The following is a 1,153,433-nucleotide window of genomic DNA, read 5'->3' on the forward strand; positions in this document are numbered from 1 at the left end:
ATTGGCCTCAGTATGTACAGAAGGATGATTCATACACTGCAGGCCAGGGCGGAGTTAGAGTATTGGTCTGGGATGTTTTAGAGTCTTGCTAAGTAGTGTAGCCCAAAAGCAATTCTAAGAAAAAATGTTTGCATTTGGCTAAATCAGACTTAAATACTTCCTTAAGCATTCATTTCTTAAGTCAGCCTTCATTGATGGATGGAGGAGAAAATCTCCCCTAAGAACATTTCTGGTGATTGAGGAGCATCTATAGATCTACCTTGTACGAACTCAGACCCTCTTTCTACTTTCACAAAACCCTTTCAAAGTGGATGAAACAATGCAAATCCACATTGCTGCAAACTTCTAATCCTTCATTTTTCTGAAGCTGAAATCATTCCACTTTATCTGTGCACACAACTCATTACAACCTTAAAAACAATATACGTCTATAATATAGTGCTACATTTACTAAACAGGCCATTGGCTTGCTGCATTAACATAGTGTAGACAATAGCTCTTGTATCCCCATCTGGGGGAAAGGGGAATGGATTAAAGTTGGCAAAGTTCACGTGCTAGATACTGGAGAAAAGTTCTGCCCTGCTGCCCAATGAAGGGTGTGCTGGAGATTTCAAAACAAGGAAGAAAGTCTGTCATTTCCTTTATGTGCTGCGTTGTTACTCTTCCTTCCTCTTTGAGAGTTGAAAGAAGCAGGGATTAGTAGCCCACATCAGGCCTGAGTTTCAGAGCCTACTGGGGGTCCTGTTGAACCTTTCTTTCGGAAAAAAGAAAGCTTTATCTTGCTGGTATTTGATTCAGTTCTGAAGAATGCTTTCTTCCCCTGAATTAAACATGTCTGGAGAAATTGGGTTTATTTGGACGTTCAGGGGACTGTTGGCGTGGAGAGAGGGGAGATTGCTCAAGAGGTGCTGGTGAGAAAAAGGCCTGAATGAATTTACCATGCTCATTTTAGTCACATTGGATGTGACGAGTCTACTCTTCGAAAGGACTAACTTTCTTTTTTCAAAGTAAAACTTTAAACATTATACATATATCTATAAAAGCTTAAAGAAAATTATTGCACAATATAGGCCCAGATATTTTTGCTGTGTCTATCTAGTTTCTGTTACCATGTATATGTGCTCAGGTGACCATCAGTGCAGAGAGTCACTGACTGCATTTAATACTGTCCTTATTTTTTGTTGTTGTCATAATATGTTTTTACTGATGTCCAAAGTGGTGGGAATCAAATGCTCAGGACGGTTACGTTACTCCTCCATGCTCACAATCCAACGATTTTCCAATGCGCAGTTGGGTTGCCATCAAGTTGGTTAAACTGGAAGCTCTGGGAAAAGACGAGAGCAGGAGATATGGATTGGCACTCCAGGAAAGGACATTTGTTAGTGAGCTCCCACCAACGTTTGCTTGACTGGAGAGACTCGATAACTTGATGCCTTTGGACAGGAGAGTGGGGACCAATGTAAAACTGGAAAGAAGTCAGGGTGACAGTAATGGCAAAGCATCATGGCTTTCCTTCTGAGTCCCAGAGGTCTGCGAACCCACAAAACGTTCTTGCTTCCATGTCCTTTGGATGCTGCCAGTGGCAGGAGTGTCCGGCTTTCGGAAGGGTAGGCCCCAGTGGCTGGTGACAGATGCACAACATGCACAGGCACTTGGGAAACTGGGCCCCATATTCGCCCTCACTCTCTTACAGTGAAGAGGTGGAGGCCGAGCAAGAGAGAGAAAGAGAGAGAGAGAGAGAGAAAGAGAGAGAGAGAGATTCAGGGGTCCTGTCCTGTTTCTGGGCGGGAAGAGAGCAAAAAAACGAAAAGGTCCTGTGTTCCACTTTTATCTTCCCTCCGTCTCGGGGCCACTGAGGAGTTGCAGCTTGAGGGAAGTGGGGAGCTGGGTGGAGGGAGGTGTAATGGGATCCTCCACACCATTTCCGATAACCGTGCACACTCACGCCTAACATCCGGCGTTTAGATCCCCCCAAGGTGCACTCAATGGGTTGCAGCCAGTCCCTTCAGTAATTGAGCTTAGTCACTGCCCGCTCCCGGCTGCTGTCTGCCAGCTGGTTGACCACCCGCTTGCGGTTCCGCTTCAGTTTTGACAGGTCCTTGTCGAAGACCTCGCCAGACCGCAGAGCCGAGACCAGATCATCAAACTCGCCGACCTCCTCCGAGACACTGCCGGCACGGGCTTTCTTCAACCGACGCTCCTTCTCCCGCTGCTCCTTCAACTGCAGGGGCGGGGGCAAAAACACAGCAACACCAAGTTACACTGCCACTGAGGATTTTGGCAAATCACAAACACAGGCAAAGAGTATCACACAAAGGAGGGCAAGGTCACTGGTACCCAATCGAGGGGTTCAGATGGTTTATATGTAGAATAATGACAGACTGGAATCTAATTCAGGGGTTCAGATAGTTTATATTTAGAATAATGGGTACCTGGGAGTAATAAGACTGGAATTTAATCGAGGGGTTCAGGATGGTTTATATATAGAATAATGGATACCTGGGAGTGATTGCAGACTGGAATCTATTTGTGGGGTTCAGATGGTTTATATTTAGAATAATGGGTACCTGGGAGTAATAAGACTGGAATTTAATCGAGGGGTTCAGGATGGTTTATATATAGAATAATGGATACCTGGGAGTAATAAGACTGGAATTTAATCGAGGGGTTCAGGATGGTTTATATATAGAATAATGGATACCTGGGAGTGATTACAGACTGGAATCTAATCGAGGGGTTCAGATGGTTTATATTTAGAATAATGGGTACCTGGGAGTAATAAGACTGGAATTTAATCGAGGGGTTCAGGATGGTTTATATATAGAATAATGGAGACGTGGGAGTGATTACAGACTGGAATCTATTTGCGGGGTTCAGGACGGTTTATATGTAGAATAAGGGATTCCTTGGAATGATTATAGATGGGAATCAAATCAAGGGATTCAGATGGACTATATATAGAATAATAGATATGTGGGAGAGGTTACAGACTGGAATCTAATGGAGTGATGCAAATTGTTTATATATAGAATAATGAATACATTGCAGTGACTTCAGATTTGAATCTAATTGTGGGATTCAGATGGTTTATATAGAGGATAATGGATAGCGAGATGTGATTACAGATTGGAACCTAGTCAAGGGTTCAGCTGGTCTGTATATACAAGAATACATTGAGTCAAAGAACTGTACAGCATGGAAACAGATCTTTCAGTCCAACTCATCCATGCTGACCAGATATTCTGAATTAATCTAGTCCCATTTGCCAGCATTTGGCCCATACTCCTCTAAACCCTCCCTATTCATATACCCATCCAGATGCCTTTTAAATGATGTAATTGTATCAGCCTCCACCACTTCCTCTGGCAGCTCATTCCATACATGTACCATCCTCTGCATGAAAAAGTTTCCCCTTAGGTTCCTTTTAAATTTTTCCACTCTCACCCTAAACCTATGCCCTCTAGTTCTGGGCTTCCCCACCCCAGGGAAAAGGCCTTGTCTACTTATCCTATCCATGCCCCTCATGACTTTATAAACCTCCATAAGGTCACCACTCAGCTTGCAGTGCTCCAGGGAAAACAGTCCTAGCTTGTTCAGCCTCTCCCTTTAGCTCAAACCCTCCAACCCTGGCAACATCCTTGTAAATCTTTTCTGGACCCTTTCAAGTTTCACAACATGCTTACTATAGGAGGGAGACCAGGATTGCACACAATACTCCAAAACTATCTGGCAATATTACAGTCTGCAAAGTAATCAAGAGGTTCAGATGGTCCACATATGGAATAATGGATCCCTGGGAATGATTACAGACTGGAATCTATTCGAGGGATTCAGATGGTTCCTGTACAGAACAATGGATACTGGAAGCTAATGGAGCATGAATACGGATTTCCCATTAATGACAAGGACAGATGTTTGTAGGAATCTATTTATACTTCCCTTATGCATAAATGAAGATCTGCGCCTGGTCAGTAATGTCTACTAGTTTATTCAATAACAACCAACCTGTTAACTTCCGATCAAACCTTGCTTTTTCCTTGTTCTTACTGACATAGTGGCTTTTGGTACATTACGGTTTATCCCACGTCAAACAGGCCAGGAAATTCAGAAGTTTCCCTGCCCATTCCTGATTCACACTTCTGGATGGTTAGGGCGTGTACAGTTTTTGTTTAGGGATGGACAGGATTGGATAATGCATCGAGAGCGTGGTGCTGGAAAAGCACAGCAGGTCAGGGAGCATCTGAGGTGAGCAGGAGTCATTCCTGATGAAGGGCTTTTGCCCGAAACATCGATTCTCCTGCTCCTTGGATGCTGCCTGACCTGCTGTGCTTTTCCAGCACCACGCTCTCGATTCTATTCACCAGCATCTGCAGTCCTTACTTTCACCCAGGATTGGATAATGTTGCAAAGCTGAATCGGCTGATGATATTTGAAAACCTGTACTGCCTCTTGGCATCAGATATACATCCATTTGAGCCAAAGAGTTGTCCTCATTTCCAGGACAGAAGCAATACAGGCCAAGAGAGGAAAATATGTAGTACAGGCTGGGAAAAGGGGAATATACTGAATATGTTAAGGCTGCCAGAATTCCGTAATGTAATGGTTTGAGTCTTTTGCCTGACATGACCTTCATACAGGAGCCATTTTTAAAATTAGCATCCTGGGAGCAGTTCTGTTAAATGAATTAGCAGTTTGTTACTCTACATTGGCGGCAGTGTTCAATTCTTGTGCTAACTTTTGTCTAAATGTAACTCTTTACATTCCTGCCACCCTCCAGTTTTCCCAATCCACAGTTTAGAAGCAAATTACTACAGACGTTGGAATCCGTGCTGAAAAAAAAAAGAATTGCTGGAGTTCACAGTGGGTTGGGCAGCATCCATGGAGCGAGAGCAAGCTAACGTTTCGAGTCCAGTTCTCCCAACAAGGCACAGAATTCACAAGGGGACATCACAGACACCACTTCTCCAATACCCTGCAAGCAGTTCCTCAGGGGTCCCCCTACTGGATGCACTCTTAATGCTTCTAACCATCTTGTTTACATATCATCAGCCACCTTCCAGCACCCACCACGCCCCACCTGCAACGTACAGGGGCAGCTGTGTGTATCATCTGCAGCTTATCTGACAGAACTTTTCAAACCCAACCTGATGGACAAGGCCAGTGAAACATGGAGACTCCACCACCTGCAAGATCCCCTCCAGACCACAGTCATAGAATCCCAACAGTGCAAAAAGAGGCTATTCGGTCCATCAGGTCTTCACTGACTCTCCAAAGAGCATGCCACCCCAGGCCCAACCTCCTACCCTATCCCGTTAACCCTGCATTTCCCATGGATAGCCCACCTAGCCTGCACACCTCTGGACAATTTAACATGGCCAATCCACCTAACCTGCACATCTTGGATTGTGGGAGGAAACACACTCAGATATGGGGAGAATGTGCAAACTGCACATAGACAGTCACCCAAGGGTGGGACCGAACCCAGGTTGCTGGCACTGTAAGGCAGCAGTGCCACCACTGAGATACTGTGCCATCAATCCACCCAGATGGGTCAACATCTTGGAACTCCCTTCCTGATAGCATCATGAGTCTACCAACAGCCCAACCAGTCTACCAACAACGGTTCAAATGGAAGCTCACCACCAGCATCTCCAGGGCAACTAGGAACAGGAAATAAATGCTGGCTCAGCCAGTTATGCTCAAATATCAGAAAGGAATATGAGGAAGTTGCCTTGGTGTATTTGCACATGCTTAGATTAGATTCCCTACAGTATAGAAACAGGCCATTGGCTCTACAAGTCCACACTGACCTCCAAAAAGTAACCCACTCAGACCCCTACCCTGCATTTATCCCTGACTAATGCACGTAACATTATGGGAAATTTAGCATGGCCAATTCACCTGACCTGGACATCTTTGGATTGTGGGAGGAAACCCACACAGACACAGGGAGAATGTGCAAACTCCACACAGTCACCCGAGGCTGGAATTGAACCCAGGTCCCTGGCGCTGTGAGGCAGCAGTGCTAACCACTGAGCTACTGTGCCACCCTAATAGACCCCGGGGTGGTCTCGAACTACCAACCTCTTGGTTAACAGCAGAACACGCTGACCAATTGCGCCACAGAGGTTGGGGAGTGAAGGAAATGAAGGGAATAGGAACGATTTTTTGGTGAGCTCGTAGGTCCCCATTGATATCAGTTTAACCTGCCAATATAGTTATCCTGTAAAAACCGTACCATCCACTTCTCGTTCACTTCAATCGAGTTCTCCTTCCAATAGCCTCAACTGTTCTCCATGTGTTTCTCGTTAATTGTATTGAAAAAAATAAAAATGCAACCACCATCCATGTTGTTGACTCTCTCTAAACCTACATCTCCATTTAAAAAAAATTTCTAAAAGATAGCATCCCTTTTGTTACCCCTAGACTACTTTCAGAGTTAGTCGTTCATTTTCCTAAACATTGCCAGCCAAATCCCACAACACTAAAGCCAGACGCAGACTTATGTTTCAGTGGTTTTTGGGAACATTCTTCTTGTGGCTGCCCAGAGGTGACACGGGGTCAGCAGCAGGTTAAAGGTCAGGAGAGAGATGAAAATAAAAGCTGCCCTGTGAAATTCAGGATCAAAGGCAGCCCTCCGTGTTTTGAACTGATGTCAGGGAATGTTCGAATAATTAATCAGAAGAGAGGAGAAAATAAACCTTTCAGAAGTGCCTGAATGAAAGTCAAAATCTGTTTATTGGCGGCTAGGGCAAAATAAAAACACCAAAGCAGCAAAAAAAAATCTCATTCTCGGTTCCCAGCAATTCCTGGATGTGAGAGGAGACCTGAGAGAATGTCTGGTATTAAGAGAGCACACAGTTCCCATGCTTTCCATGGTATGTGGAGACCTGGGGAGTGAGTGCTTCACAGAAATCCTGGGGGATTGAGATAGCGACTACACTCTGACTACCCCTGCTGCATTCTTGTAATGCCCTCCCCCCCCCCCCCCATCCGAAATAACAAACAAGTTCACAGGGAACAAAATGGGCTGGTGGGGTGTTCAGAAGGGTAGTTGAGGGGGTGTTTGGGGAAGAGGAGGGGTGAAGTGGCAGGGTCCCCCTAACAGTGCCAAACCTCACAAACATTTACTGGTACTTCATTCTGCTTCAGTTTTGTTTTCCCAACACTCTGTGTTGACAATCTTAATACTGCCGTGCATGGGACTGCAGGGGAGGCGAGGTACTTTACCAGCCCTCTGGACTCTCCAGAAAAGAGAAAACATAACCCTCAGAACTTTAATTTAACTCATTGATTTTGTGAACATTTCAACGATTTTATTAACCGGCACGTTAATAGGAAGTGATATTATCGAGTCATAGGGATGTACAGCACGGAAACAGACCCTTCGGTCCAACTCGTCCATGCCGACCAGATATCCCAATCCAATCTAGTCCCACCTGCCAGCACCCGGCCCATATCCCTCCAAACCCTTCCTATTCATAAACCCATCCAAATGCCTCTTAAATGTTGCAATTGTACCAGCCTCCAATGCTTCCTCTGGCAGCTCATTCCATACATGTACCACCCTCTGTGTGAAAAAGCTGCCCCGTAGGTCTCTTTTATATCTTTCCCTTTTCACCCTAAACCTATGCCCTCTAGTTCTGGACTCCTCCACCCCAGGGAAAAGACATTGTCTATTTATTCTATCCATGCCCCTCATGATTTTATAAACCTCTATGAGTTCACCCCCTCAGCCTCCAACGCTCCAGGGAAAACAGCCCCAGCCTGTACAGCCTCTTCCTAAGCTCAAACCCTCCAATCCTGGCAACATCCTTCTAAATGCTTTCTGAACCCTCTCAAGTTTCACAACATCTTTCCGATAGGAAGGAGACCAGAATTGCACACAATATTCCAACAGCAGCCTAATCAATGTCCTGTACAGCTGCAACATGACCTCCCAACTCCTATACTCAATACTCTGACCAATAAAAGAAAGCATACCAAATGCCTTCTTCACTATCCTATCCACCTGCAACTCCATTTTCAAGGAACTATGAACCTGCACTCCAAGGTCTCTTTGTTCAGCAACACTCCCCAGGACTTTACCATTAAGTGTATAAGTCCTGCTAAGATTTGCTTTCCCAAAATGCAGCACCTCGCATTTATCTGAATTAAACTCCACCTGTCACTTCTCAGCCCATTGACCCATCTGTCCAGATCCTGTTGTAATCTGAGGTATCCTTCACTGTCCACTACACCTCCAATTTTGGTGTCATCTGCAAACTTTCTAACTTTACCTCTTATGCTCGCATCCTAATCATTTATGTAAATGACAAAAAGTAGAGGGCCCAGCACCGATCCTTGTGGTCTCCAGTCTGAAAAACAACTCTCCATCACCACCCTCTGTCTTCTACCTTTGAGCCAGTTCTGTATCCAAATGGCTGGTTCTCCCTGTATTCCGTGAGATCTAACCTTGCTAATCAATCTCCCATGGGGAACCTTGTCAAACGCCTTATTGAAGTCCATATAGACCACATTTACCGCTCTGCCCTCACCAATCCTCTTTGTTACTTCTTCAAAAAACTCAAGTTTGTGAGACATGATTTCCCACGCACAAAGCCATGTTGACTATCCCTAATCAGTCCTTGCCTTTCCAAATACATGTACATCCTGTCCCTCAGGATTCCCTCCAACAACTTCACCACCACCAACGTCAGGCTCACAGGTCTATAGTTCCCTGGCTTGTCCTTACCATCTTTCTTAAACAGTGGCACCAAGTTAGCCAACCTCCAGTCTTCTGGCACCTCATGCGTGACTATTGATGAAACAAATATCTCAGCAAGAGGCCCAGCAATCACCTCTCTAGCTTCCCACAGAATTCTTGGATACACCTGATCAGGTCCTGGGAATTTATCCATTTTTATGCGTTTCAAGACATCCAGCACTTCCTCCTCTGTAATATGGATATTTTTCAAGATGTCACCATCTATTTCCCTGCATTCTATATCATCCATGTCCTTTTCCACAGTAAATACTGATGCAAAATAATCGCTTAGTATCTCTCCCATTTTCTACGGTTGCACACAAATGCCACCTTGCTGATGCTTGATTAGATCCGATTCCCTCCAGTGTGGAAACAGGCCCTTCAGCCCAACAATCCACACCAACCCTCCAAAGAGAAACCCGCCCAGACCCATTTCTCGCTGACTAACACAACGGGCAACTTAGCATGGCCAATCCACCTGACCTGCACAACTTTGGATTGCAGGAGGAAACTGGAACACCCGAAGAGTGCCCACACAGACACGGGGAGAATGTGCAAACTCCACTCAGACAGTCTGCCCGAGGTTGGAATCAAACCTGGGACCCAGGTGCTGTGAGGCAGCAATGCTAACCACTGTGCTAGCATGCCGCACATCTTTGGTCTCTGTTGGAAGATTGTGTACAGTCATGAGTGCTACATTACAGGGAGGATGTGAGTGTATTGGCAAGAGTGCAGAAAAGGTTTGCAGAAATGACTCCGGCATGTGAAACTTCAGTAATGGGAATTGATGAAAGGAGTTGGGACTCTTCTCCTTGGAGGGATGACGGATGATGGAGAATTTGATTAGAGATTTTCGCTCATAAAAAATGAGAGGGCACAGATTTAAAGTGGTGTGCAAATGAAGCAGCTTGTGTGAGAACTGCAGTATTTTTTAAGATTTATAGATGCTGGTGTTGGACTGGGGTGTACAAAGTTAAAAATCACACAACACCAGGTTATAGTCCAACAGGTTTAATTGGAAGCACACTAGCTTTCAGAGCATCGCTCCTTCATCAGGTGATAGTGGAGGGCTCAATCCTAACACACAGAATTTATAGCAAAAATTTACAGTGTGATGTAACTGAAATTATACATTGAAAAATTGACTGTCTGTTAAGCCTTTCATCTGTTAGAATAATGTGATAGTTTCACTTCTTTCATGTGTAAATCACAAAACCTTTTTTCAAAAAAAAAGTTGCATTCTCGGGTTAGCTGTTAACAATGGTGATAGTTAGACAATATGTTAAAGGTGTTGGCCCCCTGTGTTCACCTTCAACATATTGTCTAGCTATCACCATTGTTAACAGCTAACCCGAGAATGCAACTTTTAAAAAAGGTTTCGTGATTTACACATGAAAGAAGTGAAACTATCACTGTATTCTAACAGATGAAAGGCTTAACAGACAATCAATTTTTCAATGTATAATTTCAGTTACATCACACTGTAAATTTTTGCTATAAATTCTGTGTGTTACGATCGAGCCCTCCACTATCACCTGATGAAGGAGCGGCGCTCCGAAAGCTAGTGTGCTTCCAATTAAACCTGTTGGACTATAACCTGGTGTTGTGTGATTTTTAACTAAGTATTTTTTAAAAATGCAACTGTACACTTTATTTGGAAATATCTGACATGGGTATAGAACGTTTATAGAATACCAAACATTGGTGCGTGACTGCCAATGAAGAATCGACCAATCTGGTGTAGCCAATGGTTTCCAGTTAACAGGTGCGTGGGGGAGGTTCTGGGGAGGAGTGACTGTGTGAAGGCCGTGTGATGAGTTCGAGGTGGTAACTCTTTGTGCCCTCTGTGTTTGCTTCTAATGGAAGCAGAGCATCATGGTTAGACTAACACCTCCCTATTCTCCTGCCCTAGTTTGCTTTCCTCTACCGCTCTGGAAGACATTTGACCCCTGCTGAGCTAAAGTGCCAAAGGTCATAGTAGCCTTCTGTCTCTCAGTGATCTTTAGATTGCTGACCAACTGTGGCCTGGTTAGATTGAAAGCCTGCCTGAATCAGTGAGAGTCCTTCCCCTCTCTCTCTCTCTCATTGATTTGTTTGATGTAAAAACTGCATCCTTGGCTGGTAGGTAGTAAAATGGAAATAAAAATCTCCTTCAAAAGCTTTGCCATCTGCTCCCCCTCTAAATTCAATAGGGCAAACAAAAGTAGCTGACACAATCATAAACCCTTCACTCAGGCCAATTCATCACCCAGACCAAACTATTTCACGTGAGGCAAGTAACAGAGGGAGTACAGTGGTGTAAAATATATGAGAAGGGCCAGCTCAGGAGGGTAGTGGCGACTGTTTATAAATTCTAGAAGGAACAAGAACAAATGTCCATTGATGGAAGGCATCGGGAAGATGTTTCTCTTTAGCACCCAGCCCCAGAGCTTGGAGAGGAGGAAGTGGTCAAACACAAATCTGGGAATTAACTGCAAATGCCCTTCTGCCCATTAAAAGGATGTTAACCCCTGAATGGTGCATGCTCCAATTTCCAACCAACTTCCCAAGAACTATCTTGGCTCCTCAACCAAAACCATTATAATACAAAATCATTTATTGCCCTGTTTCTCTGGGAGCTCTGGGTGTGCTAATTGGCTGTCATATTTCTTACATCGGAATACATTTCCAAACAAGTTGACGGGAAAGGGTTTCTTCATCCACAGGATGTGGAATCACTTATTGTTCAAAGAGTTAACCACATTGCGGTGTTGCTTGGAATCACATGTTGGTCAGACCAGATAAGATGGATGACAATGAAACTGTTATTGATCCATCTGGTCATCCAACTTATCAGGTCTGACCAAATGGATCAATAACAGTTTCATGGTCATCGTTAGGCTCTTAATACTCTTTGTTTCCTTATTATTGAATTCAAATTGCTGCAGCTGCCATTGCAGGTTTTGAACCTGGGTCCCCAGGACATTACCTGGGTCTCTGGATTAATAGTCCCATGATAATACCGCAGGTTAGATATGGGCCAAATGTCGGCGAATGGGACTGGATTAATTTAGGGTATCTGGTCGGCATGGGTGAGTTGGACTGAAGGGTCTGTTTCCGTGCTATTTAACTGTACGACTGTATAAATGAAAGTTAGGGTTTTTTTGCATTAGATCAGATCTTTAATTACTTCTGGTTCGCACACCTTAATGAGGATCATAGTTCGAGTTGGGAAGGACTATATGAAGCTGAAAATGTGTTGCTGGAAAAGCGCAGCAGGTCAGGCAGCATCCAAGGAGCAGGAGAGTCGACGGTTCGGGCATAAGCCCTTCTTGTGCCCGAAACGTGCAATGGCAGCTGCAGCAATTTGAATTCAATAATAAGGAAGCAAAGAGTATTAAGAGCCTAACGATGACCATGAAACTGTTATTGATCCATTTGGTCAGACCTGATAAGTTGGATGACCAGATGGATCAATAACAGTTTCATTGTCATCCATCTTATCCGGTCTGACCAACATGTGATTCCAAGCAGCACCGCAATGTGGTTAACTCTTTGAACAATAAGTGATGCCCACATCCTGTGGATGAAGAAACCCTTTCCCGTCAACTTGTTTGGATGCTGCCCGACCTGCTGCGCTTTTCCAGCAAACACATTTTCAGCTCCGATCTCCAGCATCTGCAGACCTCACTTTCTCCTCAAGGACTATATGAAATCAGCAATGAATGTTGCAAGTTCAGCTTCATAATATTGGAACATCACCTCAGATAACCAAAAGAAGTGAGTTCAGTGAGATGAGTAAGGATTAGATTGTTCTAAGGCTGTAGGAATGAATGAGTTTACAGCGGAGTTGTATTTAAAACAGGGAAGGAACTATGGGGATGACTGTGTCGGGTTGTACATTGAAGCCTAAGTGGGAAGTTCAGGATTGGAGAGAGGTCAAAGGCTGGAGATGGGAGGAAAGTTGACTATCAGATAAGCCCTAATCAGGAGACTTTTTATTTGCATGACAAATTACCTCACAGTGTTCTAAAAAAATACACACACACAAAACACATACACACACACACAACTGAATGTACGAAATAGACAGAAAGACACAAACAAGCTGAAATGTGCATGCAGAAATGTACACAAGCGCACACACACAGAAATATACATGCACAGAAATGAATACACACAAACACACGTACACTCATACACTGAAATGCCTACACACATAAACGCGCACACACATATACACACACAGAAACACATACCATTTGTACACTGAAATGCCTACACACACACACGCACATGCACACACACACACACACAGAAACACACCTATACTCATACACTGAAATGCCGACGCGCACACACACATACTCTTTCTCTCATATACACACACACACACACAGACACACACACACACTTGCTTTCTCACACACATATACACACGTTCACACACGCACACACTAAGACACACACAATTCCAGCTTCTGTTCCTTTGGATCACTGCCCAGTAAATCAAATAAGTTAATTAAATAAATTCTCTACATCACCAACTGCTTTCTCTCTGTGACACATGGTAAAATATTCCCTGGTAAGATTGGAAATGGAGATTTTCTCATAATTAGACTCTCATGGAATAAAAACATTTAGGGAATGCTGAAGGAGGAAAGGATTTGTCAGTGAGTTGTCAACTTTGGTTGGAGTTACAGTTAAGTATCATTGGTTTGAACCCCATTTATATATAGAATTACTGACTGCTAGGATATTAAGACTGCAAGCTACTCTAAGGACTCTGATAATGGATCACAGGAGTGAACATATTGCAGTTACTGGTTCAGAGTGCCAAAACTTCTCGACTATGCATCCCTTCCCAGTCCTGAATTGAATTGAATGGGAGTTTGTTTTTTGACAAGTTTTGTTGAAATAGGACAATACCGTGTGTTATGTTCAACATGAAAAATCACCCAACACCAGGTAATAGTCTAACAGGTTTATCTGGACGCACTAGCTTTCGCAGTGCTACTCCTTCATCAGATGGTTGTGTTGGGTGTGTTAGGTGGAAAATCAGGAGAGCAACCTTTGGTAAGGTTGACACACCAGATAGATAATGGGTCTTCACTTCAAATTAGGAGAAAGTGAGGACTGCAGATGCTGGAGATCAGAGTCAAAAAGTGCGGTGCTGGAAAAGCACAGCAGGTCAGGTAGCATCCGAGGAGCAGGAGAGTTGATGTTTTGAGCATAAGCTCTTTCTGATGAAGGACTTATGCCCAAAACATCGACTCTCCTGCTCCTCGGGTGCTGCATGACTGGTTGTGCTTTTCCAGCACCACACCTTTTAACTCTTTGCTTAAAACTGGTGAGGATGCAGGGAGAGCAACGATCATGTGCAGTGACATGGTTGAAGCTGAAGAGAAGCAAGACAGGAGGGATCAAGAGGATGCATGAGAATATAAACTAAGTGAAACTGGCATTGGGAGGACACCGATCACAACTAATGGACCCAGCATAGAGTGTTTTCAGACAAAGCACTTCTGGCTGTTGTGATATTGGAAGTTATTTTGTGCAGTGACTGAACAGGCTGCTTATTTGCATTGAGTGAGTTGACTTGGTTGAGGGCTATGCATTGTAACTGAATGTCGAGTGTGAAGCTAAAGGGCACATTTATAGCTTACGTCCTCCCAGTGTTGCACAGTCACCTTGGGTGTCGGATCCTGTGAAAAGCAACCCAGCCCTTCTTCCCACTCTGCCACCTGTCTGCTCTTACAGATGGACACAGAACATCACATTGTACTATTACTGAAATGGGCACGTAATTTCTCCCCAGCGCCCTGGTCAACAGTTACGCCACAACCCACATCACTAAGTAGATAATCTAGTAAGTTTTCTCTCTGATACGTGTGGGACCTCCTTATGTACAAGTTAATTTCATTGATCTACTTAATTTAAGGCCATAAAAAAAGGAGTAGGACTAGGCAAATTTTGCACTGCCACTCGATAGGATCATGGCTCATCTGACATTTCTTACATCTCCACTTTCCTGCAATTTCCCTATGAACCTTGATTCCATCACTGATCAAGAATCTACCTGTTTCAGTCTGAAGCATACCCACGGACTCTGCCCCCACTCTGGGGCAAGGAGTTCCAAAAACTCACAGCCCTCAGAGAAAAAAATTCCTCCTTAAGTTGTTTGAGGAAATCACCAAACTTGTGGACAGGGGAGTATGTATGGGTGCTGCTTATATGGAGGTGCAGAATACATTTGATAATATCCCACAGAACAGATTATTTGCTAAACTGAAAGCCTTTCTTAGTTTATATTGAATTAATTTATAACTTAGTGGTGAACAAATGAGAACATGGTGATAAAAACAAGTGCATACATGTCTGTGTGTGCCTGTGTGTGCCTGTGTGTACATCTGTGTGTATGTATGCGCGTGTATCTATGTGCGTGCCAATGTGTATGTGTATATGTGTGTGTATCTGTGTGTATGTGCCTGTGTTTATGTGTGTGTGTGTATGTGTGTGTGAAAATGTGTGGATGTCTATATATGGTGTGTATCTGTGTGTGCATGCCTACGTATGTGTGTGTGTGTGTATATGTCTGTGTGTGTATGCAATTATGCAGTACATGTCTGCATGTAAGTGTGTAAGCATGTGCATGGGTCAGAGGGATTCGGAGTAAATTTCAGATAATTTCTAATCAGCCTGTTCAGAGGTATTACTACACAGCTCTGGAGCAGGTGGGACTAGAACTTGTCTTCTGGATCAAAGGCACACTACCACTGTGCCACAAGAAGGAATGATAGACAGTACTCAACCATCCACAGTTATCCTGAGTGTGGAGCAGACTTGGAACAGCTTTTTGTTATTCCCATCTTACTGAAAACCATATGATTCTTCGGGGACTTGATAGGTTAGATTTGGAAGGGTTGCTGCCCCCTTGTCTGACAGTCTAGGAGCAGAGGGCATAATCTCAGAATAAGGGATCGCATATTTAGAGAAAGAGATGAGGAGGAATTTCTCTTCTCAGAGGGCAGACTGGGCCAATGGAATTCTTTGCTGCACGGAGTTGTACAGACTGGGTCATTATGTATATTCCAGGCTGAGACAGACAAATTTAATCAGGAAGGGAATCAAGGATTGTGGTGAAAAGGCAGGAAAAGTGGATTTAAAGATGGTCAGATCAGCCATGATCTCGTTGAATGATGGGCTGAATCAGCTACTTCTGCTCCAATGTCTGATGGCCTGGTCTGTAGTTAGAGAGGTCTCTATCTCCTTGAGTCCCTCCAATGGTCTACATTTTGTTTAATTTCAGCCACAATGCAATCTACCTTTCTCACACACTCAAACATACGCGCACGCCCTGCATTTGACCAAATCGGTGACACTGAGCAGAATTTGGTTAAACTGGGCATGTTACCCTGGAGGTACCCTTGGGACTGCCCAGAGATGAAGCAGATGAGTGTCTCGTCTGAGCCGAGTGGGACCGTTTTCACACAAGTGGCTCATTTCCGTTTCCGGTTGGCACATAAACATCCTTCCGAGTATCACTGGGATTTACATGAGTGTCAGATTCACACCACACAATTCAGGAGGGTTACACTGCACCTCAGCTAGAAATCAGGCCTTTGGGAGCCTCCTTCATGTGTCCTCCCATAAAACCTGCCCAAACCAGTAACAAGGGTGGAGTTTTACCGGTTATACTCCCTCTCACCCTCGACCCCATAATCGTCCTCTCCTTGATGACTTTCCCATGATGCTTTTCTTACCATGGCTTCCATGCGGGCCCGGCGCTCCTCCTCCTCCTTCTTCCTCCTCATGTTCTCCAGGTCCTGCTTTGCTTCAGCAAACGACTGTAGGAAAGTGTCAAATATCCCGAAGAATTCGTCCGGCTGCATCTTGGTCTCGTCTTCACTGAAGTGCTTCAGCATCTTGGAGTACTGTCAAAGGAAAGCAAAAGAGCACAGGGCTTTAGTTGGAAGGTTCCAATCAGCTGAAACAAATGGAAGCTGAGTGTCCAGCAGCTCCTTCAACATGCCCTTATGTTCCATTTCTAACATGGGTAAACATCCTGAAGCACTGCACAGAAACAGTAAACAGAGGCTGAAGCAATGCAATCGAACACTCAGCCCTACACGCGAACTAAAAAGAGGATGTAAAAGGAATAAGGGAAACGGGTGAGGCATAGATGCTTTTGGAGATTATTTTAGTCATGGGGTCAAATGGTCAAAGACCTACTTTATGCAGCAATGATAGAAAACACACACACAGACACAAACAGAGATACACACACAGAGCACACACACATACACGCATGCACAGACACACATATGCACAGGCACACATTCACACACAAACACAAACAGATTCACACACACACATACACAGAGGTACACAGACACAGAGAGATGCACAGACATACACACACACACAGACAGAGAGACACACACTCATACACACACGCTCTCTCTCTCTCTTTTGAGTCTCTTTCTCACACATATACAGGTACACACATTCTCATACTGCCACATAATCTTTCTCACACACACAGTCTCACATACTGACAGAGTCTCTCTCTCTCTCTCTCTCTGTCTCTCACACACGCATACTCTCAGACACACATATGCACATGTATGCATGTGCACGCACATAAATACACATACACTCTCTCACACACCTCGGCTCTCTCACACATATACAAGGTCTCTTTTTCACACACATTCAGATACACACAGACACACAGTCTCATACTGCCACATAGTCTTTCTCACACACACAGCCTCTCACAAACACACACACACATGCACACACAGTCTCACACATTAACAGAGTCTCTCTCTCTCACACACACACAGTCTCATACATTAACACAGTCTCTCTCTCACACACACACAGTCTCATACATTAACAGTCTCTCTCTCACACACACATATGCACACACAGTCTCATACATTAACACAGTCTCTCTCTCTCTCTCACACACACACACACACACACACACACAGTCTCACACATTAACAGAGTCTCTCTCTCACACACACACACACACACACACAGTCTCATACATTAACAGAGTCTCTCTCTCTCTCGCACATACACACACAATCTCACACATTAACAGAGTCTCTCTCTCTCTCACACACACAGTCTCATACATTAACAGTCTCACACACACATATGCACACACAGTCTCATACATTAACAGTCTCTCTCTCACACACACACACAGTCTCACACATTAACAGAGTCTCTCTCTCTCACACACACACATGCACACACAGTCTCACACATTAGCAGAGTCTCTCTCTCACACACATACACACAATCTCACACATTAACACAGTCTCTCTCTCTCTCTCTCTCTCACATACACACACAGTCTCTCACACACACACACACAGTCTCACACATTAACAGAGTCTCTCTCTCTCACACACATACACACACAATCTCACACATTAACAGAGTCTCTCTCTCTCTCTCTCTCTCTCACACACACACACAGTCTCACACATTAACAGAGTCTCTCTCTCTCACGCACAGACAAAATTCAGTAAGTGCATGGTTAGGGTCAAATGATAAAAGTACAATTCTTCAAATATTAGCAATCTATAGAAAAAACAAATCTCCACACAGACACAATCAATATTGGCCCAAATGGCACAGGGGGGCTGGAGGTACTTCTCCCTCAAACTGTGGGCCACGTAGGGGGTGATGTTATTTGAACCCTAACTCCCATCCTCCTTTTGTGTGTTCAATGGAAGCAGGGTGAGGCAGGAGGTCCCAACCCCCTGTTCCCCAGAGGTGAGCTGGAAATGTAAACATTGTAACAAGGTTGTGCTGCATTTGTATCTGCCATTTGAAACGTAGCTTCCCCAAGAGGCTAAGGCAATTCGGCATTACTACAATGACTCTTACCAATGTTTTTAGATGCACCATTGGAAGTATCCTATCTGGATGCACTGCAGCTTGGCCACAAGAAATTACAGAGAGTCGTGAACATAGCCCAGTCCATCAGGGAGACCAGCCTTCCATCCATTCAACTCCATCCACACTTCCCACTGCCTAGGGAAAGCAACCAATCTAACCCTGGTTATACTCTCTCCCATCCTCTTCCATCACTCAGAGAATACAAAAGTTTGAAAACACATACCAACTGATTTATCAACAGTTTCTTCCCCGTTGTTATCAGACTACGAACTGACCTCTCATATATTAGAGGTGATATTTCTCTGCACGTTCTCTGGTCGCTCTAACACTATATTCTGCTTTTTGTTCTATCACCTTGATGTACTTAAGTAAGGTAGGATTTGCCCGGATAGCACGCAAAACAATACTTTTCACTGTATCTTGGTACATGTGACAATAATAAATCAAATCACATCAAAACCTCTGGTGAGCCGTGCTCCCTATGGAACTAGGAGAAAGTGAGGACTGCAGATGCTGGAGACCAGAGTTGAAAAGTGTGGTGCTGGAAAAGCGCAGCAGGCCAGGCAGCATCCGAGGATCAGGAGAATCGACATTTCGGGCACAAGAAGGGCTTATGCCTGAAACGTAGATTCTCCTGTTCCTCGGATGCTACCTGGCCTGCTGCGCTTTTCCAGCACCACTCCCTATGGAACAAGACTTTCATCACTTAACCCATACTGAATGTGTTTCCTCATCAGGGTACCAACTATTGTAAACTGAGACAAGGGGCTGTAGATCAGGGCGTGGGTGCTTTGCCATGTACCCATTTGCCATACAAAACCAAAGGACTCAAAGACCCTTCCTGACTCCACCCAAACTCCCTGAGGAGGGGTCTGATCTCCCAGTGAAGGTGACATCACTGACCAGATCTCTGTTCCTCCCCCGTGGGCTAGAGTCTCCGATCTCACCTCCTAACCCATCCCCATACTCCCTGTTCCCCCCTGCCTCAAACACATAGTTCCCAAATACCTTCCACCTGACAACCTGCCCCAGACTCGTCTGCTGGACTCCCCCAGACTGCTCTCAATCTGACTGGTGGAAAGATCACTTTAATTCTTAATTCAGTTTCCATCTCCACTAATCGATGGGACGGGTAAATTATAAAGTGTCCCTTCCAATCCACATTCCCACCCTCCCCCATTTATGTCAGGGCCACTATTAGTTCAAAGCCAACTCCAACTCCATCCCATTCCATTGGCCCTTCTCTATTTCACTGCCTTGTGTCTAAATGCTGTGAAACCCTGTGGTTGACTTAAATCCAATAAACACTTGAAGTAATGAAATCCACATTCTAATAACCTTCCTTAATATAAATAAAAGCTTGAAGTTTAACCTTCCCCTTTTTGTTTTATTGCATTAATCCCAGATTTACATCCTTTTGTTGCAGATTAACAAGTTTATGGAAATAATCCTTCATTTCACATCCCCTCAAACAATTTATCGGCTTGAACGTTTGAAGTCCTTTACTTTAAAAAGGTTACCTTACATCAATAATATTTGTTTCAGTGTCAAATCTAGTACCAAGCATTGAAGACTTACTACACAGCTCCTGATTTATCATTTGCTGAGCAAATTCAGGCTAATTTTTTCCAAGTGATTTTCCCCAGCTCCTCACCATGAAACGACTGCTCATCCTGGCTCCGCAACAAGTTCCAACCGGTTCTGTGTTCAAATCTTGCTCCAGAAACCCGAACATAAAATGGAGACTGGCACTCCGCTGCGTCACTGGGGGGAGCTCTGCATTTAAATTCGAGGTGCAGCCTCTCAAACGAGGTAACACAGTCTGGCCTCAAGTGACTGCCTCTAACCACATAGGCACCATTTCGAAGAAAAACAAAGAAGCTGTTCCCAGGGTCCTGGGCAAGATTTATCACTCCATGGACATTGTGGGGAAAAATAGAACAGGCTATCTAATGTGCAAACTGGATGCCAAGTTTTATACACTGAGCACATTTCCAAACCACTTTATTGGTTGCAAATTGCTTCTGAAGGTCCTGAGGCCAAGAAAGGTGTTAAATGCAACTCCTTCTGTTCTGTGTGAGGAAGGCATAATGTCTATTCTTTCACATGCACATAGAGTGACTGGCGATGGAGCACTGACTCTTAGCACTATTCTGATACAGCCCAAAACAGAATGATGGTGAGAGGCAGATTTTCAGAGCTAGACACATGATCACATTCACTATTATGTTTTCGATGAGCTTTATGAATTTCTTCTGAGGCTGTGTTTTTTCTCAAGGAATCACTAGAACGAGGAAAGGGCGGTTTACATAGAATATAGAACGTTACAGCGCAGTACAGGCCCTGCGGCTCTCGATGTTGCACCCATCTAACCTACACTATTCGTCCATATGCCTATCCAATGACCATTTAAATGTCCTTAAAGTTGGCGAGTCTACTATTATTGCAGGTGGAGCGTTCCACACCCCTACTACTCTCTGAGTAAAGAAACTACCTCTGATATCTGTCCTATATTTACCACCCCTCAAGTTAAAGCTATGTCCCCTCATGTTAATCTTCATTATCCAAGGAAAAAGGCTCCCCCTGTCCACCCTATCTAACCTTCTGATTATCTTATATGTCTCGATTAAGTCACCTCTCAATCTTCTTCTCTCCAACGAAAACAGCCTCAGTTCCCTCAGCCTTTCCTCCTAAGACCTTCCCTCCATACCAGGCAACATCCTAGTAAATCTCCTCTGAACTCTTTCCAAAGCTTCCACATCCTGCCTACAATTCGGTAACCAGAACTGTACACAATTCTCTAAGTGCGGCTGCACCACAGTTTTGTACAGCTGCAGCATGACCTCATGGTTTCAAAGCTCAGTCCCTCTACCAATAAAAACTAACACACCGTATGTCTTCTTAACAACCCTATGAACCTGGGTGGCAACTTTTAAAGATCCTTGAGATCTCTCTGTTCAGCTACACTACCAAGAATCTTACCATTAGCCCAGTACTCTGCATTCCTGTTACTCCTTCCAAAGTGAATCACCTCACACTTTTCCACATTAAACTCCATTTGTCGCCTCTTAGTCCAGCTCTGCAGTTTATCTATATTTCTCTGTAATCTGCAACATCCTTCAGTATTATCCACAACTCCACTGATCTTAGTGTCATCCATAAATTTGCTAACCCAGCCTTCTACGCCATCATCTAGGTTATTTACAAAAATGACAAATAGCTGTTGTCCCAATGCAGATCCTTGCGGAACACCGCTAGTAACTGAATTCCAGAATGAACATTTCCCATCAACCACCACCCTCTGTCTTCTTTCAGCTTACCAATTTCTGATCCAAACCGCTAAATCACCTCAATCCCATGCCTCCATATTTTGTGCAATTGTCTACCATGGGGAACCTCATCAAATGCCTTACTGAAATCCATATACACCACATCTACCGCTTTACCCTCATCCACCTGTTTGGTCACCTTCTCAAAGATCTCAAAAGGGTTTGTGAGGCATGACCTACCCTTCACAAAACCATGTTGACTACCCCTAACCAACTTATTCCTTTCTAGATGATTATAAATCCAATGTCTTATAATCCTTCCAACACTTTACCCATAACCGAAGGAAGGCTCACTGGTCTGTAATTTCCAGGGTTGTCTCTACTCCCCTCCTTGAACAAGGGAACAACATTTGCTATCCTCCAGTCTTCTGGCACTATTCCTGTAGACAATGACAACATAAAGATCAAAGCCAAAGGCTCAGCAATCTCCTCCCTGGCTTCCCAGAGAATCCTAGGATAAATCCCATCCGGCCCAGGAGACTTATCTATTTTTACAATTTATAGAGTTGCTAACACCTCCTCTTGTAACCTCAATCCTATTTGGCCTAGTAGCCTGTATTTCAGAATTCTCCTTGATAACATTGTCTTTTTCTACTGTGAATGCTGACAAAAAGTATTCAATATAATCAACGTCTCCTTGTAAGACAGTCCCTTCATTCCAGATATCAGCCAAGTGTACTTTTGCTGGACTCCCTCCAATGCCAACATATCTTTCCTCATATAAGGGGACTTAAACTATTCTCAGTATTCTACTGTAAGCAAAGGTTTGTATAACTGCAATGAAAGTTCTTAACATTTTATCATCATTTGGGAACTTGGTTCTTAGGTGGAGGATAATGGATTTTAATTTTCAGTTCTGCAAAGGTTAGAAAGTCACCTTTTTAAACAGTGAGAGAAAAATACAACATAGAATCATAGAGATGTACAGCACAGAAACAGACCCGTCAGTCTAACTTATCAATGCAGACTACATATCCTAAATTAATTTTTTTTTTAGATTACTTACAGTGTGGAAACAGGCCCTTCGGCCCAACAAGTCCACACCGACCCGCGAAGCGCTACCCACCCATACCCCTACATTTACCCCTTACCTAACATTATGGGCAATTTAGTATGCCCAATTCACCTGACCCGCACATCTTTGGACTGTGGGAGGAAACCGGAGCACCCGGAGGAAACCCACGCAGACACGGGGAGAACGTGCAAACTCCATACAGTCAGTTGCCTGAGTCGGGAATTGAACCCGGGTCTCAGGCGCTGTGAGGCAGCAGTCTAGTCCCATTTGCCAGCACTTAGCCCATATCCCTCTGAACCTCTTCTACTCATATACCCATCCAGATGCCATTTAAATGTTGTAATTGTATCAGCCTCCACCACTTCCTCTGGGAGCTCATTCCACTCTCTGTGTGAAAAAGCTGCCCCTTAGGTCCCCTTTAAATCTTTCCTCTCTCACCTTAAAACAATGCCCTCTAGTTTTGGACTCACCTACCTGGGGAAAAAGACATTGTCTCTTTATCCTATCCATACCCTTCGTGATTTTATAAATCTCTATAAGGTCACCCCTCAGCCTGTGATGCTCCAGAGAAAATAGCTCCAGTCTATTCAGCCTCTCCCTATAGCTCAAACCCTCCAACCTGTGCATCATCTTCGTAAATCTTTTCTGCACCCTTTCAATTTTAACAAAAATCTTTCCCGAAATCTTGCAAATTTGGGAAATTGGACAACTAACCACAAGGGGAATTAAATGCTTGGCTGCTTGGTGTCTTGAACTTTACAACCTACAGAGAGAGAGAGAGAGACAGAAGCAGGTTCGTTCAGGCAGACACAAGTTCATTTGGATAGAATCGGGCTGATTCCCTGAGAAGAGGCCTTTCAGGGCAGAGATCATGTTATTATCAGCCCAAGCAGCCAATAAATCCTGAGTTGCTTCAAAGAAAGTCAGAAACAAAAGGCTGTGGAAGTGTCCAAGAGGGAGACATCCTGTAAGGCTGTTGAAAATGATAATGTTATTGTGGTTCTGTTCGCCGAGCTGGGAGTTTTTCTTGCAAACATTTCGTCCCCTTTCTAGGTGACATCTTCAGTGCTGGGAACCTCCTGTGAAGCGCTTCTGTGCTGATTCCTCCGGCATTTATACTGGTTTGAATCTGCCGCTTCCGGTTGTCAGTTGCTGTCCGTTGCAGTGGCCGGTATATAGACTCTAGGTCGATGTGTCTGTTGGTAGAATTCGTGGATGAGTGCCATGCTTCTAGGAATTCCCTGGCTGTTCTCTGTTTGGCCTGCCCTATAATAGTGGTGTTGACCCAATCGAATTCATGTTGTTTGTCATCTGAGTGTAGAAAGGGGACGAAATATTTGCAAGAAAAACTCCCAGCTCAGCGAACAGAACCACAACAACGAGCACCCGAGCTACAAATCTTCTCACAAACTTTGAATTATAATGTTAATAATTGAGTTAAGTGAGTCCCTTCTTTAATGGTCTCAGGAAGAGACATTAACTAAAGAAAATAGCATCAAGTAAATGTCTAACAAATTTCCTGAAAGGATTCGATTACAGCTGTACCATCTGAATAAGGGACATGGGATTGAACACAAGGGTTACGCTTGACTGAGAATTGATATCTTTCAGTTCATTGTTAAGTTTAAAGAGATTAATCTTTCTGAAATTTGTAATGAGTTTGTGTTGACATGATATTGTATTGTGAAATATAGTTACTCTTTATCTTTTGTATAATGACAATGTGAATATGTTCAGTGACTGACCTTTATGATAAACAGAAGCAGAAACAACTTATGGGGTGCACTCTGCGATTTGACTTATCTACTATGAACATCAACTGCGATAACATTGGTGAATGTTTCTGAAAGAGTTAATGGTGATGCTGCATTGTTTGATAATGTAGCATTTTCAGATTGTGAATGAGACAGTCTAACATGAGGTTTCTTTGGAGACAGATAAATCATCTCTGGAAGTAATTATTATGTATAACTAGTTCATATTATCTGAACCTATTGCACTCATGCAATGAACTGGGTCTTGTTAGTGCTTTATCCTCTAAGATTGATAACTAGACAGGCACTTAGAGTCAGCCTTAACACCAGAAGGAGGGCCCTTGTGTTACAGTGGTAGTGTCTCTACTGCTGGGTTCAAGTCCCACCTGCTCTGGAGCAAAGAGATAACATCCATAAACAGGTTGATTAAAAAATATTTTCGTACAAGATGATTGGAATGGATCTTGAAGCAGAATGGTAATATCCCTGGATGTAGATTTGCTTGCTGAGCTGGAAGGTTCATTTCTAGACGTTTCATCACCCTACTAGGTAACATCTTCAGTGGGCCTCAGGGCGAAGCACTGCTGATGATTCCTGCTTTCTACATATATCACCAACCCAAAGAAACCCAAACGTATAAATAGAAAGCAGGAATCATCAGCAGTGATTTGCCCAGAAGCCCACTGAAGATGCTACCTAGTATGGTGATGAAACATCTGAAACTGAAACTTCCAGCTCAGTGAGCAAACCTACATCCAGAACCTCGACCTGAGCTACACATCTTCTTAAAACTCGCGGTAATGTCCCTGCCTCTCGACCAGAATGCCTGGGTTCAAGTCTTGTCTGCTGCAGAGGAGCGTGAACAAGTTAATTAGAAAATGTCTAGAGAGGAGGACAGGAAAGCTGAAAAGAAATCCCAGCCACAAGTCACTAAGTGATTGGAACCCACACCCCAATAAGACAGATAGAAACACCTACACTTCATAGGTCAATTCGTTGGATGAGGAGCTCTGCAATCATCAAATAGGTGCTATAAAAATGAAAATTCATTCTCTCTGAAGTTAGGAATGAATGCAGAACAGTCAATCCGCATTACTGAACTCCAGTTTGCAAAACAGAACCTCAACCCCAGTGGCAATGTGCCTGATACTGCTGTATGGTAATGGCTAGAGGTAAATCCTTTATTTGAGATCAACTATTTCTTTCCAAGCACTTCCAACCACAACAGTAAAACAGACGGCTTGGTTATTAACAGGCCATTGACATGGGGTAGTTCAGTCATAGTAAGTCAAACTTTCCTTTCAACAATGCTGCTTTAAAGTCGACCTTTGTGCTATTATTCCTTCGTAAAAGGGAAAAACACCATCAAAAGCCAATTGGCATCACTTCACAGAGGCCTTTTGATGGTTATGAAATTATGACATGAAGTAATAATTGTTACCACCACAACACCAAGCCCCCTCCTGCTGAACAGGCTCAGCAACAGTGAAGACAAACACTTCATCAAAGGTCGAAACTGGAGGGAAGCAGGCCTTAGTGCAACTGCTAACCTGACAGAACAGCACCTTTCCGCAGTTTCTCATCATGAGCTGATCTAACCCAGGAGAGGTCATCTTTGATCTTGTCCATATTCCTACTAAGCTGCTGGTACATTCCTCAACCAGCCTACCTGACCCTCATGCCATCTGCCATGGTCGATAGTTCTCTGTCCTGCTCCTTCCAGCTCTCCACCGTGGCTTCATTAACACTACTCTTGACCTCTCTGCACTCAGGAGGGGCTTGACTCAAAAGGAAGACAGGCCGGGTCCACACCTGCTGTCCAAGGGTTTGATCATTCAGGGTGGCACAGTGGTTCAATGGTTCACACTGCTGCCTCACAGCATCCAGGATCTGGGTTCAATTTCACCTTCAGGTGGCTGTCTGTGTGGACCTTGCACATTCTCCCCATGTCTGTGTGGGTTTCCTCTCACAGTCCAAAGATAGGTGGCTTGGCAATGCTAAATTCAGGGTTATGGGATAGGGTGGTTCTGGGTTGGATGCTCTTCAGAGGGACAGTATGGACCGAGTGGCCTGGACCCACACTTACAGATTCTAGGACTGGAACAAGGAGAAATTCCATCACTGAGAGGGTTGTGGAGCCTCAGTTACAGTTTAAATCAGAAGCAGACAATTAGTCTCAATCAGATTGAATGGTGTGGGCTTGACAGGTCATATGGTCTATGCCTACTCACTTTTTTTTTAATGCTCTTATATTGGATGCTGTTGCTCCACCTCCAAACTTTATTTTTAATCCTTGAACAAGATCAAATCCAGACTGATTTCCATCATCCTCTTTTGTCAAGGTTCTTCCCCTCCCCATTGAAACAGCCCAATGCAACAATGACCTTGGTGAAATATCTCTCCTCGACCTGTCTGTAGACCTCAGCACAGTCGACCATCCCATCCTCTTCCAAGGATACTCTCTGTCTCACAGCTGGAGGGACTGTACCCAGCGTATCTAGCAAAACTCTGTCTGCATTGGCTTATCTTCCCACTCACATCCCCACCCCAACAAGGCAATTTATTTTGTAGTGCACTGCTCCACAAAGAACTCTCCTGAGTTCCTTCCCTTTCATTATCTGCATTTGCTCCATTAGCAACATCAGCTGAAGGTTTGATGTAAGGTGCTTTGTCTATGCTGACAGGACCCAACAGTTCTGATTAGATTAGATTAGATTCCCTACAGTATGGAAACAGTCCAACAAGTCCACACAAATCCTCCGAAGAGTAACCTACCCAGACCCAATCCCCCGACCCTATAATTACTACTGACTAATGCACCTCACACTATTGGCAACTTAGCACGGCCAATTCACCTAACCTGCATAATTTTAGATTGTAGGAGGAAATCTGAAGGAAACTAACACAGATATGGGGGGAATGTGCAAATCCACACAGCCTGAGGCTGGAATTGAACCCAGATTCCTGGGGCTATAAGGCAGCAGTGCAAACCACTAAGCCACCGTGCCATTGTTCCCCACTACAAGCTTTGCAAACGCTGTTACATTGCTTGTCTAACATTCAGTTCTGTATGAGCTGCAATGTCCTCAAACTAAGCTGAAAGAAGACCAAAGCCATAGTCTTCAGGTCTGACCACAAGCACCAACTCCTCAGCATTCAGCATCAGACTGGGTATCCTGCAGTGAGTAACTCCCCAGAGTAACTCACCACATGATGCCCCAAGGCCTGTCCACCATCTTCAAGGCATAACTCAGGAGTGTGATGGAATACTCCCTATTTGGCTGGATGGGTGCAGTTCTAAACACACTCTAGACTTTCAATACCATCCTGGGTGAAGCAGTCTGCTTGATCACAACCTTCAATGCTCACCCACTTCACCACCAATGCAAAGAGGCAGCAGTGCGTACCATCTACAAGGTGCACTGTTCTAACTCAGTGTTCATTCAAAGAAGTGATCCATGACCCATGACCCACACCAGCATGGAGGACAAGGGCAGCAGATACATGGGAACACCATGACTTGCAAGTTTCCCTCCAACCCACACACCATCCTGTGTTGGGAATGTATTGCCATTCCTTCATTGTCACCGTGCTCAAATCCTGGAATTCCCTCCTCCCTCACAATACTGTGGATGTCCCTGCACCCCAGGAGCTGCAACAGTTCAGCTCGGTATCTCAGCTCCATCTTCTCCAGGGGAATAAGATCCGTCAATAATGCCAGCAATGCCCACATCACATGAAGGAATGAATATAAAGTTCTATCCTCTTCTGAATTCCCACACACATCCAGCTCCCCCTCAAACCCCTCCCCCCCACCCCCAACCTCTTCCCTAGCCACTAAGGCGGAACCAGATTGGCAATGTCTTTGCCTCAAAATTCCACTTCAACTTGCAATTGAGGTGCAAGAGTAGGCCACTCTGCTCTTTGTGCCAGATCTATCATTCAGTCAGATCATGTTGATCTGACTACTCCACATTCCCATCCATCCTTGATAGGCTTTCACCCCCACTCCCCTGTTCACCCCAAGAATCTAGCTGCCTCCACCTTAAAAGTGGGTGGCACAGATCATTATTCAGCAAAAAAAAATCAAGGGTCATAGAGGAAAGAAAGGTTTATCAAATCCCTGCAGTGTGGAAACAGGCCATTTAGCCCAACCAGTCCATACTGACCCTCCAAAGAGCATCCCATCCAGACCCTATCACTGTGTTTCCCATGGACAATCCATCAACTTGCGCATCTTTGGACTGTGGAAGAAACCAGGGCACCCAGAGGAACCATACGCAGACACGAAAAGAATACACAAACTCCACACACACAGTCACACAAGGGTGAAATCAAACCCGGGTTCTGGCGCTGTGAGGGAGCAGCAATAACCTCTGAGCCACCATGATTATCAGATTTTTCATTATTTCACTGAATAGCTGAATAAACTCGATGGACTGAAATGGCCTACTTCTGGAGATTAGAATGAAGATTAGAGTGGTGCTGGAAATGCACAACAGGTCAGGACAGATAAAAATCTCTCCACCCCTGAGGCTTCCAGACTCATTCCTGATGAAGGGCTTCCGCCCAAAACGTCAATTTTCCCGCTCCTTGGATGCTGCCTGACCTGCTGTGCTTTTCCAGCACCACTCGAATCTCTACTTTTGTCTTATGGTCTTCCAAACCTCACTGTCACTCTCTCTTTTAGACCTGCCTTAAAATCTACTTCTTTTAAGAACCATTCGGTCACTACCCCCTGATATTTCCTTCTTTAACTCTATAAAGTCTGCGTTCAAAAAAGAATCAAAGCTGCAATATCTGAGGACTTTCCAAAAGAATGAAAATTGGTGCAATTATTTTTTTTTAGCAAAGAAATTCACTAACCTTTCATGAATATTTTATAAAACATTCACTTGCAATGCATCCCTGCTATACAATTCGAGGGTCATGCTCCATTTCACCTTTCAAACACAGCATCTAGAACCGTACTATAGTGCAGTACTATACGTGGTACAGTATCAGAGGTTCCACCTCTTGGATCAGACTGTGCTCACATATTTCGGCAGTCAGATAAATTTGTGTACACTTTCTGATCTCCAAACTTCCACTCTGGAGCTGGGCAATGGACTTAGGAAAGAGACTTCACAGCAATATCAGGGTGTGAAGGCCCTTTCAGTTGTATCTCATGGCAATTTTCAGGGAAAAGTGAGGCTGTCTGTCTCTCTCTCTCTCTCTAACTGACACAACATCAGCCAACATCACTGAAACAAGCAATCCTATTGTCTGTCTGATTTCATGTGCATGTGGGTCCGAGCTCTCTCGGTACAGTGTGCACTGAATTCCCTTGGTTCGTGTAGCCGCTTTAAGATCAGTTTTGGATTTTTCTGACCCAACACAAAAAAATGGAGAAATAAAGGATGCCAAAACATTGAAAGTATTCAAGAGGCTGCTAGATATAGCACTTGGGGTGAATTGGATCAAAGGTTATTGGGAGAAAGCAGGATTAGGCTGTTGAGTTGAACAAACAGCCATGATCATGATGAGTGGTAGAGCAGGCTTGAAGGGCCAAATGGTCTCCTTGTGCTCCTATCTTCTATATTTCTATGTTAAATCCCAACAAAAGCAGATGCTGTCATTTATCTTGAAAGTGGAGTTGCGGGTAGATAGGACAGTGAAGAAGGCATTTGGTGTGCTCTCCTTTATTGGTCAGTGCAGAGACTATAGGAATTGGGAAGTCATGTTCTGGCTGCACTGGACATCGGTTCGGCCACTTTTGGAATACCGTGTGCAATTCTGGTCTCCCTCCTATAGGAAGCATGTTGTGAAGTGTGAAAGGGTTAAGAAAAGATTTCCAAGAATGTTGCTAGGGTTGGAGGGTTTGAGCTGGAGGGAGAGGCTGAACAGGCTGAGGCTATTTTCCCTGGAGTGTCGGAGCTGAGGGGTGACCTTATAGAGGTTTATAAAATCATGAGGGACATGGATAGGATAAATAGACAAGATCTTTTCCCTGGGGGTGGGGAGTCCAAAACTAGAGGGCATAGGTTTAGGGTGAGAGGGGAAAGATATAAAAGAGATCTAAGGGGCAACTTTTTCACACAGAGGGTGGTACGTGTATGGAATGAGCTACCAGAGGAAGTAGTAGTGGTTGATACAATCACTGCATTTAAAAGGCACCTGGATGGGTATATGAATAGGAAGGGTTTGGAGGGATATGGGCCAAGTGCTGGCAAATGGGACTAGATTAGGTTGGAATGGCTGGTCGGCATGGACGGGTTGGACCAAGGGTTTGTTTCCGTGCTATACATCTCTATGACTCTGTAATTCTTGTTAATGATGATGCTGATGTGCTGGTAAGCATCCTGAGGATGTGAAAAATGCTATATAAATGCAGGTTCTTTCCTTCACTTTTGCCCTGCCTTCCATTCAGCAACAAACACAGGCTCGATTTCAGGATAGGATTTCATGCTTCCCATTGCGTATTTTCACAGTAACCAGCTACATCTCAGACATAAGGATTCTCAGTCTGCTCTATTGCCGCTTCACCTTCAGGCCCACAATGCCTTGCTGATTAATTTCTGGCAGCAGCTTTGCAATCTGGTTGCCATTAGCTGAGGTCATTGCTCTATCTCTCTGTGCATTGAGCCCAACTGTGAGGAATTCCTTTCAGCCATGTAACTACTTCAAGAACAATTCAGCAATTTTCAGATTCTTCGACCGGGCAACCAATAGTTGACTGCACCTCACCAGATGACTAAAAAAAAATATACAGACACACAAGCTTTCTATTTATAATGCAGTCTGGTGTGGGAACTGTGCTGGTTCTGATAGCTGATTTATATATAGCTCTGCGCATGTGATGTCATTTTGACCTCTCGCCTCTGAGAGCTGAGTTTCGGGCAGCTCAGAGAGATGGAATGAAAGCCTGCATTGTCCCATACAGGAAGAGTTCAGGCAGCTCCAACCCAGTGTCTGAGTCTGCATGGAGCCACATCTGAAGTCTACCCCCAAAGTGGGGTGGGGGGGGGTGTGCAAGTGAACATTATTCTCTGCTACAAGGCTGGGGAGTGAGGATGTCCTCTTAGTGCTCAGATTGCTGTCACATTAGGCAGAGGACTAAGGCATTCAGCCTCTTCCTGAACCTACCAGTCATGTGGTCAATCTGCACCTTAACTCTATTCAACTCCTTGGACATGGATGCCTCTTGGTTAGGCCTGGCATTTATTGCCCGTCCCCAGTTGCCCTTGAGAAGGTGGTGGTGAGCTGCCCACTTGAACCACTGCTTGGTTCCACCTTGCCTCTTATTCTCACCCAACAAGAATCTCTCACCCAGTTTTGACTGATTCCTAGGCTCAGTAGGGGGGGATTCCAAATCTTCAAGTTCAGCCCCCATGTCACCACTGGGGAAAGGGGGCGAACTCTTAAACACCAAGTGAGGGAAACTCAATCTCAGCCAGGGAACCATTTGAAGTCATCGCTGAGTTCAAATAAACGCCGTTGAGAGTGTGGTGCTAGAAACGCACAGCAGGTCAGGCAGCATCCAAGGAGCAGGAGAATCGATGTTTCGGGCATAAGCCCTTCATGAGGAATGAAATCAAGCTTCATCAAATATTTAGATTTCACAAAGTGTTCTAAAGGAGGAAGGGAAGGGATAAGATGAAGACATTCAGTAAGACAATTCCACAATTTAGGGCCAGCAATAATGAAGTGAAGGAAATCAGGGATAGGAAGGAGACAAGAATTATAGAATTTGTGCATTGACTTCCTGATCACTGGCTTAGTTCACACTGGGTTCAAGGCAAACTAACTGTCACAGTTTGGAGATGCCGGTGTTGGACTGGGGTGTACAAAGTTAAAAATCACACAACAGCAGGTTATAGTCCAACAGGTTTAATTGGAAGCACACTAGCTTTTGGAGCGTCACTCCTTCATCAGGTGGTAGCGACGCTCCGAAAGCTAGTGTGCTTCCAATTAAACCTGTTGGACTATTACTGTCACAGCTAATACTGTATACTGAAGCTGACCAGGCCTAATCTTCCATTGTGCTGAAGGTTGCTATAAAACTGTGTGCTGAGAGTATGTCATGATTGGTGTTATGAAGATGTGGGTGTACTTTAAGAGAGTTAAAATCAGCAGAACTAGCACTAAGTGTTCTCAATGAAGCAACAATATATGTAACACTTAGTCAAAGTGCCTGGAGACAAAAACAAATGCGAATTCGGCCAATCATTTTAAATGATACCCAGGAAAAACAACAATTTCCAATCTAGTTTGAATTGAGTTCATTGACAATCTTAAAAGCCAATGACACAATCCGATGCTCTGGGGTATAAGACTGGTGGGGGGTGGAGGAGGGAATTGAACAGTTGAGAGGAGAACTACCAAGTCTTAGCATGTAACAGATTGCTTCAAAAAAATTCTCTCTTAAAAGTTCCTATTCAATCAGTACCTGTGATGCAGACATTCCTAACAAGGAGAAAAGAAGACACAGGAAGATCCAAAGACAAGAACCTACAGCTGCCTGGTTTTGAGATAAGGAATGTTGTTTTGTAAATCTTATTTGGGAGTTTTATCAGACTAGTATTATAGAAGTGAAGGTAAAAGATAGGTTAGAGAAAGAAATTGTAAATAGTAGTTAGTTAATTATTCTCTGTTATATTTTAATAAATAAAGTTGTTAAGTTTTGCTTTACATAGTTCTAGGCTACTCGAACTTTTACAGATAACTGCACGGGATAAATGTTTTCTGTGTTGCTGGTTTTAAATTAAGCAGGATAGTTTACCCCGCGTCGTAACACTGACTTTAGTATTCTTGGATTAAGTACAGATCTGTTCTTTGATGGAACAGAGATCCCCATCCCCAACATACAGAACAGGAGCGGCCTCCCACCTACTGCTCTAGCCCAGCAATGAGAAGATTTTGGATTCAAATCCCACCCTAGCAAGCTGTGAAATTAAATCCACGAACTCTCGGGGTGGTTAAACCCCAGCCTCATCATCGATCTCGGTACAAAACGTGAAGAGTTCCTTCTGCTGTTTTTTTTTGCTGGTTTTCTTTCTGAATGTTTGGGGAGTTCAGTGGGGGCGGGGATGTGGGATGATGGGAAGGGTTTCGTTTCAGACTCACCAACCTCAAAAGAAAACAGGCAGGTTAGAAGGCTCACCTTGTTTCTCTGGGACTTCACCTCACTTGTTTCAGATGTTTCTCCCTTCACATACCCCCTTCTCCCCACCTTCTAAGGCCCCTATGTGCCAACTCATGCATCCTTACCCACTGCCTACTCCCAATATTTTTCTAATCCATGTCACATCCATAGCCACTCATTCAGTATCCACTGTACTTTTCAAAAATTAAAATAATCTGACAAGCTATCACTGCTCTTGTCTGTACACATTTGGTAATGAAAACATTCTCCCATTCATGAAATCCACGATATTCTCAACTGTTCAATCAGTTGTAAAATAAACAAAACTCTATTTAGTACCCAGACCGAAGACTCCTAATCCTTCAATAGTCTATTTGAATTAACCGTCGTACTGTGAAATCAGAATACATTAAGAGGTTTTGTAGTTTTTAAAACTCAGCCAAGCATTCTCAAAGACTCCCAGCTGTAACATTAGGCATCGGAAAATGCTAACCAAGAACTCTACTGAACCTGTGGAACAGGTCGTCATATATCTTCCTAACCTATATCTGATAACCTGTCAATCAAAATGATCCAGTTCGTTTTTTTGAGTGACAGAATAAACGTCTTTTCAATTTTATACAGCCTGGGATTTGATTTTAAAAAATCAGTTATAACATATAACTGCCGTTAACAACCCTTCAAGAGCATTTACATTTATTCCATCAATTAGCAATTCTCTTACTATGGGTTAAAGCCATAGAAAGGGGTCTGCTTAAATTCATTACAACTTTCAAATAGTCTTCCCTGAGTTCAGGATTCCTGCCAACGTGTTTCATACCCTGCCTCCATTCTCCAACGGCCAAAATAGGAACAAAATTGTCTATTTATGGGTGGCACATGCTAATTTTAACGACCTCCACAAAATTCCAACCCTTGTGCCTCCATTGGCTTCACTGCTGCCTCTGAATCCAAATGGTGCAGGTTCAAGCTGCAACTTGGGGAGGCAATGTCCTTGCGATATTATCGCCAAACTAATAATCCAGAGAACCAGGGCACGTGTTCTGGGGATCTGGGTCATGGCAGGTGGTGGAAACTGAATTCAATAAAGAAAAAAAGAGTCGAATGATCATGAAACCATTGTGGATTGTCATGAAAAACCCGTCTGGTTCACCAATGTCATTCACGGAAAGAAATCTGCCACTCTTACCTGGTCTGGCCTACATGTGACTCCAGATCCACAGCAATGTTGACTCTCAATTGCCCTTTGGGGCAATTAGGGAAGGGCATAAATTCTGACCCAGCCAGTGATACCCTTACCCCATGCATAATTTTTTAAAAAATACTCCAGAGGCCTAAGCGAAAAAGTCAAGGCTGGCACTGCAGAGCCAGTACTGAGGGAGTGCTACACTGTCAGAGAGGCCGGCTTTCTGAGAAAAACCATAAAGCAAGCTCTCATTTTTGCTCTCACATCAATGTAAAGGATCCCAGATGAAGAGAAGCAGGAGAGGTCTCCCCACCATCACTGTCAATGTTCGTCTCTCAGCCAAAATCAGTCAAGCTAGCCACTGGGAAATTTATCTCATTTCTCTTTTGGCACCTTTCCATGTGAAACTTGGCTGCTGTGTTTTCTGACATCACATTTCCGATGTCGTTGGTACTCTGTGAAGTGGTTGAGGCTATTCCTGAGGTCACGACATGCTCTGTGTAAGTGATGCTCTTTCTTTTTAACTAACCTTCATCTGGTGGTTGGAGCAAATGTGGACAAACTGGGTTTTCATTGGATGAATATACATTGTCAGGGTCTTCCTGACTTGTCGGAAACTCTGTCGTAGAAAACATTGTGTTCACATCACAAAGGCTGAATCATGTATTTTTGCTAATCACAGCAATGGTGGTTTAATTAGGATGGCCAGTGAGAGAATAAATCTTTTTTTATGTTGACAGTTCCTTGTGGTCCATAAAAATTATCATAAACAATAACAACAATGAGAGTTGGTCATGAGAAGACATAGAAAAAAAGACACCTAAAACCTCAGTTGAACAAAGCTATCATAAACCTTCTTCACTTCAACTTAGTTCAGGATAATATTTGTTGGTGGGATCTGGGTGCCGATTGAGTCTGTGCGATCTTCCAGAGATCATCTCGCCCAGTCCCACACTCTCAACCCCATCCCCATCACCGTGCGTGGGTTTTTTTTTAAGATCAGAAATCAGTAAACAGAAATCGCTGGAGAAACTCAGCAGGTCTGGTGGCATCTGCAGAGACAGAAGGTTAATGTTTCGGGCCCAGTGGCCAGTTTTGAGACCAGTTCTGAAGAAGGGTCACAGGACTCAATACGTTAACTCTGCCTTCTCTCTCCACAGATGCTGCCAAACCTATCAGGTTTCTCCAGCAATTTCCTGATTTTGTTACAGCAGACTATGGACCTTCTTGCTGCACTGCTGGCTACTCCTTCTCTCCCAGGACACAGCACTGACTCACTCTGCTCCAGAATGACCTGGGTCTGGGTGGCATAGCGCCGCCCCCCCCCCCCCCCCCCCACCCCCCGCTGGTCAGCTAGGAAAGAAATAGTGAGCATAGCCTCCTCTCCTCCATCCCATCCACCAACACTCTCATGTCTCCCCTGGGCCATGTATTTAATGGTAGTGACTAAGTGCCGCAGTGTAAGGGGCAGTTTCTGACATTGCAGTATCTGATAGGATGTGCAGTGGGGCCTCTCAATATGTCACCAACCCATTGACCACAAGAAGGCCACAACGGGGACAAACAGTTTTGCCTCTCCGGCTGCACACTTCCCCAGGCAACGTCAAAATCCCCAGAACATCTCTATTGGGGTGAGGCGTTGTGGATCACTCTCAGTCACAGCAGACCCTCCAAAAGCCTGAATCTCATTCAGCAAAACAGAAAAGGGGGAAATCCTGCCCCTTTCAGCTTCACTGGTGTCCTTAACTGAACCATTCTTGCCAGGAAAACACTCAGACTTTGGTTCCACTTGAATCCTTTAGGCTTCTCTCATGTCCTTAATTGAACCATGGTGTGACGCAGCCTGCAGTAAAACACTGAGCTTTTCTGAGCTCTGTCCTTTTCATGAGGCCTGACAGACCAGGGAGGCCCCAAGTTCTTTGATCACGTTGTGCTGGGAATGGGACTAAACATCAGCCTGGGAATCACTTCTCGAAAGTGTGTATGTGTGGACACTAGCCGAGGGTAGAGTGGGGTTGAACGCCGGGAAACCAGCCCACTGACATCCACTGACCAGGATTATGTCTCAACTTAACAATCACTCAGTCACTGGTCACTTATGGCCCGTATTTACAGTTTGGGTTTTTTTTGTTTTGGAGGGGGGAGGTGTGGATCACAGTTGAGGGAGGTACAACAGCCAAGATGCTCTTCTTCCAGTTTCACGAACCCGCGGTGGACAAAATAGTTGCTCTCAGACAACACCTGTAACTTTCACTGCAGAGTTACTCACTGCATAAATGAAGTGATTAAGCGGGTCCTGAGGACGTGAAATGGTGCTTTACAAATGGACCAACTTTCGGAGGAAGGGTTACTCGACCCGAAACGATAACTCTGATTTCTCTTCACAGGTGCTGCCAGACCTGCTGAGTGTTTCCAGAAACTTCTGCTTTTGTAACTTTCCACGTTTGTTCCTCAAACACTCCACTTCAAGACTCCGTGTGGGTTACTCGAAACCTGGCTGAGCTAACTGGTACTTACCTGTCCACATTTTCCTCCAATATTTTTAATGAGGAACCAATCAGGATGAGTGGCTTCCAGTCTGCAGTGAAACCCTCACATCTTACAGTTAAAAGCAGTCAAAAGGAAACAGCCTCAGGAAACTAAAGTAGGTCATAAACCTGGTACCTCTGGCTAGGCCAACATTTATTGCCCATCCCAGAGAATAGTCAGGAGTTAACCACATTGCTGGGGGTCTGGAGTCACATGTTGGCCAGACCAGGTAAGGACGGCAGATCTCCTTTGCAGTGTGAATCAGGTTTTTGCCCAGAATTTACCGAAGGTACACAGTCACCATTTGGCTAGCTCTTAATTCCGTTTGCAGCCGCAGTGCTGATTCGGAAAACACACTTTCCATTTTCTATCTGGACAATCAAGCACTTTCTGGAATCACCTATACACGTACTGATGGAACAGGTAGTGAATATACATCAATAGGAGCAGCTATCAATTGATCAAGCCCTACACGTGGAAACAGGCCCTTCGACCCAACAAGTCCACACTGACCCATTCACCAACCCTATTATCCAATATTTCACCCTCACTAATGCACCTAACCTATACACCCCTGAATACTATGGGCCATTTAGTATGGCCAATTCACCTAATCTGCACATCTTTGGACTGTGGGAGGAAACCTATGCAGACACAGAGAAAATGTGCAAACTCCATAGACAGCCAATAAGACCTAGACGTGGAAGTAATATTGAGTCAACTCTGCCATTCAATCATAGCTGATGGGCACTTCAACATCACTTACCTGCACTCTCCCCGTAGCCAGCTGAGGTTGGGATTGAACCTGGGTCCCTGGCACTGTGAGGCAGTCAGTGCTAGCTACTGAGCCACCATGCCACCCCAATAGTCCTACTCATTAGAGACAGCCACCTGACCTCAGGCGAAAGGACAGGTTGGGAAGGAGAGTCAATCATGGTAACCTCAGGCAGTGTGGGAATTGAACCCACACTATTCAGCATCACACTGCTTTGTAAGCCAAACACCCAGCCAACTGAGCTAAACTTGCCCCCACATGCATAACTTGCACGGATGTTGCCATTTTGTCTATTCCTTTCCCGTAAAGTTTTTCGTGGATTCTAAACCCTGAATACTGACATGTACTTGTCTTTATTAAGTGCCTGGGTCTTGTGAGTGATTTCATGGAAAATAAAAGATCGGAACGTCTTTAAATAAGCCACAATGGGGGAATTCCCTCTTGGCCCTTTGTGTAACAAATCTGTTCTTGATAAATAGCTCGATGACTGTGTCATCCTCAGACTGTTTAGAGAAAATTTTCTTCCGTTTGTGGCAATTTTGATTTTTCCAATGTTGCTCTTCGAAACCCAAATGTCCTTTATTCATAGTCAACAAACTTAATCCTGTTGCAGTTCGGATGAAGAATGGGGGAGGATGTGGTATATCTTGGTGTTGTGTGAACAGGCCAATAAAGGAAGTACTTGAAACAGGACAATCTGAGCAAGGGGAAGTGCTCGCTGTGGGACTGCTCTGGCAATCACAGGAAGCCACGATGAAAAGAAGCCAACAGATCAAAGTGAACACAGTGTCGGGCGACTGCTTCTCATACATTGTGTGGAGAAGTAAGCTCGGGAAATCATATGGGTTACAGCAAGTAGAAGTGGCACAGTGCTCAGCACTGCTGTTTCACAGTACCAGGGACAAAGGGTTCAATTCCATCCTTGGGTGACTGTCTATGTGGAGTTTGTATGTTCTCCAGGCGTCTGTATGGGGTTCCTTCAGGGGCTCTAGTTTCCTCCCATAGTTCAAAGATGTGCAGCTTAGGTGGATTGGCCATGTGAAGTTGTACCATTGTCCCAGGAGATGTGGGTTAGCCATGGGCAATGCAGGGTTACAGGGATTGGGTGGGATATTCTTCGGAGTGTTAATGTGGCCTACTCCTGCTCTGAGGTCACAGCTGATGACATCATGTTTGGTTGCTAAGATCAATCTCCACGAGAGTGGGGCAGGAACACAGAAGACAAACATGTGGCGGCATTTAAAAAAACAACTGCAGTCTTACACGTCTGTCTTTGATAGTTTTATTTAATCTATTAGTTGTGGGATATTGAAGGTGGGGGACAAAGAACAATCCTTGCTCCCCAGGGGTTGGATTTCTAGTGGGTGAAGAAGCTGCCGATACTGACTGTGAGAGTAGAATGTCGGGTTTCTATGATACTGGAGGCAGAATTGCTCCATCACTATCTCTAAGCCCAGCCTACTTGTAGCGAATGGCCGGGGGTTTGATTGCTGGTCAGATCCCTATAAATCTCTGCTCTTCACACATCTGGCCCTGGCAGTCCATCCCTTCAAATGAAAAGGAAGGAGCAACTTGCATTTTTTTATGGCACTTTTTAGCACCGGGAAACATCACAAAGTGCTTTAGTTGTCCTCCACAGCCTTCTGTGGTCAAGAATTCCTCAGGACTGAGATGTGGACAAGTTTCTTTCTTCACAGCGTAGCAGATCACCTGTGAAATCCCTGACCACAGAAGGTCACCGACGGCAAATTGCCAAATATAATCGAGGTGGCATGGTGGCTCAGTGGTTAGCAGGCCTGAAGGGCTGAATGGCCTCATCCTGCTCTGAGGTCACTGCTGATGACGTGATTGGGAAGTGTGGCTGCTGAAGATTAATCTCCAGGGGACTGGGGCAAGGAACGCGGAAGACAAACCCCTGGAGGCATTTAAAGAAACAATTGCAGTTTTACTCATCTGTCTTTGTCAGTTTTGTATCTCTATTAGTCCTGAGGATTGTGGAGGTGGGGGACAATGGACAATCCTTGCTCCCCAGGGGTTGGATTTCTAGTAGGTGAGGAAGTTGCTCTTTTTTAGCTGCCTGTACTGACTGTAAGTATAGAACTCCCATGTCATTTGGAAATGCCACTCCTGATCATATTACACAACACAATTGCATAGCACCTCATTCCAGTGTACACACTATACAGCCCTGCATTATTTGGAAGGTATCATTCCTATATGTATTATATACCACAAAATGTGTCACACAGCAGGTGATATTGCTATTGACTACAAATACACTCAAAATCTGGCATTTAATGTGCACTTCCATGGTCATACATTGTCCAACTCACTGTAGATGATGAGATAATAGCATGGTTCCTATCTGGTGGTGGTTGAATCTGGAATAACTGGAACTACAGAGTGTAGATAGGGCTAGGGGGGAGGGAGAGGTGGTGTAGGTCCCAATTCCACTAACAAATGGTGACCTCATGATACCCATTTGGAAATCGTTGAGTCGGTTGGACCTCCACTGGAGTTCAGAAGATTGAGAGGTGATTCTGGATGTAGGTTTTTGGCTGAGCTGGACAAACAGACAGAGAACTAGTCACTGGGATACATGAACATCAATTAGCCACAAAAAGCCATGACCCACACTCACTAGCATCTTACATACCCCGTGGGAGACTGGATAGCAAGGTTAGGTCTCATGGAATACAGGGAGAACTAGCCATTTGGATACAGAACTGGCTCAAAGGTAGAAGACAGAAAGTGGTGGTGGAGGGTTGTTTTTCAGACTGGAGGCCTGTGACCAGTGGAGTGCCACAAGGATCGGTGCTGGGCCCTCTACTTTTTTACATTTACATAAATGATTTGGATACGAGCATAAGAGGTACTGTTAGTAAGATTGCAGATGACACCAAAATTGGAGGTGTAGTGGACAGTGAAGAGGGTTACCTCAGATTACAACAGGATCTGGACCAGATGAGCCAATGGGCTGAGAAGTGGCAGATGGAGTTTAATTCAGATAAATGCGAGGTGCTGCATTTTGGGAAAACAAATCTTAGCAGGACTTATACACTTAATGGTAAGGTCCTAGGGAGTGTTGCTGAACAAAGAGACCTTGGAGGTTCATAGCTTCTTGAAAGTGGAGTCACAAGTAGATAGGATAGTGAAGAAGGCATTTGGTATGCTTTCCTTTTTTGGTCAGAGTATTAAGTACAGGAGTTGGGAGGTCATGTTGCAACTGTACAGGACATTGGTTAGGCCACTGTTGGAATATTGTGTGCAATTCTGGTCTCCTTCCTATCGGAAAGACGTTGTGAAACCTGAAAGGATTCAGAAGAGATTTACAAGGATGTTGCCAGGGTTGGAGGATTTGAGCTATTGGGAGAGGCGAGATAGGCTGGAGCTGTTTTCCTTGGAGCATCGGAGGCTAAGGGGTGACCTTATAGAGGTTTACAAAATTATGAGGGGCATGGATAGGCTATATAGGCAAAGTCTTTTCCCTGGGTTGGGGAGTCCAGAACTAGAGGTCATAGGTTTAGGATGAGAGGGGAAAGATATAAAAAAGACCTAAGGGGCAACTTTTTCATGCAGAGGGTGGTATGTGTATGGAATGAGCTGCCAGAGGATGTGGTGGAGGCTGGTACAATTGCAACATTTAAGAGGCATTTGGATGGGTATATGAATAGGAAGGGTTTGGAGGGATATGGGCTGGGTGCTGGCAAGTGGGACGAGATTGGGGTGGGATATCTGGTCGGCACGGACAGGTTGGACCGAAGGGTCTGTTTCCATGCTGCACATTTCTATGACTCTATGACTCTATATAGGTGAGGAAGGACACCACTCCGACTGGGACAACATGCCCATCCTAGGACAAGTCAAACAGAGACACGCACAAGAATTCCTAGAAGCATGGCATTCTAACCGGAACTGTATCAACAAGCACATTGACTTGGAGAAAAAGAACCAGAAATGACATCACCATATGAAATGATGTCACCACAAGAAATGACATCGCCAGTCCTAGGAAACTCAAACAGATAAATAGAAAGCGGGCTACACCACCAGTGCTTCACTCCGAGGCTCACTGAAGATGTTACCTAGAATGGTGACGAAACGTCTGAAAACAAACCTTCCAGCTCAGCGAGTAAACCTACATCCAGAACCTCAATCTGAGCTACAAATCTTCTCAAAACTCGCTATTGAGAGGTGATCTTAATGAAATCCATAAGATTCTGAAGGGCATTTGACAGGGCAGGTGTGGAAAGGATGTTTTCCCTCGTGAAAGAATCTAGTACTAGTGGCCACAGTTTATAACTGAGGGCTGTCCCTTATTTAAGACAGAGACGAGGAGGAAATTGTTCTCTCAGTGCATCATTACTCTTTGGAATTCCCTTCCCAGAGAGTATCTTGCATATATTCAAAATGGAGTCACATCGATCAACAAGGGAGTCAAAGTCTGTGGGGGATAATAACAAAACACCACAGATGCTGGAAATTTGAAACAAGCACACAGAATGCTGGAGAAACCCATCAGGTCTGGCAGCATCTGAAGAAGAGCCAATTCTGGACTCAAAACGTTAGCTTAGTTTCTTTATCTGCAACGTCTGGGGGTATGGGGAGGAGAGTGGCGAGGGGCAAGGCTAGTGGGGATGGCTGCTGATAAGGTCATTCAGGACTTAAGGCCACTATCTGGTCAGCAATTATATACAATTGAATGGTGGACTTCAAGGAGCAAACTGGCCTATTCCTGCCCCTGTTCCTTTAGCTTCGGTGATGGGGAGAAACTGTGAAACAGCTTCCAAATGACAGCTTCACTGGGTGTACAGAAAGTAAAAGTGAATTGCACAGTGAAGAGAGCCCATAGTTACTGAAATTCTTTGAACACGAAATAATAGACCCAGCCAAATCTGCCGAGAACAAATATACACACAAAACATATATGTGTGAGCAAGTGTATATCTGCTTTATATATACCACTGATTTAATATAATCATCCAGGTTTTGGAACAGGAAATGATTAGATCAATGGCACCTCAGATTGATCAGGAAATGTACCCTACCGTCGGGGGTACATTAAGCAGTTTAATGGTCAGGACCGATAAACGTGGCACTGAAGGTTTCCTATGGCGCGCACACACACACACACACACACACACACACACACACACACACACACACACACACACACACACACACACACACACACACACACACTTACACACAAGGGCATGCCACAGTGGGGTCTTTGAGGATAACGAAAACAAAGGCATAGGAAGAATCCCAGCACATCTGTTCCAGTCAGAGTTTCCATGTGAGAGGGTTAACAGAGGATGTAATTTACTGCCACACACAAAGTTTGTTTCCTCGTCTTTAACTGTGCGGAGTTCCAACTGAATAACAAACGGAAGCACAGCTAAGGCCTGGAAGAAATGAATTATTCCAACTGCATGAGGGAAGGGTTTTCCATTTAGATGCATTTCATACAAAGCAGGGAGAATTATTTAAACTCACTGTTTATAGGTTAAGTCTGTAAACCACTCAGTAATTTCGACAACTGCTGCAACTATATACTTGGGCCCTTCTCTTCTGGTTTAATGTTTGCCACTCATGGCTATCAACAAGATATGCTCAAATAAAGTGCTAGAGGCATCAGTTGCGCTCCATTGGGTAGCAATTTCACCCTGAGCCAAAAGGATGTCAATGCGATTTCAACTCGAGAGACTTGAGAGCATAAAGCAGCCTGACAGTCCAGTGATGTTTCAGAAGCATTGTTAAACCAACGAAATTGACAGTGTGCCCTTGAAATAACAACATTCACATCCCTCCGCTGCCTCTCAATTTCTCCCAGATTCTGCAGCCTCATTCTTACAGGTTCTTAGAGAGACTATAGCAGTTCGAGAAGGCAGCTCACCTTATCAAGGACAACTAGGGATGGGCAATAAATGCTGGCCCAGCCAGTGATGGTGATGCCACAAAACTGCCAACTTATTAGTTTTCCTTGTCTTTTTTTCTTAATTTTCCATTTTGTCCTTTTGTATTTCCTAATCTGATCTTTCTTTCCCCATTTATTTTGGTTTCATTTATTTCTTACTCGTTTTTGACTCGAATTAACTTGATTTCATTTCATTTGCTCCTTAGTTTCTTTCTCAGTCTTTAAAACTTTTTTATTCATTCATGGAATGTGGCATCACTGGCTGGGCCAGTGTTTATTGCCCATTCCGAGTTGCCTTTAAGAAGGTGGGAATGAGCTGCCCTCTTGAACTGCTGCAGTCCATGTGCTGTGGGTTGACCCACAATGTTGTTAGGGAGGGAATTCCAGGATTGTGACCCAGTGAAGGAAGAGCAATACATTTCCAAGTCAAGGTGATATATGAATTGGAGGGGAATCCAGGTGGTGGTGTTACCATATTTTTGCTGCCCTCGCCCTTCGAGACGGTGGCTGTTGTTGATTTAAATGGCGCTGTTCAAGGAACATGGCTGAGTTGTTTCAGTGCATCTTGCCAGTTGGTTGTTGAGTGGTTGTGGGACGAATCAAATGGGCAGCTTTGTCCTGGATGGTGTCAAGCTTCTTGAGTGCTGTTGGAGCTGCACCATCTGGGCAAGTGGAAAATGTTCCATCATGCTCTTGATTGTGTCCTGTAGATAGTGGACAGGCTTCAGGAGCAGGTGAGTAACTCACTGCAGTATTCTAGCCTCTGACCCCTGTATTTATTTGGCTAGTCCAGTTCAGTTTCTGATCAATGCCAACTGTGGGGGTTTTTAATGATGGTAATGCCATTGAATGTCAAGGGGCGATGGTTAGACATTCTTTTTTAGAAATTTGTGTTGCCAACTGTTTTGACTTGCCACCTGTCAGCACAAACCTGGACATTGCTCAGCTGGTGGACACATACACTACACAGCGCTCATCGAGCTTGTAGCTTACAAGAAAACCCATTCTCCAACTGAATGTACACATGACAAGACATGGCACGGAAGCAAATTCTAGGCCATTGCTGATGGTTGTCGGCTGAACTTCAAGTTCAAGTATTTTCTCTCAGAATCTGATGTGGAGCTGGATTGAAGCCTGAATGTTCCTGTGGAGCCTTCTTGGGTTGATTAATTAGGATTGGGAGGAGGCCCAGCAAAGGTGAGTGGAACCAGCAAATACAAGGAAGAGTGACTGGGAGAGACTGAACTTTTAAATACGGTCAAATGGATCACAACAGCATACTCATGCTGTTTCATTCAGGCAGTTGCAAACTGCTCCTTTGTACAAGGGTTGCAAACATGGTCCAATCTTGGATCTGTTTGCGAAATGATTCGTGCACAAGTCGGAACATGATGTAGGACAATATAGGTACAAGGAAACCTTGACATGTTGGATATTTAAAATTACACTCCTGTGTGGGATCCCGTCCATAAGTTCTTCTTTATTCATTTAGATTACATTACTTAGATTGTGGAAACAGGCTCTTCAGCCCAACAAGTCCACACCGACCTGCCAAAGCGTAACCCACCCAGACTCATTCCTCTACATTTACCCCTGCCCCTGACACTACGGGCAATTTAGCATGGCCAATTCACCTAACCTGCATGTGTTTGGACTGTGGGAGGAAACCCACGCAGACACAGGGAGAATATGCAAACTCCACACAGTCAGTCGCCTGAGGCGGGAATTGAACCCGGGACTCTGGCACTGTGAGGCAGCAGTGCTAACCAGTGTGCCACCGTGCCGCCCACATTTGTAGGATGTGGGTGTTGCTGGTTGGGCCAGCATTTACTACCTGTCCCTAGTTGCCGTTGAGAAGCTGGTGATGAGCTGCCTTCTTGAACTGCTGCAGTCCACCTGCTGTGGGTTCACCCACAGTGCTGTTAGGAAGGGAATGTAAGCATTTTGACTTGTGACAGTGAAGGAATGGTGATACATTTCCAGGTCAGGATGGTGAGTGGCTTGGAAGGGAATGCAAAGGTGATGGTGGTGTTCCCACATATCTGCTGCCCTTGTCCTTCGAGATGGAAGTGGGTTTGGAAGGTGCTGTCTGAAGATCTTTGGTGAATTTCTGCAGTGCGTCTTGTAGATAGTACACACTGCTGCTACTGAGCATAGACAGTGGATGTTTGTGGATGTGGTGTCAATCAAGCGGGCTGCTTTGTGAGTGTTGCACCCATCCAGGCAAGTGGGGAGTATACTCCATCACAATCCTGATCTGTGCCTTGTAGATTAGATTACATTAGATTCCCTACAGTATGGAAACAGGCCCTTCGGCCAAACAAGTGCACACTGACCCTCCAGAGAGTAACCCACCCAGATCCATTCCCCTACCCTATATTTACTTCTAACTGATGCACCCAGCACTATGGACAATTTAGCATGGCCAATTCACCTAACCTGCACATCTTTGAACTGTGGGAGGAAACCAGAGCACCTGGAGGAAACCCATGCATCCACGGGGAGAATGTGCGAGCTCCACACAGACAGCCGTCCGAGGCTGGAATCGAACCCAGGTCCTTGGTGCTGTGAGGCAGCAGTGCTAACCACTGAGCCACCATGTCGATGGTGGACAGGCTTTGCGGAAGTGAGTTACTCGCAGCAGTATTCCTAACCTCTGCCCTGCTCTTGTAACCATTGCATTTCTACAGCAAGTCCAGTTGAGTTTCTGCACATTCGAGCGTTATGAATGAGTGTTGGTAAGTTTGACGCTTGTAAATTGGGGACCCTATGTTCCTGATTACCCAAGAAACCCAGTTTTGCATTTCGCAGTTCCTGTAATTTAAAATCATCTGCTGAAGCTGGAGAACAAAAAATGCTGATGTCTGAGCATTGCACTTTGACCTCAATATGTGGCAGGAGTGTCACCTTTTGACAGATAGAGGCTACATAGACCCAATTTGACTCATATTTTCTAACAAAGCAAGCTGGCCCAACAGAATTTCGTCATGCAGAATTTAGGCAGGATCCAAACCAAACTAAACTGAACCAGAAAACACTGGTGGGTTCTTGCGAAAAGCACACGCCACCCACTTTCTTGGAGACAGAACATTTTCAGAAAAATGTGTATGGCACTGCATTTTATGAGTTGTGTCAATCCAACTTAGGCTGACCTTACTCCAATTATTACCGTTAATCAGCTCAGCGCAGTCTGACACTACTGACTGCAGTGGCCATCCTGCAGAATATCTTGCAATACTGAATAGGCAGACAGATTGCTTCGTGTCCGGCTATGTGACGTGCCCAAAAAGAGGAAGGAAAAACAAACTTAAGCAACATTCATACACTTGTTGTTGCCATCTACCTCTTGTGGAACCAGCCAGCGCTTAAAAAGAAAAGAGAGATCACTTCCCAGCCAGGAAACATTGTGCAAACACAGAACAAAATCAAAAATATGGCAACCACAGATTCTGCAAGCTTTTTATTTTTAGATTAAAACGGGCTGGTTTGTCAGCCCATTTAAAAAGTCTGCAGAGCACAGTGGGTGGCAAACCAACAAACTGCATTCACTTACTGAATATTTACCTAAACAGATGGGAGCATTTTATTTAACTCTTTTCGGGAGAGCAATGGCCATTTAGTCTTTGCTAGCTACTTTAGTTTTCTGGCTCAGGGATATCCTCTCTTTGATTCCTTCAGGACTGATATAAAACCTCATACAAGTTCCTGCTAATATTTAAAAAGGTCTGTCAGAACGTTTTTAAGAAACACACACTAGGAGGCAAGAAATAGTCAATCCTTCAGACTAGCCCAATGAAGATTCTCCAGACAAATCCCAGATCTGATAATAATGGTAAAGGTTCATATTGTTCAATTGAAATCCATAATCTTATTAAAAAACAACAATATGTACAAGTAAGGCTCCTGCAGTACTTTCGGAGGACAAGATGAAGTCATCATTGATTGTCACCAGATTTCTGCTCAAGAGGTTAAGTTCCTGTCAGAGTCACTTTATCAGGCTCCTGTTAAAGAGAGAGTCTCTCCGTCAGGCTCCTGTTAAAGAGGGAGTCTCCCCGTCAGGCTCCTGTTAAAGAGGGAGTCTCTCCGTCAGGCTCCTGTTAAAGAGGGAGTCTCCCCGTCAGGCTCCTGTTAAAGAGAGAGTCTCTCCGTCAGGCTCCTGTTAAAGAGAGAGTCTCCCCGTCAGGCTCCTGTTAAAGAGAGAGTCTCCCCGTCAGGCTCCTGTTAAAGAGAGAGACTCCTCGTCGGGCTCTTGTTAAAGACAGTGTCTCTCCATTAGGCTCCTGTTAAAGCGAGAGTTTCTCAGCAGGATCCTGTTAAAGGGAATGGCTGTCCGTCAGGATCCTGTTAAAATATGCCTCACTGTTGGGACCACGGTTAGACTAGAAGGCTATAAACCAAGGAGCAGAGGTAGACCATTCAGGCTCTTGAGACTGCTCAACCAATCAATTAGATCGTGACTTAGCTGAGAATTCTCAAATCCAACTCAAGGCAGGGCTGACCCACTCCTGCTGTCCTAGTTCCAACTGTAGACAGAAGACACTAAGATGGAAATGAAAATAAAAGTATTATGCACTCTAAGAGCTGTCACAGTCACTCACAGTTTACCCTGCTGCACACGGCAGTACTTTTCTGAAAGGAACATGAGCACCTAAACCTGAATTGTGACATGCATCTCATTTTTGTTCGTCATCACACAATGACATCCTTGTCTTACTTGACAACAACAACAATCGTGTAATTCAAGAGCCATGTTGAGATGTGTTTTCAATATGAAGAGAGCAAGCAGGGTTACAGAGGGAATGGCGCTAGGTGGTCTGCTCAAACAGGGAGATAGTGCAGACAAGATGGACTGAATGGCCTCCTTCTATGCTGGGACAATCCTGTGACTGTGAGACGGGCAACAGGAACAGGAAATAAGTGAACTCTACAGGTGGAGTGAAAGTTGTTGAACAGAAGTTAAGAAGGAATTCTCCGCTGAGCAATTGTCAGGAAGCAGATTAAACAGGACGCTTGGTTTTATTGACTGGTCAGCTGCCATACCTTATCTTTCGCCTCGACTAACATATCCTCCATCTCTGAAAAGCTGAAGCTAGCGACAGTAATGAAGTCACTCATAACGGGAACAAACTTGTCTTCACTGTCCCGTGTCCGGCGCTTTTGGTATTCCAGTTCCTAGGAGGAGGTAGAGGGGAACAGAACAGTCAGTTAGCAATAGCAAGACCCTTTCTGGGATGCCTCTTTCCAACAAACAAAAAACCTCACAATCAGAACTCTTCCCCTTCCACTGAAGTAGCCATCTCACCAACAGCACTGCTGTCCAATGATTATTAAGGATGGGGTCCTTAATCATTATTGGCATCCTCTTAATGCAGATACCATGCCCTCATTCCACCCAGTCTGCTCCTAGTGATGAATGGATTTGTTCACTAGAATCTATGCCTGGACATTCCCACTTTACCGTACTCATTTCCTCAATTAAATCAGGCTGAGTATTAAGGCCCTGGCATTGAGTTCTAATTCAAATCTGCTGCCTATCAGTCTTTATCAAGCTGAGTGATCAGTACATCAAGTCTGCACACATGGCCTCTCCATTCTGCACACATCCTGTGTGCATCTGGCCCATCTGCTTTGAGCTGGGAGATCTGGAATCTAATTACAGTTCATTGTTGGGGGATGGTGGGTCATATGTAGATTGCAGCAGGTACCACCCTGGGGCAGTGTGCTAATCTGCAGCGGGAGGAAGCAAAACTGTGGTTTCAGGCCGGACTGGGAATCATTGGAGAGAACTGTGCTGACAGTGTCAGAAGCCGAACACTGTCATCCAGAGAAACTGGAGGTTGGATCAGGCTAATCCTTTTGGCATCAACTAAGCACAACGTGTACCTGGGCTTGAATATCTATGAAGGAATTTTTTTAATAATGCACAAAGAAAGCTCGCACAAGGTTAATTTCAATTTTAACCTGTGGTCGAGGGTTGTTATAAATGTTCCATAAGCACGTTTGACTTTCAGTAAACGGGAAGGAAGGTTTTGGCGAGTGATTGGCTCAGGGTCTCAATGGTAGTCTAACTGGTGCCTAAGCCTTCAGCTGACTTGAAATCAAAGACTCCTGCAGCACAAAGGACACCTTCTGGACCGTCATATTTATACCAACTCCATGAAGGGGCTATCCAAACCCTGAACTTTCCCTGTAGCCACAAAAGCATTCCTTTTCCAAGAAGGTTATTCAAGTTCATTGCTTTGTGAAAGCTACTGTGTCTACCTGCCTTTCAGACGGTGTGTTCTGTACCATTGCAATTTAATGTGGATGCCCTAGGTTGAACCTGTGTTGCAGCTTTTTCAATAGAAAGCCAGCCCCAGTGACTTTTGAAAGCAGGAAGTGTAGACAATGAGTGGAGAAACAGAGAAGTCTAAAGAACTGCCAAGTATCCATTGTCCATGTACAAGTCAGGAGGATATTGGAAGGCCCTTAACTCGCCAGGATGCAGACAGCTCCAACAACACTCACAAAACGTGACCGCGTCCAAGACAAAGCAACCCATTTGACTGGCACCACATCTACTACCTTCCACTGCCTTCACCGCTGACATACAATGGGAGCAGCGTATTCCACCTACAAGATGCACTGCATGGACTCAGCCATGTTCCTTCACGCGCACCTTCCAAACCTGGGACCTCCACCCTCCCCAAGGGCAAGGGCAATAGATACATGGGGACACCACCCCCTGCAGGTTCCCATCCATGTCACCCACCATCCAGTCAAGGAACTACGTCGCCTTTCCTTCACTATTGCTGGGTCATAATCCTGGAAATCCCTTGCTAACTGCCCTTTGGGTGTACCTCCATCACACAGACTACATCAGTCCAAATACACAGCTCAACACTGCCTTCTTAAGAATAATTATTGATGGGAACTACATGCTGGCCTAGCCAGTGAAGCCCACATAGACTGGGAACTTCCATTTCCCAGTCTATCTCCACAGTCCTGTAAAACTTACTTCCCCAGTCAAACCTACAAATTGCTTTTGAAATCATGCATTATCACCTCAACCTCCTAGGCAGCAGGTTTCAGGTCATTGTTAACTCCTGTGTGAAAACATTCCTCCTCACACTCTTGTGCATCTACTGTTCAAAAACTTAAATCTGTGTCCCTGACCCTTCCACATCAGCTTTTGGGAACAGTGTTTTTTTCTGTCTGTCTTATCTAAACACAGTTAAAAATCACACATCACTGGGTTATCTTCTAACAGGATTATTTGGAAGTACTAGCTTTTGCAGCATTGCTTCTGATGAAGGAGCAGCACTCTGAAAACTAGTGCCTCCAAATAAACCTGTTGGACAATAACCTTTTGTTGTGTGATTTTTACCTTTGTTCACCCCAATCCAACACCGGCACCTCCAAATCTTATTCAAACATGTTTTGGTTATGTTGGTGCTTCCTTTGGAACCAAGAATTATACAACGGGTCAGCAAATGGTAAATCTGAAAAAGAACACTTGACTGACGATGCTCACATCTTCACAACGGTTCTCGACTGGGCCCAAGATTAATCCCTCTGGGTCTCTTGACCAGGCTCTTTTAAAGGTGCAGCACGCCAAACAATATATATATAAGTTATAACCTTACATTCCGGCTTCTGTCCGAAATGTTGATTCTCCTGCTCCTTGACTGCTGCCTGACCTGCTGTGCTTTTCCAGCGCCACACGTTTTGACTGTGATCTCCAGCATCTGCAGTCCTCACTTGCTCATAATCTTGCAGACCCCTCTGCCAAAATCTCCCCGCAATCACCTGTGGCTCCAAGGAGAACAACTCCAATCTCATCCTTTTGCTAAAATCCCTGATCCCTGGAGCTATTCTGGCAAATTTCTGCCCAGACTTGCTCGGGAATTCTCGTGGTCTTTCCCAAAGTGTCATGACCAGGTCTGGAAGCAAAGTCGTAGCCTAATGGGAGGAGGGATAGACAGCGAACCTCTGGGCCATCGGTGCAGCGGATGGTGCCGACAACGGGTCAACAAAATCCGCTTCAGTTTTAACACCTTTGAGAATCTCACAGCTGGGAGATGCACACAGAGGGCTCGGGTAATGCAGTTGAGGTCAAAAATTGAGACTGGGCTTAAATGTCCACTGTCCACTTCTGTGATGGGTTTTGACCAGACAGGGAGGTCTGCAGCAGGGAGCTATGGAGCAAGTGGATTGTTGATGTCAGCAGTGTTGTTTGGGACCTCAGGCATTCGATGAATTGGTGATCTTTGAAATGCCTTCAATAAAAATTAGGATGAAGGTTTAATTCTGATACCTGAAGGTCATTTTAGCTGCAGCCCCTGCCCAACTCCTTGATGCTCTCTGGATACGAGCTGGGAGACTTATCAGTGATGAGAGTGGCTGGGATATAATTCCACATCCTTCTCCCTCATTCTGATAAACTCCCTCTTCACAAACACTGATCAGGCATCAGGCACATCAGCAGGACATGTTCCACAACGCTGACCACAGACGCAGAAACAGATGCTGATAGTTTTCTGGTCTTAGGCACGTGCCAAGAAACAGGACTTGAACCGCACACAAATTCTATCACCCCTCCCTCCTTTATTTCATAAAACATGCAAGCTTTTGTCGCTGAGATTTTGTTTTCCCCCAGTTTAGAAGTTCCTTCCCAGCCCATCCCCAAGGGTTCTCATTGATAGTTAACAGGTTCAAAGGGCACTGCATTCTGGGATTCAATCCAGGGCCCTCTGAGTGGAAGTTAAATGCTGCACGTTAATGAGTTGCTGCGTTGTTGAAGAGAAATGTCAGTCATAAAGCACAGATGAAGTTCGTTACAATAACAGGGATGACTAGACATTTCCAACAAGCTCCGCACAGGTTTGCAAACAACGCTATGTGCGTTAGGTTCAGGAGGAAAGGTAGGTAAGAAGGCAGAGAGGAAAGGGAAGGGGCAAAGAGAGAGGGTGAAGCAAAAGGATAGAGATTTAAGTGGCCCTCCTGCAGTCAGTGAAGGAAGGCAGCAAAGTCGAGGGAAGCAGGTCAGGAGCTTCAAACAGGAGAATGGCTGACCAGGCATGGGAGCGCCGGTCTGGGAGGAGATCACTCGGAGAGGGGAGCACTCATTGTTGTTGGGCAGCCAAAGCGCGAGGCAATGGACTCCAGGAGGATGACTGAGACAGAAGCAGGCGATCGCTGGGAAGCCAGTGATACACAAAAATTACATGCTGGTCGCACTGCACCTCCATTTTAAAACATTTCAGACCAGAACATGTCAATCACCACAGAACATAGACCAGCACAGCACAGGATCAGGCCCTTCAGCCCATCATGTCTGTGGTGACCATATGTCATTCAAAACTAGTCCCATCTGCCTGTACATGGTCTGGATCCCTCGATTCCCTGCCTGGACATGTATGTGTTTAAATGCCTCGTAAACGTTGCTATTGTAGCTGCTTCTCCCACCACTCCTGACAGCACATTCCAGACATGTGTCACCCTCTGTGCATGAAACTTACATCACACACCTTTTTACACCTTCCCCTCACATTTTAAACCTATGGCCCCTAATATTTCACATTTTCAGAGAGGGGTCTGTCTATCCACCCTCTCCAGGCCTCTCATAATTTTACACACTTCTGTTATGTTGTGTCTCAGCCTTCGACACTCTCACAAGAATAATCCAAGTTTCTCTAACTTCTCCTTACAGTTAATACCCTCCAAACTAAGCCTCAACCTGGGAAACCTCTTTTGAACCCTTTCCAAAGCCTCCACATCCTTCCTGTAGTGTGGCGACCAGAACTGCACACAACACTCCAAATGTGGCCTATGTAAGATTTTACACAGCTGCAGCACGACTTGCCAACTTTGACACTCCATGTCTCAACCAATGAAGACAAGCATGTCATTCACCTTCTTCAATGTCTTATCCTTTTGTGTTGCTACTTTTACAGAGTTCAGTATATCATTGCTCCTAAGGGTCCTGCCATTTACTGTGTACTTTCCACTTGCATTTGACCTCCCAAATGCGCCATCTCTTCATGTTTAACCTGATTAGACTTCACCACCCAACTTTCCAACTGATCTGTGTCCTGCAGTATCTTTGACAACCTTCCTCACTATCCACAACTCCACCAGTTTTCATGTCATCCGCAAACTTACAAAGCAGACCTCCTATATTTTCATCCACATCATTGATATACATCTGATATATACATTATAAACAGAGGTGCTAGCATTGATCATTGTGGAACACATTGGTCAAAGACCTCTAGTCGTAAAAAAAACTCCCCTCCACAAATACCCACTGTCTTCCATGGCCAAGCAGATTTTGTATGCAACTAAACAACTCACCATGGAGGCAAAAGTGAAGACTGCAGATGCTGGAAATCAGAGTCTAGGTTAGAGTAGTACTGGAAAAGCACAGCAGGTCAGACAGCATCTGAGGAGCAGGAAAATCAACGTTTTGGTCCATTCCTGAAGGGCTTTTGCCCAAAACATCGATTTTCCTGCTCCTTGGATGCTGTCTGACCTGCTGTGTTTTTCCAGCACCACTCACAACGGATCCCATATGACTTAATTTTCTGGACCAGCCAGCCATGAAGGATTTTGTCAAATGTTTTAGTACAGTTTATGTAGACAACATCCACTGCCCTACTCTCATCGATCATCTTTGTCGCTTTCTCAAAAACCTCAAATAAATGTATGAGGCAAGACCTCCCCTGTATAAAGCCGTGCTCTCTATCCCTAATATGTCCATTCTTCTCCAACTGAATCCCTCAGAAACTTCGCCAATTGTATCCCAACCAATATTGGAAGGCACACCTGCCTATAATTTCCTGGATTATTTCCATTGCCCTTCTTAAGCAAAGGAACAACACTGGCTCTTCTCTAGTCTTCTGGGACCCCTCCTGTAGCTAAAAAGTTCTACAAAATTCTCTAAAAGAGGATACAAAGACCCCAGCAATCTCCTCTCTTGCCTCCATCAGTATCCTGGGAGAGATCACTTCAGGCCCTGATGACTTTTCTACCTTAATTTTTCAAGATGACCAACATCTCCTCCTTCTTAATATCAACATGCCCAAAATACCCTTCTCTACAAGACACTGGTTAGGCGACTTTTGGAATACGGCTTGCACTTCAGGTCTCCCGGCTTTAGGAAGAATGTTGTGAAGCTTAAAAGAGCTCAGAAAATACCTACAAGGATGTTGGCAGGGCTGGAGGGTTTAAGCTCTAGGAAGAGGCTGAATAGGGTGGGCTCCCTGGAGCATTGGAGGTTGAGGGGTGATCTTATAGACGTTGACAAAATCATGAGGGGCATCGATAAGTCCTTTCCCTGGGGTAGGGGAGTCCAAAACTAGAAGGCATAGGTTTAAGGTGAAAGGGGAAATATTTAAAAGGGACCTAAGGGGCAACCTTTTTACAAAGAAGGTGGCGCAGATATGGAATGAGCTGCCAGAGGAAGCAGTGGAGGCTGGTACAATTACAACATTTAATAGGCATTTGGATGCATACATGAATATGAAGGGTTTAGAGGGATATGGGCCAAAGGCTAGCAAATGGGACTAGATTAATTTTGGATACCTGGTCGGCATGAACGAGTTGGACCGAAGGGTATGTTTCCATGTTGTATATCTCCATGATTTTATGGACCTTTATACCTCTAAAAGGTGTTGCCAGGTGTTCAGCCATGACTTTGTTAAACAGCAGAATGGGCCAAATGGCCTTCTTTCACATTACGTTCTTCAATAGTCAGCAGGTGAAAGTCAACGCGGTCCAATTTCTGGCCCCCCATCAGCCTGCAGTTTAACGTCTGCAGGCTTTTATGGGATATGAGCATCAGAAGCAAGATCACTCTGGAATAAGCATTAAACTGGGATGGTTTATTGGGCCGTTTCAGAGGTGCATTAAGGTCAAGCCACATAGAGGGCGGCATGGTGGCACAGTGGTTAGCACTGCTGTCTCACAGCGCCTGAGACCCGGGTTCAATTCCCGACTCAGGCGACTGACTGTGTGGAGTTTGCATGTTCTCCCCGTATCTGCGTGGGTTTCCTCCGGGTGCTCCAGTTTCCTCCCACAGTCCAAAGATGTGCGGGTCAGGTGAATTGGCCATGCTAAATTGCCTGTAGTGTTAGGTAAGGGGTAAATGTAGGGGTATATGGGTGGGTTGCGCTTCGGCGGGTCGGTGTGCACATGTTGGGCCGAAGGGCCTGTTTTCACACTGTAAGTAATCTAATCTAATTCCTATGAAATTGGAGTCATGCGCACGCTAGAGAAGACAGAGATGGCCAATTTCCTCCCTGAGGTGACATCCGTAAACCAGATTAGTTTTCACAAAAGTGGATGATACAGTCCCCAGCTTTAATAATTGAACTCAAAATTCAACAAGGGCATCCAAGGAAAATGAAACATAAAGGAACCTGAGAAGGCAAGCTCGCATCCCCTCTGCCTTGCATGTGGGTACATGAAGGGTGTATCCTCAATGGACAGGGTCTCAGCTCCTGCTTTTATAAATGTACCACTGAGAGACTGCTCCTGAACTTCTGCAATGTTCTCCCTGTCTCTGAAACAGCAGGGAGAGATCAGAAGAATTCCTGGAGAAACAGCAGCTTATCAATGGATGAGCCAGCAGCTCTCCTCTGACCTTACACTGGGGGAATTCTGCAGATATTCAGGAATACTGCTCTCATTCCTGGGTAGGTGATACTTACAGCCTCCAAAGCCTTCAGACCGTTCTTAATATTGTTTATTTCTTTCTCCAGTTCGGCCAGGCTGTGTTGAAAGAAACACATTGTTTTCCTTAATTAATCTTGGGAGAAAGGAATGCAGAATTCTCTATTTCACATCGCAAACATTCCCAAATATCTTACGAAACCTCAACATTCCTCGGCACATTTTAATGCTTGTTTTTTTTTCCCATAGAAGAGGTTTAGCTGAGAGAGTTATGAAATCAACCAGCTGAGGCCGCCATCTTTATTCCGAGCTGTCTTAATGAGGTTTCCCTATCTCCACCCCAAGCCAAGTTGACTCAGGAGTTGCTGGGTCACCAAACAGAATTTGATGAGGCCCTTGGGAAATTGTGCACCTACCTTAGGATGGAGATTGGAGCGCTTCTCCCAACGCAACACCCAATCAGAAGGCTGCACCTGAAACAGTGCAACACTCCCGATCCTGAGCCAGTGTTCCATCCCTGGTGTTGTGCTCAGTTCACTGAGGTGGGACTTAACTCATAATCGTTTGATCCGGAGGAGACAATGGTAGCAACTGAGCTAACCCACCCTTGGATCCTTCCCGTGCGTCGCAACTTTCTAGAATTCAGAACTGTGAGCGAAGGATGATGGACACGACCCTCAAATCAACACTCCTGCATTTCCATTCCCATTCCCAACTTTATGAACACCAAGTTAGTTTAATTGGGAAATTTTATGCTTAGGCCTTTTTTCGTGGAAGTGGCTGGACAAAATTCTTCATTACTCTGGAAATTCACAACAAATCCACTCACATCTAAGAAAGAATAAAACAGGTTCGTTGCTCACTTTGGGTGAAAATGCAAAGGAGTCAAAATCTAAACAGCTCCCGGTCATCCGACCTTCCAGAGGTTAGCAGAAGTGAAAAACATAGAATAGGTGGGAGGATCAACAATCATCATGTAATACAACTGGCCAAAGTCAAACTAGTCAGAATGTTTCAGCTGGAGAGTCTGCAAGGAACTTATTTAATTGCCAATTCTGAGGGGTTGGGCAGCTCAAAACCAAATGTTTACAGCTTTTACAACAAGAATTGATATTTGTATTATGTCCTGAACATAATAACACAGTGCAGAGGTTTTATACACAGCAGGCAGAGGCAGATGGGTTTTTATTTCATGAAGTTTGGCCATTTGGATTTTGTGCAGGTGGTCTTTGGAGAACCCTGTAGTGTTAGTCTGGCGCCTCCTTTGATATCACACATTTCCAGATCATGCGGTGGCAAGAACAATTGTAAGGCTTCCTCTCTTCTTTCACAACCCCCAACCTTGATCCCAATCTCAGAAGAATCACTCCTTCAATTGGTGTGATATTTTCACGTCTCCCTGCAGCCAGCATTATGTCCTGACTAAGCAAAATTGACAATTTAATGGTGAGTTGAATAATGGGTTCATTAATTCTGTGAAGTTGCAACTTAATTGAATCAGATGACTCAAAGGCACATAGTCTATGTCAGGTGGTGGCCCTTGTAAGGGGAATGCATCAGACAGAAACATAAAGCACAACACCCAGAGGCCTTTCAGTATTACTTACTTGACTTTGGCGGCATCTGGCACATGAAGTAAATCTAACTGAATGGTGAGGATCTCTGGGTAGCTCTTTTCAAATATCATGATCAGATAGTGCAACAGTGTGATGTTCCTGAAAGGGAGAGATAATTGTATCTTTAAGAATTCTAAATTCGTCCTGGGAATAGATCAGAGTCCAGCAACTTCTACACTCTCAAGTGTTCACCAATATTACTATTTCTGTCAAAATTAAAAATCACACTACACAAGGTTATAGTCCAACAGGTTTAATTGAAGCACTAGCTTTCAGAGTGCTGCTCTTTCATCAGAATAAGATTGTAAGACACAGAATTTATAGCAAAAGTTTACAGTGTGATGTAACTGAAATTATATATTGAAAAAGACCTGGAATATTTGTTAAGTTTCTCACCTTCGAGAATGACCATGTTGGTTTCAGTTCTTTCATATGCAAATAGCAGAACTTCCTTAAAAGTTACATTCTCAAGTGAACTTTTAACAATAGGTGCCATGTTGGCCCAGATAATGCACTGAAGGTGTGAGGTGCCCTGTCTGAGGCTGTCTGTGCCCCAATGTTCAGACTGATTCTAATCTAAAAAAGGGATTTACAGAATCTAACATGGATTCATGCAGTTTTTGAGCAAAATAAAATGTAATTCTGCAAGTACAAATTCACCCCACAAACTTATATGTGCGTGCCTGTGTGTGTGCGGGGGGAGTATGAGTGTCTATGAGAGAGTGTGAGTATGTGTATCTGTGTGAGTGTGAGTATAAAGGGGTATAAGTTTGTGAGAGAGTGCACTTGAGTGTGGGAGTGCATGTGTGAGCATATGAGAGAGAGTTTGTGTATTAGAGAGGGTTTGCGTGAGTGTGTCTGTGTGTGCGTGTCTGTGTGTGAGTGTGTGTGTCTGTGCATATGTGTGTAGTGCAGTGGGGTCACCTGTAGTGTGAGTCGAAAGTATGGTGCTAGAAAAGCACAGCAGGTCAGGCAGCATCTGAGAAGCAGGAGAATCGACATTTCGGGCATAAGCCCTTAATCAGGAATGAGGCTGGAAGCCCAGGGGGTGGTGAGACAAATGGGGGTGGGGGGAAGGTAGCAGAGAGTGCAATAGGTGGATGGACGTTGGGGTAATGGTGACAGGTCAGAGGGGAGGATGGAGCGAATGGCTGGAAAGAAAGATGGACAGGTAGCACAGTTCATGAGGGCAGTGCTGAGCTAGAGGGTCTGGAACTGGGGTGAGGTGGGAGAAGGGGAAATTAGGAAACTGGTGAAATCCACATTGATTTCCTGGGGTGAAGGGTCCCAAGGTGGAAGATAGGCGTTCTTCCTCCAGATATCGGGTGGTGAGGGAGTGGCGATGGAGGTGGCCCAGGACCTGCATGTCCTCAACCGAGTGGGAGGGGGAGTTGAAGTGTTCAGCCACAGGGCAGTGGCGTTGGTTGGTGCACATGTCCCGGAGATGTTCTCTGAAGCGTTCTGCGAGTAGGCGTCCTGTCTCCCCAACGTAGAAGAAACTGCATTGGGAGCAACAGATACAGTAAATGACATGTGTGGAAGTGCAGGTGGAACTGTGATGGATGTGGAAGGCTCCTTTGGGGCACTGGACGGAGGTGAGGTGGGAGGTGTGGATGCAGGTTTTGCAATTCCTGCAGTGGCAGGGGAAGGTGCCGGGAAGGGAGGGTGGGTTGGTGGGGGGTGTGGACCTGACAAAGGAGTCACTGAGGGAACGGTCTTTACGGAAAGCGGATTAAGTGTGGGGAGGTGGTGGGGTCTGTTTGTTGGTGACGGAAATGGCGGAGGATGATGCGATGCATACGGAGGTTGGTTGTGTGAAAGGTGAGGACCTTGTTGTGGTTGGATGGGTGGGGTTTGAGGTGGAGGTGCAGCAAGTGGATGAGTTGAGCTGGAGGGCGTCATCAACCACTTGAAAGGGGAAATTGTGGTGTTTAAAGATGGAGGCCATCTGGGCTGTTCTGTGGTGGAACTGGTCCTCCTGGGAGCAGATGCGACAGACGCGGAAGAATTGGGAATAAGGGATAACATTTTTACAGGAGGCAGGATGGGAGGAGGTGTAATCCAGGTACCAGTCAGTGGGTTTGCAGAAGATGTCAGTGTTGAGTTGGTCACCATTAATGGAGATGGAGAGGTTCAGGGAGGGAAGAGAGGTATCAGAGATGGTCCAGGTGAATTTAAGGTCAGGGTGGAATGTGTTGATGAAAGTGATGAAATGTTCAGCCTCCTCGCAGGAGCACGAGGTGGTGTCGATGCAGTCATCAATGTAGCGGAGGAAAAGGTGGGGAGTGGTGCCAGTGTAACTCCAGAAGACAGACGGTTCTACGTAGCCGACAAAGAGACAGGCATAGCTAGGGCCCATGTAGGTGCCTATGGCTACCCCTTTCATTTGGAGGAAGTGGGAGGGTGAGGATGAGGACCAGTTCAGCCAAACGAATAAGATTGTCAGTGGAAGGGTACTGGTGGGGACATCGGGAGGGAAGAAATGGAGGGCTTGGAGGCCCTGGTCATGGTGGATGGAAGTGTATAGCGACTGGATGTCCATGGTGAAGATGAGACATTGGGGGCCAGAGAAATGAAAGTCTTGGAGGAGGTGGAGGGCGTGGGTGGTGTCCCGAACATATGTGGGAGCTCCTGGACCGGGGGGAGGAGAGGGAGGGGGAATAGGACAGTATCAAGGTATGCGGAGATGAATTCAGTGGGGCAGGATGAGGCTGAGGCTGAGGCGATGGGTCGGCCAGAGTAGTCAGGCTTGTGGATCTTGGGTAGGAGGTAGAATCGGCAATGCAGGGTTCCCAAACTATGTGGTTGGAAGCTGTGGGTGGGAGATCTCCTGAGGTGATGAGGTTGTTTATGATCTGAGAGATGATGGTTTGGTGATGGGGGGCTGAGGTCATGGCCGAGCGTGCAGTAGAAGTTGGCGTCTGGCTTCAGCGGTGTAGAGATCAGTGTGCCAAACTACCACTGCACCCCCTTTATCTATTGGATTGATGGTGAGGTCGGGTTTGGGGCAGAGGGAGTGGAGGGCTGTGCGTTGTGAGGATGAGAGGTTGGAGTGGGGGGGTAGACAGGTGGTCAATGTCCCGGCAACAGTTGGAATTAAGAGGTCGAGGGCAGGTAACAGACCGGAACGGGGTGTCCAGGTGTAGTGTGACATGAACTCAAGGTCCCGGTTGAGGACATCCCGATGGGTACACGCACACACACGCGCACACACACACAGACCCATACACTCACGCAGAAGCTCTCTCATACGCTCACACATACACTCCTACATGCACACTCTCACAGACTTATACTCCTTTACACTCACACTCACACACATACACACACTCTGACACAGACACTCATACCCCCCTGCGCGCGCGCGCACACACACACACACACACACACACACACACATACACACACACACATATACATGTGTTGGGTGAATTTGTACTTGCAGAATTACATTTTATTTTGCTCAAAAACTGCATGAATCCATATTAGATTCTGTAAATACCTTTTTTAGATTAGTATCAGTCTGAACACTGGGGCACAGGCAGCCTCACACAGGGCACCTCACACCTTCAATGCATTATCCGGGCAACATAGCACATACTGTTAAAATTCACTTGAGAATGTAATTTTAGAAAATTCTGGTACTTACATATGAAAGAACTGAAACCAACATGGTCATTCTAAAAGATGAGAGACTTAACAAATAATCCAGGTCTTTTTCAATTTATAATTTCAGTTACATCACACTGTAAACTTTTGCTATAAATTCTGCGTCCTACGATCTTATACTCGGAAACCACCTGATGAAGGAGCAATGCTCCGAAAGCTAGTGTGCTTCCAAATAAACCTGTTGGACTATAACCTGGTGTTGTGTGATGTTTAACTTTGTACATCCCAGTCCAACATTGGCACCTCCAAATCATATTTCTGTCAATTCATTTGTATCATGTGATTTGTACATCATGGGCTGGGCCGGTATTTATTTGCCACCCTCATGTGCCCTTGAGAAGGTTGGTGGTGAGCATCCTTCCTGAATTCCTTCAGTGTAGACCCACAATGCCATTAGGGAGGGAATTCCAGGATTTTGACTTAGTGACAATGAAGGGATGGCGATATATTTTGAAGTCAGAATGGGTGAGTGGCTACAAGGAAATATTGAGATGGTGGTATACCCAGGTATCTGCTTCCCTTCGAAATGGTAGCAGTCATGGGTTAGGAAGGTTCTGTCTAATTGGTGAATTTCTGCAGTGCATCTTGTAGATGGTACACACTACTGCTACTGAGCGTCAATGGTGGAGAGAATGGATGCCTGTGGATTTAATGGCAATCAAGTGGGCTGCTTTATCCTGGATGGTGTCAAGCTTCTTTTCTGTTGTTGGTTCCGCACTCATCCAGGTAAGTAGGATATAGACAGGTTGGGCCAGTTGATCAAAACTTGGCAAATGGAATATGATGTGGGAAAATGTGAGGCTCTGCACTTTAGCAAGAAGAATAGAGGAGCTGATTATTATTTGAATGGGGAAAGACTGCAGAAAGCTACAGAATAATGAGATCATGCATAAATCACTAAATAGCTAGCCTTCAAGTTCAGTGGATAATAAGAAAGCAAATGGAACGTTGGCCTTTATTTCAAAGGAAATGGACCAAAAAAAAGGAGGCCTTGCTAAAACTGTAGCAGGAACTAATTAGACTACGATGGGAATGTTCTGAACAGTTTTCAGCCCTTTATCGAAGGAAGACATACTGAGGAAGGACATTGGAGGCAGTCCAGAGAAGGTTCAATAGATTGTTTCTCATCCAGAGGGACTGTCTTATGAAGTGAGGTTGAGTTGGTTGGGCCTGTACTTACTGGAGTTTCCAAAAATGATAGGCAACCTTATTCAAATGTACAAGGTTCTTAGCAGAATTGATAGATGAGACGCGGAAACATTGTTACCCACTGTGAGCAAGTCAAGGACCAGAGGACATAATCTCAGAGTGAGGGTCGCCCATTTCAGACAGAGATGAGGATGACTTTCTTCTCTCAGAGGGCAGTGAGACTGAAGCCTTCTTTACCAGAGATGGCCAAGGAGGCTGGGTCATGATATTCAAGGTTGGAACAGTCAGATTTTTAACAAGTAAGGTAAACGAGGGAAAAGGCAGGAGAGTGGAGTAAGGATTATCAGATCAAACAACGGCAAAACAGATTCAGTGGACTGAATGGTCTACTGCTCTGATTTTGTATGGTCCTAAATTGGGAGTATTCCATCACACTCCTGACTTGGAGTCATACAGTCATAGAGATGTACAGCACGGAAACAGACCCATTGGTCCAATTTGTCCATGCCGACTGGATATCCTAACTTAATCTAGTCCCATTTGTGCTTTGGCTTTGGGGAGGCAGGAGGTGAGTTACCCACTGTAGTAAACCTAGTCTCTGATCTACTCTTGTAACTGCAGTACTTATACAGCTAGTCCAATTCAGTTTCTGGTTAATGGTAACCCCCAGGATGTTGAAAGAGGGGGATCCAGCAATGGTGATGTAATTGAATATCATGGAGCATTGATTTGATTCTGTCTTGTTGGAGATGGTCATGGCCTGGCATTCATGTGGTGTGAATGTTACTTGCCATTTGCTAGCCCAAACCTTGGATACTGTACCGATTTTGTTGCATTTGGGCATTGGTCTGCTGCAGTATCTAGGGAATGTGAATGGTGCTGAACTTTGTACAATCACTGACAAACATCCCCATTTCCAGCCTTGTGATGGAGGGAAGGCCATTGACGAAGCAGCTGAAGATGGTTGGGCCTAGGACACTACACTGAGGAACTCCTGCAGAGATGTCCTGGAGCTGAGATGGCTGACCTCCAACAACCATGACCATCTTCCCATGTGCCAGGTATAAATCCAATGAGTACAGTTTGCCTCTTGATTCCCATTGATTCCAGCATTGCTCCTTGATGCCACACTTGGTGGAATGCAGCCTTAATGTCAAGGCCTGTCATTCATACATTGCCTCTGGAATTCAGCTTTTTTGTCCATGTTTGAACCAAGGCTGTAATGAGCTGACTGGCCCTAACGGAATCCAAACTGGGTGTCACCGAGCAGGTTGCTGTTGAGCAGATGACACCTTCCATCACTTTACCGATGTCCAAGAGTAGACTGATGGGGCGATGATTGGCCGGGTTGTATTTGTCCTGCTTTTTATATACAGGACATGCCTGTTGCTGCTTCTGACACAGTCTCTCGTATTATCCATTGAATTACAGTTGATCCCCTGGCTTGATGGTAATACTTGAGTGGGGGATGTACTGGGGCATGAGGTTAGACATTGCACTGGAGTACAATTCTGCTGCTGTTGATGGCCACTGTGCCTCATGGATCCCAGTCTTGAGCTGTTAAATCTGTTTAAAATCTGTCCCATCTCGCACGGTGATAGTGTCACACAAAACGATGGAGGGTATTCGCAATGTGAGGGCAGGGTTTACTCTCCAGAAGGACTGTATGGTGGTCACTCTAACTGCCCCTGTTGTGGGCAGTTGCATCATCTGCAGCTGGCAGATTGGTGAGGATGACATCAAAGTTCTTAATTGTAATATGGCAAATTTTGATGGTAAGAGACAGGAATTTTCAACAATTGATTGAAGTAGATGACTGGCAAGTGGGAGGCTTTCAAAAGTGAGATAACAAGAGTTCAGAGACAGTATGTGCCTGTTAGAGTGAGTGCCTGTTAAGTCTGATAGGAGTGTGGAACAATGGATGAATAAAGATTTTGAGGGGGCTCTGGTCAAGAATAAGAAGGATGTATATGTTAGACATAGACAACTGAGATCAAGTGAATCTCTTGAAAAGTATAAGAGCTGTAGGAGCGAATTCAGGATGGCAAAAAGTGGATATCAGATAGCCTTGATAGGAAGGTTAAGGATCATCCAAAGAGATTCCACAAGTACATTAAGAGCAAATCAGAAACTAAGGCCCCTTAAAGATCAATGAGGCCACCTATGTGTGGAACCACTGGAGTTGGGAGAGATACTAAATGAATATTTTGCATCAGCTTTTACTGGGGAGAAAGACATTGAAGACTAGGGAACTAGGAGAAAGAAATATTGATATCTTGAAAACAGCCAACATTACAGAGGAGCAAGTGGAGAAATTTCTAGGACCTGATCAAGTGTATCCCAGAATGTTGAGGGGAGTCAGGAAAGAAATTGCAGGGCCCCTTGCAGAGAAATTTATATCATCTACAGCCATAGGTTAGTGCCAGAGGACTGGAGGGTGGATAATGCTATAACTTTATTTAAGAAAGCCTGGAAGATGAATCCTGGGAACTACAGACCCATGAGTCTGACATCAGTCATGGGTCAGTTGTTGGAGGAGATTCTGACAGATAGGGTTTACATGCAGTTAGAGAGGCAAGGACTGATTAGGGATAGTCAGCATGGCTTTGTGCGTGGGAAATCATGTCTCACAACCTTGATTGAGTGTTTTGAGCACGTAACCAAAAGGATTGATGAAGGCAGAGCGGTGGATATTGTCTATCTGAACTTTAGTAAAGCCTTTGACAAGGTTCCATATGGGGTAGACTGGTCAGATCACATGGGAGTCAGGGAGAGCTTTCCAATTGGATTCAAAATTGGCTTGATGGTAGGAGTCAGAGGGTGTTGGAGGAGGATTGTTTTTCGGATTGGAGGCCTGTGACCAGCAGTGTTCCACAGGGATTGGTGGATATTATTGGTTGTCATTTATATGAACGATTTCGATGAGAAGTTAGGAGGCATGGCTTGTAAATTTGTGGTGACACCAAAATTGGTGGCACAGTTGACAGTGAAGAAGGTTATCTAAGATTACAAACGGATCTTCATCAATTGGGCCATTGGGCTGAGGAGTCGTAGATGGAGTTTAATTCGGATAAATCTGAGGCAGGACTTATAAAGTTAATGGTAGAGCCTTGGGAAGTGAGCTATAGGGAGAGGTTGACTAGGCTGGGGCTGTTTTTCCTGGAGCGTCGGAGGCTGAGGGGTAACCTTATAGAGGTTTATAAAATCATGAGGGACATGGATAGGGTAAATAGACAAAGTCTTTTCCCTGGGGTAGGGCAGTTTAGAAGTAGAGGGCATAGGTTTAGGATGAGAAGGGATCAGATTTTAAAAAAAACCTAAGGGGCAACTTTCTCACGCAGAGAGTGGTACGTGTATGGAATGATTTGCCTGAGGACGTGGTGGAGGCTAGTACAATTGCAACATTTATGAGGCAGTTGGATGGGAATATGAATAGGAAGGGTTTGGAGGGGTATGGGCTGGATGCTGGCAGGTGGGACTAGATTGGATTGGGATATCTGGTCGGCATGGATGAGTTGGACCGAAGAGTCTGTTTCTGTGCTGTAAATCTCTATGACTCTAAGTTTTGTCGAACAGAGAGACCTACGGGTTCAGGTTTATAGTTCCTTTAAAGTTGTGTGACAGGTAGACAGGGCAGTTAAGAAGGCATTTATAACACACTTGCCTTCATTGCTCAGACCTTTGAGTATAGGAGTTGGGATGTCATGTTGAGGTTGTACAGTACGTGGTGAGGCTATTTTTGGAGCATTGTGTACAGCTCTGGTCGCACTACTATAGGAAAAATATTATTAAATAGGAGAGGGTTTAAAAAGATTTACTAGGATGTTGTTGGGACTGGAGGGCTTGAGTTATAAGGAGTGGGTGAATAGGTTGGGACCTTTTATCCTGGAGAGTAGAAGGTTGAGGGGTGTTCATATAGAGATATATAAAATCATCAGGGGCATAGAAAAGGTGAACAGCAAAGATCTTTTCCCTAGGGTGGGGGAAGGTCAAAACAAGGGGGCATATTTTTAAGATGAGAAGAGAAAGATCTTTTAAAAAGGATCTGAGGGGCAACTTTTTCACGCAGAGTGGTTCATGTGTAGCATGAATTGCCGGGGAAGTGGTAGAACGCAGCACAGTAACAACATTTCAAGTGATTTGAACAGGTTCATGAATAGGTCAGGTTCAGAGGAATTGGGTTCAAATGCAGCAAGTGGGACTAGTTTAGTTTGGGAAACTTGTTCAGTACGGACGGGTTGGATTGAAGGGTCTGTTCCAATGCTGTTTGACTCTATGACTCTATAAGTATGGTTTCCCTTCTTGTTGGTTCCCTCACTATCTGTCACAGACCCAGTGTAACGGCTACACCCTTTAGGGGCTGGCCACCTCAGACAGCAGTGCCAAGCCACTGAAATCCCCCACCACAGAATGTTTTGTGTCCTTATCACCTCAGTGCTTGCTCCAAGTATTGTTCGCCATGTAGGAGTATTTATTCTTCAGCCAATGGAGGACAGTATGTGGTAACCAATAGAACACTTCTTTGTAAATATTTAACCTGAAGCCATGAGACTCCATGAGGCCCAGAGTCAATATTGACAACTTCCTCCCGAGTGGGAGACAGTGAGGACTGCAGGTGCTGGAGATCAGAGTTGAGAGTGTGGTGCTGGAAAAGCACAGCAGGTCAGGCAACATCTGAGAAGCAGAAGAATCAAGGTTTCTGGCATAATTCATTCCTGATGAAGGGCTTAGGCCTGAAATGTCGATGCTCCTCCTCCTCGGATGCTGCCTGACCTGCTGTACTACCAGCACCACATTCTCGACACAACTCCTTCCTGAATGTATGTCACTGTGCTGCCACCTGTGCGGACCCTGTGCTGCCTCTGGGGCAGGATATACCCAGGGATGGTCATGGTGCTGTCCAGGACATTGAAAGGTATGAGTCCGTGAGCATGACTACGTGAGGTTGTTGCTTGACTCGTTTGTGAGACACTTCTCTCTGCAGTAGTCCTTAGATGTTAAGTCAGGAAGACTTTGCAGGGCTGGTTTATTTTCCATTGTCGTTTCTGGTGCCCAGGTCAATCTGTCCATTTTCCCTGCTTTTTTTGAGACTTTCCAGACTCTTGATACAACCGAGCAGTTCACTGAGAAATTCCAGAGGGCAGCTAAGCATTAACCACATTGCTGTGGGCAGGAGTCACATGTAGGCCAGACCAGGTAAGGACAGCAGATTTCCTTCCTTCAAAATAAGCCACACGCTTTTTCTCCAGCATGGTCACTATTAGACTCACCTTCCACTGCAGTGTTTGGTTTTCCAATTGACTTCAAAACACGAGGTGATTACTGATCTCGGAACTACTACATTGATTCTCCAGCGTGACGCAACGTGGCTGGAATTACAGCAACAATGAGCCAAGGAGTTTGGTGGGGGGTGGAATTGTGGAGAAAACGAAGAATGCAACCCAGGGCAAATTGGATTGGCCAAGGAGATATTGTTTGCGGGCAGCTTTTGAAGACTCGGGAGACAAACGACTCCAAAGAGGTTTGAGCAAAAAAGGTTCAGAGTAAATATTGACGAGGGGTGGAGAGGAGGGGCAGGAGACCTGGCTAATCAGAGCTCTGACAGTGCACGATATTCAAACCCTTAGAGCCATCAACAAGTTGAATGTTGTCTGTGGTTCCAAGGGTTTGAGAGGGATGTGGGTCAAATGCTGGCAGACGGGACTAGATTAATTTCAGCTTTCTGGATGAGTTGGACTGAAGGCTCAGTTTCTCCGCTGTATATCTCTGTGACTCTCCGACAAAGGGAAGAGGGATGGTGATTAGACAGACAGAACTGAAGGCGATGTGTGCTCAGAATGGCCTCTCCACAGAAGTTAACAATGTCAGACAACATCAGCCATTTTGTATTGGGGAGCATTAACCAAAACCACCTCCAATGAGGTGTTACATGACACAGCAGGCACAGCCAATTGGCCCACCCAGTCTACTCTGATGCTTTAGGGCTCCTGTGGTGCAGCGGCAGTGTCTGTACCTCTGAACTCGAAGGTACGGGCTCAAGTCCAACGTGCCCCAGAGCTGTGTCACAACAGGGTGATCAAAAAATATCTGACTCAGTTATTCATGCTCCATGCAAACATCTTCCTCTCTGTTTAAACCTAAAATTCTTGTCTCAGTAACCGTGAGCAGCATGTTCCACATTCCAATCACCTTTAGAGTGAAGGCCTGAATCCTGAATTCCCGATGCTACGCCCTGTTCCCGATCACCGGACTAGGTGGTCTGCCTGCCCATTTCTCCCCTACCTGTCGATGCTTGACTTTGTATCTCCAATCTTGTTGAGGCTGGAGATTCGGAAACCGAAAGCATTCCCCCTCTGGCCCTTGTTCATGTAGTTTCCAAAGGCAAGGACCACCTCCAGGAGCTGCTTCAGTCTCTTGCTCCGACAGAGCTCTTTGGAAGCCAAGAGGATGACTGTCATCGGGTGGAAAGAGGAGATGGTGGTTTCAGAGAGAAGGAAAGAAAAAACAAGATTGCAGTCACCTCTTTGAAACAAAACCCTTCAAACAGTGAACCACAGGAACCGCCTTATGACACCTTTCTAAATCTTTTAAAATTTTTAATTAATGTTTATTAATCAGGGAGGCAATGGCCTAGTGGTCTTATCATTAGGCTATTAATCCAGAGACCCAGGTCATGTTCTGGGGAGCCGGGTTTGAACCCCACCACAGCAGATGGTGGAATTTGAAGTCAACAAAAATCTAGAATTAAGGGTCTAACGATGACCAGGAATCCATTGTTGATTGTTGGAAAACCCCATCTGGTTCACTAATGTCCTTCAGGGAATGTAACAGCCACATCCTTTCCTGGTCTGGCCTACATGTGACTCCAGACCCACAGCAATGTGGTTGACTCTTAACTGCCCTTTGGGTAATTAGGGATTGGCAATAAATGCTGGCCCAGCCAGCGACGCCCTCATTCCATGAACAAACTAAAGAATTACTTGCTAGGGCACGGTTTTATGAATGTAAGTCAGATTGCCCTTGTCCAGACTTATCCAACCCATTTATCTCACAGGGTAATTTTTTTTTAATAAAGGTAAGTACATCTTGTCGGGCTGCTAGACATTCACCTGAAAAGCAATCACCGTAACATGAAGGGTACCTAGTGCTTGGTCTGCACAAAACAACGCTGATCCTGCTGATGAAGGAGTAGCGCTTCGAATGCTAGAGCCTCCAAATAAAGCTGTTGGGTTATAACCTGGTGTTGTGTGATTTTTTAACACTGTCCACCCCAGTTCAACACTGGTAGCTCCAAATCATGGCATCCATAGGGCCATGTATAATGTTTCTCTCTACATTTAAAGAAGATCTGAATGTTTTGGAAGCGATTCAGTGAATTCAGTGGAATGGGCCAGTGGTCTTACAACGCCAAGCATGTACCCGCTGGAGCTTACAAAAAAGAGATATCCCTTGATTGAACCAAAGAAGATGTTTGAGTGATCTTGACAGAGATAGAAAGGATGGTTTCTCACCTGGCAGAATCCAGAACTGGGGTCATTTTTAGAAATAAGGGGTCACCCATTTGAGACAGAGATGAGGAAAATACATATCTTTTCACAGAATCACATGTCAGGTCCTCAGTTGTATTGTGGTTAGTATCCCTGCCTGTCATGTGGGAGTCTGTGGTTCATATCCCTCCCAGGGAGGACTCAAGCAATTTGAGCATCATGGAGGCTCAGTGGTTGGAAGCTGCTGCCTCACAGCACCGGGGAAGCAGGTTTAATTCCAGCCTCAGATGATTGTCTGTGTGGAGTTTGCACACTCTCCCTGTGTCTCTGTGGGTTTCCTCTCACAGTCCAAATATCCGCAGGTTAAGTGGAATGGACATTTATATTGCCCACAGTGTCCAGGCTAGGTGGATTAGCCATGGGAAATGCAGGGATAGGATTGGTGGGGGGGGGGGGGAGGGGTTTGGTTTGGTGGGATGCTCTTTGGAGGGTCAGTATGGGCTGAATGGTCTGTATCCATGCTGTAGGGATCCTGTGAAGATTTCTCACAGAGGGCTGCAAGTCTTTGAAATTCTCTTCCTCTAAATGTGAGGGAAATTTGAATATATTTCATAGTATCCCTACAAGTCCACACCCAGACCCTACCCTATTACTTTTATATTTCCTCCTGATTAATGCACCTAACTACACATCCCTGAACACTATTGGTAATTTAGCATGGCCAATACACCTAATCTGCACATCTTTGAACTGTGGGAGGAAACCCACACAGACAGTCGTCCGAGGCTGGGATTGAACCCAGGACCCTGGCGCTGTGAGGGAGCAGTGCTAACCACCGAGCCACTGTGTCGCTCAAAGGGAGAGGTAAATAGCTTCTTGATAAGCAAAGTAGGAGATGGGGAGAGGAGGAGAAGCAGCCATGATTTCGTTCTAACCTGAACGACAGAGCAGGCTCGAAAGACTGAGGTGCCTACAGCGGGGTGGGGAGATGTTTCATTCCCTTGAGCGTAACTTTGTCCATTCCCCGCTGACCAGACCGCAGAGGCTGCAGTGCAGCCCCTTTAAGGAGCGGAGCATAGCGCATTTACCGAATGATTTACTGCTCACTTTAAAAAAATGTGTTTGTACTGGCTGAGCCCTCTCGAATAAACAAATGGCAAGAGAAGCTCTCCAGCTGCTCAGGCCCGCGTCAGCACACCATTTCAAGTTATTGCACAAACAGAGATGTTTCACAGCGTAAATATTTACCCAGACCGAGCTCTTTGACGGCCTTACCTTCGATCTTTGGCTTCGCTTCCGCGAGACGCTCGGCAAACTTCTTCTTGAAGAATAAAGCCTGCAGGCGCTGTTGGTAGTGGTCAATCCTGCGGGATGAGTGAACAGAATGTGCTCAGATAAAACAGGAGCTGGAGGAGGCTAGTTGGCCATCTGTGCCTACTCCGCCATTAGAAATGTTCACAGCTGATCATCCAACTCGGTCCCCTGTTCCCGCTATCTCCCCCAGACCCTTTGAACCCTTTTGTCTGAAGAACTATATCTAACTCCTTCTTGGAAACATCCAATGTTTTGGCCTCGATTCTCTGGCAGAGCCTTCTGCTCTCTGGATGAACAAATTTCTCCTTATGTCAGTCCCAAATGGCCTACTCCTTATCCTTAGACTGTGGCCGCTAGTTCTGGAATTCCCAATCATGGGGAAAATCCTGCCTGCATTTACCCCCATCCAGTCCTGATAATATTTTATGTGTTTCTATAAGGTTCGTCCACCCACTCCACTGACTAAGTATGTATTTAGAGAGGGTTTTAATAGCTGAAGCATGGTAAGGTGGTATGGTGGCTCAGTGGTTAGCACTGCAGCCTCATGGCGCCAGGGTCATGAGCTCAATTCCCACCTCAGGTGACTGTCTGTGTGGAGTTTGCACATTCTCCCCGTGTCTGCGTGGGTTTGCTCCGGTTTCCTCCCACAGTCCAAAGATGTGCAGGCCAGGTGAATTAGCCATGCTCAATTGCCCATAGTGTTAGGTGCATAAGTCAGAGGTAAATATAGGGTAGGGGGAATGGTTATGGGTGGGTTACTCTTCAGAGGATCGGTGTAGACTTGTTGGGCTGAAGGGCCTGTTTCCATGCTATAGGGAATCTAATCTAATCAGTTGTGCTGTGATGTTGTTCTCTATTGATTGGCCCTGATTCCCCAAAAGCTTGTCGAACTGCTCCTATCCAGTCTCACATCTCCATGGCTCAGTCCGCGGCTCCCCACCCTCAGACAGGAGACCAGCAGGGCCCTGCAGCACCATCACTGGTGGAATTATTACTATCATCCTGCATTGTATTGACCAACCTGCTCATCTCATAGAGGAAGCGATCTGCCCTGGCCATGCGATCAGTCTCGTGTTTATGCTCCTCCAGAAGGTCAATGTCACTCTTCTCTGGGACGAACTTGAGGAGCTGGGGAGGAAGTTATTACAGCAATTAAGAAGAACAACTGCTGACGTCCTCTCCCCAAGTTCACGGAGAAGTGGGGAGAGCTGAATGACAGTGATCAACACCAGGAGCTAGCTGACTGCAGTGTCCATTCACCAGATCAACTTGGCCTGGAAGCGGACTAGGTACGATCCTAACAGCCACCACCCCCACTGCATTGAAGGTGCCAAAAATGCTTATCTGCTGCGGCCAATAACAAATATCAATTCCTTTTACAAATTGGGATGGTGCATTCAACTGCCCGCAAGCTTCCCCATGGGAGACTGGTTAGAGAGGTTAGATCTTATGGACTACAGGGAGAACTGGGTGAAAGTGAAGACAGCAGATGCAGGAGATCAGAGTCAAGATTAGAGTGGTGCTGGAAATGCACAGCAGGTCAGGCAGCATCCGAGGAGGAGGAAAATCAACGTTTCGGGCAACAGCCTTTCATCAGGCCATGAATTTCTACAGGGAGAACGAGCCATTTGGATACAAAACTGGTTCGAAGGGAGAAGACAGAGGGTGGTGGTGGAAGGTTGTTTTTCAGACTGGAGGCCTGTGACCAGTGGAATGCCACAAGGATCAGTGCTGGGTCCACTGCTTTTCGTCATTATTTAAATTATTTGGATGTGAACATAGGAGGTATAATTAATAAGTTTGCAGATGACACCAAAATTGGAGTTGTACTGGTCAGTGAAGAAGGTTACCTCAGATTACAATGGGATCTTGATCAGAAGAGCCAATGGGCTGAGACGTGGCAGATGGAGATTAACTTAGATAAATGCGAGGTGTTGCATTTTGGGAAAGCAAATAGGAGCAGGACTTATACACTTAATGGTAAGGTCCTGGGGATTGTTGCTGAACAAAGAGACTTTGGAGTGCAGGTTCATAGCTCCTTGAAAGTGGAGTCGCAGGTAGATAGGATAGCGAAGAAGGTGGTTGGTTTGCTTTCCTTTATTGGTCAGAGTGTTGAGTACAGGAGTTGAGAGGTCATGTTGTGGCTGTACAAGACATTGGTTAGGCCACTTTTGGAATATTGTGTGCAATTCTGGTGTCCTTCCTATCGGAAGGATGTTGTGAAACTTGAAAGGTTTCAGAAAACATTTACAAGGATGTTGCCAGGGTTGGAGGGTTTGAGCTACAGGGAGAGGCTGAATAGGCTGGGGCTGTTTTCATTGGAGCATCGGAGGCCGAGGGGTAACCTTATGGAGATTGACAAAATCATGAGGGGCATAGACAAAGTATTTTCCCTGGGGTGGGGTGGTAGAGGGCATAGGTTTAGGGTGAGAGGGGAAAATATAAAAGGGCCCTTAGGGGCAATGTTTCCACACAGAGGGTGGTGTGTGTATGGAATGAGCTGTCAGAGGAAGCAGTGGAGGCTGGTACAATTACAACTTTTAAAAGGCATCTGGATGGGTATATGAATATGAAGGGTTTAGAGGGACATGGGTCATGTCCTGGCAGATGGCACTAGACTAGGTTAGGATATCTGGTCGGCATGGACGAGTTGGATTGAAGGGTCTGTTTCCATGCTGTTGTTCTATGACTTTAAAGATCTGGGCCCCAAGTTCACCCCTCACATCATCTTCCCGTGTTAATTCATCATGAATACCCCTGGCCATCATTCATGAAAATACAGCAAATCATTCCATCTGGCTGTGCGGAGATTAAATCATTGGAAGAGTTATAACTGTGACCAACCCTGAAACATTTTAAGAGGTTTTGGGAATAGGAGGGGAGGGATTTAGTTTGTGAATGGTAATGGACTTGCATTAATCCTAGTTGGGAGCAGGATTTGATCAGAGGCAGCTTAAGGGGAAAACATCACGCTGTAATGCCATTCAGATTAAAAGTGATGTGCAAATGAAGCAAGGCTGTTGTGAGAAATAAACTTTGGACACACACACACACAGAGTGGCTAGAGTCGGGAATGCACTGTTTGGAAATGTATCAGAGTCAGGTTCAACTAAGGTCTTCAAGAGAGGTATTGGATGGTTCCTTGGATAGAAATGGTGTGCAGGGATATGGGGGGGAAGACAGGAGACTGGCACTGAGTAATCAAACCAATTCAAGCACAATGGGCCAAATGGCCTCTCACTCTGTTCTAACAATCCCATGATTCTGCTGAAACAAAGCCCAGTGATAGACTCTGGCATGACTGTGCCCATGCTCTTGATGGTGAGGACTGGACTGGCCCAGGATTTGGATGGTTTTATTCATGCTGATAGGCTTTTTGGCTACATGGTAGTAAAGTTGTAAAGGGGGTAGAGTACAATTATAGTGGCTGTCCCTGTAGTGGAAGTGGAGCACTGCTGGGATGAGGGGTTTAGCCTGTGAGCACACATTAAGCAGGTTGGATCTATACTCTGATAGAATGTTTACGACAGGACCTTTTGTGGAACTATGGAGTTTAGAAAACTGTCCTCACTGCAAGGTTCTGAGAGTATTTCAGAGCTTCGAGGATGAAAGGGTGTTTCGCATGGCCAGGGAAACTAGAACAAGGAGAGATCATCTCCAGACAACCCAGTTCAGACTGAGATGAAGAATAATGTCTTCACTCAAACACTTGTGAATATCTACAATTGTCTGAAGCAGAACCCTGTGGATGCTGACTGGTTTACTGTATTCAAAAGCTGAAATCGATGGCCTTTTTGGTCAGTAAGGATATGGGGATTGGAAAGATGAGTGGATTGATGTTGATGATTGGCCATGAGTTAAACGGACAGCACAGGGAATGTGAGGGGTGAACTCTTTCTACTTCTCATGTAAGACAATCGCAGCTAATACCCACCATCAGGGATAATGATTAGCCCATGTTTTTCCCATTGTGCACTTCATTTATGGCACCCACACTGCCATCAGGTTCATTCAGAACATGGTAGGAGAATGTCACTTTACCTAAGATTGACCCTTGTGGCATGGTGTGACCCCAGTGTGCTCATCTCCATTCCACCTGGTCCAAGCTCATCGAAGGATCTGCACCCTTACCTGTTCCAGCATGTCCTTGGCCAAGTCTTCTTGTTCGTCCATTTGCAAGATTGCACGCTTGATTTCCTCATTGGACAGCTTTAGCCTAACAGGAGATGAGAACATTGGATAGAGTCATAGAATAATCTTAAAATCCCTACAGCATGCAAACAGGCCATTCAGCTCAGCAGGTCCACACTGACCCTCCACAAGACATCCACATCCTTACCCTATCCCTGAAACCCTGTATTTCCCCAGGCTAATCTACCTTGTCAGCACATCCCTAGGCATTATGGGCAGTTTAGCATGGCCAACTTGCATATATTTGGACTGTGGGAGGAAACCAAAATGATCAGAGGAAACCCACGCAGACGCAGGGAGAATGTGCAGACATGGGTCCATGGTGCTGTGAAGGCAGCAGTGCTAGCCACTGAGCCACTGTGCTGCTTGCGGTGGGACAAACCAGGCCACTGATAGTTGGAGGACCGTAAAGTCCGGGCATGACTTTGAGATCCAGCAGAAGCAGGCTTGCACTGCTGCGGGTTCACCTGCTCCAGTTAAAGTCCCAGTCGTATCGGAAGCTGACAGTTTAGTGCAAGACTTGATGGAATGCTGTATCCTCAGAGGTCATCCCTGTTCAAACCAAGACCCTGTTTTGCCCAGCCCATAATGAACCCCATGGTGCTAAACTAAGAGTGGGTAGGGGCACAATCTCAGGCAACCACCCTCCCTCAAACAACAGAACCAAAAACAGATTGATTGACATTGACATCATGATGGAATCTTGCTGTTTGTAAATTCCCTTCCATGTTTGACTCCATTGACAATGTTCTCACTGTTTCGGAAAGGACTTGCATGAATGCACCTTTCTCGAGGGGCAAACATCACATGTTCATGTTTAGATTAGAGGGGTGCTGGCAAAGCACAGCAGTTCAGTCAGCATCCGAGGAGTAATGTAAACTTTGGTTTCCAGCATCTGCAGTCATTGTTTTTACTTAGTCACATGTTAATGATCCTCTCCTATCAGTAAGCTCAGAAACAAGCAAGAAAAGAGAGAACTTGCATTTTTATCAGATTATATTAGATTCCCTACAGTGTGGAAACAGACCCTTTGGCCCAACCACTCCACACAGACCCTCTGAAGAGTAACCCATCCAGACCCATTTCCCTAATGCACCTAACACTATGGGCAATTTAGCACGGCCAATTCACTGACCTGCACATCTTTGGACTGTGGGAGGAAACCCACACAGACACAGGGAGAATGTGCAAACACCACACAGACAGTTGCCTGAGGTGGGAATTGTACCCAGGCCTCTACATTTACCCCTTCACTTAACACTATAGGCAATTTAGCATGGCCAATTCACCTAACCTGCACTGTGGGAGGAAACAGGAGCACATGGGGAGAATGTGCAAACTCACACAGTCACCCGAGGCTGGAATCGAACCTGGGACCCTAGTGCTGTGAGGTAGCAGTGCTAACCATTGAGCCACCGTCCTGCCCTAACAACTGTTACATCCTCTCGACTTCCCAAATTACGGGGCAGTTTGATGTGGTATGCTGAAATGCAGCCATAGTCACATTGAATTCAATAGCAATCTATTCTACTGTTATTCTACTCAAGATTGAACAGACATTGACCTTCCTTGCTGATTCTACGTGGGATGGTTCACTCACTCACAAAACTCACACCAGGACAATAAATGACATGGTAAACACTCTGAGCCTTGTACTTACTTTGACAACAGAATGACGCAGTTCTGAGCCCTTCGTCCATCAATCACTGATAGCTCCTTCACCTTCCTCATCGTGAGGTACAGATCCTCAGTGGACCCCAGCTCTTTCTGTGGACGTGTCGGGTTTGGGAGGGGGCGTGGTGGGGAGGGGGAAAGCAAAATAAAACACCGTTCCATCACCTGAACTGGACGCAAACCATCCGATAGTCAACTTGGTGAAACTCAGTGCATGAATGGTGGTGATTTCTCACTGGCAAAGTGAACAGGTTGCACACTCACCTGTTCCGAGAGGTTAGTCTGAGGGTGAGGGAACGGGTCCTGTGCAGCAAAGGTCATCGAGAAGCATAGAAAATTGAAACATGCCAAAGTGAATTAGTATTCAGCAGAAAGCAGCCATGCAAGAATTGTGTTGGAAGAGTATAACCAATGTCTAACAAATCTTTATCTTAAATTATTCCTTAGCAGCTCATCACTGTGCACTGAGCAACTATCTGTACCCTATGGTTTACTTTTAATTAGTCAAACATTGGAGGCGACTAATGTATTATGCACTACTGTAGTCTAATAGTAATCAATCATCAAACTCTTTCTGATAGCCACCTCGATCTTAACACTAAAGGAGAACCTAGGACCAGACTGTTGGACTGGCCCATCAGTGAGACAGGGGATGTCACCGCTTAGAAATTACTGTCAGCCATGTTAGCAGGCGGACATGCACCTTGCTCCATTGGCACTCACTTCTCTGTCACTATGCCCTTACACTCAAACCCACCAAAACAGATTGGCATGTGTGTTTAAATTGCAACCCAAGATATCGATTGTTAATGAACCAAAACAGAAATCGTTGGAGAAACTCAGGCGGTCGGGCAGCACTTGTGCAGAGAAAACACAGTTAACCTTTTGAGTCCAGTAATCCTTCCTCAGAACTGATGTTTGCTAGGAGGAAGGGTCGCTGGACCCAAAGCGTTAACTCTGATGTCTCTCCACAAATGAGTTTTTCCAGCAATTTCTGTTTTCGTTTCTGGTTTCCAGCGTCTGCAGTTCTTTCGCTTGTATTTATGTAGACAGGAAAAGGTTGATGAAGGGCTTTTGCCCAAAATGTCGATTTCGCTGCACCTTGGATGCTGCCTGGACTGCTGTGCTCTTCCAGCACCACTAATCCAGGAAAAGGTTGGTACCCGTGCTGAAGAAGGGGTGGGGGTGGGGAAGGAGTGAATGATAGGTGGAGATGGGGGCAAGAGAGAGAGTAAAACAATTGTTCAGACAAAGGAGTGGGTAAATGTGAGGAGTTGTTAATGGGGACCATTAGCAGCTGACAATGGGTTGTTAGGGGTAGCAGCCCACATGCTGACAAGGTCTGGTGTGGGAGGAAGGTTGGGGTAAGGACATGGGAGAAGGTGCTTAGGCCTGAAAATGATTGAATCGATATTGCGTCCTCAGCATTTTCTAGGCTTGGCTTTCATTCAATGGAAGGCGCTCAATGAAATCTTACAATCCGACCAGCTGCTCAGCAGCATTTACTGTCACTCTCAGTTCTGGGAGGGAGGGGGGATCCAGCACAATACTGAAATTTCACTGTCATCCTCAGCAAAGCACTGCAAAGTTGAGGGATTAAGCAGGCAAGTAAAAGCTGCCATGTCGAGGCACAAGCGTAGCTCTCTCTCTCTCCCTCTCTCTCTCTTTCTCTAAACCCCGGGGGACTTAGAGAAATGACCACTTTGAGGTTCAAGCTCAGCAATAAAACAAAGACCTACTCTTGCTGGAGATCTGAGACGAAAACCGGAATTGTTAGAGAAACTCAGCCAGTCTGAAAACAGAGTGAACCAGACTTGGGAGTCTAGTGACTCTCCTTCAGAACTGACAGCAGCTGGGAGGAAGTCGGGTTATCATTTTTATGGACCCTGAGCTTCCACTTCAACACACCGCTAGGTTCCCATGCCAACAGGGAAGATCATAGAATCCCCATGGTGTGAAAGCAGGCCATTTAGCCCATCGAGTCCACACCAACGCTCCGAAGAGCACCCTATCCCGGTAACCCTATTTTTCCCATGGCCAGCCCCAGACATATCCACCCCATCTGCACAGCTTTGGTGGGAGGAAACCGGAGCACCTGGAGGAAACCGACACAGACACTGGGAGAATGTGCAAACTCTGCACAGAGAGTCACCCGAGGCTGGGATTGAACCCAGGTCCCTGGCGCGGTGAGGCAGCAGTGCTAACTGCTGAGCCACCATGCCACATTCTGCACTGCTCCAGCAAGTTTCAGCGCAAGCTCCAAAAACAACATCTCGTTTTCCTCAGGGATCCGGCATTCTCCAGGATTCGGCATCGAGTTCAGTAACTTTAAAGCCTGATTCCATCCTTCCATGTTTTTTTACTCACCCTGTCCTGTTATGATATGTGTTGCTTAAAACACAGCCTCCCCATTCTCTCTCCTACTCTCAGACCTCATTATCACTTACTCAGCTTCTCCCGGTTTGCTAACCTTGCTCGTCCTTTCATATCACGCTCTCTCTCTCTCTGTCTCGGCTCCGTCTCCAACCATCTGCTCATGTCTCTCCCAACTTACCCAAACCAGGCCTCCCCCTCCCCCCATCCATTCACCCCCACCACCCATCCAATCCTACCTTTCACCAAAAATAGCATTTTTTTTTCTAGCTCAAATCCGTTCTGATGGAGGGTTATCAGACTTGAATCTTTGCTTTCTCTCCACAAGTGGCTGCCAGACCCGCAGAGTTTCTCCAGCAATTTCTGCTCTTTTCGTTTCGGATTCGTCCAGCTCTACATGAGTGCAGCTCTGGGCGAGGTAGCTAAATCCTTCTGTTCTGTCCCCAGCGGGCTCATCATTAGGATGCCTCGTCATTGTTCTGTGGCAAGGCGCAAAGGAAGATCTTCACGTCCAAAAGAAACCACCATCTGCGTGGTGGGGCTAAACGAGGCCTGCGGGGTCAGCCGCACTGTTAATCCCACCCATCTTCCACAATGGCAGTGAGATTTTCTTTATTCATTTGTGGGATACGGGCATTGCTGGCTGGCCAGCATTGATAGCCCATCCCTAGTTGCCCCTGAGAAGGTGGTGGGAAGCTGCCATCTTGAATTGTTGCAGTCCATCTGCTGTGGGTCGACCCACAATGCCAGTAAGGAGGGAACTGAGTTGGGAGGGAATGTGAAGGAACAATATTTCCAAGTCAGGGGAGTGAGTGACTTGGAGGGGAACTTGCAGGTGGTGGTGGTCTCAAGTATCTGCTGCCCTTGCCCTTCGAGATGAAAGTGATCGTGGGTTTGGAGGGTGCTATCTAAGCATCTTTGGCGAATTGGAAAGAGTTGTTTTATGTCCAGTGACAGCTCTCGCAATGGATCCCTTTGGTGTTTCTTCTTAAAAGAATGGGTGCTAATCAAAATGTCACATGACACCTGCTCAACACATGAGCTGGTCACCACAACGTGCAACGTGTCTTGCTGTTCCAGGCCTGGGGAAGGGTGGGGGGGCGGAATTGTTATGCCAAACTGAAGTGATTTGCTGGCTCATGGAGACAAGACCGTGCTGAACACATGGCCTTTTATGGGACTTGGAGTGCCGGCAGTCTAATGCAGTACCAGACACCCAAAAAAAAACTGTTGTGCAATGAGCCATAAACACAGACTGAATGAATTTAATCTTTTAAAAGGTCCCCCTTTGAACGGGCAAATTTTAAATGATGCGGGAAGCTTAACCGCTCCCCCCAGCTCCCTGCCCCAACCTCGCCCTCAGCTCATTTGAAGGAGTAAAGGATATCTCTCCTTGAGGACCTCACATGATTGCTGAATGGTCACTCTGTCAAAATCGGAGCAGGCAAGCCAAGTGTTCGGGTTTGATAGACTGTTTTCACATATTTCATGCTGGCACATAAACAATATGTAAAAATGCAATGATAGATTTAGATTAACCAGGCGTCGAGCCACTTTAATGTTGCTCAAGGACCAGCGGACTGTACTCCTTGCTTTATATACACAAAGGCACACGCATGTATATCGATTCATGAATCAAGGAGAATCAAGTGAGAGAGAAGCAGTGGAAAGTGGTTGCCTTATATGGATCTTTCTGCCTGCACAGTAACAGACAACCTGGAAGCGTAGAGCAAAGACAACTCGCTCTTGGGCAATTTAGAACAGAAGTAGGACCTCCATCATCCTATTCCAAAAGAGTTAGCTATCACCAGATCCACAAAACACAGCCATGCTCCCCCCAACTCAGGACTGACAGATTCCCAGGGTTAGGCGCAACGAAAACGTAGGGACAGTGCTTCTGAAATGGCAAGAAGGTTTCAGTCACTTTAATATCAAAGCAGAGAACGCAGGAGAAGAAGGTGTAGGATTAGCAAACTGTGGTGGAGGACAGTTTCAGGATGGATTAGATTAGATTCCCGAAAGTATGGAAACAAGCCCTTCGGCCCAACAAGTCCACACCGACCCTCCGAAGAGTAACCCACCCGGACCCATTCCCCTAGCCTATAGTTACCCCTGACTAATGCACCTAACACTATTGTGGGAGGAAACAGGAGCACCCAGAGGAAACCCACGCAGACAATATGCAAACTCCACACAGTTGCCCGAGGTGGGAATCAAACCTGGGTCCCTGGCACTGTGAGGCAGTAGTGCTAACCACTGAGCCACTGTGCTGCCCTAATGGACATTATTTGCCATGGCTAAAAGAACAGGAAAATGGCAAGTTTCATGCCCTGGAAAAATAAGCTTAAGGGCCTTTGCTGTTCGAGCTCTACATGTCAGCCTGAAGCGAAGGACAGTCATGAGCCGAGAGCACATCTTTTATCTCAGGCTTAGGTCAAGCAAACTCTGTTTTCTCAAGGTAGGCTTTTCCAGTAACACACGATCAGGTTAGCAATCAGGTGTGCTGCAGCCTACTTAAAACGGATCCAGCTCATGGGAATTACTCATTTTTTTTTATTTGGTAGCAATATAAACTGGGGATTTCCTTGATTAAATCCGAACCAGAATAATGGATCACAAGAGCTGGGAGCTTCAGCAGTCACTTTGAACACTTGGTTTCCAGACAGCTTCATCAACAGGAATGACTCAAAGGAAATCACACCACAGTAAAGCAATGAAGGCCATTTGGCCCATCAGGGTTTTGTCAGATATTTGAAAGAGCCCTCTACACAGTGACTCCGCTCCAGAAACTAATCCCTCAGAGTTCGATTGTGAAAGTTATGGCTGAATCAATTCTCTCCAGCCTTTTGGTCTGTGTGTCCCCAGTCAGAACAACTCTCCTGGAGACCCTTTCACTTCATTTGCTACTTGCCTCCAAATCGGCACCTTTTGATTAGCAATGCAGTCCCTTTAACAAAAACCCTTCTTGGAGTGGTAAAGCACTTGCTGGATCAGCCGCCCTTCCTCCACCCACCCCACCTCCTCCTCCAGCTGAGGGAAACTCCTGACACCTGCTATGTAACCACTGCTTGATCCCACAAACCACACGATGGAGAAAGAGAAACCTTTACCTGCTGCCTCTGGTAGGCCGAGAACATCTTTTCAAAATCTTCCAGGTCAAGAGTGTTGAAGGCTCGCAGGTCATCTATGTCGTTCCAGACAGTGCCTTGAATCCTGTCCTGTAACAGTCCAGACCACAGAAATATCAATGAGCTTGTGATGACCACGTGTGGCTAAGATCACAGGAGCCACGATATCAAATGAAACAAAATATTGCTTTGGCTTTCAGGCATTGGTGAAGCTCAATATGCTAATAGTATCGTTCATTGTCAGATTTCAAACACACTTTAATTGTGAAATTGAAATGTCTCTGCTTTCATCCCCTCAAACGGTATGCCCGTGAGGATGTGGTGTCTCCAGGACATCATTTAGCTTTCAAACTGTTTATTAGCTTTTCCACTGAAGGCCCATCACCCTTATTTTTAAGGCTTGTTGCCCATGAGCAATGAAGGCTAGAGAACTCACGGAGATAAAATTGACGTTTTGTAAACAGTCTACATTACAGAAGAAGTGCTGGAGGTCCTAAAATATATAAACGTAGATAAATCTCCAGGACTTAATCAAGTGTACCCCAGGATGTTGTGGGAGATTATGGAAGAATTGTAAGGTCCCTAGCAGACTAATTGTATCACCTACAACTATGTGTGAGGTGCCGGAGGACTGGGAAGTGGCTAACATTGTGCCTTTATTTCGGAAAGGCTACAAGGAGAAGCCAGGGAACTAAAGACCTGTATGGCATCAATGGTCAGTAGACAAGTAGGAGACTGGAAGAACACAGCCAGCCAGGCAGCATCAGGAGGTGGAGAAGTCAATATTTTGGGTACAACCTTCTTCAGTGGTGGGTAAGCTGTTGGAGGGGTTTGTGAGACATATGATGTACATGCAATTGGAGAGACAAGGTCTGATTAGGGACAGTCAGCATGGCGTGGTGTGTCGGAAATCATGTCTTATAAACTTAATTGAGTTTTTTTGAAGACATTGCCAACAAGATTGATGAGGGCAGAGCAATTGATATTGTCTACATGGACCACGTTCAGGGAGAGCTTGCCAAATAGATACAAAATGTGCTTGATGCTAGGAGACAGGGTCATGGTGGAGAGCTGTTTATTGGACTGGAGACTTGTGACCAGCAATATTCCACAGGGATCAGTGCTGGGTCCAGCTTTGTTTGTCATTTATGTAAACGATTTGGGTTAGAATTTAGGAGGCATAGTTAGTAAGTTTGCAGATGACTCCAAATTTGGTGACAGAGTTGACAGTAAAGATGGTTATCTAAGATTACAAAGGGATCTTGATCAATATGCTGAGGAGTGGCAGATGGAGTTTAACTTTAATAATTGTGAGCTGTTGCACTTTGGTAAAACAAATGTGGTAGTTAACGATAGAGCCCTAGGTAGTGTTGTCAAACAGAGAGACCCAAGGGTTCAGGTACTCATTCCTTGAAAGTTACAGGTAGACAGGGTGGTAAAGAACTTCGAGTAAAAAATGAGGTCTGCAGAGCATCTCCTCCACTTCCCGCTCCTCCGCCCTTGAGCCCCGCTCCTCCAACCGCCACCAAGACAGAACCCCACTGGTTCTCACCTGCCACCCCACCAACCTCCGCATACAACGTATCATCTGCCGCCATTTCCGCCACCTCCAAACGGACCCCACCACCAAGGATATATTTCCCTCCCCTCCCCTATCAGCGTTCCGCAAGGACCACTCCCTTCGTGACTCCCTCGTCAGATCCACACCCCCCACCAACCCAACCTCCACCCCCGGCACCTTCCCCTGCAACCACAGGAAATGTAAAACTTGCGCCCACACCTCCACACTCACTTCCCTCCAAGGCCCCAAGGGATCCTTCCATATCCGCCACAAGTTCACCTGTACCTCCACACACATCATCTATTGCATCCGCTGCACCCGATGTGGCCTCCTCTATTTTGGTGAGACAGGCCGCTTACTTGCGGAACGCTTCAGAGAACACCTCCGGGCCGCCCGAACCAACCAACCCAATCACCCCGTGGCTCAACACTTTAACTCTCCCTCCCACTCCACCGAGGACATGCAGGTTCTTGGACTCCTCCACCGGCAGAACACAACTACACGACGGCTGGAGGAGGAGCGCCTCATCTTCCGCCTGGGAACCCTCCAACCACAAGGTATGAATTCAGATTTCTCCAGTTTCCTCATTTCCCCTCCCCCCACCTTGTCTCAGTCGGTTCCCTCAACTCAGCACCGCCCTCCTAACCTGCAATCCTCTTCCTGACCTCTCCGCCCCCACCCCACTCCGGCCTATCACCCTCACCTTGACCTCCTTCCACCTATCCCACCTCCATCGCCCCTCCCCCTAGTCCCTCCTCCCTACCTTTTATCTTAGCCTGCTTGACTCTCTCTCTCTTATTCCTGATGAAGGGCTTATGCTCGAAACGTCGAATTCTCTATTCCTGAGATGCTGCCTGGCCTGCTGTGCTTTGACCAGCAACACATTTGCAGGGTGGTAAAGAAGGTATTTAGCACGCTTGCCTTCATTGATCAGGCCACTGAGTATGGGTTTTGGGATAGAATGTTGGGGTTGTACAAGATGTTGGTGAGGCCACTTTTGGAGCATTGCGTGCAGTTCTAATTGCACTGTTGCTGGAAGGATATTGTTAAAGGATATTGTTTCACAAAAGATTTACTATTATGTGTTTGAGCTTTAAGGATAGACTGGAATGTTTTTCACTGGGGCATAGGAGGTCGAGGAATGACCTTATAAAGGGGCATAGATAAGGTGAATAACAAAGGTCTTTTCCCTAGGGTGGGGGAGGCTCAAAAATAGTGGTCAAAAATGTGAAGGTTAGAGGAGAAAAATTGAAAAGGGCCCTGAAGTGTAACTTTTTCACAAAGAAGGTGGTTCACATGTAGAATGAACTTCCAGAGGAAGTGAAAGATTCAGGTGCAGTTACTACATTTAAAAGACATTTGGATTGGTACATGAATAAGAAAGGTGTAGCGAGATATGGGCCAAACAGAGGAAAATTGGGGAACTTGGTCAGCATGGAGGTTGGGCGAAAGGGTTTGTTTCTGTGTTGTATGACTCAATAACATGTCTCAAAACTAAATGGAAAATTTGAAACAAAACTGGGTACAGATTGGTTATAGGCCAAGAGGGATTGAATCATTTTTGGTAAAGTCTTGGATCCAGCTGCTGGATTTTTTTCCAAGTATCCATTAACAAACCGAGATCGGGGAAATTCACTTCTATTTTAGAACACTCAAGACTTAGTTTTAAATGTTGAAATGTTGTGGTGGAATTTTTCACAGCTGCCAAAATGTCAGCAGAGTTTTTAGAGCAGGTTGCTGGACAAGAATTGGTCTGAAGCCTCCTCAGTGAGGTGGAAGCTCGTAATCATAGAAAAAGGACATTTTTCCAACATTATGGTTCCAGACAATCAACCAGGCAAGGAAGAGGTTCACGTTCATGGGACAAACAGAGCACACAATTTAGCTTAACACGAGGTGACACTGCAGTGTGCTTGGCAAAGTGTCGTCTTCACTGTTCTAATTGCATTCATGAAGGTAGCGATGATTAGAAATTAAGGATGCTAACTGTTAAGTCACAACACCAAAATCAGTTTCAGTCTACAGTGTTGCTTTTTATATCACAGTATCACCATCACGGGTGGGGTTACCATTAAAGCCTTCCCTTCTCAACCTCTCTCCTGGCCACCAGTCATCCTTCACATCAGAGAGAGCAGCCCCATGGGCTGGTAGGTCTATGACAACTTTACTCTTTCACCTTTACAACATGATGTCTGCCTGAGGAAGGAGCGGGGACCCCGAAAGCCTATGGTTTCAATTAAACCTGTTGGACTATAACCTGATGTCACGTGATTTTTGGCCTTTACCACATGATCGCAGGTATTGATAATTAGGATTATGATTCGTGATGCCCCTCCACGCTGGAAATGGGAAGCCGCAGTACAGTCATCAATGTGAAGTTTGTTCACTGACATAAGTCTGCATCGTTGTAATCTGGACTCATCTCAGTAAAGGAGGGGACAAAGTCAGTAAGACATAGAGAATGGCCTGTTTCCACTACTCGTTAAAAGCCTTGTCGACAGCATCATGACTGGTTATTATCTCGGATCAAGCCCCTGCAACTACTGCAGGAAGTCAGACCCTCAGGTCCTGATAAATGCATAGCCACACAATGCCAAGACAAATGTTATGCTTGGAGCAGGACAGCTAGAATTTGCAGACCATAAGTAGCCCATTTATAAATTCCTGTCCCCACAGCTCATTTAATCATTCATTCAGCACTTCAATCTAAACAGAAACAGAGTCAATTTTGAGAAAAGGATGGTGGGGGATGGGGAGCGAAGGAAAATAAGGTTACACAGTGAGCATGTGTTGTCTAAAAGGAGGAATCTGGCAGGAGATCTAGCGATACTGAGTGAGCCGAATAATCGGTTTGTGGGATCCAGATTGCATTTCCGATGAAGCATGTTAAGACAGCTGGGAGTTTGTGCACTGGAATTGTCAACAAAGGGCGTGGAAGGGATACGGGAGGTGGAACTCTGGGAAGCCATACAGTAAAGTTAATGGTAGGAATGATAGAGGGGTTTTAGCATTTTTAAAAGCACATCGCTCTGTGGTCGCGTGGGTAGTTCTTGCAATGTTGAGTCAGATGTGTTCCCACGCCAGGGGCTTGACAACATGACCTCAGCACACACTCTGAAGCAGCATTATGGGAACACTACCATGTCAGAGATGTCAATACGTGAAAAAAGTAACAATAAAAAACGTTTAGAAAGAGCATGGAGCCTATCACTGGTGTTCTGGCCAAAATTTACTCTTCCATCACTTTCCCAAAGTCAGATCATCTGATCGTAATTGTCTGTCTGTCTGTTCAATCTCACTTTGCACATATTCTCTCCTGCATTTCCAATATTATGACAAAACCATATTTCAAAAAGGTTTTCATTGATAAATTGCTTTGCACACCCAGGAGGTTGCGAAAACCACTACACACAGACATGAGTTCTGTCCATGTCTCTCCCTTAAAGTGGCCATTCTCTGTCATTTAGCCAATGTTACAGTCGGTCTATGTACAAGATTGTCCCTTAAACAGTAACTGGATGAAAGACAAATTAATCTACTTTTGTGTGTTTGGGACTGCATACCTTCTTGTCTTTAATCTCTGAAGTTTAATTCTGCAAACGGCAGATGGAGGAGACATCTATAATAAATTTTTGCATGTATTAGACAACAGCTCCAGCAATGGAACATTCCATCGTTGCCATATCCAAGATTATGCTTGAGAGAGAGGGAGAGAGAGAGAGAGAGAGAGAAAGAGAGAGAGAAGTGCACCTTGAATATATAACTTTCTGATTCAGGGTCAAGAGTCTCTTAACTGAATCCACTCTTTACACTCTGCACCAGAAACAATTGATATGCTTAGAACATTGATCAGGGCAAATGTAAAATGAACTTCAGGAACAATAACTCACCAGTGCTGTTCTTGGCAGTTTGACGAATCTCTCCCTATTATTTCGGGAAATGCTATCTTCATGTTGCAGCTTACTGGTGTGACTGTTTAACAGTGTGAGAATGTCAATATGTAACAGCATGCCACTGTTCTGATCCAAAGGCAGCCAATTACCACCTTCTCCAGAGGAGTTAGGGATGGCCTGGCCAGTGATGGCCACTTTCCATGTTTGGATAGTAATGGTGTGCAGAGATATAGGAAAGAGGCAGGAGACTTGTACCAGAATATAACTGGCGTTTCACAATGGGCTGAATGGCCTCCCTCTGCAGCATACCAATCCTGTGATATACAAATAAGCGAAAGGAGGTGTGCAAATCTACATACGTACATATTACGTATGTACATATTACTCTCTGGCAATCTGATAGTGAGGCAAAGCCTCTGTTTGACCCTGATTGTCAACCAGCAAAACCCAAACCTGAAGTTTTATCTTTACTCACTGATAAGATTTACTTTTCAGAACTATAAGTTAGAAACATCATCATTTCCCCAATTGACAATCAGAGCTTCAGTTTACATCTACATATACTCTTTTGAAATAATCACAACAAAAGGAAAGCATCAAATTAAAGCAAATTAGACCATATTAAAAGTTAACAAGAGTAGAAAAGTGTGGCGCTGGAAAAGCACTGTGGGTCAGGCAGCATCTAATGAGCAGGAGAATCGATGAACAGCTTATGCTCGAAACATTGCCACTCCTGCGTCTTGGATGCTGCCTGACCTGCTGTGCTTTTCCAGCACCACAGTTTTCATCTCTGATCTGCAGCATCTGCAGTCCTCACTTTCTCTCAATCCGTTCAAGAGGCAATGTAATAGCAACCAATCAGAAAAAGCAAATTTACAAGTTCATTAAAATGTCATTTTGGGGGGAGGGGGAGGAGCGCAATGCACTCCAGCTGCTGTGGTAACTACCAGTCACAGCAAGACTCCACATGCCCTCTCTCCCAGGACACCCGGGAGTGGATGTAATGAGGTAAGGGGGCAGTCATTCAGATATTAAGACGCCTTCCATTGCCTGGATTTGTTGATGGTCACCTTGGCCACGCCCAGAAGTGGACCCACAAAAAGGCTGTCCAGTCAGCCCACACTGGCTGCCTGAATCTCAATGGGAAATAAATATCTAACAGCAGCTCTCTTGAGGTCACAGACCCATGTGATAAACGCATAAGTGGAACATGTCCCCCTCACTGCTGCAGCACACATAGTTGTCCGCTTCTGTACGTGTATGATATTTTCAAATCAACCTGTTCAGAAATGTTCTGACACACCTCTGCAGCAGGTGACCCTCCAGCTCTTTCATATATAAATTACAAAACTTTTTTTCAAAGTTACAATTTCAAGTGAACTTTAACAATTGGTGTCATGTCGGCCCAGATACTACATTAAAGGTGTGAGCTGCCCTGCGTGAGGCTGTCTGTGCCATAATGGTCAGACTGATTCTCATCTAAAAAACAGATTTACAGAATCTTACATGGATTCGTGCAACTTTTGAGCAAATGTAATTCTGCAAGTACAAATTCACCCCACAAACGTATATGTGGATGTGTGCATTTGGGTGGGTGTGTAAGGGGTGGGAGGGGGGGAGCGGGGTGGGTTATGAGTGTCTGTGAGAGAGTGTGCGTATGTGTGTAAGTGTGAGTGTTTAACAATTGTTAAAGTTCACTTGCGAATGTAACTTTTAAAACAAATTTTGCAATTTACACATGAAAGAACTGAAACCAACATGGCCATTTTAAAAGATGAGAAACTTAACAATCCAGATCTTTTTCAATATATAATTTCAGTTACATCACACTGTAAACTTTTGCAAAAATTCTGCATCTTACAATCTTATACTCCACAACCACCTGATGAAGGAGCAGCACTCAGAAAGCTAGTGCTTCCAAATAAACCTATTGGACTATAACATGTCATTGTGTGATTTTTAACTCAGTGTTTGCTGTACGTTGCTTTAAGTGAGGGCTCTGCTGTTGGACTACTTTGCTTGCCACTAGATCTGGAGGAATTTGCAAAGGCAACATTAGTGGTATTTCTCCAGTAAACCATGGATAGTAACATTATACAAATAACCCAAGGGTTTTCACAGACGACGTACAATGATTAAGGATAATTAAGCTAAGAATTTAAATAAACTCGTCAACTGTGGAAGATTACTGCCCAGTATTCTTTCTTAATATTAAATACTGCACAATAAACAGATTGACAGCCCAGACTTCATAAAATAATGTTACATTTTAAGCAGCCCTCTGTCGAACATACTTACCAAGTCATAAGTATTTAAGTAGGGAGCGAGAGACTTCTGGAATTCAATTGAATTCTCAGTTTATTTAATCTCTTGTCCATGTAACAGCTCATTATGTAAACAGTCAGGGTGATGGCTATTCAAAACTCAATCCATGTTAAAGTCTCATTGTTTTCAGAGGCACTTTGCACATTCCTGCAGTAATCTGAATTTAATTTCCCTCCTGCAACCAGTGTTTCAGACACTGCAGTGAACAATGACTTGTGCAGCCAGCACTCAATACTCCGAGAAGCAATTTAATCTGAAGAATGGTGTATATTCAGTTGCAATACAGTGCAGTAACACCTGTTGCTCAGAAACTGAGGTTAACTGTACACCTCTTTGCTTTTTAACTCATTTCATAACCACCCACTGCACCTCCTTATCAGAGTGTTTAAAGTGTTATAACAAGGGAAAGCCAATCCATTTGAGATAGTGACTTCTCTTCAAGCATCTAGTTATGGAACATTGGAACCCCTCCAGATATCCCAGGAGAGAGTTCCTAGACTACAGTCAGGAAAATATTCTACAGCAGTATGTTTCTTGCTCAATGAGGTAGGAGGCCTGGCCCTTGCGAATGAGTTGCATGGTGGTTCAAGTGCCAAGAGGGTAACATTGAGGAGACAGTGTTGCTTGCATCATGAAGTTTGGCTTAGTTATGAAAAAGTCATAGAGTCGCAGAGAGGTACAGCACAGAAATAGACACCGGTCCAACTCCTCCATGCCAATCAGATATCCTAACCTAATCTAGTCCATTTTGCCAGCACTTGGCCCATAAAAGAACAAAGAGAAATCAAGAGCAAGATTAACCAATTGGGGAAAAGCCAACTTCAGTGATGCAAGAATGCTGCTGATAAATTGGCATCAAAGTTTGGCAGGTGGAACTGTCACTGAGCAATGGGCTGCTTTTCAAGAAGAGATAGTTTGGGCATAGTTGAAGATAATGTTCCCAAAAATGGAAATGGTATGTATAAACACATCCAGAACTGCCTGGATGATGAAAGGTAGACAGATAAAGATGAAAAAAAACAAAGAAGTGACCTCATGAGAGACGCTAGGTAGATAATACAACCGAGAACAGAGTTGGAAATGGAAGATTCAGAGGAAACCTGAAAAAAACAAATAAAAGAAGCAACCAGAGGGTATGAAGAGAGATTGGCAGAGAGGATCCAAAAGTCTTCTATAGGAATATGAGTTAAGAAGGGTGGTAAAAGGAGAAGTGGGGTAGATTAGGGACCGAAAGGGGGATTATGCTTGGAGGCAGGGAATATGGCAGAGATATTAAATTAATACTTGGCGTCTGTCTTTATGAAAAAACAAGATGCCATGAGATCAGGAAGTCATTCAGGCACTTGAGGGTTTAAAAGGGGCAAGAAGGAGGTATGGGACAGGTTGTCTGTACTTGGAGTTCATAAGGTACCAGGGCAGAATGAGATGTATCCAATGATGGTGAAAGAAGTGGGAATGGAATTTTACACAGTAACTGGCTATGCTTTTTCCAGTCTTCCCAGACTCAGGGATGGTGCCAGGGTTCCTGGAGAAATGCAGATGTTTCATCCCTGTTGAAAAAAGAATGTCAGAAAAAGACCAGCAACTACAGACCACTCAGTTTAACCACAGTTGGGGGAACGTTTCTAGAAATAACAGTTTGGGGCACAATTAAGAGCCATTTGGGTAAATGCAAGTTAATAAAATAAAGAAAGTAAGTATTATTTTCAAGGGCGAATCACGTTGAGCTTGATGGGACATTGTTTTGCTGAGGGAACAGGGACGATTGATTGTTGAGAACATGGACTTCGAAGAGATGTTAAATAAAGTGCCTCAGGACAGACAAGTGAGCAGAATTAAGCTCCGGGTTAAAAGAGACAGGAACAATACGCAAACAAAACTGGCTGAGGAATTAGCAACAGAGACTAATGGTTAGTGGGTGTTTTACAGATTGGGGTTTGCAATGAAGTTCCCCAAGAGCCCATTTTCCGGGTTCTTCATGATTAAAACTAATGATCTGGACTTATTAGATCAAGGGTATAATTTAAAATTTGTAAATGATGCAAAGCTTGGAAGTATTGTGAAATGTAAGTTTGCAAGTCATGTTACAGCTGGGTAAGACTTTAGTTCGGCCACATTTGGAGTATTGCGTGCAGTTGTGGTCACCACGTTATAGGAAGGATGTGGAGAGGGTGCAGAAGAGGTTGAGCAGAATGTTGCCTGGATTGCAGTGTATGAAGCTATAAGGAGGTGTTGGACAAACCTGGATGGTTTTTCGTGAGAGCATTAAAGGCTGAGGGGGTTGGAGGAGTCTGTTTTTTCCCCAGGCTGGAAATGTCAAACACGAAGGTTTAAGGAGATAGGGGAAAATTTAAAGGAGTTGAAAATGTGTTGCTGGTTAAAGCACAGCAGGTCAGGCAGCATCCAAGGAATAGGAAATTCGACGTTTCGGGCATAAGCCCTTCATCAGGAATAAAGGAGATGTGCAAGGCAGCTATTGTACACAGAAGATGGTAAGTGCCTGAAACGCAGTGCCTGGGAGATGGTGGGAGCAGATTCAATAGCAATGTTGAAGAGGCATTTTGATAAATGTAAGAATAGACAGGAAAGAGGGTTGTGAAGTTATTATGGAAAGTTCAGAAAAGGGGGAATGTGTTGGCGCATTAACCAAATGATAATGGTAATATAGCAGTTGTCCAGAACACCAGGCTAATGTTCTGGAGTCATGGGTTTGAATCCCATCATGCAATAAAAAGCTGGCTCAGTGGCAATTAGGTAACCAGTGTCAACTGCAGCAGGACGCAAGAGGACATCATTGGGCGAATCACTCCAACAGGCAGCCAACATAGACAAGATGTCTCGAAACGCCTCGTTCTCTGCAGTAACCACTCTGTGCTCCTGTAATATACAATCCATCTGGACAAGATTCCAGTCTCAAATCACTCCCAGATAGCCGTAAACTACCCATACCCCTTGAAGAAGATTCCAGTCTGTAATCGCTGCAAAAGAAACAAGACTAGGGGAAATCAAAAGGGACTGCCAATTCATCTTTCACAGTTTTAGGAAACAAGACAAGAGTTATAACTAAGTCCCAGTGGCCCTAATTGGGGCGATTGAGCTGGAGACGCAGCTGATGAGTACTCAGTAACCCCAGGGTTAACTGCAGGCTGGATACATTTCACTATAAAGTGCCATTCAGCATGTACTCACGCTGACAATAAATCTTTCCTGAGAGCTGTGAGCCCATGAATGGATGGAGTTTATGACCACTGGCTGGACTCATTAATGGCAAGAATCAAGTGTGTGCCAGGGGAATGAGAAATGTTGGGTTTCCTCTCTTTTTAAGTGATGGACCCAAAAGGGAGAGATCATCCAGTCTTTTCAGAAGACAGCCAGCAGCGAGCTGGACTGAGATCAGCTGGCTCTTGTGTAACTCAAGGCAAGGTGTAGACAGCTTTCCCAAGCTTCCCTGGTCCCAGGCAGCTTTTTGGAAAAGAGATCATTTTCAGACAATGAACAGACAACTAACCCTTCAGTCACCCAGCAGATCAGTCACGACAATTTCCTATTTCTCCTTTTGCTGTGTTTCAGTTCTATTTTGCTTTCTTTCCTTGTTCACCAGTGTCAGATGTTAGTGCTCCAGCTCACTCCCTCACCTCCTCAGAATTTTAGCCCCTCTTTTCCAGTTCTCCGTCAATATTAAGATGCAGAGTTAGTCCCCCTCGGCACTGTCCCTCCAACTCTTTCAGATAATCAACAGAGCTTGGGTTACGTTAGGCAGAAACTCCCTCCCTCCTTTCCCAACTCCATAACCCCTGAAGGTAGTGAGGAAGGTGGCAATGAAGGGGAAATAATGGGGAGATTAATCCCGTGAAAGGAAGTCTCCAGCTTCTAGCCACCTCTAAAATTCCGTGAAGGCAGGAAGGGCAGTTGAGGGGAGGGAGCGTTCTCAATTTCCCAACAATAAAGGTGAGAGACCGGGACTGCATGCCTGAGAGTTTGAGGGGGTGGCTATGGTAAGTGACTTACCTGCTCATTGCAAATTAGGCCTCAACCAACAGACTTTCGGGCCTGAAGGCTGCTGGGAAGTTGGCGGCTGAGGTCTAGGAAAAGTGATATGTGGGCCTTTGGTTTGTCCTAATGAACTGATAGGTGAGCAATCGGGTGGGTGACCTGGACAGTGGAGGTGGTGTGTTAGTACGCCTCCTCAAACATTCACCCTCCAAATTTTCCCCACCAAACTTCAAAAGAAATCATAAAATCTCGCCCATCGGGTTGACAGACAATTCATCCACTGGTTTCTGACTTGTTTGGCTTTCGTTCCACCATCTCAGCCAATTGCCTTCCATTCTTTACTTCCGTAGCCATTTACCCAACCTGCATTGCTCTTCCCAACGCCATTGTGATTGCATGCTCCCTATTCCTATCGTGGCTATGTGCTTTCTCTCAGAGAAACCCCTGGGTTAAGCACATCACAGATAAAGAATTGAGTGAATTCCCCTCTACATCATCCTCTTGCAATGCCAGGTAACCTAGAGCTAGATCAGATTCAGAATAGCAGCTCCTTCACGATGCCCGTAACATAGCAATCAGGGCTTACAGATTCAATGAAGACATCCACCAACTGACACTCAACCCTTCTAGGTAGAAAGGTAAAAGATTGAATGGTACTATTTCAAAAGGTTATCTCCGGCGTCCTGGTGACTACTGACCATCCCTCAAAATCATAACATCATTCAGCTTTACCATGATCTCGCCTCGTCCTGTTTGGAGCTCCCTCATGGACAATATTTCCTACTGCCAACACCAGTAAGCTTCCCACCTCTCAGAGTGAATGTGAGGAGTTTTGGAACGTGGTCAGTTTCTCACTGGGATACTGGTTGTCGTCCTTGAGAGAGCACTTGAACTTTAACAGCTCAGATCGGACGATTTCAGCTCGTGAGTTCATTTCCCACCTTCCGGTGCAGGTGACCCCAAGGGCAGCACGGTGGCTCAGTGGTCAGCACTGCTGCCTCACAGCACCTGGAACTCAGGTTCGATTCAACCCTTGGGCGACCGTCTGTTTGCCTGCTCTCCCTGTGTCTGTGTGGGTTTCCTCACACAGTCTGAAGTTGGGCAGGTTAAGTGGATTGGCCATGGGAAATGTAGATGGTAGTAGTCAGTGGCTCACCTTCTCACTGTGGGGTAGGTACAGGGATGGGGTAGGGAAGTGAGTATGGTTCTTTGGAGGGTTGGTGTGAACTTGATGGGCTTCCACTCTTTAGGGATTCTATGATTTGAAGGTTTGTTGGATATCTGCATCATCTGAACCCATGACAAGGTCAAGAGACAGAAGATGCTCTTCATCCCCTGTTAGGGAGATGGTCCAAGCTCCCTTTTGTTCCACATATGGACAAAACCCAGAAACTACTGTTCCAAAATAATTCGCTCTGCTCCAGCCAATAAAAACAACTGATGACGGGATTCTGATTAATGGAAGGGTCCTGTTTATGATGACAATTACTCTGCATTCCACAATGACTGCCAAGCATGTCGTAAAACCAAACACTCCAAACAACAAAGGAGCGCAAGACATTGCAAATCTACATCAGGTTTCGTTCTATTTCCACTTAGACATTTTTCTGGTCTCCAGACTATCATTTAACCTTGATGTTTCTTTCTCGTGAGATTTGCATTTGTTTTGGGGTGGGGGGGGGGGGGAGAGACTAAAGCGCAATAGTTGGGAATCTTGCCAGATCCAACTCGGCGCGTCTTTTCAAGAGGTAATATTGAACACCACCCCCCGAATCCCCTGGCAACATAGAGCTGTGTGAACATGATCCTTTATGCTCTCCCTCATCTGCTCTCGGCACAACACTTGCAAAAGCGCCAAGAGGGAATTATTCACTGAGCTCTGATGTCTGAGAGCTTTCAAAGTCATCAAACAGAAAGCAATACACGATATTTCTTAGGCAAAGTGGCCTGAGCTTGTTTGGATTTGTGCTGAGTCCTTTAGAGATGGGTTTTCTAGACATGGGAGGTGCTATCACCATTGGGGTTATAAGAGCATCAGAAACAGGAGCAGGAGTAGGCCATCTGGCCCCACCAGCCTGCTCCACCATTCAATAAGATCTTTCCATGGAATCAGCTCCACTTACCCGCCCCCCTCACCATAATCCTTAATTCCCATACTGCTCAAAGATCGATCTTTGCCTTATTCAACAAGGCAGCCTCAACTGGACAGGGAATTCCTTAAGCTGGGGTCACTGAACAATGAGGGAAGTGAGAACTGCAGATGCTGCAGAGTTAGAGTCGAAAAGGATGGTGCTGGAAAAGGCACAGCAGGTCAGGCAGCATCCGAGGAGCAGGAAAGTTGACGTTTCGGGCATAAGCCCTTCCACAATGTTGACTCTTCTGCTCCCTTGGATGTGGCCTGACTTGCTGAGCTTTCTCAAGTGCCACCCTTATCGTCACCGGACAATGGTGAAGAATAGAGTCAAGATTAGAGTGGTGCTGGAAAAGCACAGCAGGTCAGGCAGCATCCGAGGAGCAGGAAAATTGATGATTTTGGCAGGAGCCCTTCATCAGGAAGGTTACGTTCTCCTCTCGCTAACTCTGGGGCATTGAGACCAATTGCAAATTGTCCAAAATAGAGTTGAGATCGGCAGTATTGTTGCAAAACCTCAGAACAGCAAGACGTGAGATGAGTCCCCTGGATATCTAGCATGCGCCTAATTCTGTGCATGTTTACCTGCTGGGGGGAAAAGGGGGTGCTTGGACCAGTCAAAGTATCCAACCCAAGTTGCAGCCCACCAGCAAGTAGACCATTGGGCTGAGCATGCAGAATGCAGTCAGGGTGGAGGGAGGGGCGTTCAAGCCTCCACTCCCGATCACACCAGTGCAAGCTCCAGCCAGAGGAGCACTGAGGGGGCACGGCACTTGCGGCCTGGCTAGCTCAACTGAGACCACCATCTTAGATGGGGGAGGTACAGCGCGCGGCACTGTTTGCAGAAGACTAGGGATGCCCTCCTCAGTGTCATGGGCATTATTATATCTCCGCCAACCAACAATACAGACGGGCAATATCTGGTCATTATCTCCTCGCTGCTTGTGGAATCTTGCTGTGCACACAGTAGTGGGTGCCCATCTTGCACTACAACAGAGACTCTATGCTTCAAAATGTATTTTCTTGGAGTGCATCCCAGTAGTGCACTCCATGCAATTGGCCGCCCATGGCAGATAGGCCAATGAAAGCTCTTCCTTACCTCCGCCAACTTGTGCCAGTTGAACGACTTCAGCGGGTGCGACGGCTGCGGGATGGCCTTCTTCTTGGAGCTTCCCATCGTCGGCAGGCAGAAAGCGGGTGGCACTGCGCAGCTGAAGAAGGGGGGGGCTCCAGGGGGAGGGGGTGGGGGCCCACCAGGTGGCAGGGGCGGGGGAGGGGGAGGCAGGAACTCGTACGGGAGGGCTGGGGGCGGTGGGGGCAGCTCGCCCAGGACGGGAGGGGGAGGGGGAGGGAGGGGCCCGCCAGGCGGCGGAGGGGGAGGGGGATGGGGGAAGGGGAGGCCGCCCGCATTCTGAAACAGAGAGAGAGTGACAAAGTCAGGAACAAAAAAAAGGAAACTTGGCTGACACTGACGCTTCGGGGGCAAAACCGCTGGAGGAACTCAGCAGCGTTTGTGAAGAGAAAACACTGGAGCTAACACATCGGGTCCCAGCCATCCTTCTTCAGTGAAAACCTTCAGACGTTGTACCCAAGACGTTAACTCTGTTTTCTCTCTCTCCATAGACTCTGCCAGACCTGCTGAGCTTCTCCAGCACTTTCTGTTTTTGTCTCAGATTTCCATCAGTCACAGTTCTTGGTTTCTTACCATCTTTGGGAGTACTGCTTGGGTAAACATTTACCATTCAGCCCCTCCAGCCCTGCTTCATGCACGGGCAGGACAATAATGGATTTATGCATTCATCGCGTTTTACACACTCACATTGTTAAACAGTCTCTCCATGATGACTGGAAGATTGTACGTGGTTTATTCTCCAGTAACAGCATTCCACAACGCTGTTCACCCCAAGCCGCAATAACCTCACGATGATATAAACTCTTGAATGAGTCTGCTGTCGAGCCATTGAGCCAATGACCCAAAGGCAGAGTATTCCCTTTGCTTCCCACCACGTCAAGTTCCCATGTTTAGGTGACCCCCTTCCCTGAACAGCCTCAGGCACAGCACATGAACCATGACTTGCCTCTAGTGTCCTGTCTAGATTAGAGTGGTGCTGGAAAAGCACATCAGTCCCGGCAGCATCCGAAGAGCAGCAAAATCGACATTTCGGGCAAAAGCCCTTCATCAGCAATACAGGCAGAGAGCCTGAAGGGTGGAGAGGTAAGATTTTATCTAATGTCCTGTGGTTTTCCAAAGACCCCAACCACACCGCACACCCCCATCCCTCCTCACTCCCCCCCACCCCCCGCCTCCCCAGAGTGAAGCAAATGGATCTTTCTGGATTGCTTACTTTCTCTGAACTAACAGAAGAGTTGAAGTGAAAATCTCATGGCTGTCCACTTATGGGAATCGTAGAATGGCGAGAGCACAGAAGGAGGCCATTCAGTCCCCTGTGTCTGTTACTAGCTCTTTGCAAGAGCAACTCTCCGAGTCGCAGCCCTGCCCTTTTCCCACAGCCTGGAAAATCTAAGTGTCTGGATGATTAGTGAGTTGCCGTCGGGCCACGGATGGAGCAAATCTCATTGAAGGAGGGCTGTAACGGCTGGTCCGCTGTCTTTGAGGGGCCCTCCCTCGCTGTGCAAGTGATCTGACTGTCGGAATTTGAGAAGGAGTCTTCAACCTTGAGGGAGGTGGGGAGCATGGGGTGGAGCTGAATTCTGCAGGGGTGCTGCAGAAGCAGAGATCAATGGATCTCAGTTCGACCAGTAACGCACCTCCCCTCACTGGTGAAGAGAAGTGCAAGGCAGGTCAAGTCCCTTGGGGGGGGGGAGGGAGGGAAGACAGATTTACCTAGAAGAAACCAGGCCCCTTTTAATGATAAAACAAAGAACTGCGGATGCTGGAGATCTCAAACAAAAAACAAAAATTGCTGGAGAAACCCAGCACGTTTGGCAGCATTTGTGGGAAGAAAGCAGAGTTCCTGTTTTGATCCTTCACAGCCACTAAACTTTAAAAGTAAACTCTACTTGTTTTTCACAAATGATGCCAGGCCTGCTAGTTTCTCCAGCAATTTCTTGTTTCTACCCCTGTGAACAAAAACTCTTTAAGTATAACATATTGCAGAGGCTTACTGTTGCTTTCATGTGGCAATTGCTCATGGAATCACAGTACTAGAATCACAAAATAATAATAACAATAATTAGAGACTAACAATAATAGGGAGGTGATAGCCTACTGGTATTATCGCTGAACTATTAAATCATGGCAGATGGTGGAATTTGAATTCAATAAACATCTGGAATTAAAAGTGTAATGATAACCATGAAATGGTTGTTGATTGTTGGAAAAGTCCATCTGGCTCACTAATATCCGGAAGGGAGGGCAATCTGCCATCTTACCTGGCCTGGCCTACGTGTGACTCCAGAGTCACAACATTGTGCTGACTTTTCACTGAGCAGTTAGGAATGGGCAATAAATGCTGGCCTAGCCAGCAACACTCACATTCTGTGAATGAAGAAAGGAAACTCTCTGTGCCGTACTGCATGGAGAATGGAATGCATGGTCAGATGTAGTCTAAATCCCTTTTCTACTCCATCATAGCAATACACCCCTCTGCAGAAACCTGGGGAAAAGGACTTTCCTAGCACTGACAGTCTCTCAGTCCTATCTGCGGGACATTAGCTCTGTGAAGAACAGAAGGAATCGGAGGGCAGCAGATATGAGCCCTTCAACCTGCTCTGTCCTTCAGCACCACTATAGCTGATCTTTTCCTCCCTCTCTCCATATGCTTCGTTTCCAATAATCTGCCCATCCCAGGCCTAAATACATTCACCAACGAAGAACTCACACCCCTCTGGGGGAAAGAATGCACAGTCCTCTGAGCTGAAACATTTCTCTTCATCTCAGTCCAAAATGATTGGCCCTTTATTTTGAATCTATGCCCCCTCCTTCTCGTTTCCCTGGTCTGGGGAAAGGACTGATGAGCACCAATCCTGCCAGAATTTTGGATGCTTCAACCTCCTAATCGAATAATTGTCAAAGAGTATAGGCCTACCTCACATTATAGGACAACTATCTTCCTACCAGTTTAGCCAACCTTCAGCTGGCTGCTGTCAGTACAGGAGCTTAGATATGGAGAGACAGAACCTTGTTAGGAGTAATTGGACTCCAGGCAATAAAGGGGTCTCACCTTAAATTCTAACGACTTGGGCTGGATTTGAAAGGACGGATGGTAAGTGGACAAACAAGACAACTTACACGTCATGGTCTTGATGAGCTCCTGGTCTGGTTTTGACCTCCTGACACGGCCAAAGAGGAAATCAGGTTTTATTTCCCACAACCCCTGCTGACGTCGGGTTACCCCTCAATGACTAGAGAGACAATAAAGCACTATGGAAAAGGGAGGAGTTTAAAGATGTCAAACTGCAATGGAGCAGCTGTCATGGTGTTGGCCAGGCCTGACGGACCAGCTGGTAGTGACATGAGCATCACTTTTGGGGAAAGAATAATAAACGGGCTCTATAAAACCAGCCCAGTGGCTGCACCTATTCTCCTTTAGAGACTTGTGAAATCCAAAACAAGGATATCAGTTGAAAGCAGCATGGCTAGCGTCTAGCCACCCTGGGACAGTGGAGGCTAAGAGTCAACTTTGACCGGATGGAAAAGAGCCAATCAAAGGCCTGAAAACTGGAGTTTGAACGGAGTGGGGCTGCGACTGGATGGTCTGAGACAACCCATTTTGCACAAGACCAAATATCCTGTCAAAGTCAGACTCCGTGCTAACGACAATTAATGAAACCCTAAATAACTCTTCCTGGCAACCGAACAGATCCCACAGATTGCAACATTCCTTCTTTTAAAAGTGAAAAGGAAACAAGAATTCGATTACAGTATACAGAAATGGAAAAGAATTTTAGTTCAGAAATGGATCATTCCATCAGTGTTTACATTCCCCACGGGTCTCCGCCCAACCTTATCTAACCCTTTCACTGTAGACCTTTATCTATCACTTCCTTATCTAGCTCGCCCTTAAATGCATCTGTGCTATTCACCTCAGCTACCTCTGGTTGGTATTTATATCCCTGGAAATTCTTTCTGGCTGTCTCATGTCTCAGCGAGATCCTGATGAGAAATTCCCTCTCTTGCAGCATTATGTTATGTCAGATTAATCAAATTCCTCTTCAACTTTACAAACAACATGTTCTCTTTCCTGTCAGGGACCGCAGGGCATCTGAAAACTTATGCTTGTATGTGTTTTTAAAATGAGGGAAATTTGGCAGTAAATATAAAAGAATTGAGCGTTGGATAAATAATGCTTGCCATGTTGTGTAAAAACATGCTAAAGAATGTTGCAAAATAAATGAATATGAAATACAGTATCCCTTGTTCTGGTTGACAAAGGGGCAGCCAATCTTTCTCTAAGGGCAATAATAAAGTGGGTGCCTGGTTCACCTCTCTTTCTCAGCTTTCCATCATATTCCCGAGTTGTACCTTGTAGATGGCGAACAATGGTCAATAAGACCCTGCTGATAAACACTCCAGGAAAACTCACTTCTCTGCTCTGAGTAGCTTCTTGGTTTCTTTAACATCTGCTCCAACCCTGAACAAAAATGTGTTTTAGCTGGTGGGATGGTTCTTCTGACAGTGCAGCCTACTCTCAGTCCTGTACTGGTGTTCTGAGCTGGATTGTCTGCTGAATCTTGGGAGTACTGAACACATAACCAGCATTATCATTCATTCATTCATGGGACGTGGGCATCGCTGACTGGGTCAACAAATACTGCCCCTCCCTCACTGCTCCTGAGAGGTGGTGGCGAGCTGGTTCCTTGAACCACTGCAGTCAATGTATTGTAGGTAGACTCACAAAGCCATTAGGGAGAGGAATTTCAGGAATTTGACCCAAAGTCAAGGAAGGAAGGTTGATCTGTTTCCAAGTCAGGCTGATGACAAGCAACCTGAAGGTGGTGATGTTGCCCTTATCCTTCTAGATGGAAGTAGTCATGGGTTTGGAAGGTACTGTTTAAGGTGCTTCAGTGAATTTCTGCAATACATCTTGTTGATGGTCCACAATGCTGCTACTGAGCAGTGGTCATGGAGGGATTAGATGTTTATGGATGTGGTGCCAATCAAGTGGGCTGCTTTGTCTTGGATGGTGTCAAGTTTCTTGAGTGTTGCTGGAGCTACACCCATCAGGGACATGGAGTGTACTCAGTCACACTCCTGAGTTGTTCTTTGTTGATGATGGACAGACACTGCGGAGTCAAGAGGTGAGTTACTCGCTGCAGAATTCCTAACCTCTGTAGTCACTATATTTAGATGGTTCAGTTTCTGGTAAATGGTACCTATCCCAGGGTGTTGATAAAGGGGGAATAAATGATGGCAATTGCATTGTTTGTCAAGGAGTGGTATCGAGAGTGGGGTGCTGGAGAAGCACAGCAGGTCAGGCAGCATCCGAGGAGCAGGAGAATCGATGTTTCGGGGAAGAGGTGATGGTTAGATACTTTCTTTTGGGGGATGGTCATAGCCTGGCATTTTGAGTCAAGAATGTGACCATAAAAATGTTGTCACTTTTCAACCCGTGCCTGGATATTGTCCAGATCTCGAAGCTTCGGTATCTGAAGATTCGCGAATAGTGCTGAACATTGTGTAATCATCGGCAAACATCCTCACTTCTGACCTTACGATGGTGGGAAAGTCATTGATGAAGCAGCTGAAGATGGTCAGGCCTAGGACACTACACTGTTGAACTCCTGCAGAGATGTCCTGGAGCTGAGATGACTAACCTCCAACAAATCTAACTATTGCCCTTTATGCCGAACATAACTCCAATCAGCGAAGACTTCCTCTCTAATTCCCATTGATTCCGGTTTTGCTATGATTCCCTGGTGCTACACTTGGTCCTGATGTCAAGGGCTGTCACTCTCACCTCCCCTCTGGATTTCAGCTTTTTTGTCCATATTTGAACCAAGGCTGTAATGAGGTCAGGTACTGAGTGATCCTGACAGAACCCGAACTGGGCGTCACTGAGCAGGTGTAGCTTGATAGCACAGTTGATGAGGCTTTCCATCACCTTACTGATGATTGAGAGAAGACTGATGGGGCAGTGATTGGCCGGGTTGGATTTGTCCTGCTTTTTATGTACAGTACATACTTGGGCCATTTTCCACAATTTCGGGTAGGTTCCAGTCTTGAAACTGTACTGGAACACTTGGCTGCAGGAGCAGCTGGTCAAATCTTCATTAAAATATTGGCCTAGCCAGCAATACCCACATTGCATGAACAGGGTGTGGGTTTATATCCCAGTGCAGTACTGAGGGTGTACTGCTCTGTTGGAGATACTGTCATTTGCATGAGGCTTTGAACAAAGTCTGCTCTTTCAAATAAACATAAAAGATAATTTTGTAATAACAAAGAAGGGGAGGGGAGCTCAACAGGCATCCCGGAAAACTTGTAATATTCAAACAACGCTTAAAACGCATAAAAGGGAAACGGAAATGGCTGGAGAAATTCAGCAGGTCTGGCAGCATTTGTGGAGAAAGAGTAGAATCAACTGACCCTGCTTCAGAACTGCTGGCAGCGAGGAAGAGATGGTATTCATGTTGAACACCAAACTGGGTTTGGGAGGGTTGGCGTAAAGCATGGGTGGAGTTGGAGCCCAATTAAAATGTACGATCTTGTCAGAATTGTCGACGAGGATTACCACGTTGCTAATTCTGTAATAGTGACTACACTTTATGAGTACATTTTTAGCTTCAGAGTGCTTTAAGATAACCTGTGATCACGCATGCAAGTCTTTCATTCATAAAGAACATATGGAGTTTGAAAACTAGGTCATCTGAAATCTATCTGTCTGAAATTTCAAGCATTCAGAATAAAGCGGTTTCTTTAAACACAGTAGCACTGGGACCCTGAAGGGGCACAAGCTAATAGCAGCCAGGAGGAGGACTTACTGAGTTTGTTAGTTCATTCAGACGGATGGAGAATTCCACCACTTGCTCCCTTGCTTGGCGCAACTCTGCTGACTCTTTCTGGAGTTTGTCCTTCATCTTATTGAGAGTTTTCATCATGTCATCCTTCTCCTGGGTTTTGGTCTCACACTCCCTCTCCTTCTTCTCCAGCCTTGCCAATAATTCCACGTGTTCTGTCCACAACAAAAGACAATCACATGCCTGTGGGCGTGAGGCAGATGGCCATATGACCTTTGACCCCATGCATGGGCCCAGCGGGGACACAGTGACATAAGCAGCACCTTAGGTATCGGGGATTCCTCACAAAACAGAGCAGATTTTCACCAAAAGAAATAGATCACCCTTCAGTTATAAATCCCATCAAATTATCATTCCATTGAAATGAACAGGGGTGACAATATTGTTAGATTAGATTACTTACAGTGTGGAAACAGGCCCTTCGGCCCAACAAGTCCACACTGACCCTTCGAAAAGCAACCCACCCAGACCCATTCCCTACATTTACCCCTTCACCTAACACTACGGGCAATTTAGCATGGCCAATTCACCTAACCTGCACATCTTTGGACTGTGGGAGGAAACCAGAGCACCTGGAGGAAACCCACGCAACACAGGGAGAATGTGCAAACTCCACACAGACAGTCGCCCGAGGCAGGAATTGAACCCGGGTCTCTGGCACCGTGAGGCAGCAGTGCTAACCACTATACACTCTACCTTAGTGTCTTCAGGAATTATAGATTGAACTCCAAGACAGAGCTACCAGTAACTCAGGGGAAATATTGTGAATATTGGTATTAAAATATATAAAAACTAAACCACTTTTAAAAAAATTTGCATTTGATTTCTTTTTTCTGTCAACACTCATTAGGTTGGGAGAGAGAACAATGGTCCGCTAAGGCAGTTTCAATGAATGCTTCCATCCGATGGGAATGAGGGCTGAGGCTGGTGGAGACAGAAGGTCTTGTGATGAAATTCCATGGTTGGCAACCCTTTGTAATGGATGAGCAACCAGCTATGCAAGGTTAGGACCAATGTGGCAACACTAGTGATATACCAATCATGATGCCTTTGGTGTTAGTTAGGAACACTCTGGTCCACTGCACACATAACTCTGCTAAAGCCATCTGAAACCACTACCTGTTGAATGAAATGATTGTAATTAAGTCTATTATCTGAGGCTGAGGGACAGAATTGAACAAAGCAGGTCCTTTAGCCCATCTCAGTTAGAGAGGTGACCTTTTTAAGCAGGCAAAGTTCTTATAGGAATCACAGAATTGTTATGGCCAATCAGCCCATCACGTCTATGCAAGCTTCTCATTACCCCGTGCCCATCTCTTGCTCTATTCCCTCTGCCCTTGCGCATTATTACTGACAGGGAGATGGGAAAATGTTGCTTTACCTTGTGGGAAGAGTTTAGGAGCAGAGGATATACTCTCACTATAAGGGCTCACATATTTAAGACAAAGATGAAGAAGAATTTCTTTTCTCACAGGATACTGAATCTGTGATAATTCTCCGTCACAGACGGCTGTGGATGTTAAATATGTTCGAGGCTAAGACAGATGGATTTTTGATCAGTAAAAGAACGAAAGTTTATGGGGAAAAGGCAGGAAAATGGAGCTGAGAAATATCAGATCAGCCACGATCTCATAGAACGGCAGAGCAGATGGTGTCTTATGGTGCCGTGGTTTAAGTTGTACACTCAGCGCATTGTTGTAATTTGCAATGCACAGTGTGAAAGTGAGATGAAACAAATTCAGTAATAACTTTTAGACTACTTACAGTGTGGAAACAGGCCCTTCAGCCCAACAAGTCCACACTGACCCATGCCCCTAAATTTGTCCCTTCACCTAACACTACGGGAAATTTAGCATGGCCAATTCACCTAACTGTGGGAGGAAACCAGAGCACTTGGAGGAAACCGGTGCAGACATAGGGAGAATGTGCAAACTCCACACAGACAGTTGCCTGAGGGGGGAATTGAACCCAGGTCTCTCGCGCTGTGAGGCAGCACTGCTGCTCACCGTGCCGCCCAACACTCAACAGGGACTTTTTCATGAACAGGCACAAAAGAGAAAAAAAAGGCAGGATTGTGGAAAAGTGTGGGCTGAATTAGCTCTTTCAGAGAACTAGTGCAGGCAATAATGTGCTGGAGCCTCCTCCCACTACACCGTAGTTAATGTAATCAACTCTTTTCAGAATGGAACCAGCACCATCCAAACTATTGAAAGGACAGTGAGGGCATTAATCCTTTTCAAGACTGTTTCTGATCCATTCAGGCAAGTGAAGGCAATGAATATAGTGCACAAGGTCTGTCTCTCACTTAGCTCAGTCTGGAGAATCTGCAACACTGGTCAAGGAAGCTGAAATATTCAAAACTCCAAGACATTTGTTAAGGAGCAAAAATAGGGAGGCTATTCTAGTACGTACGTTCAGTGAAGTTATTTATGTGGCAAAAAGTTGGGGTGGTATGGTTGCTCAGTGGTTAGCATTGCTGCCTCACAGCACCAGTGACCCAGGTTCAATTCCAGCTCCAGGCGACTGTCTGTGTGGAGTTAGCACATTCTCCCAGTGTCTGTGTGCGTATCCTCCCACAGTACAAAGATGTGCCGGTCAGGTGAATTGGCCATGCTAAATTGCCCATAGTGTTAGGTACATTAATCAGAGGGAAATGAGCCTGGGTGGGTTATCCTTTGGAGGGTTGGTATGGACTGGTTGGGCTAAAGGGCTTGTTTTCACACTGTAGGGAATCCAATCTTTAAAAAAAACAAGCTCTTGGTGAAGCTGTCTGCTGTGAACTGGCAACACTCCTATTTCTTAACAAGATGGAGAGAGAAGTTGGGTACAAAACGATCAGGAAGCAATGATCAGGAAGCAACCCTCAGGTCAGGTCCTGGCTGAGATAATCTGAGGGGAATTGTAACACCATAATGATACTGGAATCATGACATGGAACAACACTGTCAACTGCAAATATAAATAAAAGCAGAATGGACTGGGGAACTCAACAGATCCGGCAGCACCTGCGGAGCAAGAGATAAGTTCACATTTCCAGTCTGATAGGACTCCTCTTTGGAACCTAAACTGAGTGAACACTCCTTTGCTCTCCACAGATGATGCCACACCTGCTGGAGTTCCTTCAGTACTTTCGGTTTTAATTTCAGATCATCGCGTCCGCAGTGTTAACCAAATCCACGTGAAATTCTGTCTCGGCAAACTTACCTTTCCTGAACTTCTCGGCTTGATCCTTCCACTGCTTCACCTCATTTTCATTCACTAGCCTAAAGATAGTTAAAAGATTGTCATTTCCATTCAGTACATGACCTGGAGTTCTCTCATCCACGATAGTCAAAACCTCAATGAGCCCAAATGGTACGGGCAATAGGTGATACAACACAGAGGGTGGGGGGGGACAGGGAACAGCAGATTGGATGGACCAGCTTCAAAGGGAAGGAGAGACTATCTTTCACTGAGCTATTGGGTTTACGATCACATGGGGAGTGCAAGTTGCCATGACAGCACACACGTTGTAAACTGCATTTAAGGATAATGACGGTAGATGTTCCAACATTTTCTCCATCTCACAGCTGACTAGGAAGCTCTCCTGCTCTTCCCACCTGGCATTAGCATGTTGTAAGAATTCAGATTCATAACCAAACCTGTTATGAACGCACGTTCCTTGACCATCAAGGCCTGTGAATAGATTGTCTGCCTCCGGGAGATGGGGTGCAGCCTCTTGCACCCACACCTGATAACACCAAGTGCGAATAGAATCAGTGGAGTTCAGGTACATACTGGGTACTTTGAATGAACTGATTAGGGTACTGCAGATGCTGGAGGTTAGCATCAAGATTAGAGTGGTGCTGAAAAAGCACAGCTGGTCATGCAGCATCCGAGGAGCAGGAAAATCGACATGTCGGGCCCTCCTGATGAAGGGCTTTTGCCCGAAACATCGATTTTCCTGTGCCTCGGATGCTGCCTGACCTGTTGTGCTTTTCCAGCACCACTCTAATCTTGAATGCACTGATTGAATGGTAACTTGAACACATATGAAGCGCACTTGTTGACATGGGGTGTGGTGAGGAGGTAAAAACTGTAATGTAATGCAGTTGCGATGCAATCCGCAACTCTGTGAATACATCTCTCCCAAATAAAAACTGCCTCTGATGTCTTCCTTCACCCACTGGCTATCAGTGACGGAATATTAAGTTGGGGTTGAACTGTGCAGTCTCACTGAGGAGGGATTCTGTGTGAGAATGTACTTTCAGATCTTCAAAACTCTTCACTGGGATGCTGGTCTCCACATAAGAAGAATGGATTCCTCACGGGCGTGTCATTGATATAGGTGAGGGCTGAAAGGTCCCCCATTTATTGCAAGAGGAATTGAATACTAAAGAAGGGAGGTTATACTTCAACTGCACAGGGCACTGGTGAGACAATGTCTGCAGCACTGTGTATAGTACTGAACATCTTATTTAACAAGGGATGGAAATGCATGGGAGGTCGTTCACAGGAGATTTACTAGAGAGACCCATAGAATGGGTTAACTGTCTTTGAGGGAAGGTTGGACAGGCTAGGCTTGTATCTGCTAGGAAATCCTGAGGGTGGATGTGGAGAGGATGTCCCCCCTTATTGGACAGTCTAGAACTAGAGGTGACTGTTTAAAAATCAGGGGTTCGCAAAGAGTTGAGGCAATTTTCTTTTCCTCTGAGGATTGAGAGCATTTAGAACCTTTTCCCTGGAAAAGCAGTGGAATCAGAGTGTTTGAAGCTTTTTAACACAGAGGCTGATCATTTCTTATTAACCATGAGTTGGCAAGTTATCGGGGACATGTGGGAGTGTGGAATTGAGGTTGTTATCAGCCATGTTTTTTTGAATCATGGCTTGAGGGGCTGAATGGCCTCCTCTGACTCCAAATTCAAAAGTCTGTATTTATTGCAAGTTGGCACATTTTTTAGGTGGTGTAACAGGCACTCGGCATTATTTTTCTCAATCTTTCTGCCCCCCTCTCAGCTCTTGCTGAGTACGGAACACCAGGGGAAGAGCGGGAAGGGCCGGTCAAAACAACAGGATCCTGGAGACAGGCTCTTCCTTGCTCTCACACAGATTGACAATGATGGGGGTTGTGGGCCTTGGTCAAGGAGCGAGGAATTCAGTAAAAACGGACAGTGAGCAAGCCAGGAAAGATCGGTAGGGGGGTGGGGGGGTTGGAGGTGATGAGACACTCTATAATGCAGGAGGATGGAACAACGAGGAAGAGATGTTTCAACGATAGAATTCCAGGGTTTAAGACCTTGGCAGCTGAAGGAACGACTGCGAATGGTGGGAGACGCGTAGGAGGCTGGAATGGAGGAGGGCTGAGTTGTCAGAGGATTGTTGAAGGAGATAACGAAGAGTTGGAGCAGTGAAGCATGGTAGCAATGGATAAGGATTTTTAATCTCTCAATGCTTTCTTGAGACGAGGAATCATTGTAATTTGGTGAACATGGGGGTAAAAGGAGGAAAACACCCTGGGACTTCCTGGCTCAATCAATGAACACTTTGTAATGGGTACCACGCCAGTATAGGAGGTGTCATCCAACAACACTCGCTCCCCAGAGTGAATGAGTCACATGCAATGCTCACATCCGAATGATATTCTTCACATTGAAGTTCTCCAATGGTGCAACATCAGGATCCTCCCCTTTCTCGTCCTGCAGCACGATCTGTTGCAGTATTCTGTCGAGGAGCTGCCAGTGCTGGTTGTTAGTGCCATTTCTCTTCCCTGAAGTGAAAGACATTTCAGATTCAGAATTAGGGTGAGAAACGTTGACCCTTCGCGGACTGAGACTCAGAAACATCATGATGAAGGACCAGTACGAAGACGCGGAGGGGTGAGAGGACCAAGCAAGGATGCTGCTGATGAGGTTCAGGTTTACCATTGTCCGGGGTGAGGGTTGATCTACGCGAGCACTTTTTCACCGCAAAGTTGTGGAAATTTGAAACCCTGTTTCCCGAGGGAGCTAACGAGCCTGCTAGAGGGGGAAACCATTTCCCTTCGGAATGGATATTGGAAGAATTTTGTTCAGCATCTGGACCTCATAGAGTATGAGTTCCCTGATTGAGGCTGTTAATCTGGTCCAATCGGGGAGCCCTGGCTGACGTAACAGAGGTTGAATGTCAGAGATATTGATCCCCCGGACTCAGTGAATTAGCCAGTGCTATTGTCAGAGGCTGTGTATTTGTAAGTAAAGGGTGATTGGTGATGGGATGCTGGCCTCTGAAGAGCTATTTCAGTGAGGGTCAGGGTATGACCCTGGAATCGAGGCAGATAAATGGAGTTAAGATTGAGGTGGGGGGGGGGGGGGAGGTAGACGCAGGGATATTTCAGGTACTTCCTATTTCTCTGTTTCATGGAGGCATCCTGTCAGCTCTCTGAGGATGATCCCTCTTTGGCAACCCGCTGTGCAATCCATGGATATCAGCCTAGCTGTTCCCTATCTTAACCAACCCACCTCCACCCTCCACCCTCCACCCTCCACATGTTGTTCGATTTGGCAGCCATGACTGAAATTAATGGTGGAAAGGCCAGGCGATGGCAGCAGACTCGTAACCTGAGGATACACAGCGGCATTTGATATCCTTGGGCAGAGAAAGTGAAGACTGAGTTTATAGTGAACAAGCATTTCTACTTAAACCTACATCTGTTGAATACATTTTCCACTTATTGCAATTGGAAAGTGCACCCTCAGGCATTCTATCGAACAGAGCTTGATGCACATCGTGCAATCATTCATCCAGCCCTCGGACCGAAATGTAAAATAAATAATACCTTGCAGACAAACAGAGATACATCAGATGGAGTGGGGTGGGGGTGGGTGCTCTTAATGAATGTGGCCTGTGTGAGGATGTTAAATGAGCACCAGCAGGGAGCAGGCTAAATAACCCATGGCAAATCTAGTACCAATCACCACTGTCTCAGCTAGCAATAACAGTTATTAAATTATCTTCCATGGTAACACATCCAAAACTCCCCCTATCGAGCCTCAGAAAATAGTGGCGAGAGAGATTTGCCTATATCGCTGATTCTTCAATATCCCCCTCACACCTCAGCAGCTGGTGGTTGAGGGCTTCCAGAATCCACCTTGTTTTTCTTCCCCGGTGAAGTGACAGTGTGGAAGCCAGTTTCCTTCGATTGTCTATGTTAAGTCCATTTTAGGCCAGCTTTTGCAGATGACCCCTTAATTCAGGATGAAATAACCATGCGTCGTTGAACAACCAGTCAATGGCACCCCCTCTCCCCAGTCCTGCTCTTCTCCACCCCATCAGGCCCGCAACATGAAGGCTGGAGTGAGACCCTGGAGGGAGCCCAGAGTCTCAGTAACTCAGAGTAAGTCACTGCCTTCAGGAAAGAACGGGTGTAAACCACTCATTGAAGGCTCACCTGTGCAAAGATGGATAGAGTACTTCAGCACTCTCCCTTCCTTAAGTCTGATTGTCCAACACACAACCCATAGCTGTGGTAGTCTGTGTTGCTAAATCTACCTATCTCCACTACCTAAATAACAGTTACACTCATGCAGTGTAAGTGATGCTTCCAATTATGGATCGGACCAGAACTAAAATACATAAATTTATGGTTACAAATTAATCCATCGGGGAATTCAACAGAATCTTTTCAACCAAGGGTTAGTTGATTGTGGGAATTGCCAACCTATTTCTTATTCTGGCATGAGACAAGGCCATTGTTGGGAAGGTCAGCAGTTACTATCCTTTCCAGCCTGCCTTTGAGAAGTGTAGGCGAGGAGGAATGGGAAATGATAGCCTTCATGCTGTTGACGAAGGTGGAGGGTATCCACATCTGTTCCACTCTCTCCTCCTCCCCATTTGCCAACAGCATAACATTGTTGATATTACAAATTAAGTAGCATGGGTGCACTTAAAGGGAAGGCAAAATAAGTACATGAGGGGGGGAGGATCTGTTGGTAGCTATAGATGAGATAGCATGAAATAATGGAATGGATTGATGGGCAGCGTATTTTTTCTATGTAATTCTATGAGCGAGAAGGACTATTGGAGACCATTTAGAATTTATCGAAGGTTGAGAATGGCTGAACCATATCATTCCACAAGGTGCTAAAACTCCTCAATAGGGGGAGTTTTGGATGTGTTACCATGGAAGATAATTTAATAACTGTTATTGCTAGCTTAGACAGTGGTGATTGGTACTAGATTTGCCATGGGTTATTTAGCCTGCTCCCTGCTGGTGCTCATTTAACATCCTCACACAGGCCACATTCATTAACAGCAACCCCCCACCCCACTCCATCTGATGTATCCCTGAGAATGGCTGAACCATATCATTCCACAAGGCGCTAAATTCAAACCTTTGTTCTCTTGAGTTGACTAATCCAGTTGATTAAATTAGCTTCAATACCGGTCCGTACACCTGTCCATTGTTTTGCTCTCTGTAATCTCTTCTGACCCTGTATCAACAGCTCAATGCTTGCTGCTTCTGACTGTAGTTGTCAGGCTACCATCTCATCCCTGCCTGGTCTTCCAGCTGCCTCCTCACCAAGGGAACTCAGACACTGAATATTGACGCCTCCCTAGCAACTGTTTTGTCTTCTGCCTACTGGTTGTTTTTCATTCATGTTGTTTTTGCTCATACATGGGATGTGGGCCAGTGTTTATTGTCCATTCCTTGACCTGAGTGCTTTGCTAGGTGCATTTCAGGGGAGGGACTGGAGTCACATGTAGTCCAGTCCGTATAAAGATTGGAGATTTTCTTCCCCATAGGACAGCAGTGTTTACAACAACCGGCAATGGTTGTATGGTCACCAACACACCATCGTTCTTTAATTCCAACTTTTAACTGAATTCAAATTTCACCATTTGGTGGGATGCCAATCCATAGCATTAAGCTGGCTTCTGGCTTACTATCCTAGTGACATTAACATTATGCATAGCCTCCCTCCATTAATTATGCCTGTCTTTTCATTTCAAGGGCTGATATGCAATTCTAAAAACCAAAGAATGGCTGATGCCGGAAATCAGAAATTGCTAGAGAAACTCAACAAGTCTGGCAGCATGTGTGGAGAGAAAGCAGAGTTAATATTTCCAGTGCAGTTCTGTAGAAGGGTCACTGGACCCAAAGCGTTAATTCAGCTCTCTTTCCACAGAAGCTGCCAGACCTGCTGAGTTTTCCCAGCAAGTTCTGATTTTACAGATGAAATTCAAACTTCCATTTGACCATGGCTGGGAGATGCTCGATGGTTTTGGAACCGTGGCCTGGATTCTGTCCGCTCTACTCCCCTCTCAAGTCATCAGGATTCAGGAGAGAATGCATTTCTAATGAGAATTCCACTCACAGGGCATTTGGAGGCAGTGCTGGAGGATAGACACCAAATGTGGATAGGCTTCCGTGTGACTCAGCTTTTTCCGAATCAACTCAAACATCTGGCTTGTGCTCCTGGTGTCAATGTGCACCTGGACAGTAGAGAGATTAAATTGCAGCTCAGTACATTACAGTGCACATGCATTTTTAGCACATCTCACAACATCTGTCAGATGACCAGTATCTTAACATCAACTTACACGTAGTATTTTTAGCACAAGAACATTATCAACAAAATCTTCGAGTGAGCGACATTGAAAGTTATTAAACAGAGGTGACGTTAACGAGGTAACCAAGGGTTTGATCAAAGAGGGATCTTTGATGGTGCACCATAAAGGAAGGAAACAGACAGGGAATGGAGAGGTCTCGGGGATAGATTCCAGAGCTGATGCCACAGCCACTACGGGCGTCAAGAGGCTAAATTTGGTGGAAAACAGATATCTAGAGGTGCGTGGCCCTGGGAGAGATGACAGAGATCGGGGGACGGATGGAGCCAAATTAGAAGATACACTGGAACAAATAGGTGCATTAATCTAATCGTAACTGTAACAATAAACTGCTGCAAAGAATATCATACACAAGGCAGTGGTTAAAGAAGAATCATCACCACCGATCTCCCCGGATGGTGGCATAACCTTGCCAGCAATGCCAGAATCCTGAGAATGATATCGTTTTAATAGATTCTCCTAACAAAGCAGAGGTTCTAATTAACTCACAAAGCTGGTGGTTTTAAGCTGAACAGTGACTGCTTAAGAGGCAGCATTCACTGAGTAAGAATTTGAGCTGTCGCTGGAATCCAGAGCTGAATCCTTGTTCAGCATTGAGGATACAGAGCAGAAGTGGATCAATGGAGACATGATACAGACAGGGGAACCTTGCCGTTGGTCTGCGCTCTCATTGGAGGGAGAGATGACTAGGGGTGATTTAACCCGAGACTCGCCATGCCTCAGGCGAGGGGTGAGGCTGAAAACACAGGGCCTTCATGGTGATCTCAGCCAGTGTGGGGATCCAGCCCACCAGGTTTGGCATCACTGTACATTGTAAACCAGCCACCGATCTCTGACACAGATAAACCACATTCAAACTGGGTGACAGTAGGTTCAAGGGATTGAGAGTCCTACCTGTGGGAACAAGATTCCTGTCGATTTTCAGGTTTTAATTAGTGTCGGTGCTTACATTTCACGTAATTGCTGATTAGGTGATTCTATTTGAAGGCATACCTGTACAACCAGCCACCTTAAGGATAAACCCATAGCCTTTGAGACAGCTCCTTTCTTCATTCACCAAAGCAGTTCACCACTGACTGTCATTCCAAAATATATACTATGACCAAGCAGAGTCATTGTGGTTTCTTGAAGGGGAAATCACTATACTACAGTTCTTTCAGGAGATAACAGGCAGGATAGATAAAGGGAGACAATCGACGTAAAAGATTTGGATTTTCAGAAGCTGTCTAACAACCACACATTGGGTTACTTAATAAGATGAGAGCCCAAGGTGACTGAATTGACGATTGGCTAACTCATAAAAGACAAAGTTGGGATAAGGAGGGCACTTCCAGGATGGCAACCTGCAAGGGCAGCACTGTGGCTCAGTGGTTAGGACTGCTGCCTCACAGTGCCACGGACCGGGGTTCGATTCCAGCCTCGGGCGACTGTCTATGTGGAGTTTGCATATTCTCCCTGTGTCTGCATGGGTTTCCTCTGGGTGCTCCGGTTTCCTCCTACAGTCCAAAGATGTGCAGGTCAGGTGAATTGGTCATGCTAAATTGCCCGTGGAGTTAGGTGCATTAGTTAGGGGGAATGGGTCTGGGTGGGTTACTCTTCGGATGGTCGGTGTGGACTAGATGAGCTGAAGGGCCTGTTTCTGACTGTAGGGAATCTAATCACAAAGTAGAATGCCACAGGGGTCAGTGCTCGAGTCACAATTATTTACAATAAGTTTGGATGAGGAAAGTGAATGTACTGCAGCCACAATTATGGATGACAAAAATTGGTTGGAAATCAAGTGGTGCATAATGTGGGGAATGCAAGGTTATGGACTTTGGCAGAGGAAGAATGCAGAAAATTACAGCACCAAACCGTTTGGGATATAGATCACAGAAAGTTAACGTTCAAGTTCAGCAGGTAATGGAGGAGGCAAATGGAATGTTGGCCTTTCATTCAAAGGGATTGGAATATAAAAATGGGGAGGTCTTGCTTAAACAAGGTGCTCATGGGAGTGTGGTGCAGGTCAGGCAGCATCTGAGGAGCAGGAGAATCAATGTTTCGGGCATACGCCCTTCATCAGACCAGAGAAGGTTCACTAGGTTGATCCTGGGTAGGAAGGGAATGTTTTGTAAGGAGACACTGAGTAGGTTGGGGCTATACTTGTTGGAGTTCAGAAGAATGAGTGGCAACCTGACTGAAACTTTATGAGATTCTTAACAGACTTAACAGAGGAGATATGCAAAGGCAGTCCCCACTTGTGGGGCCAAAGGACAAAATCTCAAAATCTCCTGATGAAGGGCTCTGGCCCGAAACATCGAATTTCCTGTTCCTTGGATGCTGCCTAACCTGCTGTGCGTTAACCAGCAACACATTTTCAGCACTGATCTCCAGCATCTGCAGACCTCACTTTTTACACGACAAAATCTCAGAATAAGTCAGAAGTCGCGCAACACAAGATTATAGTCCAATAGGTTTATTTGAAATCACAGGCTTTCGGAGCACTGCTCGTTCATCGGGTGAAGTCTGTATCATGTGTGCCTTGGCTCAAACCAGAATTCCAGAGCTTGTTGGTTCCTCTAAGCCAGCCAGCAAGCAGACACACCTTTGTTGAGCATTGAGGAATACAGAACAGAAGTAGATCAATGGAACCATGATATCGGCTTCACCTGACAAAGGAGCGGCCCTCTGAAAACTTTCAAATAAACCTGTTGGACTATAACCTGGTGTCGTCTGACTTCTGACTTTGTCCACTCCAACCCAACATCTACATCATGGCTCTGAGAATAAGGGGTCATACATTTAATACAGAGAAAAGGAGGAATTTCTTCCCTCAGCAGGTAGTGAATCAGGTTATTATGTATAATCAAGGCTGAGAGAGACAGATTTTTAACCAGTAAGGAAATCAAGGGTTATGGCGAAAAGGCAGGAAAGTGAAGTTGAGGATTATCAGATCAGCCACAATCTCACTGAATGGTGGAGCAGACTCAAAGGGCTGACTTTCAGCTCCAATGTCTTATGATTTTTTGGTTGTAATAGGCGGCTATTGATATAATAATGAAAATCCTGATGTATGAACTTCCTTATTTTTGAAACCTGTGATGGTAGATGTTGCTAAGACCCCCTGATTTAACAGTGCAGGATTGTCACTCACCAGGTCAAGTCGCTTTGCAAGTTCATTCTCATCCTCATTTCTGACCATCTCAAAGAAGTCCAAGTGCCTGAACACAAAGAGAAAACACACAACTGTCAGCACTCAGAATCTATTCTGTCCAACTTTCCTGCTTCAACCAAAGCCCCCCAGCTTATTGCTGCTTGAGAGTTGTGGGTGATACGACTGATATCTGCAACAGGATAAACAGATTGAAAGTAACTCTTTCTTCCAAAACAGGGAGACAGAATTCCCCTTCATGAAGATTTGTGCATGATGGACCAAATGGTCTCCACCTGCACCAAAGCATCTCTGTGATTGTGTGAGAACGTGGAAAATACACTCCTTGAAGACAAAGCTAACCGAATTGTTTAAAGGTCATTTAGAAAGGGTGAGTTTGGGGATTTTTATTTTTAGTTCATTGATGGAATGTGGGCACCACTGACGACGTTCAAATTTATTGGCCCGTCCCTAATTACCCTTGAGAAGGTGGTGATGAAAGGCTTTCTTGAACCACAGCAGTCCATTTGGCATAGGTAGTGGGAGTTCCAGGATTTTGATCCAGCGATGTTGGAGGGACATATTTCCAAGTCAGGACGGTGAATGGCTTGGAGGGGAACTTGAATGGAGTGGTGTTTCACTGTATGTAGTATCCTTGCCCTTCTCGATGGTAATGGTTGTGGGTTTGAAAGGTGCTGTCTAAGAATTGTTGGCAAAGTTCTGCAGTGCACAGGTGGTACACCCTGCTGCTACTGAACGTCAGTAGGGGAGGGAGTGAACATCTATGGATGTGGTGCCAATCAAGCGGGCTGTTTTGTCCTGGCTAGGGTTTTGTCCTGGCTAGGGTCAAGCTTCATGAGTGCTGTTGGACCATTACCTGTCTAATGTTGCGTTCTCATGGTTTCGCAGTTTATCAATCACCGGTTGGATTCCTAGCATGAGGAACTCATATCGGAGGTGCAGTCGAAATTCCAGATTGTCCTGTAAAAGGAAGAGAAGACATTATTAAAGCCTGGTACATCACAGTATCTCAGCATATTCCTCCATAGTCCACAGCAGGTTTTACTCTTCTGTCCTTTGGACAATTTTGTGTTCGTGGAGGTGAAGGTTATCAATGTTCTTCTTCCTTTTAGCGTGTGACTCAAAATTACTTACAATACTCAAGCTTAGGTCAAAGTTGGTGGTTTAGAATAAGCTAATGGTGTCTTTATTTACAATGCCTAGGTTTACAAATTCTACAGAGCACTCTCTCTCCCCTTTCACACCTTTACTCTACCCCCATTTTCCATCGTTTTTTCTCTTTCACCGGCATAGACAACCTTTTTGTTGTTTGCATGGGTATCTGTCCTTGTCTCTGACACCACCAAAACGGAAAACCTGGTTGTCATCATGTTGATGTCCATGGGACCATGCTGACTGCCTTAACAGTGAGGGACGCTTTGGGAATGTGAAAGGGCACTAAATAAATGCAAGTATTTCTGAGTTAGTCTGACCTGGATTCTCTGGTAGTTTTCAGCACCGCTACATAATGCACTTCATTTCCATATGTTTCATAAACGTATCCCCATTACCAAGCCACCTGAGGTGTTTGGAGCAGGTTACATTGTGTGCTGCAATTTAGTTTCAAAGTTGAGATTCCTCTCTACGAAGGAACCTGAAAAGCATTGAAAAGTGCACCCTGACGATACAGGCCTTTAAAGGTGCTTCTCGAGGAAGTGCAGAGATTTGTTGCATGAAAAATATTGGTGCCCAGACTCCTTTTTCAAAATGTTTAGAGCAGGAGTGGCAACTTTTTCTGCACAGCCGGCAGGGAGGGCACAACCCAATGTCATACCTTGAGCTGCAGCAGGTAACTCCAGCTGCCTGCCGTTGGAGACACTGACATCTTCTGTTTGCATTGATGGTTAGATTCCACACTGAACAGGAGGTCATCTGGTTCGAATGGGTTTCAAAGCTCAGATTTTTTTGTTTAAGGATCAGTGGTACTGAAGGCATCACTTTTCCAAGAATTGATAAATGTGGAACATGCAAAAACGACTCTGCAGATCTGCAGGGGGTTTACGTGGACAGGAACAGTCATAACCTTTGCAGCTGCTGCCAGTTCAGGTACATCACTGACTTGTCAGGGTTTAACTCTGCCCTTTCTCGACAGATAATGACAAGCATTTCCAGAATTTCTCATGTCTCGTGCCTTATTGAGAGAGTTCATCTTGAGAGTGTTCTAAACCGTGGGGAAATATTGAATCTCATTGAATGATCAAAGCTATGTTCTTGGGAGTTGCTGTCTCCATTGTCTAACCCACAGAACTTGTGTTTGTTCATGTGAGATCCATCACTCAGCAAAGTTTTGAACCATTAATAGCTAGTCGGACTCCATAAACTAGACAGGGTAACATTACGGAATGGAGCACTGCCTATTCATATTGGACCTGAAACCTTAACTCCGTTTCTCTCTCAGATGGTGGTGAAGTTCCTGAGGTTTTGTGGCACTCTCTGTTTCTATCCTGAGCGCAGCATTAGCTGGGAGACTGCCTTTAGCTTACCTCTCCAGCACCAGCGTTTAACACGGCATTGATGAAGGACATTATTGCAGTTTTGAGGTGCACTTCATCCCTGTACTTTCCAGTACTTCTGTCCAGCTCATTAAGTAACGTCTAAAATAGAAAGAAAAAGCCTTTGAGCTTACCATGTGTTTGAACATTATCCAAAGCTTCACTAAACCCCTATTCTGTACCTGGGAGTTTCTTCAACTGCCCATTATGTGTGGGTACAGAACAAACCGACACCATTAACCCAATAACCCAGACGTTGCATTTACCTGGAACCATGTTCACCAAACTATGATCACATGTCCTAATATGTGACCTAACGCCAAATTTTGTCTGAAAACCTTCCTACAAAATACCTCAGTGCTTCTGTAGATTAAAGAAGTTCAAATTTGCCTCCTTCATTTTTCTGACAATTCTATAACTATGATTTCATTGTTGGGGGGAGGGGGGAGGTAAAGGTACTACATAAGTGCCAGTATGCAAATACACTACAGCAAATTCCAACCATACCACTGCAAATTAGGAATGGACTCATTAACGCCAACTAGCTGGCCTTGCACAAGACAAAATGGCTGTCAAAGCTGATGGTTTGTCAGAAAGGTCAAACTAGGCTCACTGTTGAATCACTCAACGCTTCACATTGAGCTGAGCTCAGGTAATGTGTGTGCCACAGGATGCCTTCTAGCACTTCACAACCTTAATGCCTTTTGTGAACTATCGGCAGGATTGCAATTTCGGGAAGGAAGCAGCCAGCTTGCGAGAGGGACACAGGTACAACACGATGGCGGTCACCAGATGGTCTATTTAACTGAAAGGCACCTCAAAGCACAGGAGGAGAATACCTTGCAAAATAAAGTTGCTTATCTCTGACATGTGCCAGAGATAGAGCGGGCAGGACTTGGGTCAAATGTGTTACCTGAATGACGGCTAAACATTTCTTCCTTCATCCTAATGCCTCAAAGGCTGAACCACTGAGTCACAGTTGTCAGCTGTTGTAGCATGGCCAATGTTATTGTGCAGATGAATCTGGCAGTCATTTTAAGTACGTCTAGAGTGCACAAAGGAGTGAGAATATCCAATTTAATCTGTTTTAAGGGAGGAGTTAGGGACATTTAGAATCCTGGAATGCATTCCAGGGTAGTAAAAGAGATGGCGGGAGAAATAACAGGTGGACTAGGGCTAAATTTCTGAAATTTGCTGGACTCTGGGGCGGTCCCAGCAGAATGGAAAACAGCAAAGGTGATGCCACTGTTTAAAAAGGGAAGTAGACAAAAGATGGGGAATTATAGACCAGTTAGCTTAACCTCTGTAGGGGGGAAGATGCTTGAGTCTATTACCAACGAAGAAATAGCGGGCATCTCAAAAGAAATTGTCCCATTGTACAGATGCACCATGGGTTCATGAAGGGCAGGTCATGCTTCACAAATCCTTTGGAATTTTATTGAGACAGTTCAAGCAAGATGGACAATGGGGACCCAGTGGATGTGGTGTACCTAGATTTCCAAAAGGCCTGTGACAAGGTGCTGCACATGAGGCTGCTGCATAGGACAAGGACGTGTGGTGTTAGAGGGAGAGTATTAGCGTGGATAGAGGATTGGCTGACTGACAGGAAGCAAAGAGTGGGGATAAATGGCTGGCAATCAGTGACGAGTGATGTGCTTCAGGGATCAGTGTTGGGACCACAATTATTTACAACTTATATCGATGATTAGGAGTTGGGAACCACGTGTATGGTGTCAAAATTTGCCAATGACACTCAGATGAGTGGCAGAGCAAAGTGTGCAGAGGACTGTAAAATGTTGCAGAGGAACATAGATATATTGAGTGAGTGGACAAATGTCTTGGCTGATGGAATACAATGTTAGTAAATGTGAAGTCACACATTTTTGGTTGGAGTAACAGCAAAATAGATTATTACTTGAATGGTAAAAAGTTGCAGATGCTGGTTTGCAGAGGGACCTGAGTGTCCTTGTGCATGAATCACAGAAGGTTGGTCTACAGGTACAACAAGTGATTAAGAAAGCAAATAATTTTGTCCTTCATTGCTAAGGGGGTTGAGTTTAATAGCAGAGAGGTAATGTTATAGCTGTAGAAGGTGCTGGTAAAGCTAGAACTGGAGTATTAAAGAGATGGCAGGAGATTTAGTCTCCTTACTTAAGAAAGGATGTACTGGTACTGGAGGGGGTGCAGAGGAGGTTCATGAAGTTGATTCCGGAGTTGAGGGGGTTAGCCTGTGAGGGGAGGCTGAGTAGATTGGGATTATGGTGCTGGAAAAGCACAGCAGGTCAGGCAGCATCCGAGGAGCAAGCAAATGCACATTTTGGGCAAAGGCCCTCCATCAAGAATGAAGGGCTTTTGCCCCCGAAACATTGGTTCTCCTGCTCCTCGGAAGCTGCCTGACCTGCTGTGCTTTACCAGCACCACACTCTCAACTCTAATCTCCAGCATCTGCAGTCCTCACTTCTGCCTAGATTGGAATTATATTCATTGGAATTCAGAATAATGAGGAGGGGGGGATCTTGTAGAACCATATATAATTATGAAGGGAATCGATAAAATAGAAGTAGAGGAGATGCTTCCACTGGCAGGTGAGACTAGGACAAGAGGGCACGCCCTCAAGATTAGAGGGAGCAGGTTTAGAACTGAACTGAGAAAGAACGTCTTCACGCAGAGGGTTGTTCATCTGTGGAATTCCTTGTCCAAAGAAATTATTGACGCTACTTCAGTAATCCCTGTTAAAGCTAAGGTAGATACTTTTTGAAAAATAAAGGAATTAAGGGATATGGTGAAAACGCAGGTAAGTGGAGCTGAATCCATGAAAAATTAGCCATGATCTTATTGAGTGGTGGAGCAGGCTCGAAGGGCGGAACAGCCTACTCCTGCTCCTAGTTCTTAAGTGACTATTGGATGATAGTAAAATGAAGGGTATGTAGGTTAGTCTGACCTTAGAGTAGGATAGAAAATCAGCACACTATCGAGGGCTGAAGGGCCTGGACTGTGTTGTACTGTTCTATGCTCTATGTAAACTCTCCAAAACGTGCCTTGGGAAGTGCCTCGCTGTCCTCCTGACCGACTGGGATACATAGACAGGACTTCGGTTCAATATCTCATTAGAAAGCAGAAGCAACGCTATTCATTATTAAAGTACAGTGAAGCTTGAACTGTTGACACTCTGCTACAGAGGCAGAAGTCCTGACAACTTGGCCAAACCGTTTGTTAATTATCATGAGACAGTGATGTCAAAGGAATTATCAGTCAGGCAGAAAGCTTCTTCTACCAACTTGGGGGGATTTTATAAATAAGTATATTCATGCCTATGATGTGAGTAGCTCCATTGTATTTTCCTCCAGCACATGGACTGGAGCCACATGCTCACCCAGATTCAAACCCCACCACCCCCCCCACCACACACACACACACACACACACACACACACACACACACAATCCCTGCTTGCATTTCCCATGGCTAACCTACACATTCATGAACACTATGGGCAATTTAGCATGGGCAATCCACCTAACCTGCATACCGAGGAAGGAAACCGGAGGGAATCCACACACATGTGGGGAGAATGTGCAAACTCCACACTGACAGTCACCCGAGGCTAGAACTGAACCCATGTCCCTGGCGCTGTGAGGTAGCAGTGCTAATCACTGAGCCACGCTGAATGCAATTGGTTGAACTTCCTGTCCTTCAGGAAGCCCTGCCTTACCTGGAAGCGAGTCCTCTCTGCTGCGTAAACCTGATAGTGCAACATTGCTTGCAGTACTTTCTTGTGGCCTCCAGGGACCAGACAAACCGCACCCAGGATCTCCAGCACTGCGATCTTGGTCTTGATGTTCTCTGTCCTGAGGCTGTGGGAAATGATGTTGATGCTCTCCGGGTGAGCCAGCACGTGGGCCCGGCCTTGGGAATTGTTCATCAGAGCCTTGATGCACCCTATAACGGATGTGTGAATGCGGCTCTCTGACGTGTCATAGTCCATGCTGCGGAGGAAGTTCAACAGGCACGTAAGCCCGTCCAGTTCGATGAACCGCATCACAAACCTGTGGGTCAAAGAGCCGCAAGGTTAACACACCGTTCGGTTTTCCCTCCATCTCCCCCAACCCCCTCCACCTTTGTTGCTGGGGTATCGCTGGGGCAGCAGCAACAAGACGCCCTTTCTCGGGCACAAACTATACTAAAGACAACCAGCAGTTGACTGTTGTACTCCAGAGATAACAATGTCCATCCTCAGCCCATCATTCCTTACCTCCTTGTCCTTGGGTGAAGTTCCCCGAACTTGGCTGATTCCAGACAGGATATTATCTTGCTCCGAGCTGTGCTGGAATGAATGAATCCTCTCCACCCACTTTATCCACCTGCCCCAGCAAGATTAACCACGAAAGACCCCACCACCACCACCACCCCTCCCCTTCTTCAAACCAAATAAATTTTTTTAAAATAGTAGATTCTCATGCCTTATTAAATGTGCAAATTTATTAGTGAGCACGTGAGAAGAAATAACACATATGCACACAGGCTCGAAATAAGAAGTGGGCCCAACGAAAGATTAGGTTCAAAGATATAGCGCTCAGTTGGAAAGGAGATGGTGGGACACTGATGGTTGAGCAGTCGATTGAGGTTTTTGGCTCTGCAGGTCAGCAGAAATTCTTTCCTATTGTTTGACTGCCTTGCCTTTGAGGATCCCCTGACACAGGCCGGCCTAAGGTTCCCCAACAGCCCCTGAAGCTTTTGACGTACCTGACACCAGAGAAATACAGCAAACAGGGGCAAGAAACATTGCTGGAGGTCGTGCCATTTCCGAAATAAACCAAAATGGCAGACGGGTTGACACTTCCTTTCCCCTCCCAACCTCCAGAATGGCCAATAAATGCTGGCAACACCCAAATGAACAAACAAAAGATACCTCTCAGCCAGATCCTGCAATGATTCATAGAAGCGCTACAGTGTGGAAACATTTGGCCCATTGAGTCCACACTGACCTTCTGACAAGCATCTCACCCCACTACCCCATTTCCCATAGGTAATCCACCTAGTCTACAAATCCCTGGATAAGTTAGCATGCACATCTAACCTGCACACCTTCAGATTGTGGGAGGAAACCAGAGCACCCGAGGAAACCCACACAGGCACGGGGAGAATGTGCAAACTCCACACAGACAGTCGCCCAAGGCTGGAATTGAACCCAGCTCCCCAGTGCTGTGAGGTAGCAATGCTAACCACTGAGCCACTGTGCAACCTCAAAACAACACAAACCAAAGGGGAAATCAGCCATAGGCAACCCGCCCCTACCTGCCAATGCAATGTGCTGCCAACTGTCTCTGTGCCAACAAGGTGTTGCTGTTTGCGACCCAGACCTCAAGGGATCAATTCTGAATGTGGCAGAACTGGAATTAAAGGAAGGCATCTTCAACCTGGCGAGGTATTGACCTTTTCAACCGTAATTCCACACTCGCTCAAATCTGGTTTATCTTTAGACATTGGCTGAATTGCCAAAATCCTTCAGGATGTTTGGGAAGAAGAGGGAACGAAGCCGGAGACTGGTGGGATACATGTACTGGTTGGTTCGTCTCCATTGCCAAAGAATTAAATGTTTCTGCTTTGGCATTTTTCTCTTCATTGTCCGCTCAGCACAAACTGGCACTCACTCAAGCAGGCAGAATCAAAGGTAAGACCAGCCCCCAAAGCATCAAAAATTAAACAGGACAGAGTCCTACCCTCAGGATCAGATAGATTCCATGTATGTTTTACTGTAAGTAGTGGTGAAAGAAAATCCTAACTATGAGCTTGGCACACATTAACCGCTAGTGAGCCTCATAGTGAGTTCGATGTGGCCCTTCCCGAAGAGGAATAGTCTGTCCCCGCTTGCAGGAAACAGAGTCCTTCCTTCCTCTCCCATCATCCCACCTCCCCTTCCCCCCTCCCCCCACAACAACATCCCCAACCCTTTCCCTCCCTCACCCTGACCATCTTCCTGTTCCTGGGGGGAAACATGGTAAAGCAATATTATGTCCTCCTTCAAATGAAATCTCTGTTTTTCTTGCAAGTCAGGTTGTAAGACAGTCCTGTTAATGGCTCAGTCATAGAGGAGCTGAAGAGTATCAGCACCACCTACATCACAACAATGAGCATCACTTCAGAACTACTTTGGCCTTCCGCTTAGAATATCTTGTGTACGAGAAAGTTGTTCTATGAAGGTGAGTCTATCCTTTAAAAAAATGACACAGTTAAGTTAGCATAACTACAATGCTAATTCTGCTCCCTTCTACTGTTAGATTTGGTAAGGTGGTGGCCATGGAATATTGGTAATGTCTCTGGCCTAGTAATCCAGAGCGCCCTGCTAATGTTATGAGCACATGGGTTCAAATCCTAGTATTGCAGATGGTGATATTTGAACTCGGAGGTGAGAGCAAGCAAACAGACTCATGACAACCATGCAATCGGAATCAATAGTTGTGAAAACCAGCCTGGTTCACTAAAGTCCTTCAAGGAAGGAAATCTGTCCTCCTTACTCAGTCTGGTCTATAATCTGAGACCAGACCCACAGCAAAGTGGCTGACTCTTAACAATGGGCAAATCGGAATGGCCAATAAATGCTAGCAACACCCAAATAAATAAACCTCCCAGTCAGATCCTACAATGATTCATAGAAGCTCTACAGAGTGGAAACAGACCATTCAGCCCAAACTGACCTTCTGATGAACATCTCACCCCCTACCCCATTGGTAATCCACCTAGCCTACAAATTCCTGGAGACCACGGGTCATTTAGCATGACCAATCCACCTGACTTGCGCATTTTTGGACTGTGGGAGGAAACTGGAGCACTCGGAGGGAACCCATGCAGACATGGGGAGAATGTGCAACCTCTGCACAGACAGTCAGCTGAGGCTGGAACCAAACCCAGGTCCCTGGTGCTGTGAGGAAGCAGTGCTAACCACTGAGTCACCGTGCCACCTCATGGCAACACAACCCAAAGAGGAAATGAGCCATAGGCAGCGTTAAGAAATCTAACTAAAGAGGGTTCCCCATTATCCCCCGCTCCCGGCCACTTGCCTTCTCAGGTTTTTCTCCTTCCTGTCACATCTCCGTATCCTATTACTTCAAACAATTAATAGTTAACAATTATGATTGAATTTAAAGTGACAGCCGTGAGCCAGAAACATCAAATAAAACACTTGTGATTTTGCTTTTTATTTGCTGATGGAAGTCTTAGGTACTGCTGAAAGAGGAGGAAGCGGTCCAAGTTTCCCAGCCCACGAATCATTCCAAAAAGCAAAGAATAAGATGCATTCATTTCTTTTTGAAAACAATAATTCATGAGATGTGGATGTTGCATGCCAACATTTATTCCCATCCCTAATTGCCCTTGAGGAAGTGATGCTGAGCTGCTTTCTTGGACTGCTACAGTCCATGTGCCGGCCCTCAACACTGTGAGAAAGGGAATTCCAGGAATTTGAGCCAACGAACATTGAGGGAACAGCAATATGTTTCCGAGTCAGGATGGTTAGTGAGGTGGAGGGGAACATTTGCTCTCAGACACTGACAGAACAGCAGTCAGTACACCTGAATGTACAAGAAAAGGGAGTTTGAGATGGGGAGGGGTCTCTGAGAGGCACTATAGGTGTGAATGAGTTCTATCACATAGACAGGCCTTAAAGCACAGTGCCCTAGTCTGCACAGGTTTATACTTGATTTAATGCTAAAAATCACACACCAGGTCCAACAGGTTTAATTGGAAGCACTAGCTTTCGGAGTGCTGCTCCTTCATCTGATGAAGGAGCGACGCTCCAAAAGCTAGTGCTTCCAATTAAACCTGTTGGACTATAACCTGATGTTGTGTGATTTTTAACTTTGTACACCCCAGTCCAACATCAGCATCTCCAAATCACGATTTAATGCTGTATTTGTTAAGTACTTATCACAGCTTGTATCTAAGCCACTTTCCCTGCGTGCACTAGCAAGTCAGCATTTGTTGATCAGAGAGAAAAAAAGCTGAAAAATCCAAAGGGAAAATAAATTCAGAGGCAAATGCACAGATTCCTATCTCTAAAATTATTGGGCATCAAATTATTGAGCATAACTCTTTCGGAACGGAGGCTTTTTTGGTATGAGATGATGGGGAGGGGGAAATAAACAGATACAGGAGGCTAGACGAAGCAGATTGTACAGGAGTGTGAGAGGAAAATACACTGAAGGCGAAAAATGCAACACAGTGAAATGAGAGGGCACGGGAAACGTAATGTCACTGGTGAATATTCATTGACTGAAATGGAAATAAACTTTTGAAGAAATGTTCAAACCAGTGCTGATTCGTCATCACCCTATTTAGAAATCACAAATGATCCCATTGTCTCTAAAGTACTGGGTGTGGCTTGTTGCTGTGAGTTTGTTAAAGTATTGTGACATTTTGTAGACCACAGGCTTCGAATTCCACAGTGCTATGTAGCTGAACTAATTTTATTTTGATTAATCACACTTAATCTCCACAGTAATTCTTCACTTTAATGAGAAGGCATGGGGCTGTGTCCATGTGGACAGGACTGAGGTAGCTGAATGGCATGAAGAGTCAGATCCAGAGCACCAAGGCTAGGATCCTTGTGTGGTGGAAGCCTCGCTGACACAAGATATTGTTGTACAAGTGGGTCAGCCTGAACTGTGGCTCAGCTTGAAGACTGCAGTACCATCCTCATTAAGGGTGAGAAGCTACAGGGCAACAGAATCATAGAGATGTACAGCATGGGAACAGACCTTTCCATCCAACTCGTCCATGCTGACCAGATAACCAAACCTAATCTCGTCCCATTTGACAGTATTTGGCCCAAATCCCTCTAAACCCTTCCTCTTCATATATCCATCAAGATGCCTTTTAAATGTTGTAATTGTACTAGCCTCTACTATGTACTCTGGCAGCTCATTCCATACACGCACCACCTGTTCTGTCTGGTCTAGTATGGCAAGGTTAAAAAGAAAACACTGCCTAGTCTAACCAGAAGACTCTCTGGTAGCTAACTAAGTATCGTTTATTAACAACTACTTACAGATTACAGACTTTGTGACAGAACCTTCAAAAGGGCTCTTGAGATGTCCCTACCTCGAGACCAGGATGTCTGCGTTCAAGTCCCATTTGCTCCAGAGGACTGTAGGAACATCTTCAAAAAGGTTGATTACAAAATATCTAGAGACCTGGAAGTAGGGACCAATCCTCAAGATCTGGAGATGTTCTACTCACAAGTCTAAATGACATCAGCAAAGTGGGTGGTGCTTATAGCTATTCTCAGTACTTTCAGACACATCTACCCCAGATATTGAATTCATTGAGAATGCATTGCCGGATAATTAACACATGAATTTCCTTTTTTTTCTTGAAAATACCAATTCTTCCTGGGCTGCGGTTTCATGAACTCTAACACAAGCCAATTGAGCTGAATGATTCTCAGAAATTCTCAAGAGAATTGCAAGGCTCGGTGACTCAGACAGGGAGATGTGTTCTCCCAGGACAGTAAAACCTGAATCTAGCCATGTGTGGTATGGCTCTCTATTCATTTGTACCATAATGGCAACATGGATGAGTTGGGCCGAAGGGCCTGTTTCCATGTTAGAGGACCCCATGATTCTATGTCAAGTGTGTGGTGCTGGAAAAGCAGAGCAGGTCAGGTAGCATCCAAGGAGCAGGCGAATCAGGAATTCCTGATAAAGAGCTCATGCCCGAAATGTTGATTCTTCTGCTCCTCAGATGCTGCCTGACCTGCTGTGCTTTTCCAGCACCACACATTCGACTCTGATCTCCAGCATCTGCAGTCCTCACATTTTATTCCATGAGTTGATGACACTCTTTGGGTGTCACTTGCCGGGCCAGTATCTGTTGCCCACTCCTAATTGCCCAGAGGGTTGTTAAATCCCAAGTCATTTTAGGAAAGAGTGACCATAATAATTTGATAGAAATCTATGTAATTTTTAAAGTGAGGTGATTCAATCAGAACGTGGTGTCCTAAATTTAACCAAAGGAAACTAGAAAGATATGAGATGTAAATAGGCTATGGTAGATTGGGAAACAACATTAAAATGTTTGGTTGTGGAAAGATGACGGCTGATGTTTAAAGAACTAATACACAGTTTGCAGGAAAGACAAACTAAAGCACGCTGAGATAAGTCTAGTAGGATTAGACAGAGTTAACATGGATTTATAAAATGAAACGCATGTTCAACATGTGTTTATAACGGATGTTTACTAGTCGATGCATTGATCACAAGAACAAGGAGGTTATGGTGGAACTGTGTAAGAAGTGGTGAAAGCCATGGCTGCTGCACTTTTTTCACTTACTCACAGGATGTGGGTATCTCTGGCTAGACCAGCATTTATTGCCCCGTGGCAGTTAAGAGAAAACCACATTGCTGTGGGTCTGGAGTCACATGTAGGCCAGACCAGGCAAAGATGGCAGATTTCCTTCCTTCAAAGGCATTGGCAAACCAGATGGGGCTTTTCACAGTCATCATTAGATTCTTAATTTCAAATATTTTACTGAATTTAAATTCCACCATTTGCCATGGCAAAGATTTGAACCCAGATCCCTAGAACATTAGCTGAGTTGTCTGGATTAATACTGGAGTGATAATACGCTAGGCCAACGCCCCCTTGTATCGCTTTGCTCCCTTACCTATGGAAAGATATACTTGTCATAAAGGAAGTGCAGCAACAATTCACCAGAACAAATTCTTGGGTGTTTGTCATACGAGAAAAGATTAAATAGTGTGTGCCAATAATCTCTGGAATTTAGAAGAATTCTAAACAGTACTGTAGAATGGTAATCTCACTCATAGTGCAAATATCTTACAAGGTCAATGCAGGAAGGAGATTCCCCAAACTAGGGGAAGTAGAGCTCCAGAACTACTTCACCCAGATGGTGATGAATCTTTGGAACCCTCTGGCCCTTAGGGCCATGGTGGTTCAGTTGTCGAGTGTCTTCAAGACCGAGTTTGATAAACCACATTAAAAGCATCAAGAGATACGGGGAGAGTGAAGGAAAATAGTATTGAGGTAAATGATTAGCCACAATCTGATTGAATGATGGAGTGATCTCAATGGGCTAAAGGGCTGCTCTGATTTCTTGTGTGGTAAATGTCAACATAGAACAGGAGATAATCCGGGCGGATATTATCCCTCAGTCATGACCGGGCCTACAGGTTGTTTGTCCCTTTGCTGGGGGATGGGATCAGGTTGGGTGAAGTGGGGGGGAGGGGGGAAATTGGGGGTTGGGGTGGGGTGGTGTCCCTGGCAATGGGAAGGAGCCATGGCTTCTTGACCACAGAAAGAATGGCAGAATCAGGAACAGAGACATTCCAGTGCCCAGTTCAGCCTGACACAACTATTAGTGTAACACTAAACTAACAGCACTGGCAGCAGACTGAGAACAGTTCACAGACTCTCAGTCAATAATGATGTGTTTCATGGCAAGGCAGTGAGGAGGAGAAAGTCAATGCATGAAACAAGCCTTTCTGACTTGTGCCACGTTGAAGAATGGATGTAGAAATCCAATAAATAATTTTTGGACAATGTGAGAAATTAATCTGGCTGGTGGCCCTTGGTCTTTTTTTCTCCCTCTCAAACTGACAGGCGACCGAAAGCAATTCTAAATCGGGTTGCAAATTGTAGGTTGGAAATGTGCATGCTCAGCTCTGGAAGGGTGCCCAGTCAAAAAGGAACACTGCGCATTCTTGCGCAGAGTTTGTCACCTAATTAAAGTGCTGTGGCCGCCACAAACCTCCATTATACTTTACCTCAGGTGGCCAGGCAACTCTCTCCCTCCCTCCCTCCAGCCCTGAATGTCAACAGTCAATAGTGCAGCACTAATCGGTTGAACATGGGCCATGTAACCCAGCACCGCCCTTGAGGGGCAGGGGATTACCATCTGAAATGTACCAACAAGCCTGGCAGGAGGGTTTTGTGAAATAAAAAGGAAGAAAGGCTGCCAAGAAAAGCAGAGAGCAGTTTAATGGCAGCAACTTGTCCACATGGTTGACAGACTTCGCCAGCTCAAATGAAACACACGTTCTGCAGGGTCATCTTACTGTCATTGGCTAATGGTTTATTGGATAGGAGAGCCAGAAGGGCCTCAGTTATATGGAGACGCTAGAGAATCTGGATTATTCCCCTCAGTGCGGAGGAGAAGAGGTGAAGGATTAATAAAGAAGTGCAAAATCTTTGATGGGATATATATAAACAAAACATTTCCATTGGCAGATTCAGTAGTAACTTCTGAAAGGCACACACCTGAAGGGGGAACAAACTTGAGCAAGGTTATGGGGAAAGCGTAATGGAGTGTGGCTAACTGGATAACCCATTCAAAGGGCTAGTAATGTTAGGCTGAATGGCCTCCATCTGTGGTGGAAGATTCTATATTGAAGATTGAAACTTAAGACACAGGGTGACAGTGGTTTGATATCTGACTTTTGTCAGTTCCGTCACTGAACTGAAGGTCCACAGGTACATCTTGGTCTAGCTGGTCTGTGTCAGCCTCTTGTCTCAACAGGAGAGATTGGGCTGTTGAGGGCGAAAAGAGGTCAGACTTTGATAACATCTCCACTTGTCCTCCATACAAAGGACTACCTCTCAGAGACCACAGGAAAAGCAGAGGTTCTAAGACGCTCTAACCTCAGGGTGAAGTGGCCCATCATCACCTGACAGTTGAGGCAGGTGCTGAGCAGCTGGCTCTGCCCTTCCAAATGGATGTCTTCAACAAAGTAAAAACAAGTGCAGTCCTTCTCATGCATAGTTATCCTTCAACCAGCGTCAGGAACAGAATTATCTTGGTCGTCATTTGAGGGATTTTGACTCAAAGAATTTAGAGTTGCCGATCATAAGTGGGTACAGTTCACAAAGCAAGGGATCAATTAGCTGTGATGGAAAATAAAGAAGATGGGAAAGGTGCTACACTAAGACAGATTTCTGTTTTCAATGTAGCATGGCCAGTGAATGGAGCTCTGTCCTGATCAAGGCCACGGTTGACCGAGTGGGGAAGCAAGGAGTCCAAGCAAAAGTGCAGTCACTCAGAATCAGGGGGAGAGTTTTCTGTTGGTTGGAGTCATACCTGACACATAGGAAGATGGTTGTTGTTGCTAGAAGCCAGTCATTGCACCTCTCTGCAGGAGTTCCTCATGGTAGTGTCTAAGGCTCAACCATCTTCAGCAGCTTCGTCAATGACCTTCCCTCCAGCATAAGGTCAGAGTGGAGATATTCACGGATGATTGCACAATGTTCAGCAACTCCTCAGATACTGAAACAGTTCACGTTCAAATACAGCAAGACCTGGACAATACCTAGGTCTGGGCTATTACAAATTAGTGATTAGCAAGCAAGGACTACCTCTAACAAATGATAATCTAGCCTTTGCCCCTTGACATTCAATGGCATTACCATCAGTGAATTCCCACTATTAAAATTCTGAAAGCTGACCATTGACCAGAAACTGAACTGGCCCAGTTCCATAAGAACTGTGGCAATAAGAACAGGTCAGAGACTAGGAATCCTGCAGTGAATAACTCACCTCCTGAATTCCCCAAGCCTGTCCACCATCTACAAGGCCCAAATCAGTCAGGGAATAAAAGCTTTTGGAGGGAAAGGCAGGAAAGTTCAGTTCAAGATGACCAGGTCAGACATAATCACATCGAATAGTGGTGTGGACTTGATGGACTGAAAGCCCTGGGCTGCTTCTCCATCTTATGGTCTTGTGGAGTGTGATGGAATACTCCCATTTCTCCGGATGGGCCCAGTTTCAACAACACTTCAGAAGCTTGGACGAAGCAGCCTGTTTGATTGTCTTCTCAGACCAGGCCTTCCGACCCATGATCACCACCATCCAGAAGAACAAGGGCAGCAGATACAGGGGAACACCATCACCACCTGCAAGTTCCCCTCCAAGCTGCTCACCATCCTGACTTGGAAATACGTCACCATTCCTTCACCATCAGTGGGTCAAAACTTTAGAAGCCTCTCCTCAGTGTCTTGCGTGTGTATAAAGGGTCTGCAACATTCCAAGAAGGAACCTCACCAACATCTTCTCAAGGGAAATTAGGAATGAGCAGTAAAAGCTGTCTCAGCCAGCAGTTCCCACATTCCACGAGCGAATAATAAAAAATAAAGCAATTCTTCTAAACTGTAATGAATAAAAGTATATTGTATTTAGCCATTTTGAACAAGTTCCCCCCACATCGGGGGGGAGCTGACCTGACAAGTTGGACGCACCTGTCAGTAGCTGACTCCCAGCACTGTGGGGAAGCAAGGCCTCAGATGGGGGCATTAATTGCACACTCGGGGCCTTACTTAGTGCCTGAAAGGTCATGCACAACTCTTCCTGTCTAGGGATTTTAAACAAGGGGGAATCTGAAAGGGAGCAGAGTCTCCACTCTCTCCAGTTGGGTGCCCCTTCCGAGTCCCAGCAGCCTGGGTGGACCGTCAGTATTACTTCCCACCTGGAACACCTCTTCCCGCAAAGTGTGCTAGAACTCTCTGCCGCAAATGTAGCCTGGGAGTCAGCGGAGGTTCTGAAAGCAGAGGTTTCCCAGGATATTCCACGGCATTGAGTCAAAGTGGCTGGACAAAGTGAAGGCACGGACCACCTGAGAAGGATGAGGAGCAGGTTTGAAGCAGTCAGTGCCCTCACTCCTGATGTTCCCTTCCTTTGGTTGTATAATCAGCCTCTTTGAAGTGACTGAAGCAATAAATAAGTGGAATTGCTGCACTTCCTGTAGCCCTGACTAAGTGTTTTGCCTGAAGGACCTGTGGCTACAAGGATCTTTCAAATGTGCAAGATTAAAAACAACATGATGTGGAATCAATGTTATCCTATTACCATGGCTCTCCCATGTAATTATCCACGCCAGGGTTTGGCCTTGCCTTCTGTCTAAATTGGCAGCAGCAGTGTTTTGTTTGTTCATTTTCAATTAAATTCAGCGGGAATGCGACAAGGACTAAGAAGTTGTTTCCATTTCTGTGTGAGGTTTTCACTTGAACACAGCAAAGTGTTTTAATGCTGAAAGCTAATCTGCTCTTGCCTTTCGTTTCCACTTAACGTCAAGAGGGAACATGACACATTCTCGGTGCTGCAGTCAGGTACTCGGGTTAATGGTGGAATCCTTCCAAGTTCTCATATAGTACAGTGCACTCCGACTCAATACAGATGGTGCAGCCCTCCAAAGTGAAGCACAGCGTGACCGTGTTAGCACATTTGTCACGGGAAATGAAGCCTGACCTGAGGAGCCCTTCCAGTGTGATCAAGGTGACCCAGAGTTCTGAACCCAGCTCAATTTCCAGGCTGAAAGTCCAACACAGCACACGCCAAACTGCAGCGGCGGAGGCCCCCACTTGATCTCTTTGATCCCGAGCGCTCGCATCGATCCATCCCAGCATTCTGCTGTCTCGTAGGCTCCCTCAGTGTGGCCCCCGTCATTACTGCATTCTGTGCAAAGGAAGGCAATGCCCAAGTTCCTGTCCTCAACGTACTGTTCGCCATTCCCTGTCACTAGTTCCAGGCTCCCAAGCCAGCAATAGGCCAGGAACTCGGTAAATCCCACACCCCTATGTCACAACTCCATCATTGTTGCTGGGTTAAAATCGAGGAAATGGCAAAATGCAGCTCAGGAGGAGGCCGTTCAACCCCTCTCACCAGTGCCCACTCTTTGACAAGGGCTGTGTAGTTAGTCCCACACCCTTACACTTTCCCAGTGGAACAGAAAATTCCTCTTCAAGTCTTTGTCCAGTTTCCTTTGGAAGGGTTAAACTGAGCTGCAATGCTCCAAAACACAGAGTACGTTCTCTGCCTCTGGATTCTTATGCATCCCTGAGTCTAACTGCTTCGCCACTAAAGGTCCTACTTTCACTTACTGAGGCTCCAATTCGCTGAAATTCACACCCTACACCACCCCATTCCCCACTCCCCCACAACAAACTGACCTCACCTTCTGTGTTTAACAGCTTCTCTCACTAAGCTACATCTTCAATTGAACTTTGGATCATCTGACCATTACATCCTTACATGTCACAGTTATTTGATCATTCCACCGTGTACCAACTTGGGCTGTTCTGTTATGTTAGTGTAAGCTGTTGTTCAGACTGTTTTCACCACTGTTCCAAGCAATGCATCTTAGGCCAGACCCACACACTGAGGAAACAGATGTTTCACTCAAACAAAAACAGCAATTCCTGGAAAAGCACAGCAGGTCTGGCAGCTTTTGTGAACAGAAATCAGTGCCTCTTCCTCAGAACTGCAATAGGTCCCTCATGTCCCTTTGTGTAGCTCTCCTCAAATGACTCTTTGGTGCTCTGTCGAAGGACAGCGGAGGAGTTCTCTCTCCTGGACAGTAACTATTGTTCAATCAAGAACTGGTTAATCTGATCATTTATTGTGTTGCTATTTGGACACTCCTGGGCTCAATTTGGCTGCTCTGTTTCATCTGACACAATGTCAAACCCAAATAATTGACAAGACTTCGCAACGTGCAGAGGATGGTACACAAGGTGGGCTCTGGCCTGGGAGACAAGTCCCGGAAGTGAATCCCAGAGGCAAGCCCAGGCTGGAGGCCAGCACATGGAGGCAGCAAGGCCTTGTGTTCTGAAACCCGGTAGGCACGGACACAGTGGAGAGGACTATAACTCGAGTACTTCTTAAAGATACTTTTATTCTTATTGTGGACTTTGAGTTAGTCAAGTACAGGTAGTTCTGCTATAATGCCATGGCTGTGTTCTTGTGCACTTAAAGCATTAGTGGTGCAATCATGTTACATACAGATCTTAGAAGGTCGCACTTTATGAACAGTGTCCCCAATTTGTCAACTGTGTTACAGCAAATTCACGTTAATGAAACGCACGTTATGGCAGAACCACCTCTACTTTTTAAAAAAATGTTGTTTTCCTGTTCTAAACTTTCTTTTTTACTCTTTCAATTCTGGAACAAACACTTAAAGTGCCCAGTATCTAAGATGGCGCTAAAGCGGTGACATTGCAAACTTTTCACTGCACTCATTTGAGTGCACGTCACAATAATGGCCATTCTATTCTTACAAAAAGGTAGTTAATGTTTTTCTTAGTATTCCAAGGCAATGTTAGCTCCTTGTGTAGAGACAAGGGTGGGAGGCAGAACAGGGAGAACCCCAGACTGAGAAACACAAAGACACCGACAGAGCCGCGAATCAGAGAACAGCTGCCTGTAACATGGACAGATCCATCCTCCAGCAATCTGGTACCTCATTGGTTGTGTCCTAAGAGCTGTCTTAAGGCCTTCGACAACCGTGTTTCTCATCTCCATTTCCTCCTCGTCGAAGGCAAAAACCGTCTGCATCTGTGAAAGAAACCAGATTCATTCAGCAGTCTGTCCCGGACAACGCTCCCTCCAAAACCATGCCCACAAATAATTCAGCACAGCACTGCCGTAGACACTGGGTCAACAGTGCACTGGCAATTGCTGTGGTGAACGGGAGAAAGGCCCTTATGGATGGGCATTGCAAGGGATCTGCAGTGAGACAGGGAAAGAATCACTGCATTCTCATTGGATTTCCAAAGCAGCAACAGGAAAAGGGAAGGGTCTGGGAAAGAAATGCCAGAGATTCTGACCACAACATCCAAAATCCTTGCCAACCAAGGTGGAGTGCAGAACAGTTCACAGCTGAGGGACAGAAAGGAAGGGCTAGTGGGTGTAAAGGTGGGGAGAAAAAAGGGACGTGGGGAGCACATAGTTAGATTTGATTCTAAATTAGACGTGTTGGGGGAACGGGAAGCTAACTTGGATCAGCATGGAAGTGGGCAACACCAAAACTGCCAAGAGATTGAGGGATTGGTTGATTGATGGGTTTATTGAAAGATCTCACAAAAAGTGAGAGGCACAAGGTATTGCTTTAAAACCCAGTCCTGTTTGAATAAGCAGAGGGGTTGGCAGCAACAGCTTGCATTTGTATAGCCACCTTTATGCAGCAAAGTACCCCAAGGCACTTCAGAGAGACAATGGCCAAATAAAATGTGGTACCCTCAGTGAGAGTTTGGTGTTAGATGGGGTTGGGACGGGGTCCTGGAATGCACTGATAGTGGTCTACACACTGCTTCCCAGGCCTGATGAGGCCTGATAACTGGGGAGGCTGGACTCCATGACAAACAGCTATGTGCCCCACCATTGCAAGTTGCCACCAAAATAAGGGGAGCAACTCCTCCTCCAAGAAAGGTAGGCTACAGTGATGTGTAAAACACACCCAGAGAAAGTGTTACGCCTCACTGCAGAAAGATTTGAATGCATCGAGTCCCTACAGTGTGGAAGTAGGCCATTCAGCCCATCAAAACCACCCTACGGGAGGAAACTGGAGCAAACCCACAGAGAATGTGCAAACTCCACACAAACAGTCACTCGAGGCTGGAATCGAACCTGGGTCCCTGATGCTGTGAGGCAACAGTCTAACCACTGAGCCACTGAGCCTTGCATGAAGCTGCAGTGTGGACAGAGGCTTGACCATGATAAATTCTATAAAGCATTCACAAGTGCCGTGTGGGTTGACCCACGTTACCTACAACAGCAGGCTTCCTCCACTCTCAGTGCTCAGGGCCTCCCCAGCCTGTGGAACACACTCGTCATGTTTAACTCAGCCATGAGCCACTAATCCCAGATGCAATGCGGGGTCAGGAAAGAAAATCTGATTGCAAAGTCAGGAATCCCAATCTCAAATCCCCTTCCCCTGTCTCCGTTACTTCATCCAGCCCTCGAACTCTCTGCACCTTGGGGGAGGTGATGACCGAGTGGTATCATCGCTAGTCTCAGGTTACATTTCAGTAATCTGCGTTCGAATCCCACCACAGCAGACAGTGAAGTCAATGGAAGTCTGGAACTAAGAGTCTGACGCATGCAGACCATTGGTGATTTGAGGGGAAAAAAACCTACCTGTTCCCCTACAGGGATGGAAACTGCCATCCTCACCTGGTCTGGACTATATGTGACTCCAGACCCACAGAAATGTGTTTGACATTTCACAGCCCCCTGGGCAATTAGGGATGGGCAATAAATACTGCTCCAGCCATTCCTGCGAATGGATAGAAACTCTCATCGAAATCAGGCCTTTTCAGAATCCCGGATCTTAATCATTCCATCATCAAAGATCTCAAAAAGCTCTGGAATTCTGTATCTCTCTCCTCTTCGGCCGTGTGCCGCAGAGGGTCTGGAGATTGCAGCTTTGAGCACTGCCCACTGGGATGCAGATCACTTAGACTTCTCTGGTGAATCTTTAAATGGGTTGGTGCTGGTAGGCTGGATGGACTGTCTATACTACACTAGGAGCACTGGATGAGCACAGAACATAGAAATAGAACATTACAGCGCAGTACAAGCCCTTCGGCCTCGATGTTGCCCCAAACTGTGAAACCAATCTAAAGCCCATCTAACCTACACTATTCCATATGTCTATCCAATGACCATTTAAATGCCCTTAAAGTCGGCGAGTCTACTACTGTTGCAGGCAGTGCGTTCCACACCCCTACTACTCTCTGAGTGAAGAAGGTAATGCTACTGCTGGAAGTGGGCTCAGGATTTTTTCATATGTCGTGGGCTGCAGTTTCTCAAAACAGCAGATTTGTGGAGGATTAAAATAGATGCAAGATGGGAAACAGGAATAAGCAAAGGAATATTTACTGGTTCCCCACGCACAGTGGCTTCACTGAACTTTTCATGTGTGTTCAAGGCAGTGAGTTGCTGGAAGAAAACAGTCAACTTTCCAGTTTGTTGGATAAACAGGAATTGTAGGAAGTAATGGATGGAAATCAGGGCAGCAGACTTGCTCCATCTGGATGTTAACAGCAGGGGGGATTAACAACAATCGCACATGGTCCCCTTCCTGAGAGAACATGGAGCAGCGATATTTTTTGAAAGGAATGATTTATCTGGAGACTCATTGCTCACCCACAGCTGTGATCTTTGCAGTTTGAGGGCATTAAGTGTGCAACCCTTTGCTCAGCCTGTCCTGGGTAAAGGACATCAATTATTAAACACACTTTTTTTACACACCTGCTGGTGTGTCTTCTGCTTTTGTTGCAGATTTGCAGCTTGTTATTTAGTCGAGACAAGGTAGATGAAAAGCATTCCCTGGTGTGGGAAGGCTCCAAAGCAATAGGGCAGAACCTCAAATTTAGACAGCGACCAATTGGTGGTGGTGGAGGGGAGGAGGTGGGGGGGCGCATTTCAGAAAATATTTCTTCGTTACTGAAATCGGTAGGGCCCCAAACCAGCTGTTGAGACTGGGGAAAGGTGAGGTCAATGGATTTGGAGTAAGCGATGGTGTTAGGGTTACGATCCCAAAGAGACCCAAGGGACAAATACAGGGGCAGGAAAAGATGGACCCACTGGCCTCCTTCTCTGCCATAACACTTGTGTGATTCCAGGAAATCAGACATGAGCACATTGACAGGCGAAAGGGACTTGACTGCCTGAATGTCCCACTTCTGTTCTGAAAGAAGTTTAAATTACAAGTCAGATCAGAAGGGGTCAGCTGAGACAATATATGCAACCCCACACACAGGTACACACATACAGACACACACAGATACAACACAGATATATATACACACACACATACACATACACACACAGGGTACACATATACAGACACACACAGATATAACACAGATATATATACACACACATACACATGCAGGTATACACATATCGACACACAGATACAACACAGATATATACACGCACACACACACTCACACACACACAGGTATACACACAGGTACACCCCCCCACACACACACAGGTACACATACAGACACACAGATACACACACACACGCGCGTACACACACACAGATACACACCCCCCCCACACACACGCAGACAAACACACATACAGATACACACACACACGTACACGCAGAGGTACACCCACACACACAGGTACACACACACAGACACAGACAAGCACACAATGGTACACACACAGACACACACACATGTACACACACAGATACAGACCCATACACAGACACAGTCATGTGCATGCACGCACACACACACAGACACACAGGCATACACTCAGACACACACCCACTCAGACACACACCCACACATAGACACACACACCCACACACACAGATACAGATTCAGACACTGACACAGACACACACACACAGAGATATACACACACAGACACAAACCCACACACACAAACACACATAGATACACACTGTGACACACATACACAGATACATGCACACAGACACACACACAAACACACAGACACACACACACAAATGCAGAGGTACACACACACACATGGACACACAGATACACACACAGTCAACACACACACAGATGCACACACACACACACACACACACACAGACACATACACAGATAGACGCATACAGGCACACAGAGTTACACACAGACACAATGAGAAATTCCTGATGAAGGGCTTATGCCTGAAACGTCGAATCTCTTGTACCTCGGATGCTGCCTGACTTGCTCTGCTTTTCCAGCACTCCACTCTCGACTCTGATCTCCAGTATCTACACACCTCACTTTCTCCCAGATATATACACACACACAGACACACTTGGAGAGACACACACACATATATACACACAGACACACATATATACATAAACACGCATCACACATAGACATACAGGGAGTGACACACACGGACATATACACACAAGCATACACACACACATACATAAACCCACACATATACATATACACAATCACACCCGCACACACTTGAATACATCCACACACATGCACAGACACATACACGGAGGCACAGACACATACACACTTACGTAAACTGTAGAGTCAGATAATCAACCTTCAATGCAACAAACGGGTGACAGTGAATTAGCCTGTCTCACATTATTTAACGTTTTTGAATTTGAGAGAACCACAATTCTGTGAAAATTGAAAAGGATCACCATTGTCCTCTCTGAACCATCATAACAGTTAAAGGTGTCTCTTGAGGAGCCCAACATTATAATTGGGTTCTGACAGGAGACAGAAGTACGGGAAGAGATTTGGGAAATTTTGGAAAGCTGGAGCAAGGGTTTGATTTTTGTCTTTCCAGCACTGTCTGATCTTTAAGTACACAAAAGACATTCAGATGAATAGAGAGTCAGGTGGCAAATTCTGCTGAGGAATTCTGCAAATGCATTCACAGAACTGGCAGAGCCATGATAGCTGGGCGCACATGGAAAAAATTTCACTTACTGCAGCCATGGAGTTGATACGATCAATGTAGTAGTCAGGCCAGCTGGTGGCCTGTTTATTAGGGTCATCTTGTTCCTGAAAAGAAAGGAGTGATATTCCATTAAAATTAATATCACAACCTATTTCCAACTCACCAACACAAGATGCAGCGTTGTGTGGCCGAGCATTGTACAGAGTGATATAGTACAGATGAGTATCCCTCGACAGTGCGGTATAATGGACCATAAAATCAGAAATGATTTCAGCCCAGAAGGAAGCCATTTGGCCCATCGCGTCTATACTCGCTCTCTGCAACAGCAAATCACCCACTGCCACTAGCCCTCTTCCCCACAGCCGATAGCTTTTCCTTTGCGGATACTAATCTGATCCGTATTGAATGTCATAATCAAATCCACCTCCAAATGGAAGGATGCGATTCGGCCCATTATATCTGTGCTAGCCCTTTTCAAGAGTGACTCAATCATCAGATGCTTATCCAATTCTCTGATGAATCTGTATCAACCACCCTTTAAGACAGTGCATTCCAAATCTCAGCACTCAATGCATAAAAGAAACAACCTTTCCTCAGATCATTTTTGACAGTCACACTAAATTTGTCTCCTATCAAAGCACTTCATGATTCTGACACCTCTGTTAAATCTCTTCTTGATCCTCTCTGCCTTGATAAGGACAACCCTGACTTCTCTGATTGATCCATGTGATGGTAATCCCTAACTCAGAAATAAACCATTCTTGGAAATCCGTTGTGAACCCTGTCCAGAGCTTTCATACATCCTTTCAGCACTGGACACTACTTCCCAGTTTTGGTGAAGCCTGTGTCTTTAAAAAAAATTAAAAACAGAGAGTGCCTGCAGAAAGGCCTGGCAGGATCTGCAGAGAGGGAGAAACAGTTAGCATTTCAAGTTTGACATGGCTTCTTCAGAACTAATATTCTTAGTCCACCTCCTTGAGTTTGACTCTACACCTTTACTTAAAGAGCTGAGGACTCCTAATGCTCTACTCACTGACTGGTTCACCTGTCCTTCCAGTTTCAACAACTGGTCCACTCCCAGGTTTATACACCTGCATTCCTTTAAAGTTGAATCATTTCACACACATTAGCTTTTTTCGTTCCCAAAGCAAACTTTACTGCTTCACACTTTCCCATGTTGAATTTCATCCCCTATATGATTCCTGAGCTATATCATTATTCCTCTCAAACACTAGCCTGGTTCAAATATTGAAGAACGGTGTCAACAATAGGATGAACATGGTACAACCCAGCACGTTGTGGTCTGCCACAGCATGGTACAGTTTTGTAGAGTGCAACATTGCAGAGCACAGCACAGTGCAGTGCTGCTGAGGTTGACGCACCACAGTGATATGTCGGAATCTGGAAAATGTAGGGCAATATGGTGGCTTTGGGTGACTGTCTGCGTGCATTTAGTTTACATGTTCTCCCTGTGTCTGCGTGGATTTCCTCCAGGCGTCCTCCCTCTGTCCAAATATATGCACGCTGGGTGGATCATTCCCTAGGAAATGCAGGGTTACAGGGCTAGGGTTGAAAATGTGTTGCTGGAAAAGCGCAGCAGGTCAGGCAGCATCCAAGGAACAGGAAATTCAACGATTCAGGCATAAGCCCTTCTTCAGGAAATCAGCCCTTCTTCATCGAATTTCCTGTTCCTTGGATGCTGCCTGACCTGCTGCACTTTTCCAGCAACACATTTTCAGCTCTGATCTCCAGCATCTGCAGACCTCACTTTCTCCTCCTACAGGGCTAGGGTGGGATGCTCTTTGAATGGTTGGTGTGGACAAAATGGGCCGAATGGCCTGCCTCCACATCATAGGGATGCCATGAAGAGCTTCCCATGTCCATTCTACTTCAAAATAAGTTCACGGGCTCAACTATCAGGAAAATATATGTCCTTGCTACATTTTAGGGTTTAGCACTTAATTAGTACCCTGGACTTGCAGAGGTTTAACAAGTTTATTCCTTGAGTTTTCCTTCTCACATTGGATTGCAGGTCCCCCCACTGAAATGGCTGTTATCCATGCACATGTCTAGTTATTCTACTGGAGTCACCAATGCCTTCGGATGGTGCTGTCTACATATAGCATTCCCAGGAAATATAAATGGACGGCAATTGGGAAGGGGTAGCTGGGCTGATCCTTTTCCTACCATAACTCAAGGACAGATTATAGTACTCAACACCTTTAGTGCAGAATTAGCGCAGAGCCCTTATTGCCTGGTCTGGCTGTGTGGTACACTGCAGGAGGCCATTTGCTCGCTGACATTCACACAACGTTGGAGAAAAGGAAACCGAACAATGCAGCAGGAAGCACAGGAAAGCCCTTCACCCAATTCCTGGCTACTCCTGGGCTCCAGCTGTGTGTAAAATAGCTTCTGAGAGTGTTTTTTTCAATCTATTTCATGAGATGAAAAGCTGCTGAGATGTGCATGGCATGATAAAGACAAGTCTTTTGGAAGGTTAATGTCAAAGATCTGCAAACGATGGACTGTAATATAGGCTTGGGGCAGCCCAAGGGAACATTTAAAAGGCATCTGAATGGGTAGATGAATAAGAAGGTTTTAGAGGGATATGGGCCAAGTGCTGGCGAATGGGATTGGATTAGGTTGGGATATCTGGTCGGCATGGACGAGTAGGATCAAAGGGTCTGTTTTTGTGCTGTATATCCCTATGACTCTACTAAAACCCACCCCCATGTCTTTGAGGCTCCCAAACTCTACTGTTCATTGTACAGGACCAGCCTCCCACTTTGCCACCCTCCGCAAACTTCAGCTCATTCAAACCTCTGCTGCCCCCTTCCTGCCTCTCGATCTTTAAGGGGCAAATACCAGAGATGGGGCTTCTAGGCAGCTGAAGGCGTGTGGAGGACCGATTAAAAAAAACTGAGGGGGATGCTGGAATGGGAAAGCATAGAGAACCTGGAAAACTGGAGATGTTTCCAGGTTGAGGGGAGTGCAAGGCCCGAAGGGAGGTGAAAGGAAAAAGGTGGTATTTTTAAAATGAGGATGTTGTTGAGGAACCAGCGTTGGTTCAGTTAGAATGAGAGAGGTGGGGAAGTTCAATGAGTGCAGGAGAGGTGTGAAAGTGGAACTTGGCATGAGTCAGGGTATGGCAGCAATGTTTTGGATGTGTTTACGGAAAGTGAAGGCTGGGAGATGATTGATATAACACAGACTAGGATAGTAATAAAGGATGGAAGTGTCCTTGGGTGAAATTGATATTTACTGGCCCTGATTTTGCAGAGTTGGGATACTTTGTAGTTCAGCAAGCCCAACCCTCAGGGAACCTTGTTCCAATGGGGCAGGGGCTTGTATCTGTGGTACTCTGTGAGTCTATTGGATGACTCAGAGAGCAGTGTCAGAGGAGGGCTGAGTGGACGTCTGCTTTTGTCTGGCACTTTGCCCAGAACATTAAAAACAGAAGAAAACCATGCCAGATAATCTTCCCTTCCCCCTTCTCAAGCCTCCTCCTCATAATTCTCCAGGTTCAAACCATTTCAATCTCATTCATCCTCGATGACTGATCATACCTTCTGTGCCAAACTGTAATCTCCACCCACCACCCAGGCCCCCAACACACCCCTCACTAACCTACACTCCTCCTCCTACTCCCCATAGGCCCTTATATCCTCCATACCCACCTATGCACCTCCACCTAATCCCTGTACTGCCACCTATACAAGTTTAGTACTAAATCACCCCCTCCAACCCATTATCCTTTGCCCTTACTCTATCCATGCCAATTCATGTGGCATCCACTATGGGCAGACCTCAAGTGCCATGATGAGATGAAATAGAATAAAATTCTAAGTTTACATTGTAGATTTTTTTTAAAAAACACTCAATAATAAGAAGCTATGTACCACTCCTATATTTCAAGTGCTTAATCCATTATAAAAATAAACATTTTATTCATTGTTTAATCTCTTGTACAAATAAACACTTTACTCAAATTCTTACTCTCTTGTTACAAAAGGCATTGGAATTTATAGTCCCACTTCAAAGAGTCTGTAACTACTCAGAGCTGCCAGTTAAACTATGAAATGGCAGGTAACCCATTGTAACCAAAGACAGCAGCACTATTTCAGCAAGAATAACTCTCAGACTTACGTCAACAGACAGAGTGAAATCTCAAACAATGATTGATTGCAGGGCAATTATTATTTCAAATATTTAAAGGGCAGGAGTTTTAAATGCCCCAGGAGATTCAAAGTTACTTTTGCAGTTGGTTTCGAAAGTTGATTTTGGCAGCTGGTTTTAATAATTGCTTTTGAAAGCTCTTTTTTGACAGTCCCAATAATTTTACCCGCCTTCGCTCACAATCAGGTCTACTTTCAGCAATGCTAAAGGGCATGTCATGTCTCCAAAAGGACTTTCACCGGAGATGACCCAGGATCACATCAGAGGGGATACCTGTGTGCTTTGAAAGGATACCCTCCCCATCAAACTAACTCTGCAAAGTGGGGTCTGCTCCTCCGAGGTGTCACCTGCACACATCAACTTTCGCAATCCCAATCAAAGGACAGGCATGACATGGGGGGTGGGGGGGGGGGGGTGTTGTTGTTTAATTTGAGCAGCTGCATCTGTGAGCCATGATTGTGCAATTTGGAAGGTGGCCCATTCCCTCTCTTCCACTTTCAACCCGGCAAAAATGATAGGGGCTCTCCATTATTCTAAAAACTCAAGTTGACCTTTCAGGGAGTATTGTATGGAATACTAACCCTGATCCTGATCCTCTCTCATGACTATAGGTCTGTGACATTTGGAAGAGGTTCCGAGAAAGCTGACAAAATTACTCCTTGCTGCAGAGTACTTTTGCTCCCCAGGTCGGAGATGGCTCAACTCGCCTTGGAGAGTGTAGATTCAGAGACAAGTTGATTGAGATCCACAAAATAATGGAGGGACCAGATGTTGTGCACACTGGCAAGTTATTTCAATCACTTTGGCTTTGCAGAACTAAAGGTCAGGCACATGAGTGAAGAAATCACTTAAACGCACTGCTTCGCTCAGAGAACAGCAGACACACAATGGAACAGACTGTTAACTCGGGCAATCGATGCTGATACGCTACATATCATCACTGGATAGCGGGACTGATCCTTGGCTGGAAAAGAAATTGCCTGTAGCAGGCCAAGTACAATTAATATAAATTGTGGTCAATGTGGTCAGGTCTCCATTCCTAGCGGGGAAGGGTGAGCACTCTGCCTGAATTATTTAGCCCCCTTAATTGGAAATAAACTGTGAGTGGGGTTGACTCACCAGTCAACACAGATGCCAAATATCCAGAGACAGTTTGAGAAGGTGCTCACAGAGCATGGAACTGGGACATAAATACCGAGCACAATTCAGTCCTGGTATAAGTTCAAGTGGATTGGCATCAGGCAGGGTGACTGGGCTGAAATTAAACGTCAGGGTTCCCATTCCCTGTTCGTTAAAACCCTCTAACTCCGAGTGGGAAGTAATGGTCCCCCCAGCTGAACAGCCAAGCTCATTGCATTGGCTATCACATGTAGAAAGGTTTATGTACATGAAGTCTCAGTTCTCTGGAGTAACGTTTAAATAAATGCAAGGTAGTGCATTTTGGTGAGTCAAACCAGGGCAGAACTTACACAGGCAATGGTAGTGCCCCGGAGAATGCTATAGAACAAAGAGATCTATAGGTGCAGGCACATAGCTCCTTGAAAGTGGAGTCACAGGTAGACAACATGGTGAAGAAAGCTTTTGACGGGTTTGCTTTCATCAGTCACAGCACTGAGTATAGGGGTTGGGACATCCTGTTGCAGCTGTACAAGACATTGGTGGGACCACATTTGGAGCACCATGTACCCTGATACAAAGGATATTATTAATCCAGAAAAAGCACAGAGAAGACTTGCTAAGATGCTACCCTGGACTGGAAGGTTTGAATTATCAGGAGATGTTGAATACACTGGGCCGTAGATAAAGTAGATAGTCGACAGCTTTTCCCCATGATAGCAGAGTCTAAAACAAGAGGGTATGGGTTAAAGGTGAGAGGGCAGAGAAACAAAAGGGTCCAGCAATATTTTCACACAGAGCATGGTGAGCATCTGGAACGAGCTGCCAGAGATAGTGGTGAAAGCGAGTACCATTTTGTCACTTAGGAAACATTTGGACGGATACATGGATGGGATAGGTATAGAGGGATATGAACCAAACGCAGGGAAATGGGATTCAGCTAATTGTGAGAACTGGGCAGCATGAACAAGTTGGGCCGAAGGGTCTGTTTCCATGTTGTAAACCTCTATGACTTCAACGAGTCGAGTTGCAAGTGGTTTCCTGAGTGATACTGTGTAACTTTACTGCATGCAGTCACCCAACCCACACAACACAATAAGCTCAAGGCTCCATTATGGAGCACTGCAGGCCTGGAACATTCAGGCTGTCTCTTCGATTGTGACTATCAGTTCATTCCGATAAACCTCAGCTTTAAAGTCATTAGCAAGTGCTTTCCAGTAAACCCCTTTCCTGTGCTGTGTAACAGCCATTGCAGCACTTTCCCACAATTGTCTCATAAAGAAAAGGGACCCTGGTCATTGTTTTGAATGAAATGTGTCATACACTGTAAGGTTATTGGAATCACATGCTCCCACTGCACAGTTCAGCAACACGTCACCATAACAGCAAACTTCAGCAAGACACTCAGCAAGATAGGGTCTTAAAATAATGCTGTTTGGGAGCACCTTGAACTGCAAGCCCCTCTGTTGCCTAATGTCTCATCCTCTCTGGTTTGGCTCTGCAAGTTGTCAGTTCAACTCTCATAGAGTCATACAGCACTGAAACAGACCCTTCAGTCCAACCAGTCGATGTCGAACATTATCCCAAACTAAACTAGACCCACCTACCTGCTCCTGGCCCATGTCCCTCCGAACCTTTCCTGTTCATGTATTTATCCAAACGTCTTTTTGATGCTCTGGTGTGCTGCATTGTTGGAAATGGTGTCGTTTTACAGGAAATGTCAAAGTGAGACCTTCCTTCTGGGCCTTGCAGTCAGATCCTCAGTACTACCTGAAGGAAAGCTGGGGGTGGGGGTGGGGGGGGGGGGGTGGGGGGGGGGGGCGGGGGGGGAGTGTTCTCCCTGCTGCGAGTTAGCCAATGAATGTCCCTCAACCAATGTCGCTGAAACAGATTTGTTTTATCCCCTGGTTTACTATGCACTAATTGGCTGTTGCACTTGCGACGTTGTAATGATAACACTTCAAACATTTCTCTGGCCTTAAGGCACTTAGGGATTTCAAAGTTGAATGAATCATCTGAAAGCTGACACTGCTGACAGTGTAGTACTCCCTCAGTCACACACTGGAGTCTCCACCTGGAAGTTCAAATCACTGAAGTATTAATCAGTCCATGGGATTTCGGATTCACTGATTGGGCCAGGATTTATTGCTTATTCTTACTGCACTAAAGGCAGTTCTCATTGCTGTGGGTCTAGAGTCACATGTAGGTCAGACCACATAAGAACAATAGATTGCCTTCCCTGAAGGGCATGAATGAACCACATCCATTTTTATGATACTTGGTAACAATCGCACAGTGGCTCAATGGTCAGTGGTCAGCACTACTGCCTCACAGCAGAGAGACCTGGGTTCAATTCTGGTCTCAGGTGACTGTGTGGAGTGTACACATTCTCCCTGTGTCTGTGTGGATTTCCTCCCCTTAATTTAAAGCTATGCCCCCTCGTAATAGCTGACTCCATACGTGGAAAAAGCTTCTCATGATCAACCCTATCTAAACCCCTAAACATCTTGTACACCTCTATCAAGTCACCCCTAAACCTTCTTTTCTCCAATGAAAACAGCCCCAAGTGCCTCAGCCTTTCCTCATACGATCTTCCTACCATACCAGGCAACATCCTGGTAAACCTCCTCTGCACCCGTTCCAGTGCCTCCACATCCTTCCTATAGTATGGCGACCAAAACTGCACACAATACTCCAGATGCGGCCGCACCAGTCTTATACAACTGCAACATGACCTCAGGACTCTGGAACTCAATTCCTCTACCAATAAAAGCCAGTACGCCATATGTCTTCTTCACAGCACTATTTATCTAGGTGGCAACTTTCAGAGATTTGTGTACATGGACACCAAGATCCTTCTGCTCGTCCACATTATCAAGTATCCGACCATTAGCCCAGTACCCCATCTTCTTGTTACTCTTACCAAAGTGAATCACTTCACACTTAGCTACATCGAACTCCATTTGCCACCTTTCTGCCCAGCTCTGCAACTTATCTATATCCCATTGTAACCTGCCACATCCTTCCTCACTGTCAACAACTCCACCGACTTTCGTATCATCCGCAAACTTGCTCACCCAACCTTCTAGCCCCTCCTCCAGGTCATTTATAAAAATGACAAACAGCAATTGTCCCAAAACAGATCCTTGCGGAACACTGCTGGTAACTGCACTCCAAGATGAACCTTTACCATCAACTACTACCCTCTGTCTTCTTCCAGCCAGCCAATTCCTAATCCAAACCTCCAACTAATCCTCAATGCCATACCTCCGTATTTTTTGCAGTAGCCTACCATGGGGAACCTTATCAAATGCCTTACTAAAATCTATATACACCACATCTACTGCTTTACCCTTGTCCACCTCCTTAGTCACCTTCTCAAAGAATTCAATAAGGTTTGTGAGGCACGACCTGCCCTTCACAAAACCATGCTGACTATCCTTGATCACATTATTCCTATCCAGATGTTCATATATCCTATCCCTTACAATTCTCTCTAAGACTTTGCCCACAACAGAAGTGAGACTCACTGGCCTATAGTTACTAGGGCTATCCCTACTCCCCTTCTTGAACAAGGGAACCACATTTTCTATCCTCCAGTCTTCTGGCACTATTCCTGTAGACAACGACAACATAAAAATCAAGGCCAATGGCTACGCTATCTCCTCCCTTACTTCCCAGAGAATCCTAGGATAAATGCCATCAGGCCCAGGGGACTTATCTATTTTCACCCTTTCCAGAATTTCCAACACCTCTTCCCTACATACCTGAAAGCCATCCATTCTAATTAATTGTGACTCAATATTCACATCGGCAACAATGCCCTGTTCCTGAGTGAATACTGACGAAAAGTATTCATTCAGTGTCTCCCCAATTTCTTCAGCCTCCACACGCAACTTCCCACTACTATCCTTGACTGGACCTATTCCTACCCTAGTCATTCTTTTATTCCTGACAATATTTGAATCCTGTCCCCAGAATTTTAGCTGAGGGATAAGCAAGTGGATTACTTCAGGGTTATTAGTCTAATAACATTAACACTACATCAGCTCTTCCTGTAGAATCCTCCCCCTCAAAAGGTGGGAGTGGCACCAGTAATTGATGGTCAGCAACTCTAAATGTCCGGCTAGAGTCTCCTCAGGCCTCTGTTCCTTCTGTTATTTTTTTATTCAATTGTGGGACATAGGTGTCGCTAGCTGGGCCAGCATTTATTGCCTGCACCCAGTTGCCCCTCGAAAAGATGATGGTGAGCTGCCTTCAGTCCACCTGCTGTGGGTTGATCCACAATGCGTCCTTCGGGAGAGAACTCCAGGATTTTGATCCAGTGACAGTGAAGGAATGGGCGATATATTTCCAAGTCAGGATGGGGAGCGACTTGGGGAGGATTTCGCAGGTGGTGGTGTTCCCATGTATCTGCTGCCCTTGTCCTTCCAGTTGGGAATGGTCATGTGTTTGGAAGGTGCTGTCTGAGGAGCTTAGGTGGATTAGAAGGAAGGTTGGGGAATAATAAAAGCATTTTTATTTCACCCAGAAGGCAACAGGGGTCTGGAACTCACTGCCTGAAAGAACAACCCATTTATAAGAGAAAAACAGTTGGAATGCAGTAATCCATAAGACACAGCACTAAGAACTGAAATGTGAGGTTAGGCTGGAAAATTCTTATTTCGCCAGTACAGATATGATGGGCCGAATAGTCTACTACACTGCCAGCAATTTTCTAGTCACAATTCCGAGAGAGGTCATTTAGTAGCAGCACCAATAAAAGCAAACTTCATTTCTTAAATCAGGTTCGGGATGAGTCTCACTGCCAGGGATTTGGAGAAACGGGCAGCGTCAGATTGTGATAAAATGCTGTAGATTTTAATTGCCATTGACACCGACTGAAAAGGGAGGAAATGAAGCAGTTTGACACCGCTGTTGAACAGATCCCCACCGCTCAGGTAACACATAGGCCAGATAGCTCATTCTGCCCCAAACTCCAGTCACCATTTTGCACCTTGTCTGAACTACTCCTGTCTAATTCCAACCAGTGTTTGGCCCGCTGTTTAATCGATGCAACACATTTCAGGGGAAGGATAGCCTGACAAAGGGGCTGTTTGACTGCACACGGCCTAATCCTGACAGTCTGACTGACAGCTCAAAGTGGGACCTTGTGCCAACCCAAGCCCAGTCAGCTGCACTTTCATGTTTATTCAATAAAACACATATTCCCCCTCCCCACAGGAGAAAGCCCCTACAGATCCCAGGCCAGGAAAATTTAAATAAATATTAATGGAAGCATATTTAAATATATCTCCTGCCTATTTTATATTGTTACATTGGAGACGTTGGTTGGCTTCAGTATTTAAACTACTCTTATTAAGAAAACACCTCTCTCAATCTTGGTCTGCTGTGCCAAGATTCTGAAATGGTTACAGATGTTGTGAGAGGCCTGTCATGTGGTGGCGTTCCTGTTTTGTGTCTTAGCGAGCGTGGCTGGCAATGTTTTATGAGCTCCATGTTGTTTCTTGTGTGTTAAACGGTTTCCCTACTTTTTTCCCAGCATGCCGCCCGAAGGGGTGAGGAACGCCAATGACTGGAGAGGGAGCCGAATGCTCCTCGCGACCAGGCAATGAGCAGGTCAGGAATGGCTCTGTTTGATGGATTAGCATGCCACCCTCTGGGATGCCCCATCACAGAACCATGCCAGTATGAGAAGATGAAATAAGGTACAGGGCGAATGCGCAAACTTCACACAGTCATCCAAGATTGGGATCAAACTTGGGCCCCTGGCACTGCGTGAGCCACCATGTCTCCTTTCTCCTTCCATGTTTCTGATCTTCAACTATTAATGTAACCCTAAACTCTCTCGTTTTTAGAAACATTCATTCAGAAAATGTGGGCCTTTCAGACTAGGCCTGTTCCTAGTTGCCCTTGAGAAGGTGGTGGTGAGCTGCCTTCTTGAACCTCTGCAGTCCACCTGCTGTGGGTTGACCCACAATGCTATTATTAGGGGGAGAGTTCCAGGATTTAGACCCAGCGACAGAGAAGGAGCAGAAATAAATTTCCAAGTCAAAGCGGTGAACGGGTTGGAGGGGAACTTGCAGGTATGCCGTTCCCTCGTATCTGCTGCCCTTGTCTTTTGAGATGGCAGTAGTTGTGGGTTTACAAGGTGCTGTAGATACAGTCTTGGTGAGTTTCCACAGTGCATCGTGTAGGTGGCACACTTTTGTGTGTTATGCTTGTCCAGCTTCTCCTTAACTACATCGACATATCTGCTTCGACCAAACCCTCGAGTAAATTATTCTCAGGTTATGGACGTGGACGTCAGCTGTCTTTCTGGTTTAGAATGCACTGCCAGAGGAGGTCGTGGAAGTCAGCACATTGGTGACATTTAAGAGGCATCTGGATGGTTACACAAATAGGGAGGGAATAGAGGAATATGAACCGAATAAGGGCAAAAGGTTTGTTTTTTAGTTTAGTTAGGACATGGCGATTGGCATAGGCTTGGAGGACCAAAGAGCCTGTTCCTGGGCTGTACTTCTGTGGGTTTTTTTGTTATAGATGGGGAGAATCAAATGCAAGCAAATACAGCTTATAGTCATGGATCTTAGCCTTCCCAGCATTTGCCTGAAAAAATCCAACCAGTAGCACTTTCCAGCTCGAAAATTAGTCCATGGCTGGTTATGGGATGTCACTGCGGAATAATGGTTGTAATGGTTCCTCAAGATCAACAGGCACCACCCCTCAAAATGAATTCATCCTCTATAGCTTCTTGAGGCATCCCAACCTATAGGGAACTCCGGAGACCACGGTCTAGTCTTTTATTGATCTTTGGATGAAGGAATCTCTTTCTCTCCTCACTCCAAATGTTTAACTTGTGGCCCACATGGTTGTTCAAAATATTTCACAGTGAACGAATTACCTCAATCAATTTTGTCACTTCCAAAATACTCATGCAGACCCTTGACATTTTGCACTGTTTGCAAGTAAATTGCTCACACCTTTAGCCATGCCCTATCCGCTCCCTCCCCCAGAGGCAAGATGGCTACCTACCTGAGGGAGACATTGTCGCAACTCACTCAATGGAGTCACCTTGTGGTCAAATCCTGCAACTGTAATGTAACCACTGAAATAACCCAGAGGTAACTATTGGCTGGATTTTAGTGTTCTCTTGGGGGGTGGGGGGGTTGGAAGTGGGTTTGGAGGCACTGGATTGGACAGGAATGTGCCTGGTGGGAGGGCCCCATCACCTTCCTGTTTTGGCCTGATTCATTCCAAGATGGCAGACAGCCTGTGCGCCCTGGTGTCAATGGAGACCTTAGGTGGGGAATTAGTACCAATGGTGAACAGTGCAATCCCTCTGAAGGGTGCATGCACCGTCAAGCACTGTCAAATTGGCCAAAGTCGTGAGGTACTACTAGGGAATACTCAGTTCCTGATCAAGGAGGCTGGCATCAGCGAGACAGGCCTCAAGAGAGCCAACCAATGGTCCTTGCAAGGTATGAACCCTTGCCCCAAACAGATACCATGAACTCCCACCAACCATTGCCATGCCACTGACCTCTCCCCCCACCCACCCCTGTCATTCCTGTCCTGTTCATCTGGGATCCGGGGCCTCTGATGGAGACGGAGGAACAGCGCTACCAGGGGAGCAGCGCTAACAGTCTGACAAGCTCATGGGCAAATAGTTTTCAGGCGTCTGGGATCCCCGTGGTCTTCAGGCAATTGATCCCAGCGAAGACTCTCCAGTTTTCTGCTCAAGTACCAGACTGGCATGTGATATACCAAACCTCCTCCAAATAAAGGAGTGCGGAGCCCCTGTCAGCTCTCCAGCTTGTAGACAACATCCCCATAGCCTGGATTACAATCCACACCCTGAACACTTTCCACCTATAAACAGCAAATGCTGACACACAAATACATGAGTAAGTTTAATTATAGCATGAATAAGATCTGTGGACAGAAAATGCTTGCACTAGGAAACATTTTCAACAAGAAATAGATTATGGGGTAGGCATCTTAAAGGAACCATGTATTTGTTCAATCCAAGCTAATTCTCTCATTGATGTCAACTCCAATGAGATTATTGGTGAGGCTGAAGACTATTTTCCGTTGTGTTATGCTTTATGCTGTGAGCTCTTTGTGAACTGCCAAGAACTTTATTTCCCCCCTTAGTTACATCTGTCAACAACAAAAATTCAACAGCAAGAGGGTAATCATCAAAAGCAAAATCACTGCACAGTGATCCTGTCATGCCTCTTGCCCTCAGGGTGAATCGTGTGAAGAACATTCACACTGGACTACTCTTACAGAATTCACTGAAAGGATTAACAGAATTCATATCACTAGATACCAACACCAACTGTAAACATTACAACACTTCTGGCTTTTGATGAAAGCAACCGGACACTGGAACCATCTTCCTGTCTCTTGGAAAGATTCCACGTGGTTACTGTCTCTTTACAGTGCTTCACTTTGCTAAGAGAATAGAAACTTTATCCAAGCTCTTACCAAAATCCAGACACACAACCATAACTGTCTCACCATTCTCCTTCCCTATACTTCATCAGAGAAAAGCTCGTAAGTCTAATCTACCATGCCTTTATTCAGTTTGGCTTTCATTTAAAATCCGTATCTTTCTCAGGGCCTATTAATTTTGTTCTATCTTAATATTTCTGCAAGTTTCCTACTGCTGTTAGACTAATTGGCTTGTAATTGCTACAGCTACAGACAGGCTGACTGGTTATGCATATAGGAGCTGATGCATTACATTTAGACAAATGTAACGCGCTACATTTTGGAAGGAAGAATATACTTGAACTGGGAAGAGGCTAAATTCAATAGAGGAGCTGAAGTACCTTGGTATCTAGATATAATGGCAATTTAAAGTTGTTACCCTAAATGATTTAAGCCATGAAAAGTACAAAGAGTTATTTGTTTTTGCATTGGAGGTATTGGAAACAAAACCAAAGGGATATCTGTGAACATACTTAAGACTTACAGGTGGCACAGTGATTCAGTGATTAGCACTGCTGCCTCACAGCACCAGGGACCTGGGTTCGATTCCCCCTCAGCTGACTGTCTGTATGGAGTTTGCACATTCTCCCTGTGTCTGCGTGGGTTTCCTCACACACACAAGGATGTGCAGGCCAGGTGAATTAGGCATGTTAAATTGCCCATACTGTTAGGTGCATTAGTCAGGGGTAAATATAGAGTAAAGGAATGGGTCTGGGTGGGTTACTCTTCGTGGGGGGGGGGGGGGGTCAGTGTGGACTTGTTGGGCCAAAGGTCCTGTTTCCATACGTAGGGAATATAATCTAAACCCCACTGTGACTGCAGCAAGGGTCTATTGAGTTCAGGGCTACCTTACAATGAAGAAAGGGAGGATTAAGAGGAGGTTAACAATTCTAACTGAGTAGATAATGGGAAACTTGTTTCCCCTTGTGGCAAGGTAATAGAGAATAAAGAGTTATTGTATTCTTTGAAGGAAAAATGAATCAGATGAAATTAGAAGAATTTTATTTAGGCAATAAGGTTCCGATGATCTAAAATGCACTGCCTGAAATGGCAGCTGGTTAAATAAACACTTTCATAAAGGAACTGGATAAATACTTCAAGGGGGCTCCATCAGAAGAACAAGGGAATGGGACAAACTGGATAAGTCTTTCAAAACAGCACCATCATGATGGACTGAATGGCCCGCTATGCTGTATGATTCTCTGGTTGACTTGGCATGAATGAAAATGAAAAGTTGTGATGAGACAGCTACATGGTGAGAGATTTTTCCACCAATCATGACCCTCAATCCTACAATCCTAGAATTGAAAACAACACTCCATTAAATCCCTGGCCACCAGTCAGAACCTGAGTTTGGTATTTCAATGCTACATCATGACCCAGGCGAAAAAGCACAGCAGAACAGCCAGTGTGAAGTCGATCCACTGTCAGATCTTACCTGGAGGTACTTCACCACAAGCAGAAAAGACTTATGGGAAAGTACGAGTACAGGCCTATGGACCAAGTGCTGGAAAGTGGAATAAGTGTAGATAGGTCAGTGCACAATCAATGGGCTGAAGGGCCTCTTCTGTGCTAGATGCCTTTATGAATCAGCCCATTATTAGTTCATTCTCGGAATGTGTACTCTGTTGGAGGGGCTAGCAATTAACACTGATTCATTGGGATTTTCAGGAGACCTTCTTAAACAGCCTCAATCCATAGATGTAGCATTTTGATGTAACTGGGTGTTTTTGTAGGTCAATGCAGGGGGCAGTTAAGATCCATTCACATTGATTCTTAAGCAAAGGGGTATCAGTGAACATATTTAAGACTCCAATGTGACTGCAGCAACAGTCAATCGAGTCGCTGTTTCCCTACCTACGTTAGGTTGGTCAATTTATTTCCTCAAAATACATTAGTGGATCGAGTGAATTTTTTAACACAATCCATCAGCTTTATGATCAGTTTTATTGGCACCAATCTTGTTTTAATTGAATTCTAAATTCTCAACTTGTCACAGCAGGATTTGAATTCAAATTCTTTGCATTATCTGTCCAGCAACACAAGTAATGGATTTGGAATCCCTGCTGTCCAAATCACTGCATGGGTGATAAAAAGACTAGGAACTCTAAGATTGTCTCTTATCATCGTATGGACAAATTCAGAAGTAGCACCACATTAGGCAGTAATCCAATGGGTTTATTTGAAATCACAAGCTTTCTGTTGTCATCAGCATTTTAGGGACGGGAAGTAGGCCATTCAGCCCATCAAGCCTACCCCACCATTCAATACAATTGTCATACTCGCACTCTCTCATTAGAAAGCGACAATTTTAACCTGAGGATTACCACAGCTCGGAGGAGGGACAGGGTCAAGGTCTCATTCATAGTCACACCTTTAGTATCACTCTACATTGCAAACCAGCCACCCAGCCAACTGAGCTAACCAATTCCAATACAGTCATGGCTGACGGAACACTGTCTTTCACTCATCCCATTCCCACTGGTCATCAGAAATCGATGTTTCTCTACCTTAAACAGAGTCAAAGGCTGAGCCTACACAGCCCTTCCTTCACAAACCTCCGGAATCCTGCATAACCACGCTTCATTCAAGGTTGAAACACACCACCTTAAACACTCCTCCTCCCTTTCCCCTGACTGCATTAATTACAGCTCAATGATACTGCTGCCACATACCTTCTTCTTACTGCAGTAAATTTGCCATTTCTTCTCCATGGGCAGTGCAAACATAGCATCTCGGTTCTTGTCAGTGAGGTCCAACTCATCCTGGAAATAAGGGCAGAAAAAAGAATCAGTCACCTCACCAATCTTCTGTCAGACCCAATCCAACAGATTCGCCCCCCCCCCCCACCAACCCTACCCCCTCCCCACCCCCACCCCCCTCCTCCCCCCAACCAGGGCTTGCGATATTTTGTACAACAAACAAACAACAAGCTTTCAGAAACAATAAAAGAGAAACATTTTACTGTTAGTTCTTCCATCTGTAAAGTTCCTTCTAGGTTGCGCAGAGTGGTGACTGGGAGATTAATCATTTATTTCTTCAACACAACTCAGGAAGAAATGAAAACTGCCACAGTACAAGTGCTCCTTCAAGGATTCCCCTAACCTTCTGCTGCCATCTTAATGGTTCTCTGGATTGCTCGCAACAGCCTCCAGGAGAGTAATTATTGCTTGCTGGAGACTCCAGGGAATTTTGAATGGTGGGGAGTGTAGGCACCTCGATCCCATTGAAAGATTTTGCCTTGGCCTCAAGGGGGCGCAATCATGGTCTGCAGCAGTGTATATCAAGGGGTGCAGCTCTAACATGTGCCATGGCATAACCTCCAGAGTTTGTCCCAATTCCCCTCAATCTGAATCACTTCCGTTGTCAAGAGACTTTAACTGGTAGACCTGTTAGAGAGGAAAGCCCAAATTGAGGCTGGGGGTGTGGTCAGTTATTACCAAACTCATGCTAGATTTAAGCTTTGTGGTCATACCCACTACTGCCTGGTTTGAGACTTCACAGATTCATTCCTGCGAAAAGCTCTGGCAACTTAGACACTCAACCATCAGACTGGGTAGAAATCTTGGAACTGAGATGGTAATTTACCTTTTTTAAAAAATTCATTCATGGGATGAGTGTGTTACTGGCCAGGCTAACATTCATTGCCCTGATTGCCCACATTGTTGTAGCATGCAGGCCAGGTAAGGACGTCAGTGAGCCAGATGGTCATCCAACAATGGATTCATGGTCATCATTAGACTTTTCATTCCAGATTTTACTGAGATAAATTAACACCATCTGCCATAGAGGGATTCGAACCTGGCTCCCCAGAACATCTGGCGATAATACCACTAGGCCACTGCCTCCCCTTATAACTGATACAACCATATACAGGAAAATCGACCTGGATATCTAACAATAGCATTTTTAATGCAGCAAAATCATCCAAGCTATTTTGCAGCATCTTAGTCAGACACAAACCGATTTCTAATGAAGGGCTTTTCCCCGAAATGTCGATTTTCCTGCTCCTCAGATGCTGCCCAACCTGCTGTGCTTTTGCAGCACCTGGGCGGCACGGTGGCACAGTGGTTAGCACTGCTGCCTCACAGCGCCTGTAGACCCGGGTTCAATTCCCGACTCAGGCGACTGACTGTGTGGAGTTTGCACGTTCTCCCCGTGTCTGCGTGGGTTTCCTCCGGGTGCTCCGGTTTCCTCCCACAGTCCAAAGATGTGCGGGTCAGGTGAATTGGCCAAGCTAAATTGCCCGTAGTGTTAGGTAAGGGGTAAATGTAGGGGTATGGGTGGGTTGCGCTTCGGCGGGTCGGTGTGGACTTGTTGGGCCGAAGGGCCTGTTTCCACACTGTAAGTCTAATCTAATCTAATCTAATCACTCTTTTGACAAAAACCGATAATGAAGTAAAGGAACAGGGTGGCTCAATGGCTCGGTGGTTAGCACTGCTGCCTCACAGCACCAGGGACCTGAGTTCAATTCCACCCTCAGGTGACCATCTGTGTGGAGTTTGCACATTCTCCCTGTGTCTATGTGCGTTTCCTTTGGGTGCTCTGGGTCACAAAGTCCACAGTCACAAAGAAGTGCAGGCTAGGAGGCCAGGCCATGTAAATGTAGAGTTATGGGGATCGTTCTGGGTGGGATGCTCTTCAGAAGGTTGGTATGGGCTGAATGGCCTGCATCCATACTGTAGGGATTCTATGAGCTGGAAGAATGCCTTGAAGGTCCAGTTGAAGAGATAGGATGTAAGAAAGGTAGGGGGAATTGAGGAAAGAGAATTCCATCCCAGGCCAACCCAGTCCATTTTAGTCTTCAAGGGCTACACCTCGCTGCACGAGGCAAATCAAGTTCCTGTGTATTTATTCCGGCCATCCTTGGATCCTTACATGGAGCAACATATTCATAAATAATCAACTTGGAAATTGGAACTGAGACAAAGCCAGAGAGTGATGGTTACATCCTCAGGACACTGAAGTGTTATGGGGTGATGGATAGCTAAACTCTTTCAAACAGCCAAACATTGGCATGCAGACAGAATGGCTTCCTCCTGCTCTTTAGAGACTGTACTGAGTTTGCTTGCTGCACTAACTTCACCTCCTGAGGAGAGAAACATTTAACTGGGTGCTAGCAGGGTCAGGCAATTTTGGAATAGTGCCACAGTGAGACAATGAAAAATTAAACCAACCTGATGTGGAGACCTCTAACCTCCACTTTCCTCAGCTTGTGCTGTGAAACAAACAGTAAAAAATGAGGTCTGCAGATGCTGGAGATCACAGCTGCAAATGTGTTGCTGGTTAAAGCACAGCAGGCCAGGCAGCATCTCAGGAATAGAGAATTCGACGTTTCGAGCATAAGCCCTTCATCAGGAATGAGAGAGAGTAGCCAAGCAGGCTAAGATAAAAGGTAGGGAGGAGGGACTAGGGGGAGGGGCGATGGAGGTGGGATAGGTGGAAGGAGGTCAAGGTGAGGGTGATAGGCCGGAGTGGGGTGGGGGCGGAGAGGTCAGGAAGAGGATTGCAGGTTAGGAGGGCGGTGCTGAGTTGAGGGAACCGACTGAGACAAGGTGGGGGGAGGGGAAATGAGGAAACTGGAGAAATCTGAATTCATACCTTGTGGTTGGAGGGTTCCCAGGCGGAAGATGAGGCGCTCCTCCTCCAGCCGTCGTGTAGTTGTGTTCTGCCGGTGGAGGAGTCCAAGGACCTGCATGTCCTCGGTGGAGTGGGAGGGAGAGTTAAAGTGTTGAGCCACGGGGTGATTGGCTTGGTTGGTTCGGGCGGCCCGGAGGTGTTCTCTGAAGCGTTCCGCAAGTAAGCGGCCTGTCTCACCAATATAGAGGAGGCCACATCGGGTGCAGCGGATGCAATAGATGATGTGTGTGGAGGTACAGGTGAACTTGTGGCGGATATGGAAGGATCCCTTGGGGCCTTGGAGGGAAGTGAGTGTGGAGGTGTGGGCGCAAGTTTTACATTTCCTGCGTTTGCAGGGGAAGGTGCCGGGGGTGGAGGTTGGGTTGGTGGGGGGTGTGGATCTGACAAGGGAGTCACGAAGGGAGTGGTCCTTGCGGAACGCTGATAGGGGAGGGGAGGGAAATATATCCTTGGTGGTGGGGTCCGTTTGGAGGTGGCGGAAATGGCGGCGGATGATACGTTGTATGCGCAGGTTGGTGGGGTGGTAGGTGAGAACCAGTGGGGTTCTGTCTTGGTGGCGGTTGGAGGAGCGGGGCTCAAGGGCAGAGGAGCGGGAAGTGGAGGAGATGCGGTGGAGGGCATCGTTGATCACGTCTGGGGGGAATCTGCGGTCCTTGAAGAAGGAGGCCATCTGGGCTGTGCGGTGTTGGAATTGGTCCTCCTGGGAGCAGATGCGGTGGAGACGAAGGAATTGGGAATATGGGATGGCGTTTTTACAGGGGGCAGGGTGGGAGGAGGTGTAGTCCAGGTAGCTGTGGGAGTCAGTCGGTTTATAATAGATGTCTGTGTTGAGTCGGTCGCCCGAGATAGAAATGGAAAGGTCTAGGAAGGGGAGGGAGGAGTCTGAGACAGTCCAGGTGAATTTCAGGTCGGGATGGAAGGTGTTAGTAAAGTTGATGAACTGTTCAAACTTTAACTCTCCCTCCCACTCCACCGAGGACATGCAGGTCCTCGGACTCCTCCACCGGCAGAACACAACAACACAACGGCTGGAGGAGGAGCGCCTCATCTTCCGCCTGGGAACCCTCCAACCACAAGGTATGAATTCAGATTTCTCCAGTTTCCTCATTTCCCCTCCCCCCACCTTGTCTCAGTCGGTTCCCTCAACTCAGCACCGCCCTCCTAACCTGCAATCCTCTTCCTGACCTCTCCGACCCCACCCCACTCCGGCCTATCACCCTCACCTTGACCTCCTTCCACCTATCCCACCTCCATCGCCCCTCCCCCTAGTCCCTCCTCCCTACCTTTTATCTTAGCCTGCTTGGCTCTCTCTCTTATTCCTGATGAAGGGCTTATGCTCGAAACGTCAAATTCTCTATTCCTGAGATGCTGCCTGGCCTGCTGTGCTTTAACCAGCAACACATTTGCAGCTGTGAAACAAACAGATGGGTTGATACGATCATGTTGAAGCGATGCAAATGTCCTATCTTTCTGTAGGTGTGTGTGTGTGTGTGTGTGTGTGTGTGTGTGTGTGTGTGTGAATATGGTGGCCTGGCTATAATAATAGACATTCTCTCACTAGATTTAATTAACAGATACTATAGACCAAGATTACAATGGTGCTGGAGAAGCACAGCAGGTCAGGCAGCATCTGAGGAGTGGGAAAATCGACTTTTCGGGCAAAAGCCCTTTGAAACATTGATTTTCCTGCTCCTCGGATACTGCCTGACCTGCTGTGCTTTTCCAGCATCACATTAACCTTTGACTCTAATCGCCAGCATCTGCAGATTCCATTTTTGCCTAGATACTGTAGACCAGATAAGTGTACTGTAAACACACTGAAAGTTTCTTCTGTGTAAAACTAACCCCATGCTACTGCAGGGAAGAGGCCTCAGCTGTGACATTCTGACCTCTTGGTCAAAAGATTATGGTTCAATTCCCACATGAGAGATTGGACTGCATCATTTAATCTAGTCTGATAGTCCCGTGTCACATTGAGGAACTGCTGCATTGTCCGAGCTGCTGCTTTTCAGGTGAGGACTGACCTGTCCTCTCAGCCAAGTGTGATTGACCTGAAAGGCAATGGGCATGTTCTTACTGAGGCAACAGGTCTAGAAAGAGATTACAGCCATTCTTCCATATCCGCAAAGGTTCTGTTCTTGAGAACACCCTCGAATTATGAAAGTGTGGAGCTTGTTTAAAAATAAGTTAAGGTCTGAAGTCGCATGACATCAGGTTATAGTCCACGTCACCTGACAAAGGGTCAGTGCTCCGAAAGTTTGCTATTTCAAATAAACCTGTCGAACTGTAACTTGGTGTTGTGAGATTTCTGACCCTGTCCACCCCAATCCAACAACGACACCTCCACATTAAAAATCACAGATACATGTATTTTGTCCACAGATGCTGAATCTTGTGGTTAATTATGTTTTGCGATTTGTGACTTCGCGATTACAGAGGATTTCCTTATGACCATTAATGCAATGCCTGTATATGAGAAACAAAAACAGAAATTGCTGGAAAATCTCAGCAGGTCTGGCAGTATCTGTGAAAAGAAATCAAGGTTAATGTTTCAGGTCCGTTGACCCTTCCTCAGAATAGGGCAAGGGTGACTGGACTTGAAACACTAACTTTGATTTCTCTTCAGAGATGCTGCCAGACTGGCTAAGCTTTTCCAGCAATTTCTGTTTTTTGTTTCTAATTTACAGCATCTGCAGTTCTTATGGTTTTTATTTGGTCTGTATATGAGAGCCTGCTGTGTGTTCACTGGGTAATCAGTCTTACAGCAGCGATGACACTTCAGATACACTACACTGGCTGCAAAGCACTTTGAGAAGGGAGGAGGTTGCCACATGAATGCAACTTTTTTGTGTCTCTGATAATAATCAGAGCATAGCACGCAGGCCTGCAACACTTATAGTGTGTGTGTCTCTTATATGTGTGTGTGTGTATGTGTGTCTGTTTTTCTGTGTGTGTCTTTGTGACTCTCTGTGTGTGAATGTATGTCTGTGTGTCTGTCATGGTGTGTTGTCTTGTATATGGATGTCTGTACGTGTGTATGTGAATTTGTGTGTTTTGTACGTGGGTGGATGCATCTGTGTGCGTGTCTGTGTGAGAGTGTGTGATTGTGTGTGTCTTGTGTGTAGGTGGATGCGTGTGTGTGTCTGTGTTTGTAAATGTGTGTGTGTACACCTGTGAGCATGTGTCTCTGTGTGTGTGTTTGTGTGTGAGTGTATGCATGTGTGTGCTGTGTGTTTGTGTGTGTACGTGTGAGAGTGGTGTGTGTGTCTGTGTGTGGTGTGTTTGTGTGTGAGAGTGTGGATTTGTGTGTGCAAGAGAGTAGGTGTATGAGTCTGTGTGTGTGTGTGTGTGTGTGCGCATTTGTCATAGTGAGTGACAGTGTGTGTGTGTTTTCACATCTTTCTGTGGAGAACCTGCACACTGTTCTCTGGAGGGATAATCCATCGTTGTCCTTGGGCTCTCCCTAAGGTCTGGTTTCTGACAGAGTGACATGTTGATTCGGTTGAGGGCGCCTTCCTGTTATATAGAGGCTGTTTGACAACTGGAATGAGTGTCAGGAAGATTAGATCTCTGGAATCAGCTCAGGGACAGCCTGAGGTTACAATGAGAAGATGGCAGATTTGTTCTTGGAAAGACAGAAAGGCTTTCTTTCCATAAAACTACAGAACAATTCTCGGAGTATCAGCTGTGATTGTTTGCATCTCCTTCCCACGTGATAAATGAAGCAGGGGGTTGAATGACTAGGACCTGTCCCTGGGTAGTTTATACAAAGGGCTGCTCACTGTGACTCAGCAGATCACTCTGTCACTTCAGTTGCAGAGGCTACAGCAGCAGATCCACATTCTGCTGCAGTACTGAGGGAGCTCCTCACTTCCTGAAGTAACCGCTTTCTACAGGCAGCTTAATGACAATGGCCTGTATTCCCTCTCAGATGATATACCAAGGTTCCCTTTCTAATCTTATCTTATCAATGATCACATTGTCATTCGTGGGATCTTGCTGTGCATCATGGCTGCCATGTTGCCACACACAATACTAACAGCTGCATTTCAGAATTACTTTGTGGCTATAATGCGTCTGGGGCCATTCTAGGTGTGTGAAAAGAGCTAAACAGATGTAAATTCCCTGAACCAATGAAAAATGACACCATGTAAGCATTATCTAGAAAAATGGCTGAAAGTGGGGTGCTGAACAAGCCGAGGGAATGGTAGGTGTTGGAGGAGAGGGAAAATGGAGGAAAGAGGTGTCAATATAATACCGACCATTGGGAATCAAAGGGAGAGGCCACACTCTCAGCTGGGGAAAGAGGAGAAACCGTAGGTAGATGTCCCATTCAACAAAGTTCGTTTGTGTTGGTGTGCGTGAGCGTGTATGTGTGTGTATATGTACATGTGCGTGTGAATGTGTGCATGTGTGTTTATGTGTGTGCGTAAGTGTGTGTATGTATGTGTGTGTCTGTTTTTGTGAATGTGTGCTTGTGCATGAGTGTGTGTGTGTGTGTGTGTGAATGTGCACGTATGTGTGTGTGTGTGAAAGACGAGCTCACACGGGTTATAAAATTTATGTGGTACATCCTGATACCACATCACCGCAGTTTTACCGGCACCATCTCCAAAAGGGACGCCTCAACTATTTTCCCTGGGAACAGGATATGCCAAGGTCCATGCCGGCAATCCCACAGTTATAATTCCCCGCCCAGGACCCCAGATCCCCAAACCCGCCCCAAACCACTCAATTATTACCACTGTCACATGCTGCTTCCTCCATGTGGAGTTCCCGCATGCTTTCCCAATTGGGCCCATGCTTTTGTGCTTCCTGATATGATCATCTGACAGCATCCCAAAAGAGAGAACATCCCGTTGGCAAGAAAGCTTCTGGGATTGTTCAAAGAAGCAGACTCTTATATGAGTACTGCTGAGCAGCTACTGAACCTGTCTTCCCTATTTCAGATGTGCCCAGAGTCCTGTCACAGGAAAAAATATTATTAAATTAGAGAAGGTTCAGGAAAGGTTTACCTGGATGTTGCCAGGAATGGAGGCTCTGAGTTATGAGGAGAGGCCGAATAAGCTGGAACCTTTTTCTTTGGAGCGTACTAGGTTGAGGGGTGACCTTAGAGAGGTTTGTAAAATCATGAGAGGTATAGAATGCCATTCCCTCGGGTGGCGGGGGGGAGATTTCAAGAATAGAGGCATATTTATAAGGTGAGAGGAGAAAGCTTTAAAAAGGACATGAGGGGCAAATGTCTTACACAGAGGATGGTTCGTGTGTGGAATGAGCTTCCAGAGGAAGGAAGTGGTGGATGTGGGTACGGTGACAACATTTAAAAGACATTTAGATAAGCACATGAATAAGAAGTGTTTGGAGGGATATGGGCCAACCATGGGTAGGTGAGACTAGTTTAGTTTTGGGATTACGGTCAGCATGGACTGGTTAGTCCGAAGGGTCTGTTTCCGTGCTGTGCCATTCTATGACGGCACAGTGGTTAGCACTGCTGCCTCACAGCGCCTGAAGACCCGGGTTCAATTCCCGACTCAGGCGACTGACTGTGTGGAGTTTGCACGTTCTCCCCGTGTCTGCGTGGGTTTCCTCCGGGTGCTCCGGTTTCCTCCCACAGTCCAAAGATGTGCGGGTCAGGTGAATTGGCCATGCTAAATTGCCCGTAGTGTTAGGTAAGGGGTAATGTAGGGGTATGGGTGGGTTTCGCTTCGGCGGGTCGGTGTGGACTTGTTGGGCCGAAGGGTCTGTTTCCACACTGTAAGTCTAATCTAATCTAATCTAGACTCTCCCAGGCTACGTGTGGCAGGATAGAGCTGGTTTTTCCCTCCCCCTACACATCCACCTCCACCCCGGCATTTGGTTCGAAGCTTGAGGGGGAGAGCCTTGTCTTTAAGCTGAGACACTTCGCAACAAGTTCAACAACTTTATTACCTGCTCCCATTTCTTGTCAGCTGCTGACAATATTCCATTCTTGTCATCTGTACATACCCCAGACACCTCTTCTGTTTCTTTACTCGCCTTATTTCCACCCGTTTTGCCTTCCTGCATCATCTCTTGTGTTGGTTAACCTCTCTCATCATCGTGGACCTCTTTGTTCTTTTTCCAACTCTGCCATTCCCCCCTCTGCCTGTTTAACACAATTCCCACAGTTTCCAGGCCCAGACCTGAAATGCTAACTCTGTTCAGGTCGTACCTCTTATCACCTCAGGACATCCCTATGGGCTTTCAAACCAGTGATATGGGATTGAGGGAACTGTTGTAACTTTGGAAATGTGGTGGTTAATTTGTGTACAGCAAGTTCCCAAGCTTGTGATGCTGGCCAAGGTATCAGTCTACAAAAATTATGTCATGTGATCTCTTAACAAAACAATCCAAGGCCTTAAACAAGAACATAGCAGGCTCAGAATTCTCAAACTGTAGCAATGAGCCAGCACACCCGCACACACAAGTATTCACCCAGACTGTGTAACTGAGGGTGCAGTGCTGGAAAAGCACAGCACGCCAGGCAGCATCCGAGCAGCAGGAGAGTTGACATTTCAGACATAAGCCCTTCATCAGGAGCCGAGGGCTTGGGAGTGAAGATTGAACTCGCCATTCCCTGTCTATGCAACCCAACCAGCAGCTCCTGACATTCAATAAAACTGCTGCTGCTGGAATCCAAAGTAGACAGACAGGAGGCTGGAAGAACACAGCAGGTCAGGCAGCATCAGGAGGTGGAGAAATCAGTGTTTCAGGCTGAAATGTCACCTTCTGCAAATCCTGATGCTGCCTGGCTTGCTGTGTATGTCCAGCCTCCTGCCTGTCTGCTCTGACTGTCAATAGCCAGGCGGAGAGCACTTCAACAACTTTAAGTATTGGAGAGGTGTGGACCCTCAATCAGAGAGGAAGCAGGTCAAGTTGGTTAAAAATAGAGCGATTGCTTAGGCCCCACGATGGGAATTGAGGATTAAACAGCAACTGCACAGCGGCGAGCAGTGCTGGCAGGGAGATGGATTACTGCACAGTAACACTACTGTTGGTGCACTGACAAGCCAACAGAATGAAGGTTGGCTTAGACTGCTGTGCCTGGCTCAAAGTGAACAGGGGCTCAATTGTGCAGATTAAGTAGGAAACAGAATGGGCCACTTAAAGTCAGCAAGCAGCTTGCCAAAAACAGGAGAAGGTGCAGGATTAATCTGAAATGTTTAACTTTGTACAAATCGTTCTCCCTTTGAACACTGGGTTGCCCAGAATGAGGAATACAGCTGGAGTCGGTGACAAGGTGGGGTGGGCACCATCCTCTTGCTGAGCAGTTCATTTTATCCATTTTACCGCAGCACTGAGGGTGGGGAGGGGTGGGTGGAGAGGCACTAGCGACTGAGAAATGTAACTGCTGTATTCAACAGTGCAGAGCTTCATCCACAAAGAGAACAGCCACCCGATATCAACCTGAAGTGGTTTTCCCTCAGCCCCCTCCTAAATGTTCAGAAAGAGGCGCTGGGTGGAATGATGGGGTGGGGTTAAAGGTTAGGAATGAGTAATCGGGGACAGCAGTTGAGAACGGCTGGATGTCAAAATAACTTAAGAAGCAGTTGTAAATGGGTGTGCAGCAGGGTTAAAAATTGTCTAGAAGCAGGAGATCACAGGGTGCACTGGCTCTTGTCTGTTTCAGCCCATTTCATGACTAAATCTAAGGGAGGTTTTGGACTGGCAGAAGACGAGGAAGCAAACTAAGGCCTAAGATGCGTTTGAGTTTTATACAGCTCCAGGTCAGCTCCATTCATTATCCAGCTGCTTCACCCCATTGTGCTCTTGCTGCAGTACCTACAGTCTCCAGGATGCAGTGTTCAGGTAAGGCATGGGGTGGAGTGTTGAGAGGCGTCGGGGTGAGGGAGGAGGAGAGCTATCTCCTGCCCCTTGCCATCCTATCTTCACTCTCCTCCCAGAATCAGCCTGAGGAAAGCCTCTCAGCACAGAAGGCTTCGGGGACATTTGTTTTGCGTCTGCACCCCTCTCTGGCATGCCCACTCCCTCATCCCAGCCTTCGCCCACCCCCTCAATGTTAAAGCTCCCACTCGGTGTCAAACTCGAGGCTGTTCTGACAACGCCCATCTCTCTGGTGCCCGGCTCACATTCACTTCCACTGCTGTGCTTTGTTAACCGGGATATTTTGTGCCTATCGTCCTTCATGGGGAGAGAGAGAGAGAGATGAAAGGAAACCAGAGCGACTAACATGGTTTTGATCTCTGTCCATCAGCTCCTCAACATATGTTCACGCTGTTGGCATGTGATTTCCAAAGAGGCTGGGTGAAAGGCATGAGGCCAACAGCATGAAAGCAGCAACACGCTGGCAATCAGGACTGTGTGATCTCTCTTCAGATGCACTTAGTGTATGGGTGCACGATAATGTGAGTCTATGCAAGGGGGAGCCGCAGTCATGTTGAGGGAGAGCTGGAGGCCCTTCCTCTCAGCCACATGTGCAGGCCATCTGTCATTCTTCTCCTTCCATTGGTTCATGACAGAATGTTCTCCAGGCTGATTCCAGAAAAGGCTGCCAAGGGTGGACACCCACAGGCTTGGCAGGATGGTGCCAAGGCTGAGGTGAAGTCTGAGGTGGGAGGGATGTAAAACCGTCCTTACATTCACTCTGAAACAGCTCGACCAACACTTACTCCTCTTGGGCTGTGGCTGAATGTGAGGGTCACTCCATTGAACACTGTGACACTTTTCCTAGAGTTTGGAAGCAGGCCATTTTGCCCATCAAGTCTGTACCGACCCTCCGAATAGCATCCCACCCAGACCCAGCCCCCTGCCCTATCCTCCAACCCTGCACTCCCCATGGCTAACCCACCTAACCTACACACCCGTGAACACGATGGGGGCAATTTAGCATGGTCAATCCACCCAACCTGCACATCGCTGGACTGCAGGAGGGAACCGGAACATCTGAACGAAACCCACACTGACACAGGGCAATGTGCAAACACGAGACAATCGGCCGGAGCTGGAATCGAACCATGAGGCAGCAGTGCTAACCACTGAGCCACCGTGCAGACACTTTGAATTAATGGGGCCTGGGTCCATGATGCATTGCTCCCAAGGTTAATGGAACAGCGATGCCAGGCTACCATTTATTGAGTCAGGTAGTCACTTCTCAAATCACAAGCCCAAAGCTAGCAGTGGAACAAGACCTCCAAGAACAACACATCTCCTTTTAAAGGGCTCCTCACCTGCTCTATGCCCTGAAATCTTTCGGCCTTCTCTCCTACAGGCAACGAGAAAACCAGACAAGGCAACTACTAAGTGCTGGGAAAGCTCTACCAGTCAGGCAGCTTCTGAAAAGAGAAAGGCCTGGAGTTAGATACAACTCTTCTTGGAACTGAAGGAAGGTGATGGGCTTTATACTGTCAGAGTGGAGAAAGGGAGACTGGGAGAAAACGGATAAACTGACAATTGAAACATACTGGTCATGGATACCTCACAGTGGAAGACCAGTATGCCCAGTACGTTCATTTCCAAATCTTACTGGTTCCTCCCTCTGGGTAAGGGAAGGTCTGATGTAGGATGGACAGTGAGAGAGATTAAATAACAAAGATGTCTTGGTACACCAGACAAAGGGAGCTGCTGTTGTTGTTGTGTCATTGTTGTAATAAAGAAACAAAGCATTGGTCCGGAGGGAGTGCTAATGGTGGAATAATGAACAGCTCTGTGTGAAAGCAAACAATAACAACAAAACAAGATACAGACTGGTACTTGGTTCAATAAAAAGACCAAGAGAGTTCATGAACTGATGTTGTTGAACTCAGTGTTGAGTCCAGAAGCTCGTCAGAAGATGAGATGCTATCCTTTCAGCTTGTGTTCCCTCTCTCACCTTCACTTGGTCTATCCCCAACACTTCCCTTCACTTCGTTGACCTCTCTGCCTCTATTTCTGTTAACACTCATTATAGGTCCCTCTGTGTCTCACAGCTCCCTTTTCCAAAATTCCAACACTCCGTTTCCCATAGAGACTTCACTCCATTCTCTAAATCTCTCTGAATCTGTTCTGATGGTGCCACCTTCTGACCAGCCTCTACCCACCCCACCCTTCCCCCAAACTCCATCATGGGCACTGCTATCTTCACAGCACCCTGGTCCACTCCTCCATCAGCCACATCACCACATCCCTGCTCATCTACAGCGCTCTCCCATATAATCTCTGAGGGTCTCATGTTTGCCTTATTTTACTGTCTTACTGCCCAGTGCCCCAAACATTCCTTCCCAGGTGAAGCAGCAACTTACATCTCGACGCTTACTGAGACAATTATTTATCAAGCTGCTGCTGGACCAGTAGGGACTTGAGCTTGAGTGTAATTTACGTCGGCTTCTTACAATCTGATTTAGTTCGTCTGCCGCTCATATGGTCTCCGCTAGAGTGAGGAGACTGGTTGGTTGATTTGTGGGACACCCCTATACAGGCCACAAGCCTGACCCCAACACTGGAGACACTTGCCATTTTAATTCACCACCTTACTCCCATGCTCATGTTTCTTAACTGGACCTGTTGCAGCATTCCAGTGAATATAAGGACAGCGGGAGGAACACAGCTCCCCATTATACACATCCCAGCCTTCAGGACTTCAGCATTGAGTTTGACAATTTCAGACCATGAACTGTCATGTGTGTCGAACCCTATGGTTAGTCCGCCCTTTCATCTTTCCTTCCTCTTAAGTTTTCCAAACCTACACTTGGCATTACCCAAGGGGATTTAACATCACCACCATCGCATTCTTTTCAGTGTCCTGGAGTTCTATATTGTGGGTTGTGTGCTCTTCAAGTTTTCTGAAACATTTGTCAAACTAATCAGTGCCAGGAAAGCAATAATTGTGCTCTCTCTCTCTGTCAATAAGCTGCTGACTGCAGCCTCATGAACGTTGAGATCCCTCTGGAGATCTGAGAGATTTCCCGGGATGTCTTTGATGAGTGGCTCACACAACAAATTAACAGTTTGTTCTTCCAACTCAAGGCATTTGTCCTGCAATATTTCAACATACACAGCCTCAGCTAAGAAATGATCAGAAGACCATAGCCTCCCGCAGTATATCCAGAGGAGTATATTTCTCAAAGGAGAATTCCATAGTTTGATTTAGATTAGACTGGATTCCCTACAGTGGGGAAACAGGCCCTTCAGCCCAGCAAGTCCACACCGACTCTCCCTACCCAGACCAATTTCTCTACTCTATATTTTCCCCTGTGCAATTAACACAATGTACAATTGAGCACGGCCAATTCACCTAACCTGCACAACTTTGGACTGTGGGAGGAAACCGGTGCACCCAGAGGAAACTCCACACAGACACAGGGAGAATGTGCAAACTCCACACAGATAGTCACCCAAGGCTAGAATCGAACCTGGGTCACTGGCACTGTGAGGCAGCAGTGCTAACCACTGAGGCACCATGTCACCCTTGTAATAACAGCCATAGTAACATATTTTTGGAGGACAAGTGTAGACAGAGGTAAATGGTCAATGGTATTGAGAAGTAAGACTACTATTTGTGTTGGGGCCGTTGACAAGCGGAATTGTCAGCCTTTCCGTACAGGGCCTGGAATGTGCTTGTCTACTTTCCGGGTTGCTGTGTCAGGTACTCTTTCGGAAAAAGGTAATGTCAGAGTCGCATTGACTCCCTCCGAGTCCTTGGTAGAAAGCAGTAATTTCTACACCAGCCTCTCCATAGGATCTAGATGGGATCTGCACAGCTCCCAAGAGTCTGAGTAATTATAAAATAAAAACCAAAAGAACTGCTAAATCAGAAACAAATGCAGCTGGAAAAGCTCAGCAGGTCTGGCAACATCTGTGAAGAGAAATCAGTTAACACTTCAGGTCTGGTTACCCTTCCTCAGACCTGATGGTAGCTGGGAAAATCTCAAATTATTTGCTGAAAGTAGGGTTGGGGAAGGGAATAAGGAGTAAACAACAGGTGGGGATAGAGCCCAAAGAGAGAGAGGAGCAGTTGGACAGACAAAGGGAGTGAATAAGAATCTGGCTGGGAGGGTGAACGGCTATTAATAGGGATTGTTAATGGCTAACAATAGGAAGAGTGCAATGGCAGACAATGTGATCACAAGGGCTGGTGTGTGCCATTACACACTCCCTCTTGTTAGCCACTAATAGTATATATAAACAACCATTCACCCTCTGGGTCATAATGCCTGATTTGTAATATAGTCAGACTTACTGTTGCCATAAAACCAACCATTTTATTAACTAAGAACTTCATGAATAATTCTGTTAACTTTGCTTCTTCTGTAAAGACTCTATGATGGAGTAAAGTCATTAGGAAGGGCCCAGTCAAAGTACAGACAAAGCAGTGAAATACCTCAAACAACACTTACTCTGAACCACATACCTGCAGGGATCACAGAGATTATCCTACAGCCAGGATCCTACAACATGGTGAGCAATGGCGTGGATACAGATTTCACCAGAAGGAGGGGGTGATCCAGAATAATAGACGATGCTGAAGAGTGGGCTCCCTACTATAATCACTGCCTTAAAACTATGCAATCAGGGAACATGAATACTGCAACAATCATAGAAGCAGCATAAGAGCAAGCTCAGCAGTTCTCAGCCAGCTCGACAGCACGAAGCTGGGAGAAGTGCCGGGAAAGAAAATGGGCTTTGAAACTGCCAGATCTGCCGGGTTTCTCCAGCATTTTCTGCTTTTATTTCCAATTTCCAGAGTTCACGGTATTTAGTTTTTAGTGGTAGATATATTGTCGTTAGACAGGAAAATTAAAGGTTTTCGGGAACTGGGGGAAATATGAAGTTCAAAACACAGCTGTGATCTCACTGAATGACACTGCGGGCTGATTTGATCTACATCTGCTCTTGTCTCGCATGGTTCATGGTCATAAGATGGAGGTGACACAAATTTATAACAATTTTAAAGTAATAAGAATTAAGGAAAAAGTGAGGAAGAAATTGAAAAAAAATATTATACTCTGTAGCAGACTCAAGGCCAAAGAGAAAGCATTCAGGCTGAAGCACAAGACTTCAGAGAGATGACACTTACATGTGAAGCAATGTGTGAAGTTGGGCAGGTGAATACATGAGACTAGAATAGAATAGGATAGAATAGAATAGAATAGGATAGCCTTTATTGTCATCTGCACTCGAATGAATGCAGTGAAAGGTTTGCAATGTCGCCTCTTGGTGCCATCTTAGGTACAGGGCACCTAGGTACAGGTACTTTAAGTGTTGTCACAGAATTGAAATAGTAAAAGAAAATAGATGAGCATGGAAATACAGAGTCTAAATAGTCCAGGTTAAGAATTAAAAGTGTCTTTAAAGTACTCAAGTTAGAGTCCTGTATTCACTGAGTTGGTGGAGACTGGGCTTCAGAACACAAGGTCTTGCTGCCTCCGCGCGCAGCTTTCTGTTCCCAGACCCGCCTCTGGGACTCATCCACCGGCCTGTTCATGCTCGCTCTGCCCCCACTCTGGGCTCTGGCTCACAATTTACTTCTGGGACTCAACCCCGTGCTTGTTCTGCTCCCATTCCGGCCTCCGATCTGTGACTCACTTCCGGGACTCAGTCTGTGATCGCGCTGCTGCCTGGTCCGGTCCGCGTAGGGTAGAAACTGTTAAAATACTGAATGGACTCACAAACTCTTAACATTCGCCTGTGCCTGCGTTTTGTTTTTGCCGCTGTTTACCTATTATCTATGCTACTTAACTCTGTGATCTGCCTGTATTGCTCACAAGACAAAGCAGTTCACTGTGTCTCAGTACACATGACAATAAATTCAATTCAATTCAAATTATTTCTTGACTCGACATGATAGTGGTGGCTCCACGTTGGTTATTTCACAAAGACAGGAATCGTTGGAGAAACTCAGCAGGTCTGGCAGCATCTCTGGAGAAGAGACAGAGTTATGAGCTGAAAAATGTGTTGCTGGAAAAGCGCAGCAGGTCAGGCAGCATCCAAGGAGCAGGAGAATCGACGTTTCCAGCATAAGCCCTTCTTCAGGATTCCTGCTCCTCAGATGCTGCCTGACCTGCTGTGCTTTTCCAGCAACACATTTTTCAGCTCTGATCTCCAGCATCTGCAGCCCTCACTTTCTCCTAAGAGACAGAGTTATGACAGGCTCATTTACTCTTCAGAATGGATTGTAACCAGTAAAAGGTGGTATTTATGCTGATTACGTAGGACATGGTTAAAAAAGAGTCAGCAGCTGCATGGAGACCAAGCCCAGAGGAAGAGAAAGAGAAACAGGGTGGTTGATGATAGACCAGGAAAGGGAAGAGGTGATAATGGGGACCATGAGGAGGTGAGAATGAGTTGGCTGTTCAGAAAGCAGCACAGGGTCCAAGGTGTGGGGTCTGGATTAAAGACAAGGTAAAACGAGGTGTTCAGGCTCTAAAGGTATTGAGTCCTGAAGGCTTAGGCTCCTGTCACATCAACAGAAGACCTTCCATGGACAAGATTTCCATCTCGGGCTTGATGCAGTGCTCCACTGAAGCTCATCGTAAACTGGAAGATCAGCATCTCATTCTCTGCCTGGAGACTTTGCAGCCTTCAGGGCTCAGACTGAACACCTTCTTCCCTATCCCTTACCCACCCCCATAACCCAGGCCCTGTCATCACAGATGAAAATGTATTGCTGGTCAAAGCACAGCAGGCCAGGCAGCATCTCAGGAATAGGGAATTCGACGTTTCGAGCATAAGCCCTTCATCAGGAATCACAGAGGCTGCTTTCTTCATAGCCAACCCATTCTCACCTACTTGTGTCTCCCATTTCCAGCTTTTCAACTTCCCTAGCTTACCATTAACTATCCCATTTCACTCCGTCTGGGCTCCATCTCCAACTCATCTGCTCACTCCTTTCCCCCTACTTCCCCCATGCCCCTGTCATCAGCAGATGCCACCTTTTCCTAGCTATCGTCAGTTCTGAAGAAGGGTCGCAGAAACATTAACTCTGCTTTCCCTCCCCACAGGTGCTGCTGAGTTCCTCCAACAATTTATGTTTTTGTTTCAGATCTCCAGCATCCGCAATTCTTTGATTTGTTACAGAAGACCGAGACCTTGTTTGTGTCAATGGGCATCCTGTTAACTTCAAGCTTGAAACAAGTGCCAAGTCTGGTTCTCTGGTAGACAAGCTACCATGGCTAGTAGTCATAGAATCATAGAAACACTACAGTGTGGAAACAGGTCATTAGGCCCAACAAGTCCACACCAAGCCTCTGAAGAGTAACTCACCCAGACCAATTCCCCTACCTTTCTGAGTTTACCCCTTACTAATGCACCTAACCTACACATCCCAGAACATCATGGGCAATTTAGCATGGCCAATCCAGCTAACCTGCACATTTTTGGACTGTGGGAGGAAACCAGAGCACCCAGGAGAAATCCACACAGACACGGGGAGAATGTGCAAACTCCACACAGACAGTCGCCCGAGGCTGGGATCGAACATGGGTCCCTGGCGCTGTGAGGTAGCACTGCTCACCACTGAGCAACTGTGCAGCCCTAATTCCACCAATTGTACTTCACTGAAAGCTTCACTGTAGCACAATGACAGTGGGAACATTCATATTTTTTACAATCAACACTCCTCACATTTAATCCAGGTTGCATATCTGGACCTCAACATCCTTCAGAAGTCAGAAGGAGTCCCATTAGGTCCAAGAGAACAATGGTTGGCAAAGAGGAAACTGATATAATATTACATTGGGCTTTCTAGACCCATTGTGGAATCCAAAAGGAAAACATAATCTACTGAGATTTCATACATTGCCATAAAAGAAGTATCTCATACAGCCATGAAGAACTTGCCTTCATTGCTCAGACCTTTGAGTACAGGAGTTGGGATGTCACATTGAGATTGGACAGGACACTGGTGAGGCCTCTTCCGGAATACTGTGTTCAGTTCTTGTCTCCCTGTTGTAGGAAGGATATTATCAAGCTGGAGAGGGTTCAGAGATTTATCAGGATCTTGCAAGGAATTGACGGCTTGACTCATAAGGACAGGCTGAATAGGCTGGTACGTCTTCCACTGGAGCGTCGGAGGTTGACAGGTGGCCTAACAGAGGTTTACAAAATCATGAGAGATATCGATATGGTCAGTGGCAGATGTGTTTTCCCTCGGGTGGGGCATTTAAAGAATAGGGGCATATTTTTAAGGCAAGAAAGACGTGAGGGGCAATTATTGTACCCAGCATGTGGTTTGTGTTTGGAATGAACTTCCAGAGGATGTGGTGGATGCAGATACAGTTACGATGTCTAAAAGACGTTCAGATAAGTAGATGAATAAGCAATGTTTCTAGGGATATGGTCCAAGCGCGTACAGGTGGGACCAGTTTAGTTTGGGACGGCATGGACTGGTTGGACTGAAGAGTCTGGTTCCCTGCTGTATGACTCTATGACTCTATGGCCAGCAAGCCACAAGAGACTAAATCAAATTTGAAAACAGCGAAATAGAGTGCAAAGATCTGCTAATGTTCACCAGTATAATGTGTTCAAGGATGGCTAGAGTGAACATCCGGTGAGTTCGGCTGAAATACAGACTGAGCACTGTCAGAGTTGCACCACCGGTGACAACTTATTAGAGAAAAACAGAGGACTAATTGTTCAGGCTTCTCTCCAGGAAGATGGATTGGAAAAGAAATGCCAGGGACACTTCGGCATTGGCAAGCATACAGCCAGAGATCAGTCAGCTGTGTGGTGGACAGAGATCTCAAGGGATACTGAAGAACTCATAAGGCATTGTGAACTCAGCAATTAAATAGGATTGTCAAATTTGGAAAACAGTTTTGTCATCATTGCAGAAAGATCAGACTCAGTAAAGTTTGTGAGATGAAGCAAATATTGAGAACAAGAATAAGAAGATTTACAAAAGAGAGATCATGTTTAAGAAATTCATTGGAGTTCTTCAAGGAACTAAGATGGACTGTGGTTAAAATGGAACCCGTGGATGTGTTCTATTTAGATTTTCACAGGCATTTGAAAAGGTGCCGCAAAAGGTGAAAAATAAAAGCTAATTTTCTGGGGATAACACATTGGCACCATTAGAACATTGGCTAGCTAATGGGAAACAGAGCGTAGTCAAAAGTGGGTCATTTTCTGGGTTGGCAAGATGGAGCAAAGGGTGTGCCACAGGGATTAGTCAGCTGTGTGGTGGACAGAGATTTCACTATTTGCAGAAATGACTTGATGAAGGGGTGGTAGGTACAGTTGCTAAATTTTCCAAAGACACACAAAGGTTGGTAGGAAAGTAAATAGTGAAGAGAACTGAAGAAAGCCACAAAGGCATACAGGTAGCTAAGTGGGCAATAATCCAGAAGACAGAGTATAATGTGGGAAAGTGTGAAATTGTCCATCTCTGGCAGGAAGAATTTAAAACAAAATATATTATCTAAATGGTGACAGACTCTAGGACTCTGTGAGGCAAAGGGATTTGGGTCTCCAAATGCATGACCTATAAGTGGTTAGTAGGTAGGTACAAATCTTCGAGTAAAAAATGAGGTCTGCAGATGCTGGAGATCACAGCTGCAAATGTGTTGCTGGTCAAAGCACAGCAGGTTAGGCAGCATCTCAGGAATAGAGAATTCGACGTTTCGAGCATAAGCCTATTCCTGATGAAGGGCTTATGCTCGAAACGTCGAATTCTCTATTCCTGAGATGCTGCCTAACCTGCTGTGCTTTGACCAGCAACACATTTGCAGTAGGTAGGTACAGCAAGTAATTAGGAAAGCTAATAGAATGCTATCATCTATTGCAAGGAGAGTTGAAAACAACAGCGGAATGGTAATGATTCTGTTAAACAAGATATCGGTGAGGCAACATCTAGAGCTACTTTCTCCTCCCCCTTCCCCCCACCCTCCTGTAGCTTATCTCTCCACGCTTCAGGCTCACTGCCTTTATTCCTGATGAAGGGCTTTTGCCTGAAACGTCGATTTAGCTGCTCCTTGGATGCTGCCTGAACTGCTGTGCTCTTCCAGCACCACTGATCCAGAATCTGGTTTCCAGCATCTGCAGTCATTGTTTTTACCATCTAGAGTATTGTGTACAGTATTGGTCTCCTTTGATGGCAGAATCGAGAACTGGGGAGGAATCACTGTTTAAAAATAATGGACCATCCATTTAAGACAGAATAGTGGAGAAACATTTTCTTAGAGTGTGGTGGTCTTTTGGAACTTTTCCCTAAAAGGTGGAGTGAGCAAAGTCTTTGAATCCTGTTAAACAGAGGTAGATATATTCCAGATAAGCAAGAGGAGGTTGAAAAGTTATCAAGGGGATATGGGAGTGTGCAATAATCAGACAGCCATGACTTTACTGAATAGCAGTACAGACTTGAGTGATCTACTCTTATTCCTAATTCCTATGTATATATATTCGAATGCTGCCATGCCATAAGCAAAATCATTAACCATGCAGGGCCACTGATCACTTGGCAGGGCCTATACAAAGGAGGATTGGTGGCAGTGAACATTCTCAAATAACTGTTACTCTGAAATACAAGCTGTCGGATATCATAAAGTAACAGTAGTGGCAGCCCTCCTTATGTATATTCATCCCTCATTAACAGTAAAAGAACAGAGGAATGGGAGAAGCCTACTCCAACAATTGATTATTTATGATTTGGAGATGCTAGTGTCAGACTGGGATGTACAAAGTTAAAATTCACACAACACCAGGTTATAGTGCAACCTGTTGTACTATAACATGGTGTTGTGTGATTTTTAACTTGGATTATTTATGTTAATCTGTACCTCAAATCCATTTACCCAGCTTTGTTTCATATCTTTCAAGGGTCTTACAATCTAATCCTTGTAAGAGTGGCCAGCTTTTGGCTACCATAACCACTTGAGAGGGAATGTTAATTCACACGGGTTCCTCCTGAATAACTTGGCTGTCATTTTAAAATGACGTCCTCTCATCCTCGATCATCAGACCAAAGGAACTGGTAGTTCCTTTTCAATCCCTTAGTCAAATCCCTTTTAGAGTCTAATGAAGGTGTGTAGGCAGCAAATAAAGACCAGAAAGGTGTCTGAGGCATAAATGGACTGTCAGTGCTACCGGGGGACTGTCAGCAAAGATAGGAATTTGCAAATCAACCTGGGCACTGCAGAACATCCTTTCAATCAGAAACAGTTCTCCAGTGAAAAGGGGAACATCAGTGCTCAAGATGCAGAACTCTGAGAGAGTGGGCAATTCTCTCACGGTTCACCGTCCTTGCAGGTCAGACACTGCACATTCCCACACGTACACACGAGGCGGCTGTTTCTCTATTTAAAAAAGCCTGTCAAGCAGTGAGTTTCATGGCTGCGTAATAAATGAGGCAAGAAAACACATGTTTGAAAAAAAAGGGCATCCAAAGAAATCCATGTTCAAAGGAACTCCTTTTTTGAAAAAACAAGCAGTTGGAACTTAATGTGCCATCACCTTTCCCCACATCAGTATGGTGGGCCCTCTCCCTTTAAAACCACAGGAGTGCAAATCTCACCTAATGAATGTGGAGTTAAAAGCTCTTTGTTTCTTTGCAATGCTGCCAGATGTACAATGCCAAAATAAATTGATGCTTTTTTTCATTAAAGAGAAAGCCAATCGGTCAATCTGTCTACCTCAGGACTACAATGATGGAGCAGAGTCCTGTGGACTGGCAAACACTATTCACCTCCCATTGGCACCTTCTGGCCCAGATGGTCTGAAGGCACATGTTATCAAGGTCGAAGAGCAGAGTACAGGGCGCGACTGCACTGCCCTTTCACTTCCAGGTGCATTTCCCAAACTTTCTACTTTGTGAAAAGAAGTTCTGTCTGAATCGTTGCTGTATAAGATGAATGGCCAGCCAACTTGAACGTTAAATGTTGTGAATAAAACAAAATCTTGAAGTTCAGTTAAGAGGGCATGGTTTTTTTTGAGGTAGTAACAGAGCACACGGAGCTAGGGAAAAGGCAGATGATTGGCCCTAGGTAATACAGCATCATTAGACAATAAACATGATGGGCTGAACGGCCTCGTTATGCACCGTAATGATTCTGTGAAATACATTGTCACCTGCACAGCAAAAAAATCTTGTCAACTCCTGGTGAAATGTAGATTCCATCCACATTCCAACAGTGGCACTTGTTAATGTGGAGTTGTGAGGGAGTGAGTTGGATGATGGGCCTGTAATAAGCCAAGTTCTCATTAGACAGATCTGTTGGATTTGTCTCGGATTGATCCCGTGAAACAGTTTAGATTCCTGGTGTGGTTGGACCTATCCAAAATAAAAACACAAACAAACAACGCAGTTTTTGATTTATTCATCCCTTGGTGGAAAATCAGCTGTCGTTTTTAATCTCTTGAACCTAAAGGGACAAGTCAGAAATGTGATTAAATACTCTCCACTTTCCTGGATGAATGCTGGGATGAGTACTGCCTGCAGCAATACCTGGACAACATTCAGGCCTTAGGCTAATAAATTGTGGGTAATTTTCACACCATACAATTGCCAGATGGTGACCAAGTCTGTTCAATGGCATTTCCATCATTGAATCCTCCACAGTCAACATCCTGGGGTTACCACTGACCATAAACTCAACTGGACTCACTACACAAACACAGTGGCTACAAGAGCAGATCAGAGGGTAGGAATACAGCAGTGAGTAACTCCCTGAAGCCTGTCCACCATCTACAAGGCCCACGTCAGGAACGTGATGGAAATCTCCCCATTTGCCTGGATGGGTGCGGCTCTAACAATACTCAGGATGCTTGACAACATCCAGGACAAAGCAGCCTGCATGATTGGCAATCCATCCAACAACTTCACCATCCATCCATCCTCCACCAATGCTCAGAGACAGCAGAGTGTACCATCTACAAGGTGCACTGCAACAACTCCTCAAGGTTCTTCAGATAGTACCTTCCAGACCCATGGCAACTACCATCTAGAAAGAGAAGGGCAACAGATACATGGGAACACTAATACCTTCAAAGATCCCCTTCAATTCACACACAATCCTGACTTGGGAATATATCGCCATTAACACAGTTTCGCTGAGTTAAAATCCTGGCGTACCCTTCCTAACTGCACTGTAGGGGTAATTATCACTAGCCACCCTCCCCATGCCATTCCCATGGACTACAGTGATTCATACAGGCTGCTCACCACCACCTCCTTCAGGTGCTGGAAATAGGGATTGGCAATAAAACTGTGACTCCCAGATCCCATGACTGAATAAAAGACTTAATGGCTCATAAACCTCAGTGCTACGAAGGGAAGGTCGAATGCACAAACTTCAGATTGTAAGAGGAGAGAAGATTTAACATACAGCTTGTACAGAGCACAGAAAATAAGGGCATATCTTTTATGGGGAATATTTTTAAGATGATTCCTTTTTGACATCTTAGAGTTGGAAACAGGGCAATGAGTTTGTACAGTGAACACGAAGAAAGAAGGGACGGTGTGCAAAACAGAACAATGGAGCTCAGAAGTATCAAAAGGTGGAAAGTATTGCCACACATGTGGCTTACAGATCAGAGTGCCCGGTGGGACTCCTGACTATAGTGTTGTCAAGAGCTAAGTCTTCCTTGTTGTGGTAACAAGCTGCTGAGAGAGGATTTGGGATAGAACAAGTCACTTGAATCACTCAGTATCTGAATCCCTCTCCCTCTTGCTATCTCTTTCTATGAACAGCTGTGTAAACTAAAACTGAGAAAATACAACACTTGAATCTAATCGGGCCCATGGGTATTTCCTTTAATGCAGCGTTTTTGCTAAGAACATCTCTAATATGACAAGCAGCAGTCGTTGTCTGATGGGTTGAGATACTGATGTACCCAGTAACGGCCATGTACATGAAAGATCTCAGCTTTCAAATGTTGCCATTGTCAGAGAATCTCAGCCATCGCTGTATATAGAAGATTGGAGCAATCTGCTTGTGTATATAAAATGGCTGCTCATGAGGAACTGCCATGCTAGGCACAACTTGATGGGCCGTTTGGTCCAGGTCATTTATGACGTGGTAACTCTAATTTCAAACATCCCAAAGTTGCTTTACAATCAGTAAAAGTACTTTTTATTTTCTAAATTTGGTCACTTTAACGACGTAGGAAAAGCGACAGACAGCCAATTGGCACACAGCAAGGTTGCTCAAACACCAGTGTGATAATGTACATATCATCTGTTTTCATGAAAGCTGTTTGACAAGACACCAGGGAGAGATCCTAGCTTCTACTACCCACACCAATTAAACGTTTCCGGCTTTCAACCATGCCTACACACTCGCAGAGTCACGGACAGAACAGCACTGAAGGAAGTGATTTCGGAATTGAGTCCACCTCGGGTCACTGTGGAACAATCGAGTCAGTCCCACTCCGCCACTTGATCCTCACAGGCCTGCTGGTTTATGTCATTCAATTTCCTTTCTTCCTCTCACAGAGGCAGTTCCACATCTTGACTGCTTACTGCGTACAATAGGTTTTCCTCCTAATCCCTGTCCCACAAAATCCTCATCCAACAGCTACCAGCCCCCCCCCAATCTTAAATCTCCATTCCCTGTACAATCAGCTACAGGGGACAGATGTTCCTGGTCTACCCTATCTGAGTCTGTCATAATCTTGTGCACCTCCCTTCAGTTTCCCTTCTTCAATGAGAATGCCCCCAGCTTTTCCCACCGAACTTTTCAATGAAAACCCCGTGGCTGGAACCGTGCTTGTAAATCCGCTCCACAAACCTTCCCTTCTTTTGTACACAATGTTGAAAATGTGTTGCTGGAAAAGCGCAGCAGGTCAGGCAGCATCCAAGGAGCAGGAGAATCGACATTTCGGGCATAAGCCCTTCTTCAGGAGGGCTCCTGAAGATGTTTCCTGAAGAAGGGCTCATGCCCGAAATGTCGATTCTCCTGCTCCTTGGATGCTGCCTGACCTGCTGCGCTTTTCCAGCAACACATTTTCAGCTCTGAACTCCAGCATCTGCAGTTCTCACTTTCTCCTTTGTACACAATGTCTCTACTTTTGAAGCTTAAGATCACATATGCTTTGTCAGCCACTCTCTCAGTACACCATGCCACCTTCAATGATCCTTGCACACACAGCCCTTGGCCCCTGTGTACCTTTGAAAGCCTACCCCCTCTGCCAAAATGTATCACCTCATACTTCCCTCACAAAATCCCATCTGTCTCTGTCTGCCCATTCTGCCGATCCTATCATCCTGTGCTGGGAGGTGGACTGTCCTGCAAGAAGCGTTAATGCTGACTTCAGTCTAGAGACAGGCAAAGTCACTCAAGGGGCTCTCTGCTCTCAATTGTCACAGTCAGTGCAGTCAGTGTAAATATTGGTTGGGACTGGACTGTGCTCAGTAGGTGATGCTCCCCACTGTGAAATATACTGACATCAACAACTTTCATTCATATGATGTTGTTGAATGTCTTGTAAAACCCCAACATGTTTCACAGGGACAATATAAAAAAAAAATTGACATTAGTCACGCAAGATGAAACTAGGGAAGATGCATAATCCAAGTGGCAGACTGTAAGCTGTGTGGTAAAAATGGAGAGAGGGGAGTGTCAATTCTTTCAGGGGGATGATTGTAGATATTAATGGGCACAGGCACCTTTGGTGAAGCGATAAATTTAAGGTTTCATGAGGCTAGAATTAGAAGACTTTAGTTCCCTTGGAGGGTTGTAGGAGAGATAGGAAAGGGATTATGGTATGGAAGGAGTTGAAAACAAGGAGAAGAATGTCATCATTGTGCTTTTGTTTACAAATGGGAGCCAAAGTGAGTCAGAAAGTATAATTAATCTACAAAATTCTTCAAAACATGATTGAAGACAAATTGCTCAGTTGGGGTCTGTCAATGCCAGTGGATCTGTGACCCAGTGTAAGTCAAACTCTTCAAAAGAATTTTCTCCCTTATTACAAAATTAATCTTCTCCAATGATGCGGTTGTGTCGTCTGACAGATTCGATTCTGAAAGAATGAGGGTTTTCTTTTCAGCAAATCACTGGAGCACTGACCTTCAAATTTCAGCACTGTCTGTTCCCATTTACTGTCGAACTTTCACATGTGGAGCCTCCACAGTGTGTCAGTGTTCCAAACTCTCTGCTGATGCCAGACACTCAGGGAACTGACTTGAACACGAATCAGCATAAACAAACAGAGAGAGAAACACAGCAGCAGGGCCGCACATGACATGTGCTGGCTTGGAATTCTCTGCTTCCCGTATTTTAACTCACAGTACATCTCCCACTCACCCACTGCTCAAAGATCTGCACTGGTTACTGGGACGCTAGCATCTCGTCTTTTAAACTCTGGTCACCACATTCAACGTCCTCCACACGGCCTCACTCCCCTTCCCCAGCTCCACCATTGCTGTCACCCATTAAGGACCCCATGTTCCTCTCATCCCAAACCTTGAGGGTCTCCATTTTTCACTGCCTACCATGCCAGCTGCTGTCTGGATGCTCAGGTCGGCATCTGTCCCTCTCATTTCATTCTCCTCTCTCTCCTTCTTTGACATCCTTTAAGACTGACTTCTGTGACCAATGTTTTTGGTGATTGGTCCAGATGTTTCATTCTTTGGTTAGACGTCAATGGTTTATCTGATTATGGTTCCATGAGGTGCCTGAAGGGATGCTTTATTACATTGCTTTATTGCAGTGGTATCATATAAATGCAGACCGTTGTTGTTGACATTGAATACCTTGCTTAAGCTCTTTCCCATTGAAATTATCTTTGCATCCATTCCTCAGCCACTGGGCTCTGGCCTCCTCCTGTCTGATTCTCTGACTCCAATGCAGAAAAAGCCCCTTTGGCCCATCCAGTCTGTGCCAGTCAAAAACAACCACCTGACTATGCTAACTCTATTTTCCAGCACTTAGTTTAGCATCCTTGTATGCCTTAGCATCACAAGGGCATGCCTAAATATTTCTTCGACATTATTTGGGTTTCTGCCTCTCCCACCCTCACAGACAGGGAGTTCTAGATTTCCCACCTCCCTCTGGGGATAAATATTTTTTTCCCACATCTCCTCAAAATCTCCTGTCCTTTACTTTAAATTCATACTGCCTCATCACTGGTCCCTCCACCAAGGTGAAAAGTTGCTCTATGTCTGACCTGTTTATGCCTTCATCATTTTATACATCTCAGACATGTCCTCTCTCAATCTCAATCTCTGCAGAAGGAAAATGTCCCCAATCTGTCCAATCTCTCTTCACTATTGAAATTCTTCAGCCAAGGCAACATTCTGGTAAATCTCCTCTGCACCCTCTGCTATCACATCCCTCCTATAATGTGGACTCCAGAACTGCACACAATACTCTAGCTGTGACCTACCCCTCTGAAGTTTCATACAGTTCCAGCATCACCTCTCGACTCCTAAACTCTCTGCCTCAGCTAATAAAGGCAATCTGGTTTGGAGCATTGTCACATTAACAATTATCACTTGAGCTTGCTCTGATAATCCACTTACTAAGTGTGCCGTCTGGGACGGGATTGAGTGCCGCAAACCAAAACCTATTGTGGTCTCAGAATGGTGCAGTGGGAAAGCCACTGTCAGTTTGTAGAGGTTTGTTAGTATCTGACAGATTCTGCCCGTGGCTGTGACTTACCAAGCAATTGAAGGTCATAAAGACAAATAGGTTTATGTAGCTCCTGCTGTACAGTGGTAGTGTCCCTATCTCTGAGCCAGGAAACCTGGTTTCAAGTCCTACTAATCCAGAATCTGGTTTCCAGCATCTGCAGTCATTGTTTTTACCTAGCAATGGGGCATATCAGTTACTGTGGAGATTGCTGCAATGAGTGGATTATCTTATGGGAATAGGCCATGCTTGTTTCTAGAATTAGTGGTGCTGGAAGAGCACAGCAGTTCAGGCAGCATCCAAGGTGCAGCGAAATCGACGTTTCAGGCACAACCCCTTCATCAGGAATAAAGGCAGTGAGCCTGATGGGTGGAGAGATAAGCTAGAGGAGGGTAGGGGTGGGGAGAAAGTAGCATAGAGTACAACGAGTGAATGGGGGAGGGGATGAAGGTGATAGGTCAGGGAGGAGAGAGTGGAGTGGATAGGTGGAAAAGGAGATAGGCAGGTAGGACAAGTCCGGACAAGTCATGGGGACAGTGCTGAGCTGGAAGTTTGGAACTAGGGTGAGGTGGGGGAAGGGGAAATGAGGAAACTGTTGAAGTCCACATTGATGCCCTGGGGTTGGAGTGTTCCGAGGCGGAAGATGAGGCATTCTTCCTCCAGGCGTCTGGTGGTGAGGGAGCGGGGGTGAAGGAGGCCCAGGACCTCCATGTCCTCGGAAGAGTGGGGGGGGGGGGGAGTTGAAATGTTGGGCCACGGGGCAGTGTGGTTGTTTGATGTGGGTGTCCCAGAGATGTTCCCTAAAGCGGTCTGCTAGGAGGTGCCCAGTCTCCCCAATGTAGAGGAGACCGCATCGGGAACAACGGATACAATAAATGATATTAGTGGATGTGCAGGTAAAACTTTGATGGATGTGGAAGGCTCCTTTGGGGCCTTGGATAGAGGTGAGGGAGGAGGTGTGGGTGCAGGTTTTATAGTTCCTGCGGTGGCAGGGGAAGGTGCCAGGATGGGATGGTGGGTTGTAGGGGGGCGTGGACCTGACCAGGTAGTCATGGAGGGAACGGTCTTTGCGGAAGGCGGAAAGGGGTGGGGAGGGAAATATATCCCTGGTGGCGGGATCTTTTTGGAGGTGGTGGAAATGTCGGGGGATGATTTGGTTTATGCGAAGGTTTGTAGAGTGGAAGGTGAGCAGCAGGGGCGTTCTATCCTTGTTACAGTTGGAGGGGGGTCAGAGGGCGGAGGTGCGGGATGTGGACGAGATGCGTTGGAGGGCATCTTTAACCATGTGGGAAGGAAAATTGCGATCTCTAAAGAAGGAGGCCATCTGGTGTGTTCTGTGGTGGAACTGGTCCTCCTGGGAGCAGATACGGCAGAGGCGGAGGAATTAGGAATACGGGATGGCATTTTTGTAAGAGGTAGGGTGGGAAAAGGTATAATCCAGGTCATTGTGGGAGTCGGTGGGTTTGTAAAAAATGGCAGTGTCAAGTCGGTCGTCACTAATTAGCTAGGACAAATGTTTGGCACAACATCATGGGCCGAAGGGCCTGTTCTGTGTATTGTTCTATTAATGGAGATGGAGAGGTCCAGGAAGGGGAGGGAGGTGTCATGCTTGTGTCTACTTGAAGTTAGAACAGGAGAGGTCACTTGGTCGAAGTTACAAGATCCTCAACAGTCTCAGTAATTGTGGAAATGAGTTTCCTCTTGTGGGTCAGTCCAAACATAGATGTTACCACTTAAAAGCTTTGTGGATTTTCAGGACAAAGATGAGGGGAATTTATTTTTCAACTTCATGAGGTTGAAGTCATTACATATTTTAAGCCAGATGTGGATAACTTCTTGCTCAACAAAGGAATCAAAGGTTGATGGGAATGTGGAAATGTGAACACACCCAGATCAGCCCTGATCCTATTGAAAGGCATAGCAGGCCAGAGGAGACAAAGTTCCTACGTCTGCTCTTAATGTGAATGTCCTTATGAGATGTAAGTTCTGGGTGGAAAGCAAGAAACTACATCCAGCAAAGCATTCTAGTCTTCATGTATAGTTCACAAATAAGCTTAGAGGTCCTCCATCAAAGGTTTGAATTATGCAGAGAGGGAATACCCAAACCTCAATACTATCCAATGACTACTGTGGCAAAGTGAATAAGTGTTTGTTAGACAAGGCCAGAATGATGGTTCTCTTATGTTTTTCCTGATCAACTAACTCCTTGACACTCACTATCTAGTTTCCTACTTGAAAGGTGGTCATGTCTGACATATTTGATTGAGTTATAGAGGCATTGAGTCACATTGGAAAGAAACCTTTCAGTCCAACTCATCTGCACCAACCAGATATCCCAATCTGATCTCGCCTCATTTGCCAGTGCTTGGTCTATATCCCTCTAAACTAGATGACTTTTAAAGGTTGTAATTGTACCAGCCTCCACTTCTCGCAGCTCATTCCATACACGCACCACCCTCTGTGTGAAAAAGTCACCCATGAGAAAGTGAGGACTGCAGATGTTGGAGATCAGAGTCGCGAGTGTGGTGCTGGAAAAGCACAGCGGGTCAGGAAGCATCCAAGGAACAGGAGAATCGACATTTCGGGTATAAACCCTTTATCAGGAATCCAGCACCACTCTCTCAACTCTGAAAAAGTCACCCCTCAGGTTCTTTTTAAATCCTTCCCCTTTCACCTTCAACCTGTGCCCAGTAGTTTTGGGCTCCCTTACCTTGGGAAAGAGGTGACACAGGCAGTGGATGAGGGTAATGCTGTGGATGTTGTATATTTGGACTTTTGGAAAACATTTGATATGGTACCACACAGCAGGTTGGTTAACATATTAGGAATTTGAAAATAGAAATGTGTGGGATTAATGGGTTCTTCTCAGTATGTGTTAGAAATTAGCTAAAAGATAGGAAACAAGTTGAACGTAATGTTCCCAAGGAATGGTGTTGGGAGTCTTGCTTTTTCTGATTTATATTTGGAGATGCATGTTCAGGGAAAAACCTCTACATTTGCAGATGATTCTAAGCTGGGACAGTAGTCAATTCCAGGATCCTCGGGTTTAAAATGGAGGCGTAGAGTCCAAGGAAGTGATGTTATACCTCTACAACTCATTGGTCAGGCCACATTTGGAATAACGTGTTCATTTCTGGACACCTTATTGAAGGAAAGATGTTAAAGCCTTGGAGAGAGTGCAAAGGAGATTAACTGGAATGACACCAGGAAGTTTGGATTCTAGATATAAGGAAATATTAGAGAAATTGAGCTTGTTCACCTTGGAGGAGAGCAGAGGTGACTTCATTGAGGTGTTGAAAACTATGAACAATTTTGACAGGGTAAAGAAGGATAGTCTGTTTCCACTCGCTGGCATTTCAGTAACTAGGGGTTACTATTTCAACACTGTCAGTAAGAGAGCTAGGAGTGAGATGAGGAGAAGTGTTGTTACTCAGAGGGTTGTTAGGATTTGGAATGCACTGCCTGGGGGAGTAGTAGAGGCAGATTCTATAGGAGACTTCAAAAGAGAGCTGGATATATATTTAAAAGGGATTAACTTAGAGACCTTAGAGAAAGAGCTGGAGAATGGGACTAGCTGTCTAGCTCTTTCAGGAGCTGATAATACACAGTTGGGTTGAATGGCCTCCTCCTGTACTGTGAAATTCTATAATTCTAAGTTCAATGAAGGACTGCCCCCTCCTGGGGAATCTCCCATCATCCTGTGGCTTTTCATGGAACAGTTACTCAACTGAATAAGCCCTACTTGCTGCAGGTAACAAACAGAGCATTGTGCAGGGGGAGATTCACCTCCTGACTCCTCATCATCTACAAGACATAAGTCAGGAGCATTTCGGAAGAAAAACAGGAAGTGCTGGAGAAACCGTGTGCAGGTCTGGCTGCATCTGTGAGGAGCAGCATTAATGATTCCAGTCCAATACAACTCTTCTTTGGAACACAGTTCATGCTGGACTTGAAACATTAACACTGTTTCTCCATCTCTACCAGACCTGTTGAGATTCTCAACCAGTCTCTCAAACACTGTCTCAGATGTTGTGTCTATTTGACCATAGTGGAATACTTGCTGGGTGCATCTGTGGCACCAGTCATGAAGCTTAAGGTGACCCAGGGCAATGTTTAATTAGTTCTCCAACCACCACCTCAGCTTGACTCCGATTAGTACCTGTAGACAATGGCTGGTGTGGGTACCATCTACAAGGAGTGTTGAAAGGTATCAAGGTTTCTTCAATAGCCTGACCCTAGGAGTTAAGAGGAAAAGCATAACAGATACGGTTGATTCCTTGTAAAACTCAGTGACACTTACAACGAGTTCTGCAAACCTGGCGTTGAGTTCATCGGTGGGCGGGATTGGGAGGGAGAATTCGAGAAGCTGCAGTGGCACACTGCTGTCCTTGAAGGTGATCTCTGGGTGATCAGTGCTCTGGAAGCAACAGAGAAATCCCAGCACATGCCTATTCCGTTTTCTTGGAGCCATGGTCAGCATCTGGTCTGCTAGCTATTGTTCATGATCTGTAACAGGATAGAAAACAGGAGCCGTGAGTACCTCAATGTCATGCACTTGGTAATCCCTTCAACTTAAATTTGTCTAAAAGTTGTTTCCGAGAGACAAAACCCTTGACCTGGGCGCGCAAACAGATAGGGTGATGCTTTGGTTCCACATTTGGACCACTGATCATAGATGTAAGTTCAAATGCCCCCAATCCTGGCTGTTTCAGAACCTTGTTGAAGATTAATAAAACAGTGCCAGTAAAAGTGACCGTGAAGTTATGGGATGGTCATTATCAGCTCAGTACTGTCCTTGATTGTTCTGGTCTAGTTTTTATGTAGTGCCTGTCTCTCATATGACTGACTGATTCTGAAGGGATAGAGAAGACCACATAGTTTTATCAACCCACCACCAGAGGTAGGAAAATCAGGTGCACTGTTGCCTTTATGGGACAACTAGATAAATGGCAATCTCATCAGTGACACGCACATCTTAAGAACAAACAAAGACAGAAGTAATGTCACTAGGGTGAAAGGGGAAGGAACAGGGATTATGAGGTACGTACAAATGTCGCACACAAAGCTTCCCCCATCTTGCCCTGAAGACAAACTCGTGAAAATATGTTGCAGTCTGTAACAGTGAAGGTGTGAGAGAGAAGACAGATTGGGAAAGCAACAGGAAATATGGGGACAGTAAGCAGTGACTGTGTTACTGCATGAGTAATTTGAACACCGAAACTAACCCAAGGGAGACGAGATCAAATCCCATTGCTAAAAACCACACAACACCAGGTTATAGTCCAACAAGTTTATTTGGAAGCACTAGCTTTCAGAGCGCTGCTCCTTCATCAGGATCCCATTGTGACAGCTTGTGAGTTTAAGCCTAATTAATCAAATACATTTTGAATTATGATACTACTATCAATAACTATTAGGCCACTGAGTTGTTGTAAAAACACACCTGGTTTAGTAATGTCCGTTGAGGGAGGAACCCTGCCATTCATACCCAGTCTAACTGATGTATAATTCCAAACTGCAAACTAGTTAACTTATAAGAACTCTCTGAGTTGACCTATCTCTTATAAGGCCTCTAACTGAGATTTGAAATGTGTTTTTATCAAAGATGTTCAAGAAGTCCTTTAGAAATTAAAACTTTAAAAGGTAACTGTTGCCAAAGAGTTTCTGGTACCTACGAACTTAGCAAACCATACCACTTGCTTCTTCCGGGGATGAGGCCTCTGTATTTCAGAGACCATCTGGGGTTCAGCTAAACCTCTGCTCAGGTCCCAGTGGACTTCCCCTCTCTGTAAATGACCACTCTTTTAAGTTCTGCTCTGTCTCAGTTCTGCCAGTGCATTGGAACTGTCAGTGCCCAGCTTACTAATATCAGGGCAAATGAGAGAGGGTCAAAATCCACAGGATGTTGTATTCAGTGCAAAGAAATTTCAAGATGTGCATCATTTTGGTTCATAATATGCTTAAAATAATTAAACCATAATCTTCTGATTCCCACTGGCTGAAGCTTATACTTTATGAACGAATATTTTGGCTCCTGTATGTTATTTAGCATCATACAGTTATGCAGCATGGAAATAGACCCTTCAGTCAAATTAGTCCCCGCCAACCACATTCCCAAACTAACCTAGTCCCATCTGCCTGCTCCTGGCCCATATCCCTCTAAACCTTTCCTATTCATGTATTTATCCAACTGTCTTTTAAACACTGTAACTATACCTCATCCACAACTTTCTCTGGCATTTCATTCCGCACACAAACCACTCTCTGTGTAAAAAAAGTTGCCCCTCATGTCCTTTTTCAACCTTTTCTCTTCTCATCTTAAAAATACGCCCACTAATTTTAAACTCCCCCACATTATGGAAAAGACCTTTACTATCCACCTAATTTATGCCCCTCCTGATTTTATAAACCTTGTGTCCCTCAACTCACTACACACCAGAGAAAAAAAAGTCCCAACCTATTTTTGTTACTCAAATTCCTAGTAACATCCTAGTAATTATTTTCTGAACCCTCTCTGGTTTAATAATATCCTCCATACAACAGGGTGACCAGAACTGCACACAGTGTCCTGTACAGCCTCAACATGATGTCCCAACTCCTATACTCGAAAGTCTGAACAATGACGGTACGGTAAATGTGCTCAATTAGAGTGGTGCTGGAAAAGCACAGCAGGTCAGGCAGTATCCGAGGAGCAGGAAAATCGACGTTTCGGGCAAAAGCCCTTTATCTGGAATCTGATGAAGGGTTTTTGCCCGAAACGTCGATTTTCTAGGCTCTGATCTCCAACATCTGCAGTCCTCACTTTTGCCTAAATGTGCTAAACACCTTCCTAACTACCCTATCTATATGTGAAGAAAACAGTAAAGATTTATGTACCTAAACCCGAGGTCTCTCTGTTCTACAACATTAACCAGGGCCCCGTCATTAAATGTACAACTCTTACCCTTGTTTGCTTTACCAAAGTACAATATCTCGCGTTGATCCAAATAAGACTCCATCTGTCACTCCTCAGCCCATTACCACGATTGATCAAGATCACTTTGTAAGCTGAGATAACCTTCTTCACTGTCTACTATACCACGAATTTTGCTGTCATCCAAAAAATAACTAACCTTGCCTCCTAAATTCTCAACCAAATTATTTATATAAATGACAAACAAAAATGGACCCAGTACCGATCTCTGTAGAATACTGCTGGCCACTGGCCTCCAGTCCAAAGGAACAATCCTCCACCATTAGTCTCTGGCTCCTGCCATAAAGCCAATTTTGTATCCAATTGGCAAGCTCACCCTGAATTCCATGTGCTCTAACTTTGCTAATTAGTCAACCATGCAGAATCTTATCAAAGGCTTTTCTGAAGTCCAAGTAAACATGTCGACCACTCTGCCCTCATCTATCTTTTGGTTACTTCCTCAAAAAACATAGTCAAGTTTGTGAGACACCATTTCCCTCGCACAAAACCATGCTGACTATCCCTCATCAGCCTAGGCCTCTCCAAAAGCATATAAATCCTGTCTTTCAGAGTCACTTCAACATCGCCGAAGTCAGACTCAGCTGTTTATATTCCCAGGATTCTCCTTGTAGCCTTTCTTAGAAAGGCACAATATTAGCCAACCTCCAGTCCTTTGGCACCCCACCAGTGGTTGTAGATAGTACAAGTATTTCTGCAATGCACCCCACAATTTCCTCCCTAACCTCCCACAACACCCTGGGATACACTTGATCTGGTCCCGGAGTCTTATCCGCACTGATGTTTTGTAAAAGCTCCAGCCCTTCTTCTTCTGTAACGTGAGCTGTTCTCAAAACAGCAATATTATTTTCCCGAGTTCACTCACCTCCCTTTCTTTCTCCACAGTAAAAACTGACATGAAATATTCATTTAATCTCCTGAGGTTCGACCCCGTTGATCTTTAAGGAGGCCTACACTCTCTCCCTTTATTTAACAGCTAATTTTAGCTTTGTTTGGTTTAATCCGTCTTGTCTTTCTAGTCTCCAGGGTCTCCCTGACAGAGTGGGCAAACTGCATTCTAGGTGCCAAGGCGGGTAAATGGACCAGACTGCCAGACTAGCTGCTGGGAGCTACACAGCAACCAGGGCATGGACTGCCACTGGACCCAATGTGGGCCTGGCAGTTTGCCCAGAACCATCAACAACCTCACTCAGCACAGCCCTGGCTGAGGTTGCTCAGGGCTCAGTGGCTTTGAGGGCAAGGGAAGTGAACAAACATGGAAACACCTGAGTTAGGAGCACATGAAGAGAGCTTTGAGGAGAGGCTGGATATACTCAGGCTGTTTCCACTGGAGAAGAGGGGGTGTGGGACCTGATAAAGGAGTATGAGATTATGAGGGGCCTGGACACGGTGGGTAGGAAATAGTTGTTACCCTTTGTAGAAGGGTCACTCACACAAAGGCATTATGTTTCAGTGAAAGGCAGAAGGTTTAGAGGGGGATTTGATGAAAAACTATTCACCCAGAGAGTAGCGAGGGAATGAAATGCACTGCCTGGGAGGGTAGTTGAGGTGGGAAACCTCACAACCTTTAAGAAGCACTTGACGTGGTTATGTGCTTAATGCAGGAAAGTGGGATGAGTGTAGATAGTGATATGTTTTTGGCAGTACAGACTTGATAGCCGAAGGGCCTTTTCTATACTGTCTGAGTTTTATGAGCAGACATAGGCCATTCGGCCTCTTGAGCCTGCTCTGTCATTTAAATAAGAGCATGGCTGATCAGTTTGTAACCTCAATGCCATACCCCACTTACCCCCGATAACCTTTCACCTCCTACCCACCCCCTCCACATCTTCTTTCCCAGGAAACTGCCTTAAACATCTTCAGCCTCTCTTCTTCCACCACATCGAGAGGGAGGGAGTTCCAAAGATCCAGGACCCAAAGAAAATATTTTGCCTCATTCTCTTTGATAAAACAATGACTCTGCTCAAAACAAAGCTTGGGTTCAAGGGTTGCAAAGCGACGGCTCGGGAATCAAGCAAAATAGGAACGTTTTGCAAGAGCAAAATGACGATTTATGATGTGCAACACTGCCCCATCATCATCCTCCTGCTCCAGCGTTCTAATGTTCCTGTCAGAAATAGTGTTGAGTTTTGAGGAACTGAAACAGTGCCTGAAACTGGAGAGATATCAGTTTAGTGAGTGCACGAAGGGGAACATTACAACATGTTTGAGGGGCTGAATGCCTCTCCCAATTCCTGATATTTTAATAACATTAAAAGCCAGGGTGAGACAAGGACCTCCATGGTGATGCAACAGAGTTTGCAGTCAATATTTAAACAATAATTTTTCACTCAGAGGCCTGATGTGAAGTAAGGAGTTTTTCTGGCAAGAGGCCTTGTATAATCACTGCTCTGTAAACATTTGACAGTTTGAAACTGAAAACGAACACCAAAAAGAATTATTGAAAGGATGGTGAAATAGTAAATCACTTGCAGACTAGTAGCTGTGAGGCTATAATCATAGATGTCAGAGGCAGGGTTCCAATCACCTTATCATCTCCCTTTGTAACACATACACACTCGCACAAAGCTGCCAAGGAACCAGATGGCCACATTGCGAGACTTCCAACAAACCCGGCTAATCATCCAAAAGAATCAGGTGAGATAGTGCTGCCAAAGTACTGCCAAGACATTACTACGGCTGCCAAGCAAAAGGGATGTCACCCTTCCTTTCAAAGGAGGAGAGTCTCAGTGTGTGCACACCAAGCCTTAATGAAGGAATATTAAGGTAGGAGTCACATGCTATAAGTTACATGGGAATGCAATGTCACTTTGCCAGAGTGGCATCTTATCACGTCAGGATAATTTCAGATGCTTTTTATTTCTATTCTCACGTGGGATATTGGCACATCTGGCCAAGTCAGCATATATTTGACTCTTTAGGCCTGTTTAAGGAGCCATTCAAGCACATTTGCTGCAGGTCTGAAGTCAGATGTAGGCCAGACAAGGAAAGGGTGGCAGATTTACTTCAGAAATAATGAATAATTTTTTATGAATGATTTTTATTGTCGCGTGAATTTTATGGTAAGAATACATCCAAACCCAGTGAAAAGCTTTCAATTATTGCCATGGTCCGGCGCCATTTTGAAAAATTTAAACTAATAACAATCACTAAAGGGAATTAGTAAAACAGATGGGTTTTTACTCAGAAAAGATTTACAAGGATGTTGCCAGGGTTGGATGATTTGAGCTACAGGGAGGCTGAATATGCTGGGGCTGTTTTCCCTGGAGCGTCAGAGGCTGAGGGGGTGACCTTATTAGAGATATACAAAATTATGAGGGGCATGGATAGGGTAAATAGGCAAAGTCTTTTCCCTGGAGTGGGAGAGTCCAAAACCTGAGGGCATAGGTTTAGGGTGAGAAGGGAAAGATTTAAAAGGGGCCTGAGGGGCAACTTTTTCACGCAGAGGGTGGCGCATGTGTGGAATGAGCTGTCAGAGGAAGTGGTGGAGGCTGGTACAATCACAACATTTAAAAGGCATCTGGATGGGTATATGAATCGGAAGGGTTTGGAGGGATATGGGCCAAGTACTGGCAAATGGGACGAGTTTAATTTAGGATATCTGGTCGGCATGGACGAGTTGGACCAAAGGGCCTGCTTCCGTGAGGTATATCTCTGCGACTCTAATTGACAGTTGCCATTAGACCAGCTTTTATTCGATTGAAATCTCGCCAGATGCCTTGGTGGGGTTTGAACCCTTTCCCCAAAACAATAGCCTGAGATGCTGGGTTACAGAGATCACCCACTATGCCACTGACGCTTTTGGCAGTACATTGAATTTTCAGTCTCTCTTCAAGCACCGTCCTCAGTTCAGCTTGCTAGGTTGCACAATAAGTGTATTCTGATGTTGCAGCGTTTTTGCAGCATAGATACATGGGGTGGCACAGTAGTGCAGCTCCAACAATAGATAAAGCCAAATCTGTTTCCTAGCTTCACGACTGAAACAAAGGCCTCGTTGGTGCTAGTCAAAGACTGGCAGGAACTGTCCGGCAACGAGCGGCCATGGACAAAGCAACTCACAGCTGAGAATCGCAAACATTGATTACATTGCTGCTGGAGATGGGGCTAGGAAAGAAGTAATAATAACTTGACAAACACTTTTCTTGTTCATGCTACCCCAAGCGATGCTAGTTCACTTGCGTCATTCACTGGCGTGTCACTGTTCAGTTACATGTCAGAGTAGTGCCATGTTCTCAGAGTAGTGTGGCGTCCAGCAAATCTGTAAGGTCATGAGATCACAAGACATGGCTTGGCTGGTGGTGAGAAGGGCCCTGCCTGTGAGATCCTTTATGCACGCCCGGACTCTCAGCCACACCGCACACTGCCCTTGAAGCAGCTGCGGGGGTTACGAGACTGTCACATACCTCCTTCTGGAATGTGCCTATGCAGAAGAAGTCTGCAGAGGAATGCAGTGGTATTTGTCGAGGTTCGTCCCGAGCAGCGCTGTGATGCGGGACTCCGTGCTCTACGGCCTGTTCCCCAGGACGCACACCAAGACGAACATCAACTGTGCCTGGAGGATCATCAACTCGATGAAGGACGCTCTCTGGGCGGTCCGAAACCTGTTGATCCTCCAGCTGAAGGAGTTGACCCCGACTGAGTGTTGCAGACTGGCACATTCCAAGGTCCAGGACTACGTGTTGAGGGACGCGCTGAAGCTTGGGGCAGCTGCCGCCAAGGCGCGGTGGGGAAAGACCACTGTGTAACATCTGCCTGTCTGAGAAGAACAAGGGGCCCATGCAGTCATTTGGGCTCTGCTGACGCCTCAGCTAAATATATGGACATATGACTGATAAACATACAGACTTGCAGATACAAATGATAAATTCTGATCTCTGTATGCAAAGAATTTGAATGTTGACATATGTATGGCATGACCAACTGTACAGACCATCAAAATATTTAATGAATAAAGTATATTTTTGAAATAAAAAAAACAAGTCATAGAAGGAGGCCATTCAGCCCATTAAGCCTGTTTCACAAATCATAAGATTCAGGCTGAACTGATCACGGCCATAACTCCACTTTTTTCCCTTTCACTACAATCCTTGTTAATCAAAGATACTGCCTGAGTCAACCACACGTATATTCATTGACCCAGCCTCCATGCTCTCTGTGGGACAGAGCTCCAAAGACTAACAGCCCACATAAGAAATTTCTCCTCTTCTCCCTCTTAAATAAGAGACCCATTCATTTTAAGTAGTGCCCACCAGCCAGGCATTAAATGCTTGCCAGTTAGTGACACCCTCATCCCATGAATTAATTTCTTTTTTAAAAAATGTTCTGAAAGTAAAACAAGAATCTGCAATGGGAAACAGATATTTTAAGTCAGTGAAGAATCAACTCACAAACAACAAACATGGGCAGACCCGAAGTCGTGTTGAAATGAAGACAAGGTTTAATTTCTGCTTTGCCATTCCTGTTATATTGTGCTGTAATTGTAATATTGAACAAAATCCTCTCCCGTGAGTGAAAGCCCAACCCAATGATTTAAATTCCATCAAGTACTTAATCCATTACTGGCCAATCTTGTGCTCAGAATCTCTCTGAGGCAGCTAGCCTTTAATACACTTGTTGGACTGTCACTCAAACTGTGCATGGAATCTCCTGCTGAGATAATGATAGATTACAGAAAGATTACAGTCAAGTATTAATAATAACAAAATGATAGCCTTTGGGGTAATGTCAACAGCTATTATAACATTAGAACAAATGTTTTTCAACTCCACTGATAAGCAATCTATTTTTAAAAAGGATTGGGAACTGAAATAACTTCACAGCGTGATGTGTCTGTGGATCTAATCTGCCCTTCAATAGTACTTGCAACCACTTTAAGACACTGTAACTCCCACTGTGGGTGAAAGCCTTTCCTACAGTGAGTTAGGGTCAGTTTGAGCTCAGCACTGAGTTCAATTGTCACACCCCGCACCTCCCTCCCCCGCAGATAAAAACCAAATCTGTTGGAAATGGGGATGGGACTTCCAGATCTATGTCCTGTTTGCATTTACAAAAAGGTCCTTGGAAGTCTCCATAACTTTATGACAATCGGTTATTAAGTCACTACAGCAACGAAGGAGCCCCACTGAGCCATGCTAACTCTCTCCATCTGGTCATTCCCATTCCTCATTGTACATTCAAAGCCCTGCCACTTTGTCTCTCCTCAACTGACTAGTTGAAACGATCAATCGTCTCTGCTCCCGCTACCTCGCCACTCACGTCATGAAATGTTCTTCCAAGTATGCTACTCACATCTATTGCTTAAAACATTAAATCTACACAATGTCATCCTTGTGCCATCAGCTAAAGGGAACAGCTTTCCTTTATCACAACCTGGCATGATTTTTGTCATCTCCATCCCATCTCCTCATTGTCTCCTTTGGTCCAACAAGAACAACTCCAGCTCCTCCAATCTAACATTGTAGCTGAACTATTATTTAAAAGGCATTTTAATGGGTGCGTGGATAGGAAGGGTTTAGAGGGATGTGGGCCAAATCCTGGTAAACAGGACTAGATCAGTTTAGACTACCTGGTTGGCATGGACACGTTCGGCCGAAGGGTCAGCTTCCATGCTGTATAACTCTATGACTCTACACCCTCTCAAATTCCTTCATATCTTTCCCGAACTGTGGGAACTAGGATTGGTTGTCATGCTCCATTGGCTGCACCACAACTTTGTAGGAGTTCAGCGTAACGTCCCCGCTTTTGTACTCAACAGCTTTATTTACGAAGCTCAACATCCCAGATGCTTTGCTAATAAGCTAATCTCCCAGAACATCCTTCCATCTTCAAAGAGCTGCATGCATGAATTTGGAGGCTTAAAGTGGAGCCAGTTTCCAAAGCTAAATTGCCAAGAGGGGATATTGAAAAGAGAACCAGATGACGACCCCATGTGCCCGGCCAGACAAGTAAACTGGTCAGAGAGAAAATAAAATAATAGACTTTGTTAAAAATCATGCTGCAGTGTAAAGAATTCAATCTTTCAATGATTTCTGTGTGCTATTATTTTGTGTCTTTAGCATGGTTTTTAGCGAGTCATAAGTTAATGTGCATACTCTACACTCTGAATTAAATTGAACTGAATTGGATTGAATTGGATTTATTGTCACGTGTACTGAGGCACAGTGAAGAGCGATGTCTTGTGAGCAATACAGGTAGATCACAGAGTTAAGTAGCATGGATCATCAATAATAGGTAAACAGCGGCAAAAACAAAAACACAGGGACAGGCGAATGTTAAGAATTTGTGAGTCCATTCAGTATTCTAACAACAGTTGGGTAGAAACTGTTAGAATACTGAATGGACTCACAAACGCTTAACATTCGCCTGTCCTATAGACAGAAGCTAACTCCAACTTCTTTTCTCTAGCTGTCTTGATGAGTGTGTCTGTATTTGAAAAGATTCTGTGTACAGACAGCAAGGTGTGGTGAGGGGAATTCCCAGATGATGTGGCTGTTTTGGAAATATATCCTTAACTTTCCTCCATTAAATCTCTCAGCACAGACTCCAAGAGAACAATTTACATCAAGGAAATTGCATCCAGTGACCAATTACTTTGTGGACTGTTTTTGTCTTAAACTTGTAAGGCTTCACGAGAATTGCAAACTTCCCAATCTTTCAGGAAACCACAGCCTGACGATTTGCAAGATAATCTGCTGCAAAGCCAGAACTGGTGAATGCCTGTGAATTTAAGACCTTCCAGTTCCGAGGGTTAGAATGCTCTCTTCCCTTTTGACTGGATGTTTAGCTTGACCTGGGACCTGATCCGAGATTGAAGGAAGTAAACAGTAGGCCATTCAGCTGACGTGCTCGGTTCCCTGCTCCGTCCTGCCTCTGGGCTGTATCCCAGATGCAACCCTCAAACTCGGCACCACCCTCTTGAATGGACATACCTGTCCATCTCCCTTCCCAACTATGTACTCCACCCTCCTCTCTGACCTACCACCATCAGTCCCACATTCCGCCTGAACAGCTTGGCCCTAAATTTTTAGACTATGCCCCCTCGTTCTACATAACCAGTGGAAATAGTTTATTTTTAGCTACCCTGTCCTTTCCTGTTAATATACTGAAGACTTTGACCAGATCACATCTTAACTTTCTAAATGCTAGACAGACTGGTCACTGGATATTCCCCTATTTGTTCCTGACCAGCAACAGTCATTGTACAGCAATTAGCTGTGGGAATGGCTCCCATCTGTTCCCCAAACTCTTGTTTGCTCCTTAAACTGCCATCAACCAAGTTGGCATCGAAACTGCATCTGAGCTGTGACCCAGTATTCTGCAGGGTGAAGTTTTATATTGGCAGTGCCTAGATGCATCAGGCCAGTAGACATTATATCGCCAACACTCTCTGCACTAGGGTCTGCTTGCAAGCTGCCAAGGTTTCATGTGGCCAGTGATTCCTGTCAATCAGAAATGTCTTCTCATCACTGGTAATGTCAGCTGCAGAGTCTCAGGCCATTTTATCCTCTTCTTCCAGCCTCGACATCTGAAGCTTCCGAATCCACAAGCCATCAGAGCCTTTCACAAAGACAGGTCTCAGAAGCAAAACCACAGAGTGAGCAAGGAGCTTCTGCTTAGTCACACGAGATGAATCGTTAAAAAAAAAATACCATTTGTGTTACACATTTACATTTACCCTTGGCTGATTTACAAGAATGAAGCCCACAATTAGTGTCTCAGTTTTCTGCTGGATGTGTGGTATTACTGGCGGGAATAATTGAGCAGATTCATGGCACAGTCAATCTTAAGGAATTAAAAATTAATCCCTCTGTAAAATATCATTAACGTAGCATCGCCCGTGGCTGATTTTGAACTTTGACACTTCAGAGTCCATGTCTCTCGTTGATAAGTCCATTTTTCACTCTCCCTTCATTTTCCCATTGCTCCTACCACTGAAGGTGCCACCTTTAGCTGACTGCATTGTCCAATCAATCTCCTAGCAGACTCAAGTGGCCAATCTTCATGCATGTAGCAGCCCTGAGATGCAACATAAGATTCAAGCTTCTTATTTAAAGTTAGCTGGACCCACACACTGGAAACATACAAACAAGGGGCAAGAATAGACCAATCAGGTTTTCAAACCTGCTCTGCCATTCAATAAGACCATAATTTTAAACTGAACTCTACATTCTTGTAGATCCCCAATAAATCTTCCATCCCTTTGCTCATCATGAATCCAATTACCTCTGCCTTAAAAATATTTATAGATTCAGAATCCTCTAGCATTTGCAAACAGGAATTCCAACGATTCACAACCCTTGAGAGGAGGAAACTTGAGAGACTTGTTGTTTCAACGAGTAAAATTTGATCATATACCGAAAAGAACACAAACTACCCAGATTGATTGATTGATTTTGATCCTTGACTCCAATATCCCTCCACTGCTGGAGTTTCATTTCCCTCGTGTCAGGTTTTTTTCGTGAAGATGATACAGGACTGACTGCGACAAACAGTCAACAATCATCGTTATCATGTGATTCCACCAGAAATGTAGAGGAGTGAACAAGATGGGATCTATTCTTCCTGTGTTGCTGCGTGTGGGTTCAGTTGAATGACCACTCTCCACCTGGCATTCAATCCCATTGGCTATCGTGCCACTAAACATTAGCTGGGGGATTCTAATAGACCTTACTGCCCAGGATGAAATTCTTCATAAATTTGTAGAATTCTCACACCTCATTTTTAAGAATGAATATTTGTCTTGAAGCTGAAGCTGTTTGACTTTCAATACAAACCTGCCTTCTCTCAGCCTTGCAGCAGACAACCAAAACCAGCCAAAACCAGCCAAAACCAGCCAAAACCAGCTGTGTGTCATTTCTAACATGAGCATTTATCATCATTTCTATCTCAGCTGGTACTTTTATGCAGAGATTATACAAAGGCTGGCCAAACAGTTCCTTTTCATTAAGAGTATGACCCTTTAAGAATATGTTTGAATAACCCATGTGCAATACCGTATGATAAATAATGCAGGCATCCATGTTGAGTTGCATTATTCTTGACGAGGGACCGAGCTTCTACTCACTGCTCAGACAGAACCACTCCATTACTCTCTAAGGCACAGACAACTAATGTAATACACCCCTTCTCGCTTTCCAGGGTCTTAATGTCCTCAACTGCTGTATGTACAGCTTGTCCCAAAACAGGACTTGCAATGCAACATTCATAAATTCAGTCAGTAACTTTTCATGGCTATCTGATACATTTATGGAGCTCAGGAGAACTAAATGATCATTAAGAGGATATTCAATTCCATGCAAAGAGACATTTTCTGCAACAGTAGTGGAAGGGACTAACTTTCTCAACCCTATCTAAAGGCTTTTCATTATTCCACACTTAATCTGTGCTCGGGTTAGAAAGATACATGAGGTTGCTTCTGTCATTAACCCTTTACATTTCATGAAAGCATACCTCCCTCTCCTGTCTAAATATCACAGGAAGATCACAACACATTAACATTCCCATAAAGTCACTTCCTGCATTTTATTAGTTTATGTCATTGGTCCCATTAATAAATCTGGAGTGTTCCTGATGGGCTGGTACAGATTTGTTCATCTACAGTGTGACAATGCAGAGGGGGGAATGTGTGCAAGGTAACTGTATGCTATTTGGTTTTTACATTTCTTACTCACCAGTTTGCCTTGTTTCTAACCTGTGGGCCTGGAATCTGCTTTCCTTAGCATTATACCTTTCTGGTGCTCAGTAGCATAATGTGGATGCTAGCAGTGCTAAGTCCAAAACCCAACACTGTGGTCAAGGAATTTGTATTCAATTAAACACTGCATTTAACATAAAATGGTGCTCTCTGTGATACTGATCAGAAATCTACCAGATCGTCATAAAAACCCAACTCATGTTTATCAGGAGAGAAAACCCATTATTCCCTACCCAGTCTGTGCTATGGATGACTACACCTCTATAGCAACATGGCTAATTCTTAATGTTCCTCTGTAACGGAGTCTAGATTAGAGTGGTGCTGGAAAAGCACAGATGAAGGGCTTTTGCCCGAAACATCGATTTTCCTGCTCATCGGATGCTGCCTGACCTGCTGTGCTTTTCCAGCACCACTCTAATCTAGACTCCGGTTTCCAGAATCTGCAATCCTCACTTTTACCTAGTTCCGAGCGAGCCAAACCCGCCACGCCGATAAAGCACTGGCAGTGTAGCTACACGATACAAGTTTCAGCACTTCAAGGAAAGTGGCTCATGACCAGCTTCTCAAGGGTGAGTAGGGATGGTCAATGTGTGTTGGCCTTGCCTGCAATGTTCACATCCAAGAAGAATTTTATTAAAAAACACAGCGATCAATGAGTCTTACTGATGTGTGACATATACAAGTTCATAAAGCAGAGCTTTAATGTTGACAGACGCACTTATAGAGGCATTGAGATGTACAGCACAGAAACAGACCCTTCGGTCCAATTCATCTATGCCAATCAGATATCCTAACCTAATCTAGTCCTATTTGCCAGCACTCGGCCCTTATCTTCTAAACTCTTCCTATTCATATGCTCATCGAGATGCCTTTTAAATGTTGTAATTGTACCAGCCTCCACCACTTACTTTGGCAGCTCGTTCCATACACACATCACCCTCTGCGTGAAAACGTTACCCCTTAGGTGCCTTTTAAACCTTTTCCCCCTCACCCTAAACCTACTCCCTCTAGTTCTGGACTTTCTCACTTCAGGGAAAAGACCTTGCTTACTTACCCTATATATGCCCTCATGATTTTATAAAATTCAATCAGGTCACCCCCTCAGCCTCCAACACTCCAGGGAAAACAGCCCCAGCCTGTTCACCTAATCTAGTCCAATTTACCAGCACTTGGCCGTTATTAGATTAGATTAGATTACTTACAGTGTGGAAACAGGCCCTTCGACCCAACAAGTCCACACCGACCCGCCGAAGCACAACCCACCCATACCCCTACATTTACCCCTTACCTAACACTACAGGCAATTTAGCATGGCCAATTCACCTGACCCGCACATCTTTGGACTGTGGGAGGAAACCGGAGCACCCAGAGGAAACCCACGCAGACACGGGGAGAACGTGCAAACTCCACACAGTCAGACGCCTGAGTCGGGAATTGAACCCGGGTCTCAGGCGCTGTGAGACAGCAGTGCTTACCACTGTGCCACCATTCTAAACTTTTCCTATTCATATGCTCATCAAGATGCCTTTTAAATATTGTAATTGTACCAGCCTCCACCACTTACTTTGGCAGCTCGTTCCATACACGCATCACCCTCTGCGTCTCCCTATAGCTCAAACCCTCCAACCCTGGCAACATCCTTGTGAATCTTTCCTGAAGCCTTTCAATTTTCACAACATCCTTCCTATAGGAGGGAGACCAGAATTGTTTTCTAATGTTCCTGTTAACTGCCTCGAGATGCTTTACATGAAAGGTCCTATACAAGTCTGAGTTGTTGCATTGTTGTTTTGTGAGCCTCACATGTCAAAAGGCTTAGATTTACCTGGGTGGGTAAATTGTGCAGTAAAATGAAGCCATTTTGAACCGAAGGCCGAAGATTAAATCCACAGCGGGTGATGAAATGAACCATTACCCAAAAACAAATCCATACTACTTACAAAAACAGAAACTGTTGCTGAAATTCAGAAGGTTTGACAGTATTCTTGGGGAAAAAGCAGAGTTAATGCATCAAGTCCCCTTACTCCTCATCAGTGATGATGAAGAAGCACGTACTCGAAATGTTCCCTCTGCTCTCAACCTCACAGATGCTGCTAGACGTACTGAGTTTCTCCATCAATTTTTGGTTTTCATTTCAGATCTCCAGCAATTCTTTGTTTTATCCACAATTCATCAAAAGGAACTGGATTCCATTCATTGCTCAGACAGAACCATTCCATTACGCTCTAAAGTATATAAAACTTACACAATATTCCTCATCCTCACTTTTTAGGGTCTTTATGTCCTCAACTGCTGCATATACAGCTTGTCCCAGGATAGAACTCGCAATGCAACATCTATAAATTCAGTCAGTAACTTTTCATGTCTATTTGATACGTTTATGGAGCTCAGGAGAACTAAATGACCATTAAGAGGATATTCAGTTCCATGCAAAGAGGCACATTCTACAGCAGTACTAGAAGAGACCACCTTCTAAACCCTATCCCTCGGCTTTTCATTATTCTACATTTAACTTGTGCTCTGGGTGAGAATGATACAAGAGGTTTGCTTCTGTCATTAACCCTTCACATTTCATGAAAGCATACTTCCCACTCAGCGGAGAGGAAGACCGCAACAGTTAAAAGCTGCAACACATTACTGTTCCTGAGAAACTACTGACTGCACTTGATTAGTGTATATTATTGGTCCCATTTATAAATCTGAAATGGGTTGGTACTGATTTGTTCATTTATGTTGTGACAAAATGATGGGGGAATTGTGGCATGGTGTGTAGCGTGTTCAAAGTAATAGTGTTCTATTTGGTCCAAACTACTTTGTGCTAACCTTGGGGAGGAGGAGGAGGGGACGGTTAGTGTTAGGTTTTACATTTCACACGCGCTAATTTGGAAAGGTCTGTCCTTAGTGTTCCTGCTTCCTTTGAAAATAAATCCTCAATTATTATTGTGAGAATTCAACACAGTGAGTGAACTTAAGATATAGGTGAAACAATCACAGCACAGCTTTAAGCTTTGGAAATGGTTCTTAAGGTTTTGGGAAAAAAAGTCTTGGGTAAAGGCCATGAAAGGCCTAAACCACAGAAAATAAGGTTCTGCAATGAGGATGCTGGCCAATTCATATTACTGAGGCTTGGCCCTTAGCACCTCCTGACACAGTTGGGGTATAGAACTTGGGTGGAGTATCTAGCTGCTTTCTAGTGAAAACTCATTGTCTGAAAATGGAATTGGGCTCATTTATGATGCCCTCTGAGGCTAGTTTACTTGCTTACATAGAATCTTGGTCTGCAGAATGACCCTAGGGGGACCATTACACCCGTGAGCAACAGGAAGGGCTGTGGCAGATTGGCAAGATGTTAAAATAAATAGGGAACCTGGTAATGCAGCAGTTTCCAATGAGAAGGTTAAAGAGACCCAAGCATAATACTGTGAAGAATAATATGGACTGATGGCCAGGAGGAACAAAGCACTGAAAAGAATATTTAATTCTCTTCCATTTAGGACAAAATCCAGGTTATACTGTGACTGGTTCATGTTTACACTGCCTGTGCAAAGTGAATGGAGATCTGGACAGCTGTACAATAACACCATGTTTGGGTCAATCAACTGCTTTGTTTGTTAGGAGGGCTCCAAATCAAGTAGTGTAGTACAGGAAATTCCATAAACTTACAGCTATCTCTAGACACTTTGCTCAGCATTACCTTACTCCTGTTAAGATTTTATCTCCTGTATAACGCTGATAGAACAATGCTGTTTTTCTCAGTTGCCTCCCAGTCGTTAAGGTTCTGAGTTCAAATCTTCACAACGGGGCCTCAACACAAGAATCAGGTCTAACACCCAGCACCAAGTGAGGGGGTATCACATTCTCTAGAGTTGATACCTTTTGGATGATGTGTTGAACCATAGTCCCCATCTTCCTGTTTGTGTGGATATAGATATCCCATCCCATAAGACATCTGCTCTTTCTTATAGTGTTATATTGAGTATATTGACAATCATAAAAGTCAATGACACAATCCGATGCTTTGGGGGTATAAGACCAGGGAAAATTGCACTGTTGGGAGGAGAACTACCAGGCCCAGCATGTAAACAGATTGCTTGAAAAATAGCTCTCTTAAAAGGTACCTTTTCGATCAGGAACCTGTGACACAGAAATTCCTAAGAAGAAAAGAAGACACAGGAAGATCCGAACAGAAGAACAAAAGCTGCCTGGTTTTGAGATAAGAAGTGTGGTTTTGTAAGTCTTAATTGGGAATTTTATCCGACTGGCATTATAGAAGGAAAGGTAAAAGATAGGTTAGAGGAAGAAATTGTAAATAGTGGTTAATTAATTATTTTCTGTTATACTTTAAGAAATAAAGTTGTTAATTTTTACTTTAAATAGTTCTTGGCCAATCAGATTTTTACAGATTACTGCATGGGATAAATCTTTTCTATGTTGCTGGTTTACCCCGTGTCATAACAATAGGATGCAGCTGTCGCTGAACACGCCAGTATTTATTGTCCATCCTGGTTGTTCAGAGGTTGGTTAAGTGTGTAGCACATTACTGTGTATCTGGAGTCACAGGCACGGTGAACTCAGGGTAAGGACTGCAGATTTCCTTCCTTAAAAGGGTGTTAGTCACCTGAAGGTGGCTTTTATGACTATCAAAAGCGATTACACCAAATTCGATCTTTACTACCTGTAAACCTGTGATTTGAAGCCAGCACCCCTCCCCCCAGAACATTCGCCTGGGATTCAGGATCAACAGTCCCAGATTACCACTACACCACCATCTCCTGCCATCTATTGAATGAGCAAGAGGAACCAGAGGACACAGCTTAAAAATATGGGGTAGGTCATTTAAGACTGAGATGAGGAAAAACTCCTTCACCCAGAGAGTGGTGGCTGTGTGGAATGCTCTGTCCCAGAAGGGAGTGGGGGCCCAGTCTCTGGATTCGTTTCAGAAAGAGTTGGATAGAGCTCTCAAGGATAGTGGAATCAAGGGTTATGGAGATAAGGCAGGAACAGGTTACTGATTAAGGATGATCAGCCATGATCATAATGAATGGTAGTGCAGGCTGGAAGGGCAGAATGGCCTACTCCTGCACCTATAGTCTATTATCTAATGTAAAGACACCACATGATTTTTAGAGATTCAAAAAGTGCAGGAAGTGCATCCAGTGAAGATTGTGAAGACATCAATGACGCAAAGGGAAATAGGATTGGGTTGGTCCATTGGACGCAGACTTCCCAAGCAGGAGATCTTGACCCACCCATCCCCGGGGCTATAGTCATGTGAAGAAATCTACCTGATGGCCTTTCCACATGGCAACAAAATGTTGGTTATTAATTGGCTCCTCAAGCATCTCAACTGGGCCAAGAGCAGGAGCAGCACCCAACACCTACCTCCTGGTAAAGTACACGCTGAGGTGAATAGGTGATGAACACAATACTACAGGCCACCTCACCAGATTTTGCAGCCATCCTGTCAGCCCAGTCGGGGAGGAGGGAGTGAGGCAGTGGAGAGGGATAGGGTGCTGTGCATATGATTTTGGTTAAGGAGTAAGAAAATGAAGTGGAATTTGTGACTGGCGTGCTACTCCCTGTACTCGTGGTCTTTATTTATTGCTTACGGTACTCATGTTGACACTGTTGTGCTCTTTCACACCCTCCCTCACACTCCATTCTCTCATTCACTCCTTTGCACCTCCTACTCCCATACTCACACCCCACACTGCTCACTCTACAGTGCAGCCAAACAGTAGTGGGAGGGGGTCGACAGCCAGAGAGCAGAAAGCAGGACCAAAACTGAACAGCAAAGGAAGTGCAACGTTTTTAACACCAGAACCAGATAAGCCAGCCTTACTGTAAATGTTTGTTATTTCATAAAATGTGCACTGTTTCTTTTCTCAAAAGAAATGGAGAAGATTGAAAGCCATTTAGCCTTTATCTCAGTCCACTGGTTACATCCTTTCAAACACAGTTTCAGAAACAAGGGGTCATTTTACAGAAATAAATCAGGGGTAAGAACACAGGGCAAGCGTTCCATGGATATATCTCAGTTAGCCTTAAAAGGAGTTTTTGGTTTCCTAACATGAGGGAAGGATCGGTTATGGAAGACATCAATTAAAAAAGCAAGGCCTGGCCCCCAGACTATCTGTCTCTGCCGTAAGCTGCGAGTTACAGCTTTTTCTCCTCACTGCGCGGCTTCTTTGCCAAGTTTTGCTCTGACAGAACACAAGAGAAAAGGTTGTTAAAAGCTGGTGCTTCATAAAGACTGGACAAGCAGGATGAGGGCTCTTCTCTGCACCCCATTCTCCCCTTCACTATACACACAGAGAGACACACACTTACACTCAGAAACACACAGACGCACACACACACAGACACACAGATGCACACACACACAGACGCACACACACACAGACACACACACAAACACACAGACAGAGAGACACACACACAAACACACAGACACACACAAATACAAACACACAGACACGCTCACACAGACACAAAGACAAACACATACACACACAGACACGAATACAGACACATAGACACAGACATACACACACTTAGACACTCAAACATACACATACACACATGCAAACACAGATACACACAAAAACACAAACATACACACACACACACACACACACACACACACACACACACACACACACACGCATACACACAAACACTTCTGATCATCGTGCCTTCAAAACCCTGAACCTATGCCAATAGGTTAAAAACCCACCAACACGTTTCAGAAACAAAAAAACCTGAAGACAGCAGTACACAAAGAGAACATCTCCTCACATCTGAAGGAAAAAAAATCAAGAGATTTCTTTAGGTTTGGGCAACTCCAGAGGGAGTCCCAGGACATAATGCAACAAATAGATGAAGCTGCTCAGTGATCAAACCAAAGCACCTCTTCACCGAAAAGCTGACTAGCCCTGGGGTCAGGGTAGGGTCAATTAAAAATGTCAGAACTGACAGTTTCTACTTTAACAATGGAATTCAGAGATAGAGAGCCAAAGTAGAGAAAGTCAGCGTTGAATTACAGATCACCCATAATTGATATAAATGACCACCAGAGGCTGGTGCCTGTGGTTGGCGTAGTTACCTTTCTATGTTCTCAGGTAGGCTGCTAGTTCAGATAGAGGCTTCCTTTTCAAAATCTCCGCTAAACAATTGCACCAAGCAAGTTCTATTTTAACTATGGAAGTGCTTTCTTCCTTCAAAACAATATGTTTACTGGATTGCAAGTATTTCTGGATTTAGATTGCGCACTGTATGGCCGTAAATGTTCATTACATCACTTAATCTGTCATTGATGGTCTTCACCACTTGCACTGCTTGAACCCTTTACACTCCAAAATACTGTAAACAATGTCCCTTCCTTGATAATGAAGCTCAATCACGCTCAATTGGCTTAGTGTTCGGTCCAATCCCTCCACAATGAGGCATCGTGACTACAATATGCATGATCCACGAGATAGGCTTAATTTCAAGGACAGCCTGCCCCACTCAGGACAGCTACATCACAGGAACACAGTAAGCTGCTGAGTCACCCGATGTGAATCTGCATTAGCAGTTTTTTCCCTAATGAGACAGGGTCAATCTCCTGGAACTCTTATACTCATCACCAGTGTGGGAGCACCATGCCCGCAAGGGAAGTCCGATGACTATCTTCCCAAGACAACTAAAGATAATTGCAGCTTTCTCAGTGGGAACCACATACAGAGAAAAAAGGAAAAAGACATGCCATGTGGTTGTCATGGCTATGGTTCATGACCCTGAAATACTTCTGGGTATATTGAAATTTTAAGTACAATGTGTTTTCTTAAACGGACACACAAGCCAAAGAATGGCTGAGAAGGTAAAGTCAGTAACTGTCTAAAACATCTGTGTGGGTTACACTGAAACTGGAGAGGAATCGTGGAATGCCATACCTGAAGGGAGCAGAATCCTGCAGACAGCTACATTTCAAAAGGAGGGGTACCCATTAAAAAGCTGGACCGTAACTTCCTGTGGGTTGTTTCCCAGAACGCAGACAGGATATGAGTTGAAAGAAAAGTAGTTCTTTGCAAAATACATGTTGATGTCTCACCCTACAAGGAAGTATGTGAACGAGCACTTGAAATGTCATAACATTCAAGGCTATGCTGGACAAATGCTGGAAAGTGGGATTAGTGCAGATTAAGTTAGCACAGACTTGAAGGGTAAAGAGACTTCAATCTCACTCTACAGGTGATTAAAAAGCCAACCACAATCTGTGGTCTCTGTGTGCTAAAATGCTGGTGTGCTTGTGTATTTGCCTGTGGTTTGAGTTCCACTGTGCTACAATGTGCTGTGAAGGCACTCACCTGAGAACATCCATTAGACCATCTCTATAGGTGCAGGTAAAATTAAATAAATTCACTCACTGATTGCTGAAAACAAGGTGGAAAAGCCACCGCTGAAGGAAGTTAGACAAATTCCTTTCAGCTAATGACAGAGCCAGGAACCTCCAAACAACTACTCAACTTCCTTGCTCTTGTGCCAAGGAGACCACCTGCAGGCCCCAGTTTAAGACCTCAACCAAAATACTGAATCTCCAGCAGTGCTACACTCCCTCAATACTGCACTGGAGGATCCAACTGGTGCAGTCTAGTTTCCAGAATGATATTTTCACCCACAACGTTCTTACTCGGAGTGTGACTGCTGTCCACATACATTCTTATTGTGAATACTGTTGGCAAGATAAACAAATCCAGTCAAGAGGACCCTCGTGAGTGCTTACACCAGGTAGGGACAGGAGAGTCCCTTCATGAGAGTATGGCAGTGGACCATTCAGGCACTTACAGCACTCTACAACTTCATAGGTCACTTTTACTTCTAAACCACTACAGAAAATTACGCTATGCAACCATTATAGAAAATCACATTATGGAACCACTGTAGAAAATCATGCTACGGAAAACACTATAGAAAATAGCACTGTGGAAAACCACTACAGAAAATCACACTATGGAAAACCACTACAGAAAATCATGCAATGGAAAACCACTATAGAAAATCATGCTATGGAAAACCACTATAGAAAATCACATTATGGAACACCGCTACAGAAAATCACGCTATGGAAAACACTGTAGAAAATTGCACTGTGGAAAACCACTACAGAAAACCATGCTATGCAAAACACTATAGAAAATTGCATTATGGAAAACACTATAGAAAATCACGCTATGGAAAACCACTAGAGAAAATCACATTATGGAAAACCACTATAGAAAATCATGCAATGGAAAACCCACTACAGAAAATCATGCTATAGAAAGCACCACAGAAAATCATGCAATGGAAAACTTCTATAGAAAATGACTACAGAAAATCACATTATGGAAAACCACTATAGAAAATCGTGTTGTAGAAGATTGCTAATAGAAAATCACTATATCCATTCAGTAGAAAGTTCGCATGATCCAAACAGCATCCACAATTTGCCAGTCATTTTACAGCTAAATTGCGTTGATGAAATGCATGTCATAGCAGAACGACCTGTATAATGAAATGGGTTTATGTGCAATCATTGTGTAATTAAAGCCTCCCATCAACAGAGGTGCTGCAGTACCTCAGTGTTGCATCTGCCAGGTCCTCAGACTGTACTGTGATTATTATAACTTCAGTGTTGTGTTATCAAACAAATTTCTACACGATGCACATATGTGAAAAAATTTCTTATTGAAAGAGGAAGGTTCTGCAGACAGAAATTAAGATGGAGATGTAGTGGCTCAAGAGAGAATTCCGGAGCTTAACTTGAAGACACTGATTGCAATGGTACAGCGATGATAATGAGGCTGAGCAAAAGGTCTGATTTGTGAAGTACTAATATCTCAGCAGGTTGTAGGGCTGGGTGCAGATTACAGAGATAGGGAGAACAAGGTTTTTGGGAGATCTTAAAGCAAGAATGGGTACATTAAAGCCAAGCCTTCATTGGACTGGTAGCCAATATCAGTCAGGAAACACAGTGGGAAGTTGGGCCTTGGTACTAGTCACTGCAGAGTTCCTAAGCAAACGTTCACTTCAAAAAATAACTAATTTGCTGCAAAGCACTCAAGTTCATCCTGCAATTGTAAAAGACATTGTAAAAATCAAAACCCCTTCCTTTATCTTTTCTTCCGCAAGCCATTTATGAGTTAATATTGCTTCAAGAGGGGCCTGCACTGGTCCCTCTTACTATGTTACACGTTAATCTTCTCTTACCCTCACAGTAACTGCATGTTTATGAAAAACAGTGGCTTGTTTTGTCTAAGCACTAAGGAAAATATCCCACCAAGGCTGTTTCATGACCCTGCCAACTGCTGAGCTGAGGCTGTTGCCTGTGATCAGTGTTCTTCAAGGCTGTAGGCAGTCATACAGAAACGTACAGGGCCAGCACCTTGCCTTCCACCATGGTGACGTGGGGAAAGCACATCAATGCCAACAGGCACAGTTATTCAGCCGAAACAAAGTGTCTTCAACAACAGGTTTGTGATGCCTACGCTGGTCTGGCATTCAAAGATAGCAGCTACTGAGTTTTGAATTGCTACAGAAATCAAATCTATACTATGTGTCTCCCAGGAGGGCATCTTGAGGAATATCAGCCTTCAGAGCGAGTCATGAGGGACGTCAATCCTTCGAGCGAGTCATGAGGGACGTCAATCCTTCGAGTGAGTCATGAGGGTCATCAATCCTTCAAGTGAGTCATGAGGGGTGTCAATCCTCGGAATGAGTAATATGGGATATTGTCACTGTGGAGCATCCTATGCATACTATTGCTGATGTCTCTAACTTTCAGGCCTGAGACATAGCCCTGTAAGCAGACATTAAGGAGTGTATGGAGCACCAAGGAACGGACATTGTACAGCATTGCCATGAGTTGAGCTCTCGCCTACAACAGTGAGGCTTGTGGAATCACACAATACATAAGGCACAAAAGGAGGCCACTCAGCCCATCCATTACCTTGTGCCTATTTCCTGCCTCTTCCCTCAGATCTCTGCACACTCTTTCTATCCATATGACAATCCAATGCCTTCTTGTACACCTCAGTTAAACTTGCCTCCACTACATTTCCAGGCACTGCATTCCAAACCCTAACGACTCATTGTGTGAAATAGATTTTCCTCAAGTCACCCTTCTATAATACATGTGCACTGAATAAAAGCCACAACGCATCACTGTGCTGAGGTGGTGTCTTGTAAAACTTTAATATCCCCCATTAGTTATTTTAACACCGCAACAAATCTGTAGGGATGGTTGATCTGAATAGCAGACGCAGACCTGTCACTACAGTAGGTGGGAAAGGTCAGTAAAGTTATGAAGGGAACGCTACACTGACTTTTCTTCCTTCTCTTCTGCTTCCTTAACAAACAGCAATGTGAAATGAAGAACATGTATTCATAAGGGAGCCTTTCATGACCCCAAGACATTCCAGGGCACATCACAACCAGTACTTGTGGTGTGTACTCACTGTTAGTAGACAAGAGCACACGTTAACACAGGACCAATGCTTCAGCACAGAGTGCTGTGTCCTCCTGATAATACCATCAGCAAGGAGCGTCAGGATTAGGACTCCCAAACCATGCTTCAGCTCCTCCTGTGTTTGGTGTCAGTGCACGCTCACACATATACATACACACACAAAGGGACACACACACACACACATATATACACACACGTGCAAGCCTCTTCCTAACAGTGAGGCTGAGTGGAGTCCACTGTCTCTGACCAACCCTCCAACTCTCTCTCTCTCCCAGGCCAGGTTGCCTGGTTGTAGTGTCACAAGTGGGTCCTCCTGCCACACAGAGAGTGTCTTGACATGAGGGCGATTGCGTCCTCCGAGAACTGGCATCAGGGCAACGTGATCCGATCAATCCTGCAATCCTCCGAGACCAAACAGATCACTATCTGTCTGAAAGAATGCAAACGGCTTGTTTGGGGGAAGCGATGAGCTCACATCTTACTGAGAGATAAAATTCTTTCTTGGCCCAAAGAGAGAGATCAGGCATGTGATTTCACCACAGTCAGTGCCCAATACAGAGGCTTCCTTGGGATCCTGGCTGCAGCCCAGAACGTTATAGATCGTTGACCTCATCACCGTCCGTGGGAGGTGGCTGTGGAGCTTCACAAAGGTCACAAGTTTCCAAAGGTCACTTTGTTTACTGAGAGAAAAATACCTCGAGGAAAGGAAATACAGATGTTCTTTTAGCCTCCACTAAATGACTGGACCTGAAGTGTTTCTAACTTATGTCTAAGTTGTACAGAGACCTGAAATCAAAAGAGTTAAGGAAGAGCACACAGACCCTGGCCAGTGGAGGCAGCCCAAGCCCAGCTGTGTGTTGTTGTATATTACACAAGTGCTTCTGGTACTCCTTACAGACCACCAGGAATCAGGTCACATCCATTCGCTAGTGAATGGAGCTTTGAATCCACGTGCCAGCAGCGAGATAAGAGACCCCTCACAATCCCACAGATAGACCGAGGCCAGGGGAAGGGGTCATTCTTCAGGAAGCAATCAGCTTCAATGTTGTTTAACCCACACAGTGCAGGCAAGACCCACTGCAGCTTTTCAGAAACCACACATCTCACATCAACTTGCCCAGCTCAGGAATTGTTTCTCACATCCCAGCCCACTGGTGGGGTCTTCCTGGGACTGGGGCCAGTTGATTCGTGTGTGTGTGTGTGTGTGTGTGTCTGAGTGTGTGAATGTATGTCCACATGTATGTGCCTCTATGTAGCTATGTGCCTGTGGGTGTGTGTGTCTGTGTGTATGTCTGTGGGGGTGTGTGCCTGTGTGTATGTGTCTGTATGTATTTGGATTTGTGTGTGTGGCTATACGCATGTATCTGTGTGTACTTATGTTTCTGTGTGAATATATGAATGTCTCTGAATGTGTACATAAGTGTGCGTAGGTGTGTGTGGGTGAGAGTATGTGTCTGTGTGTGTGTATGTGTGTGTCTGTTTATGTGTGTGTGTGTGTCTGTCTGTCTGTGTCTGTGTGTGTGTGTGTGTGTGTGTGTTTGTGTGTGTGTGTGCGTGCGCGCGCGCGCGCGAGTGTGTATATGCGTGTGTGTGTTCCTCCAAAAACCCTCTCTCAGCAGCATTACTACAAGCGCATTACTACCTGGCCTTTCCTCGAGTATGTTTTCAGCTTTTCTTCATTGTCGCAGGATAACAATCTCCACCTCAAGTCCTCTAACCAAAGGCAGGTCCTTGGTAAATGTTTGCCAGGGCAGGCTGAAGTGCCATTCTTTTTGGCATGGTGCTTTCCAGCCCCCTACCTTGGGTCTGTCTCAGTGGGACTCAGGATCAAATGCTCTGTTCTTGGGGGTTAATATGATCCATGCACTGGCTAGTCAACTGAGCTAGACAAATGCGAGGTCATGTGACGTAACAAAATAACCCGCAAACCTAAGACAGTGACAATAATCAAGAGCAGATTTACTCATCTTTTCCGCTCCCACCACCCCCACCCCCCCCAACTCCACATTACATTGGCAATCGTACACTGACAGAAGGGTCAGACTCTGGGTTTAATGGGAAATGGAGCAAGAGGGAGTTTAGGGTAGGAGCTTCTGGGGCCGTGTGGGATTGAGATTAGGGAACGTGGCTCTGTTTCAAGCTTGTTGCTGTACACTGTGAGTGTTTGATGCTGATCCATGACCCAAAATGGACAAACACCGCAGCATTCATGTCCTCGTTTTGATAAATAAAATTCCAGGCAAATTGAAAAACTTGATTTTCAATCCACGATTGTTGGTTTTGCAAGTCAAGTGTACAGAACAAGCTAAAGCCAAAAAAGTCAGATGCTGCTACGATACGTATCGGCCATGGTTTTGCCAAACAGCGGGACAGACTTCATAGCATTGTTTCAGTGCAGAAAGAGGCCATTTGGCCCATTGCCTGTGTTCTGTTAACCAGTCGTAGAGTCATACCGCATGGAAACAGTGCCAATATCCTGCCTTTTCCCCCTTTCCCTGCACAGCACCTCTATCCAAATAATCATCCAATGCCCTCTTGAATGCCTTGACCACATTTCCAGGCAGCGCATTCCATACTTCATCAACTCGCTATGCCAAAAATGTTTTGTCTTTGCTGCTTCTGAGTTTCATTTTAAATCTTCGCCCTCCTGTTCTTTTCTTCCATTTACAAGTGGGAGCAGCCTCTCCCTATCTACTGGGTCCAGCCCGCTTGCGATCTTTAGCAACCTCAAAGGGATCTCCTAAATCTGTAGTTTAACCGAGATGCTGAACCTAAAAGGTGTCTCAGAGTTCTCAAACTGACCAATTTCTCCATCAGCAAATCCCAACTTGGCAGCCAAGAATTCCTGATGAAGAACCCCCTTTAAATTCCAGCACCATGGAAGAAAAGCACCTTCAAATTTCAGGCTGTTAAGTCAATGGCAGCAGCAATGATCGTTTATCTTTTATCAGTCTTCTCATCTGTACAATCAGTCCTTGCACATCAAATATCTTTACTTATCAGATGGCACAAGAATAGGCAGCAAGTTGATGGGGAAAGGGAAAGCCTTACAGTTAGGTCTCACTCCACAGCTTGCATGAAAGAATAGACTGAGAGAATAAACAGGAAAGAATAAATGTATGTCATTTAGTTCAATGATCAACGTGTACAACACAAGCTCTTAAAGTGCTGATAGTATAACGAGATTGGCACTGAATTATACAGTGTGGTGACAGATTTCCTTCTTTGAAAGGGATCAGTACCTAGATGGATTTTTACAGCAATTAATGACAACTCACCATTGGTAAGTTTTGCTGTACATCCCAGATTTATGAACTAATCGAACTCAAATTCCATCAGTCACTATCCTGGGATTTGAACTCAACTCACCATAGAATTAGACTGGTTCTCTGGATTTCCTATCGAGTGATGCTGCCATTGCACCATTGTCACCCTTCAAGTGATCATATTATAACAGAGGGTATAACTAGCCTGGCACTCCATTACTGTACTAAAAATGTAGCTATCCTGGCATAATTACAGCACTGAGCTTACAACAAGCTTGACACTCCCTTATTGCACTGAGAGTACAGTTAGTCTGGTATTATCACAATGCCAACAATATAACCAGCCTGGCACTTTTACAATAATGAGAATGTAACTAGTCTGACACTCCATTATTGAGGATATAATTAGACTGGCACTATTACAATGTCATATGCATATCAAAGATTGGCACTATTACAATGTCATATGCATATCAAAGATTGGCACTATTACAGAGCAGAGGGTGCATTGAAACTGTGTGACAATACTGTGGGCAGAATCCAGTTTGGTACGGTTAAACTGGTGCTTCTAACAGTGCAGATAGCATAATCTATAATGACATGTTATAACAGTGAGGGTATAATCCTGGCCGGCCATCCTTCTCAGTGTAAAGGATATCATATGCAATGGAAATAAATGACCATAGAGGATACAGAATCTCAGTTGGCCTTCTATCAAAGAGCTAGTCAGGGTCAACACTCTAAAGCAGTATGAAGGGATAGTACACTGTCATTAAGATGAGACTTTAAACTAACAGCTGGCTGACTGCCTGTGAGTGAAAGATCAAAACCAGTGGGGAGCTCTCTATATCTTGTTTTTTTTTCTGTCAATAAACACAGTTCAGAATGGTTGCCATTACTGGTTGAGGTTGCAAACAATGTAGATTTGTTCCAGTGGTTGGCTATTTAACAATCTACTGTGTAAAGAGCTTTTTTGTGATATTCCCAAATTGGCAAATTGCGGCACAATTGGGAGGGGAACTTTGGTAATCCAAAGGTTGGTGCATTTAATTATTGGAATACAGGGGCAGGATAGCAGGGGATGATCCCAACAGCTGTGTAAAGTTCCATTGCAGCTCAGTTAGAAATACTCTCACAGTTATCGGATCAAACACAAAATGCAGGCTGACACTTCAGTGAAATACTGAGAGAGTGTTGCACTGTCCAGAGGTGCTGTCTTTCAGCTCTCAGGTTTAAGGTTACAATGCTACAGAAATGTGACATTCAGCTTGGCCTATAGAACATAGAACATAGAAAAGTACAGAACAGAACAGGCCCTTTGGCCCATGATGTTATGCCGAGATTTAGTCCTAATGTAAAAATAAAAACCACCCGATGCACCCCTCAACTCACAGCTATCCATGAGCATGTCCAGCAGTCGCTTAAATGTCCCCAATGACTCTGCTTTCACCACCACCGCTGGTAACGCATTCCATACATTCACAACTCTCTGTGTAAAAAACCTACCTCTGACATCTCCTCTATACCTTCCTCCTATTATCTTCAAACTATGACTTCTCGTACCAGTCAATCCTGCCCTATCTCTGCCAGCCTCTGGAAAAGTAGCTCACCTTGCTCCCCTTCCCCTGTAACCCAGAATTTCTTACATTTCAGAGAATTACGCAATCTCCTTTGGAAAGTTACCACTGCGATTGCAAAGAAGAACAATTCCCCTTGTAACCATGCCAATGGCTTATTCATCAGTCAGCAACAATTTGTGGCCATATAATTGTAATTTGACACCAAAATGTGACAAAAGCAGAACAATGATATGGAGCAAAGAACTGCAGAGGCTGGACAGCCATAGAGTCATAGAGATGTACAGCATGGAAACAGACCCTTCGGTCCAACCTGTCCACACTGACCAGATATCCCAAACCTATCTAGTCCCACCTGCCAGCACCCGGCCCATATCCCTCCAAACCCTTCCTATTCACATATCCATCCAAGTGCCTTTTGAATGTTGCAATTATATCAGCCTACACCACTTCCTCTGGCAGTTCATTCCATACATGTACCACCCTCTGTGTGAAAAGGTTGCCCCTCAGGTCCCTTTTATATCTTTCCCCTCTCACCCGAAACCTACGCCCTCTAGTTCTGGACTCCCCGACCCCAGGGAAAAGACTTTGCCTATTTACCCGATCCACGCCCATCATAATTTTGTTAAAGCTCTATAAGGTCACCCCTCAGCCTCCGATGCTCCAGGGAAAACAGCCCCGGCCTGTTCAGCCTCTCCCTGTAGCTCAGATCCTCCAACCCTGGCAACATCCTTGTAAATCTTTTCTGAACCCTTTCAAGTTTCACAACATCTTTCTGATAGGAAGGAGATCAGAATTGCATGTAATATTGCAACAGTGGCCTAACCAATGCCCTGTACAGCCACAACATGACCTCCCAACTCCTGTACTCAATACTCTGACCAATAAAGGAAAGCATACCAAACGCCTTCTTCACTATCCTATCTACCTGCAACTCCACTTTCAAGGAGCTACGAACCTGCACTCCAAAGTCTCTTTGTTCAGCAACACTCCCTAGGACCTTACCATTAAGTGTATAAGTCCTGCTAAGATTTGCTTTCCCAAAATGCAACACCTTGCATTTATCTGAATTTAACTCCATCTGCAAATGTGTTGCTGGTCAAAGCACAGCAGGCTGAGATGCTGCCTAACCTGCTGTGCTTTGACCAGCAACACATTTGCAGCTGTGATCTCCAGCATCTGCAGACCTCATTTTTTACTCGAAGATTTTAACTCCATCTGCCACATCTCAGCCCATTGGCCCATCTGGTCAAGATCCTGTTGTAACCTAGGTAACCCAATGAAACAAAACGAAAACAGAAACTGCTGGGGATAAATCTCTGTTTTTGTTTGAGATAAAAACAAAAGTTGCTCAATAAAGCAACTCTCCAGAGGTTAGCATCCATCACCAAGACAAAAGTGAGGACTGTAGATACTGGAAACCAGCGTTTCGATCAGAGTTGTGCTGGAAAAGCACAGCAGGTCAGGCAGCATCCAAGGAGCAGGAAAATCGATATTTCAGGCAAAAGCCCTTCATCAGGAAGGGCTTTTGCCCGAAACGTCGATTTTCCTTCTCCTAGGATGCTGCCAAACCTGCTGTGCTTTTCCAGCACCACATTGATCTAAACTCTAGCATCCATCACCAGTCATACTTGCTCCCTGAGGTGCTGAGTTCCTCCAGTGTTGTGATTGTAACACGGTCAGCAGTTGGACCTCAGGGAATGAGTTCCCTGATTGGGGCTGTTAACCTAGTTAACAAAAGGATGAATGTCAGGGGTACTGAACCCCTGAATGGCTGACTCAATGAGAGGCAGCGCTACTGTCAAAGAGTGTGCATTAGTGACTAAAGGGCGATTTGTGATTGGCCTCTGAAGAGTTATTTCAGATTGAAATGCGGGTAGAGCAGCAATCGCTTAAGGCTCAGACCAGGAAACAACTGTCGAAGCAAAAGGGCAAATGTTACCCAATGGCGTGCCCCTACATTACACAATCAAAGGACCTAAAGCACCTGCTGAAGACAATAGGCGTGAGTTCAGAAGCAAATACAGTGCCTGTGCACTGCAACAGGCAGAGAAGTCCATGACTAAAGGGGCTCGGTTTCCACATATTTTTACACCGGACTATGGGGAGAGAAGAGTTGCAGTTGGATGCATCTTTCCTTCCCTCTTTAGTAGAGGTGGTGACAGTGAGGCTGTCTGCTTCAAACAAGCTTTTTGAGGAAAGACTCCCACTTCAATTCACCAAAAAAACCTCACCTTAATGATTGGAATGAGGTCAGCCAGGTGAAACTTACAGAACATGGGGTCACTGAATTGGGGTTGTTCATCTGGTCCAACCAGGGAGCCCAGGCTGACAGACAGAAACTGGGGTGTCAGGGGTTCTGTTCACTCTGGGAGCTGGCTGGGTTTGTGTCATGTACTATGCACATGTAAATAATGGGTTATACAGTCATAGAGGTGTACAGCATGGAAACAGACCCTTTGGTCCAACTTGTCCATGCTGATCAAATATCTTAAATTAATCTAGTCCCATTTGCCAGCACTTGGCCCATATCTTGCTAAACCTTTCCAATTCATATAGCCATCCAGATGCCTTTTAAATGCTGTAATTGTACCAGCCTCCATCATTTCCTCTGGCAGCTCATTTCTTACACGCACCATCCCCTGCATGAAAAAGTTGCCCCTTAGGTCCTTTTTAAGTCTTTCCCCTCTCACCCTAAACCTACACCCTCTAGTTCTGGACTCTCCCACCCCAAGGAAAAGACTTTGTCTATTTATCCTATCCGTGTGCCTCTTAATTTTATAAATCTCTTTAAGGTCACCCCTCAACCTCCGAAGCTCCAGGGAAAACAGCCCCAGCCTATTCAGCCTCTCCCTGTAGTTCAAATCCTCCAACCCTGCCAACATCCTTGGAAATCCTTTCTGTGACTAGGTGATGGGATACCAGCCTTCGTGGAGTTATTTCACCCACAATACACTGCAGCTTTTGCACAAACACTGCAGCTCCATGTAACGAGGTTCTCCCCTGACACCTCAACTCTGAACTCACTCTGCCGTCCCCTGCCAAACATGATGTATTTTTATGTTTCTAATCACTCAACCTTCGCCCTTTGGATCTGTGATTGTGAAACCAGAGGCAGATTTTTTTTCTTGCTGTCGTTAATTAAAATAAAAGAGGCAGGCTGCCAGAAAATGCATCCCACTCATAACCCTGCAGAAGTAATATGAAAAAGGGACTAAAGGAGTTGACCAAACTGATAGGGCAAGGCACCAGAGACACATACAGGATACAAGGGTCAAAGGACAGCTGTACACAACAAGATGCCTCACGTACTTCCCTCAGCTGGGAATGCTCTTCAGTTCATCCCTCCATTACTTCTGCATTTGGTAAGTCTAGTAAGTTCTTAGTAATGCACCAAGGAAGTTTCATGTTGAGTACTCCCAGATTTTAAAAATTCCTAATATCTCCTTCAGATTCCAGACCAGATACCTGCTCGACAGAGTTCCCTAAGCTAATATTGCATAATAAAGGATTAAGATGTCAGGTCTCTTTCTTAGAGGTGCTGGTACACAACAGCTCGCTCTTAGATGGGTAATGGGGGTGTGAAATATCCAGTGGACTGCGGAACACCTGGCCTAGCAGCCTCTTTGTTGATAGGCATGGCTGGTCCACTTAAAAAGCCAACTCATGTTGGAGATCCTGTCTGTTCATACATGCCATCCAGAGGGCAATTTGCCAGCGGAAGTGGGTACGGAAGGGAATGTGGGTAGAGGAGGGGGAGGACTCACATGGAATCAGCTGAATTAAAACTTGAGGTGAGCACATGTTTCACCCTAGAGCGAGTGGGCAGGTTGCCTTGGCAACCTCCGTTGCTGAGACAGGACATCTGCTGGTCGGGGGTCCCCTGTGGGTTTGAGAGATTCTGGATGTTCTTCGCACAACTGAATAAACATGACAAGCACAGACCAGCGATGTGAACTAAAGGTTCTTTCCTTTGGAAGGAAAGGAATTCTCAAAGAGGAAGGGTTAAAGCTGTGGGAAAGTTCCAGGTCAGTTTGCTTGCAGTGAAACTCCTAGCCTGTGGACAGAGATAGGAAGAGAGAGAGAGAGGGAGAGAGATAGATAAAGAGAGAGAGAGAGCAGGAGTACATAATGCAGGCTGATGCTCCATGCATCTTAAATCAAGGTTCCATTTTAGCTTTCAGGTGAAGATTGAAGACCCCATGGTACTATTCATTGAAGAAGTTGTTCACCATGGCATCCTCACTAATACTTGCTCCTTAGCCAAGATTATTACAGCAGATTAACTCCTCTTCATTACTATTTGGGAGAGTTTGCTATATGGAAGTTGCATATCACATGTCTCTACAATAGTAATTACAATTCAAAAAGCACTCCATTGACAGTAAAATCAATGACCTTCCCGAGGTCATGACAAAGTGCTAAATGTACGGAATTTGTTTCCTGCTTCCTTATGCCATTGACTATTGATGCAATCTGAGAGGAGTCCAGAGACAATTAGTGGAGCCTGCAGCATATCGCTGCTGCCTGAATGGGGAAGGAATACAATGTAGATCAGACATCCTTCCCAGGTGATTGTGCCTCACCGTGACTAATCAAAGTGTACCACAGCACACAATCCTGACTAACCAAGGTAACTAATGGGTACTATGGGTAAACCAATGAGCTGAAGTGAAGGAAATGGAGGATACTCATAAAAGGTCAAACTAGACAGAGGCCTATTGTGTAACATTCCTGAGGAGCCCACTTTGTCACTGAGCTTACAGTGACTTCCCTGTGACACAAGCTCAATATATTGACACAATACACCCAACTAGAGAAGGGAAGCATGTATAAACCCCACCCCTTCACCCCACCCTCCATGGTCCTACAACAGAGAATGGCTTGATGAGGTATTATAAGATGCTGCAAGACAATTACAACATGAAAACAAGCCTCTTGGCCCACCAGGTCCTTGTGAGTCTCCACTGTTCTTTATCCGACCCATCAGGAAAACCAAAGATCTGAGAAAGTCAGTGTGTGATAAGAGGGGATGTGGGAGCCATCAAGCTCCGGCCTCAGGAGTCAAAATCCATAGCCACCTTACTTCCTCAGAATGAGACACAGAAAGAGACAGAGAGAGAGAGAGAGAGAGTCATCAAAGAGTTTCCAACCCATTAATCTGAACCCACTGAAAGCTGGGTTTTGCTGCTTACACTAATTCATAAAGGAGATGAAATCATAGCATGGCACTGGATACTATCTCCCTGCCTCCCTACCACCCCCATTCCAGCCCACTCCTCTTCCCAGTTATTGCCTTTCAATAAAAGATCTCTCACTCTCTCTCTCTCTCTCTCTTTCTCTCTCTCTCCCCCTCTCTCTCTGTCATGACCGGAGATTAGAAGAACAAAAAGAAAACAAGAAAGAACAAGGAAAAAGGGACTGTGATCCCAGACAGACTGTGTTGGTATATTACCGTATTTCCCATGTCATGTTGAACAAGACCAGTCTCGGTACCATGTGATATAATGCAGGTGCACATGTGTCTCACTTGCACAATGAATCAGCTGGCCATACCCACTCCAGTAAGGGTTAAAGTGCTGTTTCAATGGATATTAGGTGATCTAATATACAGGGCATGTTCCAGTAAAGCTGGCTCCTGCTGCCAGCCCGTCTCAACACCATTGACACAGAAAGTGCTGAAGAAACTCAGCATGACTGGCAGCATCTATGCAGAGAGAAAGCAGAATTCCGAACTGAAGAAGGGTCACTGGACCCAAAAGGTTAACTCTGCTTTTGTCTCCACAGATGCTGCCAGACCCCGCTGAGTTTCTACACCACCTTCTGTTGCTGTTTCAGATTTCCAGCATCGGTAGCTCTTAGATTTAATTGAACACAACATCTTTAACATTTCAGAGTTGATAGCGTAGTGGCTGGTGGATGGTTGGTCTGTTTTCTAGCCAGATAATGGGGTATGGAACTATAGGCAGCATGCAGGCACCAGGGATCTGCTGCTCACAGTCTGGTAAAAGCAAAACACAACTTCACAGCCCCATCCTGAAATCGCTGCCAATACATACAAGGACCATATCCCTGTGTTTTCAGTATCTGTTCAATTCCTTTTTGTAATGCTGCCGTGTCTCTTTCCACTGCCCCACCAGTCAGTGCATTTTAAATCTAACCATTTGCTGCATTAAAGACTTTGACTGTGATTCAGAATGGGGAGGTGCATGTGGCTGGTTCTGTGCTAAGAAGGGACAGGGTTGAGCTGCACGGTTGTCTGTGGAAGGCAGTGCCAGAGCTAACAGGTTAAAAACGGCTGCTTGGAAATATCGTCTCCCGGTAAAGCCATGCATAGCGAAATCTCTCCACAATTTATTCCAAACATTACAAGGCAGAGCCAGGGTCATGGGTCACTGCGTATCTCTTCGATGGGGCTAATCAATCACGGGAAGGCATGATAAAAACATCAGCGCATGCTTCCTGTCTGGTATATAAACAAACATTAATTCCCACATGTCACAGCAGACTGTAGGTAACCCCTAAGCTCAGACTTGCCCTGGTTTTGGACTTATTGCACCAGTGATTTTAAACCTTTATATTAATACACACCCGGGGGGAAAGCACAATCTCTTTCTAATGCTTTTTAAATCCCATTTCCTTCGAATCAAAGCTTGCCCTGAGGATTATGCGGCAAATGAAGATCTCCATTCAAGAAAAGATTAGAGTGGTGCTGGAAAAGGTCAGGCAGCATCCAAGGTGCAGGAAAATTAACGTTTCGGGCAAAAGCCCTTCATCAGGACTGTTTTTGTCTGAAGCGTTACTTTTCCTGCTCCTCGGTCACTGCCTGACCTGCTGTGCTTCTCCGGCACCAGTCTAACCTCGACTCTAATCTCCAGCATCTGCAGCACCCACTTCCATCTCCATTCCAAAAAATCAGGACACTCTTCTGTACGTGGTATCATGCATGTCCACGTATGTCTTATCAGCAAAACCTAAACAGGTTGGGACTCCACTAAAAAACAAACAAAAAGAACTGCAGATGCTGTAAATCAAAAACAAAAACAGAAACTGCTGAAAAAGCTCTGCAGCATCTGAGGAGAGAAATCAGAGTTAATTCTTAGGTCCAGGTACCCTTCTGAGGATCCCAGTTCTGAGGTGATTAAGGGTCATTGTGAATTAGCATTAACTTGGTACAGGAGCTATAAATGGCCGTGATGATGACAGAACAGGCCCTTCAGCCCATTCAATCTGTACAGCTTCTGGATCAGTGGTGCTGGAAGAGCACAGCAGTTCAGGCAGCATCCAATGAGCAGCGAAATCTCGTTGGATGCTGCCTGAACTGCTGTGCTCTTCCAGCACCACTGATCCAGAATTTGGTTTCCAGCATCTGCAGTCATTGTTTTTACCTCTAAAAATGTACAGCTACCTATACCCGTCCCACTTTCGCTCATTCGGCCCATTGCCTGGGCCATTTTGACTTCAAGTATTCATCCAAGTTCTTTTTAATAAAATGTTGTGAGATTAGCCTGCCTCAAATATATACATTTCATGGACATGGTAGGCCACAGGGCCTTGTTCTATGCTGTATGACTCGATGACTCTAACCTCCATGGGCTGTGTATTCAAACAGACCACCACCATCTGGGTGAAAAATTGTTTCCCTAATATCTCCTTAAAACCTGCTGCCTTTTAATGTGTGCCTCTTGAGGCAGGGCACTAAGGAGAACAGTCGCTTTGTATTCACCCTTTCCATGCCCCTTATAATTTTATTCATCTCTATCGCAACCCCCCTCAGCCTTCTCTGCTCTAAAGAAAACCACCTGAGCTTATCCAGCCTCTCTTCATCACTGAAATGCTCCATCCCAGGCAACATTTGGCTGTTTGTTCTAGTCTTTGCATTACCGCTTCTGCTATGAATCCTGACAGCAGAGATCCCATGGGATTTCTAGCAGAAGCGGTAATGCAAAGACTTGAACAAACAGCCCTACCAACCATCAAACCAAAAATCTGGGTCCACTACATAGATGACACCTTTGTGATCACAAAACGAAACAAGATAGAAGAGACATTTAACATCATCAACAACACCTTCACATGCATAAAGTTCACTAAGGAGGAAGATACCGACAACAAACTCGTATTCCTGGACGTCACAGTCGAAAGAACGGACAATGGAGAACTACAAGCCTGCATATACAGAAAACCGACAAACACTGACCAAATACTTAACTACACCAGCAACCATCTCAACACACACAAATGAAGCTGTATCAGAGCACTATTCCAATGAGTCACCACACACTGCAGCACAGACAAACTTCGGAAAACAGAGGAGAACCACCTATACAATGTATTCAAGAAGAACGGATACTCAAAAAATACAGTCCGCAGATTCCTCAAGAACAAACCACGACAAGCAGACCAAACACAGCCAGAAACCCGAACCACCTTACCATACATCAAAGAAGTTTCAGAAATGACAGGCAGACTACTAAGACCCCTTGGGATCCTAATAGCACACAAACTCACCAACACTCTCAAACAAAAACTAACAAACTTAAAAGACCCAGTACAACCCATGGACAAAACCAACGTCATCTACAAAATTCCATGCAAGAACTGCCACAAACACTACGTAGGACAAACAGGAAGAAAGTTAGCCACCAGGATACACGAACACCAGCTAGCCACAAAAAGACACGACCCTCTCTCCCTCGTAGCCCTACACACGGATGAAAAAAACCACCATTTTGACTGGGACAACACATATAACCTGAGCAAAGACATGCCAGAGAATTCCTAGAGGCCTGGCACTCCAACCACAACGCCATAAACAAACACATAGATCTAGATACCATCTATCAACCCCTCAGAAAACGAACAGGAAATGACATCACCACAAACCCCAGGAACCCCATCCAGGACAAATATATAAATAGAAAGCAGGAGGCAACAGCTTCACTTCACTTGGAGGTCGCCACTGATGATGTTACCTAGCCATGTCATGAAACGTATGGATATCAAACCTACAGCTCAGCGAGCAATCCTCCCCCTTACATTCTTCCATATTCCCAACAGATTCTTAATTGCCAAGGGAATTAAAAATGATCTGCCTCTTCCCTAAAAAATATTTAAAGAATCTGCATCCTCTACTCTTTGAGGAAGGGAATTCCAAACACTCACTGAGAGAAAAAAATGTTTCCTCATCTCTGTCTTAAATGGGTGAGGTCTTATTTTTAAACTCTGATCCCTAGTTCTTCATTATCCCAAAAGAAGAAACATTTTTCCAACATCCACTCGATTAAGTCCTCTCAGGATTTTATGTTTCAGTTAAGTCACCCCTGACTCTTCTAAACTCCAAAGAACACAGGCCTAGCCTGCCTAGCCTTTCCTCCTAAGGCAATCTGCTCATTCCAGGCATTAATCTAGTAAATCTTCTCTGAACTGTTTCCAATGTAAGTACAGTAACCAGTACTTCTTCTGTTAAGTACAGTAACCAATACTATACACAGTACTCCAGATGCACGATCGCTATAATCTGTATACTGAAGCATAACCATCCTATTCTTGCATTCAATTCCCCTCGCAATAAAATATAACATCCTATTAGTTTTCCTGATTACTTATTGTATCTGCACACTAGCTTCTGAAATTCCTACACTGGGATGCCCAGGTCTCTCTGCATCTCAGAGCTCTGCATGCTCTCAGCATTTAGAATACAGATCATTTTTATTCATTGCAACAAAACATCCAATTTAATTTCATTTGCCTGATCTTGCCCATTCACTGATCATTTCTTTCCCTTTGACATCTCTCTCTCTCTCTTTCTCACACACATACACACATGCACGCACACACACAATTTGAGAAGACGTCATCTTAAATTCAAAAACTTGATCTGAAAACTTTACCATAGTATGTATTAAGCCACTGTCAATGGATACTCAGGGGAGTTCCCACAAGCCAATAGTGGATGCAGCCAATTTTTTGCGAAACATTTCCAGAGGATACCCGAACAAAATGGCAGAGGGAGCAGATTGCTTTACATCCCCACAGTCGAAGCTTTGTCCTGGGCAAGTACCTTAATATTGGCAACCCATAGCCTGAGAAAACAAACACCAGGCTGGAATCAGAGGACAAGTGCTTGAGATTCAGGGAAAATGTGTAGAACACAACTAGGAAAGGCAAGGAAGAACTTAGAAAGTTCCAGCATCTTTCACAACAGGAAGATGTCCGTAAGTGCTAAACTAAGTGACATACTGTTTTGAAGTGAATGTGATGCTTGGAAACACGGCAGCCAATTTCCACACATAGCAGCCAATTTCCACATAATATGGCTCATAGCAGTGGCAGCAGCTTCATCTGAATTTGCCACCTCCTCAGTAAAACATTCTGAAACGATAAACTGCACCCCACTAAGCACATAGGAAATAGGAGCGAGGAGTAGGCCATTCAGCCCTTTAAGCCTGCTTCATCATTCATTGTGATTATGACCAATCAGCTAACTCAATAGTGTGCTTCTGCTTTTCCCTCATATCCTTGATCTCTTTACTCGAAAGGATATCCAACTCCTCCTTGAAGTCAAACAAATTTTTTGGTCTTGACAACTTTCCATGACAGATCCTTCCATATCCACCACAAATTCACCTGCACCTCCACACACATCATTTACTGCATCTGCTGCACCCGATGTGGCCTCCTCTATATTGGGGAGACAGGCCACCTACTTGCGGAACGTTTCAGAGAACACCTATGGGACACCCGGACCAACCAACCCAACCACCCCGTGGCTCAACACTTCAACTCCCCCTCCCACTCCACCGAAGACATGCAGGTCCTTAAACTCCTCCATCGCCAGACCATAGTAACACGACGGCTGGAGGAAGAGCGCCTCATCTTCCGCCTAGGAACCCTGCAACTACAAGGGATGAACTCAGATTTCTCCAGTTTCCTCATTTCCCCTCCCCCCACCTTGTCTCAGTCAAATCCCTCGAACTCAGCACCACCTTCCTAACCTGCAATCTTCTTCCTGACCTCTCCGCCCCCACCCCCACTCCGGCCTATCACCCTTACCTTGACCTCCTTCCACCTATCGCATTCCCAACGCCCCTCCCCCAAGTCCCTCCTTACCACCTTTTATCTTAGCCTGCTGGACACACCCTCTTCATTCCTGAAGAAGGGCTTATGTCCGAAACGTCGATTCTCCTGCTCTTTGGATGCTGCCTGAACCTGCTGCGCTTTTCCAGCAACACATTTTCAGCTCTGATCTCTAGCATTTGCAGTCCTCACTTCCTCCTTGAAGAATTCTACAGGGTCACCACTCTTTGTGTGAAGAATTGCTCTCTTCAGTTCCCTCCTTCTGTATCCTTAGTCTGTGTTCCACTGCCGTCCATCCATCCAGAATTGATAGGAATGAAGGCATCAAGTCCCCAGCCAGAGCCAGCCAAATTCATGGCATCATTCAAATCTCTCGCTCTCTTTAGAAGGAACCACTGGTTATGGGGGAAGAGTTGGAGGGCTGAGACTAACTTTGTAGTCCCAGAGCATGCTCAAGTACAATGGCCTCCTTCTGGACTGCACATACATATGATTCTATGGGTAAATGCATTCAATCTTGCAACCCAGTTTCGCAGGTTAGGTGGATTGGTCATACCCACAGAGTCCAGGGTTGTGTGGATCAGGTGAATTAGCCAGGAGAAATGCAGGATTACAGGGGTAGAATGAGGGTGAGAGTGGGATGTTGCTCTGAGTTGGTAACTGTTCAGAGGGTCAGTGTGGACTCATTGGGCTGAATGGCCTGTTTCCACACTGCAGGGACTCTATGAACCCTGTCCTCACCCAGGGATTCAGCAGAATGAAGCATATTTCATCCCACTTTCTATCACCACCCTCTCAAGTAGACTCATGCCAGAATGCAACAACCTTTCCCTCTGAGCAATGAGATTCTTGATGCAGCTAATCGGCATTCTAACATTTTTCAGTAGTGCATGAATCTATTCTTTAGAGGCTGGAAGAGTGACAAGCACAAGGCGACTGGCTCGCAGCTAGAATTCCTTTCCGAACTGGGTTGGCAATCATGCTGGGGCAGCTCTCGGCAGTTCCTAACACCCGTGAAGAACAGCCGGACAGTAATCAGTCCAATCTTCACGGTGTTTGGTTCCAGAATTCCACGTGACACCAGGGTAAATGAAAGAGATTCATTCATTAGGCTCTGATATATAAAAGCAAAGCCCTTTTACAGACAGCCCTCATTAAGGATGAGCTGGCAGCATTTCTCAACATGGCTTGTACAAAAGAGAAAACACACGCACTTTAATTGAACTCAACCTCGTTAACCTTAAAAGCAGCCAAATGTCCAAGAATCTCCTTGTCATTAACACTCCACATCAGTATCATCGTAAGAGTTTGCAGCCATCCAAATTGGACAATGGGCTCAAATAGATGAGCATCACTGCTATACCACTAGGTGGCACTAGCCAGTTTTAATTCACCACTGGGTGACATGGACGCATGTTGCCCAGTGTAATTGTGCATTGACCCTTCACCTCTGTCCTAACATGATACAAGATAAAAGCCCCATTGGCCGACCAAAGCAAATATAAGTCTGATTAAAGGTATCTACATTGCTGAGGCTGGGCCAGCAAGTCGATTCAAGGATGAGCTTTTCAGATTTGAAATGAGTAAGGCACTCAAGAGTTATGGGGAAAGGGCGGGAAAGTGGAGGTGAGGATTTTCAGATCAGCCATGATCTAATTGAATGGTGGAGTAGATTCAATGGGCTGAATGGCCTATTTCCACTTTGACATCATTTGTTCTTTTGGTGTTCAAAATCAGTTGAGGTGGGGACATGGTAGATAGACTCAAGGATTGACAACCAGTTTTATGGGCAATTGGTAATAGAATCAATGCTAGCTCAAGAAAAACAACTTGTCACATGGTAGGAGGGATGGGATCTGTATAATGCATTGTGAGGTGAATGCAGATTCAAAACAGGCTTTCAAAGAGTATTATCTGAAAAGGAATAACATTAGGGCCATGGGAAAAAAAGCAGAGGGGTAGCATTGGGCAGAATGCTTCTTCAACTATGGGCTGAATGGCCTCCTTCTCCACAAAATTCATTCTAAGATTCCACGGGAAACCTCAGCTCAGCCCCTTTCATTGGTCCACATCCTGGGATTGCCAGGTAAATGACTCAAGGTGGCTGGAAAATGACTCACGCCCACAAAGCAGATGATGACGTTTTGCAAAAGGTCAGTGTGAAGGCACAGGGCTGTGAGTAAGAACAGAAGAGATTTAATGTGTGGTTTGTAGAAACCTTGCTATTCTACAGAATTGCCCACCACTACTCCATTTCCTGTATCAGCAACTACACTTCGGGAAAAATAGCTTCCCCAGCTGTAACATTGGAACAGGAGTAGGCCCTTCAGCCCTTCATGCCTGTTCCTTCATTCACTGAGATTATGGCTGGTCTGTGGCCTAACACCATTGACCCATCTTTGGCCCATATCCCTTAATTAAAAATTATCTATCTCAGATTTAAAATTAACTACTGATCCTGCATCCACTGGCATTTGTGTAAGTGAATTCCAAACGTCCACCACACTTTGTGTATAGAGGTGCTTCCGAAAGTCTCTCCCGAATGCTCTGGCCCTAATTCTCCCGAACCAGTCTTTATCTACACTGTCTTTTCCTGTTAATTTATTGAAAACTTCAATCAGATGACCCAAAACCTTCCAGACTTAGATAAATCAGACCTAATTTGTTTAATCTCTCTTCATAACTTAACTCCTGAAGTCCGGGTATCATTCTTGTAAGCCTGCGTTGTACTCCCTACAAGACCAATACACAGTGGCTCAGTGCTTAGCACTGCTATCTCACAGCGCCGAGGACCGGGGTTTGATTTCAGCCTCAGGTGACTGTCTGTGTGGAGTTTGCACATTTTCCCTGTGTCTGCATGGGCTTCCGCTAGTTTGCTTCCACAATCTAAAGATGTGTGGGTTAGCTGGATTTGCCATGCTAAATTGTCCATAGTGTTCTGGGATGTGCAGGTTAGGTGCATTTGTCAAGGGTATATATAGGGTAGGGGAAATGGGTCTGGGTGGAATGATTGGGCCTGTTTCCACACTGGATTCTGTGAGAACAACGTCCCTCAGGTGTGTGTGCCTAGATCTGGAGATGGTTTTCTAACTGGGGTCAACCTAGCACTTCAGAGCATCCTGATGTCACAAAAAGTGCAAAGCTGATAGATTTGCTTTTTAACGAAGGTGCTGTGTTTGACTTGGGAGAGCTCGTGACTAATGCTTTATTTATGAAGCAATTCACAGATAAACAGCTGTGAAATATAATAATTGCCCGATATCTTCTCCAATTAGGAAACTTCGGGCTTAATTCCTCTCCTGCACAGTTGCAACACTCTTGCTGAAGTAGTTCCATTAAATTCCTGGCTGCATTATTTTAAGCAGTTTGCTTTACCATACTTCAACACAGTGCTAAACCCATCTATTTTCACAGACTGAACTATCCATTGTATTGGCACAAACAAAACCATAACATAAACAGAAGGGTGGCACGGTGGCTCTGTGGTTAGCACTGCTACCTCACAGCACCAGAGTCCCAGGTTCAATTCCAGGCTTGGGTGACTGTCAGTGTGGAGTTTGCAAATTCTCCTGTGTCTGCGTGGGTTTCCTCTGGGTGTTCCGGTTTCCTCCCACAATCCAAAGATGTGCAGGCTAGGTGAATTGGCCATACTAAATTGCCCATAGTGTAGGGTGCATTAGTTAAAGGGAAAAGGGGTTTGGGTGGGTGACTCTTCGGAAGGTTGGTATGGACTTAGATTAGATTAGATTAGACTTACAGTGTGGAAACAGGCCCTTCGGCCCAACAAGTCCACACCGACCAGCCGAAGCGAAACCCACCCATACCCCTACATTACCCCTTACCTAACACTACGGGCAATTTAGCATGGCCAATTCACCTGACCCGCACATCTTTGGACTGTGGGAGGAAACCGGAGCACCCGGAGGAAACCCACGCAGACACGGGGAGAACGTGCAAACTCCACACAGTCAGTCGCCTGAGTCGGGAATTGAACCCGGGTCTTCAGGCGCTGTGAGGCAGCAGTGCTAACCACTGTGCCACCGTGCCGCCCAAAACTTGTTGGGTTGAAGGGCCTGTCTCCACACTGTAGGGAATCTACAGTGTCAAACTGCTAAAAATGGTTGAAAATTAAGCCTAAAATTCACTCTAGAAATTTGAGCGGGTCCTGGTTTCAGTATCTGTAGGATTCCACTGTCTCACTGTCAACAGCAATGAACACAAACTACACTTGACCCCACTCCATCGAGAGTCACTCACTTTCAAGAACATTGGTAAAAATAAAGCCGGCGTGCATTGCCTGAAAGGGTGGTTTAAGAAGCTTCAGTGATAACTTTCCGAAGGGAATTAGATGTATACCTAAACAGGAAAGATTTGCAGTGCTCTGAACTAAAAGCCGTGGTGTGGAGGTGTAGGTATTGGACTGAATTGGACAATGTTAAAAATCAACTAGGTGAGACTGAGGACTGCAGATGCTGGAGAGTTAGAGTCAAGAGTGTGGTGCTGGAAAAGCACAGCAGGTCAAGCAGCATCCAAGGAGCAGGAGAATCGACATTTCGGGCAAAAGCCCTTCGTCAGGAAATTTCTCCTTTTCAATTCTCCTGCTCCTTGGATGCTGCCTGACCTGCTGTGATTTTCCAGCACCACACTCTCAAAGGTTAAAAATCACATAACACCAGGTTATAGTCCAACAGGTTTATTTGGAAGCACTAGCTTTCAGAGCGCTGCTCCTTCATCAGGTACCTCTGAAAGCTAATACTTCTAAATAAACCTGTTGGACTATAACCTGGTGTTGCGTGATTTTTAACTGAATAAAAAAGAATGGGTCTTACTGGATAGTTGGGCTATCATAATAGGCTGAATGGTCCTTTCCTTGCTGTATGATCTTGCATTGCATGACTGGAATCATGGACCCCACTAGCATCAAAGTCAGCAATTGCTGGAAAAGCTCAGCAGGTCTCGGAGCATCTGAGGAGAGAAAGCAGTGACCCTTCTTCACTGCCAGCATTTCTTGCCAACAGCCAGCTGAACTTGCACCGTTTGGATCCACTCCTTCTGCACATTGCACCAAATAAAGCTCGCGAAAAGCCTGGAAGACCAGTCCTTAGACTCCAAACTTGCCCTCTCCGGAACCAATTTCACTACAAGTTATAAAAGGGCAGCGCAAGCATTTACTGAGCAGGGAAATAACTGTTTTCCCTCAGTTTTCTTCCCATATCTCCTGAAACCGCCAATTGTTGGTGGAGTTCAGTTCTAGGGTTGTCCTGAGTTCTCCAGAACATTCGCCAGTGGTGATTCCTCATGTGTAAGCCAGCAGATGGTACATAAAAGGAAAAGTAGCCAACACAAGGCAGATGGGACATCAGAAAGCAGTCCTCCATCAGAACCGTTAATGTGTGTCGTGGGCTCCAATGAGAGGTGGTTCCAGTTAATCACAAGAGGGATAGAGATGAGGAATCTCTGAAAATAATAATCTATCCAGTGCAGAGAGTTCTTCCTGGTGTCAAGAACAATAAATATTCCTCGACAATGAGGGGAGTGCCCCTAGATTGGAGAAAATGGAGACCCCTCCCCCCAAATCCTGAGCCCAGCAGCCACTGAAAGACCTTAGTTGGTGGCGGGTGAGGAAGGTCCACACAATTGCTGAGATGTTGGAAAAAGGATTGGGAAGGATGGTTTTCCAGTGCCAAACTATCCCCTTTTTTGCCCCTCCACCAGGTCTAAGGAGGGAGAAGTTCTGTCCAATATGTACAAAACCGATTATCCAGTGGGACATGCTTTGACTTAGAGACAACTTTTCAAAAAAAGGACTTTGTTCACCATAATGCTGAGGACATGAAAGTTGCCATTGTTAATCTCTCCTTTATTTCATCCAGGGGAAAAAAACCTGCACTTTCCCCACCACAGCTACTAACTACTTCCCAATCGGATGCTTGGCTTTTGTGTTTAGTTCCTGCATAGAATATGTGCATTGCTGGCTTGGATAGCATTTGTCACCCCCTCCTAATTGCCGTTAAGGTATTGATAAGCTGTGTTTTGTGTGCTTGTCTTTTTGAACTGCTGCAGTCCTTAGGCTGCAGGTTTAGCCATAATGCTGTTTGGGAGGGATTTCCATGTTGCGGACTGAGAATGATGATATAGTTTCAGGTCAGGATGCTGAGTGGCTTGGAATGGGAAATCGTGAGTGGGTGGTGACCCCAGATATCTGCTGCCCTTGTCCTTCTAGGTGTTAGAGGTCTCGGTTTTTGAAGATTCTATCGAAGGGGCTTCAGTGAGTGTGTCCACAGGAGGCACTGTGGGCGGCACGGTGGCACAGTGGTTAGCACTGCTGCCTCACAGCGCCCGAGACCCGGGTTCAATTCCCGACTCAGGCGACTGACTGTGTGGAGTTTGCACTTTCTCCCCGTGTTTGCGTGGATTTCCTCCGGGTGCTCCGGTTTCCTCCCACAGTCCAAAGATGTGCGGGTCAGGTAACTGGCCATGCTAAATTGCCCATAGTGTTAGGTAAGGGGTAAATGTAGGGGTATGGGTGGGTTGCGCTTCGGCAGGTCGGTGTGGACTTGTTGGGCCGAAGGGCCTGTTTCCACACTGTAAGTAATTTAATCTAATCACTGTCTTACAGTTGAGGTGAGGTACCACGAAAAAAGGAGTGGGAAGGATGGTTCTCCAGTGCCAAACTACCCCCTTTTTTTGCCCCTCCATCAGATCTAAGGAGGGAGAAGTTCTGTCCAATATGTGCAAAACCGATTATCCAGTGATTACTGCATCACTATTTCGGAGAGCTTGCTGCGGGACATGCTTTGAATTAGAGACTATTTTAAGGTGTTTAAGGTGAGGTACCAATCAGTCAGTTTGCTATTTACTTCCTCAAGGACTTCAATCCATATGGTAATGAAAAAACAGAAAAGAAAAGGCTACTCTCCATCTAGCTGTCTATCATTCCTCAAGCATCACTCCCAGATTTGGCAGCTTGACCTTGTGACCCCTTGCCTGACCATCTTGGCTTAACGTGAAGCTTTCGCCCCAATTTATTTTTTCTGTACTGCTAGCTTGCAGCTTTATAGAGTCCTCCTCCAATTGCTCCCTTTAAATATGTAGACTGGAGTTTGTCTGCTTGTTCCTCCTTTCTCTGACAATAACGAACACCTTTCGAAAGGAGTCAGTTGAATATCTTGTTGTAAGAGAAATGACAGGGTTAAGGATCAAATTCTCGGGCCAGATTCCCCAGGGTAAGCTCTGTCCTGTGGGACTACAGGAAGGTCAGCCTTTCGGAATGCATCTGGAGAGGGTTGGATAGTTAAGATTGGAATATAACATCAGCCTTTTGGAATTTTTAGTTGATTGACTTCAGGGGTCAGGGAAACATTTTCCCAAGAGCTCTTCTTCCTGTGGCAGAGATGTTGAGAATGCAGAAATGACTTTACAAGATCCAGTCACTGTAGTATGGGAACAGAATCTCAGGATAAGGGGTCATTCATTTAGGATAGGGATGAGGAGAAACTTCTTCACTTATATGTTATGAATCCTTGGAATTCTGTACCCCAGAGCATCGTCAATATTCCGTCATTGCAAAAGGAATTTTGGCACTTATTGCTAAAGGAATGGAGTATAAAAGAAGGATAGTATTGCTGTGATTATACAAGGCATAAGACCATAAGACATAGGAGTGGAAGTAAGGCCATTCGGCCCATCGAGTCCACTCTGCCATTCAATCATGGCTGAAGGGCATTTCAACTCCATTCGCCAGCATTCTCCCCGTAGCCCTTAATTCCTTGTGACATCAAGAATTTATCAATCTCTGCCTTGAAGACATTTAGCGTCCCGGCCTCCACTGCACTCTGCGGCAATGAATTCCACAGGTCCACCTCTCTGGCTGAAGAAATGTCTCCGCATTTCTGTTCTGAATTTACCCCCTCTAATTCTAAGGCTCCACGGGCCCTAGTCTCCTCGCCCAACAGAAACAATTTCCTGGCGTCCAACCTTTCCAAGCCCTGTATTATCTTGTAAGTTTCAATTAAATCTCCCCTTAATCTTCTAAACTCCAATGAATACAATCCCAGGATCCTCCGCCATTCTTCGTATGTTAGACCTACCCATTCCAGGGATCATCCGTGTGAATCTCTGCTGGACACAACTCCAGTGCCAGTATGTCCTTCCTGAGGTGTGGGGTCCAAAACTGGACACAGTACCCCAAATAGGGCCTAACCAGAGCTTTATAAAGTCTCAGTAGCACAACAGTGCTTTTATATTCCAACCCTCTTGAGATAAATGACAACATTGTATTCACTTTCTTAATCACGGCCTCAACCTGAATGTTTACCTTTAGAGAATCCTGGACTAGCACTCCCAGATCCCTTTGTACTTTGGCTTTACGAATTTTCTTACCATTTAAAAAGTAGTCTACACTTTCATTCTTTTTTCCAAAGTGCAAGACCTCGCATTTGCTCACGTTGAATTCCATCAGCCATTTCCTGCACCACTCTCCCAAACTGTCTAGATCCTTCTGCAGCCTCCCCACTTCCTCAGTACTACCTGCCTGTCCACCTAACTTCATATCATCGGCAAACTTCTCTAGAATGCCCCCAGTCCCTTCAACCAGATCATTAATATATAATGTGAACAGCTGCAGCCCCAACACTGAACCCTGCGGGATACCGCTTGTCACCGGCTGCCATTCCGAAAAAGAACCTTTTATCCCAACTCTCTGCCTTCTGTCAGACAGCCAATCCTCAATCCATACCAGTAGCTCACCTCGAACACCATGTGCCTTCACCTTGCTCAGCAGCCTCCCGTGTGGCACCTTATTAAAGGCCTTTTGGAAATCTAGATAGACCACATCCACTGGGTTTCCCTGGTCTAACCTATTTTCACCTCTTCAAACAATTCCAACAGATTTGTCAGACACGACCTTCCCTTACTAAATCCATGCATTGGTGAGACCACAGCTGGAGTACAACATACATTTTTAGACCCTTTACTTGAGGAAGGATTTAATTGCATTGGAGGCAGATCAGAAAAGATTCACGGAATCAATTCCAGAAACAGAAGGCTTGTCTTATAAGGAGTCATTGAGAAATTTAGGCCCTCACTCGCTCGAGTTTGGAAGGATGAAAGGAGATGTTCAAGGGGTCTGACAAAATGGGCATAGAGTGGATGTTTACCCCATAGAGTGATTTAGAACAAGAAGTCATAGATTTGGGGGAAGAGGTGGCAGATTTAAAATAAAGATGAGGAGAAGTTACTTCTTTTAAATGGTCCTGAATCTATGGAAATCACTGCTCCAAAGTGTGGCAGACACCAGAATACTGGATAAATTTAAGGAAGAGACAGACAGATTTTTAATTAGTAACAAGGTAAAGTTTTATGGGGAGCAGGCAGGAAAGTGGACTCATAGAATCCCGACAGTGTGGAAGCAGGCCGTTGAATCCATCAAGTCCATACTGACCCTCTGAAGAGCATCAAACCCGGACCCACCCTCCAACACTATTCCTGCAACCCTGCATTTCCCACGGCTAATCCACCTAACCTGCACACAATGGGCAATTTTAGCATGGCCAATCCATCTAACCTGCAGGTCTTTAGATTGTGGGAGGAAACCCATACAGACACAGGAAGAATGTACAAACACCACACAGCCTGAGGCTGGAATCAAACCCATGTCCCTGGCACTGTGAGGCAGCAGTGCTAACCACTGAGCCACTGTGTTGAGGAGTTGAGGCTGGGATGAGATCAGCTATGATCAAAATGAATGGCGGAGCAGGCTTGAGGGCCTGAATTGTCTATCCTTGCTCCTAGTTCTTATGTTTGTTGCGTATATTTAAGGCCGAGATTGATTGACATTTACTGTGGCTGAGATTGATGGGATGTAGAAAACAAATAGGAAAGCAGAGTTGAGACAGATGATCAGACAACAATCTAGGCAAAGTACAAAAAGGATTGCAACCCTTCATCAGACACTGACTAGATGGTGAATTACAGGGAAAATTTGAAGGAACCTATCCCTCCCATCCCCTTCCCCGCTCAGCAATAAAAAAAATTAATGTGTTGTTTACAGCATTCCCTTACAATAAACTATGTCCACTGCACAATACTGACAACATATGTTTCTTAACGCCATCCTCTCCCACCATTAAAAACTGGAATTCCCTTTCCCTCAAAACACGACAGAAGCAGTTGCTAGCAAGGTGTGGGACCTGGAGAGTTGCTGAAACTTGCAGTTTAGTTCATAACTTATTGATCCTGTCCTTACCATTATAAAACCACAAGTCAAGATGATGAGAGTGAGGGGGAGAAACAGGGAGAAAAACAGAAAAAAAGGTGATGTCAGAACTTGCCAAGATGAGTGGTGCGGGGGTAGGATTTCAATTCTCTTGTAATTCCTCAACTGTGACAGAGACCCAATACAGAGAGATACCAAAAATGAGGAACAGACAGGAAGAATGTACAACACACTGAGGTAGTAGAGAAAAATAATCATCAAGGTTTCATGTTTTGGAATATTCAGCCCACATTGTAACAGGCTCACTGCTTGTTTCTGTCTAAAGTTTCCAACAGATTTGCAGGCAGTCCAACAGATCTCCAACTCCTGGATCTAATAACACACACTTCCTCTGCCTGCCCTCAACCCGCCCTCCCCTAATGGCATTGGAAGAAATGATGAGCCTGGCAGGGCAGCAACGTACACCAGAAATCCTGCCAGCTTCACCTAACCTACAGCTGGCAGTGTGGCTTACCAGCACAGTCGTACAATGAGGTGACCATTTCTCAGCCAATCTGAACTGAGGCCCAGGCTGAAGCTCTATCTCTGTCTTCAGCAATGTATATTTTGTACTTCTATCTCAATGCTTAAGTCCAATGAATTCACAATTCATTGAATTCATTAATCAAGAATTGAAAAAATGCACAGGTCTCCATATTCTCAGTTCTCACAGGTAGGGGGTGGGGCTGACAGTGTTTAAGCCTTGGAATGGAGTGACAATGGGAAAAGGTTTGGCTGCTGTTTTGTACTAAACACCTGTTGAAAGTCAGTGTACTTCACATCAGCCACATTACCCTCATCAACTCTCATTGCTGCATCTTCAAACAAACTCCAGCAAGTTAGTTCAACATGATTTCACCTTAAACTCTGTGGTTGAAAGGCAATGAATAATGTACTGTTAGGTATTACAGATCTTCATCACCAATCTGGTAAATGTTCAACTCATGATGCTAATGGGGAAAGGGTTTAAAGTTCCTTCGACCTTACAGAAGACTACAAGTATTCAAAATCAATGTGCACCGATACTTCAGACTAATTCATTTGGTTTATTAAGGACCACAATAAATTGCCCACACCAAAGCTAGACGTTGGGCAACTGACAAGAAAAATCTGGGCCCATTTTTACCACCTACAAATAGCCAACAGAAACAAATGATCTTGTCATTATCCCATTGTATTTTGTGGAATCTTATTGTGAGCAAAATTAGCTGCCACATCTTCCACAGTACAATATTGTCTACAGTGTAAAAACACTGCATAGTCTGTAAAGCACTTTGCGATATCTTGAGGTTGTGAAGGACACCATGTAAAGTGCAAATCATTTGTTTTATTTTCACATTCATGGGACTGGTATGCTTATACACTGCTGCAGCATCTTTGACTTGCTTCAGGAATTATTGCATTCAAGAGACTGACATTCCTTTCAGAGCCTGAAAAGGGACATGGCTACCTCACTCAAGTTGTTGATGGTTGAGAAATGCAAACCATACGCAAACATCATCACAGTAGATTTTCAATGCAAATCTTACAATTGCACAAGATGGCTCTAAATTGACAGTACAATTCACTGTTGCAATGAAATTCATAGGCTCATGGGGAATGCAATTTTTGGAGTCACTGTTTGAGAGAACTAAGCTTGAAAACTAGAAACTGTGCCACCAGTTTAATCCCTGATTGTCACCAAAGCTCCAAGCAATGTTGAGTTGCACACCACATCTAAGAAATCAACAAACAATTCGGGTGCCTCTCCAGAATATCAGCTTTGAGAGCAACTCCCAGTGATAACCATGCAACAGAGATGACTAGCCTCCCTCCTTGTACTTACTCATTCAGATTGAAGGATGATAGAGCATAGTGACTCAGGTGCCCTTTGCTGCAGCTTCTTTCCTTTACTTGCGTTTCTCCTGATGGATTCTTATCCTGGACAGTGGTTCCAATTTGAGGAGAGCTGGGCACAGGGAGGAGGTAGGGGGATTGGGGTGGGGAGGTATGAATCAGAGCAAAGTCAGGGTGTCATAGGCTTTCAACAGGAGAACACTGACACAGGCGAAGCAGAACCAGCTGGAAGATGTTCGTCGTTCAGAGCCTTCAATGTGTTACTAATCCGTGAACGATCAGAAATCCAGTGGTAAATGGGGGGGGTTACCTCACTGCTAACTCCGCATCTGCAGCAGATACTGCTTGTCTCCTTTCTTTCCCGGGAGTTAAGCCGCTCTTGAATGCTGGAGTGTTACAGTGTGTCAGGTCTGCCGACTGTTTTTGCTCAGCTCGCTTCTCTGCAGTGAATGAATGTGCTTTGCATTTCAAGTCAACCCAGCTGCAGTTTGTTTAACTGCCTTCTGAGTAAGCTGTAAACAAGGGAGCGAAGCCAAAAGAGGTCAGCGCCAAGAAACAGAGAGAGAGAGCCACTCACAGGGGCATGGAGGCAGAGACACAAAGAGCACCAATGCCACTGTACACTCAGTCTGAGGCAGACACAGAGAGAAACATAGACACCAATACAGATGGAGACAAAGGCACATACAGTTAGACATAGCATATTAGAGAGACAGAAGGATAAATGAATCCCAGGAGAAATACAGAAGAGATATATACATACATGTACACGGAGATGGTTGAAATCCATGCTGACTATTCATCATTGTATTTCTGTTTTTGAGATATTTTCCTATTCTGTTCTTTACCATTTATTACCACCAACATTATCCTGACCAGTCTGCAGACTTCGGGATATGATATAGCTCACCTCTTCATTATTGCTGTCACTTGAGCTATCTGCCTATTGCCTGGCACTGCACATTTTTCTAACCAATCTTTCCATGTCACGGTATCTCTGCTGCATTATTTAATTATTTAACTATTAATTATTTTGAAAGACATGGAAGCTAATACAACCTTGCAAAATGGATATATCACAACTGACCAATATCAGAACTGATAAATGTGAGATTTTCTATCCTGATCGGAAAAATAAAGTTGTTGCATATGATTTGGGAAACAAGACTCAAAAGGGGGAAGAGAAATGAAGGGAGGAACAAGAAAACGACTATTGAAAGTAGCCACTGGTTAATAAGGCCATGCAAAAGCACTGCACAAAACACTGCACTGGGTTTCATTTCCAGGTGGATACAATGGAAAACTAAACACTTTATGTTAAACTTGTTCTGAGGATTGGTCACTTGACTCAAAATGTGAACTCTCTTTTCTCTCCACAGATGCTGCCAGACCTGCTCAGCTTTTCCAGCAATTTCTGGTTTTGTTTGTGGTTAATGCAAAACTTGTATTGGCTTATTTTGCAGCGTTTTGCATATTTCTGGTCACCATAGTGTAGAGGGTGTAACATACATTGACAAGGATAGTATATAAAAAAATAAATTTTATTAATCAGAAATGGGTGAAGTGGTGGGATTTTAGCTGGTTGGTTGGAAGTTGGTTTGTTAACAGGAATGAGACACTAAAGGAGAGTGGTCACATTTCAGATCAGAAATAAAAGGGTTTGTGGCGGAGTTTCTCAAGGCTTGGCTTTGGGAAGGGGATCATTACTTACTTTTAAACAGTGACCCCTAGTTCTAGATCCTCACATAACAGAAAACACCCTTACCACATTTATCCTGTTACAGCCCCTCAAGAGTTTATATATTTCAATCTAGTCTCTTATAATTCCTCTAAACTCTAGCCTGCCCAATCATTCCTCATAAGACCATCTACTTTTTCCAGGAATTAGCCTAGTAAACCTTCTCTGAACTGCTTCTGATACTTTCATGTCATTTTTTAAACAAGGAGACAAATACTGTATACAGTACTCTAACTGTGGGCTCACCAGTGCTCTGAATAACCATTGCATCACTCACTACTTTTATGTTCAATGCACAATGGCAGCAGTTCAGCTTCAACACTATTGTCCCTCGAGACTGATTACTAAACATAGTGGTCTCGGACTCAGCCCCACTCTCCGCAACTAGATCCTTAGTTTTCTGACCCATAGGCCACAATCAGTGAAGATTGGGGACAATATTCATCCTCACTAACACTCAACACTGGAGCTCCCCAGGGATGCGTACTCAGCCCCCTATCGTACTCACTATGTACCCATGACTGTGTCGCCAAATACCAAACGACTGCCATTTACAAGTTCGCTGATGACACCACCATAACTGGTTGAATCTCAGATGGCGACGAAACAGTCTACAGACGGGAGGCGGAAGACATGGAAAATGGTGCACTGAGAACAACCTAGCTCTCAATGCTGGCAAAAACAAGGAACTCATTATTGCCTTTGGCAGGATGTTATTCATGCCCCCCTATACATTTACAGCACAGAGGTAGAATAAGGGGAGAGTGTCAAGCTCTTGAGAGTGGTTATCCACAACAAGCTTTCCTGCACACTTCATACAGACGCACTGGTTACAAAGGCCCATCAACGTCTTTTTTTCCTCAGGCAGCTGAGAAAATTTGGCATGACGGCAAATACCCTTGCCAACTTTTATAGGTGCGCCATCGAGTGCATTCTGTTTGGATGTATCGCTACCTGGTATAGCAACTGTACCATTCGAGATCGGAGATGGTTACAGAGAGTGGTGAGCTCTGCCCGGACAATCACAAAGGCCAACCTCCCATCTACAGAATCTATCTACCTGGCCCGCTGTCAAGGAAAGGCCACCAGCATTCTCAAAGATCCATCCCACCCTGGCAATGCTTTTCTACAACCTCTACCATCGGGGAGAAGGTACAGAAGCCTGAACACACACACCAGCCAGTTTCAAAACAGTTTCTACCCTACTGTTGTTAGAATACTGAATGGACTCACAAACTCTTAACACTCATCTGTACCTGTGTTTTTGTTTTTGCTGTTGTTTACCTATTATTTACTATCTGTGCTATTTAACTCTGTGATCCAACTGTATTGCTCACAAGACAAAGCTTTTCACTGTGCCTCAGTACACGTTACAATAAATTCAATTCAATTCAATGGCTTGATAACATTCTGCTAGCATTCCTGATTACTTGCAGTTACCAGCACAGTAACCTGCATTTCTTGCACTCAGGTATCCAGATTTGCATCCACATCTACATTTATTTGAGCGATAGGGAGAGGCTGAACAGGCTGGGGCTGTTTTCCCTGGAGCGTCGGAGGCTGAGGGGTGACCTTATAGAGGTTTACAAAATTATGAGGGGCATGGATAGGATAAATAGACAAAGTCTTTTCCCTGGGGTCCGGGAGTCCAGAACTAGAGGGCATAGGTTTAGGGTGAGAGGGGAAAGATATAAAAGAGACCTATGGGGCAACTTTTTCACACAGACAGTATACATGTATGGAATGAGCTGCCAGAGGAAGTGGTGTAGGCTGGTACAATTGCAATATTTAAGAGGTATTTGGATGAGTATATGAATAGGAAGGGTTTGGAGGAATATGGGCCGGGTGCTGGCAGGTGGGACTAGATTGGATTGGGATATCTGGTCGGTGTGAACGGGTTGGACCGAAGGGTCTGTTTCCATGCTGTACATCTCTATGACTCTATGATCTCAGTGCTCTACAATCCCACTGGTATAACATGATTCATTCTTCCTTTCTGCCAAAATAGACAGGAAAGTGCAATTAATAAAACATATATACGCTTTATCAACAGTGAAATCGAGCATCAATGCAGGGTGGGTATGTTAAACCTGTATTAAAACTGGCTCGGCTTGTGTCCAGTTCTGGATACCTCACTTGAAAATAAATGTGAACGAAAAGTGCAGAAAAGATTCACGAGGATGGTTTTGGCACTGAGGAAATTCAGTTACACAGACAGAAGGTGGGATGTTGCTCCTTTGAGGAAGGAAGATAGTGGTGAGATTTGATGGAGGTCGAAGTGATGTATAGCACAGAAACAGACACTTCAGTCCAACTCATCTGTGCCGATCAGACACCCTAAATTAATTTATTCCCATTTGCCAACATTTGGCCCATATCCCTCTAAACCCTTCCTATGCATGTACCCATGTGTTCAAATCTATGAAGGTTTGGGAGAAATAGGTAAGGATAAACTGTTCCCATTGGTGACAGAACTGAGTACCAGAGACTGCTGATTAAGTTAATTGGCAAAAGAAGCATTGGTGACATGAGGAAACAAACTGTATCATGTAAAGGGTTAAGGTTTGGAATGCTCTGTCTGAGACTGCGGTGGAGGTAAATCCAATAGAAAATTGAACTATTGAAAAGAAAGAAGGGGCACGCTCAGGATGATGGCTGGAAGACGCATCAACTTTGCAAATGGGACACAGTCCCAAAGTAGTCTCCTGTCCCCATGGTTGCCTCTGATCTGCTTCCAAATTCAGTGGGCATGACCCCATCCTGGCCTCACCTCTTGGGAGCTCAAAATGGCAGCACACTTTCTATCTACCCTTCTATCAAGGTAGGACTGCTGAGTCAGGACATTCCCCATCTCCAGGAAAGTACACACACATTGTCAGAAATATGTGAAAAGGACAATTTACACACACACACACACACACACACACACACACACAAACTGAAAGAGACAGATGGAGAAATTTGACCAGAGAATCTATCTTCCCTTCAACACAACCCCTGGTGTTTCTGTGAAGAGTTTTTTGATCAGATGGTTATCTTTACTGAAAGAACATCAGAAAAAATGGTTCACAAGAGACAAGAGTATCAGGTTTCAAAACATTTTTAAAAAGAATCCATATGTCAACTGGGAAGGGTTCAGAGGGCAGCATGGTAAAGGAGCCTCCCCAAATATAGCTGTCTAGTGACTGTCCTATTTTTAAAGCCAATCTGCCAATCTCCATTAAAATAAGCACAGTTCCCAAATGAGCTGTAAATCATGATTAAAATACCCACCGATAATTTCCACGGGGGTTCTGCTGTATTCAGCAACAACATTTTACATCTGTACGGAGGTTTGAGGTGGGAAAACGTCCTGAGGCAGCATGATTACAGAAAGACTGATACCAACCCATATCCAGGAGGATTAGGAAGGTTGAGCAATGGTCTTGGTCAAAGAGGCAGGACTTTAGGAAGTGGAGGTGGGGATGTGCAGGGAGGCTTCAGCAAGGGAACTCCAGAGCCCAGTTTCCTGGCAACCATAGGCACACACACTATTGGCACAACTTTGGGAAGGTGGGATGCATGAACTCCAAGAGGAATGTGGGTTGAGGCCTGGTGTATGTTAAAGAAACAGGAATGGCTAAGGTCAGAGCAGGATTTAAACACAAGAATTTCAATTTTAAAAGTTAGCCAATGTAGTACAAAAGGTTTATTTGGAAGTTCAAGCTTTCAGAGCATTGAAGGAGCAGCACTCTGAAAGTGTGTACTTCCAAATAAACCTGTTGGACCATAACCTGGTGCCATGTGATTTTTACCTTTGTCCACCTCAGTCCAACACCAGCACCTCCACATCAGGGCCAGTGTAGGTTAGGGGTGCAGCCGAGAAGGATACATGGGACTTGATACAAGTTAAGTTACAGCCAACAGCAACTTGCATTCAACATTGTAAAACACCTTACAGAGCATTACGAAACAAAATATCCCACAAAGCCATATAAAGAGATATTTGGATGGATGATCAGAAGCTTATTTAAGGAACAGCTTAGAAGAGGAAGATAGACAAGATGGCACTCCAGAGCTTCGGGTTTTAAGGCACAGCAAAGGTCTGATGAATGAAAGAAGCAGAGGAGAGTGGAGATCTCAGAGGATTGTGGAGCTGGAGGAGATGACTGAGACAGGGAAGGCCAAGGATGTGGAGGGGTTTGACAGTAGTTGTAAAACCCAAGCATTGTTTAACCGGAGATCACTGTATGTACAAATTAACATTCGGACACATTGTCCAGGAATAGTCCAATCAGGCTGCATCTCTCATTCATATTGAAGAGTTTTAATGGAAAAATTAGATTGAGGAAAAATATTCAGCATAAAACTTCATAAGATTTGGCTAATTCTCTGCTGGGAATCAGGAATTAGTGAACGTAATTCACTTCACCCTCTAACCAAGGTATTTGCCGAAGACTTTTCAAACTGGCATCAGATGGCACGTCACACCACACTCTGCATGGCAAAGGGAACCCCGGGATTATGACTATGAAGGAAAAGGAAAGAAGAGGGCGGCATTCACTGAAACAGAACATTTGAAGGGAGAACAAATAACTAAGAATATTTATAACCACAGTGGCTCAGTGGTTAGCACTGCTGCCTCACAGCGCCAGGGACCTGGGTTCCTGTGACTCTCTGTGTGGAGGTTGCACATTCTCCCCCTGTGTCTGTATGGGTTTCCTCCGGGTGCTCTGGTTTCCCCCCACAGTCCAAAGATGTGCAGGTTGGGTGGATTGGCCGTGCTAACTAACCCATAATGTTAGGTGCATTAGTCAGGGGTAAAAGTGAGCAAATGGATCTGGGTGGTTTACTCTTCAGAGGGTTGGTGTGGACTCGTTGGGCCAAATAGCCTGCTTCCACACAGTCGGGAATCTAATCTAACCCAACCTCAACCTCAGGTGGTTACAACGTGGAGTGTAAATTATGCAACACTTCGAGAGGCAAATGAATGATTTCCAACACGGTTCTTCAACATCAGAAGCATCAAAGGATTATATGCTCATGCAAACATTACGAGAGTATTGAGTATAATACCACAAGACAAGCAAGTCAATCTCAACATTTAATAGAGGATTAGGTTAACACATGGGAAAGGAGAAAATATTAAAGGATGTGAGGGGGAAAGCCAGAAAGTGAAATAGTTCTGGTGTGAAGTGTCACCATGCTAGGAATGTTGGACCAAATATATTTCTCCGTTGGAAAAGCAATCACTTTGTGTGTGGAACAGTGAGAGGGGAATCATGTCAGCAAGTCTCAGGGGAGCTAGATAAATCTATTGCTGATTGAAGGGTTTATGAGACAGAGCTCAGTCTGGTATTTTTCAACTTCTGGACTTGAGTGTTAGAATGGTCTGTCCAATGGTTAAAGAACTCTCGGTATCATTTTAGGAAAGACAGTTTGTTCAATATGCTGACCACATTCATCCTCAACCACATAAACAACTCAACATTGCTGATTATGGGACTTTGCTTTACACTAATTAGCCACTGCATTGATAGGCATCACAACAGTGACTATTCCACAGAAATGACTGCGGAGCATGCTCAGGACATGTTTTCCCATGAGGTTCCTATTCTAATCAACAAACTTAATTGCTTCTTGGAAGGTAGAAATTTCAATTACTATCTGTGTCTTGCATTTTGTTTTATAGGAATCCCATGTTTAAAGCAGAAGAGGCACAGAAGAGGTGTGAAACAAAGGTGCAAAATCATAGAATCGTGAAGTCCTAGGGCACAGGAGACCATTCTACCCTTCATGACCATACTGGCTGTTAGAAAGAGCTATCCAATTGCTCCCAGTCCTCTGCCCACTTCCCACAGCCCAGCAAAGGTGTAGGTATTATTGGATATTTCTGACTGCTTTAAGTCTCACTAAAATGTGCAATTATGTTCAATGCTGTTGTGTGAACCAGCAAGTGCAAATAAGGTAAATCCTCTGGCCTTTCTCTCTCTCTAACACACACACACACACACACACACACACACACACACACACACACACACACACACACACACACACACTCTCTCTCTCTCTCTCTCTCTCTCTCTGCATCAAGAAAGACAAAAAGCAGTTTAACATCGAGTCTATGGGCACTTCATAACTAATTCATGCCACTCCTACCCCACCTCACCCCCACGCCCCTCCCCACCCCTTCCCTTATTAAAAAAAACACAACAGCAGGTTAGAAGGTCAGCAAGTCTGCTGACTCCTGCCAAAAAGGACTGAGGTCTTTCCATTTCTAAAATTCTCACCCTTGTTGTCAAATCCCTTTGTGCTCTCCCTATCTTTGGAATCTGCCCCCAGCATAATGTCCCTCTGACATCTTCTGACTTATCCGATTTTGACCAGACCCCTGTTTCCGTCACTGGTGTAATTCTCTCCCAAAACCTCTTCACTTCTCCACTTGTCTGTCATTCTTTAAGGCACTCCTTCAAACCCACTCATTTGACCACACTGTTGACTATCTGCATTTCACGGAAGTACAGAATTGTTATGAAGAAGGGGGCCATTCAGCCCAGTGTTTGTACTACCTTGTCAAATGAATCTCATTACCAACTTCCAATCTCCTGCTTCTACCCCATATCCTTGTATCTTATTTTTATCCAAATGATTATCCAATTCCATACACTGACTATGAGCTGAGTGGAAACATTTTTCCTCATTTCACCTTTGCTTTTTTTACAGATCACTTTAAACTTAGGCCCCCGTATTTTTGTTCCTTTTGCTAGGAGGAAGGGCCTCTTCCTACCTACTCTGTCCAGCCCACTCATGATTCTGAAAACCTCCACCAGATGGTCTCTTAGCCTTTTTCTCTCCAAGGAGAACAGCCCCGACTTCTTAAATCCATCCTCATCAGTGAAGTTTCCCTTCCCAGTCTAGTATATCATGTTCGCATCCTTTCTATAATGTGGCATCCCAAACTGTGTACAATACTTCAGCTGAGGTGTAACACGTGTCTCGAACATGTTCAGGATCATCTTCCTGCTGTTGTACTCTGTGCCCCCATTGATAAAGCCAAGGCTACTGTAAGCTTTACTTCTCAGTCCATGGCTGTTTCTCTGTCATCCTGCCTAACCTTTGGCCCCGTTATGTTTTCCCTAGATCACTGGACTGTGTGCAGCTCTTGTTTCATTCAAATAAAACACAACGCATTAAACAAAATGCCTGACATTGCACATCATTACTCCAGTGGCTATCTGTCACTGGGGTGAGTCAACCAATGTTTTGGTAAATAGACTGCTAAAAGTTCTATCTCACAATTCTCAAAAGAGGGATCCTCTATTTAAATGTAATTCCATACAATTACAGAGTCAAGAATACAGTTGGAAGCCCTTGGAATACTGGATCAGAATTATTCTTTGATTTGGCCAGTGTTTATTTGGCCCCAAAAGTGGAATTCATTGGGTGGAGCATATTTAAAAATTGTATCTCCGTCCCTAAGCCCATTTTGAAAACAATTGAGCAGTCTCTTCTCAGTTCCAAGTCTTCATACCCAATGGGATAGATACGAGGTTGAGAAAGGAGTTGGGGCAGTCTCCATGTGGGAGCAAATCCACAACACAGTACCCTCTTTGAATGAATACACTCTGGGAGCAAAAGGAATCCCAGTTTCCAGGAATCAAAGGTTAAAACATTTGGAAGTCAGGAATAAGTTAGCAAGTAAGGCACTTTTTATTTTAAAAAGGGGTAAGGTTGGGTGTCCCTCTAGATTAAGGGAAAGGATGAGAAGGCAGGTAGATAGCAATGGTGCCAAAATCCACCATTTTCAAAGGGATTCTTAATTTTACTGGGGGTCTTATAGTAGCAAGGAGGTTGTGCAGTAGAAATTGGCATCAACTCAGCACAGGCTCTACCTTAAAACCACACACCAACAGTAATCCCTTTGAGAAATGTAAACTCCCCACCATGGTATACCGAGGGGCTGAGGCACTTTGTACAATCCCCCAGACTGTGTGTCTGACATGAAATGGATATTGTCAATATGAGCTGTAATTGTAAGTGTAACAAGGCAACTCATTGCCCACATCATATATTGGAATAAAGTGATTTGGATTGCACTTTATATAATGCTCAGTTTGAATTGTTACACAAAATCCCTTTAGAAACGCAACAAATAAAATGTATTTATCTGCAATGAAACCGTGGGTCAATTAATGAAGGGGATGGATGTGTTGGGTCCAAGTGCCTTTTGTTGACCATCACTGCCTAGGTCATAAGGACATGGACTCTGCACAATTAAATTCTCACGAGGCATGAGTGTTCCGTATTAAAGCAAGCCATCAAGTGTTGGTGATCTGTCTTTCATTCTGTTATCCAGAAATGACCGAAAAAACGTAACTGCTTCAGACAGCGATAAATGAGGTGACCCGTGACACCCAGGGGTCTGCCTGCCTCTCTCATCGATGCATCCTGGCTTTAATGAGATTCCAACTGCACCATGCTCGTTGTCTCGAGGCTTCATTCCAATCATTCAGTTTCTGCCAGACACACAGACAAACACACTCCAAATGGGCAAGGCAGTGAGGGAAACAAAGCAGCTCTCTAATCTGGTTCCTAAGTATGTTGGGTGTTGCACGGAGAATTGAAACGAAGCACTCGTTTCAACCACCCAAATATTTACTTTTTGCCAAGGGGCAGTAAATAATCAAGGGCTTGATTCGTCAGAGCATGCACATATATACACCTAGACGCATCTCCTTCTCGAATAGGGACCACATGGATATATTTAGGCTGACTTAATTGGAAACTCATCAACAGGGATATTTAAAGGAAAATCATCTCCGAGCAGGATTGTTTGTTTGGTCGTTTTCTTATTTTTAACCTTGGCATTGACTACTCTAACAGTTGACACTCAGACGAGTCTCAAATGAAAGTCTCCCTCTGTTCACCACTGGTTGGAGTCCTAACTTGGAAAGGGTTTCGAGTAGTCTTAATCCAATTCTGCGTATGTCAATCCTAATTAATTAACCACCTCGTCAGCACCAAATCAGATACGGGCAATTAAGACAGTGCTCTTTGAGGATAAACAATACCAGTGTAGGGGACTGACAAAAGGGGCTTTAAATCCCTAACTATCTGAGCTGGATCTGACCTGGGAATGTGGAACAAAAGCAGCAAAAATGTCCCACTGACCAACAACAACATCCTTCATCCAAACGAGTACAAGAATGAATTCACAGGAATAAATTACGACGGCTGTCAGCACTCTCTTCAACTCAGATAATTCTCGGCAACTGTTTTTAAAGGGTCCCCATGGGTGACACACACTCCCTAAATTACTTCCTGAAAGTTTGCATCAATGACAGAGGGGAAGTGTTGTCATGGCAACGTGTTCTGGCAGAGCTCCACAGTGATACAATCAGTAACCCGGTGGCACCAACCCATCGTTAGCAGAAGCTGCCGTTGAAACGAGAGGAAGTGAGCGAGCTTCGCACAGTGAGGAAGAAACACTCTGGATCCGAGACATCACCTCCACGTGCAGTGACGTCTGGACCATCTCTATGGAGAAAGTGAGGACTGCAGATGCTGGAGATCAGAGCTGAAAACTGTGTTGCTGGAAAAGTGCATCTCTCCGGAGCTGGGATGGCAGGACAGACAGATGCAGAGAAGGACCAGATCAGTTAGGAATATCTTCACTGGCGTTCAGAAGAAATAGGGGAGATTTCATAGACACCAATAAATCCCAACAGGAGTAGACTGGATCAATGCAGAAAGGATGTTCCCAGTAACTGCGGAATCCAGAAACAAGGTCATGGTCTAAGGAGACAGGGTAGGCCATTCAGGACTGAGATGAGAAAACATTTCTTCTCCCAGACAGTGGTGGGGCTGTGAAATTTTCTGTCACAGAAAGTGGTCGAGCCCAAAGGATTAAATGCTTTCAATAAGGAGTTAGATTTGGCTCTTCGGGCTAAAGGAATCAAAGGCAATGGCGTAAAAGCATGAACAGGGGACTTAGTTGGATGATCAGTCATGATTGTGTTGAATGGTGAAGCAGGCTGAAAGGGCCAAATGGCCTACTCCAGCTGCATTGTATATGTTTCTACGTTTCTACCTCAGCATTTCTGGATTAAACAAGCTCCTTGAAAGCGGAGTCACAGGTAGATGGGACAGTGAAGGAGGCGTTTGGTATGCTTTCCTTTACTGGTCAGAGTATTGAGTACAAGGTTTGGGAGGTCATGTTGTGGCTGTACAGGATGTTGGTTAGGCCAATGTTGGAATATTGCATGCAGGTCTTGTCTCCTTCCTATCGGAAGGATGTTGTGAAACTTGAAAGGGCTCAGAAAAGATTTACAAGGATGTTGCCAGGGTTGGAGGATTTGAGCTACAGGGAGAGGTTGGGGCTGTTTTTCCTGGAGTGTTGGAGGCTGACGGGTGACCTTGCAGAGGTGTATAAAATCATGAGGGGCATGGATAGGATAAATAGACAAAGTCTCTTCCCTGGGATGGTTGAGCCCAGACATAGGTTTAGGTTGAGAGGGAAAAGATATAAAAAAGACCTGAGGGGCAACTTTTTCACACAGAGGATGGTACAGGTATAGAATGAGCTGCCAGAGGAAGTGGTGAAGGCTGGTACGATTGCAACATTTAAAAGACATCTGGATGGGTATATGAATAGGAAGGATTAGAGGTATATGGGCCAGGTGCTGGCAGGTGGGACTAGATTGGGTTGGTGTATCTGGTCGGCATGGACAAGTTGGACTGAAGGGTCTGTTTCCATGCTGTATATCTCCATGATTCTATGACTCTAATCCCTCCTCTTTGGCCTCAACATCCCCTGTCAAACAGACACGACTATTGATGCTAATCTCTAACAATATAAGGGACTCCATAAAGAAGCCCAATTTGAGGGAGCTCATTACCAACCAGACGCCTAGTGGGAATAATACTCCCTCTTTCCTTCTGACACATGCCCAGTTTAAAAATAGCATCTGTCAGGAGGTTGGAAATCAAACTCTCTTCAGAGCTTCAAGCGTAAAAATACTGATAAATAAAGCTTGACAGATCAAACTAAAATAGGAGAGAAAAAAGTTACCTAGCATCAACAGAGGAATATGCAATAAAAGATGATAAAAGATCAATCAAACCCTCTTCTGATAATTTAAGCAGATAAGGCTGAACCATCACCAAATCACAAAACTGTCATGGTGTAGGAGAGGCCATTCAGTCCATCATGCCTGTACCAGCTTCTCAGATAAACATCGTTACCTCATGTCAATCTCCTGCTTTCTCCCCCAAACTCTTGAACATTATTTGTATCCAGAAAAAAGTCCATTCTTTTCGATTACCTCAATTGAACCTGCCGCCATCAGACTTCAGGCAGTGCATTCCTGAAGTATTTTCATCCACTTTCAACCAAACGTGCCTAACGGATGATTCACCTCGGCCTCTTCCGGAGATCCCCAGCATCACTCCACATGATATGAGCTATGGACCCTGACCACATTCAACAACAGTACTGAAGACCTGTGCTCCAGAACCCCCCCCTAGCTAAGCTCCTTCAGTACAGTTACAACACATGCATCTATCTGACAATGTGGAAAATTGTCGCAGGTGTGTCTTGTACATAAAAAGCAGGACAAATCCAACCCAGCCAATTACCACCCCTTCCGTCTACTCGCGATCATCAATGAAGTGATGGAGGAAATTGTCAACAGTCCTCTATAACCAGAAATAGGCTACATTTGAGAGACTAGACTGCAGTCTCTCTCCTCTCCTCTTCATTCCACTCACAAAGTGAATGTGAAATTCTCCCATCAGGAACACGCCAACAAGGCAAGTCAGCATTTCAAAACGCTTCTTTCTTTGCAAGAAATAAGGCGGCGCTTCCCCTCTGAGATCAGGATCCATGGGTGTCAATTTTAACATAACGTACAAGTCATATTCAATTGTGCCCACCATTGAAGTCAATGGAAGGAATGTAAACTTGTGATTCTACCCAATCCTGGAAGTTGCATTAAAATAATCTTCATTGAAATTGCCAGACACCTCTTCCCACAAATCCATGCTTCCAAAAACGCTGGGTTTGCCATTCAATACTCACAGTTCCATGCAATCAGAGTACATAGGCTGAGGAACAATGTTGCTTCAATCCCTGCTTCAGTTTGAAGCAATGGTTTTCACATCACCATCTCTGTCAATCAAAAATACAGATGCAGAAACACATCTCTCTGTAGCTGGGAAAGCACAGCTTTCATTCAGTAGATGGTTCAATAGTAGGACATGTCACTTTGGGCTCTGAACAAGCATCGAAGATTAATCAAACTAAAACACATTTTACAGATCATAAAGTTAATATGAACCCAAGAAACCCAAGATATACTGCAGCCTGGATGACTGCAGCTCCAACAACACTCAAGCAGTTTGATATCATCAAGCAACCCGTTTGATTGTCACCACATCCACAAGCATCTACTCCCTCCATCACCAGTGCTCAGTAGCAACAGTGTGTACTATCTACAAGATGCACTGCAAAGATCCTCGGACAGCACCTTCCAAACCCACAACTATTCCCATCTAGAAGGACAAGGGCAGCAGGTACAAGGGAAGAGCACCGCCTTCAAGTTTCCCTCAAACCTACTCACCATCCTAACCTGGAAGTATATTGTCATACCTTCAGTGTCGCCAGGTCAAAATCCTGGAATTCCCTCTCTAATGGTCAAGCCACAGCAGGTGGACTGCAGCGGTTCAAGAGGGCAGCTCACCACCACTTTCTCAAGGGCAATTAGGGACAGGCAATAATTGCTGGCCCAGCCAGCGACACTCACATCTGACAAATGGATAATAATCTTTCAAAAGCCAGTCTGCTGATGACCAGATTTCTCACTCATGATCACAGACAGATGGTCTATTTTAGTGACTGAGGGGTGAGGAGTCAATGTTGGCCAGGACTTCAGGGGAAAACTCTAGTGCTCTTCTTCAAAATGGTACCATTTGGATCTTCAATATCCTGGGGAGGACAAATAGGGCCTTGGGTTTACCCTTAACTGGAGGCAATGGGGTGGTGACAATGTCACTCGATGAGCTAGCCAAATACTGCCTGGCTTACGTTTTAGGGACATGGCTTTGAATCCCACCATGGCAGGTGGTGAAAATTTGAACTTGCAACAATAAAATTCTGGAAGACAAAGCTGACCTAATGGCGACCCTGTAACCACTGTTGATGGGTTTTTAAAACTCAGCAGGGGTTCACTAATGTCCTTCAGGGAAGCAAGGCTGATGTCCTTACTTGGCTGGCTTACATGTGAATCCAGCCCTACAGCAGTGTGATTGACTGTTAACTGCCCTCTGGGGCAATTAGGGACGGCTAATAAATACTGACTTAGCCAGTGAGGCCCAGCTGTCCTCAATGCAAACTGAGTAAAACATCTCTGGAGATGGCAGCTCTGACAGTGTGCTACTCAGTGAGCATCAGGTGAGATTTTGTGCTTGTGTAGGAGTGAACTGATGGCATGAACTCTCTGAATCAACCACTGAACCATACATTGAGCACACAGCATTAAGTCTTTGTCCTGTCCCACGACTGCCCTTTCATTCTTCCTCATCTTCCCTTGTCCTATCCTGTCCTTCACCTTTCCTTTGGAAGGTAATGACAAACAGGAGTAGGCCATTCATCCTATCTACTTTACCATTCATCTAGATAAACGCTCACTATCAACCAGAATTCCACTTTCCCAAATTGTCCTCGTGACTTCTGGACATGATTAACCTCCACGAATCTATTGAGTGGAGTCTCTATGGTTCACAAAATTGCAAAGATTCACTTCAACATTCCAAAGAATCCTCCTCCTCTCATTCCTAAATGGTCTACACTTTATCTGGATGCTACGTCCCTTGGTTATTTTCGGTCACCAGTCAGAAGAAACATCTATATCTGCCTTGCCACACCCCGACAAGAATTGGGGACTTCTCAACGCTGTTAGCCTTCATTCTTCATAACTCTAGAAAGCGGGAACAGAGGGTTGAGACAAAGTCTCCTCAATCTCTCCTTGTAAAACAATCACATGATCCCAGGTTATCTGGTGAACCTCCGCTGCACTCCTTCTGTGGTAAGTGTATCACTTCTCAGATAAGGGGATTAACACTGTGCACAATACTCCAGGTGAGGTCTCGCTGTTGCTCGACACAACTGCAGGAAGACATCTCTACCCCTGTGCTCAAATCCTCTCATGCTGAAGGACAACATGCCCCATGCCTTCCAAACTGCCCTGCTGTACCTTACTGCTAACTTTTGCTGATTCATGAACCCAAGTCCCTTCAGACACCATTCCCCCAATACTTCCCAACATCTCATCATTTAACAGTTATTCTGACTTTTAGACTTTCTACTAAATAAATTGATGCTACAGACTGCAGCTGCCATCCCATTAAGTCACATGAGCAGCCACAGTATGAACACCTAATTTAGCGGGCCTTAAAACACAGAGACTGAATGACCCGGAGAAATAGCTCCCACTCTAACTCCTGCCCTATGGCACAGGTAGAACTAACTCCAAACAGTCCCAGATAAAGTATGCCAAAGATTTCCTTTCCGGCAGTTTGTAGGCAGTACGCTGCACAGTGTAACCACAGAAATCTGGCTCCTGTTCCTCCGACAGGCACATCGCCAAGTTTCCATTGAAGTTTTTTTTCTCTCGCGTAAAATCCTTACAACTTAAGGAGGAACAGTCTCTTTCAAATTGCAGGATTCCAGAGCCAGGAGGCCAGGCTCATAAAGGTGAAGCAGAGCTCTCGACAAGTGGGAACAGTGTACCATGTTTGATCAGGGCTTGGAAAGGTGGAAAACCTTTTAAACAATGGAGCTCTGTTGACTTTTCACTGTGGCACTTGAACCAGAGAATCCCGACAGTGTGGAAACAGGCCATTTGGCCCAACAAGTCCACCCTGACCCTCTGAAGAATATCCCTCCCAGAACCATTTCCCTACCCTATTATTCTACATATCCCCCCTGACTAATGCACCTAGTCTATACATTCCTGAACACTATGGGCAATTTAGCATGGCCAATTCACCCTCACCTGCACATCTTTGGACTGTGGGAGGAAACCGGAGCACCTGGAAGAAACGCAGGTAGACACAGGGAGAATATGCAAGCTCCACACAGACAGTTGCCTGAGGGTGGAATTGAACACAGGTCCCTGGCACTGTGGGGCAGCAGTGCGAACCACTGTGCCACCATGCTGTCCCCACTGAGCCACCGTATCACTTTTAAATCAAAAGAATGGGTTCTACCAGCACGAGAGGAGATGGGGAGGGGGACTGAAATGATGACAGGGTGCACAATGCTTTCCCACCATCATGCCATTTACCAACAGTGGTGAATGGTAGAGGTTGGTAAAGGAGAGATTGAGCAGAGGATGGTGTTGCTAGCTTTTAACTCACACAAGGGGGTGCCTAATGAACCTGGCATTATCCCTTCTCCTGGAGCTGGGGTGGAGAGTCTGGATCAGTGGACGGCTCATATTTCCACACAACCTCCCACTGTGACTACCTCCCCTATCCAACTGTCCTCACCACCCCTTGCCAGTCTGGTAGACCCAACCCCCCTATTCCATCTGTTGGGTGGGAAGCAGTCATCACTCAGCTGACTGCATTCCCAGCCGTGACCACCATTCCCGGAAGCAATACCAAAGGAGCTGCCAACCCTCCAAAATGGCTGGCAGCTCTTGAAGGAGGGATCTTACCCTTCTGTCACAGCCAATGGTGGAATTTGAATTCAATAAAAAAAAATCTGGAATTAAGAGTCTAATGATCACCATGAATCTATTGTTGAAAATCCGATCTGGTTTACTAATGTCCTTTAGGGTAGGAAACTGCCATCCTTACCTGTTCTGGCCTACATGTGACTCCAGACCCACAGCAATGTGGTTGGCTCTCTGGGCAATGAGGAGTGGACAATACATGCTGGCTCAGCCAGCAACACCCTTATTCCGTGCATGAATAAAGAAAAACAAAATAGGGTCTGGAGCCCCCATGGCAATCAATTCACTGCAAAATGAGCTAAAAGCATGGCTGGGGGTTCCCAAAGCACCAACATTTGCTTGATCCTGCCTGACGGCATTGCTTCAGCCTGAACCTCGTTCTTTGCTAAAATCAGAATTACTTGTCTGAGTTCTGTTTTGTGACGCATGTCTAAGTCTGGCGTACACCACACAAGAAAGTAAACTATTTGGCATCTTTATAGCACCTCTCACAACCTCAGGATGATTCACAGTCTATATGGGGAACATTTAAGCTGTAGTTAATGTTGTTACATAGAAAATACCAGGATCCCCTTCATAAGCAGCAAGGAGTCGGAAACAGCAATGGGATAGATCACCCAATAATCTGTTTTGGTTATATTAATCCAAATAATGGAAGTACTTGTTTATATCTTAGATTTCCACCATTCCCAGGGTTTTGTCTTTTATAACCCAGTTTGAAATGTTGGTCAAGGATTCAGTTTTTGTCAGGACACAGGGTAGAACTTCCATTCTCTTCAAGAAATGAGCAGCATGGTGGCTCAGTGGTTAGCACTGCTGCCTCACAGTGTCAGGGACCCGGGTTGAATTCCACCATCAGGTGACTATCTGTGTGGAGTTTATGCATTCTCCCTGTGTCTGTGTGGATTTCCTTTGGGTGCTCTGGTTTCCTCCCACAGTCCAAAGATGTGCAGTTTCGGTGGATTGGCCATGCTAAATTGCCCCTGGCATCCAGGGATGTGCAGGTTAGGGGGATTAGCCATGGGAAATGCAGGGTTACAGAGATAGGATGGGTGGGTCTGGGTGAGATGTCTTTGGGAGGGTCAGTGTGGACTGAATGGGCTGAATGGCCTGATTCCACACAGTAGGGATTCAATGCAATGGTACCAATGGGAGGTTTTGGCGCTAGCTGAAAGAGCAGATGCGTGGTAAGGCAGTACATGCAACAGTGCGGCACCTTCTCAGGACCCCACCGAGGTAACATACTCAAAGTCTGCAAATCGACTTCATGATTCAACAGCGTGAGTTCTATCACTGAGCTGCAGCTAAAACGGATAATATCCTTCAGCTCAGTATAGCCTATGGTTGTTAATTCAACTGCTGAACACGGAGAGCATATGAGGGTAGAAGGCTAACATTCCAAGCTGGAACTGTGCGTAGCTGACATGAATAATCATTCTAAAGCAAGGTTTACCGACAGCCCTTTCTTCCAATCTCACCCCACAAACCCCTCATCTCACCCTCACTCATGCATGACCTGGCTCCTTATTTGACTCTCAGCCTTTTTTATGCAGACTCGGAGCAGGCACGGTTCCTGGTTGCATTGACAAGAATGAAGAGCTACAAGGGTACATTCTAATGAATACTCCATTCTCGAGGGCTTCGCTAATGGGAGCTTTGTGGAGCTACCTCCTGCAGTCTATCATTAGCAAGAATAAATATAGCCCAAGTCGGAGTGCTGACCAGAGGCAATCCCCTGTAGAAGCAGGGTGAACCAAATCCAAGACAGAAAGTTGGATATGTAGGTCATGATGGCTCAGCCTCTTGTGCACTTTCCAAATGGTGGCTCAGTTATGGCAGAATGACCTTTCAGAAATGTCGACTCAAATCTTTGGATCCTGGACAATAATCCCCAGCCTTTTAAAGACAGATAATGATAAACACCAAACATCTTTTTTGCTGTGTTTTTCCTTAACATATCTGACTTCTCTAGTTACCTTTTTGTGGCATTTCTTTGTTTGGACAACAATTACTGACAATGAAAATTCAGAACGCAGGCCTAGCAGAGTTTGTAACAATTGGTTTCAGAGGCCTCGAGTTTGATGGCATGATCACTGTGGACTGGAATCACTAGCCTGTCTGATTCAAAGATAAACTCTGGAGAATGTCCCTTTTATTTCTTTTATCATGTATCTTTAGTGAAGAGTTGATTCTATCAGTGTAGAAAATCTTCTCTTTCTGAATAAAATGGGGAAGGATGAAATGGTTGCATTGATATATTGGCACCTGAATTACTAAGCAATTAATGGATTTATTTTTTGTACAGCAGTAAGTCAGGACATCAGATGAACTTCTCTCCTTGAATTGAACCATTTCTGTCGACTTGAGTAGGGAGACATGTTTAGACATGCAAATAAAAAGACACTATCTCTGATAATGTAGCACTGAGACCTCCATATAGCTGCTCAGGGCTGGCTGGATTACAGGCTGAACTTAAAATTGAGGCTGAAATCGAGAATCTCTTGACACAGAAGTGAAAGGCCAATCTGAGGTAATGCTACATGGTGACAACGTCATCTCAATTATTGAGAGAATAGAAGGCTGAGGAAGACAAGCAGTTGCACAGCATACAGGGTGGGAACTGGATGTGGCTGTATGTGTGTGTGGTTCGTTTGTGTCTGTATGTGTGCCTACGTATATGTATTTGTGTCTGTATGTGCATCCATGTGTGCGTGTATGTCTGTGTGTGTGTCTGTCTGCCTGTATGTGTGTGTCTGTGTGTGTGTGTGTGTGTGTGTGCATCTGTGTGTGAAATCATCTTGATATCTTGATAAAAAGCTAACCCCCACATTATGTCATTGCAGCAACAAAAATAAAATGTTAGAACGTGTGACACAATCACTTATGGGGAGCAGGAAGTGTGTTAAAGCTAATAATCCTTTCAAATGGGCTAGTGGATGAAGGAGTCAATTGCTAGAGGCTTTCTTTTGCTATGTTGGGGATGAGGACCACTGCAGATTGGGTGATAATGTTAAGCAATGTTTGCCAGTGTGGACAATGCCAGATGAGCACATGATTCATTTCAGCTGTGATGATCCTCATGGTGAAAAAGGCCAACATGGAAGAAGAGTCTCATAAACAAACATCTGAATAAAGTTTTTTCCCTCATCCTGCAACACCTCGTGTCATTCACAAGTTTGCTACTCATATCCTAGTGCACTGAGTCAGTCTCATGTAACACCTTTGCGCTCTTGAACCTGCTCCCAGTCCAGCAATGTATCAATCTTAAACCTCCTGTCCTTGATTTCTCCAGGCATGCTTTGTTCCTTCCCAACACTGTTTGTTTGCTCCTCTAACCTTACAACCATCAGGGATCTTTAGGTTCCTCCAAGTCAGGAAACTGTATTTCCACAACTTTCATTGTTCCATCAATGGCAGCTACATCTTCAGCTGCTTCGACCTAAAGCTTTGGAATTCTGCTCTTACCTTCAAAATGTTCCCTCAAACCTGCTTCACCATCCCAATGTCTCCTCATGGAGCAAATTCTATTTAATAACATGCCTTTTTGTGGGATTGTGCATGACATTGAACTAATGATTATGCAAGTTTTTAATGTCAGGAGCTGTGAATCTATACTCCATCAAACCACTCACCCTCAGGAACGGAGAAGAAATTAGGATGGAACATATGAAGAGAAGGTGGGAGATATTGGGGCGTTGTGGAAACCAAAAGAGGAAAAAGGATATCAAATGTTAAGAAAATAAGTTATCCGTTTAACCAGTGGAGTGGAATTGTTTGGTGAAATGTTTACTGAGAATGTTCCCACATAGGATCCAAGGACTTCAAGCTGTGATATATTATGGGAACCAAACTTCTTTATTTCCAGAGTTTTGAGACAAACAGAAAGCAGATTGTTTTATTTACACAAGTTGAAGGTTGCAGGCCAAGTAATGTGAAATATGTATTGTATGCAATTATAAATAACACACACACACACACAAGCAAAAGGTACCATCGTCAGAAAGATAATTAACCTGATGGCCCCCACACCTCAATCAAGAAGACAGGTTGATAAGGAGAGTTCCTCATTGCAGCCTCCCCCCATCCCACCTCCCCCTCCCACCCACCCCCCCCCCCCCCCCCCCCCCCCAACATGTGAAAATTGTACCTGTGAGGTTGGGATCACTCCTCATTGCAAACCAGTTGCCCAGCTGACGAGGCTAATCGACCCCCCCCCCCCGAGAAAATAGCAAAAGGGTGCTTTAAGTATGCGGATTGTGAGCTCTCGACAGGAAAGATTTTGGGATGGTGCTACATGAACTTGTATGAACAACCAAGGGAGCCACATTTCTTCAGAAAGCCAAGAGAGACAAGAAGTTATATGGAATCCAATCTGATAACAACAACTAATATTTGTTGGTGTCTTTAATGCAATGATATATCTCAAGGTGCTTCACAGTAGCGTTGTAAAATAAAGCATGACATTGAGGTTTATTTTAGATTAGATTCCCTACAGTGTGGAAACAGGCCATTTGGCCCAACCAGTCCACACCGACCCTCCGAAGAGTAACCCACCCAGACCCATTTCCCTCTGACTAATGCACCTAACACTATGGGCAATTTAGCATGGCCAATTCACCTGGCCTACACATCTTTGGACTGTGGGAGGAAACTGGAGCACCCGGAGGAAACCCACACAGACGCGGGGAGAATGTGCAAACTCCACACAGACAGTCGCCCCAGGCTGGAATCGAACCTGGGTCCCTTGCGCTGTGAGGCAGCAGTGCTAACCACTGAGCCACCGTGCAAAGAGTCAGGTTTTAATAAGAATCCTTAAAAGGAGAAAAGTGAATTGGAGAGTTGGAAAAATGTAGCGAAGGAATTCCAGTGCTCAGGATCTCCACAACTGAGGACACAGCCAATCCTGGAGCAAATGTAATTGAGAATTTCATAGAAGACTGGCATCAGAGGAATGCAGATATCTCAAAAGGTTGTAGAGTTTATTTGCATGCACCAGGGCTTGTTTAAATCTGATGAAGCAATGCCATATATATCACTCGTAAGAAACTAGCGTGTGTTTATCATGGTGCTAAAGAATCCACCAGATATTTATTATAGCTAGCTACTGTATATTAATATTACCTTCTCCAGGGGCTGAATGGCCTATTCCTGTTCCTGTGTTCTCAGTTACATAAAAAATTGGTGCTAGCATTAAGCTATTAGTTAAAACACAACTGCATGCTATCAGTAGCATGACATACATCAAGTGATTCAGAGGTAAAATGGGGTATGAGAATTTTATACCCTCAGGTCACATGCCCTGATATAGTGATGCCTTAATAGATACGTCTCTTAGTTGCATACTGACTATAAGGTGATAAGAGTAAAAGCAGGCCATTCAGCCCATCCAGTCTGCTCTGCTATTCAATGAGATCATGTCTGGCCTAATAATCCTGAATCCCACTTTCCTGCCTTTCCCCCAAACCCTTGATGACCTTACTGATTAAAAACCTGTCGATCTCAGACTTGAATACACTTACTGATATATATTATCCTTGGATATACTTATCCCTATGTGGTAAAGAATTCCACTCATTCACTATCCTCCAGGAGAGTCAATTCCTCGCATTTGTCTGAAATGGGGGTGATCCCTTATTCTGAGATTATGCCCTCCAGTCCTCGGCTCTTCCACAAGGGGATGCTGGAGATTAGAGTCAAGATTAGAGTGGTGCTGGAAAAGCACAGCAGGTCAGGCAGCATCTGAGGAGCAGGAAAATTGACATTTCGGGCAAAAGGTCTTCATCAGGAATGAAGGGCTTTTGCCTGAAACGTCAATTTTCCTGCTCCTCGGATGCTGCCTGACCAGCTGTGCTTTTCCAGCACCACTCTAACCTTGACTCTTCCACAAGGGGAAACAACCTCTCCACATCTATCCTGACAAGTCTCCTGAGAATCGTGTACGTTTTAGTCAGGTAGCCTCTCATTCCTCTGGTGGTCCAGTGAGGAATGTGACAGCAGCCAGTGGTCAGATCAGACAGACGTCGTGTGTGCTGGTCTGCTGCAGAGGGCCTCTGGAAAACCACAGAGCTGTTTGTCTTATTAACTTTGCTTCATTTATTGACCTATGGTCATGTTGTGTATAAATGATGTAACTGTTTTCTCCTTCATTTCTCTATTCTATAACTCAGGATTGTACCCAGGTTACTTTGGACTTCAGGTGCAACCATGTGTTAGCAAAATATTTATACAGTAACTAATCTGTTACTGAAGAAGCTGCACCTTTGTACCTAAGATGGCGCTGGCAGTGGCAGCTTATAAACTTTTCACTGCATTCAGTTGAGTGCATGTGACAATAAAGCTGGTTCAATACAATTTAAAATCCAATGAGGATGGCAATGGGACATAGCAAAAGAACAGATTGGAGAGATAGGGAATGGTGAGGCCAGAGAAGGATTTGTAAACAAGCAGGAGAATTTTAAAATTGAGATATTGCTTACCTGAGAGCAGGCACAGGTCAGTCACAGAGGGGTGACTGACAATGGGGATTGCAGTGATGGGAGACACAGAGGGATGACTGATGAATGGAGACTGCAGTGATGGGAGAGACAGAGGGGTGACTGATGAATGGGGATTGCAGTGATGGGAGACACAGATGGGTGACTGATGAATGGGGATTGCAGTGATGGGGGACACAGAGGGATGATTGATGAATGGGGATTGCAGTGATGGGAGACACAGAGGGGTGAGTGATGAATGGGGATTGCAGTGATGGGAGACAGAGGGATGACTGACGAATGGAGATTGCAGTGATGGGAGACACAGAGGGGTGACTGATGAATGAGACTGCAGTGATGGGAGACACAGAGGGGTGACTGACCAATGGGGATTGCAGTGATGGGAGACACAGAGAGGTGACTGATGAATGGGGATTGCAGTGATGGAAGACACACAGGGATGACTGACGAATGGGGATTGCAGTGATGGGAGACACAGAGGGATGATTGCCGAATGGGGATTGCAGTGATGGGAGACTCAGAGGGGTGAGTGATGAATGGGGATTGCAGTGATGGGAGACATAGGGATGACTGATGAATGGGGATAGCAGTGATGGGAGACAGAGGGGTGACTGATGAATGGGGATAGCAGTGATGGGAGACAGAGGGGTGACTGACGAATGGAGACTGCAGTGATGGGAGACACAGAGGGGTGAGTGATGAATGGGGACTGCAGTGATGGGAGACAGAGGGGTGACTGATGAATGGGGATTGCAGTGATGGGAGACACAGATGAGTGACTGACGAATGGGGATTGCAGTGATGGGAGACACAGAGGGGTGACTGACGAATGGAGCTTGAAGTGAAGTGAGGAAATATGGATGATTGCTGGTTTACTGAAAATAAAATGTTAGGGACCAGTCGTGTTTGTATAAAAACTGGTGGCTTGAGAGCTAATGAGAGGGCTCCAGCTGTAGATAAACTGAGACGTGTGTAAGTTAAGCAAAGAAAACAATAAAACCCTAGACCTATACTTCCAGATGGAGTGAAAAAAACTAGGAGGAAAGAAGAGCAGCAGTGTTCTTTCATATTTATCAACATTCATCCCTCCATGATCACTATATATATGTATTAAAAAATCACAAGTTCTCTAGACATTATCACATTGCATTCAGCTGTTGCTTGCAAATTTCCTACACCACAATACTGACTAAATTTCATAATTGTTGAATTAGCATTAAATGCACTACGATATCCTGAAAATGCAAATACACCATATCAGCACAAACGCACAGACACCCCCCAGTTAGGCTTGTCAACTGCATGATCTATCTCAGCTTTCCAGAAATCCCCAGCGATGCTTGTCTTTAGACAATTTGGTTCATTCACTCCCTGTGATATAACAATAAATGGCTGAATGCACTAGATATTGCAGAAACTCTGAGACCTGACAACATTCTGACAATAGTACTAGAGATATGTGCTCTGGAAATAGCAGTGCCCCAAGCACAGTTATTCCAAAACAGTTACAACACTGGCATCTACCCAGACATTTACAAAATTGTCTTGCCCATAAAAAATGGACAAATCCAATCTGGTCAACTCTCATCCATCATCTTACTCTCTATCATCAGCAATCTGTCATTGTAATGTGTCATTGACACTGTTTACACAACCTGCTCACCAATAATTAGCCAGTGTAGGTCAGGCCACTTGGTTCTTGACCTTGTTACAGCCTTAGAACAGACATGGACACAAAAGATTAATTCAATTGTGAGGTTACAGTGATTTCCCTGGCAAAATTAGGAAGAATTCAGACCTAGATGTTCACGTACATTGATCTTTGAAGGTTGCATCACGTATAGGGTGGTTAAGAAGGCATTTAGCATGCTTACCTTCCTGGATCAGGTCTTTGAATATCGGCATTGGGGCATCGTGTTGAGGTTATACAGATATTGGTGAGGCTCTTCTGGACTGAAAATGTGTTGCTGGAAAAGCGCAGCAGGTCAGGCAGCATCCAAGGAGCAGGAGAGTCGACATTTTGGGCATGAGCCATTCTTCAGGAATTTCAACAGCTTTTCCAGCAACACATTTTCACCTCTGATCTCCAGCATCTACAGTCCTCTCCTAGAGGCTCTTCTGGAATACTGTGTCCAGTCCTGGTCGCCCAGTTATAGGAAGAACATTTCTAAGCTGGAGAGGGTCCAGAAGAGATGAACCAGGATGTTGCCAGGTTTGGAGGGTTTGAGTTATAAAGAGAGACTGGATAGGCTGAGACATCTTTCACTGGAGCATATGAGGTTAAGACATGACTTTATAGAGATTTAATAAAATCATGAGGGTTATAGATAAGGTGAATAGTAGGTATCTTTTTCCTAGGGTGGGGAATTTCAAAACCAGAGGTCATATTATTAAGGTGAGAGGAGAAAGATTTAAAAAAAATACAGAGAATGGTTTGCATGTGGAATGAACTCCCAGAGGAAGTGGTGGATAAGGGTACAATAACATTTTAAAGATATCTGAATAAGTACATGAATGAAAAACATTTGGAGGGATATTGACCGAGTGCAGGCAGGGACTAGTTTAGCTTGGAATTATGGTTGGCATGGATGGATTGGACTGAAGGATCTGTTTATGTGCTGCATGACTCTAAGACTCAAACCAAGATTAGCATCAAGGAGCCCTTATAAAGCCGATGTCAATGAGAATCAGATCACAGGATCCATCTGAAGTTACACATAACACAAAGGAGGATGGTCGCGCTTTTTGGAGGTCAATCATCCCAGTCCAAAGAAATCTCCAGGAGATCCTCAGGGTAGTCTCCTTGGCCTGACCAGCTTCAGTTGCTCCAATGACCTTCCCTTCATCAGATGGTCAGAAATGGGGATGGTCACTGATGATTTCACAACATTCATGAGCTTTGTGATGATCCACAAAACAGAAGTCAGGAATGTGATGGAATAACCACTGTTTGTCTAGGTGGGGACAGCAGCAACATCAGGAGACTGGATAGTATGGAGGCTAAAAGTGTCAGCCAAACTGGTATCTCAGCCGCCACCTTCAACAATCATTCCCTCCACCAGCAATGCTCAACAGTGTGTGTCATCTATAAGAATGAGAAGCTTTATCTAGAAGGTCAAGGGCAGCAGATGCATGTGGATACCACCACCTGTAAGGTCTCCACCAAGCCACAAAGCATCCTGGCTTGGAAATATGTTGCCATTTCTTCAGTGTCACTGGATCAAAATCTCAGAACTCCCTTCAACAGTGTGGATGTACTGACACTAAATAGGCTTTACCGGTTCAAGATGAAAGCTCACCATCACCTATTTGAGACAACTGAGGGAGGGACAATAAATACTGGCATAGACAGCAACAAACACATCCCATGAATGAGTAAAGAGAGCCCTTCTTTCTTTCACAGGGTCAGGGCAGCAGATGACAAGTTCAGGGCAGATGACAAGAAAAATTGCTTTGCAACAAGGGTTCAGCACATCAGCACGTGGAATGGTTCAATCCACACCAATTTACTCATTTAAAAAAAAACTGCACTGCAAGTGAAAATTATAGGATTGGTATTCTGGGAGGATGAGATCAAATGGGCCTCAGGGCCTTCTTCATCCAAAGCCCTCTTATGAGCTGAACGACAATGGACAATGGCAATCATTCAGAGTTGCTCAATGTGAGACACCACAGTGTGATGGAATGTGCATGGATGCCAGAAACATCTGCATGCATTGATACTTCAGACATCCATTTGTTGCTCTTGAATAAATGGCACGAGAGGCTTTGGAACACTACTTGTAAACAAGTGGATGAAATGATGTTCCTGTTCACTTGTACACAGTCACAGTCTGATGAAATAGAGGAGCAATCTGATCTAAGAATTTCCTCACCTTCCCCCCACTCCACCTCCCCCCCACCCTGCCCCCGCCCAATTAATCTCCTCATCAATGGCACACCTTGGCTGCAAGTTTGCACTGTCCTCAAGATGCACGTCAATAACTCCTCCAGAATTCTTTAACAGCACCTCCCAACCCCACACCTCTATCCTCTAGAAGGATCAAGGCAACAGTTTTATAGAAACTCTCCTACCCCTCACACCTTCACTCGAGCATTTCTCATGGCTGGTCCCTAGCTATCACCACTGCGTGTACACCATCACCGCACAAGATGCAGTGATTCAAGAAGGTGACTGTGCACCACCTTCTCAGCATATCGGATTGGACAAAAAATGTCAGCCTTGCCAGTGGCATGCGTGGCCCTAGAAATCTTTTTAAAATAATAACTTATTTCCCTGAGCTTTTGTCTCCTCCCCCACCCCCAATTTGATAGTGCTCATCTTTAGATTAGATTACTTACAGCATGGAAACAGGCCCTTCGGCCCAACAAGTCCACACCGACCCGCAACCCACCCATACCCCTACATTTACCCCTTACCTAACACTATGGGCAATTTAGCACGGCCAATTCACCTAATCTGCACATCTTTGGACTGTGGGAGGAAACCGGAGCACCTGGAGGAAACCCACGCAGACACGGGGAGAACGTGCAAACTCCACACAGTCAGTCGCCTGAGGCGGGAATTGAACCCGGGTCTCTGGCGCTGTGAGGCAGCAGTGCTAACCACTGTGCCACCGTGCCGCCCACATTGTTGGCATTCTATTTGTGATTTAAATTTATGTTCCTTTCCTTGATAACCCCCTGAAGTTATTGATCACCAGTTGGGAATCTCATTCATTGTGTCGAAGGCATCTCCCAGCTGACAAATCGAATAGCCATATGGGAGCCATAAGAGAAAAAGTCAGCAGTCTACCCAACCATTAGATTCTGCATCACTCCAATCAATTTGATCCTTATCTGATACTCGCATGCTTGTATTGGTCACTGGATACCTATAAGGAGCAGGAACCATGGCCAGTTTCCATATCCCCAGCTGACATATATAAATACAATTTTCCCAACCAACTGAGAGACTGCATTCAAAAGAAGATACAGACAACTTAATTTGGAATATTCTTGGTCTCAGTGTCCCAGATAATCACAAGGTTATAGTTGCTAATAAAGATATCGAGCGTGCTCAAATTCAATGGTTCAACAAACCCAACCTGGTGGCAACACAGTCATAACAGTTTAACACATTTATAATAATGGAAATTGGAACACAAAATAGGAATGGTCTTTCAATGTCATATTACAATATTATTTCTTTAGTCTATGTGTTCATTACTACATCTTACAATAAAATTATGAAACATTTTAACAACTGAGCAACTAGGCCATGTTTGAGTAACTTTTTGGATTCCAAGCACTCAAGGTATCCAAGGATGTACTTGTTTGGGTGAAACAATAATCTGCATTGGTCACTGGTTACCATTGACCAGAACTTCAACTGGACCCGCCACATAAACACAGTGGCTACAAGAGCAGGTCAGAGGCAAGGAATATTGCGGTGAGTAACTCAACCCTTGTCTCCCCAAAGCCTGCCCAGCCTCTCCGAGGAGAAAGTGAAGACCACAGAAGCTGCAGAAGTTAGAGGTGAAAATTGTGGTGCTGGAAAAGCACAGCCGGTCAGGTAGCATCCAAGGAGCAGGAGAGTCGACGTTTCAAGAATAAGCTCTTCGGCAGGAAAGGGCTTATGCCCTAAACGCTGACTCTCGTACTCCTCGGACGTCACCTGACTTGCTGCGCTTTTCTGGAGCCAAACTTTTCGATTACCATTTGCAAAGCACAAGTTAGGAGTGTGATGGAATAATCCCACTACCTGGAGTGCAGCCTGCCCCAACAACACTCAAGAAGCTTGACACCACGCAGGACAAGGCAACACACATGATTTGCACCACATCACAAATATACACTCGTTTCACCGATAACGCTCAGTCGCAGTAGTATGGACTAACTACAAGATGCACTGCAGAAATTCACCAATGATCCTTAGGCAGCACCTTCCAACCCCATGAATACTTCCATCTAGAAGGACAAGTGAAGCAGATCCATAGAAATATGAGGGTCCCCTCCAAGACACCCACCATCCTGCGTTGAAAATATATCACCGTTCTTTCACTGTCACTGGATCAAATCTTGAAAATCCCTCCCTAGGCATTGTGGGTCAAACTACAGCAGGTGGACTGCAGTGGTTTAGAATGGCAGCTCATCACCACTTTCCCAAGGGCAACTGGGAAAGGCAATAAATGCCAGCCAGCCAGCAACACCTATATCCCCCAAGTAAATTTTTAAAAAGTTTCAAAAGATATTTTACAAAATAGTTGGTGTTGCAGCACTCTCAATAGTGCAAATGATTAAATTAGCCCATATTTATTATCTTCTAAAATGGAATGATGATTATGAAATGAATTTTGGTCAATGTATGCCTAATTTTCATTAAGAAAAAATAATTAATTTGATTGACAAAAGACAGCAAAATCTCTATGATAAGAAGCATGACCTGGATCAACAACACAGCCCTTCTAATTGGAAGAGAATGTACCGAAAACTGCTTAAACTGATCAATGCTGAACAAAGGCTGATTACTCCACTAATTCAATGTACTCCCATTCACAAATCACACTATCTATTTATTACACACTGTTTTTCTACAAGAAAGAAACATTTTGAGTTAGTAAGACCAACCTGAGGTTGAAAAGAAATATAAAGTCTTCACAAAGTATCACTCGATTTTAATAAAGAAAGAACTAATTCGGACCGCGGATGAAGATTTCAAAGGTATATAGAAACAGTTCCAGGATATATTGAGATAAAGAAAAGAAAATGGGATTGAAGATGAGAAGGATAGGTTGTGATGAAGATGATGCACAGCATGATGATTCCAGACATACTAGAGCAATGAAAGTGGCATCCCAAGAATTGCAATACGATTTTTCCTTATCCTACACTTGCCCATATTCTTCTAGGCAATCATAACAATGTCACCATCTGAATGTAAGTAGTACAATATTTGATTGACACTTGTCTGGATAGAAAGGACTTGGTGAAAAGTTTTTATTGAAAGTCCACTGGAAACTGTGATAAGGAGGGAAGAGATGAATGGCCAAAATCTAAATATCATTCCAAAGTTTTATTAAGTGGTAAGGGGGTCTTAGTTCAACAATGTTCTGATCCAACAACAACTAATCTTTCCCCATGACACACAGTTTATCTTCGCCATCCTCCTCTGTGGTCAGAGCTACTTCTGTCTTCTCAACTGATAGTGCTGTTCAAATACAATAACACAATGATTTATGCATCATTCAATAAATGCCCTTTTGCTGGTTCAAAGAAAAAGTGGTGATCTTATTGGTAACTCTGCAGAAAGTTTTCAAATCCAATGAATAAATAAAAACATCTCTAGGACATAGTGCACAGCACCTCCTCTTGGCTGGATGAGATTGAGCTTATAGTTTATAAAGTGGGGGAAACATGTATGGTTTTCAGGATGAGTGAACAGCCCAAATTCATGGCCAGCTTTTCATAGGTTTTCACACACCATTGAGTTGTGATAACATCACTGTCAGCTGTCCTTTGAATCAAAGCTGACGTCCACTCAGAGCCATGAGTTTCTGCCTGGATCTTTACTTATTTAATTCATTCACAGGCAGCTATGAGTCAATCACATTGATGTAGGTCTGGATTCACATGGAGGCCAAATCAGGAAAGGAGAACGGTTTCCTTCCCTGCAGGACCTTAGTAAACCAGATAGGGTTTTCCTATAATCAAGACTGTTGCATAATCAGCATTAGACTCTTAATTCCAGATTTGATATGGAATTCAAATTCCACCCATGGTGGGATTCCAACCCTGGTCCCCAGAACGTTAGCTAGGTCTCTGGATTCATAAGCTAAATACTACCTTTAGGTTGTCACCTTCTCGTGTTAAGTGACTGATCAAGCTGACTTTTGACTCATACATCTTTGAGCACATAGTGTAGGATGCCCCACAAGGTAATAATCTGTAGTGTAGGATTTTTTTTTTCTTCTCTGTCATTATTTCATCTCATCATTAAGGCATTTGGACTTAAAGCATGATGAAGTTTGATGGATACATTGTGACTATTTTGAATCATCGGTAGCAAGTCCCTTCCCAGTCATTCATGTCAGTGTATCTGTGCTTGGAGGCGAGTTGCAGAGAGTCTTTGTCGTGTTTTCTTCCTCCTGTCATGGGCCATTGGCCATTCCAGAGTTCAGAAAATGGGACCCAATAGGAGTATCAATTTTCAGCTCAGTTTGCAAGAGGTTTGCCTGAATGCTTGTGGAATTGTCTTCACAAAGAACACAAGGATCTGTCTGATATCCTCCCATTGAATCCAGAGGATGTGGTGGCAGCATGCCTGGTGGAGCCTCTCATGTCTTTCTGAGTCACTCACACACAGTCCAGATCTCACTGTGGTACAAGAAGGTGGTGACAAACATGGGATACTCAGAAAGTTTGCTAACTTGTCCAGACATTTGCAGTCAAACACACATTACTACAGCTTTGTAAGAAGACTGAACTGGTACAGCTGATTGTGAGTTGGATCTCCTCATAAATCGTGCTGTTTTGAGAGAGCTGACTGCCAATGCATCTACTTAATATGCTCAATATGTTCCAGTTGTCCCCTTCAACATATACGGGAGTGGAATATTCGGCTGACCAGCTCTGGGTTGATGAGTTCTGTTTCAGCAACATTTAAGGACAGACTGAGTTCTTAGAATTGCATTAGCTTGCACATCTGGGTTTGAGCTACAGAGAGAGGCTGAATAAGCTGGGGCTATTTTACCTGGAGCATCGGAGGCTGAGGGGTGACTTTACAGAAGTTTAGAAAAGCATAGATAAGTTAAAAAGACAAGGTCTTGTTCCCAGGGTAGCAGAGTCCAAAACTAGAGGGCAGAGGTTTAAGATGAGAGGGGAAAGATTTAAACCAGCCTAAGAAGCAACTTTTTCATGCAGAAGGTGGTCCGTGTATGGAATGAGTTATCAAAGGAAGTGGTGAGGCTGGTACAATTGCAACATTTCAAAGGCATCTGGATTGGTATGTGAATAGGAAAGGTTTAGACAGATATTGGCCAAGTGCTGACAAATGGAACAATGTTAATTTAGGATATCTGGCTGGCATGGACGAGTTGGACTGAAGGGTCTGTTTCTGTGCTGTACATCTCTATGACATTATGGTGCAGACTGGACAACAGCAAGACTTTTCCATTTAGGCAATATTTAAAGTTCTCATCAGGGGGCAGTCCATCTTTGCAGTGGTTAATAAACATAACCACACTCAGCCAGATTATAAAGAATATGGGAGCTATCACACCAACTCTCTTGACACTAGTTTGGATGTCAAAGATGTCTATCCCAAATGAAAGCAATTGCAGTCATGTCATTGTGAAGCAATGGTAAGATTGTGATGAAGCTCCCTGGACATCCAGATCTTTGCAGTTACAGTATCACGTGATTTAATGAGTTTCAGACTTCAATCAGCTCAACGAATATTATGAAGAGTCCAGTTATGGCTCTAGATATTTTCTTTGATTTGTCTGACAACAAAACCCATGTCAGAGGTTCCTCAGGAAAGTCTAAAGCTGTACACTATTTCTAGGAGGATTCCTACACCACAGGAAGCAGGCAATTGAAGAGAACTTTTTTCACTTCCATGGACAGCAGGAAAGCACCTAGAAACTTCCACTGCATGATTTCTTGAAGTGGAGATTGAACTGGGGTGTGCAGAGTTGAAAATCACACACCATCACGTTATAGTCTGTCAGGGTTATTTGAATGTACAAACATTTGGAACGCTATTCCTTCATCAGGTAATCACAGTGCACCAAAAGCTTGTACTTTCAAATGAACCTGTTGGACTTTAACCTGGTGTTGTATGATTTTTGACTCATTACTTGAAGGCAGTTGAAGTCAGGAAGATGGGGGGAGGTGGGAGTGAAATGTTGCCCTTCCTAATCCATACAATGAATGCATGGGGTCTTGATGAGAGCAAAAGCCCAACAAAGGCCATCTCAGCTGGAATAGCTAGGAGGGCCACAGACGGCATTGTTTCGTCAGCCACATGATTGCTTGCTGGAGTTCCCTCATCAATCTTGGCTGACCTATGGGTTCTACTGTGGGTGCTAAGGTATAGCCTAGAGACTTGCAAAATTCTGAACATAATGTTTAGCATTGAATGTGATTCTGATAATTGATAGAATTTACTGAATAATACCGAGTTAATATGAGATAATTAGATTAGATTCCCTACAGTGTAGAAACAGGCCCTTTGGCCCAACAAGTCCTCACCGACCCTCCGAAGAGTAACCCACCCAGAACCATTTCCCTCTGACTAATGCACCTAACACTATGGGCAATTTAGCATGGCCAATTCACCTGACCAACACATCTTTGAACTGTGGGAGGAAACCGGAGCACCCGGAGAAAACCCACACAGACACAAGGAGAACGTGCAAACTCCACACAGACAGTCGCCCGAGGCTGGAATTGAACCTGGGACCCTGGTACTGCAAGGCAGCAGTGCTAACCACTGAGCCACTGTGCTGCCCCTTTGATTTTGAAAGATATGGAATAAAAAGGAAATTGTGCATGAAATTAACATTTTTTTTCACTGTTGAGAGGAGACAAGAAAGCATTCTCGTAAAGGCTGCAGTCAGGAAGTGGGTGAGGGAGAGCAACTTGGTGAAAGTACAAACATGAGGGCAGTGGCACTTAGCAAACCAATAGAGGTGACAAGTAAGCAGGACCTGCTTAAGTTCATCAGAGGGCCTTAAAAAGGCCTTAGCAAGCTACTTTCATGCATGGATGGTACCAATATTCCAGAATTCCCTCACTTCAGGAAAGGTTCTATCATTCTGGAAAATAGCAAATACAACCCTGCCATTCCAGAAGGGAGAGAGAGAGAGAGAGAGAAAGAGAGAGAGAGAGAGAAAGCAGGAATCCATAGGTTTGATGTCTGACCTGGGGAAGATGTTTGAATCGACCATTACATAGAGTATAGCAATGCACAAAGAAAATAACAAAGTAATCAGAAAGAGTGAGCATGGATTCGTCACAGAGAAATCGTGTTTAACCAGTTTAGAGTTCTTTGAAGGAGTGACACACATTGTGGATAAAGGGGAGCCTGAAAACACACTGCACATGGGTTTCCAGAAGGCATGTAATAAGACCACACCAAATGTTACTGTGAAATCTGGAAGCTCATGTTATAATGGGGAACGTATTAGCATGGACAAATGCATGGACTGGCTAGCAGAAAACTTTTTCCCCGGGTACAGAGTGTTACAAGGAGAGATAATTTTAAGGTGAAGGGTGGAAGGTATAGGGGGGATGTCAGGGGTAGGTTCTTTACCCAGAGAATGGTGTGGGCATGGAATGCGCTGCCTGTGGGAGTGGCAGAGTCAGAATCATTGGTGACCTTTAAGCAGCAATTGAATAGGTACATGGATAGGCGCTTAAGCTAGGACAAATGTTTGGCACAACATCGTGGGCCGAAGGGCCTGTTCTGTGCTGTATTGTTCTATGTTCTAAAACAGAGAGTGTACATAGTGGGTCTTTGTCTGATTGTCAGGATGTAAGAGTGGAGTGGGTTCAGGGCTGAGGCCTCATCTTTTCACAGTGTCTATCAATAACTTAAGTGAAGGGAGCAAAGGCATGGTGGCTAAATTCACAGGTGATACCAAGATAGGTAGGAAATTATGTTGTGAAGAAGAGACAAGGAAGCTGCAACAGACCTGGATAGGCTGTGTGAACAGGCAAAAATCTGGCAGATGGAGCAAAATGTGGGAAATAGCTGGAAGAACAAAAAGAAGTGTTGCTTAAAAAGAGAATGACTGCAGAATAAGGTGCAGAGGGATTTAGATGTTCTACTGCATGAGTCGCAGAACATTTTCATTCAAGTAAACAAATGGGATGCTATCGTTTATTACGACAGAAGTAAACATAAAAGGAAGGATGCTATGCTTGACTTATGCAGGGCATTGGTGAGACCACATCTTGAATACTGTGTAATATTTTGATCATCTTATTTAAGAAGGATGCAAACACATTGAGGTAGTTCAGAAGTTGTTTATTCGATTAATACTTGGATTAGGTCTTGTCTTATATTAGATTGATACTTGTCTTATGAGGATATGTTGGATGGGCTGGCCTTGTTTCCACTGGAGTTTAAAGTCATACAGCACAGAGATAAAGCCCTTTGGCCCAACTCGTCCATGCCAACCAGGTTTCCAAAACTGAATTAGTCCAAATTGCCTGCGTTTGGCCTATATCACTCTAAACCTTTCCATGGGCCTGTCCAATTTCCGAATACTCTATTAGCTTTGTAATATTCTGGGATTGCAGAAAATGCTACATAATCAAAATTTTCTCTTATTTTACTTGTAGGATCATACAGAATGGAAACAGACCCTTCAGTCCAACCAGTCCATGCCGAACGTAATCCCAAACTGAACTAGACCTATCTGCTTGCCCCTGGTTCATATCCTGCTATCCTTTCCTATTCATGTACTGCTCAGGGTATCTTTTAAATGTTGTAAATGTGCCCACATTTACCACTTTCCCAGTATGTTCATAACTGGGAACTACTCAATGTGTAAAAACGTTTCCCCCCCATGTCTTTTTTAAGTATCTCTTAATAATATTCCCCCTAGTCTTAAAATCGCCAATCCTAGGGAAAAGACACAGGCTATTAACTCTATCTGTACCCCTCATTATTTTATGAACCTCTGTAAGGTCGCTTCTTAATCTCTTTTGCTCCAAGGCTATCCAGGCCCTCCTTATAACTCAAACCTTCCATACCTGGCAACATCTTGGTAAGTCTCTTCTGAACCCAATTCAGCTTTATAATATCCTTCGTATAACTAGGCAACCAGAAATGGACACAGTATTCCACAAGAGGCCTCACCAATCTCCTGTACAACCTTAACATGACTTCCCAACTCCTGTACTCAAAGGACTGAGCAATGAAGGCAAGAGTGCTAAAACGCCCTTTTAACCATCCTGTCTATGTGTGACGCAAATGTCAAAGAACCCCAGGTCCCTCTGTTCTACAATACTACCTAAGACCCCACATCAATTGTATAAGCCTACTCCTGTGCGAAAATACAATACTTTGTATTTTTCCAGGTTGAAATCCATCTGTTATTTTGTTAGCTCACTGATCCACTTGATCGAGATCCCTTTGTGAAATCAGAAGGCCTTCTTCACTGCCAACTGTACTACAATTTTTGTGTCATCAGCAAACTTACTAACCAGACCTTTTATATTTTCATTCAAGTCATTTCCATAAATGACAAACAAAAGAGGACCCAGGATCGAGCCCAGTGGAACACTGCTGGTCACAGGCCTCCAGTCCAAAAAAGCAACACTTCATCATCACTCTACTCGAAGAGACTTAACTGAAGTATATAACATCCTGAAGGGTCATGACAATGTGGATGTAGTAAGGATTTTTCCTCTTGTGGGTCAGTCCAGAGGGGACACTGCTTTAAAATTAAGTGTTGTTCTTTTAGGACTGGAGTCAGGAGAATTTATTTCTTCTCAGAGGGCTGTGCAACATTTAAACTTTTTGCCTCAGGAGACAGTGGAGATTGGTCTTTGATTAATTTTGATGAAAAGATAGATTCTTGTCAGGCAAGGAAATGAAAGTATAGCAGTGGGTAGGGGGGATGGGGGAGGATGGAGAGATAAAAACATGAATCTTGGAACAGAAACAGATCAGCCGCAATCTTACTGAATAGTAGAGGCTTGAGGGGGCAAATGGTCTATTTTCACCCTGAATTCATATGTTCATAGGAGTTTGTTAAGATGTCCACTAACAGCTAGTTTAGCATTCTCACTCAGGCTTGCAATATCACTCATTAATGCTTGCTAGAAGTTATAGAGATTCTCAAACACCAACCTGTCCTCTATAGGAGAAGGAAACATGGTTGAAGATTTGTAGCTCGGGTGTCCATTGTTGTGGTTCTGTTTGCCGACCTGGGAGTTTTTGCTGCAAACGTTTCGTTCCCTGGCTAGGGAACATCATCAGTGCTATTGGAGCCTCCTGTGAAGCGCTGCTTTGATGTTTCTTCCGGTATTTATAGTGGTTTGTTCTTGCCGCTTCCGGGTGTCAGTTTCAGCTGTAGTAGTTTGTATGTGGGGTCCAGGTCGATGTGTCTGTTGATGGATGTTCTTGCCACTTCCGCGTGTCAGTTTCAGCTGTAGTGGTTTGTATATGGGGTCCAGGTCCATGTGTCTGTTAATGGAGTTTGTGGATGAATGCCATGCCTCTAGGAATTCCCTGGCTGTTCTTGGTCTGGCTTGTCCTATGATGGTAGTGTTTTCCCAGTCAAATTCATGTTCCTGGTTGTCTGAGTGTATGGCTACTAGGGATAGCTGATCGTGTCGTTTTGTGGCTAGCTGATGTTCATGGATGCGGATTGTTAGCTGTCTTCCTGTTTGTCCTATATAGTGTTTTGTGCAGTCCTTGCATGGTATTTTGTAAACTACGTTAGTTCGGCTCGTGCTGGCTATTGGGTCCTTTGTTCTAGTGAGTTGTTGTCTGAGTGTGGAAGTTGGCTTGTGTGCTGTTATGAGTCCTAAGGGTCGCAGTAGTCTGGCTGTCAGTTCTGAGACGCTCCTGACGTATGGTAGTGTGGCTAGTCCTTTTGGTTGTGGCATGTCCTCGTTCCATGGTCTATCTCTTAGGCATCTGGTGATAAAGTTGCGTGGGTATCTGTTTTTGGCGAATACCTTGTATAGGTGTTCCTCTTCCTCTTTTCGCAGTTCTGGTGTACTGCAGTGTGTTGTGGCTCTTTTGAATAGTGTCCTGATGCAGCTTCGTTTGTGTGTGTTGGGGTGGTTCCTAGAGGCATGGCATTCATCCACAAACTCCATTAACAGACACATGGACCTGGACCCCATATACAAACCACTACAGCTGAAACTGACACCCGGAAGCGGCAAGAACATCCATCAACAGACACATCGACCTGGACCCCACATACAAACTACTACAGCTGAAACTGACACCCGGAAGCGGCAAGATCAAACCACTATAAATACCGGAAGAAACATCAAAGCAGCGCTTCACAGGAGGCTCCAATAGCACTGATGATGTTCCCTAGCCAGGGAACGAAACGTTTGCAGCAAAAACTCCCAGCTCGGCAAACAGAACCACAACGAAGGAAACATATCCAGGCATTGTGCCTTACATTCTCCATTGCAGCTTCTCAACCAATTAGAGTCAGCATGCAACCAATCAGCACCCTCTCCTAATGCCCTATAACCTGGCACATTCTTTAAAATTTGCCATTCTTGCAAAGTGTCCTGATGAATGCAAAGAGCAAAGCTTCAACAGCATGGCTCCTTTTGGAGCAAAAAAGTAAAAAATGTTGTAACTTATGACATAATTGGGAACTAACTCCATTGAGGAAATATCTACACTTAAATAAAAGGTGCACACTTTCAAATGTAACTTTTTACCAATGGATGTACTGCAAACTTTGTTTTAAACAGTGCATTATGAACCAGCATGCTTGGTAAACCAACAAAAATTATGTGCCACAAATATCACAAGGTTTACTGTATCAGTTTGTCCAAATATTATAGCTTTTAAAGTATTTACCTCAATGCAAATATACGCGTTGTTCAATCAAATGGCCACACGAAATATCAACACTCGATTCAATTTCGAGTCAATTTCTCCTCAAATACTGTGATCTACCACCAGGTCTGAGTCGCCAGTTGTCTGTGTGATTGAGAAGTTTTATTTGAGGCAAAGTTGTATTACTATTTAAGGGATTTATTCTGTAAATAAAGTATAACAATGATGCGTATACCCCCTGCATTTCTATTACTTAGTGGGTGTTTTTACACTGATTAAATGGACCCCTTGATTATCCAGAATATTTGATCTGTTGGCACATTCCTGCTCCCATAGGTGCTGGATAATAAATATTTACTGTATTATTTTTCATCCAATTCTCTTTTCTCCTAAAACTCATCATGCTGATTATTTGGATTAGGTTTTTTTTTCAAGTTTAAAGGGAGATTTAGGTAACAGTCCAAATCACTGACGATCCAATTTTATCTGCACTGGTTTTTTGACCCTGCATTTTTTGAAGCTAATTGATGAGAAGGCCCTTTTTTTTCCAATTTGGACAGAGAAGCATTCCTTCCCACAGTCAAGGCCGTTTACTGGCAGTGCAAGATAAATTGGCCAGTTAGGCCAAATACTCAGCAACAGAATTGCTCAGGGAATATGAAAAGCTAAAGAGGTTCAAATTTCAATGACCATATCAAACAGCAGTAAATCTATCTGAGATCCTTTTTACCAAACAAGATTTTTTTTCCAGAAATATAAATATATAAAATACTGAGAAACCCTCAATGCTCCCAACCACTTTCGGAAATATTCACAACCTTGATTTTAATTTTTGATCCCAAAAGTTTAGTTTGTCCCATTTTAAAGTTGTTTTCCATCACTCCTCAAGTCCTCATCCTCTCTCTCCCACCTCCCTATTAATCAGCTGAGGGGTTTCCTAAGGGTATTGGTGAAAATGGACAATCTGTCCCAAACCCCTTGGGCTGCTGCTATAAAAATGGTCATTAGAGAGAGAAGAAGCGCAGTTAGGATGATTGATCCTTTCAATATATTGTTTAAATTTTGCTTTTCACCTCAATGACAATCCCCACTATGTATCCATTGACCTTAACTAAGAGGTTGAGTAAAGAAATGACTTTCCGATTGCTTATTTTCTACTGGATATTCATTGGCCAGGTTAGTCCTTTTGATAGGAGGTCATTTAGCTCAATTGGCTGGAGAACTGGCTTATGGTCCAAACTAATACCAACAGCATGAGCTCAACTCCCACATTAGATGAGGTTATCATGAAGGTCATGCCTTTTTAGTCTTGCCCCTTCAGTAGAAGCGAGGGGACCTTCGGATTAAACTCATCACCAGCCATCCCTCTCGTAAGGCAGTGATCCTCTCAAACGTCCTTACCTTGAGATGGAGGATGTAGGCAACAGGTATATTCTGAGAGCATTTGTGAATAATTGCCCAGAGTTGAATCAACTTTAGCTGAATACAGCATCTAAATGCCATCCAAAAAAAATTGTGGTTCATTTTAATCTCAAGCACAATGCATTCACTGGTCTGGGAAGTACAATTGGGGTGAGATCAGAGGAGTTGGTTGGGCTGGTGCACGATATTATTTAAACTGAATACAAGGGCCGAGGTGGATGTTGGGGAAAGTTGTTTGATTTTTTAAAAATTGTTTAACATTATGGATGCTCCCTTAAATGTAAATTATCTGCAGAAAGGATTCTAAAGAGGCCCCCATGACTGCACTTCATTTTCTATCACTGGGTTTAACTGAGGCAGAACAATCCAGTATCCATTAACTAAGAATGCAGATCATCTGCTGGTACTTAACTGCACGCGAGTCCAGGAGAGGCAGAGAGAAAACTGAGCCCATCAGTAGAATAGATTGGAAACAGCTCAGTTTGGTTTGCCAGCAGAATGTGTTTCTTAAGAACTCTTGGTCCAGCTCTCACTGCTGAGCAATACTATCCATGATAATCCTGGCCTAAAGCAACATATTACGACACCCTTCCCGGCATTCTCCTCCAGAGAAAGGGACACCACCACAAGTGCCCCTGCATCCTGGTCTGAGTAATTTGTATCAACCTAATTTGGATCAAGCATAGTTGGGACTTGAAACCAGACAGAGGTCACGACTACAAGAGCCCAACAACTTTCTTTAAATCAATCAGTTCAGTTTTGCGAGGACTTACCTCTGGAACTTGTACCCTGTTCTCCTCGCTCTTAGGTAGGGTCACTACCTCTGAACTATGCGAATGTTCTGTACTATCGTCTGTTGATGTGCAGCTTATAATAGACCTTGATGTCAAAACAAGTGGTGCTGGAAAGGCACAGCCAGTCAGGCAGCATCTGAGGAGCAGGAAAATCGACATTTCGGGCATCAGTTCTTCAACAGGAATGACCTGACCGGCTGTGCTTTTCCAGCACCACTATTTTTGTCTCTGATCTCCAGCATCTGCAGTCCTCACTTTCTCCGAATAGATCTTAATGTGCCTAACTAACGGAGTGCAATAATTGCCGTGGTAATCACCACCGAGTGCTATCTGGTAGAACTTACTGCCAAGGTCTAAAGTTGATCTTGACTTTGTGCAATCGTGCAAAGTGATGGTAACCCATTTCACATCTCTGTTTACATTTCACCTCAGCCTTGATTAATTTGAAAACTAAACTTTGTTACAATTCATGAATGGTTCTCCTATAATTACAAGTTGTTTATTCATTCCCCAACGCCAAAATCATTGTTCTTGAAAGTCTCCAACAATGTCCACACACTGATCCTTGTGAACTCTCTTCTAAGAGAATAACAGCCACTCCAAAGTAATTCTTTACAGTTGGAATAATTTATGATGTTTCTGGGTCATTTGTCAAGCTCCTGTAAGATCTCACAAATTGTGATATTTATCTCGAACGTTTCACAGCTCATTATAGTTTGGATCAATTTTAACACAACCTTAAAATGCAAGTCATTAGGGTGGATTGGCATTACCAACTAAGTCCTTAAGACTATAAGACACAGGAGTAGAAATTAAGCCAATCGGTCCATCAAGCCTGCTTCGCCATTCAATCATGGCTGATCAAAGTCAGCATTTCTTGCACATCCTGTAACGTCCAGAGGAATGTACTAAGTCAACTACATTGCTAGGGATCTGAAGTCATATGTAGGTCAGACCAGGCCAGGATGACAGAGATCTTTTCTAGAGGCCATTTTTGTTTACAATAACAGAGGTTATATTTCATCTTGTTCTTCATTCCAGATTTCTATTGAACTGAAATTTCAACATCTGCCATGGTCGGATTCCAATCCGTGGTCTCAAACTATTTCTTTGGGGTTGTGGAATACTGGGCCAGTGACATTACCACTACATCACCATATCCTTGCCAGAAATCACACTAGGGTGGCTGGGTGGCTCAGTGGTTAGCACTGCTGTTTCAATGTCAGAGGCCCGGGTTTGATTCCAGCCTCGGGCGACTGCCTGTGCGGAGTTTGCACATTCTCCCCGTGTCTGCTTGGGTTTCCTCCCACAGTCCAAAAATGTGCAGGTTAGGGTGGATTGGCATTGGGAAATTGCCCATAGTTTTCAGGGATGTGTCGGTTAGGTGCATTAGTTAGGGGAAAAGTAGGGTAACGGGTCTGGGTTTGATACTCTTTGGAGGGTGGGTGTGGACTTGTTGGGCTGAAGGGTCTGTTTCCACACTGTAGTAATTATAAAGGCATTTTTACCAAAATAAATGTAATGACAAGTATTGTGTTGGAGGTTGGGTGGGTTATGACACTGGATTCTTTTCCTCTAGGGTTGGGTCTGAATCTAGCCCAGACAGATAAAGTGAAAGTTTACTTCTTCTGTTGCTGTGTGATCCAAATGAGGAAGTTTTATGTGGAGTCAATCCCACTCCATGTGAATGTGGACCCATTAACAAGGTCTATTGTAACATCCAGACAACCTTGCTCAGAGACTTTGCAATGATGAAGGATTCAAAAACTTCATTCTAGTTTAGAATTGAAAAGAAAACAGAGACAGTTTTTAATCTGTGTTATCCGTGGCTTGCATTATTCAATGCCAACAGTGAGTCACTTAGTTTCGACAATCCTCATCCTTAGTAAGCATAAAATTCACAAAAAATATTGTCTTCCATCACTGACAAGTTTTTAACCATCATAGAGAGTCATGGAGTCATAAAGATTTCCAGCACAGAAACAGACCCTTCGGTCCAACCTGTCCATGCTGACCCGATATCCCAACCCAATCTAGTCCCACCTGCCAGCACCCGACCCATATCCCACCAAACCCTTCCTATTCATATACCCATCCAAGCGCCTTTTAAATGTTGCAATTGTACCATCCTCCACCACATCCTCTGGCAGCTCATTCTATACACATACCACCCTCTAAAAGTTGCCCCTCAGGTCTCTTTTATATCTTTCCCCTCTCACCCTAAACCTATGCCCTCTAGTTCTGGACTCCCTGACCCCAGGGAAAAGACTTTGTCTATTTATTCTATCCATGCCCCTCATAATTTTGTAAACCTCTATAAGGTCACCCCTCAGCCTCCAACACTCCAGGGGAAACAGCCCCATCCTGTTCAGTCTCTCTCCATAGCTCAAATCCTCCTATCCTGCTGATGGGCAGGTAAGAAATTGTCTCCTCCAGTGTTACTCGAGCCAAGAGGAAGAATGGTACAGATGCTGGAATGTTCTATTGTCAGGGCTCATCATGAGTATTTTGCAAGACTGACAGTTAGCCCCATCAGCACCATGTCCATACAGCTTTGTACCTATTTTGTTCCTGGAAATGTTCTTGCTCTGGGGTTACTTTTGGCTGTCTTGAATATGCTGTTCCTTTTGAAACTCTGAGGAGCATTCAGCAAACAAAAAAGGGGTAAATCAATGTTTTACCCATTCCACAGCTTCGTTAGTGTGTTTCATGATGAATAAGAGCCTGAACACATGCACCTGCCAGTTTCAAAAGAGTTTCTCCTCTATTGTTGTTAGAATATTGAATGGACTCACAAACTCTTAACATTCGCCTGTACCTGTGTTTTTGCTTTTGCCGCTGTTTACCTGTTATTTACTTTTCTATGCTACTTATCTTTGTGATCTGCCTGTATTGCTCGCAAGACAAAGCTTTTCACTGTGCCTTGGTACATGTGACAATAAATTCAATTCAATTCAATATAACAGTTCCATCCCCCAAATCTTTTGAGCTTTCTTGTTCTCAATATATATTCTCCTCTTTTTAAAGGTAGTTTATGGTGAACTACAGATGATCGAACTAAATAGCATGGCAGGTTCAAGCAGCTGAGTGCTCTACCTTTGATTAATCAGTAAGAGCTGAAACATTAGCACGTCCTTACCTCTGGACCAGGCAGCCCAGGCTCATGTCCTATTGCTCAAGAGGTATGTAATAACACCACTCAACAGTTTGATTAGAAAATATCTTACTGCCTCTATCACTGGCAAAGCATTGCAGCAATGTGTACTATCTACATGACTGCATTGCAACAAAAAAGCCAAGGTTTCTTTGGTAGCACATCCCAAACCTACAACTTCTTAGTTAGGAGGAGAGGAGGCACATGAGAATATACTCTGTTCCCCCCAGACCCCCTGCTTTGTCACACACCATCCTGACTATGAATTATATCACTGTTCCATTACTGTCACTGCATCAAACATCTTCCAACCTAACAGAGATATGGTCAGACTTCCATCACACAAATGGCAGCGTTTCAAGACGTTGGCTCACCACCATCAGTTATCCATGTATAATAAATGCTGGCCTTCCCAGTGACAGGCACAGCTGTGGGTGAGTAGAGAGGAAATAAAAATTCCTGCTCTAAGTATGTAGGAAATAGAAGTACGCCGATTGGGGAATATAGCCACAGGTGCACGTGAAGCAAAAAAATGCCAAGCTTTTGTGCTGTGTTAATTAGTCTAAGCCGGGATGACAGAATAGGTACACAGCAGGCTTCAGTATCTCTCGCTTGATATGTGAATTTTGCTTTGAGTTCCAACCCTGGCCACAATGTGTGGGAATACTGGATGAGAAAGAACATGCTTAAATCACGACCTCTCTTGGCACTGACTGTTAAGCCCAATAGTTGAACAAAACAGTAGAAGGAAGTGAGCAGAGGGGGCCAATATTTAACTCAGTTGGTGGCACTGTCACACCTCTGAGCAAGAAAACAATGGGTTCAAATCCCATTTTCAGGACTTCAGCACACATGCAGGCTAACAGTTGAGTGCAGTCCTGAGGAAGTGCTCCATTTTCAGAGATGTTGCCTTTTGGATGAGACATTAATCAAACAGAGAACTTCCCCCTCAGCCCTCTTGAAGGTATATAAAAGATTTTAAAGCACTATCAAAGGAAAGACTTTGTCTGATATGTGTGAAGTAACATTTGCACATGTAGGATTAGGCCATGACCATTTCCAAAAAGCAAGAATCTAATCATTGCCCCTTGATACTTAATGGCATTACCATCACTGAATTCCCTATTGTCGATATCTGCAGGTTACCATTGAGCAGAAATGAACTGGATCAGCCATATAAATACTACAATAGCAGGTCAGATGCTGGGAATTCTTTGGCAAACACTCATCTGTTTTGTCTCCAATACCTACCTACCATCTATAAGTCACAATGCAGGAGTGTAATCGCATAGGTTCCATTTGTCTAGATGGGTCCAACTCCAACAACTCAAGATACTCAACATACTAGCAACATACCAGCCCCTTCACAGGAGCATTCAGGGATAGGAAATTACTGCTGGTTTAGCCAGTGACACCCACGTCCCTTGAATGAACAGAAGAAATGCATTTGCTGTTCTTGTCCTTCAAGGTGGTAGAGGTTGCAGATGTGAACTGCATGGTTTAAGGAGGCATAGTGACTTGCTGCCATCTGTCTGACTGATGTCACTGCATTCTGGATTAGTGGTGCTGGAAGAGCACAGCAGTTCAGGCAGCATCCAAAGTGCAGCGAAATCGACGTTTCAGGCAAAAGCCCTTCATCAGGAATGTCACTGCACATCATTAGTCGACAAAGTGAATGTTGACATGGGATCTCTCACCAAAGAGAGTAGAGCAGACCTTGGTTTATCATCTAATTTGAAATTCCACCCTTCCAAAAATAGGTTATGGGGATCAGCCATGATCTTATTGAATGGCAGGGTGGATTTGATGAGCTGAATAATGTACCTCAGCTCCTATATTTTACAGTGTTATTGACTGCTCCTTTGGTACTGCTCTGGAGAGTTAGGCTGGATTCAGTCAGTCGGATGGGACTTGAGTTCACAATGTTGCAACAAGAGAAATGGCTGAGAAGCAAAAAGATTGGAACAATGCTGAAAGATTGGTTTGGAGAGGGGGGAGGTGGGAGGATGATGGTGAACAGAAGGAGGTACAGGATAATTGTGCACCAGACTGCCCTTGAACATGTCCTGGCAACAGGTTTCAGAATACCTTTGGTGGGAGACTTAGACATGGTCACGAGCAACTTGAGGGAATTGGGAAGAGAAAAGCAAGAGGTTGACTAAAACAAAACAGCTGGAAAACCACTGAGAGGAGGGAGCAGGTCAGCGGAGGTGGGAGCTGGACAGGGTTGGGGGAGGGTAAAGAGGAATTTGGTTCAGAGATGCAGCAAGTCCTAACCTGGTTTACTTTTAGTTGCATGCCAGCAGCGGTATGTGGGCTTGAAGCTTATCCAATCACCGTCATCCACTGTGTCACATTTCCATTCCCAAGACTTTCCACCTAAGTTATTCACAGCTGTAGCTGCCAAAGCCCTAAGTTAAACAGAAGCCGTTTTGTTGAGTCTCATGCACCTCTGGGACTGGACCAAGGTTACAAAGGCTCAATTCATTTGTGATTAATATTTTGTAAGGTTTTTGCAAAAATATTTTCTCAGTTTCCGTTATTTGGGTTGAATCCAAACCAGACTCTCCAGGGGTAAGACGTGTTACACAATACTTGCCTCTGTACCATTGCGTATTATACATGTACTGATAAACTATACCACCCACACCCCCTCTAAAAGAGACAAGAGAGAGACACACACACACACAAACACAGACACACACAGACACACAGAGACACACACACACACACACACACACCACTTAGATCAAGGTGGATTTGAATTTGAATTTTATTTATTTCTTCAAAGTGCTTCTGCTGAGTCAGCAGAGACAAATGTCAATATTGCAATATTTCAGTGGTCAGCATGAATTAACCAGACACAGTTTAGCATGTTAGTCAGCTGCTAAAGTGTAGAGATGACAGACACTGGGATTTTGTCGTTTTATCTCCAGATCTTTCATCCCCCTACAAGCAATTAGGGCGGCACAGTGGCACAGTGGTTAGCACTGCTACCTCACAGCGCCAGAGACCCGGGTTCAATTCCCACCTCAGGCGACTCTCTGTGTGGAGTTTGCACATTCTCCCCGTGTCTGTGTGGGTTTCCTCCGGGTACTCCGGTTTCCTCCACAATCCAAAAATGTGCGGGTTAGGTGAATTGTCCATGCTAAACTGCCCATAGTGTTAGGTGAAGGGATAAATGTAGGGGTATGGGTCTGGGTGGTATGCGGGTCAGTGTGGACTTGTTGGGCCGAAGGGCCTGTTTCCACACTGTAAGTAATCTAATCTAACCCCTTCCCTTCATTGATTGAGATCCTGTCTGATGCAAAATAGATTGACAATCTATTGGATGATAAAGAGATTCACAGCCATGTCCCCATCCGACTCCACACTAAGGTCCCTGATTTTTGTTGCCTTTCAGTAATGGGCTTTACAGTGACAGTGAAGAGCTGACTTCCTGATCGACTCCAGCCCATCTGGCACAGATAAATGCAAGCCAAAGTCCAATGGAGGCCTCAGGTGATTTTGACTCAGCCACAGTGAAGGAATGGTGATACAATCCAATTCTGGATGGCATGAAGCTTGGAGGTGAACTTGCATGTTCTCGGTTGTCACATGCTTGGTGCCATGTTTCCCTTCATTCCCATTTGCTCGAGCTTGGTAGTTTGCCTGGTATCATAGGCAGTCAACTCTTCACTTCTAGATTTCAGCTAATTTACCAAAGCTTAGACCGAGACAACAGTAAGATCAGGATCGGAGTGGTCCTGAACCGAACCTCAGCTATCAGGTTAATAATGAGTAAAGGTAAAGTTGGCGCAGGGCTGCTCTCTCATTAGAGAGAGACTGATGGTGGTCACCACGCCTCAGGTGGAGGTTGTGAGAAGGAGAGTCCTTTATGGTGACCTCAGCTGGTGCAGGAGTTAACCTATGCTGCTGGCATCATACTGTATCATATCCCGGCTGGTTAGCTGAATCAGCACAGGGTGGAGGAACTGTTTCCAACACCTTCAATTACTTTACCAGTGATTGAAAGTAGACCAATAGGCTGGTAAGTAGACAGGTGGGATTTGTCCTACTTTTTGTGGGCAGGTCAGACCCTGGGCAATCTTATACAGGCAGATGTCAGTGTTGAAGCTTGACTCCATGGTCATCAATCTGCTAGCCTCATAAACATCTACCAGTCCCAGTTTTGAAATTTTTAAAATTGACACCTAGCTCAAACAGCTTTTTAGGGAGCAGAGCTCCAGATTTCCAGCACCATTCCTGCAAAGAGGTATTGCCTGTTATCATCCCATGAACTGTGTTGCTCTAATTGGTTAATCCCTGAATTCTGGACTTCCTCCACCAAAGGAATTATTTCTTTGATCGAACCTATCAATTCTTAAACATCTGAAACATCTGATTTATCTATTCTTTTAAGTCTGCTTTGTCCCTTCATCTAGAGTGAATAAAAGAATCATATATCTGACTGGTTAAGAAAAAAATTACAGAGCAAATCAAAAAGTGATGTTCATTTATCAGTTTAATGAGACATTCCACTGAAGGATTTCTGGCTTGCAGTCTTGGAGTTCTTGCTTAGTAAACATTCAGACCTGACCTCATCTCTAAGTCATTTAACTACTGCTTGGAGTATTTATATATTTAAAAAAACAAAGTTAAGAAATCAAGATCAAAGTTCAAGGCCCATATCATCCAGACATTGCTACGGCTGAATCGAGGAAAAATGAAAAGATAATTCAGGAAGCAAATATTAGCTGAGCTTAGCTTAGGCATAGTTATAGATTGCTGGGAGAAGGGAGGGTTGGGGAGGTTAGACGTGCTCCAGGGTTATGAGGTACTGTGGGGAATTAAAGTGAGACTATTTGATGAATTGCACTTTTTTAAGCTAGGGCTTAGTTGTTAGCAATCCCTGTGAGTTCAAACTCGCCTTCAAAAATGCTGAACACCTAACCAAAGCTGGCACCCTGCATTGAGGAGACAATGTTGCATCAGTGGAGATGATTAAATCAGTGCAGCATAAAGAGACTGGTGGCAGCAGGACTTCAAATCAAACACTGTTCTCACTTTTTTCTAATTTACCTTTCCAATGATGTGACTGTCGCTGGCTTGGCCCGAAACTGTTGCCCATTCCCAACTGCCCTGGAGGTGCTGGTAAGTCACCTGGCTGATCTGCTGCAATCACAGCCACAAGGCTGTCAAGAAGGGTATTCCCAAATTTTCATCAAGCAACTGTGAAGGAGGAACGATGTAGCTCCAAGTCCAGATGGTGCATGTGGCTTGGAGGCTATGGCGTTCTCCTGTGTTAGCTGCCCGCATCACTGAGTGGTAACGTCATGGGTTCGGAAGGTGCTGTCAAAGGAATCATGGTAAGGTACTGCAGTGCAAATAGTACATACTGCTGCCAATCTGTGTTGATGATGTGAATGTTGGAAGTGGTGGACGGGGTGCCATTCAGTGGGTTGCTTTGTTCTGGGTGCTGTTAAACCTCTTGAGTGTTGTTGGATTTCCACACACTGACCTACCTATTCCTGTAGCATCAGTAATTATATGGCTGCTCCACATCAGTTTCTATACAATGCTAACCCGCAGGATGATGATCATCATTGATAAGCCACAGGTCCTAGTTCTACATTATACAAAGAGGAACACAAGAAAGCACAGTGAGTCAAGGAGTGGGTGGCAGCCAGCTGCAGATGCAAATCCACAAAAACCTGTTTTGTGTGGCACTAATGCAGGAGTCTTTAACAATCTTGCAGGTAGCACATTTCTGTAATGTGAACCATTTTCAGCTCTCAGATATCTGTGTTACACCTATAAAATGGGTGCAGCACAATTCCATTTCTAATCTACCATATTAAATTCATCCTCCAGCCACCAAAACAGATTGGTGTAAGAGATCAAGTGGCTCTAACTGAGGAAGATGAGGGAGTTCTCGACAGTTGTTCCTCCACCATCAGTATGAAGAACTCACATTGCCATTTAAGGGACCTTGCTGTACTGGCTGCCTTATTTGCCAAAGCAACAGGGAACATACTTCCAGTGGAATGTGATTAGCCATAAAGAGCTTTGGAATATTCAGGAGAAAGAACTTCTTCTACCAACAAAGATAGAAGAAGCAGCATTGAAGGACTTGCCGTGTTCCTGTCTGACAAAATGTAGAATACACAAGAAAGATAGTGACCGAGGTAAAGGGATGGGAGCTGGGTGAGGAAGGAGTACCAGCAAACATAATTTTCCTTGAATCCTGACCATGAATGTAATGCTGTTGCCTGAAAAGCATTGACAGTTGCAAGAGTTTAAGCCAAATCTAGTACCAACTTATGCTTTTGAGATGTTGGAAATCTGACTCAAAATCAAAGTGCTGGAAAAGGAGAACAGAAGTATCTCACTCTTTGGGAGAGGAGACATATACTAATTGGCTTATCTATGAAGAGGAACACCTATAAGCATTACAGGACCACCTTCAGGGTCAATGCGAAGTAGCACAATCTACTTCTACAAGGATTTTTGCAGAAGCTGCAGAGTTGGCCATATTTTTAAGGAAAGTGCATTCTGGAAAGTATTCCAGAGTGAGCTTCAGTTAAAGACAAGAGAAGGAATGTTTCATTCATCTAAGAATGCCAGGGCTCAATTCTCCTTTTCTTAAAGAGAAAGGATTACTAGCCACTCTGAAACAAGTCTGCCTACTGAAACCACAAATGCTTTCACTGTAGGTTCTACAATTAATTTTCGTCCATTCTGAAAACAAACCAAATTCCTCCCTTATTCCGAAGGAAGTCAAAGCACTGAACAGTCACCATCTTAATTTGTTTACATTACATTGCAACTTACAGGACAGCACTGTGCTTGTAACATGATGCTGTTCAGTTTTTTTAAGTGACTCTGGCTGCATTTGTTGGGAGTTAAGAATCAACAACATTGCTGTGGGTCTGGAGTTACATATAGACTGGGTGAGGATGGCGTCACCTTTTATTCCTAAAAGGGCATTAGTCAACCAGATAGTTATTAGGACAATTGACAATGATTAACATGGTTGCCATTAGGCCTTTCATTTAATTGATTTTAAATTTCACCATCTGCCACTGTAGGATGCAAACCCAATGTCTCCCAAGGATTAGTATGCGGTTCTGGATTACTAACCCAGTGACATTACCACTGCGCTGTTGCCTGACGACATTATTACCATTGAAACTCTTCAATAAAAAAATGGGGTTTCCCTAAATTACAGCATTGTCCAAATACTACAATGTGTACACATCACCACCACACCATACACACACACAGCATTGGAAGAAACTCAACTATTATCGCTTTATTTGTCTTTTGCTCCATGACTACTTTGTCGTTTAATCTATTCCTGACTCGTCCTTTTATTCTTTAACTCTTTCAACGGCATTGAACCCTCATTTCTACCATCCTTCAGTTCCGCTAAAGAGTTATATTCAATACAAAGTAATAATCCCATTTCTCACCACCAGTGATGCTGCCAAACCTAAATTTTCCAGTACTTTCTTTTTAAGTCAGATTTCCAACACCTGCAGCCTTTTGTTTCTGTACAAGAAACTTTGGCGTGCATACCAAGACTAAGTTCAGCCACGTGGAAAACCAGGCTTGTGTTATCCTGTGCCAGCATTTTCTGGTTTTACATGCTTTCAATGTGTGGGCCACTTACTAGGAACAAACCCATAACATCATATCTGCCTGAAGACACATTGGCAACATAGTAATAGAACTGATTACTTCTGGGGTTCTCGTGACACTCCAGCCGCAGCAGTCATTGTGATTATTGACAGGCCTGATTCCTGCTGATGGGCTTATTTTACAAAAATGATCAAACTATTCTAACCAGGAAGGCCAGCAACAAGCAATGAAAGGATATAATTGCTCTCACCAGTCTTTTGCATGTGTAAACACTGGTTGCAATGGGCTGGTTAAAAAAATGTTTGGAGAGCTTTACAGGCTAGACAGGCTTTCCAAAGACTCTGACATAATTATCTGTTATTGAATATTACCTCTTTTGGAGGAAAAACAGTCAGGCTATTTGGAGAATGTGGACCTGTGTGCAAGGATCAGCAATAGCATCAGACCTTGCCTTACACCAACCTCCTTCGGAGCACTCGGTCTCTGAAACTACGCACAAAGTTTCGTTGAAAGATGCCAAAAAAGGACAAGTTATTAAGTTTACAAATGAATGGAGTTTATTTTTCTTCTTGAGATGAAATAGGTATTTGATGCTTCGGATGATTTGAAACAGATTCATCAAGAGTTGGTTGGAAACATTGCCGATGCACATATTTTCAAACTGAAAAGTCCCAAATTCCAATGTGTTTTGGAGGAATAGGCAATTGTCCACACGAGTAGGTTTCTATCCAGGATGTTCATGTACTAGCTCTGGAGGTCAAGGGTCATGGCAAAATGGGTGCAATTCTCATTCCCACTTGGGAATTAGGAAGAAGGTGTCTGGACATTGCCTCTTGGGAAAGTAAGTCAGCATAAACCCCTTAATGTCATTTGTGCTTTCAATGTAATTTGAACATTTGTGAGGAGATTTGTTCATGTAGCTCACTTCAATGATATAATTGAGGATCGTTTTATCAGGTGCAGAGGTTGTGATCGCAAACCTGTTACCTGCCCCTCAACACCAAGGGCGGCACGATGGCACAGTGGATAGCACTGCTGCCTCACAGCACTAGCGGCCTGGTTCAATTCCCGCCTCAGGCAACTGTCTGTGTGGAGTTTGCATATTCTCCCAGTGTCTGTGTGGGTTTCCTCCGGGTGCTCCAGTTTCCTCCCACAGTCCAAAGATGTGCAGGTCAGGTGAATTGGCCATTCTAAATTGCCCGCAGTGTTGAGTATAGGGAAATGGGTCTGGGAAGGTTGCTCTTCCGAGGGTCGGTGTGGACTTGTTGGGCCGAAGGGCCTGTTTCCACACTGTAAGTAATCTAAACCAGCCTGCACCATGAGGAGCAGTGTTATGCAATAAAATGTCTCCCACCAAGTGCACTAAAGTAAGTATGTCATAATTGGATTCCCTTAGAAAATGATGTAAGATCTGTGTCACTAAATTTCATCTGCTTTGGACTGCCCACACATAGATATGTACACTGCTGTTTGAGAAGGAGTTCCCTCCAAGAGTTGCAGTGACAGTAAAGGAACAGCAATATGTGACTAAGTCAGGATGCTGTGAAGCTCAAAGGCAAACTGGAAGGTGGTGGTGATGGTCCGATATGTCTGCTCTCCTTGTCCTTCTACTGTTAGAGGTAATAAGGCTGCAAGGAGTTATTGAAAGAAACTTGGCAAATTGTTTTATTGCATATTGCAACTGGTAAACTTTGCTGTCAATGTATGTTGGTGGAGATTGAGTGCCAACAAAGCAGCTGCTTTGTCTTAAATAGTGGTGAAGTCTATGCATTAGTTGAACTGTACTCGGCCAGGCAAGTGGAGAATATTCCAACATAATCCTGACTTGTGCACTGTAGATGGTGGACAGGCTTTGGAGAGTCAGATGTTGAGTTAATCACAGGCAGAGGTCACAGTCTCTGATATGTTCTTGTAATCACAATATCTACATGAATGGTCCAGTTAAACTGCTGGTCAATAGCAACCCTGAGTACACTGATTGAGATTAAGCTATGGTAACAAATTTCATGAGGAGATAATTATGTTTGCTTGTGTTAGAGATGGTCATTGACTGGCACATGAGTGATATGAATGGCATTTGCCATTTATCAGTCGAAGCATGAATCTTGACTATGTCTTGTTGAATGTAAGGATGGACTGTTTCTGGAATTAGATATTCTGGGTTGAGGTGTAACCAATCTACTGCATTGCTACAATCAATCCACTGACATGTGGGCATCATTGGCAAAGTTGGCATCTGTTGCACTCCTCTAAATGTCCGTGAAATGAAGGGCTTGCTTGGATGTTTCAAGGTTCCAAGAGTCAACTACATTGCTTTGGTTCTGGAGTCATGTATAGGCCAGACTAGTTAAGGACAGCAGCTTTCCATCCTGAAAAAAAGACATCAGTGAACTAGATGAATTTTTACCACATTGGCAGTCTCAGCAATTGTGTCCAGGAAACCATTTTTCCATTCCAAATTTATTAACTTAATTCAAATTCCACCAACTGCCAGGGTGGGATTTGAATCCATGATTCCAGAGTCTTTGGATAACTAAACCAGTAACATTAGCACTACAACCACTTCCTCTGCTGCATGCCCGACATAAGTTTACTACCACATATTCTACATAGTAACAGTGCCCATGCTTCAGAAACACATCATTGACTGTCAAGTGCTTTGTGAGTTCATGAAAGGCAATACTTAAATACAAGGTTTGGACTACAAAATCATATGAGAAAAAGCAGCTTGTGAAGGGAAGATTTGTGTCATGAAATTGTAGGCTTGTTCTTTGTTAAGTTTTATGAGTCTGTAATCCCTCATGCAGAAAAGGAAATCTCTCCTCTTCCCACTGGGTCATAACTAAAGAAACATTGCATTAAATTTGTGAAAATATCTTCAATAATGCAACTGTGAACTTAGAGTCATAGAGACCTACAGCATGGAAGAAGACCTTTCAATCCAACTAGTTCATGCCGACCAGACATCCTTTTGCCAGTTTGGCCCATACTAAACCAGACTAAACCCTTCCTATTCATTTGCCCATACAAATACCTTTTAAATGTTGTAATTGTACCAGCCTCCATCACTTCCTCTGGTGGTGCATTCCATACATGCACCACCCTCTGTGTGAAAAAATTGCCCCTTACATCCCTTTATAAATCTTTCCACTCTCACATTAAACCTACAGCGTCTAGTTCTGGACTCACTTATCTTGGAGAAAAGACCTTGTCTATTTACCCCATCCATGCCCCTCATGACTTTATAAACCTCTAGAAGGTCACCCCTCAGCCTCCAATGCTCCAGGGAAAATAGCCCCAGCCTATTCAGCCTGTCCCTTGAGCTCAACCCCTCCAAACCTGGCAACATCCATGTAAATCTTTTCTGAACCCTTTCAAGTTTATCTCAAGAGGGTTGGAATATTAAAACACCGTCGTGCTACTGAGACTTTATAAAGCTCTGGTTAGGCCCCATTTGAAGTACTGTGTCCAGTTTTGGTCCCTACACCTCAGGGAGGACATTCTGGTACTGGAACGTGTCCAGCGGAGATTCACATGGATGATCCCTGGAATGGTAGGTCTAACATACGAGGAACGGCTGAGGATCCTGGGATTGTATTCATTGGAGTTTAGAAGATTAAGGGGAGATCTAATAGAAACTTACAAATAACACATGGCTTGGAAAGGGTGGACGCTAGGAAATTGTTTCCGTTAGGCGAGGAGACTAGGACCCGTGGATACAGCCTGAGAATTAGAGGGGGTAAATTCAGAACAGAAATGCGGAGACATTTCTTCAGCCAGAGAGTGGTGGGCCTGTAGAATTCATTGCCGCAGAGTGCAGTGGAGGCCGGAATGCTAAATGTCCTCAAAACAGAGATTGATAAATTCTGGATGTCACAAGTAATTAAGGGTTACAGGGAGAATGCAGGTAAGTGGAGTTGAAATGCCCATCAGCCATGATTGAATGGCGGAGTGGACTCAATGGGCCGAATGGCCTTACTTTCACTCCTATGTCTTATGGTCTCAAGTTTCACAATATCCTACCGATGGGAGGGAGACCAGAACTGAATGCAGTATTTCAAAAATGGCCTAACCAATGTCCTGTACAGCCACAACATGACCTCCCAACTCCTATCCTCAGTGTACTGACCAATAAAGGCAACCATACCAAATAACTTCTTCACTGCCCAGTCTACGTATAACTCCAGGAGACTCTGACAAAAGGTCACTGACCTTTCTCCTCAAATGCTGCTGAGTATTTTAGATCTACCATTTTAATTTGAGATTTGTGGCTTCTGCAGTATTTTGGCTTTTGTGGCATTTCTCTACCTCTTAGAGAACATCTCATTTCGTTTTTCAGTTCTTTTCTGAGATATTCTTCAATGAACCTGCTTTGTTTCCAGGGATATTACCAACTTCTCAAGCTTGAGCCTTGTTGGGCAACATTGAATAAGTAATAATTCAAAGCCAATACAGTTCTTCACTTACAACTAATGCACCTACTCAATTACAAATTGGCCAAGTTAGAACATTCAAGGCTTGTCAATATGGAAATCATGCCCTTTTAGCCAACTCAGTAAATTTTTCCTTTTTTAAAAAGAACACTAACCTCTGTAGGATACCAGAATTAAAAATGAGATCCAAAATTGAGGCAGTAAACGATGGAAATGCACTCAAGTGAAACTGTTTACTAAAAAGGGTATAGATTATAGAGACATTTTTCCAAGTGTATAACTTCCTTTATGTATTACATCCTTAACCATTGAGATCATGTATTTGGAAATTTCAGGCAAACTCCCAGAACTTTCCAACTATTTTTGGACTTGAAAGCATGGAGGCAAGCCCAGGGTTTCTCAACTTGAATCGCTTGTTCATGAAGAGTTGCAACAGTTGGAAAATTGGCGCTTACTTATTGAAAAATAACTGTAGGCTGGTTAGTTCGGTTGGCTAGACAGCTGGGATGTGAATCAGATTAACATGAATTGCGACGGTTTGATCTCCATTCGAGTTGAGGTAGATTTGGGACTGATGTCCTCCTTTTGCCAGAGAGTGGAAGTAATGGCAAATCTCCAATTTCAAAATAAAACTACCTAGAAAACTGCACCGGATGAAACATTAGCAGGCCATGAGCTAAGGAACTGTATTCAGGCTGAGCAGACAAGAATGAATATTAAAGGCATTCATCACACATGATGTGCTTCAGGATATCCTGAGGATGCGTTTTAAAAATGTATATAGATGTACATTCCTTCATTAGACTGAATGAAAACATTACCAGAAATGGCTATTAAAGTAAGCCAGTTTGAAGAGGTAATTAGATACATTTCAGGAAAAAGAATGTAGTGAGGAATCCAGCAAGAAAACAGGGTGGTGATTTTCACCTTCAATAAGTGATGGTCTATTTAGACGTCCTAACAGCTTGCCTGCCCTGAATGCTCCTCTGCTTTTAGACTGAATCCTTTAAGCCATGTTTTAAATTTCAAACAGGAGGTTTGCACATCTGCAGCCATCAGGTGCTCTGCAGCTGGTAACTGGAGCTTTTTAAACAAAATATTTTGCTCAGTGACTCAATGGTAGCTGGATGTTTTTAAAGAAGGAGCACAGGGCAGAGCATGTCAGCCGTGCCATGGAGAACACAGCTTTATATCTTCGCTTGAGTTCTTTTGCTCACGATTCTAAATGAGCAATGTAGCTCATCTTGCATTTTTGGAGAAGTGTTAGGCAGTACTCTATGTTCCTACAACATTCCTCTATAATATTTAGAAGAAAATATTTAGAAAATAATTTGCTTTTGAAAGACTGGGCAACAGCAACAGGTTATTTGAGCCTCAATGCACTGTAGGAAATCTTCATCCATGGATGGCCATGCAATAAATTTCAGATGCCAATTCAAAACCACTTCGACGCGAGAAAGTACTAAGTTAGGCTGACTTTATACATGCTCTAATGCACTTTCTAGTGGAAACCTAAAGAAGGATAAAGTTTAGGAGGAGGTTGTGGTCTCTCTTTCCTATCATTCTCTCATCTCTGCAGCCGAAATATAGCTCAGACGGAAGAAGAAATGGAACTGGATGAAAACAATGATGTCTCTCTCAAAAACAGATAAACCAAAATAGGGCACCGATGTCCAGACTGCAGAACACCAACACATATTTCAGCCTTGGCTGACTGGTAACTTTCATCTGTGAGGGACAGAACGTTGTGGGTTTCAAGTCCCATTGCAAAAACTTGAATACTTGATCTGGCCTGGACTTGTGTGTCATATGGAGCAGATAGTGCATTATAAAAGATGGTGTTGGTGTGGATTGTAAAGGACGCTGTGTTTCAGGTAAGTTATTAAACTAAAGACTCATTTGGTGAGGCAAATTTTAAAGGTTCAATCACAATACTCAAAATAGAACATGGTAGTATTTCACAGACAATATCAGTCCTTCAACCAAGCCCACTGAAAAAAAACTACCTGGTTACTAATTTCCCTTCTGTTTATGAACACAAACAGTTGTCACATTTCCTGACATTATTACAATAACTACACATCAAAACATACTTCATTGACTGTAAAGTGTTTTAGGACATCCTGTAATTGTGAAAGGAACCTTATAAATGCAAGTTCAAAAGGAGCACGTAAGAGTACATGAATCAACACTTATTGGAAGATGAAGCCCAGTTTGGGATTAGAAACCTGTAGATTGTAAGAGGAAAAATTCTGTCGGCAAATTAATTGGAATTATAGATGGCACACAGCAAAACAAAATCAAACTGAGAAAAATACTGGGAGACAAAACATATTTTTTTCATGCACATCTTCAAACATTCAGTATTCAGCAGTAAAAGGCAAACTATAGTCCAGCAAATCATAACTATGTCATACAGGAAAAAAATTTTCACTGTTACACAGTGTTCCCTATTATGTGATAAAGATGGCATATACTTCTCCATCTCAACCTCTCAAAAGTCTGTAATCACTCCCAGGTTTCCATTATTCTATATATAATCCACCTGAACTTCACGAATAGATTCGAGACTGTAATCACTCTCAGGGATCCATTATTCTATATATAAACCATTTGGACCCCTCGATTAGCTTCCAGACCATAATCATTCTCAGGTATCCATTATTCTTAATATAATCCATCTGAACTCCTCCATTAGATCCAAGTCTTTAATCACTTCCAGGTACCCATTATTCTGTATAAAATCTATCTGAACCCCTTCAGTAGATTCCAGTCTGTAGTCACTCTCAGGAATCCATTATTCGATTATCTGAACCCCTCGACTGGATTCAAAATATTCACTATTCACTTTTATTGTAACAAACACTTATCACTTATTATTACTTCCCCTTCAAGTCATCGCTTAAAAACTAAAGTCCTCATTCCTACAATAAATAATGTTGATATATAATATAATTTTTCAGATGAGTCACTGTTTTTCTTTTGCTCACATTGACCAGGATTCCTTGTAACAATACCATCTTTCTGCCCTGGCTTTTAAACACAGAACAGAAAGCAGTCGGTATGCTGCTGAAAAGAGTCTCAGATTGGGTCTCGCTACATAATGGAAAATGGGTTTGAAGTCCAGCTGAAACGCTGCCTAAAACATCCCTCTCGCGTGTGTGTTGGAGAAGGAGGGTAGGCAAGAGTGGAGCAGCTGCAGTGAAAATGAAAACGGTGAATTAAAATCAATGTTCCCCCCTCCCCCCCCCCCCCATCAGCTCACTCATCAGAGAGGCAAATACCTCACCCCTTTGCCTGATGTTGTTGCCAAGATACCCAATCGAGCAACAGAAGCCATGCCATGTTTGATACCCCACCCCAAGCGAGAAAAAAAGGACCCGAATCTGGTGACGATCTCGCCACACAATTGAATCCCTTCCTTTTGACCCTGGTGTTTGTTTTCCTGCCCACACTTCAGGCTGCCCTGAAGGACGGAGTCACTGCCAGAATGTTGTCACCGCTGTGCTTTTGCCAAGACGGACCTTGCTCTAGACACACACACACACACAGAGAAGATGTTGTATCATAGTTATTGTTTCTTTTCACCTCGGGGCTTCTGTTGGCGCTGGGAGGGATAGGGTACAGACACTGCACCCCTGTCTCTCCTAAAACCATCCCGAACCACAGATCACTGAACCAAGATGAGTGAGAGTGTGTCCCGCAGCCGCTCAGTGCCCCCGCACTGGCAAAACCACCCACTTCATGACTGAGGTGCACAGTGATTAGCCTTACTACCTCACAGTGCCAAGGACACAGCTTCGATTCCAGCATGTAGGATTATAGGAGGGGGGAAGAGATGACTCGACGGGCCAAACGGCCTGTTCTGGGTATTCTGATAGCGTCTGCCCTGGATCTTCGTACCGATAAAAGGTCAATCAATATCGAGTCACTGAGCTACACAACATGGAATCATACTACTCGTCCATGCCAACTAGACATCCCAACCTCACCGGGACCCATTTGCCAGCACTTGGCCCATATCCCTCTAAACCCTTCCCATTCATATGCCCATCCAGATGCCTTTTAAAGGCGGTAATTGTACCAGCCTTCACCACTTCCTCTGGCAGCTCATTCCAAATATGTACCACTCGCTTTGGACTCCCCTACCCTAGGGGAAAAAAAATACCTTTGGGTATTCACCCTATCAGGCCCCCTCACAATTTCATAAACCTCTCACTGGCCATCCTGATGAAGGGCTTATGTCTGAAACGTCGATTCTCCTGCTCCTCGGATGCTGCCTGACCTTCAGTGCTTTCCCAGCGCCACACTTTTCCACTCTCAGCCCCTTAGAAAGATTTGTAAAACCTCTGTATCCCCCCATCAACTCAAAATGAACCTTCACCATCCCCTCCTGCTCAGGGCACGTGGGATAATCGTGGTCCCCTTGACAGCTCGCCCCCAACACCGCCTTCCCCACCCCCAAATCCTCAGCAACTCTTATATCAGTAAGAAAATAAGTTCTCCGGTCTCTTTAAACAGCAACCACAAGCATTTCAAAATCGCTCGAGAAAATCTTACATTTCTTGTTTGGAAGCGGATATGTCTTTGAACCAATCGGTTATCCCGTGTTAACAAAACAGAATTGAATCAGGTTCAGCGTTACCGGGAAGTGGGTGGGGGGAAGAGAGACCCCCACACCCTCCCCACTCCACACCAGAACAACACGCAATCGCTTTCATCAGGGACACTGATTTACACGGACTGAATCAGTCAAATTCCATTGACATTACGCAGGAGATTCCAGGATATTATGATGGGAGTTTGGAAGATCGCGTTATGAACCGCTCGTTTCTGCTTTTTTTCCTTCTCTCGCACCACTCACCCCCATCTCTCTCTCACACACACACACACACACACACATCCCACCACTCCATACCAGCCCCAACTTCCCCATCACACACACACACATCCCCTCCAAACCCCCCCCAACTCCCCAGTCCAGCCCCAACTCTCCCCCAACACAGACATACATCATCCCCAACGCAGACACACATCATCCCCAACACAGACACACAGCACCCCCAAACCAGTCCCACTCCCCCCAATAGACACACATCATCCGCAAACCAGTCCCATCCCCCCAATACAGACACACATTAGCCCCAAACCAGTCCCTCCCCGCCAGCACAGACACACATCATCCCCAAACCAGTCCCACTCCCCCCAAACACAGGCACACATTATCCCAAAATCAGCCCCACCACCCCCCAACATAGACACACACCACCCCCAGACCAGTCCCACTCCCACCCACACAGACACACATCATCCCCAAATCAGCCCCACTCACCCCAACACAGACACACCTCATCCCCAAACCAGTCCCACCCACCCCCCCACCATACACATCATCCCCAAACCAGTCCCATCCCCCCAACACAGACACACATTATTCCCAAACCAGTCCCACTCCCCGCAAACACAGGCAAACATTATCCCAAAATGAGCCCCACCACCCCCCCAACATAGACACACACCACCCCCAGACCAGTCCCATTCCCACAACACAGACACATATCATCCCCAAACTAGTCGCACTCCCCCCAACACAGACACACATCATCCCCAACACAGACACACACCACCCAAACCAGTCCCACTCCCCCAACACTGACACACATCCCCAAACCAGTCCCATCCCCCCAACACAGATACACATCATCCCCAACACAGACACACACCAACCAAACCAGTCCCACCACCCCCCAACACAGACACACATCCCCAAACCAGTCCCACTCCCCCAACAGACACACATCATCCCCAAACCAGTCCCACCCCCCCCCCCCAACACAGACACACATCATCCCCAAACCAGCCCCATTCCCACTACACATACGCACACAGGCACATTCTCTCTCACACACACACACAGCAAAGAACAGTTGAGGTGCGTGCAGTGCATGGAAGAGCGATCGGTTTTTAATGCCCCAAGATTTAAAGGTTATTTTCTGGGAATTGCATCGCCGTCAGTGTCTGTGCACTCTCCCCCTCCCCGTGGCCACACCGCTTCCCCTGGCAGTTCAGTCCCACCTTTGTGTGGTGTTGGACAGGGAACGGGTGCAGCAACACAATCCGCTTGGCAACGCTCAGGGAGCCGCGGGATCAATCACCGCTTTGCGGGAGAGGAAGGGAGGAGGTGGGTAACAGGGGGAGGGGGTGGAGGTGGTGAGAGCCCGTCGCTGAAAGGACACACACACATAAAAACACAAGTGATCAGCTCGAGAGAGGCCTGCGCTGTCAGTCTGCATCTTTCTCACATTGCCCGGACAATAATCCTGCCTGTCATCCCCCCCCCCCCCCCCGCCCTCTCAATCACAAGGGCTCGCCGCTTCACAATGCCGCCGTTGCCAATTGTGGAAATTGCACTCAATAAATCTCCGGCCGCCGGGAGGGAATGAAGGGCTTGGGTTGTCACGAAAGCTGAACAATAATGCATTTAAAGCCACCAGGGCGGTTTACTGAAAGGTCTGGGAGGGGGGTCATACTCAGCTCACTGCCTTCCCGTGCAGCCAAGGGGCACGATCTGGTCCCAACCTTTGCAGCCCAGAAATGGGCTCTTGCTACGAAAGCGTGGTTAACCAGCACATGGCTGTGATTTGGGGAAGGAGGTCTGGCTGCCGTTTGTGGGGATTCTGAAACCGCTCATGGGATATCAACGTTTCAAAATCAAAGTTTACTTCGTGCGGGGGCAGTGTCAGGTAACCTGAGCTGTTCCCGGTGTGGAAGGGCCGGTGTGTTGGACTGGGGTGGACAAAGTTAAAAATCATACAACTTGCAACCCATTCTCAGCAATCTAGGTTTGTTCAATACATCCCATCAGTTATTTGATCATTTATTACAAATTCGGTGTCCTCTGGTTCTGCCCCACCTGACAAAGGAGCAGCGCTCTGAAAGCTACTTCCAAATCAACCTGTTGGACTATAACCTGGTGTTGTTTGATTTTTAACCTGAATTATGAGGGAAATAGGGCTTCCGTAGTGAACCTCTGGACCAGGAGGTCCGGGGTTCAAGTCCTACCTGCTCCATCTCTGCATAGGTTGATGGAAAATATTGTGGAAAAAAATCATTGCGTTCAATAACATTGTCAAGGGCTGACGAGGACATTCGCTCTCGCTGGGGTACAAGGGGTTAAAGGACGGGATTTTTATGGAAAACTAAAATGGTCCTTGGTCTGCACTGGGAACCTTGAATTCGGGGTGAGGCCGGAACAATAGGTGTCCCCCAACTCAATAAAACCATTTCAGTTAACTCCTTGTGTGCTGGACAGTTGGAAAACACCACCTCGATGAATCCAGGATCGATCCTGTAGAGTTAACATTTAAACCGCAATCCCACAGGCACTGGGATTAACTCTGTATAATACAGGATTTAAACAGAATGGATACCTTTGGTTACTCCATCAATATAGCATCCCCAAGACACAGCAGCTAATGCCAATTGATCTTTTTTAACTCGCAGATTCAATGTGGTGGTGGGGACAGATAGTGTCTCTCTGCAGATTGGATACAGCCCCCAAAGGGTCACATTCTGTTGGGTTCAGTATTCAACACTTGTGCGGGGAAGCTCTCAATGTCACGGCGAGATTGAACTGCGCATCATTCCAAGAGGAAATCGCGCCCCCACTGGCATGAGGAAGAGGGGACGAGGCAAGGCGCTCAGAAAAACTGGCAACTGGACTGAACGAAGGCCGGAGAGCTCCGGGTCCCCTTGCCCGTGTTCCTGAATCCAACTTTCCTTTATTGCTCAGCACAATGTCAGTGGGAAGGTAGGAGTATCATTTCCCGATCTGAAATATTACCCGTACCGCCTCCACCGTCAGTGGGCACTGGTTTAGTTACACTGTACACTCAGATAGACAGCGCACATGGAATATCTGTGTACACAGACGTTGAACGCAAATCGAGTGGACATTCGACACACACACACACAGAACACAACCAGTTGTATCCGGTTAGTCTGCCTAAAGCCTGCAACTCCTTGCTAACCCCGGAGAGTTCAAAACCACCCTCCGTCTGCTTTAATGTTGAAATTCTTCTGTTTCTCAAGTCTGGGATTAACGTGAACCATCCCCGCCCACCTCATCCCCCTTCCCATTGCTCCGTCCGTCACACCCCCTCACACCCTCCCAATCTCCCCCCTCCAGTCTCCTCGTCCTACCTTCCCCATCTCTCCCTCCCCTCGCCCCTTCCCCTCACTCCCTCCGCCCCTCCCCATCTCTTCCCCACAGTCCCCTCCCCATAACTCCCTCCATCCCCTCCCCACTCCTCCCTCCCCTGTCCCCTGCTCGTCACTCCTTCCCTTCTCCCCTTCCCCATCCCTCTGCCCCCTCCCCATTACTTACCTCTCCCCTCCCTCCGTTTCCCACACCGCGCCCTGGTGTCGGGGAGGTAGAGGAAGGCACACACCACCCTCAGGCTCCTCTCCAGACAGTGGCAGCCTTTACCGGAGACAGCTGACAGGAGGCATGGCTGACCTGTTCCTCTCCCCCGGCACCTGTCAGCGTCACAGGTCACCACTGCAAACTCTTCCCGGGACCCGCAACACTGGCACTGGGTCTCCTAACACACATCCCCTAACACTGGCACTGGGACTCCTAACACACCTCCCCAACACAGTCCGCCAACTCTGGAAGTGGGACCCCCCCAACACTGGCACTGGGACCCCTAACACTCGCACCAGGACCCGCAACACTGGCTCTGGGACTCCTAACACAGCTCCCCTAACGCTGGCACTGGGACCCTTAACACACCTACCCAACACAGTCCCCCAACTCTGGAAGTGGGACCCCCCAACACTGGCACTGGGGCTCCTCCTGCCATTCTCTGAGCTGGAGCTGGTTAAGCGGCTTCACTGCATCCAAGAGGCATCAGACAATGAACTCCATTGAAACCTTTCAAGGGAGAGCACTTTCCCGCTTGACTTTCTCCCAGCATCTGTTGACATGAACGAACTTTGGGGACGGGGCGGGGGTCGGCATTGGCAGTTCCTGGGCGAGGGTGGTTGATGCTACCAGGATCCCGACCTGGAGAGATGGTATCAATGAGGGCAAAGGAAGATAGAACCGTGGGGAGATAGTGGTCAGTCACACCGTGTGATCACTGCGGCTCTCAGCCTATGGGGCTTAGGGACAGGTTGAAGAGTTCATTACAATCATCGTTTTTAAAGATGTGCACCGTGGAATGAAGGCCGGCAGCAGGGAAGGTGAGGGTTGGGGGGAATGGGACTTTCAAACAACCTCCTCGTCTTCCAGCAGTTACTCATTTCCATAAAACATCGCGGCTCGCTTCACAAAAAGTGATATCTAATCACGTCTACCACCAAAAACCACCCAGGGACGGTTTATTTTTCTCCGTGTGTTTGGCTCGGCTGACCCAAGATTTGGTCAGAGAGGTAAGACCTAAGGCCACCTTTAAAGCCCCTCCTTTCCAATTATTTACAGTATGTACAGCCCAGAGCTGCTCAAACCAAGGACTCAAGTAAGCATCGCTGGAATCAAGATTATTATTTCCTTAAAAACACACACACGTAGGCTAGAGGCAAATGTTGCAAAAAGTAATAAAGTACGTGTCAAAGGCATAACTTAATCTGTCCGTGGAAGCTACAATTTAAAGCAAACGCGTAATTCCATCTGTATCCACTGAGGAACCGTTAGAATTACTCTGTTAGAACGAACCGCGTTGATCACAATTGAAAAGAAAGTAGCGATGGGTCTGCTGTCGGGCCAGAGATACATCAGGACTGAATTCAGCCCCCACATTCAAATCTCATACTCTCGTTCTCCAAAGGGATCATCTGTCTGCAGAGACTGTGGGTCTCCAGACACCAGAAATGCTAGGTTGTCTCTTTGCATGTAACAGAACACACACTAAAACATCGAAGAGAACTGAAAACTCAGCACAGACCCTAGCAGCTCTTGTAAACCCCTCTCCCACCCCCCACACTGCCAGTTATTGCAATGCCTGCCAATCTTGCAACATAACTGGAAGATGAAAAGATTTAAAAATGTCCTGCGTGAAAGAAAGAGCTCGAGAGAATATTCGCAAAATCATGGGAAGCTAGCGGGAAGGGAAAGCAAAGATCACGAACGTATTCTCTTTCCCCGCAACATGTCTCTCCATGAATCTCAGGCAAACCTTTCAGTTTAATAGCAAAACCCCTGCACCAGCGGCCCTGGACTGTCTTTAAATGATCTCTCAGCGCAGATACATGTTTTACCGAACACACGACTCCCGCAACTTTTTTTCTACAAGTGACTCATTCTAGAAAAGAAGACTCTCAGAGAGGGAGTAGACACTCGCTGGCTCTCCCCTCCGGTCTGTGCGGCAGTAAGACGCGAATAACAAACAGCATTGTCACAAACTTTACATCATAACGTTGCCACGAGTAGGGCAGCTTCGCTGATGTTTCTCTGGTGAAAATAAAACTCTCGCAATCTGCATTTCATGCGTTGTAAGTACTTACACTCAAATCATTTCTATTGGATTTCTTTCCAGTTTTTTTCCCCTCCTGCCTGCTGGACAAGTCACCCAGATTTCCAAGAGGAGAACAGAAGGAGAAGGGGAGGGGGGGTGAGAAGAGTTTTTTTTAAATTTAAATAGATCCTTGGAAGTCTGTCAGAAGTTGTAAGAGGAAGGACACGTTTTGTTTGCAAAGCTTCCACTGCTCAGATTGAGCCGGCGCCTCTGGTTTGCTCCCCACTAGCGTTCTCCCAGCTCTCTCTCTCTCTCTCGCTGACATTGGATTGTTTTCACTTTTTTTTGAGTCGCCTTCAATCAGACTTGGACGTCACTCGTCCATCGCAACCAAACACAAACCACAAAACTGAAGGGAGCTCAGCACTGGCACTGGCCAATTAGCTGAGAGGTTGCTGTTTCCGAGATACGCAGCGAGGTATTTTGGGAATAGTAGTTTTCTTTTATTCTTTCACCGTTGTTGAAGACATCTTGCTCATTTCTTTTTTTAAAGAAATATATATTCAGAGAGTTTTAGCGCACTTTCATTGATTCCGATTTAAAATGTGGGCCTCACTGAATATGTGTGTGTTGAAAAAAAATCAAATTGTAAATGATCTGAGGGTAAATTACAGCAGTCCCATGTGGTTAGTTGGGAATATAGATGTGGCCACTGTCATTTTGATTGTGTAGACTGAAAAAAAAATTGAATGAAATCGTTCTTGGGTATGTGACCTGAGCAACGTACCTGGTAAATGTGTATCAAATTGTTCACCTGTCGTAAATATTGAACAGTGTTCAGCATCGTTCAAAGCTCCTCAGATACTGAAATTGATAATACCCAAATGCCGCAAGATCCAGACAATATCAGGGCTTGAGCTGACAAATGGCAAGTAACATTGCCACCTCACAATGCCAGGCAATGAACATCTCCAATAAGAGGCAGTTTACTCACCTCCCCTTGACATTAAATGGAATTACCATCACTGAATCCCCTGTATTCTGGCGTTACTATTAACCAGAAACTCAACTGGGCTCTTATAAAAAATACAGTGGCTTACCTTTTATCTGAGACTTTGTTCCCTGGGTTTAGACCTCACAACCAGATACTATGTCACTTTAAAAATTTTGTAAGTTTTTCTGAGTTCATATTCAATTCTTAAAATCTCCAGATAATACAGATCCAATCTCCTCTGTCTCTCCTCAGAGGACAGTTCGACCAACCCAGAATGTTCTGGTGAGCTTCTCTTGCACATCCTCTGTGGCAAGTTTATCCTTCCTTAAGCAAAAGGACCAGAAACACACACACACTATTCTAGATGTCATCTCACCGGAGGTTTACAATTTCAGCAAGATATCTTTGTTCATGTACCCAAACGCTGTTATGATAACAATTAACATACCATTTGCCTTCTGAATTTCTTGCTCAATGTTCTTGTTAGCTTTCAATGAATTAGGCACAAGGAACATATATCCCTTTCTATATCAAAACTTTCTAATCTTTCACCATTTAAGAAATATGCTGTTTCTTTATTCTTCTGACCAAAGTAGGTAACTTCACACTTTTTTTTGAGGTCTACAGCATGAAACCAGGTCCTTCAGCCCACCCTGTCCATGCTGCCCCGTTTTCACATTTAAGTTAGTCCCATTTGTCTGTGTTTGGTCCATATCCAACCTATCCCATCTACATACCTGTAAAAATTTTCTTAAATGACGAAATTGTACTCGCTTCCACCACTACCTCTGGCTGCCTGTTTCAGACACTCAGCACCTATGTGTGTGAAAATATTGCCCCTCTGGACCCTTTTGTATCTTCCTCTTTTCACCTCAAATATATGCCATTCAGATTCCCTTACCATGGGGAAAAGATGTTGGCTATCTGCCTTATCAATCCAAATAATATTTTTCACTGTCCGCTATACCACCAATTCTGGGGTCAGCCACAAACTTACTAGCCATGCTTTCTAAACTCTCATCCAAATCATTTAGTTTAGATCAGATTCCCTACAGTATGGAAACAGGTCCTCCGGCCCAACAAGCCCACACCGAAAAGTAACCCACCCAAACCCATTCTCTTATATTTACCCCTGATTAATGCACCTATTACTATGGGCAATTCAGCATGGCCAATTCACCTGACCTGCACATCTTTGGAGTGTGGAAGGAAACAGGAGCACCTGGCTGAAAGCCACACAGAGATAGGGAGAATGTGCAAATGACAAATAACAGTGGACCCAGCACCAATCCCTGTGTCACACTACTGATCACAGGCCTCCAGTCTGAAAAACAATACTCCACGACCATCCTCTGTCTTCTACCGTCAAGCCAATTTTGTATCCAATTGGTCAGCTTTCCATGGATCCCATGACATTTAACCTTACTTAACAACATTCTATGCAGTACCTTGTCAAAGGCCTTTCTATAGTCCACATATACAATGTCTACTGCACTGCCCTCATCTACCTTCTTGGTCATCCCTTCAAAAAACTCAGTCAAATTTGTGAGACACAATTTCCCATGCATAAGGCCATGCTGACTATTGCAAATGATTCCTTGCCTCCCCAACTGTTTGTAGATCATGTCACTCAGAAGCCTTTGAACAACTTACTCACCACAGACATTAGGCTCACCCGTCTGTAATTCACAGGCATTTCCCTGCAGCCTTTCTTAAATAGTGGCACAACATTAACCACCGTCCAATCTTCAGGCACGCCACCTGTGGCTTTGTGGTGTTTTTTTTAAAAAAAACAGATCTGCTTTTAAAGTGAATGGGTTTTGTGCACCACTAATGGACATTTATTTATCTTAGATTGCTTTGACACCTAGAAAGGTAAATAATGGAGCCCCAGTTTGTTTCAGAGGGTTGGAAACGATTTTTTAAATTTAAGGGAAACATCCAAAACTTAGAGATGGAAGATTTTTAGTTTCAATTTTTTCCACTCTGTGTTGCAGTCTTGTGAAGCCCTTGGAATAGGATGGCTATATAGACCAATGCTCCTGAGAAGTGATGAACAAAGTCAGATGGGAGTGAAGACTTCCTGGTCGTCCCAGACCAGCAGTGTTGGAATAAAACCCCAAGAAGTTACTGAAAGTTAAGTACATTGAAACCCAGGTGTGTGGTAGCTCTAGGAAGAATCTGCAGTTCTAGTCTAAAGATTGAACCTACAAGTGACTGAAGTGTTGGATGCAGGAACTCTTGTGCAAGTATTGTACAAGTGGTATTTTGGGTACTCTACTGGGGTATATAATGGATAGTATACAAAAACTGCACTGTTACTAATTTTAGCTTAAGCTATGACGAGAGATTATATTAATCTGGCCTGTTTTCTCTAGAATTTAGAAGGTTAGGGGTGATCTAATCAAAGTCTTCAAGAAAGGAGAGGGTAAATAAAGATAAACTATTTCCACTAGATAGAGATTCTACAACTAAGGGGCATTGTCTGAGAACTAGGGCCACATAGTTCAGGAGAGATGTTAGGAAGCACCTCTGCAGACAAAGGCTCATCTATGTTTGGAACTCTCTTTCACAAATGAAAGTGGATGCAGCATCAGTTAATTTTAAATCTGAGATAGATAAATTTTTGTTTAGCAAAGGTATTAACGGATATGGGCCAAAGGCAGATAACTTGAAGTAGGCCACAGATCAGTCATGATCAAACTGAATGGTGGAACAGATTCAATGACTAAATAATCTACCCTTGTTCCTGTTCCTATGTTCCTATTTTCTGTCTATAAATTACAGCTGGTGATCTCACCAGGGAGATACTTAAGGTATTTATTTACCATTTTATGTCTGTTGCGAGAAGGAAATGGTAACATGTTTATTTTATCTTTGATAGTTAACACATCTGTCAGAATAACAGAAAGAAAAATATCAGATAACCCCATGAGCAGTTGCTCAGTATTAGCCACCAAAGTAATATTTAGATTATTATTCCTGATCAATTTGAAATCTTGCCAGTTTCAATTCTGGTCTCCCTGCAATAGGAAGGAGGCTGTGAAACTTGAAAAGATTTACAAGGAGGCTGAGGGGTGACCTTACAGAGGCTTATAAAACCATGAGGGTAAATAGACAAGATCTTTTCCCTGGGGAGGGGGAGTCCAAAACTAGTGTGTGTAGGTCTAAGGTGGGAGGGGAAAGATTTGAAAGGGACCTAAGGAGCAAATTTTTACACAGAGGTTGGTGCATGTATAGAATGAGTTGCCAGAGAAGTGGTGGAGGCTGGTGCAATTACAACATTTAAAAGGCATCTAGATGGATATATGCATAGAGTTGAGAGGGATATGGGTCAAATGCTGGCAAATGTAACTAGATTAATTTAGGATATCCGGTCTGCATTGACGAGTTGGACTGAAGGGTCTGTACAGCTGTACAGCTCTATAACTCTATAACTAGCTAATATTATGCAGTGTTTATTTCAATGAATGCAGGCAACAGAATGCTCAGTCAGTCAAAGTGAACATACTGGGTTTTACGAATCAAAACTTTGAGATGAGCAGAGCCATATTTAGGCAAAAAATATTCAACTCAAAGAAACAGGAAACAAAAGTTTGGTTCTCGACCATGATACTGTTGCTAGTGGCACAGAATCTAGTACACTGGATAGAGTAAAAAGTAGTAAGTCACTGCATATTGTACATTTGCTGCATTATCTTTCAAGGTCGATATGAAATGGATGAAACAATCTCACAATGTTCTTGCAGTTTGTGACATCACCTCAGCAAGTCACTATCATGTAACATTTTCCAAACTAAGTGCAATCATCTGTGGAACACTCTCCACCAGGTTACCTTATTTGTAATATTACTCCCACCCACGGATTATCCTATGTGTAACACACTCCAGCAATGCTATTCTTTGTAGTGTTCCCCAGGTCCTCTTTTATAACAACAACTTGTATTCATTAAGTAACAGCTTTCATATTCTAAAACATCCCGAGGCACTTCATGTAATCAGACAAAAATTGACGCTAAGCCAAAGAAGGAGTGAACCATGGCTCAGTTGTAACATTCCTGCTTCAGTTTTAGTGGGTTGTCATGTCTGGCTGCAGAAATGTCTCACAGTCCAGAGCAGTACTGAGTGAGGGCTACACTATCAAGGTGCAATCTTTCAAAACAAGATGGTAAACTGAAGTCCTGATTGGTCTTGGTCTCTCGCATTGCTGTAAAGGATTCCATAGAACTGTTTTTAAGTGCAGCAGGGAATGTCCTTGTTGCTCTAATATTTATCCCTCAAAGAACATTGCTGCAATAACTGAGATCTGATCATTGTCACATTACTGTTTGTGGATCTTTGCTATCTGCAAACTGGCTTCTGTGCTTCCTATGTTACAAATGTGCCTATACTTCAGAAAGTATTTCATTGTCTGTAAAATGCCTTAAGAAGTCTGAGGTTATTAAAGGTACCATGTTATCAAAACAAGCTATCATATTATCAAAGCTTTTCTTTTTATTAAGAATGGTAACCAGAAAGATGAGGCAAAGAGTTAAGTTGCATTATGCAAAACATTCAATCTGTGAATTAGTGAGAGTATACAATTGATGACTCAATATAGCTGCATTGGATATACTTGATGCTGTATGATTGCATAGTGTAAGATGTACTTCGTGGTATATTTGCCCCAAAATAGGATTAATGGAAAAAAGACAAAATAACAAAAAAAATGGCAGCGTGCACATTATTATAACTAGGTGTAGCAGCATGACGTGGAAAAATGTACATTTGAAACACTCTCCCTTTTCTTCAAATTCTTTCAAGGCAATTTCCCAACTCTAATTTCCTTTAAGAAGATGATAGTGAGCTTGAATGACTGCAGTGCATGTGTTGGAAGGAGTGCTAATCAAATGGATTTCTTTGTATTGAATGTTGTTGAGCTTCTTGAGTGTTGCTTGAACTGTACTGATCCATGCAAATGGAAGTACAAACATGCAAATTAGGAGCAGGTATAAAGCATGTAGCCCCTGAGTAATCCATAATGTTATTCACTTACGCCTTAGAGATTCTGGTTAGGGTTTGAGGAGTCAGAAGGTGAGTTATTCAACACCATTTCCTGATTTTCCTGAAGAAGGGCTTATGTCCGAAATGTTAATTCTCCTGCTCCTTGGATGCTGCCTGACCTGCTGCGCTTTTCCAGCAACATATTTTTCAGCTTATTCATCACAGAATTCCAAATCTGTGACCTTCTCTTGTAGTCACAGTATTTATATTGCTGGTCTAGCTATGTCTTTGATCAATGGAAATTTCCAGGATGTTCATGGTGGGAGATCTTTGACAGCAATGCTACTGAACATCATAAGGAAATGTTAGAGTCTCTCTTTTTTGAGATGGTCATTTCCTATTCTATGGCATGAGAATGACCGTACTTGGCACCTTTCATCTCAATCATAAATATTGTTATGGATCAGGCCAGATCCCTCAAAACATTTCAAGAAGATAGCCCAGACTCTAGCTTTGCTACTTGTTTTAAGTAGGTGTAGAGTGGAGATTCCAGGACAGAATCAGCTGGTCAAACCACTTAGTTTTAAACCAAATAGAATTTATTTATGAGATTACTGAATAAAACACAAACAATAGAAAACTGAATAACTTACCCAATCTGAAAACCCAACAGAGTATCCCAATTTAATGATGCTGTTCCAAATACTTGCAACAGACCCCATAAGCACCCCTTGGCACAAAAGGTAAAATCAAACTCTAATTCTTACAGGATAATAGTCAGATAGAGATTACCAGCCTGGACCTGTTTCTTTGGGTCCAACAGCCTTTCTTCACCCTTCTGCTAAAAAAAACAGAGAAAAGCTGAACTGGGAGGACTGTTTTTTAAAACTTGAAAGCCTTCTTCTGAGGTAATATCTGTTAACTGTTATCAAATTGCCCCTAAAACCGTACACCTTAGACTTTTCGGAGTCTGTGTAGTTTACGATCTCTCCAAAAAAAAGTCCAAGGACTACATAACCTTGTTAAAGGAGCAGCTTGTCACAATATCATTTGGGTCTTGCTGAAAAAGAGCACAGAAATCCTCAAAATCTGAGACAATACTGAGCATTGTGTAATGATCTGTGAACATTCCCATTTCTGCCTTTATGATGGATGGAAGATCATTGATGAAGCAGCTGAAAGTAGTTTAGAGTCTAGTACAGTACCCCGAGGAATTGGCCTCTTCTGGTGCAATGGTATTGTACCTACCTCTGAGCCAGAAGGCTGGAGTTTGAGGCCCACCTATTTGGGAGGTTTGTCACTATATCCCTGAACAGGTTGTTTAGGAAAATACCTACTCCTGCAGTAATGTCCTGAGACTGAAATGCTGGGCTTTCAACAGCCATAACCATCTTCCCTTATGCTTGGTATGACTCCAACCAGCAGAGAGATTCCTATTTACTTAAATTTTAAAAGAGCTCCTTGAAGCCTCACTAACTCATATTCTGTCTTGATGTCAAAAGTAGTCACTTGCATCTTTGAAGCACTCTGAGGTTTCTCTCCATTTACATAATAAGTTGCCTCTCTCTTTCTTCGATCAAAATGAGTAACCACACACTTATCCATATTGAAGTTAATCTTTAAAGGTTTGTCCCATTCACCTAAATTATCCATATTTATTTGTAAATTTCTTATTTCATCATTGTAATTTACTTTCCCATCCATTTTAGTGTCATCTGCAAATTTGGCAATTGTACTTTCTATCCTCACATCCAAGTTATTAATGGAGATTGTAAATAGTTGGGGCCCCAAGGACTGAATACTGTGGCACCCCATGAGTCACATCTTGGCAACCAGAAAAAGACACATTTATTCCAACACTCTGCTTTTTGTTGGCGAGTCAATCATCTTTCCAAGCTAATAAATTACCCCACCCCCTATGATTTCTTTTAACTGTTAACCTTTAGAGCAGCACTTTATCAAACGACTTCTGGAAGTCCGGCTATATTATGTCTACAGGATCTCTACAAAGAACTGTGTTTTGTGGACAGGATATACTTGGGCAATAGTTGAGAGTGTGGTGCTGGTAAAGCACAGCAGGTCAGGCAGCATCCGAAGAGCAGAAGAATCAACATTTTTATTATATATATATATATATATAAGCAATGACAGAAACATTGATTCTCCTGCTTCTCAGATGCTGCCTGACCTGCTGTGCTTTTCCAGTACAACACTCTTTACTCTGATCTCCAGCATCTGCACTCCTCACTTTTTCCCATACTTGGGCAATAATCCATATTGTCAGTTTGGTGCCAGTGAAGTTGTACTGGAATGGCTTAGCTAGTAGCATGGCTAACTTAGGAGCTGCAGACGTCAGTGGGGATTGAAAGAAGCAAAATGGCCTTTAGTAGAGTGATATGCTCTTGTTGTCAAATGTGGGAGTTTAGGGAGAGTTTACGGGTTACTGAGGATTATATCTGCAATAAATGCTGTTGGTTGCAAATCCTATCAGATGGAATGAATTGGTTCGAGGCATTGAGGAATTTACAAGAGTAAGGGGGTGTGATGGATGGCTGTTATAGGAAGGGAGAAAAGTTGAGATACAGTCACATAGATAAGTTAACTCCACAAAAGTTAAGAGAGGTAAGCAGGAGTGCAGGAGTCGTCTGTGGCTATCCTCATTTCAAACAAGCATGTTGTTTTGGAAAATGTAGGGGGTATTGGATTCTCAGGGGAATGTACCATGAACAGCCAAATTTCTGGTATTGAGACTGGCTCTAATGCAATGAGGGGTACATCAGATTCAAAGAGATCAATAGTGTTAGAGGCTTTCAATCAGAGGTACAGATGCGAAAAATCAGAATGGTGCGTTGCTTTCCTAGTGCCAGAATCAAGGATGTCTCAGAAAGGGTGCAGAATGTTCTCAAGGAGGAGAGGGCCCATCAGCAGGTCATCGTACACATTGGAACCAATGACATATGAAGGGAAAAGGACGAGATTTTGAATGGACAATATAGAAAGTTTGGTAGGAACTTAAGGAGGAAGTTCTCAAGGGTAGTAATATTTGGATTACTCCTGGTACTGCAAGCTAGTGAGGGCAGGAATAGAAGGATACAGCAGATGAATGCATGGCTGAGGAGCTGGTATATGGAAGAAGGAGTCACATTTTTGGGTCATTGGAATCTTTTCTGGGGGAGAAGTGACCTGTACAAGAAGGATGGTTTGCACCTGAATTGGAAGGGGATTAATATACTGGCAGGGGGATTTGCTAGACCTGCTCGGGAGGATTTGAACGAGTAAGGTAGGGCAGGGTGGGACTCAGGGAGATAGTGAGACTGGTACAGTTGAGAAAACAAGTCAAACAGTCAGGGCAGGCAGAACAAAGCAGAGAACAAGGTAGGAATGATAAATTAAACTGCATTTATTTCAATGCAATAGGCGTAAAAGGTAAGCCAGATTAACTCAAGAACATGGTTAGAAACATGGGACTGGGATATCATAGCAATTACAGAAACGTGGGTTAGGGATGGACAGGACTGGCAGCTTAATGTTCCAGGATACAAATATTACAGGAAGGACAGAAAGGGAGGCAAGATAGGAGGGGGAGTGGCGTTTTTGACAAGGGATAGCATTGTCTGTACTGAGAGAGGATATAAGGAGAAAGTGAGGTTTGCAGATGCTGGAGATCAGAGTTGGAAATATGTTGCTGAAAAAGCGCAGCAGGTCAGGCAGCATCCAGGGAACAGGAGATTCGACGTTTCGGACATAAGCCCTTCTTCAGGAATGAGGAAAGTGTGCCCAGCAGGCTAAGATAAAAGGTAGGGAAGAGGGACTTGGGGGACGGGTGATGGAAATGTGGTAGGTGGAAGGAGGTCAAGGTGAGGGTGATAGGCCGGAGTGGGGTGGGGGCGGAGAGGTCAGGAAGAAGATTGCAGGTTAGGAAGGCGGCGCTGAGTTCGAGGGATTAGACTGAGACAAGGTGGGGGGAGGGGAAATGAGGAAACTGGAGAAATCTGAGTTCATCTCTTGTGGTTGGAGGGTTCCTAAGCGGAAGATGAGGCGCTCTTCCTCCAACCGTCGTGTTGTTATGGTCTGGCGATGGAGGAATCCAAGGACCTGCATGTCCTTGGTGGAGTGGGAGGGGGAGTTAAAGTGTTGAGCCGCGGGGTGGTTGGGTTGGTTGGTCCGGGTGTCCCAGAGGTGTTCTCTGAAGCGTTCCGCAAGTAGGCGGCCTGTCTCTCCAATATAGAGGAGGCCACATCGGGTGCAGCGGATGCAATAGATGATGTGTGTGGAGGTGCAGGTGAATTTGTGGTGAAGGATCCCTTGGGGCCTTGGAGAGAAGTAAGGGAGGAGGTGTGGGCGCAAGTTTTGAATTTCTTGCGGTTGCAGGGGAAGGTGCCGGGAGTGGAGGTTTGGTTGGTGGGGGGTGTGGACCTAACGAGGGAGTCACGGAGGGAGTGGTCTTTTCGGAACGCTGATAGGGGAGAGGAGGGAAAATATCCCTGGTGGTGGGGTCCGTTTGGAGGTGGCGGAAATGACGGCGGATGATACGCTGTATACGGAGGTTGGTGGGGTGGTAGGTGAGAACCGGGGGGTTCTGTCCTGGTGGCAGTTGGAGGGGCGGGGCTCAAGGGCGGAGGAGCAGGAAGTGGAGGAGATGCGGTGGAGGGCATCGTCAATCTCGTCTGGGGGGAATCTGCGGTCCTTGAAGAAGGAGGCCATCTGGGCTGTACGGTATTGGAACTCGTCCTCCTGGGAGCAGATGCGGCAGAGACGAAGGAATTGGGAATATGGGATGGTATTTTTACAGGGGGCAGGGTGGGAGGAGGTGTAGTCCAGGTAGCTGTGGGGGTCAGTCGGTTTATAGTAGATGTCTGTGTTGAATTAGTCGCCCGAGATAGAAATGGAAAGGTCTAGGAAGGGGAGGGAGGATTCTGAGACGGTCCAGGTGAATTTGAGGTCGGGGTGGAAGGTGTTGGTAAAGTGGATGAACTGTTCAACCTCATCATGGGAGCACGAGGCAGCGCTGATACAGTCATCGATGTAGCGGAGGAAAATGTGGGGGTGGTGCCAGTGTAGTTGCGGAAGATGGACTGTTCCACATATCCTACGAAGAGGCAGGCATAGCTGGGGCCCATGTGGGTGCCCATTGCAACTCCTTTGGTTTGGATATTCCTGGAAATGCATCCAAGGAAATTACTTGTGTTGAACTGAGAAATTAGAAAGGGATGATCACCTTATTGGGATTGTATTATACACCACCTAATTTGTAAGGAGATCTCAGTTATCTGAAAGAATAATAGGGTGGTTATGGGAGGGGATTTTAATTTTCCAAACATAGACTGAGACTGGCATAATGTGAAGAGTTTAGATAGAGAGGAATTTGGTAAGTGTGTAAAGTGCGTACAAGAAAATTTCCTGATTCAGTATGTGGATGTACCCATGAGAGAAGGTGCAAAATTTGACCTATTCTTGGGAAATAAGGCAGGGCAGGTGACTGAGGTATCAGGGGCCAGTGACCATAATTCTATTAGCTTTAAAATAGTGATGGAAAAGGATAGACCAGATCTACAAGTTGAAGTTCTAAATTGGAGAAAGGCTAATTTTGATGGCATTAGGCAAGAACTTTCAAAAGCTGTTTGGGGGCAGATGTTCGCAAATAAAGGGATGGCTGGAAAATGGGAAGCCTTCAGAAATAAGATAACGAGAGTCCAGAGAAAGTATATTCCTGTTGGGTGAGAGGAAAGGCTAGTAGGTGTAGGGAATGCTGGTTGACAAAAGAAATTGAGGGTTTGGTTAAGAAAAAGAAGGAAGCATATGTAAGGTATAGACAGGATAGATCAAATGAATCCTTAGAAGAGTATAAAGGAAGTAGAAGTATACTTAAAAGGGAAATCAGGAGGGCTGAAAGGGGATATGAGAGCTTTGGCAAATAGAGTTAGGGAGAATCCAAAGCATTTTTACAAATACATTCAGGACAAAAGGGTAACTCGGGAGGGAATAGGGCCCCTCAAAGATCAGCAAGGCAGCCTTTGTGTGGAGCCACAGGAGATGGAGGAGATACTAAATGATTATTTTGCATCAGTATTTACTGTAGAAAAGGATATGGAACATATATAATGTAGGGAAATAGATGGTGACATCTTGAAAAATGTCCATATTACAGAGGAGGAAGTGCTGGATGTCATGAAATACATAAAAGAGGAAAAATCCCCAGGACCTGATCAGGTGTACCCTGGAACTCTGTGGGAAGCTAGGGAAGTGATTGCTGGGCTCCTTGCTGAGATATCTGTATCATCGATAGTCACACATGTGTGCCAGAAGACTGGAGAATGCTAACGTGGTGCCACTATTTAAGAAAGACGGTAAGGAAAAGCCAGGGAACTATAGACCGGTGAGCCTGACGTTGATGGTGAGCAAGTGTTGGAGGGAATCCTGAGAGACAGGATTTATATGTATTTGGAAAGGCAAGGACTGATTAGGGATAGTCAACATGGCTTTGTCCATGAGAAATCATGTCTCACAAACTTGATTAAGTCTTTTGAAGAAGTAACAAAGAAGATTGATGAGGGCAGAGCAGTGGACGTGATCTTTATGGACTTCAGTAAGATGAGATTTCCCATGGGAGATTGGTTAGCAAGGTTAGATCTCACAGAATACAGGGAGAACCAGTCATCTGGATACAGAACTGGCTCAAAGATAGAAGACAGACGATGGTGGTGGGGGGTTGTTTTTCAGACTGGAGGCCTGTGACCAGTGGAGTGTCACAAGGATCGGTGCTGGATCCACTACTTTGCATCATTTATAGAAGTGATTTGGATGTGAACATAGGAGGTATAGTTAGTAAGTTTGCAGATGACACCAAAATTGGAGGTATAGTGGATAGCGAAGAAGTTTACCTCAGATTACAACAGGATCTTGATCAGATGGGCCAATGGGCTGAGGAGTGGCAGATGGAGTTTAATTCAGATAAATGTGAGGTGCTGCATTTTGGGAAAGGAAATCTTAACAGGACTTATACACTTAATGGTAAGGTCCTAGGGAGTGTTGTTGAACAAAGAGACCTTGGAGTGTGGGTTCATAGCTCCTTGAAAGTAGAGTTACAGATAGATAGGGTTGTGAAGAAGATATTTGGTATGCTTTACTTTATTGGTCGGAGTATTGAGTACAGGAGTCGTGAGGTCATGTTGCGGCTGTACAGGACATTGGTTAGGCCACTGTTGGAATATTGTGTGCAATTCTGGTCTCCTTCCTATCGGAAAGATGTTGTGAAACTTCAAAGGGTTCAGGAAATATTTACAAGGATGTTGCCAGGTTTGAAGATTTGAGCTATAGGGAGAGGTTGAATAGGCTGGGGCTGTTTTCCCTGGAGCGATGGAGGCTGAGGGGTGACCTTGTAGAGATTTATAAAATCATGAGGGTCATGGACAGAATAAATAGGCAAAGTCTTTTCCCTGGGACGGGGAAGTCCAGAACTGGAGGGTATAGTTTTAGGGTGAGAGGGGAAAGATATAAGAAAGACCTGAGGGGCAATGTTTTCACTCAGATGGTGGTATGTGTATGGAATGAGCTGCCAGAAGAAGTGGCGGAGGCTGGTACAATTGCAACATTGAAAAGGCATCTGGATGGGTATATGAATAGGAAGGGTTTGGAGGGATATGGGTCAGTTGCTGGCAGGTTGGACTAGGTCGGGTTGGGATATCTGATCGACATGGATGAGTTGGACTGCACATTTTAAATTATGGGCAATTAGCTTTGCCTATCACATGCTGCTTTCGCTATTTGTAGCTTCAGAAGGTTGACTCACAATTTTGAGTATTCTTGGTGCTTCTCTTGGCATGTCCTTCTACACACGTCATTGATCCTCTGATTGGTGGCAAAGGTAGAGTAGGAGGTGTGCAGAGCCACAGAGCTACAGATTGAATTCTTCTGTTGATGCTGCTGATGGTGCAAACCTTTCCTGAATGCTATTTTCACAATGCTAGATATTTTCTTTTTGTCACGGTGTTGATACCACATACCTTGATTGAGGATGTCCTCAGTTTGAAGACAGGACTTCACCAAAAGAACTGTGTATTGGCTATTCCCACAAATACCATCGCCAGATACACCTACAATAGGTAGACTGGTGGAGGTAAGGTTGATACTTTATGTTTCACAGTTAGTGTGTTGGTGTACCTTTGACAGACTTGCTCATGATATCATCACTGTATCATTGCATGTGACCTAAAGGCATAAAGCTCTCAGACTCCATTTTAACTGGGTCACTTGAAGCATGACATGCTGATGGAAGTGTGCACCATTTTGAAACTGCATAACCTAATTCTAGAATGAAACAAAGGACTGCGAATGCTGGAAATCTGAATTTAAAACAAATTACTAGAAAAATTCAGCAAGTCTGGCAGCATTTGTGGAGAGAAATCAGCATTAACGTTTTGAGTCCAGTGACTCTTCTTCAGAACTGATGGTAGCTAGGTATATATGCTGAAGACAAAGGGCAGGAGCTGGGGTGAAAGGAGAGTAGATATATGGGAATGGAGCTCAAAGACAGCGCTATGACCACATTTAGGCAGACAATGGATAATGCTAAGCCAAAAAAAAGGAGAAAAGTTGATCATGGGGACTTTAAATAGGTGAAAATGCTGTGATAACATGACAGGACCAGGGGTGTAGGGGTGGGTAAAGGACATAGAAAACTGTGTTCAGGTTCTAAAATTATTGCAGTTGATATTGAATCCTAAAAGCTGAAAGGTCGCCAATCGGAAATTGAGATGCTGTTCTTCCAACATGTGCCGAACATCATAGGTGCACTGCATCAAACCCAAGATAGAAATGTTGGCTAGGGAACACGGTGTTGTGTTGATATGGCTGGAAACTGGAAATTCAGGGTCATTTTTGAGGATAGAACATGAATGTTCCACAAAGCAGTTCTGTATTTCATCTCCCCATTGTAGAGTAGATCACATTGTGAAGAGCAAATACAGTAGACTAGATTGAATGAAGGGTTGAAGAGTGTGATGTTGGAAAAGCACAGCAGGTCAGGCAGCATCTGAGGAGCAAGAGAGTCGACGTTTCAGGCATAAGCCCTGAAACGTCGACTCTTCTGCTCCTCGGATGCTGCCTGACCTGCTGTACTTTTCCATTGCCACACCTATCAATTCTGACTGTCTATCATTTGCAGTCCTCACTTTCTCTCTAAATTGAGTGAAGTACAGATAAATCATTACTTCACCAGAGAAGTGTGTCTGAAGCTTTGGGGCAGTGAGGAGGGATAAATATTCCACCATCTATGATTGCCTGGGATGGTTCTGAGCCAGTATGGAGAAGTGTTGGGAGTGAAAGAGAAGTGGTCCAGGGTGTTCCAGAGGAAACTATCCTGTGAAATGCTGACAAGGAGAGGAGGGGAATGTGTGTCTGATTGTGGCGGAAATGGCAGCTTATGATCCTGCTTAATTTTAGCCCTGTCATGGATTTGCCAGTGAATATAGTATTGATGTAGATTACCGAGCTGTAATAAACATCTGCTGGCTCTTTCGGTATCACATCTATGTTGTTTGTGTTACGAAGGATAACATAAACAATGCTGCATCACGTAAACAAGCACTAATGAATGCAAAGTTCACATTAGCAATCAAGGACGTTTTCTGTTCTTATTGATTCCTCATGACCTGCTGCAGGCCTCATCTGGCAGCTATGTCCTTCAAGACTCAGCCAGCTCGATGAGTACAGCTGCTGCCAAGCCATTCTTTGCAATGGCCATTGAAGTTCCCCACCTAGAATATATTCTGTCCCCTTGTCACCCTCAGTGTCTCTTTTATGGTTTTTAACATGGAAATGACAGTCATCCTTGGTTAGGTTAAAAACAATGACTGCAGATGCTGGAAACCAGATTCTGGATTAGAGTGATGCTGGAAGAGCACAGCAGGTCAGGCAGCATCCAAGGAGCATTAAAATTAACGTTTCGGGCAAAAGCCCTTCATCAGGAATAAAGGCAGAGAGCCTGAAGGGTGGAGAGATAAGCTAGAGGAGGGTGGGGGTGGGGAGAAAGTAGCATAGAGTACAATAGGTGAGTGGGGGAGGGGTTGGAGGTGATAGATCAGGGAGGAGGGTGGAGTGGATAGGTGGAAAAGAAGATAGGCAGGTAGGACAGGTCATGGGGACAGTGCTGAGCTGGAAGTTTGGAACTGGGGTGAGGTGGGGGAAGGGGAAATGAGGAAACTGTTGAAGTCCACATTGATGCCCTGAGGTTGAAAAGGTAACGTACCCTTTCACCGACACTCTCATTCGTGGACCTCTCCATCTCCATTAATAACGATTTGACACTGACATTTTTTACAAACCCACCGACTCCCGCAGCTACCTGGATTACACCTCTTCCCACCCTACCTCCTGCAAAAATGCCATTCTGTATTCCCCATTCCTCCGCCTCCGCCGTATCTGCTCCCAGGAGGACCAGTTCCACCACAGAACACACCAGATGGCCTCCTTCTTTAGAGACCGCAATTTCCCTTCCCATGTGGTTAAAGATACCCTCCAATGCATCTCGTCCACATCCCGCACCTCCGCCCTTAGACCCCACCTCTCCAACCGTAACAAGGACAGAACGCCCCTGGTGCTCACCTTCCACCCTACCATCCTTCGCATAAACCAAATCATCCGCCGACATTTCCGCCACCTCCAAAAAGACTCCACCACCACGATATATTTCCCTCCCCACCCCTTTCCGCCTTCTGCAAAGACCGTTCCCTCCGTGACTACCTGGTCAGTCCATGTCCCCCTACAACCTACTCTCCCATCCTGGCACCTTCCCCTGCCACCACAGGAATTGCAAAACCTGCGCCCACACCTCCTCCCTCACCTCCATCCAAGGCCCTAAAGGAGCCTTCCACATCCATCAAAGTTTTACCTGCACATCCACCAATATCATTTATTGTATCCTTTGCTCCCGATGCAGTGTCCTCTGGGGAGATTGGACGCCTCCTAGCAGAGCGCTTTAGAAAACATCTCCGGGACACCCGCACCAATCAACCACACCATCCTGTGGCCCAACATTTCAACTCTCCCTCCCACTCAGCCGAGGACATGGATGTCCTGGGCCTCCTTCACCACCGCTCTCACCACCAGACGCCTGGAGGAAGAATGCCTCATCTTCCGCCTCGGAACACTTCAACCTCAAGGCATCGATGTGGACTTCAACAGTTTCCTCATTTCCCTTTCCCCCACCTCACCCTAGTTCCAAACTTCCAGCTCAGCACTGTCCCCATGACTTGTCCTACCTGCCTATCTTCTTTTCCACCTATCCACTCCACCCTCCTCCTTGACCTATCACCTCCATCCCCTCCCCCACTCATCTATTGTACTCTATGCTACTTTCTCCCCACCCCCACCCTCCTCTAGCTTATCTCTCCACCCTTCAGGCTCTCTGCGTTTATTCCTGATGAAGGGCTTTTGCCCGAAACGTCGATTTTACTGCTCCTCAGATGCTGCCTGAACTGCTGTGCTCTTCCAGCACCACTAATCCAGAATCCAGTCATCCTTGATTGCTTGTCCATTTGTGCCCTGATACCATTGAAACCTCTGGCACAAACATTAAGGACCCTCAGGACATTTTCCTCCTGACTGCATAGCCATTTCTCATTGGAATCAGTTCTAAGGTATGAACTACCCATGTCAGATTGTAAGAGAGTTCTTCCAATTTTGGCAGATGTCTCAGATGTTAGTGTCAAGGATGTTGTATTTTGACTGGGCAGGATGTATGTTTTAGGAGAAAGTGAGGACTGCAAATGCTGGAGATCAGAGTTGAGAGTGTGGTGCTGGTAAAGCACAGCATCCAAGGAGCAGGGGAATCGATGTTTCAGACATAAGACCTTCATCAAAAATTAGGTTTGTGGGATAGGGGGGCAGCAAGATAAATGGGAGGCAGGGTGGGGCTGGGGGAAGGTAGCTGAGAATGTGATAGTTAGATGAAGGTGGGGGGATGGTTATAGGTTGGAGAGGAGGGTGGAGCAGATAAATGGGAAAGATGATGGATGGGTCAAGAGGCCTGTGCCGAGTTGGAGGCTTGGGACTGGAATAATGTAGGGGGGAGGGGAAATGAGGAAATTGGCGAAATCCACATTAATCCCTTGTTATTGCAGGGTCCCATCAGCCCACACCCCACTCAAGGTTCCTTCTGCTGCGACCACAAGAAGTGCAAAACCTGCATCCACACCTCCGTCGAAGAGCCCAAAAGATCCTTCCATATCCAAAAAAAGTCATCTGTACATGTCATTGACTGTATTCGTTGCACTCGATGTGGTCTCCTCTACATCAGGAAGACAGGACGCCAACTCACGGGTCGTTTCAGAGTACATCTCTTGGACACCTGCACCAACCAATCCCACCACCCCATGGCTGAACACATCAACTCTCCACCCCACTCCACCAAGGACATGCAGGTCCTGGGCCTCTTCCATCACCAAACCCTAACCACCTGACGCCTGGAGGAAGAATGCCTCATATTCTGCCTTGGAACCCTGCAACCACATGGGATCAATGTGGATTTCCTCAGTTGCCTCATTTACCCTCCCCCCACTTTATCCCAGTTCCAAGCCTCCAACTTGGCACCACCCTCTTGACCAGTCCATCATCTTTCCCAACCATCCGCTCCACCCTCCTCTCCAACCTATTACCTTCTCCCCACCTTTATCTATCTTTCACATTCTCATCTACCTTCCTCCTAGTGCTACCTGCTCTCATTTATCTCTCAGCCCCCTTGGCCCACAAGCCTCATTCCTGATGAAAGGATGTATGTTTTGAAATTTTCACTGCGAAGGTCAATTCTGGGCATCCAACTGGTTATATTCTTATTTAACATTCCTTTCTGCATTGGTTTGATGCAATTGAATGGTTTGCTTGACCATTTCATAGGTCCATTAAGAGTGAGCCACATTGTTGTTGGGGTCTGGAGTTATGTTTAGACAGGCCAGGTAAAATGGCAGATGGATTTTTATGACAATTTGCTAGTGTCATGTTTATCATTTCAGCCACCAGTTTTTTATTCTGGATTTATGAATTAATGTTCTTACACTTGCAATGGTGGGATTTGAACTTTAATCTTCAGGGCATTCAACTAAACCTCCAGAACCATCCAACATCATTTCCACCATGTTAGCATTCACTTCCATTGTTGATCTATTAATCTCAGCTTTCACTGGTTGAAGCAAACATGGGTTTGTGGAGTTCATCATGAGATTGCTATCATAAGCTGAAGATTGGAAACAATGCTGTCAGTGACTCTCTGTTCGTTAACCTTGTCACAGGAAATGTTTACATCTATGAAATCAACTTGAATTAAAAAAAAGGGAGGGTATAGGAAAGATTCTGAACATGCAAATGCTTAAGTCAGTGTGAGAAACTGGGGAATCATTTTTCTTTTGACTGGCTAAGTTGGATTTAAGAATTGGCATCAGTCACTGAATCTTGAAGGGAATCTCTCATGAGTGCTCAGCACACCTACCCATCCAGTTCAGTGTGCAAATTCAAGAAGAAGCATTTGTATTGAAAAGATTTTACAATTATTTCCTCTACTTGTTTTCTGGAACTAATTAACTGTTTGTTAGATGGCTAGGACCATTCCTTTGAAATGCCATTAGATGAGGATCAACAGACGAAAGAATAGATAAATCTAATATATCTGATGGCTGAATCACTAAAGGAAATGTTTGGAAGGAAAACAATAATGTCCTAGCATCAACAACTTGCCTTATAAGGTGGGAATCTTACAGCATATTTAGGTTGCTGTTAAACTTTATTGAGAATAGTTATGAAAGGAAGGGCTTCTCAAGTGAATAAATTTTACACTCATGTACTATTTAGCTCAGGTTTTATCTAAAAATCTCAAACCTCTAGACTAGTCATTTGCAGCATCGATGTATAATTTAACATTATAAAGTTCCACATAATATCTCTCCCTTCCCAGTAGAAAAAAGCAATACTTCAATTCATTGTGAATTGATTATATCTTAATTTTGTTAAGCATTATGCTTTAAGAGGCTGCCCTGTATTTTTCTGTTTGTAAGGAAATCAATGTTTTTTGCCTGTACAACTTGGTCCAACGTAATACTATTTTCCCATGAAGAATCGGTGAGGTTATGACCTTACAATATTATTGCTTGACTTTTAATAGAGAAGAAAACTGAAAATGTGTTGCTGGAAAAGCGCAGCAGGTCAGGCAGCATCCAAGGAGCAGGAGAATCGACGTTTCGGGCATGAGCCCTTCTTCAGGAATCTCTTTTAATAGAGAACCTCAGGTACTGTTCCAGGGTCCCAGGTTTGAACCCACCGTGACAGATGGTGGAATTTGAACTCAATAAAAACCTGAAAGTATGAGTCTAATGATGATCTTGAAACCATTGTCAATTGTCAGAAAAAGCTATCTAATGTCCTCATATGTTTATAGTGTGCCTTACACAGGAACCATGAACACAGGCACCATAACATGGTGCAGGCTTTCAGCAGGAGTATAGAATTGGCTTAATGTGACTCCAGACCCACAGCATTGTGGCTGACTTTTAACTGTCCCCTAGGAAACTTGAAAAGTTTGAGGAAAAGACCTACAAGGATGTTGCCAGGGTTGGAGGGTTTGAGCTAAATGAAGACGCTGAATAGGCTGGGACCATTTTCCCTGCAGCATCAGAGTCTGAGGGGGTGACCTTATAGAAGTTAATAAAATCATGAAGGGATTGGATAGATTGAATAGTCAAGGTCTTTCCCCCAGGGTAGGGGAGTCCAAAACTAGAGGGCATAGCTTTAAGGCGAGATGGGAAAGATTTAAAATGGAACCTAAGGGGCAATTTTTTTCACGGAGAGGGTTGTGCATGTATGGATTGAGCTGCCAGCGGACGTGAAAAGGCTGTTGCAATTACAACATTTAAAAGGCATCTGGATGGGTATATGAATAAAAAGGATTTAGAGGGATATGGGCCAAGTGCTGGCAAATAGGACTAAATTAATTCAGGATATCTGGTTGGCATGCAAGAGTTGGATCAAAGGGTCTGTTTCCACGCTGTAAATCTCAATGACTCTATGACTGTAATTAGGGATGGTCAATAAATTCTGGCCTGTGATTGAATAAAAAAATAAACTGTGGTAGGCTTCTTTAGCGGCCAATATCAGAACCTAAAGGACAATTGTTAATCTGAGGCACCAAGGCACAGCAGGTACAAAGGAGTTGATTTCAGTTTAATGGATATTTGGTCTGCTTATGGAAACCACATTTTTACAGTGAATGCTGAAGTGCTGGACGAGAGCCTGAAAGGCATATACAACCTCAGTTTTTTTTTAAAACGATTCTAGCTTCTCACAGATGTTACTGAAAAATATTCAAAAGAAAGTTAGCAACTTCTGGGCCCAGCAGACGCCTGCATGGTTTCTTTCATCTTTGAATGGGAAAATAAAAAATATTCTCAGCACTTTGCAAGAGATTGGTTTTGATATGTTCCAGCTACCCTGGCCTGTGAATGACGACCTTTTTGTGAATGACTACCTTTTTTTAAACAAATCTTTTGAATGTTAGTTGGCTGTGTGACAGCCCTTGTGAAGAGCTGCCAATTTTTGCAGTATTTAAACTGAGCATTCTGTTTCTTTGCTCTCTTGTTAAAGAGAAAAGATATAAATTCTATCAATCCAAAATTCCTTAGAGAGAAAAAAAATCAGTAAAAGATGTGATTCTTTTATTTTATAGTGAAAACTTGCACAATGGAGGTGACCATGAAGATATTTTTCCTACTCTCACCTTCTGTATGTTCGAACTAATCTAAAACTGTCCAGCCTTGTGCCATCCGTCATTTCTGTGCTTGCTAACCTACACTAACCTCCAATCTGCCACAATTTTCAACTCAACCTTCTATCCCTCTCTCCTTTCCATGGCCTCACCTCAGTAGCTTTGCAATTTCCTCCAGCACAAAAAGGCCTCACATCTGTGCATCAAAAACTCTATTAGTGCAAGTTGTTGAATGGTGCAGCTTACCAGCAAGCTTTCATTCTGAAGCAGCCCAAATTTGTGGACAATGTGGCATCAGATGGATGTAACTCAGCAAACTTTATCACCAGGAAAAAGCAACAAAATCTTTGGAACTCCATCACTCCACTTGGACCTTCCTTTTTGTTGTATCGGGACAAACCTTTCCCATTTCATAGAATGATGTGAACACCATTACAACTTGGAGAGAAAGCCAGCCAATAAATCCTCAAGACCACTTGGGAGGCCTGTGAATGCAACTTTGAAAATTTTCAGCAACTTTTAAAGTTAGTGATGCAGGTCCTCACAAGGATCAGTATCACTCCACATAGTCCATCTCGATCTGGTGAATGATGGAAGTATGAATGAGCTAGTGGTGCTTCAGATAAGCTAATGCTTGCATTCTTTGACTTGACTGACTGAAGCTGGTTGAGGGTTGAGGGATTTGAAAGTGAAGAGGTGCCAAGGTGATAGACATTAAAAGTGCTTAATGGATACTTAAAATCTGCTTTGCTGAAACAAAAATTCCTAATGGCCTGAATTGCTCATATGTTTATAATATGCCTTACATAGGAACTACAAACTGAATGAATTGGCTCTCTGCACTATAACATGGTGCAGGCTCTCAGCAGGAGAATAGAAAATATCATTTACTTCTGTCCATTGGCATGTATCCTCTCATTGTATGTCATTTGCCAAGTAGAATCATTGTTTGGTGAAGAAGTATGGGAATATATTATACACTCAGGACTAATTGAACTCAACCTCTCTGCACAGTTGGATGCTGTCATTAAAACCTCAGTCAAAGTTGCCAATGGCAAACATTTAAAATTCTGACAATTGATAAAGTCCTTATTGCAATTATGTTGCTGAAAACCTTAATGTCTTGAATGTATTCCTTAAGCTTTGGCTCCAAATGCATGTCATACCTTTCACACTCAATAAAAGATTCCATTGATGATACAATGAATTGATTCAAAGCCAAAGCCAATATGAACCCAAGACATTGGCCAGTGGAACAGCTTATAAAGAAAAAAAGGGGAGCTGTTACTTTTGGCTATATAAATTGTAGTGTAGATTTAAGATTTTGAACTTCTGAATGCTTCAGTTAATCAAACACCATGGAATAATCAAGATTTGTCAGACTGCCTTAGAATCATGCTATTTCCCTTATCCCATCACCTGCCTGCTCCCACTCTGCTCCCTCAATTCCCATACTTGACTATCTGTTGTCATTCTTCAGTTCAGTCTTTCCATACATAGTCCTGCAGGGCTGGCTATAGTGATTCCTGCACTGAGTGTAGTTATGAGCATAATAAAGAGTAACAGACCTGATCCCTCAACCAGTATCTGAAGCCAGTAGCGTCTTGGTCCTGGGGATTTCATGGGACCCCCAAGCTGTGAGGCCAGCATCAATGTAAAGGCAAGGAAGTGAGTGGATTGGTTTTCAGGGATTACAGGATGAGGTCATGGGGAGAGTACAATGAAAGAAAGGGAAGCTAACACTAATCTAATTTTCACCATCCACTCCTTTCTAAGGATATTTTCACCATTAAGATTGCAGTATCCTTTAATAATTTTTGAACTGTTAATGATTTTTGCACATATGTTCATAGGCGCCCCTTTCTCCGGACCCCTTTTCGAATTGCTCATTTATTTCATTTTGCCTCTCTTTGTTTTTCCTGCCAAAATGTATTACTTCACATTTCTCTAAATTAAATTTTCATCTCCTAAAGTCCTATTCATTCCACCAACTCCAAAGAGACAATTTTAATCCTGTTTTCAAATCCCCTTGTGTTGAAAGCCAACATCCCATTTGACTTACCAATTGCTTGTGGAACCTACATGCTAACCTTTAATGACTGATGAACAAACACATCCAGGTTTTGAAACCTGCTCCTCCATACCCTCTCCATTTAAGAGGTATTCTGCCTTTCTATTTATCTACCAAAGTGAAGAACTACTCCTTATTCACATTATGCTTCATCAACTATGTTCTAGCCCATTCACTGAGTTTATTAATTTCCTCACAAAGTCTCATTGCATCCTTCTCACAACCAACATTTCCACCCAGTTTAGTGTCAGTAGCAAACTTGGAAAAATTATAATTAGTTTTTATATCCAACTCTTTCATATAGACAGTGAATAAGTGGACCTATCACTGATTCTTACAGTAACCATGACTGACAGCCTGTCACGCTGAGATGATCTGGTTATTACTACTGTATGCATTCTGTCGGTTAACCAATTCTCAATCCACAATTTTATTTCCTCCGATTTCATCTACTCTAATTTTATTTGCTAAGCTCCTCTGTGGGACCTTAGCCAGAACCTTCTGAAAATCAAATACACTACATCCAATGATTCTCCTTCATCAATACCACAAATAATTTTGCCAAAAATGTCCAATAGGTTTGTCAAATGTCCACATTATTTCCCTCTCATAAATCCATATTGACTCTGCCCAATATTGCCAGTCCTTTCTAAATATGCAGCTTTTATAACTTTGTAACAACATCTAACACTTTGTATTATTTTGATGTCAAACTATCCATTGTGTAGTTCTCCATTCTCCCACTTCATCATTTCTTAAATTGTGAAGTCACGTTTGCTACTTTCCATCTGCAGGTACCTTCCTGAATCTATGGAAATTTAATGGATAACATATGACTATTTCTCTAGCTAACTGACCAGTGGAGTGCCACAAGGATCAGTGCTGGGTCCACTACTTTTTGCTGTTTATATGAATGATTTGGATGTGAGCTTGAGAGGTATAGTTAGTAAGTTTGCAGATGACACCAAAATTGGAGGTGTAGTAGACAGCGAAGAAGGTTACCTCAGATCATAACGGGATCTTGATCAGATGAGCAGATCAGCAATGTGGGATGGCAGATGGAGTTTAATTTAGATAAATGCGTGGTGCTGCATTTTGGGAAAGCAAATCTTAGCAGGACTTATACACTTAATGGTAAGATGCTAGGGAGTGTTGCTGAACAAAGAGACCTTGGAGTGCAGGTTCATAGCTGTTGAAAGTAGAGTTGCAGGTAGATGGGATAGTGAAGACGTTTGGTATGCTTTACTTTATTGGTCAGAATATTGAGTACAGGAGTTGAGAGCTCATGTTGCAGCTGTACAGGACATTGGTTAGGCCACTTTTGGAATATTACTGCAATTCTGGTCTCCTTTCTACCAGAAGGATGTTGTGAAACTTGAAAGAGTTTAGGAAAGATTTACAAGGATGTTGCCAGGGTTGGAGGATTTAAGCTATAGGGACAGGTTTAATAGGCTGGGGCTTTTTTCCCTGGAGCATTGGAGGTTGATGGGTGACCTTACCGAGGTTTATAAAATCATGAGGAGCATGGATAGTGTAAACAAAATCTTTTCCCTGTAGTGGGAGAATCCAGAACTAGAGGGCATAGGTTTAGGGTGAGAGGGGAAAGATATAAAGGAGACCTATGGGGCAACTTTTTCACTCAGAGGGTGGTGCATGTGCAGAATGGGCAGCCAGAGGAAGTGGTGGAGGCTAGTATATTGCAACATTTAAAAGGCATTTGGATGGGTATATGAATATGAAGGGTTTGGAGGGATACGGGCCGGGTGCTGGCAGGTGGGACTAGATTGGGTTGGGATATCTGGTCAGTGTGAACGGGTTGGACCAAAGGGTCTGTTTCCATGCTATACATTTCTATGAATCTACCTGCTCATAGAGTTAGTTCTTGATCGTTTGGTCCAGGGCATTTATCAACCTTCAATTGATTTATATAGTATCTAGTACTACCTCTTTACTAATCACCTTTTTTTCAATGCCTCAGTTTCACAAGTCCCTTGGTCACGCAATATTTCTGGGAGATTTTCTGTGCATCTGTCTTCCCGTAAAAAGGTAATGTAACTGATTAGTTTCTCTACGATTTCCTTGTTCTCCACTGTAGATTATGATGTTGCCACCTGTAATGGGTCCACATTTGCCCAAACTAATCTTTTCCTTACCTATAAAAGTTTTTACAGTACACCCTTCTATTCCTTACTACTTTGCATTCAAATTCCTTTTCCTTCTCTTAATCAGTCTATGCTTTGTCCTTTGCAGATTTCTAAGTTGCTTATAATCCTCAGGCTTACCAACTTTTCAAGAATCCTTTATTCTAATGCTATTTTTAACTTATTTTGTTTATGCAGACTCTGCATTTTTATTTTTGTGCTTTTTAAATCATGAACTGAAATGAGAAGAAAACAGTTTTAAAAATCAAGGTTTGTTTCATTGGTTGAAAGCCAGTAATTAGAAACTCAACATTGTCTACTTGTGGGTACAGCAGAAATTGCAAATGAACTGGAGCCAAGGGGCTGTCCACAGATGGAGCTCTGCTTGGCAACAAAATGATGACTGGTCTATAGACTAGTCACCAGTTATTGATAACAAAGGCTTTTTGCCTTCCAGTAATCATGTCCTTGTTTCTCAGGTAACTGAGAAGCTTGTGTATGGGAACAAGATGAAAGAGAAGTGATCAGATCTCCAACTGCTCAAGAGCTGTCTCTGTTCTGCATAGTCAAAACCCAATTTAAAACTGGTTTAGCTTTTCTTTTGCTGTGTGCTGTGACTGTTAATAGATATGTTAGAGACCTTTAATAATTGAACAAACTACCCTGTGCCTCTTGCCAACCTGTGGAAGAATTTGGGAATAGAAAGCTGAGAAGACCCTTTCCGATCAACAGGGACCAACTCATCAACCTCATGAACATAGACTACTGACCTGTTTCCTAATTTTCCCTTCATACATGTGTTATTTTTCCCCTGTTTATGTATATTTGTGTATAAGGGAGATTTTTATAAGGGGATTACAGTTTAAGTAGTAGTTTTGCATTCCAGTGGTTATTAATTGTTTATCTGTTGCTACAGTCCAATTACTTGTAATACATCATAATTATTGTTAAGTGCAGAAATCTGTCCTGTGCTTTTTATCAACCAGCATCTGAAAATCAGGTAAATTAAGTAAGTTGTACTTACTTTAAAATCTTTAAATTTTATGATAATTCCAGGAATAGTGGGACTTGATTTCCAGTTCCAATTGCCCACTGGCGCAATTTTGCAGCAGGCTACACTGCATTCAGGGAATTGTATGGGCCAAGGGTCACATGGGGTAGCTATGTTGCATTAGATCTACATTTTCTTTTATTGATACGCAGGTGTCACATTTACTGCCCATCCCTAATTGCCCTAAGGTCAGTTAACAGCCAACCACATTGCTGGACTCAGATTTAAGGCCAAACTAGGCAAGGATGGTCTCCATCAGTCTCTAGCTGGCATTAAATGGGGGTTATTCTCACAATTGAATAAGAATTCCACATTTTTTTCTTTATCCTCCATCTACTGTGGTGGCCTTTGAAGCTAGATACCCAGAACATGATGTGAATTGTTGGATTAACAGTCCAGTGATAATACCATTACGTCATCATTTCCCCGATGTTGAATTGAGTGGCCTGTATAGTTGGGTTTGATGATGAACTATGTTGCGCTGGCTAAATTGTGTCGGTTCAGTTTAGTTTGAGAACGAATTTTGTTGCACTGGATGAAGTTTGCGGGTTGAGCGTGACAGTTGAAATGTGCAGGCTGACTGTAACATGTAACAGCATATGGCAGTGGCTGAATAATGTGCATTGAGATTGACAATGTGTTACAGTGGATGAATTGCGTGCGACAACGTTAGAGTGAATAAAATACTTACAGCGTAAGTATAGGCTCCACACTGACTCGCCGAAGCGCAACCCACCCAGACCCATTCCCCTACATTTACCCCTCACCTAACACTACAGGCAATTTAGCATGGCCAATTCACCTGACCTGCACATTTTTGGACTGTGGGAGGAAACTGCAGACTGTGGGAGCACCCGGAAGAAACCCACGCAGACACGGGGAGAGAAGAGAACGTGCAAACTCCACACAGTCAGTCGCCTGTGAATTGAACCCGGGTCTCTGGCGGTATGAGGCAGCAGTGCTAACCACTGTGCCACCACGGTGTTGTTCCAGGTGAGTGTGACAACATGTTGCAGTGAATGAATTTTGCAGGTAGAGTATGACAGAATCTTGTGAGTTGTGTATGATGTAGTGGATTCCCCGTGCGGGTTGAGTGTGTCGCAGTGATTGCACGGTGCCGGTTGAACACATTGCAGTGAGGGTTGATTGTGTTGCGGTGAATACACCGCGCGCTACTGTCGGAACCTCGCGCACTCCACGCTGCAGCCGCCACGTGCCACCTCCCTTGCTCCACCCCCATCCTACAGTGCGACCAATGACCAACGGCTATACTCAGGCAGGTTCCAGACTGGCAGCCAATGGGCCAGGGCGATGCTGTTGCTGTGCTGCGATAGTTTACCCGGTGCTGGTTGTTAGGGAAACGGGGCCTGGCTTTGTGGTTGCAGGGGAGCAGCTCGTCAGGCCGGCCCCAACTACACCCGACAGGCATGGTCATGGTCAAGCAGACAATTCAGATCTTCGCCCGGCTCCGGCCCACCAAGAAGCCGGCTGCGGTGAGTCATCGCGGGGCGAAGCAGTAGCTGCTGTCCCTTACCGTGAGGAGGGGGCGGCAGGGCCGGGCTCTGACTGTGAGGAGGGGGCGGCCGGGCCGGGCTCTGACTGTGAGGAGGGGGCGGCAGGGCAGAGCTCTGACTGGCACTGCCTCACAGCTTGGCTCACTCACAGCAACTGCAGTGATAAGGATCTCGTCACCTGCCCAGCCATCCACTAAGGCCGGACTCCCCGCTTCCCAACCAGCCTGAACCCCACATCCCTCCCCTTTACCTCCTCTCCGCGCCCCCCGTCCTCCCAATTCTCTTATATCCCCCCGTCCTCCCAATTCTCTTAGATCCCCCCGTGTCCTCCCCAACTCTGATCCCCCCCGTCCTCCCCGACCCTCGTGTTTCCCCTGTCGTCGACACTGTTTTACTTCTCTCACCTCACACTTTGACGTTCCTGTTCCCACATACTTTTATCCCTCTTTGCTGCCATCCCACTCTTTGTCCCCTGACCTCTGACAAAGCCCACAACACTTTTGCAATCCCACCTATTTTGTTCCCCAATTCCTTGATTAACTTCCCTCCCACACTCCCATCTCCATCTGTCTTCCCCATTCTCCCATGGTCCTCACTCTTCTTGACCCCTCTCCGTTGGATAAGTGAAGGGTACAGAGTTGTACAGGAGCATAATGTTGAGTATCCGTGCATGTTATCAAAAGTGAAAACTGAAAGAACAGTGGAAGCTGTAAATCAGAAACAAAGGTAGAGATTTCCAGAAAAGCTCAGCAGGTCTGGCAGTGTCTGGAGAGAAATCAGAGTTCATTTTTGGGGTCAACTGATTCTTCCTCATCAAAAGCGGAAGTTGGAATACACCGGTAATAGAGCATACACAATGCTTGGCTTTCTTAAAAGGATCATAGAGTACAAATTATTTTAGATAAAAACAACCACAGATGCTGGCATTCAGGGTACACAAGCAGGAGGCTGGAAGCACACAGCAAGGCAGGGAGCATCAGGAAGAGAAGTCAATGTTTCAGGTGTAACCCTTTTCCAGGACATGGCATAGGTGTAAGGGGAGCTGCAGAAAAAGGATGAAGTGGGGGAGGGGTGGTGATGTAGGGATAGGTGAATGCATAAAGTGTACAACCTGATTGACCAATGAGAGGAATGAATTCTGGTTGGTAGCTGGAAGGAAGGGTCAATCAGAGCAATAAAAGGGAGGGGGAGCAGCTGGAAAGGGAGGTTATTTGAAAGTGGAGAACTGTGTTCTCCTATCTCTACCTCACCACCCTGCTTCTCTCTCCCCCACCCCCCCCCAACCCACCACCCCCACCACCTTTATCTGAAGCTCCCTTTGCACTCACCCCCTGCTTTGAAGAAGGATTACACCCAAAACCTTGACTTGTCCACTTCAGTGATGCTGGAAGAGCACAGCAGTTCAGGCAGCATCCAAAGTGCAGCGAAATCGACGTTTCGGGCAAAAGCCCTTCATCAGGAATAAAATTGCTGTGTTCTTCCAGCCTCCTGCTTGTCTCATCATAGAGTATAAAAGCAGTGAGATTATCTGTGGCTCCATAAGATACTATTTAGACCTGATCAGAAAACTAACACGCCAGCCATGAGTTTATTGAAATGACAGAGGAGGCTTGAAGTGGTCAGTGGCCTCCTTCTGCTAATTTGTATGTTTATAGGACCTCAGCTGGAGTATTGTGTATTGTGGCTGAGTGCCACACTTTAGGAAGAATGTGAATGCATTGGAGAGGTGCAGAAGAGGTTTCCAAGAGTTGTTCCAGGGATGAGACACTTCAGTTAGGAAGATGGAGCATGAAGTTTGGACTGTTTTCCTTGGAGAAGAGAAAGCTAAAAGTAGATTTGAGTGAAGTTTTCAAAATCATGAGTGGCCTGGATAGGGAAAAATAGATCCAACTTGTAAAAGGATCGAGAACAAGAGGATGCAGGTTTAAAGTGACTTGCAAAAGTAAATGCGATGTAATTAAAAATACTTCTTCAGGTTAGGGAACGAAATGCCTGGAAATGCAATGGAGGCAGATTCAATCAAGGCTTTGGGTGATTATTTAAATAGAAGCAATCAGCAGAGTAATGCAGACAGCGTCATTTTTCTGCTCTATGTCATGATGCTGATTTGGTCCGCTGGTGTAAATATGGTGAACTGAAGGCTTCTTTCTACACTGTAAATGATTCAATGATTTTACAGACCTTTAAAGCAACATTTTTTTTAAAGTTTAAAAAGTTCCAGCTCTTTATACCCAACACTGACTGCCATGACAGGATAAGCATCATGTTCTTGCCTGTGCTTCTATCAGATTCTCTGCAAATCATTTAGCACGTGAGCAAACTGAAACTGTATACAATACTTAAGATGAAAACTAACAAGACTTTGTACAAAAGTCAGGATAGTGCTATGATTCAATATTCAAAAGTGCTCAATAAAGCTTGATGCTCCTTATTTTTGTTTAAAATCTGGTGACTTTATTTGTAGAGCTTAGAAAACTTATGTTCACCAATAACTTGTCTTTCTCACTTGCCTCTGATCAACTTTGTATGCAATTGCAAACTTCTCATCGAGTATGTATAATTGGTGTTTGTGTTACTCGTTATACTTAACTATTTAAATTATGTCTGTTGAATGTGTCAATTTTCTCTTTACATTGAAATTTACCTGAATGCTCACTTGCTTTTCTTCTGAGCTCCAGTATCTGCATGTACCTTTTAATCATTTAAGAACTTAATGGACAATTTCTCTGGCACCTGTTGAAAGAACCATGGAATATTTGCTGCCACCATCCTCTTTACTGTTAGGGATCTACCAGGCCTGTCATTCTGATGTGGTCGAGGAAAACGATTTGTAATCTAATGAGAAGAGCCTTTGTCTTAAAGAAGATCTAGTTTATTGCATGATGCATTGATATTGTTTGCATTGTTAATGTCATATCATAGAGTTATACAACATGGAAACAGCCCCTTCTGTTCAGCTCCTCTGCACTGTCCAGATATCCTAAAGTGATCTAGTCCCATTTGCCACATTTGGCCCATTTCCCTCATACATTAAGCTTTTCATTCCTCAGACCATCCTTGTGAACCTCCTCTTGGGTGCTGGCAGGTGGGACTAGATTGGGTTGGGATATCTGGTCGGCATGGATGGATTGGACCGAAGGGTCTGTTTCCATGCTGTACATCTCTATATCCCTCTTAAGCTCTTCATATTCATGTACCCATCCAGCTGCCTTTTAAATGTTGTAGTTGTAACATCCTCCGCCACCACCTCATTCCATACATGCACCACTCTCTGCGTGAGAAAGTTGCCCCCGGTCCCTTTTAAATCTTTCTCATCTCACCTTGGCTATTCACCTAATCTTTGCCCTTCATGTTATAAACCTTCATAGGATCACCCTTCAGTCTGTGATGCTCCAGGGAAATAAGTTCCAGGGACACCAGAACTGAATGCAGTATTCCAAAAGATGTTAGGTCTCGCCTTTGAGATCTAAAGCCATTCTTCTTTCTGAGTCTCTGTGACACTATATTGGGTGGTATAGTAGACAGTATATTTGGCGGCCTCCCTACCTGAGTCTGACTTTGCAACTTTGCTATTCTCCAGAATGCATTCTTTTGAACTTGTGTTGGGAGGTTTCAGGATTGAAGCATGTTGGCTTTGATTCTGTTGTTGATAGTGTGAGGTCTTTAAGTCCCTTAAAACTGCAGTACCCTTGCATTAGATTTTCTTTACTGAGGAAGTCCTGCTGAAATAGGAAATTGCTTCATTTTAATATTTGGCGAACCTTTAATTTTCATGAATTTTCTTCATAGATAAATGTTGTCCTGTTAAAACTGGTAGGGTCTTTTTGACAATATTCTGGATCTCCATATCAGGCAATGTTTTCTCGACAGTGTCCAGAATTTGTCGACAGTGACCTTCCCATGCCAGTCATTTTTTTTTAGATTCCCTACAGTGTGAAAACAGGCCCTTCGGCCCAACCAGCCCACACCGACCATCCAAAGAGTAACCCACCCAGACCCATTTCCCTTTTGACTAATGCACCTAACACTATGGACAATTTAGCATGACCAATTCACCTGATCTGCACATTTTTGGACTGTGGGAGGAAAACGGAGCACCCGGTGGAAACCCATGCAGATATGAGGAGAATGTGCAAACTCCACAGAGACAGTCACTTGAGGCTGGAATCGAACCTGGGACCCTGGTGCTGTGAGGCAGCAGTGCTAATTGCTGAGCCACCGTGCCTCCCCATGGCATTGTATACATCAGATTTCAGTGTGTATTAGCAAAGATTTTATTTTCGATCTGAGGGTGTATCTATGTTGAAGTGTGTAAACTCTTTCATTAGGGCGGATACTTTCATTCACCCACTATTGCTGGGAAATCACTATGTTCACTTGCTTAACTGTGCAACCTAAGGATTTCATCGTGTTTGGAAATATCTCTGTTACTGGTACTGATTCTTCTTGGGAAGCTACAGGAATAAAATGTTTTGCTTGAATTTGTCAACTCAGCATCTAACATCAGGATTGGTTCTGTTATTAGTGTTTGCCAAACTGCATTGCATCCTCAATTAAATCAGTTGAGAATGCATCAAGGCTCTTAAATAGGGAATGCTACTCATTGACTAATCAATTGTATTTCCTCAGAAACTTTGCTGTTTTTTTTTGCAGTCTAAATTCTCTCCTATATTAATAAGAGTGGAAGACATTTCTGCCAATTCCAAATAGTTACATTTCCTTTTTGTTAATGGTATGCAGCAAATTTCTTATGCAAACATAACTGATGTCAATTGATTTTACCTTCTATTTGGGTTCTATCATGACCCTAAAGGTCGTAACAAATTTTCGCCCAGATGTCCTATCGGGTTCTGGTTTGTAATCCTGATCTTTAATTGGTTTGAAACACTCCTGGCCCCTTGGTTCTGGACGCTGGATTTATTTAAGGGATGTGATTAAGAGGCTGCTTAAGGGTAAGAAAAAAAAATCACTACTTATTTAAGGTACAACAGGTAATATATAATACAAGAAATGGGTAACTCAGTAAATTCTTAAGAAGCGTAGGAGTTGGGAGGTCATGTTGCAGCCATACAGGACATTGGTTAGGCCACTTTTGAAATACTGCATTCAATTCTGGTCTCCCTCCTACAAGAAGAATGCTGTGAAACTTGAATGAGTTCAGAAAAGATTTACAAGTATGTTGTGGGTTTCAAGGGTTTGAGCTATGGGGAGAAGCTGAATAGGATAGTGCTATTTTCCCTGGAGCATTGGAGGCTGAGGTATGACCTTATAGAAGTTTATAAAATCATGAGGGGCACAGATGGGTGAATACCAAGGTCTTTACCCCAGGGTAGGGGAGTCCAAAATTAGAGGGCATAGGTTTAAGGTGGGAGAGCAAAAGACATCAAAGGGACCTAAGAAGTAACTTTTGCGTGCAGAAGGCAGTGCATGTATAGAATGAGCTGCCAGTGAAAATGGTGGAGGCTGGTACAATTTACAGCATTTAAAAGGCATCTGAAGAGGAAGGGTTGAGAGAGATATGGGTCAAATGCTGGCAAATGGGACAGTATTCATTTAGGACATCTGTCAGTATGAACGAGTTGGACTGAAGGGTGTGTTTCCATGCTGGACAGCTCCAGGACACAATGATTCTTAAATTAATACAATGGAATTTACAGGAACGCACTAGTATTTAAAATTATGCTAATAATTGGATTACCACGATTAGACAATCCCTTACTAACCCACATAAAAAAACAGTGTTTAATTTTACACTCTGAATTGGAATTCCTACTCATGGGGTTCCAATGCAGTGGTACCACCAGCCTACACTTGTGCTACCTTCATTCTGATATGAATCACGAATGTGGATTAGAAATGGAAAATGGCAGCAACCGTGCCTGGCGTGGGAAGGATAAGTCTTTTTTTCTATGTATGAGTGATATAAGCTCTGCAAGGAATAATTCTACTAATCACACCCTTTCGTGGTACAGGATGAAGACATTTGTAATCATAGTAATCTGCATGTGAAATGTATGCAGTGTGCATACATGGGATACAAATCCTATGTGTGGTACAATCATCTTTGGTCTTTTGTTTATTGATACTTTAATCCCCTCCCTGCTCGCTATGTTGGAACTTTGGGGCTTCGGGGCTTATGCTCACCATTCAGAACACGGTTTTGAAGTGCATCTTACTGTTCTGGCTCCCCATACCCAGAGTCTGGATGAAGACTTTGTCGTTCAAGTCGCTTTTTGCTTCAAATTGTTGGTCTTCTAATGGTTGTGGGTGGTTGTTGAGGTTCCTGCTGTTGGTGTTGTTGGTTCGGAAAGCCCTGAGTTTGACAGCACTTATTCGGATTTCTCCAATTGGCTTTCTCCTTTCAGATGTCTTTTGTTTCAATGAGGTTTGGTTTTGCTTCCCTGTTCTTGGTTCAGCCTCTGTGGTTCTTCTCCGCAGCTGTTCGTGAGGGATGTCTGTGGGGAAACTTTTCATGCAGGGGCTTGTTGTTGAAAATGAACCCTCTGATGAGATCAGGGGTGGCAGCTATACTAACTGAGGGCCCCATTATCTCTGTTTAAATCTGTAGTTTTCATTGAGCTTTTGATGTTCTTGTCTGAAGTTAATTGGAGTATGAGTGAATGGGTTTTGATTGAGGTTAAATGTCCACAATTTCTGTAGGCCCCATACTGTCTGCACTGTGTAGCCTGAAGCGTAAAAGCTGTCTTTGGTTAGGTTCTGTTGGTTTCAGTCGATTGTTCCTTTAGACAAGAGGTGTAAATTGGGATTCCAGGCTGAACAATAGTCCCAGACTGCAAACTCCATTCTGCTGATTGTTTATGTATTTCTCGCAGAACTCAGTCCAGCTGTCCATTTTCTTTTTAAAGTTTTGTAAGTCCACGCCTCTGCCAAAATCCAGGATTTAATATTGCTTGACCTTACAGTCCCTTGACTATTGTTCAGAAACCAAATTATTGGTGGGAGTAATCTTGCTACTACAGCCATGCCTTCTTCCTCAGCACCAACCAATGCAGCCATCTTATTCCCCATGGACTCCTGACAACATTCAAACCATCTCATTTGACCAAACCGTGATAACAGTTATCTATTGTATCTCCAGAAATTGTTCTCTGTGCAGATCCTCGGCTCCATGCTTACAGCCGTGCACCAACATCTTCTGTCACTACAGTCAGCTCTGTTCCAGCTCTTTCTCCCAGACTTGCAAAGGACCTTGATTGTTCTTCATTCTTAGAAAGATCCAAGCCGTTAATAGATGCTTTTTCTCTGCCCTATCGGACATCAAAGATCGTAAGTACACCAAAATCTTTCATATTTACCTCCAGTCACAGACCACCTCCAACACTCTGGATCCTAGCCCTATCCCTGGCCGCCTGCTGGATCTACCCAACACAATTAACCATGTGGTTGCTCAGCTGCTTCCACTGATGATGATGATGACACCATTTCCACTGACGCCGCTGCTGACGTCACTTCCGCTGACGGTGTCATAGCCGATCACGCTGCTTCGCTGGATGCAGTTGACCATGTGACGACCGTTGACACTGCCGGTCTCATTGCTATTTCGGCGTCTGTCTATGTGTCTGTTTCTGCACATGTATCCACGCCAGAGGCAGTCTCCACCCCAACTGCTAATTCCAGCTTAACACCAAGCCCCAGCCCCAAATCCCAGCCAGGTATTCATCATCCAGCATCACCCCGCCCCCCCGACCTCCCCCTCATTTAAGATGAATAGTCCGTCATCAGCAAAAGACTCACGTTTATTCCCCTACGTGCATTTGTCAACAAGTTTTGTACGTCTAGGTGTCAAACTCTTTTGTTTTATATATTTCCACTGATTCTGCCTTGGTGCCTACTTCTTCAAAATTGAATCTAACCCGCCCTCTGAAGACTCCTTTCCTGTTTCCAAAACATCCCATCCTCCTGGCCATCCCCTTTTGGCCTCCTGTTGTCCCTTGATCTCTTTATCTCCAATTGCCGTCATGACATCAATCGCCAGAATCTCTCCACCCGTCTCACATACTCCAACCTCTCCCTACCAGAATGCACGCTGTTTGCTCCAACCCCAACCTCAATATTAAACCCACTGCCTTTAACCCCCCTCCCCCCCAAACCACAATAAGGATAGATTCATTTACTTCTCACATACCAATCTCCAAATCCAACGCATCATCCTCTACTATTTTCAACACCTTCAGTCAGACCTCACTCCAAAAAGATATTTCCTTCCTTCCCCATTCACCCAACCCATCTGCTTTCCATAGGGATGGTTCACTCTGTGACTGTTGTCAGTTCTACATTCCCCACCAATCTCTCCACACCTGGCACCTTTCTCTGCAACTGCAGGGAGTGCAGCGCCTGCTCCTATACCTCCCCTCTCACCTCCACCCAAGACCCCAAACAATCATTCCAAATCCTGTAGAGATTCACCTGCACTACTTCTAACCTGGACTGTTGCATCCATTGCTCACAATGTGGTCTTGTCTACATTGGAGAGACCAAACGCAGACTCAGGAACTGGTTTGTGGAGCATCTGCACTCTGTACGCTGTAATCAACACCACCTTCCAGTTGCCAGCCATTTCAACTCCCTTTCCCACTCCTTCAGTGAAATGTCCATCTTGGGTCTCCTCCATTGTCAAAATGAGGCCACATGCAAACTGCACGAACAACACCTCATAATCTGCCTCAGGAGCTTGCAGCCCAGTGGCCTGAACATGAGTTCATCTGTTTCAAAATCCTTCCAGCCCCAACCTCATCCCAGGTCCAGCCCTCCCTCTCTTCACTGCCTTCTTGACCTGAGCTGACCTCATCTAACCTGTCCGTCTTCCTTCTCACCTATCCACTCCACCATTCCCACTGACCAATCACAATAATCCCCGACCTGCATCCACTTATCACCTTCCTATCTACCTTTCCTGCATCCACTTAACACCATCCCAACTATCTTTCCCCCAGCCCCACTCCCTCCCTGTCTTCATCTCTGAGCTCCCTTCCCCTTCCTCAGTCCTGATGAAGGATCCTGACCCAAAACACCAACTTTCCTGCTCCTCTGATACTGTCTGACCGGCTGTGTTTTTCCAGCTCCATATTTTATCAATTATTGCTCATTGGATGTTGCTTGACCAGTTGGTCCATAACTGGCTTATTCTTGACTTTGAGTCCTTTCATCATTTGAGTAAGGTTCAAATCAAAACTTACATTGATGTTCAAGGGCACAATTTCTTGAAGTGTGAAGTCCTCCACTAGATAAGTTTGCTACATAGTAATAAATAATTAGTTCGTAGTATTCCTTTTCATCTTCAGTGCTATGCCTCCTGCATGATGACTTGAATGGCATCCTCTGCATTGCTGTAGGCTGTAAATGGTGATTCTTCAATCATGGTGCACCATCTGATAATATGGCTTAAAATTCGTGAGATCGCTATTAATTTAAATATCAATGTCTGTTATATTCATTCATGGGATGTGGGCATTATTAGCTAGGCCAGCATTTCTTGTACATCCCTAATTGCCCAGGAGAAAGTGGCGGTGAGCTACCTTCTTGAATGTTGCAGTCCCTAGTGGGGAACACAGTGCTGGAAGAGAGGGAGTTTCAGGATTTTGAGCCAGTGGCAATATAGTTCCAAGCCAGGATGGCATGTGACGTGGAGGGGCACTTGCACGTGGTGGTGTTCCCATGCATTTGCTATTATGTCCTTCTAAGTTCTAGTGGTCACTGGTTTAGAAGATGCAGTTGGACCAACCTCAGTGAGCCACTGCAGTTGATTTTGTAAGTAGAGCAGCAGTGTGTACTATCCTTCGGTGATGAAGGGACTGAGTGTTATAGGTAGTGTGAGTAGTGCCAATTTTTTGATGTTCCATCCAAAGAAGGTTTTCTCTCTAATCTTCCAGGATATAGCTTTGTTAAATAACTTGACAATGTCAACTCGTTAAAAGCTTTATGGACATCATGTGTTGTCATTCAGGCTACCTGTATTCACTGACAATATCAATACAAAATGATGGTCCATGTATAACTGCTATTCCTTCTCCAAACAAATGAGGTTTTCTTTGTCTAATTCTAACAGATTATTGCAGCCAGAGAATCTTTTCCTGCTGCTGTGACATTAACTCTGGAAAACCTCTGATTTGGTCACCTCCTATTTTTCATCTACATAATGCTCCCAGAAACATCATTTGAAAACAGAAAGAAATGTTACTCAACAGCCAAGACTTACCATGTGGGCTGAATGGCCTCCTTTTGTCTTGTGGTATTTCTGTGATAAATATGGGAAATTATGAAACCATTCTCATCGATTGTTACTGATTCCACCTGCTACCTGCGGCTGAACCAGATGGGTCACAGCCTTGGTTGTCTATTTGACATTGAGCCTAACTACCAACCCCAAATTCTCTCTCTAACTGAGGAAACCATTGCCCATCTTTTCTGCTGGCTCAGCCTATATGTGTAAACCTCACTCATATCTTCTCCAGAACTGACTATTCAAGTGCTCTCCTGCTCAGCCATAAATCTGTCATGAACCTGAACTAATCACAAACACTGCTGCCTTTGTCTTAATCCATATTACAGCTCATTCACATATCAACCTGGCCTTGATGACCTACAAAAACGACATGGTTTTAAAAATTGTTATTCTACTTCTAAGATTTTCCATGGTCTCATCCCTCAATCTCTGCCATATCTTCCAATCCCACAATCTTTTGTCGTTACACTTCTCTAACCCTGGCCTCCTGTATGTCCATAAATTATACTGCTCTGCTATCAGCTGGGCTATCAGCTACCTGTGCCCACCGAAATTCCATATTTTATTGCTCCAGTTTGTTACTCCTTGCTTGTCCTTTTAATTTGCTCCTCTTAAACTACCGATTAGAGCAGCCTGCTCGTCACCTGACCCAATTCCTCTTTATGTGGCTCACTGTCAGATTTTGTCTGATAATGAGCTTGTGAAATTCCAAGAAACACGTCTGCTTTAAAAATGCACTTTGTTGGTGTAATCTGCTCAAATGTTTCAACCAAATTGCATCAGATGCTGTGTTTAGAACCTCCAATAACCTCTTCTCAATGAAGGTGTTCCTACAATTCATCTGTAATGACCTTTTGAGCAATTTGCTTGTCGTCAGTTATGCTGGTGGGTGTGCAATTTCCTAACTTATTGGTCTTTTAAAATATAGGCACTATGTGTTGGTCCATGATATCCAGCACATTATTAATTATATGATAACGGGATCATTTCTTGCAGCAATCTGTGTGAATGTTCAACATGCTGTTGAATGTTATGTTCAACAGCATGAATTTTTTTTTGACACAAAAACAGAAATTGTTGGAAAAGTTCTGTCAGCATCTGTGAAGAGAAATCAGAGTTAATGTTTTGGGTCTTTCCTCAGAATAGTTTACATTTTTTAAATTCTCTTAATCTAGATTACATTCATCTTCAGTTTGCATTTTGAACTTATTAGTATCATATGATACATTGTTGTCTTCTGTAGTGAAGACACATGCACAATTTTCATCTAAAATCTCTGTTCTGAGAGTTGACCGAAATCGGATCCGATGAATTGGTTAATGAATTTCTGCCTCTTGAAAAAATATATTTATTATTACCACTGTAATTATCTGCAGGGTCCAAATGACTGTTCTGATATCCATATTCAGTGCATTTTAACATGATCGTATTGGAAACAGAACAGGCTCGAAGGGAACAATGGCTTACAGCAGTTCCTATTTCCATTGTTTCTATGTTTAATAGTATTCTCCTGAGAGTTTCTTTCTTCAAGACTGAAATATTTCTGCATAAGTATGATTCTTTGTTTGAATAATATCAGTTAACCTGTCTGGCTAAAGATTACAATGAAACTTTTTAATTTGAGGGACATAGAGCTTTTTTTTCAATTCAGAGGACATTGTTGCAAATGTTTTCCATATTGTAAAGTTGCCTAATTAATGGGGGTTGGTTAGTTTCCTTCATAACACTAGTCCTCTTATAGTCGAGCTCAAGTATAAAAGTTTGATGATGTTTAAATGGGAATGTGGTCTATATCTCACTGTTTAATTGAAAATTGCTGACAATTCCCAGCGTATGCCATGGGAACACAACTGTGCAGGGGAATCACACACCCAATCTACTTTGTATGGGTTTTTATTTTATCATGTTACATTTCTGTGCAGACTATTTTATCCTCAATATTCTACATTTTAAGTACCACCAGAACATTACCTGCGTAACCAGGGTCCCGAACATTTTAGACCACTGTGAAAGATGCCTACTGCTCCATCCCCTGCCCTTATTTTGGGAACTCCGACCACAATGTCGTGTTTCTTCTCCCGGCTTACAGGCAAAAGCTCAAGCAGGAGACCTGCTCGTGCATACAGGTCCAGTGCTGGTCGGAGGAGGCAGGTGATCAACTCCGATGCTGTCTGGAATTGGCTGATTGAGCCATATTCAAACAGTCCGCAGGTACCTTGGACGGGGTACGCCTCCACCGTCACAGACTTTATCAGCAAGTGTGTGGAGGACTGCATGCTGAGGAAGTCAGTCCGGGTATTCCCCAATAGGAAACTCCTGGATGAGTAAAGACATACAGAACCTGCTAAAAACCAGGTGTGAGGCTTTCAGATCAGGAGACCCACTCAAATATAAGGAATCCAAGTATGACTTTGGCAGAGCCATTAAGACAGCCAAGGACCAATACTGATCCAAACTAGAGACCCAGACAGACACCCAGCGACTATGGCAAGGACTGAATGACATCACAGTTTCTGAAAAGAGACCGTTCAAGAAAGCAGATGATGACACATCCGTCCCAGATCGTCTTAATCCCTTCTATGCTCGCTTTGTGCAGAATTTCGGCAGAGAGGTAATACCTATTCTGACATGACCTGATGAACCTGTTCCAACAGTCCCTGCCTCAGAGATCAGATCACTTTTTTTCCTTTGTGTGAATCCAAGGAAAGTGATGGGACCAGATGGAGTACCAGGCCATGCACTCAGCCCATGCGCAGATCAATGGACAGAGGTTTTCTCGGACATCTTTAACCTCTTCCTACAGCAGGCCACAGTCCCTGCCTGTTTCAAGAGGGCCAACGTCATCCCTGTGCCTAAGAAGGCTCATGCAACATGTCTCAAAGGGCCACTGGGCGTAGTCAAACTTCGATGGTCATGAAGTGCTTTGAAAGGCTGGTCATGGCATTAATCAACTCCAACCTCCCCACTACTCTTGACCCACTCCAATTTGCCTATCAAACCAATACAATCCACATTGGATGCCATTTCACTTGCCCTTCACTCCCCCAGAACATCTTGACACCAAGAACAGTGATGTAAGAATCCTGCTCATTGATTACAGTTCAGCCTTCAACACTATTAGTCCGTGAAATCTGATTACTAAAGTTAGTGAGATTGGACTACGCCCCACTCGCTGCAACTGGATCTTCAGTTTCCTTACCCACAAGCCACAATCAGTGAAGATTGGGGACAATATTTCATTCTCACTAACACTCAACACTGGACTCCCTCATGGTGCATACTCAGCCCCCTGCTGTACTCATTGTATACCTGTGACTACATCGCCAAATACCAGACTAATGCCATCTACAGGTTCACTGATGACACTACCATAGTTGGTCGAATATCAGATGATGACAAAACAGACTACAGACGGGAGGTGGAAGACCTGGAAAAATGGTGCACTAGGAACAACCTAGCTCTCAATACTGCCAAAACCAAGGAACTCATTATTGACTTTTGGCAGGATGTTATTCATGCTCACCTACACAGAGGTGGAACGAGTGGAGAGTGTCAAACTCCTGGGAGTTGTCATCCATACCAAGTTTTCTTGGACTCTTCATGTGGACGCACTGGTTACAAAGGCCCAACAATGTCTCTTCTTCCTCAGCTGAGGAAATTTGGTATGACAGAAAATACCCTTGCCAACTTTTATAGGTGCATCATCAAGAGGATTCTGTTTGGATTATCATTACCTGGAATGGCAACTGTACCATTCAAGATCAGAGATGGTTACAGAGAGTGGTGAGCTCTGCCCAGAGAATCACAAAGGCCAACCTCCCATCTATAGAATCCATCTACCAGGCCTGCTGTCAAGGAAGAGCCGCCAGCATTCTCAAAGATCCATCCCACCCTGGAAATGTTTTTCTTATAACCTCCACCAGTGGGGACAAAAGCCTGAACACATGCACCAGCCAGTTTTGAAACAGTTTCTACCCTACTGTTGTTCGATTACTGAATGGACTCACAAACTCTTAACATTCGCCTGTGCCTGCGTTTTGTTTTTGCCGCTGTTTACCTATTATTTACAATCTATGCTACTTAACTCTGTGATCTGCCTGTATTGCTCACAAGACAAAGCATTTCACTGTGTCTCGGTACACATGACAATAAATCAATTCAATTCAATTGACTACATTCTAACCCACCTCCAAATCATACAACCCTTCATGTTTTACTTTTTCTTCCCTTTATTTTTCCTATCCTTTTCCTTCAACTCTTTTGATCCATCTCATTTTGTCACAACACCTAAATTTTTATTTCTTCTTGCTATTATATACCCAGATCCCCTTAAGCTCTCATGAACTCAAGTATGACCACAAAATTTGAATGCTTCACTATGAATGAATTAAGGTTTTTGGGCAATAAAATTGCCAGTTTGCATTCAGCAAATGTATTAAGTCACCTTGGACTTAACTACAAACTAGGTGGAATGTTGTACTAAGCAGCGGCTTTACATTTTGTACAGTAGGGCTAGTGCCTCCCTTACCTCCATCCAAGGCCCAAAAGGAGCCTTCCACATCCATCAAAGTTTTACCTGCGCACCCACCAATATCATTTATTGTATCCATTGCTCCCGATGCGGTCTCCTCTACATTGGGGAGACTGGACGCCTCCTAGCAGAGAGCTTTAGGGAACATCTCCAAGACACCCGCACTAATCAACCCCACCGCCCTGTGGCCCAACACTTCAACTACCCCTCGTACTCTGCCGAGGACATGGAGGTTTTGGGCCGCCTCCACTGTCGCTCCCTCACCACCCAATGCCTGGAGGAAGAACGCCTCATCTTCCATTTCGGAACATTTCAACCCCAGGGCATCAATGCGGACTTCAACAGTTTCCTCGTTTCCCCTTCCCCCACCTCACCCCAGTTCCAAACTTCCAGCTCAGCACTGTCCCCATGACTTGTCCTAACTACCTATCTTGTTTTCCACCTATCCACTCCACCCTCCTCCCTGACCTATCACCTTCATTCCCCCCTCATTCACCTACTGTACTCTATGCTACTTTCTCCCCGCCCCCACCCTCCTCTTTTATCTCTCCACCCTTCAGGCACTCTGCCTGTATTCCTGATGAAGGGCTTTTGCCCGAAACGTCGATTTTACTGCTCCTTGAATGCTGCCTGAACTGCTGTGCTTTTCCAGCGCCACTATTCCAAAATCTGATTTCCAGCATCTGCAGTCATTGTTTTTACCGAATTGGAGTAGTGGCTTGTGGATGGCTCAGTGGTTAGTGCTGCTGCATAACAACAGCAGCGACATGGGTTCAATTCCAGCCTTAGATTACGCTGTGTGTGGAGTTTGCATGTTCTCCCCATGTCTGTGTGGGTTTCCACCAGATGCTTCAGTCTCTTCCCACAGGTCCAGAAATGTGCAGATTAGGTGGATTGGCCATGCTCAATTGCCCATAGTGTCCAGAGATTGCAAGCTGAATGGATTAACCATGGTAAATGTGGGGTTACAGGGATAGGATGAGAGTCCTGATCTGGGTAGGGTGTTTTTCAGAAGGTCAGTGCAGACTCAATAGGCTGAATGGCCTCTTTTCACACTATAAGGGTTCATTGGTTTATGATTTGAACCGAAATCTTATTTGGTGTGTTTGCCAAACCTAATGTTTTGTGGGGGCTGGGAGGAAATCAGTGAACAAAAAAGAAGTTGATTGCTTATTGCTTGGATTTCAATATGCCTAAACCCTAGCTTGAAAGGCACTGAGCTGATTATAATCAAGGCTTAATTGAAGGAGTGCTGCATTGTTGGAGTTGTCCCTTTTGGAGTAAATGGTAAACTAAGGTTTACCATGTTTGAAGAAAGGGTTCTTGCAGAGTTGATGAAATTTATTGTTCAGTGAAAACCACTGAATTCAGATAAATTCATTGCTTTGCCTTTTGTTGGAATAGTGCTGCATGCAATTTAGCAAATTTTATTTTGGCTGTGAAGAGTATGGAAAGCATAAAGAAAGTACATTTTCTTTTCATGTAATTAAAATATGTTAGATCTGAGGTTATCTAAAATGTAATTTTTCTTTCACAGCTTTATTCTTTAGCTGAAGATAGTGGAAATCCAGTATTGGAATTTGTCATTCCACATGATGCAGCTGATGGATTTATAAATAACAAACGTGAAAGCTTTAAATTTAAGTAAGTATCAGTATTATTTCGCCTTCTTGCATCATGTCATTAAGTGGCAGTCATCTAAACAAACTGGAAATCAAGGTTTTTATAGAACTATTTGAGGTTTGAGGAAAAAGCTTTAGACTTCTAGCTTTATATTTATACAGAGTAATTGAATTAACTATCGGGATTGTGTTTTTGCGGATTTTGAAAGATTAACTGTCTAATTTTATTGTCTATGTTAATCTTGAACTCGTACTAACTGCTGTGTGAGTAACTCTTTTTCAATATGTATAAGTATCCCCTTTATAATCTACTTCTTGGTCGTGGCAGGGATTTCTTCTTTGTCTCAGATTTTCAGGAAGAATTAATGTGGATGACAGATGAGCTTTGTTCCTCCACGATTAAAAATCTCTGCTGGAAGTCTGTACACTCCTGCAGTTTTTCCATTCCTTATGTTTAATGGCAGATTCAACTTGGATCACACTTGGTGGGAGTTCAGGATAATCTTTCGGGATTCTAGGGATTTCCTCAACATGTTCTTATCTACCTTTTGTATGGTGGCTAAGCAGCTCTTTGAAGCATTCTCTTCATTGAAGGCTGATGTTTTCTTTGCCTAGCAAAAGGATTCTGTCCTAATTCCACAGTAGATTGAGGTAGAGTGTCAGGTCTGCATATTGCCTTGCTGGCACCAAAGAAGTCCTGGCTCTTATGCTTGTTGGCTAGGAGTTGCTGTTCTTTGGCTTTCTCAGTCCACCATTGATTCCCCAAATTTTTCTTTGTAATTCTATCTTTGTTCTTTGCCTTGCTGGTGAGGTAGCTTTGCCAGGTGTGGCAAGCTTTCTTTGTTTTGTTGATAATGGCTTGGATAATATGGCGGTTCTTATTGAACTAGTCTTAGTATTTCTTGATCTTGTAGCCAACTTCAATGATGTTGCCATCACCACTATCTTCAAGCAAGGACGGTGGGAGCTGCTGATGAGCCTCCCTACTGCATTGCCAGCAAGATTATCACCTAAATCCTCATCAACCACCTTCTCTCAGTCTCTGAAGAAATCCTTCCAGAAAGCTGGATGGCTTTGATAAAATCGTGGAACTATGGACATAATTTTCACTGCTCAATGACCCCAGGAACAATACCAAATACTGCATAGCCTTCATCGATCTGAACCAAGGCTTTTATCTCAGTCAGCTGGGAAGTGCTATTGAAGACCCTGTCAAGGGCTGGCTGTTTAGAGAAATTTATCGGCACTCTCTCCTCCACTCAAGATGTTGAAAATGGTCCTCACCAGTGAAACCTTTAAGGCCAAGACTGGGATCAAGCAAGGATGTATCATTGCTTCTACCTTTTCACCTCCATTTTCCTCGCCACCATCCTTCATCGTGTTAAGAACAAACCTCAGTGGTATTGATGTTGAAATCCAAGAAGAAAACAATATTGATATTGCTTGTGGAACCTCAGTATGACGATGATAACACCACCTCAGCTTACTTGGAGAGTCTTATAACCTTGCTTACTGCATTTGCAGACTGCTTACTGCCATGGGGCAACATGGTGGTTCAGTGGTTAGCACTGCTGCCTCTCAGTGCCAGGGACCAAGTTTGATTCCAGCCTCGGTGGACTGTCTGTGTGGAGTTTGTACGTTCTCCCTGTGTCTGCATGGATTTCCTCCAGGTGCTTTGGTTTCCTCCCACAGTCCAAAGATGTGCAGGTTAGGTCAATTGGCCATGCCAAATTGCCCATAGGGATGTGTAGGTTAGTTGCATTAGTTAGGGGAATAGGTATAGGGGGTTACTCTTCAGAAGGTCGGTGTGGACTTCTTGGGCCGAAGGGCCTATGTCCACACTGTAGGAATGCTAATTCTTAAAAAAAAAATGCTAATTCATACCAAAGAACCAAAGTCTCAGCCTCAACCTCCAGAATACTCCATCCGTTGCAAACATGTCCCCTGGCAAGTTCCAGTCCATCCAGACGTGGAGCATTTCATTGCCTGAAGAGCTACATCTTGTCTAAGGCTTGCATTGGTTTTAGATTAGATTCCTTACAGTGTGGAAACAGGCCCTTCGGCCCAACAAGTCCACACCGACCCGCCGAAGCGCAACCCACCCATACCCCTGCATATACCCCTTACCTAACACTATGGGCAATTTAGCATGGCCAATTCACCTGACCCGCACATCTTTGGACTGTGGGAGGAAACCGGAGCACCCGGAGGAAACCCACGCAGATAGGGGGAGAACGTGCAAACTCCACACAGTCAGTTGCCTGAGGTGGGAATTGAACCCAGGTCTCTGGCGCTGTGAGGCAGTAGTGCTAACCACTGTGCCACCGTGCCGCCACCGTGCAAAGATCCAACACTAGATCCAATCTTTGAGTGTCACTTCTGGATGCCTCGTGACTTGAATCTTTGATGAACGCAACACCTGTGCTGATAATAAGATCCTTGTGTATAAGGCAGTTATCTTTCCTTTCATCTCTCCTGTATGGGTCAGAAACTTGGACTGTTGTTAGATGCTATCGCAATGCCCTGAAGAAGTACCATTAATGCTGATGAGCCGAATTCCCTCATTAGCTGAGAGGCAGGCATACTAACATAAGCATCCTTGAGTCAGCTAATACCACCAGCATTGAGGCCATGATCACTTGAAACCAGCCTTGCTGGGCTGGAAATCTGCTTAGGATGCCTGACTTCTGAGTGTCAATGCAAATCTTCTTTGCCCAGCTCAAGGAAAGCATTCAAGCATGAGGAGGACAAAGGCAGCACTTCAGTTACTCCCTGAAGACCACCTTCATGAAATGAGCCCTCCCTGATGAAGGAGCATCACTCCGAAAGCTAGTGTGCTTCCAATTAAACCTGTTGGACTGTAACCTGGTGTTGTGTGATTTTTAACTTTGTACACCCCAGTCCAACACTGGCATCTCCAAGTTCAAGAAATACAGCATGGATGTCAATAGCTGGGTGACTCAATCTCAGAAGAAGCCAACTTGGAGCAACTTCTGAGTGGAGAGTCTTCGGGAACACCAGTTGGCAAGAGCAGATATGCAAAAGGAGCCTTAAGTAAGGAAGTCGGTGATCCGGGTCCCAGGACCAATTTCATCTTTGGGAAATACATGCCAATTGTGTGTAATTGGAGATACGGTTCTAGGATCGGGCTGATCGACCACACATGGACGCACAGAACTCATGACCAGTAATACGGAATTTCCAAGTTAAACAGTTATACCTGTTAGCAAGAGATTGCTGACAACTTCTTGGGAATGTGACAGCTATTATGTCCCTTAGTGATCATACCGACCAAAGTATATATTTGAAGGTTGAAAGTTTTGAGGTGCTGCAACATTGTCTGGCTGTGTGCTTACCTCACCTTTAATGCACATTCTTGTGTGATCTTTACTACAGTGTTGGACATCTGATGGGTAGAGTCCAGGTTTAAGGTTCTTAAATGGGCAACACTTTCAGAATTTATGCTCTCTGGTTCTGGACTCTTCCAGGAGGAGAGATGACCTTTTCCACATTTACTGTATCAAGCCTCCCAAGAATCTTGCATCTTTCAATAATGCCGCCTCTTATTATTCTAATGAGTGGGTTTGGAAGATACTGTTAAAAGAACATTAGTGAGCTGTTGCAGTGCAGATTTGAGAAAGTACACACTACTGTCACTTCGTGGTGGCAGAGAGTAAGTAAGTGTTGGAAGGTGGTGGATTTGATGCCAGTCAAGTGGCTGCTTTGTCCTGGATGGTATCAAACCTTGTTATTGGAGCTGCACTCATGCAAGCAAGTGGAGAGTGTACAAACACACTCCTAACTTAGGCCTTGTCAGGTGACAGGCCTTGGGAGACAGGAGGTCACAGAATCCTAGAATCATAAAGATGTACAGCACAGAAAAAAACCTTGCGGTCCAACTCATCCATGCCAATCTGATATCCTAACTTCGTCTAGTCTCATTTTCTAGCACTTAGCTCATGTCCCTCTAAATCCTTCCTATTCATATACCCATCCAAATGCCTTTTAAATGTTGTCATTGGACCAGCCTCCAACACTTCCTTTTTCTGTGTGGAAATGTTGCCCCTTAAACCCTTTTAATTTTTTCCCCTCTCACCTGAAGCTGATGCCTTCTAGTTCTGGACCCCCCCCATCCCAGGGAAGCGTTCTTATCTATTTACTTATTAAAAAATATATTTGTATTAAAAAGAAGAAAACTCTTTCTTTTAAATATTACAACAAATACAAAACCACACAATTCAAACCAATATTAAAACACACAATCGCTGATTACATAAATAAATACTAACTAATAACTAAGCTACAAAAGGAAATATCAACAATAATAATAATGAAAACAACCATAATAGAGCTCAGCAAAACAAAGCAATAGCCCTCAATCGTCGGGCGCCTAAGTTTATGTGTATTCATATGTTCGTAGTTCGTCCCCTCTTACTTAGAATTGCCACAGCTATATAAAGGCTTTTATTAGTATGGCGGACAAATCTGTACCCATATAGTCCAAAAAGGGTTGCCATGTGTTATAGAAATTCTCAGTGTTATGGTGCACCATATTTGTCAGAAAGCCCAAGGGGATGTGCTCCATGAGCTTATGCCAACCCGCCAGCCCCCGGGGATTGTCTGACACCTACCCTAATAGGATGTTCTTTCTGGCACAAAAAGTGAGGATGCTGAAAAGCCGTTTTTTTGTGTGCATCTAATGAAAGAGAATTAACAAAGCTGAGCAGAAGAGATACCAAGTCCCTCTCCACCTCTGTCCCCAAGGCCTTCTCTATATTGCATACCACAGCACTCTAGTATGTCCACAGTCTGTGACATGACCAAAGACAATGAGTAAAGGTGCCAACGCTCACTTTACATTTAGGACACATTGAAGATGCTCCTGCTTTAAATTTAGTGAGGCAGTCTGTGGCCAGATGGACCCCGTGGAGAATCTTCAATTGCAAGGCATGGGTCCTGTTGCAAATCGAGATCCTTCTTGCATTTTCCAGATATCCTCCCATATTTCAGAAGAAATCTCAACGTCCAACTCCCTCTCCCATATCCTACAAAGCCATTTGGTTTCACCCAAGGGACCGTCTCCCAATAGATGATAAGCGTTGCTAACAGATAATGTACTCTCAGCACTCAACACCCTCTTCTCCATGTCGGGCACATAAGGATCATAGAAGTGTTGTCTCTTTTGTATGAAGTTCACAATTTGAAAGAAATGAAAGAGGTCCCTACTGGGCAATTCATATTTCTGAGCCAAATGGTCAAAGGACATCAGTATGTCCTCTTCGAATAAGTCACCCAGACAAGACATAGAAAAATACAGCGCAGTACAGACCCTTCGGCCCTCGATGTTGCGCCGATCCAAGCCCACCTAACCTACACTAGCCCACTTTCCTCCATATGCCTATCCAATGCCCGTTTAAATGCCCATAAAGAGGGAGAGTCCACCACTGTTACTGGCAGGGCATTCCATGAACTCACGACTCGCTGAGTAAAGAATCTACCCCTAACATCTGTCCTATACCTACCACCCCTTAATTTAAAGCTATGCCCCCTCATAATATCTGACTCCATACGTGGAAAAAGGTTCTCATGGTCAACCCTATCTAAACCCCTAATCATCTTGTACACCTCTATCAAGTCACCCCTAAACCTTCTTTTCTCCAATGAAAACAGCCCCAAGTGCCTCAGCCTTTCCTCATATGATCTTCCTACCATACCAGGCAACATCCTGGTAAACCTCCTTTGCACCCGTTCCAGTGCCTCCACATCCTTCCGATAGTATGGCAACCAAAACTGCACACAATACTCCAGATGTGGCCGCACCAGAGTCTTATAAAACTGCAACATGAAAACATACCCCCTAGCTGCCCATAGTTTAAACCCAGAGTCCATCATCCCTGGCTGAAAGCCCAGCATAGCAACTATGGGTGTCAAAAATGATGTTTCGGCAATATTGCCCTCCCCCTGATGCCTTGACAGTATTGATGTTCTCATTTTTTCTAAAAACAGTGGGCTAATCTCCCCTGAGCTGCTTCGATGTCCAACCAAAGTGAGTGAGGGTTCCTCTGGGCCCAATCATTCGCGTAAGATAGCAATGAGCTTAACGGATAGTTTTTGATATCTGGCAGGTCCACTCCTCCCAGTCTGTAAGGGAACTGCAATTAAGGGCCGCTTGTGATACCAGACAAAAGAACTAAACCAGCTGTTCAGACTTCTAAATCTTTGTTTAGTAAAAATCAAAGGTAGCATTCACACAGGATACAACAACAGGGCAGAATGTTCATTTTAACAAGGGCTATCCGACTTAACCAAGAGATCAGAAACGCCTCCCATCTATGAAGGTCCTGCTTGATTCTGTCAAATAAATGAGCAAAATTGGCTTTAAATAGCAGATCAAAAATGGGAGTAATAAATATGCCTAAATAGAGAAAGCCCTCCTGCGACTATCTAAAGGGGAACTGAGATCCGCACTCGGGTCAGGCACTCTTGGGAGACCTCCCATGGGTATGGCCTCTGACTTCGCAAAATTGATCTTATAACCCGAGAAGCCACTAATAAGTCGATGCATTGTACCAGATGTGGCACTGAAACTGTTTGGGTTTGATAAGAAGACAAGAACCTCATCCGCACACAGTGCAATCTTATTTGACTTCATCCCCATTTCTGGAGCGGTTATATTGGGATCCCTGTGTATTGCCTTCGCCACTGGCTGTTCACCTTCTGTCCCCTCTGGTATGCCAACAATGTGCAGGGTCGTTCTTCTACCTCTGTTTTTGAGATCGTTTACCAGATCCAATAGACCCCAGACCTGTATTTCCAGGGCTTTGATCCAGCTCTTGGAGGATTCAGTCTCTGCCTCTGCCTCTACCCCTGCAGCCCAGCGCTCAAGCTCATTGGTCCATTTCCCCAGGTCTTGCAGCATAGCAGATACAGGAGCCACCTTCTCTTCAATTTTTTTTCCTGGATCTGCCTTCCCAGGACCTTGCGAGATTTGGCAGCTCCTCAATCAGGGTCTGGTGGGTAAGCAAGCCCACTGCTTCAGTGGGTTGGGCTGTGGCCTCGGCCCCAGGCAAGCTTCCTCCTTTCTCTGACATTCTTCAGCTGCAAAGACAAAGGTAAGTAAGACTTTTCAGGGTTCCAGCTCCTTTACTGTGTTTGTATGCACAGTAGAGAGTTTTGGATGAGTTCTGCCTCTGTTTGGCTGGTGTTGGAGCGCGGACCCTACCAGGATGCCGCCATCTTGGATCCCTCCATTTATTTACCTTATTCATGGCCCTCATGATTTTTTAAACCTGTATAAGATCACCTGTCAGCCTCTGAAGCTCCTAGGAAAACAGTCCCAGCTTAGAATCATAGAGATGTACAGCATGGAAACAGACCCTTTGGTCCAACCCATCCATGCCGACAAGATATCCCAACCCAATCTAGTCCCAACTGCCAGCACCCAGCCCATATCCCTCCAAACCCTTCCTATTCATATACCCATCCAAATGCCTCTTAAAATGTTGCAATCGCACCAGCTTCCACCCACTTTCTCTGGCAGCTCATTCCATACACGTTCCATTCTGTGTGAAAAAGTTGCCCCATAGGTCTTTTATATCTTTCTCCTCTCATCCTAAACCTGTGCCCTCTAGTTCTGGACTCCCTGACCCCAGGGAAAAGACTTTGCCTATTTACCCTATCCATGCCCTTCATAATTTTGTAAACCTCTATAAGGTCACCCCTCAGCCTCCGACGCTCCAGGGAAAACAGCCCCAGTCTGTTCAACCTCTCCTATAGCTCAAATCCTCCAACCCTGGCAACATCCTTGTAAATCTTTTCTGAACTCTTTCAAGATTCACAACATCCTTCCGATAGGAAGGAGACCAGAATTGCATGCAATATTCCAACAGTGGCCTAACCAATGTCCTGTACAGCCACAATATGACCTCCCAACTCCTGTACTCAATGCTCTGACCAATAAAGGAAAGCATACCAAACGTCTTCTTCACTATCCTATCTACCTGCGACTCCACTTTCAAGGAGCTATGAACCTGCACTCCAAGGTCTCTTTGTTCAAGCTATACTCCCTAGGACCTTACCATTAAGTGTATAAGTCCTGCTAAGATTTGCTTTCCCAAATTGCAGCACCTCGCATTTATCTGAATTAAACTCCATCTGCCACTTCTCAGCCCATTGGTCCATCTGGTCCAGATCATGTTGTAATCTGAGGTAACCCTCTTCGCTGTCCACTACACCTCTGATTTTGGTGTCATCTGCAAACTTACGAACTGTACCTGTTATGCTTGCATCCAAATCATTTATGTAAATGACAAAAAGTAGAGAACCCAGCATCTATCATTGTGGCACTGCACTGGTCACAGGCCTCCAGTCTGAGAAACAACCCTCCACCCCCACCCTCTGTCTTCTATCTTTGAGCCAGTTCTGTATCCAAATGGCTAGTTCTCCCTGTATTCTGTGAGATCTAATCTTACTAATCAGTCTCCCATGGGGAACCTTGTCGAATGCCTTACTGAAGTCCATATAAATCACATCTCCTGCTCTGCCCTCATCAATCCTCTTTGTTACTTCCTCAGAAAACTCAATCAAGTTGGTGAGTCACGATTTCCCATGCACAAAGCCATGTTGACTATCCCTAATCAGTCCTTGCCTTTCCAAATACATGTACATCCTGTCCGTCAGGATTCCCTCCAACGGCTTGCCCACCACCAACATCCGGCTCACCGGTCTATAGTTCCCTGGCGTGCCCTTACCACCCTTCTTAAACAGTGGCACCATGTTAGCCAACCTCCAGTCTTCCGGCACCTCAAGTGACTATTGATGATACAAATATCTCAGCATGAGGCCCAGTAATCACTTCTCTAGCTTCCTACAGAGTTCTAGGTTACATCTGATCAGGTCCTGGGGATTTATCCACCTTTACCCATTTCAAGACATTAAACGATGACCCCGATGTGCTTGTTCAGCCTTTCCCTCTAACTCAAACCCTCCAACCATAGCAACATTCTTGTAAATCATTTCTGAACCCTTTCAAGTTTCACAACATCCTTTGATAGGAGGGAGACCAGAATTGCACACAATATTCCAAAAGTGGCCTTGAGTTATTTGCTGCAGAATTCCTAGTTTCTGACTTGATCTTGTAACCAAGCTTGCAGGAATGATTGGTTCATTTAATTTAACTTTGTTGATCTGCACGAAAGTGTTTAATGGCAGTAGTAAAAGAAATAGGATTGGTAAAGCACTGAATGCCATTTGGCCCCTCAGGTGCACTCCCATTCTGTGTAAGACGAGCTGAGCTAAACTCTCTTCGTCACCTTTTCTGATGGCTTTAAGATTTTTTAATTTTCCCAGATAATGGCCTAATTCTTCAGATGTGGAAAAGTTAAACTTTGATTGGCAATGGTAGGGGAAGGTGTTGAAAGAGTTGATTTTATCAAAAGTTTACAGATGTTTCCAAAAAAAAAGGCTGTAAAGGTGAATGGCTTTAATTTGTATACTCCATGAAGGGTCATATGATATGGCTTAAAATAATTTCTTTTACAGATTCCAGCAAATTTTTGATCAAGGAGCAAAACAAGAGGAAATCTTTGAAAATATTGCCAAACCTGTTGCTGAAAAGTGAGTTTAATTTTGATTCAAGAATTTCAATTTTGTTTTGGGAATGTGGGCTGAATTTGTTAGGAATATACATAATAACATGTAAATTAGGAGCAGAAGTAAGCTATTTGGTGCCTCGAATCTGCTCTGCCACTCAGTAGGATCGTGGCTGGTCTGTTTCGAAAGTGACTTTCACATTCCCAGATACCTTGTTAACCTTTGATTCCCTTGCGTAACAAAAATCTATCTGCTTCTGTCTTAAAAATATTCCTTAACCCCACATCCACTCTCTTCTGAGGGACAGTTCCAAAGTCCATACAGTGCTCTGAGGCAACACTTCCCATTTCAGTTCAAAAGGGCAACTCCTAATTTTCAAACAATGTTCCCTAAGTTCTAGATTCATTCACAGGAGAAGTCATTCTTTCCACCACTACCTTGTCAAGACTATTCAGTCAAGCCACCTTTCCTCCTTCCAGACTTCAATGGCAACAAGCCTGTTTTGTACAAACTTTCCTCATATCCACTCAATCCAGTATTGAGCCATTAAACTTCATCTGAACTGGCTCTATTGCAGTCACATTGTTCCTTAAATAGGGAGACAAAAACTACAGAGTGTCAGGATATGGTCTGAACAATTCCCTGTATAATTGTAGCATAATAATCTTATTTTTTTAAGTTCAGTTCCTAGCATTTAAAAGGATAACATTCCATTAGCTGCCTTAGTTACTTTCTGTATATGCGTACTACCTTTATATGTTACTCAGTAGACAATATCTGCAGGAGTAGGCCATTCTGCCCTTCGAGCCTGCACCACCATTCAATATGATCATGGCTGATCATCCTTATTCAGTATCCTGTCCCTGCCTTATCTCTGTAACCCTTGATTCCACATCCCTTGACTCCTGCATTTACTATACTTAGATCCCTCTGCACTTTGGGATTCCACAGTCATTCTCTGTTAAAATAAGGGTCTGCTTTTTTTACCTTCCTGTCAAAGTGAAAAACTCCGCATTTTCTTAAATTATACTCATCTGCCAAATTTTGCCCAGTTACTCAACTTATCTCTCATGACTCAGGAAACCCAATTGGAAAGGGTAATTTATTATTGAGTACCAAATTAGAGCCACTACTTGTGGCGTACGTCAGCTCATCCCAGCCTGGAACAGAGAATTCTGTAGATGTATTGCTGGGTCTGCTTTATTTTATATTTCCTTTTTTTAACGCAGATGTCATAGTCATACAGCATGGAAATAGACTCTTTGGTCTAACTCATCCAAGTTGACAAGGTTTCCCAAACTAAATTAGTCCAATTTGCCTGCTTTTGGTGCATATCCCTGTAAATCTTTTCTATTCATGTATCTTCTAAATGTCTTTTAAATAATGTAACTGTAATTGTACCTGCATCTACTACTTCCTCCAGCGGTTCATTCCATTTACTCACCACCCTCTGTGTGAAAAAGTTGCTCCTCAAGTCCTTTTTAAATCTTTCACCTCTGACCTTCCACCTATGCTAATTTTCAACTCACGTACCCAAACGAAAAGACTTTGTCATTCACTTTATCATACCCTCATGATTTTATAAACCTCTATAAGGTCATCCCGCAACCTCTTACACTCCAGTCTTATGGCACCTCAGCCAAGGCTGTAGATATCAATCTCTTAGCTAGTGGCCTTTCAATTTCTTCTGTTGCTTCCTACAAAGTCCAAGGATGCACTTGATCAGGTACTGAGGATTTAGCTGTCTTTATGCGTTTTAAGACCTCCAGTGCTTCCACCTCTGTAATGTGTACTGTTGTCAAGTCATCAAGTTTTCAAGTGTTACAGTACCCAACTGAACTGTTTTGTTTCCTATCACCAAATCATCCAGGTTATTTTTTCATCTATTAACCATCATCAGTAAATCACCTGTGCTGGGTTTGTTTTATGAATTTCCTCATCAACTTGTTCAGAGATGTTATCACACTCCTCTGGAGCAGGTGGGATTTAATCTTAGGCCTCCTGCTTTAGAGGTATGGATACTACCACTACTTCACAAGAAGCATCTGGGTCTGCATTTTTTAAAAACAGTCTGGAAGTGTTATCTTACACAGCCAAGCAGCTTTCCAATTACCAAATCACTGACTTTATTTTTGTTTTTAACCACTATCTGCTCATGTACTGGGTCTGTATTGTGGGATAGTTTTTAATCAACTGTATAGAGATGTTATTACACACCTATGCAGCAGGTGGGATTGGAGCTTGGGTCTCCTGGCTCAGAGATAGGGGTACCAGGAATGTACCACAAGAGTCCTCCCCAGGGTCTGCTTTATATTTTATGAACTCAACATTGCTACCTTTGTCCATCTGACTTTTCCAGCCTATTTGTAGATATTTACATAGTCAACCCATTCAGAGATGATTTAGATCATGAATCCATGCAAGACTCTGTTAACTCATTTTTTAGATTAGAATCACTCTAAACATTATGGCACAGACACAGCACACAGGGGGAAAACACCTTCAACACATTATCTGGGCTGACACCAATTGCTAAAGTTAACCTGAGAATGTAACTTTAAAAAAAAAGTTTTGTGATTTACGAATGAAAGAAGTGAAACTAACATTGTCATTCTAACAGATGAGAGACTTAACAAACAGTCAAGGTATGCTTCAATGTATAATTTCAGTTTCATCACACTAAACTTTTGTGATAAATTCTGCTTCTCACAATTGTGTACTGCACAACCACCTGATGAAGGAGCAGCGGATCTGCTTTATTTTTTAATCTGAGATTTTGTTTTCTATTTTTATATCTGAAAGTCTTATCTCAGACAACCAATTGACTTTCCCACCATCAGATGCCTATCACTTTTTTATTTTTATCTATTAACCACCACCAGTAATCACCTGTGCAGCCAATTAGAAGTTTACATGCAAGCCCCTTTATAAAATCATGAGAAAGGGAAGTCAGGGATAGCATAAAAGTAAAAGAGAAAGCGTATAATGTGGCGAAGGGCAGAAGGAAACCAGAGGATTGGGAAGCTTACAAAAACCAACGGAGGGCAATGAGAAAAGAAATGAGGAGGAGGAAGAAAATTAAATAGGAGGGTAAGCGAGCCAGTAATATAACGGAAGACTGAAAGAGTTTCTTTAGATATGTAAAAGGCAAAAGTGGACATAGGGCTGCTGGAAAATGATGCTGGAGAGATAGTAGTGTATAATAAGGAAATGGCTGAGGAACTGAATAATTACTTTGCGTCACTCTTCATAGTGGAAGGCACGAGTGATATCTCAAACATTCAACAGAGTGAGAGGGCAAAGCTGAATATGGTGGCTATCATCAAGGAGAAGATGCTAGAAAACACTGAATGACCGAAAGGTGGATAAATAACCTGGACCAGATGGACTACACCCCAGAGTTCTAAGGGAGCTAGCTGAAGAGATAGTGGAGATCTCATTAGTGGTGATCTTTCAGGGATAGTCTGCGAGGACTGGAAAATTGCTAACATGAGACCCCTGTTTAAAAAAGGATTAAGGCAAAAGACAGAATATTACAGACCGATTAGCCTAAACTTTGTAATGGGTAAGATCCTGGAATCTATTGTGAAGGATAAGATTTATGAATACTTGGAAGTGTATGCTACAATAGGGCAAAGTCAGCATGGTTTCATCAAGGGGAGTTCATGCCTGACAAATCTGCAAGAATTCTTTGAGGAAGTAATGAGTAGGTTAGACTAAGGAGAGCCAATGGATGTTCTCTAACTGGACTTCAAGAAGGCCTTTGACAAGGTGCCAAACAGGAGACTACTGAGTAAGACCAAGGCTTATAGTGTCCGAGTCAAGGTGCTAGCATGCATGAAAGCTTGACTGGCTGGCAAAAAGCAGAGAGTGGGAATAAAAGGGTCCTTCTCAGGATGGCAGCTAGTGACAAGTGGTGTTCCGCAAGGCACAGTATTGGCACCACAACTTTTCACTGTGTACATTAACGATCTAGATGATTGAACTGAGGGCGTTCTGGCTAAGTTTGCAGATGATACAAAGATAGGTAGAGGGGCAGGTAGCATTGAGGAGGTGGGAAGGCCGCAGAAGGATTTGGGCAGGCTAGGGAAGTGCGCAAAGAAGTGGCAGATAGAGTACAACATGGGAAAGTGTGAGGTCATGCACTTTGGTAGGGAAAATAGAGGCATGAACTATTTCCTACATGGGGAGAAAATTTCAGAAGCCTCAAGTGTAAAGAGACTTGGGAGTTTTCATCAGGATTCTCTCAAGGTAGATTTGCAGACTGAGTCAGTAATTGGGAAGGTAAATGTAATGATGGCATTTATTTTGAGCGTGCTTGAATTTAATAGCAGGGATATACTTCTGAGGCTCTTAAGGCTCTGGTCAGGCCATATTTCAAGCATTGTATGCAGTTTTAGGCCTCCTATCTCACGAAGGATGTACTGGCCCTGGGGCGTGTTCAGAGGAGGCTCACAAGAATGGTCCCAGGAATGAAAAGCTCAATGTATGAGGAACGTTTGAGGACTCTGTGTTTAGACTCAATGGCGTTTGAAGGATGAGAGGGGATCTAATTGAAACATACTGAATGGCCTGGACAGAGTAGCTGTGAGGAATATTTTCCATTGGTAGGAGAGATGAGGACGCGAAGGCATAGCCTCCGAGCAAAAGGAATTGCGTTTATAACAGAGATGAGGAGAATTGTGAATCTATGGAATTCATAGCCACAAAAGGCTGTGGAGGCTGGGTCATTGAGTATATTTAAGACTGAGATAGATAGGTTATCGAGGATCAAGGGACTTGGGGGTTATGGGAAGAAAGTGGGAGAATGAGGTTGAAAAACCTATCAGCCGTGATTGAATGGTGGAGTAGACTTGATGGGATGAATGGCCTAATTTATGCCCATATGTCTTAGAGCCTTTGCCATTCAGTTTGTTCATTGCTCATTCTCTCTATCTCCTTCATACCACATACCTTTAGCTATCTTTGTATCATCCTCAAATTTAGCTGCCATACCTTTGTTCCTCTCATCTAAGTCATGATATATATTGTAACAAATTAGGACACAGCACAAATTAGGACACAGCACAAACTGCTGTGAGACTCCAGTCTTCGCATCCTGTCAATCAGAAACAAAACTCATTCTTGTTTATTCTGTTTCTGCCAGCCCGTCAATCATGCTAATATTTTACTTCCAACATTAAGAACTACTTTGTGCATAACCTTTATCACCATGTTACTTACCTTCTCAAAATCTGTGTACATTATGTCTGCAGGCATCCCTTTATCCCCAGTGTGTGTTACACCTTATAAAGAGTTCCAATCTATTCATTAAACCTGAATTTCCTTTAACAAGATTGGTAATCATTCCCGGTTAATTTGAGTTTTTTTGAAGTATACAGTTAATACTTCTCACACCTTCCCCATGACAGACATCAGACTAACTGGTCATGTAGTTTCCTTTTTTCTACCTTTTTCTGTTCTTGGCAGGGTTATATTTGTTACTTTTCCATATCTGAAGAATTTTAGAAAATTAATACGAATGCATCTACCTTATTAACCATGTCTTTTAAGAACTTAGGATGAAGTCCATCAGGACTTGTCAGTGCACAGTTTCCCCAGTTGGCTCAACGCCATTTTGCCAGTGATTGTAACTTAACAAACTTCCCATCTTCCATCTCTTAGTTTACAGCTAATACAGGAATATTTTTAATATCCCCTATAGTAAAGATAGAAATGAGATATTTGTTTACTTTATCTTCCATTTCCTTATTATCTACTATTAACTTGCTATTCTTACTTTTCTGAGGACCAACACTTCCTGTACTTGGTCTTTTTTAAATAAAATGTAGAAACTCTTGCTGTCTGTATTTTTATTTCTAACTCGCTTCCTCTCGTGCTCTAATTTCTTTTTCTAGATTAATCTTTTGGTCATTATTTGCCATTCTTTATATTCTATCCAAGCATCTACCTGTCACTCATTCCTTGAGATCTTGTATGCCTTTTCCTTAGGTTTGATGCTTTCCATCATGATTTTGTTAACCATAGATGGTGAGCCCTACCTTCAGAATTTTCTCTTGTGTAGGAATGTACTTACTCTTGAGTATTCTGAAATATCCCCTTTAAATGTATGCCATTGCTTCTCTGTTTATTTATTTCCTAGTCTTGTATTCCAGTGCATTTCAGCTAGCTCAGCTTTCATGCCCACCTGGTTCCCCATTTTAAAGTTTCAAATACTCGTCTTAGACATACTTTTCTCACTTTCAGATTTCAAATTTATTCATATTGTGGTTGCTGCTACCTAGAGGTAAACTCAGGTAATTAATCCTGTCACTTTACACAAACCGAAGTCTGGCTTAACCTGATATATGGTTGATTCCAGAGCATCCTGAACATGTCATGGTAAGCGCTGTGAACATGTTGCGGCACATCTGAAGAAGGGTTAGTGGGCCTGAAGCATTGACTCTGCTTTCTCTCCACAGATGCTGCCAGACTTGGAGTTTCTCCAGCAATTTTTGTTTTTGTTTTTGTTTTGTTGGTCCTGAGAGTGAACCAGTAAATCTGGGCACAACCATTATCAACTGGGAGTCAGGCCCGTTAATTATGTTGGTGATTCAATTGGTCACTTATATATTTGTGCAGTCTAGTCAGCCTTGATTAACAGTGCAGTCCTATCAGGGTTGTGACATAAGTTCAGGGCTCTGGAGTAAGAATAATTGGTAAAGGAGAAAAGGAGAGATAACAGATTTCTGATACTGCAAAATGAGAGAGCATTGTAAGCGGCCAAAGCCATTCTGCAGATGGATGCGTTATCCCTGACTTCTATATTAATTAAGGCTAAGACATTAATATTGGCAAAGGAATTAAAGGTGGACTTCCTGCAAAAATTAGAAAAGAAGAGACAGTTATGGCACCATACTTGGAATTAGTGGAAATACAAGTGGCCTAGGTATGTTGAGTGGTTAGACATTCAAGTTAGCGACAGCAGCTAAAGCAGAGTGAGCATGAGAAAGAAATGATGATGCTGAAAATGGAAGATTAATTGGACTTAAAAACTTCAGCTTGAGGGGAAAAAGAATAAGCATTCCAGACAAAAGAAATGGAATGAGAATTTAAGATCCTGGAGCTTGAATTAAAAAGGAAAAGAGATGAGAAGCAAGAGAAAGTAAAAAAAAACTAGCTCAGAAAGCTGTACCTTTTTCAAAACAAAAGAGGAAATGTTTAAATTTGTACGGGCTATGCCAAACATGTGAATAAGGACGTGGGGTCATTCATTCATGTCTGTAAAGGTAGGAAAAAGCACAAAATGGCTGAGGAAACTGGTCAATTCCCAAGCAGAGTGGGTTGATGGATAGAGCGCGTAAGATTTTTGCACCACTCTCGGTGCAGGTTTTGAGTGGACTATGACATTGCAGGAAAGGATGCACACAAGTTAGTTTCTGAAACGTACAGGCCTAAGTGTTTCAATTGTAAGTGGGGCACCTACTTGCACAACTTCTGAATGAAGCCTGTGAGACTTACTGATGTTTGTGAGAAGGAGCCCGAGAAGTTAACTAATGAGCAAAACACCACGGATCAGATTGTGGTAATATCCAGAAACTGAAGATAGATGAGAAATGAAACTTAAGGAGGCAGTCTGGGCAAACCTATATTGAATCTGAGAAAGTAAAACAAAGCAATTTTGACTGCTGGATATGGGCCTGAAGAGTAAATTCCATGTATTAAAGGTCGCAAAGAAATTGTTTTCCTCAAATTTAAAAGCTAAGAGATGGGTATCAGGAATGTTGACAATTATGAGGTGATCCATAAAACCGAGAACATTTTTTCTGACCCCCCCCCACTTTAAACTTGGAAGGTTAGAACATGAGAGACCATTTGGAAATGCCCCAGGAATTCTTTTTAAAACTGGAAAGGGAGATGCTGAGTGTGAAAGTGAGAGTCATAGGCCCAAGTATTTCAACTGTAAATATAACACCTCTCAACTTTTAGCGCTCTGATTGAAACCTATGGGCCCTATTGAGGTTTGTAAGATTGAGCCTGAAAAAGGAACTCATGACAAAAATACCATGGATCAGACTGTGGAGTTAGAGATTAGTTACAATTAGAGTTTGAAAATGGATGAGGAATATAAAGGACTGTTCTTATTCAAGTTATCCAGCTAAAACCTTAACTACTAAGGAATACAGAAAATATCTTGCTAGTGTAAGGTCATCATTATCCCTCCTGAGAGTGCATCATAAGCGATAGTTTTAATCATTGACATAAGTGCAATGTGCATCTATTCTGTTGTACAAAGTATAACTAGAATGAGATTTGATGTCCACAATAGTAGTAGTAGGAGTTGTTCAGAAATTATCTGTGGATGGAGTTGACTACTGGATAATAATTTGGCAGGAATGCAAGTTATATCTTCACCTGTAATTGCATTATATCCAACTGAGAAAAAGATGTAACATTTACAAGAACGCATTCCAGGTGATCTCCCTTCATATATGTTGCAACACGCAAGTGCATAGATTATAAATTAGAGGATAGTTTTTTAAAAAAAAAGAAAAATGCGACGTGGATCTGTCTCTGAATTGTCCATGAAGTTAAATGTTGTGGTTGTTGCAATGGAGGTTAAAAAAACAAAAGTGGATAAATCTCTGGGATCTGTTCAAGTGTATCCCAGGATGTTGTGGGAAGCTAGAGCTAGGGAAGAACCTGCAGGGTCCCTGGCAGATATACTTTTATCATCTACAACCATGAGTGAAGTGCCAGAGGACTGGAGTGTGGCTAATCCTACATCCTTATTTAAGAAAGGCTATAAGGAGAAGCCAGGGAACTATAGACTGGTGCATCTGACATCTATGGTGAGTAAGTTGTTGGAAAGGATTCTGAGAGATAAGACTTACATACATTTGGAGAAGCAAGGACTGACTGGGGATAGTCAGCATATCTTTGTGCATGGGAAATTGTGTCTCACAAACTTGATTGAGTTTTTCGAGGAGTGACCAAGGTAGATAGATAAGGGCAGTCTGCATAGATTTCACTAAAGCCTTTGACAAGGTTCCAGTCTATAGGGTAGACTGGTCAGTAAAGATAGATTATGTGGGATTCAAGGAGAGCTTGCCAATTGGATACAAAATTGGCTTGACAATAGGAGTCAGAGGGTGATGGTGGAGGGTTGTGTTTTGGACTGGAGGCCTGTGACCAGCATTGTGCAGTAGAGACCGGTGCTGAGTCCACTGTTATTTGTCATTTATATAAGATGAGAATTTAGGAAACATGGTTAGTAAGTTTGTGGATGACACCAAAATTGAGGACACAGTGGACAATGAAGAAGATTATCTAAGATTACTAAGGAAGTTTGATGAATTGGGCCAATGGGCTGAGAAGTGGCAGGTAGCATTTAATTAGATAAATGCAAGGTGTTGCATTTTGGTAAGACAAACTATGACAGGACTTGCACAGTTAATGGTAGGGGAGTGTTGTTGAACAGAGAGACCTAGGGGTTATTTGAAAGTTGCATCACAGGTAGACAGCGTAATGAATAAGGCATTTGGCACGCTTGCCTTCTGTGTTCAGACCATTGAGCCGAGGAGTTCAGATGTCAAGTTGCTGTTGTACAGGACATTGATGAGGCTACTTTGGAGAAGTGCAGTGTTCTACTGCGCAGAATTCTGATTGCCTTGCTAAAGATATTTTTAAATTGGAAAGGATTCAGAAAAGATTTCCAAAGATGTAACCGGGGCTGGAAGGTTTGTGTTATAGGGAGATGCTGAATAGGCTGGGACCTTTTTCTTTGCGACATAGGAAGTTAAAGGGTGACCTTAGGTTTATAAAATCATGAGAGGGATAGATAAGGCGAATACTAATGTATTTTCCTGGGGGTGAGGGAGTTCAAAATTAGAAGACATAGGTTTAAGAGCAGAGGGGAAAGAGGGTCAACTTTTTTACACAGAGGGTGGAGCATATACGGAATGAACTGCGAAAAGGATGTGGTAGGTGCAGATACTGTTCAAACATTTAAAAAACATTTGAACAGGTGCATGAGTGGGAAAGATTTAGAGGGGTGTGGGCCAAACACAGGCAAATGAGACTGATTTGTTTAGTTTGGGAAACTTGTTTGGCATGAATGATTTGGTTCAAAATATCTGTTTCCATACTGTATGACTTGATAACATTAGTGGTTAAACAGTGGATTTCATGATCCTTAGTTTTACAGATTGAGGTTCTGTTGTTCTGATACCTTTCAACCGTGTTTAAATTCCAGTATTCGTGATAAGAGAGTCCGTTTGTTATCCTAATTCCTTTAGTTTGTTCTGCAGCAGTCTGACTGAGAGGACTGCTTCCTTTGCCTTTGCCTACAGTACAAGAGTGACCTTCTGAGCTTGCTAATGCACCCAGGCTAGTCCAGATGAGAATATTCAGTCTCACTATCTCAATCCAGTGAAATTAGAACAGGTACTTTAACCCCTGTCTTTGTGTATTCTTCCAAACTAAAAGCACAATTTGTGCAGTTTGGGACATACTCTGGGGATGTTTTGCTGTTGACCAAGCGATAACAGCCCCTCAACCTATGTAGTCACAGGAATTCACAGATCAGTCTCTTCTATTTGCTTCTTCCGCTCCTTTGAAGGCCTGTTTTTTCTGAAGCTCCCTTCACACCTTTAATACATATACCAGTCTCTGAAGAGCCATTTAGTAGAATGTTAGTAGACTCTGTAGGACTATTAATGAAAATGGGCCACTACATTCTTACAGTCATGGATATGTTGACCCAATTTTCAGAAGCTATTTCCTTGAGCGCTATTGCAGGTGGATATATTAACTCCCATTTTTATTTGAGCACTACTATTAGACATGGGCGGCACGGTGGCTCAGTGGTTAGCACTGCTGCCTCACAGCATCAGGGTCCCAGGTTTGATTCCAGCCTTGGGAGACTGTGCAAACTCCACAAAGTGAGACATTCTTCGCATGTCTGCGTGAGTTTCCTCCCACAGTCCAAAGATGTGCAGGTCAGGTGAATTGGCCATGCTAAATTGCCCATAGTGATAGGTGCATTAGTCAGAGGGAAATGGGTCTGGATGGGTTACTCTTCGGAGGGTCGGTGTGGACTTGTTGGGCCGAAGGGCCTGTTTCCACACTGTAGGGAATCTAATCACATACACTTGGATAACATGCTAGCTTTGCAAATATTTTGAAGTACTTAAAAAGATGTCAAGCTGTTGAAACCCATCATATATCATCCAAAAACAAATGGAGCTTAAGAAAAATGCAATCTGATTCTTAAGACAATGATGAAGGATATTGTCACAAATATTCACAGGATTCGGTTAATGGATTGGACCTCTTGATATTTGCTACCAGAGTTTTCTTTAATTGAATCTACTCAATCTGGACCATTCAATTTGCTCTATGGTTGTGAGACAAGAGGTCCATTAAATTATATTATGAAAAGATTGTCAAAACAAAAGGACATGCACTGCGTTTTCTTCTTCCTTTACAAGGTTTACTTCTGAGTGCTCCATACAAGGTAATTAAGAGGGTTAGTGAAGTCACTAATCTGGTAAATATTTGGTTGGCACGAAGAAGAATCAGTTATGTCACATCGGCATGCTAAAGCGATATCATTGTCGAGGATGATGAGAAAGAGCAAGTATATTAGGTGGTAAGAATAGTGGAGGTTGACAGGTAGTAAGAGAGAAGAAGCAGTAGAGAGTGTTCACAAAATGACCATCCTATAGCTTGATCGATCAATCAATACTAAAATACTGGGAAAGTTAGACACCATGTACTCATATTTGGAAGAGAGACAATGGGAAGGTCTAATAAGATTACTTCGGAAATTCCAGCTCTGTAGATACTCTCCAGAGTGTACAACATTAAGCTGTGCATTATGTGGATTCACATTTTACAGGAGTACGTCATTAACCTGTCAAGTTTGTACCTCCATTTAATATCATGATAGTCCTATGATCTAATATTCCATTACTGCTAATTCTCTCTTCCATAATCTTTCCGCCATTGGTTAATCTCTATCTTAAATATACTCAAAGTGAGAAGTTCCACAGCCCTCTAGGAAAGAAAATACCAAAGGTTCACAGCTGTAAGTGAGAAATTTCGTTCTCATCTGTCCAAATAGCACCTCCCTTATATTTTCGAATTGTGTCTCCCTGGTCTGGACTTCCCAACCAATAAAACATCTTATCTGTAGCTACCTGGTGTAAGTACCACATTTTTTGAACTTTATGGGATGTGTGTATTTATTGGCCAACCCTAATTGCCCTTAAGAAGGTAGTGGTGAGCTTCCTTCTTAAACTGTGATAATCCAATTGTTATAGGTCGACCCACAAAGCTGTTGGGGAGGGAATTCCAGGGTTTTGACACAATGACAGAGAAGGAGCAGAGAGATTTCCAAGTGGGCAGGTTTGCATGTGGTGTAGCTACTGAGCATCGGTAGTGGAGTAATTGAATGTTTGTGCCAATTAGTTGGGCTTCTTTGTCCTGGATGGTGTCAAGATTCTTGTGTGTTGTTGAAGCTCATTTACGTATGTGTAAAGTATTCCATAATATTTCTGATTTGTGTCATTTAGATGTTAATCAGAGTTTGGGGAATCATTTGATTAGTTACTTGCTGTAGCATTCTTGCCCTCTGACCTGCTGTTGTGGGAGATTCAGTGGTAGTAATGACTTTGAATATCAAGGAAAAGTCATTAGTTGGTCATTGCCTGGCATTTGCCTGAATGTCACCTGCCACTTTTCAGCCCAGCCAGGATATTGTCCACTAAAAATGGAAAAAGGTGCTGCTTTAAAACAAGGAAATTGTGGTGCATTATGTTGTAGTTGGTAGTTAATTACTGGAATCTATTGAGTTTTATTCAGTGTGGTCTTATTCAAGTAGTGAGGGAGAGTATTAGACGTATTGGCACCATGTATAAGTGTTCAGGATGTTTTTTTTCCCCCTGGGGGTCGTCCTTTTGGTTTTTCAGTTGATTTGGGCTTAGAAGGGTTCAGCATGGTAACAACCACTTGACTAGATCCTGGGCAAGTAGCTACAGCTTTTTGGTGTGGACATTGCAGCAGAAGTACTCAGCCTGCCAAAAAAAAAGCACCTAAATGCCCCACCCCACAGAAGGAACAAAATATCTCCTGGTAACTGTCCTCTCTCTTCATTTTCTATAAATTGTTCTTGGTGAAGTTTCCTTGTTGAAAGGAAAATGGAAAAGCGCTTTGTAACAGTAAATGGACAACTCTTCAATCATTGAAAGACTGTGTGATGCTGCTGCTCCTTTAACGGGGTTATGCCGTCCTTGGCTTTTTTCAGACAGGTTATAAAGACACAGGTGCTGAAAAGTGCAGGTTTGAAGAGTTTTAGGGCCATTTTGATTATGGCTTGCAGAGACTGCCTCAGCCAAAAGGCTTTCAAGTCTTTTTTAAAAAATGCACTTGTACAATGAAAGGGAATGGCCATTTCTCTCATCAGTTTTTTTTTCTCTGATTTTGTTTAGTTTTAGCAGTCTGGCTGTTCACTGAAAGCAGTCAGTCACTTTGAGGCTGCTGATCCAAGAAACAGCAAGATGGAAGAAGGGGTTTCATGCTGAGTCCCTCTGCCATCTCTCTCTCCTGTAAGACCCTGTGTTTGATTTTACTTTTTTTGCCAAGGAGTGTTTATGGGGATTTTTGCAGGAGTTTGGAACAGCATTAAGTTGGGATAATATGTTGGGTTTTTGGATAGGTTATCTGTATTCTGTTCTCTTTTGTTGTGTTTCATTCCATAATCTTTCAAATAAATTATGTTTTGTTTAAAACTAAGTGGTTAGGCCAGCTGCATCACTCCTGGAATATGCACATTTGCACCTGCTTAAAACAACTAGCAAAGTTAGGGTCAGGTGTACTTTCTTGAAATGTTTTGACAGGGTCTGGCCTGATCCATAACAACTGATAATCAGTGTACCCACAGTGTCATGTCCTCATCAAATAGTCAAAAGGAAACCAGGGAATGGTGACCAGTGAAACTGAAGATTCTGATAGAATTCTCTGTTCATAAAACTAAATTGGGAAATCATGCGATTTCTGGGAATATTTGGCTCTTATTAGAAATTCGTGTTTAGCAGAGCACTATAGCTGCACTGCTAAGAGAGATGTTGTGAAATTAGGCAAAGGTACTATGGTGAAAAGAGTTCCAAGCAGTTTTTGAGAAGCTGAAGGCAATCCTAATGAGTGTTGTTGGCTTTCTTGACTTTTTGGAACCTTCTTAAACAGCAGTTGATGCTGATGACATGGGGTGGATGCAGCTTTCTTGCAAGGTCATGAATCGGGAGAAGAGGCAGCTGTTGGGCTACTTCTCTTAAAAAATTAAGTCAGTTACTTTCATTAATTCATGGGTTGAGGCTAGTGTTTATTGCCAACCCCTCAGTGCCCAGCGGGCAGTTAATAGTCAACCATATTGCTGTAGGTTTGGAGTTGCACGTAGGCCAAACCAGGTAAGGATGGCAGTTTCCTTCCCTAAAAGGATATTAGGAACCAGATGGGTTTTCTGACAATCAGCAACGGTGTGATTATCATTACACTCTTAATTCCAGATTTATGTTGAATTCAAATTCCACCGTTGCCATGGCAGGATTCCCCATAACATTACTTGGGTCTCTGGGTTAACAGTCTAGTGTTAGTGCCCCTAGGTTGATGCCATAGTGGTAAAAGAAACCCTGGAATTGGTACTGGTTCTTAAACATTTTGCCACTTATGTGTATTATTACCGTAAAAACTTTAGTATGCATTGATTATAATCTTTTGGCCTTTGAGGAGAATGTTAAAACTCAATGTGTGATCATTTGAGTGGGCTTAATTCATCCTTCTAATAAAAGGATTGTTTGTATCACTGGAAAAGATAATGTAATTGCATGTACATTATCAAAATGAAATGATGCTGGACAAGCTTAGAAATTGACAAGATGACAAAAACTGTATAAACTTTGAACAACGAATTGAGTGAAGGTGAATAAATGTAATTTTCTTGTGTTTCATTATACATATGTCATGTTTACAGCATTTCATCTCCAAGGGTGGCGACTACATATAATTTTTGTAATATAAAACGGAGAAAAATGAATGCTTGGTGGCTGCTGTCTTTGAGAAAACATACAAGTTGTGCTTTTTTTCAAACTTGAAGGTCAAAAATGGATCTGTGTAGTGTTCAGTAATTTGTTACACAAGGTTGTGTAGTTTTGGAGAAGCTGGATTTGATACGAAACCATAAATTGCTGGGAAAGCTCAGCAGGTCTAGTAGCATCTTGAAGAGAAATCAGAGTTAATGTTTTGAGTCCGGTGACCCTTCCTCAGAACAGGACTGGACCCGAAACATTAATTGGTTTCTTTTCACAGATGCTGCCATATCTGCTGAGCGCAATTTCTATTTTTATTTCTGATTTACAATTTGGATTTTTATCTGGATTCGAAACTGTTGTGATACAAGCTGACACCAGATGCCATTTGGTTGAAAAGCTGCTTGACAGCTGCCTATGGGTTTTTCAGTTGCTGTTTGTTGTAGATCTGAGAAGGGGCTATTGAATTCGACCTCCAAAAAAAGCTTGCGAGGAAAGACAAGTCTGTCTTACTTTCACAGCATTTGAGGATTAGGTAAGATCTTTTAACTCTGGCGAAGACCTTGTCCAACTGGTTGGCTACCGAATCGAAGATCTCCTAACTGTGAATGACAACAACGTGATATTGCCAAAACCCAAGAACTGGGAGAGAGAGTCTGCTGACTCCAATCCTGTGGTTTGGGCTCTTGACTATTATAATTTGTCACTTTTTGCCCATGTTTTCCAACCGTGGTATTTCTGCAAAGCTGTTTGTCTTACCTGTCCTATTTGCAGGTGGATGAATGTATGCATGTTTGAATTTAAAAGAGATGTAGTTAAATTTACATGAATCATTAAAAGTACCTTTCTTTGCATTGGTTAAATGAAATCTAGTTTATAATAAAGAAATCTTTCTTTGTTTATTGTCAATCTAGTGAGAGGGTTTTGGTCTTTAATAGCAATGAAAGTCAAGGCCATTAACCATCTTGGCAGTTTAACTGGTCATTCATACACTTGTGGTGTCTTGTGTGGTAGGGCTTAATTACCAATGCAGTCCTCCCATCAGGAGAAAGTAAGCACTGCAGATTCTGGAGATGAGTCGAAAAGTGTTGCGCTGGAAAAGCACAGCTGGTCACGCAGCATCCAAGGAGCAGGAGAGTCGACGTTTGTGGTATAAACCCTTCATCAGTCCCCCCATCAGGTCATAACACTTCTCCATCTTGGTGCAAAATAAAATCCAAATCTTTTGCAAATTCTAGTTTCCTGTACTTTGTTTCAGTGCAACAATTCTACTGGGTTTCAGCACGAGTCAGTACATGAATTTGGCACTTATTCCCTGTGGTTAAAAACAATGCAGTTCTTATACTGGCAGGGCCTATGAGTTCTTTGTGTCTCCCACCAATCCTCACTTGCACCCTGTTGTGAAAATTGGGTTTTAGATGTGTTACTTTTATCAGTTTTGTAAATGAGGTTCTCTTCAGACTTAGATTCGATGCTTATTTTTTTTCTGCCTGTGGTTAGTGCTAATTTATGGTTTAAAAATTACCCATTGTGCATTGTTGAGCTGTGGGGTACTAGAAGTTTGTGGTTGTTCATGAATTGTTAAAAATAATGTTTGGCCAGTTGGTAATGATCAACTGTAGATGTTCAAGTAAACTCGTCTGGCTGCAGACCTCTAGTTCTTGCTTACTTAGGTGTTTTGATCTGTGTTAAATAAATGTATCTTCTCACTTAGCTTTACATCTGATAGCAGGTACATGCTGTAACAATATTTTTCAATGATGTTCCATTTCAAACTTGGAATAGAGCACGTGGGCAAAGCCCTGTTGGGGGAGTGGAATAAAATATAGATTTGGCAGCAAGGTAGCTACAGGTTGAATTTTTAGCAAAACTCAATTCTGACCTTCCAGTCTCATTATGCAATATATTGGAGCTCCTAATGTACAGCTGCTTTACGAAGGCCACATTTGTAATTTTTGTGTGTTTTTTATTCCATTCTGAGATTGTTAAATGAAATTATACTTTGTAGCCTGTACAATAAAATCCCTCCAGTGTGGAAGGAGGCTATTCAGCCTTAGCGTTTACACTGGCTCTCTAAGGAGCATCCCACCCAGACCCACTCCCCTAACCTCTATTTCCCATGGCTAATCCATCTAGCCTGCACATCCCTCGACAATTTAGCATGGCCAACCCTCCTGACCTGCATATATTGGAACTGTGAGAGGAAACCGGAGCGCCCAGAAGAAACCCACATGGTCACAGGGATAATGTGCAAACACTACACGGCAGTTGCCTGAGGGTGGAATTGGACCTGGGTTCCTGGTGCTGTAAGGCAACAGTGCTAACCACTGAGCCATAGTGCTGCAAGGAGGAATTTGATGTTTTCCAATTGGCTCCTGCATTTTATGCATGATAGGGAACTCAGTTCAAAAGTACTCTGTTGGCTATAAAGTGCTTTGGAATGTTCTAAGATTTGGAAAGTCGCTACTTAGATGTTTGTTGTTTTCACAATGAGCAGTGTGTATTACAAGGGCCTAAAGTGCTGATTCGGGCCATCTTGTTTTTGATTTTCTGTTTAAAATACCTATTGTGTCAAACGGAAACATTTGTCTTTAATAATTTTCATTTTCATGTCCTTGTTTAGTAAATCACAATTGGACTGAAAAATAATGAAGTAGATGATGAATGGAAGGCAGATGTATATGCATTCTTCCACATACAAAGCAACTATAACAAAACAACTATAGGCTATAGACAACTAAAAGGATTGCATAATGTCTAAACGAAAGATATTTGAAGTCTGAGGTTATCTTGACCGCCACAATGAAATTAGGTTTTTTTCAAATGAATAAATGCCAGAACAGTGAGTTGCTGTCTGAATTCATTAATGTCACATGCACTTTCTGGTGTGTACATTTGAGTTACTTTTACATAGTAATTCGAATAGGAGAACAAGGTTTTTATTTAAAAGCAGCATACTTATATGTATAATAGTCTGTGGATTAAATGGTATCCCAATTTGGGTTTGCCCAAATACTAATCTTTAAGTAAGTTTCAGCTATTATAAAAACTTCTTTGAATTTTCTATTACAAGCTAAGAGTCTCTTCTCAGATTATTGAGAAGGATATCAATTGAAGACAATATTTGGTTTCCTTACGCATAATACCATTTTTTTTCATTTTGTCAACAATGTTCTTTTAACCTTTTGCTAAGTATAACTCATGGGGAAGTGCTCTGGAATAGCAAGCAATTACCTTCCATTCTATATGATGTATTATGCAGCAACTGAAATTTAGCAGAAAACCATTTTGAAATGATAGAAAAGTTGTGTGTTTTTGAATTAGCAGTAGAAACTTTACTTAAAAACACTAAGTTAGGACAATTATCAGAAGAAAATTATTCCCAAACTTTAAGTATGGAATGATTTGTTGGATCAGTGGGGGTAGGGAGAATGAGAGTTTAATGTAATTCTAGGCAATGTCAGAGAATTGCATTGAGAGAGTTGAAGCTGCCATACTGGTGCTGCATGTTTTAAATTGGGAAATTTGATTCTCTTAGCCTAACTAGAATTATTTACCTGCAAACCCAGCACCATCAGGAAAGAGCTCAGTACGTGAAATAAATTACAGATTTATTTATATGATCTGGAGGTGCCAATGTTGGACTGGGTGGATAAAGTTAAAAATCACACAACTTCCAGGTTATAGTCCAGTAGGTTTATTTGAAAGTACTAGCTTTCAGAACTCTTCTCCTTCATCAGGTAACTAGTGAGGAGGTTGAAATTGGCAGTCTTTTGTATGGAGCACAAATTGGAAGCAAAGTCAAACCCTACAAGTCATTCACAGGGAAATGCGAATGAACCCCAAATCCCATCTTAACTTACCAAAATGGAAACAGTAGACACAAGCACATATAAAACAGTCCGATCAACCAAATAATCAAACAATGTATATTACAGAGACACCCCTGGTAAAACAGCAAATAGCCCTCCCCTCCCACTTTCTGGCCATTCAAAGGCAGCTCGCCCCTATACCCCTTCCAGCTTTCAGTCTGCTTTGACACACTTCCAATCACCCTAAAGACAATCCAGCTCGTTACCAGCCAATTCATTTTTTTTATTAACCAGTACAAATTATTCACAAATAAGTAACATGAACAGTCCTGTACAAGATACAGCAACGTAAAGGGGAAAGAGGCCTGACCTCTTTCTCAAGGTCCACATTCTTGACTTTGCCCTCCTTGCAACCACTCCATCCATTGCTGTCTGAGTCCGAGGGCATTTCTTTTCTTTGTAGCTCCTCCTGGGGTGTTTTAGTATTGGGTCAGGTTCCTTTAACACAGACTCTGATATGCATAGTGACTGGCCTCTTACACCCAGACCATTTAGGAAGAAATTCATTCTCCTCTTCAGTTGCCAAAGGTCTCAAAGTTGTGACATCCACTGTGTCCATCTCAAATTCCAAGGTATCTTCAACTCTTAATGGAGAGAGAGAGAGAGAGAGAACCCACTGGTTTTGAACAGTCAGAAAGGCTGTTGAGCCAGACATATTTTTGCTCCCGCACTGTTTGTGAGTTTGCAACTTTCATTTGGTCCACGTACTTGTTCAGGACCATTACGCATACTGGAATGTTATATGTCACTAGTCTTGACCTTGCATTGACCATGCCTCTTACCCATGCAGGACCATTCCATTGGTTCCTACACCAAACTTTGTCGCCTGAAATAAACTGTCCCTCTTGCTTAGCAGGGTCTTGTGTCTGGCAGTGGCATTCCTGATGCCATGTCTTTCTGTGCCCCGCTCCTCCATCATAATATGCCATCCTCAACTATGATCTGGTCTTTTTGTCTCAAAAAAGGTTTCTGTTCTGGTTGTGATATTCGGTTAGGTTTTCCTCATCACTACCAACTGTTTCTGCATCCAAAATCTGATATTGTTAGCTGTGACTGGAAGTCCAGAAAATTTAAAACAATTACAGACTGTTCCCTTGGCAGTACAATTGGGTGGTGTATCTGCCAGTAGGAAGCAACTCAATGCATCCACATTTGCTACTCCGCCTCCCAGACAGTATTCCAACTTGAAATTATACGCACTTAGTATTAGAGCCAACCGCTGAATTTGGCCAGAAGGTGTATGCAACTCCACCTTGTCGTCTTTAAGAAGACCAAGTAGGGGTTTATGGATCATTATTATTACAATTTTACATCCATAAAGATATCGGTGGAACTTCCTGACCCCAAATATTATTGCCTGACCTTCCTTCTCTATCTGGGTGTATCTACGCTCTGCATTAGTCAAAGTCCTGGATGCATATGTTTTGGACGTTCCCCTCTATTGGACTGCCTATGAGCTATTGCTACTTTAATGCCAAGAGGGGAGAAATTGGATATCAATACCAGACCTTGCTTGGAATCATAGTGTGCCAACCCCTTAAAGAATGATAGCTGTTTCTTCACTTCCCTGAAATGTGTGACTATGTCCAAAGCTGACCATTGTTTAAGAATTGATGCAAATGTGCCAGGATGGAGGCCAGGTTATGTATAAATTTTCTGTAATAATTCATTAGCCCAAGTAAAGACCTAAGTTCCAGTACAAATGTGGGAGCTGGGGCACATTTGATTGCCCTCACTTTATCTTCTAATGGGTGTAACCCAGCCTTGTCGATTCTGTCATCCAAGTAGGTCACTTTGGGTGTCTGGAACACATTTTTCCCATCTAAGGCATATACCAGCCTGGGAGAAACATCTAAGGAAGATGTCCAAGTTTTCTAAGTGCACCTTATTGGTCTTCACTGTTACTAGAATTCATCTAGATAAATGGTGACCTGGATAGACCTTGTTACATATTCTCTATCTTTGGCTGAAAAATGGCACAGGCTAAGGCAACCCCATATGGCTGTCTTGTACATAGGTACATATCCTTATAGGTATCAGTAATAGCGTACTTGTAGGAATCCTCAGTGATCTGCAATTGCAAGTATGCATGGCTCATGTTCAGCTTCCTGAAGGACAGTCCGATTATCAGCTTTGCATATAAATTCTCTATGTAAGGGATTGGGTATTTATTCAGCTGTGAAAAATCTCCACACAGGTGAGCCAACCCACTGGGCTTCAGTATTCGTGTGACTGGTGCTGCCTATTCCATAAGTTTGATGACTCTTTCACTTTCCAGTCTTTTTATTTCATGGAATGTGTTAGAAGCAGGCCATTTGGCTCATTGAGTCTACATTGAATCTCCAAAGGACATCCTACCAGGCCCACACCTGTATCCTATCCCAGTAGCCCTGCATTTCCCTTGAATACTACGGGCAATTTAATATGACCAATCCCCTAACATATGGGAGGAAACCAGAGCATCCAGAGGAAGTCCATGTAGATACAGGGAAAACATGCAAACTCCATACAGACAGTCACCCGAGGCTGTAATTTGAACCCAGATCCCTGGTGTTGTGAGATAGCAGTGCTGTCCCAATTTCTGCAACTACTTTTACTCTTCAGGCAAATGGCATTTAGTGGGCCTTGCAGAATTGCTTCCTGGTCAACATGCATGGTGGCATTGTCTGCTTTGATAGTTCCTTGACATTCCTGAAACATGTCCAGACTTCATTCAGGCCACTATTTTCTTATTGAAAAGTGTTAAGTCAATCTAGGTGAATCTTTCTCAACCAATGTTGCCCCATCAAGCTTGGGCCTGAGTCTTTGTAACTCAACTAGCTGCTTCTCATAAGAAGTCGAAACCAAAGTCGTACTCGTAATCTGAAAAGTTTGTCCAGTATAGGTTCAGACTGGCCAATGTCTTATGTAAACTTAAAGGTTGGTGTCCAGAATGAATTTTGTTAAAGACTAGTTCCATGATCACTGAAACAACTCTGCCAGTATTGACCCAGGTTAAAACTGCACAACCATTTAATTGGATGTTTATTTTGACTGGTTATGATTTGGATGTTGTTCAGGAATTTAACTGTTCCAAATCAGATGTAGGTGGACTTATCCAGGAGAGAGCACACCCTGGAAGTGACATGTGCTGTCTTACTCAATTTAGATCTAATGGGACTCTTGTCGGTCACAAATTCATATGTTAGCAACAATTACTATGGCTTGCCGGCCAGATGCTGAAGAAAAGTTTAATTGTTTGAACGAGGCTTGCCTTTGTTTTGGGGTTTTGCTGTGGGCTGACCTAGAGTTCCTCTGGTCAGCCAGTGTCGGTTGGAATTTATTTGGTTTCATTCCTGCTGTTTCCAGTTGCCGGTTCCGGTTGTTCATTGCGATGGTCGGTATATTGTGTCTAGGTCAATGTGTTTATTGATGGAGTCCATGGATGATTGCCATGTTTCTAGGAATTCTCTGCCTGCCTTCTGTTTGGTTTGTCCTATTATTGTGTTGTCCCAGTCAAATTTGTGGTCCTTATCGCCTATCTGTGTATAGAAGTATTGCACTCATTCATGGACTCCCATCAATAAACACGCTGACCTATACACAATATACTGACCACTGCAATGAACAACCGGAACCAGCAACTGGAAACAACAGGAATGGAACCAAATAAATTCCAACTGACACAGTACAGCAGTGCTTCACGGAAGGTTCCACAGCACTGAGGATGTCACCTAGAAAAGGGACGAAACATTTGCTAATTAAATTCCCAGCTCGGCGAACATGCCCACTACAGCTGCAACTGGCACGGGAGTTACAAATCTTAACACAAACCTTGAACATGATGACTGACCTCCTGTTATCGCATTTTTAAAAACTCTTATTTATCATATGACCTGTGAACAATTTATTCTAGTCAACTTTGGAAAGTTGTTGTCTCATACCATTAAAATTTGACTTACTCCAATTACAAATGTTAACTTTTATGGAAGGCTTATCCTCTTCCATAATTGTGTTAAAACAAATAGAATTATGATCACCGAGACCCAACGTGTTCCCTTATGTTATGGACCAGACCAGACTCCCTCAAAATATTTTAAGAAGTTGCCTTGACCCTAATGTTTTCTTATTTAAAAGGCAAATGTAAAATTCTGTGTTCCAGATGCAATTTGACTGGTCTAACTACTCAGTGTTAAGCAAAACACACTGTATTCAAACACTATAGTTAAAAGATAAGAAAGAACTATGGATACTGTAAATCAGAAACAAAAACAGAAGTTGTTGGAAATGCCTGCAGGTCATAGCATCTGTGGAGAGAAGTCAGAGTTAATGTTTTGGTTCGAGCGACTTTTCCTCGGAACTTAGAATAACTCTACTCTATTGGAAAACTGGACAGAATAATACGTACAGTAACTATTACAACTCAACTGGTCCAATATAGTAACATCCCATAAGCACACCCCTTGGTAAAAGGACAAATTCAGAAATGAGATTTTTCACATGTAATGCCTGCAGTAGAAAGAGAAACCCCAGCTTATACCTGTAACCGAGACACAGGAAGAAAAAATAGCTTCTGCATCTTAAGAACTCCAGCAACTTCCGCCAAATCTAAAAGCTAAAAAACCCCTAGAAATTCTGGTCTGTGAGAACTGGCCACACCTATCCAGGTTACTACTTTTGATGCAACTTTAAAAAAAAACCAAGGCCTTTAAGGTACTTGGCACCTCTCGTTCAATCTCTCTCTCTCTCAAAACAAGCCAGGGCAAAATACACCTCTTAAAGCCATAGTGTCATTATGCTTACTATCACTTCAGTCACTTGCCCTGCCTTATTAGCTAAGAGGTCATGTTTTGCTCCTTCTCTAGTTCTTGCAGTCAGACATAAGGTTTTCCTTTTCTACCATCTCATACCTTCAAAGCTCCTTGACGTCCAATCAAAGCTAGATTGGGCTTGCCTATCCTTGTGAGAACGCATTTACTATGAATCCTCCCACCCCCTTGAATCTTGAGACTCTTTGAATGCTTTCCACTACTCTGACACCGAGTTGCCATTGAGAACATGTTTCTAGATCATTTTTGTATAATTTCATGTATAATTTGTATAATTTCAATGTATATTTTTAGTGACATCACACTGTAAATTTTTGCTATAAATTTTGTGTGACGATTGAGCCCTCCACTATCACCTGATGAAGGAGCGTCGCTCCAAAAGCTAGTGTGCTTCCAATTAAACCTGTTGGACTATAACCTGGTGTTGTGTGATTTTTAACTTTGTACACCCCAGTCCAACACCGGCTTCTCCAAATCACGCTTGATAGAAGTTTACCTCGGCTGATTTAGAACTCTGAATCCTGTTCTGTTTGTCATTTTCCGTAATCATGCTGAAATGAGCTGAAGTGCCACCTCTGTCACAAAAATGCGTTCACATTGCCACTTCTTTCATATATCCAACTTAATTCCTAAAACTGATTCCGGAACTTCACCCTGTCATGCTGGCCACCTACTGGTCAGAAAGGTTCTCCTGAATGCACCTCGAATTGTGCACCCTCAGTTTCTTCCACATTAGAACCATCCCAGTTAATATTGAAGTTGTTAAAATCCTCTACTACTACTTAATTTCTGTATTCCTTTTGTACTTATCAGAGATACGTCTGCATATTTGCTCTTCTATTTCAGGTCGGGATCTGTAGTATATTCCTAGCAGTGCTGCTATCTGCTTTTTTTTCTCAGCTCAATCCACTTGGCCTCATTTGATTATTCCATTAACAAATAAATCCTCCTCATAAGCCAATTGTAATTGTTTAATTGACCCCACCTCCCCTCCCCCCAACTGTCCTCTCAACTAAATCCTGTAACCGCATGAATTTAAGCATATTTCTGTAATAGCTATGTTATCATAATTGCCAAATTCCCACCTGTGCCCTCAGCTCCCGTGCTTTATTTTCTATTGTTCTTGCATTGACAGAGATGCCTTTTGAGCATTGCCAAACTCTTCTTAATCTGAAGTTTTTGTTTCCTCTGCCTTCCCAGACTTATTCACTAATTTCTGTCTTCCATTTCAATTTCTAATTTTGTCCCAACTAAATCAACTCTTGGATCTCCATCTCCTGATCTAATTAAAAGACTAGCAAAACATACCAAACGGAATTCAGTTCTGCCTTTGTTCAGGTGCAATCCGTCTGGCCCGTATCAGGTACATCTAACCTAAAGCCTGTCCAAAGAATCCACTGCACTCCCTCCTGCACCACCAGCTTCCATCTATCTTCCTCCTCCTGTACTCACTTGTACACATCAGTAGAAAGAATCTAGAGATTAACTACATTTGGGGCCTAGATTAGAGTGGTGCTGGAAAAGCACAGCAGGTCAGGCAGCACCCGAGGAGCAGGAAAATCGACGTTTTGGGCAAAAGCCCTCTGATGAAGGGCTTTTGCCTGAAATGTTGATTTTCTTGCTCTTCGGATGCTGCCTGACCTGCTGTGCTTTTCCAGTACCGCTCTAATCTAGACTCTGATCTCCAGCATCTGTAGTCCTCACTTTTGCCTCCATTTGGTGTCTTGCTGGCTAATTTCATACCATGCTCCCTCAATTCTGATTGCAGGAGCACATCCTTTTTTAAAAAATTTATTTCACTGGTTCAGTATGGATCATGACTTTTAGCTTTTCACCTTCCTCCCTCAGGATACTTTGTAGCCACTCAATCACACCCTTAAACCTGACACCAGGAAGGCAATGCACCATTCTGGAAACACACATACACACACACACACAGTACCATCTGCCTGCACCCATTTCCTCTGTTTGGCGGTTACCATGCCATCTCTCCCTGCGCATACCTAAGCTCTACAGTGACCACATCTATAAACATGCTATCCATGTAGCTCTCAGCCTCACATGGGAATTTGAGTGCATGTTCCTTGTAACACTCTGCATTGCAAACTAGCTGTCCAGTCAACTAAGCTAATCAACCTCCTAAATTTTAATGGCAACAAGCCCAGTCTGTCTCTCCTAAGATAACCCCTTCATCCCAGGAATCAATTAAATTAAATGGACTAGTTAGCAAGATTAGATCACATGGAATACAGGGAGAACTAGCCATTTGGATAGAGAACTGGCTCGAAGGTAGAAGACAGAGGGTGGTGATGGAGGGGTGCTTTTCAGAATGGAGACCTGTGACCAGTGGTGTGCCACAAGATCAGTGCTGGGTCCACTGCCTTTTGTCATTTATATAAGTGAATTGGATGTGAACATAGGAGGTATGGTTAGTAAGTTTGCAAATGACACAAAAATTGGAGGTGTAGAGGACAATGAAGCAAGTTACCTCAGAGTATCAGCTGGGCCAGTGAGCTGAGGAGTGGCAGATGGAATTTAATTTAGATAAATATGAAGTGTTGTGCTTTGGAAAGGCAAATCAGGACTTAATGGTAAGGTCCTGGGAAATGTTGCTAAACAAAGAGACCTTGGAGTGCAGATTCAAAGTTTCTTGAAAGTGGAGACAGAGGCATCAGGATAATGAAGAAAGCATTTGTATGCTTGTTTTTATTGGTCAGTGCATTGAGTATAGGAGTTGGGAGGTCACATTGCAGCTGTACAGAACATTGCTTAGGCCACCTTTGGAATACTGCATGCAATTCTCCCTGCTATAGGAGGGACTTGGAAGGGTTCAGAAAAGATTTATAAGGATATTGCCAGGGTTGGAAGGTTTAAACTATAGGGAGAAGCTGAATAGACTGCAGCTATTTTCTCTGGAGTATAGGAGGCTGAAGGGTGACCTTATAGAGGTTTATATAATTATGATAGGATAAATAGACAAGGTCTTTTCTGGGGTTGGGCGAGGAGGGTGGTGGTGGAGTCCAAAACTTGAGGGCATAGGTTTAAGGTGAGGAGAGAAAGGTTTAAAAGGGTCGTAAGGGGCAACATTTCACGCAGAGAGTAGGGCGTGTGTGGTATGAGCTGCGAGAGGAAGTAGTGAGGCTGGTACAATTATAGCATTTAAAAGGTGTCTGGATGGGTATATGAATAAGAAGGGTTTAGAGGGATATGACATAATGATGGCAAATAGGGCTAGATTTATTGAGGATATCTAGTTGGCATGGTTGAGTTGGACCAAAGGGTCTATTTCCATGCTGTACATCTTTATGACTCTTTGAGGTCAAAAGCTCAGTTTGAAGTTGAATAGACTGCCAAAATTTGAATTGCATGTGATGATGTTGAGATGTTCTTTATCCATGGCAAGTTTGTGATTGGGCTAAAGACAATAGGTTTGGTCTTTCTAATGTTGGCTGGAAGACATTTGGGTTTCACCCAAGGCTGGATGTTATGTAAAAAAGGCAGTGGCAGTGTATTATTGCCATGCTTACAGAAAATCTATAACATAGTTGTTACAATTTTTAATTAGATAAAGTTGCTGTCCATGCAAACTACGTAATTCCTCCATTTTGATGCAGCTATAGCTTAGATATATCCATTTGAAATATTGCATTAATTTGATTATTTTAATGGAAAGATAATCCTGTTTTGGAATATTTTATGGTGATTAATTTGCCAATTCATTTTTGAGCTTCTGCGTTATTCAGTCTTAACTGTACAGCTTCAGTAGAATGTCTCTCATAATAATCAAGTTCTGGACTACAAAGCAGGTTGTAAATATCCAGTAACCAACAATTAAAATGCTGCTTTGGAGAACTGTGCTCATTTTATGCTTAGTTGTAAATGCTGTTTAAAAAGCATGCATGATCCTAAGGTTTATAAATAGAAGCAGAGAGGATAAAAGCAAGGAAGTTACTTCCTTTGCATCAAATACTTGCATCAAATGGAGTATTATGTTCAACTCTCGGCCCATTCTTTAAGTGGGGATGTCAGACCGTTAGGGGGCAGAGATGATTAAATAGGGTCATATCAGGGCTAGAAAGCTTCACTAGTTTAAGCAGGAAATTAAGCAGGAAACACCAAAATAAGTATCTTTCAAATGTCACCTTAAGCTTTTCTATATTAAAGAGAAATTCCTGGGAGGTGACAATATTTTCAAGGATCCTCAAAAAGAAATCTGAGATGGTGTTAGTTGTTAGTCACACAAAATATGCATGTTTTGGTGTTTTCTGCTTAATAATGTTACTATTACTGAGTGGATGTGGTGATGGAGACTTATTAAGAGTAAGAGATGGAAAGTGTAGGGAGAAGCAAGAGGTTGCCACCTGTTCAGTTGGTATTTGACTAGTTCATATAATCATCCAAATAGTGATGCTTGATGGCAAAGCCTCTGCTGGGTAATTTAGTGATGGTCAGTGATCTTGAACTGCTGGTGAGAGAGACGGAAAGAATGTTAGCAAGGTTAGACTTTCAAAGCCCATCCTGCAAGTCAGTAATTGGGACAGTTTAATTGTGCTCTTAATGACTTATTGTTGAGTGCCATGGTGACCTATCAGAAAAACATGACAAAGGCACAAAGTCTATTCCTGGATTTATTTAAAAAGGATTTTCAAAAAGTGTTATCGCAGCAAGAGAGAACGGTGGTTAAGTAGTATTGCCATGTTGGATTAAGAATTGGGGATGTGGCTAATACCAAAAAGGAGACAGAGAAAAGATAGCATAGATAAGGGGAAGGAAGGAAACTAAATGCCGAAGTAGGGTTAAAGATAAGAAAATGAGATGGAAAATAGGATGGTGAGAAGTGTCTGACATATGCAATATAGGTTGTAGAGTTTGGATTTTAAAATATTGGCATATTAATGGATTATTTTCGAAAAGGGTTTTTAAAAATTATCGAAGTCAGACTGTTCTTCTGGAACATTGACCTAATCCATATATGTGTTAGACAGCAGTGACTCCCAGGATTGTTAATGGAAGTTTGTCTGTACTGTACTGGTTTACAACAGAACAAGTAAATAATGAAGGCCATTAGCCTGTTTTTGGTTCAGGATAAAAAAAATGATTTTTAAAGTTCTTTATTTCTAGAAAGGAAGGACAGTTCAGGGAAAGCACAGTTACCTCAGTTAAAAGTTTTGTTTGTGTAACTTCAAAACCAGGACTATTTGATTATAACTCTGTAGGTTATTAAAAGCTAAGAGCTTCTAAGTTTTCAGTTTTGGGAATATTCATATAAGGTGGATTTCAGAATTCACAGGAAAGACCTGAGAAGAATTCAGTTGAACTTAAAGATTTGATATGGAAGGCTAAATTCTCCTCGTTTGAATTTCTAGAATGCATAGTGTTGGAAGACTAGATGAGACTTTGTTTTATTTTATTTGAGATCTTTCAGAACAGCTTCTATATCTCAATAATTTAGTTTGTTTTTTTATGATATAAACCTCTGTTAAAGAAGGTTTGCAGCACTGTGTTTCAGTGAATGGGCACCACGTTAATTAAAATAGATAAAACAGGTCAAGCCTGATTTTATTTTTTTTTGATCAGACTTTTTTCTTGTTCATTCTTGGGATGTGGGTGTTGCTGGCAGGCCTGCATTTATTTGCCCATCCCTAGCTATCCTTGAGCAACCTTGAAAAGAGGTGCAGGAGGCGTAGGTCTTTTGGGCCTGCACCACCATTTGTTATCATGGCGGATTATGCAATTTCAGTGTCTTACTCCTGCTTTCTCACTATACCCCTTGATCACTTTAGCTGCAAGAGCCACATCCAGCTCCTTTTTGAATATACCTAATGAACTGGTTCCAACAGCTTTCTGTGATAGAGAATTCCACATATTTGCAGCTCTCTGAGTGAAAATATTGTTCCTCCTCTCAGTCTTGATTGCCTTACTGTTAGACTGTGATCCTGAGTTCTGGACATCCCCAATATTGGGAACATGTTTTCCACATCTCGTCTGCCCAATCCCATCAGGATTACAAACATTCTTCTAAATGGTGGTGACGAGCTGCCTTCCTGAACTGCTGAAGTCCATGTGCTGTGCATCGTTAGGGAAACATTTTTCCAGGATTTTGACATTGTGACAGTGAAGCAACAATGATATAAGTCAGGATGTTGAGTTTCTTGGAGAGAAATTTGCAGGTTCCCATGTATCTCCTGGAAGATCCACCTTCTAGATCGAAGTGGTCGTGGGTTGTGAAGGTGCTTTCTAAGGATCTCTGGTGAATTTCTGCAGCGCATCTTGTAGATAGTACAGACTGCTGTTATTGAGCATTGGCGGTGGAAGGAGTGGATGCTTGCGGATGTGTTGCCAATCAAGTGGAGTGCTTTGCCATGGATGGTGTTAAGATTCCTGAATGTTGTTGGAGCTGCACCCATCTAGGGCAATGGAGAGTATTCCATTACATTCCTGACTTGTGCCTTGTAAATGATGGACAGGCTTTAGGGAGTCAGAGGTAAGTTATTCACTGCAGTATTTTTAGCCTCTGACCTGCTCTTATAGCTACAGTGTTAATGTGGAGTTAGAGTTTCTTATTAATGGTAATCGCGAGGGTATTGTTAGTGGGGGATTCAGAGATAGTCACACCACTGAATGTTAAGTGGTGAAGGTCAGATTGTTTTTATTGGTGATGGTCATTCTCTGGCATTTGTGTGGCATGAATATTACTTGCCACTTGTCAACCCAAGTTGGAATCATTTTACCTCGTGCTACTTGCAGCCCGTCATTTTGGTAAGTCTGCAGTTTCCAATTACGGCTGAGAAAAATGTTTCACATGAACATTGTTTCATCGATAATTGGCATTTTCCACTGTTCCCTCAAGATTGTATTTTCAGCAAAAGCTGCAGACATCATACAATTTGATTTCCTCTTAAAGATTATTTGATGGATTACTAAAATAAAGTTTTCTTTCAGAACTTAAGCTTCATGTTGCCAGTTGGATTGTGTTGAGTAATTAGATTAATATCATGATCTGAGATTACTGATTAACCTTGCTTTAGAGTCATAGAATCATAGAGATGTACAGCATGGAAACAGACCCTTCAGTCCAACTCGTCCATGCCAACCATATATTCAAACTAATCTAGTCCTACCTGCCAGCACATGACCCATATTCCTCCAAACCCTTCCTATTCATATACCCATCCAGATGCCTTTTAAATGTTGCAATTGTACCAGCCTCCACCACTTCTTCTGGCAGCCCATTCCACACACACACCATCCTCTGCGTGAAAAAGTTGCCCCTTAAGTCTCTCTTCTATCTTGCCCCTCTCACCCATTCTAGGGAAAAGATTTTGTTTATTCACCCTATCCATGCCCCTCATGATTTTATAAACCTTGACAAGGTAACCCCTCAGCCTCCGACGCTCTGGGGAAAACAGCCCTAGCCCATTCAACCTCTTCCTATAGCTCAATTCCTCCAATCCTGGTAACATCCTTTTAAATCTTTTCTGAACCTTTTCAAGTTTCACAATCTCCTTCCAATAGGAAGGAGACCAAAGTTGCATGCATTATTCCAAAAGTGGCCTAACCACTGTCCTGTACAGCTGCAACATGACCTCCTGACCCTTGTGCTCAACACTCTGACCACGGAAGGAAAGCATACCAAATACCTTTTTCACTATCCTATTATCTGCGACTGTACTTTCAAGGAGATATGAAACTCCTTACCATTCCAAGGTCTCTTTGCTCAACAACACTCCTGAGGACCTTACCAGTAAGTGTACAAGTCCTGCTAAGGTTTGCTTTCTTAAAATGCAGCACCTCGCATTTATCCAAATTAAACTCCATCTGCCACTCCTCAGCCCATTGGCTCATCTGATCAAGATCCTGTTGGAATCTGAGGTAACCTTCTTTGCTGTCCGCTACACCTCCAATTTTGGTGTCATCTGCAAATTTACTAACTATACCTCTGAAGCTGACATCCAAATCATTTATATAAATGACAAAAAGCAGTGGGCCCAGTACTGAGCCTTGTGGCACTCCGCTGGTCACAGGCCTCCAATCTGAAAAACAACCCTCCACCACCACCATGTGTCTTCTACCTTTGAGCCAATTCTGTATCCAAATGGCTATTGCTCCCTGGATTACCTTGTTACACAAACTAGATTTGAACTAACTTCATTCCTAGTTTGTTCATTAATATATTGTACCAGGGAAATATCACAAAAACATTAAATGAAATTCTAGATAATTCTTTCACTTTAGTCTAAACTCCCTCATATTTATGTGTTTGTTATGAGCTCCAATAGCATCTCATTTAATGCTTTGACAATCGTATAACAATTGTCAGGGGTTCTACAAACCGCTCCCACCAATGATTTTCTGACCCTTAGCATTCCTAATTTCTATCCATACTGATTCTATCTCCTAGCTTTGTCACTAATTTACTTAGGAAACCTTTGTATCCTATCTGGATGCATCAAAGCGTAGTATAGCAACTACTCTTCCCAAGACTGAACACTGCCAAGTCTATCATGCATACCAGTCTTTCACCTATGCTTCTTGCTGGCAGGAAAAACATCCAGCGTAATCGAAGATCCTTCCCACCTTGATTTATACTCTCTTCCATCCTCTTCTGTCAGGCAGAAAATACAAGTTTAAATGCACGTACATGTACTTTAACAGATTCAAGACTAGCTTTTTCTCCACTGTTTTCAAACTTTTGAACAGACCTCTCAAATGTTAATTCTGATCTCTCTCTCTGTCCATTCTCTGCGGCTCTAACACTGTATTCTGCACTGTGTTTTGTGGGCGGCACAGTGCCACAGTGGTTAGCACTGCTGCCTCACAGCACCAGAGGCCCGAGTTCACTTCCCGCCTCAGGCAACTGTCTGTGTGGAGTTTGCACATTCTCCCCGTGTCTGCGTGGGTCTCCTCTGGGTGCTTCGGTTTCCTCCCACAGTCCAAAAAATGTGCAGGTTAGTTGAATTGGCCATACTAAATTGCTTGTAGTGTTAGGTGAAGGGTTAAATGTAGAGGAATGGATCTGGGTGGGTTACTCTTTGGAGGGTCGGTGTGGACTTGTTGGGCCAAAAGGCCTGTTTCCACACTGTAAGTAATCAATCAATACACTTGCTATGATACAATCTGCCTGTAGAGCACCACTTTTCACTGGATCTTAGTAAACATGGCAACAATAAATCAATCAGTCAATCAATTAAGTATGGCTATGACTCCTCCCTTGCCACCCTAACTGGCTTTACAAAACAGTGCTTCTGGAATATTTATTACCTGATCTTACTGCCATCGAGTCATGTCCCACAATTAGTAAGATTTTAAGTCAGCAGATCCCCCTTGATCAATAGAATCTTTAAATAGAGTGGTCATCTTCTCAATAGATGCAAAACAGTGAAGAAGATCTGTTGTCTTTAACTGGTCTGGCTTACATGTGATTCCAGAACCATGACAGTGTGGTTGACACTTAACCAGTGATGCCCTTAACCCATGATCAATTAAGACAAGACATGGGAGAAAGTGCTCTGGAAATTGCAATTTTAGCTCCAGTATTCTGGGACTTGGGCTGGGTGACCCTGGAATGATTGTAGACACACTGGGTGCAAAGGTGGACTGGATGGGTGGCTTGTCTCCATGCACCAGGATGGTAATGAAGTTTGATTTTACTTTGTTGCTTTTCATATCTCTTTGTATCCCCCTTCCCCACTCTCTGGATGTAACATCCAAGCTGTGCTCCACTACACAGCCTCCATAGCCCCATGCCAATATGGGACATGCTCATCCATGTCCCCTAATATACTTCATGCCAATGTATGTCCTCCACATCCAGCCCACCCCCACAAAGATCTTCCAAAATGTTTGGTGCCATGTTCAGAGGCAAGATGTTTTGATTTCAGCTTTCTCCACATTTTGCAAATGTCTGGGTCTAAGATTGATTTCCAGTTTGCCCACAAGGAGAAAAACAGTGACCATTTGTAGAGAGGCTATTAGAATACTGGATACAGCTTAAAGTGACACTGTTTGCATTCCTGTTCAATCTCAGCACTAATACACTCTATTGGCCCACGGTTTCATAGGCTTGAGGAACATGGTCAGCAGGTATTCTGACAGGAGCAACCTGCACTAAAGGTGAACTGTGCACCAAAAGTACACATTTTGGACATAGCTTAACAGGGCAGGAGAGGCCAAAGAATTTCAGCTTTTATATTCAATTGAAAGAGACAAAACCACTAAAACGATCTCTCTTGCTACTGACGACTGAATAAAAGCAGTCCTTCTGGTGAGGGAAAGAACAATGATGGATGGCAATGAGAGAATTCAAGTGGTTTTCCAAATTCTTCCAATCAGTCACCCTCCCACTGCCAGCTGCCCAGGCCAGCAGGCATGGAATATCAAATAATGTTACTTGTTGGCATGAGGGCAAGAAATACAAATTAGGAAGTGACCTGCTTGAGCATGCTGAAATTAGAAGTACTTTGGTTGTTTATTCATGATTGAGATTATGATGAATGACCAGGAAAGACCAAGCTGGAGTAATTTGGTATCTGGAGGGTAGAGGGGCTTGTTGCTTGAATCCTCTTCTTGCTGTGCACTTCACACCCAAGTACATTCGTGATCATCTTGGCTAAGTTGCTATGAGAGGCTGATTGACAGCGGGAAATTTTGATTGTGAGGATAGCTGTCAATTTCAAGGTAGTAAGGGTGAGCGCTGGAAAAGCATAGCAGGTCAGGCAGCATCCGAGGAGTAGGAGAGTCAATGTTTTGTGTGGAAGTCCTTCATCATGAATGCGGGCCCACATTTCTGATGAAGGGTTTATGCCCGAAACATTGACTCTCCTGCTCGTCGGATGCTGCCTGACCTGCTGTGCTTTTCCATTGCCACCCTTCTTGACTCTGATCTCCAGCATCTGTGTTGGTCATTTTCTCCTAATTTCAAGGTAATGTTGTGACTGAAATTCATACACTGCAGAAAAAAAAATATATGGAGTAGTTAGGACTTGATTTGAATTTCCTTCTTAAGTTACTTCAGTATTATTTTCAGAGTGCTAAAACTGTGGAGCTGCTTACATTCTTCAGTCCTCTAAAAGATTATCATCTAATCCTGTATAGTGTATGTGTCCTGTGTTCTTCACCAAGGCTGTTACATGTAGATTTATCATAAAATTAAAACAAAAGAAAAATAATAGCCCTTCACAGTGCTGCTCCTGCTAATTGCCACATAATGGGTCTTCAAACTTGGGCAAATGGCATGGGGGGTGAAGGACAGTATTGAGTAAAAGGTAATGTTCTATTTCCTGCAGATTTTTTTTGATGGATCCAGAATCATCTCAAACTGCTTTGACATTTCTGATAATGTTTTCAGTCCGGTAATTTTAGAAGGATGTGTGACTTGCAGAAATGGCATGAGTAATATGTATGAAATGCAACTACATCTGCTGCATGCCATGGCAAATGTGCAGGGATGAGGTACTAACGGATAACTCATTCAAAGATGCAACTTCAACATGATGGACTGGTCGAGTCTCCTTGTATACTTATGATTGTGTGATTTTATAAGAAGCTAGATTTATCTTGCAAAATATGATTTATATTTCAGGTCCCATGTCCTCTTTCGTATAATCCCCAGTATATTTCATATTTATTTGGTTAATGAGGAAAAGGCATCTGGATTAGATTTTGGATTCCACTCATATCTTCGCAGTGATGCAGCAGCATCTGATGACTGGTGTGGGAAATTTCTAGTTTGCGGGAGAGCAACCCAATATCATGACCACTCAAATATTACTGTTCTACCATTTAAAAAAGTGACATGATGAATGGATTAAAGGATGGTGTGTATTTAGAGAGATCATAACTGTAATGAATTGATAATGACCATTATTTGTTTAAACGACTCAGTTGTATCAATAATGATCTGATTCTGTTTTTTAAAGAAAAAAACCTTTTAAATTGTTTCCATATGAATAGAAAGTGACCCTGACAGAGCTGACTTAAAGCTGTAAACTCAGACTCCAAATCTCACTTTTCTGTGGAACATGTTCCATCAATTTGTTAGTTGTACGAACTTTGAAAACCCGACATGCGTTTAGTTCTACAAAATTAATCACTGGGAATCTATCTTTGGACTGATCCTGAAAGGCATTTATGATACATCTTTTACAGATGTTTCCTTTTCATAGTTTGTCCATAAATCAGATCATGCCAAATATTGTTTACATAATTGGTTAGCTTGTTTGGAACTTCTTACTGATCAGGGTAGTGGACTGTGAAATTATGTGTTGTTTTCCACTGGACGTACACTGATCAGAAAGCAAGTTATTATCCATATAGTCTGCTTGACTAATGCAATTAGTCACTTAATACAGCAAATGCAGTGTTGTAACCCAGTTGTTTGAATGGTCATTTTGAGGGAACAATTTTCAGTAATTTCTGAAATTCAATATTTTCTTTCTTAGAATAACTGGATAACTAATTCTGGCTACAAGTGTCGAATTAATGTAGATTACTTAATATTATGAATAACATCTGCAATGCTTTTCTTTGCACAAAGTAGGAATAAAAAATCCAAATCCAAGTCCTTCTTAAAATACGAAATTAGTAAGTACGAGGGAAGGTTGGTGCAGGACTGAATAATTGTATGCAAACTCTATATGGGACTAGGCTTGCTGGTGCATATACGAGGTGTTCTCAGTTACTGTGTTACTTATTACTGGTACTGAAATTACAACATCTTCCTTGCATAAGCTTTGGTCAAATTAGCATTCTGGTCTTGGTTTCATTGTGTAATAATTGGCATGTTTAGAGAAGTATGATATTAAGTTTGTAGCAGGTTTCCATCTCTCATCTGCTCAGAAGAGCAGGTCACCATTGGAACCCATGTGATGATAGTTGAATTTCAATGGCGATGAAATGAGTGGGAAGTAGGCAATATTAAATCTGGTATCTTCCTTAATTTTAATTCCAGGTTCCTCTTTATTGCCATTAATGATACAGAGAGACCAGTGACAATCTGAATTTTTTTTTCATTTTTGTCTACGTTGATAGTTTGCCTTTTGTGCAGTTTTTCAGTTCTGCAGCCTGTTCATCCAAAATTTGTTTCCTACAGAGGTCAGTAATTCTGAAGAAAGATCACTGGACACAAAATGTTAACTCTGTTTTCTCTCCAGTGATGCTGCCAGTAATTCTCCAGTAATTCCTAATTTTGTTTCAGATTTCTAGTATTGGCAGTATTTTTTTTGTCAGTAGTTTGATGCTGTTTTTCTGGTTAGTCTCCTCATTTGATTTTTTTTTATCTCTGCTTCACCAATTCTGATTTTCTTTTGTTGGTTACAGAACATTGTGATTGGTCAAGTGTCACAGAAAATTACTGATACTCAGTGCTGTATTTTCCAGGAAATGTATGCTATATGCAAGTCTTTTACACTAGTTAAATTTCTCTTGTCGCTTATGCATGTAATGTGATGTACCGAAGTTGATTTTTCGTATATCGCCTAAAGGATTAGGCCACTGTGTTGATGCTTGTACTGCACAACTCCAATCAAAGCTTATCTAATTCTATGTAACTTTTGAGGCGCTGATGCATTATGACTGTGAATAAACCACTTCTCATTTTATTTTTTGAGGCAGTTGCTTTTTTGCCAGAGTCAGTGGATATTCATCCTGGCATTTGATAGCTTGAGGTGTTTTGTAAGTATGCTGATACTTGCTCCTACATTTGGCTATTCCTCTCTGTCAATTGGTGAAAGAGTTCAGGAGTGATTTCTTTAACTAGTTTGTGGCAGGGATTGATGGTTATTCTGTTTTGCCTCTTTTGATACAGTAAGTTTTCTTGCTGACAGCCGAATGCTTGTTACCATTGTTTTCCAGATATATTTCTCCTAAAGTACTGTAAATATTATAATGCATTCATTGACCATACCAAGTACAATATGTTAGTGTTGTCAAATAAATTTCTATTGTCTAGCCACGTAGATATCTGTGCCAACACTGTTTAAGCCATTAGTTTAAATGAAAGTTGCACAAGACAGAAATAAATGGATGAGAAATGTTCCATATTTACTTAACAAACCAATGCTCCCGATGTTCGTAGTCAGTTAGCTCATTTGGCTGGATGGTTGGTTTGTGATGCTGAGTGACGCCAACATCATGAGTTCAATTCCTGCAGTGGCTGAGGTTACCGTGAAGGACTTTGCTTTTTAATGCCTCCCCTTGATGAGTTGCGGTGACTCTCCAGTTAAACCATCATCAGTTGTGTGACTCTAATGAGAGAGGAGCCATATGGTCTGGTTGGACTGCAATGACTTTACCTTCAGGGGATTGGTTAGCTAAGTTGGTTGGATGGCTGGTTTGCAATGTGGTGTGATGCCAACAGTATGGGTTCAGTTTGCACAGCGGCTGAAGTTCACAGAAAGGACTCCTCCATCCTCATATTAAGCCATCCTCATATTAAGCCATTACTCTCACTCTAATGAAAGAGCAACCCTGTGGTTCGTTAGGATTGTGCTAACTTATACTTTACATTTACCAGCATTTTCTGGAGAATTGGATGTGGTATAGAAAAATTTTTTTAAAAAATCTTGTTGAGGAAATGTTGCAAAGACAGTTCCAATTATAGGGCAGTTAGCGTAACGTCAGTATCTTGTATTTAATCAGGGAAACAAATCGACAGGCACCTTGGAAACATTTTAGTTAATCTAGGAGAGCCAGTACTGATTCATAAAAGACAGATCATGCTTCGCAAACCTAATTGAAACTTTTTGATGAAGTGACGGAGATGATTGGTGAAGGGAATGTGGTTGATGAGTCCTGTTGCTTAACTGCAGAAGCAGTGAGTTGTGGTTTTTTTTTGGACTCGTGTGTAATGTTCCTTAGGGTCAGCACTAGCACCATTTTCTGTTGCTGTTTGCCTTGGATCTTTGAATATAGACTGAAATTCAAAATGTGTTGATGTTACGAAACTTAGGTGTAAAAACACTATTGTCTGAACAGGTGTATTTTGTCCTTGTTTTTAATGAAGCGAGGTTGAGACAGAGGTATTGAGTGGTCTGTTCCAAGCCAATAAAGTAAACAGCTTGTGAGGTCTTGGTTTCTTTTTAAGTTGGAACCATCGAAGGAGCACGAATGGGTGGTGTCAAGATCTCACAAAACCAGGATTTTAATTTAATTTTCAATCGTTGCTGCAGTCTTAAAGCAGGATGTGGAAGCTGTTATTTGTCTTTCTGTTACATCTAAAAGCTTGGGTTCTCTCTGCTGCTAGAACTGCATGTGAGACAATCTATTTTACTGAACGTGCCTTTGCCAAGGGTGTGTTTATGGGATGATGCTATACTGGAACAGTTACTCTTTAGTTATTAAATCTATTATTCTATTAAGTTTTCTAATAAAGTAATTCCAATTCTTTTTTCTTTGTTTGTAATTTAGCTGTAGTGTAAGAAGAAAGTGTGTTTTGCTTCAAGCCTGATAGTTTGACCAAACAAATTGCATCCAAAACATAACAGCCTTTCCCTATTTTTAAAGGTTTCTTTTTAATATACTTTTTAATATAACTCTTAATATACTTTCTTAATATATGGACTGGGCCTTAACAAGAGGAGTGGCAAAGAATGAGAATTATACAAATTGTCTGCAGTAGGACTTGGATTAATGAGCACTGTGCACAGACAAATGACCATTATATTCAAAGATAAGGAAAGACTTTGATATTTTGCAAGGAGAGGAATGTTTCAAGGAACTTTTGCAACTGCTTTATAGCTATTGAAATCCTTTTCTTTTGAAGTGTAGACATGTAAGTATTGTAGGAAATAGCAGTAAAGGCTTATTGTGGAACAAGATATAATAGTCTAAATCCAATTCATAATTAGGATCAGAAGTGTTATGGACTGGGAAAGGAGGGCACCTTTTTTATTGATGGGTTATATATTGGCGGTAACATAGGTATCTGTTTCATTTAACTGATCTCGGTTGCTATATCATCAGGCAAATACTGTAACTTGGATTTATTATGAGAAACCCTGTGTTCTTTTTATAACACCTTGATTACTGCTAGTTATTTGCTGCCAAGTGTTCCCCTACTTCAGATAATTTGCTTGCGCTGCTTCATTTATCCAGAATCGGATCTAGCAGCACATCCTTCTTTGAGGGACACTGTTTGGTAAACCATATCAGTTTTGAATGTTTTCTAAAATATTCTTAAAACTCATCCCTATTTTTCTCAAACTTCTCCCTTAGTTTATCTCTCGATAGTTTATGTCCTTCATAATTACAACTTTCTCTATAAATTGCCAGTAATGTTTTGCCCTTGTTATCTTATCCTTATTTGGTGGTCTGACATGTCTTCCCAATGTGGTTTGATCCTTTATTATTTCTTAATCTATTCCATACACTGTCTGAGTACCACCATCAAGTGAACACTTCTTTTTATTATGGCTTAAATTATATCTTTAATAATAGTCTGTTCTTCTCTATATTTACTTTTTTCCAACATCTGAAAACTTTAAAGCCAGTAATATTTAGTTCCAAAAAAGTAGTATTGTTGTTTTAAATTCTAATTAGTAACTCTAGTTCCTTAAGATTATTTCTAATGCCTAGGTGTCAGTCTTGACTCAGTGGTTTCATTCTTCAACCAGAAGATCCAGAAGTGAGCATATCATTCTAGCTGATTCTTCACAGTGCTAAATGAGTGACCATTTTTAAAATGTGATATTAAATCAATGCCCGATTTGTTCTCCCTTTTAAAAGAACAGTATACTGAATTAAAGAGGAGTTTGGGAGTTCCAAACTCCCAAGCCCCATTCACACGTCATTCACTGTGCATGCTGATTTACGTGGGCTCCAGTTTCAGCAACACATGGGCTGAGACCCTCCGCAGGCCAGATGTTGTTATGCCAGTATAGATTGGTTGTGCATGAGAACCCTGCTTAATCTCCATTGTAGCACACTCAAAATGACTTGTCTGGGAAGTTGAGTGTTTTTCTTTGTGCAATTCCACAGAGGTTGAAATCATCTGAAAGTCTCCATTTAAATTGGAGAATTCAGAGGTTTCCAAATAAATTAAGTGAAATAGTTACTCAGGAAAAGTTAGACTGTTAAATTCATATCTGCTTTATGTATGTCAGCTACCAAGTCCAACCATACAAACATGAGAGAGATATTTTCATTTGTCTGGCCTGTGACCTCAATGTCTTTCAAACTACTATTAGCAGCTGTGCCCTCAACTGTTGAGGTCAGGGTTCGACTGGATAATATGGAGCAATTTTTAAAAAGTAAGTATTCAAGTACGCAATGTCCTAAGAACCACAGTTATGTTTCTCAAATTTTAATTTGCTGTGTTTACTGACCCTGACACATGCGCGTAATTTTGGGATGATGTAGTGGGGTTGTGTGCTCTTTTTGTTGCAGTCATCCTACCCTGGCTTCTGGGCACGTTTCCTTTCTCATTCAGTGGACTTCCCCGACCAGTCCACATCCGTGATACCCTCTTCCCACCACTGAAGCCCAGTTAAAAAATCATGTGCTTCCCTGGCCATGCACGGTAATGCATTTGCACAAAAAATCAGTGCGTGCCACTGTGTATTCCTCGATGAACATGTATGCGTAGTTGCCTGTAATTGTCAGTGCCAGCAAATGCTGCCATTTTAATACTGATGAACAAGTGTAAAGCCCCCATCCTTTACAGTTTGTTTGTTTGGAGTTTAACAATCATGCTTACTGGAGCACATTGAGTTGTGTTTCATGTTGCACTTTTGGAATGTTGCAAAAGCAGACCTGCAGAGCCGTTGGATTCTGAATCAAGGGAAAACTGCTTGACATATCTGATGAGGAGCTAATCAGAATGATTGTACTTGTATAGGGCCAGTGCGGCAAAGGATCACACAGCCTGCAGAGAGAAAGTATCAAAAAAAAACTTTGGCTCTCCGTGCGTGCAGGTACCGGAAATACTCCAGTAAACAGCTAGTTGCTTTCCACACATCCTTCTCTATGAAACCCCTATTGAAGGATGAATAAAACACCTTCACAGACTTGGAAAGGATAAATTCCAGTGAATGAAAGAGAGCATCAGTGTGCAAATAACCTTGTATCAACAGCAAAGAAATGAAATAAATTGGAAGAAACCTAAAGAAACAAATAATCAATGCCTGTGGTCCATCTGTTGCAACTCTACTATGTTCCCCAATTTTTTTTTAACGTTTTCTACCCTTAATGTCCATGTCGTTTCTGTTTTTGCATGTTTGTGAAGGGGAAGTTTAAGGGATAAATAGTTTTAAAGTTATATGCTAGCAATCTGTATAATGTAATTGCCTTTGATTCCAGATAGAAGAAAGCGAGGACTGCAGATGCTGGAGTTCAGAGCTGAAAATGTGTTGCTGGAAAAGCGCAGCAGGTCAGCAGCATCCAAGGAGCAGGAGAATCGACGTTTCGGGCATGAGCCCTTCTTGATTCCTGAAGAAGGGCTCATGCCCGAAATGTAGATTCTCCTGCTCCTTGGATGCTGCCTGACCTGCTGCGCTTTTCCAGCAACACATTTTCAGCTTTGATTCCAGACAATTTGATTTGTAATAAAGTCTTTTACTTGTAAAGTAGAGAAACCTGGTGAGTGTTTTTCTTTGAACCTGAGTAAACTGGGGACTTTGAATGAACCTTTTCGTATTTGTGATGACTCAAGGAACAGTGAGTGGGTCTTAATTTCTAATGTGGATGACCTGTAGCTCTTTTTGAAGTGTGGGATAGTAAAGTGGATAAAAGTGGAAGAAAAGGAAGGTACTCACCCTGAAGAGTCGATGAATGCCCTACCCACCTGTTTCCCTCTTTGAAATCACGAACAATATAGGGATACTGCTGAATTTTGCCTTCAGCATGAAAACATGCAAAACACCTCGGACTGCATTGGTGACATGAAAGATTGTATTATCCTCTTCCACAGTCAGCATGCTTAGCAGAAAACACTGGGTTGAATCTTAGTTTCTTATTGACTAAGTCAGAGTTGTGAGATATGTTTTGGAGAGTTTTTCGTGATGGGGCCTAGTGAGTATTCCTTACTGTATCACAACAAAGTTGCTTTATTACCTAAGTACCATGCCACAATGTTGTCTCTTATGTCTGATTTCCTCTCTGTCTACCATGTGAAGTTCCTAGAACAGGTTCAATGTGTTGACCTCAACTGCTTTCATGAGCTCACCATTCTGTGGATGAAGAAATTTCTCCTAATCTCATCCTAAATGACCTACCCTTGCATCTTTAAACTGTGAACTCTAGTTCATTGGGAATATCGTTCCTATGTTTACCCTGTGAAGTCCTTTTAGAACTTTATAGGTTTTTGTGCGATACCCATAATTCTTCTGAACTCCAGTGAATATAATCCTAACCGATCCAGTATCTCTTCATGGGTTAGTTGTGCCATCCTAAGAATCAAACTGGTAAACCTTTGTTGCATTCCCTCCATAGATGGATCATCCTTTCTAAGATAGGAGATCAAAACTGCACACAATATTCCAGGTGTGGTCTTATCAAGGACTCGTATGACTACAGTAAGACATCCCTGCTCCTGTACTCAAACCCTCTCGCTATGAAGGTCAACAGATCATTTGCCTTCTTCACCATTTCCTGCATCTGCATACTTACTTTCAGCAACTGATGTACAAGGACACGAAAGTTTTGTTGCTAATTAATCCATGCTAATGACTCTGTCCAATGCTGTCACTGTTTTCCAAGTGCTCTGCTATTAAATCTTTTATATTGGATGCTAGCATTTTCTCCACTAATGATGTCAGACTAAGTAGTAAATAATTCAATGTTTTCTCTCTATTGCCTTTTTAAAAAAATACAGTGGGGTTACATTAGCTACCCTCCAATCCATAGGAGCTATTTCAGAGTCTATAGAATCTTGAAAGATGACTGCCAATCCCTCCACCATTTCTAGAACCACTTCTTTTAAGGACTCTGGGAGGTAGATTGCAGGGCCATGCAGATTTATTGGCCTCATTTCTAATCAATTTCCTCAATAACATTTCCCTGCTAATACTGGTTTTCTTCATTTCCTACTTATCACAAGACCCTGTGTCGCCTAACATTGTTGGGATGTTATTTGTATTATCTTTTATGACGACAGAATCAAAATATATATATGCTAATTCTGAAGAAGGGTAACTGGATTCTGTTTTCTCTCCACAGATGCTACCAATCATGCTGAGTTTCTTCAGCAATTTCTATTTTTATTGTTTTTCAGACCTCCGGCATTTACAGTTTGATCAAAATATGTATTTAATTAGTCTGCCATCCCTTTGTTCCCCATTATTAACTTCTCCTGTTTCTCACTGTATGTATGTCACAGTCATATATTTACAGCACGGAAACAGGCCCTCTGGCCCAATTTGTGTATGCTTCCCAACTTTCACAATTAAGCCGATCCCATTTGCCTGCTTTTGGTCCATATCCCTCCATATCTATCCCATCCATGCATCTGTCTAAATATTTCTTAAATGACAAAATATTCTCGCCTCCCCCACTGCCTGTGGCAGCCCGTTCCGGAGACTCACCACCATCTGTGAATAAAATTGTCCCTCTGGACCTTTTCTATCTGTGCCCTCTCCCCTCAAATCCATGCTCTCTAGTTTTTTGACTCCCCTATCACGGGGAAGAAATGTTGGCTATTGACCTTATCCATTTCTCTCATGATTTTATACATTTCTCAGTCTATAAGGTCACTCCTCAGTCTCCCATGTCCTGGGGAAGAAGTCCCAGTCTATCAAGCCTCTCCTTATAACTCAAATCTTCTAGTCCAGGTCGTGTCCTAGTTAATCTTTTCTGCACTTTCTAGTTTAATAATATCCTTTCTATAGCAGGTCGACCAGAACTGCATGCAGTACTCCAAATGTGACACCAACATCTTGTACAACTGCATAAAGATATCCCAATTCCTATACTTAGTGCTCTGACTGATGAAAGCAAGCATGCTCAAAACCACCTACACCACCCTGTCTACCGGTGACTCCACTTTCAAGGAGCTATGAACCTGTACTTCTAGATCTCTGTTTTATAATACTCCCCAGGGCCCTACCATTGATTGTGTAAGTCCTGCCCTGGTTTGACTTACCAAAATGCAACACATTGCATTTACCTAAATTAATCTCCATCTTTCATTCCTCTACCCTATGGCTCAATTGATCAAGATCTTGCTGTATTCCCAGATAACTTTCTTCACTGTCCACTAGAGCACCAATCTTGGTGACATCTGTAAACTTACCTCCTAAATTCTCATCCACATCACTTCTACAAATGTTGAATAATGGTGGACCCTTTTATATAAATGATAAATAACTGTGGATCCATGCCTCAAGTATGAAAAAAACCCTAACACCATCCTGTGTCTTCTACCTTCAAGCCAATTTTGTATCCAGTTGGCCAAGTCTCCCTGGATCCCTTGAGATTTAACCTTACTGAACAACTTACCATGCAGTACTTTGTCAAATGTAATGCTCTCATCTACTTTCTTGGTCACCTCCTCAAAATACTCAATCAAATTCGAGAGATACGATTTCCCCCCACAAAGCCATGCGGACTCCAATGCCTCTCCAAATGCCTGTAGATCCTATCTCTCAGAACCTTCTCTTACCCATCACAGATGTTAGGCTCACTGGTCTGTAGTTCCCAGGCATTTCACTGTAGCCTTTCTTAAATGTTGGCACAGCATCAGCTACCCTCCAGTCTTCAGACATTTCACATGTTTCCGCCAAGGACTTGACAATTTCCTCCCCAACCTCCCATAAAGTCCTGCGATACACTTCTTCAAATCCTGGGCATTTATCTACCTTAATGCATTTAAGACGTCCAGCACCTCCTTTTCTGTAATGTGGAATCTCTTCAAGACATCACTATTTATTTTCCCAATTTGTCTTTACTAACCTTTTACTTTTCACATACCTGTATAAGCTTTTACAATCAGTTTGTATGCTCCCTACAAACTTACTCTTATGTTGTATTTTTCCTCTGTTAATCTATCACTTTGGTCCCTTTTGCTGAAATCTAAGCTATCGCTTTGCCTCCCTTTGCTGAAATCTGAACTGCTCCCAATCTTCAGGCCAGCTACTTTTTTTATCTGCTCCTTCCTTGGATCTTGTACTGTCCTCAATTCCCTTTGTTGGCCATAGTTAAGGCCACCTTTTCCATTTTAATTCTGTGCCAGACAGGAAGAGTAATTGTTGCATTCCTTCAGGAGCTCTTTAAACATTTGCCATTGCCTATCCACCATAATTTCTCTAAGTAACGGTCCCTCATTTACCATGGCTGCAGCTTGCGCCTCATACCATCATAGTTTCCTTTATTCCGATTCAGCATCCTTGTCTTAGAACTAGCTACATCATCTTAAATGAAGAATTCTGTCATATTGTGTGCACTGTTCCCCATAGGGCCTTGTGCAGCTAGATTGCCAATTATTCCTTTCTCATTACACAAGACACAACCTAGATGGCCTGATCTCTTCAATGTATAGATTCAGAAAACTACCCTGTTCTCACTCCAGGAGTTCCCCTCTATTGTATTAGAACATAGAACAGTACAGCACAGAACAGGCCCTTCAGCCCACGATGTTGTGCCGACCATTGATCCTCATGTGAGGTAAACCAAATGTACGAACTCTCAAATTTCTGTAACCATATGCATGTCCAACGGTCTCTTAAATATCCCCAGTGACCTCGCTTCCACAACTGCTGCTGACAACGCATTCCATGCTCTCACAACTCTCTGCGTAAAGAACCCACCCCTGACATCCCCTCTACACTTTCCACCAAACGGCTTAAAACTCTGACTCCTCATGTTAACAATTTCTGCCCTGGAAAAAAGTTTCTGGCTATCAACTCTATCTATGCCTCATTATCTTGTATACCTCAATTACGTCCCCTCTCTTCCTTCTTTTTTCCAATGAAACATGTCCGAGCTCAGTCATCCTCTCTTCGTAAGATAAGCCCTCCATTCCAGGCAGCATCTGGTAAACCACCTCTGAACCCTCTCCAAAGTATCCACATCTTTCCTATCATAGGGCGACCAGAACTGGACACAGTATTCCAAGTGCGGTCTGACCAATGTTTTACAGAGTTGCAACAAGATCTCATGGCTCTTAAATTCAATTCCCCTGTTAATGAAAGCCAAAATACCATATGCTTTCTTAACAACCCTGTCCACGTGGGTAGCAATTTTAAAGGATCTATGTACCTGCACACCAAGATCCCGCTGTTCCTCCACACTGTCAAGAATCCTGTCTTTAATCCTGTACTCAACTTTCAGGTTCGACCTTCCAAAATGTATCACCCCTCCCATTTATCCAGGTTGAACTCCATCTGCCACCTCTCAACCCATCTCTGCATTCTGTCAATGTCCCACTGCAGCCTACAACAGTCCTCTATACTGTCAACGACACTTCCAACCTTTGTGTCATCTGCAAACTTGTTAACCCATCCTTCAATCGCCTCATCCAAGTCATTAATAAAAATTACAAAGAGTCGAGGCCCAAGAACAGAGCCCTGTGGAACACCACACACCACTGACTTCCAGGCAGAATATTTTCCTTCCACTACCACTCGCTGTCTTCTGTCAACCAGCCAATTCGGTATCAGGACAGCTAAATTTCCCTGTATCCCATTTCTCCTGACCTTCTGAACGAGCCTACCATGGGGAACCTTATCAAATGCCTTACTGAAGTCCATGTGCACAACATCCACCGCTTGACCCTCATCAACTTATCGAGTAACATCCTCAAAGAACTCAATAAAATTTGTGAGGCATGACCTGCCTCTCACAAAGCTGTGCTGACTGCATTTAATCAAGCCATGCTCTTCCAGATGATCATAAATCCTATCCCTCAGAATCCTTTCTAACACCTTGCTGATGACAGATGTGAGACTGACTGGTCTGTAATTGCCGGGGATTTCCCTATTTCCTTTCTTGAAGAGAGGATTTACATTTGCCTCTGTCCAGTCCTCAGGTACGACTCCGGTGGAGAGCGAGGATGCAAAGATCTTCGCAAGCAGTGATGCAATTACATTTCTCATTTCCCAAAGCAGCCGAGGACAAATCTGGTCTGGCCCTGGTGACTTGTCAATCTTAATGTTTGTCAAAATTTTCAACACATCGGCTTCCTCAATTTCTATCCATTCCAGCATGCTTACCTGCTCCTCAATGGTTTCATTCCCTACAAGATCCTTTTCTTCAGTAAACACAGAAGTAAAAAACTCATGTAGGGCTTCCTCTACCTCCGCGGACTCTATACACATGTTCCCTGTGATATCCCTGATCGGTCCTACTCTCTCTTGGATCATTCTCTTATTCCTCACATAAGTGTAAGATGCCTTTGGATTCTCCCTAATCCTTCCTGCCAAGCCTTTTTTGTGCTCCCTCCTGGCTCTCCTCAGACCATTTTTGAGCTCCTTCCTCACCTGCCTGTAATCCTCTAGAGCTGAGCAAGACCCTTGTTTTCTTCACCTTACGTAAGCTGCCTTCTTTCTTTTGACGAGAAGATCCTCAGCTCTTGTCATCCAAGGTTCCTTTATCTTACCCCTTCTTGCCTGTCTCAGAGGAACACATTTGTGTATCACTCGCAACAACTGTTCCTTAAACAGTCTCCACATGTCTATAGTGCCCTTTCCATGGAACAATTGCTCCCAGTCCATGCTTCCCAACTCATGTCTGATAGCATCATAGTTTCCTTTTCCCCAATTAAATATCCTCCCAATGTGCCTGCTTCTCTCCTTCTCCATAGCTATGTAGAATGTGAGGCAGTTGTGGTCACTATCCCCAAAATTCTCTCCCACCGCAAGATCTGACACCTGCCCCAGCTCATGTCGAGCATCAAATCCAAAATGGCCTCTCCCCTCATCGGCCTGTCAACGTACTGAGATAGGATTCCCTCCTGAACACATCTTACAAAAACAGCTCCTTCCAAACCATCTGCTCGAAGGAGGTTCCAATCAATATTGGGAAAGTTAAAGTCACCCATTACAACTACTCTACTACATTCACACTCATCCAAAATCTGCCGATCTATGCTTTCTTCAATCCCCCTGCTGCTATTGGGGGACCTGTAGTAAACCCCTAATGAGGTGACTGCTCCCTTACTGTTCCTAATTTCCACCCATACTGACTCAGTAGGCAGACCCTCCTCGACAATGGTAACTTCTGTAGCTGTGATACCCTCTCTAATTAGCAGTGCTAATTGTTGTTTGGTTTGATTTGATTTGATTTGATTTGCTCAACCAGTGCCATATCCTAGTCAGAGGAGAAGTAGCAGGAGATATCAGATGAATTGGTGACTGGAGACACGATATGAAGAGACGGGTTTCAGTGCCCTGGAACATTGGGATTGGTTCTGAAAGAGATGGAGAAAGTGAGGAGAGATGGAGCCAGTACAAGCTGGAGGAGTTGTACCTGGTCAGGAGTGGAACTGATGTCCTAGGGGAAACATGCTAGTAGTTGAAAAATGTGATGCTGGAAAAACACAGCAGGCCTGGCATCATCCAAGGAGCAGGAGAATCGACGTTTTGGGCATAAGCCCTTCTTCAGGAATGAGGCTGGTGTGCCAAGCGGGCTGAGATAAAAGATAGGGGGGAGGGAATTTGGGAGAGGGGCGCTGGGAACACGATAGGTGGATGGAGGTGAGGGTGAGGGTGATAGGTCGGCGGGGGGGGAGGCAGCGGAGAGGTGGGGAAGAAGATTGCAGGTCAAGAGGTCAAAATGAAGACCTTATAAACTATAACTCATCGAAAATAGCATAAATACTCAACTGACCGCACCTGCCCAATTACCTGCTTCCTCTTGTCCCATGTCACTTTATGATCTTCTTCACAACCTTTTTTTTTATTTATTGCAAACATATACTTATTTTAATTTTTTAAATCACCATTCACAGCTCCCATAGCAGTTTGGTACAGTATTTGCATGTCATGAAAGAAATTTAATATTCCTTGCAGTTGCAAAAGCCAAAGGCATTTCTTGCTCATGCAGGATACAATTTGCATACACTGAGACAATGAGGGGGGCTGATAACTGAATAGAATCTTGCTGAACTTTGGCAGCAATACCTTAGACCACTACACCTTGGCAGCAGCTGCCGCTCAGCACAGGACCTTAGAATGTTCCAGTCTGCAACATTCAGTTGAGGTTAACTTTTTACATTGGAAGGCCACATTCTGGGCAGACCAAAGAGTGTCTTTCACTGAGTTGATGGTTCTCCAGGCACAATCAATGTTTGCCTTAGTGTATGACCCGGGTAGCAGCCCATAGAACACGGAATTCTGTGTCACAGAGCTGCTTGCGACAAACCTCATCAAACATCGCTGCATCTCTCTTCAGACATTCTTTACAAAGGTGCAATCCATAAGGAAATGTGTGACGGTCTCCTCACCAGGCTAGCAGCTTCAAGGGCAGACTGCGGTGGTGCACAGAGAATAGGTGTGCATCAAGCTACATCTTGGTGCTTGTTGGAAAGTTCTGGTGTTGAGGAATGCTACCAAATGACTTTGATAACCTGGCCAGGGAACACGTGACAGGATCCACCTTCCTTTACCTGCAGGGTCTCAAGGATGCTACATTCCGACTACGTCCTGATGGAAGTATGGTCAGAGATGTTTGTCTTTGCACGTTTTTAAACAAAGAATAAGTAATACAGAATAGTCCAACTACTTGGAGTATTCTGTAGCCAGACCTATCTTTCGCAACATTCTGGAATTCTGCTGCTAATATTCCTTTACTTCTGCTGTTCTTTATCCTTCAAACTTTAAACCAACTCTTTGATCAACGTCAATATCTATTCTGAAAGTGGCTTCTGACATATCTTGGGATATTTTTCTTTAAGGATGCTGTTATTGGAATACCAGCACTTGCAAATTCCTCTTCAAATCTCACATTTTTCCTGATTTGGAACTAATTGCAATTCCTTTATTATCTATGGATCAAAATCCTTCAATGCCCTTCCTACAGTGATTACTGAGGACTGGAGTGGTTTAAGAAGTCAGCTCAACATGACATTCTTCAGGACAAAGGAGGCAATTGCCTAGCAATTCCAGGAAATGTTCTCAGGACTCGAGTTCAAATCTCTCTGTGGCAAATGATGATTCATTTTTAAAAATCTGGCATTAGAATGTTGACGATGTCGTAAAAAATGTCCCCATCAACCCATTTGGTTCTTTAGGGAACATAAATTGCCATCCTTGCCTTGACCTGCTTGCATGTGACTCCAGATCCACAGCTTTATGGATCACTCTTACTGTTCTATGCAATGGCTAAGCAAGACACTTACTTCAAGGACAACTCAGAAAGAGAAATAAACACTGGCCCAGCTAGTGACACTCACATGCCATGAATGAATAAAAACAAAAGGAATATGGGGAAAATAACCAGAGACTCCTGTATCCCATGAATGAATTTTTAAAAAAATCTCACTGTTACTATAATTCTGTTCTGTGCTAAGGGTCTGGCATATCCTTTTTGTTTGGTCACTGTAGCATGAAGGGTGGAATTTAAGACATAGGCCAATCAGCAATAATTCTGGAAGTTTGGACATTCACTTTAGGTGACTCTGTGGCAGTTGCTCCTCTTTTGTAAGACTGCAGAATTTCGTCAGCCTCAGTTTGCTGTCTTTTTTCCCCCATAGATAAGGTTGTGAACACATATGACACTAGAAGTCTGGCAAAAATATTACAGTATGGCTGACCTGGTCAACTAATTGGTTCAATGCAGCCCTAAACCAGAATAGTTTCTGAAGAAGTGTCAGACTGAAACCAAATCATTAACGTTGTTTCTCTCTCCACAGATGATACTAGACATGCTGAGTTTCACTAGCATTGTCTGTGTTTGAGTGGAACACCTGGCTGTGGCTGGTACAGTCGTGTCAAAATTCTGATCAAAAGACAAATCCAGGCCATCTCTGTCTTGTCTGTTGGCCTATAAATGTTTGGGATGACCGAGATCAAATAACACTAGATTGAAGTATGTGATTAATAATTAGCAATCCTAAAACACATTTCTTGTTCTGCACACGCTCTTTTCCAGTGTCCTTGCAGGCTACAATGGCACGATTTTTGCTTATGGACAGACAGGCAGCGGAAAGACATTCACTGTCACAGGAGGAGCAGAGCGATACAGTGACAGGGGCATCATTCCCAGGACACTCTCATATATCTTTGGGGAGTTTCAGAAGGTAAGATGCTTTGTCTGTTGTTTCTAATGCAAAAGCAGTAGGTGGGTTGGTTACAGTTGCAAAGGAAGCAAAGTGTTATCCAAATATTTAAACTTGTGCAGGCAGTCGTGTGGAATGCCAGGAAATCTGTTACTGCCTTATAATATAAATTAACTTGTAAAGAAAATATTGAGAAGAGTGGGAATTCAGAGCAGATGACCATGTGCTTACTTTTAGCCTGGTTTAGATTTTTATTTTTAGATTTAATGTCATGCGTCTCAGCCTCAATCTCCACCAGTCTGTAAAACCACATCTGTCGAGAATTTCAGCAGCTAAGTTGGTTTGTGGGTTGGGGATCCTGTCTGGAAGATGAAAATTATGTAAACTTGTACTGTTTGTTCTTTACCTGGCTCAACTGCCTCAGCAGGAGACATAGAAAACTTAACAAAATCACAGCTGATGGACATTTCCTCCTGAAGGCCAAAGTTTAAGCTTTGGATATGTCATTAACTGTTGTAATTATCTCTGTTGCAATATCTTACTCCTTCATTAATTTTCTGGCAGTTTTAAAGTCTAGTTTGTTCCCTTTTCCTGTTGTACAGTATATCCAGTGTTCAACATTTTCAGTAATTTTTACTGGATACAACTTGAAAAAGGGGTACATACTATTTTATTGTATTATTGCATCTGTCCAATGAGCTTGAGATTCTATACGTTCTTCAGAACCAGCCAGCATCTTTTGCTCATAAAATCTCACTTATTTGCCATAATAGGTTTGCCATTTCAAGATGTGCCACTGACTAAAGGTGACAATCCATTTGTGCTTTATCTTATATGGCTTTCATGTACCACTGCTGCCAAATATTCATTTTGAAGACATTCAAAGTGAAATTTCACATTTGAACCAGTTATGCAGAACAGCCTTAACGATTGCCTCAGATATCTGCTTTCTCCCCTTGCTTTCATTCAGTTTCTTTCTGCATACAGGTAGTCACCTTGGATTTGTCATTGGTCTTAGGCCTACAGGAAGAAATGTCCACCAGCTCTGATTTTGTTAAGTTTTCTATGTCTCCCGCTGAGGCAGTTGAGCAAGGAAAAGAACAAACAGTGGAAGTTTACATAATTTTCATCTTCCAGACAGGATTCCTGAAGAAGGGCTTATGCCCGAAAAGTCTATTCTCCTGCTCCGCGGATGCTGCCTGGCCTGCTGCGCTTTTCCAGCACCACACTTTTCAACTCAGGATTCCCCAACCCACAAACCAACTTAGCTGCTGAAATTCTCGACAGGTGTGATTTTAGAGACTGGTGGAGATTGACGCACCCACATTGTGGGTGATACACAAGTGTACTATAAAGTCAACATCAACAAAGGGAACAGCTTTCACCTGATGCCCTAGTTGCCATCAAAGCCTCACTCAGTTACCAATTCCTGAGAAAAAGTTTAAATAATGGAGTAAAATTGAAAACTGAGGGGCAGAAAGATTTGATGCTAATTCCGGCCAAAATATGGCACTGAGCAAATATTGGACTAGATGACCAAACGTTTTGTCAAAAGGGTAATTTTTAATGAATTTATTTATTCATTTGTGGGATGAGAGTGTCACTGGCTTTACTGGCATTTATTTTGCATCCCTAATCGCCCAGAGGGCAGGTAAGAATCAACCATATTGTTGTGGGTCTGGAGTCACATGTAGGCCAGACCAGATAAGGATGGCAGTTTCCTTCCCTAAAGGACATTAGTAAACCTGATGTTTTTTTCCAATACTTGACAATGATTTCATGGTCATCATTGGATTCTTAATTCCAGATATTTATGGAGTTCAAATTCCACCATCTGCCGTAGTGGAATTTGAACCTGGATTGCCAGAACATTATCTGGGTCTCTGGATTAACAGTCTAGTGATAATCTCAAAGGAGGATAGAGGGAGATGTTTGGAGAAGAAATTCTAGAATTTATTGCCCTTGTAATTGAAAGCACAGCCACCAATTTAAAAGAAAATAAAAGTGGAGCTGCTCAAGAGACTAAAATTATGGATTATATTTAACTAAGTATTCAGAGCTGGAAGAGATTTATATAATAGAACATTGCTTTTGAGATGTGGGTTTTGATGGTTAGGCCTGCATTTATTATGGCTTGTTTTATTTTGTCTTTTTTTATTGTCTGCAGTAGGGTTAGGGTTAACCTTGTTATCCTTCAGAAGGTGATTGTGAGCTACCTGTTTGATCTATTGTAGTGCCTGGAAGTGGGTACACCAATAGTACTGTTAGGAATGATTTTGACACCGTGATTGTGAAAGACTAGTAATATAGTTACAAGTCAAGATGAGTTTAGTTTGGACTGTATATGGCAAGGCTGCATACGTTAAATCTGATCATTTGGTTGTGGGATTTCTTGCCCTGTTGAGAGCGCGGTGTTGGAAGAGACAGCAGGTCAGGCAACATCCAAGGAGCAGGGCAATCAACATTTCGGGCATAAGCCCTTCATCAGGAATCCGGCTTATGCCCAAAACATGATTCTCCTGCTCCTCGGTTGCTGCCTGACTAGCAGCGCTTTTCCAGCTCCACATTCTCGACTCTGATCTCCAGCATCTGTAGTCCTCACTTTCTCCAAGTGGATTTCTTTCCCTGTTTGGCATACAAATAGTTCAGTGTTTTAACTTCAGGTTGCTACTCATTTTTTAGCATGCTGTTCCTTGCATGCCCTCAGCAATCTTTGGACCAGGGTTGATTCACCAGCTTCATGTTATTGTGAGACTGGGGAAGATGCTGGGCTATGAGGTTACAGATTGTGGTTAAATACAATTCTGCTGTCATTGAGAGTTCATCTTGTCTCGTAGATGCCCAGTTCTGGTTGCTAGATCTATTTGAAATATGTTCAGTTAACGCAGTATTAGTGCCACACAGTATCCTGGAGGATATGATCAGTGTAAAGGTAGGGCATCCTCTTCACAAGGACTGTGCACTTGTCACTCCTGCCAATTGTATCATCAACAAATGCAACTGCAAAAAATGAATTGGTTAGGAAGAGGCCAAGTAGGTGTTTCCAGAGTGGGAGGGGGAGTTGAAATGGGCCACGGGGCGGTGCGGTGTGGTTGATTGGTGTGGGTGTCACTGCCTGTCTCCGACCTCGTCTAACAGCTATATACTATGGAACCTGCCCAACTCCATCAGTAGTGGTGCTACCATGCTAGTCTTGGCACTGAACATTGAAGTTCTGCACCCAGAATACATTCTATGCTAAGGCCACCTTCAATGCTCCCTCCAGTTAGTGTAATGTAAGGTAATCAGAGGCCAGTTAAGAATCAGCCATATTGTTGTTGGTCTGGAGTCACATGTAGACCAGACCACGTACTGATGACTGATGTCCTTTAAGGAATGAAATCTATAAACCAGATATATTTTTATGATAATTGAAAGTGGTTACATGGTTGTCGTTATGCTAGCTTTTTGTTCCAGATGTTGTTGTGTCCAATTTTGTATTCAGTTCAAATTTCAGCATATACCATGGTGGGATTCAAACCCATGTCCCTCGAAAATTAACCTAAGATTCTGAGTTACTGGTCCAAGGGACACAAGTGGGCAAAAAAACAAATTCTGGATTAGTGGTGCTGGAAGAGCACAGCAGTTCAGGCAGCATCCAAGGAGCAGCGAAATCGACGTTTCGGGCAAAAGCCCTTCATCAGGAATAAAGGCAGTGAGCCTGAAGTGTGGAGAGATAAGCTAGTGGAGGGTGGGGTGGGGAGAAAGTAGCATAGAGTACAATGGGTGAGTTGGGGAGGGGATGAAGGTGACAGGTCAGGGAGGAGAGGGTGGAGTGGATAGGTGGAAAAGGAGATAGGCAGGTAGAACAAGTCGGGACAAGTCATGGGGACAATGCTGAGCTGGAAGTTTGGAACTAGGGTGAGGTGGGGGAAGGGGAAATGAGGAAACTGTTGAGGTCCACATTGATGCCCTGGGGTTGAAGTGTTCCGAGGCGGAAGATGAGGCGTTCTTCTGGTGGTGAGGGGGCGGTGGTGAAGGAGGCCAAGGACCTCCATGTCCTCGGCAGAGTGGGAGGGGGAGTTGAAATGTTGAGCCACGGAGCGGTGCGGTTGATTGGTGTGGGTGTCCTGGAGATGTTCCCTAAAGCGCTCTGCTAGGAGGCGCCCAGTCTCCCCAATGTAGAGGAGACCGCATCGGGAGCAACAGATACAATAAACGACATTAGTGGATATGCAGGTAAAACTTTGGGTGTGGAAGGCTCCTTTAGGGCCTTGGATAGAGGTGAGGGAGGAAGTGTGGGTGCAGATTTTACAGTTCCTGCGGTGGCTGGGGAAAGTGCCAGGATGAGAGGGTGGGTTGTAGGAGGGCGTGGACCTGACCAGGTAGTCACGGAGGATCGGTCTTTGCGGAAGGCGGAAAGGGGTGGGGAGGGAAATATATCCGTGGTGGTGGGGTCTTTTTGGAGGTGGCGGAAATGTCGGCGGATGATTTGGTTTATGCGAAGGTATGTAGGGTGGAAGGTGAGCACTAAGGGCGTTCTATCCTTGTTACGGTTGGAGGGGTGGGGTCTGAGGGCGGAGGTGCGGGATATGGACGAGATGCGTTGGAGGGCATCTTTAACCACGTGGGAAGGGAAATTGCGGTCTCTAAAGAAGGAGGCCATCTGGTGTGTTCTGTGGTGGAACTGGTCCTCCTGGGAGCAGATACGGCAGAGGCGGAGGAATTGGGAATACGGGATGGCATTTTTGCAAGAGGTAGGGTGGGAAGATGTGTAATCCAGGTAGTTGTGAGAGTTGGTGGGTTTGTAAAAAATGTCAGTGTCAAGTCGGTCGTCATTAATGGAGATGGAGAGGTCCAGGAAGGGGAGAGAGGTGTCAGAGATGGACCAGGTATATTTAAGTTGAAAATGTGTTGCTGGTTAAAGCACAGCAGGTTAAGCAGCATCCAAGGAACAGGACGTTCGACGTTTCAGGCCAGAGCCCTTCATCAGGAATGAGGGGCTCTGGCCCGAAACGTCGAATTTCCTGTTCCTTGGATGCTGCCTAACCTGTTGAAAATGCGTTGCTGGTTAAAGCACAGTCGGTCAGGCAGCATCCAAGGAATAGGAAATTCAACGTTCTGCCTAACCTGCTGTGCTTTAACCAGCAACACATTTTCAACTGTGATCTCCAGCATCTGTAGACGTCACTTTTTACAGGTATATTTAAGGTCAGGGTGGAATGTGTTGGTGAAGTTGATGAATTGCTCCACCTTTCACGGGAGCATGAGGTGGCACCAATGCAGTCATCAGTGTAGCGGAGGAAGAGGTGGGGAGTGGTGCCGGTGTAATTATGGAATATCGACTGTTCAACGTAGCCAACAAAGAGACAGGCATAGCTGGGGCCCATATGTGTGCCCATAGCGACCTCTTTGGTCTGGAGGAAGTGGGAGGATTCGAAGGAGAAATTGTTAAGGGTGAGGACCAGTTCGGCCAAACAAATGGGAGTGTTGGTGGAAGGATACTGTTGAGGACGTCTGGAGAGGAAAAAAATGGAGGGCTTGGAGGCCCTGGTCATGGCGGATGGAGGTGTAGAGGGATTGTATATCCATGGTGAAGATGAGGCATTGGGGGCCAGGGAAACGGAAATCTTGGAGGAGGTGGAGGGTGTGGGTGGTATCTTGAACGTATATGGGGAGTTCCTGGACTAGGGGGGATAGGACAGTGTCGAGGTAGGTAGAGATGAGTTCAGTGAGGCAGAGCATGCTGAGACAATAGGTCAGCCAGGGTGGTCAGGCTTGTGGATCTTGGGAAGGAGGTAGAACCGGGCAGTGCGGGGTTCCCGGACTATGAGGTTGGAAGCTGTGGGTGGGAGATCTCCTGAGGTGATGAGGTTCTGTATGGTCTGGGAGATGATGGTTTGGTGATGGGGGTGGGGTGGAGATGTGTCCTCGAGTTGGCGTTTGGCTTCAGCGGTGTAGAGGTCAGTGCACCAGACTACCACTGCGCCCCCTTTTATCTGCTGGCTTGATGTTGAGGTTGGGATTGGAGCAGAGGGATTGGAGGGCTGCGTGTTGTGAAGGTGAGAGGTTGGAGTAGGGGAGGGGGGTAGACAGACTGAGGCAGTTAATGTCCTGGCGGCAGTTAGAAATGAAGAGGTCGAGGGCAGGTAATAGGTCAGCGTGGGGTGTCCAGGGTGGATGCAGTGTGTTGGAGGTGGGCGAAGGGGTCCTCGGAAGGTGGGCAGGAATCCTGATTGTGAAAGTAAGCACGGAGGTGGAGGCGACGGAAGAATTGTTCGACGTCACGGCATGTATTAAATTCATTGATGCGTGGACGGAGGGGGATGAAGGTGAGTCCTTTGCTGAGGACTGATTGTTCGTCCTCAGTGAGGGGGTGGTCTGGGGGGATGGTGAAAACTTGGCAGGGCTGGGAGCTGGGATCTGGTGTGGGTGTGGAGCTGGGAGTGGGAGCGGAACCTGTAACTGGAGTGGGTGTAGTGGTGGGAGAAATGGGGGTGGAGTTATGAGCAGGGGTAGTGTTCCCCTCGGGGTTCTGGGGTGTGGGGTCTGTGGGGGGGCGTGTCAACATAATGCAGGTGAGTGGTGTTGATGGGGACGGAGGTGGTGGTGACCACGGCAGTAGGAGTGGCGGAAGTCACTGAGCATGTAGCATCAGCGATGATGTGAAGGGCAGAAGTGATGTCACATGTGATGCATGAGGAATTGTGAGGGGCTGAAGTGGTTGTGGGAATGGCCAGGATGGGGGTGGAAGTGACATCATCAATCAGCGTGGGGGTGGCAGCTGCATCAGCCGCATGGCTAATGGCGTCTGAGTAGTTTCCAAGGCCAGGGGAATCTTTTGGAATGTTTGAAGAGCGCTGGTTATGGAGATGGGTAGATAATAGTTTGTTGTACCTACAGTTTTTGATGTTTGAGGTGGAATTGAAATACTGTTTGTTGAGAGTACGAATTCTCCTGAGGATGTAGTACAGAGTGGGTCCTTTGCAATTCTGAGAGAGTGTGGCCTTCAGCTGAGGCAGGGCTGATTGTAGAGAGGTTAGGTGCCGGCGCATTGCTGCGAACATGGAGCGGAGGATCTTGAAGGAGAACTTAGTAATGAGAGCTTCGCCTGGTTGTTAGTTGTGTGTGTGCTGTTGTTGTGTCCAGTGCCAACATCATGCTGGTGCTTTGTTTTAGTTTTATTTACAGTTACAGAGAAAGGGGGAGGCCATGAAGGAATTTGCGAACAAGTATGAGAATTTGCAATATGAAGCATTGGTTAATGAAGAGCTTTTAGAAAGGTCATTGAGCGGAGCTGATGTGTGAATAGGGATTGAGCATAGATATCAGAATTCTGAATGATATCAAGTTTATCAAGGGTAGAATATGGGAGGCTACCTGGGAGTACAGTATATTGGAATAGTTGTGTCAGGAAGTAACAAATGAGGATTTGGCTGATGTTACAGAAGTAGAGGTAGGCATTTTTAGTGATGTAGATATGTTGTCAGAAAGTCATCATGATTTTGATATAACAAACAAGGGGTAGGGCTTATGCAATTAATGGTAGGGTCTTAAGTAGTGCTGTAGAACAGATTTAAGGGTGCAGGTATGTAATTCTTTGAAATTTGCATCACATATAGACAGGGTAATTAAAAAGATGTTTGGCATACCTGCCTTCATTGCTCAGTTCTTTGCGTAAAGGAGTTGGACAATCACATTGAGGTTGTACAGGACATTGGTGAAACCTCATCTGGAATACTGTGTCCAGTTCTAGTTGCTCTGTTATAGGAAGGATATTATTAAGCTGAAGGGGGTTCAGAAGAGATTTACCAGGATGTTGCCAGGAATGAAAGGCTTGAGTTATAAAGAAAGGCTGGATAGGCTAGGACTTTATTCACTGGAGCGTAGGCGATTGAGAGGTGACCATATACAAGTTTATAAAATAATGAGGAATATGGTTAGAGTTGATGGTAGTTGTCTTTTCCTAGCATGGGTGATTTCAAGACTATGGGGCACATTTTTAAGAGAGAGAATTTAAAAATGAGGGGCAATTATTTTACAGGGTTGGTCGTTGTGGGATGGACTTGCTGACGAAGTGGGTGGATGTGGGTACAATTACAATGTTTAAAAGACATTTTAAGTACATGAATAAGAAACATTTGAAGGGATGTGGGCCAGGAACAGGCAGGGGGGCCTACTTAGTTAAGGATTATATTCGGCATGGACTGAAAGGTCTATTTCCATGCTGTATGACTTGATAACTCTATGAAATCAAACATAACACAAAGGTTGTGAACTTTCTGGTTCAGTCCCAGTCAGTTGCAGTTAGAAGAATAGGGTGTGTGGCCTGGAAAAAGTGTTTGTGAGGGGAATTGGCGACAGCAGCGCCAGTCCTTTCAATGTTCAGTTGGAGGATATGTTTGTTCATGATATACTAGATGTTAACAAGCAAATCTGATAGTTTAGAGACAGAGAGGAATTCAGACTAGTGGTATTGGGGAAGAATTGGATACTGTGAAAATTGCCAGTGTATTGTTGGATTATTTCTCTGAAGGGGTTGTATACCTAAGAAATTGAGGGGAATGGTATCAGCAGTGGTAACAGCATAGAGTGGGACAAGAAGCCATTGTGAGTAATTGTCTTGCTATAACTGGATCTTTAAGCATTGAGCCTGTCAAATGCAGTCCCATTCACTGTAGTGATATTGAAAACTATTGGAGAAACATGGTGGCAACTTTCTTGGGACCTTTTTTTAAATTCTGCTTCTTCAAACTTTGAGGCCCTACAGCCTTTGTTGTGGGCTAAAAACCAAGCAGTAGTCTCCTCTGTCTTCATGTAGGTCCAATTAGTCTGTAGTTAAAGCTGAAGCTTGACAAATGTTGGTTATTTAACTGCTAGGCCCCTTTCATCTTTGGTAAATTTCATTCCTCTTTTGACAATCATCTGCCACTGGGGATCCTGTTACCCCCTGAGCCAGGAAAATGACTTGAACCTGTAATGCGTTCAATGCATTTGGCAGAATTCTGTTTGAATTTGAGTACTGTCAGTGACAGGAAAAGTAGGCTTGTGTATTGTCAGTGAATTAGTCTTGTGTATTATTTCACATCTGCTGTATGACTTGGCTGTCAGTGCTGTACTACTTAGTGTCCAAATTGGCTTAATTGATTAGCCAACAGCACCTTGCATTACCTGAAGATGTCGAATGATAAAGCCTTCGTTCTTTATCCCTTGCATGACCATTTGAGTGACAGGGATTTTACCCAACTTGAGATGTTTAATAAAATTATTGGTGCAGTAAATTATTGAACTGAAAGTCAAAATGTGAAAATGTGCTATATGTACAATAAATGATACACCTAACCATCAGCTTGGCTTTTTTGTTATTTGTTTCATTTCCTCTGGGACAGGACAACAATAAAGTCTACACAACTCACATTTCCTACTTAGAAATCTACAATGAATGTGGTTATGATCTTCTTGATCCACATCATGATGCCTCCAAACTTGAAGACTTGCCGTGAGTTCAATTAATTTCAGCTGCCGTTTTCCTTGATCTGTTCCCTTTTTTCTCTCTCATAAGTAGTTCATTTGAGGAAAAGCATTATTAAGTTGCCAAAATAAAAGTTGAATAGGTTATTTACCATATTTACTGTCCGCACATCGGTTGCATGTTTGTGACTGTAAAATCCTATTGACTCATTGTTTCTGTACAGTTCTGATTATGGCTTTGTACGTTGTGTGGTCATGTGGTTTTATTTGAAGTTAGCTTTTGTTTATTTCTCTCAATTCTTTAAAGTTAAACATAATTTCTTGGCTCTCGTAGAAGAAAAGTAACCACCAAGTAAGTCATTCTAAGAGATTAAGAGAATGTGGAAGAATCTGGGCAGTGATAATCACTTCAAATAATTTTATCTTCCTGCAAAGTAATGACAATGCTGAAGGGTTTAATGTTTCATTGAAAATAAAATCAAACTCCCATATTTTGGTTGCTGACTTTTATAACCTGCAAGATACATGCGCTAAAAATAACATCAAGTTTGCGCCAGTCAAAAACAACCACCTAACTATTCTAGTCCCATTTACTAGCTCTTGGCCCATAGCCTTTTGTGCCTTGCCTTTGCAAGTGTGCATTTAGAGCTTGTCTTGGGTAGGAGGGATATTTAGGATTGAGCTGAGGACACCTTTCTTTATGGGATGGTCAATTTATGAAAGTCTCATCCACTAGGCTGTGGAGGCTGGGTCACTCAGTACATTCAAGAAAGATATTAATATTTTTTTCAATGTTAAAAGCGCCTTGTATAATGTGGATAGAGAAAGTGGGAATATGGCATTGTGGTAGACATCAGCCATGATCATACTGAATGGTGAAGCAGGCTCGAAGGACTGAATGACATGCTCCTCCTAATTTCATGTTTATATTTCTAAATCTTAATCAACCCACTATTGGCTTTTTCAGCATTTCTCTGATTAAATCTTATATCTCACACTGTCACCTCAGAACAGCCCAAGGCCATATCCCTGGCTTCCTCTAATTTATCTAAATACTAGCTCTAGAGGCCATTTTCTGTTTTTCAGGGTTAGCCTTCATAAGTATTCTCTACTTCCCTGCTGTCTTCTCAGTTTGTTGATAGTCTTCATGTTGTCTGATATCCAGTCATGAATAAGCCTTAATGCACTCCACATTAATGTCTCAGTCCCAATTCTTGAACTCAACACCACCTTCCTAACCTGCAATCTTCTTCCTGACCTCTCTGTCCCCACCCCCACTCCGGCCTATCACCCTCACCTTAAGCTCCTTCCACCTATCGCATTTCCAATGCCCCTCCCTCAAGTCCCTCCTCCCTACCTTTTATCTTAGCCTGCTGGGCACACTTTCCTTATTCCTGAAGAAGGTCTTATGCCCGAAACGTCGAATCTCCTGCTCATTGGATGCTGCCTGACCTGCTGCGCTTTTCCAGCAACACACATTTTCAGCTCTGATCTCCAGCATCGGCAGTCCTCACTTTCTCCTGGCTGCCATCAGTCCGGAGGAAGGGTCACGGCACCTGAAATGTTATTCTTTCACGGATGCTGCCAGATCTGCTGAGCTTTTTCAGTAACTTCTGTTTTCATTGCTCAGTTTTACATGTTTATTTAGTGCCTTTGGATACTTTGGGTATTTGTGAATTTAAAAGCAATATAAAAATAACCAGTAGTTGTACTTAATTAATAAGACTATTGAATTGAATTTTAGTTGTACCATTCATTTGATAAATACTTTGTCGCATTGATCTATAATTTGCCGCTTCAAGCACACGTCAGAGACAGCATATTGACACCAGCGTTTCTTAAATGTGCTATAAAATCTGGTGTATACTATACAAGTGAAAATAGCTGTTGAGAAAATTGTGTTCAGTTTGTGTGATATGTGATCTGGAAAGCTTGCATTTGAAAGTCTCACTGTGCCTAATTTTACTTGAACTTTACCTGGAGGAAATCCATCTGAAATAGTGTATTCTCTGCGAACTTTATGCAGGGTCTATTTGAGTGGAAACATCATCAGTTGGCTTTTTTATCATTCACACATGGGAGGTGGGCGTCGCTGGCTGGCCAACATTTATTGCTTGTCCCTATCTGCTCTCCAGAAGGTGGTGAACTGCCTTCTTGAATTGCTATACTCCACATGTTGGATTGGACGATCTTAGAATTCAGTTTGTTTATCTGAATCATAAACTATATTTGCAAATTTTTCAAATTTCTGAATTTGCCTATTTAATATTATTTTTTAACATGAGTTAATGCCATGACATTCACATATGAACAGAATTTCTGAAACTTAACATTCTGGAAAAATGGAAGAGACACTTCTTTTTGTTTGATTACAAAGCTCTGGACCACAGCTTATTCAGAGTTGTTCTTTCTCCACCACCGTAAAACCCACATGTTGGGGAACCTCTATATGAGAAACCGAATTTCTGGTGAACTTGTGATAAAGTTGTGGAGGTAGATTGGGAGCTGTAAAGAAATTTTGGTTCAATGAATTGGGATTGTGATTCATGCATTTCAAACTCCTTTCAAATTATAAAAAGTGCTCAAACATTGATTTTCCTCTTTAGCTCAAGACCCAAGGCTTGTATTTACTCTCACATTTGTACCTCTCTCCCATTTTGATAACATTAAATGTGATTTGATATGTTTGATGTAATTGTGTTACTTTTTAGTCCATGGTGGCAGAGGGTTAAATTCAGGGATAAGTCAACTAGAAGCTATGTAAATATTTTGGCAACATTTTAGACCCTATTAAATAGTAGAGTTAGTATTGTTAAAATACACACAACAAAATCAGTCTTTGTAAATTTACATTGTTTGCTATCATCAGGAAGTAGTGTTATTGAAGGCTGTTTGCAAGTACTTAATATACCATGTAATAATCTTTGTTAAAGTTGAATGAATATATTTTAACATCCATTAATCTGTTACTTTAGCATGATCAAGTCTACGGTTGATGGGAAGTAATTGGCCTATTCCTGCTGACAGTAATTATTCTGTGTAATTCTGTGTAAATTTAGTTTGTGCATTTCAATGTGTTGCTGACTGTATAATGATTAAAAGTAAAAAAAAAGTATTTAAATTTAAAAAAAGGCATAATCAGGATGGCTACTGTTGGAAATAAAAGTGTTTTGCTGGTTCAATGGGGGTGCTTTTCTGAAATTGAAATTTCTGAAAAGAGCTTTTAAGGTGGAAACATGTTCTTGGGGCCAAAGTAAACTAAGCATGTAACAATGCTGTACCTGCCTTGGAATGCTAGCAGTATGTCTAGAATGATAAACCGTTTCATTCTTCTGAGCCAACATTTCACACTTTGTAAAATACTAAATGCACTAAAATATTAAAAGAGAACAATATAAATGTTCAAAAAGAAACTTGTTAAACGTACAATTTTCTTATAGTAGACATTTTACTCAGATGAATAGGATGCTTAAATGGTTCATGACCTTCTGACTCTTCGTAGCAGTCATAATTTAGGTTCATTTACCTTTGAGTTAAGGTTTAATTTAAGTTAATTAAATTAAGGTTTGGTAAATGATCAAAGAAACCTAACATTTAACTGTTTAAAAAAAAAGCAAAATGGGTATTTGCAACTTTGTAGGAAATCAAATTGCTGCTTGTAGCAAATGCACCAAGACAAAAATTCAGTCATTATCAAGAACTAAGAATTTAGTAATGTGACAGTCAATCATTGCATTCTACCTGTTTCTTTTGATGTGATGTGTAGATGCTGGCATTGGACTGGAGTGGGCAAGGTCAAGAGTCAGATGACGTCAGGCTACAGTCCAACAGATTTATTTGAAATCACAAGCTTTCGAAGAGACAGTGCTCTGAAAGCCTGTGATTTCAAATAAACCTGTTGGACTATAACCTGGTTATAAGTTGCCTATTTCTGAGGTATTGGCAAAGGAAACTGAAATGGCAGTCATGCTAGGTATAGTCCTTTTTGCATTAAACATATGCTATTAGCTGGGCCTTCCTTGGAATCTGGTGTGGGGGCAGTTACTGAAAGTAAGTGGGACTATTTAACTGCATGGGAATGTCTCAGGAGTGATGTTAAAATCCACTTCCGAAATTAGTTTCCTGGCTTTTTACCTGGCATCAGGCATAGAAGGTGGCTGTTGACATGTTTCAGCAAACCCTTGCAAATTTTCTGATCTGTAAAAGCTAGTGGCAGCAAGCTCCTTACACAACTAGTAGAGTTGTTGGAAAATGTAATGGATTAGAGGGTCTGGAGGCCATATGCTGTCTATAACTCTGGGCTTGGCCAAGAATGTTTTTGTGGCTAGGTGACAGTCAGGTCAGGCATGCAAACATGCTGAACCCAGAAGCATTTTCTCATTTAGCTAGATTCTAATTGAATGCTGCATGACAGTGTACTTTCCAACTGAATAATTGTAGGGTTAGGAAATGTGACCAGCCACCAAAATAAAAATATAATGCAGTGAAATATAGATATGAAAGTAATGAAATATACCCCACGAGGGGATCCTGGGCTCCTGGCTACCAGAGTTTGAGAACCATAGCTATATTGTGGTGTCTCTCTTGACCTGGAAACTAGTGGTGATGAGAGTGTTAAGGGACTGTCTGCTTGTTGCATCATTGCCCTGACATCTGTGCTTTCCATTCCTCATGAGCAGCTTCACCTTTCCATTTCTCCTTGTTGGAGGAAACACCTAGTTCCTTCATTTCTCTGTGCAAATTCATAGAAAGTAGGCCCTTTAGGTTTGTTCCACCATTTAATATGATCATGGCTGATCTGCTATCTCAATACCATATCCTTGCTTTCAATCCATATCCCTTCATGCCTTTAATATTGAAAAACAAATTATCTTTCTTAAATACACTCAGAGAACCGGCTCCACACTCTTCTGTGGTGATGAATTCCACAAGTTGACCACCCTCTGGTAATGAAATGGTAACCACATCTCAGTCCTAAATTGGTACCATACTTGAAATGGGAACCCCTGGTTTTCGACTCCACAATGATGGGAAATACCTGCTCTGCAGCTAAGCTGTCCAACCCTGTTGGAGTTTCATACGGTTCATTCAGATCCCTTCTCTTCTTTCTAAACCTCTACAGGTCCAGTTGAATTAATCTCTACTTGGCTGTCCTGGTATCAGCCCCTAGTGAACTTTTGTACTTTCTATTTGGCAAGCATATCCTCCTAAATAGGGAGACCAAAACTGCAGACAATATTCCATCTGTGGTCTTACCAAGGCTCTTGTAACCTTGATAACATATTCCTGTTGGTGAACTCAAATTCTTTTGCAATGATGGCCATTGCACAACTAGCACCTGCTTGTGTACTTTCATTGATTGGTGAGCAAAGACATCCAGATCCCTTTGTACATCTACAATGTATTACAATTTAAATGATATTCTGTCTTTCACACCAAAGAGTATAACTTCACATTTATCCACATTATATTGCATCTGACATATTTGGCCAAATACTCTGTCTAGATCACTCTGAAGCATCCTTGCATGTCCCTCACAGTTCTCATGATTTGAAGATGCCGGTGTTGGACTGGGGTGTACAAAGTTAAAAATCCAGTTAAACCTGTTGGACTATAACCTGGTGTTGTGTGATTTTTAACCTCACAATTCTCGGTCACACATAGTTGGGGAGTCTGCAAATTCAGAAATGTTGTGCTTGGTTCCTGTTATATAAGTACTTGGGGTGCTGCCCCTTTAAGAAAGCTAGACAGGTGACCTGGAGAGGAGGAGCTTGGGTTCATTCCAGAGCAGGCTACATGTGTGAACATTGTTAATGAAAGTATTTTTGATCAAATGTATTATTTGTCTACCAGGTAAATAATTCCTAGTTCCAAATGAAGCACTAACATAACAACTGGCTATGAGAATGGGATCTGGCCCATGAACTGTGTGCAAATGCTTTTTTTGTTTGTTTGGAGGAGACATTGCACAGACTTCAGAAATGGCTAAGGATGTAATGTTGAGGGAAATGGTCATAAGGGGACTTGGGTGGCAGTCAAAGCCAGGAATGAAGTACTCACTTTAGTGTTACTGACTGACCACAGACCTCTAACTTCCATTTTTGGCTATGTTCTGGGAATACCATCAATGGTGGCAGCACAGATGGTCACTGGCTCAGTCAGCCTACTCATGTGAGATCAAATACTGACAGGTGGAGAAGCATGGCAGATGCCCTGTCAAGATTGCCACGACTGGGGAATAAAGCTGCTCCCAATTGGTACCTGAAAATTATGTACTTTTTTCCAGGATGACAAGGTGTTGGTGACAGCTGCAGAACGCTACTTGGAACAACCCCTGGTTTTTAGCCGAGTGATGGACTTAGCCCTGAGGGGAGGAACAGTCACGAAAGCCATCCAGCATTACACCCTTACCTGTCTAGAACGTGGGAGTTGTCTGTATCACATGAGTGTTTGCACATTCTCCCTGTGTCTATGTGGGTTTCTCCGGGTGCTCCGATTTCCTTCCATAGTCCAAAGATGCGCAGGTTAGGTGGATTGGCCTTGCTAAATTGCCCATTGTGTCCAGGATGTGTAGGTTAGATGGATTAGCCATGGTACTTGTGGGAATACAGGGATAGGGTAGGGGTGTGTGTCTGGGTGGAATGCTGTTCAGAGGGTCGGTGTTGACTTGATGGCTGAATGGCTTGCTTCCGCATTGTAGGGATTCTATAAAATGCACAAGCAGGTTGAGGCAGAAAGCAATAGGTGCATAATCATATCATTGGCAGCTTGCAGGTCAGAAGTAAAGATGAGGGTGAAGTGGATTTAAGAAATGACATAAGGCAGGAACATAATGTTATCCTGTGTTCTTGTGATTCATGGATATAACAAACAGAGCTATTCCCATACTATCCTGCAGTGTACTAGCCTCTGTAGAGGGCTTAGATGATATGGACATATCTGCTGTTCTCAAGTCTGGTCTACTCTTTTTACCTTATTCTGTAAGAGAGATGAAACAATATCATATTTCAATGATGTGACTTCCAGAGATGAATTGTTGGTGAAATAGAGCAGCAATAGATGCATCTGGGACTGAGTCGAGGATACAGAGACAGGGTTGTAATGTTGAAGGTGGTACATAAACCTCCAAGTACAGCAAAAGTAGGGCATCATCAATGTTTGAGTCTGATAATTCTCTGAGAAGGATGAACTACACTAGAAAGATGTTAAGCATTCTTTAATACCTATTTGTATTGAGAAGGTGCTGGTTAGCTGTTTAATTAAACTGCTGCAGTACCTGGGAATAAGTTTTCCTGTAGAGCTGTTAGGAGAGATCCAGGATTTTGGTCCAGCTAGTGAAGGGATGCCCATACATTTCCAAGCCAGTCCAGTGTGTAGCTCAGAGTGGAATTTGCTTTGGGATTTCACCACATGCATTTGCTGCCCTTGAACTTCTAGGTGGGTGAGATTGTGGATTTGGAAGACACTGTTGAAAGATCCTTGAGGAGTTGGTGCAGTGCAATTTGTAGGTAGTACATATTGCTACCACTGTGTGTCAGTGATGAAGGGAGTGAATGTTGAAGGTGGTGAATGGGGTGCCAATGGTATTGCACTTCTTGACTGTTCTTGGAATCAAATGAGTTCAGACAAGTTTGGAGTATTCCATCACATTCCTGAAAGTGTCTTGTGATGATGGACAGGCTTTGGAGGATTAAGTGAGTTAGTCACCACATAGTTCCTCGTCTCTGACTTGCTTTTATAGCCACGTTATTTATACGACAAATTCAGTTATGTTTCTGGTCAGTAGTAACCATCCCCCCCCCCCCCCCCCCCCCCCCCCACCCTTTCCAACATTCCGCAGAGACCATTTCTGCCATGACTCCCTCGTTAGGTCCACTCCCCCCACCAACCCACCCTCCACTCCTGGCACCTTCTCTTGCTGCCTCAAGAGGTGTAAATTTTGCGCCTACACCATCCCTCTCACCTCTGTCCAAGACCCCAAAAGATCCTCTCACATCCAGCAGAGATTTTCCTGCACATCCAAACACCTCGTCTACTGCTCTCGATGTGGTCTCCTCTACACTGGGGAGACAGGATGCCAATTCGTGGAATATTTCAGGAAATATCTCTGGGACACCTGCACCAAACAATCCCACTGCCCTGTGGCTGACCACTTCAACTCCTCCTCCCACTCCACCAAGGACATGCAAGTCCTAGGCTTCCTCCACTGCCAAATCCAAGCCTGGAGGAAGAACACCTCATCTTCCATCTTGGGGCCCTTTAACTAGAAGAGGGCAGTGTTGGTATGATCAGCAAGTTTGCAGATGACACAAAGATTGGTGGAATAGCAGAAAGCACAAGGGATTGTCAGAAAATACAGGCGGATATAGATAGACTGGAGAGTTGGGCGGAAAAGTGGCAGGTGGCTTTCAATCCAGACAAATGTGAGGTGATGCATTTAGGCAAGTCTAATTCTAGAGCGAATTAAACAATGAATGGAAGAGCTTGGGAAAAGTTGATGGGCAGAGAGATCTGGGAGTGCAGGTCCATTGTACCCTGAAGGTTGCTGCACAGGTGGATAGAGTGGTCAAGAAGGTATATAGTACACTTGCCTTCATTGGACAGGGTATTGAGTATAAGAGCTGGCAAGTCATGTTAAAATTGTACAAGACATTGGTTTGGCCACATTTCGAGTACTCTGTACAGTTCTGGGTGCCACATTACCAAAAGGATGTGGATGCTTTGGAGAGGGTGCAGAGAAGGTTTACGGGATGTTGCCTGTATGGAAGGTACTAGCTATGAAGAGAGGGTGAGTAGGTTAGGTTTATTTTCACTAGAAAAAGTGAGATTGAGGGGGGACCTGATTGAGGTTTACAAAATTATGAAGGATATAGACAAGGTGGATAGAGACAAGCTTTTTCCCAGGGTGAAGGATTCAATAACCAGAGGTCATGCCTTCAAGTTGCGAGGTGGAAGGTTTAAGGGGGTTACACGCGGCAAGTACTTCACACAGAGGGCGGTGGGCATTTGGAACGCTTTGCCAGCAGAGGGATAGAGGCAGGCAACGTAGATTCATTTAAGGCCCGTCTGGACAGATGCATGAGTAGGTGGAGAGTAAAGGGATACAAATGCTTAGGAATTGACTGACAGGTTCAGACAGTACATTTGGATTGGCTCAGGCTTGAAGGGCCGAAGGGCCTGTTTCTGGGCTGTAAATTTTCTTTGTTTTTGTTCTTTGCATACGGCATCAATATCAGTTTCACCAGTTTCCTCATGTTCCCTCCCCCCCCCCCCCCCATGTCATTCCAGATCCACACCTCCAACTTGGCACTACCCTCTTGAACTGTTTTACTTCTCCATCTTCCTTCCCACCTATCTGCTCCAAACCCCCCACCCCCGGACCTATCACCATCAACCCTCACCAGCATCTACCTACTGCCTTTCCGACTACCTTCCCCCAGCCCCACCCTCAACCTCCCCTCCGTCACCCAGCTCCTTGGATGCTGCCTGATCTGTTGTGTTTTTCCAGCACCACACTTTTCTATTCTGTTGTCCAGCATCTGCAGTCCTCACTTTCCTTTAGTTGCTGTAAGCCCTCCAGTGGAGGATTCGGCAATATTGATACCATTGAATGTCAAGGAGAGACTGTTACAGGTGGTCATTGCTGGCAGATTTGTATTACAAATTTTACTTGCCATTTATTAGTCTAAGTCTCAATGTATTTATTATTCATTCATGGAATGTGAGTGTCACTGGCTGGGCCAGCACTTATTGCCGATTTCTAATTGCTGCTTGAATTGACTAGCTTGGGCCATTTCAGAAGGCAGTTAAAAGTCAACCATATATTGCTTGATCTGGAATCACATGTAGACCAGACAAGTTTAGGATGAAATATTTCCTCCCTGAAGAACATTAATGAACCAGATGGGATTTTAGAGCAATCAGCAATGGTCATATGATTGCCATTAGGCTAGTTTTTATTCCAGATTTTCTTGATTCATCATCTGCCATATGGGATTCGAGCCCATATTGCCACTTAGCGGTATGCCAACGCCTCACCCAGGTTGTCTCAATCTTCTGTATACGGACATGGACTACTTCAGTATCTGAGATGTCACGAATGCTGAACATTGTGCAGTCATCAGCGAAGAATCTCATTTCTGACCTTATGATGAAGGGAATGCTGTTAATAAAGATGGTTGAACCAACAGCACTAGCCTGAGGAGTTTCTTCAGTGATGGCCTGGGTCTGAAATTATTGACCTTCACAACTTCAGGTGTCTTTGTGATTGTTGTGATTCCGGCCTGTGGATTCCCCTGCTTCCACTGATTCCCTCAAGTTTTTTGCTAGGGCTCGTTAAAGCCATACTTGGTGAAATGTCCTGATGTCAAGGGAAATCACTCTCACCTCATTTCTGGACTTTAGCTGTGTTATCCATGTTCATGGGATTACTACAGGTCAGATAGAGATCATTTGGCCCATCGAGTCTGCACTGACCCTCCAAAGAGCATCCCACCCTCTCTCCATAACTTCACATTTACCATAGTTAACCTACTTGGCACTGCATACTACAGGGCAATTTAGTTTAGCCAACCTGCACATCTTTGGACTGAGAAAATCAGAGCATTTGGAGGAAACCCACGCAGACCCACAGGGAGAAATTGCAAACTCCACACAGTCTCCCAAGACGTGGGTCCTATGAGGCAGCAGTGCTAATCTTGCTGCCTGAACTTTGGTACCACCGTGCTGGCTTCAACTGTACCACTGTTCCATTTGGATCAAATTTGCAACGAGAAAGCTTGTTCATGAGTCTAAACTGAGCATCAGTCAGCACGCTATTGCAAAGCAAGTCCTGTCTTCCAACCTCTTCCATTATTTTGCTGATAATTTGAGAGTAGGCTAATGGCCCAGTAATTGGCTGGGTTGGATTTATCCTTGTTTTTTGTGGACATGATGGATCTGCATTGCAACAGTGAGTCCTCTTCAGAAGTGCTTTGTAGGCTATGAAGTATTTTGAAGATGCATAAATCATTATCTAAATATAAGTTAGTTTTGAAATTTCAATATTTTGATTAGAGTATTTTTGATTAGGCTTTCCCTCAGTAACAGCAGAGCTCATGTCCCATATTCCTAATTCTAAATTCCTGTAGTGTTCATTTCATATATAGTTTTGTTCTTAGCATTTGTTGTAATTTTATTTTTCACAGTCCTTGTGTAGTAATATTTGGAAGATTAAAGTGTAATGAAAAAGAACAATTATGTCTAAATGTAATTTCAGACTTATACATTCATTTCCAGTAACCAAATAAATAATTAATTTTACACATTGAGATATGATTATAACTGGTGCCAATCTTAGACTGAATTTTAGTCATAGTAAACTCGCTCCAGTTCTTCAGCCACCTGGGTGGTATAAAACAGAAAACTTGAGCAAATGTTGAATCTGTGTGGTACTCTGCAACTGAAGTGCATTAGGAACAGATGCAGTGGGATCGTCATTTATTTTTTGTCAATGCTAAATGAAACGAGAAGCCATAAATTAGAAAGAAGGATTTGAACATGTCTTTATTTTCCTGCCATCACATTTTGATGGATAACATTTGATTGCTGTTGAGGTCCTGTAGGTTTGCTCAGTTGCTTGGCCTCCCAAAGTTAATAGATTAGTTATTCAAAACTGTACTCACAACACACCTCAGACCAAGGCATAATTGAAAGGCGTATAAATATTGGGAGATATTGATTGAAAGAATTGATTTTGGCAGATGTTGTGAATTCCCATTCCATATTCTACTAATTACAACTGGGGTTTAAATCTGTTTATCAAAAGCATCTTATTAACACAAAAAACCGTTTACAAGTTGTTTCTAGGATGAGAGATTCTAGTTATGTGGGTAGATTAGCAAACGTAGGCTGCAATCCTGAGACGTTGATGAGGTGTGGGATCAAGATATTCAAAATCATGAAGGGTTTAGATAGTATAGATAGATGGTGTAATGATTGAGAACCAAAGAAACTGACTAGGTGATTAGCAAGACAATCGAAAGGAACTGAGCAAAGTCTTTTTATGTAGCAGTGGTTATGGTTGTGAGGTTTATTGCTTGAAAGGGTTATAGATGCTGGTTCACTAATGTATTTCAAAAGAAAATTGGCTAAGGACCTCGTGTGGAAGAATTTATAAGGCTTTGAGGAAAGGATTGCGGAAGTAGATATGGATGAACTTAAGTGTTCATCACCTGTTCAGTAACCATTCCATATGAAGTTGAGTAGTGTTACTTTCTAATATTGTGAACAATAAGGAAGTCAGCAAATCCACAGCTAATGTGATCATAAGCTGATTTTTAAATTGTTTCCGCTTTTGGAAATTGTAGGTAATGGGACGGAAAATCTTATTTTTTCAAATTCTACCACTTGTTATAATCATCCTAACCAGGCCAGATCAGACAAATGACCGTTCTGATTTGGAAACCTGTCTGCACTCCTTTCATGTCCCCTTTTAAAGCAGTGAAACATCAGATCTTCAGATTATATTGTAGTAAGTAAATGCAGACAGTGGAGTAATATGACTGACTATTAATCCAGAATCCCAAGTTAATGTTCTGGGGAGATGCGTTCAAATTTCATCACTGCAAATAGAGAAATTGGAATTTAGTAAATGTCTGGAATAAACACTGGCCTAATGCTGACCAAGTAACAAAAAAAATGAAAAAACTACAGATGCTGGAAATTAGAAACAAAAACAGAAATGGTGAGGAGACAGGAGGTAAATGGACTAGTGTTAAATATTCTGCGGTTGCAAGGGAAGATGCTGTGATGCTGTGGGGACATTTTGGGAGTAAACAAGGAGTAGCCCAGGAAGTCTTGGAGAGAATGGTCCCTTTGGAAGGCTGACAAGGGAGGGAAGGGGAATATGTGTCTGGTGGTGATATCTTGCTGGAGGAGATGGAAGTGGTGGATTGTGATCGTATGGATGCAGATGGGATAGTAGGTGAGGACAAGGGGGACGCTATCGCTGTTGTGGGAGTGAATAGAAGGGCTGAGGGCTGAAGTGCAGAAAATGGGTCAGATCCAGCCGAGGGCCCTGTCAGCGTGAACTGTCAATCAGCAGCAGCAGGAATGGAACCATATAAATTCAGAGGATACAGTACAGCAGCGCTTCACAGGAGCCTTCAAAGCACTGAAGATGTCACCTAGACAGGGGATGAAACGTCTGCAAGTCAACTTCCCAGCTCAGCCAACGTACCCACAACTACGGCAACTGGTCAACTGCTGGGGCATCCCTGGTTAAGAATGGAAGTGGACTTTTCGGAAGCCTCTCGTTGTTGAAGTTGGCATCAACAGAACAAATGAAACAGAGATGGAGAGCGTATGATGATTTTGACCCAGTGCTAATGAAGGAATGATGATGTATTTTCATGTATGGGTTGGAACGGAGTTTGCTGCTGATGCTTTTTGAGGCTCTTTTGGAAGCTGTGTTTGTTTTAGGAAAAATGTTTACCAGAAATGCAATGATCACCATGTAGATGATTGGAAACTCCTTAATTTGCTTTTGGTAACCTCGTTATGTTAAGTGCACAGGCAAGTTGAAAAAAATATACAAACAAATAGATTAAAAACACCCATTTTACTGTTATGAAATTATTGGTTTCAGTCAAGCTTTAAAGGAGATACAGTTGCGATTTTGGTTCTTGAAATTTAGTGAGGCACGTTTAACTTGGGGCACAGTTCCCAAAGGCTTTAGCACTGACAACAGCAAAAAGAATTCCCTTCCACACTACTGTAAAACTGCAGACCAGCACACTTTCCCTAATATTTCTTAACTGGTGTTCATTTTTCCACTTGTGACACAAGACTTAACTGATGTGAACCACTAAGTGCAATTGCAATCAAGTGCAATTCTGAACTTAATAAAACTAATGCTGAGTGTTCTTGAGATAACTTAATGTAAGGTCATTACTACATATCAATCTACGTATCAGAATACAAATCCAACCTCTAATTAGGATGAACTGTAACTCTGTGGGAGACCAAGTAGGGGGAGGCTTGAGTTGATTTTAGTGGCAGGGCTTAATTTATTTACTGACAAGGTTGCTGACTAGTTGCAGTGTCATAGATTCGTGAAGAGCACAGGAAGAAACCATTCAGCCCATCATGTCTTTGGCAGCATTTTGAGTGAGCAATTCTTCTTAGATCACTTTTGCTTCTTGCTCATTACTTTCAATTTGTTCTCTTTCACAAATGCGAAGTTTCTCCCTATTGACTCTATTTAAACCTATGATGATTGTGAATCCCTCTATTAAGACTATAAGAGCAGAATTAGGCCATTCAGCCCATCAGATCTGCTCTGCCATTCAGTCACAGCTGATCTATTTCTCAATGCTATTCTTCCTTCTACCATAACGCTTGATCTCTTTACTAATTTAGAACCAATCTATCTTTGTCTTAAATGCACTCAATGACTTAGCTTCCACAGCCCTCTTGTGGCAATGAGTTTCACAGAATGACCGCCCTTTAGCTAAAGAAATTCCTCATCTCAAATGGTCATCCCTTCAACCTGACTGTCTGCCCCTAGTCTTACCAGTGGAATTACCCACATGCACTCTTTCCAGGCATCTCAGTATCCTGCAAGTTTCAGTCAGACTCCCCCTCATCTTTCTAAACTCTATTGAGTACAGACCTTCAACCACTCCTTAAATTACCTCCTGACTTTCTCTTTTCCAAAAGAAACATTCCTCTCTTCAATTTATCTTCATAACTTAAATTCCTCCTTCTAGGAATCATTCTTGTGCATTTTTTCTAAACTTTTACCACTGATGTTTGTAGGTTTTTGGCAGTTGTCATTAAGCCTCAAAGATCAGGCCAGTAGGCCTTTGATCAAATAAATAGTGGAAATTTATTGGGACCTTGATTTCCTACATCTGCAATCTGATATCCATGGCAACTAATGCCATTGAGCGTGCACTTGAACACTCTTGTCTCGTGACTCTACTCAGTGTCACAACCTACAGTCTGAGAAACTCTATCTTAACAAGTAATGTCATCCCTCCCGATTTTCTTTCTTTCCTAACTTTCTTGAACACTTTGCATCCAGAAATATTTAAAACTAAGACCAGTCCTCCTTTTGAGTTCTGTGTCTTGTCAAAGCTGCAACAGAATTTTTATATGACAATCTGTGCCTACAAATCACCAGTTTTCTTGATCATTGACATAAATATTGACATAAATAGTCAGTACTGAAAATGTGTTGCTGGTTAAAGCACAGCAGGTTAGGCAGCATCCTAGGAACAGGAAATTCGACGTTTCGGGCCAGAGCCCTTCATCAGCCCTTTCCTGATGAAGGGCTCTGGCCCGAAACGTCAAATTTCCTGTTCCTAGGATGCTGCCTAACCTGCTGTGCTTTAACCAGCAACACATTTTCAGCTCTGATCTCCAGCATCTGCAGACCTCACTTTTTACATAAATAGTCAGTAACCATCATTTAGGCTTTAATACTATATCATTTTCTCTGACCTCACCTATTAACTTAGTATTGTCTGTTCTGGTGCAATCAATCTTTCCCAGAAGTCTGTACATGTTGATCCCCTTGGTTCCCACTCCTCGGTTCCCACTCCTCTGCCAGGTTAGTTTAAACCTTCTTCAAAAGCACTGGTAAACACTTTAGTAGATCAAAGTCATGCGCCCAGATATGATACATGGCAACAAGATTTCTTGTGGGCATTGGAATTGGGAATTTTTTTTTGATGGGCAATAAGGTGGAGAGCAGTGAAGCAAATGTCCAAAATTTCCTGGTTGGGGCTCAGAGATGCATTCCTGCTCCACCTGATTTGTTAAAGGAAAGTTTTTGATTAATCAATTCTCCCTGCCAAATTTTACTAAGAAATTTACTTATAAAAGAGAGTAGGCCTTGGTTAAGAAACAATTAAAATGTCAGATGCCTATAAGGGTGTTGGGACCCTATTTGCATGAGCTATTCATTCATTGTTGTCGCAGGTATTGAGATAGTGTATAAAATGTTTTATGTGCTATACAGGCAGATCGTGTAAAACAAAGTAACTTCTGGGTAGCAGAACAGAGAAGGTTCAGCGAGTGAGAGATCAGAATTAATATTTGAGAAGTCCATTCAGATGTCTGATTAACAGTTGGAAAGAAGCTGTTCTTCAATCTATTCATATGTGTATTCAAACTTTTATATCTTTTGCCTCATGGACGATGTTGGAGAAGAGTATAATTAGGATGGAAAGGGTCTTTGATTATATTGGTTGCTTTCCTCAGGCAGCAGGAAGTAGAGATGGAGTCAATGGATGGAAGGCTGATCTGCATGATGGATTGGATTGTATTCACGACTCTAGTTTTTTGCGGTTTTGGGAAGACCAGTTGCCGTGATGCATTCAGATAGGATGCTGCGATGCATTCAGATAGGATGCTTTCTATGGTGCATCTATAAAAATTGGTAAGACTCTGTTTGGATATGCTGAATTTCCTTAACTTCCAGAGGAAGTAGAGGCATTGTTGTGCTTTCTTGACCATCGCATCGATGTGAGTGGACCAGGGCAGATTGTTGGTGATCTTCTCTGGTGGTTGCCTCAGCACTCATGAAAGATGGTGGCAGGTAGGAATTTAAGAAAAAGTGAGGACAGCAGATGCTGGAGATCAGAGTCAAGAGTGTGGTGCTGGAAAATCACAGCAGGTCAGGCAGCATACGAGGAGCAGGACACACGACGTTTCTGGCATAAGCTCTTCATCAGGAGCCCTAACATTCCTGATGAAGGGCTTATGCCTGAAATGTCAATTCTCCTGCTCCTGGGAATTTAGTCTGAATGGGGCTTAAGTATTCTCACAGCTATTTTAATTGTTCGCCCATTGCATACCTTCTGGGATTTTATGGGGTGGGGCATAGCTCATAGCCTTCTTTGTTTGGACAAACTAAAAAGCTAGTGCAATCTACTTTTTGATGAAGACTCAGTTACATCAATCCCGCTGCATTTAGATGTGACTAGCCCCAAAATAAAAGGAAAATTGCTGCAACAGGCTATTTCTACCCAAAACCACCACTTCTAACAAGGAAGCTGAAAATTGACTGCAGCGTTTAATTTAGTTATGGTTGCATTTTCCCCTTTAATCATTTCAAGATTACTTTAATAAAAATGAAAGACATTCATGTTGAACTTTATTTTCTGTTCACAAACATGTTATCAGAGGCAAGTGATTTTCTTGCATCTCAGCATTTATATTTTAAAAAGCAGTTGGAGTTTACACCAAGAACATTTTGGAACAATGAAAAGTTGTTTTTGCGTGATGTAATAATTTTGAGTCAGAATGCAAACCATATGTTAAATGGAATTGTCTATTTTCAGAATGCTTCATTTATGGTAACTATAAGACTGAATAAAACATTGTGCCACAAATGAAGCTAACCAATGGAAAAGATAACGTAAGTTGCGTAAGTGCAAAGAAAATTCCAGGAAAGACATCACTAAGGTTTCTCAGGCATCCTCTTGTTTTTGTTTCTTGGATATAGACCCCCTGAGCGCAGTGGAATCGACAGATTGCATCATAGCTGAATAACTTCTAGTTTAGTTCAGAGCTGGCAAATTATTTCTAGCTTCTAGGAACAAGAGTTATGCCATTCGTGTCAAGTCAGAGAGGTGATGGCCTGGTCATATTATTTAGATTAGATTAGATTACTTACAGTGTGGAAACAGGCCCTTCGGCTTAACAAGTCAACACCGATCTTTTGAAGAGCAACCCACCCAGACCCATTCTCCTACATTTACCCCTTCATCTAACACTATGGGCAATTTAGCACGGCCAATTCTCCTAACCTGCACATTTTTGGACTGTGGGAGGAAACCGGAGCACTGGTCTTCATCAGGAGCCCTGACATTCCTGATGAAGGGCTTATGCCTGAAATGTCAATTCTCCTGCAGTACAGAAACAGACCCTTTGGTCCAACTCGTCCATGCTGAGCTGGTATCCCAAATTGAACTAGTCCCAATTGCCTGCATTTGGCTCATATCCCGCTAAACTCTTCCTATTCATGTTACCTGTCCAAATGTCTTTTAAGTGTTGTAATTGTACCACCCTCAACCACTTCCTCTGGCAGCTCATTCCATACAGGTACCACCCTCTGTGTGAAAAAGTAACCCCTCAGGTTCCTTTTAAATCTTTCCCCTCTCACCTTAAAACTATGTCCTCTAATTTTGAACTCATCTGCTCTTCAATAAAGACCTTCAATGTTCACCTTATCAATGCCACTCATGATTTTATAAATCTCTAAGTCTCCCCTCAGCCTCTGTCGCCCCAGAGAAAAAAATTCCAAACCTCTCCTTAAAACTCAAGCACTCCAGTCCCAATATTCTTGAAAGAATAATTTGGGATAGAATGAATAGGCAAGTATGGGTTAATGATTGATAGCCAACATGATTTCTTAAGGGATAACCCTGTCTAACTGACCAACTCGGGGAAGAGCTTCGGCTAATGAGGGTAATGGTGCTATGTGTTGAACATGGACTTACAAAAGGCATGTCGGTGCTGTATAATAGATGTGAGAAACGTTGTGCCTAATGGAATGAAGGGATCAGTAGCAACATGGACAGGACCACTGGTTGAATGATAGGAAACAGTCATGGATATTTTTTGGCCTGAAAATAAGTTTGAAGTGGTTTCTCCAGGGGTCAGTATTGGGATCCTTGCTTTCCCAAGATCGAGATAGTGACAGAATTTCAAAGTTTATGGATGATATAAAACCTGGAAGCCTTGTAAACTTTGAGGAGGTTGGTGTCGAACCTCAAAAAGGCATTGATAGGTTTGTGGTTTAGCGGATAGGTAGTAGATGAAGTTCAAAGTGCAGAAGGATGAGGTAATGCATTTTGGTAAAAAGAACATGGAAAGACAGTATAAAATAAAGGGTGCTACTGTGAAGAATGTGCAGGAGCTGAGAAACTTGTGAGCATGTGTGCATGAATCATTAAGGGTAACGGGACAGGTGTAGATTGAGCCATGTTTCCGTAATTGCTATGATATCCCAGTCCCATGTTCCTAACCATGCCCTGAGTTCATCTGCCTTCCCTGTTAGGCCCCTTGCATTGAAATAAATGCAGTTTAATTTATTAGTACTACCATGTCCCTGACTGTTTGACTCTCTTCTGTTCTCAACTGTACCAGACTCAGATTGATCTCTTTCCTCACTATTTTCCTGGGTCGCGTCCCCCACCCCCCACCTTACTAGTTTAAATCCTTTTGAGCAGCTCTAGCAAATCTCTCTGCCAGTATATTAGTCCCCTTCCAATTTAGGTGCAATCCATCCTTCTTGTACAGGTCACTTCTAACCCAAAAGAGATTCCACTGATCCAAAAATGTGAATCCTTCTCCCATACACCAGCTCCTCAGCCACGCATTCATCTGCTCTACCCTCCTATTCCTGCCCTCACTAGCTCGTAGCACTGGGAGTAATCCAGATATTACTACTCTTGAGAACCTCCTTTTTAAATTCCTGCTTAACTCTTTGTAATCACCCTTTTGTAATCACATTGATTCCAATGTGGACAATGACCTCTTGCTGGCCTCTCTCCCCCTTGAGAACATTCCGCACCCTCTCTGAGACATCCTTGATCCTGGCACCAGGGATCTAATGTGGAGAACAGGAAAAATTTCTGTCTATAACAACTGCTCCGTTTTTGAGGTATTTTAGGCGCTGGAGGTGATTTCTTCAAATTCCTGGAGCAGCAATTACTGTTTTGTTTTGGAACTTTGGAAAAAAAGAAGTCAAACAACAGCAGTTTTAAAAGGGAGAAGAACAGACAAAGGAAGCACATGGTGAGGTCAGTGCAGGAGAGAGAGAGAGAGAAAGAAGCTGACACTGTCTTTGCTGTTTGAATTCATGTATCGCTGGATATCGGAGTGTGTCTGGGAAAATTAACAAACAATAAAATTCACAACTGATCTTGGAGGAACTGTTTGGACGAAGTTCACAGCACAGAATCAGATAAGTTCATTGTTTTAAGTGGCCTAGAAGAAAGTGTACAGTAGTGAGTAGAGTGGGTTCTTTCTTGACTAAAATATAAGTTGCAACTATTAATCTAACCTGGGGCAGTGTTTTATCGAGGAATAAGTCAGTGTCATTTTCTAGGTCTGTAGATTGTGAAGGAGCAAAAATGGCCTTTAATAGAATGATATGTACTTCTTGTCAGATATGGGAGTTTAAAGAGAGTTTAACGGTTACTAAGGATTATATCTGCAATAAATGCTGTTGGATTCGAATCTAATCGGATCGAATGGATTGGCTGGAGAGACAGTTAGAAGCAATGAGGAATTTGCAACAGCAACAGTATGTGATGGATGGCAGTTATAGAAAGGGGAGAAGTCTCAGATAAAATCGCATAGATGGGTTAATTCCAGGAAAGGTAAGAGAGGTACGCACCTTCTGCAGGTGTATCCTGTGGCTATCCCCATTTCAAACAAGTATGCTGTTTTGGAAAATGTAGTGGGTGATGGATTCTCAGGGAAATGTAGCACAAACATCAAGTTTCTGGCATTGAGACTGGCTCGAATGCAATGAGGGGTATGTCGGGTTCCAAGAGATCAATTGTGTTCGGGGATTCTCTAGTCTGAGGTACAGACAGATGTTTCTGAGGCCAGCAGTGAAAAATCAGAATGTTGGTGAAATGGATATTGAAAGATTTCACTGCAATACCAAGTTACCTTATGTATTAAACATAATAATTTCTTCCATCTCGTATTCCATTTTTCTTGCACCCACTCCTCCTCCACCCTAGTGAGGTATCATTCCGCCTTACATTCTCCTCTTTACCCCACTTCCATGGGAGCCATTTCAATGATTTTCCATGAACGTATACCAAGACATGAGTGAAGTGAGGGGCAGGGCCTGAAGTTGTAACTGTCCACGTGCTCTTTGACACACTGTTGGTGAGTGGTCGGACAGACGAATGGGTTGGGAATGCATGTTCTTGGAAGAAGAGGGGTGGATGGCATTGGAAAGAGATGATAGGAGAGGTATGAAAGTAATGGGATCGTTATAATGTGATATGAATGGCATGGAATAGAGATTACCTCTCTATTGCATGGTTTTTGGGTCTCTGCTAGTTTACGATGTTGCTAATATCTAAAACGAACATACTAAAAAGTTTTTAAAAAATTAACTAGCTTCAATTCCAGTTTAATTATTGAACCTTTCAGAACCTTTTCTCGACATGTGCAGGGCTCAGCTGCAATCCATTTATGATCCACTTTGACACACCCTGCCTTAACGTGACCTAGAAGCATCAGGCCTCTAGTCTGCTGTTGAATCATTTCCACCCTTTTAGCATTGCTTCGTTTGTATTCTGGTCCCTTCAAGCCTCAAGCCAGTAGAAAGCAATTTTCTTTTAGTGCTAAGCATACTTACTTTATTTCTTCCAATTATAGTTGGCAGACCCAATATTAAATCCTTTTAGCACTGAAAGCTTTACGCTGGCAGTAGGCCCTGAAAATCCAGAAACACTTTATAGATTGATGGGAAATAAAGGCAAAAATAGCTTCGGCAGATCGACAATTCAAGTGTGGGTGAGTGGAATGATTCTCTTCCGTTTGTCTGTAGACAGCTTGGGGTTGGTTTCTCTGGCTTTAAATTGACCATAGGATACATCTTGAACAGCTGCCTCATCATAGGAGCCTGCTATTGATGCTGTCAGCCCTGACTGCAACACTCATTCCTGCAGTGCACCCTCTCCTTTTGTATACAGGTACATGCTAAGAAGCACCTTTTTTCTGTGTTCCCATATTTCCAACTTACATTTTCTGATTGGTTTGAATTTCATGTGCATATTGCGGCAACAAAATCGGAACTAAGCGCCAGGACATGTTCCAAGTAGAAAGTAGCAAATAAGAATGAAATACACCAGTCAAGAAGATACAAGTTTTAAAAAGCCACACATCAGAAATGGAGCGTTTGAGAGAGCTACCAAATAAAGACAAATGTGAACCAATCAAATCCTTCTAAAATTCTCCTAGCCATTATTCCAACTCTTGCTGAGCTTCTTGCAACAGAAAATAAGGATTGCAACATTTGTTTTAATAAATGTGTCTATTTACACACAATAATCAATATTACGTATAAAGTAGACCAGAATACTTTGTTTGTGACCATTATTGTCAGAATCCTAGGTTTTGAGTGAGGATTTTTGCCACAGCAATCAGTGAGCTGAAGAGACTTTATAACTTTTGCAGAATTTGCATTGTAGAAAAATCATTCAGAATACTTTCAGCATGCATCATTACAATTATCAGAATCTAAACTTTGCACTGAAATATAAAACTGGAGACTAAAGCTCTTTTTTAATTTTGTTTTTTTTCCCTCATTGTCTTCAAAGTATCCATGGAACCCCTACACTGTGGAAACCATTCAGCCCATCGAGTCTACACTGAAACTCCAAAAAGCATCCTACCCAGATCCACCCCCCCCCCCACCCTATCCCTGTAACCCTGCATATGCCATGACTAATCCACCTAACCTACACTTCCCTGTGCACTACGGGGCCACTTAACACGGCTAGTCCACTGAACCTGCACATCTTTGGACTGTGGGAGGAAGCCAGAGCACCCAGAGGAAACCCACGTAAATGTGTGAACATCTGAAACATTAAAGTGAGATTTGATTACAAAACTATTCTCAAAAATTTATTTTTGTTTCAGAAAGAAAGGTGTGCATATGTGATAGAAAGGTATATATAGAGAGAAAATGAGACACATGTCAAAGTGTTAAGTCTGTAGAAGAGAGATCACATCCCAGGAAACTTTATATAGAGGGAAAGAGAGTCAAAAGGAAAAGAAAGTACAGAACAATGATGTAGACAGCAGCCTGTTTTAAATTACCAATGCTCTGCTTCTTTCACCCCACCTCACATTGAAGGTGGTTTGCATGGAACAGTCAACTATGCAGTGAAATTAGAGATTAGAATAAATGCTGGTGAGAGAAACCTTTAATGAATATCTAAGCAGCTTATATTGTATAGTATCCAGCTGGAAACGTTCTTAGGGAGTGGTGGAATACCAGCACTTTAAAGCATGTTAACTGTTTAAGATTAACGTTACATGGTATTTTTTTCACTCCTGTTACTATGAATCAGCATGTGCTCTCAGTTACGGTGCCTAGCCCTTCATCTGTTCCAAATCAGAATGTTAAAATTATATTTCTTTGAAAAAAGAATAATTTCTTGCTCATTTTAAATACTTGCTCTTGGGAATGTCACTGTCGTAATGAATTTCCATTTATGGAAGATTTAAATTGGACACATTCGAGTGAAAGAATTGGACAAGGGTATGATGAGAATTCCACGTGTGAATATTCAGCTCCTTCAGCGGAGTAATACAGTTCATAGTGAGAAATTTAATTCCCTATACAGGCATGAATAAGTGAGATGGATAGAACTGTAAGTGAATGGCACGTGTCACTGATATATTTGTTGCAGCAAACTCCGATCCATTCACCATGTCTACACTCAAAGGCAAGAGACAAGGCGTCCCAAGTAGCTGTCAATCTACAAAAATGCCTTTTAGCAACATAAGACAATGGAGCAGAAACAGACCCCTTCAACCCATTGGATCTGCTCCATCATTCAAAGACGTCATGTCTGACCTAACGATTCTCAAGTCCACTGTCCTTCTTTTTCCTCATAACCTTTGATTCCCTCACTGATTAAAAACTGTCTGTCTCAGCTCCGAGTATACTTAATGATCCAGTCTTTATAGCCCTCTGCTGTAAAGAATTCCACAGGATCATTACCTGCTGAGAGAGGAAATTCCACTTGATCTCTGGCTTAAATGGCAGTGCCTTATTTTGAGATTAGGTCCTCTAACTCTGGATTCTTCCATTAGGGGAAACAGCATTTCCACATCTGTCAAGTTCCCTAAGAATCTTGTAAGTTTCATTAGATTGCCTCCCATTCATATAAACTGTAATTAATACAGGCTTAACCTTTTCAACTTTTCCTCTTAAGACAGTCCCTCCATATTTGGGAGAAAGTGAGGACTGCAGATGCTGGAGATCAGAGCTGAAAATGTGTTGCTGGAAAAGCGCAGCAGGTCAAACAGCATCCAAGGAGCAGGAGAGTCGACGTTTTGGGCATGAACCCTTCTTCAGGAATGGAGAATCCCTCCATATTGGTAGAGGAATTGAGTTTCGGAGTCCTGAGGTCATGTTGCAGTTGTATAAGACTCTGATGCGGCCGCATCTGGAGTATTGTGTGCAGTTTTGGTTGCCATACTATAGGAAGGATGTGGAGGCACTGGAACGGGTGCAAAGGAGGTTTACCAGGATGTTGCCTGGTATGGTAGGAAGATTGCATGAGGAAAGGCTGAGGCACTTGGGGCTGTTTTCATTGGAGAAAAGAAGGTTTAGGGGTGACTTGATAGAGGTGTACAAGATGATTAGGGGTTTAGATAGGGTTGACCATGAGAACCTTTTTCCACGTATGGAGTCAGATATTATGAGGGGGCATAGCTTTAAATTAAGGGGTGGTAGGTATAGGACAGACGTTAGGGGTAGATTCTTTACTCAGTGAGTCGTGAGTTCATGGAATGCCCTGCCAGTAACAGTGGTGGACTCTCCCTCTTTATGGGCATTTAAACGGGCATTGGATAGGCATATGGAGGAAAGTGGGCTAGTGTAGGTTAGGTGGGCTTGGATCGGCGCACCATCGAGGGCCGAAGGACCTGTACTGCGCTGTATTTTTCTATGTTCTATATTTGGGATCAACCCAATGAACCTTCTCTGAATTTCCTCCAATGCTGGTATACATTTCCCTAGATAAGGAGACCAAAACTATTCATAGTATTCTTGGTGCGATCTGACAGTTTGCAAACTTGCCTTGGATCCCATGTGCTCTTACCATTTACGTGCCTTCCATGTGGGACCTTGTCAAAGGCCTTCCTGAAGAGCATGCAATCCAAAATAACTGCACTATGCTCGTCAAAATATTTAATCATCTTTTCAGAAAATTCAACTACTTAATCAGACGGGATCTTCCTCTTACAAACCTATGCTGACTATTTCTGCCTTTCTAACTATTGATTAATCCTGTCCTTCTGAATTTCTTCCAATATTTTCCCTGCCACTGATGTCAGACTAACTGCTCTGTAATTATCTAGCCTCCCTTTGTGCCTTTCTTGAAAAAAAAACCTCATTAGCTATCTCCCAGTCATCTGACACCTCTCCTGTGGCCAGTAAATATTCTCACCTGAGCCTTGGGAATCTCCTCCCTTGCCTCCCAAAGCAATATGGGATCCATCACATCACATCACATTGTGGGGATTTAAGCACCTGTATGCCTGTTAAAATGCCGAATGCATTCTTATTAATCTTCACCTATTCTAGAACCTGATCATTTCAACTGAAATCCCCAGCTACTATGTCCTTCTCTCTGCGAATACAGATAAGGAGTATTAATTTAAGACCATACCCATATCCACTGACTCCATGCACATTTGCTGCTTTGGTCTCTGATAGTTCCCACTAGTAATCCTCTTACTCTTGAAATACTTACTAAATAAAATTTGGGGTTTTTCGTTATGTCAACTGTCAAAGTTATTTTGTAGCCCCTCTTTAGCTTCCTCATTGCCTTTTTCCACTCTCTACTTTGAAGGGCCTCCCTTGTTTTTAATGAACTGCAACTAGCCTATCATTCCTTCATTTTCTTTACAAAACTTTTGATAACGCTTGTCATCCAGAGTTCTTGGACCTGCTACCCTGGCCCTTCACTCTTAGAGAAAAGCTACACCTCTTCTAAAAGATTCCCACTCTCCAAATGTAGACTTGCCTGCAAGTAATTACTCTATGCTGGCCAGATCCTACCTAATGATATTAAAATTGACTTTACCGCAGTTTATACAACTACAGTGCAATACAATTCAATACAATACAGGAACAGGCCCTTCGGCCCACCAAAACAACTGATTCTAATCCTTATTTAGACCCACTACTTATTGCCCGCATGCTGTTTCTATCGCTCTGTTTGCCTATGTTCGTGTGTCTATCAAGATATGCCTTAAAAGTTGCTAATGTGCTTGCTTCCACCACCTCCACTGCCTGTGTATTCCAAGCATCCACCAGCCTCTGTGCAAAAGTTTTCCCTGCACCTCTCCACTAAACTTTCCTCCTCTTACCTTGAAACTGCGCCCTTTTGTAGTTGACTTTTCCACCCTGGGAAAAAGCCTCTGACTATCTACCCTATCCACGATTCTCATAATTTTATAGACTTCTATCAAGTTGTCCCTCAGTCTTCATCTTTCCAGTGCAAACAATATGAGTTTATCCAAACTCTCCTCATAACTAAAACAATCCAGGCCAGGCAACATCCTACTAAACCTTCTCTGTACCTTCCCCTTATATTCACATCCTTCTGGTAGTGTGGTGACCAGAACTACACACAGTATTCCAAATGTGACCGAATTTAAGTTTTATACAGCTGTAACATATCTTACCAACTTTTATATTTGATGCCGTGGCCGATGAAGGCAAGCATGCTAATTACCTTCTTGACTGTGTGTGTGTGTGTGTGTGTGTGAGAGATCCTAAGGGTTCTACCATTTATTGTACATTTATTGTATTCCTTTTATTTAAACACTTAATTTCTGCACTGTCCTTATCCCTTCCATGAAGTTCCCTTTGAAACTTAGAGTTATGATCACTATCCCCAAACTGAAGCTCACTGAAACTTCAACCACTTGACCAGCTTCATTCCCTAGGATTAGGTCCAGCACTGCCCCATTTGTTTTAGGATTTTCTCCATGCTGGCATGAATATCTCTCTTGGATGCACATTAAAAATTTCACCCCAGCTGATCCTGATGCACTAAGGTGATTCCAGTTAATGTTAGCAAAGTTAAAGTCCCTTACAACTGTAACTCTGTTTCTCACACTTTTCTGTGATTTGCTTACATATCTGCTCTTTCATCTCCCTGTGACTGTTGGGAGGCCTGCAGTATAATTTAAGCAAGGTAATTGCACCTTTATTTTATTTCTAAGCTCTATCCAGATGGCCTCACACCCGACAGCTCGCACCTTAAATGCATTATCTGGGCCGACATGACACCAATTGTTAAAGTTCACATGAGAATGTAACTTTTAAATGTTCTGCGATTTAAATAGGAAAGAACTGAAACCAACATGTTCATTCTAAAAGATGAGAGACTTAACGAACAATCCAGGTCTTTTTCAATATATAATTTAAATTACATCACACTGTAAACTTTTGCTATGAATTCTGTGTTTTACGATCTTATACCTGTACTTCATAACCACCTGATGAAGGAGCAGCGCTCCGAAAGCTAGTGCTTCCAATTAAACCTGTTGGACTATAACCTGGTGTTGTGTGATTTTTAACTTTGTACACCCCAGTCAACACCGGCATCTCCCAAATCATTCGTTCATCAATAAAGTCATGCTCCCATCTCTCTTACTTTTCCCCCTCATCCTACCTGAAATTTCTAAACCCTGGAATGTTGAGCTGCCAATCCTGTCTTTTCTTCAACCATGTCTCTGATTGCATCAATGTCATATTCCCAAGTGCTGATCAGTGCTCTTAGTTAATTTGTCTTACCAGTCAAGCTCCTTGCATTAATATAGATACAATTTAGCTTTCCAGACCTCCCAAATTCTTTATGCTACCCATGTCTTCTCCTGCTACTGGACTGTCCTGATTTTCCTTCTGCATTTGATTGGACCTTGCTTCCAACTTTAAATCTGTTCTGTGTACCATTCCCCCTTCTAAATCAGTTTAGCCCCCAAACAACGTAAGCAAACCTCCAAGCACGGAGTTTAGATCCATTCAGGTTCAGGTACAACCCGTCCAGCTTGTCCAGATCTCGCCTACCCTAGAAGCTGTTCCAATGATCCAAAAATCTAAAGCCCTCCCTCCTCTACCATCTGTTTAGCTAAACGTTCATCTGACCTATCTTTCTATTCCTGTACTCAGTCGCACATAGCACTGCAAGTAATCGGGAGATTAGGACCATAGTCATCTTTTTAATCTACTACCTGACTCTCTCAACTCCTGCTGCAGGACCTCATTTTTTTTAACCCATGTTTTTTGTACTGCTACTACTGGCTGTTCACTCTCCTTTTTCAGAGTATTCTGCCGCCGCTCTGAAATATCCTTGATCCTGACACCAGGGAGGCAATTCGAGAGTCTTGTTTGCTGTCACAGAACTACCTGTCTGTTCCCCTTCCAATCAAATCTCCTGTCACCAAAGTTCTTCCAGTCTTTTTCCTGTCTGCTGTCCAGCAAAGCCAACCATAGTGCACCAAACTTGGCTGCTGCCATCCCCCAACAGTATCCAGAATGGTGTATCTTTTTGAGAGGGGAATGGCCATAGGGGACTCCTCCAGTGTCTGCCCACACTTACTGGTCTTTCTGGTGGTTACCCAACACTTTTCTCCCAATGGAGATCATATCTGTGCTGTGACCAGCTAGCAAAACATGCCATTCATGACATCCTCAGCACCTTGGATGCTCCATTGTGAGTTCATCCACAAGTCCAGCCATTGTATGCGGCAAATCAGGAGCTACAGTTGAACACGCTCCCTGCTTACATGGTTACCATGGATAATAGAAGTAACCCTGATTTCCTACATAATTCAGGAGAAGCATTCCAATTCTCTTGCCATTGTGAATGTTACCATTGACAAACATAAACTTGGAAAAAAATTACTCGATCTTCCCCACTACTCATCAAAATAGATTTCTCTCTCTCTTTCTCTCTGTTCCTAACAAACGACAAAATAATTAGCCAAAACTCTATTAGCTAAGAGTCTCTCCGTGATAATCTACTATGTCCAACACATGGGCTATTATTGAGTAGCCTAACGTATTATATCTTATCAAAAGGCTTCTGAAGATCCAAATGTATTACATCAACTGTTTTTCCTTTATCTACCATGCTTGTTATCTTCTCAAAGAATTCCAGTACATGTGTCAGGCATGATTTCTGCTTTACAAATCCATGTTGACTCTGCTTTATCATGTTATGCATTTCTAAATACTCTGCTATCATATCCTTTGTAACAGACTAACATTTTTTCAACAGCAGATATTGAGCTAATTGGCCTGCGGTTACCTTTTTTTGATGAATCCAGAATCTAAAGATTCTTGGACAATCACTACCAGTGCATCCACTATGTGTCTAACTACTTTTTATTTAATATTCTAGGATTTATACTATTAGGTGCAAGGGGCTTTACTGGTCTTTAGCACCTTTAGTTTTCCCAATACTTTATCTCCAATAATAGTTACTGTGATAGTTATTTCCTTCCTCTTTTTGCCCCTTGATTATTTAGCAATTTTTGAAATATTATTGGTGTCTGTTACTGTCACCACTGGTGCAGATTATTTACTCAACTCCTCTGCCATTTCCAAGATCCCCATTATTATTTCTTCAGTTTTGTTCCTTACAGGGTTTATTCTAACTTTGGCTTGTCCCTTCCTTTTAAAATAATTTAAAATGTTCTTCCTGTCTGTTTTGATAATACTTGCAAATTTAATTTTGAAGTTTCTTTTTTGGTCATGTTTTGTTTGTTGTTAAATCTTTTTCCTATCCTCTGGCTTATCACTAGTTTTTGACATGTTGTAAAACATAGAACATAGGAGTAGATTTAGGCTAATCAGACTGGAGACTGCTTCACCATTCGATAATGGCTGATATGTTTATCAACTCCATTTTCCTACATTCTACCTTTTAACCCTTGATCCCCTTACTGATCAAGAACTTCGCTATTTCTGTCTTAAATACATTCAGTGACTTGGTCTCCAGAGGTATTTGTAGCAGTACACAGATTCACCATCCTCTGACTGAAATTCCTCCACATCTCAGTTCTAAAGGGTCGTCCATTCACCATGAGGACGTGCCTTCAGGTTCTAGTCTCTGCTTCTAGTGGGAACATCTTCTTGACGGTCAGTCTATGAAAGCCTCTGAGTATAAGGATCCCACCATATCCTTCTAAACGCAATCAAGTACAGACCCAGAGTCCTCAACTGCTCCTCATATGAGCCTCTATCCTCAGGCTCATTCTCATAAACGTCCTCTGGACCTCTCCAACACCAGCACATCTTTCCTGAGATACAGAGTCCAAAACTGCTCACAATATTCCAAATGCAGTCTTGTGCAGCCTCCATTAGTACATTTATGTTCTTGAACTCTAACCTTGTTAAAATGAAAAATAATGCTGCATTTGCCTTCCTAACTGCCAACTGAACCTGCATGTCAACCTTAAGGGAATCCTGAACAAGGATTCCTTAGTCCCTTTGTGCTTCAGATTTTTGAGTCATTTCTCTGGTTAGAAAATAGTATTTGCCTCTATTCTTCCTATCAAAGTGCATAACCTCACACTTTTCCACATTGTATTCCGTCTGCCACTTCTTTGCCCACTCTCCTAGCCGGTCCAAGTCCTTCTGCAGCCTCCCTGCTTCCTCAACACTATCTGCTCCTCCACTTACCTTTGTGTGATCTGCGACCTGAGCAACAATGCCCTCAGTTCCTTTGTTCAGATCATTAATGTGAATAGTTGTGGTCCCAACATAGACCCCTATGGCACTCCATTAGTCACCAACTGCCATCCTGAGAAATAACCATTTATCTCTACTCTCTGCTTGTCAGCCAATCCTCTATCCATGCCAGTACCTTGCCCCTAATACCATAGGCTGTTACTTTATTTAGCAGCCTCTTGTTAGAGGCCTTCTGGGAATCCAAATAAATTTTGTCCACTGGCTCTCCTTTGTCTAAATTGATTGTGACCTTCTCAAATAATTGAAACAGATTTGTCAAGGATGACCTCCCCTTGGGGAAGCTGTGCCGCCTCAACCCTATTTTGCCATGGACCTCCAAATACTTTGCAATTTCATCCTTCATAATGGACTCCAACATCTTATCAATGACCGAGTTCAGACAAACCACCCGATAGTTTCCTGTGTTCTGCCTCCCTGCCTTTTTAAAACAGGGGTGTTACATTTGCCTTTTCCACTCCTCTGGGAGTCTCCCTGACTAGATTCATGAAGGACGCCATCCGTGCCACTACAATTCCCTGATCTATCTCCTTCAGAAGTCTAGGGTGTAGTCTATTATGTGTGGGCGATTTATCGATTTTCAGACCTCTCAGCTTCCCCTTCTGCTTTTTTACTTATCCTCTGCTAGTTTTTAAAGGGTTCCCAATTCTCTGGCTTTTCGGACACCTTCACCACATTGTATGCTTTTTCTTTTCCTTTTTTGCTTTCCCTGACTTCTCTTGTCAGCCATGGTTGCCTCATCTTCTCCTTAGTATGTTTCTTCTTCCTTGGGATAGATTTCTGCTATACCTCCCAATTATCTTCTGGAACTCCTGCAATTGCTGCTGCTCCACCTTCCCTGCTAGACTCCCCTTCCAATCACCTCTGGCCAGCTCCTCCCTCGTGTCTTTGTAGTTACCTTTACTCAATTGTAATACCGTTACATTTGCTTCCAGCTTCTCCCTTTCAAACTGCAGGGTAAATTCTATCATATTCCAAACTTGTCTATTTCCCTAATTGTATTGATGTTTTCATGTTAGTACTTTGCAATTCAGTGATTTCAGCTAACTTGGGGAAAAAATTATGAATATGAACTTGAAATTAATGACCTTCAGAGATGCACTGTTCACAGCACACTTCAGTCTGGAAGTTGGTGTTGAGTTACCTACATTCTTAAGTGGTACACATTGGTACACTTGGTGGGTGGCACGGTGACACAGTGGTTAGCACTGCTGCCTCACAGTGCCAGAGACCCGGGTTCAATTCCCGCCTCAGGTGATTGTGTGGAGTTTGCACGTTCTCCCCGTGTCTGCGTGGGTTTTCTCCAGGTGCTCCGGTTTCCTCCCACAGTCCAAAGATGTGTGGGTCAGGTGAATTGGCCATGCTAAATTGCCTGTAGTGTTAGGTAAGGGGTATGGGTGGGTCGCGTGGACTTGTTGGGCCGAAGGGCCTGTTTCCACACTGTAAGTAATCTAATCTAATCTAATCAAACAATCAAGTTTACTTCAATGAATCCCTGTTACATGATTTGAAACTGAAAGAAAATAAACAGATCAAGTTGCAAGGTCAAATGTGGAGTACAAATTGCAGTGTATTTGTATTTTCAGCAGTCTATGTAATGTAATGGCATAAAATACTTAAAGACCCTGAAAAAAATTAAGTTACATTTGTTATTAGCAATATTTTGCTGCATACATCCTGTAAGTGCAGAATAAAGTGCTCTGGAAGACACTTGAGAATAGCCTAATAATCTACTAACATTGAAAGGCCACTACCAAGTATGTAAGTCAAATATGGAAGAAAGCCATTGACTCCATTTCCTTTTCCACTGGCACTAGCTCCAAACAGAAGCTATTCACTACAAAAGCAGTTGACATTAACTCTTATCTCCACAGGTGCTAAATTTGCTGAATTTCTCGAGCAATTTCTGTTGCTTTTTTGGATTTCTTAACATCTGTAGTTCTTTATTGTTTTTTCTTAAGCTATTCACTGTCTTTTGATTTCTGTACTTCAGGGAAAAATGTTTTCTTTATATTCTTTATTTTCCCTCTGTAGCTGCTTATTTAACTTTCTCCTGGAAAGTTGTGATTTATTCAGATTAAGTGCCACTATGGTAGCATTGACAATCTTCCAAAAATCAATGTATGAAAAGATCTTCTAACCTTTCTTATGATACTTATCATGCTGGTTTTATTCTTACACTTACTAGTACGTGAAACTGATCAATAGAAATAGTTACTCAATAGTTATTTTTTTAATTCACTCATAGGATGTGGGGGTTGATGGCTAGACCAGCATTTCTTGCCCTGGTTGCCCTTGAGAAAAAAACTGTGAGCTACAGTTTTGAACTGATCTAGTGCATTTGGTTTACGTAGAACATAGAACATTACAGCGCAGTGCAGGCCCTTCGGCCCTCATTTTAATGCGGACAAGTGTGCGGTGATTCACTTTGGTCGGAGTAACCGGAATGCTAAGTACTGGGCTAATGGTAAGATCCTTGGTAGTGTAGATGAGCAGAGAGATCTCGTTGTCCAGGTACACAGATCCTTGAAAGTTGCCACCCAGGTTGACAGGGTTGTTAAGAAGGCACACAGTGTTTCAGTTTTTATTAATAGAGGGATCGAGTTCCGGAACCATGAGGTTATGCTACAGCTGTACAAAACTCTGGTGCTGCTGCACTTTGGAGTATTGTGTACAATTCTGGTCACCGCATTATAAGAAGGATGTGGAAGCTTTGGAAAGGGTGTAGAGGAGATTTATTAGGATGTTGCCTGGTATGGAGGGGAGGTCTTACGAGGAAAGGCTGAGGGACTTGAGGCTGTTTTTGTTGGAGAGAAGAAGGTTGAGAGGTGACTTAATAGGGACATATAATATAATCAGATGGCTAGATAGGGTAGACAGGGAGAGCTTATTTCCAAGTATGGTAACGGCGAGCACGAGGGGGCTTGCTGTTAGGCATAGAATTCTTTGGTTTTGACCCAGCAACAATGAAGGAACGGTGATATATTTCTAAGTCATGATGGTGTGTGGCATGGAGGGGAACTTGGCGGTGTTCCCATGTATCTGCTGCCTTTGTCCTTCTTGATAGAGATTGTGAGTTTGAAAGATGCTGTCTAATGAGTCTTCATGCATTTCTGCAGTGCTGCTTGTAGATGGTACCCATTGCTGCTACTGAGTGAGGAGAAAGTGAGGACTGCAGATACTGGAGATCAGACTCGAGAGTGTGTTGCTAGAAAAGCACAGCAGATCAGGTAGCGTCCGAGGAGCAGGAGAATCGACATTATGGGCATAAGCCCTTTATCAAGAATCTTCATCAGAGTTCCTAATGAAGGGCTTATGCCCGAAACATCGATTCTCCTGCTCCTGGGATGCTGCCTGACTTGCTGTGCTTTTCCAGCAACACACTCTCGACTGCTCCTGAGTGATGTTGGTGAAGAAATGAATGTTTATCCCGGTGAATGATGTGTCCATAAAATGGGCTTGTTTGTTTTATATGGTGTCAAGCTCTTGAGTTTTCTTGGAGTTGCACTTATCGAGGCATGTCAGAAATAAACCATAACATTCCTGACTTTATCTTGTAGATATTGGACAGTCCTTGGGGACTCAGAAGCTGAGTTACTTGCTGTATGATTCTTAGCCTTGACTTGCTCTTTATATCCGTACTACTTATATGACTGATTCAATTCAATTTCTGATCTAAGGTAAACCAGCAGCGCCCCCCCAGGATGTTGGTAGTGGAGGGTGGAGAGATAAATGTGAGGGGGTGGGGCTGGGGAGATGGTAGCTGAGAGTACAGTAGGTGGATGGAGATGGGGTAAAGGTGATAGGTCAGAGAGGAGGGTGGAATGGATAGGTGGGAAGGAAGATTGACAGATGGGACAGGTCATGAGGACGGTGTTGAGCTGTAAGATTAGAATTGGGGTAAGGTGGGGGAGGGGAAATAAGGAAACTGGTGAAGTTCACATTGATGCCATGGGGTTGAAGGGTTCTGAGGCGAAATATGAGGCACTCTTCCTCCAGGTGTCGGGTGGTAAGGGAGTGGTGATGGAGGAGGCCCAAGACCTGCATGTACTCGGCAGAGTGGGAGGGCTTTCTTAAGTAGGGCTTTCTTAAGTAGGCCTTTTACTGCTCCTGAAATGTCCTCCTGCTTTCTTCATTGAATCAGCCTACAAGGAACGTATCTGTGGCAGTCAGATTGGTGACCGTTCAGTCAAGTATATTTTTTTTGTCTTGGTTCTGTGAGCACCTATTACAGACCCAGGCTAGAAGCTATATCTTTTCAGACTCAATCAGTTTAGTTTCTTCAGCGGTTGTGGTAATGATCGGAACATAATAATAGCAAGGGGCCAGTCAACCCATTGATTGTGCTGTGCCATTTGATATAGTCACTGAAGTCTCTTTTATACACACCATCTCTATAATGCTTCACACCATCAATAATCAACAAATTATTAACCACTACTTTAAAAATTCTCAGAGCCTGAGCTTCTATAGCGATCTGAGGTAGAGAAGATTTACCACCTTTGGGTAAAAAACATCGTCACCTTGGTCTTGAATAGCATCTTCCTTATTTTTGAATTGTGCCTACTCATTCTAGACAGCCTAGCCAGGAGATATATCTTATCTGCATCTACCCTGTCTCTTCATATATTTTGCAGGTTTCAATTAAATCTCCTGTCAGTTTTTGAAACCATCGATAGCATAAGCCCAGTTTTTCCAGTCTCCTTCATTGGACGGTTCCATCATCCTGGGTACAACCCTCCCTGGTATATCTTAGTTGCATTACCTTTGTGGCATTAATAAGAGATAAAGAGACAGAAACCTCTATATAGTACTCCAGGCATGGAATCTCCAAGCTGCTTTACAACTATAGCAAAGCGTCAGATTTGCAGAAGAGAAAGTCGGTGGCACAGTGGTTAGCACTGCTGCCTCACAGCGCCAGAGACCCGGGTTCAATTCCCGCCTCAGGCGACTGACTGTGTGGAGTTTGCACATTCTCCTGTGTCTGCGTGAGTTTCCTCCCGGTACTCTGGTGTTCTCCCACAGTCCAAAAATGTGCAGGTTAGGTGAATTGTCCATGCTAAATTGCCTGTAGTGTTAGGTGAAGGGGTAAATGTAAGGGAATGGGTCTGGGTGGATGGCACTTCGGTGAGTTGGTGTGGACTTGTTGGGCTGAAGGGCCTGTTTCCATCTGTAAGTAATCTAATCTAATCTAAAGCTGGGTGGGAGAGTGAATTATGAGGAGGATGCAGAGGTGCTTCAATGTGATTTGGACAAGTTCACATAGAGCTTTCGGTCAGAGTCCTTGTGTATACTTTCCTCAACTCAGCACCGCCCTCCTAACCTGCAATCTTCTTCCTGACCTCTCCGCCCCCACCCCACTCCGGCCTATCACCCTCACCTTGACCTCCTTCCACCTATCCACATCTCCATCGCCCCTCCCCCAAGTCCCTCCTCCCTACCTTTTATCTTAGCCTGCCTGGCACACTCTCCTCATTCCTGATGAAGGGCTTATGCCCGAAACGTCGAATTTCCTGTTCCTTGGATGCTGCCTAACCTGCTGTGCTTTAACCAGCAACACATTTTCAGCTATACTTAAGACTGATATAGATTCGTGATCAGCAGGTAAATAAGGGGGAAAATGGAATGTTGAATCAGCCATGAGCCTGTTGAATGGTAGAGCAGCCTTGTGATGCCGATGGCCTTCTCTTGCTCCTATTTTCCTGTTTCTATTTTTCACTACTCTTCTCAAATCTTCTAAGGATTAACATTCCATTATCCTTCAGTGAGATTTAAGTCACACTTTCCAACCTCTTATCATTTAAGAAATACTCTGCACATCTGTTCCTTCTACCAAAGTGGATAATCTCACACTCTTGTCAATTAACGAAACCTGTCCAAATCCTGAAATTATTCCCCACAACACAAAGCTTAGCTTTGTACCATCTGTAAACTTGGGAATATTACTTTTGCATCCCCTGTCTAAATCATTGATAAATGTGGTGAACAACTGTGGAACAAGTACGGATCTTTGCAGCATCCCATGAGTGACAGTCTGTCAATGCAAGAATCACCTATTGATTCTGACTGTTTTCTGCTTATTAATCAGTCTTTAATCTTTGTCAATATATTCCCTCCTACATCATATGCTTTAATTTTGCTGACCAACTAAAAGCTTTCTGCAAATCCAAAAGTACGAGTTAGGAAGAGGTTTCCTTGCCCATATTTGACTGGATGTGACTTCATGGGGTCAGGGGTCAGTTTAATAACTCCCAGTCAAGATTAGAGTGGTGCTAGAAAAGCACAGCAGGTCAGGCAGCATCCGAGGAGCAGGAAAATCAACATTTTGGGCAAAAAACCCTCATCAGTAATCTGATGACTCCCAGGCAACTCTGTCCTGATTGTTTACCACCCTGCCCCTTCAATACCACTTATCCAGAGATAGTGATGGTGTGGATGTTGTGGATAAGCTATGATTCCATAAGTATGACCATGTTAGGGTGTTATTTGACTAGTCTGTGAGACCATGCTCCCAATTCTGGCACGAACCCTCTGCCCCTAGATGTGGGTAAGAAGGACTTTACAGAGTACTGAGTTTAGTGCTGAGTTTTCCATTGTCATTTTCATTGCTTAGGGCATTGTCAGGTATTCTGTTCTATTTCATTCCTTTTTTTGACACTCTGTAGAGGTTGATGCAATTCATAGGGCAATCAAGAGTCAACAATCTTGCTGTGTTACATAAAATCACATGTAAGCCAGACCAGGGAAGGATGAAAGATTTCCTTCCCTCAAGCCGGTGGGTTTCCTGCTTATAATGCAGTGACCAGAACTGTACACAATATTTGGATTTAGATTATAAGTCCAGTGACAGTACCACTCCAGTGACTATATTGCCCATGCACAGACATGCACAATTCTCAAACCTGTTCATAAATTTGGGCAGCTATTAGATTTGCCTAAACTACTTATCTGCTTGTGAAGTACTTAACATCAAAATGAAATATTGGATATAAAGTCTTTTGAGGATAACACATCAACTGACTGCTCTTAATAAAGGCCAACAATCTACAAATGGGATAAACAACAGTAAAGAAAAACATGGATTTATGTTGTAGTTTTCACAACCAGATATCTCTCATCCATATCCAGTCTGGTACTTTTCAAACAAAAACAAATTTCTGGAGAAACACAGCAGGTCTGGCATCTATGGGAAAAAAAAGAAGTTAATGTTCTCAGTCTAGTGACTCTTAATCAGAACTGTTAGCAGCTAGGAAAAGGTGATACCTTTTATGCTGAAAACAAAGCTAGGAGAGAGGGTGGGAAGGGGAAAGGTGACCAGACAGATGGAAATGGAGCCCAGAAAGAGAGAGATCTGAAGGGAGTAGGTAAACAAGGAGATTATGGATTCAGACCATTTAGAACATAGAACATTACAGCGCAGTACAGGCCCTTCGGCCCTCGATGTTGCGCCAACCTGTCATACCAATCTGAAGCCCATCTAACCTACACTGTTCTATGTACATCCATATGCTTGTCCAATGACGACTTAAATGTACTTAAAGTTGGCGAATTTACTACCGTTGCAGGCAAAGCATTCCATTCCCTTACTACTCTCTGAGTAAAGAAACTATCTCTGATATCTTTCCTATATCTATCACTCCTCAATTTAAAGCTATGCCCCCTCATGCTCGCTGTCACCATACTTGGAAAAAGCTCTCCCTGTCCACCCTATCTAACCCTCTGATTATATTATATGTCTCTATTAAGTCACCTCTCAACCTTTTTTTTTAGATTACTTACTGTGTGGAAACAGGCCCTTTGGCCCAACAAGTCCACACCGACCCGCCGAAGCGCAACCCACCCATACCCCTACATATACCCCTTACCTAACACTACGGGCAATTTAGCATGGCCAATTCACCTGACCCGCACATCTTTGGACTGTGGGAGGAAACTGGAGCACCCGGAGGAAACCCACGCAGACACAGGGAGAACATGCAAACTCCACACAGTCAGTCGCCTGAGGCGGGAATTGAACCCAGGTCCCTGGCACTGTGAGGCAGCAGTGCTAACCACTGTGCCACCGTGCTGCCCCAAACCTTCTTCTCTCTAACAAAAATAGGCTCAAGTCCCTCAGCCTTTCCTCGTAAGACCTTCCCTCCATACCAGGCAACATCCTAATAAATCTCCTCTACACCCTTTCCAAAGCTTCCACATTCTTCTTATAAGGTAGTGACCAGAACTGTACACAATACTCCAGGTGTGGCCGCACCAGAGTTTTGTACAGCTGTAGCATGACCTCATGGTTCTGGAACTCGATCCCTCTGTTAATAAAAGCTAAAACACTGTATACCTTCTTAACAATCCTGTCAACCTGGGTGGCAACTTTCAAGGATCTGTGTACCTGGACACTGAGATCTCTCTGCTTATCTACACTACCAAGGATCTTACCATTAGCCCCGTATTTTGCATTCTGGTTCTCCGACCAAAGTGAATCACCTCACATTTGTTCGCATTAATCTCCGTTGGCCACCACTCAACCCTGCTCTGCAGCTTATCTGTATAATTGACAGACAAAAAACTGAATAAGTGATAATAAGAGCTAAGAGTAGGAGACTGTGAGTGAGCTATACTGAGTGCAATCCATATAATGTGATAATGGGCAGAGGACTGATTGAGAATTGGTGATTTTGCTAAAAGCAAGTGACGTCAAAACAGGATAGAGTGTGGTTTGGATAAAAACATGGAAGGATGGAATTGGGCTCTGAAGTTATTGAACTTGATGTTGAGTCATACTGGCTGCAGGTTCCCCAAACAAAAATTGAGATATTGTTCTTTGAGCTCACATGAACACTATAGCAGGCTTGTGTCAGAAATGTTGGGGTGAGAATAAGGTGATGTGTTGAAGTTTGGGTCACTTTTGTGGACACAACAAAGGTGTTCTGGAAAGCGGTCATCCAGTCTGCGTTTTGCCTCCACAGTCACATTGTCTCCAACAGATGCAGTAGGCTAGATTGAATGAGGTAAAGGTAAATTGCTCCTTCACTTGCAAGGTATGGCTGGATTCTTTATTGCTGAGGAGGGCAGAGATAAACAGGCAGATATTACACCTTCTGCAATTGCCATGGGGGTATGAGGACATATTGGGAATGGAGGAGAAATGGTCCAGAGTATCCTGGAGAGAATGGTCCCTGTGAAATGCTGATAAAAGAGGGGAGGGGAATGTGTGTCTGAGGATGTATCATTGAGGTAACCATGGGAATCAATGGGTTTGTAGTGTATTTTGTGGCCAGCCTTCCTCAGAAATGGTGTCAAGGAAGGATGAGAGGAGTTTGAGAAGGACCAAGTGAAGTTGAGGCCATGGTGTGAATTGGATGTGAAGTTGATAGATGTTTCTTGTTCAGAACGAGAGAGGGAAGCAGCACTGATAATATCATGCATGTTTAAAGTTTAGTGAAGTGCAGGAAACCTGACATTCAGTTTATGCATAGCCTGCTTCTACAGGCAACATTGTGGTAATGACCTAATAATCTGAATCTGTGCTGTCGTTTGAATGATAAATATTGGCCAGGGATGACTCCCTTTTCTTTCAAAATAGTGCCTTGGGATCTTTTACATCCATTAGAACAGGCAAATCGGACTTTGAGTTAAACATCTCATTTGAAGGTCAACACCACTAACCACGCGGTACTCCATCAATACTGCACTGAAGTGCCAGCCAAGATTAATGTGCTTAATCTCTGGAGTGAAATTTGAACCTGAAATTATTAGTTTCAAGGTGAGAGTGCATCGAGCTAAGCTGCAGCTGATACATTATTCTATCTTTGTTGTTGGCTAAGGTGATAATGCTGATCAGGACCTTGGGAAACTTCTATGCTGTTCTTTAGAGAGTCCCACAGAATTATATATGTTTGTTGGAAACACCAGACGAGGCTGACAGGGCCTTAGCTGAAGGGCAGCAGTACTCAATCCGAATGTTGGCAGAGATGCCGTTTCCAAGTGCTGGAAAGAGGCGTGAACTCACCAGTTTTCAGACTATGAGTTATGTAAATGATTTGAAGAGACATATACCAAGATAAAATGTGAATCGGTCAGATCTTTTTATTTTACTATATTAACAAGGGTGTACTAAAATCAACTAGGAGAAAGTGAGGTCTGCATATGCTGGAGATCAGAGCTGAAAATGTGTTGCTAGAAACGCGCAGCAGATCAGGCAGCATCCAAAGAGCAGGAGAATTGACGTTTCGGGCAGGAGCCCTTCTTCAGGATTCCTGAAGAAGAGCTCATGCCCGAAACGTCGATTCTCCTGCTCCTTGGATGCTGCCTGACCTGCTGCGCTTTTCCAGCAACACATTTTCAGCTATACTAAAATCAAGACTTGAAATTTGACAAACCTAAAAAAAATCTTGTCAATATAAGTCCTGGTTATGGAGTCACAAAGCGAAATGACAGCTCAGTTTCTGTAAGTAAAAAGAAGAATGATCTTCCAATTTTATATAACACCGTTCATACCTCTGGAGGTACTATTTTTAATTTACTACTTTTGAAATGTAATCACTTGTAATGCAGGAAAATGTGACAGGTACTCTGCAGCCTCAAACTGCAATAAACATCAAAATAAGTTAATATAATTAGTGTTGATGAAAGGATAAACATTAACCAGGAGAACCTACTTGCACTTCTTCACACAGTGTCTTGATATTTTTTGTATTCCTGAGGCCTTGGTTTAATTTGTGATTCAGACATTGAGACATCAAAGAGATCAAGAATCCCTCAGTGCTGCACTGAATCACAGTTGAGGTTATGTGTTCAATAGGACCAGGACAAACTTTCAGAAAAAAGTGACCTCTGGTATTTTGCTCAGTTGTGGTCATACCCCTAATATCTTAGTGTAAAGTAATACTTGACATATATTCTAGTAAGATCTCAGGAGTGAATAATTCCCAGGAGTAATTCTGGCTTTAGTGAGGAAACTAATGTGTTGAAACATTAACTCTGTTTCCTCCCCACTAATACCCCCAAACCTGCTGAGCTTCGCCAGCAATTCCTGTTTTTGGTTCAGATCGCCATTATCTGCAGTTCTTTGTTTTGTAATTCTGGCTTTGTTTCCTATCCTTTTGACTACCATTAACAGGGTTATTTAACTGCACAGTGGGTACAGCAAGTATTATGAAACGTTTATCTTATTTCATGAGCTCCATGGTTTATGGAGTAGAGAGTACCTCCACAGAATAAGGAAACATGTGGACCTTTTAAAAACCATTTGAAAAGAAAATTAAATTGCTCAATTTGTTTCCTGGTGACCCATCCTGAGTTCTTTGGCTCTCAGTGCTTGAGGTTTGACCATTGAATTTAGAAATGACCAGAAATGGTAAACAGTTACCCATTCATTTTTATTTAAAGCACTGATACAGGACTCCTTTGTTCAATTCTCATTTCAATGGTGGTCATTAAGGGTTGTGCTTGAGTTGGAGCCAGTTAAAATACCTCTTAACAGACTCCAAATTAGAGATTTATATTTTAAACAGAAATGCTGAATTGCTGTGTTTTTTTAAAAGCTACTTTCTTAAACTACTGTTTAGAAAGGAACCTTTTTTATACAGTTTAAAAAGCATACTTTGATTTTGGAAATCTGGTGTAAAAATAGAAATTAGATGGCAGGCTTTACAGACTTTGACCTTTGTTGGAAATTACAACATGTACAATAACCTCTTTCTCTTTCATCTTAACATTAAAATTTGATCATTTCTCATAAAAATACAGGTGTTTTCAGCAATGAATTTAAAAAAGACCATGAATGAAGAAAGTTTGTACTCTGCACTTTTGGGATATAATTTCCAGTCATCTCATTGTTTACAGTAGCATAAACAATAAACATTTAAAGTTGTACACTGGATCTTGATCAGATGGGCCAGTGGGCTGAGGAGTGGCAGATAGAGTTTAATTTAGATAAGTGCTGCATTTTGGAAAAGCAAACCAGAGCAGGACTTGTACACTTAATGGTCAGTTCCTAGGGAATGTTGCTGAACAAAGAGTGCAGGTTCATAGTTCCTTGAAAGTAGAGTGGCAGGTAGATAGAATAGTGAAGAAGACATTTGGTATGTTTTCCTTTATTGATCAGAACATTGAGCATTGGAGTTGGGAAGTCATGTTGCAGCTGTAAATGACATTAGTTTGGCCACTTTTGGGATAATGCGTGCAATTCTCGTCTCCTTGCTTTCAGGAGGATGTTGTGAAACTTGAAAGGGTTCAGAAAAGATTTACAAGGATGTTGCCAGTGTTGGAGGATTTGAGCTTTAGGGAGAGGCTGACTAGGCTGGGGCTGTTTTCCCTGGAGCATTAGAGGCTGAGGGGTGACCTCGTAGAGGTTTATCAAATCATGAGGGGCATTGATAGGATAAATAGACAAAGTCTTTTCCATGGATTGGGGAGGGCATAAGTTTAGGGTGAGAGAGTAAGATATAAAAGGGACCTAATGGGCAACCTTTTCACGCAGAGGGTGGTGCGTGTATGGAATGAGCTGCCAGAGGAAGTTTTGAAGGCTGATGCAATTGCAACATTTAACAAGCATCTGGAGGATATATGAATAGGAAGGCTTTGGAGGGAAATGTCCAAGTGCTGCACACGGTACTAGATCAGGTTAGGATATCTGGTTGGCATGGATCAGTTGGACTGAGGGGTCTGTTTCCATGCTGTACATCTCTATAGCTCTAGTATAATCAATAAGTGAACAGTTGGGTTACAGCTTTCAGTTGTAACATGAAGTGTACATGTTTTGTTTTGATAATATTTATTTCTATCAATTAGCAAAGTGACTATCATGGAAGATACTGACCAACACATTCACCTTCGGAATCTCTCCCTTCATCAAGCAAACAACGAGGAAGAATCTCTCAACCTGCTTTTCCTTGGAGATACTAATCGAATGATTGCAGAGGTAGGTGCCTTTAAAAGCTATATTCAGTGAACTCCAGAGAGTTTCTCAAAGCAAGGACGATCAGCATGTAGAAATCAATCGCTATCAATAATGTCAGTGAAGGTGAAAAACTATGGAATCTTTTGGAATCTATGGTATGCTGTGATGGAAGGTTTATGGACTTTTTCTGGATGGTGAATAAAGATGAGCCTGACAGACTTTCACCTACATCTCTCACTTTAGGTTGGAGGGACCATGACTTTTTAAATTGCATTTTTAACAAGCGGGGACTGAAATAAGAAAGAGATGTTTTAAAACCAGTATTTGAAAGAGTATCTAAAGTTTTAAAAGCAACTAACCTGACACCCATTGCAGGCTTACTGTAAACACCTGTTTGAACAAGCATTATTGAAACTGTTGTAGGCGATTTGGAGACACGGGGGTATACATATGAACCTTTTGCTGGCAGTAAGAAGTTTATTGGTATATGGACTCATAATCGATTATCAAAGACCTTTTTGTCTGTCAACAACTGTGTGATTGGTTCTGAGGTAACTGAGCAGCTTGGAGCAGGAACAAGTTATAGATGGGGAGAGAGAGAGAGAAACGTGTTCAATTCTTCCCCAGATCAAGGTTGGTGTCCCTGTAATCTGCAGTCAAAACTCACTGTATACCTGAAGAAACCACTTTATATTTTCAACAACACTTGTTGTATGCTATGAGTCATAACTGGTGAGTCAGAGACTTGTTATAAGTACACCAGCCATAAGTGTCTCTTACCAAACAGTGGAAGCAACTGGAACAAAACGATTGAAGCAAAGTGCCTGCCAGCAGAAAGAGTTTGAAGGAAAACCTCACCAACAGTACTTGAGAACAAAGACTACTCATTCTTAACCCTCTGTTCAAACCTATTTAATCCTGTCGATTTGTTGTCTGTCTATGTCTGGTGGGGTGGTGGGGGAAACCTCAATTCGTAGTGTAACATGCTGACAGTTTATTACATGCTGACAGCTGGATTCCACTTACATATAATAAATATGATGTGGAGATGCCGGTGTTGGACTGTGGTGGACAAAGTTAAAAATCACACAACACCAAGTTATAGTCCAACAGGTTTATTTGAAAGTAAAAGCTTTCGGGGTGCTCCTTCTTCGTTGGGTAGCTACCTGACGAAGGAGCAGCACTCCAAAAGCATGTACTTCCAAATAAACCTGTTGGACTATAACCTGGTGTTGTGTGATTTTTAACTTTATAATAAATGTGATTCTTGATCAGTACAGAAACTTAGTAAATGCTTTCCATCAATCTGGGTCTGAAAACCAGGTACATTAGAGAACTTTGAGTACTTTTTAAAAAATCTATACCTTCTGTGATAACTTTTTGAGTTAATGGGCTTGATTTCCAGTGCACCACCCCAGTGAGTCATAACTTTAACTGCTTCCTGATTTTTTTTGCTGCTTGTTTGAGCTTTAGTGTGTCTGTTGTCCAGTGGGTCCCGTCTGTTCCTTCAATTAGTATTCAAGATTCTGAGAGGTGATAATATATTGAACCGTGATAATATATTTAATATAATCACTAATTCTGTAACTGTGGAGTGGGGCTTCAGGCGAAAGCTTAGAATCTGGGAAATTATCAAGTGATTCAGCCTTAACGACAGAGAATAGCTTAATGAGGGAAGAAGCATAGTAGGGTTTGATAATGCAGGACTCAACAATCAATCAGCACCCTATTTTACTGGTGAGTGCTCGACAAAGTTTAGCAAACTCATCTCTTCTTTTCAGTGAAATTCATAAACTGGATAAGTATAAGATAGAGAAAGTCTCATTTGACACCTTCGTGCTGTAAGGCTAGCCAGATTAATTGATCATATCTTTCTGTCCCATTGCTCTGTTATTAGAACCCCATTTTTTTCAGATTTTCCTTTGCAACACACAACTAAATACCAACCATTCAGAAATGGAATGTGCTGGAAACCCCTAGCAGTTTCTACAAGTTCCATGGAGATACTATAAGGGTTGATTCTTCAGGTGTGAATATTTCATTAGAAATAGAAAAATTATAGGTGAATAGTGCCCTAATAGACAGTCAACTGTAACTATTGATCATGGTGCAGTCTTCTTTAAGCAGGATAGACCAAAGTCTGATCAGATGACCATTTTGCAAATGTGTCTTGCACTCCCTGTGACATGCCTCTTAATAATATTTTGACCCACCTTTGTTCTGACCGATAGAACACAGGAGCCAGCAGGCAAACACTATTGTAGATAATTTACAATGGACTGAGTGTAGGATGAAGAGATCTCTGTGGTTCAAAATTGCTCCGTTTTTCCAAGCATGCTATATTTGGCACATATCTGAAATTATTCATACATGATTTCCAAGAATTATAGAATGGTTACAGCACAAAAGAAAACCATTTGACCTGCTGTATTTATGTCATCTTTCTGCTGTAGCGATTCACCTAGTTCTAAATCTTTAGCTTTGTCCCATAGTCCTGCAAATTTTTCTATTCAGATTATTTTTCATTTTTTGTTTGAAGAATTTCATTAAATCAGCCTCCTGCCCATTATCAGGCAGGGAAGTCCAGAAATGATTCACTCATTGTGTGGAAAAGCTTTTCCTCATATTGCCATTGCTTCTATTTCCAATTATCTCATACTAGTAAAAATCCAAAGAATGTGAATGCTGTAAATCAGAAACAAAAACAGAAATTGCTGGAAAAGCTCAGCAGGTCTGGCAGCATCCATGGAGAGAAATCAGAGTTAGCATTTCTAGTTGAGTGACTCTTCCTCAGAACCTCACATCAGTGACCTGTATATCTCAAACCTGGAATTTACAGTCAAAATAATGATATGTGTAATGACACTCACGTTATTAATGTGAGGAGGAGAGAAGATATTTGATAAGGTGTCAAACAAAAGTTAATAAGCAAGGTAAGATTACATGGGGTTTGGGGCAATATATTAGCTTGGATAGAGAATTGGCACTAACCAACAGAAAGCAGAGTGGTGGGATAAATGGGTATTTTTCTGATTGGCTATAATTGGTCGAGCGCCACAGGGTTTGGTCCTTGGGACCTCAGATATTTACAATTTATCTGAATGACTTGGATGCAAGAATAGTATGTTCTATAATTAAATTTGCAAATGAATCTAAAATGGTTGGAAATGTAAGTTGCAAAGAAGAAGTAATTAATTTACAAATTGGATAGGTTAGGTGAATTGGCCAAACTTTGTCGGATGAAGTTGAATGTGGATAAGTGTGAGGTTATCCTTTTGAATGAGTGAATTAAAAAAAAACTTATTATCTGAATGGAATGCAACTTCAGAATGCTTTGGTGCAGAGGGATCTGAGTGTCATCATGCATGAATTTCAGAAACCTAGTGTGCAGATACACAGATAGTAAAAAGGGCAAATGAAGTTATTGATAAAGAGAAGGATTTTGAAAGTAAGGAGGTGAAATTGGAACTCTACAAGGCATTGATGTGACAGCATCTGGTCTACTGTGTACAGTTTGAACCCGTTACTTGAGAAAAGATGTAATTGCAATGAAGGCAGTTAAAAGAAGATTTATTAGATTAATTCCAGAGATGAAGAATGTATTTTACAAGGCAAAATTAAGCAATTTGGGCTTATACTCTCTGGAGTATAAAAGAGTGAGAGGTCTATTTAAAGTATAAAAGATATTGAAGGTTGTTGACAAAGCAGACATGGAGTGGATGTTTCCCCTTGTGGGGCAGTCGAGAATGAGTGATTATAGTTTAGGGCTAGGGTTCACAGACTTAGAACAGATGATGGCTTTTCTCCTAGTGTTGTGAATCTGTGGAATTCACTAGCCCAGAGTGCGGTGGAACCTGGTACGCTGAATAAATTTGAGGAGGAGATCGGCAGATGTTTATGGGCAGTGGGCATGAAAGTGATTATTGTATTATATGGCAGAGCAGGTCAAAGGCTGAATTGCCTAATCTTGCTTGTAGTTTTGTTTTATTTGTTAGAATCATAGAATCCCTACAGAGGTGGAAGAAGGCCATTTGCTCATTGAAGGGGCCATGTGGACTCCTACCCGGCCCCCCCATTCACCTCTATCCCCATAATCCTGGATTTACCATAGTTAATCCACCTAGCCTACTCATCCTTCGCCATAATGGGCAATTTAGCCTGGCCAATCAACTTAATCTACAGATTGTTTGGATTGTCGGAAGAAATTGGAGCACCTGGTGAAAACCCAAGCAGAAACGAGGAGAATGTACAAAGTCCAGACAGTTGTCCAAGGCTGAAATCAAATTCGGATCCTTGTTTTAGGAATTGTGAATCGTCACAAATTACTCCATAATTTGCTGTAAGCCTGCAAAAAATTCAGCTTGTCCTTAGCCACTCTCCAGGCTTTGTGAAATTGCTGCATTTTCAGTTGTGAGTTAAACTCGCTGTGCAAAATTAGCTGATAATTAGCAGCATACGTACCTTTCTAATAAAGAGGGATTTTTAGGTTCTTGGAATGTCTCTTCCACCCAGGAAATGAACAAATGAAACTGTGGACTCTAATTCTCTATGTGATCAACTTTTGTAAGAACATTTTAAATTTTAGGTAATCTAACTTTTTCTTTTTTCCTTATGCTTTTTAAGCAATCTTTCTAAATCCAATTTTGGTTTCCAAATTTCTCTCCATGATTTGCCTCTAATTTGCCATGTTATCTGTTGTTTCCTTGTTTCTTTGTTGGTTCTTAATTTCCAGAGATTAAGATTCATGAAGGTGTTCTCTTGTTATTGCCACACTGCTATCAGCTCTCATAGGGCAAAATCTCTCCAACTAAAAGGGGAAGGGGAAAAGTGTATCTTGTAGGGTGGCTGTGAGATGCTCCATTCTTGGAAAAAGCAAATCTATGAGTTTTTGCCAAAAAAATCCATTTAATTTGTATTTGAATCAGTAACTTTTACTGTTTCCCTATCAACATAAAATCAAATAATTGTCTTATGTCTTTGATAGGCATTTTACAGCCCTTGGAATTTAATAGTTACTACAGTGGCTTCAGATCATTCACTGTATCACACTGTTGCCCTTTGATAGGCTGCACAATCAGTGTGGATGAGTTTCAGTGACATTTCTGGCAGAGACAAGGATTGGTGGTTGAGTAGCGAGGTGGTCAACTCTGATTTATCAAGGTTTTGTGCTTCCATTTCTGCTGACCACACTCCTCCCCACCAACAATGTCTTTTCTTTTTAAACATTCTCTTGATTTAAACTTTATTAAAAATATTCTCTAATTATGCCTTTCATTGTTATGCACTAACTTGATTTTTAAAATTAGTCTGAATCACTTTAAAGGTTTTGTTTGTGCCAGTCTGAGTGTGCTTTCAATGATTTGTCTTGTTCATTTCCTTTTTAAAATGCTGTTCATCTGCAATGTCTTTCAGTTCAGATCAAATTTCTATATATGAAACATTGATTTGTAATTTCTCTCCATAGATGCTGCCTTTTCTGATGAGTGTTTACAGTAGTTTCTGTTTTTGATTTCGAGCATGTGCAGTTTTTTGTTTGTTGTTTATAACATCTATGGCAATATGACTGAGTAATTTATTCCTGAACCTCAGCCAGTATTGCTTCCAAGAGCCAGCTGTGCTCCTCAGTGGTGTAGCACGGCAGGTTTCCGTGAGATCTTTTGGTTCATTGCCAGAATAATGTATTGCAGAGCTCTGGATATCTTTGTAGGTATGTCTCTTAATTTGAATGATTTTGTGTGATATTTAGGGAATATATGAGGAAAAAGATTGTATAAGCTTGTTACAGGCCAATTTCAGCTCCTGATTTAACTTCCATCCGACATCCAGACTACTGTTTGGGGGCCTGTAGATAACTCCCAAGAGGGTCTTTTTACCTTTAGTATTTCTCAGCTCTATCCACACTGACTTTACATCGTCTGATTCTAGGTCCCTCCGCGCAAGGAACTGAATATCATCCCTTACCAACATGGCCATCCCACCCCCTCTGCCTGTCAGTCTGTCCTTACGATAGCACGTGTAGTCTTGAATATTCATTTCCCAGGCCCTGTCCACTTGAAGCCACATCTTAGTTATCCCCACAATATCTATCTGCAAATTTCCAAAAGAGCCTCAAACTCATCCATCTTATTTCTAATGCTTCATGCATTCATGTATAGTATTTTTAATTTGTTACTGCCCTCACCCTTTCCATCAACTCCTATTTCACTCAACCTTACAGCATGATCCCTTTCTGAGTTTTATGCCTCATTGATACAGTTGTCTTTCTTGACTTCCCTTATTCTAACTTTCCCTCCAATTTCATTCTTAAACATCCAGTTTGATCCCCCCCCCCCCCCCGCTACTTAGTTTAAACATAGCTGTGTTGCAGTAGCAAACCTGCCTGCCAGAATGCTGGTCCCTAACCTATTAAGGTGAAAGCTGTCTCTCTTGTAGAATTTATGCTTACCACAAAACATGCCCCAGTGATCCAAGAATTTAAATCCTTGCTTCCTGCACCAGTTTCCCAGCCATACGTTCAAGTCCACTATCTCCCTGTTTCTGGCTGCACCAGCCCGATGAACTGGAAGCAAACCGGAGATAACCACCCTGGACATCCTGCTTTTCAGCCTTCTTCCTAGTTCTCCGAAGTCCCCCTGTAGTATGTTCCTCCTCTTCTTCCCGACATCATTCGTGCCAACATGTACCACCACCTCTGGCTGTTCACCTTCGTCCTTGAGGATTTCCTGCACTCTGTCTGTGATGTCTTTAACCCTGGCACCAGGAAGGCAACACACCATCCTTAAGTCCTGTCTGCTGCCACAAAAACCCTGGTCAGTTCCTCTCACTATGGAGTCCCCTGTTATCTCTGTGCGATGTCCGACTCTTCCACTCTGAATCCAACTTTTGATTGACAGACCTGGCTGCCTTGCGGACTGGCAGTGTCATCTGTCTGTACTGTTTCCAAAAGATTTAACTTGTTCCTGACAGGTACTTCCCCCGGAGTCTCTTGCACCTGTCTCCTCTCTGCCTTCCTCATCGCCAGCTCTCTTCTGCTCTCTTCTGGTATGATTGGTGTAATAACCTCGCTGAAGGTCTTGTCCAGAAAGATCTCGTTCTCTCAGATGAGCCTAAGGTCCTCGAGTTCTTTCATCAGTGCTGCAATATGCTCTGTCAGTAACTGAACGTGCACACACTGTCCACACTTATACGAGCCAGACACACCAGAGTCGTTGACCTCCCACATCAAGCACGTAGCACACTGAACCAGCTGGGCAGCCATGCCTTCACCCTCTTCAACTGTGGCGTAATCACTTCACTCAACCTCCATGTCAAAGACTCCTGAGCTAAAGCCTCACTCTTCAATGCCCAGGAACTTCCATGGACCCTCTTTTTGGGGTAAGTCTGTGGACTTTTAATTTAGGTTAGAGGAGGAGAGAGGGAGGCCCTACTTTGTAGAACCTGGGGACTAGAATGCACCCACTCAAATAACAATCACTTCCTCTTCCCGACCGGCTTTGCGCTCTGCCTTCACTTCTGCCCAGCCCCTTCCGCTCTCTGATGTGAAAAGACCGTTGGCGTCGAGGTAAGTTTGTTGTGAACAGACAAAGGAATCTAGTTTGATATGATCCACTAATCTTTGGGACATATGCCTGCATACTTGTCATCATATAGACACTGAAATTCATTATTCTGGATTAGTAGTGCTGGAAAAGCACAGCGGTTCAGGCAGCATCGAGGAGCAGTAAAATTGATGTTTCAGGCAAAAGCCCTTCATCAGGAATACCACATTGTTCATTTGTGTTGCAGTATCCTGTTTGTGGCGAACAGCACTCGGTTGCTACTGTGTGTAGAAAAGTTTCAACAGCTTTATCTATGTTGAAACTTTTTCGATACCTTACCCTTCCAGCATAATCTGAGGTAGCCTGGCCTTATGTCAAATACAGCGAGAAATTATCTGGTCAGGCTAGCCATTATCCTGCAGGTTGACCTTGATGCATCTTATTTCATCATGAAGCTTGCACAGATGGCTTGAGTCTTATTTATGATGTTGATGATAGAACCAATATAATTAGATTACTTACAGTGTGGAAACAGGCCCTTCGGCCCAACAAGTCCACACCGACCCGCCGAAGCGCAACCCACCCAGACCCATTCCCCTACATTTACCCCTTTACCTAACACTACAGGCAATTGAGCATGGCCAATTCACCTGACCTGCACATCTTTGGACTGTGGGAGAAAACCGGAGCACCCGGAGGAAACCCACGCAGACACGGGGAAAATGTGCAAGCTCCACATAGTCAGTCACCTGAGTCAGGAATTGAACCCAGGTCTCAGGCGCTGTGAGACAGCAGTGCTAACCACTGTGCCACCGTGCTGGTCAGATCTGTAGGAATCCCAATGCATGCACTGACCATTGAAGATAAGTTTGTAGAGGTGCCAATTCAAACATTCATGTAATGCTGGCAGGTATAGATAGTAGAATAGTGTAGTTCTGATGACTATGGTTTTCTTAAATGGTACATTGCTGAAGAGGCTAGCAATGTACATGATTCAACTCAGGAAATGCCTCTTTCTTTTTAATGTGGAGTAAATGCACATTAAAATTCAAATCATACACAAGGACAGATTCCTTGCTTTCATATAGTAAGGTCAAGGAGGTTTATTGCATGTTTTATGGATATGTTATATGCATCATGGAATCATTAAAGTTTGTTTCTCCCTTTATTAGTATTCTTGCAGATTGAATGTAAGAAGAAATGCTTCAACAAAATGTCTTCTGAGGTATAATAGTTCCCAGAAACTAGGCTGAGCAGATGACTACGCTGGCCTTCTCTTGTCATATATATCCCATCAAAAGAAAACACCATAAAGTGTGATTTGATATCATATTAGAGAACAGCTTAAAATTGGAAGACTTTCTTTGGTCTGCTTACTTTTACCTCCAGATAAACTATATTAAAGCAAAAAACATGAGTAGAATATCAAGACCAAGACTGAGTTAGATGTTAAGTGATGATGCTTGTTAACAGAATGCTGCTGGCAGAGTTTTTTAAATAGTCACTAATAAAGCAAGGTTTAAATGTTTTTATGTTTATTTCAGGGTTCTTCCCTAGATATAGTTTTATGGTGCAAATGTCTTGGGCTTCTTTGCATGGTACATTGGAGAATAGGTTACCAACGTATAATGAGCATATGAACGCTGCAGTGCTATCAATATATAATTCCTGTTTGCTCTTTGCAAATGTGAAGGAACTCTTAGTTCTGTATGTGAAAAGCTTGTTCAAAACTGGTTGAAGCAATTCACCCAACCATTTGGTTTGTTCATACTATGCAAAACTGGTCATAGATGAGGTGTGGTAGAAAGGGGCATTTCAGTGGCAGTGTGATGCTAGGTTGTATGTTCCAAGGAGTGCAGATTGTTTCATGCAGCATATCCTTTCAGCTGTTTGCAACAAGCAGGCTATTGACTACCGGACCAGACCATGTTTGCAAAACTCACAACACAGTGTCCAAATGTGGATGCGAATCTGTGATTGGACACCATTTGTTAAATAGTTCAATGTGGGAAGGCATACACTGACAACCAATTAAGAATGTTCAGTGATGGTCATAGTATTGTGCACTTGTGTGAATTGATAGCTACAAATATTAATACAGTCCATGTTCTTTGCAAACATAATAACATGCACACAGCTTTGACAAAGGATCATATAGACTCGAAACGTCAGCTCTTTTCTCTCCTTGCAGATGCTGCCAGACCTGCTGAGATTTTCCAGCATTTTCTCTTTTGGATGCACAAACACTGTTTCTTTCCAAAAAAACAATGAGAGCATTCTCTGGTTCACTTCTCAGGGCAGTGCTTTTATCAATCAGAGTCAGCCTGCCTGATTTAAAATTTAAAGAAAGGTTTTGCATTTAAATGTCAGTTATCATTAACTGCTGTGTTCTCCATGCCAACGGGCATACTCACCAACAAATCAGCATTCTGCTGTCATACTGTATAAATAATGTTTTTCGTTTTGCTTTGGTATTTTTTGTGAATTATTTGAGTGTAAGATAGAAAGCTTCGACAAACTATATCTCCTCTCGGCAATACTCAACATGATTAATTTTAGAAAATTGTTACCTGCATTCAGCACCTTTTTTTTCTTTCAAAGTACAACTTTTGAGCTCGATATTAATTTCAGCGGTTTCAGTTTTTAACTACTGTTCCCGTATTCTGAAACAGCAGGCACTGCAAATTATTCTGCTCTTGCTGTTTGCGACACAAGACAAAAGTTATAATTAAGAGGACACTCAGGAGATTGGCAGATTTCATGATTGGAAAATATTCATTATGAGGAAGGTTTGGAGAAGCACAAAATTTTTTTTGGTCAGAAGAGGTTAATGGAATGTCTAATTCAAATGTACCATATAATGCCGGCTGCAGATATAAGGAATAGGCAGACCATATTGCCGTTGGCTGAGCGTGGCATTGAAAAATAGTAAGTGGGCCTAGGATTGGGATAAAAGGTGGATGGTTTAGGAAGCATTGAAATGGAAATCCTTCCTCCCAGACAATGATGGGGTTGTGGCCCTCAGTGCCTGAAAGACTCATAAGGCAGAAACTCTCAACATTTACAACATCCTTGAATATCCAGTCCATCGAATCATCCCTGGCTACGTCCTTTCATGCTTGGCTGGATGGGTGGCAGCATGCAAACAGTGGGCTGAATGTCCTCCTTCTGTAATTTTTTTTACTCTATGCTTCTATGATTCTGTGATTTACAGCTCATGGAGAAGTAGCTTTTGAATCTTTATTTGTCCCAAAGCCGGCCCCCTTTTATCTTGTGCACTCATCTCTGATTTTTAATCACTGCAATTTGCATTATGGCATAACTTCTCCTTGCTTGTTTGCTCTTGTCCCCCTACCCACCATCCCTTCAAATCCTTTATCCTTTGTCTGTACTTAGTTGGTCATTTTAGTTGGCTGGACAGCTGGTTTGTGATGGAGAGTGACACCAGTTGCATGGGTTCAACTCCCACACTGGCTGAGGTTACAATAAAGAACTGACCTTCTCAGCGTTGCCCCTCACCTGAGATGTGGTGACTCTCAGATTAAACCACTACTCCTTCTCTCTCTCTCTCATGAGAGACCAGCTGTGGTCCTCTGGGACAATATTGACTTAGGTACTGATCAGTCACTAACTTCGTTCATGATTTGCAGGTGCCGGTGTTGGACTGGGGTGTATAAAGTTAAAAATCACAAGCACCAGGTTATGGTCCAACAGTTTTAATTGGAAGCACTAGGTGGTTCATCAGGTGGTTGATGAAGGAGCCATGCTCCGAAAGCTAGTGCTTCCAATTAAACCTGTTGGACTATAACCTGGTGTTGTGTGATAACTAACTTGGTCCAATTTTTAAACATCTTTGTTGAAAATGTCAATTCCAATCCTGCTCCAGAGAAACAGGCTATGCCACTTAATATTTCCATAATTCTCTATTTATATTTCTTATGTTGAGCATTTACTGTATTTTTCTTTTTTTTGAGACTGACAAAAATGATTCCCATCTGTTCCAAAGACTGACTTGTTATCTTGTCAGATCGTTGTCTCTGTGTGCCTGATTTTTTTGTTATTACCACATTAAACCACAGTCAATACATCTGGACACATTGTGGTCCCAGAGCAACAAACTTATGTTTGATGTTCTTTTGAATGACGTGATCCAATATAGGGACTGGAATGGCATGTTGCAAAGTAACCACTTTCAGACATTTGTTTTCCTATGTATTATTCCATTGTTGATTTTAATTGACCAACTTTGTTCCTATTTCACGTACTCTAAATTCAAAAGTTTCCTGCAAACCAGACCAACAATGCACTTGAACTTGCCCAAAGACGCAAACTGGCAGTTGCTATTGGTGTTTCATATTTTTAAAATGATTGGGTTCAAAACAAATGGTTGATACATTTTGGGAATTTGTATTTTGTGATCGGCAAGTTGGAGGGAATCCTGAGGGTACAGGATTTATGTGTATTTGGAAAGGCAACGACAGTTAGGGATAGTCAACACAGTTTTGTGCTTGTGAAGTTTCTCATGGTAGACTGATTAGCAAGGTCAGATCATGCAGAATAGAGGGAGAATTGGCTATTTGGATGCAGAACTGGCTTGAAAGTAGAAGACAGAGGGTAATGATGGAGGGTTCCTTTCAGACTGGAAGCCTGCGATCAGCAGTGTGCCACAGGTATTTGTACTGGGTCCACTGCTTTTTGCAATTTATATAAATGATTTGGATGTAAACTTAGGAGATATGGTTAGAAAGTTTCCAGGTGACACCAAAGTTGAAGGCATAGTGGACAGCGAAGAAGGTTACTTCAGTGCACAGTGGGATCTTGATCAGATGGGCCAATGGACAGATGAGTGGCAGATGAAGTTTTAGATTAGATTAGATTACTTACATTATGGAAACAGGCCCTTCGGCCCAACAAATCCACTCCGACCCGCCGAAGCGCACCCACCCAGACCCATTCCCCTACATTTACCCCATTATTTAATTTAGATAAAGATGAGAGGCTGCATTTTGGAATGGCAAATCAGGGTAGGACAAATATACTTAATGGCAAGGTCCTGGGGAGTGCTGCCGAACAAAGACCTTGGAGTGCAGGTTCCTATTTTCTTCAAAGTGGATTCGTAGATAGATAGGATGGAGAAGAAGGTGTTTGATATGCTTGCCATGATTGGTCAGTGCACTGAATATAGGAGTTGGGAGACTATTTTGTGGCTGTATAGTACATTGGTTCAGCCGTTATAGGAATGCTGCATGCAATTCTGGTCTCACTGTTATAGGAAGGATGTTGTGAAACTTGAAAGGCTTCAGAAAAGATTTACAAGGACGTTGCCGGGGATAATAGACAATAGACAATAGGTGCAGGAATAGGCCATTCAGCCCTTCGAGCCTGCACCGCCATTCAATATGATCATGGCTGATCATTCCTAATCAGTATCCGCTCCCTGCCTTATCTCCATAACCCTTGATTCCACTATCTTTGAGAGCTCTATCCAACTCTTTCTTAAATGAATCCAGAGACTGGGCCTCCACTGTCCTCTGGGGCAGAGCATTCCACACAGCCACCACTCTCTGGGTGAAGAAGTTTCTCCTCATCTCTGCCCTAAATGGTCTACCCCGTCTTTTTAAGCTGTGTCCTCTGGTTCGGCACTCACCCATCAGCGGAAACATGTTTCCTGCTGCCAGAGTGTCCAATCCTTTGATGATCTTATATGTCTCAATCAGATCCCCTCTCAGTCTTCTAAACTCAAGGGTATACAAGCCCAGTCGCTTCAGTCTTTCAGTGTAAGGTAATCCCTCCATTCCAGGAATTGACCTCGTGAACCTAAGCTGCACTCCCTCAATAGCCAGAATGTCTTTCCTCAAATTTGGCGACCAGAACTGCACACGGTACTCCAGGTGTGGTCTCACCAGGGCCCTGTACAGCTGCAGAAGCACCTCTTTACTTCTATACTCAATCCCTCTTGTTATGAAGGCCAGCATGCTATTAGCATTCTTCACTCCCTGCTGTACCTGCATGCTTGCCTTCATTGACTGGTGTACAAGAACACCCAGATCTCTCTGTACTGCCCCTTTACCTAAATTAATTTCATTGAGGTAGTAATCTGCCTTCCTGTTCTTGCCACCAAAGTGGATAACCATACATTTATCCACATTAAACTGCATCTGCCATGCATCTGCCCACTCACCTAACTTGTCCAGGTCACCCTGTAATCTCCTAACATCCTCATCACATTTCACCCTGCCACCCAGCTTTGTATGATCAGCAAATTTGTTAATGTTATTGCTGATACCATCTTCTATATCATTAACATATATTGTAAAAAGCTGTGGTCCCAGCACGGATCCTTGCGGTACCCCACTGGTCACTGCCTGTCATTCCGAAATGGAGCCGTTTATCACTACCCTTTGTTTCCTATCAGCCAACCAATTTTCAATCCAATCTAGTACTTTGCCCCCAATACCATGCGCCCTAAGTTTACTCACTAACCTCCTATGTGGAACTTTATCAAAAGCTTTCTGAAAGTCCAGGTACACTACATCTACTGGATCTCCCTCATCCATCTTTAGAGTTACATCCTCAAAAAACTCCAGAAGATTAGTCAAGCACGATTTCCCCTTCATAAATCCATGCTGACTCTGTCCTATCCTGTTACTACTATCCAGATGTACTGTAATCTCATCCTTTATAATAAGACTCCAGCATCTTTCCCACCACTGAGGTCAGACTAACTGATCTATAATTTCCTGCCTTCTCTCTCCCACCTTTCTTAAAAAGTGGTATAACATTAGCTACTCTCCAATCCTCAGGTACCGATCCCAAATCTATCGAATTCTGGAAAATCATCACCAACGCATCCACGATTTCCCAAGCCACCACCTTCAGTACCCTGGGATGTAGACTATCAGGCCCCGGGGACTTATCAATCTTTAGACCTAACAGTCTCTCCAACACCAAATCCTAGCAAATACAGATTCCCTTAAGTTCAGGTCCTTCAGTCACTGTTACCTCAGGGAGATTGCTTGTGTCTTCCCCAGTGAACACAGATCTGAAGCACCCATTTAATTCTTCTGCCATTTCTTTGTTCCCTGTAATATATTCCCCTGTTTCTGTCTTCAAGGGCCCAATTTTAGTCCTAACCATTTTTTTGCCTTTCACATACTTGAAAAAGCTTTTACTATCCTCCTTTATATTATTGGCCAGTTTACCTTCGTACCTCATTTTTCCTCTGCGTATTTCCTTCTTAGTAATCCTCTGTTGTTCTTTAAAAGCTTCCCAGTCCTCTGTTTTCCTACTTATCTTTGCTATGTTATACTTTTTCTCTTTTAACTTTATATGTTTCTTAATGATGGAGAGTTTGTCCTATAAGGAGAGGTTGAAGTGGCTGGGTCTATTTTCACTGGAGTGTCAGAGGCTGTATGATGTGGGAGCTGGCTGATCCCATTGTGAATAGCAGTGACCACATCTGCAGCAAGTGTTGGTTGCTGGAAGAACTCCGGATCAGAGTTGATGATCTGGAATCTGAGCTTCAAACACTGCGGCACATCCGGGAGGGGGAGAGTTATTTGGACGCTTTGTTTCAGGAGGCAGTCACACCTGGGCGATTAAGTAATTCACATTCAGCTAGTGATCAGGAACATCAGAGTGTGACTGTCAGTGAGGCAGGTAGGGGGAACCTGAGTTCAGTAGTGGAGGTGCCTCAGCCCTTGACCTTGTACAACAGGTACGAGATTCTTGCTCTCTGTTCGGATGAGGAAAAGGGCTCTGGACAGGCTGAGCCAACTGACCAAGGCACCATGGTGCAGAAGGCCATTCAAGAGGGGGGAGCTAATAGACAAGTAGTGGTTATAGGGAATTCTATAATTAGGGGGACAGATAGTATCCTTTGCAAGCCGGATCGGGAGTCTCGCATGGTGTGTTGCCTGTCGGGTGCCAGGGAGTATGGCATTAAATGGAAAGATAAGCAGCAGGATAGCATGTGTCCAGGCGGATTTAAAATTGAGGCAGACTGGGAATGCAGATAGAAGCAAGGATAACTTAGGACATCATATGACTTCCAATATCTCTAATGATAAGAAAGTTAGCATTAAGGCACTTTACCTGAATGCTCATAGCATTCATAACAAAGCAGATGAACTAATGGCACAGATCATAGTGAATGATTATGATGTGGTAGGCATCACAGAGACTTGGGGGTCAGGACTGGCAGTTAAACCTCCAAGGATTTTCAACTTATCGAAAAGACAGAGAGGTCGACAGAGGGGGTGGCACTGAATAACATAGCTTCAGATGAGGTGGAGTCTGTGTGGGTGGAATTGAGGAACCACAAAGGCAAAAAAACCATAATTGGAGTTGTGTACAGATCTCCTAACAGTGGTCAGGACCAGGGGCGCAACATGTACCGGGAAATAGAGAAGGCATGTCAGAAAGGCAAGGTCACATTGATCATGGGAGACTTCAATATGCAGGTGGACTGGGTAAATAATGTTGCCAGTGGATCCAAAGAAAGGGAATTCATGGAATGCTTACAGGATGGCTTTTTGGAACAGCTTGTCATGGAGCCCACAAGGGAGCAGGCTATTCTGGACCTAGTGCTTTGCAATGAACCAGACTTTATAAAAGATCTTAGAGTAAGGGAACCCTTAGGAAGCAGCGATCATAATATGGTAGAGTTCAGTTTGGAGTTTGAAAGAGAGAAGGCAAAATAGGATGTAATGGTGTTACAGTTAAATAAAGATAATTATGAGGGCATGAGAGAGGAACTGACAAAAATAGACTGGAAGCAGAGGCTAGCGGGGAAGACAGTAGAGCAAAAATGACAGGAGTTTGTGGGTATAATTGAGGATACTGTACAGAGGTTCATCCCCAAGAAAAGAAAGATTATCCGGGGAGAGATAAGACAACCATGGCTGACGAAGTCAGGAAATGTATTAAAGAAAAAGAGAGATCCTATAAAGTGGCCAAGAGCAGTGGGAAATCAGAAGATTGGGAAGGCTACAAAAACAAACAGAGGATAACAAAGAGAGTAATAAGAAAGGAGAGGATTAAACATGAAGGTAGGCTAGCCAGTAATATTAGAAATGATATAAAAGTTTCTTTCAATACATAAGAAACAAACGACAGGCAGAAGTAGACATTGGGCCACTTCAAACTGATGCTGGAAACCTAGTGATGGGAGATAAGGAAATAGCAGGAGAACTTAACAAGTACTTTGCGTCAGTCTTCATAGTGGAAGACATGAGTAATATCCCAACATTTAAAGGGAGTCAGGGGGCTGAGTTGTGTATGGTTGCCATTACAAAAGAGATAGTGCTAGAAAAGCTAAAAAGTCTTAAAATTGATAAATCTCCTGGCCCTGATGGGATACACCCTAGAGTTCTGAGAGAGGTGGCTGAGGAAATAGTGGAGGCATTGGTTGAGATCTTTCAAGAGTCACTGGAATCAGGGAAAGTCCCCAATGATTGGAAGATCGCTGTAGTAACCCCCTTGTTTAAGAAAGGATCAAGACAAAAATGGGCCAATTAGCCTAACCTTGGTTGTTGGTAAAATTCTAGAATCCATCATTAAGGATGAGGTTTCTAAATTCTTAGAAGAGCAGAGTCTGATTAGAACAAGTCAACCTGGATTTAGTAAGGGGAGGTCATACCTGACAAACTTGTTGGAATTCTTTTGAAGAGGTGACAAGTAGGTTAGACCAGGGAAGCCCAGTGGATGTGGTCTATCTAAACTTTCAAAAGGCCTTTGATAAGGTGCCACACGGGAGGCTGCTGAGCAAGGTGAGGGCCCATGGTGTTCGAGGTGAGCTACTGGGATGGATTGAGGATTGGCTGTCTGACAGAAGGCAGAGAGTTGGGATTAAAGGTTCTTTTTTGGAATGGCAGCCGGTGACGAACGGTGTCCCGCAGGGTTCAGTGTTGGGGCCACAGCTGTTCGCATTATATATTAATGATCTGATGAAGGGACTGGGGGCATTCTAGTGAAGTTTACAGATGATACTAAGTTAGGTGGACAGGCTGGTAGTACTGAGGAAGTGGGGAGGCTACAGAAGGATCTCGACAGTCTGGGAGAGTGGTCCAGGAAATGGCTGATGGAATTCAACGTGAGCAAATGCGAGGTCTTGCACTTAGGCAAAAAAATAAAAACATAGACTACTTTCTAACTGGTGAGAAAATTCGTAAAGCCAAAGTACAAAGGGATCTGGGAGTGCTAGTCGAGGATTCTCTAAAGGTAAACATGCAGGTTGAGTCCGTGATAAAGAAAGCGAATGCAATGTTATCACTTCTCTCAAGAGGGTTGGAATATAAAAGCACCGTTGTGCTACTGAGACTGTATAAAGCTCTGGTTAGGCCCCATTTGGGGTACTGTGTCCAGTTTTGGTCCCCACACCTCAGGAAGGATATACTGGCACTGGAACGTGTCCAGCAGAGATTCACACGGATGATCCCTGGAATGGTTGGTCTAACATATGAGGAATGGCTGAGGATCCTGGGATTTGTATTCATTGGAGTTTAGAAGATTAAGGGGAGACTTAATAGAGACGTACAAGATAATACATGGCTTGGACAGGGTGGACGCTAGGAAATTGTTTCCATTAGGCGAGGAGACTAGGACCCGTGGACACAGCATTAAAATTAGAGGGGGTAAATTCAGAACAGAAATGCAGAGACATTTCTTCAGCAAGAGAGTGGTGGGCCTGTGGAATTCATTGCCACAGAGTGCAGTGGAGGCCGGGACGCTAAATGTCTTCAAGGCAGAGATCGATAGATTCTTGTTGTCTCGAGGAATTAAGGGCTACGGGGAGAATGCAGGTAAGTGGAGTTGAAATGCCCATCAGCCATGATTGAATGGCGGAGTGGACTGGATGGGCCGAATGGCCTTCCTTCCACTCCTATGTCTTATGGTCTTATGGTCTTAGGCTGAGGGGTGACCTTATAGAAGTTCATAAGATCATGCGAGGCATGGACGGTAAATAGCTTTGGTCTTTTCCCCGGGTGGGGGAATCCAGAGCTAGAGTGCATGGATGTAAAGTGAGAGGGGAAAGATTTAAAAGGAACCTAAGGGGCAACCTTTTCACAATGTCTGCAATGAGCTGCCAGAGGAAGTGATGAAGGCTGGTACAATTACAATATTTAAAAGACATCTGGATGGGTATATGAATAGGAAGGGTTTAAAGGGATATGGGCTAAATGCTGGAAAATGGGTGCTGATGTATTTAGGATATCCATTTGGCATAGACGAGTTTGACCGAAGGGTCTGTTTCCATGCTGGATATCTCAATGAGTTTATGAGACTGAAAAATTCATTATTAAAGTGGCACTCTTATAGCTATGTTTCCTTGTTTTCTACTGGAATCTTCTGATATGTTTTCTTCTGGAAGAAAAATAAGTAGATGTTGTTAATCTTGTTGTCAATGTTAAACAAAAAAAAATTTAAATTAAAATGACATTGAATGGTAATTAGGATCCAAAAAGGAAAGCTTTTTCTGGTGTAACGGCTCAGAACTTCAAAGTCATATCATTTTATTTTCATTTTAATTGCCGAACTGAGTTTTTACAGCATTTTGTGTTTCTCACAGAGTTGAGCTGAATGGCTTTTCCATTCTAGATTATACTATTAAAAATCCGAAGTTTTCAAAGCTCAGTTATCCCTTACACATTAGGCCAAGATTGTGTATAAAATAGTATTTCACTTGCTAGCTCAATGTAACAGTGGCAGTACTTGAATTGACCTGTGAAAATCCTTCTTTGCGAGCTGATTGTACTGAAGATAAATGATGATAATCCTGAAATTAAGTTCACTTTTTGATTCTTCTCAATTTAGTTCAGTTTGGTGGATAAATTATTCTAACATGGTTTTCAATCCAAAACCAAACTATGCAGGATAAATTGTACTCAGTTATTCTTCCTCTTCTTGTACCACTTGCAATTTATGGTCCAGAAATAGACTTCATTATGGCAAGAATTGGTGAAGTAATACATCCAAGACTGAACCACATTGTTTAGGGTCTTTTTCTGCTGATGTTATTCTAGGTGGAAACATTCCGACCAATAAGTTTTTTTTGTTTTAAAAGTGAATCTCCCTGAAGAGAAATCTATTTTACATCCCCTTTACTTGAAGTGAATGTTTTGCGTTGTTTATAAGGATAAATATTTATGCTTTCATATTTTAAATTCGGTGTGTTAACCAATTCTGGGTCTTCATTCTAGCATTATACGCTGCTGGCTTTATCACGCTATCGGCTGAATTATTCTAGGCACAAGAATAAAGGATACTTGCGTAAAAAAAACCAAGAACTTTAGAATCCCTACAGTGTGGAAACAGGCCCCTCGGCCCAACAAGTCCATACCAACCCTCTAACCGATCCCCCAACCTCTTTTTACTCCTGACTAATGCATCTAGTCTACACATCCCTGAAAACTGTGGGCAATTTAGTATGGCCAATTCACCTAACCTGCACATATTTGGGTTGTGGGAGGAAACTGGAGCACCCGGAGGAAACCCACGCAGACACAGAGAGAACGTGCAAACTCTACGCAGTCACCCGAGGATGGAGTCAGTAGTGCTAACCACTGAGCCACCATGCTGCCCCAAAATATCTTCCAAAGTTGAATCAGATCCGATGTTAGACACAGTGCTTAAAGTTTTGTAAGCTTGGGCTGATTGGTCCAGTCAGTACCCTGTCTATTGCAAGTAGCCAGTCTTGCAGATCTAACAAACAGCATGTGTTCTTTGGCTAATCATGGGAAGCAAGGAACTAATTGGTAACCCTCCATTATGAACTTTATAAATTACCGCTAGAGTGAAACTGCCAAGATGCAATGTTCCAAAGCTTCATGATTATATATGCCTGCTGTTTAAGTCATTTTTTGAAGAATGAATTAAGAATACTCCAATAGTGATAATGGCAGCTGATATTTATGCATTTTATCTTCATTTATCAGACACCCATGAACCAGGCCTCAACTCGATCCCATTGCATTTTTACCATTCATGTTTCTAGTCGAGAGCCAGGCTCTGCAACTATCCGTCGGTCCAAGTTGCACCTGGTGGACTTGGCTGGCTCAGAACGTGTCACAAAAACTGGAGTTGGAGGACAGTTATTGACAGAGGCTAAGTACATCAACCTGTCACTTACATACCTGGAGCAGGTAAGGTTGGATAGCACACCAGACATTTGCTTTGTTAAATTAAAAATGGTTTAGTGGCAAAAATAGGCATTGTTTTTATTTGATTGTTGTAACTGTTATATCCAAATGCCATTGTAACTATATGCATAAAATGTACCATTATGAACACGTGTAATGGATTTGTTCAGAATTTTAAATTAGGTGAATGGAGGTAGTTTTTATAGTTCCAAATAAAGGTCTACACCTGTTTCATAAACATGTAGTATAAGTTAAAGCTCAAAGTTAAAAATCACACAACACCAGTTTATAGTCCAACAGGTTTAATTGGAAGCACACTAGCTTTCGGAGCGACGCTCCTTCATCAGATGACTAACACCTGATGAAGGAGCGACGCTCCAAAAGCTAGTGTGCTTCCAATTAAACCTGTTGGACTATAAACTGGTGTTGTGTGATTTTTAACTTTGTACACCCCAGTCCAACACCGGCATCTCCAAATCATAAGTTAAACTAAATGTGATGTAATGAACCTCTTCCACTTGCGGTGCTGCCCACACCGCGGACTGTCACAGTCAGATAGTCTAATTGATTAAACTTTCTCATGGCCTTATCATTTCCTATTTTCATAATTTTGAATTAATATTGTGTAAAATGGTACCCTATTGCATCTAACGAGAGCCTTGACTGTTGTTGAATTAAAATGACAGTTTGTCATTTTCTAGCATTGTTAATGATACCATCCCTTTTCTGACACAAAATTGAACTTCACTGTTAAAATTAAAGTTGAAGGGAAGAAATATGACGCTTTCTACATTTTACAATTTCCAAATGTGATTTGTTTGTTGGTTTCTATGCACCAAAGAACACAGTTGAAATTGTTTGTTGAAATTACAGGTTATTATCGCACTTGCAGAAAAAAACCGTACGCACATCCCTTATCGAAATTCAATGATGACATCTGTTCTGAGGGACAGCCTGGGAGGAAACTGTATGACGACAATGGTTGCAACATTATCTGTGGATAAGAGGAACTTAGAGGCATGTACAGCTTGTTTACTTCTTAATTTATGCAGAGCTCAGAACTTACGTTTGAAGGAGGTTCTTTAACAAATGTGCTTTGGAAGTGAGAAAAATGCCTTAGTAATATGCTCTAGCTTTTCTTCACTTGCTGCGTAATTAAGAAAAGCACACTTGGGGGCATTTGTCCAAAGTTATCCTTCACAACTATGAACCTGTAACCTCCTCTAGGTATCTGGAAGGATTTTCTTGGGAACAGAAGAAATTTTCTTTCAAATTTTAAGGATTAAATTTTCACTTTTTTTCCCAGAATGATTTATTGACACCAATCCTATTTTTTCAGAACTGGAGGAAGTTGCATCCAGTTCTATATTATAAAATCTGTTGGCAATAAGCTAATAAGCACTCAGCTATGAAATCAATTGAAAGGGAATGGTAAGAAGCTACAGATGTACGTTGATATAGATAATAATAGAAGAGCAGTTACTAACTGGGAGCTTGCTTGCAAACATGGAATGTGTTTTATTAAACATACAATTATTAATTATGCATCAAGTTTTCAGTCAGTTCAGAATTGTTATCAACAAGGTTAGTCTGGTCCATGAATGTATTTGAAGTGCATTTAGTGAATAAAGATAAAGGTGATTTAACTTGAATTCACAATTGCTAAAATAGGTTTTGGAATACTACTGCTGAATTTCTTTTGACTTTTCTGGCAGACACCATTGGTGGAAGTCTGCCAGGACTCAGATTTGCTGGATTCTGCTTTAAGTGGGGATTTGAAATTTGCAAGAGATGGAGCCTCAGCACTTGCCTCCAAGGCCAGAGATAGTGAGGGGTGTAAGGAGACTGGAAGCCAGGAGTTGCTGTAGTGTAGCATGGTCTCAAAAGTATGCCCAGGAGAAAAAGGCAGAGTGGCATGATAACAGAGGCAGGGTTTATGATCGGGGTCCTTGCTTATGTAGTGGCCTTGAAACAGAATTTTTGTTTATAGAATGATTCTCTTTTTTTCTGGCCATAGCATTGTTAGCTCCCTGATTCAGCATAACTCCTTCCACTCTCTGACCCCTACCACCTGAAGAGCAGTGCTGCATTCATGGACTCCTGGGCCAGATTGGCACCTTTGTACAGAAATGATACAGCTAGCATAATGCCTATTTCCCTAGTTTTGTACTCTCAATATTAGATTAGGTTAGATTACCTACAGTGTGGAAACAGGCCCTTCGGGCCAACAAGTCCACACCAACCCTCCGAAGAGTCACTCATCCAGACGCAATTGTCTCTGACTAATGCACCTAACACTATGGGCAATTTAGCATGACTAATTCACCTGCCCTGCATATCTTTGGACTGTGGGAGGACACCCACGCAGACATGGGGAGAATGTGCAAACCCCACACAGACAGTCGCTTGAGACAGGAATTGAACCCGGATCCCTAGTGCTCTGAGACAACAGTGCTAACTACTGAGCCACTGTGCTGCCCCAAGCAAGGAGCGATCTGAGAGATCCGTTTTACCACAGAATGGAACATTCGTATTCTCAGTTTATCCCAGTAACTTACCTTTAAAAGTCAGTTTAGAAACCACAACACTGCGATGGCTGGGAATCGAACCCAGGTCAACTGCTTGGAAGGCAGCTATGCTCACCACTATACCACCATCGCCCTCTTTAAGGACCTTCCATGTTTCAATAAGATCACCTTTCATTCTTCAAAACTTCAGAGAATAGAGGTTCATTCTAGGGTACCCTTTCATCCCTGCTACTAATCTAATGAATCCTTGTTTCATCTGCAACGAGTGTATGCTTCCTTCGACAAGAAATCAGAATTGCACAGAGCACTCAAGGGGTGGTCTCACAAAATCCCTACCTAATTGCAGGAAAATTTACTTGCTTTTTCTAGTCCAACTCCCTTGCAATAAATGCTAACATGCCATTTGTTTTGCTAATGGCTTACAGTACCTGCATATTAATAGTTGGAGTTAATTGTTCCCTGGTAGGATGTAAAATATTTATTTGGACCACTAAAATCTTTTGTTCCTTTCTTTGCATGTTTCTGAATGGAAAAATAGGCAAAAAAGTAAGCTGGGCCATAATTTGCTACTTTGTTTAGAATATGATGTGAAGGTGCCAGGTTTTGTTCTGAATGGGACAAAGTCAGTAGTCATATGATACCAGGTTATAGTCCAACAGGTTTATTTGAAATCACAAGCTTTTGAAGGGCTGCTCCTTCATCTGGTAAAATTTTGTTTTGATGTTCTGTGCTATCTTGTGAATGCGGCTGATGAATCTGGCATTAACGCATCTCCTGACAGCTTGAACATTCATGTTGAGCCTTGGGCAGTGGCCTTCCAGAGGCGTCTAATTCGACTCTGTCTTCTTTGGTCGCTGATCTGCAAATCTCTCTGTCGACTGTTTCAGTTTGTTGGTTGTCTCATTGGACTGAACTTTGGGGTTTGTGGAAGAGTTCCTGGAGCCTCATTCACCTGATGTCTGCTGCGAGACCAGTAAGGTCCATTTTGGTAGTGGGGCAGAAACTGAGCTCTCAGCTGAGGACTTTGATTTTGTCTGGTTGAAGGGTGTGGTCAGACAAATTGACAATGGATTTCCCTGTGGTGATACTGGTTTCAATCTGGGGAGACTGAGTTACTGCTGGTGGTGATGTCAAGTTTCTTCAGTTTCCTTTTCTTGGTATGCATGTTGGTGGAGTAGTTCTGTTGCTTGGCAGTGTCTTGTAGCTGGTCCGCTGTGTCCTGAAAATATGGACTGTACCTTGATTTCAAGGTTGTGACATTTGCAGTAGAGTTCATGTATGAGATGATTGAGGAGTGCGCGAGAGGTGCGATGGCAGACTCTCTCGGTGTAGTCTGTGTTGTAAGTCGACTTGAGTGAGTTTGTGGTATGTATTCCTTTCGGGACCATCTCTGCTTTCTTGCATCTCTGCAGAAACTCGATGTCTTGTGTCGATATTTCCATCTTCTTGAGATCCTCTCCACTTTGAGCCAGCAGTTTGTGGTGTCGATGGTAGCCATGATATGGAGGTGCCAGTGATGGACTGGGGTAGACAAGGCCAGAAGTCACATGACACCAGATTGCAGTCCAACAGGTTTATTTGAAATCACAAGCTTTCGGAGCTTTGCTCCTTTGTCAGATAAAATTACTTCACCTGACAAAGGAGCAGCAGTCTGGAAGCTTGTGACTTCATCTAAACCTGTTGGACTGTAACTGGTGTTTTGTGTGACTTCTGACCTCGTTTAGGTTAAAGTGCAAAACAAATTGCCTGTCTCAAAAACATATGTCATTGGTAAGGGACTTGAGCTTATTAACAGCCTCATTACAAATTAGACATTAGATGGAAAAGAACAACAAAATACCTTTTACCAGGGCTACTTCCATAGGTTCATGGGCTTTATATGGAGAAACATTGTCACCACAAGGAAGTGCTGCAGAGGACTGGTTGGAGGTGCGTGTGGGGCATTGAGATGAAGGGATAACTGTTATTGGCAGAACATATCCTTAGTCTCTCAGATTTGCATCTCACAAAGCAGAAGTAGAATGAATGCTGCTAGGTGTAAGAAAACAACAAGGCAAAAGTGAGGTAACAGATGGGAGAATGCTGGGAAGTGGAGTTGAAATGCCCATCGGCCATGATTGAATGGCAGAGTGGACTCGATGGGCCGAATGGCCTTACTTCCACTCCTATGTCTTACAGTCTTAAGGATTGCAAACGCTATGTGACAAATTATGTGGGGGATGGGATGGGTGAGGCAGAGGCAAAATGGAAAACAAGGGAAAAGAGTAGCATAGGGGGAAGAGGAGAGGAAAAAATGAAAGAGAGAAAGAGAAACAATCAAGAAATAAGAGGTACAGAACAGTAAAAAAAAAGAAATAAATAAAATAAAGTTACAGAGCAGAATGAAAACAGAGGGGTCGAGATGGGATAATTATCTGAAGTTGTTGAATTCAGTGTTGAGACCGGCAGGCAGTAACGTGTCTAGTCGGAAGATGAGATGCTAATCCTCCAGTTTGCGTTGAGCTTCACTGGAACATTGCAGCAGGCCAAGGACACACATGTGAGGCATGGGAGCATGGGCATGGTTTGCCACTTCAACACACAGAAGTACATGTGATAATTGTAAATCAAATCAAATAAAAATGCTTAAGATTGCAGGAGTTCATAGCTTGAGTAGGATATAACCTTTTCTTCCTAAGGGGACTTCATAGCAAAATTTCATGAGCTTAAAAAGAGAGCTAAGCTATTTGGAGTTAATGTCAGTGAGCACTTTTTCATGTAATGGACAGTGGAAATCTGGAATTCGCTTCTCTAAAAAGTTTCGAAGGCTAGACCAATTGATATTTTCAAAATTAATAGTGATAGTTTTTTGCCAATAATTTTAAGGACTGTAGAACTAATACTTGTTGATAAATTAAAGACAGATCCATTATTTTTGGGGCTTGAGTGGTGAATGGTCAACTTGTGTTCTTGTGTGCCTAATGACTTTTTGGTTTGAGTAATCAATTACTCAAAATTTTCTTCTACCGTAGGAATCTATTTCAACATGCAGGTTTGCACAAAGAGTTGCACTTATCAAGAATGAAGCTACTCTGAATGAAGAAATTGATCCAAGACTGGTAAGCAAAGTCTGAAATAGTGATGTGTTGAAATAAAAATTTCAGTCTCATGTTTCCACAGTGCAACATAATATCAGGAACTTGGGGTGAGAGAACCAGCACTGCTTCATTTAGACTACCATCCTTTCTTTGAATACTGCTTCCTGTATTAAAGATGGGTTCAGCAGTGATTTCACGATAAGGTATATTTACACCAGTAATTTGTTCATGATCATGCTTTTGGTGATAAAGTGATGCACAGCATTCATATTTTTCTGCAATTTAAATTCAGGATTGGAAGGATCAGTTATGTAGTTCTCCTGTTATTATAATAGATTTTAATCTGTCTAACTTTTTCTGGTTAACTACCTAGGTAAATGCTATGAAATTATCTGAACTCTACAACTTTAGATTGGAGTCAGAGAAATTTTGTGGAATTTCCCAGGTAGCAGGGGAAATACTTATTGAAAGTTAAATTTCTCGTGTATATCCCAAGAAGATCTCTGCATCCAAACTTGTAATGGGTGCCAACAGGCATTGTCAGTTATATGCAGCCGTCAATGATCTTTGTATTACTGTGACAGAGGAAATTGGGAAATCTTGGGAGTTGTTTGCAGCATCATTGACTTAGGCAAGATCTGGGTCATCTGTTTTAAGAACAGATAACCTTTCTTTCTAATACCTCCCCTTGATTAGTTTTTATTCCATCCAGTTTCTGACCTACCTTTTCTGTGGCTTTAGTCCATTCCTTCCTTGGTATGTACTGACGCGGAGTATTCAGTTTGTGCCTCAACCCTGCTGTATGCCTCGTGTATAAATCTCTTCTTTGATTCTTGATCAACCACACTTCTTTCTACTGGGTTACTACTTACAACCCTACAGAAGAAGCTGACAGTGACTTCTCTGGCTGTCTCTTTACTTCTCTTACTGTCTTTTATAAGTCTGCTCTGATATTTTCAAAGTGAGCCTGGTTGTGATCTGTATTGTCAATTGAACATCTGTCATTCTTCTCTTGTCGTTGATCCTGAACCACTTTATCAGAACCGATAATAGTTTAATGGTCATCATTACATTTTTGATTCCAGAATCTTATTAGATTCAAATTCCACCATTTACTGTGATTGAATTTGAACCCGGGCTCTCAAAATATCACCTGGGTCTCTGGATTACTAATCTAGCAAAAATATCATTTGGCCATTACCAGATTTGAAAGGTATCAAATTATTTCATCTATAAGGGCAGTCATTATTCTGTTGCTCCTTTTTCCTGCCAATCATTGATTCCAGTCGACTTCTGAAGAAGAGACATCTTGGACTCAAGATGTTAACTTTGTTTCTATCTCTCCACAGATGCTGCCAGACCTACTGAGATTCAACACTTTCTGTTTTTTTTTATCAATTCTAATTTTCCTGAGCCAACCTCTTATTGCATTCAAGTTGACCCTTTTCCAATTAAGTACATTACACTCTGCATTACACTTGTCCTTTTCTGTGCATAATCTAAACATATTGTGATTATTATACCTTGCGTGTTTCCTGATTACATTCAACTCATTTGACATATCATATTTTTCCAAAAACCGGTCATCCATCCTACTTTCCTTGAGCTGGAAACTGACAGAACAGGAAAATTCTCTTGACTAAATATCAGCAATGCTTACCCTCCTCTGTTTTTACGCCATTAGTACCCAAGTATGTATTCAGATAATTAATGACCTGATCATCACCACTCTACTTTTTGTACCTCATAGGATCTTCTGTACATTAAGATTCTACACCAACAAAAATCTACAATTAGAGGCCACTTACCACCAGAGGCTCATAACTTTGAGTGTCGATATCATTTCAGAAGCTCTTCCAAGTTGTTTATAAGGGTTGCGAGGTTTTTCGCCTCAAATATCTTCCCAGGCAGTGCATTGCAGCTTTCCACCAGCATCTGGGTTAAAAACAAAGTCCTTGAGTCCCCCCGAAGTCCTGCCTTTCATCTTAAAATTATGCCACCTTGTTATTATTTACACTGCACCTAAGTGGAACTGCTGCTTCCTGTCCATTCTATGCATGCCCCATATTAATTTATACACCTTAGTCAGGTTCCCTCTCAATCTTCTGAAGAAATCTTCATATCTAAACTGCTCAGTCCCAGGCAACCTCCTGGTGAATCCCCTCTGTACGCCCTCCAGTACCTTTACATCCTGTAGGTGTGGAGAAAGTGAGGACTGCAAATACTGGAGGTCAGAGCTGAAAATGTGTTGCTGGAAAAGCGCAGCAGGTCAGGCAGCATCCAAGGAGCAGGAGAATCGATGTTTCGGGAATGAGCCCTTCTTCAGGCATCCTGTATGTGTGGCTACCCGATCTGCCATAGTACTCCAGCTCTGGTCAACTACAGTCCTGTATAGCTCCAATATAACCCCCTTGTTCCTTTAAATCTATACCACAAAAATGAAAATGTAAATGCACTTGGTTAGACTATAAATATCTTCTTGCCCAACATGAACACAGTGGATTTAAATGGTGTCCTTTCTAAACTTCCTTCAATGTTTTAAAGCTGCTGTTATACATGTATAGCATAAGAGTTACATCTCAGTTGATCTAGAGGTACACATAACATAAACAGGAAATGCGTGCCAGTAGTGCTGCTGCTACAACCACCTGAGGTGTTAGACAATGAAAGCTAGTTCTTCCATATCAATGCTTTGCTGGTTTGCACTTTCATTTTATTGGGCATGCATTTTTACATACAGAAGAGCTAACACTAAACTTATGGGAATGATATGGATATGAGTGGCATGTCTGTTAGTTCTTCATGGGAGACTGGTTAGCAATGTTAGATCTCCTGAATACAGGGAGAACTAGCCATTTGGATACAGAACTGGCTCGAAGGTAGAAGACAGAGGATGGTGGTGGAGGGTTGCTTTTCAGGCTGGAGGTCCATGACCAGTGGTGTGCCACAGGGATCAGTGCTGAGTCTACTGCTTTTCATTATTTATACAAATGATTTGGATGTACAGGGAGTGCTAAACTTTTGTAAGTCCATTCAGTATTCTAACGACAGTAGGGTAGAAACTGTCTTGAAACTGCCTGGTGCGTGTGTTCAGGCTTCTGTATCTTCTCCCCACTGTAGAAAAGCATTGCCATAATGGGATGGATCTTTGAGAATGCTGGCGGGCCTGGTAGACGGATTCTATAGATGGGAGGTTGGCCTTTGTGATTGTCCAGGCTGAGTTCACCACTATCTGTAACTCTCTCCGATCTTGAATGGTACAGTTGCCATACAAGGTAGTGATAGATCCAGAGTTGAAAAGTGTGGTGCTGGAAAAGCGCAGCAGGCCAGGCAGCATCCGAGGAGCAGGAGAATTAATGTTTCGGGCATAAGCCTTCTTCAGGAATGAGGCTCGTGTGCCAAGTGGGCTGAGATAAAAGGTGGGAGGGGGGAATTTGGGTGAGGGGCGCTGGGAATACGATAGGTGGAAGGAGGTGAGGGTGATAGGCCGGAGAGGGGGTGGGGGCGGAGAGGTCGGGAAGAAGATTGCAGGTCAAGAGGGCGGTGCTGAATCCGGGGGTTGGGACTGAGATAAGATGGGGGAGGGGAAATGAGGAAGCTGGAGAAATCTACATTCATCCCATGTGGTTGGAGGGTTCCTAGGTGGAAGATGAGGCGCTGTTCCTCCAGGTGTCGTGTGGCCAGGCTCTGGCGATGGAGGAGGCCAAGGGCCTGCATGTCCTTGTCGGGAGTGGGAGGGAGAGTTAAGGTGTTCAGCCACAGGGCGGTTGGGTTGGTTGGTGCGGGTGTCCCAGAGGTGTTCCCTAAAACGTTCCGCAAGTAGGCGGCCTGTCTCCCCAATTTAGAGGAGACACCTCGGGTGCAGTGGATACAGTAAATGATGTGTGTGGAGGTGCAGGTGAATTTGCGATGGATATGGAAGGATCCATTGGGGCCTTGGTGAGGGGGGAGGTCTGGGCGCAAGTTTTGCACTTCTTGCGGTTTCAGGGGAAGGTGCCGGGAGTGGAGATTGGGTTGGTGGGGGTGTAGAGCTGATGAGGGAGTCGTGGAGGGAATGGTCTCTCTGGAAAGCTGATAGGGGTGGGGAGGGAAATATATCCCTGGTGGTGGGGTCTGTTTGGAGGTGGCAGAAATGACGGAGGATGATACGATGGTATCTGGAGGTTGGTGGGGTGGAAGGTGAGGACCAGTGGGGTTCTGTCCTGGTGGCGATTGGCGGGGCGTGGTTCAAGGGCGGAGGAGCGGGAAGTGGAGGCGATGCGATGGAGAGCATCGTCGACCACGTCTGAGGGGAAATTGCGGTCTTTGAAGAAGGAAGCCATTTGGGCTGTTCGGTATTGGAATTGGTCCTCCTGGGAGCAGATGCGGTGGAGGCGAAGGAATTGGGAATATGGGATGGCATTTTTACAGGAGTCAGGGTGGGAGGAGGGCTAATCTAGGTAGATCGCACACCTCTAAAAGTTGGCAGGCCAAATTTTCTCAGCTGCCTGAGGAAGAAGAGACATTGTTGGGCCTGAGGAAGTGGTGGAGGCTAGCACAATTACAGCATTTAAAATACATCTGGATGGGTATATGAATAGGAAGGGTTTAGAGGGATATGGGCCAAGCGCTGGCAAATCGGACCAGATTAGGTTTGGATATCTGGTTGGCATGGACAAGTTGAACCGAAGGGTCTGCTTCTGTTCTGTTCATCTCTATCACTCTGAGTCTAGTGTATATTTCTTATAGTAGGTTTGAAAAATACCATGAAGGTTACTTTCTAAAATAAACCCACAATCAAGTCACCCCATAAATATAGGCAAAATACAAGTGGAGATGTGTGCAAAAATAGATAAATCTTTCTATGTGCTCTCATTCATTTTGTGGTTTGGAAATTAAATAAAGTATTGGATCATTTCAGAATTCCCATGTTGTGTACACACCCAGATTGTGTACTTGGAGAAGTATTACTGCTTTTTGTAAATTATAGTTTTTGTTTGTTCCTTGGCATAATTTTTCTTGTTCAGTCATTTTTAATTGATTGTATGTCACTTAGCATCTCTGGAGTAATAATGGTATTTTGCCCAATATCTTCGCATACATTTTAATGAACTTTGCTGGAAAAGAAATATGGCAATATAATGTATATCATTATTAATAAAACCAACCAGTCATCAACTTGTGAGGGGATCAAAGATGAATTGCTGGTCAATTTGTGGTGATTCGCCTGAGAATTTCAAAAATTTCACATTGTGCTTAGTCTCCCCTAAATTTATGAAACAGCGTGTTTGTATGCTAATTTTCCATTGAACTCATCATAGCCAGTTTGCCTAGTAATTATCCAACCTAGGTACTCTGAACATGATAATTCCCAATACATAACCTTTTGCCTCTCCTGAGCAGAAAGTAAGCATCTGCAACTTTATTCCCTTGTATTGGACCTCTCACTGCACATTGCACGTTCAGACGAGCAGCTGTGTTCTTTGTGACTCAGCTAGCTTGGTCAGTGATGGTTGTACCAAAACCATCCTTGGTGTCTGCTGCTGAAGCACTCCACCCAGAGTGTACTGTTACCCTTATTACTTCATCCAGATTGTGATTTTTACCTTTGTATATGAACAGTGAGTAACCTGTTGAGGATGAGATAGGTCATTTTCTTGGCATGTATGATGTGAAGCTATGAGTCTTCATGGGGTTTGGAGTCATCCCATGACTCCGTGCTAAACCAGTCTTCCTTTTCTGTACGCAATAGCATCTCTGTTCTGGTGGATCAAGTCCTGGGACAATGCTGGTGGAGTCTTCAAAGTTTGCTAATGTGATTTGGAGAGAATTGCGATGTTGGTTTTGTTTGTAAAGGCTGTCCTTCAGACTCAATGTTCATAGAAGTAACCAGCCGCTAGTGAGTAGAGCTTTGTAAGGTCAGAAGGTGCTGGAGAAACTCAGCAGGTCAGGCAGCGTTTCTAGGCAGAGAAACAGAGTTAACTTTTGAATCTAATATCATTCTTCTTTGGAACTCAATTGGGCTGGGTTTGTCCCCATTCAGAGCAAAATAACGAGTGGAATTTATTTGAATCTATTTAGACATGTCATAAAACCTTGTTTTAAAGCAGAGATTAAGAAATGGGTTTTGTGCTTTCGGATTGACAAAAATGGTGCTTGGTACGCAAGAACAGGAAAGCAGTAACAACATTCAGTACATTGACAAACCTTTTCACATTTATGTTTCCATAAGATCATAAGATATAGGAACAGAATTAGTCCATTTGGCCCAGCAAGTCTGCTCTGCCATTCGATCATGGCTGAACTAATTTTCAGCCTATTCTCCTGACTTCACCATTTAATTCTTGATCTCACAAGTGATTAAAAACCTATCCATCTCTATCTTAAAGGCTTGGCCTCCATAGCCTTCTGTGGCAAAGAGTTCCACTGATTCATTACAGTCTGATGAAGAAACTCCTCCTCATCTCAGTTCTAAAACATCGTCCCTTCATTCTGAGGCTGTGCCCTCAGGTACTAATCTCTCCTACTGGTGGAAATGTCTTCTCCATGTCCACTCTATTCCAGCCTCTGTAAGCTTCACCACTATCCTCCTAAACGTCATTGAATATAACCTCAGTCTTCACCCGCTCCTTATAGGACAAGCCCTTCATTTCCAGGATCATTCTTGCAAACCTCCAAGTCAACGCACCCTTCCTTGGATATGAAGCCAAAATGGGGCAGCATGGTGGCTCCGTGGTTAGCACTGCTGCCTCACATTGCCAGGGTCCCAGGTTCGGTTCCAACCTTGGGTGACTCTGTGGAGTTTGCACATTCTCCCCGTATCTGTGTGGGTTTCCCCTGGGGCTCCGGTTTCCTCCCACATTCCAAAAATGTGCAGATCAGGTGAATTGGCCATGCTAAATTGTCCATAGTTGTTAGGAGCATTAGTCAGAGGGGGGTGGGTTACTCTTTGGAGGGTCAGTGTGGATTTGTTGGGTCAAAGGGTCTGTTTCCACACTGTAGGGAATCTAATCAGTGTAGGGATTCTTATCTCATCTACTCACAATATTCCAAATCCAGTTTGACTAGAGCCTTAAACATCCCCAGATGTAGAGCCATGCTCTTGTATTCTAGTCCTCTCTAAATGAATGCATGTTGACCTTACACGAATCCTGAACCATGACTTCTAAGTCCCTTTGTTCTTCAGATTTCCAAAGCTTTTCTAAGTGTAGAAAATAACCTCTGTTCTACGGAAGTGCGTTTTCCCACACACTTTCCCATATTGTATTCTATCTGCCACTTCTTTACCCACTCTCCTAGCTTGTCAAAGTCCTTCTGTTGCCTCCCCATTTCCTCACCACTATCTGTCCTTCCACCTGTCTTTGTGTGACATGCAACCTTAGCAACAATGTCCTCAGTTCCTTCGTCCAGAATGTTAATGTATAACATGAATATTTGCGGAATTCATTAGTCACCGGCTGCCATCCTGAAAAAGATCCCTTTATCCCCACTCTCCGCCTTTTGCCAGTCAACCAATCCTCTATCCATACTATTACCTTGCCCCTAACATGATGGGCTTTTATCCTTTTCAGCAACCTCCTGTGTGGTATCTTGTCAAAGACCTTCTGAGGGAATCCGAACAGATCACGTCCATTGGGGCTCTCCTTTTAATATGAGGTTCTAAAGTCTTACCAATGACTGAGGTCAGGCTAAACAGCCTATAACTTTCCATTTTCTGCATCCCTTCCTCCTTTTACAGCCCTTTGGGAACCCCCCTGACTCCAGTGATTTCTAAAAGATCACCACCAATGCGACTTCAATCTCCTCAGCTATTACCTTCAGAACCCTATAGTGTGGTTCAAGTAGTCCGGCTGAATTATCCACCTTTAGTCCCTTCAGCTTCCCCAGCATCTTCTCCTTAATGATGGCTACTACACTCACCCCTGCCCCCATCTGTCCCCCATCTGTCTTGAAGCTCTGGTATGTTACTTTTGTCTTTCACTTTGAAGCTTGATGCAAAGTACCTGTTTGGTTCTTCTGCCATTTCTTTGTTCCCCATTACTACTTCTCCAACCTCACTTTCCAGTTGTCCACTGTTAACTCTTGCTTCTCTTGTACCTTGTTATATATGTAAACAAAGACTCCTGCAATCTTCTCTTATATAACTGGCTAGCTTGCCCTTATATTTAATCATCTCCCCCATATTGCTTTTTTCATTGTCTTCTGCTGGTTTTTAAAGGCTCCCCAATCCTCTGGCTTCCCACTAATCTTCACCAGATTGTATGATTTTTCTTTATGCTGTCCTTGACTTTCCTTGTCAGTCATGGTTGCTTCATCCTTCTTTGAGTATGTTTCTTCTTCCTTTGTATGAATTTCAGCTGTGCTTCCCAAATTGCCTGCAAAATCCCCTGCTCTTCCTACCCCACCATCTTGCCTGCTGGCTGCCCTTCCAATCAACTCTGGCCAGGTACGCCCTCATATCTTTGTAGCATTCAATTGTAATACACGTTACATCTGACTCCAGCTCCTCCCTCTCAAACTGCAGGGTGAATTCTATCATATTATAGTCACTGGCCCATAGGGTTTCCTTTACCTTAAGCTCCCTAATCAAGTCTGCCTTGTTTTACATGACCAAATCAAAATTGCCAGTTCCTTGGTGAGGTCTACCACAAGCTGCTCTGAAAAAGCACCTTGTAGACATTTCATAAATTCCTTTCCTTGGGATCTGTCACCAATCTGACTTTCTCAGTCCAATGGCATATTGAAGTCCTCTACGATTATTGCAATAGTGTCTTTCTCACATGTCTTTTCTGTCTCCTGATTTATTTTCTGCCCCACATCCTTATTACTGATGGTGGGGGGGCACCTATGCATAACTCCAATCAGGGGAGGTGGTACCCTAGTGGTATGATCACTGGACTGTTAATCCAGAGACCTGGGTTCTAATCCTGCCATGGCAGATGGTTGAGTTTGAATTCAATAAAAAAGTCTAGTGTTAAGAGTCTAATGATGACCAATTGTCAAATATATTGTCTTTCATCAGGAAGACCCCATCTGGTTCAGTGACGTCCCTGAGGAAAGGAAACTGCTATCCTTACCTGTTTTGGCCAGTCCCACAACAATGTTATTGACTCCTAACTGCCCTCTAGTAATTAGGGATATACAATAAATGCTGGCCCAGCAATGCCCTCATCCTGTGAATGGATAAAAATTAATCACAGTCTTTGCCTCTTCAGTTTGTTTGAGGACATTTAATTCTTACTCGGGTACCTTCCTATAAAAGCCAGATATCATGCAGTGACTTATTGATTTGATTATGCTTGATTATGTGAGCACAAGCAGTGAATCTCAGCCAAGTATTTAAGAATTCATAGCGATGCACTGTCTTGCTTCACTTAATATCAATGTTCACTCATCATTAACTAGGAGCACTTGATAGTAATCAGAAACAGAAACCGCAGCATACATTCTGCCACGTATCTCAGGAGGTGTTGAGGCACATTGTGGGATGCTTCCTGCCATCTCTGTTGGAACTGGCTAATTGAACACAGAAGCTCCCAGAAAAATCCTTGAAGTTTCATTGTCTGCACAGACCCACTACTTATTGTGTTAACCAGCAGAGCATTTTAAGGTGCGAAAAACATATTCTGGTAAAGTTCCAAGTTTTGCACATTCCTATTCTTTACTGTAGTACCACATTACTGGGCAAGTAATCCAGGGAATGAGTTCACCATGTGGCAGCTGTGGTGGTGAAGCATTTGCCAGGGTGACTCAGGATCCCACCGTGACATTATAGTCTCAGATGCTAAAAGATGGACTATTCATTGACCTGAGCCTGTTTTCTCTGAGCCTGCTTGGTCATCTGAGTTTTTGTTCCTACTCAGCTCTTCCAATGCCCTTCTGAACCGTCAGATTATGACAATCATCAAGGTAATTGAAGGGTTTGATTTTAATTTTAAAAAATGGAATTTACAAAAAAAGTATACTATAAATGACCATTAAGGTATTGGATGGTGTACAAATCCAACTGCTTCATGTTCCTTTAGGAAAGGAAATTTCCCATCATTCTATGGAGTGATTTGTATCTGATTTCAGTCCCATGCCAACATGGTTAACTTTTAGCTGTTCTGCAAAATGGCCTAACAATCCCACAATTGTATGACATTATTATAAACAATAATAAAAGATAGTAGCGGCTCAAGAAAAGGAATCATCACCAACTTATCAAGGCAGTTAAGAATGGATAATAAAAATCTTCCTACCATTGCTGTACATCTTGAGGGTGAATTTAAAATGTGCCAAATTATGATGTCAACAGCAGTTTATATTGCACCTTTAAGCACCCCAAGGTTCTTCACAGGAGCACGATAAAGCAACATCTGGCACTGAATGTTGTAAAAGTGACATTATGTTGGATTACTAAAACTCCATATGCAAATGTATATCTGTGTGTGTGTTTATATATCTCACTCTGTCTAATGGGGGTAGTTGCCTATGATCATTTGTGGACTGTTGCTAATTAGTTAGTGATTCCACAATTATAGAAGATCAGTTTGGAATCAACTGTGTCACCAAAATTATGAACTGTTCTCAGGGAGAGAGATGAGGTCAGTAGCTAGTGAATAGAGTTTGAAGCAGGAACTGAAAATCTGAGTGAACTCGGCATACATGTGAAAACTAGCACTGTGCCTTCAGATGCTATTGCTGAGGGGTAGGATATCGATGAGAAATATGAAGGGACTGTGATATGATCTTTGGGAGACGTGAGGAAAAAACTGCAGCAGCAGGAGCAAGAAGAGAAGTCAGAGTAAGTGATTTTCTGGTTTTGATGAGATGGATACGGTTAGAATGTGAGAGCAGTGCCAATCAGCTGGACAGTCATGAAGAGTGTTGAAGAGTGTGGTGCTGGAAAAGCACAGCCGGTCAGGCAGCATCTGAGGAGCAGGAGAATTGGCATTTTGAGCATAAGCTCTTCATCAGGGATGAGGGGGTGGCCCAAGGAGGCTGAGAGATAAATGGGAGGGGGGTGGGGCTGGGTGGGGGTGAGGGGGGGAAAGGTAGCTGAGAATGCGATAGATAAAGTTGGGGGTGAAGGTGATAGGTTGGAGATGACGGTCGAATGGATAGGTGGGAAGGAAGATGGACAGGTAGGACAAGTCAAGGGGACGCTGTCGAGTTGGAAGGTTGGATCTGGGATAAGGTGGGGGGAGGGGAAATGAGGAAACTGGTGAAATCCACATTGATGCCGAGTGGTTGGATGGACCCAAGGCGCAAGATGAGTTGCTCTTCCTCCAGGCGTTGGGTGGTAAGGACATAGAGGGAGACCCTTGGTGGACTGGGAGGGGGAGTTAAAGTGATCGGCCACAGGGTGTGGAGTTATTTCATGCATGCATCCTGGATATGTTCTCTGACGTGTTCCACAGGTATGTGTCCTGTCTCCCCAGTGTAGAGGAGACATCAGGAGCAACAAATACAGTAGATGGCGTGTGAGGAAGTACAGATAAATCTCTGATGGATATGAAAGGCTCCTTTGGGGCCTTAGACGGAAGTAAGGGGGTGGTGGATGGAGTTGCAGGCAACGGCATAGTGTGGTCACCCATGTTAAAGGCAGCAGTCAGATTGAGAAGGATAAGGAGAATTATAAGGTACAGAAGAGATTGTTCACACCAGCAAGCCTGCACTGAGTTATCACAGTCCTGGAGTATGAAATTTAATGAGAGCCAATTCGCTGTGGCAAGGGTGGAAATTGCTTGGTGGAATGCAAATATGGAATTCTTGGAAAGGTGGGCACCATTTACACTTAAGGATTTTGGAGAGGAAAGGGAAGTTAAAGGCGGTCTGCTGTTTGCAAAGCTGTTGCAGGTTAGGTATTTTTCTTCAGGAGAATGTTGATGACATTGGATTTTTTTATACAGATATTTTTATTGGAAATTTAACATTTTTACAAGTTTACAAAAATAAAAAAAACTCTCAAGTACAAACATTGATATACAATTAAATCTTAAATAAATAATAACCAAAATTTAACAAAAGAAAAATACTGAGAGAAAAAAAAACAAAACTCAACTAACTACTAATCTAACCTACAACTAACCAGAGTGTATAATTAAGTCTCTTACATTATCAAATAAGAGAAAGAAAAAAAAACAACGGATAACACAGAAATTGGATAGTGAGATACAAGCTCGGAATGTGTTAACATCAAATGTAACAAAACCTGTATTCGTGCGGGATTCCTCTCCCAAGAGGCCCCGGACTAGCCAGGTTCGCAATCTCAATTAAATAAAAGCCCTTGTTAGGGTGGCTGAAATATCTGTATTTATATAATTCAAGAAGGGCTGCCATATTTTATGGAATAATGCAGTCTTTCGGTGCACCATATTTGTAAGGAAGTCAAGGGGAATACATTCCATAATTAATCTGTGCCAATTTGAAAGTCCAGGGGGGCCCTCAGCCACCCAGTTTACCATATGCGTAGTTATACATGTCCATAAGTGGACCAGCCAGTATTCCTGTAAATTCTTTATAGAATTCAACTTGAAAGCCATCTGGGCCAGGTGCCTTACTGCTCTGAAGTTGCCTGATTTCATCAAGTATTTATTGGACTGGTAGGGGAGCATTTAAGACCGATACCTGTTCCGGAGTTAGGTCCGGAAAGGTCAAATTTTTAAAATATGATTGCATCCTCCTAGTCCTGTCTTCACAATCCTGCAATTTATATAAATCAGAATAACATTTTCTAAAGATTGCGTTAATCTTTTTATGATCACGAGTCAAAATACACGTACTTTCCTTGATAGATTGAGGGCCTTTTTTTTCTTTGCAAGAAATGCTAAGTATCTACCTGGTTTGTCGCCAAATTCATATAACCTTTGTTTTGCAAATAATATTTCCCTCTTAGCCGTTTGGGTAAGTGTGGTGTTTAGAGCTGTCCTAAGGGCCATAATCCTTTGCAATTTGATAATAGAAGGTCTATCAGCGTATGCTGTTTCAGCTGCTTTTAAGCGAGCTTCGAGCAGACGCTGTTGTTCTCCCTTTAATTTTTTCTGGGTCGCTGAGTATGAGATGATCAAACTTCGCGTGTAAGCTTTGATGGTCTCCCATATCATTTATGGGTTGCTAGCCATACCTAAATTAATTTCTTAAAAAATTTTAAATTCTTGAGAGAAGTACTTTGCAAATTTACTATCTTTCATCAGGAAGGGGTCCATTCGCCAATGCCGAGGGGATGTCCCATTGTTCCTCACCTTGATTTCCATATATACAGCAGCATGATCGGAAATTGCTATACTACCTATTTTACAGGATGATATGGAATTTTAAAAAAATCGAGGGGACAAAAAACGTATCAATTCTGGTATGACATTTATGTGGATTGGAGTAAAAAGAAAAATCTCTGCCCTGTGGATGAAGACATCTCCATACACCTACTAATCCTAATTCTTTGTTCAAATCCACCAATTGTCTAGATCTGGGAGATACTCCTGCAGTACTCTTGGAAATCCTATTTATTTCCGGATCCATAATACAATTAAAGTCTCCCCCTATAATTGCATGACGGCACTGAGAGCCATCGATTTTGAGAAGGCTTCCGTTATAAATTTAAAAGGATGTGCCAGGGGACAATACAAATTCAAAATCCCATATTCCTCTCCATTTATAAGGGCATTCATCAGAATATATCCTCCTGATTCGTCTTTTATCTGATTTAGGATTTTGAAAGGGAAATTCTTCCGAATAAGAATAACAACTCCCCTGCTTTTTGAGCTAAAAGAAGAAAGAAAGGCCCGATCAAATCCACCCTGTCGTAATTTCACGTGTTCTTTATCCAAAAAGTGTGTCTCCTGTAGGAGAGCTACATCAACCCTTTCTTTCTTGAAATTTGATAATATTTTCTTCCTTCTGACTGGCGAATTATACCCCTTGACATTCCAGGTGCACCACTTAACCGACTGATCAACCATAATCGTCCGGGCAAATCTGAGACCCCTCGGGAGGGGAAACCCTACCCAGAACATCCCAAGCATAGAGTATATAAAATTCACAAAAATAAAGGCTCTCTAATACACTCAACAGCATAATAAATTTTAAAAAATGTATTTAAATAGAGATTTTCTCCCTTGTACCCAGGGGTATAAGTTTCTTTCCAAAGGTCCATTGTATCCTCTCCCAACCAGTACCCCACCCTTGACCCAGGCGCTCCTCAATATGATGAGAAAAATTCAAATATACTACAGAGCTTGAGTTAACAGTGAGCAACCTACCCCTCCCCCCCCAACCCCCACCAACACCTGGATATATTTGGTAATGTTAATACCATGTATAAACATATATAACTATAAAATTACAACCTCAACAAGTAATAATTAAATATAATCATACAAAATAACAAGGGAAAACAACCCCACTCCTAGAGACAGAGGTAAAATAGAATAAGGTAACCACCTCCCCCCACCAACATTAACTAGACCACCCGGCCTATATGGGGGAGAGAAAATGGTTAAGTAGAGAACAAGTAAATAAATCCCTCTCCCTAACCCCCAAGATAATATTAAACAGTAAGGTAAAAAAAAGGGGGCTATAAACAGGAGTAGGGGGAAGGCAAACCAACATCAATTATCTCTTACAATTTATCTAAGAGAGTCAAAAAATTCCTTGACCTTTTCCGGCAATCCGAAGTTATACACGGATCTTTCCTGGTTAAAGCGTAGAGTCGCTGGGTAGCGTAAGGTGTACTGAATATTTAAGTCCCTTAAACACTACTTCGCCTCATCGAATGCCTTCCTCTTTCGGACCAGAGCTGGGGAAAAGTCCTGGAATAATATGATCTTGGAACCTTTATAAATCATGGCTTGGGGATCTTGTCCAAGATATCTAGAGGCTTCTAGGAGTATCTGCCTCTCCTTGTAGTTCTGCAGCCGGAACAGGACCGGGCGGGGGTGCTGTTTCGAGCCGGGCCCGCATATTGCAACCCGGGAGGCCCATTCTACCCTTACTTGGCCTGATCCAGCCTCCAGATTTAAAAGCTGTGGAAGCCACTGTTCAAGGAACCTTGTAAGCTGGCCTTCCTCTTCGGAGGTCACGGCCTTTAGCTCCACCCCCTCTGACTCGGCGCTCGATTTCCTTAATGTCTCGGTCATGCTTTTGCAGCGCGGCCGAGAATGAGTCCAATTGACTTCGGGATTCTTCAATAAAAGCGTCGATCTTTGCATCCAGTTTGGAGATGATTTCCACGAAGCTCGCCACCATAGGTAAGTCTCCTGGGGCGGCTGCAGATACCTCTGCTGCAGCTGGTGAGGGTGGGGGGAGGGATTCCTGCTTGCTGAGAGCTGCGGGCTCCCTTCCCTTTAGTCATTTTCACTGAAGATTAAATTGTTTAAATGCAATACTAAACAACTAATTAAATTAAACAGCTATTTTAAATGATTTGGTGAGTGTGATGGGGGTGGGTGACCCACTTTGCCCAAGTCTTAGGAGGAGCACTGTAGACTCAGACTTGCTGGGTCGCCGCCATCTTGGATCCCCGATGACATTGGATTTAAAGGAGAGAGCTCCAAGTTTGAAGACAGAAGTGCTTACCATATTACCAAATTCAGCAGTAAATTATTTTCACAGGCAACTGACTACATTCGTCTTCCCAATAGTTGTATGTTTCTAAACTTTGACTGCGATATGAACTTTTGACTGTTGTCATCAACAAGATTGCCTATTTTCATCTCTGTATTATTGCCAGACTCTGCCTCTGCTTCTGCTCATTTGATGAAATCCTCATCCATGTTTATTATCTCTTGATTTAACTCGCGCAATGCTACTCCTGGTCACCTTTCCACACTCTAATGTTTATGAGTCAAAAATGTGGTGCTGGAAAAACACAGCAAGTCAGGAAGCATCCGAGAAGCAGGAGAATCGAGGTTTCAGGCTTAAGCCCTTCATCAGGCTCTTGCTTGACGTAGGCAAAAGTGCAGACTGCAGATCCTCGAAACCAGAGTTCAGCTCAGAGTGGTACTGGACAAGCACAACAGGTCAGGCGGCATCTGAGGAGCAGGAAAATTGACATTTCGGGCAAAAGACCTTCATCATGTACCCTCCCTCCCTCCTCCTCCTCCCCCCCCAAGATAATCTCTTCAACAATGTCCTGTACAGGGCAGAGTGGGAACTTGTCAAAAATTTGCAGTAAGTGTTTGTGTGTGTGGCTGCGCGTGAGTGTGCTATTTTGAGACTCATACCCCAAAGGCAGCAGCAGTCTTGTTGTTGGTGTCCAGTCTCCTGAACAGGCAGCGGGCTTAACAAGTGCTTGCTCTGTCAATCCTATTGAAATGAAGCAGCAGCGGGCAGAGACTTCATAAATGCTGCCGGTCCATTTTACACAAATGCGATTTTGCCTGAGATGGAGGGAGCAAGGCAGATAGAGGGCAGAAAAAGCGAACTTCAGAAAACTCCAAGTCCCAGAGGAGAGGCATTGAATCCGTTATCAAAATAATCAATTATATGAACAAAATACTGCCCACCCATCTCACTCGGATAATCGAGGTTCCTCTGTACTTTCTTACTTGCTCCTAGATAAAATTTTACAATTTTGACCTTGATTTCAATTTCCTATCCTCTAGATTCTCAATCCTCTACAGTATCTGTGTTTTGTTAATCTAGTCCAGTTTTGGTTCACTCTTAATTGCTGGACCTGTCTTCAGTTGGCTAGGATCTAAGCCCTGGAATTCTCTCCCTAGTCTTCTCCACCTCTTTGCCCCTCTTTCCTGTTAATGAGGTTGCTTGAAACATATCCCTTTGATCAAGGTTTTGGTCATCTGTTGTCATATCAATTTGTGACTTGGCACCAACTTTTATTCTAAAATGCTTCTGTGAAGAGCCTTGAAACAATCTCTTATATTAAGGGTAATTCATAACTGCATCCAAATTCAGCAGGTAATAGGGAAGGCAAATGGATGGTTAGCATTTTTTTCAAATGAAATGAAGCATAACCATAGGGAGTCTTGCCATAACTATACAAGGGCACTAGTCAGGCCAGAGTTGGAATACTTTGTTTTTATTTACTTGTGGGATGTGGGTGTTGCTGGCTGGACAGCATTTATTGCCTATCCCTAATTGCCCAGTGACCAATTTGGTCTCCTTATGTAAGGACTGATATACCGGCATTGAAGGCAGTTCAGCTAGCTTTGCTAGCTTTGAAGTTTTGCTAGCTTGATCCTGAGTTTGGAGGGACTGTCTTAGGAGGAGAAATTGGGGCCTGTACTCGTTGAAGTGTAAAATGAGAGGATACTTTGTTGAAACTTAGGGGAATCGATATGGTGGATGCTAAGAGGCTGTTTCAGCTTGTGAAGAGTCTAGGACCAGAGGACTTAATCTCAGAGTGAGTGGTCGCTCATTCAACACAGAAATGAGCAGGAACTTCTCTAAGAGGATAATGAATCTGTGGGATTCTTTATTACAGAAGGCTGTCAAAGCTAAACCATAAGTATATTCAAGGCTGTGATTGACAGACTTCTAATCATTCAGGAAATCGAGAGTTATGGCGTGATGGCAAGAAAATTGAGTTGAGGATTATTGGATCCACTATTAGCTCATTGATTGAAGGGGTGGGTCGAATGTGCACCATGCCCTACTTTACCCCTAAATCTTATAGTATTACTGCAACCTGGAAACTAGGAACAGGAGTAGACCATTCAGCCCTTCAAGCCTGCTATACTATTCAGTATGATCATGAACAATGCTTTATCTGAACTCCCATTGTCCCACTCTCCATTCCCTTGGTGCCTTTAACATCTACAAAAAAGTCTCTTGCTTGGATATACTCAGCCTTCATGGTAGTGAATTCAACAGGTTAACCACATTCTTAGTGAAGAAATGTTTCCTTATTCTCAGTCCTAAGTAACCTTTTCTGTATCCTGAGACTGTGACCCCTGGATCTAAAATCTGCACCCCGGGGAACCTCCACCCTGCATCTAGTCTACCTAGCCCTGTTAGAATTTTATATACTTTAATTAGATTCCTCACATTCTTCTAGACACCAGTGAATGCAGGCCCAGTTGAACAAGTGACAGTTCAGCCATCTTCAGTATCGGCTGAGTGAACTTTTGCTGGATTCCCTCCATGGCAAGTGTGTCGTCTCTTAGGTAGTGAGACTAAAACTGCACAGTATTTCAGGTGTGGTCTTACCAAAGCCCTATATAATTGCATTCAGAAATCCCTGCTTCTGAACTTAAGCTCTCTTGCAATGAGGGCCAACGTTGCCTTCCAATTTGTTATCTGCACCTGCCTGTTTACTTCCATTAACCGGTGTACAAGAATGACAAATAGAATCAACACAGGAATATAAGACTGTGAAATTAAGATATTGAGTACGAGTATGATTTTGCCTCTAAAGAAACACATCTATCTATACCTATCCATCATTGAATAGAGTACAAACCCAGTCGTACAACACCTTTTTAGTGGTTTTTCTGTTTGACAATGTAATGTGAATAGTGGCTGACCTGAACCAATTATTGATAATTAATGTCAAAGAAAGTTTTTAATATGGATTTCAACCACCTTGTCCCGTGGTTATGAAAATATTCCATGACAGTTGCCGGTAACTAAAGGTATGCTAATAAATGTTGACGGCTAGGCTTTAAAACCATGACTGTGTTTCATATTGTGTACTGGGTTACAGGTACTCTCTAATTACTAAACAGCCAGCATGTTTTCAATTTTCTTTGAATACACTATAAGCCTTTCCAGAATTGCATAGCAGATGACCAACCCTTGTTAATGTTCTCTGACAGGGAATTGTCTATCTCCCTTTTTAGTTATGTTGTACATTATTACTGAGGCTGTGGCAGACTTTTATTCTTTTGAGGGAAAAAAAGGTGGCAATTATTATCTGTTGGACGACTAATTACTAGAGCTAAGTTATAACCTGAATGTAGATTCACAAAGATTTCTTGAGGCTTTTTGTATATTGAACCACAGCTTTCCAGCCTTTTAACATGATCTGAAATAGCAGACTGTCAGCACCATTATCATACTGTGTGGTACGTTAGAATATTTGTGAGAAGTAATGGAAGGATCAGGTATGGTGTGATAAGAGATGGATGGTTCAGTAATGCAGAAGAAAAATTTTTAAGCTTGTTTCTTAGCCATTTCCTTTTCAGAAATCATTTCATTCAGACATTCTTCTTCAGGCATTGTTATGGTCAGAATTGGTTTTGACCTATCCACCATGTTCCATTCGTAATGAACAATTTGTTTTTGTAGCTGACAAAATAAGTTAATGTTCAGATGAGGTGAGGTTTTGATTTCAATTGTTAACTCAGATATTGTTGATGATGGCAAGGTGAGCAGTTTTGCCTGTAGAGGGAACTCTCTAAGTTCCTTCTCAGCAGAAACAAAATCCTTCAGGCTGCGTCTCAAAGGCTCAAACAATGCTTTAGAAACCGAGAACTGCTATAATGTGATTCATATCATGGGATTTGTGTTAAAAGTCAAAAGTTCCAAACCATTAGACAGAATAATAACACAATCAGAACCAATACAGTCAATTCAAATAAACTAAATATTATTTCTTCTGCAAACAGAAATGTTAATATACAGTTATAATAGGTGATTATTGAATGGATTTGTCTTGTATCGAGTAATTTTCAGCCTAATTTATTCCTCGCCTCTGTCTTTGCCACATACAGAATATTCTGAAGATATGTCACATACATAAAAATTTTTGTTTGTTCCGACCATCTCGGTTCTTCTAGGCTGTGAGTAACTGGGAAGTTACTGGATGCTAAATCTAACATCAATCAGCATTTGGACCTGCAGATAAACTACAGTGGTTCAGGAACACATCTCACTACTTCCTTCTCAAAGGCAACTAGGGATGGTCAATAAATGGGGCCCAGCCAGAGATGCCCATGTCCAATGAGTGAATACATTTTTTTCAAAAGTTAATACAACTTTGAATTGTTTGTATATGAATGTATTTGTACTTTAAAATTAGAGTTCATCCGAATTAGCAAGTATATTTATTTTTATGGCATATGCAGCTGTATGAATGCATACGTGAATATAATTTAAAATCAAATCCACTGGTTGGAGAATTATCTTCTACAATTTTCGTTAAATTGTAAATTATATCACCATTGAGACATGCACCTCACATGCACAGTGTCTGGTTTTTGTTAACAGACAACAAATGTAATGTTCCCAATCTGGCAATGTGCTAACTGAAGGAATGTTTCCTGTTTATATCTGTAGAATGAAGTTGTGGAGGCGCGGTGGGGAGTGCCATTGGCAGTGGGGCTGTGGGCAATTCCTGGGATGACTGGAGGAGCCAGACATTAGTGTGTGGATAAATCTGCATGTAGTAATTGAACTTTGCAGTTGCCTGACTAACCATGCAAAACATATTTTGGTGTGCCTCTGGCAGGATTCCCACTGCTATTTATGCAGGGTAGGGAAAGAAATGGTCTTGAAGCATCTGAGTGCATCCTGGGAGAAGCAAAAATATTTTGAATTCCAATAAATTGGTAAAATGTCTGAATGTGGAACTGCCAAGTGTTGTGTTCAAGCCCTTAATGTTTGCTCATAAGTTAGATTTGTCGAGCTGGGAAATTTGGAAACTGCCGTGGTCTGCTTGATGCAAATTTGACCCAGGTGATAGGGCCACCTCTGTAACCTGAAACCGAGTCAGAGCTATAAAGAAATAAAAATAAACTCTTGTATCAGCTTATCTCTTCACCAACACCCCACCTATATACACATACATACATACACCACACACACAATCACCTATACACTTGCACACACCTCAGCTTATAGAACATAGAAGGATACAGCGCAGTACAGGCCCTTCGGCCCTCGATGTTGCGCCGACCGAGTCCTACCTAACCTATACTAGCCCAATAACTTCCAAATGCCTATCCAATGCCCGCTTAAATGAACATAAAGAAGGAGAGTTCACCACTGATACGGGCAGGGCATTCCATGAACTCACAACCCGCTGTGTGAAGAATCTACCCCTAACATCTGTCCTATACCTACCACCCCTTAATTTAAAGCTATGTCCCCTAGTAACACCTGACTCCATTAGCGGTAAAAGGTTCTTAGTATCTACCCTATCTAAACCCCTAATCATCTTATACACTTCTATCAGATCTCCCCTAAACCTTCTCTTCTCCAATGAGAACAGCCCCAAGTGCCTCAGCCTTTCCTCATAAGATTTTCCTACCATTCCAGGCAACATCCTGGTAAACCTCCTCTGCACTCGTTCTAAAGCTTCCACATCCTTCCTATAGTATGGCGACCAAAACTGCACACAATACTCCAGATGAGGCCTCACCAGAGTCTTATACAACTGCAACATGACCTCAGGACTCCGGAACTCAATTCCTCTGCCAATAAAGCCCAGTACACCATATGCCTTCCTCACAGCACTATTTACCTGGGTGGCAACTTTCAGAGATCTGTGTACATAGACACCAAGATCCCTCTGCTCATCCACACTACCAAGTAGCCTACCATTAGCCCAGTAATCCATCATCTTGTTATTCCTACCAAAGTGAACGACTTCGCACTTAGCTACATTGAATTCCATTTGCCACATTTCCGCCCAGCTCTGCAACTTATCTATATCCCGCTGTAACCTACCACTTCCTTCCTCACTATCCACAACTCCACCGACTTTCGTGTCATCCGCAAACTTGCTTACCCAGCTTTCAAGTCCTTCCTCTAGATCATTTATAAAGATAACAAAAAGCAATGGTCCCAAAACAGATCCTTGTGGTACACCGCTAGTAACTGCGCTCCAAGATGAACATAATCCATCAACTACTACCCTCTGTCTCCTTCCAGCCAGCCAATTCCTAATCCAAACCTCTAATGTATCCTCAATGCCATACCTCCGAAGTTTTAGCATTAGCCTACCATGGGGAACCTTATCGAACGCCTTACTAAAATCCATATACACAACATCTACTGCTTTACCCTCATCCACTTCCATAGTCACCTTCTCAAAGAACTCAATAAGGTTTGTGAGGCACGACCTGCCCTTCACAAAACCATGCTGGCTATCCCTGATCACGTTATTCCTACCCAGATGTTCATAAATCTTATCCCTTACCATTCTCTCTAAGACTTTGCCCACCACTGAAGTCAGACTCACTGGCCTATAGTTACTAGGGCTATCCCTACTCCCTTTCTTGAACAATGGGACCACATTCGCTATCCTCCAGTCCTCTGGTACTATTCCCGTTGACAATGACGACATAAAAATCCAGGCCAATGGCTCTGCTATCTCCTCCCTAGCTTCCCATAGGATCCTGGGGTAAATGCCATCAGGCCCAGGAGACTTATCTATATTCATCCTTTCCAATATTCCCAAAACCTCTTCCCTGCATATTTCCAGGGCATCCATTCTAATTATTTGTGATTCCATATTCACATCAGCAACAGTGTCCTGTTCCTGAGTGAATACTGATGAAAAGTACTGATTTAATGTCTCTCCAATCTCCTCCGCCTCCACACACAACTTCCCACTACTATCCTTGACTGGACCGATACCTACCCTAGTCATCCTTTTATTCTTGACATACCTATAGAAAGCCTTTGGGTTTTCCCTAATCCTACCAGCTAAAGACTTTTCATGTCCCCTTCTCGCTTTTCTTAGCTCCCTCTTTAGCTCCTTCCTGGCTACCTTATAACTCTCAATCGCCCCTACTGAACCTTCACGCCTCATCTTTACATATGCCGCCTTCATCCCTTTCACAAGGGACTCCAATTCCTTACTAAACCACGGCTGCCTCACAAGGCCCTTTACACCATGCCTGACTGGTACATACCTATCGAGGACACGCAGTAGCTGCTCCTTGAACAATCCCCACATCTCATTAGTGTTCTTCTCTTGAAGCCTGTTTTTCCAATCCACACAACCTAAGTCATGCCTCACTGCATCATAATTTCCCTGCCCCCAGCTATAGCTCTTGCCCTGCGGCGCACGATTATCCCTCTCCATCACTAAAGTAAAACTTATGTCCCTTCCATGCCAACTTCTGCCCTCCCATTCATCCCCCAAAGTGTCTCATACCCTATTGCTAACCTATGGCCCCATTCACCGTCTTAGTCACCGTTTCAAAACATTAAGTGAGGTTTATCAGGCATAAATCGATGCTGTTCTCCCTGATTGATTGAATAATTTCAAAGCATTCAGGCCTTCCTTGTTTTTTGACTCCATCAATTTCCACACCACAGATGCTAATTGGTATGCAGGATTAATGACATAACCTTGCAAAAGTACCCACTAGATGAAGTCCACTTGAACTTCAAACAAGCACTACAACTGGCATTACATAAGTGAAGCGTATGAGTTGCAGGATATTATGATGGAAATGGACACCTTCACCAGTCTGACTGAACTTGAGAAACACCACTTGAGTGCATATCCTCACTTAAGACATATCCTCAACAGAGGGACTTTAAGTCAGCCGACAGCAAAACCCCAAAGCATCAGGGCTGACAATCCATTGCATCTATGTTTGGTCTCGAAACAGCAAAAGACTTCCAATAGACCTAAATTGAATAAGAGAACTCATAGGCTGGTGTCCAGTTAAATTGCTTCACAGCAGTCAAAGTAAACATCTAGTTGACTGGTCATTCGGTTCTAATGGAGGTCAATACTGGCACGGCCATTTCAGTGATCATAGAACCAATTCTTTAATAAAATTAGCTCTGGACTTCAATCCTTTAGGTTTGTGCAAGACCTTGGCGAGACTACTGAGGAACCTTAACAGAATAAGGATATAACTTTGGTTCTGATCTCATAAGAAAAGCAGCTGGTTCTGTTACCAATTATTGTGTAAAAGGCTTGGGCCTAAACTTGATGTGGCAAAATTGGTTGAGATTTACCGAGCTTGGCTCAACATTTTTCGAATTGAAATGGCTGCCTGAGTGAAGTCCTAATTAAAACCCAGATATTTTTCAGGAAGGTCTAATGGACTTAAGGCCTGGGGACTATCAAAGGAACCAAGGTGACCTTGCATGTTGACCAGGAAGCAATTCCATGATTCTGCAAGACCTGCCCAGTGCTATTTTCCTTATAGGCAAAAGTTGAGGCAGGAAAAGCCTTGAAAGTGACAGAATCATCAAACCAGCCCAGTTTGCGGAATGGGCAGCACCAGTGATACCGACTGTGAAACCAGATGGGTTGGTTCGCCTTTAAAAAAACGATAAACCACTTTTTGCAGCTGGATAAATACCCACTGCTTCGCATAGACAATTTATATGCAAAGCTGGTGGATTAGGTGGCCAAGCATACTTGCAGTTGCAGTTAGATAAAGAGTCACAGATGTATGCTACAATTAATACCCATAAGGGTTTGTACTAATATACAAGACTGCCATTTGGGTTATTGTCAGCCTGTGCGTTTATTCAGTGGATGATGGAGAACATTTTACAAGGTCCATTCCAAGTCGCCACTGCTGGCACATTGATTACCGGTGGTAACACCACTGCAAGACAGTATAATGGTTTTAAATTTTCTGGTCCCATTTCCAGTCAGAGCTAACAATATCAGACTTTGGATGCAGAAAGATCCAGCCCTGGCCAAAGTGAAACAGCCGGTGGTGATGGGGGGAACCAAAGGGTCACCACAACTAGAATTGTAACCTTTTTGGACCCACTCAGACCAGATTACAGTAGAGGAGGACATATATTATGGGGAACAACAGTGATTGTCCTTGTAAAGATTGAACCAGAGTCATCGAGAGATTTCCAAATTTTGGTGAACAGTATGTCTGGTGGCCAGGATTTGATGCAGACATAGCTATGTTGGTGGGGCAGTGCCCAGAGTGCCACTAATGCCACAAATTACTGCCAGCAGTTCCCCACATTCGTGGGAATGGCCGGGTAAACTCTGGCCTGGGTTACATGTCGGTTATGGCAATGTTCTTAGTCATTGTAAACACCCACACAAAGTGGTTTGGCATGCGTAGATTTCACTCAGAAAACATGGCAACAATGATAGAAAAACTGTACAAATCTCTGCAATGCTTATACCTTGGATGGGTATATGAATAGGAAGGGTTTGGAGGGATATGGGCCGGGTGCTGGCAGGTAGGACTAGATTGGGTTGGGATATCCGGTCGGCATGGACGGGTTGGACCGAAGGGTCTGTTTCCATGTTGTACATCTCTATGACTCTATGACTATAATACTTGTACTCCCAAAAGTGTTGGCCCCAGACAACAGGTTAACATTTACAAGCAGGGGATTTGAGTATTTTCTAAAGACGAATGACATTTGACATATAAGCACAACTGCATGCCACCAATCATCCAATGATCTGACAGAAAGAGCAGTCCAAACTTTGATGGCAGACTTAAAGAAACAACCTATAGCTTCATTAGATACCAAACTGTCCTGTTCGATTATCGGACCATTCCTCATGCAGATATAGCTCCAGCCGAATTGCTGAGTGGGGAGAAGACTCTGCGCCAGGTTAAATCTGATCATCCTGGATTGGTGAGAGGAAGGTGAACTGTCATCAGTAACGCCTATGCCAGACACAAAGCTCCACTAGGCGTGAAAGACTGTTTATGTCAAGGGACCAAGATAAATGTAGGAACCATGATGGCCCATGATGGTCGATGCAAAGTCAGGTCCAGTGACATAAATTTCGAGTAGGTGCAATTGTCCTGAACAATTCATGGACCATGTGGAAGCTGGAAACCGACAAACAGGACAGGAGTAAAATGTGCCCGGCTCCACAGGACAGTCAGGCAGCATCAAATGAACAGGAGAATCGACGTTTCAGGCATAAGCCCTTCTTCAGGAATGAGGAGGGTGTGCCAAGCAGGCTAAGATGAAAGGTAGGGAGGAGAGATTTGGGGGAGGGGCATTGGGAATACGATAAGTGGAAGGAGGTTAAGGTGAGGGTGATCATTAGGAATGAGGCTGTGAACCAAGGGGGTGGTCAGATAAACGGGAGAGGGGTAGGCCTGGGGACAAGGTAGCTGAGAGGGCGAGAGGTAGATGGAGGTGAGGGTGAAGGTGATAGATCAGAGAAGAGGGTGGAGCAGATAAGTTGGACAGGTAGGATATGTCATGAGGGCAGTGCCGATTTGGAAGGTTGAAACTGGGATAAGGTGCACGAGGGGAAACGAGGAAACTGGTGAAATCCACATTGATGCTGTCTGATTGGAGTGTCCCAAGGCGGAAGATGAAGCATTCTTCCTCCAGGCGTCGGGTGGTGTGGGCTTGGTGATGGAGCAGGCCCAGGACCTGCGTGTCCTTGGCGGAGTAGATGGGAGAGTTGAGGTGTTCGGTCACAGAGCGGTGGGGTTGTTCGGTGCAGGTGAAACTTCAGCAGAGTCACGTTTAAATAAAAGGTGATGTGCTGACAAGACACTGGCCTCTGTGGAGATATTACAGACATAATCTAGTTAAGATCAACTAAAAACAAAGGGAGCTTCAAACTCTCAAAACAATGTTTAAGGTATGCTGTCATGAATGCCCACAGAATTAGAATAAAGGATTAGAGTTCTTATCGTTTGCTACCAGGGATTCCCCAAATGAATATCCTGGATTTAGCCATTTGAATTGTGTTGCGACTCAGTTGAAGTAGCATGCTGGAAATCCACTCCCGCTATTCATGGAGTCATCACAATTGTTAAAGATTTTATAAAGTGTGCAAAGTTTCCCTATTTACCTGACTTACCAGATTGATGCAAAGCATGAACTGACAGAAATTAATATTTATTACAAGTATTTAGACTTCAAGTGCAGATAAACAGTTGGAACCTGTTGGCATATTAAAACCCTAATTAAAACTAATCCCTTCTAAACTCCCCTTACAATTCACAGGCAGAAAGCAAGATAAATTAGTTGTGGACCAGTGGGAAAGACTGAAAAGACAGTTCATTGAGTCATAGAAATGTACAGCATGGAAACAGACCTGTTGGTCCAACTCGTCCACGCTGACCAGATATCCCAACCTAATCAAGTCCCATTTGCCAGCACTTGGCACTTATCCCTCTAAACCTTCCCTAGTCATATACCCATCCAGATGCCTTTTGAATAATGTAATTGTACCAGCTTTAACCACTTCATCTGGCAGCCTGTACCACCCTCTACATGAAAAAGTTGCCCCTTAGGTCCCTTTTATATCTTTCCCCTCTCACCATAAACCTATGCCCTCTAGTTCTTTACATGATGGCTGTCAATGGTCAGGTTATCTCTTTATCTAAACTCCAGCCACTCTTTCAATAACTATTTAAAACAACAATATAATTGTTGAGCCTTAAAAAAATTGTTTAAATAAACAGAAAATTGGTGTGGTCAACAGACTGCCAAGTAGCATGTGGGAAGCGGATGGCAATCTTAATGAATTAATAAATCAGGGCCACCCCTGATTTTTCCAGGCCTTTGAAAATGATAATTGAAGCCAATGATTTGAGGGTGGGTATTGTTTTGTTACAAGATGATGCGTTGTAAAAAGGAAAAACAGTCACTTACAACCAGTATTAGAAATGATATTGCACTGTGGAAAAAGAGACTTTGGATTGTTGTCAGCCATTCAACACTTTGAGGTCTGTGTCTGACATGTGAACAAGTAAATGTTATACCGTCGAGTCTCCTGTTCCTTGGATGCTGCCTGACCTGCTGCGCTTTTCCAGCAACACATTTTCAGCAATGTTATACATTGATCAGGATCCACAAACCTTCCTCAAGAGGTTTGAAATAGGAATGTGAGATATTCATTTGGAGTCTTTTGTTACAAACATTTATTGTAAAACTTATTTATATTACTGGAAATGATAATGCAGTTGCAGATGCATTACCCTGAATGTAAAATCTTGGGAAAAGTTAAAGGTTAAAGAAATGTCAAGACTGGAAGGTGGTGAAAGGAGAGAGGAAAAGTAAATGTAATTAAACACATTTTTAAAATGGCATTTCATTTTCTTGAGACATGAAAGGACCATGTCTTTTTATTTTGTGTTTTTAAAAATTGTGGACTGAAATGAGAAGGAGCTATTTTAGAATCAGTATTTTGGTAAGGGTGTTGCATGTTTTGTAAAGCAAGTAACGTGACCTCCATTGTAAGCATTGTATAAGCATTTTTTTGAATAAGTGGTATTGAAGTTAGAGTTGCAATTGCGTTTGAGCTGAGGGGGTGTACCAGAAACAGCTTTTATTCCAACAGAAGTTCCTTGATCATTGGACAAGTGACCATTTATCAATGATAGCGACTTTTTTGGTTGCCAACAGCTGTGTGATTGGTTCTCAGACAGCTTGGAGCTGAGAACAAGTTAGGGAGAGAGTGAAATGTTCAGTTACAAACATAGAACGCTGGAGAAACTCAGCAGGTCTGGCAACATCTATGGAGAAAGAAACCTGGACCTTGTTTTAAGTCCGATATGACTTCAGCAATTCTGTCTTATTTGCAATCAGAAATTTACTATAACCCTAAAGAAACCTAATTTATCTTGCCTGTAACAGTTGTATGTTATGACTCTTACCTGGTAAGGCAGACTTTTTGAGAGTGAACCAGCCATCTTGTGTCTCTCACCAATCAGAGAAAGATATAGAATCAACATGCCATCCAGTAGACAAGTCCTAGGGATCATCACAACAGCAGTTCCTGGGACCTGTCTTTCTAGTTTACTTTTCCTTTGTCCATAACCTACTTTACCTTGTCTGTTTTGTGTGTGTGTGTGTTGTAATTAGTATTATATATTGTAGGTTTTTACCTGTAGCTGAAGCCAAATTACTTGTAATAAATAGTGATTATTGTTCAGTGTAGACACTTGATCTGTGCTTTCTATCAATCTTAGTCTGAAAGTAACCTAAGTTGGCGAATTTAGTATATTTTTAAATATCTGTATGTTTTGTGACTACTCTGGGAATAACAGAACTCAATATTCAGTGCATTACTTCAGTGAAGATTTGTAGTGCTTTCTTGTTCAAAATGTGGACTAACCACTTATGCTTCTTAACATGGTTGATTCCTGACAATGGTGCTCTGCCAAGTTCAGTTCAGTTTCAAACACAGCTTCTGCAAACTGCAGATGAAAATAGCCAGTTGCCAAAACTTTGTACCATAGGTCATTCAGGAATCCAATCTCAATTGTGAACACAGAACAAAAACCTGATCAGATTTCTGTCTGCAGGTAAAACTTGGCCATGGAGATGGTGTACTTTAACTTGCAGAACTTAAAAACAGGATAATGGGAAACATTTTATGTGAGGATCAGGATTTTGTACTTGCTTTATTGTCCTTGGATCAGGAATTGAGTATAATGGGAAGTTTTGATTCACTTGTTATTTCATACTTTGGATCAGATATATTTTTGTCTGGAATCAGTTGCATTTATGACTTGAAATGTTTGCAGGTTTCACTAAGGAAGAATTTATCCTAACATTTTATTTTTTGTTTGTAGAGATTAAGTTTAACAAAAGGGAATATTCAGACATTTGGGCACAAGCCATTGCCAGTCATTGGAACCTGCCCTGCTCCAGACATTTCACTTTGATGCAGAAAGAGTCATACAGTTTGGAAACAGATCATTCAGTCCAACTCATCAGTGCTGACCATACATCCCAATCTGTCCTTGTCCTATTTGCCAGCATTTGGTCCATATCCTTCTAAAACCTTAATATTTATATACCCATCCGGATAACTTTTAAATGTTATAATTGTAGCCCCCTCCACTACTTCCTCTGGCAGCTCATTCCATCTACACACCACCCTCTGTGTGAAAAAGTAACCCCTTGGGTCTTTAATTCATGCCCCTCTCACCTTAAACCTATGCCCTCTCGTTTTGGACTGTCCTACCCGTGGAAAAAGACCTTGGCTATTCATGCCCTTCATGATTTTATAAACCTCAATATCATCACCCCTCCAATACTCAAGCAAAAAAAAGCACCAGCCTATTCAGCCTGTCCCTATAACTCAAACCCTCTAGTCCTGGTAACATCCTTGTAAAATCTTTGCTGCACCCTCTGAATTTTAACAATCTTGGAAACTATTGACCTTCAGCTTGCAACATATAATCTAGCAAAATTGCATGAAAGATTGCATAGTGTATTATGCAATAATACATAATATATCCCTACATTTGCAAATTGTATTATTCAATTTACTCTGAACAATTGCTAACAATAGCCTTCTTAGCAGCTCAATTAAGGCTCACTTGGAATGGAAATGTCACAGATGGCTATCAGGCAGGAATAGGACAGATGTAAATTATATATTGTATAATTCACAGTTGTAGGAAATTCCAAAGTTGAAGCCTGCTTTATTGATGTGAATACAAACCATTTATGCAAACCTTTCAAAAACTGCTGGTTTCAACTCAGCTTCCAACACTGAGCAGATGGAACAGGTGCCATTTACTGTTGGCCCCTCATCATTTTTCCTGTTAAAATATTTTCTTTTAAAATCCCTATTATTTAGCTTTCAAGAAAGTGCATTACATGAGCTGTCTGCAAAACTGTTAATTATCAAAGGTACTCAATATTCAAATTTGAGTCTAAATGCTGGATATATATACTGGATAATTCTAAATAAGTTTGAGAGTTCTGTTGAATGCTGTTTATTATGGTTGCTGAAAAGTTTTGATTATTATTTTAATATTTTGCCAAAACATGGCAAGCTTCAATGAAAATGACAATATTAATAATCAGAACTGAAATTGTAGAAGATCTGATATCAAAAATTATCCAGTATTCAGTGGATGAGAGTTTGGACAATAAAGCACCTGCTTTTGGGCACAGTGGAGAAGCAGAGACACTACTTTTGTGCCGGTTTCTCCTGCACCTGAACTGTGCTTTAGGTATGTCTGTTACCATGTTTTTACAGTGATATTTATGCATCCCTGGTGATCATTTGAAAGTGTCATAAGGCCTTTTTTATGGGCTAATGGCCGGTCTTATTAACTGTTGTGGCCTATTTCAAGTGCAGCTTTGCGTAAAGTGCAGTTTTTGGCTGCTGCTGAGAACTAAGAAAATTTGTTTTGGGGGAGATTAGCAAGAAACTCATTGCCTGGCCATTGCAAGCAGCACTTTGACGTGTTGGCATGCTAAGTAGAAGGTTTTTTGATGTGGGGGTTGTTTTTTAGGTTTGTAGTCGATTTGCTCGCACTTAAGAGTGGACGACAATCTTGATACTTCTGGTTATACAAATAAGTAAGGAAATAGAAAGGGTTTGGGTTACCAGGAGCAGCAATGTTAAATTGGCCATATTCTTGGAAAGAGACATTTGGAAGATAGATTTAGTAGTTTTTAAAGATGCTGTGTACCATTAGAAGTTGTATTGTACTTCCTTTATATACAAAATTTTGATATCCTGATGACATAGAAAAGAATTCAGAAGGTTAGAAACAATATAAGGCAGGAGTGGGTGTACAAAAGGCCAGAACTAATAAATATGTGATGAACGAGTGAGGATTTTTTACAGAATGGGATACTGGGGATAATGTTTTGTTTGAGCTGTGGGAGGAGCAGAAAGGTAGGCTGTATTGGAAAGCCTTGCAACGGGTTATGTTATGGAGTCGGATGTGTGTAATCTTTATTATGGATAGACGATGGGGCTGTAAGTTCATTTTGTGTTCAAATAGAATTTTAATTACAGGGAAACATATGAGTTAGGAGCACAAGTAGCCCAATTTGCCCTTCAAACCTTCTTTGTCATTAAATTAGATTATAGCTGGTCTGATTATTTTATATTCCTGACTATACCCAACAACAGTTCGCCCCCTTGCCTATCAACAATCTATCCACTTTGTCCTTAAAAATACTCAAAGATTCCTCTTCCAATGCCTTTTGTGAAGGACAGTTCCAAGGTTCACGGCACTCTGAGAAATAACTTCTGTTCTCTATCTAAATGGGCACCTCCTTTTTTTAAAACAATGATGCCTAGTTCGAGATTACCCACATGAAGAATCCATTCCATATTCACCCTAACAAGATGCCTAGAATCTCATATGTTTCAATCAAGTAATCTCTTATACTTCCAAACGGAAAGTGTCCACCAATTCCTCATAAGACCACCTGCCCATTCCAGCTTTAATAAACCTTCATTGAACTGTTTCCAATGCTTCGAATTACATCCTACCTTAAATGAGGAAATCAATATTATACATAGTACAACAAATGTGATCTAACTAATGCCCTGTATATCTGTATGCAAACCAACACTTTTCACCGTATCTTGGAGCGTGACAACAATAAATCAAGCAGTCAAACAATCAATTAATCTGAAGCATAACCTCCCCATGTTTGCAAATAAAATCAAAATATTTCAGATATGGATATCTGAAATTAAAACAGAAAATTCTTAAGATATACGTGGATCTGACAGCATCTGTGGAACCAGGTAAATAATTAATATTTCAAGAACACAACTTTTTTTTTAGAGCTTCCTACTTTTATTCTCAATTTCCATCACAGTAACTGATAATATTCCATTTGTGATACATGCACAGGGTCACCAAGAACCCACTGTGCCTCAGACTCTGAAATCTCCAAAATTGGAGGTGTAGTGGACAGCAAGGAGGGTTACCTCAGATTACAACAGGATCTGGACCAGATGGGCCAATGGGCTGAGAAGTGGCAGATGGAGTTTAATTCAGATAAATGCGAGATGCTGCATTTTGGGAAAGCACATCTTAGCAGGACTTACACACTTAATGGTAAGGTCCTAGGGAGTGTTGCCGAAAAAAAAAGAGATCTTGGAGTGCAGGTTCATAGCTCCTTGAAAGTGGAGTCGCAGGTAGTTAGGATAGTGAAAAAGGCATTTGGTATACTTTACTTTATTGGTCAGGGTATTGAGTACAGGAGTTGGGAGGTCATGTTGTGGCTGTACATGGCCACTGTTGGAATATTGCATGCAATTCTGGTCTCCTTCCTATCGGAAAGATGTTGTGAAATTTGAAAGGGTTCAGAAAAGATTTACAAGGATGTTGCCAGGGTTGGAGGATTTGAGCTATAGGGTGAGGCTGAACAGGCTGGTGGGGCTGTTTTCCCTGGAGCATCGGAGGCTGAGGGGTGACCTTATAGAGATTTACAAAATTATGAGGGACATGGATAGGATAAATAGACAAAGTCTTTTTTCTGGGGTCGGGAGTCCAGAACTAGAGGGCATAGGTTTAGGGTGAGAGGGGAAAGATAAAAAGAGACCTAAGGGGCAACTTTTTCACACAGTGGGTGGTACGTGTATGGAATGAGCTGCCAGAGAAAGTGGTGGAGGCTGGTACAATTGCAACATTTAAGAGGCATTTGGATGGGTATATGAATAGGAAGGGTTTGGAGAGATATGGGCCGGGTGCTGGCAGGTGGTACTAGATTGGATTGGGATATCTGGTCGGCATGGACGGGTTGAACCGAAGGGTCTGTTTCCATACTGTACATCTCTGTGACTCTCACGATTTAGGTAATATGCATATTTTTTATCCTTCCTGTTAAAATGGGCAATTTTAACAGGAAGGATAAAATTTCGCCATATAAATCTCCATTTACCAAATATTTTCCCATTCAAACTGTATCCCTTTGTTATCTTAAAACTGAAAGCTCTGGAGAAACTCAACAGGTTTGACAGCATCAGTGGAAAGAGAAACAGTTAACATTTTGAGTCCAATATGACTCTTCATCAGGACTGAAGGGGTTGGAAAATGGTGGTCTTTACACACTTTTGATAGAGCAGAAGGTGAGAAGAGCAGAACATCTTCAGGGTGGGCATACCTGGAAGAGAGGGGGCAGTGAATTAATCACTCAAATAAAAGCAAAATAATGTGGATGCTAGAAATCTGTAGCAAATCTCTGTGGAGATTCATTCAAAATGGATTCAAAATATTAATTATTCTTCTCACTCTACAGATACTGCCAGACCTTCTGAGTTTCCACAATGTTGTCTGTTTTTGTTTTCCAACATCACTATTTTGCTTTTACATATCTCTTCATAGATTCCTTAGTCCTATGTACAATATAGTTTCCTACATTTCTTTGTGTCATCAATGTTTTTGGCAACCATACCTTTAAATTGTAAAAGGTTGAAGACTGATCCTGGTGATGCACCACTCTTGCCAACCAGAAAATAATCGTTCAGTTTCCTGTTAGCTAACAAATCTTCCGACCATTTCATTTTGTCAATTGTATTTGATCTGACACCTTATCAGATTTTCTCCTAATTCATTCATGAGATGCAAGCATCACTGGCTAGGTCATCCCTAATTTCTCAGAGGGTAGAGTTTGAAGTCACTTGTTGGCCCAATCAGATAAGGAATGCAGCTTCCTTCCTTAAGCAACACTAGAGAATCAGGTAGGGTTATCCCCATAATTGTCAATAGTCATCATTGTATTCTTCATACCAAATGTTTATTGATTACAAATTCAAACATCTGCCATGGCAGGATTCAAACACAAATAATTAGAATATTATCTCGGCCTCTGGATTAATTGTCTCATGATAACACCAGTAGGCCATTGCCTCCTTGATGCTATTTGGAAATTCATGTGCAATACATCTACTTGTTCCCCTTTATCCACAGCACATGCTATGTTTTCAAAGAGCTCCAGTAAGTTAAGCATGATTTTCATTTGCAAAACAATGTTGCGCCTGCTTGATTCCCTTGCGTTTCTCAAAGTGCCCTTTAATAATGTGATAGAGTCATGCAGCATGGAAACAGACCCTTCAGTCCAATTTGTCAGTGCCCACCAAGTTTTCAAAACTAAACTATTCCCGTTTGCCTGTTTTTGGCCCATATCCCTCCTCTAAACCTTTTCTATAGATGGAAATATGGAGAAAGTGAGGACTGCAGATGCTGGATAGTCAGTCAAAAAGTGTGGTGCTGGAAAAGCACGGCCAGTCATGCAGCATCTGAGGAGCAGGAGAGTCAATGTTTTGGGATAAGCCCTTCATCAGGAATATGGAAGGGAGCTGAGACCTTTTTTAAATTTTGTAATTTTATCTGCATTAGCCATTTCTTCTGGCAGTTCATTTCACATATGACCCATTCTCTTTGTGAAAAAGTTGCCACTCAGGTCCCTTCTGAATCTTTCTCCTCTCACCTTAATATTATGCCCATTAGTTTTCCCCAACCAAGGGAAAAGACCTTTGCTATTCACCTTATCTCTGCACCTCATGCTTTTATAAACCACTAGAAGTCTTTAATAATAGTTTGTAATTTTTTTCTATGATATATTAAGCTAACTAATCTATAGTTTCTGGCTTTGTAAGTCCCTAATTTCTTGAATAAAGAAGTTACCATTACTAGTTTCAAATCTAATGCAAACTTCTATGAATCAAGGGAATATTCTAAAATTAAAACCAATGCAACAATAAGTTCACTTGCCACATTTTAGGATGAAGTCCTTCAGCGTCAAGAAACGTAGCCACAGTCCCAATAGTTTGCTCAGTACCATTTCCCTAGAGAGTGTAATTTGACTTATTCCCTGCCTTCCATCGCTAGATTTATAGCTATTTCTGGGATGTTAATTCTATCTTCTGTGATGAATACTGATGAAGAACACTTGTTCACTTCATCTGCCATCTCATTATTAATTCCCCACACTCATATTCTATAGGACCAATGCTCACTCTCTAATTCTTTTCTTTTCAATATTTTATAGAAGGTCTTACTCCTTTAAAAAATATTTCTAACTAGCTTTCTCGTTTACACTTTGTTCCTTTTTATTAATCTTTGTAAACTTTTTCTGTTGTTTATATTTTGTTCAATCTTCTCATCTGCCACCCATATTTGTACAAGTATATGATTGGTAAAATTGACTTAACTGCATACATGAGTTGTGGCAAAAGGCAGTTCCACTGTGACAAAGACATTCCAACCAGTGGGTGAGTCCATTATTTCTGTGATTAAAACCCCTGCCATTGTATTGCGGTGAGCCTTGTGCTGAATTATTCTCCCCTTGTGAGGCATGCAATCACTTAGCAACATGCTTATCTTTGAGTTGTGTACCATCTTCATTTAAATTAGAAGGCAGCACTTAGTTTGTACTGCAGTGATTGAACATATGTGATGGAATCCATAGTTTCTAAGACCACTGGGGAACGTAAATACGATCTTGTCTAAACAGATGACCTCCTGAATGTTCATTTGTGAACACTGAACTTGGTTTCAAAAGCTTTTTTTTTGCGTCCTTACTTGAAAGCAAAATTATAACTACAAGTTAAAATGAAACATAAATTTTGGAGAAGAGTCACTGGACTTGAAACTTTAACTCTGCTTTCTCTCCACAGATGCTGCTAGTCCTGCTGAGTTTCTCCAGGATTTCTGTTTATGTTTCAAATGTCAGGTTTCTGGGGAAACTAAAACTGGTTAAAAGCAGATATCAGATATATAACCATACAAACTTACGTCACCTAATTGTGCAGTGCAAACAGGCTAAAGAAAATGAAGGCTGGATCCAGGAGCTGACAGTAGGCCAATACAAAGTTGTTACAGCTGTTTCTGTCAGTAAAAATAATTGACTGACCAGACTCTGTCAGAGAGTTGTCACTGGGGCTTTGTAGAAAGGTAATACTGGTGGAACCCTGCCATTAACACTGGCATGAACAGAGCTGACAGAGTTCCCCAAGTCCACCATTTTGTTCAAGACTATACCTAAGGAACTCTACTTGATTACAATCAGGTATTAGATGAAATTTGGTGGTAACATCTTTGAGGAAAACAGCTAGGATTCTAACTGAGGAAATAAGTTTTTGAAGGATCTGTGGCTGTATATGTGGAGAGCAGTGCATTATAAAGCTATGAAATCTATTTCTGTTGTATCTGCTATTCTGTGAACTTTAAAATATCTATCACCCATGATTTATCTGTTAATTCATATTTAATTTGTGTTGATTTTGGTTTGATAAAGTAAAAGTTACTAAAAGTGAAACCTTGTCTATTTCTTTGTTGGGGTTGTTTGGCAAATTTAGGTATTTTAATTTATTGGTCTCTATGGGCATCACTGACTATGCATTGCTTAATCATGCATTGTATATGGTTTTGTTTTGCACACCTAAGGAAGGATACACATGCCTTGTAGAGTTGCAACAAAAGCTGACTAGATCAATTCTGAGGATGAGAACAATGCTATTAGGTTAATTTGAGTAGAATAGGCGTAGACACTTTGAGGTTTAGAAGAATAAGAGGTCATCTCAATGAAAAATATAAGCCTCAAAGAGCTTGACAAGGTAGATGCTGAAAGGCTATTTCCTCTGAATGTGGAGTCGAGGAATAGTCGGAGTGTCACAAACTTAAAAAAAGGAATAAGCCATTTAGAACTGAGAAAGAAAATCCTTTTCAGTCCAAGGATTGTGGATCTTCCAAATTTAGTATCTGGACTGTTTGGGCACTCAGATAGCAAGTTATCCAAGGTGAAGATCAGTAGATTTCTGGGATCAAGGACAATTGAAAAATATGGGGAAATCAAAACAAAGAACGAAGAACAGTACTGCTCAGGTACAGGCCCTTCAGCCCATCAGGACTGCACCGACACATGTCACATTTCTAAACTAAAAATGTTTGTCTCTAATCTATCTGTGTTCCTCTATTCCCTGTCTATTCATATATCTGTATAAAGATGCCTCTTAAGCATTGTTATTGTATCCACCTCCACTACCTCCTCTAGCTCATTTCAGGCACTTATCACTTTCTGTTTAAAAAAAAACTTCACTCTCACATCTCTTTTAAACTTCCCAACTTTCACCTTAAACCTATGTCCCTTAGTAATTGACCATAATTACTTTGGGGGAAAAAAAAATCTGTGACTATCCATTCTATGCACACCTTTCATAATTTTGTAAACCTCTATTAGATTGCCCCCTCAGCCTCTGACATTCAAGCAGAAACAAACCAAGTTTGTCCAATCTCCCCATAAGCTAATATGCTCCAAACCTGGTGAACATCTGAGTAAATGATTTCTGTACTCTCTCCATGTTCTTTGCTCGTATCTCAACCAGAACTGTACACAATATTCCAAATGTGATCTAACTAAAATTCTATACAACTGCAACTCTGTTCCCTAACCGAATTCCTCCTTTGTTCTTGAGTGAACCTACCTTATTCATATTTCTTGGTTCTTATGTATGTATAAAATATCTTGGGATTTTGCTTAATCCCAATGGTCCCAGATCTTCAATCTGACAAACACCCATAGCTTCTCTCTGTCTTCTACGACTAAGTCAGTTCTATTTTCATCTTAACAGATAACTGCAGATCCCTTGTGACTCAACCATATGTATCAGTCTGCCACAAGGGACCTTGTCAAAGGCCTGGCTAAAGTCCATGTGGACAACATCTACCAACCTACCCTTATCAATCATCTTTATCGTTAACCTATACTTATCTCCTGGTCCTCATTTATGTTTAGATTAGATTACTTACAGTGTGGAAACAGGCCCTTTGACCCAGCAATCCACACTGACCCGCCGAAGCGCAACCAGTCCAGACCCATTCCCCTACACCAAACACTATGGGCAATTAGTGTTACCCCGCACATTTTTGGACTATGGGAGGAAACCAGAGTACCCGGAGGAAACCCACACAGACACTGGGAGAATGTGCAAACTCCACACAGTCAGTCGCCTGAGGCGGGAATTGAACCCGGGTCTCTGGCGCTGTGAGACAGCAGTGCTAACCACTGTGCCACTGTGCTGCCTGAGCCATTACATATGGATGTAATGTGTTGGGATTTTGCTTAATCCTGTTTGCCATGGTTTCATGGTGCCTCCTATTTACTTGTTTGAGTTCTTTCCTGCTGTCTTTGTATTCTTTGAGGGCTCCATCTGTCTTTGGTTTCCTAAGTCTTATGTATGCCTCCTTTTTATTTTTGACTAAGTTTTCAATTTCTCTTGACACCCAAGGTTCTCAAATCTTGCCATCCTTATCATTCGTTTTCACAGGAACCATGCTGGTCCTGAACTCTAATCAACAGGCGTTTAAAAGATTCCTATATGCCAGATGTGGATGTATCCTCAAAAATCTGCTCCAATCTACATTCCCCAGTTTTAGCCTAATGTGGTCATTAGCCTTCCACCAATTTAGTACTTCCACCTGAGGAGTACTCTTGTCCTTATCTGTAAGTAATTTAAAACTTACAGAATTATGATCACTGTTCCCAAAATGCTCTCCCACTGAAACTTAAATCACCTAGCCAGGCTCATTCCTCAAAACCAGGTCTAGCATGGCACCTTCCTTTGTTGAACAATTTATGTATTGTTTCAAGACTGTCCTGGACACACCTAACAAATTCAGTGACCCTCAAGTTTAAATGCAACCCGTCCTTGTACAGATCTCACCTGCCCCAAAAGATATCCCATATACCTGAAGCCCTCCCTTCTATGTCAACTGTTTAGCCACCTATTTAACTATACTATCTTCCTATTTCTAGCCTCACTGGCACATGGCACAGGACGTAATCTTGAGATTACAATCCTACAGGTCCTGCTTTTCAACTTCCTACCTAACTCCCTGACCCCTATTTACAGGATCGCTCTTCCTGCCTCTGTCATTAGTACCAAGATCACACTTCTGGCAGCTCATCCTTCCCTTTCAGAATGTCCAGTGCCTGCTCATGTCCTGGCACTAGGGAGTTTCACTTGTGGTTGCAGAAATGCTGATCTGCGCCCCTAACTATAGAGTTCCCTCTCACTACTGATCATCTACACTTCGACAGTACCTTAAGCTTTCTGGCTTTTCACCTCCTGGAGATCCCCAGGACCCCCATCACCTATACCAGAAGTAAGTTCTGCATGGTTTTCTGGAGTTCAGACAGTTTTCCTAGTCTCTTTCTCAGCCTCATGGTGGCTAGGTGTTTAGCGCCACTAGCACACATCACCAAGGACCCAAGTTCAATTCCAGCCTTGGGTGCCTGTCTGGAGTTTGCATGCTCTTCCAACATCTGTGTAGATTTCCATCCATTGCTCAGGTTTTCTCTCAGAGTCTAAAGATGTGCAGGTTAGGTGGATTAGCCATGGTAAATGTAAAGTTACAGGGATAGGATTGAAGTCAGGGTTTGAGTGGGATGCCCTTCAGAGGGTTGATGACACTCAATGGGTTGAGTGGCCTCCTTCTACACCGTAGAGATTCTCTGATTCTGGGATTCATGGATGCTTTTTGGTGAGTCCATCCACAGCTCTAGGCACTCCATTTGGAAAATCAGGAACTGCAGCTAAACATACTTTCTGCATACAAAGTCAGCATTGGCACTGGAACTGTCCCTGATTTTCTACATATTACAGGAGGAGCATTCCATGGGGCCAAGTTCTCCTGTCATTTCGAATCTTATCAGCCACGCTGTCTATGACTTTGTGTTATACAGTCTCTCATAAAAGGATTTGCTGACCCTCAGGATGTCAGACTGAAATGATGTTACTGCGTCATCTGCTTCCTTCAGGCTGCTGAGCACGGAGCTTTCCATGTGCACCTTCTGGAAGAATAAACATGAGCACGTTTCATCCTGCTCCATAGTGCAGACTCTGGACCGGAAGATTATATTGGAGGCCTCTGAGGCAAAGAATGAAGCTTACTGGCTTTTCACCTCCTGGAGATCCCCAGGTCACCCATCATCTGTAGCAGAAGTACATTCTGCATGGTTGTCTGGGGTTGAGACAGTTTTCCCAGTCTCTTTCTCACCTCTGAACACCTTTGAGGATAAAGAACCTCTTGATTTTCCCCTTGACTGTTTCCCTCTAGATAAATGAAGACTCAAAGGAGGGCTTCACAGTTCTCCATTCTGTGTAATACCAACAGTTTCACATTCAGCTTCCATATTCCTTGCTGGCCTGCTGGTCCTGCAGAGAACATCGACTTGACATAGGTGGATCTGACTGAGAACATGTGGGACCCAAACAGGAAATGTTTCCTTGAGCGGATAGACCCATCTAGCCATGACCAGGAGTATCTGTCTGCGGGATTGGTGAAGACATTGTGCAGCTTCGCAACTTGAACCATTTCCATTGGGAATCTGGACGTGGTGTCTGGTTTGCTGTCAGCTCCTCGATGATGCAGTTGACGTCTCTGGCCAGAATGATTTGCTGTGGGAGCTGCCGCAGAATGGCCACTCACTCTTTGCCACCAGGGCACACACTTTAATTAATCTTAGGGGAGTGTTTCTGTATGAAATATTTGCTACGAGGAGGCACCCATCCTCCGTCTCCTTAGCCTCGGAGATGGTGAAATTGCCTCCTCGCACCATCATACCCAGGCCGGAGAAACTGCAATAGTTTTCCCTGAACAAATTGAAGACCTATGAGGCCATAAGCTCAACTGTTTCCAGTAGCTGCTGGGGTGTGGTATCCCATATTCCTGCACAGTACGAGGTCTGCTTTGACATTGGCTTACCAATGTGGAGACATATCCTGTAGTAGATTTAACCACACACATATTAATACTGGTAATTTTAAAATCAATTTTTAGAATTACCCATAGACCCAATGTCCCTTAACCCGCAGCCTTGTCACTGGGGAAGCTCCCTGCATCTCCTTTCGAGAGCTGTAAGTACTTTATCTCTTACCAGGCACTACTCAGTCAATCTGCAAACCTGGTTCTGAGCAGCTAAGTCTGTGTCCGTGATCCTTTTCTCAGCCATGATGACTGAACCAACATCTCTCAGAATCCTCCTTGTTTGCTTCTCACCATCTTCAGTCAGAAGTGCCAAGTGATGATCTATCTTGATCTCCTCTGGAGGTCCTATTCTTCAGCTAATTTCATTCATTTCATATGATATCAAAAAATGGCTGAAGGCATTGGATGCTGAAAAGGCAATGTGAAAATCAAAGTCAACATTCTGGTAATAACACTGTTGACTTCTGCAGCAGAAGAGGACATGCCCCTAACCAAACTCTTCCACTGCAGCTACAATATTGGCATCTACCTGACGATGTGGAGAGTTGCCCAGGTATGTCTGTGCACAGAAAGAAGGACAAATCAAACACGGCCAATTGCCATCCTAGCAGGTTACTCTTGATCATTTGAGAATGATGAAAGAGTTTGTTGACAGTGTTATCCAGCAGCTCTTACAAAGGAATAATTTGCCTACTGAAGCTCTTTTGGGCTATGCTAAGGTCAGTTGGCTTCTGACCTCGTTATAGGTTGCTTCCAACATACAAGAAAAGAACTGTATTCCAGAGCTAAAGTGGTTGCCCTTAACATTAAGTCAGCATTTGACTGAGTCTGGCATCAAGGAGTCCTGGCAAAATTGGAGTCAGTGGAAATTGTAGGGATTACTCTCCACAAGTTGGAGTTATATCTAGCAGAAAAGAGAATGATAGTGGTTGTTACAGATCAGTCACTTCCTTATTCCTCAGAATAGTGTCCTAGTATCTTCAGCTGTTGCATCAATGACTTCCCTCCATCATTGAATCAAAAGTGGAGAAGCTCATTGATGATCCACAATGGTCACCATTCATGATGACCAGGTACTGAAACAGACCATGTTCGTATGCTTTAAGACCTGAACAAAATTCAGGCTTGAGCTGAGAAGTGGAAAGTCACATTTACGTCATTCAACTGCTAGGGAATGACTATCTCCAACAAGAGAGAATCTTGATGTTCCTTGATGTTCAAAGGCATTATCAGTGCTGAATGTCCCAGTGATAACATTCTGGGGTTACCATTGAACTGAATTGGGCTAGCTATATGCATACTGTGGCTGCAGAACAGTTTGACAAATAAGCTTCCTGCCTCTCCAGTGCCTGTCCACTAACTACAAGGCACAAGTTAGGAGTGTGATGGAAATGTCTTCATTTGTCTGGATGGGTGCAGCTCCAATAACATTAAAGAAGCTCAACACCAGCCAGGGCAAAGTAGCTGGCATTGCGTCTATGCCTTCACCATTCACTCCCTTCAGTACCAACCCACTGCAGCTATATAATCTTTCAGATGCACTGTAGCAACTCTGGTCCTCCAATAACACTTTACGAACCTGTAACTTCTACCACCCAAAAGGAGAGGAGTAGCAGATGCTTGGAAACACCATCACCTTCAGGTTTCCCATCAAGCTGCACACCCTCCTGACTTGGAGTTATATTGTTGTTCTTACACTGTTGCTGGGTTAAATCGCAACAGTATTGTGAGTGTGCCTATACCCCATAACAATTTTAGTTCTTAGAGATTTAGCCAGAGGTGATAAATTCTAGCCTAACCTGTGACACCCACATCCAATGAGTGAATAAAAAACAACGTGGAGTTGAGTTAGAAGTTCAAATGTGATATTTGAATGAAGAGGATGTAGACCTACTCCTACTTCTATTTCTTTTCTTATGAGCTATCGACTCTTTAGAGATTGCATTAATGAGGAGCAGAATGATCTGACCTGAATTTGATCCCCTAGGGCTTGCAAGGGAGTCTTTGCTCAAAGCTAATCATGAATTTAATTCCCAAACCAGTGCATACACTGACATCTGTTCTCCATTAAAATTAGTAGAATAACCCCATCACGCTTTTATAGTAGCCTGATATGAGTTTCTGACTTTCTATCCTAAATCTGGGCCAAGGAGGTTTGATTTTCTGCATTGTTGTAAAATGAGACAAATTATGCCTGTTTCTACCAAGCTCACTAGCAGCAGCTATCATAGAAATAATAATCATGCTAAAAAGGCCTAATCCACATGAAATAACCTAAGTAACTCTGAACTTGTGTTTTTATTTATTGAAAGAAAAGCAATACCTTGCTTTATTGATGATTGTGAGAAAGGGATGAAAAAGGCAAGGGAAAAAGTGAGAGTTAGTAACTGTAACCCACTGCAGGCAAATATATCAGTGTGTATGCCTGTTCAATGAGTCTTGATAGGTGAACAAAATCTTTAGCAAACCGGTTTATGTTAAGTTAATAGGAATCGACTGTACTTACAGTTCCTCCATACATGGAATGTGGCTGTCTCACTAATCAGATGAAAAGCAGGGATTTATGATTTTAAACAAGATTTTTATAATGTATATATGATCTTTTATGATCTCAAAATGGATTTATTTTAGGAACAGCAACTAATTTTTCAATAAAATATAACTTTTAATTTATTGCTTTGCTGATGAAGGCAATATTTTGTATTGTGCAGAGAGGGCCCAGAAAAACATACATCAGGAAACTGATTCCAGCTGTCCTTTATTTTTCCCTCTTTTATTGTCCGGAATTTGCAGATGATTCTTCGTTTAAAGAAGGAAATCCAGCAGCTAAAAGAGGAGCTGGCCATGGTCACCGGAGAGACAAGGGCTGACAACCTCTCACAGGAAGAAACACAGAAGTACCTTTTGTCTTTTTAAATGTTTTTAAAAGAGCAAAACAATGCTTAGAGTTTTAAAATAAATAGTTTTACTGTTTTTGGTAAAATATTGAAATATAAAAATACATATAGCACCTTTTTAAAGGAACAAATATATGATGAAAAATCCCAAGTTCTTCTATTAATTCATGGATGTGGCTAGGCCAGCATTTTTTGCCCATTCCTAATTGTCCTGGAGAAGACTTCAATTGAGCCAGCTTCTTGAATTTCTGCAGCCCTAGTGATGCAGCAGAACTAGTAGAAATGGAGATCCAATTTAGCTCCATGTTGGGATTGTGTATGGCTTGGAGGGAAACTTGTCAGTGTTGGTTTTACCATGCAAATGCTACCCTTGTCCTTCTTAGGTGGGTAGAGAGCGTTGGCTTGAAGGTGCTGTCAAAAAAGCCTGAATTGCTGCAGTGCATTTTGTAGATGGTGCATGCTGCTGCCACTGTGTGTCATTGGTGAAGGGAATGAATGTTGAAGATGGTAGATGTGATGCCTTTAATAGAGGATCTCACGGATATTGAAATTTTTCATCTACATAATGTATGTAATGTATGTTCCCTGAACAGGATACATAGTTCTGTTAGCTAAACTGTTGGTGAAGTAAGGAACAGAAATATTGTTTATATACAACAGGCAGTTAGCACCTTGAAGAAAAGAATTGCCTACTTGATTTAACAATGACTCTTTCTCTGGGATGTATTTCCAGATTTTCCTTTTGGAATTTCAGATTTCCATCATTTACACTTTTATCTTTTCATATCTTCTATGCCCCACATCCAAGTAGTATGGATGATGGAAATATGGATATTGAGTCCATTGGTACAGGTGTTGATCAACTTGCACATCTGGTTTTATTCTGAACAATTGAAGTTTGCAGTGTTCACAACAAACCTCGACACTTTGGCTCCTGTTTTGAAGGCTCAGCTCCTGTTTGCCATTGTAAACATGGCAACAGCAGAATCTTTACATTCCATCTCATCAGATTTGCACCTGGGTTGGGAATGCTTGTTATTGACCCAAGTTACAATATGTGGAATAGTTTTCTGTTTGACACACTCACATCTTTAATTGCTCAAAGCACAAAATTCCCTTCCTTGGACTGTAAAAAGAAACCAGTAATGCCTAAAATATTATTTCAAGTGTTAATGCTGATGCAAGAATTAGTAGCAATATTTTTTTCTCTCAGAAGCAGTAACATGGAGAGGCCAAAGTCTTATCTTTCCCTATCCCAAATGGGCTATATATCTTTCTGTACAGCAGCTGCATGGCTCAGTTTCACATATTCAAGAAATTGACAACGAAATACAGAAGAGTTACAGAATGGAAACAGTCTAGTCACCTCATCTAGCTTGACAACGTGCATCCTTCAAAGTAGAAAATGCAAAATTACATTTAAGCACCACCTTTCATGGGCGTAAGAGATCCCACTACTTACTGTCAGACAGGCACCTTTAAAGTGTAGGCGCTGCTGTACTGTAGAAGTTGTAGCAGCCAATTTGCATACAGCAAGTTCTTTCAGACAGCAACCTGGTAATGATCTAGTAACGTGCTTTTAGTGAGGTTACGAGAGAGGCAAATAATGTTTAGGATTCTGAGGAGATTCACCACTCATTGACAAAATAGTGCCAAGGAATCTCCTTTTGAGTGCAGATATAATGTGTCATATTTAATATCCTTTATGGGAAGGATATCTGCCATCCTTACTTGATTGGGCCTATGTGTGATTCCAGGCCACAGCAAAATGATTTAACTCTTAAGTGCTCTCTAGTCGCCTACCACATAACTCAGTTTAATTTGCATTGATGATGGCCAATAAATGTTGGCATTTCCAGAAGTGCCAACATCTAATGAAAGAATGAAATGTGAAAAATAGCTCCTGCGGTAGCATTTCTTCGTTGAGTGAGCTAGAATCCATAGCTATTTGACTCCTCTGAGAATGATGCATGTTAAATTGGGAGCACAAATAGGCCAGTCAGACTTAGCAAGTGTGGTTCTCAGTGGGTGTCACCTTTCCCAATGTCAGATTACTGAGTCAGGTACCGAGCATTTAACACACCAATGTCCATATGTTGAACCAGGCAGCAAAAGGCTAAGGTTTATCACAAATATTAGTGTCCACTTTTCTTCCTTGTTCAACTTCTGTCTAGGAGCTAACATGTTACTGGGGAGCATGTTAGAGTCTATTATAAAGGACATAATAGCACAGCATTTAGAACTGTATAATAGGATCAAGTATAGTCAGTTTGGCTTCATGAAGTGGAAATGATGCCTGACTAGAATTCTTTGTAAAAAGCAGGAATGATAAAGGGAGAGCTGTGGATATAATATGTTTGGATTTTCAGAGAGTGTCTGATAAGGTGCCACAGATTAGGCTACTTGATAAGATAAGAGCCTATAGTTTTGACAGGATATTAGCATAGATTGGCTAACTAATAGAAGACAGGGAGTTCTGGTATGGAGGCGTTTCCAGGATGGTAACCTGTAATTTAGTGGTGTGCCACAGGAACCAGTGCTGGGGATACAATTGTTTACAATATATGTTAATGAACTGGATGACGAAGGTAAATGTACTTGAGGTTTGTGGATGACACGAAGAATCTACAGAGTGATATCGACAAGTTAAGTGAGTGGGCAAAGAATACTTGGTAGATGGAGTATACAGTGAGAAATTGTGAGGGTATGCACTTTGACAGGAAGACTAGAGGAGCTGAATATTATTTAAATGGAGAAAGACTGTAGAAGTCTACAGAAAAAAGGAATTTGGAGTCCTCATCCATAAATCACAAAAGCTCATCTAAGTTCATCACATCCACGCTCAGCTGATAATAGAAAAACAAACAGAATGTCAGCCTTTATTTCAAAGGGAGTGGAGTATAAAAATAGGGAGATTTTGCTAAACGTATGCAAGACACAACTGGAAAACTGTGAACAGTTTTGGTTCCCTTATCTCATGAAGATATGTTGGCATTTGGGGTAGTCCAGAGGTGGTTGACTAAGCTGATACCAGGTATGGAGGGACTGTCTCATGAGGAAAGGTTGGGTAGATTGAGTGCATTCTTGTTGGAATATAGAAGAATGAGAGGCAACCTTATTGAAACATACAAGACTCTCAGAGGACTTGTCAGAGTTGATGCAGAAAAGTTATTTCCTGTTTTGGGAGAGTTGAGGATCAGAGGGTGTAATCTCAGAGTAAGGGGTCACATATTCAACACAGTCATGCAGAAAGATTTCTACTTTAAGAGAGTTATAAATCTGTGGAATTATTTACAAAACAGGTCTGTGAGTCATTAAGTATCCTTTTTGTAATTCATCCATGGGCTGAGAGCATTACTGGCGAGGCCAGCATTTATTGCCCATCCCTAATTGCCCACATGGTAGTTAAAAGTCAACCACATTGTCACGGGTCTGGAGTCACATGTAGGCCAGACCAAATCAGGATGGCAGTTCTTTCCTAATGGACATTAGTGAACCAGATGGGTATTGCTGAAAATCGAAAATGGCTTCACGGTCATCATTAGTTTCTTAACTCCGTATGTTTTCAAAATGAATTCAAATTTCACTATCTGCCTTGGCAGGATTTGATAATTCTCTAGGCCTCTGGATTAACAGTCCAGTAGAATACCACTATGCCATTGCCTCCCCTTCAAGGCTGGGATAGACAGATTTTTAATCAGTAAAGAAATCAAGGATTATGGGGAGATAGCAGAAAAATGGAGTTAGGGATTATCAGATAGCCATGACCTCATTGAATGGCAGTGCAAACTTGATGGGCTGAATGTGTGCTTCTGCTCGTGCAACTCATTAACATAGGAACAGGAATATGCCATTCATCGCATTGAGCGTGCCCCACAAATCAATATGATTGTGGCCGACCAAACATTTCAGACATCTCTTAGGTGTTCAAATCCTCCGACTTCACAGATAATTTTCCTTTTTCTTTGCCTGTTGCACCGACATGCTTGCTTTCAGTGACTAGTGTACAAGCGACTGTATTTTCACTCCTTCCAATGTCAGTTGAGTCAATCTATTAATCCCAGTTTACCCTCTGCCTCCTTTCTTAAACAGTAGAAATACATTAGTCGCTTCCAATCCATAGGAACAGTCCCAGAGTCTATAGAATCTTGATGCACCTGCTGCTTCTCGGGCTACTTTCTTATTAACTTTGTGATTTAGATTATCGTGCCCTGGAGATTTATCACCCTTTAATCTCATCAGTTACCTCACTTTCGTATTTCTGATTTCCTTCAATCTTTCTCTCCCATTAGATGTTGTGTCCCCCCAACATTTTTGGGATTTTTTTTGACCTCCTTTGTCAAGAAAGGTCTCTTTGTGCATCTGCTTCTTCCAACCCCTCACTGTTTAAGGAATACTCTGTATGTCTATTTCTCCTATGAAAACAGATAACCTCACATTTTTCTACATTATATACCACCTGCCACGTACTATTCCATTCACTAAGCCTACCAAATTGTCCTGAAACCATTTTTCATTTTCCTCACAACACATATTTCTACTTGGCTTTGTATCATCTGCAGATCAAATCAAATTTGAACATAATACATTTAATCTCTATCTCCAAATTATTGAAATATATTGTGTCCCTCACTAGTCACAGCCTGCCAACATGGTTATTCCTACTTTCTGTTTGCAGTCTGATAAGCAATCCTTAATCCATGCTTGTTCACTCACTCCTAACCCACATGTTTTTTTTTCTAATCAGTGTCCTGAAGGATTTTCTCCTTCTGAAAATCTAAGTCCACCTTATGCATCAACTCTCCTTTATCAGTTTTGTCAGTAAAATCTTCAAAACTTCAACAATTCGCCATATATGATTTCCCATTCACAAAGCCATGCTATGTTCAATCAAATCATTACCATCAAAGTATCTATTTATCCCATCCTTTATTACAGGTTTTAGCATTTTCCTACTACTGATCTAAAGCTAACAGGTCTATAGTTCCAGTTTTCCCTCCTGCTCACTTCTTTAACAGTGAAATGACATTTGCTGCCTTCTAATTCACAGGAATCACTACAGAAGTTTGGAAGATAATCAACAATGCATCAACTATCTCAGTAGTCACCTGCTTCAGCACTTTGGGATGTAGGCCTGGGCTTTATCAACCTTCAGTCCCACTAATTTCTCATGTGCAGTCTTCGTAGTAATGCCAGTTCTGACAATTCTCTTTTCACGATGAGAAGTTGTCCTGACACTGCCTGAAATGGATCCACATATGGATATAGCTATAGCCATATGTTTCCTTGTTATGTACTGAAAGAGGCTTTTACAGTCTGATGATTTTGCTAGATTGCATTCATATTCTAATCTCCCTTTCTGATCTGCTTCTTTGCTCTTACTTAGCTGTAGTCTTAAAAAAAATCCCAATTTTTAGAATTACTTTTATTCTTGACAACTTCATAGGCCTTTTGTTTAACCTTGTAGAATCCTAAACTTCGTTTGTTAGCCATGGTTGCCTGACATGTTTTTCACTTTTTTGCATTTTGAAGGAATGTGTTGTTGCTGTAAATCATGCCGCAGTACTTGAAAGACTGTTCATTACCTATGTACAGTAATGTATTTTAAAGTATTTTCCCAATCCACTTCAGCTAACTTGTACCTCATGCTTTCATAATTACCCTTTTTAAATTTAAAATCCTTATAGAGTCATAGAGTCATAGAGATGTACAGCATGGAAACAGATCCTTCGATCCAACCCGTCCATGCAGACCAGATATCCCAACCCAATCTAGTCCCACCTGTCAGCACCTGGCCCATATCCATCCAAACCCTTCCTATTCATATACCCATCCAAATGCCTCTTAAATGATGCAATTGTACCAGCCTCCACCACATCGTCTGGCAGCTCATTCCATACACGTACCACCCTCTGCGTGAAAATGTTGCCCCTTAGGTCTCTTTTATGTATTTCCCCTCTCACCCTAAACCTATGCCCTCTAGATCTGGACTCCCCAATCCCAGGGAAAAGACTTTGTCTATTTATCCTATCCATGTCCCTCATAATTTTGTAAACCTCTATAAGGTCACCCCTCAGCCTCCGACGCTCGATGGAAAACAGCCCCAGTCTGTTCAACCTCTCCCTGTAGCTGAGATCCTCCAACCCTGGCAACATCCTTGTAAATCTTTTCTGAACCTTTCAAGTTTCACAACATCCTTCCGATAGGAAAGAGACCAGAATTGACGCAATATTCCAACAGTGGCCTAACCAATGTCCTGGACAGCGGCAAAATGACCTCCCAACTCCTGTGTTCAATACTCTGGCCAATAAAGGAAAGCGTACCAAATGCCTTCTTCACTATCCTATCTACCTGTGACTCCACTTTCAAGAAGCTATGAACCTGCACTCCAAGGTCTCTTTGTTCAGCAACACTCCCTAGGACCTTACCATTAAGTGTATAAGTCCTGCTAAGATTTGCTTTCCCAAAATGCAGCACCTCCCATTTATCTGAATTAAACTCCATCTGCCACTTCTCAGCCCATTGGCCCATCTGGTCAAGATCCTGTTGTAATCTGAGGTAACTCTCTTCGCTGTCCACTACACCTCCAATTTTGGTGTCATCTGCAAACTTACTAGCTGTACCTCGTATGCTCGCATCCAAATCATTTAAGTAAATAACAAAAAGTAGAGGGCCCAGCACTGATCCTTGTAGTACTCCACTGGTCACAGGCCTCCAGTCTGAAAAACACCCTCCACCACCACCCTCTGTCTTCTACCTTTGAGCCAATTCTGTATCCAAATGGCTAGTTCTCCCTGTATTCCATGAGATCTAACCTTGCTAACCAGTCTCCCATGGGGAACCTTATTGAACGCCTTATTGAAGTCCATATAGATCACATCTACTGCTCTGTCCTCAATCTTTTTTGTTACTTCTTCAAAAAACTCAATCAAGTTTCTGAGATGATTTCCCACACATAAAGCCATGTTGATTATCCTGAATCAGTTCTTGCCTTTCCAAATACTTGTAACCTGTCCCTCAGGATTCCCTCCAACAACTTGCCCACCACCGAGGTCAGGCTCACCGATCTATAGTTCCCTGGCTTGTCTTTACCGCCCTTCTTAAACAGTGGCACCATGTTTGCCAACCTCCAGTCTTCCGGCACCTCACCTGTGACTATCGATGATACAAATATCTCAGCAAGAGGCCCAGCAATCACTTCTCTTGCTTCCCACAGAGTTCTCTGGTACACCTGATCAGGTCCTGGGGATTTATCCACCTTTAATTGTTTCAAGACATCCAGCACTTCCTCCTCTGTAAACTGCACATTTTGCAAGATGTCACTATTTCCCTACAGTCTATATTTTCCATATCCTTTTCCACAGTAAATACTGATGCAAAATATTAATTTAGTATCTCTCCCATTTTCAGTGGCTCCACACAAAGGCCGCCTTGCTGATCTTTGAGGGACCCTATTCTCTCCCTAGTTACCCTTTTGTCCTTAATATATTTGCAAACACCCTTTGATTCTCCTTAATTCTATTTGTGAAGCTATCTCATGTCCCCGTTTTGCCCTCCTGATTTCCCTCTTAAGTATACTCCTACTTTCTTTATACTCTTCTAAGGATTCACTCAATCTATCCTGTCTATACCTGACATTTGCTTCCTTCTTTTTCTTAACCAAACCCTCAATTTATTTAGTCATCCAGCATTCCCTATACCTACCAGCCTTCCCTTTCACCCTGACAGGAATATACTTTCTCTGGATTCTTGTTATCTCATTTCTGAAGGCTTCCCATTTTCCAGCCGTCCCTTTACCTGCGAACATCTGCCTCCAATCAGCTTTCAAAAGTTCTTGCCTAATACTGTCAAAATTGCCCTTTCTCCAATTTAGAACTTCAACTTTTAGATCTGGTCTATCCTTTTCCATAATTATTTTAAAACGAATAGCATTATGGTCACTGGCCCCAAAGTGCTCCCCCACTGACACCTCAGTCACCTGCTCTGTCTTATTTCCCAAGAATAGGTTAAGTTTTGCACCTTCTCTAGTTGCTACATCAAATACTGAATCAGAAAATTGTCTTGTACACTCTTAAGAAATTCCTCTCCATCTAAACCTTTAACACTATGGCAGTCCCAGTCGATGTTTGGAAAGTTAAAATCACCTACCATAACTACCCTATTATTCTTACAGATAACTGACATCTCCTTACAAGTTTGTTTCTCAATTTCCCTCTGACTATTGGGAGGGTCTATAATACAATCCCAATAAGGTGATCATCCCTTTCTTATTTCTCAGTTCCATCCAAATAACTTCCCTGGATGTATTTCCAGGAATATCCTCCCTCTGCACAGCTGTAACGCTTATCAAAAATGCCACTCCCCCTCCTCTCTTGCCTCCCTTTCTATCCTTCCTGTAGCATTTGTATCCTGGAATATTAAGCTGCCAGTCCTGCCCAACCCTGAGCCATGTTTCCGTAATTGCTATGATATCCCAGTCCCATGTTCCTAACCATGCCCTGAGTTCATCTGCCTTCCCTGTTAGGCCCCTTGCATTGAAATAAATGCAGTTTAATATATTAGTCCTACCTTGTCCCTGCCTGCCCTGACTGTTTGACTCACTTCTGTTCTCAGCTGTTCCCGTCTCAGATCGATCTCTTTCCTCACTATCTCCCTGGGTCCCATCCCCCCCACCTTACTAGTTTAAATCCTCCCAAGCAGTTCTAGCAAATTTCCCTGCCAGTATATTAGTCCCCTTCCAATTTAGGTGCAATCCATCCTTTTTGTACAGGTCACTTCTACCCCAAAAGAGATTCCAATGATCCAAAAATGTGAATCTTTCTCCCATACACCAGTTCCTCAGCCATGCATTCATCTGCTGTATCCTCCTATTCCTGCCTTCACTAGCTCATAGCACTGGGAGTAATCCAGATCTTACTACCCTTGTGGACCTCCTTTTTAAATTTCTGCCTAACTCTCTGTAATCTCCCTGCAGAGTCTCAACCCTTTCCCTTCCTATGTCGTTGGTTCCAATGTGGACAATGACCTCTTGCTGGCCCCTCTACTCCGTGAAAACATTCTGCACCCTCTCTGAGACATCCTTGATCCTGGCATCAGGGAAACAACACACCATTCAGCTTTTTCTCTGCTGGCCACAGAAATGTCTGTCTGTACCTCTGATTACAGAATCCCCTAACATAATTGATCTCTTGGAAGCCGATGTACCTCTCATTGCATTAGAGCCAGTCTCAATACCAGAAACTTGGCTGTTCGTGCTACGCTCCCCTGAAAATCCATCACTCCCTACATTTTCCAAAACAGCATACCTGTTTGAAATGGGTATATCCACAAAAGAGTCCTTTACTAGCTGCCTACCTCTCTTACCTTTCCTGGAGTTAACCCATCTATGTGACTGTATCTGAGACTTTCCCCCTTCCTATAACTGCCATCTGTCGCATCCTGTTGCTGTTGCAAATTCCTCATCGCTTCTATCTGTCTTTCCAAAAGATCCATTCAATCTGCATCCAACAGCATTTATGGCAGATATAATCTGCAGTAACCCTTAAACTCTCTTTAAACTCACACATCTGACAAGAAGTACACATCACTGCAAAGGCCATTTTTGCTCCTTCACAATCAACAGACCCAGAAAATAACACTGTCTTATTCCTCTACAAACACTGCCCCAGGTTAACTTAATAGCTATGGCTTATATTTTAAGTTTAATCAAGAGACTTATCTCAAAAAACATATAATCAAGAAGGAATCCACTGTACCCACTACTGCAGCCTTTCTATTGGACAGACTTAAAACAACAATTAACTTGTCTGATTCTATGCTGTGAACTTCGCCCAACAGTTCCTCCAAGATTAGTTGTGAAATTCACTGTTAATTTTCCCAGATGCACTCTGATGACTAGCGATACATGAATTCAAACAGTTCTTTTTCTCTCTCTCTCTCTCTCTCTCTCTCTCTCTCTCTTCCTTTGTCTGCTCTTCTCCCTTTTAAATTGCTGTTGTTTTGTCTTTTTTTTCCAAAGTTCTAAAACAATGCAACAGCATTTAAAACAGCAATTGCTGCTCCTGGAATTCAAGGAAATCACCTCCAACACCTAACATACCTCAAAAAAAAGGAGCAGCTCTTCCATCCAGAAATCTTTTCCCATCTCCATCTTGGATTACCCAGAATCCTTGCTCATGCATGGACTGTCTCACTTTCAGAAATAATGTTAGAATTGTAACACTACTGTCAAAATTTGCTGATGACAAAGATGTGTGGTAGCGCAAAGTGTGCAGAGGACTATGAAACTTTGCAGAGAAACATAAATACATTGAGTGAGTGGACAAAGGTCTGGCAGATGGAATACAATATTAGTAAATGTGAAGTCCTACATTTTGGTTGGAGTAACAGCAAAATAAATTATTACTTGAGTGGTAAAAAGTTGCAGCTGCAGCCTGCAGTAGCCTTTTATACTATCGACGACACCTCCAACCTTTGTGTCATCTGCAAATTTACTAACCCACCCCTCAACCTCCTCATCCAAGTCACTTGTAAAAACTACAAAGAGCAGAGGCCCAAGAACAGAGCCCTGTGGCACCCCACTCAACACTGACCTCCAGGCAGAATGCTTTCCATCTGCAACCACTTCTGTTAGCTAGCCAATTCTGAATTCAGATAGCCAAGTCTCCCTGTATCCCCTACTTCCTGATTTTATGAATGAGCCTACCATGGGGAACCTGATCAAATGCCTTGCTGAAGTCTATATACACCACATCCACTGCTCGACCTTCGTTGACACCTCCTTAAAGAACTCAATAAGATTTGTGAGGCATGGCCTACCCCTCACAAAGCCATGCTGACTGCCTTTAATCACACTATGCTTTGCAAAATAGTCATAAATCCTATCCCTCTGAAATCTTTCCAAAACTTCGCTGACCCCAGATGTAAGACTGACTGGTCTGTAATTGCCAGGGATTTCCCTATTACCCTTCTTGAAAAGAGGAACAGCATTCACCTCCTTCCAATCCTCTGGTATGACTCCCATGGAGAGTGAGGAGGCAAATATCCTCGCCAGCAGCTCAGCATCCTCCTTTCTTGCTTCCTAGAGCAGCCTAGGATAAATCTGGTCTGGCCCTGGGTACTTATAAATCTTAATGTTTTCCAAAATTTCCAGCACATCAACTTCATCAGTCTTGATCTGGTCAAGACTGTATCCCAGCTCGTCAAAGTTTTCACTTACAACAAGTTCTCTTTCCTTGGTGAAAACCGAAGCAAAAAACTCATTTAGGGCTTCCCCATTTGCTCAGACTCCATGCACAAGTTCCCTCCGCTATCCCTGATTGGCCCTACCTTCTCCCTGATCATTTTCTTATTCCTCATGTATGAGTAAAATGCCTTTGGATTTTCCCTAACCTTTCTTGCCAAGCTTTTTTCATGCCCCCTCCTGGCTCTCCTCAGTCCATTTCTGAGCTCCTTTCTCGCAAGTCTGTAATCCTCTAAAGCTGTTCTAGATCCTTGCTTCCTCCACCTTACGTAAGCTACCTTCTTCCTTTTGATGAGAAGTTCCTCTCTTCTCTTCATCCAAGGTTCCTTAATTTTATCCCTTCTTACCTGTCCCAGAGGAAGAAATTCGTGCATCATTCTCAACAACTACTCCTTAAATAGTCTCCACATGTCTGCTGTGCCCTTTCTGTGGAACAATTGCTCCCAGTCTGTACTTCTCAACTCCTATCTGATAGTGTCATAATTTGCTTTTCCTCAATTAAATATCTTCCCTTGGTGTAATTGCACCTTTCCCTCTCCAAAGCTATGCTAAATGTGAGGCAATTGTGATCACTGTCACCAAAGTGCTCTCCCACTGCTAGATCTGACACCTGTCCTGGCTCGTTGCCGAGCACCAAATCCAAAATGGCCCCTTCCCTCATCGGCCTGTCTACATACTGAGTCAGGAAACCCTCCTGAATACACCTGACAAAAACAGCTCCATCCAAACCATCTGCATTTAGGAGGTTCCAGTCAATGTTGGGAAAGTTGAAATCACCCATAACAACAACCTTGCTACTTCTGCGCTTTTCCAGAATCTGCCCACCTATGAGTTCTTCAATCTCTCTACTGCCATTAGGTGATTTGTAGAAAACCCCCAATGCGGTGGTGTTCCCTTGCTGTTCCTAACTTCCACCCATACTGACTTAGTCGACAAACCTTCCTTAACAATCTTCGTTTCTGTAGCTGTGATGCACTCTTCTGATTAACAATGCTACACCCCCTCCTCTTTTTCCACTCTCCCTGTTCTTTTTAAACGTTCTAAGCCCTGGAACATCTAGCAACCATTCCTTCCTCTGTGAAACCCACGTCTCCATTATAGAGATCAGCCATGATCTTATTGAATGGCAGAACAGGCTTGAAGGGCCAGACCGCCTAACCTAACTCCTAGTTCTTTGTTCTTATGTTGTAATTCTAAAACAGCATGCCCTCGTATTGACTGCTCAATACGCTGTTCAAAGAAACCATCCCTAACACAAAGAACAAAGAAAATTGACAGCCCAGGAACAGGCCCTTCAGCCCTCCAAGCCTGAGTCGAACTAAATCCACCGTCTAAATCTATTGCCCAATTCCTAAGTATCTGTATCCCTCTGCTCCCCACCTACTCATGCATCTGTCCAGACGCACCTTAAATGAGCCTACTGTGCCTGCCTCTACTACCTCTGCTGGCCACGTGTTCCAGGCACCTACCACCCTCTGTGTAAAGTACTTTCCGTGTGTATCCCCCTTTAACTTTTCACCTCTCACCGCATGAACACGTGACCTCTCGTTATTGAATCCCTCACCCTGGGAAAAAGCTTATCTCTATCTACCCTATCTGTACCCTTCATGATTTTGTAGACCTCAATCAGGTCCCCCCTCAATCTCCTTTTTCCTAATGAAAACAGTCCTAACCTACTCATCCTCTCCTCATAGCTAGCACTTTCCATACCAGGAAACATCCTCATAACCCTTCTCAGCACCCTCTCCAAAGCATCCACATCCTTTAGGTAATGTGGCGACCAGGAATGTACACAGTATTCTAAATGCAGCTGAACCAATGTGTTGTACAATTTTTAATATGACCTGCCAGCTCTTATACTCAATACCCATCGGATAGACACAAGCATACCATATGCCTTCTTGACCACTTTACCCACCTGTGCAGCCACCTTCAGGGTACAATGGACCTGCACTCCCAGATCTTTCAGCTCATCAACTTTTCCCAAGGCTCTTCCATTTACGTTTACAGTATAGTTCACAGGCTCTTCCTTTGACAGGATAGTTTGCAGTCCAGAAACTGATCCTCCACAGCTTTAGTGCTCACGTGGTTTACCCAGTTTATATACACATTATAATCACTTTTGAATAATGAGTTGCAATGCTGCTTGTTGTGATTATAACGATTTCAGCCAGGTGGACCTTATAAAATGTGCTCCCTGATTGGGGCTGTTAACTTGGTCCATGGTGTTGAAGGGTTCCGAGGCGGAAGATGAGGCGTTCTTCCTCCAGGCATTGGTGGTGAGGGAGTGGCAATGGAGGAGGCCCAGGACCTGCATGTCCTCAGCAGAGTGAGAGGGGGAGTTGAAATGTTTGGCCACGGGGTGATGGGGTTGATCGGTGTAGGTGTCCCAGAGATGTTCTCTGAAACACTCTGCGTGTAGGTATCCTGTCTCCCCAATGTAGAGGAGACCACATTGGGAGCAATGGATACAGTAAATGACATGTGTGGAAGTGCAAGTGAAACTTTGATGGATATGGAAGGCTCCTTTGGCGCCGAGGATGGAGGTGAGGGGGAGGTGTTGGAACTGGTCCTTCTGGGCGCAGAATAAGGGATAACTACGGAAGATGGACTGTTCTCCACAGCCGACAAAGAGACAAGCACATGTCGGTGCCCATGGCTACCCCTTTCGTATGGAGGGAGTGGGAGGATTCGAAGGAGAAATTGTTGAGAGTGAGGACCAATGAATGACAGTGTCAGTGGAAGGGTACTGGTAGGGACGTCAGGAGAGGAAAAAACAGAGGGCTTGGAGGCCCTCATCATGGCAGATGAAGATATATAGGGACTGGATGTCCATGGTGAAGGTAAGGCATTGGGGGCCAGGGAAATGTAAGTCTTGGAGGAGGTGGAGGGCGTGGGTGGTGTCGTGAACATATGTGGGGAGTTCCTGGACCGAGGAATTGCACAGTATCGAGGTAGGTGGAGATGAATTTGGTGGGGCAGGAACAGGCTGAGATGATGGGTTAGCTGAAGGGGTCAGACTTGTGGATCTTGGGTAGGAGGTAGAATCGGGCAGTGCGGGGTTCCTGAACTATGAGGTTAGAAGCTGTGGGTGTGAGATCCCCTGAGGTGATGAGGTTCTGTATGGTCTGGGAGTTGATGCTTTGGTGATGGGGGGGGGTGAGGTCATGGTCATGGGGGCGGTAGGAGGAGGTGTCTTTGAATCGAAGCCTGGCTTCAGCGATGTAGAGGTCAGTGCGGCAAACTCCAACTGCACTCCCTTTGCCCGTTGGTTTGATGGTGAGGTTGGGATTGGAGTAAAGGGAGTGGAGGCCTGCGCATTGTGAGAGTAAGAGGTTGGAGTGGGGGAGGGTGGTAGACAGGTTGAGATGGTTAAGGTCTCGGCGGCAGTTGGAAATAAAGAGGTTGAAAAAGGGTAACAGACTAGCACGGGGTGTTCAGGTGGATGGGGTCCTTGGAGGTGGGCGAAGGGATCATTGGAAGGTGGGCAGGAGTCTTGATTGAAAAAATAAGCTTGCAAGCAGAGGCACCACCAGATTCTACCTTCTACCCAAGATCCACAAGCCCGACCACCCCGGCCGACCCATCGTCTCAGCCTGCTCTTGCCCCCGAATTCATCTCCACTTACCTCGATACTGACCAATCCCCCCGGTCCTGATCTCCCCATATACATTCAGATCACCACCCATGCCCTCCACCTCCTCCAAGATTTCTGTTTCCCTGGCCCCCCATGCCTCACCTTCACCATGGACATCCAATCTCTCTATACCTCCATCTGCCATGACCAGGGCCTCCAAGCCCTCCGTTTCTTCCTCTCCTGATGTCCCCACCAGTACCCTTTCACTGATACTCTCATTTGTTTGGTTGAACTGGTCCCCATTCTCAGCAATTTGTCCTTTGAATCCTCCCACTTCCTCCAGATGAAAGGATAGCCATTGGCATCTGCATGGACTCCAGCAATGCCTGTCTCTTTGTCGGCTATGTAGAACAGTCCATCTTCCGTAGTTACACCGGCACCATACCCCACCTTTTCCTCCACTACATTGATGACTGCATCGATGCCACCTTGTGCTCCCGCGAGGAGGTTGAACAGTTCATCAACTTCACCAACACATTCCACCCAGACCTAAAATTCACCAGGACCATCTCTGACACCTCTCTCCCCTTCCTGGACCTCTCCATCTCGATCAACGGTGACCGACGCAACACTGACATTTTCTACAAACTCACTCCCACAGCTACCTGGATTACATCTCCTCCATCCTGCCTCCTGCAAATTCACTGGCTGAGGATGGATTCTCTAGCTCCAGCTTGGGTGGGTAGTGTGTTTCTCTTCATTCTCTTCAATGAAATGGATCTATCAGCCATGTACAAGGAACGCCAGCTACGCCTGAAAATTTATAAAGTCCTGAAACTGACACTTGCAGATGCTGCCGGCAGTTCCGGAGGTGTCGAAATCCTGAAAATTTATGGAAATGGCTTTGGATTCGAGCTGAAATTTACAGAAGAAAGGAAATGCAGGAATTTTCTTGACAATTACAGAAATGACAAACTCCAGCAGGCTTTAGTGTACCATTTCAGAAACCAATCAATACCCAACTTTGCTTGTAGTACAGTGCTTAAAGCTGGCACAGTGACATTGGATGACATCCTGGATACCCCAGAAGACTGTCTGAGGCATATTAAAGAGAATGAACCTAACCACCTCCGGGATGATGAAGTTTCCAGCTTGGGAGAAAACATAGACGACTGTCCTCGAATATAGTTCAAACTCCCAGAGCTCCGAGACACGCTGTAGTGTTAATTCAAAAACCCCAACAGCAGTTTCTACCCTTTCACCAATCTCACCACCTTCAACCTCGCCATCTTCCATCCAAGCAAACAGAAGCCCTTTATACTCGACTGATTGTTTTGAATTTCAAGGTGTTTATTTGACGACCGTGTTTTAACTTCACAAGATCATTTCACCTTTGCCAAAACTGTGGATAGGAAGTGGAAGGGGGTTGACCGCTTGTTAACGAAAATCTGACGAGGTCTTTGATATCCTGCCATCGACAATATAGCTTTTGAGTACGAATGGGAAGAAATGTGTGAACTGCTGCTCAAGTTTATGCAGTTCAAAGGGAGGAAATCGACAATGAGTAGGCTGGTCAAGGTTTTGGAGAAAAATGAACTAGTGGGAGTTGCTGAGCAGTTGCTGGACACCTCGAGTAGTTAAGAAATGACTGCATCCTAAGGAAAGTTGGAATATTTTATGGTGAGGTGTAAAACTGAAGGGAAATTGTAGGAAGGTAAAGAGTTTTATTACTTGTATTAAAATTAATCATTTTGCCTGAGCAAGTATATTTTTTAATCTGACTGAGGTGGACCTTGTATTGGAGGCAGTCCACTTCCTTCAGAATTCAAAGGCACTTCTTTTTAAAATAATCACTGAATCTTGTTCTCATTCTTGCATATGCATATTTTAATACATGCTATACAGTATTTTCCATATTGATTTGCAAGCCAAATTCTGTATTAACTATGAGATAGACAAAAGTATTTCTTTAAGTAATCAAATATTTTCAGAAATGCTCATTTTGTTTCTTCTTAGCTCTTAGCATCATGGAAAATGACTGATTTGAGATCTCCAACGTAAACTTTGATATGATTTTATTTTATTGTGGCAGAAACCAAATTTGTTTTTCATTTGTTCTGAACTTGTCTTAAATTGTATGGTCCCTTTTTTACACGTTAACACAAGCTCATCAGGTGAAAATCTCTTCTGACAATGAAAAGTTTTAAAAAAAAGCTTGGTAATGAACCAGGCCAGGTGTTTGATTTAGTTGTAGGTGAGCACTTTGGAGAGAGTGACCATAATTCAGTTACGTTTAGTTTAGCGATGGCAAGAGAGAGGCACATGCCATGGTTCAAGAGTTATCAATGGGGCAAGAGCAATTATAATGCGATTCGGCAAGAATTAAGATGCAGAGAATGGGGTATTAAAATGCAGGGGATGGGTATAATGGAAATGTGGAGCTGGATTAAGGAACAGATATTGTGTGTCCTTGGTAGGTATGTCCCTGTCAGGCAGGGAGGAAGCGATAAGGTAAGGGAACTGTGGTTTACTACAGAAATTGCATCTCTTGTTAAGTGGAAGAAGGAGGCTTATGTGTTGATGAGACAGGAAGGTTCAGATGAGGCGATGGAGTTACAGATTAGCTAGGAAGGAGTTAAAGAGAGAGTTAAGAAGAGCAAAGAGAGGTCATGAGCAATTTTTAGCAGGTAGAATAAAGGAGAACCCTAAAGCTTTCTATAGGTATGTGAGGAATAAAAAGATAATAAGGGTAGGGATTGGGCCAGTCAAAGTCAGAAGTGGGAAGTTGAGTGTGGACCCTATGGAGATCGCAGAGGTGCTAAACGAACATTTCTCATCAGTTTTCACTCAGGAAAAGGAGCATCTTGTAGAGGAGAGAATGTGATATGAGATATTAGACTAGAAAGGATCGAGGTTAGTTACGAAGAGGTGCTATCAATTCTAGAAGGAGTGAAAGTAGACAAGTCCCCTGGGCCAGATGGGACTTATCCGAGGATTCTCTGGGAGCTAGGGAGGAGATAGCGGAGCCTTTGGCCTTGATCTTTGGGTCGTCATTGTCAATAGGTTTAGTACCAGACGACTGAAGGATTGCAAATGTTGTGCCCTTGTTCAAGAAGGGCAGTAGAGATGACCCAGGTAATTATAGACCAATGAGCCTTACTTCTGTTGTAGGAAAGGTTTTGGAAAGGAATATAAGAATAGGATTTATAATCATCTAGTAAGCAACAATTTGATTTCAAGTAGTCAACATGGTTTCGTCAAGGGCAGGTCATGTCTCACAAACCTCATTGAGTTTTTTGAGAAGGTGACCAAGCATGTAGCTGCGGGTAGGGCAGTTGACATGGTGTACATGGACTTCAGCAAAGCCTTTGATAAGGTTCCATATGATGGTCTGTTGGAGAAAATGCAGGGGTTTGGGATTGAGGATGATTTAGTAGTTTGGATTAGAAACTGGCTTTCTGAAAGAAGGGGGTTGATGGAAAATATTCAGCATGGACTCCAGTTACTAATGGTGTGCCACAAGGATCTGTTTTGGGACCACTGCTGTTTGTCATTTTTATAAATGACTAAGATGCAGGCATAGGTGGATAGGTTGCAGGGGAACTTGGGTAAACGGCAGAATTGGGCTGAGAGGTGGCAAATGGGGTTCAATGTAGCTATATGTGAGGTGATTCACTTTGGGAAGAGTAGCAGGAAGGCAGATTACTAGGTCAATGGAAAGCTTCTTGGTAGTGTGGATGTGCAGAGGGATCTTGGAGTCCATGTACATAGATCCCAGAATGTTGCAACCCAAGTTGATAGTGCTGTTAAGAAGGCATACGGTATGTTAGGCTTCATTCGTAGAGGGACTGAGTTCCAGAGCCACAATGCCTTTCCGCAACTATACAAAATGCTAGTGTAGCCGCACTTGGCATATTGTGTACTGTTCTGATCGCCATATTTTGGGAAAGATGTGGAAGCATTGGAAAAGGTGCAGAGGAGATTTACCAGGATATTGTCTGGTCTGGAGGGAAGCTCTTATGAGGAAAGGCTGAGAGACTTGGGGCTCTCATTGGAAAGAAGAAGGCTAAGAGGGGATTTGATAGAGACATACAAGATGATCAGAGGATTAGATAGGGTAGACAGTGAAAGTCTTTTTCCTAGGATGACTATGTCAGCTTGTACTAGGGGACATAACTACAAATTGATAAGTGATAGATCTAAGACAGATGTCAGAGGCAGATTCTTCACTCAGAGAGTGTAAGGGTGTGGAATCCTTAGATAAGCACATGGATGATGATGCGATAATGTAGGGGGATAAGCTTAGAATAGTTCACAGGTTGGTACAACATTGAGGGCTGAAAGGTCTGTTCTGCACTGTATTGTTCTATGCTGTATGAGAATCTGGTCCAGTTACCAGTGATTCTTGTAAAAGGCTTGGTCCCAAGCTTGATGGGGTGAAATTGGTTAGAGTTGTAGAGACATAAGAGATGTGCAGCATGGAAACAGACTCTTTGATCCATGCCAACCAGATATCTGAACCTAATCTCATCCCATTTGCCAGCACTTGGTCCAGATCTCTCTAAACCTTTCCTATTCATATACCCATACAGATGCCTTTTAAATGTTGTAATTGTACTAGCTTCCACCACATCCTCTGGTATCTCATTCCACACATGCACTCCTCTTTGCTTGAAAAAGTTGCCCCTTAGGTTCCTTTTAAATTTTTCCCCTCTCACCCTGGACCTCTGCCCCCTAGTTTTGGACTCGCCCACTCAGGGGAAAGATCTTGTCAATTTACCCTATCAATGTTCGTCATGATTTTATAAGCCTCTATAAGATCACCCCTCAGCCTCTGATGTTCCAGTGAAAATAGTCCCAGCCTATTCAGCCTCTCCCTCTGGTTCAAATCCTCAACCCTGGCAACATTCTTGTAAATCTTTTCTGACCCTTTCAAGTTTCACAACATTTTCCCAATAGGAGGGAGGCCAGAATTGCACACAATATTCCAAAAGCAGGCTAACCAATATCCTGTATAGCCAGAACATTTGAGAGAGATTTACCTGAATTGGCTCAATATTTTTCAATTAGAAAATGGCTGCTTGAGTGCAGTCCTAATTAAATACCCAGATGTCTTTCAGGAAGGTTTTAGGGCCTTTCAGAGGAGCCAAAGATACCTTGCATGTTGATCAGGAAGCAATTCCACAATTCTGCAAGGCCTGTCCAGTACCATTTGACTGGCTGACAAAAGTAGAGACAAGCGACTTACTTGGTCTAGAGTTGACAAGACCAGGTTATGATCTAAGGTACCCTGGTTTGTATGTTTGGTCTGGAGCTTAGGGCTGGTGAATTATTGCAGAGAGTTCAAGCATAACTTAGCCTCCATCTTGGCACCTTTGCATCAACTCCTAAAAAGGGTCAGCTTTGGAAATGGAGGTGTAGGCAAGCCACACCTTTCAGGGAAGGAAAGAAACAGCTATCATCCTGTAAGATGTTGACACATTATGATCCCAAGTGAAATCTGGTATTGACATGTGATGTCTTCCTCAATGGCATTGGGGTAGTTATACTTCATAGGTGGCCTAATGGGGAGGAACACCCAACAGCATATGCATCCAGGACATTGGCTAATGCAGAGCATAAATACATCCAAATAAAGAAGGAAGGTTTGGCAGGCATTTTCACCAATACCTTTATGTGATAATAACAGACCACAAACCCTGAGTAGATCTACTTAAAGAGGACAAAGCAGATCTGTCCATAACTTCAGGCTGAATTCAGCAGTGGGCTCTAATACTAAGTGCATTTACTTACAAGTTGGGACACCGTCCAGGGGCCAGGTAGGAAATGCAGATGCATTGAATCACCTCCCAGTAGCTCATAACCACTGGTGGTGCCTCCTCTGGAAGAGTCTGTAATGGTTTTAAATTTTCTGAACACACGTCCAGTCCTAGTTGACAATGTCAGATTTTGGACACAGAAAGATCAGATCCTGGCAATATTGAAACAAATGGTGGTGTTGGAGGAGACCAAAGGGCCCTTACAACCAGAATTGAAACTTTTTTTGGACCCGGTGCCAGAGACAAAGTGAGGACTGCAGATGCTGGAGATCAGAGTTGAAAAGTATGGCACTGATAAAGCACAGCAGGTCAGGCAGCATCCAAGGAGCTGGAGGGTCGATATTTCGGGCATAAGCCCTTCATCAGGTGAAGGGCTTATGCCCGAAACATTGACTGTCCTGCACCTCGGATTCTGCCTGACCTGCTGTGCTTTATCAGTGCCACGCTTTTCAACCCAGAGAGATCACAGTAGAGGACAACATATTACGATGGAGAGCAAGAGTGATTGCTTTGAGTAAAGGTCACTGCCAGATACTGGTTTGACTCTACTAGAGTCATCCAGGAGTTTCCACAATGAAGATGTTGATGAGAAGTAATGTCTGGTGGCCAGGCTTCGGTGTAGACATTGCAGCGTTGGTGAGGCAGTGCTTAGCATGTCAACAAGCACAAAAGTTACAGCAACAGCTTCCCCACATTTGTGCGAATGGCCAGATAAATCTTGGTTGTGCATCGACTATGCGGGTCCTTTCAGGGGCTTAATTTAGCCACCCAGTCAAAGTGGGTTGGACATGCATAAAGTTCATGTGTCAAACATGGGAATGACATAAAAAAAACTGCATGCCTATTTTGCAATGCATAGACTCCCGGTATTGTTGGTCACAGATAACAGGCAATCTTTTAACAGCAGGGAGTTTGAGTATTTCTGAAAGTCTAATGTCAAAAGTTTCACATATATGAACAGGTCCATTCCATCCATCAGCCAATGGTCTTGCAGAAAGAGCAGCCTAGACTTTGATGGGATGCTTAAAGAAACAGCCTACAGCTTCACTAGATACTAAGGTGGTCTGGTTCCTCTTTGATTCTCGGACCATTGCTCATGCAACTACACGGATAACTCCAGCAGAGTTAATGGGGAGAAGACCTGGAACCAGGTTAAATCTGATCTTCCCATACCTGTGGAGAAGGGTGAAATGGCATCAGGAACACCAGTGCTGGATGCCAACCTCTGCCAAGTGAGAGAGACAGTTTACTAAGGGGGCAAAGTTTGATGTTGGAAATGCCCTGCATGATACGAGGTTAGGACCAGTAATGTACAAAATTCAGGTAGAAACGACTATCCTGAACAAGGATGTGGACCATACAAATGGTGTGGGAATAAAATGTGCCCTGCTCCTCAGTGGAAAGGCTGCTGGGACCCATGGATTCTCCCTTTACGTCAAGTGTCCTGCAATGATAGCTGGAAGTGATTGTCTTCCTCAGGTTCTTTAGGGCAGCGGTTTTTTTTCAAAAAGAGAGTCATGATCATAAAATTGAACAATTGTCAAAAGTAAGAGACTCTCCATGTAAGATTTGTACGCGAGCTAATGATCTAAATGTCAGCAGACTCCAGAATTCATAGATTGAATTTCTTTTCCCTTTTATATAACCTCTCAAACTCAGTGATATATTCTTCCATGGACTTGATTGACCATCTGATGATATCATATATTGAGCACAACTTGCACGCTTCCAACAAGGCATCCACTTTGTAAACTCATATTCGCATCTCCAACCCATCTTTTGTACATAGATCTGTTGCATCCAGTTCTGAAAATACTTTTATTAACTTAACTCCTTCCTGGTAAAGATAAAGTCAAAACCATATCTTGATCTTCCTTCGTTAGAAAAGTGACTTAATCCTTCCACTGCTCGTATGCCTCCAATTCTGAAAGTAACAATGGATAATCTGTTATCCTGTAGTGTGATCCCACCATTTCACTTTCAAAAACCACTGGAACTTTGCTTCTGCCAGAAACTGGAATCACTTTAGGTTTCCTTATCTTCCCAACTGAAGAAATCAGGGCTGCTAAAATGTTTTATGTACCAACATTTAGATGTTGAATTAGGCAGCACAAGACTTTTAAGATATTTTTGAGAAATCAGTCTTTTTTTCAATCAACACCTTCAGAGTTATTATGACGCACTTCTGGAGCAGATGGGACTTGAATCCAGGACCCCTGGTACATAGGGACACTATCACTGCACCACAAGAGTTTAACTCTTTCTGTTTTCTAATCAAACCATTCAGAAATGTTATCACACGCCTCTGGAGCAGGTGAGGCTGGAACCCAGGCCTGCTGGTCAAGAGCTAGATACATTACCACCGCACCACAAGTGGAGATATTGAGAAGTAAGGTAACCTCAGCCACTGTGGGGATTCAATCCATGCTTTGGTTGGTATCATTGTGTATTACAAACCAACCATCCAGCCAACTGAGCTAACCACCCATATCTTAGTCTTCTGGATGATAGTGGTCATGGATTTGGAATATGCTGTATAGGGAGCCTGATTAAATATTAACAAGGTGTCCTGCCTCCAGAGCAAAGGGTCAGTTGCAGCACTTTAACATGCTACTTGCTGTCATAAGAACTTTCATTTCAACTTGTTCCCCACAACAAGGGATTAGCTGCTTTGAGGGTTATCCTGCTTTAACACAAACTGACATCTGCACTCCATATCTTGCTATGAATTCCATCTTGACCCCATTTCTGTAGGCTGATAGGAATGTTTGGCATTGGAAATCTCTTTAAAATTTAAAAATTTAAATATCTGTAGTGCACTGAACTGTATCCGCATGAAGAACAATCACTGTGCATAACTTATGTGGTGCAAATCCATCCCTTGCAACTAATATCCACCTTCTAAATTATAAACAACATGCTTTCATACAGTATTGTGATTCAGCAAATGATTCAGTGGATTTGAGTGTCTTTCCTACTTTGTGACAAAATAGAACTTCAACTTAAATGTCAGTGTCTTGTGTTATTTGTATGTTTAGATTGATGAAAAGATTCCATATAAAAGTTACAATTGTTTACTTTATAATCCTCCTTCAACCAATATCAACAAAAAAAACTTGAAGAGCTAGATTTTTCCAATATATCATGAGCAGTTCACTGCTGTGCTGTTACTTGTGCCTACGTAACACCAGTGACTACATGTTGAAATTACTTAGCAACCGTGAAATACATTGAAACATCCTGAGGATGTAAAAAAAAAACTCTCCATAAAAGTTTGTTCATTTCTCCCACCTGTTCTTCATCAAAATGTAGGTCCAGTACTGCTGCTGCTATGTAAGGAAAGTAAAATATTTTGTTGAAAAATGTTGAATATACTTGATTGACAGTTGATTTAGAATAAGTGTCAGACACACAGAAAAAGCTGCATCTTCCAGAGAATTACATTGAATCACCTTCAGAGTTAAAGATCTGTGTTGGAATTTAACAGAAAAACAAGAGTAGACATTTTGTACAGATGTGCCAATGAACTCTTTATGAAGGCTGGCCAGCTTACTGTTTATACAATTTGTGTAAATCATGTCCACAAGCACATGGATGTGAAACACGTCAGCTTGCATTTTGGCTTAATTGAAAACAGGTTTTTCCTGTAAAATAGCAGATAAGAGTGAAAACTTTTTCAATAGCAAAACCCTCATAACCCTGTAGCTGCAGTAAGAGACACAGATGAAATATTGGTCAATGTGGATAGGTGTTAAGGCTATGTGTTATAAAGAATTATGGTCCTGAGATGCTAAGCAAAATACATAACAAAATAATAGGATACAATACTTATCCATCAGCCATATCTCATAATTGTTATTTAGAGTAATTGTAGTTTCCAATTAGACTTTGGGTCACTGAACCTGTAATATTAACTCTCATTTCTCTTTACAGATGTTGCCAGACCTGCTGAGCTTTTCCAGCAATTTCTGTTTTACAACATCTGCAGTTCTTGCAGTTTTTATTTAGTCTTCAAGTGATTTCCTTGGATGCAAATAAAAATTAATACAAACACAAATGCTTACTATACAGATTAGGTTAACAAAGCTAGGAATAGAGTGGCACAGTGGCTCAGTGGTTAGCACTGCTGCCTCACAACAGGCCAGGGTTCAATTCCCGCCTCGGGCAACTATCTGTGTGGAGTTTGCATGTTCTCCCTGTGTCTGCATGGGTTTTCTCTGGGTGCTCCGGTTTCCTCCCACATTCCAAAGATGTGTAGGTTAGGTGAATTGGCCATGCTGAATTGCCCGTTGTGTTGGGGTAAATATAGGGGGAATGTGTCTGGATGGGTTGCTCTTCAGAGGGTCAATATGGATTTGGTGGGCCGAAGGCCTGTTTCCATGCTGTAGGAAATCTAATCTAGATTTCAAATGTATTAGTATCCCCTTGTTTTAGATCCCTCGGTTTGGGTCTATCTACCTTATCTCATTTCTTTACAACTTTTAGAACATTACTTTGTAATAATCTCTACTCCATTGAAAATAGATGAAAGTTTTCAAGAGTAAGCTGAGTTGCATGGGCAGGATGTTCAGCATTGCTCCATATTATAACCAATGTACAGATCCTATAGATTTCTCATCAACCTATGCAGCCATGATGGGTAAGATTTCCCTGTCAAGAAATGTTTTTCTTTTTTTCTCATTCAAGTGATGTACACTTCGCTGATTAGGCCAGTATTTATTAATTGCACATATTAATTATTCTGGAGAAAGTGGTGGTAAGCTGCCTTCTTAACTGCTGCAATCCTTGGGATGTAGGAACACCCATAGTACAGAAGGGGAGGATTTTGACTCGACAGTGAACGAACAGTGCAAAACTTCCAAGCCAGGATGGTGTGCAACTCAGAAGAGAACATGCAGGTCATGGTGTTAACAAACATGTGGTGTTCTTGGCCTTTTAGGAGGTTGAGGTTTTTGTTTTCTGAAATGCTGTTGAAGGAGGCTTGATGAGTTTGTGCAGTGCAACTTGTGGATGGTACACATTGCTGCCAATGTATATCATTAGTAAAAATTCAAGGTGATGGGTGGGGTGACAATCAAACAAGTTACTGTGTCCTGGATGATGTTAAACTTGCTTAATGTATCTATACAAGCAAATGGAGAGTATTCCACCCCATTCCTGACTTGTGTCTTGTAAATGGGCAGTGAGGGAATGAGTTACTTATCGCAGAATTCTTAGTCTCTGACCCCCTCTGTAGCTGCAGTGTGTATGTAGCTACTTCAATTCAGTTCTGTCCCTGTTCAATGGTGACTCTGAGGATGTTGATAGTGTGGCACTTGACAATGATAATGCCATTGAATGGCAGAATGCAAAGGTTAGATTATTTCTTATTGGAGATGGTAATTGCTTGGCAGTTTTGTTGCTAAACTTACTGGCCAGGTTTTGTTGACTATGAACACAGACTGCTGCAGTATCTGAGGAGATAGAAATGGTGCTGAACATTGTACCATCATCAGCAAACATCCCCACTCCTGACTTTATGATGGATGAAATGCTATTGATGAAGCAGCTGAAGATGGTTGGGCTATGGAAACCACCTTAGGCAAGTCCTGCAGTGACTTCCTGGGGCAGAGATGTTTGATTTCCAAAAACCACAACCATTTTCCTTTGTGTAAGCTTTGACTCAAGCCAGCGAACAGTTTTGCTCCAGTTTCCATTGACCCTGATTTTGCTGGCATACTCTGTTGAGTGCTGGCTTAAACTCAACAAACAGTTCTTCCTAGCCCTATCAGAGATTAAAGACAGTAAGTACCAAAAACTTTCATGTACTTACCCCCACACTCGTGGCCCCTCAACTATTCCAGAATCTTCCACAGGCCTGTCGGACGCCATCACACATGTGGCCTCCACAGCGCCCGCGGCACCAAAGGCCGCCGCCGACCGTGACGTCACTTCCGCCCCCACCGACCTCGGAGCCCCCGCGATCGCTGCCCCAACAACTGCCCCGGTGACCACCACACACACAACCGCTTCCACGATCGCCGACGGACCCGCGACCCACGCGGCCACCGGGAATGACCACCACTCCTCCGTCGCCGCAACCATTTCCGCCCCTCCGGTTGCCGTCGACGCAGCCACTTCCGCCCCCACTGACATCACTAACCTGCAGGAGCACAAATCCTCAGGTTTCCCCGCCCCCACGCCGTCTTTCGTCACTACGCATAACCCCGCCCATAACCCCGTCCCCACGCCATCTCCCGTCGCTTCACGTAACCCCGCCCCCACGCTTATTTCCGTCACGACGCATGACCCCGCCCCCACGTCGAGCAACGTCACCACGTCTAACTCCGCCCCTACTTCGATCTCTGTCCCCGCCCCTAACCCCGCCCCCAGCTCCAGCTCCAGCTCCAGTCCCACACCAGGTCCTAGCTCCCAGCCTTGCCGGATTTTCACCATCCCTCCAGATCTCCCCCTCTCTGAGGATGAAAGATCAGTCCTCAGCAGGGGCCTCACCTTCGTTCCCCTACGCCCTCGGATTAATGAGTTCAACACGCGGCGAGATATTGAACAATTCTTCCGCCGCCTTCGCCTCCGTGCCTACTTTCACAACCAAGACTCCCGCCCAACCTCTGACGACCCCTTCTCCCGCCTCCAACACACCCCATCCACCTGGACACCCCGTGCAGGCCTCCTACCCGCCCTCGACCTCTTTATAGCCAACTGCCGCCGTGACATCAACCGACTCAACCTGTCCACCCCTCTCACCCACTCCAACCTCTCACCCTCAGAACGTGCAGCCCTCCACTCCCTCCGCTCCAATCCCAACCTCACCATCAAACCCGCAGACAAGGGAGGCGCGGTGGTAGTTTGGCGCACTGACCTGTACACTGCTGAAGCAAACGCCAGCTCGCGGACGCCTCCTCTTATCGCCCCCTTGACCACGACCCCACCTCCCACCACCAAACCATCATCTCCCAGACCATCCAGGACCTCATCACCTCAGGGGATCTCCCATCCACCGCCTCCAACCTCATAGTCCCACAACCCCGCACCGCCCGTTTCTACCTCCTGCCCAAAATCCACAAACCTGCCTGCCCCGGCCGACCCATTGTCTCAGCCTGCTCCTGCCCCACCGAACTCATCTCCCAATACCTCGACACGGTCCTGTCCCCTTTAGTCCAAGAACTCCCCACCTACGTTCGGGACACCACCCACGCCCTCCACCTCCTCCAGGATTTTCGCTTCCCCGGTCCCCAACGCCTTATTTTCACTATGGACATCCAGTCCCTGTACACCTCCATCCCCCATCACGAAGGACTCAAAGCCCTCCGCTTCTTCCTTTCCCGCCGCACCAACCAGTACCCTTCCACTGACACCCTCCTTCGACTGACTGAACTGGTCCTCACCCTGAATAACTTCTCTTTTCAATCCTCCCACTTCCTCCAAACTAAAGGAGTTGCCATGGGCACCCGCATGGGCCCCAGCTATGCCTGCCTCTTCGTAGGATATGTGGAACAGTCCATCTTCCGCAACTACACTGGCACCACCCCCCACCTTTTCCTCCGCTACATCGATGACTGTATCGGCGCTGCCTCGTGCTCCCACGAGGAGGTTGAACAGTTCATCAACTTTACTAACACCTTCCATCCCGACCTGAAATTCACCTGGACTGTCTCAGACTCCTCCCTCCCCTTCCTAGACCTTTCCATTTCTATCTCGGGCGACCGACTCAACACAGACATCTATTATAAACCGACTGACTCCCACAGCTACCTGGACTACACCTCCTCCCACCCTGCCCCCTGTAAAAACGCCATCCCATATTCCCAATTCCTTCGTCTCCGCCGCATCTGCTCCCAGGAGGACCAATTCCAACACCGCACAGCCCAGATGGCCTCCTTCTTCAAGGACCGCAGATTCCCCCCAGACGTGATCGACGATGCCCTCCACCGCATCTCCTCCACTTCCCGCTCCTCCGCCCTTGAGCCCCGCTCCTCCAACCGCCACCAAGACAGAACCCCACTGGTTCTCACCTACCACCCCACCAACCTGCGCATACAACGTATTATCCGCCGCCATTTCCGCCACCTCCAAACGGACCCCACCACCAAGGATATATTTCCCTCCCCTCCCCTATCAGCGTTCCGCAAGGACCACTCCCTTCGTGACTCCCTTGTCAGATCCACACCCCCCACCAACCCAACCTCCACCCCCGGCACCTTCCCCTGCAACCGCAGGAAATGTAAAACTTGCGCCCACACCTCCACACTCACTTCCCTCCAAGGCCCCAAGGGATCCTTCCATATCCGTCACAAGTTCACCTGTACCTCCACACACATCATCTATTGCATCCGCTGCACCCGATGTGGCCTCCTCTATATTGGTGAGACAGGCCGCTTACTTGCGGAACGCTTCAGAGAACACCTCTGGGCCGCCCGAACCAACCAACCCAATCACCCCGTGGCTCAACACTTTAACTCCCCCTCCCACTCCACCGAGGACATGCAGGTCCTTGGACTCCTCCACCGGCAGAACACAACTACACGACGGCTGGAGGAGGAGCGCCTCATCTTCCGCCTGGGAACCCTCCAACCACAAGGTATGAATTCAGATTTCTCCAGCTTCCTCATTTCCCCTCCCCCCACCTTGTCTCAGTCGGTTCCCTCAACTCAGCACCGCCCTCCTAACCTGCAATCCTCTTCCTGACCTCTCCGCCCCCACCCCACTCCGGCCTATCACCCTCACCTTGACCTCCTTCCACCTATCCCACCTCCATCGCCCCTCCCCCTAGTCCCTCCTCCCTACCTTTTATCTCAGCCTGCTTGGCTCTCTCTCTCTCTTATTCCTGATGAAGGGCTTATGCTCGAAACGTCGAATTCTCTATTCCTGAGATGCTGCCTAACCTGCTGTGCTTTGACCAGCAACACATTTGCAGCTGCTGGCTTAATATTAAATGTGATCAATCTCACTTCACTTCTGAAGTTCAGTTCTTTTCTCCATTTTTGAAAGAAGTTTGTAATGAGGTCAGGGCTAAGTGAAACTGTCAAAAACCAAACTGAGGGCCAGTGAGCAGATCATTCCTGGATGATGTTAAACTTGGTGGGTTTGGGTGGTTGTCAGTGAGGAAGAATGTCTTAGATTATTTCGGAGGATACAGATAAATTGGTCAGATGGGCAGACCAGTGGCAGATGAAACTTAACCCTTAAAGTATGATGCACTTTGGAAGAAGTAACAAGATAAGGAAGTACTCAGTGAATGGCAGGACATGAGGAAGCTCAGAGGAGCAGCGGGAACTTGGAGTATTTGTCCCCAGATCCCTGAAGGCAGCAAGAAAAGTTAATAGGGTAATTAAAAAGGCATGTGTGTCTATCATGAACAACTTTAGTTTGGCCACAGCTGTACTAATGTGTGCTGTTCTAGTCATCAAACTATACAAAGGTTGTGATTACACTGGAATGGATGCAGAGGAGATTTACCATGATGCTCCCTGGGTTGGAAAATTTTATGAAGAGACACTGGATAAGCTTAAGTTGTTTTCTTTAGCATAGAAACCAAGGAGTGAACCAATTGAGGTGCATAAAATTATGACGGGCATGGGCAGTGTGGATAGATTGCAACTGTGCTCTTAGTTGAAGGGTCAGTAAAAAGGGGGCATAAGTTTAAAGTAATAGGCAGGATGTTTAGGGGGCATTTGAAGAAATGATTTTTCACTCAGAGCATGATGGGAATTTCGAATACACTGTTTGGGAGGGTGGTTGAGGCAGAAGATCTTACAACATTTAAAAAGTACTTGGACGGGCAGTTGAAATGTCATAGGTTTAAGGGTGATTAGCAAAGTGTTGGCAAGCGGGACTCATGTAGATTTACAGCAGTATTTGTCAATGCAAATTTGATGGGCTGAAGAGCCTCTTCTGTACAGTGTTATCCTGTGATTATGTGATTCGTAGTGTTACTTGATAGTACTTTCGATGAACCCTTTCATTATTTTGGTGATGAGGAGTAGACCTGCAGGATGGTAATTGGCTGGGATGTATTTGTCCTGCTTTTTGTAGGTGGGTAATTTTCCACATTGTCAGGTAGAAGCTGATATTCTAACTGTACTGGAACAACTTGACTAGTTGTGTGGCTAATGTATGATAATTCAGTAGTCAGCAGGTGGGCTGGTCATTCTAGCCAGAGTGGTATTTCTCAGTTGTGAGACTTGATGAATTGTAAAGTCTGCCACTTACCACTTCACTACCTTATTGACATGTGATTGAGTGAGCTTTCTTGCTAGTGGGCTGAACAGATATGCCCTTAAATGATACTCGATGCAAAATGAAGTAAAGCCCAAGTCAATTGTGTTAATTTGTTTTGTATCATTCATATTGGATTACATTTCTTTAGTTAAAGATCAGAAACACTTCAAAAGGCCTTTGTTGTATATTGCTTAATGACTGCTCAGTTCAGGTAGTTCATTCTCTTTTGCTGAGATTGCATTCCACAGTATTCCTGAAATTGCATTTATAGGCGCAATTCTAATTCTTTTATAGATTGCTATCTTCATAAAGCTGATAGAATCCTGTTTCTCAGACCTTCAGTACTTCTCAGCTGCACCATGCAAATACTCCTTCTACTTTTCTTTGTAATTTTATATTTGTTATTGTGAAAATTCTATGATTTTATAACTGATATCAGAGAAATATTGTTTTGTGGCTCATATTATAGCATTGTTCTAGCTCCCTGACTCAGGAGCAGGGATGCGGTCTCACTGCTGAACCATAATAAAATATAGGTAGATAACTAAAACCTTGCAGAAAAATGCATTGCTTTTTTAAAACAGAAAACTATTCCAATTTTCTATCATTGTCACAAATATCTACTCTTCCTCATCTGGGGAGCTGACTCATGTTTCTGTTAGTGCCAAAAATTCTATAATAGTGCATCTATTTTGATTAACTCGTTCTTCACATGAGTCTAATTTGTGAGACATGCTAGATTGTAGGATAATCAAACACAAGATGTACACAAAATTTTGTGCACGAATTAGTTGATAATGATATAGAGTCGACACAGTATTTTTATCCCCTAAGCATCCCAATTCTGAGCCAAATTATGATCAGTTAAATTAGAATAGATTATGGATAAGAGCAAAATGCAGCTAATGCCAGAAATATGATGGAAATACTCAGCAATCTCATAGTATCTGAGTAGTGTGAAATAGTGATTAACCCTTTCAATGCACTGTTTATAGTTCTGTGTGCTCAAATCAAAATGCCCCTAAATTTGAAGAAAGGCACTTAACCTGAAACATTAATACTGAGCTTCATCTTCTAGGGCCCTAAATGACATAGGACGTTCTGAGATTCATGGCAGAATTGGATGTGTAAACCAACAAGGCCCTTTGACGTTAGGAGCAACTTATTGCTTCTTCGTCTTATATGTGGAGCAGCAAGGCAAGTTTTTCACTAATAACAGTGAGAAATTAAGAGATAAGAGCTTGTTGCTTGCAATGCACTTCAACAGTTCCTATCTTACCAAATGTGCTCAATAACTAAGATTGAAAATTCTCAACCTGGAAGTCAAAGCAGGTCCAGCTCACTGCTGGCTGTGAAGAACCTCCATCTCAAGGCATGGGCCAAGGCCACCCCTTGCACCAAACTCTTGTCCATGGACATTGATATCTGACATTTGCACACCCATAATGTGAACTTTCCTATACACTGACATACATCTTTGGATGCAACGACTTGTACTTCAGAGTGCACTGGCAACTGGCATTGAGTGGCTGCTGGAAGGACACTTGATGAACAGGGACAGGCACCCTGCTCATTGACTGGACCATGCTGCTTCTCAGGGCTGCTCGCTTGTTCTCTTTGTGCTTGCTCATTCAGCACCTGCCTCCATGCTGATGGCATCTCTGTCTTACCTTGCCAGTTAGTACCATCACATAACCAGGTAGCTTGCCTTGTTGGTCAGCAGTCATCAGTCAAGGATATTCACATGTTCCTTTGTGGTACATAGAGTCATGCAGCACAGATATAGATTTTCAGACCAACTTGTCTATGACAACCAGGTTTCATAGAGTTATAGAGTCATACAGCACGGAAACAGATCCTTTGGTTCAACTAAACCACACTAACCATATTCCCAAGGAAAATTAGTCTCACCTGCCTGCAGTTAGCTCATATCACTCCAAACCTTTCCTCTTCATGAAATTATCCAAGTTTTTTAAATGTTGTTACTCATTATTTTATAAACCTCAATAAGGTCATCCCTCAACTTCCAACGCTTCAGTGAAAAAAGTTCCAGTTGATCCGGCCTCTCCTTATAACTCCAATACTCCAATCCTGACAACATCCTGCACGATCTTCTCTGAATCCTTTCCAGTTTAGTAATATCTTTCCTACAGCAGGGTAACCAGAACTGCACACAGTACTCCAGAAGAGGCCTCTAAAATGTCCTGTACAACCTCAACATGACGTTAGAAATCCTATACTCAGTGCTTGGATCAATGAAGGCAAGTGTGTTAAATGCCTCCTTCACCACTCTGTCTGCCACTTTCACGGAACTATGTAGTGGAACCTCTAGGTCTTGCTGTTCGACAACAGTACCCAGGACTCTACCATTAACACTGTAAGTCCTGCCTTGGTTCATCTTACCAAAGTCCAACACTTTATATTTATTTGCATTAAACTCCACCTATCGTTCCTTGGCTCATTGGCCCAGCTGATCAAGATCCCGCTGTGGTTTTAGATAACCTTCACTGTCCATTGTACTACCAATTTTGGTATCATCTGCAAACTTGCTAACTGTGCCTCCTATATTCTCATCCAAATTATTTATGTAAATGACCTACAGCAGTGGACCCAGCATCAATCCTTGCAACACACCACTGGTTGAAGGCCTCCAGTCTTAAGAACAACCATCTGTCACCACCCTCTATCTCCTACCGTCAAGCAGATTTTATATCCACTTGGCTAGCTTTCCTTGGATCCCACATGACCCAACCATACTAACCAATCTAATGCGGACCTGCTACATTAATCTCATATCTGCATCATGTGCTTGGAGCTTAATTGGCAAACACACCATATTTGTAGCATTAAGACATTAAAACCTTAGGGGAGTAGTTCCCATGGAAGTCTGTGGAGGCATCCCTCAGTCAGGAGGACCCGGCTGAGAAAGTCCAGAGCAGCCTCCAACACCAGGCCATGGTCAAGTGTCTGATGAGGTTGATCTGAATTAGGGGTTGATGTCTGTACAGTCCAGGAGGGAGTCATGGTCACTCCTGTGGCTGCATAGCAGCCAGACTGGCAGGAAGAATAATGTAGTTGGAGAGATGTATAGCCATCAATCAGAGGTCAGCAATGTTTGGATAAAATCTGAAAGTTTATTTAAAGTTCAGTACAGTGAAACTCAGGTGTATAAAAGCTTCTGGAAGAAGGTAAATACATTTCCAGTCTAAAAGTTGAAGTATTAGATATTGCGGTGTGAGTATTGTGTAAATGGTGTTTTTGGATATTGTACTGGTACATGTTTTGGGTATGTACAGAAGTATTCAATCTGTAAAGGAGTGTTTTGGGATTAATCAGATTATACTTGTACTTTATGTTTAAATATTTTTGATTTTTGTTCTAAGTAGATTATTTTATTTTAATATTTTTTGTTAATAAACTTCCATTTTATTGTTAAATCAAAATTTACATCATTGTCAATAGTTATAGTTATAAAGTCACACAGCTCAGAAACAGATCCTTTGGTCCAACCAGCCCATGCCGACTATAATCCCAGCTGCCTGAACTTGGTCCATATCCTTCCAAATATTTCTTAGTTATGTACTTATCTAAATGTAACTATGATAAATCTAGAGGTAGATCCAGAAATTAACCTGAATTAGAAGCAGTTACAAGATCCACACTACTCTCAGTCTACCATTTTAGAATCTTGTGCTTCAGTGAGAGACCACTTCTAATGCCATAACAAATCAAAATATGATCTGTTAAGCAAGATTTGTGTTTAGGATCTGTCTTGCCTAGGACCAATACCAACCCAAACTAGAGACCCAGACAGACATCTGGGGACTATGGCAAGGACTGAATGACATCACAGGTTCTAAAAATAGACAGTGCAAGATAGCAGATGATGACACATCCTTCCCAGATCGTCTGAACGCCTTCTATGCTCGGTTTGAACACAATTTCAGTGGAGGGGTAACACCTATTCAGACAAGTCCTGATGAACCTATCCCAACAGTCACTGCATCAGGGGTCAGATCAGTTTTCCTTTGTGTGAATCCAAGGAAAGCAATGGGACCAGACAGAGTACCAGGCTGTGCACTCAGAACATGTGCAAATTAACTGGCGGAGGCCTTCTCGGACATCTTCAACCTCTCCCTGCAGCAGGTCACTGTCCCTGCCTGTTTCAAGAGGGCCAACATCATCCTTGTGCATAAGAAGGTTCATGCAGCATGTCTCAATGACTACCGCCCAGTGCCCCTAACTTCGGTGGTCATGAAGTGCTTTGGCTATTCTTGGCATTAATCAACTCCAGCCTCCCCACTACTGTTGACTCACTCAAATTTGCCTGTCGGACCAACTGATCCACGTCAGATGCCATATCACTTGCCCTTCACTCCTCTCTTGAACATCTTGACAACAAGAACAGCTTCATAAGAATCCTACTCATTAATACAGGTCAGCCTTCAACACTATTATCCCCTCGAGACTAATTACTGAAGTTAATGATCTCGGACTAAGCCCCACTCGCTGCAACTGGATCCTCAGTTTCCTGACCCACAGGCCACAATCAGTGAAGATTGGGGACAATATTTCATCCTCACTAACACTCAATACTGGAGCCCCCAAGGGATGTGTGCTCAGCCCCCTACTGTACTTATTGTATACCCATGACCGCATCGCCAAATACCAGACTAATGTCATTTACAAGTTTGCTGATGACACCAACATAGTCTGTTGAATCTCAAATGGTGATGAAACAGACTATAGATGGGAGGTGGAAGACCAAGAAAAATGGTGCACTGAGAACAACCTAGCTCTCAATGCCGGCAAAACTAAGGAACTCATTATTGACTTTTGGCAGGATGTTACTCATGCCCCCTTACACATTAACAGCACAGAGGTGGAACAAGAGTATCAAGTTTCTGGGAGTGGTCATCCACAACAAGCTTTCTTGGACTCATGTGGACGCACTGGTGACAAAAGCCCAACAACAGCTCTTCTTCCTCAGGCAGCTGAGGAAATTTGGCATGATGGCGAATACCCTTTCCAACTTTTATAGGTGTGCCATCGAGAGCATTCTGTCTGGATGTATCACTACCTGATATGGCAACTATACCATTCAAGATTGGAGATGGTTACAGAGAGTGGTGACTTTGGCCCGGACAATCACAAAGGCTAACCCCCATCTATAGAATCCATCTACCAGGCCCTCCTGTCAAGGTAAATCTGCCAGCATTCTCAAAGATCCATCCCACCCTGGTAATGCTTTTCTCCAACCTCTACCATTGAGGAGAAGGTACAGAAGCCTGAACACACGCACCAGCTGGTTTCGAAACAGTTTCTACCCTACTGTTGTCAACCTACTGTGAATGGACTCTCAAATTCTTAACATTCGCCTATACCTTTTTTTTTGGTTTTGCCGCTGTTTACCTATGATTTACTTATCTATGCTACTTAACTCTGTGATCTGCCTGTATTACTCGCAAGACAAAGCATTTCACTGTGCCTCGGTACACGTGACAATAAATTCAATTCAATCCAGTAGTACCAACAGCTGTGATCATAGCAAACAACACTGAATTGGAAATATGTCACTGTTTTTTCAGATGAAACCAGGTCAAAATCCTGGAACTCCTTCCCTAATGGCATTGTAGGTCTATCACCATCAAGCGGACTGCAGCGATTCACACAGCACACAGCTGATTCTCAAGGGCAACTAGGCAATAAGTGCTGATTCAACCAGTGGCGCTCACATCCCATGAATGAATAAAGAAAAAGTGGAGCATAAAATGTCCCTTTTGCTTTGACAGTGTTATATTATACATGGCTTAGACCCGACAGTTTGGTTGCCAAAATGCTGGAATTGCTTCCACGATTCAGGAACAGGAAATTACCGTGAAAAAGAGAAGTACAAAATAGGCTCTAGCAGGAGTAACAAAGAGGCTTTACAGAGACGAAAGAAAGGATTGCTTTGTTTACAGCCATGACGGGAGCAATTTTGATAATTATTTTCTCATTTTGTTGAAGTAACAGTTTAAAAGATTTAAACATTCATGCAAACACACACCCCAGTATTTTCTGCACTGTCGTCTGTACCAATTGCATGGAAACAAAAGTAGGTTGTATACCTTGGAGACATGCCAGTACCTGCTTTTGTAATCTGAAAACTCAATATGTATAGATTTAAGTAGATAATGATTGTGTACTGGGCAGTGCAATTGACCTGAATGGAAACACTTTTTCAAAAATTCAGTTCCTAAAAGTAGTGTTTCAAATAGTGCTTACTCAAAGTAACCTTTAAAACGATCACGATATTTTATCCTCTGTTTAAAATAATTCACAGTTAGATGGAGGATACAATGCAACATTTAAGTATCATCGAATGTAGGTAATAAATCCAACTCTGAAATTTGGAGGCAGTTTTGTGAATCCCTGTTGTGAGAAAAGAGACTTGTGTTTATATCTATGGGACATTCAAAAGTACTTTTTTCCCTAATGGTGATGATAGTTTTAATTTCCTCCATTTCTATAACTTTTGCATTGCCTGTTATATTTGTTTCAGTGTCCTCCACCATGAAAACTGAAGAAAAATAGTGAGTTTGTGTCTTTGCCATCTCTGTGGTCATCATTGTTAATTCCCCAGCCTCATCCTCTAAGGAATCAACATTTGCTTTCACTCCTGTTTTCCTGCTCATATACTTATAGAAGCTTTTACTGTTCAGTTTTATAATTTGCATTAGTTTTCTTTAATAATTTCCCTTTGCTCCTTTTGTTACTTTTTTCATTATTCTTTTTGGTCTTTAATAGTTTTGAATTCCTCCACCCTGCCACTGACTTTTGCAATATTGTATTCCTTAGTTTTTGCCTTATGTTATCTTTAACTTCCTTGCTTGGCCATAGATTGTTTTTTTTTCCCCCTATTCTTTCTTCCTTTCTGGGATATATTTTAGTTGGGAAGAATAAACCATCTCCTTAAATGTCTGCTACGATTCGTCATCTGTCCTATCTTTTAGTCTTTCTTCCTAGGCCACCAGTACCAAATTGGTCCTCATCCGATGTAATTGCCTTTGTTTAACACCAGAACTCTAGTGTGGGACTCAAGGTTGTTGACCTCAAACTGAATTTGAAATTCCAGCATGCTACGTTCATTGTTTCCCAGAGGATCTTTTACTATTTTTGGAACTCAGTAATTGTCAGTAGTTTGGCTGTCTATATGATGTCTTCTGTGAATTGCACTGCAGCAAGTTGCCAAAAATTTGTCAGCAGTGCCTCCCAAACCCGTATCCTCTAAAATAAAAAGAACAGCAGGGGACTCGTAACACCAACATCTTTGCATTCCCGGACGTTGAACATCCCAACCTGATTTGGAAATATAGTGCCACTTTTTTATTATCTCTGGGTCAAAACCCTGGAACACTGTTTTTTTTAGTGTAAGGTGTATCTACTTCATAGACTGAAGCACTTCAAAATGGCAGCTCAACATTACTTTCTTTGGGAAATTAGAGATGTGCTATAAATGTTGGCCTTTTGACTGACACACGCATCCCATGAATTAATAACAAAAAACCTCAAATTGCACATGCATGAAACTTACTTATTATTTCATTTAGGTGTTAGTAGTTTACAACATTATTCACAGAAGTTTCATAGCTCAGAATGAGGCTGTTCGATCCATTGTGTCTGCACCAACTCAATAAATGAGCATCATTACCGAATGCCAAGCTTCTGCATTTTCCTTACGCACATTGTTTCTATGCAGATAATTATCCAATGACCTCTTGAATGCCTCAAATGAACCTGCGTCCACCCCATTTCCACACTGTCCATGCTATGTATGAATGAAAACGTTTTCCTCACTCAGTCCTTGCTTCTTTTGCAGATCACTTTAGATCTGTGTCCTCTTCCTCTTTTTAATCTTATCTATCTTATCCCACCCACTCATGTTTTTTGCAAATCTCAATCAGATCTCCTGTTAACTGCCTTCTTTGTAAGAAGAATGGTCCCAACATCTTTAGTCTATCCTCATCACTGAAGTTCGTCATTCCTGGTACCATTTTTGTAAATTGCTTTCATTCTTTCCAATGCATTCACATACTTCCTATAATGTTAAAAATCACACAGCACCAGGTTATACTCCAACAGGTTTATTTGGAAGCACTAGCTTTCAAAGCGCTGCTGCTTCATCGAGTGGTTGTCCAGTCCAGTCCCAGTCCAACACCGCCACCTCCAAATCATTCCTATTGTGTATGGTTCCCAACACACAATACTCTAGCTGAGACCTAACAAGTATCTTATACAAGTTCAACATTACTTCAAACAAACAAAACAGAAATTCACATGGAGAAGCTCAACAGGTCTGGCAGCATCTAGAACATAGAACATTACAGCGCACTACAGGCCCTTCTGCCCTCGACATTTCGCCAACCTGTGGAACCAATCAGACATCCATCTAACCTACACTATTCTATTCTCGTCAATATGTCTATCCAATGACGATTTAAATTCTCTTAAATTTGGTGAGTCTATTACTGTTGCATACAGTGTGTGCCATGCTCCAACTACTCTCTAGTAAAGAAACTACCTCTCATATCTGACTTATATCTACCACCCCTCAATTTACAGCTATGTCCCCTCGTGCTAGCCATCACTATCCGAGGAAAAAGGCTCTCCGTGTCCAATCTATCTAACCCTCTGATTATCTTATATGTCTTAATTAAGTCACCTCTCAACCTTCTCTCTAACGAAAACAGCCTCACATCCCTCAGCCTTCCCTCAAAAGACCTTGCCTCCGTACTGGGTAATGTCCTCGTAAATCTTCTCTGAACCCTTTCCAATGCTTCCACATCCTCCCTACAATGCAGTGACCAGAATTGTATGCAATACTTCAAATATGGCCACACCACAGTTTTGTACAGCTACAGCATGATCTCATGCTTTCAAAACTCAGTCCCTCTACCAATAAAAGCTAACACACCGTATGCCTTCTTAACAACTTTCTCAACCTGGGTGACAACTTTCAAGGATCTATGTACTTGGACACCGAGATCTGTGGAGAAAAAGCAGTTACTGTTTCAAGACCAGTGACCCTTCTTCAGAACTGAAAGCATATAGGAAAAGGTAGAATTTATGTTGATGATGGGGGCAGCTCCTGTCATTTTCATAAATACCATTTTTTCCTTGCTGCTTTCATGACTATAGAAAGATCACTCTACTCAAAACATTAACTATTTTCTCTCCACCGATACTGCCAGATCTTCTGCAATAATTTTCACTTTTGTTTGCTTTGTTTCATATCTCCAGCCTCTGCAATTCTTCGTTTTATTTCAACATTTACCTCCTTGCTCTTGTTATCTATGCCCCTGTTAATAAAGCTGAGGATACTGTATGATATACTTACTGCTCTATCACTTTCAATGATCTCTGTGCACGTACATTTGGGCCTCTCTACTCCTGCAACTCTTAGAATTTTAACTCCTTTTTTGTTTTCTCTTTCAATATTCTTCCAAGAAATTTTAGATTAGAATAGATTCCCTACAGCATGAAATAGGCCCTTCGGCCCAACAAGTCCACACCGACCCTTCGAAGAGTGGCCCATCCAGACCCATTCCCCTATCCTACATTCAGCTTTGACACTATGAGCAATTTAGTAAGGCAGCAGGAAGTGTAGGTGGAATTGAATGGAAGGTAGACTGGTTTTCATGAAAGACTGGACTTGGGCAGAGCAGTTGCCATACCAAGGTGTGGATAGGAACTTGCAATGGTATATCAATAAAAATTGGTAAGCGTCATTGTGCTTACTGAGGAAGTAGAGGCATTGGTGTGCTTTCTTGGTAGTAACATCGATGTTGTCATATCCTGCAGTTCTGCACTATCTTCCTCACAGTTGTTCTTTAGTTTTGATTGAGTAATACAATTAGATCCCTTAACGTTTATTATTCAGTGAATCCCAAAGAATAAACCACAGTTCCTACTAAAATAAATCCCACATCGTACTTGTGCAACTTGAACTTCCATTAGGGGTTTTGGTTGACCACAGCCCACATGGATTAATGATTTGTATCTGATCTGTAGAGATTTGCACATTCTGAGTTCTTGAAAGATGATGTTACAACATTTCTAAAATATAACCCAAGTGTATTTTTAAACAAGTCAGTTTGTGCTGGTAGGTCAATGGGCAGTCTTAACTTGCCTAAACCATTATATGCAATAGACCCATCAAGTACTCATCTGGAGGAAAAGAAGAGAACCTTTACTGTAAAAAGAGAAATAGAGTGAGTAGCACTACTTTACATCTGTGGTGTGCAGAACTGTTAGCAACATACTGTCATTTGATGAGGTTTTCATCTCTGGAGTACCATCAGATGGAAGGAGTGTTTTGGTTTTGGCTTTTCTCACAAGAACATGAATGTGTATGTGCACTTTATGTGTGAAGAATAAACAGTGATCCTTATCACTGCTCTCTGACTAAGTATAGTGAGAGTTATATTATTTCACTGTTTTTACAGAATATTTCAATGCACTGAGTATTGAGTGATTATTGAACAAAGCAATGATATTGTTAAAAACCAAGCGTGGAATGTTTCCCTGTACGACCTGGGCCATGGTGGGAAAGTTGGGAAAATTGCGAGAGTGGCCAGTGAGGTGTTTTTCGATGCTGAGGATCACATTTTCCAATCAAGTATTCAAATTCAGGAAGAGATTCTCACTAGTTGGTAGCAAGAAACCTGTTTGAATACATTAGATTGCATTAACACTTCATTATCTAATCTCGCTTCATGAGTGTGGATTTTCACAGTCTTCCACTCACTGGATAGAAACTAGACAATGGCCGTTCCCAACGTAAATGTTAGAATGGCTACCTGTTGACTCGTTTGCCAACTGCTTCTCTTATCGTTAATCTTAGACACCCCGCATTAACATCTTGGGGCATGCTTCATGAGCAGTAATTGCCCGAATTCCCCCACCACCTCCCCTGACCACAGAGATTGGCATCCAAAATATACAAGACCCATTGCATTATTAATGGTACATCTCTGATACATTGCAGAATGGTTCTGCACTTCAATGCTTAGCTTTGGAGTGCACCTTTCACTTGGATGCTGCTCAGGGCACTTTGTAGAGACAGGTACAAAAGATGGGTTCAATCACACTGTGTCTCAGTGTCTCACTGTCTTAGTGCTCACTCACTTTGTGCTTGCTTGGATACTCATGGTATCTTTGCCTCATCTCGCCTTTTTGCACTTTATTCCCTCAGCCAGAGCTTAAATACTCGCAGTACTTCTGCCTTACTTTGCTTTTAGCAAACACACAAAGCTAGGTAACTTGTAATGTTGTTAACAGTGTTCATGGATATGGGCATGGACATGTTGGCTGTATGGCATTGTGATATGTTAATCTCATATGTGTAGCATGCATCAGCAGTTCGTGTGGTAAATCAAACAGTCTTCAACCAAGTTGCCCTGCTTTAAAGTTTAAGGTAAGCAATCCTCTAACTGCAGAGGGGCTGTTGTCGGTCAGGTGTCCCCAGTGTAGTAAGTCAAGGAATTTGTACAGTCATAGTCCAAGGACTTGGGGACCAGTCAGTTTTCTGCTTAGGTCTTCTGCTTAGGTCAATTATCATTCGGCGGTGTTTGCCCAGATAGGTCAGGGAGTGGGCCACGATCAGTTTTGGCTGTCAGCAGGATGCAAGTCAAAGCAGGTTGTTAGGAGATCTGCAGTGGTAAGTAGGTTCAGCAACTGGAAATTGATGACAGCCATCTGGGATGCATGTGGGAACAAAGATGATGAAGAGGTGAAATTCAGTATATTTGGGAGAGAGATGTTAGTGCATGGGAGTAAATGGGATACTGTGGGAGTGGTGTTATTGGTGGTCACCACCACCATAGCTTCAGAGCACAGTATTGGTCAGGAGTAAACTGTAGTGATGAGCGTTGCAAATGTAATTCCAAGTGATGTGTAGGAATGTGGAAGATCAGTAGTGATGAGCTGGCCAGGAAGAAAGGGTGTGGAAGTGTTATGGATCAGGCCAGACCCCCTCAAACATTTCAAGAAAGTGTCCCACACCCGAACTTTGCTCGTTGTTCTCAGCAGGTGTAACGTGGCTGGTCCAGGAGGGATGCTGCTGGTTAAGCCACTTAGTTTTAAACAAAGCAGAATTTATTTACAAGATTACCAAATGAAACACAAACAAATGACAACAGAATACTGAATAACTTAACCTGACTGAAAAAAACAACAGATTATACCAACTTAATGATGCTGTTCCCAATACTTGCAACAACCCCAAAAGTAAAATCAAACAGGGGATCTTACAGGAGAGAAACCAGAAAGAGGAATGAGCATGAACCTGCTTCTTTCATGCAGTTGTTTTTTCGGTCAGCAGCCTCAAAACTGCCTGACTGCTTTCAGTGAATAGCCAGACTGCCAAAAACCAAATCAAACCAGAGAAAAGCTGAACTGGGAGCAGTGGCCACTCCCCTTTCATTGTACAAGTGTTTTTGTAAAACTTGAAAATCTTTGCCTGAGGTGGTATCTGTTAGCTATAATCAAACTGGCCCAGCTATAATCAAAACCCCATCCAAGCCCAAACTTTTTGGAACCTGTGTCTTTTATGACCTGTCTGGAAAAAAAAATCAAAGACAACATAACCTTGTTAAACAAACAGCATCATCACAGGAGGTTTGGGAGCAGGTTCCCTTGATTACCAGGCAAAGCCTGAGATACCAGGCAAAGCCTGAGATTCTCTGTGCCAGTTGTGACCTGCATTACCTTCTATATTCACTTGACTCCTCAGGGCAAATTGAGATCGACAAATTGTTACATCTATGCCTGACATGAGTGGGGACATGTCCCAACATGTAGGTTCCCCCTTTAAATGACAAGAGGCCACACAAATGTACTGAATTCAAATTCAATAAAAAATTTGGAATTAAAAGAAGTAGCCATCACAAAACCATTGTTAATTATTGGAAAACATATCTAGTTCACTAATATCTTTTAACAAAGGAAACTGCTGTGCTTAGCTGGTCTAACCTATATGTGACTTCAGACCCACATCAATTTTGTTGACTGTGAACCTCTGTTTGTATTGATAGCCAGTAATGGTCTGCTTGATATAGACAAAGCATACTTGCCCTTATCCTCACTGATCTACTTGCCACAGATGCATCTATTTATGAAAATATTGTTCAGAGTGACCATCACACAGTACTTTGTGTAGATGGAATCCCATTTTCATATTAAGAATACTGTCCACTGTGCTGTGTAATGTTATCACCGTAATAAATGGGAATTAGAGAGAAAATTCTCCACTGGTTTGGAGTCATACCTAGAGGAAAAAGGAATGTGGTTATTGAGGAAGGAGATGGATCGCCTCAGCTCCAAGACATTTCTGTAGGAGTTTCCTAGGGCCAACCATCTTCAGCTGTTTCATCAATGACCATCATAAAGTCAGAAATGGAGGTGTTTGTTGATAATTGCTCAATGTTCAGCACTATTCATGGCTATTTTCAGGATTGATCGTTTTTTACTACAGAGCAAAAATAGTTTCTTTTCCCGACGTCTAATGGCTTCTGCCATATTTTCACATCCCCAAGTTGTTCAGCTACCTGAGAAGCAATTACATTTGCTGTTGGCAGGTAGGAGCCTTTTATCACTGATAACTGGTCACCATTTCTGTGACTAGTAAGTTCCTTGTTGCCAAATCTCCACTTGTACACAGTGTCCTGGTTCTAGCTTATTTGTAATGAAGCTTCCCCACAGCTTGAGCCATTAGATGTGTAAAGAAACAAAAGCAAAAATTGCTAGACAAACTCAGCACGTCTGATAGCATCTGTAGGGAGAAAACAGTTAATGTTTTGAGTCCAGTGACCCTTCTTCAGAAATGAAAGTAGCTAGGAAAAGGTAGTATTTATGTTGATAATGTTGTCAGAAGCTGTCATTCTTTGCTTTAATATAGCCGTGTAAATAACACTTATAATGAGTGTCAGGTAACTTGTTTTTAAAAAAATGCAGCATTCCTTCTGCAATCCTTGGCTTTTTGACCAGGCCTTTTCCAATTTCAGTCTGCAATCAAAAATATGGAAAAATGAAGAAATACAATCTTTATAGGAGGTGGATGGGGGTTAATCATCTTAAATGCTTTGGACTGATTGAAAGAGACAAGCAGGAAATATTTGTCATAGTCATAGAAATTGTAATTTGATAACAATTGTTTTGATACCCTGACATAAGTGGAAACTTAAATGTATTAATTAAAACACGTACTTTCAGGAAAGGTGAGAATGGTTTTGGATGTAGTGGCTTGTGTCATGCCTATCTGTCATGCCCACCATATAGTCAGTGAATGTTTAGTTTAATATAGCTCATGAGGCTGCTTTTATGTATAATGGTTTAATTTTAAGTGGATTAGCAGTCAAGCTTTCATTTAAACAAGTTAAGAGTTAGTTTATTACAAGTTTTAACTGAACATTCATTTTGCATAAAGGAATAAGCTATTCACTGAAATCACAGGTATTAAGACTAAAACCAATACAGATTAGACAAAAGAATATTTATCAGGTGAAAATCCCAGTAAGTTTCTGTTGAGGCCTATTATGTGAATTCTTTGTTGCTGAAATAAAGCTGCTAACACTTGAAATTAGATCCAGCAGCTACGCCATAATCAATGGTAGAATTGGTAATATTTTCTTGTGCAAGTAGTTTTCTCAAAACTGCAGATTTTGGGTGTGAGAGAGACCCTGATTCTTGGAGTTCTCCACTGGAAGGTAGCTGTATAGTAATTTTCTTTTGCAGCTTCAACAGTGAGAACGTCTGTTCTAAGTAGTTTTATAATTTTTCCAAGCTTGGGGTTGATTAGTTCTGGGCTTGAAGTTGGACTTATCTCTAACTGTGGTAATCAGCTTTTTAAATGCCCTAGCTGCCAATTAAGAGGTCTTCTTCTTCAATGTCTGTTGAGGCAGGGGGCACTCATTTACTGTGGAAAGCCTGATATTGTGTTTTGCAGGACGAGGTGCATTCTAAAAATTTCCGTTTTGAGGTTTGGTTCTGGGATAATGCAGGAAGTTTGGATGTGGAGCAATTTGTAAGGTGTTTACAGCAGGATTTTTAAAAATACGATGTGGATAGTCCAGCCTTCAAAGAGCTGCTCCTAATCCACAATATCCAATTCTTGCCTAACTCTGTTATAGTTGGCCTAACCCTAATTTAACACCTTCATCTGAGGTCCACTCTTGTCCTTATCCATAAGTATCTGAAAACCTGTGAAATTATGGCCACTATTCCCAAAATGCTTCTCCACTGCAACTTTGATCACTTTGACTGGCTCATTTCCCAATACCAAGTCTAGTATTCATCTTTTGCCATCTTGAGTGCCTCAACTGAATCATGTCCACCACACTTAAGATCTGGAATGGAATGTCTCTAACTACTTGCCATGTGGAAAAGTTTTTTTCTCATATTCCATTTGCTTCCTTTGCAAACCCTTTCAAAACTATGTCTCTCATTCTCAATCCTTTCGTGAGTGGGAACTAGAAGTCTACTGTGTCCAGACCCCTCAGGATTCTAAAACTTCCTGTCAAATCATACAGAAATACGAAATAGGAACAAAAGTAGAACATTTGGCCCCTTGATCCTCCTCTAGTAAGATCATTGCTGAACTATCTGTATTTCAAATTCCATATTCTCATCATTCCTGATAATCTTTCATTTCTTCAACTAAATGTATAAATATTCAATGACCCGCACCTCCACCTTCTGAGGCAGTGAGTTCCAAAGACATACAACCATCTGACAGGAAAATATTTCACTCGGGTGACCCCAATTTTACAGTAATGACGTCCTACTTCTGGACTGAACCACAAAAAGAAACATGTTTTCCATGTTCACCTTGTCAAGACCCTTCAGTCTTATACACTTACTCCAATTACCCCTCACTCTTCTAAATTCCAGTGGAGACAAGCCCATCCCATCCAGTGTGTCCTGTATAACTCATTCACTTCAACTATCAATCTAGTAAACCGCCTCCAGTACATTTACAATCTACCTAAATAAGGAAATAAAAACTACACACAGTATTCAACATGTGGTCTCATAAATGCTCAGTACATTCTTACTTTAATGTTCAATTCCTCTTGTAATAAATTACAACAACCAATTAGCCAACTTGATTTCCTACTGTACCTGCATAGTAACCTTCTGTGACTAATGTACCAGAACACCTAAATCCTTCTGCACTTTGGAATTCTGAAATCATTCTGTTTACGTCTGCTTTTCTATTCTTCTTGCCAAAGGGAACAGCTTTACATTTTTTTCACACTATAAGACATCTGACAGAATTTTGTTCACTCACTCATTTAGCCAATCTATATCCGTGTGCAACTTCCACAGGCCTTTTTCACAGCAGACTCCCTGTCTGTCTTGATATTGTCTATGAATTTATCTACCATGTCTTCAGTCCTCTCATCTAAGACATTTAGGTATGTTAAGGCCCCAATACAGTTCTCTCCAGCATTCTGTTTCTCACATCCTGCCAATCGGACAAAGATCCATTTGTATATGTTCCCTGTTTTCTTTTAGCTGGACAATCTTCTATTTATTTTTGCTTTAATTTCTACAATAACCTTTGAAGTGACACCTCATCAAATGCCTTCTGGAAAGCTGTCTTTTGGGTCCCCTTTATCCTCAGTGCATTTTACTCCTTCAAAGAACACCAATAGATTTGTTAGACATGATTTCCCTTTGATGAAACCAGGCTGCCTTTTCCTGATGACCTTGAGTTTTTCTGAGTGTACTCTTATGACACGGGATAAACTCTCCTGCCTAATTTTAAAACCAGCAACACAGAAAAGATTTATCCCATGCAGTAATCTGTAAAAATTTGAGTGGTCAAGAACTATTTAAAGTAAAAATTAACAACTTTATTTCTTAAAGTATAACAGAGAATCATTAATGAACAACTATGTACAAGTCCTTACGCTAACCTATCTGTTACCTTCCCTCTGTAATACTAGTCCGATAAAACTCCCAATTATCTCAAAACCAGACAGCTTTTGTTTCTTATATTTGGATCTTTCTGTGTCTTCTTTTCTTCTTAGGGATTCTGCCTCACAGGTTACTGATTGAAAAAGGTACTTTTAAGAGAGCTATTTTTCAGGCAGTCTGCTGGGCCTTCACAGTTCTCCTCCCAACTGTTCAATTTTTCCCCAGTCGTATACCCCAGAGCATCAGATTGTGTCATTGGCTTTTAAAATTGTCAATATACTCAATTCAAACTTGATTGAAAATTGGTATTTTTGGGGGGAAATAATTTAAACTGATTGGCCTAATTTGAATTTTGTTTTTGTCATTTCCAGGCAACCAGCTACCCCAGTAGTTGGAGCACATGTTACATTGTGTCTTATTGAGAACACTTGGTGCTGTCACTGCTAGCTTTTAACTCTGTTAAAAGGTATAGTTCACCCACATCTTCATAACAGTACAGCTATAATCCTTTCAATATTGCTGTTTTCTATATTTTGATGTTTTCTACCTTCCTTTCTCCTTGAATAGAATAGTTATATTTACGATTTTCCAGGCTGATGGAACCTTTCCTGAATTTAGAGACTTTTGGAAAATTAACAGCATTGCATCTTCTGCCTAATTAGCAACCTTGGCTGCATACTTTCGGAAGATTTGGTTCCAGACTGATAGTGCCTTACAGTACACACTTGCAAGAGTCTTGTTCATTGTGGTTGTTCACTGCGCTATCCATAACATTCCCCTTTACAGAATTTTGAACCTTGAAATGGACGAAGCCTGAAATCACACGACTCTTCAGTTGAGGAGACAAACAGAAGGTTCAAAATAGGGACGTGCTCTTGCTATAGAAGGAGGTGCTCAAGCATGGGGAAGGGAAGCTTGAGAGGTTTGTCAGGATATCATTAATATCAGAGCTCACTTAATTCAGGTTTGTTACAACTGAGATGCTCTGATTCAAAATGAGTGGGATGGTATGGTGCTCACTCTGAGCTATGTGTGCTAACATATCTATTGAAGACTCAGTCTGGAACATGTAAACTCTTATGGACAATGAATAAACAGATCTTCTCAGGGGCTACACCATCACCACTGACAAATTGTTGTTTTATATCACCACTTCGCAACACTTCCTTGTTTTGTCATTAACAAAAGGCGTCTCTCACATCTAACTTCAAATGCCAGTTATGTGCTACTCAGAAAATGCAAAGTTACCGAAAAAAGACATGCCAGTGAACCTTTCGGTGCTTTATATGGTGCAGCATCCTGTCTCAGACCAAATGATGCTCCCTTGTTTCGGATGAGGTGGATGCAGTCTGCTGAATTTCTGTGCTTGTAGTTTTGGTGCATGTAGTGACTGTCCTTGTTGTGGAGGTGCTATGTGGGTATCACTTGACGTTGCTGCATCTGAATCATTGCAGGAACAATGATCAGTTCAGAGTCAATCACGTAGATCATGCAGACCAGATTGGACAGGGATGGCAGATTTCCTTCCCTGCAGGGTATTTGTGATGTTCTGTCATAATTTGATCGCTTCATGGACTAGTTTTATTTGTGATGTGTTAATCAATTTAAATTCTCCCAGCATGGTCGGATTTGAACTTCTGTTTTTGGATCATTAATTTGAGTTGCTGATTTACTAATTGTAACTGTTGTAGAATTCTCTATTGTTTTAAATCATTTAGTACCAAGGTAGGATTAAGTTTTTACTTCTTGTCTCTCAGATGTTGGCAAATCTGCCTCATCACTTGAGTGACCAGCAATAGCTGCAACTGCTCATGGAAATGACATGCAACATCATCCTGTCTTGCATTTTACAGACAAGCAAAGGATTTTTTTTAACAAATAACTCAACATTTTCATTGACAAGTTGCAAAATTAATGAAGGCAAAGGGTGGGAGATAAACTATACTCAGGAGGTGGATTTTTAAAACATTTTGTTTGCTTCAGGTTGGAGGAACAGCTCAATATTTTTCTAGAAGATACTGACCCTGAGGCCTCACTCGACGTTGGAGCTGACATGAGGAAGATTCAGCACTGTTTCCAGCGATTAAAGGTCAGTGTGTGTGTATTTTACATTACACCCTTTGAATCTAACTCTTTAATACTCTTCTTAACTGGGCTGCAACATATGATAATAGGTTTTGAGCATTATTACAAGTTAGCCATTTGCAGTGAGTGACATCAATGTGTGGTAATTAGATTACTTACAGTGTGGAAACAGGCCCTTTGGCCCAACAAGTCCACACCGACCCTCTGAAGAGCCACCCACCCAGGCAAATTTAGCATGGCCAATTAACCTAACCTGTACATTTTTAGACTGTGGGAGGAGGAAACCCACACAGACACAGGGAGAATGTGCAAATTCCACACAGACAGTTGCCTGAGGCAGGAATTGAACCCGGATCTCTGGCACTGTGAGACAGCAGCGCTAACCACTGTGCCACCATGCCGCCTAATACAAAGTAATACCAAATTTTCCTAAATCATTGTTTTTTATATAAGTTTTATTAGGTGTAAATTTTATCAAAATTTTGTATTCTTTTTTTAAACAATCTTTTCTTTTTTACAAAGACCAATGTTTAGTACGTTGCATTGCCACAAGTACTTATACACCTCCAGTACCTTCTGCATGAAACTATTCTTTTCATCTGAAATATGCCAATTCTCTTGAAGGATGGCATCACAGCCATACCTAATATTGCCTCATGAGACATTCGACACATGCTCACTTTCTAATGAGATTTCTGTAAGGCAGCAAAGAACAGGAACTCAAGTTGTTAACCTCCTCTCCATAGCCCAAGAACACAGAGGCTATCTGTAATATGTTTACCACTGTTCTGGCTAAGGTTACCTATATCAACCCAATGCCCAAAACTGGAACTTTCACAAGATGAATGGCTTGAGCCTGATGGGAAAAGTTAAACTCCTGAAATCTCAGTAGACACATGGATTTCTTGCTCCAGGAGCCTGGGTTGAGGCTGACTCTAAAGGGCAGACATTAGAATCATAGAATCCCTACAATGTGGAGACAGGCCATTTAGCCCATCAAGTCTACACCAACCCTCTCAAGATCATCCAACCAAACCTATTCTTGTAACCTTGTACTTCTCATGGCCCATCCATCTCACCTACACATCCCTGGGCACTATGGGCAATTTAGCATGGCTAATCCACCTCGCCTGCACATCTTTGAACTGTGGGAGGAAATTGGAGCACCCGGAGGAAACCCATTCAGGCACAGGGAGAATGTACAACCTCCACACAGGCAGTTACATGAGGCAGGAATCAAACCCAGGTCTCTGGTGCTGTGATGCAGCAGTGCTAACCACTGAGCCCCAAGCCCCCCCTAATTGGCCATTATTAATATTCTACTGGCTAGCTACCTGTTTAGACTGTGACTGTCCCTTAGCAGAGATTTGCATTTGCCTTCAATTTCATTCTTTAATACCAGTGAGTGCTGATAGCCTCACTTTCCTTTTTTACAGCAAAATATAGGCTCATGATATGTACGTTTATAAACGGGTTAAAGACACTTCGGAGTAAAGCATATTCGTTGAATTTCACTTCACTTTGACTTCAATGCTGCAAATTACATAAGAACACTTGAGAGCCCTTGCTTTTCGTAATGGGTAGAATTAACTCGGTTCTATCACACCCAATCCCATTGTGAAGGTCTGGAAACTGCCCCCATTTTATAGGTATAGTCCATGCATATAATAAAACAGTTATTGCATTGTTATATGAATTGTGGCGATCAGAAGTTTACCAAGGATATGCTGTGATTTCTAACTACCTTTTGGCTCTCTGCAATATTACATGCTGTCAACAGTTTATCAATTGTACCACAGATCACATTTGATTGGGAGGATATGTCATGGCACACAAGTAGTGTTCAACCCATGCCAATGTGTAATTTGTAAAATTCTGACAAAGTCAGAAGCTAGTGAAATACCAACATCTCCATGTCTGGAGAATAGAAAAATATGTAAAATAATTTCTCCTTGGAATGCATTGTTAATCTTTAACACAGGTGATATCATTAGAAAGCTTAAGTACCTCTTTTCCTGTGCCAGTGTTTAGTGAAGGACCTGAAACAGTGTAGACCAGATGGTCGGACAGAAAATGGACCCTTGTCCCCGGATGCAAATGGAGATGATATCATTAACACAGAGATGAAATTACGAGAAATCTTGCAGCAACGAGATAATGAAATAAGTATCCTTTTACATTTATATTCAGTTTCTCAAACTAAAGGTTCAAAAAGACAGGCCACCAAGGAAATCCTGAGGCGGGAGGGGAAGGGTAGCAATAGAAACAAAACTGGACAAATGCTGATATGACCAGACTGACAGGCCCACTTCCACTCTGTAAGGTATCAGGCACAGCTCTGATGATGAATATGGGACTTCCTAATCCTTTACTCCCCTTTTCCTCCTACCTTTATAATCAACTCAGCCATCTATTTGGCTGTTTCAAAGCTTTGATGGATGTCTCATCTTCATGATTAGCAGCATGGCTTTAGTGGGCTCAGCTCAAGAGAGCTTGTTGACAGAGTTCTTCAGTATAGTTGCATTAAAAACTCTTAGTTGACTTCCAAATGTACTCATTGACACAACTCAACAGGATTGCTTTATACAGCTGTGCAATGGAATCTCACAAATGCTTGGCTCACTTCCAAACCCAGAAAAGAATTCTGCTAATCAGTAGTTGTTTTTACAGCTGTCAATGGAAATTGAGTGATGAGATTCTCAAAGACTTCCTAACTTTGTTGGAGGGCTCCTGAATTCTATATCCAGTGGATTGGAGTGAGTCACTTGGTTATTGTATGAGAATAGTGGGTTAAGGAGTCTGAGTGGAGGATGAAGGTGGGAGGAAAAGGGGAGTGTGAAAGTTAACGGGCCCCATGTTTATCTCCAGAACTATGCCTGATATCATTTTAAATGGAGGTGGGCCTTTCAACCTAGTCACATCAGCATTGGTCCAGTTTTATTTCTGCTGAGTCGAGCATGTCTCTACTTCCTGACCATTAAGATTTGGCAAGCATAACTGGCTAGGAAGAGGTTTTGGAGTTATCCTTCTTGCCTCCATGAGAAAAAAAAAGCCTCATGACTTTGTGTTTTCTGCAAATGTGGTCTGGATATACAAGGACTTACTGCAGTTGTCCATGATCAAGACTAAAGTTACCTTCAAATCAAAAACAGAAGTTGCTGGAAAAGCTCAGCAGGTCTGGCAGCATCTGTGAAAAGAAATCAAAGTTAATATTTCGGATCTGGTGACTCTTCCTCAGTTCTGACAGTTTCAGTGTAAGAGATTAACTTGAGAATCTGAGTGAGAGAAGTGGTAAACATGAGTGAAAGCAGTCTGGAGAGAGAAAATATACATCCGGGCTGAGGCTTGAAGCTTGCATTTAACTCGGAGTTGGAAAGGCACATGCCAGTCAGTATCTGTGCACACTGAGTTTGAGAAGTGAATGAAAAACAGAGATATCATAGAAAAGTCATAAGTAGATTGTTTGGTGTGTATCTACTGTAAAAGTCAGTTTGCAAATAGCTTGACTACATCATTATATTTAGGAAAAGTGTGTAATTAGCTAAATTATAGAAAAATGTTAAAGCTAATGTAATGTTGGCCCTGATTTCAAGGGGTTTGGAATGGAAGAGTTGGGAAGAGTTGCAAGTGTACAATGTGCCATGACACCACAGCTGGAGTACTGATAGTGGTGTTGGTGTCCTTATTTAAGAAAAGACATTATTTCGTTGGAGGCAGTTCAGAGATGATCCCTGGTATGGGGGGGGTGGGGGGTGGAATTGTCTTTTGAGCACAGGTTGGGACTCTACTAATTAAAATTTAAAAGAATGAGAGGTGATCTCACTGAAACATATAGGATTCTTAAGGAGTTTGACAAGGCAAATACTCATATTTCCACTCATGGGAGAGTTTTGGACCAGAGGGCATAGTCTCTGAACAAAGGGATGGCAATTTAAAACTGAGATGAGAGCAATTTCCTCTCTCAAATGGTTGTGTGTCTTTGGAATTTCTTACCATAGAGAACAGTGGTGTGGATTTCCTGTGTATGTTTAAGGATAGATTCTTGATCAGTTGGGGATATCAAGGATGATAAGGGAAAAGGCAGGAAAGTGAATATAAGGAATGTCAGATCAGCTGTAATCCCATTAAATGGCAGAGCAGGCTCACAGGGTCAAAGAGCAGACTTTTGTTCATATTTCTGATGAACTTATGGTTTTCATGTTACTCTTAATCATCTACCTTACAGGAACAGGAGAAGGAGTTGATTAGTAACCGAGTATTCTACTTTTTAGTCTTCAGCTCATAGTAAATAGCCCAAAAGTAAGTGTAAAGCATGGCAGGTCAGCTCAGCTATGTGGAATGAACATTATTTTTTGCGCTATGTCGAGAATCATGGATGCTTTACGTGATCTAGATGAATGCATGCTTAATGCAGAAAATTGAGCTACAGGTTTGGAAGGTAGGTCTGTGAAGCTGAGAATTATATGGATGGCCGACTTAAGAAGGTGGCCACACTGCAGTTTAGAAGCATACAGGCAGAGAGGAATTGGTTGATTGCAGATAATGTGGAAGTATCAGGCATGCACTGTAAGTGACCCTTGAGTGTATGTTGCCTTTTTAGTTTGGATACAGGTGGGGGCATTAGTTCATCAGTGGAGTTTTGCAAGAGCCATCTAATTTGTATTGAGCAGTTACAAAGCTCCAGTCGGAACTACAAAACACATAAACTCATTGTTGTCTGCAATCCAGCAAGGAGATTTTATTCTGTAGCTGCATACTCTGTAAAAACTTAAAACCTGTCTGAAGAAGCTGATGAACCTGGCTGATGACTCACTTCTTAAAAGGACACTGTCACTACTTAACATGCATCAACTATAATATATAACACCATATCTAACTGCATAGTTTGATATTGATTTCTGCATTGATGGTATGCCAAATATATCATTTCATCATTTAAAATGAAATTTGGAAGCAGTCTTGATCACACAGGATCATGATCCACGAGTCAAGCATTCAAAAGTGATCACAGCTTGTTAAATTTGTGTATATGGACCTATAAGCATCAAATGCAGCTTCCTCCAGGTGATGATGTAAATAATATTTGCGCAAGAACTTCCCTGACCCATTACATTCCAATTGGCATTCTGTTATTCCTTCTTACTATTCTTTGGCACCTCTATGCATGTCTGTCAGCGTGAACAATCCTGAGGAAAATGAAGAGCCTTTCAGCCCCTCAATCCTGTTCCACCATTCAGTGAGAACATGGCTGATCTGTGGCCTAGCTCCATATATCTTCCTTTGGCCCATATCCCTTAATAATTTTGCAAAATAAAAAACAACTGATCCTTCGTCCTCTGTCACTTGTGGAAAAAAGCACCAAACATCTACCATTCTTAGGGTGTAGGTTTGCTCGCTGAGCTGTAGGTTGGATATCTAGACGTTTCATTACCTGGCTAGGTAAAATCATCAGTGGTGACCTCCAAGTGAGGCGAAGCTTTTGCCTACTGATTTCTATTTATATCTTTCTCCTGGATGGGGTTCCTGGGGTTTGTGGTGGTCATTTCCTGTTCGTTTCCTGAGGGGTTGATAGATGGCATCTAGATCTATGTGCTTGTTTATGGCGTTGCGGTTGGAGTGCCAGGCCTTGAGGAATTCTCTGGCATGTCTTTGCTACATCCTTTGTGTGGAGAAATGCTATTTAGCATCTCTCCTCATTGGTATGACCCTAATTCTCGGACTATGTCCCCTAGCTCTACATTCTTCAAAATAGGTGTAAATAGTTTTTCTTTATCTATCCTGTCTTCTTCTGTTAATATAGAGCCATAGAAGTGTATAGCGTGGAAACAGACCCTTCGGTCCAACTCGTCCATGCCGACTGGATATCCCAACCCCATCTAGTCCTACCTGCCAGCACCCAGACCATATCCCTCCAAGCCCTTCCTATTCATATACCCATCCAAATGCCTTTTAAATGCTGTAATTGTACCAGTTTCCACCACTTCTTCTGGCAGCTCATTCCATACTTGCACCACCTCTGTGTGAAAAAGTTGCCCCTTGGGTCCCTTTTATATCTTTCGTCTCTCACCCTAAACCTATGCCCTCTAGTTCTAGACTCCCCCACCCCAGGGAAAAATCTTTGTCCATTTATCTTCTGATTTTATAAACCTCTATAAGGTCACCCCTCTGTCTCCGACAATCCAGGGAAAACAACCTCAACCTATTCAGCCTCTCCCAGTAGCTCAAATCCTCCAACCCTGGCAACATCCTTGTAAATCTTTTTGGAACCCTTTTAAGTTTCACAACATCCTTCTGATAGGAAGGAGACGAGAAATTGCACGCAATATTCCAAAAGTGGCCAAAGCAATGTCCTGTACAGCTTCAAGATGACTTCCCAACTACTGTACTCAATGCACTGACCAATAAAGGAAAGAATACCAAACACCTTTTTTACTATCCTATCCACCTACAACTCTACTTTCAAGGAACTATGAACTTGCACTCCAAAGTCACTTTATTCAGCAATAATCCCCAGGACCTTACCATTAAATGTAACATCTTGAAGACTTCAATCTGATCACCCCTTAACCTTCTAAATTGGAGAAAAAAAAACTACTAATTTGAATAATCTCTCCCTGAAGTCAAAGTATTGTTCTTGTAAACCTATATTGTACTCCCTCCAAGGACAATACATCTTTCCCAAGGTCTATATGCACAGTTTGCCCATTCCCACAGTCTACCAATATCCCTTTGTAATTTTATCTGCATTGTCTACAATGTCACCTAACTTCATGTCATCAGCAAATTTGAATATGTGACTTTCTGTGCCATTATTGAAGTTGTTAATAAATAATGTGAATAATATTGGCCCTTACACAGATAATCTTTGGATAGCACTGGTCACATTCTTCCAGTTTCAGTACCCACCATTTCTGTTAGCTGCCACCAAGCCAATTTCCCAGTCATGTCAGTAATTTGAACAGTGATCAGCATAACTTCTGATTCTAGCTGGTCATTCACCATTCAGTAGTGCAGAGGAGATGAGGTCATGAAAAACGGAAGGCTTGAGAGGAGGGGGTTAGCAGTGAAAATGGTGCTCAGGTGAGGAGGAAGGAAGGGAGAGTGTGTGGGGCGGGGGGAAGGAGAAGGAGTGGAGGCAGAGATAAAATGGGAGCAAAGAGGGAGAGAGAAAGGGAAAGTGAGAGGAGATTAAAGGGTAAAAGTGAGAAGAAGGGGGTTGATAAACAAGCAACAGTTGGGGATGTGAGCAGAGAGTGGAGGAGGAAAGTGGCTGGAGATTGGAATAAGGAGGAGGAGGAATGGTGGAGGATGGGAAGGTGGGGAGCATGGAGAAGATGGAGGCCCAGTGGGAAAGGAAGCAGAGTAGGCGGGAAGAGAAGAGAGAGGTGAAAAGGGGAAGAAGTGTAATATATAAAAAAAACTACATTAAATTAAAACTAATCATAATAATTATAACCATTGTAATTAATACCTGTAATGATCCCTGTATTATTTGGCAATGTTAAACTAACAAACACATAGTGCTGGGATTTAAAAGGCTGAGAAATTGCTGGCAGCTTTTATTTAAGTTTAATTGCTGGTCGTTTGAGTTCCAGTGACTTCAGCTGAATGCTGCTGAGCACTTTAAAGAAAAATAAATGTTTACGATTGATATGTTTGGAGTGCTGTGCACTTTCACTTCAGGATCATAGATTTTAATAGATCACCACTGAGTGTCAAATAATGACTGATTGAACACTTTGCAGTGCAGTTTGAACACATTAGAATGCATCATTCTGAATGACTGTGATCAGGTGTTGTGCAGTATAAATGTAGGGATGTTCAAGGTTCCATAAGTGGCTCAGTGTATAGTGGAAGGCCAGCAGTGAAAGAAGATATGATAATTGGAACAGGTAATTGTTTCTGTTGCAGACTTGACTCGCTGCTCCTCGGATGCTGCCTGAACTGCTGTGCTCTTCCAGCACCACTAATCCAGAATCTGGTTTCCAGCATCTGCAGTCATTGTTTTTATCTCCAGGGTGCTATGTTGCTTCTCTGTTGTCAGGGTCAAGGATGTCACTGAGCAACTGCAGGGCATTCTTTTGGGGTCAGGGTGACCATCCATAGATGGTCCACATTGGCACCAGTGACATTGATAGAAAAAAGAGATGTTGTTCTGAAAACAATTTAGAAAGTCAGGAGAGAGACAAGAAAGACTGGACTTTGAAGTTCACATACTAGTAAAGGAGGATTGTTTGAATGAACAAGTGGCCTGAGAAATGCTGTAGGTAGGAGAGCTTTAGACATTTTGGATATTGGGGTTGGTTCTGGGGCAAGTGAGACTTTCATGAGGAACATGGGTTTCACTGTAGCAGGACTGGGACTAAATTTCTTGAGGGAAGATCTGTCTGAACTCTTGGATAAGATTCAAACTAGCTAGTCAGAGGAATGGAGACCAAGAGGGAATTCAGACTGAATAAAAAGAAGATATTCATGGAATTAGGAAAGGCAGTAGAAATGATTGTCAGTATCAAGTACGCAGAATAATATTAAAAAGACTGAATTAAAGGCACTCCATCAGAATTCCCTTTTGCAACAATTAGATAATAGATAGACAATAGGTGCAGGAGTAGGCCATTCTGCCCTTCCAGCCTGCACCACCATTCAATATGATCATGGCTGATCATCCTTAATCATATGCTGTTCCTGCCTTATCTCCATAACCCTTGATTCCACTATCCTTGAGAGCTCTATCCAACTCTTTCTTAAATGAATCCAGAGACTGAGCCTCCACTGCCCTCTGGGGCAGAGCATTCCACACAGCCACCACTCTCTGGGTGAAGAAGTTTCTTCTCATCTCTGTCCTAAATGGTCTAGCCCGTATTTTTAAGCTGTGTCCTCTGGTTCGGCACTCACCCAACAGCGGAAATATGTTTCCTGCCGCCAGAGTGTCTAATCCTTTGATGATCTTATATGTCTCAATCGGATCCCCTCTCAGTCGTCTAAGCTCAAGGGTATACAAGCCCAGTCGCTCCAGTCTTTCAGCGTAAGGTAGTCCCGCCATTCCAGGAATTGACCTTGTGAACCTATGCTGCACTCCCTCAATAGCCAGAATGTCTTTCCTCAAATTTGGAGACCAGAACTGCACACAGTACTCCAGGTGTGATCTCACCAGGGCCCTGTACAGCTGCAGAAGAACCCCTTTGCTTCTATACTCAATCCCTCTTGTTATGAAGGCCAGCATGCTATTAGCATTCTTCACTCCCTGCTGTACCTGCATGCTTACCTTCATTGACTGGTGTACAAGAACACCCAGATCTCTCTGTACTGTCCCTTTGCCTAAATTGATTCTATTTAAATCTTATCTCTTATAACCCTTTTCAAAACCTTTCCTACATCAGAAGTAAGACTCACTGGTCTATAATTATCTGGGAAAGGTTTTGAAAAGGATTATAAGAGATAAGATTTCTTATTATATTCATCTAGCAAGCAACAGTTTGATTTCAGATAGTCAACATGGTCTTGTTAAGGGCAGGTCATGTCTCACAAACCTCATTGAGGTTTTTGAGAAGGCAACCAAGCATGTAGATGAGGGTAGGGCAGTTGATGTGGTATATATGGACTTCAGTAAAGCATTTGATAAAGTTCCACACGTTAGGCTGTTGGAGAAAATGCAGAGGCATGGTACTGAGAGTGATTTAGCAGTTTGGATTAGAACTGAAAAGAAGCAGCGAATGGTGGTTGATGGAAAATTTTCAGCCTGGAGTCCGATTACTAGTAGTGTGCCACAAGGATCTGTTTTGGGACCACTGCTGTTTGTTATTTTTATAAATGACTTAGAGACAGGCATAGGTGGATGGATTAGTAAATTTGCCGATGACACTAAAGTCGGTGGAGTAGTGGACAGTTTGGAAGAATGTTACAGGTTGCAGGGGGACTTGGGTAAACTGCAGAATTGGGCTGAGAGGTGGCAAATGGAGTTTAATGCAGCTAAATGTGGGAATAATAACAGGAAGACAGAGTACTGGGTCAATGGAAAGATTCTTGGCAGTGTGGATATGCAGAGGGATCATGGAGTCCATGTACATAGATCCTTGAAGTTGCCACCTAGGTGGATAGTGCTGTTAAGAAGACCTTTGCTGTGTTAGGTTTCATTCGTAGAGGGATTGAGTTCTGGAGCCGCAACATCATGCTGCAACTATACAAAATGCTAGTGCAGCCACACTTGGAATATTGTGTACAGTTCTGGTTCCCATATTTCAGGAAGGATATGGAAGCATTGGAAAAAGTGCAGAGGAGATTTACCAGGTTGTTGCCTGGTCTGTAGGGAAGGTCTTCTGAGGAAAGGCTTAGAGACTTGAATCTGTTCTCATTGGAAAGAAGAAGGCTAAGAGGAGATTTGATAGAGACATACAAGATGATCAGAGGATTAGATAGGATAGACAGTGAAAGTCTTTTTCCTAGGATGATAACGTCAGCTTGTACGAGGGGGCATAACTACAAATTGAGGGGTGATAGTTTAAGACAAATGTCAGAGACAGGTTCTTTACACAGAGAGTGGAAAGGACATGGAATGCCCTACCTGCTAATGTAGTCAACTCAGCCACATTAGGGAGATTTAAACAATCCTTAGATAAGCACATGGATGATGATGGGATAGTGTAGGGGAACGAGCTGAGAATAGTTCGCAGGTCGGCGCAACATTGAGGGCCAAAAGGCCTGTTCTGCGCTGTATTGTTCTATGTTCTAGGACCAAAGCTGTCGAGGACAGAATCTGTACAAACATTTTTCTACTGTGTTGAGGAATGAATGAGGCCACAAGAAAGGGATAGTTCATAATCCTTGTGTAAAATAACCTTGAGGAAAGAATGATAGTGAGATGGAATTGTCTTATTATGCTTGAAAACAATGTAATTCAATCTGAAACTAGGATTTGAATCCAGCAAAGGAAAATATGTAGGTATGAGGGGCAAATTGGCTGTAGTGAATTCAGTAAATATATTAAATGGTATGATGGTGGACATACAATGTTCATGTTTAAAGAAATAATCTATAGTTTGTATCAAAATTATATTCACTTAAGGCACAAAAACCCAATAGGAAAAGTGAATCAACTGTGCCAATAAAGGAAGTTGAAGATTGTATTACTTCAAAGGAACAGGCTTATAAAGTTGCCAAAAAAGTAGTAAGCCTGACTTTTGGGAGCATTTTGGAATTTTAGTAAAGGAGGACATAGGAAACTTATAAAGAAATGAAGAATCAGTGTGGTTGTGAACTAGCAAGCAATGTAAAAATAGACTGTGTGCTTCTATGGTTATGTAAAAAGGAAAAGATTAGCAAAGAAAAATGTGGATCCATTACAGGCAGAAGCAGGAGAATTTATAATCAGAATAAAAAAATGGAAAAGAAGCAAAGTAATTAGAATCATAGAATAATAGAAAGTGTATAGCAGAGAGAGGCCATTTCGTTCACCTTTTCTGTCTTCATAAAAGAAGAAACTTGGCAAAGCTAATTGAGATCCAAGGGAACTAAATGAGGGACTAAAAGAAATTAATATAGATAAAAATGTGGTTATTGAAACATAAATGAGACTGAAAGTTGACAAACCCTGCACCTGATGATGTTACCTCAGTGAATTGAGGAAGGTGGCTGTAGAGTTAGTGGATCCATTTATGTTTACCTTTCAAAATAGTGTTGATTCTGGAGTGATGCATGCAGATTAGTAGGTTGCAAATGTAGCCCAACTATTTTAGTTCACTTGAGGGACATTACTATCGTTGCCACACACTCCTCATTCCTCCTCACTGATAGCTATGATGGAGGAAATGGGGAAGAGGTTTTGCACTCCTTTAACCTCCCTCCTCCCACCCTCAAACTGAGATAGTGAGGGGAAGAGGAGGTAAGAGGGCTTCATTTTTGTTACTTTGTAAATAGAACTGTGATAATTCCAATCTGTGGTAACATTGGGTGATTAAAATGGAATGAAAATGACTGTTGCTGACTGGGTCAGCATTTATTGCCCATCCTTAGTAACCCTTAAGGTAGTCATGAGCTGCCTTCCTGAACCACTGCAATTCATGTGCTATAGGTAGATCCACAATGTCACTAGGGAGGGCTTTCCAGGATTTGCCCTCACCATTCTCGAATTCCCAATCAGTAGAAATAGGGTAGATTATGATAAACTGTCTTCTTTTATTAATGTCTCGAAGACTTCTATAGGTTCACCCCTTACCCTTCTAAATTTTAGGGAAAATAAGCTGAATTTGCATAATCTCTCCTCATAATTTAACTCCTGAAGTTCAGATAACATTCTTGTAAGATTAGATTAGATTACTTACAGTGTGGAAACAGGCCCTTCGGCCCAACAAGTCCACACCGACCCGCAACCCACCCATACCCCTACATTTACCCCTATTACCTAACACTACGGGCAATTTATCCTGGCCAATTCACCTGACCCGCACATCTTTGGACTGTGGGAGGAAACCGGAGCACCCGGAGAAAACCCACGCAGACACGGGGAGAACGTGCAAACTCCACACAGTTAGTCGCCTGAGTCAGGAATTGAACCCGGGTCTCCAGGCGCTGTGAGGCAGCAGTGCTAACCACTGTGCCACCGTGCCGCCCAGTAAGCTGACCTCTTACTCCCTCCAAGACCAATATATCCTTCCTCAGGTAAGGTGCCCAGGTCTGCTCACAGTACGCTAATTGGGGTCTAATCAGGCCTTTGTATAACTGCAGCATAATTTCTGTGTCCTTATATTCCAGTCATAAAGGCCAACATTCCATTAGCCTTCTTTATTATTTTCTGTGCCGCCTTGTGGCATTTCAGAAATCTATGGACCTGAACTCCCAAGTCTCTTTGGACAAACACTGGATTTAACTTAATGCCATCTAGAGAGTACCCCGATCAACCCTTCCTCAGTTCAAAATGGATAACCTCATGTTTGTTTACAGTGAAATCCATCCGCTGCAGTTTTGCCCATTCACTTAGTCTATCAACATCCCTTTATAATTTTGTCATCAACGACAATATCTACTGTATTGTATAACTTTGTGTCATCAGCATATTTGAATATCAACTTTCTATGTCGTTATTCAAGTTATTCATGAATAATGTGAATAAACTTCTTGGGATTTCTGGAGATTATTGACTCAGCATAATTGCAAATGCTGGAAAAGGACAGCAGGTCAGGCAGCATCCGAGGAGCAGGAGAGTTGACATTTTGGGTATAGGCCCTTCAACAGGGATGCAGGCGCAGGCCCAAAGGGGCTGAGACATGAATAGGAGGAGGGGGGGTTGCTGGGAGGGATGTTAGCTTGGAAGGCAATAGGTAGATGCAGGTAGGTGGTGATGGTGAAAGGTTGGAGCGGGTAGGTGGGAAGGAAGATGGTTGGTGGGAGAAGTTGAAGAAGGCAGTGCCAAGTTGGAGGGTTGGATCTGGGATTAGGTGGGTATAGGGGAAATGAGGAAACTGGTGAAATCGACACTGATGCTTGTAGTTAGTGTCCCTCGGCAGAAGATGAGGCGTTTTTCCTCCAGGAGATAGGTGGTTAGGATTTGGCGGTGGAGGAGGCCCTGGACTTGCATCTTTGGCGGAATTGGAGAGGAGTTGAAGCCCCACCTTATCCCAGATCCAACCCTCCAACTTGGCACTGCCATCTAGAACCTCTCCCACTTATCCATCTTCCTTCCCACTTATCCTCTCTACCCTCTGCTCTGACCTATCACCGTTACCCCCAACCTGTATTCACCTATCGCCTTCCAAGCAACCTTCCCCCCCCTAGCCCCACACCCCCTCATATTTATCTCTCAGCTCCCTTGTGCCCCCTCACTCCAAAGGGCTTATGCCTGAAACACCGACTCTCCTGCTCCTTGGATGCTGCCTGACCTGCTGTGGTTTTTCAGCGCCACACATTTCGACTCTGATCTCCAGAATCTGCAGTCCTCACTTTCTCCTCGTCATTATTATAAACGCTTTAGCCTTATCTTTTTCAATGATGTGCTAGGGTCTCCCATCATTGAGAATGGAAATATTTGTGGAACCTTGTCTTCTATGAGTTGTTTAATTGTCCACCACAGTTTACGACTAGATGTGGCAGGACTACAGAGCTTAGATCTGTTCCATTGGTTGTGGGATTGCTTAGCTCTGTCCAAGACTCACTGCTTATGCTGTTTGGCGTGCAAATAGTCCTGCTTTGTAGCTTCACTAGATTGACATCTCATTTTTAGGCTTGCCTGATGCTGCTCTTGGCATGTGCTGTTGCACTCTTCATTGCGCAGAGTTGATTCTCTGATGGTAGAGTGGATATGCTGATTCCTGAGATTGCACATTTTGTTGGAGTATATTTTTCCCTGCTGCTGTTAGTCAACAGCACCTTTTGAATGCCCAATCTCGAGTTACTCGAACTGTCCAAAGTCTGTCTCATTTAACACAAGGAAGTGTTACACAACATGTTGAAGGATATTCTCAATGTGAAGCTAAAAATCACACAACACCAGGTTATAGTCCAACAGGTTTAATTGGAAGCACAAGCTTTCAGAGCTCTGCTCCTTCATCACCTGATGACCTAAAGAGAGAGCTCAGGAGAGCCAGGAGGAGGCATGAGAAGTTATTGGCGGATAGGATCAGGGTAACCCTAAGGTTTTCTATAGGTATTTAAGGAATAAAAGAATGACAAGAGTAAGGTTAGGGCCAATCAAGGATAGTAGTGGGAAGTTGTGTGTGGAGTCAGAGGAGATAGGGGAAGCACTAAATGAATATTTTTCAACAGTATTCACTCTAGAAAACGACAATGTTGTCGAGGAGAATACTGAGATACAGGCTACTAGATTAGCTGGGATTGAGGTTCACAAGGAAGAGGTATTAGAAATCCTGCAGAGTATGAAAATAGATAAGTCCTCTGGGCCGGATAGGATTTAGCCTAGGATCCTCTGGGAAGCCAGGGAGGAGATTGCCGAGCCTTTGACATTGATCTTTAAATCGTCATTGTATAGAGGAATAGTGCCAGAAGACTGGAGGATAGCAAATGTGGTTCCCCTGTTCAAGAAGGGGAGTAGAGACAACCCTGGTAATTATAGACCATGAGCCTTACTTCAGTTGTTGGTAAAGTGTTGGAAAAGGTTATAAGAGATAGGATTTATAATCATCTAGAAAAGAATAATTTGATTAGGGATAGTCAGCACGGTTTTGTGAAGGATAGGTCATGCTTCACAAAGCTTATTGAGTTCTTTGAGAAGGTGACCAAACAGGTAGATGAGAATAAACCGGTTGATGTGGATTTCAGCAAAGCGCTCGATAAGGTTCCCCACCGTAGGCTATTGTACAAAATGCGGAAGAATGGGATCGTGGGAGATATAGCAGTTTGGATCAGTAATTGGCTTGCTGAAAGAAGACAGAGGGTGGTGGTTGATGGAAAATGTTCATCCTGGAGTCCAGTTACCAGTGGTGTACCGCAAGGGTTGGTGTTGGGTCCACTGCTGTTTTTCATTTTTATAAATTACTTGGATGAGGGCGTAGAAGGGTGGGTTAGTAAATTGGCAGACGACACTAAAGTCGGTGGAGTTGTGGATAGTGACGAAGGATGTTGTAGGTTACAGAGAGACATAGATAAGCTGCAGAGCTGGGCTGAGAGGTGGCAAATGGAGTTTAATGCGTACAAATGTACAGTGATTCACTTTGGTTGGAGTAACTGGAATGCAAAGTACTGGGCTAATGGTAAGATTCTTGGTAGTGTAGATGAGCAGAGAGATCTCTGTGTCCATGTACACAGATTCTTGAAAGTTGCCACCCAGGTTGACGGGGTTGTTAAGAAGGCATACAGGGTTTTAGTTTTTATTAAAAGAGGGATCGAGTTCCAGAATCATGAGGTTATGCTACAGCTGTACAAAACTCTGGTGCGGCTGCACTTGGAGTACTGTGTACAATTCCGGTCACTGCATTATAAGAAGGATGTGGAAGCTTTGGAAAGGGTGTAGAGTAGATTTACTAGGATGTTGCCTGGTATGGAGGGGAGGTCTTACGACCTGATGCCATGAGACTTCACGATGTCCAGAGTCATTGTTGAGCACTACAAGACTACACCCTCCCAACTGTATGCCACTCTGCTGTCATCTCTGCTGGGCCTGTCCTACCAATGGAACGGGGCATATTCAGGGATAGTGATCGTGGTGTCTGGGATATTGTCTGTGAGGTATGATTCTGTCAGACTGTGACTTGACTAGTATGTGAGACATCCCCTATGTTTTTTTTACAGATTAGATTACTTACAGTGTGGAAACAGGCCCTTCGGCCCAACAAGTCCACACCGACCCGCCAAAGCGCAATCCACCCATACCCCTTACCTAACACTATGGGCAATTTAGCATGGCCAATTCACCTGACCTGCACATCTTTGGACTGTGGGAGGAAACCGAAGCACCCGGAGGAAACCCACGCAGACACGGGGAGAACGTGCAAACTCCACACAGTCAGTCGCCTGAGTCAGGAATTGAACCCAGGTCCCTGGCGCTGTGAGGCAGCAGTGCTAACCACTGTGCCACTGTGCCGCCCACCGTGCCCCTTATTATGTGTTAATAAGGAGAACACACAGGGTGGATGGGGCAATGTTTGCTATTGTCGTCTCTGATGCTGAATTTGATGTCATGTAATTCATCTGGTTTCATTTTGCTTCTGAGATCTTGAGTGAGTGTAACAATTGAGTGGCTTGCTAGCTATTTCAGAAAGCATTTGAAAGTTGGCCACATTCAAAGGGGCTTCAAGGGGATTTTGACGACTGTGTAGCCAAGAACATATAGGTGGAATATAATATGGATAAGAGTGAGGACAAAGGTGCAGAATGTTACTTCCGTAGAGGAGATTCAGAAGTGTTGATGTTCAAAATGATCACGTTATGCTTCATAAGACAGTGAATGTGAGCGTGTAGGTGCTGTAAATACTTAAATGGACTAATTGTATTCTGGCCTTTGACTGCTAAAATGAAGAAATCTTGGTTACGTTTCCTAGAACTTTAGCTAGATTATACTTGGATTATTGTGTTCTGTTTCTGGTTAGGTTTGCCATAGATGGAGTACAGCAGAGATTCGACAGGCTAACTGAGGAGAGGTTGAGGAATCAGCCCCTGTATACTCTAATGTTTCAAAGGATGAGCACTGACCTAATGGAAACTTAACAGAATTCTTAAAGGAACGTATTTTTTCACTCTAGCCCTGCTGACAGATTCCAGTGACTTATCCATAAACAAGGTTAACTAATACACCTGAGGTTTTCCGGTTTCTCCCATCATTTTTTTCTAAGTAATGAGAGTGACATTTTCTGATTCACTGACACAGTTCCAAAATCCAGAGAGCTTTAGAAAATGATGTCTAAAGCATTTTCACATTCTTCTTCCCCCCCCACCCCCCCACTTTCTTTAATATATGCTGGAATCCATTCGGTACAGAAGATTTGTTTAAGAGATTGTTTTAAAATACTATTTTCTGTCTTGAAGTGTTTTTGGCTCATTTTGTTCCCTTTGTAAGCTTATATTTTGCACTCTTCTTATACTACAAAAACATATGCAGAGTTATTAATGTAAATTCCTCTTTTCTTATTCATTATGGTATAACAAAGCCTCTTTTCACTGTTTATTTCCTTGAATTTCCTTGAATTTTAGATATTCTTGTGAATATGCTGAAGAAAGAGAAGAAGCGAGCACAAGATGCCATCAATCAAATAAATTCCGTGAAATGTGGGAAAGTAACTCCCTCTAGTGCCCAATCTTCAAAAGAATTAAACTCCAGTCATGGATCAAGACAGCTTTCTGAATCAGGATTTTCTAGTAACGTAAGCACCTCAGGGTCGGAGTCTACCTTCAGTTGCAGGAGGGTGGGTAAGTATCTTAACATTCACTGGCAAATTTAATCATTTACCGGAAATTGAGCAAGAGCTATATTTTGATATTCATTTTTCTGAAGTTCCATTGCAGCTAACAAAAAAAGTTACTGTTGGTATCTAATTGATTAGATTACTTACAGTGTGGAAACAGGCCCTTCGGCCCAACAAGTCCACACCGACCCGCCGAAGCGCAACCCACCGATACCCCTACATATACCCCTTACCTAACACTACGGGCAATTTAGCATGGCCAATTCACCTGACCCGCACATCTTTGGACTGTGGGAGGAAACCGGAGCACCCGGAGGAAACCCACGCAGATACGGGGAGAATGTGCAAACTCCACACAGTCAGTCGCCTGAGGTGGGAATTGAACCCAGGTCCCTGGCGCTGTGAGGCAGCAGTGCTAACCACTGTGCCACCGTGCCGCCCCACATGATTGACCACTTATGACATTGCTAATGAGCCAACATTTTTAATGCAATGGCACTCATTCCAGTGAGTGGAATGATCAGACTGACTTTCTTTATGGTGCTTGCTTTTGATTGCATTTTCTGATCATATACTCACTTAAAACAGGATGTCAGAGCATATTTCTGATTACCTTCTTTAAGTTTCTCATGCTCATTAGAAAACTGGAAATATTACAAGTATAGAGAGAGTCTGATTTGACATTTTAAGTCAGATCTGGATACAGTGAAATACTTTGTCATATGTCATATGTGGAGCACAGAAACTGCCTACATTAGCCACCTCCCAACCTTTTTCATCTAACCATATCATATTGTATTCTTTTCTTGCTTACTTTATCACTTGCCTAGGTTCTCCTGTGCTAATCACTCAGCATTCACTGTGAGAATGTGTTCCTCAGTACCCACTGTGCAAGTGTGTTCCACATTTCAACCTCCTAGCAATAAAGGTTTCTTCTGGACCTGTAATTTATTATCGACAATGATATTTATAACCGCTAGTTTTACACTCCTTTTGCAAGTGAAAAGATATTCTGTATATCTACCCAGTTGAGCACATTCATTACTCCTATAGAAAGGATGTTGTTAAACTTAATAGGGTTAAGGAGAATCCAAAGGGATTCTACAAATGCATTAAGGACAAAAGGGTAACTAGGGAGAGAATAGGGCCCCTTAAAGAGTAGCAATGCTACCTATGTGTGGAAACACAAGAGATGGGGGGAATACTGAAGGAGTATTTTGCATCAATGTTTACTATGGAGAATGATTTGGTAATAGAGAATGTGGGGAAATAAATAGCAACATTTTGAAAAATGTCCATATTACAAAGGGTGATGTGCTGGACGTCTTAAAATGCATAAAGGTGGACAAATCCCCAGGACTTGACTAGGTGTAGCCTAGAACTCTGTGGGAACCTAGGAAAGAAATTACTGGGCCTCTTGTTGATATATTTGTATCATAGATATCCACAGCTGGATGCCGGAAGACTGGAGGCTGGCTAACGTGTGCCACCACTGAAGAAAGGTGGTAAGGAAAGGCCAATGAGCCTGACATCGGTGGTGGGCAAGTTGTTGGGGGGAATCCTGGCGGACAGGATTTGCATGTATTTGGAAAGCCAAAGACTGATTAAGGACAGTAAACATAGCATTGTGCATGCCTCATGAACTTGACTGAGTATTTTGAAAAAGTAACAAAGAGGATTGATGAGGGCAAAGAGGTGGATGTGATCTGTATGGACTTCATTAAGGCATTCAATGAAGTTCCTCATGGTAGACTGGTTATCAAGGTGAGATCACGTGGTATAGAGGGAGAATTAGCTATTTGGGTACAGAACTCGCTCTAAGGTAGAAAACAGAGGGTGGTGTTGGAGGGGTGTGACTGGAGGCCTGTGACCAGCGATATGCTACAAGGATTGGTGCTGGGTACACTGCTTTTCTTCATTTATGTAAATGATTTGGATGTGAACATAGGAGGTATGGTTAGTAAGTTTGCAGATGACTCCAAAATTGGAAGTGTAGTGGACAGTGACGAAGGTTACCTCCGAGCACAACAGGATCTTGAACAGATGGGCCAATGAGCCAAGGAGTGGCAGATGGAGTTAAATTTGGATAAATGTGAGGTGTTGCATTTTGGAAAGGCAAATCAGAGCAGAACCATTACACTTAATGGTAAGAAGCTAGGTAGTGTTGCTGAATGAAGAGATCTTGAAGTTCAGGTTCATAGCTCCTTGAAAGTAGTGTTGCAGGTAGATAGGACAGTGAAGAAGTTGTTTAATATGCTTTCCTTTACTGGTCAGAGCATTGAGTATAAGAGTTGGGAGGTCATGTTGCGGTTATACAGAACATTGGTTAGGCCATTTTTGGAATACTGTATGCAGTTTTGATCTCCCTGCTAAAGGAAGGATGTTGTGAAACTTGAAAAAATTCAGAAAAAAAAAATACAAGAGTGTTGCCAGGGTTGGAGAATTTGAGCTATAAGGAGAGGCTGAATAAACTGGAGTTATTTTTCCTCGAACATTGGAGGCTGAGGGGTGATCTTATAGTGGTTTATAAAATCATAAGGGGCATGGATAGGGTAAATAGACAAGGTATTTTTCCCCGGGGTCAGGAGTCCAAAAATTGAAGGCATAGATTTAAGGTGACGGGGGAAAAATTTAAAAGAAGTCTTAAGGGCAACTTTTTCATGCAGAGGGTGGAGCGTGAATAGAATGAACTGCCAGAGGAAGTGGTGGAGGCTGGTACAATTACAACATTTAAAAGGCATATGGATGGGTATATAAATAGGAAAGGATTAGAAGGATGTGGACCAAGTTCTGACAAATGGAGCTAGATTAATTTAGGATATCTGGCTGGCATCGAGAAGTTGAACTGAAGGGTTTATTTCCATACTGTATATTTCTTTGACTCTCTGATTCTTATGAGGGTTCAGAAAAGATGTACGAGGATGTTACCAGGATTGGAGGGTTTGATCTTTAGGGAGGAGGTGGGTTATCTTTTCCCTGGAGTGTTGGAGGCTGAAGATTATGGAGATTAGTAAAATCTTGAGGGGAAAGGATAGGGTGAGTAGCCGAGGCTAGGGTGTCCAAAACTAGAGGACATTGCTTTAAGGTGAGAGAGGAAAGATTTTAAAACGTCCTGAGGGGTAACTTTCTTATGCAGGGAGTGTTGCGTGTATGGAATGAGGAAATAGTGGAGGTGAATTCACTTACAACATTTAAAAGGTATCTGAATGGGTATATGAATGGGAAGGGTTTAGAGGGATCTGGGCCAAATGCTGGCAAATGGAACTAGGGCAGATTGGGATGTCTGGTCGGCATGGACGAGTTGGACCTACTGGTCTGTTTTCTGCTATCCAGCTCTGTGACTCTATGACCTGAATGGTCTAAAGAAATGTTTAAAAGTAACAGGCCAAAGTGAACTTGGGTAGGGAAGAATGAAGTGAGCTCCATGAGACAGAGGCTTGGATTGAAATGCCCTGAATTGTTAATGTACATCCAAAAGACTCATGGCGGATTCTATCAAGCAGCAGATCCATTGGTGGTTTGCAACAAGCAAAGTACGGACTGTCCTCAATGAGTCACCATTTGCAAAACTTGCAACAGAATGTCCAACTTTATATGTGATTTCATATTTGAAAAACATTTGTTGGATAATCCTGAATGTGCAAAGAACTACATCCAATTTAGGATTATCACTCAGGCTCGTAATATAACATACTCGCTTTTACTGGAAGCTATTTGCATTAACACACAGTCTGTTCTTTGTAGACAAAAATAACGTACACACACTGTGCCTGTTTTAATTCAACAGAATAAGTGGCAGCCATTCGCTGTTTTATTTATCAGGGTAGTACCCTGACAATCCGAGTTAACCTGTTTGTTAAATTTTAACAAAGCCTGCCTGTTAACTGTCAATTAACATTAATTGTTACATTCCCTGTAGCAATGCATCAATCAGAGTCATTTTGCCAACTAATCAGCATTTTCCTCCCATGCAATATAAATGGTAGTTTTCTCCTTGAATTGGTATTCTTGATAATGGTTATGATGTGTGCAAGATGAAAATCTTTGAAAAACTGTGTATTTTAGTCATACTCAAGTTCTGTTCTTATTATTAACTTTCAGTTCCCTTTCTTTTTCTCTGGGATGTGCAGATGTTTTCTTTTAATTCTTATTTCAAAAGGAAACAAATATATTGGGGAAAAGATCAATTGGAAAAAAAATTGAAAAGATGCTGAAATAAAAAGTAAAAATAAACTTAAATGCTAACTAGAAGCTTGAGAATGAAATTTCTTACTTCTCCACATTGTAAAAGGGAATAGTGTGTCATTTGAGCAATTTGTTCACCTCCTGGTCACTTCCAAGCTGAAAAGGTCACAGGGGAGAAAAAAATAAATTGTAATGTTCATCAGCCAGGATCATTTCTATCACCGCCGAGCAGATGTCTATTAAGCACCATTATTAAAATTCTGTGAGCTGGATCTGTGCACGGTCTGCTCAGTCAAGCTGCTACATACTGTGGAATGATGCCATTTAGAAAGGGGAGAAAATAAATTGCAGAAGAAGTTGCATCATCTGCTTTGTTCAACTTTCGTAAAAAATTGGAGGCCTCATTTTTACAAAGTAGGCATCACTACTTGATTGGATAAATTTTGGATTGTGCATTTTTCTTGCATGAAATTGACTGCATTCTCAATAAGGTTGCATATTGAAAACTAAAATTTTTTTTAAATGTTCATGGTGTGTGTACATCACTGGCAAAACCAACATTTATGCCCATGAGTAATTGCCCTGGAGAAATGGTTGTGCATTGTTTTCTTGAACTACTGCAGCACATACAAAATGGATTTTGATCCAGCGGCAGTGAAGGAACAGTGATGTAGTTTCAAGTCAGGATAGCATGCCAGTTAGAGGAGAACTTGTAAGTGATGATGTTCCTAGGTACGTGAAACATAGTTTCAGCAGATAGCCAACTCAGGCATTTGGCACCTTCCAGTTGCGCTCTTTTATTGCTGAGTGCATATGTGGAGAGCAAGTTAGCAACCCAAATATATCAATACTAATTGTGAAAAGTTATTTGGCCAATTTAAAGTTTTTAACATCTTGTTGTAATTGCCTTTTGAGGCTAAGTCCGTAATTAAATATGATGTGGAGGTGTCGGGATTGAACTGGGTTGCACAAAGTCAGAAATCTGGTGGTATGACTGATGGTAACTCGTGTAGCATATTTGATAACTACAGCTATTTTATTTCATTTACTTTTATTATCCATTATACAACCCCATATTCTCATAGATCTCTTATGTTTATAATTCAATTCACAAGATCAGAAAAAGAACAATCAAGTCCCTTTGCCAATTTTGTTTCTGAACCAACATGGATAATAGTCTTTCTGACTTTATTTACCTTTGCCCTTTCTTCCCGCTTGAAGGGAATTTTCTGCTTGGGAACTGTTGTCAGGATGTTGCACCTGAAGACTTAAAAAGGCTGCACTGGAGGATCATTGACCAGCCTGTCTGGTGCATTATGTTGCCACTCCAGACTATTCATCCCTATTTAGCCTACTGAAGAAAAGATTATTTGAGTCTTTATTATCTCAAATCTACAAGCTGATAACATCCAACTTGGTGTTTGAACGTGCTTAAAGTTTGTATCTCTACTGCTCAACTCAAACAGGATAATGCAGGTATTCATTGAATAAGAAGAAATGGCCAACAATTATCTGGTTATTATGTTAACTGAATAAGTCAAAAATGATTGGAAGTTCTGAAAAGAAAACAATAAGGCAAAATTTGACTGAATATCTTTCAATGCATTTGCATAGCTGTAATGAGTGTCAGTTGAATCTGAAGTCCTTCAAATCCCAGTGTCAACATTGTCAAGTGCAGATCGGATATTGCTTGAACAGGCTAGTTGCAAGAAATTTGGGTCTCTTTAGAAAGGAATGCCAAGTCATAAATTCAAGAGCTTTAATGATTTCTGGCATATGGGACTCATCCAAGATAATAATTCTTTGGAAGAGACAGGATTCGTTCCACAAGACCTGGAAAACATTAGAACAATTTTTTGAAAAGGTCAGAAAGGACTGGGACTAAAAATTGATGTTAATAATAGTGACATTACAGGCTGGTTTCTAGAACAAATATTTTATACCATGCTATGAAGAGACATGGTGGATTGAAGTCCCCAACTTTCCCCTTTTGCACGAGCACTGACAAATAATGAATTGGCTCCCACATTATGGAGAAACAGATAGGTGCTGCAATTTTAGTGAGGCATAGTCTTGGAATTTCTTTATAGATTGTGGTCTAAAATTTATCTTAAATGACATTCTTTTACTGACAAAATTTGCATGTAACTGATTTACGATGGTTGTATGCTGAAACATCATGAGACATATTTGCTGAAACCTCCAGCTGTTCTCTTGTTTTTGTTTACAATCTCTGTGGAAGAACAGAACATATGAGTTTTCTGGAGTTATGTGAATGGATATAGAGTGTAGTTCAAAGTTTCATATCAGTGTATGTCTCAAATTGAGTCTCAAATTATTATTCTTCCCAAATTTAAAAAGGAAAGCAAATTAGTCCTGAAGCATGCACAATACTTAATCAAAGTGTCAGTACATCTGACACTTTTTGAGATACTTCAGAATAATGGAAGAAGATGCTCATCTTGCTATGGACACTGCCAAGGTGGTTAACTCCTGTCCTACTTCAGAAGGATTACATCAAAGATGTTATTTCACAGTAGCCAAAAAAATTCAGGCGTCTGTATAACCTGCCCAAGACAGGTTTCTTCAGGTGTTGACTGAAAACTTAAGTAATGGTCTTCAACTAAAGTGATAGCTAATTGAAGAGAAAGACACAGGCTGGATATTTGGACTCAAAACTTTTGATCTCCTGTGGAGTCTAGACAAAGTATAAGCAGGCTCAAGTTATGAGTGGTCCAATTAATTTTGGTTATACTGCAAAATTTGAGAGTAAACATTACAGTGGCCCAGTTTATTAATGAAAACTGAAAGACTTTCTCTGATTCTTCTGTTGGATTGACTGGGTAAAAATGTTGAGAAGTTTGCGTAAAGAAGTGTAGGTTGGGTGTTGGTTGCCTTAGTTGTGGGTATGTTCGCCGAGCTGGAAAGTTAATTTACACCTCTTTCTGTGTGATGTTCTCAGTGCTGTGGAGCCTCCTGCGAAGCCCTGCTCTACTGTGTCTTCTGGAATATATTTCTTTTGTTCCTTCCAGCTGCCGGTTATGTTGTTCATTGCAGTGGTCGGTATACTGGATCTAGGTCAATGTGTTTATTGATGGAGTCCATGGATGAGTGCCATATCTCTGGGATATAAGCATAGACAACAATGCAGCAGTGGTCTCATTCAGTGTAACTGTACTGTTTACCTCAATTGACAAAACCTTAGCCAGAGAGACAATAAGTAACCTCCTGGACAAACCAAATAGCCAACACAACATGGAACCTCTCAGCAAGGACTATGCTCAAACTACTAGACCTGTGCTTGACAGCCTACTTCATATTCAACAGCCAGTATATGAGCAGATCAATGGGACACCGATGGGCTTGTCCATCTCTGGACTCATAGCTGAAACAGTGATTCTATCTAAGTATATTAAAGCTAGGAGCAGGAGTAGGCCATCTAGCCCTTCAAGGAAAAAGTGAGGACAGCAGATGCTGGAGATCAGAGTTGAGTGGGGTCCTGGAAAAGCACAGCAGGTCAGGCAGCATCTGAGGAGCAGGAGAATTGACATTTCGGGCAAGGGCCCTTCATCAGGAATGAGACTTGTGAGCCGAGAGGGTGGAGAGATAAATGAGAGGGGGTGGGGCTGGGGGAAAAGTAGCTGAGAGGGCGAAAAGGTAGACAGAGGTGGGAGTAATGGTGATAGGTCAGAAAGTAGGATGGAGCGGATAGGTGGGAAGGAAGATAGACAGGTAGGAAGGTCATGAGAGTGGTGCCGAGTTGGAAGGTTGGAACTGGGATAAGTTGGGGAGAGGGGAAATAAGGAAACTGGTGAAATCCACATTGATGCCGTGTTAGAGCATCCAAAGGAAGAGAGAAAGCGGAGGGGGGGTGGGGAATAGCCCTTCGACTCTGTTTCACCATTCAATAAGATCATGGTTAATGTTTTCGTAGCCTCAGCTCCACTTACCTGCCCTCTCACTATAACCTTTAAGTCCTTTACTGTTCAAAAAATTATCTATCTTAGCTTTGAAAGCAATTACTGAGGAAGCCTCAACTACTTCACTCGGCAGGGAATTCCATAGATTCACAAACCTCTGGGTGAATCTCAGTTCAGTCTTATATCTGCTCCCTCTAATCTTGAGACTGTGCTCTCTTGTCCTAGTTTTGCCCTCCAGTGGAAACATCTTCTCTAAATCTCTCATGTATTCCCTTCATTATTGTATATGCTTCTATAATATCCCCCATCATTCTTCTAAATTCTAGTGAATATAACCCAGTCTACTCAGTCTCTTCTCACAAACAAACCCCCTCAACTCCAGAATCAACCTGGTAAACTGCTGTTGCACCTCCTCTAATGCCAGTACATCATTTCTCAAGTAAGGAGACCAAAACAACAGGTGTGGCCTTACCAGCACCCTATACAGCTGCAACATAACTGCCCTGCTTTTAAACTCAGTCACTTTAGCAATGAAGGTCAAAGTTCCATTTGCCTTCTTAATTTCCTGTCGCAATCTACAGACCAACCTTATGTGATTCATGCAGAAGGACACCCAGGTCCCTTTGCACAGCAGCATGCTGCAATGTTTTACCATTCAAATAATAGTCCTTTTTATTGTTATTCCTGCTGAAATGGATGACTTCACATTTATTAACATTGTACTCCATTGGCCAGACCTTTTGCTCCCTCACTTAAACTATCTATATCCCTATGCAAAGTTTCACAGTCTTCTGCATACTTTGCCCTCCCACTCATCCTAGTGTCATCTGCAAACTTTGACACACTACACCATGTGGTACCCAACTCCAAATCATCAATGTAAATTGTGAATAATTACAGTCCCAATACTGATCTCTGAGGCACACTACTAGTCACTGATTGCCAACTAGAAAAGCACTCATTTATCCACACTTCTTGCTTCCTATTAGTTAACCAATCCTCTATCCATGCTAATACATTGCTCATAATGCCTGCATCTTTATCTTATGCAGCAGCCTTTTGTGATGCACCTTTGTCAAATGCCTTTGGAAATCTAGATGCACTACATCTACTGGATCCCCATTGTCCACTGTGCTCATAATGTCTTTGGAAAATTCCCGTAGATTAGTTAAGCATGACCTGCTGTGTCTGCCCATTGGACAATTTCTATCTAGATGCCTTGCTGTTTCTTCCTTGATAATAGCCTCATGTATGTTCCCCACTACAGAAGTTATCCTAACCGAGAAACTGACTAGAACAAACAGCCCTCCCACAAATCTGACCCAAACCCTGTATCAGATATGTGGACAGCACTTTTGTAATAATTAGGAGAACAGAGATCAAGAACAGATTGTCAACACCATGCTCATAGGGATCAAATTTATGAGAGAGGGGGAAACCAACAACCAACTTCCACTCCTGGATGTGATGGTAAAAAATACACCAGTAAACGCATAACAAAAGTGTACAGAAAAGCCATGCACACAGACAAGATCTTGACCTAAAACAGCACAAGAGAAGCTGCATTAAGACCCTGTTCAAAAGAGCTACAACACACTGCAGGACTCTCAACCTGTGAAGAGAAGAAGATGAACACTTCTTTGCCAAGAACGGATATCCCCGCAACTTGATCCACAGATGCCATGACCTAACGCACTAACCCCACTACCTTATTTTTAAAAATGTCTCAGAACTAACAGCTGGACTCCTCTGACCACTTGGATTCATGAGAACCCATAAACTAACAGCCACGCTCAGGCAACTACTCACCAGAACAAAAGACCCAATATCCATCATGTGCAAGACAAATGTAGTTTACAAGATTCGATGCAAAGACTGCATGAAACATTATATAGGACTAGCAATCCACATCCAGAAACACCAACTAGCCACTAAACACTGTGATCAGCTGTCCCTGGTAGCTGTACACACAGATGACAAGGACCACAAATTCGACTGGGACAACACAACAGTAATAGCGCAAGCTAAACACAAGACAGCCAAAGAATGCTTGGAGGCATGGCACTCATCAGGGGACTCCAACAATAAACACATTGACCTGTACCCAGTATACTGACCACTGCAACTGGAAGCAGCAGGAACAAAACCAAATAAATTCCAGAAGATACGATACAGCAGTGCTTCACAGGAGGTTCCAAAGCACTGAGGATGTCACCTAGAAAACAAAACATCTGCAAATCAACTTGCCAGCTCAGCAAACATACCCATACTCCCTCAGTGTTGAGATGTGTTTCCCTGATTGGAAAATCATGGAGACATGGTGTCACAATTTTCAGGAGTTGATCATTTAGGAGAGGGATGAGGAGAAATTTCTTCTTCATTAGAACAATTATACTGTCTTGAATATAGATCCCCTAAGATCTGTGAATGGTCAATAATTAACTGCACTCAAGACAAAAGTTGATAAAATTTTCGGTACTATAGAAATTAAGGGACATAAGACAAGTGTCAGAAGATTGATGTTTTTGCAGTTCCTCATTGCTGCAATAGGAGAATGTGGTTAGATTCCCTCCTTCGGCCCAGCAAGTCCACACCGACCTCCGAAGAGTCACCCACCCAGACCCATTCCCCAAACGCTGTGGGCATTTTAGTATGGCCAATTCATCTGACCTGCACCTCTTTGGGCTGTGGGAGGAAACCCACACAGACACAGAGAGAATGTGCAAACTCCGTGCAGGCAGTTACTCGAGGCAGGAATCGAACCTGGGTCCCTGGCAGTATGAGGCAGCAGTGCTAACCACTGAACAACCATGCCACCCAGATAATTTTATTATTATTTATTCAGAAACAGAATTCTTTGAGAATGTAATATTAATCAGTTTCCATGGCATTGGTCAAAAACCATGGATGACAAGGCATAAAAATTTCCAAGTTTGTTGCTTTTGTGAAAACAGATTTGTTTTTGTATATTTCTTTCAGCACCCCCCTCAGCTCTACCACCTCTGGTTTGACTCTTAAATTACTGCAAAAGATGTGCACGAAACAGTCATTCTGTTTACTTGTTCAAGGCCTTGGAATATATAAATCTGAATAGTTCTGACATTGAGCGATGGTAATCTGATTTTTCAACCACACTGTGCAAAATTGCTGTTCCAAATAGCCGGTCAATTTGTTCCAATAGGCCTTCCTCTGGTAGCCTTTCTTCTGAATGGAAGCCAAAGGATTAAATCCTTCCATATTTGATACTTTGTGGCTTTACTGTGAGATGCAGAATGAGAGATGCTTGCTGTCTGGTGCACATTAAGTTGGATTCATTCTTGTGTTCGCCCCTACATTTAAGATATCTACAGCACTTGTTGAATTTGGTTTCTAAGTCAAGTTCTGACAGAGTTTATTGAGAACAGCTGTTCTGTTTTCTTCTCAGAAATCTTCAAAAAAAAAAGCATCCTCTTATATCAGTTTCATTTAAAAAAGGTAAGCAAGCAGTTTTTATTTGTTTTCGGAGAGTGTAAACATTCCTGAAAAAAAAGCAATAGTTGTCCATCCTGATTCCCCTTGAGCAGTTGGTGGTGAACCAGCATGAATCACTGTAGTCCATGTGGTGACAGACGGAGTTTAAGGATTTTAGCCCAAACACGGCCAGGGGATGACTGTGGCTCAGATTTTCCAGTGGGAAGGTAGTTGCGGCAGCAGCGTAGACAAAGGTGGTGTGACGGAACCACATGGAAATCCTGCTGTAGCTGAGTCTGCAGAAAGTGCCTAGGAAGTTCTGATTGGCAATTGCTTGGCATTTTAAACTTTCAGAAAAAAAGCCTAATCCCAAATTAGAGTTGGGGACTTCGACGGTTCTGACTTATTTAATAACTAGGAATAGTTAGAGGAATTAAACCTGCTCTTCAGACCTAACTAACTGTAAAACTGATGCTCCAAAGTAAAATACTGACTCCAGAACTACCTAAATTCCTAAATCCAACTAGGATTATAGGCTTGGATTCAATCCCAAATCATTCCTGAGATCCACACCTCCCAGACCTAATAAATCATTATTCTTGCCTTGAAACTATGACTTCCACACCTTCTGCAAGCCTCTGGGCCTGATCCCCATGTGGCCCCCTTTCTTAACTATTGTCCAGGCTTTGCAACATGTATGGTAAGTAATCTGGTTTTCTTTCTCTGGCATCATTTTGAGATCCAAATCTGCTCTTTCATATTCTATGTACTTTGCTTCAACTAAATGCATTAGACTGAATTTTGCTAGAGCTTTGAGATCCCAAAATCAAGTTGAAAAGTCAGTCCTGAGATCAGACAAGCTGACAGTGGGACTCCCTCATCATTGTTACCATAGGCAGTGTTTAAATTGGTCTTTTAACAGCAGCCCCCTGCCGATTCATGATGATATGAATACTCTTGATGTTACCAGCACAGAGAGTCCCGCTTCTAGGAAGCAGGGCAAAATCACTCAGGTTAAGGTCAGCTGTCTTTTTATCCACAATTCGTTTTGGGCCGTCGAATCTCTGGCTCTGTTGCCTCCCAGGGCTGTCGCAGGGAGGCCACCCCATGAAACTTGCACCTTTCTCATAGTGTTAAGTTCTCAAAGTATTGCTCAGCTGTTCACTAAATGCCAGGGACCAGCAAACTGATCTGTATTTGAGACCTCCATTACATATTCTACCCGTCTCTAGAAAACATCTCTAATGGTGGAACAGTGATAACACCTTTTCTGTATTTTATCATTCCAGCATGTTTGTTTCCTCCACTCAAGTGCTAGTAGTATTCAGCCCACTGTGATAAATTTGAATGTTTCAACTTTGACAACCAGCTTGTTTTGAGTCTTCAGGGTTGTTGATGAAACAGCTCCATTTTTTCTCTTAGGTATCAGAAGCCACAAAAGGTGCTGTTGAAAGATCTATTGTGAGTTTCTGAGATGCATCTTGTACATGATACACACTGCGGCAACTCTGCACTGGTGGTTAAGGAAGTGAAAATTCAAGTCATTGAATCGAGTCCAATCAGGAGGATGGCTTCGTTCTCGAATGTGGTTAACTTCTTGAGTGCTGAGCTGGAGTTGATTGAAGAAAATGAAGAGCCGTAGTCTTGACATAAGTCTCGTGGAGGGTAGACAGATTTTGGAGAGTCAATAGATATCTTAGTAGCTGCAGGAATTCAAGCATCTCACCTGATGTTGAGGGCACAGTATTTATAGGTACATCCCAATTATATTTCTGGTCAGTACAAGCCTTGGGATGTTGATACTAGAGAATTAATCATTCATCTTCAAACATTGAAGGTTAAGGGGATTATCTGAAAGTAGGAACCTCACTTCTAAAGAAGGTCACTGGATTCAAATGTTAAATTTGTTTCCTCTTCACAGATACTGTCAGACCTGCTGATTTTCCCCAGGAATTTGATTTTGTTTCAGATTTCCAGCATCCTCAGTTCTTTGTTTCACATTAGCTTCTCCTTTGTTGAAGATAGACATTACATTCCATTTGTATTGGAGGACATGCAAATGGTGCTGTCCACTTTACAACCAAGAGCAAATATTCCCACTTCTGACCTGATGATAGAGGGAAGGTCATTGATGGAGCAATTGAAGGTAATTGTGACTCAGTTACTGCTCTCAGGGACTCCTGCACTGATGTCCTGGGTTTGACTGATTTCACAATACCATGACAATGCTCCTTTGTGTTAGATAGAATTTTAACTAGTGAACTGCTGTAATCTTGATCCCATTGACTTCAGATTTGCACACCAAACAAAAACAAAGAACAGGATAAGACCTTTGGCCTACCATGACTGTGCCAAAAATGATATGTTTCCAAACTAAAATGCTTTGCCTCTGTGTGACCCATATCCCTCTTTTTCCTGTCAACTCCTATATCTGTCAAGTTCTCTTAAATATTGCTATTAAATCTGCCTTCACCACCTCCTCTGGCAGCGCATTCCAGGCATTTACCCCCCTCCCCATGTAAAACATAGGCCTCTCACATCTCCTTTAATCTTAACCCCATTTACCTTAAACCTATGTTCCCTAGTAATTGCCATTTCTATCCTTGTAAAAAAAAAATTTACATGCCCGAGAATATCACTTTCGTCGTCTGCATAAATTCCCTCCTTTATCCTTGAGTGGACCTACCCTTTTCCTAGTTACCCCATAGCTCCTAATATATGTATAAAATGCCTTGGGATACTCTTTAATCATGTTTGCTAAAGACATTTCATGCTCTTTTTTTAGCCCTCTGAGTCCTGCTATCTGCTATCTTTATATTTTTCAAAGGTTCTGTCTGTCTTCAGTTTCAAGTAGCTTTAACCATATGCATGTTATGCATTATGCCTGGATTGTGAACTAGAGTCATCCACCATATGGTCAGCAGATGGCCTTTATTGCCTGGTAGCTCAAACGTCAATGGCATAGAGGATGATTAGATGTAGGAACAGAAGTAGGCCATTCAGGCTTATCCCATTGACTTCAGATTTGCACACCAAACAAAAGCATCATTCTCCTCCACCATTCAATGGAATAATTGGCTGATCTGATAATCCTTAACCCAACTTCCCAGCCTTTCTCCATAATGCTTGATTCCCTTACTGTTTAAAAATTTTTCTACCTTAGCCTTGTATGCCCTTAACAACCTAACCTCTACAGCCCTCTATAGTAGAAAATCCTAGATTCCCTGTCCTTGTTGTATTAAATGCACCATTTGACTTCTCACCTACATTTGTCTCGTCTGCAAATTTCACAACAGCCAATTAGCAGAGGGTGGTGGTGAAGGATTGCCTTTCAGACTGGAGGCCTGTGACTAGCGATGTGCCACAAGGAGCAGTGCTTTTCATCATTTAAATAAATCATTTAGATGTGAACAAAGGAGGTATAGTTAGTAAATTTGCAGATGACACCAAAATTGGAAGTGTAGGGGAGTGAAGAAGGTTACCTCAGAGTTCAATGGGATCTTGATCAGATGGGACAATGGACCGAGGTGTGGCAAATGGAATTTAATTTAGATAAATGTGAAGTGCTGCCTCACATTTGGAAAGGCAAATCAGGGCAGGAGTTATCCATTTAATGGTAAGGTCCTGGAGAGTGAACAAAGAGACCTTGGAGTAGAGGTTCATAGTTCCTTGAAAGTGCAGTCGCTGGAAGATAGGATAGTGAAGAAATCGTTTGGTATGCTTTCCTTTATTGATCATAGCATCAAGTATAGGACTTTGGAGGTCATGTTGCAGCTGTATAGTACATTGATTGGGCCACTTTTGGAATATTGTGTGCAATTCCCATCTCCCTCCTATTGGAAGGATATTGTGAAACTTGAAAGGGTTCAGAAAAGATTTACAAGGATGTTGCGAGGGTTGGAAGGTTTGAGCTAAAGGGAAGAGCTGGATAGGCTGGGGATGTATTCCCTGCAGCATTAAGGGCTGAGGGGTGAACTTCTCGAGGTTTATAAAATCATGAGACATGGATAGGGTAAATAGTGTTATGACGTTGTAGGTGTACTGTACCTTTAAGAGACTTGAAAGGCTGGCAAGTACTTAGCAAGCATACAGAGTACTGGAAAATTTAAAATGTAACATTTGGTAACCTAGCAGCAGATGGGTTGCTATGAGACAAAAACAAATTCAAATTCGGCCAATCAGTTTAAACTATGCCCCAAGATACCAAATTTAATCAGGTTTGAATTTAGTATTTTGATAATATTAAAACCAATGAAATGATCCGATGTTTTAGGGTATAAAACCGTGAAAAATTGAACAGTCGAGAAGGAGAACTGCCAAGCCACAAAAGTCCAGACTGCCAGCAGAGCAGCTCTCTGAAAGGTACCTGTCCATATGTTTCTGCAGCAGAATGTTGAGGAGAAAATCTACAAAGGTGAATTGGCAAAGCTGACTGGTTTAGAAATGTGTTTTTTTTGCAAATCATAATTGGGATTATTTTATCGAACTACTATTATTGAGTGGGAGATAGAAGATAGGTTTAAGAGAAAGGAGTTGTAAGTAGTTGTTACTTAATATTCTCTGTTAGGCTTAAAGAATAAAGTTCTTACTTTAAGTAGTGACTTTTGGGATAGTTCTTTGCCTCTCAAATTTTAACAGTTTACAGCATGGGGTGAATCTTTTCTGTGTGGCTGGTTTACATTAGCAGAGGGTTTTACCTCGTGTTATAACAATAGACAAGATTTTTCTCTGGGGTAGGGGAGTCCAGAACTAGAGGGAAAAGGTTTAGGGTGAGAGGGAAAGATATAAAAGGAACTTTAGGGGCAACTTTTTCACACAGAGGGTGGTGCATGTATGGAATGAGCTGCCAGCGGAAGTGGCGGAGTCTGGTACAATTACAACATTTATAAGGCATCTGGGTAGGTATATGAATAGGAAGGGTTTAGAGGGATATGGTCAGAGTGCTGGCAAATCGGACACTGGGCATTGACAGTAATGTGCCAGTATCCGAGAGTACCTATTTTGTGCAGAAGCTTGATGTCAACAAAATGCCTTACATCTTCTACAACAGCATTTCCTGTAGTCTAGCCACAGCTACTTTTCAAAAGCAATATATCCTTATGAAATTGGAACAATAACCAAAAGAGACCAACTGGCAAGTAACCTGTAAATAGCACATAATCCTTTGATTGATGTGTTGCACTGTACATGCATTCAGCTATTCCTGATTTAAGAGATGGCATTAGCTGGAATGTTGTTCTCTAAACTTTGGCAGAACTGGTTAAAATCTGCATTGTATTGAGTTACGTTGTAACCAGCCTTTTCTACATAGTTGTGACGGTTGTTCACTGCTTGCAGTAATGTCCTTACCAAAAATGTTATGATTCTAGCTGACTTATCATTAGGCATGTCAGACCCCATAATGAAATCTGGCCTGAGCGATCATATTTTTTAAAAAAACTTGATCTTTCGCTGAAAAGCAAGAACACAAAGTTATGCATTTGGAGTTAATAATATGACAAAAGTTTAGTATGAAAAAGAAAAAAATTAATACAAAACGAATCAAGCTGTCTAAATATAACACAGATTGAAAAATTAGAGCGTTATAAAGGAGATGCAGCTAAGGGGTTTCCCCTGGTTGGGTAAACTAGTTTGGGTGTTGGGGCACAGCGTAAAAGTAAGAGTGATGCCACTTAAGCCTGAGATGAGGAAAATATTTGTGAACCTTTGGAATTGTCTACCACACAGAGCTATAGAACTCCAATCATATTTAAGATAGGGATTAATAAACTTCTGATTAGCAATGACGTACAGAGTTATGGGGATGGGATGGATTAAGGTATTTAAGTGTTCAATCAATCACGATCATATTGAATGGCAGGGCAGAGCTCAATGGGCAGAATGGCCTACTCCTGTTCCTATGCTCCTTCTGCTCACAACTTAAAAGATAAGAGCATTTGTCTTATGTCACCAGAGCATATCAGCAAGTGAAAAGGGAAGTTTGGAATGGCACCACATAACAATGCTCGGTATATTTGAGAATATTTTTCCCTTGAACACTTTGGCAAAGATAGTTGGTAAACTGAAAGCTGTTTTGAGAGTTCAACAGATTTCCTTTTAATCCAGAATCAAAAGGTAAGACCTGCATGGAAGCATCATTTTGTGTTTGCCATTTTTTTGCAAAACACAAGAAATCATTGACAATGGCAACGTAATTAAAGAAGGAATTACTGTAACTGTTGACTTTTTATTAAAGCTTTAAAAACAAAGAAGTAGTAGTAACAGCTATCCAGAGCACATCACTTGGTGCTTCTATAGGAGCAAGACCATTGGAAGCTTTCTCCAATGACGTCATTCAGCAATTAACAGTCTGATCTGAAGAACTGTAGATGCTTCTCACTGCAGTTCAATGATTCCACTCATGACTGATCCAGCCCAGCATTTTTTTTGCATGGTTTTGGAGGATATAACAATTAAAGAGGAGCTTCTCACTGTTTTGCACCTTAAAAATAAAACAAGTTGTGAGGATATCTACAACGAATTCAAAAGATATGCGCTTGAGAAAAACATCCCAGTCAAGAAACTGGTTTCCATCACAACTGGTGCAGTAGCAATGCTCTGTTGCATTTTGCAAAAGTGATTCTGATTTTCCATTTTTGGTCAATTACTACAGTATACTTCACCAGCAAGGATTACTGAGTAAAGTTATGGACTTGTCTCATGTAATGTAAATTATTTTTAAGATTGTAAACTCAGTTGAGCAAGAACCTTTCAATACCACATGTTTAAACCCTTACTGAATGAACTTGATGCTACCTACGGTGAACTAATTCACCACGCTGCTGTCAGGTGGTTAAATCAAAGGAAGGTCCTGCAGAGATTTTTTGATCTGATGCCTGATATGTCACCTTTCTGAAAGCAAGGAGTGAAATGTGCAGTGAGCTGTCAGACGATGGATGGTTGTTTGACTTTGGATTTGTTACAGAATAATGTCAAAGCTAAAAGAGCTGAACTATGAAATGAATGAGATGGGCATTGCTCCTACCTTAACTGCATGTTCCCAAGTCTGCAGCTGAAATTTTCAGCCTGGATTGTCTTTTTTAAAAGATGAACAATTTCTATCATCTCCAGTAAATGGCATTTGTTTATGATAAATTTATGTCAATCACTTGTGTGTACCTTTCCAGGCGACTAACAGAGTGCGCTTGTTTTCCCTTTGATATTAAAACAGGTCAGTCAACCAATGCAAATTTATCTCCAATATTTATAGAATAGTTAACCATTCATTACGTCTGATAAGGTATTGGCTTTTTATCGCAATAAAATATCTCAAATAGATGCATAAGTATCATCTACTTTGATATCACCTACTTGTGTAAAACTTTGTTCACAAACTGCACTCCATCTGTGGCAAACTGCACATGACATTTTTGATATTGTCTCACCAATGTAGTGGTGTAATGAGGGTTGACTGTGGTGCTGGAACAGCACAGCAGGAAAGGCAGCATCCAAGGAGCAGGAGAATCGACGTATCGGACATAAGCCCTTCATCAGGAATGTAGAGTTATGAAGTTTGCCAGGTGGATCTCATAGAATATGTGATCTCTCATAGGGGCTGTTAATCTGATTCAATCAGGGAGTCCTGGCTGGCAGATATAAATAGAACCATTCAGAGCTTCTGTTCTGGAGAAAGTGAGGACTGCAGATACTGGAGATCAGATCAAGAGTGTGTGGTGCTGGAAAAGCACAGCTTCTGTCAGAGAGCTGGCTTGGAGAGAGCTGGATCAGTGTCAAGGACACACATGGGATACCAGACTCTGTGGAGTTATTTCACTGGTGGTGAGAGTAATGCAAAGTAAAGAAATTCGCCCGCAACCCTCTTGTTTGAGTTGGGGTAAGCATTTCTGCCATAATGCTGTTATTTGGGAAGCTTGACTGGTTTGACTTTGTTGTCAAAAACTGGGTCTCGTGTGGAAAGAACGTGTTAACGTTTCCAGGCAAGTGAGATTTGGGCAGATGAAGAGCAAGGTATTCTCCTGATACCTTGTGGACCCTCGGCTTTTTCAATTATTAGGAGCCTAAATTTCCCTGAGTCACCAAATACTAAAATCTTTCAAGAATTTATGGATTTGGTTAAGGAATATTACAACCCCAAGACTCCTCCAATTTGTTGTGATATTGGTTTTACTTGGCAAGTTGAGAACCACAGACATCTGCATCGGGATTTTTGACTAGGTTAAGACGACTAGCAGAGGCATGTGATTTTGGTTTCATCTTTAATGAGATGCTGAGACAGTTTGGCCTGGAGAATTAATGATGTAGCCATGCAAAATTGCCTACCAGCTGAAGCCCAACTGGACTTCAAACGGGCACTACAACTGGCTTTATCATTGGAAAATGCAGCAAGTGGAACAGGGTGTTCTGGTGGAAGTGGAGACCCTTTCAAGTCCAATTGGAGCAATATCCAAATCCGAACCAATCCAAATAATGTCTTATGAAATGGTCACCCGGTTCTGATGGAGGTTGATACCAAAACAACTGTTTTGGTGATCGCCTTGTCTTCAACAAAATTTGTTTTGAACTTTAACCCTTTAGTGTACTCAAATCCTTGGCTCGATTGCGAGCGTGTACTGGGGAAACTTAAAGGTACAACTTCAGTTCCTATCTCTAATGAGAAGCAGGTGGTTCAGTTACCACTGATAGTCCTAAAAAGCTTGGGCCCACGCTTGTTGGGGCAAAGTTGGTTGAGAAAGGTTCATCCAGACTGGCTGAACATTCTTTGATTAGAAAATGGCTGGTGAATGAATTCCTAATGAAACATCTGGAGGTTTTTCAGAAATCTGTCAGGACTATCCAAAGAGTCAAGGGAATGTTGACCAAGAAGTAATTCCACGATTCTGCAAGGTCTGCCCAGTGCCATTTGCCATAAGTAGAGGCAGAAATCAGAAGGCTGGAAAGTGACAGAATCGTCAAAGCTGTCTAATTTGTTGAATGGGTATATAGATTGTGAATCCCATCGAGTCAGTTTGCTTTTGTGGGAATTTTAAACCAACAGTAAACTGCTTTTCGCAGCTGGATGAATACCCAATCCCTCGCAATGAGGATGTATATATACAACTGGCAGTGGCAACTGTCCTTCACGAAGCTGGACATGAACCATGCGTACTTGCAATTGCAGTTAGATGGGGATTCTCAGATGTATGCTACAAATAATACCCACAAGAATTCATACCAATATACGAGAGTGCCATTTCCAGTATCATCAACCTGTGCAGTTTTTCCACTGATGGAGAACATTTTATAAGACCTACCCAGGTCACCATTTACTTAGGTGATGTGCTAAGAACAGGAAGTACCAGTAAGGAGCACTTAGAGAACTTAGACATAGTCTTTAGACATTTCTTCCGGGTGGGTGTATGCCTTAGAAGGGAAAATGTATGTTCTAGGCACCCCAAATGACCTACTTGGGTTGGCAAGACCAGGTTACACCTGTTCAAAGACAAAGTGAGGACAATCAAAGGTGCCCCAGCTCCCAGACCAGTACCAGAGCTTAGGTTTTCCCTTGGACTGGTGAATTATTACAGAAGGTTCATACATATCTCGGCCTCCATCCTGGAATCTTTGCATCAACTCTTTAAAAAAAATGGTCAGCCTTGGAAATAGTCACATAGCCAAGCCATAGACTTCAGTGAAGTAAAGAAACAGGTATCATCCTCTCAGGTGTTCACAGTCTAAGATCCCAAGCGAGGTATGGTATTGACATGTGATCCCTTCCCATACAGAATTGGTTAGTATTAAATTAGATTCCCCTACAGTGTGGAAATAGGCCCTTCAGCCCAACAAGTCCACACTGACCCTCTGCAGAGTAACTCACCCAGACCCATGTCCCACTGACTAATGCACCTAACGCTATGTGCAATTTAGCATGGCCAATTCACCTGACCTGCACATCTTTAGACTGTGGGAGGAAACCCACACAGACACGGGGAGAATGTGCAAATTCCACACAGTCCCCCAAAGCTGGAATTGGACCTGGGTCTCTGGCACTGTGGGGCAGCAATGCTAACCACTGAGCCACCATGCTGCCAATAATAACTTACTAGTTGCCTCATGTCGAGGAACCTCTATAGCATACACATCTAAGACTTCATTAATGCAGAGCATACATATGCCCAGATAGAGAAGGAAGATTTAGCGATCATAATTGGAGTCAGGAACTTCCATCAATACCTTTTACGGATGTAAATTTGGAATAATAATGGACCACAAACCCCTGCAAGGTCTACTTAAAGAGGACAAAGCAGTGCTGCCCATAGCTTCAGGCTTAATTCAGTGGTGGGTTCTAATGCTAAATACATGCAGTTACAAGTTAGAACACTGTCTAACTTGGAGGCCAAGTAGAAAATGCAGATGCATTGAGCTTCCTCCCACAGGAGACAGCACCATTAGTGAGTCCGTACTGGTTTTAAATTTTCTGGACACACTTCCAATCACAGCTGTCAATATCAGACTTTGGACACAGAACAATCCAATCCTGGCAAAATTGAAACAGCTGGTGGTGATGGGGCAGACTAAAAGGCCATTCCAACCAGAATTGAAATCATTTTGGACCCAGCGGGACCAGATCACAGTAGAGGACAGGATCTTATAAAGGGGAGCAAGAGTGATTGTCTCAAGCAAAGGTGGCCACCTTTGGTGGGTTGAACTCCACCAGGGTCATCCAGCAGTTTCCACAATGAAAATGTTGGTGAGAAGTTGTCTGTTGTCAGAATTGGATGTTAGATATAGCTGCATTGGTGGGGCAGTGCCCAGAGTGTCAACAAGGACAAAAATTACTGCCAACAGCTCTCCCACATTCATGAGGTTAGCCAGGTAAACTTTGAACCCTGTTAGATGTCGATTTATGCAGGTCCTTTCATGGCCTCAATGTTCTTCGGTCTACTCAAAATGGCTGAACATGCATAGAGTTCATTCATCAAACATGGGGGCAATGATAGAAAAACTGTGAGCATCTTTTGCAATACAGGGACTCTCGGAAGGTTTTGTCACAGATAATGGGCCATTGTTTACCAATAGGGAATTTGAGTATTTCCTGAAGTCAAATGGTATTTCTCATATAAGGACAGCTCTACGCCATCCATCATCCAATGGTCTGGCAGAAAGACCAGTCCAGATTTTGAAGGCAGGCTGAGAGAAACAGCCTACAGCTTCGCTGAATACTAAACTGTCCCAGTTCCTATTTGATTATTGGCCCACCAGTTATACAACACGAGGGATAGTTCCGCACCAGGTTAAATCTAATCTGGGGGAAGGTGAAGTAACATCAAGAACACCAGTGCCGGCCAAGACTTAAGCAAGAGAGACAGTTTACTTCTGGGGACAAAGTTTGGTGTAAGACCACGGGAATGGCCCTGCACGAGCAACAGACATGGTCAGCGTGAGGTCAGGTGCAGCGGCATATAAAGATCAGGTAGATGCGACAATACTGAACAAGCATGTGGACCATATGATCATTGTAAACTTGCAAATGATGCAGGGGCAAAGCGCACCCAGTTCCTTGACAGCCCTTCCGACTGTTCTTAACTGGTGGTTTCTCCCTCTCTGTCAAGCATTGAAGATAACTCTGAATCTGAAATGGACCTGGCAGATGTTGAAGCCTTAATGCCTTTGCTGGCTGTAGACAAGAATGAATAGCTTCTGAGATGCTCTGGGTGGAATAGGTGAGTGACTGAGTGTTACATACTGCCTGTATCAGAAGCAGAGTTGGAGGAACCTGGTCTGGTGCTAACATGCCCCAGGAGGAACTACATAGCCTGTATCTTTGGACTTAGAGGGGGAGGGATGTGACGATTATAACAACATCAGAAAATAGGTTCCCTGATTGGGACTGTTAAGCTGGTTCAGTCAGGGGCCTGGCTATCACATATTAACAGGAGTGTTAGAGGTTCTGTTTGCTCTGAGTGCTTGAGACTCAGAGCAAACAGAGGACTCTCCACATGTGAATAATTGGTGAGTTAATGTCAGGATACCAGTCTCTGTGGAGTTATTTCAAATTGCCTGCTCGTTGAAGCTCCTTTTATATTGCAGCAAGGCTGCCCATTTCTGACCTGATTTGGAGATGCAGGTGTTGGACTGGAGTGTACAAAGTTAAAAATCACACCAGGTTATAGTCCAACAGGTTTAATTGGAAGCACTAGGTTTCGGAGCGCCGCTCTTTCATCACATGGTTGTGGAGTACACAATTGTAATATACAGAATTTATAGCAAAAGTTTACAGTGTGATGTAACTGAAAATATACATTGAAAAACACCTTGATTGTCTGTTGAGTCTTTCATCTGTTTGAATACCATGATAGTTTCACTTCTTTCATATGTAAATCCCAAAACTTATTTTTAAAAGTCACATTCTCAGGTTAACTGTAACAACTGGTGTTAGCCAGATAATATGTTGAAGGTGTTAGCCCCCTGTGTTCTGTCTGTGCCATAATGTTTAGACTGATTCTAATCTAAAAAGTGAGTTAACAGAGTCTTACATGACTTCATGCAGTTTTTGAGCAAAGTACAATGTAACTCTGCAAGTACAAATTCACCCCCGTATATGTGTATGTGTGCACGTAGGTTTTTGTGTGTGTGTGTGTGTGTGTGTGTGTGTGTCTGGGGTGGGGATTTGTGAGTGTGAGAGAGAGTGTTTGTGAGTGTAGAGTGTCTAAGTCTGTGAGGGGGTGCATGTGGGAGTGTGTGTCAGTGGGTGTGGGTGTGTCCGGGGTGGGGGGTTGTGAGTGTCTGTGAGAGAGAGTGTATATGAGTGTAAAGTGGTCTAAGTCTGTGAGAGGATGCATCTGTGAGTGTGGGAGTGTGTGTGTCTGTAGGGGTGTGTGTGAATGTGTGCGTGTCTGTGTATACATGTGTCTACGTGTATGGGTGTCTGTGTGTGTATATAGTGCAATGGTGGTCACCTGTAGTGTGACATGAACCCAAGGTCCCAGTTGAGGCACTCCCTATGGGTATGGAACTTAGCTATCAGCCACTTTTCGCTGCTGCCTGTCTCAAAGTCTGCCTTGGAGGATGGTCACCCGAAGGTCCGAGGTCGAATGTCCTGGACCGCTGAAGTGTTCCCCAACTGGGAAGGATCATTCCTATCTGTTGATCGTTGTGCAGTGCGCATTCATCCATTGCCGTTGCCTTTGCTTGGTTTTCCCAATGTAGCATGCCACAGGGTATCCTTGCCTGCAACGTATAAGATAGACAACATTGGCTGAGTCACATGAGGACCTGCCACATACATGGTGGGAGGTATCTCCATGTGTAATGGTGGTATCCATGTCCACACTCTGACACGTCTTGCCACTCCTACCGTGACAGGGTTGTATGGAATTGTCCAGCTCGCCTTTAAACAACCGTGTGGTTGCATTATGATACTTGTGATCGATCTGCTTCAGGAGCACAGTTGTTTCAAGGTTCACATGTATTTATAAATTTGGAAGCTATAAGATCTTTGTGAAAAACTGGTGGGCTATACTACTGATGAAATTTCTGGAGTTATGCTTCAACTGTGTTTTCAGATGATCCTTCTGATTTCACAGCTGCAACCCTGAAACACAACAGTGAGCAGATCTAAGGTCAAACAAGACTGTTTATTTTGGTTGGATGACAGATCTTTTGGGCCTAACTATATTTTAACTATAAGAGCAGCATGGTAGCTTTTTTCACAAAAATCCAAAAAAAATGTTTTAATTGCATTACAGACGAAGAAAAACTCAAGACTGTACACAATTTTGTTTTCATCCTTTATGTATCTAATTTCCTCTTAAATAACAAAATGGGCTGTGAAATTTTATACATAGTAGCATTGAATATAAAAGCACTATGTAGTGTTGAACTGGCACAGCACAGTGACAACAATTATAGGATGAAATGTCAGAACCATAAAAATGATATATTGAAATTTGACTGAAGTTCTATCAAAAATGAATAGTTACATTAATATGAAAAAAGATACAGATTTGGATTGTTTTAAAACAAATTAAAAATAAACCTTAATTATGGATGTAATAAATGCTTGTAATCGTATTGAGAGCTTAACAAGGTTAAATTGTGGTTGGAAAAACAATAACAGATGGCATAGACTTGGCATTATCATTTGGAAAACAAAGAGAATTTAAAAGGATTCTTTCAGGAGAGGGCTATTGGGACATGGAATGCTTTACCAAGAATGACCAATGAGGCAGGTTAATAAAGGAAGCATATTAAGAATATGGAGAAACGGAATTAGGATCACCTACATCCTAACACGATCCTGCAAATTGCATTTTACTAATTGTGATATCTATATGACATGAACAGTTTAATTTAAAAAGTCAAAAGATTATTCTCTTTATTGACTTCCAAACTGCAGATGCAAATTCTAGTTTCTATTTCCACATAAGCCCTTGGTAACTGTGTGCTGGATATCACCAATGGACTTCCAAAGGTCCATTGATATTTCTTGTAAAGCTGTCAGTACAGTCTGAAAAAAAAACATGTATTTAATACAAGGGACTGAATTTGCATCTTGTTTTGAGGTGTGCTTTGGAATGTGAATGGCTAGAGTTCGCTTTTTTGGAGGAAATCAAATTATCCTCAGTATTCCCAACCCCACACCATTTTCCTCTGGCCTTCTGGGAGTTGCCAATGCCCATTTTGCAAAGCATACATTTGCCCCTCCTATGGCTCAGCTCCCTATTTTAAATAGAGGACAAAATCAGATTTCCTCCCACGTATCGTTTTTGTTTAGGTGATGCATAGTTTTGGAAGCCCATTAACAGCACATCAGTTTTGGGAATTCGTGAAAAAAAATCAGGATTCTGGGAAGTCTGGATTCTGCAGTGTATTCTCACTTTCAAATATCAGTTTTATTTTTGTTAATGCAGTAATTTAGCCTAGGGTGCTGTCCTTTAAAGGTAAGTTGACCTCTTACATTGGCCAGCCTTGCATGTGCTGCCAAATTGAAAAGAAGCCCGACTGTTCTTTCCTTCTTAGGGACAAGTTACTGTTTGGACAGCTGTGATTTATTCTGAATGCTTGGCTGAATTTTAAGGATATGTGCTCCGATGTCAATGTCCAGTCTCTGGCCAACATCCACAGTGTCGATGCATAAGTTATGATCAATCAGTATGACTTACATAAGACTTTCAATACAAGGGTGGCCCTGAACAGCATGGGCAATGGTGAGAAATTTGAGAGAATTGCATGAGAGGTCCAGTAAGACCTTCCTTGACGTTGGAAGGAACTAATTGTATTTTTCAACTAATTTTCGAATGTTGAAATGAGATTTTCAATAGGCAGACATGAGATGTGTAATAAAGGGGCTTATTGATTGATAATGAATTATTAACAGCACATTTTGCCTTATTAATATGCAGTTTCCTCTCCTACTACCTACCAAATGGAAACTAGGCTTCAAGAATTCTTGAGATGACAATCAAGGTTGGCACCTGCCAATTCCAGCTCATTACATGTTCCTCAAGACCACTACCTGGGACACCCAGCAACAGCATATCAGAGTATACTGTGTGGACAGCAGCTATACTCATTCCTCATCAATGGATGCAGTCATCTGACACCTGCCACCCTACCCTCTCAGGACTCTCAGAACCCTCTCCGCTCCTCTTACAGAACACTTATGCATTTTAAAGCTGCATTTCAGATCGCACTGGAAACTGGTGATCGATGATCAAAAAACTGCTGCAAGGTCAATGCAGAGGAACAGGCATTCAGCCAATGGAATAGACCAGGCTGAGCCTTAGGGCTGCATGTTTGCTCCCTTGGCGCTCGATTACTTGCCTGCTATTCATGTCACCGAATAGGATTACAGTATTGCTGGCTTGCCTTGCCACTTAAAGGAGACACAAAGCATAGAGCTTGTCATGATTGTCAGCAGTCCTCAGTCAAGTCAAGGGAGACAACCTTCAGTGATGGTGTCCTGACACAGTAAGCCAAAGTCGGGCTTCAGCGTCAGGCCAGAAGTTTGAGCATGGTTAGTCAGCCAGTCCGGATGGTCACAGTCAGGACCCTCTGCTCGTAACAGTGAGAAACTGAATGTTGGGCAGCCCACCATATGATTTGACTCTTTCAGCCCGACCATGAACTGGAATGAGAGAGATCGAGGCCACACGTGCAGAGTAAGTCATTAATGAGGCAAATTTGAGACAATAGCGAAAGAAATTTGGCCAGGCCTTCCATGAAACTTGACAAAATTGGCACTTCACCAAAAAAAAGTAATATTCAGCTGGTTTCCCTTTGTGAAGTTCATCACAACAAATGGTCACTGGAAGGGCACTGGAAGGAAACTGTTCAAGGGTGTCTTCACAACCTCCCTGAAAATATGTAAAATCCTCATTGATTTGTGGGAATTCTTTACCCATCTGCCTCAAACTGGAAAAGAAGCATTTGCAAAGATACCAACCATTTAGCATCTCCAACAGGCCCAGCTGGAGGATATGAGTAAGCAGTGAAAGGAATGCGAGCAAACATTAGCTTCCCAATCACCTTCCCCAGCTGTGGCAGGATGTGTGGAGGCAGTACTGAACTAGTTAGTCCCTCAAAACCCAGAATACCAGCATGGAAGAAAGCCATCATCAGTTCATCAGGACTACCTAATTAAAAGTGTAGAAGTAAGCGTTATAGAGAGAAGGAAGGAATTAAAACAAATGGGTTGAAGGTCGATGTTCAATAACATTTTAGTAGAAGCTAATAGAACATGTTGAACCAAATAATGATGTGCAATAGAGACAAGTACATGCATAGGATAAGAGTGCTCAGATTAAACAAACATGACCCAAATGAATTAAGAAATAAATCAAAAGTGAAATGAAGAGGAAGCATTATCTCTACGATTCTTGAGAAAGTGACATATCCACCTAGAATGAATATAAAATTATATAAAAAAAACTTAAAAGGGTGATCAGAGGAGCAAGAACAGATACAGTAGAAGAATAAAAGATGCAGAAAAGAAACACTACAGTGAAAACATTTTCAGATTACAGTAATGATTTTTAGTGTGGAGACAAGAACATCAGATCACTAAGTAAGTTCAAAATGAAGGATCACAAAGATTCAAATATTCTGAACAACTATTTCCTTCAACTATTTACAGGGTAGAGGATCTTTTATTACAAATATTTGCAAAAGGCTGGAGAAACAATTTGTAAATCATTGACAATACTGGTGGTGAAGCAATGGATCCTAGGATTGCAAATTCATTTATATTATGCCCAAACTCAACAAGTTTTACAAAACAAATAATGGAAATTACAACCCGATCTTGAAAAAAGTCCGATTTCTTTATTCCAGATTTAAACATAATCTTTTTTCCTTTGTGTTTATATTTAAATTCAATGAGCTGTACATTATTTTCCATAGTGTTTTAGAAGACAGTCGGATCTCAGAACATTTGTTAGCATCATTTAGGACAGCACATGCTCTTCTTTCAATAGCTATTTATTATAACCAAGATTTGGAATTCACAATGGAATAAAAACTTCTCTGCTTGATAAACATTTGTGAAGACTTTGTGGGCTGAATAGATTACTTACAGTGTGGAAACAGGCCCTTCAGCCCAACAAGTCCATGCTGACCCGCAACCCACTAAAACCCATTCCCCTACACCCAACACTACAGGCAATTTAGCATGGCCAGTTCACCTAAACTGCACATTTTTGGACTGTGGGAGGAAACCGGAGCACCCAGAGGAAACCCACGCAGACAATGTGCAAACTCCACACAGTCAGTCACCCAAGGCAGGAATTGAACCGGGTCTCTGGCGCTGTGAGGCAGCAGTGCTAACCACTGTGCCACCATGCCGCCCAATCTTCATCTCGGCTGGGGAAAATTCACATTTTTGCAGTTCACACTTCATGAGCCCTTGTGTATAATCTTTTAAGTTACTCCATATTGAGTGTCTTTTGTAAATCTAAGTAGCTCCATGTACTAACTACTATTCATCCACCTTACTAGTTTTGTTGTGGTAAGGCTTACTTTCTAATTGTGGCTCTCATTTGCCTTATCAATGGGTGACATAGGATGGGTTCATAGGGGTTTTGAATAACATTGAGGCAGCATTTCTATATCACCACACCTGAAACACTGTATCTCTGCAATCTGTGACTGCTCATCTGTCAGGGATGGTCCTGCTTTGTTTGCATGGGAAACAGATATTCAACTGTGACCCAAAACGGTGATCCACCTTCAAAAATCTCATTCATACCTTCCAATCAGTAAGAGTAATCTCTGAGAGAGTTGGGAAGGCAGAGTTTGAACCAGCAATCAATCTCTACCAATGTCCTTACTTTGGGAAAATTGTAAAGCTAAGATTGTAATGTATGCCATTTGCAAGCCCACAGCCGATGCTTACATCTCAGATTTAGACATCTGCAAGAGAGAATCGTCCTCAACTTGATGAACCTTCGATGATGCACCTACTATTAACATTCTCAAAAAGCATGAGTAAAGTTCTCGATTGTTGTAAAAATCTCTGATGATACTATGAGTTTTTAAAGTGCATTGTTGAGTCGTCCTTAATAGTAGATTATACCATTTTCCAGATGGGTGATATCAAGCTAATTAATCTATCATTCATTATTTTCTCCATGCCTTCTGTTTTGAACATCTGTATTGCATTTGCTAACTTACTATCAGAGCAACACTTGTAGAATATAGGGAATTCTAGAAAATCATAATAAATTCACTATCTCTACAACTATCTCTTTTAGACCTCTTGGACATTCTTTTAGTACCCTAGGACATGGGTCATCAGGTCTTGGTGATTTGTCTGTTTTTAGTCCCTTAATGTTTTTAGTTTATTTTGTTGTTGATATTAATTACTCGCTGTTTTTCAGACTTTTTAGCTCTTTGGTTACCCTCTGTTTCTAGAATGCAGCAGCTGTCGACTGCTCTGAAGATCAGCGAGGTAACGAAATAGGAGCCATTTTTTGGGTATCAAAAAACCACTTTTTTGGTGAAACTAATTAAAGTTAAGATTTTCTAGTGCATAGGCTCCTGTCCAGTTAAGGGTGCAGGGTTTTCCCTCCTTTCCCCCTCAGTCATCCAGACAGCCCACCACTAGACATCCTCCATTCCCCGCTCCACTGCTCTAAACCCATCCCCACAAATACAGTAAAGACAGGGACCCCTTGTCCCCACCTATCAACCCACCAGTCTCTGCATCCAGCGTATCATCCTTAAACACCTTGGCTCATTCCATCTAGACCCCATCACCAAGAACATCTTCCCATCCCCACCCCTCTCTGCCTTGCAGAAGGACCGTTCCTTTCTTCAAACCGGTGTTCGTGTGACTTTTCCCCACCAAATACCCCCCACCCTCCCAGACCTCCAGGTACCTTCCCCTGCAGCTGTAAAAGATGCACAACCTGTCCTCACACCAGCCCCCTCATCTCCATCCAGGTCCCCAAACAGTCCTTCCAGGTGAGACAGAGGTTCACCTGCCTCTCCTCCAACCTAGTTTACTGTATCTGGTGCTCCCAATGTGGTCTTCTCCACATCAGTGAGACCAAATGTAAACTTAGGGAACGGTTTGCCAAGCATCTCAGCGGGACTTACAGGCGTTGACCTGATCTCCCAGTCAAGATTAGAGTAGTGCTGGAAGAGCACAGCAGGTCAGGCAGCATCCGAGGAGCAGGAAAATCGATGTTTCGGCAGGAACCCTTTGATCTCCCAGTCACTACCCATTTTAACTCCCCTTCCCACTCCTTTTCCGACATGACCAGCCTTGGCCTCCTCCATTGTCACAGCAAATCAGACCGCAAAATTGGAGGAACAACACCTCATCTTCCATCTGGGCAGCCTACAGCCTAAAGTTCTCCTTTATTCAAATAACCTCCCTTCGAATCCCCCAATTCCTTTCCCAGCTCCTCCCCACAACCCCCCCCCCCCCCCACCCCCACCCCATTCCTGTCATCGACATTTCCTTCCAGCTACCAACTGGATTCATTTGTCCTGTCGACCAACCTGTGTTCACCTATTCCTACTTCATCACCCCAAAACCCACCCCACCCAACCCCTTCATCTGTAGCTCCCTTTACACCCACCCCAGTCCTGAAGAAGGGTTACACCCAAAACATTGACCTCTCCACCTCCTAATCCTGCCTGGGTTGTTGTATTCTTCCAGCCTCCTGCTTGTCCACCTTGGATTCCAGCATCAGTAGATTTTTTTGTCTCTAATTAGTGTTCTTTAGCTTCAGAGAAGCCCCCAGATACAGGCCAAGATGAAAAACTGGAAAGGTAACTTAACAAGAAGATGCTCTCTTCAAAAATTTGTGAGAAAATTTTAAAAACTCATCCAGATGGATCTGCGAAACCAGAATTGAAAGCAGTATCCTATCTGATGCCTCACATGTTTCTAAATATTTAACATTACATCCTTGTTTTTGTACTCCAATCCTCTATTCATAAAGCCAAGAATTCCATTGACATTTTAAACAATGGTTTCAACTAATCCTAGCTCCCCTTCAAATATTTGGGTATGTAAAACCCAGCTCTCTTATTTCTTGCACCCCCTTTAAATTTTTCCATTTAATTCATATTTCCTCTCCTAATGTTTCTTACTTCTCTGTGTAAAATTTTAATTGCTGTTTTATAACTTTATGTATGCCATCCTGAAGTGCATTGCCCCTCTTCATTGTTCAATGCGTTTTTGAGTTTTGTTTCAGCTTCAAGCCAAATATAACTCATCAGCACACACCAAGAGCAGCACTGATGCCCATACTGACCCATGAGAAATACCAATAATGTGTTTCCTTCCAGTCTGAAAATGAAGAGTGAATCTCTGCTTTCTGTACCTTATTTTGTAGCTGTGTTGTCACTATTGCTTTAAAATATGAACTTTAACTTAGCTAGCAAGTCTTTTACATGGTATTTTGTTAAATATCTTGTGAAAAAGAATGTTTAAACAATGTGGTATATTATCGTAAGAACATGATTGTACTTCTAGCAACCCTCATTTTACTGTTGCATTGGGAGCATCTTCTTCTCTAGTGAAGGCAGATGGACTGCTCTTAATTAGTATTTAAGCCATGCTGTCTGCCTTCTAAAGAAAATCTACATTTGGCTGCCCCTTTTCTATATATATGCTTACAAAGGAGTCTCTGTTTGTCCCGCGTATTTGTTTTCTTGTATCTCCCTGATTACCCAACATTATGTTTTATTGACAGTGTTATTGTTTCCTTTTCAATTGCTAGAAATTTTATATCTGCCACATGACATGACCTCCACATTGTTTTACTTTAAATACCTGTGGTTTCAGGCTCATTGTTGCTAATGCACATCATTCAAGTTGGCACCTGGAAGCAGTAAACAGAACCTTGGAAAGCACACAAAATTTAAATCTGTTGTTTCTCTCACTAAATGCATAGTTTTGTAATTGTCTTGTTACCAGATTATTAAGAACTTCATCAACCTATAGATTCAACGTTTGTGCAGACTGACAAATCTTGTTTAGTCTTTCTGTTGAATACGTTCCTTGCTGATTTGTGTTGAAAGTGTGATAACTAAACCTATTGGTCAGAGAAAAAGAATTTTGTTGCTTATAATGTAAACATGTTTAAATGATGTTATCTCTGTGTTCATTATCTCCAAAAGTCAAGATCATATGATATAGGAGCAGAATTAGGCCATTTGGCCCAACGAGTCTGCTCCGCAATTCAACCATAGCTGATATGTTTCTCAACCTCATACCCCTGTCTTCTCCCCGTAACCTTTGATTCCTTTACCAATCAAGAACCCATCTCTGTCTTAATGACACTCAATAGCTTGACATCCACAGTCCTCTGGGGCAATAAATTCTGCAGATTAATTACCTCTGGCTAAAGAAATTCCTTTTCATCTCAGTTCTAAAGGACCAACCCTTCAATCTGAGGCTGTGTCCTCAGGTCTAGTCTCTCCTACCCGTGGATTCTGTCCAGGCCTGTCAGTTTTCTTAATAAAAGCAAATTACTGCGGATGCTGGAATCTGTCATTTTTCATCATGCTTCAATCAGATTCTCACTGATCCTTCTAAACTCCATCGAGTATAGACCTAGAGTCCTCAACCGCTTCTCTATGTCAACCCCTCCAACCTGGGATCGTTGTTGTAAACCTCCTCTGGACCCCTCCAAGGCCAGTACATCCTTCCTTACATATGGGACCCAAAACTGCTCACAATATTCCAAATGGTCTGACCAGAGCCTTCTATAGATTCAGCAGTACATCCCGAGGATTATATTCGAGCCTGTTTAAAATGAGTCCTAGCATTGCATTTGCCTGTTTAACTGCCAGCTGTACCTTTATGTTAACTTGAAGAGAATCCTGAATTAGGACTCCCAAGTCCCTTTGCACATCAAATTTCCGAAGCCTTTCCCCATTTAATAAATAGTCTGCACTTCTATTCTTCTTGCCAAAGTGATAACCTCACACTTTCTCACATTGTATTCTATCGGCCACTTTGTTACCCACTCTCCTGGCCTGTTCAAGTCCTTCTGCAGCTTCACCACTTCCTCCACATTACCTGTCCCTCCACCTGGCTTTATGTCATCTGCAGTATAATGTGAATAGTCGTGTTCCTAACACAAACCCCTGGAACTCCAGTAGTCACTGGCTGGCAACTGGCACATTTCCTCTTGAAGGGCTCTGGCCCGAAACGTCGAATTTCCTGTTCCTTGGATGCTGCCTGACCTGCTGTGCTTTAACCAGCAACACATTTTCAACTGTAAAAGACCCCCTTATCCCTACTCACTGCCAGTCATCCAATCTGTCCATTGCCAGTACCTTGTTCCTAATACCACGGCCTCTTATTTAACAGACTTCTGCGTGACTTGTTGTCAAAGACCTTCTGGAAATCCAAATAGATCTTGTCCACTTTGTCTAACTTGCTTGTATCCCCTTAAAGAGCTCAAACAGATTTGTCAGGCATGACCTCCCCTTGACAAAGTTTGTTTTGTGAGTGCTGTTGTGATCTCTAAATTAACCATCTACTTCTTCAAAGAAACACTGCTACATTGCCAATATTTCTTAATATAGCTTGTCAGATATCTGTACATTTTTATTTGCATTTCATATAAATTCAGTGAACCTTACAATTAGTTATATTTTATATCTAACTATATAACTAGTATGGTTATATAGAAATTTGGACATGTTGGAGGACATAGTTTCAGTGTCAAAATACTTTACGAGTTTGTGAAAACATGTGCTATTAGAGAAAGTTCACTAGGATGATCCCCTGTATGGAGGGATTGTCCTACAAGCAAAAGCTGAACAGATTGGGACTCCACTCACTGGAGTTTAGAGGAATGAGAGTTGATCTCATTGAAGCACGTATTATTCTTAAGAGGCTTGACAGAGTAAATGCTGAGAGGATGTTTCCCTTTATGGGAGAGTCGAGGACCAGAGAACATAATCTCACAATAAAGTGGCACCAATTTAAGACTGAGATAAGGAAGAATTTCTTCTGAGGGTTGAGTGTCTTTGGAACTCTTCATCACAGAGAGCTCTTATGGCAGAGAGCAAGAGCCTTGTATATATTTTTGGCTGAGATAGATTAAGGGAGTCAAGTTTCTAGCAAAAGGGCAGGAAAGTGGACATGAGGAATGTCAGATTAGCCACAGTCTTATTAAATGGTGGAGCAGGCCCGTGGGGTTGCTTTAACCTTTTAGTAACTGCAGTATAATTAGTATATTTTTCTCTTTGTATAATTAAGCCAGTGATACCCTGTTTGGGTAATGAGAATTCTGGAGGGGCATATTGTGGTAGGTGAGTGGTGGTTATATATTGACAGGCTTTAGCACTACCTTATCCCAAATTTGCCAATGGTATGAGTGTCTAGTGCATTATCTTGTTAAATTAGGGCTAGTTTGGCAAGCTGGTGAATGTTTGTGGCCATTCAGCATATTTTCAACTTCACAAAGCATAGTTGTCCAGTATTCCTCCACATTAATAGTTGGGATTATGATATCACATCACATTTTGTACATACTGTGTTCACAGAAACATATTTTTATGTTGTTTGTTGCCAAGATATTTCCCAATTGACTTGTTAGTGATGTGGTATGCTGGTATTGATGCTCCAGGCATGTAATTTAGGAGAATTTGAAATGATTATGGTTTGGGATTATGTAAACTATTATTTGCTAATACACAGCAAGTGATCTTGTATGTTGTTGATGTTGTGTAGCTGTACTCTCATAGTTTGCTTTTATAGTCTAGTTTGTTACTCCTTTCAGGGTGCCACATTTTCTTTATTCATGCATGGGATGTGGGTGTGGCTGGCTAAGCAACGTTATTGCTCATCCTAGAATTGTCCTTCAGGTGGTGTTGAGCTGCATTCTTGAATTGCTGCTGTCCATTTGGTGTAGGGACACCCACAATGTGTTGGGAAGGGGGTCAAGATTTTGATAACGTGATACTGAAGGAATGATACCATAGTTCTAGATTGGGATGGTGAGTGATTTAGAGGGAAAATTGCAGAGAGTGGTGATTCTATTTATGTGCTGTCCTTCTCCTTCTAGATGGTAGTGATCTTGGATTTGCTTTGTGCTGTCTTAAGAAGCCCTGACGAATTTCTGCAGTACATCTTGTAGATGGTACACACTGCTGTTATTCAGCATTGGTGATTGAGGGTAAGTGTGTTTGTGGAGGAAGTATCATTCAAGTGGGCTGCTTTGACCTGGATGGCTTCAAGTGTCACATCTGACTATGCCTTATGGATGATATACAGGCTTTGAAGAATCAGGAAGTGAGTTACTTGCCACAGGACTCCTAGACACGGACCTGTCTCACAGACTTGATATTTATTTGGCAAGTTCAGTTCAGTATCAGGTCAGTGGTAGTTCTCAGGATATTGATAATGGGAGAACTCAGTGATGGTAGTGCCCTTGAATGTCAAGGAGTAATGAACTTTGTCATGGCATGAACTTGATTTGCCATTTGTCAGCCAACATTGTTGTTATCCAGATCTTACTGCAATTGGACATAGAAGTTTCTGAGGAGTTCACAACTGGTGCTGAACATATGCAATCCCAGTGCAGAACTTATGATGGAGTGAAGAATGTTGGGCCAAGGTCATTATCCTGAGGAACTCCTGTTACGATGTCCAACAAACACAACCTTTTTGTGCTTGTTATGACTCCAACTATTGGAGACTTTTCTCCCTGATTTCATTGATCCCTCCACCAAGCAGGAAAGTTCCTTCCTTCCTGATAATCTTATACATCTCAATCATGGTCACAATCTGTCTCTTCTGCTCCAAGGAAATCAACTCCAAGCTGTCTTCATAACTAAATCTCTTCAGCCCAGGCAACATCCTGGTAAATGTCCTCTGTGCCCTTTCCATTGTGATAACATCCCTCCTATAACATGGATTACAAAACTGCACACAACCCTCTGGCTGTGGCCGAACTAACATTTTATACAGTTCCAGCAACATGTGAGGTTATCCACTTTGGTTGCATAAACAGGAAGGCAGATTATTATCTGATTGGCAATAGATTGGGAAAGGGGGAGGTGCAACAGCACCTGGGTGCACTTGTACACCAGCCACTGAAAGTAAGCATGTAAGTGCAAATGGTATGTGGCCTTCACAGCGAGAAGATTTGAGTACAGGAGCAGGGATGTCTTGCGGCAATTGTACAGGGTCTTTGTGTGACTACACCTGGAGTGTTATGTGCGATTGTGGCCTCCTTCTCTGAGAAAAGATGGTCTGGCTATAGAGGGAGAAAGACAAAGGTTTATTAGACTGATTCCTGAGATGGCAGGTCTGACATATGAAGAAAGATTCGATTAGTTGGGATTGATTGACTGGAATTTAGAAGAATGAGGAGGGTCTCATAGAAACTTAGGGTGTAGGTTTGCTCGCTGAGCTGTAGGTTTGATATCCAGACGTTTCATTACCTGGCTAGGTAACATCATCAGTGGTGACCTCCAAGTGAAGCGAAGCTGTTGTCTCCTGCTTTCTATTTATATGTTTATCCTGGATGGGGTTCCTGGGGTTTGTGGTGATGTCATTTCCAGTTCGTTTTCTGAGGGGTTGATAGATGGTATCTAGATCTATGTGTTTGTTTATGGCGTTGTGGTTGGAGTGCCAAGCCTGTAGGAATTGGGTTGGTTGGTGCGGGTGTCCCAGAGGTGTTCTCTGAAACATTCCGCAAGTAGGCGGCTTGTCTCCCCAATGTATAGGAGGCCACATCGGGTGCAGCGGATGCAGTAAATGATAGCGATTCATCTTCTCAGTCCCAACCCTCAGACTCAGCACCTCCTTCTTGACCTGCAATCTTCTTCCCGACCTCTCCGCCCCCACCCCCTCTCTTTTATCTTAGCCTGCTTAGCACATCCACCTTATTCCTGAAGAAGGGCTTATGCCTGAAGCGTCGATTCTCCTTCTCCTTTGATGCTGCCTGATATTGAAGTAGTCCTGGGTTTTCTCAGCTTATGTGGGAACATCAACACTGTCTTTCAGATAGTGTAGCTAATGCTCAGTAGGTAAATTAAATGAGTTATTCACATGTAATTGCAGTGCTGCTGTGAAAGGCGGGCAATAATTATTCTTGCTCAGTGATTTCACTGGCATGATTAATGATTGGACTGGCTGTATGGGGTCTTGAGCAATAATTATGCCACCACCATGGGGTGTTGTCTAGTATTTAGATTTGCATTGCAGTTCACACCATCTGAAAATAAGTCCCCTCCTCAAAACAACATAAGAATTGTCTTGAAGGGCGCTAGCTTGAGCTGTCATCCAGAATTCTCCTCCGTCTAAAATGTGTATTGATCCTACTACTTTTTCTTCCTGTTCAATTAGTGTTGTGTTTTTTTGTTTGTTTGATTAGATTAGATTAGATTATTTCCAGTGTGGAAACAGGCCCTTCGGCCCAACAAGTCCACACCGACCTGCCGAAGCGCAACCCACCCATACCCCTACATTTACCCCTTACCTAACACTACGGACAATTTAGCATGGCCAATTCACCTGACCCGCACATCTTTGGACTGTGGGAGGAAACCGGAGCACCCGGAGGAAACCCACGCAGACACGGGGAGAACGTGCAAACTCCACACAGTCAGTCGCCTGAGTCGGGAATTGAACCTGGGTCTCAGGCGCTGTGAAGCAGCAGTGCTAACCACTGTGGCACCGTGCCGCCCAAGAGGTTTGCTAAGAGGTTGTATTAAATTTCACATGCTAATTTATCACAAAGTCGTGAATAGATCAAAAAAAAGTGCAAAGCTGATTTTTCATGAATCTACTGAATTCAGGAGTCATGAGCCCCACCTGGTTCTGGACTGGATAGGCAGGCTAGCATAGATTAACAGTTGAGCAATGCAACCACATAACCGATAATATGTCAGCAGACCTATCTTCTTCTGAGTCAGGAGCAATAATTGTTTTAAGAATGAGGGTGGGCTGCCAGAGAAGTGGGGACAAACTGAAACAAACATGGGAAATTATTACAGGACCAAAGTATTCTGGTTAATAATACCTCCGTGCATATTGCATTGATGGTAAAATCTTTGTTAAATTGCACAACTCTCAAAAACATGTTAAGGGCATACAGCTTTCAAATGGGAAGACCTGGATTACTCACTTCGACTACAACAGCTTATGTTGCCTTTCATATTCCTGAATAAAAGTCTGTTCCCCTAATTAAAATTAAAAATAACTGACAGTAATTTAATGTTTTTCCACAGGCATGACTTGGAAAACTGTGTTTTTTTGAAGGAAGGGTTTGACATAGTTTTCTGGAGGCAATGAAGTGGTCCTCACAAATAACGCAAATTTCTATGCAGAATGATCATCTCATGTTTCTAATTTTGACTTTTCTTCAGAACTATGGTAGAAAAATCATCTTGCCACCAGCTGTACAGGACTTCCTGCACTGTGGAAAATATTTTAATTCAAAAAGTTTTATTGTGTGGTAAACCGATTATTTTTAACTTGTGACATCTGAAACCAATTTAACAAAGATTGTATAATTCTGAGGGTTGGTTTCATTTTATGTTTATTTTCTACTCATGACTACTCTTTAGTTTCAACCCGTTGCCAGTAGACATGATTCCACAGTCAAAGCTTCTCAAATGGCTTGACAACAAGAGTACTAACTGGTATTCCAAAGAGTATGAATTTGAATGCATTTTAATCCCAAATTAAGATTTCTGAACACTCAGCATTTATTATTTACTTTTTAACTCAGTAAATTGACTGGGAATATAATCCCCTATCTAGCTTCACTTTAATGGAGGTGATGAGTAAAAGTAAAATCAAAATTCTGTGGCTGTTGGAAATGTAAAACAAACACTGAAAAGGCTGGAGAAGCTCAGCAGTTCTGGCAGCGTCTATGGCGAGAGTCTTTGGAAGAGTCACATTGGACTCAAAACATTACCTCTGTTTCTCTTTCCGCAGACTCTGCCAGATCTGCTACATTTCTCCAGTATTCCCTGCATTTAGATTAGATTACTTACAGTGTGGAAACAGACCCTTCGGCCCAACAAGTCCACACCGACCTGCCGAAGCGCAACCCACCCATACCCCTACATTTACCCCTTACCTAACACAACGGGCAATTTAGCATGGCCAATTCACCTGACCCGCACATCTTTGGACTGTGGGAGGGAACCAGAGCACCCGGAGGAAACCCAAGCAGGCACGGGGAGAAAGTGCAAACTCCACAGAGTCAGTCGCCTGAGTCGGGAATTGAACTCAGGCGCTGTGAGACAGCAGTGCTAACCATTGTGCCACTATGCCGCCCAAAATTTGTTGTTGATGGGTCCACATTGAGGTTTTAAAATTCAGAAGGCAAAAATGATATTGAAGCCGGGAGCAATGTTGGCTTAATTGTATATTATTAGGTATGAGAGGCTGTTTTTATGATGAAGGATGCGATACTTTACTTGTCGGAACAGATGAATTGTAGAATAGTTACAACATAGAAGTAGGCCATTCAGCCAGTCTCATCATTGCTGGCTCGGCAAGTTCTATTTCCCTGCCTTTCTATGTAGCCTTGCAGTATTTTAATCTTTTCATGTGCTTATCCAGTTTCCATTTGACAGCCATTTTCCATCTGCATCCACAAATCTTTCAGGTAGTGTAATTTATATCTTAGACATGCACAAAGTCACAGAATTGTTCTGGTGCAGAAAGAGGCCATTTGGCCCATTATATCTGCACCGGCTTTCTGAATGAGTGTTGAGCAATTCTCCTGTATTTTCCCAAAACCCTGAATATTGTTTCTATTTAAATAATAATCTCATCTCCTCATGGATGCTCAATTGTCTCTGCCTCAATCACATTTCCAGGCAGTGAGTTCCAGATCACCGTGAATTAGTATTTTTTCACACATCACATTTGCTTCTTTTGTAAATTACCTAATATAACCATGTGCCGCCTTACTCTTTTATAAAAGGGATCAGTTTTCCCCTCTCCATTGCTTCCTTTGATGGGATCAGTTCCTACTGTAGTGTCCTCATGATTTTGAACACATGCATCAAATCTCCTCTCAATCTTCTCTGCCTCGAGGCTGACCTTAGCTTTTCCATTCTAGCTAGGGAACTGAAATAGTTAGAGTGCAAGTAACAGAGGAGGTTAAGAAATATCTTATAGAAGTATTCAATTTATTTTGATTATTTACCTTATCAATTTCTTCCAATTTAATAAGTGGCATAAATTTAAGTTTATTATAAAAACATAAAGCCAAGGATTAGAAGGATTTTTTTCTACACAAAGGTTTTTGGGATAAAGAACATTTGGCCAGAAATGGTAAAGCTGTGTCAATCACAACATGTAACCGGTTACAACATTTACAAAACTTCTACAATACGTAATTGAAGAAAATGGTCGAGAATTATTAACGAATGGGGGCATAAAATTGGAATTGGTAGATCTGGTATAGGATGAGAACAGGTACCCCTTTAAATTTCTTCAGGTTTCCATCTATAAAGTCCAATACATTTGACTTTATTCTGCAATGTGCTTTCCTCATTTAATTTCAACAGGCAACGACAAACTATTCTTACTCTTTTTCTTCCACTAACTTGAACTGTTTCATTGTTGTTGAACATCAGGAATTAACCAAAGATATATGGTGTGCCGTTACATGGTGCTTTAGTGACAATGCAAAAGGGAGAATGTACTTTGGAAAGGATGAATTTTCTTATCTGTATTTACAAAGGCGAAAGACATTGTAGTTGACTATTTCAGCTGTGGTGTGAGGTTCTAGAGCATGTTAAGATTAATAAGAGGAGGCATTAAATGTTTTAGAAGGCGTAAAGATACATAAATTCCCAGGGTCTTATCAGATGGGAGGCAAAGGACGAAATTGATAGTGTTCCAACAGAGGAGAAAGTGAGGTCTGCAGATGCTGGAGATCAGAGCTGAAAATGTGTTGCTGGAAAAGCGCAGCAGGTCAGGCAGCATCCAAGGAACAGGTGAATCGACGTATCGGGCATGAGCCCTTCTTCAGGAATCTTCAGAATTCCTGAAGAAGGGCTCATGCCCGAAACGTCGATTCTCCTGTTCCTTGGATGCTGCCTGACCTGCTGCACTTTTCCAGCAACACATTTTCAGCAGTGTTCTAACAGAGACATTTAATGCTTTGCTGGCTAGACCTGAAGTAGCAGATGACTAGAGGATACTAATGTTCCTTTGTTCAAGAAGGGCAGCAGGATAGGCCAGTAATTACAGAGCAGTTAGTCTTACTTTAGTGGTGGGGAGATATTTGTGAGATAGGTTTAATCAGCACTCCATCTTCACTTCTCATTGCTGCGGAAAGAGTGCCAACATCATCCCCAGGTGTCTTCCAACCTCTTTCATCAGGCAGAAGACACACAAACTTGAACATATGCACCAACAGGTTGAAAAGCAGCTTCTTCCTGCTGTTATTAGACTGCTGAATGGACATCTCTAATTTTACATCTAATGTTGACCTTGCTTTATGCATCTCCTGTGCAGTCGTAACTTTGCATGCTTCGCTGAGTTCTAAGCATCCTATGACCTATCTGTCCTTTTTTGCAATGATCTGCCTGTACTGCTCACAAAACACAACTTTTCACTATACTTAGGTACAAGTGACAGCAATAAATCAAATCAAGTCAAAATTAGAAAGGTAGGGACTATTTAGGGATAATCATCGTGGATTTATTGAAAGGATTTAATGGAATTTTTTGAAAAGTTGACTAAATGGGGGTAGTGTCATCGATGTGGTTTACATGGATTTCAGTAAGGTCTTTGACAAAGTGCCTCATGGATGGTAAGAGTCTGCAGAATCTAAAGCAAGTTAAAAAAAACTTGATCCAATATTGACTTACTAGTAATAGTATAGCGTTGCTTTATGATTGGAAGCCTGTGGCCAGTGTTGTACCACAGGGTTTGGTGCTGGGACTGTTACTGTTTCTTAAATATATTAACAGCTTGGATGTGAATGTTGAAGGTATAATGAGTAAGCTTGCAGATCGTATAAAAATTGGTGTTGTTCATAGTGAGGATTTGATTTGATTTGATTTTGATTTATCGACTTGTACTGATATATGGTGAAAAGTATTGTTTTACATGCTATCCAGACAAATCACACCTTACATAAGTGCATCAGTGTAATAAAAAAAATGCAGAATGTAGTGTTACATCACAGAGAAGGTGCAGGGAAAGATCAGTTTTAATGTATGAGAGATCCATTCAAACGTTTGATAACAGTGAGGAAGAAGCTGTTCTTCAATCTGTTGGTGCATATTTTCAAACTTCTGTATCTTCTGCTAGATGGAATAGGGTGGAACAGAGTATAACTGGAGTGGGAGGGGTCTTTGATTATGTTGGCTGCTTTCCTGAGGCAGCAAGAAGTCTAGACGGAGTTGATGGAAGGAAGGCTGGTTTTCCTGATGGTCTCAGGCAAGAGACTGATACAGATCAGCTGGTAAATTGGGCACAGCAATGGCAGTTGGAATCTAATCCTGATAAGTGTGAGGTGATGCACTTTGGGATTTCTAATAAAGGAAAGATACGCACAATGAATGATAGGTCCCTTGAGAGTACGGAAGAACAAAAGGACCATGGTGTTCAAGTCCGTAGATCCCTGAGGGTGTCAGCACAGGTAGGCAGAGTAGTGTAAAAGGCATACAGGATGCTAGCCTTCATTAGCTAGGGGTAGAATATAGGAGCAAGGAAGTCTTGTTCCAACATTATAAAAATTGGTTAGATCACACATGGAATACTGTATGCAGTTGCCACACTATCAGCAGTACATCATTGCACTGGAGAGGTTGCAGAGGAGATTCACCAGGATGTTGTCTGGGATGGAAAGTCTCAGTTAAGAGGCGAAAGTGGATATGCTGGGTTTATTGTCCCTGGAGCAGAAATGGCTGAGCGGGTATCTGATTGAGGTACACAAAATTATGAGAGACATAGACAGAGTAGACTGTGAGAATCCTTTTGCAATGGCAGACATATCTAAGATCAAAAGACATGGTTTGAGGTGAGGAGTAAGTGGTTTAGAGGGGATCTGAGGAAAAATCTTTTTATGAGGAGGATGGTGGAAATGTGAAATGCACTTCCTGAGAGGGTGGTGGAGGCAGGTACTCTTGCACCATTTAATAGTCAATAGCAAACAAAATGCATCAATGAATTTCTGTAGCACTTGATAACAACTTGATATTCAGATGTAACTTGTGCATTTCTTTGCTAATGATTTTCAGCTTTGTCCTAATTCTTAAAGATTTCATGGTTTTCCCGAATGTGACATTACTCTGTAGTTCTTGGCATAGCCTATCCTTACAAATGCTTTAAAACCAGAAATAAGAATGCATTAATCCAGTGTCCTGAATATCTCAGTGTGGCTTTATGTTTGCAGGGAGATTTGTTAAGGGAAGCTTTTGGTGGAAAAAGTCAGTCATTCATCTTATCCCTTCGGCGAATGACTGAAAAGCATGAACTGAAATTCATGTAAATGTTAAATGTTAGAATTTACTGAAAGATTTACAAATATTTGGAAGAAACAATTTGGATATAGAATTAAAAAGTTCAACTTCAGGGAAGAGGCACCAACATCAAATTAGGGATGACACCACATTAAGGAAGATTATGAGAAACAGAATGGGTGTGCAAAGGGCATAATAATTTCAGTATAGGCAGCAAAACAGAAATTGCTAGAGAAATTCAGCATGTCTTACAGCATCGGTAAAGAGAAAGCAGAGTTAACATTGAGTCTAGTGATCCTTCTTCAGAAGTGATGGTAGCGAGGAAAAGGTGGTATCTATACTAATGATAGGGAATGGGAGGGGGATAAAAAAGAGTGGGCAGATAGGTGGTGACAGAACCCAGAGAGAGAGATAAAGATAGTGAGGCAATTAAGGGATGGTTGATAGTAAGCCACAGCAGGTGAAAAGCTGGTAATGGCAATAATGAGAAAGTGAAAATGTAATTTTTAATGGGTTGGCTGTGCTGAAAGCAGCCCATTTCGTGACAAGGCCTGGGGTGTGGGCATGGGTAAGGGATAGAAAAGGAAGTGATCAAGCTCTAAAATGATTGAACTCATGATGTGGAGGTGCCGATGTTGGACTGAGGTGGGCAAAGTCAGAAATCACACAACACCAAGTTATAGTCCAATAGGTTTATTTGAAATCACAAGCTTTCAGAGTCACTTCAAGTGATGAAAGAGCAGTGCTACGAAAGCTTGTGTTTTAAATAAACCTGGTGGACTATACTGATGTTGCATGACTTCTAACATTATTGAACTCGATATTGAATCTTGAGGACTGTAGAGTCCCCAAGTGGAAATTGAGATGCTGTTCTAGCTTGTGTTAAACCTCACAGGAGCACTGCAGCAGACCCAAGACAGAAATGCTGGCTAGGGAGGGTAGTGGTGTGTTAAACTGGTGGGCAATTGGAATCTTGGAGTCATTTTTAATGACAGAATGCAGGTGTTCTGCAGAGTGGTTATTGAGCACATTGTGAGCAGTAAATATAGTATATAGGCAAACTAATTTCAAAATAGGCAGGTCTAATTTGGATAAGAGGAATAACAAAGTTAACATGTTTCTTCCAAAATAAGAGGGTATAGGAGGAGAGAAGCCTAAAGTTACGCACATATTCAATTCATTGAAAATGGCAAAAGCAAAATACTACAGATGATGGAAGCCATTAACCAAAACAGAAAATGCTGGGAATACTCAGCAACCAGTAACTTCTGGGGGTGAGAGGCACAGAACTACAGCTGTTTTCTCTAACAAAGTGAAGGTGAAGGGTGATAAAGTTGAAATTTAAAATTAAGCAAGGATACAGAGGGAACTCTGGATGTCCTTGAATGCAAATTACAAAATGTTAGCATGCAAGTACATGTAATCACGAAGACAAATTAGGTATGTTCACTTTCATTCTAAGGCAAATGGAAGATAAAAGTAAGAAAGTTTTTTCCTGTAACTGTGCGGTGCTTTGGTGAGAGAAAACTGCATACAGCTTTGGTCTCATTGTTTAACTGACTCACATCAGCCAAACAAATATACAAGAGGTGACAAGAGCAGATCAGAGGCTAAGAATTCTGAGGCAAGTATCTCAACTCCTGACCAATCACGAGGCAAGATAGAGTACTTGCCAGCATGGCAGTAGCTTTAACATTGCTGAGGATGCTTAATACAATCCAGGACAAAGCAGCTCGCTTGTATGATACTACACCCACTGCATTCAACATTCCCACCCTACCTCATAGACACATGTGGCAGCAGTATGTACCATCTGCAGGATACATTGCAGCAACTCACCAAAGGTCTTTTAACAGCACCTGGTAAACCCATGACCTTAACTACCTACAATGCCATCACCTGCACATTTCTCTCCAGACCACACATTATCCTGACATGGAATTATATTACTGTTACTTCATGGCCACTGGATCAAATTTCTTGTACTCCCAAGCAGCAAGGCAGTTAGTGATGTGCATTAAATGTTGGCCCAGCCAGCAATATGCAAATCACACAATGAAATAAATAGGATACAGTTACACTAGGAGCAGTTCAGTGAAATTTCATTAGGGATAATCACTTGGATTTTAGGTGCTTAGAAGAATAAGATTTGATCTTACTGAATAATATTGAAACATCCTGGAGGGGAAGGGTGACAGAGGCCATGATACATATTGCTAGCAATGTTAAAAATCACACAGCCACCAGGTTATAGTCCCAACAGATTTATTTGGAAGCACCAGCTTTCTGAGCTCTGCACCTTTATCAGGTAGCTGTGCAGCATGACCATAAGGCACAGAATTTATAGCACAAGATCTTAGTGTTATGCAACTGATAATGATATATTGAACAAACCTAGACTGCTGTTAAGTCTTTTATCTTTTAGAATGGCTTGCAGGTTTCAATTAATTAATTTGCAAATCCCAGAACTTCTTTCAAGTCACATTCCCTAGATTACTTAAAAATTTTATTTAAAAAGGTGAGATCTCAACTCAGACAGTGCATTAGAGCTGTGAGGTTAGAGTCTGTCTGTATTCCAATCTTGAGTCAGACTGGTTCTATTTCCAAAGTAGGAATTTATGAAATGTCACATGGATTGACTGCCTACAGATTGTGTGCTTTTTGAACAAACTAGAATGTATCTGCAAATACAATTCTGCAAATGCAAATTCACCCCATAGACTTGTATGTGTGTGTGCATGCATATGAGGGAGAGAGTGTGAAGTGTGTATGCATGTGTGAGTGTGTGCATGTGAATGTGTGTGTACATGCTTGGTAGAGTGTGTGAGAGTATGACAGAGTATAAGCCTGTGAGAGGGTGTGCTCATGGGTGTGAGTGTATGGAGTGTACGTATGTGTATCTGAGAGAATGCATATGTATGAGAGAGGGTCTGTGTGTGAGTATGTCAGGTTATGTATGTATGTACATGTGCGTGCATGTGTGTGTGTGTGAGAGAGTGTACAGTGTAGTTGGATCACCTGGAGAGTGACATGAACCTCCAAGTCCTGGTTGAGGCAATCCTCATGGGGATCGAACTTGGTTATCAGCCTCTGCTCGGCCACTCTGCCTTGTTGTGTATCCTGAAGTTCCTCGCACCTTTAATACATTGAGCTGAGATGTCACCTTTTTTTGTAAAACCTTAACTTATCTTGGGAATGTGACTTGAGACCTGTTCTGGGATTTACATATTAAAAAATCGAAACCTGCAACCCATTCTAAACGATGAAAGACTTAACAGCAATCTTGGTTTGTTCAATCTATTATATCGGTTTCATGATACTATGATCTTGTGCTGCAAACTCTGTATCTTATGATCCTGCCCCACTAGCTACCTGATGATGGAGCAGTGCTCCGAAAGCTAGTACTTCAAAATAAAGCTGTTGGAATATAACCTGGTTGTACGATTTTTAACTTTGTTGACCCCAGTCTAACACCAGCACCTCCGCATCATTGGTCGCAATGATATAGGTACAATGAGAGATGAAGTCTTGCATCAAGAATTTAAGGAATTAGGCAGCAGACTAAAGAGTAGGAGGTCAAAAAGATTGTTATTTCTGGATTACTCCCTGTGCCACTTTGCGTGTATGGAAATAGGAGAATAGGGCAGATGAATTTGTGGTTCATGAGTTGATGCAGAAGGGAGAGTTTTAGATTCCTGGATCACTGGGATCAATTCTGGAGAATGGGATGTGTAAAGTGGGACAGTCTGCACCTGAATCAGAATGGGACCGACATCCTTGCGGATGGGTTTGTTAGTGATGTTGAGAGGAATTTCATCAGATAGGTATGCAGCATACTTCGTTAATGGAGTAACTATATCACAGGATTTCAACTTTCTAAACATTAATTGGGATTAGTCATAAGTCTTAAGAATTTAGAGGGGTCACATTTTCTTGAAGTGTAGTCAGGAGAGCTCTTTAATGTCAACATGTAGGAAGTCTAACACAGGCCGGTGCAGAGCTGTTCCTAATTCTGGCGAATGAAACCCGGCAGCTGTTTGAGGTGAGGTTACACACTCAGTGAGTTGTCACTGTATCTGCTCCTCTCTTGCTTGCTGATAGGTTGGGGGTCTCTACCGCACTCCCTTTTTATTCATAAAGTCTACCCACAAAGCCTCATTAGAAGAAGCTTCCACGATATTGTCCATGCTTGCTGCAGTAACTGACTGTTTAATTAATACTGCAAGACCTCCTCCTTTCTTAAGCTCTCCCCTCTCCTGCCTGAAGATCCTTTATCCCAGAATAGAATTTCCAGTCCACACCCTCTGTTAACCACGTCTCTGTGATGACAATGACCATTCCTGATGAAGGGCTTTTGCCCGAAACATCGATTTTCCTGCTCCTTGGATGCTGTCTGGCCTGCTGTGCTTTTCCAGCACCACTCTAATCTAGACTAAAGTTCTACCTGTCAATCCAAGTCCCTAATTCATCTGTCTTACCTATAAAACCTCAAGCATTAAAGTCTCACCTTACTCCTTTGAAACTCAAAATAGCTGAACCTCCGCAACCTCGGTTCCATTACTAAAGTATGCAGTGTCCCCATTGTACTAACAACTGGCACTCTGTATGCCTTCTATACAGTTTGAACTCCAGGTCACTAACAAACCCGCCCACAAGGATGTTGGTTTGAATGAAAGAACATTTTAGTGGTGGGGACCACAACACGTTGTATTTTAAGTTTGTTATGTAAAATGGAAAAGATAATTTGCACAAAAGGAGTTTTGGATGCGGGGGGGGAATGGTGATGAATGTTATTATTTTGTTTGGCCCAACTAGACTGGAAACTGATACTTCTGGATAAAACTACAGCAGATCAGTGGAGGCATTAAAAATGGAATTGATGAATACTGGCTGAACATGTTCCAATTAGAGTAAAAAGGAGAACCCTGGATATTTAGGAATAACGAGGACTGGATAAGAATGAAAAGAGAGACTTTTGTCAACTACAAAGGGAGCAAATCAATGGGGGCCCCGAGTGGTATATAGAAAGTACAGGGGGGAACTGAAGAAAGCAATTAGGAGAGCAAAGAGGGAGCATGATAAAACACTGACAAGTAAACAGGAAGGAGAATCCCAAAATATTCTGTACGTATATTGAAGGGAAGTAGATAAGCAAGGGACAATTGGGGACCAAGTGTGAAATCTGTGTGTGGAACCAGTAGACATTGTGAGGATGTTAAATGAGTACCTCACATCTGCCTTCACTCTGAAGAGAGAGACGATGTGGGTACAGAATTTGGGAGGAGGAACTGTGAGAATTTTGAGCAATTTGACATCAGCAATGAGGAGGTTTTGGAAGTATTGCTGGGCTTAAAAGTGGACCAATACACAAGTCCAGATGTGTAGTGTCCCCTTGTGAGAGGCGAAGGAGGAAACTGTCAGGGCTCTGACCCCAATTTTTACATCCTCTCTGACCACTGGGGAGTTGCCAGAGTACTTCAAGACAGCAAATGTAACTCTACTTTTTCAAGAAGGAAGGTATAGCTAAATCAGGGAATTATAGACTAGTGAGTGTCACATCAGCAGTAGGGAAACTATTAGAAAAAAAAATTATTTAGAGAATTAATTTCCACTTGGAGAGGGAAGATTTGATGAGGAATAGTTAGTATGGCTTTCTTAGAGGGTGGTCATGTCTAACAAATTGATTTACCAGTATTTTTGAGGAGAGTGTAGATGGAGTTGATGTAGTTTCTATGAATTTCAGTGAAGCCTTTGACAAGTTCTGACATGGGGGACTGATAAAGAAAATAAAAGCACGTGGAATCCAAGGTAATTTGGCAAGTTGGATCCAAAATTGATTGAGTGGTTGGAGACAGAGGGTGATTGTAGAAGAGTGTTTGTAAGACTACAATCCAGTGTCCAATAGCGTTCTACAGGGATCACTGCTGGGTCCCTACGAAGATTGGCTGGATATTTGACAGTGGGGAAGAATGTCTTTGAAGGATACAGATAAATTGGTCAGATGGTCAGATAAGTGCCAATGAAATCTAACTCTGATAAGTGTGAGCTAATGCACTTTGGAAAAAATAAGACAAGAAATTACTCAGTGAATGGCAGGATACTAGGAAGATCAGAAGAACAGAGGGATTTTAGTGTGCTAGTCCACAGATCCCTGAAGGTGACAGGACAGGTTAATAGGGCAGATAATGCATATGGGAAACTTGCCTTTATCAGTCGTGGTGTAGGTGATAAAAACAGGAAGATTATTTTAAAGTTGTACAGGACTTTGGTTAGTCCAAAGCTGAAGTACTGTATGCACTTCTTCTCCCCACACCATGAGAAGGATGAGATCGCCTTGCATGTTGTGCAGAAGAGATTCACCAGAGTGTTTCCTGGGAGGGAGGAGTTCCACTTTGAAGAGGCATTGGATAAGCTCAGGTTATTTTCTTTTTGCAGAGAAAGCTGAAAGGGGCTCTCATTGAGGCATTTAAGATTATGAGGGGCATAGACAGGGTGAATAGAAAGCAGCTGAACCCCAAAGTTGATGGGTCAAGAACATAACTCATTCTCTTGGCGGAGCAGGTAACGGCTGTCTGGTGGTGTTTTTTTTTAAGTCGCGGTATAGTCCAGTTATTGTTTTTTAACGACTAAAGTTTAAAGTTTTTTTTAAGCGCCTAGCGGACCCGGAAGCTGGTGTCGCGCTAGCTTACCTGGGAAGGTTTTTTTTCTTATAAAAGCGCGCAGGCGAGGAACCCGAGGCACTACAGGGGTAGACCCTCCCACCCGCCCTCCTCCTCTAACCTAATAATAAGACCCGCTGTGGTAAGCAGGTAAGTGCTGCATTTTGCTTGTTTGTTTCTTTAGATCTAGTTTTTAAAGTTTACCTTTTAGAGGGATGGCAGCGAAGGCAGTGCAATGTTCCTCTTGCAACATGTATGAGGTGAGGGAAGCCATTAGTGTCCCTGCTGATTACACTTGCAAGAAGTGCACCCATCTTCAGCTCCTCCAAGACCGTGTTAGGGAACTGGAGCTGGAGTTGGATGAACTGCGCATCATTCGGGAGGCAGAGGTGATCATAGATCAGAGCTTTAGGGAAGTAGTTACTCCGAAAGTTGTAGAGAGATGGGTGACAGTGAGGGGGAGTGGGAGGAAGCAGCCAGTGCAGGGACCCCCTGCGGTCATTCCTCTCAAGAACAAGTATACCGTATTGGATACTTGTGGGGGGGATGACTTACCAGGGGTAAGCAACGAGGTTCAGGCCTCTGGCACGGAGCCTGTCCCCGTTGCTCAGAAGGGAAGGGTGGAGAAAGGTAGAGCGATAGTTATTGGGGACTCAAAAGTGAGGGGCACAGATAGGCGGTTTTGTGGGGGCGACAGAGACTCACGATTGGTATGTTGCCTCCCAGGTGCAAGGGTACGTGATGTCTCTGATCGTGTTTTCCGGGTCCTTAAGGGGGAGGGGGAGTAGCCCCAGGTCGTGGTCCACGTTGGCACCAACGACATAGGTAGGAAGAGGGGTGAGGATGTTAGGCAGGCTTTCAGGGAGCTAGGTTGGAAGCTCAGAGCTAGAACGAACAGAGTTGTTGTCTCTGGTTTGTTACCCGTGCCACGTGATAGAGAATCGAGGAATAGGGAGAGAGAGCAGTTAAATGCGTGGCTACAGGGATGGTGCAGGAGGGAGGGATTCCGGTTTCTGGACAGCTGGGGTTCTTTCTGAGGAAGGTGGGACCTCTATAAACAGGATGGTCTACATCTGAACCTGAGGGGCACCAGTATCCTTGGGGGGAGGTTTGCTAGTGCTCTTTGGGAGGGTTTAAACTAACTCTGCAGGGGCATGGGAACCTGGACTGTAGCTTTAGGGTACAGGACCTTGAGTGTAGGGAGGTTAGGAACGTGGCATCGATCTCGAAGGAGGGTGCCTGTAAACAGGAAGGTGGCTTGAAGTGTGTATACTTCAATGCCAGAAGTATAAGAAATAAGGTAGGTGAACTTGCAGCGTGGGTTGGTACCTGGGACTTCGATGTTGTGGCCATTACGGAGACGTGGGTAGAACAGGGACAGGAATGGCTGTTGCAGGTTCAGGGGTTTAAATGTTTTAGTAGGGTCAGAGATGGGGGTAAAAGAGGGGGAGGTGTGGCATTGCTTGTCAAGGATAGTATTACAGCGGTGGAAAGGACAATGGAGGAAGACTTGCCATCTGAGGTAGTTTGGGCTGAGGTTAGAAATAGGAAAGGTGAGGTCACCCTGTTAGGAGTTTTCTACAGGCCTCCTAATAGTCCGAGAGAAGTAGAGGATAGTATTGCGAGGATGATTCAGGAGGAGAGTGAAAGTAGCAGGGTGGTTGTTATGGGGGACTTTAACTTCCCAGATATTGACTGGGAATGCTATAGCTCGAGTTCGTTAGATGGGTCGGTGTTTGTCCAATGTGTGCAGGAGGGTTTCCTGACACAATATATAGACAGGCCAACAAGAGGTGAGGCTGTACTGGATTTGGTTCTAGGTAATGAACCAGGCCAGGTGTTAGACTTGGAGGTAGGTGAGCACTTCGGGGACAGTGACCACAACTCGGTGACTTTTACTCTAGTGATGGAGAGGGATAAGTGTGCACTGCAGGGCAAGAGTTATAGCTGGGGGCAGGGAAATTATGATGCAGTGAGGCATGACTTAGGATGCGTGGATTGGAAAAATAGGCTTCAAGGGAAGAACACAAATGATATGTGGAGATTGTTCAAGGAACAGCTAATGGGTGTCCTTGATAAGTATGTACCAGTCAGGCAGGGAGTAAAGGGTCTTGTGAGGGAGCCGTGGTTTAATAAGGAATTGGAATCCCTTGTGAAAGGGAAGAGGGCGGCCTATATAAAGATGAGGCGTGAAGGTTCAGTTGGGGCGATTGAGAGTTATAAGGTAGCCAGGAAGGATCTAAAGAGAGAGCTAAGAGCAGCGAGAAGGGGACATGAAAAGTCCTTAGTTGGTAGGATTAGGGAAAACCCAAAGGCTTTCTATAGGTATGTCAGGAATAAAAGGATGACTAGGATAGGTATCGGTCCAGTCAAGGATAGTAGTGGGAAGTTGTGCGTGGAGGCGGAGGAGATTGGAGAGACACTAAATCAATACTTTTCGTCAGTATTCACTCAGGAACAGGACACTGTTGCTGATGTGAATATTGAGTCACAAGTGATTAGAATGGATGGCCTTGAGGTATGTAGGGAAGAGGTCTGGGGAATACTGGAAAGGATGAAAATAAATAAGTCCCCTGGGCCTGATGGCATTTATCCTAGGATCCTCTGGGAAGCTAGGGAGGAGATAGCGTAGCCATTGGCCTTGATTTTTATGTCGTCGTTGTCTACGGGAATAGTGCCAGAAGACTGGAGGATAGCGAATGTGGTCCCCTTGTTCAAGAAGGGGAGTAGGGATAGCCCTCGTAACTATAGGCCAGTGAGTCTCACTTCTGTTGTGGGCAAAGTCTTAGAGAGAATTGTAAGGGATAGGATTTATGAACATCTGGATAGGAATAATGTGATCAAGGATAGTCAGCATGGTTTTGTGAAGGGCAGGTCGTGCCTCACAAACCTTAGTGAGTTCTTTGAAAAAGTGACCAAGGAAGTGGACGAGGGTAAAGCAGTAGATGTGGTGTATATGGATTTTAGCAAGGCATTCGATAAGGTACCCCATGGCAGGCTAATGCAAAAACTACAGAGGTATGTCATTGAGAGTGCATTAGAGGTTTGGATTAGTAATTGGCTGGCTGGAAGGAGACAGAGGGTAGTAGTTGATGGTAAAGGTTCATCTTGGAGTGCAGTTACTAGCGGTGTTCCACAAGGATCTGTTTTGGGACCATTGCTGTTTGTAATTTTTATAAATGACCTAGAGGAGGGGCTTGAAGGCTGGGTGAGCAAGTTTGCGGATGACCCGAAAGTCGGTGGAGTTGTGGACAGTGAAGAAGGATGTGGCAGGTTACAGCGGGATATAGATAAGTTGCAGAGCTGGGCAGAAAGGTGGCAAATGGAGTTCAGTGTAGCTAAGTGTGAAGTCATTCACTTTGGTAAGAGTAACAAGAAGATGGATTACTGGGCTAATGGTAGGCTACTTGGTAGTGTGGATGAGCAGAGGGATCTTGGTGTCCATGTACACAGATCTCTGAAAGTTGACACCCAGGTAAATAGTGCTGTGAAGAAGGCATATGGTGTACTGGGCTTTATTGGTAGAGGAATTGAGTTCCGGAGTCCTGAGGTCATGTTGCAGTTGTATAAGACTCTGGTGCGGCCTCATCTGGAGTATTGTGTGCAGTTTTGGTCGCCATATTATAGGAAGGATGTGGAGGCATTGGAACGAGTGCAGAGGAGGTTTACCAGGATGTTGCCTGGCATGGTAGGAAGATCGTTTGAGGAAAGGCTGAGGCACTTGGGGCTGTTCTCATTGGAGAAAAGAAGGTTTAGTGGAGATTTGATAGAGGTGTACAAGATGATTAGGGGTTAAGATAGGGTTGACAGTGAGAACCTTTTTCCACTAATGGAGTCAGCTGTTACTGGGGACACAGCTTTAAATTAAGGGGTGGTAGGTATAGGACAGATGTTAGGGGTAGATTCTTTACTCAGTGGGTTGTGAGTTCATGGAATGCCCTGCCAGTAGCAGTGGTGGACTCTCCCTCTTTATGGTCATTTAAGCGGGCATTGGATAAGCATATGGAGGTTATTGGGCTAGTGTAGGTTAGGTAGGCTTCGGTCGGTGCAACATCGAGGGCCGAAGGGCCTGTACTGAGCTGTATTTTTCTATGTTCTATGTTCTTTCATTTTAAGATGAAGGTCAGGAGCCTTCGATGGGGATTTCAGGGAATAGAGTTTTACCCAGAGTGTGGTGAGGATCTGGAGTGCACTGCCTGGGTGGGTAGCTGATGCAGGAAACCTCAATCTTTAAAAAGTATTTGGATGAGCGCTTTAAATGTCATAACATTCAAGGCTATGGGCCAAGTGCTGGAAAGTGAGACTCGTGTAGATTTAGAGTAGTTTTATTTGGTGCAGACTTGATGGGTGGAAGGCTCTCTTCTGCACTATATGATTCTGTTTTGAATATTACTGCATTTTAAAGTATATAGATTTCTCAGGGGGCTTGGTAGAGTAGATGCTCAGAGGATGTTTCTGCTCTTAAGAAATGTTAGAAGTAGCCTAAATATTTTATAATAAAGGGATCTTCCATTTAAAGTGGGGATGACAGATTTCTTCTGTTAATATTTGGAATTGTGTACCCCAGAGTACAATAGAGTCTATCATTGAATATATTCAAGACTGAGTGATTTAGAATTTTAGTGGATAAGGGAGTCCAGGTCTATGAGGGCAGACAGGAAAATGTCTGATCAATCAGATCAGTCATATTCTTTTCCAGGTGGAGCAAGCTTGAAATCAGAAAGGCTTATTCCTGCTCCTGTTTCTTGTGTACTTCTGTAATGTATGGAATTAATCAGGCAAAGAATTTGAGGCTAAAAAGGTATCAGCACTGTTCAAAGCCCAGATCTGCACAATAATAGACCAGTTATGTAGGTTACTAGAGGAACAGAGCAGAAAACCTTTCAAACTCATGATTTTTTTGTTTTGTTTTCCATTATTACATTGTATAAAACTTTAAAATGTCTTAGGGTGTGGTAGGGCCTAGTTAGAGAGAATGGGAAAGAGTGTCTCATGTGAACAAGGATTGAGATTGGCCTTTGGCCCCTTGACCTAGCTCCACTGTTCAACAAGATCATGGGTGATCTGATTGTATCCTCATTTGATATTGTTTCATACCCTTACTTAGCAGTAATCTATCCACCTCTATCGTGAATATATTTAAGGACTCTGCTTCACCCCATTTTCAGGGAGAGTCCAAAGACACATGACCCTCAGAGAGGAAAAAAAAATCCTTATCTCTGTTTTAATTAGGTAACTCCTGATTTTTTAAACAGTAATCCTTCAATCTTAATTCCCTATAAGAGGAAGCATCCTCCCCACATCTTCCCTGTCGGGACCCCTCAGATGAGGATCTCTTGTGAACTCCATTAAATGCAAACCTAACCTGCTCAATCTTTTCTCATAAGAAAACCTACCCATTCTAAGTATTTGACTGGTAAACCTCTCTGAACTGTTTCCAATGCATTTACGTCCTGCTTCAAAGATATTATGAATATTGTACACAGCCCTGCAATTTTACTGATGCCCTATATAACTGAACTATATTGAGTGGCCTTGTCATAAACAATATTCTATGAGCTTTCCTAATCGTTAGCTGTACTGCATACCAACTTCTTGTGATCCATTTACTGGGACATCCAAGATCCCCCTGCACCTCAGAACTCTGAAGTCTCTCATCATTTAGAAACATGATCATTTCTGCCAAAATTGACAGTTCCACAGTTTCATGCATTATCCAACAATTGCTAGTTCTTTGTCCGCACGCATAGCCTATCTATATCATTTTTGTAGTCTTCTTCTATTGTCTTCAAAATTACTTTGTACTTACCTTTGTGCCGTTAGTAAGTTTGGTAACCGTCCGCTCTGTCCCTTCATTCACCTTTTTATATAAGTTCAGCAAAATTTTTATTAACTGGCACTTATGGGACCAGGAGTGTGCCCATTGATCAAATATTTCAGTTGATCAAGAGGGACACATAACCAGTGTAAAAACTCATGCTAAATAATAGAAACATAATGTGAAGACATATGCAAAATACCTGTTCAATTTATTTGCCATCTCCTTATTTTCCATTACTAAATTTGAGACTCCTTTTCCATTGGATCAATGCTCAGTTTGTAAACTTTCATTTTTATGGAAATTCTATTTGCCTTTATATTTATGCAAAGGTTTCTCTCATTTTTTTTTCCTTCATTAATTTGTTAGTGATTCTCAACTGTTTTTACAATCTTTCTGACCTTCTACCAATCTTTGAGCAATTTTTTTTTTGTTTAAGTTTGATATTATCCTAACTTTCTAGTCAACCACAAATGATGAATCTTGTCCTTTGGAATTTCTCTTACCTTTTGGAATGTATTCAGTGTATTTTGAAATTTCCCATTCTTTCCCATTGAGTCTACACCAGCCTTCTGGTGCATATCCCAACCAGACCCACCCTCACCCCATAACCTCTCATTTACCATGGCTAAGGGTCAATTTAGCATGGCAAATCCACCTAAACTGTACATCTTTCAACTGTGGGAGGACACTGGAGCACCTGCTGGAAATCCATGCAGACAAAGGAAGAATGTACAAACTTCACACAGACAATCACCCAAGGCTGAATTTGAACCAAGGTCCCTGGTGCTATGAGGCAGCAATGCTAACTACTGTGCCACCGTGCCACCCACTAGTTCCAAAGCTGTCCTCATATCTGTACTCATCACCAGAACACTGCTATAGGAGTCATGCTTCTCATCACCAAATTGAATTTGAAATTTCATCATGCTGTGATCACTTTTTTCACTACAGAATCTATCATGACACAGTGGCTCAGTGGTTAGCACTGCTGACTCACAATGCCAGGGGCCTGGATTTGATTTCACTCTCAGGTGATGATTTGCACATTCCTCCTGTGTTTGTATGGGTTTCCACCAGGTGTTTCAGTTTCTTCCCACAATCCAAAAATGTGCAGGTTAGGTGGATTATCCATGGGAAATGCAGAGATAGGGAATGGAAGTGATTGGAATGTTCTTCAGAGTGTCGGTGTGGACGCGATAGAATCCTGACAACCATTTAGCCTATCATTTTATGGCAATCTATGTCATTACACAATAGGGAGATGATTTTGGTCATTATAAACAGAAAATTCCAAAAAGAAAACCTCAGCAGGTCTTGCCCCATTCTTGGAGAGAAGCTGGAGATCTGGCCACATCTGTGGAGAGAGAAACAGAATTAATATTTGAATTTGTATGGCTTCTTCGGTCCTGAAGCATGTTGGAAAATAATGGCCAACATTTATTGTCCATCTCAATGATTGGTGAACTCAGCATGAAAGTACAAAAGTAAAGGCTGAAACATTGGCAGTCATCTTCAGCTAGAAGAACTGAATGGCTGGTCAATGTCAGCCTCTTTCTGAGGTTCCCAATGTCACAAATGCACGTCTTTGCTGTATTTGTTGTACTCCACATGACTGCAAGAAATGTCTAAAGATACTGGATACAGAAAAAGCTATGGGTCCTAATGACATCTTGGCAACAATACTGAACCTTGTGCTCCTAGCCACACTCATAGCCAAGCTGAAATACAACCAGAAAGTGTTGGAGAAATTCAGCAGGTCTGGCAGCATCTGTAGAGAGAGAAGCAGAGTTAATGCTTCAAGATAGCAACTAGGAGAAAGTGGTATTTGTGTTGATGTTGGGGACGTGTGGGGAGAAGGAGTGAATGGATAGTTGGAGAGGGAGTCCAGGGACAGAAAGAAAATTAGGCAGTCAAAGGGTTGGTGATTTTAAGCCAGGGCATGATGATGGGGATAATGAGGAGATGAAAATGTTTTTTTACATGGGTTAGCTGTACTGAAAGCAATCCTGCTGTAACTTTATCAGAACTAGCCCATGGACACATTGTTCAGGACTGATTCTCCACCGGCATCTACCCAACAATTTGGAAAGTTGTCCATATTTTTCTTGCACACAATTTGTTTGTCTCATACCTTGACATATCTTTCCTTTGTGAATGATCATGGTAGTGGGGAAATGTTGAAAGAATCAATAGACTGATCATCAACCTGTTCAAACCACATCCTGAATGCTTGTTCCATATTCAACAAGTCCTGGAGTGCAACTTCATCATAAGGTCAGAAGTTAGCTGGTGATTTCACAGTGTTCAGTATTTCTTACATCTCCTCAGATAATGAAGAATAAAGTGCGCACACGCAATAAGACTTGGGACAAATGCTGGCTTAGACTGATAGGAGACAAGTGATTTCATGCCACAAAATACCTGGAGATGATTATCTCCATAAAAGAAAATCAACCATCTTACACAGTCATTCAGTTGCTGAACCTTACACAGTCAGTACCTTAACAGGTTCACCATTCACCAGAAACTGAACTGGACCATCCAAATGAATATTGTGGGTACAAGAGCAAGTCAGAGGCTTGGAATTCTGCAGTATCTTTTGTCCTTGGCAATCCTTTATCTACAAGGTAAATTTCTGTAATGTGATGGAGTACTCTCCACTTTCTTCATTACTTTCAGTTCCAACAATACTCAAGAAACTAAATTACATTCAGTCTGGAGCAGCCCATTTGACTGGCCATTCTTCCACCAACTTAAACATTCACTACTTCCATCATCAGGAGGTACTGGCAACACTATATACAAGATGCACTGCTTTATCATACTGAAACTTTCTTGACAGCATCTTTCAAGCCAACATCTTCTACTACCTGGAAGGACAGGGGTGGCATATTCATGATAGCACAACCACTTGCAAATCTCTTAAAATCACATAGAATCTTGATTTGGAACCATACTGCTTTATCTTCACTTTTGCTGTGTTAAGACCTGGAACCCACTTCCAAATAGCAATGATGTGAAGATGTTGGTATTAGACTGAGATGGACAAAGTCAAAAATCTCACAACATTAGGTTCTAGTCCAACAGATTTATTTGGAAGTATAAGCTTTTGGAGCACTGCTCCTTCTTCAGATAGCTATCGTCCTATGTTCTGTGTTCTATGATCCTGCCCCACTAGTTACCTGACGAAGAAGCAGTACTCCCAAAGCTTGTACTTCCAAATAACCTGTTGGACTATAACCTAGTGCTGTGTGGCAATGTGAAATGGCCAAAAAGTGAAAGTCTTTTCAGCAATGCTCTGATCATGGCATGTTTACTTTGAAAAATAGTCTTTAACAAGTGCAACACAAAGTATCAGTTAGAACTGAGATCAGGCTTCATCACAGTACAGTCTTTGAAATATACAGAAACAAAACTAGAAATTGCTGGAAACTCTCAGCAGATCTGGCAGCATATATGGAGAAAAATTGGAGTTAATGTTTTAGGTCAATTGACCCTTCTTTAGACATGAAATGTACAACTTAGTGCTCAGTTTCAGGTTTCGTTCATGCCATGGAAAACACTATTGTGTAACTAAATCTGTAATACTGCAAGCCTTCCTGTTTTGAGAGATGTGAACAAATTTTAGCTGATTTTCAGGTTTGATAGGATTCCAAAACACCGTAAGTTTACAGGTAGTGACTTTCACAATGAAGACACTGTGTTAGTTATGATATTATGCATTAAGAATTGCTTTCACTCCACCCCTGTGTTTATTTAATGTAACACAATGAGTTGAAGAACTTAATAAAGTATCACATATGGTTCTCATTCAAAATATTTTCTACATAGAAAAGATTTGTCTGCATGTTTTTGTCGCTAATAAATTGAATAACGACCAACTAAAGTTGAGTAAGAGGTGAAAAATTTAGCCCTCACCAAAGATTATACATCAGCACATACCATTAGACTTCATTAAAATACAGTGGCGAAAATATTTAACTGTGTGCTGCCAAGACTAGGGCCAAAAACATCCATTGAATTGAAACTGTCCAGTCCATATCTGACAGAAAAATGTTTGCAGTCTCTCTAGTGATGCATAAATTTGACATATGTCGCAATCATTGCCATTCTGTGAGTGAAATTGTATTATTTTCAAAATAAACATCCATTTATTTGAATGTTATTCATTCCATTCTGACTTATTCGCCACTAGCACAAGAAGGTCACTTCAGACTTCCCTTGATAAAAATAGAACTTTTTGTGAACTTGTTGTCACCGGCTTGATCGACGTTAGTGGTGAAGAGTAGACATTTTTTGTTGCACTTAATATTGTAATTACAGTTTTGGCTGATGGTGTAAAACAGGCAAAATCAAGTTGGCTAACCACTTTACATACTGGCTGGCATTCCCATCTGTTGACTTCAATAAAACTGAGTTGAGGTCTGTTGGTCTGTAATGCTTGGCTAATTCGATATCACCAATTTTATATCATCACTTAAGTTAAAATTAAAGCTGCAGTCAATGTCCTGATGATGTCCCTAACCAGCAGCACTGAAGAAAAATGAACAGTTGTCCCTTTTACATTGTTACACAGATATTTAACTTTCATTCTGGCACATTTTTCTTCATGGCTAATTTTATCCTGTCTTTTTTCCCAGAAGATAGTGATTATTGCAAGATATTTTGATCTTTGCACTTCCGTGTTTCCAATTTCTTCAGTCTTCAGAAGTGAATGGAGAAACTAAATGCTGCAGACAGCAGCAGGCATCACAGTCTTCTTGCTTGTGACTTGACATCCTCTAATATCTACTTTCCAGAAGGGAATCATGGTCATAAAATGGCATCTTACCTGATTTGCTTTTCTCATTCTGCAACGAGTGTGACTTCGTTTTACCTCTGTGACCACTCTGTATGTAGCAATGCTCTCACTCAACACAAAAAAATAACTTGAGCGTGGAACTTGGTCTGTTTGGCACAGATGGTCATTATCTTTAGCAGTGACTCCTCAGGAAGAGTACCAAATATTTGCATATCTTTCAATGAAAGTTAACAGGACTTGCTCCTGAGGTTAAATAAGATTTATCATCCTGGCATTAATACATAATTATGTCTCACTCTCTTCTGGTTTATGATACTATTTGGAGTGCAAATAGTTTTACATATCTTTTAATGTGTTTACAATTTTTGTTGCTTTCTGCCTTTCTGTTTCTGTCCACGAAGCTTGGTACATACTGAGACATTTCCACATTCAGATATGCCATGCTCCAGCTCCAGTCTAGTGTCTCACCAAGTTCCTGTGGTTCCAGCTTCAGAATCTCTGTGCCATGTCTACTGTTGCTGCCAGATCCACTATTCATCAAGCAGGCAGTAAAATTACTACCTTACATTGTCTGTCTCTATTGTTAATTATTTTTGGAAATTCAGGCCCCTTAAGGATATAACTATGCTGTATCCCCCTTGATTCCTGCCACAACCCCCATTCCCCATACCTCCACCCCTTGCACATTTTGATGATGTATGAAGATTGAGTATCTGACAGCTCGCTACCGTACCTAGCTTAAAAGAAAGCAAATTACTGCAGATTCTGCTCCTCTGAAATGAGACATAGAAAATGTTGAAAAATTTAGCAAGCCTGGCAGCATCTAAGGTGAGAGAATCAGAGTTAGTTAAAGCCTAAAAGCACTGTGGGTCTACGCACAGCACATTGACTGTAGTGGTTCAAGAAGGCGGCTCACCACCATCTTCGCAAGGGCAACTAGGGACGGGCAATAAACTCTGGCCTAAACGGTGATGCCCATGTCTAATGAATAAAAAAAAGTTGGTGAGTGTGATTGTGTGTTTGAGCTGTTGGCAAAACAAATGGCACAGTATGGGCACCATATGTAGCATTAGCCTACCTTGGCTGATACTTTACCTGAACAGGAGAGCGATTGGGCAACCTGTTTTTCCTTGAGCCAGTTGAGACCTTTAATTGCCATTTAATCTCTCCTGTCTCTGCTGTTACTTCACCAGAATGTAGGAGTATGCCAATACCACATGGGAAGTCTACCAATGGACCTTAGTGTCTTGTTATAGGCTCCAGTTAGGATAGGCTCGGAACAGGGACCTTGCAGAAGTGTTTGGGACTCCAACCGCTGAAGACGAGCTCTATTTAAGTACTTTCTTTTTATACTTCTGTACCTCAAAATGATGGCAGATTGTGGCAACAGAACACTTTTCACTCCAACTCTCTCGATATATGAGACAGTAAATCATTCATTCATTCATATTAATGTGAGGTTTCCAGCCATTGCCCACATGTATAACTAGTAGAGTACTCACCACCTTGCCCTCTCACAATGATACAATGAGCTCCCATGTTCCACAAAGAGAGTGGGCAGAGCCTCCTCTATCATAGAGCACATTGGCCTTGGAGGTTTGGATGGTTGCCCTGGGGGCATTTGTGTCTGGTTGGGCCTGACATGCTGAGGGTCTTCTTGACAGAAGCAAGTTGATTCTTCTTGCTTCAGTGCTCAGAGCGGATCAGGCAAGATGGAGGCTGAGGGCCTGGCCACCTCCGTATTCTCCTAAGTGGATACTGTAGCGGTGCTGTCTTGCTTTCCCTCCTCTAAGTCTCCTTGTGAGGAGGGGGTTGCCTGGACTATGCTTAAACTTCCATATCTCATGCCCAGTCTTCAGTTCTAAGGACCAGTGTGTGGTGAAATGGTGTGCAGTGTTGTCCAGCAGCATCTGAAGATGCTAAGCCTGTCTCTCCATGGCAGCCGCTAAACATCGTTGCAGACAGACAATAGCTGGCTGGACTACTGAAGACTTTGGTTATTTAACAGATTAATCAGAAGTCATGGAGTTGGGGGCTGCACGGTGGTTCAGTGGTTAGCACTGCTGCCTCACAGCACCAGGGACCTGGGTTCGATTCCAGCCTAGGGCAACTGTCTGTGTGGAGTTTGCACATTCTCCCCGTGTCTGTATGGGTTTCCTCCGGGTGCTCTGGTTTCCTCCCACGATCCAAAGATGTGCAGGTGAGGTGAATTGGCCATGCTAAATTGCCCATAATGTTAAGTGCATTAGTCAGAGGTACATATGGGGAATGGGTCTGGGTGGATTACTCTTCGGAGGGTCGGTATGGATTTGTTGGGCTGAAGGGCCTATTTCCATACTGTAGGTAATCTAAACTAACCTAACAATCATAGTGATGTACAATACGGAAACAGACTCTTTGGTCCAACTCATCCATACTGACCAGATAACCTAAATTAATCTAGTCCCATTTGCCCACACTTGGCCCATATTCCTCTAAACCCTTCTTATTCATATACCCATCCAGATGCCTTTTAAATGTTGTAATTGTACCAGCCTCCATCACTTCCTCTGGCAGCTCATTCCATACACGCACCACCCCCATGTCAAAATGTTACCTCTTCGGTCCCCTCTCACCCTAAACATATGCCTTCCCGTACTGAACTCACACACCAATGGGAAAAGACCTTGTCTATTTACCCTATCCATGCAGGCACATCACACCAGCTTCTCCACTATGAGCACCAATGCCTCCTATATGTCTGCCTGCTTCTGCTGTTCCTCCCTGTGCATCAGGACAAGTCCTTTCATTGCCGAGAGCACATGGTCCTCTCTTGCTGGGTCCCAGCTGAGGCCAGGTCTTCAGTGAGGCTCCCACTGACTGATCCAGAGGGATTTTTTCACTTCTAACCTCTAGAGCTGTTGGTTTCTAAAACTCACTGGGAGCTCAAAAAGAGTATCTTTTCCTGTTTTGCTGGAGGGGGGGGTCCAGTGTGGTTGATGGTCCCTCCAGTATGTCCAGACCTTCACCTGGGAAAGTCGATAATCTCTTCAAGGAGAGACAGACTGTTTTATTGGGAGGATTGCTGCACCCCTATAAAATATAAGAGGCTGAAGGCATTGCAGCCACTGCTTAATAATGATGTTCAATGCCTCGTTAATGGGACCACAGAAGTGGAATGATATGTGTTATTTACTTGTGTATTGGGGAAGATGTCTGCATCCCTGCAGTAGCAGTCTCTGTCTTCTGCTGGCCAGGTATCCTTTCTTCAGAAGGTGTGAGGACATAAATATCTTGCGTCCCATTATCTGTCTTCAGTCTGTCCTGTCTTTTAGAGGATGTCTTCTCCTATAATGACTTAAAGTTGATGAATGAGCAAGGTGCAAGTGGGTGGCATGGATGTTAGGGCTGATGCATGTGGGACAATAGTGTTGAGATGTTCTGATGGAGTGAGAAGACAGCATGGAGGGCATGTCAGGTTAGTGTTGTGAAAGGTAACAAGAATGAGTAAGGGAAGGTGTTTCACAAAATAGAGGGGGTATTACGCATAAACCTTTTGTGGGAGATGGTTGCACAGATAAGTGACATTTGCAGTAAGCAGACTATTGCACTTCCCATGGCAGAACAGACAAGATCATTAGCCTTCTTCCTGCACTTCTGCCCAGTCCTTCTCACCCCAGAGATGGCACTGATCTGGGTGGTGATTTCTGACCATGCTGGCATCGTATGGTCATAGAACATAGAAAAATACAGTGCAGTATATGCCCTTTGGCCCTCGGTGTTGCACAGATCCAAGCCCACCTAACCTAAACTAGCCCACTATCCTCCATATGCCTATCCAATGCCCGTTTAAATAAAGAGGGAGAGTCCACCACTGTTACTGGCAGGGCATTCCATGAACTCACGACTCACCTGAGTAAAGAATCTACCCCTAACATCTGTCCTATACCTACCTCTCCTTAATTTAAAGCTAAGCCCCTTCATAATAGCTGACTCCATACATGGAAAAAGATTCTCATTGTCAACCCTATCTAAACCCCTAATCATCTTGTACACCTCTATCAAGTCACCCCTAAACCTTCTTTTCTCCAATGAAAACAGCCCCAAGTGCCTCAGCCTTTCCTCATATGATCTTCCTACCATACCAGGCAATATCCTGGTAAACCTCCTCTGCACCTGTTCCAATGCCTCCACATCCTTCCTATAGTATGGCGACCAAAACTGCACACAATACTCCAGATGCGGCCGCACCAGAGTCTTATACAACTGCAACATGACCTCAGGACTCCGAAACTCAATTCCTCTACCAATAAAAGCCACTGCTTTTCTTCTTACCAGTGATGTGCTCTTCTTACCAGTCCTCCAAGAATAGAACTCCTCTCCTTCCCATCACCCCATGTCCAGGCCCCTCTCAGAGGAGAGTGGTGCCAGCCTCTCATTCTCTGCCATTTCTCCTCACTTCTTCTGTAGCCAAGCAGCAGTTTCCAGTTTGCAATGCTCCTGCATGCTTTGGAAGATAAAGTGGGCACAAGTGATGCTCGTCTTATGAAGGATCTCTGCGGAGATTTGAGCTGCCCTGGGAAAGGCATGTGCTTCTCACTGCAAGAGATGAAACATCAGTTAATGCTATGAGCTTGATAAGACATGATTAGAAAACTCATTTGACTTCAAGCTGAAAATTCTCCATCAAACTTGACTCACACTTTGCCAAAAGGAAAATGAAGTTCAGCCTAGAATTTTCAAAAATTCATTTGATGTTAAGCTGAATGACCACCAAGCCATCTGGATGAGATACTTTGTATCCAAAATGTTGACATCACAGTTTTCAACACAGAGAGAGTTGCCAAGCAGGTTTTGTTTTGAAGTGATGAGGTCCATAACAGTAGAAGTGATGTTGGGCTCAATCTCTGAATTGTTGGGGCTGGGCAAAGTATTTTGATTAGATTACTTACAGTGTGGAAACAGGCCCTTCGGCCCAACAAGTCCACACTGACCCGCCGAAGCGCAACCCACCCATACCCCTAACCTAACACTAGGGGCAATTGAGCATGGCCAATTCACCTGACCCGCACATCTTTGGACTGTGGGAGGAAACCAGAGCACCCAGAGGAAACCCACGCAGGCACGGGGAGAACGTGCAAACTCCACACAGTCAGTCGCCTGAGTCGGGAATTGAACCCAGGTCCCTGGCGCTGTGAGGCAGCAGTGCTAACCACTGTGCCACCGTGCCGCCTGTATCTGTATAGCTTAGAGAAATACTGGAGAATCAGAGAGCTGTCTGAAGGGAAGACATCCTGATACCAAGCTGTTGAGGACTTGAGTTTTAGGAATATATTCCAATTCAGAGAAAATTCAGAATTTCATCTTTCCTTTTGATATTTGTAAAATTTTAGTTCTTACACTTAATGAATAAGGTAACATAATATGTTTTTTTTTCCTTTTTTTGTGAAAAGTACATTGGCAGCCTCTTGCTAAGTGACCACAGTAAACCAAATGAAGAAAAAACTTCTGACCTATTAAACCAGGTCTCATTCTGGAATCTGACCTATCATTTTCAATTCCGCTGCCACTTCTAAAACTTGAACTTCCTGTAAGAGTACTGTTCCAGACACAGCAGTTACTTTTCTGCAATTGCTCAACTGGCTATTTTTTGGGATACTTTTCCAAATCAATGACAGATGGAAGCTGGTCTTCTGTTATGGGCATCACAACCAATCCTGCTCATCTTCTCCTCTATTTCACACAAATACAGTTTCCAGTTAAAGTCACTGACACTAATCTGAACCAGGAAACCTAGCAGATTTTAATGCTCCTTTATGAAAGCAGTTAAAGGTTAAATGTTGTGCTTCTCTTGCTAAGCATGTTTAACTCATTACAGATCAAGATTAAACTATGAATTTTCGGTTATACAGTTTAGGGCTGCACATGATTATTGCCTTTAACCAGAATATCAGTGGAGAAACTTTTAATCTTTTTTTAATGATATTTAACTTACAGAATTAAAAACTAACAATGAAAGATGTGGCTTTTGAATGCTGTCACGTTGACTTTCACTCCTTGATGCCTGTTCCGGCCGTTTACAGAATCAAGAACAAGGGAGGGATAAAGACCCAATGGTCACATTGCATAAATGCATTGATTTGTAATTCTGAGTCTGCATTATTACCAGTTAGTAGCTCAGAACTTGGCAGCACTTTTGTCATCACACACCTTTCTCATATTTAATGAGAAATTCATATTAAAAAGTCTCTGCAACTTGGTGGATATATGACAGTCGGAATGTGTACTTGACCATTGAAATTTATTCTGATGGTCTCCAGTAAGATGGAATTGATTGTGTCTGGTGATATTATTTCTTCCTCTACCAGCCAGTACCCACAGTAACTCTTGCATACTCCCTTCTCTTTAGAGTAATAGTATAATTAGAGATATTTTTGTGGTGATTTTTGGGAACATTGACCTTCCAGTGCAGAGCACTTACTCAATTATCATGTAATGAGAAATCGATGAGGAGTGCAGACTGGGAGCTCAGAGTTTAAGTTGCCGCCAGAGTTAAGGCAGTCTCAGTCATCTAGAGGCATGATGCACTGCACTGTAGGAAGAAGCTCAATGACCTCCCACACTTTGCCAGCATAATGCCACCATCTTCTCACCAATACCTTATACTCATTCTATCAGTGCTACTACACCCACCTTTCACCAATGTTCATTCTCCACTACTCTCACTATTGCCTGCACCATAACCCCTCTCTCGCCTTCTCACACAGCAACTCTGATACCACTACCTCTGCATACCCTCATTGTTGCCCGTCACTCACTCAAGACAAAATCCACTTGTACCAAAACTAACAGCTGTACCACCCATTTTCATCTCCATTAATACCTGCTTCTTTCACATTAGAGGAAGAAACCAGTTCCCAGTAGGATAGGAAGAATTAAGACAAATACGTGATGGAATGCCTGACATTCAGCTCTTTCTCCCTCATTTGGAGAGCATTCTGACTGTGACCACCCTATATGGTTGACTGATTATGTCCAAGCTCCTGGACTGGTATTGGAGGCTGCTCTTGACATGCTGTGCCAAGACCTACTGAGCGAAGGCTTCCTGGCTTGACTGAGATCTGCTGGAAATTACATTGTATGTAGCAATATAAAAGCCTGGGTTGGGGATTGATTAGCTAATAGGGAACCAAATAGAAAAGGCGCATGTTATTTAAGAGGTTCAGAGGGATCCAGGTGTCCTAACAAATGACCACATCAAAGTTGGCATGCATAGAGCAAATGCTTAGGAAGGCAAATGGAATATTGTTGTTTATTACAAGGGGAGTAGAAAATAAAAGTTCAGCTACAGTTGGTGAGACTACATCTGGAGTACTGTGTACAATTGCTGTCTCCTTATTTAGAAAAATGACATAAATCCATTGGAAGCACTTCAGAGCAGGTTTACTTAACTCAGAGTGGATTATTTTATGATGAAAGGTTGAACAGATGGGCCAGGAACTACTGGAGTTCAAAAGAATAAGATATGACTTACTAAGGCATGATATGTTCAGATGGACCTCTCGCTGTTCACTAGTGAGAACCTTGTTTTGCTCTTAAACATTTGGTTAAAAATTGGACATTGACTCAATGGTAGGAAGTTCCTCACTGAACATCGCTGATTTTCCCAACTTTCCCAACACAGCCCACACCATTCAGAGCTGGGAATGTTCCATTCACGGTTGCAAGTTTGAGGAAGAAATGCAGAGAAAGTGACGACTGCAATGCTGGAGAGTCAGAGTTGATAAAGCATGGTGCTGGAAAAGCGCAGGACCTGCCCAAAACATTGACTGTTTTGCTACTCAGACACTGCCTGACCCGCTGTGCTTTTTCTAGCACCACACTTTATCAGCTCTGCCTCTCCAGCAGCTGCAGTCCTCACTTTCACTTAGTTGCTGCAACCCGTACTGTGAAGCCTGTTGAGTCCTGCCTGAAATGACAATTGTCTTGTTCCTTGGATGCTGCTTGACTTGCTGTGCTTTTTCCAGTGCCACACTTTATCAGCTCTGAGGAAGAAATGCTCCAATGTGCACAGCAAGTTGTGATCCAGCATCTATTCAACTTTGTTTAAATCTACTACGATTAAGTTAATGATAAGATGTTTTCTGCCTTCTGTTTGTGTCACAGATGAACATAACTTGGGTTCTTTGCAAGTCACGTTATTCACTGATGGAACCACTTTGTACATAACAGTTCAAATTTCTTATGTGATCGAATTTCATAGTATTGTTGCGATCTGGCTCCTTTTACTGCTTGATTCCTTGGTATTTTCTGTCTTTTTAATCGAAGTATAAGAATCAGATTTGTTTGTATCAGGAAATTTTTGTCCCACTGTTTTATCCACAAAAGTCATAGTTGGGATATTGTTTCTCCAGCATCAAAGCCATAAATTATTGTGCCTCCAAGCATGTTCACATTCTGAATGGGTAATCATGTTTTGTGGTTCAAGGGTTCAAAGGAAACTAAAACCTGGTAGCCACATAGTTGGTTTAGTGCATTCTATATTCCCACCATATTATTAAGAAAAGGCTGAAGTTGCATTCATTCCAGCCATTCCATAACTGCTTTCTGGGCATCTCTCAATTAAGTTCTAACTGATAGCATACAAGGAGCAGTACTCATGCACGTACTAAGTATTACTGTCTAGATTTAAAAACAACCCACAACATTTTTAGCTGATCACTCATTTCAGCTGTCTTATGGTTATAGTGCAGTTGTCCTGTCTAATTGTTCTGGATGTTGAATGAATAGAGGATTCTAAATGGTGAAGAAAAACTCATGGTCTATTTTTAATGTTCTTTTTCATTCTACACTCATACACTACACACATTGGGCTGGATTTTACAATCTCCTGCCAGACATGTTTTTTGGCAGGGACTCATAAGATATGAAGAATGGCAAGCCTACCACTTTCCAGTCACCTCTGTCAATATTTTTATATCAGTAGTTAATATGCCATTGAGAATGTTACTATGTCGATTCATTCGCATTTCATGCTGCACAGGCTGTATACTGGTTGACAAAGCAAGAAGGAAGCATTCGAGGGTGCCTGATGTATGCCAGGAACTCTTCCCCCCCCTGGATGTTCCCCTCTCCAGCCGCAATGGGGAAAACATCCGCGATACTTGGCAATGAATTTGTTGGTCGTACTTGTCTCTATTTTGAAATAGAAGACGAGTTGGACCAATATGTCTAATTCACTGGTTTCACTGCTTATTCCTTCTGGGCCTTTTGTTCCTCCCTGCATGATCTCCAAACGTCAAATGCTACCACCCACCTCATCACCTCCCTGGGCTGCCAAATTCTTCCCATTGTAAAAATAAGGGAATTATTTGGCTCCAGGATGCATCAACTTTCTTCTTGCACCTGCTGGTAAACCCAGCAGTGGGCACAGAGGACAGAAGCCCCATTCTTGACTCTTTATCCTACTGGCAGCGTACTATGGGAGCTAGATGTGCCATTTTCAGGTCTGTTACCGTGTGGAATACACCTCCAACCCTCATGAAATCTGGTCCCATGACTTTTTTTTTATTCCTCCGGGTGTATAGTTTGAGAAAAGATATGCAGTTAGTTAATTTCATGTCAGTTTTAAGTGAAATCAAGCTGATGCTAATATTTAAGTAAAGATTTGCATTCACATCACACCATTTGTAATCTTTGGGCATTCTAACTTGTTGTATAGTCAGTGAAACGTATTTACTGTTGTAATGTAGAAAGTGTGGGTGGCACATGTGCAGCAACATCACACATTTAATAATGTGATAATGAATCCAACAATCCATTTTTGTGATATTGTTCAAGGGATAATTAATGTCCAGAATGCTGAAGAACCCTCACCCAGTCTTCTTTAAAATATGATTTGGAGGTGCCAGTGTTGTACTGGGGTGTACAAAGTTAAAAATCACACAGGAGCAGGTTATGAACCAACAGGTTTATTTGGAAGCACTAGCTTTCAGAGCACTCAGAAAGGAAGTACTTTCAAATTAACTTTTTCGACTATAACTTGGTGATGTGTGATTTTTAACTTTCTTTAAAAAGGCTAATATGTATCAATTTAAGACGCTGGTAGGGCCTCAGTTTAACATTTCATCTGAAAAATGGCACCTCTGGCAGTGTAGAGTTCCCTCAATACTGCAATTAATTGTAAGTCTAAATTTCTTTCCACCAAATACCAAATTCCAACCACAGGAGTAATTACAGTAGCATGACAATACATTGAATTTTGCCGCATGGCTGCAAGCACAAATTATCTGAGTAATAGCAGGTGGTGATCTCACTTCGCTGGGTGGCAGGACTTGGATGGCATATTGCCAGCAGCAACTGATTAAGAGCTGCAGTTCCGCAAGAGCGAACAATGTAATTAGAAAGGCTAGAAGCTCGGCAGTACCACCACTAGTAATGGCCACTTCTGAGATTGCAGAAATTGAGGGAGAGTTAGAAACCAAGGCAAACATTACTAAGAACAAGAACAGGCTGGGAAACACTGCTGAAAAGAGCAGGGAAGGAGGCCTGAAATGCACGTTTTTCAATGCATGAAGTATAATGGGCAAGGTAGATGAATTCAGAGCTTTGGTCAGTACTTGGAACTATGACATTATTACCATTACAGAGACTTGGCTAAAAGAGGGACAGGACTGGCAGCTGAATGTCCCAGGAATTAAATGTTTCAGGTGTGGTAGAAAGGGAGGTAAAAGGAGTGGGTGAGTTGCATCACCAGTAAAGGAGAGTCTCATAGCTGTAATGAGACAGGACACAAAGGGGTCATGCAGCAAGACAATATGGGTAGAACTCAGAAATAGGGAAGGTGAAATCACAGCACTGGGGGTGTACTAAAGGCCTCCCAACAGCCAGCGGGAGGTAGAGGAGTGAATATAAAGACAGATTGTGGAAAGATGTTAAAACAACAGGATTGCTGTTGTGGGTGATTTTAACATCCCCTATAAATGATTGGGACTCATTATATACTTGGATGTAATGATTGTAAGAATTTGTAAGGACCATTCAGGAGGGATTCTTGACACAATATGTAAACAGTTGAACTAAGGAAGGGATTATACTCAACCTCGTTTTTGAAAATGAGCCTGGCCAGGTGAGTGAAGTTTCAATGGGGGAGCACTTCGGGACTGGTGATTGTAATACCATGAGTTTTAAGATACTCATGGATAGGGATAGCAGCAGTCCTCCGGTGAAGATGTTAAATTGGAGGAAGGGGAAGCACAACAATATTAGGCAGGAGCTGGAGACTTCTTATTAGAGGCAGCTGTTTGAGGGTAAATCTACATTGGACATGTGGGAGTATTTCAAACAGCAGTAGATCAGAGTTCAGGGGCGGCACATTCCTACGAGAATGAATGATAGGTATGGCAAGGTTGACCAAGATGTTATGACCCTGATCAAAATGAAAAAGAAAGCGTAATTAAGGTCAAGGAGGACAGGAACTGATGAAGCCCTTGGAGTATATTAGGAAAGTGGGAAAGAACTTAAAAAAAGGATTTGGAAGAGCTAAAAAGGGTCATGAAAAGTCATTAGCAAACAGGATAAAGGAAAATCGCAAAGCTCTTTATACATACATAAAAAGCAAGAGGATAGCCAGGGAGAGGGTTGGCCCACTCAAGCACAAAGGAGGAAATGTGTGCAGCCAGGAAAGGTAGGTGAGGTCCTAAATGAGTGCTTCATGTTGGCATTCACCAATGAGAAGGAATTGGTGGAGGATAATCTCGGGGAACGGAGTGTCAAGTTTCTAAGTCATGCTGCTGTCAAAAAAAGAAGTGTTGTGCATCTTAAAAAGTATTAAGGTAGATAAGTTCCGATGTCCTGATGGGATCTAATGTGGAATACTGGGGAGCTGAAAATGTGTTGCTGGAAAAGCGCAACAGGTCAGGCAGCATCCAAGGAGCAGGAGAATCGACGTTTCGGGCATGAGCCCTTCTCCACGAATGAGGAAAGTGTGCCAAACAGGCTAAGATAAAAGGTAGGGAGGAGGGACTTGGGAGAGGGGAGTTTGAAATGTGATAGGTGGAAGGAGGTTAAGGTGAAGGTGATAGGCTGGAGAGGGGGTGGGGGCGGAGAGGTCAGGAAGAAGATTGCAAGTTAGGAAGGTGGTGCTGAGTTCGAGGGTTGGGACTGAGACAAGGTGGGGGGAGGGGAAATGAGGAAACTGGAGAAATCTGAGTTCATCCCTTATGGTTGGAGGGTTCCTAGGCAGAAGATGAGGCGCTCTTCCTCTAGCCGTCGTGTTGCTATGGTCTGGCGATGGAGGAGTCCAAGGACCTGCATGTCATTGGTGGAGGGGGAGATGAAGTGTTGAGCCACTGGATGGTTGGGTTGGTTGGTCTGGGTGTCCCAGAGGTTTTGAAAGGTTCCGCAAGTAGGCGGCCTGTCTCCCCAATATAGAGGAGGCCACATCGGGTGCATCAGATGCAGTAAATGGTGTGTGGAGGTGCAGGTGAATTTGTGGCGGATATGGAAGGATCCCTTGAGGCCTTGGAGGGAAGTAAGGGGTGAGGTGTGGGCGCAAGTTTTGCATTTTTTGCAGTTGCAGGGGAAGGTGCCGGGAGTGGAGGTTGGGTTGGTGGGGGGTGTGGACCTGACAAGGGAGTTACGGAGGGAATGGTCTTTTCAGAACGCTGATAGGGGAGGGGAGGGAAATATATCCATGGTGGTGGGAGCCGTTTGGAGGTGGCAGAAATGACGATGGATGATACAATGTATATGGAGTTTGGTGAGGTGGTAGGTGAGGACCAGTTGGGTTTTGTCCCGGTGGCGATTGGAGGGGCGGGGCTCAAGGGTGGAGGAGCGAGAAGTAGAGATGCAGTGGAGGGCATCGTCGATCATGTCTGGGGGGAAATTGCGGTCTTTGAAGAAGGAGGCTATCTGGGTTGTTCGGTATTGGAACTGATCCTCCTGGGAGCAGATGCGGCGGAGACGAAGGAATTGGGAATATGGGATGGCGTTTTTACAGGGGGCAGGGTGGGAGGAGGTGTAGTCTAGCTAGTTGTGGGAGTCGGTCGGTTTATAGTAAATGTCCGTGTTGATTCGGTCGCCCGAGATAGAAATGGAGAGGTCTAGGAAGGGGAGGGAGGAGTCTGAGACGGTCCAGGTAAATTTGAGGTTGGGGTGGAAGGTGTTGGTAAAGTGGATGAACCCTACCTTTTATCTTAGTCTGCTTGGCACACTTTCCTCATTCCTGAAGAAGGGCTCATGCCCGAAATGTCGATTCTCCTGCTCCTTGGATGCTGCCTGACCTGCTGCGCTTTTCCAGCAACACATTTTCAGCTCTGATCTCCAGCATCTGCAGTCCTCACTTTCTCCTGGAATACTGGGGGCGGCAAGAGGACAAATCGCTGGAGTATTGTTAGACATCTTTTGTATTCTCTTTGGTCACAGGTGAGATCCCTCGAGGTTTGGACAATAGCTCATGTTGCCTCATTGTTTAAGAAGGGTAGCAGGTTTAATCCTGGACATTACAGGCTTGCGAGTCTCATGTCCATGGTCAGGAAATTATTGGAAAAGATTCTCAGGGACAAGATCTTTACGCATTTAGAAGCAAATGGACTTATTAACAATAGACAGCATGGTTTTGTGTTGGGGGGGTGGGGGGGGATCATGCCTCACTAACTTGATTGAGTTTTTTGAGGAGGTGACAAAGATGATTGAGGGAAAAGCGGTTGATGCTGATATGAACGTCAGTAAAGCCTTTGACAAGGACCCTCATGGCAGACTGGTACAAAAGATGAAGTCACATAGTATTGGCGTGAGCTGGCAAGATGGATACAGAACTGGCTTCGTCATAGGAAACAGAGGGTAGCGGTGAAATGGAGCCCTGTGACTAGTGGTGTTCCACAGGGGTCTGTGCTGGCACCTCTGCTGTACGTGATCTACATAAATGGTTTGGAGAAAAATGTAGCTGGTCTAATTAATCAGTTTGCAGATGATACAAAGATTGGTGGAGTTGCGAATAGTGAGGATGATTGTCAGAGGAAACAGCAGGATATAAATCAGTTGGAGGCACGGTCAGGAAAATTGCAAATGGAGTTCAGTCCAGACAAATGTGAGGTGATGCATCTTGTAAAGTCAAGTAGAGGTGGAAATTATACAGTGAATGGCAGAACTCTTAGGAGTATTGATATGTAGAGGGATCTGGATATGCAGGTCCACAGATGGCAGCGCAGGTTGATAAGGTAGTAACAAAGGTTTATGGCATGCTTGTCTTCATTGGAAGGGACATTGAGTGTAAGGATAGACAGGTTATGCTGTAGCTTTATAGGACTTTAGTTAGGCCACATTTGCCATATGGTGTACAGTTCTGGTCACCACACTACCAGAAGGATGAGGATGCTTTGGAGAGGGTACAGAAAAGGTTTACCAGAATGTTGCCTGATATGGGAGATTTTAGCTATGGAGAAAGCTTGGCTAGACTGGGTTTGTTTTCACTGGAACACAGGAGGTTGAGGGGTCACCTTTATAGAAGTTTATAAGATTGCAAATAGCATGGATAGAATAGAACGTATGAGGCTTTTACCCAGGGTGGAGAGGTCAATTAGTAGGGGGCATAGTTTCAAAGTTGAGGAGGAAAGTTTAAAAGGGATGTGTGAGGCAGGTTTTTCACACAAAGGGTGGTGAGTGCCTGGAACGCACTGCCAGAGAAGGTGGTGGAAGCAAAGACTATAGCAGCATTCCAGAAGCATCTGGACGAATACATGCAAAGAAAGGGAATAGAATGATACAGATCCTGTAAGTGAACACAGTTTTAGTATGGAAGGGAAATGTGTCATTGTAGGTTTGGAGGGCTGAAGGACCTGTTCCAGTGCTGTATTGTTCTCTATTGTTCTTTGTTCTCCAAATGGAGGGCACTTCAATGGTGAAGAAGTTTGAGAAAAGCTCTAGAATGAAGTAGAGTGATGAGAGACCATGGAAGGTTGCAAAGGTAACCAAAACCATTGGGCACTGCATCTGTGAGCATTGTTCAGAAGGGCCACTCTATCCCCTGAAACATACTGGAGGATGGGAGAGTTTTCTTGGTAGTTTTCCCTTGTTCTCATTTCCACTGTGCCAGTTAGTTGATTGAGCTGCTACATTTTCCACTGGAGAAAATATCCTATAATGATAGGAAGATCGCAGGCTTCCCTACAAACCTCTCTCTGTTACCACTTTTGCAGTCTTCTGGCCAAGAAATTTCAGCTTAATTCAGTAGAATTTACCCAAGTTCTGGCGTCCTGAGCTCATGTTGCAGTTGTAGAAGACTCTAGTGCAGCTGCATCTGGAGTATTATGTGCAGTTTTGGTCGCCATACTATAGGAAGGATGTGGAGGCATTGGAACAGGTGCAGAGGAGGTTTACCATGATGTTGTCTGGTATGGTAGGAAGATCATATGAGGAAAGGCTGAGGCACTTGGGGCTGTTTTCATTGGAGAAAAGAAGGTTTAGGGGTGACTTGATAGAGGTGTACAAGATGATTAAGGGTTTAGATAGGGTTGACAATGAGAACCTTTTTCCACTATGGAGTCAGCTATTATGAGGGGGCATAGCTTTAAATTAAGGGGTGGTAGGTATAGGACAGATGTTAGGGGTAGATTCTTTACTCAGGTGAGTCGTGAGTTCATGGAATGCCCTGCCAGTAACAGTGGTGGACTCTCCCTCTTTATTTAAACGGGCATTGGATAGGCATATGGAGGATAGTGGGCTAGTGTAGGTTAGGTGGGCTTGGGTCAGCGCAACATCGAGGGCCGAAGGGCCTGTACTGCACTGTATTTTTCTATGTTCTAAAGTGATCTTGGAGTTCAGGTTCATAGCTCCTTGAAAGTAGAGTTGCAAGTAGATAGGATAATGAAGAAAGTGTTTGGTATGTTTTCCTTTATTGGTCAGAGTGTTGAGTACAGGAGTTGGGAGGTCATGTTGTGGCTGTGCAGGACGTTAGTACGGCCAGTTTTGCAATATTGCGTGCAGTTCTGGTCTCCTTCCTACCAGAAGCATGTTGTGAAACTTGAAATGGTTCAGAAAAGATTACAAGAATGTTGCCAGGGTTGGAGCTATAGGGAGAGGCTGAATAGGCTGGGGCTGTTTGCCCTGGAGTGTCTTAGGGTTTACAAAATTATGAGGGGCATGGATAGGATAAATAGACAAAGTATTTTCCCTCAGTGGGGAGAGTCTAGAACTAGAGGGCATAGGTTTAGGGTGGGAGGGGAAAGATATAAAAGAGACCTAAGGGACAGTGTTTTCATGCAGAGGGTGGTGTGTGTATGGAATGAGCTGCCAGAGGAAGTGATGGAGGCTAGTACAATGACAACATTTAAAAGGCATCTGGATAGGTATATGAATAGAAAGCATTTAGAGAGATATGGGCCAAGTGCTGGCAAATGGGACTCGACTAGGTTAGGATATCTGGTCGGTATGGACGAGTTAAACCAAAGGGTTTGTTTTCGTGCTGTATTTCCCTATGACTTTACGACTTGTTTGGGCCATGCAAGAAGTAGCATTGTTCAAACTGATGATGTGAGGAAGCAGCTGTTGTGGCTAAACCAGCAGTAACAATGATATTGGGCATTAAGTAACGGATTCCTGAATGTTAAATTTAAAAATTGTCAACCTTTAGTGTCCTCCTTACAGTTTGACTTGCTCCTTCTTCTCTGTTCACTGGTTTGTTATCAGTGAATATAATTAAAATTAGTAATGATGCAATTTCATAGCTCTACGTTAGTCAAGAAGGTTCAGATAGCTTTTCAAGTTGTTATTGCATTCACTTAAGGAAGGGACATATTTAGAATAAAAGAACAGAAGTCTCATCTGACCTCTCTCCCAAGGGGTGGGGGTAAGGATAGTTGGATACCATCAGTGGAACAAAATTGAATGTTTTAAGAAATGCACAATTACTCATCAAGACAAAAGGCATGTGTTGGAACAAAACACATTACTTGAGAGAGGGGGCCCTAGATTAGACATGAAATATTCCAGATGTACGATAGAGTTTTTGCTGCATTGTTTCAAAAGTATGTAACAATTTCAGTTATGTACACACTTCCCCAGTGTAACGTTTACATGTTGTAGACTCTTGATTTCTCTGGCTTTAAATTTGATCCGCTTAGTGGCAGTTGGGAGTTTGGTTTTGTGCTTTGCATTTGAGTCTAATGGGAACTACGTTAAAACTGTCCAATTTCATTTTAGTCAGGAAAAGACTATTTATACCCTTTCTATCTACTGAATTCAAATATAGGTCAAACCAGATCCCAGGAGTAGAATATTTTAACATAAAGCTTCTTGTAAATCTGATTCAAATTGGCAAAATAAATCCCTTGCAATATAAATTGGACATAGGATTTCCGGCTAATCAAATACAAATACTTTGAATAATGATCTCCTAATCATTCACCTAAAGTGTAAGTTTCATAAAGCATGCGGAGTGTCTAACAGACCCAAAGTGAAATAAATTACTCAATTAAATGAAAGCATCCATATTAGAGAAATGATAAAACACTGTGGATCATGGAATTCTAATTTATTATAAATCACTGTAGCGTCTTTGACCTGTTTTAATATCTTTTGAACTTGATTAAATTGCTGCTTCATAGATGCAGTTTACACTGATAGTCTACTATTTTCTGTATATACTCTCCATCCCCGGAAAGATCATCCCCCAAATCCTCACTTGGTGACTTCTCCCGGTCCCTGAGGAAATGCTTCCTGAAAGTCAGTGAGCCTTCAGACCAATGGAACTATGGACGAGCTTTTTACTGCATGGCAACTCCAAGAGAAATGACAGCATCAAAATTAACCACTCTAAATAGTCTTCATTGTGGTAACACCTATCATCATAAGTGTTTTGAGAGGCTCACGATGAGGCATATGAAGATCCTGCTGCCCCCCTCACAGGACACCCTGCAGTTCGCATATTGTCCCAACCGCTCAACAAATGATGACATCTCCATCACCCTTCACCGGCCCTTAACCACCTGGACAAGAAGGACACCTACATCAGATTATTGTTCATAGACTTAGTTCGGCATTCCTCAGCACCTGATTGGAAAGCTGAGTCTGCTGGGCTTAAATACCTCTCTCTGTAACTGGGTCCTGACTTTTTTGGCTGGGAGACCTCAGTCGAATTGGAAACAGCATCTCCAATACCATCACACTGAGCATGGGTCCCCCCAGGACTGTATGCTCAGTCCACTGCTGTTCACCTGCTGACACACAACTGTGCAGCAATGCACAACTCGAATTATATTATTAAGTTCGCTGATGACATGATGGGAATGGATCTCATTTAGTAGGAATGACAAGTCAGCATACAGGGAGGAGGTGCAGCGGCTAACAGATTGGCGTGGAGCCAACAACCTAACAAAACGAAAGAGATGGTTGTTGACTTCAAGAGGCCACGGAGCAATCACTCTCTGCTGGACATCAACGGCTCCCCTATGGAGATTGTGAAGAACTGGATGTAGGTTTGCTCACTGAGCTGAAGAACACCAGATTTCTTGGTGTCCACCTGGTAGAGAATCTCACTTGGTCTCTCCACACCAGCTCCAGAGCCCTGAAAGCCCAGCAGTGTTTCTACTTTCAGTGTAGGTTGAGGAAAGCCCATCTCCCAATCCCCATCCTCACCACATTCTACAGAGCGTTCATTGAGAGTACCCTGAGCCGCTGCATCACTGACCGATTCAGGAATTGCACCATTTCAGATCGTAAGACCCTACAATGGATAGTGAGGACAGCTGAGTAGATCATCAGGGTCTCTCTTCCCTTCATTACAGACATTTACACCACACGCTACATCCGAAAAGCTAACAGCATTGTGGACGACCCCACACATCCTACATTCAAATTCTTCTCCCTCCTGCCATCTGGCAGAAGATACCAGTGCATTCAGTCTCTCATAGCCAGACTGTGCAATATAGTTCCTTCTCTTAAGCCGTCAGGGTCCTTAACACGATATGATAACCCTCTATTCCATTTGCAATTTTAGGACGACTTTATGAAATTGCTGCTAAAATAATGTTTTATTAATGATCATGCATTGTTACATTATTTGTTTTGTCAGGAATTACTATGCGGTCTTCATGTTTTGCACTTTTCTATACACTTTATGTTGCCCTGTGTATGACTAGACTCTCATATGATCTGTGTTCATATAGCACATTGGTCTTGGAGGAACACTGTCTTGTTTTTATTGTACCAGTTGTATATGGTAGAAGTGACAAATAAAGCTACTCAACAAGATGTTGGTGATGCTCCCCACCAAAGTTAATATGACAGAATCCTTTGAGGTCAAGACTAGGGTAGGCAGGAATGCGTAATCATTCCCACACTTTTCTCCATCTTCATCACTATCTTTTCACCATTCTTCATCTTGTCAAAAACAAGCTTCCCACTGATAATGGACATTGCTACAGGATAGACAAAAAACTTTTCAACAAGTGGAAATCCTGAAGAAAGCCACACCAACCTCATTTGCAGAACACCTCTGTGCTCTCTCTGAACAGTATCTTCAAGCCTCGCTTCATGCCTTTGTGGAAGTATAACGAAGATTTGGTGTCAACCTCAATCTCAAAATGTCTCAAATCCTTTATCACCCTGTCCAGGGGCTAGTTCCAGTCCATCTCTTCATTGAGAGTAACAGAGAAGTCTTCCCAAATGTGGAATATCTCCCCTGCCTGCCACAGAATTGAGGCCAACATCATTGCAGAGGTTCAACACCACATCTAAGCAACGGAAAGGGCAGCACAGTGGTTAGTACCGCTGCATCACAGTGACAGGGATCTCAGTTCAATTCCAACCTTGGGTGACTGTTTGTATAGAGTTTGCAAGGTCTCTCCGTGTCCGCATGGGTTTCCACCATGTGCTTCAGTTTCCTCCCACTGTCCAAAGATGCACAGATTAGACAGATTGTATATGCTAAATTGTCCATTATGCCCAGAAATGTGCGGGCTAGGTAAATGAGCCATGGTAAATGCAGGGATAAGGTTGGGAGATGGTGTTGCGGTGGGATGCTCTTTGAAGGTTCAGTGCAGACTCTTCTATGATTCTATAACAATCATCGAGAAGCGGATACCGAGAATCAGCAGACCAATGGAGCAACCTTTCTGTGGAACTGGGGGGCATTGGCAAAGTGTTAAACGGGGATTTCACATCTGCCTTCACTTTTGAGATGGAGGATGTAGGTACAGAATTCCAGACAAGGGTCTATAAAGTTCTTGAACTATTTCACAAAGGGAGTGGAGATATTGAAGATTTCAACAATCTTAAAAGTGGATACATCTCCCAGGTTTGGAGGAGTAGTATTTACATGCTACAGTTGGAGACAAGGGAGAAAATTATAGGGGCTGTGACCCAAACTTTTAATTCCTCTCTGGCATCAGGGAATATGTCAGAGAATTGGTCCCACTTTTCAAGAAGACTAGTAGAGATAAACCAGGGAAGTATAGAATAATGAGTGATAGGGAAGTTATTGGAGAAAATTCTGAGGGAGTGAATTAATCTCCATTTAAAGAGGCAAAATTTGATTAGGGAAAGTCAGCATGGCCTTGTCAGAGGGAGGTTATGACTAACAAATTTGATTAAATTTTTTTTAGGTATCTAGATGGCAGTAGTGCAGCTGATCTCACTGGATATGTGAATTTTAACAAAGCCTTTGACAAGGTTGCACATGTGGTACTGATAAAGAAAGTCAAAGCACATGGGATCCTGGGCAAACCTGGCATATTGATCCAAAATGGGCTCAATGATAGGACATAGGGGGTGCTGGTAGAAGACTGTGTGATTGGAGTTCAGTGCCAATGGTGTACCACAGGGATCAATTTTGGGTCCCGTAATATTCATGATATATGTATATCTGTATGTGATATAGAAGAAAATGTGGAGGGGACAATAAGTAATTTTGTAGATAACAGTAATTGGCTGTAGAATTGACAATGAAGTAGAAGGTCTCGGCTTACAGAAAGATATAGATAGATTTGTCAGATGGGCAGATCACTGGCATATGTATTCATTAATAAAACAAATAATTATTGCCGTAGATCCAAAAGAAACAAACAGAAATTGCTGGAGAAACTCAACAGGTCTGTTAGCACCTGTGGAGAGAAGACAGTTAATGTTTTGAGTTCAGTGACCCTTCTGCAAAAGGGACAGGTGGAATTTAGCCCTGATAAGTGTTGTGAGCTAATGCACTTTGAAAGAAGTAACAAGACAGGGATGTACTCCGTGAATGGTAGGACACAAGGAAGCCCAGAGGAACAGAGAGATCTTGGGATGCTTGTTCACAGATCCTTGAAGGTGTCAGGATAGATTAACCTGGTAGTTAAAGCATAGAGTCATAGAGATGTACAGTATGGAAACAGACCCTTTGGTCCAATCTGTCCATGCTGACCAGATATCCCAACCCAATCTAGTCCCATCTGCCAGCACCCGGCCTATATCCCTCCAAACCCTTCCTATTCATATACCCATCCAAATGTGTCTTAAATGTTGCAATTCTACCATCCTCCACCACTTCCTCTGGCAGCTTATTCCATACACGTACCACCGTCTGTGTGAAAAAGTTGCCCCATAGGTCTTTTATATCTTTCTCCTCTCATCCTAAACCAGTGCCGTCTAGTTCTGGACTCCCTGACCCCAGGGAAAAGACTTTGCCTATTTACCCTATCCATGCCCCTCATAATTTTGTAAACCTCTATAAGGTCACCCCTCAGCCTCCGACGCTCCAGGGAAAAGAGCCCCAGTCTGTTCAACCTCTCCTATAACTCAAATCCTCCAACCATGGCTACATCCTTGTAAATCTTTTCTGAACTCTTTCAAGATTCACAACATCCTTCCGATAGGAAGGAGACCAGAATTGCATGCAATATTCCAACAGTGGCCTAACCAATGTCCTGCACAGCCGCAACATGACCTCCCAACTCCTGTACTCAATACTCTGACCAATAAAAGAAAGCATACCAAATGCCTTCTTCACTATCCTATCTACCTGAGACTCCACTTTCAAGGAGCTATGAACTTGCACTTCAAAGTGTCTTCGTTCAGCAACACTCCCTAGGACCTTACCATTAAGTGTATAAGTCTTGCTAAGATTTGCTTTCCCAAAATGCAGCACCTCGCATTTATCTGAATTAAACTCCATCTGCCACTTCTCAGCCCATTGGCCCATCTGGTCCAGATCCTGTTGTAATCTGAGGTAACCCTCTTCGCTGTCCACTACACCTCCAATTTTGGTGTCATCTGCAAACTTACTAACTGTACCTCTTACGCTTGCATCCAAATCATTTATATAAATGACAAAATGTAGAGGACTCAGCACCGATCCTTGTGGCACTCCACTGGTCACAGGCCTCCAGTCTGAAAAACAACCCTCCACCACCACCCTCTGTCTTCTACCTTTGAGTCAGCTCTGTATCCAAATGGCTAGTTCTCCCTGTATGCCATGAGATCTAACCTTGCTAACCAGTCTCCCATGGGGAACCTTATCGAACGCCTTATTGAAGTCCATATAGATCACATCTACCGCTCTGCCCTCATCAATCCTCTTTGTTACTTCTTCAAAGAACTCAATCAAGTTTGTGAGACATGATTTCCCACGTACAAAGCCATGTTGACTATCCCTAATCAGTCCTTGCCTTTCCAAATACATGTACATCCTGTCCCTCAGGATTCCCTCCAACAACTTGCCCACCACTGAGGTCAGGCTTCCCGGTCTATAGTTCCCTGGCTTGTCCTAACTATCCTTCTTAAATAGTGGCACCATGTTAGCCAACCTCCAGTCTTCCAGCACCTCACCTGTGACTATCAATGATACAATTATCTCAGCAAGAAGCCCAGCAATCACTTCTCTAGCTTCCCACAGAGTTCTAGCGTACACCTGATCAAGTCCTGGGGATTTATCCACCTTTATGCATTTCAAGACATCCAGCCATTCCTCCCCTGTAATATGGACATTTTGCAAGGTGTCACCATCTAGACATTTGCCTTTATCAACCATGGCATAGACTTTAAGAGCATGGATATTAAGTTGGAACTCTACAGGACTTTGGTTTTGTTGGCCACTGCTGGAGTACTGTGTGCTCTACTGGTCACTTCATGAAAGAAAGGATGTGATTGTGGTGGAATTGTATAGCGGAGATTCACCAGGGTGTTAACTGAGATGGAGCAGTTTAGCTATGAAGATAGGCTGGACAAGCTTGGGATGTTTTCAGAAGGCTGAGAGGGGATTGGGGTGTATAAGGTTATGAAGGGCATGGACATGGGGCCAGAAAGCATCTATTTTCGTTATTTGAAAGGTCAGTAACAAGGAGGCTTAACTTTAAGGTGGAAAGGTCTTTGGAGGTGATTTGAGGAATTTTAATTTCTCCCAGAGAATGGTGGGGGTCTAGATTACACTGCCTGGAAGGGCAGTTTTGGTGGGACAACTCACAACTTTGAAAAAGTACTTGACTGAGCACGGAAATATCATACATTTAAGGCTGTGGGTCAAGTATTGAAAGTGAGACTAGTCCAGATTTAGAGTCATTTCTTGTTCATGTAAATTCAATGGGCACAAGGTTCTCTTCTGAACTGAATGAATGATTCTGTGCAAAAATTGCAGGTGAAACCTGATGTTTGCAGGGAACTGTGTATTCTCGAAAGATGGTATCAGGGAATATTATGGTCACTTGGTCCTTGACATGAAGAGACATCCTTGGCCAAAGAGGGCGTTAATTGTAACATAAATGGGTTCAAACAAAATGTGAGGAGACCAAAGGGATATTGGTGCTATAGAAATACTGATATAAAATGGGATGTAAAGAATGGGTGAGAGTGGCTACAAATCATGGGTCATAGGCAGCGCCTGCACGTCTCTTATGTGGACACAAAATTGGAATATTACTATGTATTGATGCAAAATTCAACTGCACGGTAAGGATTGAAACTGGAATGAACTGCTTGCAAAGTGGCTGGAGTAAGTGATTTTTCTTTGAAGGGAGGAGAGTGCATCGCTCCGAAATGGCACTTATAAGTGGCCACTACACTAATCATTATTGAAGTGCTTGAACAATGCCTTGAACTAAGCATTTGAACCATCTGCCTTCAATTCACGGCTAACCTGGCAGTCAGCATTCTTTAAACAATCCAATTCAGAAAGGCACCCATGAAGGACTTGTTTTCAAACTCCACAAATTTCTGGGTCTTTTGAATAGATAATTGTAAACATCACTAATGCATTGTTCTAATGGTAAAATGTTATCATCTTATGGCACAGTGTTAATATCCATACCTCTATGCCAGGTGTTCAGATCTCAGTTGCCCTGGTGGATTGTCATGACATATCTGAGCAGTCGAGTCGAAGATACTCTAACAGTAAAATTTGTCAGTAATTCTTGGCCATTTATACTTCATGTTACACTTTTTACAAAAACGTCAAAGCCTTAATGTAATTTTCACATTGCGGATTGAGTCTTACGTATTACTGGCTATATGCAAATATTAAAGGATTTATTAGGAGTATAAACTGCTCACAAATTGTAATCTCATGATCTACCAGCTCAATAGCACTCAAGGCAATATGGCACCTGCCATCACAGACTCATCTTCCCAAACAGCAACTGCGTATACTTCTGTAGGTTCACTTTACTGTTGCAGATCCTAACAAACTCACTATAACTTTACAACTGAAGTGGAATGAGGGGGTGTGGGTACAGGAGGGAATACTTCCAGATAGCTGCCTCATGTGAATGATAAATGGAGAAGTTATTGTTCAACCTTACCTGAGTGACAAATGCAACACTGTAAATTCTATACCAATGCAGTACAGTTAGGAGAAAGTGAGGACTCTGGAGATCAGAGTCGGGAGTGTGGTCCTGGAAAAACACAGCAGGTCAGGCAGCATCCAAGGAGCAGGAGGATCAATGTTTCGGGCATACACTTATCATCAGGAATGAGGCTTGTGGGTTGGAACTGAGAGATAAATGAGAGGGGGGGTGGGGTTGGGGGAGGTTACTGGGAAAGCGATAGGTGGATGAAAGTGAGGGAGAAGGTGATAGGTCAGAGGGGGCTGTGATGAATGGGTCCGGAGGGCAAACTCACCTGGACATCTCAGCAACCTCTCTCCCCTTCCTGGACCTCTCCATCACTGTCTCTGATGACTGACTGACCACAGACATATACCACAAGCCCACCGACTCGCACAGCTACCTAGACTACACCTCCTTCCACCCTACCTCCTGTAAAAATGCCATTCCTTATTCCCAATTCCTCCGCCTCTGCTGCATTTGTTCCCAGGATGACCAATTCCACCTCAAAGTCCCAGATGGCCTCCTCTTTCCACGATCGCAACTTCCCATCCCACATGGTTGACAATACCCTCCAGCGTAGCTCCTCCACTTCACGCACCATTGCCCTTGAACACCACCCCTCCCAACGCAACAAAGACAGAACCCCTTGGCCTTCACCTTCTACCCCACCAACCTCCACATACAACGCATCATCCTCTGCCACGTCCGCCACCTCCAAACAGACCCCCCCCTCCCCACCAGAGATATATCTCCCTCTCACCCCTATCAGTATTTGGAAAAGCCCATTCCCTCTGCAACTCCTTTGTCAGGTCCACACACCCCATCGGCCCACACCCCACTCCTGGCACCTTTCCCTGCCACCGCAGGAAGTGCCAAACCTGCGCCCTCACCACGCCTGTCACCTCCGTCCAAAGCCCCAAGGGATCCTTCCACATCCATCAGAAATTCACCTGTACCTCTACCAATGTCATCTACTGTATCTGTTCCACCCGGTGTGCTCTCTTCTACATTGGGTAGACAGGGCGCTTTCTTGCGGATCGTTTCAGAGAACATTTCTGGGACACCAACACCCACTAACCCCACTGCCCCGTGGCTGAACACTTCAACTCCCCTTCTCACTCTGTCAAGGACATGCAGATCCTGGGCCTCCTCCACCGCCAAACCATTACCACCCGACGCCTGGAAGAGGAACGCCTCATATTCTGCCTTGGAACTAAGCAACTACATGGGATAAATGTGGATTTCACCAGCTTCCTTATTTCCCCCCCCCCCCCCCCACATTATCCCAGTCCTAAGCCTCCAACTCAGCACTGCCCTCCAGACCTGTCCATCACTGCTCCCTCTGACCTATCACCTTCTCCCTCACCTTCATCCACCTATCACTTTCCCAGCTACCACCCCCCAATCCCACCACCCTCCCATTTCTCTCTCAGCCCCGACCCACAAGTCTCATTCCTGATGAAGGGCTTATGCCCAAAATGTCGATTCTTCTGCTCCTTGGATGCTGCCTGACCTGCTGTGCTTTTCCAGCACTACACTCTCAACAATGCAGTAGAGCTGGCCTGTTTATATGTTCAACACTACCTTTTCTGGGGGCTAACATTTAACTTCAATGAGAAGGATGTGAAGACTCAGGTGTCTCTTTTTCAATCCTCTTTAAGCTGACTTTTCTCACTGGTAGCACAGAACTGCCAAGGCTAATCCAGCTGGTCTTCTGATGTTGCTGCTTTCAGACGAAACAGTCTTAGAGGCAGCACATTGAAAGGGTTGTGTGCACTCAGGAAGTGCAGCAACTGTCTCTGGCTAGGGCACAGCCCCCACAGGAGAAAGAATAGAACAGCAATTACCACTTTTGTCTATCATTTATATGAATGATTTGGCTGAGAATTTAGGAGACATGGTTTGTAAGTTTATTAAAATTGGTGGTGCAGTCAACAGTGAAAAGGGTTATCTAAGATTGCACAGGGATTCTGTTCAATTGGGCTAATGGGCTGAGGAGAGGCAGATGGTGTTTAATTTTGATAAGTGCAAGGTATTGCATTTTGGTAAAATAAACAAGGGCAGGACGTATTCAATTAATCAAAGGGGCCTGAGTAGTGTTGTTGAGCAGAGATACTTTGGGATTCAGATACATACTTTTTGGAAAGTTGCATTGCAGGAGACAGAGTGGTTAAGAAGGTGTACAGGACGTTTACCTTCATTACTCAGACCACTGGGTATAGGTTTTGGGACAGTATGTTGAGATTGGGCATAATTTTGGTGAGGCCACTTTTGGTGTTCTGTGTACAGTTCTGGTTGCCCTGCTATAGGAAGGATATTACTAAATTAGAGAGGATTCAGAAAAAAATTATCAGGATGTTACTGGGACTGGAGAGTTAGAGTTACAAGGCGAGACTGGATAGGCTGGGATGTTTTTTCACTGGAGGTTGAGAGGTAACCTTATAGAGGTTTTATAAAATCATGAGGGATGTAGATAAGGTGAATATCAAAGGTCTTTTCCCTAGTTCAAAACTAGGGAGCACATTTTTAAGGTGAAAGGAGAAAGATTTAAAAGGGACCTGAGGGGCATCATTTTCACACAGAGGGTGGATTATATGTGGAATGAACTGCCAGAGTAAGTGTTAGAGGCAGGTACAGTTACAACATTTAAAAGACATTTGGACAGGTACATGAGTAGGAAAGGTTTAGAGGGATATGGGCCAAATGCAGACAAGTGGAATGACTTTAGTTTGGGAAACTTGGTCAGCAAGGATGAGTTGGACTTAAGGGTCTGTTTCCATGCTGTATTATTCTATGACCAAAGAGGTATAGATTTCTGCCACATGTAGAATTCTGACATGTGTAGACTACTGCAAAATGTTTTGTATCCCTTATGTAATGAAATAGGTACTGGCATTGGAGACAGTCAAGAGAAGCTTCGCACAGAGAAGCTTCACTAGGTTGATCACACCTTTGGAGGGATTCTTCGATTGGATCTGTACTCATTGGAATTTAAAAGAATGAGAGGTGACTCTATTGAAACATACAAGATTCTTAAGGAGCTTGACAGGGTAGATGTTGAGAAGGCGTTTCTCCTTGTGGGAGAGTATAGGGCTAGCAGGTATAGTGCCAGAATAAGGGGCCACCCAGTTTGGACAGAGAAAAGGAGGAATCCCTTCTCTCAACATATAGTGTATCAGCAGAATTCTTTAATGCAGAGGGCTGTCAAGGCTGGATTATTAAATATATTCAAGACTGAGAAAGATTTTTAAACAGTAAGGGAATCAAGGGTTATTGGGAAAAGGCAGGAAAGTGGAATCCAGGATTATCGCATTATCCATGGTCTCATTGAATGATGGAGCAGACACCTACCTCTCTTAGATCTTATTGTTTAATGGTTTTATGTAACCATAGTGACATACATTTGTGCAGCCATCTGCAAATTAGATGCAATGCCAAAGGAAATTAAGGATCTTGCCCCTCCCTAAAACCCCAAGGTCTGCATTTCTTGGGCATTCATTCTTGCTGTTTCCTGCAGTCCTGGTAGCACCCGCTTCTGACCTGTGCTCCTGCCTGGGCTGCTGGAGCAGTTGAACAGTCAGTTTGGCCAGCATCTCCCAACGTGGAACCTCCTCAGAGGAGGACTGAGCCCAACCACCAACCTTGAATGAAAGCCAAAGTCAGTCTTTCTCCTTGAAAAGCACAGCCCAGCATGTGGGGGATTTTTTGGCTTGGAGCAATCGTATTCAGTCACATGAACATTTCATTATTATGGAATCTATCTTTTATAAATAACATTTTCCTACTTATAACAGCTGCTTTGATTCAGGAGATACTTTACTGGGTGTCATGTGGGTTTGGGATGTCTTGAAGTTGCACAACACTTTATACAAATGTGAATTGTCTTTTAATGTGGAAACTGTTTCATACCAGAGTCAAATAAAATTTTCCCTTTTTATGCATGAAACTGTAAATGCCCAGCCTATTTACACTCAACCAAGTGCAGAGTTTGGAAAATAAAAACTTTTTTTTGATACAGAAAAGAGTTGCATAACAGGTGGCTATTTACATTGTCAGTCACCAAAGGCTAAAATTAACCCCAATTGATTTTAACATAGAAAAGAGAGGAAGATTAAAACTGCGATCAAAACTTTTAACTACATTGCAATTTTCTACCCTCCCAACGATTCACAATTTTATATTTTATAGCTATAAAATTAATTTACATAAAGTGGTCTTTTTAAAATGTGAATACCCCTGAATTTTATCAGTTCACCTCATATATGAGTAAAATTTGGCAGAAACTCAACATTGACTTGATATTCTGGGTAGGCTCTTGTATTACATGTAATCTTAGCTGGATGAATGTATACGTTTGACAAATTACAATGTGCATTATAGCAAAGGTTATAATGAACAAGAAAGCTAACTAAATGAGGCATGGGATAACAGATCATTTTAGTTTCCAAACATATTCATACCATAAGGACAAATTGCTCACTGATTTTGGTTAAATCTAATTTCTGTGCTGGCCTTGGATGGAAGAAGACTCAATTACTAATTTGCTTTAAATGATCAGGCTTGCCAGCAAATGATGACAACTCCACTATGACAGTCCAGCCATCAGGAAATTACTGGACTTTTTTTATAATTACAGACATGAAAACTGCAATATGGTCTATCTGCATTTAATAAAGACTGGGAGAAATCACCTTGGTATTGCATAATGATCCATCTTATAAGGCATGTATGATTTAATATACAAGCTGGTTCCTGCCTGGCCTTATCTCCTCTTTGGTCAGATGCAAGTTTTATGTTTCAACAAAGCATTACCAGATATGGATGCATAAACAATAAAGGATCATTTGCTTTCAAATTATAGGACTATTTTCTGTTTAAACCATGTTACTTGCCGCAGCACAATTTAGGGATCATAACCTTTCAGAAAGATGTTTTTCTATTTATGTAATTTTTTTATAATGCAAAAGATTTTAGCTAGCCAATTATTTTTTTAACAAGCATTTTTGTACCTCAACTACTCATCTGCTCTTTTAAAAAATGCTATGGGGTGTGGAAGGCACGAAACAATCAGAATGGATCAGGCAATTCAAAGATTATCAAGCAGTAATGCAGTAGTTTGGTGGTTTCGACCATAAGATGTAGGAGCAAAAGTATGCTATCATGTCTTCTCTGCCATTGAGTGAAATCATGACTGATCTGTTAACCCTCAACTCCACTTTCCAGCCCTGATTCTCCTTCTGATTAAAAATCTGCCTATCTCAGCTTTGAATATAGTTCATGACCTAGCTTCGACAGTGTTTGTGGAAAAGAATTCCACACATTCTACCTTTTAAGGAAGAATACTGTTAAAGTTGAGAGGGTGCAAAAAAGATTTACAAGGACATTGCTGGGACTGGAGAGTTTGGGTTATAGGGAGAGGCTGAAAAGGCTATGACATTTTTCCCTGGAGCTTCGGATGTTGAAGGGTGATCTTATAGAGGTTTATAAAATCATGAGGGGCGTGGATAGAGTGACTAGTCAAGGTATTTTCTTAGGATGGGGGAGTCCAAAATTAAAGGGCATAGTTTAAGGTGAGAGAGGAAAGATTTAAAAAGGACCTAAAGGGTAACTTCATGCAGAGGGTGGTGCTTGTATGGAACGAGATGCCAGAGGAATTGGTGGAGGCAGGTACAATTAAAACATTTAAAAGGCATTTGGATGAGTGTATGAATAGGAAGGATTTAGAGGGATATGGGACAAATGCTGGCAAATGGGACTAGATCAGGTTGGGATGGCTGGTTAGCACAGATGAGTTGGACCAAAGGATCTGTTTCTGTGCTGTATTCTCACTTCCTTCTTAAATATGCAACCCCTTACTCTGACATCATGTCCTGTGATCCTAGATATTCCCACAGAGAAAACCAACTTTCCACATTCACACTATCAAGTCCTCCAAGAATTTTATATGTTTCAATAAGGTCGCCTCTCATTCTTCTAAATTTTAATGATTACTTTTCTTATCTAGTCAACTGTTCCTCATAAGACTATCCTTTACACCTGGTATCAGCCCAGGAAACCTTCTGTGGACTGCTTGCAATGCCAGCATATCTATCTTAGATAAGACACCAAATCTGCTGTGTCTGATTAATTGCCGTAGTGTCAGAGGACCACACTCTCATAAGATAGAGATAAATGGTATTGAGTTTAATGTGAGAGTCACCACACCTCAGGCAAGAGGCAAGGTTGAGAAGGAAGGACCTTTGTGGTCACCTGACCTGGTACAGGAATGTAACCCATGTTGGCATCACTTTGCATTGCAGACCAGCTGTCCACCCAAATGAGCTGACCAGCTGCCCTTTTTGGGTCATTTTATATGATGGCTGGTGTCCAATGCAGAGTGATACCTGTTCCTGCACCGGCAAGGTCACCCTGAATATTCTCCCTTTTCAATCATGCCAATGGCATGGTGAAACTCAGGTTAAACTCACCACCAATCATATCTCTCTAATAAGAGAACAGCCCTATTTTCCTCTGGGACAATTAAAGCTTTACCTTTACTGAATAGTTTTCAGAAAACCTCCTGATTTATATACTCTTCTCCCTTTGAAATAAAAACCAACATCCCATTTTTTTTTCCCATTACCCACTGACCTTGGATGTATAGTCCTCTTGCTTTCTGATTCATTTTTGTCATCCTCTAGCTTGGCTATAGTACATTCACTTTGTTCATCCAAGTGAATAATATATATATATTTTAAATAACTGTGACCCCAGATTTTCCTGAATGTAATTCATTGACAAGGACTCCCAATGTTGTATAGCGTTTTGTAATCTTTCTCCATTGAAATAATATTCAGCTCCTCTATTCTTCCTGTCAAAGTGCATAACTGCATACTTTCCCACATTATATTCCATCTGCCAAGGTTTTGCCCACTCCCTTAACCTATTTATATATCCCTCTGCAGACTCTGTGTCATCCTCACTATTCGCTTTCCAGTGCATTTTTGTCATCCACTAGCTTGGCTATAGTACAGTCAATTTGTTCATCCAAGTTAATAATATATATTTTAAATAATTGCGGCCCCAAATTTTCTTTATAGCTGGTCCCAGTCGCAGGACTAATGATGGAGTGGAGTTCAAATAATGTTCGTTTTTCATATGACAGAATGTTTACAGTAACAATGCTCTGCTGCTGTCTCAAGTAACAGTTTTCAATTAGTATTTGGCCCTTATTTTTGACAACCTTCCATTTTAGAGCTGAAAACAATACCATCAAAATCCTTTTTATAGAAAACCAAGCTATTATTAAAATGGAAGTTTTTTTTTCACTGATTTCTTTAAACCTTAGAGACATAGTCAAACAGCACAGAAACAGACTCGTCATTCCAACCAGTCCACGCCAATTATAATATCAAACTAGTCCCACCTGCCTGCACTTGGCCCAAATCCCTTCAAACATTTGTTTATGTACTTAGCTAAATTTCTTTTAAATGTTCTAACTGTACCTGCATCCAGTACTTCCTCTACAAGTTAATTCCACACACAAACCACATGTAAAAAAACGGCACCTCATCTCTTTTTAAAATCTTTTTCATCTCCGCTACGAAACAGACATGAACAGGTATCTAGCAAGAGATATAATGGACCGATTGACTTCCTTTTATGCTTGAGTGACCTTATGCAGTATTGGCTTTAAAAGCATTAATGGACAAAGCACTACACTGCATGATTATATTTGCAAAAACAAAAGTGGTCTGAAGTATCAGTTTGAATTGATTCATTCAGACTTCTGGAACTTTTATTTTCAACTATCTCACTCACTGCAGTGCTTCCTGACAATCAAAGTTTATTTTATCATTCTCTCGAGTGGATTTAATGTCATGCTCATAAAAAGCTTGATTTGGTCAGTTTATATTATGTTTCTTTTGGATAAACTGTCAAAGCTTATGATCTATGGTACTAGCTGTGTGAAGTTGCAGTGTGAGGAAGCTGATTAAACTTCATAATAAATAATTGTTAACCCTGCAAGTGCATTTTCTCATTTTAACTGCATACTTCAAATTATAATGCTCAATAACTCATTCCTCGAAATAGTTACCCAAATCAGGCCAACCTCCCGTGTGACTTAAAACCTGGAATAGAACCATTCCAAAAACAGAATAGAAGCATCTTGACATTTCACTCCAAAATCATCATAGTGGAGGTTTATGCAAAAGCGATAAAATTAGACCTCCAGCAATGAAAAGATTATCTCTTTTCTTAATGCCTAACTAATAACCAAATGGCGTCCTTGGTATTCATACAGATCAGGATTTTTTAAATCAGCTGTTGTTAGACATGAAAGGATGTTTAGCATTGTTTCTTAGAAAAGATTTGCTCAAAATAAATATCTAAAGCCACCTCCATCTAGTAATTCTGCACAAGCAATGAATGGTACCAAGGTGTCTCCCTTTCTCTGTAGAATTAAATAACGTCCTAGAGAAATTTACTCAAAAGAGTAAAAGCAAACCTTTGCATTACTTTGAAAATCTTGTTCTAAAGTTATGAAGACAGTAGACTTTCATTGATAAAGTCTTTGACATCAGCTACTTTAACAGCTATGTTCTTCATGGCAATGGAGCAACCACCAAAGTTTGGAAGCCATATCTGTGATTAATGCTCAGCTGTTGATTCTATTCTAAGTCTAAGAAACAAAGACACCAAAAAAAAAGTCAAAAGAAATAATGCACTGGTGGGATCACCAATATTCTCTCTTTATACAGCAAGGGTTAACATGAATACTTATGTCCTTTGAATCATTCCTTGATGTTGGCCATAGCAAACCTTTCTCAAGAAGGATTTGCTTGATACCTATGGTCTGAAATGCCACTAACAGCAGTTCTGAATAGTTTATGTCAGTGCTGTTTGCTGCCTGTTTTATCCATTTTCTCCAGATATGCCAACAAAGTGATTACAGGCATATTATGTCAATGAGAGAAAAAAGTAGAATCATGACCAAAGTTTGTAAAATCGTGAAATTAATAGATTATGGTTTGTAAATTCCTTAAACTGAACATGATTTGGAGATGCCGGTGTTGGACTGGGGTGTACAAAGTTAAAAATCACACAACACCGGGTTATAGTCCAACAGGTTTAGTCACCTGATGAAGGAGCGTTGCTCCGAAAGCTAGTGTGCTTCCATTTAAACCTGTTGGACTGTAACCTGGTGTTGTGTGATTTTTAACTTTAAGCTGAATAGGTTAGGAATGAGATGAGACCTGAGGAGCAAGATTATCAATTATAATAGGTCATAAAATTCTGATTAGACTGGATTCTGAGAAATGTTAACAGGTACTACAAGTGCTAAACGTGGGTGGTTCAGAGTGCCATAGAAATGTACGGAAACAGACCCTTTAGGCCAACTTGTCCATGCCGAACAGATATCCCAACCAATCTAGTCCCATCTGCCAGCACTCCGCCCATATCCCTCCAAACCCTTCCTATTCATATACCCATCTGGATGCCTTTTAAATGTTGCAATTGTACTAGCCTCTACCACTTCCTCTGGCAGCTCATTCCATACACATACCACCCTCTGCATGAATAAGATGGATTCCTGAAGAAGGGCTCATGCCCGAAACATCGATTCTCCTGCTCCTTGGATACTGCCTGACCTGCTGTGCTTTTCCAGCAACACATTTTCAGCTCTGATCTCCAGCATCTGCAGTTCTCACTTTCTTCCAGAGTGCTGGGAAACCAGACAATCAACGGCATAGAAGACTGCTTTCAGGGTAAACTGGAAACACCTTTACAACAGTGTTTGTTGGCTACAAAGGACAGTTCCTACCCACCCAGTCAGTTTACTACCTTACCTAGAGTTGGGCATCAACCCCCCACACACATACACACGCAAAACAGGGGTAAGCCTATCAATTGAACCGATGTAAATATGAAAATCCTGATTCAAAGAAGACGTGCACATTATGGAGCATGTGGTGTAACCCAGACTTTAAGGGATCCCAACCGAAACTCCACTCCACCCTCAACGCAGGGCTATTCTTGCTTCACAAACTCACTTATGTCTATATCAGGGCCATCATCTGGATGAAAATGTTTGGAATGAGATACAAACGTAGTGTGTGCATTGCAAGCAAGCTAAGGAGAAATAATAGTCTTTTTTTCTTCCTATTGTCCACTTTCTTAAAGTAGTAAAGTCAAAGCTCATGCAGAAAAATTGAATGAAATGTGCAATTTGCAAATCATTTTGATGAGAGTTCATATTGCCACATTATGAATTAGCAATCTTAAATAGAAGAATCATGGTATAGTTGGAGTTAGAGGTGGAAATGTTTCTCAACAATGAAGAAGTGGATGCCTCAATGGATGAAGAGCTACATTGTTATGCCAAAGTATATGGCACCTAGGCAGGTTTCTCCATTTGGAGTCAGGGTCTTGATGTCAGAATCAAGTACCAATCCTGACTCTGCAACTTGTTAGTAATAGTTAATGAATGGCTAATATTCCAGGATTGACCAATTAAGGATGGTAACCAGGATTTCGAAGATAGAGGGCCAGTCAGAAACTGCCTTTCAAGGGAGAGAGAAAGGATGCTTCCTCCTTGAGGTACCCTGCTCAGAGTTATTTTTTGAAACTGAGAATAAATGGCCACTGCCAGACCATGCATTGTGGATGAAAGATGCCAGCAGCAGTGTATCATGGAAGCCTAAGCTTTTTGAGATGCTGGTATTCCCACATGGTGAAAGAGCTGACCTGTAGGCATTGCATTGAGGGTCATGCCTTCCTTGACCTAAGTCCTGTGGATTGACTTGTGGCTCAGGTGAAAAAGATGCTGTTGTTGGTGATTTTTGATGTTAGTGCTCATTCCTCATTCGAGAAGTTTTGGTGGGGTGGAGAGCAAAAGATGATTTCATTTGGTAAAGACTGGAAACAGAGAACTGCAGCTAAATGTAAATAAAGTGCAAGCCAGAGGATCTCAATTCCAAGAAGCTGCCAATCAACTGCCAAGCAGTAAAAACATTTCAGCCATTATTACGGATAATAAAGCATAAAAGTAGGGAAGTCTTGTGCAGTTAATTGTAGTTTTTGGAATTCCTCACTCCAGAGAGCAGTAAAAGCTGATTCACAAGGGAGTCAATGTAATGGGGGCCAAACAGAATATTGGAGTTCGGTCCACAATCAGATCAGCAATGATCATGTTGAAAGGTGGAGCAGGTTGAAGAGCTTGCCCCTTCTTTTATTCCAAAGAACAGCAACTTCTCAATTATGCAGGTCTGCAGTTTGATTGTTCAAAACTTGTCAGTTCCACTCAAGATACACTTACTATATGGCACTGACATGTTGCTGACAGCTCAGGAAATAAGTCAGGTAAAGCCAGATGGTTGGTTAAATTGCAGGTAATGATATCTTTGACAGATGACAGTTACTGCCCCGACATCCCCACCTGCCCACAGAGTTGTCCAGCTGAAACTTGATGTGGAGGTGCTGGTGTTGTTCTAGGGTGGACAAAGTCAGAAATCACGTGACACCAAGTTAGAGTCCAGCAGGTTTATTTGAAACCCCAACTTCGGGAGTATAGCTCCTCCGTCAGGTAAAGTGAGAGGAAAGCACAAAAAACAGAGTTTATGGGCAGGGAAATCAAGGGCCGAGAGATCAAGTAGTGTGCATGGAGTGTTGAATAATAACATGGAAGTGGCTCAGACCCCAATTCAGTGTCATTTTTCAAGGATTTAATTCTGTGTACATCCAAAACCAACTTACTTTGCTCATTAAAATTCCATCCATTAAATCCACTTTAATACACAACTGAGAAAAGCCTTTCTTTATCATAGTACTTCACCTTCCAGGAGGAACAACGTGTATTCACGTTATTAGTGCATTGACAGTAGACAATGAGATATTTGATGGAACTGTATTGTAGAACACTGTTTGGATTTATTTCTTGAATCATAAGGGATCTAGTTGATAACTTGTTAATTCAAGTTACCTTGCTGTTTCCCATTACATCCTGAAAACGAAATATCAGGTTTCCACATCACCGTGATTTATTTTGTACACGTCGGTAACTTGCTATTGCGCTCTGTGTGCATATGATGTAAAACAGCAACGGACTGCAGATGCTGGAAATCTGAAACAAAACAGAAATTGCTGAAGAAACTCAACAGGTCTGGCACCTTCTGACCAGAGAAAGCAGAGTTAATGTTTCAAATCCAGAGACCCTTCTTTAGAACTGAGAATGTGATATTCCTGCTTTCCCATTTAATGTCTAACACACTTGGAGGAAGAAACTTCTTTGGACCAACTAATGATCAAACGACAACATACCATGTTTACTGCCATTCTTTTCTCATTTTCCTGGATGTTTTTGTATGAAACATGTGAAGTCATGTCAAAAAGAAGTAGTTTATTGGATGAATATTAAGCTAAGCACCAAATACAAGGTGACTACACTTTGGCAGATGATAACAGGGAAACTCAAACACTAAGCTGGTGAATATCTAGCCAGTATGGAATTTTCCCAAATGTGGATGCCTTCCAAAGCAGCACACAGGATAGGGAAAGTTTCCAATCAGCACATTTTTTTTTCTGTAAAGCTATTACTCAACTCTTTGCTGAGGTTAGCCAATCCACTCCTCATTGAATGTAGAGTCATAGTGTCATAGAGATATACAGCATGGAAACTGGCCCTTCAGTCCAACATGTCCATGCTGACCAGATATCCTAAACTAATCTGGTCCTATTTGCCAGCACTTGGCCCATATGCTGTATCTCTGAACCCTCCTATTCATATACCCATCCAGATGCCTTTTAAATGTTGTAGTTGTACCAGCCTTCCTTTGGCAGCTCATTCCATGCAGTAGAGAAGGGCTTTTTGGTGAAGGGAAGTCAAATTAATCTGTAGACATGAGACTTTTTTTTCCCCTTTTCACATTGCCTGGAAAACAATGAGACAGGAAAGAGTGAATTTAGAAATGTCTGAGTGCTAATTCCCTGGCTCTTGCAGTGAATTATTTGGGATGTTTATGCTCTCATGATAAAGGATGTGAATAGCAAATCTGCATGCAAGCATCTAATCCTTGACTACTCCATTGCTGGCTCCATTTTAACACCCCACAATTTCCATGGGATTGGACATGATTCATTGGGATATATGGTTTATGACATCCCAGAAAAAATATAAACTATAGTGGCAGCCTCATCTGAAGTTACAAATATTTTCAAACATATTGACAACTTTACCTGTCATAATGCACAATTCTACATGTCACAATGCAGCAATATAGGATAAATATATTTACTACAGTGATTAACCATAGGGCTTTGTTAAAAATAGGTAAGTAATCACTACATCAATCAATATTGTGATATATTAAACTGTGTTATCTAATGGATAACAGTGAGGCAACAACCTTATGGTATTATTGCTAAATTGTTAACCCAGGTAATGTTCTGGGGACCTGGGATCAAATCCCGCCATGGCAGATGGGGGAGTTTGAAATGAATTTAAAAAATCTGGAATTAAGAATCTAATGATGATCATGATACCATTGCTAATTGTTGAAAAAAAAACCTATCTGGTTCATTTGGTTTGGTCTACATATGAGTCTAGATCCACAGGAATGTGGTTGATTCTTAACTGCCCACTGGGTAATTAGAAATGGGTCATAACTTCTGGCCTAACCAGTGATGCCCACCTCCCATGAATGAATTTAAAAAGTACTCCAACATTCAAGAATAGTGAGATTCAAATCATATGTAATAACATTTTCCAATTAAATTTAAGCATTTCTTTGATCTCCAGTCCACTCATTTGTTAGATATGATATATTCATACTTAGTGACTTTGTGGACATAAGAGTACATTAAAATTGCATTAATAATGCTTGGCTGAACTCCAAGTTCCACTAATGGACACAGATGGTTGTAATACATTATGGAGAATGTGTGTTTTATTTTGATAAATAATTTTATGAATAATCAGTAGGATTAGAATTTTTAGTCTGAATGATTGTTTCGGTTGACCATTTTAGAGTATTTGTTTTTAGAGCGGGATTTTTGGCTCAGGGTTTAGCACTGCCGCCCCACAGTGCCAGGGACCCAGATTTGATTCCAGTCATGGTTGACAGTCTGTGTGGAGTTTGCATGTCCTCGCCATGTCTGTGTGGGTTTCCTCTGGTTGCTCCAGTCTCCTGCCAAAATCCAAAGATGTGTAGGTCAGCTAGATTGGCCACATTACATTGTCCATAATGTTGAGAAAAGTGCAGGTTAGGTGGATTAGCCATGGTATATGTGGAGTTACAGGGCTAGGATAGGGGACTGGTTCTGGGTGAGACACTCTTCAGAGTGTCAATGCAGACACAATGGTTCAATTGGCCACTTTCTGCAGTATATGGATTCTATGATTCTAAATGTTTGAATAATGTTTTGTCTTTAGTGGATTAAATGTTTTGAAGAGGTTTTTGAATCACTGTTGTGTATTTTGACAATATCATATGCATCTGAAAGTGTTCCTAATATTGTTACAGGAAGATAGTGGTATAATGGTAATGTCACTGGAATGGTAATCCAGAGATCTAGGATAATGTTTTGGGGCATGGGTTCAAATTCACCCATGGCAACTGGTGGGATTTAAATTTAATTGATAAATCTGGAATAATGGTGACGCTGAAAGTATCATTTGTTGTTAAAATTTACCCGGTTCACTAAACTGCCATTCTTATTTGGACTAGCCTACTTAGACTGCAGATCCCTAGAAATGTGGTTCATTTTTGGCTATCTTCTGAAATGGCCAGTTCAGAGTGATTAAGGATGTGTAACCAATGTGAATGTGATGCCCACATCCCATGAAAGAATGCAAAAGAAATTAATTCTGTCCAGAGTGAGTGTGCATGGACCTCAAAGGAAATATTTAAGGGCACATAGCTGCCTCGTGTCATGTTTTATTTTATGCTACAGCTGAGAATATATTTTACGTTGTTTCCAAAATATGCTGCAACCTTTTCTGACTCTGTCCACTCATCACATGAAGTGCTTTGCGCATCTTTTGATGCATTACATGTAGCAAACCATGTAAATCCAAGTCACTGACTTCATAGTACATGGTCACAAGTGCAGAAATCTTCTATTCGGCAAATAGTGCCTCTCCACTTATTTCCTCCTCCTAATTCAGCAAGCATGTTTGAATAGTACAGGGAACACATTCGATCATCTGGACTAAAATATCATTATATGGTGTTTCATGGAGTCTTTGCATGGAATCTTGTAAATTATGTCTATCTTGAACATGATGGATGTTGGACTGGGGTGTACAAAGTTAAAAATCACACAAGACCCAGGTTATACTGTCACCTGATGAAGGAGCGTCGCTCTGAAAGCTAGTGTGCTTCCAATTAAACCTATTGGACTATAACCTGGTGTTGTGTGATTTTTAACTGTGATGGATATCAGGTTTTTTGTTCAGGTGGGTTGTTGTCTGAGCACGATTGTTGGCTTACGAGCTGTCATGAATCTGAGTTGTCACAGAAGTCTGGCAGTCAGTTCCGAGATATTTTTTGTTTAAGGTAGCATGCCTAGTGAGTTATGTTGTGGCATGTCCTCATCACGTGTTTGTCTGTAAAGCATTTTCGGATGAAGTTGCGAGGATATCCATTCTTGGTGAAGACTCTGTAGATCACTAATTTGACACAGATTAAACCATTAAAAACTAATGAGGCCTACAGTGGAAAAATAGTCACTTTCCAGAAATTAGTAAAAATATGTCTCCTGTAAGCATGCATGAAAAACCTCTTTTTCTTTTGGCCTTTTTAGATTATTCATAGCCTTTCTAAAAGCATACCACCAACTGGTGGGTGAGCTCATCCCATAATCAGCATGACTTTTTGTTCTAAAAGGAAAGCTAGTCTGCATCTGTTTGCAATTGTTTATTTTCTTTCCCATTGATTGCAAGCAAACCCAGCAAAACATATCCGCAACCTACCGTGACTGGTTTCAAGGTCAACTGTTTGTAGCCAATAATGGCCATGTTATTTATGCCCAAATACTTTGAGGAAACAAAATCTGAAAATCGTAGAATCATAGAATTCCTAGTGTTGAAACAGACCATTTGGCCCAGCAAGCCCATACCGACCCTCCGATAGTATTTACTCCATCCTCGTGGAAGGGCCAAAGCTTTTTTTTTAAAAACAAAACCACCGCACAATCATGTGAAATAAATTTGCAAATACCATCAATTTGAAAAGAAGGATAGTGAAATCGTGTCTGGAAGAGACAATTGGTGTAGCCTTAAAGACATTAGATTAGTAATGCAACAGTCAAAGTGTCCAACTTTGCTATCCACAGTGGACTGAACACTTTGCTTGCACACAGTCTCCATTCTTTATCTGTACATGGCCTTGGAACTTTCAGATCAGCAGCTCCTTTGATCCCTGGCACTGAATACCCCAGACTGATGCTTCAGGGATACAGGTTCAGATCCTAGCACAGCAGCTGGTGCATTTTACAGTTAACCAATAGTGTCTGGAAAAGAAGCTACTATCAATTGTTTTAAACTCCAATTGATTTACTTAGGAAAGACGTGTCCCACTAACTTGTTTGAGTTTTTGGAAGAAGCAATGAACCACGGTGGCACAGTGTTTAACACTGCTGCCTCACAGCGCCTGAGACCCGGGTTCAATTCCCGCCTCAGGCGACTGACTGTGTGGTGTTTGCATGTTCTCCCCGTGTCTGCGTGGGTTTCCTCCGGGTGCTCCGGTTTCCTCCCACAGTCCAAAGATGTGCGGGTCAGGTGAATTGGCCATGCTAAATTGCCCGTAGTGTTAGGTAAGGGGTATGGGTGGGTTGCGCTTCGGCGGGTCGGTGTGGACTTGTTGGGCCGAAGGGCCTGTTTCCACACTGTAAGTAATCTAATCTAAGAGGATTGATGAGGGTAGAAAGATGTACGTGATCTACATGGACATTGTTAAAAATCACACATCACCGTAGGTTACAGTACAACAGGTAATAGATCAGGTTAGCAAGGATAAATCACATGGAATACACTAAGAGCTAGTGATTTGGCTACAGAACTGTCTCAAAGGGAGAAGACAGAGGGTGGTGGTGGAGGCTTGCTTTTCAGACTGGAGGCCTGTGACCAGCAGTGTGCCACAAGGATCAATGCAGGGTCCACTGCTTTTCATCATTTGTATCAATGATTTGACTGTGAACATAGGTGGTATGGTTAGTAGGTTTGCAGATGACATCAAAATCGGAAGTGTAGTGGGCAGCGAAGAAGGTTACCTGAGTACAACAGGATCTTGATCAGATGGGCCAATGGGCAAAGCAGTGGCAGATGGGGTTGAATTGAGATAAGTGTGAGGTGCTGCATTTTGGAAAGGCAAATCAGTGAAAGACTTATGTACTTAATGATAAGATCCTGGGGCATATCGTTAAACAAAGAGACCTTGGATTGCAGGTTCATAGTTTCTTGAAAGTGAAGTCTTGGATAGACAGGATACTGAAGTGATGATTCTCCTGCTCCTCAGATGCTGCCTGACTTGCTGTGCTTTTCCAGCACCACGCTCTTGTCTCTGATCTGCAGTCCTCACTCTCTCATAGTAAAGAAGGTGTTTGGTATGCTTGCCTTTATTGGTCAGTGCATTGATTATAGGAATTGGAGATCATCTTGTGTTTGTTTAGGAAATTGGCATGGCCACTTTTGGAATATTGCGTGTAATTGTGGTCTCTCTGCTAAAGGAAGGATGTTGTGAAACTTGAAAGGGTTCAGAAAAAATTACAAGGATGTTGCCAAGATTGAAGGGCTTGAGCTATAGGGAGAGACGGAGTAGGCTGGGGCTGTTTTCCCTGGAGCATTGGAGGCTGAAGGGAAACCTTATGGAGGTGTATAAAATCATGAGGGACATGGATAGGGTGAATAGCCAAGGTCTTTTCTTCGGGGTGGGGAGCCCAAAACTAGAGGGCATAGGTTTATAATAAGAGGGACAAGATTTAAAGGACCTAAGGGGCAACATTTTCATGCAGAGGGTGGTGCTTGTATGGAATCTGCTGCCAGAGGAAGTGGTGGAGGCTGGTGCAATTACAACATTTACAAGGCATCTGGTTAGGTGTATGAATAGGAAGGGTTTAGAGGGATATGGGCCAAGTGCTGGTAAATGAGACTTGACAAATTTAGGATGTCTGGTTGGCATGGATGAGTTGGACTGTAAGGTTTATTTCCATGCAGTCCAACTCTATAACTCTATGACTTTAAATCCTGAGAAATCCTGTACTGATATGGCCTCCATTTTTGGTTCAAGAGTGTTTCAGGTTGGGAAACCAATGCTGGTCTTGCCAGCGATGCTAACATCTCATGAAAGGATAAAAAATGAAAATCTTTGGTTCCATATATTGTCATGAAAATGGTAAATGCGAACTATTGGTGTTGAACTTCCATCAACTGATTTCAATACCCGAGACCGACATGGACTGAAGGAGTTTTTAAAGAGGACAATTAATGACTCAATTGAGTTGCTGTGATCATACAGATCATGGCAAGTCCAGGGAATCCATACAGAATATAAAAAGCTGGCCATACTTAAATGACTAATTCCAGAAAACTAAATCAACATCAAGAAATTTACATCTCTTGTTGAATTCATTCTTGCAAAACTAGTTCACTGTTTAGATATGAAATTATATTGCTTACGGAGTATTCAACTTGGAAGCATCATGAAGGTAGACTCAGGAGAATACAATATTTATTGCAACTGACTAAGGGGTTTAAAATGACAAGAGCTGATTATCTGTCCTCACTTAGTTAGAACAATCACTATCAACCACCAGGTGTCTACTTGCTCCTCAAGTCAAACCAAGCGGTTACAAATAACAAGGGTGGCCAACCCAAAAGTACAAAAGTGAGTTTCACTTTCACTGTGCTAACAGAGCGTAGGTTCTTTGGATGTAGTAGATTTAAGAATTCATTTTAATCCAATATATTTCATGCACTAATCGTGCCATAATTTTCAAATTGTTTAATTTGTTGGCTAATGTATTGTGTTTCTGGAATAGTTCTGTATCGCACATCAGGGAAGTAACAGTCATTTACTCCTTGATTATAAAAGTTAAATTTTTGGTATGGCATTCAGACTATTGAGAATTTTCAAGGCCACTGTTCATAGATGTGCAAATTTTCAACTTATTTCACCAGTAAAGGAAATGGCAATCTTGCTTCTGTGTCAGGAGGATGGAAGTTCAAAATTCGACTCTACAGCATGAGCACAAAATCATCAGAAATATATCTTTTGTATGGGAAGTTAATCTGAGGCTCTGTCCACTCTCATACGTGAATGTAAAAGATCCCACACCTACTGACATTTTAACATGGAAATGCAAGTCCTTTATTTTTAAAAATCAATGTTACATTCCAGGCTATAGGGCAGTAATATGCTCTAACCTCAAAAGCTTCCTTTCCATACCAATAATTTCTGAGGACCTCAGATCCTACATTTGTGCTCCAATGAGAGCACTCCATAAAACCGTAAGACCGGAGCAGAAATTAGGCCATTTGGCCCATCGAGTGTGCTCCTCCACTCAATCATCACTGATAGGTTTTACAACCCCATTTTCCTGCTTTCTCCCTGTAACCCTTGATCCCTTTGGCAATCAAAAACTTTTCTCTGATTTAAATATATTCAATGATCTGGCTCCACAGCCTTCTGTGGCAATGAATTCCACAGATTCGTCACTTTCTGGCTAAAGACATTTCTCCTTATCTCCATTCTAATAAGTCTTACTCTAAGGCAGATCCTCATCTGTCCTGCCAATGGAAACATCATCCCAAAGTCCACTCTATCCAGGCTGTTCAGTATTCTCAAAGTTTCAGTCAGAAATATGGGCAGCACAGTGGCTTAGTGGTTAGCACTGCTACCTCGGGCAACTGTCTGTGTGGAGTTTGCACATTTTCTCCGTGTCTGCGTGAGCTTTCTCTGACTGCTCCAGTTTCCTCCCACAATCAAAAGGTGTGCAGGTTAGATGAATTGGCCATGCTAAATGGTCCATAGTGTTCAGGGATGTATATGTTAGGTGCATTAGTCAGGGATAAATGTAGAGTAATAGGGTAGGGGGATGCGTCTGGGTGGGTTACTCTTTTGGAGTGTTGGTGTGGACTTGTTGGGCTAAATGGCTTGTTTCCATATTGTAGAGATTCTGTGATTCCGCTCTCATCTTTCTCAACTTCACTGAGTTTGATCCCAGGGCCCTCAAATGTTCCTCATATGTTAAGCCTTTCATTCCTGGGATCATTGTTGTGAACCTCCTGTGGACCCATTCCTGGCCCAATACATCTTTCCTGAGGTATGGGGCCCAAAATTGCTCACAATACTCCAAATGTGGTCTGACCAGACACGAGGCACTAAATTGTGTTGTAAACATTAGCACTGAACTGTGTTGTAATGTCAGGGATGGGGAATGTGTGAAAGACTCTAAAATAATCCAAATGCTATTAGAATGGGAACAAATGAAGTGTGTATTCCAATTAATTATGTTTTGATGGGGAGGCAATGGCACGCTGGTAATGTTGATCTCTTAATCTTAAAGATGCAGACTCACACAGTGGTAACATAGGTTCAAATCCCACCATAACAGCTGGCGGAATTTGAATTCAATTAATAAATGTGGAATTAAAAGCTAATAATGGTGATTGTTGCAGCCATGAAATAATTATTGATTGTTGTAAAAGTCTCGCTGAGTCACTAATGCCATTTCGGGAAGAAAGCTGCTATCCTTACTTGGTCAAGCCTATGTGTGACTCCAGATCCACAGCAATGTTCTTGACTCTTAATCACCCTCTGAAATGGTCGAGCAAGCCACTAAGTTCAGACAATTAGATACGGCTTTTCTAGCAATGCCAACATCTGCTGAAAGAGTAAAAAATGCTTTGCTGATGTAGAAAGGAAGGATGAACCTAGGTATAAGATTTTCTGCTGACAGATTAGTAAATATTTGTTCTTTTTTTTAAACCCCCTATTGATAATGTACATCAGTTCACAAAATATTTAGTCTGCTATTTTAACTTTTTATCTACCACACATTGAGCAGAACATGTCTGATGCTAGAATACGTGAGCTCCTGTCATTCCATGTTGGAATTTGGTTGTTTATGTGTTGCTTGATTACAGTAGAAAGAAAAAATGCAGTGCTGTCATTGGTAGTTTGCCTCCTGGCAGGATCACTATTTGTGTCTCAATGTTGTTTTTGCTGGAAATTACATACGACACTCATTTTGTTTCCAACCTAGGGAGAAACCACAACAAATGAAAATTATTTAAGCAATTTTTCCTCTTTAGTGATGATTTCTCCAAAATTGTCTAACCTCATGCAATTCTTTAACATGGAAATTTATAAGCACATTATAAATAAGGTACAAGTGATGCACAGAAGACGATTCCGGCAAATTTCCCAACTGTCTGATTTCTTTAATTTTGCTGCCAGTTGCTACATTCCACATGAAGACCTTGATAGGACACAGACGTACCGAGTGATGTACTTAGGACGTCACTAGTATGTTATGTTAAAGTTATACTACATTGGGTAACTTTACTGGTGTAATTCTAAAAATGAATAAACATCCATCAGAAACTCATCGTCATATAATTTATCAGTTTCACTTGTGGATTATTCACACTTTCAAATATGGTTGCTCCTCAGAATACTGAGAAGCAAGAGCAGCCTATTTGAGAGAGTTAGCAGTAGTTACCAACTGAGACCTGAGTATCCCTCTTTGCATATATGGTTTGTGTAATTGACCTATTGTCCAAAGTGATTAATATTCTGTCCATGAAGAAAGTCATCTGATATGTCAGACCCATCATAAAACTCAAAGGTTAGACCGACTGAACCATCTGCGCAAGGTTCTGCATTGTTCCTGGCACTTGCTTCAGATTTCACTGTACTGGCCTCTACATCTCAAACAGGCTTTTATTGTAGCTGAGAGCAGAGGTTCTGTCACAAGTCTGTGGCTCAGCATGACCCCAACAATCCTGGTGTAATCTCTCTCATTTTATGGAATATGAAACAATTGCAATGTGCATTCTATGCATGATATTTTTGAAACCCGAATGAGTGTATCTGCACTGGTGGAGTATCAGGCAGAGACACATGATGATGTGGATGGTTTTCCTTTTCAGCAGCAAAGATGAACTTATTATCTTCCTCTATAGCCTTTCTTTGTCTATGATGATGTCCTATGGTGGAGAATATCAAGTGAAAGTTTTAAGAGAATTTCAATCCATCATGAACCTGAACTTTGCATATGTCTATAAAATACCCTTGTTTCAACACAAGTTGTTCTCAGTCTGTTAGCTGTCTTGTCGAGTTTTACTGTCCACAATGGACCAGCCAGTTTGTTTGTCCACAGTCGTCTTGCGTTATGCTTCCATAGCATTGCAATTTTCAGGTTAGTTGGTCCTTCTTTCGTCTTAGCTCTCTCCCTGGCACTGAATGACTCCCCAGATTGCATGACAAAATGGAGACTTAATATCTTGTCAACAGATATTTGACTTCCCTGTCAGCATGTGCTTCCATTCAATATGCTAGCCGCACAATGTCATTTATACCCAACACCAGGTTATAGTCCCAACAGGTTTAATTGGAAGCACACTAGATTTCGGAGCGACGCTCCTTCTTCAGGTGATTGTGGAGAGCTCGATCGTAACACATGATTATAATGGTGGTTGCTTTAGGAAATAAATGCTACCTAGCTCACAACACCCACATTCCATTAGCAAAGAGAAGAAGAAAGATTAGAAAAGATGGGAGGTAGTCCCACTGGAGTAAAAACATTGGCATTGGCTGGTTGGCTGAATGATTTGTTTCTGTGCTACATTTCCTCCATAATGCTATTTGGTTCTGAGATCACAGTTCTCAAAGTTTCAACTAATGTCATTGAATGATAATCACCCTGTATTGAATTTTTTAAAAATCAATAAATAACCTTAGATTCAAAACTAATTGCAGCCTGACTGTTGCTAACTCACTAACAGTCTGGAAACAAATCTGATGGCTTTTGATTATTTTGTTCCTGTAAACACCTAAAACCTCTGGTCACCATTTCCGATGTTGTAAAATTTTGTCCACCCCCTCTTTTCCCCCGTGTTCTTCTACCTGCATGAGACCTTCACTGTATTGTTCTTTCTTCAAAAGCTCTTTTATGGTATCAGAATTTGTTTATAAAAAGAGAAAAGCTTGCCTAATTGCATTTCATTAAAAAATCCTTTCATTATGGAAAAAAGTCTTAGTTTGACAGCTTCAAATATATTTGCATGATTACAATAGTGGTTGCTTTAAATGCTACCTAGCTCACAACACCCACATTCCATTAGCAAAGAGAAAAAGAAAGATTAGAAAAGATGGGAGGGGGTCCCACTAGAATAAAAACATTGGCATAGGCATAAGGAAGGGCACAAAGAAGAGGTATGTGTCTATTCCTAGCTTACCTCAGGCCCCTGCTTTTTACGTGGATGTACCTTGAGCAGTTTTTGCATTGTGCCACGTCTTAATACAGTTCTCAAGAAGTTTGGGCACTTGCTCTGATGACAACATTGGTATAAAAAAAACACATAACTTGGAGATGATTTCTGTGTAACAGTGGTGTAGCAAATTTCTTGCTTAAGCTTTGACTTTTCTATGAAGTGAAATCACCAGAAATTTAAAATATCTGCTGATTTTGGCAGCAGGCTGAAAATGACGAATATTCTTTGCACCTCTTTTGTTAGTTGATAGTTTTGATTTTGTGGCTGTGACATTTCTGTAATCAGCACCATGCGATGTGCTACTAATCACAAAGTGTGCTCATTTAATTGTTTTGGCTTCCATCTATTCCACAGCAGGGAAAATGTCACTTGGACGTCAGGAGGCTTTTGAGATCTTCAAAAGAGACTGTGCTGACAGTGTAACCATTGAAGACAACAAACAACTTCTGAAGCTGCGGTGAGTCACTTCTGAACAGTACCTGATGATGCAGTAAAAAGGGAAGACTGTCGTTTGTTCAAAGATTAGTCATTAGCTTTTCGACACACTAAGGCAATCAGCATGATGAACACAGTGACAGCTTTTGAAAAACTATTGAAATACACCGTTATTGATGATGAATGGGAATGTGAAAGTCAGAATACAAACAGATCAGTCACAGTCTTATTGAAGGGCAAAGCTGGCTTGAAGGTTTGAGTGGCCTACTCCTCCTTATTCAAATTATTATATGTGAATATCTTTGGCGGAATGGCACTCTTTGCGCTGTTGCTTACATGTTCAACCATGCACATTGAAGAAGAAAATGTGCAAGAGTTGCACATTTAAAGCACTAGTCACAATTATCTATTTTTCCAAAGTGCCTTGAATTAACCTTAAACTATTTTTTTTGTCTAAATTGTGGTGTGATACCTTGTTTTTTTGGAAACTAAGTGAAGTATCGGTCCTGAAGCAAGAGGTACTTCCTTTCCAGGGAGGGCCTGGTTATCTTGCATAATAATATTCTTCTCAGCTCATTGCATTTGCACACATAAGTAAAATACCAAATATTATGAGCAGGTCACCAGGGATCTTTTAGGTGCTATAGTTTAAAAAAAAAATTCCCAGCCAGTACCTTTCTCTCTTCAATCTTTGATTATCTCTCAACCTCTGTTAGTTGCCCACCTCCTGGAAATGTCTGAGAGCAGAGAGGAAGTAGCACCATGCTTGACTGATGCCTCATCAGATGTTCTCCTACAGTATGGGAGAGGAAGGACGTACTGTTACTACCGAATGGCAACAGAGTCCATTCCAACTGACCAAGGTCCTTATGGAGTCAGCACCCATGACATCATAAGAGAACTTGGTTCCAGCATCATGAAAAGATGAAGGATCTGCTGTGCTCTGCCACTGTCTACTCAATGCCAATGTGTACTCATAGATTCATGAAGCATTATAAGTTTGTCATGGCACAGGATTGTCACATACAAGATTGGTGCCAGCCATCTCCATCAGGTACCTCATGTGCACTGAATGTGGCTCAGTTAACGAGTGTAGACAAGAAGGAGGCTTGAAGAACACAGCAAGCCAGGCCGAAGCAAGAGTTGGAGAAGTCAACGTTCTGGGTGTAACCCTTCTTCAGGACTGGGGTGGATGAAAGGGGAGCTGCAGATAAAGGGGAGGATGGGGGAGGGTTTTGCGTGGGAAGAGAGGTGGAGTGATGAGGTAGGGATCAGTGAACACAGGTAGAGGGTATGATCTGGTTGATCGATAGAGCAACAATATAGTACTTCTTGCATCACAAGTAGGATGGGCTACCACACATATGCCAGGGTTCACATGAAAACATAAAAGCAGCTACAATGCTCAGGAGCTCATGCACTATTAGCTCACTGACCCCTCATCTCTACTCTGGGAACTTACAAATGTGATACATTTTCTGCAAAGGATTGTAAGAGACAAGGGTGCAACCACAAAAGGTGGTTTTTGTATAAAAACTTCAGAGGTATCTCAGTCACACTCATCATATACTGTTTATTGCCTTTAATCCATTCTACTCTTTGACAAAATGAAAGCACTATTCATTCAACATACTTAATCTTCACATATTCCAAATTGCATTCTCATAGCAGTAATACAAAAATAAGTCATTCACCTCTCAGTCAGTGGAGCTGAATGCAGCTCATCTGGCCTTGTTAATGTCTCTTAATGCTTCTGTCTGTACAGGCGTAGAGCATGCACAGTCAGTACAAAAGCGTAAAGAGGATTGGGAGAAATGCCAGGTATATGACCCTCTTCAAGGAGCAGGCAGTGGAACTGGCAGGAGGGCAAGGAGGCTGTGCTTGTGCAGAAGGGTGATTAGAACATCTATCTGGTGAAAACGCCTTCATTCTGCCATTCCCAACCTAACATGAAGCAGCAACGTCTTAAAATAACTTAGGGTTATGGATGGTACCTCCCGACACTAAGAAATCTTAATATTTTCTCATGTAGCCTCCAGTTTCCAATCCCATACCTGAAAACAAAAAAAGAAGAGAACTGTTCCCCTGGTCCATTTCTATCAACTTGAACTCCACCTCTAAGGATGAAGAGTTGCCAACTTCAAACGAAGAAGGCATGTGGTATGCTTTCCTTTACTGGTCAGAACGTTGAGTATAGGAGTTGAGAGGTCATGTTGCGGTTGCAACAGAGCATTGGTCACTTTTGGAGTATTGCATGCAATTCTGGTCTCCTTCCTATCATAAGGATGTTATTAACCTCAAAAGAGTTCAGACAAGATTTACAAGCTTGGTGCCAGGGTTGGAGGATTTCAGCAACTTTTTCACACAGAGGATGGTACATGTATGAAATGAGCTGCCAGAGGAAGTGGTGGAGACTGGTACAATTACAACATTTAAAAGGCATCTGGATGAGTATCTAAATAGGAAGGGTTTGGTGGGATATGGGTCAAGGACTGGCAAATGGGACGCGTTTAATTTAGGATATCTGGTCGGCATGGACGAGTTGGACCAAAGGGTCTGTTTCCGTGCTGTACATCTCTATGACTCTCTGACTCTAGAAGACATTCCTCCCCACCCTTCATCAGCACAGAGACATTTACTTTTGTGGGCAGTCTATGTAGAGAAAGGGTTAGTGTCAAATTCTGATGGCCACTGCACTAAAAAGGGCCCAAGGTTTGTGCAGAAACTTATAGCCAAGGGCTTTGACTCTCAGAGGACCACTGGACAGCATACCCCTACCAACCTCAGTTCAGATGATAAATCTTTGGACCTGGATATTAATGAGGTGATGAAGATGTTTAGACAAGGAGGACAATGTCAGCAGAGTTGTAGATTAAAGCAAACTGCCATGGAGTCTGCCTGGGTTTGTCTGCTGTTGTGGCTTCAGCTGGAGGCAAATGGATGTCTCACGGTGGTTACTTTGGAGAGCTATCTCCAGCAGTGCAGTTAGTGTCTGCTGGTTGTGCATGTTAACTTTCACTCCATCACTCACAAGACATGGATATATTCATTCACTGGCTAAGGAAGAGCCTGAGTATTTTGGCTCTTGTCTCCAAGTGTCCATCCTCTGAAGGGGTGAGGGTGTTGCTAATGTACATGGATAGGGAGGAGAAGCAACAGCCAGCCAACCAGAGTTTGTCATCTTTAAACGAAGAACCAAGCACTGTTCACAAACAAAGCACTGTGTGTTATATTACAATGGTCACTTTCTATTTATTAAGGTTTCTGACTGGTTATAACAGAAAGAGAACCAATCTTAACTGGTTTTGATCACTGTAGGCATCACTTACATATCATGGGGAATTGTACACAGAACACTGCTAGTCTCTGTTGCCCTCTTGAAGAAGGGTAAAGTCAAACCCTAATCTAGATGTTTGAGTTGGAGAGTCACACAGCATTGTATAGGGTCTCTGCTTCTCTACAATAAACAAATATACCTTGTTCACTAATGTTGGAGGAAGGTATTGATACTGCTCACTGGGATAGTGTGAGAAATCAAGTCCTATTCCCAGAATTGTCACAAAAATTAAAGATTGTATCCATGTTCTTAAAATTTCCCAATTTAACTCTCCTTTTAGACCCAGATTAGCAGAATGAATTAGATTTCTGTAATTACCAAGAATTACTAATTTTGCAAGTGAATAAGTTCTAGTTACAGGTGGACAGCTATGAATTGTCAACAAGTAACTCTCCTCATTAAAACTCTACTCCTATTATAACACCCCTTCTTCCCCCCACATGCAAGCATACAGACAGACTCAGTCAAAAACATGGTATTATGGGTGGAAGGAATGTTTGGAAAGCAGTTCAATGTCTCTGTCAACAGGATTCACTGAGGTGAATCTTTTGCTTGTAAGGACTTGCCGTTCATCAATCTCTCTGTCTCTCTGTCTGTCTGCCTCTCTCTCTCTCTCTCTCTCTCTCTCTCTCTCTCTCTCTCTCTCTCTCTCCGTTCAGATGTTTTCCACTTATTTGCAGGAGGCACAGAGCAACTGGTTCACAAATTATTAAGTTGCTGACTTATTGGTTAAAACTCATAGCTGAGTGCAACTGCTGAAGGAAAATAAATTAGCTTTCTTCAGGTTTTAGGTTTTTTTTAATGCAGAGGAAAGGACAGCATCCCCTCTTCTAGAGGTTTTTGAATTACATCATTCCTAGCCAAAAGCTTTTCAGTTACAGATAAGCAAGTCACATAGTTGCTGGCAGGCAGAAAGCCTTGGTCATCAAAAACTGGTCACAACACCACAGACCAATCAGCATCTTGTTGCCAGACAATTCTTAACTTTATACTAAAGGGATCAAATCGTGGTAGGGAAAAGCAGGAACAGCTATTGCCTTGGATGATCATTTATAATCATAATAAATGGCGGAGCAGGCTGGAAGGACTGTATAGCCTATTCCTGCTCCTAGTTACTATGTTTCTATACGTACCCCTGGTACTTGTTCACCTGTAAGTAAACATCTCTCACTGATTGAACTAACAACAGCGTATACCCTTATAATAAGCGTGGGATAACTTGATTGTAAAAGATATTAAAAAGGTAAAAGTATTGATCCAATCTCTCCTTATGTAATAAACCTGCCGACCCAGGAATCAGTCTTGTGAGCCTCTGCTATACTGTATAGCAAATGTGTTTTTCTCAGTACGTAGGCCAAAACTGTACACACTACTCCAGGTGTGAGGCTATCATGGCCCTGTACTGCTGTAGTAAGACCTCCTTGCTCCTGTACTTGTACCCTCTTGCAGTTAAGGTCAACAGACCATTTTGAGACAATCACAGAGAATGCTGGAGAAACTCAGTATCTGTGGAGAGAAATAGTTTACCATTTCAGAACTGCATCGCAGTATTATTCAGATGGTCTCAATTCTGTAATTCCAAATATAACCTGCCCTGTCTCTTTATTGCATCTTAAGTAAATCATTAATCTCATCTCAGTATACTAACCCAAGATAAATAATGACATTGAAGTGTCTGTAATGAGATCAGCCAGATGGACCTAATAGAATTGGGGCTGTTAATCTGGTCCAATCAGGGAGCCCTGACTGACAGATAAAAAGCGGAGTGTCAGAGATTCTGGCACTCTGAGAGCTGACTCTAAGGAGGCAGTAGTAGAGTCACGGACCTCTCCTGTGTAAATAAGGAGTGACTTGGGAACAGGATGCCAGCCTCTGTGGAGTTTTCAGTGGCAATGAGAGTAAAGCACGCTCCTGACGAAATCCAAATACAACTGTCATCTTTGAGTTGGGTTAAGCATTTCTTACATCGTGCCTTTGTTTAGGAAGCTTGAACTCATTTGACCTTGCTGTCGAAGACTGGTCCCAGTATGTGGAAAGAATACATTACTTTTTTCCAGGTAAACAACATTATGGCAGAAGAAAAACAATGAGTAATTTTCTTGACAGCTGTGGATCCACAGATTTTTCTGTTATGAGGAGTCTAACTTTCCTGAGGTACCAGATATTAAAACCTTTCAATAATTGCAGGATATAGTTAAGGAATATCATGGCCGTGAACCTCCTCTAATTCTGAGACCCTATTGTTTTTACTCGGCATTTTGAGAATCAAGTGAATCCATATCAGGATTTTGACTAGGGTCAGATGACAGGCAGACTGTGAATTTGGTTTAATCCTTAACCAGAAAGTTAGGAACCATTGGTTTGAGGGATTAATGATGTAAGTATACAAAAGCACCAACTAGTTGAAGCCCAACTGCACTTAAAACAGTCAGTACAATTGGTTTTATCATTGAAAAATGCAGCAAGTGAAGCATAGGAGTTGTGGGGTGTTCTAATGGAAGTGGACACTCTTGCCAGTCTAACTGAGCTTGGAAAACATCACTTGAGTAGAGGCAATCGCCCAGCCTCACTCAGGATATATTCTGACCAGAAGGACTAGACTCTCTGTCGGCCCACAGCAAAACCCCACAACAAAGCCAAGCCTCGGCCAAACAGTCAAAGTTTTCTTCAGGATCCTGGGTGGCAGACCATTGTAGTTGCCATTGGTATGCAGACTCGAGACAGCAAGAGTCTGCCTAGACCTAAACTGAGTAAGAAAACTTATAGGCTGGTATCCAGGAGAGTGCACACCCTGGAAAGTCCACCTATATCTGGTTTGGAACAGTTAAATTGCTTAGCAACATCTACATCAGAACTAATCAAAATAAACATCTGGTTAAATGGTCATCCAGTTCTACTGGAGGTCAACACTGGTGTGGCTGTATCACTGATCACAAAACACGGTTTTGGGTTGTAAGTTTGCTCGCTGAACTAGTAGATTTGTTCTCAGATGCTTCATCACCATTCTAGGTAACATCATCAGTGAGCCTCCAATGAAGCTCTGATGTTCGGTCCTGCTTGCTACGTGTGTATGTCTTGGTCTGTTGTGGTGAATGAGATCTGTTGTGGTGAGTGAGATCAAATTGTAATTCTTTTTATGAGAAGTTGGTAAATGGGTTCCAAGTTGGTATGTTTGTTAATGGAGTCCTGGTTTGAATGCAAGGCCTCTACGATTTTCCAGGTGTTTCTTTGTTTAGCCTGTCCCAGGATGGATGTATTGCCTCCAGTCGAACTGGTGTCCCTCTTCATCTGTGTGTATGGATGCTAGTGATAGTTACTCATATGTTTTGTTGGCGAGTTGGTGCTCATGTATCCTGGTCACTAGTTTCCTGCCTGTCTGTCCAGTATTGTGTTTGTTGCAGTCCTTGCAGAGTATTTTGCATGTGATGTTCGTTCTGCTGGTTCTTGGTACGGGGGTCCTTTAAATTCATCAGGAGCTGTTTTAGTGTGGTGGTAGGTCTGTGGGCTACCATGATGCCTCAGGGCTGGTCTGGTCATCATCTCCGAGATTCTTTAATGTATGGCAGGGTGGTTAGAGAATCTGGACATGTGGTGTTTTCTTGTTTAGCTCTGTTGTGTAGGAATTGGCGGACTGCTCTTATCAGGTACCCGTTGTTCCTGAATACGTTGGAACGGTGTTTGTCCTTGGCTCCTCGTAGTTCCTGGGTGCTGCGTTGTGTTGGGGCTTGTTTAAATAATGTCCTAATGCAGTTCCACTTGTGGGTATTGAGATGATTGCTCCTGTAGTTGAGGATCTGGTCAGTGTGTGTGTGGCTTTCCTGTAAACACTGGTCTCCAGCTCTCCATTGTTTTTTTGTTTTATGATGATATCTAAGAAGGGAAGCCTGTTGATGTTCTCTTCCTCTTTAGTGAACTTTATACTGGTAAGAATGTTGTTTATGTGTTTTTGGGTTTCTTCTAATTGTTGCATTTCATGATGACAAAGGTGTCATCCACATAGTGGACCCAAAGCTTGGGCTGGATCATGGGAAGGGCTGTTCATTCTAACCTCTACATAACTGTTTCTGCTAAGAGTTCTGACATTGGTGACCCATAGGCACCATGTTGATTTGTTTGTAGATCTTGTCATTTAAGGTAAAATGGATTGTGAAGCACAGGTCTACTAGTTTGAGGACGCTGTCCTTGCTGATGGAGTTGGTGCAGTCAGGTGTTTGTATTCTTGGTTCATCTAGCAGTAAGGCCAGTGTTTCTTTGACTAGGGTAATGTTTATTGATGTGAATAGGGCTGTCACATCAAAGGAAACCATGACCTCACCATTCTCTACCTTGGTGTCTTTGATATTAAGAAATTCCTGGATGGAATGGATAGTGGCTTGACTCTTCTACTAGGTGTTTCAATTTGTGTTGCAGTTCCTTTGCTAGTCTGTATATCGGTGTACCGGAAAGTGAGACTATGGGTCTGAGGGGGGCCTCTTGTTTATGTACCTTTGGTAATCCATAGAAATGGGGTGTGTTGGGATTCTTCAGGTTTCACTCTTTGGAGGTCTGTCTTGTTAATTTCATCTGTCTTGTGGAGTTTCCTCAGGGGTGCTGTCAGACAATTTTCTAGCTGTGGGGCGGGTCCATCGCCAACTATTGGTAGGTGTAAGTATGTGTGAGTAGTGTGTTTGCTTTAACAATGTATTGTGTTCTGTCCAGGATGACGGTGATGCGATATTTCTCTTTTCTGAGTCCTTCCAGATCTTTCCAGTGTGTTGAGGATGTTCCCTTCTTTCTTTCTGCTTAGTGTCGGTGCTACTGTCTATCTGATGGACTGCTGGATTTCTTCCGTAAATCTGTTATCTTTCAGGGTGGATTCCAGTGCTGCGTCGCTGTGGTTGAAATTTATCCCTCGAACTAGGTTGTTTTTTCTGTGTCTGAGAGAGGTCGGTCCGACGGGTGCTTTATCCAAGTCTCTGAATTGTCCGTGTTATTGCTGTGTGTGAGCTTGGCCAGTTTTTCTTGTAGGGCTAGTCTTTTCTTTGTCTTGGTCTGCTGTTGTTTAGTGTTGATGGTTTGTTCTAGCGTACTTGTGCATTTGAGTGTCATATACAAGGACTGCAACAAACATTACATTGAACAGATGGGCAGGAAACTAGCCACCAGGATACACAAGCACCAACTAGCCACCAAAACACATGACCAACTATCACTAGTACCCATACACACAGACAAAGAGGGATGCCAGTTTGAACGGGACAATACATCCATCCTGGGACAGGCTAAATAAAGACACGCACAGGAATTCAAACCGGCACTCCATTAACAAACATATTGGTTTGGACTCCATTTAGCAACTTCTCAGAAAAAGAACTGCAAGTGATATCACCCACCAACAGACCAAGACACATAAATAACCAGCTGGACAGAACATTGGAGCTTCATCGGAGGCTCACTGATGATGTTACTGAGCATGGTGATGAAGCATCTCCCAGCTCACCGAGCAAACCTAGAACTTGACCCACAACCTGAGGTATAAATCTTCTCCAAAATCGTAAACAAATTTTTAATAAACTTTGCTCAAGGCTTCCAGCCCTTTTGTTTGTGCAAGACTTTGGCTAGACTGAGAACCTATACAAGCAAACCTTTACAGATTAAGGAAATGATTTCAGTTCTAGTCTGTTATTAAAAACAGCCCATTTAGTTACCACTGATTGTAGTAAAAGGCTCCGGCCTAAGCATGACAGATTCACCTAGATTGCCTCAACACTTGTCAATGAGAGAACGACTGCCTGGCTGAACACCTATTTAAATACCCGCATGTCTTCCTTGAAAGTCTAGGAGCTATCAGAGTAGCCAAGGCTACTGTGCATATTGACCAGGAAGCAATTGCACAATTCTGCAAGATCCACCCAATGCCACTTGCCTTATGGGCAGAAGTAGCAGCAGAAATCAGAATGCTGGGAAGTGAAGGAATCACGAAATCAGTTCCAATTTGCAAAATGGGCAGCATAGGTCATACTGATTTTGAAGTCTGATGTGTCAGTTCGCCTTTGTGGGGATTTTAATCAAATGGTAAACCACGTTTTGTAGCTGGATAAATACACAATCACTTGGAGAGAGGATTTATACACAAAACTGGCAGGAGGACAATCCTTCACGAAACTGTACATGAGCCATACATACTTGCAATTGCATTTAAATTAGGATTCCCAAAAGTATGCTCCGTTAATATTCATAAGGGGTTGTACAACATATGAGATTGTCATTTGGGGTATTGTCAGCCTGTTGAATTTTTCAGTAGTGGATTCTAATACTAAGTGCTTACAATTACAAATTAGAATACTGTCCAGGAGAGAAAGTGAAAACTGCGGATGCTGGAGAGCTAGAGTTGAAAAGTGTGGCACTGGAAAAGCATCAGGCACCATCTGAGGAGCAGGAGAGTCGGGCATAAGCCCTTAATAAGGAATGTGGTGGGGGGTAAGGGTGCTGAGTGATAAATAGGAAGGTGGGGATGGGGCTGGACAGATGGAGCTAGGTAGGCGATAGGTCCCCCGACCTTAAATTCTTCTGGACCATCTCTGACACCTCCCTCTTCTTGCTGGATCTGTCCATCTCCATCAATGACGACTGACTTCACACTGACATTTTTTTTTACAAATCTACCGACTCCCACAGCTACCTGGATTACACCTCTTCCCACCCTACCTCTTGGAAAAATGCTATCCCGTATTTCTAATTCCTCCGCCTCCACCACAGTACACACCAGATGGCCTCCTTCTTTAAAGACTACAATTTCCTTTCCCACGTGGTTGAAGATGTCCTCCAACGCATCTCATCCCCATCTCGCACCTCCGCCCTCAAACCCTACCCCTCCAACCATAACAAGGACAGAACCCCACTGGGTCCTTACTTTCCACCCTACCAACCTTCGCATTAACCGCATCATCGGCCGACATTTCTCACACCTCCAAACGGACCCCACCACCAGAGATATACTTCCCTCCCTACGCCTTTCTGCTTTCCACAAAGACCATTTCCTCCGTGACTACCTGGTCAGGTCCACGCCCCCCCCCCCCCCGCCCAAAACAACCTACCCTCCCATCCTGGCACCTTCCCCTGCCACCGCAGGAATTGCGAAACCTGCGCCCACACCTCCTCCCTCACCTCCACCCAAGGGCCCAAAGGAGCCTTCCACATCCATCAAAGTTTCGCCTGCACATCCACCAATGTCATATATTGTATCTGTTGCTCCCAATGTGGTTTCCACTACATTGGGGAGACTGGATGCCTTCTCGCAGAGCACTTTAGGGAATATGTCCGGGACACCCGCAGCAATCAACCTCATTGCCCTATGGCCCAACATTTCAACTCCCCTCCCACTCTGCCGAGGACATGCAGATCCGTGGCCTCCTCCACAATCGCTCCCTCAACACCTGATGCCTGGAGGAAGAACACCTCATCTTCTGCCTCGGAACACTTCAACCCCAGGGCAGCAATGTGGACTTCACCAGTTTCCTCATTTCCACTCCCCTCACCTTACTCCAGTTTCAACCTTCTAGCTCAGCACCATCCTCATAACCTGTCCTACCTGCCAATTTCCTTCCCACCTATCCGATCCACCCTCCTCTCTGACCTATCACCTTCATCCCCACCTCCATCCACCTGTATTCTTGGCTATCTTCTCCCCAGCCCACCACCCTCCTATTTATGTCTCCACCCCGGAGGCTCTCTGCCTTCATTCCTGAAGAAGGGCTTTTGCCCGAAACATCAATTTTCCTACTCCTCAGATGCTACCTGATCTGCTGTGCTTTTCCAGCACCACTCAAATCTAGACTCTGATTCCAGCATCTGCAATCGTCACTTTTGCCTCATTGATTTTAACCTTACTGCGAATCCTCTTGCAAGGATGTAGGTGAGGGGTGATTTTGATAGGTCAGGAGGGTGGAGTGGATAGTTTGTAAGGAAGATGGACAGATGGACAGGTCAAGAACATGGTGCCGAGTTGGACGGTTGGAGCTGAGATGAGTTGGGGGGAGGGGAGATGTGCAAACTAGTGAAGTCGACATTGATGCCATGTGGTTGAAGGGTCCTAAAGTGGAAGATGAGGTGTTCTTCCTCCTTGGATTTGGTGGTGGAGGAGGCTCAGGACTGGCATGTCCTTGGTGGAGTGGGAGTATCACAGTTGACAATATCAGGCTTTGGAGGCATGAAGATCCATTCCCATCAAAACTGAAACAACTGGTGGTGTTTGAGCAAACCAAAGGGCCATCACAACTAGACATGAAATCTTTTTGGACCTGGAGAGAACAGATCGCAGTAGAGGACAGCACATTTTTGTAGGAAGCAAGAGTGATTGTCCTGGGTGAAAGTCACCGCCAGATACTGGCTGAACTCCACAGGGTCATCCAGGGGTCTCCAAAATGCAGATGTTTTTGTGACATTATATCTGGCGACCCTGGATGAAGACAGCTGCATTGGAGAGGCAGTGCCCAGAGCGCCAACAAGGACACAAATTATTGCCAGTAACTCGTTGGAATGGTTAGGTAAACCTTGAATTTGGTTGCATGTCAACTGTGAACGCCCTGTCATTGGCTCAATGTTCTTCGTCATTGTAGACTCCCAGTCAGTGTCTTTGGATGTAACTAGAGTCCATTTGTCAAACACGAGAATTTTTAATGCATCATTTGCCAGCAGAGGATTTCAGTATTTCCTAAAGTCGACTAGGAATTGACATAAAAGGACAGCTCCGTACTATCTATCATCCAAATGTCTAGCAGAAAGAGTAGACCTAACTTTGAAGGCAGACTTGGACAAACAGCCTGCAGTCTCACGAGATTCAAAAATGTCCAGGTTCCTATTGATTATAGGATCACCCCTCATGTAACTATAGGGGTTGTACCAGCAGAGTTGCTAATGGGGAGAAGACTCCGGACCTGGGTGGGGAGGGTGAAGGCATCAGGCATGCCAATGCAGACACAAGGCTCCCCCGAGCAAGAAAGAGAGTTTGATACAGGGGACAAAGTTTGGTGTAAGAACCACAGAAAAGACCCTACATGGGTAAAAGGCATGGTTGACACAATTTCAGGACCAGTGATGTATGAAGTTCAGGAAGGTGTAACAGTCCGGAAGATGCTTACGGACCATATGAAAGCCGTGAATTCACAGTGTGGGAACAAAACATGACCTGCCCCTCAAAGTCAGAAAGGCTGCCAAAACCCATGGGTTTACCCTGTCCGTCAAGCATTGACCAGTCCTCTGAATCAGAGATGGACATGACAAATGTAGTTGCCTCAACACCTTTGCCACCAGAGGAAGAGAGTGACCTTTTAACAAGGCACTCCTGGCACAGAAGGCGAGCTGCTGTGTGTTACAGGAGCCGTATCGAACGCCGAGTCAGAGGTGATCAGTTAGCTGGCATGGTAAGTTATTATAAAGGCGAGGTGGTGGTTTCATGGTCATATCACTGAACTATTAATCCAGAGATTCAGGCTAATTTTCTGGTGTTCCGATTTCAAATTCCACCATAGCTATTGGGGGAATTTAAATTCAATTGATAAATCTGAAATTGGAAGTTCAACTCCACAATATGGAAAGAATGTGATTGGACTGGAGGGGCTGCAGAGGAGATTCACTAGGATGTTGCCTGGAATGAAAAGTCTGTTATGAAGAGAGAGTCAATAGGCCAAGGCTCATTTTTCTTGGAACAGAGGAGACTGAGGCAGGATCTGATTGAAGTGTACACATTCATATCTTGATACACAGATTCCAATCTGTAACTGGAAGATAACCATTTCAAGATGGTCGCCGAGGAGTAGGCAATACTCAGGGTCCTAAGCCTGGGGCTTACCTCTCCTTTTTCCATCTGCTTGTGTTTTACTTTAATTTTCTCTTCCTTTTTACCTGCAACCTATTCTAAAAGAGGAAAGACTTAACAACCATCTAGGTTTGTTCAATATATCATTTCAGTTGCATGACACTGTAATCTTTTGCTATGGGTGTCTTATGGTCCTGCTCCACAACCACTTGATGAAGGAACAGCACTCTGAAAGCTAGTGCTTCCAAATTAACCTGTTTGACTATAACCTGGTGGTGTGTGATTTTTAACTTTGTCCTCCCCAGTCCAACTCAGGCTCCTCCTTCATTTCAGTCTTACCTTTCATCAGTGAGATGGACCCAGCAGCAAGAGATGGCACCTTAAAGAGTGGGGACTCCAATGTTGGTGGGTCTGGAAAAGCAGTTGGGCAGTGGCAGCGTGAAGTCTTGATCTGGAGCAGTAGATAAAGAACAATGATGGACACTCTTTCAGTTATATGCATTTATTTTTAATTTTTGTGTTCTTTTTAGTTATTCAAAATGGTGCCACACCATAGTGATAGTTGAAGCCTTTCACTGTATCTTCCCTTAAATACAAATCACAATGAATCGATTAATTTAATTAATCAATCAAAATTGTCAGAGGCATAGATGGAGTATATCATGAGACTCTTTTCCAGATGTCAGATGTGTCTAAGACCAGACAGCATAAGTTTAAGATAAAGAGCAAATAGTTTAGAGGAAATGTGAGAGAGAATTTTTCATCCAGAAAGTGATAGACATATGGAACGTGCTGCCTGAGAGGCTGATGGAGGCAGATACTCTCGTGACATTTAAGAAGCATTTGCATCATCACCTAAAATGCCGGGCATAGTGTGCTGTAGACCAAGTGCAAGTAAATGGTATTAGTGTAGCTTGGTATTTGTTGGTCAACATTGATGTGGTGGGCCAACAGATCTGTGTGGCTCATTGATGGTGTCATGACTACAAACTCACAGCAGTTTAGTTTGCTCTTACTTAACCTCAGAAATGGCCTAGCAAGCTACTAACTGGGGACCCAAATACTGACCTTGGTAATAGTGGAAGGTAATAACAGGTTGTTAACAAAACATGATGTTTCTTCAATTTCAGTGCTTTGCACACTGTCGCCAACAGCAGCTTCTCACCAGTCCACTCATGACTTTTCTGTAATATTGCTGTTTGATTTTTCTTATCCTCAGGTCTACTCTATAATACAGTCATAAGTCCACCTCTGTCCATCCTGCCCCCAGCCAAGCTTACGTCTTTCATGGGATGTTTCTGTCAAATATCTGTCTCGGGGCCCTTCTCTTGCTTTCTCTTCCATATGCTGCTGCCTACCTGTCTCAGGTTCCTGCTTTCATCCACTCCTCTGGCTGCCTGACTTGGAATCTGTGCTCCCCTGCACTTCTCAAGTTGAATAAATTATAATTGAACAGCTTTCATACCTGGTGACAATTGAAAAATGAAATATTATTACATCAACTGAAAAGGCTAAGGAAAGCTCACAAGGCCCATGAACCTCATCCCCCCCCCCCCCCCCCCCCCCCCCGAAAAGACAGATTGAAGTGTGCAGTGGCATTTTTAGTAGCCCCAATATTTCTTCTTCACCAGATTATTTCAACTACTTATTATTGCCTGAAGAAGAATGATTCCAGCCTGAGACAATTTCCGACATGTACTTAGAATTCCTGGGACTAATATTTAATATTAGCTATGTGAGTCTGGCAAAACTTGCCAGGTTCATTTACAACTTTAATAACTCATCATGCTTTTATGCACTTACCATGACATTGAAAATAAGAACCCAACCATACTGTGCTTTTAAATGAATGTGGTCAGATTATCATTACCACAACTGTAACTGCATTACTAAGCCGAATTAAAGCTCATTAATCACTCCCATTAAAAATTGCTGTGGGAAACACAGTATTATTTCTGTCTCATGTGAAACATGTAGTATGATTAAAAAAAAAATCTGTCCATGTCGTGTTTTGGGTAAATGGTCCCAATATTCCTTCCCAGCTCAATCAGTCTGCTGTATAATTTCTGGAATTAAGGGTTTTGTGGAGTTGAGCTTTGACGGGCCACATGACCTGTACTTATTCCTTCTAATCTTTAATTTTCCAAGCATTGTCAACTGGTCAAATGTATCCCATTACACTCTCCTGTTTTCTGGTTGTGTTGTAGGGCGAAGAACCTGATTTCTGATCTTACAATGGAAATGGTGACCAAAAGGTGAAGTCAACCATGTTGGCTTCCCACATCACACATCTTCAGTCTTTAGATTCAGTTGGGATCTGGTGTATTGGTAGAGCTAGCTATGCTGATGACTAAAGTTATACAGGCCTTCATATGATAAGTGCCACTCTTGGGGTATCAGGAACTTGACACAGGGACTAAGGAGAATAATTTAGTAAAGTCTTCACTGCTTATGATGTTTCTTTTCTACATTATCAAGATTAAATGGAGACTGGCTTTGCAGAACTTCTGTATTCAGTTTGATAGCATTACCCTAAACTTCCAGTTGCCAACTTATTTTCCTTTAAAACCGAAGGAACTGCAGTTGCTGTAAATCAGAAACAAAAACAGAATTTGCTGGAAAAGCTCAGCAGGTTTGGCAGTGCCTGTGGAGAGAAATCAGAATTAGCGCTTTGGGTCCAGTGACCCTTCCTCAGAACTGATGGCATCCAGGAAAATGTCTGTTTTCATGCAAAAGGTAGGGTAAGGGGAAGGGCTGAGGGTGGGATAGAGCCCAAAGAGAGAGAACAGCTGGACAGACAAAGGAGTGGATAATGATCTGGCTAGGAGGGTGAATAACTGTTAATGGGGACTATAAGTTACTAACAATGGGTTGTGTGTAATAACAGACAATGTGATAACAAGGCCTGGTGTATGAGGATTGGGGTAAGGATGTAAGAGAGCTCAAGCTCTCGAGTTGTTGAAGTCGTTATTGGGTCCAGAGAGCTGCAGGGTCCCCAAGCAGAAAATGAGATGCTGTTCTTCTAGCTTGTGCCGAGCTTCTCTGGAGAACTGCAGCAAGCCTGAGAGAGAGATGTTGGCCAGGGAACAAGGTGTCTTGAAATGGCAGGCAACTGCAAGTTCAGAGTCTGTTCTGCGGACAGAATGTAGGTGTTCTGCTTCATCTGGAAAGTGTGTTTGGGCCCTGAGATACTGATTAGGGATGAAGTAAATGTTACACCTTCTGCAGTTGCAGCGAAAATGGCATGGGGCTGTGTGGGGGATGTTGGGAGTGAAGGAAGAGTAGACCAGAGTGTCCTGGAGAGAGCAGTCCCTGTGGAAGGCTGACAAGGAAGGGGAGGGGAATATGTGGCCTGAGGTAATGTCTCGCTGGACTTGGCAGAAATGACGGCTCATGTTCCTCTGGAGGTGGATGCTGGTGAGATGGTCGGTAAGACAAGGGAAGCCCTGTTGTTGTTGCAGGAGGGTGAGAGCCAAAGTGTGGGAGATGGGTCAGAACCAGCCGAGAGCCCTATCAGCAACATTGCTGGGGAATCTTCATATGAGGATGGAGGTGGACATTTCAAAGGCTCCCTTGTCAAAGTTGGCGTCATCAGAACCTTATTTCTTCACCTTGCTCTAACTCTAACCTTACTGTTTCTGGCTTGCTGCAGTGTTCCATTGAAGCTTAGTGCAAGCTCAATGATCAGCATCTCACCCTTCGACACTGAACATTCGTTTGGATTGGGTCAGAAGCCATAGGTTATAGTCCATCAGGTTTATTTGAAATCGCAAGCTTTTGGAGCACTGCTCCTTCATTAGGTAAGGTGAAGAAAAGCACACCAGTACAATTTATAGGCAGAGAAACCAAATGATCATACAAATGGTGTGAGTGGAGTGTCAGTAGGATAAATAACAAGTCTCTGCAGGTGATCAAAAGTGTCAGACGGCATGAGTAAAGTGTCAACAACTGAACAGTAAGTGAAGGGATGACCTATGATCTGATTGAGGCAGAGCGATAATTCCAAAAATGTAGGATGGCACTGGATTCAAATTAAATGGCTGGAATGACACGATAGGTATGAGAGTCACATGCCATGGGACTAACCAAAGTAACAAGTAATCCAAAACTGTACAAACTAATTAAAGGTAGAGAGATCATAACAAGTTATCAAGGTGATGATGTCAAAACAGGGCAGTAAGGAAGATTTTACAAATACAGAACAGTGTGGTGGGGTTACATGTAGCGCGACATGAACCCAAGATCACGGTTGAGGCTGTCTTCATCGGTATGGAATTTGGCTATCAGTTTCTGCTTGGCAACTCTGCGTTGTTGTGTATCTCGAAGGCCACTCTGCAGGACATTTACCCGAAAAATCATGTTCATGTCATGTTGGCGAACCAGGGCAAAGCCAGCTTGCACCAATTTGTGTTCTTTCATGCATTCAGTTCACATTGTGAATCCTAGCATTTTCTGCTTTTATTTCAGCTTTCAACATTACAGTATTTTGTTTTCTGACTGACAAAGATGTCACCAGAGAAGCCTGGACTAGCCTTAAGAATGGTGGGGAAGAGGCTTTTTGTTGGCTACCCTTCATGAGAGGGAGATACTGTTGCTGTATCCAAATGATCACTAGCATTTTTCTTTGCCAGTGCTACTTAGCTACTCTCCCAATGACCTCAAAAGATCCGATAGAGCCACCACACTGGTGGTCCTGTCTCAAAGATGTAAGTGCCCAGGTGAAATCCTCAGATTTTCATCCTTTGCGTGTGTGCTGACAGCCCCTTTTCATGAACAAGCAACCACTTTTCAATAGGAAAAATCTTTGTTGATTTTTCAGAATTGTACTGACTTTGGCCAGGTACTGATTGTTCTGGTTTAGGTTACTTCTCCAGATGGCTTTGGGGATTAAGAGGTTAGGTTTTTTTAATGTCCAAGCACTCCCATTGTTCGATGTTGGGGGGAAAAGCCTCTCTTTTAAAAAACAATCATATTTTAACAGCTTGTCCACTGAGACCTGTTAGATTTCTGTTGGCTGAGTTAAGCACCGAAATTAGTTCATTTTGGAAACGTCAGCCAAGAGTTGAGCGTTTGTGAAGTGTATCTGGTTCCTACCACATGACAGTTCATCCGGAGACTAGAGAAAGCTTGTGATTTGTCTGATTACAGTTTAAATATATTTATACAGCAATGACAATTTGCATTTGTATCACAGTTTTAATGACACACTCTCAAGCAGTTCACAGGATCGTTATCAGCAGAATTTGCCATCAAGACACGTACAGAGATTTTGGGATAAATGATCTTGAACTTTGTTCAAGGATCATATTAAAAGAAGAGAGAAAGGTGGAAAGCTTCAGGGATAACATTCCGGAACTCAGGGGCTTGGTGGCTTCCTGTGGTTAAATGAAACAAAGAACTGTGAACGCTGGAGATCCGAAACAAAAACCGAGAGAGCTGGAGAAACTCTGTGGGTATGGCAGCCTCTCTGGAGACAGAAACAAAGTTAACGTTTGAGCCTGGTATGGCTGTTCTTCAGAACATTCTTCAAAGTCATGCCTGACTCGAAGTATTAACTCAGTTTCTCTCTCTACCGATGCTGTCAGACCTACTGAGTTTCTCTAGTATTTTCTGTGCTTGTCTCAGATTTCTAGCGTCTGCACTATTTTGCTTTTACTCAGTACCACTAATGTCCAGTCCAGTTTTCTGACATCCACGCCAGGAATGACTTAAGTATCCACTTGCTGCTGTTAGCAGGTAAATTAGCCCCAGTGTTAAATTCAAGATGAATGTACTTTCAGGATTCAGTTCTGCCACCTGTTTGATTAAAGAAAGTGAAAATATAACATTTGAGAATGCTAGTGAAAAACGGAGTTGAAAAAAATTAAAATTAATTTGGTTTATATCTGTGAGTGTGAATTTATTTATCATGGATATTGCCTAGTTTGTTATCTTAGTTTCATTCTTTTTTTCACTGTCTCCAATCTATTTTATTTCACCAGATTCACAGAAGCAAAGGCACTTGGAGAGAAAGTGAACCAGTCCAGGAATAAGATTAGTGAGTACCGACATTACATTCAAATGGTATAATATTCCAGAAATCCTCACTGATGCATGTAGGATCAGAAAAACAAAGGTGAAGGGAATATAATTGGCTAACCCCTGAAAACAAGTCACAGATTGTGATTCATAACATGACCATCTCCATTCATTGCATTGAAGGCAACATGTCAAATTTGTGCTGCCTGCTGTTTCAGATATTTGCTGCATGTAGCTGGCATGCCCTGTGCTGTTTATTGACCGCATACATCAGCACAGGAACTGACAGCATGAATTGTTTGTGTTACTTAAAAGAAGCTTGGGACTCTTAAAGTGAAGGTGCATTGTGGATGAGAGCTGTTCTGGGAGTCATTGCGCTCACATTTTGATTGAAGACGCAAGAAATTGAGCACCAATGTTTTCTTGCAATGCACTGGAGACCTTGGTGGGGTAATGCTTCATATCCAGGGTCACCAATGCAGACAGGCGAAGGGGGGGGGGTGAATCTGCATCAAGTGAAATACTGGGTACAAATACCCAGGAGTTGAGGTACGAGGAGAAGGGATTCAGACATTAACTTGCTGGAGACAACAGTCACTGACTACTTTGTGTTTAGTGGAGTCACATGAAGACTTTGATCGGCCAGTATAGTAGCAGCTGATGGTTGTATGTAGCCAGATGCTTGATGTCTGGAAAGCTTATCATAAAACCTCTTCTCAATGACAAGGAGAATGGGATTTTCCCTCACTACCTTAGTGAAGGATTTTGTGCAGGATCTAGAACCTATTCTCTCCAATGTGGGATAGGTAGTCACTTACACCAACACGCTTGAGGAATTCACCATGTTACAGTGAATAATAGCTGATGCCACAGCTCACGTTGTGGCTTATGTGGCTTTCATCACAGTCTTCAATACTACTAAACTGTCTGATCAGAGCTAGTGAATACGGAAGTGTGGTTGGATTAATGATGTCAGTGATAAATTAATTGATTATAACCCAAGTAGAAAGGGACTGTCGATGTTGATGCTGTTTTTCTTCATGATACTAAATGAGTATTTTGCGTCGGTGTTTACTGTGGAGAAGGACATGGAAGGTAGAATGTGGGGAAATACATATTGACACAAGGATCGATGCTGGGTCCACTACGTTTCGTCATTTTTATAAATGCTTTGGATATGAACATAGGGGTTATAGTTAGTAAGTTTACAGATGACACCAAAATTGGATGTTTAGTGAACAGTGAAGAAGGTTACTTTAGGTTACAATAGGATCTTGATCAGACGGGCCAATGGGCTAAGGAGTGGCAGATGGAGTTTAATTTAGATAGAAGTGAGGTGCTGCATTGTGAGAAAACAAATCATAGCAGGACTTATACATTTAATGGTAAGGTCCTAGGGAGTGTTGCTGAACAAAGACCTTGGAGTGCAGGTTCATAGTTCATTGTCAATAGAGTCACAGGTAGATAGGATAGTGAAGGAGGTGTTTGGTATGTTTTCCTTTGTTGGTCAGAGCATTGAGTACAGGAGTTGGTAGGTCATGTTGCAGCTGTACAGGATGTTTGTTAGGCCACTTTTGGAATATTGCAGGATTCAGAAAAGATTTACAAGGATGTTGCCAGGGTTGGAGAGTTTGAGCTATAGGGAGAGGCTGAACAGGCTGGGGCTGTTTTCCTTGGAGCATCAAAGGCTGAGGGGTGACCTGGTAGAGGTTTATAAAATCATGAGGGGCATGGATAGGATAAATAGACAAGGTCTTTTCCCTGGGGTGGGGGAATCCAGAACTAGAGGGCTAGGTTTAATGGTGAGACGGGACAAGATATAAAAGGGACCTAAGGGGCAACATTTTCACGCAGAGGGTGATGCATATATGGAATGAGCTGCCAGAGGAAGTAGTGGAGGCTGATACAATTGCAACATTTAAAAGGCATCTGAATGGGTATTTGAATAAAAAGGATTGAGAGGGATGTGGGCCAACTGCTGACAAATGGGACTAGATTAGGTTGGGATATCTGGTCAGGATGGACGAGCTGGACCGAAGGGTTTGTTTCCGTGCTGTACATCTCTATAACTCTGTGTTCCTTCAGTTCCAGTTGTAATCCTTCACTCTCTTCCAGCTGCAGCCTGGAGGAAGCCAGGTGATGCTATTGCTCTTCTTTCAGATTGCAGTTGTGGTTACAGTAAACATCAGTTTTCAATCAAGATTTCTTTTGTAAAGCCTGGACATCTCATGCATTATTCGTCCCTGAAAATGAGATAAGGGAATTGCAGCCAGAACATCCTCTGTGAACGTGGCCTCCTGATGAAAGACATTTTACCCCCATCCCCTCCATCTCCCTCTTGTAGCAGCTTGTCCCGTCCGTGTGGTCTTTCTTCAAGCTCCACATTATGGTAGATTCCCAAAGAAAACTCTATTCGACCACTGACATCTGGAAGCAACTTGTTTCAGCACAAGATTTAAATGAGCAAAAGAACATTTGAAACCAGCCAGCTCACAACAGCAGACTACTGAAATTCTAGCCAAATACAGAAACAGTTCAAAAATATGAGCAGTTGTACCATCATGCAACTAATCTGAAAATAGTCTATTTAAATAGCACTGGAGGGGCTCCTTAAATTTATTTAATATGTGTTCAGCTGTGTGAGGTTAACATGCAACATCTATACTATAACTTCCCAAATTGATTTCACTGGCATTAAATCAGGATTGTACACTCATTAACATCAAATATTACCTGCTCTGCTTGCTGTTTGTGATTGTTACGTGTGGTTTGCACGTCGACTATGCCAGTCCTTTCATGACCTCAATGTCTTTGTCTCGGTCTTTGTGGATGCCCATCAAAGTAGATGGATACGCATAGAGTTCATTCTTCAAACTCGGGGATAACAACGTAAAAGGTGCAGGCATTGTTTGCAATACATGGACTCCCAGAACAATGGTCACAGACAATAAGACATTATTTACCTGCAGGGATTTTGAGTATTTCCTGAAGTCAAACGACATTTGGCATGTTCAGATAGCTGCATGCCATCTGTCAACCAATTTTCCTGTGGAATGAGCAGAGAGAATCCCTACAGTGTGGAAACAGGCCCTTTGGCTCAACAAGTCCACATTGACCCTCCAAACAGTATCCCACCCAGACCCATTCCTCTATTACTCTACATTTACCCCTGACTTATGCACCTAACCTAACATTCCTGAACACTATGGGCAATTTAGCGTAGCCAATCCACCTAAACTGCCCGTCTTTGGAATGTGAGAGGAAACTGGAGTACCCAGAGGAAACCCATGCAGACACTGAGAGAATGTGCACACTCCACACAGTCACCCGAGGCTGGGATCAAACCTGGGTCCCTTGCGCTGTGAGGCAGCAGTGCTAATCACTGAGCCACCGTGACACCCACATTGAAGACAGACTGAAAGAAACATCCTACAGTTTCACTTGATATCAAACTGTCCCGGTTCCTGTTTGATTATGGACTACCCCTCATGCAACTACAGTGACAGCAGAGTTATTGATGGGACGAAGACTCTGCACCAGGTTAACTCAATATTCCTGGACCTGGGAGCGATTGTGAAACGGCATCAGGAAATCCAATGCCAGCCACATTCCTCCTCTAAGCGAGGGAGGCAATTTACTTCTGGAATGGGGTTTGGTGTTGAAACCGTGGAAATGGCCCAGCGTGGGTATGAGGCAAGGTTGAAGGGAGGTTAAGTTCACATGACGTACAAAGTTCAGGTAGGTGAGACAGTCCTGAACAAAGATGTGGATCACATGAAAGCTGCTATCTCGCAACTGGGGCAGAAGCAAAACATACCCGGTCCCTCAAAACAGTCCGAAAGGCTATCAGAAACTGTGGGTTCTCTCCCTCCATCTAATGTCGAAGAAACCTCAGAGTCTGAGATGGACGTAGCTGATGTTGCCACCTAGATACCATTACCACCTGAAGAATAGGAGAAATTCCTTCTGAGACACCCCAGACGCAAGAGGTGGGCAACCATCCGGTACAAGCTGCCCGTGTCCGAGTCTGAGTCGGAGGAACTGGACCAAGTGCAAAAATGATCCACCAGAAGCTCCAAGGAAAAGAACAGACCTGCATCCCTGGGCTTGTGGGGGGAGGGATGTAGTGACTGGAACAAGGTCAGCCAGGTGGATATTGAACATGAGTTCTCTGATTGGCCCAGGTTAACAACCCAATCAGGGAGTCCTGGCTGACAGATATAAAGAGAAGTGTCAGAGATTCTCCTCACTCTCAGATCTGCTTCTGAGCAAGCTGGTCAGAGTCCATGTGTAGTGCATGTGTTAATAAAGGGTGCCTTAGTGATGGGATAACTTGATACCAGAATAACTTGTTTCTGGAGTTAAGATTTTTAAGATGAAATGTAACTTCAGAACAAATCCATTCTGAAGATGACTCACTTGACTTTATGTTAACTCTATTTCTCACTCCATGAATACTATTAGATTTGCAGAGTATTTTTGTCTTTCTGTTTTAATTTCAGATTTCCTCTATCCACATAATATTTTTATTACTTTTAAAGAATTAGGATTCATTAGATATACTAGTAAACCAGTGGAGAAAGATGAAATGAACCAGGAAAGAGCTCTCTTTCATTTATATAATGTTTTTGGTACATCTGGATATTCAGAAGCTATTTACAATTAAATGTAGGAAATCGTTAAGTACTTTTGCAAATATTTATACCCCATAAAATCAATTAGATGAATGACCACATAATCTGATTTTAGTGAGGTTGCTTGAGAAGAAAGATGTTCACCAGGAATAACTTCAGCATTTCTCAAACAGCAGCTTAGGATCTTTTCAGGCCAGAGAGAGAAGATGGGGTTCCTTGGTTTAAATTTTTTTCCAACATGTATGATAGTACAGCACTTTTTACTCTTCCCTTCCACACTCAATGTACATAGAATATAGAAAAGTACAGCACTGAACAGGTCCTGTGGCCAATTATGTTGTGCCGAGGTTTAATCCTCATGTAAAATATAATAACTTTACCTACACTCCCCTCAACTCACTGTGTCTGTCCAGCAGTCTCTTAAATGTCCCTAATGACTCTGCTTCCACCACCATCACTGGCAACGCATTCCAGGCATTTACAACGCTCTGTGTAAAGAACCTATCTCTGACATCTCCTCTATACCTTTCCCCTAATATCTTAAAACTATGACCCCTCGTACCCGTCAATCCTGCCTGAGAGAAGAGTCTCTGGCTATTAACTCTATCTATTCCTCTCATTGGCTTGTATACTTCGATCAGATCTCCTCTCTTCCTCCTTCTGTCCGAGCTTTTTCAACCTTTCTTCAGAAGGCAAGCCCTCCTGTCCAGGCAGCATCCTGGTGAACCTTCTCTGCACCCTCTCCAAAGCCTCTGTATCTTTCCCATAGTAGGACGACCAGAACTGGACACAGTATTCCAATTGTGAGTAATTTTGCACCAATTCTCTTCCTTCCTCCAAGCTCCAAGCAGAATTTGTTCCTTGCCAGGCTTTTTGATGCTTCCTTCATTTTATTGCAGAAGTCCTGAAGGATAGTGGAAAATGCCAGCTTGAGACTCTTGGGGTAACATCTCCCTTATCATCTTTTTCATTACCAAGTTCCCCATTTTGTACTGCCCATTGTTGCGTGAAGCTGAACAAAGGGAAGGTAGAAGCTAAAAATGGGTTGGCATCTCAACTATAGCATCAACAGAAAAGGGATTAAAAGGTTAAGGCAGGCTGATAATTCATAAGGCAATCAGAATGTTATTTTAGATGCTTAGGTAGTAAGCAAGAACTTTAAAAATGCCACCAAATGCAATATGTCACAGAAATAACTGACTGTATTCTTCTCTGGCATGGTTTGTTCCAAATTGGTGACTTTTGTAGATTCAATTAAGCCGATGAAGGGCTTTTGCCCGAAACGTTGATTTTCCTGCTACTCGGTGCTGCCTGATCTGCTGTGCTTTTCCACCGCCCCTCTAATCTAGACTCTGATTTCCAGCATCTGCAGTCCTCACTTCTGTCATAATGCTTTTTTAAAATTCACTCATGGGACATGGATGTCGCTGGCTGGCCAGCATTTATCGCCTATCCATTAGCTGTCCATGAGAAGGTGGTAGTGCTCATCCAAGTACTTTTTAAATGTTGAGAGTTTCCCCCTCAACTACACTCCTAGACAGTGCATTCCAGACCCTCATCACCCTTAGGTGAATTAAAAATTCCTCAAATCCCCACTCAGTTGATTGATGAGGGAAGTGCTATGGATGTCATATACATGGACTTCAGTAAAGCATTTGATAAGGTTCCCAATGGTAGGCTGACAGAGAAAGTTAAGTCGCATGCGGTTCAGGGTGTACTAGCTAGATGGATAGAATCTTGCTGGGCAACAGAAGACAGAGAGCAATAGTGGAAGGAAATTTCTCAAAATGGAGAACTGTGACCAGTGGTGTTCCACTGGGATCTGTGCTACGGCCACTATTGTTTGTGATATATATAAATGATCTGGAGGAATGTATAGGTGATCTGATTAGCAAGTTTACAGATGTCACTAAGATCGGTGGAATAGCAGATAGTGAAGGGGATTATCAGAGAATGCAGTCGAATGTAGATAGATTGGAGAGTTGGGTGCTTAATCTAGACTCTGGTTTCCAGCATCTGCAGTCCTTGTTTTTACCTAGTTGATTTTAATCCTACTGCGAATCCTCTTACAAGGATGCCTGCCTTGAAGAAGTTTTCCTCCTCTCTCTACAAAAATCTCAGTGAGTCTGTCTCTCACTGCAACCCCCAGGTCACCTTCTCTGCCCTGAAGCTCTTCAACCATGTCCTGAAACAGATTTGCCACTCACCCTCCTCTCTGACCTATCACCTTCATCCCCACCCCCATTCACCCATTGTATTCTTTGCTACCTTCCCTATCCCTCCTCTCAGACCTATCACCTCCATCCCCACCCCCATTCACCTATTGTTACTCTATGCTACTTTCTCCCCACCCCCACCCCCCTCTCATTTATCTCTCCACTCTGCAGGCATCCTGCCTCTAATCCTGATGAAGGGCTTTTACTTGAAACGTTGATTTTCCTGCTCCTCGGATGCTGCCTGACCTGCTGTGCTTTTCCAGCACCAACCTAGTCTAGAGTTGGGCGATGGCCTAGTAGTATTATCGCTGGACTGTTAATTCAGAGATGGAGATAATGTTCTGAGGACCTGAGTTTGAGTCCTGCCATGGCGAATTTGAATTCAATAAAAATCTGGAATTAAGAGTCTAATAATGACCATGAGTCCATTGCTGATTGTTGGAAAAACCCATCTGGATCACTAATGTCCTTCAGAGAAGGAAGCTGCCATCTTATTTGGTCTGGCCTTCATGTGACTCCAGACTCATAGTAATGTGGCTGACTCTTACCTGCCCAATGGGCAATAAATGCTGGCTTAGCCAGCAATGCCCTCATCCTGTGAATGATTTTTTGTTTAAAATGGCAGATGGAGTTCAATCCGGACAAATGCGAGGCGATGCATTTTGGAAGATCCAATTCAGGAGTGAACTGTAGAGTAAATGGAAAAGCCCCAGGGAAAATTGATATAGAACATAGAACATAGAACATAGAAGGATACAGCGCAGTACAGGCCCTTCGGCCCTCGATGTTGCGCCGACCGAATCCTACCTAACCTATACTAGCCCAATAACTTCCAAATGCCTATCCAATGCCCGCTTAAATGACCATAAAGAAGGAGAGTTCACCACTGATACGGGCAGGGCATTCCATGAACTCACAACCCGCTGTGTGAAGAATCTACCCCTAACATCTGTCCTATACCTACCACCCCTTAATTTAAAGCTATGTCCCCTAGTAACACCTGACTCCATTAGCGGTAAAAGGTTCTTAGTATCTACCCTATCTAAACCCCTAATCATCTTATACACTTCTATCAGATCTCCCCTAAACCTTCTCTTCTCCAATGAGAACAGCCCCAAGTGCCTCAGCCTTTCCTCATAAGATTTTCCTACCATTCCAGGCAACATCCTGGTAAACCTCCTCTGCACTCGTTCTAAAGCTTCCACATCCTTCCTATAGTATGGCGACCAAAACTGCACACAATACTCCAGATGAGGCCTCACCAGAGTCTTATACAACTGCAACATGACCTCAGGACTCCGGAACTCAATTCCTCTGCCAATAAAGCCCAGTACACCATATGCCTTCCTCACAGCACTATTTACCTGGGTGGCAACTTTCAGAGATCTGTGTACATGGACACCAAGATCCCTCTGCTCATCCACACTACCAAGTAGCCTACCATTAGCCCAGTAATCCATCATCTTGTTATTCCTACCAAAGTGAACGACTTCGCACTTAGCTACATTGAATTCCATTTGCCACATTTCCGCCCAGCTCTGCAACTTATCTATATCCCGCTGTAACCTACCACTTCCTTCCTCACTATCCACAACTCCACCGACTTTTGTGTCATCCGCAAACTTGCTTACCCAGCTTTCAAGTCCTTCCTCTAGATCATTTATAAAGATAACAAAAAGCAATGGTCCCAGAACAGATCCTTGTGGTACACCGCTAGTAACTGCGCTCCAAGATGAACATAATCCATCAACTACTACCCTCTGTCTCCTTCCAGCCAGCCAATTCCTAATCCAAACCTCTAATGTATCCTCAATGCCATACCTCCGAAGTTTTAGCATTAGCCTACCATGGGGAACCTTATCGAACGCCTTACTAAAATCCATATACACAACATCTACTGCTTTACCCTCATCCACTTCCTTAGTCACCTTCTCAAAGAACTCAATAAGGTTTGTGAGGCACGACCTGCCCTTCACAAAACCATGCTGGCTATCCCTGATCACGTTATTCCTACCCAGATGTTCATAAATCTTATCCCTTACCATTCTCTCTAAGACTTTGCCCACCACTGAAGTCAGACTCACTGGCCTATAGTTACTAGGGCTATCCCTACTCCCTTTCTTGAACAATGGGACCACATTCGCTATCCTCCAGTCCTCTGGTACTATTCCCGTTGACAATGACGACATAAAAATCCAGGCCAATGGCTCTGCTATCTCCTCCCTAGCTTCCCATAGGATCCTGGGGTAAATGCCATCAGGCCCAGGAGACTTATCTATATTCATCCTTTCCAATATTCCCAAAACCTCTTCCCTGCATATTTCCAGGGCATCCATATACAGAGAAATCTGGGTGTTCAGGTTCATTGTATCCTGAAGGTGGCAAAGCAGGTCAATAGAGTGGTCAAGAAAGCATACAGCATGCTTTCCTTCATCGGATGGAGTATTGAGTACAAGAGTTGGCAGGCCATGTTACAGTTGTATAGGACTTTGGTTCAGCCACATTTGGCAAACTGCATACAGTTCTGGTCACCACGTTACCAAAAGCATGTGGATGCTTTGGAGAAGATGTTCACTAGGATGTTGCCTGGTATGAAGGGTGCTAGATATAGAGAGAAGTTGAGTAGGTTAGCATTATTTTCTTTAGTAAGATGGGGGTTGAGGGGCAACCTAATTGAGGTCTACAAAATCATAAGAGGTATAGACAGGGTGGATAGCAAGAAACATTTTGCCAGAATGAGGAACTCAATTACTAGGGGTCATGGATGTACAGAGAGGTGGTCACTCTGGAGACACAGGATAAGGACAGATGGATTACAGTCACGGGTGGAGAGGGAACCCACAGACAGAGCAGGAATCCCCTGTGGCTGTTCCCCTCAACACTTCCGTTTTTTACAGAGCGGTAAGGAGAGAGGGTGGAGAGAAGCGAGGGCTGCCGGGAAGGGTAAGTGATTTTTTTCTCTAAGTGGGTGAGATCTCCCAATAGCACTAGCAAACCTAACCATAAAGATATTGGTACAGTCTCATTCAGGTGCAGACTATCCCACAATAAGGGATGCTATAACCTTAACAATGTCAACTCTTGTATCCCTCTATTATAGTCTATGTATCTGCGTTGGCAGAGATTATGATGTAGTATAATATTTGCAGTGAGTGGAGGAAATATGCACAGCAATGTTATCTTTTGGATTATTTTACTTGTCAAAGAAAGATTGCTAAATAGGAACAAGATTAACATGGTTCAGCAGATTGCCTCTTCTTTTCTTGATTATTGTGCTTTTTATCTAAGAATACCTCATTATAACCTTCTGTCCATTTCATATACAGAGAATGGTTGTTTTGAAGAGTTATCATAGGACTGCCATATAGAGAATGGTTATTTCAGAGAGGTTACAGAGGGCTTTCAGTACTCTTGGAACCTGCAGAAGGCTAGAGAAGAAATATTGTGTGATCAGATTTGAAAATTGTTTAAGTTCTGGAAAATTGTTTGTATTTAATTTTTATCCAAGATATTATTTTTAAATGGAGAGTGATCGTAACATGGAGTTTAAATGATGAAATGTCTTTTTTGTGTCTCCTTTGCAAGTCTGCTAAGTCACCAAAGCTGAGGAGGGCTTTAATGTTAAATAAAATTAGCCAGCATGCCAATTTTAAGTTGATTTCCACTGTATAGGTCATTTTCAGCTAGACACACTGAATGTGTCTATTCCCTGAACTTTGTCTGTGCCTATATCTTAACAAATCACATATAATTCTTTAAGCGAACTCGAGACCCCAATTGTGTGGCCCTACATAGGCTGTAGATAGAAGCTGCTGAAAAGCAAATTAAATTAACTCTCACTCTACAGCCATAGCAACTGGAATCACCATGAGACACAAGTGTTGATAGATAATAGCATGTTTGGAAATAATTCAAAAAGCAGTCAAAATCTGATGAGAATGGACCACACGCTAATTTTGCAACAAATGGGAAAATGTTTCTTTGTCAAAGCAAGTCAGATGATTGTCTAAACATTGACAATGCTGAACTAAGGTGATATTTCAGTGATCATTGCTGAACAGATAACAGATGTTAGTTCCCAGACTGGTAGATTTTTATGAAGAATTATTTTTGAAGGGTGGTGGAAGAGAGGAATCATGATACGCTAAAAAGAGTGAGCTCAGTACCTGCAAATGTTTGAGAAAACAAAGTTTCTGTTTTAGTTTGTAAATGTTTTAGTTTAATAAAACATAATTTCTGCATGAAGGTGTTCATTTATCACACATGGACCCTGAGTAAGGGACTTCTAAAAAAAGGTTTTTTTAAAAACACAGAAGAACCTCAATTATCCAAACGAAATGGGCGGGCACTATTTCATCCAGATAATCGATAATTTGGATAATCGATTTTACCTTAAACAAGGGAAGCCATACTGATCTAACGCTATGCTCTACCAGAGAATTTGTTTAAATCTATAATTTTAATGAGTCTGCCATTTAAACAAACTAATCCTTGCAGTCTGCAAATTACAGGTTAAAATGAGAAAGAGTTACCATTACATAAATACTGTATATCAAATCTCAGCATTAAACAAGATCCCGAACAGCTTCTACGATCACAGGAGCATTTGTCAGTTTCCGGGAACTCAGTCTCGTGATAGAACGACAGAAGCATTGCCTTCCACATGTGTTTACATTCCTGGCCATATTTTCATGGATGGCCCAGTAAAGGGTTGGGAATACAGTAAAGCACTTACTGTTGCAAAGGGCTGTGTAACTAACCCTTACTGAAAAAAATATCCAGTCGCTGATGCTTCAGCTGCTTGTGTTTCTTTGTTTTTGCCAGCATTTTCACATGCTATTCAGTATAGGTAAATCAAATATACTTACTTCTTTGATATAACGTTTTTGTGGAACCTTGAAGTCTTCAGATAATCGAGGTTCCTTGTATAAAAATTATGTAATTTAGGCAATCCTGGATCTAGAGAAAGTGATGGCAAGCTGCCTTCTTGTATTGATGCTATTTGTTTTGCATACGTACCTCCACAGTGCTACTAGGGTGGGTGTTCTAGGATTTTGACACAATAACATTGAAGAACTGGCAATATATTTCCACATCAAGGTAGTGCATGGCTTGGGGAGGGCTGACAATACCAGGGAGCATCATTATCAAGATTTTTAAAAGATTTATTCATGAAATCTGGACTTTGCTGGCTAGTCCAGGATTTATTGCGCATTGCCAATTGTCCCGAGAGTTGTTAAGGATCAACTACAATACTGTAAGTCTGTCATGATTTTCCTTTCATAAATCTATGATGATTTTACACAATCCTACCATTAATTTTTAAGTTTTCAGTTATCTTGTCTGTTATGACAGATTCTACTTTTCTCCTACTACCGATGCCAAGCTAACTGGTTTATAGTTTGCCATTTTCTCTCTCCTTCGTTCCTGAAATGTTAAGTTAGGTTTGTAACCTTTCAATCAACAGGAACAATTCCAGAATCTATGGAATTTTGGAAGATAACCAGCAAAGCTTCCACCATTGCTGCAGCAACCTATTTCATCACTCTGCAGTGTAGAATGTCAGGTCCAGGGTATTTATCAACTTTCAGTCTCATTAATTTATCCAATAATTTTTTTACTAATATTAATTTTGTTCTCCTTCCTTATTAGTGCAAAACTGTAAAATTTATGGGAGCTTGTTTGCATCTTCCTCCAAGAAGACAAGCATAAATGATTTGTTTAATTTATCTGCTCTTTCCTTATTAGCCATTGCAACTTCTCCAGTTCCTGTCTGTAGTGGGCCCAGAGCATTTACTAATCTTTTTCATTTTACGTAACTGTAGAAACCTTTATGTTCTACATCTTTATTTCTTGTTATTTTCATTTTCGTTGTTTCTCAATTTCTTGATCTTTCTTTGCTGAATTCTAAATTGCTGCCAATCACAGAATTCCTTTGGCACAGAAAGAAGCCGTTTAGCCCATGGTGACTGCACTGGCTCTTCGGATGAATATCATTATCTCGTTCTAATCCCTTACTTTTCCCTCATACTTGTGCATACTATTTCAATCCAAGTAATGGTCTAATGCACTCTTGAATGCCTCAATTGAACCTATCACTATCACATTTCCAGGCAATACGTTCAACATCCTAACTATTTGCTGTGTGAAAATCTTTTCTCACATCACCCTTGATTCTTTGCAGATCATTTTAAATCTATGCTGTCACATTCTTGTTCCTTCCATGAGTGGAAACAGTTTCTTCCTAATTACTCTATCCAGCTTGCTCATGATTTCAAAAATCTCCATCAAATCTTCTCTCATCCTTCTTCTAACCAATGATGGTGGTACCAATTTCTTCAACCTATCCTCATAACTAAAGTTTCTCTTTCTTACAAATTCTTACAAATCACTTCTACACTTTCTTGAATGCATTCCATCTTTCCTATGATGTGACACCCAGAATTGTACTCAACAAGTTTTTCATTCATTAATTTAAGACTTTTTAAAACAAGATTGGAAGTCTCTTCCTTTGATTTGGTGTTCTCTTAATATTTTTTCTTAGCCATGATTGTTTCACCTCTCTTGATAGTTTTTGTAGGAATGTGTATTGGTTCTCCTCTTTTCACACACAGACCACGGGCTGAACTCTACAGTGCTGGACTTTGTTACGTAATTTGGAGAGCAAGTGTGCAAGCAATAGAACTCTACATTTATTGAAGCATGTTAGCTTAAAAGACCCATATGTTTGTTGGTCTTTGTGGTCACATTCACTATTGATCTCAATATTTATGCTTAGAAATGCAGTTGAATGCATGAGTACAAAATGTGTTCAGTTGGATATACTCCAGAAATATAAGCATCCTTTCAGCAACACTGTCAGAGACATGATAGGCAGTTTCACCCGCTGCATTGTGCATGCTAATATTTTATTGTGCACGCAGTTGCAATCTGTACCAGCTTATTTTTCAATGTTAAATGCACATTTCACGATGAACTGTTATATAGGTGACTCTTAATATCAGCAATTATTTCAGGTCATACTAACACCTGTATTTTACAAATTAAGTGCACAATTCTTATTTTGTCATTTTGTGATCATTTCTAGAAACTCTTAAGTAATGACAAATTTATGTAACATGATGTAAAGGAACAGTGAACCCAGCCATACAATACTCTGTATCCACAAAATGTGCAGGTGAGTTTGAAACACATAATGGTTTAAACACCGATGACTAACATGTAGTTCTCCACTAACGCAGTAGTTGCGTTCCAGCGAAATCTACCTTAATAGAAAATCGCTTAATGGAAATAATGGGTCCTGTGGGACAAATGGGGTTAGGGCAGACCCAGCTCAAAAATCATCCAAAAATGAAAAGTATAACACAGCCTGAATGAAGGTTGAAATCACATTTATCAACAAAACAAAAGTAAATTTAACACAAAGCATTTATAAAATATAAGAAAGCTGCTTGCTGTACAGTACCTCTTTCAGAAAACTGCTTTGTCAGCAGCTGACATTGGTGCTTGCGCAGAGTGGCACAGAGGCTTCAGCGCTGACATCAGCGCATGCGTAGAACAGCACAAAGAGTAGTACCGACATTGCACATGCACGCACACGGAAGCATGTACAGAACAGCATGAATGTGGCTCATTGGTGAGTACTGCTGCCTCACAGCAGCAGGAACCTGGGTTCGATTCCAGCCTCGAGCGACTGTCTGTATAGAGTTTCCACGTTCTCCCCATGTCTGCTTGGGTTTCTTCTGAGTTCTCTGGTTTCCTCCCACAGTCCAAAGATATGCAGGTTACTTGAACTGGCCATACTAAATTGTCCATTGTGTCCAGGGATGTGTATGTTAGGTGCATTTACTCATGGGAAATGTAGAGTAATAGGGTAGGGAAATGGGTTTGGGTGGGATACTCATCGGAGAGTCAGTGTGGACTTGTGGGGTCAATTGGCCTGTTTCCACATCGTAGGGATTCTATGATTCTGTGAACATTGGTGCATGTGCAAAACGGCGCGGACATTTCAGTGCAGATAGCTGCACATGTGCAGAACAAAGTGTGCGAACCATTCACCACTGAAATCGAGCTATTACTGACAGAGGTAAGCGTTCTCGAAAGTACCATTCCCTAATTCTTTAGTGACATTATAGCCAAATTGCACTGCCAAAATGTGCATTATATCAGAACTACCTGTAGTAGCTTTGTACTATTCAAGCCTCTGTTGTGCTCTGCTTTAGCACTGCATGCAGTCCACTTTTTCAACCATGGTTCATCTTCAATTCTGTTTTCAGCAATTACTTTGTTCCATTCCTGCTTCTTATTTCTGCCATTCTTCATCGAAAAATCATTGCTTTAATGAAAGTTAAAAAAAATCTCCTTGAAAATTGAAGCAGCTGTTCTAAGTCTGAAATATTAGTTGTCATTTCTCCATACAAATATGTTTTCTGTTTTTTTTAAGGTGCAGTGAGATGGCAAAATTAAAGTAATTGCCTGTCTGGATTTAAATTTTAACAAACATATCTTATAGGGTAGGCTAGCCTCAGTACCTGATTTTCAAAAATACCTGAAATATTTTCCAATGTTACAAAGGGATCACCAATGAAACAGATTTATCCACCCCTATATAAAAAGTATAGCATGTTTTACAATTTTTTTGATAATAAGACAACTGCAGGAGACAAAACAAAAGCAGATTCTCAAAAAATTGATAATAGGAAAACATAAGAGTTTTAAAAAGACTCTTCTCAATAAAATTTTGGAAATCCAGTGGTATATGTGCAATCTCATTGAGCTCAATGTAAGTAGCGTTGATAACACTATCACTCAGGTGCTGTGATATCAAGTTATTTTAGTAAGTGGTTCTCTGTTTCAGTGATGGTCCTGAACTTCCCAAACACAGATTTCAGTTCTCATACCAGTAGAAAGATGCATTAGAATAATAGAATCCCCATAGAGTCATAGAGATGTTGTGAAACTTGAAAGGGTTCAGAAAAGATTTACAAGGATGTTGCCAGGGTTGGAGGATCTGAGCTACAGGGAGAGACTGAACAGGTTGGTGCTGTTTTCCCTGGAGTGTCGGAGGCTGAGGGTGACCTTATAGAGGTTTACAAAATTATGAGGGGCATGGATAGGATAAATAGACAAAGTATTTTCCCTGGGGTGCGTGGAAGCAGGCCATTTGGCCCATCAAGGCCACAATGACCTTCCAAAGAGCATCCCACCCAGATCCACCCTATCCATGCAACCCTGCATTTTCCATAGCTAATCTACCTAACCTATATATCCTTGGACAGAACGGGCACTAAGGGCAGCATGGTGGCTCAGTGGTCAGCACTGATGCCTCACAGCACCAGGGACCAGAGTTTGATTCCACTCTTGGGTGACTGTGTGGAGTTTGCACATTCTCCCGCTGTCTGCACATTCTCCCTCTGTCTACATGGGTTTCCTCCCCCAGGTGTGCAGGTTAGGTGGATCAGCCATGGGAAATGCAGGGTTACAGGGATAGGGTAGGGAGTTGGGTCTGGGTGGGATGCTCTTGAGAGCGTCAGCATGGACTTCATTGCCTGCTTCCACACTGTTGGGATTTTATGAATTTATCATGGCCAGTCCACCTAGCCAGCACATCCTTTTGATTATAGGAGGAAACCAGTGCACCCAGAAGAAACCCATGCAAACATGAGAGAATGTGCAAACTCCACACAGTTGTCATATGCTGGAATCAACCTGGGTTCCTGGCATTATGGGGCAGCATGCTAACCACTAAACCATCATTCCACCCTTTGGTTTATTAAGCAATAACCTTAAGTCTGAGACAATCTAGATTTTCAATACTTGTTGCATTGCATTCCTCTGCAATTCATTTCAGAAGTTTGTATAAAGCAGCACGTGCAAGCAGTTTTCAGAGTGTGAATTAATAAACTTCCGCCAATGAAAATAATTACACAAGTAAGACACTTAGAAAAATGCATCATTTTATATCCATCATAAATAGTAGGAAATGTGCTGTATTTTTATAATGCTACTCCATTCCTGACAGAAGTTAGTGCAGTGAGAACCTCTACACCCCTAAACGAGTTAACCACAACTCAGTGGTGGTACCTTGTCCATGTATAAGCATCTGTATATGTACTACATAAATGCAAAATCATTCTAGATCAAGTTGAAGTAAATTGACGGAAACTGGTCCTGCTTATGAAAAGGTCAGGAACCAGAAGACATATTTAAGAGCCAATGCAAGCAAGTGATGAAAAACTGAAGTACACTGCCAGTGTTGTTCAAATAGGAATTGTGTAAGCACCTGAGGGTAAAAACTTTTCAGGTTATGGGCTATGTTCCCTGTACTTCTTCCTGCCACTGCATAGACTTCCAAGGTTCATGCATGGCAACAAAGTCCTGAATTGGTGTCCACACCAGTTGGAGTACATGGACCACAAATGTGCAGCTTAGAAGAAACATTGGTTACAGGAAACAGATGGGAGTCACTGTTACGATCTTACAAAGAGCAAGTGGGACAAATAGCCTGTTTGTCTGCTATAACCATTCTGATTCTATGTCATTCTTTCTTTTGAATTTATATCACACCCCAGCACCGACTTACAAATCTGGTTCAACCATAATCAGCATGATTCCAAATTGTAGTAGTTAGCCTGTCTCTTTGTTACACACATTATAGCTGAAATGGTCCATTAACCTTTGACATGCACAGGCTGTCTACTCAGGATAGGTTATTGCGAACTATGTCCTCTAATATATTTTTCCATTATTGCCTGAGCAAGGTTGTTCTTATGGAATAAAAATCGAAAGAACTGCAGATGCTATAAATCAGAAACAAAAGCAGAAGTTGCTGCAAAAGCTCAGCAGCTCTGGCAGCATCTGTTTAGAGAAATCAAAGTTTACATTTTTGGTCCAGTGACCCTACCTCAGACCTTCCTCAGTTCTGAGGAAATTGTCACCAATTTTCTGAGGAATTTTCCAGTAACTTTCATTTTTGCTCATATGGAATGTCATTTGTATAGCACACCTGAGACAGGAAGCTCAATTTCCTGACTCAGCCCCCAGACTCATGTTCATCGAAGTGGCCTCGAAGACACAGGACCTTCACTCCAGGGAGGTACAGGCAGGATTGTGTTGTGCCCTCCAATCCTGAAGCAATTCAGAAGGGACCACAGGGCATGTGAGTGCCAAAGTAACTGATTAGAAAACCAGCTTCGGTTCTCTGGGATTTCAGTCCATAAGAACTGGGAGTAGAAGTCGGTCATTCAGCCTCCTCATCTCCGCTCTGCCATTTAATACAATCAAGGCTGATCTCATCATCACCTCAACTCTGCTTTACTGCCCGCTCCCTATAACCCGTCAATCTGTTACTACTTAAAAGTCTGGCTACCTCCTTAAATTTCCCTGTAACCCTCACCCTAACACTTTATCCCCGCTCCACCCACATCCATTCCACATCAGTGTGCAAAGCTGGGAGAATTCCCAAGTCCATGAACCCAGCTGTTAACAGTGTTCACCTACGCTGACCAGTTTCAATCAAGGGTAGGTTGGATTGGGTGACCTGAGAAAAGCTGCAGAGATTGCTAGGTTCAGAGGTAGACTGTGTCCAGGCTCCAGCACCATGTTAAGAAATCTTAAAAGAAAGCAATGAAATCTAAAACAATTTTCTAGTTTTCACACCTCATTCCATTCTATGCCCCATCCATGTCAACCCATTACAACTAATCCCTTCTACTTATTCCCATGATCTCTAATGCCCTACACACCTTTAATATTCCCAGTGACTCTTTATACCCCTTACATCAGCTAAGTCCCTACTTCAACCCATCACCTATTCCCATTTTACCACCATGCTAATTCAGAAGAATCTAGACGTATCCATGCTCACAGGAGAAAAAATAAATATCTGCCACTTAAAGCCTCTATGTCTCAGTGCATACTCTCATGCATAAAAACATACTTTGACACATCTTGATATGTTTAACGCCTGTTAACAAGTCTGGCCCTACTTGACAGTCAGCTTTTGACAAGTTTGACACCTATTGACATGTTTTGACATTTCCTGACAGATCCTAACACTTCTGACAGGTTTTGAATCTCTTGCCAGATCTTTAAATTTTCTGAGAAGCCTTGACACTTCTAAATTTGATATTTAAAGGTTTTACTGTTCCATGGGGGTTTTGCACCTTTTATGCATAATTTATTCCACAGGTAACAATCCCAAAGTGTACCTGAGTCCCCCCGCAATAGTGTATCTAACACACACTTCCCATTACCCCAGTCAGAGGTTATCTGAACTGAGCACCCGCTCCCTTCAACCTGAAGGTGTTTGAGATCACATCCAAAGGCATACTTCAAATTTCCAAAGGGGTGTCATCTGTTCCCAAACCAAATGCACTAAAACAGCTCTTACTTATTCTAATTCTGGGTTCCAGCCGGCAGGAAAGCCATCTCTAATTTGAGCAAAGAACAGCTGATAATCTTAATGCCAGCTGCCTCTGTGAACACTTCATTCATGAATCACAGACCGTCCACAGTCCTATTTGTATGAAACCACTTTCACCTGCTTCATCAGTGACCTTCCCACCATCATAAGGTCAGAAATGGGGTTGTTCAATGATGATTGCACAGTGCTTAGCACCATTCACGTCTCCTCACACTGAAGCAGTCCATGTTAAAAAAAAGACCCGGAGAAAGTGAAGACTGCAGATGCTCAAGATCAGAGTTGAGAGTGTGGTGCTGGGAAAGCACAGCAGGTCAGGCAGCATCCGAGGAGCAGGAAAATTGGCGTTTCAGGCATAAGCCCTTCATCAGGAATGAGGCATGTGGGCCGGGGCTGAGAGATAAATGGGAGGGGGATGGGGTGGGTAGCTGAGAAAGCGATAGGTGGATGATCATGAGGGAAAGTGAGGTTGGAGGGGGGAGGTCTGGAGGGCTGTGCTGAGTTGGAGGTTTGGAACTGGGATAATGTGGGGCGAGGGGAAATGAGGAAGCTGTCGAAATCCACAGTTATTCCGTGTGGTTGCTGGGTCCCAAGGCAGAATATGAGGCTTTCTTCCTCCAGGTGTCGGACAGTAACAGTGTGGCGGTGGAGGAGGCCCAGGACTGCATGTCCTTGACAGAGTGGGAGGGGGAGTTGAAGTGTTCAAGCATGGGCTGGTGGGGTTGGTGGGTGCAGGTGTCCCAGAGATGTTCTGAAATGATCAAGTGCAACAAGATCTGGACAATATCCATGCTTGGGTTGAAAAGTGGCAAATAATGTCATGCCATACAAGTACCAGGCAATGACCATCTCCAATGAGAGACAATCTAACCACTTTCCTTTGACATTCAATGGCATTACCATCACTAAATACCATCAAACTCTTGGGGGTTACCAGTGACCAGAAACTCAACTCAACTGGCCATTTCAATATAGTGGCTCCAAGAGGAGGTCAGAGGCTAAAAATACTGCAGCATGGCACAGTACCAGATGATTAGAGAGTGGCAAATGTTATTTCTTTGTTCAAGAAAGGGAATAGGGATAATCCTGGGTATTACAGAGCAGTCAGTCTTACATTTGTGGTGGGCAAATTATTTGAGAGGATTCTGAGAGACAGGATTTATGATGACTTGGAAAACCATAGTTTGATCAGAGATAGTCAGCATTGCTTTGTGAGGGGCAGGTCATGCCTCACAAACCATATTGAATTCTTTGATTGTGACAAAACACATTGATGAAGGTAGAGCAGTAGGATGTGGTGTAGATGGATTTTAGCAAGGCATTTAATAAGATTCCCTGTTGTCAGCTCAATCAGAAAGTAAGGAGGCAAGGGATACAGGGAAATATGGCTATCAGGATACAGAATTGGCCAGCCCATAGAAGACGGGTTGTAGTAGATGGAAAGTATTCAGCCTGGAGCTGGGTACCAGTGGTGTTCTGCAGGGATCTGTTCTGGGACCTCTGCTCTTTGTGAGTTTTATAAATGACTTGGATGAGGAAGTGGAAGGGTGGGTTAATAAGTATGCTAATGACACAAAGGCTGGTGGAATTGTGGATAGTGTGGAGGGCTACTGTCGGTTGCAATGGGACATTGACAGCATGCAGAGTCGGGCTGAGAAGTGGCAGATGGAGTTCAACCTGGAAAAGTGTGAAGTGATTTATTTTGGAAGGTCGAATTTGAATGCAGAATACAGGGTTTTTTTTAGATTAGATTAGACTTACAGTGTGGAAACAGGCCCTTCGGCCCAACAAGTCCACACCGACCCGCCGAAGCGAAACCCACCCATACCCCTAACCTAACACTACGGGCAATTTAGCATGGCCAATTCACCTGACCCGCACATCTTTGGACTGTGGGAGGAAACCGGAGCACCCAGAGGAAACCCACGCAGACACGGGGAGAACGTGCAAACTCCACACAGTCAGTCGCCTGAGTCGGGAATTGAACCCGGGTCTTCAGGCGCTGTGAGGCAGCAGTGCTAACCACTGTGCCACCGTGCCGTTAGAGGTAGGATTCTTGGCAGTGTGGAGGAACAGAGGAATCTTGGGGTTCATGTCCATAGATCCCTCAAAGTTGCCACCCAACTTGGTCAGGTTGTTAAGAAGGCATATGGTGTGTTGGCTTTCATTAGCAGGGGGATTGAGTTTAAGAGCCATGAGGTTGTGCTGCAGCTCTACAAAGCCCTGGTTCGACCACACTTGGAATATTGTGTCCAGTTCTGGTCACTTGATTATAAGAAAGATGTGAAAGCTTTAGAGAGAGTATAGAGGAGATTTGCCAAGATGTTGCCTGGACTGGAGTTCATGTCTTGTGAAGAAAGGTTGAGGGAGGTGTGCTTTTCTCATTGGAGCGAAGAAGGCTGACAGGTGACTTGATAGAGGTGTGTAAGATGATGATAGGCGTAGATAGAATGAATAGTGAGAGACTTTTTCCCAAGGCAGAAGTGGCTATCACAAGGAGGTATAATTTAAGGTAATTGGATAAAGGTTTAGGGGAGATGTCAGAGGTAGGTTCTTTACACAGAGAGTGGTGGGTGCGTGAAATACACCGCCAGCAATAGAACATAGAACATAGAAGGATACAGCGCAGTACAGGCCCTTCGGCCCTCGATGTTGCGCCGACCGAATCCTACCTAACCTATACTAGCCCAATAACTTCCAAATGCCTATCCAATGCCCGCTTAAATGACCATAAAGAAGGAGAGTTCACCACTGATACGGGCAGGGCATTCCATGAACTCACAACCCGCTGTGTGAAGAATCTACCCCTAACATCTGTCCTATACCTACCACCCCTTAATTTAAAGCTATGTCCCCTAGTAACCCCTGACTCCATTAGCGGTAAAAGGTTCTTAGTATCTACCCTATCTAAACCCCTAATCATCTTATACACTTCTATCAGATCTCCCCTAAACCTTCTCTTCTCCAATGAGAACAGCCCCAAGTGCCTCAGCCTTTCCTCATAAGATTTTCCTACCATTCCAGGCAACATCCTGGTAAACCTCCTCTGCACTCGTTCTAAAGCTTCCACATCCTTCCTATAGTATGGCGACCAAAACTGCACACAATACTCCAGATGAGGCCGCACCAGAGTCTTATACAACTGCAACATGACCTCAGGACTCCGGAACTCAATTCCTCTGCCAATAAAGCCCAGTACACCATATGCCTTCCTCACAGCACTATTTACCTGGGTGGCAACTTTCAGAGATCTGTGTACATGGACACCAAGATCCCTCTGCTCATCCACACTACCAAGTAGCCTACCATTAGCCCAGTAATCCATCATCTTGTTATTCCTACCAAAGTGAACGACTTCGCACTTAGCTACATTGAATTCCATTTGCCACATTTCCGCCCAGCTCTGCAACTTATCTATATCCCGCTGTAACCTACCACTTCCTTCCTCACTATCCACAACTCCACCGACTTTTGTGTCATCCGCAAACTTGCTTACCCAGCTTTCAAGTCCTTCCTCTAGATCATTTATAAAGATAACAAAAAGCAATGGTCCCAAAACAGATCCTTGTGGTACACCGCTAGTAACTGCGCTCCAAGATGAACATAATCCATCAACTACTACCCTCTGTCTCCTTCCAGCCAGCCAATTCCTAATCCAAACCTCTAATGTATCCTCAATGCCATACCTCCGAAGTTTTAACATTAGCCTACCATGGGGAACCTTATCGAACGCCTTACTAAAATCCATATACACAACATCTACTGCTTTACCCTCATCCACTTCCTTGGTCACCTTCTCAAAGAACTCAATAAGGTTTGTGAGGCACGACCTGCCCTTCACAAAACCATGCTGGCTATCCCTGATCACGTTATTCCTACCCAGATGTTCATAAATCTTATCCCTTACCATTCTCTCTAAGACTTTGCCCACCACTGAAGTCAGACTCACTGGCCTATAGTTACTAGGGCTATCCCTACTCCCTTTCTTGAACAATGGGACCACATTCGCTATCCTCCAGTCCTCTGGTACTATTCCTGTTGACAACGACGACATAAAAATCCAGGCCAATGGCTCTGCTATCTCCTCCCTAGCTTCCCATAGGATCCTGGGGTAAATGCCATCAGGCCCAGGAGACTTATCTATATTCATCCTTTCCAATATTCCCAAAACCTCTTCCCTGCATATTTCCAGGGCATCCATTCTAATTATTTGTGATTCCATATTCACATCAGCAACAGTGTCCTGTTCCTGAGTGAATACTGAGGAAAAGTACTGATTTAATGTCTCTCCAATCTCCTCCGCCTCCACACACAACTTCCCACTACTATCCTTGACTGGACCGATACCTACCCTAGTCATCCTTTTATTCTTGACATACCTATAGAAAGCCTTTGGGTTTTCCCTAATCCTACCAGCTAAAGACTTTTCATGTCCCCTTCTCGCTTCTCTTAGCTCCCTCTTTAGCTCCTTCCTGGCTACCTTATAACACTCAATCGCCCCAACTGAACCTTCACGCCTCATCTTTACATATGCCGCCTTCTTCCCTTTCACAAGGGACTCCAATTCCTTACTAAACCACGGCTGCCTCACAAGGCCCTTTACACCATGCCTGACTGGTACATACCTATCGAGGACACGCAGTAGCTGCTCCTTGAACACTCCCCACATCTCATTAGTGTTCTTCTCTTGAAGCCTGTTTTTCCAATCCACACATCCTAAGTCATGCCTCACTGCATCATAATTTCCCTGCCCCCAGCTATAGCTCTTGCCCTGCGGCACACGATTATCCCTCTCCATCACTAAAGTAAAAGTCACCGAGTTGTGGTCACTGTCCCCGAAGTGCTCACCTACCTCCAAGTCTAACACCTGGCCTGGTTCATTACCTAGAACCAAATCCAATATAGCCTCCCCTCTTGTTGGCCTGTCGACATATTGTGTCAGGAAACCCTCCTGCACACATTGTACAAACACCGACCCATCTAATGAACTCGAGCTATAGCTCTCCCAGTCAATATCTGGGAAGTTAAAGTCCCCCATAACAACCACCCTGCTACCTTCACTCTTTTCCTGAATCATCCTCGCAATATTATCCTCTACTTCTCTAGGACTATTAGGAGGCCTGTAGAAAACACCTAACAGGGTGACCTCACCTTTCCTATTTCTAACCTCAGCCCAAACTACCTCAGATGGCAAGTCCTCTTCCATCGTCCATTCCACTGCTGTGATACTGTCTTTGACAAGTAATGCCACGCCTCCCCCTTTTTTACCCCCATGTCTGATCCTACTAAAACATTTGAACCCTGGAACGTGCAACAGCCATTCTTGTCCCTGTTCTACCCACGTCTCTGTAATGGCCACAACATCGAAGTCCCAGGTACCAACCCACGCTGCAAGTTCACCTACCTTATTCCTTATACTTCTGGCATTGAAGTATACACACTTCAATCCACCTTTCTGGTTACAGGCACCCTCCTTAGAGATCGCTGCATTATTCCTAACCTCCCTACACTCAAGGTCCTGTACCCTAAAGCTACAGTCCTGGTTCCCATGCCCCCGCGGAGTTAGTTTAAACCCTCCCAAAGAGCACTAGCAAACCTCCCCCCAAGGATACTGGTGCCCCTCAGGTTCAAGTGTAGACCATCCTTTTTATAGTCAGATACTTAAGGGACATTTAAACAACTCTTGGGTAGGCACATGGATGATAGCAAAATGAAGGGTATGAAGGTTAGTTTGATCTTCGAGTAGAAGGTCCTGTACTCTGTTGTCCTGTTCTATGTCCCATGTGACTCACCTTTTCCTTCAATGTTTATCGACCAGCTACAAAGCAAAGTCAGGAATGTGATGGAATTTTCCCTGCTTCTCTGCAGGTCCAAAAACACTCAAGAAGGACAAAGCCCTCTTGATGGGCACTAAATCCAAAAATATGCAAGTCCCTCAATATTACTCAGTAGCAGCAATGTATACTATCTACAAGATGCACTGAAGAAACTCATTGGAAAGATTCATTGGAAAGCAACTTCCAAACATAAAACCACTTCTATCTAGAAGGACAAGGGTGGCAGGTACATTGGAGTATTACCATCTGCAAGTTCCTATCCAAGCCACTTACTATCCTGATTTGGAAATATATTGCCGTTCCTTCACTGTCACTAGTCAAAATTCTGGACTTCCATCCCTAATAGCATTGTGGGCCCATCTGCAGCACATGGACTGCAGCAGTTCAAGAAGGCATCTCACCACCACCATCTCAAAGGCAGCTAGGGTGAAGCAATAAATGCTGGCCGACAAGCAGGAGGTTGGAGGAACACAGCAAGCCAGGCAGCATCAGGAGGTGGGGAAGTCAGTGTTTCAGATGTAACCCTTCTTCAGGACTTTAACGCTTAATGTCATTGAAAAATAACTTGATTTCACCTAACATTATCATTCCATGCACCCTTTTGCATTCCTAATTTCCTTTTAAGTTCTCTGTTGCATATTCTATACTCCTCCAGGGCATTTGCAATGTTGTACCCTTGGTATCTGCCATAAGCCTTCCTTCCATTCTTTATTGAATCTTGTATATCCCCCAACATCCAAGATTCACTGGATTTGTTAGTGCCATCATTTGTCTTTGTTGGAATATGTTGGCCCTTCTCTCCCTATTTCCTTCTTAAATGCGTTCCATTGTTCTGATATTGGTTTCCTGAAAAGTATTAGTCATTCCTCTGTATCCGCGAGGGTTCCATTCCTGGTAACCCATGAGAATGATGAAGTTTATGAATGCGGAGCTCATTGAATATAGGTTAAAAATGGTTAAAGGTATTGCAGATAAGTGATTTTTTTTGTCCCCGGATGTTGATTTTTGTTGTTGCTTTATGCATGATTCATGATTTCACAGATACAGAGTACTTACTGTATTCAGAAATCAAAAAAAACTTCCAACCTTATAAAAATGTTATAATCAGACACTGCCATTTATTGTTTCAATAACAGAAGCTTTATTCTACTTCACACCTCATAATGTTTTGCAAATAAACATACAGTCATTGAAAGTAGTGATATCCATCAGTCAAAGCTAACACTGCACCTCAGCCTGTGTAAACACACCCCTGCTAAGCTAATGCATTCATAAATACTGGACATCAGCCAAGCATCCATAATGAGGCCATCTAGAGAAACAGATGTTTAGCCATCTGTATTCCAGTTGATACAGTTCCCAACTTGTTACTCTCACCTTATTCTATGCCAGGAATATTCATTAGCACTGGGAATTGGAGGGGGAACCTCAGATTCCCACCTGCCATTTCTAAAGGTTTCTGAGTCAACCTGATTATGCAGGTTGAACATTGGCTCGGAGTGCTTCAACATTTTGGGATGATTGATTGAACGAACGAAAATTAAATGCCAACTGGCTTTGAGTTTGATCCAACATTTTTCTCCACCTGCCAACTCCCACCAACCAACTTGGTGGTAGGGATGTATCACAAAGGGCCTGCCTACAACATTCCAGTAATTCTAACCCCAGAATGGCTTATCAGGGTCAGTGCAGAGGAAGGCGTGGGCATAATATTTGTGATGCCTCTTTTTTTTTATTAATGTATTCGAGTCCTTTCAGTTCCAGTGTGATATGTTTTCATTTCAAATTACTGAAAATCTTCAGATTCTGTTATTTTTAAATGCTTGGCTCATTAAGTTTGCATGAAAGTCTTTGCAAACTTTGTAAAATTCTGATGTATTTAATTTGGCAGAACAGCCAAACCACAAGGTTTTTTGAATCACATTTTGCAGAAGTATTTGTATAAACCCTTTGAATTGTGGTATTTTTAATCCAGTCAGATGACAGTGACATAATTCTAAAATTCCAATTATTTCAAATTTTCACTTATCAGATGCTGGTACCACTCAAAACGATAGCCCGCTCTGATAAGCCAAGTCTGGTTCCCATTAAAACATCAGCACTTTTTCTGGCTTCTTTCTTTCACTCTTGCCTTTACTTCCCTTCGTTCTTTCCTTTTTTTTCATTCACATGCTCTCCCATGATCAAGGGACTGAGTTACAAACAAAGGCTAGTTACAATCGGGTTATTCTTCCACAGCTGAAGATTCTCAGTGGTGATGAGCAGTATTTTTCAAGGAGTGATAGTCTCATTCTGTGCCATTCTTTTTTATGAAAGAAAGGAGCTTTGTATTTCTAAAAAGAGACTCTGCTTGGGCCTCCCTCAGAACTGCAGAGCCGTACTTCCATCCTAACAGTTGTTTTGTCTTGCAAAAGAAAGGCGGCACGGTGGCACAGTGGTTAGCACTGCTGCCTCACAGCGTCAGAGACCGGGTTCAATTCCCGCCTCAGGCGATTGACTGTGTGGAGTTTGCACGTTCTCCCCGTGTCTGCGTGGGTTTCCTCCGGGTGCTCTGGTTTCCTCCCAGATGTGCGGGTAGGTGAATTGGCCATGCTAAATTGCCCATAGTGTTAGGTAAGGGGTAAATGGAGGGATATGGGTGGGTTGCGCTTTGGCAGGTCGGTGTGGACTTGTTGGGCCGAAGGGCCTGTTTCCACACTGTAAGTAATCTAATCTAAAAAGGCAAACTCTGTCCCCACTCCACAGTAGTCAACTGCAATATTCTGAAATCTAAAGGGCCCAACAGCCACTTTAACAGCTGCTGTCAAATCCTAATGACATAAGATAATATTGATGTTGAGATACTGGGAGGGTAGGGTGCAAGATGGGTAGAGGACTTAGGGTGCCAGGTAATTAGGATGCTAGGTAGTTAGGGTTACAGGATGAGTAGGATGCCAGCTGGGAAGGTGGGAAGGTTCTAGCGTGCAAGGTTGCAAAGGTAAGCAATGCAGTGTTTGGGGCAATTCAGGGTGAATGGGAGATGGCAGGAAACAAAGAAGGTGGGGGAACGGGAGCAGTGTCAGGTCAGGTTGGGTCTGGTCAGGTCCAGCAGGGGAGAGGGTGCCAGCATAAGGGGGTTGGATCAGGCCAGGTCTGAGGGCACCTGGTTGGATCATGGCCAACAGGGCAAGAGTGGCGTTGGGTCAGGTACAGCCAGGAAAATGGAGGGGGTATTTGGGGGGGGTGGTTTGGCTCTGGTGAGAAAAGAGTTAGGTCCAGACAGCATTGAGATTTGGAGGGATTGGGGCCCTTGGTGGGCAGATGATAGGTCAAGGTCTGGGCTGTAAGGTGAGGCATGAGATATGTATGGGGCCTGTTGAATAGTTGCTGATGGCAGAGAGTGATGGAATGAGCTGCCAGAGGAAGTGGTGGAGCCTGATACAATTACAACATGTCAAAGGCATTGGATGGGTATATGAATAGGAAGTGTTTAAAGGGATATATGCCAAGTGCTGGCAAATGGGACCAGATTAACTTAAGATGTCTGATCGACATGGATAAGTTGGACTGAAGGCAGTTCGGGCAAAACATATGCTGCATAGTTGGCATGTTCTTCAAAACTGGAGTAGGAAGAAAGGGAATGTTATGGAGCTGAAGATCAGCAGTCTCCAGAGGAAGAAGGTCAGGACAATAAACAGAAGGAACATTACCTTCTGCATGATAGAGTGCTGCAGCATCAGGTGCAACAAGCCAGACAGGACTTAATTGCCACCTTAAATATGAGTTGGGAGCAGTGACCATTCATTAGCTGTGACTCGAAAAGCAAGAATCACTTGTTTATTCCCATAAACAAATAAAGCTTTATTTTGTTTCCATGTTGGACATCTCTATGACTGTATGACAATTCCCAACATGAAAATCAGAGCGGGGCCGTGGTGGCTGCAGCTTGCCACTGCTCTTCTGGATCTCCTTTTGGCAGCAATCTTCAACATCAAAGGATGTTCCATGGGCATTAGTCACCTGTATCCACTGCCACAGAGGTTAGCACCAGCCAACAGCCTCCTCACCCTCTCATGCTGACACATCTCCAACTCTATGAGGCATCCTGTATCTAAGAATTACTGGCAACACATTCCTCAATTCACAAATATTTCAAGGCTGTAACTGATGCAGTTTAAATGGGTCACATCACTTTATCTTGTTTGCCCGTTCTGAGGTCAGTGCTGCAGTGCTGCAGTCTTCCCCCGGTGCAGAATGCTAAAGACTGTGCACTTGTTGCATTGAGAGCGATATATCATAAGGCAGTTGACTTCATCAACCAAAACGGGTTACATTCCATCATTGTGCAAGTCATCTGTGATCATAGATACCACATCCTAGAAGTCTGCACCACGTACCGTGGAAGCTCCCATGATGTCTATATCCTGATTCATTTTAAGTGCTAGATACCCTACAAGAATTGTTGCTGGCTTTAGGGCTATCTTATACAAGTATGGCTGATGATTCTGTGATGCAGCTCCCTGGCTGAGCTTGAGCACAATTACAATGTTGCCTGTTCTTCCACCATAGCCATCATGGAGCAGGCAATAGGTCTCCAGCAGGTGAGGCTCCGATGTGTGAATTGATTTGAGGGGCCTTGCCACACAATCAAAACTGCAATGTTTGCTCGTTCTTCAAAACTGGAGTAGGAAGAAAGGGAATGTTATGGGGCTGAAGATCAGCAGTCTCTAGAGGAAGAAAGGACAATAAACAGAAGGAACATTACCTTCTGCATGATAGAGTGCTGCAGCATCAGGTGCAACAAGCCAGACAGGACTTAATTGCCACCTTAAATATGAGTTGGGAGCAGTGATCATTCATTGGCTGTGAATCGAAAAGCAAGAATCTCTTGTTTATTCCCATAAACAAATAAAGCTTTATTTTTGTTTTTTCCTTTTTCACTTTTACTCTGTTCAATCGATGTTAATATTTTCAATTGTTTAAGTGCTGCTTTCCGACATGGGATACTCCCTGACTGAACAATAAGATGGTATTACACTATCTTCGATGTTTGGAAAAGAGTAGGATCCCCTTAGACAGGGTTCTAACATTGCAGGCCACATACCTGCACTCAGAAACTTAATTTTTCATTTCCGTCCTATTATGTGTCCTGGGAAGGGCTATTTGGGATTTGCAGCAGCTGACCTGGTGCACAGCTGGGTGCTGGTGGTGGACCTGGCAGTGCAACGGCTTACACCACTGGTGAGTGCACAGTGGTGTGAACTCAGTGGCATAAATTTATGGCGTACGCATAAGGAGGTAAGCAGTGGCTAACACACAACAGTTTATGGAGAGAAACTCTCTATGAAACTCTGTGAAAATGAAATTGATTTTTGGTAAAATTCAGCCCTCTGTGTCGTAAGTAAAATCATGATGAATAACCTGGTCATGTGAACTGCCTTAAGGTACACGGTTAGCTTAAGGCTACATGGCTCCTTCAAGATGTTCAATAATTTTGAAATCTTGTGATGAGCTTTTCCGAGTTTCCTCACAACAGTAGTGAAAATAATGCACTTTTCTTTCAGATTTAGTCTGAGTGTGGTAATAGGGAACTCAGTGACATTCCACTCCCACCAAAACAACAGGGGCTTTTGGGCATTCCACTCACTAAACTTTTGTTTTATTTATTCATTGTCCAAATTTTTTAGTTGATGAAGAAAAACAGTCCTTAGGTCAAGAAATCATCATGTTGGGAGTTGCAGCAAAATCACCAGCAATATATCTTGCGCAGCATCTACCAAATTTATAGCAAAAATTTGCAGTGTGATGTAACTGAAATTATACATTGAAAAATTGATTGTCTGTTAAGCCTTTCATCTGTTAGAATACAGTGATAGTTTCACTTCTTTCATGTGTAAATCACAAAGCCCTTCTTTTTAAAGTTGCATTCTCGGGTTAGCTGCTAACAATGGTGATAGCTAGACAGTATGTTGAAGGTGTTAGCCCCCTGTGTTCTGTGTCTATGACCTGATGTTTAGATTGATTCTAATCTAATAACTGAGATAAGAATGTTTTACATAAATTCCTGCAGTTTTCTCATGTAGGCGGCTTCTACTGCCTTCCGAAGTACTCAAGGATGCCCTCAAAAGAACGGGGTACGATGCTCAAGTCATCGACCGCCAGTTCCAATGTGCCACATTACAGGTGATCACCATTGCACTATATACACACACACACAGATATTCCTACACACACACTCTCACATACACACAGACACGGGTATACACAGGCGCACACACAGACACCCACACACACCCTGATAGACGCACACACTCCCACGCTCACACATGCACCCCCTCGCAGACTTAAGACACTCTGCACCCACTACACACACACACACACACACACACACACACACACACACACACACACACACACACCCCACCCCACCCCACCCCAGACAGACAAAGACCCACATGCACACATATATTTTGTGGGGTGAATTTGTATTGCAGAGTTACATTGCACTTTGCTCAAAAACTGCATACATACATGTAGAACTCTGAGCTCAAAACTGTAGGAATTTATGTAAAACACTGTTATCTCACTTATTAGATTAGAATCAATCTAAACATCAGGTCATAGACACAGAACACAGGGGGCTAACACCTTCAACATATTGTCTAGCTATCACCATTGTTAGCAGCTAACCCAAGAATGCAACTTTAAAAAGAAGAGTTTTGTGATTTACACATGAAAGAAGTGAAACTATCATTGTATTCTAACAGATGAAAGGCTTAACAGACAATCAATTATACAGCTCACAACTGTAATTTCAGTTACATCACATTGCAAATTTTTGCTATAAACTCTGTGTTACGATCGAGCCCTCCACAATCACCTGATGAAGGAGCGTCGCTCCAAAAGCTAGTGTGCTTCCAATTAAACCTGTTGGACTATAACCTGGTGTTGTGTGATTTTTAACTTTGTACACCCCAGTCCAACACCGGCATCTCCAAATCAAGAATGCTATGTAGCTGTGTGAGTCAGGTTGAAGTACATTCTTTATGCATTTTTCATTCTCGATTTACTCTGAACAATTTCTTTCTCATAAAGATGAACTAGAAAATATTCCAGCTAATCAAATTTCTGAAAAAAATTAATTATTTCAGTATTATCTGATCCTTTTGTGCATTTTCTATATGCTTACCTTTTGAGGTTAAGCAAGCATACAAATGTCCATTTCCAGGTTCTCAGTTTGAAGGTATTTTTGTTGGTATATAATGAATATTCAGAGGGTCATTGTGAATGTGTTAACATTGTGAAATGTATTGGGGTGGGGGTTGCTGAAATTGAAAACTGCACCCAATATCATATTAACTTGCTTCAGCATGTTAAAGTTTTGAAAAGCTCACAACTCAAGCAAAAAATCTTTGACTACTATATCCATGCAATCCTGAGAGTGTTCTGCACTATGAGACATTACACCCAAGCTACTTCTGTTTGAAAGATGTGATTCCATGACAATATTTTTAGCAGAGCAAGATGTTGTTCTCTTGTCTTGCCTGCTGTTTGTCCTGCAAGATAAACTAAATTATCTGGTTAACAATGCATTTCTTTGTTGTTTCTGGGACCCAGCCATGAGGAAATCACTTTTCAGGTTTTCCAGTATAGTAACAATAACCAGTGAAGAACTTGGGGATCTCCTGAGGATAGGAAAAGGTGCATCATAAGTGTATTTCATTTCATTATATTAAAAAATTATGATTGAATTTGGTGCATCCTAATGTTTCTGTCCAGAGGCCATCAGCCTGCATGTGTAAGTTGAAGCAGGAGATTTTGGCAGAACTTTGTAATTGGGAAAGGATGAAAGAACAAAGAACACTACAGTGCAGGAACAGGCCCTTCAGCCCTCCAAGCCTGTGCCAATCCAGATCCTCTATCCAACCCTGCTGTCTATTTTCCAAGGATCTCTATCCCTTTGCTCCCTGCCTATCCATGTATCTGTTTAGATATGTCTTAAATGACGCTATTGTTCCCGCCTCCTACCACCTCCACTGGCAACGCATTCCAGGCACCCACCACCCTCTGCGTAAAGAACTTTCCTCGTAAATCTCCACTAAAATTTTCCCCTCTCACTTTGAACTCGTGACCCCTACTAATTGAGTCCCCCACTCTGGGAAAAAGCTATCCACCTTGACTACACCTCTTATGCTTTTGTAGGTCTCAATCAGGTCCTCCTGAACAGCCTTCTTTCCAATAAAAATAATCCTAATCTACTCAATCTCTTGTCATAGCTAGCACCCTCCGTACCAGGCAACATCCTGATGAACCTCCTCTGCACCCTCTCCAAAGTTTCCACATCCTTTTGGAAATGTGTGACCAGAACTGTACGCAGTATTCCAAATGTGGCCGAACCATAGTCTTCTACAATTGTAACATGACATGCCAAGTCTTGTACTTAATTACCTATCCGATGAAAGAAAGCATGCCGCATGCTGACCTGCGTTGCTACCTTCAGGGAACAATTGACCTGAACACCCAGATGTCTCTGCACATCAATTTTCACCAGACTTTTCCATTTACAGTGTAGTTCACTCCAGAGTTGCATCTTCCAAAATGCATGACCTCGCATTTGTCCAGATTGAACTCCATCTAATATTTCTATGCCCAACTCTCCAATCTATCTATATTCTGCTGTATTCTCTGACAGTCCCCTTCACTATCTGCTACTCCACCAATCTTACTGTCGTCTGCAAACTTGCTAATGAGGCAACCTACACCGTCCTCTAAAACATTTATGTATATCACAAACAACAGTGGTCCAAGCATGGATCCCTATGGGACACCAATGGTCACAGATGTCGACTTTGAGAAGCTCCCTTCCACTACTACTCTCTGTCCCCTGTTGCCCTATCAGTTATCTATCCATCTAGCTAGAACACCCTGGACCCCATTCAACTTCACTTTCTTCATCAGCCTACCATGGGGAACTTGGTCAAACGTCTTACTAAAGTCCATATAAATGACATCTACGTCCCTTTCCTCATCAATCAACTTTGTCACCTCTTCAAATAATTCTATTAGGTTTATAAGACATGACCCTCCCTGCACAAAACCATGCTGCCTATCACTGATAAGCTCATTTTCTTCCAAATGGGTATATATCCTATCCTTTAGTATCTTCTCCAGTAGCTTCCCTGACGTCAAGCTCACATGTCTATAATCACCTGGATTATCCCTGCTGCCCTTCTTAAATAAGGTGGCAACATTAGCAATTCTCCAGTCCTCTGGGTCCTCCCCTGTGTTCAGTGATGCTGAAAAGGTATCTGTTGAAGCCCCAGCAATTTCCTCTCTCCCTTCCCTTAGTAACCTGGGGTAGATCCCAGTGGATCCTGGGGACTTGCCCACCCTAATGCCTTTTAGAATACTCAACACTTCCTCCCTCCTTATACTGACTTGACCTAGAGTACTCAAAGATCAATTCTTAACCTCAACATCTACCATGTCCCTCTCCTCGGTGAATACCAATGCAAAGTACTCATTAAGAACGTCACCCATTTTTTCTGACTCCATGCATATCTTTCCTCCTTTGTCCTTGAATGGGCCAACCCTTTCCCTCATTACCCTCTTGCTTGTGAAATATGAATAAAAGGCTTTGGGGTTTTCCTTAACCCTGCTCACTCAGGATATCTCATGACCTCTTTTAGCCTCTTCATTCTCCTCACAGCTTGTGGACACAAAGCTTTTTTTGGTTAATAGGAGCCTAATGTTTCCTGAGGCACCAGATACTAAAATCGTGCAAGTGTAGGCCAATTTAGTTAAGGAATATGAAGTGAAGATCCCCAAGCTTCCTCTATTTCTGAGATGCTATCACTTTTACGTAGCAGTGAGAGAACCAGGGGAATCCATGTTGGGATTTTTGATGAGGTAAGATCAACTGGCAGAGGCATGTCACTCTGGTTTGATCCTTAATGAGATGCTGAGAGACCATTTGGTATGTGGGATTAATGATGTAACTATGCAAAAGCACCTACTAGCTATAGCCTAACTGGACTTCAAACATGTACCACAACTGGCTTTGTCATTAGAAAAAGCGTTAAGCAGAGCATATGAGTTACAGAGTGTGGAAGTGGATACCCTCACCAGGCCAACTCAGTTCAGAGGACACTGACTTGAGTGAAGGCAATTGCACCTCATCACTCAGGACATATCCCGAACAGAGGGACTCTCGGTCATCCCACAGTAAAATCCCCCCCAAAAAACAGTCAAGCTTCAGCCAAATGATTAACATTTTCTTCAGGATCCAGGCCAGCAAGCCATTGTATGCTGGTATGCGGACTCAGACAGCAAAAGAGTTCCACTGGGCCTGAATTGAATAAGGGAACTCATAGGTTGGTATCCAGGACAGTATGCACTCTGGAAAGCCTACATACATCTGGCTTGGAACAATTAAATTGCTGAACAACACAATTCAGCACCAATAATATATATGTGTGGTTAAATGGTCACCTGGTTCTGATGAAGGCTGATACCAGCACCGTTATATCAGTGATCAGTTAGATCAGTTATATCAGAACCAGAACCAGAATGGTGGCTCAGTGGTTTGCTGAGGGACTAGGGAACCAGGTTCGATTCCAGCCTCGGGAGACTGTTTCCTCCAGGTGCTCCAGTTTCCTCCCACAATCCAAAGATGTGCAGGTTAAGGGAAATGGCTGTGCTAAATTGCCCATGTGTTCAGGGATGTGTTAGGTGCAGTAATCAAAGGAAATGTAAAAGTAATAGGGTAGGGGAATGTGTGTGGATGAGTTGCTCCTTGGAGGGTCAGTGTGGACCTGTTGGGCCAAATGGTCTGTGTCCACACTGTAGGGATTCGATGATTAACAAAATTTGCTCTGGACTCCAACCCTTAAGTTTGTATAAGACCTCAGCTCGATTGAGAACCTATACCAGGGAACCTTTACAGATTAAAGCGTACAATGTCAGTCCTGGTCTCTTACGAGGAGCAGCTGGGTTCACTTACCACTGATTGTAGTAAAGGGCTCAGACCCGAGGCTGATGGGGTGAAATTAGTTGAGAAAGATTCACCTTGATTGGCTCAATGTTTTTCGATTAGAAAATGGCTGCCTAAGTGAAGTCCTAATTAAATACCCTGAAGCTTTTCAGGAAGGTTTTGGGACTATCAAAGGAGCCATGGCCATTTTGCTTGTTGACCAGGAAGCAATTACACAATTCTGCAAGACCCACCCAGTGCCATTTGCCTTATGTGCAAAAATAGAGGCAGGCATTAGGAGGCTGGAAACCGAAGGAACCATCAAACCTGTACAGTTTGCAGAATGGGCAGCACCAGACGTACCAATAATAAAGCATGATGGATCAGTTCGCCATTGTGGGGATTTAAACAAATAGTTTTTACAGCTGGATAAATACCCAATCCCTCGTGTAGAGGAACTATATACAGAGCTGACAATGGCGGGGGGGGCTGTCCTTCACAAAACTGGATATAACCCATGAGTACCTTCAAGGACAGTTAGAATTCCCAGAGTATGCCACACTTAATAACCATCATAAAGGTATGTACCTATATATGAGACTGTTATTTGGGGTATCATCAGCCTGTGCCATTTTTCAGCAGATAATGGAGAACATTACCCCAAATCATCATTTATTTGGATGCTGTGCTAATAACTGGGAAGAGCAATAAAGAGCACTTCGAGAACTCAAATATAGTCCTTATATGTTTCTCCAAGGTGGATATACACCTTAAATAGGGAAAATAGGAATACAGAGTCGACATGACCAGGTTACAACATTGGATGACAAAGTGAGAGCATCCAAAGGTGTCTTGGCTCTGTACCAGAGTTTCGGTCTTTCAGCAAAGGTTCACTATGGAATCTGTACGTTGTTCTCATACCTTATGTCCTCTGGTTACCTTGCAGTTTCACTGGTCAGAGCAGTACTCGAGTTTGCAGTGTCAAGTTGTTTGTCACAGTAGCATCAAAGTCATGGGAACAGGATCAGAACTACGGGAACTCGTGGTTTTCAGATTGTGCAAAATACTGACTCCGGTATTCAGCTTCATCGAATCAGTCAAACTCTACTTGAAAATCTGTGACAAAAATATTTCCTGCATCCTTTGTGAAACAATTAATTGGGTCATTATTCTGACAATATGATGTTTAGCCTCAGCAATGCTGAAAGGACTTGTCAACTGGATGTGTTTTGCAGGCTGTTGTTTGCTTTTGAAAATGTGTTGCTGGTTAAAGCACAGCAGGTCAGGCAGCATCCAAGGAATAGGAAATTCGACGTTTCGGGCATAAGCCCTTCATCAGGAATGCCCGACCAATGCTTATGCCCGAAACGTCGAATTTCCTATTCCTTGGATGCTGCCTGACCTGCTGTGCTTTAACCAGCAACATATTTTCAACTGTGATCTCCAGCATCTGCAGACCTCATTTTTTACCTGTTGTTTGCTTGTCCCTGCTTTAAAATTATCTCCAGAGCAGGTCCTTCCCTTGTTGCAATTTGTGCATGATGGTTAAAAATGTTCTCCAGAATTCATTTTAAGAACACTGTCCTCTATATTTTTTGCATTGATTCTATGTCACTATTATTTTTCTAACTTTCTCAGCAATTTGCTTGTACTTTTTTTTGCCTTTCTCTGACCGTTTGGGACTAAAAATATATTCCAAACAGCATGTTTGACACCATTCTTGTGAATAACATCTATAGTAGTGCTTTCCAAAGTAAGGATTGGACATCAGGTGGGGTTGTGAGTGGAAATTTTGAAGTTACAAGTTCCGAGGCTGTAATGACCAACACATCCTTACCCTGGGGTTTTCTTCCTTTCTCTCCTCCCTACGGCTAAAACATTCCCACAATTCTGTAGTTCTCACTGAAGGGTCTATACAATTTACAAGTCTCAAAATGTTGTCACAGCAGGTAAAATTTTGGGAGACATTGACTCATGGCCTCACTTTATGGATCTTCCAGCGTATCATTTCCCCTCACGACTGTAGTTGCTTCTCTAATAAATATTACAACCTCTCTGTCCTGTCTCAAAGCTCCAAAACCAACAATTTTGAGCTACATCTGCCACCTTCTTTCAGGCAATTTCATGAATAACTTTAACAGCATATTTCCAAATGTACTGAAATATGTATATCTATTTCCAAATAAGTGGCTTTCTTCAATAGATTATCTGTGTGGGAATATAAACCATTAAGCAAACTTTTTAATTGTCTGTTTTCTAACCTCTTTTTTTTTCTCTTTTTTTTTACACTCATTAATTCACTGGCCTTCCATTTCCAGTTTTGCTTCTCTTCTTTCTAAATCTATACTCAAGTTCCTTTCACCTTTGCAAAGTTATTTAAACCCACCAATAGTATTAGCAAATCTCACGTGCTAATATTGGCCTCCATGCTGGAGTGTACCCATTTGGTTTATACAGGTCTCAACTCCACCTGAACCATCCCAATTTAAAGCCTTAAAAATATAAAGCTATCCTTCCTATACCTTTTCTTCAGCTGCTAATTCACCTCCATTGTCCTGCCCATCCGTATGCACCCGGGTGTGTTGCCGTATGAATCCTGCTTTCCTCAATCCCTAAAATCTTCCGACAGCTCCTGTTATCTTTCTACCTGTGTCATTGATACCTGTATGACTGATGACACCCAGCTGTTTGTCCTTCCTTGTCAAATGGGTTCAGAAACTATTCACGAGGATGTTGTCAGGGTTGGAGGATTTGAGCTATAGGCAGAGGCTGAATAAGTTAGGGCTATTTTCCCTGGAGCATCGGAGGCTGAGTAATGACATTATAGAAGTTTATAAAGTCATGAGGGGCATGGTTAGGGTGAATAGACAAGGTCCTTTCCCTGGGGTGGGAGATTCCAGAGCTAGGGGGAAAGTTTTAAAGTGAGAGGGGCAAGATATAAAAGGGATCCAAAGGGCAACATTTTCGCACAGGGTGGTGCATGTATGGAATGAGCTGCCAGAGGAAGTGGTGAAGACTGGTACAATTACAACATTTAAAAGGCATCTGGATGGGTATATAAATGGGAAGGGTTTAGAGGGATATGGGTTAAATGCTGGCAAATGAGATTAGATTTATATAGGATATCCAGTTTGCATGGATGAATTAGAGCAAAGGGTCTGTTTCCATGCTATATAGCTGTATGACTCTATGTCTCCATGAGCTTTGCAATGATTTCCTTGATGCTGAAATCACAGCATACCACTATTTTTTTTTGACCATTCATGGATGTGGCATCATTGGCAAGGTGCAAATTTGTTGCTTATTGCTTAATTCCTTTGAGAGTACGTAGGACTCAACCATATTGCTCTCTTTCCCAATTGCTGCTTGTAATTCACCCTTTCTGCTATTGGGTCCATTTGTCAATTGGAGCAGCTCATGCTCAGTGCCACTATGAACAGTGGTTTATGTCACTATACTGGAGACAAGAACTCTCAGCACTATAATCACTACTAGAAGTTGCAGAAAAGGGAGAATAGATAGCAATTATACCCTGAGACCATAAGAAATAGGAACAGGAGTTTGGCACCTTGAGCCTTCTCCACCATTCAATTAGGATTATGCCAGATCTGACATTTTTCATGTCCACTTTCCTGCGATTTCCCAATAACGTTTGATTTTCTATTGATCAAGCATCCATCTCCGCCTTAAACATACACAAAAACTCTGCCCCTACAGTTCTCTAAATAATACCTCAACAGAGTGGGGGAGTCCAGAACTAGAGGGCATAGGTTTAGAGTGAGAGGGGAAAGATATAAAAGAGACCTAAGGGGCAACTTTTTCATGCAGTGGGTGGTACGTGTATGGGATGAGCTGCCAGAGGAAGTGGTGAAGCTGGTACAATTGCAACATTTAAGAGGCATTTGGATGGGTATATAAATTGGAAGGGTTTGGAGGGATATGGGCCGGGTGCTGGTGGATGGGACTAGATTGGGTTGGGATATCTGGTCGGTATGGATGGGTTGGACCGAAGGGTCTGTTTCCATGCTTTACATCTCTATGACTCGATGACTCTGTGGCAAGGCATTTCAAAGACTCTCAACCATCTGAGAGGAGATTCCTCTTCATCTCTGTCTTATGTCAGCACGCCTTAATTCTGAGACCATGCCGTCTAGTCCTAGACTCTCCCTTGAGGGGAAACAGCTTCTCACCATTTATGATTAGATTACTTACAGTGTGGAAACAGGCCCTTCGGCCCAACAAGTCCACACCGAACCACCGAAGCGCAACCCACCCATACCCCTACATTTACCCCTTACCTAACACTACGGGCAATTTAGCATGGCCAATTCACCTGACCCACACATCTTTGGACTGTGGGAGGAAACCGGAGCACCCGGAGGAAACCCACGCAGACACGGGGAGAATGTGCAAACTCTACACAATCAGTCACCCGAGGCGGGAATTCAACCCGGGTCTCTGGAGCTGTGAGGCAGCAGTGCTAACCACTGTGCCACCGTGCTGCCCAAGCTGTCAAGCTCCGTAAGAATCCTATATGTTTCAATCAGATCACCTCTAATTCTTCTCAAATCCAGCAATTAGAGTCACAGTCTGTTTAGCCATAGCTCATCCCTCCATACCAGCGATTATTCTCGTGAACCTTCTCTGAACTGCCTCCAATAAAATAATATCATTCCTTAAATAAAGGGATCAAAACTGTTCACAGTACTCTAGATATGGTCTCACCAGCACCCTTGTGCCATTGCTGTAAGGCTTTCCCACACGTATACTCCAACTCTCTTGAAATAAGGGCCAACATTCTATTAGCTTTCCAGATAACCTGCTGCACTGTGTGCTAGCTCAGGAGATGATGAAGAAATGGACAGTAGTGAAGATTCAGAAGTGAAAGCAGAAGAAAATGATGTGTGATGCAGAAGAGTGAAAGGCAATGATGGCAATAAAGGGTGTAAGTAAAACAAGGAGAAGGGGATATCAGATAAGGGAAGGGAAAAGGAAGGAGTCAACAAAAAGAGAGGAAAGTGCCAATAAAAAGGAAAAGAGAAGGCCAGGAATTGGGATTTATGTTTTGAGATGAGATGTAAGTGAAGGGCAAGCATTAGTGGATAGGGATGAGAGGAAATATTGACATGAGGGATAGAAGGAGTACCAGGAAATGCTGAAGGGGAAAAAAGTGTCAGCTTGAACTGGGGAGTTAGAGATGGGGTAGAGGAAGAGTCTGAAAATGTAAAGTACATGGACTTGCATTGGATGTCTGGTTTGAGCTTATCATGATGCTCCGTTCCATAAGATATTATGGCCCAGATACCCTGGTGGCCTGATATTTATTAAAATAATGTAAACTAAAGTTACACATGAGGACCATGTGGAAATCCTGATACAGCTGACTGAAGACATTGCCTGGAATTCCCCTGTACCTGGAAATTTCTGACAAGAATCCACTTAAGATGTCAACATCAGAGGGCTCTGTCTCACTTAAGCTTAATAGTTACCAAGGAAACGTTAGAGATAAAAATCGACTCGAACTGCTAAACTGAGCTCCTGACTCAACACTGAATCTGTTTAACTACATATCTGTATCCCCAATCTCTGACACCACACCCAGCACATTCTCCTCTCCAAACTTCCTCTCCCAATCAACACCTACCCCATCCACACCAGATCCATTCTACCTCCTCTCTCCCCCACTGGGTCCTACACACCCTCCTTCTGCCAGGCCTGACATCCCCATCCCTGATGCAACCCTACAACCTACATTTTGCATCAGTATTTACTGTGGAAAAGGATATGGAAGATATAGGCTGTAGGGAAATAGATGATGACATCTTGCAAAATGTCCAGATTACAGAGGAGGAAGTGCTGGATGTCTTGAAAGGTTAAAGGTGGATAAATCCCCAGTACCTGATCAGGTGTACCCGAGAACTCTGTGGGAAACTAGACAAGTGATTGCTGGGCCTCTTGGTGAGATATTTATATCATCGATAGTCACAGGTGAGGTGCCGGAAGACTGGAGGTTGGCAAACATGGTGCCACTGTTTAAGAAGGGCGGTAAGGACAAGCCAGGGAACTATAGACCGGTGAGCCTGACCTCGGTGGTGGGCAAGTTGTTGGAGGGAATCCTGAGGGACAGAATGTACATGTATTTGGAAAGGCAAGGACTGAATCGGGATAGTCAACATGGCTTTGTGCATGGGAAATCATGTCTCACAAACTTGATTGAGTTTTCTGAAGAAGTAACAAAGAAGATTGATGAGGGCAGAACAGTAGATGTGATCTATATGGACTTCAGTAAGGTGTTCGACAAGGTTCCCCATGGGAGACTGATTAGCAAGGTTAGATCTCATGGAATATAGAGAGAACTAGCCATTTGGATACAGAACTGGCTCAAAGGTAGAAGACAGAGGGTGGTGGTGGAGGGTTGTTTTTCAGACTTGAGGCCTGTGACTAGTGGAGTGCCACAAGGATCGGTGCTGGGTCCTCGACTTTTTGTCATTTACACAAATGATTTGGATGCGAGCATAAGAGGTACAGTTAGTAAGTTTGCAGATGACACCAAAATTGGAGGTGTAGTGGACAGTGAAGAGGGTTACCTCAGATCACAACAGGATCTGGACCAGATGGGCCAATGAGCTGAGAAGTGGCAGATGGAGTTTAATTCAGATAAATGCAAGGTGCTGCATTTTGGGAAAACAAATCTTAGCAGGACTTATACACTTAATGGTAAGGTCCTAGGGAGTGTTGCTGAACAAAGAGACCTTGGTGTGCATGTTCATAGCTCCTTGAAAGTGGAGTTGCAGGTAGATAGGATAGTGAAGAAGGCACTTGGTATGCTTTCCTTTATTGGTCAGAGTATTGAGTACAGGAGATGGGAGGTCATGTTGCGGCTGTACAGGACATTGGTTAGGCCACTGTTGGAATATTGCGTGTAATTCTGATCTCCTATCGGAAAGATGTTGTGAAACTTGAAAGGGTTCAGAAAAGACTTACAACGATGTTGCCAGGGTTGGAGGATTTGAGCTATAGGGAGAGGCTGAACAGGCTGGGACTGTTTTCCCTGGAGTGTCGGAGGCTAAGGGGTGACCTTATAGAGGTTTACAAAATTATGAGGGGCATGGATAGGATAAATAGACAAAGTTTTTTTCCCTGGGGTTGGGGAGTCCAGAACTAGAGGGCATAGGTTTAGGGTGAGAGGGGCAAATATAAAAGAGACCTAAGGGGCAACTTTTTCACGCAGACGATGGTACGTGTATGGAATGAGCTGCCAGAGGATGTGGTGGAGGCTAGTACAATTGCAATATTTAAGTGGCATTTGGATGGGTATATGAATAGGAAAGGTTTGGAGGGATATGGGCCAGGTGCTGGCAGGTGGGACTAGATTGGATTGGGATATCTGGTCAGGTTGGACCGAAGGGTCTGTTTCCATGCTTTACATCTCTATGACTCTCTGACTCTAACCTATCCTAAACACCCACACACTGGACTGCCACCCAACCTGCCTGGCCTATCTGCAGCATTCTGTTCCCCTCACTCACCTAGCCCCTCACCTCTCCAATATTAACTCTTCCTGTCCACTGACATTTTATCTTACACTTTCCTTGTATACTTACCCTTTCACAGTAGCTGTCAAAGTGACTGACTGTGTTATTGAATATTTTAATCACAGAACATGGCACACTGAGTGCTGTAAGAGGGGTGAGGCTTTGACAGTGATCTTCTCTGCTACTGGCTGCAAAGACTCTTCGACAGGACAACCCTATTTTATATGAGGAGATTGGTATCCAGGAATCTCCAGAGTGCAATCCATCGAAACATATCTGTGTATTTTTTTATTTGATCAGGTTTGGAAATTAGTTTATATCCCTGATCAGAATTTTTAGATCTGTATATTTTTCATGTCTAATCACAAATAGATATAGACTACCATCAGAACCACAACAATCGATGTACCTTTGACTGCGTAACAATTTGTAATATCTCAAAAATTGCTAATTACAGTTTTGTAGGGCAAAGATTATATTTCTATTACAATGGTCATAATACTTTTTGTTGTACCTCTGTAATGATTTGAAGGCCAAACTTTTTCTTCCAATAGTTATCAGAAAGGATTGAATATTGGAGCATTTAGAAATTGATAAAATGATTACTCGGAGTCAGCATTGTTTCACGTAGAGAAGCGGTGCCTGACAAATTTACTGTAGTTCTTTGAGGAGGTTCTTGGCAGAATAGATAAAGGGGAAGCAGACAATGTGATATATTTGGATTTTGAAGGCATTTGATAAGGTGCATCACATTAGAGTGCTTAATAAGATAAGAGCCCTTGGTTTTGGAAGTCGTGTATTAGCATGTATAGAGGAATAGCTAACTAATGGAAGATTGAGAGTTGGGATAAGGTGGGAATTTTCAGGCTGGTAATCTGTGCCTAGTGGAGTGCCAGAGGGATCAGTGCAGGATCACAATTATTTTCATTATATATTAATGAATTGGATGAGGAAAGTGAAGGTACCAGTGTGTACCAAACTCAAGTTAGCAGGTGACTCAAGAAGAGTCTGCAGAGAGATTTGGTCAAGTTAAGCAAATGAACAAAACTTGGCAGCTGGAATATAATGTGGGAAATTTGAAGGTTATGCACTTTGGCAGGAAGATAAAGCAGCTGAATATTATTCAAATGTAGAAAGACATCAGAAAAGGGATTTGGAAATCCCCATGCGCAAATCTCAGAAAGCTAGTACACAAGTTCAGAACATACTAGAGAAGGCGAATGGAATGTTGGCCTGTACTTCAAAGGGAATGGAGTCTAAAATTAGGGAAGCCTTGCTAAGAGTATACAAGGCTCTAATCATACCACAGCTGGAATACTTTGATACTCTTATCTAAGGAAAGGTATATTGTCATTGGTGACAGTCCAGAAAAAAGTTACCAGGCTGTTTCCGGGTAATAGAAAGTGAGGATTGCAGATGCTGGAGATCAGAGTCAAAGAGTGTGGTACAGGAAAAGCACCGCAGGTCAGGCATCATCTGAGGAGCAAGAGAATTCGGATTTAAGTTCTTCATCAGCCAAGTTTTGTCCATTTGCTTAACCTGATGAAGGGCTTATGCCTGAATTGTTGATTCTCCTGCTCTTCCGATGCTTCCTGACCTGCTGTGCTTTTCCAGCACAACGTTCTTCGACTCTGATTGCGGGTAGTGAGGAGAGATTGAATAGGTCGGGCCTTCAGAAATGTTATTGAAACATTCAAGTTTCTTGGGGGACTTGACAGGGTAGATGTGAAAAGATGTTTTCTCTTGTGGCAAAGGGCATGATCTCAGTATGAGGAATCACATATTTAAAACAGAGATGAGAAATTTCTTCTTTCAAAGAGTAGTGAATTTATGGAATAATTTACTGCAAAGGGTTATAGACACTGTAGAGTGGAATATATTCAAAGCTGAGATGGACAGATTTTTAATCAGTAAGGGAATTAAGGGTTATAGAAAAAAAGCAAGAAAGTGAAGTTGAGAATTATCAAACTGGGCACCATCTCACAGAATAGTGGAATAAACTCGATTGACTATGTTGGCCTATGTTGTGGTCTTCTATCCTATGGGTGCTGAAGACTATCAAGATCACAATGCCAGTATTTGATTTGATTTGGAGATACCGGTGTTGGACTGGGGTGTACAAAGTTAAAAATCACACAACACCAGGTTATAGTCCAACAGGTTTAATTGGAAGCTAGTGTGCTTCCAATTAAACCTGTTGGACTATAACCTGGTGTTGTGTGATTTTTAACTTAGTATTTGATTTGCATGTGAGAGTGAACTACAGCCTCTTTTTTTGTTATATTCCCTTTTTAATGTCTGTGAATATCAGCTTATGTTTGAACCTGTCTGATTGCATGCCTATGTGTAATGGTTCCCTACTGGACAGTAACAAGATGCGGGTGTTCAATATGCATTGGGAGCAGAGTACCAGTGACTTATAGAGATTGTGTAAATGGGACACAGCTAAAGTACATGAAAACTGTGTGAACTATTTGTGAGAAAGCAACAAGGGTGAGAGAATGAAAGGGAGTGTGAGTTGTGCTGGCGATGTGCTATGGGCGGCCTGACTGTGGCTGCAGTGCCTTGATGCTGTCGATGAAGTCCAATACCAGGTTGCTAACGTTTACCAGGCACACAATCATCTTTCAAAGATGGTGCTAGTGCAGGAGATGCCTATCTTTCAGCAGATAGCCAGTGAGTTGTGAGTTGTTTTGGGAATGCTGCTTGGTAAGATGGAGATAGAATCAAATGTGAGGGAAGCTATGGAGTAGTAGTTAGTGAAATATGTTTGGTAAGGTGAGAAATCTCACTGGGCCTTGCAGCAAGACTCCCTCCAGAAAACTCAATGCAGCTAGTGATAATGAGCTGGTTTTGGACTGATGCTTTAAGCTATATCTTTCCATTCCTCTTCTTGTTCTTGAAACTATTCAAAATGGCACTAATTGTAGTGACAGTAAAAAGCTTTTCACTGTACTTTGCTGTTTTCCTCACTATAAAATACACATGACAATAAATCATTCATTCATTCATTCAATTAGTCAAAAAATGTAATATTCAGCCCTACCGCTCCACACGATGGGTATTATAAATTTAGAATTCTGTCCCAGAATGGCTGTAGTGAGTGGGATTTAATTGAACCTTGATAGATCTTTGTTAAGCGAGGTAACCAAGGTTTATGGAACCAAATTAGGTAGATTGAGTTAAACTACAAAGTCAACCATAATCTGATTTAATGACAGAACATTAAAGTCAGATATTACGAGGGGGCATAGCTTTAAGTTAAGGGGTGGTAGGTATAGGACTGATGTTAGGGGTAGATTCTTTACTCAGCGAGTCGTGAGTTCATGGAATGCCCTACTAGTAACAATGGTGGACTCTCCCTCTTTGTGGGCATTTAAATGGGCATTGGATAGGCATATGGAGGAAAGTGGGCTAGTGTAGGTTAGGTGGGCTTGGATCGGCGCAACATCAAGGGCCGAAGGGCCTGTACTGCGCTTTATTTTTCTATGTTCTATGTTCTATAACAGTCCCAAGGAGCTGAATGACCTGCTCCTCTTTGTGTGCGATGCTGTTACCCATAAACTGGAGGTCAATGTTCGGGAACTCTCAGATTTCTAGTTTAGTCACAAATTGTTCATTGAGTTAACAACAGATGATTGATTAAGTCAGTGTGTTTTGTAAAATGATGTGCCTATAAGTGTTGTTGGTGAAAGGCAAACCAGCCCTTATTGTGACTTTTCTTTCCATTTCCACTCCATGACTTTGCTCGATGTCAAGCAAATGCTGACAGAATAACAGCTTACTGGTGGTTTCTCTGGAGAAGTTTTCTGCTCAGCAATGTTTGCTTCACTGCAGCTGTTCAGCTCTGTGGCTTTTGCTGGCTGTTAGCTGGCCTTAAAGCTGAATCATTGATTTGCCAAATAAATAAAAAAAATGTAAACATTTTTGTCTCCTTCAGAAGCTCACGTCTGTTGTTGACCTCAGCAGTTCTTCCCATAGCTGACACCAGCTTTCATCGCATGTTTTGGTGCCAAACCATTGACTTTGGATTCACTGAGTAGCCAAAGTCGAGAACTATTTTCAGACTTTGACTTCAAAATGATACTATTTATTCTACATTAAGAATAAACACTGTTATACATGGTACTCTTAGATACTTGACCTCATAGATACATGACAGAATTATGGAAGTCTTACACTGCAAATGGAAACCATTTGGCCCATCATGTCTGCACTGGTGATCTGAGCATTTTAACTTTGTGCCAGTCTCGGGTCTTTTCCCCATAACCCTGCATTTTTAAATAAAGTCCATTTAAATAATCACCTAATACCGTCTTCAATGCCTTAGTTGAACCTAGTCCCACGACATTTCTAAGCAATACATTCCATACCTTAGCTGCTTGCTGCGTGAAAAAGTCAATTTGTATTTGTTTCTTTAGCAAACATTTGAAACTGTCCCCTCTGATTCTTGATATATTTACAAGTGAGAACAGTTTGTTAAACTCTAACTTTCCCAGACCTTTCACATATTTGAAAACTTCTAAGATACTTCCTCTTAACTTTCTCCTCTCCGAGAAAAACAGTGCCAACTTCTCCAGTCTTTCCTCAAACCTGAAGTGCCCCTTACTAGAACCATTTTCATTAGCCTCATATGCACTTTGTCCAGTACATTCGCTTCTTTCCAATATTGGGGTGCCCAGAAGTGTACACAATATTCCAACTGAGGTTTGACTCATATCTTTTATGGGCTAATCATAACTTTCTTGCTTTTGTGCTCACTGCCCCTATTTATGAAGCCTAGAATAATGTATTCTTTATTAACAGCTCTTTCTACCCATCAATGCACCTTTAATGACTTATGTACATATATACCCAGGTCTCTCTGCACCTCTACATTCTTTAGAAAAGTACCGTTTATTTTATACTCTATCCATGTTTTTACATTTAAGTAAGGACAATGTGTCTTTGTGTGTTCATGCCTATGTGCTGTCAAGACTTCCCTTACTTCTTGAGTGTTCTGACTGGCCACATTGTGCTATTAACGCTCAGTGATGTGCAGCACCATAACATCACAAGGTTCCTCCAGGGTCTTGAAGCAGTTCCACAGCTTACATTCCCTAATAGTGATTGGAGTGAGAAGAAAGCGACTTTACTATATGATATCAACACGATTATACAAATGGAACTGACCAGAAATTGATCTTGTGTTCTTGTACATCACTATGGGCTGAATTTTGCCAGAAACCACAAAGTGTTAATTTAGGTGAATTTCATGGAGGGTCTGGCTCCTCTGAGCCCTCTTTCCTTCTCCATGCTATTTTCTCAAACTCACCTCCAGGCGACCCACCCACCACATTCTCCCACTTGTCATTGGCAGAACTCCTGGCAACTGCTGGGCCTTCCTGGAATTCCTGACTTGGGTGTGAAACCCAGCCATGCACCTGATCAAACTCTGGCCATCTGCATCTGCCCTGCACCAGTTCCTGTGTCGCAGACATGTCAGACGGAGGAAAATTGACAAACAAATTTGCCAAAAGGGACCTGGAAACTCTAGTGGACAGAGGTGCAGACAACCATTGCCCATGGAGCATTAAACTCAGATGCAGGTTGCTCTGATAATAGCACTATAACACAAATTCGTTATAACACGATTTAATGAATTGGGGACACTGTTTGTGAAGCGCAATGTTTTAAAGCATATATTGGTTATAATGTGACTTACTTATAACACGGGATTCCACAAGAACAGAACTACCGTATTATAACAGAACTGACTGCATTGGTGTTTGGTGTCCAAGATGAAGGGTCAGAAGAGCAAGGAGCAAGGTGGAATTGCCAGGCTACCGCTCTGACTTCCACGTCGGTAATTTTCGCTATCTGGTTTCCTTTCAGTACGTGGGAGGCCTATGCATGAAAAATGGGCCTCTTGCCACCAACTTGCAATAATCTTGACTCACTGTTCAACACTTAGTTGGAGAATGGTATTCTCTGCTTTAGATGTTAGGAATGTCATTCCTGCCAATGTCCTGCCATTCTCCGAAGCTTCTCACCATCTCACTTAGTGGCTGGGAAAATTCATTCCTGTGTCTCTGTAACACTAGGTTGAATATTTCCCACTTAAAGAATTGGTGGCCAGCAGGGCAATATCTACTCTGTGTTGTGGCTTCAGAGTAAGATCTTCCAAAAACGGGCTGCCACCACACTCGACGCCTGAGTAGGGACGACGTATTGAGGTGTTAGAGAGCCAATCAGCAAGCAGAAAGCCTTCATGGTGGCTGTGGTGTCAGTGTGCAGCTGAGATTAAAGCTGCAAAGGAAGTGAGTGACAGGCTAACTAAAATACTGTTCATAAAAACAGTGTCTTGGGTGTGCTGTTGCTGAAGCAAGCCCATGCCTGTGCATGCACTTAGGCTTGCCGTTTATTCCTTTAACATTCACTGTTCATTTTCCTGTCATGCTGCTCCGAGCTCCTGCTGTGGAACTGCTTAATCTGAGTCGGCGAGGTGCTGACACGGCAGGGAGTTTGTGCAGTTCTGATTAGATTGCATCACTTATTTTAAAATTTGGAGCCAAGTGCCTTTTTAATTCCCTCAGTTGGTGTCCTGCTGCTGCTGCACAAATTAACATCATCTCAGAGATGAATTGAATTAAAATTGGCTTTTTTGTCACTTGAATGGTTGCAGTGAAAAGTTTGTAATGGCACCATCTTCAGTACAGGATACCAACGTACAGATCTTACGTATTTGTTAAGAATTGAAAGAATAATAAATAGGCTATCACAGGAATACAAAGTTTTTAAAAAGTACTCGAATTGCTCGAATTGCTTCAAGAATAAAAAGTTTTGTAAAAAGTACTGAAATTACAGTCCTTTTCACCTAGTCTATGCCAGCATTGAGCTTTCAGACTGCACCGGGCTAAGCCTCCAACCTGAAATGATGAATTCAGGGACTAAAAGGGGTCATGAGATATCCTGAACAAGCAGGGTTACAGAAAACTCCAAAGCCTTTTATTCATATTTCAGGAGCAAGAGGGTAATGAGGGAAAGGGTTTGCCCACTAAAGGACAAAGGAGGAAAGATATGCATGGAGTCAGAAAAAATGGGTGAGATTCTTAATGAGTACTTTGCATTGGTATTCACCGAGGAGAGGGACATGGCGGATGTTGAGGTTAGGGATAGATCTTTAATTACTCCATGTCAAGTCAGCATAAGGAGGGAGGAAGTGTCAGGTATTCTAAAGGCAATAAGGTGGGCAAGTCCCCAGGTCCAGATGGGATCTGTCCCAGGTTACTGAGGGAAGTGTGAGAGGAAATAACTGGGGCTTTAACAGATACCTTTGTAGCATACTTGAACATGAGGTATGTCCCAAAGGATTGGAGTATTGCTAATGTTGTCCCCTTGTTTAAGAAGGGTAACAGGGATAATCCAGGTAATTACGCACCTGTGAGCCTGACGTCAATGGTAGGGAAACTTCTGGAGAAGATACTGAGAGACGGGATATACACCCTTTTGGAAGAAAATGGGCTTATCAGTGATAGGCAGCATGGTTTTGTGCAGGGAAAGTCATATCTTATAAACCTAATATAGTTCTTTGAAGACGTGACTGAGTTAATTGATGAGGGAAGGGATGTAGATTATATATATTTGGACTTTAGTAATGTGTTTGATAAGGCTGATGGAGAAGACGAGGGCACATGCATTCCAGGGTGTTCTAGCTAGATGGATAGAGAACTGGTAGGGCAACAGAAGACAAAGAGAAGTAGTGGAAAGGAACTTCTCAAAATGGAGACCTGTGACCAGTAGTATCCCACAGGGATCCATGTTGGGACCACTGTTGCTTGTGATGTACATAAATGATTTGGAGGAAGATGTATGTTGCCTCAGTAGCAAGTTTCCATGTGACACTAAGATTGGTGGAGTAGCAGATAGTGAAGGGGGACTGTCAGCAAATACAGCAGAATGTAGATAGATTAGAGATTTGGGCAGAGAAATGTCAGATGGAGTTCAATCTGGACAAATGCGAGGTGATGCATTTTGGAAGATCCAATTCAAGAGTGAACTATACAGTAAATGAACGTCTTGGGGGAAATTGATGTACAGAGAGATCTGGGTGTTCTGATCCATTGTTTCCTGAAGGTGGCAACGCAGGTCAGTAGAGTGGTCAAGAAGGCATACAGCATGCTTTCCTTCATCAGATGGGGTATTGAGTACAAGGGTTGACAGGTCATGTTACAGTTATATAAGCCTTTGGTTTGACCGCATTTGGAATACTACGTACAGTTCTGGTTGCCACTTTACCAAAAGGATGTGGAAGCTTTGGAGAGGGTTCAGAGGAGGTTCACCAGGATGTTGCCTGATATGGACGGTGATAGCTATGAGGAGAGGTTGAGTAGATTAGGATTATTTTCATTGGAAAGACGGAGGTTGAGAGGGGAACTGATTGAGGCCTACAAAATCATGAGAGGTGTAGTCAGGGTGAATAGTAAGAAACCTTTTCCCAGAGTGGAGGACTCAATTACTAGGGGTCATGAGTTCAAAGTGAGAGGAGAAAGTTTTAGGGAAGATAGAGTTATAGAGTCATAGAGGTGTACAGCATGGAAACAGACCCTTCTGTCCAACTTGTCCATGCCAACCAGATATCCCAACCCAATCCAGTCCCACCTGCCAGCACCCGGCCCATATCCCTCCAAACCTTTCCTATTCATATACCCATCCAAATGCCTCTTAAATGTTGCAATTGTATCAGCCTCCACCACATCCTCTGGCAGCTCATTCCATACACGTACCACTGTCTGCGTGAAAAAGTTGCCCCTTAGGTCTCTTTTATATCTTTCCCCTCTCACCCTAACCCTATGCCCTCTAGTTCTGGACTCCCCAACCCCAGGGAAAAGACTTTGTCTATTTATCCTATCTATGCCACTCATAATTTTGTAAACCTCTGTAAGGTCACCCCTCAGTCTCCGATGCTCCAGGGAAAACAGTCCCAGCCTGTTCAGCCTCTCCCTATAGCTCAAATCCTCCAACCCTGGCAACATCCTTGTAAACCTTTTCTGAACCCTGTCACGTTTCACAACATCTTTCCGATAGGAAGGAGACTAGAATTGCACGCAATATTACAACAGTTGCCTAACCAATGTCCTGGACAGCCACAACATGACCTTCCATCTCCTGTACTCTGACCAATAAAGGAAAGCATACCAAACGCCTTCTTCACTATCCTATCTACCTGCAACTCCACTTTCAAGGAGCTATGAACCTGCACTCCAAGGTCTCTTTGTTCAGCAACACTCCCTAGGACCTTACCATTAAGTGTATAAGTCCTGCTAAGATTTGTTTTCCCAAAATGCAGCACCTTGCATTTATCTGAATTAAACTCCATCTGCCACTTCTCAGCCCATTGGCCCATCTGGTCCAGATCCTGTTGTAAACTGAGGTAACCCTCTTCACTGTCCACTACACCTCCAATTTTGGTGTCATCTGCAAACTTACTAACTGTACCTCTTATCCAAATCATTTATATAAACAGCAAAAAGTCAAGGACTCAGCACCGATCCTTGTGGCACTCCACTGGTCACAGGCCTCCAGTCTGAAAAACAACCCTCCACCACCACCCTCTGTCTTCTACCTTTGAGCCAGTTCTGTATCCAAATGGCTAGTTCTCCCTGTATCCCATGAGATCTAACCTTGCTAATCAATCTGCCATGGGGAACCTTGTCGAATGCCTTACTGAAGTCCATATAGATCACATCTACTGTTCTGCCCTCATCAATCTTCTTTGTTACTTCTTCAAAAAACTCAATCAAGTTTGTGAGACATGATTTCCCACACACAAAGCCATGTTGACTATCCGAATCAGTCCTTGCCTTTCCAAATACATGTACATCCTGTCCCTCAGGATTCCCTCCAACAACCTGCCCACCACTGAGGTCAGGCTCAGCGGTCTCTAGTTCCCTGGCTTGTCCTTACCGCCCTTCTTAAACAGTGGCACCACGTTTGCCAACCTCCAGTCTTCCAGCACCTCACCTGTGACTATCGATGATACAAATATCTCAGCAAGAGCCCAGCAATCACTTCTCTAGCTTCCCACAGAGTTCTCAGGTACACCTGATCAGGTCCTGGGGAAGGGCTTATGCTCGAAACGTCGAATTCTCTATTCCTGAGATGCTGCCTGGCCTGCTGTGCTTTGACCAGCAACACATTTGCAGCTGTGATCTCCAGCATCTGCAGACCTCATTTTTTACTCGAAGATTTATCCACTTTTAACCATTTTAAGACATCCAGCACTTTCTCCTCTGTAATCTGGACGTTTTGCAAGATGTCACCATCTATTTCCCTACAGTCTATACCTGCCATATCCTTTTCCTCAGTATATATGATGCAAAATATTTTTTGCTGATCTTTGAGGGGCCCTATTCTCTCCCTCCTTACCCTTTTGTCCTTAATATATTTGTAAAAACCCTTTGGATTCTCCTTAATTCTATTTGCCAAAGCTATCTCATGTCCCCATTTTGCCCTCCTGATTTCCCTCTTACGTATACTCCTACTTTCTTTATACTCTTCTAAGGATTCACTCGATCTATCCTGTCTATGTCTGACATATGCTTCCTTCTTTTTCTTGACCAAACCCTCAATTTTTTTAGTCATCCAGCATTCCCTATACCTACCAGTCTTCCCTTTCACGCTAACAGGAATGCTTGGAAGTTCTTCACACAGAGGTGGTAAGCGCCTGAAGTGCATTGCCAACAGAGATGGTAGGGGCAGGAATGATAACGTCATTTAAGACAGATACATGAATGGGCAGGGAGCAAAGGAATACAGATTCTTAAAAAGGCAGCAGGTTTGGAAAGAGGATCTGGATTGGCACAGGTTTGGAGGGCCGAAGGACCTGTTCCTATGTTGTAAGTTTCTTTATTCTTTGGTCTACTACACTGGGCTTCAAAACCTGAGGCATCGCTTCCAGTCTGCAATGGCCTCACCTGCCCCACAACAGATTCCAGTCCGGGACTCTCCTCCAGGACTTGCCTCACACTCCGGCCTCTGGTCCAGGACCTGCCTCCCAAGTTGGATGGTCTTGGACTCACCTCCACGACCCACCAGCGATGGTCTCCAGTCTGGGAGTCATGTCCTCCATTTCCTCTGGTTAAGTTTCAAAGTTAAAAATTTGTGGGTGGGGGAAGAAAAAAGCTACAGAAAAGAGAAGAAAGAAAGAAAGAAAATAAGAAAAGGAACTAGCAGAGCAGAGGAGCTATGGCTGGAGTGTCTAGTCTGCCACTATTTTCAAACAAAGAATAAAGAACAAAGAAAATTTACAGCCCAGGAACAGGCCTTTCGGCCCTCCAAGTCTGAACCGATCCAAATGTACTGTCTAAACCTGTCGGTCAATACCTAAGCATTTGTATGCCTCTGCTCCCCACCTACTCATATATCTATCCAGACATATCTTAAATGAATCTACCGTGTCTGCCTCTACCACCTCTACTTGCAACGCGTTCCAAACACCCACCACCCTCTGTGTGAAGTACTTGCCACGTGTAACCCCCTTAAACTTTCCATCTTTCACCTTGAAAGCATGACCTCTCATTATTGAATCCTTCACCCTGGGAATAAGCTTGTCTCTATCCACCCTATCTATACCCTTCATGATTTTGTGAACCTCCATCAGGTCCCACCTCAATCTCGTTTTTTTCTAGTGAAAATAAACCTAACTTACTCAACCTCTCCTCATAGCTAGCACCTTCCATACCAGGCAACATCCTCGTAAACCTTCTCTGCACCTTCTCCAAAGCGTCCACATCCTTTTGCTAATGTGGTGCCCAGAATTGTACACAGTATTCTAAATGCGGCCGAGCCAATGTCTTGTACAATTTTAACATGACTTGCCAGCTCTTATACTCAATACCCCGTCCAATGAAGGCAAGCGTACTTTATACCTTCTTGACCACTCTATTCACCTGTGCAGCAACCTTCAGGGTACAATGGACCTGCACTCTCAGATCTTTCTGCCCATCAACTTTTCCCAAGGCTCTTCCATTTATTGTATAATTCTCTCTAGAATTAGGCTTGCCTAAACTTCACATTTGTCTTCACTTTTCCGCCCAACTCTCCAGTCTATCTATATTCTCCTGTATTCTCTGACAGTCCCTTATGCTTTCTGCTACTCCACCAATCTTTGTGTCAAATGCAAACTTGCTGATTATACCAACAGTGCCCTCTTCCAGATCATTTACGTATATTACAAACAACAGTGGCCCCAACACTGACCCCTGTGGAACACCACTGGTCACCTTTCTCCATTTCGAGAAACTCCCTTCAAGTACTACTTTCTGTCTCCTGTTGGTCAACCAGTTTTTTATCCACCGAGCTAGAACACCCTGCACACCATGTGATTTCACTTTCTCCATTAGCCTACAATTGGGAACTTATGAAACGCCTTACTAAAGTCCATTTATATGACATCAACAGCACATTTTGCCTCAATGTGTGTTTGGACATGTTGGAGAACTGACACAAGGAGAGTGGTGAAGACCGATTCCATGGGAAGTTTCAAAAGAGAGCTGAAAATATATTTGAATGTGGTGAATGTAGTTGGCTACAGCAATAGTGCTGGAGAATGGGATTAGCTGGGTAGATCATTTGGGAACCAGTATAGATACAATGGATAGAATAGCCTCCTTCTGTACTGTAAAATTCTCTGATTATAAACTTTGAAACGTAACCCCAACTACACTTACTCCAGGGCCTTTATATCATCCCAAAAACTGACAGACTATCTTCCTCCTCCCCCTCCTAGGAACTGGCATCTCTCTCCTGCTGGAACGAGCACCCACCCTGCCTCCCAAGACATGACCCTTTGCCTTCTGCCTGGGATATGATATGTCACCCATACTCTCCCAGACCTGATAAACCCCACTGCTCTTCTAGGACTGGAGATCTGCAACACCCCATCCCCACTCCACCCCAGCTGCCAGACCGCACATCCTCCTTCCCCACAAGACCCAATTTTTCCTACCCACCCTCACCTACCATAAACATCACTTACCTCATGCCCTTCCCACCTGGCACCCTATCCAACTGGCAACTTATTGAACTGAAACCCTACCCGTCTGGCACCCTACCCATCTCATATCTTAATCTTACATTTCCCCTTACAGGCCAGTCAGAGTGGCTATGATGCTGGAAGTTAAATCACAGAGTACAGGAATTACTGGTGTGAAAAAAGGAGCATGGTTTGTTGATCACAACTATTCTGCACGTGCTAGATTTATGGTGTGCCTTGCATTTTTTAAGGAGCTGTAATCATCGAAACATTAAAAAAATAGGCGCAGGAATAGGCCATAGGCCCTTGAAGATTGTTCCACCATTCAGTATGATCATGACTGACCTTTGAACTGTCCCCTGTCCCTGCTTCCACCCCATGTCCTTTGATCCCTTTAACATTAAGAACTTTATTTCCATGCTCCTTCTAAATTTTGAATATTTTTGCCTCAATCACTTTCTGCGGCTGAGAATCCCACAGACTCACCACTCTCTGCGTGAGGAAACTCCTCCTTGTTTCACTCCTGAATAGCCTGCGTGGTATCCTCAGCCTGCAATACCTAGTTCTGCACTCCAAGGTGATAGAGTCATACAGCACAAAAGAGACCCTTTGGCCCATCCAGTCAACATTAACAAAAGGAACACCATCATCTATCTCCACTAATCCTACGTTCCAGAATTTAGCCCATAACCTTCAATCTTCTGACTTTTCAGTACTCTGTCATGTATTTTTTTAAAGTTTGCGAGATTTCCTTTCTCTACTATCCTGTGCAGTGTGCTCCAGATTCCCACTATACTCTGGGTGAAAATAGTCACTTCTTACATCGATACTTCTTACCCTTCATCTTAAAATTATGCACCCTTGTTACTGACCCTCCAATTAAGGGAAACCACTGGCATCTATCCACCCTATCCATGTCCCTCACAATCTCATACACTTCAATCAGATCCCCTATCAGATTGCTTTGCTCTAAAGAAAACATTCAAGACTAAACTAACTCTTCCGAGACCAATATCCCATTACCAATCACAATGCACAGCCTTTGACAGTAGCACTACCTCTCATGACTCAGGCATGCAGAGGATTAATGTCCCTGATGTTCTTCCTTTTATGTCAGCCAGGTCTCCCTGACTGGATCAGATTAACAGCCCCAATCAGAGAACTGATATTCTATGAGGTCCAGCTGGCTGACCACGTTCTAACCACTACAGAGCCTATCCAGCCTCTTTTCAGAGCTAAACCAGGCAACCATCCTGGTGAATCTCCTCAACACCCTCCAGTGTGATCATACCCTTCATATACTGTGGCAGCCAGAACTGCACACATGTCCTTCAGTTATGGCCTAACCAAAAGTATTATACAGTTCTGATATAACCACCTTGCTCTTACAATCTCTGCCAAGTCAAACAGCCCACTCTATAACCTATCCTGCTGCCTTCAGAGATCTGTGGACAAACACCCAAGATTGCTCTCTTCCTTTGAGCATTTTAGTATCCTACTGACCATCTATGTCTTCCTGTTGTCTAAGACTTTCTTCGTCACTATTAACTAATTGGCCACTCCTCATGTCATCTGCAAAATTATTTATCATCCCCCACATTCTCATCCATTTCAATGCCCATATCCTGTGAATGAATTTAAAAATGAATTGGATCTGCCTCCATCTGCAGTATATTCAGATTTGAACCATTTACTGTACGTAAAGCACTCTTCTTATATCCCTTTTACTTTTTTCGCCAATTACCTTACATCTGTGCTACCGGGTTCTTGATCCTTAAACCAGTGAAAGATTTATAAGGGACCTAAGGGGCAATCTTTTCATGCAGAGGGTGGTGCATTTATAGAATGAACTGCCAGAGGAAGTGGTGGAGGCTGGTATAATTACAGTATTTAAAAGGCATCTGGATGGATAAATGAATAGGAAGGGTTTAGAGGGATATGGGACAGTTGTTGGCAAATGGGACAAGATTAATTTAGGATATCTGATTAGCATGGACAACTTGAACCAAAGGGTCTGCTTCTGTGCTGTACATCTCTATGACTCTAATTGGAAATGTTTGTCCTTATCTGCTGTCTTGAGATACATAATGAAATTGTTTAGCTAAATCAAAATAATTTCAGTCACATACTCTGAAGTTTCTCATCCCTGGAACCATTTTCAGTCACATAGTCTGCAATCTATATAACTGAAGTTCCTCATCCCTGAAACCATTTTCAAGATTTTTTCTGCATACTCTCAATGTCTTCATATCCTTGTTACGGTTTTATAGAGTGATAAAGCCATACAGCATGAAACAAACCCTTTGGTCCAACCAGTCAACGTCGACCTTGTTCCCAAACTAAACTAGCCCCACCTGCTTGTATTTGGCCCATATCCCCCCAAACCTTTCCTATTCATGTATTTAAACAAATGTCTTTTAAATGCTGTAATGGTACTGGCATCCACCACTTTCTCTGGCAGTTTATTCCATGCACGAACCACTTTCTGTTTTACAAAGTTGCACCTCATGTCCTTTTAAAAATGTTCTCCTCTCATCTTAAAGATATGCCCCCTAGTTTTGAACTCACCTATCCTATCCTATCCTAGTCAATCAATGTATCTATGCCTGTCATGATTTTATAAACCTCTATAAGGTCACCCCTCAACCTTCTAAGCTCTGTGAAAAAATGTCCCAGACTTTGGGTCTGTTTCCATGTTGTACATCTTTTTGACTCTGAGTTTCTAGTCTATTTTTATATCTCAAACCCTCCATTCCCAGCAACATCCTGGTGACTGTTTTCTGAACCCTTTCCAGTTTAATAGTATCCTTCCTAGAACAGAATGACCAGAAACTGCACACAGTATTCCAGGAGAAGCCTCACCAACATCTGTACAACCTTAATATAACGTCCCAACTCCTATACTCAAAGGCCTGAGCAATGAAGGTGAACTGGACACAGTACTCAAGTTGAAGCTAAACCAGTGTTCTGCAGAAGTTTAATGTAACCCTTTTCCTTTTGTACTTTATGCCCTTATCATACTTTATACTTTCTCATCTTCATTCACTGTTCATTCAACCTGTTCTGTCATCTTCAAATGACTTCCGCACACAATTTCCCAGGTCCCTCTCTTCCCAAATCCACTTCAGGATTGTGCACTTTAGTTTACATATCTCTGCATGATCTTCACAGCAAAATGAATCACATCATACTTCATTGCCTTAAGTTTCATCTGCGACTATCTGCCCATTCACTAACTGAACTGTCCTTTTGAATTTTCATACTATCCCAGCAGCTTACATTGCTTCCAAGTTTTGTATCATCTGCAACTTTTAAAATTTTGCCCATGCACCAATGCCAAAGTTATCAATAGAGACCAGAAGCATAAGGTTTCTAAATAAGGAGGAGATGGCATTCTGATAATGTCACTGAACTTGTCAAACAGCTGCCCAGTTTACTGTTCTGCACAAATCCCTTCAGATTTTACCATGGCAGCTAATTGTTGTAAAAACTCAACATACTTTAATGAAGGAAATCTGCCTTTATTTCCTTGTCTTTGCAACATTTAATGCCAGATCAATAGCAGTATGGTGGACCTTAACTGGTCTCATAAAAAAATCTATAAAGCATCTCAGTTCAAGGAGACTTACGAAGAACCTAAGAAATAGGAGCAGGAACAGGCCACCTGGCCCCTCGAGCCTGCTCCGCCATTTAATAAGATCAGAGCTGATCTTTTCATGGTCTCAGTCCACTCACCTGCCCACTCACCATAATCCTTAATTCCTTTACTGTTCAAAACTCTATCTTTTCCTTAAAAACATTCAATGGGGTCACCACCACTGCTTCACTGGGTGGGAAATTCCACAGATTCACAACCCTTAGGTGAAGAAGTTCCTCCTCAACTCAGTCCTAAATCTGCTCCCCCTTATTTTGAGGTATGCCCTCTTGTTCTAGTTTCACGTGCCAGTGGAAACAACCGCTCTACTTCTTTCTTATCTGTTCCCTTCATAATTTAATATGTTTCTATAAGATCCCCTCCACATTCTTCCAAATTTCAATGAGTATAGTCTCAGTCTACTCAATCTGTCCTCATAAATCAACCCTCTGAACTCTGAAATCAACCTAGTGAACACCCTCTTCCTCCCCTTCAGTGCCAGTACATTGTTTCTCAATTAAGGAGACTAAAACTGTGCACAGTACTCCAGGTGTGGCCTCACCAGCACCCTATGTAGCTGCGGCATAATCTCCTTATTTTTAAACTCCATCCTTCTAGCGATGAAGGGCAATATTCCATTTGCATTCTTAATAACCTACTGAACCAGCAAACAAACATTTTGTGATTCATGAACAAGAACACCCAGGTCCCTCTGCTCAGCAGCATGTTGCAATTTAAGTAGTAGTCTATTTTGCTGTTATTCCTATCAAAATGGATGACCTCACATTTACCTAGATTGTACTCCATCTGCCAGACTCTTGCTCACTCACTTAACCTATCTATGTCCCTCTGCAGACTTTTAGTGTCTTCTATACACTTTGCTCTATCACTTATCTTAGTTAGAAATCACATGACACCAGACTGTAGTCCAACAGGTTTATTTGGAAATATAAGCTTTCGGAGCTCTGCTCCTTCGTCAGGTAGCTAGTGGAGTAGAACACAGAATTTAGAGAAAAAAATCAGTGTCATACACTGATGCGATATATTAATCAAACCTAGATTGCTGTTACGTCTTTCATCTGTTAGAATGGGTTGCAGGTTTTGATTCGTTATTCGAGCACGTCTTTCAAGTCACATTCCTGAGATAACTTAAGTTTTTTTTTAAAAAAGTGACATCTCAGCTCAGACAATACATTAAAGGTGTGAGGCTAGCATCTGTATGTATTCCAATCTTGAGTCAGACTGGTTCTGTTTCCAAAGTAGGAATTATAAACTGTCAATAAAAAATATTGATTCCCTACAGATTGTATGCTTTTTGAACAAAACAGAAGGTATCTGTAAATACAATTCTGTAAATGCAAATTAACCCCATAGACTTATATGTGTGCGTGTGCCTGTGAAGGAGAAAGGAAATGAGTGTATGAGTGTGTGTGTGTGTGCATATATAGTGGTGTCACCTGGTGTGTGACATGAACCCAAGGACCTGGCTGAGGCCATCCTCATGGGTTCCGAACTTGGTTATCAGTCTCTGCTCAGCCACGAGGCGTTATTGTGTACCCCAAAGTCAGCCTTGGAGGACGGTCACCCAAAGATCTGACCCAGAATATCCCTGACCGCTGATGTGTTCCCCGACTGGGAGGGAACATCCCTGTCTGGCGATTCTTGCACGTTGTCCATTCGTCTGTTGTCATAGCATCTGCTTGGTCTCGTCAATATACCATGTCTCAGGGCTTCTCATCTTAGTGTCATCTGTGAACTTTGACACACTACACTTGGTCCCCAACTCTAAATAATCTACGTAAATTGTAAACAATTGTAGTCCCAACATTGATCCCTGAGACATGACACTAGCAACTGATTACCAACAAGAAAAACACCCATTTATCTCCACTCTTTGCCTTCTGTGAGTTAACCAATCTTCTACCCATGCTAATACATTGCCCATGATGCCATGCACCTTTACCTTCAGCAACAGCCTTTTGTATGATACCTTCTGGAATGCCTTCTGGAAATCCAGGTACATCACATCCACAGTTCCCCACTGTCCACCATGCTCATAATGTCCTCAAAGAAAATTCTAATAATCATGGCCTGCCTTTCAAGAATATTTTAAAAATATTGACATCTGTGCACTACTACAAACCTTCCTCAAGTCTGAAAAGAAATTAATTAACCATATTCTGTGTTTTCTATCACTCAGCCAATTTTGTATTCGCCTTCCTACTGCCATTTTATTTCATGAATTCTAACTTTGCTTCCAAAACTGTTGTGTGACACGATATTAGATTCCTTTTGATTGATACGTCTGGAAGGCATTCAATCAGTGATTTTACAGCCTATAGTGGCCTACTGTGTCTGGACAGGGAGTTAGGCCTACTGTTGGCTCTCAGGAAAACTGCAAAGCAAGGAACCCTTTCACTCTAATCAACATCAGTATTGAGGGTACAACGTAATATAACAAACAGTTTTGAACTTTGGAGATTTTTGCATATTTACATTATTTGTATAGGCCAAGTATTCTGTCCATATTTAGTTACATGATTATCACATGAACAGTTGGTCTAGGGAAGATGTCGTTACTCTATCATAAACAGCTATACTCAGGAAGCCTTCTGGCAAGTCTTTACTTATCTATGTTATCAGTATTTACTAATTAATGAGAACATTCTGTAATGGAGATGCATAACCACTAGACTGTAACCCTCCAGCTGTTAATACTGTTTGCAACTCAAGTAAACAATTGACAGCCTGCTGTGGTATAAATCCCTATTTCTAAACAAAAGTAAAAAAAATCTAAACAGTTTTTGTTCACGTAGTTTATTACTGTTTCCTACAGCAACTTATTCAGAATTCCAGACTCAGTGATGGATGAAGTAAGTGCCCAAAGATTTATACAACACATTTGCGTCTGAACAATCTCAGAGGCCATTCAAATGCATGATGCATATATTTACGACCACTCTAAACAAAAGCAACATGAGCATAAAGGCATAATAAGATGTTTGCATTAGAATTTGGTGACTCACAACACTATCCAATTATTCTTAACTGAAAGCTTTTTCTTATTGTCAAGCTTTTCAACAGAAGAACAAAGCTGTAACCTGTCAGGATAGTAATACATCTCAGATTTGTTTCCTTTTGGTTCAGCATAAACTGAGATCTCGACATTGAAATTGTAACAGAACCTACTTGTACACCTGCCCTCCAAGCAGGGTTTGTGAAAATCTATTTTTAAAATAATTGGACCAAGCTAGATTGTAAAGAAAAATTCACAAGAGGCTCTCGAGGTTCAAAATCATATAAACCAGAAGTAGATTCCACATTTCCCTTCCAGTTTCTCTGTTACATTTCCTATGTTTCACTTAGGTTTCAGATTTTCTTTTGTAATACTTTCCGCATATGGCTGTTCTTCTCATGCTTCTCCCATCAGTGCTGATGAGTTCATTGATCTTGCCACGCTTAAAAATATAGCTCAGAGTAGCCAAAATGAAATGCCAAATTCAACAAAGATATTAGTTTAATTATGGACCTGTGTTATGTCCTGAGACAAGTGATTACAAACTTAAGTTAAGAATGTGGGGAATTTTTACATAAATGACTAGCCAAAAGTGTTTAATGCAAAACTAAGCATTTTTTCATACATGATAACATTAAACATCAGAGTAACTTTCCATCCATTCATTCCAAACAAGTAACCTTGCCCAGTGTTATGATCACAGCTAAAGGTATGGACTCAACAAGTCAGACCGCAGATTGAAATCTGGCTAGATAGATCATATGTCTTTTTATTTTAATTAACACAGTGGTCAGTCACTGAGACTACAGAGTTTCTTTGACAAATCATTTTATTACACAAACAAATAAATACAACTCAGCTGTCTAAAAGTATAGTACAGTTAGAAAGATTTAAAAGCACACAACAAAGTAATATTTTAACCTATTTCCTAACATCATTAATTTACAGAGATTAAAATCCTGAGAAAGTACATCTCATCTCTTCACTCCTTCAGGCTCTGATTAACTGACTTTTGACAGTTTACTGCCATGGAAGTGGAAACAAATTAATGAGTCATTTTCAAATCTGCCATCATGATATCTTCCCCAACTCTGTGAGTCTAAACTTTGAGTTCTAGTAACCTGCAGATTTCTAACTAAACTCTCGGGTTTGGAGGTGTCCTTTCTTCTGAGGACATAGTTTTCCTGGAACTGCTCTGATCCTCCAATAAGGAGAGAAAACTAAACTTGCTTTTCCTGATGAAGGGCTTTTTTCTGAAACATCGATTTTCCTGCTCCTTGGATGCTACCTGACCTTCAGTGCTTTTCCAACATCACTCTGATCTTGACTCTGATCTCCAGCATCTGCAGTACTCACTTTCGCCTTGCTTTTGACCCCAGTCAGGTCTCCTCTGAGCTGCTGTAAAAACTTACAATCTGTACGCTTTCTAAACTACATTCATTTCTTAATTATTCTGAACTGAAAACAAGCTAATATCTTTCACTGTTTACCCCCGTCGTAAACCACCACATTATAACCTGTTTTTTTTTATTAACACTGCTAGAAGACTGCAGCCACATACTTTCTGAGCAATACTGGATTTGGCCAATGTTTTGGAAAGACTCTTTGATTTCGTTTATTTTAAAAAGAAAACCTTTTGCAAAAGTAACTTACACTCATATGCTACTATATAGAAATCCACACTCCAAAATGATGTTTTTATATATGTATATAATACATACCTCTCATCACACTGTTCAGAACTTATTTTTGAAAATTGGGTATATGTGGGCTCTGAATTATCTTCATCAATGATAAATTTAGTATACAAGTAGCTAACTAGATAGGTCTAAATAATGGCAATGGCAGTTGCAATGGATCTTATCAAAGCCTAGTTCAATAGATACAGTGCAACAATCTTGTGTTGTTTGCTCAGATGAATCTTTGCTCCATATAGCTGTGTGCATTAGGAGGGGGCTAAAATGATAACTTGCAGGCACAACTTAAATGAAGTCTTAATAAAGCTTTGACAAAGGGTCAGTTAGACTTGAAATGTCAGCTCTTTTCTCTCCTTACAGATGCTGCCAGACCTGCTGAGATTTTCCAGCATTTCTCTAAATGAAGTCTTACCTTTATAGATCATAAAACCATAAGATATAGAAGCAGACTCAGACAATTTGGCTACACCATTCAGTCATGGATGATATGTTTCTCCCTGCCTTCTCCCAGTAACCCTTGATTCCCTTGGGATGGCACGGTGACTCAGTGGTTAGCACTGTTGCCTCACAGCGCCAGGGTTCAATTCCACCCTCGGTGACTGTGTGGAGCTTGCACACTTTCCCTGTGTCTACGTGGGTTTCCTCCGGTTTCCTCCCACAGTCCAAAGATGTGCAGGTCAGGTGAATTGGCCACTTTCCTCAGGCAGACATGCTTATGGTCTCCTCCACTTTCTAACTTCTCAGGTCTTTAGTCAATTCAATTTGCTCCATGCACTGTTAAGAAATCACGGTGGTACAGTGGTTAGCACTGCTGCCTCACAGCGCCAGGGTCCCAGGTTCAATTCCAGCCTCGGGCGACTGTCTATGTGAAGTTTGCACATTCTCCCCGTGTCTGTGTGGGTTTCCTCCGGGTGCTCTGGTTTCCTCCCACAGTCCAAAAATGTGCAGGTTAGGTGAATTGTCCATGCTAAATTGCTCATAGTGTTAGGTGAAGGGGTAAAAGTAAGGGAATGGGTCTGGGTGGATTACTCTTCAGAGGGTCGGTGTATACTGGTTGGGCCGAAGGGCCTGTTTCCACACTGTAGGAAATCTAATCTAAATTGCCCATTTGTGCTAGGTGCATCAGTTAGAGGGAAAATGGGTCTAGGTGGGTTACTATTTGCAGGGTCAGTGTGGACTTGTTGGACTGAAGGGCCTGTCCGTACACTGTAGGAAATCTAATCTATACCAGTCAAGAGCCTATCTCTGTTTTAAATACACTCAATGAATTGATCTCCACAATCTTCTGCAGCAATGAGTTCCACAGATTAACCATGTTCTGGCTGAAGAAATTCTTCCTCATTTAAGTTGTAACGGTCTGTCTCTTCACTCTGAGGCTGTGCTCGCAGTCTTTTAATTCAATCAGACTCCCCTATCATACTTCTAAACTCCATCGATAGAGAGCCAGAGTCCTCAACTGCTCCTCATATGATAAGCCCTCATGTTCTGGAACATTATTGTAAACTTCCTCTGGACCTCTAAGGCCCAGCACATCCTTCCCTGGATACAGAACTCAAAATGGATCACAATATTCCAAATTCTGTCTGACCAGAGCCTTATGCAGCCTCAGCAGTACATCTGCTGTTGTATTCTGGCCCTCTTGAAATGAATGCTAACTTTGCATTTGCCATTTTAAATGGGAATTGCCCCATGGTTAAAGCAGAAGGTTTTGCAAAAAATGAGCCTGACTAGGGAAACACAAAATATCCTGCTTTGCCTCATAGTTGATCTTGTTCTGTGTGACACTTGTCACTCTCCAAGCCATGCTGTGATCCAAGGGAATGCCTAAACACATCCATGTTTGGGAGCAATGGCTTTTGCAGAAGCCTAGGAATTTGCAAATCCTGTTAACATCCTGGAATTCCATCCTTAACAGTATTGTGGTTAAACCAGTGTAACAGGGACTGCAGCAGTTCAAGAGGGATCTTACCAGCTGCTTCTCAAGAGCAATTTGGAATTGGCAATAAATATTGATCTTCCAGTGATGCTCACATCCCCTCAATTATTTTTAAAAATACTATACCATTTCCTGTTGACGTTTTCAACTTGAAATATTTATACAAAGCATCAGGCACTTGTAAAATCATAGGAACAACCAAAAGAAAAAGACAACAACTAATCTGTAAGCAATTAACTGCCACTTTAATTAGTTCCTTCTTGCTGCTAAATGTATGTTCAATTGTATGAGGCTAAGATGGAGTGTTAGCTGGAGCTTTCACAATGACAGCACTTCTGTCATGTTGACATTGAAGTGACACAAGGTGCCTGCTATAGGACCAGATGACATAGGAGCAACTGTAGGCCATTCGACCATTGAATCCACTCCACCATTCAATAGCTGACCTGGTAATCCTCAACACCACTTGCCTGCCTTGTCCCCATAACCCTTAATTCATTTAACGTTTCAAAATCAGTCTGTCTTAGCCTTGAATAATCTTAATGACTCAAACCCAACAACTCTCTGCAATAAAGAATTCCAGATTTTCTCACCTCTGAGTGAGGAAATTCCTCCTCATCTTTACCATGCATGGGTGACCCTTTACTCTGAGATTATGCCCTCTTGTACTAGACTCTCCCACAAAGGGAAACAACCTTAATGCATCTACTCTGTCAAGTCCCCTAAGACCTCACATGATTTAATGAGGTGTCCTTTCATTCTTCTGAACTCTGATGAGTACAGGCCCAATCTACTTAATCTCTCCTCATAAGACTGTGCCTCCATACCTGGGATCAATCTAATGAACTTTTGTTGGACTGCCTCTAAGGCCGGTATTTCTTCCCTTAATTAAGGCGACCAAAACTGTTCATGCCATTCCAGCCATTGCTTGGTCAGTGTCTTATATACTTTTAACATGACCTCCATATTTTAATACTTCATTCTCTTTGAAATAAAGACCATCATTCAATTTACTTTTGCTATAATTTGTTGAATTTGTATGCTAGTTTTTTTTGTGATTTGCACATGCATGAAGGCCCCGCCCATCATTCTGAGCTGCAGATTTCTGAAATCTTTCTCAATTTAAATAATATTCAGCTCCTGTATTCTTCCTGCCACATTATATTCTACCTGTCAGTTTTTCCTCACTCACTCAACTTGTCTATATCCCTCTGTAGACGCTTTGTATAGTCTTCACCTCTTCCCTTCCCACTTACTTTTGTGTCATCCACAAACTTGGCGATAATACATTCACTAAGTGTCACTCCACAAGACTCAAGATGCCATCTTTAAAAAGGAAAAAGTGAGGACTGCAGATGCTGGAGATTAAAGTTGAGAGTGTGGTGCTGGAAAAGCACAGCAGGTCACACAGCATCCAAGGAGGAGAGTCAATGTTTCAGTCAAAAGTCCTTCAGGCTCCTTCCTGGTGAAGGGCTTTTTCCTGAAATGTCAACTCTTGCCATCTTTAAAAAGCCTACTTTGCCCCAACTATCTGCCTTCTATTAGTTAGACATTCCTATATCAATGCCAATATACAATTGCCAACACAATGGATTTTTACATTGTTAAGTAGCCTTATGTGCATTGTCTTATCAAAAACCTTTTGGAAAGCTGTATTACATATCATCCAATGATTCTCCTTTATCTATCCTGCTTGTTTCCTTCTCAAAGAATTCTGATTAATTTTCCAGGTATGATATCCCTTTCATGAAACCATCCTGACTTTGCTTGCTTATACTTGGCATTTTTAAATGTTATGTAAAATTCCTGCAGCCATTCACTCACATTTGCTGGTGTGAGTCCCACTGAAATTGCACAGACAATGGAAGCAAATTTAACACTTACAGCCCCTAAACACATTGGAGCTAAACTGAGTTCTCCAGCATTAACATCATGACTCTGCCTGTTATCTATAATTCATAAACTGGTCAACAGTGGAAAGATCTGGCTAGCAAAATTCAATATAGAGAAGTGTGAAGTAAAGAATTTTGGAATGAAAATTAGTCTGAGGCAATGTTAATTAAGTTGTAATATTTTTAAAGTGGCTATGTTAATAATGTGGCTCTAAGGGGAGGCAATGGCCTAATGGCATCATCTCTAGACTATTAATCCAGAAACTCAGCTAATGTTCTGGGGATTTAGGTTCAAAATCTCCCCACAGCAGATAGTAGAATTTGAATTCAATAAAGAATCTGGAATTAAGAGTCTAATGATGACCATGAAAACATTGCCGATTGTTGGAAAAACCCATCTGGGTCATTCATGTCCTTTAAGGAAGGAAACTGCCATCCTGCCAGCCTACATGTGACTCCAGACCCACAGCAATGTGGTTGACTCTTAACTACCCTCTGGGCAATTAGGATGGGCAATAAATGCTGGTCTAGCCAGGGATGCCCATGTTTCATGAGTGAATAAAAGAAAAATGCAGGCCTGCTAAATATTTATAAGTCACCTGTTAGGTTAGAGTATTGCATTGATTTCTCTGTTTTTAATTCCTGCTTCAAAAATAAATTGGGCATTATCAGAATGAATGCCACTACCTTCATATATCACATGGGAGAGCAAAATTATCAAACATAGAAATGATAAAGTTGAGGACATACTGATATGGCACTTCTGATGAATCAGGTACAATTTTGCAGAAGCATCGTACTTACTTACCATTGGCTGCTAAACAGCTAAGATTCATATCTCATAACTAGAGTATAAAATGCAGCAGTCATCAGGAATTGTTAGATTCATGAACTATCTGGCCACAGAGTTTGCCTCCTCTTATTACTTAGACATTGATTTACCTCATTTCAAAATAAGTTAAGAAATCTACCCTCATGCCTCGTCAAAGGTCCCATCTTAAAAGGAGAGTCAATCACTTCATAATCAATAACAGTCTCTCATTCTCTTGCAGATCAACTGAAAGGTCACCTAGAACAGAGGAGAATGCAAAGGGCTGCCTCCAGTAAGTGTACAAATGTTGGAATCAATATTTGGCAACAATTAGTTGTTCACAAAGTGAAGTGAATAAATAAAACATAACATAAGAAATAGTGACCATTATTTAAGTTTAAGATCTCAATGACAGAGGTGAGTAGTGCTGACATGCCACATTGAGGACCGAGATATTCATTGAACCTCTTCCTCCCAGATGTTCTTTAATTGTCCATCACAACTAATGTGACAAAACTGCAAACCTTTGATCCGATCTGTTCGTTATAGCATGGTCTTTATCATACTGCTTCTAATTTTCAGCACGTACTTAGTCCTGTGCTTTACAGCTATTGGTGACTTGCAGATTTCAAAACAAGCATTTTTAGTTTGCAAGTTTAAACTAAATTTTTACATTGAGGTAGATGTGCTTTCCCTGAACTGTCCTGTAACCTTTTCTGGGAGAGAATCTATACTTGCTTCTGACTCAATGTCAGGTCTCCTTCAAAATGCCTTGAATTTTCACCATTTAAGTTTCTTAAGCTAAAAGATGTACAATATAATCATAGAATCACTATAGTGTGAAAACAAGCCCTTTGGCCCAACAAGTCCACACCAACCCTCTGAAGAGTAACTCAACCAGACCCATTCCCTACCTTATATTTACCCCTGACCAATACACCTAATCTATACATCCCTGGACTCTATAGGCAATTTAGCATGGCCAATTCACAAAACCTGCACATCTTTGGACTGTGGGAGGAAACCATAGCAATTGGAGGAAACCCACACAAATACAGGGAGAATGTGTAGAATCCATACAGGCAGTCACCTGAGGCTGGAATCGAACCAGGATCACTGGCCCTGTGAGGCAGCAGTGCTAACCACTGAGCCACCATGCCACCTTGCAAGAAAAGTAACATAGTGATTTTGTATGAAACTGGAGACCTTAATCTGGCACTCACTTGGATTTTTGTCCACAGCTCAGGTTCCCAAGAGTTTGGAAATTCCCAGCTGTGCATTCAATTTATAAACATGCTGCTGAAACATAGAATTTCTATCCATGATGAAAATAGGAGGGGCAGGTTGTATTAGAAATCAAGGCAGGAGACAATGGGGAAGATGCTCGGTGATAGGCTGCACATGAAGAGGAACTGAATGTAAGCTCTGCGCCAGGACTGCAGCACTTTGTCAATTTTGACAAAATGCCTCCAGCTCTCACCATTCACACCCTCTCACTTACCTAATCACCCCATGATCCATCTGTGTCAATCCATGCCAATGCAAACCCTGAACTCATACATAACCATTCCTACCCTTCTTGCTAACTTATACTCCTTTACCAACCCATAATCATTCATGCACTACCTACTAAAGCCCCTTCACCTACACACAAGCCCTGAATATCCCCTTTGCCAACTGCCCACCCATCATGTACCTTTCTAACCCTGATTCGGAGATGCCGGTATTGGACTGGCGTGTACAAAGTTAAAAATCACACAGCACCAGGTTATAGTCCAATAGGTTTATTCGGAAGCACAAGCTTTCAGAACACAGCTCCTTATCAGATGGTTCTAATCCCTGTTTCAATTAGTCCCAATTTATGCCAACTCCCTAACCACCACCCCTTGCCCTTACACTTAACATGCCTATATAATCAGTGTCACCATAGACAGAGCTCAGGACAAATGCTTGAAATAAATACAATTAAGTTCTGTAAAGTCAAATTCTAAGTGTCTATTACAGACCACTATTTTGAAAAAAAGCATTCACATTCATAAAAACTCATTTGCTACATTTACATTCCTTCAACAAAATCTTACAACAGCAACCATGTCAGTCATGCCTAATCCCTTATAATGAGCATTGGAATTCATTGTCCCATTTCAAAGTGTCTATAATTACCTATAGTTGTCAATTAAACTGTGAAATGGCAGAGACCTGACTGTGATAATAGATGACTATGACATCGTACATGCAGTCCTAATCCAGTAAACCCTGAGGCCTCTGTCAACATACTGGAACCAGAAGAAGACTCCTACAGGACTCAAAACACTAACTCTGCTTCTCTTCCCACAGATGCTACCAGACTTGCTGAGTTTCTCCAATGCTTTCTGTTTTTAGTTCAGCTTCGTGGGCGGCACGGTGGCACAGTGGTTAGCACTGCTGCCTCACAGCGCCCGGAGACCCGGGTTCAATTCCCGACTCAGGCGACTGACTGTGTGGAGTTTGCACGTTCTCCCCGTGTCTGATTGGGTTTCCTCCGGGTGTTCCGGTTTCCTCCCACAGTCCAAAGATGTGCAGGTCAGGTGAATTGGCCATTCTAAATTGCCCATAGTGGTAAGGGGTAAATGTAGGGGTATGGGTGGGTTGCGCTTCGGCGGGTCGGTGTGGACTTGTTGGGCCGAAGGGCCTGTTTCCACACTGTAAGTAATCTAATCTAATCTTTCCAGCATCCATGGTATTTGTTTCTATTTGAGTATGAAATAGCATTTTGTTTTAATGTTCCATCATATCTGTCAAAGATTTAAAGGGCAGGACTTCTAAATACCCTGACAGTCTAACAGATCACTTTGACAGTGGCTATTGACAAGCCCTTTCACCACATTTAACAGCCCCATTGACAGTTGTTTTGGTAGTTTTTATAGTTTACTTTGTCAGATCTGTGGACTGTTCCAATGTTCTTGACACATAATAAGTTATTGCACTTCTTGTCCATATTCATGTCTCCTTTTAACAATTGATCTGAAATCTGAAGCCATACTTGGATGCGGGGCTTGAAATTTCCAGGCTTACCTGTCTTTTACACCCCAATATTAGGGCATTTTCTGGTGAAATTCCAGCCTACTTAGAACTTATTTGCTGTTCTCAAAGAACTCCTATGAAAATATTTTAGTATAACCATTATTGGTAGAATGTTAAAGTCAAAAATTACAAGTTAAAACTGGCAATAGGCAGGATCTCTATATAATTACGGACCTCGACTTTCCAGAGAACTCCAGGACCTTCTCTATTGGGGAAAAAAAGGCTTACCTTGAATGAAAAAGAGTAGCACAGTGTTTCCGACGTTAGCGCTCCTGACTCACAGTGTCATAGTGCCAGGTTCGATTCCCACCTCAGGTGACTGTCTATGTGGAGTTTGTATGTTCTCCCTGTGTCTGCGTGAGTTTCCTCAGGGTGCTCCAGTTTCCTCTCACAATCCAAAGATGTGCAGGTTAGATGGATTGGCTATGGGAAATGCAAGATTATAGTGTAGGAAAGTGGATCTAGGTGGATGTTGTTCGGAGGGCAGTATGTATTTGATGGGTCGAATGGCCTGCTTCCACGGTGTAGGGATTCTATGAAAATCTGGGAATTATAACAGTTCTTCACTTAGATACTTCACAGGCAACAAGAGGCACAAAATATGCACAAGTGAAATGTAGTCAGCCTGAAGGTTACCAGCAAACATAAAATATCGGGAGAGGAGGAATTCATTTGTGTAGCACCATTTTTTGATGGCACAATAAAGATATAAATTTCTCAGTGGCAGACAGAGCCACAGGCTAATTGTTACCTGTGTGGCATTCACATCGATGTTATTGAAGGAAGCAATCCATGTCATGGCTGGTTGTGCTACTTCCCCCAATGCATCGAATTAAGTCTGCGTCGAACCAGTAGAAATGGCGCTACAATAATAGGTGTCCTTTCCAGGGTGCTTCCCATCTTGTCTCTGTATCGTGGAACACACAGAACAATTAAAAACAAGTCAGCTTTCAAATCTGCTACAGCTTTTAAAAAATGTTTTTGTAGATTGCTTCTCACTCTTTATGGGTTTGTCCATCATTTTTGTTGTTTTGGTTTGCTAACCAGCCAAGCACTGCAGCCATACCTTTCACCCAACTGCTGTGTGGCTGAATTCCAGTCATCACTTAGCTTTCTGAAACTGATGGGATTGGATCATCAACAGTGATTAGAATCAGTCTTTGGTGCCTGAACTCTGTGAATATTCTGGTATGAGGTCCGTTTACAATATGCCTGTTATTGGTTTCGGCATATGCATGCTTTAAACACCTTGTAAATGCAGCATGAAGGAGGAAGGAATTTTGCTAAACCAAACATTTGCCGCTTAGAGTCACAGAATCATAGATAACTACAGCATGGAAATAAGACCCTTTGGTCCAATTCATCGATGCTGACCAGATATCCTCAATTAATCTAGTCCCATTTTGCCAGCACTTGACCCATATCCCACTAAACTCTTCCTATTCATATACCCATTCAGATGCTTTTAAATGTTGTAATTGTACCAGCCTCCACCACTTCCTCTGGCAGCTCATTCGATACACACACCACCCTCTGCGTGAAAAAGTTGCCCCTTTGGTCCCTTTTAAATTTTCATTAAGAATAGCTACCCATCTGTTTAATTGGCAGTTTAAATGACAAAACTTTTCATTCATTGGTTCATCAGGTTGGCACATGTGTGAAATATGTTGGCATCTGTCAAAGATTACTTCATGTCACTGGCCCTGATCCAACCTTAACCCAAGATGAAGTTGTAAAGAATGGTTTGTTTGAAAGAGGTACCATTGCAGAATCAGAACCTGGCCCCCATATACTCCACATGTCAATACATCTGCAGCAATTAAGCACAGATCTGAACAAGCATGACAGTTTGATAATAAGTAATTGTGAGAAGTTTATCTCAATTTTTTGCAAGACCGCTAACTTCATGAAGTTCTCTGTGAATACAGAAAAATAAGTAAAATTTATAAACAACTGAGCTAAATTTGACACACTATTTTGAGAACTGTGCAATGGCAAATATTCACTTTGGAGAATGTTTTAATTTTCTTCCAATGTCAACTTGCCATCATGGCGCAGACAAGTTGGACTGAAGGGGCTGTTTTTGTGTTGTATGACTCTATGAGTTCACCAATGTCCAACTATTCCTATCATGGTAGCACAATGGGACTCTTTGTATCTATAATGCTAGCACTATTCGTTTCTTTTCTGGTTTTATTTTCAGCTAAATTTGAACAGTCAGGCTACTGTGCAGCAAGTTTAGCTGAGAATTACTTTGCCTTATCTATAGGACACTGTAGGGTGACTCAGTGGTTAGCACTGCTGCCTCACAACACCAGCGACCTGTGTTCAGTTCCATCCTTGGGCAACTGTCTGTGTGGAGATTGCACATTCTCCCTGTGGGTTTCCTTTGGGTGCTGTAGTTTCATCCCACAGTTCAAAATTGTGTAGGCTAAGTGAATTAGCTATGGGAAATGCAAGGTCACAAGGATAGGTTGGGGTGTGGCTCTGGGTGGGATGTTGTTCAAATGGTCAGTGTGGAGCTGAATGGGATTCTATGATTGTCCAGCCTAGAGTGGAGAGAGTAAGAGTTAAGAGCAGTTTTTCAGAATGGTTGTAGCCCTCATATTTTATTTCTTGGGTCATTCCTGTTCAATATCCACATCATTGGTAATGAACTTCAAAAGAGCAGTGACAGGATTCACAGATTATATCAAAATAAGAAGTATGGATACGACTTCAGAACAACAAAGGAAAGTATAAAGGGACATTAAAAAAAATGGGGTAATGGGTTAGAATTCAAAGTCATTTGCTGTGAAGTAAAAATAACGATTAATTATATGCTGAATGTCAGGTTTTAAGTTTGCTTGCTGAGCTGAAAGCTTTGTTTTCAGATGTTTCGCCACTATGCTAGGTAACATCATCAGTGAACCTCCGGTGAAGTGCTGGTGTTCTGTCCCGTTTCCTATTTATATGTCTTGGTGTCTGGGTAATATAATTTCTAGTTCTTTTTCTCAGAGGTCCAAATAGATGTGTTTATTGACGGAGTTCCGGTTTGAATACCAGGCCTCTAGGAATTCCCGTGAACGTCTCAGTTTAGCCTGTCCTAGGATGGAGGTGTTGTCCTTGTTGAAGTGGCATTCTTCTTCGTCTGTATGTAAGGATACTGGTGATAATGTGTCATGTCTTTTGGTGTTCGTGTATCCTGGTGGCTAGTTTCCTGCCTGTCTGTCCAATGTAGTGTTTTTACAGTCGTTGCAGGGTATTTTTTAAATGACATTCGATTTGCTGGTTGTTGGTATAGGGTCCTTTAGGTTCATCAGTAGCTGTTTCAGTGTGTTGGTAGGATTGTGGGCTAACATGATGCCAAGGGGTCAGCGTAGTCTAGTAGTCATCTCCGAGATGTCTTTGATGTATGGTAATGTGGCTAAATTTTCTGGGCGTGTTGTGTCTACTTGTTTGGGTTTGTTGTTGAAGAATTGGTGGACTGTATTTCTTGTGTATCATTTGTTCTTGAATACATTGTGTAAGTATTTTTTCTTCTGCCACTTGTAGTTCCTGGGTGCTGCAGTGTGTTGTGGCCATATAAATAATGTCCTGATGCAGCTCCGTCTGTGGGTGTTGGGATGATTGCTTCTGTAGTTGAGTATCTATTCTCTGTGTGTTGCTTTCCTGTTGACGCTAGTCTGCTATTCTGCTTTAACTGTTTGATCTACTGTGACATCTAGGAAGGGAAGTCTATTGTTGTTTCCTCCTCTTTTGTGAAATTTATGCCAGTGAGGATTTTGTTGATTAAGTTATAGGTTTCCTCTAATTTGTGATGATAAAGGTGTCATCCACATAGCTGCATCAGGATATTATTTATATGGCCACAACACACTGCAGCACCCAGGAACTACAAGTGGCAGAAGAAAAATACTTATACAATGTATTCAAGAACAAATGACACACGAGAAATACAGTCCACCGATTCTTCAACAACAAGGACTGTAACAAACACTCCATTGGACAGACAGACAGGAAACTAGCCACCAGGATACACGAACACCAAAAGACATGGCACACTATCACCAGTATCCTTACATACAGATGAAGAAGAATGCCACTTCAACTAGGACAACACCTCCATCCTAGGACAGGCTAAACTGAGACACGCACGGGAATTAGATTAGATTAGATTAGATTAGATTACTTACAGTGTGGAAACAGGCCCTTCGGCCCAACAAGTCCACACCGACCCGCCGAAGCGCAACCCACCCATATACCCCTACATTTAGCCTTTACCTAACACTACGTGCAATTTAGCACAGCCAATTCACCTGACCCGCACATCTTTGGACTGTGGGAGGAAACCGAAGCACTCGGAGGAAACCCACGCAGACACGGGGAGAATGTGCAAACTCCACACAGTCAGTCGCCTGAGTCGGGAATTGAACCTGCGTTCAGGCGCTGTGAGGCAGCAGTGCTAACCACTCTGCCACCGTGCCGCCCACAAATTCTTGGAGGCTTGGCATTTAAACCAGAACTCCATTAATAAACACATCGATTTGGACCCCATTTACCTATCTCTGAGAAAAAGAACTGGAAATGATATCACCCATCTTAAGACACCAAGACACATAAATAGGAAATGGGACAGAACGCCAGTGCTTCACTGGAGGCTCACTGATGATGTTACCTAGTATGTTGACAAAACGTCTGAAAACAAACCTTCCAGCTCAGTGAGCAAACTTACAACTTGAACCTCAACCTGAGCTACAAATCTTCTCAAAAACAGTATATACTGAATGTAAATGGGTTCATGCTCTAAGACAACAGAGGTACTCGTGAACAGAATATTAAATGAAGTAATTCAGGTTTATTGAACAATTAAAGAGTCAGATTAAGCAAACTCAAGGTTTTAATTCAGGAAATAAAGGGTGAACTTTCCAGACAAGCAATGACCCTGTCCCGTGGAGACCATTTCAGTTCTCCCTGCTCTGCATATTCAAACCCTGCCCTCCTAACCCCAAACCTCACACATCTCTTGCTGGGCCCTGCCATACCAGTCACTTTCCAATCTGGCTCTCACAACAGTTGTTGTATGTGTAAAAGCCAGTAACGTGAGCTCTCCTATGTGGCCTAGAAGAATCAAGTTAATTTCTGGCCATGGGGCTATTAATTGACTCAGAGTGAGACCTATGCCCATTTCTGGGAGAAAATCTCACCTTAGAGAACCACATACCAATTGAATAGTAACGTAAAAAATAGGCGTAGGAGTAGCTTTGTTGGCCCTTTGACCCTTCTCCATCATTCAAAATGATCGTAGCTGATCATCCAACTTAGTACCCTGTTCTTGCTTTCTCCCCAAACCCTTTGATCCTTTTAACCCTAACAGCTACACCTATCTCCTTTTTGAAAACACTCAATACGTTGGTCTCAACTACTTTCAGTGGCAGAGAATTGGACAAACTGACCACTCTCTGGGTGAAGAAATTTCTCCTCGTCTCAGTCCAAAATGACTTACCTCAGATCATTAAACTGACCCTGGTTCTGGACTCCTGGGTCATCAGCAACATCGTTCCCACATCTAGCCTGTGTAGACCGTCTTCATATGTCAGACCTGCCTTGGTCAGGTAAGAAGTCCAAAGCTGCATGTAATACTCCAGGTGTAGTCTCTCAAAGGCTTTATGTACAATTGCAGCAAGGCATCCTTGCTCCTGTACTTGAATTCTCTTGTTACAAAGACCAGCATATTATTTGCCTTTTTCACCACCTGCTGAACTGTATTCTACTTTCAGTGACTGGTGTACAAGGACTCCCAGGTCTCGTTGCATCTTCCCTTGCCCTAACCTCTGTAGTATCCAGTGCCTCTCTATCCTCAGCAACTTTGCTGGCTATGGTGGCAACTGCTGAGTCTCTGTGTCTCTGGAGCCAAATTAGAAGGTGAATGAGAGTGTTTATCTGAATCCAGGCTGACAGGCCGTGGTGAGGAATGTGCGGGGAGTCGGGAATGGTAGACAGAATTCAGAAGCCTGGGTCATGTAGTACTGTAGATGGTATAGGATCTGGGGGAGATTGAGCGTGTGTGTGTGTGTGAGTGTATCTGTATGAAACTGTAATGAAGAGCCTTTACAGAACACTACTGTGGCCGCAGTTAGAATACTTTTTATAACTATGCACTCTGCACTACATGGAGGGTATTGAGATTGTAGCGATAATACAGGGCAGATTAACTATATTTTGCAGGATATGAGGAAATGCAAATATCAAGGAACCTTCAAAAATGGATCCTTTTCTTGCTGGAACATTGATAACTCAGAGGGTGCTAATAATATGAATAGTTGGGATAGGGTAGATGGAAATCGACTGTTTCCATCTGGTTCAGGGATCAAAAGCAAAATGCCACGGATACAAGATTAAACATAGATGGGCAGGAAAAACCACTCCCCACACAGTTGAAAGACTGTGAAATTCACTTCCAGGCTTAGTGGCTGAGGCAGAAATTGATTAAGGATTAGATTGGATAGTGGTTGAAGGAATGAAAAAGAAGAGTTTACAGACACAAGAATTTGGATAACTGTGGAGAACCATTAGCTTGTGTGCCGACATGGAGTGGTCGAACCAAAAGACTTGCTTCCTTGTGTATTTCCCCAAGTGCCATGCAGGTCCGACCTCAGCCAGCCTGCTGCTTCATGGTCTGCTGCTTGCCTGCCCGGGGTTAAAGTTAAATGACAAGTCTATTGTAGCCAAAAATATTGTAAGTGCCTGCCCCTCGTCACTCCTGTTTAATAGCAGAGTAGATTGAAAACTGATTAGGAGCCTCATAATTTCAGACAAATTTCTCAATATTTGGCGCCCATCTCTCATCATAGCGAGTGCATTTAACTTAAAGGTAAATATTTGAATTCAGCTATTCCTTTCCACTTCACTGTTATCCTGATTTACTGCATTCAGCTTTTCGCAGACCGTGCAATTCCATTATGGTGACTTGAAAAACTGCTTCACCAGACTTGAAGTAATTTTCAGATTCAGTGTAGGAAAGAGTGTGCTGCTGTATAAGATTAACAGTTTTAACTCTCTTTTTGACAGAATGTGTGAGAAAGAGAGGGAGACTGTTATTGCTTGTCATTCCTGCCAAGATTGCATTCCTGAGGACCAGGTTTTGCTTCCCAGATTTTCTGCTATCTTCTCATCTGATTTGAACTTGGCAGGATTTGAATCTGTAAAGTTTTCTTTTAAAAGAAAGGGGAATTTAAACTAAACTTTCCTGTAAAACTCATCAAGCTTTGGGGTTGTCTGGAGAGTAGTGAAGTGAAGCATAATGTGTAACTAGATATTGTAGTCACCCTAAGCTCCATCACTATTCAATAAGTCCCAGTGACCCCAAGTTCAAAGCAAATTCTGCATCATTTTCAAATTGACTGAGTTAAAGTGGTAAAACCCCCGTTTATATAAAGAATGGAAAATTTCACCTGAACCAAATTAAATTATAACTTCAATTGAACTGGACAAGAAATGATTCAGATTAAAAAGATCAATTGCTATTGTAACAAAAGGAACAGAGATGTTGAAATCAAGTGGGAAACTGTTAGAAGCAAACAGCATCTTACAAGAGAATGGGTGTTGTAACATTTTAGGAGAAAATTCCAGCAAGAATTAGAAATCAAAGCAACTTTTCAATTTTATTTCCAATGAAACATCGTGGTACTATTTTGTTCTGTTCACATTTTTTTTTAGATTAGATTAGATTACTTACAGTGTGAAAACAGGCCCTTCGGCTCAACAAGTCCACACCGACCCGCCGAAGCACAACCCACCTATTCCCCTACATTTAGCCCTTTACCTAACACTACGGGCAATTTAGCATGGTCAATTAAGCTGACCTGCACATCTTTGGACTGTGGGAGGAAACCGGCAGAATGTGCAAACTCCACACAGTCAGTCGCCTGAGTCGGGAACTGAACCCGTGTCTCTGGCGCTGTGAGGCAGCAGTGCTAACCACTGTGCCATCGTGCCGCCCACCAGCATTTGTTGCTAACTAAATCGGCATGTGTATAAAACAAGTTTCCTAACTTGATTCTTAGAAAACTAATTTATCTTATACTAGATATGCATTATCTTTGGTCCCTGCCACAACAGCAGGGGCGGCACGGTGGCACAGTAATTAGCACTGCTGCCTCACAGCGCCAGAGACCCGGGTTCAATTCCCGCCTCAGGCGACTGACTGTGTGGAGTTTGCACGTTCTCCCCGTGTCTGCGTGGGTTTCCTATGGGTGCTCCAGTTTCCTCCCACAGTCCAAAGATGTGTGGGTCAGGTGAATTGGCCATGCTAAATTGCCCGTAGTGTTAGGTAAGGGGTAAATGTAGGGGTATATGGGTGGGTTGCGCTTCGGCGGGTCGGTGTGGACTTGTTGGGCTGAAGGGCCTGTTTCCACACTGTAAGTAATCTAATCTAAAAAACAACAGCATTCTCCAGTCATTGAATCAGTCCTATCCTTGGTATCTGTCCTGGTTGAAATGTTGGACCTATAACCAGGTGTTGTGTGATTTTTTTTAACTTTGTTCACAACCTTGGTGTTGTAACTAGCCCAGAGGTGATATCTGCTCTATACCAGTTCCATCACCAATACTACTCTCTATCTCCACCATAACATAACCTAACTCCAGGCCTTTGTCAATGTAGCTATTCTGTGTTTTTATTATTTCCAGGCCTGGCTGTTTATGTGGTAACCTAACTCTCTTTGCATCTTTCAAATGAACTAAAGTTCGTCCAAAACTCTGCTACCCATGTCCTAGGCCTAAATGCCTATTTCATATCCAGTTTAATCACCAATTGCCCCTGTGCTGCTGTCCCACTTAGGCTCCCAATTTGGCAATACCCCAATATTTAAACTATCACATTCATTTTTAAATCTATAGTCTCAAATCTTCCTTGCTTACCTCCTAGGTCTGTATGTCCCACCAATTCTAGCTGCTTGTGCATGCTTGATTTTAATTTTCTACCATATTCCACTTGTATTAATAAATGGAGGGGAATACATAATCCATTATATTAGTCTTGTGTCTTCAGTTCTACTCCTTTTGTATTTCTCCTTTTGCTTCTTTTCTGAATAGGATTCTGTCTTGACTGTGGCAACCAACCCCTGAGTAACTTCTCATTCCTATAAAAATGCTGAGAGATTAATTAATTGATGTATTGTTATCACATGTTTCAGGATACAGTGAAAAGTGATGATTTGTGTGCTATACAGGCTGATCGTACCATGCAAAGTGCACTAGGGTAGGAGAACAAAGTGCAGAATACAGTTACAGCCACAGAGAAGGTGCAGAGACCGTGATCAGAGTTAATGGTTTGAGAGGTCCATTCAAAAGTTTGATAACAGCAGGGAAGAAGCTGTTCTTGAATCAATTTGTACATGTATTCAAGTATTTATATCTTCTGTCTGATAGAAGAGGGTGGAGGAGAGTATAACTGGGACGGGAGGGTTCTTTGATTCTGTTGCTGCTTTCCCGAGGCACCAAAGTATGGGAGGATTCAGTGGACGAAAGGCTGGTTTGCGTGCTGGACTAGACTGTATTCACCACTCTGCAGTTTCATGCGGTTTTGGGAAGAGCAGTTGCCGTATCACACTGTGATACATTCAGATAGGATGCTTTTTTCTGGTACGCCTATAAAAATTGGTAAGCATCCTTGTGGACCTGCTAAATTTCCTTAGCCTCCTGAGGAAGGAACATGATATGACCCTTTCTCAAAGGATTAAATTCCTCTTCTGATTTTTCTGAGCACAAAGTACATAATAAATAACTTGATACTGTGGAATGCACAAAATAATTCATTGTTGATGTTAAGCTACATAATTCACTTCCACTTTCAACTCACAAGCTAAGTAACCCCGTCACAGTGCTCTGTGTTGCATATTATGCAACTCTGACACAATGTCTTTATCTATGTCATTAATATTCATGTAGGAGTTTAATAAAGTAGTTTATTTAGAACCTACACCTAGAACATAAAATGATACAGCAAAGGAACAGACCACTTGGCCCATGATGTTGTGCCAAACTTGACACCAAATTAAACTAATCCCTTCTGCCTGCCCTTGGTCCATATCCCTCCATTCCTTGAATAGTCATGTGCATCTTCATCTAAGTATGAAGCACAGAAGATTTACTATACATATACATTGACTTTTAATTCAATAATATTTTCTGTCTGTAGTCATACTGATGATAAAAACTGAAAGAATTGCGGATGCTGGAAATCAGAAATTACTGGAGAAGCTCCACAGATCTGACAGCATCAATGGAGAGAAATCAGAGTTTCAGGTTCATTGACCCTTCCTCAGAATTGATGGTAGCTAGAAAAATGTTTTTTATGCAGAAGACAGGATGGGGGATGCTAAGGAGTAAACAATTGGTGCCGATAAAGCCCAAAAAGAGAAAGAACAGTCAAAGGAATGGATAACAATTAGTCTAGGAGAATGAATGGCTGCTCATGGGGATTATTGGTAGCTAACAACAGGTTATGTGTAATAGCAGACCATGTGATAACAAGGCCCCGGTGTGTGGTGTTTGGGTAAGGACATGGGAAAAGGTGCCTCAATCCCTAACATTGCTGAACTTGCTGAGTCCAGAAAGCTGTAGAGTTCCCAAGTAGAAAATGAAGTGTTCTTCCAGCTTGTGCCAGATGTTGGCCAGGGAACAAGGTGGTATGTTAAAGTGGCAGACAACTGGAAACTCAGGGTCTTTTTGTGGACAGAACATAGGTGTTCTGCGAAGTGGTCCACCAATTTGTTTCCTGGCCAGCACCTTTATCAGTAAAGTCCAAAGATTTTGGAGGTGTAGGCATATCCATGAAAGTGTGTATTATTGCAGACAGAATGTTTACCAATTTATCCCTAAGCATCTAATCAAAGTTCCCAACTACTGAGGGCCAATAAGCAATTATGAAAAGAGATTATGTGCTATGTTACTAAAGTGCTTTACAGTAAATGAAGTAGTTTTGAAATGCAGTTGTTAATCTAAAGAAAAAACAGTAACCATTTTGTGCATAGCAAGCTGCAACAAAACAACAATATGATAATGACCATGCAATATTTTTGTGATTTTGGCTAAGTATTGCCCAGGATACTGGAGATAACATACTGTGTCTTCATCCACAGTGCCTTCCTGACCCTTTTCCAGCACTTTATAATTTTAATGCTGTGTTTAATTCCCCTTTAAGTAGTCCAATAGGATCTTTCACACCTGCCCCAGATGGTGGATGCACTAATTTTAATGTCTCATCTGAAAGATGGCACCTCTGACAGTGTAACACTCCCTTAATTAGAATTTAGTTATCTATCTTAATATATTTGCTTACAGAAGAACATCAATCACAGTTTTTGAAATTTACGATTGACCCAGCTAAGTTAAATAGGCTCAAGAATCTCATGATTCATTGTGATGAATGAAGGGATGGGAGGGATGTGTTCCTGATCGTGGGGATTGAAGGGTTTTGTTTAGATGGTGTTACTTACTGATTAACAATCAGCAGCAGCAAAGATCACAACTTATTTCTCATTGTAACTGCTAACTCAAAATAGCTTGTCTTGGTCAATATCAACATAGTAATTAACCGAGAGCTTGTAAAAGTGCTTTTTGTTTGAGTTTCTGGTTATTCAAGCAAACATTGTTTGTGCAACCCTTATTTTGAAACTATTCTTGTGGTTAAAAAGCCATAATTTACATGCTTGTACATAGTGATGCCTAGGATTCCTTTGTATTAATTATGTTTTTATGCCTCTAAGTGACTGAGTGACCTTTCCCAATATGTTCAGTAATCTCAACGGATAAGATTACACCAGTGCCATCTAGTGGCAGGATTAGTAATCACAACATGATTTCACAAAAAGACAATAGGTTAGTTGTTTGAGTCAGACAACTTTGGATGGTCTGCAGTTTGAAATAATGGAACTTATAACATTGCTCAGATAGTGCCATCTAAAGGATTTTGCAGCCACATCTTTTAAGTATATAAGAGATGATATTTGAATAAAAAGTGAGGTCTGCAGATGCTGGAGATCAGAGCTGAAAATGTGTTGCTGGTTAAAGCACAGCAGGTCAGGCAGCATCCAAGGAACAGGAAATTCGACGTTTCGGGCCAGAGCCCTTCATCAGGAATGAGGAGAGTGTGCCAGGCAGGCTAAGATAAAAGGTAGGGAGGAGGGACTTGGGGGAGGGGCGATGGCAATGTGATAGGTGGAAGGAGGTCAAGGTGAGGGTGATAGGCCGGAGTGGGGTGGGGGCGGAGAGGTCAGGAAGAAGATTGCAGGTTAGGAGGGCGGTGCTGAGTTCGAGGGAATCGACTGAGACAAGGTGGGGGGAGGGGAAATGAGGAAACTGGAGAAATCTGAGTTCATCCCTTGTGGTTGGAGGGTTCCCAGGCGGAAGATGAGGCGCTCTTCCTCCAACCGTCGCGTTATGATGTTCTGGCGATGGAGGAGTCCAAGGACCTGCATGTCCTCGGTGGAGTGGGAGGGAGAGTTAAAGTGTTGAGCCACGGGGTGGTTGGGTTGGTTGGTGTACACCTCCATCCCCCATCACGAAGGACTCAAAGCCCTCCGCTTCTTCCTTTCCCGCCGCACCAACCAGTACCCTTCCACTGACACCCTCCTTCGACTGACTGAACTGGTCCTCACCCTGAATAACTTCTCTTTCCAATCCTCCCACTTCCTCCAAACTAAAGGAGTTGCCATGGGCACCCGCATGGGCCCCAGCTATGCCTGTCTCTTCGTAGGATATGTGGAACAGTCCATCTTCCGCAGCTACACTGGCACCACCCCCACATTTTCCTCCGCTACATCGATGACTGTATTGGCGCTGCCTCATGCTCCCACGAGGAGGTTGAACAGTTCATCAACTTTACCAACACCTTCCATCCCGACCTCAAATTCACCTGGACTGTCTCAGACTCCTCCCTCCCCTTCCTAGACCTTTCCATTTCTATCTCGGGCGACCGACTCAACACAGACATCTATTATAAACCGACTGACTCCCACAGCTACCTGGACTACACCTCCTCCCACCCTGGCCACTGTAAAAACGCCATCCCATATTCCCAATTCCTTCGCCTCCGCCGCATCTGCTCCCAGGAGGACCAGTTCCAATACCGTACAGCCCAGATGGCCTCCTTCTTCAAGGACCGCAGATTCCCCCCAGACGTGATCGACGATGCCCTCCACCGCATCTCCTCCACTTCCCGCTCCTACGTCCTTGAGCTCCGCCCCCCCAACCGCCACCAGGACAGAACCCCACTGGTTCTCACCTACCACCCTACCAACCTCCGTATACAGCGTATCATCCGCCATCATTTCCGCCACCTCCAAACGGACCCCACCACCAGGGATATATTTCCCTCCCCTCCCCTATCAGCGTTCCGCAAAGACCACTCCCTTCGTGACTCCCTCGTCAGGTCCACACCCCCAACCTCCACTCCTGGCACCTTCCCCTGCAAACTCAGGAAATGCAAAACTTGCGCCCACACCTCCTCCCTTACTTCTCTCCAAGGCCCCAAGGGATCCTTCCATATCCGCCACAAATTCACCTGCACCTCCACACACATCCGCTGCACCCGATGTGGCTCCTCTATATTGGGGAGACAGGCCGCCTACTTGCGGAACGCTTCAGGGAACACCTCTGGGACACCCGGACCAACCAACCCAACCACCCCGTGGCTCAACACTTTAACTCTCCCTCCCACTCCACCGAGGACATGCAGGTCCTTGGACTCCTCCATCGCCAGAACGTAACAATACGACGGTTGGAGGAAGAACGCCTCATCTTCCGCCTGGGAACCCTCCAACCACAAGGGATGAACTCAGATTTCTCCAGTTTCCTCATTTCCCCTCCCCCCACCTTGTCTCAGTCGATTCCCTCGAACTCAGCACCGCCCTCCTAACCTGCAATCTTCTTCCTCACCTCTCCGCCCCCACCCCACTCCGGCCTATCACCCTCACCTTGACCTCCTTCCACCTATCACATCTCCATCGCCCCTCCCCCAAGTCCCTCCTCCCTACCTTTTATCTTAGCCTGCCTGGCACACTCTCCTCATTCCTGATGAAGGGCTCTGGCCCGAAACGTCGAATTTCCTGTTCCTTGGATGCTGCCTGACCTGCTGTGCTTTAACCAGCAACACATTTTCAGCTCAGAAGAGATAATATTTGACTGTTTAAAGGATTGTCAAAGTTAACAGGATTTATTGTTCTTCGCTACTTAAGATTAGATTCCCTACAGTGTGGAAACAGGCCCACATCGACCCTCTGAAGAGTAACCCACCCAGACCCATTTACCTCTGGCTGATGCACCTAATTTAGCATGGTCAATTCACCTGACCTGCGCCTCTTTGGATTGTGGGAGGAAACTGGAGCGTCCAGAGGAAACCCACACAGACACGGGGAGAATGTGCAAACTCCACATAGACAGTCACCCGAGGCTGGAATCGAACCTGAGCCCCTGGTGCTGTGAGGCAGCAGTGCTAACCACTGAGCCACCATGCCAGTCACGTTTGATCTTTTACTGATCTAGTTTGATACTATACTAATCACTATCTTACATTATCATGCTGCTGCAATTTAGCACTCCTGTCTCTAAGTTGTGAACATTGTAGATTAAATTTGCAGTTCAGGCCATGAGTACACAATCAAGCTTGACACTTGTGAGAGATAATGCCTTTTGGATCAACTGTTAAATCAAGCTTCTTTCTAGCTTTCCGGGTGAATTTTAAAAAGTCTCAATGTATGTTAGAAAGATTATCAAGATATTCTCCTGGTTACAATTCACCCTGATTCAACCCCGCCAGCCCAATTCAAAGCCCATTGCCACCAGATTCAAAGTAATTTTAATTTGTTGGAGGTAGTAGGTGTGGGTAGTATTGGATCAGATGCTTATTATAAATAGTGTTTCTATAACTTTTAGTGAAAAGCAAAATTGCTGGGGTATTGGAGGCGGGGGAGGGGGTTGCAGGTGTAATTGGAAAATATCCGATATTGGCTTTTTAAAAATATATTCATAAGATATTGGTTTCTCTGATAAAATCAGGATTTATTACCAATGCTAATTGTCCCTGAGAACATTCTGATATTTTCTTAAACTACTGTGGCCCTTGTAGTATAAGTCCACTCACAGTACTACTTAGGCAGGAGTTCCAGAATTTTCTCACAGTGACAGTAACAGAATGATGATTATAACCCCATATCATAGTGGTGTGGCGTTAGGAGGAGAATCTTATGGTATCCCATGTGCCCATAGTTCTCTGGGTTAGTTTTGTGCCCTTGCATGATATATTTGAAGGTGTGGAAGGGGAGACCCACCACTGTTCAGGCACTCTCAAGCTGTCTCCCAATTTACAGTGAAGGGGGCGGTCGAGGTGGCAGCCAGCTTGCCCATCCTTAGGCAAATTGAGGCCTTTGGTTTGTCAATTGAAGAACACTGAATAGCCTCTTTTCATCTCCACTGATACGATATTATAGACAAGTTAAGGTGGAAGCAAAGTGACCTACCTGTTGTTTTCAGAAAGGAAGGCAGGGTTCCTTTTTAGGGGGTTTACTTGTGCCCATCAGGGGCAGCTGTTCCCCCAGCTAACTCCAAACCTCGATGACAAGATGGGACTCCCCATTTATGTCTGACCTCTAGAACTCAAATCCACAATCCCCTCTTCACCCTTGCTCGTGTCCCTGATTTATTCCTGACCAAACGTTCGAGACTTACCTTGAAATCCAGTTTCAATTATCTTCTTTCTGGGACTCCCAGTAGTCCCTGCAGTGACTAGAATGTCTTTCTGGGTTGCTGCATGTGGGTAAGGACTGATTCATATCTGGTGAGTTATGAATGGCACTTAACACACAATCATTGATAAAATTCCTACTCCTAACCTTATGGGAGAAGCTAATTTAATGTAAGAGGCCAAAACAAACTTACTGAAATAACAATAAAAGTAAGAGAGGAAATATAAAACACAAAGATGCATATAGAAAGACCATAACGCCATACTTGTATGAGTTGAAGTAGACCATTGACTCTGCTCCACCATTCAAGGATATCATTGTTGATCTGATAATCTTCATTTCCACTTTCCTTCATTTCCCTCGAATCCTTGATTCCCTTACTAATTAAAAAAAACAATCTACCTCAACCTTGAATGTAATTAATGACACAACTTTAATAACATTTTTGTATAATTGTCCCATTGTCAATTTAATGACATGATAAGAACAAGGTCAGCCAGGTGGACCTCATAGAGTATGAGTTACTTGACCGGGGCTGTTAATCTGGTCCAATCAAGGATCCCGGGTTTACTTATAAAAAGGGGAGTATTCGTCCGCGCCCGGGTGTCCTTGGTGTCTACCAACTCCCTCGAGTTGTTCAGGGAGAGGTGTGCACCACAGGGTGTGAAGTGCTTTATTTCCCCCTCCAATTCTATTTTGATTTAGTCCCTGCCCTCCCCTTCACTGTTTTGATCACACAGCATTGCCCTTTCATGTGAAGGGCACTGCTCATCACAGGCCACTCGGGTGTTTTCCTACTTTTCCTGGTGGTGGGAATTGAATAAAGATTTGTACACTTTGTGTCTCTCACTGTGTCTCACACCTGCACACACACACCATGGGTGCTGGGGATAAAAATAAGCACTACCGCAGTTAGGCGGTAGTGTGGGGGTTAAAAAAAGAAAAAGAAAAAAAGAAAAAATAAAAATAAAAAAAAAATTAATAGGACATTATGATGTGAAGGGCACTGCTTGTCACTGGCCACTCGGGTAAAAAAAAATAAAAAAATAAAAAAAATTAATAGGACATTATGATGTGAAGGGCACTAAAAAAAAGAAAAAAAAAGGGGAGTATTCGTCCGCGCCCGGGTGTCCTTGGTGTCTACCAACTCCCTCGAGTTGTTCAGGGAGAGGTGTGCACCACAGGGTGTGAAGTGCTTTATTTCCCCCTCCAATTCTATTTTGATTTAATCCCTACCCTTTCTTTCATGTTTTTGATCATGCAGCATTGCCTTCAATAAGAAGGGCACTGCTTGTCACTGGCCACCCTGGGGCTTCCTTTCTTCCTGGTGGTGGAAATTGAATAAAGATTAGAATACCTTGTGTCTTTCACTGTGTCTCACACCTACACACACACAACCTAGGTGCTGGGGATAATATAAGCAATACCGCAGTTAGGCAGTAGTGTGGGGGTAAGGGGAGAAAAGGAGAAAAAGAAAAAAAAAGGATTGCCTGAGATGTTGACACTCTGGTAGCTGACTCTGAATGAGGCAGTACTAAAGTCAAGGTCTGTTCGTGTGTAAGTAAAGGGTGACCTGGTAACAGATACAGGGCTCTGTGGAGTTAATTCTGATCTCATCAAGTATAGCAAATTAAACTTGATAGAAAAGTTCAGAAAATTCCTTTCAAACTGAACAAAAGCAAGATGAAAAAACTTAGGAATTTTTGAGGAAAAGCCAGTTAATAATACTGTTCTTGTGAAAACTTAGATCTGGGCATTAAAATAGTTAATTACCACAACTATCTAGGTGTCAAAGTTGATGGTTGGAGAGAATGATGCACAGATGGTGTCCAAAGAATATACATAGCAATATTACATCAGAAAATGAAAATCTTTGAGTTGAATTTGCAATTATGAAACTCTTTTATATACCTATATTGAGGATATTTGTTTTGGGAGCTTTGTCTGATGCAGTTGCCTGAGGAAAGCAGAGTTTTTAAGGGTACAGAGGCTGGAATCGTAGCAGGCTCTAAATGGAATGGGCTGTGGTGCGATAGGTGGTAGGATCAGGCAAGCTATTCGTCTCGGCGTGCAGATCATCGCCATACAACATCACCCCCTCTCAACCCCATAACTCAAGCAGCATTGCTAAATTCTCAACAAGGAATGACTGTTTATTGTTTGTTAACAGCACACCTTGCTATGGGGGTGCAGTCTTAAAAATTCATGATGCAAACAGGGACATTTCAATATGGAAACCAGAGCAGATTCTTGCTCCCAGACATCCATGTTAGCCATGGACAAACTTATAGGCAGGGCAGAGTCTGCCACACATACCCTTCCATCATGGGCATTGGCCCTACACTTTCAGGGAGGCATTGCCACCAACCTGGCATCCTTTGATGCACCAGCACTGTGCCATGCAAGGGCAGACTGGTCTGGGAAGGCATATCGGCAACCAACAGTGTCTGGCTATATTAGATACAGGTACTACACAAGGAGGGGAACACATTATACGGTGTAGATCAGGCTGTTTAGCAGGGCTTCTCCCTGGCTTTCTCAGTGTGCATTCACCTGGTGCTGCCAGCTTGTTTCCAGCATATACACTTTGTTCTACTCTGCCATGGTTTGCCTTGCATTGGCAGTTAGCACAGTCAGGCGATAGGCAAGTGATCAGTAAGCAGTCAAGGTGGCCTACATTTTGTCATACATCAGTGGGCTATGTCACTCTAGCATCTCTGCAACGTGGATTTAGTATTTGTGCCAAACACACGACAATTGTTACAAGCAGCACAAACTGTGTCTGAAAGTCTTCAGGGAGTGGTCCCACAATAAAGTCCATGGGGATACCCCATTAGCCAGGGGCCCAGTAAAGCTTAGTCAGGTCAGCCTCCCATACCAGTCGTCATTATGCTATAGTTCACAGAAACTAAGGGGGTATTGGTGCTGAGGAAGGGGAGACAAGAGGAAGAGGGAACTGGGGGAATGGAGACTGGTTGGAGTGGGGGGGAAGCAGGTAGGCAGATCTAGGGAATGCAAACGTATATGCTTAATAGAATGAGCACTTAGAAAGAACAATCTGATGTTCGGAGTCTCATAGCATGTAAATGCTGAGGCTAAACGCCACTGGCAGAGGCGGCTTGCTGTTCTTCCAATCATGAAGCACATGAGTGGTGTGCAATGTTGAGGAGAATAGCTGCAAAGTGACTCACAATGGGTGGGATACATCTGAGGGAATGGGCCAGATCTCCAGCTGTTCATTGCGGATTCACAGGGGAACAGTACATGACATGCAGGGTCCCTGCTCTGGAGCTGAACTTCATCTTTGAGCATCTTAATTACATCTCCCTGTTCCTGTCACTGCTGGGAAGCTCCCTGATATATGTTGCAATCTGACAGGCGGTCAGCAATTATGGAGGGGAGCGGGTGCATCAGAATGAGCCGATGCCTTTACTTGCATTACTTACTGCCAGTGCTCCCACACGATGTATTTGATGATCACCACAGACCCCCAACCACAGCATCTTGTTAACAGCCAAGGACTGATGCCACAGGGCATTATGAAGCATCTACAACCACAATATCAACAGGGAAAACTACAAGAATGGTGAAATGCAAGTGTTTATGTGAAGTTAAAATTATTTGCATACTATTGGTTGTGAAAGAAACCTTAAATGTGAAATCATTAGCTAAATAATATATATACCTAACAGAGTATGGTAAATGTAATGTTCACCAGACTATGTACAGTGTTTCCAGCCATTACCTGTACATCATATTGATAGAGTTTTTCCTCCTGGTTTCTTACCCCCCTCCATTGTGCTGCACTGAGCTCCCTGCTCTGCACTTGGCTGGAGGGAAACCACTCAAGAAACTCCTCAGCTGCAATTTCTGAGGTCATAAGCAGCAGCCAGAGTAGTGATGGATGGTCCAGCCAGCTCTGCAATCTTCTGAATAGATAATGTTGAAGACCCTGTAATATAACTCCTCCTCTTGATGGTTGATGCCTCCTAGCATTGCCCTGACTCCTTGTGAAGGGGGAGTACCTAGACTGCTGCATAAGCCAATGGAGCGCAACTTTTGTCAGCTGTCCAGCAACAGCTGAAGGCTGCCAGACCTGCAGTGACAGGAGCCCATCCAGATTGGCCCTAGCTTCTCAGCAGTGAGGGTCAGTGCTGCTCCTGCTGCTGTGCATTTGCACCAAGTCCATCATGACAACAGTGTCATTTTTTCCTGAGATTTTAGCAGGTACCTGGTCTCCAGCAACCCCCTGATTGAAAGCATCCTGGAGGTTTCTCCGTCATGCAACTCAGTAAACATACGAACAAGGAACAAGAGTTGGCTCTTTGAGCATACTCCACCATTCAATAAGATCATGGCTGATCTGACTTTAATCTCAACTCTAAATTCCTACATATCCCTGATAATCTTTCAACCTCTTGATAATCAACAATCTATCTAACTCGATGTTAAAAATATTTATAGATTCTCCATCCAGTACATTTTCAAGAAGGGAATTCCAAAGATTCAGTGGTCCTCACAGAGCCCAGCGATATGTTTCCATCCATGCTGCTGGGGGAAATGGGGTATCCACAAGATAATTCCCTCTAATGTTTCCTCACAATGATGCAGAGATGTTTAAGAATGGGGACTGGCTGGTCCTTGAGGACTTGTGTCTATTTGAAGATCATGAGGCAGAAAACATTGCAACCACTGGTTATTAGTAATGTTCAATGCCGGGTTAGTGTCACAGTGCCAGTGGGATGATAAGTTTTGCTTAATCTATTGTCAAAGCATAGATGTCTCCACATCCCTACAGGTCCAGTCCCTGCCAGGACAAGAATCTTTTCCTTCGAGGGGTTGAGGACACAGATATCCAGCATCCTCTCACTGTTGCCTCCTTTTGTATCTTAGGATGCAAGCCATCTGGGCCAGGGGACTTATCTGCCTTTAGCCCTATTACTTTGATTAAAACTACTTCTTTCATGATGAGAATGGTACTTCATTCATCCCTTACATTCTTTAGTATTAATAAAATATTTGATTTACCTTCCACCACCAAGCCTGAGGAAAAATATCTGTGTAACTCCTCTGCCATTTCCTTGTCCCCATAACCATCTCCCCAGATTCATTTTCTAAGGGGGTCTATGTTCACTTTTGTTCTCGCTTCCTTTTTATATATTTAAAGAATCTCTTATTGTCAGTTTTTATCTTTCTCACCAGCTCTCACGGCTTATTTTGTTGGTCTTTTGTATTTTTTAGACCTCCTTTGCTGGAAGGGGTTCTTTTTTGCTAAAAATGTATTTTATTCATAAAATGAGAGTTTGCAACAGTATTCAAGTCTCCATGTAGCATGTTGCCTTTAGAAAACTTCAAACTTTTCCATGGCTGCCTTGTAAAGTCAGCTTGAGCTGTAAAGTCAGCACTGTAATTCAGCACCATAGCTTAAAGTGAAAATTGGAACCACCCTAGTTTTAGCTTTAATCCTCTAACTCCAAACTAAATAAACCAAGTAGCCTCCTTTTCTATTTCTTCATTAAATGAAAGTGTTGCTGGCTAAGACAACATTTTGTTGGCCCATTCCCAGTTGTACTAATTGTCCAGGGGCAGTTAACATTCAGCCACATTGCTCTGGGTCTGGAGGGACTTGTAGGTCAGTCCAGGTAGGGTTGGAAGATTTCCTTCCCTTTTAGGTGTACATGGACCAGGTGGGTTTCGGGATAGTCAGCAGTGATTATGCAGTCACCATTAGATTAAATATATTCTTGCAATTAATTCACATCTGACATGGGACAATTCAAACCCGTGTTCCCAGGGACATTTCCTTGGGCTTTGGGTTACTAATCCAGTGACATTACCATTAAGCCACTGCCTTCCCCCACTCCCCATTCCCCTTTCTTCCCTCATCACCCCTGACTTGAAATTGAGTTTGGAATCTTATATGCAATCGGTGCAATGCGCACTAAAGTTGTATTTTATCTACTAAAGATATAGACCTGGCAAACAATTACCTCTCTTGCTTTGCAGCTCAGTGATTTATAAGCAACTGAAGATTCAAAGTTGCATTTTTCCATCTCTGCTTCTGTGAACAAAAGCCACATGCAGGGAAATTAAATAAGGATGCCTCTCTGATCCCCACAATCTTCATCTAATGCAATTTGAAATGTTTCAAACAGAATTGTAGTTGGACTATCTTTTATTTTCAAAATGACTTCTTTTGATTCTGGGATATATCTCTGGTAGAGTTATTAGTCCTCTCTTCAGATCCCCTGGTTACATGAAGAAGCCTCCTTGTTTTTAAAGATGAGTTTGGCTTCTTTGACCTGAAACTGCATAAATAATTCAAATGTTTTATTAAGGTAAATGTAGACCTCCTGGTTCTATCAAAGGCTTAGAGGTGAGTGATCCATTGTCAAGTTTTCTCACTTGCACCCCTGCCCTTTTTAACTAAAGACACAAATTTAACCAAAACTAAAAGTTGCCTCTGAAATAATAATACATGTCATGAAGCCAGATGAGTTTGACAATGTATTGTCTGCAAAGGGAGAGAACTAATAGTTATAACAATATCTAGAAATGTTCAGAGAAAATTAGAGGGAAAAGGAGAAGCAAGCTGGAAGAGAGACAGAAACTTATCCCACCTCACCATCCTGTCTCCCTACCCCCTTTATCTGAAGTTCCCCTTACACCCCCCCCCCCCCCCCCCCCCCCCCGCCGACCACCCCCCAGTTCTGAAGAAGAGTTATACCCGAAACATCAACATCTCCACATGCTGCCTGGCTAGCTGTGTTCTCCCAGCCTCCTGCCTGTCTACCTTGGATTCCAACATCTGCAATTCTTTTGTCTCTAAGCAAGAGAACAGCAGCTAAAAGGTTGTGAGTAAATAAGTGAAAGGAGAAGTAGAAAGGCTCAAGAATTGACTAGTAAGGTATACTTTTCCCTGTTTGAAATCTCAGTCATGTCAACATCTGGTTGAAGTTATAGATGGATGAAAACAATAAAATATACACAATTTAGCAACAAGAGCCTTAATTGCCTGCACTTGCCAAAATAAAAATAGCATCTGGATATACCATCGAAGCAGATTATGCTCATAGTCCCAATGCACAGAATTAATAGCTTGCAGTAAGCAGCATTTACACCATTTTATATGTTGTTGTCTGAACAAAAATGAGCTACTTTCTTTTGAATGAACATTCATAGGATATGGGTGTCGCTGATTAGGCCAGTATTTATTGCCCATGCCTCATTGCCCAGAGGGCAGTTAAGAGTCACCCACAATGATATGGATCTGGTGTCACATGTGGGCCAGACCGGGTAAGGACGGCACTATCCTTCCCTAAATGACATTAGTGAACCAGATGGAAATTTTAACTGACAATCAACAACAGTTTCATGGTCATCAATAGATTCTTAGTTCCAGGTTTTGTTTTGAAATTATTCTTTGAATTTGCGACACTGACTATAATAAATCTGTCAACTTGAACCATTAAAAAATAACTTCAAGGACTTGTCACTTCTATCTAGTTCAGTATAATGTGTTTCTAGTCTCACTATGTGGGTGGCTCTTAACATGCTCAGGGGCAAATGGAGGAAATATGCAATGCAGTACATACTGCCTTGCCAGTGTGACATAGAACATAGAAAAATACAGCGCAGTGCAGGCCCTTCGGCCCTCGATGTTGCGCCGACCGAAGCCTACCTAACCTACACTAGCCCAATAACCTCCATATGCTTATCCAATGCCCGCTTGAATGACCATAAAGAGGGAGAGTCCACCACTGATACTGGCAGGGCATTCCATGAACTCACAACCCGCTGAGTAAAGAATCTACCCCTAACATCTATCCTATACCAACCTCCCCTTAATTTTAGCTGTGTCTCCTAGTAACAGCTGACTCCATTAGCGGAAAAAGATTCTCACTGTCAACCCTATCTAAACCCCTAATTATCTGGCCAAAGAATAAATATATTAAAGAAATTCTATTCTAGCTTTAGTCAGCAAGCAGTTTCACAAGAATTGGTTGCATTATAATTCCTGCTCTGGGTATTAATGGGCTCCTAGTCAACATATGAATCGATTCACATCAAGTATTTGGAACCTCATCTTACGAAGAAGCGGCGCTCTGAAAGCTTGTGATTTTAAATGAACCTGTTGGACTATAACCTGGTGTTATGTGACCTCTGACTTTGTCCACTCCAGTCCAGCATATCTACATAATGAATAGATTGGCACTATTATACCAGGTCCAAATATTACCTAGTAATAAAAATAAATCAGCACCATCACAGGATACCAGCTCTGAGCCTGGGCAGTCAGTCATGTACAGAGTAAAAAGTGAGGTCTGCAGATGCTGGAGATCACAGCTGCAAATGTGTTGCTGGTCAAAGCACAGCAGGCCAGGCAGCATCTCAGGAATAGAGAATTCGACGTTTCGAGCATAAGCCCTTCATCAGGAATAAGAGAGAGAGAGAGCCAAGCAGGCTAAGATAAAGGGTAGGGAGGAGGGACTGGGGGGAGGGGCGATGGAGGTGGGATAGGTGGAAGGAGGTCAAGGTGAGGGTGATAGGCCGGAGTGGGGTGGGGGCGGAGAGGTCAGGAAGAGGATTGCAGGTTAGGAGGGCGGTGCTGAGTTGAGGGAACCGACTGAGACAAGGTGGGGGGAGGGGAAATGAGGAAACTGGAGAAATCTGAATTCATACCTTGTGGTTGGAGGGTTCCCAGGCGGAAGATGAGGCGCTCCTCCTCCAGCCGTCGTGTTGTTGTGTTCTGCCGGTGGAGGAGTCCAAGGACCTGCATGTCCTCGGTGGAGTGGGAGGGAGAGTTAAAGTGTTGAGCCACGGGGTGATTGGGTTGGTTGGTTCGGGCGGCCCGGAGGTGTTCTCTGAAGCGTTCCGCAAGTAAGCGGCCTGTTTCACCAATATAGAGGAGGCCACATCGGGTGCAGCGGATGCAATAGATGATGTGTGTGGAGGTACAGGTGAACTTGTGGCGGATATGGAAGGATCCCTTGGGGCCTTGGAGGGAAGTGAGTGTGGAGGTGTGGGCGCAAGTTTTACATTTCCTGCGGTTGCAGGGGAAGGTGCCGGGGGTGGAGGTTGGGTTGGTGGGGGGTGTGGATCTGACGAGGGAGTCACGAAGGGAGTGGTCCTTGCGGAACGCTGATAGGGGAGGGGAGGGAAATATATCCTTGGTGGTGGGGTCCGTTTGGAGGTGGCAGAAATGGCGGCGGATGATACGTTGTATGCGGAGGTTGGTGGGGTGGTAGGTGAGAACCAGTGGGGTTCTGTCTTGGTGGCGGTTGGAGGAGCGGGGCTCAAGGGCGGAGGAGCGGGAAGTGGAGGAGATGCGGTGGAGGGCATCATCGATCACGTCTGGGGGGAATCTGCGGTCCTTGAAGAAGGAGGCCATCTGGGCTGTGCGGTGTTGGAATTGGTCCTCCTGGGAGCAGATGCGGCGGAGACGAAGGAATTGGGAATATGGGATGGCATTTTTACAGGGGGTAAAAATGCCATCCCATATTCCCAATTCCTTCGTCTCCGCCGCATCTGCTCCCAGGAGGACCAATTCCAACACCGCACAGCCCAGATGGCCTCCTTCTTCAAGGACCGCAGATTCCCCCCAGACGTGATCGATGATGCCCTCCACCGCATCTCCTCCACTTCCCGCTCCTCTGCCCTTGAGCCCCGCTCCTCCAACCGCCACCAAGACAGAACCCCACTGGTTCTCACCTACCACCCCACCAACCTCCGCATACAACGTATCATCCGCCGCCATTTCCGCCACCTCCAAACGGACCCCACCACCAAGGATATATTTCCCTCCCCTCCCCTATCAGCGTTCCGCAAGGACCACTCCCTTCGTGACTCCCTCGTCAGATCCACACCCCCCACCAACCCAACCTCCACCCCCGGCACCTTCCCCTGCAACCGCAGGAAATGTAAAACTTGCGCCCACACCTCCACACTCACTTCCCTCCAAGGCCCCAAGGGATCCTTCCATATCCGCCACAAGTTCACCTGTACCTCCACACACATCATCTATTGCATCCGCTGCACCCGATGTGGCCTCCTCTATATTGGTGAAACAGGCCGCTTACTTGCGGAACGCTTCAGAGAACACCTCCGGGCCGCCCGAACCAACCAACCCAATCACCCCGTGGCTCAACACTTTAACTCTCCCTCCCACTCCACCGAGGACATGCAGGTCCTTGGACTCCTCCACCGGCAGAACACAACAACACGACGGCTGGAGGAGGAGCGCCTCATCTTCCGCCTGGGAACCCTCCAACCACAAGGTATGAATTCAGATTTCTCCAGTTTCCTCATTTCCCCTCCCCCCACCTTGTCTCAGTCGGTTCCCTCAACTCAGCACCGCCCTCCTAACCTGCAATCCTCTTCCTGACCTCTCCACCCCCACCCCACTCCGGCCTATCACCCTCACCTTGACCTCCTTCCACCTATCCCACCTCCATCGCCCCTCCCCCCAGTCCCTCCTCCCTACCCTTTATCTTAGCCTGCTTGGCTCTCTCTCTCTCTTATTCCTGATGAAGGGCTTATGCTCGAAACGTCGAATTCTCTATTCCTGAGATGCTGCCTGGCCTGCTGTGCTTTGACCAGCAACACATTTGCAGTCATGTACAGAGACCTAGGTCACAAAACCAATAAGAATGCAACAACAATTGAAGTTCCTGGAATGTCCTGGTCCTGGGGAAGATGGTCTCCAGTGACATTCTAATATCGACCTGCTTAACTTCGGCAAAACAATGACAGATGGAACTTAGTTCTTAGACCAGAATTGTTCAAAACATTAATTATAAAATTACCGTAAAGATACACTTGCTGGTTTTTTTTAAAAAAATGCTGCGTCTTTTTAGAGAACACGTAATGGAGGATTTTGTATGGACACATCAACACTCCCAACTGCTGCTCAAGATGAATGTTTATGCCACTATCCTGTCCATGTACTGCTTAGTTCAGTGGGGTAAAGGAAAACCACTTCCTAGTCTAGCTAGATGAGTCTTTCATAGTTAACAAGATATGGTTTATTGTGTTTTGGTAACGAATTACAGTCTACACTAATATGATGGACATTATTATGGAGACCCTGCAGAGGACTTGGATGTTAGGTCTTATTGCTTTGAGATCCTAAATTGTTCTGCTTATAAGATTACATGATATAATCACAGTGGGTAGTGCTTATGACACAACTCAGAATTAACTCTTTCAGTCCCATATGCAGCGGAAGAGGAACACTTTAAATGCAAATTCTGTTAGCCATTTCCCCTCTGTCCAGCAAACTGTGCATGATGTGACTGCCAATTCCAGCAATAAGTGAATGTCCAGCTCAGTTGTTTGATGGTTTAGTTGAGGGATAAATATTCACCAAGTCACTAGAGCGAATGACCTTTTTTTCATTCAGTGCTATGGAATCTTTTAAGTCTGCCTGAAGGGGCAGCAATGACACAGTACCAAGCTGGAGTGTCAGCCTTAATTATGCCTTTAAAGTTACTCAAGAGTGCTACAGCTGCCACCAGTGGACAATATCTTTTAGTCACAGCCACATCATAAGAACACCAAAGGAAGATCTCCTCTGACTGTGGTTTTCAGCAAAATGATTGGCATATTCTAAAAGAATCAATATATAATTTGACAGAAGCATATACACATATGATATCATTAAGTATTGTGGTGAGAGAAATTCCTATCCCAAGATAAGAGTTGACCTTCTCTTAAGCTTCTGTCATCAGTGCTATTTTTTTCTTCACCATGGGGAGCCTTGAAAACATGTTTTACTGCAAACAAATTCCACAAAGGAATTGCATCAAAGGGGACCTTTAATGCTGCACTTAAGCATTTTCTTCCACAATATCTCACCAGGTGTGACCAGCGAGCCAGCAGATGTCACTGAACCAGATCATTTAGAAAATGAACTTCGAGAGAAAATAGAGGAAGAAAAAAAGAGGTTGGTAACCTTCTTTTCTTTCATTTAAACTTTTATGTAAAACTCCTACAAAAAGTGCAATGTCAAACAGTCGAGCAGATGTTCCTGTTTCAACACTACCACATTATGAATTTAGTTAATATTATTTAACTCGCAAACTTCTGACAATTATTACTTTATTGGTTAACTCACTTACTAGTTTAACCCTTCCTCTCCAAAGCTGAGGACACTTTAAAGGGTGACCACTTTAAAGGGTGAGAACAATGCTCCACCCCACCTGCTTCTCAGATAACACATGGTGCTGTGAAAAATGCGTTCGCTTTTGCAGTGGGGTTGGAGTCCATCGTGGTTCAGAACGAAAAACAACTGTGTCTCCCATGGTTTTAAACCACTCCAGACTCTTTCTGCCTCCATCCACAAGCCCCTCTGCCTTGTCTTTCTCACACCCCCACATCTATTTTGTCCACTTTTCTTGAGGAAGTAAATGAGCAGAGTCCACATGGTTCCCAAAAAAAAGACTCTGAACACTTGGGAGAAGGGAATCTGGTTCTGATTATGTACCTGTGAATATATTGATTTAGCATAACCCTGAGGGAGGCCCAAATTCAAGTCAGCTGTGGTGGTTCATGACCTGACCTGAAAAGTGCAGAGAGAAAGTCAGAATATTTTCTAAAAGGAAATGAACAGACAATACACATTATGGATAAATATTACAAGATCTATTTGGTCTCTTTCTTTGTTCTTATCACATACTCCCAGGTATCATCCATTTACAACCAACCCGCCCTAATGTCTCTATCTCTATTCCAACATTGATCCGTGTGTGCCTTAACACCTTTAAGGAATACAAAATGGATCGAGCATCATTATGAAGATAAAATCTTCAATTCAGATTTTTTTTTAATGCAGTCTTGCGTCAAATCCTCCAGGATTCCCATTACAACACAGACATGTGGTCAGCGTGGTTATCGCCAAGGGTTCGCATGGTTTCCCGATAGTACATGGAAGCCAGGTATGCAGGATCCTGGTCTTGATCTGAAAGAGGTGCAGGAGCTGATTGAGACCAACTCAACAAAGGCTGGACTTAATTTTGGAAATTGGACGAAGAATACTTGGATGCAGAGCATTAAAACTGTGACTGGGTCCATTGGACCCACAAAAACTAAGGGAAAAAATTCAATTAAAACCTTGTTGATAAATTTGATAAATGATTAACAGTCCAGTCAGGCAGTATGGAACATATTCAAATGTTGCTCATTAGGCCAACTATTTCTATTGGAAGAAAGCAGTCCCTAACATAGAAGAAAGAATCAAGGCCAATGGGCAGCCGGTCATTAAGACAGTGTGCCCCAAAGTTCCCCAAAGTTGTTGGTGTCATCAGTCACCCCCATTTCTATATGTAAGTACATATATCAGGGCTGTTTATGCCTTTTTGTCCTTGTAAGTAATTAAGTACCACCAAAAACACCGTAGTATTCTAAATTATTTGAATGCTATTGGTTGACAAGTTGTAATATTGAGTGTTTACCAGCTAGAAAAATAAGATTGGTACATCAGCACAATGTGTACTTTGGGTGACTCCTAAACAGGCAGGTCACTTCTCATCATGAGCATCTCTGTGAAATCCCTCAGTTCTCTCAGCTACAATGTGACTATTCTACTTTAATCCCTGACCAGTTACAAAATGACTTTCAATCGGCTGAAAGCACTGAAGACAGAGATCGAGCATTTACAGCATCTCTTAGAAAAGTCCAAGATGATGATGCAAAAGGATTTTGAGGTCTGGTGGTCTGAAGAGGCAACGAGACTCCAGGTAACACAGACTTTTCAAATGGTGCTTTTTCTCTGTAAAGTTGGAACAAGTCCTGGCACACTATTAAATTCAACTAGGAGAAAGTGAGGGCTGCAGATGCTGGAGATCAGAGCTTAAAAATGTGTTGCTGGAAAAGCGCAGCAGGTCATGCAGCATCAAAGGGACATTCCTGAAGAAGGGCTTATGCCCGAAACGTCGATTCTCCTGTTCCTTTGATGCTGCTTGACCTGCTGCGCTTTTCCAGCAACACATTTTTAAACACTATTAAATTCCAATGACAATTGTGATGATGCTGCTTTTTTAACAAGATTATGTTGTCCTTGGCTTTTTTTTCAGCGAGGTTGTAAAAGACACAGACTCCGAAAAGTCTTAAGTTGAAGGGTCTTTGGGCCAATTTGATTACAGGTAGCAGATACTGCCTCAGGCAACAGGCTTTAAGTTGTTGGGAAAGAAAACGCTTGTTCAATGAAAAGGGAGTGGCCAGTTCTCCCAGCTCAGCTTTTCTTTGGTTTGGTTTGGTTTTTAGCAGTAGTGTTGTAAAGGCTGCTGGCCCCAAAAAGGTCCAGGCTGAATCCGCCTCTCTCTCTGATTCTCCCTTATGGACCAGGAGCCTGGCCTGGTCCATAACACAATGCTGGAGCCTTAACTTAAATAATGGTTCATGACCATAATGTGCTGTTCACAACTTGCTGATCTTGAAAGTGCAGTGTACCTTCCAGAAAGGTGCGAATTTCAATTGACTCTCCCATTGGTAACAGACAAACTTACAAGCCATTCCAGCGACTGGTTACAAACCGGCAGATCCTTGAATGTAAGGGCCCAGGTTCTCTTCTCAGGCTCACAGCATATGAATAAGGCCTCTTGCAGAAGGCCTTCAGCAAAATTTGCTGAAGATACAAAAAGTGTGAGGGCATGTTGCAATGAGGACAGAAATAATCAGAAAGGAAATATGGATGGGTTAAGTGAGTGAGGAAAAGCTTTGTAGAATGAATTTAATGTGAGAATGTGTCAGGACATACACCTTGCTAGGAAGAATCAACCTATTACTTAATTAAAGAGAGACTTCAAGCAATTTCAGTGCAGAGGGATTGGAATGTTCCCCAGTCAGCTGGATTTGCCTGGAATCTTTGTGATTTCAGGCAACTTTCACATTTTATGTAGTGCTTGCAAACTACAATGCAAAGTGGAAAGAGTTTTCACGTGAAAGCAGATTGCAAAGAACATAAGAACATCAGAAATAGGAACAGGAGTAGGCCATTAGTACTGTCTAGCATATCTGATATTCAACAAGTTCCTGGCTGCGCTGCCGCTTTCATGCCCGCTCATCATAGCTCTCCATTTACCTCTGTCCTCTATTTCTACTCCTGGAGTTTACTTTAATTAATTCATGCAATATGGGCATCACCAGGTGGCGAACATTTATTTTCCTGATTCGTAATTGTTCTTCATAAGAGTGATGGTTAGCTGCCTTCTTGAACTGCTGCTGTCCACGTGGTGTAGGTACTCCCACAGTTCTGTTTGGAAGGGACTTGCAAGATTTTAATCCAAGTACGTTGGAGAAATGGTGATATAGGTCCTAGTCAGAATGGTATGTGGCTTAGAGGAGGCAGTAATCGTCACTGATTTGTAAAGTTCTTTTTTGGAGTCTTGGTGAGTTGTTGCAGTGCACCTTGTAGCCAGTGCACACTGCTGCACTGTGCATCAATGATGAAGGGGAAAATCTTAAAGATGGTGAATTGGTTGCCAGTCAAACATGCTGCCTTATCCTGGTTGGTGTTGAAGCAACACCCATTCAGGCAAGTGAAGGGTCTCCCATCACACTTCAGCCTTATGAATGGTGGGCAGGCATTGCAGAGATAGTTACTTGCTGTAACACCTCTAACCACTCACCTGTTCTTGTCGCTACAGTATTTATATGTGAAGCCCATTTCAGTTTTTTAGTCAATGGTAACCCTCTAGGCTGCTGGTAGTGAAAGATTCTGCAAAAGTAATGCCATTGAATATTGAAGAGAGATGGTTACATCCTCTGTTAAATGAAATAGTGATATCTTTGTGCATGAATGCTACTTGCCACTTATAAGCCCAAGTCATACGGTTGTCCAGATCTGGCTGCATTGATTGCTGAAGGATTGCTTCAGTATCTAAGGAGTTGCAAGTAGTGCTGAACAATATGCAAATCAGCGAATGTCTCACTTCGGATCTTATAATGAATGGAAAGTCTTTGATGAAGTAGTTGAATGTGATGGAAGGATCTGCAGGCTGGATGTTACTAGCACTCTGGAGATGAGCTGGTTGACAGAAGATCTCATCAAATGGTAGGGGAACAACATTACAGGGGAAGTCCCACATGCTTCCAACACTGCAGTTGAGAACAACAAGCAATGAGGTCTTACTATCTTTTGAGAAAATTTCAGACCATACTTCTCCATTTTTTTTCATCATTCAGATCCCTGATTCGAAAAATCATTTCTCTGGCTGTTACCTGCACTGCATTCTGTCCTTGACATGTTTTTTTACTCATTCAAGGAGGACGTTGCTTGATTTATTGTTGTCACATGTAACTATTTACAATGAAAGGTTTTGTTTTGCGAGTAATATAGGCAGATCACAGCAAACAACGACATACAGGTCATAGTGTGCACAGACAGAGTGAGGCCTACAGGGTTACAACTGCACAGGAGGTGCACAAAGGAAGATTAGCATTAGCAAGAAATTATAAAGGTCCATTCAGCGGTCTAATAACAGCAGGGAAGAAGCTGTTCTTGAACCTGATGGTCTATGTGTTCAAGCTTCTGTATTTTTTGCCTGACAGAAGAGATTGTAGGAGAGCATTTCCTGGGTGGGAGGGGTATTTGATAACATTGGCAGCCTTTCTGTGGCAGCAGGAAGTGTAAATGGAGTCCATGAATGGAAGTTTGGCTTCCATGATGGCCTGGCTGTGCACACAACTGTCTGTAGTTTTTTACAGTCCTGGGCAGAGCAGCTGCTGTATCATTGGCTGCAACATGTTGCCTATCACTAGTGGCCTTTGAGAAGGTGGTGGTGAGCTGCCTTCTTGAACTGCTGCAGTCCATTTGGTGTAGGCACAAATCCACAATGCTGTTATGGAGGGAGTTCCAGGTTTTTGACCCAGTGATACTGAAGGAACAATGACATATTTCTGCTTTGTTTCTTGTTGACCACAACTGCATGGAATATTTTCACTGCTTTCTCAAACAGAGTGTACCTCTTCTTCATATTCTCCTTTAGCTTCAGGATATATATTTCAGGACTATTCATGATAGATCCATGATCTCTACACCACATCAGTGGATCACTTTAGACAGTTTAATTCCCATTGTTATGTCTACTCCTGTTGTTTTATCCACTCATTCCTTGATTTATGAGCTGTCCCTTGTGTTTTCACTGCTCCTTCTACTTCTATCCATATTCTGAATCCAGATTAATTCTAGCTCCCTATCACCTACTTAAAGCCCGTGATGAATTTAGTATAAATGCTAGCCAAGACATTGACACTCACATCCCACATGTGAATGAAGGAACATTGAGCTTACTTATGTGAATTGGAAACAGCAGTGTTCCCTGCCTGAGCTCTGAGGGACTATATGCCCTATATCGCCTATCCATTCCTTTCAATCAGTTTCCAGACCATCCACACAACATTAAGTTTAATTCATGAACTTTCATGTTAAGGTTTATCAAAATTCATTTGGAAATTTATCTATGTTAAATCACAGAGCTAACAACAGTTTAGTTTGAATCTATATCAGTCTACAGTCAGATGTTATATATTTTATTGTTTTCCCTTGAAACTTTGGTACAGACCTAGTGCACCCGATCGGCTTTCTGCCCAGCCTGTACCTGTGCTGGCATCCGGCAACCTCCACTCTCATCCCAGGCTCACCCAGCCAACTTCTAATGTAACCCTTTCCCAGACAGCTTTCAGCCATTTTAAGACTTGGGTTCACAAAGCTGTGAATATTCCCAACTTTGTGCAAGTACCTCTCAAACAATGAGTAAGAAAGTGTTTCTTTCCCACGTGACAAAGAAACAATTTGCGATGCTGAAAATCTAGGCAAAAGCAGAAATTAATTGAAGAATTGTAAACCAGTAAATTATAAACCTGTTTCTTTCACCAGTCTACACTAATCTGACACATAGATAGCACATTACTCAGTTTTATTTTTATTCTTTCGTGAGATGTGGCCATCATTGACTGGGCAAACATTTGTTAATCATCCTTAATTGCCCTTGACCTGAGTGATTTGCTAATATATTCCATAGGGCAGTTACGGGTCAGTCACATGACTGTAGGATCTTGCATTACATGTTGGCCAGGCCTCGTCGGAATCGTAGATTTTCTTCCCTAAAGTACATTATCTAGGCCCTCTGTGTTACCATCTTTTTTCGTGAATTTTATTGAATCTTTCAATCTTTGAGGAATGGCCAATCTTCTAAATTTTGAAGAGGGAAAACCATTTCAGTTTATAAATAATCTAGTGATCCCCTTGTCTGGATCCACTTCATATTCACCACGTATTGGAATTATTCACAGTTTCAGCTATATATATGTTATAGGTGACACATTTGCCTCACGGCGCCAGGGACCTGAATTTGATTCTATCCTTGGGCAACTGTCTGTGTGGAGTTTGCACATTCTCCCCGTGTCTGCGTGGGTTTCCTCCAGGTGCTCCGGTTCCTCCCACAGTCCAAAGATGTGCAGGTTAGGTGAATTGGCCAAGCTAAATTGCCCGTAGTGTTCAGGGATGTGTAGGTTAGGTACATTTATTAGAGGAAATGTTGGGTAATGAGTGTGGGTGAGATACTCTTCAGAGGGGCGGTGTGGACTTGTTGGGCCGAAGGGCCTGTTTCCACACTATAGGAATTCCAATTCTAATAAAGATGGGAATTATTTGGTATAGGGTCTTTTGTATTTTGAAGTACTAAGCAGCTCCCAAAGTTGGTGCAGGGGCAGGAGGTAAATTGATATTCGAAAGTTTTGAAGTGTATTCCTATACAAATGGCACATCTTTTTTTTCCCAACTGTCATCTTATGACTTAACCTTTTGTGAGGTACCTTGTCAAACACCTTCTGGAAGTCCAAATACAACACATCTATTAGATCCTCTCAATCCACTCTAGTTGAGACTTCCTTGAAAAACTCGAATGATGTTGTCAAACACAATTTCCCCTTCCATGAAGCCATGCTGGCTCTGGTTGATTTGATTATGATTTCCCAAATGTGCAGGTATTACTCCTTACTAATTGATTCCAACCGACTAATTGGTCTATATACCTACTTTTTGCCTCCCTTCCTTTTTGAATACAAGTCTTACATTGGAAGTTTTCCAGTTCTCTGGTATGTTTTTCCAGAATCCAAGGATTTTTGGAAAATTACAACCAATGCATCCACTATTTGGTAGCTATTTCTTTTAGGATCCCAGGATCTAAGCCATCAGAACTCGGTTTCCTAACTGCCTTTAGACCCATTAATTTCCCATGATACTACCTCGCTAGTAATGGTGATGGTTCGTAGTTCCCACCCAGCCCTGTATTCTTTAGCATTAATGGGATGTTTGAAGTATCTTCCACCATAAAGACTGATGCAAAATATCTTTTAAATCATCTGCCATTTTCTTATTTCCCTTAACTATCCCTGCAGATTAAATTTCTAAGAAGCTTATGTTCATTGTGACCTGTCTTTTCCTTCATATGTTATGAGGTTAGGCGAGTGCACTTCTGGTCAGGGAGTATGGAATGGATGAACATGTATTAAATGGGATATGATTTGATTGTTTGAAAGCTTTTACCTCTGACATACTAGCTATCAGAATGTCCTTTATCATCCTGTTGAATTCTTCAGTTTCACCATTTATTTATGGATTGTATTGCAATGCCAGTTAGTGGTAGATTCTACAGCTTGTGAAAAACTCCATGAACTATGGTTGGCAATAAATGCTGATCCAGCCAACAATATTCACATCTCAAAAGTGAAAGAAAATGTTCGTAGTCTTGACTGTGCATTTCTTAAACTGACCCGTTGCTTTGACATTTGTGATGTTATAACATACACTTCACTTTCAGGTAATCTACCTGCAATTCTCTTCTTTGAAAACTTGCACACCTTTATAAAGTGATTCCAGTTTAAGCAGCTGAACATTTATTAGGTGCCAGTGGATACCTCCCCAATTTGGGTCAACGTCTGAGGATATCTGATTGTAATGGTCTCCCCAACATCTCTGCCAGAATGTAGATGCTCCAATGATTGCATTTTTCTTTGACTTTGAAGTATTGAAAAGCCCTTACTGCCATATCAAACATCTGTCTTCTGTGAGCTGCTCAAATATCTGCTGGCCTCCTTCTTCCAGTAAATGTCGAGCAGTTTCACTTTCTTGTGGATTGGTACTACATTCGGGTGTCCATCCCTGTATCAACAACTCTGAAACTGCCATCTGACAGCCTGAATGAATCACCTGGTGATGGTGCTGCAGCAGATCCATTTAAACTGTTCTCCATCTCATCCCACCTATTGTTTTCTAAACCTTCATTTGTGGGTTGGTGGGGGTGCTTCTGTTTAGGCAAGCATTCCCTAAATCCCAGGGACATGTAAGAGTCAACATTGCTGTGGAGAAGTCATATGTAAGCCAGAGCAGTTAAGAATCGCAGATTTCCTTCCCTAAAGGATATTAGTGAACCAGATCAGTTTTCACAATGGTTACATGGCCATCATTAGGCCTGTACTCTATTCCAGATATTATTGAATTCACATTTCACCATGGGATTCAAAACCATTTTCAAACCAGAAAAATGGTGTGGGGTCCTGGATCAGTAGTGCAATGACATTATGACTTTGCCATAGCCTCCAATCGTGCTTTATGCTTTGAAGATATGTAGAGATGACATGAAAACATAGAAAATAAGTGCAGGAGTAGGCCATTCAACACTTCAAGCCTGCACCACCATTCAATATGATCATAACTCATCATGTAATTTCAGTATCCAATTCCTATTTTCTCTCCATACCCCTTGATCCCTTTAGTCACGATGGCTATGTCCAGCTCCCTCTTGAATATATCGAATGAACTGACCCCAACAGCTTCCTGTGGGAGAGAATTCCACAGGTTCCCAACTCTCTGAGTGAAGAAATCCTTCCTCATCTCAGTCTTGAATGGCTTACCCCTCATTCTTAGACTGTGACCCTTAGTGCTGGGCTTGCCCAACATCGGAAACATTCTAGCCTGTCCAATTCCATCAAGATTTTATGTATTTCGATGAAATTCCCCCCTCATTCTTCCAAAACACATACTTTCGATGTAGAATGCTATTTTCAAACGATTATGTAATGTATGTTCTTAGACTTTTCCAGCTTGTTTTCTCAATTTAACTTCAGTTTCATACTGTAGCCACATTCAGGCTTGACTAACAGACAAACATTGAAAAATTAAATATTGCTGTGCCAAATTTCCAATTTACTGGAGTGAGCAACTGATGTAACAAAGCAGATGTCTCCAACACAAAATGCAAATCAGAGTACTATACAGAACATGAGTTAGTTACGTGCCTGGCCCTGTATCAGCAACTTTCTGGTATTGGTACAGATCTAAATTGTACTGTGTGGCTTTTCAGATTCTGAACAAAAATGCAGTTACTCTTCAAAGCCTCGGTTTTCCAGACATAACATCTTGGTTCAGAATACCTACTGGGTCAATTAAGAACTTTAAACTGCCAATTTGGCAATGTTCCTTGCAGTCATTTCTTTTGAATACATTTCAGGATAAATGCTGCCATGTCTTTTAATGCCCTGTAATTAAACATAGAAGCTGATTTCTGCTTGGTTCCAACAAATTAATGTATACTAAATATTGTGGAATTGGCTGGTCAGGTAAAAGGCTCTTGGCTGTTAAATGATAAATAGTAATTGCACCACACAATACCATGCAATGACCATCTCCAACAAGAGTGAACCTAACCACTCAGTTATATTATTGCCATCATTGAATCCCCCACCTCCACAACCTACTCTTATATTCCAATCCCCTTGAAATAAGGGCCAACATTCCATTATCCTTCTTGATTACCTGCTGCACCTTTGTGCTGCCAACCGAATATCATCATGTCTGTTCACTCTGACCTTGTTGGAATCATTGTAAGAAAACAGAAATCATTGTAAGGCACCTGATCCTTGATATGAATCAGGACCCCAAGAGTTATTAAGGACATAACCATCATGGCAGCTTCCTTTGTACACGGCACAGACTTCCAAAATGTAGTTCCGATGATCACAAGTGACTTGGATGTAGACGCAATGGAACCTTTTCTATGAATGAAATCAGCCACATTATAATAAAGTCTTCTCAACACTATATATAAATATGCTCAACCTATACTGTGAAACATGTATAAAGTATTCTCAGAATGGTCCAGCAGTTTGGTGGTGGTGTCCCAGAATATCCCCATTCAATAGTGGCAATGTGTCTCACTCATCTGGAACAATTTAAAGAAGACTTACTGGACCTGAAACATTAACTCTACTTTTTCTCCACAGATGCTGCCAGACCTGCTGAGTTTCTCCAGCAATTTCTGTTTTTGTTCTGACTTCCAGCCTCCGCAGTTCTTTGTCTTATTTAAGTGTTTAATTCCCTGCTAGATCTCTTCCAGGTATGCCCACCTTGAAGAATTTCAGCCCTCTCTCCAATCTACATTTCCATGCTACTCTTTCTTCTTGTTCACCATCATTACGTTTGTTGTCTCTACGAGTGATTAACAAAGCTGTAACGTTTTATAATTTGTTCACCAACAGTAGCTAAGCTAGTAACGGTTTGAAGTTAAATTCTTCCAGAAGGCCTTTCAGATGATTAAAGTACGTATGTATTAACACGTGTCTAACACCTGCACATATTAATTGGAAGGCTGAAACTTAAGACCCGCAAATCTGACCTGGCATCAATCACTTCTGTTAGCAGCATCTGTGTTTTTTTAATCATAACCTCACAACCTGGCTGCATGGAGATTTTTATTTTAAGAAAATGAATAGTTCACAATTTTACGTTTGCTCTATTATTTTAAACCCAACAGAGACAACCATCTGAAGCCACCTGTCAGGATACCTGTAAGACACATTCTGTGACTCCAACAGCTTCCCAGGGAAGCCTGCACAGCAGCAGGTGAGAAATAGCACATTAAAATCTATATCTTATGCACTGCTATGACATAAATATTTTAGAAGATTCTTTCCCTTCCAATATCCAACTTATACTGTGAAACACTTATAACTGGCTTGATCTGATTTGCAAAATTTATAGGAACAGAACCGAATGCCTTTTAGACTAGTCCAGATTTTAAAATATTACACACTAAGATACTGGTTACCTGCTAGCCTTTCAGCTCTGAAGTCAGATTGACATGATGACGATCCCAATAATTTCACCAAAGTGTGCAGTTGCTTGGCCATGTAGCAATCTGGAGTGTACCATATAGTGCAACAACCATCATTCCATTGAAGGTATATGTGAAGGCGACCATGTGGAAAATTTGAAGGGATCATGTTGTGGAATTAACAGACTATGTACTATAAAGAAATATTAGAAAGAGCATTCTCTCCAGTCTAGATTCCCCTGCCCTCACTGAGCACCACCACTCCCCACACCCCCTGCCCCGCCCCCTCGCCCAACTCCCCTGCCTTGCCTGGTGGATCTTGAAGATTGCCTGCCAACGATTATTTATTGCAAAGTAATTGAAGTTTCCTCTTAGGATTTTCTTTTCAAGAAACATTTGGCAGTAATATCACTGTTGACAGGTGTACTTACCACTGCAAGAGGGCCAGCAATACAATTATGCTGTTGACATTGTAGCTATGCATACGGCCACATCATTTTACAGCAACTAAAATACTATCAGGTACTTACTTACATGCATCACTAGAAGTGCTTTTATGACACCAGTGAGGACAGGAGTGCAAAAAAAGTGGTCCGTAAATGATGTTTGAATGACATGGCAGAATTATTCACAGCTGCAAGTATCTTTTTTTAAATATTTGTTCACGCAATGTGGAGATTGCAAGCGAGACCAAAACTTCTCGCTGTTCCCCTTTTGTTCTGAAGTGTAGGAATTGATTCAATGGCCTCACAAACGTAGCTAAGAAAAGACGAGACACTCTTGCTAATGTACATCTTCCATTATTTTGGCAGCCTTCAACTGTTTTTTTCATTTACCCATTTTTTGGAATTAAGTGATTATGGGTAAGGCCAATATTTTATGCCCATCCTAGTTTCCCTCAGAAAGATACTGGTGAGTGCCCCTCTTGAACCTCAGCAGTCTGCATGGAGAAGGTATTCCCATAGTGTTGTTAGACAGGACACTCCTCGATCATCAACCATCGTTGATGATGCAAACAACTATAGCAACGATTAAAATACATGAGGGCGATGGGCAAATTTGCCACTGAAAGCACCCTGGAAAATTCACTCGTGGCGCCAAACAATCAGAGAAAGGTTGCCCCCATAAAATGAATGGAAGAAAATGATGAACTGTTTCCCCAGGCACAGGCTGGTTCTCTTGTCTGCTTGCCACTGACAAAATTGGAGGAGCAGCGAACACTTAAACAAGTAAATGCCAGAAGAGACAGAGTCACTTAGGGAGTATCCACTGTGAGCAGGGGAAGCTAGAAGCCAAGAAGTGAAGCTGGAGGGTCTGGGACTGAGATCCAGCAGCAGACAGATGTGTTCTTTGGGCCAGATGCAGTTTTCTTGCGCAGGCCAGGAGGGGTGACAGGGTTAAGGCAGCTGTCCGCCAGCCAACTCGAGGAATTTTGGGAGAAAAGGAAGACTGCACATGAACTCAGGGGACTGAGAGGAATTGAGGGGAGCAGGAGGCTGCAAGGTAATGCGAGAGATGGTGAGGCTGCAAGGTAATGGGGGAGACAGTGAGGCTGCAAGGTAATGGGGAGATGGTGAGGTTGCAAGGATGGATGATTGTACAAGGCAGAAAAGAGGGATGTGGAAGACAGGGAGGTCTCCAGAGTGGGCAGAGGTAGACCACATAAAGGAGATATAGGAGCAGAATTAGGCCATTCAGTCTATTCAGTCTGCTCTGCCATTTGATCATGATTCATATTTTTCTCAACTCCATTCTCCTGCCTTCTCCCCAGAACCTAGATCCCCTTACTAATAAAGAACCAATCTATCTCTCTCTTCATGGTTTGGACTCCACAGCCTTCTGCAGCAATGAGTACCACAGATTCGTCACTCACTGACTGAAGAAGTTTCTCATCGTCTCCATTCTAAAGGGTTGTCCTTTCACCCTTTCACCTCCCCTCCCCCCCCACCACCAATCCCAGGTACTATCTCTCCTGCAATGGAAACATCTTTCCATGTCCACTCTATCTAGGCTGTCAGTATCCTGTAAGTTTCGTGGTGACTGTAGGTGGCTACAGGGGTGCAGCAGTGATTTAGAGAAGCTGTAAGGGCCGAGGGGGTGGTTGAGTGATTGCAGGAGTTTGGATGGAGACAGGATGGCTGCAAAGGGGTTGGAAAGAAGCTGCAAGGGGGAAATGGAGGCTCTGTGGAGTCAATGAGGGAGGCTAGAAGGAGAGGAGAGACAGGAGACCACAAGAAGGCTGGGAGAGACAGAATGCTGATGGCAGAGAGTGAAGCTGCAAAAAATAGAGAACAGTTTTAGACCTGTCAGAACATTGCAAACCGGCAAACAATGAACAAAGTTACTCGGCTCTTCAAGCCTTTCTGCCATTCAATAAGATCATGGCTGATCTGATTTTAACCTCAATTCCACATCCTACATCCCCTCCTGATAATCCTTCTTGCCCTGTCTGCCAAGTTCATCTTGAAAATGACTCAAAGCCAACTCTTTAAGGTTCAAACAAGGGTAATTTACTGCATTCAGAACGTGAAGGGATGATTTGCTCCACAAAATCACACAAGTGCTTAAGAAAGAAAGAGAAAAAGAAAGAAAAGAGAAGAGGTTATGAATTACTTCACATCAAAGCTATTAAAATTAGTTCACATTGATGGAGAGTCCACTAAGTCAGTATTGAGTTTATGTTCCTTCAGTAACTGTGCACAGATGTTTCTTTCATAGGAGCTAAAATGTAATTGAATTATTGATGAATGTAGAGTATGTATAGGCTGAAATAAGGTGTAGAGGTAAAGTGACAGGGACAGGAGTATCTAAGCTGACGATCGGCTGCAAGCAGTTGTTTTCTGGGGTCTGGATGAATCGTTCTTGCTCAGGCCGGGAGTAAGAGCCAGGAGCCAGGAGCTACCAGGAGATTAGTGCACTTTGCAAAAGAGACGCAGGTTCCTTTCCAGAAATCAGACTTCTGATAGATATTGAGGTCAAAGTCAGCCATTTAGCTAAGCTTGAGCTGCTTACTGTTCAGTCATTACCAGCAGACTGAGGAAAGAGGGCAAAACTGTACAATGAAAACTATCAGTTCCAGTCATATCACTGGAGCATCCAGTTTGGCCTCACCCCCTACCAACTTATATTGAGGACCTGCACAAGTAGTCAGTCTCAATGTTTCATCTCACAAGTACATCTTTCACTTAACCAGTACCTTATAACTGGACACGAGGAATCAACGAGGTGATACAGGCTGTGTAGTAAAGATGTGTAGGTCTTTAAAACATGCTGACTGTTTAAGGCATCCTCATTTTTGTTTTGAATATCGATAATGTTTAAAAATCATGACTGCACACATCCATGCTGGCTGGTCGCTTTTATACATAGTATTTAAGTCAACTCCATTTTGGGAATAACTTTTCGAGGACTTCAAAGATTGACCTAAAATCCAACATCTGCAGCAGCACCAATATAAACGGTAACATCAACATCTACAGAAGTACCAACATATACATTAACATCAATATCTACAGTATCAATAGCTACAGTAACATCAACATCTACAGTATCAAGTCTACAGTAACATCAATATCTACAGTATCAATATCTACAGTAACAACATCTATAGTACCAATATCTACAGTAACATCAACATCTACAGTAACATCAATATCAACAGTGAAATCAGTATCTACAGTATCAATATCTACAGTAACATCAACATTTACAGTCTAATATCAACAGTAAAATCCATATCTACAGTATCAATATCTACAGTAATATCAACATCTATAGTATCAATATCTACAGTAACATCAATATAAACAGTAACATTCACATCTACAGTATCAATATCTACAGTAACATCAATATCTACAGTAACATCAACATCTACAGTACCAATATCTACAGTAACATCAATATCTACAGTATCAATATCTACAGTAACATCAACATCTACTGTAACATTAACATCTACAGTACCAATATCTGCAGTAACATCAACATCTACAGTAACATTTACATCTACAGTACCGATATCTACAGTAACATCATCTACAGTATCAATATTTGCAGTAACATTAATATGTACAGTATCAATATCTATAGTAACATCATCCACAGTAATATCAATATCTACAGTAACATCAACATCTACAGGAACATCAATATCTACAGTAACATCAACATCTACGGTATCAATATCTACAGTAACATCAATATCTACAGTATCAATATCTACAGTAACATCACCATCTACAGTATTTTTCTTCATAGAGTACATCCACATTATGAAACGTCATATAACATATAGCACTTGCAGAGAGAGCATTGAGGCACTTGAGGCTATCAAATGGTGATGCATATTTTGATTACTAATGTATCACTCTTTGGGGTAATTTCAATAGGGTTTGGTGGGCATTGTTGGATATTAAAAATATCTGTTCCTTTGTCAGCAGCTGGCACAGGTTGTTAGTTTGTAATTGGTTTGTAATATTAATATCTATAGTAACATCAACATCTACAGTAACATCAATATCCATTGTAACATCAATATCTACAGTAACATGGACAACTACAGTAACATCAATATCCATAGTAACATCGACCTCTAAAGTAACATGACATCTACAGTAACATCAATATCTACAGTATCAATATCTACAGTACCATCAATATCTACAGTAACATCAATATCTACAGTAGCATTAATATCCATAGTAACATCAACATCTACAGTATCAATATCTACAGTAACATCAATATCGACAGTATCAATATTTACAGTAGCATCAACATCCACAGTATCATCAACATCTACAGTAACATCTATATCCACAGTAACATCGATATCTACAGTATCATGGACATCTATAGAAACATCAATATCGACAGTAGCATCAATATCTATGGTAAGATCAACATGTACATTATCAACATCCACAGTAACATCAATATCTACAGTAACATCAACATCAACAGTTACATCAACATCTATAGTAACATCAATATCTACAGTCACTTCAGTATCTACATATCAATGTTTACAGTAATGTCAGCATCTACAGTAACATCAATATCGACAGTATCAATATTTACAGTAGCATCAACAGCCACAGTATCATCAACATCTACAGTAACATCTATATCCACAGTAACATCAATATCTACAGTAACATGGACATCTATAGAAACATCAATATCTACAGTAGCATCAATATCTACAGTAACATCAACATCTACAGTAACATCAACATCTACAGTAACAATATCTACTGTAATATTAATATCTACAGTAACTTCAACATCTATAGTAACATCAACATCTACAGTGTCATCAATATCTACAGTAACATCATCTACAATAACATCAATATCTACAGTAACATCAACAGCTACAGTAACGTCAATATTTACAGTATCAATATCTATAGTAACATCAACATCGACAGTATCATCAATATCTACAGTAACATGGACATCTATGATATCAATATCTACAGTAACATCAATGTCTACGTATCAATGTCTACAATAACATCAACATCTACAGTAACATCAACATCTACAGTATCAATGTCTACAGTAACATCAATATCTACAGTAACATCAATATCCATAGTAACATCGACCTCTACAGTAACATCAACATCTACAGTAACATCAATATCTACAGTATCAATATCTACAGTACCATCAATATCTACGGTAACATCAACATCTACAGTAGCATTAATATCCATAGTAACATCAATATCTACAGTATCAATATCTACAGTAACATCAATATCGACAGTATCAATATTTACAGTAACATCAACATCCACAGTATCATCAGCAATTAAAGTAACATCTATATCCATAGTAACATCGATATCTACAGTAACATGGGCATCTATTTTAACATCAATATCCACAGTAAGATCAACATGTACAGTATCAACATCCACAGTAACATCAATATCTACAGTAACATTAACATCAATATCTACAGTAACATCAGTATCTACATACCAATGTTTATAGTAATGTCAGCATCTACAGTAACATCAATATCTACAGCTGCATCAACATCTACAGTAACATCAACATCTACAGTATCAATATCTACAGTAACATCAACATCTACAGTATCATCAATATCTACAGTAACAGCAACATCTACAATATCAATATCTACAGTAACATCAACAACTAAAGTAACATCAATACCTACAGGATCAACATCTATAGTAACATCAACATCTACAGTATCAATATCTTCAGTAACATCAACAGCTACAGTAACATCAATATCTACAGTATCAACATCTATAGAACATCAATATCTACAATAACATCAATATCTACAGTAACATCAACATCTACAGTAACATTAATATCTACAGAAGCACCAACATATACAGTAACATCAATATATACCTTTTCATCAATATCTACAGTATCAATATTTACAGTAACATCAATACTACAATAACATCAATATTTACAGTATCAATATCTATAGTATTATCAATATCTACAGTATCAATTTCTACAGTAACATCAACATCCACAGTAACATCAATATCTACAGCAGCACCAACATATACAGTAACATCAATATATACAGTAACATCAATATCTATCTTTTCATCAATATCTACAGTATCAATATCTATAGTAACATCAATACTACAGTAACATCAACATCTACAGTATAATCAATATCCATAGTATCAATATCTACAGTAACATCAGCATCTACAGTAACATCAATATTTACATTAACATCAACATCTACAGTAACAGCAATACCTACAGTATTAATATCTACAGTAATATCAACATCTATAGTAACATCAACATCTACAGTATCAATATATACAGTATCAACATCTACAGCAACATCAGCATCTAAAGTATCAGTATCTGTAGTATTGTCAATATCTACAGTAACATTAACATCTACAGTAACATCAATATCGACAGTATCAATAGCTACAATAACATCAACATCTACAGTAATATCAATATCTACAGTATCAATATCTATAGTAACATCAACATCTGCAGTAACATCAATATCTACAGTAACATCAATATCTACCATAACTTTGGGGTGTTAGTGCTCTGATGCTTCTGTTGCTCTTGCCCTTCCAATGGTTATTCAGTAACTTCCCTATTCTATATTACGACTATCATAAAGCTGTAGTAGAAGATAAGTGAGATGGATCTTACTTATTTTACATCGTCACTATCTGAATGAACATGTACCTTTTCATTTCAGTCCTAAATGCTTTTTATTGTGAGACTGTGTGCCCCCGTCTAGACTGCACAGCAAAGGGAAACGTTCTTTCAACATCTTGTCTGTCTGTCCCTTTAAATATTTTATAAATTGCTATGAAGTCTTCACTCATTCTTCTAAACACCAGAGGATGTCTCCTCATTATCGCCTTATAAGACAAGCCCACCACCCCAGGAACCAGTCTGGTGGACTTCCTGCTGCACTCCCTCTGTGCCATGTATATCCTTCCCTAGGCAAGGGAACCAGACTGCACACAATTATCTAGATAGAATCTAGCCAGTGTTCTATACAATTGATGCAAGATGTCTTCATTTCTGTATTCAAAACCTCTTCCCTTCCAAATTACTTTCAGCACCTGCTTGATAGCTTTCAGTGACTTATGACCAAGGACCCTGAGGTCCCTTTGGGCTTCACTCCTTTCCAATCTCTCGTCATTCAGGAAATTCAACACCTCTGTTCCTCCTACCGAAATGGATAACCTAACATTTAGCCAAATCGTATTGTAAAAGCTGGGGCCCTAACAGTGATCCTTGTAATACCCCAGGATTCACAGCCTGTCAGCCTGAGAATGACCCATTTATTCCAACCTGCTGTGTTCTGCTTTTTATTAATCCTCAATCCATGCTGATACATTACCCACAATTTCATTTTGTTTAATTTTGTTTATTGACCTCTTGTGTTAACTTTATCAAAATCTAAATACACCACATCTTAATGCTTTCCCTTTGTTGAGTTAGTATGCTAGTAACCCTCAAAAATCTTTATTAGATTTGCCAAACATGATTGTCACTTCGTAAATCCATATTAATTCTGCCAAATCGGAAAATTATTTTCAAAATATCCGGTAATCACAGCCTTTATTATAGATTCCAGTATTTTCTCAACTACTGATGTTAGGCTAACTCAGTGCAACTCAAATACAAAATGGAAGAGCCTATAGCTCTGTCTTGCTCCAAATTTGACCAGAATACTTTCCAATTCAGCTCGTTGATTGAAACAGTTGCTGTTTCTGTAGATCAGTTGGATCCCATAATGGATTCCCTTCGCAAACTTTATTTTAATGAGTACATCCATGAAGCACGATTTTGTTATTCCAGCAACGATGTTTTCCAGATCCAAGATGATGAAACAGGTGTCCACTCCACCCCAAGCCAGCCAATATTAAACTAAAGAGCATAAGGCTAGGATATAATCCTAGACTGATCAGATTGGCAATGACCTTAAACTGACTTTCGTAGTCCACAGAGAGCAATGAAATGAACTGGCAATTTTTGATCGATTTTGCCCCAATATTTCTCTTTTAGCTGACAGAGATGATGTCTTTTCTCAGATTCCAAGATGCTGCCAGCCGGATGCGCAATCTCATATACTTCCAGCAAGTCCTAGACTGTAATCCACTAAGAACATAAGAGCTAGGAGCAGCAGTAGGCAATTCTACTCCTCAAGTCTGCTTATTTGATATGATAATAGCTGATCTCACCTTGACCTCAACACCACTTTCTTGCCCACTCTCTGTAACCATTCAACCCGTTAATTGTTAAAAATTGGATTATCTCCTCTTTAAATTGACCCAATGTCCTGGTACCCACTACACTCTGAGGTAATGAATTCCTTAGATTCATGACCCTTTGAGAGAAATAATTTCTCTTCATAGATTTATAGAGTCATTAGGTCATACAGCACGGAAACAGACCCTTCGGTCCAATCAGTCCATGCTGAACATAATCCCAAACAAAACGTCCCACCTGCCTGCTCTTAGGCCATATCCCACCAAGCCTTTCCTATTCATGGATCCATCCAAATGCCTTTTAAACGTTGTAATTGTATCTGCATCCACCACTTTTTCAGGACGTTCTTTCCACATTCGAACCACCCTCTGTGTAAAGAATGTGCCTCTTACATCTTTCCTAAATATCTCTCCTCTCACCTTAAAAATGTACCCCCAATCTTGGAATTCCCCATTTTAGGGAAAAGACAACTACATAAACCTGAACTATACCTCTCATTATTTTATAAACCTCGATCAGGTCACCTCTAAACCTCCTGCGCTCCAGTGTAAAAAGTACCAGCCTATCTTGCTGCTTTTTATAACTCAAATCTTCCATTCTCAGCAACATGGTGGTAAACCTCTTCTGAGCCCTCTCCAGCTTGATAATATCCTTTTTTAACTGGGTAACCAGAACTGGACACAGTTTTCCAGAAGAAGCCTCACCAATGTCCTGTACAACCTCAGCCTGACTTCCCAATTCCTATGCTCAAAGGAGTTGAGCAATGAAGGGAAAAGCTAAACACTGTTTTAACCATCCTGTTGATTTGTGATGCAAACATTAAAGAATTATGTACCTGCACCTCTAGGTCCCTTTGTGCTACAACGCTACCCAAGGCTTTACCATTAATTGTAAAAGCCCTACCCTAGCTTGCTGTGTCAAAATGCAATATCTAGCATTTATTCAGATTGAACTGCCATTTTTGAGCCCATTGATCCATTGATCAGGATCCCTTTGTAATCTTAGAAAATTTTCTTCACTGCCACCAATTTTGGTGTCATCCGCAACTTACTAACAGTGCCTTCTGTATTCTCATCCAAATCATTTATATAAATGACAAACAAAAGAGGACCTAGAACTGATCCCTGTTGAACACCACTGGCCATAGACCTCCATTCTGAAAAGCAACCCTCCCCCATTACTCTCTGTCTCCTGTCATTAAGCCAATTCTGTATCCAATTGGCAAGCTCACCCTGAATCCCATGTGTCCTAACTTTACTAATTAGTCTATCATGCGGAATCTTTCAAAGGCTTTATTAAAATCTTTGTTTTAAATCTGTTACCTCTTATCCTAAAACTATTGTTCTAGAATTATTCTAGATTGCCCCACATGGGAAATCATTCTCTCTGCATCCACTTTGTTTAGATTAGATTACTTACAGTGTGGAAACAGGCCCTTCGGCCCAATAAGTCCACACCGACCCGCCGAAGCGCAACCCACCCATACCCCTACATTTACCCCTTACCTAACACTACGGGCAATTTAGCATGGCCAATTCACCTGACGCGCACATCTTTGTGACTGTGGGAGGAAACCGGAGCACCCGGAGGAAACCCACGCAGACACGGGGAGAACGTGCAAACTCCACACAGTCAGTCGCCTGAGTCGGGAATAGAACCCGGGTCTCAGGCGCTGTGAGGCAGCAGTGCTAACCACTGTGTCACCGTGCCGCCCACTGTGTCTATCCCCTTTAAGATTGTGTATACCTCAATTAGATTTCTCATTCCTCTAAATGGGTCTAAACTGTTGAATAACTCTTCATAAGACGAACTCCTGATGTCTAAAATCAATTTAGTGAATCTCCTCTGAACTGCCTCCAATACAACCACATCTCTCCTTGAGCAAGGGGACCAAACTGTCCACAACACTCCACGTGCAGTCTCATTAATGCCTTTAACAGGTGTAGCTGTTACTTACTATTACATTACTTCTTTAGAAATAAATGCCAAAATTCCATTTGCCTCCCTTATTACCTGCTGTACCTGCATACTAGTTTTCTAAAATTCATGAACAAGATCACCTAAATCTCTCTGCACCGAAAAGGTCTAAAGTTTATCTCAATTTTGATAACAAGTTGCTTTTCTATTCCTCAGACACAAATGGACAAACCTACACTTATTCACGGTAAACTTTTGTTGGCATTTTCACCAGGCCTATCCGTATCTATTTATAATTTTCTTACTTCTTCATTGCAACTTACTTTCCCACTTATTTTACTATCATCTACAATCTACTAATGTAATTTTAGTGCTTTCTATCCCTGCTATCAAGTCATTAATATATATTTTAATTAGTCATACCCACTAGTCACATTTTGCCAAGCAGGAAAAGGCACATTTATCTCTTCTTTCTGTTCATTAGCCAATCCTCCACCCACGCTAATAAATTATCTCTAACCCCAGGTGATCTTACCTTGTGTATTAACCTTTAGTGCAATACCTTATGTTGAAATCCAGATATACTACATCTACAGGATCCCTATTATTCACTTTGCTTGTTACATCTTTGAAGAGCTGTAGCAAATTAGTCAAACTTTATCTACCCATCATAAAATTGTGATGGTTTGCGATTTGACTTTCCAAATGTCATGTTCGTGCATCCATGATAATGGATTATAACAAATTTCCCAGTGACAAATGTTGAATTAACTGCTTAGTAGTTTCATTTTTTTCTGCCTACCTACTATTTTGAAGAAGGTCATTATATTAGCATTTTTCCAATCCATTGGGATCTTTCCCACATGTAGGGAATTTTGCAATATTGTAACCAATGAATCCGCTATCTCTGCTGCTACTTCCTTGCTGCCATCAAGCCCCGGGGACTTATCTGCTTTCAATCCTAGTTGTACTTATTCCCTAATGATGTAAATTGTTCTGATTTCCTCCCTTCCCACAATTTCTGCATTGGGATGGTACTGGTGTCCTCATGAAAACTAAAAGCAAAATATTGATTTGGTGACTCCAGCATTTCTGTGTTTCCCATGGTTAACTCCCTGTCTCACTCCCCAAGGTAGCAACATTCACTTTAGCTATTCTCTTTCTTTCTATATACTTATAGAAGGTTTTGCTATCTGTATTTGTGTTTGGTGTGGAGTTTCTTTCATAAATTGCATTTACTCTTCTAAGTTTTTTTAATTAATCTTTGTTGATCTTTAAACATTTCCCAATCTTCCAGCCTGCCATTCACCTTTGCAGTATGGTATACTTTTTTTTGTCTTTATTTTATTTTTAACTTCCTTGCTTAGCCATGGATATGGCTTCTGAGAGTATTACTTGTCTGTATCGACCTGACGGCTTTTATCAACTTTATAATTTGTCTCCCGTGTAGTGTTTTTAAGACCCTCTTGGATTCCTGGATGGCAGAAAGAATTGGGAGGTGTCTTCTCTTATTTAAAAAAATTTGAAGAAGGTTTACAAACCAAAAGTGGCTGAGAATGTAATTCAGTGACTGTCTCAAAAATTCCTGTGGATGATACTTGGTCCACTCATAATGACCTTGAAGTGTTGCCCCAGCAACTTCAGATAAAACAGGGTGATGAGAATTGTATGCAGTACTCCAAATGTGGCCTTACCAATGCCTTGTACAGCTATAACATGATGTCCCAACTCCTGTGCTCAATGCTCTAACCAATAAAGGTAAGCGTGCCAAACACCACCTTCACCATCCTACCTTTGACCCAACTTTCAATGAACTATGTACCTGCACCCCTAGGTTTCTCTGTTTGATAACACTCCCAACACTCCCCAGGGACCTACCACTAATTTTGTAATTCCTGCCCACGTTTGTCTTACCAAAATGCAACACCCTGCATTTATCTAAATTAAACTCCATCTGCCATACCTCACCCCTCTGGCCCAGTTGACCAAGATCCAGTTATACTCTGAGATAACCTTCTTCACTATCTACTACACCACCAATTTTGGTATGATTTGCAAACTTACTAACCATGTCTCCTTTATTCTCATCCAAATTGTTTATATAAATGATAAATTACAGTGAACCCAGCACTGATCTTTGTGGCACACTGCTGATGACAGGCCTCCAGTCTGAACAATAACCTCTATCAACAGCCTCGCTCCTACTGTCAAGCCAATTTTGTATCCAATTGGCTAGCTTAATCATAGAATCCCCTATAGTGTGGAAGCAGACCATTCAGCCCATTGAGTAAAAAATGAGGTCTGCAGATGCTGGAGATCACAGTTGAAAATGTGTTGCTGGTTAAAGCACAGCAGGTCAGGCAGCATCCAAGGAATAGGAAATTCAACGTTTCGGGCATAAGCCCTTCATCAGGAATGAGGAGAGAGTGCCAGGCAGGCTAAGATAAAAGGTAGGGAGGAGGGACTTGGAGGAGGGGGGGGGGAGGGGGCGCCCCTCCCCCAAGTCCCTCCTCCATACCTTTTATCTTAGCCTGCCTGGCACTCTCTCCTCATTCCTGATGAAGGGCTTATGCCCGAAACGTCGAATTTCCTATTCCTTGGATGCTGCCTGACCTGCTGTGCTTTAACCATTCAGCCCATTGAGTCTATACTGACCCTCTTAACAGCATCTAACCCAGACCAACCCTATCCCTGTATCAACAATAGCTAATCCATTGAGAACGCAACACGCAATTGTGATGGTTACGCAATACCATATGGGGAGTGTTGAGAATCATACTTTAAGTGACCTGATTCACAACACTCTCCATTCACTAGTAGCAATGTAAGATTCTGGAAGGTTCTGCCGTGAGTGCTTTTTGGATAGCTCAGTCGACTGGTTTGTGATGCAGAGTGATGCCAAAAATATGCATTCAGTTCCCACACTGGCTGCAGTTATCATGAAGGACTCTACTTCTTAACCTCTTCCCTCACCTGAGGCATCATGACCCTCAGGTTAAACCTTCACCAGTTGTCTCTCTCTAATAAGAGAACAGATCTCTGGTCCTCTGGGAATATGGCGATTTTCGAGTGATAGAGACTGTACTTTTCAGTTTATTTGACAAATTGTAATCCCAAAAACAGCTTAACTAAAACATTCCTGTAGGTTATATGCAGCAGTATTGAATGTTTGCCTTCAAAAATTCCTGTTTGAAGAAACATGGATTAAGTTTTATTAGATTAACAGTGAAACCACATGCAGCAGTAAGAATCTTTTTTTTACAATCTCAGCCACATTCCAGGCATATGGGCTAAAAAGGTACTATGTAGTAGTTCTTTTTGACGTGTTGTGAACTATATAATTCATTAGTAATTCTAAGTGTTTGCAGATGGACTTCAAAAAGCTCCTGCAATTCATTATATTTTAGTTTACTGCAAACTTGACTGCAAGCAGAAATGTATTACTGTGTTCAATAGTTAAACACAATTTAACGGATCTAAGATCTAAGAAAATTGAGTCATTATGCATCATCTACTTTTTATCCTTCTGATGACATATTTCTCAGTTGCTCTGTGGCTTCATGTGAAGCAAATTTTACCTCTTTAATTTTTTTTGAGATGTTTATTTCTCTGGATCAAAATGATCTGTGCTCATTAAGGTTAAAAGTAATGAAATGTAACATCTCCAAGAATTATCTCCAGGGGCTTCACCTGCAGATTAAGGAATTGTTTTGAAGTCCACTTGCAATTTTTTATGGAAAAAAAATGCTATCACTGATGAAGATTTGTCTGATGAAGACTGATCTAGACTCAAAATGTTAGCTTGCTTTGTCTCCATGGATGCTGTCTGACCCACTGTGATCTCCAGCATTTGTTGTTTTCAGGTTTTTTTTTAGCGAAGTTGGTTGAGAAAGGATGTTACATTGAACAGTCAGTGCACTTGATAGAGGTGTGAGATTTAGCATCATCTGATTGCCCTTCTGCAACCAAGGCCTTGTTGGCACTGAATCTTGGATTATTTACAATGTTCATTAATGAGTTGGCAAGTGAATGCACTATAGCTAACTTAACAGATGTCAAAAAAGGCAAGTGGTGAGGATAGCACAGAGTCTGCAGAGGGATATGGACAGGTTAATGGGCAAACATTTGGTGGATGGAATATAATGTGAAGAAATGCGAGGCCATGCATTTTCACAGTAGAATAGAAGAACTGAATATCATTTAAATGAAGAAAGACTGCAGAAAGCTACAGAAAAAGGATGTTTGGGAGTTCCTATCCTTGAATTCCAAAATACTAGCTGCCAAGTTCTGGAGGTGATAGGAAAGACAAATGGAATGTTGGCATTTATTTCAAAGGGAATGCAGTATAAAAGTAGGAATATAAAACTGTACAAGGCCATAATCAGATCACCACTGGAATACTGTGAACAGTTTTGGGTCCCTTAACAAAGTAAAGATGCATCAACATTGGAGGCATTCCAAATAGATTGAATAGTCTGGCACCAGGTGTGAAGGGACTGTCTTATGAGGAGAGGTTGAGATGGTGAGCTTGTACCCATTGGAATATAGAAGTATGAGAGGTAGAACTGAAACATGCAAGATTCTCAGAGCATTTGACAAGGTAGATACAGAAAGGTTGTTACCCCTCAAGGGTGAGTCTAGGGTATAAGGGGTTAAGAATAAGGGTTACACATTTAAGACAGAGTTGAGGAGGAACCTCTAATCTGAGAGGAAATTGAATCTATGAAATTCTTTAACCCAGCAGGCTTTGACCCTGAGTCACTTTGTATATTGAGATAGACATTTTTAATCAATAAGGGAATCAGTGGCCACAAACAAAAACAGAACACTGACTTCTGAAGAAAGGTTGCTGGACCCGAAACACTAATTCTGCTTTCTCTCCACAGATGTTGCCAGACCTGCTAAGCATTTTGAGCAATTTCTGTGTTTGTTTCTGATTTCCAGCATCCACAGTTCTTTGTTTCTTTTTGATTAGGGTGTCAGTGGCTATGGGGAAAAGGCAGGAAAGTGAAGTTGAAGACTTTTAGATCAACCATAATCCCATTGAATGGTGCACAGACTCGGTGTGCTGATTGGTCTACTTCTGCTTCTATATCTTATGATCTTATGGACATGAGCAAGTGGGTTCACATAACCAACTTCAAATAATTTACACTTGCACTTGTCAATTGTCAGTTAGGTTAACAGAGAACTGCTTTAAGGATCTGCGCATGACAGGTTAGAGGGTTGTATCCAATGCTATACAATGGGCTTCTTCAACAACAAATGCAAGCAGACAAGGGTCGCATAGAAAATAGAAGGAATAGCCTGCTCCACCTTTCAATATAACCATTATTATTCACAAGACTCAAGCACTTAGAACTCCAAACTACAAAAAAAAACACATTGATTTGCACTTGTTTTCATTGAAGAGGAGTAAACAATTAGGTGATGTGTTGTTTAAATGATTTTGATTGTTTAACTTGAACATGAACGTGTAGAACAGGAGGATTGAAAGGGTAATATTAGCAAACCTTGAGTGACAGTAATGCTATAATTTTCATGCAAAATACTGGCAATGTGGAAAAGGTTTCAAATACTGTATCAATTAAGTCCTGATGCCTTGCATGAGAGGTGATTTTAAGCAGAAGTTTTAAATGCAGGTAGTCCCCACTATCCAAAAGTAAGGTGTTCACAGTAAACCTTTCGCAAGCTGAAAATGACATAAAATGAAGGTGCATGATTTATATGAAAAAAAGTATTGCTGTTTTTCACAAAAGCAGAAATCCTCTTTGGATTCACAAAAACAGAACTTTCGTAAAAGCGAAATTGTGTAAAGTGCACATTCAAAAAGTGGGGGCTACCTGTATAAGACTAGGGAAGACTAGTTGGAAATTGATTTGTAAGATAGAAGCTTAACGTTGCTAGGTTTTTGTCATCATTCATGACGCATGTTGCCTAATCTTAATTGCTCTTGGGAAGGTGGTCATCCACATTCTTGAACTGTTGCAGTCCATATGCTGCATGACACAAAGCTGTGAGAAACATTGTTTCAACATTTTGATGCCACACTGTCAAGGGATAGTAATTTAATTCCAATTAGGATCATTTGTGACTTGGAAGAGAACTTGCAGGTGGTGGTGATCCCACTCATCTACAGCCTTTTTTTTGGCAGTACAAGGTCCAGGGTTAGAGCCTAAAGGTGCCTTGGTGAGTGCTGCGGTGCATCTTATAGAGGTCACGTAAGGAAACCCTGCTGCATCATTTGTCGAAGGACTGAATATTTAATGTGTTGGAAATAACAACATTGAATGTTAAATGGATATGGTTAGAAGCCATCATGTTAGAGATGGTCATTGCCTGACATTTTTATGTTACTTGCCACATAGCAACCAAAGTCAAAATCTTATTGTTGTTCATGTTTTCTTGCATATGGGTATATATTACTTCATTGTCTGAGGATCTGTGAATGAAATAACTGTGTATATCATGAGCAAACATTCCACGTCTGACTTTATGATGGAGAGAAAATTGTTGAAGAGGCAGCTGAAGGTGATTGAGCATAGGACATGATCCTGAGGAACTTTGACATCATGTGTTTTAAATTATTGATCTTCATTCAACACAACCGTCCTCCTTTTTGCTACTTAAGACTCTCTCCTAATTTTTATTCATTTCAATTTTCCCATGGATCCTGATGCCATACTTAATTAAATGCTGCAATGATGTCAAGAGCTTTCATTCTTACTCACTTCTAGAAATCAGCTGTTTTATTGATGTTCGGACCAAGCGGTACAGAGGTCGAGGCGATCAGCCCTTGCAAGAGTCACAATGGACAGCAGTGAGCATGTTATTGCTGAACACGTGCTGTTTGAGGAAATTAACACCTTCCATCACTTCACTGAGGGTTGGGAATGATTGGCTCAATCAGTTTGACCTGCTTCTTGTGGACTGGAAATACCAGGATAATTCCTTCATTGTTGGATTGATGCCAGTTTTGTAGCTGTCCATATGAACATGTGAAATCGGAGCAAAACTAGACCACTCGCCCCCTCAAACCTTCTCTGTCATTTGAAAAGAGCATGACTGATCTGTTTGTGTTTAAAATTTCACATTCCTCTCTACCCTCAATAACCTTTGATCCCCTTGCTTAATGAAAATCTCACTGCCTCTGCCTTAAAAATATTCCATTACCCGACTTCTACTGCCTTCTAAGGCAGAGAGTTTTAAATTTGCACAATTATCTGAGAGAAAATATTCTCCCCATCTCATTCCTAAGAGAACCATACCTAATTTTAAAACAGTGTCCCTTATTGGCCGACAAGAAGAAAAAATCTTTTTCACATTACCTTGTTAAGACCATTTAAAGATCTTATGCACTTCAATCAAGTTACTCTTCACTCTTCTAAACTCCAGTGGAAACAATGGAGCTTGTCCAAACTGTCTTCACAGAACAACTCACTAGTTCCATAAACCCCCTTTCCATAAAGAAAGAGACCAAAATGGCTTTCAAAATCTGCGATATCCTGTATCATCGAAGCATAACATTCTTACTTACTTCCTGAAATATTAACTCTGCTTTATCTCCACAGATACTGCCAGACCAGCCAAGGTTCTCCAGCAGATTCTGTTTTTATTTCAAATTTCCAGCATCCACATTTCTTTGTTCTATTCTTGCTGTTACGTTCAGTCCTTTTCATAATAAAAGCTAGCATCTCATTAGCCTTCTTGATAATATGGTGTACCTGCATTCTAATGTTTTGTGACTGATGCACTAGAACACCTCGATCCCTCTACTGCTCAGAATTCCACAGTTATTCTCCTTTTAAGTAATACGCTTTTTTATTATTCTCCCAGCAAAAATGAACATCATCACATTACCCACATTATAAGCCGTCTTCCAGATTTTTGCCCACTCACTCAGCCTATCGATGGCCATCTGCACATTCCTTATGTCTTCTACACCAGCATATTTTCTGACCTATCTTTGTATCTTCTGTGAATTTAGCTTCTATGCCTTCACTCCCTTTATCTAATCATTGATGTAAATTGTAAAAGGTTGAGGATCCAGCATAAGTACCTGCAGTACTCCATTTATCACATCCTGCCAGTCACACCGGTACCCAGTTATACATTCTCACTGTTTTCTGCCAGCCGCCAGTCTATCCACCTCAAGCTTCTACCTTTGCACAATAACCTTTTATTTGGAATCTTATTAAATGTATTCTTGAAATCCAAGTACTGTAAGTATAACGGCATCTGTTTATCCACAGCGCGTTACTCCCCTAAAGAAGTTTCATAAATTAGTTAAACATGATTTCCCTTTCAATAAACTGTTCCAAATTTTCCTGATTATCTTTGGTTTTTCTAAATGCCGAGCTATAACCACATTAACGATTATTCTATCATCTTGTCTATGACAGATGTCAAACTAATCTATCAAAAGAATCTACCATTTTCTTGAATGGACGAGTTGTGTTTGATATTTTCCAGTCTAATGGAATCTTTCCAGAGTTTGGGAAATTTTAGAAAATTGATACCAAGCACATCTACTACCTCAGGGGTTCTTTTTTTAAGATCCTATGAAGTCTACCTGGACCCAGAGACTTGTCAGCACACAGCTCCAACAGTTTGATTCATACTGTTTCTCCTGTGAATATAATTTTCCAAAGTTCCTCTCTCCATACCACCTCCTGATTTACAGCTATTATTCAAATATTTTTGTATCCCCTCTGGGGAAGGTAAAAGAAAAATATATATTTCATTTCATTTGTCATTTCTTTATTATTTACTATTAACTTCCCATTCTTACTCTCTAGAGGGCTAACATTCACTTTACTTATAGCATTTCTTTTTGAAATACCCGTAGAAACTTGTGCTCTCTATTTTAAACATTCCAGCTAGCCTCCTCTCATACTCCACCTTCTTCTTCCTGTTTAACCTTTTAGTCATTCTCTGTCACTCTTAATATTCTAACCTGCCATGTGATTTAACAATCACCTTTGTACAGTTATTTCCTTAAGTTCAATTCTTTCCCTAACATCTTTGGTTAACATGTTTGGTTGGTCCTTCAATTGGAATTTTTTTTAATAGGAGGACTATACTTGTTCTGAGTATTCTGAAATATCCACTTAAATGTCTGGCATCATTTCTATTTCACAACCCAGTATTGCAATTCAAGTCAACCGCCTCGATTTTCATGTCTGCACAGTTTCCTTTATTTAAGTTTAAAATAGTAGTCTTAGACCCAGTCTTCTCTGTTTCAAACTGGATGAAAAGTTCAAACATAGAAACATAAATCAGCATGATTTCTCCTTCATAAATCCATGCTGACTCTGTCTGATCCTGTCAATGTTTTCTAAATGCTCGACTATAAAGCCCTTGGTAATAGATTTGAGAACTTTCCCTATTACCGATTTTAGGCTTACTGGTCGATAATTCTCTGTTTTCTTTCTACCTCCCTTTTTGAAATTGGAGTGGCATTAGCTACCCTCCAATGTGCAGAGACTGTTCCAGAGTTGATAGAATCCTGTAATATGACAACCAACGCATATTATGGTCACTACAACCAAAGGGTATCTTTCTTCTGAGGCCATGAATTAGTCCTGTCCCATTACACAATAGCAAGCTGCTGTCTTATTGGCTTTACAATGTGCCAATCTGAGAAACAATCTCAAAAGCGCTCTATGAACTCTTTATCCAGGATACTACTGCCATTCTGATTTTCTTTTTAGTTTACATATAGATTAATGTCACCCATGACTATTACCACCCTTTTATTGCAAACAGCCAGTGTATTTGTTCTACATTGTGGTTACTGTTAAGGGACTTGTAGACTACTCTCACTGGTGATTTCTTTCCCCTACGATTTACTCATTTAAACCCAAATTGATTTCACATTCTGATCTCCTGAATGAAGGTCCTCCCTAATTATTGCACATGTGCCATCTTTATTTAACTAAGCAAGCATGCCCTTCCCCCACAAATGCTTTTACTTAGCTTTCTAATTTGCTTAAATGTCATCCACTCCTCAACATTAAACACCAACTGAATGGTCCCCATTTATCTTCAACAGGAAGACCTGCTCTTTCCCCACTGCACCTTGGCAGCAGCTGCCCCAAGCTTTAGTGTGTCCCTCAGCACGTAGTCCTGGACCTTGGAATGTGCCAGTCTGCAACAGTCAGTCGGGGTCAACTCCTTGTTCTGGAAGATCAACAAGTTTCAGGCAAACCTAACAGCTTCTTTAATTCAGTTGATGGTTCTTCAGGCACAGTCCATGTTTATCTCAGTTTGTATCCCGGGGAGCAGATCATAGCACAGAGCTCCGCGTCACAGAGCTGCTGTGACGAACCGCGACACAAACCACTGCATCTTTCTTCAGCCTTCCTTTGTAAAGGCACATTCCAGAAGGAGATGTGTGACAGTCTCTACCCCCATCCACCCCATTTCGAGAGCAGCATGCAGTTCCGCAGACCAACGGGGCATACACGAAGGATCTCACAGGCCCTTCTCATCATCGGCCAAGCAATGTCTTGGAGCTTGTTGGAAAGTTCTGGTGATGAGGCATTCTGCCAAATGACTTTGACAGTCTGCTTAGGGAACAACAATACAGGATCCACCCTCTGCTTTTCGCTCAGGTTCTTGAGGACACTGTGTGCTGACCACTTGGTGGTCTCTTTGCAAATGTCTCCATGAAGGACAGGTGATACGGAATGGTCCAACTACTTGGAGCATTCCATGCTAGCAAGGCCAGTCCCATCCTTCACAATACCGGGGACAGGTAGAACCTCAGTACACAGTGATACTTGGTTGTTTGCATACCTAGGGTCTATGCACAGCTCGATGCAGCCACACACAAAGGTGACCGTCACATTGAGGGCAACGTTGTGTACATTTCCAACCCTCTCCCCCATCCAGAGTTTTGTACGTGGAATTCCTGCAAAATGGATCTATCTTAAGCTTCCAGATGAAATGGAAGATGAAACAGCACAGTTTCCGGAAATGGGCCAGACTAAAGTTGCTTGTCGGACATGAGCTCCTCCCGTCATCCTCTTCTCCAGGTGCTGCTGACTCTCTATCTCAGGGTAGAAACCTCAGCTTCTCCTGTAGGTGATGCTGACAACATGCCTCACGGATCTCCTCTCATTCACTCCCCTGGGTGATGCTTACTGCCTGTTTCGGTGAACTCAACTCAATTCACTCCCCCTCAACCAATCACCAATCCTCTGTCATAGACTGGTGACCAATTCCAATCAACTCCAAAGAATCTTCAGCCTCACTTGCTCTGGGCCCCTTCGTGCTGGGATGACAGCCTCCCTCACATTCATCTTCCCTTTGCTACTCCAATCATGAGCTCCTTCTCTCCTTTGTTTTGTCTGTTTGGCTACAGTAGCAGCAAATTCAATCAGCAGCAAAATGTGAAAGAGAGCAGAAATAATGTACATTCAACTTGAGGGAGACTTTGATTGCTCACTCCACTATTGAATTTAGAAATGAGGGATTCAGGTGGCCAATTCTCCTGCTACCTCCCATGTGTTTTCAGCATTGGAAGGCAGAGTAGCATAGATTTACAAGCATGATCCCCAAACTCCAAGGGTTAAATTACAAGGAGACAACGAGCAAGCCAGGGACACTTTCCCTAGAATTTAGATGCTGAAGGGTTTTCTAACTGTTCAAAGGAACACATTGATTAGATATTGAGAAAGAACTTCTCCTCATTGAGGAGTCTACGAATAGGTAACTTTGACTGAAAATTGAAGCTAGGTCTTTCAAGAGTAAAATTAAGGAACACTTCTACATGCAAATGATGGCAGATGTTTGCATCTGCCTTCCATGCATTCACTGATAGTAAGTCAAATGTTAATTTTAAATACCCAGAAACTGAACTGAATCAGCCATAACATGTGCTGCAGCTGGGACTTCTGCAGTGAGTAACTCACCTCCTAACTCAACCAAAGCCTGTGCAGCATTTAAAATGTACAAGTGTGAGGGAACACATGAGCGCAGAGTAAACAACATCCAACAGTGTTATGATGTAGAGATGCTGGTGTTGGACTGGGGTGTTAAAAGTTAAAAATCACACAACACCAGGTTATAGTTCAACGGGTTTATTTGGAAGCACTAGCTTCGGAGTGCCACTCCTTCATCAGCTACCTGATAAAGGAATACCACTCCGAAAGCTAGTGCTTCCAAATAAACCTGTTAGACTATAACCTGGTGTTGTGTGATTTTTAACCTTCAACAGTGTTGACTGATTAGCACCAAATCCACCGAGTTAAACATTCATTCCCTCCATCATCAATGCACATAATGGCTGTAGAATGATTCAGGACTTTATGTTGTAGTGAAAGGCATTGAGAAAGTCCTTCTTGCATGCAGCTACTCCCAAGCAAAGTTCCATGTCTGTGGCCTGAAGAGATCAAATGTGTGCTACTACTGCCATCTGCTGGATATTTAATTGCTGGCCTCAAACTATCCTGCATTGCATATTATTAATACTGTCAGTGATGGGGCTGCCCAACATACAAGTCTGAAGTATTTGCTGCCATTTTTAGCTAGAGGTGCCAAGTGGATGATCTATTTCGAACTCCTCCTGAAATTGCCAGCATCACAAAAGTCATCAGCCAATTCAATTCTGGCCATGTGATATAAATAAATGGCTGAAGGAACTGAATGCTACAAAGATTGTGGGTCCTGCCAACATTAAAGTAATGATACTGAAGACATGCTCCAGAATTAACTATACCCCCTAGCCAAGCTGTCCCCATTGGCATCTACCTCGCAACTTGAAAACTTGCCAAGCTATGTCCTGTTCACAAAAACCAAAACTAATCCTAGCTGGTAAATTATCACTCTAACAGCAGCTGCCCTCTCATCCTTCCAAACGCTAGTGAATAAAGGTCCAGTCAAATCAATCTCCCTTCATAGAATTGTCCTGCCATCCCCAGTTCAGCCTAGTGACCCTCCACTGCACTCCCTCTGTTGCAAGTATATTCTTTCTGAGCTAGCAATAGGAACCAGAACCTCACACCTGCTCTGCCATTTAATAGAATCTTGTCTGATCTGGGACTCATCGTCCACTTTCCTACCCATTCCCTGTGATCAGATGGGCCAATGAGCGGAGGAGTGGCAGATTGAGTTTAATTAAGATCAATGCAAGGTGCTGCATTTTGGGAAAACAAATCTTAGCAGGACTTATACTCTTAATGGTAAGCGAGTGTTGCTGAACAAAGAGACCTTGAAGTGAAAGTTCACGGTACCATAAAAGTAGAATCGCAGGTGGATAGGATAGAGAAGGCGTTTGGTATGCTTTCCTTTATTGGTCAGAGCCTTGAGTACAGGGGTTTGGGGGTCATATTGTGACTGTATAGGACATAAGTTAGGCCACTTTTGAAATATTGCGTGCAATTCTAGTCTCCTTCCTATCAGAAGGATGTTGTTGAAACTTGAAAGGGTTCAGAAAAGATTTACAAGGATGTTGCCAGGGTTGGAGGATTTGATCTACAGGGAGAGGCTGAGTAGGCTGAGGCTGTTTTCCCTGGAGGGTCAGAGGCTGAGGGGTGATCTTGTAGAGGTTTATAAAATCATGAGGGGCATGGATACGGTAAATAGGCAAGGTCTTTTCCCTGGGGTGGGGGAGTCCACAACTAGAGGGCATAAGGTTAGTTTGAGAGGGGAAAGGTATAAAAGGAGCCTAAGGGGAAACTTTTTCATGCAGAGGGTGGTGCGTATATGGAATGAGCTGCCAGACGAATTGGTGGAAGCTGGTACAATTGCAGCATTTAAAAGGCATCTGGATGTGTATATGAAAATGAAGGGTTTAGAGGGATAATGGCCAAGTGCTGGCAAATGGACCTAGATTAGGTTACGATATCTGGTTGGCATGGACAAGTTGGACTGAAGGGTCTGTTTCTGTGCTGTACATCTCTATGACTCTAAATCCTTAAATATCTTAGTGATCAAGAGTCTATAACTGCCTTAGTGCCAGGGAGGGAGATGGAAACTGCACATAGTACTTTAGGTGTGGTCTCAACAAGGCACTGTATAACTGAGTAAGATTCAAATCCTCTTACATACCATTTGCCTTCCTAATTGCTTGCTGCACCGGGCTTTCTACTTTCAATTACTTGTGTACAAAGACAATCAGATTCTTTTATAAATCCACATTGTACAAAACATCACCATTTAAATAATACTCTGCCTTTCTGTTTCTCACACCAAAATGTATGACTTCACATATAGCCATTGTTTACTCCATCTGCCATGTGTTTACCCACTCACTGAACTTGTCTAAATCACCTAGAAACCCTCTGCATCCTCCTCACAATTCATAATCCCGATCATTTATGTATCATCAGAAAACTTGGACCTTTGGTTTCTCATTCAGGTCATTTATATATGTTGTGAATAGCTGGGGTCGAAGCACTGTGGTACCCACAAAGTCATGGCCTGACATTTGGAAGGACACCCATTTATTCCCACTCTTTATTTCCTGTATGTCAATCAATTCTCAATCCATGCCAATATATGATCCCATTGCATATGTTTTTAATTTTCCCACTAAGTTCTTATGTAGAATCTATTCAAAAAACTTCTGAAAATCAAAATACACCACATCTACTGGTTCTCCTTTATATATTCTACAAGTTACATCCTCAAAAATATCTCTAATAGATTTATTAAACATGATTAGCCTTTCATAAACCCAAGCTAACTTTGTCCAATCCCATTAATGCTTTCCAAACATTCCGTTGACTGTTTTTATGACGGACTCTAGCATATTGTCCACTATTGATGTTAGGCTATCCGGTTTGTACTTAAAGTCATGGAGTTATACAGTACAGAAACAGACCTTTCGGTCAAACCAGTCCACGCTGGCCACAATCGCTAACTATAACTATTCCCCCTGCCTACACTGGGCCCATATTCTGCTAAACACTTCTTGTTCATGTGCTTATTTAAATGTCTTTTTCAACATTGTAATTGTACCCACATCCACCACTTCCTCTGAAAGTTCATTCCACACATGAACCACTTCCTGGATAAAAAACAATTGCTCCTCATTTCTTTTTTAAACCTTTCTCCTCTCACCGTAAAAATACGCCCCTAGTCTTGAAATTCTCCTCCCTAGGGAAAAGATACCTGCCATTCACCTTATCTGTACGCCTCATGATTTTAAAAACTCAGTAACACTACCCCTCAATTTCCTCCATTCCTGTGAAAAAAAGTCCCAGCCTATCCATCCTCTCCTTATAATTCAAGCCCTCATTCCCAGCAACATCCTGGTAAATCTTTTCTGAACCTTCTCCAGCTTAATAATATTCTTTTTCTAAGAGGTCTCATCAGTGTCCTGAACAACCTCAACATGACATCCCAACTCCTATATTCAAAGGTCTGAACAATGAAGGCAAGCATGCTAAATGCTTTCTTAACCACCCTGTCTACCTGTGACGCAAACTTGAATGAATTATGTACATGAACCCCAAGGTCTCTGTTCTTCAACACTACACAAAGCCCTAGTTTTATTCATATTAGTTCTGCCCTTGTTGTTTTACCAAAATGCAATACCTCTCATATATCCAAATTATTCTCTCCTTTTTTTAAATAATGGTGTTATATTTTTCACCCTTTGATCTGTAGGAACTGCTCCAGAGTCTATCGAATTTTGGAAGATGACTGTCAGTGCAGCCAATATTTCCAGGATCACTTCCTTTAATACTCTGAAATATAGATTATAAAATTCAGGATGATTTACCAGCCTTTAACCGAGTTCATTCCCATAGCACTATTTTCTTTGTAATATCGATTTCCTTCAACTCCTCCCACGCACTAGATCTTTGATTCCCTACCATTCCTGGGAAGTTATTTGTACTCTCTTCTATGAAGACAGAACCAAAATATGTTTTCAATTCAACTGCCATTTCCTAGTTTCCCATTATAATTTCCTCATTTGTCTTTACCAGTTTGTATATCTATTATTTGGATCAAATACTACGCCTAATATTTTTGTAGGCCATAATTGAGTCATCACTTTGATTTTTCTGCCAGACAGTAATGAATAGTCCTTATACTTCAGGCATACATTCTTTAAATATTAGCCATTGTCCACCATTATTCCTTTAAGTAATGTTCTCAAATCCGTCATTGCCAATCTGCACCTCATTCCTTCATAGGTCCCTTTGTTTACATTCTAGTTTCTGATTCAGCTGATTTACTCTCCATTAATGTAGAATTCCCTCACATTTTGTTGGCTCTTCCCCAAGGGATCCCACAAAACAAGATGGTTAATTAACCCTTTCTTGTCAAATAGTATCTTGTATACAATAGCCCGTTCCCATTTAGTTCCTCAACATATTGGTCAAAAAACCTGTCTCACACACACTGTCCAGAAAATTTTCCTCCACAATATCTGTGTGAGTTTGATTTTTCAAACCTATATGTAAATTAAAATCATCCAAGACACCATTTTCTGCCCCAAATTTTTTCCTATCTTCACCCATACAGATTTCACATGATGATTTTCTGAGCCAATATCCTTCCTTTCGATTGCATTGAAACATCCTTTATTAGCAGCGCTAACCCACCTCCTTTCCCTTTTTGACTCACTTTCCTAAATAATGAATACCCCTGAATGTTCAATACCTCTAGTTGGTCACCTTGCAGTCATGATCCTGTAACTGCAACTATATTGCAATCTTTTATATCTCTATACACTGCTAATTCATCTGCTGTATTACAAATATACCACACATTTGCAACGGTGGCTCAGTGATTAGCATTGCTGCCTCACAGCACCACGTTCCCAGGTTTGATTCTAGCCTTGGGTGACTGTCTGTGTGGAGTTTGCACATTCTCCCTGTGTCTGCGTAGTTTTCCCCTGAGTGCTCTGGTTTCCTCCCACAATCCAAAGTTCTGCAGGTTATGTGAACTGGCCAAACTAAATTGCCCATAGTATTCAGGGATATGTCGTGTAGGTGCATTAGTAAGGGGTAAATCTAGAGCAATTGGGTAAGGGAATGGGTCTGGGTGGGTTACTCTTCGGAGGGTCGGTGTGGACTTGTTGGAATGAATGGCCTATTTCCACACTGTAGGGACATTAAAACGCAAAGTTTTTATAACTGTGTTAGTCACCTTCCCTTTATTTTGCACTATGGTCCCATTTGTTTTTCTCTCATTTTTTTTTCTGCCTTCCACTTTTGCTTCTTACTTTCCTTTCTTCTGCTTTTATTCTTGTTTCCCCCCTCCTCTGTCTCCCTACTCACATTCCTGCCATTTTAGCTTAAAATCCCCTGATTGGCAACATCCCTCACTAACTAGACCCCACCTTCCCAGAACTGGTCTTAATGCTCCAGAATGTGAATCCATCTCTCCTACACAATTCCTCCAACCACATATTCATGTGATACATCCTGTTATTTCTGCTCTCACTAGCGCATAGCACTGGTGGTAAATCTGAGATTACATACTTGGAGGTCCTACTTGCTATATATTCTGTTTCTAGGACCTCAACATTTTTCTTTACCTGTGTCAAAAAAGAAGCCACCATCTCTGCACACCTTCCTCCCAAGCTCACATCTGTTACCAGCCTCCTCTCAGTAGGATTTGATTTGATAGTGTCAGGTGCAATGATGAAATTAAGCAAGTTGTGGATGGGTAGGTGAGCTGGCTAAAGTTACCCACAGAATTTTCCAGGCCTGTCTGATGACTGGGGGCCTGTAAAATTCTGTCCATGACTGCAGAATTGGTGATTAATTTCTGTTCATTTATTTGGCTCACTGTTTAGACCTTAGCTTTCTGCTGATAGTCAATATTCAGTCCTGACAGTTGCTGCTTTCACAGGAGAAGCAGCACTGAATTATGAAAATGTCCTGACACTGCTCTGTGCAATGAGTTTAACCTGCCTGACCAGATTTGATCAAAGGATACACCAGATTTGCATGTTGGTCAACAGGCAAAGTTTGTTGCAGTAATCACCAGCATTAATAAGTCTTGCTGAAAATTAAAAATAAAATTTGTGGAAGCTTTGTATTTAAAATGTAAATTTCAAAAATATATATTAATTATTTCCCGTGATTTACAGTGGATTTGAAGCAAATAGTGGCTATGTGAGTACAGACTTCGCAACTCAAAACAATGTCAAGACCTGCAAATTTCCATCACCTGACCTCAGGTAAAATCTTTCTTATTCTGAAGTTGGCTTCTAACAAATCACACAATCAACAAATACAATAAACCACTTAGTTTATTGTGTTGTGCAGCTCTTTAGAAGAGTTTTCCAATTAGACCTATTGCCCTGCTTTTACCCCATTGTAGACCTTGGACTTTTCATGAATTTATCTATTCCCTGTTTGAATTTGCTGCTATGAGGTGGTGCATTCCGGATCATATCTTGCTGTGTAAAGCAAATTGCCCAGCTTTTCCGATTAGGTGCGGAAATCCTATGCCCTACTCCAGTCGGGCAAAAGAATGCCTCTTTTGTTTTTGATCAGTTCTGCCCTGTGACTATCCTGGATGGGAGCCTCCTGTTGTGAAACAGTACAATGCAGGAATGTTTGCAGGCAGCAGAGAGGATGAGTGTGGAAACTACCATTCACGGATTCTAACTGTGACTGTGGAAGCTTCCACACCAAGGTAGCACCGGTGATGCTGCAAATATTGCACACTAGTGCTTCTAATATAATAGAGTGCAGTAAACAGCTATAACTGCAGCCAATAAGATGGGCCCAACCATACCTTTTTTTGAAACCGCAAGTTTATCAGTGAACCTGTGGAAAAGTACTTACCCGTCAAGCATGTCCACAAACTCATGTTATAATTCCCAACTTCCCTGTCTCCCAGGAGCTCTCTTGACTCTAAGCCACCGTTGATTTATCGCTTCTTGGGGTGAGGCAGGGTATTAATGCCCCATGGAGTCGGTGCAGTGGGGGAAGGGGATTTAGAAATTGATGAAAGGATAGAGCAGGTCACCCAATCTCTGTGAAAGAGAAGGAAGCTGGGTTTAGGTCACCGAACCTAATGACAGGCCTGTAATCTCCGGGAACTGGCTTTTAGCAGTCAAGAAGAAAAGACATGGTGGATATTAACAAAATTCTGTTTAATTTTCTTTCTGAATTTTAATTTATCCTTCGTAACAATTGGAGAGATGGAGCAAATGGCAGTGTCGCGACTGTCAGGACTAACCTAATTGTGGGTGGCACGGTGGCACGTAGTTAGCACTACTGCCTCACAGCGCCAGAGACCCGGGTTCAATTCCCGCCTTAGGTGACTGGCTATGTGGAATTTGCACATTCTCCCTGTGTCTGCGTGGGTTTCCTCCGGGTGCTCCGGTTTCCTCCCACAGTCCAAAAGATGTGCAGGTTAGGTGAACTGGCCGTAGTGTTAGGTGAAAGGGTAAATGTAGGGGAATGGGTCTGGGTGGGTTGCACTTCAGCGGGTCAGTGTGGACTTGTTGGGCCAAAGGGCCGGTTTCCACACTGTAAGTAATCTAATCTAATTGCATAAGAAAGTTATTTCCCATAGAGAAGTTGGCAAAGGGCCTGTTTCCATGCCGTAAACCTCAATGAAGCCATGACTGATGTAGAAAGCAGTGTGACAACATGTCGAACAAATGGCAGGAGTATGAGGAAGGAATGGTTTGAAGCTGGAAATCATGTGCTCATATCTGAATAAAGGCACTCAATCAAAGTTGGAAACCTGATGTTGGGTCCTGATGAGAAACCCCACCCAAAGCATTAAGTGACCATCCTGTTATCCTAGAATTATTGTGGTATTACTGTCTCAGCCTATCTGTCCATACGCATGTTTCATTCAACAGGCAAACAATCCAACTTACCAAACTCAGTTGACCTAATGAGAAGATAGCAGCTAATAGAAGCAGTTTTATTTTGCTGCTGTACATTGCTAGTAATGTTTGAACCAGAAGTTGTTCCATAATAGATTTCCCATTTGTGAAGATCTGAATCGCGCTGTGTTTCAGTCCCTTTCATGCCAGGAACAATAATTACTTTCCATGAATTCATGGACACTTACTTCTTTACTGAATTTACTTTGACTTTCTATAATGAATCATTCTGATTTTTGTAATGTTTATGCTCATATACCATTCACCTGACCCAGCCTGCCTTCAAATCTTGGCTCGTCCATTCCCCTGACTGGTGATGATCAGACTGACGCCGATATCCTCGCATTCGTTCGAGCAAGACAAAATCTCATGCAGAAGAAAGGTGAGATCAAAGAGTGAGTGCACACCTTAAGAAAAGGGTCGGGAGAGAGTGAACAAGGGCAGCAGAGGAGCCACGCAAAACTCCTGGGCTAACAGAACGCATCACTGGTTGTTCATTGCAGTGCCAACTCTGACTAAAGGCAGTGGGAAGTCACCTAATTTTAATAAATTGGGCAGGTAACCAGATGAATAAGGACACGTCTCATCTTCCCATTGGCGGAATTCGGATATACAATGCAGCCGAAGGCATTGGCCTCCTTTCAAAATGAGCTGATAAATGTTCAGAACAATTCTCAGATTTTCACTGATCTAGTCCACAGCCCATCAGATGTGCTGCAGTAGTGCTGGATATTAAATGCCTGAACTATTAGATCTGCCCCAAATAAGATCTACCCAGAACCCACCAGAAACAGCCAGGATGCAGTTCATAAGCAGTCCAATTGTTCAAGAGTATACTAGAAAGGTTATAGATTTTCACTCACTTTGTCAATATTCATAATTCAAATGTTTTGTTTTAAAGAAATAGTGTTGATGATTTCTCACAAACAACTCCAACTATATCTATTCTAAAGTGAAGGAAAACACATTTTCTATCAAAATAACGTAAAATAAACTGCATATCGCCATACAGTGTAACAATGCATCTCTAGTTATTAAATAAATCATTTTAATTAACTTCTTAGCATATTTACATGCATTGTCCTCTGCTCTCTGGTGATTTTCTTTGCTTTTCCTACCACTTTTAACAAGGTACAGTTTGGTTTTATACTTTACCATTAACTGTGCAGTTTGTTAGCAAAATGCCATTCAGTTTTAGGTAAACAGAGAGGCAGTTGGTAGTATAGAGCTTGAATATTGCTGAAAAGGAAGACATGTTGCTGATGCTTTTCATCTTGCACTCGTAAGGACAAATATAAAAATGCCAAATTTCAAACAATCACTATATTCGTCGGATTCCTATAGTGTGGAGCAGGCCATTCAGCCTATTGAGTCCACACCAATCCTCCAAAGAGCAGCTCACCCAGACCCACCATCTACACTATAATCCTGCATTTCCCATGGTTAATCCACCTAACCCATATATCCATGGACACTATGGGAAAGCACGGTCGATCCACTTAACCTGTACCTCTTTGGACTGTAAGAGGAAACTCGAGCACCTGGAAGAAACCCACGCAGACACAAGGGGAATGTGCAAACGGCCCTCAGACAGCCGCCAAAGGCTGGAATAAAACCCAAGTCCCTGGTGCTATGAGACAGCAGTGCTAACCATGAGCCACTGTGGGAATGTCCATGAGGAGTTTGCACATTTGCGATAACTACAGCAGAAAAGAGGTGCTGATTAGTTGACAAGTTGACTTTGATCATGAGAAACACTAGAGTTCCACATTCTGGGCTTGATTGATACTTTGGCAAAACATATGTCTTTTCTACAATATTTAGGTTCTGTGAAACCAAGCAATGGTTTTGATCCGGTGATGATGAATAAGCATTTTTGTAATTAGGAGCTTGGCTGTTTGCTCACCTGACCAGCTCAGTGCAGAAGTAAAGTACATCGAAGCTATTCTGCAAGACAACGGCTATGCTAATCAGATAATTATGATCTCGCACAAACTCGCAAATGGACCAAAGGTCACCTAGTTTGGAAAAGTGCTTGGTCTACCTGAAATTACTCTGGAAAGACAAAGTATGTCAAAAATGTATTCTTCAGCAACTCATTTTTTTTCCCAGCAATGCAGAGTAGTTTATTCCTGTGTCAGATCACAGGTGAGTAAGGTAGCAGAGCAAATTTAAATTTATCATCTTACAATGCCAATTTATACCCTTAAAATATTATTTCATATGTTGGGGTGGAGTTTGGACATTTTTTATCCAAAAAACCAAAAAATAGGCAGCATTTTTCCTTTCCTGTTCAATTTTCTCTCTCAGATAAATTGTAATATATCTATTGCTATCTTGAGATCACCTAAGACAACACAGACTTGTGATCTCTCTCTGATCTGTATGGTTCAGTTACACCACTACTTTTGTAACCGAACCTTTAGGAACCTACTAGCAACAGGGGGAAAGTGTTTTGGAAGGGTTTAACATCTTGGAGGGCACTAAAAGAGTACATTTCAATGGGGCTTATCCATCTACAGCACTCAGACTATTACATACAATAGCACTGCAGTGTGAATTCTCATTAGGCAGAGAGGAAGGATTGATAGCTTGGGATGCAAGAAAACAATCAGATTATTCATACATTGAGAATATTTCCTTTACACCCACATCTGATTTTTCCATTTGCCCAGCTGATATCTGCCTGTGAACAGATGGTGTTATCACCAAATGGTTCAGTGCCTCGCTATCTAATCTGTCACATGCTTCTAGCACTGCGTAAACAATAGCAGTGATTACAGAAATGAAAAAATTAAAACAAGCAACAAACAGATTAAAGGATTGAAGAAGCTAACATTTCTTTTGAATCTGATGGATCATCTTCCTTCATTTACTGTTCTTGCCAGTCTTAGACCATAAGACCATAGGCACAGGAGCAGAAATTGGACCATTCACTCCATCAAGTCTGCTCTGCCATTCAATCATGGCTGAAAGGTTTCTCAACCCCATTCTCACACTTTCTCCCTGTAGATCTTGATTGCCTCAATACTCAAGAACCTATCTATCTCAGTCTTAAATAAACTCAATGTCCTGGCCTCCACAGCCTTCTGTGGCAGTGAATTCCATAGATTGATCATTCTTTGGTTGAAGAAGTTTCTCCTTATCTCTGTTCTAAAAGGTCTTCCCTTTAAGGTTGTGCCCTCCGATCTTAGCCTCTCCTACCCATGGAAATATCTTCCCAACATCCACTCAGTCCAGGCCATTCAATACTCTGAATGTTTCAATTAGATCCTCCCCTCATCCTTGTAAACTCTATTGAGTATAAACCCAGAGTCCTCAACCGTTCCTCATATGTTCAGATTTTCATTCCTGGGATCATCTCATGAACCTCTTGAACACAGTCCAGGGCCAGTACATCTTCCTGAGAAATGGGGCCCAAAACTGTGCACAATACTTCAAATGTGGCTTGACCAGAGACTTATAGAGTCTCAGATGTATATCCCTGCTTTTATATTCAAGCCCTCTGAAAATAAATGCCATCATTACATTTGCCTTCCTAACTACTGACTCAACCTGCAAGTTTACCTTGAGAAAATCCTGGACGAATCCTAGAAAATAGTCCATGCCTGTATTCTTCCTACCAAAAGGCATGACCTCACATTTTCCCATATTGTACTCAATCTGCCATTCTTTGTCCACTCTCCCAACCTGTCCAAATACTTCTGCAGCCTGCCCATCTCCTCAATGCTATCTGTCCCTCTACCTATTTTTGTATCATCTGCAAACTTAGCCAGAACGCCCTCAGTTCCTTCATCTAGATCATTGATGTATAAAATAAAAATTTGTGGTCCCAACACTGAGCCTTGCAGAACACCACTTGTCACTGGCTGCCATCCTGAGAAGGATCCTTTTATCCCCACTCTCTGCTTTCTGCTAGACAGCCAAGCTTCTATCCATGCCAGCACCTTGCCCCAACACCGTAGGCCCATATCTTACTCAGCAGCCTCCTGTGCAGCACCTTGTCAAAGGCCTTCTTGAAGTCCAGGTAGATAATATCCATTGGCTCTCCTTGGTCTAACCTGCTCGTTACTTCCTCAAAGAATTCTTGCAGATTTGTCAGGCGTGACCTTCCCTTGATGAAACCATGCTGACTTTGCCCCATTTTACCAAACACTTCCAAGTATTCAGAAATTTCATCCTTCATAATGGATTCCAGGATCTTATCCACGACCGAGGTTAGGCTAATCAGTCTGTAATTTTCCGTCTTTTGCCTGACTCCCTTTTTAAATAGGGATATCTCATCTTCATTAACTATCGACATTTGTGTTTTGATATGTGGGGTCTTTGGGACCTTGGCTGCAGTGGTTTGGAACTAAGGTTCAGATTCCGTTGGACAGTAATTCCATATCTTGACTTTCATGACCAATAGTGTGTAGCCAAATGTTCTGAGACAATTCACAAGAGTATAGATAGGTGAAAACTGGTATCAACCTAAAGAAGGAGACAACAGGCAGATGACCCAAAACTTAGTCAGCAAAATAGTTTATAAGTGACACTCTCAAGACGAAGAGAGAGCAAGATGGTAAAAACAGATCTGGCTTCTGTCCGGCTGAAAGTACAGATTCCCAATGGTAGGGTGAAGAAACTAGGGCATGCACAAAATTAGATTTAGATAAATGCAGGTTTCTCTGAAGGTTGTATAGTTGAGGAGGCCTACAGAGATGGGAAGGGTTAAGGTGCCATAACGTTTTGAACATAGGGATTAGAATTTTAATCGGGACCCTGTATGGGTCGGCCAGTAATCTTTGTGAAATAGGAAATACCTCCAAATTTTTAGAGAAGAAAGAAAATATATTAATGAAAGGAATATTAAAACAGATTATGAAAGTGTTTGCAAGAATAGAAAAGGAAGTGAGTAACAAAATTAAAACTTGATCCTTTAAAAGCAAAGATATTTTTATGAGGGATAGCAGAAATGTGGAACAAATATTTTGCATCTGTCTTTCCAGTAAAAGACTTTAATTATATACCAGAAATAGCCATGAGGCTAATAAGAGTAAAGAACTTAAAAGATGCAATCTTCCCAGTCAATGAATGACATTGACTATGGTGAGAGATTTGGGAGGATTGTGTGAGGTGTCGAGCCAGGAACTAGGAGCCAGGAGCTCAATGCCAGGAGCAAAACGTGTTTTTCACAAAAGTCTGTATATCCAGACAAGATTCTCACTCATTAAGATGCCTATTAATGACGTTTCTCACTCATTATTCCTCTCATCTTACCTCATTAATATGTAAGCCTCTATTCTTCTGCTTAGTGCATATAAACTAAATGCCAAGAATTGGTGACACAAAAGATGAAATCTATATGGACTTCAGTAAGAGGAACTTTAGCAAGCTTCCTCAAAGTAGACTAGTGAGCAAGGTCAAATCACATGAAATACAGCGAAAACTCACCATTTGGATACAGAATTGGCTCAAAAGTAGAAAACAGAGGACAGTGGTGATGAAGGGTTGCTTTTCAGACTGAAGGTCTGTGACCAGTGGTGTGTCACAAGGATGGTGCTGGATTTACTGCTTTTCGTGAACATAGGAGGTATAGGTAGTAAGTTTGCAGATGACACCAAAATTGGAGGTGTAGTTGACAGCAAAGAAGGTTACTTCAGAGGACAACAGGATCTTGACAGATGAGTCAATGGTGAAAATGTGTTGCTGGAAAAGTGCAGCAGGTCAGGCAGCATCCAAGGAACAGGGTCAATAGGCCAAGGGGTTGAAGATGGAGCTTAATTTAGATAAATGCGAGGTGCTGCATTTTGGAAAGTCAAATCAGGGTCGAACTTTACACTTAATGGTAAGATTTAAGGGCGGCACGGTGGCTCAGTGGTTAGAACTGCTGCCTCACAACACCAGTGTCCCAGGTTCGATTCCAACCTTAGGTGACTGTCTGTGTGGAGTTTGCACATTCTTCCCGTGTCTGCGTGGGTTTCCTCCGGGCACTCAGGTTTCCTCCCTCAGTCCAAAGATGTACATGTTAGGTGAATTGGCCGTAGTGTTAGATGCATTCGTCAGAGAGAAATGGGACTGGGTGGGTTACTCTTCGGAGGGTCGGTGTGGACCTGTTGGGCCACAGGGCCTATTTCCACACTGTAGGGAATCTAATCTAATCCTGGGGAGTATTCCTTGTAAGTGAGTTCCTTGTAAGTGGAGTCGCAGGTAGATAGGATAGTGAAGAAGGCGTTTGGTGCGCTTTCCTTTATTGGTCAGAGTGTTGAGTATAGGAGTTGGGAGGCCATTTTGCAGCTGCATAGGACATTCGTGAGGCCAGTTTTGAAAAACTGTGTGTGATTCTGGTCTCCTTCCTATTGGAAAAATGTTACAAAACTTGAAAGAGTTCAGAAAAGATTTACAAGGATTTTGCCAGGATTGAAGATTGAAGAGAGGCTGAATAGGCTGGGGCTTGGAGGGTCAGAGGCTGAGGAGTGACCTTGTAGAGGTTTATAAAATCATGAGAGGCATGGATAGGATAAATAGACAAGATCTTTTCCCTGGGGTGGGGGAATTCGAGAACTAGAGAGCATAGCTTAAGGGTGAGAGGGGAAAGATTTAAAAGGGACCTAATAGGCGACTTTTTCACACAGAAGGTGGTGCATATATGAAATGAGCTGCCAGAGGAAGTGGTGGAGGTTGATACAATTACAGCATTTAAAAGGCATTTGGATGGGTATATGAATAGGAAGGGTTTGGAGGTATATGCGCCGGTTGCTGGGAAATGGGACTAGATTAATTTAGGAGATCTGGTCGGCATGGATGAGTTGGACTGAAGGATCTGTTTCGATGCTGTACATCTCTATGACTCTAAAAGACAGAGTGGAATTCTCAGTGACTCTGGGTCACTACTTGCTCCTCTGGTCTTCAATCTTCTACACTGAGCACCAACATCTCAGGGCATGCTTCAAGGGCAGTGGGCTCACCATAGTCCCAAATGCTGGCATCCAACACATGCCAGCCAAAATGCATCATCATGGCACATTTCTAATCCACTTAGGGTATGCTTCAGTACATCAATGCTGCAGTTTGGAATACACCAGCAACTACCATTGGAGTGTAGCTGCAAGAACTTTGCATTCGGGCAGTCAGGCAGTTCACGTTTTTCACCAGGTTGCATTTCAGGGCTCTTCTCTTCCTTACTTAGCGCTCACTTACTTAGCACCTCCCTGGATGTTCACCCCTCAGTTGACCCCTCAGTCAGAGCAAACAAGTGCACAATGATTCCGTGGGTTCACACTCTAGTAGTTCTGAAGAAGATGTAATTAAAATCTATACTTTCCAGCATGATGATAGTATCAAATAACATGAGAGAGGTTTTCTCAAAATGAAGATAGGACTTTGTCTCCACAAGGACTGTGCGATGGTCACTCCTACCTACCTAACCTGGACAGATGCATCTGCAAATCTTTGTTGCACATTGCCCAATTTGGTCATTTCCAAATGGTTTAAATCAAATCAGAATTCATACTTTTGAATGCCTCTTACCACAGTACATGGAAACATAGAAAATAGGTGCAGGAATGGGCCATTTGGCCCTTCGTGCCTGCAACCCCATTCAATATGATCATGCAATCTCAGTATCCCATTCCTGCTTTCTCTCCATAGCTCTTGATCTCTTTAGCTCCAAGGGCCACCCCCCAGCTCCCTGTTGAATATATTTAATGAACATGTTTGAGTTTCTTGAAGAAGTAACAAAAAGGATTGATGAGGGCAGAGCAGTAGACGTGATCTATATGGACTTCAATATGCGTTCAGCAAGGTTTCCCATGGTATACTGGTTAGCAAGGTTAGAGCTCATGGAATACAGGGGGAACTAGCCATTTAGATACAGAACTGGCTGGGAGGTAGAAGACAGTGGTGGTGGAGGGTTGTTTTTCAGACTGGAGGCCTGTGACCAGTGGTGTGCTACAAATGACGAAAAGTAGTGCTAGTCCACTACTTTTTGTCATTTATGTAAATGATTTGGATTTGGCCATAAAAACTATAGTTAGTAAGTTTGCAGATGACACCAAAATTGGAGGTGGAGTGGATAGTAAAGAAAGTTACCTCGGATTACAATGGGATCTTGATTAAATGTGCCAATGGGCAGAAAGAGTTTAATTTAGATAATTGCGAGGTGTTGACTTTTGGGAAAATAAATCTTAGCAGGACTTATACACTTAATGGTCAGGTCCTGGGGCGTGTTACTGAACAAAAAGACCTATGGACCTTAAGGTTCATAGTACCTTAACAGTAGAGTCACAGGTAGATAGGATAGTGAAGCAGGCATTTGGTATGCTCTCCTTTATTGGTCAGAGTATTGAGTACAGGAGTTGGGAGGTCATGGTGCGGCTGTACAGGACATTGGTTAGGCCACTTTTGGAATATTGCGTGCAATTCTGGAGACCTTCCTATCAGAAGGATGTTATGAAACTTGAAAGAGTTCAGAAAAGATTTTCAAGAATATTGCCAGGGTTGGAGGATTTGAGCTATGGGGTGAGGTTGAATAGACTAGAGCTGTTTCCCTGGAGCTTCAGGGGCTGAGGGGTGACCTTATAGAGGTTTATAAAATCATGAGGGGCATGGATAGGATAAATAGACAAAGTCTTTTCCCTGGGATGGGGGATTCCAGAACTAGAGGTTTAGGGTGAGAGGGGAAAGATATAAAAGGGACCTAGGGGCAACGTTTTCATGCAGAGGGTGGTACATGTATGGAATGAGCTGCCAGAGGAAGTGATGGAGGCTGGTACAATTACAGCAGTTAAAAGGCAGGTGGGACTAGATTGACCAGCATGGGCAAGCTGGACCGAAGAGTCTGTTTCCATGATTTATAGAGTCATAGAGATGTACAGCACGGAAACAGACCCTTCTGTTCAACCAGTCCATGCCGACCAGATATCCCAACCCAATCTAGTCCTACCTGCCATGTTGCAATTGTACCAGCCTCCACCACTTCCTCTGCCATCTCATTCCATACACGTGCCACCCTCTGTGTGAAAAAGTTGCCCCTTTTAGGTCTCTTTTATATCTTTCCCCTCTCACCCTAAACTTATGCCCTCTAGTTCTGGACTCCCCCACCCCAGGGAAAACACTTTGTCTATTTGTCGTACTGGACTCGAAACATTAACTCTGTTTCTTTCTGCACAGATGATGCTGGACCTGCTAAGTTTCTCCAGCATTTCCTGTGTTTGGCATTGTATTCTGTCTTGACTTGCTTTTTAGTGCAGACACAAAGCTAGGAAGTTTGTTCTGGTTGTTAGCAGTCATCAGTCAAGGGGGTGGACATATTGCTGCATGACATCTTGCTATGTCAGTGTCACACCTGCATCATGTGCCAGTACTATACATGGCAAGCACACTGCATATACTTCAAACAAATGGTCTATTTCAAACTCTAATGGGAGTAGTCATCAATCAGCTCAAGGGAGTAACCCTTCAGTCCAGGGTTTCTGTGCAGCAACTTAAGGGCAGCATCTGCTGTCAGTGCTGGGACATGGGCATTTGAGACAGTCATGGTCAGGATCCTCTCCACAGAAGAAGTGAGGAGCTGAATGTTGGGTACCCCAGCACCTCGCTTGGCTTTTGCCATATTGTGGGCTGTTTTTTCATGGAATATGAAAGTTGAAAGATGGAAGAGATGGAGTGAGACGAAAGGGGGTTTGCACAGTTAGTGCAGGTGGGTGAGGTGCCCCCAGTTAGTTAGTTGACAGCTCAAAGGCCATGCAGTGTTAGTAGTCTGGTGAAATTGGATGGGTTAGAGCAGCTGAGGGAATATATTGCAAGCAATAGTGAGAGAGATAGAGCATGACCCTGGGTGGGAGGTCTGTGCAATAACAGAGATAGTGTGAGTGGGTAGTGGCAGATAGAAGATGGTGGCATTTATCATGGCAGAATGCTATTAGGATGGAAATTCCATGTTTTGACTCATCAAATGCTTGGTTAAATATAAAGGGGCGCAAATGGGACTGGTGTGTGGAAGGAACTGTAAAACTGAGAAGTAAATAAACCCTATCTAAACCCCTAATCATCTTGAACACCTCTATCAAATCTCCCCTAAACCTTCTTTTCTCCAATGAGAACAGCCCCAAGTGCCTCAACCTTTCCTCATACGACCTTCCTACCATGCCAGGCAACATCCTGGTAAACCTCCTCTGCACCCGTTCCAGTGCCTCCACATCCTTCCTATAGTATGGCGACCAAAACGGCACACAATACTCCAGATGAGGCCGCACCAGAGTCTTATACAACTGCAACATGACCTCAGGACTCCAGAAATCAATTCCTCTACCAATAAAGCCCAGTACGCCATATGCCTTCCTCACAGCACTATTCACCTGGGTGGCAACTTTCAGAGATCTGTGTACATGGACACCAAGATCCCTCTGCTCATCCACACTACCAAGTAGCCTACCATTAGCCCAGTAATCCATCTTCTTGTTACTCCTACCAAAGTGAATGACTTCACACTTAGCTACATTGAACTCCATTTGCCACCTTTCTGCCCAGCTCTGCAACTTATCTATATCCCGCTGTAACCTGCCACATCCTTCTTCGCTGTCCACAACTCCACCGACTTTCGTATCATCCGCAAACTTGCTCACCCAGCCTTCAAGCCCCTCCTCCAGGTCATTTATAAAAATGACAAACAGCAATGGTCCCAAAACAGATCCTTGTGGAACACCGCTAGTAACTGCACTCCAAGATGAACCTTTACCATCAACTACTACCCTCTGTCTCCTTCCAGCCAGCCAATTCCTAATCCAAACCTCTAATGCACCCTCAATGCCATACCTCCATAATTTTTGCAGTAGCCTACCATGGGGTACCTTATCGAACGCCTTGCTAAACTCCATATACACCACATCTACTGCTTTACCCTCGTCCACTTCCTTGGTCACCTTCTCAAAGAACTCAATAAGGTTTGTGAGGCACAACCTGCCCTTCACAAAAACATACTGACTATCCTTGATCACATTATTCCTATCCAGATGTTCATAAATCCCATCCCTTACAATTCTCTCTAAGACTTTGCCCACAACAGAAGTGAGACTCACTGGCCTATAGTTACTAGGGCTATCCCTACTCCCCTTCTTGAACAAGGGGACCACATTCGCTATCCTCGAGTCTTCTGGCACTATTCCTGTAGGCAACGACGACATAAAAATCAAGGCCAATGGCTCCGCTATCTCCTCCCTAGCTTCCCAGAGGATCCTAGGATAAATGCCATCAGGCCCAGGGGACTTATCTATTTTCACCCTTTCCAGTATTCCCCAGACCTCTTCCCTACATACCTCAAAGCCATCCATTCTAATCACTTGTGACTCAATATTCACATCAGCAACAATATCCTGTTCCTGAGTGAATACTGACGAAAAGTATTGATTTAGTGTCTCTCCAATCTCTTCCGCCTCCACGCACAACTTCCCACTACTATCCTTGACTGGACCGATACCTACCCTAGTCATCCTTTTATTCCTGACATACCTTTGGTTTTTCCCTAATCCTACCAGCTAAAGACTTTTCATGTCCCCTTCTCGCTTCTCTTAGCTCTCTCTTTAGATCCTTCCTGGCTACCTTATAACTCTCAATCGCCCCAAGTGAACCTTCACGCCTCATCTTTACATAGGCCGCCCTCTTCCCTTTCACAAGGGATTCCAATTCCTTATTAAACCGCGGCTCCCTCACAAGACCCTTTCCTCCCTGCCTGACTGGTACATACTTATCAAGGACACCCAATAGCTGCTCCTTGAACAAGCTCCACATAACATTTGTGTCCTTCCCTTGAAGCCTAATTTTCCAATCCACGCATCCTAAGTCATGCCTCACTGCATCATAATTTCCCTGCCCCCAGCTATAACTCTTGCCCTGCAGTGCACACTTATCCTTCTCCATCACTAGAGTAAAAGTCACCGAGTTGTGGTCACTGTCCCCGAAGTGCTCACCTACCTCCAAGTCTAACACCTGGCCTGGTTCATTACCTAGAACCAAATCCAGTATAGCCTCACCTCTTGTTGGCCTATCTACATATTGTGTCAGGAAACCCTCCTGTACACATTGGACAAACACCGACCCATCTAACGAACTCGAGCTATAGCTTTCCCAGTCAATATCTGGGAAGTTAAAGTCCCCCATAACAACTACCCTACTACTTTCACTCTTCTCCTGAATCATCCTCGCAATACTTTCCTCTACATCTCTCGGACTAGTAGGAGGCCTGTAGAAAACTCCTAACAGGGCGACCTCACCTTTCCTATTTCTAACCTCAGCCCAAACTACCTCAGATGCCAAGTCTTCCTCCATCGTCCTTTCCACCGCTGTAATACTATCCTTGACAAGCAATGCCACACCTCCCCCTCTTTTACCCCCACCTCTGACCTTACCAAAACATTTAAACCCTGGAACCTGCAACAACCATTCCTGTCCCTGTTCTACCCACATCTCTGTAATGGCCACAACATCGAAGTCCCAGGTACCAACCCACGCTGCAAGTTCACCTACCTTATTTCTTATACTTCTGACATTGAAGTATACACACTTCAAGCCACCTTCCTGTTTACAGGCACCCTCCTTTGAGATCGATGCCATGTTCCTAACCTCCCTACACTCAAGGTCCTGTACCCTAAAGCTACAGGCCAGGTTCCCATGCCCCTGCAGAGTTAGTTTAAACCCTCCCAAAGAGCACTAGCAAACTTCCCCCCAAGGATGCTGGTGCCCCTCAGGTTCAGGTGGAGACCATCCTGTTTATAGAGGTCCCACCTTCCCCAGAAAGAACCCCAGTTGTTCAGAAACCGGAATCCCTCCCTCCTGCACCATCCCTGTAGCCACGCATTTAACTGTTCTCTCTCCCTATTCCTCGATTCTCTATCACATGACACGGGTAACAAACCAGAGACAACAACTCTGTTCGTTCTAGCTCTGAGCTTCCAACCTAGCTCCCTGAAAGCCTGCCTAACATCCTCACCCCTCTTCCTACCTATTTCGTTGGTGCCAACGTGGACCACAACCTGGGACTGCTCCCCCTCCCCCTTAAGGACCCAGAAAACACGATCAGAGACATCACGTACCCTTGCACCTGGGAGGCAACATCCCAATCGTGAGTCTCTGTCGCCCCCGCAAAACCGCCTATCTGTGCTCCTCACTATTGAGTCCCCAATAACTATCGCTCTACCTTTCTCCATCCTTCCCTTCTGAGCAACGGGGACAGGCTCCGTGCCAGGACTTTACCATTAAGTGTATAAGTAAAAAGTGAGGTCTGCAGATGCTGGAGATCAGAGCTGAAAATGTGTTGCTGGTTAAAGCACAGCAGGTCAGGCAGCATCCAAGGAACAGGAAATTCGACGTTTCGGGCCAGATTCCTGATGAAGGGCTCTGGCCCGAAACGTCGAATTTCCTGTTCCTTGGATGCTGCCTGACCTGCTGTGCTTTAACCAGCAACACATTTTCAGCATTAAGTGTATAAGTCCTGCTCTGATTTGCTTTTCCAAACTCCATCTGCCACTGCTCAGCCCATTGGCCCATTTGATCAAGGTCCTGAGGTACTCTGAGGTAACTTTCTTCGCTGTGCACTACACATCCAATTTTGGTGTCTTCTGCAAACTTCCTACATACCTCCTATATTCACATCCAAATCATTTTTATAAATAATGAAAAGCAGTGGACCCAGCACTGTGGTACTCCACTGGTCACAGGCCTCCAGTCTGAAAAGCAACCCTCCACCACCACCCTTTGTCTTTTATCTTTGAGCCAGTTCTGTATCCAAATGCCGAGTTCTCCCTTTATTCCATGAGATCGAATGTTGCGAACCAGTCTCCCATGGGGAGCCTTGTTGAACGCCTTACTGAAGTCCAGAGAGATCACATCTACTGTTCTGCCCTCATCAACCCTCTTTGTTACTTCTTTAAAAAAACTCAATTTCAGAAGAGAAGTGTAGAGTGAATGGAATGCTCCAGGAAAGGTTATAGTTAGTTATGGAAAGAGTGATATTACAGCCAAACTGTTAGCATGCATTCCTTGAAGATAATTGTCACTGATTGTATACTTACGCAACCTGAAACAGTAATAGAATGTGATGATACTCCATGCACTTAAGAAAGGCTTAGAACCGTATAGAAGTTACAGCACAAAAAGTTACAGCCATTCAGTCCATTGTGTTTCCTTTCTAATAAGTTGAGGGTTTCCACCTTAAGCTGGGACAGCACATTCCAGGCACCAAACAACCACCTTCTCAGTGAAAAAACTTTTCCTCAAGACTCCTCTCATCCTATCTTAAATCTGTGGCCCTGTGATAATTGATTTCTCCACAAGAAGAAATAATTCTTCCTTTTCTCCTTCATCTATATCCTTCATTATTTTGCACACCTCAGTTAGGTCATCCTTCAGTCTTCTTAGAAATAAGGAAGGCAACCCTGGCCAACTGAAACTCTCCTCATAGCTGCAGTGTTCAAACTCTGCCAGCACAATAACTCTTAATGACTTTTTGTAAATCCCTTCTTTACTCTGTCTTCAGTGATTATGTCCTTCCTGTAATGTGGTGATCAGTTGGTTAACCAGTGTCGTATATTGTTCCAGCATTTCATCTTTGCTTGTGTGTCCAATACCTTACCCAATGAAGGAGAGCAACCTTCACTGCTATCTGTTCTGCCACCTTCAGGGGCCTCTGGATATGCATTCCAAGGTCTCTCACCTTGACCTCGTTCAGTACCTTCCCTTTTTATTGTGTTTTCAATTGGTTTGTCTCCCTTTTCCAAATGCATAATTGAAAGATGTGTGATCATTGAATAAAAAGGGAATTTAAGATTAGAAGTCTGATCTTAAAAAGCCTTTGAATATGTCAGATTAAATATTAAGCAGCATTAGTCAGAAGTGATTTTAGAACCAACTGTCATACTCTGAAAAGTTTTTTACAAAGTATTCATTATAACGGAATAGGTTGGGGAACAGGTCCTCACAGATGTATGATTAACATCGAGTAAAACAACAGAAAGTAGACTGGACAGTTATATTGGTTTTGTCTTAGTCTAGTCCCTTGCCAATGAGACATGTTGCAGCCGAATACTGTTCTGAAACACACTACTGCTGAGGAGACCTTGAAGGCAAATGAAACATGAAATAAATTAAAGAAACACATTCCAAATACTTAAATCTGAACTATCAACATTCTTTCTCCCCCAACCTTTCAACTCCCCCACCCCACCCTGCCCCGCTATCCCAGACTTTTGCATAAATGCTGTCCCCTCCATACTTGAGTTCTGATGAAGAGTCATCTACACTTGAAATGTTTGCTTGTTTTCTCTCCAGGAATGCTACCAGACCGGCTGTGATCTCCAGCATTTTTTATTTTCAGTACAGATTCCAGCATCTGCAGTAATTTGCTTCTGCACCATGTTTAATCAACTGCCTCGTTTCTTCAAGGAATGCCCACCCTGAAGCATTTTTGCTCTTCCCACTGACAGACATTCCATGTGTTCACACATCTCCTCACCTTGCTCTATCCAAACCTAAATGTGCTGTCCTCAGCAAAGGACTCAGCTTCATACCCTTACACTCCGACCATAATGAATTTTGAGCTTGGCATGACAAACTGCTTCTGTCTCTGCGCTCACTACTTCAGGCAAGTGCGGACAGTGAGTCCCGGAACGGTGCAGACAGTGAGTCCCGGAGCAGTGTGGACAGTAAGTCCCGGAACGGTGTGGACAGTGAGTCCCGGAACGTTGCGGACAGTGAGTCCCGGAGAGGTGCGGACAGTGAGTCCCGGAGAGGTGTGGACAGTAAGTCCCGGAGAGGTGTGGACAGTGAGTCCCGGAACGTTGCGGACAGTGAGTCCCGGAACGTTGCGGACAGTAAGTCCCGGAGAGGTGTGGACAGTGAGTCCCGGAACAGTGTGGACAGTGAGTCCCGGAACGTTGCGGACAGTGAGTCCCGGAACAGTGCGGACAGTAAGTCCCGGAGAGGTGTGGACAGTGAGTCCCGGAACAGTGTGGACAGTGAGTCCCGGAACGTTGCGGACAGTAAGTCCCGGAGAGGTGTGGACAGTGAGTCCCGGAGAGGTGTGGACAGTGAGTCCCGGAACAGTGTGGACAGTGAGTCCCGGAACGTTGCGGACAGTAAGTCCCAGAACAGTGCGGACAGTGAGTCCCGGAGAGGTGTGGACAGTGAGTCCCGGAGCGGTGTGGACAGTGAGTCCCAGAAAGGTGTGGACAGTAAGTCCCGGAACAGTGTGGACAGTGAGTCCCGGAACGTTGCGGACAGTGAGTCCCGGAGAGGTGTGGACAGTGAGTCCCGGAGCGGTGCGGACAGTGAGTCCCGGAGCGGTGTGGACAGTGAGTCCCAGAAAGGTGTGGACAGTAAGTCCCGGAACAGTGTGGACAGTGAGTCCCGGAACGTTGCGGACAGTGAGTCCCGGAGCGGTGCGGACAGTGAGTCCCAGAAAGGTGTGGACAGTAAGTCCCGGAGAGGTGTGGACAGTGAGTCCCGGAACAGTGTGGACAGTGAGTCCTGGAACGGTGCGGACAGTGAGTCCCGGAGCAGTGTGGACAGTGAGTCCCGGAAAGGTGTGGACAGTGAGACCCGGAGCGGTGTGGACAGTGAGTCCCAGAAAGGTGTGGACAGTGAGACCCGGAGCGGTGTGGACAGTGAGTCCCGGAGAAGTGTGGTCAGTGAGTCCTGGAACGGTGTGGTCAGTGAGTCCTGGAACGGTGTGGACAGTGAGTCCTGGAACGGTGTGGACAGTGAGTCCCGGAGCAGTGCGGACAGTGAGTGCCGGAGCAGTGCGGACAGTGAGTGCCGGAGCAGTGCGGACAGTGAGTCCCAGAAAGGTGTGGACAGTGAGTCCCAGAGCGGTGCGGACAGTGAGACCCGGAGCAGTGCGGACAGTGAGTGCCGGAGCAGTGCGGACAGTGAGTCCCGGAGCAGTGCGGACAGTGAGTCCCAGAAAGGTGTGGACAGTGAGTCCCGGAGCAGTGTGGTCAGTGAGTCCCAGAAAGGTGTGGACAGTGAGTCCCGGAGCAGTGTGGTCAGTGAGTCCCAGAGCGGTGTGGACAGTGAGTCCCAGAGCAGTGTGGTCAGTGAGTCCCAGAAAGGTGTGGACAGTGAGTCCCGGAGCAGTGTGGTCAGTGAGTCCCAGAGCGGTGTGGACAGTGAGTCCCGGAGAGGTGTGGACAGTGAGTCCCGGAGAGGTGCGGACAGTGAGTCCCGGAGAGGTGTGGACAGTGAGTCCCGGAGAGGTGCGGACAGTGAGTCCTGGAACGGTGCGGACAGTGAGTCCCAGAGCTGTATAGACAGTGAGTCCCTGAGCGGTGTGGACAGTGAGACCCGGAGCGGTGTGGACACTGAGTCCTGGAGAAGTGTGGACAGTGAGTCCCAGAAAGGTGTGGACCATGACTCCCGGAGCGGTGTGGACAGTGATTCCCAGAGCGGTGCGGACAGTGATTTCCGGAGTGGTGTGGACAGCGAGTCCCAGAGCGGTGTGGACAGTGAGTCCCGAAGCGTGCAGACAATGAGTCCTGGAGCGGTGCGGACTGTGAGTCCCAGAGCGACGATGCAGTGCGGACAGTGAGACCCGGAGAGGTGTGGACAGTGAGTCCCGGAGCAGCGGGACAGTGAGTCCTGGACCAGCGGGTCCCGGAGCAGACAGAGCAGCGAGTCCTGGAGGAGCACATCCCGGAGCAGCGAGTCCCAGAGCAGTGAGTACTAGAGTAGCGGGTCCCAAAGCGTGTGTCCTGGAGGTGCGGGTCCCGAAGCAGCAAATCCTGGAGGAGCAAGTCCTGGAGCAGTCCTGAGCAGAGACTCCCGGAGCAGCAAGTCCCAAAGTAGCGGGTCCCAGAGCAGAGAGTTCTGGCGGAATGAGTCCTGGAGCATCAAATCCTGGAGGAGCGAGTCCCGGAGCAGTGAGTCCCAGAGCAGTGGGTCCTAGAGCAGGGAGTCCCGGAGCAGTGACTCCCAGAGAAATGAATCCTGGAGCGGCGAGTCCTGGAGCAGTGGGTCTCAGAGCAGTGAATCCTGGAGGAGCGGGACCCAGAGCAGCAAATCCTGGAGCAGTGAGTCCTGGAGCAGCAAATCCTGGCAGAGCGAGTTCCGGAGCAGTGAATCCTGGAGTAGTGAATCCCGGAGCAGTGAGTCCCAGAGCAGTGAGTCCCGGGGAAGTGAGTCCCAGAGCAGCGAGTCCTGGAGCAATGGGTCCCGAGCAGAGAATCCCAGAGCAGCAAGTCCCAGAGTACCGGGTCCCAGAGCAGCGAGTCCTGGAGGAATGAGTCCCAGAGCAGCAAATCCCGGAGTTGCGAGTCCCGGGCCAGTGAATCCCAGACTCGCGGGTCCCAGAGCAGAGAGTCCTGGAGGAGCGAGTCCCAGGGCAGCAAATCCTGGAGGAGCGAGTCCCGGAGCAGTGAATCCCGGAGCAGTGAATCCTGGAGTGGCGAGTCCTGGAGCAGTGGGTCCCAGAGCAGCGAGTCCTGGAGGAGCGAGTCTCAGAGCAGCAAATCCTGGAGCAGTGAGTCCTGGAGCAGTGAGTCCTGGAGCAGTGAGTCCTGGAGCAGCAAATCCTGGAAGAGCGAGTCCCGGAGCAGCGAATTCCGGAGCAGTGAGTCCCAGAGCAGCGAGTCCTGGAGGAACGAGTCCCAGAGCAGTAAATCCTGGAGCAGTGAGTCCCAGAGCAGTGTGACCCGGAGCAGTGAGTCCCAGAGCAGCGAGTCCTGGAGGAACGAGTCCCAGAGCAGAAAATCCTGGAGCAGTGAATCCCAGAGCAGTGAGTCCCAGAGCAGTGTGACCCGGAGCAGTGAGTCCCAGAGCAGCACAGGCAGCAATGTGATCGGGTTTTAATTTATTAATTAATTGACTTGATGGGTAAACAGGGAAAGAGAGGTTCCTGTGCTACAGCGTAGTGGCCCTGCTTCTCCCTCAAAAGTTTAAGTTCAATGCCACCTCAGGATGTGATAGCCATTCAAGGTGTGTTATAACATGTCCAAAAAGTTTGATTTGTGAACAGGTGGAGCTGGTATGTAGAAGGTGCTGTAAAACTCTTTATTCATAAAGGAAGATGCTCTGGTTTCTGTTTCACTGATTGGCTAGCATCCATTATGGCTTCTCTGGAATGGAGATTCAACAGGAAACAGAGAGTCTAGACAAACAGGGTATTTGCAAGTTGTCAAGCTAAAACTAGTGGCATGCTGAGGTCTCTGAGGTGTGTATCAAAGCTGGGAAGAAATCACAAAGAAGCTGCAAAGAGATTCAGATAGGTTACATGGCAGGGGATCAAGGTGCAGAGTATAACATATGAGGTATTCACTTTGATAATAAGACTAGAGAAGCAGCATGTCTTTTAAAAATGAGTGAAACTTTCAAAGGTTGAAAATCATGAACACTTGGATGAGTACATGTTGGTAATACAGAATGTAAGCATGCAGATGCAACAAGCATTAAGGAAACCAACTGACATATTAACTTTTGTTGCAAGATTTATCTTTAGATTGTTATTGTCATGTGTACTCAAGTACAGGAGTACAGCAGTACAGTGGTAACTGTATAATGTTGTCACACGTTGGGCCATTTTAGAAACCAAGGTACCTACATGAAAAACATGAAGTACAAAGTAGTAACAGAAACCAGAATTAATAAGTTAAGCATTACTTCATAAAATAATAAAAAAAATTATCTATTACTTTATTTCTTTAAAGTCTTTCGTAGTTTAAACTAGGAAATTAAAGGAATGTTAAAAGCTCAAGTCTTTGATGAGTCCTTTGCTTATGCCACTCTCTGAGTGACCACAGTTGCCGCTGTCACCACAGATACCGTCGCTGTCACTGAAACTGCCACCTCTCCAATCTCCCCCAGTGCCACGAGAACATGCCCAGATAGGATCTCTTTGCACACCAAGCCGAGAAACTGCCTTGAACCGCCGAGAGACCGGCAGTAAATCTTGACTTTGTGGAATGGTATTGAAAAGTGAACATGCATCTCTGTCCCACTTTACATTTCATGGTTGTAATTTCCATTTACTTCAATGGAGTTACCCAACAATCTCCTGTTTAACACTAACACACAGCATCAGCTGCAATAACTTATATGAAGTGATAACATTAAAGTTTGATGGAAATGTATTAACAGTCTCAGTCTCAAAGTCAGATCTCTGAAGAGTTTTAGGTCATTGGGTTTCATCATGAAAAAGTTCCATCTTTTTCTGTTTCTTATTTAACTGTTGTGCAAAACCTTATTAAACACATGTAAAATGAAATGGAGCATTTCAAACAAAGCTTAATATTAAACAGACACATATAGAAATACATGGCGTGGAACCTTATAGAGGTGTTTGTGGCAGAATCAGCTGAGAAGTGCATCAAGGGCAATCTCAACATTGGGAGTATCTTGTATATCTTTTGTGCATTTGCTAAGTAGTGAGATAGGTTCCTTGCTCAGTAATGGAAAGTTGCCAATTAAGGGAGATTATGGTTTGGTAACCCTTATTAATGCTGTAACTGGCCTCATTAAAATTCAACTGTTTAACTTACCAAACAAGCTAGATGTCAAGAATTCTTGAAACGAAAGTCAGAGTGATGATGTGGTGAATTTAACTTGCCACTGGCTCCAAAGGAAATCCATGTTGGACATCAGGCACAGTCACATGCAACCCACATCTACCAATATTGCATCTGACATGTGCTGGACTCTAAGAACCTACGAGGAAAGGCTGAGGGAGTTGAGGTTGTTTTCGTTAGAGAGAAGATTGAGAGGTGACTTAATAGAGACATATAAGATAATCAGAGGATTAGATAGGGTGGACAGGGAGAGCCTTTTTCCAAGAATGGTGATGGCGAGCAAGGGGGGGCATAGCTTTAAATTAAGGGGTGATAGATATAGGACAGATGTCAGAGGTAGTTTCTTTACTCAGAGAGTATAAAGGGTATGGAATGTTTTACCTGCGACGGTAGTAGATTCGCTAACTTTAAGTGCATTTAAGTCATCATTGGACAAGCATTGGATGTACATGGAATAGTGTAGGTTAGACGGGCTTCATATTGGTATGACAGGTCAGTGCAACATCGAGGGCCGAAGGGCCTGTACTGCGCTGTCATGTTCTATGTTCTATAACCTTGGTACACCTCCGATCCTATTACGCTACAATTCTACGCTTCAGTGCTGCACCAGAAGCTGCCATTGTAATGCCGTTGCAAGGACACATTACGTTCAGGGACATGCACCCACCTCATGGACTGGACTAAGTTGCATCTCTGGACTCTTCACTTGCTCTGATTCCTTTGAGCCCACCTGGATACCCACAGCATCCCTGACATAAAATACTTTGCCATGCCTTTTTGCATTGTTCCTTCACCCACATAGACCATGCTCATAAACTTAATCATCCGCCAACATTTCCGCCACCTCCAAAAAGACCCCACCACCAGGGATATATTTCCCTCCCCACCCCTTTCCGCATTCTGCAAAGACCATTCCCTCCCTGATTACCTGGTCAGGTCCACGCCCCCCCTACGACCCACCCTCCCATCCTGGCACTTTCCCCTGCCACCGCAGGAACTGTAAACCTGTGCCCACACCTCCACCGAGGCCCTAAAGGAGCCTTCCACATCCATCAAAGTTTTACCTGCACATCCACTAATATCATTTATTGTATCCGTTGCTCCCGATGCGGTCTCCTCTACATTGGGGAGACTGGGCACCTCCTAGCAGAGCGCTTTAGGGAACATCTCCGAGACACCCGCACCAATCAACCACACCGCCCCATGGCCCAACATTTCAACTCTCCCTCCCACTCTGCCGAGGACATGGAAGCCCTGGGCCTCCTTCACCGCCGCTCCCTCATCACCAGACGCCATGGAGGAAGAACGTCTCATCTTCCGCCTCATCTTTCGGAAGACTTCAACCCCAGGGCATCAATGTGGACTTCAACAGCTTCCTCATTTCCCTTTCCCCCACCTCATCCTAGTTCCAAACTTCCAGCTCAGCACTGTCCCCATGACTTGTCCGGACTTGTCCGACCTGCCTAGCTCCTTTTCCACCTACCCACTCCACCCTCTCCTCCCTGACCTATCACCTTCATCTCCTCCCCCACTCACCCATTGTACTCTATGCTACTCTCTCCCCACCCCCACCTTTCTCTAGCTTATCTCTCCATGCTTCCAGCTCACTGCCTTTATTCCTGATAAAGGGCTTTTGCCCGAAGCGTCGATTTCGCGGCTCGTTAGATGCTGCCTGAACTGCTGTGCTCTTCCAGCACCACTGATCCAGAATCTGGTTTCCAGCATCTGCAGTCATTGTTTTTACCATGCTCATTACTTCTGTCTTGTCTTGCCATTTAACACAGACAAGAAACCAAGAAGCTTATAATTATTGTCAGCAGTTCTCATTCAAGGGAGATGGCCTTCAGGCAGGGGGTCTCAGAACAGTAAGTCAAGGACAGCCTCCAATACAGTGCAGGATCTTGATCAGTCAGTTAGCCTCTCAGGGTGGTCAGGGTCAAGGAGGTCTCCAATCAGAACTGAATTTAGGACAGCCCACTATCTATCTTGACTCTGTTATATGGTGGCCTCATTTCCCCCTGGAATGAGAGAGACAGGAATTAAGGGAGAAGGTGCAGGTTATGCAGGTGCCCTGGGCAAGTGAGTAGACGGCAAGATTGTACAGGGTTAGTTCATTCGGGGATCGGGGAAATGAGAGCGAATGGGAAGATACTGCAAGCAAAAGTAGGAGTGGTGGTTCTTGTACTCACCACTTGGTTGGAAGTGAGTACAGTACAAGGAACAGAGTGAGTATAAAGTTTTGGAGAGAAAGTGTTGGCACTTACCCTGTCACAGTGGTTGTTCTTCCTAAATTGCAGCCTCAGTGGTTCACAGAATGCAGTGATCTAGATGGTCATCTCGGACCAGATTTGCATGGTCTGGTGTCGTGACCTGTATTGCTGATCCTGTGAGAAGAGGGTGTCCTGCACCTCCTTACCCCACAGGCCCTCCAGGTCCCTGCTTATACCAATTTCCCATGTTTGCCGTGACTGGGGAAAATGTCAGGAGTCATGCAGGGCAGATCCAGCCTGACGATGCTTCTCTGGGTGCACAGTGGGCTCCTATAGTTGAGTCAGGTGCACAAGATGCTTTAGTTGGATATCCTATGTGTGGTGAGTTGTTCCAGGAACAATGTGTGGTAAGACAAGGTTGCAATCAAACATTGTAGGGAAGAGGTAAACAGTTAATGAAACAAATTTGGTAAGATATGGTAAGAAATCTCACTTGGCCTTGTGACAGTTCTTCCAAAAAAAATTTAATACAGCTTCCACTTAGCCAAACAAAAAGATTGAGCCATAGAGAAGCATGGTACAGAATCTGAAGGGGAGAACTCCATTTTAATATAACCTACATCACCTAGGCTATAAGGTTATTTATTTGTAATAAGTTTTAGAGGTCTTATAATTTAAACTCAAATGCCAATATTGGTTTAAAACAAAGAGCTATAGATGCTGGAGATCTGAAACAAATAAAAAAAAGATTGCTGGAGAAACTCAGCATTTGTGGAGAGAAAACAGAGTTAAGGTTTAGGGTCCTACGATCCTTCAGTTCTGGGGTCTCAAGATGTTAGAGGGTGACCTCTCAATAAGCTCCTTAATTACATAAATGGGTCCAATTAATGATACAGATGCCTTTACTTTTCCATTGTCCACTGTCTTTGACAAAGTCAGAAGAGTTGTGAATGAAGATGGCCAATCACCATAAAGCGCATCACTGCCATTTCACTTGGTCAGCCAGCAGCAGGCCAACCTGATTCTGCACAGGAAAATCCATCCCCAGCCACATGGAAAATTCATAATGCTCCCCTGTACCTTCACATGAACAGTTATGGGTTAGTTTCCCTGTACCTTCACATGAACGGTTATGGTTAGTTTCCCTGTACCTTCACATGAACGGTTATGGTTAGTTTCCCTGTACCTTCACATGAACGGTTATGGTTAGTTTCCCTGTATCTTCACATGAACAGTTATGGGTTAGTTTCCTTGCTGAGGAAAAATTACTTGCCTGCCTTCTTTACGGGGAAAATGATATAGAAGTTAGCGGACACATTTAATATCTTTAAAGTGGGGCATGCTGATGGCTCAGTGGTTAGCACTGCTGCCTCACCACGCCAGGGACCCAGGTTTGATACCAGCCTTGAGTGACTGTCTGTATGGAGTTTGCATATCCTCCCTGTGTCTGCCTGGGTTTCCTCCGGATGCTCTGGTTTCCTCCCACGGTCCAAAAATGTGCAGGTTAGTTGAATTGACCCTGCTAAATTGCCCATAGTGTTAGGTGCATTAGTCAGGGAAATGGGTCTGGGTGGGTTAGTCTTCGGAGGGTCAGTGTGGACTTGTTGGGCCAAAGGGCCTGTTTCCACACTGTAGGGAATCGAATCAAAACTGGAGAGGAATTTAAAAGTAATAGATTGAGGAATTAATTAATCCACAATTGTGAAAGGAGTTCAACGGTTATCTTTAATAAATACAGACCTTAACAAAATCATTTTATTTTGCAGGTCTGGGAAATAAGTAACTCCCTAAGGAATTGGAGGTTATGTGTTCAATAGTACTGGAAGGCTCCAGGATGCTGCATTCACACCTTCAGAATCAGGGAAAGAGCATGGACAATTTAAACTGTTATTGAATGCATTTGAAAAAAGAATGGGCTATGATTATTTACTGGAAAACCTCTGCTTATGATTTATAATAGACAGTGCACCATCACACCTTATTAATAGTCAAAGAATCACAGAGAGGTACTACAGGACTGACTAACAACATAAATCTCCTTTGTCTATGCTTCTTCCTACAACTTGAAGACTTTGGAAAGCCAAGTGCCTTTTCAGACTTGATACACCCTGTTTTGTGGATTGTTGGTTCCCAGTTTCATCATCCTTTTCCTTATCTGTGCCTTTTGAAGAAAGTGAGCACTGATGTTTGATACAGTGGCCCATTTGGTTGTAGTACCACAGCAGCAGCTCAGTGACAGTGATTGAATGCCCCACCATAGCAAGTGTTGCAATTGAATAAAAGTTCAAGGTGGTCATTAAAAAAATCCAAGTTCAGGAGAAATATGTTTGCCCACTGAATGGTTAGAATGTAGAACTTACTACTGCATGGAATAGTTTAGGTGACTGGGCAGATGTACTAAAAAGAAGATCTCAGATATGTAGATGAGACAGCAGTAAGGATATGAAGATAACATGAGATGATGGAGGCTGATAAGAGAGTCATTTTGGGCATAAGAACCAACATCAGCCAGCTAATAAACTTTACATTTTTGACATCAAAATGTTATTAAATTCCTCACCCTCCATGGTCTTTGCTTTCTTTTACAGACTTCAAATTTTAAAAATCTAATCTTGATATATTTTACTAATTACACTTCCCACTCACCGTATCACATCTTAGTTTCCCATATCTTTTAAACCTGATCCATCTTGTATGTTAGCCTGATGTCAGTTATCTCACTGTTTGTGTTAAAAATTTTCCACCAAAAGAATGGAAATAATGAAAAAACTAGCAAGATTAATGAATGCTTAATATTGTAGCTAGCCTTTAAGAGTTTTGACCGGTTTGTGAAACAGAATTTATATGTCATTTACTTACTGACAGTAATAATTTTCTTGCCTTTGAGTATGAAGACTTTGGGTTTTATCCTCACTAAGGGATAAGCACAAAGTCAAATGATACTTCAGTACAAAGCTGAAGTAATACAGATCCCTTGCTGGTGTTAAAGTCTCCATGATTTAGAGACTCTAACTTCATTTATTTTCAATGTGCAAGCTTTATGGCACCAAACAAAACTTACAATAGAACTTGCCAAATCACACTCATGAAGATGCATTGGAGTTGCCACTTACATATGGACCGCTGAGATAAGGTCACAATCACAGAGGATTGTGGTGGCCCAGGACATCAGGTGAAGCCCAGTATGCACCTGAGACCTGCACATTTGCACCTTAGAGCTCACAACAATAATTCAAGACTTACTTTCCTGGACCTCTTCTCCTCCAGTACCTGTGGAACTGTGCAAGCTCCAATTAGTTTTTCCCCAAAGTAGTGGACAAAGTTCAATTTATACATTGCACTCTCAACTTTCCATTTTGACCATAGACTTGATGGCACCATGGGTGCTATTTTGTTTCTTCCCTGTTTTTAATCAAGCCTCTTGCAGGGCACCTCTGGCTGGAGCATCCACCCTAGCCCACCCAGCTCTTTCATGTCCTGGATAAAACCTGCGTTCTATGGTAGATAACAGTGGAGATCTTTACACCAAATATGATGAGAGGTATGTGATATAAATATAACTTTGTTTTTTGGAGATTGGGTTTCATATTAATGGCATGTATGTTTTGGTCTATTTTTGAAAAAAGAGTTTAAAATTCATTAGGTCAGTCTTTCCAGAACCACGATCTTTAAACCAGTATGACTAGAGAATAGATGACTGCAAGGCCTCTAAGAATGTTAGTGGACTTTTTTTTAATCCTGTGGGGGTTCATGACAAAAAAAGAGAAAACATAAAGACATTAGTGAGAGCAGAATTAAGGATGAGCAAGTCTTCTTAATTTAGTTCAAAAGTTTTTCAGTGCAATTTGAAAGCGACCTGATAATTAAATATTGAAAAAGGTATTGTTCCCAGCAGTGAAGGGAGTTAGTTTCATCAGTGAAAGAGTTTAGCTCATGAAGCATTGCAGACCAGAAGTGTTTAGTTAAAAACCTGCAGATTATGCTCTCAGAGACGAATTCGAGGAAGAAGACTTGACACATTGTAGGTCAGGGACTAAGTGAAAGTAGTTATTTCAAACTTACAGATTGGACAGACAATTTCTCTGGAATTTGATTAAATATAAAGTGATGTTGTTGAGGAGAAAATGGAATTTTGTTTTGCTGTGCTTTCTGATGATTCTTTAACCTTGGTTATTTTAGCCAGTTTGTTTTTGGTTATTTTATGTTTTTTTATGTAATAAACTTCTGTTTTATTGTTTAAAACTAAGTCTACAGCCTGGTACCATTTTCAGTCTCTAACACCAGCATGCATTGATACAAATTTTACCAGAATGAGGTACGTGAGAAGCATATAGCTATTTACTATTTTTTTGAGTTTAAAAATAAAAATCACATATATCTTTTTATTTTTATTAGTAACCTTGCAAAAGCAGTTACTTGATATAACATTTGGATTAGATAACAATAGCTTGAATATGACGCTACTATTGATCATCTGCTCACAATAAAGTTGTTTACTGATTTCATGTTCTGTTAAGTAGTAAGCACCTGACGGAGGTTATTGGAGTGTAATGGTGTGTGAAAAAAGGAAATGGTCTGTCGAATACGGTCAGCTGGTGCAGAATAAGCAAAGAGAAAGGGCTTTCATTCCTGAGGAAACTGCATCAGTAACAGCGAGTCTCTTCACAGCTCAGTCTATCTGATTCTTGGGGAGATGGCTTGATCGGTAGTGAGTTTTAACACAGAGCCAAAGCCATGTCATATTTTACTGTACACAGTATCAGAGTCAGCTGGACAGTGATTCTGTTGGTAGGATATTTTGTTTACTTGTTTCTGGGAGCTGCGGTATTCCAAATGTTGGAAAAGCAGGCAGAGAGTCGTACCCGGAGTAACTTCCAACTGGAAAAGCTGAAATTCCTCACAAACTACAGTTGCCTGGATGGACCAGCTCTGGAACGCTTTGTGCAGGTAGGTAGAAAAGTATTGAGAGGAGTTGTAAGTGGGACAGGAAGGGATTGTTAAATTTAAGAGTAACTCGAGGCACAAGACTGTGGATAGCAAAGCAACATTCAAATGGGTTTGCAACTATTCATTCAGGTCAGATTCACTGGAAACCATTGAGAAGCTCCAGTCAGTTGGTGAAATTGATCTAAGAGATAAATTTTCCAAAGTGATATGTTTGTCAAGTTGAATGCTAGGTTTTACCATTTTTAAAAACAGCCATTGGCGGTGTTGTTGCATTGGGGAAAGTTCCAACCATGTTCCCAAGGCTTACATCTGCTGACAGCACTGACGATGAACTGACCCCCAATTGAAGTTAAAATAAGGCAGTGAGTGTGTTGGATAGTGTCACATCCATCATGCTCCAGGGTGAACACCATGCTAATTATCTATATGAGAGAGAGATCTTGGGTGAGTTACTAATCACCAGAGATTCCTTTTTCACCAGCGTGATTTATGGGTTTGAAAGTTCCCGTGCCATGTTTAAAAGCAATGCTACATCCCCTGTTAGACACTGCAATCCAGAAACATGTCACACTGAAACTGAACGTACTGGTCCTAAGGAGGTGGAACGGATTCCAAAATTAATGGAAACTGCCCTCCAGGCACTTCAAGATGAGGTCACTGAGAGAATCCGGTTTCGGGCTGGCCAGATAAGAAGGCTATCCCAATGGAGCCATGGTTAGATATCACAGCTAGGTCAGTACTGCGGCTTCTCTAAAGAAGGGGCAGGCAACAGTGCCACCAAAAAGTCAGTGATTTCTGTTCCATGAGCTAAGGAGCACCATCTTCTCTCTGAAGCCTCATGCTCAAAGGATCATTCTCACCCGTAACTCTGCTATTGCACATGATTTCTCATGAATGGACTGCAAACTTCAGCATCATATGCCTCACAGGCTCCACTCACCTCTTCCTCTCAAACTACCAATCCTTCCTGCCTAGTGCATTTGCTATGCATTCTCACTCGGGACATCTCACCACTTTGCATGCTTATACATGATCACAGGCTGCTCCTAAACCCATCCCTATCCTATGCGAGCATTCTCTTTATTTCATTGCAGGAAAGAATGCCCTATAACCTGGATACTGGGTTAAGGCCAGTATGGGGACATCAAGTATCAGTGTCCTAACTTCTTTCAAGGAAAGTATTCACGGAATCTGCCAGAGAAAACCAAGACCACTCCCACACCTTGTTCTGCATGCGCTTCTCAACAAACTCATCAACTATTTCCTTCTGCTCTTGCAAAGGCGATAGTGGCAGCCAGGATCCAGCAGCCAGGTAGAAGCCACAGCCTGAACCTGCCCTCACCTGCACCACTTCTGAGGGGGAAGATTGCAAACCCTTGGAGGGTGCACTATTTGGATGTTCACCTGCACCCCTCAGGGTATTGCTAATAGTTACCTCAATGGGTACTCTTTCTAGAAAGACTCTTGGGCAGAATCTGTTAACCACATTACCAATACAAGGTCCGCAGCTAAAGGAAGTAAAAATCCAACCCCCCCCCCGCCCCACCCAGTCTCTGAAACTCAAGAGGACTGCTGGTGTCCTGCTCAGCCCCATGATTCTGCCCAATCCAACCTACTCAACCAGCAGAGACATGCAAAGGAACATTAAGCAGATGTGCCAGAGGCCCGCAGAGATCTGGGACAAAACTTGGATCAGTTCTTCCATGTTTTCTGACTGTTGTGGTTCCAACGGAGGGATACGTGGCTAGCTCCATGGGGCAGCTGGTGGCTGCCTCGGAGACCTGCGTCGCATAGCCAGTTTAGTGGCTGCCGGAGCGCCTGCACTCCATCACACCAGCCCAGCATCAACAACAAGGAGAGAGAGAGGAGGGATGAAGAATCACACCTTCACTCCAGATACTCCTTCCTCTCAAGGAGACCAGGCAGTGACCAGACAGGCACCCACCTGGAGGAGCACAGACATCTCACATCAGCTTTTTCTCAGGTTATCCTTGACCTTCTTCTGATGAAGGGCTTTTACCCGAAACATCGATTTTCTTGCTCCTCAGATGCTGCCTGAACTGCTGTGCTTTTCCAGCACCACTCTAATCTAGAATCTGATTTCCAGCATTTACAGCTCTTGAATTTACCTATACACCCCTTGACCCTCTGCCTCCCCCTGCCTGTGACACCAGTGCCTGCAGCAGTTGAAACTGAGAAGTTAATGCTGCATCCAGACTCAGGCCTGGATCCTCTGGTCTGAAGACCAACAGGGGACAACCACCCAGATCACCAGGACACACCACACAGCAGGCTGGGCCTGGTGGAAGGGAGAGGAAAAATGAAATATTCTGAAAAACAAAAATTTAGAAGGCACATTGGTGACATGACACTGGTGTTCAAGCCTTGTATAAAGACAGCACTTTTGTCAATATATAATCATTTCTACTGGTATGATATCTGCTGTAGGTTGATTGTTTCACTTAATCTGGTCCTACTGCAACAGTGTGAATGATATGGACCTGCTTTGAGAAACAAAAGGATGTGCCGAGTTGCAATCACCAAGCATTGGGGAGTCTCGCATAAATGACAAACTGGGGTGACTGCAGATAGCCTCATCTACCAGGGTCAAAGCAAATTTACATTGAGAATTATAGCCAAGCTGCTGCAGATAAACCCTGGGGGAAACCAAAGCTCAAGGTAAGGTGTAGGGGCATGTGGCAGGGTCCAGGGTGTCAAAATCGGTCACCCCTAATATACACACACACACACACACACACACACACTCAAATGTTGCAACACTGAGAGATGGTCAATGGGTTGATCACAGTTTCAGTTTCTCTCATTACATCATGCTCTGAAGCATTGAAAGGATGAAGAGACACTCAGAAGGTGGCATTCTCAGAATAAGTGACAGCTTGATAGTCCTTATGAGGGAACCGATGTGACTGATGGAGCATTTTAGTACAGTCGTCCAGGAGTATGAGGCGGGTGAAGTGTTCTCTGTATCACAGCTGATATAGGACTCCAGCACACATTTTATGCAGGCACATTAGCTCTCACAGAGATGAGAATATGACAACCACATTTGAAAGAAGAACTGAGCTTTCCATTGAAGAGCCATGAACTAGAACTGCAACACAAAGCAGTAGAAATGTGTGATAGATGGAAACTACTCAAGTGAAATTAAAACCACCAGATAGGAAGTGTCCACCCAGTTCAATCAGCCTGAATGTTAGTGCATACAAGGTTCTTTAGTCTCTCCACCTCTTGGATCATTACTGTTGTCATTGTTTTGACTCTACTGCTGACAACATCTCAGGATTTTCACCCTCATCTTTAAGCTCAGGGGATTCCTGTTGCTCCTACAACCCTTCATTGCCCAGCACTTTTGCTTTTTGTCAACTCAGATTGGGAAGAGCAGAGCCCACATTGAAAACATGAGATACTATGTTATGCATGGCACTGCCTGACCGGTCCAGGCATTGGAACCCATTCTTCTGGAAGGCCTTAGGTTACTGTTCCACAGTGGCCCCGGCTGGAAGGTAGGTAGCATTGTATCATTGTGACATTTTTGAGAACTACTTCGAGCTGTCATGAGCAGGGTGGCCCCGTGTTGCTGACCAATTACCTTCCTCTGGGCCAAGGGCCTTGCAATGAACATGGTACCATCCAGTATGTCCAAGTCATGGCAGAGTCCTGGATAACAAACATAAAACTCTAGCTGTTATGGTCACAAATGATCACCGTGTGCAGCATGGGCTCAGTGGTTAGCACAACCAGGGACCCACGTCCAATCCAGCCTTGGATGAGTCTATGTATGGAGTTTGCACATTCTTCCTATGTCTGCATACATTTCCGCTGAGTACTCCAGTTTCCTGCCACATCCCGAAGATGTGCACGTTAGGTGGATTGGCCATGTTAAAATTGTGTCCAGAGATGTGCAGGCTGGGTGGATTAGCCATGGAAAATGCCATTTTACAGGGATAGGATGAAGTACTGGGTCTATACAAGATGCTGTTTGGACAGTCAGTGCAGACTCAATGCGCTGAATGGCCTCTTTCCAGAATGTAGGGATTCTATGATTCTATGAAATAAGTTGAACATTGAGGGGTGGAATCTCTTCCTGTTCATAAATGTTGCTGCTTACTCAGTGACGTGGGTATGAAGAATTGCCCCCGTGTCTGTTTTAAGCCAGCAATGGATGAAAATCTTAATGCCCTCACTTCTTGACTAGACCTGTCAAGGGGCAATGATATGAATAGGTGATTTCTAATGAGCATTGTCTCAGTGACATTCTAGAGACAGTTCTGAGGAGACGACTGTGGAATGTGATCTCCAGTTGCACCTTGAACCAAGCCACTTGTAAGACAATCAATGAGGAGGTCTTACCTTAAGGGCTCCCTGGAGGGGAGTGTCACTGAGTTTTTTGAAGCACGAGTCCTTGTACAGATGTGAAACAGTGGCTCAGGACAGCCCTAATCTCCTGGTCTAGGCCTCAGTCATTTGCAGAGAGCTTTCTAAATATTCACTTAAGGAGTGTGGGCATCACTGGCCGGACCAACATTTATTGCCCATCCCTAGTTGCCGTTGAGCTGAGCTGCATGAAATCAGTATGCAAGGTTCCTTGTCAGAACTCTCTGCTTCCTCGGTTAATTTTGTCCCACTGTGTGAAATTTCTCTGCAACTGAATGAGGCCAAAAGCCAGACTTGAGCTGTCCACACTCTTAAGGCACACCATTGACTGACCCATGAAGTGCTCCTAGATTATGAATTACACACCACACCAGGTGGCCATGTGCTATCCCAGATTGATTTGGCAGGACAGACCTGAACCATGGTTGCACTTGCTGCCTCTAAAATAAAAGGCTGTTCTTGGCCCAGGCATGAACTCACCTGAACTCATGGCAAAGCATCCAATAAGATGGATAAGCAGCAAGATTCTTGATTAAGAAAGGAGTATTGAGACGGGATGGGATGAGTAAAGTAGATAGGGAGAAGCTGATCCCGCTTCTCAATGAAAAAGAATGAAAGGAGCATAGATTTAAAGTGATGGGCAAGCAAAGCAAAGGTAATGTGCAAAAAAGCTTTTACACGCCGCAAAATTATTTGGATATGAACATAGGAGGTATAGTTAGTAAGTTTTCAGGTGTAGTGGACAGCAAAGAAGGTTACCTCAGATTACAACGGGATCTTGATCAGATGGGCTATTGGGCTGAGGAGTGGCAGATGGAGTTTAATTTAGATAAATGTGAAGTGCTGCATTTTGGGAAAGCATATCTTAGCAGGACTCGTACACTTAATGGTAAGGTCCTACAGAGTGTTGCTGAACAAGGAGACCTTGGAGTGCTGGTTCATAACTCCATGATAGTGGAGTTGCAGGTAGATAGTATAGTGAGGAAGTGCGTTGAGTATTGGAGTTGGGAGGTCATGTTGTGGCTCTACAGGACGTTGGTTAGGCTACATTTGGAATATTGCATGCAGTTCTGATCTCCTTCCTATCAGAAGGATGTTGTGAAACTTGAAAGGGTTCAGAAAAGATTTGCAAGGATGTTGCCAGGGTTGGACGGTTTGAGCTATAGGGAGAGGCAGTATAGGCTGGGGCTGTTTCCCTGGATCATCGAAGGCTGAGGGGTGACCTCATAAAGGTTTATGAAATCGTGAGAGGCAAGGATAGGATAAATAGTCAAGGTCTTTTCCCTGGTGTGGGGGAATGCAGAAATAGAGGGCATAGGTTTAGGGTGAAAGAGAAAAGATTTGAAAGGGACCTAAGGGTCAATTTTTCCACATAGTGGGTGGTGCGTGTATGGAATGAGCTGCCAGAGGCTGGTGCAATTGCAACATTTAAAAGGCATCTGGATGGATATATAAATAGGAAATGTTTAGAGGGATTTGGGCCAAGTGCTGGCAAATAGATCTAGATTAGGTTGGGATATATAGATTAGTGTTGTGCTGAAAAAGCACAGCAGGTCAGGCAGCATCCGAGGAGCAGGAAAATTGACTTTTCGGGCAAAAGCCCTTCATCCTGCTTCTCGGATGCTGCCTGAACTGCTGTGCTTTTCCAGCACAACTCTAACCTAGTCTCTGATTTCCAGCATCTGTAGTCCTCACTTTTGCCTAGTTTGGGATATCTGGTCAGCATGGACGAGTTGGACTGAAGGGTCTGTTTCTGTGCTGTGCATCTCTATGGCTCTTAAGTAGCTAGGCTATGAAATGCACTGCCTGGAACTGTGGTGGAGACAATCAAGAGGGAATTGGATTGTTATTTGGATAGAAATGGTGCACATGGGTGCAAGGGGAAAGGCAGGTAATTGGCACCTGGCAATAGAACCAGTGTATTCACTGTGGACCGAATGGCCTCATTGTGGACCATAACAATTTTTGAGTTGTGTAATTAATGAGGTGCAAATTCATGCAAATACGCTTCACACCACCTGATGGTAAAGATTAGACCACAGCATCTAGCCAGGGAGGACTTAATTGAGACTATTTATCTTGACAGCAAGAAAGGTATTCAATGAAATTTCACCACATTCGCAGTTATATAGCGTCAGACCTCACATCAACTGTGATCACATTGAAGCGCACTACCGGGCTCAAGGAGCTGAGTAACCTACACCTATTTCCTGTGTTCCTGTCTGATTTCTGGAGTTTCATCTGACCAAGTCATGAATGTTTGGCATTGTTTTCCTAGCCTCAGAGTGGGGAGAATTTTACCCTAAGTGTTCCATTTTTTAATGCATTTAAACACAGTATGATCTTTAAATATGTCCCTGCTAAGTTTTTTTTCTCCAGTATCTCAAGCAGGACAAGCTAACATATGATTAGCTTTTGGAAATCCACTTGATAAGATCGACCAGCTCAATGTTGCATGACTTTGTTGAATCCTCAGTCAAATTTGCCGAACCTCCCCAGTTCTGAAGAAGAGTCACACCACATTCCAAACATTAACTCAGTTTCTATTCCCACCGATGCTGCCTGACCTGCCGACTTTCTCCAACACTTGCTGTTTTTATTTTGGATTTCCATCTGCAGTATTTAACTTTTATGTGATCACGCACTTACCTTTCTTCTTTTCTCCTCTGGTTCCTGGCCAAAGGTGGTGGGCAGTGCAACTGTTATACTACTCGACTATAGGGAGTCAGGAAGGAGGACCATCAGATGGGGAGGATATTGCAATGACTAAACCTTTCCTTACTCGATGTTCTTATCCATGCATGAAATGGTAACATGGGCTTTTGGATTGATGGTCAGGGTAGAGGTGATGGTTAGAGGGTGCAGGGAAGTCAGAGATGGTGGGGGAAGTAACCCCACTTCATTATTCTACCCTTCCTAACCAAGGTTCGATGTGATTAAATGTAGTTCCGACTGAGGTTTGGGATTAAAACGGGTCAGTTACCACACCAGGCAGTGTACATCCCTCCTGAGCTGTGACAATTGTCTTAAGTGAATTATTACTGAGAAGCTGAAACCAGCAGATGGCCAAATCCACTCTAGAGTATTTTTCCTGTTTCATCTGCTCATTGAAATATCCACCTGAGATTATCTCTTTATGCAAACACATATATCAGTAGTTTACTTAAACAAACCCTATTGTACATAACCTCAAATTGCTTTCGAAGCAGTGATGCTGCAACGCAGGCAGTGTATGGCTGTGTCAGCAGAATTTCGTTTTTTTTTGCACGAGGCTATATTAATGCTGAATAGTTCAAAGGCTTCCTTGTTCACTGTGGTGGAAAATGCTTTTCAGGTCCATTTCTTTCGGCTTTGTTTGTTTTATAACACATCATGAGTTTGGGCTTGGGAGGATACAGAAAGTGCCACTTGACACAGATGGGAATAGTCCATCAGCAAATATTCGGGCAAGCAGTAGATTAGCACCATCAATGTAACGAAACTCTGCTGCAACGAGGAAGATTAATTGCAATGGTCAAAGATGCAGTGTGCTTTCCCTACAGCAACACAGTTTGTGAATTGGAGATTACCTGGACAACATGCACTCATCTTGAATGATATTTGGAGGTAATTAGTTCAGCTGGTTTGCAATGTAGTGTGACACCAATAGCGCAGTTCAGTTCCTGCACTGGCTGAGGTTGCCATGAAGGAGGTCCTGCTTTCTCAATCACACCCCTTCCCTGGTCTGTGGTGACCTACAGATTAAACTCACAACCAGTTGTCTTTCTGTGGTGGGAGAGCAGTACTATGGCTATTTTATGTTAAATTATACAAAAGAAAGCTACAAACAGAAGGTACCCAGTATCTGTGGTCAGATGTGCAGCTGTGAGATTCTCAGACCTCCCCCTGTACTCCATCTTCCAATCCCAATGTCTTTCCCTGGATTAGGAATGTTTCAGTCAAGAAAATGGCCCAAGCATATGTGACAGAGCTGCACATTATCACTGTCACCTCAGAAATAGTTAGAATTGGGCAAAAAATGCTGGTCTTACCACCTACGCTTATCATTGAATCCCTATAGTATGGAAACAAGCCATTTGGACCAATAAGTCCACACCAACTCTCCGAAGAGTAACCTACCCAGACCCATTCCCCTACCCTATTACTCCACATTTACCCCTGACTAATGCCCCTAACCAAAACATCCTTGAACTATGGGCCGTTTAACATGGCCAATTCAACTAATCTACACATCATTGGACTGTGGGAGGAAACCGGAGCACCCAAAAGACACACACGCAGACTTGTGGAGAATGTGCAAACTCCACACAGACAGTCAGCCAAGGCTGGAATTAAACCCAGGTCCCTGGCACCTGGGAAGGTAAGAAAAAAAGATGTGAAGGCTTCTTTTTCCACTTACTGCACAGAACACCATAGGTACCCTGCCCCAGTGCAGGAAAGACTATTTTACCACATCTTTGAAGAATTGGAGATTCTCAGGGTTCTTTAGTAAGTGTAAAGAAGGAGATTGAGGCACATTGAAGCAGCCATTACACTGTAAAAACTAAACTGTGAACACTGAGGTTATGCTGAATATAATGTAGCATTGTTGATAAGCCAATGAGTAAAATCATATAAGTCAAGGCAATCATTGAAATGGAAGTCAAACACAGTATTAAAGATCAGACTGTGCTTCTGAGGATATCCTAGGATGAACCAACAACAACATCATAAAACAGAAAGTCATAGAGCTGTACAGCATGGGAACAGACCTTTTGGTCCAACTTGTCCATGCCGACCAGATATCCAGTCCCGTTTTCCAACAATTGGCCTAAATCTCTCTAAACCCTTCCTATTCATATACCCATCCAGATGCTTTTTAAATGTTGAAATTGTACCAGCTCCCACCACTTCCTCTGGCAGCTCATTCCATACACGCACCACCCTCAATGTGGAAAACTTCCCTGCTAGGTCCCTTTTAGATCTTTCCAATCTCACCTTAAACCTATGCCCTCTAGTTTTGGATTCCCCTACCCTGCAGAAAAGACCTTGGCTATTCACTCCATCCATGCCCCTCATAATTGTGTAAACTTCTATAAGGTCACACCTCAGCCTCTGATGCTCAAGGTAAAATAGCTCCAGCCTATTCAGCCTCTCCTTACAGCTCAAATCCTCCAATCATGGCAACATCGTTGTAAAATTTTTACATTTATATAGAGAGTTCTCAACCTCAGGCAGTCACAAAGTGTATTACAGTCAATACCGTATTTTATAATGCCATTTTAATGTAGGAAACAGCAAATATAAGCAAGATCCAAGCAACCGTATTGGGCAAGATTTGCCAGATTGGCCATTTCAAGTATTGATTGAGAGCATTGAATGCTGGCCAGCAAACTGCAATCCCTTCTGGGATCTTTTATATACATGAACAAAGAAAAGTAGAATGTTTCATCTGAAATATTGCACCTCCAAGAGTGCAGCACGCCACTAAGTGCTTAAGTAGCTAGTGTAGGGCAAAAAGCCAAATAACTCTGGCTCAGAGGTAACCTGTTTTAGCCAGATCTTCATTCACTTCTGTTCAAATACATCCAAGACTTCAACTCTCCCCATATCTATAACTCATTCAGCCCTATAATCCTCTGAGGTCTCTGTGCTGCTGTAGTTCTGGTCTCTTGTGAATCCTCAGTGCTCATTGCTAAGCTGTTGGCAGCTGGTTTTTCAAGTTGTCTAGGTCCTAGTTTCTGGAATTAGGGTCTAGGCTACCTTCTTAAAATACTTTGAGAGGATTTGGTCTGATCCATTACACATAGATAAAGCAATTCAAATTAAACAAAATTGCTTTCGATATAGTTTTGATGCAACATTTTACGCTGATAAAGTATGTTCTAGTCCCTGTTCTAGATGTCTAAATTCATGACAGACAGTTCACAAAGATGTTGAACAGGAGAGTAGGACTGGAAGAATATCACTAAAACCACAGGATCAGTCATTGATGAAGACGTTCAATATGATGAACAATTTGTGGTATACACAGCTTCCAGAACTTAACAATAATCCAGTTATGGAGTGCACATATTCAATGTTTGCGACATCTTTTTTAAGGGCTGAGCAGAAGAGCAAAGGAACAACTAGGGAGAGAATAAGGCCCCTTAAAGATCAACGAGGACCTCTAGGTATGGAACCACAGGAGATGAGAAAGATACTAAACAAATATTTGGTATCATGTTTTACTGTGGAAAAAGACATGGAGGGTAAGGAACTCTGTGAAATAAATATTGACAATTTGTAAACAGTCCACATTACAGAACATAAAACATAAAGATCGATAAATCTCCAAGACACTGTATCCCAGATCATTGTGAGAAACTAGGGAAGAAATTGCAGGGCCCCTGGAAGAGATAGTTATATCACCTACAATAATGGATGAGGTGCCAGACGACCACAGGGTGGCTAATGTTGTGCCTATTTAAGAAAGGCTGGAAGGAGAAGGCTGGGAACTACAGACCAATGAGTCTGACATCAGTGGTGAGTAAATTGTTGGAGGGAATTCTTAGAAATAGGATTTACATGCATTTGGAGAGGCAAGGACTGATTCGGGATAGTCAGCATGGCTTTCCGGGTGAGAAATCATGTCTCACAAACTTGATTGAGATTTTTTTTTTAGATTAGACTTACAGTGTGGAAACAGGCCCTTCAGCCCAACAAGTCCACACCGACCCGCCGAAGTGCAACCCACCCATACCCCTTACCTAACACTATGGGCAATTTAGCTTGGCCAATTCACCTGACCCGCACATCTTTGTGACTGTGGGAGGAAACCGGAGCACCCGGAGGAAACCCACGCAGACACGGGGAGAACGTGCATTTGAAGATGTAACCAAAAAGATAGATGAGGGCAGAGTGGTAGACATTGTCTAAATGGACTTTAGTAAACCTCTTGGCGAGGTTCCAAGTGGTAGACTGCTTAGTAAAGTTATATCACATGGGATTCAGTGTAGATCAATTGAATAAAACATTTGGTTTGACGGTAGGTGACAGAGTAGTGGAGGAGGGTTTCTTTTTTTGTCTGTGACCAGCGATGTTCCACAGAGATCTGTGTTGGATACATTGTTATATAAATGATTTTGATGAAAATTTAGGAGACCTGGTTAGTAAGTTTGCAGATGACACCAAAATTGGTGGGATAGCCGAATGTGAAGAAGGTTATTTGAGATTATAAAGGGATCTTGATCAATTGGACAAATGAGCTGAGGAGTGGAAAATGGAATTTAATTTGGATAAATGTGAGGTATTGCATTTTGGTAAAACAAACAAGGACAGGACTAATACAATTAATGGTAGAGCCCCGGGAAGTGTTGTTGAACAGACAAATGTACGGAATCAGGTACATAGCTCTTTGAAAGTTGCATTACAAGTAGACAGGGTAATTAAGAAGGCATTTAGCAAGCTTGCCTTCATTGCTGAGACCATTGAGTATCAGAGTTGGGATGTAATGTTGAGGTTATACCAGATGTTGAAGAAGCCACTTTTGGAGTACTCTGTACTGTCATGGTTGTCCTGCTATAGGAGGTGTATTATTAAATTGGAGAAGGTGCAGCAAGTATTTACCAGGATGTGGCTGGGACCAAAGGATTGGAGGTGTAACGAGAAAAGGGATAGGCTAAGATTTTTTTCACTGGAGCAAAGGAAGTTGAGGGGTGATCTTCTGGAGTCTATAAAATCATGAGGGGCATAGATAAGGTGAATAGCAAAGGTCTTTCCTGTGGGGTTGGGTACTCAAAACTAGGGGGCATATTTTTAAGCTGAGAGAAGAAAGATTTAAAAGGGACCTTTTGGTTAACTTTTTTCCAGAGGTGCTTCATATGTGGAATGAACTGCTGTGGCAAGTGGTAGATGCAGATACAGTTATAACATTCAAAAGACATTTGGACCAGTACATGAATAGGAAAGGTTTAGAGGGATTTGGGCCAAACAGGCAAGTGGGGCTAGTTCAGTGTGGGAAATTTGGTCGCGGTGCACATGTTGGACTGAAGGGTCTGTTTCCGTGCTGTACATCTGTATGACTCTGTGTGAATCCAAAAGAAGGAAACGTGCTGAAAGGGAGAGTGTCAGTGGAGATGGAACAGGCAAGGTTAATACAAAACTACTGCCAAGATACAGGTCTTACTGGAATCAAACCAGCAGGGGATATGGTCAATACCTTGATTTTAAAGATAAGATAAAATGGAGCAGCCAAAAGATGCTGTTCACTAAGACCAGAGGTGGAATAGAACATTGGGCTAAATGTATCAACTTTTTATTTATCTGAATTAATAATTATACCAGGGCAAAGAGATTTCCCAGAAAGTCTGAAGAATGCATTTAGTCAGAAATTAGAAGGAATTTTGTGTTCAAGTACAAACACAAAGCAGTCTCACATCTTCTTCAATCAAGTTGCATTGAACAAAGCTAATACTGAATTCACAATGTTACAGAAATTTGGTTCAGGAATTTCAGCTTCACAAGCTGTCTAAATTACCAGGCACTTCCTCCAAGTTCCCAACGCAAGAAAGACCAGGACTGCAAGAAGTTTAAAAAATTGCAACAAATAAACGCATCCAATTGAAGTGCTCACAGGTGCTGACTGACGAATTAAAAGTTAGTCAGTGAGGCAAGGTGGTGGTACACCCACATGGGGGCAGTATCGATCTGTCTGGCCTGCAGCTTCAGGAACATCAAAAAACTATTTTCTAACTTCTTGTCTTCCACATTCACTTCCAAGGCAAAGGAGCCCTGTGGCCACTCGAGTGGTGCCGTGGTCATTTGTCCAGTTTGATTTCAGTCACTAACCTGTTATTATACACCTCACAAACAGGCAGGACTTGAACCTGGGACTCAGGGCTCTGAGCTGGGGAATATCAATGCCTGGCTTCCCAGTGGTTAAAATGGTTTGATCCACTGTCACTTGGTGCCCTTTTGCTCTGAGTAGCTTCAATGAGTCAATATATTAATCTGAGAAATCTGTCCTCCCAATGACCTGTCACTGCAGCACAGCCTAGCTCTCCCCTGCTAGCCTGTCTGTTATTGATCTGGAGGAGGTCTGAAGCAACAACCCCAAGGTTTTAATGAGAAAAACAACCCTAGTAACACTGAAAAGAAAAGTACCGAGGAAATGATTTTGAGGAACAACTCCATACTGTCCATAAGAATGACCCCAATCTTTCGACAGCTAGCTATTTATATAAATCATCTTGCACAATGTTAACATTTCTGTCCAAGGTCTGCTGTGGTATTCTAGAAAAGCACAGCACCAGCTGGAGGAACTTCACCTCATTTTGTGCTCAGGCACTTTACAAGCCTTCAGAATACTTAAGTGCAACAACTTCTGATCATGAACTTTGTCCCTCATTTCGATATAGTTCCTCCCCACCCCCAACCTATTGGTTTGTTAGTATGGCTTGGCTGTCAGTAGAGCTGACCTATTTTCTACTATTAAAATTGCCATTAATATCTATGCTTCACCTATATTGCTTTTCTACGACCAATAGGACTTCCTTAGTCTTTTGCTCTGAGATGCCTTTTCAATCAGTTCCACTTACTCCTCCTGTCCACCACTCAATTTCCACAGCATAAAAATGATCACTTTTACAGCTGCCTTCTGTTCAGATATTGGATTGAAAAGCATTAATTTTGTGTGAAATCTTGTATCGGTCTGATGATGTGGGCGATGGCAACAACTCTGGAAGATTCATGTGAGAAGCTAAATGAGACCTAGCTCAACATTGAGAGAAACTAGCGACATTTCCAACACAATTCTCGACAATGAGATAGCATTCCCACTGGGAAGAGGCAAGATGCCTATGAAGGGAAATTGTTGCTTGTTGTCGGCCTAATTAACTGCAGGTCTCAACTTATTAATACTCTCCCTCTATTACCACCTACAGCAAGTAAACTAGACACCATGAAATCTGAAAATGGAAGGCTGAGCAGTCACCTGGCAAATCCAGCTTGATTCATGCTCCATGCTCCAAAGGAGTTATATCTTGGAAACGCAGTCCCAAAATCTCAGGGCATGCTCCATTGGCAGCAACTGCATGCACCCCACATTGACAGATCTTGGCACTGGACATTCATCAGACCCTCTGTATCACCATGGCAGTCTCTCTGTTTTGCTGATGTATACTTCCGCATACAAATGCTGCACCTTGGGCTACACCAGCAACTATCACCGCAATGCTGCTGCAAGGATGCTGTGCACTCAGGGACAGGCACCCAGCTCATGGAGAGGAACAGGCTGCATCTTAGGGCTGTGTGCTCGCTGTCTTCGCAGTCATTGACTTTAAGCGTACCTGAATGTCCACAGCATCCTTGCCTTGCCTTGCAGGTTAGCGCGGACATAAAGCCAAAAAGCCGATCACATTTGTAAATAGTCATCAGTCAAGGAAAACAACCTTCAGTTAGGGGTTCTGGCACAGTAGTCAGGGGCAGCCTTCAATACCAGTCCAAGAGCTTGGAGAAAGCCATGCAGGATAGTCCGGCTGAGGAAGCTGTCTTCATAAGGCATGGGGAGCTGTATAGCGGGTGTCACAGCTTTCTGTCCTTTGTGGACTATTTTCGCCAGTAAGGAGAGAGAGGGAGGAATAAAGGGAGATGAAAGTCAGTGGCATGGCTATTAGTCTTGATGCAGGGATGGGTTGGGGGAGGATGAAGGTGGGGAGTTATCTGAGTCAAGTTGAGTAGGCAGTTAAGAGGGCATACAAGGTTAATAATTATGGGAGCTGTGGGTGTAAGAGTGAATGGGGAAGATGTTACAGATAGTAGTGAGAGTGATAAGGAATGAGCCTTGGTGGGAGATAGATAAAGTAGTAGAGATAGAGTGAGTATGAGGGAGCAGGGAGAAGATGGTGGCACTTACCCAGGTGGATCTGTAAAGATCACTGACCTTCTTCCTGTTGGCTATTCCTCCAAACAGCTGAGACCACACTGGTCTGAGTGGCGACCTCAGTCCTCTCCTCTGATAGTGCTGGGTGAAGAGGATGCCCCTCCTCTGCTCTACCCCATGCACATTGATCTCTAAGGACCCTGTCCACAAAGCAGAGGGCTAACTTCCCCACCTCTCTCAGAGGCAAATGTTATGAACTGTTCAGAGCAGCTCCAGGCTGCCATTACTTGACTGGGAGTGCACAATGTTAATTGCAGGGAAGCCTGTTATTTCCAGCGTGTGCAGGCCATGCTGGGTTCTTCTGGCCACAGTGAATGGTAGAATTAGGCTCTCATTAGATTAGAGGGGTAACAGATTGGGATGGGTAGGTCATTAATGAGATGAATGTCTGAATGATAATGCAAGGAAAATCACTCAGCCCTCTATGACTCACAACAAAATTGACATTTGATCAAAAAAAGTAAGATTTGTATTTTCAGATTTCCAACCTCAAAGATGATATCAGATCAGATCAGTTTTCCCAGTAGCTTTTTTTTTATCTCTTACCTCCACTTTTTGGATGGACATTTCACCGAATAGGGTTGTTTTCTGCAGATATCTTTCAACCAGTTAATCATTTGCCACCATTTCCCAATTTTGCAGCTTCTCAGTCACCCTGATTTTCAGTTAATCATTTTCCTGTTTTTTTGAGTAACCATTTCCTTTTACAGATTTTTTTTTATAGTTTGCTAATTATTTTTCACTCTTTATTTGTTTTTGTCAGTTACTTCTAATTTCTTAACAGAATTGTTGCATAATAAGTAGATAAATAGAACAATACAAATAAATTCATGCATTTTTAGAGAAAAGAATACTTTTGATTAAGCTACAAAGGCTCTGTGGAATACTTATAGAAGGCAGATGTCTCATTACCTTTCCCCCTTTTTGATGTCATCCACAAATATAAACACTGTTCCCTCAAATCCCAAATACAAGAGTGGTTTCAGGAGTGTCAACACTATCATCTTCCAACCACATCACATAAATCCCTTTTCTCCAAATGTTTTCTCTCTATGAACTCAGGTTGAAACTGATAGTCTGTTGTCTCCTCATTCTCTACTCCGTCATATTGTCCAGGACTTCCCTATACATTGCCTTGTCAAAGTCTATCCCAAAGAACATCCACTTCATTTTCCTCACCTATTGTCTTATCTTCTGAAAGAATTTTGTAAGACTGTTAAGACAAGATAATACATTGTAAAATCCATGTTGACAAACCGATTTCCCTTTATTTTGATACTTTCTTTATCTTTAACTAAAAACTCCAAAATATTCCCTACCACATACACTGTGTGAACTAACCTGTAGTGACCTAGATCAGCCAACTCACTGCTTCTTTTACTCCCCTGCGCGTTCTTGAATCTGGTACATGTACACACTCAGTAGAGGCGCAATAGTTTATAACTCTGTTAAGATCATGGCAGTGCTTTCAATCTCAGTGTTTTCTCATCAGATGTTACTTAAATCTGCAGTTTTTGCCAGGAATCTGGGAAATCTGCCAGACAACAATAAGGTGATGCTTTAAAAATGCAGATCAGGCACTGAGACTATTGCAATTTTAACTGGAGGCCCATGCTGCAAAGCCATTGCAGCTTTCTCCATTGAGGCTAGAAAAGGCTCCTGAGGATTGAAAATTTTCATAGTTTTTAAAAATTTTGCTTTGGGTTTGGGAGGATGAATTATCTCCTTCCCCCACAAGAAAGTCACAATCCTTCCTTGGCCTAATGTTCAACTGGGGCCATTCTAGAAACAGATGATTTTGATCCTTCACAATAAGGATAGAAATTGGAGAAGTGTAATTCTCTTTCAAGCCAGAATACAGATATTGTGAAAATGAAAGTGACAACTTCTTCCAATCTCAAAACTACTTTACTCAAGTCCCTACCATTGCCACTTAAACATATTTAATGTTGGCATCGATGTTTCTGAATTGCTTTCTGAGTTCATCAATATTGGTCATTTAGTATCTTCAAGGTTAGGTAGAAACTCCTATTTGTTTCTCTTTTATTTAAGGATGAAGTTATTTTGTTCCATTTGGTAATAGTTTATAACTACAAAATTACACTCTTCCTTTGCTTTAATCATCCTTCATTTCTTGAGGTCATGCTTAAATCCAGTTGTCCTACAAAAAATAAAGAGAACAAAGAAAATTTACAGCCCAGGAACAGGCCCTTCGGCCCTCCAAGCTTGAACTGATCCAAATCCACTGTATAAACCTGTCACCCAATTCCTAAGCATCTATATCCTTCTGCTCCCCACCTACTCATGCATCTGTCCAGACTCATCTTGAATGAATCTACCGTGCCTGCCTCTACCACCTCTGCTGGCAATGCGTTCCAGGCACCTACCACCCTCTGTGTAAATTAATTACCGTGTGTGTCCCCCTTAAACTTTTGACCTCTCGTTATTGAATCCTTCATGCTGGGTAAAAGCTTATCTCTGTCTACCCTGTATATTCCCTTCATAATTTTGAAGACCTCAATCAGGTGCCTTCTCAATCTCCTTTTTCCCGATGAAAACAATCCTAACCTACTCAACCTGTCGTCATAGCTGGCACCTTCCATACCAGGCAACATCCTCGTAAACCTTCTCTGCACCCTGTCCAAAGCGTCCACGTCCTTTTGGTAATGTTGCAACCAGAACTGTACACAGTATTCTAAATGCGGCAGAACCAATGTCTTGTACAGTTTTAACAAGACCTGCCACCTCGTAAACTCAACACCTCGTCCGATGAAGGCAAGCATACCATATGCCTTTCTGACCACTCTATCCACCTGTGCAGCAACCTTCAGGGTACAATGGACCTGAACTCCCAGATCTCTCTGCTCATCAACTTTTCCCAAGGTCCTTCCGTTTACTGTATAATTTGCTTTAGAATTAGACTTCCCAAAATGCATCACCTCACATTTGCCTGGATTGAACTCCATCTGCCACTTCTCTGCCCAATTCTCCAGTCGATTTATATTCTCCCGTGTTCTTTGACAGTCCCCTATGCTTTCTGCTACTCCACCAATCTTCATGTCATCTGCAAACTTGCTGATCATACCAACAATACCCTCTTCCAGATCATTTACATATATTACAAACAACAGTGGCCCCAACACTGACCCCTGTGGAACACCACCGGTCACCTTCCTCCATTTTAAGAAACTTCCTTCAACTACTACTTTCTGTCTCCTGTTGCTCAACCAGTTCTTTATCCACCAGCTAGAACACCCTGCACACCATGTGACTTCACTTTCTCCATTAGTTTACCATGGATAACCTTATCGTATGCCTTACTAAAGTCCATGTGTATGACATCTACAGCCCTTACTTCATCTATCAATTTGGTCACTTCCTCAAAGAACTCTATTAAATTGGTAAGGCACGATCTCCCCCGTACAAAACCATATTACCTATCACTGATAATCCCATTCTTTTCCAAATATAAATAGATTTTATTCCTCAGTACCTTCTCCAGCAACTTCCCCACCACCAAAATCAGGCTCACTGGTCTGGAATATCCCTACTGCCCTTCTTGTACAGAGGGACAACATAAGCAATCCTGCAGTCCTCCAGCACCTCACCTGTGTTCAAGGATGCTACAGAGATATCTGTCAGGGCCCCAACTATTTCTCTCGCCTCCCTCAGCAACCTGGGATAGATACCATTTGGTACCATTTGTCCATCTTAATAACCTCTAGACTACCCAACACATCTTCCCTACTTATGTCAATGTGATCCAGAGTAATCAAGTTTCTGTCTCTAATCTCAATATTCATCATGTCCCTCTCCTCAGTGAACACTGATGCAAAGTAATCATTCAAAATCTCACCCATTCTCTCAGGTTCGATACATAGCCTTCCTTCATTATCCTTTAGTGGACCAATCCTTTCTCTAGTTACCCTCTTGCTTCTTATATAAGAATAAAAGGCTTTGGGATTCTCCTTAATTCTGCTCGCTAAAGCTAGTTCATGACCCCTTTAGCCTGCTTGATTCCTTGTTTTAAGACTGGTCCTACTCTCCCAATATTCCTCCAGGGCCTGTTCTGTTCTTAACTACCACTTCCCTTTTCCTCTTGGCTAGTTGTATGTATTCTCCTGTTATCCACAGTTCACAAATCTTGCCTTTCCTATCTCTTGCTTTCAACGAGACATGTCCTAATCTAAATGTAAGTGCATTAACACTGTGCTATTAGACTTAACTTTGCATTGGTTGTAGACTCCTCTTGCTTTAACTTATTTATTCAATTTGATCAATTTTGTGGTGTGCGTCAGAACAATGTGCAGGCTAGGTGAATTGGCCATGCTAAATTGCCCGTAGTATTAGGTAAAGGGGTAAATGTAGGGTAATGGGTCTGGGTGGGTTACGCTTCGGCAGGTTGGTGTGGACTTGTTGGGCCGAAGGGCCTGTTTCCACACTGTAAGTAATCTAAAACCAATGTAGCTTCTCCATTCTGTGTGCTGCATTAAACTCCCTTTGAGAAGTAGCTTGATTGTCTCTACAATGTTGTGTGCGCACTACCTGTTTGTTCCCACTTATTGGAGAAAGTGAGCTCTGCAGATGCAGGAGTATCAGAGCTGAAAATGTGTTGCTGGAAAAGCGCAGCAGGTCAGGCAGCTTCCAAGGAACAGGAGTTGAAAATGTGTTGCTGGAAAAGCGCAGTAGGTCAGGCAGCATCCAAGGAACAGGCGTCCTGTTCCTTGGATGCTGGCTGACCTGCTGCGTTTTTCCAGCAACACATTTTCAGCTCTGTTCCCACTTATTGCATAGCCTTGTCCCCATATAGATTTTTTTGGAATTTTGCTAAGGGTACTTTAATATGTCAAAGAGGCTGCAGAAATGTAATTTGCTATAATTTGTTGATCTGCAAGTAGTATCCTTTAATACTTTTAGTAAATCTGCTAGACAGTTCTGCCTAAATTCCTACCATTTATTTAGCTAAAACAAAGCAGTCTGAACACATGATTGATGGGATAGAGGAAGGTCAATGACTCCACACACAAATTTTCAATTGTGATGATGGGCAAATAACTTGTGTACCTAAAATCTACAGGCACCAAACTTTTCCTTTAGACATTCATTATTTGGCATTCATAACTTCAGCTAAGACCCTGTTTCCCATTGAGAGGGATTTTCAGTAATCTTCCACTGCAGCTACATTGCTGATCAGGTCAATGTTGTGGGAGGCAGTAGCATGTACAAAGCATATCCTCCAATATCTCACCCCTTTCTCAGCTCAGTTCCCATTGAAATCCACAACCAAGCCTGTGGACCTTCTCAATTTTCTCCTAGTGGCCTCTGACATTCCAGTCTCTATAAATTTCAATTAAACCCAAAACTCTGGTCTCCATAGCTTGACTGGAAGCACATTGCTTTGGCAGTCATTTTGTGTACTGGAAGATCCCACAACATGTTTTTGTATTTCAGTGATGTGAGGGTTGAGTATTGATTTGGATACATTTGCCAACAGCTAACATCATTGCAACATTTCACATTCAGTTTAGTTATGTCAATAGCTATAATGTTAATAAAGGTGACTGTACTGAAATGGCAGACGTGCTAACTTTGCAAAATGTTTTGCAAAGAAGAATAAAGATTGTTCCGACAGTTTGCCAAATGTGTATTGAAAATACTAAGGGACAAACCATACAAACCATTCATTTGACTTCTTTGTCCAAGATACATACAGCCAAGGAAGGAAGATAGTAGTGCAAAATCCAACTGCTACTTCAATTATTTGACCTTACTAATCTATTCAAAACTATATTCCTTACTTTAATCATTATTCTTCTGTAGAGGAACTTGCTAACCTTGGTCCAAAATTTATTTTTTGCTAGTTTGAACCCGGGGTTGGTTGTCACAGTTGGCGGGATGATTAATGTGTTGGTTAAACAAGTGTCAACAAAAACGGGTTCAGTCTTTGTTCATTCCTGTTCTAATTGTAGCAAAAATCACAGCACTTTCTGTTATCTTGGTAGGTGGTCACCTGTCTTTAAGAAGAGAATATGTTTGAACCTATCCAATTCGTTCAACTTAGCTTCAGCTAGTTTTCTGAATTTACATGCCCATCCTTCTGATATTATCTCAAACATCTCTATTAGATCATCTCACAGGGCTAAAATATCTGTTTTTCATCACATCTCAGATCCGGAGCCTTAGGGAAAAGCTCCCAGATTCTCTCAGCACTTGAATATCTTCCCCTTGGTGATGCTTGCACAACTCATAGTTAAATCTCATCAGATATAATTAATTGATTGTGAATTTCTTTGACTTATTTTATTCTGCTAATTACTTACTACAATATTGTTTTCAGCTCAGCAGTGCTTGTGTGGCTGTGTCAAATAAGACCCTTAGGCGTTTTTAACTTCATCTGTAACTTGTTCATTCTCGTTCACAACAGCCTTGTTCATTATTGCTTCCTACCTCAGTAATGAACATGGAAGACAAACACGTGTATTTCACACGGTCAGGTTGTCCCACATCCCTCAACAGCTCAGGAAATATTTGCATGTGTCTGCTGTAATGTAAACAAAAACAGCAGACAGTGTCCATAAAGGCTTCACCAACAGCAGAGAGATAAGTGAAGAGATAATCTATTCCCAGAAGCGTTGGTGGAGAGATAAATATTTGGCAGAGAAGTGGAAGGTTTTTTTCAAAGCTCTTTATTCACTGGTGGGATGTGGGATGTAAGAGTCACTGACTGGGCCAGCATTTATTAGCTGTCCCTGATCGCCCTTGAAAAGACAGTGGTGAGCTGCCTTCTTGGACTGCTGCAGTCCAAGATCTATTTAAACCTTGGCTATTTACATTTACCTGAACTTTTAGGCATGTTTAATATAAAACAGGAAGAAATTCAGCTAATCTGGCAGCATTGGCGAAGAGAGAAAGAGTGTTATTGTTTCAAGCCCAGGGAACTTTTGTCAGAACGGTTCAGAAAATGTTATTGGACTCAAAAGATTGGGCTGAACCTTAGGGTTTATTGGCCAAGTCCAAGTTGCACTGAGTTCTTTTAGGGATTGTCACCGTGAGGCTGAGTGAGCTCTCTCTTAACAAACTGGCTTCATTAATTATCTGCCCTGACTAATGGAATCCCTCGTGTTCAATTTCCATCCCACGTATTGCACGCTGCTCCCAGACCAATTCACCATTCAGCAGATACCTTGGAATTCACAGGAGTCTTTTGCACCCATGCCACCTTCAAACCTTCTATGTTCTGTGTTCACATGTTAAAGCGTGCCATGTCCTGCCTTCGTAACCTCATCCCCTGTCAGATGTGTGGTGACCCTCTGATCTCTCTCTACTGAGAAAGCACCCCTTTGGGACTAGGACAACATTACTTGCATTTACAGCTCTAATATTACGTGTTTGAATTTAATACCTCTTTAGTAGACTCTAAAGCATTAAATTCTGGATGAAGTCAATTGATTACACTAGAAAAATTCATGAGGGGCATGAATAAGATGAATAGCTAAGGTCTTTTTCCCAGGGGAGGGGAATTCAAAACTAGAGGGCATAGGTTTAAGGTGAGATGGGAAAGATATAAAAGGGACCTAAGAGGCAATTTTTTCACACACAGGGTGGTGCGTGTATGGAACGAGCTGACAGAGGGGGTGATAGAGGCTAGTACAGTTACAACATTTAAAAGGCGTCTGGATGGGTATATGAATAGGAAAGGTTTAGCGGGATATGGGCTAAATGCTGGCAAATGGGACTAGATTAATATAGGATATCTGGTCGACATGGACAAGTTGGACTGAAGGCTCTGTGTCCTTGCTGTGCCTCTCTAATTGATCTGTACCGATGCAATTTGTTCCCAGTATCTCAGCATATACTAGGGTCTTGTAGTTCAGTGGGTGTTCCTGCTTCTGAGGATTCTAGGATTTGATGATCAAATACAATGCATTCAAAGCATAGGCATGTAGGTATGTATCATTGTAAATCCTTCCAGCATAGACTATTGTCAGGCAATAGATGGGAAGGATTCCTGGTCAGCCATTATTATCCATTGCCTCAGGGTTTGATATGTATGTAAAAGTGAATGTTTCTACAACAATCCTTGGATATCCAGGTGGCTGTACAGCTAATATAGATCAGATATAATCAAGAGCCCAGGGTTTAGGTTTTGGCTGGGATGGATTCAGAACCTGCCTCCTGTTCTATTCATGGAAGAGATTATGACACTATGGGCTGTACTTGTCTTCAGGCAGAGAACTGAAGTAAAAGATCTCTGAATGTCTTTGAAATGTTACTTGATGTATCAATGTAAAGTCTTGCGATTACTGGATTTCTCCAAAACCTTCACTGCTGTCCTTCCAAAATTCTCTCTGGACAAGCTCCGCGTCATCCAAATCTCTATTCAATTCTGTGCACCACCACACTCCAGCTGGTTCACCTACCCTATCTCCTCTAAATTCCGGAGCTCCCTATCTCCAAATGGAACCCATCAAAAATCCTATATCTTTTCTCAACAAATATGGTTCTAACCTCCGCTATCTCTGATCCTAACTTCTTGCAATCTTCCTTTTCTCCCCTCCACGTACAACAGCAGTGTTCTTGCAGTTACCTTTGCACATTCTTCCCTGAACCCCACAGTGTCCCCAAAACTCCTACTGTAATTTCCAAAACCCTCTCCAGTCCAGTGATGTCTCACATCTCTTGACCCTCCTGTGAAGGCTTGCTGGCTTGTTCCTTGGTGCCCAGAGATTTAATTTAGACGTTGGTTTTGTCAGAAATGTGAGTTATGACACTCAAACACTGAATAGAGAAAAATCTGCTGCTCCCCAATCATTAATCTGCAGTCTATTCTTTTACATTCTTGAAGTTCAGTTGAAATAGTTGAGGGCATATTTATCTCCCAAGATGATTTATCTTTCTGCAATAACCTTTACAGTTACTGTTAGTTTTGGGAATTCAATAATGTTAACCTTCATTCTCTCATTTGTACAAGATCATTATAGATGCCTGGGACAAAGGTGTAAACCCAACAGGAAACTCCACCAATCCAAGCAACTGGGACTTCAGCAGTTCATTTTTCTTTGCAGGAACTGTGGTGACTACAATAGGTAACTAAAAAAGTTTAAACATCTCATTATAAACTGATCATTTTTGTTCATTTGCACGCCTGAACATTCAGGTTTTTATTCTTGTTAGGGTCAGTTTTAAGCTCCATACAGTTGCTGGAGAGTCATGCTGACTGAAAGTGAATATGAGTGTCTCACATATTATTGATTTAAATTAACTATTTCATAGGTTAGAAGTTTGGGTTTTCTAATTCGGGGTACTGGAGCACTTGTTAGTGGAGTAAAAAATGAAACTAGCCCTGATTTGTTTTCCAATTATTTCAACATTTCACCATAATTTCTTTGAGGATGAAAGATCAGTCCTCAGCAGAGGCCTCACCTTCATTCCCCTACGCCCTCGGATTAATGAGTTCAACACGCGGCGAGATATTGAACAATTCTTCCACCACCTTCGCCTCCATGCCTACTTTTACAACCAAGACTCCTGCCCACTCTCTGACGACCCCTTCTCCCGCCTCCAACACACTCCATCCACCTGGACACCCCGTGCTGGCCTCTTACCCGCCCTCGATCTATTTATAGCCAACTGCCGCCGCGACATTAACCGACTCGACCTGTCCACCCCTCTCACCCTCTCCAACCTCTCACCCTCAGAACGTGCAGCCCTTCACTCCCTCCGCTCCAACCCCAACCTCACCATCAAACCGGCAGACAAGGGAGGCGCGGTAGTAGTTTGGCGCACCGACCTTTATACCGCTGAGGCCAAACGCCAGCTCACAGACACCTCCTCCTATTGCCCCCTTGACCATGACCCCACCTCCCACCACCAAGCCATCGTCTCCCAGACCATCCATAACCTCATCACATCAGGGGATCTCCCATCCACCGCCTCCAACCTCATAGTCCCACAACCCCGCACCGCCCGTTTCTACCTCCTGCCCAAAATCCACAAACCTGACTGCCCCAGCCGACCCATTGTCTCAGCCTGTTCCTGCCCCACCGAACTCATCTCCACGTACCTCGACACGGTTCTGTCCCCTTTAGTCCAGGAACTCCCCACCTACGTTCGGGACACCACCCACGCCCTCCGCCTCCTCCATGATTTTCGCTTCCCTGGTCCCCAACGCCTTATCTTCACGATGGACATCCAGTCCCTGTACACCTCCATCCCCCATCACGAAGGACTCAAAGCCCTCCGCTTCTTCCTTTCCCGCCGCACCAACCAGTATCCTTCCACTGACACCCTCCTTCGACTGACTGAACTGGTCCTCACCCTAAATAACTTCTCTTTCCAATCCTCCCACTTCCTCCAAACTAAAGGAGTTGCCATGGGCCCCAGCTATGCCTGTCTCTTTGTAGGATATGTGGAACAGTCCATCTTCCACAACTACACTGGCACCACCCCCCACCTTTTCCTCCGCTACATCGATGACTGTATCGACGCTGCCTTGTGCTCCCACGAGAAGGTCGAACAGTTCATCAACTTCACCAACACCTTCCATCCCGACCTCAAATTCACCCGGACTGTCTCAGACTCCTCCCTCCCCTTCCTAGACCTTTCCATTTCTATCTCGGGCGACCGACTCAACACAGACATCTACTGTAAACCGACTGACTCCCACAGCTACCTGGACTACACCTCCTCCCACCCTGCCCCCTGTAAAAACTCCATCCCATATTCCCAATTCCTTCGTCTCCGCCGCATCTGCTCCCAAGAGGACCAGTTCCAATACCATACAGCCCAGATGGCCTCCTTCTTCAAGGACCGCAGATTCCCCCCAGACGTGATCGACGATGCCCTTCACCGCATCTCCTCCACTTCCCGCTCCTACGTCCTTGAGCCCCGCCCCTCCAACCACCACCAGGACAGAACCCCACTGGTTCTCACCTACCACCCCACCAGCCTCCGTATACAGCGTATATTCCGCCGTCATTTCCGCCAACTCCAAACGGACCCCACCACCAGGGATATATTTCCCTCCCCTCCCCTATCAGTGTTCCACAAAGACCACTCCCTTCGTGACTCCCTCGTCAGGTCCACACCCCCCACCAACCCAACCTCCACTCCCGGCATCTTCCCCTGCAACCGCAGGAAATGCAAAATTTGTGCCTACACCTCCTCCCTTACCTCTCTCCAAGGCCCCAAGGGATCCTTCCATATCTGCCACAAATTCACCTGCACCTCCACAAACATCATCTATTGCAACCGCTGCACCCGATGTGGCCGGAGTGGAGTGGGGGCGGAGAGGTCAGGAAGAAGATTGCAGGTTAGGAGGGCGGTGCTGAGTATATTGGGGAGACGGGCCGCCTACTTGCGGAACGCTTCAGGGAACACCTCTGGGACGCCCGGACCAACCACCCCGTGGCTCAACACTTTAACTCTCCCTCCCACTCCACCGAAGACATGCAGGTCCTTGGACTCCTCCATCGCCAGAACATAACAACACAACGGTTGGAGGAAGAGCGCCTCATCTTCCGCCTGGGAACCCTCCAACCACAAGGGATGAACTCAGATTTCTCCAGTTTCCTCATTTCCCCTCCCCCCACCTTGTCTCAGTCGATTCCCTTGAACTCAGCACCGCCCTCCTAACCTGCAATCTTCTTCCTGACCTCTCCGCCCCCACTCCACTCCGGCCTATCACCCTCACCTTGACCTCCTTCCACCTATCACATCTCCATCGCCCCTCCCCCAAGTTCCTCCTCCCTACCTTTTATCTTAGCCTGCCTGGCACCCTCTCCTCATTCCTGATGAAGGGCTCTGGCCCAAAACGTCGAATTTCCTGTTCCTTGGATGCTGCCTGACCTGCTGTGCTTTAACCAGCAACACATTTTCAGCTGTGATCTCCAGCATCTGCAGACCTCACTTTTTACCATAATTTCTTTGCCCTCATAAATTGCTGGTGAATGGAACATTTCTGGAGCCATTCCACCCAAACACCATTGAACATTCATGGTCAGAGTGCTCACAGACTGACTGGATCAGAGACAGTACAACACTTTCCTTAGCTCCACACAGTTTCTCTTTCCATTTCTCACATGAGTTACCTTCGGGTTGAATTTTACCCAGATGGTTGAGGTACCGGAACTGATGGTGCAGGGTGAATCTGCATTGCAGAGGGCAATCCCTATTAAGGATGTCTGCCCGCCCACCAGAGCTGCTGGCTTGATTCTATCAGAGATTAAAGAGCTCAGCAGTGCCACCTCCATTGGTGGGCACTGCTTGCACTGCATCCACTGGGCAACAGCGTATCAGGTGTGATCCTGGGAAGACAGGTCAGCTGGATCTGGATAGGTCAGAGTGGGGTGAGTGGGATGTGTGATCACTGAGGGCAAGGGGGCACCTTCACCATCCATGGACCAAGGTGTGGCCCATTTGGGAAGCTCTGTGCTGGGAGACCAGCAGGTTTCACTGGGTGGGCTCTCCAAACACTGGCAATATACCAACAGAGGCTATGTCAGATGCCTTTAGTTGGTCAGTCAAGTGGCTCGAGGAGACATCTGATGTGCCAGCTGTTTGCCACATTTTCTGCTGTTGACAAGATTAAATGGCAGTGGAAAGATGTCAGATATAACACCCCAGGCCTTGCCCCACAGTATTTTTCCAACCTTCAACTCATTCAGAGTCTGATATCTGGGACAATTTCCTTTACCCTACACCCCACATACAGTTCTGTCATTTGCTATCATTTCATTCTATGTGAAACTCAGGAGAGAGACTCACAGTTCTTCCCTGGTTTTACAGGTTTTGGTAACCTGTCTCCTAGCACTGTAGGAGGTCAAGTTTTCTGCGTGTTCTATGCGATATTTGGAGTGCCTTTGAATCTTACCTTCCTTAACTACCTTGGGAGAAGCCTGAATGGCCACTTAAAGAGGCTGGAGAGAAGCAGTCAGAAATCAAGTAACTGCAAGGTAAGCTTCATATGCAGGTAACTGGTAGGAACATTCCAGAGAGAGAAGGTGGTCTTTGCCCATATCGGTCAAATTGACACTGCACTTAGAGAAAGATATCCACCTCAAAGTTGAAACTTAGACACCAGAAATAAACAAAATGAATATTCATGATTAAGAAGAACTTTCTTTTCACTCACAGCATGTGAGCAGAACTGACTGGGTCAGCATTTATTGACCATCCCTGATTGCCTTTGAGAAGGTAGTAAGTGAGCTGCCTTCTTGAACCTCAGCAGTCAATGTGCTGTAGGTAAACCCACAATATCTTTAGAGAGAGTTCTGCAGGAGTTTGACCTAGCAACCCTGAAGGAGGAGTGACGATATATTTCCAAGTCAGGATGGTAAGTGGTTTGGGCAGGGAGCTTGAAGATGGTGGTGCTCCCATGAATCTGCTGCCCTTGTCCTTCAAGATGGAAATGATCACGGGTTAGGAAGGTGGAGTCAAAGGGTCTGTGGTGAATTTCTACTGTATGTTTTGTCAATGGCACGTCCTTTTGCTGCAGACCATCAGTGATGGAAGGAGCAGATATTTGTGAATGTGGTGCCACTCAAGATGCTGCTTTCTCCAGGATAGTGTCAAGCTTCTTGAATGTTGTTGGAGCTGCACCCATCCAGGCAAGTGGGGAGTATTCCACCACACTCCTGACTTGTGTCTTGTTGATGGTGGACAGGCTTTGGGGAATCTGAAAGTGGATTGCTTGCTGCAGAATTACCAACTTCTGACTTGCTCTTGTTGTCATAGTATTTACTGTTGGAGGTGGTCATTGCCTGGCACATGTATAATGTGAATGTTACTTATCGCTTGACAGCCCAAGCCTCAATATTGTCCAGGTCTTGATGCATTTGGACATGAACTATTTCAGGACATTCAAACAACAATGATTTCAGTACATTTATCTGAGAAGTTAATGAATTTGGGCAAATCTCTTTCAGGGAGCTATCACGTTCTGGTGACTTGAGTTCAAATCCTGCCAAAGCAGATGGTGGAATTTTAATCCATTAACAATGTGGAATTACGAGTCTAATGATGACCACAAATCAGTTGTCGATTGTCAGAAAACTCCATCTTGTTCACTTATGTCCTCTTGAGAAGCAAAACACAATCCTTACCCGGTCTTGTCTATATGTGACTCCAGATTCACGGCAATGTGCTTGACTCTTAACCACTGTCTGGGCAGTTAGGGATGGGCAATAAATGTTGGTCTAGACAGTAACACCCTCATCCCATGAATGAACAAAAAGATGATAAATTATTTTTAACTCTAAGCTGTGTTGAAAAATAAAGATCTGTTGTTGAAGTTTTTCATTCATCAGGACAGAGCGATGAATGCCAAAATGCAAAAGAAGCAACAACTTATGCTGCAATTGGTTGCTCTTCTTGTGAAGTATATAATGTGACCAGTGCAGGAGCTATGACGCTTAATAAGTAATATTTTGCACACCCCTTAATGCCCTGTTACTTCTGTCCTGATGAAGAATATCAGTGGGCATTGAAAATAACAAGAACAACTGCTTAGTAATTCTCAAACATTCCTTTCTGAGCATTTATTAAGTCTGGTCATTCTGGTTTTGAAACTAGGTTGGTTTCTTGAAATGTTTCAGTGGTTGTACAGATGAAGATGCTGAGCATGATAGTCTCAGTTTTGATCAATGGTCTGGTCTCAATAGTTAATGTGCTTTCCTGATGAAGTGCTCCTGCCCAAAACATCGATTTTCCTGCTCCTCGGATGCTGCCTGACTTGCTGCGCTTTTCCAGCACCACTTTAATCTTGACTCTGATCTCCAGCATCTGTAGTCCTCACTTTCACCAAGTTAACGTGCTACTGTTAGCCTTAATGTCCTTTTTGCCAAAGGGGAGGAAAAATATGCCAGGATTCCTTCTCTTGACTATTATGTCTGCTGAAATGTCTGAATAGATACATGTTGTGCTCCCATTGATGGCCAATTAGGCTGACTGCCTGGGCTTACTTGAGGTTTATCACTTGAATGACGGACCAGAGAGAAGGTGTCATGATCCATACCTTAGAGTTAACACCACAAGGTGAAGATAATTTTAATTTCTGAAAATATGGGAAATCTTGAATTCCAAAGGACTGCTGAAGTTAGGTCAATTGAAATTTCAAAACTAAATTTGTTAAGTTTTTCAATTAGATTAGATCCACCATGCTAGAAGGGCTGAATGGATGGATTACATGAGGAATAAGAGAATTGATCAGAGTGAGGGTGAGGCCGATCAGGGACAGTGGAGGGAACTTGTGCCTGGAGTCTGAGAGATAGGAGGGGCTCTAACTGAGTTTTTTGCTTCAGTATTCACTAGAGAAAGGGACCTTGTTGCGGGTGAGAACACCATGGAGCAGGTTAATAGGATTGAACAGATTGGTATTAAGAAAATGGATGTACTGGAAATTCTGCAAAGTATCAAGATAGATAAGTCCCCAGGGCTGGACCAGATATAATCAAAACGTGTGGTGCTGGAAAGCACAGGCGGTCAGGCAGCACCTGAGGAGGAGGAGAGTTGACATTTCAAGAATAAGCTCTTCATGAGGATGAAGATTCCCGATGAAGAACTCATGCTCGAAACGTCGACTGTCTTGCTCCTCAGATGCTGCCTGACTGCCTGTGCTTTCCAGCACCACACTTTTCTCTCTGAACTCCAGTATCTGCAGTCATTCCAGCCAAGATATATCCAAGGTTACTATGGGAAGCGAGGAATGAGATTGCTGCACCTCTGGCGATTATCTTTACATCCTCACTCTCCATGAGAGTAGTACCGGATGATTGGAGGGAGGCGAATGTTGTTCCTTTGTTTAAGAAAGAGAATAGGGAAATCCTTGGGAGTTACAGACCAGTCAGTCTTATGGTAAGCAAGGTACTGGAAAGGATTCTGAGAAATTTGGGAAAAATGGTTTGATTAAAGATAGTCAGCATGGGTTTGTGAGGGACAGGTCAAACCTCACAAGCCTTATTGAGTTCTTTGAGGATGTGACAAGACAAGTTCACAAAGGTCGAGCAGTGGATGTGGTGTACATGGATTTCAGTAAGGCATTTGATAAAGTTCCCTGCGGTAGACTTATTCAGAAAGTTAGGAGGTATGGGATTCAGGGAAATCTGGTTGTCCAGATGCAAAATTGGCTGGCTGAAAGAAGACAGTGAGTGATAGTGGGTGGAAAGTATTCCGCCTGGAGGTCAGTGACCAGTGGTGTCCGGCAGAGATCTGTTCCTGGGCCTCTGCTCTTTGTAGTTGTTATAAATGACTTGGATGAAGAAATGAAAGGGTGGATTAGTATGTTTGCCGATGACACAAAGGTCGGTGGTGTTGTAGATAGTGTTGAGGTCTGTTGCAGATTACAGCAAGTCATTGACAGGATGCAGAGCTGAACTGAGAAGTGGCAGATGGAGTTCAACCTGGATAAATGCAAAATGATTAATTTTGGAAGGTCGAATTTGAATGCTGAATACAGGGTTAAAGACAGGATTCTGGGGAGTGTGGAAAAACAGCGGGATCTTGGAGTTCACGTTATAGATCCCTCAAAGTTGCAACCCAAGTTGATAAGGTTGTTAAGAAGGCATATGGTGCTTTGGTTTTTCAATAACAAGGGGACTGAGTTTGCTGCAGCTCTATAAAACCCGGATTAGACTGTACTTGGAATATTGTGTCCAGTTCTGGTCACCTCATTATAGGAAGGATGAAGATGCTTCAGAGAGGGTGCAGAGGAGATTTACCAGGATACTGCCTGAATTGGAGGGCTTGTCTTATGAAGAGAGATTGAGTGAGCTAGGGCTTTTCACACTAGAGAGAAGGAAGAGAGGTGACTTGATAGAGGTGCACAAGGTAATAAGAGGTATAGATAGATTAGAAAGCCAGAGACTTTTCCCCAGGACAGAACTACCTGTCACAGGGGTTATAATTTTAAGGTGATTGGAGGAAGGTGTAGGGGAGATGTCAGAGGTAGGTTATTTACACAGAGAGTGGTGATGCATGGAATGCACTGCCAGCATGGTAGTAGAGTCAGAGATATTAGGGACAGTTAAGCAACTGCTGAACAAGCACGTGTATGTCAGTAAATTGAGGGGTATGAAGGTTAGGTTGTTCTTAGATTCAGACAAATGTTCCACACAACATTGTGGGCCAAAGGGCCTGTACTGTGCTGTACTGTCCTATGTTCTATGTTCTAACCTGTTCCTAGGGAATTAATATTTTAACAGTGAGCTGACAATTATCACATGTCACTTTCTATCCTTCTGCAGCAGGTGGTGAAGATTTTCACAATGGCTTTCTTCTTGATTTTTGGCACGGTGCTGTTTCTGGTCTTCCCACCATTGGTCTTCAGTCACGTAGAAGAATGGACATATGGAGAAAGCTTTTACTTTGCCTTCATTACTCTGAGCACCATTGGATTTGGAGATTACGTTGTAGGTATGACTTGAGTAGAGCAATAATCCAGATATGCATAAGGGTCACCTGTGTACATGTGGGGAGGGATTAAGCTACCTGAAAGTAAAAACCACAAACAACACTGACTGAACAGAGCAGTGGTACCTACTGTTACCAGCAGAAAGTGACCATGCAGTCCATGGCACTGAGTCTTATAGATACATCATGAGAGTACACAGCCATGAGAAAATGCAATTGCACCCCTGAATCCCTGCAGGATCTTTACTGCTTACTGGTTACTCTCCACCAAAATCAACTCACTGCATCGAGCCTTTTGAGATGTTTTGACAATGTAACAATCCCTATATAAATCCCCAAAGAGAAAGACATCAATTTATAATGAATTTTTCAAAGCCACTAGATAACTCAAAGTGCATTACAGCCAATTAACAATGCTTGAAGTGTTTAATGACATTGTTGTAATGTAAGAACCACCACCACCTATCTGCCTGTAGCAAGCTTCCTCAAACAGCAATGTATAGTGTCCAGATAATTTATTTGTGTAGTGTTGATTGATGGGTAATTACTGGAAAGGACATCAGAGATAACTCCAATGCTTTTATTTGAAATGGTTCCATGGGATCTTTTACCTTCATCCTAGAAGGTAGATGGGATCTCAATCTAGTATTTCATGTGAAAGTCTGCACTTCAGAAAATGCAGCATTCCTTCAGAATACTGCACTGGAGTTTCAACCATCATTCATGCTGGTAATTAAGACGGCAAATGGAATATTGCCCTTCATTGCTAGATGGATGGAATTTAAAAACAGGAAGGTTATGTTGCAGCTGCACAAGTGCTGGTGAGGCCACACCTGGAGTACTGCATGCAGTTCTGGTCTCCTTGCTTGAGAAAGGATGTACTGGCACTGGATGGGGTGCAGAGGAGGATCACTAGGTTGATTCCGGAGTTGAGGGGGTTGGCTTATGAGGAGAGATTGAGTAGACTGGGACTATAGTCATTGGAATTTAAAAGAATGAGAGGGCATCTTATAGAAATTTTATCTTATAAAATTATGAAGGGAATAGATAAGATAGAAGCAGAGAGGTTGTTTCCACTGTCGGGTAAAACCAGAGCGAGGGGGCATAGCTTCAAAATAAGGGAGAGCAGGTTTAGGACTGAGCTGAGGAGGAACTTCTTCACCCAAAGGGTTGTGAATCTGTGGAATTCCCCACCCAGTGAAGCAGCTGAGGCTCCCTCATTGAATGTTTTTAAGGCAAAGGTAGGTAGATTTTTGAACAGTAAAGGAATTAAGAATTATGGTTAGAGAGCGGGTAAGTGGAGCTGAGTTCACGAAAAGGATCAGCCATGATCTTGTTGAATGGTCGGGTAGGCTCATCGGGCCAGATGGCCTACTCTTGCCCCTATTTCTTATGTTTTTAGGCCTGTGTTCTGGAGTAGGACTTGAACTTAGAATCTTCAGCTGGATCCAGAGGTCTTTGAATCACAGAGTCATTGAGTCATACAGTACGGAAATAGACTGCTTGGTCCAATACGTCTATGCAAACCAGTTATCCGAAACTGAACTAACCCCAATTGTCTACATTTGGTCATATCCTTCTAAACCTTACCTATCCATGTTCCTATCTTTTAAATGTTGTCATGTTATCCGCCTCCACTGGCCGCTCATTCCATAAATGTACCATCCTCTGTGTGAAAAAGTCGCCATTCAGATCCATTTTAAATCTTCCTTGTCACCTTTCAGCTTAAACCTCCGCCCCCTAGTGTTGGACTCCTCTTCTCCTGGAAAAAGACCTTAGCGATTCACTTTATCTATGCTCCTCATGATTTTATAAACCTCTATAGGGCTTCCCTCAACCTCCAATGCTCCCGTGATCAAAGTGCCAGCCTATCCAGCCTGTCCTTAGAACTCAAGCCTCCAGTCCCAGGAACATTCTTGTAACTTTTTTTCTGTCCCTTTCTCATTTAACAGCATCCTTCCTGTAGCAGAGTGACTGGAAATTGTACGCAGTATTCTAAAAATGGCCTCACCAATGTCCTGTACAGCCACAGCATGACATCCCAACCAATGAAGGCAAGCCTGCCAACACCATCCTGTCCACCTTTTCAAGGAATTGTTGCCTGAACCCCTGCATTGGTTCAGGAACCCAGCCAGTAGAGGAATGGCCACCTAGCAGCTACTAGCTGTTAATGGACTGTAGGCCAAACTTCTGTCCTTCATAACATCTCCAAGTTTGCAGACATAACGTTCAAGGCTATGAGCCTAGTGTGAGACTGGTGTAGAGAGTTTTGGCAGTACAGACTCGATGGGCTGAAGGGCTTCTTCTCTACTGTACATTTCTATGATTCAGGAACGCAGGGTTCTGCCTCAGGCAGTTGCTGACTTTGTGTGTTGGCCACTGCTGCCTTGCAATAGGACCTATATCAGGGATAGCTACTGGATCCCTGGAAAGGGGTAAGTTTTTACCAAATAAGGAATGGATGGGGGTAGGCTGGAGCTGTAGGATCTGCAGCCAAAAGACTGGAGGTGAAGAGAACTTTAGCGGGGTCACACATTGCTGGGGGAATGGGATGTTCCTCAAGTGAGTCCATGGAGTTTATCATGGAGGGACTTGCCCCTTGGCCCTGCCTGTCTGCCACCAGCATGCACAGGGACCTGCCAGTCTAGCAGCTGTGAGTGGGCCCCTCCTGGCTAAATTCCAGCAGCAATGAGATGAAGCCCTTCAGTGGGAATTAATTGCCCACATGGGTCTTAATTAGTGAACTTCCACTCAGCACTCCCTCAGCTTCCAACTGCTGGTAATATGCAGTGGGGACAAGGGCAGGCAGGTGGGCAGTGGGCAGGCTGCCCTTTCAATGTAACGTAAAGTCATAGAGTCCTAGAGGTGTACAGCACGGAAACAGACCCTTCGGTCTAACTGATCCATGCTGACCAGATATCCTAAATTAATTCAGTCCCATTTGCCAGCATTTGGACCATATCCCTCTAAACCCTTCCTATTCATATACCCATCCAGATGCCTTTTAAATGTTGCAATTGTACCAGCCTCTGCCACTTCCTCTGGCAGCTCATTCCATACACACACCACCCTCTGCGTGAAAAAGTTGCTCATTAGGTCCTTTTTAAATTTTTTTCCCATCTCACCCTGAACCAATGCCCTCCAGTTCTGGCCTCCCCCACCCCAGGAAAAAGACCTTGTCTATTTATCCTATCCATTTTATGATGCCCCTCCATTCCATCATCTTCAAATCCATTGGTGTGGGTGCATTTAACTCAGTTCTTTGTATAGAAGAGGCAAAAGTGCTATCAATTACCAGATGTATCTTTCTTCCACAAACCCTCTCATCATTGCATTTAGTTGTATATTTACATTGCCTTCGATGTCGTTACTCTGCTTAGTAAATTATTTCGCAAATGACTTGCCAAATTTGTTTCCCCTGATGACCCCAGTTTTTTTTCTATCTTCTTTGAAATAAAAGTCTAAGTTTATCTGATCGTGCACTGGTACACTTTCGAAGTAATGGCAAAACATGTACAATTGTATGAGTAACTCACCAAATTGGCTTACCCCACAGATGTAGGTGAAATTTTAAAAAGATGTACATTACTGTTGTGTTGTAGTTGAAAGGGGTTTATAATGCAGTGAATGGAAGATGTATTTTTCAGAAGGAGCATGCAGTAATGTAGCACTTTCACAATTTCAGGCTACCCCCAAGACACTCCATTGACAATTCATCACCTTACAAGTGTGATCGCTGTTGTGATATAAACAATGCAGCAGTCATTCTGTGAACAGTAAGCCCCCATATAGAGTATTGAGTTGAATAACTAGTTCACCTCGCAACTTTATTTAGAAGCCGTGGCACTATGAAGAGTCACTTCTTCTCAGATGTCTGGTAGTCCTGTTAATGTTTTCTTTTTATTTCAGCTTTACCTGTATCTTTCATTATTTTAAAGATCTGGTCCATGTTGGATCTAAATTGTCCCTTGCCTCTTCAAGAACAAATTATTATTAATCATTTTACTGGGTCAGTTGCAAACTAAAATTGCTGAAAGTACATTGGCGGACCTGTCAACATGTGTAAAGAGAATAAATATACTATTAGATCACAAATTAAACCTCCATCAGAACAGTGTGTACAAAAACCTACAACTTTGCCCTTTAGAAATACACTGTATTTTTAGAGGATCAGTTTCCTATTTCATAACTTTATTTTTCTTCATTTCCATTGTATCCGCATTAATAATTGCAATCTTCCTCTAGGCACAGATCCAGACAAGCACTACATCTCTATCTACAGAGGCCTGGCTGGTGTTTGGATAGTCATTGGCTTGGCTTGGTTGGCACTGCTCTTCAATGTGGGAAGCAGAGTCCTGGAACAGATCCTTCAGCTGACGTGGCACAGGAATAAGTCAAACCTCGAGGTTATGCATTGCTCCAAACAGGAGGATTGTTGTACCTAGTTTAATTTTGATAATCTCCTATTTGACTACCTCAGTTCATTCATCCCTCCCATTCTATTTCGGTTTCTTACCTCTCCAGTGCTTAGGTTCACTTTTTATTTTTATTTTCATGCTTTTCTTGTGATTTTATGGTTCATTTGGGTGAGGGATGTTTGTTGTGAAGTGGACACTTTCCCAAGTATCAGCTGTGGAATTCTAACTCAGGTGGAGTGTGGGTTAGGTGCAAACGGAAGGACCTTCTTTACTGCCTGAGCAATTTGCCTCATTTCCAATCTCAAAAGAACTTCCTCCCTATGCACCAGTGTAACACTTCTTGCAATTCCTTTTGCATATTTTAACCAGTGGTCTCACTGGTAGCAAGGTCAATTCATTAGGAAATTCAGATGGCTTTAGCTTACAGGCTCAAAGAACCTGTTGGACACTGTAACTTTACAATGAATTTTTCATGTTTTTTTTGCTTTTGCACTTTCCCATTGCATTGAGGAGAAGGGTGCTAATGACAAATCACAGCTGAATAGATAAGAAGTGAAGAAACTATAACTCGTCTCCAAATATAATAGTAATTTATCTCCTGTAACGTAAGAATCTGGGTAGGGCTATAATGGTATTAAAAAATCCAACAGACATTTCTTACAACTAACTATTATGTACAAACGTTAAACTAGGCTAACATTAGACTCTTAGTTTACAACAGAAGAGCATGCTTTCAGTAGAATCATTCCTGATTCTACTTTTGCACGAAACGTCGATTTTCCTGCTCCTCAGATGCTGCCTGATCTGCTAACGTAAACCCTTGAGCTAAGAGCCAATTGAAGTGTGCTTTAGATAATTGATTTTAATAGATGACTTTAGCAAATTAACAGTTCCTGATTGCACATCTGCCAATTGCATCTATGTTGGAAGGACTATTTTTAGTGTGTAAAATTCCTTTTTTTGTCCTTGTTTTTCAACTGTCTGTACAAATCACATAATAAAGAGGGTTGGTGTTGGTTAATTTGCTTCCCGATTGAAGTGAATGCTGTCTGAGTTAGCTGCTGAATGATGCATGGATGGGATCTGAATTTCCCTTTATCCCTTTGTTTCATCCTGTGGAAAGATGAGCATTCCTTCTTGGTACTCTCCTATAACAGTATGTTGATCTTGAAAAGCTCAACAAGACAAAGGAGTTGGTGCAAAGGTGGTAGGAAATGCACGGTGTGTGAGTTTACATCTAATGATTTATTTGATCTGATTAAGTAATTTATTTCCTGTAACATAAGAATCTGGGTAGGGCTATAGTGGTATGAAAGAATCCAACAGACACTTCTTACAACTAACTGTTATGTACAAACATTAATAATAGGCTAACATTAGACTCTTGGTTTACAACAGAAGAGCATGCTTTCAGTAGAATCATTCTTCAAGTGATCTGAGGTAAGATGGAGTATGCGATCCTTATATTCTCAGGTCAAGTGTGATGATGCAATGATGATATCATGAAGGTGGGCATATTGATGTGAGACACCAATGAATTTTTAACATTGTGTTGCAAAAGGACATTAAAGCCATGCTAACAAATTGAAATGTTTTTTAAATTAGTTCAGTTATTTGGTAAATATTGTTCAGAATGTTATTACTTAGGGACAAACATACAATAAAAGAAGAGTTGCTTTTGTAATGGTACACTCGAACTGTACTTTGGCTGTCACATTCCAGGCATCACAGTTGGCTGTCACATTTTCCGACCTTCACCTGGTAGTTTTGTGGGTATAATATTTAAACTAATGTCAAATCACGGCTGAATAGATAAGAGGTGAAGAAACTGTAACTTGTCTGCAAATACCCACAGAAGTGTGTACTTGTTAATAATAACATTGTTGATGTAACTCCTAACTTTACATGCAATACCACCCACATCCATGAAATTTGAAGATGGGAACACATTTATGTAAGTGGGTCAAAGTAATGTGAGCCAACAAATCACACACACACATACACTTATCAGTACAGTACTCATTGTGTCATCTCATGGATCCAATGGGGAATTGTGAAATGTATGGATAATATTTAGTTTTGTGTGATCTGGACGAAGGATATCTTACAACTACAGTTTTAGTAGGGGACAAAAAGAGGAGATTTGCCCCATAAATGTCTGTGCCAGCTCTCTGCTGGAGAAATGCATCGAGTGTCACTTCCCTGACTTCTCTCTATAATCCAGTAGCTTCTTCCTTTCCCTTTTGAATACTTTAATGGAACTGGCCACGAAAACACTTTCAGGCCATTCATTCAGATCACAACTCTTCACCATGCAAAAATATTTCTGCGTTTGCCTCCGCAGTTCCTTTAGTCCATATCTTGTGCCTTGTTCTTGATTCCTTCATCAATGTGAGCAGACTCATTCCAGACCACATGATTTTGAAACCCTCTATTAAGTATCCTCTTAATTTTGCTTTCTCAGGAGTAGCAGTGCTAATGTCTTCAAAGTATCTCCATTACTAAAATTCCTCATCCCTTGGACCATGCTGGTGCACCTTTTCTGCATTCTGTCTGATGCCTTTGCACCTTTCACGTGAGTGTGGCAACAATAACTATCCAAATGTGAACTGGATTTAAAATGTCATTAAAGTAGTGTTGCAATGTCTAAGGATCAAGGTCCAGACCCCTCTTGCTGAGAACACCAAAAGGTCTTTGACATTGTTAGTTGGGTACAAAGCGGAATTATCCAGAGATCCTTGCAAGGGGTTGCTCTCCAGACAAGTTTGCTTGTGGTTTTTAAAAATGTATCCCCCTAACTCGTCAAAGGGTCCACAATCCTCCTTCTGCTTTGGGTCTTCTTTTTGTTACAACTGTGTCTGACCCTTGTGGGTTACCCTCTAGCTTTAGCCCAAAACATAAGTCAGGAAGAGCAATATGTGAGAGTTTTTGTAGACCACAGAATAGACAAGGAGGAACTGGTGGATGTGGTATTTGCAGAATATTTTAATAAGTTCCCACACAGGAGCAGAAGCAAAATGGATTGAATAACAGAGCAGGCTTGACGGGTCAAATGGCCTCATCCTCCTGCTACATCCTACATCCTATCTAATCAGCCTCACTGTCATGCTTTTTCACTGTAGCCCTGCCAATTCACTTTTTAAAGTCCATAAGAAATTCTTCCTGCCACTTTAAGAATGGCATTCTCATCTCCTCTACTCTCTCCACATAAATAAAGCGCCTCACTATTGCTTTTCATTGTCTAAGTGTTATGCCAAGTCAGATAATTGACCAAACTCTGCAAAACCTTCTAGTTCTCACACTATTGGATGGCCATATTACTGGCGTTCTAGTGAAGCCAGTCTTTAATGTTGTCAGGGTCCACCTGTGATTTATGGTTGCCTGTACTGAACAAGGTGTTGCCGCGAGTGTAAAATTATGAGGGGCATGGACTAGGTGGATAAAAAGCAGCTGTTCCCCTTAATTGATGGGTCAGTAACAAGAGGGTGGGGCACACTTTTAAGAATGTAAGGCAAGTGGTTTCAAGGGTATTTGAGGAAAAATCCTTTCACCCAGCATGGGAGTCAGGAATGCTCTGCCTGACAGGATGGTTGAAGCAGGAAACCTCATAGCCTGTAAAAAAGGACTTGGATGTGCACTTGAAATGACATAACATTCAAGGCTAAGGTCCAAGTGCTGGAAGATGGGATTAATGGGGATCAGAGGAGAGTTGTGTCAATGTAGACTTGATGGCCTGAAGGACCTCTTCTGTACTGTATGATTCAATGATTCTAAGTTGTGCAAACTCCATTAAAGCTGTAGTGCTGATAAGAATTGTTTGTCCTGATCATATTTAACTAGGGAAGAGGGAAACTTGAGATAGTTGCCCATTGCCTTCTTCATGTTGGTATGAATGGAGCGGAAACTCTTTTGCCAGAGGTTCCTCCATCAGCTAAGAGTCAGAGTCCTCAAAGATAATAGGTCCTATGGGTTCATCACCATCCACTAGATCCACCAATGGCCATCACTTGAAACCCTAAGCACAAGGCCCTTTTGGATATAACCAACTGGACATGCAGGTCATGGGGCTCAGAAAGAAACAGTGTCATCCACACTTTTATGATCACGGATAAGTTGTATCTTTCTAATAGACCTCCTCTGCATCCTCTCAAATGATGTGACATCCTTTTTAAAGAATTGGGCTATCCAGAATTGAGAACAGCATTCCAATTGAGAAAATTCCTATTGCCTCATGACTATCCATCTACATCCTCAAAGTCTCTGAATTCCACATTTTGCAGGAACAAACATAATTGCAAAAGTATAAAACCATTTCAAGTCTTTTCTATTACAAACATTGTCTCTGGCAACTTTGCCAGGTGGACAGACACAAGAATAGCAGTACTAAAGAATCTTATGTAAATACCTTCCTTCCACTGAGGCCAAGTCAAACACAGCAGTCAAATTAAACTCAATAATCACGGCACAACAGCAAATAATCATTGCTGTAAAAACATTAGTTCAAGGAACTAACATAGCTCTACTGAATTGCTACCAATCCCTGAGTGACTGTAATTCATTTCAAAATGCATCAAAAATTATTTTCTTGTTATGTTTCCAACTAATGGCACAACTGTACAAGTCAGATTCCAGAATGAAAACTGACTTCATAGATCATTTGTTTAAATTTTGCAGTTGGTTACCATGGTTATTAGTCATTTAAGCATATTCTATTTTAAATGCATTCACAGGATAAGGGCGTCACTGGCTAGGCCAGCATTCATTTCCCATCATTAATTTCCCAGAGGACACTGAAGAGTCAACCATATTAACTTGGGTCTGGAGTCCTTTGTAGGCTGGGTTAGGATGGCAGATTTCTTTCCATAGAGAACAAAAATGAATGAAATGAGCTCTTCTGACAATAAACAATAGATTCATAGTCATCATTAGACATTTGATTCCAGATTTGTATTGAATTCAGTTTCTACCAAGTGCCAGGGCAGGATTCAAAGCTTGGTCCCCAGAACATTACCTGGGTCTCTGGGTTAACAGGCCAACAATAATACCACTAGGCTGTTACTTCATAAACATAATCACACAAAGTTACAGGTGTTCTCACCAATAGAACATAAGACAAAGAATTAAAGAAAAAAAAATTATTTGTGTTTCCCTACACCACCCATTACAGGTACTCAAGTCCAGAGAAAGTTTAGTCCTTTCTTGGGTTTCTCTAAAACTGACTCCTTCTAGTTGCTTCATTTTTGAACTGTCCAAACTATATTTTTTTCATTTGCTTGTGAAATGTGAATGTCACTGGCTATACCCATCTAAACTTATCCACCCCTCATTGTTCAGAGGACAGTTAAGAGTCAACTAAATTGTTGTGGTCTGGAGTCATTTGTCGGCCAGACCAGGTAAGGTTGGCAGATTTCTTCCTGTACGGAACAATAGTGAACCAGATGAGTTTTAATTAAAAGACCTTTTCACAAGCCCTCTTCGAACATGATTTCATGCACCTTCCACAATTCTGATGACCTAAACATCTTCACATCTAACAGCCTGAAAGATTTTCGTCTCAAACTAGGTTCATGTTTACTTCACTGGTTCTGATGAAGAGTCATACTGGATTTGAAAGCTTAACTCTGTTTCTCTCTTCACAGAGACTGCCTGACCTGCTGAGTTTCTCCACCATTCCTTGTGTTTGTTTAAGGTATGTTATATTGATCCCAGAGTGGAGGGACATCTTGTGAGGAGAGATTCAGCGGGTGGGGCCTTACTTGTTGGAGTTTAGAAGAATGAGAGATGATTTTATTAAAAAATACAAGATTCTCAGGGAGATTATGGGAAAAAAGCAGGAAAGTGCACTTGAGGATTATCAGATCAGCCATGATCTTATTGAATGATAGATTAGACTCGATGGGCTGAATGGTCAACCTTTGCACCTATGTCTTGGAGTCTTATGGCTCTTGTTCCTGGGAATGAAGGGATTTTCTTATGAGGAGAGGTTGCAAATATTGAGCTTGTACTCATTGGAGCGTAGAAGATAGGAAGGAGATATTATTGAAAATCATAAGATTCTCAGGGACTTAACAGTGTAGATGCTGAAAGATAGTCTTCCCTTTGTGTGAAAGCCAGGATTAGAAAACATAATCTCAGAGTGAGAGGTCTCCCATTTAAAATACAGATGAAGAAGAATTTCTTCTCTCAGGGTGTAGTGAATGTGTGTAATTTGGTATCACGAAGAGCTGTAAGGGCCGGGTTATTAAGTATATTCAAAGTTGAGATAGACAGATGTTTAGTGGTAAGGTTATAGGGAAAAGGAGTGGAGTTGAGGATTATTAGATCAGCCTTGAATTGTCTTATGGCTTAGAAACTAAGCAAAAAACAAAGACTCTGCTGTGCAATGACTGGTTGCCTCTGAAGTGAACTGTCAAACTCCTCTTAGGAGAGAAACTAAAACTTGCTTCTGAACTTGACTCTTTATTTTTCTGGACTGAACTCTAAGTTCTCTGCTCTGATGTCAGAGTAAAACTTAATGCACTTGCGCTACCTGTCGTAAAACCAAAAGTGTAAACATCTTATTCCATTAAGTCTCTAGGGAACTCTCAAGATTTTGTTTGCATTCATGTGTCGCCATGGAGCTGGTGCATTCAGCTCACTGTTCCAGAATAACTTTCAGACGTTTTGTTTAAGAGAAATCTTGACACCACTAAAACACAACCAAATGTCTCTGTTTTTAAAACAATATGGAGTTCCAAAAAATGATATACTTTTTATCAAATTGTTACATCAGTTCTATTGGCAGATGAGCTGTCAGAGGGTCAACTTTCACCTGCAGTACCCATTGTGCCTGCAGGTGGTGCTATGATTGGGATCAACTCACATAAATGCAATGTAAGTATTAAATCTGGCAAGGAAATTTCAAAGTCAATGTCAAGAACTATTGTGGTGTAGTGATAATGTCCCTACCTCTGGACTCTACTCCCACCTGCTCCGGAGATGTGCAACACCACTCCTGAACAAGTAGATTAGAAATATTTCAAAGTCAATGGAAGTGGAAACATGCAGATCCATTTAGATCCACTTGGTGGCCAAACATCTATTTTACAAGTTCCAAAACAGTGCATGTGCACTAGCAGTGCAGTGTCCACTTACAGAAATGGTAAACCTTCACATACCATTAGTGGTAGGAGTATGGAATTGGCTTTCATAACTGGCAATTCCTGCTAGTATCACATTGCTGTGAAAACATTCACTTCAGGAACTAACACAAATTTCTCCTCAAACTGAGTTGCTGTCAATCTCTATCAAATGCCTAGAGTCACGGTATTTTAATGTAAAATATCTACACCAATTGCCAGTTTGGAATCTGAGGGTGATAATTTTGTTATCAGATATTAAGGGCCATCAGATTAAGCAGAGAGTTCATGTGGTCAGTTCATAGATCAACTGTGATCGCACTGAATGGGATGGAATGGATTCAAGAAGCTATATAGCCTCCTGATTTTCCTATGCCTTACCCAATATCTGCATCCGTCTCAAGAACTCTCCGTGAACTGTGCTCTTCTGGATTATATAGTCCACGTGAAGAGCATTTCCTGTGGAATTGTCCTTGACCGTGATTGAGCTTGCTGCATCAATATTTTTCACGGCGACAGTTTGAAGATATAAGCTTGTGCTCATTTTAGTGGTTTTAATGTAGCAGAAGTCCCAAGGGGGTCAACAATACAAAAATAAATCAGAACCCATTGCCCAGGAAAGGCTTAATCACGACTTGACAAAATTGAAGATTTGGCCTATAAAGTTAATCGCTTTTATTAACTACAAATGAAATGGAAAAATAGAGTTGTGGGTCAGTAATGATCATATTGAACAATCTAACCCAACACCTAACATTACTCCTTACCTAGGATGTAGCGCATTTTGAAAATAAATCATATATCTTGAGTGCTATCTAGAACATAGAACATAGAAAAATACAGCGCAGTACAGGCCCTTTGGCCCTCGATATTGCGCCGATCCAAGCCCACCTAACCTATACTAGCCCACTATCCTCCAAATGCCTATCCAATGCCCGTTTAAATGCCCATAAAGAGGGAGAGTCCACCACTGCTACTGGCAGGGCATTCCATGAACTCACGACTCACTGAGTAAAGAATCTACCCTTAACATCTGTCATATACCTACCACCCTTAATTTAAAGCTATGCCCTCTCGTAATAGCTGACTCCATACGTGGAAAAAGGTTCTCATGGTCAACCCTATCTAAACCCCTAATCATCTTGTACACCTCTATCAAGTCACCCCTAAACCTTCTTTTCTCCAATGAAAACAGCCCCAAGTGCCTCAGCCTTTCCTCATACGATCTTCCTAACATACCAGGCAACATCCTGGTAAAAAATGAGGTCTGCAGATGCTGGAGATCACAGCTGCAAATGTGTTGCTGGTCAAAGCACAGCAGGTTAGGCAGCATCTCAGGAACAGAGAATTCGACGTTTCGAGCATGACCCCTTCATCAGGAATGTGGTAAACCTCCTCTGCACCCCGTTCCAGTGCCTCCACATCCTTCCTACAGTATGGCGACCAAAACTGCACACAATACTCCAGATGCGGCCGTACCAGATTCTTATATGACTGCAACATGACCTCAGGACTCCGGAATGCAATTCCTCTACCAATAAAAGCCAGTATGCCATATGCCTTCTTCACAGCACTATTTACCTGGGTGGCAACTTTCAGAGATCTGTGTACATGGACACCAAGATCCCTCTGCTCATCCACACTACCAAGTATCCGACCATTAGCTCAGTACCCCATCTTCTTGTTACTCTTACCAAAGTGAATCACTTCACACTTACCTACATTGAACTCCATTTGCCACCTTTCTGCCCAGCTTATCTATATCCCGCTGTAACCTGCCACATCCTTCCTCACTGTCAACAACTCCACCGACTTTCGTATCATCTGCAAATTTGCTCACCCAACCTTCTAGCCCCTCCTCCAGGTCATTTATAAAAATGACAAACAGCAATCGTCCCAAAACAGATCCTTGTGGAACACTGCTAGTAACTGTTCTCCAAGATGAACCTTTACCATCAACTACTACCCTCTGTCTTCTTCCAGCCAGCCAATTCCTAATCCAAACCTCCAACTCACCCTCAATGCCATAACTCTGTATTTTTTGCAGTAGCCTACCATGGGGAACCTTATCGAACGCCTTACTAAAATCCATATACACCACATCTACTGCTTTACCCTCGTCCACCTTCTTAGTCACCTTCTCAAAGAATTCAATAAGGTTTGTGAGGCATGACCTGCCCTTCACAAGACCATGCTGACTATCCTTGATCACATTATTCCTATCCAGATGTTCATAAATCCTATCCCTTACAATTCTCTCTAAGACTTTGCCCACAACAGAAGTGAGACTCACCGGCCTATAGTTACTAGGGTTATCCCTACTCCCCTTCTTGAACAAGGGAACATTTGCTATCCTCCAGTCTTCTAGCACTATTCCTGTACACAATGAGGAAATAGATAGTGTTACTCCTCCAAAAAAAACTCTGTGTATTTCTGACCATTGGACTTTAACTCTTACCACATGGTGCTGCAGGTTGGAGACAGCACTGCACTTGATTACCTGAAGAGGCTGTAAATGTAACTTCGCCTGCAGGAAATCTGGGAACAAACCTTGCAGAAGGCTCATGAAGGCTCTGTGCCCCAGTAGCCTGACAAGCGGCTCAGCAGAAAGTAAGTGAAGTTGCAAAGAGCAAAAATAAGCCATGTCTTCAATGTGACCCCTCCTCTACACACCCTTGGCCAAACACCAACAAGCATCTCTTGACCAGCAGGGCTCCTTTTTCAGATAAGCATTCCCTTGTTCCACTCTTTAGACACCATCAGCATTGTACTGTATGAGCAAAGATGAGAAGGTTACGCTCAGGAAATTATATTAACCAATTAAACTGCAGGCAGCTCAATATCAATATAAACACACTGCAGCCTGAAGTGACCATGTGGTGTTTGCCATGTTGGTTAATGATTTTATTAGGAAATCCCGCACTTGCATCATGAGTATGACCTGATAACTTTTGCTATTTACCTTTACTGGTGGCTCAATGCTGAGTATTTTGTCCAATCAGGGGCTAGCTGGGTGACAGGCGGAGGGGATAAACGACCACAAGGTAAATATTTTATCTTATTGAGAGAGATTTGAAGTGATGCCATAGACACTGAGCATCAAAACATTACATGCCAGCTGGTCATTGAACGAAGTGGTGATCGAAACCCAGCATAAAACACACTCACTCCATTACATTCATCCACAGCGTGTGTTCGAACAGATTCCTTTATATTTATTCAGCCTTGGAGAATTGGAACCATATTCTTTCAGGTATATTTCCATTTGGTTGGAAACATAATGAAAAGAATGATGCTGGTTTTGGTCAAAGTGTTCGGTTCAGAGTTTAAGAAAGGTTTGTATGGCATCTTTCATCAGTTCAGAAAGTCCCAGAGAGCTCTATGGCCAATCACATGATCTTGAAATACAGACACTGTTGTAGCACTCAGGGGTTCTGTTCACAATGGGCACTCAATGGAGGTGGGAGGGTGGGGGCACCCAATGAGAGACATACCTGAAAAGCATGTAAATGACATATGGTAGTCCAACTTGTCTGATACTCTGCCAAATGATGCTCCATTTGGGAGTGTATTCATTTTCAAGCATTTCTGTTTCTCTCACTGATTTATTGCTCTGGGTTATGGAGGGTACATGTCAGAAATGGGAGAACAGTTGTGAGAGAAAAAGGTAAGGGCTGAGGGTTAAGGTTTCTAATATTCACATACGGAGCTGGGGCAATTATCCAGCGCAACATCTAAACTCTCCACCTCAGCATCGGCTGCCTTCATGCCCAGCTTGAAATTTATTCAGCAGGTGGCATGTTTCACTGCAGCCCCCTACCAACCCTTTTTCAGATAAACATTCCTTTGTTGCAGTCTTTAGACACCATCAGCATTGTACTGTATGAGCTAAGATGGGAAGGTTACGCTCAGGAAATGATATTAACCAATTAAACTGCAGGTAGCTCAATATCAATATAAACACACTGCAGTCTGAAGTGACCATGTGGTGTTTGCCATGTTGATTAATGATTTTATTAGGAAATCCCGGACTTGCATCATGTGTATGACCTGATAACTTTTGCTATTTACCTTTACTGGTGGCTCAATGTTGAGTATTTTGTCCAATCAGGGGCTAGCTGGGTGACAGGCGGAGGGGATAAACTACCTCAAGGTAAATATTTTATCTTATTGAGCCCTACCACCCCAATCCTACGCTCATCATCACTTCCTAAATGGACTAAATGCTGGCAAATGGGGCTAGATCAATGGACAGGTTTTGAGGAGCACGTACAAATCAGAAGTGTGATTGCCCGAATCAGTGCAGCTCCAATAACACTCAAGATGCTCAACATCGTCCATGACTAAACAGCCCATTTGACTGGCACCCTATCTCACATCTTCAACATTCACTCCCTTCACCACTATTGCACAGTAGCAGCAGTGTGTACCATTTACAAGGTGCACTGCAACAACTTACCAAGGCTCCTTCAACACACCATCCAACCCTGATAGTACTTCAAAGGACAAGGGCAGCAGTTAGATGGCAACATCACCACCTGCAAAACACTCAAGAACCTAACTTGGAAATGCATCATTGTTCCTTCAGCGTCACTGGATCAAAATCCTGAAAACCCCTCCCGAAAGACATTATGGATTGACCCACACCAAATGGGCTGCAGTGGTTGCAGAAAGCAGCTCACTACTGCCATCTCAAGGGCAACTAGGGATAGACAATAAATCCTGGTCCAGCTAATGGAGCCTACATCACACGAAAGAATAAAAATAACCTCCAATGTATTGGAAAATGTGACAAATAAAGGTTTGGAAAACATCCCAAATTTTCCCTTGGAGAATAAATGATGCCAATACACTTCTGTAAATTAAGGGAGTGATGCCCGATTGAGTTCTTGCAGTTATCTGCCATTATTTTTACATGTAAACTAAATGTGAATGTTTTTTTTCGAGTTTCCCCAGCTCTTCTGTCAAAATTACCACAAACAAGTAGGAGAGCCTCCTGTTGAATCAGATCCCTTTCAGGCTTCATCTTCCAACATATGTGAGGGAAATAAATCACTATTCCAGTATCCAAGTGCACATTTACTCTGAGTCGTTTTGATAGATTATTTTGAAAGTTGTTCGTTACCAGAACAGCTAATCCTGTTATTTATCTTATGGTTGTTTATGAAACTCTTTGCCAGTTTCAAATTGGCTGATGAAATTTCTGACATTAAAACAGTGCCTATACTTGAAAGGGAACTAAACAAGAAACCAGCAGGAGTAACACTGAGAGCGAGTATTTTTCTCATGGAACAGTCTATATGAGCCCGTCGCAGTTGCTTCCACTGAAGGTGTGCAGTGTGTTGGCTAATAGAGTGGCAGGGATCAAGAGCTAGGACACACAATTTCTTGGAAGTGGTGGACATCCTGATGGTAAAGATCCAGCGAATCACGCTTGTCCTTCACTTAACAGGTTGTGAGAATAATTTCACTTCACCCAGACAGTCCCTCTCTGTTTCTCCCTTTCACACCCTCATATTATTCTCCTCTGAAATGTCATCTGGGCCAAGAAACATCACGAGTAAGATGCCTACAACTTTTCTCCTGGTGACTCCCATAACGTGAACTTTAATATCAGGTGAATAGGGCCTCAATAGATCTTGATTACTATTGAAGCTTCATTGGTGCGAGTCATCTCAGCTCACCTCAACTCTGTGAAAGACATGTTCAGTTGAAAGCACATGATCAGTTTGTTTAGCATAGTCAATAACGAGAGACCACATTCAGGGTCAGGCATCACCCAGGTGACTGTGTATTTCTGAAATTTTGGAGCAGCGTGGGAATTTGGTGCAGAGGGGAAGAGGTGCTTTTTTTTTGCTTTTTTTTAGTTCATAGTTTGGAAGGTTTTGTTTTAACAGGATAAAATTAAAGCCCAGGGTCAGGGCCCAACACAAAACAAAGAGTGACATCACAGGAAAACCATAAATTCATTGATTGGTAATAGCTGTCATTTACTGCTTATCATAAATTGCTTGCAGCTTAAAGGTAAATTGGAGAAATGTTTTATTTATTAAAAGCTAAAAGACAAATTGGATTTTTTTAAATTAAGAACAAAATAAATACAATAGATTTATAGGACCAGGCAATGTGTTGTACCAACATGATGAGGGAATGAGTGCATCCCATTGTGGTTCACAGTGACCACATCTGTAACAAGTGTGGTTGCTTAAGGGACTCCACGTCAGAATTAATGTCCTGGAATCTAAGCTTTGAGCATTAGCAAGGGGAAGAGCTATCTGGACACTGTATTTCAGGAGGCAGTCGCACTCCTTAGATTAATTACCTTGAATTCGGTCAGTGTTCAGGGATGGGAGAGTGTGACTACAAGCAAAGTAGGTAGTGCTAAAGGAGTCTCAGCCCCTAAGCTTGTCTAACAGGTTTGAAATTCTTGCTCCCTGTGTGGATAAGAATGGGAGCTGTGGAGAGGAAGACCAAACTGACTAGTGGTAGCTGACCACGGTGCAAGAAGCAACTCAAGAATGGAGAGAAAAGAGAAATGTAGTTGCAATCAGGAATAATATGTTCTGGGGAATAGACAGTGTTCTCTGTGGCCAGGATTGAGAGTCCTGAAAGCTGTGTTGCCTGCATGGTGCCTGAGTTCAGGAATCTCATCTGGGCTGCACAAGAACTTGGAGTGGGAAGGCAAGGATCCAGTTGTTGTTGTCCATATAGGTATCAGTGATATAGGCAGAAAGAGGAAAGAGGTTCAGCTGAGGGAATGTGAGCAGTTGCGGGGATTCCAGGGGGGAGCGAAGTTAAATAGCAGAACTAGACAGTTAAAGTCTCTGGATTGCTACCTGAGCTACAAGTTAACTGGCATAGAGGTCAACAAGATGAAAGAGGTTAATATCTGGCTCACAGATTGGTGTGGGAGAAAACTAGTTTGAATTCATGGGACAAGTACTGGGGAAGGAGGGAACAGTTCTGAAGGGACACCGAGTCCTGGAGAATTGCATAACTCAGTCTTTAAATTCAATCATGGGTTTTGTGTGCACATGCATGTGTTGCGTGTGCGCGTGCATGCATGTCTGTGTGTGTGCATCTGTCTATGTATGTGTTTGCGTGTCTGTGTGTGTGAGTGTATATGTGTCTGTGCCTGTGTATCCATATCTGTGCATGTGTGTACGTATGTCTGTGTGTGTGTACGTGTCTGTGCATGTGAATCCGTATCTGTGTGTGTGTATATGTCTGTGAGTATCTATGTATTTATCTGCGTATGTGTGTGTTTGTGTATGTGTGTGTGTATGTGTATGTATGTATGTGTGTGTGTATGTATGTGTATATGTGTGTGTATGTGTGTGTGTATGTATGTGTATATGTGTGTGTATGTGTGTATATGTGTGCGTGAGTGTGTATATGTGTGTGTATGTGTGTGTATGTATGTGTATATGTGTGTGTATGTGTGTATATGTGTGCGTGAGTGTGTATATGTGTGTGTATGTGTGTGTATGTATGTGTATCTGTGTGTGTGTGGATGTATGTGTGTGTGTATATGTATGTGTATCTGTATGTGTGTGCATGTATGTGTATCTCTGTGTGTGCTGAAAATGTGTTGCTGGTTAAAGCACAGCAGGTTAGGCAACATCCAAGGAACAGGAAATTCAACGTTTCGGGCATAAGCCCTTCATCAGGATAAGCCCTATCTGTGTGTGTGTATATGTGTGTGTATCTGTGTGTGTGTATATATGTATGTGTATCTGTGTGTGTGCATATGTAAGTGTATCTGTGTGTATGTGTGTGTGTATATGTGTGTGTATGTGTATCTGTGTGTGTGTGTGTGTGTGTGTGTGTGTGTGTGTGTGTGTATCTGTGTATGTGTGTGTGTTGATGAGGCAGATTTTTACCAGAGACAGAATGTATGAATGCTACACTGCACCAAGGACCAATCGAAGTGTAGGGAAATTTGATAACAGAACAAACGTAAAGACTTTGTAGCTCATTGCATAAAACATTTGGAATAATGTAAACAAGCTAATTGGACAAATTAGGGTAAATGAATATTATCTCACACCCAATACAAAACATGGTTACAAGTAAGTCTCAACCCGGAAATGAACATTCAGGGATATTTGACCTTTTGCAAAAACAGGAGGTGGGGTAGCACTGTTAATAAGGGATGAAATGAGAACAGTTGTGAGAGATGATGTAGGCTCAAATGATGTAGAACCCATTTGGGTGGAGGTGAAAAACCAACCTGGAAAAGAAGACATCGGCAAGAGTAATGTACAGACCCCCCAAACTGCTGACACTCTGCAGGAAAGTCTAGAAATAAATAATAGGGGCACACAAAAACAAAGTATGGCAATAATTATAGGTGACTTTAATCATATTTTGATTGGGTTAATCAAATTTTAAAGGGTAGCAAATGACAACAAATTCATAGAATATGTTAAGGATAGTTTCCTGGAGCAATACGTCAGGGAGCCAACCAAGGAGCAGGCCATCCAGGATGTAGTAATGCATCATGAAGCAGGTTTGATAGGTGACACCACAATTGCTATGACATGGGGTAAACTCTCCTGCTTCATTTAAACCAGCAACACAGAAAAGATTTATCACGTGCAGTAATCTGTGAAAATTCGAGAGGCCAAGAACTATTTGAAGTAAACATTAACAACTTTATTTCATAAAGTATAACAGAAAATAATTAACTAACAATTATTTACAACTCCTTCCTCTAATCTGTTTTACTTTCCCCTCTACAATACTGGTCCGATAAAAATCCAAATTAAGGTTTACAAAACAAAACTTATTATCTCAAAACCAGGCAGCTCTCAGTTCTCCTCTGTATTCCTGTTTTATTTTTCATCTTCTTGGGGATTCAGCTTCACAGGTTACTGATCAATAAAGGTACCTTTAAGAGAGCTATTCTTGGGCAGTCCTTACATGCTGATGGCTTGGCAGTTCTCCTCTCAAATGTTCAATTTTCCCTGGTCTTTTCGTCCGCAAAGCATCAAATTGTGTCATTGGCTTTTAAGGTTGTCAGCATAATAAATTCAAACTGGATTGGAGTTTGGTATTTTTGGGGGGTATAATTTAAACTGATTGGCCTAATTTGAATCTGTTTTTGTTTCCCTAACTACTAGACCAAAAGGTTACATTATATATTTTTTTCAGAACACTTGGTGCTGTCAGGTAGTTCTGTTGCTTTTAACCATCTTAAAGTTACAGTAGACCCACATCTTCATAACACCTCCCCATTAAGAAAAAATGAACCATTCTAATATATAGATAATTTTAATATAAGTTCACCTTAACTTCTTCAATATACCTATATATATAAAACATTAAATAAATACAAATCTCATCTAAACTTTATCAGTTAAATCCGCAATAACACATCTGTGATTGCATTCTTACGACCTGCAACATGTGCCATCTTTAAATTAAAAGTCTGTAACATAAGTCTCCAACAAAATAGTCTCATATTCTTGTTTTTAAAGCATTCTAAGAATGTAAGTGGATTGTGATCTGTGTACACAACCATCTCTGACACATTGTTTGTGACATACACATTAAAACGTTATAAGGCCAGTGCCAAACTCAATAGTTCTTTTTCAGTTGTGGAGTGTTTCCTTTTGTGAACGTTGATCTTCAAAAAGTAACCAACTGGCAGTTCAATCCCATCCTCATCTTCCTGTATGAGTACATCACCAACCCCAATGTCACTAGCATCGATGGCAACTTGAAAAGGTTTTGAAAGGTTTGGTGTCGCTAAAACTGGATTGGTGGTTAGTATTGATTTCAAATGGACGAATGCCTCCTGGCACTGTTCTGTCCACTGAAACTTTGTGTTCTTCTTCAGCAAATCGGTTAACCGTGCCATTGCACTGCTGAAGTTTGGAACAAACTTCGAGTTGAATCCGCTGAGTCCTAAGAATCGAAGCACCTCTTTCTTCGAGGTAGGTTGTGGAAATGCCTCGATGGCCTTCATCTTTACGATCCATGGGGTCAACCTTCCATGATTGATGTTATGTCCCAAGAACGTCACCTCTGCTTTCATGAATTCAGTTTTATTTAAGTTTATCACCAGTTTTGCTTCTTGTAGTCATTAAAAGAGCCCTGCCAACTGTACCATGTGATCTTTCCAGGACTTACTAAAGATCACTACATCGTTCAAATAGACTGCACAGTTTTATAACCCAGCCACAACTCTGTTCATGAGTCTTTGGAATGTGGTAGGCCCATTCTTCAATTCAAAGGGCATCACTTTAAACTGATATAGTCCATTTGGGGTTACAAACGCAGAAATTTCTTTCGCCAGTAACCATGCATTAAGTCCAACTTGGTGATGCAACTTTAAAAGCCATCTGAATGGGTACATGAATTGGAAGGGTTTGGAGGGATATGGGCCAGGCCAGGTGGACTAGATTGGGTTGGGATATCTGGTCAGCATGGGCAGGTTGGACTGAAGGGTCTGTTTTTGTGCTGTACATCTCTATGACGCTATGACTTTCTCGATACAGTCCTCCAATCTAGGAATTGGATATGAGTCCGATTTTGTAGCAGCATTGACCTTCCGATAATCCACGCAGAAACATTGAGTCCTGTCTGGTTTGGGAACTAAGACAATTGGTGAACTCTACTCGACCTGGCTTGGTTCGATGATGTTCTCATTGAGGATGGCCTCCACCTCCATCTGGACCTGTCTGGCTTTGAAAGGATTAAGCTGATAGGGGTGTTGTTTTATCAGAGCAGTATTCCCTACATCTACTTCATGTACAATAGCATTAGTCCTCCCCATCTGATACTTACATATGTCCTTATACTGCAGTAACAAATCTTTCAACTGCGTTCCATGGTCCTGAGACAGATAGTTGACTGACCTATCCCACTCCTCAAGGACTTCATTATTTTTAAATCTATTTTGAGGCACATCGAAATCCACATCATCGGGATTTGATTCCTCACTCTGTGGGACAGTAACTAAGACCTGTTTCTCCAGTTCTTTCTCTCTAGTATAATACGGTTTCGACATGTTTATATGACATACCCGATACCTTTTCTTCCTATCGGGCATCTTTCCTAAATAGTCCACCTGACTCAACTTTTTCTCAATTTGATAGGAACCACTAAACCTGGCTTTGAAGGGATCTCCTATCATTGGTAACATGTACTAACACGTTATCCCCCTGGGAAAACATCCGAGTCTCAGAGTTTTTATCTGCCATCTCCTTCATTCTATAATGTGCCCTGTTTAGGTGTTGTTTAGCTAACTCACCCTACTCTATTTAATCTCTCCCTCACCTCGGATCTAAGTGTGAGATCTCCAACTTTGGTCCTGTCAATTTTTAAAAAATTAATTTCAAAGGGTCTCTCACTTCATGACTGAATATTAACTCAAAGGGAGTGAACTGAGTAGATTCACCAGCAAAACAATCCGGTGCACTTCAGTCCATTTCTCCTCTGCACTAACCTGCCGTGGTCTCCATTTCCATCTTTGGATTCTAAATTTCAGATAATGACCCTCAGGAATATTATCTGCCTTCTTTTCAGAGTATGCATCCACATATATCTCTTTTATCATCTTGTCTTGCTGTTGCAAGTCTCTTAGCCTTTCAGGACTAAACACCTCTGTCTGACCCTCTGCCTGTTCAGGTTTTTCCTGCACCATTACTTTAAACAGAGTATCCGCTAACTGAACCTCAACTCCTTCATCTTTCTCTTTACATTTTGCTTCTTGCAGTGACTTATTGTAGTAGGATCTGGTTATCACACAGTCTGGGAAAATAACAGGACATTTCTGTTTTAACTCCTCTGTTTCTTGGGCTTCTCCACAACATGGCATGTCATTCCCACCTTGGACCCTGTCAAATCATTCCCAAGAACAAACTGAATTACTGGAACTGACACTCTGTCAATCACTCCCACTGTAACTTCCTCAGTCTTGAGTTGGCACTCCAACCTGATCTTGTATAGGGGAACGCTAAATTTCTGTCCATCTATCCCACAACTTATCACACTCTCAGATAACCGATCAGAGAGAGTGCATATTCGCTCATCCCTTACCATCAGCGACTGGTTAGATCCTATATCTCTCAAAATTGTAGCTTCTTGTCCTTCTCCCCCTGTTCTTTCTGAGTAAACTTTACCCACAAGAGGCAAATTCTTTGTAGACATCAGGTGCTAACTCCATAGCCCCTGCCTCAGCTGTACACTCTTCTGCAGTTCCTTACATCTTCTTGGGGTCTCCTTTATTACTTTCACTAATGCCACTGGCTTAGCTTCTTTTACCACATCTTTTCCCACAGTGCCTTTCTTCAATGACCAGCACTGTGACTTTACGTGTCCCACTTTACTACAGTGGAAATACCTGAGGCCTTTCATCTCCTTTCCACCCTCTTGGGCTTCTTTTTTATCCTGTGGTAAATTCTTACCAGTGCTCTCTACTCTTAGTTTAATAGTGTAGGATCTCCCTTTCTCTCAACTTCTATCCCTCACAGGATGAAATTCTGGCCGGAAGCTTGTCTTATGCCCCAGCATGTACTCAGCTGCTAATTCTGCTGCCCTTCTCACTTCCTGAACTTTCTGTTCCTCCACGTGAATTCTTGCCATCTCTGGAAGTGAGTTTTTAAACTCCTCCAGCAGCATATTCTCTCTTAGAGCCTCAAAGGTCATAAGTATTTTCAAAGCACGCACCCTTCAATCAAAATGGGCGCACGGTGACACAGTGGTTAGCACTGCTGCCTCACAGCGCCAGAGACCCGGGTTCAATTCCCGCCTCAGGCAACTGACTGTGTGGAGTTTGCACGTTCTCCCCGTGTCTGCGTGGGTTTCCTCCGGGTGCTCTGGGTTCCTCCCACATTCCAAAGGTATGCAGGTCAGGTGAATTGGCCATGCTAAATTGCCCGTAGTGTTAGGTAAGGGGTATATGTAGGGGTATGGGTGGGTTGCGCTTCGGCGGGTTGGTGTGGACTTGTTGGGCCGAAGGGCCTGTTTCCACACTGTAAGTAATCTAATCTAATCTAATCTAATCTAAAAAATAACTATGTTTAATTCTTTCAAACTCAACATAAAATATGACCTAGTTACTTCTTTGTGTTTCTGAACCACTGACTATATGCTTCTGGTACCAATTTATAAGCACTTAAATAGTCTGTTTAACCTCTTCATAATCTCTTGACCTCATTGGACAGTGCGGCAAATACCTCACTAGCTCTGCCTACAAGTTTAGTCTGAATTAGCATTGCCCATAAATCATTGGAGCAGTCCATCTGCCTCACCAATTTTGTAATGAAATAAAGAAGGCTTCAACATCTTTCTCATCAAAATGTAGCAGAGTTTTCACATATTTATATATATATCACTACCTTCTCTTTTAATTTCCATCCTGTTAACTTGACTTTGATGACTAAGTTGCAACTTCTCAAGTTTAAATTCTCTCTCTTTTTACTCAGCTAAGAACGTCCTGTCTTTTTTTTCCTCTCTCTCTTCTCTCTCTTTTCTCTCCCTTTCTTCTCTCTCTGCTCAGTCAAGAAACTTCTCTCTCTCTTTTTCCTTGCTCTCTCTCTCCTCTCTCTCTCTTTCTCTTTCTCTCTCCCTCCCTCATTCCTCTTTCTCCCTTTGTTTATCTTCTAACTCCATTTTCCTCAATTATAATTTAAGTTTTTCTACCTCTACTGCACTTGTCTGTTTCTTTGATACACTTAAGTGTTTGAGTAATTCCTTTACAATTTCAGCTTTACTTTTGTCCTTGATTAAACCCAAATCTAACTTATTAGGTAATTCTAAAAGTATGGCCTTTTTCTTTCCTTCCAAACTTTCTTGGCAAATTTGAGAATCATCTTCAAATCCCAGAACCTCTTTAGCAATATTAAGAGCCATTTCTCTCACTTTTAATTTAATCAACCAGAAATTACCGAAATTAAACAAATTGCCTCACCTACGTTTTATTCAAAGATCTAGGAGACTAATCTGCAAGTGTTTAAATCTGCTGGGATTTTTTGTACCCCCAAATCTATTCTAATCTGTCTAAACCAGTTCAAATCCTGACGACGAGCGCCCAAACTGTTCAGACATAGGGTAAACCGTCCTGTTTAATTTAAACCAGGAACACAGAAAAGATTTTATCCCGTGCAGTAATCTGTGAAAATTTGAGAGGCCAAGAGCTGTTTAAAGCAAAAATTGACAACTTTATTTCTTAAAGAATAACAGAAAATAATTAACTAACAACTATTTACAACTCCTTCCTCTAATCTACCTTTTACTTTCCCCTCCACAATACTGGTCCGATAAAAATCCCAATTAAGGTTTCCAAAACAAAACTTCTTATCTCAAAACCAGGCAGCTTTTGGTTCTTCTCTGTATTCCTGTCTTTTTTTCGTCTTCTTGGGGAGTCTCTTTCACAGGTTACTGATTAATAAAGATATCATTTAAAAGAGCTATTTTTCAGGCAGTCTTTACATGTTGGTGGCTTGGCAGTTCTCCTCTCAACTGTTCAATGTTTCTCCAGTCTAATACCCCCCCCCCACCCCCCAGCATCAAATTGTATCATTGGCTTTTAAGATTGTCAGTATACTAAATTCAAACTGGATTGGAGTTTGGTATTTTGGGGGTATAATTTAAACTGATTGACTTAATTCAAATCTATTTTTGTCTCCAGGCAACCAGCTCTCCTAACATTTGGACCAAAAGTTTACCTTCTATCATATTTTAGAACACTTGGTACTATCCGGTAGTTCTGTTACTTTTAACTGTTTTAAAGGTACAGTTCACCCACATCTTCATAACACAATAAAAGACCCCAAAGAAATAGTGATCAAGAGTGGGTAAAAAACAACTGTACTTAAATTAGAAAAAGGGAATTACAACAAAATGAGGATAGAGTTAACTAAATTGAACTGGGCAGATAGATTTGCAAGAACGACTGTGAGTGAGCAGTAGCAGACAATTAAAGAGATAATTGTCACCAAAAATACATTTGACTCAGGAGGAAAGATTCCAAGAGAAGGATAACCTTAGTCAGTCAAGGACATTAAGGACAGTATAAACTTGAAAGAAAAAGGATATGGAACAAAGGTCAGTGATGGATCCAAATACTGGGATGAATTTAAAATCGAGTAAAGGAGGACTAAAAAGATAATAAAAAGAGAGAAAATAAACTGAGGTCAAACTAGCGAAGGAAATGAAAACTGACAATAAGAGCTTCTTTAAGTATATAAAATTCATAAGATAAGAGCCCACAGTGTTGAAGGTGGTATATTGACATTGATAGAACATTGGCTAATGGCAGGAATCATTGAGTGGGGGATAAGCAGTTCTTTTTCAAGTTGGTGACCTGGTGTTCCACAGAGATTAGTGCTGGGACCACAACTGTCTACAATATAAAATCATGATTTAGGGGAAGGAAATGAATGTACTGTAGCAAAATTTGCTGATGACCCAAAGATAGGTGAAAGGTTAGGTTATGAGAAGGAGACAAACAGTTTACAGAAGGACCTTAATAGGTTAAAGTAAAAGAATAGCAAATGGAATATAATATGGGAAAATGTGAAGCTGTGCATTTTGGAAAGGAGGACAGAAGAACAGGAGTATTTAAATGGAAACAAACTGCAGAAAGCTGCGATACAAAGAGTCTTGGTTTATTTGTGAATGAAACACAGAAAGCTAATGCACAGATTATCAGGAAGGTTAATGGAATGTTGGCTGTTATTTCAGGGGAGTTGGAAAATAAAAGAAGGGAACTGTACAAGGTGCTGCTGAGATCACATCTGAAGCACTGTGAGCTGTTTTTGCCCATTATGTAAGTAAAACTGTTATTTCAGGGAGGCAGTTCAGAAAAGGGTCTCTCGATGATCCTGGTTGGGAGGGATTGTCTTATGAGCAAAGGCTAAACAGGTTGGAACTCTATTCATTGAAATTAAAAGAATGAGCAGTAAGCTCAAGGAAACATTTATGGTTCTTAAGGACTTACCAGGATAAATACTGAGAAGATGTTCCCCCTCATGGGAGATTCTAAGACCAATAGGCACAGTCTCAAAATTCAGGGGCACCAATGTAAGAGTGAGATAAGGAAGAAATTCTTCTCTCAGAGGGCTATGAGTCCTTGCCACAGAGAACTGTAGGGGCTGAGTCCATATGTATATTTATGCCTGAAATAGATTCTTGATCAGGAGGGGAACAGAGGAAGGGAATTAATACAGCGGAGACTCACACAGATGATCCCTGGAATGATAGACCTAACATACGATGAACGGCTGAGGATCCTGGGATTATATTCACTTGAATTTAGAAGGTTGAGGGGAGACCTAATAGAAACTTCTGAGATAATACATGGCTTAGAAAGGGTGGATGCTGGGAACTTTCCATTAGGTGGGGACACGAGGACCTATGAGCACAGCCTTAGAATTAGAGGGGGTCAATTTAGAAGAGAAATGAGGAGACATTTCTTCAGTCAGAGAGTGGTGGGCCTGTAGAATTCATTGCCATGAAGCACAGTGGAGACTGGGACATTAAATTCTTCAAGGCAGAGATTGATAAGTTCTTGATCTCGCAAGAAACTAAGGGCTACGGAGAGAGTGCAGGTAAGTGGAGTTGAAATGCTCATCAGCCATGATTGAATGGTAGAGGGGACCCGATGAGCCAAATGGCCTTACTTCCACTCCTACGTCTTATGGTCTTAAGATCTTATGGAGGATTAAGGGGCAAATGCAGGAAAGTGAACGTGAGGAAGGTCAGATAAGCCATGATCCTGTTGAATGGCAGAGCCAACTAGAGAGGCCAAATAGCTTACTCTTATTTCTACTGCTAATGATCTTACGGTCTGTTGAACAAAAACATAGATCAACATGGCATTGACTGTTTTCAGTGAAGCCCTCAGAGACCTAGGAGTGCAGGTACATAGTTCCTTGCAATTGAAGTCACAGGTAGATGGGGTGATTGGCACACTTGCCTTCATTGGTCAGTGCATTGAGTGTAGGAGTTGGGAGGTCATGTTGTGACTGTACAGGATATTGGTGAGGCCTCTTTTAGAATACTGCATTCAGTTCTGGACTCCCTGCTTTAGGAAAGATGTTAACCTTGAAAATATTTACAAGGATGTTGCCAGGCCTGGAGGGTTTGAGCTACAGGGAGAAGCTGAATAGGCTGTGGCTTTTTTTTGCTGGAGCTTTGGTTACTGATGGCTGACCTTATGGAGGTTTATAAGATCATGAGGGGGATGGATAGGGTGAATAGCCAAAGTCTTTTCCCAAGGAAGGGGAGTCTAAGACTAGAAGGTATTGGTTTAAAGTGAGAGGGGAAAGATGCAGAAAGGACCTGAGGGGCAACAAACCAGGACTTACCGGCTTGAAGTTAGAGAGAGAGTGAGAGAGAGAGAGAGTACCCGACTGGACTTGCCCCAGCAGCCTTTCTTCACACACACTGCTGCTGAACTGCATCAAAAACTTTGACCTCAACGAAGGCCAGCTACACAGCTAGCTGGCCACTCCCCTTTGATTGTACCATTTTTAAAGACATTAGTCCAGAGGCATTATCGTCAGGGGTAAACAAAAAAGGCCCCAATAAATCTTTCAAATCTAGCCTAGCTGAAGCTTGACCAATTACCCCCTCTCTGGAAAAAAAAACTCAAGGGCAAGTCCAGCCGGGTACTCCCTCTCTCTCTCGCTCTCTCTCGCTCTCTCTCTCTCTCTCTCTCTCTCTAACTTCAAGCCAGTAAGTCCTGGTTTGTTTCATTTTTACTCTTCGTGTTAAGGGATGTGTTTATGGGGAGTGTTGCAAGTATTTTTGGAGCAGCATCATTAAGTTGGGATAATCTGTCAGGTTTTGGATAGAATAACTGATCTGGTATTCTACCTTCTGTTCTTTGTATTTCATTCCATAATTTTTAAAGTAAATTCTGTTTGTTTAAACAGATCAGCTAAGTCACTCCTGGAATATCCACCAGACGCTTACCTAAATCAAATAGCAAAGTTACGGCCTGGGCTACTGCTTAAAAATGTTTTGAGGGTTCAGGCCTGGTCCATAACACCTGCACATCTCCGGACACTACAGGCAATTTAATGTGCCCAATCCATCTAATCTGCATGTCTTTGGACAGTGGGACCAGAGCACCTGGGGAAATCCCATGCAGACACGGGAGAACTTGCAAACTCCACACTGACAGTCACCCAAGGCTGGAATTGAACCTGGGTGTTCAATGCTCAACTTCAATGCTGCCCCTAAATCTATCCTCATCACTAAAATTTCTCATTTCTGGGGCCATCCTAGTAAATCACTTCTGCATGGTCTCCAGTGCATTCTTATCTTTCCTATTATGTGGCATCTGCAACAAGACACTAGCTGAGGTTTAACACATGTCTTACACAAGATCAAAATCACCTCATTGCTCTTGTACTCTCAGCTCCTATTCATAGAGCCGCAAACACTGCTTTATTTAGTGGCAGCATCTGTGGAGAGATAAACTGAGTTAACGTTTTGAGTCCAGTGAATCTTCTTCAGAACTGAAAGCGTCTGATATTTATGCAGAGGGCAGGGAAGGGTTGGAGAGGTGGGAGGAGGGTTGCTGTAAGTTGCTGTAAGAGAGGAGTGAGTTGAAAAGATGAGGAGGCTAGCCAGCGAGAGCCTGAGCCTTTTATAATTCTTCATCATATATCCTGAAAAGGCATGACTACACACACTGAAAGCCTGGATTGATATGGGAGCTGGGGCCAATACGACTTCACTACACACCCTGCAGCTTATGAGAGACTGTCTCACAGCCTAGCGTAGTTCAATAATTCTGCACATTGGTAAAATCACACTGCAGTGCCAATGCATTAGCTCATCTTCACTTTGCAAAATCTTCGTTCTTTTAGACACTAATCATCCAGCAGTAGTCGGACTACCAATATCTTGGTACAGTCACAATTCAAGAAATGTAAACACTTCCCACTGTGGAGGAACAGACCACACAAGGCACAATCAAGTCAGTCAAAGATCTGCATAAAATGATTTTGAAGCAAAATAGAAGCCAGCTGCTCGGATGATTATTTCTGATATGGAGAGCACACAGTTCTACCCATACAAATATCAAGATATTCCCCTTGGAGTTTTGTCTATTGAAATTGAAGATGTTCTCAAGGTTGTTACACTTTGGCCAGAGCCAGTGTGAATATCTGTACGAGCAATTTCCAAAGATAAGCAACTATGAGAGTTGTAAAAGTTGATTATCCAGCAATGGCCTGACAAGTATTTAAGAAGTACTTCAGAAGATTTGCACATCTTGAGCAAACAAAGATGAATGTGATGTGTCACGGCAAGTCTCAAGGGCAAACAAGTCCTGTATGAAAACATCCTGGAGAGGGGTCTCTGGATTCAAAATGTTAACTCTGCTTTCTCCTCACAGATGAAGGGCTCTGGCCCGAAACGTCGAATTTCCTGTTCCTTGGATGCTGCCTGACCTGCTGTGCTTTAACCAGCAACACATTTTCAGCTCCTCACAGAAGATGCCAGACCTGCTGCATTTTTGTTTTTATTTCAGATCTCCAACATGCACAGTTCTTTGTCTTATTTTACCTATACCAAAAACATTGCATCACGATACAATTTGCATGTTACATGGGAAAGAGGGATATTGAAAAAGGCAGCTAGCACATGATCCTGTGTACGAGTCAGATGAGTCAGAATTTTCAATAACTTGTGAATGTGTGTATGTACTAAACATATCAACCTCAGAGGGAGAGTCTGCATTCACATGATGTTCATTCACTGCTTGGACTCAACTCACAACAGACCTATTCACTGTGCATCCTCTTCCATATTAGATCCTTGTGACAGATTATTTCTCTAAATGTCCAAATGTTTAGCAACTGAGCAACACAATGAATGGTGACCATCACTGACACCATTTTCACCTTATTCAATATCCTGCGGCAGATTGTATTTTACAACAGACCAATGTACTGAAAAACCATTTAAAGGCATGTACTAAGTAGGGGCTGACCCATCTCATATTGTCACCCACTGTGTATACTCAAACTAGCAGAACAGATGGTCTGTATGATCAAATCAGTGATCATTACGTGTGAACAACAAAGCAAGATTCTTGCATTGCATTGCTGCACCTGTCTCCAAAACCGATGGAGAAGACAACGACATTCCCAGCACAACTTATGCTCAGAAGACAATTGTGAACAATTTTGCCAGAGACCAATTGCCTATCCATTCCAAGACACAGGATACTTTCTTCAAAGACAGAGGAGAATGGAAGAGTAAGTAAGCAGGTCAGTAATGATAAAAACTGTAAATTGGGCAGAGAGTGCGAGTTAGAAATCTATGACTGTGGGATAAAGCTCTAAACCAGAAAAGTTTTCTGAAATGTTCGACCAGCTCAGATTGTAAAATGTCATTTGTAATCATGGTGCTACATTGTGAAAGAACTGAAACAACCCAGACCAATGTACAGCACACCAGTCACGTACCAAGAAAGTGGGGAAAATTATCTGACAATGATGATTGGGTGATGATGTTGAGTGACAACATCCAGTGGAAAAACACACAAGTTGTCAAATAAGTGCAAAAGGGAACACTGTACATTTCTGATCTGATTACGAGATCAGGAGAATATGTTTGAAGCTTGAAATGTTACCTTGCTAAACTATAGGTCTGCTGTTTGTAAAATTCTCAAAGTGACAGCACATGCCCATGTGCAACTATATATAGCTGTTCGGGAAAACAGAAAGAAAAAAAAGTCTCACAGTCAGTATGAAGGAACATAGGAACAGGAGCAGGCTATTCAGCCTGTCCTGGTATTTAATATAATGATGGTTGATCAAACACTGCCTTTTATCCACACTAGGAGTGAGTGAGGACTGCGGTTGCTGGAGAGTCAGAAAGAAAAAGAGTGGCACTGGAAAAGCACAGCAGGTCAGACAGCATCCGATTAGCAGGAAGCTCAATGCTTCAGGCATAAGCCCTTCATCAGGAATGTTATTAGGAATGTCATTCCTGTTGAAGGGCTTATGCCTAAAACGTCGGCTTTCATGCTCCTTGGATGTGCTTTTCCAGTGCCACCCTTTTCAACTTTTATCCACACTATCCACATAACCCTTTATGCCATTGGTAATCAAACATCTATCAACCTCAGGGGTTGAGAATCTAGATTTTATGTAGCATCATCCTATTTTTGAATAGCGACTTTTGTGCACTACACCTGAGACACGCCTGATTAATCTTGGTTGCACTCCTGCTATACCAACAATATCTTTCTCGAAGTTAGGAGACCGAAACTGTGCATGGTAGTGCATTCTCTTTACACACTATCCCTCACTATAATGGAGGTGAGGGAATTCATGGAGGTGAGCAAAGAGAGAACTGTGCAAAAATCAAGGGTTCTCAGCTTTTGTGGAAGAGTGAAAGATTGCACTGCAAGGAAGTAGCCTACACACATCACAAACCCCAGTTTCTTTCAATCAGCCTGGGATAAATTTAGCAGAAACTGTGTTTAAACATTGACCATTGAAGAGAGATCTCCATTCACTGAGGAAATTCAAACCCTTCTGAACGGCTACAGAGTCAGAGAGTCATCGAGCCATACAGAATGGAAACAGATCCTTCGGTCCAACTCATCCACACTGACCATGTTCCCAAACTAAACTAGTCCCACCTGCCTGCATTTGGCCATTATCCTTCCAAGCCTTTCCTATTCATGAACTTATCTAAATGTCTTTTAAATGTTGTAACTGTGCCTGCATCCACCACTTCCTCTTGAAATTCATTTCACATACAAACTGCTCACCGTGTAAAAATGTTGCCCCTCATGTCCTTTCCAAATCTTTGTCCTCTCATGTTAAAAATATGCCCCCTAGTTTACGACTTGCCCCACCCAAGGGAAATGAGCTTTGCTGTTCACCTTATCTGTGCCTCTCATGATTTTGTAAACCTCTTTAAGATCTCCCCTTAACCTCCTACACACCAGTGAAAAAAAAAGTCCCAGCCTACTTTTCCAACTCAGTCCCTACATATTGTAAGACTGTTGCTAATTTGAACAGCAACTCAAACTGTAGAATCTTATTTCAGGTTCTCTAGATTGGTTTTCTGGGAAGATAACCACTACAGAAGGATTCCTAATCCCCGTGCGGACCTGCCTGGCTTGTGCCAGGTTAATGATTGTGTCAACAAGGGCTGACTCACATTGCCAACATCGTCTGATTGGTAACACAACCACCACTGCGTTGCTGGGTTGATTATTACCAGATTAACCTGTTCCAACCACAGCAAGATCCAAACCTTGAGAATCAAATACAGATATATGCACAAAAACCAGAACTTGTAGCATCGCTTACAGGCCTACATTCAAAGCCATCAACATTGCATGTTGCAGTGCTCCTTCTACTGAAATACTGGTTCGAGAATGGAAAGAACAGAGGGGATGGACAAGAGCTTTCATCGTCATAAGAAAATTCCCATCTTAAGAAGTGCCTGATGAAATACATTCCCTTTAAAAAAATAATCAGATGACTTTGTGCAATACAAAGTGCAAATGTGTAACACAAATATTTGAGGTTGCAACAAAAGAAGTGTGGGTCTTATTAGTGGTCAAAGAGCCAGCACAGACAAAATGAGCCAAATAGTTACTTTTGATCCATGATGTTACGCCAAACCTCTCAGCCAGGAGATACAGGTTCAAGTCCCACCTGTCCTAGATATGTGTAATAACAATTCTGAGCAGGCAGATTCGAAAATATTTTAATCGGATGATTCTATGCATCCTCCTAGTGTGACAGCGAACCTTACAGTCAGAGGGATGCTGAACTTTATCTACATTCAGTCTGTGCTGAATTAATCTATTAATTGGTCAAGGAAACTGCAAGACAAAGGTTATAACTTACAATACCACCCCTGGATGAAACATGACTTTTTGCTCTTGATTAACATCTAGTGAACCCTTGCTAAAAACTGCATGTGTGGAACTATTATATAGAAACATAAATGGATAGCTGCAATATTCCTCCTCCATTTGTCCAGCAGCTTATTAACATTGAAGGGAAAATTTGAAGCCCAGTTCCATTTATAGACACCAGTTTCCAGTACATCATGAAGTGTGAAATTGACTGGAAAATTGCTCTATGAAATGAAATTTTGTTTTTGTTTTATTTCCAGTGGCTTCAGCAGAAATAAGGTTAGCAATAGATTTAAAACTGACTGCCAATTCACTTTCACCCATTTTATATTATTGTGCAAATGACAGCAATGTTGTCTACTACATGTAAAATCAAAGGGAAAATTCAAGAAATTCCTTAAGTAAAAGCAGAAAGTGCTGGAGGAATTCAATATTTCTGGCAGCATCTGTGGAGAAACAGAATTTTAATGTCTCAAGCCCGACATGACTTCTTCACAACCATTTCTTTTCTCATTATAATTTGATTTCATTTTTAAGGCTCTTTGAGGAGAATAGAAATAAAGAGGTGAAAATACGGGTGGCACAGTGGTTAGCACTGCTGCCTCACAGCACCAGAGACCCGGGTTCAATTCCCACCTCAGGCGACTATGTGGAGTTTGCACATTCTCCCCGTTTCCTCCGGGTGCTCCAGTTTCTTCATACAATCCAAAAATGAGCAGGTTAGGTGAATTGGCCATACTAAATTGCCTGTAGTGTTAGGTGAAGGGGTCAATTTAGGGGAATGGGTCCGGATGGGTGGTAGGTCGGTGTTGGGCCGAAGGGCCGTTCCCACACTGTAAGTAATCTAATCTAAACATTTGAGGATGTAAGGGAGTTTGCACAGGGCCAAATGAATGGAAGGGTGAGGGTGAGGTAAAGCATTGTGACTAAAGCGGTTATCTGTTTCAGAGGAAAAAGATTAGTATGGTTATGGAAGTGAGGAGTGTGGCAGGAAAGGTAATGGACAGATGGAAGGTGAAGAGGGCAAGGGCTGAATATGCGATGAGACTTGGGAAGGAATGCATTTTTCATGCAATTTCTAAGCCAAATGAAATGTGTAGCTCTTGATGACACCTTTCCTCACCATATTCCACCACATGCATCAGCTCCCAAGGAGCAGCTGGACAGAGTAAATAGAAAATTAAATGGAAATGAAGACATCTTTGAACGGTGATATGGGGTGAATGAGGTTATCAGGGAAATTGCGCAACTATTCAGGAGAAGAAAGTCCCACAAATATTTTACATCACACACGCCAATGTCTCATCATCCCTGCCAAGCAGTTGTGTCTGCTAGATTTGGCTCACATCTCACTCACTGTTGCCAAGAGAGCAATGTTTTTCCATATTTCTGCACGATAGTAAATTTTAATATGACCCTGGAGGAGTGGGTTGCAGGATAAGGTCACCATAACACATGAGGCACTTTGCTTGCAAATTTTGCCTTGGAAAAAATTGGGGGTTCCAATGCATTTGTCAATCGTTCTCATTACTTGAAATCTTTGCAATGAGAAGTCTATGGCTGGTTTTGTTTTCCACTTTAGCCCACATATATGGAAAAAGCTTAGTTGGAGATCTTTGCTGCGGTGCATTGATTTCCAGGGTACCATGGGCACCGATGGCATTGCATTAAGTGTCAGATAAATATGACTACTTCCATCATTTACCTTGATTCTGGTCAATGTTTATCACTCGTCAAAACAATGAAAAATGAAATGGCTACCCAGCATGAGGTCCCACTTCACCATCTTAACATGGAAAGAGAGCAGAGAATCTAAACGTTTAGGCTGCATTCTGGTAAGAGTGCCATTTTTCCAGTCCCTCTATTGAACGTTTCTAACAAATTTGCTAAGGAATTCACAAATGTCTCCACCCAGAAAATGGCTAGAACACACAACTTGTTCCCATGTGGAGCACTTGACATGAAGAAACTAGAAAAGTATTTGAAGAGAAGGGAATTGCAGATCTTCGGATAGAGTTTGATGAAATCAGGCTGAGTGACATTTGTGTGGAACATAAATGCTGTGATCTATCAGACCAATGACTGGTTTCTGTAAATATTATGTGATATATTTATTTCCTCACATTTATCAACAGTAAATCAATTTTCCAAATCTGTTTCTGAGCAACAGTCATAGTGGACTCAAAACATTAACTCTGTGTCTCTCTCTCTCCACAGATGTTGCCATAACTGCTGAGTTTCTCCTGCACTTTGTATTTTTATTTCAGGAGTCCTGCATTTTTAGTACTTTGCTTTTATTTAATTCAATTTTACTGATTTTCTGTCGATCTCTTTGAATGTCTGAAAGACCATCATACTGAATATCATCTCTTTCAGTGTGTAGACTACTTATAGAGAGTATTACATTTTGTAGTTCAGGAATATCTCTTTTTATGATAACAGAAGCATTATATCAACCAACCCACATTATTGACGTTTTCTAATCAACGTGCTCAGAGGTGTTACTTTATTCCAATAGAGCAGGTGGGACATGAAGTCAGGCCTCTCAGTCCAGAACTAGGGATGTTATCATTGTATCACAAGAACAGCTCAATCCTGTGCAGTGCTGAGGTATATTTGTGTTTAAGCTGGTCATTTTCATTAGTCCATAAATGTTAATTAATGAAGATAAACATCATCTGGGGTCAAATTGTTATCTGTGAGGGCAGTTTATAGGTCGTCAGCTGTTCACACATTCCAGGTCAGTGAAAATCAGCAGAGTAATAAAACAGCACCATTTTGTTATCGATTCATAGAGTTGTTTCGCATGGCATTACAACATTGGTCCAACTTGTCCATGCCAACCAGAAATCCTAAATTACCCAAGTCCCATTTGCCAACATTTGACTTATATCCCTCTAAAACTTTGCTGTTCTCTTGTTTAAAAATTCATATTTTAGGCAATTGGAGCATTTACTTTGAAATTTAAATTGTCACATGTGGAAGGTATGCATTAAATGCAAGTCTTCATCTTGACCTCGGACAGCAGAGGTCCCTAGAGGTCTCTAATGGTCATTATTCTTCTCTCCGCTCTCACTGCAATTATTAACTCGATCTTTTTAATCCCATTTCCAAATTCCTACCTCATTAGTGGCCACAAATGCCACCACCTAAGAATCTCTTACATATTCAAACCATTCCTATCAATGTGTTGAGTGCAGTTGGTTTTCATAAGCCCAAACTGACACAAAACCATAACTCTTCATCTTAATAAGTGGCCCCAACTTGGTTAAATGATTGCAAGGAGGTGAAGATAATTTGTCCTGTGTGTTGCGTGTAACAAAATCACGAATGTTCCTTTTTAAGCATGTTTATAATTTGTCACAGATAGGGAAAAAAGGAAACCTTCCCCCGCTGTCTTTAACTGCCACAGATGTCAAGCAGACGGTCTTAGATCTTGCCTCTGATGTTTCTTTCAAATTGGAACGGCATTTGTTATTTTCCATTCATCGCTGTGTTAGAGGAACTGCTAAAAAAAAACTGCACAGTTCGCTCAAATATTATTTCTTTACACTTGGAGGCATTGCACCTGCATCTGTTTCTCTGCACAGGGGCCAGCACTGTAGTCATTTATCAGCTGTGGTCAGAAAAGTACAACTGAGAATGTTAATCGCTGAACAATTAACAACTGCTGTTTTAGCATAAGAACTGGTACTTACTTGTACACAGTAATACTTAAGACAGAGAATCAGACCGACCATTCCATCTCTATTCTTTCTGACATCAGGGAGAGTGAGAGGTTTGGGGGATTGGGGGTGGAGAATTTACTGGAAGGGGTCATCTTTTGATTCCCTCAATCCACCTGCTTGACTGCTCCTGTCCATGTTGGTAAGAATTCCAGGAGTTGTATCTAGTAATGACAATGGAAATGCGATATCTTTTCAAGTCAGAGGGATCAGCGACTTTAAGGAGAATTTGGAGATATTGAATTCCTATGTAACTGCCACTCTACACAATGGAAGTTAAGGTGGTGCCAAAGAATCCTTACTGAGTTGCTGTAGGACATGGTGTAAGTGCTTTGTCACTTGAGGAAGGGACAAAGTTACTTGATGAGAGAAGGGCTGTAGAAGTCATATACATGGACTTCAGCAAGGTATTTGATAAGGTTCCCCATGATGGAAAAAGTGAAGTCACATGTGCTCAAGGGTGTACAGAGGAACCTCAATTACCCAGCATTCGGTTAACCGAATTTCAGATTATCGGGCAAGATTTCAAGGTTCTGATGCTTGGCAAAACTGTGTTACCCGGCATTTGATTATCCAAATTTCAATTATCCGAACAAAATACTCCCCGCCTGTGTCGTTTGGATAATAAGGTTCATCTGTACTAGCTAGATGGATAGAGAACTGGCTGGGCAGCAGGAGACAGACAGTAATTGTAAGAGGGAGTCTCTCAAAATGGAGAACTGTGACCAATTTAAGAGCAAACTGTAGAGTAAATGGAAAAGCCCTGGGGAAAATTGATGTACAGAGAGATCGGGTGTTCAGGTCCATTGTTCCCTGATGGTGGCAATACAGGTCAACAGAGTGGTCAAGAAGACACACAGCGTGCTTTCCTTCATTGGACAGGGTATTGAGTACAAGAGTTGGCAGGTCATGTTATAGTTGTAGAGGACTTTGGTTCGGCCACATTTGGAATATTGTGTACAGTTCAGGTCGCCACATTACCAAAAGGATGTGTACGTCTTAGAGAGGGTGCAGAGGAGTTTCAGCAGGATGTTGCTTGGTATGGAGGGTGTTAGCTATGAAGAGAAGTTGAGTAGATTAGGATTGTTTTCATTAGAAAGACGGAGGTTGGTGGGGGGGACCTGATTGAGATCTACAAAATCATGAAAGGTATAGACAGAGTGTATAGCAATAAGCTTTTTCCCAGAGTGGGGGACTCAATTACTAAGGGGTCATGAACTGAAGACGAGAGGGGACAAGTTTAAGGGAGATATGCGTGCAAAATTCTTTATGCAGAATTAGAATCCCTATAGTGTGGAAACAGGCGCTTCGGCCCACCAAGTCCACACAGATCCTCTGAAGTGTAACCCACCCAGACCCATTCCCCTATCACTCTGCATTTCACCTGACTAATGCACCCAACCTACATATCCCTGAACACTATGGGCAATTTAGCATGACCAGTTCACCTGACCTGCACATCTTTGGACTGTGAGAGGAAACCGGAGCACCCGAAGGAAACCCACGCAGACAAGGGGAGAATGGGCAAACTCCACACAGAGAGTTACCCAAGGCTGGAATTGAACCCAAGTACCTGGCACTGAGCCACCATGCCGAAGGTGGTGAGTGCCTGGAACACATTGCCAGTGGAGATGGTATAGGCGGGCACGACAAGTGTCATTTAAGATATATCTATACATGAATATGCAGGGAGCAGTGGGAAACAGACCCTTAGAAAACAGACGACAGGTTTAGATAGAGGATCTGGATCTGGAAGATTCCTGATCATGAGGCAGTGCAAAGGAGTGAAGCCAGAGGACTGGCAGAATCTGGCCTGATGTTGCTATCCCGGTCAGTGCCATCTCGGTGGAAATAAACAGTAAGCAGTGTCATCAGGACATCAGTGACCTTCTTCGCCAGGTGAGTACCACACTGCCACCTCACACTCACTCTATCTCTGTCACTGTAACTGCACCCCCACCCATCACATCAAAGCTCACGCTCTAACCCTCTCCCTACGGCCTGCAAAATCTTCCCTCACTCATTCTCACCATCCTCCCCACCTCAACATCTCTACACCACTAATCCTGTGCTGTGCTGCCAACCCACTCTCTCAGAAAACCTTTCCAACCATCCACCTGCACCAGCAACAGCTGCACCACCCACTTTCACCTCACTCCATCCCTCCCTTTCCCTTACTCCAGGAGAAGTCAACCCACAACAGGGCTGCAGAAAGCTGTTAGACTGCATTTGAAATATTATGAGCAGTTTTCAGCCCCGTATCGAAGGAAAGATGTGTTGGCCTTGGGAGGGAGTGCAGAGCAGGTTCACAAGAATGATCCTGGGCATAAAGGACTTGTCATTTGAGGAGCAGTTGAAGATGCTGGGTCAGTTCTTGATAAAGTTTAGAAGGATGAAGAAGGATCTCACTGAAACGTACAGAATCCTGAGACGTCTGGATAAGGTGGATGTGGAGAAGATGTTCCTGCTAGAAGGAGAAACTAGGGCTCAAGGGCTTACTCAGCACCACCCTCCTAACCTGCAATCTTCTTCCTGACCTCTCCACCCCCACCCCACTCTGTCCTATCACCCTCACCTTGACCTCCTTCCACCCATGTTGCTGGTTAAAGCGCAGCAGGTCAGGCAGCATCCAAGGAACAGGAAATTCGACATTTCGGGCATAAGCCCTTCATCATTCCTGATGAAGGGCTTATGCCTGAAACGTTGAATTTCCTGTTCCTTGGATGCTGCCTGACCTGCTGTGCTTTAACCAGCAACACATTTTCAGCTCTGATCTCCAGCATCTGCAGACCTCACTTTTTACTCCTTCCACCTATCACATCTCCATCGCCCCTCCCCCAAGTCCCTGCTCCCTACCTTTTATCTTAGCCTGCTGGACACACTTTCCTCATTCCTGATGAAGGGCTTATGCCCGAAATGTCGAATTTCCTGTTCCTTGGATGCTGCCTGACCTGCTGCGCTTTTCCAGCAACACATTTTCAGCTCAAGGGCATAGCCTCAGTGTGAATGAATGACCTTTTTGAACTGAGATGAGGCGGATGTTTGTTAGCCAGAGGGTGGTGAATCTGTGGAACTCATTCCAGGGAGGGCTGTGGAGGCGAAGCCATTGAGTATCTTTATTGCAGAGGGAGATAGGTTCTTGATTAGTAAGTGGTTCAAGGGCTACAGGAAGAATGCAGGAAAATGGGGGTGAAGAACATATCGGCCATGATCAAATGGCGGAGCAGACTCAATGGGCTGAATGGCCTAATTCTGCTCTGATATCTTATGGTGCAAGCCGCCCAAAGTTAGACTTCTCATGTACCACTGGGAGTGAATCCTCACCCTCACAGGAGAAGACAGCAAGAATACCAAAATATCTAACACCTGCCAGCTGAGGAAATACCCCTCTTCATTCCGGTCACCATTCCCATTAGTCGGTCTCATTCATTCCACTCACTCAATCTCTGAGGATGAGCGCACCCAGGCCTCAGAAGAAGCATTGACAAGGCTGTCTCCTGCATGCCCACCAGCCCAGATACTGACACCTTGGAAGGGGAAGGTCACATTTCATAAGCTGGTGAGGACCTCCCTGCAACAGCACCGTAGTTGGCCAAGGAAGTTGCAAATCTCCAGCCTTTTCCATTATCTCTGCGCACCATCCAAAAAAAAATCAATGCCATCCTGAATTCTTCAACTGAACCTGCCTCCACCACATTTCCATGCAGTGCCATCTCATGCCCTAACTGCATGTTGTGTGAAAAGATTCTTTTCTCTTACATCACCCTCGCTTCATTTGCACACCACTTTAAATCTATACCTTCTCAAAATGAGGTGGTCATTGATGTCTGCCACTTGGAGGTCTTCAACAAACGGAGAGTCAATGTGTGAGGGTGGCCAGGGATTAGGGACCCCGCTGGTCAGTACCCTGCACAGCGCATGGGTCCGTGTGTAATGTTGCTTCCCTGCAAAATGCGTCATGTCATTGTGTCCTGCAGCCCTGTCCCTCAATAGGTCAGTGTACCTACCCTGTCATCTCCAGGTGGAGTTGCAGTTGCTCCTTCATCTTGGCTGCTGATAGAAAAGTAAGTGATTAACTGAGGGTGAAGGTTCTGTGGGTATTCTCATTTTCCAAAGATCAAGGAGCCCAGCACAGAGATTCATAGAATCACTGAGCACAAAACTTTTCAGTCCAACTCGCCCATGCCAACCAGACATCCCAATTTGACCTAGTTACTTGATGAAGGAGCTATGCTCCGAAAGCTAATGCTTCCAAATAAACCTGTTGGACTATAACCTGGCGTTGTGTAATTTTTAACTTTGTCCACCCCAGTCCAACACCGGCATCTCTGCATCATGTGCTGAACAAGGCAGAATGGAGGAGTAATGTTGTTAATTAATAATCTCTAAAGTTGCTGAGCATTGGTTTTCAGGGAGGAATGGAACAAGAACTGCACAATCTGATTCACTAAACACTAACTGAATTTAAAATGGAGATTGATAACCAATTGCAGTCACTTTGAACAGCCTTATTAAAGTTAAAGTCGGGGGGAGGGGTATTCACACTCATGGCAAAAGTAGTCAGATTGGGTCACAAAATAAGATTCCCAAGACACATTAATTTACCCAGTTATTGTGTATATCAATGGCCCTGTGACACAATGAAATCTAACTTTACGCTCTGCAAAAAACAAAACAGCAAAAAAAAGCATTCGAACATGCAAGCTGCTGGAGGGACAAGAGATATTTTTACTCATTTGCTGTATCAGTATCTCACTTCCTTTCAACTTACTGGAACTCAGTCAGAGAGGGCTTTTTAGTTTTGCTGACCGGATGACTGCTGCAATCTCTGGGCATTGTTTATCTGGTTAACTTTTGCTTAGACAAATTGTTCCTCATTTGAGTTTCACACCATTTTCAAACTGTAATTGCACTTCCTAAGTGCACAATGTATCTCTTGAGTAATCTTTGTCCACATACAAAAAGCTACTCTGTCTTCATGCTAAACTAAACTGCTCAACTCTCACCCCTTTTCTCACTAGCATTCATTGTGCCTTCAACTTCCTTCATCGTTCTGTTTGACCTATAACCTCATTGAGTTCTGTAAACGTTCAAGATTCTGTGTCCCTCCAACACTGGCCTCCTAACAGTCATTCGGTCAGAGAGTTATAGAGTCATTCTGTCATAGAGTCATAGAGATGTACAGCATGGAAACAGACCCTTCAGTCCAACTTGTCCATGCCGACCAGATATCCTAACCTAATCTAATCCCATTTGCCAGTACTTGGCCCATATCCCTCTAAATCCTTCCTATTCATTTACCTATCCAGATGCTTTTTAAACATTGTAATTGTATCAGCCTCCACCACTTTCTCTGGCAGCTCATTCCATACCCATACCACCCTCCGTGTGAAAAAGTTGCCTCTTAGGTCTCTTTTATATCTTGGCCCTCTCACCTTAAAGCTATGCCCTCTAGTTCTGGACTCCCCCACCCCAGGGAAAAGAACTTGTCTGTTTACCTTATCCATGCTCCTCATGATTTTATAAACCTCTATAAGGTCACCCCTCAGCCTGGAACACTCCAGGGAAAACAGCCCCAGCCTATTCAGCCTCTCCCTTTAGCTTAAAACCTTTCAACCTTCCGCAGATGGCAGACAGGGGGAGGAGGAGGCAGAAAGGTAACCCAGGCTAATTATCCCAGGCTAATGTTCTGTGGACATGGGTTAAAATCTAATTTCATAGAATGTAGAACATTACAGCACAGTACAGGTCATTGGGCCCTTGATGATGCACCGATCTGTGGAACCAATCTGAAATCTATCTATCCAGCACTATTCCATTCTCATCCATATGCCTATCCAATGACCATTTAAATGCCCTTTAAGTTGACAAGTCCACTACTGTTGCAGGCAGTGCATTCCATGCCCTTACTACTCTCTGAATAAGGAAACTACTCTGACATCTGTCCTGGATCTATCACCCCTCAATTTAAAGCTACATCCCCTCGTCTTAGCCATCACCATCCAAGAACAAAGGCTCTCACTGTCCACCCTATCTAACCCTCTGATTATCTTATATGTCTCAATTAAGTCACCTCTCAACCTTCTTCTCTCGAATGAAAACAGCCTCAAGTCCCTCAGCCTTTCCCCATTAGACCTTCCCTCCATACCCGCCAGCATCCTAGTAAATCTCCTCTGAACTCCACCAGAACTGTACGCAATACTCCAAATGTGGCCACACCAAAGTTTTGTACAGCTGCAGTATGACTTTGTGGCTCCAAAACTCAATCCCTCTACCAATAAAAGCTAACACACCATATGCCTTCTTAACAACTCTATCAACCTGGGTAGCAATGTTCAGCAGATCTCTCTGCTCTTCTACATTAGAACTTTACCATAAGCCCAGTACTCTTTATTCCTGTTACTCCTTCCAAAATGAATCACCTCATAATTTTCCCCATTAAACTCCATTTACCACCTCTCAGCTCAGCTTTACAGCTTATATATGTCCCTCTGTAATCTGCAACATCCTTCAGGGCGAAAGTGAGTACTGCAGATGCTGGAGATTAGAGTCAAGAGTGTGGTGCTGGAAAAGCACCGCAGGTCAGGCAGTATCAGAGGAGCGCTGAAAGTGACATTTTGGGCAAAAGCCCTTCAGGAATAAGTTTGGGTGCCTCATGGTGAAGAGATAAATTGGAGGGGGGTGGGACTGGGGGCAAGGTAGCTGAGAGTGCGATAGGTGGATGGAGGTGGCGGCAAAGGTGATTGATCGGAGGGGAGAGTGATGCAGATAGGTGGAAAGGAAGATGGACAGATGGCACCAGGTCATGAGGACAGTGCTGAGCTGAGAGGCTGGAACTGGGGTAAGGTGGGGGGAGGTGAAATGAGGAAACTGGTGACGTCAACATTGATGCCATGGGGTTGGAGGGTGCCAAGGCAGAAGATGAGACCTTCTTCCTCCAGGCGTTGGGTGGTGAGGGAGTGGTGTTGGAGGAGACCCAGGACCTCTTGTCCTTGGTGGAGTGGGAGGTGGAGTTGAAATGTTCAGCCAACGGGGTGGTGGGATTGGTTGGTGTGGGTGTCCCCAGTTCCAACCTTCCAGCTCAGTACCACCCTCATGACCTGTCTCACCTATCCATCTTCTTTCCCACCTGTCCACTCCACCTTCCTCTCTGACTATCACAATTACCTCCACCTCCATCCACCAATTGCACTTTCAGCTACTTTCCCCCAGCCTGACCCCCACCCTCCCTCCACCGCCTCCCATTTATCTCTCCACCCCCAAGGCTCCCAGCCTTATTCCTGATTAAGGGCTTTTGCCCTAAACTTAGATTTTCTTGCTCCTTAGATGCTGCCTGACATGCTGTGCTGTTCCAGCACCACACTCTTGACTGCAACATCCTTCAGCACTGTTCACAACTCCACTGACCTTAGTGTCATCAGCAACTTAAGCGACCCATCCTTCTATTTTCTCACCTGGGTCGTTTATAAAAATGACAACAGCAGTGGCCCCAAAACAGATCCTTGTGGTACACCACGAGTAACTGGACCCCAGGCTGAACATTTCCCATCACACACCATCCTGTCTTCTTTCAGCTAGCCAATTTCTGATCCAAACCGCTAAATCACCTTCAATCCCATGCTTCCATATTTTGTGCAATAGTCTACCGTGGGGAACCTTATCAAACACTTTACTGAAATCCATATACACTACATCAACTGGTTTACTCTCATCCACCTGTTTGGTCACCTTCTCACAGAACTCAATAAGGTCTGTGAGGCGCAACCTACCCTTCACAAAACCATGTTGACTATCCCTAATCACATTATTCCTCTCTGGACGATTATAAATCCTATCTCTTATAACCTTTTCCAACACTTTACCAACAATCAACGTAAGGCTCATTGGTCTATAATTACCAGAGTTGTCTTGACTCCCCTTCTTGTGCAAGGAAACAACATTTGCTATCGTCCAGTCTTCTGCCACTATTCCTGTAGACAAAGACGACATAAAGATCAAAGCCAAAGGTTCTGCAATCTTCCCTCTGGCCTCCCAGAGAATCCTAGGATAAATCCCATCTCGCCCAGATTTATTTATTCTCTATTTTCAGAATTGCTAAAACCTCCTCCTTGTGAACTTCAGCCCCGTCTAGTCTAGTAGCCTGTATCTCAGTATTCTCCTTGACAACATTGTCTTTTTTCCAATGTGAATACTGACAAAACGCATTCATTAACCGCTTCTCCTATCTCCTCAGACTCCATACACAAGTTCCCACTACCTATCCTTGATTGACCCTAATCTTTCTCTAGTCATTCTTTTATTCATGATATACCTATAGAAAGCTTTAGGGTTTTCCTTGATCTAACCTGCCAATGACTTCTCATATCCCCTCCCAGCTCTTCTTAACTCTGTCTTTAGGTCCTTCCTGACTAACTTGTGACTCTCAAGCATCCTAACTGAGCCTTCACATCTCATCCTAGCATAAGCTTCTTCTTCCTCCTGACAAGAGATTCAACCACAGCTCCCTCACTCAACTACTTCCTCCCTGCCCGACAGGTATATATCTATCAAGGATACACAGTAACTGTTCCTTGAATAAGCTCCGCATTTCAATTGTGCCCATCCCCTGCATTTTCCTTCCCCATCCTATGCATTCTAAATCTTGCCTAAATGCATCATAATTACCTTTCCCCCAGCAATAACTCTTGCCCGGCATTGTATACCTATCCCTTTCCATCACTAAAGTAAACATAACTGAATTGCTCACTTAACATCTGGCCTGGTTCTTTATCCAGTACCAAATCCAATGAGGCCTCACCCCTTGCTGGCCTGTCTACATACTGTGTCAGGAAACCATCCTGCACACATTGGACAAAAACTGACCCATCTAAAGTACTTGAACTATAGTATTTCCCGTCAATATTTGGAAAGTTAAAGTCCCCCATAACAACTACCCTGTTATTCTCACTCCTGTCCAGAATCATCTTTGTTATCCAATGCTCTTTATCTTTGGAACTGTCCGGAGACCAATGGAAAGCTCCCAACTTTCTCCTCTCCTTTCCTGTTTCTAACCTCAGCTCAGGCTACCACAGTAGACAAGTCCTCAAACAAGCTTTCTGCTCCTGTAATACTGTCCTTGACTAACACCTCCTCCTCTTTTACCAGCTTCTCCGTTCTTGCTAAAGTATCTAAATCCTGGAACCTACAACAACAATTCCTGTCCTGCTCTATCCATGTTTCCGAAATAGCCACAACTTCAAAGTCCCAGGTGCTAACCCACGCTGCAAGTTCACCCACCTTATTCCAGATGCTTTTAGCATTGAAGTTGACACAGTTCAAACCACATTCCTGCTTGCTGGTGAACTCTAGTGACCTTGAAACCTCATTTCTGACCTCACTATTCTCAACCTCCTCAACTTGAGCTACCATTTAGGTTCCCATCCTCCTGCTGAATTAGTTTAAACCTTCCTAAAGAACATTAGCAAATTTCATCCCCAGGATATTAGTACCCTTCTGGTTCAGGAGTAGACCATCCTGTTTGTACAGGTCCCACCTACCCCAGAATGCGCCCTAATTATCCAGGTATCTGAAACCCTCCATCCTGCACTATCCCTGTAGCCACGTGTTCAACTCTCTCTTCCCATTCCTCACCTCACTAGCACGTGGAACAGGCAACAAACCAGAGATAACAAAGCTGTTTGTTCTCGCACTAAGCTTCTACCCTAGCTTCCTGAATTTCTGCTTTAAATCCCCATCTCTCTTCCTATCTGTCAATAGTGCCTTTGAGGGGACTGCTTCCCCTCCCCCTCAAAGATCCTGAAAACAAGAGCTGAGACATCATGAACCCTGGCACCTGGGAGGCAACACATCAATCGTGAGTCTCTCTCATTCCCACAAAACCTCCTATCTGTCCCCATAAATATGGAGTCCCCAGTGACTAATGCTCTGCTCATCTCCTCCCTTCCCTTCTGAGCGACAGAGACAGAGTCTGTGCCAGACACCTGTATCCTATGGCTTATCCCAGGTAAGTTGATCCCCCCAACAGTATACTTGTTCTTGAGGGGATCGGCCAGAGGGGATCCCTGCACTGTCTGCCCGTTCCATTTCCATCCCCTGATTTGCCTTTTTCTTGGACCTGAGGTGTGACTACCTCCCTGTAACCCCTCTCAATAACCCCCTCCACCTCCCAAATGATCCAAAGTTCATCCGACTCCAGCTCCAGTGCCCTAACACAGTTTTTGAGGAGCTGGAGTTGGGTGCACTTCCATCAGGTAAAGTCAGCAGGGGCACTAGTGATGACCCTGCTGATATTAATTAGAATAAAAAGTTAGTATAAAATGCTGAACTAATAGTGACTTTTAGCAATTGTGACAAACCCATCTTGTTCGTAAATATCTTGTAGTGAATAGATCTGCCATCCTTACTCAGTCCGGTTACATGTCACTCCAGCGATATAATTGACTCTTAACTGCTCTTGGGTAATAAGGGATGGACAATGAACACTGGCCAAGTTAGTGGAGCACTGGGAACAAAAGCTGCTGCATATCTGGTTAAGATTGGATGAAAGAATGGGATGAGGTGACAGCAATCCAACTAATTGGATGACTTTGGAGTTGGAATTGTAGAGTCAAACGCATCCAAGGCTACAAGAAACTCTCTTATTTCTCAATTATATGCTATTGCCTTTAGATATCATCATTAAAAATCATAGATCCTGCACCTGTACTGCCAACCTCACCACCACATCTCTCCATTGATCCACTGTCACCAAATGATCAGACAGCCTGATCTAAGTCAGGGTGGCCTAATGGTGACTATGGAATCATTTTTGATTGTTGTGAAAACCATCTGGTTCATGAATGCCCTTTCCTTACCTGATCTGGTTGTGATCCAGACCCACAACCATGTGGTTGATTCTTAACTGAACAATGAGCGATGTGCAATAAATGCTACCTAGCCAGTGGCACCCTCGTGCCATGCATGAGAGGAAAACAATGCACTGAAAGAGAAGAAATTTCCTTCGATAATGTATTCTGAGAAAGCTGGGAATGGGTTGAACAAAAAGTGGGATTTTGAGGTATTGAAATTTTCCACAAGAAAAGCAGTCCACATCAACTTCCAAAAGTCAGAAAGAGATTCAGGTCTGAATCAGGGGTATGGTCCTACACGTATGAGAGCACTGAGAGCTAATGACTGGTTTTGGATGGCTTCTGAAACCCACCTAATTTACCAGTTTCTGACCTTTGGGGAAAGCCCACTGAGGAGTCAGGACATCTGACAGATAAATGTTAAATGGATTGACAGTTTCGAGTATCATTTTTAGGTGCTGCCTTCTAAGTTATTTGTTTTTTATTGCAGCAATTAATCATTGTATAGGCAAGGCGATCATTTCATTGATCAGCATCATAGAAGTGCTGGGATATTTTGGATTACTTTTCCAATTGAAAGAAATGTTGTAATGCATTGCAAACTGAAGAAAACGGTGCTTGGGAATTCCAGTGTTGAGATCTGATGCGATTTCAGTGTTCACTGCTTTTCAAATTTAAAGTAAATGTGTCTTCAGCTTTCAGATATTTTCTCATCGATCTGTTCAGAGATGTTATCACACACCTTTAAAGCAGTTGGTACTTGAACCTGCTGGCTCAGAGGCAGGGACACTACCACTGTGCCACAACCTCTCTTCAGTCTCAACTTTGGCTTTGTTGACACTTGCTTTATTGACAGTTGTAGCTTAGATGTCTATTGATAAAGTTCCCCAGAAGCTGGTTAGAAAGGTTAAAGTTCATGGAACAAGAGATAACGTACCGGCATGGATTAATGATTGGCTAACACACAGACAGCAGGGTAGGAATAAATAGATCATTTGTGTATTAATGAACTATGACTTGTGGGGTATTACAAAGATTAGTACTTGGAATCCAGACGTTCTTCTATTTATTTATTCACAGAATGAGGGCGTCGCTGGCTAGGCCAACATTTATTGCCCATCCCTCATTGCCTAGGGGGCAGTTGAGAGTCAACCATACAGATATAGAGCTGGAGTCACATGTATGCCAGACCAGATAAGGATGGCAGATTTCCTTTCCTGAAGGATATTATTGAACCAGATGGGTTTTTATGACAACTGACAGTGGTCATGGTCATCAGATCCTTAATTCCACATTTTTTTCTTATTGGATTCAAAATCCCCTATTTACCATGGTAAGATTTGAACCCAGATCCCCAGAACATCAGTTGAGTGTCTGGATTAATAGTTTCACAATAATGCCATTAGGTTGTTGCCTTCCCCAGATATACATTTATTATTTATATAGATTATATCATTGTCATGAAAATGAACCTTCCAGCTCAGCGAGGAAACCTACCTCCAATTAAGAACATATCTATTTCAGCCTTAAATGTACTCAATGATTTAGTCTTCACTGCCTTCTGGGGCAGTGAATTCCCTAGATTCACCACTCTCTGGCTGAAGAAATTTCTCCTTATCTCCATTCTAAAAGGTCTTCCCTTTATGCAAAGACTGTGCCCTCGAGGCCTAGTCTCTCCTACCAATGGAAACATCTTCCCAACATCCAATCCATTCAAAATTCCATAAGTTTCAATTAGATCCTCCCTCATCCTTCTAAACTCCACCGATTATGGATCCAAAGTCCTCAAACGTTCCTCATATGTTAAACTTTTCATTCCTGGGATCACTCTTGTAAACTTCCTCTAAACCCATTCCAGGGTCAGTACATCCTTCCTGAGATATGGGGCCTGAAACTGCACACAATACTCCAAATGTGCTCTGACCAGAAAGGGTGTTTGGGGAAATGAGGTCTGCATTCTCTCGAGTCATGACGAATGAGAGGGGATCTCATTGAAAATTACTGAAGGGATAGAGACAGGGTAGAAACAGTTAAGAGATTTTTGTTTTTTGGGGAGAGTAGAGCCATGGGTACATTTTAAAATAAGGGAGATGAGGAGAGGTGTTATGAATCTTCATAATTATCTACCCAAGAACACTGTGAAAGGTCACTTTTTGAGTATGTTTAAGATCGAGATTAATAGATTTCTGATTACTAGCCGTATACAGGTAATGATGATAGATTGAGTAAAAGGATTGAACTATCCAATCAATCATGATAATTATTGAACTTTGGGGGGTAGATTTGATGGCTTAAAAGGCCTACATTTGTTCGTATCTTCCTAGAAAATTGCAACTCACTGCCTTTTGTAGTTTCAATGGTTTCTACATTTCAGTCCAGCTGTAATGGTTTGTTTTGACAGATTATGAATGCTTGGATATATAACAAAATCACTTATCTCAGCAGAGCAACCACAAAAATAAATCAATGAATTGCAAATGCTGAAGATCTGAACGAAAACAGAAATTACTGGTAAAACTCAGCAGGTCTGGCAGCATCAGGCAGAGTTCGTGTTTTGAGTCTGGTGAATCTTCAGCATGGTTCTGATGAAGCGTCATTGGACTCGATATGTTAATTCCGCTTTCCACCTGCAGATGCTGCCTGACAGACTGAATTTCACCAGCAATTTCTGTGTTGGTCGTGATCATAGTTTGATTGACAGTTTTGAGAAGTAAATAAAAGATTGTTTGCCTCAGATGTGATGACTGATTTTTCTTTTGTTTATTTTTAAAACTCAATGGCCACATGAGAGGATTTACATTTCTCTCATTGGATCATGATATTTAAAAAATATAAATGATTATGTTTCTCTGTAACTGTATTTATAAATGTGTTCATGGACTGTGAGTGACACTGGCTATGCCAGTATTTTTATTGTCCACCTCTGTTGAAGGAGGTGATGAAGGTGAGTTCTCTTTTTCAAACACTGCAGTCCATGGGATGTAGGGGCGCAATCTGCCCAGAGGGAATTCAAAGGTTTTGCTCCGATACATCTTCTGCTTTCGTCCTTCTCTATAGTAGATGTTGCAGGTTTAGAAGATGCTCTTAAGGAAAGTTAGTGAGTTATTGCAGATGATTTATATGATGATGCTGCCACTGTGCATTAGTGGTGGAGGGAGTGAATGCTGAAGGCAGTGGCTGCGGTGCCAATCAAGTGGCTGCTTTGTCCTGGATGGCTGCAGATTCCTGTGCACTCATACAGGCAAGTGGGTGGAATTCCATCACACCCTGACTTAAGCCTTGGAGATAGTTGATAGGCTTTGGGAAGACAGGACACAAGTTAATTGGTACAGCATTCCTAGTGTCTGACCGGGTCTTGTAGCTGAAGTATTTATATACTTAGTCCAGTTCAGTTTCTGGTTAATGGCAACTCAGGATTTTGTAAGGGATTCAGTGACAGTGATGCCATTGATGTCAAGGGGCTACGGTTATTTTCTCTCCTGTTGGAGACAGCCATTAGATGCCAATTTTTGAAGTGTGCATGTTATTTGACAGTCCAAGGGGAGTTTTTTTCCCAGGTCTTGCTGCAAATTGACACAAACCCTTTCAGTATTTGAGGCATCATGAATGGTGCTGAACATTATACAATCATCGGCCAACATCTCCACTCCTGACATTATGATGGAGGGAAGGTTAATGATGAACAGCTGAAGACGGTTGGGTCTAGAACACTGCTCTGAGGTACTCCTGCAGAGATATCCTGGAGCAGAAATGATTGACCTCGAACAAACACAACCGTCTTCCTGTGGGCTAAGGCTGACTCTGTCCAGAAAAGAGTTTTGTCCCCGATCCCCATTAGCTCCAATTATGTGAAGGCTCTTTGATGCTGCACTCAGTCGAGCTGGAGGATTGAATCTGTTCTGCTTTTTGTGAGCTATATAAGCATAATGAGCATTTGGAAGGCATGAAAATCTATAAAACAAAAAAAAAATAGCTGATGCCAGTTTTGTAAGCACAATTAAATTATAGTTTTCTTTGTATATGCTTTGTATGTATGGCATCACCATGACTGTATTTATTCATGCTCTCTTTTCTCCCTTCTAATCATTTCATTTTTGTTCTTCTCTTCTACTTTTGCCCATGCTCCCTATTCAGCAAACTATAATAGCTCCCTCAAGATTGATGCAAAGCTTAATTTCGTTTGTGGTACAGTTCAGAATAACTCAGTCTGAACACAACTTTCAAGAACATTCTTTCCTTATGATGCTTATAACCTCAATCTGCTCTGCCTTTTTCCACTTGCTTTATCTCCTGGAAATATTTCATAGCCAGGTCTGGATAGTTCCCAACATTACTTCGAGTCAGGCCAAATTTACGTCAAAGCCATGACTTCTGACAGAAATAGTGTTTCACATCATGATTTTAATCCTATGCTAGCTGCTCAGTTGTAGAAAACTGAAATGGTTAAACCAGCACAGTGCAGTCAAGCTACAACACATGTATGATGTTGACTGCTGCAGGAATTGTACTGCCGTGCAATGTTAGTGACTGCAGCATCAATACATTGACATCTACCCAATTAAAACCCAGCCAGTTAACACTGACATCCACCTCTCACTGATGGGATGGAAGGGGGTCTTCAATGATACACTACAATAATTGATGCTCAGTTCATTTTCTACCAGTTCAGATTTTTTACTGAACACTAAATCGGCTTCTATTGCCCTGTGAATTATTGGATTCCCAATCATAATGACGCAATATGTAAAAGAATTTCTCCCTCTGCATATTTTCTCAAGATCATCTGTCAATTGTCTTAAATCTGTGTCTGCTGGTTACTGAATCTTTGGCAACTGTGAATGGTTACGCCTATGTCCTCTCTCAGAACCCTTCATAAACCAGAACAAATCTATTATATCTTCCCAAAGCTTCCCTTTCCATGAGTATTTGGAGGAAAAAGGTAAAGTTGTCATAGCCCAAATGGACCATAGGGCTGCTCTCTCATTAGAGAGGCGATTGGTGTTGATTTAACCTGAGGATCACCATGCCTCAGTGGAGGGCAGAGATTAATAAAGGACAGTCCCTCATGACGACTTGAGACGGTACAGGAATCAAATCGATGCTGACAACAACACTCTGCATTACAAACCAGCCATTCAACCAACTGAGCTAACCAACTCTTCCTCAAAAGGCAGTGGAAGCAGAATATTCGAATATTCTGAAGTCAAAAGTACAAATTCTTGATTAGTAACAATGTAAAATATTATGGAGGGACAGTGTAAGCAGGAATGCAGAGTGGTCAGATCAGCCATGATCTTCTTGCAGGCTCAAGGTGCTGAGTGGCTTACTCCTGTTACTGATACATATACTCTGACAAGAAGAGCCCCAGAGTTTCCACACACACCACAAAACTGAAATCACTCATCTTTGGTAACATGCTAGTAAATTATATATGCCCTCCAAAGCCTTGGTATCCTTCCTCAAAGGTGATGCTGAAAACTGGACATCATACTCCAGCTGTCACCTAACTAATGATTATTGAGGGTTTAATATAACTTCATAGCTTTTATGTTTCTCCACCTCTGTTTCTAAGGCCCTAGATAGCGTCAGCTTTTGCTTTTTGAAACATCTTGATTGATTTCAATGAGTTTTACAGGTACAACCTCCAGGACTCTCTGCTCCTACACACTCATCAAAATTGTACAATGTAGTGCTGCTCAAAACGTTACACCTTGTCACATTCCAATCACCACCATTTTCCACTTTTGTTTTATTTCTCCCTTTATACATAATTGTCTTTTTTTTTGTTGGACTTGTCCACTTGTCAACTTCTGATAGGAAAGATAAATTGGTTTGTTTTTCTGGAAGGAAGAAGTCAAAGGAACTGAAGGGCTTTCTTCATCTAAAAAAAAGGAGATAAACCTTGAGAGTAACTTTGCAAGCAACATCAAGATGGAGAGCAAGAGCTTCTTTATAGAAGAGAAAAGAAGGGAGGGGCCAATGTTCATAAATGCCCTTTAGAGAATAAAATAATAATGATAAACCAGGAAATGGCAGTGGAGTGGAAGAAAAACATTTCCTTCAGTTTTCACAGCAGAAGATTGGCATTCCTAAAACTACTAAATAATCAAGAGGCAAAAGCAGATAAAGTAAATATAATACAAATACAAACTAATGGAATGAAAGACAAATATGTCTCCTGGGCTTGATGAGATGCATCCTAAGATACGAAAGGAAGCAGCTGCAGAGTTAATGGATGCACTGTAGTAATCTTTCCAAGAATTTGTAACTAGTGGAGGGTCACAGGGATCGGTTCTGGAGTCACTGTTACTTGCATTATATGTGAATGACCTGGATGAGGAAAGTGAATGTACTGTTGCCAAGTTTGCAAATGACAAAAAGATAGGTGTGGCAGCAAGTGCTGAGTGTGACATAAAGGGTTTACAGAGGGATATAGACAGATTAAGACCATGGACAAAACTTGACAGATGGAATATATTGTCGGAAAATGTGAGGTTAAGCAGAAAGAATAGAGGAGCTGAATATTATTTAAATAGACAAAGACTACTCAGCACAGAATAAGGGGTTACCTATTTAAAACAGAGATGAAGTGAAATTCAGAGAATAGTGAGCCTGTGGAATTCCTTACTCAAAGGGCTATAAAGGCTGGATCATTAAATATGTTGAAGGCTATGGTAGATAGATTTCTAATCTGTAAGTGAATCAAGAGTTATGGGAAAAGGCTAGAAAATGGAGTTGAGGATTATCACATAATCCGTGATCTCATTGAACTTTGGAGCAGATTTTTTGGCGTGAATGACTTAGTTTAGCTCCTACATTTTAAAGTCTTATCTTCTTTTATAACAACCTTCCTGTCATCATGCTGTCAAAGAAACGAGGTATCAAAATGTTTGTGGTTTGTAAAAGAGATATTTGTGAGCTCCTTCAGTGAAAGAAGACATAGTTTCAGGAGGGAGTTAAAAATAATCCTGAACATTAATTTAAAATGTTGAGGGGCAAATCACAATCAATCTGGTTTCCCTGCTTTTAAATTTTAAATGGCATCACTCACTGACAGAAAGTTTGTACAGATTTGCAATGAGGGGTGATGCAAATAGTTATGCTTCTCACTATGTGCCCGCATTGCTCAGAAAAAATGTTTCTTTGTCATTCTCACAAATTAACACCACAGGGTACTCTACGTCATTGACTGGTAATGTTTCATCTGTGACCTCTCATGTTAGGTGAGCTGCCTGTGTTGGTGATGAGGATATTAAAATCCTGATGCCTCTTCAGTGCTTCCACCAGGTCACTCAATCTCCTGACCAGTTACCCATGTCAGATAAACACTGAGTGAGTGAGGGAGTCAAATTTGATAGAGGGTGGGGTGTGGGGTTGTTACGTGACATTGTTTCTTTTTGCCATTGCAATTTGAACAGAAAAACAAATGAATCATAGGCAAGGAAAGTGGCCTTAAAACAGCCTGACAATAAACCATAAATCACATGGAGGTGTAATGTGTTAAGTGGATGGGGTTTTGAATGGTTAAAATGTTATCACCTTTCTCCATCTCTATTCTTTTTTCCAGGAAGTGGAAGCAATATTATTTTGTAAGAAAATCAATCTAGAAGTATGAATCATTGATTTGTAATATTGACGGTAAGGCAAAAAGAATTGGGAAATTAAATTTCTATTTTGGTTAAACATTACAGAATTGAACAATGGGAAAAATGAAGAGGAAGAGAATTTCCAAATGGTGGGTGGAATGGATGGGAGAAATTAGTGATGAATGTGCAAGGTACTGTTTAAGAGATGGATTTTACACACTGCCTATTCACCATCCAATAAACCTTCAGCAGCAATTTCCCTCTTTCAACTTTGAGAAGACCAAAGCCATGATATACAGACCCTGCTATTTAAATCCTTTCCCGAGCCCATAATTCTTCCCTCCCTCTGGCCAATGGTGGAAGCTGAACCAGCCATTTGCAACTGAGCTGTCCTTGTGACCTTGAGTTGAGCATGTGACTCCAAGAGTGCCTACTTTCACCTCCATGACTGTTTCCAACTCTGTCTCAGACCGTCCGTGTGTCTGTCACCTCCAGTCTCAGTTAGGAATGAACAGCAAAATATGGTTTTGCCAACAATGCTCACATTCCATGGGAGAACTACAAAAAAAACTATTCCAAAAAGCAGCCTCCACCTTTGAACCCTTCATAAATTTAAGGTCCATCCAAACCTTTACACGAGATGTCAGGTTCTGTTCACTTCTCTTGAGAACATAGTAGTAAGGGGAGCCATTTGGCCTTTCTACCTTGCTCAGTCATTCAATATGATCTTCTTTCTCAATGATATAGTCCCACTTTTTCTCCTTACCCTTGATGCTTTTAAGATCTAAAAAAAATTAACGTTCTCTTTCTTGATATATTCTCAGAGAGGAGAAAGTGAGGGCTGCAAATACTGGAGATCAGAGCTGAAAAAGTGTTGCTGGAAAAGCGCAGCAGGTCAGGCAGCATCCAAGGAGCAGGAGAATCGACGTTTCAGGCACTTCCTGAAGAAGGGCTCATGCCCGAAACGTCGATTCTCCTGCTCCTTGGATGCTGCCTGACCTGCTGCGCTTTTCCAGCAACACATTTTCAGCTATATTCTCAGAGACCCAGCTTTCTGCGGTAACAAATTACACAGCTTGACCACCTTCTGAGTGAGAAATGTTTCCTTCTCTCAGTCCTAATCCATATGATGGCACTGTGACATTTGATCTGAGACTCCCTAAGCAGCAAGATATCCCCTGGGCAAGTGGAGTGTATTCCATCACTCTCCTGCCTTGTGCCTTGTAGTGGACAGGTCTTGAGGAGTCTGGAGGTGAGCCTCTCTCCACAGAGGTCCTAGCCTCTGACTGGCTATTGCAGCCACAGTATTTACATTGCTCATCCAGTTCAGTTTTCAGTTGATGGCATCCCCAGATGGTAGTTGGGATTCATCAATGTGTAGAGTAGAGCCTTTTATTTGTCAGTTCTACCAGACACAACAGTTACAGTAAAAATGAGACAGCTTTCCTCCAGGACCGAGGGTGCTACATGGACAGCACAAGCTGTACAATCATACACGCATAAAGTGCATAAGAAGTGCAAAACACACAAGTTACAGTGTAATAGAAGAATGATAAATAATAGGCATTTTCTAGCAGCAATGTGAAGTTGTGCATGGGAAAGAGTCTGGCCATCCTGTGTTCAGGAGCCTGATGGCTTGAAGTAAGAAAATGTTTCATAGTCTGGCCATGAGAGACCGAATGCTCTGGTATCTTTTGATTGAGGGATATGAGGAGTCTTCCACAATGCTCTTAGCCAGTGGTAACACCATTGAACATTAACGAGTGATAATTAGACACTCTCTTGTTTGAGAAAATTATTGGGTAGCAATTCTTTGCCTCATGTTCTACTTGCCTTATTAACAACCCAACCCTGGATTTTGTCCAGGAATTGCTGCATTTGAACATGAACTGCTTCAGCATCTGACGAGTTGCGAATGGCATTAAACATTATGCAAACAGTGAACATGCCCAGTTCTGATAAAAAGAATAAAAGTTGACAAAACAGGCAACAGTCTGAGGCACTCCTGCAGAGCTGATCTGTAATTAGGAATGATTGGTCTCCAAGAACCACAACTATTTGCATTTGTGTTAGGTATGTCTCCAGTCAACAGAGGTTTCCACCTGATTTCCTTTCATTCCATTTGTTACAATTAATTGATGCTATACCTTGTCCAATACTGCCTTTATGTCACCTTACCTCTAGAGTTCAGGTCTTTAGTCTACTCTTGAGCAAGACTGTAATGAGGTCAGTAGCTCAGTGGGCCTGGCAGAATCTAAACTGACCATCAAGGAACTGGTGTCATTTGATTGCACTTTTGATGATGCTGGAGTGGGAGATGGCGTGGAGCAGGGTGACACTAGGCACAGACACACAAGATGGGTGCTGAGCCATCAGTTGGTCAACCTGACACATAAGATGGCCTCTGGATCACAACATGGACAGCAACAGCAGAGCAGATACAGATACTGCCTGAGACCACCAGAATGCCAGCACAATGCACTTGATTAGCTTAAGGCGGGTGGGGGAGAGAATACACACGAGTAACAAACACTGCCTGCCAAAGTGTCTGGGTTCAGCCAGCACCTCTTATAGAAATGCTAACAACTTGATCCAGATTCAATATGAAACGTTAATGGCCAGGGCTGCAGTATTTGCCCTTCTCAAGAAAAGTGATTAGCACCCATTACTACAGTAATGGATTTCCATGCAAGCATTGAAACTGACATTGTTTACACTGGAACTGACAATGGAACTGGCACGGAAATTAACAAAGGCTGCGCTGGAACTGACAACTGTCTATCAAAACTATCAATGATTCTGTAACAATTACTATAAACAAACCATGTACAAAGACATTCCTGACCAATTGTATCACAAGAAGTATAAAAATTTTCGACATGTGCTCCAGGTTGAGAGAAGACTCACAGCTGACCATGGGGGTTGGTGCTATTCTCTCCTCGGAGTTCCAGTATATCCTTGTTCAATAAACTCTGTAATTGAACCCCGACTGACTCCAAGACTAGTGATTTTCCCCATAAAAATGCCTTCCATCACTTTACCAATGAAGGAGTAGACTATTAGGGCAGCACTTGCCCATGTTGGATTTGTCATGCTTAATGTGTACAGGACATACCTGGGCAAATGTTCCACATGGTCAGGGAGATTTCTGTAGTGTTGTACTGTGTTAGCCTGGTGATGATTTCGAGTAAAAAATGAGGTCTGCAGATGCTGGAGATCACAGCTGCAAATGTGTTGCTGGTCAAAGCACAGCAGGTTAGGCAGCATCTCAGGAATAGACTTCACAAGTTTTTCAGGACTATTGCTGGAACTTTATCAGTGTCAATTGTCTTGGAAGCATACAATGTCATCTGCCATTTTTTAATATCCCCCGAAGTGAATCAAATTGATTGAAACAGGATCTCAGTAGGAAGCTGAGATGGATCATTCACTTGGCATTTCTGGCTGAAGATAGTTGGAAATGTATTAGCCTTGTTTTTGCAATAATAGGCTGGTCTGAGAATGAGGATATTTGTGGAGTCTCTCTCCCCCTTCAGTGTTGCGCTGTTCACTATTATTCACACCTCGATGTGGCTGGTCTGCAGATCTTAGATCTGATTCATTGGTCATGGGATCACTTTGCTCTGTCTATTGTATGCTGCTTCTGCTGCCTGGTATGTATGATCTCCTGTGTTATAGCCTCACCAGGGTGACAACTCATCTTTTAGTAGGCTCAGTGCTGCTTTATCTATATCTTCCTTAGTCTCACAATACCCAAGATATTTCCATTCTTCTCATTTTGGTCTATTGACATCTACAGGCATAACCACAAGTAACAGAGCAAACTTGTCAAATGCTTAAGCCCAAAATAATTAAATGTTCAATCTCACCACCAATCCATCTCTCTTCTCTTTTAAGATTCCCTTTAAGGTTTACACTTTTGATTAGTTACTTGTCCTAATGTCCCATTGTTGTTCTTTTCATTTATCCATATGGCAACAAAGCATTATTGAACGGTTCTTGGTTTTCTGCATTAAAGATGTAATACAAATGCAACTTATTATGACTGTGAGGGGTGGGGGGGTAGGGGAAATTTGGCTGTAAAATGCAATAAATCTGACTTTTCCTGAAATTAATTCTTCCTAAAAGATAAAGCTTTACTTTTTTAAGGAAATGTATCTTGATTTGCATATCTGTATCTGCCTCAATCAGCAAAGGTTAGGCTGTACGTCCAGCAGTAAAGAATGTTTTGTTAGGAAATATACAAGTTAATGTGGTTTGAAGCAAAAAAAACGCTGAACACAATGCTATAGTTGATCAAATCCTTTGGTAATTTGCACCTCTTGCATTTGCACTGAGTGCGTGGGTGTGAAGATGAACAAACCACTAAAAAAAAGCACGCACAGCTACTGATGTATTGCATATATTGCATCTTGTAAAACATGTCAACCGCTTATACTCTTCTAAATCATCAGACCTAGCAACCATGACCTGCTCCAGGTGTAATGTAATATGCTCAAGGGTCAACTCCCCTCACCAACAGTAGTAGACTCACCAACTTTAAGGGCATGTCAATGGTCATTAGATAAATATATGGATGAGAATGGAATAGTGTGGGATAGATAGGCTTCAGATTGGTTCCACAGGTCAGTCAACATTGAGGGTCAAATTTACTGTGCTGTAATGTTCTGTGTTCTTCACTTTGCAAGCGTTGGTTTGTTTATTATGTACCTCACTGCAGTACCAGGGCTAGTTATTCAGATATCAGGGTTTTACTTGCTTAAACCCTACTGAGAAAACATCATAGGAGAAAGTGAGGACTGCAGATGCTGGAGATCAGAGTTGAAAATGTGTTGCTGGAAAAGCGCAGCAGGTCAGGCAGCATCCAAGGAGCAGGAGAATTGACATTTCAGGCATGAGCCCTTCTTCAGGATTCCTCAAGAAGGGGTCATGCCCGAAACATCGATTCTCCTGCTCCTTGGATGCTGCCTGACTTGCTGCACTTTTCCAGCAACACATTTTCAGCTAAGAAAGTACCATAGCCCTCCAACAAGGATGGTTATGTCCTTGAAGAGACAGAAAGTGATCTGAAACAGACGGTGATCTCCAGTGTTAGGGGGAAGGGCCCCCAGTGATGGACTGGGTGCTTTTGGAAACTCACAAAACCACTGCTCAATGTTTCCTGGATGTTTCACCAAAAAAAAAAATCAGACTTCTGCCATTCATGGATTTTGCTGTAGTGCTTGAGATAATTGGGTCGGTAAGAACAGCAAAAATGTTGCTGGAAGCCACACAAGTGGTAGCAAAAAAACTTCCACTCTACCCACCAGGAAATAGCAATATCGCAATTCTACTGGAGGCAAATGGGGTCACTCGTGGTGTGTGAGGAAAAGACAAAGGGCAAATGACAACTGAGAGACTATTTATTGCTTGTTTGTCAGAACCCAAGAGTCTTTTAGTCAATGATATGCTTCACCAAACCATGATGTCTGAATCCTGGGATAATGGGGTAACCAGTACTGCTTCAGGACTAACAAAGCAAGACACAACAACTTTGTTGGCATGGATTCAATGGACAAAAATGCCTTCCTCTATCCCATGATGCCTCTATAATTAATAAGGTAATTGATAGTATCCCCAAATCAATTGACACTACAAAAAGGCCTGAAAAGTAACTAGGCCATGCTGAGCACATGGTTAAGTCAAACGTAGGAGCAGGAATCCCAAGGTAAAAGGAGGGGGTTCTGGCCTGCAGTCAAAGCAGAGCCAAAGCATGCAGAAGTTACAGGGCAGGCTAACTCATGGGCTAAACCTGCTGTAAGGGTAATATACCCCTAGTGTTTATAGGGGGCCAAGATTGAATTCTATGACCAAAAAGAGAATATGATCTGTCAGATCAGGAAGAAATTTTGAATCATTCTCTTTCTAAACTGCAGGCTTCTTCCCTTCACTATGTTTTCAGAGTCTTGAATCGCAAACATTGCATCCACTGAACTTCTTTGAAATTGCAGCTAAAGGAGTATGAGAAAACGATGACAGGAAATCAAACTGATTGCACTTGTTTCCTCCTCCTCATGAGGTTAACAGCCGAGACCTTGCTTGCTGCAGATCCCGCAAACTGATAATGCCATGCATAAACCATCACAACTTGACATTTCTCTTTCTTCCTCTTTTTACTGACGGTACAAACATCTGGTAAACATGTTACAATTTATCCGTATCATTTTGCAAAGTAAGGCTTTCACATGCGGCACTCTCAGTTCAGCACTGGGTGGAAATCTGGTGAGCCAGCACAGTCTCTCATCTCACATGTACATCCCAACTATCTTTCAATACTTTAGTGGACAGAAATGCTTTTCAATCTATTTAATGGTAGCTAACAGTGATCCTGATGGATTCTAATTTAGTCTCCATAATGGATGCATCTTTATTGATGTTTCAATGTTGTTCCCCAGTTTTCAACTGTGAAGCAGAAATATTCATCCAAGAAATTTCTACCTTTTCTTGATTTCATTGTACTGTTCTGTTTTCTTCCCTAGATCCCAACACACTCTCTCAACACTCTTCCACCTCTGTCTTGCTGTGTCGTCTTTACTTCCACTCATTACAATATGTGGAGTTTGGAATGTCTTTGTGAACTTCTTCATTTTAGAACTCTCTCCAAAAACCTGTTTAGAATACATCCCCTCAACTGTGTTTATATCCACTTCACTCCAATTCCTCCCTGACTTCTTGTTAATTAACCCCCTGTTCACCCTGCAAAGCTTTTCAGGATATCTTCAAACAAAAGCAAAATACTGCAGATGCTGGAGAATTGAGATAGAAGCAGAAACACAGCAGGCCTGGCAGCATCTGCGGATAGAAAAACAGACTTTGAGTCTGGCATCACTTTTCTCCAGAACAGTTCATATTAGATTTGAAACATTAACTGCATTTTTCTCTCTCCACAGATGTTGCCAGCCCTGCTGAGTTTCTTCAGCACTTTCTGTTTACATTGGTGCATAAACAAAATTAAAATGGGGCTGGACCATTCATGCACACTGTCTACTACTGGGGGAGTTAGTGGCATTGTCATGATGTCACTGGACTCATAATCCCAAAGGCCAGGCTACTGATCTGGATTGATACTGAAATTTTATTGCAATGAATTTTTTTTAAAAATGCAATCAATATCAAGTCCAACTGCAACGATTGTTGTTAAAACTTACTTCTCACTAATGTCCTTTATGAAAAGAAATGTGCTACTGTTACCTGGTCTGGCCTGCATGTGACTCCAGACCCACAGCTATGCTCTTTGGGCAGTTAAGTATGGGCAATGAATGTTGGCCTGGCCAGTGACACTTCCATCATATGGACATATACGCAAAAAGAAATTCAAGTACAATTTGCTGGGAGGGACCTTATTTTTACTAAAATAAGTACATGGAAAACTGTTGAGGCTATCGTCCGAAAATGAGTTTGATCAATGTCTGTTAGACAGGAATATGAAGGATTATTGAGCAAGTGTAGATGAATGGAATTAAGAAACAGATCAGATTGACATATCTGAATGGCAGAATAACCTGTTCCTGTTCCTGTGATTCAATGTGAATTATATTTCAATCTTTGGACATTTAATCTTGCTTATGAAATTTCAGACTACAAGCGTTCATCCCACCAATCCTGTAACTCCTCGAATAGAACTTTATTTTGAATAATCGGAGATAAAGGATGTAAATGCACTTTCAATGCATCTCTCCATGAACTGCTTTCTGTCCGCTCCCATGGACGTGTCTTTATTAAGCAATATACCTTCAGAATTCACCGCCAATGAACCATTTCAAAGATTCTTCTTTCAGCCTTTCCATTTCATGGGGGCGGTGCAATGTGCCTTGATCACCTTTGTATCAACCTTCATTGTTTTGGATTTGGTGGGTAGTTTTACAATTAGTTGACCTTCCCATCACAAATCTCCCCATTGATCTGTGCTGGGGACCTAAGCCTTTTCAATATTTGATATAAATAAAGGGGAGGAAAAACAAACTGCAAAGGCTAGAAATATGAAACAAAATCAGTCAGTTTGGAAAACATTTTCAGGTGGCATCTAGAGAAGATACAAATGGAGATTTAGTCCCAGTTACCGCAATCCTTCTGTAATGATTGTAATGAGGTCAGCCAGGTAGACCTCATACAATCCAGGTTTCCTGATTGGGGCTGTTAATCTGGTCTGATCAAGCAGCCTTTGTTGATGCATAAAAAGAGGAGTGTCAGACATACTGGCTCTGAGGGAGCTGGACCAGGTACAAGGACATGTAATTAAAGGGTGACTTGCTGACAGGATACTGGCCTCTGTGGAATTATTTCAATGGCAGCAAGAGTAAAGCATGTTCTTGAAGAAATTTGCTCGCAGCAGTCATCTTTGAGTTGGGATAAGCATTTCTGGCATCATGTTGTTATTTGAAAAGCTTGACTCATTTGACCCTGCCATCAAGACTGGGCTCAGTATGGAAAGAATGTGTTATTTTTTTCCAGACAGATGACTTTAGGGCAGATGAAAAGCAATGAGTAATTCTCCTGACAGTTTGTGGATCTGCAGCTTTTTTGGTTCTTAGGAGCCTGACTTTACCTGAGGCACCAGACACTAAAATCTTTCATGAATTTATAGATTTAGTTAAGAAATATTATGACCCTAAGCCTCCTCCAATTCTGAGACATTATCATTTTTACCTGGCAATTCAAGAACCAGAGAAATTCATATCGGGATTTTTGACTAGTTTAAGACAACTGGCAGAGGCATGTGATTTGGGTTTAACCCTTAATGAGATGCTGAGAGACCAGTGGGTATGTGCGATTAATGATGTCACCATGGAAAAGTGCCTACTGGCTGAAGCCCAACTGGACTTCAACCAGGCACTACAACTGGCTTTATCATTGCAAAATGCAGCAAGTGGAGCCTATGAGTTGCAGGGTGTTCTGATGGAAGTGGACACCCTCGCCAGTCCAACTGTGCTCGGAGGATACAACTTGAGTGAACGTAATACAACCTCACTCAGGACCTACCCTGAACATAGGGACGCTAGGTCAGTGCACAGCAAAGCCCCAAAACAAAGCCAATCCTTGGCCAAACGGTTAAAATTTTCTTCAAGGTCTGGGCCAGCAAGCCATTGCTGGAATGCGGATTCAAGACAGCAAAGGAATCATACGAGACCTGAACTGAGTAAGAGAACTCATAGGCTGCTATCTAGGAGAATGTATGGAATGTATACCCTGGAAGGCCCATCTACATGTGGCTTGGGACGGTTAAATTGCTAAGCAACATACAAATCAAAACAAAGGTCTGGTTAAATAGTCACCTGGTTCTAATGGAGGCATGGACATTGCAGAAATTGTAGAACCAGCCTTTTACAAAGTTTGCTCTGGACTCCAATGCTTATGTTTGCCCAAGACCTCAGCTAGACTGAGAACCTATATCAGGGAATGTTTACAGATTAAGGATACAATTTCAGTCCCAGTCTCTTATGAGAAGCAGCTGGTCCAGTTACCACTGACTCAGGCCCAAGCCTAATGGAGCCAAATTGGTTGAAAGAGGTTCACCTGGATTGGCTCAACAATTCTCAATTAGAAAATGGCTTCCTGAGTGAAGTCTTAATTAAATACCTGGATATTTTTCAGGAAGGTCTGGAGAGTATCAAAGGAGTTAAGGTCATATTGCATGTTGAGCGGGAAGCAGTTCGACACAGTGCCATTTGCCTTATGGGCAAAAGTAGAGGCAGAAATCAGGAGGGTGGAAAGTGAAGGGATCATCAAACCAGTACAGTTTGGGGAATGGGCAGCACTGGTCATACTGATCGTGGAGCTGATAGGTGAGTTCACCTTTGTGGGGATTTTCAACAAACAGTAAATTGCTTTTTGTAGCAGGATAAGTACCCAATACTACTGTTGCAGGCAGGCCATTCCATGCACCTACCACTCTCTGAGTGAAGAAACTACCCCTAAAATCTGTCCTAACTCTACCACCCCTCAATTTAAAGCTATGTCCCCTCATGGTAACCTTCACCATCCGAAGAAAAAGGCTCTCAACTGTCCATCCTATCTAACCCTCTGGTTGTCTTATATCTATGCCTTAAGTCACCTCTTAACTTACTTCTCTCCAACAAAAACAACCTTAGTTGTCTCAGCTTTTCTTCATAAGACCTTCCTTCCATACCAGACAACATCCAAGTAAATCACCTCTGAACCCTTTCCAAAACTTCCACATCTTTCCTATAATGCAGTGATCAGAACTATACGCAATACTCCAGGTGCAGCCTTACCTGTGTCTTGTACAGCTGAGGTATGACCTAGTGGCTCCGGTACTCAATCCCCCTACCAATAAACACCAACGCACCATATGCCTTCTTAACAACCCTATCAACCTGGGTGGCAACTTTCAGGGATTTATGCACCCGGACACCAAGATCTCTCTGTATATCTACACTGCCATGGATTTTACCATTAGTCCAGTACTCTGTATTCCTGTTTCTTCTTTCGAAAAGTGAACACTTTTCCTCAATAAACTCCATTTGCCACTTCTCAACCCAGCTCTGCATCTTATTTATGTCCTTTTTAACCCACAACATCCTTCGGTACTATCCACTTAGTGTCATCCTCAAATTTACTAACCAATCCTTCACTGCCCACATCCAGATCATTTATAAAAATGACAAACAGCAGTGGCCCCAAAACAGATCCTTGTGGTACACCACTCATGACTGAGCTCCAGAATGAACATTTCCCATCAAACACTACCCTCTGCCATCTTTCAGCTAGACAATTTCTGATCCAAACTGCTAAATCACCTTCAGTCTCGAAACTACGTATTTTGTGCAATAGCCTACTGTGTAGAACCTTATCAAACGCTTTACTGAAGTCCATATACACCACATCAACCACCTTATCTTCATCCACCTGTTCTGTCACCTGCTCAAAGAACTCAATAAGGTTAGTGAGGCACGACCTACCATATTGACTATCCCTCATCAAATGATTCCTGTCCAGATGATTATAAATCCTATCCCTTATGACCTTTTCCAACACCTTACCCACAACTGAGGTAAGGCTCACTGGCCTATAATTGCCATTGTTGTCCCGACTCCCCTTCTTAAACAAGGAACAACATTTGCTATCCTTCAGTCTTCAGCATTACCCCTGTCGACAATAATGACATAAAGAAATAAGCCAAATGCTCAGCAATCTCCTCCCTGGCTTCCCAGAAAATCCGAGGATAAATCCTATCCGGCCCAGGGGTCTTATCTATTTTGAGATCTTCCAAAATTGTTAAAATCTCCTCTTTGTCAACCTCAATCCCATCTAATCCAGTAGGCTGTGTCTCTGTGTTCTCGTTTACATTGCCCTTTTCCAAAGTGAATACTGACAAAAAGTATTCATTAAGTGCTTCCCCTTGTCTTCAGATTCCACATTCAACTTCCCACTCGTACTTTTGATTGGCCTTAATCTTATTCTGTCATTCTTTTATTCCTGATATACCTATAGAAGGTCTTAGGGATTTCCTTGATTCTATCTGCCAAAAACTTCACATTTCCCCTCCTGGCTCATCTTAGCCTTCTGTTTAGATCTTTTCTGGCTAACTTATAATTCTCAAGCCCCCTAACTGAGCCTTCGTGACTCATCCTCATAAAACCTTCTTATTCCTCTTGACATGAGTCACATGCATATGCTATTACAGTTAGATGAGGATTTCCAGAAGTATGCAAAAATACCCAAAAGGGTTTGTACCATTATACAAGACTGCCATTTAAGTATCACCAGCCTGTGCAATTTTTCAGCGGATGATGAAAAATATTTTGCAAGGTCTACATCATGTTGCAATTTATCGCAATGATGTGCTAATATCAGATAAGTGCAGTAAGGAGCACTTAGAGAACTTGAATATAGTCCTTAGATGGTTCTTCCAAGTGGTGTACACCTAAGAAGGAAAAATATGTTTGTTTCAGTACCTCTAAGTAACCTACTCATGCTATAGAGGGACAAAACTACACTACACCTGAGAAATAAAGTGAAGGAGATCAAATGTGACCGGCCACCATATCTGTATCGAAGCTTAGATCTTACCTTGGGATGGTGAATTATTACGGAGAGTTCATACATAACCTGGTCTCCATCCTGGCACCTTTGCATCCACTCCTGGAAAAAGATCAGCCTTGGAAACGGCCGTACAGCTATGGCTTTCAGGGCAGTGAAGAAACAGCTATCATCCTTTAAGGTGTTGGCACACACTGATTGCAAGGGAGATCCAGTATTGACAGGCAATGCTTGCCCATATGCCATCGAGGTAGTTTCACTCATTGATGGCCCAATGGAGAGGAATGCCCAATTGCATATGCTTCCAGGATTTTGGATAATGCAGAACGTAAATACACCCAGATAGAGAAGGAAGTTTTAACAGTCATATTTGGGGTCAGGAAGTCCCATCAATGCCTTGATGGACATAAATTTGTCATAATAATGGACTACAAACCCTCACTAAGTCTACTTAAAGAGGAGAAGGTGGTGCAACCCATAGCTTCAGGCCGAATTCAGTGGTTGGCTCTAATACTAAGTGTGTAAACTTTAAACTGGAAGACCATCTGGGGGCCAGGTAGCGAATGTGAATGCATTGAGCCCCCTCCCACGTATACATACACCATTAGTGGTAACGCCACTGGAAGAGTCCGCAATGGTTTTAAATTTTCTTGGTACATTTCCAGTCACACCTGACAATACCAGGCTTTGGACACAGAAAGATCGTGTCCTGGTAAAACTAAAACAGCTGGTGGTGATGGAGGAGACGAAAGGGCCAACAGCACCAGAGTTTAAATCTTTTTGGACCCAGAGAGACCAGATCACAGTAGAGAATGGCATATTATTATGAGGAGAAGAAAGTGAGATCTGCAGATGCTGGAGTATCAAAGCTGAAAATGTGTTGCTGGAAAAGCCCTGCAGGTCAGGCAACATCCAAGGAACAGGAAACAGCCCTGATGAAGGGCTTATGCTCGAAACGTTGAATTTCCTGTTCCTTGGATGCTGCCTGACCTGCTGCACTTTTCCAGCAACACATTTTCAGCTCTATTATTATGAGGAGCAAGAGTGATTGCCCTGACCAAAGGTCGCCACCAAATACTGACTAAACTCCACCAGGGTCATCCAGGGGTCTCCAAAAAGAAGGTGTTGGTCAGGCTTGGATGCAGCATTGGTGGGGCAGTGCTGAGGGTGCCAACAAGAACAAAACTTATCGCAAGCAGCTCCCCTACATTTGTGGGAATTGCTGGGTAAACCTTGCATTCGGTTACACTTTGACTATGCCCGTCCTTTCATGGCCTCAATGTTCTTAGTCACTGTAAGACACTCACTTACAGTCATTAAGCATGCATACATCAAATACTGGAATGAGAACAGCCAAACTGCTCTCATTTTTTGCAATGCACTGATGCCCAAAAGCGTTAGTCACAAATAACGGGCCATTGTTTACTAGCAGGGAATTTCGGTATTGTCGGAAATTGAATGGGATCCAACATATAAGGACAGCTCCATACCATCCATCAACCAATGGTCTGGCAGAAACAGCAGTCCAAACTTTGAAGGCAGGCTTGAAGAAATTGCCTACAACTTCCTTAGATATCGAACTGTCCCACCCCTCATGCAATTACAGGAATAGCTCCAGTAGAGTTGCTTATGGGGAGAAGACTCTGTGCCAGGTTAAACCTGACTTCCCTGACCTGTTGTGGGGGAAAGAAGGTGAAATGGCATTAGGTACATCAATGCTGGAATGAGACTTAGTCAGTGAGAGTGGCAGTTTACTACAGGGGACAAAGGTTGGTGTGGGAACCATGGAAATGGCCCTGCATGGGTAAGAGTTTGGATCGATGCAAGGTCAGGTCCAGTAACTTTAAAATCCAGGTAAGAGTAACGGTCTTGAGCAAAGGCATGGACTGTGTGAAAGCACCGAAATCTCAAACAGTGTGAGAGCAAAGATTTTGCCGAGAGGTGAAGGGAGGAGCAAAGGACTGCTGGGAAGGTGAGTATAACCGTTTAAAACACTTACCTCGGGCACCAGGACCTCCATTTGCCGAGAGGTGCGAGGGAGGAGCAATGAACTGCTGGGAGTCCTGGCAGACAGATAAGAACAGGAGTGTCAGACATCCTGTTCACTGAGAGCTGCCTCTGAGGGAACTAAATCAATATCAAGGACTTTCCACGTGTAAATAAAAGGTGACTCAATTATGGGAGATTAGGCCTAAAGTGGAATTGGTCTCTGATGATTGCACAGTGTTTAGTACCTCAAGTATTGAGTTATTTCATTCTTAAAAAAAAACAAGTATTGTTGTAAAACATTGCAAGTAACCCCTGAGAGGAGAAACTTAACACAATAGTCTACAGAGAAACATTCTTGATTGAGATTCATGGTGCCACCATGGTTCATAGCTACGTTTCTCACAATCTTCCTCTCTTCAGATCAATTAATTATTTGACCGGGCTATCTGCTTGGTGCCCAGTTCACCCAATGGTACAATAGGAGTATTGTAAGTGATTGCTATTGACATGACGATCCTATGTTCCTGCTACTGGTGCCATATTTCAAGCCCAGCTTCACACCACTTCAGAATCTAGGAGGACTCTGTGGTGCTGGATCATTATAGCATGCAAAGGAAAGGTTGCACTGTGCTTCACTGAGAGGGACGTGGTGGATGAGATAGCAGAAAGCAGACTGGATCAGTGCTGTGCTGTGCCCAGGTGAAGTGGGATGTCCAGCCATGCAGGAAAAACCATCAATGATCTTCTACGCGATATAAGGGTAAGTGTCATAAACTGCCAACTCACAAGGCCGCTCCTCACGTGACTGCTGCCCCTTTACAGTTATCTCTCTGAGGCTCACTGACTACAACTGTCAATATTGAATGCATTTGTGTTCACTCAATGTATCTCATGCATCTCATTGCCTGAAATGACTAACTCTTCCTACTCTCTCACTGAAGACAGCCTCTCCTGCTCCTATATCACCATTGCCTACACTTCCATCTATTCCACTTACTCAATTCCTGCCTTTATCTGACTGCAAGAAAAGTTAGGCCCAAAGTGGAATTGGTCTCTGATGATTGCACAATGTTTAGTACCTTAATATTGAATCAGAGCATGTCCATTCACAGCAAGACTTGGACAACAACCTGGCCTGGTCTGATAAATAAGATTTCTGTCACACTAGCACCAGGCAATTGAGGCCATCTCTAACAAAAGAGAATTATTGAACATTTTTAAAACTAGAATTACAACCCCACAGTGTGGAAACAGGCCCTTCTACCCAACAAGTTCACACTGACCCTCCAAAGGGTAACCCATCCAGTCTCATTGCCCTATCCTATATTGCCCTTGACTAATGCACCTAACCTACACATGTAGTGGTTCTGTTCGCCGAACTGGAAGTTTTTGTTGCAAACGTTTCGTCCCCTGGCTAGGAGACATCATCAGTGCTGTGGAGTCTCCTGCGAAGCCCTTCTTTGATGTTTCTTCCGGCATTTATAGTGGTCTGTCCTTGCCGCTTCCGGGTGTCAGTTTCAGCTGTCCGCTGTAGTGATTGGTATATTGGGTCCAGGTCGACGTGTCTGTTGATGGAATTTGTGGATGAATGCCATGCCTCTAGGAATTCCCTGGCTGTTCTCTGTCTGGCTTGCCCTATGATAGTAGTGTTTTTCCAGTCGAATTCATGTTGCTTGTTGTCTGAGTGTGTGGCTACTAGGGATAGCTGGTCGTGTCGTTTCGTGGCTAGTTGGTGTTCATGTATGCGGATTGTTAGCTGTCTTCCTGTTTGTCCTATATAGTGTTTTGTGCAGTCCTTGCATGGTATTTTATAAACTACATTAGTTTTGCTCATGTTGGGTATTGGCTCCTTTGTTCTAGTGAGTTGTTGTCTGAGCGTGGCTGTTGGTTTGTGTGCCATTATGAGTCCTAGGGGTCACAGTAGTCTGGCTGTCAGTTCTGAAACGTTCCTGATGTATGGTAGTGTGGCTAGTCCTTTTGGTTGTGGCATGTCCTCGTTCCGTGGTCTATCTCTTAGGCATCTGTTGATAAAGTTGCGCGGGTATCCGTTTTTGGCAAATACCTTGTATAGGTGTTCCTCTTCCTCTTTTCGCAGTTCTGGTGTACTGCAGTGTGTTGTAGCTCTTTTGAATAGTGTCCTGATGCAGCTTCGTTTGTGTGTGTTGGGGTGGTTACTTTCATAGTTTAGGACTTGGTCTGTGTGTGTTGTTTTCCTGTGTACCCTTGTGGTGAATTCTCCGTTCGGTGTTCTCTGTACTATCACGTCTAGGAATGGGAGTTGGCTATCCTTTTCTACTTCTCTCGTGAATCGGATGCCTGTGAGTGTGGCGTTGATGATCCGGTGTGTTTTTTCTATTTCCGTGTTTTTGATGATTACGAAAGTGTCATCGACATATCTGACCCAGAGTTTGGGTTGAATTTGTGGTAGGGCTGTTTGTTCTAACCTTTGCATAACTGCCTCTGCTATGATTCCCGAGATTGGTGATCCCATGGGTGTTCCGTTGATTTGTTCGTATATCTGATTGTTGAATGTAAAGTGTGTCGTGAGGCATAAGTCCAGTAGTTTAAGTATGCCGTCTTTGTTGACAGGTTCCGCCTCCTGTTTTCTGTTATGTATGTCCAGTAGGTTGGCTATTGTTTCTCTGGCTAGGGTTTTGTCAATCGAAGTGAACAGTGCTGTCACGTCGAATGAGATCATGGTTTCTTCTTTGTCTATGTGTGTATTCCTGATGGCGTCCAAGAATTCCTGTGTTGATTGTATGGAGTGTTTGGATCCGCTGACCAGGTGTTTCAGTTTCTGTTGTAGTTCTTTGGCCAGTTTGTATGCTGGTTTCTCTGGTAGTGATACTATGGGTCTGAGTGGGATGTCTGGTTTGTGTACTCTGGGTAGTCCATAGAATCTGGGGGTGTTGTTGCTTTCCGGTTTCATTCTTCATAGGTCCGCTTTGGTTATCTGTCCGTGTTTTTGTAGATTCCTTAGAGTGTTATTTATTCTATTGGTGAGTTGTGGTTTTTAACAACCGACTGCACAAATACAAACAAGAAATTGCGCGCCAAAAGTCGTTAATTTCAAAGACCGCTAATCATGAATGGACCCGGACCATAGAACAGGCTGTCACTATAGGACAGAACAGGACAACACATCGCAAAAAAACGGCACTAAAAGAAAAACTGGCCAAACTAACACACAAAAAAGAGGACACTACAACACACACCTGGGTTAAAAACCTCTCCCACAGACAGCTCACAGACATGGAAAGAACTATACTGACCAAGGGACTCAACTACAACCACAGGGACGCCAAGACAGCAGACTTACTAGCAGCACTGGAATGCACACTCAGGAACAATGGACTGACTGAAGAGACACAACAAACAGTGAGACAAACGGTCGTACCTATGATGATAAGAAAAAGACAAACACATAACCTCGACACCAAGGAGAGGGAAGCACTGAAAGCACTAAGAAATGATAAGAACATAATCATACTACCAGCAGATAAAGGCAGAAGGACTGTCATCCTAGATAAATCAGACTACATCAAAAAAGCACAACACCTACTAGCAGACACCAACACCTACCAAATGAAAGATTCGGACCCCACACCACAACTCACCAATAGAATAAATAACACTCTAAGGAATCTACAAAAACACGGACAGATAACCAAAGCGGACCTATGAAGAATGAAACCGGAAAGCAACAACACCCCCAGATTCTATGGACTACCCAAAGTACACAAACCAGACATCCCACTCAGACCCATAGTATCACTACCAGGGACACCAGCATACAAACTGGCCAAAGAACTACAACAGAAACTGAAACACCTGGTCAGCGGATCCAAACACTCCATACAATCAACACAGGAATTCTTGGACGCCATCAGGAATACATACATTGACAAAGAAGAAACCATGATCTCATTCGACGTGACAGCACTGTTCACTTCGATTGACAAAACCCTAGCCAGAGAAACAATAGCCAACCTACTGGACATACATAACAGAAAACAGGAGGCGGAACCTGTCAACAAAGACGGCATACTTAAACTACTGGACTTATGCCTCACGACACACTTTACATTCAACAATCAGATATACGAACAAATCAACGGAACACCCATGGGATCACCAATCTCGGGACTCGTAGCAGAGGCAGTTATGCAAAGGTTAGAACAAACAGCCCTACCACAAATTCAACCCAAACTCTGGGTCAGATATGTCGATGACACTTTCGTAATCATCAAAAACACGGAAATAGAAAAAACACACCGGATCATCAACGCAACACTCACAGGCATCCGATTCACGAGAGAAGTAGAAAAGGATAGCCAACTCCCATTCCTAGACGTGATAGTACAGAGAACACCGAACGGAGAATTCACCACAAGGGTACACAGGAAAACAACACACACAGACCAAGTCCTAAACTATGAAAGTAACCACCCCAACACACACAAACGAAGCTGCATCAGGACACTATTCAAAAGAGCTACAACACACTGCAGTACACCAGAACTGCGAAAAGAGGAAGAGGAACACCTATACAAGGTATTTGCCAAAAACGGATACCCGCGCAACTTTATCAACAGATGCCTAAGAGATAGACCACGGAACGAGGACATGCCACAACCAAAAGGACTAGCCACACTACCATACACCAGGAGCGTTTCAGAACTGACAGCCAGACTACTGCGACCCCTAGGACTCATAACGGCACACAAACCAACAGCCACGCTCAGACAACAACTCACTAGAACAAAGGAGCCAATACCCAACATGAGCAAAACTAATGTAGTTTATAAAATACCATGCAAGGACTGCACAAAACACTATATAGGACAAACAGGAAGACAGCTAACAATCCGCATACATGAACACCAACTAGCCACGAAACGACACGACCAGCTATCCCTAGTAGCCACACACTCAGACAACAAGCAACATGAATTCGACTGGGAAAACACTACTATCATAGGGCAAGCCAGACAGAGAACAGCCAGGGAATTCCTAGAGGCATGGCATTCATCCACAAATTCCATCAACAGACACGTCGACCTGGACCCAATATACCAATCACTACAGCGGACAGCTGAAACTGACACCCGGAAGCGGCAAGGACAGACCACTATAAATGCCGGAAGAAACATCAAAGAAGCGCTTCGCAGGAGGCTCCACAGCACTGATGATGTCTCCTAGCCAGGGGACGAAACGTTTGCAACAAAAACTTACAGTTCGGCGAACAGAACCACTACAACAAGCACCCGAGCTACAAATCTTCGCACAAACTCTAACCTACACATCCCTATAGGCAACTTAGCATGGCCAATTGACCTAACTTGCACATCTTTGGACTGTGGGAGGAAACCCTTGCATGACACAGGGAGAACATGCAAATTCCACACAGACAGTCACCCAAGGCTGGAATTGAACCCAAGTCCCTGGTGCTGTGAGGCAGCAGTGCTAACCACTGAGTGATCATGCCACTCCATTGATTGTAATGACTTTCAATGTCATTACTATCATGGTATACATCATTGTCAACATCCTGGGGATTACCATTGAATGGGACCAGCCATATAAATACTGTGCCTACAACAACAGGTTAGGGATTCTGCGGCGATTCTGTAATTCACTTCTTCTGTCCCCAGTGCCCATTCACTAAGGCACTTGCCAAAGGCACAAGTTGGGATTATGATGCAATACTGTTCACATACAGTCAGTTCTTCTATAATGCAATGGTTGTGTTCTTGGGTAACCCTGCATTATAGAAAAGTTACACTTTAGAAATAGCACTTAAAGTGTTGACGATGTAATTGCTTTACAGCCAACATGCATTTTAACAGTTCACACTTTAGAAACAGTGTCGCTAACTCGTCAATCGCATCACAGTGAATTTGCGTTGACGAAATGCGCCTTATAGCGGAACAACCTGTACTTGGATGAGCACAGTTCCAACAACATTTGGGAATGCCACCACCTGCTAATTCCCCTCCAAGCCACTTAGCCATGCCTTAACTGTCGCTGGGTCAAAATCTTAGAACACCCTCCCTGACATTGTTGTGGATGTATCTGCACTCAGGGGACTGTTCAAAATGGTATCTCACCGCCACCTTCTCAAAGGCAATTAGGGAATGGGCAATAAATGATGACCAAAAATGGGAGGATTTAAAAGTGTTTTAAAAGAGGAAAACAGGTAGAAAAGCAGAGAGGTGTAGGGAGGGGATTCCTACACATGAGGAATGTGTATGCTTAGGTAACATAAGCCTCCAGTGGTATAGCAATTATAGTAGGGAGCACAAAAGAGGATAGACTTAGAGGAGTGTAGCTACCTTAAAGGGTTGTGAAGTTGAAAGAGATATTTTAGAGATACGGTGGAGCAAAACCATGAAGGGATCTGAAAACCAGGGAATTTTAAAGTGGAAACATTGCTTGACTGACAGGCAATGTAGATCAGCGTGCATTGGAATGAGGGGGAATGGGACATGCTGTGAGTTAACATATGGGCAGAAGAGTTTCAGATGATCTTGAATTTATGTAGGTTGAATGTGGGAGAGGTCAGGAGTGCATTGGAATATTCAAGATTAAACATAACAAAGGCATAGAGGAGGAAACAAAAAAAGAGGGTGTATGATGCATATCAGATGAATTATTCAAGCAAGGACCCATCCAAATAAGTTGAAAGGGAAAGTGAAGAGGGAAACAAGACTGACAAAGAGGGACTATGTGACTAGAATGGCCATAAATATGTAAGGAAACACAAGATCTTCTACAGGTATGTGAACAGTGAACGGGTAATAAGAGACAAGCTGGGTCTATTATTAACATGACTTTATTGGTTAGTCTTTGAAATGTGGCTGGCATATTTTTCAGACCAAATGGCATGACTTTAAACTGGTACAATCCATTCAGCATCATGAAAGCTGAAATTTCTTCCATTCAGATAAAGGTACCTGCCTATATCCTCTAAGTCCAACTTAGAAATATAAGTTGCTTGTCCTAACATCTCAATACAGTCTTCCAAATGTGGAATAGGATATGGATCAGACTTTGTTACTGCATTGACTTTGTGATAGTCCACACATAATCGGTGGGTACCATCTAGTTTTGGCACCATTACTATGGGTGAGCACTATTTGCTGCAACTCACTTTGATTATATTGTCTTTGAGCACGCGTTCAATCTCTTTTTGAACCTATGCCAACTTTGCTTAATTGGAACAATATTTGCTATATCTACATCATGCATAATCAGATTTGTACTTCCCAGCTTATTCCCACATATATCCCCCTGTGATAGTAATCACTCTTTTAGGTAATTTCAATTTTTCAGTGAAATAATTTACCCCAATTTTAAGAACTTCTTATTATCCAGTTTAATGAGAGGAATGTCTAATTCAGAATTCTTTACTCTGTACTGGAATGAGTAATACATTTTTGTTTACTTTCTTTTCCTATCAAAAGCATATTCAAATGATACACTCTGTGAGATTTCTTTCTATGTGGTGTTCTTATCAAATAAGTCACCTCACTCAATTTTCTTTTGATTTGATAAGGCCGACTAAACCTTTCTTTAAAGATTTACCAACCACTGGGAGTACAAAATAACAAATTTTTGATCCTTTGTCTGTTTCATGTTTCATCACATGTGTGCTACTTTCAAATGCTGTCGAGCCCCTCTATTTAATGTTTCGTCAAAATTTGACACATAGTCCAAATGTGTGTCTCTAACTCTGGCTTACTAATTTCACCTTAATTAATTTCAGTGGTCCTCTCATCTCATGCCTAAAAAGCTAATGCAAATGGACTGAACTTGGTTGATTCATAAGGTGCATCCCTAGTTCCAAAAAGTACAAATGGAATTCCTCTGGATTGTCTTGACTATATGTCCTCAACATGGTCTTTACAGTTTGATGCGACCGTTCTAATGCTCCTGTGATTCTGGTTGGTGCACAATGGATTTGAATTGTTTTAATCCTAAGCTATCCATAACTTCCTTGAATAACTTTGATGTAAAATGAGACCCTTGATCCTATTGTATTTCTGGGGGTAGTCTGTATTGAGTAAAAAAAATTGAGTAACTCTTTTACAACTGTTTAACCATGCTACTGCATAATAGAATGGTCTCTGGAAATATAGTAGACACATCCATTATGGTCAACAAACACTTTTTTTCAGTGGGGCCCTATGCAATCAATTAACACTTGCAAATGTTTCCTGAAATGTGGGAATGGGTATTCAGGGTGCTGATTTAATTGCTGCCTGAAGTTTATTAATTACTTGACAAAATTCAACACCATTGTTATGCAGTCCAACCAATATAAATGTTTTTGTATTTTGGCTTCAGTATTCCTTACTCCCAAATGACCTCCTACTGGTAGTCCATGTGTTACCCGCAATACTTCCTTTCTATAACCTACCCACTTGGTGAACTTCTGCCCATTTCTCATCCACCTGAATATGTGGTGGTCTCTATTTCCTCAACAAAATGTCATTTTAAGACACTAACATTCTGGGATACATTCAGATTCTTCTTCTCTGTTTTTTTTTTGCTGATCCAACTGCCTTATTTTTCATCTTTCTGTTGCAACTCAGTGAACTTCTCTGAACTAAAAATATCCACTTGTTCTTGATTTTTTTCCTCAACCGTTTGATGAAACATAAATTCAAATTTCTTATCTGTTGAATTTCTCCTCCTATTTCAACCTGTGGTTTTGTGATCTTTTTACCATACAGTTGGAAAAAAATTCATATGATATACTTCCTGTAACATCTCAGTTGTATAATGTTCCACTGGTTTTTCAACCACAGCAGGCATCACTATTGACCTGTGATCTAGCTCTGCCATTGCCGAGGATAAACTGTATTCCTGGAAAAGAGAAGTTTTCTATTACTCTTACTACCACGTCACCACTTTTTCACTGTACTGTCCAACCTCATCTTATATCATGGAAAACTACTGTTATAAACATGGATTCTAAATATTGCAATCTTTGCCGGCAGTACTCTTTCTGAACCCCTTTCCAGATGCCTCCTCTGATAGTGGTGCAAATATCTCAGTAGCCTTATCTACCAACTTTGTTTGGATCAACAATACCCACATGGTCACTGGCCATTTTATTTGTGTAGCTACTTTCTCAAACTAAGGCAATGGTTGGACATATTTAAACAGATTCCCCACCAGGTCTTTGGCGATGATGGGATCATCATTGATTTTGCTGAAAAGTGCAAAATTTTCCCACCTATGACAAAGGGCCAGGAAGCTACGCTGACCAGGTATACATTTGGTGACTTGCTGTAGTAAATGGACAGAAAGGGTCACATGACTTTGCAAGCTATCACAAGCTGAATGTAAGTGAGAAAAGGTCTCTGGTCAAAGAGAAGCATCCTGCAGCCTCCTATGAATTCTGGGATGTTTGTTCCGGGGGAAGAGGAATGGGAACAGGCTTTACTTCGGCAGGTGGATTTAAGAAACACTCCAAAAACTGGGGGAGAATCTGGTGATATTCACTCAATATTACTGGGGCTATGGGAATTCTGTGGAAGCTATGGAGTGACTATGGATTATGTGGACTGTAATTTCAATACAGAATGCAGCTCATTGCAAATATACAATGTAGTTGAAATTGCCTATGAGTACTGGGTAGTTCATGCAGTTTTTTTTAGTCATTTGTTACAATAAACCTTTTCATATTTGCAATTTCAGAGGGGCATTCTTTCAGCTAATAACTCCAAAACAAACTCCTTTTTAATGAGTTATTGGTCAGTATGGACATTGTAACACACAATCAACTGCTGATTGAGCAGATAAGTGGAAGTTGGATTTGATATCGAGACCTGAGGAGTGATGCACTTTAACAGAGGGATAGAGAGGAAGTCCATTCCTAATGGTACAGTCAAAGCAGTGTGCAGGGATGGTGGACCTCGATATCATATGTATAAATACCTGAAGATGTGAAGACGTATCGAGAAGAATTGAATATAAAGGCAGGGAATTTATGTTAAACCTTTATAAAATTCCAATTCAACCTCAAGTAGCACAATAAATCCAACTCGTATTATCACACTTTCAGAAAGATGTAAGAATTGTTCGCAGATGCAGAGGAGATTTATTAAAATGAGAACTGAGCTGTATGGTTAGGTTGCAGAAATTAAGATTGTTCTGCTTGGAGTAAAGGATTAAAGAACATCACATAAAATGGTAAAACATTATAACAGGTTTAGAGCAGCTCAACAAGCAAATTAGCCAGTGAACTGACTGGATTGCACGTCTTTTTAAACCATCTTCTCAACTTCTCCTGTTACTTTCATAGATGTGTTAATGTACACTTCCAGCTGCGTCTATTTCTGTACCTTTTTTAAATGAGTCCATCTTCCGCAACTACACTGGCAGTCCATCTTCCGCAACTACACTGGCACCACCCCCCACCTTTTCCTCTGCTACATCGATGACTGTATCGGCGCTGCCTCGTGCTCCCACGAGGAGGTTGAACAGTTCATCAACTTTACTAACACCTTCCATCCCGACCTGAAATTCACCTGGACTGTCTCGGACTCCTCCCTCCCCTTCCTAGACCTTTCCATTTCTATCTCGGGCGACCGACTCAACACAGACATCTATTATAAACCGACTGACTCCCACAGCTACCTGGACTACACCTCCTCCCACCCTGCCCCCTGTAAAAACGCCATCCCATATTCCCAATTCCTTCGTCTCCGCCGCATCTGCTCCCAGGAGGACCAATTCCAACACCGCACAGCCCAGATGGCCTCCTTCTTCAAGGACCGCAGATTCCCCCCAGACGTGATCGACGATGCCCTCCACCGCATCTCCTCCACTTCCCGCTCCTCCGCCCTTGAGCCCCGCTCCTCCAACCGCCACCAAGACAGAACCCCACTGGTTCTCACCTACCACCCCACCAACCTCCACATACAACGTATCATCTGCCGCCATTTCCGCCACCTCCAAACGGACCCCACCACCAAGGATATATTTCCCTCCCCTCCCCTATCAGCGTTCCGCAAGGACCACTCCCTTCGTGACTCCCTCGTCAGATCCACACCCCCCACCAACCCAACCTCCACCCCCGGCACCTTCCCCTGCAACCGCAGGAAATGTAAAACTTGCGCCCACACCTCCACACTCACTTCCCTCCAAGGCCCCAAGGGATCCTTCCATATCCGCCACAAGTTCACCTGTACCTCCACACACATCATCTATTGCATCCGCTGCACCCGATGTGGCCTCCTCTATATTGGTGAGACAGGCCGCTTACTTGCGGAACGCTTCAGAGAACACCTCCGGGCCGCCCGAACCAACCAACCCAATCACCCCGTGGCTCAACACTTTAACTCTCCCTCCCACTCCACCGAGGACATGCAGGTCCTTGGACTCCTCCACCGGCAGAACACAACTACACGACGGCTGGAGGAGGAGCGCCTCATCTTCCGTCTGGGAACCCTCCAACCACAAGGTATGAATTCAGATTTCTCCAGCTTCCTCATTTCCCCTCCCCCCACCTTGTCTCAGTCGGTTCCCTCAACTCAGCACCGCCCTCCTAACCTGCAATCCTCTTCCTGACCTCTCCGCCCCCACCCCACTCCGGCCTATCACCCTCACCTTGACCTCCTTCCACCTATCCCACCTCCATCGCCCCTCCCCCTAGTCCCTCCTCCCTACCTTTTATCTTAGCCTGCTTGGCTCTCTCTCTCTTATTCCTGATGAAGGGCTTATGCTCGAAACGTCGAATTCTCTATTCCTGAGATGCTGCCTAACCTGCTGTGCTTTGACCAGCAACACATTTGCAGCTTCTTTAAATGTGAACTATTTAGCTTATGTTGCCTCTTCCTATCCATACAACCAAAATGAGTCATATGCTTTTGTGTTAAAGTTCATTTTCTACAGTCCAAACATGTGCAGTTTGGGTGGGTTGGCTATGCTAATAGTGTCCAGGGATTTACAGGCTAGGTGGGTTAGCCATAATAAATGCAGGGCTACAGAGATTGGGTGTGTGTGGACTCGATAGGCTGAAACACCTGCTTACACACTGTAGGGATTGTGTGATTCTATGTTAATTAGTTATATCTTTTTTAACATTTGCAAATCCACTGTGAAAACGAACCTTGCAGCTCAGTGAGCAAACCTACACTCCACACTGCATTTCTGAGTTTGTTTCTTTGGCAAATGTTGATATTTTCATTTTATTCATTCAGGTCATGGGCATTGAGGGCTGGGTCAGTACTTATTACCTATCTCTGATTGCCCAGATGGCAGTTAACAGTCTGCCAAAATATGGTTGGCCTGGAGTCGCATATTGGCCAGACCAGGTAAGGAAGGCAGTTTCCTTTCCTAAAGGACATCAGTAAACCAGATGGATTTTTCCAACAATTAACAATGGTTTCATAGTCACTAATGGACTTTTAATTCCAGATTTCTTTTGAAAGCAAATTCTACCATCTGCCAGGGCAGGATTTGAAACCAGGTCCCCAGAATGTTATCTGGGTCTCTGGATTATTGGTCTAGTAATAATGCAAGGCTATTGCATCCCCCTAATGCAATATACAGTCAAGTCAGATCACATCTATAGGACAGTGAGAAAGTAGTGTAGTAACTGAAGTAGTACTCTGAATAGTGCTTATTGTCCAAAGAATAAGATTTAAGTCTCACCATAGTGATTTGGAAATTTGGGTCTGGAAATTAAAAGATCACGTCAAGCTCTTAGATAACCTGTTCACTAATCAAAAGGAAACCCTAAAAGCAACTGACCATACTAGACCCGGACCAGCACAACTGAATTTTACGTGGTTGCATCAAAAACAATAGCTGTAGTTACAGAAGATTTTCCATCACCTACATAAATAGGAAAGGTTTAGAAGGATAAAGGCAGGCAAGTGCGACCAGTTTAATTTGGGTAACTTAGTGGCATGGAGGGTTGGACCAAAAGGTCTGTTTCTGTGCTGTGTGACTCTATGACTATGACTCTATTTGTCAAACACCTCCTAACTCATTGATGCTCCTGGCTTGTGACTTCTCAGAATAGAGCAGTTACATTGGAAAGGCACTGAACACATTGCAAGACTCAATTGCAGCAAAGTAGAGGCCTGTTAGAATGCACACAAACTTCCCAGTAACTTTTCTACTTGACGATCTAAGGCATTACCTGGCCTGCATGTGACAGAGTCTGAAGATTAGTTATCAACCATTTCAGAATCCATCAAACTGGAGTGAAGTACTTCATCCTTAATCCCAAGGGACTGACTACGAAGATAAAGAGGATCAAGTGGCTACTTAACTTATCCAAACACAGGAGGTTTCTTTAAAGCTTGACAATTGTACTCCAAACATTAAGGAGACATTGTTTTTATAGAAAATCACCTGGCAACCTTCACTTGGGAGGACACCATCTTCACTTTTTATCTGCTGTCCAAGTGGTATAATGTCATATTTTGTCTTTGTATTATGGAAACACCCCATATTTCTCTCTTGCTAGCAGTGATTCTTGGCTGGATAATGGTTCCATAGATTTTGAATGGTAACTTGGTTTCTTTAGAAAGTGACTGTACTTCTCATGTGAACCCAGACATTGAGTATCCACTATCTAAGCAACCATAAGTGGAAAGTGAGGAGTGAGGCTATATCTCTGTAACTACTTTGTTTTGACTAGCATTTTATCAACCAGCACTCTTGATAAACCAGCAAGAATTATATACCTCAAACACTGCAATGTCCAAGTACTTATGCTGCAAATAAAGCATAACAGTGATGCATACACCCTCTACATTGTGTTCCTATTACTTCTATTTTTTGAGGAATGTTGATGTCTCACAACTTGGCTTGGTCAGGGTTTACTGCGGTTATGTGCATCTCTTGATTTCCAGAATATTTGATCAGTCGGCACACTAATGGTCCCATAAGTGTTGATTAATAAAAGGTTTGCTGTACCTCTATATCTGGTAGCCTCTGAGGTCTCTGGGGTTATCCAGTTTTGGCTTACTGTCCATCATGTCATTCATTTCTTCAAACTCATAGGTGCCAAGCTCAGGACTTCACTCCCGAATCTCTTTCCCTATTTAATTCTCTCTGCTTCTTCAAATTACTGCTTAAAACCTTTCTCTGAAACTTTGATCTGCTGTCCTAATGTCTGTCTAGAGATTGATGCAACTTTTTCACTGATTCAGCTTCTGGAAAGTGCCTTGGTATGTTTCACAACTGTAAACCTTGTATATAAATGCAAGGCATAAATGCCGAATTTCCTTCTGGTCACTTCCCCAGATGGGGAGCATAGGAATTGAGCATACATTGTCTGTTCAACCAGTGGGGAGGGTATTACCATAGAGTTCATTCTGTTCTCATATGTGATCTTTTCCTTGGGGGGGGGGAATTTTTTTTTTATTTCAAAAATATACTTTATTTATAAAGTATTTTGATGATCTGTACAATTGGTCATGCCATACATACGTAAACATTCCATTTCTTAGCATACAGAGACAGAGTAATCATTCATATATACAGTTCTGTGCGATTACTATCCACATATTTAGCAGGGGGTCAGCGGAGCCCTCTTACTGCATCAGACCCCTGTGCTTAGGCAGGTAGATGTTACATGGTGGTCTTTCCCCACCGCGCCTTGGCAGCAGCTGCCCCAAGCTTCAGCGCGTCCCTCAACACGTAGTCCTGGACCTTGGAATGTGTCAATCTGCAACACTCAGTCGGGGTCAACTCCTTCAGCTGGAAGATCAACAGGTTTCGGACGGCCCAGAGAGCGTACTTCACTGAGTTGATGATCCTCCAGGCAAAGTTGATGTTCGTCTCGGTGTGCATCCCAGGGAACAGACCGTAGAGCACGGAGTCCCGTGTCACGGCGCTGCTCGGGATGAACCTCGACAAAAAACACTCCTTGGAGGGGGGGAGTGGGGATTAGTCATTGCTCATAGGGGGAAAAAGTGAAATGCTTTATCAATATTGTTACAATTGGGTGAGGAGAGGTGGTTCAGCTCCCTCTTTTTGATCACCTCAGTTGGTTGCAACAAGTATTTTGCAATTCTTTTTAGCATAGAGCTGTACCACATTTCACTTCAAAATTCATACTGACAAAACTTAAGAAGGCAATTACAAGGCTGGCTTGAGTGAAAGCAAAGTATTTTATTTCTTACTAACTGTGAGAAAAAAAAATCACACAAAAACATAGTTATTTGCTTAAGACAGGGAGAATAATGACTACAAACAGGAAAGATAAAAGCAGACACAATTTAAAACAGTCTTAAGTTGTTAAGTGTTGAACTCGAGACCATGGCTCTGGATTAGTGGTGCTGGAAGAGCACAGCAGATCAGGCAGCATCCGAGGAGCAGTAAAACCTCGGATGCTGCCTGAACTGCTGTGCTCTTCCAGCACAGCTAATCCAGAATCTGGTTTCCAGCATCTGCAGTCATTGTTTTTACCTGAGACCATGGCTGGTTAGTTGATGTACTGGATCCTCAGCAATGTTCCCTCCCAGTTACATGGCCACATAGTCATCTGGAGGAAATGTGTGTGCTAATCAGCCTGACGACATATCGACATGCAGTTCTGGAAGGTGCTGCTGTGTACAGACCTCAGAGGCCTGGAGCAGTAGTAACAATTACTAGCAATATTTGTAGAAACCTTGAATTCTCAATTTTTTTTAGAGACATCTTGAGGGCAAGTACCTTGGCTCATTTGTTAGCACTACTACCTCAGTGCAAGGGACTTGAACTTGATTCCAGCCTCAGATAACTGTCTATGGAGTTTGCGTATCCTCCCTGTATCTGCACGGGTCTCCTCCAGGTGCTCTGGTTTCCTCCCACAGTCCAAAGGTTGTGCAATGGCCATGCTCCATTGCCTATGGTGTCCAGGGATGTGCATGAATGGATTAGCCATGGGAAATACAGGGTTACAGGAATAGGGTAGATGGTGGGTCTGGATGGGATGCTCTTTGGAAGGTTGGTGTGACTCAGTTGCTGTAAGGGTTATTACATCTTGAATGAGTGCTTAAATAAAACAAAGAACTACCTTTGCTGGAATACTGAAACAAAAACTGAAGTTGCTGGAGAAACTCAGCAAGTCTGGCAGCATTTGTGAAAAGAAAGCAAAGTTAAAGTTTCAAGTTTAGTGATCTTTCTTCAGAACTGAGTAAATTGCCATTTTTTCAGTTTGCTTTAATATTGGTGCTGGCTTTTGAGAAGCACTTAAATGACAATGTTTTCAATACAAAATATCATGTTTGTTTAAGAAGTTATGGCTCCAGCTTGACTCAGCTGCCACCCGATCCAATGTGGTGCCAGGACTTGACTTTATACTGCTTTATGCTTCAGGAAGTCAAGTTGAACAGATAACTTTAATAAAATTAAGTAGGCACAATACAAATGGACAGAAAGTGGAAAGCCACAATTTTTTTTTAACTCTGCTTTTCAATTTACTTCCTTCTTATCAATCTACTCAGAAACAGCTCGAAAACTTGGACTTAACCTCCCTTAACCACACACCAATTAACCACTATATCTTGTTTTGCAGGAGGAACCCTTGCACAGAGGTTATCTCGTTGCACAGTTTGCCAAGTGCCATTGCACACTCCTCCCTCTGGTAATGTAGGAACTTTCTATGCCACCATGCAATAAGTCAATCGTATAATGAATCTTATTTGTAGTGTACTTTGTCTGTTGATAGTTTTGGCAGTATAATACTCAAGTGAAAACATTGTCAAAAAAGTTCAACTGGTTCAGTGGTTAGCACTGCTGCTTCACAGCGATAGGGCCATGGGTTCAATTCAGTTCTGAAGCAACTGTGTGGAGTTTGCACATTCTCCCCATGTCTATGTGGGTTTCCTCCCACAGGTGAACTGGCCGTGCTAAATTGCCCGTAGTGTTAGGTGCATTAGTGAGAGGCAAATGTAGGGGAATGGGTCTGGGTGTGTTGCTTCTCGGAGGGTCGGCCGAAGGGCCTGTTTCCACACTGCAGGCAATCTAATATTTTTTTAAAAATGTGCAACAGATCAGCATTACTCAATTTTGCTCATTAATGGGGCATATCTTGAAATTGCAAAGATCTTCAACGAGCTGCCACTTAACATCAGGAGACTTAAGAGAGTTTAACGCGGGGATGTGGATAGGCTTAACTGATGGTACGCTTCCACGAACATACGAGTGACTGTTTTTCAGTCCTAACGCCCGCCCTCAACGATTAGTGAAGAAGACAAGTGTGTTTGAATTTGAATGCACTTGCTTTCCGGACAGACTGTGGGGCGCGGGGGAGAGAGAGACACTGAACAATGGCCCAATTGAGGCGCACAGAGATGGGAAAAGAAAACTCCTTCAAATTATTCATTCATCCCAAACAAAAAGTACACGAATAGAACAGTTTTGTTTGACAAAAAAAACCTTACAAATCAGTCCACTCTTGCATTCTATATAATGGATCTCCAATATTAAAAAAAAATGCCCAAGCCAATCTTTTAAACTTAAAAGTGGAATATGTTTAACCCATTAACCCAACTGGTTTTGGAGTTAAAAAAAGGGAGGGGGGGGAAATGTGACTTTCATCAGCAAAATAAACACGTAAAAGAAAACACTGCTTTAAGCTTTAAAATGAGTTCACCTATTTCTCACAGGGAATTTTCTCGAATGAAGCAGAGAAATAAAATTGGCGTGAAGTTTTTGTTTTGTTGGGGGGGGGGTGGGGGGTGAGAAACGGTTCGAGCAGTGAGCTGAGGGCGGGAAGAACTCCACCTCCTGGATGATCATAAATTCCTCACAGCCACCTCAAATATTAAACTTTCTCGCCGGGGCTGGACATTTTAAAGAGATCGTCCAGACCGACACGTGTCTCCAAATAAAAAAAACACTACCGGAGAAAGAGGAGGAAAAAAATAATCTGACATTCCACAACTTTTTTTTTGTTGTTGATAATAGAAACTACTTGTAAATTTTTTTTGGGGGGAGTAAGTTTTGAAAAAAATTTTTTAACTCCCTCAGAGTCCAGTCGAATGGTGACTGCGTTTATTCCCCGAGTGTCTCCTATTTTTGGTGGTGGTGACTCCCAGACTCGAACAAGGAGTTGTTCTGTTCCGACCGCCATCCTTTCAAAAAAAAAGTTTTTTTTATTTTTGGATGAAGTTTTTAAAGAGTTGTTAAGTTGGGAACTCATCGCGCAGGCGCAGGGAGACGAGCGCCGCAAATTCAAACGTGAATTTCGATCTCTTCGCTTTTTAGAGGCGAAGGGGAAAGAGAAGGAGGGTAAAGTATGGTAGACAGGGGGCCCTTACTGACCTCAGCTATCATCTTCTATCTGTCAATCGGTGCTGCCATTTTCCAAGTATTGGAAGAGCCAAACTGGAGAGAAGCAGTGAATCAGTATGAATTGAAAAAGTCTCAGATCCTTAAAGAACACCCGTGCCTGACCCAGGCGGATCTGGAAAAGATCTTGGAGGTAAGCATTGTACGGCCCCGGCAACTTTCCCACCCCCATAGCCCTTTATTAATAGGTTTTCATGTCTTTCCTATCTTCACATTTATTAATCCTGTATTTACTCTATATTAAGTGGCGCAACGTTTCACTCCTCTGTTAGCATCTTCTCTCAATAACTATATTTCACCCCCCCATGACCTCCTTGTTTCCAAAATCCTTGAAAAAGTTATTAATCATTTAAATTGTGCCTCTGATCAACTTTCATATGACTGTAAGATTCCCTCAAATTAACTTCCATGTGATTTCTTAAGTCTCAAATCAACTCTCAACTTAAAACTCCCTCAAATTAATGACTTGTTATAAAAACTCTCAAATCAACACTCAAATGTTAACGCTCCCTCAAATTAACGTCCAAGGAATTGTTAAATTCCATCAAATTATCTATATTGTGACTTTAAAGTTCCCTTAAATTAACTTCCGTGTGATTTTAAAAAAAACTTTCACTACATCTTCCATATAAGAATTTAAATTCCACTTAAATTTCTTGAATGACTCCTTTAAGATTTCACTCTCTCAATTACTTGGTGTGTGGCTTTGAGAGAGGAGATCTGGTGACGCCGTAATGGAAATGAAAATGATCTTTTTTTGATCCACTGGAATTTGACGTGTATTTTTTTTAAAAATGTTGTTGAGCCCGTGGTTGTGAGAGACCCAAGTTATGCATCAGAACCTCGTGATTATTTCACTTGGAGTATTTCCCAAGCTCCGAGTAACTGAAGCAGTCTGTGTTATTTATGTTTTTTTTTAAAAATGTAATGCCAATGCGTTTACTCACGACGCAAATCGAAACACGCACGCACACACACACACAAAACTGTTGAAACCTGACGCTCTGAGGGGAGGGAAAGTGGTGGTGGGGGAAAGGGGTCAACACTTTATTGACCCTCCAGAAGCCCGGCTGTAAGTTGCTCCGGACTTTTACTTCCCGTATTGAGTATTAAGGCGTGTGTAAGACTGTGACGGTGGTCCCGGCTTTATTTTTCCCTCTCCTCCCTTCCAAAGCGGAAAAGAGAGAGAATTTGTTCGCCGCCGCCGCCAATTTTATTTAAAAAAAAGTAACCCGAATGTGAGATCGAAGCGGAAAATCGCCCCCAATGTGAAACGCCGGATTTAAATGAACTGGGATCTGAAAGGTAACATCGTATGGAATCCCCAATCCATTTGCCAAACGTCCGAAAGAGTTGTTCAGTGTTATCACTGTTTGCCACTTGAGCAAGTCTAACACAGCGATTGCATTACCGCTGAGTTAAGAACGGTGGTATCAAAAAAGTATCAAAATTTGCACGGAGTTCCCCTTTCCTTCCCGCAGAGGAGAAACAAGAAGCCCTTTTAAAAAAATAAAACTGTTTAGGTTAAAATATACAAGAAGCCTGTCTTTTCTGTAATCTTCCTCGTCCACAGCGGTTCAGCGTTCCTGCCTGACAGCACCAGGGACCCCAGGTTCGATTCCCGCCTCGGGCGACTCTGTGTGGAGTTTGCACATTCTCCCCGTGTCTGTGCGGGTTTCCTCCCACAGTCCAAAGATGCGCAGGCTCGCTGGATTGGCCATGCTAAACTGCCCGTAATGTGGGGTTACGGGGATTGGGATGCCCTTCGGAGGGTCGGTGTGGACTGGATGGGCCGAATGGCCTGTTTCCGCATTGTAGGAACTCTATGACTTGCCTCGGGTCTGAACGAAGTTTGAAAAGTGTTGTGCCGGAGACAAAATGAACCAGTTAAGGGAGTTGGTGTGTGCTGTTTATTTATCGATAAGACACACTCTCTCCACACCGCAGGGCAGATTTGAATGAATGTATGTATGTACATAGAATGACTCTACAACTGTCGGGCGGCAACACAAAAGATATAAGTTGTGAATAGGAAGGGAAAATTTAAGCAATGGACCTATCCACGGCTGAGTGGGTAAAGGAAGTGTGTTCTGACACTGGAAGGTGGCTGTTTTAGAGAGTGGGTGAGTGTTAATACTTAACGCGTCCAGCTTATACTTCACAACCTGTCAAACGTCAATGCCTCGCGTTTTTCAACCCTCCCCATACCGGTACATCAAGATATTATCATGTATTTAAATATATATTATCACTGAGGTTTTTTAAGCTGTGCTTAAGGCTCCCGAGTTGGGGAGCGATTTAGCACAAGGACAACTTTGCCGTCAAACCTGAACTGTGCAAATCGCGCCACTGAGAGGATGTCTGATAGCAGAGTGCAGAATGTTTAGTTCCCTGGTCCCTTTTCTTTGGAGGATCTGCTCCCTCCCCGCCAATCTTACTCGCCTCTCACTTCTTCAACAATAGTGACGACTTAAGTCCCAGTTCTTGAAGATGCGAGGAGCAGTGGGACCCGCAATTCTTTCCTGCCTTTCCCTTGCCTACTTTATTGTCCCTGACTTTCACTCGATTGGTTTGACTTGACCCTGCTTTAGTCTCCTTGCCCGAATGATGAGCGGTGGGTGGGTGGGTGCGCAGGCGGGGTTGTTTTCACTGTGAAGTGCACTTGTTTTGTGTTTTTTCAGAGACCCCCACGGTTAGCTCTCGGCAGAAGTGAAACGTGGTGAGTGAGAGAGACCGCAAATGTTTGGTTGGGGGCGGGGTATTTTTGTGTTGCTCGCACGTGTGGTAACGTAAAAGCAGCTTACTAAGTGACGGGTTGACTCGATGTCGACACGTCGGGCACCTGTGGGACTTGCCGTGCCCACACCGAGGGGGGCGGGCAGTGGGTGGGTGGCTGGGAGAGTGCGTTCTGTTCTAAAAACGGAAAAATTTCCCCGAGCAGTTTATGCTGTACCAAGTTTCCAATCTCGGAACTGAAGGGCAGTATGTGGAGATGGGAAGGTGTGTTTCATCTTTTGTGTCTGAGGTGGGGAGATTGTTGGGAAGGTAAAACTCAATTTCCCCTCGTAAATATTTCCAATCTTGAAATGTCTGGTGGTAAATTCAGGAGAATTTACCTATCGCTGAAGAATTGATACAGTACAGAACAGGTCCTTTCAGCCTGCCCTGACACACAAACTAGTCCCACTTTCTTATATTTTGCCCATAGCCTTGATTGTTAAACATGTTGCATTGCCACAAGGAGAGGTGAAGAAAATCTAGATAAGGATGCTAGATAAATGAAGGAGAGAAAGGAATAGAATGTTCCACTGAAAGTGATGGAAGAAGGCTTGCATGGACCATGAAAACTATCAAGAATCAAGAGTTATGTACCTTATATCTGCTGTATATTGAAAGTAATTATACACAGTGTGTCCACATTGTAGAACACAGAAGAAGTGAGGTTTTTTTCAGGAGTGGCGGTGGGAAAGATCAAAAACTAATGGAGTTTTTAAAACTTCTTTCTATTTTGGTTTACATATCCTAATCGAGGTATCCACTCTCAGAACCATGAGCATGGAAAGTCAAAGCCAAGAGACTCAATTAATTCAAAGCAATTTCTTTTGAGGATTCTTTTTCTTCCACTTCCGGTTTTGTTCTTTGATTGTTTAGGTTTTTATTTAAAATTGTAGAGTCATTTTCTTTTGAAAATATATGCTGTGGTCAGCTATTGCGTGTTATTTTATTTACAAACTGGTCAAAGTGTTCTGCAGATGACGGTGCCCTTATTTTTAAGAGAAACCAATATTATGCAGGCTCTCTTGAATGTAAAACACCCATCAGAATGCTTTAGAGTGTTTGCCAAAATAGCTTTCTGTTTTAACATACCACTTGCCTAGTGAGTGAGGAGACATTTAATTGGGCATCTGTTTAACTTTAATAAAAGTTGAGTTTTTTATTTGCATTCAACTTTCTGAATGCCCATTTTGAATATGATCAAGCTCAGACCTCAGCAAAGCTCTCTGTCAGTTTTGTTGTGTGTAGGGAGGCTACCATTAGCAAAGTATCAAAAGCAGTCAACTCCTGCTGACTGTTGAATTGGCCTTCTTGATCCTTTGTGTAGATAACAAAACATTGGTGCTATTCACCTGACCAGTGAAATATTCCTTTGTCAAGCTTGAACAGCTGTTTGTCAGCCAGGGCCCAATTGCATAGTACTCTGGTCCCTCTCTAGAGAATTGATCACGTAATCAAGGCTGATATTCCATTTTGAGGACGGGTCACTAGACCCGAAACATTAACTCCGATTTCTCTCTACAGATGCTGCCAGACCTGCTGAGCCTTTCCAGCAATTTCTGTATTTGTTTCTGATGCTTTAGTACGTTACTGGGTGAATGCTGTGCTGCTGTTGTTTGGGTGAGACATTAAATGAAGGCTTATCCTGTGCAGGTGGAAGTATAAGATCACCTGGTACTGTTGGGAAGGAGAGTACTGTTCTGGCAAATATTTATCCCAAACCAGGCATTGTTAATTTATATATTGTTGTTTGAGGGGGCTCACTGCATGTAAATTAGCTGCTGGCTTTCTGCGTTTCGAGCTCCAACTGCACTCTTTCAAAAGCATTTTTATTGGGTGTGATGCAATATCTTGAGACAGTACAAAGTGTGATATCAGTGCAAATACTGTAGAAGTTGTCAAAGTAAATTAATTGTAAAACTGAAATTCTAAGATTTATTTGTTGGCCTCTGTTGAGTTAGCTGATCATCTTCAATATATGTTTATCTTCAGTGCTTCAGTCCCACTGAATCAAGGTTCAAACTGGATTCTTGTTTCTGCTAGAAAATGCCTGTGAGGACATCAGGATGTTTTTTCAGGCTTAGCTGTGAGGCATCCATCGTCAAATAGCGCTCTGTTGCTCAGACTGAGAACTCAAATGTTTGCCTGTAGAACTATTTTGCAGTATGAGACCACACTCCCTGGGTGGGAGGGAAGGTGGTTTGGGGAGAAACTGGGTTGGGGAGGAATGTAGGGAGGGAGAGATGTTGTGGGAGGAGTGGTTTGGGTGGTGGGATGAGAGATGTTCCACAGAGGTAATTGTGCAGTTATTTTGGAAACATTTAAACTGCGTGTCTTTTCTCTTATAGCTCGCCAAGCTTTCCTGAGCTGCCGGGTAATCTTTGTATATAGGTGAGTGACGCTGAATCCCCTGCCCTCGCTCAGAGGGAGGAGTGGGAGAGCGTCGGTCACTCTTACTGGTGTTAGCCAAGTTGGTTTCCTTTCTCTCTTGTGCTCTCGTGCGCTCTCTTCCAAACCTCTTTCCCTCCCTCTGCTGATAAAACTGCTTTGAAAATCAGCTCTTTGTTTACCAAGCTTAGAGGTCTTGACAACAATTTGATGTGGGTGGGGGTGGGAGTTGGGTAGAGGGTGGGAAACCATTCTGTGCTTGGCCACCTTGGCTGATGCGAGATGTCTTGTGCATGGGTGTGAAGGTGCCTGTCTGCTGCATGGTCTGTTTTGTTGTGAGATCTTGTCGGTCATTTTTAACATGCATTTTAGAGTGCACTAAAAATTATTTTCTCGTGCAGCTATTGTCGGCGACATAATTTGCATCACGGCTGAACTGGCTAACGTCACCCTGTGTAGACGATTGCTGTGGAACAGTCTGCCAAGCAGTTCGCGCTTGTGATGACCCCCTCCCCCTTCTGTAAGCTGAAATGACTGAACTCTATTTTTCTCTCTATTGACTTGACTGTTGGGGGGGACTTAATTCCCTCTACATAAACTGGATGATGAAAGGGATAGCACTGCTTTGGTAGGACATTAACACACTTGTCAACAAGCACACATTCCACACAGAGGAAAGAAAACCCTTTCGATCCGGCTCTGAACTGATTTGGGTTCAGTTGTGTCTGTGGTGATGACTCTTTGCCCACATGTTAATGCCAGTGATAATAAAATTGTTTAATAGACCCCTGACTATTATGTTCCAACATGTATTTCATTGGTTGCCCTTTGAATTTCACGTGGAAACAACGTGCTATCTGATTAATTTTATAGCTCCAGTCAACTGATTATAAACTGCAAGGCTAGCTTGGAACTTCTCAAGGTCTCCTTGGAACTACTCAAAACGCTTGTCGCACACTTCCAGAATTTCAAAAAAATAAATGCCAAGATACTCTCTCTCCTGCCATCTACCTGTGGGTGTTGACTCTTTGGAGTAGAGTTTCAAGGGTACAGGTAGCCTTTTTTATAAAATGGCTGATTTGCCCGTGTGATTGTGCACATTTTGACAAAGAACATTACCATTTTGGACTGTCTCAGTCAAACCTGGTCCTGTCCTCCACTGGTACGTGGTGGGATTTGTTGATGATGTAGAATTGGGTTTTGCAGTGTATTATTGCTGTGCAATGGCTTTTAAAAAATTTTGTTCATTAGCCAGTATTCACTGCCAATCTCTAACTGCCCCTGCCAAAGGTGGTGCTAAGCTGCCTTGATGAATCTTTTGAAGTCCTGGAGAGAGGGGGTGGGGAGAAGGGAGACGCATAATGATGTTAGGAACTGAGTTCCAAGATTTTGACTCTGCTGGACAAGAATTTTAGATTTGTGGTCTTTGCTTCACTCAAAACCAACCCAGACACCAACCTTGCGTTCTGCTCATTCTGCCGCTAACCACTGTTTGAATATCCCTTATTTATTCCAGCTTGATGTTTTATCTCTGGGTCTAGAATTTGGATTCCATCACATTAATGGGAGTGTTATCCTTTGACTGTTCTCTATAATGAGAAATTAAGTTGAGGCGTCTCGAATCCTTTGCAAATGGACATCAATTCACAGCATATTACATGTTAATTGACATAAAGTTGTCATCTTGCTTGGCAAAGCCTCAGGATTGGCTGAGTATTTATGTGAAAGGTGGGACAGAGGGGAATGAAGATGATATGAAAAAGCTGCCCACTAAGTTGAGAGTAATTTGGGAGAACCTTAGAGATGTATCAAGTGACTTGACATTCAGCTTTAGTTAAAGTGCAGTTTGGGAGGTAGTGAATTGTCATCCCATTATACAATCCACCCAACCAATCTTCACATTCTAATCAATGGAAAGAAAGTTGGGCAGGATTATTTATCAGGCTGAAGTTGAATTTCAGCCTAAATGAAACATTGATGGTTATCCCAGAAACTGACATCCCCTACCTTTAAGGAAAAGCAAATTCTTAGGAAGGGCTTTGCAAGGCAAGGCTTTTGCCTGCACCTTTCTTTCTTAATCTGACTATTCTGACCAGTGGGCTACAAAAGAACATTTTCTGCTTGACGTAGCCTATAAAACCAGTTGCACCCAGACCCAGGGGCAACTGGCCACTGTTCTTAATCCCTAACTTTATTCTTTTCTCTTTTGTACGTTAAGTGGCGTAACAGGGTGCACCGGAGGCAACCGCAACGAGCGCTGATGTCTCTCGCTTTTGACCCTGGTGGCTGTTGGGAGCTGAGAAGGATTCGGGAGAAATTGTACTGGAGTACTATCGGGCAAGTGACAGATTTTCCCCCGGATTTAGTTGGTGAAAAGCTAGGCTTGAAATGTATCATAAGAGGTGGCCACAGAAGAGGACATTTGCAAATATTCATTGGTCCAAAGGCAGAGGTGGTGAAACACGAATAGCCCTCATGGCCTGAATTGCCATTTCTTGATCGATGTTTCTTTTTCCATTGAGTAATTTGATTCAATGGCACCAAGGCCCTCATTGGCTCTGTGTGTATGCAGGAGTTGTGTATAAAATCATTTGTTGTATTTGAGTCAGCACCCATACAAACTTCACCTGTACCTAATATTCTATTTCTAAAAGAAAAACATAGGAAGTGAGAAGTTGCCTTTGAAGACTGGGTGGACACTGGTTGGTGGGGTGGGGGGAAAGTGGAGTGGAACCTGTGGTGCATATCACCCCAATAACATTTTGATTTTGCTGTTCTGTTGAATGTTTGTTTGATTTTGTTACAGTGTCCCATCAGGCCAAGTCTAACCTGCTGATGTTTTGTTGAAACCTGGCCTTTACTGATGGCAGAAACTAGTATTTGCAAATATCTGACAAAGAGCCACATCTGTTGACCTCCAATTGGAACCTTCATTTATGTATGTCCAGAGCAATTAAGCTTGGTGGCATTGAAAGGGCACATCATAATGTTACTTGATTGTTACTTGATTTAATTGTTGTACTTTACATGATAAATTGTTCCAAACTTTCCAAAATGTCCCTCTGACTTACTCCCTGATCAGTACCAAAGCAGATTCAACTTTGGATGTTTCTATAATGCTGGATTCATATTGAAAGCCATACTGGACATCTGCAGTGCAGTAAGGAAAGGTAGTGATGGTCTCAGCATTGGCTATCCATGGGTTATCTCCAAAGTGGTGGCAATTGTGGCCACAATAAGGAGGTTTCCTTTTGAAGATGTGGTGAGCTTAGAGCAGCTTTAGGCCATTAAAGGCATTTGTGGTCATCATTATAGATGGCAGAGAACAAAAAATTAAACATTTTTAGACAATTTTAAGAACATCTTGGTTGTAAGCATAATTCCTTTTTTTTTCCAGCATTAAATGGGATCCAACAGTATACTAAGATTCATGGATTGATTCAGGGGTTCTGCCATTTTTGTCCTTGCTCCTAAGTGATTAGCTGACTGAAAGTACCAATGGCCCAACTTAATCATGCAAACCAGGTCATGTGTCTTTTTGAAGACTCTTCTGCGAGATTAGTGGTAAAATGGGCAAAGCGTCTGTCAACCGTGCTCTCCTAGTTTTTGTCCAGCTCTACAGTGGCCTAGCCATTAGCCCTCAGAAGAAGCATCTTGGCCATGGTACAATGGACAAAGTATTTTCATATTGATGCAGATCCAGGAGAAGAAGGAATTCCCATGGTTTCATGGATAAACTACTCGTTACTAACAGGCCACGTTTCACCTCTTCTCTCCTTTCTCACTTCCTGACTATTCTGACCACTGGGCTACAAAACAACATGTTCTGCTTGATGTAGCCTTTAAAACCTTTGAAGTCAGAGCTGTAGACATTGTCTACATGGACTTCAGCAAGGCATTCAACAAGGTTCTGCAAGTTGGGTGGATAGCAGGGTTTGATCATATTGAATCTGGGAGAGCTAGACAATTTAATACAAAATTTCCTTGAAGGTAGGAGACAGGGTGGTGGCGGAGGGTTGTTTTCCAACTGAAGGCCTCTGATCAACAGTATTCTGCAAGGATTGCTGCTGGTTCCATTGCTTTTTATCATTCACATAAACAATTTTGTTGTGAATATAGGAGGTATGGTTCATAAGTTTGCAAATGATATTAAAATTGATGGTGTAGTAGACAAGAACGTTATCTCTGAGTAGAACTGGACCTTGATCAGGCAGGTCAATGGGCTTAGGAGTGGCAGATGGAGTTTAATTTAAATAAATGTGAGGTGCTGCATATTGGTAAGGCAAATCAGGGAAGACCGACATATTTAATGGCACAGCCCTGGAGAGTGTTGCTGAAAGAACCACCGGGATGCAGGTGTATTGTTCTTTGAAAGTGGAGTCGCTGGTAGACAGGGTAGTGAAGAAGGATTTTGAAATACTTGCCTTCATTGGTCAATACTTTGAGTCTAGCTGAGGAGCTAACCTTATAGAAGTTAGTAAAATCATGAGGGGCATGGATAGGGTGAACAGCCAAGGTCTTTATCCGAGGGCAGAGGAGTCTCAAATTAGAGGGTGTAGATTCTAGCTGAGAGGGGAAAGATTTGAAAGGACCTGAGGGACAACAATTTTCTGTAAAGGATGGTGCGTGTATGGAATGAGCTGCCAGAGGAAATTGAGAAGGCAGTTACAATTACAGCATTTAGAAGGCATCTGAATGGGTACGTAAATAGGAAGGGTTTAGAGGGATATGGGCTATATGCTGACAACTGGGACTAGATTAATGTAGGATATCTGGTTGGCATAGACGAGTTGGACCGTGCTATATGAGTACGACTCTGACTCTTAAGTGGCAAAACAGGATGCATTGGGGGCCATTGCCTCTTGATTTTGACCCTGGTGGCTGTTGGGAGCTCAGGAGGTCTTGGGAGAAATTGTACTGGAATACCATTGGGTGAGTGACAATTTGACTTGACTTAACAGGCCAAAATTAGCATACTATTTAGGAAAGACTAGTTGGTATGTTGCTTAGCACCTGCAGCATTGAGGACCAAGAAACAATTATCCACAAAGTTTGGGACTTAGCCTTGGGAATTATTCTCTTTGCATATTTGGCATAAAAAGACTGATCCAAGTATGCTACAAAGTGTGCATTGTAAAACACACCAATGTCTTTTGAATATTGTTGATGGGAATATATACACTGAAGAGAAAAATTAGGAGTGGAGTACTTTGATGTACCCCAAACTCTTCCCCCACTTGGTCTCTGATCAATAACAAGGAGAAAATAATTCCCTTCTCTGCACTTTTTGCAGGCCAAGAATTCAGGACCAAGACCCTACCCTCTAGAAATTTTCCCAAGAAGACTTGCCTGACAACCTTTCACTTTGCCTCCAAGAAAAGCTTCTTTGAGTCTGCTAATGTCCGGAGCCTTTCATCTCCTGCACCACTAAATCAGCCCCTCCCTCACCTGTATCATCCTTGCCTTCCACATGATGATGTTCCACTCAGGTCTCTTCAATCTTTGAAACCTGCTGTATTTAAAAGATGTGAAAATATTCTTACTTATACAATTTAAGGCAGTTTTCTTGTGGTTCCCTGGATGATCTATTCCAAGCCAATATGTCCTTTTGCCTCATTACTGTTTTAAAACAAAAAAGATATTTTAGTCACTTATCGCAAATGTTGCTTTTCTGTGGTCCTTCAGCAAGGTCAATGGGTATCGCTGATTAGTTCTTGGCCTTATCAGTCAAGAAGCTTTCTGACCTTCTCCATCGTGGGATGCCAGCACTCAGAATCTGGATACTCTGGAATTTTCCATTCGCTTCTGTCTAGAAACAGCTCTTCCTTCTCCGGAAATATTGCACTGCTTGAGGCGATCTACCACAATGTGAAAGATGACTCTTTGTTCCCAAGAACTTTTATGCATTTTTTTAAAAAAGAAAACCCTCCTTTCATTCTTAAAGTTACTGAGAGAGTTGTTGGAAGGAGCTAAGGTCTGAATTGACTCAGTCTGATTCTTGCATGTTCGATCATGCTTGGACTGTTTCAGGCATTGTATTGTAACATTTGGCAAACTGTGATTCAAACATTCCTCACAGTTCAAGCTTTATCCAGTGCATGTGATTTTTATGAGAATATGTTAGGAATAAGCTTTGCTGCTATGTGCTCAGCCCCTTCCTGAAAGGAATCTGATTCAGTCTTGAAATATTCTGCTAGAGTTCAGAGGTTATTCAGCCCAGTGACAAGACTTTCACTTTCCAACTCCGTAGTTCAGCTTTCCTCATTCTGTCTGGAATCTGGCAGAAACCTGAACTCCCTCATTATAAAATTCCAGGCTGACAGTAAATGAAGAAGTGTTTTTACACCAGTGGTTTTTCTTGACATATGCTTAATCTCTCTCTGAGAAAATAATGTTAACACAGTTAAAGATTTGGCTGAGTGCAGGCAAATGTATCGTCTTGGTCTTTGCCACTGATCTGGAATTAGGAGCCAAGTACTGACTTAAATATCTTGGGTTAATGTTTTCCCCTCTCTTGGCTTCTAGTAAAAAATGAATGTGACTCAGCCCAAGGCCAGTGAAAAGCAGGAAAACACTTTTGCTCTTATCACTGCATGGAGTCTACTTCCACTTCAGGTACATTTGTGGAAATTAACAGCCAGCCGTGAGGAGCTATAATGGAGGTCTTGTGGGAAGAAAAATGAAGATGCAGTTCAGCTTCTAGTTAAAACCTGCTGGATACACTCAAATCACTGAAGTCCTTGAATCAATTATATGCAGCCACCACATTTTATTTTCTGTTTTCTGACTCTGATATGGCATGCTGTTTTCATATTACAGTATAAAAGTCTCTGCATGTGGATAATATTAAATATATCAGGTCCCTATTGTTCACATTTGTGGAAATAATCAAAGGAATAACACTTAAACAAAATACCAACGTAAGTGCACCGTAAAAGACTATGGGGTAGAATTTGCAGTGTGGTCCTGGGGATGGAGTGGAAGTAGCACTACCAACAGTAAATTGCGTTGATATATTTTTCAGCATTAGCAATATGTCCCAAGGCATTAATGCCTGTTCATGGTGGGAGGTAGATACAGAGACTTCTGGTGCAGTTCAATCAGATATTGAATATTAGAAACAATATTAATTTTTAGTCTTTGCAATGTTGGTAGACATAAACCTGTCCCATCTGATCTTGAGAATTGCAAACTCAGTAATAAAATTATTAATTAATTATTTTGCAATGATTTGTGCAACTCTGATTTGCCATTATCAGACGTTTTATCGGCCAATGTAATGTTGTAAAGATTATTCCCCACCGCACTGACGCAAAGCAGTCCAGGTTTCTCAAGTAGAAAAGCTGCAATTTAATGCCTTTTAAGTAATTATTGTGATAAAGAATGGTTTATTACAGGGAGTGGTTGAGGTGGAGACTGAGATTTTGTTTTGGGAGGGAAATGCTCCTGCACAAATTTAGCAGAGGATGATGTGATCTGGAGTATGGGAGTGCTGGGGTTGAGCAGTGATGTTGGTGCTGGCCATGACAAGGTTCAGATGGCTCCAGCAAAGAGTCAACATGGATACCACGACATAGAATTAGGCTATTCAGCGCATTGAGTCGCAAGTCGATGATAAACATGTTCAGCAATGAGGTAATTGCAGGTTACTGTTGATTGTTGTACGAATGTTTCAACTTTTGACTTGCAAGATCACAGAAACATGAGAAATTATAAGTTTCACTTATCCACTTTCCAACACTGTGTTTGAATATATTTTCAGACATTACCTCAAGTTACTAATGGAGAGTCTTCGTATCAAAATTCGTGCAGGGATTTGTTTGCTTTTGCTGTGGACGTGATATCTGAAGGGGTTATTAATACCTTGGAATCCTCTTCAGTGTTTTGTTTGACTTGTGCCATGGAGACTTAACACTTAAATAAACAGAAATGTTACATGAAAAATCCCAGAAAAGTGCCTCACTGAGCAATGATTTCTTAAATTTACACTTCAGTAGAATTGAACAGCCTAAACAGTGCTGCTTGTTCTAGTAATGTAACAGTCTTTAGTTTTTTTATTATTAGCACAATTTCTATACGATCATCTGATAGTTCTGTTTTGTTGGTCATGCTGATCTGTTCATCTTGCCTCCTTTCCAGGGAGAAAGAGAGATGCGGGCGCACAGAGCCATATCCTAACTTTCATTGTACGTTGAGAAATTCAGTAAAATTACTCAACAGTCATGAGGTCAGGTTTGGCTCAAATCGAATATACAACTTGCATGAGACCATGAAGGTTGAGAAGTGGAAGGAAAGGGTGAATTTCAAGTAAATTGAGACAATGAAGCTTAGCCTCTGTCTGTTCTATGTGAAGTAAATCTTCTGCGCTTGGATCAGAAGATCAAAGATGATGACAGGAAGAATCCACTGTTTTGGTTTTACTTGAAGTAGTCACAATTTACATATTTTACAATATTCTATAGTTATCCTATTGTAATGGCTGATGCAATCTTTCCTGATTCAAAGTTGAGTTGCAGTTGTTGAACTGGATCTCTGAGGAGCCGAGAATCTTAAAGGCTTTCAAATTAGCACTTGTTTAATTCAGCTCACATGGGATTAGCAACAACCTTCTGGCTCCCTGATGATCTGTTTATAATCTCCAACTATCTTAAATCTCCAAAATGCCTGTCGGGCACATTGTTCTTGTTAATTACTTACTAACAGATCTTCTGTGGTAATGCTCCTGATGGGTCAGAGGTTACTACTATGAATCTGGCATTAGGAATAAAGTATGACTCCTATTGAGGAGTACACACTGGAGGCAAAGTATTTTGAAATTACTGTCAGATCTAATACTGTCAAGGCATCTTTCAATTAGTGTGATGAGGTGTTTCCTTATAAGTGGATCATTAACAACCTTATTGTCATTTTACCATGTGCACTGGTTAAGAGATGTACAGCATGGTAACAGACCCTTAGGTTCAACTCATCCATGCCATCAGATATCCTAACCTAATCATTTGTCAGCACATGACCCATATCCCTCTAAACCCTTCCTATTCATATACCCATCCAGATCTCTCTTAAATGCTGTAATTGTACTAGCCTCTACAACTTCCTCTGGCAACTCATTCCATACACGCACCACCCTCTGCATGAAAAAGTTGCCCCTTAGGTCTCTTTTATATTCTTGCCCTCTAGTTCTGGACTCCCCCCCCCCCCCCCCCCCCCCCACCCCAGGGAAAAGACTTTGTCTATATACCCTATCCATGCCCCTCGTGATTTTATAAACCTCAAAAGGTTGACCCCTCAACCTCCGATGTTCCAGGGAAAACAGCCCTAGCCTAACCAATCTCTCTCTGTAGCACAAATCCTCCAAGCCTGGCAACATCCTTGTAAATCTTTGCTGAACCCTTTCAAGTTTTACAACTTCCTTCCGATAATTAGCTCAATTCCACTGGGCTTCACTGGTTCCTCCAGTGGGGAATGGATCAAAAACAACTGTCCTGTTCAGAGAGATATGGAACTTGGATTCTGATTCTGACCTACAGTACTGTGCTGGCGATGCTGAGTCAGCCCACTACTGTCCTGGTGGTGTAGACGAGTGAGAAAACATTCCGGAGCTTTCCATTCGACTTTGAAAAGTGATCGGGCCTGAAATGTAATTTTGCTGTGAAAATTTATTAATGATTTTGGATCTAAAATGAAGCTCAGTAAATCTGATAATACATCAAAATGGTATTCTGTTTATACCAGTGACGAATTCCTTGAAAAATAGTTTGCATATTAATGTGGGGGACTGGTGGGTTTTTCCAATTTTTGCAAAATGACTGTCTTCTCCTCTGGAAACCCCCGGGCCAGTTTGTCAGTCACGAGTTAAGCTTCAAGAAGGTGTTCTTGTTCACCTCTGGTGGAAGGACTTTTAAAGTTTGATCACTTTGTTACTCTCCTGCCTCTATGTTCTAAGTTTTGGTTTATTTTTCTGCGTTTTAAGATGGTGCCAGAGAGTGGCGACATTCTGCAACACTTGTTTTTTAATGTGTTTTGTAATAAAATATGCATCAAATTTTGATCAGTTGAGTTCTGAAGAAAATATCTTCTTTGGAATTGGTATTACTTGGAAAGTTTAATCATCTTAAAAAAATCTTATTGGTGGCAGTCTGTTCAAGTCTTTTCTGTAGTTTTATCGGTTAATCTTTTGGTAGGAGTAGAAACATGGGGGCTGGGATAGATGACTCGTGTCAACTATAATATTGCTATTGGACTCCCAGTCCAAACCTCACTGCGAGGTCTTGAAAATATTTGCTAAAATTAACTGGAGCGAATAATATACAAGCAAGGACATGTTGGAAAATGCAATAAAAATATGGACCTTTTCAACAGAAATGTCACAATATCAGCAAATACCGACTAATTTTGCAGTTTCTCTTTATGTCTAAACTCAATTATTTTAATGTACTCCTGGGCTAGTCTCCTAACTGGGACCTTAGTAAACTTCAGCTTGTCCTCAACTTTACTGAGCATATCTTAATTATGTGGGTGGTGTTTGTGGTTGAAAAGTTAAAGATTTGCAGCCTTTTTAAGTGAACTAATTTCTCTCCATCTTAGTCCCTGGAAGTACTGGAAAATCTTCCCTAGCCCTCTCTGCCTCTCTATGTATCTCTTCTCTTATGACATGCTTCTTGAAGCTTTGTCTTCGTCCAAACATTTGATTGCTTACTCTAATATTTCCTTAAGTTGCATTTGGTGTAAAACTTTTGTATTTTTGGCAATCCACTTCCCTTGCAAGGGTTTAAAAAATCTTTGCGTTTATAACTGCAGTATTTGAAGCAAAATTCCCAGTTCCTTATTTTTAAGGTAGCACTTCTTAATGTGAACCTGAAAGGACAGCTATGACCTTGTTTTATTGAAAAGGCAGTGCTTTTAACTTCATGGCCCTCTCTGCATATATTATAAACTCTGTGTGAATGAAAACAGTTCGGGTATAGGGTTATTCATGCATCTACTGCTCCCCACGAAATTGTACCCAACCTGGGCTCTCAAAATGAAGAGCAGATGATTGGGTATGAATTGCAGGACCATGATGAAACAATACGATAGAGTTAATATCTTGTAGAGGGATGCAAACTGGCAGGGAGGAAGAAATCCAAAAAAAAAGGTCCCACTAATTGCGATGAAAAGACTGGGTGTGTGCTCCCGGAAGTTGGCTGGAGATCCACTTACTCTTTAATTAGACTTTTGAGCTGACTTTGTTCAGTGTTAAAGCTTTGAAATGTTTTATTCCCTCATTGTTATTGCAGAGATATTTGGATTCAGACTGCGCCTCATTCAGTGGTGTTTCCGGCTCTGGGTACCGGAAATGCTGGGGGCATTAAAGTGTTGAAAGTAGATAATGTAAGAGCCACAAGGTTCAGTCTTGGCACTGAGATCTTAATTGAGGGAAAGTTAGGCCTGTCTGTTTTGACATGTGGTGTCACCATGGATGTCAATGAGGGTGGGGCTTAAAGTTGCAAAAGATTGGCGTGTATTTTCTTAAGTTTTGAAAACTGGACGTCTGAGGCAAGATTTATAATTTTAAGAGCTTGTTAGGGTGGATATGAACAGAATGTGTTTCTCTGGAGGGAATTGAAAACGAGAAACACAATCTTAGTCTTAAAACTAAAGCCAAGTGAGTGAAATCAGGAAACCAATTTTTAGAAAGGGTAGTGAGAATCTAGTATTCTCTTGCTCTAAACGCCTCTCTGTATGTACGCTAACAACAAAAACACAACTGAACTCTGGGCAATTATTTGCAGTTTGCAAGATTCAGGGTTTTTTTTTGCTGTACAAGGGCGTCAAGGGGTATGGAGACCAGGCGAGAAAATGTAGCTGTGATACAGGTCAGCCATTGAATATGTAGATCAGTCTGAGATGTGTCAATAAAATTAGAGTATGGCAGGACTAGGACAAATGGACCATCTTAAACTATTAAGTTTAACATCCATCATATTATCTTCAGTGAGTGACACACACAGCCTATTCTTTTGTATGTGATGATGAGAAATGATTGCAGATTGTAATGGTGAGACTGTGTGATCTGGCAAGATCCTAATGTAAAAAAGACCATATTAAGACCACCCAGAATTCTCTACAATGCGTTTCATTGAATGAATGTATTCAAGAGGTGGCTAGAAATAGCACTTGGGGCGAATGGGATCAAAGGTTATGGGGAGAAAATGGGATTGGACTGTTGAGTTGGATGATCAGCCATGATCATGATGAATGGTGGAGTGGGCTTGAAGGACCGAATGGCGGCCACCTGATCCCTCTCTTACGTTAGGATATCCTCAGCTATGACACATATTCTATGGATCACAACATTTGTTGTGTCAGAGTGCCAAAGATATGCTGGGTTGGAGAGAGGGGATAGAGAAACAGTTAAATTGTTTTCAATGGTACAAAAATGGTAACTATTTTTCACTTTTACTAATCTAAAGTTAGATTATAACCAAGGACACAGATTAGTAATTTTTCATAGAAGGTGATGGAGTCATGAAATACAATCCCCCAGAACACTAGGGAACATCTTGAATCTTGAAGTAAAAACAAGTAAACTTAGTTTAAAAGCTACCTTTTGTCAGCACTGTGTTTCTTTACTGCTTCTTGCCGTCAGAGTTGTTCCTGTTTTAATGTTGAGTTGGGAAGCATGGCTAGAGATTCGAGGAAGGGAAATGGAATGGTGTAGAAAGGAAGGGAAGGCTGTATTTGGAAGGGTTTAAAAAATAGCTTGAATTCTGCTGCTTTGATCACCCTTTTATCTAACATAGCACTCAAGTGCTGTGAAACAGCCTTGTTAAGGGGTGTTATGTTGCTCTGCACCAGACCTGATTGTTAATAGACTCTAGCTATTCTGAAGTGAATACAAGAGTCTAGTTGTAAACCCTACCAGAATTTCTGCTTTTACTATCAAAGTGATAACTGCCCACAGATAGCAAGGCAGATGAATTTGTCTGGAATTGTAAACACAAGTTTTTATCACAAAACTTCCTAGTTAGGAATTTTTAAGAAAACATTCCAAAGCACAATTCCTGGAATATTTTTCTGCTGGTCAAAGGGAGGAATTGACCAGTTGACAATTTTGCAATCTGATCTTGGACAGGTAACTCTGTGGGTTATCGGGTGCCTGGAGGTTGCATTTGAGAGAGACTGAGGTGGAGGAGAATGTGTGTTTTTTTTTCTGCACAAAAGTGTACCTATCAAGGAGAGTCTTGTTTCCCAATGAGTGAGGTCATTTCTTTTTTGAGAAAATCAACAATTTGAAAAATTCAGTAATTAGAAAAATGTTTGCATTCGCTATGATTTTGAATGTGCATAATTATGTAAGTGGCTTTTTATTTTAAGTGCATCTGATACAGTAGAGGTTTTCCAGCTGCTGAGTATTTTGGATGTTTGTTGCTCAGCAGTGTTGTATACACTGAGCAGCTTGCAGATGCTGATAAGTGATAATAATGCTGATTCATAGGGTAGAATGCAATTTTACTTGTGGGTCTAATCCTTCTCTCTAATGATACATGTTTTTCAAGGAATAGTCAATATATATCCTTGGACAGGCTATATGGTCCTCATTGATCGCAGTCAGCAGTCACCTCTCTTAATACTGTACAGCTTCTGTATTCTCCATTATTTTAATGGAATTATTTTCAAGACAACCCACTTGTGGCTGTTGATCTAGATTGGGAGGGAGCCTATGGTTTTTCAGAAAGCTTTATCATCCTTTTACAAGCTGCTTTGGGTGGAAATAGATTTGAGATGTTGTTGCTCTTGCTCCTTACCAATGTTTTTTAAGAAAGGAAACTTGCGTCGTCCTCTCCCTCTAACCTTATGCCCATGACACTTAGCAGATCTGTGTTTCTCTAATTTCTTGAAGGAATGTAGCCTTTTGGTAAACAGCGTTGTTGGTATGTCTTGTATTAGTATGCCTTGAGATAAGTTTGTCTGTAAGCAAATGGACCTATTTTTGTTGTTGCGTAAAATGCTGCATTCACTGGCCACAAAACTCTGCAAATCCATATAGTGCCTTCATAGCCTGTAATTTGAATCTGTAATTGTAGTCCTGAGTATCTCCTCGTTCATATGGATTATGAAAAATAGCACATGCCATTATTTATATTTCCCTCCCACCCCAAGAATAAGAACGTGAGTAATATTGGACCTCCACTCCTCTTTGCTGACACATTTCTGCTATGTTTTTCTTCCATCTATGACAATGAAAGAAAATAAACTTAGCAGTAGCACTCTGGTCTGTGAATTAAAAACACGAGTTAAATGTTTTGAGTGCATCACACCCTTTCATTCTCCAATCTGTTGTGCCTTTCCAAAATGTGAGGATATTTTGAAGTGCCTTTGCGCTGTGGGGCAAGTTGGCAGCCAGTCTGCACTCAGCTAGTCTCACAAAATAACACTGTGATCAATCACTGTATGGTCTTTCTGTAAGAATGTTGATTAAAGAGTTGGTCAGAACACTGAGGGGAACTTTACTGTTCTTCTTCAGCATTGCCTCAGGATCTTCAATGTCTGCCTGAGATAGACGGCCTTGGTTTTCAGTCTCATCTAAAGAGTTTTTGTTTTTGCATGCTTGTTGCACTCTGTCTCTTCCTCCACAGGAATGTGGTGCAAGTCCTGTGACCTTGGTTAAACATTAACCAAATGCCCAAGTTCAAGAACTGTAGGTGTGTATGGGAGAATGATTTGAGTTTAACCAGCTAAGTGCCGTTGAGATCACTAGTACAGAATATTTATCCCATTGGGGCTTCATTTATCAAACTTATTTGGCACAAAGTGGGCAGAACTCTGGTGCCCAGTGACACAAGGACATTCTTCCACCACTCTAAGCCTCATTGCTGAAATAGGTTGATTCATTAGCACCTCTGCTTTGAGTACCACTTGGTGCTGAGCTATTGGCACTCACTCCTCTGAGGACAAAGTGAGGTGCGGGAGATCAGAGTCGGGAGTGTGGTGCTGGAAAAGCACAGCAGGACAGGCAACATCCGAGCAGCAGGAGAGTTGACGTTTCGGGCGAAAGCTGATGAAGGGCTCATCCACGGAACGTCGACTCTCCTGCTCCTTGAGTGCTGCCTGAGCAGCTGTGCTTTTCCAGCACTACACTCTCGACTCATTCCTCTGAGTTGAACGTAGATTTCGAGATTGACACTGGAGAAGTGCTGCTCTTCCAGATAATTTATGAAACTGAGGCCATGTCTATCCAATCAAGATGGGACAGTAGTTAGAGGCACTCTTCTGGCAAAATCTGTCCCTCAATCAACCGTGCACAAACAAATCAACTGGTCACTGTCACATTGCTGAGCAGGTTCTTCTAAATAACAGAAGATTGGCTTCCCACATTTTGACTGTGATAATGAGAGGCAATGACCTAGTGATAATACTGCTAGGTTATTCAGAGACACAGGTAAAGTTCTAGGGACACTAGAACTGGTTTGAATCCTGCCACAGCAGGTGGAATTTGTATTCAACAAAAATCTGGAATTAACAGTCTCATGATGACCATCAAACAGTTGCTTATTGTAAGGAGAAAAACTCATCTGACTCACTAATGTCCTTTAGGGAAAGAAACTGCCATCCTTACCTGGTCTGGCCTATATGTGACTCCAGAACCACCGCAACACCTTTACCCCCCCCCCTCTGAGTAATTAGGGATGGGCAACAAATGCTGACCTAGCTAATAATACCCAGATATCCCATGAATAAATATTAGAGAAAACACATCAAATGTTCTTAATTAACATTGAGGCACTTAACAAATCCAGTGGCCATTTTTCATTTTTTTGTAAAAGGATGATTGCTTGTATCAATATGGTTAATACTTTCAAGATAGATGCATTTCTAAATGCTCCAAATAGGTTTGAAAGCAATGGTCTGTTAATTAACAGACACAATGTGCTTCCTTTCTTAATTGCGACATTTTTAATTTCAAAACGAACTATCTCTCGTGACACTTCATTTCCTCACAAACTGTAAACCTTTCTCATGCTAATTCTGCCCAGTCAAAATGGTGTACACTAGCTGCTGTCGTGTAGATAAGCAGACCCACAGACGGAAAGGAAAGGAGGAGCCTTCTGTATATTTTTATGTTTATAAGCTGAGTTAATTAACAGCAACAAATGTGTTACATTTGTCAGTCACAAATTCTTGTTTTGTTATTTTTTTAAAACTCCAGTCATACCACTATATTGTTGCAAAACGCAGTGTAACTATAAGTCACAAAGTTGGTTTGGTGAAAGTGATCTTTCAGGCCTATTTTTGAATTGACCCTCCTAGAATGGCAACTATTCTTTCTTTCTGTTGTAACTGTCAGTGTCCTGGGTGCATTGCTTTTCAGTTGTATTGGGGGGAAAAATATTGTCATCAACTACTTTGCTGAGCTCCAGATCTTGATAGTCCTGGAAGAGAATGTTTTTCTTTTTTCAGTGAATTATCTTGTACACTTTATTTCCACTAATTACTCCTATTGATCAGATTGTGTGTAACTCCTCCAAAAGCTAATTTGACAAGGTGTGTCTTCAAATATTGGACTATAATGAAACTCATGACCAACTTTTTCTTTTAAAATTTTAACTACTCAGCCTTTAACTAAGATTAAGCCTGTGGATTTTTTTTAGGTCGTTAGATACAATTTACTGCATTTGGAAATCACACATCCATTCAGTTTGGCAGGAACACCACTCCTGACCTCACTACCTCTCTCTGTCTCTGTCTATTACTGCTTTATAGACAATAGTTTATTTGAATAAATTTACTTTTAATTAGCTTGTTTTTGTAAAATATCCTAGGCTGACATGTTGCAGTATACTTAACATCTCTCGAAGGCTTGAGGTGTGCACTAAGCATTGACTGCATTCAAATTCTTCCCCTAAAATCAGGCAATCAGTAGCTTTTGTTTTACACTCCCCAAAATAAGCATGTTTTCAAAGTGATGTACAAGCTTTCACATACTCCTGCCAATTAGACAAAGGTGTAAATATGGTATTTGCAGACCAGTGTGTACAATACTTAGTAGAATTGAGGTAACCACATCATGTATGATCACTTTTTTTTTAGAAAGAGATAGCTAGAGTGAGTGTATGAGAAGTGTTAACTGGTTAGGGCCCTTGTTGCTATATGTTTGTCCACTATCTGGTTTATCAGAATAACAAGTAATAATGTAGCAAAACAGAGCCTTGCCTCAGTTATGTCACAGAATCCCTAGTGTGTAAGCAGGCCATTTGGCCCATCAATTCTGCACCAGCCCTCCGGAGAACATCCCACCTCGACCCAGCCCCTTTACCGTATCCTCATAAACCTGCATTTCCCAGGTTAATCCACCTAGTCTATACATATCCCTGGACAATGGGCAATTTAACATGGCCAATTCATGGAAACTCATGTAGATATGAGGAGAACATGAAAAGTCCACAGAGACAGTCACCCAAGGCTGGAGTTGAACCTGGATCCCTGACACTGAGGGAGCAGTGCCAACCCTTTTGCCATCTTGTTTCAGCAGTTGGCCTTTGGTTCAACTTAGGTGTGGGGAAATGAAAGTAAGGGAGTAATACTCTTGAGTGATCCCTTCCCGAGAGCAGCGGTTTGCAACTGCAATGTGCCTCGGCCATATGGAATGTGTGCCGTGAACCTTTTGGGAAGCGGTGCTGAATGTTGAGGCTACCTCTGTGTTTCTAATCTCCTCCACAGCCTCAGTGGCCATTAGTGACAGCAGCATCTGCTGACACCAGGCACCCCTATCAACTTCACAAACCCCAAGAGCCACTCTTGCGTAGACATTTGATACCACACATGCAGTATGAAACAGTTGGGTGTACTGTTGGAACTGTTTATCTCATTGCAATATGCCTCAACACTGAAAAGGTTGGGAGCCACTGCCCAAGAGTGAGAGATCCAGGAGGACAGAGTACTCTATTGTCATGTTCTGAACTTGAGACCTGGAGTAACCCTTCATGATGTTTACAAACCAATGGCTTGGAGGGCAGCAGGCAGACCCTGTGGTAAAGCCAGTCCACCCTGCCACGTTGTGGACTGTGCTTCATGTGGTGATGGTCTCCACTGACCAAATTTTAAATTTTTTTAACATTCATCCCAATAAGCCAAGGAGTTGAGTGAGTTTTCACAATCCTAGCATTCAGGGGTGAGATGTTGAATTGGGAGTAGAGTGCCAAGGAATGGTTGGGCAGTGCTTCAAATAGAAAACCACAGTTTTTGAGAATATGTCGTCGTCCTTTTTCTGTGTTCAAAATGTACGTTATTTTGTGGTTTCTGGAGACCGATGGGATAAGATGGAATTTGGGCAGGGCCAACTGGCTGTTCATCAGCTAAACGTTCACTCCAAGAGCCAAGTTTCAGTGTTGTTTTGCTAAGTTTGTAATGATCACCTGCTGAATTAGCAGCAAATTGCTATTCCAGATTAATGTTTAAAAGTTGCACAGGTAGATGAGACCGCCTCCTGTGTGCTGAGCTGTGCTTGCTCATGTATGCAGTTAAATCTCAGTTTTGTCAGCTCACCAGACCTGTGGGCCTGTCTTGCTCTTTGGAATTGCTGTGCCTTTGGCATTCCCCCTGGTTCGGATGGTAATGATTTCTAATATGAACTCTTGGTGACCATTCGAGTTTTAAAAAAAACAAACTTGTTTTGCATGCTGTTGAGCTTGCATTGGTGTGCCTCTGCTTATTATGTGCTTTGTACACTTGTCTCTGTCTCTATTGATCTAAGACGATGAGGACGTGAATGGTACAACATAGATGTTTTCTAGTCAGCCTTTGCAGAGATGTAGTATGCACCACCTCTAGAGCAGGTAGGGCTTGAACCTGGGCCTTCTGGATTACACTATCACTGTGCCACAAGAGGCCCAGAAATGATACTACATGAATTTTTATTTAGACTATATTTTAAATCAACCTGTTCAAAGATGTTATTACACACCTGGAGAGTAGGTGGGACTTACCCTGGACCACGAGGCCCAGGTTCAGGGACCCATTGAAGATGGTCATTGCCTGGCATTTGTGTGCCACAAATGTGACTTGTGACTTGCCACTTGCCAGACCGAGTCTGGATATTGTCCAGATCTTGCTGCATTGGAACATGGACTGCTTCAGCATCTGAGGAGTTGCAAATGGTGCTGAGGGATTTGGAGATTTCTGGGATGTTTTAGTCCACTAGTTCTCTCCTCTACATTATTACATCCATTTGTCTACCTATACTGTGTGAAAATTGAAACTTAACGCTGCCGACTCTCAACATTTTTAAAGAGCTTCATTCATTTCTGTGTGAATTATGTGTTCAGGTCTGTGGCCATTTCTGAATTTGGTTGAGTAAAATCTGAGTGGTAGTTAAGTGTTGTATTTTTGAAATTTCTTGTCTTCCCCTACACCCCCATCCTAATAATTACAATCAAAGCAGAAATATGGTGTCTGAATCCTGACTCCTTCTCCTGCTATTGACCTTACGCTTTGATTTACTGCCCTGTTCCACCTCAGTGCCTTTCCATCAGGCACGGCCTAACTTATTGTGTATGAGCTTATGATCTGCCGTAGTTTTAACCAATGTGACAAACAGGTGACATTCTCAATGCTAATGTAACTTGTTCCTATTTCCTACAGTTTTCCTTTTTCAAACTCTTGTTGATTTTTGTTTATCCCTCCTCTCCTCTTCTCTCATTTTCTTTCTTCCTTCCTTCCTGTCATGAAGATCCTGCCTCCTTTGCTATGCTCCAGTTGCCAAGCAAGCTCTGGCACGTGGTCATGGAGCAGAGATCGTTAACTGTGCGAAACTCCTTGGGTCCCATCTTGGCCCTGTCCTCTATTTGCACACATGATTTACTCCTATTCCTTTCAGTTGACTGCCAATAATCTGTTCCTGTGGGAATGCAGCCTATTTCTCTTACCAGTGTTGCTGTGTACACTGAAAACAAGACTGGTACTAAATGTTCTCCCCTCCATCCCCCATCCTCTTTTCATTGAGACCAATTGTTGCACCATTACAGCACTTACACAATTGGTCGAACCTTTGGATCCCCTTACTTTGTGTCTATTCATCATCCTCGGAGTATTTTAATGTGAGCACTTAACGTGACACAATGACATAAGAATCAGTGGCAAATCTAATGGAACACTTCAGGACGGGAGCGTGCCTTGTGTGTATTGAAATGTGCAAATAATTCCTTGCATTGTTACAGTGGGGAGGGCGGGGGGAGGGTAGTGGGGCCTGTATCCTCTTCTGAAACCATTGTTTTGCAGTGCTTCTGTGAGGGGCTCTAAGCTTAAGCTAGTTTATTAAATTGTCCCCCCACCCCTCTTTGTGTTTTACAGACTGTAGAAGAGGCTGCAGGGCAAGGTGTCACCATCACTGGCAACAGGACCTTCAACAACTGGAACTGGTCTAATGCGGTTATTTTTGCTGCAACAGTTATCACCACAATCGGTAAGGCACGTCACTGACCACTCATCTGAATGTCTGGATGTGACCCTGCTTTGTCTTGTTTTAAAATTTCTCTCCTCTGCTTTCTTCACATGGTGACAGGTTATGGAAACATCGCACCCAAGACGTCACAGGGCCGCCTATTCTGCATCTTCTATGGGCTGTTCGGCACACCACTCTGCCTCTCCTGGATCAGTGCATTGGGGAAGTTTTTTGGAGGACGAGCTAAAAAGCTGGGTGAAGCCTTGACCAAGAAAGGCATAAGTCCAGTAAGAATATCTCTCACTCTCTCTCTCACTCTCTCACTCTCTCACTCTCTCACTCTCTCACTCTCTCACACTCTCTCACTCTCTCACTCTCTCACTCTCTCACACTCACTCTCTCTCTCTCTCTCTCTCTCCGTTAAACTTTTAATTGGTCTGTACAGTGTATGCCTGAAGCGAGCTCTGAGATTAAAGAGACCTTTATTGCAAGATCCTGGATTGAGCTCCTTCTATTTTCACAAATACTACTAGGTTTTCTCCCTCTTCATCATTACCCTTTGATCTTCAGTGGTCTGTTTGTGTGAACTGAATGTGGCTGGGAGGGAATTCTTACATTGCCGTAGTGCCTTCTGGAAGATTTCTTAACTGCTTCGCAGCCAGTGAATTAATGACAGAGTATAGTCTATTCTAATATGGAGAACACCACTGCCAACATTCTACCTTGCAAGATCCTAGTATTGCTAGTTGATGAATAAATGGTTGGTCAGGATACGAGAATAAGCTTCTCTGCCATTCTCCAGGTGGTACCTTCCTTTTTATAGCCACCGGAGACTGCAGGTAGTCCTTGATTTCTGATGAGATCAGAAATCCAGCACAGCCACAGTGTAGTGCCTCTCAGAACTATGCCTGAGAGTGACTACATGCTGTCCTTATGTCTCTGAAGAAGAACCCACAACCCCTGACTCGAGGTAAATGCGCTGTAAACTGAGCCATCATTGAAAAGGCTTGTCTGTTCAGCATGGTTAAACAGCCCTTAAATGAGGATTAAGTAATGATTCAGCAAAACACAGGTTAAGTAAGGTTTTAATTTTAAGATGCTGTGTCTGTAGAGCTGCTATATTTCCAGCTATTTGGATTTTGTGTTAATAACATCATATTGGCTTTTTTTGGCATGAACCCATTAGTTGAAATTGGAAATTAGAGGGCAGAGATGTGTTTGTAAGGAATGTAGCCATGTTGATGCAATTCTGAAGGTAACAGCTACTGCTGTTTGAGTGATCTGTGATATCTGTCTCTCTCAGTCTTTGCCCTAATGCAGTTTTTTATCCTTTTCCTCTAATAGCGGAAGGCCCAGATTACCTGCACAGCAATTTTCATTGTATGGGGTGTCCTGGTGCATCTGGTCTTGCCACCCTTTGTCTTTATGGTGACTGAAGGCTGGTCATACATTGAAGGCTTGTACTACTCTTTTATCACAATATCCACCATTGGGTTTGGAGATTTCGTGGCAGGTAAGGATGGTGTTCTGAATTGGTTTGGTGGGCATGAGGTCTGCTTTTGCATCATGTAAATTTAAATGTTTGAAATGATGATGATGTTTGAATACAAAGACATTTTGATCAGAGATGTCTATTCTGTGTTGCACTTTGCAAGGGGGCTCCTCTGTCACCACGACCCCTATGGTACACATGCTTAAAGCATCAGTCTGTTCAATTGTTAACTGTGAACTTCAGCAACAGCATAGCACCAGAATGGAAATCATTTCAAAGATTCCCTGCTGCAAATACATTGATATTCCAGCTAAGAATCCTGCAAATGAGAAAAAGCTATCAAGGATAACCCATTCACTACAAGCAGTAACAATAAACTGCAGTCCCATCTTACACACTTGACTCTTCCAAATTACTTTTGTTTTTGTTAAAATAGAGAAGAATGATTGATTGGAATGAACAACTGTTATTGACGATATCTATTTAATTGGCCACAAGCCGAACATAGACCTATTTTTGGGACTGAAGGAAGAGGGAAGTTGGTATTCTGTCCCTACCCTGTCTGAACATCCCTCAAGAAAGAGATGTACGCTGGATGTACAACCTAAGCATCTCCTTACTGCCACACAACCTAGCATGTGGTTTTAGAACATAGAAAAATACAGCACAGAACAGGCCCTTTGGCCCAAGATGTTGTGCTAATGTTTAATCCTAATATAAAATATAGCAACTTAATCTATGCACTCCTCAACTCACTGTTCTCCATGTGCATGTCCAGCAGTCGCTTAAGTGCCCTCAAGGTCTCTGCTTCCACCACCACAGCTGGCAATGCATTCCTTACATGCACAACTCTGTGTAAAGAACCTACCTCTGGCACCTCCTTTATACCTTCCTCCTAATATCTTCAAATTATGATTCCTCGTACCAGTCAATCCTGCCCTGGGGAAAAGTCTCTGGCTATTGACTCTGTCTATTCCTCTCATTATCTTGTACACCTTGATCAGGTCTCCTCTCTTCCTCCTTCTCTCCAGAGAGAAAAGTCCGAGCTTATTCAACCTTTCTTCATCAGGCAGCATCCTGGTGAACCTTCTTTGCACCCTCTCCAAAGCCTCTCTATCTTTCCCATAGTAAGGCGACCAGAACCTGACACAGTATTCTAAGTGTGGTCTCACCAGGTCTTATCCTCATTAGCTACACAATGGGAAGGGGAGGAGAACTGGGAATTTTCTCTATGCTCAGAAGAAGTCCCAAAGTAAAGGGGCAAGAAGGTCCTTCAACCCAATTCCTGTAATTAAGCATGTCAAACATCCTGTCTCATTGACAAGGTTGGTTGGGCATGGGAATCTCTATTCTGTCACTGGTTTGAAGATGATAGGCAATAGGAGACCTGGGATGGCTACATGCATGGGAAAGATCAACACAAGAGGCAAATAATCTGTCCACAGTTTCAACTACCACTGACTGTGGGCCCCAGTCCTGCTTCACTGCCAAAGGCATATTTTGGTCCCAGGCAAATTTGGTGGTAAAATGTTCTCATTGCCAAAGGTGTGGCTTTTTAAGAATCAACCACTTCAGTTGCCTTAATGAGTATCCCACTGTAATGCCTCCCCTCCCAATGCAGTCTTCCATTGATGAGCACTAAGTAATCCTGCCTGAATGACTATCTCAGCACTGAGGTGGGGTCACTGAGTGAAAATGTCAGAGTGGCTGCTGAGAGGAAATCCACTCTACTCATCCCGTTTCAGCTTGCATTTTGTCTTATCCTGGCCAATTAGGAGCCTAGTGAAACAATCTCCGCCCATGGTCTTCCTGAAACACCTTCAGTTGTGTGAAATAGTGGCGTAACTTTTTGAAAATCCCTCCGCTTCCTCATTCCCTTCTTCACTGTTTACTGATTCTGAGAAATCTTGTTGCAGAGAAGGGGGCTAGGGGTAGAAATTACCAGGGTGTTCCTATCTGCCTCTTTGTCCTCCACTATTCAAAGCTGTTCAACCTCTTTTATTTACCAAGAAGTGTGTGACCCTTCAGACTTGGGTACCTGAAAGATGCGAAGAATAAAATAATTTGACACTATTCATAAATAAATGAAATAAACTATTTTCGTCATCTAGAATTGCATAAATAAGTTACTGTTTGTCTAATTTGCAACATTTAATTTTGTTTCAGTTTAGTAGGTGCCAGATGATCCTTAATCATATTCTTGTTCCATAGGTGTAGACCCAAAGGCCAATTACCACATCCTTTACAGATACTTTGTTGAGCTTTGGATCTACCTGGGTCTGGCATGGATTTCCCTTTTTTTCAACTGGAAAGTTAGCATGTTTGTCCAGGCACACAAAGCCATTAAGAAACGACGGAAGCGAATGAGGGAATCTGTGGTAACCGTATCAAGCACCCAGCCTCTGAACTCCAAAATATCAGACTCCAAAATTTCAGAGTCCACTGAGGTAAACATTTTTCGCTTCCTTTCTAAAAAGCAAGAAAGCTACAATGATCTCATCAAGCAGATCGGCTCAAAGACTTTGAAGAATAACAGTAGTAAGCTTTTGGGTGTTGAGGTTCCAGCCAAACCCATGACTACAAACGATGGTAATGGTAAGCTCGGGGCAGCTCAGTCGAAAAAAACAACAGGTCTGAAAAGATTCTGTTATGAGCCACCCAGCTTGCCAGCTATCGAAGACACAGAGATTACAGTACCACTAAATGAAGGCAAAGATTCAAATTCACAGCCAGATTGCACTTTGCAAGAGAACCAACTGGATAAAACTAGCCGAGAAGACCGCTGCTTGTGGGACACTCGCTCCCGCCCACCATTGTTCTTTGAGAATGTCAACATCCGATTTATAGATGAACAAAACCTTCTCAGTGATGACGAGAAGGTGGAATTGTCATTGGAAGAGAACTTGGTGGACGAGGGAGAGTCTGATGTTTTGGTACAGACGCCAGACACAAACCATTCAGGTTTTCAGGTGTGTAAGCTGGGAGATCCACCTGACTATGAACAGCTGATGAATGGATATAACAAAGTGCGCAATGTTGAAGTGGTAATATAACCAAAGGCATCTGGGATCCACTTCTCCAAACTTTCTCCTATATTCCCACTTTGTTCATTCAGCACTAGGACCTGAACAAAAAAGGACAGCCGTCATCCTGTTAGTGTGGAGGAGCTGCTAATGACATTTGGCTGTTAGTCAAAACACCTCCAAGGTACAAGCACAATCCTTTTTTTATTTTTTAAAAAAAGGCCTTAGCTGGAAAGGAAACATCCCTCTTCTAAATGGGAGAGTCGGACAGCAGATCTTTCTGCAGAAATGTTGACTGATGAAACTGTGACCAAACCTATGTCGTTTCCAAGTGTAAAGATATTCAAATAATTCTTGCTATATATATGTAATATATGTATACTGTGAGCATTTTTCTTTCAATGACCAGTTTTAACAAAAAATAGCATTTTTAAGATTTTAATTTTGAGCCAAGAAATGTAGATAATGAACAACGCAGTTATTTTTAGTTTCAAGTATTTCAAGGTGGTATTGGTACAGTTTTCCTTCTGAATTCATTGAAGTACGATTCAGAATGTCCACATTTTTTAATTTGAGAGATTCAGGTTCAATTGGGATTCAGATGGCTTGTGTCAGTGATTTTGTCAGGACATTTTTACTTCCCTGTCCCTGCCCCTGCCCCTAAGTGTAAAGCCATTTCTAATGCAGATTGTGTAACAGTCTGGGAGTTTGTGTGCACTATACTGAATCCTATCCTAGTCACACTCCTCCAGCCCTATATTCTTGATTTTGATCTGCACCTTATGACACTTTTAGTCTGTTTTATGTGTATTTTACCCTTTTGAATTTTTCCAACAATACTCCCAACAGAAATTAAACTTTCTTTTTCTATTCTGGGCTATCTGATGCAAATCCAAAAGAAAATGAGTGGGAAATCAGTATGCTCTGAATAAGCCAAAGTGGTGTTTTCCATAAATGTTTCAAGATGAGGTGACAAAATTGCAGGCAGAACCTGGTGGTGATCATCAGAAGTTGCCTATCAATTCATGAGAATCAGACTCCTGTTCTTTTACTCCCTAGCCACCTCTGCATACCATCCAAATGTGTTTTGATTTGTAAATAGTGGTGCAACTGAGCCATTGGTCACTTCTGTTTCTCTACACTGTTACACGCCAACTCCTCAGTCGTGAGCAGTAAACTTCTTCAGTAGAAACTGGAATGCTTTTTTTGTTGGCACTTAATTGTTTACATTTGTTGTGAAGCTGGTACTAATTTCAGTGACCAGTGGGTATAGCTGCTTGTGTTTTGGAGGAAGAGCAATGGGAGATGAATTCAGGCACAGAGCCAGCCTATGGTACATTGGTCAGGCCACAAGCATGGCAAAAAGTGCAATCACTACAGATGCCTGATCACTGACGTTCGTTTGTTCCTGGAGCTGCTTCTATTTGAGAAGACTTAACAGTTACAGAACGGTGGAGCTACTGCTGGAACTCAGCTTAATCAGGCGTTTTCCATTTTTTTTAATGTGAATTTGGATAGCCTGAAGTAGGTATTGTGTCCTATTAATTCCAGGCTGCTGTTTGTGTTTTGCGTTAGTGGGATTCCATACCAAAAATGGCCCAATGTCCTGGTGGTACTATGACTATAAGATCTGAGGCATTGGGTACCTCTCCTTAATTGAGGTGAGGATAGGAAAATTGGGTGCAAACATTTAACATACCTGATTTGTTGCCACCCCTGTTTTTTTTTCTTTGCAAATGGCTTAAAGTTATTTTTGAGGATTATTGCTCCAGAATCTGGATTGTTGCTCCAGAATTAACTAACGATGATCATCAAAAGTTCTCATTTATAATAAGTTTCTATCTACCATTGTTGAGGAACTGTATGGTGAGGCATTGGTGTGTTTTTAAAGTTTCATTGTGAATTGAAGGATCGCAGAAGTTTTAAAAAGTTTTACTTTTTTCTTGTCTTCAGTCGAGTAACTAGTCAAGCAAATGGAAATTGACTAGTTACTCTATAAAACGCACACCCCGCTAGACCATTTTTGATGACTCCAGTGAAAGATGTTGCATGCGATTGTCTCCAGTGTAGTAACGGTTTAATAATCATTTTCACATATCAGGGTGCTCCTGCCCTTTCACCTTGTGTGTTAGGTGGGAATACGTTTGTTATGGAAATGCATTGTAGAGACACACTGACATCAATTGGCCAGTCTACCCCTGGCTAAATGTCTCGTTATTGGAGACGTTGCACACCAACTCCATTCTCCCCCCTCCAATTTAAAATATGTGATCAGTGAAGTCTTTAGACATCTCTGCTTAATAAAACCAAGACTTGACTCTGAATGCTGGAAGCCCAACTGTAGGAAGTCCATTGCAGAGCAGAGACTGGGTGACCTTGCCATTAAAAACCAAAGTAATGACAGGTCATGGAGCTTAAAAACTGAATGCAGTGGTTGTCTTGTTACCAGAAATCCATTGGCAAGCATCAATCATGTGATAGTTAGCTTGGGTATGTCAGTCACTTTATTTAAAGCGGCATTTGTGAGGAAGGATACAGAAGCCCCAAGGGTTGGGGCGGTCTAATAGTGTATAAGCTATAAAGGTGTATGATTTGTCAAGTTGAGTAGTTTAATTGTCTCCACACACCCCCCTCACCTCACTCTCACACATAGACATGAGGAAGAAAGTCTGTAGCACACTTTTTTTTCTGAAGGGGGTCAGTGTCAAATGACTTTACAAGACTGGCTGCATAGGAAGGTTTAAGACTTCTTACAGTTAAGGAGTAGGTTATAACTATACCTATCACTCACTCCATGTATTGAAATAACTGTTAAACTCCAGAACCCTGTTTGTTGTATTTATTCCTTGAAATGTCCTGTATTAAGTGCTGTCCTTTCCTGGTTCTCTGTTAATTGTGGACCTAATTTATTTCTATATTCATTTCAAAATGTAAATAAATGTTTTGATATATACAATGTGAAATGACTTGGGTGTTTTTTTAAATTAAAGTAACTTCCATTTTCCCAAGGCTTTAAAACTGTAGAACATATTTTCTGCTTCATACATCCTTTCTTTCTATGATTTAGTTCAGGGGTTGGTCCAGACGTTGGTATCTTTGTATTCACTACTTCTCCGGATTCCTCTGCTTCCCTTAAGGTCATGACATACTGTGGTTAAGCTTCTCAAACCTGCTCTACCATTCCGTGAAATCATGACTGACCTTTTTAATTTCAGCAGAGTTCCTCGGCTTAATGTTTTAGGCTGAATGATCTACAGCTATGTCATCAGTGACCTTCCCCCATCAAAAACGTCAGAAGTGGGAATGTTCATTGATGATTTCATAATGTTGAGCATAATTTGAAACACCTCAGTATTTGACGTCCAAAATTATCAAGACCTGGGCCATATACAGGCTAAGGCCAATTCAAATAACACTTGGGCCAGAAATTTGCCAGGTAATGATCATCTCAAAAAAGAAAACATTTTACCACAGTCCTCTTGATATACTCCTCTTGCTGAATGAGTGCAGGTCCAATAACACTCAAGCTTGACACCATTTCAGGACAAAACAGCACACTTGATTGACACCGCATTCATTCCCACTATCACTTATGTATAGAAGTTATAGTGTGTCCATCTACAAGATATACTGCCAAAGTTCACCAAGGATCTTTAGACAGTACCTTCTGAATCCATGGGCCCAACCAACAGTAGGGAAAGGCAGCAGATTTGGGTGGCACAGTGGTTAGCACTGCTGCCTCAGCGCTAGAGACCCGGGTTCAATTCCCATCTCAGGCGACTGACCATGTAGAGTTTGCACATTCTCCCTGTGTTTGCGTGGGTTTCCTCCGGGTGCCCTGGTTTCCTGCCACAGTCCAAAAATGTGCAGGTTAGGTGAATTGACCATGTTAAACTGCCTGTAGTGTTAGGGACAGGGGCAAATGTAGGGGTCTGGGTGGGTTGCGCTTCGGCGGGTCGGTGTGGACTTGTTGGACCGAAGGGCCTGTTTCCACACTAAGTAATCTAATCTAATTAATTGAAATACCACATATTGTTAGTAAACAGGATTAAGGAGAATCCCAAGAACAAAGGAGGGAATCTATGGTGTGGAGCCAGAGTAGGTAGGTGTGGTCCTAAATGAATACTTTGTGCGAGTATTTACCAAAGAAAATAATTTGGTAGATGATGATCTCAGGGAGTGTTGAGTTTCTAAGTCAAATTGCTATTAAAAAGGAAGAGGTGATGTGCGTTTTAAGGTAGATAAGTCCCCACGTCCTGATGGGATTGATCCCAGAATTTTGAGGAGGCAAGAGATCAAATTGCAGGAGCATTGACAAACGTCTTTGTCTCCTCCCTGCCCAACAGATGAGGGTCCAGAGGACTGGAGAATAGCTAATGTTGTCCTGTTGTTTAAGAAGAATAGTAGGAATAATCCTGGAATTTACAGGCCTGTGTGCCACTGGTCTGTGGTAGGGAAATAATTGGAAAAGATTCTCGAGGCCACTATTTCTTCACATTTAGAAGCAGATGGACTTAATATGGTTTTTTTGGGGGGAGGTTGTGCCTCAGTAATTTGATTGTGAATGGCAGAACCCTTCAGGAGTATTGGTGTAGAGAGGGATCTGGGTGTGCAGGTCCACAGATCAGTGAAGGTGGTAGCGTGGGTAGGGAAGGTAATAAAAAGTGTTTCTGGCATGTTTGCCTTCATTGGAACGGGCATTGAATATAAGAATAGACAAGTTATGCTGCAACTTTATGTTTGGCCACACTTGGAATATGGTGTACAGTTCTGGTCATGGCTCTACAAGAAAGATGTGGAGGTTTTGGAGAGGGTACAGAAAAGGTTTACTAGGATGTTGCCTGATATTGGGGATTTTAGCTATGAAGAAAGATTAGCTAGACTGGTTTGTTTTCACTGGAATGCAGGAGGTTGAGGGGCCACCTAATAGAAGTTTATAGGATTGTGAATGGCATGGACAGAGTGGAAAGCGTGAGGCCTTTTCTCCTAGGGCGGAGGGGTCAATTAGTAGGGGACACAAGTTCAAGATGCAGGGGCGAAGTGAGCGAGGCAATGTTTTCACATAAAGGGTGGTGAGTGCCTGGAATGGACTGCCAGAGGAGGTGGTGGAAGCAAACACAATAGCAGCATTCCAGAAACATCTGGACAAATACATGAATAGGAAGGGAGTAGAGGAATAAGGATCCTGGAAGTGAAGACAGTTTTAGCATGGAAGGGCAAAATGTGGCAGCTTGGGCTTGGAGGCTTGAAGGGTCTGTTCCTGTGCTGTACTGTTCTTTGTCCTTTATTTATATCAAGTTCATTTATAAGCCACATGCCATCCTGACTTGGAAGCATATCGCTGTTCACAGCTGCTGGTTCAAAATCCTGGTGGAAGTTCCTAACAAAATTGTGATGTACTGACACCATATAGACAACAGTGATTTGAGAAGGCAGCTCACCAACACCTTGCCAAGAGTACTTGGCGATGGGCAATAAAACCTGGCCCAGCAAAGCTAGGGGGAAGAAAAAAAACCTTTCCAGCACTATCATCGTACCTCCATATTTCCAAAGTAGAAATCAGTCATTCTTTGCCTTGAACATACATAATGATAGTTTCAATCAGAGGGTGATGTGTGTATTGAACAAGCTGTCAGAGGAAGTGGTGGAGGCGAGCGTAATTATAACATTTAAAGGAGATCTGGATGGGTATATGAATAGGAAGGGTTTAGAGGGATATGGGTCAAATGCTGGCAAATGGGACTAGGTCAGATTGGAATGTTTGGCTGGTGCAGACGAGTTGGACTAAAGGATCTGTTTCCATTCTGTTTGACTGTATGATTGTCCCTGTCTTGTCCTCTGGGGTAGAGAGTTACAAAGATTCACCCCACCCTCAGAAGGAAGAAATTCGTCACACCCTCATCTGTGTCCTGACTGAACTGTCGCTTGTTCTAATACTCTGTATTGGCTTTAAGTGTTCCACACAGGGAAACTTTTCTACAGCTACCCTATTGAACTCCAATAGTTTTGCATTTGAAAGTGATCATCTCATTCTTTTAACACCAGAAAATAAAGATGCATTTTATTTAATCTTTCCTCATAGCAACCACCTGTGAAGGAGGGGTTGTCCTTTGTGAGCATTTATGCACTTCCTTTATGTATATATTTCCTTGGGTAAAGAGACCAAAACTATGTACAAGACTTCCAGTACAGCCTTCCCAAGGTCGTATTACAGTAAAGTATCTTTGCTTCTCCATTCAAATCTTCATGTAATAAAGGCCAACATGCTATTTGCCACCCTAAATGCTTTCCACGTACTTGCATGTTAACTTTTAATGATTTCTGGACTTAAATGAGGACACTTAAGTCCCTTTGAACTTAAACACTTCCCAACATCCTACCATTTTGGGAATACCCCATTTCCAATCAAATGGATTACTTCATTTTTCTCTCACATTGCAACCCATCTGCAAACTTTCTGCACACTTAGCCCCTCCAAACCCCTTGCATCCTCTTCACAACTCACCCTTTGTTATTTGTAAACTTGGAAATATTCAATCTCATCCCACATTTCGATTCATTGATGTAGATTGTGATTAAGTAGGATCCACGCTCTGATCCTTGCAGTTCACTATAAGTCATAGCCTGCCAACATAAAAATTGAGCCATGTATTCCGACTCGCTATTTACCATCCACTAACCAGTTCTCAATCAATGCCAGTATATCCTCCACCCTTCGTGAGTCCATCTGCTCTAATTTTGATTGCCAACTTCCTGTGTGGGATCTTATCCAAAGACTTGTTAAAGTTTAAATAAACCTCAGCCACAAGTTTTCCCCTTCTCTGTCCAACTAATTACATCTTCAAAGAACTCCCGACAGATTTGGCAAGTATAATGTTACTTTCATAAATCACATTGCCTCTGCTCATACCCTATCATTGTTTTCTAAGCATCCTGCTATGTCAGGATGTAGCATTTTTTTTTCTCTGACTAATGTGCTTACAGTTCCGTAGTACCCCACTTTGTCTCTCCCTCCTTTCTTAAATAATGGAGTTATTCAGCCACCTTCAAGTCTTGCAGAACTGTTGCAGAGTTTATAAAATTCAGAAAGATGACCACCAATTCATCTACTGTCTCTGCACCTGCCTCTTTCAACACTCTAGGATACAGATTATCATCTCCAGCGAGGTTATTCATTTTCAGGCATTAATTTCCCTAGTTTACCTATTTGCTCATATTATTATCTTATATTTCCTCATTTATACTAGTCACTAGATTCTCCACTATTTCTGGAAGGATTTGAGGGTTGCTCCCCCTTATTTTAGAATGAGATCATTCATAGAGTGATGTCAAAAAGCATGAGTTCACATAAAGAAATGAAGAAATATGGTGAAAAGATTGGAAAATACAGTTGAAGTGTGGAAGATTAACAATAATAGAGGATAACAGAGCAAACTTGAACAGCCTGACTTCATATATCGAATAGGTTTGGCAACTTTGGAACTTCTTTCTCTTTCTTGCCAAATAAAGATTTGTTGGAATGAGATCCATTGAAAGTTTTAAAAATGAGGTTGACCATAAGATCATTGGATATAGGAGTCAAAGTAAATCATTAAGCATATCGATTCCATGAGATGATAGCTAATCTGATCATCTTCAACTCCATTTTCTTACATTTTTCCCTATAACCCTTCATTCTTCTTCCGATTAAAAATGTCCATCTCAAGTTTGAATATACTTAACAACCTAGCCTCAAAAGTTCATTTCAGTAAAGAATTTCTGAGAATTTCTACACTCTGAGAGAAGAAATTCCTCCACATCAAAGGTATGGAATCTGTGATCCCTTCTTCTGAAATGATACCCCCTGGTCCTAGACTGACCTACAAGTTGAAACAAACTCTCAGCATCTATCTTGCCAAGCTCCAAAGAATCTTGTCTGTTTCAATGAGGTCACCTCTCAGTCTTCTAAATTCTAATCAGTACAGGGCCAACTCATACCTGGGCTCAGCCTAGTCAACATTCTTTGGATTGCTTTCAACACCAGTGTATGTTTCCTGAGGTAAAGGGCCCAAAACTGTTAGCAGTATTTCAGCTGTGGTCTGATTAGTGCCTTGCATTGTTTCAGTAAAATCTCCCTACTTTTATATATTATATATGCCCTTTGAAATAAAGGCTAATATTCCACTCACCTTCCCTATTACATGCTGAATTTGTGTGGAAGTTCTTTTATGATTCCTGCACAGGAACTCCCAACCAGAGTTGGAGAGTCAGAGATGTACACCTCAGAAACAGACCCTTTGGTCCAATGCATCCATGCCAACCGGATATCCTAAATGAATCTAGTCCCAATTCCCGGTATTTGGCCCATATCCCTCTAAACACTTCCTTTTCATAAAGCCATCCAGATGCCTTTTAATTGTTGTATTTGTACCATTCTCCACCACTTCCTATTGCTATTTGTCACCTGTATCAATGATTTGGATGAAGATGTGTAAGGCATGTCCAGTAAGTTTGCAGATGATACTAAAATAGGTGATATCATGGACAATGAGGAAGGTTATCAGAAATTGTAGCCGGACCTTGATCAGCTGGGGAAGTGGACCAACAAGCAGCAAATGGAGTTTAATGTCAGTAAGTGTGAGATCTTGCATTTTGGAAAGTCAAATCAAGGTAAGAGTTTCACGGTGAATAGTAGAGCCTTCAGGAGAGTAGTGGATCAGAGGGACATTAGAGTTCAGGTGTACAGTTCTCTGAAAGTGGAGTCACATGTTAGACAGGGCGGGGAAGAAGGCTTTTGGCACAATGACCTTCATCAGTCAGTGCACTGAGTATAGAAGTTGAGGATTTATATTGAAGTTGTGCAGGATGCTAGAGATGGCCACACTTGGAGTATTGTGTTCAGTTTTGGTCACTTTGCAAGACAAAAGATATTATTAAACTGGAAAAGAGTGCAGAAGAAGTTTACAAGTTTGTTGCTAGGACTCAACGGTCTGAGTTATAGGGAGAGGTTGGACAAGCTCGGACCTTTATCTTTCAAGCATAGGAGACTGAGGGAGGATCTTACAGAAGGGTATAAGATCATGAGAGATATGGATATAATGAATGCACTCAGTCTTTTTCCCAGGGTTGGGGCATCGAGGTTTAAGGTTAGAGGAAAAAGAATGAAAGGGAACCTAAGGGACAACTTTGTTTACACAGAGGATGGTACATATATGGAGTGAACAGCCAGTGGAAGTGGTTGGGGTGGGTACTTTAACAGCATTTAAAAGGCCTTTGGATAGGACAGGTTTAAAAGGATATGGGCCAAGTGTAGGGACATGGGGTTTGTGTAGATGGACATTTTGGTCAGCATGGACTAGTTTAGGCCAAAGAGCCTGTCTCTGTGGTGTAAGACTCTATGACTTCCTCTGACAGCTCATTCAAATACGCACCACCCTCTGCGTGAAAAAGTTCTCCCTTAGGTCCCTTTTAAATCTTTCCCCTCTCACCTTAAACCTATGCCCTTGAAGTTGGGACTCTCCTACCCTAGGGAAAGGACCTTGTCTATTCACCCTATCCATGCCCCTCATGATTTTATAAACCTCTATAAGGTCACCCCTCAGTCTCCAATGCTCCAGGGAAAACAGCCCCAACCTATTCAACCACTCCCTATAGCCAAACCTCCAACACTGGCAACATCCTTCCAACTCTTTGCTGTACTCTTTCAAGTTTCTCAACATCATTTCTATAGCAAGGAGACCAGAATTTAACACAGTATCTCAAATGTCCTGTACAGCTGCAACATGATCTCCCTACACCTATACTCAATGCACTGACCAATAAAGGCAAGTGTACCAAACGCTTTCTTCACCATTTTGTCTACCTGCGACTCCACTTTCAAAGAACTATGAACCTACACTCCAAGGTCTATTTGTTTGGCAACACTTCCTAGGACCTTAACACTAAGTGTATACATAATTCTTGCCCTGATTTGCCTTTCCAAAATGCAGCACCTCACATTTATCTAACTTAAACTCCATCTGCCACTCCTCAATCCAAAATACCCAAATTTTGCTGTTCTGTAGCTTTCTGCAATCTTTCTCCACTTCACATTATAATGTAATATTTGTCTCCTCAAGACCTGCTGCCAAAATGCATTATCTCACATTTCCCCAAATTATATTCCATCTGCCAAGTTTTTGCCTCCGCATTTAATCTACCTATATCCCTCTGCAGACTCTTTAAGGCATCCTCGCTACATACCTTCCCACCTATTTTTATGGCATCTGCAAAACTTGGATACACTGCATTCATACTCATCCTCCAAATCATTAATATATCGTCAATAATTGTGGCTCCATCCCCGATCCTTAAAGACCGTCATTCTGAAAATACCTCCTTATCCCATCTCTCTGTCTCTTTCTGTTGGTTAGCCAATCCTCTGTGTTTTGCTAGGGTTTTGTTTGACAAAAGTAGAGAGTTACTGATCAGAATGATGGGTAGATAGAACTAAGATAAAGACTATCCAGTTAATGGCCCACTCATGACCTGATCATAAACTCCTCCACCTATCGCCTCTAAACTTCTCTAAGTTTTCGCAATTTGGTGGGCATTCAGGGGAAATATTGGAGGAAAACATCTAGAATGACAACTATCTGTGGCTACTTGTTCTTTGGATTACACTTGAATAAAAGGTGCTGTTGAGTCTTGACTGTTATTAATAAAGAAGGATGGGAAAGCTATTGAACCAAGCAATCATGCAGTTCAAAAGAGGCACTTTGGTTCATCAAATCTGTATGCCAGAAATATTTGTTTACTCTACTGCATGATCACACTCAGGTGTATGTTACATCAGTAAGATAAAAATTATTACGAAGACTATGAGGGACTCAGTGTATAAGTCTTCTTTCTACAAGATTCAGAGATATTTCTGCCTCTCCCCACCAAAGTACTGATAGCATCATCAGAGTGATTGGAGCTTCTTGCAGTCTCCAGTGTTAAAGCTTTCAGGATCATAAGCTGATACAATCCTTGTCTGTGTGACTTGTTTCTTTTCATATTCACTCAAAGGACATGGGTATCACTTGGCTGGGCTGGCTTTTACTACCCATTTTTAGTTGCCCTTGAGAAGGTGGGGATGAATTGTTTTCTTGAACTGCTACAGTCCAGACTTCAAAAGCATACATTCCATTCAAAATGTATAATGCGTGGTTTTCTTGAAGACTTAAATTTAGTGCCAGTTATATCCTCAGCAAATCCCAAAATGCAGTCAACAAAGTGTTATCTTAATGTAGGTAATGACTACTTAATCTGTTTTCGAGCAGTTGGTTGAACAATAAATATTGGTCACCAGGAAGAACTGCTTTGAACTTTGTTGTGAGATCCATCTGTGTACAATGCAGTATTTCATTAAATGTCAGCTCAGAATACGTGCTCAAAGGCTCGGGGATTGGACTTTTAGCCTTTTGACTCACTCAGACTGAACAGTTGATCCAAGCTAATGTGCAGCCTGGAACCAAACTGCTGTTCTCAATTGGGATCCTTTGCAACATTTTCTAACACACAAGACATAATATTCAAATGATAACACATTCTTGTCTGGCATATGTTCTGTAGATGGCCTTGCTTTGCAAATTGTCTGATATACCATAGGAAAAAAGACAATATTCTGTTGGTTTGCTTTAATCCTTATTTTAAATCCATTACTTTTAAGTGCTTCTTTCAGTCTCTCCACCAGACCCGTAAACCACCAATCTCTAAATTTGACCCCTGTACAGCTCAAGCAGTCTCCAGACAAAACCTGTGTTAGGCAGATCAACATCTATTATCAGAGCTGTTATTAACATAGTATGAAAGCTTGACATCACAAAAATGGTGTTCTTCACAGTTTCAAACAATATTTTCATTTATATTAGAGCAAGGTCAGGCACTAGAGTTAGTCAAAAGTAAAAGTCTTCATTGCTCTCAAGTTTCAGTCTGAATTTTAGCTTGAGGAAAACACGATGCTAATGATGAATTTAAGTTGTGTTCTGTTAAATGCTTCCTTGAAAAGGTGTTGTATTTCTGGCCTGCAACTTACGGAGTCTGGTGGAGGGTCGTGATGAAGGTACTGAGTTGAGTGCATACTTGCTGGCTGGAGCGTCCATGCTAGTTGCAAAGAACAACTAACCTCTGTTTGTATTGCTTGCTTGTGGACAGGCTCCCAACCAGTGGCTCAGTTAATACTTCAGATTCTGTGAAGTTTGTTGCCTGAGATATGATGTCACCTTCGCACCACACAAATTTCAGGTATTGATTATTTCTAATAATAGAAAATCTAATCCCCGTTTTTTGACATTCAATGGTGTAACCATTCTGGGGATTACCATTGATCAGAACCTGAACTGAACTTGCCAAATAAATAATGCCTACCAATGCAGGTCAAAGGGTAGGAACACTGCAGCCAGTATCTCACCTCGTGACTCCTCAAAGATTGCCAACCATTTACAAGACACAAGTCAGGAGTGTGATGGAGTACTCTCCACTTGCCTGGATGAATGCAGCCCCAACAACACTCAAGAACCATCCAGGACAAAGCAGCTTGCTTGTTTGGCACTGTATCTACATCCACTCCTTCCACCACTGATGCTCAGTATCAGTTGTATGTACCATCTACAAGATGCACTGCAGAAATTCACCAAGGCTCCTCGGACAGCACTTTCTAAACCCATAACCATTTCCGTTGAGAAGGATAAGGGCAGCAAATACATGGGAACACCATCACCAGAAATTTCCCTTCCAAGCCACTTACCATCCCAACTTGGAAATACAATGCCATTCCTTCAATGGGTGAAAATACTGGAATTCCAACCCTAACTGCATTTTAGGTCAACTTACAGCACATGGACTGGAGCGGTTCAAGAAGGCTTACCACCCATTCCCAAGGACAACTGGGGATGGGGATTAAATGCTGCCCTGGCCAACAATGGCTCAAAGACCTAGAGATCACTCCACAATGGTAGTTTTCTATGATTAGGGAGGTCTCCTCAAGTCCCAATGTGCACACTCACATTTTTAAAAAAACTCACCCAGTCTCAGAGTAAAACATGCAAACGTTTCTCCTTCAGATAATTTATCCAATTCACTACTGAAAACAAGGATTGAATCTGCTTCCATCAATCTTTTATAGTGTTGTAGGGTCATACAGATGTACAACATGGAAACAGACCCCTAAGAGAACATAGAACAGTATAGCACAGTACAGGCCCTTCGGCCCACTATGTTGTGCTGAGCATTTATCTCAATCTAAGATCAACCTAACCTACACATCCCTCAATTTACTGCCATCCATGTGCTTGTCCAGCAGTCACTTAAATGTCCCTACTGCCTCTGACTCCACTACCACCGTTGGCAGTGCATTCTATGTACCCACCACTCTCTGTGTAAAGAACCTACCTCTGATATCTCTCCTATACCTTCCTCCAATCACCTTAAATTGCTCTGGGGAAAAGTCTCTGGCTATCTACTCTATCTATGCTTCTCATTACCTTATACATACCCATCATGTCACCTCTCTTCCTTCTTCTCTCCAGTGTGAAAAGCCCTATCTCACTCAACTTCTCTTCATAAGAAACATTCTCCAAGCCAGGCAGCATCCTGGTAAATCTCCACTGCAGCAAATGTGTTGCTGGTCAAAGCACAGCAGGCCAGGCAGCATCTCAGGAATAGAGAATTCGACGTTTCGAGCATAAGCCCTTCATCAGGAATAAGAGAGAGAGAGCCAAGCAGGCTAAGATAAAAGGTAGGGAGGAGGGACTAGGGGGAGGGGCGATGGAGGTGGGATAGGTGGAAGGAGGTCAAGGTGAGGGTGATAGGCCGGAGGGGGGTGGGGGCGGAGAGGTCAGGAAGAGGATTGCAGGTTAGGAGGGCGGTGCTGAGTTGAGGGAACCGACTGAGACAAGGTGGGGGGAGGGGAAATGAGGAAGCTGGAGAAATCTGAATTCATACCTTGTGGTTGGAGGGTTCCCAGGCGGAAGATGAGGCGCTCCTCCTCCAGCCGTCGTGTAGTTGTGTTCTGCCGGTGGAGGAGTCCAAGGACCTGCATGTCCTCGGTGGAGTGGGAGGGGGAGTTAAAGTGTTGAGCCACGGGGTGATTGGGTTGGTTGGTTCGGGCGGCCCAGAGGTGTTCTCTGAAGCGTTCCACAAGTAAGCGGCCTGTCTCACCAATATAGAGGAGGCCACATCGGGTGCAGCGGATGCAATAGATGATGTGTGTGGAGGTACAGGTGAACTTGTGGCGGATATGGAAGGATCCCTTGGGGCCTTGGAGGGAAGTGAGTGTGGAGGTGAAGGCCCCAAGGGATCCTTCCATATCCGCCACAAGTTCACCTGTACCTCCACACACATCATCTATTGCATCCGCTGCACCCGATGTGGCCTCCTCTATATTGGTGAGACAGGCCGCTTACTTGCGGAACGCTTCAGAGAACACCTCTGGGCCGCCCAAACCAACCAACCCAATCACCCCGTGGCTCAACACTTTAACTCCCCCTCCCACTCCACCGAGGACATGCAGGTCCTTGGACTCCTCCACCGGCAGAACACAACTACACGACGGCTGGAGGAGGAGCGCCTCATCTTCCGCCTGGGAACCCTCCAACCACAAGGTATGAATTCAGATTTCTCCAGCTTCCTCATTTCCCCTCCCCCCACCTTGTCTCAGTCGGTTCCCTCAACTCAGCACCGCCCTCCTAACCTGCAATCCTCTTCCTGACCTCTCCGCCCCCACCCCCCTCCGGCCTATCACCCTCACCTTGACCTCCTTCCACCTATCCCACCTCCATCGCCCCTCCCCCTAGTCCCTCCTCCCTACCTTTTATCTTAGCCTGCTTGGCTCTCTCTCTCTTATTCCTGATGAAGGGCTTATGCTCGAAACGTCGAATTCTCTATTCCTGAGATGCTGCCTGGCCTGCTGTGCTTTGACCAGCAACACATTTGCAGCTGTGATCTCCAGCATCTGCAGACCTCATTTTTTACTCGAAAATCTCCACTGCACACTCTCTAAAGCATCGACAGAGGAAGCTCAATTATTCGAAGGACACAGGCAGGGAGTATTTTGTTTGATTAATCAAATGCTAGGTCCTGATGACAGACATAATAGTTTAAAAATGCATCAGGACCTTACGATCTTGCTCAGATAATCTGAAATTCGATTAATTGAATTCTGGATAATTGAGGTTCCTCTGAACATCCTTCCTATAATGAGGTGGCCAGAACTGGACAGAATATTCCAAGTATGGTCTAACCAGGATTTTATAGAGCTGCAGCAAAACCTCACAGCTCTGAAACACAATCCCCCTGTTAATGAAAGCCAAAACACCATATGCCTTCTTAACAAACCTATCAACTTGGGTGGCAACTTTGAGGGATCTATGTATGTGGACGCCAAGATCCCGCTGTTCCTCCACACTGCCAAGAATCCTGTCTTTAACCCTGTATTCAGCATTCAAATTTGACCTTCCAAAATGAATCACTTCGCATTTATCCAGGTTGAACTTCATCTACCACTTCACAGCCCAGCTCTGCATCCTGTCAATGTCTTGTAGCTTGCAACGGATCTCAACATTATCTACAACACCACCGAGCTTTGTGTCATTGGCAAACGTTCTAACCAACCCTTGCACTTCTTCGTTCAAGTCATTTGTGAAAACTACACAGAGCAGAGGCCCAAGAACAGATCCCTGTGGGACGCCACTAGTCACCGACCTCCAGTCGGAATACTTTCCATCCACTACCACTCGCTGTCTTCTTTCGACCAGACAATTCTGTATCCAGACAGCCAAATGTCCCTGTATCCCATACTTCCTAACTTTCTGAATGTAAGTTAATCAAGATTCTGTTGTGCTCTGGTACATTTCTTAGCAACCATTTCAAATCTGGTTCCTGAACCTTCTGCTAGAGGAAACATATTTTTTCAATTTACTCTCGGCCCCTCAGCTGGTCACTCCTCAGACACAGAATAAGGACAGCTGGGTTACAGTCAGGGGGAGGAAAGGGAACCAATAGATAGAGCAGGGATCCCCTGTGGCCATTCCCCTCAGCATTAAGTATACTGTTTTGGATACTGCTGGTGGCCTACCAGGGGAAAGGCATAGTGGTCAGGTCTCTGGCACTGAGCCTGGCACTGTGGCTCAGAAGGGAAGGGGGAAGAAAAGAAAAGCGCTTGTGGTAGGGGACTCAATGATTAGACAGATTGACAGGAGATTTTGAGGTCAGGAACAGGACTCCCAGAAAGTGTGTTGCCTCCCCGGTGCCAGGTCAGGGATGTCGCTGATTGGGTTTACAGGATCCTGAGGGGGAGGGGGAGCAGCCAGAAATCCGGGTACATACTGGCACCACTGATATAGCTAGGAAAGGGTTTGAGGATCTGAAAAGTGACTACAGAAAGCTAGGTTGGAAGCTGAAGAGCAGGACCGTTAGAGTAGTGATCTCAGGTTTGCTACCGGTGCCACGAGATAGTGAGATGAGGAACAGTTAACAAATGCAGCTTAACATTTGGCTGCGAGGCTCGTGCAGGAGGGAGGGCTTCAGATACCTAGACCATTGGGATACCTTCTGGGGAAGGTGGGACCTGTACATGAAGGACGGGTTGCTCCTGAACTGGAGAGGCATAAATGTCCTGGGTGGGAGATTTGTTTGTGTGATTTGGGAGGGTTTAAACTAGTTTGGCGGGGGGTGGGTGGGTGGGTATCAGAGCTACATATCTGAGAGGGGGGGTAGTTGTAGATGGGCAGTGACAGGATGTAGTGAATCTATTGGGAAAGTCTTTCATGTGGTGCAACAAAGGAATCAGTTAAAGTGTGTCTGCTTTAATGCACGGGGTGTCAGAAATAAGAGTGATGAACTTAGAGCATGGATCAGTACTTGGAGCTACAATATTGTGACTATAACAGAGACGTGGGTTTCACAGGAGCAGGAATGGTTGCTAGATGTTCCAGGGTTTAGAAAGTTTAAAAAGAACAGGGAGGGTGGAAAAAGAGGAGGGGGTATGGCATTGCTAATCAGAGAGTGCAGTACAGCTACAGAAATGAAGGCTGTAAAGGAAGGTTTGTTGGTATGGGTGGAAGGTAGGAACAGCAAGGGAGCATCCACCTTAGTGGGGTTTTCTACAGACCCCCCCTAAATATCAGTACAGAGATTGAAGAACTCAAAGGCAGGCAGATTTTGGAAAAATGCAGATGGAGCAGGGTTGTTGTTATGGGTGACTTCAACTTTCCCAATATTGACTGGAACCTCCTTAGGCAAAAGTAAGGACTGCAGATGCTGGAAATCAGAGTCTAGATTAGAGTGGTGCTGGAAAAGTACAGCAGGTCAGGCAGCATCTGAGGAGCAGGAAAATCAATATTTCGGGCAAAAGTCCTTCATCAGGAAGGCTGATGAAGGGCTTTTGCCTGAAATGCCGATTTTCCAGATCCTTGGATGCTGCCTGACTTGCTGTGCTTTTCCAACACCACTCTAATCTGGAACCTCCTTAGTGCAGATGATTTGGATGGAGCTGTTTTTGTCAGGTGTGTTCAGGAGGGTTTCCTTACTCAATGTGTAGACAGGCTGACAAGGGGGGAGGCCATTTTGCATTTGGTGCTTGGCAATGAGCCAGGACAGATGTCAGATCTCTTGGTGTGAAAACACTTTGGTAACAGTGACCACAACTGCCTCACATTTACCATAGCCTTGGAGAGGGAAAGGAGCAGTTACCAAGGGAAGATATTTAATTGGGGAACAGGAAATTACAACACTATCAGACAGAAGTTGGGAAGTACAGGTTGGGAGCAATTGTTCCGCAGAAAGGGCACAATAGACATGTGGAGACTGTTTAAGGAGCCGTTGTTGCAAGTGATGCATAAATTTGTTCCTCTGAGACAGGCAAGAAGGGATAAGATTAAGGAGCCTTGGATGACAAGAACAGAGGAGCTTTTCATCAAAAGGAAGAAGGCAGCTTGCGTAAGGTGGAGGAAGCAAGGGTCTAGCACAACTTTAGAGGATTACAGGCTTACTAGAAAGGAGCTCAGAAATGGACTGAGGAGAACCAGGAGGGGGCACGATAAAGGCTTGGCAGGAAGAATTGGAGAGAACCCGAAGGCAATTTGCTCATACATGAGGACTAAGAGAATGATCAGGGAGAAGGTAGGGTCAGTCAGGGATAACGAAGGGAACTTGTGCGTGGAGTCTGAGCAGATATGAGACGCCTTAAATTAGTTTTTTGATTAGGTTTTCACTCAGAAAAGGGACCTTGTTGTGAATGAGAACTTTGAGGAGCTGGGAGACAGGTTTGAACAGATCAAGATTGATGAAGTTGATGTGTTGGAAATTTTGGCAAACATTAAGATTGATAAGTCCCCAGGGCCAGACCAGATTTATCCCAGACTGCTCTGGGAAGCGAGAAAGGAGGTTGCTCAGCTATTGGTGAAGATCTTTGCTTCCTCACTCTCCACAGAAGTCGCCCAAGAAGGATTGGAAGGAGGTGAATGTTATTCCTCTTTTCAAGAAGGGCAATAGGGAAATCCCTGGCAATTACAGACCAGTCAGTCTTATGTCTGTGGTCAGCAAGGTTTTGGAAAGAATTTTGAGGGATAGGATTTGTGACTATTTGGAAAAACATAGAGTGATTAAAGGCAGTCAACATGGCTTTGTGAGGGGCAAATCTTATTGAGTTCTTTGAGGAGGTGATGAGACAGGTCGATGAAGGTCGAGCAGTGGATGTGGTGTATATGGACTTCAGCAAGGCATTTAATAAGTTTCCCCATGGTAGGCTCATTCATAACATCAGAAGGTATGGGATACAGGGAAAGTTGGCTGTCTGGATTCAGAATTGACTGGCTGACAGAAGGCGGAGAGTGTTGTAGATGGAAAGTATTCTGCCTGGAGGACAGTGTTGAGTGGTGTCCCACAGGACTCTGTTCTTGGGCCTCTGGTCTTTGTAGTTTTTATAAATGACTTGGATGAAGAGATTGAGGGATGGGTTAGTAAATGTACCGATGACACAAAGGTTGGAGGTGCTGTTGATAGTATCAAGGGCTATTGCAGGCTGCAGCGGACATAGACAGGATGCAGAGCTGGGCTGAGAAATGGCAGATGGATAAATGTGAAGTGATGCATTTTGGAAGGTCAAACGTGAATGCTGAATATAGGTTTAAAGACAGCATTCCAGGCAGTGTGTGGGAACAGAGGAATCTTGATATTCAAGTGCATAGATCCATCAAAGTTGTGACCCAAGTGGATAGGGTTGTTAAGAAAGCAGATGGTGTTTTGTCTTTCATTAACAGGGGATCGAGTTTAAAAACCATGAGGTTTTGCGGCTGCTCTACAAGTCTTTGGTGAGACCACACTTGGAATATTGCGTCCAGTTCTGGTTGCCCTATTAAAGGAAAGATACAGAGGCTTTGGAGAAGTGCAAAGAAGGTTTACCAGGATGCTGTCTGGACTGGAGGGCTTGCCTTATGAAGAAAGGTTGAATAAGCTCAGATTTTTCTCTCTGGAGAGAAGGAGGATGTGAGGTGACCTGATCGGGGTATACAAGGTAATGAGAGGCTTGGATAGAGTCAATAGCCAGAGACTCTTCCCCAGGGCAGGATTGACTGGCACAAGGGGTCATCATTTTAAGATATTAGGAGGAAGGTACAGAGGAGACATCAGAGGTAGATTTTTACGCAGAGAGTTGTGAATGTATGGAATGCATTGCCAATGGTGATGGTGAAAGCAGAGTCATTAAGGATATTTAAGCGACTGCTGGACATGCACATGGACAGCAGTGAGTTGAGGGGTGTGTAGGTTAGGTTATTCTATTTTAGATTAGGAATAATGTTCGGCACAACATCGTGGGCTGAAGGGCCTGCTCTGTGCTGTACTTTTCTATCTCCTACGTTCTGTGTTCTAGACCTTCCCCCTTTTCAGGAGAAGGAACCCCAACCTCTACCATCTATCCAATTAAATTAATGCTCTCATCCTTTGAACCATTGTCATAAATTTCTGTTACGTCCTTTCTCAAAGTGCATTGGCTAGAACTGAGGCCAATCTGTCCATCTTTCTTCCCATCTATCTGGTCCACCCTCCCCTCTGACCTTTCACCTTTACCCCTACCTCCATCCACCTATCGCACTCTCAGCTACCTTCCCTCCAACCGTACCCCCCCTCCCATTTATCTCTCCACGCCCGAGGCTCCCAGCCTCATTCCTGATGAAGGGCTTTTGCCGGAAATGTCAATTTTCCTGCTCTTTGGACGCTGCCTGACCTGCTGAGCTTTTCCAGTACCACACCCTTGACTCTAATCGCCAGCATCTGCAGTCCTCAGTTTCACCTTTATAAAGGTTTGTCAACCTTCCTTGGCTTTTAAAAATTTATAGCACCTAGTTATAAAGAAGGTGCAAGGTATGTCAACAATATTGTTATTCTAGTTTTATCTGCTGTGAGCTATACTTTATAAGGTACAAATATCTTTTCACCCATGGTAAAGTGATACCGAGACAACTGGATTGTTTTCAGGAATATGGTAGACAATAGCAATAAAACAAAACAGGGCAATTCTGTTCAATCATGATAATTACCCCAGATAACTGTTACCATCACATTTAATCACAACATTCAGAGCTAGTTGATGGGTCCATCAAAAACACGCACCGCGTTATTTACCAACTCTTCCAATCTTTATCAAACAAAAAAGCCCCTGATAGTGAGGAGCAGGTCAAAGGAAACAGGAACCATGACCTGCAAATGGGAGCTGTCAAGAGTACAGTTAGAGTGATGGCTGTTGAATCCATTTTGCTGAAGGGCAAACATAGAGATGGATTGATGCAGTTAGGGTATACATGCAGAGCGGGCTTTATCACATAACTCCTGAAAATTGGTCTTGCTGACTGCAGCCATTCAAGTGGTTAGGCTGTGAGACAGCTCTGTCCTGACTGTTTATGAACAAGAATCTGGCATGCAGTCAATACTAACTATGTTGTCGAATAGCTGCCCACCACAGCAGAGTAGGGGGGAGGGGAGATTTGTAAAATTGAGAGAGGCTAGCACAAGTTAAAGCTGACCTGCACTATCTAAATCAGCCTGTACCCCTAAAGGGGAGGTGCATTGTGGTTCGGATCGGCGAATGTCATTCTGACTTAGGGAAGACTGATTGTTGGCACAACATGAGACTGAGTGCACTTCAAAATTCTCTATCATAGCATTGGAGGCCCTGCTGTAAAGGGGAGAGTGAAGAGAACTAGGAGCCAGGTAGCCCTTCAGAAAAACTCAGAGAAAGCCATAAAATTAGACATCTATGGTGATCAATGTTAGAAATCAGGCCCCAAGGTACTTGAATGCAGTGAAGCAAATAGCCTTAGGTAAGCCATCGAAGGTCACCTAATTTATCTTTGAATGTCAAATGCCACCAACTCCATTACCATCCTCAGATACTACACAATACAGCTGTAAATATAGGAGGTATAGTTAGGAAGTTTGCAGATGACACCAAAATTGGTGGTGCAGTGGAGAACAAAGAAGGTTACCTCTGAGTACAACAGGACCGTGATCAGGTGGGCCAAAGAGCTGAAGACTGGCAGATGTAGTTTAATTTAGATAAATGTGAGCTGTTGCACTTAGGTAAGACAAACCAGGGCAGTACTTACATGCTTAATGGTAAAGCCCTAGGGAGTGTTGCTAAACAAAGAGATACAGGGATGCAGGATTCAAGGACTTCACTCCTTGAAAGTGGAATTGCACGTAGACAGGGTGGTGAAGAAAGCTTTTGGTATACTTGCCTTTGTAGGTCAGAACATTGCATATAGAGGTTGAGAGGTCATGTTGCAGCTGTATATGACATTGGTTAGGCCACTTTTAGAATATTGCGTTCAATTCTAAATTCATTTATAATCGCTACAGGAGCCATCAATGGTCAATAGGTATCTAACTCATAGGTAATCAATGGTGCCTTTAAATAGTGATGGCCTTTCATGTTGAATGCATGTATGGCCAAGCGTTATTAAAGGACAATAACTGGAATATTGAGCACCAAAACTGCACAGCTGGTATCAATGTAGAGTTCCACAATGACTGGTATTAGTTTGCTGACTCACCATACTTCTGTGGGCACTCACTGACTGCTCATTATCTCCCTCACCATCTGTGTTGTGTAGTGTAGTCCATTCAAAGGCCCAAAACTACTTTTTTGCCATGGGATGTGGGCATCACTGGCTGGGCTAGCACTTACATCCCATTGCTAATTGCCCACAGGGCAGTATAAGGTCAACGATGTTGCTGTGGGTCTGGAGTCACATTCAGGCCAGCTCAGTTTCCTCATTAAATGACACTAGTGAACCAGGTGGGTTTTTTCCAACAATGGCTTCATGGTCATTATTAGACTCTTAATACCAGATATTTAAAATAAAAAGATTGAATGTAATCTTTTGCTGCTGTGGGATTTGAATGCAGGTTCCAGAATATTACCTAAACCGCTAGTTTAATAGACTAGACATAATTCCACTAGGCCAGCACTTCCCCTGCTGGATAACATGTACCATGTTGTATGCACACAATATCACAGCAGTGCCTCAAATCCCAATGAACTACTTTTGAGAAATTGTGACTGTTCTGAAACAAGCATGACAGCTCTTTGGCTTTGACTGCATTCCCTAAAATGACCACAAAATGAATGACTGTTGAATGCAATTTTGTTTTTGTGCTGTTTTGGCTAGTGAAGAAATGTCAATCGAGACACTGGCAGGACTTTTCTATTTCAAGTATCACATGAAGAATGATCATATGGGGAGCTGCTAAAGTGTGGCAACTTCCAGTCAAATCCTTGTCTGGAAAGATGACAAATGAAAGATCAGCTTCCAGGAATTAGTAGGTAGCACCTGCACGTCGAGGACAAATACAGTGAAAGATCTTAAGGTACTGCTGAAATGTTCCCAAAAGGAAACCATTGGATTCTAAGATAAGACAAACCTCAAAACCAACTAATCTTAATCTAAGATAACATTATCTTCTGTATGAGTGTTTGCAATGTGATATCAAACAGCTGGTTTATCTATTATTCTTGTATCAGTTTCATGACATGTAGATAAGTGTTCTCTGAGCTCCATAATAAACACAACCTTCTTTAACGCATAATTTGATAGATGACGCATTAGATTTGGTTGCTTCAGTGCCACCCTAGGTTCCTAAGGGAATGTACATAGTTCATGAGGTTTATTCTCGTTAACTATTCACTTCATACTGCTCATTTATTACGGGCGAGACTAGCTCTTTATGAGGTAACTTCTCCCTTTTCTTCTTGCTGAGGTCTGCCTGTACCACTACCACCAGCATTAAAGAAGCCTCTGTTGAGTGACAAGAATTGATTGCAGCAATCCACCCACCATCATAACTCGCTGTAACTCTCCAACCACCTGTTGCCACAGGGTATAGCTTTGTTATGTAATACTGGACAAGTCTGATTCCAGACTGAAACCAGGCTTGAAGAACATTAGGTTCTATTTTGTAAATCGATTTCCATAGTGGTGAGCCCCTGAACATATTCACTGAAGCTGTCAATGTACCTTTAACAAAAGAACATAGGTTTATTTTACAAAAGGAAAATAAGTCACACACATAGTGTATATATGGTTTGAACATTAACATCAAAATAATACATTCAACCCTATTCTCCTGGCAATAACACATTGACTTCTCCTCACTTAATCTTGCCCCTATAACAAGTAAATGGCATTTTCCAGTCTATTAAAATAACAAACAACATTCACCATTCTCCTGTCTTCTTGGACTTCGCCTGTGGCTAAAGAAGATACAAAGATCTCTGTCAAAGGCCCAGCAAACTTATCCCTTGTCTCCTTCAGTATCTTGGAATAGATCCCATCAGGCCCTGTGGACTTTTCTACCTTAAAGGTTGTTCAACGCACCCAACACCTTCTTCTTGTTAATATCAGCATGCCATAGAATGTCAACATACCCTTCCCTAGTCTTACCATCATCCTTGTCGTTCCCCTTAATGAATACCAATATGGAGTATTCATTAAGGACCTCATCCACTTCTTCTAGTTCCAGGCATAAATTCCCTCCTTTGTCTTTGATTGGACCTAACCTTTCCCTAGCTATCCTCTTGCTCGTAATATATGTATAAAATGCCTTGGGATTCTTCTTAATCATACTTACCAAAGATACGTCATGGCCCCTTTTCACTCTTTTAATTCCTTGTTTAAGTTTTTAAATAAAGACTCCTCAGATAAAGAAATAGTTTATGTCTAAATCAGACCTGAATAATGTTCAGACTTGAGCTGATAAGTGACAAGTTATAGTTCCTCCACAGGAATGTCAGATAATGACCATCTTGGAAAAAAAGTGATCACCTTCATTGTACACTGCGATCATCAAATCTTCTATCTTGAGTCTATTGACCAGAAGTTGAATTGAATCAGACACTTATATTTGTGGCCATAAGAACAGTTCATAAACTGGGTATTCAAGAGATGGGTGACCCTGAGGAAGTAACCAGCAAGATTGATGAGGGCACAGCAACAACTACAAAGAGTACTTGATCAGTTAGATTAAACGGCTGACGAGTGGCAGAATTTAGTTTGGATAAATGCAAGGTATTGCAGTCTGGTAAAAACAAGCAAGGGCAGGACTTTACAGTTAATGGTAAAGCCTGTAGAACAGGGAGAGACTGAGGGATTCAGGGTAGGTCTTTAAATCTGCATCACAGGTAGACAGGGTAGTTATAGCATGCTTGCCTTCATTGCTCAGACCTTTGAGTACAGGAGTTGGGACTTCATGTTGAGGTTGTACAGGACATTGGTGAGGCCTCCGCTGGGGTACTGTGCACAGTTCTGGTCACCCTGCTATAGGAAGGATATTAATAAATTGGAAGTACAGAAAAGGTTTACCAGGAATGTTGCCAGGAATGGTGTGCTTGAGTTATTAAAAATAGGATGGATAGGTTGGAACTTTTTTCCCTGGAGCATAGGAGGTTAAGTGGTGACCTTAGAGAAGTTGATAAAATCATGAGGGATATAGATGAGGTAAATGGAAGGTGTCTTTCCCTAGCGTGGAGGAGTTCAAAACTAAGGGGCATATTTTTAAGGTGAGAGGAGAAAGATTTAAAAAAGTTCACGTGTGGAATGAACTACCAGAGGAAGTGGGCACAGTTACAACATTTAAAAGATATTTGGATAAGTACACGAATAGGAAAGGTTTAGAGGGATATAGGCCAAGCATGGGCAGGTGGAACTAGTTTTGTTTGGGAACATGGTCAGGGTGGACTAGTCAGACCAAAGGGTCTGTTTCCATGCTGTATAGCTCTATGATTCTACAACTCCTGACTCCCCAATGACTTCACATCACCTGCATGCACAAGTCAGAAGTAGGCTTTTCATTTGTCTGGATGGATTCTACTCAAGAAACTCCATTCAGACTGAAGTAGCTTGCTTAACAAGTGAATAAAAGCAAATTACTGCGGGTCAGTTAGATTCGAAATGTCAGCTCTTTTCTCTCCTTACAGATGCTGCCAGACTTGCTGAGATTTTCCAGCATTTTCTCTTTTGGTTGCTTAACAAGTGGTTGGTTTCAGATCTGTGCACCACATACAGTGGAAAAGCAGGAGTTTAATGAGGCTTCAACAACAGCACCTTCCAAACGCTCAGCTTTTCCCACTACAGCAACAAATTAGATTAGATTAGAGTACTTACAGTGTGGAAACAGGCCCTTCGGCCCAACAAGACCACACCGACCCTCCGAAGAGCAACCCACCTAGACCCATTCCCCTACATTTACCCCTTCACCTAACACTACGGGCAATTTAGCATGGCCAATTCACCTATATGTGGGAGCTTTTGCAGTTTCTCATCCAACTCACATGCTCTCCTTACTTGAAAGTGTAGTCCAATGCTAGATAAAAATCCTTGAATTCTATCCCTAACAGCATTGTCTGTGTACTTACACCACATGGACTGCAGCAATACAAGAAGATTTTTTATTGGAGAATAAATGTTGCCTTTGCCAGCAATGTTAATGTTCTGTACAAATGAACAAATTAAGAAAGTTACAGCCTCACTAGATGTAAGCTTGCACACTGAGCTGGAAGGTTCATTTTCAGATGTTTCGTCACCATACTAGGTAACATCTGCCTCACGACTGAAACTCAGCTTACTCAAATGCTTCTGTATGTTTCAGGTCATAGAGTCACAGTAGGAAGCTCTGACGTTAAATTCCCTCAGACTTTTCTATTGTTGGCAGGAGACATAGATATTACTGGTAAGGCCATCATTTATTACCTCCCTAGACAATTCCAGAGGGCAGTTAAGAGTCCACCATATTGGCATGGGTCTGGAGTCACATGTAGGCTGGACTGGGTAAGATGGCAGATTTCCGCATTGTAGGAGTAGACAGCATTTCATGGTACTATAATTCCAGATGGTGGGGTTTGAATGCATGCCCCTGTAACATTGGCCTCAGGACTCTGGATCAGTAGATCATTGACATGACCAGCAGACCATTGTCTCCCCTTGTCATTCTCCCTATGGTCTCTCCTTGAATTCTGTGCAGATGTTTGCCGCCTTGTGCTGCTGCTGTCATTGTTCCAGCTTTCAGTGGAAAGTAAATGCAACAGCCTGGGTCAGTAATCCATAACAAGCAAATCCAGTGAAGCAATTCTTGCCAAATTGTGCTTCACCAACTCTTCCAATGTGGTAAAGTCTCAGTAAGACAAACAACAGAATCCAGCTCGGCAAATGAGAGATTTACCACTAAGAAGGATGTGAGTACCCTTAAATAAAAAAAAAACAAGGCTGTTGAGGACTTGATCACACTATGATTTCTTGGGAAGTTCAAACAAATGATGTTTTGGCTGTGCACAAACACCAAGTTAACTCAAGAGACCAAATCCCACTGTTGAATCCTCATTTTCATACTTAATGACAGCTACAGCTATTGCAAGTTGCCTATTATCAAGCAATAGGAACAAAATGGTATAATGTGCGTCTCTGGTGGTCTCTCCAAAGCAGCAGTGGGCCTCATTGCATCTTTTTTAACCTCTAGAAATGTTTGCAAGGACATTTGCAATTTCTATCTCTTAATGTCCTTCTGTGGTACGCTGCATCACGAAGGCTGTTGAGGTGGCGAATATTGGTGAGATTTTAAGGAGCAAGTTGTCTAAACAAAGCCAGCCAATATTGAGAGCAACAAGGTTCACAGTTAATCTGCTCTCGTTAATAGATCCAATATGTCCAGCTGGAGTTTATAATGGTTCTAATTCTGTTTTTATTTTATGGTCAGTAAGTCCTACTGTGATAATTCACTGCAGTGACATGGAAATGATTGTGAACATGTGTCAATGATACCATTTTAGAATATTCCACTGCGGCTTCCTAATTCAAACAAGTTCACTTCTCAACAATCAAATTACTGCCCGGAGGCTGTTTTGAGACTTGCAATTAACATTGCGATAAGGATCATGTGAACCTAACTGGATTTTATGAAGAGCACACTGTTACTTGGATTTTAAATTTGGGGCGGGATCTTATGGAGTCTTGGCAAGAAATCTGAGAAAATTATGCGAGAATTCGCCTTTCTTGCCCTTGAGAGCAACAAGTTGAATTTTCAAAACGTCTTCAGAGCACTGAGATGAAATCCTTACCCTTGAGCAGTGAGAGATATAGTAAAGGGCTTATTGCTTGTTATCACCCTCATTAATCAAATAAAGCCTTATAAAGTGCGGGTTTCATTTCTCACTGGGTGGAAACTGGCCATCAGGAAAGTGGGAGAAGGTGATGTCCAAGTGGTATTATCGCCGAACTGCTAATGCAGAGACCCAGATCATGCTAAGACAAGTAGTGAGCATGACACAATGAGTCCGCAGAAGGATATAGACAGGTTGAGTGAGTGGCAAATGGTTTGTAAAGTGTGGAAATGACTGGATATCCACTTTGGCAGCAAGAAGAGAGGAGCTGAATATTATTTAAATGAAGAAAGACTACAGAAAGCTACAGCACCATGTGATGTGCAGTTCACACGATAGACTACGTAAACTTAGCATCAAGTGGGTAATAAGGAAGGCGCATATTAGCCTTTATTTCAAGGATATGGAGTATAGAAATAGGGAAGTAATGCAAGATGTACAAGGCATGATTCAGACAACAACTGCTGCACAGTTGTGGTCCCCATGCAAATGAAGGATATATTGGTATTGTCAGCAGTACAAAGTAAGTCCTAAATATAAATATTAAAAAAAATACAAGTATAAAGTCTTATGAAGCGAGGTTGAGTAATGCTATAGAGCCATGTAGCACAGAAGATGCCCTTCAACCCATCAAGTCTATTCTGATCTATCTACACTTATCCCACCTTCCAACACTTGCCCCTTACCCTTGAATGGTGTGACATTTCAAATGCTCATCAATGTGATTTTTAAAAGTCGTGTTTCTATTACCCTCCCAGACATTCATCATCTTCAAATCCACTCCAAATTTGGTACCCTTTATCCCTGTTCACCCTTATTATTAACCTTTCAATGAAGGGGAAACTACTGCTTTCTATTCAAAACAAAACCAGACAGAAATGTGGACGCTGTAAATCAGAGACCAAAACAGAAACTGCTGGAAAAGCACAGCAGGTCTGGCAGCATGTATGGAGAAAAATCAGAGTTAGCGATTTTTGAGAAGATTTGTAGCTCAGGTTGGTGATAAGTATGTAAGTTAGCTCACTGAACTGTAAAGTTTATTTTCAGATGTTTCGTCATCATACAAGGTAACATCATCAGTAAGAGTCCCTGGTGAAGTGCTGGTGGTGTGTCTCACCTCTCTATTTATAGGTCTTGGTTTCTTAAGGAGGGTGATGTCATTTCCAGTTCTTTTTTCCCAAGGGAAGGTAGATAGGATCTAAATCGATGTGTTTATTGATGGAGTTCTGGTCAGAATGCCATGCCTCTAAGAATTCTCGTGTGTGATTTTGTTTTGCCTGCCTAGGATATGTGTGTTGTCCCAGTCAAAGTGGTGTCTCTCAATCTGAAACATTAACTTTGACTTCCCTCCACAGATGGTACCAGAACCTTCCTTCTATTCACCCTGACCATGCCCCTCATAATCGTATTGACCTCAGTCAGGTACCCCCTCAGTCTTCCCTGTTCCAAAGAAAACAACCTGAGCCTATCCATAGATTGGGCCTGTGCTCACTGGTGTTTAGAAGAATGAAGGGTGACTTGATTGAAACATACAATTTTCCGAGAGGACTTCCTTGACAAGGTAGTTGTGGAAAAGTTGTTTCCCCTTGTGGGCAAGTCTACAATTAGGAGGTATAATCTCAGCATCAAGGGTTATGGAGAAAAGACAGGAAAATGGAGTTCAGGAATATCACATCAGCGATGATTTCATTGAAGGGTAGAGCAGATGGGCTGAATGGCCTACTCCTGCTCCTATGTATTATTTTTGTTCCTCTTCATAAAAAGATCTGCCTGTTCCCAGGGCTCTGATGTTGCAGTCTACAGCACATTGCACCGGTGGGAAACCATTCCAGCAGCCAACCCCATGTCCCCGCTGCTTGGCTCACTGCATGTGATGGAAACTCGAGGGCTCTCTGGACATTTTAACATGATCTGCCCTTCCCCAGCACTACTCAGCAGGTAAACATTCTACCTTCCCTTCTCATCCCAATAAGTTCACCCTCCCCCCAACCAGTTTTCCCACTCCTAGGGGACTGGAAAATTCTTCCTTAGTTACCATTGGATAGTCAGAGGAGCTTCTTGGAAATATTACACACTAGGGGCCTTTGAAATGGACTGGCAGCAGGAAAAAACTGCTGCCTAATTTTGGCATCTACTGAAGGCAACCAAACATAACGCTGACCCTTGCCGACGTCAACCTTACACTCAAACAATTTTAGTTTTAAAACTGACCCATTGATTTTCAGAAACTCTTGAAACCCATCCATTATGTCTATGTTTTACTTATTTGGTAGTCTTTACAATGCTAGGTATGGCACTGTTTAGTACACAACAGGCTTAATTCCAATGCTGTTAGTGGTTTTCTCTGCATGACCCACACAAATATGAATAGAACAGAGATGTGAAGCTCAAAACAAGTCAAGACAATGTTACGGCAATAGTATTGAAGACTTGTGCTGTAGATCTTGCCGCTTTCCAAGCCAAGCTGTTCCAGTACAGTTACAACACCAGCACCTATCCGACAGAGTGGACTAATTGAGTAGGATGATAACTATTACTTTGCAAGCCAGAGGAAGTGGTGGACGCTGGTACAATTACAGCATTTAAAAGGCATCTAGATGGGTATATGAATAGGAAGGGTTTAGAAGGATATGGGCCAAGTGCTGATAAATGGGACTAGATGAGGTTAGGATATCTGGTCAGCATGGATGAGTTGGACTGAAGGGTCAGTTTCCGTTCTGTACATCTCTACGACTGTATGTCTCTAAGTTCACTTTCCGTGAGAAAACAATCTTAGGAATAGGCATCTAGGATTGAGAAATGAATATAATTTAAACCATCTGGAAGTAAATATTGGTACATTTAAAAGTGACTGCCTACTGAACATGTCATAGCAAGAATCCCACTGGTTCACTAGCATTCTTTAGGGGTGTGAGTGACCATCCTTACTTAGTGTCACACTTCACTGGGGGTAGCACACTAGAAACCAGGTCTTGCCATTCCCAGAATTGTGACAGAAGTTAGTGATTTTAAAAAGTATGCAAAGTTCCGCAATTTACCAACTTTCAGCTCCTGGTTGTTGTCGGCCCAGCTGGGGTCTCCTGGTTATTGGCAAGGTAGTGATGGCAGCTCCTGGCTGTGGTAGGCCCAGAGTGGGGTCTCCTGGTTATCGGCAAAGTAGCAATGGCAGCTCCTGGTTGTGGTAGGCCCAGAGTGGGAACTCCTGGTTATTGCAAGGTGGTGATGGTAGCTCATGGTTCTGAAAGACCTGGAGTGGGAACTCCTGGTTATCAGTGAGATGGCAGTAGCAGCGGAGCCCATGGCTGCTGGTTGTGGGGCGAATGTGGATCCAGAATAGGACCAAGCATCGGCGGTGGTGGTGAGCTGGGCCCAGCAGTGAAGAGATGGCACCTGAAGAGTGGCGAGTCTTATGTTAGTGGGTCTAGCACAGGCGGCAGTGAGGCAACGGAGGAGGGGTGATGGTGCAGGTGCTGTTGGTGAGCTGGCTCAGGAGGTGGTAGAATGAAGACAGATTCTCTTTCAGGGAGACCTTTTTATTCTTATACTATTCAAAATGGCATCAGATTGTGGCAATGGTTGAAGGTCTTCACTGTATTTTACTGTATTATTCACTGCAAATACAAGTCACAATAAATCGTCAATCATTCCTTCAAGTGATTGAAATCTAGTAAAAATTATAAACAGTTGTCATGTGATACTATTGATTAAAGCTCTAATCCTGTTAGAAACTCCACTGACACACAGGCACATTCAAACAGACAGGGAGATAGGTTATTGAACACAGGAAATAAACTGGAAAGACAGTTCAGAATATTGTTGAGATGGTATTTATTACTCTTTTGCTGGACAGCATGTTGCATCAGTCATTTTCTTTACAGATGCTTCCATCAGCTGTTAAGAGACTTGGAGACCAGTTTCCTTATTAAAAAGTCTCTGACTTTTCTGTTAGAAGTCACAGCTTACAATAACATCTGCAGGAAAGATAAACTAGTTTTCTTCACATTCACAATGAGTTTTGAGTGCGGAGAAAGAGTGACTGCTCCAGAGATAGAGACTGTTCCTGAATTAGTTGGGATCTCCTTCCAACATCTGGGGGCTAATGCCAAATTTTGAAGGGCTATATCACAGACGAGTCAAGCAACAGCCTGACATATCCACAGTTACGGAATCATATCTGACAATGTTCCAGGCATCACTGTCACCATCTCTGGCTATGCCCACCTGCAGGACAGATCCAGCAGAGGTGGTAGCACAGTGCAGTCGGGAGGGAGTTGCCCTGGGAGTCCTCAATGTTGACACTGGACTCCATGAAGTCTGATGGTTTTGGGCGAAAGGTGGATAACAAAACCACCTTCTGATTGCAATATACAACCCTCCCTTGGCTGATGAATCAGTACTTCTCCATGTTAAATAAAATTTGGAGGAAGCAATGAGGTTGGCAAGAGTGTAAAATGTAATCTGGGTGAAGGATTTCAATCCTCATTCCTGATGAAAGGTTTTCGCCCAAAACATCGATTCTCTTGCTCCTCAGATGCTGCTTGACCTGCTGTGCTTTTCCAACACCACTGTAATCCTGACTCTAATCTCCAGCATCTGCAGTATCCACTTTTGCCCACCTGAAGAATTTCAATGTCCCTCAAGGATGTAGCCATGAGTCTGAATCTGTAGCAGGTGGGTGAGGGAACCAACAAGATGGAAAAACATACTTGACCTCATCCTTACTCGTTTACCTTCTGCAGATGCATCTGTCCATGACAGTATCATAAGAATGACACCACATAGTCCTTGTGGAGACAAGTTCCACCTTCACGTTGTGAATAACCTCCATTGTGATGTACAGCACTAACACCATGCTAAGTGGGACAGACTTCAAACAGATCTAGCAATTCTAAAACTGAGCATCCATGAGGCACTGTGTCCCACAAACAGCAATACAATCTGTAATCTCATAGCCTGGTATATTCCCCGCTCAACTATTGCCTGGTTCAATGGACAGTGAAGAGTGATGAAGGCAGAGTGGTAGAAATTGGCCTTATGAATTTCAGCAAAGCGTTCGACAAGTTTCTGCGTGGTAGGCTGGTTAGCAAGGTTAGATCACATGGGACCCAGGGCAGCTAGCCAATAAACACAATGGTAGAAGGGCAGTGGTAGAAGGTTGCTTTTCCATCTGGAGGCCCATGTGCCACGAAGATTGGTGCTGGCTCCACTGCTTCTCACCATTTGCATAAAATGGTTTGGATGTGAACATCGGACAAATCCTTAGTAAGTTTGCAGATGACACAAAAATAGGTGGTGTAGAGGACAGTGAAGAAGGCTACCTCAGGGTACAACAGGATTTTGTTCAGATGGGCCAATGCACCAAAGAGTAGCAGGTGGATTTTAGTTTTGATAAATGTGAGGAGTTGCATGATGGCAAGTGAAACCAATGGAGGAGCCGTACACTTAATGGTAGGGCCCTATAGTGAGTTGCTGAAAAAGCAGCTCAAGGTGTGCAGGTCCATAGTCCCTTGAAAGTGGAGTCACAAATAGAGTGGTGAAGAAGGCAGTTGATAAGCTTGCTTCCATTGGTCAGTACATTGAGTATAACAGTTGGGATGTCATATTGTGGTTACAGGACATTGGTGAGACCTCTTTTAGAATACTGCATGCAATTCTGTTCATCCATCTGTAGGAAGGACGCTGTTAAACTTGAGGGGATGCAGGAAAGATTGACAAAGGTGTTGCTGGGATTGGAGGGTTTTAGCAATAGGCAGAGGCTGACTAGGCTGGGGCTGTTTTCCTTGGAGCATCAGAGGCTGGGGGTCGGGGGGGGAGGGGGGGGTGTGGTGACCTCATAGAGGTTTATAGAATTATGAGGAACATGGATAGGGTGAGTAGCCAAGGTCCTTTACCTAGAGTGGGGGAAATCTAAAACTAGACAACATCGGTTTAAGGTGAGAGGGGAAAGATTTAAAAAGGGCTTGAAGAGTAAATTTTTCATGCAGATGGTAGTGCATGTATGGAATGAGCTGCCAGAGGAAGTGATAGAGGCTGGTACAATTACAAGCATTTACTGAGTATATGAATAGGAGGGGTTTGAGGGATATTGGCCAAATGCTGGCAAATGGAACTAGGTCAGATTGGGACATCTGGTTGGTGTAGATGAATTGGACCAAAGGATCTGTTTCTGTGCTGTTTGACACTAGGACTCCATTACTCACCACCCAATGAATCACCTTCCACCCACGTCAAATCACTCAAGTCACTCCATCAAGGGTTTACCTCAGACCTATGCTGAGACCAAATAAAATAAAATTCTAAATATCTATTGCAGACTTCACAAAATATAAAAGGAATTTTGCTGAAAAAGGCCCATTTAAAACATTTGCATCCCCTCAAGTACTTAATCCTTTATGAGAACAAGCATTTGTATTCATAACCCAACCTCAAAGAAAACTAATTGTTTATTAACTTTTTGCAGCTGTCAGTAAAACTATGAAGTTACAATGCCCCCACTGTGTTAATGATAGGTTGTGAAAGCATTCACGCAGGAATAATACTACAGTGGGAAGTCTCAGATCACGTTACCAAGCAGCTATTGAAACTGGAATGCCTGATACTCTTTAACTCAAAGCCCTAGCGGTTTGTTTTCTTTTCAAAATTTACAGGGAAGGAATTTAAACAACTTGACAGCTTCATAATTCTACAGACCTTATCTACTTTTTAGGAAGATTTACGCTGACTGATAAACATCAAAAGGCTTGCACTGCAAAAAAAAGGACCTTGCTGCAGTTAAAATGGGTCTCTTTTTGAACTCAGCACTGAGTTCCAATGGCCCTACTGGGTTCAGGTCTTCTGATCCTGCCGTTTACCTTCCAGGGGAAAATAGGAGGTGGGAGTGCAGTTAGGCATCTGGCTTCTGGATCATTTTAGGATAACATGCTCATCCTCATGACTTGGTGAAAACCCCTCAGGAAGTTGGTTATAACATGGAAAGAGATGTGCATATGTGTTTACATGGTGTCTGTCAGGACCTCAGAATGCACCAATGTCCTTTACAAAGAATGTCACATTTTTGGACCCCATTGCATCTAATTTGCACCAGCACCTAACTTGCAGAAGTGTTAGCTCCCAGGTACTGAAACAAACACATTAATGAGATTGTCTGATTTCAACAAGGCAACTGCTAACAAGAAAACCGGGTGTGCACCCCTGTTTTTCAAAGAGTACCAAGGGATCTTTAATGTTGACACGAGAGAGTAGGGCTTTATACCACCTTATCCAAAAGATAAATATTGCAGTGTGTCAGCCTGGAAGAGGTGCTTACAGGTAGGGCTAGAGCCCATAGCTTTCTAACTCAGTTGTGACTTGTCAGAGCTACATGTTAGAATGCTGTTTGAAGAAACGTTAGAGCCCTAGTCCAGACACTGGTTTCATGTTATTTCAAAAATCTTTGAGACAAAATATGTTCATACAAAAACTCTCCTATTAAAAGTCCCAAAATGCCAGTGACTCAAGGGCACTCTCATGCCAGACAAAACAAGCTGTGTTTTTCTCAGACAGTTGTAGACATTGGAATAGTTCATTGAAACTACCGATAATTGAGGTGCTTACATCAACAATCAGGGAGCTTTGTCCAAGGCAACACAAGCGAGGTGAATGTAACAGTGCAAAGGGATAGCAAACCATTGTAAAATAAGGTGTGATGAGCAGAATGGCCTCTTTCTGTTCAATCAAGTTTTCTAATGGAAACATTAAAATTGTTTTCAATCCTTCCATGGGCTTTCCCTTGTGATTCTACCATACCCTGAGATCTTTTACTCCTCTGTGCTGCTGACTTGCATGTTTATGATGTTAAATTGCTTCTCCGCAGACAACTGCACCTTTAGTTCTGAAGTTTCTGGAATTTTCATCCGAAACCTCCAATCACCGCCAAACCACACCCCTCCCACTCCACCCCCACAAACTTGTCTCTCCCTCTTTAAGACTCTCCTTAAAACCTAACTCTTTGATTAAGCCTTTTGTCGCCACTTCTGATATTTTTATGTGGTTTTGCTTCAAATTATATGTGATAGTTCTTCCATGAAACACTATGGGACATGTTACCATATTAAAAGTGCTGAATACATGCAAATTATTGTTGTTGCAAAGGGTGTCATACCCTGCAATTTATCTGCTTTGCAGTTGATATGGGATAGTTGATGCTCAATTGGAAAAGCCCAGCAGAATGGTATTCAGTTGTTTGACAGATGGGCAAATGTATCATCTTTCAGTTAACAGTTGATATTTTTATTCACCCTAGGGCTGAGGTTAACTTAAAAAAAAACCTGAACCTCATCTGAAGTCCTCAAAGAAAAGCTGTAAGCAAATTCCTGAGGCTGGAATACTTCTCAAAATAATAACTGAAAACTCCAACAAATCACTAACCATTTTCCTTTAATAGAGAGGAACTGTATTCGTGTTAACGCTTTCATTATTTAGCTTTAACCTCAGACCATGTTTTGATATATTTCTCTATTGTATAACTAAACCTCCTCACTTGTCAATGTACAATTTGAAACTCTGATGGGTAATGACGCAGCTAGACCTTATTGAACATGACAGGCATGTCCATGTTCCTACATGGAAGACTGTGAACTGGCAAGATTGAGCCAGACAAGGGACTGCAACACTGTAGTGTGAATTAATCGATCCTTTCTGCTTGGAGTTGTGGAAACAATTTCTTTCAGCTTCAGTAGGCAGGAGTTCTAATAACTGAGGTGTGCCTGATATCTTAAGTTCATTTGAATGGAGCATTGAGCACAGCACCAAGGTAAAAGTGTCTTGAGCTATAGTCCCTGTATTAATGGAGAAACCATGCAGCTAACCTGTGGAATGCAGCTGCCATAAGCAGTGACGAGATACTGGTTAGATCATTAGTTTTCATGGTGTTGATAAACAGGTAAATATTAGCCAGGACAGTGGAGATAACACACTTACTTTCCTTCAAGATGGGGTCATGTTATATTTTATGTCCATCTATGAGGGCCAGGTGGGACCTTCGGTTAACATCTCATCTGAGTAACAGCCCCTCCAAAGTCAGCGATCTCCTAGTAATGCTTTCGTTGCTATAGCCCCACTATCTCATTGGAGACAGAGGATTGGTGATGGATATACCTGAGGGTCACTGCACCTCAGGTGAGAGGAAAGATTGAGAAGGCAGGACTTTTCATGGTAACCTCAGATAGTGCACAAAGTTAAAAATCACAAAACACCAGGTTATAGTCCAACAGGTTTAATTGGAAGCACTAGCTTTCAGAGCGTCTCTCCTGCATCAGGTGATAGCCATTACCACCTGACAAAGGAGTGACGCTCCAAAAGCTAGTGTGCTTCTAATTAAATCTGTTGGACTATAACCTGGTGTTGTGTGATTTTTAACTTTGTACACACCAGTCCAACACCGGCATCTCCAAATCATGACTACTATCAGTTAGTGCAGGAATTGAATCCAAGCTGCCATCATCACTTTGCATTGCAAACCTATTCCAGAATGTCATCACTTTGCATTGCAAATCTATTCCAGAGTGTCAGCCTATCAGTTTTGAGCTCAAGTCACCGACCTGAACTTGAACTCCCAGCCTTGCAAAGCAGAGGTGAGAATGCAAGCCACAGGGTGACCTGGTAGAAGCACGCCCTTTCGGGTAGCATGGCTTCACACGTTAGTCTTTAAATTGAAAAATTCTGAAGTGTCGCTATAATGCGAATTCTGTGGTTACAAAGTGTTGCAATCAATCATATGTTTCACTGTTGTGACAATCTGTCATTTTCCCTCACCTCTTGCCACAGCAAACTTGCAGACAGTATAAGCATCATTCTCGGTTGGAAATTTTTGTTGATGTCTATATGTGTGTGTGCCTGTGTGTTTTGATTGGATTGGATGACTTGTTTGTAAAAGACATTTGGGCGTCTAATTTGGATGACTGCGTTGATGTGAGGCGAATTATGTTGCAATCATTCCACTGGGCTCTGTGCAGAGATGACAGTGTTAGCTCGCCTGCCTCTTTGCCAGAACATTTGGAAAACTTGGAAAACGTTTGGAAGAGGACAGGGTGGCGTGAGAAATCAGTTTGCAGCAGGAAATTCAAAGTGACACACAAGCTTATGCTAACCAGAACAGCTTATACTGTGATGGGATTGGGAGGTATTGAGGAACTTCAACATTTTCAAAAAGGGACACAAAGTCACAACTTTGCATTTTGTACCCATTAGGACCAACGATCTCATTGACCTTGCATTCGCCCCATTCCACCTGTCCTTCCATGTCTTTGAAGTCTATCACTATCCACTTGGGGCAGCATGGTGGCTCAGTGATTAGCAAATTATCTCACGGGGCCCAGGTTCAATTCCAACCTCAGGTAACTGTCTGCATGGAGTTTGCAAGATCCCCCTGTATCTGCTTAGATGCCTTCTGGGTGCTTTGGTTTCCTTCCACAGTCCAAAGATGTGCAGGTTAGGTGAATTAGCCATGCTAAGTTATGCAGATAAGATGGATTAGCCATAGGAAATGCAGTTTTTATAGGGATGGGGTGTGTCTGGGTGGAATGCTCTTTGGAGGGTCAGCATGGGCTGAATGGTCTGCTTCCATACTTCCATTCTATGATTCACTTTCAAGCTTTGTGTCATTTTAAGTATTTGAAATGGTTCCCTGCACAGTGAAATCTGTGTCATTTAGATCAAGATAAGCTGTGGTCCAAGTACCAACCATTGTGTTCCATCCTCCGGTCTGAAAACCAACCATTTATCAGTTCTCTCTGTTTCTTTGAGAAAATGCATAGGATCCTCATCAAAATGATTCAGATCAGTGGCCTGAACAAATGTCCCTTGTTTGCACATTCTGCTGATATGAAGCTTTTGTTTAGTTTGTTCAGGGAAAGCTGTGTCACTGGCTAGGCCAGCATTTATTACCCAGAGGATAAGGAAGAGTTAACCACATCATTTATGGATTTGGAATCACATGAAGGACAGATCAGATAAGGTATGATAGATTTCCTTCCCCTCTGGGAAACAGAGAACCAGATTGTTTTTACATAGTTGTCCTTTGGCTCATTATTTATTTCAGATTCAATTTCACCATTTGCCATTCTAGGATTTGAACTCATGTTTCCAGAAAGTTTGTAACTTGTATAATTTATATTTGGATGAGAATTTTGGAGGCATGGTTAGTAAGTTGAGGATGACACCGAAGTTGGTGTATAGTTGACAGTGAAGAAGGTTATTAAAGATTACAATGAGATGTTGACCCAAGTGGGGCAATGGGCTGAGGAATGGCAAATGGAGTTTAATTTGGATAAATGCAAGGTGTTGCATTTGCTAAAGCAAAGAAGGGCATGGCTTATGCAGTAAAAGGTAGGGCCCTGGGTAGTGTTGTTGAACAGAGAGATTCAGGGGTTCAGGTAGTTGCATCACAGGAAAATAGGGTGGTTTAAGAAGGTGTTTAGCACACTAGCTTTTATTGCTAAGATCATTGAGTATAGGAGTTGGGGCGTCATGTTGAAGTTTTACAGGATGTTGTTGAAGCAACTTTTGGAGTACTGTGTACAGTTCAGGTTGCCCTGCTATAGGAAGGATATTATTAAATTACTGGGTTCAAAAAAGATTTACCAGAATGTTGCCAGGAATTGAGGGTTTGAGTTATCAGGAATGGCTGGATAGACTGGGACTTTCTTTCACTGGAGAGTAGGACATTGAGGGATGACCTTACAGTGGTTTATAAAATCATGAGGGGTACAGATAAGGTGAATAGCGAAGGTCTTTCCTGTGAGGTGGAAGAGTTCAAAGCTAGGGGTTATATTTTTAAGGTGAGAGGAGAAAGATTTAAAAGGGACCTGAGGGGAAACTTTTACACACAGAAAGTGGGTTCCTGTGTGGAACAAATTGCCAGGGGAAGTGATGGATGCAGGTACAGTTACAACATTTAAAACACATTTGGATAGATAGGAAAGGTTTAGAGGTATAATGGCCAAATCAGGTATGTGGGACTAGCTTATTCTGGGAAACTTGATTGGCACTGAGAAGTTGGACTGGAGGGCCTTTTCCATGATGTCTCACTCTATGACTCTATATCAATACCCTGGGTTTCTCAGTTACCAGCTCAAGGATGCCACCACTGACCCACCATCCCCCCAACACTAATAATGCACATGACTGCTGACCACCATCTCCCCTACACTGATGATGGACATAACCACTCATCCACCATCTCCCTTACACTGATGATGGACATGACCACTCACCCACCATCTCCCCTACACTGATGATGGAAATCCCCCATTGGATTGATGGATGACTGACTAAATGATTATTACACAATGAACATAGTGGACACTGCAGTTACTACAGAAGAGGGATAAGCTCTTAAAGTCCAGTTGTGCTGGTGTTTATGTACAAATTTCGAATGTGGTGAGTCCTTAATTATACGAAAGTTTGTTAACTGCTTAGACTAGACTGACAAAGGCTCTTATTTGAGATCGCGGCTGAGTCCATTTGCTGGTGTTAAGGATTTATAGCTGTTCCTGTAACTGGATGGTCCTTGTCTCCTGACTCTGTGGTTAGAGGCTTGAGTTCCAGCAGTGGTTTATCCCCTGAGTCATATGACTGGCTTCCGTTGCCTTCGCCACACCACTGTGCAGGATGAGGTACAGAGAGGAAACAGCTGCATTTGGTTTCTGTCTCAGCCCGTTTCAACAAATCCAGACAACAAATGAAGTAATAAATTTCATTTAATTTAAACTTCAATGGGGAGGTGATGGCCTAATGGCATTATTGCTGGACTGTTAATGCAGAGACCAACTAATGTTCTGGGGACCTGGGCTCACAATCCTGTCACGGTGAATGTTCGTATTTGAATCCAATAAAAAAAACAGGAACTAAGAGTCTAATGATGATTATGAATCCATTGTTGATTACTGGGGAAAATCCAACTGGTTCATTAATGCCCTTTAAGGAGAGAAACTGCCATCCTTACTTGGTCTGGCCTATATGTGACTCTAGACCAACAGCAATGAGGTAGAATCTTAAATGGCCACTGGGCGGTTAGGAATGGGCAATAAATGCTAATCCAGTCAGAAATACCCTCATCCCGTGAAATAATAACAAAGAAACACGTTGAGTGCTGGCTGAGACGGGGTTTTGAATCATCGTGAGGTCAAGAGAAGCATTCTATAAACGCAAGTCTTATAATAAATTAGCTATGAGGTAGAAAGTAAAGAATTGGAGTGAACATTATCTTTCTAGTGTGAAGTATATTGTTGAGTTTGCTTCTCAGGGGAGTTTGGGAGTATTTTTGCACACTGCCCAAATGACCAATGGAATAAGAATTAAATAATAACATTTTAAAGAGACCTGAAAGGTCATGAAATAAATCTTTCAAGGGGAGAATGGGAGACCTTTTCAGGGGTGTGGGGAAAATCTGAGAGGTGGGATTGATGGGACAACTGTTTCAAAGAGCTGGCAGGGGTAAGATGGGCTGAATGGCCCCCTTCTCAGCTGTGCTATCCTGTGATTTTTGGGCATGTGTAACATTATAGATGGAGGGAAGTAATCTAAAAGAGTTCTAATGGGAACAGAGTCACTGCAACAAGTGTGTGAATTGCTCCATTTTATAACATTTGTCCTGGGAATGTATTCTTTGCAAGGCTACCCTTCTCTCTGGTGTTTTCCTGCAGTGTTTCCCTGGGCCTTCTTCTAGAACCACAAAGAACCTAGTGCTGACATTGGTCCCACGATGGTTTTGTTTAGGGAATTCCTTGACATTGAAACAGCAATAGTTTTGAATACCACCATGAGGAAAGTGAATAATCTCCAGCACAGTCTTGGAGGTATTCTCACATCTACTGCTCTTGTCGTTCCTCAGTAACAGCGGTTGATGGGAGATGGGTTGCTATTGAATAACCTTAGTGAATTAATGCAGTGCCTCCTAGCGCTCTATACGTGAGCTAGAGAGAATAGTTATTACCTGTCATCTGAACTGTCATCAATGCAGCTAAATGTGAGGGGATGCACTTTGGGAAGAATAACAGGATGGCAGAGTACTTGGTCAATGGAAAGATTCTTGGTAGTGTGGATGTGCAGAAGGATCTTGGAGTACATGTGCATAGATCCCTGAAAGTTGCCACCCAGGTGGATAGTGTTGTTCAGAAGGCATACGGTGTGTTAGGTTTCATTGGTAGAGGGATTGAGTTCTGGAACCACAATACAAAACGCTAGTGCGGCCACACTTGGAATATTGTGTACAGTTCTGGTCGCCCCATTACAGAAAGGATGTGGAAACATTGGAGAAGGTGCAGAGGAGATTTACCAGAATGTTGCCTGATCTGGAGGGACGGTCTTATGAGGAAAGGCTGAGAGGCTTGGGTCTGTTCTCATTGGAAAGAAGAAGGCTAAGGGGGATTTGATAGAGACATATAAGATGATCAGAGGATTAGATGGGGTAGACAGTGAAAGACCTTTTCCTAGGATGATGACGTCAGCTTGTACTAGGGGACATAACTACAAATTGAGGGGTGATAGATTTAAGACAGATGTCAGAGGCAAGTTCTTTATGCAGAGAGTCGTAAGGGCATGGAATGCCCTACCTGCTAAGGTAGTCAACTCAGCCACATTAGGGAGATTTAAACAATCCTTAGATAAGCACATGGATGATTTTGGGATAGTGTAGGGGAACGAGCTGAGAATAGTTCACAGGTTGGCGCAACATTGAGGGCTGAAGGGCCTGTTCTGCACTGTATTGTTCTGTGTTCTACGGTCTATTTGTGAGATATGAATGAAAGATCCAGCAGGGCAGCACGGTGGCTCAGTGGTTGGCACTGCTGCCTCACAGCGCCAGGGTCCCAGGTACGATTCCAGCCTTGGGTGACTGTCTGTGTGGAGTTTACACATTCTCCTTGTATCTGCGTGGGTTTGCTCTGGTTTCTTCCCATGGACCAAAGATGTGCAGGTCAGGTGAATTGGTCATGCTAAATTATCCATAGTGTTAGGTGCACGAGTCGGGGGGCGGGGGTGGGTTACTCTCCGGAGGGTCAGTGTGGACTTGTTGAGCCGAAGGGCCTGTTTTCATGCTGTAGGGAATCTAATCTAATTATGCTAGGTGTAGGGCCATCTGATAAAATCTATGCGGTAGGGAAGATTTGTTTACCTCTGCTATTTAAGGCCACTATTGCTGGTCATGAATAAATGAGAGTAGTATTTTGTTTTACATTTAACCCCTGTTCCAAGCAAGGATCTGATGAGTTGCATTGGCACACTGTCTGACAAATTTTCTTGCAAATCTTTGTAAAGTAACAAATCAGAGGGATTACAATACCCTGTCAACCAGTCACCATCCGTGAAGGGGAATTTAGGATTAACAGATTGAAATTTAATGCAGAAGAGACCGTGGGTTTGGGGTCAGTGGAAGTTGGGAGGGGGTTAAAGCTCATGGTAAAACTGGCAGCAAGTTTCGAAAGCTGGTGATGTCCAGATTTAATGCCCAAGGGTTCAGTCATTGACCGCGTCCCCTCTGGGGAGGTCACTCATCAATTTTCACACACTCCTTTTGCAATTACCTTGATGCTGTTTTCAGTTTAATGCGTCCATGTGTTTTCCTGAAACCCACCAGTTGTTCTGTGTTCCTTGCAATGTTATCAGACACATCCCTCCCTCCCCGTTCCCAGTTTAAATCAGGACCAGCATTTTAGTCAATGACGTTTCAGCTGAACTAGGAGCAGTTAGAGGTTGAGCAGCCTCTAAACTAAGCACAGAGATGGGGCAAACCATTCCAGGAGGAATGAACTGAAGAGAATGTCGTTGTGTGCAGGGCCATGCTAATTGAAATTACAAAAGGGATGGTGTAAGGCAAAGACAGTGTTGTCTGGAGAATGAAAAAAAAAGGTGGGTCTGGGTGATGTAAATGACAACAGCCAAAGAAGTGAAAAGACAGTTTGGAAAATATGAAAATAGAGTTATTTATTTTTGGAGAAGAAGCATGTTAAGCATTTTACTCTCAACACAGATTCAATTCATTAAAACTCTTCCTCTGCTTTATGACCAATAGGTAACATTGGAAACTTAGTCCCTAAATTGATCAGTTTAACTTAGCCCAGATTTTTAAAAAATCTGACAGTCTGTTTAGTTGGATTTGAAGCTGTCTGATGTACCACCTAAATGTAAGTGTGCCATTTGCATCTTGAACTCTTGCCTTCAACTGGAAGATAAATTATTTTAACGAGTTCCTAATGGCAAAGCCATACACATCACTAACTCAGGGGCTTATGTGATTGCCCTTCCTGTTGCTTCTGATCCATTCCAAACATTTTGCTCTCTGTGCTGTTAAGACATCATTTGTGACCTGCCCTGTTTCGGGACTGATCACACTCAATCTTTTTTAATTGTTAAAAATCACACGACGCCAGGTTATAGTCCACCAGGTTTAGTTGGAAGTACAAGCTTTTGGAGCACTGCTCCTTCATCAGGAAGTTAATTGGGCAGGATCAGAGGTCACAGAATTTATTAAAAAAATCAAAGTGTGGGCGGCACAGTGGCACAGTGGTTAGCACTGCTGCCTCACAGCGCCTGAGACCCGGGTTCAATTCCCGACCCAGGCGACTGACTGTGTGGAGTTTGCACGTTCTCCCCGTGTCTGTGTGGGTTTCCTCCAGGTGCTCCGGTTTCCTCCCACAGTCCAAAGATGTGCGGTTCAGGTGAATTGGCCATGCTAAATTGCCCGTAGCGTTAGGTAAGGGGTAAATGTAGGGGTATGGGTGTGTTGCCCTTCAGCGGGTCGGTGTGGACTTGTTGGGCCGAAGGACCTGTTTCCACACTGTAAGTAATCTAATCTAATCTAAAACAACTGATGCGATATATTGAACAAACCTAGATTGCTGTAAAGTCTTTCATCTTTTAGAATGGGTTGCAGGTTTCGATTCATTAATATGTAAATTCCAGAACTTCTTTCAAGTCACACCCCTGAGATAACTTAAGGTTTTATATAAAAAAAAGGTGATATCTCAGCTCAGACAACGCATTAAAGTTGTCAGGTTAGAGTCTGTCTGTATTCCAATCTTGAGTCAGACTGGTTCTTTTTCCAAAGTAGGAATTTATAAAATGTCACATGGATTGACTGCCTACAGATTAGTGTGCTTTCTGAACAAAATAGAATGTATCTGCAAATACAATTCTGCAAATGCAAATTCATTCCATAGACTTATGTGTGTGTGTGCACGCGTGTGCATGTGAGAGAGAGAGTGTGTATGTATGTGTGCAAGAGAGGGAGAGGATATGAGAGTGTGGCTGTGTGCTTGTGTGCTTGATAGAGTGTGTGTGTGTGTGTGTGAGTGCGATGGAGTGCTTGCCTGTGAGAGAGTGTGCATGTGGATGTGCATGTGGGCTGTGTGTGTGTGTTTGTGCGTCTGAGAGAGGGCGTGTGTATGAGAGAGGGTCTGTGAGAATGTGTGTGTGTGTGCGAGTATGTGTGTGAGAGTGTATAGTGTAGTGGGGTCACCTGGAGTGTGACATGAACCTAAGGTCCCAGTTGAGGCCATCCCAATGGGTACCGAACTTGGCTATCAACTCCTGCTCAACCACTCTTGTGTTTTTGAATTTTTTTAACATGAAGTAGAGTTCAAAGAGTTGAAACAGTGAAAATACCCTCACATCCTTTTACCAACTTAGAGGTGACATCCAAAATGTGATTTTTCACTGCTCCTTTAACATCACTAAATGTCTCACCATGCTCCACAGGAATGCTATCGAACAGAATTTAACACAATATGAGGTATGAGATGACTGGGGGCTCTGTCTAGGAGGTAAGTGTTAAGGAGCATTTTCTACAGAAGGAGAGACAGTGAGGTTTAGGGAGCGAATTCCAGAGCTCAAGTCCCAGATGGCTTTGGTGAGGTCAGAGCTGAAAATGTGTTGCTGGAAAAGCACAGCAGGTCAGGCAGCATCCAAAGAGCAGGGGAATCGACATTTCAGGCATGAGCCCTTCTTCAGCCATTCCTGAAGAAGGGCTCAAGCCCAAAACATCAGTTCTCCTGCTCTTTGGATGCTGCCTGACCTGCTGTGCTTTTCCAGCAACACATTTTCAGCTCTGATCTCCAGCATCTGCAGTCCTCACTTTCTCCTTTGGTGAGGTCAACAAAGGTGAAACAATGACATTTGGAGACACACAAGAAGACAGAACTGCAGGAAAGCAAGGCTTTAGGGGTGGATTGGCAGGAGAAAGTTGTGGAGATAGGCAGAGGCAAAGCTATAGGGGTATATGAACACAAGTCTTGTTTTTGTTATCCTATTAGAGTTCCTATTCTACAGATTTCTACAGTATGTAGATAGGCCAACAAGAAGCGAGGCCACATTGAATTTGCTACTGGGTAATGAACCAGGCCAAGTGTTAAATTTGAAAGTAGGTGAACACTTTGGTGATAGTGACCACAATTCATTGGCATTTACTTTAGTGATGGAAAAGGATAGGTATATACTGCACAGCAAGCGTTATTGCTGGGGGGAAGGAAATTATGATGCAATTAGGTTGGATTTAGGATGCATAGAATGGGGAAGGAAACTGCAGGGGATGGGCACAATTGAAATGTGGAGCTTATTCAAGGAACAGCTACTACAGATCCTTGATAAGTATGTACCTGTCAGGCAGGAAGGAAGTGGTCAAGCATGGGAACTGTGATTTACTAAAGAAGTTGACTCTCTTGTCAGGAGGAAGAAGAAGGCTTATGTAAAGATGAGATGTGAAGGCTCAGTTAGGGCACTTGAGAGCTTCAAGTTAGTCAGGAAGGACCTAAAGACCGAGCTAAGAAGAACCAGGAGGGGACATGAGAAGTCTTTGGCAGGTAGGATCAAGGAAAACCCAAAAGCTTCGTATAGGTATGCCAGAAATAAAGGAATGACAAGAGTAATATTAGGGTCAATCAAGGACAGTAGTGGGAATTAAGATAGTTGTGTGTGGAGTCAGAGGGGATAGGCGAAGTGCTAAATGAATACTTTTCGTCAGTATTCACACTAGAAAAAGACAATGTTGTCAAGGAAAATACTGAGATACAGGCTACAACACTAGATAGAATTGATGTTACAAGGAGGAGGTGTTAGCAACTCTGAAATGTGTAAAAATAGACAAGTCCCCTGGGCTAGATGGGATTTATCCTAGGATTCTCTGGGAAGCCAGGGAGGAGATTGTAGAGCCTTTGGCTTTGACGTTTATGTCATCACTGTTTGAGGAATAGTGCCAAAAAACTGGAGGACAGCAAATGTTGTCCCTTTGTTCAAGAAAGAGAGGAGAGAAAACCCTGGTAATTATAGACCAGTGAGCCTTCCTTCTGTTTTGGGCAAAGTTTCAGAGATAGGATGCATAATCATCGAGAAAGGAATAATGTGATTAGAGGTAGTCAACATGGTTTTGTGAAGGGTAGGTCGTGCCTCACAAACCTTATTGAGATCTTTGAGAAGGTGGCCAAACAGGTGAATGAGGATAAAGGAATTGATGTGATGTATATGGATTTCAGTAAGGTGTTTGATAAGCTTCCCCACAGTAGGCTATTGCAAAAAATACAGAGATATGGGATTGAGGGTGATTTAGCGATTTGGATCAGAAATTGACTAGCTGTAAGACAACAGAGGGTGGTGGTTGATGGGAAATGTTCATCCTGGAGTTCAGTTACGAGATTCTGTTTTGGGACTGTTGCTGTTTGGCATTTTTACTAATTACCTGGATGAGGGCATAAAAGGATGGGTTAGTAAATTTGTGGCTGACTGTCAGGTCAGTCGAGCTGTGGACAGTTTGGAAAGATGCTGCAGGTTACAGAGGGACATAAATAAGCTGTAGAGCTGAGCTGAGTGTTGGCAAATGGAGTTTAATGTGGAAAAATGTGAGGCAATTCACTTTGGAAGGAGTAACAGGAATAAAGAGTACTGGGCTAATGTTAAGATTCTTGGTAGTGTAGCTGAGCAGAGGGATCTCAGTGCCCATGTACATAGATCCCTGAAAGTTGGCACCCAGGTTGATAGGGTTGTTAAAAAGGCTTACAGTATGTTAGCTTTTCTTGGTAGAGGGATTGAGTTTCAGAGCTATAAGGTCATGTTGCAGGTATACAAATCTCTGGTGCGGCCGCACTTGGAGTATTGCGTATAGTTCTGGTCACCACATTATAGGAAGGATGTGGAAGCATTAGAAAGGGTGCAGAGGAGATTTACCAGTTGCCTGGTGTGGAGGGAAGGTCTTATGAGGAAAGGCTGAGGGACTTGAGGCTGTTTTCGTTAGAGAGAAGAATGTTAACAAGTGACTTAATCGAGGCATACAAGATGATCAGAGGATTAAATAAGGTGGACAAGGAGAGCCTTTTTCCTTGGATGGTGATGACTAGCACAAGGGGACATAGCTTTAAAATGAGGGGTGGTGGATACAGGACAGGTGTCAGAGGTAGGTTCTTTACTCAGAGAGTAGAAGGGGCGTGGAATGCCCTACCTGCAACAATAGTGGACGCGCCAACATTAAGTAAAAAATGAGGTCTGCAGATGCTGGAGATCACAGCTGCAAATGTGTTGCTGGTCAAAGCACAGCAGGCCAGGCAGCATCTCAGGAATAGAGAATTCGACGTTTCGAGCATAAGCCCTTCATCAGGAATAAGAGAGAGAGAGCCAAGCAGGCTAAGATAAAAGGTAGGGAGGAGGGACTAGGGGGAGGGGCGATGGAGGTGGGATAGGTGGAAGGAGGTCAAGGTGAGGGTGATAGGCCAGAGTGGGGTGGGGGAGGTCAGGAAGAGGATTGCAGGTTAGGAGGGCGGTGCTGAGTTGAGGGAACCGACTGAGACAAGGTGGGGGGAGGGGAAATGAGGAAACTGGAGAAATCTGAATTCATACCTTGTGGTTGGAGGGTTCCCAGGCGGAAGATGAGGCGCTCCTCCTCCAGCCGTCGTGTTGTTGTGTTCTGCCGGTGGAGGAGTCCAAGGACCTGCATGTCCTCGGTGGAGTGGGAGGGAGAGTTAAAGTGTTGAGCCACGGGGTGATTGGCTTGGTTGGTTCGGGCGGCCCGGAGGTGTTCTCTGAAGCGTTCCGCAAGTAAGCGGCCTGTCTCACCAATATAGAGGAGGCCACATCGGGTGCAGCGGATGCAATAGATGATGTGTGTGGAGGTACAGGTGAACTTGTGGCGGATATGGAAGGATCCCTTGGGGCCTTGGAGGGAAGTGAGTGTGGGCGCAAGTTTTACATTTCCTGCGGTTGCAGGGGAAGGTGCCGGGGGTGGAGGTTGGGTTGGTGGGGGGTGTGGATCTGACGAGGGAGTCACGAAGAGAGTGGTCCTTGAAGAAGGAGGCCATCTGGGCTGTGCGGTGTCCTTGAAGAAGGAGGCCATCTGGGCTGTGCGGTGTCCTTGAAGAAGGAGGCCATCTGGGCGCACAGCCCAGATGGCCTCCTTCTTCAAGGACCGCAGATTCCCCCCAGACGTGATCAACGATGCCCTCCACCGCATCTCCTCCACTTCCCGCTCCTCCGCCCTTGAGCCCCGCTCCTCCAACCCCCACCAAGACAGAACCCCACTGGTTCTCACCTACCACCCCACCAACCTCCACATACAACGTATCATCCGCCGCCATTTCCGCCACCTCCAAACGGACCCCACCACCAGGGATATATTTCCCTCCCCTCCCCTATCAGCGTTCCGCAAGGACCACTCCCTTCGTGACTCCCTCGTCAGATCCACACCCCCCACCAACCCAACCTCCACCCCCGGCACCTTCCCCGGCAACCGCAGGAAATGTAAAACTTGCGCCCACACCTCCACACTCACTTCCCTCCAAGGCCCCAAGGGATCCTTCCATATCCGCCACAAGTTCACCTGTACCTCCACACACATCATCTATTGCATCCGCTGCACCCGATGTGGCCTCCTCTATATTGGTGAGACAGGCCGCTTACTTGCGGAACGCTTCAGAGAACACCTCCGGGCCGCCCGAACCAACCAAGCCAATCACCCCGTGGCTCAACACTTTAACTCTCCCTCCCACTCCACCGAGGACATGCAGGTCCTTGGACTCCTCCACCGGCAGAACACAACAACACGACGGCTGGAGGAGGAGCGCCTCATCTTCCGCCTGGGAACCCTCCAACCACAAGGTATGAATTCAGATTTCTCCAGTTTCCTCATTTCCCCTCCCCCCACCTTGTCTCAGTCGGTTCCCTCAACTCAGCACCGCCCTCCTAACCTGCAATCCTCTTCCTGACCTCTCCGCCCCCACCCCACTCCGGCCTATCACCCTCACCTTGACCTCCTTCCACCTATCCCACCTCCATCGCCCCTCCCCCTAGTCCCTCCTCCCTACCTTTTATCTTAGCCTGCTTGGCTCTCTCTCTTATTCCTGATGAAGCGCCAACATTAAAGGCATTTAAATGGTCATTGGATAAACATATGGATGAATAACGTAGGTTAGATATGCTTTAGATTGGTTTCATGGGTTGGTGCAACTTCGAGGGCTGAAGGGCCTGTACTGTGCTGTAATGTTCTATGTTCTTACAGGAAGTTGCCCAGCCCTAGTACGCCTGAACTGGAATAGGCCATTCATCCTCTCAAACACCCTTTTCAATTCAAGTAGATCAAGTGAATCTATGCTTCAACTCCAATTTCTGTCTTAGATCATAACCTTTAGTACCTGTACCTAACAAAGATCTGTCTCAGTCTCAGGGTAGTATTTTTGTGTATTCCAGAATTCCCATGCCAATTAGAGGCGCCAGCAATTTCTTGTGGAATAAGATCAATTTTCTCCATGAGTCATGCGCACGACTGAGTTATTTTTAATTTTTACTTTCACATGAAGATGATGCTGTGTTGTAAAACAGTTTAGTTTTTTTTAACTAAGTATGTAACAGACCTATATATGTATACATAATTTTGAAATGAGGTTCTGCAGTGAGTTTTGCAGCCTTGTTGTTATTTTGATCTTTGCTGATCATTCAGTTTGGAACGATGGTTAATCAGTCGGAGGGGCCATTACACAATCTACGCAGATGTATCAATTGATCTTGTAAAAGGAATTAGTTAATAAAGAGGAACAAGATATTATAAAAGGGATGACCTTATAAAATGACTCTCATGTTAAGGAATAAATGATGCAACAGTTTTAAGAGATCTCACCAAAATGACCATTACTTTTAAAGAAACCAATCAGGAATTGGGCAGACATTGTTTCGTGAATTCAAGATTCATCTTGTACAAAAAATGCACCAGTGAGAAAGGTTAATAAGGCCTGGGCTTTTAGTGGGTTGATGCTCAAAAAAGGAAAACCAAAGATAGAGAAGAACTTCAATCAGCAGAACAGAACAAGAGACCTTTGACCAGTCAACGAATGTCACAACCTGGCACCCCTACATGGATAAGCTGAAAACCATTAATTTTGTTAGGTATCATTTTGTTTATACGTTTTACGGTAAATAGAATAAATGCTGTCAAACTTGTGAAAATATATTTACATCTGTACCTAATCAGGGCTATTAAACTTTAGATTGGCTCTTTTAATCTGTAATCATAACTGACATTATCTTGCTATTAAAGTTCAGGTGAAGTCCAAATCTTATCCATGTTTCATGGCCCTTCAGAGGAGTCAGAAAACATAGTTTGATTGTGGTACCATTTGGAAAGTAAGTCCAAAAGGTCTTTCCATATATAATTTTGAAATGATGTTCTGCAATGAGTTTTGCAACCTTATTGCTATTTTGATCTTTGGAGGAAAATCAGCTTGGAATACCCCTGACTTTCCCCATGTTTCATCGTACTCTTGGGGTTTTCGAGAAGATTTGTACAAATTAGAGGAAACCTGCAACATCATCAACAATATCCTTACTGGAATAAAATTCACAAAAGAGGAGGAGAACAACAACAGACTCCCATTCTTAGATGTCACAGTAGAATGAACAATTAATGGAGAACTTTAAACCAGCATCTACAGAAAAGCAACACATACTGACCAAATACTTAACTACCGAAGGAATCACCCCAACACCAACAAACAAAGCTGCATCAGCACATTATTTCAACAGGTCACAACACAATGCAGTACGCAGAAACTACAAACAACAGAAGGAAAATATCTATACAGCGTATTCAGGAAGAATGTGAATAAACACAGTCTGCCGATTTCTCAACAGCAAACCCAAACAAGCAGACACAACATCCCAGAAACGCTAGCCACATTACCATACATCAAAGACATTTCTGAAATGACTTCCAGACTACTCAGACCCCTTGGCATCATGGTAGCCCACAAACTTATTAACACACTTAAAAAGCGGCTGATGAACCTAAAGGACCCTATACAAACAACCAGCAAAATGAACATCATTTGCAAAATACCATGCAAGAACTGTAACAAGCACTACATTGGACAGACAGGCAGAAAGCTAACCACCAAGATACACAAACACTAACTAGCCACAAAAAGACATGACCCACTATCACTAGTATCCTTACATAGACATGAAGAAGGACCCCACTTTGACAGGGACAACATATCCATCCTAGGGCAGGCTAAACAGAGACACCGCACGGGAATTCCTAGAGGTATTCAAACCGGAACTCCATCAATAAACAGATCGATTTGGATCCTATTTACCAACATCTGAGAAAAAGTACCAGAAATATTATCACCACATTAAGCCACCAAGACATATAAATAGAAAATGGGACGTAATACCAGTGCTTCACCGGAGGCTCATAAATGCTGTTACCTAGTATGGTGACGAAATGTCTGAAAACAAACTTTCCAGCTCAGCGAGCAAACTTACAAACTGATCCTTCATATGTCAATTCAAGGCCAATCCATTTTGCACCTCCCTCACCCAAAGCTGATCTGTTAGCAACTATAAGTAGTTATAATAAGTTATTTTTTCTGTCATCACTTTTGTCAATGTGTCAATGTTTACTTGGACAGGATTTGGAGATATGTTTCACGGCTTCTATCATAGATATTTTAAAGACCTTCCAATTGCCCTTTTCCATTGGGTTGAATGAACAACAGTTTGTTTTGCAAAAACCATTTCTGGAAGGGTATTTCCAACAGTTCCACACATGGCCATTATTGCTACCCAGCTCAACAATTGTCTACGTCGTGCATTGAGGGTGATTGGAAGGGGAATGAGTTTGCATAGGGAACATATTGGGATATGGGATTTGAGAGGGAGGTTGGAAATGCTGTGAGGAGAGAAGGAGTGTGGGTCTTCTAGTACAACTTGGAGAAAGTCACCGAGAACTGAAGAGTCATTTTATTCAGCCTGTCCTATCGACGCCTGGATTCTGCTTCCAGGATGGAAAGACCAGACCCAATCCCACACTCACCACCCCCCCCCCCACCAAGTTGAAATGGTTTAAAGCACTATCCAAGTTGAAATGGTTCAACGGAGTGATTTAAAACAAAGCAGAATGATAAAGTAGGGGAATTTCCTGACTCAGGTTACCTGTCCCGGTCATGAAAGTCTGGTAACAATTTTGAAAGCTGCAGTAATCTTTGATGCCTGTAGCCTTGTGCTCAAGAGAGTCTGATATTATTTCCATTGTAAGAGTAGATTAGATTAGATTCCCTACAGTGTAGAAACAGGCCTTTCGGCCCAACCAGTCCAAACCGACCTGCCGAAGAGTAACCCACCCAGACGCATTTCTCTCTGACTAATGCACCTAACACTATGGACAATTTAGCATGGCCAACTCACCTGAAACTCACTTGACCTGCACAACTTTGGATTGTGGGAGGAAACCGGAGCACCCGGAGGAAACCCCACGCAGACACAGGGAGAATGTGCAAACTCCACACAGGCTGGAACTGAACCTGGCACCCTGGTGCTGTGAGGCAGCAATGCTAACCACTGAGCCACAGTGCTGCCCAGAAGCAATAAAGTAATTCCTTATTTTCTTCTTAAGTGCCTGTCACTAATTAAGGATCTTTTCAGAACATGCCCTGCTCTTTCCAAATTCTCCAAGGAAATTGTTTCTCAGCGTCAACCCAGCAAAATCCTTTTAAAATTGTGAACATCTCGGTCACATCACCCACGAATTTCTTACACTGAAGGGATTACAAACCAAGTGTTTGCAACCTGCCTGTAATCATTAATCACTGGAGTCCTTCTGCTGGCAAAATAGAAGGTCACAGCCTGTGCAAAGATGGCAGAAATCAGGAAATGAATTTTTATATTGGAAAATGGAAGTGCTAAATAGTTTGAAAATGACTTGCAACCAGGGTGTTGTTTGCAATTGTAGCCTTAGAAAATATGTTAGTGAGTCACTGTCATTAATCAGTGACTTCTAGTGACTGTAGAAATTTCCTTAAAGTTTGAATATGTGAACATAATAACATAAGAAATTGGAGCAGGCTAAGGCCATTCAGCCCTTCTACTCTGCCCCACCATTCAGTAAGATAATGGCTAATCTGATTTTAGCCTCTTTTCCACTTCACTGCATTTTCCAATAACCTCCGCACAGATGCTGGCAGATCTACTGAGCTTTTCCAGCAATTTCCATTTTTATGTCATAAACTATCTGTTTTAATTAGGTTCCCTCTTTTCCTAAACATTAATACATACGGGCTAAATCTGCTTCATAGCCAACCTTTTCTGAGCTTTCATAAGGAAACTAAAACTCTATGCAGTTTTCTAAGTGTTAAAAGTTCTGTAAGTGGAAGCGAGACTTCCAAACAGCAATACTTTGCACCTCATCATAATGGTCAATATTCTATTGCTTTCCGAAACACCTGCAGTACCTATATGCTAATTTTTCATATTTTATGTACAAAGGCAGCAGGTCCCTCTGTATTGCAGTGTTCTGCAATCTCTCTCGATTTAAATAATATTTTGCTTTTCTATCCTTCCCATGAAAGTGGAAAACCTCATATTTTCACATTTGATGCTTTATCTAACTTTTCTTTCTCAAATGCTTGCTGGCCCAAACTAAACCCCTCTGCAGGCTCTTGAGGCAGAATTCTTGTTTCATTGAGAGATTAGATTAGATTACTTACAGCGTGGAAACAGGCCCTTCGGCCCAACAATTCCACACCGATCCGCCGAAGCGCAACCCACCCATACCCCTACATTTACCCCTTACCTAACACTACAGGCAATTTAGCATGGCCAATTCACCTGACTCACACTGAGGGAGGAAACCGGAACACCTGACATGAAAAACATGTCGGGGAAAACGTGCAAACTCCACACAGTCAGTCACCTGAGGCGGGAATTGAACCCAGGTCTCTGGCGCTGTGAGGCAGCAGTGCTAACCACTGTGCCACCATTTCTCCATTGCCAACTTGTGTCCCATCGGTTCCTGAGGTCTGACATGATTCTCGAACACCTAACCAGTCACATGCTCAGTCTCCTGTTCAAAATGGAGGTATACTTCAGATAAGGGCCGAATGGAGGTGCTGAGAAATGAGCAGTCCTGCCATCGGGGGGAAAAGCTGTCAACGTAGGTAAGGGAGAGAAAATGCAGACATTTTAGTAAAGATGAAACTTTTCTGAGGAAGGATGTTCGTGCTCTCGAGGGAGTGCAGCAAAGTTTAACCAGGCTGATTCCAGGGTTGGCGGGACTGACATATGAAGAGAGATTGACTAGGTTAGGATTGTTTTCGCTGGAGTTCAGATGAGCGAGGGGGATCTAATAGAGACTTAGAAAATTCAAACAGGATTAGACAGGGTAGATGCAGGGAGGTTGTTCCCGATGGTGGGTGCGTCCAGAACCAGGGGTCACTGTCTGAGGACTTGGGGTGGACCATTTAGGACGGAGATGAGGAAACATTTCTTCACCCAAAGAGTGGTTAGCCTGTGGAATTCATTACCACGGGAAGAAGTTGATGCCAAAACATTGAACATATTCAAGAGACAGCTGTATACAGCACCTGGGTGAATGAGATAAAAGGTTATAGGCAGAAAGCAGGATTAGGCTATTGTTGGACGTTCAGCCTTGATCATGATGAATGACTAGGACCATTGGTCCTATTCAGGAGGCTGTCTTCATACACTGATATGTGGATGTCGAAGGGTCAATACTGTGGTGCTGGAAAACCACAGCAGATCAGGCAGCATCCAAGGAGCAAGAATATTGATGTTTCAGGCAAAAGTCCTTCATCAGGAATTGTGGATGTGGAAGGCTCAACTGCAAACTAGAAAATCCCAGTTGCATCTCTTCAGTGCCCTTACTTGAAGTTTTAAAAGTCTTAGTTTTAACATTTGGACCAGCGGCCTGAGGATCAGTCAGCTTTTGGACAGCATTAGTTTTTGAGTTTTCACGTTGGAAAACTTGCTTTGACTGGATGATGTTGCAAAGATTGCTACTTTATCGCACCCTGGTTCAGGAACCATTCCAAAAATATGGTGCATGTACATGTCTTGCCTTAGCCGTACTGGAGCACACTATCCCCATCCCTCAATCACGAACCTCCTGGTGCGGGGGAGGGCGGTGGGGAGGAGAGGATGGAGAGGGTGGTGGTGACACCGATGACAAACTGGGAATGGACCGGAACAGTAATGTTCCAGGCTCGGCCCAAACGCCATAGACTTGAACAACTCTCAATCTCGCATGGGTGGACCAGGCAAAGTGAGGGCAATTGCTCTTCAAGATGAACACAAAGACAGTGCAAACTTTAATTCTGCTCATCCAAACCACATTGTTTCCCTCATACAAAACTGCTGCCCTGATAATATCACATTGTCCATTCACAGCAGAAGCTGCTGAATAGGTCATTAATCTCAACATTGAATTCCAATTGCTTGCCTGGTCAGACACGTCTATTATTTATTGGTTTCCCACAGCTTGTGGCCAGCTAGCCCTGCCCTGGGTGGAACATGAGGTGTGGCCTAGGTGTGCTACAGGCCTCAGGACTGAGTTTCACAATTTCAGAGCATGAATGCCTCCTCCATCTTTGTTACACCCCCACACTTCCTGTTCTGTTCTGTGTGGGCTGCTCCCAGCACAACCAATAGTTTTAAACTATTCATAGCACCTGTTTTCACCTATCCAGCATTAACTTCTTCCCTGGCTTACTACCACAATGCTTTCATCTACATCCCATTTTTATCTCTGTCTGTCTCTGTCTGGGCGTCATCTCCATCCATTTTTCTCAATTCTTTCCCTCATTCCTTCACCATTCCCTAATTGCCCCCACCCCGCTCCCCCCGGCCCACAATCACCACCCTCCTCCTCCTCCATCATCAACATAAATACCACCATCTTTAGCTGCTTTCGTTTCTGATGAAGGGACACTGGACTTGAAACGTTTCCCTCTCCACAAATACTGTCAGACCTGCCGAGCCTCTCCAGCACTTTCTGTTTTGTTTTCTGACTTCCAGCAATGTTTCGTTTTACTGAAAATGACCAATTCTCCTGACTCACTGTTTTCTGTCAGTTAGAAATCCAAATGCAGTACAAATGCTTCTTTATTCACCTTATTCATTGCATCAATAGACAATAGGCAATAGACAATAGATGCAGGAGTAGGCTATTCTACCCTTCAAGCCTGCACCACCATTCATTATGATCATGGCTGATTATCCTCAGTCAGTATCCTGTTCCTGCCTTATCTCCATAACCCTTGATTCCACTATCCTTGAGAGCTCTGTCCAACTCTTTCTTAAATGAATCCAGAGACTGGGCCTCCACTGCCCTCTGGGGCAGAGCATTCCACACACCTACCACTCTCTGGGTGAAGAAGTTTCTCCTCATCTCTGTCCTAAATGGTGTATCCCGTATTTTTAAGCTGTGTCCTCTGTTTCGGCACTCATCCATCAGCAGAAACATGTTACCTGCCGCCAGAGTGTCCAATTCTTTAATAATCTTATATGTCTCAATCAGATCCCCTTTCAGTCTTCTAAACTCAAGGGCATACAAGCCCAGTCACTCTAATCTTTCAACATAAGATAGTCCCGCCATTCCAGGAATTGACCTCGTGAACTTACGCTGCACTCGCTCAACAGCCAGAATGTCTTTCCTCAAATTTGGAGACCAGAACAGCACACAGTACTCCAGGTGTGGTCTCACCAGGGCCCTGTACAGCTGCAGAAGAACCTCTTTGCTTCTATACTAAATCCCTCTTGTTATGAAGGCCAGCATGTTATTAGCCTTCTTCACTACCTGCTGTACCTGCATGCTTACCTTCATTGATTGATGTACAAGAACACCCAGATCTCTCTGTACTGCCCCTTTACCTAACTTGACTCCATTTAGGTAGTAATCTGCCTTCCTGTTTTTGCCACCAAAGTGGATAGCCACACATTTATCCACATTTAACTGCATCTGCCATGCATGTGACCACTCACCTAACCTGTCCAGGTCACCCTGTAATCTCCTAATATCCTCCTCACGTTTCACCCTGCCACCCAGCTTTGTATCATCAGCAAATTTGCTAATGTTACTATTAATACCATCTTCTATATCATTAGAGAACCTTAGAAACATTGTCAACGCACAGTTGCCCTGCCATAAAGCCATACTAAATCTGCTTGACTGTGATATGGTAACCCTCCAACAGTGTTTTTACCAGTTGTGGCAAAGCTTATGTTATCCCTCATAATATACGAAACTAGAAGCAGAGAACATGGTATTGAAAGATATAGAGACGTTTACGCCAGCCTTTGGTTATCTGCAGGTATTGCACTCCTGGGCATCAGAGTTATCATATTAAACTATTGAGTTACAAAAAAACAGCATGCTTTCATTGGCTTTGAGAGGTCCCTAGGAAGATTGTGTCTGATATAACAATTACATCATGAATCTGTCTTTTAAATGTATATTGACATACTGAGCATGAGACAGAACACAACAGATCAAATTAATATTTTCTAAATATCCTGACTCTGCTTCCTTAATAATGGCTGCCATCATTTTCCCAATGTTAGAAGTTAGACAATCCATTAAATAAATTCTTATTTTGCATCTGTCTTGTTCCGTGAATAAAGAGTGTGATATCTACAATCTCGCTGTTATGTGAGACTTTCCAGGGATTGGAGTGTTGGCAATTGGCTGTTCGTGGTAACTGTGTTTTGATATTGATCTTTGTAAACTAGACAGCTTAAATTAAACAGGTGCACATTTTAAATTAATTGACTAATAACTCACGCACAGCCAGGATACATACTGTTCAAACTGAACAAAGTGACTCAGGATCTTGCATAAGAATTTCTAGCCCAGAGCTGACAGATGTTGTAACAAAGGGTGTGCATGATATGCTGGGTGTATAAGTTGGGAGCATATATTTAGCGCCTGTGTCTAGACTGCCTTAGGTTTTCCAACATATAGTTTAACTGACCACAAATACCATCAACTGTGAGGGTACCATAGACAATATATATGGTCTTTTGTTAAAGGTATCTTGGCTTTTGGATATTTTCTTCACGTACCTTTGTAGTTGCGACTGTTAGAAGGTATGCTGTAACTTCAAGACTGACTTTGAAACATGAAAACGATGGAACAAATTATATGTGTTAGTGAGGAAGTTGACTACACTGTTAGAGCTTTTATTTTTGTTCATGCGGCATGGGTGATCCATATTTATTTTTCTTCCTTAAATTGCACTGGAGAAGGTCGTGGTGAGAAGCTTCCTTGAAATATTACAGTCCATGTAGATTGCTACATTCACTATAACATTAGGGAGGGAGTTCTTAGGATATTAAGTCAGCAACAGTAAAGGAATGGCAATATACTTCTAGGTGTGGATTGTAACCAGGTGAGTCAAGAGGGGCAGTGTGTTTATTCCCCCATTCCTATTCCTTGTTTGTTTATAACAGAATTTTCTGGAGGCTGATTTCTATGCTGAGCCTGATGAAGGGTCTCATGCTTATTCATTGTGTCCTGTCATAAATTTCTTGAGATAGGTCTGAAGTTTCTGATAAAATCATTCAGAGCATTGCTATGACTCTTTCAGCAATCATTTAGGGGCGGCACGGTGGCACAGTGGTTAGCACTGCTGCCTCACAGCGCCAGGGACCTGGGTTCAATTCCTGCCTCAGGCGACTGACTGTGTGGAGTTTGCATGTTCTCCCCGTGTCTGCGTGGGTTTCCTCCGGGTGCTCCGGTTTCCTCCCACAGTCCAAAGATGTGCGGGTCAGGTGAATTGGCCATGCTAAATTGCCCGTAGTGTTAGGTAAGGGGTATATGTAGCGGTATGGGTGGGTTGTCGCTTCGGCGGGTCGGTGTGGACTTGTTGGGCCGAAGGGCCTGTTTCCACACTGTAAGTAATCTAATCTAATCATAAAATTCTGTGCAATTAGCACAATGGAAAAGGCAATGCATGGTGGAATTATTTTGCAATGGTCAACCTCTCCTTCTAATGGTTACCCATGGTGAGCAACAATTCAATTCATTTTCTAGTGGGAGGATGATTAATGCATCCCCGAGTGCTTTCAAGTCTGTCCAGCCCTTGAGAGGAGTCAGTAGGTGAATATTCCTTAAGGCTAGTAATTCAAAACCCCATCATATTGTGGACAGGCATGAATAGAGGGTTATGGAGAAAGTGAGGACTGCAGATGCTGGAGATCAGAGTTGAAAAGTGTGGCACTGGAAAAGCACAGCAGGTCAGGCAGCATCCGAGGAGCAGGAGAGTCAATGTTTCGGCCGTAAGCATGTCATCAATTCTGCTGCTCCTCGGGTGCTGCATGATCTGCTGTGCTTTTCCAGCGCTACACTTTTCGACTATGAATAGGGTTGCTAATAGTGGAGAACTGAAAAGCTGAAAGGGACCATTGCAATCTAATCGCTACAACTATTTACACCTACCCTTGATCCATTTCCATCTTGCATTACTCTATTTGTCCCATTTTTATTCATTTTGAGTTTGACCCCCATCATCCCTTTTGCTATTTTGCTAGTTAACCCCTTCTCTTTCCAGCCTATCACAGATCTTTCCTTTAGTTCATCCGTCTCCCACACCTTGGATCTCCGACTCTAAAGCTGCTTATAAATGGTTAAATCTTCGACTTCTCCAGTTCTGAAGCAAGGTCATTGACTAGAACAATAACACTGTTTTATTCTCTGTTGGTGCTGTCACATCCGCATTTCCCAGAATTTTCTATTTCTTTTTTCTGTCAGCCTTCCATCATCCTCAGTGCTTTGATTCCACGTTTCCACATGCTAGCTGACACTGATAATATCAAGGATGAAATCATTTGGCTCATTATAGAATCATACAGAGGCTCATCGGCCCATCGGATCAGCACCAACAAAAACTAGTCCAAACCTACACTGGGCCCACATTGGCAAATAGTCTCGAATGTTACATGTTGAGTGCTTATCCACATACCTTTTAAAGATTGTAAGGTTTCCCACCTCAACTAACCTCTCAGGCAGTGCATTCCAGACTCCCATCTGGGTGTGACTCTTTAAGCAGACCCAGGATCGCCAACAATATGACGATCTCCTCTTCCTCTGATGCATTCATGCAACCTGAGGACCCGCCTGCCCTCACAGGTCGATAACCCCATCATATGATTTCAAATGTACAGTTCTCTCCTATATTTATCACTTAGCCAGGGGGTCAGTTAGCTTGGGTGGCTGGTTGGAGATACATAGTGATGACTACTGCATGGGTTCAATTCCTGCACCAGCTGGGATTCCCATGAAGGACTCTCCTTCCCAACCTCACCTAAGGTGTGGTGGCCCTCTGATTAAACCATCGTCATCCATCTCTCTCTCTCTCTCTCTCTCTCTCTGATGGGAGAGCAACCCAATGGTCTGTCATGACCTTTACCCCTCAGCCAACATCATTAAATTGAACATTTTTGCATTAGTTGTTTTGCTGATGAAGGGTTTATGCCCGAAATATCAATTCCCCTACCCCTTGGATATTGTCTGACCTGCTGTGCTTTTCCAGCATCACACTCTCAACTCTGATCTCCAGCATCTGCAGCCCTCACTTCTCCCATTAGCTCTTTTGCAAAGGTGTAGTTTTCAGGAGGCCCATGTGCTGAAAGTGGCAGCTTCGTTTCTTGCATTACAACAGCGACTATGGTTTAAAATTGTCTTGGAGGGTGCAAAGTGATGGAGAAAATCATGAAGGACACAGTGAGGACACAATTCCTGATTTAACTATCTGGTATACTTACACGGCTACAGGCAAAGCTGCCATTTCCTGCAACGTTTGATTCAGAGCACTGTAAACGGTTCTTACTCTGGATGAATGGGATTGCACAGCCTGGAGATCCCGTCAAACAGGAAAGTGATTTCCTCAAACTGAATCAGATCGGGTTTATTGGCACTGACAGCCAATTTGCGTGCTCCAGGTGCTCCTCAGATGATTTACGACACAAGATTGCATCAGCTCCCCACACCTCCTTTTATGACTGGCAGTAAAATAGGCCGCGGCGAGTATGGGCCGGGCAGTTTAGTTTCGGAGTGGAATCAAGTCATAGCTGTGTACCATACAGCCACAGAGTCACAGAGCCATAGAGATGTACAGCACATAAACAAACCCTTCAGTCCAACTCGTCCATGCCAACCAGATATCTCAACCCAATCTAGTCCCATCTGTCAGCACCTGGCCCATATCTGTTCAAACCCTTCCTATTCATATACCCATCCAGATGCCTTTTAAATGTTGCAATTGTACTAACCTCCACCACTTCCTCTGGCAGTTCATTCCATACACGTACCACCCTCTGCGTGAAAAAGTTTCCCCCTAGGTTCTTTTTAAATCTTTCCCTTGTCACCTTAAACCCATGCCCTCCCCCCACTCCAGGGAAAAGACCTTGTCTATTCACTCTATCCATGCACCTCATGATTTTATAAATCTCTATAAGGTTACCTCAAAGTCTACAAAGCTTCAGGGAAAATGGCCCCGGCCTATTCAGCCTCTCCCTATAACTCAAACCCTCCAACCCTGGCAACATCCTTGTATATCTTTTCTGAACCCTCTCAAGTTTCACAATATCCTTCCTGTAGCAGGGAGACCAGAATTTGCATGCAGTATCCCAAAAGTGGCCTAGTCAATGTCCTGTACAGCTGCATCAAGACCTCCCAAACTCTTTCACCCACTGAAATCTTGATCTGTGCCTTTGTTGTCTCCAGATTCACTTTTAGCAAAACATATCTGGATGTCCACTCACATCTCTGCACATTATGTGACACATGTTCTTCCAAACTCTGTATCTAAAGTTGCATCAAGGATTTGGAGGGTTGGAGGATTTGAACTATAGGGAGAGGATGAACAGGCTGGGGCTGTTTACCCTGGAACATCGGAGGACGGGGGGGGGGTGACCTCATAGAGATTTATAAAATCATGAGGGGCGTGGATAGGTAAATAGACAAAGTTTTTTCCCTGGGGTGGGGGAGTCCAGAACTAGAGGTCATAGGTTTAGGGTGAGAGGGGAAAGATATAAAAGGGACCTAAGGGGCAATTTTTTCATGCAGAGGGTGTTACGTGTATGGAATGAGCTGCCAGACGAAGTGGTGGAGGCTGGTACAATTGCAACATTTAAAAGGCATTTGGATGGGTATATAGGAAGGGTTTGGATGGAGATTGGCCAAGTGTTGGCAAATGGAATTAGGTTGAGATATCTGGTCGACGTGGACAAGTTGGACTGAAGGGTCTGTTTCCGTGCTGCACATCTCTATGACTCTATGGCACTCACCCTGTGCTTGCTGTTTGACAAAGCTTCAAGTTTAAAATTCCCACCAACTATCACAGCATCACATCCTCTCCTATTCCTGTCATCTCCTCCAGCCTGACAACTCTCTGATGTGTCCATAATCATACAGCCCCAAAGCACAGAAAAAGATCTTTCAGCCCAATTGGTCTGAGCCTGTCAACAAACAACCACCTAACTATTTTAATCTTATCTTCTAGCCCTTAGCTTTGTATGCCTTGGCATCGCAAAGTGTCCATCTAAATATTACTTCAGTGTCATGAGGTTTTCTGCCTCTCCCACTTGCAGGCAGTGAGTTTCAGATTCCTACCTCCCGCTGGATGAAAGACAGTTTCCTCACATCCTCTCTAAATGTCCTGCCCCTTATGTTAAATCTGCACCCTCTGGTCACTGATCCCTCCACCAAGGGGAAAAGGTCCTTCCTGCTTGACCCTATCTATGCTCCTCATAATCTCCCTTATGTCCTCTCTCAATCTCCTCTGCTCCAAGGAAAACAACTTGGATCCTCAGTGTCCACCTCGTGGAATTGCGTGGCAGTAGAGCTGGAAGTGCTTATCACTGCTAGGACCCTCTGATGTTCCTGCCATTGGCGCCATATTTAAAGACCAGCTACATACCATCTCAGACGGTGCACGGCAGGAAGTGGGAAGCTGTGTCCATTGTTTGCTGATGAGGACCCAGAGGTTGGTGGGGAGGGGGGGGGAGGGGAGTGGGGGCGGGGATGGTGGGGGGAGGTGGTGGGTGTAGTAGAGAGGACTGTAGTGCTATCTCCTGTTGATACAGCAAAGGAGGCCAAACCATCGGAACGAACCAGACTAGAAAGGGATAGTGGCCCAGGTCAGTACAGAGTAGCAAGTGAAACAAAATGAATGGCAATGCAGGAAGGCTATCTGTTAATGTTAAGGTTAAGTGCCTCCATTTTCCCCCTTCTACCTCACACTCATGCGACCAGCACTCACTCCAACTCTACCACTGCACACAACTCTCACCATGATGCATGGACTACAGTTCTCACTATTGCTTTATGTCCTCTCAATGGCACGCACCGTTTCATCTGACTCACTCCCTGGCCCCGGCTCACCACCGATTCAGCACTGACCATTTTCAATTACCCATTGAATTCCATTATGCTCAAACCCTCCTTTGGTTTCATTGCAGGAGAAAATGGCTCCCAACCAGGCTTTCCAAGAGGCCTAAGTTTGGTAGTGGGGTGGGGGGTGGTGAGAGCAGGATGGGGGTAGATGTGAGAGAAGCAGCCGTAAGCTTCCTTATGCCACATGAGGAGAAAGATCTTGGCAAGGCTGAACAGGTCAGTGCCAGAGACCCTCAGCTCCACCTTCCCATCTGAGGAGGAAGCCACTGAACTGTCAGAGAGTGCACTGGAAAGGATTTTACCTGCACCCTCTGCCAGCTCAGAGACTTTCACCTTGATGCATCCTCTTTCCAGATTAGCCTCAAGAGCACGATTCTGCTGAATACATCACTGACATATCTCTGCAGGTGGTTGAAGAAGAAATGGATCAGGTCTCTGATGCTAGGAGGACTGCAAGTGATCAGGCACCTGCTTACTCCCACGTAGCAGCCAATCCCATGGTCTCAGCTGTTAAGGACTTTGTGAAAATGTGCAGGCAAGCACAGGAACCGCAGGTAGGTTTGCCAGAGGCAGTCTTTAAAATGTCCCTACCCTGACCTGGTGAAGCCACATCAATGTGAGAGATGAGAAGCTTCTTCAGAACATCACAGGGATGTCAAAGCATTACTCATCTCTTACACACAACCGAGTCCTTAGAGCAGAAAGCTCAGACGTCAGAGCTCCTTTAACTGTGACATTGATGACTGCAGCCGAGGTGTTGCATTTTAATGTTTAAAACATTGGGGTAAAATATAATGTGCAAGGATTGAGCTAAGGCGGAGCCTGCACACATCATTCCACTTGCCCCTACCTCATGAGTGACAGTCCAGAATCAGTGATGATTTTGCATCATCTCTGGAGGCAAAGGTTCACTCTATCTATCAGCTTTTCTCTGTCTTTCAAAGCTGGGCGATGTGGAACAGGCAGTGTCTGCTCTCCTTCACATTGCCAAGAGAAGCCAAGGGCGGCATGGTGGCACAGTGGTTAGCACTGCTGCCTCACAGCGCCAGGGACCTGGGTTCAATTCCCGCCTCAGGCGACTGACTGTGTGGAGTTTGCACGTTCTCCCCGTGTCTGCGTGGGTTTCCACCGGGTTCTCCGGTTTCCTCCCACAGTCCAAAGATGTGCGGGTCAGGTGAATTGGCCATGCTAAATTCCCCGTAGTGTTAGGCAAGGGGTATATGTAGGGGTATGGGTGGGTTGCGCTTCGGCGGGTCGGTGTGGACTTGTTGGGCCGAAGGGCCTGTTTCCACACTGTAAGTAATCTAATCTAAAAAAGCTATACAATGCTTTCATATAAATGCCAACCCACAGAATGATGAAGAATTTCACAGACTATGAAAGACTGAGGACTAACCAGTTGGTGTACAGAAGTCACCTCAGGATTCCTCTCAACCCGTTATCTATCAAGACAGACTCCATTCCATCATGTGCTGACTGAAACTTAAAGAGTCAGTGATGAAGGCAGAACTGTCTAAAGGTGCAGAGGCGGCAAAATGTTATTGCCAGGTGACCACCCTGACTGGTTATGTCAGGAATTGGCACTGTCTGGTTTCTTGAGAAGGGGAGAGGAGAATTGGATGTGGCACAGAAATGTGGTGAGTAAAAGAGTCATACAGCACAGAAACCGATCCTTCTGCCCAATTTGTCCAAACTAAACTGCTCCCACTTGTCTGCATGTGGCCCGTATTCCTCAAACCCTTTCCTATTCATGTACCTGTCCAAATGTCTTTCAAATGTTGTAACTGTACCAGTATTTATCACTTCCCCTGGCAGTTCATTCCACACACCGTCCATGTGAAAAAGTTGTTTAATCATGGGTTGCAAATGCATGGAAACAAGGTGGACACCAGTGAGAATCTGAAATCGCTGTTTAAACCTTAAAGGGAAAATCAGGACATCTTTTGTTTTGCCAATAAGATTCAGATTTGTTTGGAATTTTCCCATCTCCCTCACCATTGTCACACTGCTCAAGGGAGCAGCGACTGTTGCCTGTGATGTCAAAGATACTAAATAAATGCAGGTTATTGTCATAATATGTGACAATCAGAATTAGCAGAAGGTGACCTAGTTGGGTCTTGATCTCTTCTTGTGTCTTGCAAACTTTTTTTATCACTCTGGTTGTGCAGTCAATTTGAAAGTAGTGGTCTCAGTTGGCTTTTTCCTGTTCCTCTAACTACTGCCTACCTCAAAATAAAGCTTCCCCTTTATTGCTCCTTAGAAGAGAACCAGAACCAGTCTCTGTTTCAGTCAAATTCTGACAGCATCCACTGCTCCAAAGCCCAAGAATTTAACTTCTTCCAAGTCTTTCCTCATCAACAAGTTTCCACATGGCCACAACCAAAACATGTTCAGCAGTGTGAACCTCCCTGGTGGTGCTAATACAACAGGATGTTTGCAGCTAAATGTTCTCAGTCTCATTAAAAAACCAGAGCAGGACTGGAAACTCCCCTTCAAATCAAGTTTCGTTTATGTGCAAACTTTGACAGTTGCAAAAGGGGTTATTTTGAACGCTGGGATTTCCCCAGTTTACAATGTCCTGCCTCTCTCCCCTCTCCCCTTTTGCGTGCTCTCTTGCGCTCTCTAGTTGCATTCAGTGACATGGATCCCAATGTATGTCAATGAGTGACATATTGGCGTGGTCCCTTCACTCTGCCGTGCTGTCAATCTTGATATAGATCTCCAGGAACATCAAAAACAGTATTAACAATGCCAACTCTTGCAACCAGAGATTGACGCAATGTTGACCAACCATGGGATAAGAGATTGAGGGGATAATGGGCATCAGTATCACTAGAGACCCAACATTCACCTCGGTTTATGTCACCTGGTTAACTTTTCATTAGTTCATTTTAGCATTGACAGCGAGTTCTTTTCGCATTGGTCCCATTTACACAAAAGAACATGAGTTATTCACCTTGTGGTTGCTTATGGGATCTTGCTGTACACAACCAAATTGATGCATCTTCCAAATCATGTATATTCACTGTTCATTGAAAGTACTATATGGTAAGTGAGGCACTTGTTCCTGTTAATAAAGCAGATGGTCAGGTCCCAAAGCAATACGGCCTTCTTCTTCTGTGTCAGCTGAATTCTTGGGAAACAGCTGCTAGCTTATAGCATTTACAGAAACTCTATCTCCCTGATCCAACTGGCAGCCTCACAGACCCAATGACAAAACCTGCTTGGAACAGTCTGAGGGGTCCCGCACTCCTAAAATTGGAACTGACACATTCACAGCACAAGTTTATATTTTGCTGGACACTTTGCATACACAGTTTTTAATCGTTTCTGGAAAAAATACAACGTTATAGGACTCTTGTCATCAACTCAAGATGTCTCAAAGCATCTTCAAGAAAGCACAACAATGCCTCTACATCCTCAGGTGGCTAAGAAATTCAGCACATCTGCAAAAACTCTTATCAATTTCTACAGATGTACCATAGAAAGCATTCTACCCAGATGTGTTAAGGCTTAATATGGTAGCTGTTCTGCACAGGACTGTAGGAAACTATAGAGGGTTGTGAGCACAGCTCAGTCCATCACACAGGCCCAACCCTCCATCTGTTGACTCCACCTACACTTCTCACTGCCTTGGGAAGGCAGCCAACATCATCAGAGACCCCACCTACCCTGGCTATAATCTCTTCCAATCTTTTCCATTGGGCGGAACATAGAAAAGTTTCTTCCCTGCTGTTAATAAACTTCTGAATGGACCCCTCAAATTTTAAATTTAATATTGATCTCGCTAATTGTGTACCTTCTTTCAGCTGTAGCATTGTATTCCTCACACTGTTCTAAAGTACCCTCATGTACTTTGTCTATTATGATCTGCCAGTACTGTACATAAATAAACCTTTGCATTATACCTAGGTACAATAATAAAGCAAATCAAATCAACTCAAGTTTGCTAATAAGAAGGATTAATGTGAGTTAATGACTTTATTAATGACTGCAGATTTTGCTCACTTATATGCAGCCTTCTATCTTGACATCTTAGTTCAGTTCTGGTTACCTCATTATAGGAAAGATGTCGAAGGTTTAGAGACGGATTGGAGAGATTTACCAGGGTGCTGCCTGGACAGGAGGGCTTGTCTTATGAAGAAAGTTTGAGGGAGCTAGGGTTTTTCTCATTGGAGTAAAGAAGGATGAGAGATGACTCGATAGAGGTATACAAAATGTTGAACGGCATAGATAGAGTGGATAGCCAGAGACTTTTTCCCAGGGTGGAAATTTCTATCGCAAGGGGGCATAATTTTAAGGTGGATTGGAGGAAGGTTTAGGGGAGATGTCAGAGATAGGTTCTTTACACAGAGAGTAGTGGGTGCATGGAATACACTGCCAGCAGTGGTAGTAGAGTCAGATACATTACGGACATTTAACGACTCTTGGAAAGGCACATGGAAGATAGTACAATGAATGGTATGTTGGTTAGTGTGATGTTAAAGTAGGATAAAAAGTGGCACAACATCGAGGGCCGAAGGGCCTAAGGGCCTGTACTGTGCTGTACTGTTCTATGTTCCATGTTCATCTACTGGCAGCAAACTAGCTGCCAAGAATTCTCGACATGGTTGTCAGCGTGGGTACATGGTAACTTCAGCTTGCTATAAAGGACTTCTGAGTTGGTCACTGCGCAACAAGGACATGTTCCATGGGAGGCTGCTCTATGTCAGAAGCTGAGAGATGACATTACAGAGGTTCATAAAATCTTCAGGGGCATGGATAGGGTGAATAGTCAAGGTCCTTTTCCCAGGTTAGGGTAATCCAAAACTAGAAGGTGAGCCAAGGCACAGTGAGTCAAGGTCAGCCTCGATACCAATCTGGGGGCTTGGACGTGGTCAGTCAGCAGCTCGAAACAATCAGAGTTTGCATTCCCCTCACACAAGAGGAGAGGAGTCCTGAGCAGGGCAGTTGACATACCAAGCTGTGATTCATCTGGATAGAATGGTCTCTATGGTGCATCTAGAAACATTGGTAAGAATCTTTCTGGATATGTCAAATTTCCTTAGTTTCCTGGGAAAGTGCAGGTGTTGTTGTGCCTTCTTGATCATCGCATCAGCATGAGTAGACAAGGTCAGATTGTTGGTGATCATCGCTCCAAGGAAGTTGATGCTCTTGACCATCTCCACCTCAGCTCCATTGATGTTGATAGGTGCGTGCTCTTCACCTTGCGTCCTGAAGTCAATCACCAGCTCTTTCATTGAGGGAGGGCGTTACCTTTACACCACACAACACCAAGCAATCTGTCTCTCTTGTATTCTGTCTCGTCATTGTTTGAGATGCGATCTCCAACAGTGTTATCTTCAGAGAACGTGCAATTGGAGTTAGGGTGAAATTTGGTCACACAGTCATGAGTGTACAGGAAATATAGTAAGAAGCTGAGCACTCACTGCTGCCTATTGAGAATCTTGTTTTGATAACTTAGTCATAAGATGCAGGTTGAGGTCAAGTTAGGACTTACTGGATTTTGAGTGATTCTGACACATCTCTGACCGTAGACCACATCATTCAGGTCCCTATAAGATTGTCTCTGCATGTAACCATAGCTGATTGTCATAAAACCTCGTCTCATTCAGTAATGTCCTTTAAAACAGGAAATCTGCCATCCTTACCCAGTCTGGCCTACATGTGACTGCAGACCAACAGCAATGTAGTCAACTCTTAATTGCCCTCTGGGAATTTATAGAGGAACAATAAATCCAGTGACACCTACATTTTAAAAAAATACCTATAGCAGTTACAGACATCATTAAAGTGGTTGGTTTTGAACCAGTTCAAAGGAAGTGGGGGTTGGGCTATCTGAGCAGGGTAAGAGGTGGAGAGGATCATTGAAGTAACAGAGACATCTATGTATGAGTCAAAGTATACTTCAGTGCTTTTTCCTTCCCTCAACTGTACATCTAAACTTGTTTCCCTCATAAAGTCTGATTCATCAACCACAACTTAGTGGTCACAGTGATGTTACTAATACTCACTCTTGGAACAGATGCAGTTAACAGAAAAACTGAAAATGGAAAAAACCCAAACGGAAGTGAGAAAGAATGACTTTTCACACTGCAGTTGAGATACTAACCGACTTCTTAAAATCTCTGTACAATGTTCACAGCACAAAAACAGGCAGCTTGATCCAAAGCGTTAATGTTTATGTTTGATATGAAACTCCTCTATCCCTATTAATAAACCCTTCTATTCCTTTCTTCATCATCTGCTTATCTGTCTTCATCTAACAGTTATCTATGCATGTGGTGGTGTGTCCCATCTCTTAACACTCAAAAGAAATTTCACCAAAAGGGAGAAATGTCTTAAATACATTCAGTGACTTGACCTCCACAGCCTCCTGTGGCAATGATTTCCACAGATTCACCGCCTTCTGGCTGAAGAAATTCCTCCTCATCTCAGTTCTAAAGGATCGTCCCTTCCCTCTGAGGCTGTGCCCTTGAGTCCTAGTCTCTCCTACCAGTGGAAGCATCTTCTCCACATTCACACTATCCAGACGTCTCAATATTCTGTCAGCTTCAATGAGATTCCCCCCCTCATCCTTGATTAATCTGTGCATTTAGGTATATTGTATAACCTATTTCCCTATTGTAGACCCTTTCCTGTACAGGCATCAGGCTGGACTGCAACACTGTTAATGTCAGAGCATTGTTTTAAAATAAGGGATTAGAGACCAGTCAGTCCAATTCAGGCCAGATAAAGTATTAGAAAAAAGTTCTGAGGGACAGGACAAATTGTCACTAAGAAATGCACAGGTTAATCAAGGATGAAGGGAGTTCTGATTGAATACTGAGAGGTAATGGTTTACCAGATTGTTGCCTGGTTTGAAGGATGTTAGCTATCTGGAAAATTTGGATAACTTGGTTTGTTTTCACTTGAACATCAGCAGTTGAGGGACAACCAGATAGAAGCTGACAAAATTATGAGAGGCGCGCGTAGAATGGATAGTTGGAGTCTTTCTCTGAGGGTAGAAATGTCAATTACTAGGAAATATAGGTTTAAGGTAAAAGGGGGGAAGTTTAATGGAATTATGAGATGCAGGGTTTTTAACAGAGGGCAGTAATTTCCTGATATGTACTACCAGAGGAAGTGGTAGAAGCAGATACAAAAACAAAGCTCAAGAGGCATCTAACACATACATGAATAGGCAGGGAACAGAGGGATATTGACCACATCGAGGCAAAACATTTTTTGTTTATAAAGGTATCATGTGTCAGCGTAGGCTTGGTGGGTCAAAGGGCCTGTTCTTGTACTGTACTGTTCCTTGTTTTTTGTTCTTATAGTTGACATGAGTTTGTCCAGGCAAAGTTGTGTCTAATCAATTTGACTGAAATCTCTGAGCAGATAGCCAATGGATTAGTAAGGGTAAAACATATGATGGAGTCTTTTTAGATTTCAACAAGGGTTTTGAAAAGGGTCCTGAATTGTATCTAATCAGAAAAAAAAAGCCAATGGTATGCAAGAAAAGGTCATGTTTGCATCCAATATTGACTGAACAACATGAATAGCATTGCCTCACAGATGTTATAGCGACTGAAAGGCTGTCTCGAGTGGGGTTTCGCAGACCTGATATTAGGTTCCACAAATCAATTACTCAAATCACAGATCTGATTAAGAAGTTTGCAAATGATACAAGAAAAGTTAGTTGTGTAGTTGGTAACAAGGACGAGGGCCGTACATTACACAAAGTTACCGAGAGATTGCCTGCATGGGTGCTAAATGGAGTCCAATACACAAAAAAAAAGTGTGAGCTAGTGCATTCAGGGATAAAAACCAAGGCAAGGATATGCATGAATATTGAGAAGCACTGAGCAAAATGGAATCGATGTCAACAGCTCCCTGAGGATCAGCACAAATCAATAAGGTGGTCTATCAAGGTTTATGGGATTCCTTTTATTCGTCAAGGTATAGATTATAACAGCAGGGACACTCTGCTGAAATTGTAAAACACACTAGGTAGGCTGTAGTGTGCTGTGCAGAGTCAGAGTGCAGGAGCGTAAGTGTATATGGCACTATGCGTGGAGATTTTTGTGCCTTTAGAAGGACCTACATTCAGGCAGCAATGCCCTAGCCTTAATAGCCTCAATGTTCCCACAACCAAGCAAGCAGCGAATGCTCCGCTCTGCGATAAATTTACAGAGTTCAGGATCTAACTATCCCGGAGTGACAGTCCAAGTTCATGTGGTTCACTCTGTTCACAGTTTGTTTGTACCTTAACTATATTCAAGGTCTCTGCTTCCACCACCATTTACAGGAAAAGAGTTCCAAGCACTCACTGAAATAAAAATGTTTTACCTTATTTCTGCTTTAAATAGGCAGCCCCTCGTTTTTAAACAGTAATCTCTAATTCTAGATTCTCCCATGAAAGGAAGCATCATCTGACGTTAACTTTGTCAACAACCTTCAGGATTTTCTGTGTTTTGCTCAATTGGAGCTCGTTGCTTTATAAGATTGCTACAGTGTGGAAGCAGACCATTCAGCCTATTGAGTCTACACTGACTCTCCAAAGAGCATCCCACCCAAACCTACCCCATCCCATGGCTGATCCACCTAACCTACATATCCCTAGACACTATTGGCAATTTAGCATGGCCAATCCACCTAAACTGCACATCTTTGGACTGTGGGAGGAAACCAGAGCACCTGGAGGAAATCCACACAGAACGGGAGAACACGCAAACTCCACACAGACAGCTGCCCAAGGGTGGAATCAAACCCAGGTCCCTGATGCTGTGAGGCAACAGTATGCTGCCCTTACATATAATTATCTGATAAAGTGATTGTAAAATGAATCATGCTGAAACCTGAGCCTTCAATGGGCTTTCTAAATAGAGTTAAAGGTACAAAATCCAACTGGTTTGCTAAAATTGTATAAAAGTGGTTAAACCTCACTGTGGCTGTTCCTCCCAATTCTGGGCACTCGGTGGAAGTGCAGGACAGAGTCAAACGTTGGAGGGTAGAGGCCACTTTGTGGCATTGATTGGTAAGTGCTGCTGAAACAGGAGATGCACATTGGCTCATGTTTTCTCTCCCTCACCCTATGTAGAGTGCTGATTTCTACAGAATGACATAGTTACTCTACAAGGAGATACAAGAAAGATTTATGAAGATGTTAGCAATAATGAGCAATTTTTCATTTGAAGGAAGCATAGACAGGCTAGAATTGTTTTCTTTGCAACTAAAGTGGGCTGGGGTGATCTAAGGGAAGATTTAATTGAAGTGTGTTATTTTTTATTTCTATGTGCAGAAAAGTCAGCCAGCTTCAAAATAATTGGTAGACAGATCAGTAGGCACTTAAAGGGTAATTTTTCACTCATAGTTTGTGGGAGTCAGGAACTCTGCTTGAAAAAAAAATTGTAGAGGCAGAAACTCCCATTGCAAAATGTATTTGCACATGTACTCCAAGTGAAAACACTCTCAAACCACAAACAACAGCTGAAAAGTGGATTGATTCATTTGTTGGGCTGAATAGCCTTCATCTCTGATATGAGACTATGATTCTAATAGGGTGTTTCTTAATTCTTTAGAAGCATGACTTTTCTTTAACGTCCTATACATTCCTTGCAGCTAGACCAGGGACTTTATCCTCAATGATGTTTGACTTATTTATCAAATACCTCCCGCCCATGAAAACGCTGTCACACGGTATTTGATCTCTTGTTCCAATGTCAAGTCCACTGTGTTACCTTGTCTGTTAAACTTTGAGACATAATGCTATCTGTCACTGTATGTGAGTTTAATCTGTGGATTCCTGAATGTCCTAGTCTCCATTCCCCTTTATTATGAGTTTCTGGAATGCTTGATTACATCTTTAATTATGAATTCACAATTTTAATCTTGAGATTTGTCTTTGCTTTTCTAATTGTTTGACTTCATTCCTCACAATTTCATGTTCATTTTTGTATCCTTTGCTTTGTTCTCTGTGAAGACAATTTGTTTCAATTAGCGTGTTAATTTCAATTTTGCCCCAGTTTTTTTCTTTGCTCATTCATTTTTGTGACATTGCTGGTTTGAATCATAGAATCCCTAAAGTGTGGGAGCCGATTATTCAGCCATTGAGTCCACACTGACCCTCTGAAGAGTGCCTATCCAATCCCTGTAACCCTACATTGCCCATGGCTGACCCACCTAGCCTGCACATCCCAGGACACTATGGGCAATTTAGCATTGTCAATCCATTTCACCTGCACATCCCAGGATACTATGGGCAATTTAGCATGGCCAATCCACTTCACCTGCACATCTGTGGACTGTGGGAGAAAAACCACATAGACAGTTGCCTGAGGTTGGAATTGAACCCAGGTCCCTGGTGCTGTGAGGCAGCAGTGCTAACCACTGAGCCACTGATTTAACATGTGCTTGCTTTCTAGTTGGGATTCTATTTCTCGGAAACTCTATTGCTCATTCTTATTGAGCATTTCTTATTGCTGTCGTAGGTTTACAGATGTTAGTAATATTTTATTCCCAGTCTACTTTCCATGTTCTATACTGTTCCCTTCATAAAGGCTACTTCTCCTCAACCCTTACCCTGCCATCTTAATTTGGTCTTTGTCTTACTTGCATCCTTCAGGATCACTGTTTTAAACCACTTTGTTTGAGGAGTTCATTGCAGCGAACTGTGTTTACTTTTGCAATCCACAAGTATTCTGGCTCATTTCCCATCAGTTGAAGTGCAGTCTTAAAACAATGAGATAGAAACAGTATCTGGGATGCATTGAGCTAAACTCTATGAAAGAAACAGGCAATGTTCTCTTCTTAATTCACTGAGTAAAGAAACACTTTGAAATTTATTGTATCATCCTGCACTCCTTTAGTTAATTCTTCCCAATTTATTTTGTTTTCAATGATTAGAATTCAATCAATAACAACAGTTGTATTATTGTTTTATTGCTTTTGCTGATTTCACATGTTTGTCTCCATATTTCCTTCCCAATTTCTTTATAGATTGGCTGTAATGCACATCCGATAATGACCAATCCCTGGCTATCATTCATTTTAAACCACAGGAGTCTATTGTCTTCCTGCTTTGCTGCTGCCATTATGATATCTCTTACATTGTACAGCTATCCCCACCTTTCCTCCCTTCTTTCCTAATCTTTCTTGTATGTACCATTCCCTGCTAGTTATCTGTTCCGTCCTTTGTGAAGACATGTTTCAGCTGTTCCTACTCCATGTGATTCTTCACTATAGACTACATTGGGTTCCTTGCTCTGTCCCTGACAAACCCCACATTGACTCCCCAATCTCTTTAGGTTGTTCCTATATCCAACATCCCCTTCCTACATAATCTCTACCCAGAAGTTCTCTGCTCCTGATTGCCCAACTCTGTCACAGCATTTCCCTCTCAAGAGGATGCTCAGTTTGTCATTGGAGGCAGAAGTCCCATTGATGAATACATGACCTCTGCTATGGAGTTAATGCCCGTTGAAACATAGAAACAGAGAAAATAGAAGCAGGAGACCGTTCGCCATTTAATATGATCATGGCTGATCATCCAACCCAGTTCCTTGTTCCCACTTTCCTCCTTTGATATCTTTAGCCCTAAGAACTATACCTAATTGCTTTTTGAAAACATTCAATGTTTGGGCTTCAGCTGCTTTCTGTGGCGGAACGTTCCACGGGCTCACCACTCTCTGGGTGAAGACATTTTTCCTCATCTCAGTCCTAAACTTTATCCCTGGACTGTGACCCCTGGGGGGGTTCTGGATTCCTTAGTCCTGTGTTTAACTCTGTCTCGTTCTGTTAGAATTGTATACGTTTCTGTGATTTCCCCCTCGTCCATCTAAAACACCCACGAATATAGTCTGAACTGATCCAGTCTGTCTTCATAAATCAGTCCTGCCTCCCCAGGCATCAATCAGGTGAATCTTCACCATGATGCTCCAAATGTGGTCTCACCAAGACCCTGTGCAATTGCAGAAAGGTGAATTGTGTATCCTGGACTTTCCGAATTTCCTGACCATGGCTTTCCCCTCCTGCATATATATCCCACCCTAGAGGAAAGAGGTGATGGCTGGATCTCCTGTATCACCTGTGATCCTGTGGAAAGTTGCAACTCTTCACCTCAATTTTTAACAAGGTAAAGAAAATCTTCATTTAGTGTAGCATTACCCATATTTTCTCCTTACTATTGCAGTCCACAGCTGGATTGCTTTCCGGAGTATGTTTTCACACATTCCAACACCATGACTGAAGCACATCAAGACGTTAATTTAATCATCTGGTATGCTGTGGTTGTTGTATTCTTTTGCCCATGGATTTATTTGGCTAATCATAAACTGATGTTTTAACACCACTGTGATTCATGCTCGATGCGTTGGTGGTCTCTGTTCTGAGTGAACACAAACCTGACTGAGTCTCTGCACAATGATACAGGAAAGAAAGACCAGCATATCTCTAGCCTGGACTCCTGAGATTATTTCGCAAGTTTGCAAATGTAATGATGACACAACATGGGTTGTAAGGTGAGCAGCTGACATTCAGGTAGAGAGGGAGGTGTTCTGTGGTCAAATTGGGATGTCTGTGGTAGTGAAAGGGTGAGGAATTGAAGTTATGCTTTATCAAGGGTCGATGCTCTCCTAGCCTGGTTCAGCCCAGCCCAGGGTAAAACTAATATATGAGCAAGTACATTGCTGCCTGTGTAAGACATCACTGGCTGGCCATTTCTTTATATGGGAACTTTGTAAATAACCAGGCCAGATTTATAGACAATAGACAATAAACAATAAATGCAGGAGTAGGCCATTCTGCCCTTCGAGCCAGCACCACCATTCATTATGAACATGCCTGATCGTCCTCAATCAGTATCCTGTTCCTGCCTTATCCCCATAACCCTTGATTCCACTATCCTTAAGAGCTCTATCCAACTCTTTCTTGAAAGTATCCAGAGACTTGGCCTCCACAGCCTTCTGGGGCAGAGCATTCCATACACCCACCACTCTCTGGGTGAAGAAGTTTCTCCTCAACTCTGTTCTAAGTGGCCTATTCCTTATTTTTAAACAGCGTTCTCTGGTTCGGGACTCACCCATCAGCAGAAACATGTTTCCTGCCTCCAGAGTGTCCAATCCTTTAATAATCTTATTCATCTCAATCAGATCCCCTCTCAGTCTTCTAAACTCAAGCGTATACAAGCCCAGTCACTCCAATCTTTCAGTGTAAGGTAGTCCTGCCTTTCTGGGAATTGACTTCGTGAACCTACGCTGCACTCCCTCAATAGCCAGAATGTATTTCCTCAAATTTGGAGACCAAAACTGCACACAATATTCCAGATGTGGTCTCACCAAGGCCCTGTACAGCTGCAGAAGAACCTCTTTGCTTCTATACTCAATCCCTCTTGTTATGAAGGCCAGCATGCTATTAGCCTTCTTCATTACCTGCTGTACCTGCATGCTTACCTTCATTGACTGGTGTACAAGAACCCCCAGATCTCTCTGTACTGCCCCTTTACCTAAATTGATTCCATTTAGGTAGTAATCTGCCTTCCTATTCTTGCCACCAAAGTGGATAACCATACATTTATCCACATTAAACTGCATCTGCCATGCATCCATCCACTCACCTAACTTGTCCAGGTCACCCTGTATTCTCCTAACATCCTCCTCACATTTCATCTTGCCACCCAACTTTGTGTCATTTAGCTGCCCAAACGCCCTCTTTGTTTGCCAGATGAATAAGGTTAAAGTAATTCTGTTCGCCGAGCTGGAAGTTTTTGTTGCAAACGTTTCGTCCCCTGGCTAGGCGACATCATCAGGGGACGAAACGTTTGCAACAAAAACTTCCAGCTCGGCGAACAGAAACACAACAATGAGCACCCGAGCTACAAATCTTCGCACAAACCTTGAAGGTTAAAGTAATTTCCTACACATTAATGTTTACGATGGAATCATGGAAATGTATGACATTGTGGGTGGGATATTTGGTCATTGTGTCTGCACTGAATAAAAAAAAAAGCTACAGAGCCTCATCCCATTTCTCATCTCTTGCCCTGTTGCTTTGTAGCTTAGTACACATGCAGGTATGTGATGATGGTTTCTGCTTCAACATGCTTAAAGGCAACAAATTTCTGATCCTATCTGAATGAAAACATTGTTCCTCACCTCCCTTATATTTTTAAAACTTCATTCATGGAATGAGGGCATTGCTGGCTAGGCCAACGCTTATTGCCTGTCCCCAATTAACCAGAGGGCAGGGGGTGGGGGATGGTGGGCGTGGCATTGTTAGTCAAGGACAGTATTACAGTTGCAGAAAGGACGTTTGAGAAATTATCTACTGAGGTAGTACAATGGATTTATGGTCATCATTAGGGTCTTAATTCCAATTATTTATTGAATTCAAACTCCACCATCTGCCATGGTAGGATTCGAATGCAGGTCCCAGAACATTAATGGGGTCTCTGGATTAGTAGAGTCATAGAGATGTACAGCATGGAAACAGACCCTTTGGTCCAACCCGTCCATGCCGACCAGATATCCCAACCCAATCTAGTCCCACCTGCCAGAACCCGGCCCGTATCCCTCCAAACACTCCTATTCACAGCAATAATACCACCAGGCCGTTGCCTACCTCAAATATCAATTAGCTTACATCTATGAAAAACACAAAGAATGCTAGAGAAACATAGCAGGTCTGGCAGCATCTGTCAAGAGAGAAACAGTTTAAGAGAGGGACGGTTTAAGAGAGGGACGGTTTAAGTCCAGTGTGACTTTTCCACAGAACTGAAGAAGTCATGTCAGACTCTAAACTTTAACTCTGCTTTTCTCTCTCCTCAGATGTTGCCAGACCATAAGACAAAAGAGCTGGAAAATGTGTTGCTGGAAAAGCGCAGCAGGTCAGGCAGCATCCAAGGAGCAGGAGAATCGACGTTTCGGGCATGAGCCCTTCTTCAGGGCTCATTCCTGAAGAAGGGCTCATGCCTGAAACGTCGACTCCCCTGCTCCTTGGATGCTGCCTGACCTGCTGCGCTTTTCCAGCAACACATTTTCAGCTCTGATCTCCAGCATCTGCAGTCCTCACTTTCTCCTTTTCATTCCTGGGGCCTGCTGAGTTTCTCCAGCATTCTCTGCGTTTGTTTCAGATTTCCAGCATCTGCAGTATTTTGCTTTTATTCAAGAGCTTAAACCTCTGCTTCAATTACTGATCTTTTGTAGATCCTTCCCAATCACTCTGTCTAGTTTTATTATAATTTTGTATTTCTCAACTCGATAATTAAACCTCTTCACCAGTCTCTATTGTTTCAAAGGAAACAAATCTAGTCTGTGAAATCTTTTCTCATAATTAGCTTTCGCCAGTCCTGACAATCATGTTCTAAATTTCCTCCATGCTAAATTACCCTCTCTTCTGAAACCCATCCTACCTATAATGTGGTGACCTCAGCTATCTAAATATCCTATAAGTGGTGTAATAATATTTTATGAGGTTCTACCATACCACTTCTACTCTTATATGCTATGACCCAATTTGGAGGTGCCAGTGTTGGACTGGGGTGGACAAAGTTAAAAATCACACAACACCAGGTTATAGTCCAACAGGTTTATTTGGAAGTACTAGCTTTCAGAACGCTGCTTCTTTATCAAGTGGTTGTCAATCATCTGATGAAGGAGCAATGCTCTGAAAGCTGATGCTTCCAAATAAACCTGTTGGACTATAACCTAGTGTTATGTGATTTTTAATAATCTATGACCCAGCTGACAAAGGGAAATTTCCCATTATGCCGTCTTCTGCAAATGTCACTTGATGTGATGAATTTCTCTTTAATTTCACAATAGGAACAGGGCTTGTTGCAAGTGTTTCAATAGGTCATTGAAGAGGTGTTCAAAGCTGATAGGCAGTGAGACTGGAAGCCATTGTGAGTGTTACGGAGATAAAACAGAAACCACGATAAACGGAGTTGGAACATAAGAACATAAGAACTAGGAGTAGGAGTAGGCCATCTGACCCCTTCAGCCTGCTCCACCATTCAATATGATCATGGCTAATCTAGTTGTGCACTCAGCTCCACTTACCCACCCACTCACCATAACCCTTAATTCCTTTACTTAGAGTCATAGAGATGTACAGCATGGAAACAGACCCTTCAATTCGTCCATGCCGACCAGATATCTCAACCTAATCTAGTCCCACCTGCCAGCACCCAGCCCATATCCCTCCAAACCCTTCCTATTCAAATACCCATCCAAATGCCTCTTAAGTGTTGCAATTGTACCAGCCTCCACCACTTCCTCTGGCAGCTCATTCCATACATGTACCACCCTCTGCATGAAAATGTTGCCCCTTAGGTTTCTTTTATATATTTCCCCTCTCACCCTAAACCTATGCCCTCTAGTTCTGGACTCCCTGACCCCAGGGAAAAGACTTTGTCTATTTATTCTATCCATGCCCTTTATAATTTTGTAAACCTCTATGAGGTCACCCCTCAGCTTCCGACGCTCCAGGAAAAACAGCCCCAGCCTGTTCAGCACCTCCCTGTAGCTCAAATCCTCCAACCCTGGCAACATCCTTGTAAATCTTTTCTGAACCCTTTCAAGTTTCAGTGGTGCTGGAAGAGCACAGCAGTTCAGGCAGCATCCAACGAACGTGCTCTTCCAGCACCACTGTTCCAGAATCTGGTTTCCAGCATCTACTGCTCTACTGCAGTCATTGTTTTTACCTTTCAAGTTTCACAACATCTTTCCGATAGGAAGGAGAACAGAATTGCATGCAATATTCCAATAGTGGCCAAACCAATGTCCTGTACAGCCGCAACATGACCTCCCAACTCCTGGACTCAATACTCTGACCCATAAAGGAAAGCATATCAAACTCCCTCTGCACTATCCTATCGACCTGCGACTCCACTTTCAAGGAGCTATGAACCTGCACTCCAAGGTCTCTTTGTTCAGCAACACTCCCTAGGACCTTACCATTAAGTGTATAAGTCCTGCTAAGATTTGCTTTCCCAAAATGCAAAACCTCGCATTTATCTGAATTGAACTCCACCTGCCATTTTTCAACCCATTGGCCCATCTGGTCCAGATCCTGTTGTAATCTGAGGTAACCCTCTTCGCTGTCCACTACACCTCCAATTTGGTGTCATCTGCAAACTTACTAACTGTACCTCTTATGTTCGCATCCAAATCATTTGTGTAAATGACAAAAGGTAGAGGGCCCAACACTGATCCTTGTGGCACTCCACTGGTCACAGGCCTCCAGTCTGCAAAACAACCCTCCATCACCACCCTCTAGTCTTCTACCTTCGAGCCAGTTCTGTATCCAAATGGCTATTTCTCTCTGTATTCCATGAGAACTAACCTTGCTAATCAGTCTCCCATGGGGAACATTATCGAACGCCTTACTGAAGCCCATATGGATCACATCTACTGCTCTGCCCTCATCAATCCTCTTTGTTGCTTCTTCAAAAAACTCAATCAAATTTGTGAGACATGATTTCCCATGCACAAAGCCATGTTGACTATCCCTAATCAGTCCTTGCCTTTCCAAATGCATGTACATCCTGTCCCTCAAGATTCCCTCCAACAACTTGACCAACACCGAGGTCAGGCTCACTGGTCTATAGTTCCCTGGCTTGTCTTTACCGCTCTTCTTAAACAGTGGTACCATGTTTCCCAATATTCAATCTTCCAGCACCTCACCTGTGACTATCGATGATACAAATATCTCAGCAAGAGACCCAACCATCACTTCTCTAGTTTCTCGAGTTCTCGGGTACACCTGATCAAGTCCTGGGGATTTATCCACCTTTAACCTTTTCAAGGCATCAGCACTTCCTCCTCTGTAATCTGGACATTTTGCAAGTTGTCACCATCTATTTCCCTACAGTCTATGTCTTCCATATCCTTTTCCACAGTAAATACTGATGCAAAATATTCATTTAGTATCTCCCCCATTTTCTGTGGCTCCACACAAAGGCTGCTTTGCTGATCTTTGAGGGGCCCTATTCTCTCCCTACTAACCCTTTTGTCCTTAATATATTTGTAAAAGCCCTTTGGATTCTCCTTAATTCAATTTGCCAAAGTTATCTCATGTCCCCAGTTTCCCCTCAGATTTCTCTCTTAAGTATACTCCTACTTCCTTTATACTCTTCTAAGGATTCACTCGATCTATCCTTTACCTGACATATGTTTCCTTCTTTTTCTTAACCAAACCTTCAATTTCTTTAGTCACCCAACATTCTCTATAACTACCAGCCTTCCCTTTCACCCTGACAGGAATATACTTTCTCTGGATTCTTGTTATCTCATTTCTGAAGGCTTCCCATTTCAAAGTTTGTGCTTCCCATTTTCCAGCCATCCCTTTACCCGCGAACATCTGCCTCCAATCAGCTTTCGAAAGTTCTTGCCTAATATAGTCAAAATTGGCCTTTCTCCAATTTAGAACGTCTACTTTTAGATCTGCTCTATCCTTTTCCATCACTATCTTAAAATGAATAGAATTATGGTCGCTGGCCCCAAAGTGCTCCCCCACTGACACCTCAGTCACCGGCCCTGCCTTATTTCCCAAGAGTAGGTCAAGTTTTGCACCTCCTCTAGTAGGTACATCCACATACTGAATCAGAAAATTGTCTTGTACACACTTAAGAAATTCCTCTCCATCTAAACCTTTAACACTATGGCAGTCCCAGTCGATGTTTAGAAAGTTAAAATCCCCAACCATAACTACCCTATTAATCTTACAGATAGCTGAGATCTCCTGACAGGTTTGTTTCTCAATTTCCCTCTGACTATTGGAGGCTCTATAATACAATCCCAAAAAGGTGATCATCCCTTTCTTATTTCTCACCCTTAATAACTTCCCTGGATGTATTTCCAGGAATATCCTCCCTCAGCACAGCTGTAATGTTATCTCTTATCAAAAATGTGACTCCCCCTCCTCTCTTGCCTCCCCTTCTATCCTTCCTATAGCATTTGTATCCTGGAATATTAAGCTGCCAGTCCTGCTCATCCCTCAGCCATGTTTCCGTAATTGCTATGGTATCTCAGTCCCATGTTCCTAACCATGCTCTGAGTTCATCTGCCTTCCCTGTTAAGCCCCTTGCATTGAAATAAATGCAGTTTAATTTATAAGTCCTACCTTGTCCCTGCCTGCCCTGACTGTTTGACTCACTTCTGTTCCCAGCTGTACCTGTCTCAGATCAATCTATTTCCTCACTCTCTCTCTGGGTCCAACTCCCCACCACCCTACAAGTTTAAATCCTCCTGGGCAGTTCTAGCCAATTTCCCTGCCAGAATATTAGTCTCCTTCCAATTTAGGTGCAATCCGTCCTTCTTGTACAGGTCACTTCTACCCCAAAAGAGATTTCAATAATCCAAAAATGTTAATCCTTCTCCCATACACCAGCTCCTCAGCCATGCATTCATCTGCTCTATCCTCCTACTCCTGCCCTCACTAGCTGTAACACTGGGAGTAATCCCTTTATCACTACCCTTAAGGACCTCCTTTTTAAATTTCTGCCTAACTCTCTGTAATCTCCCTTCAGAATCTCAACCTTTTCCCTTCCTATTTCGTTGATTCCAATTTGGACAATGACTCTTGCTGGCCCCTCTCCCTCATGAGAATATTCTGCACCCTCTCTGAGACATCCTTGATCCTAGCACCAGGGAAACAACACACCATTCTGTTTTTTCTCTGCTGGCCACAGAAACATCTGTCTGTACCTTGGACTACATAATCCCCTAGCACAATTGGTCTCTTGGAAGCCGATGTACCCCTTGTTGCATTAGAGCCAGTCTCAATACCAAAAACTTGGCTGTTTGTGCTACATTTTCCAAAACAGCATACCTATTTGAAATGGGTATATCCTCAAAAGACTCCTGCATTAGCTGCCTACCTCTCTTAGCTTTCCTGGAGTTAACCCATTTATGTGACTGTATCTGAGACGTTCCCCCCTTCCTATAACTGCCATCCATCACATACTGTTGATGTTGCAAATTCCTCATCGCTTCTATCTGTCTCTCCAACCGATCCACATTTATGGCAGTTATAATCCGCAGTAACCCTTAAACGCTCTTTAAACTCCCACATCTGACAAGAAGTACATATCACTGCAAAGGCCATTTTTGCTCCTTCACAATCTACAGACCCAGAAAATAACACCATCTTATTCCTCTACAAACACTGTCCCAGGTTAAATTAATAGCTATGGCTTATATTTTAAGTTTAATCAAGAAGGAATCCATTATACTCACTACTGCAGCCTTTCTCTTGGACAGACTTAAAACAACAATTAACTTATCTGATTCTGTGCTGTGAACTTCGCCCAACAGTTCCTCCAAGATTAGTTGTGAATTTCACTGTTTGTTAATTTTCCCAGATGCACTCCAATGTCCAGCAATACACAAATTCAAACAGCAAAGGTGGTAACTGTGCTGTCTTTCTTCTCTCTCTCTCTCTCTCCTGCACTGACCTCACCATATGCTTCCTTTGTCTGCTCTTCTCCCTTTTAAAACTGCTGTTGTTTTGACTTCTTTTTTTCCAAAGTTCCAAAACAATGCAACAGCATAGAAAACAGTAATTGCTGCTCCTGGAATTTGAGGAAATCACCTCCAACACCTAAAACACCTCAAAAAAAGAAGCAGCTCTTACAGCCAGAAAGTTTTTCCTGTCCTCCATCTTGGAGTACCCAGAATCCTTGATTTCACTTTTCAAAAATCGATCTAGCTTTACCTTAAAAACATTCAAAGGTGTAGCCTCCACTGCTTCACTGGGTGGGAAATTCCACAGATTCACAACCCTTTGGGTGAAGAAGTTCCTCCTCAGCTCAGTCCTAAACCTGCTCCCCCTTATTTTGAGGCTATGCCCCTTAATTCTGGTGTTACCTGTAGACACAACCTCCCTGGCTTCTATCTTATCTATTCCGTTCATAATTTTATATGTTTCTATCCATATTCTTCTAAATTCCAATGAGTATAGTCACAATCTACTCAATCTCTCCTCCCAATCCAATCCTCTCAGGTGCTATCAGCTGTGTCGATACTGGGGGCTCAAGAAAGTCCCAAGAGCTGTGAAAGGCTCAAAGGAATCCTGGACCAAAATAATAGTTAAGACAATTGAGCTTCATGGGTTCTATGTGATTAGGGCCCAGGGAAGTCCTAGAGCAACTGAATAGCTATATGTAGTACGGGCTCAGGAAACCGTGAAGGGTTTGAACCAGTTCATACTTTAGTGCGTTAGAAAGTGAGAGTTGGAATCCCACACGCAGCATTTGATTCAACTATGCCAGTACAGAGTTCAGGAAGCAAACCCAAGTACATTACTAGTTTGTTGAAGCACACTGTTTGTGACAACAAAGATTTAAATTAATTTTGCATGCCATTATTTCTCTCTTCAGTAAAAACATAGTTCACGAAGAGTATGCAATTAGGAGCCAAAAAATAAAGTCTTCCTGAGCAAAAGAAAGCGCCAATTTATTAACTATTAATTACAAGGAAGATAACAAAAAAGCCAACGTCGAGAATATGGCCTTCATGCTGTCGCACACCCACCCACAAGTACAAAGGGAATGCTGTCTAATACATAGGATAGTAAAAGATTTAAAAGCTGCCAGGTTTTTAATTTGTGCCAATTTTGTTTAGTTCATGGGCACTGTCATTCATAGGAAAAAGTGAGGACTGCAGATGCTGGAGATCAGAGCTGAAAGATGTGTTGCTGGAAAAGCGCACAAGTCAGGCAGCATCCAAAGAGCAGGAGAATCGACGATTCGGGCATGAGCCCTTCTTCAGGAATCAAGTGTTTCCTGAAGAAGGGCTCATGCCCGAAACGTCGATTCTCCTGCTCTTTGGACGCTGCCTGACTTGTGCGCTTTTCCAGCAACACATCTTTCAGCATTGTCATTCATAACAAACGTTTCAGTCATTAAAAATTTATTGGTTCTCCTTTGGATTTATCTCAGGACTAATCACTTTTTCAGAACTGGGTACCATTTCCAAAGACAGAAAAGAGAAAGACAGATCCCTTACCCTGATGTTACTCAACTTTCAGGTTGTTACTCCATCCTTCTGAAAGTTTCTTCCCATAGAGAAAGAGAGAATTTGTAACCATGGATTCTCATGGGCAGGAATTTGATGTGTCAATACTGACTGTTGGTCACAATAGGTACAATCTCTTTGCTTAAAGAATTTTGTGGGTTCATTGGCAGAGACCCTCTGTGATCTTTTGATATTGCTGGGGGAGTTGGTGGGCGGGCACTCTCTGTACGTCTTTGATCCAGGATTGCATGTACTCTCCTCCCTAGAGACATCTGGAGGACAACTGTGAGCTATACTGCACATGATGGATTCCAATGTCCAAGTAATTATCCTATGTAAGGATAGAACCTTCAGGGAGTGAGTTTCAGCCATGCTATTCCTTTGTAGGTTTCTGTGACCTTGGCTGCTTGCAGGTCAGGTGACTTTGATGGTCATTTTCAAATGTCTCAGCAAGCTTTTTACTTTTGGGTCTCTCAAATCAAAGTCCAAGTCTTAAATTAGTCAATGAGATTTCAATTATTGCTCGACTGTATATCATCAGCACTGTTCTAAATCTGCAAACAGGCGAGGACTTTTGCAAATCAGACCCTTGATGGAATATGAGGTAAAAGATAGGAAAATGTAACTAGGTTGCAGATCAACTATGAAATAATGGAACGGAATATTAGACTCAATGGACTACATAGACCTTATTCCTGTATCTCTATTGTGATGAAAGGTGAATTATATTACATTTTGGGGGTTTAGATTTCAAAATATAGACAGATAGATATAGATTAATCATGTGAGCTTTTTCTCCCAGAAAGGTCAGAATGTTAATTTGAAACAATAATCGAAATACATAATTTGTACTGCCAAGGAGAATTCCTGTGGTGTCTATGGATGGAATGTTTACCTTTTTGGGTTTAGGCAGAGGAAGCACAATGCAGCAATTAGTTACAATAAAGAAGTTTTGACTTCAGAGCAGAAAGCTCAAAGTTTAGTTCAGAAGAATCAGGAGTAGAGTTCAGAAAGAGGCTTTATTTTTCTCCAAGAATCTAGCTTCCATCAGTTCAGGGGATTCAGTCACCTCAGCCAAAATGGTTTCTTTTCAATGGGACTTCCAAGTCTGGGGAGTTCAGATAGAAACCTTCAAGTTGTTGGAATGGTAAAATGTTTAGGCCATCAGAGTTATGAAAGGTTCATACCAGCAGACTCAGAAAGGAGTTGTAAAAATAAAACAACACAGCTTCAACAGTTCAAGGCAAGAAAATGATATATGTCAGTTAGATGGAGATTTAAGAAGTGTTACTTTTTCCATGATTGTGCCTCTGTAACAGATGCTATTGAGAAACAGGTGGAAATGTTTTCTCGACGTTCATATCAAGTACTTCTTAACTTTACTATGTGCATCTGGAATAATTTTTCTTATTTCGTCTGATGAATTTAAGTTGTTAAAAAAAAGTTATCTGCAAATTTTTGTGAATATGGTTATGTCGTTAACCACCACACTAATTGACAAAACAAAAATGTGAGGTATCAAGCCAGGTTTCATTCTGAGGTCTATTTTGTCCAGCGGTACTATCGGCTAGCATTAAGTTATTTGCCAAATTTTCATTCAGTTTTTCCTGAGCTACAGTTACCTTCTTTTGTGAATAAAAATGGCAAATATTTATCAAAAGTCAAGCCTAACTGTGGCCTGGAGGCAGAAGATTTGTTTTTTAAAGTTATCCTCTTGCTCTTTATGTATTTGTAGAATATATTTTTATTTGATTTGATTTTACTTGCCATTACTTAGTCCTCTCTTTGGTTTCTAAGCTACCTTCTTAATTCACCTCTGAGTTTTCTGCATTGATCTAGGGTTCTCAGTATTTGTTGCTCACTATCTGACATAAGCTTCCTTTTTACACTTCAATATCAAGCCCAGAGAGTTTTTACTGAACTTCAAATATAATGACTCTCCCATGGCAGTCCACCATGAGGAAAAAAATTTATTTGAAGATAGGATGCAAAACAAGGCAGACTCATGATCTGTCACAACTGCAATGGACAAAGCTGGCAATAGCGCAATGATAGGTCTGTTTGGGATTCTTCTGCAATTAAAACAATAAAATAATAAGTGGTTGTTAAAAATATAGTAATTTAATTAATTTTGAGAAGGCTTGTAGCTTGGGCTGAGTTTCAGGTGTACATTTGCTCATTGAGCTGGAAGGTTCACTTTCAGACGTTTCATCACCATACTAGGTAACATCATCAGTGAGCCTCTGGTGAAGCACTGGTGTTAGTGACCCACTTTCTATTTATGTGTTTAGGTTTCCTTGGGTTGGCGATGTCATTTCCAGTGGTGATGTCACTTTCTGATCCTTTACTCAGAGGATGGTAAATGGGGTCCAAGTCAATGTGTTTGTTGCTAGAGTTCTGGTTGGAATGCCATATTTCTCAGAATTCTCAAGCATATCTCTATTTGGCTTCTCCTAAGATGGATGTGTTGTCACAGTAGAGTGAACGGCCCATGGGGAACTTCAAACCAGCATCTACAGGAAAATAACACATACTGACCAAGTATTGAACTACAGAAGCAATCATCCCAACACCCACAAATAAGGCTGCATTAGAACATTATTTTAATGAGCCACCACACACTGCAGCACCGAGGAACTACACAGATCAGAGGCAAATCATCTATTCAGCGTATTCAAAAAGAGCGGGTACCCAATGAACACAGTCCAACGCTTTTTCAGCAACAAACCCAAATAAGTAGACAAAACATGCCCAGAAACCTTAGCCACTCTTCCCTACATCAGAGACATCTCAGAAATGACTGCCAGACTACTCAGATCTCTTGGCATCATGGGAGCCCACAAATCCACCAATACACTAAAACAGCAGCTAATAAACTTGACAGACTCTATACAGACAACAAGCAAAACTAATGTAATTTAAAAGATACCTTGCAAGGACTGTAACAAACACTACATTGGGCAGACTGGTAAAAAACTAGCCACCGGGATACATGAACATCAACTAGCCACAAAAAAGACATGACCCACTCTCACTTGTATCCTTACATACAGATGAGGAAGGACACCACTTTGACTGAGACAACCCATCCATCCTAGGACAAGCCAGAGACACACACAAGAATTCCTCGAAGCATGGCATTCCAACCAGAACTCTATCAACAAACACATCAATTTGGATTCCATTTACCACCCTCTGAGAAAAAGAACAGAAAAATGACATCACCACAGGAAATGATGTCACCAACCGAAGGAAACCTAAACGTATAAATAGAAAGTGTACCATAACTTGGAGGCTCACTGATGATGTTACCTAGCATGGTGACAAAATGTCTGAAAACAAACCTTCCAGCTCAGCGAGCAAACTTACACCCAGCAGTAATTTAATTTCAAATAAACACATCAATCTATTTGTTACTGATACTGCACATACAAAGTCATCCGTAATGTGAGAATGAGTTGGTAATGAAGACAAAGAGCTGATGACAAATTTTGTGCATAACACCTGGAATAAAACAGAGAACTGCAGATGCTGGAGATATGAAACAAACAAAAGTGGAAAATGCTAGAGAAACTCAGCATTTATGCTGCATCAGTGGAGAAAGAAACAGAGTTAACATTTCGAGACCCTTCTTCAGACCTGTTCTTTACTTTCACTCCATAGATGCTGCCAGACTTGCTGGGTTTCTCCAGAAGTTTCGGTTTGTTCCTAAAATGCCTGTTTTGATGACAATTATCTTCTGAGCATTGTTTTTGTGCATATCAGGAGTATCCTTTAACACCGAGTGGTCTTAATCTGCAGTCCTCACATTAGGAGAAAGTGAGTACTGTAGATGCTGATGAAGGGCTAATGCTCGAAGTATTGATGCTGCCCGACCTGCTGTGCTTTTCCAGCACCACACTCACGACGCTTTGCTCATCAGGCCAGAATAGCAATAAAGAGGCAGTTAGAGCTTGCAGGTGAACAACATCAATCTGAAAATTAAGGAACCACACTGTCAGGTCCTCTTGTGGTGTCATGATAATATGCGTACCCCCGGACCGGGAAGTTCAAGTCTCACCTGCTCCAGATAACATCTCTGGAAACACGTTGATTGGAAAAATAGGTTAAAATAAAGAAAGGACTATAGAACCCTTTTTGGTAACAATAGTAGTGTCCTTACCCCTGGACTGAGAGGCCCAGATTCAAGTCCCAGAAGTGTGTAGTAACATCTCTAAGCAGGTTGATTATAGGAATAAATGGAACCACACAGTAGCATGGCTTATAGCTTTCAGGGGAAGGAGTATGGAGGAAAAGGCCTTGGAGTTGGTGCAGATAAGATGTGCTGAAATGGTACTAAGAGGGAGATGATGGTATTGTAGTAATAAGGTAAAGTCACCATAGCCCTTGAGCACCATCGGACCACTCTCACATATACTATACTATAGCCAAGATGGGTGGATGGAATTTAATGCTAGGAAAATGTGAAGTTATGCTCTTTGGCAGGAAAAACAGAAGGAACTGAACATTATTTACATTGAGATAAACTGCAGAAAGCAGCAGCAGAGAGAGAGATTTTGGGTGCCCATGCAATAAACAACACAAACCCAGCACTAGTCAAGTATTAGAGAAGACAAATCAATTGTTGCCCTATATTTCAAGGAAATTAAGTGTAATATAGAGAAGTCTTACTAAAATTATACAAGGCATTAGTCAGACTATTCGTGAAATATTGTGAAAATTTAGCAAAGGATAGATACATTGCCATTACAGGCAGTACAGAGGAAGTTCCAGGCTGCTCCTGAATATAGATAGAATGTCTTATGAAGAGAGGTAAGTAGGGTCCTAGAGTGTAGAAGATGCCCTTTGGCCTATCAAGTCTGTACTGACCTATCTACCCTAGCCCCACTTTCAAGATTTGGACCATTGCTTTGAATGTTAAGATATTTCATGAGCCCAGCTCTGTATTTTTTAAAGATTGTGAGGTTACCGACCTCTACTGCCCTCCCAGGCAATTCATTCCAGTCCCACCATCCACTCAATGAAGAGACTTTCCTCAAATTCCCTCTAACCTCCTGTCCTTCACCTTAACATTGTGCCTCCTTTGTTGTTGACCCTTCAATTAATGGGAATAGCTGCTCTCTATTCACCCTGTCTTTGCTCTCATAATCTTATATATCTCTATCAGAGCATCCCTCAGCTTTCCCTGCCCCAAGGAAAACAACCTGAGCTGAATTGGTAGGTTGGTCTCTACTCTTTGAAGTTTCGCAGAATGAGAAGTGACCGTCTTGGAGCATACAAAAGTCCCTGAGGCCTTACTTGACAGGGCAGATGTGGAAAGGTTGTGTCCTCTTGTAGGAGAGTTTAGGACCAGAAGGCATCATCTCAGAGTAAGGGTTCATAAATTTAACACAGAGATGAGGAAGAATTTCTTCTCTCAGAGGGTAGGGAATCAGTGGAATTCCTTACCACAGACAGTGGGTCATTTTTGTGTATCTAAGGCTGGGAGAGACAGGATTTTAATCAGTAAGGGAAGCAAGGGTTATGGGGAAAAGAAAATGGAGTTGAGGTATATCAGATCAGCCACGATCTCAGTGAATGGTAGAGCAGATGGGCTGAATGGCCTACTCCTGCTTCTATGTCCTATTGTCGTTCCTCTTCATGAAAAAATCTGCCTGTTCCCAGGGCTCTGATGTTGCAGTCTACAGCACATTGCACCAGTGGGAAACCATTCCAGCAGCCAACCCCATGTCCCCGCTGCTTGGCTCACTGCATGTGATAGAAACTCCAGGGCGCTCTGGACATTTCAATACGATCTGCCCTTCCCCACCACTACTCAGCAGGCAAACGTTCTCATCCCAATAAGTATACCTTCCCCCCGACCAGTTTTCCCACCTCCTAGGGGACTGGAAAATTCTTCCTTAGTTACCCTTGGGTAGTTAGAGGAGCTTCTTGGAAATATTACATACTAGGGGCCTTCGAATTGGACTGGCAGCAGGAAAAAAAAACGCTGCTTAATTTCGGCATCTACTGAAGGCAACCAAACATAACCCTGACCCTGCCAATGTCACCCTTATGCTCAAACAATTTTAAAAGTTTTAAAATTGGCCCATTGTTTTTCAGAAGTTCTTGAAAACTACCTATTGTGTCTATGTTTTACTTATTTTGTTGCCTTATATCTGTAACAGTGCTATGGTGTACAACAGGCTTAATTCCACTGATGTTAGTGGTGTTCTCTGAATGACCCACACAATTGTGATTAGAACCTGGTTTCAGAAGCTAAGCTCAAAACAAGTCAAGAATGAAGGAAATATTTCACACTCATTTTTTTTCCCCTTGGTTGGTC

At 42.9% G+C, this 1,153,433-nt stretch overlaps 4 protein-coding genes, 1 long non-coding RNA gene and 1 other non-coding gene across 10 annotated transcripts; 4 read left to right on the forward strand and 2 right to left on the reverse strand.

Annotated features, from left to right (window-relative positions):
• Positions 1-339: 339 nt before the first annotated feature.
• On the reverse strand, positions 340-312,692 carry daam2 (dishevelled associated activator of morphogenesis 2). Of its 4 annotated transcripts, none has more exons than XM_060849181.1 (25): positions 312,418-312,692; positions 192,142-192,347; positions 159,357-159,446; positions 142,920-142,994; positions 137,927-138,021; positions 124,399-124,732; positions 120,678-120,788; positions 119,012-119,115; positions 118,138-118,204; positions 114,752-114,869; positions 111,027-111,165; positions 108,624-108,682; positions 105,384-105,574; positions 98,539-98,850; positions 83,519-83,626; positions 78,022-78,128; positions 76,302-76,386; positions 73,192-73,298; positions 72,132-72,220; positions 69,652-69,820; positions 58,543-58,650; positions 56,974-57,034; positions 49,322-49,453; positions 16,489-16,659; positions 340-2,221 (listed from the first exon to the last, which is right to left on the reverse strand). In XM_060849181.1, exons 2-25 carry the CDS (start codon positions 192,319-192,321, stop codon positions 2,006-2,008), a joined length of 3,228 nt encoding a protein of 1,075 aa, XP_060705164.1. In that variant the 5' UTR covers positions 192,322-192,347; positions 312,418-312,692; the 3' UTR covers positions 340-2,005. The 4 variants fall into 4 exon arrangements, with proteins under 4 accessions (XP_060705164.1, XP_060705180.1, XP_060705186.1 ...); XM_060849197.1 differs by lacking the exon at positions 312,418-312,692 and adding an exon at positions 310,710-310,730; XM_060849203.1 differs by lacking the exon at positions 312,418-312,692 and adding an exon at positions 244,992-245,056.
• A 28,053-nt stretch (positions 312,693-340,745) lies between these two features.
• kif6 (kinesin family member 6) lies at positions 340,746-881,794 on the forward strand. The gene is made up of 21 exons (XM_060854513.1): positions 340,746-340,846; positions 357,179-357,285; positions 366,804-366,878; positions 418,617-418,764; positions 428,112-428,221; positions 471,506-471,635; positions 492,088-492,294; positions 493,165-493,308; positions 497,831-497,917; positions 541,972-542,075; positions 591,877-591,982; positions 594,003-594,144; positions 609,613-609,828; positions 720,156-720,258; positions 739,351-739,406; positions 809,224-809,274; positions 839,630-839,714; positions 841,371-841,506; positions 850,582-850,670; positions 879,635-879,724; positions 881,671-881,794. Exons 1-21 carry the CDS (start codon positions 340,781-340,783, stop codon positions 881,792-881,794), a joined length of 2,376 nt encoding a protein of 791 aa, XP_060710496.1. The 5' UTR covers positions 340,746-340,780.
• trnag-ucc (transfer RNA glycine (anticodon UCC)) lies at positions 494,880-494,951 on the reverse strand. The gene has a single exon. It is a non-coding gene; the product is annotated as a tRNA-Gly (tRNA).
• A 27,076-nt stretch (positions 881,795-908,870) lies between the features above and the next one.
• Positions 908,871-946,229, forward strand: LOC132835174 (potassium channel subfamily K member 16-like). Its single transcript, XM_060854527.1, has 5 exons — positions 908,871-909,083; positions 933,350-933,464; positions 937,165-937,331; positions 941,619-941,787; positions 946,030-946,229. The coding sequence occupies exons 1-5, from the start codon at positions 908,871-908,873 to the stop codon at positions 946,227-946,229; spliced, it is 864 nt and encodes a 287-aa protein (XP_060710510.1).
• Positions 946,230-1,030,080: 83,851 nt separating this feature from the next.
• Positions 1,030,081-1,063,729, forward strand: kcnk5a (potassium channel, subfamily K, member 5a). The gene is made up of 5 exons (XM_060849214.1): positions 1,030,081-1,030,806; positions 1,056,168-1,056,279; positions 1,056,379-1,056,545; positions 1,057,603-1,057,771; positions 1,059,962-1,063,729. Exons 1-5 carry the CDS (start codon positions 1,030,621-1,030,623, stop codon positions 1,060,801-1,060,803), a joined length of 1,476 nt encoding a protein of 491 aa, XP_060705197.1. The 5' UTR covers positions 1,030,081-1,030,620; the 3' UTR covers positions 1,060,804-1,063,729.
• Positions 1,031,276-1,038,170, forward strand: LOC132831208 (uncharacterized). Of its 2 annotated transcripts, none has more exons than XR_009646480.1 (5): positions 1,031,276-1,031,978; positions 1,033,355-1,033,392; positions 1,035,797-1,035,839; positions 1,036,238-1,036,356; positions 1,038,055-1,038,170. It is a non-coding gene; the product is annotated as an uncharacterized LOC132831208 (long non-coding RNA). The 2 variants fall into 2 exon arrangements; XR_009646481.1 differs by lacking the exon at positions 1,031,276-1,031,978 and adding an exon at positions 1,031,985-1,032,796.
• Positions 1,063,730-1,153,433: the final 89,704 nt, after the last annotated feature.

This window comes from Hemiscyllium ocellatum, chromosome 3, assembly GCF_020745735.1.
Source record: "Hemiscyllium ocellatum isolate sHemOce1 chromosome 3, sHemOce1.pat.X.cur, whole genome shotgun sequence".
NCBI classification, from domain to species: Eukaryota; Metazoa; Chordata; class Chondrichthyes; order Orectolobiformes; family Hemiscylliidae; genus Hemiscyllium; species Hemiscyllium ocellatum.

Bases quoted from the DNA above. Each gene is read 5' to 3' on its own strand.
- daam2 (XM_060849181.1), bottom strand. From the start codon at position 192,321: ATGCTGACCATGGCTCCAAGAAAACGGAATAGGCATGTGCTGGGATTT. The intron at 83,627-98,538 runs GTAAGGAAGAGC...GGACTGTTACAG, and splicing joins ACTGGCACAAGTTGGCGGAG to GACAGGATTCAAGGCACTGT. The intron at 2,222-16,488 runs GTAAGAAAAGCA...CCGCCCCTGCAG, and splicing joins GGGCCCGCATGGAAGCCATG to TTGAAGGAGCAGCGGGAGAA.
- kif6 (XM_060854513.1), top strand. From the start codon at position 340,781: ATGGTCATGGTCAAGCAGACAATTCAGATCTTCGCCCGGCTCCGGCCC. The intron at 357,286-366,803 runs GTAAGTATCAGT...TTTCTTTTACAG, and splicing joins CGTGAAAGCTTTAAATTTAA to ATTCCAGCAAATTTTTGATC. The intron at 739,407-809,223 runs GTGAGTACCGAC...ATTCTCTTGCAG, and splicing joins CCAGTCCAGGAATAAGATTA to ATCAACTGAAAGGTCACCTA.
- LOC132835174 (XM_060854527.1), top strand. From the start codon at position 908,871: ATGTCATATTTTACTGTACACAGTATCAGAGTCAGCTGGACAGTGATT. The intron at 933,465-937,164 runs GTAACTAAAAAA...CTGGTTTTACAG, and splicing joins AACTGTGGTGACTACAATAG to GTTTTGGTAACCTGTCTCCT. The intron at 937,332-941,618 runs GTAAGCTTCATA...ATCCTTCTGCAG, and splicing joins AGAAATCAAGTAACTGCAAG to CAGGTGGTGAAGATTTTCAC.
- kcnk5a (XM_060849214.1), top strand. From the start codon at position 1,030,621: ATGGTAGACAGGGGGCCCTTACTGACCTCAGCTATCATCTTCTATCTG. The intron at 1,030,807-1,056,167 runs GTAAGCATTGTA...TGTGTTTTACAG, and splicing joins ATCTGGAAAAGATCTTGGAG to ACTGTAGAAGAGGCTGCAGG. The intron at 1,056,280-1,056,378 runs GTAAGGCACGTC...ACATGGTGACAG, and splicing joins AACAGTTATCACCACAATCG to GTTATGGAAACATCGCACCC.